The sequence below is a fragment of the Ammospiza caudacuta genome, chromosome 5 (genome assembly GCF_027887145.1).
Source record: "Ammospiza caudacuta isolate bAmmCau1 chromosome 5, bAmmCau1.pri, whole genome shotgun sequence".
NCBI classification, from domain to species: domain Eukaryota; kingdom Metazoa; phylum Chordata; class Aves; order Passeriformes; family Passerellidae; genus Ammospiza; species Ammospiza caudacuta.
The window spans coordinates 65,822,079-66,975,511 of record NC_080597.1 but is presented as its reverse complement, the minus strand read 5'-3'; the positions used below and the strand labels follow the sequence as shown (position 1 = coordinate 66,975,511).

Below are 1,153,433 nucleotides of genomic sequence, written 5' to 3'. Positions count from 1 at the left end.
CTGTTAGATAAGTTTATAAAAAATTGAATTTCTGAGAGATGCATATCAATCTGTTGGTGATAAATGACAGAGAATGAAGCAACCCTGGCCTCATACATTTGAAAATTCAATTCAGGCCTTTTTGGTGGCAGCTGAAAATCTTCAACAATCTTAAGAATGGAAAAGAAACAGAAATAAGGGCTAACACCACAAAAAAGTCCTATTTTTTTTTCAAGGTTTAAAGCCTGTAGATCTTATAGACAGAAGATAATATAACAGGTGGGATTGATTTGTCCTAACACAAGCATTTAGGGATTGGGTTCAGTTCATGTTCATATGAAATGGTCTACATAAAAGAGTGCAATTCAGTTGTCTAAACTTTAGGATCTTCTGCTGTTTGAGGTGCCTGAGGTTATTCCACATCGTTTCTTACTGCCCCTCCCAAAGCACATATGTTTCCCATAAATCCCATGTCTTCCTGTAGAACATCTCAGAAAATGTCAGATTCCCATTTTAGATGTCTTACCAAGATGTGTCTGTTTTGGGATGAACTGAGCTGAACTGCCTTGTGGCTCCACTGGGTGCACTGAATTCACTTCTGAGGACCAGCAGAGGGCCTGACACAGCTTGCTGACCTGTGCTACAGAAACCTTAATTTAGAAGTCTTGTCTGGACTCAAGTCTGACCTATATTCAGTGCTGAGCACAAAAGGGTCCATTCAGTTACACTTGTCGTGTGAATTGTCCCCTACAAGGTCATGGCCTGGAACCCATGGAGACATCCTCAGACTGAGTTTTGACATCTAAGGTGAGGTCGAGTGAATCTGTTTGCCTTTATTATTTGGAAATTTAAGGTGCTACAAGAAGATAACACAGAACAGAATTTGGAAAAATACTTTAGGACAAGTAAAGTCTTTTTCTTTCTGTTGTGGAGTTGTTGGGGCTGGCAACATGGGGATGGCAACATGGCAGAGACTATCTCTGAGGGAGAAATCCACAGCTGTAGTGGCTCTATCTCTGGTAAGCACTAAGGGCCTTGTTGACTGAGGGCAAAATCAGATTTATGGTCTATTTACATCTGCAGAACCATGTTCATTTATGGTGCAGCAATAAACATTTGTACTCATCTCCCAGGATTTACCACCATCAGCTGGTTGTTTGCAGTCAGTTTTCCCAGGTTTATTCCTACTGATTTTAAACCATTTCTGCTTGTGAGCATGTGCCATACAAAGTGATTTACAGCAGCCTTTACCCAGATAATAGTACATTGCCATAGATCCTTTGCCAAGGCTTCTTGACCTTTTTTTATTTATGGTGTCCAGGGCTGAAGGATTACTTCCATGTACATTTTGGTTATTGCAGATAAGGACCCTGACAATTTTGTTCACACACTGCTAACTTTATTGAATTGTTCTCTGTGTCATGGTGTATAGCCTATGCTATGAGAAGGACATGGGGTTTTGATGGAGGAGAGTAGTTATTCTGTTTTCTCTGGACTAAAACTTGCATGCTTCCAGATTTCTACAGAAAACTCACCAAAAATTTTGCTATTCTATTCTAGTCTTTGGTGTGTTGCCAGCTAAAAGGGACAAAACTTACTGGGCTTAAGTCTGTATGCTTCTACTGCAGAAACCTCAGGTGTGAGTGTCCATGTTCAGAGATGATCTGATTTAGGCTTTGTAATCTTTGGCACCATAGTTCTGCCTTTCTCTCAGCCCTACCACCATGTGGCACTCCCTGAAGAATAAAACAGGGCTTTTTCTGCCATAAAACACAATAAGAACAAATCTGGAGCAAGGTAGATGAAATACCTCTATAAGAGCCTTCATGAGCAATACATCCAGGGTTCATTAAAAAGCATCTGTCATTGCCCCTGCCTCTAAGTCACAGCCTGGGTCAGCCCTTCAGAAGCATCCATGTTTTCATTTCCCCTTCTCACTTTGACTGAGTATGTACTTTTCACATCTCTATTGCTTTTAATTCAGCAAGGAAGCTGGAGGGTGAGGTTTATGTCTTGCTGCATAGGGCAGGCACGAAAGCACACAAAGCAATGTGCAATGAAGCACAGTCTCACACAAAGCCAGCACAAAACTGCTCAGTCCAGAAACAAATGGGGTTAGAGCTCCTTTCCTTCTAAGCAAAGGAAAAGGATTTATGTCCGGACTTGAAATGATGCAACTTATTTCTCCCATTCTTCCCTGAAATTAGCCCTGCACATTGCAGGGGCTGCTGCTAAGCTGTGTAAAGACCCATTTCATTGCCTGCCATCCATCACACACTGCCTGCTCCCAAATGACTCCCAAAGGGAGGCACAGCCAAATCACAGGTACTCAAAATCTTGCCTATATTGATTTGGTGAAAGGGTATTAGATGTCAGTATTAGATATTGCTTTGCTGATATTTATAGACACCTAAATCAACAAATTCCAACTGAAATCTGAAATTTTATTCATTGTAATACCTAACATTTTTTATTTTTGAGCTACTCATACATTTATTTATTGAACTAAATATATACCCTTTTACCTATAACCAGTCCCTGTTATTTCCCATTTAAAAGTGTAAGTAAATGCAAGAAGAAAATAATAATCCTTTGTAAAAGTGTACAGATTTATACCATATTTTGGACAGGAGCCAAAACACAGCCTACCCTAGAAGAATAATAATCTACCACAGTAATGTTGGCTGGAAGTGAGAGAAGACTGAACAAGGATGTTGAGCTGTACTAATAAGACTTCAGCTGCTCACCTGTGAGTACAGAAGCATGTGTAAGTATATAGTATAATCATCTTAACTGTATCTGTTATGCTATGCTTTGGAAGGGCAGGGTATAAAGAATGTGTTCAGCTGGTTTGGAAAAAAAAAGTAAAAGCCAATTCTTTATAGTCAGCAAAATTCTTTACAAAAGTTCCCAAGGAGAAAGCAGATGCTGAGTAGCACAAAATTAATCTTGTAACATACTAGCTATAAAGTACAGTAACACAAATCAATACTGCAGCCCTAAACTATCAGCTGCTGAGCACAGGAAGAGTCAGCTGAATTGTGTAGGACATAAGCTCAGCTCTCTGGTTTTTCACAATGGTATTTCTTTTTTAGATCCTGAGTTAGAGCCTGCTGGAAACAGTGACAGAAACATGGCTTGGGATCAAGCCCTGAGCTACGGATTTATACTGACCGGTACCCAAGGAATGCTGCAGTTGAGTCAGTGCTGCAGTGAATTGATGCTGGTTATGTTATCCCACACCAGAACCAAACTGCTCTGTGTTAGAAGAAAGCAAATTGCTTCTGAACAGTATCATTTTAACACAGCAAAATCTGACCTTCTAAGTGTAAAATTGCACATAGCAGTTATTCGCTCCTGCAGGAAGCGAACTCACTGTGTATTTAACGCTTCTGTCAAACAGCAATTAGGTAATTTTATAGCTGAGTGTGTAGCTCCTAATGCAGCAAACCCACTGCCTGTGGCAGCCACAGCTTACCAGCCCAGCTGCAGACACACAGGCTCTTTCTGGAGACACAGGAATGAGCTCTTTTGCAGCTGACTGCAAAGGCAGCCATGTTCTGTGGCAGCTCAGCTCACCAAAGCTCAGGGAACAGGAATTCTACACCTGAATTTTCCTACCCTGAACCCTGCTCCTCATTTTGGGCCACAGCCACCCTTCCTCAGTCCCCATATTTGGCAGGTGAAGGCCTGAAGCAGGCATTCAGCGCTGCAAATGAAACCATTCCAAGACTGGGAATCCAACATCTCCTCCTTGAACTGTTCATCTTTGAAGGCTGATATTTGCTATAAGAGAACATGGTGGATAAAAGCAACTGAAAAATCTATCTATAGGCTAGTAGGATTCATTCAAAAAGCTCCCTTTGGACCTGGCCAAAACCCCTGATACCTTCAAAAGCATCTCCCATTGTACCTTCTGAATGTATCCATCATTCTCTGCATGGTGGGAGGGTCTGCTGCGTCCTTCAGCTCCTGACTTGTTGTGGGATGACCGAGCAAAGAGTTGTATGCAGTTGAAGTAGCTAAATGAAGTTGAGTTGCTTGCCTGCAGAAACCTTGGAACAGGTTGCCCAGAGGAGCTGTGGATACCCCTGGAAGTGTTCAAGTCCAATTGGAGAGGGCTTTGGGAAAACTGCAGGGGGGTTGGAACAAGATGATCTCTAAGGTCCGTTCCAATACAAGCCAATCTATGATACCATGAAATAGATTTGCTTCCAGTGAGCCTGGCCACTGATTTTGGGTATAGTAAAAGCATTTTTCATAACATAGTAGCTCAAATTAAATAAATTTTTGAAATACTTCTCTTTTATTACTTCCTAGGGAACAATGGTAGGATGTAAAGGTTTGTCAAAATATGTGTTTCCATTGGTGCCCACAATTCCTTCTGCCACCATTTCCTGTCATACCTTTCTCATATGAACCCTTTTCTAAAAAAAAAGAAAAACTAAACCTGAAATGAAAATAATTTATATAGCTTGTATAACAATTCTCCTTAATCAGCATCTGTTGATGAGTTTTATACTTTATGACACTTTCCCAGTTTATATTTACTTGCCATATCTATAAAAATAGTAATAAATCTCATAAATGTTCAGCAGAGAGAGGAGAGTTGCTGTGAATTCCAAGATGCTTCTCCTGATTATACAGCATGCAGAATGAAGAAGAATGCATAAGGAAATCACTTCAAAATGGGAGCCATACTTGGACACATATTTTTTGTTCTTTATATCAGTGCTATGCAAAGGCAATTAACTTTATTGCTGCTTTATCAAGCACTCTGGCAGGAAGATGCACAGGCATTGGAGAAGACATACTTCATTTGTCTGCTAGTACCTGGATTTCAAGATGCTTCAGACACAGAGAGTACTTAAAAATTATTCTCTTTATCTTTCCTTGCACCCTGTTATAGTACTAATTCTCTAAAAAAAATCCCCAGATTTTCTAGTATAGTTACTCCTTCTGGGGAGAAAAGTTTAGCTTGATATCATTTTTCACACACCTTCATGGAATTCTGAGGTCATAAAACTCTAAATACAGTATCCTATAAAAGATCACATCTATTTTTAAAAGACTACAAAGTTTTGAAAGAAACCAGAGTGAAAAATTAAAAAAAAAAAAAAAGAAGAACATATTCAAAGTCCGAACATCAGTATTTACTCAACTTCAGTTTAAAACAGCCTTGGACTTCTTGAGTCCCTGCCAGTTCAGCCAAGTGTACCTGTGCTTGACAATGTTTCAGTGTGTAGGACATCAGCATTGCAGACAGAGGATGCCAGGATATGCTCTTTTTTTTTTTTTTCTTTTTTTTTGGTGTTTTTTCTGATGGCTACTGTCCCTTCCACCTGTCCCTCACTGTGACCACTCCTCCTCTCTGCTTCCAGAGCAGCTTTAGCAGCAGTGACCAAAAGCATAAGCAGGGCTCTCATGCTCTTGTCTCTTCTGTGTTTCTGCCTACAGCTCTGAGCTTCACTGGAAGCTGGGAAGATAACACAGAATAATAATCATGTTCTAATGTATAATTCTTACTGTGGTTTGCAATAGCAGCTCCTTGTAGACACACTGTTAGAGGCGCACAGGTGCATAACTGCAGTTTTGTTGAGCCTTCAGAATGTAATATTTGATTAACTTTTTATTGGTTTTTCTTAATTTATTCCACCCAATTCTTTATGACTTGCATGAAGTTAATGTAAATTTAACGTGCCTGAAGACCACTAAGGAACAAAATTGCTAGAAAAGAGCTACCCCTGCTTGATTGGTATCTGTCAGATTCATTTGGTTACTGACTTTTTAATTGGAATATAGTTTTTGCTATTATTCATGACCATTCATGCAGAATTTAATATCTATATCCCTTATTTAATTGAATAGAGAAAGTAAGAAGATTTACATTTTAAAAGTTTAAATGATGAGCTGTTAATTGACATACCACAGCTAGGCTCACATAATTAATTTATGTATCAATCAGCCACCTAGTCATTGTTACTCAAATTACCATTGGGAGTTTTGCCTTTATTCTGAGTTGCTTAAATATGTAAGTGCAAACATATTTCTAATTTTTTTGTCAGACACAGACAAGCATCACACCATGGGGAACACTGCTCTTATTATTTTAGGAATTGACATAGCCAGTGCAAATACAGAAAAATATCTAACTGGCAAATTCAAATATTCTCATATTAAAGAAATATATAGGCCAATGATGGATAGTAGCCAAGGACATAAAAATATATAAGGTCTATTACCAAAAGATGTCAGTTAATTACTATGCAGAAATTCAGTGAATGTATCATATTGTCCTGAGCTCAGTTTATTAATATAACCATTTCCAATTTGCATTGGATGCTGGAAATGGCAGGTCAATAAAGACAAAATCTGTTGGATGCTTTTGCAAATATTGCACAAGCAAATGTGCTGATTAACATTCCATCACAGTAGCCTGTCATCAAACCTGCTTGTAGGCATGAGCTGAGTGTGCTCCCACCATCCAAAATGACTTCTGCTTACTCACCCTTGTCACACTTCATCATTTCTGCATTAGCACTGAACTGCTGCAGCCACTGAGCCGGACCTGAGGTGCCAGATGCAGCAAATGCAGATAACAGGAGCACGTTTTGGGAGCCTGGGATGGACTCCTCCATCTTTGCCAGTGTATGCCCTGCTTTGGGGCAATCCAGTGAAAGAGGTGCAGCCTCCCTCCTTCCCAGATCTCTTTGGACAACAAGGACTTGACTTTTCCCATTTGTCACATCTGTAATTTGGTTTTCTAATAGTGACAGCAGTGTGCCCTTGATGGCACACAGGCCTTGAGAAAGCAGAGCTGTGGGAGCCCTCTTGCCCCTGGAACATTCTGTGAGTGTGAAATGGGAGCATGGAGAGCTGGAGGCCAAGAAGGACTCCAGGACCCTTCCAAGGGTGTTCAATATCCCTGGGATAATTCCTATCTCTGAAGCAGGCTTGTGTGGTTCACAGCTCTGCATCTCTAGCCTTGTCCAAGTCAGCTTGCTTTCAACAGTTGGCTGCATTACTCTTAGGGTTTTATAATGTGTGGGGGTTTTGGTTTTGTTTTCTGCTTTGTTTTTTTTTTAACTGTGGTCTCTGAACCCAGGATATCTATGAATGATTACTGAGGGGTTTACAAAGAGGAGTTATGAAAACCAGAACTGCCATCCATATTCATTGTTCTGGAAACATTGTTCTGGAAATTTTCCAGTTCAGCTGGCAAAGTGGCAAGGTCCTGCTGGCCAGAGGAGCTCCTCTCTTAAGGGCTGGTAGCACCCCTGTCTCCAAATGCTGCTCCCACTCTTCTCTCATGGCTCTCCCTGTGCACAAGGACTGAGGAAACACCTTGAACTTGCCCTGTGCCTTATCCAGATGTGCTTTTAGCAATCAAGCCTGTACTTTTAGGTGACATATAATTAATAAACCAGACCACTAGCTTTTTGTTAATTGCCTTGCAGAACAGATTTAGATCCCAGTGACTGAAAATGGCCTGTACATTACAGCCTATCCAGAGATGCAGAGGGTTATGGGGTATCCAAGATCAATACCAATTCACAGAGGATGCTACCCAGGACCTGATGTTAGAAGTTTCATTTCTGACTTTAATGAAAACTGCACTCCCCATTTGGTCAACAAGATTTCTTGCAGCAATAAACTGCACTTTTTACACTGTCTCTCTGCTGTGGGAGCAATAATGTACAATGCTCCACGCCTTGCTCCTTCCCAGGTTATTAAAAGAACTCTACCTACTAGCTGTACAAATAATTGTTCAAAGGTTATTTAATAACTGCTAAGTATGATTAGCGTAAATATTGATATAAATATTCAATAAACAAAAGGCTAATCTTATTAAATATTAAGCAATTTCATGAGTGTCCTGGGAACTTAATTAGTCTCCATAAAAAATTGATTCTTTTCCTCTGTAACACAGGGCATGAACAAATGCTCAGCTGTTTTGTATTAGAGAACTCAGCTGGTTTTAGTGAACTTTAAAAGGCCAGACTGCTGTATCACACTTTAAACTCACATCTTGTTGCTGCTGCTCAGGTATGCAGGTGTGAATTTGTTATGGATTGTGTGTTATTAGGAAAGTCTGAAGCCCTGCAGCAGGCTGGCAGAGAACTTGATGTGTTATGTTGAATGTCTTCATTACTTTGTCCTTTCTGTTGGTGTTTAGTAGTGCAAATTCTCATGCAGCGCCTTGACACACAACAACAGAAATGCTTTCAGTTGCATACAGAGACAAAAAAGTTAAAAAGAAGTGTTGGCAGTAATGTGTAATATTAATTGCCTTTTTAAATCACAGAGATGTTGAGTATTTGATGCACAAAACAGTAATTAGGAGTAATGGGATATAAAGAGGAAAGATGATGTGTTGGACAGTTATCAGAATGTGTGTCAAAGCCTAATTCATTAGGCTGTGAAAAGCAATAATGCTGAATATGGTGGAACATTAGCATTTTTCAAATTAAAGCAAAGCACAAAAAAAGTAGTTTCAGGAAAAATGAAGCTGAAAAATCAGACTGTTCTGACCATTTTTTTAGTTGTTCTTTTAACTGAAGCTTATCAACTATCATTCAGGAAAGAAACAAGACACACAAGAAACAATGGGTGTGATACCACCAATCTAGTAAAGGTTGTGACTGGTGGCAGTTCTTGTATTCTTACAGTTAGATTTAAGCAGAAGTGCTCATAGATTTGGGCTTAAAACCCTGTTTCTCTGACAGGTTCTCAGCCGCTCTGCTGCTCTCATGTGAATTGTCCATGCTGGACTCAGCCACAGCCCAGTCAGGGGCACCTGAGGATGCTGCTCCACAGAAATTGCTGGAAGCAGGATACACACACAGCTCTGAGAAGCAGGAGGAGCTCAGGCACCTGCTCTCTGCAAAAACCCAGGTGAACTTGGCCACTTCAAGCACCCCAGATCCATGAAAGCTAAGTAGAAGAAAAACCCCACTGTGGTCTCCTTCTCCCCTCTGCCTGTGTAAGCTTTTTGCCAGCTATGAATCAGAGTACATGACAATCTATTTTCTACACCAAATAATACGTTCAGCAGAAATGCTATTTTGATTACTTCAGTAGATAGGGTATGTTTAAACAGCAGAAAATCAAAAATGTTAAAATGAATTTTCATGTAAGAAATTTTTTTTGCGCTTATTAAATGATTGACTTTTTAAACACAGTTTTTCAAATTTAAATTAGCATGAATTAGGAAAAAAAATTTTCTATTAAAGGCTTCATAGCCCATAAATGAAGCATTTCCTCCTTTATTCCGAGGTCAAGCAACACATTCTGGTTTATCCCACAACGAATCCTCTATTATTTATGCAGGTTTAATTTTGAATCATTGCCTCCAGCTAGGATGTGCAGAGTTTTGCTAACAGAACTTCTCCTGGCATGCAGACAAGAGCTGATTTTCTGTCTAGTAGATCAATCCCTTAAGTAGCTTTACCCTTTATCACCTTGGAAAGGGATCAGTGCCAAGCACAGGCCAAGCATTCATTTTCCATAAGTAATAAGCTCATGATTGTGGTGGTCGTACAAAATGGGCTTTGTCTTTTTAGAGTTATCAAGGGGAAAGGCAGCACTGATTTGTATTTTGCTAAACAATGCTCCTGACTTCTTTGCAAACAGAGAAGTTCAGATGATCTGAGCACACCTGGGAGCACATTCATCACTGGACTTGTAGTATTTCCCCATTTCCAGGTCTATTTTAAATTATGAGCATATGCAGAAATTGGAAGATGCTTTCAGTGGGAAAGTAAGCACAGCAGATTAATGAGAGGTTTGCAATTTTTGAGTCACTTCTTTAGCATTCAGTTGAGGCCAAATTGGCCTCCTCAGGCTCCTGACTGAAAGTGCTATACAGGAATGAGTTGCAGAGAACATTTACAACAAATATGTGGTACTTGACATTTTGTCTCAAACATTTTTTTTGCTCAAATTGAGTATTGTTTGCTTTAGGAAGCCTAACATAGAAGGCCAGGTGCTATCTTATAGGCATTCAGAATCAGAATATCTAAGATTTTCCCAAGATACACTTACTGATCTGTAAGGGGTTATATATTTATAGTATATAATGAAATAGCTGAATAATATAAGCTGAGTGTAAAATTAGAGAAGTTTTCTTGGTGAAATTGCACTGTGATTGAATTCCCATGCTGCAATGTTTCAGTATTTGTGTAAAGCACAAAAGCCAGCCACACTGGCATCTGATAATAAAAACCTATGAGTTAGAGTAAATAATAAAAGGTAATCTGCCTACTCATTGCAAATTAAGCTCAGAGCAGAAGCCTTAGGATGAGGTACATAGGAATAAAATTCATCAGCAAGCAATCCACATCTAGCATCTTGAATTAAATCAGTATTTTAAATGGACCAAATAATACACAGTGGCCAGTTCAACACTATTGCAAGGATTTTCTTTTGTTTCTGCAATGAAGCATCAAAAGAGCATTCTAAATCAGAGCAGCTATAAGCCTGAATAACCTGTGGGTTTGACCTTCCCTGTTCTCAGTCCTTGATGGTAATGCAGGGACTTAAAACAACAATGGAGTTAGAATGCTTCAGCCTGCATGCATTGTCTGTGTGTCAACATCTCAGAGAAATGCCAGTGTGTCCTTGCTCTATCAGAGAGTGTGCAGGCATGTGTGTGTTAGCAAATAATCTAGTAACAACAGATGTACTGTAATTATCACTGAGCTGATTAAAGTTCCAGGAAGAAATGACTACTTTTTCTGTGGTGGCTATTTCCATCACAATTCAAAACTCAGTACTGGATTCTGCAGGAATCCTGGAAATGAGGAGCAGCAGGGTTGGATCCTTCAGCAAAATCCATTGCAGGGTAAAGGGTGCAGGAGCTGCCGTGGTGTGAAGGCAGCCTGTGATCCTGACACCAGGGACAGGTTCCCACTCACTGCTCTGCAAAGGCTGCCTGCTTTGGTGGCTGATAGCAGTCCTACACATGCCAGAATATTCCTGCTGCAGAGCCCAAAGGTGTGGTTTGACACCTCCAAACAGAGATCTCTATTCTCTCCTTGCTTCTATGAAAATTCTCTATGAAAGTGAAATTGCCTCAGCATCAGTTCCTGTAGGGGGACACAGTATGGATAAATGAAGGTAATGTAGAATGTAATCTTATCCCCCAACAAGTTGCAGCTGAACCCTATTACTAAAGATTAGGAGCAGGCCAGATGATAACAGGCAACACCTGTACCAAATAAGAACTTGTGGTACAAAGGAGTGGATTGGTGGGAACAGGAAGGTGAGAAGTTAGAGGAGTCAGGTGGCTGCTGTAAGGGCCAGGAACAGTCAGAGCTTAGAGGAGCTGCCTGTGAGAAGCATCGAGGAGGTATGGAGCTCTGGTGATCTGGAATCCTTGCACTATAAGGAAAATAGGACTGTTGTAATCTATAAAACAAGTTCCCACCTAGGCAGGCTCACAAAGAGGAGGGAGCAGGCTGTGCCTTTCTCAGGCCATGCCACAACATGTTGCATTTCAAAGGACAAAGCAGAGGAGAATAAAACCATAGCACTGAAGTCAAGCAAGCACTGGCCTCTTCCTGAACCTCTTTAGCACATTCTCCTGTGGTACAGCAAATGAGGCAGAAATCATCCTCAGGATTTTATTTTAAAATGAGCACGGTAGAGAAGACTTTGTATTTATAGAGGGTCTTTCTCTACTGCAGATCTCAAAGCACAGGAGAAGCCTCACTGCCCAGCAAAGGAATATTTCTACTGAATAAACTCACAATGAAGTGTTTTCAATTTGCCAGCCTTTTCCCATGATATAACCAGTAGACAAAATTTACAGTCTTCTTTCTAGCCCATGCATTTTTAAAACATAGCCATGGCATGTATCCACAGAGTTGTTGCTGTATTCTACTATGAATTTTCTCTAAAACCAGAAGAAAAACTTTCTTTGCTGAGCATCTTAAAATAGGTTACATAAATTGGATCACTGAGCCACAGGAATAAAAGGAAAAGGAATTGCAATATTTCTGTTCTGCTGAATTCATGGCAGAGATCAATCTTAGGTTGATGTTTGCACAGATTTTTAGATTCTGCCTTTGGATTTTGCTGTGAGTGCTAGAGGGAGTTAGGAGCGATGTGCAGAATGATCTTGTGCTTACAAATATTGCTTTTCAAAAAACAGAGCTTATGAACAGTATTTCTGAAATATATTACATACTTTGAAGGTTTATGGATCCCCAATGTGCTTTATTTTAAGATTAGTAGGATTCTTTCAGGCAGGAGCAATAAGAATTGTGAAGCAAGTGCACTTTCTTTTGAGAGAATAAACTCCTTTTTTTTTTTCTATTGCCTAGAGTGATTGACTAGCAGGAGAAAAATTTTAGAAGCCTAGATGTTGTCTTAATCAAGATTTATGTAATTACTTTTATTTCAGAAGGCTTACATTAGGTAGAAAAAGAAAGATGGGAAAAAAGTATCACAATTTTCCACTAAAATATCCACTTTTTCCTCTGAAGGAATTCTAGAGCACTTGACAAGCCATCAGACTTGGTGTGCCACAGGGACCACCTGGAATGCTGCCTCCTCTGAGGTGGAGCCAAACAGACATTTCCTACACTTAGTTGCAACATACAAAAATTCATCACAAGAACTGAGTGTAAGGACTTAAAAATACGTCTGTCTGTCTCAAAGCACTGTCAAGGCCACAGAGGTAACTTGCCAACTTAGTTAGAAGTAATGGAGCCACCACAGCTTAGTTACTTGGGATAAGCACAGAAGGGAGGAATTTGCAATAGGAATGTGCTAATCTAACCCTGTTGCTTAGATCTGGTTAGCACATCCTGGCTAATCAAAGAATCACAGAATATATTCTGAGTTGGAAAGGATCCACAAATATCACCAAGTCTGGTTCTTGAATGAACAATCCATACGGGGATCAAAGCACAACATGGTTAGCACCCTGCTCTGACCAACCGAGCTAAGGCATCCAGACAAAAATTCCCACTGTGACAAACTGTGGGAAAGGAGGGAGCTGCTCATACACATATCCCCCCAAGTTATGGGAATGGCATCTGTGTCCTGTGGAACCTGAACGAAAGGTGGCACCTGCAGAAGAACAACTCTGGCCCCCACCCTGCACGGAGAGGCCCAGGATGAACAAAGACCAACAGAACACTGCTGGATTCACAAGGAGTCACTATCTTCTGCCTGATCCCTCTCTCTCTCCCTCCCTTTCTTTCTCCCCCCCTCCCTGTCCCTCTTTTCTATGTCCATCTAGCTCTGCACCTCACACTTACTGTTAAATAAAATCTGTGTTACTGACTTTGGCACACAGTCTTGTTTGCACCTTAATTCAGGCAGCGGCATCTTTCACCAATGGGATAACAACACTGAGAAATATCTTCTCTGCCCAAAACTGGTTCAGAGAAGCTGTAGTGCAGCATTCTTGGTGGCTCATCAGTCTCTAAACACACATAATGACTAATTACAGTGTCCTTGAGCCCAAGGACAGCACTCCTGCCCAGATGTGCACCTACCTGCAGCACTGAGGGGCGTTCCTGTGCCACGGTGCCTGGGGACTCAGGGCTGTCTGTTCCCTTCAGCTTCCTCTGAGGTGAGTCATGACAGTTCCTATTACTGAAAGAAACCTCAGATATAACCTCCATCCCCCTGTGTTTCAAACTCCCATCCCAGAAGTTCTTCCTCCTGGCTACCTTTTTTCTGTTCTATGTGGCTTACAAAACCTAAGGGACAATTTTAAGCATAATGTGGTACCTCAACAAAGTCATCACACGCCTCCAAAAACTCACTACCATTTAACAGTTTTGATTATGCTTCTCAAATGCTTCCCATCCCAATGGCTACAGGGATAATTCCTCACTTATAGTTTATATATGAGCCTCACCTCCCTCCAGCCTTCCCAGTCCAGTGGCCAAAGAAGGCGCTGTACCCTTCAGTTACACTTTATTAAACCTTCTGGTCACAGATCCATTGTGAGTGACAGGAATGTGCACTGGGACGCTGGTATATTGCACAGCCCTGACTTCAGCACAGCAGCTCAATTCTCTTCCCCCTGCAGGTGGGAAGCAGCACCTCTGTGAGGGAACGGACTCCCATTGTGGATGGACAGACAGAAAACTGCTTTCTCTGCCTAGACAGATCATTGTTAGCAATTTTCCTTCCAGTGAAAGAGTCTGACACTTTCATACTTCTCCTAAAACTCAGCATCAATTTCTAAATTTATGAGAAAGAATAATCTGAAAACATATAATTTTAGAGAATTCTACGATTAATCAGGATGTTTTATTTTGTTGGTGTCAAGATGGTTTGTGTTACTGTAAACATAGCATGCAGTGATACAGTTTAAAATCAATCTTTTAAAAAAATTTAAATAATTGAAGTTTCACTGAAATTAAAATATAATGGCTTAAAAAAAGCCAACTAAAAATATACACTGGCATCAAACTGGTAGGATTGGGATGGTGTGAGGTTTCTCTTCTCTGGAAACTTTATTTTAAAGCCGTCTGCACTTAAAAACATGTTTTTACTTAGAGGGTGATGAAACACCTGAACACTTTTTCTAGAGAATTGATGGATGTCCCACCTCTGGAAGTGTTCAAGGACAGGTTGGATGGGGCTTTGAGCAATGTGGTCTAGGTGGGACATGCTCCCCTATGGCAGGGGCATTAGGGGGAGAGGAGCTTTAAGGTCTCTTCTTACCCAAACCATTCTATGGTTCTATTGAAACAAAAATAAAGAAAAGTTAATGCTATTTAAAATTCTGTTAGAAATGTCATTGAAATTAAATGTTTTATCTAAAAATCCCAGTGTTTCTGAAACAGAATTTTTCAATGAAAATATGTTGTTCATCAGGTTTTTATCACCATAGCTTCTCTTAGTTAAAACTCCATAGAGTAGTATATTTTCTGCCACATCCCAGTATGAGTGAGAGACTTTGAACAACTTCCAAAGAGATCTTGCTTTGAGGAATTTTTTTCCTGCTCATCTCCAAGACACTTTGGGAACTATCATAAACAGGGTGGCATTCATAACTGATCATAAGTGAAATAAGAGAAAAGGAGAATTGTTTTTGCTTTTGAGAAGCAGAACATCCTTATTACCTCTGCCTAAAAGTTCTGTATGCTACTGGTGCACATCTGTGAGGGTTTTGATTGCCAAAATAATAATGTGATTAATTTGATGGAGAATGAGCACCATTGCTTGTTAAATTTATCAGCTTTTTAATGTAGCCAAACATTAAAATAACACTGCTGAGCAGCACAGTGTAAAAAATTGAGGACAGACCTGTGTGTCTGCACCTCAGGACACTGGAAATGCACTGCCAACACATTCCATACAGGGTTTAACATCCTCAGGTTGCACCCCTACTGCTAAATGCATCCCACCCAAGGAGTAAACCATAGCCCTTAGCTAACAGGTAAGGAGTGGAAAACGATTTTGCTGATCACTTTTGGGACTAGGGCTAATCCCTCACAAATTGGCTTAGGGGTATTGTTGTCTAGGGAGTAATCACATTGCCTTGAGACACAGTGATTTAATTTTTTTTTTTTTTTTTATTTTCTGGGAGTTGTTGTGGGGTTTTTTAGATGAAATTCAGTTTGAACATAGATTGAGTTGTGTTGCAGGGCACATAAATGAATTTTTATTGTATTGGAACATTTTGCAAGTCCTGGAGTCTGAAGGACTTTCTGTCTCTAAAGACTATTGAGGGTAAAGGTGCAGCCCCTGTAGGTGTGGTGGGGTCCCTGACACAGACTGTGTGTAAGATTTGTGTCACTTGCTCTGGTTGGTTACTGCCAAAGAAATCCCAAATGTAAACTAGCATCTGCACAATGCACACAGCAAGGATCCAGTGCCTGCCATGAACTCAGGAATAAATTATCTGGTAGTGTAGACAGACCCTAAAAAAGAAATAAATTACAGTTAAGGGTGCTTTCCTGTTACAGGATCACCAGAATGGAAAGGCATTGTGATTATGAGGAGCTGACAAAGCTACCACAGAGTACACTTACTTATCATTCATGTGGTTTTTCTAATTTACATGATAAAGTTCTTGTTCTTTCACACATAGACTCAGTGCTTATGAGTGGGGAAATGCTGCTTATTGAGAAATAATTTCTGATTTCAGAAACTCAGGTGGCTGTGTTTCTTAGGTTCAAGGAAAATGTTTGCTATTTGACAGCAATCCTGTGGCTGCTGCCATCTTATAGCAGGAGGCTTCCTGCTCTTAATCCAGTCACAGGGTTTGCATTGCACTAGTGACAGGGATGATGCTCATTTATATTTAGATATGTGAGATTTAGGTACAAGTTCCTATAAAAGTTCTGCTAACCTTGCTAGAGTCAGCCCCTGTCTGTTGGCTATGGAGGAAGATTGGAGCACTCATTTAGGCTTCATGCCTAAAGTTTATAAAGCCAAGTGAAATGAGTCATGATTTGATAAGGATAGCTCATACTCCTGGGAAGTGTAACATAAACTTCTGTAAGTGTTTCTTTAAGTAAAACATTTATATGTCAATGTATAGCCATGGGCACTCAAAGAGAAAATGTAACTGACTAAGAAAAGCATGGCATTTTCCAGAGTATAAACCAGCTTGACACAGTAGATTAACTAAGTTCCTCCTATAAATGTAATGAAGAAGCTTCAAAGTGTCACTTTATTAATGATTTCCCCTAATGAATTTAGGATATTTTGAGAATGGAGATATGGCAAAATCATTTATTTCCCCGCGGTGTCACCAAGGCCATATCTACACAGCAAATAGAAAAACAGCTGGAATGATAACAGAGTATCTGTGGGAGTTTAGAGATCTTCTTCCATGTTTCCAGAGAATGATTAAAAAAAAAATCTATTCTAGTCCCTACTTTGCTGCTTGTCTTAAATATGGGAAGGTTTTTTTCTGCTTTTGTACAGCACTTTATATTGTGGAACCCAAGCAGTGCCAGCAGTAAATCAGAACAATATATTTCCATGTACAATGATAATTTAAATACATTAGTCCTTGTTTTCTAAAGTGATTGGAGAGCTTCCAGCTGGATTTTTTAATGGAGTGAGAAAATACCAAGGACAAGAGAAACATCATCATTGCTTTCGATAGGGGCAGGTGGTATTTTTGTGTCTGCATGTTTAAATGCAATTTATTAAGAAATAACAAAAACTGCCTTAGCACATTTTTAGTTTAGCTAAGAGGGGTGATTTTTCTCCTAGCTTGCCTGTAGCTTATTTAAAACTGATGAGAATTTGGCTCCCAATCAAATACAGTATTACGAGTGCATTTATTGTTTACTGTATTAATATGTTATACAGATAACATTTTCACTTGGGTACACTTCAATCTCAGTTTGAGACCCCTCTGTGTTGCCTGTGGTGTTACATATGTAATAATGTGAAGATTTATTCCACTGAGCTATTTGTAACCTTCACAGCATTACCTGGGACTCGTGTTGGCCTCAAGCTAGACAAAGGCCATGACCAAATTCAAGTACCTTGATTTATTTACATAGGAGGCAAGGAATGTGACTTTCCAATTAAAGCTATTCCCTACAGAGCTGCAGGATCTCATTTACTTGGAATGCAAAGCCTTTTTCTTGTGAACTAAACTCCTCCAGATACAGGGAATGCATTTAGCAGCCTGTAATACTGTAGCTCTGCTTTTATCACATATCTATGCTTCCTCCTGAAGAGTTAGATAACATATGTGGATTTTTATTAAGGTATAAGTCTATATGGTCTGATCCAAAACTGCTCAGCAAAATGCTTCAAAGCTAAAGGGACTGATTCTAATCTCACTTAAACTCTTGGCATCAGGAAGATAGTCTTAACATGTACTCATATCTGTGATTGCTCCCTCTCAGCTGTCTGCTCCAAAGACTGCAGACTTAGGGGAAAGTCCTCAGTGCACCTTTGCAAGAACCTGCACTCTCTCACTCAGTAAATGTCTTCAAGGTGATGTTTTGCATAAAAGAGATTTTTTCCCTAATTCACTATAATCACACTCATGACAGTCTGGAGTAACTAAAAGCTATTTTTCCTCTCTGGAGATAATTTTTTGTGATGGCTTAAAAAGAGACTCAAGTATGCTTTTATGCTTTCAGCTAAGCCAGTCTCATGGTTGTAAGATTAAAATTTGGCTTATAACCTCCCTATTTCAATTAACTCTTTTTCCCTCCTCACTCGACCATTCACCTCCTTCAGACCCTTTAAAAGCAGGTTAGGATATATGTGGGAAACAAAACCAAAGCGTTTTGTGATGAGTTTTTTTTGTTTTTTTTTTTTTTTTCCCCTTTTGGCAGCTGAAATGAAAACCATCCACTGGAAAGGATATTGTCTTTAAGTGAGAGAAGGGGCTGGAGATAAGTCACTGTCTGTGGGTTCAGAAATCATGCTGAGTGTAGATCTTACATTATCAGAGTTTACAGAAGGGCAGAATACTGTGAGAGCACTTAAGATCAGCTGTATAAAGATCATTTAATCACGTCACAATATTGAAGTATTGGCAAATGCTTACAGACTGGTCTGAAACACCCCACACAATGTTTCTGCAGAGAATGGGGCTGGCATTTGTTTGCTAGGCTGTGGGACTGTGGTTGTATTACAAATTCACTGATGCTCAGATTGTTCAGACACTTTGGTACAGAGCTGGGGGTCCAAAGGCTTGGATAGGTGTGACAGTGTTCACAGGGGTCTTAGGATGAGGGGAGAGACGAGGATCTGACTCCATGTTTCAGAAGGCTTGATTTATTATTTTATTATATATATTACATTAAAGCTATACTAAAAGAATAGAACAAAGGACTTCCTCAGAAGACTAGCTAAGAATAGAATAGGAAAGAATGATAACAAAGGCTTGTGTCTCGGACAGAGGGTCTGAGCCAGCTGGCTGTGATTGGCCATTAATTAGAAACAATCAACATGGGCCAATCACAGATGCACCTATTGCATTCCACAGCAGCAGATAATCAATGTTTACATGTTGTTCCTGAGGCCTGGCAGCTTCTCAGGAGGAAAAATCCTAAGGAAAGGATTTTTCATAAAACATGTCTGTGACAGATAGGGTCTATTATAAAAACCAGAAAAAATATTTTTAAAGTGTTGGTTGTCTCTGTGTCTGGAGGTTAAGCAGTCTCAGCACACAGTCAGCCCTGAACTTCCAGTTTATTTTTTGCACTGGGTTTGGACAATCCTCTCACAGACTCACCCAGGGTCACAGGGAGGAAGGTCCATGGAAGGGGGTGAGCAGTGACAGAGACGGCAGAGCACACATCACACCACAGAGAGGGGCTGGATTGCCACTGCCTTGACTCTGCCTTCAAATAAATTCAGCCCTTAATCTAATCACCTGCCTGGTCCTATTCTCAATGGAACATTAAAGGCAGAAACCAGAACTAGACTTTTTTCTCTCCATTACCCTTTCCAAATAAATAAACATAGGGTGGAAGTAGATTTTGGTGGCAATATTGAAGAATCAAAGGGTTTAAGATCCTAGAAAAGGAAAAGAAGGAATGGTTACCATCCCAGCAATCAGAGAAGGCTTTATGATTGCAGGCAGTGTCATAATCTTCACCTGACAGGGAAAGAAGTTCAGGGAGCAACTACAGTTTGGTTTTGTTTGTTTGGTTTTTTAGCGTGGTTTTTGTGTTTGTTTGGTTGGTTTTTGGGGATTTTTTTTTCTGGTGCTTAATACAGAAGGAGCATTCTCCTGCATGTAGCCTAATCAAGTTAGGAAAGCACTTTCAGCAGCCTAGACCACAGCTGTAACCTCCCCAGTGTTAACTGGACGGCAGCAGATGGAGCAGATGGAATAGTGTCAGAGGCTGCAGGAGCAATCAGCATGTTGAAGTTGAAGAGTCTCTGAGGCAAGAAAATTCTGCCTAAGTATAGTTTACATCTTGGGATTTCATTCAAGCTTTGTTGAACTTTTAAGACATGTGGTCAATTCTGAACTCTTATAAAAAAATATCAATAGTTTGCAACAGCTACTCTGCTGCTCCAGTGTGCTGCCAAATCATTCCTGCTCCTCTGGTGACAGACAGTCCAGGCAGATGATTTATTTGCTTATTGAGATTTTTCATTGCAGATTTTAGCAACTCATCAAAAAAAAAAAAAAAGAAAAAAAAGCACATTCCTCATAATGTGGAATGTATTGAAATTTGCCATCTGCTCCACTCGAAGCATCTATAGGGTTTGGTTGACAACTGCAGCCCATCACTTCGGGCACTGGCTAACACACAGCCCAGTGCTTTTTACTCCCCTTTTTCTGAATCTGGCATTCTTCTCTGCAGGTCTGAAACAAAACCTCATCAACTCCTTACAATTGCTTTTAACCTTTAGGGCATCACTAGTGACAAGAATTTGCTTCTGGAGTGTGAAATTAGAATATTAACAAAAGTGTGTATGTTTTCTTCACACCACATAAAGGAGCAGGAATGTTGGCAGATGAATTATGTACTCAAAAATGCTGGCAATTCAGGCAAAATACTGTGAAGTGGGTAAAAAAAATATATATATATATTTTGGGATGTAACTGTCTGTTGCAGCCAACCCAACTGGCACACGCTGCACTCTGTGCACCAGCTGGCAGGAGATCAGCATCTATGGTAGAAATATTTAAGATGCCTATTAAACTTCTGGCATTGGCCATGGGGACTGTTATCACCTCTCTCCTGATCTATGGGATCTCTCTGCAGTTTCAGCCCAGCTCCTTGGAGAAAAACGTTCCCATGACAAAACTGTGGGTGCTGTAGGATCCTGAGGAAGTATCTGGATAGACTCCAAGGACTAAATGGCGATTCAAACTGCTGCCACCACTTCCACTGCATTTTGGTGAGCATTCTGCTGCCTTCCGGGGATCCCAGCCCCAGGACCCCTGTCCATGGCTCTGAGTCACACTCAAGGGCCACTTTCTGTCACTGCCCACGCTGGGGAGCTGATTTGTTCTTGCTCAGTGACTTCCTCAGAGCATTGTGATGGTGTTCACAGGGGTTTTCAGATGAGGGAAGGGATGAGGATTTGATTCCGTGTTTCAGAAGGCTTGATTTATTATTTTAGGATATATATTACATTAAAACTATACTAAAAGAATAGAAGAAAAAGTTCTCATCAGAAGGCTAGCTAAGAATAGAAAAGAATGAATAACAAAGGTTTGTGTCTCGGACAGAGTCCGAGCCAGCTGACTGTGATTGGCCATTAATTAGAAACAACCACATGAGACCAATCTCAGATGCACCTGTTGCATTCCACAGCAGCAGACAACCATTGTTTACATTTTGTTCCTGAGGCCTCTCAGCTTCTCAGGAGGAGATTTTTCATAAAAAGATGTTTGCGACAGAGCATCAGGTTCTTCTCTGGTCCAGTGCTGGAAGACACAAAATAGCTACAGAAACCAGGCACTTTTTGATTTTTAATGTTGCCTCCCTTGCTCATTTGACATGCAATGGGCCTACAGTGCAGGAAGACACATACTCTGTGAATTATTGTTGTCAATCAAAGGCAAACCACGCAGTAAATTCAACAGTGACACAAATGACAAATAATTTTATAGGAAAAGAGAACCAGGACTTTGCTGCCTACTCAGTACTTTTCCAGGAGACAGACAAAGGACTTCATATTCTTGTGCTGTCAGTCTTGCACATTTTATAAGCAGTGACTTTGCTAAGAAATTTTAAAACACTAGAGAATGCTGATAAATATAGCAGCTATTTTATCTCCATTGGATTGCATATTCCCTGTAGCCTGTGTAATGATATTTTATCTATATTAATAGCTTATTCCAGGCAGCAACATATATTTTTGGTCTCTCTCCCTTTCTTTTCCTTTCTCTTACTCCAAAGGCCTAAAATGTTTATTGAGGGAGAATGTGGTACAAAGAGAACTACTTGATTGTCACATGCTATCACCTCTTATTTTAAGCTCTCGATCCTATGACTCATTAAAATTTCCTGAAGCTCTAGCATTTCTGAAAGAAAAAAATAATCTGATACCTTTGTAACTGGATATTAAAAGTTGTTTTGTACAAAATTTCTTTTGCTAAAAGTTTCCCTTTAGATCTTTTAAAAAACAATTTAAAACACTTTTCATCTAAGCAATAGAAACATATTTTTCATGGTCTCAATGGGATGTTATAATCAGTGTAATCAGAAACAATAGGTGAATAATGTATAAATTTTCATCACTTCAAGTTTATCAATACAATGATATGACCTTTCCTGTTGCTCACATTTGCTAATCACAGTGTGTCACTCAGTTGATCCAAGCAGATTTCTAATATCAGCTATGCTAAAATTAACTTACTACCTCTGTCCTAATCTCTTACTCTCTGATCAGTAATTAACATCTTCCACATGGAATAGTTAAATTTCCCATTCTAACAAAGCCAAACCTTTCAGCTGTTCAGTTTTAAGATACAAACAATTGCATTTCACAGAACAATGCAGAACTCCCTTTTAAAATTTATTCTATGGTCCCATCCAATGTGAATAAACCTTTAAAGCAAACTTCAGGCATTTTATACACCTATGAAAAACCTTTCGTGTAGAAATAGCTTGTAAAAATAGGAGTCTTTATTCTGGATGTTATCCAAATAAATATTGCTTTAAAGTGATTATCACAAAACCCAGGATGGTCCTTAACTAATAACCTTCATCTGTTTTCCTTGTGAAAACCACTAACCATTCTCATGATGGTCATAATGGACACAAACACAGCAGTGTGGACTCCACCCTTGGCTGGCCATGAAGGAAGGCCAGGGAGTCAAGGGCTGGAGAGATGTGTGTCCCATGCAGGCTTCTTCCTGCTGGGCTTGAGGTGCCCCACAACCATTTGAGTGGGTAATTACATTGCTTCAGGCCATACCACCAGTTCCAGATTTTTTTTTTCCAAGGGAATTAATTTTAATGAAATTAATTACAGCGCGAGGAAAGGGAAATTCATCTACAATTCTGTGACGATGCACATGGCCATGCAGGGAGATCTATGAGGGCTTCACTGCCATGTAGCACACTGCATGTACACAAACGATCACATTGCCATAAAACTTGTTTGCAATAGGAAATTGTGTTAAGAGTTATTATCTGTGTAAGGAGAAATCCTGTTACACCAGTATACAAGGATTTATGCAGGCATGTCTTAGTCTGTGATGTGAAATAAGGTAAACCAGTGTAAGATCCAAGACATTTCCTACCAGGCTTACGGCAGTAAAAATAACATGGCTAATCCATCATACATGAGCTCACATATTTTAACAGCTTTCACCCTGTATGCAAGGCTTGAAATGCTGCTTGTTTCTAACAATCTTTGTCTCACCAATCACAATAATTTTCATTAATTTTCAAAGGATGCTGCTGAAGACTCTATGTGAAATATATGCATGCATTGAAGAAAAACAATGGTAGGAATTTTATTGCAGAGTGTTTTGGCATAACTTTTTAGAATGTCATGTTGCAGTCACTGCTTTCCACTGTGTCACACCTGCTTACACCATTTATGACATGTTACACTCCACAGCTGTAATGCAAAGTGACTTATCTGGTGTAACACAAAGTGAGGCATTAGCAAATGTATAAATAGCTTTGGGAGGGAACCAGATTTAGCAAGGAAATTTTGATTGCATCAGACAGTGCAGATTTTGATAGACTTTTAGTCAGTTTGCAACAGAAGTCTATATGCTTGCATTATTCAGTGCAATTTAATATGAATTACAAGATGAAGAACGTAAAGAGACATTCTGGTTAAACTCTGTGCGATAATATATTAAAGAATCATGAGAGCTACATTTATGGACACTACATATCAAATTTAGAGAAAAATAAACCCCAGGTATTTAAGGACTCATGCCATTTGCCAGAACCATGGCCCAGTCCTGAAAATACTTCAGCCTATGAATAATTTAGCATATGAGGAGTCAAGCTAATATACATCAGTTATTCTCTTTGAGTTAAAGAGACTAAGCAGGCACGCGCCTTCAAGCATGTATGGACAGTGCACATTTTGTCCCCCAGGCCTTTTATTTTCAAACATTTTCTCCTTTACTTTAAGGAAAAGTACTTTTAGTAATAGGAAAATAAAATTTTAATATATGGAAATATAAGAAAATATGTTATATTATGTAACTAAAATTTTACAGGAATATACTTTGGCTCAGCCAAATTAGTACTTACAGTTACTTTATTTCAATTTTTTAGTTTGTAACAAGTAATAATCAGAAAAATTAAAGAGAATGGCTCCAACAAATAATTGGAAAAAAAAATTCACTGAAAGATTTACTTCATATGTTTTCTTCAATAAATAAACTTTATTGACAAAAAGAGTAAAACTTTCCATGAAAAATACTTCAGAAAAATAGCTAAATTTAATAATCATAAAGCCTTGATGAAGAATTTCCATTACCATACCATAAATATAGAAATAGTATGTTTTATTACTTCCATGATATAATTGGAAACTATTTGGAAAATATATATATAAGGATACAATTTTAAAATATCCAGCCTTTACATTGGTGCCCTGTGATTTAAGACTTTTTGTGTTTTACTACTCTAGTACTTCCTCTTCATAGTTTTGGATGGAGAATACCTAATATTTTAGAGCTCTTCCTTGATTACTCCAATATGCTTTACAGGAAAACATTAATTCTATCGGTAAAGGTACAGGAAGCCAGCATGTTTTACTCAGATCTGAATTCTGAAATATTTTTAATTTATATAACATGGCAGTGGTATTTCCATCTACTGAAAATTGCACATATATTTCTGCAGTGAACCACTCAAAAGTGACTCACAACAGTTTAAAAGTGGTAGAACATGTGCATTTAGCACGATTCTGCCCTTGTAATTTTTAAAACACTTTATATTTTGAATGGGGGAACATTTCTGCACTCATTAGCAGAGTCTGTTTTTTGCAACAGAGTTGCAGACATGTAAATTCCAACACATTCTGGAACACATTAACTCTGGAGCACAGATTTGCAGCCACAGGATAAGAAAAGAGAATAGGTTTAAATATTATTTGTATTTAGAAATGTTTCAGTTTTTGCAACATGTTTGTGGTTTGGAAAATAAAACTTAACTTCCCAACTTAAGAACTTAAACCCCGACATCCCTCTTGGAAACAGGAGTTTAACTTCGCCAAATGTCAGCATTTTATCTGACATCAGCAGTTCATACACATGTGATACAATAGAGAATGAGCCTGCATAAAAGTAAGGCACAGCATCCTTTTAATAAAATCTAATGATAAATGAATTTTAATATCCTCTAATGCTTTTTTGGGGTTTTTAGGTTCACAGGATTAGTTGACTCTTTCTGGCATAGAAAACATAGTTGTGATCTATGAGACAATCACTCACTTCCAAAGTGTAAGAATAACTGAGTTAATTAGCAGATGTGAGTGGGAAATAGCTTTCCCATTAAAGAAAAAATCAAGATATTAGAAAATAATTGCTGCAAAAAGGTATGAAAATTAAAAATTGCATACATATGTATTAAGCCAAACCCTCAAGAAGAATTGACTGCAGAAGAGTTAAAACATTAGATTGTTTTCTACATATTTATATTTTTATAATTTAGAATTTTTTTACACAAGATAGAAAACAAATCTATTTTTCAAATCTTAAAATGTGATTTTTTTGGGGGGTTTTTTGAAGTACTGCTGAAATAATTAATTCAGTACAATTTTGAGAGAAAATATGCACTGTCACCTAAACATTCCACAAATTTGTAAAGGCTTCAGTTTTGACAAATAAACACCACCAAACCCCCCCCACCCAAAAAAAAAAAAAAGTTTTGTTCATAGGAACAAAACAAACCCTCATAAAACTTCTGATCAATTCTGTTAATCCAGTCCTTTCTGGTGGATAATTCTTTTTCATACTCAGCTTCCTCCCACATTCTTCTGCACTGCAGACTCTTTCTAAGTAAAGCCATTCTTTGATGCAATGGGGAAAACAAATTTTCTAAGTTCCTTAAATGTATTTTTCCAGTTGTCCAGGCTGCTGAATCATTCTCTTAGGAAAAAAATTTGTTGTACTTTCAGGTTTTTGAGGGCAGAAATAAAGAGTTTCTGCTTGCTACAGTGCAAATGTGAGCAGTTCAAAACTCATCCTGTAGCAGTTAGATCCCATTTTTTGTATAGGACATGAGATACCTTCTACAATTATTTCATACTGTAAATTTTTGAAGACAGATCCCATGCATTTCAAACAAGGACTTTTAATTCTCAGTTAGTGGCTCCAGGTGATTCTGTGATCCAGATGATTAACCTGAAACTCCAGTATTTCCCAAATCCATACCCTGCAGAGCTGAATCAGAAATTAAATTTAAATGCATAATCCAGTTTTGCTTAGAAAGAACAATTTCTATTTATTTTCTTGAAATTTGAAATTACATAGGGAAAAAAAAAAGAGTGGTGGACCTCCAGAATCTGTGAAATAAGTAAGCAGTGTAAGATTCCTGATTGCAGATTCTGTCTTGGATTCAGCTGATACCAACCTGGAGTCACTCCTCTTTATTTCAAGTAATGACCCACACTAGGAAAGAAATTGTCCAATTCTCTGTATCTTGTGAGAATAAAAGACATTTCCTGAGGCTGTTCAGATTTCAAGTGTACTTTGAAGGGCACAGATGTCAACATGACCAGGTTGTTCCCAGTTTGTCAGGCAGAACAAAACCTGCTTCTTCTGATAATGTGTTGAGGTCCTCTCTCAGGATGGTGACAACTGCAACGAATTTTAACTCAGAAGTTGGGGCTGCCAGAAAGAGCAAAATCTTGGGGGCTGATTCACTGAAAATCACCAGACTTGAGAACAAAATAAAAGGGCACAATTTACATAGGAATTTAAAACTTTTGTTCTGGTGAAACATTTTTAGTGCAATCTGATGGAGGGGTGTAATTAAGTGTGCACATGGTTAGTGGAGAGAAGGAACTGCTTAGATCACGGCTGTGTGTTTCTGCTGGAGACAGAGGCCAAAAGCCAGTGGAAAAACTATAAAACCCAAACACAACAAATCTGAAAAGCTGTGGCACTGCTGTATAGGCACTTCTGGCACAAAGAGAGGGAAACACCACATGGAAGGGAGAGGTTTCGTGATTTTGTTACTGCAATGTTGTCATAAAGAGGGTTCTGTCTGGAATTTCTATAAATTCACAGGGCTCTATTAAAAAACAGCTACTTCTGATCAGAATTATTTCATCCTCATGGAAATATTCCCTGAGCCCCTGTATTCTGTTAGAATTATAGGATCAAAGAAGGTAAATTACACAGACTTTCACACACTTCATATTTATTGAAATGGCCACATTTTAACTGTAATGTATTTTATTCTATAACTTAAGAAATACAACAGATAATAGGATTTCTGAATCATTTCCTCTGTAAAAATTACTGTTACTTTTTAAAGCACAGTGAGGTCCAGGGCACTGTACTGTAACCTTTAAATTTCTCTAACACATTCAGATGGGAATTGGAAATGCTTTCATAGCTATGCATCCTATTAAACACTGACCTAATATTACAGCTCAGTATACAAGTAGCAAGAGTAGACAGAATAAATTTTGATGTGCTTTTTTCATAAGCACATGAGAGTAAGAAATAATTTGTTGTTTAGGTGCAGGCTTCGTATTTTCAAAGTAGATTTGCTGAGATATTTACTTAAATCTCTTAAGAATAAAAATGCAATGTTGCATTATTCCCAGTTTTACTATTTCTACAATTACACTATTTTACCTAGTCTTTCTTTAAAGTACTCTAAAGTAAGCAGATTCACCAACAGACACATATGCAGCAACATCTGGATAGTTATTGCCTTTTTTTAATCTGGTACTGGTTAAAGGGCAAGATGAATGTTTTTTAAGCAGTTTAGTACAATTACATGGGCAAAAGCATCAAATTCTATATTAAGAGGATGTCTCAGGAAAGTTTCTGCTAAAATCCAACCAGGGTAGTTCAGCCATCATACAAATTTGATGGAAAACTCTTTATTTAAACTAAAAGCACATTAGTTTCTGGTTTTGAGAGGTATTGGAATAGTAGGACATTTTATTTTTTCTTTCTACATACTCCCTTGAAATTATAAAATCACCAGTGTCAAAACTATTGAACACCCACACCTTTGTGAGGCTGAAAAAGTAATGCAGGTCACAAAATAAGTTAATTTTCCGTTCCATTAAATATTTGACTGTTTGGAGAAAAAACTATCTCATCCTTCCCCAAATCTGCCAAAGGAGCACTTCAGATTTAAAATACTTCAAGATGCTGGATTATAGGCACAGATAAAACTTGGTTTGACTATCTCCAGCCTGCTTTTCCACCTCCTGGGAATTACCAAGCAAACACGTCCTGTTTGATGCCACCTGAAGCTGCCAAGTGAGAATTAGTGGCTGGCATGAGTGATTGCCACGTGCCACAGCAGACAAATGCTGCGCATCTGTGACTTGGCTCCACACTGGTGCTGATATACATAAAGCATGATTAATATCACTGCCTGCAAATCCAGGGATTTAGTCCAGGTAAGGCTGGAAAGTACAAATGTCTGTATCCCTTCACTGGTAGGGTTAACTAAAAGCAATCCCTGCTTCCCTCATGCTGGAAGCATTGTGGTGGTGCTGTTGCACTTTGCTGGAAAAGCTCTTGTTTCTGGCTAAATTAGAATGCCTTACAAGGCATTTGTCATTCATGGTAACAGTAGGAGAGAAATCAATAGTACATTCACAGCTGATCCCCAGCAGCTCTTGTTCTTCCTATTCTTTAAAAAAAAAAAAAAAAAAAAGAAGAAAGTGCTGAGTTCCTCAGTCTGGATAACTTCATTATCTAATGCAAGCCCTAATTAGAGAAGATTTAAAAGGTAAACAGTCTCCCAAGGCACAGAAATTCTGTAACCCAGTTTATGTAAGGGATGGTGAGCACCTCTCATCATTGCAATTTTAAGCTACAAGTACCTTGAGGAAGTTGTGTACTCCTATCTTAGTACCTGTTGGTTATGCAGTTGGTCAAGGTGTGTGAGGGTGTGGGAACCTGTCCCAGTGTTGACTGGGGTGACTGTGTGAAGGGACACCACAAATTGTGTCCATACTAGAATGTCAATGTCCATTAGCTGATGTGTTTTGGTAAAGGCAGGACTTACTGCCCCATCCTGCTTCACAGTTTTTGTTGTTTTCCCACTCTGGCAATTCTCTCTCACAGCCCATCTTCATCTTTAGCTATTCTGAAGCACATTAACACACACCTCACCAACACTTCTGGGCATCAGTGCAAGAAAAATGTTACCACCTTTCTGTTTTCTAAAGAAATTGAGTTCTGCTAACTTATTACCAGTGTGTCCTCATCAGTGTGGGGCTTATTTTTCTTTTTGAACAAAGCAAACCTAGATTACTTTGCTCACCTTAGACAATGATTCTTAGTTTTCTCTGCTTTCAGAGCATAGATAGATGTGAACTGTTACAGCACAGAAATTAGGCTGTAATTGTTCTTTTATACAATTGGATCCCAAAGTACTGTATACTGCTATCCTTTTTTGCAGCACTTAGAAATCCCAATTGATTATAAACTTTTTTCTAGAGGATGTTTTATTCCTTGTCTTCTGAGGCTGATAATCTTCATGTTCAATGGAAAGCTTTGTCCTCAATTTATAAAGTAAGGACTAAGATATAGAGCATCTCAATGACTTCTTACTATCACCCTCAAGGACTGTGACAGCAGAAACACTAAACTTGGTTTCTTAATTGAGAAATATCTTTGACTTTTTTTAGAAAATTCATTTAAAGAAGACATGTTGCTTTAATTGTGTTTATTCACATTTGTCTATAAATATATGTAAAAAGTGTACAAATATGCATCATTATTTATCCATAGATACACCATATATATATATATATATACACTAATATTTGTATGTCCTAGCATACATGTATGAGGAAGGGCCATTAACAGGACTCTGCTGTGCTGCTGGGGCAGCCTCAGGGCTCTGCTCAGCACTGCCCTTCACGGGCAACACAGACCCATCAAAGTGAAAATCCAGGACAATGCCAACAGCACAGGAACCTGTGGGACATCAATAGGAAATAAACTTTGCATTAGTCTTGTCATTGGTGCCTCAGGCAGCATTTTCCTTTATCTGTGCACCTGATTCATAAATGATACTGAGGTGCTACAGTCCTGCAAAGCAGAATTCTCTTATTGATCTGGCAGGCATTGTTGGTCTCAATTTTTTTCCAGTCTGGCAGGGTGCAAGAGATGTAACAGGAACATACACCCTAATATTAATCAAATTTTAAGTATTTTAAGTATTTATTTATTTTATCTTTGTGCCAGCTGTAGTACCTGGAGCTGGATGCCTCACCAGGGCTGTTGTGGAGAACATCAACCCCAGCCAAAACAAAGGCCTGCATAGGTCACCCTTCAGTGAGTGAAACTGTATTTGAACACACTTTTATTAGCAGATTTTTATGATCATTCTAGTGACTCTGGAACAGCTGTCCAAATTATTTGGTGAGTCTGATGATAAAATATTGAAACATTTTCTTTCAATATATTTCTTTCAATATATAAGAAAGAAAACATTTTCTTTCTTCATATTGTGAAATATTAGTCCTCCAGGTCTTGCTAACAGAATGTGAGACTGAAGGTACAAACCTCGTGTAGTTGTTTAAAGCTGAATTTCAATGTTTAGCATTGTATGAGACCAGCTCTGTGATGTAATAATAATAATATAGAGAGAATATAAATTTCCTCTTACTATATAGAGAATATATAGAGAATATAAGTTTCCTCTTACTAATATCAAGTACGAGGAAACTAATATCAAGTAAGAGGAAACTCAGTTCTCCTTGCATTTCCTAACAATAGATTTCTGAAACTGAATTCCACATTGCCTATCTGGCATTGAATGCTCCACTGCTAATGTCAGGAGAGAGTCATTTGCTGCTCCCAGCTGTAAAGGTGGCATTTGAGCCTGGATCAAAATATATATCTGATATCAAATGACATCTCTATTATTGCCAATAAATTTCTGATTAGCCAGTGGTGTAGCCCTTGATAATGCATAACAGAAGAGTTGGTGACAGTGTATATAACTCAATGTTTCTTCCCCTTCTTCTCAAACTTTTTTCCTCAGTTTTTCTTGGATAAGAAGGTACTGCATGAGTAATGTACAATGAGAAAGCACAGCACAGAATAAAGCTTATGAGAATCCAATAAACCAGATATTTATGAAGACGGGATAGGATAGAATTTATAGATAAAGTGATTGCATAGAAGGAAATTAATGTCAATATTCATTTGCAATTCTGCAGGAGAAAAATTGAAAGTTTTTCATAGTACACTGCTGAATTTTGAGGGGCAACATCACAGGCCTGTTGACTTAAGAAAACTTACAAACCACTAGAAGTAGCTGTCATTTTTTGTCAGCAGATAGTATTAGGAAATAGAAGCCTGGGAATCTTCTAGGCCTGTGGAAAACTGTTGGAAACATTTTTATATTGATATGAGTGGAGAGAGAATGTGGACACACGGATGCAAAATACCAGCAGGAGAAGGATTGTAAAAATTGCACGTGTTGGTGAGGCCTCCAGAAGCAGGTGATCAACATCCCAGCACACACTGTGACCTCTTGAACAAACAGGTACGAAACAGAGACTGACTAAATGCTAATGACTCACAGCAGTGGGACACGGTAGAAAGATTAATCACCACCAGTTTCCAAAGGGTACAATGAGACACATCCAAAGCAGCATTCTCCTAAAGCCAGAGGCTGCTGGGAAGGGTCAGAAATGGATGCTATGGTGCTCCCCAGCAGAGGAGGGGGTCTCAGCAGAAACAGGACATGATGTGGGGCAGAAAAGGATGGGATGGGGATGAACTCAGACCTCTCATGACATTTTTCATCATGTTTGTTACCATCACTACCCCATCTGTCCTTTCTCCCACCCCAGAGATGTTAAGGCTTCCCCAGCAGCCTTTGAAGCTGAGAGCCCTACAGTAGCCTTTTTATTTTGTCTAATTAATTTCTATTCACATTAAAATTTAACCATTCATTTACTCTTATTAAAGCTGGGTTTTTTACTCACCTACACCTTCAAAGATATGTATTTCCTTCAAATATGTTCAAATACAGGTGTTATATATAAAGATTTAAACATATTTTATATGCATCTGTGTATATGCAAATAAAATATTTATTTACATTTATTTACATATTTGTACAATTTTGTATATAAATTTATATGTAATACATTATACATATAAAAATATCTGCTTATCTATGGAAGGAATGGTAGGTGCATGTTGTATATTTTTACATAGGATTGCTTCCTGGACAAAAGGAAACATAGAGCCAATCAATTGGTTTCAAAAGTGGCAACTGGCCAATCACACAACTGATAAAGTATGTGGGGTGTGAGGCAGTTGTGCACAGTTGTGTGAGTGCTGGGGTGGGGCTCCCACAGTGCCACACGTACCTGGCACCACCAGTGGCACCCTGGGCTGTGCCCCTACAGCTCCATCCCGAGCTGCACCCTGCCCAGCTCTGCCTCTTGGCTCTTCCCAGCCTGTGCTCCACCAGCAGCCCTTGGCAGCTTTGCAGTGCCAAATAAACATTCCCATTATTCAGTCGTCTCAACAAATTTTCCTAAAGCTTTAACTGGCTTATTTTTACTTTGCAAATCTTGCCCCTATCTGTCTCTATTAATTGTTCCAACAGACTAATTGCTGAAATCACTTCTGTCAACTGAACTGCTTTCTTCTTCAGCCACTGTGGGTGTCTGTGGGCTAACCCAGGATGCCCCACCTCAGTTAATGGAAGCCTTTATTAATGCTTTGTGGTTGCTCTGTGTCATTTGCTTGCCCAAGACAGGAATATTAAGAAACACATCCTAGTCCCCAGCTTGCATCCTTCATTGGACATACTGAACTGCAGATCCTGCTTTAGCTGAATGTTGTTGTGCTTTGTACAGACTACAAGTCTGCCAAGAAGAAACATTATTTTTGTGGTCCAATGGTAATGAAACTTTCCAGTTAAATGAAGGAAGTGTGTTCAGATCAAACAGAACATTATATGAAATTATTTGGTTGATGCATCTGTCCAGAGCAGGGACACAGAGTCCTGGGTATAAACTGGGCTCTGCATTTTTTTTTCTTTTTGTGTAGTAGAGAAAGAATTCAAATTGGATTTGCTGCTTAAGACCTAGAAAGTAGGCACAGCTGAAAATCCCCAAAAGGGGTAGATACTCATGTTCATCTAGCCCAGCTTTAGCAACCAGAGTTATTCCTAAGTGCAGTAATCCTACTGCTGCTGTATAACACTGCTCTCTTTTTCTTCATGCAATGAAGATAAAAGAATAATAGGCACAGATTTTTTTTTTTAACTAGGATATTGTTTGCTACTAAATATTTTCACACGTTCAGAAAACCATTAGAAAAAAGTAAAGAAGTCTTCTGAGAACTATAAAAATACAAAGATCCCTGAGGTAGTAATTACTAGTGGCTGGGGGTTATTTGCCCTGTTCTTATGCATTTTAGGACCGCTGCAGTCCAGAGTCAGAGAAAAGGCTAGGCAATAAGGTAATACAGTATTCATCATATCTCCATGACGTTTATTTGCTTTGCAGTGCTGCATTCAGACACAGCAGTGCTGTTCCACTGCAACACTTTAGTTTTCACTGCCATTGCAATCCGGTGAAGATGAGCTATAACTCTTGATTTGCTTTGATTTATTGTGCTGAGCCATACTTTGTTTCTACAAGATCATGATGAAAAACTTGCTGAAGTGCAGAGGGCACAAAGGATGTGTCAGGTACCAGGTAACCAGGGAGGGTCTCATTGCCTCCTTGGAATGTAGACCAATACTAACAGTCCCTGTGACAAATACAAGAGTGATGTATGTTGACATATAACTCATGTGAAACTAATCAAATTCCACTGAATTTCAGGTATCAAGAAAGTATTCCAGGTATTGACTGAAGAAGGGAGCTTGAAAATCAAAGCAGAATTTGACAAGATGAACATATAAAGATGATGTAAATAATTATATGAATTACTCTGTGCCTGAGCACAAGATTCTTTAATTTAGGGGTTTGTGTCCATGCTTAAATAAAGATGTGCATTTGCCTCATGTTTTACAGGTAAGAAGCTCAAGTACATTCTCCTCTGACTGCACAGCCATCATTTCTTTTAGTGTGCAGGAAATTTTGAGTAGGCTTACTCTGCTATATTGATTTGGGCTTGACTTACCCACGCAATATACTTCAGACTCAGTGTATGGCTTATGTTCTTTAATAAAAACAAATCTTTCATATATGACCAAAACCAAAGCATTATGGCCTCACTTGAAGTTTCATTTTTATTAAATAATTTTTATTGTTTCATCTCTCTACCAGATCTGTGATCCTTGTTCATCCTCAAACTTTCTTAACAGAAATCCTCAACCATGATACTCTCGTGTTGTGGCACCACCATGTGTGTATGTGTGTTGAACATTTCCATTTATAAGGGTGAAATGAGATTCAAGTAAATGCAAGTTTCTGCAAAGCTATAGAAAAGGAAAAGCATCTTTTGGTTACAGAGCTTTAAGCTCTCAGTGTATTCAGATATTTTTATTCTTTTAAATCTTTTATTGTTTCTTTGCTGCTGAGGTGGGACATAAAGGCTCCTTATGATTCTGAAATGGAAAATCCTGAAAGCATTCCAAACCAAAATTTTGTTTTAAGACTCCTTGCACACAGAAAGTCTGTATGCAAAGGTTGTAATAAGAATGGGCATTTTTCAATGCTGTTCTAATTTGCAAGGAATCAGGGAAGTCTCTAAGGCATTAATAGAAAGAGTAGAATCTTCAGAAAAATAGACTCTGTTTTCCATATTTATTAACTAATATAAATACTCATTGTAAAATTATAAAATATTAAAGAAATTGAATATTTCCAACAAGATAGGGAGAGGCCATTAAAGAAAATATCAAGGCAAATTGCTACTGTGATAGCTGTATCGGGAGAATCAGTATCATACATGCGCTGTCTCCTGCTGGGATGATTAGTAAAAAATCATTTTTAAATTATTTTATTTCATTTTTGGTCTCCATACCTTAAATTTGCAGAAAAGTTCGAATTTTTCAGAATGCCTAAAAAATTACACAGACCTTGTTTATTCCAAAGTATCTCAGAGTCTTTGGAATCCTTGTTTATTTCCATGGGAGTTGTTTACATTTATATTATTTTAGTTCCTCCTTAAGAGAGAAGTTTTCTGTTGTATTAATTTTAAACCTATCAAACTGTCCTCTTCTTTCTCTGCAAGCTGGTTCTTTCTGGATGAGAACAATTAATTGCAGCTCTGAATTTGTTAGCTTGTAGGACTTTATGGGTGAGTATGACACTCATTTTTATCTCTCCTAGTACATTGCAGGCAATCAGTCTTAAGGAGTGCAGCTGTAGTGTGAACATAGGGCTAGTGTAAATCCCCAGTAAACAGTGTAGAATTTAAAATATAGGTCTGCCATTTTACATAAAATTAATATCCATTTATAGATATTTTCTAGGAGTGATGTTTTTTTCCAAATGTATCAGTAAAGAAGAAAGTCTTCAAGTGTCATTCTGATTTATCAGATTCTGCAAACATGAACCGACCCATGGAGAAGCAAATTCCCACATTAACTGCTATTCTTTCCCACATCAATACTGATCTATCCAAGACAGGGACATAATACAGCCTGAATCATCTAGGAATTCAGGTTATAGGATCAACACAGCAAAGCATATATGAACTTCTGGTTTGGTAAAATTAATAAACCTCTGTGTATATAAGTTTAAAAAAAAATCAAATCAGTTGCTTGAAATCCTGTATGAAAATGGACTTGCTGAGCAGCTGTACACAAATCATTCCTCTGAATCTGCAGGCAATACACAAAATTACTTTCAAAATTCCTCTGACATTCCATAAGCAATTTATTAAGGCTAGCTCTGATTAATGATATTTCAGACATATGTCTTCCTTTAGCAGGCAGTGGAGGCTGGTGCTCCTCTCTTCAGGAGTTCTACTAGTTTGGTTCCTATATTTCATTCGTATTTATGTTTTGCCATTTGTAAGTTTACAAAAGTTAATAGCCCCCAAGTGGATCTGCTGGCTGGCATTTAGAAAGTTCATCAGAAGCACTTAAACTTTTTTATCTCAGATGGAATGGTACAACATTCCCACGGATTTACAAGAGTCATTTATCAAAGACGACACCAGCCATGACACAAATATCAGCCAAGGCCATTTTTTGGTCTAATGCACTGCCACATTCATTGATTTTTTAACTCCTACTACCTTTCCACAGAATACTCTAAAAACAGATTTTTTGAATTTCCTTTTTAATGTTCATAACCACACCTAATGCACATTTCCAGGACCACGACCATTCACTTTCCACCTGCTTTACAAATGAGCAGGAAAATCTCCCATCAACGCCTGGAGAAGAAATACTTAATAACTTCGATTAGTATTAATAGAAGTTGCCAGCATGGATCCCTGTGCATTTTATTGAGAGCAGACTTCAAATTGGACTCTAAATGTTTTCATTTATTTTTAATTTTGTAAGTAAACAGGTCTAAAAATCCAGTGGAGGATTTACTTCCTTTCTAAACTGTTTCTGGATGAAATGTTAGCACTTTTGTAAGGGAATAAATATTGAGATAAATATCAATATTGCTGTTGAGAAGCCAGGTACTTTCCAGTAATAAGAACCAGAAAAGCAAACTTCTATTAAAAAAAAAAGGAAAAAGAAAAAAGAAAGGGAAAATGCTGTTATGACTATAGCAAACTTTTGCTTTTAAATTAGGAGATTAATTATTAAAGATGAGTGGTCCATCCTTAATTTGCACCATTTCACATTTCAAGTACAATCTGACCGGCAATAAAGAATATGTTTTTCCAGCAAATACAAAAGATTCTTGTCAAAAAAACATATTGCTACCCTGATGACTAAAGTGTATCACCTCAGTTAGGCCATCCAAACTGTATCTCCCTGATGTCTTTGTCACACTCTCCAATTGCTTTGATTCATTCAGTGTCCCATGCTGTACAGCAGAAGAGGGCTGCCAACGCTGTGAAATGGCTGGGGGGATACTGACAGCTTGTCAGGCATCAACATTCTGCAGACAAAGAATTAAGGAGATTCATTGAATGGTGTTGTCATAGGCAGTGGAAGAAAACGGATAGAGAGGGGTTACATACCCATTTATGCCAAGACTTCTAGAAATACCAACTTAATTGGCAAAACAGTAAATTACCTGAATAATTTAAGACTTGCCTCTGAAAGAAAGTTCTGCATTTGAAAAATTTTTAGGACAAGAGAAGCACCAACAAATATGATGCCATCAATGCATATCAGCAAATTATGTGCCGTTAGGATCCAAGATTTAGACATTGACATGATATACAAACAATTTAAATCATTTACTCTCACTTTTCCTCAGTAACATCAGCCCTCCCCACTGATCAGAGAGAAGTGTGGCTGTTTTCTGCTATGCTTTTTAAGAGGTAACCAGGAGTGATGTTTGTGCTGGAAGATTGGTTGTTAAAGTCTTTGCAAGGGGCTCAGAATGAAAAAGCAAGCTAAAAATTTAATTCAAATAAGAATAAGAGTCCCCATTATGGTCAGCCCAAAAATGCATGAAATTAGGATGGGTTTGGCACAATGCTTTATAATTAAAGAGCTGTGGGCTTTCAATCAGAGACAAACGTCGTCTCACTCTCTTATTAGGTGCCAGAGTAACTTAGCTTCATTTCATGGTTCTTGCACATAAATTGCCCTTAGATTGATCAGTGTGGAGCAGTTCCTCAGTGTTGTACATAGCAATTTATGTCATGGCAATTCCTTTGGGTTCTAAGGAGAAATAGATCCATCCTAGCAGAAAGGTAATCATTACATTTACCATGGCTATGCTGCACTAGTCATCTTCATTTTCAGGTGCTGTATGGTCAGGAAGGGCCAGGGAACATAGGCAGGGGAATTTTTCACAAAGTTTCTTCCCTTTTCATGGTTCAGTGGGAAGCTCAGTCCAACATTCACAGTCCCTACTGAGCTCTGGGGGGACAAACAAAATGCTTCTTATTGTTAGTGTTGTTGTGGGAAGAGGGAGACAAACAGATGTGTTTTGCTGGTTTGATGTGAGGCTCATTATATCTGGAAGAATTTTTCTGACTGAAGGAAGGTATCTCTGTGGTCAAATCTAGTGGGCCAAAAAAAGCTTTCACCAGGGTTGTCAGAGATACACACACCTAGATAAAAATTGGGATCTCACACCAAAAAAATCTCTTCTCAAAGGAGATTCCAGGGTTGCTGTATCCATTACTTTGAAAGCAAAGTCATTTAATCTGCTGTTCCTACATAAGCACTGAAGAAATTAAATTTGAACAATCAAGACAAAATCACCAGTTGTCTCAAATTCTTTTGACCCTTCTTGAACACCTCTAGGGCCTCATTTTGCAGTCACTGGTTATTACAAAGGTTTTGTTGTAACCACGTGCTATAACTGAGAAAATAAACCTAAAGCATAATGAAAATCTGTCATTCCAAAAGAAGGCAGAATAGCTAAGAGAAAAGATGACATCTTAGTCATAGCTACAGATAACTTCTTATGTAGATTGATGCCACTTAGGGAGGGAAGCTGATGCCAGCTCAGACACCTCCCTCAGGTGAAGTCAAGAGCACATAAAGTTGTAATCCAAACTTTCTGTAGAGTCAATATTTAAAAAATCCTCCAAAGGACGACTGAGTCTACCCAAATCTGATTCTTAAATCTAAGCTGTGTCAATAGCTGGGTATGATCTTTCAGCTATCGACAGGGTCAATGAGAGGTATTTGCAGGTCTCAGTCCCAGATATAGATGGCATTTTAGCTTTAACCCCCTCAAAATACCCCAAATCAAAAAGAATAAGAGTATTCCAAATCAATACTGACTCCTGAGTAAGACCTCCCTGGTAATTGTGAAAATATGCTTATGACATCTAACAAATCATTGGCATATTCTTTGTTAAAGTACGTTCTGGAATAATATCCAATTTAAACCTGTATTAATATTCCAATCAGAGATTTTTATGGTTCATTATAAATCATTAATTTTATCCATATAGATTTTAAATGGCCAATATATTCCCCTAGTTGCTTAAACTCTAATTTTTTTGTTTCATGTGTTGATCTTGGGATTGAGCTGCTTCTTCAAAGAGCCAAAGTACTGATTAAACAATGATTTATTATAAGATTATCATTTATTGATCCATGTTCTCCGAAAATTACACAGATTGAGTTCAAAGCCTGACACTTTTTTTTTTTTTTACAGTGAGATCTCTAAACTTACTTGCACGTCTTTTGAATTAGCTACTTACTAGATTAAGTATCACTATTACAGCAAAGGTGTCACAATATCACTAATCCTTCCTGGTTGCTTTTTGTAAAATGAATACTTGATGTTATTTTTTGTGAACAATACAATTCTATCCTGTAGTTTCCACTTAGCTTCTTAATAAACTCTCTTCAAATTATTCTGTGGAATTTTCTGCTTTTACAAAGTCTGTTAGAGGATTGCAAATTTTTTAGCCACTGAAATAAAAAAAAAAATTTTAAAAAGAAGCATTCACTTCAGAAAGTAAAATGGGAGAAAGGAGAGCATTCCAGTATTAAAATACAGTCTAATCACAGGATTCACATTAATCATTTTTGCAGAGGAATCCAAACATATAAACTGCTGAACTGTGTGCAGGTATTCCAGCCTCTCTCATCACGTAGGGGTAATCCTCCAACACCTGCCACATTGCCAGCATGCCTAAAAAAAAGAAAGCTTGGGAAATCTTTACTCCATGCTCAGCTTGATCACAGTTAGAGATCCAGCTGCCAGTCTGGCTCAGAACAGCAGCAGAACAATTATCTTGCCAGAGAAGATCTAGAGTAAAGTGATGGTTGGGTGAAATCCTGATTCCTGGGGAACTAAGAGGCACAACAGCCTCTCTGCCCTGGAAATGTTCTTTAAATAAGAGAAGAAGATTTGAGCTATTTATTAATATTGGGCTACAGAATTTATTGATCTGCTTTTGCACTGTGAGTTCGACATATCTAGAGCACATCTGGCTCACTCTCACACAGAAGGCAGCTATGCAACATGTGTGTGTGTGTGTGTGTGTGTGTGTGTGTTTCAGTCCAGGAAATCCCAAGCAGAAACACGACAAACAGTTCCTGGCTTCTCCCATCAATTTACAAACATTATGGAGAAATTCACAGACTAACACATTTCAAAAATCAGTGGTTTAAGAAGATGTCTTCCAGCTCTATATGTTATTTCAAAATGTGATGTAGGGTGATTTCTGTCTAGTTTTGAAACATCTCAGCGTCCCACATAGTGATGGACCATGGATTTTTATCCACAGCTCCTCTTCAGAATTCTCTTGAAATACCTGGAGGAAGAACCACTGAACTCAGTATTGCAAATTAGTGTGCTATGATTCAGAGCAGATGTGTCAGTGCAGAACTCCTGTCCCAGTATTTTCACATCTTTTCAAAACTCACACTTGAAGTCCTGCTAGAGCTGCACATGCTGATTTTTATTTGCCATTTATCCTAACTAGGCCCCCATGGAGAAAATGTGAGACGTGTACGGCAGATCATTTTCATAAACAAGTTGTGTAATTAGATTGGTTTCCAGAGCCATCAGAAACAGAACTTCAACATAACCATCCCTTACTGCAAGTTCCTCTTGCAATTTTTCCCTGTAAAACTTCTCATAAAAAGCCTCTTCCAAAAGAGCTAAAAGAAATTACATTCCCAGGATGTATCAGATTATACCTAAAATAAGGAAATAAATATGTCTCTGGTGCAGCATTTAAGTTTTTAAACAAAAACTACTAAAGTCATTTATCTGCCACAGGAAACAGCACAAATACTTGTAGATATCTCCAGTGATAGTAGAGAAGGAATAGAGCATGAACTGCAAAGCTTTGCATACAGATAATTTCAACATAATTTTTGGATGGGTATTTGAGTTGCAAAGAACAGTGTTTAGTAGCAAATGATATCTGTGGCAATATATCCAAAGGATGATGCCTGTTAGGGGTTGGTAGATAACTGATCTGTTTGTTCTCTACCCAGTTCCAGGCAATGCAAACTTGGGCACACAAATAAATACAGGTGAACATTTACCAGCTGCCTTGAGACTTCACCAGAAGAAATATGACTTTATCTTGTGTTATAGATCATAACTATCAGGGATTACATCTGCAGTTTGCATTCAGTAAATTTATGGTGGTCTGAGGTAATACTTCATGCCTAGAGGGAAGCATGGTCCAAAGTAGCAAATACCAGTTTAGGATCCAGGCTCTGTGATTTGGCAATGTTTTTTGAACAATCAGATGTTATTTCTTTAAGCCAGCTTTCAACAGATTGGAACAATATAATTGCACAGCCATTGCAAACATGTCCCAGAGTTGTAAAAACAAATCACAAGACAGATGAACAGATTTCATTACGTTCAAGGTAACACTGAAAAATGTATGTGCATAGAGTCATAGAGACAACAAATATTGTTAGAGGTAGTTATGAAATACTTGGAGATATAGAATTCACTGAAAAATTATTTTTTCTCCTTTGTCTTCTGTGTACTTGCTTCCTACCCAGCAAAAAAATCTTTTAATAATGATCTGTTTGAAGTGTCATTTGTTATGACTTGCAAGAGTCATCCAAAAGCCTCCAGGCAGGACAGGAATAAAACTTACATATCATTAAAATGGGAAGAAGTAGCTGGAAAGAGTAGAAGATATGCTGTATAAAAATATTTTACAGGTATCTGAATTTGCACTTAGTTTACTGTCTTGTTTCTTTTTAGAAAATTGTACAGAGGAAACAGTTTCCACAATAGAAACCTTTAAAACAATGTTCCTGTTAAAACTAAATTAAATTTGAAATAGCCTTTCAGTGACTTCCACAGTAAACTGGTAAAGAATAGTAGTACTATTCAGGGTTTACATGCTTTGGGCAAATACATCTAGCACAGGATTTCACCTATTAAATTTGAGCAATTCAATCAGCCTGCTTGATTGAATTGATGGCAACATCTGGTCTGCTTAAGACTGAGTAGTTTTGCTCTCAGTTCTATGTGTATCTGCCTTTTGTCTGTGTGGTGGGATGGATTTTTCTGTTTTAATTAGAGAGCTCTGGTAAATTCTCAATTCCCTGATTAATACATTAATCACCTTGGCACAACTAAGTCCCCTTTCAAAACACTGTCAGGTAGGGAATGTTAAGCTTGTATCAAACTGTATCATGTAATTAAACATTTCAGTTTCAGCTTTCATGAAGCCAGCAGCTCTACAATAGCCTCAGTACAATTTGTCTAGCCTGAGAAAGGATGTTCAACCCAGATTATACCAGGCAGTTTATGGCCAACATCTGAGAATTAAACTGAGTGCTTGAAGAATTTCTCCTATGCTTTCCAGATCCCAGTGGAACAAATGGGACAAAGATGAGATTTCCAGGGGAAAATGAAATTCTACTGTAAAGAGATTTTCTTGTCTTCCTTTTTTCTCTCTCTCTTTTGATATAAACACCTGAGATTTGCCTTGATCCAAGGGTTTGCCTTGCAAAGAGGAGTGGAGTCAGCTGGTGCCTGTGGTGAAATCTCAGATAGTGGAGAAAATTACTGTGATTTGGTTATTCAAATGTGAGATAGACATAAGATTTCCATCCCAACAGACATCTAGGGCAGATCTGTTGTTTGGAAAGAGTGGCTTGAAATTGTAAGGGGAAAGGCACAAGTAACCCTGGAAATTAATTCAGAATTAGGACATTTCCAACTAGAATCAAAGTTCATCCAAAATCACATCCTTCATATTGCTACAGTATTTAACTGCTTTCTGCATAAACTTAGATGAATTAGTCATGATGATGTTGAGTTCAATTAGATGTAAAACCAGCATTTACTCTTTTTGCTTTGTAGGGTACAACCTGTCCAGTGGTAATGTAATGAGATCCAAGCTGCATATTGAAGTCTTACCTATCTTCAGTGGACTACAGTGTGCTAATCATTAATTATAAATAAAGGAACAAAGTAAAGCTGAACTGGGTGAAGAGTCCCATCAGCTTGCAGGCAAAAGATACCATTGATACCCTTTTCATGACAGGATTACTGAGTATCACAGGTGGAAATCAAATCTTCTGGTTGTTATTGAAGTATATCATAAACCAGGAGCTGGATTCTATGAATAAAAAACAATCAATGAGAGGAGACCTACTTCTCATTTCACATTGTTTATTTTGTTTTCTATTTCCAATTTCATATTTCTTTTCTCTTTCTCAATTTCATATACAGAGATGATCTTGAGAATCCCTCAAGTAACTCCACCAGTTTTGTGAAGATAAGCATAAAAAGGCTCACAAAGCATAAAAAGGCTCAGAACTCTGAGATGACAGAACTGAAAATGCACTACTGCAAAAGGGAGTTCTGTTTCCCAATCAATTGGTTTGAAGATGGGTGGGGTGTAAGCTTTACCTGTCATTCAGTGTGAGTAAACCTGTAAGGACAGGTCTCTGCTTCCACCTCAGCTTCTGCCTACCAGTAAATGACATGTAAACTTCTGACATCACCTTTCCATTGAATCTCTGTCATAAGGCAACTCAATTTGTTAAACAATGAGATTAAAACCAGAGCTGGACTAGATGAAGTTCAGCAGCTGAACTCCATTTAGCTCCTGGAAATGACTGTCATAATCACATCCAGCACAATCCAGTAAGAACAAGTTATTCAGTTATTCCAGTAATTTCCCTAGGTCAGATGCTCTCGGAAGCAGCAGGCATCCAAAGACAGGGCATGGCCTGACATGACAGCAGATTTTGGGTGCCCTGGGATGTGCCAGTCTGCTCAGACAGCCAGTGTGTCAGTGCCTGCACAGTGCAGACTGGCAGTGATTTCTGAAGGTGGCACACGTGGAGCTGCAGCTCTAAGCCAGGCAGCAAACATGTTGAATCCTACCACCTTTTGTCTTGTGCCTACGATTCATTCTCTAGCACAGGCAATATACTTTAATTTGCACATAATTCATATTTTGCTTTAATATTTATCTTCACACACCTAAAAAAAGGGCATTGATTAATGTATTTACAAGGCAAAAAAAAAAAAATTGTCAATAACCATTAGGCAAAAATCTTATTCCACAAAAAGTCAAGTAGATTCAGCTTTACTTTCATGGTCAGGAAATTTATTTATTCACTGTCATTGGGGCATATGGTCAAGAGTAACAATATTTTTACTAACATCTTATATGCAGAGAAATTTTAGAACATTTAGTTTATTCTTTTTGGATTCTTATGCATCTGTGCATTCCAAATTCATTTCATTGCCCATAAAATTTTAATGATTTTTCAGTTTCTCCAGGTAGATTGCTAAATGTATTAAATATAAGAAATATTTGGATTTTTAATTTATTTATGGTTACTAAGCACTATAAAGACAAGATAGAACTAAAACCAACTATTTAGGCATATGTTGTAAAACACAGTCACCTTGGATAAAGAAAAATTTTAGATACAAAATTTCTTTCTATTCTGTGATGACTGAAATTTTTTTTTATTCTTTCTGAATATTCTGTAACACATTTTAAGAAACATCCCTCTTTTGTAAAAATATGTAAAGTAAAATTTTGAGGACACCTTTTTTAGTTTCATTTAGAAAGGAGTTGAGAAAAAATTTGACTCAGAATTTTTATTAACTTGGCTGCTTTTCCATTAACTATTAATTTAAAATAAAGCATATGGTTTCTCTTCAATTTTCATTCATCTGTCAGAAACATTTAGTCTAAGTAGCAGAAGGCAAACTATCCAGTTGCTGTTAATTCATTTTAGAGCTGAGCAAATATTTGGTTGTTCTATCTGAAAAATCAGATAGAAAATCAGAGAATATTTTCATTTCAAGTACTTGCTCACTTTCATCACCTTCATAAATTCAAATACTTAGATTTTGTAAAACAGAATAATTCCATTTCATGAAATACAGTCAGTAAGTTAACTGGAAGCAGGAGAAAGGGATGCTTTAATGTTTGAGAACAGAAGACTACATAGATCACTTGATGGGACAGATGGTGGACATGGCATTTCCCGAGGCTGAGTTACAGAAGAGTTCCAGGGCAGGGACTCCTGAGGTGCAGCAGACAGCACTTCCAGGGGACTGAAACACCTCCAGGGAATGCTGAGCCCAGTGTGGAAAAGACCAAGATTCTCAACACTTTCTTCACCTCTGACTTTCCAGCACTGTTGGGCCCCAGGTCTTGGGAGCAGAAATCCAGGCTGATGTGAACACAGACCCACTGTCAGTGAAGGAAGGATTGGTGCCTGAACTATTACAGGAGCCTGAGCCCTACAAATCAGGGACACTAGCAATATCTGCTGAGGGTGTTGAAAGAGCTGTCTGACACCATGGCAAGGCCACTTTCCATAATCCCTGAGAAGTCATGGAGACTGGGTGATGTCCCAGAAGACTGGACGAAAGCTAATGTTGAATCCACTTACAAGAGGGGCTTAAAGAAAAATCCAGAAAATGATAGGCACATCAGTCTAGTTCAGTCACTGGGATAGTTATGGAATAAAGCCTCCTGCAAGACATCAGAAGTCAAATGAAGCATGTGATTGGGAAAATCCAGTATGGATTTGAATAGGACAAGTTGTGCTTAAAAAACATTCTATGACAAAGTAGAAGCTTGTTCAGTTGATGGGGGACCTGTTGGAATCCTGGATGCTGAGAATTTTAAAAATTCTGTGCTTAAAGGCACAGATCCACAGGAGAACACTGCAATTAACCTGAGGCTGTGGAGAAGGCTTCCAAAGATTATTAACAGCACTGGGATTACGGGTGTGTAGGTGGTAAGAAGTGTGTAATATCATGGGGTGGAAAACTTAGGCTGAGGTTTTAGAATATAGAAATAAATATGAAGCAAGAGGGAGGTTTTAGGGCAGAGACAAGTTGTCCTTCTTTACCTTCTTCCTCCTTCTTCTTTGTGGGTTTGGGTGATGTTTTGTAATTGGACAGAAAAGTCCGTATTGCGGGCTTTGAGGGATCAGTTATTGGGTTAAAAGGGAAAATAATCTAGATGTCACTTCTTAATTGGATAGTTTAGTCTTAAAAGACCCTCTAACAAGAGATAGTTAGCCATTTTGTGCCTTCTAATGAAAGGCTGCAGAACTCACGGCAGTGAGACTTTTTCACTGATAAGAAATATAAACACCTGAGTCTGAATATCAACTACTGTCTCAAGTGCCTTCAATTCTGACCTCAAGAAACTGGTAGGGACCAGCAGGAGACATTGTCTACATAAATTTCTCCAAGGTTTCTGATGTGGTTTCCCAAGGTATCCTCCTATGTTTTGGTCTGGACAAGAGACCTGTGCAGTAGATGGGGAACTGGCTGATGAGCTGCACCCAGAGTGTGGTGGTAAATAGATTCCTTCAAATTGGCAGTTTGTCACATTTGGGTCCCCAGGGATCAATATTGAGTCCAACACTGGTTAATATCCTGGACCAGAGGACCCCTGAAGCCCCTTCTAATCTGATATTCTACAATTCTACAATAGTGACATGGGTAAGTAGTGGAGCTCAAGGACAGCACATTAATATTAAACTTGACAGTGCAGCAGAGGATAAGTTAATTAAAGAATAAAGAAGCAAGATTCAATCTTCCCAACTCAGAGCTGCTGTCAGCCTTTGTAAGTTGAGCAGAGTCATGTCTGTAAGGATGTCAGATCTCCAATGAAAAACCCTCTGCTTCTGGAAGTGATGTTAGCATTGTAGTCCTTAATGTCACCGTATGGGGACCTGGCAGACAAGGTCAGTTCTGTAGAGCAATATAAGCATAAGAAATATTCACCTGAAAATTCACATTACATTCACATCTGCAGGAAGAAGGACTGAATTTTAAAAGACACTGAATCAGAAAAACATTTTGATCATCAAAATGGCATATATTCTCAGTGTGATGTAGTGGCTAATATAGTCTTTGGATGCATGGACATGTCTACCCATTAAGGCATGCTTGAGTTATCATTCAGAGCTAGAAGCATCAATTCTGTCTCAGGGCAGTGCTCCACACAAGACTAATCAGTCCTGCTGAGAGATGACACAGCCCTGAACTGTGCCAGGAAAAACCCACAGGAAAACAAGTCTTGGGAAAAAAAACCCAACTCACTGCTCTTGTACACAACATCAGAGAAATCTGATGAAATATCATACATGTTCAGTGACTTCTGCTCAACTTAGTGAAGATTAAGATGAATGATTCAGTCATGGTGCACCAGCACAAACTCCCAGCCAGCATCACTCACTACTGCTGGGCAGCTGTCAGACCCAATATGATTGCTGTGCTGTTTTGACTGTAGCTGACACACTCATGAGAAGCAAATATAAACCCAGGATGGTAACTGTCTCCACACAAATTTTTTTAAGTGTCTACAGTGCAGGTGTTTATAGACCAGTCAGATTTTTTGGCCCTCAGCACAGCTCATGAACATCTGGTCAGTGAAGTCAACAAGTAACAACTCTGTTGCCTGAACAAGGATAGTGGATGCAATTTGAGATGCCCTGGAGGATGTCACACATCTGTACAGAGATGGGCTATATGACCCCATTCCAGGGGAAAACCAGGGTTCTGCTGCAGCAGGAAGATGCACAGATTAGTCCACAGCACCTAGCTGGCACTAGGCAATGATGATTTGGCAGCTGAATATTGCTACTAATTTTTCTTTTCTGAGAATAGGCATCTATATTGGGAGTCCAAAAATCTCTCTGAATTCACTGTTTATTAAATTTCTATTGTCTATAATTGCCTAAATTTATCACACACACAGGCATTATACAACTCTGTAACACCTAAATTTGGTGTCTAAATCAGGAGGCTCATTTACAACAATCAAGAAGGCACAGAAATACGTACTGGTTGTTCCAGCCTATGCATAGCTGAGGCACAGTGCTACTACTGTTTTCCAAAGCACTACCTCACTTCTAGAAATTAATTGTTGGAACACAAACATCGATTTTCTCAGATTTTCCCAAATACTGATTTTCAAAGGATGATCCCAGGGATGAAAAATTTGTAAAATAACGAATTTGCATATGTGTGAATGAAGGGTAGAAACACAGCAAGCTTTGCTGCAGTCTCCCTTTGAAACTCCTGATTTTGTGTACATTTTCACTTCGACTCACACCTGCAAAACTAATCTGTCTAATCCCAGTTCTAGAGGCAAATGACCTGAGATATGTCAAATGAAATTTATCAATCACAATCACTAAGGCTGCTTCATGCACTGGAGCAGTGTGCAGAGATTTAAGGTAGCATAGGCCCAAGTTAGTAACCACAGGAATGTGTGAAGACAGCTTGGACCTGGAATTAATTGTTTATTTACGTGTAGCCACTGGCAGGGTTTATCTAAGGCAAAGACAATGAGTAGCTCTGAGCAAGGTTTGCTGTACAGATTAAAGCCTTCTCTGCACTATTCAACACTCCTGAATCCAGAGCTGATGTCCCTGTCCCTCTTTGGAGTGAGCCAGAAACAGAACTGAGGAAGCCCAAGCTGAAACCTCTCATCCCTTTTCCATGAAGAGCTACAAATTCCCATTAAAATATGAGGCAGATAACAGGAAAATCTGATCACTTGTATACAGAAAGATGAAAATGTCACTGTCACAAAATAGTCACTGTAACAGGAAATGGATTATCAGGTATTTTGAGTTCCCTCTGGCAATGTGCTGATAAAAAAAGGCAAAGGATTCCAACTTATCTCTCCTACGTATTTAAGTTTATTTCATCAGACAAGCAAGAAAAATATAATTTTAAATTTATAAAATGCTGAACTCATGATTAAAAGTAATGGGTATGAGGTCTTCTCAGAGTTGTTTTTTCAGTTCAGTTAATGGTTTTTTGCATCTGTTGTAAGTTAGGAAAAGGAAATACACTTATTCAATAAAAACTGTAAAATAAAGTACAAATAACCCCTACTATAGCCTGTTTAAAGCATCAGAGTCCTCAGATGCTTTAAACAGGCAAATTAGAAAAAAAAAAAACAATAGTAGAAACACTCAGAGGAATCTAAATTATATATTCTATCAAAAACAGATACTTGGTGTCAGGTGAAAAGACACAGTAGCCAATCCAAGCTATCAAATATTAATACAGTCAATGTAGAACAGACTTATATTCGTAGTCCCCTTAGACAAATGATAAGTAATTTTACATGTTTCCTCTATTTAATTCCCTTTTCCTCTTGTTCTTGTCACCTGGAGCATCACTGACAACCTACACCATTTGGTTAAAATATTTTCCTTTCATTTTTCACAGAAAAAACCCATCTGCAGCAGATGACTCAAGCAAGTCTTGGTAGGTTACAAGGCTGCACCAGATATTACATGGGTACCTGGCAAGCTTAGAGAAATCTGCCATGCACTGGGCCTGTTTTAGGCTAATAGCCAGGAGATCTCTTGGCCCAGGCACCAGGCAGAGATAACACAGAAGCTTCACACAGCAAGCCCTCAGAAATGGCACACAGGGCCATACATGCCTTGGCAGACTTTGCAGTGGAATGTGAAAGGAGGAGATAACTTTTACATTTGGATACACTGAGACACAGTGATAAAAATTGTAATCAGATCATTATCACATTGCCAGAATATCCAATTCAATTATAAATCTTGGATGTATAATAAATACATCTGTGTAGCCTTAGGCCCGTATTCTTTTCCCTGCACTAAAATTTCTTTTGGCTACAGTACAAGTTTCAGTCAAGCGGTAAATTTCAGGGCCAGAAGAACATCATGGCTACAAGATGAAACTGTGCCTGAGTGAATTTTGGCATGACAGAGCAGAGGAGGAGGAGAATTGGGGCACTAGGCATGTCTCCAACACAGGCTCCAGCCTCACACAGCAAAAGGTTCCTGGCTTGCTTCTGCCTCATGACTGTCCCTGGTACCGTATTGCAACGGGGTGCTGAGGAGCATGGTGAGGAGCTCGTCCTTCTTGGCCTCAGGCAAGTCTCACACAAGCTCTTGCCTCTGAACCTCCCCCTCTAAAACTACATTTAGCTTCACCGACACAGTTTGTGATAACTCTGGCCTCAAGCTTCACAAAACTCTTTACACCCTGCTGATCCGACAACCTGTTCTTAAAAGCATGATTAGACTTTGAAGGCAGTAAAGTTGTAGTCCAGATAAGCAAAGTTGCGGTCTGTCTACTGCTAAAGGCATTTTCACCTAAAAGCTTCCTTGGTCAATTATCATACTTCAGCTGTCACACTGCTTGGCCAGGTCTCCAGTGGGCAGCAGTTAGAGAACAGAAGCATTAACCTCTTTTGGGTTCATGTCAAAGGTGTCAGCACTGGGTTGGTGCTGCCAAAGTTGCCACACAGTTTTGTAGTATAAACTAAGGTTACATGTTGGGTACTGGAGAGACTGGCATGATATGAGTAATTGTTTCAGTGAGCAAGTCCTGTTGGACAAACACTGGATACCTTTGTAGGGCAGGAATCACTGGCATCAATGTCTGAAAAAAGCAACAGGAGGCACAATGAAAACCAAGTTAATAGATGCATTTTAACAAACTTGCTAAGGTGCGTGCGCACAACTTGCAGCAGTGAGAGCAGAATCCTCATATGTAAACACAGACACATACAAAATCAAAAATCTGTTATTACTTGCTGGAACAGAGTTTGCTTTGAAACATCTTTCTTTCAGTTGTTGCAAGTACATTTATTAACTCCACAGGAGTTGTGAGCTGTCCTTTCCTCCAGCAGGGAGGCTGCTGAAAAAGCCTGTATTTCTGTGATGGAATGGTCTTTTCTGACCAGTCTGATTAGCAAGACAGAGCAATTTATTTGCAAGCAGAGAATCCATGATAATGCCATTTTTCATAGCAGTCATAGAGGTCAACTATATTTCCTCCAGAGTCCTCAGCATGTTAACACTGAAATATATCACAGGATCAAACTCTCAGCTTATCAACCACTCCTTTCTGATCTAAGTATTTTGTTTTGAAAGAATCTGCTCTGATCCATGCTTTTGGACATTTCTCCCTGTTCATTGTCATTTGGGCCTTGTGCTAACTCCCACATGGATCTAATCAAGCAGCTCAGCCACCATAATTGTGCAGGTATGGAAAAAATAATTTATTTTTTCCCTTATATCTCACTAACAGAAGTATTTATCATCCCAAGGACTGTTTTTGTGAGAGGAAATCTTCTTCAGCAGTGCATGAATTCCCTAAGGATTATTAGCTATATCACAGCAATTTTCTAATTTATGGATGCAAATTTTAGTGTGACTTATAAAGAGAAAAAAACAAGTAGCCTCTTCTTTGCACTTATGTGAGGAATAAAGAAAGACTAGAAAGGTTCTGCTAAAAATAATTTCCTCTATTGTGAATATTAAGGTTACTTGCCTGTTTTGTGGGATCAAAGTACTGGATATATGATAAAACTCTAATTCAAATATAACTGTCTATGGTGGGAAAGGTGTTTTGTGTCATTAAAAATTACATAAATCAAAGTTTAGCTGCAATCTTGATAGAAATTGGCAAATAGAATTAAATTCTCATGCTTCTTCCATGAGATAATATGGAAAAAAAGTAAGGGTCTATGTTCCTGAAAGCACCTTTTTTTCTGTCTTGACAAGGTACCAGTCAGTTCCTGAAAATTTTTTAACCAATTGACAAATTCCAAACAAATGAGACTTTGGTGCCTGTGACGCCAAAGGTACTACATTCATGTAAACTTCATGGGAATTGGTGGTTCTGCTGGGGAGAAAAATCGAAATCAGCAACCTTCTGGTGGAAAATCTGGATTATTTGGTAGCATTGTAGACTTCCATGGCAGCCCTTTGGTCAAGACATCTGTAGGTTCCAGTGTGAGCTGGTAAACAGAGATCATTGGAAAACACTGAGGGTGCTTTATGGGACGTGTTGGAAAACAGAGATGTTGTATGGGTTGTAGTGAACATGGAGCTCCCCAAATGTTGTGGAAGAGATCCTTATTTCCTTGGTAAATTATCCCCAAAGAGAAGAATCTGGGGCAGTTACTTCTGGGTATAAACTACCAAGAACTTAATTATAGTTGTTGATTATCTGGCCATGGCTGCAGTGTTATGAAAAGGAAGACTGAGGTCATGAAGGAGATTCTACAGACAGAGAACAGCTTATCTTTTTTGTCCACTCTACTTCTGTCAAAAGCTCAAAGAAAATTTGAACATTTAGACCACACTGGATATTGACAGAGTTCAAATATTAATTTATGACATGTCAGAGTAGCCCATTGAATGTTGCATGAATTCCAAAAAAGAATGGTAATGATAATCGGGTGGGGCAGGCTGAAGAACAGAAATTTCATTTCGGGAAGGGAAACGGAATCTTGTCATTTCAATGGGGACCAATTAGGCATTCTGCGGTCTAGGTGCCTGCACTTGATAGCATGCTATACCTTACGATTACTTTAACTTTGGCCAAGAGTTTTTTTTTTCTTTTTTCACTATCCAAGCCACACCATGTCCCTAATATCTTCCACAACAAAGTTCTGTCTTCCTCCTTGGTTTTTTTGTCCTGATTTTGCAGCATCTGTGACGTTACTGTTGGCGGGTTTTGCTCCTTTGCACTGCATCGCATTTTCTTGGAGTCACTAAATTTTCCAATTTTCTTTACTTTTCCTTCAATTGAATTTCATTTGATCGTATCTCCAAACCACAGACGATCTTTGTAAGATCGTCTTTCCTGTTGCAAGATATTCAATGGGGAGCAAGTTTGGCAAGATTAGGTCCATGTCCCTAAACTTGATGGCATGCCATGTCGTTTGATGGCCTTCATTTTGGTGAAGAATTTTTTCTTTTCTTTTATTTACTATATATCAATGCCATGTAACTCATATCTTACCCTCAAAGTTGTATCATCCCCCTTTATTATTTCTCTCGAATTTGAACAATCTGTGAGCCCATTGGTGCCTTTGAATTTCGTTAAGATTTTAGAATTTATTTTATTTTCAGTATCCATGCCATATCCCTCACAACTTCCCCTCCAACATGTGCCTTCCTCATTGACTATTTCCCCTGCATTTGCAACACCTGTGAGCTTAGTTTTGGCCTCTTTGGTCCTTTGTACTGCAAATGATATAATGCCACCCAATTTACTGGAAGTCAGAAAATTTGACAAATTCCCCATGTTTTTTTTTTTAATCCAACAATTCCAATTCCTTCAATGATATCCCTAAAAAATAGGCTGTGAGGAAAAAACCTGCATTGCAAAGGACAAAAAAAAGAAAACTAAGCTCAGAGACGTTTCAAAAGCAGAGGAAACAGTCAAGGAGAATGACAAAAATTGGAGGGGAAGATATCACGCATATGAAATAGAAACTCGAAAAAAAAAAACAAAAAAAAAAAAACAAACAAAAATAATCTTTCCTAAGGCCAAAATATAAACTATGAGAAAAGGAGATACATTACAAAGGACCAAAACATGCCAAAATAAAGCTCACAGATGTCACAAAAGCAGGACAAAATGTCAAGGAGGAAGACGAAATTTGGAGTGGAAGATATCAGGGAAATGACAGGGATACTTAAAAAAAAGAAAAAAAAACCTTCCCTTAGACAAAGCCATCAAAAGGCATGGCATGCCCTCAAGGGCAGGGACATGCACCAAATATTCCTCTAGTGGTCCCCATTGAAATTGCAAGATTCCTTTTCCCTTCCCAAAAGGAAATCATGCGATTTCAATGGGGACCACTAGAAGAATCATTGGTGCATGTCCCTGCCCTTGAGGGCATGCCATGCCTTTTGATGGCTTTGTCTAAGGGAAAGATTTCTTGCTTGTTTTTTCTTTTTTTAAGTATCCATGCCATGTCCATGATATCTTCCCCTCCAAGTATTGTCTTCCTCCTTGACTTTTTCCCCTGTGTTTGCAACATCTGTGAGCTTAGTTGTGATGTCTTTTGGTCCTTTTCAATGTAGCTCCTTTTCTCACAGCTTATGTTTTGGCCTTAGGTAGAACTTTTTTTTTTTTTATTTCAAGTATCCATGCCCTGTCCCTGATATCTTCCCCTCCAAGTTTTGTCTTCCTCCTTGACTTTTTCCCCTGTTTTTGCAACATCTGTGAGCTTACTTTTGGTAGGTTTTGGTCCTTTTCAAAGTAGCTCCTTTTCTCACAGCTTTTCGGGAAGGGAAAAGGAATCTTGCGAACCCGAAAAGAAAGGCTTACTAACCCTCTGGAAAGGAGATAGTATCAAATGAAATGCAATTGAAAATAAACCCCAAAAAACCAGAAAATCGGGACTTTGAGTGTCTTAAAGAGGCTGTGAGGAAATGAGCTGCATTGCAAAGGACCAAAACATGCAAAAACTAAGCTCACAAATGTTGCATAAGCAGGGGAAAAAGTCATAGAGAAAGACAAAACTTGGAGGGGAAGATATCAGGGACAGGGCATGGATACTTTAAAACAAAAGAAAAAAAATTTTTCCCTAAGACCAAACCATAGGTTTTAAGGAAATAACCTGCCTTGGAAAGGACCAAAACCTACTAAAAGTAAGCTCACAGATGTTGCAAAAACGGGGGAAAAAGTCAAGGAGGAAGACAATACTTGGAGGGGAAGATATCAGGATATATCAGAGACATGCAGTGGATAATATAAAAAAAAAAAAAATTTCCCCTAAGTCATAAGCGTGACTTTTGAGTAAAGGAGCTACGTCGCAGAGGACCAAAACATGCGAAAACTAAGCTCACAGATATTGGAAAAGCCAGAGAAAACTTCATGGAGGAAGGCAGAACTTGGAGGGGAAGATACCAGGGACATGGCATGTATAATTAAAAAAAAAATAAAAATTCCCTTAGTCAAAACATAAGCTGTGAGAAAAGGAGCTACATCGCAAAAGACCAAAACACTCCAAAACTAAGCTCACAGACGTTGCAAAAGCAAGGGAAAAAGTCAAGCAGGAAGGCAAAACTTGGAGGGGAATATATCAGGGACATGGCATGGATACTTAAAAAAAAAGAAATAAAAGAAAAATTCTTGCAATTTCAATGGGGACCCATAGAGGAATCTTCACCCCTAAGTTTTGTCTTCCTCCTTGACTTTTTCCCTTGCTTTTGAAACCTGTCTGTGTTTTCGATTTTTATATAATCGCAGTCCATTTTCTTGTAATCACGATAATTCCCAAATTTTCTTTTTCTCTCCTCCAATTTCAATTCTTTTGATTTTATGTCCATTCCAGCGTGTTTGTTAGTCATTCTTTTCTGTTTTAGCCTTCAGCTGGGATCAATTTTGGCAAGCTTTGCTGCATGTGCCTTGCACTTGATGGTCTATGGTATGCCTGCATTTTGATGTCTTTACTTTGGGAAAGATTTTTGTTTGTTTGTTTGTTTGTTTTAATTATCCATGCCATGTCCCTCATTTCTTCCCCGCCATGTTTTGTCTTCCTCCTTGACTTTTTCCCCTGCTTTTGAAACATCTGTGAGCTTAGTTTTGGCATATTTCGGTCTTTTGCACTGCACCTGATATAATCCCAGGTCATTTTCTGGCAGTCACTAAATTGCCCAAATATTCCTAGGCTTTTTTTTTGTTCCCCAATTGCAATTCTTTCGCTGGTATTCCATTCCAAAGTTTTTGTAAGTCCTTCTTTTCTCTTTTGGCTTCAGTGGTGCTCAATTTTAGCAAGCTTTGCTGCATGTCCCTGCACTTTATTGCATAAGGCCTGCCCTGTGATGGCTTTGACTTTGGGTAATATATTTTTCGGGTTTTGGTTTTATTTGAAGTATGCATGCCATGTCCCTCATATCTTCCCCTGCAAGTTTTGTCTTGCTCCATGATTTTTCCCCTTCTTTTGCAACAGCTGTGATGTTCCTTTCTGCGTGTTTCGGATTTTGGCACTGTACCTCATGTAATTCCGGTCATTTTCCTTGTAGTCATTATCATCACTAATTTTCCCACTTTTTTTTCTTCCTTTCATTTCATGTCTTTTGATGGTATACCTTTTCCAGAGTTTTTTTAAACTTTTCCTTTCTGTTTGTATGATTTTCATGGGGACGAATTTTTGCATGATTTTTTCCATGTTCCTGCTTTTGATGGCAGATGGCCTGCCTTTTGATGGCTTTCACTTTAGCGAAGAGTTTTTTCTTTTGGTTTTTTTTTTTTTTTAGCATCCATGCCATGTCAATAATCTCTTCCCTTTCAAAGTTTTGTCTTCCTCCTTCATTTTTCCTCCTGATTTTGTAACATCTGTGAGCTTATTTGTGGTAATTTTTGGTCCTTTGCACTGCATCTGATATAATTGTGGTCCATTTTCTTGGAGTCACTGAATTTCCTGATTTTCTTTTGTTTTTCTTCCTCACTTGCATTTCCTTTGACGGTATCTCCATTCCAGAGTGTTTGTAAGTCCTTCTTTTCTGTTACCAGCATTTCAGTGGGGATAATTTTTTGCAAGCTTTGGTCCTGCACTTCATGGCATCCCATGCCTTTGATGGCTTTCACTTTTGTTGGGATTTTTTTCTTCTTTTTCCCTATCCATGCCATGTCTTTCATATCTTCCACAACAAATACTTGTCTTCCTCCTTGAGTTTTTCTCTTGCTTTTGCAGCATTTGTGAGGTTAGTTTTGGCATGTTTTGTCTTTTTGCACTGCACCTCATTTCTTCCCAGACCATTTTGGTTTGTTTTGTCACTAAATGCCCCAATTTTATGGGTGTTTTTGATTTTTTCATTTGTATTTCATTTGATTCTAACTTTTTTCTTGAATGTTTGTAAGGTTATCTTTTCTTTTTTCACAGGATTTCGCTTCTCTTCCTGAAATGAAATGAGATTGCTTTTCTTGCTCCAGGGGGACAGGAATTCACAGTAGCTGTGCAGTGTCCTTAGGAGAGAACTTCAGCACTGCTGGAAACACAGACACTTAGAATCCCCCAACTCTTATCCCAACGTCAGGAAACGAGGTAGGGAATTATATCAGTCACCAGTTACAGTGGCAGAGGTCTTGGCTCTTTTTTGTTCATTTACTCTGGAATTCCCTTTCTGCAGGCCTACATGCCAGTGCTGTTCAAGTCACACTCACACTAAACCTACTAGGTTGCCGAGAATATCATTTGCTGAAGATTGTTCAGCACTCTATAATGAGAGCATCTCTAAAAGATTTTAGTTCATCAATCAAAACAGCAGCATCTGCATTTTTTCTTCCCTATCAGTTTTGCCATATTTTTGTTTCTTCATTCTGGGCTCTTCAACAGCTGTATCTCCTGCCAGCCTCCTCCTCACCACCCATCAGTTGCCACTGCAGAAAAAGATACTGATTTCCATACTGTGACAGCACCTCAAGGAACAAAACACAAATAGTTAAATCTGAATTATTTGGACAACAGCCATGACCTCCCCAGCAGTTACCTCCCTGTTCTGCTCTTAAATTCTCTTCATGACACAGAATTGCCAATGAACCCCACACATTACAGGGACCACAGCCACTAACACAGCTGGCAACTGACCAGCATGTGCCGTTCTGGGGGAGGGTTGTGGGGAAAGATCCTGTACAGGTGGGATAGATCCATGCATATGGAACCCCTAAAGCAGACAAGGGTAGAAATAGATCCAAAGCATCAAACCTTTAAGATAAGAAAATCTATTTCAAAGATGTTGCAGGAAACAGAAGGGTGGAGGTTGTTTTGGTTTCTGATTTTTTTATTTTTGTCTTGTAATCTTGTGTGCTTAGCTCAGGCCAAGGGAAAAAGACAAATTCTATGATCTGGCAATAAAACTGCATAGCAATATTTTGCTTCTCGGTAATAACTTTCAGGGAGTTTCTCATTAAAACTGCAGTACTGCATTGCACACGTGCACAGAGCTCAGTTTAATGGCATAGCCAACAACAGAACACTTCACTGCAACTCCCTTATACCCAGCTTCAGTGTGAGGTGTACATCATGCTTTATTTTTATTAACACCCTGATACCAAAAGGCAAAAGTTATATGTTTAAGCACATCCCTGTGAGCAGTGCTGATATGAACTATGACTTTCCAATACCAGGCAACTATAACTCACTATGGAAACAGTCTGGACAGAATTTAAATTGCAAGAACAGGTTCCAAAGGGGCTGGACACATACACTAGCAAAGGCAGGCCTGGCATTTCCTGGGAGACAGGTCTGGGAAATGCATTTTCTGGTAAGAGAAAGCTGAAACGATATACTGATGCTCTCAGATATAGTCCCAGACCATTTTCAATATTTGTCCAAGGCAAACAGCAGCAGAAGGAGGGTGAATAGTGGCAACAGGGAAATGGGATGCAGAAGGAAATAGAAAGTAGAGCAAGAAGTAGAATAAGTGTAACACTAATTAAAAATAAGGAGAAAATATAAATCTTGGTTACTGAGATCAGTAGCAGCCTTGGGAAGAAAGATAGGTTAATGTAAGTGTGACTCTTACTCATCTGCCCCTTGGTTTGAACTACAGTTATATACTCTATAACAGCTACTTTACAGAAATTATCCCTTTCAGGCAGGGATAAATAAGGCACTTTCTATGCAAGCTGCAGATAAAGGATGATACTGAGACATTATCTTTCATATTGTACTGAACAATCTATTATCAGTATCAAATGATACTGAGAGATTGGAAAGGTATGGGTAAATTTTTTCAGATTTTTTTAGCCTGTTTTTAAGGCATTGGGTGAATGCAGCCATGTCATTCAGTTGTAGAGGCTTCTTCAGCAATAAAAGTACTATTTAATTACAAATTCCAAGCTCAAATAGCCCTTAGTTATGTACGCTTCATCCTGGACTATTCCAAGGTCACTCAGCCAGCCAGCACAGAGATTGAAAGGGTCTGATCAGACTTTTCTCAGTATTTCACTATGTCTGAAATGAAAACTGTCTTCAACTCACATCTTACATTTCTTTCTACTCCCTGAATGTGTCTCTCATGTTGTGAGACATTACAGAAAATGATGACCAAGAAAATGAGTTGCTACTTTAAATGATGCCTACCCACTTAAATCAGCATGATGCTATTAGAACATCACATGTCAGACTCACATTGAGTTAACCTTTTACTATGGCATATTCACTGCTTAATCAGATGAAGAAAAGACTTGCTAGCTCTTGAAAATGTTTTACCATGAACATTGGCTAATTATCATATATTTACATATATTCAGGAAGCTTCTGGCACACTGCACAATTATTTATCTGTTAGTATGGTAACTCTTATTCTTTCACAATTAAAAGGTCTTACAATTTTTCAATTTACTAAAAATCATCTAGCTGGTATAACCTAAAATATCCTCTACTCTCTGTATTAAGCCACAGGTTACAAATGATAACAAAGGAAACTTGATGAAATAGATTATATATCCTGGCTAATATTTGTGTGACAGTTACTCTTGATGAGAGCAATCTATATTTGCAATGCATTCAGGGACAATGCAATCAAGTTTTACTACCTCTTTTGCCTTCCTTGAGGCTTGAATTAGAACTAGTAAAGGGCAGTTACTGAATGATGCAAGTTGTTTGTCCCTTGAAAGAAGACTGCTGGCATTATGGACCATGAAAACAAGCTCCTAAGATGTAGGGCACTCATTCCTTTTCTGAAAGGTTCTCTTCTTTTTATGGCATGATATTCATAAATTGCCTCACTCAGAAGACACATCTTAATCCCATAGAGTAAATATCTCTTAGCCATGGCAACAATAATTAGCAGCACAAGTTAGGAACTAATCTACCTTATGAGAAAACTTTCTGAGAGATGATGATTTTTTTCAAGTTGCCAAAAAAGTGCTTATGAACGGCTGCTGCTGCTGACAGTGCAATTCTTCTGATTAGTTTATCCCCAAATTCACTCCGGCCTCAGAAGAAATACAGCTCTATTTATCACTCACTGTAGATTACTACCTGAGCTAACTACCTAGATGTCAACAGGTTTATATCCTGAATAGACACACTAGTTTAATACATCATTAATATTATTAACACAAAAGATCCCAGCTGTACATAATGGAAAGCAAAACCCCTGTATTTTTCACCAGGTGCTCTTTTTTTATTTAAAAAACTTAAAAAATCTCTGCTCTTGTTCACAGCCCTGACTACATCAATATACATGTTTCCAAATGCTGGTTAGGGTATATTTTGGGTCATACTTTTATATTTATGTGTAAATTTAAGAGGCATATTAGGATTATTTTGTGTCACACTAGTACATTTATATGTAAGTTGAGGAGCAAAGACCATAATTGAACTCTCTAGTATTTCAATAGGAAGATATCTTTTCCCATTAAGAATACAGATGCTTTAGTCAAAGTCATGTTTGCATTACATCAACACAACATCAAAAATAATTGCCTTTTTGTGCAGCAAAGCACAGAGGTCTCAAACAGGTCTCTAAGTCTGGTATTATAATGAAGGTTTAGAGCATAATGGCAGTCATAAAGTTCTATTATAGACTCGAACATGGCAAAGACAGAAATAAATCGCTATAATCTGTAGGCCCCCATAAAACAAAAACCTCAGTTTTCCTCATTAAGTTTTGCTTACAGAAGAAACCAGAGGACTAGCCAATGACTTTTAAATTCCTCCAGTAATGGAAAAGTGTACAAGACAGCGCCGGAGACGACCTACGCGGAACACCACGGTGGGATACCTCTGTTGAAGTTAAGGCGAGAGGCTGGCACAATTCCCCATAGTTCTTTGCTTGTTAGTGCTAATATGCTGTTGTCAATCGACTGCTGTTCATCCCCCAGTTCCAGAAAGTTCTGTGTTCCCTGTTCCTCCACGGGCTTTCCCTGAGAGACCCCTCCCACTCTGCTCCCCCGTTGGTGTATCCCGTGTCACTCCACCTTAACTCCGCCCCTGACTCCCTTCCCCATTGGATAATTTGTACCCTGTTCCCGCCTACCTTCTCACAGGTAAATACCCTGGCCCCAGCGCTGCTCCGGGCTCTTCACTCCTGGTTCCCCTCAGTGTGTTGTTGGGCGGGAGCTGTGTACAAATCACAGTGTGTGATTTGGGATGGGTCTGCTGTGAAACGTGCCTTGAGCTGTTTTATTTTTCAGCACCGGTCTCATTACATGGTTATGACAATGGGAAGATGCCACCAGCTCGCATCCCAGGCAGCAGACGAAGAACTTTAATGTTACAACTTACTTTACAAGTTTTTTGACCAATCACACAACGCAAAAGCACATTGACAGTAGTTCTATCCAACCACTATAAGCACACGTACCTTTGGTTAAACCAATACTTGCTTATTTTGAATACAATACTTACTTGTAAGCCTTAAAACAATGCACAGAGCTCTATTACTAAGCTTCAAACTTCCTAATATCTTGCTAGATAAACTTTTCTGTAGTTTAGAGAGTTATTCTAAACAAGCATTAATACATAGACCATTGTTTTAGATGTCCTTGCTTTTCTACTTTTAAAATAATTATTTTGCTGACCTTTCTCATGGCTACTGCTTAGCTCTAATCACAGTTCTACTGTATCTGAGGCCTGCCTTTTGCAGCTTTCCCAAACCCCTCTAATTTTGTAGATTCCCACACAGCAGAGGTTGTGTTCCTGCTTGCTCCTGTTTCTCTCCTCACCCTCGCCTCACCTGGACCCTTGCTGGTAAGGCTTAGTAAACCCTGCTGGATCTGCTATGCGAGGAGTCCTCTCATTTTCTCTGGTGAGATTTTGATTGCACCGTTCGGGCTCAAGTGTCTGGTGGGCTGGGGGAGTTGTCAAAGCAGCCTGAAGTGGAGACACAATTTATGTACTAGTGATTCAGGGCCTTTGCTGTTAATAGTATGTGCTTTGCTTATTAACTCACCTTCTCTAGGTTTAATTTCAAGCATTTGTAGCTTCTGCAATGTCTTTTTGGAACAGAGATGCATCTGGCTTTATCAGATTTTTGTTCTACGTGTAAGTATTTAAAAAGGCAGTTGGATCACTGCTTGTGACTTCCTTTTTGATAAATTCCTATGTACACAACCAAGATTTCATTAGTCTCTCGGCCAAATAACTGTATTGGAGGCAAGGTTCAGCTGATTATCACAATTGTCTCAGTGTGCCTGTTTTAAAGACATTTCTAATATGGATAGATCTCTCTATGCTGTAATCAGGTTCGGTGTTCTCCCTTCCTAAAGGTGTAATTTTACAGTCAATTTTATTGAAGGTCAAATTAATTGCTTGCAGCCTGATTTATCAAGTAATTATTGTGATTGGTTTCTTTCTATAACATATTCTCACCATTACTTATCGTTCTCATTAGTTGTGTCTTCCGTGAGCCTTGTCAGCAGCAATTTTTGATTTTCTCCCAGATCAGCAGTACAGTGTGGAATACATGAAGCCAGGGACCAGCCTGATAAAAATCCAACTTACAGTGGCACGTTGAGACATAGCAGATGCCTTGCTCTTAGAGTAGTGTAGGTAGATTGTGGATTCTTGGTGATAATTGCTGTAAATATTGGTGTAAATGCGTCACAGAATTCTAAGTTTGCAAATTGTGTTAGCTCTAACTTAAAAAGAAGTAGCAAATTAAATTTTAATATAAATTGTACATCATCCACTTGTAAGTAGTTTATTGTTTTTGAATAGCTATGACATTATTTGTTTAAAAAGTATAGTTGAGGTCATGCCTCTAACCCCAGTTTTACGTTGCTGCAGAATTTGCCTCCTTTCAGTGCTCCAGACCCTTCATGCTCCAAGACTTGAGACTCAGGGTGGAGGAGCCTGACCATCTCTCTTGAAGTTACTGGATGCAAATCTTCTAAAGCCAGTGACAAGATAATAAATTTCCTCAGCTAATTCTTAGCATCGTTCTGTCTGTTGAACAGACAGGTTGTCAAGTGCTCTGAATGTCTCCTGGTGTCTCAGATCTGAGCTATTTATGGCACATGCTTTGTATTGCAAATCACAGTCACTGTCCCCGGGCTGGTCATTACAGTAATCAGTACAAAATTATTAGCAGGAGAAAACCCCCTGCTAATCTCTCCTTTGTTAATCTAGTCACATTTTCTCTCTTTTCCCAATCCTATGTACCTGTAGAGGAACAGTGGCTGTAATGTGCTAGATCTGTGTCTGTTTCTATTCCCAATTTAAGTGGAAGGAGTTGGAAAAAATGGTTCTTATTTTTTGTCCCTTTGTTTACACCAAGGGAATTGTGTTCACTGTTGGGCAATGACATTTCTAAAGCCCTATTAAAAAAAACCTGAAGTATCCACTACTACTGTCCTTCAGCTTTATAATCAGAAGTATGCCTGTCTGTCTAGTGGTATTTTTACTGCAGGAAAGGTTCACATCATTGTTTTGACATCCCTCAGCAACTGTCACTTACGCTTTTATTTGTGTCATTTATGCTTTTATTTGGGTGGTCATACATGTGCTCTGCAGGATGGGTGACCTGAATTTCTTTTGTTACTTTTGTAACCTGGAACTCTAAACAGAAGTTTTAAATAATCCATCTGATCTAAATATGGTACAAACAGCATGACAAAAGATTTATCTACACAAAATTACAACAAACTCTTAAATTGTACATTCATTCTTTTTGTCTTTTTGTCTTTTTGGGTTTTTTTTTTCAAATTTATTTTTGAAAACTTAATTATCTTTTGAAAAAAAATTGAGAATAAGAAAAAAATTGTTACCGCTATCTCATTTATGTAAACACATAAGTGCAAAAATTAAATTTCAAGAAAACAACATTTTTTACAGAAATACCATCAATTGATCTTCATGTGAATACAGAGGCTTTTTTCCCCCCTTGAACTTGCTTATCCACGTTGTCCTGAGTTCTTCTTGTGTTACTAAAAATAATAGAAAAATTCCTCATGAAATGAATAAGCCATCTTAGGTCTTAACTAAGTCATTGAAAGACATCTGCCTGATCTCATTGCAGTTGCCAATTTTAGGTTTCTGTGTAGAGGAACAAATTCCTCCAGTTTGCAGTGTGTTCAAAAAATCCGAGCTGCTCATGGCTGATGAGCACTTTTGAGGGCACAAGACTTGTGATAAGTTTGGAAACTCCTATTTTATAAATCAGATGGCTTTGTTAGAGCAATTTGGAAACCCTGTGTGGCAAGCCTCTTGTTTCTTTAACTCTTTACTAACGCCAATGCATTTTCTGTGTCGCAGCCCAAGATACACAGAAGCATTGTGGTTTGTATTCCATATCAAGCCAGAGCTCATGAGGCTTCTGTATCTTCCTCAGTATAGCAGCAAAACACCTGCGTGAAGAACACTGTCTGTCCCAGTCATACATAAATTTTTCAGTCTGCTTGAAGCAGAGGCAGAGGATGTCAGAGATCTTGTCACTTAAAGCATGTTAGGGTGGTGTTGACTAGAGGTAGCTAACACAGGGTCAGTCAGATGGGTCAGATTGCAGCATTGTATGAATAATAATCAGTGTGCTGGCAAAATGGAAAACATATCCAATTTTACATTCCTCACAGTTCTGGTTTGGGTAGAATACTATTCCATATTTTCATTAATTACTTGGATGATGGAACAAAGAGTGAGTCTATTAGATTTTTAGACATTATCCAGTTTAGAGGGACTGAAAGTATGTTTTGGGACAAGTCTAAATGATTTTTAAAAATAGAAGAAATATTTTGGAAAACAAGGATGCAATTTAATAGTCAAGTTTTATATTTTGAGAAGAATAACAAGTAATAACAAGGAATAACAAGTAATAACAAGTAATAACAAGTAATTTGGACTCGATATATCTTTGAATCATGTAATGGTTTGTGTTGGAACAGATGATGTGAAATAAAGTACTGCAGTCTCAGGTTGAGATATAGTAGTGACTCAAACTGGAGAGAAATCAAATAGCTTTGAGGCTGCAAAAGAAGTCCAGCATTGTACTTGAATCCAAAAGAGCACTGTCAGATGAAGTGATGTTTTTTTCTTTGGTTATCTGGAGTCCTGAGTTTCATTTTGTGCACACAGTTCAGGCATAGCCTGCTTGGATAAAGGCTGGAGGAGAACAAGGTGAATATTTATATATAACTCACTGACAAGCAACAGAATCACAGAAACATTTGGGTTGGAAAACATCTCTAAGATTATGGAATACAGTGCAGCACTGCCAAGCCCACCACTAAGCCATGTCCCTAAGTGCCACATCTACACATCTTTTAAATTCCTTCAGAAACAGTGACTCCACCGCTTCCCTGGATGGTTTCTTCCAATGCTTAACAATGTTTTCAGTGAAGACATTTTCCTAATATCCAATCTAAGCCTCCCCTGGTGCAACTTGAGGCCATTTCTTCTTGTCCCATTACTTTTTACTTGTGAGAGAAGACCAACCCCCACCTATTTACACCCTCCTTTCAGGTACTTGTAGACAGCAATAAGGTATCCCCTGAGCTGCCTTTACTCCAGGCTGAACATCCCCACTTCCCTTAGCTGCTCCTCATAAGACTTCTCATAAATAGTGGCTGAACCTGAACTTGATTTTTTTTTCTCAAGTTCCTCCTGAGAAACACATTCAGTTTTATAGGAGAGGCCATGAACATACCATCCAAATAAAAGGATTTTTTAGGTGCTGGAAATACCCTGAATATTCATGCATGCAGACTGTGCATACCTGCAGCATGTGTTAACCCTGCCTGGGGCATAGTAGAGTTACTTTGATTAGCAGATTTCATTTCTGTGCTGCAGGTCCTGGTTCAATACTAGGAGCCCTGTAGGTGGGAAAGTAATGTGGATTTGATATATCTTTGAATCATGTAATGGTTGTGTTGGAAGGAACTTCATAGTTCATCTAATTTCAACACCCTGCCACAGACGGGGACACCTTCCACTATCCCAGGCTGCTCCAAGCCTCATCCAACCTGGCCTTCAACATTTCCAGGGAATGGGCTATTCACAGCCTGTGTGGGCAACCTGTTCCAGTAAGCAATTTCATCCTGATATCTAATCTAAACCTACTTTCTGTCTGTGTAAAGCCATTGCTCCTTGTCACTACAAGCCTGCATGTGCACACACATCAAGAGGCATTTTCTTTATTGGGGAGTGCTAAAGGATGCTCAAGACAAAGAGTTCATGTTTTATGTTTTCAAAGTTCTCCGTAGCAGTGCAGTGTCTTTGTCCTTGATATAGATGTAAGAGGGCTCAAAAAAAAGAATCCACCTGGTTTTCCCTAGAAAGTTTACAAAAAGTATTTTAACATACATAGCACATGAATATTCCATTTTTCATGGATTCAGCACTTTGAATTTGTCTTATTTTTCCTTTTATAATAAAAACTATCTTAATTGTTTTTAATGCACTTTGAAACCAGCATTGCTCTGACTTTTTGACTCAAGTAACATCATCTTACTATTATTTGAATTCTTGGCATTTTTTTCCTAATGATAAGGATGTTCTTTTTCAAATCAACACATTTCTGACCAGATTAGAACAAAGGAAGTGCTGGCTCAAATGACACTTTAATGTATAGAATAAACATAATTCTTGAAAAGATAATTTTTTCCTTGTATAGTAATTAGTCTTGTGATTGAAGAAGGATTATTTTATTTTTATGCTCCATTACAAGATAATTCAAAATGTTACATTTATTCAATGAGTAAAACAATACAAGTGTTTTGGCAGGACAATATTTTTACTGTACCAAAATCTATTTTTTTATTTCAAGCAGTAAGACCCAGCACCAGAAATATTTTGTTCTTGCTCACAGTATAGTAAATATTTAATTTTTCATTGTCACTGCTATGCATAGCTTTTCCTTTAGCTCTTTCCTTGCAGTGTGACATGACTAACTACTCTTGCCATTATGTTCTCATTTACTAATATCATCGTGAAACAGTAGCTTGTTGTCTTCATAATGAGATCAGCGCCTGGAAAAAACAAAGCAGAGTAATCATGCATCATATTTACCATAACTGACATGTTATATAAGGGGGGACCTTGTTACAGCCTTCCAGTACTTGAAAGAGCCTATAAGAAAGATGAGGACAGAATTTTTAGCAGAGTCTATTGCTATAGGATGAGGGATAATGTCTCTAAATGTAAAGAGTGTTGAGTCAGACTAGATATAAAGAAAAAATTTTTTGCAGTGAGTGTGGTGATGCATTGGAACAGATTTTCCCACAGGGGTGATTAATGCCCCATCCCTGGAAATATGCACAGTCAGGTGGGATGGGATTCTGAGCATCCTGATATAGTGGAAGCTGTCCCTGCTCATTGCAGGTGTGTGGGACTGGGTGACCTTTCAAGATCCCTTCCAAACAAACTTTTCTATGATTGTATGCTGTGCTTAGAGAAGAATAAAATATCATGGATCAGAAGCATTCAGTAATGAATAAGAGAACTGCAGAAGCAAAGAAAAACAAGGTAACAGTCTCATAACACAAGACAGAGGTTTGGCACCAGGTCAGCAAGGGCTGGCCTGGCTACACCTCTGTAGAGGATTTAAATTAGGGTGGCTGAGCTGAGATGAATACAGTTTATGCAGATGTACAATTTAGCTCATAAAACAGAAAATAAGCATTGAAGGCAAGGAAATTTGAAACAGAGCAAAAGGCTGACAGAACCATTGGGAAGTGTTTTCTGATGATGCCCTCTCAATACAATAGCAGAGATGTAGGGCCACTCACTGCTCTCTGCCATGAACCTCAACAATGTCGTGAGTGGGGTTAAAGAAAAGTAGCAAGCAAAGCAGAGGTTAATTACCAACGCTATATGACCTGTAAACTGAACAAAAAAGGAATTAGGACTATTATAAATCCTTGATTTGAATTCTTCAGAAAGTCCTACCCCTTTGTACCTGGCAGCATTGGGTTGTGCAGCTGGTATGTTATGTACACAATCTGCCATTTTCTGCTTCCTCGTAGGACATGCCATTTGCTCAGTGCATGGCTGCTGGTATTTACTCTGCTTTCAAAAGTTACTTAAACAGTTATCTTGTTCTTTGAGAATTTTAATAATGTCAGGAATTTTAGAGGGGGCAGTACTGTTTTTAAATTTTATACTGTCCAATCTAGCATGTGAGGAACGAAAAATTTATCTTAAATGTCAGTTTCAAAAATTCAGTATCAAAATAGCTGCTTGGGTTTCTTCATGCTGATTACGTGGTGTTTTCTCTGCTTAAATCTTCTCCAAAAATGCTGTGAAGCATTCTTTTCTGAATATGTCAATGTTGTTTGTATTAGTTCATAAAAAGCACTTGATTCACCTGAATCAAAAAATAACTCCTATTCTCTTAGACCTTAACATTTTCTCAATATAAAGAGAAGGAGATTAGCAATGCAAAGGTCTGCATCTGTTTTAGCTTGGGTAATAGAGTGCCCTCTACAGAAGGAAAGAAAATTCATTATTTTGTTTGTCACATAACAATGAAGCTGCATGGGAGGATGTTGCTGAAACTTCCATGCAATGCATCATCTGGCCTGAATGTTTTTCATGAGTAAGAACTGGAAATGGAGAGCTTACTTGTCATTCACACCTAGTAGGAAATAGTAAAAATACCCAGTTTCTCTATAAAGATATCATGATGCTGTCATGGAGTTAAATATTACAAAACAAGCTCAAAGATGAAGGCTCAAAGTGAATTCTTGAGTTCACTCTCTGTGGGTTGTTATTTTTTTTTATGAGCAGGAATGCACTCAAAACAAAAAGTTCACCAGTCTAGATTTTTTTCATTTCCTTAGTGTCCCTGTTCAAACCCTGTTCTGTGCTCCACATGACACTGAGTACATGAGGAAAAAAAAAAATCTACGCAGCAGCTGCATGAGCAGTGCCGGTGCACAAACTTTATTCTCTATTTCCTTCAAGTAATTCCTTCTCCTAGTCTTGATATCAGTTCTTGTTTATTGTGAGCTGAAGAAGTCTCTTCCTGGCTGAAAACCTATATGATGAAAGTACAACAGTGCCAACACTTTATGTATACCCAGCTGCTCAGTGGGATCTCTGAGATGAAACAGAAGAGGCAACCTCATCCCCAGGTCTGACAGTACTGGGAGGGAAAATTGTTCTTCTCTTTTCTAGTAGGTAATGGCAATTGTCATCATAACAGTGACATGGGAGAGGGATGGAGCTCACAATCCCACTGTAAAATTATATATAGCTTATGAAAAGGACCAAATAACCTCCACATGCACTGTATGAGGAAACAATGAGCTTTTGCCTCACCTTTCTATCTGGTCCAAGCAGCCATGTAATCATTCTTTGCAGGTTTAGAATGAGGGAAAAAATATTGTTATAGCAAGAGTTTGGATTTTTCTTGTCTGCAGAATGCTTCCGAATCTCTGATGTTACAGGCAGCTGGGAATTTTACAAGCGCTTCTGACATATAAATTGTTATTGTGCACAAATATTTGCACAGCGTTGTACATACCTTGATGATGGATGAACTAATTACTGGTATAATTAAATAAAAATTACAGTATTGTTAATTACAGCAGCAGTAACAATACTTAAAAGTGAAAATCTTGGCTTCCTGTCCAGGAAAGAAACAACATTAGGAGGATATCTGTTTGAAAAAATGTAGTGATAGAAATGAACATGAAATCAAAGCTCAGCAGAGAAATAAACCATAAGGGCAGACTGGGTGAGATGCCTGGCCAGCTGGACAACATTTACATTCCAAGCAGCATTCCCATGATTTACTCTGAACACATGGTGAGGTCATGACTAGCAAATAACTCCAGAGCAGATCCACGTCTTTATGCCTGAAGAGAAAGCCGAAGGACAAAGGGACTAAAAACTGATTATTTAAAGACGTTTTAATATTTCACAGAAGTACATAACTACTTCCATCCACATGGATTTTCAAAATCTTTCTATAGAGAAATAATTTTCTCCTTCATTGACTTCACAAAGATATTTGATATGGTGGGATGAAACCAAAGATAAATTTCCCATAACAACTAGATAAATTTTCCTGTAAGCTTTATTGCAATAAAAATATTTGTCAAAGCTGAAGGCAGAATACTGGAGTGCTTTGTCATTATAAAAGACATAAAACAAGGACATGTATTATGGTGCTTGATTTTTATCTAGTTTTTATTTATTTTCTCTCATTTTTTTAACAGACAGGAAAGAAACTACAGCAATTTAAAAATAAAGAATGTTAGCAAATTCCAACATTTATAGATTGATATTTATCAATTAATATGCAGATTGTACATTGTTGACTGAATAATGGATTTATCTCCACAGCTGCTTGTTATCAACTTAATCCTAAATCACAAATTCCATTCAGTCTTCTGTGCTTTTTCCATGTTCTACTAAGGGTCCTTTTTTTTCCCCTCAAATATGCTTAAATTATTGACTCCTTCAGTCTCCTTTATATCTGATTACATGTATAAGACATGTTGTCTGCTTTCTTTTAATTGATTCATTACTATATAACTTGCCCCCGAATTCTGATTATTTCCCCCAGAATTCTCATTTCTGATGAATTCAAAGTTCTGATGAGCTGACTTTCTACTTTTCCAGGTCTATTTGGTATACTTCTTGTGCATGATGCCCTTCAAACAATCTGCTAATATGAAATAACATAAATCATTAAGTCTCATCTTGCATGCAAGATATTATTTTTGTTTCATATTCAGACTCCTCCTATTACTCCAGAATCATCAGGGTTTTCTGTCATTTCTTTTGGTTGTTGTTTTACCTGAAGTATACTAACCTGAGCTCTCTCTTTGATGTATCTTATTTTTTTGTTTATATATAGTCTTTCAACCATATTCCTCAGGCGATAAAACAGACAAAATCATATATTCTGTGAACCTCAGACTTCTGAGGAACTTGCTTCCTACCTTAGGGCATTGCTTAAGTCTCCCAGGGTTTTGCTTATTAACTTTGTTAAGATAAAAAAATTTGATCATTGTCCATGTAGAAAAACAAGTTAGGTTCAGACAGTGGCTAGGAAATAACTCAGGTGAAGACAGCTGAAAATTTATTGAGAAAGAAGAAAAGATTCGAAGAGCAGGAAAACACCCCCTATTACTTGTTGAAGTGAACAGAGACAAAAAGAGAGAAGCCTAGCATGTGGATCTGGGCTGAAATACAAATCCAGTAGTTGAGTTTTAACAGTTTTACAACCCACAAAATAGCTTTGTCTCTTTAGTAATCATAAAGCCAATGTCTACAGTTTGTGACAAATCTAGAAGATGACAACTACCATGATACACTGTATAAGGGTTTAAGGGTTTATTTTCAGTGCCAAGGAAAAGAGGAAAATGCTATTCTCACAATCACTGATATGGTACATTGCAGTGTCATGTCCTGTCTGGGGACATCACAACCACACACTACATAAAAAGTGCTGAAAGAGCAGGGCTAAATAAATTGTGCTGCAGTCTTAAAAAGCAACAAATGGAGCTATATTTTATATAGATATATGAAGTGTTAGAAATTAAATGTTGAAACAATCTAGTTGTGAAAAAAATCTTTATGATTTTCATAGTGCCATTTTTTATCCCTAGTATCTAGAGACTTGCTGCCTAGGAGGCAATGCTATTAAAGTGGACAATTAAGTCTCATTCAATTGCTGTAGTCATTACAGTTTTGGAGTACCACTCCACTTATTAACATTCAGGTTTCATTAATCCAAATTTTTGTAATAGATGAAGTGAGGTGTTATTATTATTATTGCAAATTACCTTATTCCTTATGTTTTCCAAATGCATATAAAGTATTACAGACAGATGGAAAGTTTTTACTTTGTGCACAGTGGCAAGGGCAGACGTCAACACTGAAGTTCAGCTGATCTTGAGGCTGTTCTGCTCATAACCACGCACACTACTCCTAATCACACACTTAACCTGAGGTGCAGCTCCTGGTCCAGCCCAGGGGTTGATGAGAATCACCACATATAACATTCAGGTAAAATAAATTTGCCTTGTTTCAGTCTTGGATTCCTGGGGGCGAAAGGCAGGGGAATCTGTTCCAGCAGGGTCAGAGTGACTCCTGATGACTTTGCCAGGAGCTGGCTGAGCAGCCCCTGCCCCAGAGGTGCTGCTGAAAGCCCGTCCCTCACCTGAGCAGCATCACAGTGACCTACTGTCACCTCTGCCATCCCCAGCCATGTGACAAAGTCCTTTAGGCTCATTTTTTAGGGCAAAGGCAGAAGAATCTTCCAGCCACCATCAGCCTGGCCTGGTCAGAATTTCTTCCTGTGCCTGTGCTGTTGATGAGCACATTCTGGCCTCACGTATTCAGTTGTTTGTGGTGGAATAAGTTAAAGCTGTCGTGGCTGCTTGCCAATGACCCAGCTCCCAGGATAACAGAAACTAAACTTAGACCCTTCCTAGTGTCTGCATCACAGTAGCTGCAATACAAAAACCTACCCCAAAGGTGCAGAGTGTCCTGATGGGGCTACCCAGGGAATATTTTTATTCTCATTCCTAGGCTGAGTCTAACCAAACTTACAGCTGTAAACCCAGTGTAGCATTCTCTCCATAATGACGTTCAACAAACACCTTTTTTGGTTTTTTTCACTCTTTTGATTTAAGTAGTCTTCCATTTGCTAATTATAATTAATGAAGTGCTTCTGAAACAACTGTGATGGAACATGAACATATTAGGATTAGTTTACTACTTCAATTGCACCATCTTCAATTTTTCTATCTTACTGTCTTTACCTTTCACACATAATAAAATACCAAAAGTCCTTTCTCAAGTAAACACCAGAATATTAAGTTTCTCTAATATTCTGCAATACTCAAGTGTGCTGCATTGAAAAATAGCTGCATTAATTCTAAATGTTTATATTGTATTTTCTATATTGAATTATTAAAATGGCACATTAATTATTTATGTGCAGCATTGATGTACTTCCTAGTAAGACAATGTATGAAATAGAGCTGTCAAATATAAAAGAAGGGAAAAATGTTAATATTTGCAACAGAGGACTCCCTCCTCATTCCAGACTGAAAAGTTTTTTGTTACATTATCCATCACAGGTTGTCAAAAAGTGTTTTCCACTGAGATACCTAGTTATAGGGACATCCAGATGATTGCTGCTTTTTAACATTCATGGTAATAAGGATCAAAGAAATGCATCCAGTCTAGATTCAAATGAACTAATTGATAATTTTGGATCTGATGGGCAAGTGACAGAATATTTGAGAGGTTTATGGATTAATTGAGATGTAAGAGGTCCTGAAGGAAAAGGAGGGGAGGAAAGCAGAATCACCATTCCTGAGAGAAAGGTTCATTTGACTTAATTTTATGCTGATTCCCTACAGAACAGAGTTATAATGTTCTGAATATGAGGTTGTTGTCTGATCTCTGGATCTTGTCAAATATTTCAATTTTTGGGGGTTTTTTGCTAAATTAGAGCAAGTTAAATTATAAGAAGAATGATGTGTCTGAAATCTTTTACCTTAAAAAATCAGTATTCTATCTCCTTTGAACTGTAATGTACCCTAATGTGTAAGATTGAAGGAAATAATGAATCCTTTATGCAACTAAAGAGAAAGAAACTTATTTATGAAATTAATATTTTTCTTTTCTGCATCATGTGACATAACAGTGATTTCTGAAGGCACATCCTAAGCTTCATTAATGGAATATATTTGCTGTTTGTCTATAAGTTTTAGATATAACAGTTCTAAGTTTCCTCTAAGCATTTAAGTCAAAACCTTTCCACAACACACCACATTGTTAAATTAATCTCCACAGCTACTGAAGGCAGTGGAATAATGGATTCCATTTGACTATTGATAACACTGGGTTTTATCAACAGTAAGAATTATATATCCAAATAGTGCAAATTGAGTAAAGTTACAGGAAAAAATAAAGTGCCTCATTATGCCTATAAAGCATTTAAAAACTGATCAACTCCCCTGAAGTCTCAAAAACTGCATTTCCAGAAATTGGAGATATTAAGACCAGTCAATATGTGCAAGCTGAGACCAGCTAAGAGCAGCAGCTCTCTTAGCTCAGAGGTCAGCCCTAAAGAGAATTATATATTTATTAGTGATGTGCAGTATATGTATATGAAAAAGAAGTATTTGTTGTTCCCTGAGTATTATTAAGACATCAATTATTTGAAACAAGTTAATTTTTCTCTTTCCTCTGGATGAGGGTCTATGCTCTGCTGCATGAATCTTTTAAATAAGAGATTGTAGCATTTTTCCAGTTTAGTTTCTAATTTAAACAGGTTTCCCATGCACTGTGCAGGTGTTTAGGTGTTCCATCTACTATTTGAGGTTGCCATATCTTTAATATGATTCTTAGGTAGGTCCTTCAACTACCTAATCTACTGTGAAGTAATCTATTACTATGAAAATTCATTAGAATTGGACTAGATTGTGCTTTTATTCATGAGCAAAGTGTGGTAAAATAGGAAAAACACAATATTTGGATTTGATACAACTTAAAACAGAATCACCAGTCCATGGATATCAATTGTAGAGCATGAAACATCTTCTAAGACATTGGTTTCATCCAGATAGGGCAGAGGAAATTAAAGGAATTTTTTTACAACCCATTGCCTTACCCTCTGTTCTACTGAATCCTAAAAAATTTTGGAGGGAAGAATTAGAGCTTGAATATTTCGTAAGTAGTACAGGGTAATAGATTTTAAGAAGAAATTTAACCTGTGAACATAATTCTCAAAATATCTTGTGCTGTTACAGCTGAAGAATGCTATAACACTACTGATTAGATGGAAGTTTCACTGAAGATTGATATTCCTTTGGGTTGCTTGAACACATTCAAAGGTGCATATTCTATCAAAAAAACCTGTTGTGTTTTATGCACACAAAATGTTAGGAGCAAAATATCTTTGCAAGTCGAATTCACAAAACATTTCTGCAGTCTCAGATTTGTGCAGTAATGAACAGATTTCTTAGTCTAGAAAGAAAAGTCTAAATTTGGCACATCATTAAAGAACATTTTAGCAAGGCAACTCAACTCCTTTTTTAGAATGGGAAAGGTCAGTTCCCTGAGGAATTGTCCATTTTGTCATTTCAGTTACAATAACTTTGCTTTCAAATTGAGCAGTATTCTCTAAATCTTCAGGCCATAAATGTATCTTGGACTGTTAGAGCAGACAAAGCAGATAATATTGGGGATCTGCTGAGGCACAGTGGCTTCTGGATTCTATGGGTCTTTTGTTTTTTTAGACATGCTAGTTCTTATATTCCTCCAGACTTACCATTTCATCCTGCCTCATCTTTTCTAATTTTCCTATTAGCAGTTGTTAAATGGATAGTAATTGTAAGCACATAGAAATCACTTAAAATTCCAAGGTCTCCATAAAAATTCTAATTCTAATTCTGCAAGCAGGGCCTTAGGAACAAGAGAGAGAGCTGCTAGAACAAGCCAGCTGTCTGCATGGTCTGTGAAAGGACTTGGAGGTCACGAGGACAGAAATCTGAAACATGCAATACAAGATTTGCTTATTATCCCTGAAGAGCAAACTGAGAAAGGAAAATTTCCCTTTCTCCTTTCTGTGCTCCTCTAGTCAATTTTTTAGCTATGGAAAGCAACAATACTAATGTATCTGGACAAACCAGGCAAGCTGATTGATTTCCATTTTCTTTTAAGACAACATTTTATTAAAAAGAATTTTAATAGGGAAAAATATGGAGGAGAAATTCTAAAAATCTACATTTCTTTTAGGGGTTAAAATCCCATGAAGCAGAAAATTCAGTGAGTCAGTCTGATTCTGATTCTGATTCTTTCCCCATTCCCCATCAACAAAAAATAATTGATCATCTATTTATTCCTGAGAATTTTCATTTTTTGTTCTGTGGCTCTGTGACATGTTCAGTAAGTGAATACTTGAAATTATTGCCTTGGAGTTTTCCCTATGGTGAAATAGGCCATTAAGTTTCAAATCAATGTGGATGATTGCAATGTGAAACTAACAATTTTCTTGAAATTAATACTGGAAATGAGGCACTATGGTGAAGAAGTAAAATCAAAATTCATTTTTAGACACACTCCCACTATTTTCACAGAACTTGGATAATTAACCTATACAAGCATTTAACCACATTTTTGATTTTTTTGCTCAATGCTCATTTTCTAAAACTCACTAAACTCAATGAAAAGATTTTTGGAACTCTCATTCTAATTCAAGTATTTTTCCATAGGATTACTTCACTCATATTTATAATACCCAAAAGCCCTGAGAAATCCCTTGGAAAGCAGATGGTTTTTGATGAAGAATCCATGTGATATAAGCTTTGACCAAGACTACCTGTGTCAATGCCCCAGCAGCATAAGCAATTCCCACAGAAACTGCTGAAATCTCTTTTTAATTTCTATAGCTGGAGCTTATTTCAATCTAGGGCAAGAAGAAATGGGGGTTCAGTCATCACAGAGGACATATGGCTTCTCCAAATGGAACATATGCAGGTTCTGCAAGACAACTCATTAAAAGAGACAGTTAGAAACTGTATTTATCATGAAGAGCCTGCAATCTAAGCAGCAAAGTCTGTGAATGGGTAGATAAATACACGTACAGAGCAGTCAAATGGCTTTATCAAGGTAAGTGATAGAGCTGAAATAGGAAATCAAGGTACCTTTAATTCCAACCAAAGCATTTCAGATCTACTAAAGGATGTACATGGCATGTGACTTCAATGAAGTGTTAAAATGTATCACAAAGGGGATACTTGTTCATGAAAAATACCTCACGTTGCGGCCAGGCTGCAAACAAATGCAGCTTTTTCATGGAAAGACTACTTTTTCCTGCCTCTTGAAAAAGAAATGAAGAGGCAGAAATCAAATTGAATTTTGATGAACAACTGGAAAATCTTGTCTGCTCTTCCAGCATATTTTGCTGGTGTAGAACAAAGAAAAATAATAATAATAAAAAAAAAGAAATGCAGCAAATTAAATATATATAGATTAGCTAATCTGGATTTATTGAATCTTATCTTTTATTGAAACAGAAAAAGTCTGGTTTAATAGAGGAGAATGTGAGGGACAGCGATTCACAGAGACTAATAGAATACTTTGACACAACTTTCCTTCAGTGATGTGTCTGGACACGTACTTGCTTTCTCTGACACAGCTCTGCTCATTTTTTTCTTAACCTTTACTGTCCCAAAGACCAGATTAGATCAGAATATACCACATATCTATAACACATAAAACAAACTATTAAATTTCCAGAATTACACTTTCCAAACCTTATTATTTCTTATTAATTTCTCTTAAAATTACTTTTGGGGAGCGGGGGTTGTCAATTATTTTTACAGATGCAGCACAGAGCTCAGGAAACGAAGCAATAACACATTATAAGGACCCTGATCATGAAGAAATGACAGCTTCCTGCAGCAGGAGGCTATGAGACAGAAAGATCTGAGCTGTTTCAAAGTGCTGTTACTGAGAACAGCAATAAGGCAGAGGGAACCACATCCCTGAGGTGCTGCCTCAGCAAGTGCAGCACCAGGGGCCGCTGATGCTGCTGCCAGCAGTTCCTCACATGCTGTGAGCGAGAGCAGCAGCAAGTGCACATGTATGAGAATTGGTCAGAGAGGCTGAAAAAATCTCATGTAGGAAGGCACACTTGAATGACACAAAATGTCTTTTTCTACTATTGCCAATGCAACATAAAAAGAAGGGCAAATTATTCCTCTGAACCTGTGACACGGTGTGATACAGACTTAAACACCTGTCAAGTCCCTTGGTTTTTGGTTTGGATTTTTTTTCAACTCATAGCATGAGGTTTCTTATATTCTTTGGGCAATAAGACAAATTTACTAACAAAATTCACTAACAGATTTTCTCAACAATAAGAAAGGAGAAGAAAACTGCTGTATTTTGGATGTTAGCAGCACCACTGTTCTATGAGTATCAGAAGGTTTTCACCTTTTGAGAGCATAGGAAAGGTGCACACTGAGCACTCTGCAGTCCTAAGTAACACAAGATGAATTATTTGATGTTATGTGCAAAGCACAAGCAAAAACTCTTGAGGCATAAACACTTAGTTGTGAGGGCTTTTTTTTTTTTTTTGCAGTTTACACAGTGAAAATGAAGTTTTCATTTGCTTGAACAAATTTTTATGTTATACATCCAGCAAGGATATCTGGAAAAGATACAGGGGCAGAAAAGTGTTCATGCTAACTTGGGATCTCTGCAGTACTTAAATCTGAACCAGCCAGCTCCACCTCTCTAGTCAATGGAGAGAAATAGGCACTTTGAATGTCTATTTTGGACAACTATCCTAGGAAGGCATGAATCATGCCTTAGAAACATTCATTTTTCCTTGAGCCTTCTAAACTGTAAATCTCTTGAGATAAGGATCTTTTATATGAGTTTGTGACTCCAAATGACACAAGACATTGACATATAATGTCTGGTTTCAGTCCCCAGAAAGAACAGCCTATGAACGAGTTTAAAGAAGAGGTAAAGGACAATCATTTAGAGTAATTCTGAGCACCATCAGAAGACTTAAAATGGGTGATCGATGCAAATGGCACAAAGATAGGATGAGAGCTTTGTGGATCATTGACTTTTGTGACCTTGGTCCACAAACCTATGTACTAAGAACTGATAGAATAAATCAGCGTGGCTAAGTACAGTGTCTTTGTCACTGGATGAAATATTCCCTCACAAATCTTCATAGCCTTCTGCAAACTTTAAACTTTATATCTCTGAGGTAAATTATTATCTCCACTGTCAGTGTTTCCCAGCTAATGCAATGGAAATGAGGAACAGCTTTACTAACAATGAATAACAACCCTACATTAGAAATAAGAAATAGCATGGGAGTCTTCTTAGCAGGTCTGATTCCAGTTCCATTATGATTACTACAGTAATTTTCCAGTTAATTAATCTAATACACTGCAATTCTGACATTCAAATTGCTCATGCTTTCACAAAACACTTTTCTTTGATGCATTGACCCACTGCATTAAAGTAATAAGCAAATTGTTTAAGAACATCAAGTGAAAATAATTTGAACAATTTTCTTTCTTATTCTTTCAAAAGGATCATCTACACCACGTAATAGCCTGCTCCAGCCTCCCATGAATTTCATAGAAAGACTCAAATTCATTTGAATGGGGGCTGATACAGTCCTGTAATTCTACTAATTTAAACCAACTATAAATGAGTCCCCTGTTTTTTAAAATGCAAGGCACAATATTGCCAGGAATAAGAATGTGTTCAACAGGATTTTATTTTTCTTTTATTACTGACTTGACATCTTTCCTTAATCCCGCCAAATAACTGGAAGAGGTGAAGAATAAAAAATAGTACCCAAAGAAAACATAAAATCCTATATGTGGATGCCATGGGACAGAGGGAGAGAAACGGCAAGCGTTTCTCACAGCGGCTTGTGACAAATTTTAGGGAGCTGGAAAGGTGTGATAACCTGTTGACTATAAACAGTTTACAGGTGCTGTTTTTCTACTTTTTTTTTTTTTTTAATTTTTTTGTTCCTCTCAAAGACAATGCGTGAGAAAGATGTTTCTGTTAGTTAGCCAATAGAATGTATCGTACCACTCTATAAAAACCACGTGGTTCTTTTGAACAAAGCCTTCTTTGCCTTTTTTATGATCCTGCCTCTTGCCTGTTCTTGCCCCAACCCCAGAGCACGAGTGACACCTATATTCAGAGTTTTGACCATGTTCCCAAACTCAGGAGGTGGCTGTTTGCCAAGCTAAGCTCTCCTCCAGAGCTGGTGAGTGACAGTGTTCTGCAGAGGGTGATGGTTACTGCTCCCAGCTTAGGCAGCACCAAAGGAGCCACAAGTTCTGTCTCAGCTCAGCCCTAACTGGGGGAGAGAGCAAAGTGATGGTGCTGTGTGTGTGCAGTGAGAGAGGTAAGAGCAGGAGCATGCCTGACATCATCTGCTTAAAGGAAAAGTGACACAGAAAACCACTTTTTAGCTAAATCCTTAGCTGATATAAGCCAGCCTAGCTCCACTGAAATCAGCTGATGTCCCACCAGTGAGTATGAGCTGCAGGTGTGGCCCACTGTCCCTGCACGTGGGATGGGCTCACCTTCGGACCATGCTGCTGCTGGAGTCACACAGCCACCAGTGGCCTCACAGGTCCACTCTGCCATTGGGCCCCAGCTGGCATCACTGCAAGAATGCAAAGTAATTCTTGTTTGCTCACAGCTTCACTGCTCCTACCTGTAGTTACTCACCTAAAAACTGAAAGGTATTCTGGTTTTTATACCTCCATTCAGATGCAGACTTACATGGACATTGTTCTGGGAAGCAACAATCCATATTTATCAGCAGTGAAGGCAGGAAAAGTGTTAAGTTGTACAGCATTTGAAACATCCACTTCAGCTGCTCTTAGCCTTTCAATAGTTTATTTGACAAAGGACTGTCAAGGAAGTACTCCAGAGCTGGCAGAAGGCACAGTTGCTGCCTTGCCTTGTGTGCACTGCAGACATTGTGCAGCATTCTGTAGGGCTGTGCTCTCTCTCATCCCCAGGAAGGACAGACACAGTGGAGGTCCTGGCAGCAGTGCATTGTCTCAGGCTCACATTTATTTAATAGAGTGGAAAATCTGCAGAGTTTGGAAGAGTGAGATCGATATTTAAGGTAATTTTTTTATTTCACTGCTTCATTTTTTTTTTCTTAATGTCTGTCTTGGATCAGCTGCTGAGCTCTGTTTGCTTCTGAGAATTATCACCTTCTTCCTCAGTTTCTGGATTTCAAGAAATTATGTAATGCACAATATTGAAAACAAGCAACAGAGAGACTCAGAAAGTGTTGCTAGTAGCTACTTTTCAGATTTTTTTTAAAGCAGTTTATATTTCAAGACAGGATTTCAGGGTTGATTAACTGCCTTTGCTGTTGTTGCAGCCATTATTTTGGTAGGCAGCTCTCCAACATCAATGTGTCTATTTTGAAGCTGAATCAAATGATGCAGAAGCATTTATTTGTGTCCATCTCTTCTGGTATCTAGTAAAGTTAAGGGAAAGCCTTAGAGTACTGCCAGAGGCCTTGAGTGTGGGCTTGCTGAGCTAGTCAGAGAGCCATTAGGCATTTCTTACCTGACAGGTCACCCTGCAACCTTTTCAGGGAGAATATTTTGATTGTTTATATATAAATGCCGTTGTTTGAGATACAAAGACAATGGAAACTATGACAACTGGTGAAAAACATCACATCTTATGGCTAAAGCAATGTAATTGCCAGAATTTCTGGCCAATGCTCAGTAAATGTACTGCAAATTGTTAGCACTTTTTGCTATTAACTTCCCCATGTTTTCTTAATAACGTTGTTTTATTTTAATAGACAGTTCCCATAAGGCTGCTCATGTGACTGTGATTCATTATAGACATAAAAGCATTTGTTTTTATCTGAAGAATGCAGAAATCAAAACACTGCATGCAAATACCAGATAAAAGTTGAGAAGCATAGGAGAAATAAAAGATCTTGCATTAGGAAGAGCCAAGCACCGTGAGGGGGAAGGTTACACATCACTCAGTGCCTCACCAACACACTGAGCTCTGAAGCACAAGCCAACATAGTTAAAAACTTCTTTGGTCATCTCCTGTATTTGCGGGGTGCCCCGTGGCAAAAAGGAATGATGAATCTGACTCCATGTTCTCAGAAGGCTAATTTATTGTTTTATGATACTATATTATATTAAAGAATACTAAACTAAACTATACTAAAGAATGCAGAAAGAATACTTACAGAAGGTTGGAGAGATAATAGTGAAAACTCATGACTCCTTCCAGAGCCTTGACACAGCTTGACAGTGATTGATCATTAAGTCAAAACAATTCACAGTAGAAACCAATGAAACAATCACCTGCTGGTGAACAATGTCCACATTCCAAAGCAACAAAACACAGGAGAAGCAAATGAGATAATACTGTTTTCCTTTTTCTCTGAGGCTTCTCAGCTTCCCAGGAGAAGACTCCTGGGCAAGGGGATTTTTCCAGAAAATATGATGGTGACAGTCATCTCTTCCCAGTCCTGCTCCTCCAGGTGAGCTGCACATCAAGCAGAGGGCACAGACTCCCTGTGGCAGAGAGCTGTGTGAGCATTTACCATCACCTGTGCAAACTGCACCTGATATGCCTCTGCAGAAAAACCTTGGGGCTTTTTTGTATTCTATGCAAAGCCTTCCAGAATCAAGGTCGTGGTCCTCACATGTATTTATACACACACATCCTGGAGCCAGGCTGGAATGGGTACATGGCAGCGCAGACCCGTGGGCGCAGCTGCCACTCTGACTTGCCCCTACATGCAGTTCTCACTTCTACTTATGCCTGCAGGTTTGTATTTTGGACTTTCAGTCTTTAGACCTCAAAGTATGTAAAACATGCTTTGTAAAACACAAAATCATGTGTGTAAGCATGAGGCATAAATTACATTTACGTGTAATGACAGTATTTAGTGCTGAAACAAGTAAAACATTCTGATTGAGAAGCTTGTGGAAACACCATTGCTGATTATTTCTGAGGGCAGAGAAGGTTAATGTGACATAGATGATCCTGATGAGTCCAAACACCTAACAAACAAGCTGCCTGTTTCTCCCCACCATTTGAAAGGAAATCTAGGTGAGCAGTGTCCATGAACATTGATATTGCAGGTGCACACAGGAAAGGAGATGAATCTCTTTGAGGGTGACCAAAAATTTACTAGCTTTTGTCTAAGTAGAAATACATTTGTATTTCTTGTATCTTTGTATTATTAGAACAAGGATTTCTGAGACAATGGAGGCATTCACTCAACTGCCCATTCAGACAAAAGGCAAGTTTGGAATTAAATCCTGACTGGAGTTTAAAATATATATCTGCAGTAAGTTTACATAGCAGTTTGCATAACTGCTGCAGCAAAGCTCTTTCTTCTTCAACAAAATGCTTTGCATCACTATGAAATATTGTACTGTGTGACTAAATGTTTTTGGAACGGCAACTTCACACATCTCAATTCTGGGCTGTCTAAATGTTTGTTGCAACAACAAGAGGGTCTGGTCACACCTGAAAAGTTTGCAACAGTCTTCCTGGCAGTATCCTGGAATTCTTTCGACCTCTAACTTCTACATGTTCAAAAGCAAAATATGAGAACTCTAAAGAGTATCCTAGCTTTTCAGGACTTTAAAAGCCATGTATTTTAAATTTTTGGTCTGGAAGATAGGCTGGGAGTTACATTTTTTCTGGTGATTTGCTTGTTCTAATTTAAAATCTTGTCACAATATCAGCTGCAGCCTCTGGCTACTTTATTCATTAGAAGAATGGTGCTTGTTAAAACAACAAAATATTAGCTGAACTGTGACTTCAGATCCACAACTTAGGAAAACATCTTCATCACTGCTTGCTGCTTCTGACAAAGCTACACTGGAAATTCATATCAAGTAAAATGATAATGAGTCTGCTGTTACAAAAATAATCCTCTTGGTTATTAATAATTGATAAGGTTGGGCACTGATTAATTCATGGCATAATATTAAAAGCACTTTATGAATTAGAGTCAGAAAAAATGGGATTGTTTATGAATAATGAGTTCTTTTGAATAATTTCCAAAATCAATAGACAAAGCTTTAAAACTCCTATGTCTGATGCAGAGCACAATGCTCTGGCCAGCAGCATCCACTGCTCTTTTAACTGGGGAGCTGCTGCCCAGGGTCCCAGCTTGGTCTGGCTGGAAATTCCTGTCCTGAAGAAAAATGTGCTCTGAACTCTGCCCTTCCCTATTGCTCAAAAAAGCTGAGGCAATGCAACAAAAAAACAGCAGAACACATTGCAGCACCAGAAACAAAAAGATCAAGGGGAATCAGTTTGATTTTAACTTATCCACTCAACCTTCCCATTCATTCCAGTTTTCTTTTAAATATTGTTCACTGCTCATTGTAGCTGTAAGTTCAAAACTTCCTATCTCAGCTTCTGATTCAACCTCCTCCAAAGAAACAAAAATCTCATTAACTTCTATAGAAAAAGGATCATGACCCAAGTGATCACTTAGCAGTGTTTTCTCTCTCCTCTAAAAATGAAGATAGCCACAAGGCTTAAAAAAAAATAATTCTGTAAACAAACAGTAAAAGAAATCACAGAACTCCCCTTGGGGCTTAATGAAGAAAGGCTGTTGGGAAGCTTTAATGAATTTTTGCCTACAGAATCCCAGAGAGATGCTCAGAAGTGGATCTGTGCTCCCTCTAGCAGCAGTGAGTCCAACCAGCTCCCAATGGCACATCTCCAGTGCTAGAAAAGTCTGAACCTCTGCATGAATGTGTTGCAATTTTTACCATATTACCATGAAAAGCCTTTGCCCTAACACCCAACCTAGATGTTATTCACTGGGATGTGAAGGACAGCTTCTCTCTTTGCATCAGCTTTTCATGTATTTAAAGATTGTTACCAGAATCTCATTTTTTTACTACATTTCCATTATATCTCCATAATGCTAAACAGGTCTACTTAATTCAGCCCCTCTTTGCAGGCTCTGTGTCCTGGATCTATGATTGCTTACATTTCTAACTATTTCTCTCACACTTTTGCTACACTCTGTAGCAGAGGTGAAGAGCTGAGTATGTTCAGTGTGTCCTAGACCATCATGAGTTCTTATTCTATTTAAAAGAAGCTGATAAAATATATGTAGGCTACAAAAAGCTCTTTTTTTAAAGTGAGAAACAAATTAATAACAAGTAATGAAATGCTGGGTAAAAAGGATTCAATACTTTTTAATATAATGACAAAAAATTTAGATGAAAGGCAAAGAACTTCTCACAGATAAAGAACTGGATAGGAAACAAAACAAAAAAAAATTGAAAAATCCTAGCAAAGTCCATCATAACTGTGTATTGAGTCCACTATCTTACTTACCAGTGAACTAGAAGGACACAAAAACTATTTGAAAAATACTGTGTTAACAAGGGTTATCTGAAATTAACTGCATGTCTTATCAGGCATTTGTTACACAACGAGAAAAATAGCAGCATGCACAACAGTAATTTCTCCAATTTATCTTAGGTCAGCTTTTTATGATCCCTGATTATATTTGTTTTTACAGCTTCTCTTACTGTTCATTATGTTTCATAGTCACTGATGGGCAAACCCTCCACGAATTTAACTGGTCCCATTTGGTCTCCACAGTGTATTATGTCAATATGTTCCACAGCTCAGTCATATACTCCCTGAAAAAGGCTTTCCTTTTATTGTTTTAAGCCTATTAAACATTATTTTCTTGGCTGCCCTGCTGTTGTTGAATTGTGAAAAACAGTGAATAATCAATGCCTATTCACTTTCTTCAGGAATTTATAGGCTTTTTCCAGACAGCCTAAATCATCTATTTTCCAATCTGTTTGTTCTGCTCTGTTAATTGCCTTATTTTATAGAAGCTGTTCAAAATTTTGATCAGCTTTGTTCTACTCAATCCCCTCTGAGATGGAGTGACCAGGAGTCCACAAAGCATTCATGGCTGGACATGATGAATTGAGTGCTACTTGCCTTGTTATTTTTACAGAAAATACATAGGGTTTTTTTATGTGATTCTGTATTTTTCCAAGTACCGAAGTAAAAGTTATTGTTAGACAATACTTTGGTTTTCCTTTCACTCTGTTTGAAACATAAAAACAAAGAGCTGGTGTGATATTTTACAGAGTGTTATGCTTCCCATTTCAATTGCATGAACTCTCACAATTGCATTCAACTGCATTCAACTCTCACAGTTCAAACAATTTCAAATGTCTACTAAATATAAGTATTCCTTACATATTCATATATTTTGTGGTACACCTTGAGCTTTCATTTTTACTGCCCTAATTGCCTTAGCTCTCTGACCACAGCTGACAGTGTTTTCTGAAGACCATTGCTAAAAACTTTACTCTGTAGCTGACCAGCTCTTCCCTGGCTTCTTCCTTTCTCTCTGAAGCTACTTACAGAATGTTTTCTTGTTCATCTTAATGACCCTTGCAAGCTGTACCTCATTTTATACTTATTTTCTGCCTTCTGCTATTGTCCATGAATACTTATCTCTACTTATCTGTCCCTGGCTTAATTTGCCCATCTCCAGACTTCCTTCCTGTATTTCCACCTGTGATCCAGCCACAGAAATCTCTTCCTGCATTTCATCCTCAGCACTTGCACAGTTTGTAGCTGTGCCATTACTGGTCCTTTCTTAAGAGAGCTCCCTATTAGCTCATTTTCCTGTTTATACAGATTTTATTTGAATAGCAATGCTCTGGGTTTGATGATGCCTTGACAGCACAGGGATGGAACAGTCTCAGTCACAAGGATTTCCTTCCTTAACAGACCTCAGATTTTTTCAAGAGCCCTAATTCCATTATAACTTGTATTGTGACTGATTTCACTGCCTACTCTCAGGAAACTGCATCTACCTCATTTTCACAGAAAATTTGTCTGTAGAGGATCCCTGCTATGGCAATTGCCTTTGTTGCTGTTTAAAGAATTCCTATTAAGTACATCTATATTTTCAGCACTTAAATAAAAACCTTGCAGATACACAGAAATGCCTTTTTATTTCTGAAAAAGATGCATATTTTTATGTTAAAATTCAGACCATGTAAATAAGGTATTGCAAGACATAAGAAAGTAAATAACGTGATCAATGTAAAGATTTTGTTAGAAAAAGCAAGAATGGACATATATATGGAATTTTTGCAACACAGGCTGCCTTCCCTGAAAGAAGCAGTGTATCATAAAAGTAAGCATTCAGCATAAAAATAAGGACAATTAAACTTGGCAGCTCACACACAGGGACTCCAATTCCCAGACTTTGACAACAAAAACATTATTTGTGTGTGTTTCTGTGTGTGTGTGTGTGTGTGTGTGTGTAAGGTGCTGTAGAAGGGTTTCTGATTGGTTTCTCTAAGATATCAAAACTTCACAGAGCTACCAAAAGGCTGCTCACAGATGCTACAGAATATGAAGTTCATTGGCTGCTTCTCAGCCAGCACCTTGGAAAATATCTTCTGCATCTGAGTGTTTAGTCAGGTGGAGTTGCATGGTCTTTACATTTCTACATGGACCATTTTCTCAAACCCTATAGCAGAACTCAGTTCTTCAAGTCAAACACCTCATTAATTTTATTTTACGTGATAAATGTTACTTTTCCTATGTCTGCCAATCAAATCTGGGATAATCCTGCAAGAAGCTGAATTCAACTAATATCAGCAATACCATATATTCAACTTTGGCCCATCTTGCCCTAATTCATATTACATTTAAGAGCCATTGCTCTATTCAATTATTGTCTTGGCTTTGTTGGAAATGTGTCATCATTGCCATTATTCAAGTTCATTCTTGATTCTTTCTGAGATTTCTATAGTTTTTTTTGAAAGTCCTTTCATTTTTACAAGTATTTATCAACTGTTCTGCTTCATTGTTTGTACTGTATCACAGATAACAAAGTTTGGACTTTTCTTTTTTTTCTCAGCATTTTGATGAACTGTCTGTAAAAATCAGAGGTTTCCTTCCAATTTTTTATGTACAGGAACTCCTTGATTATTCAAAAATAAACCTGGGAAAAAAACCCAAACCTCAAAACTTTATTAAAATGTAACCAAATTTAAAACAAAAATAATACCAGATGAGAAAGGAAATTCAAAAGGGATCAGCAATTAAAGGTCATGTCTTACAAAAGAAAAAGTGAATGTTATTTTATTTCTTGATTAGCTAAGTTGCTTCTGGATGAGATGTTCTGTATCAGCCATCCAGAAAAACTTTATAAGAGTGAGTCCGAAGTATATAATAAATACTTTTAGCTTCTAATGTTAAGGTCTTGACAATAAACTTTCTTTTTGAAAGGAAAAGTTCAGTATCTGCCGCTGTATGAGTCCAATTTCTAATAAGCCCTTCAGCATTAATGGAGAAGAGTCTCATATTCCATATTAATGGATCCCAGAAGTGCTGTTTGATGACAAATGTACAAGTAGTTTTATCTTTTGGGCACAGTAGCTGAATTTATTTGACTTGGCATGGAAAGCACCAAGATCTGCCTGTAGCCTGAATGTATTGAATAATATCAGTACTAAAGGCAGTAATCTGGAAGCATCCAGAGAACAAAATCCAGGGTCATCAACAGAAGATGAAGAGTATAAGATTTTTTTTTTATCCATATCCTATAGCTGGACATGGCTTCCTAATTATTATAAATATTTTTGATGACTTATACAGCCTTACTGAAAGACAGTAAACACTGATTCTGAGCAATGCAGGCTTCTAAGAGTGCATTTAAATAAACAAGTAAAGGTGTCTCAGCCACATAGCATTGGGCAACTCTGAACTGCACATAGATTCAGGCAAACGTTTCCATACAAAAATATAACACAGAAAAAATCCAGACTGGGTAAATCAATCATCAGAAAGGATCCCCAATCTCCTTTCCTCACAATAATCTTGATGTAGACTCATTGAACTTGCTAAAGATAAATTTGGTGTTTTCATTAATCTGTTATGCAATTTTAAAGAGAGACACCTATTTAAGGAAACATTATTATCAGTTGTATTTTCACATGCTACTTTTGATCAAAGGACCAGTTGTTGCACTTATTCATCGAAAGATGGTCTAAATTGTATTTATATTACGTTGTCATGAGGTGGCTTGTGTTTAAATTTTTATCCCCAGACTGACAAGTTCTAGCTTATATAGGTAAATCTATTTTAGGCAGTTTTTCTGATATGCTGTTTTGTCTTTAAGTGCCACTCACTACAAGGGCTATGGCTCCTGAGGTTTCATGCTCAGCCATATACCCGCAGTCACAGATTCTCATTTTAAGATGAAAGCATTTACACAGATTGTAAAAACTCTCTGTCCTGCAGTTCCTCATAGACCCATCTGTGTATTTAATGCAGACAGTTCCCCAGTTTGCATCATTTAACTTTGGAAAGTTCCACTTTAGTTTTTTAGCAGGTCAGGTAATATATTTTTCTTTTTGGTAAAAATTAATTTACAAAAACAGAATTACTCTCTGGCACTGGTCTGTGCATGGCCCAGGAATACTGGAGTGATTAGGGGATGTCTCTTTCCTGTAGCACTGTGATTTCAAAGGCAGCAAGTGGGATGAGTCATTTTTCTCCCTGGGAGGCACAAAGGTAACCAAAAATCAGGCAAGGCTGTTAACCAGGAAAAATTCAGTTGAGATGGCAGAATGTTTTTAACCAAGTTTAAGAAGGGAGCAGCCTTTCCACGTCTGCACTGATGAGAGAGAGGGAAGAGCCTGAGTCAGGCACTGATGGTGCCATCAGTGTTTGCATCCACTGCCAAGAGCAGCACCAAGCAGCTCTGCTCCAGCAGCCATCAGGACACAGAGCTGGCCACTGGTGGAGCCCACGGGCAGCAGGTGAGAGCAGTGCTGTGCTGGGCTGGCTCTGAGCACAGGGAGCACCGACGGAGCGCTGTCCATCAGCCGCGACACACCAGGAATGGGGGACCAACCAAAATCATGGGCTGTGCTTGTCTGCTGCTGTTTTAGTTACAGATCCACACTGACACCAGTGCTCAGGGGCACCCTGTAAAAGTCCCCAGCGTGACTCTGGGGAGCGCAAAAAGGTTTCTGCTCACTTATCTTTCTTCCAAAGCTGATCACTCACAAATCCTATTTTCATAGTCGGGTTGCAACTGTTCAAGTTAAGGACTACTTCTTAAAGCAAGACTGCTCTTTTTGCATGAGTAAGACAAGTCTACTTTGTGTTTGTCGTTCCCCCAGCAAGGGTGAGTGGCTGCTTAGGCCCTGAAAACCTCATTTTCTGTCCCAATATTTTTTGTTTGTTTGCTTAATAAGGGAGGGAATTGTAGGAAATTAGAAGGGTGGGAATTGTTGGGAGCAGAAGTGTATTCAAGTACCTGAATTGTTGAGCTCACCAGCAAGTAAACAAATTGAGCTGAGCTTTTGCTGTGTTTTGGTATTCATTTTTTTCTGCTTCTATCAATATCTCAAGTTTGGATAATTGTTTTCAACATTTTTTTTAGGAGTGTGTTCATTAACAAACAAAAGAAAATTCAGTTTCATACTATTTTCAATTACTCGATTTGTGTGAGATTAGCCACCTCATCTACAGCATGAAGTACCTGAGTAATGTATAGGAACATGGTTCTCCCCATTCATTTTATAACATAAAACTTTATGTTTTTATTTTTTGAGATATATTTGCAGTCATGCTGCAGATAACACACAGTCTTGGGGAAGCAGAACAGTATTCATATATATTTAGCAGGGCCCATTTAAGTTAATATAAAATCACTGTTCCTTGAGATTACATAGGAAAGAAGTTTTACTGCAAATGTGGAGGCATGAAAGCACTATTTTGTGGGCACAAAGCAGTATAATAGTTATTTCTGGAAAGCAAATAGCAATTCTAATCTATAATCTCATTAAAATATCAAAGCAAATTCATTGATGCTCCTGACAAGTAACATCACAATGCCATCGAAATGTGAGGTTACTGAAAAGCAGAACATGACTTTGACAATGATGATTATTTCCACACATGATAGTGAGGACCTGCCATACTGAATTCTGTTCCTTGTGGTTTTTAGGCCTTCCTGGATTTTAGCTGTACAAAACTAGGTGTCTGCTACCAGATCCTACACCCACATGTAGAGTTAAGTTACATCTCCCATTTTTAATTGTATGCAACACCATTATTGACTATCTAAAAAAGGCTTTGTGCTGTGTATGCTTTTTAGTTTCACTGTGCTTGAATGTTTTATTGGAACATTTACTCAGGTGACTTGAGAATTACTGGGTAGTAAATGCACTAGTTAGGGAACTTAGCTGTGGGATTTTATATTATTTTTCAAATAATGGGCTAAGGTGCAGCTATATTTTGTCTAATTTATCTTTGAAGGCTATTAGTCATCCTTTGCTACAGATTAACCTTGCAGGTTTGAAGCACTAATAAAAATAAACTTGTGATTTCAGAAGGGAAGCACACAACTCTTTTAATGCATGTATTGCATAGAGAAATTATTTTCGTACATTCCATGTCTAGTTTTAGTTCTGATTATTGATTTGAATGGATTTTCACTTAAAGTTGATCTCTCAGTCATAATGAGTCATATTTGACATTTGGTCTTGAGCCATAAAGGTCTGAATATTTTAGCTGTATCCAGGTCATCAGTGTCTGCAGCCATCCATTGGCCACGTTTTCTGCTTTCACAGTACCTCTGATCATTTGAAATATGTTTCCTTGAGGAGAATTCCAGTCTTAAAATTCCCTAGTAAAAACTCATGACTCAGTGTTTTTACAGTGTTCAGATCTTTAGGGATACTGAGACACATATTGCTGATGCAGTAGCACATGAATTCTGTAGTGTTCTAATTACTGTCTACAGATGTACAAACAAGTATTTGATCCAAAAGATTGATTCATTGCATCTGCCTTAAATACTCAGGTTCCCTGTCAAACAAGGAGATACCTCTCAGAATGAAATTTTCAAAGTCTTTAAGGATGACACCTGTCTCTCTAGCTTTTATAAAGCAAATATTTCCTAACTGGGATATTCAGCTTCCCCCAGCCAGTGAGGAAGTGCCCAGAACCAGTGGCATAGGAAGCTCAAGAAGGGAATGGTCTGAACCATACCCAGACAACTGCCCTGCATAGGGCAGCCTAAAATCCATACTTGCTATAACAGACTGTTAATTTAAATTGGTTTCTCGTGTCATGGGAGACAGAGGTAACAAAGATTACCTGTAGAAGGCAATCTGATTTTCAATGCATTTTCCACTGATGAGGGCTAGGAGCAAACAGACTGGTGTTTACAGATGTTGACAAGTTCCCCCTTATTTCCATGAAATTAATTACCTACAGACTTTTTAATCTCCCTTTACATGATGTGGAAAAAAAAAAAAAGTCTGATTGCCAATCTCAGTTATTTAAACACTTTGGAAATCACTGCCATATGTCAACATATATGCACAAGCCCTGATCTTGAACACGTAATTTTTATTCATCCTTAATGCAGCTAAATGCTTTTGTTTTCCCAATCTCTGAGCAGACTGGGAGCTGTTTGCTGCAAAATCCAATTCTTTATTGCATGAGACTGCAGCTAATTCAGGGACTATCTGTGTGTACTTATAACTTAAATCATTCCTTTCAATGTGCTGTATATCGTGCTTGTCAAGGTTCAGCTTCATCCTCAGTGGCGTTGCCTGCTTACCTAGTTCTGCCCTTTCCCAATGGAACTCATCACTTTCCTTCTGAGCTTGCACATAAACAATCTTGAGACAGCACCGTATTTTACAAGTTTTCCTCATTTTGGTGAGCCATGCAAAAAGGGCACTTTCTGCACAGCCAGATTGCAAAGGGTTCTGTGCTGGAGTTGCTGCCCATTCTCCCAGTGCTCGCTCTCAGTTGCACAGCACTGCCCCATGAAGCATCCAACAGCAAAGTGTGATTGTGACCCTGAACACAGGCAGGGCAGGGCAGGGCTGTCCCACCCCAGCCTCCCTGATGTCCGTGTGTCCTTGCTCAGACCAGTGAGGAGGAGCAGGTGTCTGCTAGAACAATGGCTGGCACCTTGAAGGGTCCACTGAAGGTTCATGTGTCACAAGAAGCACCTCCTGATGGATGACTTCTCTCAGAGAGCATGACAATAGCACAGAGAGGGATAATTAGCTCTAAGGTAGCTGTCTGAGGTACCATGAGCAATGATGCCTGAGGTTTCACTGCAGCTATAGAACCATTTGCCAAAGACTGTGTTGCTGTGAGTATTCTGTATATCTAAGCCAGATGGACTTAAGGTACTGCAGGCAGATCAGCTGCAACCCTTATGCACAGGCAAGTGCTCTTCAACTTGCTTTCTGTACATTTTCTGTCTTTTCAGAGATGTCAATATCTCTTTTTAGGCCCAACCACTTATAGGAGGTATAAAGGGTCTGTGTTTCTGATGAGGGATTAATCTCCCTGAACTCCAGTTCTCAAGTACTTGCAGCTGGAGCTGCAGTACTGGCTGACATTTCTTCAGCACCCTGCTCTGTGTCATCAGCTCATAAGATCTCATCACACAGCTTTTTATTCTTTGGGTATTTTTCTGAAACTTTTACTTCTTCTGTGACTCTGAATTTTTCATACTGCGACTTCTTTTTTTGTTGTGGAAAATGTTTCATCCATAGCCGCAAGCGCTGGAAAGGAAATAAAGAACTAACATCTATAATTGCCAATGCCACATGGTTTTTAAAAGCCTCAATTGAAATTACCTAAAGTTGATCACTGCTAAATGTAGCCCCCAATCAGAACTGGAGACAACTTTGGCAAGCAGTGCATGCTGTGGTTGCTGTCAGCTGCCCAACTGCAGGATTGTCCAAGGCTTCTCATCCTGAATTCTGGTCTCCTCTGAGGAAAAGAGCAGAGGGACTCCCCATCATTACAGGGATCTGCAGGTAGATAAAGGAGCAAAGAAAAAGTAATCAAAATTAGAAACAAAACTGCTTCATGTCAGGTGTGTAAGGTACAAAAGAGGAGGAATGGGAAAAGTGACAAATCTAGAGGTGCTCTGAGGAACGGAAGAATGCAAGCAATGAATGAAAGTGATTTCAAGGAGAGGAAACAGTGAGGGAGGAGCACAGTAGAGAAATGTGGGTAAATCCCTTTCAGGCAGAACCATCAGCATGCCAGTTCCCATCTGAGTGTCCATCCTCTCCTGTGGAGTCTTGCTGAACAGGAATCTGCCAGATGGTGATCTGAGGAGAAGGAAAGCAACACACCCTAAAACATCTGTCCAGGGACATTTTCTACTTGTAGAAAAGGGACAGTCAGGATAAATCCTTTGGGAGAAGGAAGGAAACCTTGACAATGGTTTACAGGGAGTATTGCTTCTCTCAGCTATTTATACTGCACATACATTGCAACAGAATCTCTGCCTCTGTATCTGTACGATGTTGAGCACATTTCAAGAGCTGTAGTCAAATAAAAGGGAAATACAGTGGAAAAAGAAACCATGGGATTTTTGTTCCCAAGAAACTCAAGACAATCCTACTGAATGACAATTTATCTACATTTAAGGGTTTCATTCCCACAGTATGTTTGTGGTATGTCTTCAGCTGTCTTAAAAGCTGAAAAGTGATTTTATGGAACATAGTTTATTAGTTTGGGTTAGTTTGTTGGTGTTTTGGTGCTTTTTTTTTTTTTTTGTAGACATATATTATAGCATTATCTAAATGGGTGATGAATGTTCCATCAGCACCCTACTTTATTTAAAACTTGCTGATTTTCTGTTGTGCAGATTTCCTTCACAGCTTTCTGGGAAGAACCATACAGATGCAAGCTGTGAAAGTCAGAGGAAATATGTAGGAAACAAATACTCTTTAAAAGAACAAAATATACAATAGAAAATCAGATACAGAAATGTGAGAAAAAGAAGGTAAAATATAAGGAAATGGAAATGAAGACCAAGACTTGAAAGAACCACCTATCTTCATGAAGTTAATTATACCCTAAGAAACACTAAGTTTCTAAACAAATTGCACAATATTTCTGTACATAAAAATATGACCTGCTATTGCACAATTCTGCCAGAAGGCTATGTAAGCCTGCAAATGCTCATTCTCTTAAAAGAAAATCTCCTCAAACATTTTTTATCTTGTTTCTCCAATGAGTGCAAAAAAATCAGCAAATTGTGAGGTGTATTACTTCTTGCATCTTCCTTTAGTATTTGAAAACTGCATTGTACAATTTTACATGTACTGCCAGGACCTTGATCCTGCACTTTATCATTAAAAAAGGAGCCTAGGAACATCAGCAGCATTTTCTGACATGTGGTAAAATACATTTTTTTACATTAATGTTGCTCCTAAGAGTGCAGAGTCAGCACATAAATGGGCTGCTTTTGGTAATTCTGATTGTCAAACATGGACCCCCTGCCACACAGAGCTTCTATCTCAGCAATCATAGAAAACTGCAAAACTCCCAAGGCTTCCCAGGGTTCCTAAAAAATTTTAAGATCGTAAGATCTTCCCAAATAAGTGTATGTTTATTAAATAAAAGATAATCTACATAAAACCAGAGGTTATTGCAGTGCCTTGAGTAGAGTTATGCAATCCTCACTAGAGGGACTTTTCTCCTAATTCCAATTTTATGCGTTTTTCAGCAATGGAAAACAATGAGGGAAATGGATTTACTAGCTGTAAGTTGTTGAGAGGAGCTTACAGTATTCAGTGTAAATGTCTAACACAGATCTTATTACGAGGTAAATGCTAATAACCTAAAATGCACTCACAATGCCACTGTGCACTCTGCTTATGTGAGACAATTATAGCAAATGGGAGAGTTTTCCAGAAGAAAGAGTTGTTTGGCTCATCTCCTCTTAACACACAGCTGTAATTTTAAACTCTATGTATCATGGCTTCATTTCACTAGATAAATTAGTAATAAATAAATAAATCCATCACTTATTTGGGTTGTAACCTTAGGAAATCTCTCCTGCCTTTACTTTTCTTCTCTTTTTTGTATGCCTTATCAATCTCATTAGATTTTCAAGTCAGGGATTATCCTATGGCATATTTTGCTCTCCGCTATGGCTCAGTAAAAAAGACCTTGATCTCATGTGGAGTCTGCTCACTACTGTAATACAAAGTAATGTTAATAAAGAGTTCAAAATAGTGATAGTTCTGTTGCTGTCCTTGAAGACTATTCTGTAGACCAACAGTCAAAGAGAGTAGACTTCGAATGAAGTTTTCTTTTTTCATGTATTATCACAGCCTTTTCTTTCTCTGCATAACTCTTATCTGCTCTCAGCTCTTCTGCTCAGTGCTGTCCTGAACACTCCTTATCTACCTCAAAGTCCGCTCATCAAATATTTATAAATTAGATGAATGTTTCATCACCTCTTAAGTTAAATACACAGATTTCCCTTTCTAAACCCTTCTGCTAATCCCCATCAGCCCCTGGATTTCATTTTGTGGTTTGCCTTTGGCCATCCAGTATTTCGTGCAAAGGTACCCTTTTTCCTACAGACAGCACAAACAAAATATCAGCCTGAAAATTTATGGCCTTAAAAAATTGCTTCACAAGACCTGAAATAGCAAAGCGTTCTTATTAATCCTGAATGTGCCGTACTACAGGAAAGTAACATGGATCCCCAGTGACAGACCATAAACCACGCTTCTACCAGTTATAGTACCTTTCTCAGAAGAACAGCTTCTGTGTTTAAATTTTAAAATAAATGTTAGATATTTAAACAGAAGGATTCCTTTTGCCCTTCAGATGCTCAGCCAGTCATAAGGCACAACAGGAACTCCTTTGCCAGCACCAACATCCGGCTCTTGTGCTGCTGGTGCCACAACTGATTACACTTTACAGAAAATGAGAACTGCTAACAGCAGGGCCAGGAAGGCTCAGCCCTCCCCCTTCCCCCACCTTTTAAAAGCTTGGATTCAGAATGTGATTCACAGCTCCTATATGATTTTTTCCTGTGTAGATATAAATTTGAAACAGTATGACAAGCAAAAAATGTTTGCTTTTCTTTCAGGGGGATATAAATACAGCACATATTTTTCAAGTAAAATAACTGAGAACACTATATTAAGTGATGGCCTTTTTACACACAGAGCTATTTTTTCAAGGTCAAAATCTGTTCCCAGTCAAATCCAGAGGAGCTTCACAACTGATTGCAGTGGCACTGGGATATTGCATTAAAGTCCAGGTTCTTTCCTCACAATTTAGCTTTCCTATATGCAAAGTCAGTGGTATGTTTATGGCATTGTATTATGAAAACTTTCTCATGATTCACAGTATTTTTTTTGTGACTCCAAGTGAGAGCTGGTAAAACAAGTGACAAACTAGCAGAATCCATCTGCTTGAAATGTTTTGTGAACAATCACAACCTATCTAAAAAGTAAAATGAGAAGAAAAGCAGCTTTGTTTTCTTGTAGGGTGATTTGAGTAATTTTCATTTACTTTTTTTCCATTCTGTTTTCCTTCATTCTCACATGGCATCCTCCAGTCTCTCTCTTCCCTCCTCCTATTTCTGCCATCTTAACCCTTACATAAGAATATAAACACCCTTCTCCTCTTAAGGTAGATGGACATTTTTTTTTAAGGAACATTTCTGCTGAATGTCATGTTCTAATGTAATTCAGTAATGGCTTTTCATGGATATTATCTCAGATTTTTAGAGAGTCCAGCTCCAGACAGCTTCACCTGACCAATTTTTATGCTCATGATAGCTCTAGTGATGGGAAAGGTTATAAAACTAACCCAGTGACTGTCAGAGGTGTTCAGTTGCCCAAGCATAAGTGTCCAGTGATGAAATACCCTGGGGCATTTGAGACATCCCCACAGTGGTAGCAGACACAATAGACGGGCCCTGCAACCTCCTGCCTCTATTTGAATCAAGCCACTTTTCTTTGAAGATAAACTGCTGAAGGATCTCTGTTCCCAGAATGAATGATGTCTCTGATGGCTGTAAGCATTCTGTAAGGGAGCTTAGATGCCATAATGGCTTATGAACACCTACATATATATGTTTAGATCATATGCCTTGGTTTAGAGCCAAGTTTCATTCACATGGTTTCAACTGGCACCAGTAGAATTATGATCATTGCCACCATTGCCACAAAAACACATTACTTGGTGACAATTTTGATGCCAAAGCAATGTGGGCTTCTCAGAAGATTAAAAAACCACAACTCAAAAGAACCAAATGCCAACACCCTGTTACTTAACAATCACTTCTAAAGGAAAGGGATGTCTCCAGTAAGTTTCTTGATACACAACCAAAATTATACCAGAGCAGATAAAGTATAGGAATTGCCTAATACCTTCCATCTGACATGCTGAAATCTATGCAGAGGATGACCCTTATCCAGAGCAGGAATAAAGCCTCTCACTTTGACACAGCATGAACTGTAATTCCTAAGACTTCTAAGTATTAGTAGATAATCTGGTGCTAAAATAAAGTAATTACTATTTATCTTCTAGTTGATATATAGAATCTGCAATGTTTAAGAAATTATTGCCTTTCTGTGCTTGAGGCTGTAGTGTAAATAGCTTTTGAAAAAAATAAACTTCCACTATTCCAGTTCAGAAACAAGTGACTGGCTTTAGTGAACTCTAATTCAAAAATTTTGTTTCCATGCACCAATTAAAGCCTGTTTATAAACATGGTGTTTTATCAATACAAAAGTGCTGGATTAAAATCAATACTGTAACTGATGTTATTTTTCAAGAGGAGAGGCATGTATTTTACCTATTACATAATGGAGATTAACTAGCTACAGACCTTAACAACAGTGAGACAGGAAATCCTTGAAAAGCAGCAACACCAAGTCATGATTCAATCTCACACAGCTATGGCAGATTCAAATAGTGCAGATGACAGAAGGGTCTTGAGACAGTAAAACTTTTCATGGAGTTTTACATGGTGGACATTTCTCAGCCTTCATGCCAGAGTCAGCTTTGATGATGCTCTGTGTTCTTGACCCTGCAATGTGCTGAGAAAGCTGAAATAATGCCTAATCAAAGGCAGATAGAAGTGTTTACAGTTTCATCTGCTTCTGATTTACCTGCACAAAGTGTTGGGAAGAAGTGTATAATAAAGAATGCTGGCCAGGTTGATGCATGAAGAATGTTTTCTTCAGTAAAGTAGAAACCTGGCAGTTATATACAACAGACAAAGAGCCCTTCTGATGAGAAAAAAACAACCCCCATTTTAATGTTTTACTAAAGCAGCTACTCTTCTTGAGGTGTTCCTCAAAAATTCCCCAACCCACTAAATTCCCCAACTCTGAGATTATAAAGCAGTATACAATCTGGGGCACAGCAAGACAACTTAAATGTTTAGAATTTAGGGTTTGTAAAATAGCAATGGGTTTCTACTGTCCCTTGTGTTAGTGATTTTCAGTGTCATTTATAACTTTACTTACCCATTTCAGCACCACATCAACAGATAAAACTGATAGGCTCATTACTTGGGGCACAATCAGGGACTGTACACTTAGGAAGAAAATCCTTCTGAGATTATGTGATCTTGATTGTGTTTTAAGTGTCTGAAGTGGAGCATTTCAAGGAGGCACCAAAAGGAAATGTATAATGAATGATGTCCTGAAAATTTCATGAAATTTGTTTTCTGATGGAGAAAACCAGTTAACTTATGACTCTGTCTGGTCTGACACTACATGTCTAAAGCCATTTAAATGCAATCAGCGAAGCTTTAAAATGTTGAAAGCTAACACAGTCTTAAAATGGGACCCATTTTGATGAAATAATCTTTAAAATCAGCTTTATTTTACTCTATCTGTCTCTATAGTGTTTTCTGAGTCTTAATTTTACCAATAAATTAATACTGATCACAAGTCTATTCTGACTGAAAATAAAAACACATTCAGACACCAAGACTATGTGAAATACAGGTACAGATGCTATTAATGGAAGTCAGTGCTGCTGAATACTCAGCTAACAACAATTAAAATATAATGTGTTGATCTTTCAGGCTTTCATGCAATGGAGGCTGTTACAAGCACTCCTTCACTTTTATCAGATAATTTATAGGGGAAAAATTGGGTTTTAGGAAACAGTTAATAATATGGAAAATGAGATAATGAATAAAAAGCACTTTTTGAAAACTAGAGTTTCTTTAGAATATCTTGACCTCAAGAGGCTTGTAAATACACTGATGTTTAGTCATCTCACCAGAGATGGATTGCATGCAGGGTAACTCTGCTGCTCCTTTACTTGTACTGCCTATGTGGGCCATGCATCAGGCTTAGGGTGCAGCATCTGCTCTAAAGTCTGCACTCACTAAAATTTCAGTTCCATCTCATTTCATTAAAGTGGGTAAGGCCTTAGCCAATGTCTGTGCAAGAAATGGGCAAGAATTGGAGAACAGGCTGGAACTCATTTGAGTCTCTTGGGAGAAGCAGAGAAAATGGTGATGCAATCCTAGACTCTGACTTAAAGCTTGTGGCCCTTAAACACAGGAGGGTGAAGAGCACAGGGATGGCCTTAGCACATGCTGGTCCTCAGTCTGGACACAGAGTCCATTTTGCTGTTTTGGCATGGGTAGCACTGAAGTACTCATTCTAGATGTTACTTGCCTTGTCTATTTCAGCCTTGACCACCTTCAAATTAGACTACCAAAACGTGAGGCTCCACGGTGCAGGAAAAGCCAGCACTGCAACTGCAAAGCCAGTGCTCATCTGCCTCCTGGTCCCCAAACTGTTCCCCAGGTGTGGAGCTGAAAGCCATGCCCTGGATGGCACAGAACCTGTCTGAAGAACACTTTATTTGCTTTGGGTGTAGTTACAGGGGTGAAATGAGCTGAGGGACTGATTGCCTCTTGTTCTAAAGGAAAGGGCATCGCCAGAAGGGCATTTCCCATGAAGCGTGGAACTGATTTCACAGAGCTGCTACAAGATCTTCTCATGCATGCAGAGGTTATTGATCTGGCAGCTCTCGGGGAAATCTTACAGATTTGGTCAGAAAGAGAGGCAAAGTAGAGTTTTTTTCTGTTGATTTTCCTTATTGGTTGGATGTCTAAAGCTTTTGCTTATGCCTAGGGGCTTTTTTGTTTGTTTGAGTCTGTGTAAACAATTGTAATTACAAATCTATTAAATTAAAGTCCATAGAGATTTTGTATTGATTTTTTATTGCTGTTTAAATCAAAAAAATTCAGGCCTGTGTCATTTTTTTTTAAACTGCACAGATGAGTATAAAATCCAGATATGTTCCAATAATGATTATTTTTACTTTCTGTAATAAAGTAGGATTACTGAGGTGAGACTTCAAGGAAGAACATGCAGAACACTACACTGAAGAAGTGGTTTTTACTTTCAGAAAAAATTAGAGTTTAATTAAATCTTTAATGAGGAACATAATCAGTCTTAGATTTCAATAAATCCATAATAAACAGGAACATGAAAGTCTATTTGTACAAAGTCAGAGATAGGCACAATGATGCCTTTGATGACAGAAAAGCACATCAGGTTGTTTACCAAATACAGTCTCAGCCTTCCTATCTCCTCAGCTCTCCACCTAATTATCCAAATTTCAGGGGGGAAAAATGGATTTACTTATCCTGATGTACATTAAGAAAGTTATCCTTAGGTCTACAAGATTTGCAGTGCAAATTTTTAGCATCCAAAATGTTTCCATGTTAAATTAACATGTGTTATATGTTAGTTGCATGAATATCTAGTCTTTCACCACAGCATTGATCAGAAAATGGTTTCTCTTGCTCAAATTTTCCTGTCTCTGTTTCTCAGTTTTATCTGTTGTGACAGATGAGCTTTGAGTTTCAAATGGAAGGTGATAATGTGCTAGTCACATCATCCCATTTGATTAGTTATTTCGGAAAACTATTTTGATGACTAATCACTTTCACCATGTCAAAATGAATCCTACTCAGTTTGAAAGGTACTGTACAGACACAGTAGTAATGGATTAAAATTACATGAGGATAATGAGTTTAAAATTTTTAAAATGCAGAAACATTAATTCTCTACACAGTTTGTAAACCACACATATGCCTGTGCATAGCAATAAGGGAACAAAACTGGCTCCTGAAGTGTAGTTGTTTGATGACACAATATTGTTTTATTCTTTTCAGAAACCAGTATGGCTCTCTGTCTTAGAGTCAATTAGGTTTTATACCCTTACACTTCTAATTGGAAGTCTGTTTCCAATTCTTGTTTCTCTCATGGTTAAAAATCTCCTCATATCCAGCCTAATTGCATCCATAGCTGGTTTATATGCATTTGTTCTTGTGTCAGCACTGTCCTTTACCATAAATAGTTTTTCTCCTTCCTGATGCTTACCCATCAAGGATCTTTATAGAGCAATCATATCCTCTCTCTGAGACTTCATCTGATGGACTTAACAAGCAAAGCTTTTTTAGTAACTTTTTATGAAAAGCCTCTCCATTCTACTGATCCTCCCAGTAACTCTTGTATTTTTAATCCAGATTTTGATCTAACTTTGATCTAATATTTTAGAGGGGTTTTTCTCCAGCATCTTGAACAATCTCTAATGATAATATGATTCACCTGTTACATCTTAATATTGCATTTGATTTTTTCTTTTTTTGGTGCTATTTATGGTGTTTTAAGCATTGTTTGGTGCATGCCAGTCACTGCTGTTCTCAATACTTTCTCTACCTACTGCTTTGTACGTGTACACTTGTGCATTTTCTATAATCACTAGCACTTCTGCTGTGATTAATCACAAAAATAAATGCAGAATATACTCTGAGGAGTATCTCTCTCTGCACTTGATTTATGGGTAATTCAACTTTATGTCAATCTGAATAGTGAGAATTCAGAGAAATATTATTTCATGGTTTTGTTCAAGAGATTACATGCTTAAAGGTCCTGAACTTTTCTGAGATGACTTCAGAGTTTGTTAGCAATGGTTAACCAAGATCCAAGGTTTTAAAACAAGTCTTAAAGACCTTATAAGTACCAGTATAGATTTTAAAGATATTATTACAGACCCTGCAGATAAATTCTCAAAATATCAGATGAGTCTCATAGAATAGGAATGCAGATTTCAAACTGAAAAATCTACCTAATGTTTTGGGTAGAGCAGATCAACATTCACAAATTACATAATGAGGCAAAAATACCTCTGTCTTGGAGAAAGCAAATTAAAAATTTGTGATGTAAAGGATAAATCATTCAGAAATACTCTCAGGCATCAAACTTTCATTAAATTCTATAACATATGAATCCGGCCATTTTAGACACTTAAAAGTGCAAATTTCAAAACTTAAACAGATGGACTGGGTATAAGGAATAAGCCAGAGAGATAAAATCATTCACCCTTTTGTTTTCTGCTCTTTTTCCCCCCTCTTTTTATTTCCCCTTACATTTTATGAGAACACTGCAACTGGAAAAATCATTTTGCCAGAAAACCTTTCTGCTGAAAAAACTGGGATAGATTTGACATACCTTTACAGTCTAAAATATAATGTGTCCTTGATTTAAGAAATCTGACTCAGAACAGAACAAAATTATGAGCCAGGGAAATTCTTACAATTAAAAGCGATTGCTTTTGCAGTGAACCTCTTCACTGCAGGCAGTTACTTCGAGAGCTTTGTCAGTTTGAATGAGTTTGCCAGCAGCTGTCACACATCTTTAGCCAATTTTTCCTTGTCACGCACTAAAGAACCAGAATGACTGTCCTTAGCTGTTATGAAAACCACTTGGATACCTTGGAAAACTTTTAAGTGAAATTTCTGTGGCATTTCTTGAACTTATTCAGTATGGTAGCCTGGCTCTCTGCTGATACTCAGGGCAAGTGCAGTGCAGATGCATTTTCCTGCAGAGTCTTGCAAAGGAGTGTAGCTGTGCTTGATCAAAGGGTGAGCTTGATCAAGCTCATCTGTCAAGCAGAGCTGAGGAGGGGATGACACTTCAGCACTTAGTGCGGAAACACTTCAGTGAATGATAGTGGGGTGTTTGGATGGGGCTCGTGGAGGGAAAACTTTGCTCATGGCTAGATGCCAATCATTACCATGGTAAAAGGGGAAGGTACCTAGGGATACTGACCTATTAATGTAGATCTTTGGCTTCAGGCTCTTTCTCTCACAATTCAAAACACAAGCAGGGAAGGTTATAACTGTCCAAGCCTATCAAACAGAAAATCAAACACCTAAGACATGCTCATAGGTATTTCTGTCTTCACCTCCATTGTGAGTCTGATTAATAGCTTGTGGGGGGTTTGAATCCTTTTGATATATTTAAAATGCTAAAACTGGCTATTAGCATAGAGTTATACCAAACCAAAAGTAGAGCCCCTTTTCTCATTTTATGAAATGCTACTGCTAAAAAACACCTCATGGTGGTGTAAGAGTATCTACACTAACTAACTAACTAAGCATGTTAATTCCTTTAATCTTCAGACAGAATTTAACACCTGTTTGCTTGTGAGACCTGTGAAAATCTCAGTCCTAATCGTATCTGCTGACCCATTACTCTTTTTGGGTTATATATCAGATACTCCACATGTCTGTACTGTGATCAATGAGTAATGAGCTAAAAAAAGTTTGAGGTGAAGGTCATGCCAAAGCCCATATTTTTTCCTGTGGGCTTTTCCCAGCGAACTACAAACATGCCAGCTTCTGCTGAGGAGAAGGGTGCTCAGCCAGACGAGAGCTGAGCTCAGTGCACAATGTGCCACCTGCTCAGTTAATCATGAATCTGAGCCCATCCCAGATCACCATGACTGTGCACTCCAAGGCTGACTGAGTCCAGTGTTCTGAGGATGCTCTGTGGACAGATAAGCCACAGGCAGCCGCATCCAGGAGAAGCCACCTGAGACTGGTAATTGATAAGCATAGTATAGATGTTTTGTTCATAAGCTTCCATAACATTGTGCTTTTGCCAGTCTCCTAAGTGGAACAGAAATATGTGTCGCAAGTATCAGAACAAGAAATTAGCAGAAGAAATCTGAGGGAAGTGTCCCTCATAAAAGTATTAGGTCACAGAGTGCAGTTTAGGTGCTGGTCTATCTTTTTCCACCTAGAGGAGCAGATGGGCAATGGGATCTGAAATTGAGCACTCTTTTGCTCAGACCCACTCTACCTCACCCTACCTCGTTGCTGACCTAATCACAAATTCATGACTGCTGTAAAAAACTCAGGCTGTGAGCTTTATCGACCCAAGCATGACATCCAGCAATTCAGGAGACACCAATCTAAACATCTCGTTTCATTTTCTTTCATGAGGCCAAGAGCCCAGATCACTTTCAAGTTCATTTCAGCTTTCTTGTGTGCTTCAGCAGAAAACAACCCCCCTATGGACACTTTTGGGTCACTAAAATTATATGAAATTTATCTATGCTAAATTTCACAGAGTTTTTAAGGGCAACATTTTATATAGTTAGCCATACAGAGAAGTGTATCATGCTGAGGAAAAAGAACAAAATTTATAGATGAAAATGTGTAATATCTGGGTTATTGTATCCTTTGAATGGAATACTCCTGGAAAAGAGTAAAGAACTGCACAGAGCTTCTCAGAGGCAGGGATTCAGCAAGGACCCTCTCTGCCTGTGTAACACCATAAGGAATGAAAGAAATTAAAAATCTTAAGATATTGAAAATCAGGCTAACACAGAATGAATCAAAAGACAGGGTCGTGAACAGGAGTTTCTAAATATAGATAAACCTATATTATATATATATATATATATATGGAATTTCCTTTCTTTTACTTGGAAAATCCCATAGATACTCTTTCACTCAAACTTTCACTCAGTAAATCAATTTTACTGGAAATATATTCAGTTTCCCAGGAAAAAAACCCTGTACCTTTCTTCTATGGCTGAAGCACCAAAAAATTTACTATAAAGGACTTTTGCCACTGTATATGGTTAAATCAACTTATATCTATAAAAATTATTGTCTTTCTTTTGTTTGTTTGAGACATGGACACTCTAAAAGTTAATATGAGTTTAGGTTGAACATGTGTTAGTTGAAAGGCCCTAAACCTGAGTGAGTAGCTTAATTCCCTTTCAAACTGAAAATAGTGAAAAAAAATTGCAAACATTTGAATTCTAAACAAAGACATTTAATCATGGATTCATAGCTTTCATTTTCTTTAAAATCATGTTTTTGATTTTAAATAATAGCCCTGAGAGTCCTCACACAAAGAAATCCTGTTTGACTGACTCTAAATTCACGTTTTTTTCCAAAGTGTGAAGCTGTGGTAAAATGGACAGATGTTTTTTTAAAAGGTGATATATAAAGCCTCCAAGGAGCTTGTCATGTACATACAGATGTAGCTAATAAAAAAGTAATAGCTGAACACATCAGGATCTTTTTGTGCCAAAGAACCATGAGATCAAATCAATAAATTTTAATGCATTTGTTACAAGAATCTCTTTCAGATGAGAAATGGGGAAAACTCAGGGAGAGTTGCTTGATCAGAGAGAGAGAGATCTGTTGCTTGATCAGGCAACAGAGGCAGGATTTGAGGAGTGTGGTTGTTTTTCAATCAGCTATTTAGGTGAGATATCACTGTATTTATTTCCGACTTGTTTTCCTCCCACTCCAGAGACGTTTTTGCTCAGAATAAGCTTCTCATGTAAAAACCTGAGAAACTTCCTTTGCACTGCTATGCAGACCAAGATTTTCATGGAACATGGACCAGATACTGGCCCAAAATATGTGCCATGTTTTCTGTCAGTGCCAGAGTGCACACACATGCCCTGCTGTTCCTGCCCAGAGCCTAGGACCGTGAGATTCACATTCTCTGAACCTCGGAGAAGCCGTGAGAGAAGCAAAGAATGATTACAACAATTCTTATCTCCTTTACTGCTCCTGTGTTGTTCACAAGTGGAGCACATTGAGGGAGATTATTTACCTGAAGGAATTTGCTTGATCCAGGTGTGTTTGTGTTGGGACTGTCGGCTGACAGTCGCGAGATGCTGTGCAGTGGAGTTGAGTGCTTGGCAGATTCAGTTTAGATGTAATGTAACATAGTGTAATATAATATAGAATAATATAGTATAACAATGTAATTAATTAGCCTTCTGGTAAGATGGAGTCATCCTCATCATTCTTCCTGGATGTCGGGCAAAAACATCACCGATTTAGGACCATCCAGCCCCAGCACCATCAGTCCCCGCCCCACCTAGGACACATCTCCAGCCCCACCAGAGCCCTGTCCCTTCTGTCCATAGTCTGAGTCCCACCCCCAGCCCACATCCCACCCATCCCTGGGGCTGGGGCTGCCCGGGAGCCCCATCCAGCTCTGCTCCTGTCCTGAGCTCTTGCCCCTCGCCCCTGTCCCACCAAACACAGAGGGGATGGGAATGATGCAGCAGCCACAAGTAAATCAGAGCTGGCAACAGAGGAGTAAATCACAGCCCTGCAGGAGATTCAATAACTTGTCAAGTAAAAGTGTAGCAGGGATTCTCTTGGATTGCTAACAGGACAAAGCAGTTACCAGCTCTTCTTCATTTGGAGAGCAGCAGCTGCAGCTGACTCATACAAAATGTTAAATCTTACACTGACCTGCTCTGCCCTCTATTACAATTACTGTGTCTCTACTCAGAGACTTATGTTCTCCATACAATATGTTCAGCTCATCAAAGTGATGTATGCACACAAGCCTCCATATTCGTGCTGGCTCTCAGGAATACATGCAGATATATATATATAGAAATGGATCCTTGAAATTATAGAGATATAAATATACACATAGATAGGACAAAAATCTCCATGGAATATCTGTATGCGAAGTCAGATTTTCTTTTAAGCATGCAGTTCAGTCTTGGTAATGGCTCACACCAATTCTGCCTGGAATATAGTAGGAGCTTTAGCAAAGATGTCCAGGAAATTCAGATCTATGCATGTATATTTTATATTTGCACTATGCAGAGGGAAATATTTCTTTGTGAAGATTTAAAAGAAACCATCTGGAAAGTCATCAATCAATATTTAGGCAAGGAGGCCAAAAGTGAAAAGTCATTTTTACTTAATGTCAACTTCTGTCTCTGAAAAAGAACATTTAAAATAATGTAGTTAAAATAATATCAAATTATAGTAACATTTTTCAGATGTGGCATTTCAAATTTTCTTATTTTAGGTAAAATTCTTGATGTTTTCAGAGCCACAAACACTCCTAGAAAAAAACCACTTTGGTTACATGTACATTAATTTTCAATTAATGTATGAAATACTTCTAAGTCCCAAAAAATTATTTATAACAGGGATTTCTTTACTAGCAGGGATTTTAATAACTGGTGCCCCTCCAGCTCTGCAGCAGAGCACTACCGTGGTGTTTCACAGATCTCTCAGTTCTCCCCAGCTGAACATTTGCAAACCTGCCCTCAACGACCTTTCCTAAGCCTTGATTGGTATTTTTTTCTTTCTTTGACCACCCTACACATCATGCTTTGCCAGTCAAAGCCTGAACTGAAAAGAACTCATCATCACATTGACAGATTGACATTTCTGACTTGAATCTGCATGTTCACATTAAATTCATCTCTCTCTGCAAAAGATTGAGACCATTGTTTGTCGCACAAACGTGTCCAATTGATCAATAATATACTCTCATCAGCCCATGGAAAGCATTTACTTGCTCTCAGTGAATGCCAAAATTCCCTGTCTAATTCAATATGCTAGCAAATGAGGACACATTAAATTGCTTTCCTGTATGTATATGTCTATTGACAAGAGATTTCATGCTAATCTCCTTTATACCACAGAACTATTTTAATGGTTGAATGCTTCAGGCTTCGTCTCCATGGGGTAGTAGAGGTAATCAGGCTTTCTCTTCCATAATTTCTCTTCCCTGCCTGCAGATGTATACAGAACATTTTCTCCATAAGCTTAGTGGAAAAACTTTACATTGTAGAAGAAAATACATGTACTACTAATAAGCAGAAAACTCTGCAAAGTTGATGCTCAGGCCTGGAATTCATTTCATCTGGGACCATCACATACTTTCTATGATGCCACAATGCAGTTTTAACACCTTGCCTGTTTGCCAAACCTAATCTAAGTTACGTTTTTTTGGTTCAAGACCTTGTTAGAGATTCCATTAGTTTTATTTACATGACGCAGGTTAGAGACATTATTCTGACAATGAGATCCAGGCAATTGTCAGCAGCTGTATGTGTATCACATCAGGCATTGAGAACCTCACAGGAGCCTGAAGTTTGCTGAAGTTAATCTTTCTGCCATACATCAGGCCCCCACAGCAGGCAGGGCAAAGTTGACTCGTGCCATAGTTCACTACCACCCCAAACTGAAGCAAATTATCCATTCTATACATGATTTCACTGGCACAGAAGTGTGTTCCAGTGTCTCTTCCACCACACCAGTTCCAGGACAGCATCTTCATTACAAATTTGCCCAACATTTCACCAGGATGATGTGTAAGTCAAATCAGACAGGACTATCTATGAAGGATATGATATAACCTATAATATTATCAATATGCTATATATGGCATGGATTTTACCAACATACCATAAAATTTGTTTTTTTCGGATTCAAGGATGCCTAAGTATATTTAAAAAAGACCTTAACACATTCACACAAATAAAACAACACCAAACAACTCATTGAAACAGTCATAGGGCAGAGCCAATCATAGGTTCATGGTTATCAAAATACCAACCTGGCATCTAATTTATTATTCCTTTCTACAGAAAATAGAGCAATAGTTCTTTGCCACCCACACACAATATTTGCTGCAGTTTCTTACCAGGGTCAGATGAAATATTTTCAGTGTTTTTAACTGTTAGCTAAAAATTTGTTTTTTATTTGCTTTCTCATGCAAAGAATAATAATGTAACTTTATGATCAGAAGTATTAGAAATTTTATGTTAGCAAGTAGGAGATATTCTTTTAAAAGAAAAAACCAATACCTTATGGCTTTTGAAAGACAGCCCTGCAACTTGTGAAGTATTGTAATTCAGGCAGTATCTCTTTGTGCTGCCATGACTCTGAACAGGTTCCTATCTGCATCATGTGTGCTGATAAGATAGTCAAATACCACAGGTCTGTGATTTGTAAACATCTGAATCAAGGGCACTGCCACATTCCCTGATCATTCATGCAGTGGAGTGCAGCAAAATGGAACAGAAAAGCTCTTTGGAGCTGTAACTGCAATGCCCAGAGTTCAATAAATTAGCTGAGTCTGGGGAAAGGTTAAAAGAAACAAGCTGGTTTGATTCAAGTTATAATTATTTTTCTTGTATCATTTTTGGCATTCTCAAAGCTTGTTTATGCCCTAGAAAGGCATGTACTTCTGCCAGCTCCATGCAAGTGATTACTCTATGCATGACCTTGTCAGGCAGCCACATGGAGCATTTCATTGTCTATGGGAAAACTCTGCTTTAACTCAGCCAAATAATTATCACAAAAGTGGTGCAGTGAAAAAATAAAATCCCTGGGTCTCATGCTGCAATGCTCCCATTTTTTTAGTGATCTAGTAGACATACAAAATGGAAATAAGGTAGTCAAGTCAAAATAGTAGTAATTCTCATTCATATAACTGATAAAACCAAAGCTCAGGTTCCATGTACAGGGTCCATGTACATTTTTGTTTCAATCATGAGACTACATCCTGCATCTCAAAAGGGACATCTGAACTGACACTAAACATGTGGCTGCAGCTCTTGCTACCACATTATGCTCACATGGAATTTGCCACTGTCTTCCCAGTTCTGAAAATTTGTCTGAAAAGTACAGATTCGTGTGCCTCAGTAAGAGCTTTCTCTTCATTTGGCAATTGTCCCCTCCATTGTGACATGAAGCAGTACCAGAGGATCCTCAGCTTCTCTCATGTTTTTGGCATAAACATTGCAATGATGCCCTGTTTGGATTCATTACCTCCAAAGTAAAACTGCTTCAGATTCAGCCTCTTTTCCTGAGTTCACTTTAGAATACCAGGTCAAGTTTAATGTCAAGAGAAGGGTTTTTTTTCAGCAAGTGGAAAAGCTCATCTCTTCATTATAAATTGAAAATTTTAAAGGAAGCATTGCTGCCTGGGGAGCAATTCACTGCTTGAATATTGGTAACTGGTAATGAGGGCTTTGGCATGTGGTTTTCTTGAGCTGTTTTTTTCTTTCCCTTTAATAAAAGAAGCAATAATTGATACATTAATCCAAGATATATGAGATGTGGATCAAATCTTCTCTTTTTTTGGTGCACATAAGCACCCTTAACTCTCAGAATCTCTGTTTTGTGCACACCCAAGCTGTGTTCATGTAGTGAGATCAGGTGAATGATGTAGCTATGGAACAGAGCTCAGGGCACGTGCCCAGTGCTGCTGCTGTGTCATTGCTGACCCCCTTAGCTCTCTGTGCTATGGAGATACCCTGCCTTTAACAGCAAAGATGAATAAAGCTAATTCCTGGAGGTCTACCTGACCTGCTGTGGCACTTTGAAGTGCAGGGTGAATGTACTGGTAGAACATGAAACCCACATGAAAAGAGGTCCCAGTGGGACCCAATGCATTGTGCCCCCCAACACCCCAGTACCCTAAGGTGTACAAAAAGGTCTCTGAAGTTCCTTTTACTTCAGGTCTTAACCCTGAAAACCCCCACTTTGCCCTCCAGAACCATGGCTATCATACCATTTAAAAGTAGCACAGAAGAAGCATCTTTTCCCCCTGAAATAAGAGTCCTAAGAACTTTAGGTTTAGCAGAATGAGTTAAGTGGGGCAGAAAAAAATACTGTAATCAATGTTCATTTTAGGCTCATTTAATTTTAATTTTTATTTCTGGGCTTCAAAATTGGAAGAATAATCTTCTTTATGAACATTTATACTGCACTGTAAATTTGATAGCATATATCTTTGCAGAAGTGCTAAATGCTACAATATTTAATTTGGTTCTGCTGGTTTAAGATAAAATTTATATTCATTACACACAGATTGTCTATTTTCATTTTTACATGGATATACATTCTTCATCTGGCCCTAGGAAAAACAAAAAGAGTGTCATTTCAGATTTCCTTAAATCGTTAATTTAAAGAACAACGTTTTCTTTGACAATGAACTTTAAAATTCCATTTCTTGCTTTCAGGTTTTAAGACCTTGTAAGAAATGTAAGGATGAACCTGTTATTTAAATATTCCTCATGAAAATGAATGTTTTTCTCTTTGAGGTCCTGGGACACATTGATTGAAATGTCTCCCAAAGCCAGATGTTTAAAGGAAGAAAAAATTGAGATTATATATTTTAAGTCTTGCAGCCATGTATCCCCAGTGTTTTCATATGCTCAAATCTGTTTTTCATGTAAACCAACAAGGCCATCTTTTGTTTGGTTAAGTAAATATAAATTAAAGTTAACAATTGTATAATATCTGCCTGTATTCACATGAGAGATTTTGTGGCTTTTTAAATCATAAAATTAAGCCTCAAACAATGTTGCTACTGGCTAGAATTTCAAGTCAGAAGTGCTTTGCATTACCATATGCCTGAGCTCTTTCTATCATGTAATGATCTCAGTTTAAATGAGCCTCTTCCAAGGGCTGCATGCAGACATTGCTGGTGGCATTACATGGGAAGTACCAGGAAGGATCATTGCCCTCAGTCATGGATAAAACAAGCAAAAACAGCCTTTAACTGCCTTCCCTCCCCTTCAAATTAATATTAAGAAAAAAAAAAAGAAAAAAAAAAAAGAGCAATCACAGTACCATTGTAGAGGACATGCAACAGAGCAGTAAGACTTGTGACCATCTCACTGCTTACTAGGCAGCACAGAAATCCTCTGATACTGAAGCTCATTCCCAGGCTCAAAAGAAACCTCACATTCATTATTAAGGACACAGAAGCAAATAATATGTGGAAAAACAGATGCTTGTGTTTGTGAAGAGAGAACCAAGAATTGTGCTTGTGAGTACGACACATTCTTATAAACTAAGTCACAGACAGAGTGGGAGGAAAATTGCAGTGCGCATCTCAGCAGTCCTGTGTTCTTTTACATCTCTAGGAATGCCAGATCTAAACGACTGTTTATTTGAGAAAAAAAACCTCTTTCAGAAGACAGATTTTCCCTCTCAGGCTTTCAATGCAACTGTTCTCCAAGAAGCTCTCATCTGATTTTTGATCGAAATTACATCACATTATTCATGAAATTGTAATATAATCATCTAATCAATTCAACAGCCAAGGAAAACCAGTTAGAAAAACCCGCTCTGAGCAAGTTTCCAGACTTAAAGAATTAAAGAATTTATGTTTTTCCACTTTAATTTATGCCTTTGAGAACCTGGGTTAAAACTACTAAGTCATCTCTTGCCAGTGCAGATTGCACTTTTAAAGTAAAAATAAGCTGAAAAGTTCATTTACTACAATTGTTAGACCAGGTATTGAATTTTGAAAAAATATTTCTGCAAAGGAAAGATCAGAGTTTATAAGCAGTAGGGAAATGCAGAAGTCACAGAGAATTAGTAAAGTGTCCAGAAGCATGATGAAATCAGAGTAAGGAATGCAGGAGAATTGCTGCTTTCTGTAATTTGACTTCTTCAACATAGTTTTGATGGTGATCACCAGGATAATTGTGATACTGAGCTGTATGAGGTTGGATCATGCTTTCATTTCTTTGTCTATTTGCTGCTCTGCAGTGGCTATTTCCTGTACTTTATGGTCTTCCTAACTTCTTGATACTGTGAAAACAACAAAGTGTGTCACAGTATTCAGGACAAAGCCCTTGGTCATCTAAATGTGCCATGGTTTGGAGGAAATGTTGGTAGGCACCAGGCTGGAAGGATGATCCTAGGGGGGATCACCGGGAGGTTGCATATTCTGGGTGACCTAGCATGAGGTCCTACACCTGCATGAAGACCTGAGGTCCACCACTGTGCATCCCACAGCCATGTGCTCCCATTCCAGCCCTGCAAACACCAGCAAGGATCTCTGAGAATGCAAGTGGGCTCTGTGTGTGTGTGTGTGTGTGTGTGTGTGTGTGTGTGTGTGTTTTCTGCTCCAGCCTTCTCACATGACAAGATAATTGAGACCAAAGCACAGAGGAAGGATGAAGGTATGAACGAGTCTTAACAATTTCTACAAAATCAGAGAATTCAGCTTTCTCATTCACCAGTCTGCTCACAGTGTAGCCTCACATAAAAGTGACAGGTAGAAAGAATCAATGACCAAGGAAGGACCACAGACAGGTTCTTCCAAAGACAGAGCCCACATCACCATCTCAGTCATGAGGGCAGAGTTGGAGAGGTGGCCTGACACACAGCAGCCCCTCTGCACCCCTTGTCCCTTTCCAGCAGCAGAGGGCTGGAAATTCCTGCCATTCCCACACAAGCAGAGCTGCACAAGCTGTCTGGCACTGCTGACCAGCCAAGACAGCTCCAGCAGACACCTGGCCAGTGCATTTGAAAGTCCTTGATGGTGCCAATGCATGCAGTATCAGAGGGCCTCTGAGTGATCAGGGATGCACTGGTTTTGGCTGAGATACAGTCAGTTTCCTTCATAGTAGCCTGCATGGGGCTGTCATGAGAACAGTAGGGATCGCACAGTAATTTTGCTGAGCAGATCTTACACAGAGGCAAGGCCTTTTCAGCTGCTCACCCCACCTCACCAGTGAGGAGGCTGGGGCTGCACAAGGAGCTGGGAGGGGACAGAGCCAGGACAGCTGGCCCCAGCTGACCACAGGATATTCCACACCATACAAGACAGACAAATTAGGGGCATTCAAAATTACAGTGTTTGTGTTCCCAACTAACCACCAAGCAAGATGGAGCCCTGTTTTCCTGGAGGTGGCTGAACACCTGCCTGGCCTTGAGAGGTTGTGAATTAAGTCCTTGTTGTACTTTGCTTGCACACACTGCTTCTGCTTTACCTGTCAGACCCGCAAGGTTTCTAACTTTTGCCCTTTGATTCTCTCTCTCATCCTACTATGGGGGGAGTGACCAGTGAGCTGCCTGTTGGGTTTAAACCACAACAATGGATTAAGCATGTAATAATCCTGTATTTAATCCCATTGCTCAGCCTGAATGTATAAATTAATATCACACTGAAAGGGAACACAATGGTTTTATGGGTCACATCCTTTAACACTGGATTTCTGGACACATTCTCACCTCCTAGCTTACTAAGAGCTTGTGAAGGACTCAAAGGTCAGAATCTTTCAAATTTCATGGTATTTGTGCAGGTTTCCAGATCAAGAGAATGTCAATCAGATTTCAGTATTTTTTAAATTTTATTTTCTGTATATGAAAAGATGCACAGTTTTACTTAGTGGATCTTAGAATGTAACTCAGAACATTTGGTTATTCAGCTTCTGCCTGGGTGTGTTTCATCACAGCCCAACCATTTCTGAAACTCCACAGGGATCAAAGAATATAAGAGATAAAGGCCCCTTAAAACACCACAGTCCTTATAAATTGTTGTCATGTCAATTTTTCAGTGGGAAAGGATGACAGAAGCATGAAAAAGCACCCTAACAGAGTACAGAGTCCATCAGTGCCCTTAAAAGAGACATGAGCCTAGCAGTCTTCCAGTATTGTTGTCTTTGCAGGGTAGATAAGAATGAGCCAGAGGCTGCAGTGTGAAATGAAGATTAAAAGCACTTTTCCTGTAGAGAGGAGCTCATCTGACATCTATTTAAAGATAATGATAGCAGTCTGTTAAAGACAGGTGAAACAAAGGGACAAAAGAAAATGTGTCTAAATAAAAAATAATGGTCATGGAGCTTAAAGGACTCAAAAATAAACACACATCAGGTCACTAACCAGTAAACAGTAGAATCTTAAGGGCCATTTATAACAGAGCTGAACAGATATACGCAAAAAGAACAATGCTCTTCACCTCAAATGGTAAATCAAAAGCATGCTTTTAACCAGCAACAGCCCAAGAGAGTGGAACAAAGAAGCTCTTTTGATTCACTAGTTACATTGCAGACATTATGGCATCACCTCTCAAGACAGTGAAGGATATGTCTGAACTTCCTTCTTAGGGTTTTTTTCAATTTATTTAAAACCAAAATTAATTGAAGGAAGATAGGCTGTTCATGACTTGGTTTGTATGCTGGGGGATGAATGACAGCTCCATGCAGCTGAATTGATATCTCTTAAATGGTCTATAAAAACCCATAAAACTCAACAGTGTTTCCAACCAATCTGGTCACCATGAAGTATAAGACACATTTCACAAGTCTTCTTAATTTTCCTCATTCAGGCTGAGCTAAGAAGATACGAAGATACAAATACAGATTTCTGCCAGACTGCAGTTCACAGAACAGATTTGCAGCTTTTATACATGGCTGCATCTCGTTAAACTCCACAGAGACATGCAGATTCTGAGATGAGTATCTTGTCCGTCAAGCAAGTAATGCTGTTGTATGTGTGGAAAGGAACAGTTTATTTTAGAACTAGAAAAGGAAACTATTTTATGCAAGACTGCACTAGCCTTGCAGAGTCTGGTTTGCAACAAAATTTTTACAGAGAAAGTGGATTGAATTCACCTACTTGAAACTTGTAAATAAGGTTTTGCTTCACAGATGTGACCAAATTTCCTCAACAACTCAGAGTTTGTGTCTCAACTATCTTCCAGAGACTTTAAACCTGCTGGCACAGATGCCACTTATATGTGTTAGATATATGCTTCATAACAGGAGAATTTCTGATGCCAACCTTTTTCTTTTTATGCCAGAGGAAAATGATTATTTGCTTGATCTTTGATACAAAGGGCTTTTGATGCCACCCAGCCACATGGGCAAGTTTGTGTGTGTCCACATGCACCTATGCATGCCACCAATCCACTGCAGTGCTTTGGAATAATGTATTGCAAATGAACTTTCTAAAATTCCACATCCTACTTGAGATGTAGCCCACTTGGAAAATTCAAATGCAAAGCAGAAAGATGAATATTTGACTTGCTATTCTAACAGACTTGGATGACTGAAACACCCACTGCCAGTAAAACTGTTCAACATCTCTCGTGATAACTTAATATACAATTTCAGTAAGTTTACTGGTCTGGTAATGCCTCTGGAAATCTAGTCATAATCATCATCTTAATTAAAAGATGTCCAAAATTAGACTGACAAGAACCATCAGCCTAAGTCTGTCTTCTGTCAGACTTGCTGTAATATGTTCTGAAGATATCCTATATCTCATATACTGCCTTGCTGGTGACAGTGTGGCTGTTAAGAGAAAAAAAATTTTTCTTTGTATTAGGAAGCATCAAAGATGAATTTTCCTACACAGTAAATGCTACTTACAGACACAGATTTTTCATTTCTCAGTTTTTAAAAAAATCACAACTGATTTCTACACAGGTAACGTGTGTAAACCAGTTGATGGAACAAGTCACAGCAATGCTTGCTTTGGTGCCAATTCCATTACTTTGATCAGTGCTCCTTCAAGGTGAAAAATGGCTTTGGAAGAACAGTTTAAAATGTTTTATACAGACAAAAAAATACTAAAGAATTTGTGACTTTTGCTCCACAAAAATCACAGATGTGTTTGATTGAATTTCTGAAATAATTCAGAATTAGGAATGCATTAGAAATGGCCAATGACCACGTTTTAAAATTTTCATTCATGAAAAACTTTTTGTTCTAAAAATCCACTGAAGCTGAAGATAACTCACCACTAATAACAAAGAAGATGCCAATAAGATTCAGTTCAAGGCTCCCTGGGTGTTACCTCTTGGTCTGACTTCAGATTGTGATGATGTTGTTCCTATCTTCATTGAACTCACATTAAAGAGGACATAGGACAAATCATTATGCTTGTATTTAGATAACTGTTGCTTCTTTCTCCATGTGCCCAGGAGCCCAGAGGAATTCTAGGCAAATCCACTGTTATGAGCATCTCTTATGAAAAAAAGAAAAATAAAAAAAAAATTACTAACAGCTTTTACATTTGTTTAGAGCACCTAACAATATCTAGAAATTCATTGCAAAGGTGATCTTGAGCAGGCAATATTCTCTTTCCCATGTCAGTTTAGATATACCTGAGCGGAATGCACATTGCTTGGTGACTCAAGGATGGGCTCTCTGAGATAATGCCTTCAGTTCAGCACTTCTTAAAAGTTCAGGGGAGAGGTTTGACTGGGAGGAAAGAGGAGGATTTGGCAGAGGGAGCAAGTGTATTTTGCATGGTCCCAGCAATCTGCTGCCACCATCTCTCCTTCTCTTCTCCTTCCCTCATGGAATGAGTGCATACTCCAACAGGGGAAAGCCCAGGAGGAGAAAGGGGACCACAAAAAAAGATTTTTAAAATCTTGTGTCATGCTGTTCAGGGACTAGGCCTGGCACCCTAAGCCTCCTGAACCACAAGTTCAGTGTTTTCTCCTACTTGCAGACCAGTCGTGCCACAGCCACTCTTTTCTTAAGTGTTCCATGGTATTCTTTGCAAGAATAAATTACAAACAAAAATCAATTCTGTGACTGCCTAAAATATTGTTCACAGAAGTAGGTGAATGGTGGAACAAATATTAATACTCTGTAAAACAGTAATAAAAGTTTATTCCCAAGTTCCTAATGCACTTACCCATGGTCTATAAGGATGACTTTGCATCCTTCCAGTCAGTTCTCCTTCTGGCTATACAGGGGACTCAGTTTCCATAAAGACTATGGTACTTTTGAAAAGGTTTCCCATTATGAACTGAATCAGACTTTTTCCTGAACTTTATGAGGTCCTCTGAAATGGCAGAACATTGAACTGCCTTTGATATGATCATTTTCTCTCTGAGTAATAATTATAATTAGCTCTTTTCTAATATCCTCTTTTGGCTTTAGTACAGCTAAGGCTATAAAACAGGCCTGAAACTTTTCCCAGGCACTGTTGGGAACTCTTTTGTATTTTAAGTCAATACCTAAATATAATAAGTTTTCTTAATGTGAATGAAAATTCTATATGAAGTCAAAGGACCTTTATGATGTTCTACAAAACTATTAGACCTCTCTTCCCTTGAAGTAACCTTGACTAGATGGCTAGAAACTCATGAGGGGTAGTCTAGAATGTGTCCTGATTGTCTTCCTTCCTCTCCCATTTCATCATTTCACCCCTCTCTTACTCCTTTCCTTCAACACAGAATCTTCCTTTCCAAGTGACCTGAGCCTCTTAAATATTCTTGATTCTCTAAAAACTTACTCCCCTTACTTCCTTTTCATTTCCAAATACCTCACCACATCATTTACAGCTATGGTGTTTCTTTCTGCAGTAAGAAATCATCCCCAAAGACACCTGCCCATGGCTCTCTAATAAACAAGCTCATGACAAATTATTTCATAATGGTTTTCTAAAAAGCAAGTATTGAATCTCAGCCACTCCTTGTTGAGGATTGTCTTACCCAGTCATATTTTTGAACTGTTTCTTGCTATCAGCTTTCAGAATGTGGCCTTGTGGTGAGCATTCAGGGGGCTGCATGTGTCCCAGAGGGTTCAGGCATCATCTGCTGCTCTTTCCCTGCCAGACTTGTCACTGAGCAACAGCATTCAGAGGACCTTTATTCTGAGGATTCTCCATTCTACTTCTGTGTGCAGCTCTCACCTCTGATAGAGATGTAAACCTCCTGTTGTGTTTCTGTCATATTGTTATCAAAGGATCATGTGAAATTCTGGATGGGAGGACAACAGGCATTCTCTAGTCCAATCTGCTGCTCAAATCAGGGTCAGCTCTGAAGTCAGACCAGGCTTCTCAGGGCTTTATGCAGCTGCTTAACAGCTTAAAAATCTTCATGGAAGGACAATGAGCAACCTCTATGAAAGCCTCATCTTGTGCTGGGCTCTTCTTGTGAATCTCAGTCTCAACATCCTCAAGAGTGCTCTAATGGAGTGTAGCTTTTCTCTAAGGCTCACCTACTACAGGAAATCCATTTAGTTTCTTGTCATCAGGTTACATCACCTGGATGCTGGTGTTGCACAGACTCTCAGAGACAGAAGTCTTTGTGCAGAAATTAATTATTTGGATTGTGGCATAGGATCAGGGCACCATTGGACTGTCTCATGGACTCACCCAGGAGTCCCAGTTTCAAGGGTTCTCACAGCAGCATGTTCAGCTGGATTGGGTGAGACTCCCTGAGATGCTCTTCTGCTCATTTCATACAATCTACCTGCCTGTGGGTGTACGTGACCATTTCAGTTCATGTGTGATAAAATGTTATTGATTGTCTCCACTTGATCCAAGCCAGCTTCAAAACACCCAACAAAGAGCTGTCCTACGTGACAATCTCCTCATCTGTAGGAATATTTTCTATTGCCTGTTTACACCTTTTGCCCATGTACAATTTGACTGATCCTGCAGCAAGAATCTCTGTGACACTCCACCCACAGCATTAATTCAATAGATGTAAGCAAATAAATTGGATTTGACACAGCAGGAGCAGCCCAGTGGATTCTCTAGGGCTGTCTAAAAATCCCACCTGGAGAGGTGTTGCAACAATCAATAAAATATTTCATTTTTTCAAGGTGGCTGGTGTTTCAGACAATCACCTAGGTTTTTAATTCTCTGTTGGAGAGTGATAATGACAGCAAGCTCAACTCCTAACTTTCATGAGATGGGGGAGTAACAAAGTCCTGGGAGTCTTTTGCTGTCACTGGTATGTACCTCAGTCATTTCAAAATCTCATGTACTCCCCCAGGCACTAAGTGGGAGTTTCCAGCTGGGAATGAAATTAGCAAATTAGTTTACTGTAGCAACAGCAAATTGACAAAAGCATAGGAACTCATTTTTGTTTGATATTTTTTGGTTTCTGCTTTTAACTATGTATAAAGAAGAAGAACACTGTATTCATGCATATAGTATGGACAGGTCTGTTTTTTTCTCAGCTTGTATATATATTTGTTATGAATGTATTTATGTTTCTTGTTCCTGATGTATTTCTTGTATTTTATTCAACTCTGCTAAGGGTTGATGTCTGGTATTCTTGTTGTAATTTGGAAAAAAATTCCACAAAAAAACCCCATACAAAATTTTCTCCCTTTATTTCTTACTTTAGATCAATACTTTATTTTTGGAATGAAGGACTGGATTAAAATATTCTGCTGTCACCCCATTAATGAGAACTCAGGGCTGACACTTGCTTGTCTAAGTCCTTCGATTACCTGTATGACACAGCAAAGCCATTCATTTGATCAAGATCAGAATATGCTTAAACACCAGAATTTATGAATTTTAGTTTGCAAAGAGAGGGGGGTTATATGGCCCAAAGAATTCATTAGAAAGTTTTACACAAAATAAAACTTTAAATCCATTTGAACCTGGATATCTGAGATGAAATGACAAGGAGTAAAAGAAATGACAATGAACATAATTTTCTTTTGTGTTACTCTAATCTTTTCTGTGAAAACCACTTAAGAGTCTTGATCATGGTACTTGCTTGAAAGCTGCAGAGGAAGAAGTTCATAAAATTAAGTTTCCAAGTCATTCAATTACTATTTAGTCAAACTGTTCAGAAAAAAATCTTCATAATTCAAAAAATCATACTTTTTCTATTGTGTATGTGTGCATGATTTTTAATGAATACAGCCCTTAAATAGTGTAAAACTGAAACATTCATAATTACATTTGACCTGACTGCAAGCTTTACTTTTTCTTCACTCTGTAGATCACAGTCAAGTCTGAGAATGGATTACAAATGCACACAGATGCTCCAACCCATGAAGTATTTGGATTAATCATATTTTTGCAACACAAAGCAACTTTTAAAAGCTTGTTGTTAACTTCCTTCAGCAGACATGTTACCAAACCACCTTAGTAAAACATAATTGTTAGTGGGTAGATCCTACATAATGACATATGTGGTTTTGGATAAGAACAGAAGTCCACACAGCCTGGCATTCTGTGACTGACAATAGCCAAAAGAAATATCCTGGGCATATGGGAGAGGGGTAAGCACATAATGATTTTTTTCAGGATATTTTCCACCTTCCTGATATTTTAAATTCAGAGGTATCCTGGAAGAAATGTGATACTTGGATATTTAAGAGAATGAAGGAGATAAATTAGCACCTGTGCCAGCCCTCCACTGCCTCCATGCCCCACTTAAAATGAAAAAGAAAAAAAAATAAAAATAAAAATAAAAATAAGAAAAGAGAAAAGAAAAGAAAAGAAAAGAAAAGAAAAGAAAAGAAAAGAAAAGAAAAGAAAAGAAAAGAAAAGAAAAGAAAAGAAAAGAAAAGAAAAGAAAAGAAAAGAAAAGAAGAAGAAAGAAAAGAGAAAAAGAAGAAAGAAAACAAAAGAAGGAGAAACAATCAACAGATGACCAGTATTGTGAGTGTAAAATATCCTTTTGTATTTTTTCCTCCTGGTAATAGACGTGATATTGCAAGGACAAATCTCACCTACATGACCCTGTTGATTCCAGCAAAAGACAGAGAAAAGAACAAGTTTGGGGATTAACATCTTTGTGCTTGGCAGTACAGCTTTTGGATGTGTTTCGTGCTTCTGTGTCAACATTCACACGTTTTTGGCAGGGGATGATGCTCAGGGCACCAAGGGTTCACAGCCCTTTCCCAGCAGAACAACGCCTGCCAGGGCAGTGAAAAAATTGCTTTAAAAAACTGACTTGGACTAGAAGGGGTATGCATATTGCTTTCAGAATATCTTTAATCTCCTGGAATGCTAAAAAACATCATCAATCATTTCAAGATTTCCTGAGGTAAAGACAGTGCTGATAGCTTTTGGGGTCTGATCCCACCCTGCTTGCATCCATAACAGTGTTTCTATCACACCTGAGCCTTAAGGGAATTTTCATCCTCCTTACAATTATTTTGGGTTAACTAATGTAGTTAAGAATATCTGATCTGTTAAATCAGTTTCATTAAATGAGTGTGAGCTCTGTGTGTGAACATTATTGTTTTGGATTAAATGAATTTAGTTTAAATATTATTAATCAATATATGCCAAACAAAAATAAACACATTATTGGACTGAAGTAGTTGCTCACATGCAGTTTTCAGTGTTCCACATTTAACTCCAAAGCTTAAGTTAAGATAGTGTAAATTTAGACTTTGGACTGTGTGTGATTCCATTTCACAGTACATCAGATATTTGAGACAAGATTTTCTGGGGTTGCATTCAGTTCCTCATATATTTCTGCTTAAAAAATTCAGCACTGAGCAGAAGCATTCGCTTAAATAAAAGAGCCGGAAAACAATTTTCACAACTATCAACAGCACATATACACTTGGAGTGTACAAATGTCAAGATACAGAAGCTGTTGAAATCAACTGGAAAATGCTTATCAACATGACAATTTTGTATCCTGTCCAGCTGACCAAATATTTACAACCGATAGCAAATTTTGTGTTAGCTGATGATTTCCTACCGAAAGTTTTTCTCTTATTTAAAATAGCAAAAATATCAGTTTCTTTAGGCTATTTTACAAAGCATTAGAAGTGCTTGTTAGAGCCAGATTAAAGTCATTAAGAGGGAAAATTTTAAAATTAATTAGTAGGGTTTTTTGCAAACCACTTTCTTGCAATCTATTTGGGACAGCAAAAAAGCATTTTTGCACTCAGACTGCAAAAGGAAACCTTTTTTCCCACAAACATTGTGTGTTTAAGCCCATTGAAATTCTTGTTTGATTAAATTATTGGTGCAGTATTTTTTTTCCCACCCATGGGAATTTCTTTATCTTTAGTTAAGATATGTGTTAAAATATTGTCTACCAATACACTGCTTTGTGAGGGACTCTTAGAAATTTTACTGAGATACAAACACAGAGCTGGTGACTGCAGAAGATGTTTGTACACAAATATCAGGGGCATCCAAGTCCTGGGAATGTAAAAGTCGTGCCTGAAATCTTTGAGGGGAAATGGGATGTGCACTTTTGTCATTGGTTTAAAAGGAGCAGGGCTGAGTCCTGATGAAGCAAGAGCAGGATGGCAGCAGAATGCTTTTCCTGATGCATCCACAGTGATGGAAACAGAACAAAGAACTGCATGCTCCACACCAGGAGGGTCACTGCCAGGGAAACAAGGCACATCATTGCTTTGATGCTCTCTGCAGCTTCTTGAGAGGTGGAGTGGGAAGTGCTGAGATCTTCTTCCAGGCATTCAGTGAAATGAGTTGTGGGAGTGGTTCCGGGCTGCCCCTGGAAAGGTTCAGACTGGACATTAGGAAGCATTTCTTTACAGAGAGGGTGCTCAAAAACTGAGTCAGGTTTCCCAGTGGGATGGCCAATGCCCCAAGCTTGTCAGTGTTTAAGGGGAATTTAGACAATGCCCTTAATGTTATGCTTTAACTTTTGGCCATCCCTGAAGTAGCTGGGCAGTTGGATTCGATGATAATTTTAAGTCCTTTCCATCTGAAATATTCTATTCTATTCTATTCCATTCCATTCCATTCCATTCCATTCCTACAGACGCTTCAGTTTTAAATATCTTTTTCCTTCCTTACAGTCACAGCATGCTGAATGATCCAGGAGAAGAAAGTGGGAGGACATTCTTCTTTACCAAGCTGTTTGCCTCTCACCAAAATATCAATTTTCATCTATTTCTCAGTGTGTAATGTATTCCTGTTTACACTGTGATTCCTGTGAATTTGTGAAAGAGATTAAGTCATTAAGAAGACAAGAAACAACCCAAATCTCCATCTTTAAGATTCTGGAAAGTTGGTAGAAATAGTATCTTGGTTTCTGTCAGTAATTCAGTGAATTTACTTCTTAACATAATATAAAAACTTAACTCTCATACTATTTTATATATTTTTTAGAATATTACTTATTCTTTGAGTTCTGTCAGGAATAAAGGTAACAGTAGTTCAGTAGATGAAAATAAATTATTCTCTGGTTCTATCATCAGTTTTTAGCCAGAAAAGTCCTTTAACTTTCCTGGTAGATATGATCTGAAGCCTCTATACAAAGCTTTTCTAGCTCTCCTCTTGTGCACATTAGAAACATTAGAACAAGCTCCAAGGGGAACAGCAGAATAGGGAGAATATTGCATGAATTCAAATACCTCATGTTCTTGTCCCAAAAAATATTCACTCATCAGGCAAGCCCATGAGAGCTCATTAACACAAAGCCTAATTCTTGGCTTGGTCCATCAGCTTGATGCCACTGAACCCATGGAGTTACTCCAGAGCAAGACTGATAACGAAGTGAAGAGCAAATCTCTCTTATCATTCACATCTTGATTAAAGGTACACATTTCTTCTCTCTTCCTGTGAGAAATTTGTGTTTGCTGGGAATGAGAATTGGGGTTTATAAAATGACTGCAATATTATTCTTCCCTCTTTTTGTTTTTTCCTTAACTGAAGTGAAGCTGAAATTGAATATTGAACAGTTATGTCTCAACTGCAGAAGCCACCTTTAGTTTTTACCTTTTATGCTTAGCTGGGAAGGGGTGCCAGAATCACAACTGTCTCCCAACATTAGTGGAGACAATCCAGAGCCATTTTTGCAAACTGTGGTTGTGTTATCCTGTTTTGGCCATTCAGCCCACTTTATGTCAGGACTTGTAACAGTTCTGCTCCAGCTAGGCTGTGATCAAATAATGTTAAATGAGTTTAAGCAGAAAAGCAGAATCGAGTTTTGTTCCTGGCACGGACAAATTCTGGAAGCAGAATGCATTTCTTCTCAAGGGGATCTGAGAAGTCTTCCTCTCATTCCCCACTTGAGTCAGCTTGGTTGTATTTATGTGAAGATACCAAAGCAATCTCGGAAAAAAGGTAGACTATGCCTTTTCTTAGCTATGTGGAGTATCTCCTGCAAGAAATTGTAAAACATGAAGATCCCTTGGTTTTATTTATTGTCAATGTTTATGTTATCTCGATTGTGGTACATTTGCAACAGCTGTGAAATCCCAACACAGAGATATTCCTGGAATAATTATCTCCTACTGCAGTCTAATCAGATTAGAGAATGTGACTAGGTCAAGGCTCTGGAGTTTTTTAAGATGAGATGCATGTGATGATAAATAATGTATGTGTCTAATGTGTTGCAACAAGATGTAAAAGAAAATTAATTCCAGAGGCAGTTTTTTATTATTCTTGAGTCTGTAACCTGTCATCTTCACTGTGAGTCAAATGCCAAATTACAGCTAGAATCCTGTTCTGCAAATGAAATCCTTTAGTCATGCTAATTTTAATTTTAAATTTGATTGTTTGCATTTTACAACTCTTACTATTAACCTGCAAGCCAGTTATACCTCCTAAATTTTAAGACACACAAAAAGCTCTTTTCCTATTCTAGCACTGCAGATGTAAATCATGATGCCATAGCCTTACCTCAAGTGCATTTCAGGAAAGCTGAGGGCAATGAACTGAGGAGGAAACTGGGCCTACTGAGCAGGCCTGGAGGAAGCAGAAGAATTAAGGCAGGAAGGATCTAGAGACCTTTAGCAGATATAAAATGTAGGCTACAAAGCCATAGAAAACTGAGTTTCATCAGTTTTACTGCAACAGTTTGTTTCTACAGGAAGGTATACCCATGTAGGCAATAAATTTAAACAGTTCCTCAGGTTCAGCAAGCCATCGCTGGGGTCTGGTACCCCTTTGGACTTGAGCTGTGTCTCAGACCTGGGCAGAGCAATTTCCTGCCACCTTTAACACTATCTAGATCAAATGCTCCTCTTATACCTCAAGATTTGGATCTGGCCGTGATCTCCTAATGTTAAAGCTTCAAAATTGCTTCATGGTACCAGCAGTCAAAAACACTAAACTATTTACTTTCCCTTTTAAAAAATTGCTCTGGAGTGAAATACAACCTTTTTTTTTTTTTTTTTTTTCCACAGGATGAATCAATTTTAAGCAGTATTTTATTACAGGAAATGAAGCATACCAGGTGGAGCTGCGACATGCTTTTTAAATTGGCAAAATTAATCAAACTCCAAATTTGACAGGTCAGTAGAGTTAACATAACTAGAGTTTCAGAAAGTACCTACTAGTGGATACTGCTCAAGACTGCCACTTTCCAAATGGGAAGGAGAACTCAAGCCATTCAGATATCATCTCCTGCCTGCAGTATCCCCTTGGTCCCAAAGAGGTTACAGCAGTGCATTCCATAACAAGTGGCTGGCCATGTACAAACAGCATAGGTTAATCTTTTGCTCTAAAAATTCACTAGCTCCAGGCAGAACTCTGTCTGGAGCAACTGGGAAAGTGGGTTTAGATGACCTTGATGTGTATAACATCAGGCACAGAGCTAATCATCTGAGAATATATATCTAAATCTAAACTATCACAGCTAAATGCTAGAGCTCTATGTTCAGCTGAAATTTGTTGAACATATTTGCACACCAGCTTGGCTAATATCTAATTTTAACTGCAGAATTTCTGCTAATTGGTTCACAATTCAGCAACTCAGGCTTTGAAACCTTTTTTCCCATTGAATTAGCCATAAGATGCATATCTTATGAGAAGGCAAGTTATCTGGGGAGGGGAAAAAACCTGGTACCACAGCACAGAGCTCAACTATTGATCTGGCAGCTGGTGGTTTTAAATCTCTAACAGCACATTTCTAATAGCCTAAATGAGCAACAGCTGAAAATATTTCCAAGAGAAGGAAATTTCTCTTGGAAAATGGAATGGAGGAAGAGAAGGCAATGACAATATTCACCGTGTCATTCAGAACATGAAATAAATGAAAAGTTAGGAGTGAACATAAAGTTAAATGAGAGAGTTGACAGGAAGATCTGAGGTTAATGTAAGATTGGGGTTTTTTCAGTACAGGATTTTTTGAGATAATCCTCTACATTTTATCTGACATTAAGTAGTCCTGGGATTCAGTTTCTAAACTGACAGTATGAGCAGAAAGTTATTTCTTTAAAAAATCACTCCCTCAGTGAGGGACGTTGCTATCACAGAACCAACAAAGATGATTGTACCATTTGCTCATGCAGGCCAGTCTGATAACATATATGCATTTTCACACTGTGTACATAAGAGATGATGCAAGATCTTGAATTCCTCCATGAGACAAATTACTCAGAGCTGGGCAGGATGCAAATGAATAAATCAAACATTCTGATTGAAGGAAATCATTCGTATTGACCACCCATTATAGGAGCACTAAAGTCAACATTTACATGGAAATCTTACTCCAAAGATTCCCACACTCCGAAGATTCCTGCTTTTATGCATATCCAGGGTCAGATCAGTGTCAAAACCTGTACACCCACCTTCCACTCAGCTGGGAGCAGGACAGGAAGCCCAAGGGCCCAACAAAGATTTTATTTCTCTAAAATTGCAACTCCAGTTGCATCCCTTCAAAATAGACCTGCAGGAGGCTTTTGCCTCTCAAATGCTGTTTTCATGCTGGGGTGGCAGGGTCTGCAGTTAGGGGATGGGACCATTGCCCACTCTTCCTGATGATGCTGTTCAACAGATAATTTGGCTGCAGTGAGGGAACATAACTCACTACCACAGCAGTGTCCCATGGGATTACAGAAATTACTGAACCAATAGTTACCTAGTTACTAAGGAGACTTTTCCTGGTTCCAAGTGGATTTAGAGGCTCACATTTTCAGCCACAGGCCTCCGTTATTCTTGGTAAATGTTAGGACATCTCTGAATAAATATCAGCAGGGGCTGAGGTGCTCGGGGGTCAGATATTTCATCAAGGATGACCATGTATCTGGAAATCCACACACGTCCAGGACTCATGTGTAGTGTTACTAACAAAAGGTGATTGTTGGAAAACATCCAGCTCACTAATCCTCTGCTCCAAGTCGCAGTGTACAAGGGCCTGACATATTGTGCAATGACTCTGCAGTAGTAAGCCTCAAGGGCTTACTACTAAAATATTATTTCTCTAAATAAATAAATGAATGTATGCATTTAGATATTTCATTTCAACAGTGTGAACACTCCTCTGTGCCTCCAACTTTGCAAACAGAAAAGCTTCATAAAACTACAGCTATTTTTGAAGTTTCGGGTAAAGTAATATGGGGGATTGACATGTTAGTTGATGTAATCACAAAATAATAATAAATTATTCTAGCCTAAGTATCAAAGCTTAAATGCAGGTGATATGCATGCATTCATTTCTATTGGAATTACAAATAATTGATTGGAATTATCTATATTTGTACTGCAGGAATTTCCAAAATTGAACCTAAGAGCTTAGAAAACCAATGTCAGAAGAAAAAACAAACAAACCCCAGAAAACCTGTGTCCTTCTGCTCTCCATATAATTTGAATCCACATAAATTCTGTAAAAACAAATTGCAACAAAACCTCCTGCTATCTTCATTGCAGCTTCTATATGCAGTAAACCATATTCAAATAATAAAATAGTTCTTGATTCAATGGTCTAATGTTTTGGAATTTAGAGGGGACATTTCTGTGAGTGATGTTGCAGTACATTGCTACACTAAAATACAAACCACTTTTATGAGGCAACACTACAAATCATTTGGATCTTTTTGTAAAACCTCTCCTGGCAAATGCTTCCTATCACATTGATTTTTGAAGAATACTTCAGATTCTCATGCTTTCATTATGGCTTATTAGCATACAGTAATACAAAAATACATCTATTCTTGTCGCAGACTTTTTTTCACAGAAATCCTTTCTTTAGGATTTGTGCATCTTCTGGGAAGCAAAGGCCCCAGAAGAAGAATGTAAACAATTGTTATCAGCTGCTGTGAAATGCAGCAGGTGCTCCTGTGATTGGATCATATTCCGTGTTTACAATTAAGGGCCAATCACAGGAGCAGCTCAGGGACAGATTCCCTGGACACAGAACTTTGTTATTCATTCTTTTCTATTCTATTCTTAGCTTAGCAGCTCTGCAACTTCTCCTCTTTTTCTTTTTAGTGTAGTTATAATGTATTATATATCATATATCAATAAATCCAGCCTTCTGATCATCAAACAAGATTCTCGTCCTTCTCTCACCCTGGAGACCTCACCAGGTCGCTGTAATACATTCTTTCTATCAGTATTCATTAACTCTTGACTATGCTAGAATGATCAAGACAGATTACAGTTTTATTTTGCCTTTTTCTGGATATCTTGCTCACAAATTTTGAACTTTATAGGCATATTTTCATGAAGAGAAAAAAAATCTAGTATTGAAATTCTCCTGAGTTTTCAAAACATCAGAAGAAAAATGAAATTGTGGAACTCATATATTTAAAAGCAGAGGTGAGAGAGAAAGGATGGTAGAAAAATAATTTCTGTATGTAAATACTGTCATTCTTACATGGATCAAAAAGAGGAGTACAAATAAGCAAGGTGAAAGGAAGATTGTGAAATAGCACATTTTACTGATGGCTTGTGAACAGCGAGTTCTGTGTCCTTAAATAGTGTTCTCCACAATACAGTGTAGTACTCACTTCTCATTAAAAATCTGCTGTCAGCAACAGCCTGAAGGCTTTTGGCCTTCAAGTTGTTGAAACAGAAAGTAAAATAGAAATAATACTAGCTCCCTCATATTTGACAGCTGGGAGCATACTGGGTGCATACAAATTTTAATAGCCAGCACAGAAAAAAGGAAATTTCCTAAACAATTCACTGGTGTACAGTGTGCTCACCAATCACAACTGTTACACTCAAGATGAAGAAAATAATCTTCTAAGAAATAATCTTGAACTGAAGGTTTAGACCAAAAATACAAAAGGAGCCACTAGAGACAATCTCATGCAGTACCTTGTGGTGCTCATGAATGAGTCCTAGTTTGATGTGTTTATAAGACCCTGTAAATAGATTTTGAGCTTTCTTCTCTTAAATATATGCTATCTACCTTAAATAGATAATTTTCACAGTGATTAGAAAGTGTTTTCTAATATTCCATTTAAATTACTCAATGCCAAAGTTAATTCACTTTCCTATTTACTTTAGCCATGTAAAAAAATCGCTCATTCTCTTCTAGTACAACCTTTGACAAGTTGCAATACCATTGCTATGATTTTCCCTTTGTGTCTTTCCTAGAACAAACAGAACTAATTCCTTTATGGGTTTGAGTTGATAGTTTAATTACTGCTCTCGATAATAATGGCTATCCTTAGCAAATGCTATCATTAGTAATGGTGAGGATAATTTTTGTCTCACATTCCCTTTAAGAATGCTTGGAAAATGAAAGTTTATCTGAGGTGGAAATATGGAAAGAAATGAAGTGTTTCCAGATGGTCAGAATAAAACTGTTCAATTACAAAAAAACCTTTCATGCAATGTGTTTGTAAGATTTCTCTTGACATGGCCATTGCTGAATTCTCTTGACATGGCCTTATCATCTGAAAATGTTTTGGTGTACAGGTGACCTGCAAAACAGGTGACATATTAGAGTGCCATGCATAGAAAAGATTTTGTTTCTCTTCTGGCATGGAAGATAAAGGATCTATCAGTATCCTCCTCACCACTAATGCAGATTTCTCATCATTTTTGTAACTCTTTGTAGTATTGTAACGTGTAATATTGCAATAATTACAACTTTTGTAATATTTATTAAAGGTCCTTAAAATTGGACATATCTGACATCAAGTGCCAAGGTCAAGCCCTTACAGAGAACACACAGCTTGAACTACCTCATCCTTTATTAACACAAGGCATCACTCAAATAAAAACCTGGAAAAGCGTCTTGCACACCACATCCTGCAAGCTGATAAGAAAAAATAAAAAAGAAAATGAAACAAACCAAATGAAAAGCTTTGCCTGTAACTGCTTACATTGTCTTTACAAGCATGTCAACCTACCCTCTACAGCAGGGGTCAGCCCTGACCATTTCTTAAAAATAATAAAAAAAATATTACCTGCATCCTGCCAGCATGAACGTGTGTTTGTGCATGATTGTCTATTGCTCCTGATCTCATTAATGCCTTAAAAGAAAGGCATTTCTTTTAAGAATTTAAGGAGGGATTTAAATTCAGAGTGCGTTAGAAAAGTCAGCCTGTTGGTGAGCAGTAATATTGTTCATGTCTATTGAGCTTTCAAAATAAAGACAGAGATTTGATAGAGGAAAGAAGGACTTCAATTCACAAAGTTGCTGTGGGTAATATCACTCATGAGCTGAAGATTTTGGCAAACAGCTGATTTTGAATTTTCACTGAGAATGGAAACTTCTAAATCATTCTGAAGAGAGAGGATGGATCCTAAAAATAATATGATTTATTAATAATGAAATTAAGGGTAAGAGGATGTGAGTATTTGCATTATTAGACAGAATTAGTTCTGTCCAGAATAAGCTCCTGGGGCTTCCTTATGTCAAAGGATGACTTTTCCTCACTTTCCAACAGAGAGGCCAATGGAGTGATCATATATAATAATTTACTGTTATTATACACGAGATCCTATGGTTCTTATAAAAATATAAGAGATTCAAGTTAAGAATAGAGCGGAAACAGGGTTCTGTCACCAGTGCATTAAAATATTATAGTCAATTTAGCATTAAAGAGCTTCTGAGGTGGACATAAACTGAATACAAATTACTCTCAGGTCAGAGACATTTTCTTCCACAAAAGCAACATTTACAAGGCAGCCAGAGTTCAGGAGAAGAAAACTTAATTAAATGCATTTTTAAAATTAGGTTTTTGAATATCTGCTGGATTTTTGTATTCAATAGATATCATAGAAGTGAAATCCATTAGATCCTAAAGAAAGGAAGACTTTTCATTCAGGGTTTATACTACCATTTGCTGTATATTGACTATTTGACCTAGCACCATCTATCATTTTAATCAGGCAATGTAATTCACTCTTTTCATTCTATATGATGGCATTCAAAATCCCAACAAACTTTAAGGACAAAACAATATACAACCTCCAGGGAAAACTTTGTATGCCTTTAATATATGATTTTATATGCCAGCATCTCCACTATGACTGAAGAAATGTTACCTGTCATCTCAAACGTGTGGAGGGTAGAAGGATGATCTTTTCAAAGGCTGAGATGTGTATTGGGGTCAAATTGCCTTTAAACACTTTGTCCCCTGAAGAAAATCTATTGTTCTGATCAAAGCAATTGTTTGACAGATGGATGAATAGTGCCTTTCAAGCACAAGCTGCTGGGCTTCTGGTAGGAATTCCTACAAGGAATTTCATGCCTCATGTGTTATGGAAGAAATCAGGCTACATGGCCACTATAGTGTGATCTGTATGTAAAATTTACTTTCTGTGAGTGTAGCCCAAAAATAAGCTAAGAGAAATTAAAATTAACATGTGGACTAGAGAAAGGCAAAAATTCATAAAGTGACTATCTTTTAGGTTTGGGGTTTTTTTCTGCAAAACCTTACTTCCTTCATTCTTCAGAAACAATTATATTTCTGTTTGGGTTAAAATAAATAACCCTCATAACCTTCATTGGCTAAACACCAAGATTTTCAGCATTTGCTGAAAAAAAAAGTGAAAAAATTGAAAATATATGATGGAGGAAGAGTCAAAAAGATCCTTGGAACAAAATGGCAGTGTGATTACTGAAAAAATAATTATTATAAAAATGACAATATCATAAAAGAGAAATGGGTCAAGAAGCACTGATGTATGTTTTCACTTCAGCTTAAAAAATAACAACAAAATTATTCAAATATTGAGAAAAATGGTAAGAAAATATTCTGGAAGTGTATAAATGGTAGAATTCAGTAGACAAATCTGGTAATTTTGAAACCATAAAGTATTTAACTATCATCCTGTGAATACATTTAAGTTCAAAAAGACAATTAATGACAGAAGAGAGAGGAATCAATAAATCTTAAGATCATAATTTTTTGTGCCATATGAGAAATGCAGTAGAATCCATTCTAAATATGCATGGAAAAATACTTCCAATTAGGTATCATGTAAAATCATAATACAGTGTTACTGCAAACTAATTCAGAACTGGTCATATGGCCAACACTGACTAACTGTGCAGACCCTGCTGTAGTGATAGAGGAGAATAGTTAATTCATACTAAATTTTTACATCACCTGGATTAACTGAAAATGTGCTGCACTGTAAAAAGAAATGGAAAAAATGGGGTGGGAAAAGTGCATTTGCCTTAAGAATCAAAAGCACATTCTGTGGAGTGCAGTTGTTTACTGAAGCATAGCTATAAAGCTTATTGCATCTGGTAGAATGCCAGCAAATAGAAATTCCCTGTAATATATGAAGGGACTTGATTCAAGAAAGTACTTTAGAAAAAATTCTTTTTAAAACACTGGGTGAAACCCAGATCTCAGATTCACAAAAGGATTGCAAAAGTCCATCCAGGGACATGAGTGCAGTGCCTAAACTTGGCTTGGCTTGAGGTCACCTGAGACCTTGGTAGTTCTGCTACCATGGTTTAATGTCGCTACATTTCCCTCTAAGAAAACTGCTACATTAATGAGCCTATAGCTGCAAGGCACTGACTCAAAATACATCAGGCAAGGCAAAAGGAAGGAGGCTAGAAATAGTTGACCATGGTCTTCAAAAACATTGATGGTAAAAGAAATTATATTTTCCATTCATCATGACATTTTCTAGAAATTATGTTAGATGCCATTAAAAGTGCAAGAAATAAATACAGAAAATAATTTTTGCAAATATAGGTTTGCACACATAAGAATAATCCGTTTACATCAACAAATGTGTAAGGCAATGAATAGTATATATGCTTTGCTTCTATTGCTGTGTGCTCTAGTCTTTAAACTGGTGTTTACCCTATCCCTGGGGTTACCCAGGAGTGACTTTTCTCTCTATTAGAATTAATGGATTCTGTGATGGTGTGCAAAAGACTTCTCTTGGCTAATTCTGCAGTGTAACACAGAGCAGAAGCATAAGCAATAATAGTTCAATTAAAAAAAAAAGTGTTTGATGCCAAATTCAAATAAACTTTAAAAAACCAAACAAAAACTATTAGTGACAAGGTGTTCTACTCTTTCACCTTGGAATGCCTGAAGTCAATTGTGCAAAGACTAAGTGAATTCTGTAGGAAAGAATTCCATATCTAACAGAACCTACAAAAATATAAACTTTTTTTATTGAAACAAAGATTGACAGAGTAGTTATCAAAGGTTCATTGTGAAAATGAAAGGATTTATTGCACGGGGTTCTGAAAAAGTCAACTGTGGAAACTAATTGATATTTTCAAGAATGACTTAAATGATGGAATTCAGAATGTTTCTCACATTTGCTATTGACATCATCCTGGATGAAACTGCAAGGTCACTCACCTGGAATTCAAACAACCTTGATAATTCAGGAGAGCACCTGAAGAAGCTTAAGGCTGTCTGTGAAACGGGAATCCGAGCAAGATGCTGATTGTAGGGCAGGAGAAATCAGCTACAAAACAGAGGAAGGGGACAACAGGTTAGGGAGTCGTTCTGCAGCGGTATATACCTTAGAGAGATTTACAGACTGAACCTGAATCAATAAAACTTCCCTGATGCAAAACAAAACACAGATACCATCCAAGTCATCCATGCAGGAACACATTTTCCAAAGTACTTGAATCAACATCCTGGAAAACTCAGCTGATGCAAATTCTTGGGCTCAAGTATGGTAAGAATCAGTTGGACAGAGTTTGGAGAGGAGTAATGAGACAAAACTTAGTCATGAACACAAGTTCACAGCGAGGAAAAAAGTGAAAAAAGTGGGGCTGGCTGGCCAGAGGAAGAGGCAGCTGAGTGGCAGCTCAATAATTACTCAAAATTGCAGAAGGTTGCTGCAGAGAGAAAGGAAACAATCTGTTATTCATGTAACTGGTGAAAAAGACAAACAGAATTTAAGTTTCTTACTTAAATTCAAGTAAGAAACATTGAAATTAAACAGCAGGAATTTTGTCAGAAATGATAGTGGAATACTGAACCTTAGTTGGTAGGATAACCCGTGTATCTGGACATGCCCAAGAGCAGGTTCTACAACCATGCTGCAGTGGTGCTGGTTCAGGACAGGAAAATGAGCTACATGACTTCTCAGGGCCCTTTAAGCCTTCTGATTCTACATTTAAGGTATTAGAAATAAAGTGAGACTGCAATAAAGTGAGACTTGCCAAAGGAAATGCTGAGAGAAACCTGGGAAAGGATTCTGGGAAACAAGAACAAATAAAAAACCCAAATGGTTTTTATCCATATAAAGACACAGAAGAAAAGAGAAATTAGGTGCAACATAAGAAAGAGTTTTTTAAATAATATTGAACTAGGATAGATGTGTCAGATAACTGCTGAAAAAGTAATTGAAAATCCAAGTAAGTACAGGATGGTGAATTTATCATCTGAAGTAAAGCAATAAGGTTTATTTAGAGTTTTAGGAGGACAGGGCAATTTCTACTGCACAATAAATAACTAAATAAAAAGGCAAGATCCATGATAAAGTACAAAATATTTTTGAGAAAATATAAATACTATAAATTCATCTTTTAAAATATTGAAAATAAAAAACATAAAGAAAAAGAGACATAAATAGCTACAAAACCACTTTTGTCAAACCTTAAAGTTAGGTAAGACTTGAGAACAAATTTTTGGAATAAAAAACAATATTGAAAACACACAGATAAATCATAAATGGGATGATCTCCATTATCCAAACAACATATTGCCAGAGGCTTGCCTGATTTCTCAGTAAGAAACTATTTTTAGAGGAAAATTTAAATATAGTAGGTATTTTCTATCTGATTTTCAAATATGGTGCTTTATGGAAAACAATTGGTAAAGCCTAGCTGAGTGGGAATTAGTAAGTGAATTCTGATGGGAAAAGGAAATGACTTATGGAAAATGACACCTGGCCACGCTGGAGGGAAAAATACCAATCTGGATAGAGTTTACCATTCTCTACCATTGATCTTTTAAAATGTTTTTGACAGCCTAAGCACTAAGGGTAGTGTTTTGCTGCTAAATAGGGCACGGTCAGCACATAGAGGGACTGGGACAGCACCAGGAAAGAGCAAGGCAGCCGTGGTTTGTGCACAATAGAAATGAGATTAACTACAATGTACAGCACAATATACGTGGAGGCACTAAAAATAAATGTGTAGTGTAAAATAGCAGAGAATGGGACAAAGAGCACCAGCATTGTGGGTAACAAAAACTGGGTCTCCCCACTCCCCTCTTCCTCAGAGTAACCAGCTACCAGAGCTGGAAGTCAGTGATGGGGAAGTGAGTAAAGCCCCCAGAATCCAGGAGGAAATAGTTAGTGACATGCTATGCTAATTAGACATCCACAGGTCCATGGGCCCAGATGGGTTACACCTGAGAGTAACAGGGCAGTTGATGAAAGAGCTCACCAGAGCCATTTCTAATCATTTACCAGCAGTCCTGGTTAACCAGAGACATCCCAGGTAAGTGGAAATTAACAAACATGCGGTTGTTTAGCCTGGAGAAAAGGAGACCCAGAGGTGACCTTATCTCTCTATGCAATCCCTGAAAGGTGGTTGTAGTTTGGTGGGGTTGGTCTCTTTCTCCAGGCAGCACTGACAGAACCAGAGGACACAGTCTCAAGCTGCATCAAGGGAAATATAGCCTGGATATTAGGAAAATTTTTTTTACAGAAAAGGTGATAAAGTTCTGGAATGGTCTGCCTGGGGAGGTGGTGGGCTCACCATCCCTGGATGTGTTTAAAAAAGACTGGATGTGGCACTCAGTGCCATGGTTTAGTGTTGGGGCATGAGTTGCCTCAATGATCTTTAAGGTCTCTTCCAACCCAGTGATTCTGTGAATTCTGTAATGCCATCTACAAGAACAGCAGAAGGAGAATGGAGGGAACCTGTCATGCTGACCTCAGTGCCAGGGAAGGGCATGGAGGAGATCATCTTGAGCACCATTCCCACAGCATTTTCCTGGAGAAACTGGCTGATCAAGGCTTAGAGGGATGTACTCTTTACTGGCTGAAAAACCAGCCAGATTGCCAGAGAGTTGGGAATGGAGTTACACTCAGCTGGCAGCCAATCACTAATGGGGTACTGGCTCCTGCTGAATGCAGGAGACCTGATAGACACAGAGCTCTCCCATGCCCTTGCCACCAGCCAAGGTTTCTGACATGTATCTGTTCTGATTATTGCACATATCATTTTGATAAGCTCCAGCCTAAGCAACCCAGTTTAATCACTGGTAGGGCTGCTCCTAGTTCCTCTTGGCACTTACTCAAGTGTGCTAATTTTATCACTGTTAGTACAGCTTCCTTTTGTAGAACAACACAAACATCTGTGCCACCTCCCCTCTCCACCTTTAATATGAACATTTCTGTGGGTGCTGAGTTCTGTATAATTAGGCCCTTTCCAAAAAAGGTCTGACCAGTCCCAGCAGTTCTGGGAACAGCAGGTTTGTCAACTACTAGAGTGGTCCCACGGGATGTATATACTGTCTTGGGGAAAAGTAACAAACCCTGATGGTGCATCAAGTGAAATTCTCTTTGTAGTTCTTGTTGCTACATTCAAGAAAGACCAGGTGCAGAGATGGTTATTGAGCTGATTTATTAATACAGTGCCAATATGCCTGCATTAGCATTTAGTTCAGGTCAGGAGTGCCCTTTTTTAATTAATCTCTTCACCCTCATTTACCACATTTAGGGCACATAAATAGGAATATTTTCAAACAAAGCGAGCAATACCCAGCTGGTGTGTGTTCCACCCACAGGACCAGAGCAGAGGAGCAGGCAGGTGCTCTCACAGGGGTGTTGAGCAGTGGAAATGCCCCACTCTGCTCGTGCTGTCTGGCCTCCAGAGGCTTCTGTTGGGGCTGGCCGTGGTGCAAAGCCACCCTGCAGCCCAGCACACCTTGCACAGGGCAAACCCCGAGGTGTGCAGCCCATGCTGGGGATGCTGTGGGAGACTTTCCTGGATTTTGTAGCAGGGAGATGGAAGGGGAGCATCTCCACTGAGAGCAGGGCAGTGTTAGGGTCACAGGTGGGTGACTGGGAGGCTGGCTAGGTCAAAATAACTGAACAGGGGGTGAGAAATGGCTGGATGAAACACAAGAAAAATATTTGGTTCAACAAACAACAAGGTGAGAAGCTGAGAAAAGTTACAGCATCATGAGGAATAGCTAGTATTTTAAAATTTGCCTTAAGCAAATGTGAGAAACAGACAATTCTCAGACAATTGGTAACAGAATAAAAGGCGCTTTTAGGAAGCCCAGACTTATAAGACCACTGCATAAGAAAAATATTAATGCTTTGTAATTTTGCCGCCTTGTTACCTGGGTAAGTATCAGAAATTCTAAATATGGGTACAGATGCAGAAACAGTGGCAGCAGTGAAGAAAAAGTAAGTAGGGGAAGGTAAAAAAGGTACTAGAATATACCAAAAATTCTGACAGAAAACAAAAATAAAATTTAATTTTTCTTCTCCTGGCAAAACAGAAGATTTGTTGGCTGTTTTCTGACAAAAGAGGCAAAGTTTTGAATTCACAAAATGTTGATGTTATCCTTCCACAAGCTCAGGTGAAATCTATCTGTCTAGTTCTGGTGCAATATCCTGACATAAACTTCAGAAAAGGGAAAGGCTGATCCAGCGAGAATAAGTGACAGAAGGAACTGTAGAAATGAGAGTAAATAAAAGAAAATTACTTTCACTTCCCAAAGGATTCCAACAGCCCTGAAGCTATGCAAATCACTGTCTTCCCAACCTCAAGTAATCTAAAGCAATCCTGCGCCTGCCCTTGCCCAAATTGTAAAACCAATACAACCTTGCAGGGAACCACTGCATGCTATAATAATCAAAATCATTCAACTGCAACCCCATAACTGAAGTAATTAAAGACTTAGTTATTAAAAAAAGAGCTCTGTGGCAACTTAATCAAATTTGGAATGAGAGTATGAGCCCTACCCTTATGGACAACTTCTGTCTCACACTTGGGAACAGCTGAGGCACTTTCACTGAACATGGCAAGGTCCATCACTCTGTAGTAGTGACTAACCAGACAGAGGAAGAGTTATTGACACAACTCCTTACTTCAAAGACCCTGATAAGAACAGAACTTGAATCAGGGCAGGATTCTCATCCACATGGATCCATTCTTTAGCAAACAGATTTACTCAAATCTAACAGCACAAATGGACAATAAAGTAAGATACATATTTGCATTATGATATCAATAACATTGATGGAATCATATTTTCAGTGTAGAAGGTCTCCAAATTATCAAAATATCTGAAATTTTACCTAAATTTTAAATGCTTAAATTGTGGCCACTGAACCTGGCTCCAGTTTTTCTGGAGCTATCTGTCCAATCTCTAACCAAGTTCAACAGATTAGCAGATGAAACACTTGGGGGAAAAGAAAAAAAAAACCAACAAAACAAGCTTTTCTTTCTTATTTCAGCATTTTAGCATTTCCAGATTAAGGAATTCATGAATTATGATGGTGGAAGTAGAGTACAGGAGAAAAGGGCAGAGTAGAATAGAGCAGAAAGAACACATGCCCTTGTCAAAATGTTGTGGTTGCACAAATGAAGCCAATTAGGAGCTCAGCTGACAAGATCTCTTTTCCCATGCAAGGGAAATCTTTTCTAGACATATATCTTTATGTTTTCAACAGTTAGAGAAAACAAATAGACATTTCTAAAGAAAAGAACAGAAATGATTGCAGCTAAGCGTGAAAGGTCTCTTGTTTAGTGAATCATCCACATTTTTAAGTGCTCACAATTATAAGTCGAAAAATTCCATTTTCTGGAATTGTGCCCCAATTTGTTCTCAAAAAGAGAAGTAGCTTTAGACCCTTAAGGGAAATTGGTTGAGCTCACTATAAACATTTTGAATATGTAGGAACAGCTTGCTGATGTAATTTAGTAGAATTATCTCCACAGCAAGAACAAAAAAAGCATAAACTTTAATTCTTGGCTTCTGTAGCTTTTAGAGGGATATATGGGGAAAGGATAGCAACAACTTCAAATGTTATGAATTTTTAAGCACATGAATGATGGACTTATTTTGCCCTTGTAAACCTAGGAAAGGATATATACAAATTAGGGGGTTGCCATGGCTTGTGAAGGTATCAAAATCAGTAGTAACTCCTTGTTTCCATATATGAATCACACAGATTTTCAAGCAACATATATATATATTATTTATTTTAAATTAATTGTGACATTTTAAACAGCACTGATACAGCTGTGATGTATAAAAGGAGACACCTGGGTCAGTTCTGTTAAAAAATTCAAAACATGATCTAGGAGTGATTTTCTGTATTTACTGAAACCAATCATAAATCTTGCATTCAATTTAGTGGCACTGACCTATGCACTTATTTTTTCCTGAAGTTCTCTCCTCAGTCTGCCTCACCTGAGGTCATGCAGGTTTGTGAGGGAATCATGATTCACTGATACTCTGCAAAAAGGGAGAAGTGGTACACCTGCTGCAGGAACATATCTTAGGGGCATTTTTTTCTAAGTAGATAGATACAAGAGGAGGAAGAATGAAACTAAATTGATTTTCCATTGCTCACCAGAAAGTTGGGAATTCTTGTGAGTGTGAGAACCCCATCTGGATATTGGGAATTGCCATGCAAACAATGTTATGCAGCAAGCAACCCAAATAATGGTGTTGCAGATACCTTTGTGTAAAACCTTCTGTGCTGAACCATGATGACAAGAGGTGCAGCCTCACTGGAGGCAGCCCTCTGTTCTTTAGCAGAGAGGGGCTGAGAGCCCACCTAACCCCACACAGCCCAGGAATGAGCTGGGCAAGTGCACCAATGTGTGTCTGCATCCTGTGCAGCCAGCAAATCTCTTGTGACAGCTTTTATAAGTAGATCTTTTTTCTTGCATAGTAGCCCCCCTATTCAACATGATCTTCAGATTAATATTGCCATTGACACAAACAGGAGCCCCTGAATGCTCTAGAGGGTGCACAATAGAGCAAAAAAATCTGATAGAAAAGCCATCTTAAAGTAACAAGACCATAAAATTAAAGAACAAGGATCTCTCTCTCTCTCTCATACAGTAGGCATGCCACAGAGGAAGGGTCCTGTTCAACAATTAGGGAAATGGGATTGGGTAGAAGAGATAGTTAATTAAAGTAAAAAGGGAAAGATAGGGGAGAAAGAGAACTAGGAAGTAAGCCTGCCTCAAAAATCAAGAGCTGTAATTTTTAGTAGCTGCTGGACACTTTCAGTTCCTTTGAATTTGGTAGGAGTTTGATGGTTTTACTGATGGCTAGGTCAAACCTTTGAGTAATTTGCGCCAGACTCCTGAACTCAGTATGAAGTCCCTGCCAATGACTCTAAGGCAGATGATATGGCCTCTATTTCTAACATAGCATGAGAGCAGCAAGAAGTGAATATGCTTGGGCTGGCAAGGAGAGCCTCAATGAGGTGAGTTCAGTGGTGGATGAGCAGAGGGGGCGTCAGGAAACAGCATCATGGATAATGCCATGGTGTTCTAACAGGACAACCACAGACTCAGGCAGGAAAAGGGTTCAAACATATAGCTGGCAACACAGGAATAAAATTTTCAGAAGTCCTATCCCAACAAAGGGATAGGTCTGGCTCAGGTAAGGACACCAGGGTGCAGCTGCCTTCAGTGACTGTTAATGCTGCTCAGAGACTCCAGATTAATACAGCAACCTCCAGCCACTCATTTATTACCAAAGTTATTCCATGAGTCTAAATCCAAAAACAGCCCCAACCAGAGTCCCTAAACAGGGGCAGTATCATTTATCAGACAAATCACAACTCACCAGTTGTGAGTTCCATGCAGGAAACCGAAGGTCTCCAGTCTGTGCAGCATAAAGGGTGACAAGTTTCTGGTTGCTGTACATTAAGAGCTCCTCTCAAGATATTCTGTCTCAGAATACATCCTAATTAATAATTTAAGTGGTTAAATTACAAACTCTTCTAAACTTGAGGCCTTCATTTTTCTACCATTTGAATTATGTTTTCTCACAGGTAGCTCAGTGGATTTCAGCTCTGTTTTCATTTAACAGCAGCTCTTCAGTAGGTAGAAAAAAAATCATAAAATCTCACTGCAGTGCTGCTTTGCCCTGCAGAATTACAGACTCAAAAATGTATCCCTGACAGAGAAAAAACAGTCTGCAATGAACATAGATTCACAAGTTTGAAGGCAAAAGATTATTATGAACATTTATTCATTCCTGCATAGCTCAGGTTACAGAATTTCCCGCAAGTGATTCCAGTGTCAAATCCAGTAATTTACAGTTGAATTAGAGTACATACCCTGAGAATGATTGGAATTTTTCCATAACGATGATGCAGTATGCTCTATAATGTTCTACATCAGCTCTTACTAGAAAGGCAATGAGGCAATATAAATAACTTCACACTTTTAAAACTTTGTTTTAAAACATTTTTCAGCATTCTTCCATATCTTATTTTCAATTAATTAGACTGAACTTGGTCATGAGCTTTGCTACATGAGATATTCACTGACAATTTGTGCAAATATCAACTCTGACAAACACAAGACCCATGACGTAACTGGGACTGTGGACACACTTCTGCACTGAAAGTTTATATTAATGAAGAGTGTACATGACCAACCTCTTTTTGCATTCTGATTTGTATTATCCTTTTATTAGATGTTGTTACTCTGAATTTGCGGTCACCGTGCATCTGGGTACAGGAATGTTGGAAGATGCAAGGTGGATCTAAGGCAGTGTCCTGTGGGTGTTCAGTAAATCTGCCTTTAGCTGTGTCAAACTTTGTGTGGCACCATTTGTTTGGTACAAGGAGCCTGAAATCATTCAGCTAACACTCATTACCAGATCTGCCCAAATGGAGACTGCAAAAGCAAATTTCATGTTAGCATTCTTTCAAGCAATAAGACTCATTTCTCAGCTGATGCAGAAATAATTTAATTTCTTGAAGTCAAGAAAACTTTAAGAAAATCAATTGTCACCAATGGGGATAATGTAATCAAAAACTCCCCAAATGGAAGAATTCCAAAATATTCCAAAAATACCTGGAAAGAACTTTTCAATCAGCCTCAATGGCAAGACCATTTCTCATCTATCAGTGATTCTATCAGCCCACTGCATGCAGTCTCCCCAGAAAACATGTAGAGGAAAGGAACCAGTGAGTTCCATAGTGTCTCTTCTGCCCTAGAATAACCACGCAGCTATTAGAAGTCCACTCCTAGTTCAGTGCATAATTATTGTTATATTTCTTTTGGAAATGACTGGCTTTTATCAGCCCTGATTGCTCCTCCCCTGGAAAAGGTCAGTGTCTCCCCAAGGAGGTCCTGCTCTCAGCCTGGGAGAGATTGCCTGGGAGTCCTGCCCTTCTGTCAGCTGACCTTTAAATACAATAATGTCAGTTTGTTAACTAGAAAGTTTCATTTGTTAAAGTCCTTAGTGTTAGTCTGACATGCCATTTAGAACACTTACCTGTTTTTTTCTAGCCTGTGATCCCATGATAATGTTGCAGTGTTAATCTTTGAGGTCACACACTAGGCAGGTTCCCTCTCCAGCCTTTACTTGCAAGCTGAATATAAAAACTTTCCTCTGTCATTAAATTCGTTTTAAGGAAGTTCAGACATAAGTTCAAAGAAATATCATACAATTTCCAAAAGGTTTTACTCCAGAGGCTAGAAGCACTCTTTTTGTTTCTCTATGTGGTTGGAAATCTCAGGGAACTTGGGGGGAAGTTTTTGACTGATTTCATGGGTCTGCAAAAAACAAATACTGTATTCATCCTCTCTGTATTAAAGGGGCAAATACTGAGCATTTAATTAAAGACAGTGATAGTGCAAAACTGTTTTTCAGACAAAAGTTTAGCTAGAATATTGTTGGGTTAATATCAGTCACCCAACACTGCAGCATAAATTCAAACATGCTTTCCTGAACTCCAAGGCTTCTTCTGGTGCTGCCGGTATTCACAATTACAGGCATGATATTAGGCCTTTTGGTGTGCACATACATTACTGACAAAAAGTAAAGAATATTTTCTTTTGGGAACATCATTTTTCTTGTAACACTTAGGGATCCTCTCCTAGGAATCACTCAAGTGGTTTAGCCACTATGGGAAGCAAGGTAATTGTAAATCTTCCCTAGGAACTGAGTCCCTGCTGCACCACCCTTCTCCCCAGGCTGCTTGCATAGGCAATCTATCAAGATGCACAGGATGCCTTTCTGCCTTCCCAAGGAGTTTGTTTCCAAAGAAAACTGAGGGAAGTGTGAGTGCTGGTAACCACCCCGTGGGGATTAACACTATGGGACATGATGCAGAGCACACCTGCCTCCAGCATGGACATATCAATGAAAAAGAGAAGAAACAATGAGGCCACCTACTCCTGTAAGGTCTCAGACCCTCAGTCTTGTCAGTGTGAACAAGGGGAGGACAAAAAAGCAACATCAGAGTCAAGACACTGAGAAGGGGAAAACCAACTTCTCATATATCCCTTATCTCACACTGCAAAAGCCAAATTAAAAAAAAAAAAAAATATTCCAAGCTATCATCCAAATTAACCTGTCCAAGCCAAGGAAAAATGTTTTTCCAAACTCTGATAAACACCTTGATCATGAATATGTGATTGCTTTACACTTGCAGCATATCTAAGGACATGGATTCCCTGCAAATCACTGGAGCATTGACAGAGCTGTGCTGATGATCTGCCTCCAGCTGTGCCCCCTAAGCAGTGCTCCAGGCAAAGACACACACAAACTTCAGATTATTTTCCTACCTCTGCTTGGTGTAGCTTCCCCTTAATGTAATTCTGAAGTTCACATTATCCCTTTTAGTCACAGCACTGCAGGCATCTCATGTTAAGGTAATTATCTGTGATGACCCTGAAGTCCTTCTTGGAGTTTAATGTACCTATCATGCTCATTACCATAATATCCCAGTCTCCATAGTACCAAGGCATCTGAGTCAGTCATGTCACTGCAGAGCACAGCCTGGAGAACAGCAAAGAAGGAAAATAGATGAAGATAAAGATTCAAGAGCAGAAGCATAGGCTTTTTAATTATTAGAAGATATTTAGGAGATCAAAAGGGTAATGTAAATTTTCTGTAATGAAATGAAGTCTGAGTGACAATGTTCTGTTGGAAATAATAATGTTGAAATCATTTTGCAAAGCACAGCACAAAACTGCACTGTAGGAACTGACAGGAAATCTTTTTTTTACTAAGAACAAATAGATTGAACAGAAGCAAATTACAATAGAAGATTAATGACACTGCCACATACTCTGACTAAACCAGGAGTAACTTCATTGCAAACCATGCAGCTACACGTGTGAAAGAGTGCAGTAAGAGTAGAATAAAGCTCAAAGGGAAATTCAGCTCTACTAGTAATGATGTGAAACAGTGGACAGTCATGTAAAAATAATGCACATTGCCCAGCATGGTTTCTGTCAAATTTTATATTCACTCTGCTCTTACAGATCTGTCCTTGACACTTGTTTCTTGCTAGTTAGTCCCTGAGTGACCTCCTTTAACAAATGACGCACTTCACATCTATAGTTTTGCACCACTAATAGAAAGAGTATCAATCACATTTTCTCTGTTGAATTGTGCATCTCATGTTTGTGACTGAATTGAGGAAGAGCCATGCTGGCACAGCAGTGCTTCAGGGTGGGAATCATCTCACCTGGCTTTCCATGTCTACACCTAGAGCAGTCAGACTCAACTCCTCCTACAGCTAATTACAGGCTTTTCTGTATCGGGGCATAAATGGCATCTAGTTTAAGTGTAGATGAGTTTTGATCTGGAAGTGTCTGTTTCTCTTTATTGACTGCAAAGGGAGCCAGGAGTGACTAGATCAAACAGAGCCTACACAGAGCCAGCTGAGTCACCCCCACAGTTTATAATTTTGATAGATCTCACACATATTAAACCAAATTTGTTCAGTGAAACATTCTTTTAGCGGAGCCTTTGGCAACTAGCGTGAACTTAGAAAATAGGTCTTCCTGTGTAAACCTCCCCTGCCAACACACGTGCAGGGAAGTTTGTGTCACTGTGTCAGAGTATCTCTTAAACAAACACTTTGCCAGGTACCAAAGGACAGCAGACCAAAATTGTATAGCTGCCTCCTGAATGCTTATTAGCCCTCTGTTGCCCGGCCTATAGTAAAGCATTTTAATGAAGAGAGGGAGAGTAAAACAGTGTCCATGAATAGTTTGAAAATCAGACACTTGTTACAGATGCCAGGTGATTCCAGGAAGCCTGCAATGGATGCCTCTGTGGACCCCTTGTCATGCCTTGGCTAATTCCCATGCACTTAAGTGTGTCCTCAGCTCACCTTTTGCTCTGCTCTTCCAGTTGCCTCTGCATGTACCAATGATGAGCTAAAGGAACAGTAGTGCAGGTGCCCAGAGTGGCACACCTGCTTCAGGCCAATCTGGTATAAGGGAGTTCTGGTCTGCAACCATGTAATCAATGTAGGACCAAAGGGTAATGACCAGGATCCCTTCTCTGTTTCATGTTCTTTCCCGTCCTAACTTTGACACAGAATAATAAAATTATAGAGTGATTTGGGTTTGAAGAGATCTTAAAGGTCATCTAATTCTAACCCACCTCCCATGGGCAGGGACACCTTCCACTAGGCCAGGTTGCTCAGAGCCCCATCCAACCTGGCCTTGAAGACTTCTAGGAAGGGAGCATCCACATCCTCAGAGTAAAGATTTTTATTTCTAATATCTGATCTAAACCTACTGTCTTCCAGTTTGAAGTCATTTCCCCTTGTCCTATCACTACATGCTCTGGTAAAAAGTCCCTCTTCACTTTTCTTATAGGCTGCCTTTACGCACTGGAAGGCCAAAAATAGATTACCGTCAAGCCTTCTCTTTTCCAGGCTGAACAAATCAAATTTTTTTAGCCTTTTCTCATAAAGAAGGCACTCAAGTTAACTTGGTGCCCTCCTCTGGACTCATTGCTGCAGGTCCATGTCCTTCTCATGCTGGGGACTCCAGAGCTGGATTCAGTACTCCAGGCAGGATCTCATAAGAGCAGGGCAGAAGCAAAGAATCACCTCTCCTGTTCTGCTGCCCACACTGCTTTTGTTGCAGCCCAGGATACATGATGACATCAAAAGGATTATATTTTTTACAAACGAACAAACAAAAATTTAATCTCAGATTATAAAAGAAAAATCCAAAAACCTCTTGTTAGAAAACCCAAGGTAGAATCTTCAGGTAGAAAAGGTGTTTGGGGAGATAAAAAATGTCTGGACAAGGTCCAGGTTAGCTGGGTCTAGGCTGCCCTACTGAGCAGGGGTTTGGAGCCTCCCAACCTCAGCCAGTCGGTGACTCTGTGAAAAATCCCACAAAGCAGCTGCTAGGGATGTTGGTCAGGAGAAAATTGAACTGATATATTTGTCCCTGTGCCTGAAAAACCAATGTGTGGAACAACCTTTAAATATGCAGTGAGGAAGGATATCCCTGCTGCTGCTGCTGCTTGAGATTCTTGTTCGGGTATCCAGGTAAAACTGGAGTTGTAGATTAAATCTCTGCCATAGGAAGTAATTGGAATGTCCTATAAGCCTCTCTATTCATGGCACCCTTTAGCAGCTATTTCACAGCAAAACTCCAATTTCAACTGTATGGTTTCAAATGTAATGGATCTATCCATGTTACTTCATAACAGCAGCCCTCATTTTTATTGATTTTAAGATTATTCTTACATAGTAGATTTTGAAGTTACTCCTGCTTTACACTTGTAGAAAATAATATTTTTTTTCTAAATTAACCAGTCTAGGGAAAAATCATGTGCAATTACAAAATCCGTCCAATGCCAACACACAGCAGGGCAGTATTTTCAAGGTCTGAAACTGTACAAAGAAAGACAACTTTTTTGTCTTCCCAAATAGTACACATACAAAATAAATTGACTCTCTTCACATGAAACATTAAAAAAATTATATGCCTCACCATGTTTCTGATATTTGGCCTTATTTCAGATTGGCTTTGACTTCAAAATCAAGTTCTGTCATATTAAAACCAAGATTTGAATGCCAAGAAACAACTCTTGCTGAACAACTCTGGTTTTGAAATTTCAGTTATTTTGTAAATAGAAGCACGGAGTCTCACTAGTGATTCTCTGTCTCACATGAAATACTGAGTTTTCAGACAGAAGACAACAGTTCTGGGGTTTAGTGCTTGCCTTAGGACAAGCGTGCAGTCTATAGGAGCCTCCAGTCCTAGAACCCTGCTGTAGAACTGTTTATACCTCCTTACACAGATTATTTGGGTTTGTACCTTCTAGAGGCGCTGCGGTTTCAGTATTGAACAACACCATCTTGTACTTTTTGTAGTATTTTTTTAATATCCCCGTGCACTGCCTTACGAATAGGAGTCTGATGATGCAGTTTTCAGGACAGTCTGATCTTCCTTTGGTATTCTGTTAGTTGTTACAAGATGAAAGAACCACTGAAGGAATTTGTGTTAAATGTCAGTCTCAGAGAATGACGTACAAAACAGCCTCATTCTATTTTCTGCACAGAGATTGACTAGAATTTTTTTTAAATTTTCTTTTTGGGGAATACATATGGAAAATTCTTATGTGATCCTGAATCTTCTTGGAATTTTAAGAATTTATATGAGATGAGAAGTTGCCCTTTTAATTTTTTTTCCAGAAATTGACTTTGAGGACATATTTAAAAATTCAGCTAAAAGCAAGATTATATTTTTTCCCATCTCTAGAGGGGCTTATAGGATTCCATTAATAAATCTAAAGAAATTATTTTCCCTCTTGCTACATTTTGAACATGTATTTACTCATATATTTACTACAGCATTTACTGCTGCAGTTTTTTCATGCTTTGTGGCTTTCATATTAAGGAGGTACAATGGGAGGTGAGGTGAGTTAAGTCATGTGGACAAACAGAACTGCTTTGGAAGTCACCTTTGCATTAGGTGGAGAAGAAATGAAGGGGAAAATCAGCCAAAAGGGAAACAGTTTCTCAGTTTACACTGTGACATGCCAAATGCTGAGTACTTGCTCTGTGGGGAAATGTCACAGAGCAATTGTATCAGCAACATGAAATCTTCAGAGAGAGAATTCAAGCCCATGAGACTTGGAAGGCTGAATAACAGGAACTGAGAGAGACAGAAAAATTAATCAGCAGCAAGGACATGTTGGAGTCATTTAATCTTGAAAGGGGCACAAGTCCTACCTAATGAGATGGAGCTGTTCATTAAGAAATTCAAAAATATCACAGAAGATGGGAAAGGTAAAAAAATTACATTTTCCCCATTAGATAATATCAGGGTAGCATCCAGCACTAAGGATGCTCCTCTGAAATTAGGAATTCAAACTGGAAGAGGGGACAATGTTGGTAAGGGTAGAAGACATAATCATCAGGCAAAAAGATAAGTGTTTGCTTCTTCAGGATGATTATATAAAGACTTCTGCTCATCACAAATGTGGTAGACATCATAAGGAATTACAACCCCAACAGACAAAGAAAAGGGAGGGAAAATGCTTGTTGAGATGTTTTTTTTTTTTTTTTTGCATGCCTAAAGAAGGGCAATGAAGCTGGGGAATGGTCTGGAGCACAAGTCTGCTGAGGAGCAGTTCAGAGAGCTGGGGGAGTTCAACCTGGAGAAAAGGAGGCTCAGGGGGGACTTATTGCTCTCCAATACTACTAGAGGTTGTGGCCAGGTGGAGGTTGGGCTCTTCTCTCAGGTATCAAGTGGCAGGATGAGAGGAAATGGCCTCAAGTTGCACAAGGGGAGGTTCAGTTCGGGTATTAGGAAAATTTTCTTCACTGAGAATTTTCTTCACTGAAAGAGTGGTCTGACATTGGAATAGTCTGCCCTGGGAGGTGTTAAAATCACCATTCCTAGAAGTGTTCAAAAGGTGTGTGGATTTGCACTTAGGGACATGGTTTAGTGAGGACTTGGCAGGGTTGGCTTAACTGTTCAACTCAATGGTCTTGGAGGTTTTTTCCAACTTGGACAATTTTATGATTCTGTAAAGGAAAAAAAATACTCCAGGTTCATTGTGACTGAAGGTGATTTGAACAGGAGAGGCAAACCCTAAGGGATAAAAGGTTAGCTGGCATTTAAAATCAAGAGGGTTTGAGGATTTTTTAAAAATAAATTGTGGAGGAGTGCCAGCATTTGCAGTGATATTTTAAAAAAGAAACCTGAAGAGCCCTAAGTGTAAAGGAGAGCTCAGGAAAGACAAGTCCACTGAAGAAGGCAGATTAATTCTTCAAACAGGCCTTAACTTCAGTAAAAAATTGGGGCATTCTTACATGAAAAACTTTCCTTGAGAGCAAGGAGAAAAGGGTCAATGGTGTCTGCAGAGAATCTGTTTGAAACCAAAATAACTGTGGAAAAGACTGTGGTGTAACTACAGAGAAAAGATATATTAGTGGACCTATGGATGAATACTGTTCGATTAAAAATTCAACATCGCTTTGTTAAGGGCAAGTTCTGCCTTATAAGTGTCTTAGAGGGTTCTAAAAGATTAAAAAAATTATGATAATAATAATTATTTGACTGGTTTAATCTAGCCTAATTTTCAAAGACATTTTAAAGGAAACTGAGCAATAACTTAAGAAAGAGTGTTCTGTTATGTAAAAATATTTGATGAAATATAGAAAACCTAGAAAAGGAGCAAATAAATAGTTCTTACATATCAAGGATGTCAGCAGTTGTTTCTAAAAGGATCTGTTCAGAGACCTCTGCTGGTTAATATATTCATAAATGACCTAGAAAAGACAGTAATCGATGATAAGGTTTGCTGATGGTTCCAAGTTATTAAAGATAGTAAGATAAGAGCCAACTGTGAAGTGTTGCAGAAGAACTGACAAGATGGATTGGGCAATAAAATGTCAGAAGAAATTTAGTGTAGACCAATGTAAAGTGATGCCCCTGTGAGAAGCCAATTGTAACTTCACACAAATTGTTTTATTCTGTCTTTTACTGCCTGGGAGCAAGAACTTGGGGTATGATGGTTGGTTCTAAAAAATACCAGCTCTAGGCTGGTCAGTGTTTAAAAAAAAAACAACTACAAATTGAGCACACGATAGGAATATGTTGGACAAGAAATAGCTAACAAAGAAAGTACCTGTATATACCTTTATCCTGCTGTATAAATTCACAACTCACCCATGCCACATTCTTCAGTTAGGAAAACATGTGAGTGAGAGGTGTGACACAGATCTACAAAACCACATGGATCACAGAGAGTAAGGAGAGGGATGGACTGCTAAACAGTAATTCATTCCGTGAAAAAGAATCAGTCTTCATCCATGCTTAACATCAATAACAAAACAATAATACAAGGAATTTGACAGTTTGACCAAATAGATTTTGGAAACCACCAAAAGACCAGTTGAAAGTCTTATCAACAAGGCATGAGATTAATTTTGTTTAACTTTATGTCTACATTATGTCTGTACCTGAGTTATTTGACTGGACTTCTTTTGCACTCAACAGAAAAATATTCTCAGCATGCAAAACAGATGATCATTTTAGACATGCACAAAAAGAGTTGTAACCAAAATTCCTGTCTGCTTCCTGTGACCATAAAAGGACCCTAGATAATTATCTCAGATACAGAAAGCTGCACTCCAGTCATCTCAAATTTAGGGGAAATATCAGAGATACCCATATGTTGAACAGGAGAACTGTTTTTCTTACGTAAACAGATCAATAATTTTGCAAGACTGTCCCATGCTCAACTGACTCCACAGATGAAGCCCACTGCCTACTGCAGGATCACCTTTTGTTCTTCTAACCCCCAAAACACACGTTCCATTGCTATCCCTTCCCGTTGCTGTTATCTAACTGCAGTTCTATCCCCCATGGCTGTCCACCCTCCCACACATAAGTTACTCTGCTCCCCTCCCTTTTCTGCAACCAATCTCCTCCCTTGCTCTCCGTGTCCAGATCAGGGGCTGCTCCTGTGCCTTCATGTGCCATCAACCAACTCACATCTTCTTTAAAGCAAGATCCCACATTCCCTTACCAGTGCTTTCAGTGAGATAAGGCAGGCTAAATGATGTAAGATGAACACCACAGGTTTTCTCTGATCACTGGCATTCTGGCAAAATTCCCTGAACTGTTTTCAGCTGATTGGGCAAGTCCACTAAAGAAGCTGCTATTTAAGGAATGCAGTAGCTATTGAAGAGAATAAGTTTTAAATTGTTCCATAGAAGCATAAATAGCCAGGGTTTTCACATGTGTGCAGGGCATGTACCAGATCAGTAAAGAGATAAAGACTCAATTTAGAAGATGCATACTTCCAGTGTAAATTTAATATTTTTACCTTTAAAAGAAAATACAATTTATGTTCTGACTCTTTAATAGCCCCTTAACATCTTATATATATAATTAAGCAGAACAGGTTTTCCATCACAGTTTAAAAACAATCAGAGCATGAAGAGCTAGGATTTATCAGTTTAGAACACAACTGTGTTCTGTTGAGCTAATTTTTGACAGTAGTTGTGTTTTTGTGAAAATGCACAAGAATATGTTTCACCTCAGTTTAATTCACTACTTTAGCTTAATGCTGAGCTGAAGTAAAGCTGTGAGAACCAGAGCATGTTGAAAAAGAAGGCAAGCTCATTTTCCTATTTCAGTTTGTAAATCAATGATGAGGTGTGAGATGGTGAGATTTACCCAATTTAAAAATTTGAAGAACATGGAAAGAAAAAAAAAACATTGACTAGTGATAAATAATATTTTCATCTAATACATTAAGTTTCATTAAAGCTTGTTCTGAGTAGCTTTTTAATGCATTTTTTGTAGTTTTAAGTCCCAAATAAACAATATCAAAATAGCATTAATCTTTAATTGGGCATCAACTAAACAGAATTTCCATTCAAATGCAACCTCATACAAATAATAATTAAAAAGACAAATTATCCACTAACTAATGAATTCACCATTCATTGATTTCCAGTGTAATAAAACAATAAGTACTAAGTAGAACAATGAAATTATGTAGTTTTATTACAAGTCAGACAAATATGCAGCAGACATGCATTTTTCACTGAGCAAATAACTACATTAAATTTATCAAAATATTTCAGCTAATTAGAACAGACTATTTTGCAGAATATCTTTCAGAAAAGGATAAACATTATTTAAATTAATCCTTGTTGATTTAAATGGTGCTTAAAGTCACTATGATATGAATCACTCATCTTGGTGCACATTCTGCATATACATTCTGGTTTTATATGCAAGCAGTGACATCTCATTTGGAAAAGGTTGAAATCCATTCCTGTTCCATTGTTAGCTGTTGAATATTCACATTTGCAATTAATTTAAACTGCATGCATTTCCTGCTTGGTCTGCTGGTACAAGATTTTGTTAAGAAATCTAAGTACGAATAGAATTTCCACAGCTGTCATAGATGCAGATAAGGCATCTGGGTAGGAGAGACAGATGAGTCTGAGAACATCTGCATTTTTGAACATTTGCAAGTTGCAGTGCAAATTATCAGTGGCATTATTATATGCAAATAATGTGAAAATAGGAGTTTCATAGTACAGCCATAGGATGTAAAATGGTGGGAAATTATGAACTAGTGAACTACCCTCAGCTGGAGAAACTGAAAGCTTTACATGAGGCACAGGCAGTGCCTCCAAACCCTCCACAATGGTCACCTAGGATAAAACAACATCAAGGATGCTGAAAGCCAAGATTAATTTCTAAAAGGCATTCTGCACACAAATAATGCCCTTGAAAATTCACATAAGAAAGAAGGAAAGCTCATTATACAAATCCCAGGGGGGAAATAGAGTTGGCATTGGTATAAGATAATTGTATTTAGGAAGCCTCTTTTGAGCTAATTCACCCCAGCATCAGTGATCTTGTGGATTGGGCTACAACAGTGAAATTCAAATTTGTACAGAGTAAGCAGCCAATTCATGCTGCATCAGAGGAGGCAAGAGTGAGGGAGTCTACTGAAGCACTCAGAAATACTGCATTACCTGCCAAGCAAATCCAGAGAAGGTATGGCACTGACAAAGAAACCAACATAGGTCAAATAATTTCTCCCTGCTTCTTCATATTCACAACAGGGAAAATACATGTTTATTAAATACTTGCTAAATTCAAATAAATGCAAATACCTGCATAGTACCAGTCAGGTGGCATAACTGTAGAATGAACTGCCTAATTTGATGATATACAAAATCATAGTCATATATGAAGTTCAATATTCAGAGGACATTATTTGTTGTAACTACTGAAACCTGAAAAGCCACAGGAGAGAATAGCAGTTGCTTTTAATGCTAGATCGTGAAGAATATATATGTATGAATATATATGTATTTGGCCTATTACATACAAAATCACACATCACATTGGAAGAATGCAGGTGATTCACATTAAATTGGAAGAATGCAGGTGATTCAAACAGGAGTAACACTTTAGTGCTTGCTCTTCTCTGGCTCTTACAAAAAATAAAAAAAAGTAAATTTTTAATGGACATAACTACAACACATTTTCAAGGAAATAGACTGCAAGTCAGACTAAGAAAAACAACTTACAGAATAATTAGCTAACATAGATGTATTCAGTTAGGCATGGCCAGATGTAATTCCTCCTTGGACGATTCAGGATATAGACAAAATAAGCTCTGATCACTATCTTTTAAAAGCTGTGAGAGACAGATAATACCTTGAGGACTGGAAAAGGACTACCAAATTTTCTATCTCCAATTTAATGTGGAAAAAGGAGGACCCTATGAAATACAGATCTAATCATCCTAGTTCCAAATCTTGAAATACACTGGAAAACATATTAAAGGTTCATTTTGTGAATGTCCAAGAGATAATTAAATGATAAACAACGACCAACATGATTTTGCCAAGAAAATTAATATGAAACCACTCTAGTGTCATTAAATAGCTTATTAGATAAGAACAAAAGAAAAATATATTATGTAGCTTAATTTTAATAAAGCTTCTGACATTATATAACATGATGTACCTTAATGTAATTAAATAAGTACTAAGTTCAAGATGAATGAATAATCAGTTCAAAATTGGATTTCAAATTGGCTTTTACCTATGGTCTACTCTTAAAATGTTATGGATAGTCCTAAGCCTGTCTGATCAGTTTTTCATTCTTCTCAGAAATACGTATTTAAAGAGGAGGCTGGGCATGTATTAAGTTTCCTGGCTGAGCTAGAAACTTCAAACATTCTGCAGAAATCCTAACAGATGAGATGCACTATATTTCTCTTTCTAGAAGATTAGGCACATCTTAGATGAAATATGGCAAATTAGTTTGGACTGATCTGATTTCATACACTGATATTGCATTTAATCCCATTTTCCATTTATCTCTATGTCTTAATTATTCTTCTCTTCCAAATTTGTTCAAAAGGTTTTCATTATACTTAGGTCAAACTGACATATATCTAGTTTTCAAGATTACTTTTTTTTTCTTCTCTCAAATATCATTACCATAATGCTGTTCTCACTGCTGTACCATCTCTAGTTTGACAGATTCAATACAATGCCTTGCTGCCAATTTAAAACTTAATGTACTAGTTCTTTCCAGTAGTATGCCATGTACATTATTCTTTCCCTTCCAACTGAGCTTAGGAACTTTTCTTCCACCTAAAATGGGCAGGCACATTCATCACTCATTGTCTTAAAACTACAGGGGAGATGACAGATGCTGGTGTCAACCCTCCCTTCAAGGCCATGTTTCTCCTACCAGCCTGTTCTCTAACTCTTCCAGATATGAGCTCAGTCCACACCGAGCAATAATCAGGTTTTCTTTTCTTGTTCAAGAAAATCCAGTTTGTCAAGGCCCATGCTGATGGCTTCTTGCAGGCTGATCAGCCAGGGACTTGTAGCCCTCCAGAAGGTGGAGAGCCCTATCCTACCTGGTACTCACCTGTCAAGGATAACACAACCTGGGGGCTTTTCACTCGCTTATCCTTGTTCTTTCTTTGCTCTGCATCATCTTCATTTATAATATACACTACTGCAGTCATCTCTTTTAACACTTCCAAAATATTTTGACTTCCCTCACTTAAAATGTACCTTACTGAAGATTTCCTGCCAAAACACAGTTCATGTATAATAGCGAGAGTATTCTCCCCTCGAAAACCTCTGCTCACATCTTGGAAGAAATTTTCTTCAATAAAAAGAACTCTGATTATGCAGTGCTTACTGTTGCTTGAGCCCTGCAATCCTAGTATTAACTTCTTCTATAATTCCCAGTTTCTGGGTTAATCATGCACAAATTTTCTTCTACAAAAGCAAGTTGAAATTTTCCCATCCACTGCTGTGCCTGATTTACGACTACTTCCCTCTCTATGCATACAAGATCATGGATTGTAGTAATTCTAATACCTAATTGTAATACAGCATGTCACTAGTAATTTTTGCATGTAATTCTACAGCCCTAATAGCATATATTTTTCATTTTTGTAAGAGCTAGACAGATATTTAATCTCCTTGTATATTTTTTTAACAGAATGTTATTGAAATTCTGAAATAATATTGATTTACACATACAGATACAGTGATGAATTAATTGTTTGCTTTTAAAACAACAGTCACAAAAAATAATAGATCCTGGGTTTAGTGATGATATATGGTTTTAGGCATTGGGACCAAAATCCTATTTGACTCTCACAAAAGATACAGTAACTTTCTGTGTGCCTTTAATAGTCAAGGTTTTGGCCCCACAAAGGATGCAGGGGCTGAAAATATATTTAGAGATTATTTAAGAGCACAGCTTCCAATTTATGATTTGAGATTTCTGCACTTAAAAGGCTTCCTAACTCTGCAATTGCCAAAGCTCCATAATACTTCAGGTTTTAATTTGTTAAGTTCCCAGGCACATGAAGCTGTGCCACAGCTCATTTCCAGGATGATGTCTTTCTTGACTAATTTGACCTCTTTGCTGCCCAATTTATGCCAATACACCAGATGGAGCAAAAGATTGGTCACACTTACTGGTCTCTGCTTGTGACCTCCACACTAACAGGGAGAAGATGACTTTCTCTAAGAGCATTCAGACAAAAAGGCCAGGTTATCACAGCACACTGCATCTCAATTAATGGGTGCACACTCTTGAAATCTATAGCAGATGGCCATTTCCTATATTAGAACTAGTTTCTATACAAAACTGTGTATAGAAAAATCCTATGCTGGACTTTATTTGGGCAGAGAGGAGGAATTGAACTTCAAGTTAAAAAAAAAAAAAACAACTGTTGAAATGGTGCATGGTTCTGTCACATTTTGCATAAACCACTGAAATCTGATCAAGTCACCCAGGTTAACATCAGCATTAAAAATTTATTCAAGTAGATGAAATAAAATTTTAACAAATTTTAAGCCTCTATTTGCCTTACCAGGCTGCTTACAGTGAGTCAGGATATACTCTGTTCTGTCAAGCCCAGGCTGCAGTACAATTGGAAATAGATTTAAAGTAAGCAGATTGCTTACTTTACTTTTCCAGGGATTTCCACCTGGAAAAGTGGAAAACTATGACTTCACAGGCCTTGTATAATTTTTATTCCAGTGGATGTACCATGTCAGGTATATGAACAGGAATAACTTCTGCTGGAAACTCAGAACAATTGCACGAAATAATATGCAATGCAACATAAATAGCCAAATAAAGGAGAAAAATTGTCTTAAAAATTAAAAACTCGAGCCTTCCATTGTCTCTTTAGTCATATCTGACTGTCACTTTTATTTCAAACCCAGGGCCAGTGGAAGGCACCAGGATGAAACAGCCTATGCCTTATCCCAGTGGCTGGAGCAGTCTATTCCCAGCAGCTGTGCAGTCATACACCACAGCATTAAAAACTGACTTGTCCCCAAAGCAGGAGGGCATACCAATCCAATCTGCCAGCATTTCAACACAGCAGCTTTAGTTGTAGAAAGTGGAAATGCTAATGGATTTCAGATAATTACAAAATGTATTGCTCCTAGTCTGCATTTGAGTGTTGGTGTCTGTTTATTCCACATTGGATTGGAACAGTAGAAGGGAACCCAAGCAAATAATATTTCTCCATGTGAGACATTTGAGAAGAGTATGAGAGGAAAAGGATTTATGTTCACCTCTGGTTTCTCTAATAGTCAAAAAAAGTGTAGAAATGAAGTCTAGAGATAGTCATGCCCAGAATATACTAGTCAGGCTGCAGTCTGCAGTGTGTAAAGGAATAAAAGAGAAGGTACAGGGAAGTTACACACTCCCCATGTAGGTTTATGAAGTGCCTCATGAATACATTTTGCTCAACTGCCTTGATTTATTTCTTGATTCTTTCCTCTTTTTTTTTTTTTTTTCTGTTTTCTCTCCCTTTTTTTTCTATTTTTCAAGAAAGCTTTTGAGATGTTAGCACTTTTGTAGTGCAGTGTTATTATCCAGTTTGGACCTGGTTCATGGATGAGATAGTGTGCTCACAGAAAAAGACAAAGTTGCATGGGCAGAAAATGTTGCAAATTTCTGGCCCTACAAGTAACAGCAAATTAGATAGGAGCAATCAAGGTTACCCAACTCCCTGATCCCCTTCGAGGGTGTGTTGGCTGAACAGATTCATGTAGTTCTCTCATACATAAGAAGAAAATGCCAAATTTGTGGAGAGACATTACATCAGAGGTTTAGGAGCAGTTAACCACTGACACTAGAATATTATATTGCTGCCACAGAGATTGAAGAGGAACTAAGGAATGGAGAGGATTCAGGATGATTGACTGACTGAAAAACATTGTCTGCAATAAAATTTTCAGAGGCCTGAATCCATTATGTTTAAAAAAATAGGTGATTTGATTATGGGTTGTTAATTCTAATTTGAGTAACAATCTGATTGTAGCTGGCTCATCAACCTCATAAATAAAGATAAAAGAAGATTCAGGAACTGAAAATTGAGGCAAAGAAAGTTCAGACTTAGAAATAAAACAAGGTGAGAACTTTTAGAAGAAGTATAAGCAACCACCAAGATAACCTAACAATATTAATGCTGGTTATATTTTTAGAGTTTTTAAATTTTTTTTTAAATGAAAAAATATTTAATTCAAGCAAATTTATTCAGGAAAGCCTTATGGCATGTATTATTCAACAGTGCAGAATAGATGATGGTGATGATGATGATAATAATAAGACAGAGCTGACATCTATTCTGAGTGGAAACCCGAGCTTATTTAATCCACAAGTATTTTGCCACTGGCTTGATTTCATTGTTGCTTTTGATTATATTAAAAACTCTTTCACCGCTCCAAATTTACTGATAAAATAAGCACAAACACCAGCTGAAGTAGACCAGGGGATCCAATCAAAGACAACACTCCAGGAATAAAAAGGTTTTTTGGGTTTTTACAGCCAAGTATCCATGCACACCAGTGCAAATAGTTAAACTGGCACAACAGAAAACACAGCTGATTGTGCCAGGACAGCATGATAAATAGTCAAACCTGGCTTTGGCAGAGGGGAGCAGGAACTTTCCAAGCCAGCTTTGCCACCAAAGACTGTATCTCATGTGTCTCCTAAAGCAGGATACTTGGCAGAACAGGACAGTACTGGTACATTGACCCCTCATTGCCAAGGTTCTAAGACAATAGATCTTTTTGATGCAGTTGATTTGAAATGTGTGTTTGTTTGTGAAGAGTAAGAGCTGAAGGCCTTTTACCACAGAACAGTTTTCATGTAAACCACAAACGCACATTTCATTTTCTAATAGCTCTATGTCGTATTTCCAGTCTCTAAAAGAAATAATAGAGAGTCTTAATGCCAATTTTCTTTTTGAAATGCAGCCTCTCCCATAGCCTGTACATTACACCCAGCAGTCATCAGAGATGGATAGCAGGAGTATATTTTTCTTAGTGTTGAAGACTCAGTGAGCTGCTGACTCAGAATCACCTTTCTTGGAGACATGCCTTCCTCACATGTTAGTTCTTTGCTTAGACCACTAGAGCCATTTAAAGAATATTTGATTCACCACATGGCAGCATGAATTTTGAGTAATATTCCCCTAGCACTTACAGTGTGGTTCAAAATAGCATCCATAGACAGCTATATCTTAAGTTGATAATTTATTTTTAGAATACAGCCAAGAGCATTTTTCAATGCCCACATTTGCATTTGTCTTTGATTTGTGCTATGGAGAATCCCTAGTAAATGAAAAGTGCATCCAACAGATATTTTTTCAGCATTTTTGAACTGGCATGCTATTTTTAGACGAGATTAGTTATTCCCTCATCTAGATACTATATTTTGATCTGTTGCTCAAGCCAACTTTAATATGTCATGTCCTGAAAAGAACAGTAGAGAAACAGTACAAGGGAGACATAGCTGAGTATCTATAGCTACACAACACACACAGCATAAAGAAGCACAGATTAAAGTGCCCATAAACTTCCAGGTAGATAGCATGGTAGCCAAAAAACCATCCTCAATACCTTCCTGTAAGGCTTTGGGAGGAATGCCACAGCACTTTGAGTAAGCATTCCTATCATTGCCCTGGCCCTGGTGAATTACTCAAACTACTGTGATCATCCAAGCTTTTGTAACTGAGGCAGAAGCAAGGCTGGGCTTGTGATTCAGTTTAGTCCCTACCTGTCATGGTGTTCACAGGGGTCTTAGGATGAGGGAAAAGATGAGGATCTGACTCCATGTTTCAGAAGGCTTGATTTACTATTTTATGATATATATTATATTAAAACTATACTAAAATAATAGAAGAAAGGGTTTCATCAGAAGACTAGCTAAGAATAGAAAAAGAAAGAAAGAATTAATAACAAAGGTTTGTGTCTCGGATAGAGAGTCCGAGCCAGCTGACTGTGATTGGCCATTGATTAGAAACAACCACATGACACCAATCACAGATGCACCTGTTGCATTCCACAGCAGCAGACAACCATTGTTTACATTTTGTTCCTGAGGCCTCAGCTTCTCAGGAGGAAAAATCCTAAGGAAAGGATTTTTCATAAAAGACGTCTGTGACACTTACCTTGATGGGATCGGCTGGATAAGGGCCCTGATCCATTGGCTGGGCAACTGCAGGCACTGTCACAAGGGAGACAGACAAAGTGCATCTCACACAGAGAGAGTTCGGAAAGTTCTTCAGTCTGATCAGCCAATGGATTCGCTCTTTTTACAAGTGTGTTAAATGCTTTCCTGGCAAGAATTTAGAATGTATTCAGCCTGTATGAGCTGATGTAAAATCACTACCACATATATTATTGCAGACCATCTATTAGGTTTTGTAACAAATAGCCTTAGATTTAAAACCAAACTGTCATGGCAATCTTTTCTTGCACAGAGCTGACTTCAACAGCCCCTAAACCAGGCACTTGTCCATGCATTGTCCCCCCAGCACTGTAACCCCAAAGCCCTGCAGCACCACATTGCCACAGCTAAATGAGAAGACTTAAGGACTGAGGCTTCTCAGGGTGGTCTGGCCCCACTTTTCTTGACTTGCCTGCAACTCTATCGCTAATTTGTTCTACTTTTACTTATCTTTATGTGGTACAACTGTGGTTTTATACAGATAGCTCTAAAAAGCCATCATTCTGTGGAGAAGGAGGCACTTTCACTTTAACACAGCAATGTAAAGTAGAGAAATACAATTCCAAAAAACCTTGGGAAGTGGAGAGGCAGGATGCAGCATAGAAAAATGCCTGTCTGGAATGATAAGAGGTGGGCCCAGGCTGACATAGAGGTGTGCAGAGATATAAACCACCCAGCAGCAGGCAAACGATTGCGGACTAGGAGCTGGGTTTGATCGTAACAAAGAGCAGAAAACAGCATCTTCCACAAAGTGAGTGTTAGAGAGTAAATGTGGACGCAACATGGAATTGTAAAATCATGAATGAAAGCAAAGGTGTATGGTAAAAAGAAGTGTATGGCAGAAAATGTCTAAAAATGGGCAAAGTAAGGGGAAGAGACCAGCAAGAACAAGACTGGTCCTTCCCACTAAAGGATCGGGGGCTGATGGCTTATGGTCTCATCCTTTGCAGAGGAGAAATAAAAGGGTAGGCATTCTTCAAGAAAAACATAGAAAACCGAGAACTGAGTGCTAATATTTAAATTGTGTCACTATTATTGAGACCTTTTCTGTAGAGAAGCACTCTAATTGCATAATTAGTTTCATTTTAAGGTCAGAAATAGGTCCAGAGTAATAATAATACTTGAATTAGGCTGCTGAGATTTCCATAATGCTGAGTAAAGCACTGGATGCATTATATGTAGTGTGCTCCCCCTTGCCCATAAAAACCATTTTGAAACACCACCTTCCCCTCAGCTTCACTTGTTTAATAGTTTGGGAACAGCAGCTGCTGTTTGAAAAGGGCAGTGGCCCTTCTGATGGAGTGAACCCATGGTCGAAATTACTCTGAAAGAAAATCCAGCATTCCTCCTAACAAAACCACTCTTTTTGTTACTGGTTATCAGCCCCTGATCTTGTCCACCACACCTCCACAAAAGCTGTGCTGCCACAACAAAGGGCAGAGCAGACACAGAACAAGAAGAAATCAGAATAGCTTAAATCAACGCTATTGCAAAGGAACAACAGCCAAAGGGGCCGGTCTGGCTTCAGAAAAGAGGTGACATGACTTACAGTCTCCAAGTGCTCCAGCAAAAGGTTGAAGATCAGAGGTGTGCAACTGATAATACCTTTAAATATCTTTTCTTTTTAAATGAGAGGCTAACCATAATGTAAACCAAAATATTCAATTAGATTTTGCATATGTAACACAAAAGCAAGAGGAAAAGATCCAACCTGGAAGGCACAAATATTGGAGACATCTAAAAACATCTTTAAAATCAGCACACATAGGTTAAGCAAATAATCAGCTAAAAATTTAATTTAAAATTTTTATCCAGATTTTTTATGTGTTAAAGACAGGTCTCAATTTGACTGCATAACCTATGAAAAAAAACACCAAGGGGGCTATGGATATCTGTGGTCTGTAGGAAGGAGAGATGGCTGTGCAATGAAATAAATAATGTATAGCTGATGAAGGGACACGATGTAAAGATACACAGGTCATTAATAGATTTACATATCTGGAAGGGGGAAGCTGCTTAAATTCCTTTAATATTGAATAACCTCCCTTTATAAGAAAAGTATATTCCACAGGAAAACGTCAACAGACGTTTCAACAGGCTTTTCAAAAAACTCTAAATTTACATATTTTTGCATAATAAAGATTAATTAAATTAAATCATTTTCCTTATTTTTATTCAATAATAATTTTTCTATTATTTAGAGAAATTTTTTTGTCATTTTTCACTATAAAAATATATTTTGAAAATGTGTATTGGATATTTCTATTATTTTTCCACATTAAATACTATTGATTTTTTCAATATCTTCTCTTTAGTAAAAATGCCAGAATCAGCTTTTTCAGGAGCAAAAACCAGAGCTTTGTGAACTGCATGAGCTCAATGAACAGCTTGATTAAGTCTATTGTGACTGAGATGAGTGAACCATTATTTTACAAATTGCTGTTTATTAGTTCTGAAATACCCATTAATTTCTCCCAATTAAATATTAATAAATGTCTTTGTCAAGTTCATATAATTCCTTCCTGACTGTAATTTAGACCATTGTTTCTTTGGATTTCAGGGCTTTACATGCATTTCTACATCTGTTGTTCAAGGACCTCCTTGAATAGTAGAAAATACTTCTTAGGCTTCTCTTAAATTCTTCATTATGCTATTGATTGCAGTGTATTCTTGACTCCAGCTCAACTAGGTGATTAAAAAGTTCTCAGGTTAGGCATGTGAAATGTTTAATTAAACAAAATTCTTCAGTGTTGATCAGTACTTAAAAGCTTGGGTGAATCTGGCCTTGGAGAACGTTTCTTCTCTCAGAGCAGCTTAAACAATACTTCTCTCTTAGTAAATTATGTCCTTGTCACTGATTACTTCTGGTCCTCTTCAAAGAGAAGAGTGCTGTCTTTTAATTTAGAGCTAGATCTCAGTACTTGGACTACAAAACCTGCTCATTTGAAGAAGTAATTAATGTCTGAGTCAGGAGATGGGATATTTATTACTAGGTTTAAGTTGTTTCATTAGAGGTACAACTTGTTCCAAGGGAAAATAAAATCAAATAGGCACTGTAACACTGAGCACTTTAATGTCCTGATGTTTATGTTCTTTGGCTCCTTGTCCTCAAAGGAATTCAAAGTGGTGACAACAATAGGAATTGTGCCAGCAAAGAAACACCTAAGTATAACAGGGCCCACAGGAGACAGGGGTATCTCCTAAATCCCAAATGACCCCAGAGCACCCTCAAGTCCTTACTTGGACAGTTAGCTCCATACAGAGCTGCTCCCTGTGTGGTACCAAGAGACAATGCCAGCAGCCCCTTGTCAACATGAGCTGGTGAAATACCCAAATAAAAAACTGATGGACTTGAGTGAACAGACACTGTCCTGGCTCTGATGCACATCCAGGAAATAAAGAATTGTCCCCTGCTGCAAATACTGCACTGAGGGCCATGTGGCACTTGGATCTGCACTGATACAGCCAATTCTACCATCTCTTTCTTCTCCTAGATCACCCAGGGTGGAAGCACCTCCCAAGCTTTGCCCTTCTGAGCAGGGCAGTTGCACTCTTATCCCCCACCACACCCACATGTTCCTCCTGCAGCCTTGGCCCTGGGAAAACATTCATGTGTGCACAGCATCCTGAAACTAGTGTGAACCCAGGAAATTAAAGATTGGCTTTTGGTTATGGGGGTTTATTATTGGAGAAGAACCTCTTACAAATCCACCCACGTGCTGAGAGGAGCCAAAACTACAATCTCTGTCTCTTATGAGAAAAATAATTCAAGACTACAAATAGTCTGAGGTGGGGAACAAATCCTGCTCTACCTGTTGAAATTCTAACAGATCATATAATTTAATTTGTGAGATTTACCAACTCTGATGTGACTTTTTCAGACACAAGGAAAAGGAAGGTTTCTCCCAAGATGAAATCTATCACATCAATAAATTCCATTCATCATGAGCAGATCAATGAGGCTCATTGGGGGACCCACAGGTCAGCCCAGGCATCACCTCTGCAGTGCCTTCTCTGCAGCTCCCTCGTGTCTTCAACCTCTTCTTTACTCTTTAGGGTAATCCTTTTTTCAGGGTGTCAGACTAGAATAACTCTTGAATCTCTGTATATATAATCTAGCTATGCATCTGCCCTAGACATAATTTCTCTCTGTTTTCTAGAAGGAGTGGACATAAGTGGTTGGACTGAGAAGCAACTTTTTCCCTACACTTATCTATTTATGTACCTGAAACAGCAGCCTAGAGATACCTTTATTCCTTTCCTTAGTTCTATCCTCAGGTGTTGTGACACTTGGTACCATCCTTGTCATGTAACATGGCACATAACCATTTCTACATTTTAAATTATTATTTTTGCACTCTTAAGTCCAGCAAACACAAAGAGAAACATAATTTTAAAAATTAAAAATTGCTTTCAATGACATTTTTTTTTTAATTTGGGGAAATAATGTCATAATATATTTAAGGTTTCACAACCTCATAGCTGACACATGGAATAAAATGTGACAGCCTAAGTACACAGTCATTGATTTGACATCCTCAGATTGCAGTAAAGTAATACAGGCTCTAACCTGAGACATCATATTTAAATTCTGCAGTAAGTCAGATGGCATTGAGGTCTGGAAGTAGCAGGTATTAAAATTATAAATATTTACACGTGATGTCTAAAGTCTAAGTACAACACAGACAGGAGTAATAATTTTCTTTTTGTGCTTAAGACTAATGAACTTAATAATTCAAAGGAAGTTCCTAAACATTTTCAATAATCACATGTGATCAGTGTCTTTCAGAAAAAGGATAATCTTACTTTTAAAAGTTTTAAGACACAATTCTGAGCCACAAGTGAAATATCTATCTATGAAATAACTTTGGAAGATCTACCTCTTTTAATCTGCTCAAGGTTATAAAAACATTTCTATTTCTACTGAAAACAGTTTCAGCAAGTTTCAAGCCAGGCTCTGATAAAGTTCCTTTTATATCACTACTGAAATATGGATTTAATATGGTACACCTGCAGTCAAGTATTTGCACCGCTCCTGTAATTGCTATGGATGGTCACTAACACTTAAGGCTCTTGCTAAACCCACTAATTGTAATGATCCAGCTTACAGGCTGTAAATCAGGCTCTTCCTCAAGTGTCTAATCAAATCAAGACCTAAAAGAGTAGCAGGATCTGCATTTCTTGAATTCCTTTAATATTATGGTAGTAACTTGAAAATTATAATATCAAATATTATTGTGCCATTCTGTAACTCCTTGTATAGAAACCCTGAAGTGAGCCAGAGGGAAAAAAAGTTAAATTTGAAAATTATCCATTATTGTCCATCACTATTAATTATTATTTTAGAAAATTATGCCATAGAGGTGATAAGATATGTGTCTATCTAGAATCTGATACATGAAGTATTATTTTCAAATATGATTTCTAGCTCCCTGTGAAGCTGAGGTTCCTGAAGAACCTTAGCTAAAATTACTCTTTTTTTCAATTCCTCTGAAAAATCAAGGTGAAAAATGTCAATAGTTTCATGTAACTGACATCCCAAAGATCACCAGTGTATGTTATGGTGTTGATAGTACAATCCAGAAGTTCCCAATTCTGTTTCTGCCATTAGTTCTCATCAACTTTGACAGGTACTGTATTCAGTTCAACATTATTTTGTTCAGAACACATTTCAATATTCATCAGAACATTTCTGGACTGAGTAATCAAAATTGCTAATTTGTATGAATTTTCTTTTGTTTCTTATTTTAAGATAGATATTCAGATCTTGAGATTACATCCTTCCCTAACAAATTTCAAACTTCAGTGTGTGAACATAGCCAGCCTATTTCCTTTGTAACTTCCCTTTCAACATAGAAAAACTCTGAGAGCCTTATTGGTAACCTCGTGTTCTAGCATTAGAATCAATTACTGTTCAATTGACCACAGAAAATAAAAGTCTTGATATACCCTCATGCAGAAGATGAATAAAAGCCTCTCTCAACATATTATTCGTAATTTTAGTGTCTATTTCTATTAGGATTCCTGGAATGTGATGCAATCACAGGAAAAGAATGGACCATTGGCTGCAAGAGCAACCTTTCCTGTATCATGATGCTCTTCACAGATTTGTCAGCAAGGTCAAACACTCTCAACTGAGATAGGTTCCTTTACAGATGGAAAAGGTTCACTGTGCTTTCATTTTTGAGCTGCTCACAAGCAATGGCATAAAAGTCACATTTGCTGGTTTTAAGTAGCTCCTAGTTACATGGATGAATTGTTGTTACTTTTTCACCTCATATTTTGTACAGTGCAGAACAAAAATAAAAAGCTCTTGGGAATGATTTTTTTCTGTAATTTCCCATTATCATAAGTGAACATTAACAAATCTCTTGTCTGGGTTATTAAAAGAAAGTCGGGAGCTACATAACCATGGAAACACAACTTCCAGCCCCCTCAAGCACATGACTACTCCAAACCATGACAGGCAAAGCCCTGGCAGCAGGAGCATATGATCCATTGGATCTGCTGACATTCTAGGCATTAAATTTTGCTTGAACTTATGCACCGTGGAGTTTTTTTTTATTATTAGAGTTGGTTTTTTAACAAAAAATACAAAGACGTAAAATGATAAAGAGGTTTTTTCCATTAACTCAAATGAGCTTTCTGTGTGTTTACTATGGGCTGTGCTGGCCCCTGGGGACCTGACCACAGATATTTGGGTATTTGAACAAACATATAGTGAGACACAGTTCTGGTTCTAAGGATCTTACACATCTTAGAAATAAAATATTCAAAGTATGTGAACAAAAAAAAAGTCGTTTTCTGACCACATTTAAATACACACTATAATGACATAATTGGAAAACCAAGTTGCTTTACTGAGTCAATGCCTAAGGATCCTAAGGATGCACAGAAAGTCTGCCCTGGTTTTGAACACTGAGTTTCTGTTTCCCATGTACCACTGTTGCCTCAGTAACATAACTGCACAGTGTTCCTCAAAGAGACTTCTTCTCTGCTGATCAGGTGCTTTTCACAAGAACATATTTCACTACAAATTTAAAAACTGTCACTATCACACTCTTTTCACTCCTCCATAGGGAAGACTACAACCAAAGATCTTCACAAATGTCTTGGGAACAGCTGTTATCTTCCCAAGCCAGGTGCTCAGGGTGGTGACAGAGAGGTGTTGAAGCTCAGTGTTATTGCAACACTTCTACTGTAGTTAAACCTGACATTTCACCATCTTCATTCCCTGCAGGTTCAGCTTCCACTAGGAAGTTCCTGACAGACCACCCTGTGAAAGGCTGTTTCCAGAATGAGGGCATCTTCCATACCTAAAATTAGAGAGACAATCTTGTTCGGGAATAGTTTCAAAGTTTTCTGCTCCTGTTGAAGCAATTCTTAATGTACTCAGCATAGCAAAATCATCTTTCCATTCTAAGAGTTCCTTAGTCCTAGCACATCCCAAATCTTGAGAGGGACTGCATCATGCTGCTGGGAACAGTCCCATGCTCCCTGGGAAGGCAGGACATCCAGAGGCAGGCTCAGACCCAGCACAACCATTCCTTGGCACTGTCAGGAACAGCCCCACTCTTTTTTCCCTCTGAACTCACCTTCAGCATTTTTACAAACACACATTTCACAGTATGCGTATAATTTATCAAATAATCTTCAAAGACACATGAAAAGTTTCTCCTTGGGGAAAGACAAGAACTGCTCATGATTCTGGATGATCATGTTGCCTACAGCAGTTTCACAAGGGTTTATTAGTGCAGGGGTGTGAGCATACACAAACCAGAGCAGAATATTGACACTGTTTTAAACAGAAACATCCCAGCAGTACCCAAGGCCTCCTGCAGGCTTTAGAGGAGGAAGGGATTATGAGGATTGGAGATTTCCTGAGCTCCATCTGCTTTCTGTGCTGTGAGGAGTGAAATGCCAAGATCCAAATTGGTGGTTGCAGGTTTGTTTCATCACCGGGGTCCTGTAATGGGATGTTCTCTGTGGAATGTGACTAAAGCTTTCCTTCCTGGCGTGTACATATACATATATACATACAAACATGCATGTTTGCTGGTCACATCCCTTCCAATCAGAACCCCATTTGCCCACAGAAGTTCCTAACATAAGATTATCTCAACAAAAAGCTAAATATTTGGCTCTGGGGGTAGCCCATGATGCCTAAAATATCTGCTTGAAATTTCTGTGCTCTCACAGTGCTGCTGAAAACCTGCAGAGGGGAAGTCACTTGGCCTACAGTCAAGTGTCCATGCAGGGTAGAAGAAATCACTAGGAAATATCAAGGTTGTTCATTCACTTGTCATCCAAATTACCCAGCCTTTTTTTGAGGATGAGGACAAAATGGGCCAGGGCTACTGTGCTGTGTATCTTATATTTTAGTTCAGAAATTAAAGCAGAGACTCAAGAAGTGAAAATCCTGAAAACACAACACTGAATATTATTCCAGGCAGTCTGTTGCATCAGCATGCTTTGTTCCCTCCTGTTAAAGGCAAACCACTGTAAGCTGAGAAGGCAGGACCTAAATGTCTAGAAGGAGACCAGGCAACTGGGTACCTGCTCTTCCTGTTTGATTGCATTTTCTGAAGCTACAAAGTCTGTTTATATACCTAAATCTGAATTGAGCCCACTAAGTATGAAAGTCTTGCATCCTAAATGATAAGTCTGGCAGATGTAATGCAGTGTGAGCTCTCAGCTCCCAGGTATCTGTCATCTTCCCCTGCTGCAGGCAGACGTGCTCTGCTGTCAGTGCTAGTTCCCATGTCAGCCAGCTGGAGAAGCTCCTTGGACACATCACACTGCCAGCTGGAGTGCAAGAACGCTTTCCCCTCGTAAAGTTACAATGTCAGATTTAAACAAATAGACTTGTAGCATTGTTAGGAATGCTGTCCAAAAGGAGCAGATGTAATTACGTCCACCTGCAAGAGCACAGTGCCAGCCCAGCTCAGAGAGGCTTCCGCTCAGGCCCATCGCTGAGCCAGGTGAGAGTTAGGAGAGGGAGAAGAGCAGCTCAGGTGTTCCACATCAGGCACTGAAACACGGCTTCACATTTGCAAGGGCAATTTAATCAAGAGCCACCACGTGTGGAACTATAACTAATGTGGGGTTTTTAACCCCATCAGCTGCCTGATGCCATTTTAGTCATCACTTACTGTTCTACCTCATCTTAAAATGTCTGCTGGGCCCTCACATGCTCCAGCTGTTAAACTATTAACTGATAAAGGAAATTTGCCCTCCTATTCTCCAAAGCAGCTACCTTTCTTTTCTTTATCATGCTGCATAAGCCTTTTACTTGACTATGAAAAAAAAAGCCAGGTAAATACACATTCTTTAATTTAGTTAATCCCAGCAGTCACAGAAAGCTGTCAGAGTTATTACAAGAATACTGTCTTTTTGCACAACAGAAATGAAAAATAAACTATCCAGTATTGCAAGTTCAAGGTTCCATGAAGCATGGACACAAAACCCAAGTTTTTTTGACAACTCTTCATCATTAAATTGTTTAGCACAAATTGAAAAGATAACAGGAGAGCATCAGTACTGCCCATTTTGATGTTGGCAGTCTCTCCAGGAATTGTGTCAGACATGGGTGTCCTTATGGTAACAAAACACCCTTAGGGAAGATGTGGGAGTTCATCTCACTCCTATTATTCCATGCAACTGAACAACTATAGTTAGGCATCCAGAGAGATTTGGGCTGAACAGAAGGGCATGCTATGATTATAAGCACTTATGGGGCAATACTCTTGGAGAATAGGTAGGCTGGATTGGTTTTGAGTTTTTGAGATTCTTAATCTATGTTTAGGCAAGATTTGAGTGATCCAATGTCTTTAAAACTGAAGCTTAATGGAGAAAAACACATTATAAAGACTACTTCCTTTATAGTCTAAGCCTTCTTATCTGGATGGAAATAAAAAAAAACCCAAAAACCTATAGAATTTAAAACAAAGAACTGAAGGAAAACTTGTCCCTTGGTCATGCTCCTTTATCTCCACAGATGTATTAGATACCTTTTCACTTGTGAAATTTAATTACTTGTGTATTTTGGCTTGATCCTTGAAATACCCTATTTTATTTTTTAGACCTTACATTTACATCACTTCAGCATTTACCACATCAGTAGGGCTTCAGTGCTGTCAGAGCTTGACTTGGCCAGTATTGTCATAGGTTTGGCACCAACACAGTTTGAATTCAGAAATGTTATATAATCTCAAAAGTAAATTATTTAAATACATTCATATTCATATATTTAAATAATTACTCATATGCATGATGTAGTCCATAATACTAATGAATAAAATATCAGAAGGCATCTTGGAACACTAATTGATTTCTATTTATAAAGACATTTATGTGCCTTAATATATATACTTTTATATATACATATATATAGATATACATATAAAACAAAATCTTTGTTTTTCTTGAATCAGCCTCTTGCCACCTGTTTAACCATTTGTATTTTCATCCTGAGTACTATTTAATCATGAAGCTGATGCAAAAGTCATGTCAGGATTGATATTTATTCTACTGTGTAGGAGGTGCTAAAATATGATAATATACCAGGTATCTGACCAGCAGAAGGGAGTCACTCTAGCCCCAGAAAAGTTCTTTCTTCTTCATTTTTATTTTTCATTTTTATTTCATAGGACTACACAAGAAGTTAGGAGTGTCAAGCCACAAGACACACGAGTGCCCAAATGAAAACAGAAGCAGTGTTGCCATCCTTCTCTGCTTCTGTGTAAGACAAACGATGTTCTTGTTGCTCCCAAAGAGATCAGTCTGTCCCTGCTGCACAGAGTGGCTCTTCAGAAGAGCCAGGCAGACCTTACTGGGTTCTTGCAGGACACAGTAATGTACCCAAACCTCAGCAATCTCACAAGGGGCATGCCTGTCTTTACAGCATGTTAAGAAAAAAAGCTAACTGGAAGACATTTCTAAGAAGCAGAACTTAAAATATAATCCTATTGATGAGCCACAAATTGGAAAGTAAATTTTATTCAAGTCATCAGTCATTGTGAAAGACCAGAAGGATTGCTGGCTCAAAGCATTTCAGGTGCATGTGTGGGGAAAGGGGCAAGTCAAGTCTTCCCCTGCATGGCAGTGCTCTGCTTAATACATCCCACCCGTGTCCCACCTGTGTCCCACCTGTGCACACCCCTGGCAGACTGCAGGCAAAGATCCACACCCCACCTCTGGCATCCAGCTCTTGAGTGGCCACCAAAACAGCAGTCCCACCTGGGGGGAGGGCCTAGGAAAGCCAAAATGGACTTAAACCAGAACACAACACAACTCTATGTTTGGACCCTACTTTCTTGTGGCTTTTTTGTCACTTACAGAACCACTGGAAGCTGGTAGCTATATTTGTTATAATCTCTTATCTTTTCCATCTAATTTCTTCCTCTCAGAGTTTGAGTGACTTAAAGCTGGATGGGTTGGAATTTGCTAAGTTAGGCGGCTTCCCTTTGTTACGTTAATGCTTTGTGAAGTGCTTCATGTTGATTGAATGTTGCTTTAAACTTTTGCCCAAAGTTACCTGATTTTCTAAAGCTTGCAAGTGAAGTTTTTTGTTGTTCTCCCTTCTTGAGAATATCTTGTTGGTGTTTCCTCTTGTGTCCAGCTCAGGGTACATAAAAAGCCTGTAAGGCCCTTAAGGGACTTGTTGAGGAATTCTGGGGCCTTATAATCATGAAGGTATCTCTGTCACTCCCATGAAGCACCTCAGTGCCAGAGGAGGAACAAAATGCATTACTGGGTTTGAGGGAGGGAATGAATTGCTGGGCATGAAGAATTATCTCTGTAGCACAGCCCAGTGCTCCTGCATTCCTGGCTGTGTGAGTGGCAGGTGACACACTGCAGAGACCTCACATAAACCCAGCACAGCTGCAGTGGGCTTCACCTGCTAGCTGGTGGGAAGAGTGAGAGCTGTCAGCTCAGATCCTGCTCCTTTCCCTGTGGCTGGGACCATGGCATCAAGCTACACCAGCAGGAGAAGAGGGTGCTGTCACTATCAGATGTTTTACTGTGTCATCTGCAGATGGGGATCAATGCCCTCAGTGAGCTTGGTGCGTGAGGACCACGCAAAGATAAAAAAACAAAGTTTCAGAATTTGATTTGCTGAACAGATTTCCAGGCAGGCAGACAAAGAAGTGCTTGTACTCCCTTGAAATACTGGCTATGTGCTCATTTAATTACCATGTAATCATTTTTAATGAGAATTAGAAATTTGGTTTATTCTTAGTCACTGAAAAAAAATTCTGGTACTACTGTTCTAAACAAAGAGAAGAAATTAAGGAACCAAACACATACTAACAACTGGTGTCTGTGTTTTTTGCATTTTCTATTCAAACACAACTCATGTTGCTATAAAAAAAAATTTATGACCAGAAGATAATTTTTGTCATCACTATATCTGGTTTTTAATGTGATATTCTTCATAGCATCCAGTAAGAAATGCACAATTATCAGCCTCCAAAGGTTTTTTACAGTATGTACTGCCAATAACAATTAAGTTGATAGTGCCTTCTGAATAAGTGACTATCCGGATCCATTGACCCAAGAGTGAAATATTAACTGAGAAGATTCAAAGGTCAATATTCTCCTAGAACACCAATAAATCGTAATGTTCTTCACAATAAAAATTATGCACCTAATACCACATATACTGAAATTTCTTGCCTGGATGCCCCAATCTCTGTACTAACCAAATAAAGGTTGTTCGAGAAAGGGAGAAATCTTTGTTATAGGTGTGAATAAAGAGCAAAAGGTGCAGTAATCCAGGCCAGGATCCATATTCCATTGTATTGTTTAAAAAAGAAGTCTGTTGCTCTCAAATATGCCAGGAAAAGTGTTCATCTATAATCAGTCTTGTAGGTGGAACACATATTCACAAATTTGTTTAATGTATAGCATAAAAAATAATTACTGCACTTAAAAGAGGCCCAGTAAAAGATTTTATTATGCATTGAGTCTGACTCTTACTTAAGGTCAGAATTGAAAGGCAAAACAAAATCTTGTTTTAAGTCAAAACTTGCTTTAAGCCTTAAAGCAGCTGCTTGCTTAGTTACTGTTATGAGATCAAAGAGATCAGCCCAATTGCACAGTGAGAAGCAAAGTGATTAACATATCTTTATTTGATTGATTAAGCATGGTGAATAGATACTTCCACAGATAAACTGTGTTGCCATGTTGAGCATCAGACTCTAAGACAGCAGCCAAAGGATCCTGCTCATAATTTGTGCTTCAGGAACAAATGACCTGTGGAAAATCCTGACCTGATTGATTTCAGCTCATAGACTGAAAGCTTGTTTTGCATACGAGTGCAAGGATGGAAAATGTAAGAATGGAAGGATAAATAGTGTAAGTAAACATGTCAGCAGGATGGGAAATCCCATTCCAAGAAGAGGAAGTTTACATTCAATAGTTTGTATGTACATACCTTAACTAGTAATTTTATTAGTATTATTATCGGTCTAACAACACTCACTGCAAATATTTTTCACCCATATAAAGTTTTTCAACACAGGGTGAGATTCACCCTTCCACATACAAGCTTTCTCAGCCTCTGGGAATTTTGGGGGGAGGATCTTTTGTTTTTCCAAGTGTGCTCATTAAACCATTATTTCTTCATACAATTTCCCTGGAATATGGGCTATGAGCTAAATTCAGATAAACAGATTTTTTTTTTACTGGAGTGGCATTCATAACCTGTATGTCAAAGTGCATGATCCAATAGCAGTTAAGAGAATTTTCTAATATTTACTTGTATTGCTGTATTTTCTACTGTGTACGTGCAATGGTCAGAATACATCTCATTATTTATTTTTACACTGCTTGACACCAATTTTGGGGGGGAAAGAATGAGAAATTTTTCTTATTTGCTCACTCTAGCTACTGATCTTTAAATGCAAATTATCTACTGTTAGCTGGATTGTTATTCTTATCTCCCTGAACCTTGTCTTTCTTGTACTGCACATTTGTTCTGCTTTACTATCTGTGAGCTGTCTTTTTTAAATTCCTAGAGGCAAATTCCCTCAAGCCTGTTCTAAGATGTACAGTAGTAAACATTCTCTTCTCTCAACTGGTAGAGCCATTCATCTACATTTCAAGTCTCATGCTGCTGGAAACTGGAAAATAATCAGAAGATTTGTTTATATATCACTGTTGTTCTAAAGTTCAAACCATTATAATAATAAAGTCCTATCCAGTATTCATAGAGACAAAATGTCAAACAGAAAGTGTGGACATATCAGGTATTCAGAAGACTGAATCTCAAACAATATTGTACTAGGGGAAGGGAACAAAAGCAATTTTGAAGTTCAATATTTCAGAAAATGTAGGAGACAAAAAGCAGGCAAAGGTGTCTTAGTCGCATCTTTTTTTCTTGTGCAAAAATCCAAAATCATAAGACTGAGCAGAAAGACAATGCTATGAAAACAGTTTGGTTCACTTTTAGACTTAGGAATATACTGCCATAACTGAATTTCAATTTCCAATGAGAAAATTTTATTGGAAACTGACATTTCTGAACACTTGCAAGATGGAGAATATACTAGCAATAACATGCATAAAGGAATGAGTTTGATGATGGATTCTTATGAGTTTTCCCAGTATAAAATGTTTAGAAAAACTGTAGTGAAAACTTAAAGAGGTGATTGTTCTTATTACAGACAACACAGCTCTAGGAAATAAATACTGGCCTTAACTATTTGCTGCTGATTTTATTCTTTTAATTGAATTTAATGCTCATGGAAAATGCTAAATCAGGAAAATTTTTCTACATTGAAAAAAATGAAAACAGCCATAAAACAGCTTTCCATGCCTAGCCCCATAAATGCCTTTCTCCATTAACAGACCTTCCTGACTGGGTTTTCCTGTGACGTGGCTTTCCATAAGATGGGCCTGCTCGAGTGGGATTGCTGCTCCAATTGTGGCCTCCAGAGGTCCCTTTGAAGTTCAGCCATTCTGGGGCTCGGTGAAAGGGGAATAAATGTGTTGGTGACTTTCTGAGAAGGATACCTGTCTCCTGTGGTCTTCCCAGAGCCTATTAGGGTTTGTTCTTGCAGATCACAAAACTGCCAAGAGATTTTAACAAACTTCCCTCCCTTACAACCTGTCGGGTTCAGACCTCAGCACAGGAGAGCCATTGAAGCACATGAGTAACTTCAATATATAAGCAGTGCCACTAAATCAAGGCTGCAAGGTTTTTACTGATTTCCTTAATGGGCTGTTGATATGCTTAAAATTATGCATTTGTGGTTTTACACAGGTCTCAGTTTTGTTCTGAGTTTCCAGCACAGGCACTGTCTGTTCAGGGGGGTCAAGTACTAGGGTTGAGTACCTCTCATTTCTTCCAATTATATCTGTAAGTTGTTTTCTTTCTCTTTATATTCATCACTGCTTAAACTCTCCAGTACCTTTCTAAGCAGATACTCCTCTCAGTGTAATGCTGTTAAGTCCCCCCCAGAGAGTTTCATTCTTCACTGCTATTCTGGTTTATTGCACATAGAGCCTTGCAGCCAAGCAGAGTGCTGACCCCTGGACAGGGTTGGGTTTTTTCATCAGCAGCTTCTATGGGGTTATTCTTTGTAAGGTCAATATTTCTGCCTATGGCCAGGGTAAATCCTCAAATGTTATTTAGATTCCTTCCATCAGCTTCTTTCTCCTGTAAGTTCAGGGATAAAATTTTCAGCCTGGTTCTTCTAGCAAATGCATTGTTTTATTTAAATGGGAAAAAGGAAATTTGAGAGTGTATCACCACTTCATCTTCACGTATGGATTAATAGCTCAGTAGTAGGATTAGCTAGAGAACTAAGGATGGTGCCACCTGTGACACACTGGAAGGTTCTTTGCAGTCTAGAAATGTTTCTACAAACCTGGTCCTCCGGGGCCAGGTTTTTATCCAGTCTTTGCTGTTTTAAAAAAGATTATCTTCCCTGACTCCTGTAAGATTGTAATTGACTTGCAAATAAAGTAATTCAGAAAAAACAGTCCATGATTTAGTCACACTGAAAGAATTACCAGTTATTTTCTTTTTCACAGTATAAACTTATAATTTAGACCTTGGTTTTGCTTTCAGTTAAACACATGTGTTTTGAAAAAATAAATACTAAAAATCCCATAATCTAATATTTTCTGTTTGCTGCTCAATTGCTAATTTATTTTTATGCAATGAAGAGCTGAGTAGTAGACAATTATTTCATTATGTCTCTGAAGAAAAATAGCTCATGAAGTATGCTGGAGCATTCTTCAGCTAGGGAACTAGACCTTGACAGGGCTTGGATACAACCAGAATCTGACAATCAAAAGACAATACTTCATAAATTTTCTACATTTTTCCCCAAGAATCTTTCCTGATTTAATTGCCTCAAATCCAACTTCATTAATTTTTTAATCATGTAGAGCAGGGAAAAAGTCAGAATCGTAATACTTCCACTGCAGGTTTTGTAGTAGTGCCAGTCTATTTTCTCAGGAATTTGTTCAGATGTTGTAGGAACTGGCAACAGTATAAAGCATATCACTGTGCAGGTCAGAGTGCTTATCAGCCATATTCAGGGTTTAGATCACCTTTTCTCAGTGCCAATGATGGTGAATTTAATCTTATTAGAAATATCAGCTGCAGTGGTAATAGGTCACTGGTGAATTGTATTGTATGGAGAGTTTGTGCAAGAGAGAGGTTTCCTATCTGTTTTCATTGTATCTAATATGGATGGATGGGCAGTGATTGTGTTCAGATCAGATTTAAATTGAATGAGTTGAATATGAGGAGGCTTCAAAGTCTATACCCGAGTTATGTAGGTTTGGTTTCAATGATCACATTCTCCAGGCTTACCTTGTAAGGTCTCTGCCATCCAAAATCAGTAAAATTTTACTCTTATGATGTTCTCCCTGTGTCTAAAATAGAAAGAGAAGAATCAGGGTTTAGGTTTGGACATGTCCTAAGTGTGACTCCCTAGGAATAGATGGAAATTGTAATATATGCATTTAATATTTTGTGGAATTAAAATATCACTTTTTATTTTTCAATCATTAAATCCTAAAAATTTGCTCTCCATTTCCAGTTTCTTCTTGGGCCACATCCATTTCTTTTTGGAGCCCATTCTCTTTCAAGCACTTAACATTTACTTGTTTTCTTCAGTAATCTAAAATATGGATTAGATTTCAATTAATATGTTAATATTGTGCCAGTTTCTTTGAAGATTGACTAATCTTTCATCCATTTTAGTCCTTATGTGAGCTTGCCGTGAGAAAAGAAATGCCTGGCCAGTCAAGTGCATATTAAAATACAACACTAATAAAGATGAGCTATTGAACTGAAATATACAACTTTCAGATGTCATCTTCTTTTCATTTTTCTTCTCTGCAGCACCCTTTCTTGTCCCAGACCACTAATTTAGCTGATAGGCTCAAGACTCTTGGGGTTCACTGATGGTGTTTTGCAAAAGAACCATTTCTTAGAACACAATTACATGAATCAGTGGGGTCTGAATGCAATGAAGATTAGTGTCTTCCTTCTGAAAATTGGCTTAAAAGCAGAATTTCATTTAGAGAGAAAAAATACGGCATTTTACTATTAAAAAATGTTTTTATAGTATTTTAATGCATGGAAAACCATAGTGGTATTAAGTCTTATTTTAATGAAAATAATGCTTTGTGAGACTTCTAAAGGGGAGGATGACTTAAGTGAATATTTTGCAACCTCTATTGTCTCTGTGAATGAAAAGATTAAGTCTACGGACAGCCAAAATAAATATGCCTCGAGAGGTTATTGGGATCAATACAAAGTTACCAGTACTCCTGTCATTATGTCAGAGGGATCCTTTAGCAGCAGAGAGCACATTTTATGATCACTGCACTTCACAGCAACACAAGCACAAGGAAGAGTCATCGCATTTCTACTTTGTTATGCTTTCAACCTCAACAAGAAGGCCAGACACTGTTACTATATCTTAACAAATTCATGTCAAGGATATTCACAAGACAGCTATTTCAAAATAAAGGCCTCATTGCTTGAATGCCTCACTCACTTTACTTGACATTAACTGCTTCACAGAATCTTGGTTATTCTTTCTTGATATTCATAAAATGCTGCAGTGTAACCTTGAAATTAAATGGTCAGGTGAAAGAAAAGCCATCCATTTGTTATAAAACTATAGCTTTTAAAGTCCAAAATAAAAGAAAAATAATTCATTGGGGCAAATCAAGGTTTACTTGCTTTTGATATCATCCATTTTTTCTTCTGGCTCTTTTCCAAAAGGGAGTAGAACGCAGCAAGAAATAAAGAATGCTAAATGTTGAAGTAGTAATCATATTAAGCTTTGTCAGTCAGAGCTCATTTTTTCTTAACTTTCCATAATGCCATTCATCTGAATTAATCAACTCACGGAGTGTGGTTTGTGTTTTAAAAAGAGCTCCCCCCCCCGAGGTACAGCTCAGAAACTGGCAATTGAAAACAGATACAGAATGCATTAGTGGGATGAAGTTGGCTGCCTCAACAAAAAATTCAGATTGGCACAACAATTAGGCAAGACTCTCAAGTAGCTCCTGTGTCAGATACAGCTTCTCAACTGGGTTTGAAGGGGGAATGGCATAAAGCCACTCTTGCTAGAGATAAACCTGGGGTCATGGGGATCAAGTGCTTCCTCAGCCATTTTGCAGATGACTCCGAGCTGGACAGGAGGGTAGGAGGGCTCTGCAGACAGATGTGAACAGCTTGGCCAAAGCAAATCGTGTGAGGTTCAACAAGGCCTGGTCCAGGTCCTGCATTTGGGTCACAGCAACCTCAGGCAGTGCCACAAGCTTTGCACACACACCAGTGTCTGCCAAGCTGCCTGGTGGAAAAATGACCTGTGGGTGCTGGTCAGCAGCAGCTGAACATGAGCCAGCTGTGCCCAGGGGGGCAAGAAGGCCAAAGGCATCCTGGCCTGTACTGGTGAGGCCACACCTCACATCCTATGTTCAGTTTTGAGCCCCTCACTCCAAGAAGGACATTGAGGTGCTGGAATGTGCCCAGAGAATGGTAACAAAGATGGTGAAAGGTCTGGAGAACAAGTTTGATGAGGGGCATCTGAGGGAGCTGGGGGTGTTTGATCAGGAGAAAAAGAGGCTCAAAGAAGAACTTTTCACTCACTACAATTCCCGAAAGGAGGTTATAACCAGGTGGGGTCAGTCTAATAGAGCAAGAACAAACGGCCTCAAGTTGTGGGAAAGGAAGTTTAGACTGGATACTAGGAAAAATTTCTTGCCCAAAAGGGTTGTCAAGCATTGGAACAGGCTACACTTGAGAGTGGGAGTCACCATCCCTGGAGGTATTTAAAAGCTGTGTAGAAGTGGGACTTACAGACATGATTTAGGTCTGGGCTTGATAGTGCCGTGTCAAGAGCTGGACTCAATGATTTTAAAGGTCTTTTCCAACCTAAACTATTCTGTGATTCAGTGATACTTTCTTAGCAACAACATTGCAACATTTGATTTACATAATTAATGCAATTCCTCTTGCCACCTGCATAACATGGCAAACAACTCACAATAATTTTCAAAAAGCTTTATAATACATTACCCTGCAGTGGTGGCTCTCCAGACTAACACAGGTGAAAATCATCTGAATTGAGGTAAAATGCTGAAGGATATTTTTGGTAAGCAGTGTTTATATGCATTTCTTCCAGCATTTTTGTATCATTACAGGGATCATTCACAGTCAGTGCAAGATTTTGTCAGTAATTTTCAATACTTTCTTTTATAACTGTAGTAAAAGGTATTTTTCCCTGCTACAATACACATCTCTGCTGAGGAATTTTGCTGCAGAACTTAATTGCTATATTATGTTCTCCATCACTTCTATGATACCCCAGGGAAGAACGAATGAGAAATTTATAACTGCAAAAGGAATCTTTTCACCCCTTTGGGCGGCTAGATCTTGAAATAGTTTTAAATGGTATTTCAGGCATTATTACTTTAGCAGCCATCATCTTTCTAACCACATCTGGCACTCACCCATCACTTGCCAGTCCACCAAAGGAGTAGTCCTTTTTCACCTCAAAACAATCCAAAATGAAACAGTTAAGAGTGTTTTCATTAGGTCTTTATTACAACTCAGTTAATGATTCAAAATTATACTGAGCTAACTGGCAAGATTTTAATTCAGTCAGACCCATGAGGTTTTATCTCAAAATAAAATTCATATCAGAATTCATTTGGGTGAACTCAACAAGCCCATTAGTTTCAGTTGTTTTAGCAACTCAGGAACCTGGTGTTGTTTTTCTGAAGATAGTTCCAAATTGAGTTTCATTTTTTCCATGCTCACACTGTGCCACAGTTTTCCCTGCACTGGCCTTATCTACTGCAAATCCAAAACCACTCTTCTTCTCAAGCCTTATAATAGAGTATTTAGAACAAAACAAAATATATTTCTGGTTCAGCACTAGTGAGATCATCAAAATAGTGATTCAAAAAGAGAACAGGTAAATGCTAACTATTCAGGAGAGAAGAATTCATGGCTTTGTGATAGTGTAATTCTTTTGTGCTTGTTTTGTTCAAATCTTTGCCACAGGAAAATCGCCTACTCAACAGAGAATATGCATTGTGTTTTTCAATTCATCTTACTCATGTGTATTGGAAATCCTCTGTGCACATCCACTCTCCAAGACATTCTCTAGCACTCCTCACCAAACCTTTCAAAAAGCCTACAGATCATCTCAGGCTTCAAAGAGACACTGTTATGTATTTCTACTAGTTCTGACTGTTTTGCTACCTCTTCCTTCCAGATTATTTGCCTGAGTTGCCCATTTGACTCTTTGGCTCAGATCCATCTCATCCATATTTAGACATCTAATAAATGTAAAACCAATGGAGAAAGACAAACCTCTCCCACGAGCCATTGGTGACATGGATGGACTGAATCATCCCCAGGGGTGCCATTCCTTCTTCTCTGTCTGAAGAGAGACGCTACCCAGACTGCCCCTGACATGGAGACTCCTGAGCAAGGCGCATAAAGTTACATGCAATGCTCCAAATGTGAATTCTCACAGCCTTACATGACTTCAGTTTCCACAAGGACAGTAAAATAGAGCTTTGGTTTGAGAGGGTTTTGGTAATAGTGTAACACCATTTGTGTTTGATCACTTGGGGACATCTTTCTGCATGCTATTATTGTATTACCTACAAGTTGTGGATTATAAAACAAGACAACCTGATGGGTAATATTATATAATCAGAGCAACGATGAGACTCAGGAAAACAGATGGAGTTCTTGATTTTCTTTTCCTTCACAGGCCTTTTGCTTTAATTTTCATATTGGTATTGTCACAAATTTTAAAGATCTGTTTTCTAATGTCTTCTTAGCAGAACAAGTTGTTGGGAATTTAGCTGACTAGAGAATGGAAAAGTACAAGGCCGTGGCTAATTCCAAGTCCTGCACCTGCAAGATAGTGTGTCCTTGGGCCTAGCTGGGTATGATAACAAGTGGATAGAGGGACGTGGGAAATAGAGAATGTAGGCCCAAAGGAATGAGGAAGAGTTCATGGTATAGTTTAACCAATAGATCGCTTGGCTTACAGAATATTCATAAGCTTATTACTTGCTGTATAAGTGTCTGATGCTCTCTTCAATAAACGGAACTTGCTGTTGACTCATATTGAGCCCTGAGTTTTCCCTGCACCCAACAAATGGCTCATCCCCAACAAAGGCCTCATTCTGTGACAAGTATTACACTCTAATAGACAACTCTTTCCCATTCAACCCAAGCACACAAATGGCCATATTAAAATTTCTAACTTCACCTTTTCTGTGGTATGGGAAATAGTTTGAAGTAAAGAAGCAAAAATCCTTCTCTCTTATCCTTTCCAGATGCACTTCAAATGACAAGGAGTGACTTGCATGTTGGTGGTAACAAAACAATCTCCACATACAGAATTGTACTAGTAGCTACCTGAATCTGAGGAAAAAGGATGAGAGGATAGGAGGAAATGCCCACACCACAGAGCAGTGCTCCTGCAGTTTGAATCCTGAAGGAACAGGAAAACTTGCTCCATATACCCCAGAAGTAGCCACTCATCCATCCCTCAGCTGAGCTGGGGTGGAGAATGTAGGGCATGAATACATACCAGAGATGGATATTATTGTAATCAAATCAGATGGAGACTACACTGATGTCTAACTCTTGCATTAAAACCTTGAAAGTCCATCAAAAGAGTCACAGCACTGACCCCAGGGGAAATCCAATTTCTTTTTCATCTCACATCTAATTTTCTGGACAGTGCCTCTGTCCCTCTTCCCGTTCCTGTACTGTCTGAATGTACTTAGTTAAATTTGTCTGTTCTTTCTTCATTATCATCAGGAAAGGTTCTTTTTATTATCTTTCACTTAACATCATTTTACCCTGATGAAAAATCCCACCTACATACATTCTGTGAAGCCTGGCAATGCCTGTTTACATACCATGCATCTTTTCTCTCCAACTAATAAAGTGCTGTCAGCAACCAGGTTTTGCATCCCATCTGGCATGAACATAACACAGTAACCACCTAACCTGAGCCTACAGATAACATCTACTCTTCAGAATTATCTAAATATTATTTAATATTGTCATTTATACTAAAATTGAGTGGTAACACACTCCTGGCAATACTTGCTGGGGTAATGAATGCTTCTGGTGTTAGGACTGAGGAGGACAACCAGAGGCCACAGGACTTTGAATATTCCCAGTCCTCATAGTGTTTTAGAAACACTGCACTTAGATGTCATACTGTAAGCAGGAAATGGAAGACAAATCATATGAAAATGCTGTGCATTAAAAATGCCAAGGGTATAACCTTTCTGACAACAAAGCAAAGATTCTTGCCTGATGTTGTACTTCCACGATAATTACTTTTAATATTAGCACATTAATTAACTTCCCTCTGCATATAGTAGCTTGCTGTTTGAATATGATTTAGAACCTATAACACATCTGTGTAAGTTTCTCACAGTGGGACCTGCTTACCCAGTTTGGAATCAACAACTTTTAAAGCTATAATGTAGCTTTGTGTCCTGCTGATGTTTATCATTTCTATAGGCCATTTTTAGGTAGTGCCCAGTGACAGAAGCTATATTTTTACCACAAAATACCATAAGGGAAGAGATGCACAAAAAGATGGATTTAAAGAGGTAATTGAGCACTTTGAAAGCTGAGAAGCACAGACGCCTTGGGACTCAGAGAACCATGTAAGCACAGCCTGCTCTGGACAGTGGTCTTGGCCCGCCAAACCCAGCTGTATTCCCAAAATTTCTCTGCCATGTGACTGAAACCACCCTGCTTGCAAGGGCAAAGTGCTAATTTGCACATGCCCCTGAGCATTGCTGGGGGTCCATTCTCGATGTGCCTGCAGGTCTCACCCAGAGCAAGGCTGGGTTATGAGCAGATCCTGCCCTGAATTTCTGCTGCCACCTGGAGCACCTGACATCCAGGGGTGACACTCTGGCCCAAAGAGAGAAATTACCCAAAAAAGCATCATAGATAAATTTGGGGTAACAATCCAAAAGTTTAGTACTCTGGAAGTGTGCCAGGAGGAGCATTTTTCACTATGCAAAGATCTCAGATAAATGGATGCAAATCTTCTGTGGTTTGTGTTAAAAAGAATGAAGAACAATGATTTCAGAAGGAGTTCTGGCAATCAGACACAGATTCCATTGCTAAATTCTCTCTCATAGATGCAAACATGCACATAAACATTGATCTAAGCATTTTATTCTCCAGTCCCAAATTTGTCTCACTCAATTTGGCAAATAGCACACACTCAGTGTGTGTCTGTGAGGAAATAATGTTCTCCCCTGTGCCTCAGCTTCCCCTTTCCATCAGTGGAAGCTTCTAATCTTATATTTTTTAAATTTGTACACAGAAAAATGTTTTCAGGCTTAATATATCATGAAAAATAAATTACACAGAGATGTTTGCAAAAGAACACTGCATCAGTGCTGAGACGTTCATCATAAAGAACAATTACAGCAAATACACTTCGAATATTAAGCTTGAAATGTTTATAAGTGTATAAATCTTCAGAACAAATCCTTTGAGCAAAGCTGCTGCTTTCACAAGAAAGTGCTATGCAAGAAAATGAATGAGATTAAATTTTGTTTATGTATATAGCATACCATAATAATGTAGCTGCATTGGCTGAAAGCACTAATGACATCACATTAATTACTTTAAAGTGCTACATCGTCTCTCTACAAGTGCTAAAGGTCTCCTAGATGTAGCTGAGTTAAGACAATTCCCCTTTAGTATAAAATCCATTCTTTAAAGATACACTTTTTGCACTTAATATATATCCCATTCACGTGCATGTTAAATGAAAACCAAGAAGAAGACACAATTACTATCTCTAAGCAGTTGAGGTGTGTGAATATCAAGGGGAGAGATGTGTCACAAGATTATAACAAGAAGATACAGACAGAATAGTTCAAGCTGAATAGGAGGAAAAGTGTCTTAATAATGACAAGGTCTATTGGACCATGGAATAGTGTTTAAAGGGAAATAATAGAACCCCATTTCTGGGAATAAGTATAAGCACACTGGAAAAAAATATGAAATTAAATATGGCAAGAAACAGTCCTGATGTGACTTAAGATGAATCAGCTTGTTGTAATTGCTTTTTTCAATTTAAATTACCTGTGATTCATGGTGGACAAAGACAAACAGAAAACACACCACACAAGTACTCCAGACTTTTAGAGATAGAAGGAGTTCAACAGATTAACATTTAGAAGACACATTTGCAGACCTATCAGTCATTCCATGAAAGCACTTAATATACAGAATATATATTGATAATAACAAATCATTCATATTTAAGTTTTCAAGTCTCCATTTGTTCTCCTCATAACCTCTGGGCTTCATTTAAAAACAAAACAACAAAGCAATGGACTTTCTGATATTTATCTCTCTAGATCTTGTCAGAACACAATCACTATGGAAATTGTGTTGTTAATGAACTTCAGACTTCTTTTCTTTTTTTTTATTGCCATGGGTATTTTTTCCCTTATGAGCACGAACATAGAGAGTTGATAGCATGCTTTGTTATATTACAACTCATGGAAAAAATACTGAAATTGTAGTCTTCTAACTTGAGGCCCTTGAGGTGAAGGCATACAGAAGTATTTTCCATTGCTAGAGAAGGACACTCATCTCTAGGAAATACGAAAAAATTAGGGGTTGGCCAGAATGAGGCCAACAACCATAAATTTAGTCTCTAGTAATGTTAAGGTCACAGTTGCTGGAAGGACTGTAGTTTGAATAGCCTCACAAATCTCTGTTCTAGTTATAACATTAACTCTTCAGAGAGGAACCTCTAAAGATTCCTCCACCCTTCAAGTCTGGATCTGCTTCAGCAGACAGGGACTTAACTAGGATTGACCTTGACAAACCCTTGAAAGCTGTGTTCTAGAGAGAAGGCAGCAAAGCACCACAATTTATAATATACAGATATCTTCAGAATGTCCTCCCTGCCAGAGATCCTGTGGTACCCTGAAGACCACAGTAATTCCTGATAGTTTCCCATCACAGCCTACAGATCCATCATCAGAAAAAGATTAAATATTTTAGCTAGCCTGGCTGCTAATCAGAAGAGAAACTGCATATAAAATTGTGCATATAACTTTGTCTGATTGTTGAACAACTCTGTAAATGCTTATTCTCACCAGAAACACAAAATTTGACCCATACCTGGAGATGGGGCACATAAGGTGTCATGGCACTGAATGATGAGGTTATTTTGATACCAAAGGGATACCCAATCAAGCATGACGTTTAAGGTCTCCTAACCTGTCTTGCTACAAAACTAGAATACATGGCAGAAGGAAGCTGGTTTTGTCTGCTTTCTGCAACTGAACTCTTGATTGTGCCTGTTGTGTAATGTTATCTGCTTTTATTTACACTCTGCTGCAGTAGCATTTTAGTTCTACATTCTGATTCTCTTCCAAATATAAAGATTAACAGAATAGAGACTTAAAAATCCTCACCTTACTCCTCTATTTGATATGAAACACTGCCTTTTAGTGTGCAACACATATTTTCACCTCTGATTCATGTTTCTCAGGTGTATGACTTTATGTGCTCACATACACTCTCCATCACAACTTGAAGTACATAAAACCCAACAGTTCTGTTATTCTGGCTGCTCTGATTCTCATCTCTCATCTTCACTAGCAAGACAGAAAAAAAATGAGCAGTAGAGGGCTAGTTCTTGTAGTAAAGTACCTCACATGCCCCTTTTCCCCTGAACAAGTGTTTTGTGTGCCAAATTCGCATGGCACATCCCATCAGCTCCTGAGACCAGCACATGCATTGTCTGCTTCCGAGTTTGGAACGCGCTGATTGACAGACGTACACGCTGATCCGCAAACCTGGAGGTATTTTTGGCTTCCCCAAAGCAGAGGGCAGTGATTTACTCCTTGTATACTTGGCAGCAAGTTTTAATGGCCAGCTGGTTCTTTATGGTGGTTGAGGGAGGCGGACAGATGGAGGAAGAAAGAGGCAGAAAATTCACTGTTGCTGTTGTGATCAATTGTATGTGGAGCACGTAACTTCAGTCTCTCTGTAAATTGAAAACAGCTCATAATGGTAAACCAAAGGTTTCTATAACTATAAAATGACAAATTATTTTACTTTTTACAGTCAGCTGCATTTTCTATATATCATAGCTATAGATACCCAGGATAATGAAGAGAAAGATTATTAATTTGCTGACACTTCCAATCAGAATGTAGGATTTAGGATCATTATAACTTGTTCATACCTGGGTGATAAAAGAATCTGCCAATATCTGGTGAGATCAGTTTTCCAGATTCATTCTGAAAGGAACCTGAGATCCAGAATAAAAAGCTGTGTAAATCTAGTGCTTTGGATAAAGTTTTAAAGACGCCAAATAGTGTTATAATTTCCAGACTTTCAGCTTTATGTCAGCATGTAGCTAAAACCCTAAGACAGGGTTTAGAGAAAAGCATATAGGAAAAAAGAGTAATCTTAAAGAAGTTGTTCTTTTTCTCTTAAGTTTGAAGGCAAGTGACTTGAGCAATTAGAAATACTGTGTTCAAGGGACAAAATTCCCAAATACAGGTGATATTTATGTTACGTTTAGCCATCTGAAGTCAGATATCCAATCTAAGCTGGTCATCTAGATTCACATTGTAGGTGGAGAGAGGTCAGCATTCCTGTCATCCTCCACTATTTACCTGAGAGCAATGAACTAGCTCTTCAAGGAACCTACTGATTTCCACAGATGGTTTCAAACACACAGTTAATTTTGAAGTTTCTCAGGGTGACTAGGTAACAACTAACCAGGCTGAGTGGGTTGCTGTGCACAACAAAAGATTTGCAGTCAGCTAGGGTGAAACACATGAAAATCACAGGAGCACTTGTGCTATGGAGGGGTCACCATGTGCTCCTGGGAGGGAAGCAGAACCAAGGTGCAGAGACAGTGATGGGTTTGGCCACCTCAGCGTGGCAAAGGCAAAATGTAACACCTGAATACAAATCAAGGTAAACTTGAATCAACAGAAGAGCTGAAAGCAGCCCAGCAGACACCTGCACTTCAGGCTTGCCACATTATTCTGCCTTACTTTTGTCCAGATGCTGCTTTACTTTGGGGCCATCTCAAACTGCTGAGCACCTGAGGGCTTGTCTCCAGTGTGCCACACTGTGCCACACAGATAGGAGCTTCTTCATTTAATTCCCAGGAAACTTGGACCTTGCCATCTTCCCAGAGCACTTCTATGCACAGCAACCTTCTTGAAATGAAAAAGAAAAATTCAGTAAAGTTGCCAGTATCTTTTTACCTTTCTCCTCACCCCCATTCATTTATTAGTCTGATAGACAAACCACTTTCCTATGAAAGCAGCAAATGAATGTTCATTTCCTCCTTCTAACGGGAGAACTTTTGAATGGCAAAACATATGTCTTGCCAGTCATCTGTGCAGATACAGATTTTTATCAACAGATTTTTATCATCTATTACTAAGCATCTATTATGTTAAAGCAGCTGTAAAATGAAATCCATCTTAATAATTTAGCTGCATCCCTACAATTCTAACAAATCGTATTTTCTCCCTCGGTGCATAACTTGGGTGTGTAATTTGTATTTTGGTTCTATAACTGAATTTTCACAGGTCTGATGCCCACTTGCACTTTGGTGTATCCTGAAGTTTTCTAAAAAGTAAACAGAATACTCATGAAATATTGATGAATCTGAATATTAGTGTAGCACATCTGCTGTATAAAATGATACTGATGCAAAACACAAAAAAATGCAGAATCTTAGATCTTCAGACATTAGTGTCCTTTTCTTTGTCTCAGCATTAATATTCCTCCACACTTTTTAAGTTTTCAGAAGCCAGTAGTATTTTAGATCTGCAGGAGGTTGTGAATAATAATGTGCATTAATAAGGTAGCAGAGGACACAAGTTGCTGCTGATTGCGTATCCAAGATTGTTGTTGATGACTACAGTACTTGCTAAAAAAAGTAAACAAATTCCTACACAGAGAGATCCAAGATATGCCAGTTGCCTAGATGCTAAAGAATATTAATTTTTCAACAAAAATGCTCAACTGTGCTATCATTCTCAAGAGATTTATTTCACAAGTAACATTTTTTTGGACAGGATATCAAAACCACTAGAAAATATTATACATTTTCAAAAGAAGTGTAAGGATTTTATTCTTTTCATTGTCCATATTATCACGGTCTCTAGCATCAAGTCCAGCATTAAAAGGCCCAAGAAATCAAGCAAACTCTCAAATATGCAGCATAAATTGTTTTTATGAAACTGAATTTGACCTTTGTGTGCTATAATTAAAGTAACTACCTTAGTTTAACCAGCAGCTTATTTTGATAACCTTATATGTCTGGTTAGAGTGAGAGTTCATCTTATATCCCTGAGTCTTTCTCATTGACTTCAGCTGAGCTTTTCCCATGAGGATTCATGGTAAAAGGATTAGGTTGCTTTCAATTTTTATTTCACATATTTTTATTTACACGTATGAGCCGAGGCCAGTACTAAAGGAGTTTATTTTTGGAATATGGGAAATGCAAGTAGGCAGTTGCATTAATAGATTTATGTAAAGTTCTTCAACATGAAACAATACATTTCACATCTAGCTTTTATTTAAATAAAAAGCTATAGAGTTCTGGGATCCACCTAACAGAGCCTGACTTACAATTTGGTGTCTAGGAAATGACTTATTAGTTGCTATACAATATCTAGCTTCCTGAACATCACTGAAGAGAAACTGCAGGCTCCAACTGTTAGACACATAAATACAACACAGTATTGTTTGGAGACTTCCACAGAAACAAAAATAAGGATCTCAAAAAGAGGGTTACGTTTCTCCTCCCAACAAAAAATAAGAAGCCTGAGTTTTGGGCTGTTCCAGTGAATAGTTTCCCAAGGGACTGGCAGTGCAAGGTACCCAGTCAAGGACTGTCTGCCTGTTATTGCTCACCAGGGAAGCTCAGGTGATGTTCGCTGATAGGGTGAGTTCTTCTCTGACCAGGGATGTTAATGGCCATAACTACTGCCATGAAATCAACTGCTCTCTAACAACTATCCACAGTAGCTTCTCCATGCCAGCATCCATTTCCAGGCCTTATTTGTCTGGAATAACATTCATAATGCTAAGCTATTTCAAAACAAATAAAACCATAGTTGATTTTCAGAATAACGTTACTTGCTCAGTTTAATCTTTAGTGGAAGTCTTCAGAAGACAATAGAAAAGCCCTGAAGATCTGCACCATGTCCAGGACATGGGCACAGGACTTTTCTCTGAAGATTATTTTACTTCTGGCAAATATATGTTATTCTAGGACAAGGACCTGCTTAGACACAGACACCACACCAAAAGGACACAGCTCATGCACACAGAGGCACAAGGCTTGTTCTGAATAAAGTGCCAGCAGAGCTGGGACCAGGCACATGCTGCTGCATTATATGCAATATTTGCTCATGCATCAAAAATTAGGAATGCCCATTTTCATATTTTAAGCATTAGTATTGTGAAATATACATGGCAAAGCCTAGGCTGGGTGCACAACATCTTCAGCAGTGGTTCAATATCTTGGTCTAATCAGTGGTACCTGAGAAATACACAATATACAATTATCATTCCTTGTTACCTTTTATCAAGCCTTTCAGTTGAAAGGTATAAGCATACATAGTAATGCAATGTATAAGAAACATTATGCAGCATTTGTTTATACCATACTGTTGAATTTTACATCACACATAGATATTTTTACTTTTCACAATTGAAAACAATGAGGTATAAATTGAATAATGTGTAAAACCAGTGAGTACAAATCAGAAAATTTTAGAAGTGTCAGTGCAGCATGCGAGCAGAGCAGAGGGAGTTATTCTTCAAGCTATATCTAACTGCTTTGTCAGAACAGCAGTGCCTGCAGAAAGCTATTCTTGCTCTTGATGTTGCCAACACCCCTGCCTTTATCACAACCTCACAACACTTGGCACTCTTCCTAAGTCCTCAGGAAATGTCAGTAAATATGCGGGGTTTTTCCATTTTTTTAAAATGGAAATTTCCTACTTCTTACAATGTTAATGTAAAGATTGGAAACAAGATTGTTGTAACTCTCTTCATTGGAATCATGGTAAAGTCAATGTATTCCTAGTATGGTGATAGCCTATAACCATCGAGTGATTCTTTGGACACAGACAAAGCAAAGTGTGTTCTGGCATCTGACAATATTGTAAAGTTTTGAGCACATCATCTGTACATAAGTCTGAAATTTGAGATATTTCTTTTCAATATTCCCTCACAGCACAGCAGAGCAAATAAATATTAGTCTTGGGTGAGCAGACTGAGAATCTGAGATTTTCCAAAACCAGCACTGGTTTAATCTTCAATACCACTATCAGAGTCTCCACAAAGAGAAGGAACAACAATTTTAATTGGAAAGGTGAGCCATGGCAGAGATCAAAGTTATTTCTCCCAGTGATCAGCTTATGTATTTCTTTCCTCATCTGACATTTAATCATGCCTTTCCTATAAAATATTCTCTTTCTGAGGATCTCAGCAGGATTTGTTGTAGGTACAGTTTCCCAGAGCTGATTAAGTTCATTGCTGGGTGTCTCTGCTGTCTTACTGGGGTACCTGCAGGAAGAAGGATGGAAATAGGGCCAGCTCAGAGCTCTGTCCCAGCCTGGGAGAAGAGGATTTTGGATTTTTTTATTGGGTGAGAAACACCTGTATGTGACTGGGAGTTTGCAGATGGCACTGGAAAAGATGTAGTTTGCATGCAGAGCCACATAGGGCTGAAAACCTACTGTTTGGAAAGGGAAATAAAGCATGTGGATGCTGGAGCACAGAAACAGTAATAAAAACTTGTCTGTGCTAAACATTGAATAGCGGCATGATTAACAGAATAGTGGGTTTAGATGCTTTAAAAATGCAGTTTCCAGCAGTACAGCTTCCAGAGTGAGGAATTCCAGTGTGTTCCTATTCTTGAGAAGTCGCTGAGTCTGACAAGCAGGGTGGGGAGGATAATGGCAGAGAAAACCCTGACAATGCACAAAGAAATGCACAAAACTGAGAAGGCTTTTCCATCCCTTTCATCATTGTTCATCTGTTCTGACTGTTCTTATACCATAGGTATGGAGCAAAAAACCCTGAAATTAGGGCTAGGCTCCTGCATAGGAGCAGTTTTTCCACAGTGGGCACTGGAATGAGCTGGCACGTTCTCATCGAAAACACATCCATCAAAATGAATTAGTAACTGCACTTGGCTCAACAGGGAGAAGCTGTGGTCCACTGGCCCTATAAGTATGGGGGAAGGACATTTTTAAGAAATCAGGCAAACCCTGGCACTAGGTGTGAAACAGGAGATGTGATTTCCATGCCCATCTCTGCCTTTCTCCTCCTGCCTGAACTTGAACAAGTCTCTGAGTCTCTCTGTGCCTCAGTCTGTAATGGAGTAATAATATTTTCCTGCCTCACTGTGGGACACTGTCATCCTGATATTGTGTTGATGGGTACAATTGAACAATCTGCCATATATTAAAAAGAAAACTTGTTGGTACTTTATCACTGAAAAACATCAAGTGAATGGTACTTTATCACTGAAAAACATCAAGTGAATGAGGTGTACTCGCTTTTTATAGGCTCCTTGTATGTGCTTTGTTATAATAAGAAATTCATCATCACTGTGGGGACCTGAGTCATCTTTGTCCTTATTCTGCTCCTTTTCTAGTGTTTTTCTTGAATGCAATACACATAAATCAGTATGAAAATGGAGTCATACCATGGCAAATCATAGGTTTTGTTTTTCTCCCTGGAAGTTGCACTAGTTCTGCAGTCCAAAACAATTATTACCATGTAATTTATTTTCACTTTATTATGTTTCTCTGAAATACAAATTGGAGTTTGCTGGTTATGCAACAGCTCTCCATATTCATTTTCCTACACAATGAAACTTCATCTGGGAATACATACAAATTAAGGATTCAAATCTTTCTAAGAAGTTTTGCAAAACTTCCTTTAGAGCCAGCTTCTATCAAATCCCATTTGCTTTTATAAGCTGCTGAAAACTCTAATCAGAAATGTCTGTGCTTATGTGCTCAGAACAGATTATCATGTATACCTTACCTTACTTCCCTGCAAAAATCCCTGAATAACGTCAAAATGGCATGCCTTTCCTAATTCAAACATTTGGCACAACCGTGTTCTAATAAATGATGTAACAAGGGAAATCATAATAAGAAACATCTGTACAGATTGCTGAAGGCAAGCTCGAAGTATGTCAGAGTCTAAGAATTTACCACATGGAAAAATTACTGAGAAAAATATGTAAAAAATGTTTATGTTCAATGTTGCTTGAAAAGGAACATGAATAAAATATGTAACTATACCACACAAGTAGACCACAACCCTCTTCTCAAATTTACAAAGCTATTGAAGGCTTTGCACAGGGAAGTAAGATCCCACCACTTAATAGCAGGAAAAGATTATGACCTCTCCCTTTTTGGTAGGAAATCTCAAGTACAGAGAGGCCAAATCAAAATTGTTCCTCTGATTTGAGTGTAATAAAAATTGGGCAAATCAATTTCATTTACCTTTTGCTTCATCAAAAAATGCAATGTCTGAATCTTCCATCATTTTCAGCTAAAGAAGGCAACACTTGGCCTCCTTGGACATGTCCAAGATTTCTCAAGTCAGAGACCTCCAAAATGAATATGTGAATTGAAGGTCATCCATCCATTGCATAAGGAATTTGCCTAAGGACACTCCTATACTGACCATTCTAATAACCTGATTCCCTGTGCTTCAACAAAACACTGGTTTTCATTTTTACAGGACTTTCTTTCATCCATCTGTACCAGTAGGAAATGAGTAAGGGAAAGCAAAGAAAAACATGCTGCTGAAACACACTGTGTTCTGAAAATCCATCCCAGGCCCTTGCCAACAGGTAGGGAAGGCAGCCACTGAGACTGTAAGCAGGGATATTTAAAAAAAAGAAAAGAAAAGTGTTCTCTGAATGTAATGCCTTTAGATTCCAGGAGGAACAAGCAGTGAAAGACAAAACACAAGGAAGGAGATTGGACACATTCTGGAGAATGAATAATAAAGTTGGACAAGCACACAGCACCCTGTCAGCCTCTTGCTAACGAAAAGTCAACTATTCCAGGAATCGATGCCCTGTGCCTGGAGTTCAAAAGGCAAAAGTGCTAAGAACATCCAATGTTTTATATTTTTTTTAAGCTTGGCCAGGTCTAGAAGGAAAATACTTGCAGTGTTATGTAGTATGGAGATGTCTCTGCTGTGCCAGACACCTGATTATGAGAGCTCAAGGACTACTGACAGTGGATGCCACTGATACTCAAACTAAAACTTTTGCTCTGTGCTTGGCTAGTAACTGCATTTTTTTTTTTTTTTGGTCATTCCTCAGAGCTTTTCAAAGAGTACTTTAAATGTGGAAAGACAGTTTCAAGGTTTTAGTTGTTGATGATTGTTTCTCCATGCATGAGGCGACACAGTTTTCAGGGGAGCTGAGGATGGCTTTTTAATAACAAACTCTATTACTTGGAACTATATAAAATACTTCTATAAAAATAATGCTGATTCTGTTCAAATAAACTCACTGCTGAGATGCTGCAGTAAGCTTCAATATTTTTAGACCATTTGGGCCCCAGGCAATCTGAAGAAAATATATTTATTTTAGCTTATCCCTGGTGTAAACAGAGAAAACCTGAGCATCAGGGTAAAGGTCACAATCCCATGGGCAACATCTGTTCTCTTGAATTTTGAGGAATAGTTTGGACTGTATGTGCAATAAAACTCAAGATCTCTCCTCAATCTTCTCACACCCCTCCAAGCCTCACAGCCCCAAAATGTTGAAACCCTTGAATTTCACCTCATGTGTCAGACAGGAGCGGGTCAGCTACAAGTGCTGGAGAAGCTTCAAACTGTGACTCAGTCTCAGAGTGTCCCAGCTTCAGTGAGAATATCCAACAATCTCTTATTACCTCTTGTCATCACTCTAATTCAGGAAATATGAAGCTCTATAAACACACGAATTTTAATCTTATTTTTTTCAACTGATATTCATTCTTCTATAAAAAGTCAGTGCTCTTCATTGAGTTAAAACATCACAGACAGAACAGATGTTTATGTTACATTCTGTCTTTTTACCATTTGCCTTTTTGCCATTTTACTCTTTACGTTACATTTTGCCACACAGACACACACATTTAAAAGCTTACACAGTTTGTCCATATTTTCCCCTAATTATGCTGGAAAGTGAGGAATGGCATTCATTAATTGTTTTACTCATGATTTCTTGCTTTGGCAGGAAACAGAATCCATTTCAAAATACCGGGTGCCTCAGTTATGCCTGATTATTATTTATGTAAAATTATTTCACATGTTCTACACCAAGAACAAAAAAAAAAAAAAAAAAGGTAGAATTATAGAATATGCTGAGTAGGAACGGACCCACCAAAGTCAGCAAGTCCAGCTTCTGGCTCTGCACAGGTCACCCCACCCACCCCATCCTGTGCCTGAGAGCATTGTCCAAACACTTCTTGAGCTCTGTCAGGTTGGTGCTGTGACCGCTGCCCTGGGGAGCCTGTTCAGAGCCCAGGCACCCTCTGGGTTAAAACTTTTTCCTTATCAGGAGATCAACTTCCCCTGACTCAGCTTGATGTTGTTTCCTTGGGTCCTGTCACTGGTGACAAGAGCAAAGAGATCAGGGTCTGCCCCTCCTCTTCCCCTCACAGGGAAGTTGTAACTGCAGTGAGGTCTCCCCTCTGTCTCCTCTTCTCCAGGCTGAATGGACCAAGTGATCTCAGCCACTCCTCATAAGGATTCCCCTCCAGACCCTTCACCATTCTCATGGCCCTCCTTTGGACACTCTGAACGTCTTTTCTATGTCGTGGTTCCCAAAACCACCCCAGCACTGGAGGTGAGGCTGCCCCAGTGCAGAGCAGAGCAGGACAGTCCCCTCCCTTGCCTGCCTGCTGATGCTGTGCCTGAATTCCCCAGGACAGAGCTGTCCCTCCTGGCTGCCAGGGCACTGCTGGCTCATGTCCAACTCGCCACTGACCAGTACCCCCAGGTCTCTTTTCCCAGCACTGCTCTCCAGCCTCTCATTCCCCAGCCTGTCTGTACATCCAGGGCTGCCCCAGCCCAGGAGCAGAACCCAGCACTTTCCCTGGTTGAGCTCCATGTGGTTGGTGGTTGCCCATCCCTCTGATTTGTTGAGATCTCTCTGCAGGGCCTCTCTGCCCAGGAGGGAATTGACAGCTCATCCAAATTTAGTTTTGTTGAGAAACTTCCTCAGCATTCCTTTCAGTCCTGCGCCCAAGTCATTGGAGATGATGCTGAAGAGAAGCAGGGTGAGGATGGAGCCCAGTGGGACCCCAGCAGTGACAGTCCCCAGCCTGATGTCCCCATTCACTGTCACCTTTGTGCCTGGCACGGGAGCCCATTGCTCTCCCATTGTGTAACTTGGTTATCCAGCTGTGAGCTGGACATTTTATCTCTTGTGAGATAAAAGTATCAAAAACTCTGCTGAGTCCCAAAAGATGATCTGCTGGCTGTCCTAGATCAGCTAGAGGAGTTACCTTGTCATAGAAGAAAAGCAGTTTCAACAAGAAGGACTTTCCCCTCATGAAGCCACGCTGGCTGTCACCAGTGACTGCATTGTTCTCCAGGTGCTCTTCACTACCAACCAGAAAAAAATTTTCCATTATTTTACTGGGCATTAAAGTGAGACTGATAAAAAACATTCCCTATTGCAATATTTATTTATTTATCTATAAATCTAGATTATTTGAATTATATTATAGAATTTTTTGTTATACTGTATGAAAATATTTATTATTGAAAAGTGTATAAAAACAGAAAAGTAGTTATTGTTTCATATGGCACACCCTTCAAGATTTGAGATTTTAGGAGGTCAGAGTCACTCAGATCTTGGAGATATTCAGATGTAACACTGCTACAAGTCCATCTCTGCTTTTCTCAGTGTTTGCACTGCTTATAGACATTGGAGTGCCTGCCTGCTGTGTACCTGCAGTCATGATTTATAAATAAGAGTTTATAACAAACTGTTCCTGTGTTGTTCTGCTCACAAGAACTGAAACACACATGAAACATGAGTTCTTCAAGGATATTATGCAGTGGGCTTGTTTCTAATGAGGCTATTCTAAATCTAATGTAGTGAAACAGCAAGGTTAAAACACCAGTATATTTAACTTTATTTATAGCAAAGCAGCTGTACTAGTTCAAGGCATTTTATTTTTCCAAGTAAGCTTTTGCATAAGGTCTGCCTTTCTTGTTCAAATGAAGAAAAAAAAGGGAAATTGGCAATGTATGAAAGGAAGAAACCAGACATAAGAAACACATTCCTGACATGGATCCACAGTGACACAATGAAGACTCAAGTCTGGGAATTCACCGAAGTCTGGACATATTTGGAAGAAAAAGAGGAAGTCACTTGCAGAGATCTCTCTCAAAGACAGCTATTTTAAGAGGAGTTCTAGATCTCCTTGAAATGTCATTCATCAAACCAACTCCAGACTGCAGATCCAAACCCCGGTGCTTAGAGGGTGCAGCCTCCCCTGAGCTTTGGTGTTTTACCATTATAAATGAGATATATCACCTTTCACTACCTAAATAAGCTGAAATCATGCCTTCACTCCTACAAACCAGTGAGGCACACTGAGCATTGTTTTATGCCAGCATGCATAAGAAATTCCATTTTGCATTAAATTAGATATTAACTGATAGCAAGCAATTATTCATACTGCTACATTGAAAATGTCTTTAGGAAGAGCACATGCAATTGTATTTTCATGCTTAACTCCATCTCCTGACTGATGGTTGTTTGATTTCTGAAGCTGTGTGATGCAAAAATTCAAGGCAATTATAAGTCATTTAAGATGCAGGCAGATTTAGATAAAGTTAGATACATCTTCTATATATTTACACACCATTTATACAGATGACAAAAGGTCACATCCTGAGGATGTTGGCAATTTATGAGATCCCAGGATCTGTCCTGAAGAATCACATGGAGTTTTTGTGTTTATTATAGAGGTTCCCTGTGATTTGGCCATCGACCATCTGATGACAAGAATCATATCCACAGGCACAACTCTTTGTACCATCAAGCATTTTCTTGGCTGTACAAGTGACATCACAGCACTAGACATCACAGCATGGGAATTGCTGCACTAAATTACATTTTAGATCCTGAAATTATATGCCAGCTAACTAACACTGGAAGAGACAACATGGGTGCCTGAGTCTGCTTCTACATAATCTCAGGCAAATATATTGTTGTCACTAAGGCCAGAGGTTCATAAGGACATCATTTCTGCAGAGTAAAAACAAAATATAGGCTTTTAAATAATAACAGTCAGTATTACACAGCTTAAAACCAATAAATATTCAGTACTAGGAGAGATTTTACTGTTTTCACCACATACTAACACCTTAGCACTAAACCTGAATTACAATTAAGAGACTGAGATAAAATGGAAAATGATAGGCTCAAGGCAAAAAGACTTAAAGACCTTAGAAATGAATTTCTAAATGTCTAAACACAATTTTTCAAAATTATGGTGATAACTTTTTATTGGAAACTGTCCTGTGCTGCTTTTATATTTTATCATGGTAGCACCAGCACAAGTGCACTTGGGATATATTTACGGTCCTGGACTCAAGCCTGATGTGTGTTTGGCCCAGCTTCGCAAGACTGCCTGGATTTCCCCACACACTCACGCAAGGAAAAGGTTTTCCACTCTCAGAATCCAAGACTGCAGTGGTGCTAGGGCATGACCCCCACGAGGTTAAAACAGCGGTGGGATTAATTTATGGAATAACACGATCCACACTGGGTAATTTCCATACTGTCCCTGGCAGGACATCACCACGAGCTGCCTGCCCAGCCAGCGTGGGACAGGTGCTGTGTGAATGAGGCTGGGAGCAGGGGCAGGACACTCATCCTCCCTGGGCAGCAGCTGGCACTGAGGCTCCTGCCCAAGCAGGACCTCCAAATGCCCTTTTCTACCAGGATCCATGCCCAGAAACTCCCTCCCTCCTCCTGCAGCCTCAGAGGGGTGTTTACATCACACTGCACAAACTGTGCCCCTGCTGCCTGCCCCAGGGCAGCAACCTCCCATGTCATTCACTCAGAGAACCAGATGGCCTGAGGGCACCTCTGCATATTTTCCCTGTTCACAGAGGATCCCCTGAGCAGGAAGATGAGCTCCTTCCGACTCAACACCTCCATGTGAGTAAGACAGAGTGTAGCTATGATATTTTCTGAAAAATCCTTTCCTTAGGATTTTTCCTCCTGAGAATCTGCCAGGCCTCAGAAACAACATGTAAACATTGATTATCTGCTGCTGTGGAAGGCAACAGGTGCATCTGTGATTGGTCTCATGTTGTTTGTTTGTAATTAATGGCCAATCACAGTCAGCTGGCTCGGACTCTCTGTCTGAGACACAAACATTTGTTATCATTCTTTCTTTTTCTATTCTTAGCTAGCCTTCTGATGAAATCCTTACTTCTATTCTTTTAGTATAGTTTTAATATAATATATATCATAAAATAATACATCAAGCCTTCTGAAACATGGAGTCAGATCCTCATCTCTTCCCTCACCCTCGAACCCCTGTGAACACCATCACACACTGAGCATAACACCAGGGACATTTATTTCTTTATTTAATAAGTGGGTTCATGCTGAGCATTATGAAGTTGTCAGGTGAAAGTATCAACCTTGTCAGGTCTCCACAAATGTATCCACAAAGATGAAGTGAATATGACTATGTCCAAGGAATATTACAATAAATAAATAAATAAATAAATAAACTAATTAATTAATACATAAATAAGCAAAACAACCTCCAAAGCAACAAAAAAACCAAATCTCCCCCACCTCCCATCCCTACTCCACATCCTTCTCCAGGCTGTGTAAGGCATTGATTGGCACCTACCATGATTTCTTCTTTGGGTATATTACCCCAGCCCCAGTTCTGCCCTCTAGCAATGGATTTATCAGTACCTCTGTGGCATAATTTAGCCAAAAAAGTGAAATTATATACATATTTCATATGCTTCAGTAGATGTTTAAATATGTTGATCTAATTTTTCCCTTTAGTTTATTTAGCATATAAATTGTCTCTTTTTAGTGTTATGTAGATTTTATCTCTTCCAAAAAAATGGTTTAAGTTATAGGTCAAGAACAGATTTTTCTATAATACTGCTCTGGTTTTAAGCCATTGTGACTGGAAAATTAAAAACAATATTTGTTGCCCTAACATTAAAGCACCAGGGAGAAAAACTGTATATTGTGGGTTGATTCAGTTCAGGAGAGCAAAAGTCAAAGAAAAACCAGAGTGTCTACTTTGCCCATCAGGGAACTGTGTAAATATGACTCAAAACTAGTTTGCCCCATGGTGTCAGACACAGCAAAATACAAAGCCTGCCTTGTGCGCACATTTTAACTCTTTTCACAGCCACAGCAAGTGGAAGAGGAGTGTTCCCAAGAGGTAAATGTGTGCAGCCCTGCTGGCTGCTGTTGCCAGCCCAGAAGAAGTGAGCAGCAGTTCTCTGAACTGGGGAGAGCAGGACATTTTGAGCCTGAGCTGCAGGAAGCCTGTGGAGGAGATGGTCACTCGTGCTGTGGCTCTTACACAGCTGTGAGGAATACCTTTGTACCCAGTTTCCAAATGACCAAATAATACACAATGTTAGGGAAGTGTTGATGTTTTTCTTAGCTTTTCTTTTTTGTGGTTTCACTCGTTAGAAACATGAAAATTGTTATTGCAATGTGACCAGACATCCATGCACCTTTTAGGATTTTTCCAGAGCCACAGCCATCTGATATGAGGATCAAACCCATTTGATATCAGCCTCATTTCAAAATGTAATTAACATTGCAACTCCCAAGAGAGACAAATGCAGTTTTTCTGAAGAAGGGCAGATAGAATTAAATCAAAGAACAGATTCTCCCACAGCCAGGGGTGGGAGAATGACCACTCCTGCTTCCCTACCAGGCCAATGCATAAGAGGGTGAACAATTATGAAGACCTTACATTTTTGAAATACACAGCATTACGAGCGTTAACATAAATGGGAAAAAAATCCTCACTGAAGCCAAATGCAATGCTGATCATGTATTCAGAAGTTTTTGGAGGAATATCAAATCTAACTCCATATTCCTAATGAATACAAAAAGGATGATTCTTCACAGTTGGCAGGCTGGTGTGAGCCATATAACAGAAATTTGTGGCTGTTCTCGCTCTGAAGTTAGAACTAGGGCTATTGAAATGATGGATGGTAAGGGGTATTTTACAGTATCTGCTGCAAACCTGCTCACATTTTGCATGAAAGTCCCTTTCTCTGCAGTGTGCTGGGAGAGCAGCAGATCTAAATGCTCTCAGTTATAAATGTCAGCTTCAAACCACTCAGGTGGGATCGACAGCACTAAACTGGATTAAAAACAGCCCACATGAGAACAGAATCAGACCCAGCAGTTACAAAACAGCTATATTAGAAGACAGTTAGCTGTTTCCATAGAAATGGAAATATGGATAAAATCCCTTCAGATCAGAGCTCGGAATGAAGCAGGAGTAACCAAACTGTTTGTAAACGTGTCATGTCAAGCAGAAATCTCTGGTAAAAGTGCAGACTTGTGGTGCTTGTAAAGCTAATGTAAGTAATGCTTGTAACACAAAGCCAGGGAAAATGCAGGCCCCAGTGCCTCTGGGCTGCCTTGCTCTTGGGAAGGAGGAGAACTGGAAGGCAACTGCGCATTACTGATCATGGTGACAGCTCCGTCCTTACCGGGGTAGAGCAGGTTACAGCGCTCACCCTCAGCGGGGCTTACCCCACCATCCATCCATCCATCATCCATCCATCCATCCATCCATCCACCCATCCACCCATCCATCATCCATCCATCCATCCATCCATCCATCCATCCATCCATCCTTTTATCCATCCATCCATCATCCATCCATCCATCATCCATCCATCCATCCATCCATCCATCCATCCTTTTATCCATCCATCCATCATCCATCCATCCATCCATCCATCCATCATCCATCCATCCATCCATCCATCATCCATCCATCCATCATCCATCCATCCATCCATCCATCCACCCATCCATCATCCATCCATCCATCCATCCATCCATCATCCATCCATCCATCCATCCACCCATCCATCATCCATCCATCCATCCATCCATCCATCCATCATCCACCCATCCATCATCCATCCATCCATCCATCCACCCATCCACCAATCCATCATCCATCCATCCATCCATCCACCCATCCATCATCCATCCATCCATCCATCCATCCATCCATCCATCCATCATCCATCCATCCACCCATCCATCATCCATCCATCCATCCATCCATCATCCATCCATCCATCATCCATCCATCCATCCATCCATCCACCCATCCATCATCCATCCACCCATCCATCATCCATCCATCCATCCATCCATCCATCATCCATCCATCTATCCATCCATCATCCATCCATCCATCCATCCACCCATCCATCATCCATCCATCCATCCATCCATCATCCATCCATCTATCCATCCATCATCCATCCATCCATCCATCCATCCATCCATCCATCCATTTTTCCATCTCCCGAGGCGGGGGAGGCTCCACTGGCGCAGCCGGGACGCGGTGCCAGCAGATGGCACCGCAATGCTCGGCATCGCCCCGGGGTACCCGAACGGCCAGAAACACTGCCAGGCAGAAATGTCCGTGGGATACGGGCAGGAACAGCCCCTGGCCGGGCACGGGTCGCTCCCAGGTGCGGGAATGCCGCGCTCGGTGCCCGCAGTGCTCGGGTGCCGGCAGCGGCACTGCTGAGCTCAGCCACGCTGCCAGAGCTGGGCTTTAAATACCGAAATAACCCTGACAGGGCGTGCAAAGCTCCAGCAAACTGCCCAAACAGCGACTAAAGGGAGCATTGAAGAGTGAGCGAGGAGAATGAGCAGGAATTGTGAGCGCAGAAGAGCCGGAGGGAGGCTGAAGCCCCCAGAGCCGGGAGATGATGATAACGCCCCAACAGCCCGAGCAGTGTTTGGCCTTTAAGAGAGAGCCACAGCTCTTTCTCTGACCATTCTTATTCCACACATAGCGAAAACCAATTAGCAGACACTTTTCTTTCGAGCGTAATCCCAGTCTTGGGCTTTTCATTAGTTTGGGAGAGCGCTGGCAACTCCCACATCAGCAAGAACTTCCCGATTGCTTTCAGAAACGCTGCTCGCTGCATTCCTCCGAGAAATGCCTTCCCATTCGCACAGCATAAACAAGCACAGACATGGGCGAGACTTTCTGAAACCCTTTGCAGCAGCGTTAAATGGATACTCCTCCACATGCCTTTCTTTCTAAGGGTGAACTTTGACTTCTCTGCTTCTAGCAATACTTTTAAAAGGTTTTTTTTTGGTGGGCGGTTGTGATAAAATGAAAAGAGGAAAGTGGGTAAAAGGAAAAAGAACAAAATATAAGTAAAACAAAAAATTTGACATATTCTGGGGAGGACTGAAAAGAAATAAATGGTTTGGGGAACTATTTTGCACTAATTTATTCTTAATTTCCAGTATATCCTCCTCCCCACTGGAATTTCACTAGGCCTTTTAATTATCCTTGATCATAATGGGAGGTTTCAGACCCGTATTCCCTATTTACAGCATTTTGTCCTCCAAGTCAGACTACGGTACTTGCAACTGCTTAGCAGATGTTTGTGTTCTTGGTAGGAAGTCACTTATGTGCCTTTGTTCTTTATTAGGAATGGCTGATTTGGCTAGGCTGAAACTATTGATGGCAATAACAAAAATATGGAAAAAAAAATCTTACATATCCCAAATAAAATTTTTACTATTTTAGGAATAAAACCTGCTATCAAAAGTATTTTTATTCCAATAAGGATGTTCTAGGTTTGTGTTCTACTTCTTCAAAAATTGTCCTGTATTTTCTTGTCAGTTCAGTCGGTCACTATACCAATGTCCTAAACCATTGTTATACATGGAGACATCAGTAATTTAAAACCTTTTATTTAAATATTTCTCTATTGAGGTAAACAGAGATACAGAGCTAAAGCTCCTGAAATATTATGCAGAAGTTTTCCACACGGAGAGCTCTTGGAAGTAATGAAACAATTGAACATTTTACACACACATTTGCAACACTGTTTCACAGAGCAGTAACTTGGTTACTATGGCATAAATACCTCATTATCTCTACTTTGACAGTAAAAATAGGGGGAAAATCGTATTTCTGAACTACCAATGGAAAAATATGGGGCTACATATTTTTAAGCATATACATATGCTTAAAAATATTATTTGAAAAGCCCAAAGCTTTTTTGAAAGCAAATTATTAATTCTTGAAAAATTTTGCGCATTTAGATACAGACATAAAAGCTGAAAAAGTACAGAAATCCCTAATCTCCCTGATTATGCTTCCTTTAAGTAACTGCTCATTAAAATAATTTCATGCATGTCATCCTATCATAAGTGAAAATTAGACTGACTGTTCAAAAAAGAAATAAATAACTGGAAGAACATGATTTCCCCTCCTTTCTAACATCCACCCACTCATCCAGTTTTTGTTTAGTGAATATTTTTTTTCAATCCTACACCTTTAGACCTCTCCTAGGCCTTCCAGCAGTGGCCTGATCTGTCCATGTGTGACACACAAAACTGGGAGAGTTTTGCAGTACTGATAAACTCAATTAGATCTCAGCTGCTACTGTGACTGTGAACAATTTTGGGTGGGATGTGGTTATTCCTCCCTGTGGCCCCTTCCCAGCTCCATGTCTAGCCCCTGCTGAAAATCATGTACTAAGTTTCCAACACCTTTTCCCTACCAAAGCTCTAACAGCAAAACTTACCCCACCTTTCAGTCCCCAGAATGAAGAGCTGATGAAGACACCTTCCTCTTACCTAAAAGCCAGCACAGTGCTTGTGTGATGAGCAAGAAAAAAGGTCTATTTTCTATCCAGAGCTTTCAACCTGCCACATGTTCTCCATGCAACTGCATTTAAACACAAGTTACTGGAACTTCTCAGTCCTTTAAACTGTTCCACTGTGCGTGACATACAGAAATAGCCACTTGATGACACAAAGACAGATTATGTGGGATATTACACAGGCATTACAAACACAAGGGTGATCAACTCCTACGGGAAAGTTACATAAATTTCAGCCCTTGCTCCGAGGACGATTTAATCAGGCAGTACAATGCTCCATGTGAGCTCCTTGTGTTCTGACCGTGGGGTAAAATGTCATCCCTCCTCTCCCTGGAATTCATATAGTTATGTACTTTTTGACAAATAAAAAAGCTGCAATATGAGAAACGCAGGTGCCATATCATCAGGCTGCCAAAGGGAGTTGATCACAGGATTTTTATTCACTGAATGGAGATTAACCATTAGATGGTGGCAAAAAAATAGCTATAAAACATGGTTTGTGCACACAAATGTCCTTTCCTGCAATTTAACATTAGACACAAGAATGCTGTAAGAATTTTTACCCATATTGAAGACATCAATGGACCTCTTTCTTGGACATAATCTATACACCAGATGAACATTAATTATCAATGTGTAATTTACACTTAGGCAGGTTTATAGCTCCAAGTTTCCCCTGACTACTCAAAATCAAATTTGCAACACCATAACTCTGCAAGACCCAAGTCCTTCTGGAGTCCTACATCTGAAACCAGGGCAGTGTATCTTTGAAAGCAGTGATCAATCAGTTGTTCCCTTCTGCAGGAGGTTTTAGAAATCAAGGTGACAATTTACTATCCTAACTGGGGACTTTGGAGTCTACTTGTTTAATCCACATGAAAAGTTCCATCACAGCCACTATCTGCAGGCTCTGAAGCTGTTACATATTTTACAAAGTATATAGATAGAAATGTTTTTTTCCCAAATTAAGTTTTCCTATTCCCATGGTTTCCAAATGACACTTTAAATGAACAGTAACTGATTTTGGTAGCTGTTTTACAGAAATACAGCATTTGGAGTCTTGCCCACACAACAGCAAAGTTTTATGGGTATTAAGAAAAGCAGAATTTATATTTCTAAAGAATTATGTCAATGCTTCCTGCAGCTACTAAAGTTGATTTGTCTGAAGATAACTGTTACATAAATTAATTTTAATATTTGGAGTACCCATACAAACAAGGACACAAAATATAGCCGTACTTCACCTATATATATCCATTTATGCAGGAATATAGCACAAGAATAAAGGAATAATATTCAGTAAGTTTAATTTTCAAAGCATTTTACTCCTTCTAGCTAAACCCAAGTCCTTCCTCACCACTGCTTTTCCATGCTGCTTCTGGCCTCTCTCACAGTGCTGTAGCTGTTCCCTGAATGAACCATGGGAGTCCACCCTGCTCCTGCTGTCCTGAGTTTGTGCCCCTCTGTTCCTGAGACACCCTTGGCTGAACCCCACAACTGTGGGTGCTGGTGGGGCCCTCCTGTGTGAGATCAGGAAAGGTCTCCCCCTCTCTGACGTTACCCAAAAGTTCAGAAGGCTCTTGGAACCCCAGAGCCAAGGGATTCCACCCACCTCTAGTCTGTTGGCAGCTCAGTTGTTTCTCTGAGCCTTGTCAAAGATGCCTCAGAGGAGTCTGGATAGGGTGGATTGCACCGAGTACATTCAGCTTTTTAGCTCGCTATCAAAGAAAGCTCCAGACACCAAAATTAATTTTAGCACCTATTCATTCAAGAAGAAAAAATGAACACCACCAGCACCTTACAGAAATGGTTCTGAACCTTGTATCCAACACTTCAGACAAGACAGGAGACACACAGTAAGGAAATCAAATCCACTTTCCCATAATATTATAAAGTATCAATCTGCATCTCTTTTATTCATCAGATTATCATGTCCCATTATAAACATCATACCATATGTCGAAGTACAGTTTGATCACGTTTGCATGAACACATTTGTTAACAGACTCTGGAAATAATCATAAATTATTGAAGTATTATGATGTCTTGTATTTGGACATAATAGTAAAGATTTATTCTAAATAATAATTATGTTTTCTCAGTTTAGTGTATATAGGTAACTCAATTGTCATCCTTGGGAAAGTATAATTTCTAATTCACTATCAAAAGCTGTTTATGATGACAGATATATTAATATTTCTAAGTTTAAAAAAATAAAATATGACTGTCATTCCAAATCAGTTTTAAGATAATTCCCTCTCAAATCAGGGCTTGGCTAGATTTACATTAATTTTTTCCAAAAAGGGATCTCTAAAGATGCAGGAATTTTCAAGCAGTTGTATCTGATTAAATATGCCATGTACAGAGAAGGAATAGCAAAGATTAAGACAAGTAAAAAATAGAGAAGATTACATTTTCCATGACTTTCCTCTTAGCTTTCTAAGTAAATCCTGTCTAACGTAGACAGCGGTGTGTTTTAACTTCCATCTACTACTCTGCAAATTATTTTTATGTCCTGTTACATAAGTACATCTTGAGTGCAATAATGCTTTAGAGGGATAATAAATAAAGAGCAACATAATAAAGGATGCTACACTGCAAAGAGCAGTGCATGGGGACAGCATTCTGTCCAGCTGATTCCTTCCCAAGTGTGTAGTTCACAAATTCAGAAATACATCATTTAAGTTTAAGCACTTGAGCATCAGATTTTCATTACTGTTCTAATAAAATGGAATAATAGATTGATAGTTCCCTGCACTAGTTGCAAATTCATATGCAATTGTAAATTTTGCCATGTAAGGTGAACCTAAACCTAGTAAACATAAGCAGAGAATTATTTTAGAACTCTTCTGAAGAAAATATGGAGAGCCTGAGAAAAGTTTGTCAACCCTGTACATAAAGTAACTTTTAAATAATTTTGAATACCTCAAACATGATTACAAATCCTCTTCTTCCCTTTGGCTTCTTCAAACACCATTTTCTGAGTCAACATAACTATACAGGGCACTGATCCTAGAATCACCTGCAGGAATTTTGTACTTCCTTAATGAGCTATGTCCGTAAAGAAACTGCTTATTTGTTTAAAGTTCAAAGCATATTTAAAAATGTGTGCATTCAGAGTCTAAATCCATTTGCATTATAGAACAGAATCACATAATTCATTTAGTTTGGAAAAGACCTCTAGGATCATTGAGCCCAACTGTTAACACAGCACTACCAACTTCACCATTAAACCAAATCTCTAAGTGCAACACCCACACATCTTTGAAATATCCCCTCCAGGGATGGTGACTCCACTGCTCCACTGAGCAGCCTCCTCAACTGCTTGACAACTGTTTCATGGAAGAAATTTCTCCTAAATCTAAACATTCCCTGGCACAACTTGAGGCCATTTCCTCTTGTCCTGTCATTTGTTACCTCAGAGAAGAGTCTGACCCCCAGCTTGCTACAACCTCCTTCCAGGTAGTTGTAGAGTGATAAGGTCCCCTCTGAACTTTCTTTTCTCCAGGCTAAACAATCCTGACTCCCTCAGATATTCCAGAGGCTTCATCTGCTCTGTTGCCATTCTCTGGATTCACTTCAGAAATGTCCTTAGACAACCCTTTTTGGAAAAAAATAATGTAAATCTTGCCAAGCCCTGACTTGAGAGGGAATTACCTTAACAATGTCCCCCTTAATGTTGTCCCTTAGTGAGAGGCCCAAAACTGAGCACAGGATTTGAGATGTGGCCTCACCAGTGTTGAGCACAGGAGGACAATCACTGCCCTGGTCCTGCTGGCCACAGTGCTGCTGATACAAGTCCAGGTGCCTCTGGCCTTCCTGGCCCCCTGGGCACAGCTGGCTCATGTTCAGCTGCTGCTGACCAGCACCCACAGGTCCTTTTCCACTCTGCAGACACTCTGCCTCAGCCTGTGCTGCTGCCTGGGGCTGTTGTGGCCAAAGTGCAGCACTCACCCTTGTCACACAATTGACCTCAGCCCATCAATCCTGTCCAGATCCCTCTGCAGAGACATCCTACCCTCCAGCAGATCATTACTGCCACTCAACTTTGTGTCATCTCCAAACTCACAGAGGGAGCACCTCATCCCTTATCCAGATCATTGATAATAATATTAAACAGGACTGGCCCCAATACTGAGCTCTGGGGAACCCCACTGGGGTCATCAAGGATCACTGAGTCCAGCTTAAGTGTATTACTCATATGAGGATTGAACCCACAGCATTGGTGTTATTACACAACACCCTAACCAGCTTTTGGGAAAAAGAAATCCCCAACCCAAATGCAAAATAAAACAGAAGTATGAATATACTTTCATTTTACCCAAGTATTAGCTCATTGATTCATGTAGAAGTTTAAGATAACAAGGAACTGTTGCAGTACTCTTTATTCTAACTAAAAAAGGTCAATTAAATTAAATTTAATTAATTAATTAAATTTAATTAATTAATTAAATTTAATTAATTCAAATTTACCACCAACAAGATACTATTATATAAATGGCTAAATTTATTCACTAATTTAGTCTTGTGTAGTAGATACACCAATTATTTTTATTTGTTAGCCCAAAAAGGGCACTTAAGAGTGCTTGTTCCTATTAAAAGAAAAGTGAGCTGCATAGTGAGGGACAGAGCCACAATGCAGTCCTACAGTTTGTTAAGTTCTGATGGTCAGGAGGCAAGACTGTAGACTACAATATTTGTCCTGCAGTCTTAGAAGAAGGGATAATTATTGTGCTTTCTGTGTTAAGTCATCTAGAAGCATGGAATATGTACCAAAAAAATATCCAAGTCGCCAAAAGAGTTTACAAATCTGGATTCCAGCCAGACACAACAGTGAGTGAAGCAAGCAGATGGGAGAATAAGGGCTAGGATAAGGAGCAAGTTTCTCCTGCTAAGTAGTAGTCACAGCGTAACACCTGCCTACTGCCATCCTCATATCACTGCAGAGAGCCAAGTGTTAGTAGTAACAAACACTGTCAAGTGCCATGCTTTTGCAAAAAGGAGTGAGCTCCCAAAGTGTGAGCACCCATAACAGTCAAAATCCCTGCTAGAATCACAATTTCCAGATTCGTAAAAAGCGCCTGTGATTCAGAATAAAAAATACAAGCAGCTACATTCTTTGTAAAAAATTTACGTTCCCATCTACATCTCCAGAAATTATCCTAGAAAACTATCCACTTTTCAAATTAAAAACTAGTCTTATAACTACTCAATGATAACATATAAATGTCAAACTAAAGGTAAACTGTGGGATATATGTACATATAGTAAAATAATGAAGTTCAAAATAAATCATTAAGAACAGAAATTCAAGTTTGTTTTAAGTCTTTTCCACACTAGGATTAAAGTGAGTCTTTTAATATTCACACAGACTTTGTTTTGATAATTAATTATAACATACATATATGCAAATCAATTCAATGGAGTTTAATTCCATCGTATTTACACCTAGAAGAAGTGTCAATTACTTTACTTGTTCTTTTGGGCTGGAATTGACTTGCTATTTCCAAATCACAAAAGTGACTTATTTCCCTTAAATGTATAGAAACCAAACAAACCTTGAAAAGGTTCAATTTTGACCTACTTTTTATCTGTCTGGTTATTGCTGTCTAAGAAACAAGGTGACTTGCTCCCTTGCAATGACTGAAAACATGTTCTTCAGGGACACTTCTGTAAAAGATGCTGAAGAATCTAGTCTAATTCTTACTTTGCTGTGGATCTTTTTCTCTAGCAATAAATTGGCTAGCTTGAGAAGAGAGCTTCAAAATTAATGCCTTTCAGATTTTGCAATGGTACAATCCAAAAGCAGTGACTTTCAATATCTTTTTATGTACAGAAATAAATTTTTAAAACTCTCACTACATTTATTTCTTTGAAGACAATGCTAAGATGATGGACCTCAGTAGAAGCCAAGGTACAACAGTGTGCAGATCTGCTTTAGGAAGATGATTGCATAGACAAAATCTGCAGGTGGAAACTTGTGTACTTTCTGAGAGAAGGGCATCCTGACTGAATACCAAAACTGAAGGAGCAATATCAGGAAAAAAATTACTTCAGAAAATAATATTGTTAATTGGGTAGGTCAGACGTTTTCTGCAGGGAAACAGCTGCCAGTGCAGCACTCATTTTTTAAGTGCAAGCCACAAGGATAAAAGATTTGTTCCAGTGACACTTAAAAATGCATACCCAAAAATTAAATCATGCAATAAATGCAGCACTATGTGGGTCCCACTGAAAATTTGGTTCCACCTGAAGAAAAGGAAAAAATAATTCATTGTTAGCTCATCTCTGTAGGATAAAGCAATATTTTCCTCTATTTCCAGCACTCCTTTCTAAAGTGTACCCCAAAAGAGATAAAATCCTGTCAAATGAGCAATTTGTCGTTTTCTCTCACCACTGGGGAAAATCAGTTTCAACCTGAGACCAGCTGAACTAATACCAATTGCACCTATTTAGTATTGCAGGAATGCCAATATATAAACCCAGTAAATACATTATTAATTCATTCAGGGCTCCTAGGTTTGTAAATTAAGAGGGTCATTAATTTGGGTTTGGAAGAAGTGTCTTAATAGTGTCAATTAATTTTTAAATTGAATTGCATACCAAGAGCTTAACCTTCAGGTCAAGAGGTGCTCAGAAGCCAATTTAATATAAAAGTCAATGGGACAATTGCTGTGAAGGAGCACTGCTCAATCTAATAATTGCAGATCTGGTCTCCATCCATAATATTGCCTTCATACAACTTTATGGCAAGGATGATGTGGCTCAATGAACAGCTGTGTCGGAAGACTCCAGTGATTTGGTTGGCACACAACCACACAGAATTACTGAATTGTTGAGATTAAACAACCTCTGAGGTCACCAAGTCCAACCCAATGCCCAGAGCAGGGTCAAGCACAGCAAATTGCTCAGGGCTGAGCCCTGTTGGATCTTAGAAGCCCACAGTGAGTCAATCTCTCAGCAGAGCTTATTCCAGTGTTCTGTCACCCCCAACATCTATTATGTGCTCAGAAAGTGATCTTAGAACTTTGTGATCTTGCATGCTTTTAGCCCCTATTATCCATTATATCTGTATTAAAAGCTGTTCACAGCATAAATACTAATTTATGATGTAAATACATGGGACAAAGCTCACAGTGATGGTAGGAGTCCTATGAGAATTGCAAGTAATTGTATCTGAGGAGAAGTTCATTGCATTTAAAATCTAAAGTGAAAACAAGACACATCCCAAACCAATATATATCAGAAGGTCTTCAGGAAGTAATTCAATTATTTTAAAAGTTCTTTCTAATTAGAATAGTTCTTTCTTTCTTCCTCTCTACTTTTTTAAAACCTCTTTTTAAATAAATCTCAGCACTGGTGTTAGCCTCCTTATTTACCTATGGTATGGTCATTATTCCACTACTTCATTATTAACCTTGGGGTGAAAAAAGAATTGGAGTGAAGGACTGCAGCAGCAGAACTGTGGATTAGAGTCACCACTGCCTACATCAACTTACAGGGACAAAAGAGCAAGTGTTACTGGCTTCAGACACAACAACCCAGGCACTGGCTGCGACAGAAAAGTAGACTTACAAATAAAGAACCCTTATGAGAAAAAAACCATGATGTTGATATGAAGGTTATGAGAGCTCCAATATTATTTAGACAGAAGAAAACTAACAAATCTGTCCTTGAATAAAGTCTCTCAGACTAATTAAACAATCTGTAGGAAATTGCAAAAATAATGTAATTGCCCATGCAGTGTTTCTTCTTCATGTGTTTCTAACTGCACAGTGACCGAGAAGATTTTTTTCCTTTGATTAGGGATAAAAAAATTCAACACCTACCAAACACAGTCTTTCTTTCATTTCCAGCTATCATATAACAAGGCAATGATAAAGTACAGTATGGTTTCCTCTCAGCTCAAGAAAACACATTTCCAAAGTCAAAATAAGAATAATTTGACTTCTGAAACTTTTAAAATCTATTTTTATATGCTATGTGTTCAACACAAATCTCTCAACTGAGTGCAGTAAGGGCTGACTTGCACTTGTCTTGCTTCAGGAGGGTGAGCATGCTTCCTTCTTCAAATTCAGTGGAGGTGCCTATCTGAGCATTTTCCCCAGGAAAACCTGGATTTCTGGTCAAGCGTCAAATATTCCTGGAGACTGTGGCCTTGACCTACAATTTACAGGAACAAAAACCTTGAATTGAAGTCTTGATTGAGGGTTCTGTCTTCAAATCATTAGATTTAGGTCATTACATCAGTTGAAGCTTTTTTTTTCCCCCTGAAAACGTCATTCAAGAGCAGCATCAGTGACCTGACAGTGCAGTGCAGTCCCATCAGTGAGCTGCTATTGATGGAAGCACCTGTGCAGAAATGTTCTGTTTGAGAATGATGCACCAGTGTGACAAAGCATGGAGAATAACACCAAAACTGCACAGGAAGGTAATTCAGCTTCCTTGAGAGCATCATCCTGAAAACACAGCTAAGCCCATCTTGTGATTTTAAGCATGTGTGGGTCAATTCCAGAACTACATAAACAAAATTGCATAAAACCTCAGGGTGTGCAAATGCCTTTTTGTCACATCTGGAGCACACACACACTGGTTGTGGGGCAGAGACAAGGGCTCTAGGTTTACCCTAGTATTCAAGGTTTTGGGTATTTATACATCACTCTGAAATTAAGCTCTGCTAATTCAAAACCATTTTTGTCATCAACCTCAGTGTGATGATACATGATACATAAAGATGTCTCCATCACCAGATAATCCTGCAATACAGCCAGCCGGTGAAAGCAACCCAAATGTTTCTGCACTTGTGAAAAACACAGGCAGCAGGGAGGGAAGAGTAGCTGGATCCTGATCAGACAAGGGATACCCTGTCCTTCAGCTGTCATGAGGCAGCACGAGTCAGGAACTCTGTTGAATTTAAAAGTGTGGTAGAGCAATGGAAATGAGACATCATCCTCACCAGCTGAATTCATTAAAGCTTCAGGCTTACTAAGGGAAAAACATTGAGAATTTGGCCAGTTGGGTGCTTCAGCATCACTTGCACCAAATTGCTAAATTGAGTGAGGTTTTTTTCGTGCTCAGTTTGGCTCATGCATGGCCTCTGAGCAGTGACAAAGCATTGGGTGAGTTTCTGCAGGTATTATTTTTGCATCATTTTCTCCAAACTCCTCATTGCACCATGCTTTAATATTTATGGAAATGTATCTACAAAACATGCAACCTCTTATAAATTTCCATGGTGATGTCTGTGTGAATACTTCTAACTTCAGAAGTATTTGTTAATTTTCATGACAAAAAGGCTTTGCAATCACATTAAGTGCTAGAATTTTGACATGGAGAAGTTACTCCTCTCAAAGAGATGAGAGAGATGTGCAAATAAGGTTCTGAATGGACATGCTGTCACAATTTTACATGGAACATCAACAATACATCCCTAGAATAATATGCTTTCATTTTATCTTTTATAAGTTCATAAAATATTCATCTCCTTTCCCAGCCACGCTGTGAGATCAATCTCAGCAGCACTGTTAGTTCATATGAAATGTAAAATGAAACCGATTATAAACATGAAAGAGGAAAGTCTCATTTTGTCTAATCCAAGGGAAATGAAAATAAGGCAAGGAAAAAAGAATTCAGAGAATAGGTCCATGGTAGTTTGCTAATCTAAGATATCATCACATACCAGAAACAACCAAATGTTTATGGATACTTTAATGGTGAGGTAGATCACTGAATACTAAATATTAAAATGGGAAACTGAAGAGACTAGATACAGGATGACTTTGACTAGCAAGTGCACAAACTGGTGCCATGGTGGTAGAGGAGTCATCAATTCAAACCCAGGCTCTTACTGAGCCACTTTATCTGCTATTTTTCAGAATACCAACCACCACCCAGCAGCAGTAATTCACAGTGAGCCTCCCGCTTCTCTTCCATTTCACTGTAACAGATACTTGTAGGCTTGCTATCTTTCTACTGTCAGGACAAATTTAAGGGATTATTTTCTGATAGGGTGTTGTGTGCAGTTTTGTTTCTGTCTTATTCTGTCTTCTGCTGTGGATATTTACTGGGATGCAATTTAAACTTGCATTGCTGTAAGAAGAGGCTATCATTTGTTTATTTCAATGGCTCTTTCCAAATTTATTTTGACAGACTGTCTCCACAACTTTGTCCCTGGGGAAGTTTTTGACCTCCAACAAATTTTCTATGTCTCGCCTTAATCAACTCATGAGCAGCTAGCAAGAGCAGCATGGGAAGTATGCACTACCAAAATTTGATAGCAAAAGGGAAAAGTAACTGAGAAAGATTATTTTAAAACAAAAGCCAATAGAGATGAGCAGGAGAAAACAAAATGTTTCCTGCAATCTTATAAACCTGTTGTAAACAATACCATTTAGATGAACTTCAGTCTTTGATTTTTCTCTGCTCCCAAAAGTTGCCTTTATCTTCCAGTACAGCCATAGACACTATTTTCTTTCCATGCAGAAGTGATCACATTTGCCTTCTGCAAGAGCTATTGCCAAAACAGGAATCCTCAAATGGGTTGAGACAGCTGAGTATTACCCATTACTTTGCATTTTTTGCCAGATGTGTGATTTACAAAATGTTGACATTTAAAATTAAATAACAAATTATTTTGAAGCACTGATGGCCAAGACTATGGAACATTTTGATCTAAGACAAATAAAAACCCAACAAAACACACACAGTAATTCTTTTTTTTTCTCTGTAGTACAATAAAACATGTATTTTTTATCAAACTTGAGAATTTGGAGGACTTGGGAAAAGAATTTTTAGATAAATAGCCTGAGGTTTTAGCCTTTCTAAAGCAAGTGTTCTCCAAAGCTGAAGCCAGGAAATGGGAAAAGATTATACTAGAAATAACTCTAGGCTCATACTAATAAAACTAAGACTCACAGAAGACATGTGTGACTGTAGTAAATGTGGTAACAAATTTCTAGTGGTTTTTTTGGTGAAATTTGCAGCTGAGAATATTAGGAATTTTTTGTTTTTATCCAAAGAAATAAAGGACTTGGCATTTTTGAAGAATCCCAAGGAGAATATTTAGAACTCCAAGCAGAAGAAATCAACTAAGACACTCTGGAGCTCCACTGATGGGAAGATAATCTATTACAAACTTTTCAGGTAACTAAAGGTACAGGGAAAATATTTATGATTTTGGATTTAATCATCTGAATTCCTGGCCCAAGATGAATACATGTCCTATGATGAATTTATATTGTAGCGTTGAGAAGCTTATTTAAGAATAATTGTTGGGTGGCTGACATGTTAAATAGAAAACTGTAGAGAAAAGAGGAATTATGCCCATACTAAAATGGAAAAAATGAGAGAGCAATATCATGTTGTTATCATCCAGTCACACAGGAAGCATGTGCTGAAGAAGGAAATTTAATGTCTTCTGAGTTCAAGTCCAACATTACAAACACAATTACAAGGCAGAGAACTCCATTCCTGCATAAATAATAGAAGGTAATGGATGTATTTTCTTTTTATCCCCTTTGGCATGTGCAATACATCATTTTCTGTCTGAGGAATTCACTTATCTAAAAACATGGCATACTGAAAATAAAACCAGAATTCAGTTACTTTTTTACTGAATCTGTAATGTTACAGTAGGAAGGATTCCTTTCCAGCTACCAAATATATTTATGAAGTCTCACGCTTCAGCTTACTCATGTGCTCAACTTTACTCCCAAATGTACAGTGACTTACTGGTTCTTGTGTTTACAGGCTCAGATTTAAAGGAATAATAAAGGCATTTGTGTTGTTTGCTGAATGTGTTTCATTATGTGCTGTTGTTACTTTTGCTCAAGGAAATCCCTTGTGTTAGATACCCTTACATTCACACTCAGGACCAGCTCACAGGCCCTCCTGGGATGAACCAATGGAAGGGAATAGCAGAAAGGTCTTGGCAAATCACAAAGTGCTTTTTGAGCTCTTCAGGGGTCAGACAGTAAATCTGCTCACTCACTCCTTCAGCCCCATGCTGGGATGCCTACTCTGTCAGAGACAAGAATAATCTGGTTGCCCAGATAACCCTCTACACCTGTAAAAATTAAACAGAATGAGCTGAAATGGTGCAAAGCAAGCTATGCATTTCTGGTATTACTGCCCTAGGCCCAAAGCACATAAGCCAGCTATGATATGATGGCAAAATTTCACCCATAAACAGTCAACTCAAAACTCTAAAATCTTATGGCTCCTGTAAGAAAATGCTGCAGCCATCCTTCACTCTCTCCTGTTCTTAACAGGTGTGGCTGCCATCCTCCTCACCAAGTTTTCTTGGTCCCTGTACCTGGAAACTGCCATCCTTTCCTGACATGAGGATCAAGCAACGCACAGATCTGCTTTGGGAAAACTGCTAAGGCTCCTTCCATCTAATCTCCCACTTCTCTGCCAAACTGCAGATGCCTGTGCTAGGATCTGCCTGGCTCACATTGCTGCCCACCTCCAAGTTAATGCCCCTGCAACACCAATTCCACCACTTCTACATGTTCTTATTTTAGATTAATACAACTGCAGTTAGACATTAAGGGGTTATTCAGCTGGGTTTTTTCATAGCACATGTGAAATCAGAAATGCTCTATCCATTACCTACTGTTAAAGTCCTCTGTCTTAAAATGGTAATGAGCATTTTAAAAACTCTGATCAATACTTTACTATAGACTCCTAAGAAAAATAACACCCACAGCATACCCTTCCCCCATCTAGGGATATTTCCAATATTTCTTGACATATTTATTAAGAGCTGTATTTTTGGCAGATGTCCTAGCGTTGTACATATATTGTGGTAAACATGGACTTACTTAAAAATTTATTTTAATTATAAGACAAATCAACAACAGCAATACTGTACTAGCAGAATGACTACAAACTCCAAATTAAGAAATGGTGACCACTTTTAAAGAGTGGACTTTAGTAGAGCAGATGACTCAGCAAAGAAGTGATTTTGGTAAAATATAGGAAGGATAACGGGATGTTATGTCTTGTATTCCTCTTTTCAGCCATTTGGTTCCTACTCCTTTTCTGAACTAAAAACCAAGACAAATTGAAAAAAAAGGCAGGGCTACAGAAAGACTGCAGGGCTACCTACTGACTCTCTTGTTTTCTTTCCAAATGCCTTAGCCTTTTTTTGTCAAATCAGAGCCCCTGCTCCCTAGTGACAACAGGACATTCATGATGGTCTTTGGAAAAGGAACCCATTACATAACCCTTGTCCCACCAGTGAAAACATCTCAGTACCTTCCAGTCAAGGCACCTTCCCAGCTCCCCTCTCATCTTCAGCTGTCTGTACGTATGCATCTCATGTTTCCAAATATCTGGGGTCTAGGTTTATTTATCCTTTCAGTCCACTTTTGTGAAGCCACTCACACATAGAGTTTTGCACTTCTGACCAGGCCCCCACAGCAAAACAGGCGAAATGACTTGCAAATATAGATGTCAGTAATTTCTCAGTGTTCTCTTCCCCTCTGCATGTGCCTTTCTTCCCCTCTGGAGCTCTAGTAACTCTGAGGGAAAATGAACTGAAGAACCCTGTTTTCCCACAGAGTTATAGTGAGGCTGATAATGAGCTGTAATTGAAACTTTTCTCATTACCAAGACATTTATATGGTCTCTCAACCATGTGAATCACTGTTTAATAAGAGGCAAGTTCATGTTACAGCCTTTGGGACATTTACAGGATCTCTCAGCCCTACCCAGCTGCCTGTTTTCATGAAATAGCTTAATTATATTTGAGATAGATTTGGGTGAAACTGCCCAACAGCTTCAAAAGTTATTGGAGAAGTAAAGGAGACACAGCCAAGCATGATCACATAAAGGCCTGTTTCCATAGAAACCAAGAGGAAAACAGCAGCACAATTTGGAAAATTTCATTGCAGAGTCACTTTAATTGAAATTTCAAAAATATCTGACCATCTTTAAATCACATGCCATAACACAAAGTACATTTCTCCTGCCTTTTCCCATTCAATGCCCTGTCTGCAGACCCCTGCCTTCATGTATCCTGCTCTGTATCCCGCAGACACAAAAACTACATTTCCTAAAGTCAGGATGCTGTTCTGAGCGTATTTTGTCAACCTCCACTTGGGATGGAAACTATTTTTAAGGCAAGTTTCCTAGAAAGACATGCCTATTGCCACACTCATTGCGCTCACACATGTGAGGCATATGACAGAACTAAGCAAAGGGAGAGCTCACAGGAGGATTGAGGTACAGTATCTGCTGAACAGTGCATCCCACTGCTAGGGCTCCAGGGAGGGTCTGCCCGTTGGAGGGTGGGATTTTGGTTAAGGACAAGCAGCAGAAGGCAACCGGTGCGAGGGTGGTGAACACTTGCTGGGTGACAGTAAATTCAAGGGGAAGAACTGCTACCCCTCTCTTTGTCATACCCTCTTCAGGTGTAGCACCCACCTGAGCCATCAGCTCTGGGCTCAGCACCCAGCGTAAACATCAATGCCTATGTGCAACTCAATGAACTGAGGTCTTCGCATGGAGTGAAATCACTCTGCAAACGCCCGCGACACGGAGATCCCCGAAGCAAGCAGATGTCTCTCGGCTTTGCAGCCACAGCCAAAGCCCAGCTGCCTTTGGTGCTTCCCGGCCGCGAGCGGAGTTCCTGAACCGCGGGACCCTTCCCGCTCCGGCTCGGGCAGCTCCCCCAGCGATGCCCCGGACGGTTCGAGGGCTGCCGCTCCCCTCGCAGGGGCGGAGCGGTGCCGGGCCGGGCCGGGGCGGCACCGGGCAGTGTGTCCAGCCGGGCCGGGGCGGCACCGGGCAGGGTCCGACCGGGGGCAGGCGCTGGGCATTGTTAGGCCGGGCCCGGGCGGTGCCAGGCAGGGTCCGGCCGGGCCGGGGCGGTACCGGGCAGTGTGTTCAGCCGGGGGCAAGCGCTGGGCAGTGTCCGGTCAGGCCGGAGCGGTGCCAGGCAGTGTGTCCAGCCGGGAGCAGGCGCTGGGTACTGTCCGGCCGGGCTGGGGCGGTACCGGGCAGTGTCCGGCCGGGCCGAGGCGTGCCAGGCAGTGTTTCCAGCCGGGGCAGTCGATGGGCAGTGTCCGGCCGGGCGGGGCAGGCGGCGGGGCCAGCGCCCCCGCTCTCCCGAGCGCCCCCTCCCGGCCGGGGCCGCGCTAGGGCCGGGCGGGGGTCGCCGCTCTCCCTCCCGCTCGCAGAGCGCCCTGGCCCCCCCGCCCGGGCCGCCCTCCGCCTTCTGCCGGCTGTGCCAGGCAGCCTCTCTCTCGGCCTTCACTACCGGGTCAGGCGAGGCGGGAGCGGCGAAACAGCGCCCGCCTCGCTCCGGCACCGACACCAACAGCCCTCCTCCTCCTCCCCGCGCCGCGGCCGTCCCCTCCCTCCCGCTGCCTCCCTCCCTCCTCCCTCCTCCCTCCTGCCAGTTTCTCTACAACTAGTGCATCCACGCGCAGGCAGGGTCCGGCCGCCGCGGCTGCCATGGATATCAGCTAAAGCCGGGAGCAGCGGGCACTGAGGCGCTCCCCGACCCAGCTGCAGCCCGCGGGGCCGCCGGCCGGCACAGCCGCGGCCGCTCCGCCCGCCCCGAGCCTGCCCGGAGGAGCGCGGCTGCCCCGGGGACCGGGGGCACAGAGGGACGGGGGGAAGAAGCACAAGACTGCAGGGAGGGAGTCGGGCAGAGCATCCCCACGGCAATGTCCAAGGGCTTGAAGAAAAAAAGCCACTGGACGAGCAGAGTCCACGAGATCGTGATCGTGAGGAACCCGGAGGGACAGCTGGGCTTCGAGCTGAAGGGGGGCGCCGAGAATGGGCAGTTCCCCTACCTGGGGGAAGTGAAGCCCGGCAAGGTGGCCTATGAGGGCGGCAGCAAGTTGGTGCCGGAGGAGCTGCTGCTGGAGGTGAACGAGACCCCCGTGGCCGGGCTCACCATCAGGGATGTGCTGGCAGTGATCAAGCACTGCAAGGACCCCATCCGCCTCAAGTGCGTCAAGCAAGGTAAGGCAGGCACGGGCCCCCCTCTCTGCCCCCCCCCCGGGGGCCGGGGCAGGTCTGGGGGAGCGGAGGGGGAGCAACTTTGTTGCTGCAGTTTGACTTTCCCCCTCCCCGCCGGAGCCGCCCCCTCCCCGGCGGCGGGGGGAGGATGCGAGCGGCGCTGCGCGGTACCCGCAGCCGGGCGAATTAAATGTGCGTCAGTGACAGCGCTTCGCCATGCCGGGCGGGCGGGCGGGGGGCGGCGGCAGCACCCCCTGCAGCCCCGCTCTCACGGGGACGGATCCCCCCGGCCCGGCCCGGCCCGGCCCGGCCCGAGGCACCAGCCCCGGTCCCGCCGCCCCTCCGGTCGATGCTGCCGCCGGCGCTGCCGGGGGCCGGAGCGGCGGCCGGGGCCGGTGCGGAGCGGGGCTTGCCCTTGGCTTCGCCCCTCTCCGGGCTCCTTGGTGTGAGGACAGGGGCTGCTGCCACCCGCCGGGTCCCTGGCGGCGCCCAGGGTGGCTTCAGCATCTCTTAAGTGTCATTAGCGGAAAAGTCATTCATTTGATCCCTGGTGAAAACGATCGCTAATCCCAGGGAAGCTCAGAGCAAGTGAGAGAACAGGCAGAAAGAAACTTTTGGGAGAGAACGGTGCACTCTTGCCTCGCCTCTGTTTCGCTTATTTATTTTGAAGTACTGTAATAGGTTAATGCGTTTCCAGGAAAGTCAATAGAGAAGAGACGCCACAGATGCTGTTTACATGTTTGTTTCTGCCCTCTTTAAACTATGCTGAGTTGAGTTCTCTGCAGCTGAACGTTCCCGAGGAGGTTTCTGCTACCCCAGCAGCGTTTCTGGAGCACAGGAGCTGCTCTGGGAGCCGAGTCCGTAGGTGCTCCCGGGCTATGGGTGGTGCAGCGGCTGTGGGCGTATCGCTCAAGTACGCATTCCAGCCGGGCAGCGAGCCCAGCCATTGAAAACTTGGGAATTTCTGCGGTGGGAAGTTTTTAGATACCATGCATCAGAGGCGCTTGTGCTCGGCAACTCCAGCCGTCAGCCTGTGCTCAGAGGACACAGAGGAGAATCTCTCTGGCACTGGGTATAATTGGGCAATTTTGCTTCCTCTTTGGAATTGACGGTTTATTGTTTAAAGTATAATTTGCGATACTTCCAAATGCTTGAAGAATATGCTAGTTATTAGTTTATCCAGACATGACAGAACCAGTAGAAAGAATCTGATTTCGACTCAGGCCTTCAGAATGTACTTTATTGTCTATTCAGTTATCTCCATGAGGTCAAGCCTCTATATACAGATATGATCTGGGACCTTTTTATTTGTCCTTATAGGTAAGTTGTGCAATATGCTGTAGATCATATCTTGACAGTCAGGCTGTGCAGGGAGACACAAGAGTTCATGTGATAAGCGAAGATTAAAAACGACTATAATGGATTCTGTCTTGCCAGTGTAGGGTCATCTTTGGGCTCCTGAACTCCAGGAAAGCTGCTCTGTACTGTCCTCTTTTTATTAATAATTTCAGTGTGAGTGGTTTCACTGTGATGGGATTCAAAAAAGAAGCAGCATTTGAAGTGTCAAGAATATAAGGGTAGATTGTCAGCAAACCAATTTCAATTTTTTGTTTCAGAAATCCTATAGATTCTTTACAGTAAGGCAAACTTAAGGTTACTTTTGAGTTGCTATGTGAATCATATGTCCTATCTCTTCACTGTTTTTATAACATTTCTCCTTAAGTCAAAGCAGCCACAGGTGATTCATTAATGTGTGCACCCTTAATAAATTACCTGTCATATATGAATTAGGGACCCTAGTCAGGCTTTTAGTCTGGGAATTACTGCAATCTTCTGTATAAGACATAAGGGATAAATTCTGAATTCTACCTAATTCTATGTATCTGTACCTGTATCTCTACATACCCGAGGAGTTTCAGTTCAGTGTGTTAACTCACTGCAGTTTTAATGCAAGTTCTCAAAGCACTGGCCACATGTCTGTGTGTTTGGAAATGACAGTTCAGCATAGATTCTTGGACTGAGAAAGACTTCCTGGCTGGAATATCTTTCATGTGCTCCAGCATCCTTTACACTGGAGAGAGAGGCCTTCTGGATCCAACTTCCTATTGGAAAAAAAAAAAAGAAAAAGTCAATGGTTTGTGCACTTTACTACCTGACTCCTCCTTCCAGTGTCAGCCGGTGCGTCCCTGCGCCCCTCTGTGACAAAGCACAGGCAGCCACGTTACAGCAATATTACTATTCCCTGACAGTGCTTTGCAGCAGTGTGTAGGAGAGAAAAGGCTGAGCAATAAAATCTTTGTATGTTTTTGCAACTTTTTTACTCCTTTTTAATTGCAAAGCACCTTTAGTGTGCTGGAGCAAGGTTAATGACTCCATTATCGTTGTTTCCGCATAATTTATCAATGCTATCGCTGTCAATTAGAATAGCATGACCTTGAATGCACCATGTGACTGTAGCTGCTTCTTCAGTGCTGCCTAGGAATGAAGTCAGAGAGAGAAATGTGGAGGTAGGACACGACTATTTATAATGTGATCTTTAAGAGACTGTGAGTATTTCTCTTGTTTGAAAGTTTTGACAATTCAGCAGTGAAAATTTACTTGTAGATGGAATCAGGGAATGGCTGGATTAGCTGTTTTAAAGCATAGAAAAGGTGCTTTCATGATTTTTCCTTATGTTATGTTTGATTAAACACTCCCCTCTCTGGAATAATTAAATACTTCATCATTTATCACATTACTAGATGAAATACTACTTTTGAAAAGTCGAATGGAATATTGCTGTTTTGTGTTAGCTAAATATCTCGAGTTATAAAAACCCCAAACATACAATGTAGGAGTTGCTGCATATTATGAGGAGGAGTAAACTTCATGAGAAACTGATTTGCAGTTCCATGATATAATTCAACATGAATTCTTCTAGGTATGACACCAAATAAATAAATAGGCTTTTAATGTAGGATGTTGTGCCTTGTTTTGCATGAGGAGAAAAGACTGTAAGAATCATTATTATTATTTAGTCTTAATTGTAAGAGTTCACAAAGAAATATTCCTTGGAGACTATTTCCTGTTTGGGTTTTTTTGGTTAGTTTCTTTTTTGAAAGCCACTTGTTGTGCTACTGTTGGCAGAATCACAGAGAATCTCTGGAAACACATGGGATGAGGTCTTGGCTCAGATGAAGTCAAAGGCAAAGCTGTCTTTGACATCTGATAAAGAAGGCAGGGTTTCCTCTGCAAACCCCCATGCTTTTTTTGAGTATAAACCTTTCCAATGAGCGAATTGTTTACAGCAGTTACATTAGTTGGGTGTACTACAAATGCACATTTTGACCTTCAGCTCCTTTGGGTGAGGATAAGAGCCTTTTACTGTTCCTTAAAGAAATACTTCTGAATCTCAATGTGTTTGTTTTCACATGCAGAACAGTTTGGATTAAGTGCTGTCTTCTTCCCACACATGTACAGATGCGTAGTTGTAAAAGTAGCAGCGTGTTAAGGAAAGGCATCTTAATTTGGATAAGTAATCACATGGGGAAGAGTCATACAGGGAGCAATGTTGCCTCCAGTTCCACTGTGTGTTCCCTGCTGTCTCAGATCCACAGCAATTCCCAGCAGTGGCTGGCCAGGTGTGTGCTGTGCACACTCACTCCTGGAAGGGTTGCATGAACAGCCCACTTGGTTGTACTGCATAAACCAGGATTTTTTATTCTTTACCAAGAGTTATAAACTTCCACAGATGCCCTCAGCAGAATCCCAGTGAACAGTCTGAAAACATGGATTTCAGAACTCAGGAGCATTGGAGCAGATTTTGTCCTGGAGCTCCTGCCTGATGCATCTCTTTCTCAAGGAAAGTGGTTTGGATGTATTAAGTAACCAGGTGATCTGACCAACTGAGAAATTGAATTTATTTTTAAAAGTATTTAGTGGTATGACTATTCAAAATATGACTAAAACGGACACTGTCTGTGGATATTTTCTAATGGCTCTTATCTGACTCTAAATAGTCAGACTTTAAGTGTCAATCCCTAATTCTTTAGCAAAAAATGCCATATTATGTGGCATTTAGTACACATAATGTAAGGAGGAACTGAAGTTTAATTTTCTCAATCCAATCATTTACTTAATAGTAAGCATATTCTAGAATGTTTTGCTGACTATAGATGTACTTGGGCATGTTTTCAAGTGTTTTCTCAGTCAGGAAAAGGTTTGGACCCTCATTAGGATGGACACAAGAGCAGCCAAGTTTGGGCAGACTGCATCCTCCACATCCTATTCCTGGTGGCTGTGACTGTGGTTGCTGAGCCAAGACTAAAAGGACACAGGATGGTACTGTCTCAATACCCACTGACTTGTGGCTATGGGGTTTAGTAGCCTTGTAGTGTTTTTTCTTAACGGGTTCATCCATAAACTTTACAATTAAAACCTGGCTTAACTTTGAAAATTTCGTTTAAAAGTCTATGACAGGCCATTTGACAGAGAAATACAGCAATGCTGTCATTTTCTGAAGCTTTGGCTGCATGTGTAAACATGTTAGCTAGTTAAAATGTTAGTATTTTACTACAGACTTTTTCACACACAAATTCCTATGTATAGTTATGGATTTTTAAAAATGTTTCTGGTTATTTAAGGTCATAAAAAATTATCTTCCACATTCATTAAAACACTCTGTGCATATAGATACTCTTTTGGTGATATTTCATTCCTGAATATCACATACACTGTTCTCCAAGATGGGAATGTTGGATATAGCTATCTTCAAAAGAACAGTATTTTGAAACAGAAAGCTGCATGATCTTCCAGAATAAAAGAAACAAAATCACAAGGGTCTTTCAAAAATCAGACCCAAAGAACTCTGAAAACCTATGTGGTTTACTTTTCTCTATAACTTTTGCATAGATACTATTTGAAAATAAACGTATTTCTTTTTCCTAATTTGTGCTTCTTAGGATTTTATTAACTCCTGAAATTAAATTCAGAGTTCTTTTTTACCATTACTTTATGTTATTCTTATGCTTGTCCATCTTAATTTAAAGACCATTGAAGCTGACTTCTGACTCATGTACCTTGTGATTTATTCTTCAGCTCCTCCAGAGAGCTTGTGATGTTTCATGTCAGGGACTCTGCGTTCACTGGCAGCAGAATTATAATCATCAGTCTTTTTCCTTCCCTGAGAATTACAAATGTGCCATTAAAGGATGGGGCCATGACTTTATTAGTGCATCATTTCCTTGAAGAAATTAAATAATTGAGAGTGCTCTGCTTAGTTCTGTTTAGTCACATAAGGTAAAGTTAATTTTACAGTAAGACTTGTACATCTGTTGATATTGTTGACATCAAAGGAAAGTCCTGGTGTGAGGGGATAGAATTGTGTCTGACTTCCTTTATGCATCGTATAACCTCACCTGCATTAATTCAGCATTTCATGAAAGATATGGATTCTGAGCTTTTCTTTTAGTGTTCTTGATCTTCTCCTTGCTCTTTATAGATGAGGAGCTCCTTTCATGACATGAAAGATTCTATAAATTATTCATCTGCATATTTTGTAAACAAGAAGTGGTGTATACATGGAAAAAGAAATCCTTCAAAAGGGACTTATGGGAAGAGGTGGTCACAACTGTGATTTAGAAAGAGTGATGGAAAGTGCTGCAGTAGCTGCAGAAGCAGATGTTTCTTGTTCTTCTCTTCCTCATGGTGCTATAAACAAGTTTTAAAAAGGGATTTTTTTTTTTTTTACTGGGGACTATTGAGGCAAAGTTCAAAGTACGTAATGATATTTTTTGACTCTGTCCACATTCTCAAACTAATTTTTTTGCTTATGTACCTAGGTGTTTATAAATATAACAATATACATAAAAACTTAAAAATTAGTACAATCTTTGGTTTTTTTGAGACTGGTAGAAATTTTCATTTTTAGGTTGAGATTGTGTAAGAATTTGTATAGAACTGCTATGCAAATATTGCTACAGTAATACTTCAGAATATTTTTCATTTAAGTTTTGGTGCAAATATATCTGACAGTTAAAATGAACTCATACACTCTGGTGGTCAAGCAATGTACAGAATGGCACAAGATTTTGCAGTGGGAAATAAAATAATCATAAACTTTAGAATAAGATTGACTAGATGCCTATCTAAGTAGGTGCAGTCTACAGCACAGAGTTGGAACTATTTATTGATTTCAGTGGCAAAGTGCCTGTCATTGAGTTTTGTTGCTGAATGCCATTGCAATGCTGGCCTTAACTGAATTTTTAAAAACCACAGAGGCTGTGATCCCAACAGTATCTCTTCAGCACACCCAATTTGTTACAAATCTGCTTTTCTTCAACCTCATAGAAATCTGTCCAGTAAGAAGGTGTCATACTTTTCTGGCCATTTGTTTAGCTTTCTAACTGTAGGCTGAAACTACCCAATGAAAAGTGGAATGGTGGGCAGAAGCATGAGGAAAGAAAGATACTTAAGGGCTTTAACAAAAATTATTTAGCATTCCTAAACTGGACAAAAATTGTTAAATGATAATCTCTAAAACAGTACTTATGGTTTGAATGTTCTTTTAATGTTAACCTGAAATCTCTCATTTATTCAAACCTGCTATCCACAATTTGGAGACTTCTCTAGAAGCTGAGCTGAAGGAAAGCTGTTGTTTGTGTGTATCTGCCATGTATTTATCCTTTTTACATTACTCTTGAACTCCTAGTCAGTACCTTCAGATTGCTAGAATCTAGAAGGCTTAATCAAAAGGTAGCTTGCTGTCAACACAGCACTACCAGGTGTCTTCTCATTCATACATACATTATGATTAGTAATATATGAATAATGCTGTTTCGCTCTGCTTATCAGCTTCAGACATTTCTCTTGGGTGTCTTTGATTATTTCCACAGCACATGAATTTGAGATGAAGGAAGGCAAGACAAGGAACAAAATGGAGAAAGTAAAATTATGTGAAAGTTCCAGGAAAAAAATTTAGAGATTATTAAAGTACATTACCGGTTTTAGAATTTACATGTTCTGTCATATTCAAGAGAGAGTACAACCCTGTGCCTGTAGCACAGGAAAAATCAGCACAGGGAACATGTGTTTCCTAGGTCTGTCTTAGTTTCTCAAAACATGTTGAAATCATAGAATCATTTAGTTTGGAAAAGACCTTTAAGATCATTGACTGCAAGCGTTAACCCAGTGCTGCCAAGTCCACCATTAAACTGTAACCTTAAGTGCCACATCTCCAGGGTTGGGTTACTCAGCCACTTTCCTGGGCAGCTTTTTCCAATGCTTGACAATGCTTTCAGCAAAGAAATTTTTCCTAATATCCAATCTAAACCTCCCTTGTGGAACTTGAGGCCATTTCTTCTTGTCCTATTTTTGTTACTTGGGAGAAGAGGCTGACCCCCTCTCCTTTCGGGCAGCTGTAGAGAGTGATAAGGTCTCCCCTGAGCCTCTTTTTCTCCAGGCAAAACACCCCTGCTCACTCAGCCACTCCTCATCAGACTTGTGCTCCAGACCCTTCCCTCTGTTGCCCTTCTCTGGACATGCTCCAGCACCTCAATGTTTGTCTTGTGATGAGTGGCCCAGAACTGAAAACACAAGATTGTTGATATATTGAGCAGGCCTGGCCCAAACAGTGAGCCCTGAGGAACCCCACTGGTGCCTGCCCAGTGGGATGTAGCTTCATTCCCCCTACTCTCTAGGCCCACCATCCAGTCAGTTTTATGTGCAGCAAATGGTGCTCCAGTCCAAGCTATGACCAACTGTTTTCTCCAGAAGAATGCTGGTGTAAAGCTGTCCCTCTAAAATATGCACAATTAACTCATTCCACAGGAAAAAATAGCATTCCTCCTTCTTCAGATGAAAGCATGAGTTATTGTTAACATGTCTGTGTTTCTGTCCCAAGTTCTCATGAAAGTTGGGTGAAGCAATGGTACCACCTGAGGAGTAGAGGAGAAACACATATTTGTGTAGGATTACTTTCCTACATGAGTAATATTCCTACAAAAAAAGAGATTTACCAGGTAGCGTTTCATCATTGACAGAATTGCATGCTGGGTTCCTTGCTGCTGAGGCAGCACCTCAGCCTCCCTGGCTCTATTTCTGCTTCCTTCTTCTCTGGTACCAACACAGCCCTGGTGTCATGGCCATAAACACTACATAGTGGTAGTGCAGGACCATAAACACTAAGTCATTACTGCGCCTTTCTTTTCAGGCTTCTGACCTTGGGAAGCAAGGGCAACAGTCCAGGTATTCAACACCATGTGAAAATGGAATTAGAATACCAAATGTGCATGTGTTTTATGATTTTCAGACAAGACAAACTGGCTGTCTGCTGCCACATCCATAGATGAAATAATGCCTTTCTATATACATTTCAATATGATATTTTCGTTACTTTCTTGAGCCATCCTTGGTTCAGACCAGTGCACTTCATGGAGGCCCCCCATAAATTTGCAAACCATGGAGCCATGTCTGCCACCAACATTATTCTTCTGCCCACTCCAAGCCTTTTGTGCTAGTGAAGAACCTTCCTGCGTTGCTGAAATTAATCTTGTACCTTTCAGGTAGCACATCTTTCAGGTCTGGCATTAACACCAACTAGTTTATTCTGCCAGAAAGATATTTCTACCCTCTGTGCTTGAGTTCAGTTCACAAAGCATGCAGAAAGTTGTTTTGACACGGAATTCTGGCACTCCAGATCATGCCTGTTCCAATGGGAGAAGGGCTGGTGTGACAATCTCCCATTGTGCCTGGTCTGGGGGGTATGTGGCACAGCCATGACAACATATGCCAGTCCCTATCGCCAGTGATGGCAGCCATTTCATTGACTTACCCAGAATTAATAAATTGTCCACAGAGTTCACAGATTACTACGCTGGGGGCCAGGGTTTTCCTTTGGCAGTCTGTTAGGTCAGACTCTGAGGACAGAATTGAGGTCATTCACTCACTCTCTGCAGAGTCACAGTGTGTTTGTTTTTAAAAATGCTGGAGAAATATTGTGTCCTCATTATAGAGGAAAAAAGGGAAAAAACCCCTAGAAATAAACTTCATCATTATGAGTAGTGCTCTTAGATTCACTATACATAGCAGAACAATGGAAAACAGTGGTAGAGTATAATGAGCAACTATACTAGCAGGTACATTGTGTAGCTGTGTTAATGTAACATTAGTATTCCAGAGTGGAAATCCTTCCTGCAAACAGGTACAATTTGTATTTTAGTACTTATCTATTTATTAATGGCTTTGTATCTCACGTTGTCCTTGCATTTCCAAATGAAATGTGCAAAATGATTTTTTAAATTGCACATTTTAAAGTTCTTTTTGTAATAATAAAAAAAAAACTTCCAGCTTTGTTCCCATCATGACAATCATGAATTAATCTGCATATTTCTGATAAAATATTGCCATTTCATAAAACAACAACTAACCTGTCCTATAGAGGTTGAAAGGAAAAAAAATTGGGGCATCAGTCTCATTCCAGGACATCCATTTCGCATGTAAGTTCTTATAACACACACCATTTTTTTCTACCTAAACTTAGACTGAAAAGTGATGAACAGTTGTATTTGTACCCCATATGAGTTACACTGAATAGTTTCTATCATGTTACATTCTCACAGCTGATTCTAGTATGAAATGGAATGGCTGTGTTCATTTCTGTTATTCCCTTACTAAGTCCTTCTTTGTGCTAAATCTGCATTAATAAATGTCACATAAGCCTCTCACATGCTTCCAAAATGGTATGTTGCAATAAACAAGTATTAATCCCATTATATTTTAATTCTCTGGCCTTGGTTTTTTTATAGGAACAGCAATTTTTATTTCCAAGTGTTGCAGGGTCCTGTTGCTAGCTTAGAAAGCTAAAAGATCATGCAGGTGCTCCTATCATGGCATTGAAATCCTTGTGAAGTGGGAGAGGGAGCAGCTGCTGAACTCTTGTATCAGACTGATGGAGGAGCTGAACACTTCTTCATATTAAACTATTGAGTGCTTTGCTTAGGTAAAGTGTGATTACCCCCCGAATTCCCTGTTCAGCCACTGCACTACTCATTTAGAAAACTCTCCTTGAAGCTCAGGCCTGCTGGGATGCCTATTTTGCACTTGATATTAGTTGGTTTGCCCTGACTCCTCTTCATTTTATATATATACATATACATGTATATATATAGTAATCATAGAGTCATTATTTTTACTGGTATTTCTGATTTCTCTTTCCATGTGGGTTTGTTATATCTGCCTATTGTCTCACACATGAAATCTGAACTCGTGGTGAGAGAAGCTGCCTTTTTGTTGTAGCAACTAGCATGGCAGTTTCAAGTTGAGAGTCTCTCGTTTCTATGGCAATGGGAGGAAGTATTCACTTTAAATTCAGAGTCTAACATAATTAATTTCTTGGAATTAGTTGCTGGAAATATTCTGTATCATTTTAACATAGGATCTGTAACTCTGATCATAATTCAGTCTTGGTGATAGAAGCTTTAAAGTGGATAAAAGCTTAGCAATATTTTTTGATTTAAGAGAATATAGTGGTTATTACTTATGTGGAGCTTCTATTATTGGTAGTGCTGGTCTGTTGTCTCGTGGTTTTTCTAATATAGCTACTGCTAGTGAAGCCTATTTAAAATCTCTGTTATACTGTATACAGAGAATATGTTTCCTGAAGAATTTGGTTTTTCATTTTATCTGCTTGATTACAGATGTGGAGGAACATTTCTGCCCTGTAAACTTCTAGAAGAATTACTGGAATTTCAGACAAGCCAGTAAAAAGAGCTTTTTCTACACTCACTCTATTTGGTCATTTTCCAGTAAAAATAGCATAAAAGATTTCAGGAAAAGAATCTGTTACAGTACTGGAGGTTTTGTTAAGAAAATAAAGTAAAATCAAGATATTGAGTTTGCTTAATTAAAATTGAAAGTCGGTAATTCAAATATCAATTAAAAGGTCTTCTGGATTTGTATTTATATTGAGTTTTTATGTTAAGCCTGTGATACTTATGTTCTGAAATAATCTTCAGAACAGATGAACCCACAAAACTTATATATGCTACTTTTAAATATGTGTGAAATATTGTATGGGTTTGTGTACAGTTCATCTGACTTGCAGAAGTGTTACAGCTGCTTTGCCTTGATAGGGGCTCATGTCTATGCCTGTGCTTTAAGGGTAGTGAAATTAATGTTTCTGAGTGTAGAAGTCAAAAAGCTGAGGGTTTGGTTTTGGTTTTCTTTGCATGTGTGAGAAAGAACCTCCTGCGTGTGACTAGAGCAGTACCAGTTCTAGAGGAGTAGTAAATACAATTAGTATTATTTTGGGTCAATATTAAGAAGATTTCTGGTAAGTAGTGAGCAGCTTTCTCACCAATTGCTGCAGGAGCAGGTTGCAGGAGCTGCAGAACTCCTCCCTGTGTGTCTGTGCACTGCTGGCCAGCTGGTGAGGATGCTGCTGCTGGGAAAGAGGTTTGCAGCTGGGACATTAAACCAGGAGTCTTCACTCGTATCCCTTTAGATGCTAATATTGGCCTTGTTATTTAGACTGAGTAGCTTCCAGATTCTAAAAGTCATTTACAAAAAACTGCACAGTTCCCAGACAGGGAGTTATTCTTGGTGTCCTCAGCTGCCTCAGTGAATTTCAGCCTGAGGAGGGAAGCTGGGACTTCTTCCAGTGTAAAACTTCTTCCCTCTTTGCTCTCCTGACCTGGGCTATGAGATAGAGTCCTTAGAAACCCCTGGGAAATTACTGAGTTTCACAATCATAATGTTTTTTGTCCTCTGTGCTTTTTATGGTTTTGTTTGTTTTTTATTTTTTTTAAATGAAATTTATTTCATTATTAAAGCCTGCCTAGCTTTTTAGGAAGAAAGGATCTTTTTAAAATGCATGGTTTGCCCATAGATGTGGTACTGTATTTCTCCTATAGAATTGCTTAGTTTTTTCCTTTTATTCTTTAATATTTAATCTCCTACAACATAAATATTGTTATTAGCCTATCAAGCCAACTGAAATAAGATCCCATGGTGACAGGTACTACAAGCTGGCAGGGAAAAACACTTGCTGCCCCAAAGGGTTTATAAAGGCAAATGAGACACAGAGGGTAGGTAGGAATAGAAAGAACTGCACAGTGGTGAAATGACTTGCCAAAAATCTCAGCTCAATCAATAACAGAGTGGAGAACACTGCAATGTAATTTAGAAGTCTATGCAAGCAGTACTGCATCCAAGTAAAGGCACACAAACCACACAAAACCCGCTCTCCTGTTCAATGAGGGTTTCTATTCATGGCTCCAGTAAAACATTTTTGTAGGTATTTATTTTATATTTTACATGACAAATCCCAAGTAAAGCTTTTTTAATAACAAAGAAGCACAAGCATGCAGAGGTATCTGCAGATGAGAGTGTGATAGAGTGTTTTCTCCTAAAATGAAATGCATTTCAGAAATATATTGGAAGTGGCAAAGTGTAGGAAATCAAAATTATATGTATTTATATATTTTAATGAGATATTTATCTTTGTTTGCACTGCTAATTGGACAACTAGGTACTCAGTCACACTGTATGAGACATTTATTAACCTTCTTTTGGCCTGTTAATGCCACTGTTTGACAAGTAACAAATTATAAGTAATTTGTGTGGGGTTTATTTTGGGATGTTTATTCCTTCACCCACCCCCTTTGTCTTTTTGTTTTAAAACCTTTTGGAAATAGTAGTCCTAAAAATATTACCACAGGCAGAGTTGGGTTTGCTGAGTGAAACATACGAAATGCTAATTAAGAACCCAGTGGGAGCCTCTAATTTGTCACAGTGGTATGGCACTTCAGATTGGCTCCTGGGTGGTGGCTCCTTTCAGAGCCCTGGTGTTGCCACCTTTTGATCCAAACTGGAGGGGGTCATTGGCAGAATCTTCGATTTAGCCCAACCTGCCATCGCAGCAAACTAATGAGGCAAACACCTGGCAATCCCAGGCAGGGCTCTGTTGTTGCTGTGTCAGTTGTGGTTGCACCAAGGTTCCCTTTGTGCCTCTGTCCCTCTGTGAAGAGCTCTTGGTGCCTCTTTTTGCTTTCACCTCCTCTTTGGCATCGGTTTCTCACTGGAAACTCTTTGCTCCCACTGCCCTTGGAGAGAGGCTGCTGCAAAGGAATGCTGTGCTGGAGTGGAGTGGGTTTCACTGTCTGGAAGGTCTCTCTGTTCTCTTTCCATGCTTGGGGCCAGTGTGGAGTTAAAGCAGTGATCAGTGAGAGGTCAGGGTGGGATTTAGCTTTGCACAGGCAAGGCTGCTTAGGTCCTGCTGAATCCACCCTTTGTTTTCAGGAAAAAGGAGTTGCATAACATTAAGATGACATCTAGCTGAAGTTCTGCAATCCTTCTTTTAATCCCCTTCTATGTACCACAGTACCTCTAGATCCTTTAAATAGACTTGGCACAAGCCAGTGCAGATTCCTGTGCTTTTATTCTGTTGAAGCACTCGTGTGTCCTTTTGACAGCCATCATTCTGGTTTGATCTGCAGCACCCATTATTATATAGTTAGCCTGATAGGACTTTGGTCGTGAAGTTGATTATGAGCATGCTGTTGCCTTGTTTGCATTATTAATTCATCAGGCTTTTTACAGGTGCAGTCATTGGTAGGTATGAGAACAGAGGAAACCCTGAAAAGCTGATTCACAGTGCACGGTGAAACTGCTCAACAATTTGCTGCAGAAAATGTGCAATGTTCTGTGTGGCCAGTATCACCAGGGAATAGTGAGATGAGCTAGACTTTGGCTCAGGCATCAGACTTACCAGTCTGTACTCCTGTAAAGCAAAGGCCCAAGCAGTACTAGATGGAATAGCAGTGGCATCATTGCCCTCCCTGGAGCAGGTGTCCTGAATTCAGCCCAGGATCAGGCTGTTCAGGCATGCCAGGTGTCCTCATAGCAGAAGGTAAAGACACCTGTGTTTAAAGGGTGCTGGGTCATTCTGCACTGGTGAATATTCATTTTTTTTTCTCACGGCTCTGGATGTGTCTCCCACTGTGCTCAGAGGGTTGGGATAGCTGAAGCTGCACAGAGTGCTGGGCCCATCCACATTCTGAAATAGATGATGGAGTAGAGCATTGCTGTCTGTGTGAGAGGGAACCTGAGCCTGCCCTCTGGGGATGCTGTGTGGGGCACCATAAAGCTGTTGCTGAAGGCACACTTGCAAGCAGGTGACCTGGATGGGCTCCAGTTACACCTGTGGAGCAGGTCTGTACAATTATGTCCTTGGTGTGGGACTACACTTGGCTATAAATTCCTCAACTAATGTTTGTCAACTAATGCCTTCTTTCTCCTCCCTTTTGTTTTTTAAAAGCATGCAATGAAACCAAATGTTAATCCTTCGTTTATTTTTATTTATTTTTAGAGCAAAATCCTTGTTTACTGACCAGTCTTTCTGAGCATAGTTTTATCTGTTTAACTCAAGGCTTCCTGCTGCTTTGCCTGACCACATGTTATGCACTCTGAGAAGTCCTATCCACTCAATCACCAACTAGTTGCATCTATCCAGCTATTCCTTTTTTTTGCTCTTTGGAAGCCTTTCGAGCAAGAAATGACCCCATCACATCATGTTTATCTTCTGAGATCTGATGGATCACAGAACTACTGTGGCATTGCTCTGAATCAAAAGTTTATGCACATGTTTATTCATGTTTCGCCTGAAAACACTATTATGTGTCACTGTTGAGAAGTGATTTGTGATCAAACCCAGGAGTAGCCAGGCCTCTGTGAGTCTGCAGCCTTTTAAATTTTTTTTCCCCCTCTGGCTGGTAGCTAGAGATAACTGCTGTCTCTTGAAAAGATCCTGTAATTAAGGTGGGTGAACCTGCAGAGTATGATTTACACAGGAGTTTTTCAGAAGGGCAGCAGAATAGAGAGGGGAAAAAGCCCCTAGCAAGATGTTTCACCCAAATTGGCAAGTCAGGGATCCCTCATTATATTTTAGATTTTTTAAAGTATATTTTTCTGTTACAAAGAGTATATCCGTTCAACTTGCATTACTTATTTTGTAAATAAAATATTTAATTTTTAATATAGTGTAGAAATGACTTTACAAAGATCAGACTTTTTTTTCTGACCCCATTTTTCCCTTTATTACCCTAACCAGCACACTGCAAAGCCTGTGCTGTTGAATTGTATATAAAATATATCTTCAATAGGAAATGGGACCTGTAGCAGAGGGGTTCCATTTTTAGCACCTAAAGGTATCTTACACATATGGGGTTTTGTATAAAATACAAAGAAGTCCCTGGAGAGGAATTTTTTACAAGAGTGTGTAGTGATAGGACAAGGAGTAAAAATTTCAAACTGAGAGAAAGTAGGCTTATATTAGAAATTAGGAAGAAATTGCTTACTGTGAGTGAGGTGCAGTTACCCACAGCTGTGGGTGCTCCATCCCTAGGAGTGTTCGAGGCCAGGCTGGGTGGGCTCAGAGGAACCTGATCTGGTGAAAGGTGTCCCTGCCCATGGCATGGGATTGGAACGAGATCATCTTTGTTATGGTTAACAGTATTACAAGTCATATAACTTCAAATTTTGGCTTTGAGGGACTAGAAACTGCAGTTTTCTCAGAGAACATAAATTGCAGGTGTTCTGTAGCTTTCAGTGTGAGGTGCACGTTTCTTGCTATGTCTGAGCCAAATGGAGCTGCCCATGCTGAGCAGCCCAGCGTGTAGCCCAGCTGGAAGTGGCTGTCATGCCCCAAAATGCTTCTCAAGCCTGCTGGAGCCAGCTCCTGCTTCCCCCAGGAGCAGCCTGCTCCCAGTGCCATCCTAGCACAAACAATAGCTGCTGACTGCCCCAGCCCAGGAGTGATCATAACTATTTCCACCTGGGTTTTTTCATTTGTCAGCTTTGAGATCTTCCTTCAGCTTGTTTTCCTTTGAAAAAAGTTTGTCTGTTAACAATCAGCTGGGCGTCATGTCTGCTTGCAAAACACCTGCAACAACACATCATTTCTGCTTCCCTTATGTCAAACAAGATCCAAGAATTACATGCCCATGCTGATTTATACTATACTGCTTGGAATTACATTTGAGATGCATGAATTTCATGTGTCCTGCTGGGCTTTGCTTTATTTTCACGTGCCAATATCAACTACTCAGGGACATTTCGTATCAGTTTTATCAAGTTCACAATACAGCATAGAATATTTCATATTTCTCTTGTAGGAGAATTCCCAATAAACTGTTCTTAGATACTTCATTTCTGTGTGTTGGAACTGTGTTTTAAAGGTTTATAATTCAGTTTTGGTTACTAAAGTTGTCTGTAAGCAATGCCTATAATTTGTTTCTGTCTTACAATTGTTTATGAAACAAAAAAAATTCTGATTGTTATTCAGGGATGATTGCAAAGTATTTTTATAATTGTTTACTATACATACAAGGAATAATGTGGTCAACGAAGTAAAATGAGGGAAAGGGAAAAAAGGTAGAAGTGGAAGGCACTGCTGAGTAATTCCATTCCATCCCATTGCCTAAGAGGCTAGTGTGTAATGCTGATGCTACTGCCTGGGAATTTCCATCTTTCCAGATGACATATTCTTGCAGAGGGCTGTTCAATTGTTTTTTTTTATGGAAGACAGCCTCTAATTAAAAGTTGCACTGGGAACTGGAGATGTCCTGCCTTTGGAGCCCTGGCTGTGATGTGCAGGAAGGACTGGGAAGAGCCCTGGAGCTGGTGCCCTGAGATTTCTCTCCCCAAGAAGACAGTTCCAGGCCCTTGTGCTTGTTGGAAAGGATGGGAGACCAATGGAGTTGTGCTTTTGGTTGTGTTTTGTGCGTGGGGCAGAAGCCAGTGCCCCTGGCAGGCTCCTGCATGGTGCCTGGTGAGCCAGAATCCCTATGCAGACGTTAAGTGTGAGAGTCTCAGTGTAACAGATTGTTAGAGCTGTTTGTTGTTGAGTTTGTCTCAGTGTAACAGAGATGTTAGAGCTTCATTGTGCAATTCAGGTCAACAGAGGAAATGAATGTACTTGGTCTAAAAAAATTCTGTGTTCCTCCCAGTTTTTATGAGTGTGTATAACAAGAACCTTTGGAAAAACTGCATGTTAATGCATAAGTGGTTATGTTATAGTAGCATTAAGGATTTGATTTAAACTAACAGATTCAAGGTTTTCCAATAAAACTGCAAATCTGTCTTTTCATCCAAATTTTAAATGTGTTGTGTATGTAAAATATCCTCTTTTTGTGATTGTGTTTTCGTGGACATGCTTTTTTTTCATTTTATCAGTGGAAGAGGTTCAGTTTTTCTGTACTACATTAAAGCAGATCCAGAGCAACTAACTGATCCCTTCTGTTTGAATCCTTGGTGAGTTGGAGCACATTCAGCATCAATCAGATAAACACTCTATCACAGTCTTTGACCCTGTGATTTGATAGGAGTTATGTTCATAATCTCACTATGTTCCAAATATCTTGGCTCTCTTGGCTTTTTTCACATGTCTACCCAGTGTTTTAAATATGTTTTACTATATAGCTCTTACACTAGAACACTCAGTGCATAGAAGCACAGAAAAAGTTTGGAAAAGGCTGCTGAGATTGAGTCCAACTGGTCACCACCTTGTCAAGTAGACCTCAGAGTTAAGTGCCACATGCAGTAGTTTCTTGAATATCTATGAGGATGATGACTATGAAGTATATTGTTGCTGTCATAGAATCACAGAAAGGTTTCGGTTGGAACACCCCAAGAAAGATAATCTTGTTCCAAGCCCTCTGGTGTGGGCAGGGACATCTTTCACCAGACCAGGTTGCTGAAATCCCCATTCAGCCTGGCCTTGAACATTAGGGATGGGGCATCCACAACTGTTCTGACCAGTTCCAGTGTCTCCAGTCTCCCATTACCCTCACTGTAAAGAATTTCTTCTTAATATCTAATATAAACCTACTCTCACAGAATCACAGAATTTCTAGTTGGAAGAGACCTTTAAGATCATCGAGTCCAACTAATGTTGGACTCTCTTTTCTTTTGAAACCATTGCCCCTTGTCCTGTCACTGCATGTAATCCCTTTCCTGCTCTCTTGTAGCCCTTCAGGTACTGAAGGATATTCCAAGGTCTTTGGAGCCTTCTCATCTCAAGTCTGAAGAATCCCAACTCTCTCAGCTTGTCTTCACAAGGAGGGGTGCTCCAGAGCTCTGATCATCATTGTGGCCCTTCTCTAGATCACCTTAGCGGGTCCATGTCCTTCTTTTATTGGGGGCCCCAGAGCTGGACACAGCACTACAGATGGGATCTCAGGAGAGTGGAGTAAAAGACAGAATTACCTCCCTTAACCCCTTGGTCATGCTCCTTTTGATGCCACTCAGGATTTTTTTGGCATGTTTAATGGCCTTGAGTGTGGCTCCTGAAGTATTGATAAAGATGCTATCTCAAGGAGTAAACCAAAACTAACAAATAGACCAAACTAACAAATAAACAACCTCCCAAAACAACAAAACAAAATCTCCAAACCCTCAGGGGAAAAGAAAAAAAAAAGAGCAAACAGAAGGGAAATTAAAGTAAAAAAATAGAGCATTCAGAAGATGTTGTGTAGATTCCATAATTTAAAGCCAGTGTTAATCTATTTGAAGTGATGTGATGCCTCAAAAAACAAAGCATGAAGCTGTTCTGGACTGGGGATATCTCTGCTGCAGTTCATCAGTCCCATGGCCAGGGGAAGGAAATCAGGGCACCACTGCTGGGGGTGTCAGAGCAAGCTTGGCAGGGACAGCAGCTGCTGGGAGGGGGACAGCGGTGCTGGGGCCACCTGGGCCTTTGGTGGTGATGTCTGGGTGGATGGAGAAGGGATTGGAGGTAGCTACAACCTCTTTTGGCCATCCATGCCAGACCAGTGCATCTCTTCTTGAGGGCTGTTGCAGCTTGATACGTGTGGGAGGATAGAACCTAAGAGAATAGTGCAGAAGGCAGTCTCACCCTGAGGAGTTGCAGCTGTACTGATCACCAAAGATCAGGAACAGGCCTGCTCTTAACAGCCACAGCTGTGTCCAATAAGAAGATGAGTGCTACAAAACAGTGGGGCAGCTGGGTGAGGAGACAGCTGCAGTTTGTTGGTTGTGCTGTGAAGATGGTGGAGTCAGTACTGCAAGGAGTTGACCATGAGAACTCACTGAGAAAGGTGAACTTTTGCAATAAGATGACAAAAAAGGGAATTTTTGCATTAAGATGACAACAGATATAGGCTTGATACAGTGCTTAGATGCAAGAATGTCATTATTTTAAAGTGGCAAATCTACCAGTGGTTTCAGTATTGTGAAGTGCTTGAAATGTGCAGTGATGTAGGTTTCAAGATGCTTAAGTAGATTAGGGAATGGGTAAGCACTCAGAGATCTGGGCTCTGATTCTCTAGAAACCTTAAATAAATTTCCCAAACTCTCTACTTTTGTTCCCCAATGATAATAAAATCACATAGATTATTAAACTAATAATAGGTCTGTTCCTCAGAAAGAGTTCTGAGGGAGCTCAATTAATGATTGTGATGCATTGGTCTGCAATAGCAGTCAGGGTGGCATAGTAATATGATGTACAGACATGTAATTGCTAATTATTCAATATTGACCTGATCCTTGAAAAGTAAACTCTGAAAGCTGAATCAGATATTGTGGAAATATTATCTAAGTTATAATTTTTTTTAAATTCAGAGGTATGTTCTTTATTCATTTTCTCTGCATATCTCAGTTTTGAGACAATTCTCTGATCGAGTCAGAGATCTTTTTATTATGCCTTCCTACTTTTCCTGGATTTTTCTCCTGAGTGTTTGTGAACATTTAGGAAGATATCTGGCCAAAAAATATCTCTGTGTTAGTTTGTTATTCTTCTTGTGCATTGTTATCATTCTGTGATTTGTCTATTTCATTTCTTCATATAAGGAACCTGCATTTTGCATTCTATTTAATTTCTTTTCTAATGTTTTGCACTTCATTTTTATCCAAAATCAAACTTGTGGTCAGTCTCATGTTGGTTGTGGATGCTCCATTGCAAGTGAAGAGAGTTACAAAAACCTCAGTCTCAGAGTCAATACTAAAGGTAACTAGACTGAACCCTTTATCTGTATTTGCTGGATTCTAATTGCCCAAATCCTACAGGGTGGTTGCAATATTTCATTAAACCTTGGGAGGACTAGGTGCGTTAAAAAAATCAGTCAAGGAAAAGATAAGGCCACACTTGGCAACCAAGTATTAAACTTGATTCCTAATTAAGTTAGTATGGAAAAGAAAAAAAGTGTGAGTTATTCCTTTGATTTCTGTTTGATATTAAAGAAATTGAAATTCAACGTTTTTTTCATGAACATACTAATTCTTTTAAGCACTTCTGAACTGTTTGGGATGTTTTAGATAGCTTGTCACGTATCCTGCATGCTGGCCTAGGGCTGTTTATTGTTCTCAGATGTCAAGTAAGAGAGGGTATCATCTTCTTTTATTTTGCCTCAAAATGATCTTAAAAAACTATGGCTGGTTTATTTGAATAGTCTTGAAAAGGCAGTTCTTTCAAAAGGAAATAATTCATCTGCATAAACAAATATAAGATGTAAAAAGATTGAATTAGTTTATTTCTATTTGAGATTTTTTTGTGAAATTTGGGGACAAAATCTGCTCAAATGGTTTTCATAATTTGTCTTTGAGCAGTTCTAGCTTTTATTGAATCTAGATTTATAGATCCTTGACTTTCTGGATAGTAAGCTTTGGCATCAAAGATCTAAATGAATTTGATCTGAAGCTGAGCTGGAAAGCTTTTTCATAGCCTCTCTGAATCATCGTTAATCTCACTAGGAAACATGGACAAGTAATGATTTTTGGGAAATCATATTACAATTTTGGGCAGTACAGACCATAGAAAACTGAAAAAAACCCTAAGTTTTGAGGTAGAATATTCACTGTTGGGATACTAGAGCGTGTAAGCCTGGAGGAAAACATGCCAAGACTGGGATTTCAAAAGGACACAAGGGAGCAGGAAATCACTGAAATAGAATAGCCCTCGTGAAACTTCTCTAAGAGAGTGAGGTTGCAATAAAGTGTTGGTTTCCTCAAATAATTTTATGGTCTCAGGGACCCTGAGAGAGCTGTGTTGAGCATTGATGATCACTGGGGATTGAGGCCAAAGCTTGTCCTGCATTGACATACACGCAACTTGACCTCAGTCAATATCACAGCTGTCTTCTGCTCTCCTGGATTCCAGTGCAGGAACCAAAACTCCCAAGGTTATTAGTGAGTCTGGCTTCTGCTGTCCTGCAGTCATGATTTACTTTAGTAATTTGTTTAAAAGAGCCATCTGATCATTTTAGCCATTGGTTGTGTTTGGTGCTGTCTAATTCTACTCAGTAATGTACAGGTCTTCATTTCTGCAGGGGCCATTATTCAAGAGGAGGAAATATATCTTACTCCTCCATAAAAAATAAGAATCAGTATTTACAGAAAGGGAAAAGGAAGTAGCCATATACATTGAAGACACGAATTAATTATCTTTTAAATTTATGTGTAATAGGCAAATAACTGGATGATGCAAAGAGGGAGAATTTGTGTTGGTTTGGCTTTTTTTTTTCCTACTGGCACTTTGTATGTTCCCTATAAATAATTGAGTGACCATGGTAGAGTCAAGTGTTTTTGCTCTTGATAAAACATACTGATTTTCCCAGGGTAAATAACATCTGAGAAGTGGTAACTTGGGAGGCACCTCTAATGCCCCACTTACTTCTTTGTGTCTCATGCAGGATTTCTCTTATCTTCCAGTTGCCACAAGAGTTCAAAAACTTTGTGCATGCCTTGTACAAGAGCAGATTACTGGAGTATGTATGATAGATTTGGGAGGTATCAGTGACAGTTGTCATGTAAATTTACTGCAGTTTCCAATAACTTGCATTCCTTAGCACTGTAGGGTGCATTTCACCACCTGATACAGAAAGATATATTTGGGTTTTTCAAGAAATCTGTATTATATTTCTGGAATTACTAGGAATAGCCTGTGAAAGTGAAATATGTTAAAGTTGTCATCATAACCCAAAGAGTAGTTTTGTGTTTCAGTGTCTGCATGGTTTTCTCGGAGTGAGGAAAAAGAAAAGAAAAAAAATTTAAATTAGCTAAATCTGGTTTTATTATGTATTAGTGGGGGGAAGAACAAAATTTTGTTCTTCAGTAACATAATAAGATGCCTCAATAAATTGTTTCCATGTACTTTAACACTGTTTTATTATATTGGTCTGATCCAGGCTATAAGGTTCTTTCTTTTGTTTGGCCATAGCTGATTATAGGTCATAAGCATTAATATTCACTGAAACAATGTAAAACTAGTGGAGGAGAAAAGTAAAATCACCCTATTAACTGCAATAAATAAGTGGCTAGGCTTTCATACATAAGGATAAATCAAGGAAGTAATGCCAAAGGTGTGTCAGAATTCAAGTTATTATCTGTGTTTATAACTCTGTGGTGAAATTTTGCAAAAAATCCGTTTTATCTGTAGAATTGTTGCCCAGAATTCTGTAACTTTGACAATCTTAAAATTATTTGAGTTTTAAAAATACAAATGAATTCAAAAGGATGCTTTCTAAAAAGTATATTTCAAGTGAGTTTCAGTAAAGAGAACGCAGAAGGAGAAACTTGATTTATGTCTGACTGAATTTATTAATTTTTTTACTGGGTGGTAAAAATCCCTTTCTCTGAATTCCTGTCTGACCACTAAGGACAAAATTTACCTCATTGTGTATTAATTAAAATTTACCTTGTCTATTGTGTATTAATTATTGTAATTTGCCTCTTTGATTCACATGTCGGAAAAATATTTTGTACAAAAGAAAAGCAGATTTGGTCTCTTATTTGTGATGTGTTTGGAATCATGTGACTTAATCACTTTGGGTAGGAGCTGGAACAGATAATCCCCTTGGAGCTTAAGGAAGTGTTCCAAAATCAGCGTATGATCTTGCAGCTCTCAATTACTTGATTACTTGACTAAAGACCATCAGCCCTGTTTTTAAAAATGGGTGTTGAAAGGTACCAAAGCAGCTAGTGGGCTTTTCAGGCAGCTGAGGAGCTTAGGAAAACTGTTTACCAGCTGAATCTTTATAGACTCACAGGCATTTATGTTTTAATATGGGATTATGAATGGGAACACTTATTTTATTCTAGGCTAAATATGCTCTTGATTAAATGTCAGAATGTAGATCAACCAGTTTTAATTCTACGTGGATTAAAGAAAAATGGAGTGGACCTCCTCTTTAAAAAGCAGAAGGGTTTTCTTCTTCAGTGGTGTGACTGGGTGTCCTCACCTCTCTTTGGCTTGTTCACTGAGGCTGTATGGGTGCAGGAGAGAGGAAAAAGCTGGTACTCAGCCAACTTCCAACGTTTTGGTTTGTTGGTTGGAGTGGCCCTATCCCCTAAAGATGACAGATAAAGGGGTACTTTTTTTTTCTGGTTTTGCTTTCTTACTTTGGATACCTGTTGCTGAAGAGAAAATGGCAATTTTCGGTTTTGAAGAATTGTTGTAGTTTGTAGTGGCTGACATGTTCAAGAGTTCACCAAGCCCAGACAATGTCGTGGCCCTCCTTGGTGCCTTCCTCCCTCCAAACCCCTCTGAGCAGCAGCCCAGGGCACAGGGGTGGGTTTGGGCTTTGTGGTTTCTGTGTCTGCTCACCTTGGTCAGCCCATGAATCCTCCTCAGCTCTTTATCTCATTGCTGGTCCTCTCTCTGTCCTTCCCAGTGCTGTGTCCCACTGTTTTAGGAAAGGCCATCCCTTTAGTGCTGTACATGAGGCCTTTGCTTACACTCTAAAATTTCTGTTGCATTTGCACAAATGGGGAAATTTGTGGAATTACATTCTTAAACCAGGAAACAGGTTGTGGAAAATAGCTCTCTTGAGATCACAGCACACAGGCTGTTGTGTGAAGAGACGGGTGCTTCATGGATGTTGAACCCCTGTGAGGAAGAAAGGTTGAGAGGTTTTCTAGGTACTGCAGGTAAGCTGAGTTTTAATTTTTTTTTTTCATCATTTGTGGACGAAGTATTTGAAACTGTTTGAAAATAACTCCTAATCTAATTGTTACAGAATCTGAATACCTGAACATAAATAATAAAAAAAAAATCTATACAGGATTTTTCTTTGCTTAGGCTGCTTAACAGCTTATGTTTGAAGAATGATTTAAGCACCTCAGTTCCAGAATAAAATACCAATAACCAGTTCAGACTGAAGAATGGTGCTTTCACTGTCTTTTAGTGAACAGCAGCAGCCTGAAAAATCAAAACATCTGTGCCATCTTCCCCATAGGAGAATGTGCAACCACTGTGCAGTAGTTTGCATGCTAAAGTACATATTGCCCAAACTGGGTGAACAGCTTTGTAGGTTGCCTCCATACATATTTATATGAATGAATGAATGATTAGAGTGTCTTGCTTCTCCTTCCACTTCATAGTTGAAATCTATTCCTATATGATCGGGTATCCATTACACTATGATATTTCACTGCCAAGTCACTTTCGCAGAGGATAATTTATTGGCTCTTTTTATCTGCTTGTTTAAAAAACTTGTATAGAAAGGAGTTTTATGTAAGGGAAAATGAGGATTTGTCTGTAGGGAGGAAATAAGGAGCCTAAGAGAATAGCTAGAAACCCTGCAGGCAAAGAGGATGGTCTGTTTCATGGTGCTGTTACATCCTTCAGGGGTACATCAATACTATATTATGTAGGAAGCAACCCCTGCAGTTTCCCAGCCAGAGTGTCTTGTGAAGTCTCTGAGTCAGCAGATAATGGAGATAAATTTGGGATTTGAGAGAGTCCTTAAAAGAGATTTTATTCTTTCTTTAAATTGACATAAAAAACAAACAAAGCTTCCTTAAACCACTTTCTTGGTCTTTCTATATTTAATTTCTTTTGTTCTTATTCAAGAGTTATTTTTGTAACGCTTCTTTTTAGTCTGCTATGTTTAGGTTTTTATACCATTCTCACCACTATTGTTTCTGAGTGGATTTGAATACTATATAAAATGACATGACAAACATCTGTCACATGTTGCTCTTTCATCCTCTCCCCAGGGAAGAGCCATGCCTGCAGTGCTGTATTTTTGTAAGACCTTTGTTGTTGCTTGGGTTTGGATTTTTTTTTTTTAGCTGTATACATGCTGCTGTAAATTTGTTAGAGCACGATGGCTCAGAAGAGAATCCTTTGTACTTGGAGGAAAAGAAGAGGAAGATTTTGAGTTACTACCTGAATGTCTCCCCCAATAAACATGGGAAAGGGTGGCAACACTCAGGCACTTGTTTCTACTTTCAAAACCTATTTTGTGGTGCTTTTTCAGCCATGCTGTAGGATTATGGAGGGAGAGTTAAAACAGAGGACTTAAGCATGGCTTTGGTTCAGCATGTGGTGAGGTCAGCAGCTGTCCTGGTTTGTGTTTGTGATCCACTTTGAGCTCCTGTGAGGTTTTGTCTCTTGGACAAGACCTCTCCCCTGACATGTGACAAGCAGTTACAGTCTGCAGCTACAGTCAGGTGCCCTGAGTGCTGTGTTGTAGCACAAACCCTCAGTGTGGGTTTGTGGTGGTACTTTTGGCAGGATTGTCTAGTTGAGGAAAGGGAGATAATCGTGACCTTCTGCTCACTGGAGTATGACATTATGCCAGCAGTAGGTTGAGACAAGTGCTCTTGCAGTCAGAGTTGCTGGATGGCCCTGCCTCAGTGACTGCTTTGGTAGGAGCCTCAGTCTGCAAAGTCACATTCCTGGGCAAAGAAAGAACACTGCAAGTGAGTTCCTGTGCTCTCAAGGCACCTGGCTGCAACCCCAGCTTGTTCAGTTCTAGCCAAAACTCTTGGTTCCCAAGGGAGACATGAAAATAATTGCTTGAGTCTGGGATGAAGAAGCTACTGGAGTGGGCAATTCTTCCATACCCCTTTAAAAAATGTATAGAAAATATATGACACACCTTAACAGATACAGTTTTAATTTTTCTGACCAATTACATGATTTCAGAACTACATTTAAGTTATTTTCTCCCTTCCTTCACTTTATTTCAGGACTGTATAGGATGTTCAGTAACAATACTAATTTGTGGATGAAGGTTACTTTTACTCAGTAACAACATGGGTGACTGTGGAACATCATACCTGCAGTCACAGAGGCACCTATTCTGGATGTTTGGATTTATCAGGGAAGGTTCAGCTGAGTCTGGCTTTACTTGCCTTGCATCTTCTGCTGTGTTTCATTCCAGGATTTGTGGTTTTTCAGTCCAGCAAGGCCATTACCATCACAAGAACTGACTCCACCTCATACTCACCATGTAATTTCTAATAGATGGGTTTTTAATGAAGGCCATAAGTTTTGGAGGTTTTGTATGTTGCTTTGTAGCTCAAGCATATCTCTTAGAAATATGCACCCTCTTGATTTAATGACCTCTAGGGATGAGAAATTTGTGATAGGTGAAGTGTTCCATAACTAATTATTCAAACTTAAAAAAATCCTAAATTTTTTCTAGTGTATATTTCTAGCTTCAGCTTCCAGTTGTTGAACTTTGTTAGGCATTTGAATAAAAATTTACTCAAAAATACCCTTGTACTCAAATCTGGAGAGGAAAACTAAATTGCTTCTTAGCCTTCTATGTGCAAACTATGCACCTGAAGTTTATTGAGTATTATCCATTTTCCAGCTCTCCAGTTGTTTCTGCAGCTCCTTTTGAACTCTCTTAAATTTATCAACAGCTGCTTAAAATACGGACACCAAAGCTGAGCCCAATGTTCCACTAATGATTCTATGAAACCAAAATGGTACTTGAAATTCTGAGCACTGTTTGAATCCTCACCTTGTTATCCATGTAGTGATCTTTTTCACGAGATCACCTTTTTAAATCCACCACTTAGTATAACTATAGCATTTCTTATTCTGAGACTGAGAGTGATAGGATTTATGCTCTATTAGGCAATAAATCTGTGTGAACAGAGCCATGAATTGTGAAAGTAGACTTTGTCCCCTTACTTGCATGCTTCAGAATGTGTGTGTGTATGTATCTTGCAATTACATTCAATGTCATAAGTGTGTCAAGTGAAAGCAACCATTCTGAAAATTGCCATGGGAAAAAGGGCATAGGTCAAATATACAACATTTTTTTGCAGTGGAAGAAATTAATTCCCTATTAAGAGGCATCTATCAGAAAACAGAATTATGTCATTGCTAAGTGATGCCCTTTATTAGCAACCCAGCCATTAGTGGGGACTTAAGCTACTTTCGGGCATAGGCAATTCTGCAAGGTATGGTAGAAAAGGAATAAAAAATTTCAAAAGATTAAATAATTAATGAGTCAACAAGATTAGATAGGGCTCTTAATCACAGTTCCCCATTTACAATTTTGAGAGGGTAGTGAAGCAGTCAGTTTGTTGTTTTTCATTCAAATGCCATTGCTGGTAAAGGGAAAAAAGGAAAAGACAAAGTCCGTGCTCTTCCCAAAAGGACAGCATGTATCTGGTGACAACCAGTCACACAAGTGAAGGGAATACAGCTATCAGACCACTTGGAAAACCCATGCTGTAATTTTTGGGTTTGTGTTGATGATATCTGGGACTTCAGCCTCATAGTTCAAGCTTGTTCTCAGCTGGATAAAGTAGGATGCTTTGGGCTGCCCTTTTCCCTCCTTAGATGTGTCTGATCACTTTAGGCAGCTTTTTGCAACCTAAAAGCATGTGTCAGGTTTAGCTATGCTGGGAGACAATGTGAGATCTGATCTGATCTCACAGCTCACACAGATTCACCTTCTGGCTGGCCAGCTCTGGGGGCAGCTGTAGAGAGCAGGTCTCCATTACCTTCCCATGTCTGAGCTCATCACAATCAAATAAAACAGAAGGGAACACAAGGGAGGATAGCAGTTAAGGGAACAAGTAGATGGGTCTGCCACTCATGAGGAGTATGAATGGGTGAGACTGAAGAGATGAAGAAGAGAAAATATGGTCAAAGGAGTACTTGAAAAAAATACAGGGCGTAAGAGGGAGAGATTTTAAGTTTTGCAGAGGGCAAAAAGGATATGTGGACAGATGTGTGGGGAGGAGGTTGGTGAGACACAGGGTGTAGTGGCAGAAGATGGGAGTGTGAACTTCAGTGTTGCTAAACTGCAATCATTAAATACCAGCTCCATCTGATCAGCACCCTACCTGCCTTGGGCATCATTTGCATGGCTTATGTGCCAATAGCATGTGATTTTCTGGGAAAAGTGATTTAATCTATAAAAAGCAATTTAAGAAGCAGGCTATTCAGGAGGTGCTTAGGGCATGAAGGATGATATGGTAGATAGGAGTACAGTGACTTAGAAACATAAATAAGAGCAACTTAGCAGCATTATTTGCATTTCTAAAGGTTTTACTAGAGCATGTGTCAGTACAACAAGTAATGCTTTTATGTCTTATCACAGTAATACTCAGCACATTTATTCTACTGAGCAAAGAGTAAACATAAACTATAAATAACTAGGGCTTCAGATAGTGTGGGTTTTTTTCTTCTGACTTTGCAGATAAGATACAAAATTGGCTCAGCAGAGCTCTGCTGGAACATGTCTGATTGTTCCTATTTCCCTGCTTTCTTCTTCAGTTTGGGAGCAGTCTGTTTTATTGTCTTGGTTCTACTGGTCCTTGAGACTGAAGTTGACTACTCTAAAGTTACTGTCTGCATTGTGAAGGGGGACTTAGGAACCTCAGTCCCTTCAACAGATACCTAAAAAAATGTTGCATTTGCATATATATGTGTGTATATACATTAGCCTGTATCATTTATATGTAATAGCCTAATGACCAGATCCCTTGCCAGGAAGTGGGAGGCCCAAGATGCAAACTCTCTTCTCCCTGAAGAGATGTAAAATGTAATTTGCTATCTTGTAAGTAGATGTCTCCATCCCAGATGCCAGGCACACTTATATGGTATAAGGACTGCTCTACACAGTCCTTTTGAAATTATACAACTGAGAAGAACTGAATGCAGGCTGGTCTGATTTCTCATTGTGTAATTTTCTTTAATTTTGCCCTTAGATGGTGAAGTCATTGCGTTTCCTTCAGTTGTTCATCACATACAATGGGGGCGTCATCCCATTTGAGATGTTGGGATTCTGAATCATTTATTCAGGCAGTTAAATAATTTGTTTGGTGTATGAACTTATCAAAAGCCTAAATGTAAATGTTTAACACCGTCCAACCCTCTGTTCTACATGTAAATCAGCATAAGAGTGTTTTACTAAATTGAGCCTGGTAGGTGGCTACTCTTCTGCTATTTGGCAATAAGTCAAAATTTAGTGAATGTAATTTGTCATAGACAGAAATAACACAATATCTGTGAGAAAACCCAAACTGTGGTTCTTGTTTCTTCTTTTATTATTATTTTTTAGCATATCACTAAAGAAGTACCAGAAGTATATGTTTAAGATCAAACCTTTTTGGGTGTTAGCAAGGATTGCAAAATTTAATTCTGATTAGTGAATCAGTATTTTTGCCTTACACAATTGGGGTTAAATCATTCAGCAAGCCTTTTTCCTCTGAGATATGTCAGAATTAGAGTCAGCTCTGTTCCTCTTGTTCTGTGATTTCTGTGTGAACTGAGGTCACGCTGTCATTCACTGTGGTGAGTTCCTCTCTGGCTGTAAGGTCAGATAAAGAGTTACACAGAACCGTGGCCAAATGTATTCGGGATCTTTCATGTCCCTCTGGTCTTACTTACCTGGAGTCCTTGCTGAATGAAGTGGTGATAAATCATCATCTGCTCCATTTGGTGTGGTCTGGGAGGAATGCTGAGGAAGTGGGCGGAGTGGTGAATTAGCCTTGCTCTATGGCTGATATCTCCTGAATCCCGTAAATAACCAGCCTGGGGACAGCACATGACTCCTATTAGCATTCCATACCTGGATTAAGAGTTACAGTAAGCTCACTGACCAGGCTGTACGTTTGCTATAGCTGGGGGTTTATGTAAACAGATCTCTAGAGAGTGGCACAAAAGCCACTGTCCATAGAGGGACGACCAATGCAGAGCTACTTGGTGAACTTTTGGGGGTGGGGAAATCACTGCCATATTTCAACACTCTTTGCACAGTTTACCAGGCATGTCATGTTTATGTAACTAATAAGGTGATAGCAAGCAATTTAGTTCTTACCCCAAAGTTATGATTACTGTTTGAGCACCAAATTATTCCCAAGTAGTATCACGTTGGGGGCCGTGCATTCCGTGTAGTTGGTGGTGGGAGACAGGGATGACACACACCCCAATGTCCATGAGGCAATCAGGAGAGTTTATTGTTTGAACCCCTCTTTATACAAGGGGTTTGAAAAATCTGGTCTGGATAGCTCACTGATCTTTGACACTGCCCAGCTCCTGCACCAGTGAGATGTCTGCAGCTGAGGAAGGACTGTAATTAGTTGAGGTTCCTCTCTGTCAACACATGGGCTGGTTTATGGAACCAGCTGAGTTTCTTATTTATAGCCAAATTAATTGCCCGATACAAACCAGCTTGGACTGTGACACACTGGGACAAAGTAGCACAAAGAATTATATAGATATGGACGGGTCTGAATTTTCTTCATTTTTGGCAAATGTGAATTCTGTTGCAACTCTGCTGTGTACTGCTAAGTGCTCAGGTTTATATTAGGTCAGATTTTGGAATGCAGTGCCTTTCACTGTGGGAAATAGGCAGCATAGAAGGAACTTAAAATTTCAGGAAAATTGAGCCTTACTGGACAAAGTTATGATTTCTACTGCTGCTGCAAACTGAAAGACAACACATGAGGAATTGTCTGGATGTTGAGAATTAGGTTCAGTTTCATGCCCACATCTTTTTTACAGGTAGAATACCTTATAAAAAAAAATTAATAGCTTAAATGCTGAGCAGACTGAGTTCAAATCATAAGCTCTTTAACAGAGAGGCTTTTTTTCACATAGCAGCAATCATTATGGGCCTTCATCTCAGGGCTGTTTTGTGTAGAGTTCTGTACAGTCCATAATGATACCTGAATAGCTGTGCTACTTAGTGTAACTCCTTTCTATGACACCATAAAATATCTTTTGCTGGAAGTCCTCTATGTATAGAGCTGTGAAGTATTTAAAAATGAGCTTGGAAACTGCCTTGTGTGGGTGTGGAGTGTCCCCATTTTTTTTCCTTTACAGTTGGAATGCACCTGATTGGCTTAGACCTGGTCAACTTAGGCATTTTTTTCCTGTGACTAATTTTTTTTTGTAACACACATTCATTTTGATAACTTACTGTAACTGTTTAATTACATTTTGCAATTCAGTAATTGATTCTTGACTATATACCAGAAATTACATAGATTGTAAGAGAGGTAAGATGCTAAAAGGGATGGCTAATTATCTATGCTATTTCTAAAATGCAGTTTTTAAATGGCTACTTTATTAGTAGCTCATCAAAGCATTCTTTTAGAAAGAAAAAAATATCTGCTCATGAAAACTGTCTGCAGCCTAAAATGCTTATCAGCTTTAGACTTGATAAGTCAATGAATCAATCATAATATATATACACCTAATCTGAGCACCCAGCATTTTATGAAAGCTGTAAGAGTTAAGGGTACATAAAATATTTGAGATCTGGTCTTTAATTAGAAGTTTTTATATCCAAAATTTTGTTCTTGGGTAGACTGCATTTCTGTGACAGTTAGCTGATTTGGTTGGTGTTTGGCATATGGCAATTTCTTAATTTATAACTTACATTTTACTGTAATATATATAAAAAATGGAAAATAAGGGTTGCATAGTTTCTTTTAAATCTGTGGATATTGGTTTAGATGTAAAAATAAGGAGGCAGATGAAATTAATTTATTTCTACTTAGGCACCCTCTGTGGTTCCTATTCAGTTGGTAAACCATACAATGTGCAATCCCTGTTTAAGCAATCACAGATGCATACTCCAGGCCTGTATGGAGTAAGAAGTTCTGGTAGTGTTCTGTTTTGCAGCAGGTATCTCACCTCTGGTTCTTTAGCACAAGGAGTCTAGTTTTGGGCATCCCATGGGAAATGTGATGGAGTCAAAAACTTGCCCTCCAGTGTCTTGTCTGTAGGGATCTTTTTTGCTCCCATCAAATTAAGAGGGATCCCTCACTTAACTTCAGGCAGAGTGTGTGCAGCTGTTTGCAGCCTAAAAAGAAGAAAAAATATCAGGTTTGTGTTTTCAGTTTCTTCTTCATCCTGTGAAATGAGAATCTCATACTCACTAAAAGGAAAACAAGCCAGTGTGCAAAGAAAAATGACCATCCCTTCCTAAGATTCACATGCCAGAGGGTCCTGAGAGTTCTCAGTTTCTCAGAGCTGTATGAGGCCTGGCAGCTTTTAGTCTCCTACATTGGAACTTATTGCGATAAGAAGTTATCCGAAGAGGCAGCATGTTTGCACTTCAAGAGATTTTATAATCTGTAAAATGTGAAAAAGAAATTCAGCAATTTAAAGGAATAAAAGAGCTGGAAATGAGTTGCTGTGTAAGCTGACCATGAGGATAGTCTCTGGAGAGAATTCCCACTGCTCTCTCTGCACCTGCATTGCAGTAGTACCTATATATACAGTTTTTAATTGCTTCTCTCTAAAAATCCCCTTTGGTTCCTCCTGGAAGCAAGATTCCAGGTGATACAGGCAATTGATAGAATTTGGTATAAGAGGTGTTTTACTATTAGGTAAATAGAAATAGTGAAAAAAATATAACAAAATGAGTGATACAAATAACCAACCAAAACCAATTTTTCCAAAAACCACACTAATTTAGCATGGCATGTGACCAGTCAAATCTAGACAAGAAAGAGTACAGCTGTTCAAAACAGAAGTGTCCCTTGTGATGAGAGATGAGCAATGCGTATCGGGTGTGCTACTGATTTTGAGAACAATCATTCTATTTTTGGATTGTTGTGGCCAACAGTGACACAATATCTCATTGGGAGGGCTATTACAGAACTACCCATTATTTCAGCTATACTTAAAATTCTACCAGCATTTGCATGATAAATATATTTTTAAAGGCTACAGCGAGGCGGTACATGTTCATTCGGCAACAATGACAGCTGCGATTAGCCATTTAAAAATATAGAAATAGAAGCAGAAGTTAACAAAAACAAGATTCTGGCATTTGTTTACAGGAATTCGGAAGGTGGACAAGCACTGCAGGGATGGGGCATATCAATGGAGTCAGATTGTACAGAACACAGAGCGACAGTTCTGTGTACCTGTTTTTCAAGAAAGCTATTGTGTTGTCTTTAGACCCCAAACCTTTGATTATTCAATTTCTCTGAATCTTTAGAAGTCCCAGAAGAAATACCATGAGTAATAGCTGTGGACCAAGTCAAGGTTTGAATGACTAAAAATGCGAAGAAGATCCTGATTTCTGTCAGGCTGAAAGACAAATGCCATAACCTTTCCCCCTGTGTCTTTACACTCTCTTGTTGATTTTTTTCAAGACTTTGCTTGGCACAGATGACCCAGTATAACTGGTCTCAGAGGGCATTTGTGTCTATTCCTCCCATGGGTAGAGTGCAGTTGGCACCACAACTTTGCCAAAGCCTCACTTGTGTAATGAACTCATTACCTGGAAATTTTCCAGCAAATGGGTCACCAGTCTACACCAGGGTAGAAAAACGGGGGGAGTTTACATGGTTGAGTACAGCTGCCCTTGCTTATGGGTGATACCTGCTTCTACATGTATAAGGTGTGGGATCTCAGTACCTCAGGGCTGAGGTGCAGAGGGACCGAGACCACCCTTGGAATATTGCCAGAAGTGTCTGGTGGCTGGACTTTAACCCTACAAGGGAGACGACACCTGTATGAGGATGGGAGGATTTCACTGGGGTAAATGGTGAAGGGATGAGTTAATTAGAGTGTAAGACACAGGGTTTAGGATTTCTGTACAGGGGGGTCTAAAGAAGTAAGATGGAGGACTTGGGGCGTGTCCTCTTCTTCTTCTTCTTGGCCTCCATCTTCTGTGGTGATGTTGGCACTTTGGGATTGGTTATTACTAAAAGTGCACTGGTTAATAAGGGTAAAAGGCATTGGGGAAAATTGATAAATATTGTATACATAACTTTGAGTATAAAGATAAGTGACCGCCCCGGGGGCTCGCAGTGTGCTCATGGCTGACATGCTGTGCAGACCTCTGTCGGGCCAAGAGAAAATCTTTTAGATAAACAATTAATAAACACCGAGACTGAGAAAAGATCTGAAGCCTCTTCTCGTCCTTTGAAGCGCGGGCTGTCCAAGGCCACCCCGGGTCTTTCCAGGTCACCTAAACAGCCGAGAAACCGATAATAAGGTTTTATGCAACTTGCTGGTTTTGCCATCCAGTTCATCTCCTTAGGTCAGCCTGTCTGTCGGATGGAGAAGGACAATTCTCATCTCTCTGGAGAGGACAGAGTAGGTTCAGGTTTCACCTTTTGTGGAAGTATCCATGTAGGTTCAGGCTTCACCTTTGTTAGGCTTGCAGTGTGATAGTCAAGACTGTGCCACCAGTGTGAGAGACCAGCTCCTTTCCAGAAACATTGTCCTTTCTTTCTTGGCATGGCCCTCATAATGCAGCAGGCACCACTTATGCCCAAAACACTCTAGTCTGGAGTCCTTGAATTGGGACTCCCCTTCCTCCTCTTATCAGCAGGCTCCAGTTTATAGGCATGACTCAACTTTTTATCTTCAGGCCATCACCACCTGATAGCTTCCTGAGAGCCCTCTGGCTGGACTGTACACATGTACCAGCAGATGTGGAGCAGGGCTTGTCCTAGGCTCCCAGCCCAGATCATGCAGGAGGCAGTTCTTCCTCACTCCTGCTGTACAACAGGCAGGATTAGGGCATTGGTGGGTCTGGGTTTTGGCCTAATGTTTGAGAGAGGGAGGATAGGTTGAGGAACCTTTAGGTAATTTCAAAGGGGGCAGCTCTGGGGCTGTGGTCACATGAAGACAAGCAGGCCTATGAGAAATGAGTCTTCCACATGAACTGGGCTTAGTACCTTACAGGTTTTTTGGTTCAGAGGAAGAGCAGGTTGTTCAGGCTGCCCAGAAAGAAATGTACCTGCCCAGCTATTGCCTGTGCAAGTCTGACCCACCTCTGGTCAGGATGGTCAGCTAGGAGTGACAGTCTTGTCCCTTGCTTTCTTCACGGAGTCATCAGGCAGAGTGTCTCTGTGTGATGGGTTTTCCTGTGCCCCACTGCCCCTCCAGCAGCAGTCCAGGCACACCAGCCATGAGACATCCCAGATCTTCTGGCTCCAGTAGAGCTGTACAATGCCACCAGGCCATAACAAAGCTTACCAAGAGTGTAGATGAGCAAAACCAGCTGCAGCAGGATTGTGTAGGGTGGAGGTCTGGTGCAGCTGTGAGCCCATAAGGTGGAAGAACTCAGTGGGGCATGAGGAGTTCCTGGCACTTCTCACATCAGATATGAGTGTTTGGCTGCCAGTTTCCTGGAAAAATCCATAATCACCTGTCAAGTGGAGACACCCAGGCATCCTACTCCACTTCCAAGCAGAAAGTGTTTTCCATGACTGGTCTGCTGGCTCACTTCTGAGTCCCTGCATTCTCCAGTCTAGGAATTCCACTCACATAGCTGGGTTGATGGGTGATGCAGCTTTGGAGGGCAGACCTGCAAACTCATCAATGCCAGAAGTGTAATGTCTGTAGCCTTTAATGGGATTTGTGCTCACAGTATTCTTTGGGTTTTTTTTGTTATTGTTGGCTTTGACTTTGACATTTGGAGATGCCCTGTCACAATTACCAACTCTTAATTAAATTTGGATAAATTGATCTAATGAGAAAATGGACAGATTGGGCAAAAATAATAGGGCAGAAAATACTAGAAATCTTAATCTTTTTAGTACATTTTAACTGACATATGCTGGTACTGTAGATACTTTTTTATTACGTTGCCCTTAAGATCACAGAATATTTTAGTTCTATTTTTCTCTGCCATCTCATTCAGAGGGATAAATCCCTAAGAGTGCTCCTTGGTGCCTGTAATTTTTCTGAACTTCAGGCCTCCCTCACTAAGGATGACCAGTTTCTCAGTCTTGTGTGGCCAGACTGTGCCTGATCTCATCTGGTCCCAGTAAACAAGGGTGGCCTGTATGAAAATACGTATGGGACACTTCAACTGCTGGCTCTGAGTGTGCTGGCTGCAGCAAGAACAGCTGCCTCATTCTGAAATGTCTTCTCTATTTGCTCACTGGTGTCCCATTGTGGTAGGTAATCCAGAGAGTTAAATATTAGTGGGCTTTCAGGGCTGCTCCTTGCCAGTGGCTTTTCTATATAAGGTTAATACAGTTGCCTTGCACTTGTCAAACCGGAAAACAAATGTGTTAACGATTAAAGCTTCTTTTGCACTGTACAGTATGTGACTGTTCTCTGTACTCAGTGTCCTTTGGGAAGATCCTGAGCTTTATCGCTGCCTCAGCCTCCTGTGGAGTTTAGTTACCACTTGTCCCAGGGTCAGGGGGCAGTTTTGGTTGGGATGAGCTCTTAGTTCCTTACAGAGGGAAATGGGGAGTTTGGCATGGTATGAGGGGACCTGACCCTGCAGCAAAACTGCTGAACTGAGGAAAGAACAAATGTTGGCAAGTGCATGACTAGTATTTTCTGGGCAAACTTGTAGATTTGGCAGGCACCTGTGACATTTGCTGCTCTTCCTTATGTTGATTGCTGAGTAACCCTGTATTTTTTCATGACCCTTGTGATAGATCAAGCTTCTGTAAGTTGTGTCTACAGAGCTCAAACAAGAATTTTCCGACATTAAAAAATGTGTTTTGGGTGAGTTCAGGGAAGTTTATCAAACTCTTAACAAAGCTCCTGTCCATTTTCATGGCAGAGGAAGAAGGATCTGTTGTCTCCAAGCCTTCTCCTGTCAGTGATATTCTGTCTCTCTTGTATCAGAATGAAAAAAAAACCAAAAAAACAAAAAAATAACCCAGGGGAAGAACTTTTTAAAAGATCAGAACAGGAATTTGAAAAAATTGGAAAAACAGGTGAGCCTGAAGCTGCAAAATCAAGCTGATGCAACATGCTGGCATAGGAGGATATTGGCAGTGCACAGGAGTCTTTGCTTATCACCCTTGCTAGCAGCTGCTGTGTTACTATGGCTGCATTCAAGGCTATTGCTGGGCAAGGGCTGCAGTATCTCATCCTCAGACAGCCCCAGCAGGATTTTTAAGAGGTCCCCATTGTCTTTGCACATGTTTGCATGAGTACCATCTTACTGGCAGTGCCACATGGCCAAAGCTAGGGACTGTGTGAAACTCCTGAGCACTGTGGTCATTGGAAGGGATCAAACGTGCTTATGGCACTGGAGAATGGATGGAGAGCTTTGCCAGTGGGAGTTTCTGTTTTTTGGCAGGAGCAGGAGAGCAGCATGTCCCAAGAAGTACATGCTAAAGCTCTGATTGTTTGTGAGGGGTACCTGGTTTTACCTGTGGATTTTGTACATCACCATGGAGATTTTGGAAGCCTTAAAATGTGGTGGGTTTAGATTCCTTGTCATCATAATGATTATGTATTTCTTCCTGTGGGGTTGAAGGGGAAAATATATCAAATTTGAACCCTACATCTCTTGGCTCTGCACATCTTCAGTGTGGAATTACAATCAGTACAGCAATGTCCTTGCCAGCCTGACAGATCTGCTGACAGTGTAAGAGTTAAGAAGCCCTTAAAACCCAGTGCCTGCTACTGCAGCGCTGATGATTGCACTTTTCCATTTGCCTGGCCCTCCGTGAGCCTTTAGCTCCCTCCTGCTTTTACTGAACATTGCAAGTGTTCACCTGTCATAGCAGGGCTGTGCAGCGAGATCAGTGCGGAGGCAGGAGGCCACTGACAAACTGAGCCCTTCTGGGTGGATAATTGATTACCTGTGAACAGGCAGAAGCTGAGAGAGCTGGGAGGAGCATGCTGGAGTATCTGGGGATCTGGAAGGTTTCTCCTCTTTTATGGAGTACTGAGGCACCAAACACAAGGTCAGTAAATTGGACATTGGCAGGCAGTGGTGACTCTCAGCTCTCCCCTGAGGTCCATGGGAGGTTGCACCTACCAGTGTAGTCCCACATTTCTCCTCACAGAGAAAAGCAAGGCACAATTCTGCCCGAGAATATTTCTGGGTTTCATGTTCTCTGAACCCCAGAGAAAGGAAAAGCAATCCTTATCATTTGCTGTGCCTGTGTTGTGCAAAAGTGGAATGCAATGTGGAAACTGTTTACCCAAAGTGTCGGGTGACAGTCCCAAGATTCTGTGCAGGGTTGAGTGCTTCGAGGTTTAGTTTAGATGTAATGTAATATAGTATAATAAAGTAATTAATTAGCCTTCTGATATCAATGGAATCCTCCTGATCATTCCTCCTTCGATGGGGCCTTCTCGGCACAGTGGTAGTGCAGGCCCAGGCAGTTCACTCCTGGTGCTTTATTGGACTCTTCAGTACTTCAGGTTTAGTGAGGGTGGTAGAAGTTTTAGGGAATTAGGTAGGTAGTAGGTTTTGTTACCCTTTTTGTGTCAGATACCTTAAGGCCAAGTGAGAGTGTACAGTCACAAGGCTTTAGGTTTTGAGAATAAGAGGTGCGTAGGGCCTAAAGGGAGCTTGAGAGCTTCATCCATGATGGAGGGAGGTGTCAGCTTAATGTTCTCAAGGTGTTCAATTAGACCCAGTTCTTCCAGTTTCTGGTTGAATGGCTTAAACATTACTTTATGTTAAATATTTAATACTTACTTCTAAGTTAAAGAAGGGTATGGGCCGAGTATTTTCTTCCTTTGAAAGAACACGTCTCTCTCTTTTCAACTGGACTGAAGATGGTGGTTTTGTGGCATAGTAGGTGACATTAGGCAACCTAACCAATTAGACACCTATGGGGGTGTCAGCAGTTATTGCAGAGTACATATTAGCACAGGGACTAATGTAGATGCTTTTTTGGTTTCCCTGTGGTAAGGTGCCTGTGAGATGTCAGGAAGCTTTGCAGTCAAATTGGATTTCCACGGCTTGTTCATATGGATTTATTAAACTGCCTGTTTGTAGTGAGTGGGTGGTAGGACATCTGTACTTGACAAAGGGAGTTTGAGGACAGACTGTTATAACTGTTCAGTGTTTATATGGAGTCTTATGAATCTGATGAAGACATTCTTATGAATGTCTTCTTAAATGTAAGAATGTCCAAATACTTGGGATTTATCAATTATTATTAACATATACCTACAGAAAACATTGGTGGTGGGGGACCTCTGACATCCTTTAATGTGGCTGTAGTATTAGATCCATAGGGTTTTGTTTAAAGAAAAGGGAAAAAATCTGGCCAAATTTGTTCAAGATAATTACCATGAGAACAGAATAAAAAAATCTTGGGCCTAAATACAGGGATAGCAAGATTTTATAGTGCTAATGACTGTTCTTTATGGCTAATTTTTTAAATCAAAATCTAGACTCAATCCTGGACACTGGCACCTGCAAACCAAAAACTAACTTCTAGATTAAAATTCCTACAGTCCCATTAGGCTAAGTAATACAGTAGTGGAGATTTATTGTATTTCTCTTTTAAGTGCCCTTTCAAAAGTACCTAAATAAAGTTCAGATGTAATTTGCTACAATAGTTCAGACAATTTTCTGGGTAAATATTATATATCTGGAAATTTCTATACAAGGTAGCTTAGCTGCAACCACGTGGAATTAGGTAGTAAGAAGTTCATATGTGTAGTTTGTAGAAGTTTGTGAGCTGTAATAGCATTGTAATCAGAATCTATAAATAAGAACCCTACAAAGTGAGAAATTTTTCCCTTTTTTAAGATGCTCCAACTAAACCCACCCGAGGCAGCCTCACGGCACAGCATGAAATGGGCTCTGCCTCAGGTATTGAGTTATATTTGCCTTTAAAACCCATCCATAAAGAGCACTGTAGAAGATGGTTTGTGCTAAAAAGGAAAAGCTGTCCAAAGTTAAGGCTCTGTGGGAGATCTTTCCTAGGGCGCACTCAGACACAAAACTTCCATCTCGCTGCTCAGTGACCCTGGTGCTATCAGGTGCTGAGTGCCTTCAGGTTCCTTTGCTGTCAGTGGGAAAAAACCTACACACCTCAAGATCAGGCCCTTGGCCCTCAGTATCTGCACACTCATGCTGGCAGTGTGTGCAATGGGATGGATGCTGAGTGCTGGCACCAAGGACTGACACTGCAGCTGTCCTGGAAACACTTGTGATAGAAGCTGAAGGAGCATTTGCTTTGCCTACAGGGTAAGAAGAACTTTAAAGCTTCTCTGTTACTTCTTTTCAGATTTCATGCTAATATTTATGCCTTTCTGCTTCTTTCTGTGCTTAAATTTTCTACCTTGCAGCTGAGTTACTAGTTAGAGCTAGTTATCTCTTGGAGACTGGAGAGAACTTTCCCCATCTCTTCTTCTCTCAGAAAGATTTCACAGCGCCCAGTATCCCCAGTGCTGTGACCCCCCAGATCCCCCACGTCTCCTGCTGGCTGCCCCAACCATGAGGCTCTGCTGGGCTCTCCCTCCATGGGCAGAGCCTCCACAGCCTGCCCAGGGTACCAGTGCCCAAAACCAGGGCTAGAGGTGTTACCACTGTCTGCAGTCAGTGTTCTCTGCACTGATGTGCTGGACATTTCTCTGCTAATGTATTCTTTTCTTCTGGATGATCAGTAAGTGTGGCAATTCCTATTACTAATTCAGTGACTTTAAACAAATCCTAGGAAGCAACCAAGGTTTTTTCTCAGGGGAGAGTGTACTGAAAAAGATAAATGGCATAGTTCTTTTCCCCTTTGGTATTTTCTTTGCTGAGTATACCTGTGCATTCACATAATCATAGAGCCAGCACTACATGTATTTTTGTTAAATTTTGTGTTGTTCTTTTTTTTAACCGATTGCAAATTGCATTACTGGAAACAAAATGTACATCTGGTCTGTAAATAACATGATTGTAGTTTTATTGGCTAAGTGTGGACCTCTATATGAAATGTTTTCATGTGTCTTGAACTCAAACAAGAATGTTACTTGCATTGATGCATGCATGTCATGGTCTTTTGGAATTAGATGGAAAAGACAGCCTTTCAGCAAGCCTTAATGCCTTTCCATATGGAGGCAGTGCCTTGCTGTGCACATGGTCTTTGATTTCTTCTCAGCTCTGAAATTTCTTACCTTATGGTCTATGTTCCTTTATTATTTTTATTTTTTTTTATAAATAAGGGAAATTTAGCTTTATGGAACTTGATGTATTTATAATCCTGGAGCTTTCCTTTTTTAGTGTGAGAAGTTGTAAATGTAATTATTCTACAACAGGTCAACAGGTTGCTATATGAAATTGGAAAGATTTGTTGTAAGGCCTGTTTTTGTCCATAGACTACTAATATAGAATTATATAAGATTATAATTTATATAATATAAGAAATATTATATATATTTCTTATATATAATATAAGAAATACAGATCATAAAACAATATTATCAGAAGTACTTTTTTTTGTGTGCTGGGTGTGATAGCTTTTCTGGTCTTGAAATTAAATTAGAATGAATACACTTAAATAGAGTTTTCTGAACTGTAAGATTAAATTGAAAAGCTCACCTCAGGTTTACTGAATGTTAATTTGACTGAGGTTACCTTTCCTCTCTGTCAGGGAATTTGATTTCTCCAACCTTAAAGAGCTGTCTGGTATTCAGATGTTAGGACCCAAAGTAAAATCCAGTGTACTGAAATCCTTGGAGGCTTAAAACCCACCAGCCCAGACAGCAATCCAGCAAATTTACTTTCCAGGACTTCATAACCTAGTAAACATGTCCTTTCCTTACCTGAAAGCTTCCAGGACTCCTGTTATGAGGAGATAAGCACTTAGCTCCTGCCTAGACTGTATTTGCAATTGGATTTAAGGAGGGAATAATTTATACCTCAGCTGGGTCCCTCGACAAGCCCCAGAAAGTCCAGAATTTAAATTACTGTTTCAGGCTGAATTCCTGTCTGTCTTTCCATGCTCTCTAAACAGCACCTACAGTGCTCAGCTCCTGTGAAGTGTAAGGGTGAGGACTATATGAAGGCTGATGCCATGATAAATTAGCATTTCTTTTAGTACATCCCTAAAAATAGCTCGTGATGGAATGATATCAGCCATGAAGGGAATCCCTCCCTCTCCAGGCTGCTGTTCAGGGAGGAGCTTTCACCAGATGTGAAATGAGGACAGACACTGATGTAAGAGTCTGGATGAACATTTCAGGTGTGGGTGCTGATCCTTTGGGTTTGAATTGTCCTGTTGGGAGAGGGGGCAATATGGAACAGAGATGTTTTTGTCTTTTTCCTGTTATTCAGCAGTGTCCCTTAGAAGCTCTGAAAACCCTGAGTGTGAACAGCTAGTGGACTCAAATTCTGTATTCCCTGTAGCTCCCAACCAAATGTACCACACCATTTGCACATAGAGTGATCATGTGATAAAGCTTCAATAAGAGCGCTATGCCAAGCTTCTTAGCCTCTTTCTTGCTGCTAGTATTGTCATTGATTAATCCTTGTGTACAAAATACCGCAATCCACTCATGATTCATCTGAATTTTGTGTTTTCCTAGTATTTCATCTCCTCTGCTGTGAGTGTTCAGTTGTTGGCCTTACTGTGGGCGTTGAACCAGTTCCTGAAGTGATGGAAGTAGTCTGCAGTGCCTCTGCAGTTTGAGACCAGGAGTTCTGCTTCATCTGTAATGCCCATATTAATTTGAGATAATCCATCTATAAATTGACAGCATAAAGCTTTATAATTTGTATTTATTAATTTGTATTATAAGCAATGTTGTCAGATACACCTCTCCTGCAAAAGACAGAGAAGAAGAGGCTTTTACATCAGTATACTTCCAAATATTCTTAATAAAACGGAGTGACTTCAGCTTTAAGTCTGGTGGCACATGTATGTAATGTTAACAAGACCAGCTGGGAACAAGGCTCTTATTGTTACTTTAATAGAAAATTAGAAAGGTTGGATCCAGCTGAGCAATGTTCTCAAAGTGATGAGTACTCTTATCTTCCAGGAACTTTAATGAAGTTGAAAGCACTGAATTAACTAGATTGACCTGGCATGAATTAATCAAGATATCCCATCAGCCATTTAGCAGAGTAAAGCTGAGCAGTGTTTGAGTGGTCAGATCTTGTTGTATAAGATAGTGCTCCAATTCTCAACAGGAAAGTTATGTATCTGGGATACTACATGATGATTTTGTGCTTGATGGATGAGTAACCTGCAGGATGATGAAATAACTGGTGAAAATGACTTTAATTCACCTTGCTTTTAGAAAACTTTAGGTTTTTTTTTTTTTTTGATGAGCAACATGCATTATTTAGATAATTGCTACTTTAGTCCTTTCTGTGGACACTAATTATGGTAGTTTGAAAAGTGTGTTGGAAAGAAATATATATGCTGTTCATCAGTGCTATGTGCATTCTAGCATTAGAAAATGGAGAAAAATGCACCATTTTAGGTCAAACACCATTAGAAACTACTCTGAGAATCCTGCAGCTGCTGAAGTTCTGAGAAAATGATGATCTGTACTCCCCAAGTCAATGAGAGCTGACTCATGCTTATGTAGCAAATAGCTGCTGCACTTAAAGGGTACTATCAGCCCTGTAATATAAATGTGAATTGCATATGCCCACACCCTGAGTCACATCAGTAAAAATCTGCCATTGTACCTCAAATACACTTTTATCAACGTTCTGCAGGTACTTGGAAAGAAACTGTATTATAGTGGGGTTGAATCCAGGTGATGTAGGAGGAGAGCTAGGACATCTTCTGCAGTAGATCTTGGGCCTTGGAACTCCATCCCAGAAGAGGTCCCAAAGCCCATATGAATTTAGGAACAGGGTACACATTTTTAATGTGTACACAATTATACCATGCATGTGTTTTACAGTACATATGCATCCTAATGTACAGAGCAGAGGAATAGGAAAATATTTTTTTCTCTCGTGGAAGTCATATTGCTTTGTAATGTTGTTTGTCACTTGTGTACCTGCTTCATCACTGAAAATACAGGTTAGCATTTGGATGGCGCAAGCTTTTCATTTGGGTGTAAACACAGGTGTATGCAAAAGCCTGTGCAGACTCTGTGTCAGTGTGTCAGGTTCACACCTGCTCCCTCCATATTCCTGCAGCTCTTGTGTTGCTTGGTTTAGGCAGCAGCTCCTAAAGCGTTATTTGTGTCTCTGTGTCTAGCCAGGACCTCTCTCCAGCTGACCAACCTTCCAGGTGCATACAGAGCATGTGGCCACATATGCTTGGAACATAAAAATTGCTAATGGTCCCAAGACATCTGTGAGTTAACAGACAGGAGCTGCTTTTTGTGACTGCTGCTTTGCAGCTGCACAGGCACAGCCAGGCACTTAGAGAGGAAATTCTTGGGGTTTGGATTTGTTGCCTGAATTTTCCATCAGTTCCTAAGGAGGTAGAACTGTACCTGCAAAAGGTAAAGCTATTTGTCTCTTCAGAATATTTGCTGAACCACATAACTGAGTAATCTCTGACATATTTCTGTTGAATCACGGTTTTTATGGGCAAAGACATAATAAATTTTTATTAAAAGACGAATCATGTAAAAATGGAGATTACATTGGAGATAGTATGTCCCAAATTTTGCATGCTTGACAGTGATAAATTAGACCATTTAGCATATCATAAGTTCAGTGAAGCAATATTTCAAGAGAATCCCTACAACCCGTAAGTTCTATAAATTAATGAAGGCACATAGAAACTGGAGTGCAAAACTCAATAAAAAAAAGCATTTTTAAAGAAGAGCAAGAGGATATAGCATGGTTTATATATTTAGTCCATGCATTCTCCCATGAGCAAAGTATATTCCTGAGTGAGCAGGAAAATTTACAGGCTATGGTCACTTCCATAATTTGTTTGAATTTTTTCATCATAAAATGTCATGAGAAGATGCATGGCACCCATTTGCTTCTACTGTTGGCAAGCCTAGAAAGGAGGCTTCATGTGATATACTGAGGAATGCCACTTCTGAGACTAATATTGAGTCTAATGCCATTTCAGACACTGGAAAAGACAGCAGAAACTACTCTGCTCATGTGAGGTACTGTTTCCTCACATGCTTCCTGGTTTTGTTGTTAGAGAGCCTCTGGCAGAAGTCATGCTAGCTATAAAAAATTTGTGACAGGGACTTAGGTCTTTGCATCACAAGCAGCAGAAGTTCTTGACATTTCTTGTCATCTGCACCAGACATGCCTTTGCCAGGTATTAAAAATTAACCTAATCCTGCAGCTGAGTCTTCTGGGAGTTTGTATACCTTTGGGAGTTCTGTAGTGGCAGAGGAAAAGGAAAAAAAAGTCAGGGAAAAACAACAAGAATAAAAAAGCCATCAGTCTTGACTCAGAAATAAGTTTCCCTTCCTCTAAGACTGTTGGAAACTTCTCAGTTTGCTTTATAGAATCATAGAATTATTTAAGTTGGAAAGGACCTTCGAATCTAGCCATTAACTCCACTGCAAAGTCTGCCTCTAAAACATGTCCCTTAGTGCCACATCTGTGTGACTTTTAAATAGCAGGATTGGAAGTAAAGTCTTTGCAATAGCAGCTCACAATTCAAGCTATTGCTCTGGATGCTGTGCTTTAGCATCATCAAAGTTTACTCAGGGAACAAGAAACTTCAGAAATTCTGCTGTACCCTCAATATTCAGTGGGCTGTGGCTCCTTACTTTTTATATCTTTCCCCAGAACTCTTTGGACTGGCAGGGACTCTTTTTTATTGTCTGGTGTGTATGATGATCATGACTCTGGCTTCTGGAACTTTGTCTACAAGACAGCATTTTGCCATAAGCATTATGCACTTGTCAGTTCACAATGTCCTTTATAGTACAAGCCTGTTATTATAAGCCCACTAGGTACAAAAATTCCAGAAATAGTTTAATGGCTTTTTTTCTGACCAGGGATTCTGTCACCCACTGTCACCACAGCAGTGTCTGCAGTAGTCCCAGTGTCACTGCAGCAGCCATGCTGAACAAAGATGCCACTCAGACACAAAGATGCAATGGATCTTCCCAGTGCAGTCATCTGTCACTGATGGCTTATCTCCAAAGCATCACGTGTGGGGCCTGAACAGCATCTTATGCCATTCCCACCATCATTTGCAGAACTCAGCTGTGGTGTTACGTGTCCTGCCTCAGCTCTGATTCTTTATTCATCAGCCCTTTTTCCTAGGCTCAACAGAGAGACACAGAGATAGCAGAAAATAGTACCAAAAAAGGCAGGGTTCAGATGCATTTTTCTTTCCTCTTGGGAAATTTGTCTGAAAGATGCAAGAGGAGGCAGCAGGACACACAGTGAACACACGTACACAAAGTATCCTCACAAACTTCTGCTTTTGCCAGTAAACACCTACACTGCTTGTGAGATCTGAAAACATATCACAGATGTGAGAGGTGTTAAAATAGATGAGCTAAAACTCCTTACTAATTAGTAGATACAAATAAAGGAAGCTGTCTCAGTCCTCTGCTCTCTTCCCCATTTTCACCTTTTTTTTATTTTTAAGGCATAGTACATACCCAAAGGAATAATGGGTGAAGACAATCAGCATGGATCAGGATAAGAATGCCCATAGAGTTAAATTCTCCTTTGAACCTGGGCCTCAGTAGAGCCTTTCTGGAAATGCTAGAAGAAACTGAAGACATAAATAAAATAGTTAAAATAAAAAATATAGTCAAATTACTTAAGAAAGCGAGATTAGAAGAGTTTAACAGTGAAAATTATAGCAATCAGGAGAAAAAGAAAGGAGTTAACTTTTTCTCTTTTTTCCTACATTTACAAATCATTAAGCTCTGGCAAAAGACCTCCAGATATCAAAGCACTCTGTTTTTCACACATAGCCTGCCGGAATTGTTCCCTGTGTTGTACCATGAAACAGTTCAACAGTAACAGCACTTGAGTTACTTTGCTAGGGCCTACAGAGCTCCTCCTGCTTTGGTACTAGGAACTGATGGTCTAGAACTGGCTTTATATCCTTCACACATCAGGCTCTGTGTCAAGCTTTGGCTTGTCTTTTTAGTTTTATTTCTTAAGCCTGAGAGGCTCTTTGGATTTTTAGCTTTTCTCCAAAATTTTCAGAATTGCTACTAGCAATATCTAATCATGTTTCAGCCTTGAGTTTTCATATGAAGTGTACAGAGGTAGGTATTAATTGTCACAAATCCTTATGCAAGTTTTCTGCTTCTATGTAAATAAAGCACCTCAATTTTATATGATTTATCTAAAACCCATTAATTTCAAATTAAAAGCATTATTTTCATATAAGTTTTTATGTATATTTCTGTCTTCCTTTCGTGCTTTAACCCCTGTCAGCGTTCAAGCCCCACTCAGCTGCTCACTCACTCCCCTGCCAGTGGGACTGGGGAGAGTGTTGGAAGGATAAAAGCTGGAAAACTCCTGGGTTGAGATAAAGACACTTCAATAGAAAAAGCAAAAGCAGACAAGAAAAGCAAGGAATCAGTTCACTGCTTCCCATGGGCAGGCAGGAGTTCAGCCACCTCCAGGAGAGCAGGGCCCCATCACGTGTGATGGTGACCTGGGGGACAAGTACCATCACTCCAAATATCCCCCTTCCTCCTTCTTTCCCCATTTTATACACTGATCATGGTGTCACATGGTCTGGAATATCCCTTTGGTCACTTGGGGTCACCTCTCCTGGCTGTTTCTCTTCCCAGCCTCCTCACCAGTGTGGCAGTACAAAAAGCAGAAAGGCCTTGGCTTTGTGTGAGCCCTGTTCAGCAATAACAGAAACATCTCTAGATTATCAATCTTGTGTTTAGCATAAATCCAAAGTACAGCCCCTTAACAGACACTGTGAAAAAATGAGCTGTACCTCAGCGAAAACCAGCATGCTTCCCCATCTGTATCATTGTCTCCTATCCTTATTTTCCTATTAGTTATTGGTTGTATCTCATCCACAGTTCATAAGAACAGAATGGTTCAGAAGGTGGTTTGTAAGCCAGATCTGGACTCCAGTTTGTATCATAAATATCAACATTTTTTCTCTTCTAGCTTCAGGGCACTCAAAGATCCAGAGATCTTTGTCCTTCTTGCCTGTCTTTATCTAACAGTGAGGGAGGCTGGTGACCAATTGCTCTGTCCCTTAGTCGTGGCCACGTGTCGACATTTTGAGGTTGAATGCACTCAATGCATGGAGATTTTTCTTTTCTTATTATCATCTTACTTGTTCTTTTAAATACTCATTTGATATGACAGTTCGGGTTTATCTGAATGAGGGCAGAAAACAACACAAGAACAGTCTTTAAAAGAGTGGGAGACCTCTGTCTGGTGTACCATGCAGTTTTCTCAATATTTTCACTACTGGATCTTTAATGAAGTGGCAGTTTTAATTAAAACTTTTTTTGAGTAGTTTAGGGATTCATAATGGCTATCTCTCAAGTATTTTGGTAGTTGTCAGAGAAAGTAGTTGAGCAGCTTTTCAAATTCAGCATTCATTTGCTTGGTGTTTTCTATCGCAGTTATTTTTTCTACCTCATGTAGTCTGTACTTTCAGAACTAGATCTCAAAGAATGTCCCCCTCCTTTAAATTTCATTAAATTAACTGGTAGACTTAAGGTATTCAAAAATGCTTTTTGGACAACGAACATTGATGCTTAAGCTTAATTTCTTTAGTTGGCTGTGTGAGAGTTCATTCCTGCAGTGCTCAGTAGAATCTACTCTAAATTTGGAAATCATTCAATTTTTAATGGAAATTTTGAGTAGTATGAAGTTTCTTGTTCATATTCTTTCCTTGGGCAGAAGCATGTCAGGAAATGGAAGCTGTTTGAGCCAGTTTTACAATGGATGAGGATGAGCCAGTTCCACGACATCACCCCATCACTTCATGGAATTTGATAACAGTGAAAGACTCCGGTCCATGGAATTGTGGTTCTCATGCTTTTGAGACTTGGTGGAAAGGATTGTGGTTCTCATGCTTTTGAGACTTGGTGGAAAGGAAAGAGATCTTCCATTTACCTTTTTTTTTTTTTTTTTTTTAAGAACACCAAACCAGGAAAGAATGGGAGGAAGGTATCTTATTAATGCGGTCAGTATGCTGGAAGCCTGCAACCCTGTATGCTCTGCATCTCCCAAATCCAGAGACCTGCACAGCCTCCCCAAAGGAGGTATTGAAGGAGTCCTCCCTTCAACTTGAAAGCAGGAGGAAGAGTAGAAGTTTTGTCAGTAGCCATTTTAGTTCAATATTGCACACAGGCATCAGGTGATGCCCAACAAATGCAAAAAAAAAAAAGTTATATCTCTATCATTACTGAAGTCAATTTGGCTGTCATACTGTTTTCATCTAGATAAAAGGAAGTGCTCTGAGAATGTCCATCATTATAAGAATGATGATTGCATTGCTATAATACATTTCAGCTCACAGCCCTTCACAAAGCACAGAGCTTTACAAGCATAAATATAAAAGGCGCTATAGATAGAGAAAAAATAATGGTCATAATAAAGCACAATCAACAGAAGTGGGAAAAATACACAATTCATAGCAATTTTTTGTAATAAAAAAAAAAATAGAGATATAAGGGGTGCTTTGTGGTCTTCATGCCATTTAAATATCCTGCATTCAATTTGCTATCCTGTAAATAAAAAAAACAAACAACACCCAAATTCCAAAAGTGCCTCTTCCAAATTTACCTTCATTTACAGCAAAATTTACACCTCATTGACTTCTTGTTTAATTTACCTTTAACAGTTGTTTTCTTCAGCAGTCTGTAATTAACTATTCTTGTTTTCAACTTACGTGAGATTCTCAGTTGCTGAACTGGTAAGGGAGATCGGGTCTTGTGTACTTAAGGTATATAAAATCCTTGTCATAATTATTTTTGGCATGTTGGTCTCTCAGACTGAAAGGCCCATGAAATGCAATTCCAATTTTGACACTTTGCTACTGTAACAGCAAAAAACCACAAGAGTGTTCTGAACTTGAGTTTTCACTGTTTTCAGCTTGCTGGTCATGCTTGATGTACCTGAGAAATGAAGTGGTAAACTCTTGCATTGATTTTTAGGGAATGGTACAGAGAAATATAAATTTACTCTTTATTTTTGCTGGGAAAGATTATTTGGAACACTTGGAAATTAGAGCACCTCCTGCTGAGTATAATTGCAAACAGCCATAGGTGACATGATTATTTTTATTTTTGATGCTGACTTTACATTATTTGGTTTAGCTTGACCTGATGTAGTATCTTGTCACATACATGATGTGACATATACAATTAAAATCAGTTGGATTTTGCATCTTGAACAACTGGTAAAAGGAGCATAGCTTTCCTGTGAAAGAAAGAGTTTATCATCAGAAAACTTCTAATTATGCTTGCTTTCATCATTTATTTTATGAGATTCAAGAATTAAAACAATCTGCAGTGCTAGCAATTATTTTTAAAGGCTGTCTCAATAAGTAACATTATTTTCTAATTTGATAATAGATATCTTGATTTCTAGTCTAATATGACCTTCACTGCCTTGAGGAATTTTTATTGAACACCTTATGAACTTGTTGCCATTATAAATTTTACACATCATTTAAATCTGTGTGAAGAAATACAGCATCATTGGAATGTTGCAGTGGAATCTGGCCAACTACATTTTGTCTGTCTCATCTCTCACTCTATGTGTCAGCCTTTCCATCTTTGTGACCTCTATTCAAAGTAAAGAATTTTCACACTCTTCTATTCTATTAAAGTAAGAACAAAAAAGGAAGAAATATTAACAATGATAAACCTGTGTAAATTATAAGTGTGTCTTTCTTTTGAAAAGTTAATGCATAATATTCAGCCTTAAATGATAGAAGCTTTATGGAATAAGCTTTCAGTTTTTTATATTGGATTTCAGTATCTAGCACCTTGCAAGTTTCTCCTAATTACCTTTTCATAATTCATGGGAACTCCAGAAAATCTCCAGGGTTCATGAATGGCAACTGTGAAGTGTTTGCAACAATAATATACCTTATACATGGAAATAATTAAATGTTCAGATGGCTGAGTTACATCTTTGTAACAGGGTCTGTGTAAAGGGATGCAGAAACTGCCAGAGACCTAGGCCAGTATCCAAAAAGAAGTCAATAATTTGGTCCCAAGAACTGCATCTTAGTAAGAATAACTCAATGGAAAATAGAACCTTCTGTTTTATGAGCACATAGTGAAGACATTGTCCTTTTTTATTGAAACTCAAAAATCTTTAACCTAAGAGTTTACCCAATGACTGGGAGAAATTGTAAAACACTAGAGTTTATGGAAATCCAGTCCAAGACCTGTTAGGATTGATTGGATTCTGAAAGCAGAACATGGATTTCAGCTTTGGTTTGATCCTCCCAAGGAGACTGCCACCTTGTGTGAGTGAGGAAGAAAAAGTATGGGCGATAAGCTGACCAAAAATAATGATATATAAAAGATTAATATTAGTTGAGACAAAGCACCAGAAGGCGTACTGCTGAGAATTTGAATAAAATAATAAAATCCTAGTACAATGTAGCTACATTTGTGTGATTAAAGAGCAGTGGTGAGACAAGCAAGATGGAAAAGAATGGAAATGGTAATGGAAAAAAGGAAGGGGAGGTTCTTGTCCGTAGGTTTTCTTCCAGTTGTTCCTAAGAGGCTGGATTGCTTTTGACTCTGCAGATTGGAAAATTATTCAAGATACAGAAATGTTTGACCACATATCATGCACCCCAGCTACTTGTGTAACATTAGGCTTCAGTTTATGTCCAAACTTATGCCACTTAAAATACAGGAGCTCTAATTCTAAGACTGCAAAAAAAAAAAAAAGCACATATAACTGCAGAATTTTTTGTGGGGGTTTTATGAAGCCTTAGACAAGAAAAATTATCTTCAAGTCCATGTTTCCATCTTCTTCCCATTTTTTTTGTGAAGCTGGTGTGGTTTCTAGATATTGTGGGAAAGGAGCATTGAACCACAGAGACACAGTTCTCTGAAAGGGCAATGTATCTGGAGAATCCTTTAAAGACAGATGGAAATTGTTCCTTCTCCCTTCTAAGCACACTTACATCAGCTGTATAGGTTGTAAAATATGTAGATCATTCATGAGCACTCCAATAAATTTCCAGCACCAGATTGGAACTTTTATTTAACAGTGGATAATCAGAATAGATAAATACTTCCTTACCTCACTGCAGTGCAGGACAATGATAGCCATTGTCACCCAGAATGAGGACAAAGAGAAGAAACTTTGCCTTTTTATGTGGCTGCTCAAATTAACAAGAAGCAAAAAAATCTTTAAGAGAAAGTTATTTTTTTCTAGATTAGGATCAATAAATATAACCAGAAAAGCCAGTTTTCCAGTGATAAATCTCTAAAGCTTAGGATAAACCTCAAAAAAGGCAATTTATACTGTGGGCATCAACCATAGTTTTCCTTCTTTATGTGCAAATCAGTCTAAGAAGTTTAATACATAATTCATGTGTGTGAGTAAATTCATTTATTTTCATGGCATGGAATGATATTGTCTAAATAGAAAAGGATGTGAAAGCACAGCTATTCAGTAGGATCATCAGATAGGATTCATTATCTTCAAATGTATTCTGTGTGTGTTGCCGATGGATGATTTAATATAATGCAGCTCCATTGCCAGTACTCTTTATGCCACACAAGCTTTAAAAGGCATTATCTGGCTAAAAGGCAGAGATGGCCTTATTTAGAGCTCTGCTTATTGTCTGATCTCTGAAAGTGAAGGGAGAAAAAGTCCACAGACTTTAAAGGTTTTTCATGTTAAAGAGAGATATTGAAACCCATTAATTTAGAGCTGAGAAATCTTCCAATGGTCATAGGATGTTGAGAAGATATATAAAGGGACAACTTTGTAATTTAAATTCCTGCCTACTGTCATTATTTTGCCAACAACATTTTCAGCCTACTTTGTATAAATTCCTGTCTTCCTTATTTCACAGTGTACTGTGCTTCAGGAATACTAGCAAGTCAAAGATAAGTATCTAGATAAAGGTAATGTTGTATATCCTGAGTAAAAACACTTTCTTAAAAAAAAGCAGTCCAAAGTAACTGTTCAGTGGATGTTACAGTAATATGAAAAGATCAGAGATTCAGTCTTTGTCCATTCCTAGGGCTGCACAAACAGAAGTCATCCTGAAGGCCTTGGGAGCTCAAACCTCCCAGAACACACTGGGCTGTGGTGGAGAGGGTCTGAGTGGACATTCTGCATTTGATAGACAGGGAAGCCTGTATCAAAGTGTTCACAGCTTCTCATCACCCCAGTGATGCCCTGATAGTCTTATCTACATTGGACAGAACCCAGCTGCTTCATTTGTTTCAGAAAAAAAAGTAGTCTGATGGTTCAAAGGCAAGAAAGTCTGGATTCCAGGTAGGGAAAGCAGAGTTGCAGAGTGATGCTGTTTGCTGAAGCCTAGGAGAGATGCAATTTTTTGGTTTTATAAGATTCTTGTGGGAGGGAAATAGTCAGGTCAGCCATATATTATAAAACACTTGGCAAGAATACATGAATTTTCATGCTTCCCTAAAATTGTTTCTAACTTCTCAGATTTGTTGGTTGTCCTGTATTAAGCATCTTGTATGAGTTACATATGTGCTTGGCTATTTCATACGTGGTAAGAATGGAGGATTGATTTTTCTTATGGCCTTGTAGTTTTGATGTATTTCATGCTGAATTTGGCTAGAGTGGAGTTTGGTTTTTTTTTTTTTTTTTTTTGTTTTTTTTTTTTTTTTTTTTGTTTTTTTTTGTTTTTTTTTATTTTTTTATTGAAGTTGTTTGCCCACAAAACAATGTAGTATCCTCTAATAGGTCAGTTTCTTGCTCAGTGCCAGTTTCATTGTATCCAGAAGCTGATGTCTGAGCTGAAAACACAGAAGTCAACATTATTTAAGGCTGTTTTGATCTCCATGACATTGTTGGCTGTAACTTCTTATCCCAGTAGTATTGTCATTGAGGGTACAGGAATGACCTGCTGGAGAATTTCCAAATAGGTTTGTGCTTGTGATTCATTATTCATTAAAGGAGACAATCTATACAAGGTTTTTAGGGTAGTCTAGTATGATGTGCTGCTTTCTTCTTCATCCCTTGTTCTCTTTTCTGCTGATTAGAAACAGAGTTTGAGTTTTCTGGGATAGAAGAACAGCTTGATTAAATCAAAAGGCAAGAATATGACTTTAAAAAATGAAAGGCCTTGTTTCACAAGGAGAAGTTAGTGATGTGTAGAATGAGTTTAAGTGACAGAACTTAAACCAAGGGCTGTGTCCTCTGTGTGAAGATTCTTGCTGGTTCCATCTCAGCACCAAGACAAAGTGCTCCTGGAATGGCTTTCCTCATTGCCCTTGGATGAAGGGCAGAGCCCTAGAAAGTGATATTTGATTCCCCAGGTGAAAAAAACCCCAGATTACACTGAATTTTCAAGGACAAAGCACACCTCTGTTTGGCAAATCTCCCAATAAAATTACTGGATTATTTATGATGATTATTAATATTGTGAAGTGAAAAGTATGACTAGAGGAAAATATATTAATAAATTATTAAAGGAAAATTAACTAATGAAAGATAAAATGATAAAGTGAAAGAAATGAACTTTCTGCAATTAAAGAAGTTATTCTGACATCTCTGTTTTGTACTTGAATATCCCTATAACAGCCATTTTGCAAAGAGCCAAAGGACATTCTTCCTCTCATAGTATCTCTCAGACAAACAAATGTAATAAGTGATGTGAGTCAGCACTTCATTTACTGTCCAGAATTTAAGAATGTGAGCTACTGAGTTTATTTTTGATTAGTCATATACCTCAATTCAGAGTGGCAAATGCATAATTTTAATCTAAATATTTAATGTTTGTGCTCTGTAAGTAGCAACTCGTGATACTCAGTGTCAAATTTTGAATTATACAGATCTCATTTTCTGGAGGGTAGGGCATCTGTGACTTTTTGCAAATGCTTTAATTTGTCCTACGAAAGGTAATTTGTTCAACAAATGACCTACACATGTGTGTGGATGCTCATTGATTTTAGCTTAAAATTTTGATCTTTAAAGCCTTAATTCAATTGCATTACTGAATTAAGGCAAGAGTTGTTTAAAAAATGTCTTGACCTGAACTCTTTAGGATGCTATAACATTCAATTAAAATTTTACTTGAATGTACACTTCCTATAGCATCAGCAATTACCCATTATTTGTACTTTATTTACTGACAAGCACAGGATAGAAGTCTCTGTGCCAGAAGTGGAACACACTGCTTTGCAATGTTTCCACTCTGTACCACCCAAGGCGAAAATGAAGTTTTGAGGCATTTTCCTGTGGCAGAGTTTTCCATCATCACTAGAACATGGGGCTGTCCCACATTCAGAATGCTGAAAGAGGGAAGTACAGGCTAAAAAAAAGGAAGAAAGCATTCACAGACTGATGGGGAAGAAAAGACAGTTGTAGAAGTGGGATGTGACATGATTTTCCTAGGTTGGTTTTTTTGGTGTGTGTTTGTTTGTGGATTTGTTTTGTTTTTTTTTTTTTTTTTTTTTTTTTTTTAGGTAAACAGTTCCCTTGACACCATTTTATCTGTAATTGTAAATAAGCTGTGCGTCGGACTGGAGTAACTCTCTAGAGTCAAGTCTATAGCTAGTCAGAGCTTATTTAAGTCAGGGGAGTTACAGGAGAGCTTTGACACGTGGAGGTTTAGTTAGTCAGAAATGTGTCCTCTGATGGAAAGCAAAAGAAAACCAGCTTGAAAGGTACTGCACCCTTTGAGGGTCAGTATAATCCTGTCAGTATTTAAAATGGATTTCACTATTGGTAATGTGACTGAAGTTGGGTCTGCACCAGATTCCTGGTTCAGTGAACAAAATTTAAGAGTCTGTGTCACTTTGAAGATAAAATAATCTCTCTCAGGACATGCTGTCAAAAGTCTGATGAAATGAAGTGCTGCAGCTTTGACTGGTTCTTTAGTTGTGCTTTGACTTCAGAGTCCTTTGGGTTATTCTTTATTAATCTAAAGAAATCTCACCTTCTGGCTATTTCACACTGTTTGAATTGCTAAACAAGTCTGGCTCCTTGATTTTGAATTCCAAAGGAGTCCTCTAGATCATATGAATGACCTCGGGCAATATTGCTAGTACCTGAAAACAATTCTCTGGATTTAGTTACTAGCATTGTAGTCAGTGTTACACAGACTTATTTCAGGAATTTCTTTGCATGCAGGAAAGTCACAGTTGCAGTACTTGACTTCAGAACTCTAACTGCAGTTCTGGGTTTCTTCCACAGTTCTGGACTTAATATTCCACTCTCCATGCTCTTGATCCTATACTAGCAACACTAGTTGAAGTTAATGACTGTTCCAAATTAACTATAGCCACTAGTTTTCTTTGATGTTGAAGTATCATTGCAGAGTCAGGTGACTTTTTAAATTAGTTTCTTACTCTGCATAGCACAGAGGCCTTAAGTCACTTGCTGTCTCAAAATACCAAACAAATATTAGTATTGGTAATTGCTATGATTTATGGGGTCTGGAGAATCATTATGGGGTTATTAAGGGAGTTTTGAATTTACTTCATATCACTGTGTTGACTGTAAGCTGCCACAGCCAAGTATGAAGACGTTGTCCCTATCCTAATGAATAGTTGGTTGGGCTTTTTCATTTACATTATTTCACTCATGCTTATTGAATGTTGAAGTTACTTAATGGCTTAGAAGACAATGTATTTTGTCTAGATCTATTCATCCCAGAAGGCAGAGGTTTCGATTTCCTTCTTTTTATGCTACTCAGTACAGAGTAAAAGCACACTGAGGAAGAATTCAAGAGGCTGACAGTATATATTCCCTTGAGAATAATTGTTCCTCAGGTTGGAGACATTTGGCTCAAGTTCCTTTATTTTAAGTTCTTTTTTTTTTTCTTTAACATTTAAATTCTACTGAGTAATTGTATGCCAATAATAACTTCTCTGAAAAGAGATGTTATTTCTTCTAACTTTATTAGCAGAGATTCCTGATGTAAAACATTGTAGAGAATGAGAGATTTGCAACACAATAGATTATTCATTAGCTGTTCCTGTAGACAAGTTTGGCACAAAACCATTTCAATCTACTGATTATATGTTTTGAGTAAAATGAGTTTAGCATTTTTTGTAAAATCCTAGTTGATCTGAATATTTTTTATTCTTCTATAAATATTTCTGTGGAACTTATTCTTTAAAGGTAATATTTGCAAGATGTGGAAAGAGCCTTCCATTCCCTCCATCTCTGCTCTGCAGATTTGTTTCCCTAAAGCCACTGTCCCAGCCTTGGATCTCCCAGGTCCCTGACATCACTTTGATGGACTCTCAATCCCCACTGAGTTCTTCTTTTGATTTCTTAATACCTGCAAATTCTCAGAGCTCAAGCTTTTCCTGCTTCACTCGTACCTGTTGTCCTGCTGGTCCTGATCTCTCAAGTCCTGATGAAGCCTGTTCAGTTTAGGGCAGCCAGAATTCTGCCCCATTTCTCTAGAGAAATGGGGCAGAATTTCAGGCTCTTAGAAATCTGGAGCAAATCACTCAAATCAAACTGCAAATGCAAATTTTAGTCGCAGTGTAGAGGCAGACCTGGCCTGCACATGTAAATCCTTAGTTATTATGGATATTTTGGGCCATGCAAACCTGACCTGCACATGTAAATCCTTAGTTATTGTGGATATTTTGGGCCATGCAGACCTGACCTGCACATGTAAATCCTTAGTTATTATGGATATTTTGGGCCATGCCATCATGGCACACAGTGCTAACCTGGGTCTGATAGTCTGCATTGAGTCCCACAGCCCCACAGCCTTTGCTGGTACCAAAACTGACTGAAAGTTCTTGTGTACATCTTTGTGGACAAGGTAAGTGGAATAGATGTATCCTGAGGCTGGCGAGAGGTTTTTTTAAGGATCATCAGAAAATGGTGGAAAAATGCTTTCTAAGGGAAGTTTCTGTTTTCTGTGACAAAGAGTCGATATTTCCCACTGAAAAATCTAATGAGAATGAAACCTTGTATTCTGGGAAAAGATCTGCAGGGCAAAAAAAAAATTAATAAACTTTCTGAGTTTTATTCAAACATTAATTTGCTTCTCTTGCTTCTATTTCCACTCATTTCTTTCTCATTTTTCCTCCTGCCAACTGCACCACTTGTGACCCTCACGTTCCCTTGTCATATTCTTTCAGTTCATTTGTTACCTCCTCTGGCAGCATCAGACACATTTTATCTCATCGTAATTTTACATGTTATCTCCTGCCACAAAATAAACTCCCCTATTTGTGAAAGATTTACACAGTCTCCTATTTTCTCAGTTGTTTCTGAATCGTCACTTTATGCTGAAGCTCTTCAGACTTACACCTTTGGCAATAAACCCTATTTATTCCTTCATTTATTAGATTCTTACGGCATCCTGTTCTTTGTCTTTCCTTTGCATTGTAAATTCCTTTTGTATTGGTTCTCCAGGAATTTATAGTGCATCTGTTGCTCTGACTCTGTGCCTGGCTTCCTATTAATGATATTGAGCTACTTTATCTAAATCTATGGCAGTGAACAACTGTATGACCTTCAGACATGCTTTGAAATTAGGGAGTAAACATTCTGGATGATCAACAGTTTTTGCTAGAATCATCAGAAGATTACATTATTTGTTATGTAAAAGAAGAATGTGATTGTGGCGTTGAACCACTGGTTCATGAATCTCGATCTAAAAAAGTTAATTCCACTTTAATGTCACATTTATGACCATCCCCCTGCTAAATCAAAGGCTGTTGGTATTGTTCTCTGGAGGAAATACTGCTTGAGTAGATTCATTTTTTTCTGAGTATGAAAGGCCACAAATATTTCCAGAATGCTAATGACATTTAATACTGTTTAGTTGTTGTGTTGCCTCATACACTGTGCTGTTATTTTTTGTCTTTCATTCTTACCTTTTTCTTTCTTCAGAACGTAGAAGATAAAATTTAAAAAATTTAAATCTTGATTATTTGTCTAGTTAGAGGTGAACCAGAGCCTAGATGGAAGAGAACTGTCTCCTGATGGAATAATATTTTGTAACTGAGGTGTTGGGACTAATTCTTTAAAATTGTGGCTAAAGCAAACATGTGACTCTCCTCTAAATTTCTTTTATAGTAACAATGTTTTATGAAGCATAGAGTGTGAGAAGGAAAAAAGAGAAGGAAAACATATCTGGGGCTTGCTTTATTTGTTTAATGGATTTGAGAGCTCACATTTCTTTTCCACTATGGAAGATTTACTGGAAGACTACTACATATTATAATCACATATTTTCATTTACTAATATCAGAATTTTATGCCTTCTGTTGCACACTCACGATTTTTCAGAAGTTGGGTAGGAAATGAAAAATAATATTTCACCAGATCTCAGAAATTATTATTATAAGTTTGAAAACAGTATTTTGGGGCAAATTGTCTATTTCCAGAATTGTGCAACTATCTCTATATATTTTCATGAAAAATGCCTATTTTTTCATTTGAGCTTTTGAATTTCTCAGGGTTTAATACTATTTGAGATGACAAGAATACTATCAACCTTAACCACCTCACTGAGGAGGTTTCAATATTCTGTTGAGTGTTTACATGAAGCTCTGGATGCAGATGTGAGAATGGAGTCCCTGTTTGATGGGTGCAATCTCTTTTTATGCACAGCTTCATAATAATCAGTCTGGTTCTCCAGAGGACAACAATAGGCCTTGATTTTGCATTTGTACATCAGAGCTACCATTGGAAACTTTTGTCCAAAAGGAGATTTTTTTTTTCCCTTGACCTTGTTACTGTTTCTAAAGTACAAAAAATAAGTTATGGTTTATAAATCTATTATTCTAGACATGCCTATCCACAAAGTCTTTTTGAATCATTTGTCACCATTGCTTGCTGTATCTTAGTTGATATTTCTGGTTTTCAGTGCTGAAATGAATGGGGGTAATGATGTCCCTCACAAGGGCATGAGGAGTATTAAGTGTTTTGTGCCACTCTTTAGCAGCTCTTGCAGCTCTTAATGATACCTTTGTAAACAGGATTGTTCTCAGTAATTTATTTAACGAAATATGATTCACTTAATCCAGATGATTTTCTTAACTATAAGAACTTATAAACTGGCAGCCATTTAGTTAAAGTCCTGTCTTCAGCTGAGTCAGATGGAGTTCGAGTTCTCTAAACAGTGTAGATATCAGCATCTAATTGATTCCCTTGCAAGCCAGGTGCAAAGCTAATTCTGTCTATACATAGTATATGGCAAAGAACTGCAGCAAGACTGTAGTGGCATGAATATAACTCTGTGTGGGTAATGGAAAAGTGTTGGTTAATGAGAAATATCTCAAAAACACTTAGATGGCTCAAGGAGGACAGCAGGATACAGGTGAGGAAATCCTCTTCCCTTGATATCTATTGGAGACACCCTTAGCATGAGTAAAGATTTATGTTCATTTTGGTGCACGCAGCATGCCTTGTGACAGTGCGCTTTTGACTCACAAGCAGCTGTAATGAAAATACACAGCAGTTTTAATTGCTCAGCACTGCAAGTGATAATTTAAATATTGAGGTCTGCTGTATGAGTTTTTAGGGCTGCACTTCTCTCTGAGTGCTCTGAGTTTCAGCTGTGTGTAGTGTAGTAGGCTAATTCTCTTTCAAGGAAAAATAGATTATTGGACTTTGATACTTTTAAATATAGGCAACTCTCCAATAAGTGTAATTGTGATGTTTATTTATGTAACACCACAACCTTGATTTGAGGTTTTAATCATTTTAATTGAAGGTTTTATTTCAACCTAAACTTGCAAATAAGAATATTGTCAGAAAGTACAATGATTTCTTTGACATCACTGCTACCACTCAGTTTGCCATTTATCATGTGGGAAAAAAAACTGCTATTGATGGAGTTTTTCTTGTCTATGTTATTTTTAAACCCAAGGAAGTTGTAGTTTGCCAGTGTAAGGTGTTCTCTCTGAGTGTGCTGAGTGGCAGTGTGAGCACTTTCTGTGTCTGCAAGGGCAAACTGTCTAGTTAAGTGATGCTACCTACAAAGTGACTACAGATTCTACTAACACTGTGTTCATTTGGTGAGAGTCTGTGAGTTTGGGCTTTTTCATAGCCTCAACTTAGCCTGAATTTCTGTCAGTTTCTACATAGATTAATTCTTCTCTGTTAGTTATTTCAGTTGTGCTATTTATGAAAATAAGTCAACAGCCTGCCCTAGGAGTATGGTCCTCATGTCTTTCTCATTGCAGGCTGGTGGCCTAATAGCCCTGGGTGGCCAGGCTGCTTTTCTGCTTCTGCATAGCCCATCTTTCATTGGTTTGAGTGGACAGGCAGCAGTCCATCTGTGATGTTCTTTTCCATACTCCTGACTCTCTTGGGTCAGACCCAGGTCTCCTTGGTCAGCTTATCTCACCCAGTTCTTTGACCCCATCCTGTTACCCAGTCTAGTTGCATGATGACCCTGTTTGGTTATTTTCTATTCCTGCTCCATAGAAAACATCATTAGGAGATTTAAGAGAAGACACATTGTCCAAATGGATTCTTTAAGTCTGTGACAAGTCAAGAATTACATTTATGCTTATAGTGATAAGAGTTTTAAAGCTAATGTGCCTCATTTGATCATGTTGTATGACATTCTCTGCCTCACAAACCAGTTGTATTTTTTACAGCCTCCCCTCTCTTAATCCTAGTTTAAAAAGTAGACTTTCCAATATTCCTAATATGATTTGACATCTCATTTACTGCAATGTCCAGTGAGTCTTATTCCCAGTAATAGAAACTGAAAAGAATATTTCAAATATTATTTTTCATATTTATTCCTTGTAACATTCTGTGTTTTCTGGAGAGCTGAGGTGAATCTTTTCAGTGTTGCCTGGACATGCTTTCTAAAAAGATGCTTGGCATTATGCACTGAGCTGAAGAAGAATCTCTCCAATTGTTCCATAGCCTGCTCTAGCTGTCTTTCTGGTAGGTATTGATGATAATAGAAAGTCTTTTAATGTAAACAAATTGAACCCAACTCTAGGGTGCTCAGAATTATATGATTTTTCTGCCTTGTTAGCTGGGTATCTGGTAGTGTTTGAAACCCATATTCAAACTATCTTGCTGTTGTTTGTACCTGCATCTGGTGTCCTCAGATTTGGAGGAGATTTTTTAACTGACATTCCTACTGCATGTAACATCAATTCCCAAACCATATAAAATTTTCTGTTACGCCATGTCTGACTTCTTTTTATTTTCATGCTTAGAAGTTTACCTTGTTAGCTGGGTATCTGGTAGTGTTTGAAACCCATATTCAAACTATCTTGCTGTTGTTTGTACCTGCATCTGGTGTCCTCAGATTTGGAGGAGATTTTTTAACAGACATTCCTACTGCATGTAACATCAATTCCCAAACCATATAAAATTTTCTGTTACGCCATATCTGACTTCTTTTTATTTTCATGCTTAGAAGTTTAGTACTTATATTTTCCTGTCCTGTAAAAATACTGCTGTCATAAAATCTCATTATATCCTCTGTACTTAGTGACTACAGCATATTGCAAATATATTTGCTATTTGCCTATTGCTTTTTTATGAAACATATGCCCAGTGTTTGTCCAATACTCTGGAACACTTCATGGGAGGCAACATATGGCACCTGTTCTTAGTTAAAGAAAATGTTGCTGAATCAGAAACTGATTAAGGATTCCTTTGCCTCACACCCAAAATTCCACTGCCTGAGGGAAGAAAAAAAAATAAACTGAATAACTTTGACTGAAGGCACGGTTTTGTTGACAAATGTTTGCCTAGCTGCTATGTTGCGCTCATTCAAATCCTCCCTCAGATTTTCCTTCCATGCTGCTGCACAATCATGGAGCTCAGTAGCAGCCAGCAATCTGCTATCTGCTTATGAAACTAATCATAAATTTATCCTGCTGTACTCCTTTCACAAGTATTTGTGGTTTCCATTAATTGTTTCCTCTCATACAGTTAATATGATTGTAAAATCATTGTTTTAGGGTTTTTTCTCTCTGAGTCCATAGTACTTAGTATGTATAGGTGCATACATAGTTCAAGTAACTCACTTTTAATAAATTTCCAGCTTGCTGCAAGAGAACTTAATCTATGGAGAGCTGTTGGTTTCATTCACAGGAAATATTTACCTATCCATCCCCTCAGGCTGTGCAGGAGATATACTTTAGCTAAGAGAGCAGGCTCTGTGCAAATAAACTTGAGATTATTCTCTACCTTGAGATGACAAACAGATCATTGGCTGCCTGAAGAATTCCCATGGACTTGTGGAAGTGGGACTTTCCCTCTCTCTAGTTTTATTTAGGATCTTCTGCTAGTTTTATGGCCTCATTATCCCTTCTGTCCCAGTCAGAAATAGTCTGACCTTTGACTTTCAGTTAGCAGTAATTTGGAACTATTTTTATAAAATAATGTGTATGATTTTTCTTAAGATTCTTCAAAGGAATGTAAAATATTCTTAATATTGGTGTTTTTACCACTAAGTTGGTAGAGAAATGGAGCTTTATTTAACTAGAGAATTTTTTACATGCAAAATAAATTATTTACCAGGTAATTGTCTGTGAGACTAGCATGGTATTAGACATGAGGAACATTGAGCTCAGTGTAGGTTGATGTAAGTAAAATAGTCTAAAATCATTGTAACTTGTGTTCCTTTCTCTACTGGGCTAACCATCACTGTTGAGAATATAAGCAAGGATTTTAGAGGGTCTTTTGTTGTTATTGTACATTCTTTTTTATATTTTTATTTATTTTTTAGCTTGCAATTTCTTTCTTATCTAAATCCTTTCCTAGCAATATTTTCCTTACCACAAGCCCAAATAATCTGCTGTCTGTCTGTTCCAACAATACCCATTGACTGCATCTGAATTTTCCATAGAGAAAAATTTTAAGATAAGGTGTTAAATATTAAATTTACAATAATATTTTTCATTATTTGCTTGAAGTGTTGTTGAATTAGATACAATGGGCAAAGCTGAGCAGGCAGCAGAGAAGAAACTGCTTACAAAGTCAAAGATTATGATGTACAGAGATAAAGGACAGAGAAATCTGTATTAATCAACCAGCCAGGAAGAGACCCTAAGTCTAAATGAGGAGCCAATTAAAGCAGGCTGTTCTCACATAAAGACTAAATGCTATATTATAACATTGATCCATACCTTAAACACTCATTGATTTTTGCAAGGTGTTTCATCTGTAAAAGGGTGGGAAAAGGCACAGATTTTAATGAAAATTCAGTTGAAGGGGATAAATGAAGGTATAATCATAGCATTTCAGATCAGTAAGCTCTTCATTTTGGGAACAAGCACATTATATTGGCATCTGCTGTGTCCGGAGCTGGGCTGCCCAGTACATAGACTGACTGCAGAAAGTCCAAGGAAGGGACAGTGAAACACAGAATTCCTATTAAAGGAGATTCTTAGGGATCTAGGAAGAGGGAAATGCCATGTGGATCTCAGCAATGCACGAAGGAAGGGCATAGAGAAGACAGAGCCCAGGCTCTTACCAGTGGTGCCCAGTGAAAGGATAAGAGGCAAAGAAATTCCATTTAAGCATTGGAAAAAAACACTTTTGCTGTTCAAATGGACAAAAACCAGGACAGGTTGCCCTGGGAGATTGTGGAGGATTCATCCCTGGAGATAATGCAGTAAACACAGCCCTGAGCAAAGAGTTCTGACTTTTTTCTGAGCAGGAGGCTCGATGAGATGGTCTCCAGAGATGTGTGCCAGCCTCATCCCTGCTCTGATTGTGCAATTCTGTCACATTGGGCTGCTTTCTCATTGTCAGGAAAAGTTTTCTAGGAGCTCAGATTTTCTCCAGCTGCTGCAAGGCAAGATTAATTGTATAGATTTTTTAAGGTATAGGAGAAACACCTTTTTCATGGTCACATCCATGGATTTTTTTGCAAAGAAAAATGTTGTTGTTCTTCCCTAGACTAAGTGGGACTGAAGTACCATAAAGTATTTGTAAAGAAGAAAATACTTTTCAGAGGGTAGAAAACACAAGGAGCTCACTTTGAAAAAAGAGAGGTAGTTTTGAAAGACTGTGTAATGTTGGTTCAGGGTAAACATTTGTAGAATAATGGCCTGTATTATTCTGTCTGGATGCTGAAAATTTCTACATGAAATTATTACTTTTTTAGTATTTATTCTGCAAACGAGTAAAGTGAGAAACAGAGAATACAAAGAAATAATACAGTAACATGGTGTCATAGCAACCTATCTAGGAGGTGTAATTACTAGACTCTGATTTAAGATTCCATTGCATTAATTGAAAATTGCATTGTGTTATAAAGTAAGTCTTGTAATAAGGAAATTCTGATGATTACATTAAATCCATCAGAAGTTAAAATTAATAACTTACTGTTTAAGTGACATTGCAGAGAACAAATTTGTTCTTGTTCTGTCAAATAACTATGGGTTTTTGAGGGACCCATAAAGATGAAATGACAGCTGCGACTGAAATTAAATAAAACCCAAGATCCCAAATCCCACAAGTGCTTTCAAGAATTGTACCTTCTGTGTCTGACAATACACATTTCTATAAACTCACAGAAAAGTAGCTGGAAAATAGTGTGAAGAAGATGTTTGCATAAATATGAAGCTGGGTACAGCTGTTCTAAGAAAACATGAAGCTAAAATGGCATAGGAAATGGAAGCAAGGAATTCTTTTATGTTTAAAATATAATCCTACATAAGAAGAGATTAATGGGAACAGTTGTGAAAATGAATTCATTTAAATATGAGCTATTTCCTTTTTTGGACCTCTGAAGTTTTGGTTTCATGAATATTTGTCAAAGTTAATGTTGTGAAGCTGAGCTGTTGCTTTTTCTTGGAGAATAATTCTTGTTGTCTTCCTTTGTGTTACATATTCTCTTTAAGAAAATGAAGATAATGCAATGATTAATATATATGCTGCTAAATCCTCATGCATAGCTTGATTCAGCCATGGAACAAGAACATTTTGCTTCTTGTGAAAAAGTAATGAACTGTATAAATATAGGAATCAAAGCTTAAAGTTGGCTGAAAATGATGAAGGGCTCTTCTCCTTGGAAACTTAATCTTTGTTCCATTTCTTGACATTCAGATTAGAAGAGCCATCAGGTTTTTCCAGACTTGCTCATGCAGGGTCACATCCATTGTGGTGCTGATGGTCCCGTGGGAAGAACAATGCTTTGTCCAGTTGTGAGGTGATGCACTTGGAAATGATACAGCTGCTACTGCAGATGTAAAAACAAACAAACAAACAAGCCCTTTCATGCTTTACTGCAGAGAAACAATAAAGCAAAAGCTTTGTTAAATGCAGTTTGCATATGTATAAAATTATTATTTTTATTATTTTTTTTCTGAATTCTAATTCCATTAAGAGCTCAGATATATAGTTAGTATTGATTTTTAAGAAACCAGTATCATCATGCATGTGGGGGTCAGTGAAGGTGTTCTGCCTGTAGTAAGGGAAGGTACTCCAAAGCTGAAGGGTGAGTCAGAGTCATGGTTGTTTCCACTGATACCCTTCAACATTCAAACACAAGGAGCTGCATTCTGTTCAGGACTCCAAAATGATGTCTTCTGCATAGACTTATTCTAGTTACATTGGACATAGACCTCAATATGTTGTAAAAATCTCAATGTGTGCTTATAGCATGGGACTTTACATACTTGGACAAAAAAGTCTCTAGCATTGTTTAAGTAAAAAAAAAATTGTCTTTAATGGCTCCTTTTTTCCCCCTGTATATTGGTTGAGTATTGAAAAGTTGTTTATAGTGTTGTTTATTCCAAACTATTTTACTGAGGCAGGTAGGTTTTGCCCTATGGAGATAACTTTAGAAAGTTAAAATTAAGGCATCTGTAGTTTCTAGTCTTATGAGGGAGAAACTCTCCTCCATGTATTGAAGTTGTCTCTTGAGTACTCAAAAATTTGCTTACACATAGATCTCTAGTGCCATGGCAGATGGCACAGTCTGTGGTATGGAATGTCTAGGAGAGAGGTGTGTATCATCCTAGAACATAGGATGATAGAACTCCTGCACTTTTGGGACCACAAGGAGGATATCTAAAAACATCTCAGCTATTGTTGGAAATCTTTTAAGCAGTTAAACTCTGAGCCCAGGTCATATGCAGATACCTACATCTAGATTCTTATTCTGGATCTCTACCTCATCCCTTTGCTCAATTAGTATAAAGGAGCTGAGTAAAAGGACACTATGCTGCCTTCTAACCACATTTCCTACTTTAAAGGTGTTCTTGTATCTATATCTATCTCTATCTCTATCTATGTCATCTATATCTATATATATTTATATTTAACTGTAAATGAAGTCACACATAGGTCATTGGTATACATATGAGATCTCTCATCCTTGGAATTACTCAAAAGCCATCTGGACATAGTCCTGTGAATTCCTCTGTAGTGACCCTGCTTGAGCAGAGGGGTTGGACCAGGAGGATTCCAAAAGTCCCTTCCAAACTCATCCCTTCTGTGGATCTGTGTGATATTTGCTTAGGAGCAAATTTTGAGCTAATGGGAATATGCCAGTAGATGGTGCTCATGAATATATAGTTTTGTTCCCACATAATTAGCAATTTTTTGGTATTGAATGCTACCAGGATTCCAGCATATTGTTTATGTGGCTCTTTTAACAGCTGCATAATTAAAGTTCTGCACATACATAACTGTTTGCAAGGAAAGAGCCTAAATGATGTCAGAAGGTTGTAGATGAGACTGATCCCATAACAATTCCCTCAGCTGCCTTCATGCTAGCATGAATCCTCCAAAATCAAATTATTTATAATCTATTTGAATTTCCCACTACAGAATGGCATTGTTCCTTGGCTCTGGAACTATCCAAAATCAAAGAACTTTGAGCATGTCAGGGAATGTTGAACATGAACTGCTGGCCTCAGTGCTTTACCACAGATAAATTAGGATAATAACATCTTCTGTTTGCTCAGGCTGCAGGAACTGACCTGAGATCTGTATTGGATTTGACTCTGTTGAACAGATGTTGTAACAAGATGGTAAAAAATCCAATTCATTCCACAGAAAAAAGGAAAAGTGTTTTATTTACATGAAGGGCATAACCACAGTAAAACAGTTTGATGAACACATTATACATTTCAGAAAGTTGTTGCTGAATGAAGTGAGGACTAGGGCTTATTAAAGACACATTTACAAGCTGGTATCTCAGTGGTTGCTGTGCATAATGACCCCCTGAAAATGCTGCAGTGGAAACTGGGTGCCAAAGCCCCAGGAAACTGAATGGGTAAGACTGGAAGGTCAAAGAGGCAACTTGAAAACCTGAAGCTGAGTGAGAAGCCACTAGAAGTTAATTGTTAATGTATAAGAATGTATCTGAATTCCTACCCAGTGGCAAGAGCTAATCTCTCTCCTTGGATCCTTTGAAGTGATTCAGTTTGGAGTTGAGCCACTTAAAGATTTATTTTTATGGAACAAGTGAACGGAACCTGCTGCAGTCATTGTCGGAAAATGGTAGTAGCATGATAGTACCTGACTTTCATCCACCTCCCAGGAAGCAGGAGAATGCTGCCTTCAGCAGCCTCCACTCAGGTGTCTCCCAGGGGAGAACTTCACCCACCCCATGGCTGCTGAGGCAGGTGGGCACTCTCTGCCCAGCCCAACAAACACTGGGATGTGACTGAACTGAGGGAGTGAAACAGATCCTGACCCTGCAGCTTGGTGCCTTGGCATGCACTGGTGAGCTGTGCAGACACAGGCAGGTCACAGTAGTCTCCAGTAAAAATGCAGAACCTCTCCAGAGACCAGGCACCATGGAATAAAACTCTCCATTGGAGGTGATTTTCCCACGTACTTAAGTAGATGTACTTACTGTTCCTCCATGCCTTGTCTCCCTGTGTCCCCACAGTGCTTGATATCCTGCCCACACAATATCTCTGTTTCAACAGCTCCAGAGTATTCCTCCACCTGGGCCAGCCTGCAGCCTGTCACTCATACATTATGGGCAATGTGGCTTCTGTTCTCCTCAGGCTGAGGAAGAGTTCAGTCCAAACTCATTTTTATCCCAGGAGAGGGTTCTCTTGTGTAGATCAGGGCTTTTTCTCAGCTGGTGAAGTAATGCATGTCTCCAGGCATGTGACCCACAATGGAGCGGATAATTTGGGAAATTTCTCATATTGACTGAGTCCCATACTGAAGATTTGGGAAATTTCTCATATTGACTGAGTCCCACTCTGAAGAGCTTTCTTGCTTAGGTCTTACAGAGAACTTGAGTGTGCCCATGCAGCTCAGGTCCCAGTGCAGAGCAGGGGGAAAAGCATCTTCCTCGCATCCTCTTGGCATGGACAGGGTGCAGCCCACCATGAAATTGGTCAAGCTGGTTTTGGATCTGATTCATACCTGAATAAAATGCTAAAATTATTTAGTAGCTCATGTGAGTAAATTCATGCTTTTAAATGATAGGAAAATGGGGGATTACAAATTTTACACAGAAAAGCATGCACTACCCTTATTTTAGTGCAGCATAAGGCAAAAACTGAGTGTTTTATGTTAATGGATTCACATATTGTTTACATTTTATTTGTATTATTTTGTTGGTCCTTAAATACAAAAACATCATTATAAATATTTTAGGTATTTTCAGCTTGTAAATTCTTTTGCCACAGCTGGTGGTCTATTTTGCCAATTTGGATTAAAGAAACATTACCAGTTGGAAATCTAATCCATTTTACAACAGAGTTAAAAGGAGAATAACTTGCAACACCTACTAATAACCCCCCAGCCAGTTTCCCTGTTTCTTTTTAAGATTTTATTTCCCCCTGCTTTTCCCTCCCTGTGCCAGGGTTTGATCATTGACTCACTGCTGTGAAAGGCAGCGTTGCCACCAGCTTTGGGTGCAGACTTTGAAGCTCTAGAGGTGGCTGCAAGGCTCGGTGTGCTGTGGAAAGCTGCAAAGCTGCAGCTGTGTTGCATGATGGATTGCCTGGAGATGCTGTGGGGCCACCCCTCACACATCAGCACTCTGATATCAGCACTGCAGGGGCTGCTCTCAGTAGAGATTCTGGCATTATCTCCAAGTCAGGCAGCTCAGTCTGCATGTGGCAGAGCCAAGCTTGGGGCAGGCTGGTTTGATGTGCAAGAGCCCTTGGTGAGACAGCGAGGAGCTGACTGCACAGGGAGCCAAACAACTGTGCCCAAAGGACCAAAATATGCACAAAGCCATAAATTAAGGGGAGAGGAGGAACAGAAATGCTCATGAATAAATTGATAGCTTGTGTTGTGTGCTTGTAAAATTCATTTTATAGCACACAGACTCTCGAGTGCATCACCTTTCATAAGGTAGCTAGCAAACTTGTGAATGTGAGAGCAGTGCCAGCAGATGGAAAGCTACTACTATGAGTTTACACAGAGTTCCCTGTCAGTCTGACTCATCCACCCACCTGGTCTGTGCTGCCAGTGAGGTCAGACTTCACAGGCACTTTGCTTTCTCTGCCTTGTGTGGATTCCCATTCCCATTCCAGCACATGGGATGCCTCCCCAGCACACCTACGGGGACACTGGATCACCTTTCCCTGTTCTGCTCCCTTCTCACCTGGGTCTGTCCTGGGATGCCTGAAGTAAATGAGGCTATCAGAATAGGAATGGGAAAATATCCAGACTATTGGGTAGAACGTGGTACCTTATAAAATCATATCATTTCTTTATCAGTAGTATGTTAGATTTCCCAGCAGATACTTACCAGAACGTGTCCCCATCTGCCCCCCTCTCTTGGCACACATGTTCACATAACCTCTTGGCAGCCAGACCTCCCTCCCACTTTTCCTTCTGGAGGCAGGATCGTGGCTGAACTGCCTGACACTCATTCACAACTCCCAGGATCACCAACCACTGCCACAGTGCATCAGTTCAACCATTCATCTCCTACAACATCTTGCAACAATTACTTCCAAATACTGCTCAAAAATGTCTTGCTCTCCCTCAGTATGCAAGTTATACAACTACAGGCCTTGGAGGAGAGGGTTTTTTTTTAACCTCAGGCATCATAGCATCTAACTTTCCCTGTTGACATGTTTTTTCTCTAGGCCAGAAGGATGTTTTTGTTTTTCACATGCATACCTTTTCCAGCTTCATTACTATAAAGGTCTTGATAAAAATGACTTCCACATTTTTTCCAGACCATCTCAGCCACAAAATGTTTTCTATGTCCTCTGACATTAATCAGTAAAACCCTGTTCCTGTGATGCATAAAAAAAGCCATCTTCAGCACTAAAGTAATCTTTAATTTATGCAGTGTTTGAATGATTTTCATCAGTTACTAGATACAATGATTTGATTTTCCTGTATAATCATTTCATCTTAGATATCTTGCATGCCAAAAAAGCGTGACAGATCTGATGTGAACACTATTTTTTATTACAGTAAATTACTTTGTATTCAGATTTTTTACATTTTGATACTTGATTACCAACGAGATAATTCAAAATAATTATACTTTTTTTTCATTTTGAAGTTTCATTCTTTTACATGATAAACCTGTTAATTCCCTGATGCAGTTCAGAATCCAGTCTATTTTAAGTAACCAGTTACTTCACAAGGAGAGCTAGTGCCCAATTCCATATTCATATGGTTCTGTCTGCCAACCATAATTTTATTTTTTCTCCTTTATATTCAACAGAGGAGCTTCTGAAGATGAACAGGATCCAGTCTGCCTCATTTAAATACTCACTGCTCTCCTTTGCGTGGGGTTTTTCAGCACCTTGAGAGACTTACTCAGATTTAGTGCCAAGCACCTTCACAGAAATGGAGGGAAACAGTACAAATGCTAGAGAAATAGATTTGACACCCAGTCAGCCCAGCCTTTTTTTGGCAGTGTGTGGTAGCATGCCAGCAGCCACCCTTTGCATTTTGATAAGGATGCTTTTCAAACCATGGGGATGTATGGGCTTATAGGGAACCAGTGAAAAGGAATGAGGACAAGAGGGATAATTCTGGCCGTCTAAAAATCACTGTGCAGAGCCCTGCACTTCTGTGTGAATTAGGGTTATAGTAATTTTTCCATGGAACTTTTGGTTTTTACATTATATTCCTGCTGTATAAAAACCTCACGCTGCTCCAAGAAGCAATGCTGAGATCTCCCCTTGTCAATGATGCCAGACTTCAGTGTGCTTTTCCTCAGGACTCCAGCACTCACCTCTGGGGTAGCTGCCCTGCTCATGGCACGCTCAGGATTCCAGGAGTGGGTGCTCAGACAAGGTCTGGTAGAATGATGCTGTACCAATTTGCAAATACAGAAAAGCTAATATCATTGAATCACCTTGTACTCGGCTGATTAAATTAAGGCAGGCAAGGAATTTTCAGACTAACTGGGGAAGTACTTAATTAACTTTCCTGGAAAGCAGACAATGGACCAACACATAGAAATTTGAGTGGGTTGTGTAGGCCTACCTCCCTACTCAGATAGAAACTTCCCCTTGGTTTGCCCTTTAACAGAACCAGATTTGTGCAAATGGTATTGCAAGGTTGGAGCTGGCCTTCTGAACTTGATACCAAGGAAGAGATTATCTAAAATCTGACATAGTTTGCACCTTACCTCCTTCATTAACACCTTAATTAGGGTGTAAAGCCCACCCCCTGGCTGATGGTTGACCTTGCTGTTATTCCTGGGCAGGAGGCAGGTAGGAATAAGAGGAATAGAAGCAGAAACCTTCAGAACAGATTTTTGCCTAAGTGTACAGTATCTGAATGAGATCCAATTAAAGTACATGTAACTTATAAATTAAAGTTTTGATCCTTCAACAAAATCAGTCCCTTTCTTACTTCTGTGACTAGTCTCAGTAAACATAGTTTCCAGAATGAGATACTGAGCAGAGAATTTTCTGTACTGCCTGTCTACGGGGATCAGCTTCAGTTGAGTCTGTAATATTAAGACACACATCTACAGGTCAAAATTTCCCATTACTTTTTCTTCTAGGGGAGAAAGATTTTTGCCTATATCAAAGAAAAAAGAGTAATTACTACAGCATTTACTCCTCTGTATTAATTTTGTATGCTTTTTTGAACCCAAAAGTTTTTACATACTTGCGAGTGTGTCCTTATAATAATTTAACTTAGATGAATTCATAATCTGACTAGGAATAATTTATTTATGAACTATTAGAGATTTAATTTCTTCTTAATGTTTTTTTGGAGACATATGCAATATACGAGTCTCTTGACTGCCATGGAAAAAAGAACATAGCTTTCTCTTCAAAGAGTGTAAAATAGAAGGGGATATTCCTTTTTTGGCTAAGCTTTAAGATGTTTCTGGTTTGTTTGGGTTTTTTGTTTCAATATTTATACTATTTTATATACTTTTTAAGGCATCAACAAAAGCAAGTTTTTTTTTATTACTTTACCCACTCCAATTAATACTTCCTTAAATAGCAATGCTGAGATGCTCTTGGCAAAATTTGACATGCATTTCATCAAATATATATTTGGGTAACTTCTTCATCATTTGATGCTACCCCATGAGCAACAAGAACATAATTCCCCTGCACTTAGTGCCCACAATTTCACAGAATGGCAAAACAGTTGGGGTTGGAAGAGGCCTCTGGAAATCACCTTGTCCAACCTCCTGCTAAAGCAGATTCACCTGGAGCAGGTTCCAAGGATTGTGGTTTTGGGTATCTGCAGAGAATGAGACTCCACAGGCTCTCTGGGCAGCCAATTCCACTGCTCTGTCTCACTCACAGTAAAGTTTCACCTCATATTCAGATGGAATTTCCTGTGTTTCAGTCTGTGCCCATTGACCTTTCTCCTCTCACCGGGCAGCACTGAAAAGAGTCTGGCCCCATCCTCTTAACACCCACTCTTAAGATATTTGTTTGCATTGATCAGATTCCCTCTCAGTTTTATCTTCTTCAGACTAAACAGGCCCAGCTCCCCAATCCTTTCCTTGTATGAGAGCTGCTCCAGTCCCCTAAACATCTTCGTAGCTCTCCACTGGATCCTCTCCATCCAACAGTAGACTTAACAAACAAAAAAAAAAAAAAAAATCTTTCAATTTGCATGAAATTACATGCTTTCCCAAAACATCACGCCTCCTGGCACAAGTTCTAGATCTCTTCTCTCCCTCCACCCAAAAATACCAATAAAGTAATTGATTCCACATCCTCCAGCCCCAAGTTCTTCACAGAGCTGCAGTGTTCACAAATTCCACCAACAACAATCCCACAAAACCCACTCTGCAGCCTCTGCTGTTCCACAGACACATGTGCAATACTTCTCCCATCTGCCCTAGAATGCTCCCCCATTACCTGGCAAGATTCAGGAGTGCTTTACCTGCTCCAGCTCCAACACAGGGCCTCAGGAGAGATGGAAGGTCAGAAGGACCAGACAGTGGCCAAGGTGACAAAGAAATTCACTGTTTAGCCAAATCCAATAACAGTACCTATATCTTTGTGTGTGGTGACCAAGGGATGTGTATACATGAGAGAGGACACGGGTATGAGCTGCTTATTAATGATTTACCTGAGATCACCGTGCACATCCTATTGACTTGTAACTGTTTGGACTCTCCTTCACCAGATAACTCTGCAGAAGTGGTCCTGATTCCCCTCATGATTCCCTTGATGTATCAGAGCCAGGGAAATGCCTCTGTTGTAGGACAGGAAAGAGAAACAGACAGGTCTGTGCTCTCTTCCAAGAAGTAAATTGGATTCTTAGTCATAGAGAGTGTGTGCAGCTTGGAGGTGCTCTTGGTGGCAGAAGAGCATTCAGAGGTGACTTTAGTGCTTGATCTGGTCTGTGGTGGGCAAGCAGTTAGAAAGTTCTGGTACTATACTCATTTGGAAGGGCTGCCCTCAGGTTGGAGACAAATGTGTTTATGAATCCATAATGTTCAAAACCTGAACATAACTCAGGTTCCTAAGAAAAGATTAGATAGTTGCCTTGAGTTCCAGATCCTGTGCATGTATTCAGCCTGGAAGAACTGGAAAAAAAAAAAAACCAAAAACATTTCAAAGAACTAAGCATGGTGTCTTCTTACACTTTTTTTTCCCTGAGTCTGCTGCTACTCATTTTTATAACAGATTTGTTAATGTGTAAAAATTTGAATGGTTAAAAATCTTTAATTTTTTTTTTCGTGTTGAAGGATGGGCTAGAAAACCATGGGGAGGTAAAACTCAAGTCACATTTGAGCCACTTGAGTTGAAATGTAGTCTGTGTTACATAATGCCCATCATGAAAAGCCCATGAATTCTTAACTATGTACTTTGATAGTGCCTGACAGATTGATTTACTGCACACAGGCTCCTTTGCAGGCATGCACCCATCTCTTCATACCAGAGCTCTGAAGAGAATGCCAGGGGAATCCATCTCCTGGAATGATTCTAGCTTCTAGTAATTCCATTTTTGTTGAGACCTGGTGTCAGTGGCTTGGATTTTTCTTCCTTTCCCCCTCCCCCCCCCCACTCTTTCCCTTTTTTCATTCTTTAAAGCATTGCACTTTTAATTAGATGCAATTTTTTCTTACAGATGGGAAAGACAGTTACTGTGTTACATAACAGACTTTGTGAAATCCTTCTTTTCACAGCATTTTTGTGTAACTTGTGCTAACAAATCTTTTGTCCTTAAGGAATGGAGATTTTTTTTTCTTTATTCACTTTCCTTAAATGTTCTTACCCATCTTAGTTCAGTTGGACTAAAGGTTTTTCAGAGCACCAACCAGTTCTTAACTTGTACAAAAGTCTTGCAGTGAAAGTCCTTGTAGTTTTAGTAAAGAAGTACAAGTTCTTGTACTAAAATCTTAACTTGTACTGAAAGTCTCCTGATCTTCCTGAGGCCTAAGGACATTACTATGAAACAACAACATCAACAACAACAAAATATCTTAATTTTATTGGTCTTCCTGCAAAACTTCTTCACTGAAGTACCTGTTCACTCTTAAATCTGTTGTTGTGTAACATTTCATAAAGAACGAAACGTATTCTTGGGCACATCTCATAAATGATTGCTACCCTTGTTGAATGCATAATAGGTCTTGGCTGAGAAACTTAAGGTTAGAAATACTGTTTATTATCTCCCCACAATATGTCAGTCCCTGTGGAGCAGCATAAACTTCAACATCCCTAAATGCCATGTGGCAAATTCTAATGTTTAAAACTTTATTTTGCCACACTTAGAGATTTTACTATTTCTCAAGCCACAATTGCATCTCTTGCTAGTGCTTTGTTGCTTCTCCATATTTTGACATGCAGTGTCATGCAGAAAGTTACCCAATCTTTATAAGATTTTTAAATTGTTAACAGAGTTGTGACCCACTTAAACAGGTATGTAAAAATTATCAAAATTATCAAAATATTTTGTAAGCATGTTATTTTTTTACCTTTGGCTCTTGATTGTTAATTAATTTTCAATAGAGAGGAAAATGTATGTTCAAAAGGATGCAAATATTAACCAGTTCCCAGTCTACTTCCTTGAACCTGTCTCCTTCCTGTGCTGTCTCTGCAGTCCTTGAATCAAATAAACTTATAAGTCCTCTTTCTATGCCAGAACTGTTCTCTCCCAGGAACTAAATCACTCCCAGGAATTGCTGCTGTATATAACATGAAGTGGAGTACACATCTGACATACAGAAATTGAATGTTTGATCACTGAGCATTCAGCTGGGATATTTCTATTGTGAATAGTTTATAAGCCAGGAAGTACCAATTTAAAATTTTCAAGAATGTGCAAAACTTCCTCATGTCTCAGTGCTTATGTATGCATGTGTAACATGGTCTTGCTGTTGACTCTGATATATTGATTTAAAATGAAGCTATTCTATTCTAGAAACATATTTTTCCCTAGAGACACAAGTAAATTGGAATAATCTCATGAACTGTGTTTCATTGTGTATTTTAGGGATAGCTGCAGTTGCTTGTAAATCTGAATACTTTAGTTAGCTGGTCAAACTCACTGTTTTAAATTTATTTTTACTTTTATATTGAACATGCTGGTGAAGGGTTGCAATTTTTTAATTAAATTTCTCATATCTTGCTGTAATTCATCTTACTCATGTATTTCAGGGTTTTTTGTATTCACTGAGTATGCATATCATAAATTGTTGTAATTATGAAAAAGTCAATAATGGTGTGCCTTAGCAGCAATATAATTTCTTATTATTCTGTTTTAAGTTGTGCCAAATGACAAACAACACTATTGTGTAGTGCTCAGAACACTACAGCAAATAAAACTTTAAGGATAAATAAAAGGCTACTGTAGAATATGTCAAACTGAATTTGCTCCAGTTCTTTCAGAACAGCAAACTTGTTCATGATCATTTAAATAAAGAACTGGAAAAGAGGAATGTAAACAATACATGAAATTTATGGCATGGAATTTATGCTATGGAAGTAATTAGGTTATTCTGCTTACAAATCAGTTCAGATAAATTCTTTAAACTCTTTTCCCCCACAACAAAATGTTTATAAAAATCTCAAGGAAATGGACTGCATGTACACAACAGAAAATGGCTGCTAGAGACTACAATCCATGCAGATCTTTGTACTAAAGCAATGATCTAATAACTAGCAAAGATTGAGTCTTATGCACAAACATTGCTACGTGTCTAACAAATAATTCAGCTTTTTAAAAAGTCTTCTAAATATGTTTTTCTCTTTCAGTACCATTAGAATGGAACACATCTTTTGTTTATAAAGGACCGTGTACATCTGCAGCACCAAGACTTTTATTAGTAATTAGGTCAATAAAATTCCCATTTAAAATCCCTTAATTATCTATGTAAGTGACAGATTAACCCTCAGAAGAAACCAGATAGATTCATCAGGCCTGTAATGCACACTTAAATTGATCAGTAAATTGATCTAAAATTGATCAGTAGTACACCCTAATACAGAAAGCATGCACAGATCATGTTATCAAATAAATCTCCCTTATCTTTACTCCAAATAAGCTAGACAAGATTTATGCTTGCTATCTTTAGAGTTATATTGTCATGTTTCTTGGATGGTCTTGCTTTCATGTGTAGAGCTGCCCTATCCCATATAAAATGCTTCAGCTGTTCTCCCTAGATCTACTTTAATAATAGAAATTATATTTAGCCATCCAGAATACCTTTCATGCATTCTCATCCAAAAAAAAAAAAAGCTCTTGCTTTTTGAGTGGGTTATTGAAAATCTTTCTTCTATCAGTTGCTTAAAAGCTCATTGAGAAGCCAGTTGATTCTATGATATATCCCAGGACTTTTCTTTAGAGCTAGGGAAATATTCTCTGTGCAGTGGGGCTAGCATTGTCTGCCTCAGTGCTGTCATCAGGGTGTGCTGCTCCAGGGTGTGCTGTACCCCATGTCAGTCTCTCTCATTAATATTTCTCTTGCAAAGCTGTCCTTTCAAATCAGGTGTTCTTCCACTTCTAATGCAGTCTCCACTGTTTCTGAAAGCAATTACCTTGCCAGACAAGGTGAGAATAGAAAAACAGCTTTTCTTCTTCTCCTTTAGCTGGCTACAGATTTCCCTCTGAGGTCATAAGAGTCACAAGAGTATTGCATTTTCTACAGCAGGAATTTGGGGCTGTGTTCCCTTGTCAGCACTTTGATGAGATCAGCTGGGATACTGCTACTGCAAGGATTGGTGTGCTGTGTCCACTGAGAGACAATTAGGTTGTTGCTGGGTACACTTCTTGCTTTCTGAGCACACTTTGTATTGCTTGGGTTTGTTTTTTTTTCCCTGAAAAATGCATGTATAATAATGATTTTGCTCCTGAGAAATTACTATTGCTTTTATGAGTCTTTGTATTTGGGACTGGCAAAGTATTCCCACCAAACTTCTGCTTTATCATCTTCAGCAACTGGTAGAAGGCATTATCTGTTGTTGTTTTTATTATCTCTCTCTGTACTTATATTCTATCTTAATTTACTTTCCGTGTTGCCTTTTTGTATTTGACAGAAGATCTGCTTTTATTTGAGAGCTCTCAAGAATGTGTTCACTGAACTTCAATTATTTGATTTACCTGGGGGAAAGTATTCTAAAATAGCATTTGATTCTTCTGTGAAAATACTATAGTCCTGCAACTTTAATTTGGATGTAAATATTTCAGAGATTGAGGTGATAAAGAGTGCATAAATTTATGTGCATAAATTAGCATAAGAAAATATATTATTATCACATACTTTGTGGTATGAGTTTAAGGACTTGTGGAATTTTCACTAATGTCAGTTTATTTATGTCTTTCCCTTTCTACCCACTGGATTTTTTTGCCCCTCCCTTTATTAATTTTTCTTTATTTTCCATTGGAAAATTAAAATATTGTGCAATAGTAGGAAACTTGTCTTTCTTTTTGTTCTGGAAGCAGGAAACTTAACCCTGCAATTGGATGACAGCACCAGCCTGACAGAGTCCTAGAAGCATTTGGACAGTGATCTCAAGGCACAAGGGGTGACTCCTGGGGATGGTGCTGTGCAGGACCAGGAGTTGCATCCAATGAAAATTGTGGGTTCCTTCTAACTTGTCAGATTCTGTGATCTGAGGGAAGCTTTCTTTTTGCCTTTTAAAAGTAAAATAAAGTTATTTTGAGAGGATTGAGGCTTCAGAATGTATTGAATGTATTCCTGCTTTGCTGCCTGACTTGACTACACCTTGAGACTTGCTAAAGTCTATTTTCAAGTCTCTTACCCTTGCTTGCAGGAAGACTGTTGTATTCTAGTTGTCATTCCTCTCCTCTGGCAAGTCAAAACACAGTGCCAGCAATCTGCTTTGCAACCTGTCAGCTCTCCAAGGTTGTCTGCTCATGCTGGTGGAGCAGATTTTTTGAGCCAATGTTTTTGGGTGCTGGGTTTTGGGGTTTTTTTCTCTCTTTTTATTTTGTAATTGTATTCCCTTTCACTTCTGCTGTTGCTTTAACTTCTTGCTTTTTTACCTACCCAATGGTAATTCACCGAACTAAAATCTGCCAGTTGGAATTTGTTATTCTGAAATTCTGGAAAGCCTGGGAGCAGACTACAGATTTGTAGTCAGACTGCTTTTCATGGAGGATTGGCATGTGTATGTTTTTCATCTTACAAGTATCACAGTATTTTTTTGTTAAGAAAATTCTCATGATCAAAAGTGTGATTCTTTGGGAGACTGTGGAGAAAAAAGTCTGTTTCACCAAGACAAATGCTTCCAATGCACTTGGAAAAGAGTCTTATTAAAGTTGCCTTTGGACCAAGTCCCAAACTAACATGGTAGTAAAGCTGGGGCTGTCACTGAGCCTTCAAAAAGCTTAAAATGCAATTGTTATGATGGAAGTAAACAGGAGAATATGGAAAGCACAATAGTTGAAATTTATCTTTTTAGATGAACGTGGGGATTGCTTTGTTCTTTTAAAGTTAATCTTCATAATATTCTGGAGACCTGATGTATAGAGTCATGTCATTAAGGCATGAGTCAGCCATGGCACAGACTTTCTCAGGGGCTTGTGGCACATGATGCACCTGTGATATTTGTATACTCAAAAACTGAATTTTGTTGGGTAGGAAATATTTCTTACTTGTGATTTTCAGCTACTGATGTGTCCAACAGTCCTTGCAGAGACTGCAAACCCAACCTTCCCATTTTCACCCAAATGTCCCATGCAGATGGCCACAGGCTCAAGCCTAAGCTGGCTGTCTTTTTGTGCTAGCAGTTCACAAAGTATGGCCACTCTGCAAGAGCACTTGAAACTGAGGTAGCTCCTGGGCCAGACTTCTCTGTGCCACAAGGCTTCAGCCTAAAACAAAATGATGACTCCTGGCCTTCCTTGAAAGAAGACTGTTGAGTGTCTGGTGCTGATCTGTGAGTAGAGAAAAGAACTCCTAGGACTTCCTGATTAATATTAAAGGTGCACCTCTCTCCACTCCCTGTTTGTAGTATCTGAAATAAATGCCTCCCTATTCAATCGGTTTTGTCTTTCTGTCACTCAGCCCCTGGAGATGCTTATATAATAAGTTAAGACAAATCTGATTGCTGACCTTTTAGAAGTGCCTGATTCTCTCCCCGGTGAGTAGGTGAACTCAGGGTGACCAGCTTTGATTTGGATACCTGAATTTCAGCTTCCTAAAGTTGAAAAATATTAATCTCCTCTTTTTCTGCTAAATACAAGCCACATTGCTGAAAGTCTCAGTGTAAGTGAACGGCCCTTTCTTTTTTGCTTACCAACACAGTTTATTGTACTTTTAGTCTTTTCAAGGTTTTGTGTAAACCTTACATAACATTAGTTTAAGTAAAATTAGTTATATTATTATATTCACTTTTGCTTCTCCAGGGCACAGTTGCCCAGAATTGTCAAGTGTTACCTAATGGTACTGTTGAATACCATGATTGTGAATATACTTTAGGTCACATACATTTTTTTTAGGTGCATTTGTGCATTTTCCTCTTTTTAGAACTTCCTGTTTATTTTTACCTGAGCTAAATAGCTATTGTACATCTTACTCTGAGTAGTTTAACTAGAGAATAAGGATAAGGAGTTGGCCAAACAGTCCCTTTCTGATGGATGATCTTGCTAATAGTCACAAGTGGTTTTCTTAGAATGGTTTGATCAATAAAATTACCCTGAATTTAAGATCTCATTGTCTTTCTGTTAAAAAGTAGTAGTGCTGCTCTTGTAGGCTTGGTCAAGCATTTGATTTCTCAGGTGAAATCTTCTGCTTTGCCCAATTGAGACCGTCACTAAAAGGTTTTGCAATTTTCCAAATTACATTATTTCTTATTTCAGATCAGGCAAAGAATTTACTCAAATGATAACTGAGGGAAGTCTAGCCTACAAAAAAAAGTGTGTCTATGAAGGGAGAAAATGTGGCTTTGTAGACAGATGGAGGTTAAGATTATCTAACAGGACAGGTCTGTGAGTAGAGGTAATCAGATAGATCAAGTGACATCCTTGAGGTGTTGGTACTGGCCCTGGTACTGTTTAATATTCCTGTTGGCATTCACAGTCCTGAAAGCCACCTGTGTCCTGGGCTGTGTCACAAACAGTGTGGCCAGAAGGTTGAGGGGGGTGATTCTCCTCTTGTGTTTCACTCGTGTGAGCCCCACCTGGAGTTTCTGTGTCCAGTTCTGGGGTCACAGACATAGGAAGGATGTGAACCTGTTGCAGTGAGTTCAGAGAGTCCCTGAAGATGATCAGAGGGCTGGAACTGCTCTCCAGTGAACAAAGACTGAGAGAATTGGGGTTGTTCAGCCTGGAGGAGAGAAGGCTCCAGAGACCTTGTGGCAGCCATACAGTTTCTAAAGCTGACCTACAAGAGAGCTGGACAGGAAGATTTGCAAGGGCATTTATCCAGAGGGCATGGGGGCTTTGAAATGAAAGAAAATAGCTTTATATTAAATGTGAAGAAGAAAATCTTTACTATGAGGGTGATGAGGTGCTGGAACAGGTTGCCCAGAGAAGCTGTGGATGCCCCTGGAAGTGTGCAAGACTGGAGCTGGTGCAGCCTGGTGTAGTGGAAGTGGATCATCTCTGAGGTCACTTCCAACCCAGCCCATTCTATGATTCTACTATATGACAAAACAGTTAATGTCAGAAAATGTACTTGCTCATTGCAGTGAGCTTGTTGCTCTTGACCAAAGAAAAATGTGCCAAGAATTCCCTTTAAATGAAATTAACTGGTTGTGCTAGCTGGCAGAATGCTACTTTATCTTAGTTTTTCTAGACGGATATCAGAACTTTATCAAATAAAGCCTAATTTCTCATAAATACTGGTCATAAACATGTATAAACATTTCATGCAGAGTTATTTTGTGGGAGTTAGAGGAGTAGGGGAGTTAATATTTATTGTTACAATGTACTAGGAATGCAGCCAGACATCCTCTGATGCAGGCTGTGCTCAGTAGCAGTAATATAACATTAGCAGCCCATGGAGTGAAAGACTGGCAAAGACAGGACTCTAATTCATAAACAGAGAAGTTGGATTTGTGCATTAAAATTGTTATTGTGCAACAAAGTACAAAAGGCAGCACTGGAGAGGCCATTTACTTTGATTTTCCCCCTACTTAACTAATTGCTCCCTCCTAGCTGATGCTGCTATGATTATAAACCTCAGCATAAATGCCTCCAGGTTTCACTGTAATTGATCATAACAAATCTTTTGCTCAAATCAAAGCTCAACTGAACCTTTTCAGTTCAGTTTACTAACAGTTATTTTCACTGGTCTCTCTATGCCATTCTTAGGATTGGCATATCTTTAACTTAAAGTTTGTCCAAAGAGGCCTGAGCTTGTCCAGATTATTTACATAAATGTTGCATGTCTTTTTTTTTTCCCAGAGGCATTTTTAAGATCTATTGCTTTTACCTGGGTAGTACTGGAGATCAGATAAATGTATTCCATAAGCTTGAAATACCTTTTTGTTTAAGGAAAAAAGCAATTTTACCTAGAGGGACTTTGGAATTTATGCTTTTAATAGGAAAAAAAAATCAGCCAAATGGCCTTCTAGGGCTTGCCTAGAAGCTATAGGAATTGCATGTATGGGAAATTGAATGATTTGGATTTTGGCTGTTCTTCCTACAGGAAGGAGCAGCTTCAGTGAGGGGTAAGGCAAAGGAAGGATGCCTGTTTCTTGCTAAATTATAGTCTTGCTTTGCATCTGTGCAAACAGTTTTCTCAGTAAAAATATATTGAAAGTAATAGAACAGGATAAATTACTGGGATTATCTAATTAGAAAACAAAACCAACAAGATAATTAATCTTTACACAGTAAGGCAAATTTTTTACACAGTGTGTCTGCAAAACAGATTAAATGGCAACTCCTGTTGGTGTGGTTGGGCTTGTTCTTTTGGTGCTACACAGCACCATTTATTCTTGAGAGAAGGACTTCCTATAAAATATCCTTCATTCTAGGCCCTTTTTTTATTAATGGGGCCACTAAGCAGCTACAGCATTTTCATTTCTACATCAACCCATCTCGATGCTTTAAAAGATTCCACTCCTCTTCTAGAGTCTGTTTCCTCTTGAAATCATGACCTACAGTAGGGTTCATTAATAAGTAGCAATAGGTTTTACAACAAGGACAACCCAGAGAAATATCAGCATGGCAGTTGTCTGTGGGGTTATCCAGCCAAGGAGGGCACACAGCCTTTGTGTTTTGCCCAAAGGAGAGCTCAGAGGACTTGTAGAAAATCCATTTGTGCTCTCACTGTAGGACTTGTTTAAAATACTTGTTCCTGTCTTGCCTGTCTCATCAAATATCTGTGCCTTCTTTAATTTTTCATTTCTTCTTCTTTAGTTTTTCTTAGGTACTGTATTTATTGTGATTATAATATCCATCAATAGGTGATAAAGAAGAAAAAATCCCAGGCCTTTCCTAAAGTCAGCTATGTAATTTGTGTGGTATCAGATGGTGTGGTGGATCTGGTGAAGTGTCTGTTTTGAATTAAAATATATTTTAATTTTATTTCTTCAGGGATAAAAAAAATCAAAGTCTTTTTCAGTTCCTCTAATAGAAAATTTTCATGTTTATTGCTGAGGCTTGCAAAAGTTTTATTCTGTGTGGTTTTTATATTAGTACTTGAAAATCTTAGATTGTCAGTTTACTGTTTGGATGGAACTGCCAGGCTTTCAGTGAATATCTTGCAATATTAGGGTTTTTTTTGCTGACAATAAATGTCTAGGTACATTTTCTTTCTGAGCATCTAGGTTTTCCTTAGTGTAGTGGAGGGATTTGAAGTTTATAACCTGGATATGCTTTTTTACTATGCCTGTAAAAATCCACCCACATTAGGCAAAGTTATGAACATTTGAAAAAAAATTGCATTTCACACATTCTTGGTCAAGTTTATTAGATTTTTTTAGCAGCTGCATTTCCAAAAGATTACATATGTATTGGATGTTTGCCTCCCTTAAGATGGGACTTTCCTTGAAATTGCTGCTCTGAGCTGAGCAGGTCAAACCAGTACAACCAGAGGAACTGAGACTGAGGAATTTGCCCGTCATGTTTTCTAGTGAGCATCCTGTTATGATCAGTTAGCACAGCAATATGAATTAAACATTGAGGATTAAACTTCAGATGGGAGAGGAACTGAGCAGATGAATGGGAGTGATTATTAGTTAAGTGGTAAATAAAATGTTGTGTTTGGCATGCAATGTTTTAGCATGGCTAAACAGGAGTGGGGACAGGACTAAGATAAGATAAGCATCACAGAAAGGAGCTCTGGCTGACCAAGGACAGGGGGTGAACTGGTGGTTGGACTGCTGGACTGCATGAAGAGACCATGCTGCAGTTGGAGATTAACCTGAGAGGGGGGAGAGGCTGGGTGGGATGGCCTTGATATTGTAAAGGAGAGAGATAGCCTGGATGTGCTGGATAAAATCTCCTGTGTGACTTCAGTCTGTTCTGCCAGGAGATAAAGTACTTCAAGTGTGCAAGATGTGTGTTTGAGAACAAACCATGTGACAACAAGGATTGGTGCAATGAAAACCTTTTATTACAAACTGAATGCATTAAAATGCTAATATAGATGAATCCAACAGTACTTTCATGTTTTAATACAGAGCTTCTCAATCATGCAGTTATGTTGGCTGCCCCTTATAGCCAAGATTTTTGGGATCACTCTCTCCCCCATGTTTTTGGCTAGACCATCTTTCCTTTTGTTTTGCATTGTGAAAAATCCTTCTGTTGGTTGACAAAGATCCTGGAATTGTTTTACTATAACTTCTGACTACATTCACCACCTGCAATCAGAGAGGAGTCAGCAGGCTGTCTTTGGTGTCAGTAGAGAAGCTTTATGCAGCAGAATTTATGAGTTTCCAAGGTTTAAAAAAGAATTTGTTTATCTATTGATTTAGTTCTCTTAGGAGGCCATGCATTCTCTCTGCTGTAAGTGAAGACTACAGCCCTGCCTTTCTTCTGCCTCAAGTCCAGGGTATGGTAATCTTCAGTATCTTCAATTTTATTTGGAACACTGCTGTAGTTGCTTAATGTTTTCTTGACCTGTTGATATCCTCTATAAGACAAGACTGACTTTCACATAAATTTAGCATTCCTTCTGTAGTCACCCAGCAAGAACAAATTTTCATCTCTTTTATTTTCTTTTTTGCTCTAAGTGTATGGATTTTATAGGCATTTTATTTCTTCCTGTCTTTCAAATAGTCTTTGCATAAAGGAAAAAAAAACAACTGTCTGGCAGAAGTGAAAATCAGATGGTGTGTCAGCAGAACCTGAAACCTCCTGAAATAAATTCTGCGCCCTGACCCACTGAGCTGAAGCTGATGGATACAGCTCAGCATAATTGTTTCAAGCAAAAACATGGGGAAGCAAAGTGAGCATTAAACAAATATCTCTTTTGACTCACAGTGACTCACAGTGTAGCTTGAGAAAGAAAACTACTTGATGACTTTGTGAAGTACACCTTTTCCTCTATGGATCAGCATCATTGTGTTTTTGGCCCCTGTGCAGCTGAGGAGGTCCCCAGTCAGAGGAAGCTTCTTAAAGACAGAAGTTCTATGCACCTACATCTGCACCTTGCATAGAAGTTCATGGTGTGAAGCAAGAATATCTGTCTTTTTGATTTACTATCTTCCTTCTGAATGTCAATGGAATGATACCGTTCTGGAAGGTAGAATAGCCAAAGTATAGCAAAGCCTGATTTCTGTATTAAGTGATGACTTTTTGACTATGACAGAAATTTTCTAAAAAAACCCTAGTATGGTATTCTCGGAGACCCCCATCATTGGAAGGAAATGATGAATCTGATTCCATGTTCTTAGAAGGTTAATTTATTATTTTATGATCTATATTATATTAAAGAATATTATACTAAACTATATTAAAGAATACAGGAAGGATACAGACAGAAGGCTAGAAGATAGTAATGAAAACTTGTGACTTCCTCTTCAGCGTCCCACACAGCTTGGCCATGATTGGCCATTAAGTCAAAACAATTCACTGCAGAAACCAATGAAACAAACACCTGTTAGTAAACATTATCCAAACACATTCCAAAACAACAAAACACAAGAGAAGCAAATCAGATAATTATTGTTTTCATTTTTCTCTGAAGCTTCTCAACTTCCCAGGAGAAAATCCTGGGCAAAGAGATTTTTCAGAAAATATGACAATGACAACCTAGGATGACATTGCAGCACTTCACCAAAAATCTTGATACTGGATTATGGGGTACCCTCTTTTCTAATAGCATTCAATTGATTGCTTCAAAGGAATGGGAAAGAAAGAGCCATAAACTGCTGAATTTATTAGATGTTTTGATTTACTTTATCCCGGCCAAAACAAGAAAATCAAGTAAAGAGTCAAAACTGTACAGCTTTACATAGTTGCTCACTTTTTCCTGATTATAATGTTTTCTTTATGTTTTGGAAGAAAAAATGCTTTATAACCATGCAGTGAAATTCTTTTGAGATGTATATAATGTAAAATCAATTAATGCCCAACAGAAAGGAGACCCAGGGTAGAATTACTAGGCTTCTCCCAGAGCACATGATGAAAGTTTGACCTAATGTTTAAAAGAGTAATTTAGACCCAATTCAAATTGCACTGAATTGAGTGGAAAGTCGCTCTACTTTTAATAGGAAAAGAGTTGGGGCCATTATTAGTAACTTTAATATAGTACTGTCTCAAGAGGTTGCATTCTGCTGCATTTTATGTTTGAATATTACTGCCTTGCTGCAAATGAGATGGTTATTGTGATTTCAGCAGCAGCAGACAATTTCTTGAACAGATTACCATTACAAGTAATGGCACAGAGGGAGGAAAGTTTATTGCCTGCTTGAATTTTTTTGTGGATGAAACACTAGAAAAACAAAGTTTTTACACAAAGTAAAGCGGAGTTGCATTCCTTAGTTTTAGTGCACACTGCTGTGTTACAGAAAAAGGGGAGATAAGGGAAAATGCATGTGCATATGAAAAATAGGTCATGAAATAGCTGATTCATGGACAGCTGGAGCTGAGCTGCTACAAAAGATCCCAAGAAAACTGTTACAAATCTTTGACCAAACCTTGTCTGGAGGCAGTGGAGCAAAACTTCTTCCATTCTAGTGGGAGAAATGTGGACCTGTCTCTCCTTGCTTTACTTGTGAATGAAGCATTTAAATGCTACTGGGCAGTGCTGCTCCATGGGAGGAGCTCCAAAGCTGGAGACGAGGCAGTGGTGCTGATGCTGGGCTGTGGCAGAGCTATTTTATGCTGGTGGTCCTATCTAAGCTCTGGGCAGGACACCAATGGCTCAGCAAATATGCTGGCTACAAACTTCTCCAGGAGTTAGCTTCTTATTTTGCTCCTTCATCCGTCTGGGGAAAGAAAGAGGACCTTGGTAGACCCTGCCCAGATTTCTTCCTGCCACACTGGAATAGATTGGGAATAGCTCCCAACTCCAGATGTGTAGTTCACATTCTACAGTACATCTGCATGTAGGCTCCAGCTCTCACCTGAACGGCTTCTGTCTTTTAAATTTAGAGCTAGTTTGTTAGGAAGCAAATTAAATGTATCTGGATGATTCTGTACTGTAAGTTCTAAGTAATGCCTTTCTGAAACTTACTTCAATTTTGGCTCCTGGATATTTGGTTCTGGATTAATTGTATTTTCCTTTAAAGGCAACATTTTTAATTTCTGTAAATAAGTAAACACAGTAAAAAGTTAGGTAAATCATACCCAGATGGTTTTCTGACAATTTCATTGTCATATACATAGAAAGGAAAGTACAGAATTGATTAGAAAATCAGAAAAGATTTAATTTTTTTAACTAAAAAAATACAACTTAAAATTTTCTTTTATGTCACTTCCATCATGTTTTAGACTATAAAAGCATAGCTTTGTGAAGTGCTGAAATAATAATAAAAAAAATTGCATTTTTTTTCCTGATTTCAATGCTGATGTGAGGAGGCTCTGAAATGAGATAGGAGAACACAAATTCCTCAAACTTTTCTAAGTGTCATCTTCTAAACATTCAGGAAAACTGGTAATTTACCATTATTTTTATATATTGTTCGATAAATGTATCAGGACCCTCTGTTACTATCACTGTGTATATTGAATTTTCTCCAAAGAAGTTGACTGACCTTCCTTTATGCAAAACAAATTTCTGAAAGCAGGATAGTCTCTAAGTAAGGAGATGGAAGTGGGCTGTGTTGTAGTGCTAACAACTTTCCTCTTACGATCTTTTGGAAAGGTTTTTTATTGTGACCACACCCAATTCTATTTCTACTCCTCTGTCTTTACCAAGGCCTTAGTCTGTTTGATCGGCTCAGTCCAGATCTCAGCTGATGCCACATAAGGATCTTGTTTGATGCCCCAGAAAGGACTTGGGTGTTGGGCATGGGAAGATAAGAGATGCAGATTGCAAAATTGCTGGGTTAGCATCGGTCCAAACCAGTGGAGGATGTGCCAATGCCTTGGTCACAGGAGGCAGCTGCTGCTTTTTAGTGTTGAGCATTTACTGCTGCATCCATTGGCCGGGGGAAAGTGAGCATTGTTTGCTTCTGGCACCAAATGCTTTGTGTCCCTAATTTTCAGCAGTTTGCATGGGCTTAAATACTTACAGACATACATTTACTAATTAGCTGTGTGAGTGTTGTTTGACTCCCAAGTTTTACTTCAGAGATATGTGATTCCTGATTTCATGTACTCATTCTAACAATGTGCATTAGCTAAACTGCCCTTCATGCTTATGCAGAGTTTCTTTCCAGAGCAGTGCCAATGAACCTCCTCATCATCAGCTATTCTAGTGCTTCATTTCCAATCAGTTTATTATCTCAAGCCAAGATGTCCATTACTCTAGCTTACAGATAATCACAAACCAGAGTCTAGACTGAATTTCTGCCTTTGTTTTCCTTGCAAGGGTTTGTATCTATGGCTTTTAGAATGAAGAACTGATGTTCAGACACAGTGATTTTTCTGCAGTATATCATATAAAAGGGGATAAAATAGTTTAACATTGATGTTTCCATTAAGTAAAAAATGAAAACTCTCTGTAGGAAGCAACATTAAATTAGTACAATTATATATCACAGTAATTTCAGGAAAGAGCATTATTATTGGTTCTATTTCTACTAACCACTGTCAGCATGAAGTAATAAAAAAAATTAGAAAGCATAGAAGAAAACAAAACACAGGGAAATGCATATGCCCATTTTTGTTTTTGCTGAAATGAGCAAGTGGTGGGGGAATCTGCAAGAGCAGAAGGCTTGTAAGAAAGAGATGTAGGGCTAAAAAAGCCCTGGGTAAAAATCCCTCAAATATCTGGAGACCTGTTTTCTTTGCCTTGGCGGTGTAGAAAGAACACTGTGTTTTGGGGGTGGGAAGTGAGGCTGGGGGGATGAGTAGGGTTTCTTTTTTTTTGTTTTTAATATAGTATTGAATCAATATTCATTATAACAACCTGCCACTTCTGTGACAAAACAAGGCCACAGGAGCCTAGGGGGAGATCATCAGCCTTTCCTTCCATCATGTTATCAGCTGCTTCTCTCCAGGTTGGCACTTTTTTTGGTCACATGTGCCAAATATTCAGGATTATTTGTTTGGCCACACAGAAACTCTGCATGGATTTTTAACGCTTTGGTCAGTCACCTTTAATACCCCTCCTTTGATTTTCTTTTCTAACACCATTTTGGTTTTCGTCCAATGCTTGCTAATTCCTTTCAATTATAAATCACCCTTGTCCAGAGCTGAAATATTTCATTTGTTACTCTGTTCTATGTAGAATTAAATTTTTTTCACTCTTTTTAATCTTTTTTTTTTATTTGGGACTGGATTTCAAGGCTGCATATGAGACATTTTTATTTGTTTCCTATTGTTTCTCCTCTATTACTCTGAATTAAAAAAAATTAGGCATAAAATAAATTATCCAGCATGCTTAATGTTGAGAATAGCTACATAGTAAAGGTGTACATCTCTTGTGAGATGGTATCCAAAAGCTTGTGTGAACTGAGAAATTAAAATTTGTGCCTGGAAAGAATTTCATTTAAATTTGCATCCCATCAGAAATATGATCAAAGAGAGCTGTTCTTAAAAGAAAAAAGTAATTTAAATAGTCTTACACTTACCAAAATTATTTGCATCCCCAGTTGCTCAAAAATAGTTATTATTTTACAATTAATTCTAAATTTAAATTATTGTTTTCATTTATTAAACAAAAGTAAAACATTATTTAAGTGAAAAATGTAAGTTGTTGAACACGCAGTCTCTAATGAAGATTACAATTCTGGTGTATGCTGCAGAATCTAGTACAGCTTGTAGCTGTAAAGGTATCTGTATTAAATTTTGTAGACATTCCTGTAACCCCTTCTCATTTTACATTAGTACTCTAGTGTGGAGTTTTTCCAAATTCATCACCCTTTTACTTTTAGGATATATAGGAGAGTGATCAATAATATTTTCATAAATCCCATTGAACCTGAGAGCACACACCCTTCAGTCTTTGCAGAATTAGGTCCAATAATAATAAGGAGAGAGTTCACAAATGTCAATTTTGTAGTTCATACTACCCAAAGTCATTTATTCAGGTTCTGATAATGGGCAGAAGGAAACACTGATTAGGCTGGTAGGAAACTTCAGAGGAAAATCTGAATGATTGGGATGTATCTATGTAACAGTAATTGTATCTTCTGCTTATCCTTCCATCAAGAGAAAAAAATGTGACTTTGCTTAATGATGTGCTGAAACACCTTGTGGAATGTTTTGGGGTTTTTTTTTCTTCTTCTCTTATCTTTTTTCTTGAAACAAGACATTGGAGAATTTTATGATTCTGTGATTCAGTATTTATTATTTCATTTTGACCCTTCTCAGGATTCAAAGTACACACAGATTTATGCTATGTACTACTGAGGAGATGCTTCCTTGCATTCCCTTTCAGAGATATTGAATTGAGGAAAGGGTCTTGATTTGATGCATAGCTCTCACTTGACTCTTTCTTCATAATTTTGTACTGTGAGTCTTAAACACATAGGCATCTTTCCATCATTGGGCCAGATGGAAGTAACTTTTTTACTTAGCAAAACCCAATTTGACTTGAGCATATATTTCTCTTATTTATTTTAATTCATTCCATTTCATGTCTCCAAATGTTTTCATTTTTACCCAGCTCTCTGGGTCAGTTCCAAAATTCACATGCCATAACCATTCCTCTCTCCACCTCTACCAGAATGAGCAATCATATTTTATTCCTTATTCTCCCAAGTGAGCTACTTTTGCCAGACTTGTGTTTGTTTTGTTTGCCTGCCAAACTCCACCAAATGTCTTGTTTTAAAGATGATGGGCCTGGCTCCACACAAATTCAGATTGTTCTGCAGGTTTTTTGAGGTTTATTTTGGTGAGAGTTTTTTTTTTTGTTTTTGTTTTTTTGTTTTTGTTTTTTTTTTGTCTTTTGTTTTGGGCCTCTGTATTTAATTTTTGCTTGCAGATTTTTTAGTCTGTAAGACATTGCCGCTAAAATGATCTTCAGATGAGGACTGAATTTCCTTCTGTTCTCCCAGAATGATACGTGTTAAAATATACTTTAAAGCAGTCTGTAATTCAGAGACCTGCATGGCAAGATCTTTCACTCATTTATGAAAGAGCTATCACCTGTCCAGGAATATGTGGTTTAAACTCAGTATTTACAGGTAGTACACTTCAACAGCTCTTCACTTTGTTTACATGACCTGTTAAAGGCAAAACTTACGTGCACTCATATTCTTCTACAATCAGTGTATTCCTGAAAACTGCCATGAAAGTTTGATTTCAGTAGTTCACTACTGACATTTTTATGAAACTCCTTTGGGATGTGAATTTTTATTTCAGTGCTGTGGGTAATGCCTATGTAAATCTGTCTGGGAAAATAAATCAAATTACATGCAGGGCTGAAATTATTCTTTATTTTTTTCCCTGAACTATTTATCAATTCTATTCCACTCCAGAAAATTATAATGATGTGGCTGTCCTGGCTGTCATCTGAATATTACAATGGGAGTGGGATATTTTCCACACAGTTGAGAGCTCAGCCAAAAGAAATAGCTATGTTTGAAATACTTTTGGTTTGCTTTTTTAACTTTTCATTTTTAACGTGGATTAAAACCCCTAAGTTCCATGGTGCTGTAGCATAACTGCCTGTATAGGAGAAATAGATCCATGTGTCATGTTCCCATGGAGGCCACACAAGTCCATGGGGATCAGTAGGACACAAGTTTTGGGTGGTGGGGAAGGTTGTGGGGCCCCTCTTGTAAGAAGCTGCTGTCAATTGCACTGTTTTAGGGAATGGCTCTGAAGAATAACAGGGAATCCTGAGAGTGCTGATGTCAGGAGTGGTTTTCCTCATTAAAACTCTTGCACTATGCCTGGAGAGGTGAGCCAGACAGGTGAGAAGGATCTCAGTGCAGGGAATGTATTTAATCTGTGTCTTCTTCCTCTGGTAGAGGCGAAGGACTGAGAGAGGTGTCATGGCCAGTGTTGAGCCCAATTCATATCTAAGGGGGTATATTCTTCCATAATTGAGGTATTACAATGAGTCCTTTCTTCTACTACTCCCTTTCATCTTAGATTTTTTTCCTGCTTCCCTGATGGTAAATTCAAGAAGAAAACCATTGCTGATAATTCCAGGCAATAAAACATAGAGGAGAGCAGAAAAATGAGCATCCACCAGTTTTCCTGTTCCTGTCCTGTGAAATCTTATGTCACAAAGCAGTTATCAAAAAAAAAAAAACAAGGGAAGGAGAAAACAAGACATATTAAATAATTTCCTTATCCAGTTTTGCAGCTTCATAAAACTGAAATGAAAAAAGGGATTTGGCATTTGTGAATTGCCTGTGGATTTAGCACTTTCAGGCTGACTGTATTTTGGAGGCATTTATCCTGATTGAGTCTGCTGTCATTCAAGAATAATAATCTAGGAGAGAAAAATTTTGTGGATCTTTTGATCCCAAATTAAAAGTAAATTAAAAATTTTGTCTGTCTTGTGTGCAGTCATTTACAGCCATGACATGAGACGAGATCATCGTGGTATTATTTTACTCTCACTTCAGAAAATGTATAAAACATCTGTAAGACAGTAGGTAGTGGAACACTCAACCCACTCTTCTCCAGGGACTAATGTTAGTGTGTTAATTTAATGTTATCTATATTAGAAATGGCTATTTAGCATATATTAGGTGCAAAGAATCATTCAGGTTGGAAAAGATCATTAGGATAATGAGCCTCAACTGTAGATTTGAAGTTTAGATATAGTCTGCTTCAAGGAATGGATGAAGAGCTCCCTGTGTTTCCTTGGGGCTGTGTGGTTGGTTGGTTATGTATTCCTATGTTTTCCTACTTGTTTTTTGTTTGTTTGCTTTTTTCTTATAAAAGAAGCAAAACATAATGAGACAAAAGAGATGTACCGCAAACATAAATCTTGAAAGGGTCAGTGAGATTTTTTTTTTCCTTTCAGCAAACCTAAGGTAGCTCAAATTAGAAAATTCTGGCTAAATATTTAAAATTAAAAAAAAAAATTGATAAGACTTCCTGATAGACCTTTTTTTGGCTCTTTTTTTTTTTCATATAGTAATATAATATGGTGAGTTGGAAGGGACCCATCATGATCATTGAGTCCAGCTCCTGGGCCTGCACAGGTCACCCCAAGAGTCACCCCATGTCTAAGAGCACTGTCCAATTGCTTTTTGTACTCTGACAAGTTTAGAGCTGTGACCACTTCCCTGAAGAGTTTGGGTGTTTTGTTTCTTTGTTTTTAAAAAGCATGTATTAATCATTGCCTCTGAAGTGTCCTTTCAGAGAGTTAAATTTTGGACTATAACAGTCAGTTCTGTTTATCTCCAGGGAGCAGTGTGTGGAGGATGCTTTGTGGAAATTTTACTCTATGGTGATTATTTGAACATTTGCACTCCAGAAAGAGCCAAAAAGCTACAAACCTCCAGCATTTCTGACACAAGAATTCTGGAGTCCAGCATTTTAAGACCATTTAAAGACTGCAATAGAGAGGACAGTGATGCATCTTGTTGCCACTACTAGATCATTAAAGTTGAAGAGAGGAAAATATGAGAGAAACCAAAGGAATACAAGAGAGAAATGGGATCCTAGCTCTGCATACAATAACTGGACTGGGAGACACTGTAAGATTAGTGAGGAAATGCCAAGTCACAAAGTTTGAAGATGCAAAATATGTCTTCACTGCTATTTTCTTCGTGATGCAGATAATGGGAGACTCAGAGGTATTTTACCATCCTCTGTTACCAAAGAGTGGATTAAAATAGAAGTGCATCAAATAGATTGATTCTTCAGGGCTTTTTGGGGCTTTGTGTGTGCCGATTTCCTGTGGCAATGTTTGCCTGCTTCCAGGGAGCTGTTTGTAGAGACTTTAAACCAGGTGTAACATTAGACCAAGAGATCAAATAGCATCTTTCCCTTCCTAAGGTGCACTGGAATGTGATGAAACTGTGGATTTGAAGCACTCTTATAATAGCAAATGATGATAAATTAGTTTAAAGACAACCTTTGAACCGGACTAGGATTTCAGTGAACTACTGCAGAAACAGAAATAACTCATCTGCAATTTCATTTGGCTGTGTGATGCACAATGGAGAAGTTACAAATGGTGTTATTTACCACAAGGCTATTTTTAAGTGCATGTACTGAGCCTGCAATGCAAAATTTATAGCTGGGTAGTACTACTCAGTGACTGAAGCTTGCACACGCCCTATAGGAGGCCATAAAATACTGTGGATTTTTAATCTACAAGAAAAATTATTTTAAAAATGAGGAAAGGGAAAGCATGCCTCACATGCCCTCGCTTGCTATTTTTACTCTTACTGAGATGGACTTTGCCAGCATGAAAATATTAAGACTTATTCTCAGAATAACTTTTGAGCCAACCAGCAAATAAATCATTACTTGAGGAGAAGCTATTTTTATGGGTGTGGGTATATGTGTTGTGTGTTTTTCAAGAAAAAACAACATACTTGCACAAAGATGTGACAGAATATTCCTTCAGACAGCTTTCAGGACACAGAAAGAACAAGCAGAAGTCACTGAATTACACGTTTGCAGACGTGCACAGCACAGGGTCTGCATGCCAGCTCTCCCATCCTGACAGCAGAGGCTGCTGCAGAGCCTGGGCTGTGGCTCTCAGGGCACTTTGTCCTGCTGAAGTGTCTGAACAGGGCCTTTTTCAGGGCAGGTGATGTCATATAGATAAAGCTTTATTTTGGCACACACATATGCACATTTATGCTGCATGGGTGCAATTTGACTGTATTTAGTTTCAAGATGTTTCATTTGTCAAAAGAAACTCAGGGAACGGTAAGACATTAAATGCACAGCAGGAGTGAAAAGATAAAAAACATGGTAATGAATACTTTCTGGTTTCTGGGGTGGTCCTGGTTACCTGAAGGTAATGGATTTGATTTTAAGCTCTCCAGTTCTCAAAAGTGCAGCTTTGTTGTGTAGTATCTCTCCATCCTTTACCTTTTTCTGAAAGGAAAAGCAAATCCATAAATTTTTTATATATATTTTTTTTTTTTTACTTTCTTGCTGACTAATAAGTACATCATTGTAGAGGACATTGGAATCACTGGCATTCTATCCATTAGTGGTGTCTGTAAGCTCAATACCCCAATAACAATGTGAAAATGTCAGATTTGTAGGAATTTGCCATTTCAGTGCATCCTTATCTATAAAGGCTGGATTTATTACTAGGCCTATTTCTGTACCTTCTATAACTGGGTTGGAATAGCTGTTACTGAAGCTTTAATAGACTCACACATCAGACAAGCAGAAAGGAGAGTGGCAAAAGCTTTTTAATACTTCATCAAAATTTTATTTCTTTGCTTTTAATAAAATCTAGTTAGGGGAATATATTTATAGGACTTCTAGTATATTTATGAATTCTGAAATATAAGGGGAAAATCCTCCACGCTTGCATAGCTCTAAACCAAAACATTGCTCTTCAATGCTCTTCACTTTTTTCATTCTTCTGTTTTGGGTAACATCTTACTGAGTGAATAACAAACTGTGCTAACTCCCACAGTCTGTCACTCCGTACCACAGCCTCTTCTGTGCCATGCTGCATCCAGCCTGTACCTTTGGCTTTTCCAAGCTGCACTTTTGAGTGGAGTTGCTGATCCTTGTCTGGCATTTGCATTGGCTTTGTGGGGCAGCTCGCCCTGACTGGCGCTGTCAGAACACGTTGGGGCGCGTGTATCTCAGTACCCCGGGCACTCTTTTGTCAGGTCTGTCTGGGTTCTTCTGCTTTGCTCTCATCTCATCTCCCTTTTGGCTGCCAGGAGTGCAGGAGGACAGTCTGTTGACAGAGGTCTCCATCTGACATTTTCAGGTGTTCTGTCAGGCAAAGAAATCCGCTCTTCCCTCTGCTTCCCACGCCTGGCTCTTGCTGCCTGCCAGCACAGGCCCCAGTCTGGTGGAGGGGTGCAAAACTGCTCCCCAAAACACACACACAAGGTGTTGTGGGTGCATGTGAAGCAGTGAGTCTCTCTGATGTTGTTGTTCCACTCCCGAATCCTCAGGGACATGAACATTCTGCAGGCTCGCTCCTCATCTCTGATTAACCATCTCTGATTAACCAAGGGCTGTGGTGATGCTGCTGAGTGTGGTATTTGCTGGGTCCCCAGGACAAAGGAGGAATTGAGAATCTGACTCCATGCTCTTAGAAAGCTAATTTGTTATTTATATGATATTAGATTATATTAAACAAATCTATACTAAAACTGTACTAAAGAATAGAGAAAGGATGCAGACAGAAGGTTACAAAGAATGATAATGAAAACGCATGACCCTCTCCAGAGTCCCGACACAGCTGGACTGTCATTGGTCATTAAGAAGAAACAATTCACCTTAAACCAATCAACCACCCACCTGTTGGAAAAACAATCTCCAAGCACATTCCAGAGCAGTAAAACAAGGAGAAGTAATCAGATAATTATTATTTTCATTTTTTTCTGAGTCTTCTCAGCTTCCCAGGAGAAATTCTGGCAAAGGGATTTTTCAGAAAATATGACGGTGACAGCTGAGCTCTTCTCTTCCCAAGATTTAAGGTCTGCCAATATATAACCCTGAGTGGTCTTGAAGAACTCAGCATGTGAATGCAGAATAAATTATAAATAATAAATACATTTTTAAAATAAATACTTCTTCATGGAAAATTTGGAAGTGCTCTCTTCTGGATGAGGGATTGCTTGCGACACCTAACAAGAAATCATGAAGAATGAGGCACTTATGCCATGATGATTTTTTATGATTAACCAGTCACGATGTTAATCAACATTTTGTATTTTGGTCACTGAAAAAAGTAAAAAAAAGAAAGTTATAGCTTGTTTTTTTTCCCTACTTTTTGCTTACATTTCTTGAAGTTAGTGGAATAGTTCATTATTTGACTGCCCAGGACTTCATAAAATGGTCTTCATTCAAACTATTAACTTTCTTTTAAATTTTGGTTGTGACTATTAAGTTTCAAAAAGCCTAAGTTGCTTTCTAGAAATAAAATCTGCACAAGAGCCTTTGTACTTAAATAAAGGTGTCTGTCTGAGAGTATAATCAGAGTCTCTACAATCCCGATCTTGCCCTTTCTTAAGTAAGTTGTGTTGGGAAGGGTTAATTATAAAACAAGGCAGACTGGCGGAGCAAATTCAGCATACCAGCAAGAATATGTGTGCCAGTTTTTAGGGATGGGTTTTTGATTTTAATTTTTTTGAAATTATTTTTTAAGTGCTTCATAATGAAATATTCATGCTTCATTTTATTTGACTTGTAATTTGGTCACATGCTTCTGGAGGAGAAGATTGCCAGGCGTGACTGAGTTGTTGGATCCTCCTCACTGTTGGTCCATTTCTGTTTTACAGATTTAATTGACTACATATTCCTTCTGCACACTGAATACAAACGTATTGCTTGCTTAAAATCCCGGAATGGAAATCAGACATAGGTCCCACTGACTCAATGGGATATCATTCCCAAGTGTTGTAGGACTGAGCTAGCTGAACCTGTTGTGCTTCAGGGAAGCAAAAGCAGCATTAATGTCTTTCATATCAGAATTGCATCGAAAAATATTATCAGTCTCTCGGTTAAACAGCAGCTCTTAAAGTTTTCACTCTAGTTTTACTTCTTTTGCAGTTATACAAAAACCCCCGTGGTTTGGGTAAAGCTCTGTGAAGGCTGAGATTGAGCGAGCTCTTTTAGGTTTTTCTCTGTGTTTCCCAAATCCTTCATGTAGACATTTTCCTTTAGCAGTTAGATCTGGTTTGCCTCATCCCAGTGAAGGCAGGCTGGAGCCAGGGAGGTGTTTCAGGCAAGGCAGGCAGTTTGGTTGGCTGGTGGCAAGGCACAGCAGCAGTGCCCTGAGTGCTGCTCCGAGCTGTCCTGGCAGGGATGGCAGCGAGCTCAGAACTGGCACAACGTGGGAGCTGCTGCTGGCCCGGCTGGCAGGCACAGGTCAGTCACAGTGTGTAACACTCCTGAATGCAAAGTCACAACTGAGGCACCTCATCTTGATCTGCACATTAAAAATTGTGTACTTATAAGGGTCATATCCTGGCTTATTCCTTTCCACAAGTCTGCAGGAACAAAATAACAAAAGGCACTTAAATGCAGTGGGAATGAGAACGATCAAATGAACATCTTTGCTGATGCCAAATACAGTTACAGATTCTCATTAAGTAATTTCCCCCAAAATTTGACAAAAATATGGCAATAACTTGGGGTAAAAATCAGGGTTGCATTAGCTATTCTCTGATATCAAAATCACTAGAGCCTCATTAAAATTCTTATGCAAAGCTTCTGAAGTGTTCATAACTACTTTTTTAAACAGGAGCACAAGCTTGTTATTTAGATGATCACTGAGAGTAATTTCCTTTAGTATACAGCAAGGGACTGTAATGGATTCTTCAGTCAGCGTAGCTCTGATAAGGTATGTAGGGGCAGAGTTTGTGGTAATTGGGATGGGGCTGTGGCTGAGCCTCATCCTCAATGGGCACAGCTGTGAGCAGCACTGACAGCAATGAGCCAGGGAGTGCCCAGGGGCACTGAGCAACCACCAAAGGGAACAGAGGGCACACAGGGGCAATGCATTAACATGGAGGGTATAAAAGGTTGGGCTAAAGACTAAGGTTTGCAGCCTTCTGAAGGGGTGAGGTGTTGCTCTGCATGGGTTGAAGCCTTCTGGAATTGTATGGTGATGCTCTGTGTATCGTGCTTGTCTCAACTATGATGTACGCTGCAACAGAGGTACACCCTTGATTTGTGAGTAAAGGTGTTGTAACAAATAACATAATTTGAGGGTCCTAATTTTGGTTCTGTGTAGTTGATAGGATGCACAATGGTCTTTTTATTTCTATGTACTTTAAGATCTAGCACTTTCCCCCCAAAATTAATTCAGTAACTGCATGTTAGTCCTGACACTATGTGTTGCAAGAGGATGAGAAGAGCTGCTGCTGCCCCTTGCCCTCAGTTTCAGAGGGTTTCTGTAGGTTACTTGTGTAAAGCAGAAAAAGCTTTAGCCTGGCTGTATTAATTCAGTTGTGGCTGAGAGCAAGGAAGAGATACCTGGGATCAGGTAGTCACAGTAAAACCTTTGCTGGAAGAGTCAGATTTTGGAGAATGATGCTCAAAAGGTCTCATGTCTTGGAGAGGAGGAAGCTGGAAGCAAAAGTGCTTCTCCACTTGAAAGATAACTTGCTGGTACAGAGTTTCCATGCCAAAGTTGATTTTTCAGAACAGTATACTGTACAGACTTACTGCCATGTGTCATACTGAACAGAAAAAACTGTCTCCTGAGGTACAAGGGAAATTAAAGGATTAACTGGTGATGGGACTTCTTCCCCTCTCTAATGAAATAAATTAATTTTATTCTGAAATGGAATTCTGACTTCATCTTGGCAATTCTGGTGATTGACCTATCTACACCTGGTTTGGACAGTTGAATTTAAGCACATTTTTGTGAAGTTAAATTTTAAGAAGTCTCCACAGTCCTCTGAAATTTGGCTCAGCTGTGGCTTGCTTTTCCCTTTTGGAAGAGGGAAAGAGCCATAAAGATTTGAACGTTATGAGGAATGTATAGTTTGGGAAATAAAGGGTGTAATCTTTGCTCTAAAAAAATCCCCAACTACTTGAAATCACTGAAATGAGAGGAGTAAAAAAAGAGAAAAGGAATGTTGGGAAGAGTCCAAATCCACAAACCCCACAGACTGTCCACATCAGCAAATGCCTTTCGTTTTTGATGATGTTCTCAATTGTATATTGGGGTAGACACAGCAGATTTTCCACATAAATGCAAATGATGGCTGCATGATAAGAAGTAAATGTGTAAGTAGTGATGTTGTTGAGAGAGGGTGATAAAGGTCTAATGCCAGGTAACCAAAGGGAAATATTTTGAATGTGTAGATAATTGATGGCTCTCACTCCTTAGTCCTATATTTGTGCTGTAGGTACGAGTAAGAAGCTACTGAAACTCTCACAGATATTTCATAGCGGTTGTGATCCACCAGGACTGGTGTGTGTAACTTACACATAAACAAGTGGTGTTTACCTAAGAGGATTTTTCACATGCTTGAGCTTACTGAGGTGCTGTAATGCTAAAAGCAGGTGCTCTGTTTTCACTCACATGGGTGATGAGGTGAACAGCACCAGGCAGAAGCCAGCTGTGTGTGTAACCCCTGAAATTCAGTGTAAGGACGAGTCTCAGGTACAATTCACAACCTCAACCATGCAGTTGTATGGCTGCATGTGCACATCTGTATGTTATTTGGCAAAGAAATAGGAAAATACATTCTTTATTTTGACAGATGTTAGATCATTCATACTATAAAAATCTTGTCCATCAGATAAAATTGTAAAATGGGATCTCCTTCTCTAGCTTTTCATCATTAAGGAAAACTGTTACATTAACATCAAAGATCAAATCAATCCCATTTTATTTATAGTATATTTAATTTTGGCTTGTAGCTATATTCTGCAAATAGTATTTATTACTAAAATGTTAACTGATAAAAGTTATTGTAGAAAAACTGATTGTAAGAGTGTATTGGGGTTTGAGGTTTTTTATTTTGATGGGTAGAAAAAGATTTGGTGTCTTGAGCTCTTCAGTGAGAGTATACAAGAAGTTTCTGCTAAAATAATTTAGAAATTAGTAATAGAGCTACTTTATCATTTTGGTAATTACTAAAAATATAGAAATTGTATCTCTTGGAATTAAACTAATAAGAGGGTTGCCTGGGGACTTTAGAATTCACCCAGCTCTGCTCTTATCTGGAGGCTGGATCAACTATACCTACAGTACTTCCTGACAGATGTTTATCTGGCTCTTTCCTAAAGATTTGTGGTAATGGAAATTCCATAGTGTTTGTAGCCAGGCAGTCCATTCTGGTGCATCTCATACCAGAAGTGTTTTTTCCATCTCTCTTACCTCAGTGTGCCTTACTGCAGTTCTCTAAATGAGAAGAGATTCTTTTATTTGTAGCAGCCACTTCCATTTATTTATTTAAAGAGTTATTATTATCCTTCCAAATCTTCTGTAAGTTAAACACGATTCATTCTTCGCTTAGCATTTATCCCAGGATTATACCAAATTCTAGAATCTGTAGTGTAGGGGATGTAACTGCACTTACTGTGAGACTGATTTGGAGTACTTTAATTACAGCTCTTAATTATACCTGCTTATTCCAGCAGATAGCTGTAATGCCACCGATGATTGTCATGCCAGAATGGGAAGAACAGAAACTGTGTAGAATATCAAAAGCTTTTTAGCTTTTGGTTTGTGGTTGTGATTGCAGAATTTTGTTAACATGGCATTTCTGTACTACTCTTGATATTGTATTGCTGTTACAAATTTTTTGCATAATATTGAAACAAAGCAGAGACTATAAATCCAAAATTATATTATTTGTGTCAATTGTATTAATTTGGGCAATTTTGCTGTAGAAACAATGAGATGTAGGATTTTTTTTTGTTTAAATGTAAAATTATAAGGAATGCATTAGGAGGTTGAAGGGGATTTAGTTAAAATATTGCTGCACATATTAATTTGTAGTGAATTGTGAGAACTAGACAGACTTTTCTAGCTCTTACTGCTCTTGATTTCATTACTTTTAGTAGTGCTGCAATTCTGAAAGCTGGAAAATTTATTTTTTCCTTTTTTAAAATGCAGAGGAAGCTGCAACTTGAAGTTAGATGTTCTGAATTATTTTGAATGCTTCAAATTTGCATTTGTGTTTTTGCTGCTTGATTGGTTTTGTTTTATTTTTGTTTTCATCTGGGAATAAAAGGAGAATGATCTTAAAAAACATATATATTATTGAAATGAGGGATCACAAGTAGAGTGTAAGATGGAAGCAGAAAGATCAACAATGCTGTTTTGCAGAGTGTCACAGGAAGGGTTCTAACAATGAAGACTTAATCTTCATTGATCACTTTTAAGCTTGAAAATTCGTTTATATGGAAAAACAAACCAAACCAAAAGAGTGGCAAGAAGCCCCCTTGAGCTTGTTCCAAATGGGAAATTTGTGCGCAGGCACATTTTTTTTCCTGCCAAATCATGCCTAGGGATAGACATGATTGGAACAAAGGAGAAGGGTGAAGGGTGCCCTGAAGGATGTGCTGAGTGGGACCTCCAGCCTGAGTGCACCCCATGGCTGCCAAACCCAGCTCAGACATCACTGCAGCACCAGCTGGGTGCAGGCTACACGTTAATACCTCTGATCCCTTGTTAGGTTCTCTACAAATCACTCAGTGTTTAAAGCAGGCTTTTTCTAGATGTGAGGTGGATTTCTGTTAATTTAGTTTCAAGAGCAGTACAGCCAGGAGGAACTTCCTCATGTTCTCCTGCCTTTGAGGTCAGCCTGTTGGAGTGGGCTGATAAACAGTTTCAGAGTTATGCATCAGTAATAATAGCTTATTACCCACCATCTTCTTGCTCTTATTATTAACGTGTGACAGTGTTCACAGGGGTTTTTGGATGAGGGAAGAGAATGAGGACCTGACTCCATGTTTCAGAAGGCTTGATTTATTATTTTATGATATATATTACATTAAAACTATACTAAAAGCATGGAAGCAAGCTAGCCTTCTGATGAAATCCTAAGAATAGAATAGGAAGGAATGATAACAAAGGCTCTGTCTTGGACTGTCTGTCTGAGCCAGCTGACTGTGATTTTCCATTAATTACAAACATCCAACAAGGGCCAATCACAGATGCACCTGTTGCATTCCACAGCAGCAGATAACCATTGTTTACATTTTGTTCCTGAGGCCTCTCAGCTTCTCAGGAGGAAAAATCCTAAGGAAAGGATTTTTCATAAAGCATGTCTGCGACATTAATGTTTTTAAAGAAAACTTTTTTCCCTTCTGCTTTATTTCCCTTGAAGGCAAAGGCCAATAACAACAAAAAACTTCTACTTCTGGTCTGTACAAGCTTTTGAAAACCTCCTGAGCTTCACAGCTGTGGTATTCAGCTGCCTTTTATCTAATTCACTGTCATTTTGTGGTATCTCAGTGACCATGACTGTTTGCAAACATATTTTTTTCTCTTTTCTGTGGGGGTGGCAGATTCTTCTCATGAAGACCTGGACATGAGTCATTCTCACACCAAGAGGAGCTTGGGGATCATTAGTTTGGGGTGGGAGTGGGCTGAGCATCAGCTCTGCGTGGATATCGGATGCTGTGGATCACAGGGAAAGGAAGCCCATTGATCTGAGCCCAGTTAAGTGCCTGCTTGGATGTGTTCTTGAGATGCAGGAAGCCTATTGATCTCTGAACTCAACAGGGCAGCAATCCATTATTGTAGGTCACAGGGGCAGCCTTCCTGTTAGATTTCTGATGCTTTTACCCAGTGCACTGGAATGTTATTTCACGGAATTTTTAAGTGATAATTCCACAGATTCATCTCTTTTCTATCTTTCCTGTTTGTGGCCATTGTTTGTTGCTATTTATATTGGCAGATACATATATGTAGAGAGATGGATATAGATGATATAGATATTCGTGTATGTAGTAACCCAAATTACAATTTCATTCCTAGTAGAGTGAAGTTTGTTGCAAAATTAATCAAAAATTTGCTAAATTAATAATTTGTTTTGAAAAACATTAAAAGTGGAATTTATCTGACCAAATGTGTTCAGCTATAATAGATCCTTGAAGTGTTTTCATATTCCTACAGAATGTGAAATGAACTTGTTCTGAATTAAATACATGTATCCTCAATAGAGATTTTAGGATTGGTTTGCTTTGGGGTGTCTGGGGGAAAATAGAATGTTCTCTAGACCTTGCTATATTTTATTTCTTGTGCAGAAGTGTATTTTTAAAAATTTTATATGTATGTATTTTAATTTACAAATATATATTTTTTTATATATAGAAAAAATTCTGATGCAGCAGTGTTTGTGTAGTTAAGCTTAGACCTGGATAGCACAAATAAGTGTGAGCCTGTAGATAAATACAAGGGCAAAAGAATATGTTGACCCAAACACCAGCAGAGCTGCTGCCTGGTTTCTGCATTTTAAATGTATAAGCTAAATAAATTAGCTAACATGATTGTGAAATGAGTTTAAATTGAGTTACATGGAAAAAATAATTTCTTCTTTGAAAACAGGAACATTGCTAGCAGAAATCCAAGTTGCCATTATTAAATTAATGCAATTTTAGTGAATAATTAAATTAGAAAATTACTGTTTTGGCATTTTATCAAGCTATAGTTTTAGGTGTTATTATCCTAAACATGTGAATAACAAGCAGATACTTAAATGAAGCATATGCCAATAAATTAAGAGGCTTTCACAAGTTAAATATTTTATGGTGACTAATTAAGAAAAAAACCCCCATAGAATGCATTTAGGAAAATACAACCATGGAAGTTAAACTAACAACAAAACCCCTTGGTGTTTAATGAATATAGAATTTACTGGTGCCATCTACTGTTGGCAAAATAGAGATTACAGAAAGATGTTTAAGGAGTGGTGAAAATGAGCATGAGAAAAGAGAGGTCAAATAATTCCACTCAATATCAAACTGAAGGAAAACATGATAGAAAGGTCAGATTAGTTTTTCATGTTTCTTAGCTTATCTCTTATGTCTATTTTTTTCCCTTGGTATATACTTGAAAATGTATTTGAAAATGTCAGACTTTTTAATCCCTCAAACTTCATGATTGTTCACCAAGAAAAGCCAGAACTGGATGTGTGCAATTCAAATATTGTGGCATTGGAGTTTGTCTTGATAGCTTTATCCTGTTTTTCTTTAACTTTTAAATTTAGTGTGGTCATTTCTTCAGCTTGTACAAACAGGTGGTGTTTAATTAATGTTAGTGTTGAAATGCCATATTAAAACGTGACTGTAAGGAATGCTCTTCCCCCCTCCTCCCTTCCCCTTTTCAGGAAAAAAATTCCTTCTTTGGCTTCTAGGGAAGTAGATAAATGTTGGAGTAGTTTGAAAAGTTTCAGCAAAAATAGCACAGAGATCAAAAGGATAGCTGTAATAGAAATAATTCAAATTTTTCTTAATAAAAACAACAGTAAAGGACAAGTCTCTCAACATAAGAAAACATGTTAGGAATTTAAGAAATTCAACTGCTTGTGCTTTCCAAGTGAGCTTGAAGTAGTGACAGAGGCAAGCCTGAATGTCTGCTTGTGTGCAGAGAACTTTAAGGGCTCTCCTGCTGGAGATTTAATGTCTCATTATGGGCTGGGTTGGGCGTTTTTCCCCTTTAAAATGAAAACCTGTTTTCATTGAAATCAACATCAGAGGTCTTGATTACTTTAGCCAAGGAAGAGTTTAATCCACAAGTGACCCTGAAACAGGAAACTTGTCCATCTCCTGGATTGCTAGATGTTTTGTTCCCTTCCAGTGTACCTTTGGAACATGTGAGATGACTCTTAATGTGACTAAGATTTCATTTAAAGTTCAAGGTCAAGTAGGTGAGCACTCTGTCAGTAGCCAGATTGAAGTATTAATTTAGAGGTCAAATATTTTTCCTTCATGTTGCTAGGAGCTTGCATGTAAAACTCAACAGGACTTTAAACACCATTGATGAAACAGAAATACCACACAAACACACAGGTAATTAATTGGATCTGTTTTAGGAAAAACCTTAATGACTGCATTTTTTTTCAGGAGGGAAAAGAAAGCAAACAACTAAAATGTAAATTTGTGCTGTCATAGTTCATACATGACTTAAATTCGGGACAACTCCCCAGCAAAGCAGAATCCCAAGTGTGAGCTGTTGTTCAAGCTCCTTTGGAGATTGTGGGTGAGAATGAAGCAGCTCTGGCTGCTTCTCTGGAAAGCTGTGTCAGGAGTGTTTCCTGGGCCTGAGGGAGGATTTGAAATGCTCCAAGCTGACTCAAGGCACATGCAGTGAACATGGTTAGAAGTGGCTCAGATGAGCTGCGGGTACCAGTCCTTCACTGGTTATAGTAAGTGAGTGATGAAAACTTCCCACACAAAGGGATTCAAGCCAGTGTTTCAGACTCCAGAGCAGTGAAGTACCTTCTCAGGGTGAGGAGGACCATTCTCCTGGTTCTCCATCTGTCTGCTGAAGATGGCTGTGGTGCAGCCTAGGGAGTGAGGTCAGGCATTTGGGTCAGGACAGAGATAACTGTCCTGACATTCCCAGACTGCTTTGGCATCTCATATTATGCAGCCATTTGGTTACCAGCACTGCCACTTCCCTGGACAGGCAGTGAAGCCCCTGCAGTGCCACTGGCCACTTCCAGTGGTCTGGTGTTGTCTCATTGCCCAGTGTCAAGGTGGTGGTCGGTGACTACCAAGCTCCTTCTGGCATGATGTGTGTGCAGATGTTGGTGCACTTGCAATAATACCTTCACAGTCCTCTCACTTTTAATGTGCACAGTGCTGAGCTGATCCTCTCCTGCCTGAAATGCCAGACAGAGAGGTTTGCCCACTTCCTTATGGTGGCACCAGATGCATCACTGGAGGAAAGGATGGAGGGGATTTAGGCAGAAGGGTTCCTGCCTATAGGGAGAGAAGGAAATTGGAGGCTTGAGAACACTTGCAGACAAGGAAGTCCAAAATCTTTATACATAGAAAACAGTGAGATTTGTGGTTCCTGTGATTCACCATGAAAGGTTTTTACAACTTTGCTTCATTTCATGCAGAAAAAAACTTCACGCATGGACTGAATCAAACTGGAAGGTAGGAAGAGAATGGACTGTCTTCTCTTTGAAAAAGTTCATTGCTGCTGTGAAGGACTGGATTACAGCAATGCCGCTCTGGATTATAGCAATGCCGCTGAACTCCTATATTGTTTTAATCAATTTGTTTAAATGTGAATTTTCACAGAAAATATATCTGGGATTGCAGTTATAAGCAAGCTGAGCACTCAGAACTGACAGAGAAGTTGAATGCTTTGGGTATGTAAAGCCCAAATAATATGAAGAGTTCTAGAAAATAACATTGTATTCCTTGCTAACTGGGCATCAAATCACTGAATATGTGATTTTTTTACTGTCTTGAAGTTTATCTGTAAATTTCAGTTATTATTCTCTTCCTAGAAGGAGTCTGATGAAAGTGAACTAATATTTCTGATCATTGAGATCATATCAAGGAATACTAGAAAAAATCTACTAGCAAGTGAGGTGCTTCTGTCTGAAGTGCATGTTTGAATGGGGCATGGGAAACTAAAGCACGCAGTGAACACTAAGAAAAAAGGCAGATTTTAAGTATCTGTTCATTCAATGAACTTTGCCATCCATCTTTTACATTAAAATGGGCAAAGGCCTTGCAGAAGAGTTTGGATAAGGTCATACAGAAATGATTAGATCATATTGCAGACACATGGAAGGCTATCCCATAAGTATGGCATTCTGTAAGTTTTTTAGGTGTTTATTAAGATATAGCTGAAGTTGCTGTAGGCAACTGTGGCTTTTTAATATATCCTGACCTTCTGCTTTTACATCCCCAACCCATTTAGTTTGTGTATGTTCTATGGTGCAGCTCCTTTGCAAACACTGTTCTGTGCTAAACTGCTGATTCAAGAGTGAATCAATGCATATTAATGTATATGGACTGAAATTGCATCTTAAAATGACTCAAGACAAACCTAGGGAAAAAAATTAAAAAATCTTATACTAAATATGTTTTCCTTGCCCAGATAATTGATGATCAGATATATTTTAAGTCTGTGCCAGAAGTACAAATCACCACATAGATGTCTCTCTTCTGTGAAATTGTTCAGGCCATCCAAGGTCTCCACTACTTAAAATATTGAGTATTAAATATATTTTCACCTGTGTATAAAATACATAGGTATATCTGAATAACAGCATTGTATCACCTTGCTACTTTTCAAGGTTTTTCCGCAGCTTGATTAACTCCCATCTAGGACTTTGTTAATGCAGATAAAATAACTGGATTAATCTTTTTGCTGTGCATGCTTTAGTTTTAGTATATGTTGCAAGAAAAGCTTTCCTGTGCTGCATGTGTATAGTTTTTGTTTGAATGTTGCTAGCATTAGCTATTGATCAGTTTTTGTTAGTGTTAGATGAGTACTGCAGCACTGCTGTAAAGCTGTGGTGGTGCAAAGGCACAGCACTGATCTGTGTGTATGGGCAGGGACTGGCTTCCTCTTTGGTTGCTTTTTTGGTGTGTATGTGTTTATTTGTGTTTTAGGGGGGGGTTATTTGATTAAATTTTTTATGTTCTGGGGTGGGTTTTGTTTTATTTTGGTTTTGCGTGTTAATGCTTTAGGATTAGTCAATGTATTGTCTGCTGCAGAAGTACTTGTTTGTCCTTGGGGAGACGAGAGGTATTTTCAGCAGTGCATTGCACAGACTCTGAATAAGTGATTTGTAGCAGTATCTTCCCTTTGAAGTAGAAGGCTCCCAGCCTTGATTGAAGTGAAAAGTGTTTTCTAGCAAATGAGTCAATGATTTGATAGCATCTCTAAACCTGAATGGGTCAGGGGGAGAAGTCTGTGTGAAGGTTAAAACTTGGCATGAATCCAGGTTAAAGTCTTCAACAGGTTAAATGCCCTTAAATGAGCAGGGTGACTGCAGGTGCACTGCTCTAAGAGCATTGCCTTGTCCCTAAGCAAAGTTCAGGTTTACCTTTTTTAAAAAACAATTTGAATTGTTTAGTTATTTATTATTTAATCACTTCTTGTTGGTAATGAAAAGTCTCAGATGTAATGCATTACCAGACTTTCCTTTTGAGGTGTTTCCATACAAACTTCATAATGATGTGTCAGCCAGAAGGGTAGAATTGGAAACTTAAGTCATTTTTTATCCTAATTATGTCAAAGGCACTTTGCCAACAGGTACACTAACCAAGCACATCACAGTAATGTATGGATTTGCATCAGTTTGGGAATCTAAATTATAGCTTTATTATATTATAATACTGGTAGAAATCTATTCTAGGTCCAGCTCATCTAAATATCAATAATGTAAATTTACATCCCTTCTCTTCCTGTCCAATGAAGGTTCGTTAGCTGCTCTGGTGACTGCATCTGGCTACACATTTAAATAGAAATAATTTTTCTCAAGTGTGAGAAACTCTGGAAACTGTCAATTTTAAATTATTATAGTAGATATGCATATTTAAAACTCTGGAATTGAGATAGCATCAGCCAAGTCAGTGCAAGTGTTTTTTTAATGTAGCTTTCTCAAATGATTTCTATTCTGGTCTAACTTGAGTGAAATAATTTAAAATCAAAATATCTAGATTTCATTTTAGTGTATTCAATGTGGTGTTTTGAGGCTTTGTATTTGAGTTTCAGATCACATCAAAAGATAAACTTGATAACACTTCTGGCCTTCTGGTTTAGGGAGTCTTTTGTTGCAGAATGCTTCCTTGCTTTTTGCTAAGCAATCTCAATCAATAGAAATTTGTTCTGGTGGGGTGGGGGAGGAAAAGATCAATTTAAGCTTTACAATATGATGTTGTTGTTATTGTTTTTAATTCAAAGCAGTGATTTTAGATAATGTGGTACCCAGACCCCTGTGAACAAGCTGTTCTTGCAGTGGCCACTTTCCAGTGACTTGGCTGTCAGTGTGTTTTCCAACAGCAAGGTGACACTGCCATGGGGAGATTTGTCAGATGTGGCAATAATTAACAGCGCTGGAGGCTTAGCAGAAAGCTCAAGGTCAAACTGTTTCCTTGCACAATTTCTTTTTTATTCTTCTAGGGACGTGATCCTTGCACAGAGGAGTTCAGGCATTCCTGGGGTTAAATGGGGAGGGATAGGTTTTTGCACTTTTCAACATAATTGGAGGCCTTTAGTCTCTGAAGTTCCCATTCTGCAGCTTTCATGAGCACTGATTTTTCACTGGAAAAAAAATTGGGGAAGGGAGAGAAAGAAAGCAGAGAAGGCTGCCGGACACTTAATTTATGAGAAGTAAAGCTAAAATCTCAAGCATATGCAAAGAGAAAATGTGCTTAGTGGACTTGATATTTAAGTGTTTGCTTTCCTCAGAAGACCAGCCTGCCACTGGGTTGTTTTAGCAGTGTCCAGTCAGCAGAGTCCCAGCCATGAAACAGCAGTGACCTTGCCAGTGCAGGGATATTTCTTTAGCAGTGTTTAAGCACTGTTCAGATCCTTCCTTCTCTGTGGTCGTGCTCAGGTTAGTGATTTTATTACTTTTTCTTTCTTTTAGGAGCTTTATGTTGCATTTTTAGAAGGGAAAATGTAATTGAAGAAAGTAGATTGAAGAGATATATTTTGGACTTCTCAATTCAAAAACATTACTTTAAATGCAAAGACTGAAATTAGGCATGTCAGTCTATTCTTAGTCAAGATTTCATCACTCTTCACTGCCAGAATAATAGTGGAGCTGTTCCCACCATCTCTGTCTGCATGGTGTGTAAAGAAAGGAGGTGATATTGCCAGTAATTATGTTGGTCTGGAAAATTTATTCAAATGTAATTAAAAAAGCTTTAGGATAAAGAACTAAGACTTATTATTCTGTTATAATAACTATCCTCCTAATAACCATCTGTTTCTGGAGTCATCTTGGTCAGAGTCTTGGCAGTTTCTGCCTTGCTCATACTATGTACAAGGTTAATTTTTTTCAAGTATTGATGAAAAATGATCAGCCACTGATTTTGTCTTTTGTTTTTTTAAAGTAGAATACTGTGATAAAACAGTAAAATACAGACAACATGGTGGTTGCTTATTGGTGAGATGACCAAAGGAAAGGTCAAGTAATCAATTAGAGCATCTTATGACATATAGCTCTTAAATTTAGCTCTTGGTTTGAAGCATTCTCCCTTACTGGCAAAGAAAGGCATTTGGAAGGAGATCAGGCCACTGCCCCCATGCTCTTTTTGACTGTTGGGAAGCCATTTCCATTTTTTATTCTTTTTTATTCCAAAGAAAAGAAATCAAATGGGCTCAGTTTTATATGTGAACTGGTAGTTCTAGGCTCCCACATTCAAGCATGATGTTCTCCAGGTGTGGATTACTGACACACCCTCAAAATTTACTGCCAGGGGGTTCCAGGGGCCAGGGGTCAGTGAGCTGTGGGTGGGGAACAGGATCTGACCCAGGGAGAGGAGCAGCAGTCAGACCCAGCCATGAGGGGATGGGCCAGGGCAGGGCTGTCTGGCTTGGTGGGGTGGGATTCGCAAACTGACCTCTTAAGTCCCACCATTGATATGTGAAATGTAACATAATGGACAGTACTACCTCTGGCAAAGTCAGAGCCATTAGCTGACATGGTGCACCACAAAAGCTTAAGATGAGGTTTAGGAACTGAGGCCAACTCCATACAACACCATTTTACTTGTTATGGAAATTATTGACAGTAAATGTGCCCACGGGCTCACAAATGTGCAGTCTTGTGGCTGTCTCTTTTCTCTGAAGCACTTCAGGGATGTCACAGAGAGGGGCAGGCTTGGGGAGACCCTGGATGAGAGAGATCCATGGCTGCGTCCCTTCAGTAGCTCTGGCACTGACTGTGCTGAATGGGGACTGGAGGTTCCCTTTTTGCTGCTCAAGAGACAAAGCTCACAGTTGGGTTCCAGCTGTGCTGAGTTGGAGAGAAGAGTCTCGTGTGCTCCTTCTCAGAAGAGCTGAGTGCTAAGTCTATTCACTTCAATTTATATTGCAAGTGTAAGAATGTGTTACAGTGCCTTCTCGGGTTTGAATGCTTATTTCAGAAGGGTTATTGCATGCTTTTGATAATCTCTGCTAGCTCCTTAAATGGTGTATTTGTCTAAATAGCATCGTTTTAGTCTCTATACATCATTGATTTCTAAATACAGAAACATTTTACTAAAACAACAGGAGTAAAACCCCTCTTATTTAGTCACTTATAATTCGTACCTTCTTGTTTTGAGCTCCACAGTGTTTTCTAAAACCTAAGATCTGGTGTTACTGTGAGTGTTCTGTATTGTCTTCCTGAGTTCTGTCATTCATGTCAGAGTCTCAAAGAGATTGCTTTAAGAAAACCAGGGGTTAATCTCTCCCTTAATATTGCTGTGCTTGACTGGACTTGTGTCTTGTCCAGTAGCTCTTGAACAGAACCGGCCATCAGAGACAATCTGTGCTTCTTCCTATGCAACAGGAAAACAAAACAACAGTGTCTGAAAGGTGACTGGACTACAGCATGGCATTCACATTCTCTGAAAAAATCCCTTTGCCCAGGACTTTGCTCCTGGGAAGCTGAGAAGTCTCAGAGAAAAGGAAAACAATTCTTATTTCATTTGCTTCTCTGTTTTGCTCCTTTGGAATGTGTTTGGAGATTGTTTACCCACAGATGATTGCCTGAGTGGATTCTGGTGTGAGTTGTTTTCACTCTGTGGCCAATCAGGGCGAAGCTGTTTTGGGACTCTGGAAAGAGTCATGAGTTTTCATTACTATCTTTTTAGCATTGAGTAAGTATCATTTCTGTATTCTTTATATAGTATAGTATTCTTTAATATAATATAGTATCACAAAATAATAAATTAGCCTTCTGAGAACATGGAGTCAGATTCATCATTCCTGCCTTTGTTGGGGCATTCCCCCAGCAAATACAATGCTACAGGGCAAAAACTGGCTGGAAGAATTTGATCTGAAATGAAAATCTGTGCCCTGAAGAGCAGTGGCATCCCAGTGTACTTGATGGAATCTGCTTTATGTCTCAAGTTGTCTAACAAAGAAAACAATCCGTCCAGTTCTGGGCCCCTCACTTCAGGAGGGACGTTGAGATGCTTGAGCGTGTCCAAAGGAGAGCAGCGAGGCTAGTGAGGGGCTTGGAGCACAAGCCATATGAAGAACGACTGAGGGAGCTGGGGTTGTTCAGCCTGGAGAAAAGGAGACTCAGGGGTGACCTCATCACTCTCTTCAGCTTCCTGAAGGGTGGCTGTGGTGAGCTGGGGGTCGGTCTCTTTCTCCGGGCAACAACAGACAGAACAAGAGGACACAGTCTCAAGCTGTGCCAAGGGAGATACAGGCTAGAATTAAGGAGGAAGTATTTTACAGAAAGAGTGGTCAAATACTGGAATCATCTACCCAGGGAGGTGGTAGAGTCACCATCCCTCGAAGAGTTTAAAAAAAAGACTGGATGTGGCACTTGGAGCCATGATCTAGTTGAGGTGTTAGAACATGGGTTGGACTTGATGATCTTAAAGGTCTCTTCCAACCTAGAATTTCTGTGATTCTGTGATATGGTGCAAAATGTAAAGTAAGAGTAGTGAAAATAAAGTTAATAGATTAAGAAAAATTATCTAGTCTAATATTTCTAATATAATAGCATTGACAGTTGCTTAAAAAATATACAAAACTCACTTTTCTAGTTCTAAGTGTATTACAAATGTACTTTGTCATTAGTTTAAGTTGCAAAGAGAATAATGTTGTTATACTGTTTTTGAAATCCTCCTCATTGAACAGATTATCTTCATGGTGTGCTCTCCAAATTATTCTAAATATAATACTGCAATGTCTATTTATTCCTTTATCTCATCTCAGCCCACTGGAATTTGTGGCCCCAAGCTGTGTAATGGTTAAGTTTGGCTATTGATTTATTGCTCAATGCCTCCTTGCTGGCACGCTGAAGTCATGGGCATGATTCCCTTTCGAATCCCACTGGGAACAGAGTTCAAGAACTGTGTTGTTTGCCTAAAATATCCTAATCTCAGAGAGGTCATCACTCACAGGTTTGGCTGTGTGCAATCCCTCCCACTGGTAGCTCTGACAGGGTCTGTCCTGCTGCTGCGAATGCATTTGCTGTTGTTCTTCTTCAGAGATCTTCCAGGTAATTTCCCTATACTCACAGGAAACCATATCAGTTTATAAAGACCTCTCCAATCCAAAAAATTCCAGGATACTTTGAAATTAGGTGAGGGCAGGAGGAGAAAGTCATATTCACCTACCTCCTCTACCCAGTCTATTTTTGTTCAAGGACATTTTTCCTCTGCAGAATCTCTGTCAGCCTCAGGGCAGGGATGTTTTGTATCATGAGGCCATGATCTGCTTTATTGCTTTGAGCAGATGCATACAAAAGCTGTGCAACATGGCCAAAATGGGAGTTATGGGCAGTATTTTTTCCAGAGGAGTGTATTGTTTGCCTGACAAGGCAAAGACTGACAGTCTCTGGTTCTGGAGTGAGGATGAGCATTTAACCAGAATGGCAATGGATCTTGGTTTGTGCTCACAACTCCCCTAGTTTTTAATCACTGTGGTTTTTCAGCCTCATTGTGGTAACACGTGGCAGTCCTTGGGAAAAAGAAAAACTTGGGAGATGTAATTTGTTATTCTAACTTAATTTTTATGAGTTGGTAGGTAAAATTGCATCACTCTTGTTACCTATTTTTGTTTCGGCTCTGGAAATGTGATATGTACAAGATGTCTTAAATTAGCGTATCAATATGACAGTGGTAGGTAGCAGTATGGTGCTCCTGTCTTTCACCTCACAGAGGCAGGGACCAAAATGGCAAAGCATTTATGGTGCTCCAAAAACCCTGATATAAGTGTTCTGTGCATTGGCTCCACATATTAGCTGGTGGGAGACTTAGGTTGTGCATTGGGTTTTTTTCAAGTTACTTTTCTTAGTGCCTATATGCTAAAAGCACTCTCATCACAGGAAGTTGTGCATATTAATTGATAAGGGTTAAACTCCTGTGGGTCAGGAGTTTCCTCAGCTGCAACCTGTTTTGAAATACAGAGTATGCTAAGCAAGTGCACTTCTTTCACATGGTTGTTTCTATGTCCAGTTTTGGTGCCTGTTGGAGGCAGGATCTCAGATGATGTGGATCTTTACAGGAATGTCTGTACTGAGCCAGAGCCCCTTTTATCTTATGTTCTTGTGATATTTGGGATGGATGTATATGACAGGCAAAATCTCAACTCTAAATATGTTAGCAAAGTTTTCTATAAAATTATCTCCCAGTGAAGCAGATATGTTCTATGATAGTTGCATTCATTAAAGATGAATAGTGCAGCTTTTGTTGAACATTAAAGGGTGTTCAGGTAATATAAAAGCAGGGGACCTTTTGGCCTCAAAGTCATTGGAGAGGTAATTACTGTAATTGTAAAACTACATTGTTTCTTTTCATCACAGCCTGATGCGTATACTGTATATTTTACTTAACATTTGTATAAAACCTCCAATCTTAAATAATACATGCTGTTCTTTGGTGCATGAAGGTCTATGGTCTGTTTAAAAGGAAAAATGCAATGTACTTTATGGTTGGAGAGATGCAGTGTGAGCAGTGACAGCCGACAGAAGATGGATCAGAGCTACCAATCATTACCATTGGGGAAGTGTTGGTGGAAGCTCTCTGTGCTTTTTAAAAACCAGATGGGTCAGCTTCAAAAGTTCTAACACTTTGGCTAATAATTTAGATTAGTCATCCAAGTCTAGCTCTTTCTTTTCCTTGAGTCTTTCTGCCTGAATGCTGACAGCACTGTTTGCAAATGCAAGAGAGAGAGCCAGAAGGAGAAGCAGATAGTACTTCAGTAGCTTTCCATAGCATACACAGTAGCTTTGGGCCAGGAGAGAAAGAAACAATTTGGTAGCTGTTGGCCCAAGTGTGAAAGCTTCAGGTGTGGAAGGTTCCCTGCTTCCTTTCCCTTCAGAGATCCCCTCTGCCAGTAGGCAGTGAGGAGGCACCTGTGCCCTGACAGCTGTGCTGGAAGGCATTCATCAGGCTGAAGAACTCAGCTTTTTGTACTCAAGCTTGAGCATGCAGTTATGGAGCTTAGTGCTGCCTTCCTTTTCCATGCCAGCCTTCTCAGGAGGTCAGCCCTGGTATCTCAGTCCTTCAGGGGCAAAGCTGATCACAGGGTTTGGGTCTTGGTTTTATAATATTTCCTGACGTTCAAGTGCATCGAGAGTTGTTTGAAGAAAAATTAATTCCTAGAAATGTCTGCATTCAGTTTTGCTCACCTTTTCAGAAGAGAATCATAAGAACAGATTCCCCAAAGTATATAAACAGGTGGTCTAAAAGATAATCTGTTTGAACTGTTTTTTCTTACATTTTGAAATCCAGTAGGGAGGGCTAATCTTTTGGCCTTCAGTTCCCTTTCTGCCCTCCCAGTGAATGATGCAGAAGAAAAAATAAGGCAGAGATCTAAGCTGATTTGCCAAGAGATTTTTTTCTTTTTTTTTTTAGTTGGTTTTTTTTCCCCTTCTACAGGGAAGAAAGATCCTTTCTGAACTGGGAGATTAAGTGGAAACACTGGTGTATAAGTAGTGGAATTTCAAGGAGTGTAAATGTGTTCTTAAAAGGACTGTGAGTGTAGCTTCCCCAGAAAAGCAATATCCACTCCTGTGTTTAATGCTGCTTGGGAAGCTGGAACTTAAGGAAGAATTCTTTCTTCCACTTGTAGAAATCCAAACCAGTATCTGGGTGTTTCCACAAACTGCAGGTACCAATGTGAGTTTCTGTGCCCTTGTGTCTGCAGTTGCAGATTGCAATGTTTTAGCCCTGCTTCAGATGATAATGTTTTTATTCCTGCTTCTTTCTTCCTGTGACTTAAGGGAAAAAAACCTAATACAGAGAAAGAAGTGCCCTCTTGCTAACAACACATTTATTAGCCTACTGTCCTGACTGCTTCAATCCCCAGAGACAAAATCTTCCCTATATTTTGTGAGACTATGGAATTTATCACTCCTACTAATGGTCTGATGTGCGTGACTGTCTGACAAGGGTTTGTCCCTTGTTTTTAAGTTGGAGATGTTTGTCCTTTCTCTTGCTAACCCTTTGCAGACTACAAATCAAAGATGTAACTTCAGCTTCCATGTCTGTATGGTAAAAAAGCTGCAAAACCAAATTTTTGTTACTTAATACCAAGACAGATAAAAGCCTGAAAGATGATGTAAGCATGTGCCCTTGCTTTCACCAGTGTTCTAACACTGGGGCCCAGTGTATGATTTCTGCTCTTTTTATATTAAAAAAAACCAAACCACTTTAATAGGAGTGAGATATAGCTGTGCCAGCATGTCTCACACAGTCCTCTGCATCCTCCCTTCCAGACGTTTATCTGTGAAAGTGATACATGGGCACTGAAGTTAGATGCCTTGGAAAATCCCAGCTCTCAGTGCCAGAGCAGAAAATTGTGCTGAAAGCTTGAGACTAACCAGAATCCATTGCAGTTTGTGAACTTTTTAATTTCTTTTTTTTTTTTTTTTTTCCAGTCAGATTCCTCAGAAAGGAATAAGTGTTGAGTGGCAAGTCTGAGGCAGTCCCCAAAGCAAAACAAGGGGGAGTATCACTTTGCAAGTGGTTTCTGGAATAACTCCAGACCTTAGAACAAGCTGTATGGCTCCTAACCACCCTTCCTGGACTTGGTCCTTGCAATTAGCAAGGAACTTTCAGTCTGAGAAATGACAGCCAGCTATAGCTTCAGACAAAAGGAGAAAAATGGGCATTGTCCAGAGGGGGAAAGAATCTGGCTGCAAAGTTTTCTGTGGAGTAGAAACCATGAAACATGGCTATGGGATCCTAATGATATAGGATCTTTAGGCATCTTTGTACAAAGCCATGAGAAGCAATGTATAGATTCTCTATAAATACCTCCAAAGAAGCTGCTGTTGTTAGATCCCCATTCACTGTCCACATCTCTTGCAGTACACAGGTGATTTTATTAATTTAGGACATTGGCTTTTCTTCACTAAATATAAATAATGTTTCATTTTATCTTAAAAATATTTCTTAATATTGAAAAGTCTCCTGGGTTACAGAAATATTAAAGTCAGTGTGTAGAGTAATAGAAGATGGAAATGCATTCTGCTGATCATTCCCTCCAGGGATAGCAAAAAACCTCTATGCTCTTTTATGCAGTATCATGGTTTGTGATTAAAACCAGACCTGGTGTAGTAAGTGCTATATCAGGAGGCCTGGATGGAATATGCAGCCTCATTTAGTAGAAGCTGATTTTGGAAGGATACTAGCTGATCTTGAAAAGGCATGTCTGTGTGAGGGGGGGAAAAAAGCCTATAGCTGCTTGGGAAATAATCTGGGAACCATGATTTCATTCGCAAGTCTGCTTCAGTGGCTTGGTGTTCATGTTAATCCTCTCAGTAATTTCTCCATGCTGCATCACATCACCCTACTGGCAGAAGTCAAGATCCAAAATTTCATTCATTTATAAGGGATTCACCTCTTTAGCTGGTGAATGATCCTTAACCATGTTGTATCAGGAAAAGCAAAGTGAAATAGTTTGGGGACTGGATAGCTAATAGAGAAGGTGTAATATCCTCTGAATCTCAAAGGACCATTGTCATCTCTCATGAATAACTGCTTTGTTCCTGCTAGGACAGCCAGTGTGTGTGGCAGACTTTGAGTGAAGAAATTGGAAGATATATAATAGTGCCTTGCAGCTGAAAAAAATCAGCATCTTTTGTGGACTAAGTAGGAGTACCAAGGAGAAAACTCGCCCCAAGGTTTACAGGGTCAATAGCGTGGAAAAAAACCTGTCCCTAGAATATCCTTGTTCATTGTATGTGTATTTTTCCCTCTTCTTTTTCTCTTTTTTTTTTTTTTTTTTAACTTGATAACAGTTATGAAACACCTTGTAGTCTCTTCAAGCATCAGAACTTGTCTGAGCAAGTGATAAATGATGTCTTGCAGATTGGAAAGGTTGCTGCTATGTATCTTCACAGAGCTCTTGAGAGCCAGATAAAATACGTGAAGGAAGCAACAGAAGAAATATTCATGCATTTTTACCAAGAAGGGTTGGAAATGCTGATTAGCATAAGAGGAGGATTTTAAACATACTTCTTTCTTAATTAGGATGTGTCAGGTTATCAAACTCAGCTCTCAGGTCATGGAAATTGAAATAGATACCAGCATGAAAGGGTGGCCACTTTGCTGAACTTCATAGCAAAGCTAGAAAACCTGGCTAATTCTTACGTTAAAATCAAAGCATGACTGTGAATTTATTGTCTCTAGTATCTTAGTGCTTTCATGTTTTGGTTCTATTGCTGCCTTTGGAGCATTTTTCTTAGATTCATTAAAATTATAATTTTAAGTAGGTCTGTGTTTAGCCTGTTAAGGGAAGAGAATCTTCCTGAAAGGTTAATACATCCTGATGGAAACCATTCTGGCAGTGCTAGCTACAGGGATATACAGATGAAGCATACATTCTCTTTGGTCCTAAACTAAAACATTGATTATTTTGGTCATTTGTTGAGTTGGAAGCCTTCTTGGTTGAGATCCAGAATGATACTTATACTTTGGAAAACTGTTCCTGAGAGTCACAACCAAAATTTTCCTCAGTAAATGCAATGAATATTTATTTTCCCTTTCAAGTGTAAACATTAAGAACATTAGTACTGTTACTTTTACAATGAAGGTTTTTTACAATGGGGGAATTGCATGTCCTGTAATGAGATCTGCTTGTTAAAATGTCTTGGTGTACTGAAAACATTAATATGGGCTTTTGCCAAGTAATTTATAATGGTCACTTGGTGGCAGATTTGAGCAGGTGTCTTTTTCAATGGTCAGAATTAAATAAACACATGTTCTTAATTCTGAGCCGTCCATATTTAAAGAGTATTTACATTTCATCCTCTGGAGTTGATAATGCAGCAAAAATCATATTTTGATAATTCTCATAGAATCATTGCAATAAAGAATAGGCACATTTTCCTCTGCTTTTCCCTTTCATTTTTCCTTCTCTGATACAGCAACAAGTATTTGCTTTGTCATCACCGAGAATATTTTCCAGGTTCAGAAATGTAATTTTCTATTGGAAGTTTTCATTATATTGAATTGGAGATCTGGCAAGCCTGTGATCTGTGATGAGGCACTAAGGAAAACCACCAGGTAGGCATAACTCCTCTGTAATTGAGGAAAGCAGAGTGAAATAATGGTTATAAAAGTTGTACCAGCAGATTAATTTCCAGGGGTGCTTATTATTATCAGAAGAATGTGACAGTTATTGTTGTGATGGAAAGCTGCCATCCATTTTACTGGATCTGCACACATTATTAAAGACCATAGGAAGAAAAGCAAGTAGTTTACAGTTGGGGTAGGGTAGATGTTTTAAAATTCTGTTATTTTGTGAAGCTTTGACTGCTGACAAAGGCGTCCAAGCAGAAGGAGTGTAATACTGTGGATTTGCCAACACTATTTGCACAAGAAATAAAATGTTGTTTCCTCAGAGAAAAAACCTTCAGAGGTTTTCTGACAATTTGGCCCTTTTTTGGTGCTAAAATGTTAATGAGCATTAGTGGTTCATTTCCATTAATCTTCCCTGGGAAAATGAGACTTGTGCAGTCTTGTGTCTCTGAATGCAGGTATTGGGATGCAGGTGATAGTTTCAAAATCAATTGTCCAATTTAAGCCAAGTTTGACAGAAAAAATAAATCCCAGTGGTTATGGTACTGAAGGCTTTGGAAAAGGGAGAATCAGATGTAGTTCAGTTTGAGCACAGGAACATTTAGACACTGGTGAATTCATGTGGAAAAGAGCCCAAGCTGGATTTGTGCATTTACCAAAACTTTTCTTATTCTGTTTCTTGTAAGTTAAAGGTTGTCAAATGAAGATTAGAACAACCTCATCAGCTTCTGTTTTGTTCCTGTGTCTGATCAAGTTCAAGGAGGATTGACATTGGCACAGGGAGCCAGTAATAGAGTTTAGCCCAGCATCATGTTCTGCTTACTTTCTTTCAGAACATAACTTTGTTTCTGATACTGCTTCTGATGTTTGTAAATATCACTCCTATTGTTTATAGACTTTTTGAGGAAAAAAATAGAGGCTTGTTTTTCAGAATGCTTATTTGACTTAAGGCTCATGTGGTAGTCAAGCCAAGAAACACTTTTACCTTTATATTGTCCCTAAAAGTTTTTAGAAAGGTGTGTCCTTTTTAAAGTATCTTGGGAGACTTTTTCTGGCCTGAATGTAGGTTGATTCCACAGTATGCACTGCCTCATCTTCCATGCCTCTCAGTTTCTGCAGCAGGGAATACAAGCAGATTTCAGGAAAATCCCACCTAAGGAACACTCGAGAATTTCACAGTTTTGACATAGCTGAGGAGTGCTGTCCTTTGAATTGACCTTCATCAGAAGAAAGATCATCTCTTTACCAGTATTTGTCTCAATTCAAAAGTCTTTTAGATAGGTTTACAGATGTATGAAGCCATTTCTTTTTCTTCTTCCAACTACTCCCATATTCATGTCTGTACCTCCCTTAATTGCATTGGATGCAGAAATCTCTCTTAATAGAATGAGCACCACATTTTTCAGTGTCACTGCAGTCCCATCCATCAAGGACTTTATCCGTCATCTAATTGTATTAACCTTGAGTGATTTCATTAGGTCAGCAGAACACAAAGCAAAAAGGCTTTACCAGTTCTGTTTCTATACTTTAATGTAGAAACTGATTGCCTGTATAGGCAAATAAGCACACAGCCAATCATGTGGGAAATCAGTCATTAGACTGTTACTCCATTACAGTGGGCAACAAAAAAACCCCATATCCTTCAGGGACTCCTTTTGATCTCCTCCTAGGCCATACATTCAGAAGCCATCTCAGTATTTGTGCTAATCATACTGAAGATACTAAACAAGGAAACTTATATATATATTTCTTTGATAAAATCCAAGGTTTGTAAAGTCTTTGTAGAAAACAGCAGAGTCCCCTCTATCTTCTCTTTCACTATGAGCTCCAATATCACTTAATACGTTTGGAAGAGAAGGTCATGAAAGTTTCTGGACATAAGATGATTCCATGATAAAGACAGAAATGTATTATTTAGGCACAGATTTGGAGGAAAAAAAAAGTTTAGTAAGAATTTATTTTGGATAGGGACTGGTGGTGTATTTTTTATGATCCCAGAAATATGTTGCCTTATGATATAGGTCATCTCAATCTGCTTTTGACACAAAATAATCATTGAAAAGAATTCTATTCCTTTGTGAAAACATGTCCTAGATTTTGCTGAACACTTTGTATTTTTTGAAGAGTCTGTTTTAAAACCCCAGAAAAACCATTAGCAAGACTTACAGAGCCTTAGAATATCTGTTTAAAGACTTTAGTTCTTAATTTGACCCAGCTTTGATGTAATTATGTCTGGAAAGATGTTACATACTAAGTCCCTAGCTTCACTGAACATGAGCAACAGTTTCCACTGCTCCAATTACAGCAAGCAGGTCTAACTCAGTGGCAGATTGCAAATCCATCAAGAGTGGTGCAAGATGTGGATATCACACAATACTGTAGCATACAGAAAGAAGCAAATGAAAAATTCCCTTCACATCCACAGAGGTAACTGCTCAGGACCATTCAATCCTGGGGTGATAGCAGGAGAATGTTTTGCTGTCTGCCATGCTGTAATTTCTGCTGCATGTTAAATACAATGGACAAGGATAATAGTAAAAATTCAGGTCTGTTTTAAGTGTTTTTAAGTAATCTGTAACAGTAGCTGTCTATTTTTATTCTAGACATCATGCATGCTTATCATAAGGCATTTTGCAATATAACCCTCTGTATCTTCTACCTTTGTCTTTGCTAGAGAAGGGGAACTGTACACAAAATATCTTTCCTTTCTTATTTGCAGCTAGTTTTAAGAAAGTAGAAACTGGTATTTGCCTTTTGAATAATGGCATTGAAATGAATAAATAATTGAATTAAAAATGGAGAATTACCTAGGCATAAAATTTGTTTAGAAATTTGTCTTCACAGTGCCACTGTGTGTATATTCCTTTTCTGCGTGATAGCTGATTAATCTGTTTCGACAGCAACTTAATTTTACTAGCTAAGATATAGGGTCGAGCATCTATTAGCAAGTATTTCTTGTGAGGCACTTGCCTGGGGCTAGTTTCTTATTTAAATGAAGAACCTTCTAAAGCACATCAACTAAGTAACTCTACCTGGATGTGCTTGAAATATTATGCATGCCTCTGTTACTAATCTGAGAACAGCATAAAAATGAGACTGAAAATCAGTTTGTGAAAACCAGTTTTAAGATGGAGTTTTTCTCTTCTCTTGAAAAGAAACTAATTAGTATTTCCTCCTTCCTCCTTTAACTTTTATTATGTATTTTCTAGGATGCTCTTATTTTAGCTATCTCCATATGCATTAAAAATTGACTATTTCTAATGTAGTATGATTTTAAAAGTGGCAACATTTGTTCTATTTTGGCTGATCAGAGGTGGACTGTTTAAAGAAACCTAGCATTTGAAAGAAACAGGAACCAGCAGCCTCTGTATCCTGAGCAGGGAAATGTGACCATGTTCTCAGGGGTTTGAGGATGAGGGAAGAGATGAGGATCTGACTCCATGTTTCAGAAGGCTGATTTATTATTTTATATATTATATTAAAACTATATACTAAAAGAATAGAAGAAAGGATCTCATCAGAAGGCTAGCTAAGAATAGAAAAGAAATGAATAACAAAGGTTTGTGTCTCAGACAGAGAGTCCGAGCCAGCTGACTGTGATTGGCCATTAATTAGAAACAACGACATGAGACCAATCACAGATGCACCTGTTGCATTCCACAGCAGCAGATAATCAATGTTTACATTTTTTTCCTGAGGCCTGGCAGATTCTCAGGATGAAAAAATCCTAAAGAAAGGATTTTTCATAAAAGATGTCTGTGACAGGGAAATTAAATGTAAAGGCTGAAGTAGTGCTTGAGGGTGCAAGTGTAACAGGAATGAAGGGTGCAGCAGCCAAGGGACAGCACAGTGTCACACCCATTGCACCCACAGCAGCCAAGGGACAGCACAGTGTCACACCCACTGCACCCACAGCACCAAGGGACAGCACAGTGTCACACCCACTGCACCCACAGCACCAAGGGACAGCACAGTGTCACACCCATTGCACCCACAGCACCAAGGGACAGCACAGTGTCACACACAGCACCAAGGGACAGCACAGTGTCACACCCACTGCACCCACAGCACCAAGGGACAGCACAGTGTCACACACAGCACCAAGGGACAGCACAGTGTCACACACAGCACCAAGGGACAGCACAGTGTCACACCCACTGCACCCACAGCACCAAGGGACAGCACAGTGTCGCACACAGCCCCAAGGGACAGCACTGTGTCACACCCATTGCACCCACAGCTGCCTCCTGCACAAAGCCAGGGCCACCCAAGCTTCTCTCAAGATCAATCCTTGCAGATACAACTACAGCTGCCTAAATAAGAAGAGTTGCTCCATGGGCCAGGGAGAGATTTAATTATTTTGTGTACAGGTGATGTTCTAGTCTGCCGCTGTTGTAGGCATTTTTAATATTTTTTTTTGGTGCTCAAAAGAAGCCAGAAATGTGTTGATGCTGTTCTCGGGGGTAAAAAATACCCACAAGCAAACCAGTCAACCAAAAAACCCCACAATTAAAACCCAAACCAACCAAACAAAAACAATAACAAAACAATTTAAAAAAAAACCCTCAAAGGCACAGTGTTTTTTGCTTGTTTACTGTATTAAATTCTCAGGTAGCTGGGATGACTGTGAGGCAAGAAAAGATCTGGTGGGTCAAGGAATAATATTGAACATCTGAGTAGGGAGAAAAATGTGTGATGCCTCTGAATTCCCTTTTTATGAGGGATTAGTCACCAAAATATTTAGAAAAAGAAACAGCTCTTTGATGAAACATGAGTTGTATTTGGGGCTAGATAAAAATTTAAAATGTCTGCAGTGGAACAATGGAATGGGTGAGGGGAAATGCCTTCTGATCATAGCTTACTTGCTAGAAGTAAAATGATAATTTCTTAAAATAAGAAGTCCTTGGAAGCTGACCTCTAATCCTATTTTTGACCTTTATCTTTATTTTCTAACAGATACAAGTTAAAAAGCCATCTTATTTCCTACTGAAATATTTTATTTCCTTTCAATTTGCTTTCAGTCTTAAAATGACTGTTCCTCATCCTGACCTTGTGGCATTTAAATAAAATAGAGCAAAATGAGTACACTATATGAACAGAAGCCACGAGAAAGGACAGCCATGAGGAGCACATTTGTGTAAAATTGTTTAAACTGTGATGTTCTTTTGCACTGCATAACCAAATGCAAATATTGTGTTGAATGAAAAATGCTAAAGGGAGCCACAGAGAGTGGAGAATAACTGGAAGAAAAGAAAGGGCACGTGAGGTAAAAACAAAAAATAAAAAAGGTGGATTCTGGCAGGGCATATGTGACACCAACGATGCAAAAATACGGAATGGAGCAGAATGTGCAGCAGAAGTGAAAGTAATAGAGATTAAAGGGAACAAAAGACAAGTTGAATAAAAGAGCAACATAAAGATGGAGAAAAAAACATTATAAGAATTAAAATAAGATGGAATTGAGTTTTAAGTGGCTAAATGGGGAATTAAAGAAATAAGGAAATATAATCCAGAGTTGGAGTAGACTCCTGTCTTTAGCAGTTGATTCTTTATAGACTTTGAATGTTGCATGTAAATATTCTCAAATGCTGTGTTAATCTGGTGGCACTAATATTATTCAACCTTTAAAAATTGCTACTTTCAGGGAACACTTACCACAAAAGTAATTTACTGGACAACCCCAGCAATTTTGAGTTTTAATAAATCAAAAGCTACAAGCAATTAATGGAACTGCTCTGTTAAGTACTTGCTAGTAAAAATCTCTCTTAAAATACTGTTTCTAGGATTATGCCCCCTGTAGTTTTTTAAATATTCCAGAAGTGTTAGAGTTCCCACAACTCTCCTGAAATAATTAGTTCACAGTTTAAGAAATCGGTGAAGATAACTTCTGAGCTCAGCTTCGGTCTTTGTCTTTAACTCAGTTAATTGCACAGAAACAATTGTGAGAAACAACGCATTCAGTGTTAGCTTTTGTCCCTTGGAAAACTGTTTCCAGGTTCCTTCACAAGCTGCTGTCTAGCTAAATTGCAGATATATTTGAAACTACTTTCTTAGCTCTTGCTTTCATTTCCCAGGTCATCCTGTAGCTCTCCTGTGGTTCTTTTCTGGACTCTGAGCAGTTTCTCCTTCCTTCCCCTTCACTCTGCAAAATTGAGTTTAGATTTTATGTGGGTGCCATGGGGTGCCACAATTACTGTGTATCTGTATTGTCTCTAACATTTAATGTGAAGGTCAAAGCTAAGTGCAAGTAATCACAGTTTGACCAGATCTGTTTAGGGTTTTTTGGGGGGTGGTGTGGGGGGAGTATTTTAGTGATGTGTTGGAGCTTTGCTTTTTTATTTTTTTGCTCAATCTCTATCACAATGGAAGCATTTCCCCCACCTCCACCCTGAAGAAAACCCAAAGTGTTTTATGACAACACTGCTGAAATTGAGGACACTGCCCCCATATTTGTTCCTGTAGGTCTCCAGTGCTTGCAGCCAGGGAAAAGCTGGAGGGATCTCAGAGCAAGCCCTCTGCTGCTCCTCCAGCACGGATGTGAGCAAAGGTTGCCACCTGCCAGTGGATTCTTTAAGCATCCAAATGTGGAATATGCTTGGAAATGGTGTCAGCCAGCCCCAAGGCTGGATGTGCCCCAGGCCTGGCAGACTGTGGATAGAGAGGCAATGTGTGGGTCCCAGAGCCTGGACCCTGGGATGTGGCATCTCCTCAAACCTCTGCTTCCAGGCTGGAGCACATGGTCTGGGAGGGCCTGAGGGGAGGCAGGAATGGGGCAGAAGGGAAGCTTGAGCTGTTTACTTGACTATATAAATGAGTATTTTAACTTTTGGGTTTTATAGACTGCAGCTGATACAGTTAAAGGTCTGAGATCCCCTCCATGCCCTGAGCTGGATGTAATTTGCTGTACTGAAGTGTTACTGTTCAATTACAGGCATGTTCAGCATGTGTATAATAAGCATGTGTAAGATGCTGCTTTCATGGAAAAGTAGTTGACTTCAACTACCTAGTTGAAGATACCACAAATAAACAGGGATTGTTGGATGGCAAACCTCATTTGTGGACAGCTGTTAAATATTCCAATAAGACAATGGTGCAGTAGTAGTGAGCCTGAGTTACTGCAGGCCTGCAATTAATCTGTTCACCAGGGTTTTTGAATTTGGTTGAGTCCTGCTCTGGATAGAGCATGGTTTTCCGTGAGGATTCTGAATTTGGTTTGTATGACCATGCAAGTCTCTAATTCCAGTTCCATGCTTCCAGTATTCCAGTTGCAGAAACACTTTTGTTCTTTTAGTGCAAGTTCTGCTCCAATCTTGCTGTGTTCTGAGCAAAGACTTAATTACCACATCCACTCAACAAGGACCTCAAGTAGGTAAATTTTACCTGAGTAACCTGATTTTGGTTGTACTGAACCCAGATCTCAGATCCATCCACACCCTCAGCAGTGCCTGCCACAGGTGTTTATGAAGGCTTTTTAGACAGGATTGTCTGGTTGTGAGAATTCCCTAGAGTACTTTGATGGCTTCCAGCACATCATAATCAGATCTCATAAAGTTTAGGAGAGGGCTTGCTATTCAATAGTTGTCAATGGATTTTTCTTCCATAAAGTTGTCCAGCCATTTTGTGAACTGAGGTAAACATTGTAAATCCTTTGGGAAGTAATATAACATCTTTATAGTGAGATATATAGAGAAATGTCTTTTGTTGCAACATGTTATATGATGCCATTTTTTGATGCCCCCTAATCCTTGTTTACGGTGGCAGTGAACAAATACTGTCTATTCACTCATCATTCCAGATTTCTTAGATTTCTTTCCTGTCCCACCTAGTTTTCTTTTCCAGGTTCAAAAGTCTCATTGTATACAATCTATGTCATCTGCTGTAATATTTCCTACTTTGCTTTATTTCAGTTTGGGTCACTGTGCCTAATGGACTTTGCATTCATTCCATCAGTACTTCATAAGAGTCGATATGGTCAATGAGTTTGTTTCTCTGAAACCCTAACCTTGAGGTCTCATTCCTTTTTGGTGATAACTACTTCAGACCCAACCACAGCATACAGTTTCTTTCATTAGATATTGATATATATGTATTTTGTTTGTTTTAATTTATATTTCATTTTTGCCTTTCTCTTCACTCAGTGTCTTGACACTCTTCTGGAGCATATTGACTTGGCCTTTGTCTTTCCTCCATGGAATAGTTTATATTATCCTTCACATTTACTGCTGCCCTGCTCATTTCTTCATCCAGCCAGAACTTGCCCTTTTCCTATATGTTCCCCTTTTTTTTTTGCTGATCTGGTTTTAAATATTCAAGAGAAAATAAAATTGAGATCTCTCTGAGTCTTGAAGAGGTTTCCTAAAGCTTCATGCAAATTTGAATCAAGCCTGTGGGTAAACCTTAACAGCCCTAAAAATAACACCTTTACCTTCTCTTATCACTGACAGGCTATTCCACCTGCCCAACTAAGATAAACTCTCTGCCTGAAGGAAGCACAGCAAAGACGAGCAGATCCTGCAGAGGCATTTAGTAGAAGAGATATTCAGAAAGCACAGGAGAGGCAGATGGCGCAAGCAGGCAGAGGTAGAGAGGACTAGGGAAATAGCCAGGCTAACAGCAGAGCAGTCTGATGTGGTTTTTCCTCTGGCTTTTGCTGAGCCAACAGTGATCTCAGTTTTTACAATGTGTCTTTGCAATGTTTTGAGGAGCTCAGAGGCTGCAGATGCCCTGGCTTTTTGCTAAACTGTGGTGGTGGTAATATTTCATGGAATAGCAAGGGTTTCTAACAAGTTACTTCATAGGAGCTGCTAGTTTATAGATCAGTGTCAATACATTCATTACCCAGTCCTTGATTCTTTTAGAGGAAATTAAGAGTGTGGAAAACAGTTTGTTTGATCATTTGAAGCTGCTTGAAAGTTATGCTTAATGCAGTCACTTAACATTTTATGTCATGATGTTTGCCTTTTCTTTTTTCCCATTTGCAGACTCGAGGTACAGCTCATTAAGCATACCTGTGGCTGTTCAGCGACAAAATATTTTGTCATTCAAGATGCATCCCTCTGGTATTAAAATAGTGCTCATGCCCTACAGGGTTTGTTTTCTCTATTAACAAAATAGCCACAAATGTGCTTTTTAAAGAAAGGAGCTCTTCTGTTTCCAGCTTGCTCACCAAATGGACATTGTGTACTGTGAGGAATGGGAGCAATCCAACTCACTAGAGTCAGAAATTTTCATATGCTTGTTTCCCATTCACAAAGAACAACTAACTATTTCTTGTCCAGATATTATTTGTGTAATTTACATTTCTAAAGGACAAGCAGAAATGCTATTTCTACTGAAGGTAAAATAACCCTTTAAAGCAATGTTTGGCTTAACAGTGAATTTACTGATTAAGCATTTGATTGTTCGCTTTCAGGGTCAGTTCAAGAAACACCATGGAAACATCATAAAATGATGGAAGGGACCATAAAAATTATTCGGTACTAAGCCCCCTTCCAGGAGGAGTTCAAGTCCTTTTGCTTTATAAAATAACCATTAATATGTAATTTGCTTTAATTACTGTTATTATGTAGCCTGTGCTTATCTGTACCGTTTTGCATTACTTAGGCTGTATTTGACTAAATAAAAAAACCATTACTTCCAAGAAGGCAAAGACCCCTACTCCTTTATACCAAAGGAAACCAAACACTGTGTGAACTCGTAATATGCACAGTGCAGTGGTTTGACTCAGCTGACAATTTAAAAAGGATCTGTCATCAAGAGCAGCAGCTGTCCTTAACATGTAATTGAAAGTATTGTTATCATGGGAAAACTACATTGAGTAATTTACTTTTCCATTCAAGGTCTATTCTTTGTGGGCTAGTTTCTTGCTTTCTTTCGGTTTTTGTTTGTTTATTTTTCCTATGATGTCCAAAGCAATTCAATCTGAAAAAGATTGCTTAGTAAATTTAAGTAAAAGAAAACCACCAGGTTTTAATTTTGGTGGATGCATCACATACTTATTTGTCACAAAGCCTTAAAGTCCAGCAGATCACCCTCTTTTGTTGCTCAAACTACTCTGATACTCTTTCTCTGTCATATCCAGGAGATTTGGTTTAAAATTGTTGCTTTCTTCCATTAGAATCTGGACAATCTGAATTCTCCAAATGCTGGCAGTGGCTTTTTTGCTTTTACCAATAATACAAGAAATATGAAAAATCAGAATATTATTACAAGATTGATTACACAAGTTAACAATCTATGAAAACTAAAGTAAAGCTTGTAAAATAAAACCTGTTATTTAATCCTATGTGCCTAAACAGATGAAGGAGAATTTGAGCTTCTTAACCAGGGCTGCAGTTTACCATCCACAGTGGGCTACTTAAGAACATTTGCTTGATGTTATTCTACATTTTCCAGTATTTATTCAATCTTCAAAATTATTTGTATTTGTCTTACTCAGTAATGCCTTTAAAATTAGTAAATTTGACTGTAACAAATATATCTTCAGTTTTTAATTATCAAAATCCTGTCCTGCACCTGCCTTTGAAAACCAGAAGAGAGCAAATACCCAGTTTTCCTCAGAAAGCCTCTTCCCTTGTGTCTGGCAGGAGTGCTGGCAGCAGCCCAAGGTGTTCCTAGAACATGCTGTAAGGCTTTGCACCAGGTGACAGCCAGCAAAGGTACCAAAGCCTACAGGTAGCATTTAGCTCCCAGCAGGCAATCCCCAGCTGTGCTGCTTTGTGTGTCAACCATAAAATGTGTGTTGTCTTTCTGAAGCCTGACTAAGCAGCTTTGGATATTACAAAGGCTCTGCTGCATTTTTTAATTTACATAGATTAGTCTTTCTCCTTTTTTTTTATTACTTTGACTAATCAGGAAGATATCTTAGCCCAGACATGTTTATAACTGTGTGTGGCTGTGTTTGGCTACATAGATAAAATATTCTCTCATTTGCATGATTATTGCATGAAAGCAGTACTCTTAGGAGGCCCAAACACTAATTTAATACTCCTTCCCTGCCTCTCTTTTTACTTCCAATTGTCCACACCCTCACCCTCCTCTTTTCTTTGGTGAAACCTTTTTATGGCACAGGCTGAACTGCTTGGCTCAATTCTCAGTCTTAAAGCCAGTGGGAATATTGGATGTGAATTTGTCAGGGATGGGGTTTGCTGTGGCTGGAAGTTTTGCTGCTCAGCACTTGCCCTTCCCAAGTTGTGCTGGGCTAACAGGACAATCCAGGTGTGAGGAAGGAGGTGAATCCATCCATGGTGGAAACAGAGAAAGGGAAATATGGAGCAGTATTTGACTGTAGAGAAAGTCTTGGGGAAACTGAGGACAATCTTTTGGGTGTTTGAAGGGCCCACCTTTGAGTGGCTTTTGTGGCTGGCTGCAGCTGCCTCACAGGCCAGGGGCTGGCAGGCAGGGGGAAACATCTCAACACTGAACTGCTGCTCCATGCTCTGTGGTGTTTGTGAGGCCCCCAGGATGAGGTGAGAGATGAGAATCTGGCTCCATGTTCTCAGAAGGCTGATTTATTATTTTATGATATTATATTAAAGAATGCTGTACTAAAACTATACTAAAGAAAGAGAAGGATACAGACAGAAGGCTTAACAAGAATGAATAATAAAAACTTGTGACTGACACCTCAGAGTCCAATGCAGCTGATGGTGATTGGTCATTAAGTAAAAACAATTCACATGGAACCAATCAAACATGCACCTGTTGGATAAACAATGTCCAGGCCACATTCCAAAGCAGCCAAACACAGGAGAAGCAATCAGATAATTATTACTTACATTTTTCTCTGAGGCTTCTCAACTTCCCAGGAGAAGAAATTCTAGTGAAGGGATTTTTCAGAAAATATCCCAGTGACAATGCTCGAAGCATAAACTGCTCCAAGTGGAAAAAGAAACAATTGGTTTTACATAAAATTCAGTAAAATAATAGCTTCATGTCTTTTTATTTCAGGAAACAAAATTGTCAGAGTGTTACCAAATCTGCAGGAACACAGCTATAGTAGTTGACTCACTGAACTTTATGAATGTGGGATAAATTTGCAAAGAAACATCTGGGCCTTCAATTTTTCCAACAGATGGATAAGAAAATGGCACAAATTCAGGGCTGATACTCCTTCCAAGATTTCTTTGAAATCTGTATTAGCAGATTTAAGCTTTGGTATTTCATATCAAGTGTTCAAACCTCTGTAATGAAAACAGAAGACATTGGCTTAGAGTCTGATAATGAGTCAAGCTTAGAAATAATAAATCAGTCAAAAGAAAAAAACAAATTTAAGGATGTCACATCTAAACCAATCTGCCATCTTAGTTTTGTAAAATTTTAATAAAGCATATTGGATAAACTTTCAGCAATGACTACTAACACAGTTCTGTGAGATGCAAATGCCATTTAATCTTGTTTGGAAAATGGGAATTTTTATTGTGAAAATGGAAATCATGTGAGTTTAACCTGAACTCAACAAGCAATTATGGTAAAATGCTTGAAAATGCCATGGAAAAACTTTGGAAAAGCGATGACTTTAAAAATTAAGAAATTACCAAATCTGTGGGAAGAGATATGGGAATTTTTCAAAAGAGTGAAATTTAAACTATAACCTAAATGTTGCTTAATTTCAAACTTTCTTTTTTCTTGTTTCACTAGAAAATCTAAAGCACTCCTCTTCCCAATGAGTGATCTCTTTGCAGCAGCTGGGAAGAGCAGCAGTGACTCTCTTTAAGTGATTTGGGGAGTCACATCTGTCAGAGCCTCAGCTTATCTCATCTAACCCCATTACAAACCAGCACTGGCTGCCTGCTCCCAGCGCTGTCCTAAACAATTCACTTGGTTTTCTTACACAGACATCTAAACATTGTTCCTAGAAGAGAAAACAGTAAACTGTCTTCACAGATGGATGGCTCTGCACTCTGATTTATCCTATTGATTCTGCAAAAACAGCTGTTTGATTTAAACGGGGGACCATGAACTGCAGGCCAAGTGGCCATGAGAGAGCAAGGGAGAATGGCTGGTGACTTCAGAGACAGCTAGAGTTGTCCTTGTCCTTATGCTGTCACAATAAAAACAGTCAGGATGAGGTGCTTCTGTGCACTCATATACATTCTTGCTTTTCACATGAGATTTGACATTTCCTTCATAGCACTCTCAATCTGTGTAGTACCAGTTCCAGTGCTGACACATTCCTGCTTTCCAAATTAAAGCATAGGATCATGGAGCCCTCATTTGCTCCAAATCTATTTCTATTTGAAATAACTACAGTGAGCAGTAGAAGGGTTAACTGCAGATCTGTACCATCACTTGCTGTTTTCCTCTGCTTTTCTTTCTCTCTTGTCTTTTAAAATGGGGAATTTGAGCTTCTCAACCAGTGCACATTTAATGCACATTTTACCAGCCTAACATCTTTTCCTTTGTATAACTTTTACCTTTCACAGTGGGATCTCAATTCTAAGCTGAGCATCTGTGCACTGCCAAAGTACAAATGCTTCCAGACATGTCCTAGATGACTGGGGAAGTGTATCACTGTACCATACCAGAACACCCCTTAATAGCACTCTTAATAATGGTTTCCTGAAAATGTTTCCTAATAGCTGTAAAAATCCATTCTTTACCCGTAGCTTCACCTACTTTTAGAGCCTTTTTTGCTAGAGCTTGTGTGGTAAAGTGTCTGATATTATTATTAATACTTACTTAAAAGATGGTTATGAGAAGCCAAATGTATAATTTTGTATTCATGGCTTTTAACAAATTTCTGATCTTACTTACACTGTCTAGTATTGTACAAATCATCTGAGCTTGTCTGGAAAATGAATTTTGTGTTACTTCTTGTTCAGAATAGTAAGTTCTAAATTATTTCTTTTAATGCATGCAAGTGTAGTTTCTTGTTACCACAATTTTAGGAAGAAAAATGAGAGAGCAGGGTAATGACTTGTGTCTGGATTTCCTATGCCTCTTGTTTTTTAATTTCTTTATGGTATGGTGCATTGTGGAGAACACTGTAATAGTTGGGATATGATAGGTTTTTTCGCTTTGTTTTTTTTTTGCTCCTTATATTTAAATTATAGAAATAAAGGTAGCTTCTCAAGAGTCAGGAACTGTCAGTCCAGGCTGGGCAGTCAGTGCTACATTGACATTCAGACCCATGTTACTATGATGGTGATAATTTAAAAGTGAATTTACTGAAGTTTAGTCATGTGACTGTCAGTTTCTGGTTAGAATTGAGTTCTGTGAACATGTGAACAATTTTGACATTGACCAATCTGTCTATATCATCATAAAGTTGAGTATTAACCAAGTGAGTACACCTAGGCTTGGAAGTATTTTCCCCATTCTGAGTCTTGCAGACTATTCCATTTTTAATCACATGAATATATTGCAGGACCAAGCTCTCAGTTTTCTGTTTCACTTATTGTTATAAACTGTATACTATTATAAGTAAATCAGAAAATTTAGGGCAAGACTTCTTAGGGTTGTCTTAAGCTGCTTATATTTAAAATCAATTGATTTGCATAAAGCTGGTTTGCCTCCTTCCTATTCAGCAAAAATTAATGTTGCTATTCCTGGATAACTTAGGACTGGAAGGTACTTCACATTGGTTGAATAGTGAGTGGCTTTTCACAAGTTCCTGGTTTTAAGCTGAAGTAATTTGAAATTTTGTTGTATATGACCCCTTTAAGCATCAGCGACACAGTTGTGCTCCTCTTAGCACATGCAGCACCATGCATTCTGTGTGATAGCTTTTGTTACATGAACACTGAAAATTGATTTACCTTTGTCAAAATAAATGATACAATCATCCAAATAAATAACACAACTAATACATTAGAGTTTGACAATATTCCCTAGTCAGTGATTCAAAAAAAGTAATTTGCTTCTGATTCATTCATGTGCTTCTATGATGGCATGTCAAATCACCTGACTCTAAAAATGACTCATTAGAATATAGAGTTGTGTCAAATGTATCTCAGTGAATTGCATTCTTAAATGTTTTCATTTTGGTCTCTCAGTTTCTGCAATGTGTAAGAGAGATGTTTGCTGCCTTCTTTGTGGCTGGAAGCCAATCTGATATCTTGTTTCTTCAGTGTTGCCTTAAACACTGTCAGATCTAACTTTTAGTTCCTTCCTGCTTTTGGCTGACTTTATGCAGAGGATGCTGTGACTAAAGTGTTGATGTTGGTCTCTGGGTTTAATCCCTTTATTGAGTGGACTTTTGCAAATCTGTGTTGTGCAATTATTCTTTTTTCTATCACCAACTTTAATCATGACTGTGAGTAATTAGGGTCAGGATGTCAGACTAGATTTCCACTTAAAAGGTGTGCCCAGTAATCATGCTGATCTCAGATGATAAAAAGGATTAATTACTGTACTCATCCTGGCTACTGCTGGAGATTTTGCTAGAAGGAACAGCAAGAAAGAGTGCAAAGCTATTAATTAATTGCACTGTATGCCTTCCACTGCTTGTTCTCTTCCTCTTTTTAATCCTTTGGAGTGCTATTATCTTTTCTGAAGCTTTTATGAACTCTTGTGCATATTTAAGCACTTTTGAAAAATTTCCTAGCAAGTATAATCTGTGGCACTCAAATCCATTAGAGTCTTTTCTCCCTCCAGATCGTGTGAGATTAGTAAAGCACATTGTAAAGAAAATAAAATGGATACTTGCCTTTTCCCTCCACATCAGATGTGCTATCTTCTATGTGGTAGCAGTTGAGTGCAATTTTAGCTGGAAATATAAATCCATGAACTAACATTATTATAGAAAGGATTTACAGTGGTTTATTTACCTTGTTATGAAGAGTAAAACAGGTGCAAAACATGCCTGGGATTTTGTACATGACTAATTTTATTTGACTAGCATTTCTCATTTCACATTAAACCCACAACAAACTGCACCATGCACTGATTTTACACAGTGCCTGCAGACAACATGTGTGAGAGATCAGTGCATTTCCTGCTCTTTAAGTTCACCTCTGAGGAATGAAGGCGTCAGTTTTGGTAGAAACTGCTCAGAGATGGTGCAGGGACTGGAGGAAACAAGAAGCAGTTCAAGCCCATGCAGAAGGGCCCCCCTAAATTGCTGGTGCTGCCCCAGGGCTGTTGGTGGGGCCGTGGGGTGTGATGGAGTCAGGGTGATGGGTAACAGAGTGTGCGTGAGTTCCTGGGCAGGGCAATTCCTTCCTTGGATAGCAAAATTCTTCCTCCCAGCCTGAAGCAGCAGTGGGAAGGGATACAGATATTTTAATGACCTGACTGAAATTCTCAGCCATTGTGGTCTGTGGTTGTCTGCACTGCCTCCCCTCATTCTCAGGCTGCTGCTCCTGCTTCTCACATTTCTTGGTATTGGCATGGCACTCTTTTTTAACTCGGTTTCTTAAATAACATTTATGTTTCTTAAATAACATGCAGTGGAAATATTGGATCGTTGTGGAGATATTTCTGTTCATGAGGACATAGATTGCTATAATTTATTAATTGTTACAGTGTGGCAGATAAGCCCTAACCAATTATGGCCCCACTACACAAGCCAGTGATTCAGCACAAAACCAGAATGTTGTTCTGTCCAATAGTTTTACAGTTCTTACTTTTCTGTTTTATAGAAGGGAACTAAAGGCAGGGCATGAAGATATATCTTTTTTAATGTCACATAGCAAGACACTGACAGAATCTGGAGTTTAAGACCTTATTAATCTTAGTCCACTGCTGTAACCAGAACAGCAATTTCTTGCCTTGCAGTAGCTGATATTATTTACTTAGTGTAGCTAAGCTTTCTCGCTTGGTTGGTAAGAAATACTATTTAAACTGTGGTGTAAGAATACAATAAATCTAAAACAATTAACATTATATTCACTTGGGCAAAGACTTTTGTGGTTTTAATATTTAGAGGGTGTAAAGGCTATTTATTTTTTCTTTGAAGCAAAAATGTGTGTGCATGTTGTGTGCAAAAACTGTATTTGCTTGTGTTTTGCTTTTTCCCTTAAGGAAAGAACCAATTACTTCTCTCAAGCAGAGCATGACATACTGGAGTAAATGTTAAGAAAAAAAATTAGTCAAAGTTAAAATAAATAGTTATGGTAAAAGCAAAACAAAAACCCTCTCTGAATCCAAGAAATTTGAAGTGAGTCTGTAACATGTCAAGAAGAAAATTACAATAGGAATTTTCTGTTATATAAATGGTGCTGCTCTGCAAGCAAGGATTATGTAGATCTTTCTACTTCATTAGGATGCATTCACCTGTGAGATTACGGGATTCCCTGCAATCCAAATGAGGATATACCCTCCTCTAGGTGTCTGAAAACAGCTCTGTGGCAGTGCAGGGGGAGAGGAAGAAATCCAAGCAAAATAATATTGATTTTTATTACTTGAAATTCATTTGTAGAGGAGGAGGAAGAGGAAATGAGTGCTGTTTCTCATACCTGGTATTTACTATGCTCCTTAAACATTTTGCAGAGACTCAAGCAACGTAAGTGCATTTCTCCTAGCAATTCAAACCCAGCACTCAGCTCTGGGACATGTTAGAGTGTTCTCAGGTCCAGCAACCTCCCCATGGCCCAGCTCTCATCCCAGGGCTTTGCTAAACTTTGCAACTGTTTTTTGTGAACAGTGTTTACAGAGTCAGAGAATGGTTTGGGTTGGAAGGGACCTATAAATGGCCATTTAGTTCAATCCCCCTGTCATGAACAGGGTCATGTTCAACTGGATTCGGTTGCTCAGAGCCCTGTCCAACCTGGCCTTGAATGTTTTCAGGAGTCGAGAGTCTCTGAAGTCCATTTTACCCAAACATTATTACCTTTGTCATTTTTTGTGTCAAGAAGGTCTGGTACTTAAAGATTAGGACTCCCTATGTATGAGTGATCCATAAAAGTAACCAAATCTCTGTCAGGATTGTGACTGTAGACAAAAGTATCAGGAAAATCTGTTTTGAAACATTTATAATGTTCCTTCTAAAATTCTCCTGCCTTGTATATCCATATTGGTTTTCCTACTTGCTTATTCTGGTCCCTGTGCAGAGCTGCAGGAAGGCCTGTGTGTAGGTACTGAGGATGCCCCATAAGAACACCCTTCTAAAAACCAGTACATGGAGGAAATAGCTCGAAGGCTCACTGCTGTTGGAAACGAAAAGAGTTTGAGGACAAGTGGTTTCAGGTTAGGAGAGCTGGAGGTGAGAGCAGCCGTGGCTGGGGAGAGCCTATGGTGTGACAAGGGACTGCAAGCCACTGCCATGAAGTGCCTGAGCCTCTGAACACGGGAGGGACTTCCCAGTTCAGGGGCTTTGTGTTCATCTGGGAGCACATTGTGAATCAAGGGCAGCCTACACAGTTAGAGGTAATATATGTGCTTTTGAATATCATAAAAGGTATTATTTCTCTCCTTCAAAACTTGGCTCTGATAGTTGAGGTGGTCTCAAGATACTACATTTAATGCAACAGCACTTCTGTATCTGCATGTTTATGTGTGCAAAGACCTGGCTGTTTAGTCCCCTATAAACTTCCCTCAAAAAAAAGCTAATTTCATCTTTCTGAATTTGAGACAACACTTTATATACAAATAAGAAGTTAATACATCAATGTTTTCATAATTAATGAAATATTTAGCTAAACTAAATATATACTCCAATAAAACTGGAACTTTAAATGTCATTTCCCTTCTCATAGGCTGAAAAAATTTTTGACCATGCATTGAAAGATTTTTCTGGAAAAAATCAAAGCAAAACAATGAACAGCAAAATCCATAAAACTTTATTCTGCTGACTACCAGGGAAGGTTATAAGCTTTTAATTTTTTTAAATTTTCCTCCTCAACATATGAAGTCACTCTCCAGATTCAAAAGGGTAATATACCTGAAACTCTAGAGAATAGCTGTCTAGTTCAAATTTGATGCTATAACTGAATGTAATTATTCTAAGGACCTATTTGAATGAATATAGCCAAGATTAAATGGCTGTGGTACTTACACTGTAAGCACAGAGAACCAGGAGTCCTGCTAATAAGCAAAGGATGTTTGTTTATGAAAACGTATGGTTTTTTTTATGTACAGCTGAGTTTTGTTGCCTATATTCAATTTAAAAATGAAAAGTTTTGTACTGTAGTAACCAAACTTGCAGTTTTTGTTTTAACAACTAGTGAAATCAATCACTGATTGATAGTGTAAGTTTTCATGTGGATAAAGGCTGATGGTTTTAGTTAATAATTACAAATGTGTTCTAAATGACTGTCATTACAGCTCCATTATGGAAAGATCAGACACTGTGGCTCTGATTCTGATCTTAAGGTGGGCTAAATTAGGCATGAGGTCAAGTGAAGTCCCAGCTACATAAAATACAGGAGTAAAGCCTGTCAGAGATACCTGTCCTAGTATCTCTGAGATGGGGAGAATCAGCCTAGAAATGATCCTTCTCACAACTCAGTTGTGACTGTGCATTTTATGCAAAATGGTAGGAAAACATTAATGTTCAAGGCCTAAAGTCACTTTGATCTTGATTCTTTGCCCCCTGCCTGCTCTGTAGTTTACCTGAGACCACAGACTGCAGAGCTGTATTGTTAGTGTGCTAAACTCCTTGGAGATGAGAGCAATGCACACACAGCATCATGATAATCATTCCAACTGTCTTTGCATTCTGATGGTTAAAGAGAGAAATCTTTGAATTTCCAAGTCCTGCAGAGCATGTGGACCAAAGAAAAATTGAAGTTTTTCCATTAATTCCCTGGGGCACTCTGGCATTATCAGCCACTGATTCTGTGAAAGCTGATGTTCATTCAAGAGACCAGTGGCTTAATGCATGTAAGGATATCTGCTGAAACCTGTAGGATTTCATTATTCTAATAAGTTACATGCAGGTGTATATACATACTAAAGGCTGAGAATTTATTGTTTTAAAGGAAGAAAAGTTTAAAACTTAAAAATTTTGCGAAGTACAAAATTCTTATAGTACCTCTTAGATCCTGCTTATTAAATAAATCTCCCCTGCTTTATTTCTGAGACATTACCAGGTAATGTGTGTGTAGTAAATCCAGAAGCAGGATTTTCATTCTGCATTTCATTCTGTAGTTGCTTCTCTGGGTACTCTTATCCCTTATCAAGTTAAAATATGTGCTAACTTGTACAGTCACATATCTAACTGCCTCCTTATTAAGATGAACAAGATTTGTTCTATGATAGTAGGTGGTAAATTAGTTTTTAACAATCTTGCCCACTAAAAAAGTAATTATATCTGGGCCTTTTTTAAAGACTGTTTTAAACTGTTGCTTTTCATGCTGCCTTGGTTATTTTCCAAGCTTAATACTCCTTTTGTTAATTATGATTTGTGATTGCCAGACTACTTGTTTGGACAAGTAGAATGTAGTATTTTTCAAGTAGGTATTCATTAGAAAGGATTTGTCTCTCCCAATTTTGTTATTCATAGGATATAAATGAGCATTACAGTTGAATTAAAGCAGAATTATTGTTGTTCATAACAGTCTCTGAATATTTTAAAACTTTAGTTTTTCTCAAGACAATTTAATTTCTTTTAAAAAGTTCTAAAATTTCTTCATAGTCATAGTTCAGGTGCATATCCAAAAAACCTTATCTGCAAGAAGCAGACATGCACTGTAAAAATCAATATGAAGAATAGAGATTGTTTTAATTTTTAAAATTATGTGATGTATGGCATAATTTGAAAGATAGATTAAAAAATACCAATTTTACCAAAGAAGGAAAAAGCAAATTTCTCTGGGTGAAAAACATTTTCTAAAGAAAAGAAAATTAATTCTGAGCTGCCTGAGTTAGGAACTGGTTTTGTACCAGACTAAGCTCTCTTGCAATGGAATTCTCAGATGTGGAACTAAAACTTTAACCTGTGTGTGGCCAACATCCAAAGAATGACACTGTATAAGAGCTTACAAAAGGAGCATGAGTCAAACTGTGAAGGTCTGTGAGGGGCCATGTGAGCTAGGAAATACTGGTGGTTTCCAAAATAGGAAAATGCTTTTTGTTATTAAAATAAACCTCATTTTTTTCAGGAAAAAATTCCACCAAATATCAATTAAGAATTTTTTATTACTGTGGGTAAGTCTAGTTGATGGGCTGATCTTAAAAAGTTATTTCTGTTATGTACTGCTGACCTCTATTGGTTTATTCCCACTAAATGCTGATGTTGTGGCACTGCTCTTTTCCTCCCCTGGGAGATGAGAGCTTATATTTGATTTAGTTTAGGAAGTTTTGTTGCAGAATGCCAAAAATTTGAGCATATATATGTGTATGTGTGTTTCTTGTCATGCACAAGTACTGCCATTAAGTAACTTTTAAGCCTCAGGTAAGTCAATGGAAAAGCCATTATCTTGGAATAATGATTTGGTAGGGGCTTCTTGTGTCCATGAATTTACAAATATGCTTAAATGGTTTTATTGAGGTGTGGCCCTAGATAAACTACACTATAAAAATGAAAATAAATGCCATAAATGCAATTTTCCATTGCCCGTTAGTCAAAAGTTTTAGAAAGGATAATTTGGCAAATCATCCAACTGTAGCATAGTCTAATTGGTTTTGAAGCCACAACATAAAATTTAAATTGGTGAAGATATTTAACTGTGTCAAATATTCTTTTCCTTCCCTCATTGAAGTCAATGCCACAATGTAATTTCCTTTGCATTTGCTCTTATCACTTTTTGAGTCTATTTCTGCTTGATGAGGAGCTCAGTATGACCTGGCAGCGTGCACTGGCAGCCCAGACAGCCAGAGAGGTCCTGGGCTGCATCAAGTGTGCCCAGTGTGTCAAGGTTTGGATTAGATATCGGGGGAGATTCTTTCCTGTGATGGCAGCAAGAGCCTGGCACAGGCTGTCCAGGGAAGCTGTGGCGGCCCCATCCCTGGAAGCGCTCAAAGCCGGGCTGGGTGGGGCTGGAAGCAGCCTGGGCACGTGGAAGGTGTCCCTGCTCATGGCAGCAGGGTGGAACAGCATGGTCCTAGAGATCCCTTCCAACCCAAACCATTCTACAGTACTAGGATTCACATAATTGACGTAATTTTTCTGATATTTGTACACAGAGGCATAATTTTGTTTTTGTAATAACAGTAATGTCTTGAATCAATTCATAGCCTAAAGCCACCTGCGCTGACAAATGACAATAAGACATTCTAGCTCATACTGAGCCTCCCTATCCCAGCCTCATCCCCAAGATAAGACTTTCATTGGGCCATTCTTTTGATCTCTGAGAAGTGCAGATGGTAATGGAGGTTTAATTTCCAAGTTTGCTTTTATCAGAGAGAGGGCCTGTGGTTAGCTCTGTGACAATGTACATAGCCCTGTAGAGTGCATGCAGTAGCTAAAGTGATGCTCAGTGTGTGCTTTTTAGAGGAAATCTTGGTTTGGGATTATTTTTAAAAGGAATATTTGCTTTAAAAATTAATTGTAAAAATGAATTTTTAAGCATCTCTAGGATTTTGCTGCTTAGAGAACTGTACTGGAATTTCAGATCTTAATAACTTCTCTGTGTGGAGACGACAACTAAAGGAAATAAATGTCTAAGAAACAGGTTTTCACATAGTGGCAGGGTGTGCATGGATTATAAAGTGCAGCCTGTAAGAGCCTGATGATTCTCCATGTAAATGTCCTGTAATCACTCAAACCAGTGGGAGCAGAAGTAAGAAATAGGCTTCAATTGCTACATTAGGCTCAAAATTTCTGAGAATCAGGCCCAAAATAGTTTAGGATTTTATTATTTAATTCTCCCCAGGGAAACATAGGAAACAGCACTGAGAGGATGAATAATGAGGCTTAGGAAATGCCATGTCCCTTTGGGTAAATTATGCAGCACATGCCCAAATAGGAGATTTTTTTTTTCCTTATTCTGCCTTAGAGCTGCTAGAGAAAGACCGAGAAATTTCTAAACCCTTGGGATTCCTTCAGATCTAAAACTATCCCATTGTCATGGAGTCCTAAAACATGCAGAGCATTCTTTTTGGAAAGGAAACTGCTGTTCTGGCTGTTCCCTACTGAAATTTCTATTGGAAAGAAGCATTTCAAAGGTCAGTTGCACTTCCAGACAAATGTTTCATATTTCTTGGCTTTCCTAGCAATCAAACCTTTGCCAGTGAAAGTAAAAAATATCCCATTTGTAGCAAGATGGATTTAACTCTATCAAAATTCTTTATAGACCATGATTATTAGTGCTCTTGCCATATCCTGAAGATTTTTCCAGCTAAGGAATCTAAGCTAGTGAAACTCTAATGATGGGGCTCCTCACAGTGAAACCTTAGGTTTAGGCTTTGGGCATGTAGCCAGGATAATGGATAGCAGAGATCAGAAAGATTTGCTGTGGGTGAGGCAAGGCACAAGGTCTGGCACATGAAATGTGGATGCAGCAAGTGGAGTCAGACAGGGAGAGCAGGGGCAGGTGTGAAAAAGGCAGAGAACAATGCTGAAAGAGACCCAGGACTCATCTCCAGGCTGAGGTGAGGATCAGAAGCAAAGGTGGAGCAGCACTGACTCTGTGCTGGGCTGACTGCCTCTGCTCTGGAAAACCCAAACAAGGGTGGGACCTACCTATCCACCCATCTCCAGCAATTCCTGCAGGCGCTGTGTGATGTCTGCTCTTCTGGAGGTTTCTGGAAACAGGTTTGGGATAAGAATGACCCAGAACAGGGGAGTTTGTAGTGTGAGAGCCTCAGCAGGCATAGCCCAGTGTGGCTGCATCATCACGTGGAGAAGAGGCACCAAAGCAGGAAATCTGGCATTCTTTTTTCATGGGCTGCATCCTTGACTAACTGGTATCTGATGACTGAAATATCTAGGTATTCCAAGAGTTCTTTAAAATTTTGCATTAATAGCTAATTATCTTTCTGCACTAGATCACTGTGGGTGCAGTTAACCATATTTTATCATCATGATAAGGATTTCAAGTGTTCTGTTTAATCTTGCCTCATGAGGTGTTCTGTGACTGCTAGGTGTACACTAGTGACCTAAATTTCGTATATTCTGATTTTGTTTCATTTGTCTTTTTTGTTATTTCCCATAAAGAGCTTTATTTTAATATTATTTTCTGGAAAACAAAAAATGTATTAAATAATTTCAGGAGAAATTTGCTATTTACCCCTGAAAAAAAAATTAAAATTAAAGCAAGAAAAGTCACTCTCCTATTTCCTTTTTTAATTTAATCATCAGCCTTGAAAAATTTCAGATTAACAGAATATAAAAATCTGAAAGACTGCATTTTCAACTCAGATTTATTTAACTGATTCTCACAAGAATTTTACAACCTAGATTTCTCAGTGTCTCAGTGACTATGCAGTTTCATAATGAAAAGTATTCCTGCATTGATTTCAGAATAAGATCAAACCCAGTACTGAAAAACATCTGATAGGCTGGTACAGCTCAGCTTGCTGGTGGGGAGAAGTCTCTTTTAAAAAAGACTCTACCCATTTTTTAGTGTTTTCTTGTGGAAAGGCAATGAGGCATCATACAACAGTATGGTGCTCTTAAGGTACAGTTTTAGAAAGCTCTAACTGTAGTTGCCCTTCAAGCCTACATTCTTGTTTAATCATATTCCAGAAGTTTAGAAAAACTATTCTGCACTGAGTCTTTGTTAAGCCTTTGTCAGGAGTGTTTGATATTTTAATCTTGCAGAGAGCAGTGAGTGAATTGTGCTAATTAGCACTACAGTTCCCCTGTCTCAGTGGTAGCAGGAATGTTTCTTAAGAAAAATATCTTTTATAAGGTATCTTTTGTACATCTAATATGTAAATTTATCCTCTTAAAACATTTATAATAGTGTGATTGTGTACCTACTCTGAGGTAGGTTTGTAAGGAGGATGGAGCTGTGTGGTGTGTGCAGTGGGTAATTGGCCACTGCTGAGAAGGGCAGAAAGCTCTTTGTGTTTCCTTTTACAACTGCCAGAGCAGTGTAGCTCCCAGCAAAGGCAGTCTGAGGAAAAGTCTTCTCTACTCTGTAGGGTTCAGTCTTGTGTACAGGATTAAGCTTTAAGAGTATGTATTATAACAATAGATCTGCATGAAGCTTAGAATTTAGAGATTCTGTTCCTCAGACACCAAAGAAAAATCCACGTGCTAAATCATAAATCCTTCCCCAAGATCATCCCCATCATTTGGCATAGCACTAAACACAACTTAACACCTGTGTGACAAGAGATGGGTAACTCTATATTTTTTTCTTCAAACAGGCTTTCACTCAAAGAAATTTCTGCCAGCATTGTCCCTCACACCAAGGGCACAGGAGCCCTGTGGAAAGTTCCAGGCCTCTGTGTGTTTGCTGCACTTTGTGGCTACAGGGGCTGTTTTCCTCATGCTACAAGAGTCTGATGTTTTCTTGGAAAAGCCCTGTTATTCCAGAAAAAAATTAATGGCCATTTGTTTTCACACCTTCACAGTGCACATACCCTGCATTCAGAGTTCCTTCTTCTTTCTACTTCATCTGGTCATGGGTTATTAAGTGGTGACTGGGCAGCAGTGGGTGACACATCCAGAAAACAATTCATTAGCATTAAAAGTGCTGTTGTCAGAAGTACACCCATCTGACTGGGTAAGAACTTGTCCAGATTCAATTTGTTTTATTTTTCAGTGCCATCAGTCTGATGGTTGTTTGCATCCAGTTTGAGCTGTAGCAAAGTGGCATTTTCCTTGGCAGTTTCCACAAAGACAAGAACAGTGGCAATGAAAGGCTGACTATAAAGTACTAATTCCTACAGGATTTCAGACTTTTGTCTTGTTTTAGGATAAAAGAAACTTTGCAAATTTGTCTTAACAAGCCTTTCATCTGTAATAATAATATTTAGCATTTTTCAGCTTCAAAATGCCTTACAAATGATCATTTCACAACACCCCAATGATACAGTAAGAATTTCATTTGCCCAAGACAATTAAGGGAGTCACCACAAGCACTAAGAATAAAGTAAAAAGAACTATATATATGGAAAGAAATATTTTTAGGAAAACTCTACAACAATTCTTTATTTCCTCCGTGTTCCTCTTTTTTCTTCTCCTTTTCCAAAATATGCCTTTTAATGCTGAAATGCTGAGAGCAGTAGAAGAAAACTAAGGGAGAAGATTTCAGGTTTGGATTGTTTGTAGACTTCTCATCTTCCACAGCTCATTGTACACAGAGATTTGACACTTTTCTGTATGATGACAGTATCAGTTTTAAACGACCAGATATCAGTTTTAAATGACCAAACAAAGGTAAATGTGTATTTTGGGGAGGTGAGAGGGAAATGAAGTGCTTGAGATTTTTTAATGTACTGAAAATAATGTAATACTGCATGTCCTTTAGTGAATAACCCAGGGGGTAAAAGTTAGAAAGAAGTTGCAATTTCATTTTCATTGTCCCAAATTTCCAGTTTTTGCTTGTATCTAGAGAGGGCAGCAAAGAGCTGCAGTTGGAAACTTCTGCAGCAGGTAACCTGCCCTGTCTGCTTTTTCTTTGATTACAGCCTTAAAATAACTCATCATGAAGATATTTTCAAAGTGTTTCTCGGTTTTCTGACTCCAAGTTTTTTGGGGGTAGTTCTGTGTTATGAGACAGAATGGTCAGAATTAACAGCTTGACCACAGGCAAAGGATGTTGGCGAATCAACAAGACTGTGTCTTGTAATCACAACCTAAGCTCAGTTTATCAGTCTCAGTGCCTCCAGGTAATTTAGGATATTAGAAAGAGAATTTTTATTAAACCTCTGGAAGTCTATTCAATGTCAAATGCATTGCCCTGAAAGAGCAGGCTGGATGTGTATCCCAGACAGACTTAGCAGACATTAAAGTGAAATTCAGTGGTTTCACTGCTCTTCAAAAGGAAATCCTGCTCCCTCATGCACAAACACACTGCAGGAGCAGATGAACTGCTGGCAGAGGGGACAAGCCTTTAAAAGTGAGGGAAGGGAGGTGATCTATGGGATATTTGGAGGGCATAGCCATGAACATCACATCATTAAAGAAAAAAGAGTGGATTTCAGTGGGTTCAACAGAGATGACTCCTTTGGAGCAGAGATGTAAGGACAGACATTACTCTGAAGTCCAGACACTTAAAACATCTGAGCTTTCCCTCCACTGTTCATTATTTCCAGCTGCCTAGCTTACGTACAAATTTTTGTCCTAAATGAGTTAGTGGGAATTTTGCCACTAATTTCAGGGAGATTGGCATCTGAGGCTAGCAGAAGTATCCTTACTGGGTGTCCTGTGTTCCCCTGTGCTCATCTACAGCATGGTTGGAATATATCATGTTCACCCCTGACTACCACCTTGTACATTTTGTGCTGTGTAACTATGCTTGAACAAGCCTGAACAAGCCATGGTTTTTTACCAGTTTTATTTTTCTCATTTTCTGGGACCTAAAAGGGCTCTATTTTTACTGGAGTGTGCCACTGATGTAGTTTGATTCTTTAGACAGGCAAAGTGCTGGCCCTAACCTCATGCACTGATTACAATTGATTTCCGTAGCATCCCTCTTGAAAGGGATTTATATCATCTTTAAGTGGGAATTACCTCAGGGATGGGGATCAGTGGGATGTTATTTATGTGTAAAAATATCAGATGGGTTGTATAGAAGGTGAAGTCAGACTGCTCAGTGACAGAGCAAAAGGCAACAGGCACAAAAACATAGGGAAATTAATCCATTCATGCAAAAAGAATATTTTTTGTTGTTTTTTAAACTATTGGGATGGACGGAAACTTGGCATGGATAGCTCAGAGATCTTGTGGAATCACCTGTCATGGAGATATCCACAACCCAGAGCAAATGGTTGTAGGTGATCTTCCTTTGAGCAGAGGGGTTGAGTGGGAGGATATCTGGAGTTCCCTGCCAACTCAACCATTCTGTGATTCCCCAGATAGATCTTCTTATCATTGATGCCAAATTTTGCCCCAAACAGGCAGAGTGACTGCCTAATCAGACTCAGCTTAAGTCAATTAAGCAGGAGGTATTTTTATTAGCGACGCGTCGGAGAAATCACAAAAATGGATTTCTGAGTTCACATAGCAAAAGCAAGCCTTATATACAATTTTGGGTATAGGATTACATCAGATCAGATACATAATCATGCATATTCATATGGGGCGTGGTGTAGGCGGAGCGTGGGCGGAGCGTAGGTGGAGACATCTCTTTTGGGGAATTTTCGGGTGGTCGTTCCTGTTGCCTTCATCATAGACGGGGTCTTTCCGATGACTCTTCCTCTTTAAACTTTTGAACCTCTTCCCTAATTTGGTCAATTCCCGGTGTACTTGGCTTGGTCTCTATGGCTTGGCAAAGTTCTTAGGGTCAGTTTGACATTGTTGGCTCTGAACATGCTTAGCCCATCAGTTCCCCCTTATCCCTATCTCCTTCCTGTCATTGTGTTTCATGCTTTAGCTGATTAATTGCTCTATGTGTTTCCTAATACTATGCCTTCTTCAAATGCCTCACATTCTATGTTTTAACTCATTATTTCTTGGAGGCTATCTGCTTTGGGGCTTCATCATAACCTGCTGGAAAACAGTCAACAATTGTGCAAATACAGTTAAAGCTGCGTGAAATGTTTATTTAAATTTAAAAATTATAATTCATTGTAAATTAATTTGATTCTTTTCCCTAATGATCGCAATAAATTATTGCATTCTTTTAAAAATGTGTAGTACAATATCTATTTAAAAGATGATCTCCTGCTGTCTGATTTCTAGAAAAGATTTTTTTCCTAATGTCTGCAATGCTTTGTAAATTCCCTTTAAATGTTCCATTTGATGATCTTCCTTCCATTATAAAATTTTTGAACTTTAAATGTCACTTGAAAGTCCTGAGCAGATATAAAATATAAATTATGATGGAAAGATGTCAAAGATATAAAGAAAATGGACATACTTTTTCTCATGCTGTTTGTTTTATAAATGTTGTGACATTTGACTAGGAAATAAAATACAACTTTTCCAGAACTGTAGGAAAATGACTGAATTTTTGGTAGTCATAACTTGTCATTCCTGAAAGTCAATGCATGAATGTCTTCCTTCACTCTTACAGCCTCAGTGCTGTAGAGTGAGAACTTTCCTAGTCATGGAACAATACTAAAAATGATCATTATTTAAAAAAAAACAAACATCCCAACAACTCTCTCTGAAGCTGTGTGGAACATTCAGAGAGTATCTGGCAGAGAGAAACAAAACCAATTCAGAAACAGCTACAGATGCTGTTTGGCATCAGAGGAACTTTTCAAGGGAGCTCTTTAGTATCTCATCTCTTATTAATCATTCTTAGATATTGGGTCTATCATTTGCTAATAATCTCTACCAAACATTACTTTCTTACTCTTGGCAGCAGCCTTTAGAGTAATTGATGACTGTTTTCATGCTCTGTCTCTTCATTGGCTGTCTTATTTTTAGACTAAACTGTCATGTGTGTTTGTTGGTTTGGGGTTCCCCCATCCATCTGTTTATTCTTATTGCTGCCATGTGGACTCTGTCCAGTTGTTAATGTCTCTTGTGTTGTGTGGACATGCACCAATCATCCTGTCTGCCAGCCAGCAGAGACTGCTACCACAATTTACAGTTGTAAGTTTGAAGTATATGCAATTTTAATTTTTTTTTTTTCCAAAGAAGGGCATTTCAAAGAGCTGTTCTCTATCTGACCCTTCTTTACTTGGATGCTTTTCAAGCCTTAAAGCTGGAAAGGAGAGCCTGGCCTTTGTGGTGCACAGGTTTATTTGTAGAGAGGAAAAGCTGCCCCTTGGTGTTCCTAAAGAGTATTACCAGAACATCAGTACTGTTTTAGACTGATTAATGCTGATCACAGCTGTTCCATTGTGACAGTTAACCTGGGCTGAATGGAGTGAAAGGCGATATGGCTGATTATGATCTCCTGGTAAGGTGTTTGCCCTCCCTTGAATAGCCTGAGACAGTTGACATATTTGGCAAGTAGATGGTGGAACCATGGAAATATCTGTGCCCTTCTCTACTATCAATTCAAGTATTTGTTTTCTTTAACAAAATGTATAGAACTCTAGTCTTCATTACAGATAATTTTCCTCCTTCAAATTCCTATGATCAACTTGAGTACAGCCTTTTTTTTTTTTAAGTGTACTACCAGTTAAGATTTAATGATGCTCTTCAGGGTACTGGCAGTTCCTCCCAGCTTTCCTGAAAATTTACTTTCTAGTCTGTTACCAAGGTCCTTGCTGCTTCTGGTGATTGTTATTTTTAGGAGAGAGAAAGGAGTGATGTTGACTGGAGAATATACACTCACCCATAAATTTGGAGAGAATGTACAGCTCATCTGCCATCTGTGTCGCTGTCCTTTCTTCATCATCCATATTTCTGTCCCAAACACCCAAACAGTATGACTGAGAGCATCTTATTTACATTAAAATCTATCACTGGATGTGGAAATTTCTATTTTGAAAGGTGGTGGGTAGATCCACCATTATATGCTGTGAAAGTTTTTCCATGTGCCTGCTTGATCAGTAGAGCCACAGAAGTGCCCGTGTTGTTGCAGCTTGCTTGGAGAGGATGAATTGGGAGAGAGCTGCAGGTCCCTGACCCTCTGAGGTGCCTGAAATGGTGTGACATGTTTCTGCAGGGCAAGGGTGTAAGAAAAGGGACAAATCTGCTGCCTCTCTGGGCAGCCAGGTCAGCCTGATCTCATTAGCTCCATTCCTGAGATAGAAGAGCAAAGAAATTGTGTAGTAGTGAGAAAGAAGCAGCTGAACCTTCAACATAAACTGTTTTTAAAGACCAGCCCTGGAAGCAAAATTCAAGCTGTGTACGTTCTTAATTGGGGAACAGAAGACAAATCAAGAAATAAGTGGGTTAGCTTTGCTATATCAGTGGGCTTGTTTGTGTTGAAAGTGATTTTTAAATTTTAGCTACTCACAGTTCTCTGTTTGTTTAAATTTGTTTGACAATAGTTCAATTTTAATTAATTAGAACACCTTTGCCTAAAGAAATCATAACAGAGTGAAACACTGTATTAAGAAAACCAGCTCAAACCTTCCTGAGTACTTATTCTTGCCATGCAGAATAAAAATTGAAGATAAAGGATCCTAGAACAAACTCAGAGACCTTAGAGAAAGATAACTTTTTTTTTTTGTTTTAATGAGTGCTATTTTTCATGTGATGTCTAAACTCTCTCCAAAAAATTGTTTTGACCCTTGTTCTGACAAAGAAACAGCTAAGGAACCAGAGGGGAACAGACATTATGAAATAAAGATTGCTTCAGTCTCAGATTTTTTTTTTAACTTCCTTGTTTAATGCTGCATAGAGTACCAATAAATCTCCCTCTAGGCTTTATGAGTCCTACTTTGTAGGTGGCAGATCTCAGGCATTGATAGGTAGTCAAGGATTGGGGAGAATGAATGTCATAGAAAAGTCTGGAGGAGAGAATACGCCCTGATTACACAACAACAAAAAAGCATTCTTCACTGTCCAAGTTTAATATCTGCAAATCTGGATACAGCTATGATTTCCTGGCTTTCAAATGCATCTCTAGTACCACTGAGTTGCCAGCAGTGTATTCTGGATGGTTCTGAAAGTAAGAGTTTCCTGCAATGTCTTAATTTTACCTTTTTTTTTTCTTCTTGATGGGATTCCACAAAGCCACAAGCATGCATTTTAAGATGAACTATTCAAAGGAAAGAAAATAGTCACCAAAGCTTCCCCAGTGACTGATGTTGTGTAAATACTGCCATGGTACAGTTGGATTTATTTTTAATTATTAGGCCAGCCTGGGGAAGTGCTGTCAGAGAGCAGTGATAGCCTGTCCATTGCTCGTTTGAGCAGAACAAAGGCCTTGACTTGGAGCAAGTTGCAATGCAGATAGTGTTGTCTGAGTTTATTCTGCCTTTCTTGTTCTCAAGCAGCAGAAATGTAATCTGGAGCTGAAATGGAATTTAATGCTAGGGTAGATCCCTGTGGAGTTGTAACTCAGCTATATATTTCTTAAGACAACCATAGTTTTTCCATTTTGTTTTTGTAATATGATTTTGACTGTAGTTAGGAAATCATAATTCTGGTCTATTAAGGGTCTTAGTCTCATTGATCTGTTTGCTCTTTTACTGCTACTTTTTTTCTACTTTTTTATTTTTTTTAAGCTTTGACTTCTTTCTCTTCTGAGAAGTGTCTCATTTTATTCAAAATTAGACATGGTAAAATCTTAGGATCTTTTCCTCTACAGATTTGTTCACATTTTGTTGCTTAGATTTTCAGGGGGCTACACATAGGGAAATACTGTTTTGAAATACAGAATTGAAATGAGCTGATTGGGAATAAGCAACTTACACAATGCTTACTTTAATTTATGGTCTTGCATACATTGTGTTGTCTTCTCTTACCCTTTACTACAAATGTTTTGTTTTATAAACCCAGTGTCCAGTCCAACTCTGTGCTGCTGCTTTACAAAAGTAGATGTGCAGTAAAGATGATGGTTATTTTTTCTGTTACAGAGTTTTTCTGCTACACCTGCAATTTTAGGAGTTTATTCTATTTGTTTGAAGTAAAAAATGACACACAGGAGTGCCTTGAGACAGATTGATATTTGGGGGCAGTAGTGGAAACAACCTGAATAATCCCAGACTCAGAGACCAGTAAATAACCTGGATGTTACATCTGGAGTAGGACTCCATTGTTTGCCCATGGACACTTAATGTAATTTTAGATGTCCTGCAATATCTGAGTATTTGCATAGCATATATTAACATGGCACAGGTGCTAATCAAGACCTGTTCTGCTCTGGATGTGCAGCTTGGTGGCCAAGTGTCTAAGAACCAGGTAAAGTAGCCTCAGATATGTTCTTTATTTTGGTAGGCAATAAAAAACTGGCCCTGCACCCTAAGAAATCACAACAGTCTTGCAGTGGGAGGTGTATCCCAGATGTATTCCTGTCTTTATTTCATCTTTTTTCCTTCACATTGCCACTCTATAGGTGGGTTTTGTTTGGTTGGGTTTTTTTATCCCTACACAGAAGTAGTGGCAATCTGGAAGCCATTTGTAAGGGAATTCTTTCAGGCCATGTGAAACTTAAGCTAGTTTTATGTATGCATTTGCATATATATAGATGATAGTAGGTTTTAGGAGCCTAGATATAGACTCCTTAGCCTACATGTTGGATGTTGTGCCCACACCCTTCCTGCAGAGGTGATGTGTGGCTTTAGGCAGGAAAGGTCAGCACACTGAATGTTGCAGTGCACTTGCAGCATCTGTGGTGCTGAGATATTGGGACAGCCAAACTCATCTCAAGCTCATTGGATTCAAAGGATTAACAGTGTCATAATCTGTATTTAGTGTCTAAAGGAGCTGTGCTGTATTGAAATCTCTGTCAGATGAAATCTTCTCCTCCAGCAGGCTTGATTACATGCATTTGAAATGTTTAGGATCAACAGCAAGCAAAAACTTATTCAGAACTTAATTCTTAGGGTCTTGATGAGGAATGAAGGTCATGAAACCACACTGCATGATGTCAATTTTTGTCTTTTCGTACTAACTAGAAAGGAGGCATGGAAATACTTATGACCACAAATAGTGCCTAAAATCTGGATAGCCGAGCAGTTTTGAGTGGATGGGGAAAGACTGTAAACCCAGCAGAGACAGATAAGCAGAATTATTTTAACTGTACCTTTTGAACCAATTTGGAAGGTCCTGGGGGTTCAGGGTGGGAACACAGCAAATATTGGCACTCACTCCTTGCAGAGCATCAGGGTACTGTCAGTGTAAAGAAGATAGCTAAGCAGCTGTAAAATATTAGAACTTACAATTTTAATGTGTTTATTTGCAGAAAGTTCAAGGAAGGTTGAAAATGTCATGTACAACTTACATTTCATTCTTCCTAGCCAGAATTATTCAACTCATCACTGTAGCCATTTTAGTGAGTGTCAGCTCTAATCCCCTTGAGAAAAGTCAGTTCTCATTTTATGAAGGAACAGAATAGCAGAAGGGCCAAAATATTATTGTTCAGAGGAACAGGTGAGAAGAATCTGTTTTCTGAGGCTCTGTGCCCATATAATAGAGGTATGTTCACAAAAGGACAAATGGTCAAGGTAGCTTCTCCCTCATCTGAGAGCCCCTTATCTGAGAAATAGTTACTGCATGCACTCTCCTTGTCACCTGGGAAAAACCACACAGGAGCTGATCTGCTGTCATGGATAAAGGAAGACAGAGGGTGTTGGTTTAAACTTCAGTGAAATCTCCTGTTCATGTTTGGCTATAAACACACGTGTGGTGACTTGAGCTGACAGACAGTATCTTGGTTAATCTCAGTAACTAGATGTGGGCCTTCAGCCCAGAGAGATAAATAGAGCTGCTATCGCCCTTGTCTGTCTGGGGAGCTGATGAAGCCTGTGAGAGCCTGAAGTGCAACCCCTGATTCCCAGCCAAAGTCTCTATCCACCAAAGACCTTCCACACCCTTCACAATATGCAAAAATACTCAAAAGCTTTAATAAAGATTTAATTTTTCAGCATTTGTGATGGAAATGCCAGGGTGTGTTGTTGATGAAGTCTTGAACTCAAGTGTCTTGCAGTTATCTCAGAGAAATGTAATGGAATGTAATGGAAATCAAATGTAATGGAAATCAAAATACAGTCTCTAAAAAAACTGATAATGCTGTCCTAGAATCTGTTTTTATTATCCCTTAAATTTCCTTCACTTTTAGTTGTGCATACAAGATGAATAAATCTATTTGCCATAACTGCTTGATACTGCCCAAGTACTGAGAACTGGAAATTATATGAGGAAATATTTTCTTATTCTGCGAATTAGATTAAATTAGGTGAAATTAGACCATATGTTCTGGTGTTTGTGCCTGTGATGCAATTGTATTTTCTGTGAAGACATTGTCAGAATCTTTCTTCCCAGAAGGCAAAACTATTGAAACCCCATTTTTACAAGACTTTTTTTTGCATAACAGGTTAGAAGTATAAAGGCAATGTCATGTGAAAAGCATGTGTGCATTAATACTGACAGCTTTATCCTTTCTATTCCCATTTAGACTTCATTCACTGCTTTAGTCAAGCACCTTTTTAAGAGTTTTCTGTTTCATGATTTCTGTTTGGATAAGAAAGCAATATTAAGCAGATAAGGGTTTTTTTGGATTTTTTCCTGACTGACGTTGTAATGATAGAAAGTTGTCAACTATCCACAGGTTTTTATCTACAGCCATCTATGAGATTTCTTCTATTCAGAAAAGTTCCAAGAAAAATATAAAACAAATATTCATAGAATTTTTTTTCAAATTAAAGTAAAACATATAATTTGAGCTCAGTCTGTTCTCTATTGTGATAATATTATATAAGTGTTCTAGTGCAAAAGTTAAACATAGAGTTCTCCTCTTAAAAATTATTACTTCTCATTGAAAATTGCTTAGGCTGGACTTCCATTACTCATTCCATTACCTAACCTGAAGCAGGAGATGGGGACCTCCCTAGTTAAACCGTGCTGAATTACAGGTCAGGAGCAGCCCAGGTTCATCAAAATAGAATTGTGTTCCCAACACGTGTCTTAAACAGAGACCTCCAAACTTACTCTTGCTTGCATTTAAATTTTAAGGAAAATGGAGATCACAGACAGAATCAGTATTTGGCATAATTTGTATAGATGTAATTAGATGAGTAATAGGAATATGAACAGGAAGGTCTTCTCTGGCTCCTATTAAAAAAAATTATTTATTCCTTAGGAGTTTGGAAACATGTTAAGTATGGCTGATTTGTTGTTGACATCTCTTTATCTGGTATTTCTTTTTATTTATCTCTTTAAATATCAAATAATTCAGCTGATGTATTTTGTAAATTTAAAACAAATCTTTGCTATTTTATAAAATATTTTTTTAAAGCGCTAAAAATGAATGGCATGAAAATATAATAAAAAGAGTTGTTATCACATTAGAAAATAAAACCATACAACTACACATAAAATACTCAGATATCAGTGCTCCTCGCTGTGGACAAGGCCTGCAGAAAACAGCAAAATTCTTGCTTGCTTACCCTGAAATTCCATTTTTATTACATGCAGAAATTAAGTGCCCAAAGTCTTGGTTTCTCACTTCCTTTCTCTTTCCCTGTCATTATTTTTATCCCTATATTGCACCTCCCTTGGCTCTGTAATCCCCTGAAACTTTTCACAGTCCTGATTTTCCCATTCCAGCTCTCCATTTTTTCCTGTGCCCAGGCAGCTTTGTGTCCTTCATAATCTCTCCTGCTTTCATGCCCATGTGTTTATCTCTCTGCATCCCCCTTATCTGTTGGCTCTCAAATCTCCTTATCCTAGATTGCTAACCTTGCTCATGCTGCAATCTCCCCCTTGCTTTGATGATGCACAAGGCTTTCAGCTGCCCAGCCCTATCACATGTCAGATTGCTTTTCCTCTGCTACAACTCTTTCTGCCCCACTTGGATGCTGTGTGAGTAGAGAAGCTCCAATGACTTGTGAGAATCAATGTAAAAATCCTTTTTTCGTCACTTCCCACATGGTGACAAAACTAATATCTGTTTTGCTGTGAATCATTGCAGAAAGCTGAAGAAAGATAATTTTTGCTACTAGAAATGCATATCACCCCTCTTTCAAACCATGGTCCTTGACCTTTGAAAAACTCCCATCATTTTTATAGTAGGGGTATTGTTAGTTTATTAACTAGCTGTAGATTGTGGAAATTCATAAGAACACTAAAAGAGCATGGATCTTTTGGGTTTGATCAATTAAGTAGCCTGAAAAAATCTCTCTGTCAGTACTTAGCTCTGTCCTGTACAACAGCTTTAGTTACAGGTTTATGTGGAGTGGCCCAGCAAGAGCTTCAACCAAGGATCTCCTTGCAGTCTTGCACCACTTGGAAATGTGTCTTTACCAGATGCTGGAGTACTTGTTGCCTCTTACACTCCCATTAGTCAATAGATATTAGTGACTTTTTAACACAATTATGTGTCCTAGGCTTCTTGCTGATTTTTTATTTATTATATTAAGTATGTTGAGTCTCTCCTTCTCCAGTTTTGAGGCAGAGTGATTTGGGGGAGAATGTGCTAAAGCTGTGTAAGTTGTGTGAAAGAAAGCTGGTGTTGAGCTGAGGTGATCAGTTGGTAGAGTGCATCTGCCATCAGTAAGGAAGAGTATGGTGCATTTATGAAATTTCAGTATATTCTGAAATTAACATAGGAAAGCCACTGAGCTTCCAGGTGGGTTGGGTTCCCTCCTATGTTCTGGCAGTCAGGAGCAGATAAAAGGAGAGCTGAAATGTTCCTTCCTTTCCTGCCTTGTTGCTCCTCTCTAAGCCCCCTCCACAGAGAAGTGACATCGACTGGGAGATACAGCAACAAGGAAAGGGAATTTGGTTTCTTCTGATGTTTTTGAAAATGCTGCTGCTTCTTTCTTAATAGGAATTTCTGTTCTCTTGGAGATGAACAATTTAATGCACATGAGCACACTTTGTACTGATGGCTTATATAATGTACTTTAGATACTGGGTATCATTTCCTTTGAATTCAGAGGCTCTGCTGATGTAGATGTACAAATACCCTGTGTCCTGGGATGCCTTTGTAAATGAATTTTTCTTCCTTTTTTCCTCCTTTTTTTGGTCCTCTCTTCAGTGGCTGATTTGTGCTATTCAACATCTGTTGCCTTTTATCACAGTGAATTTCAGCAATAGGCAGAGTGATTCCTGTCAGTTTATATATCATTTTTAGTGCAGTTATGGAAGGAGCAGGAATGAAATGCCATACAAATACTGTTAAGAGGAAAAAAAACCCCAAAACTGAAAAAAACCTCACACCTCAACCAACCAAGCAAACCGCACTACTGCTGTGTGAAAAAATAAGTGAAATATGTTAAGTTTCTGATTCTTCTTTTGATAGTTTTAATCTGATGAGTGGTTATTCAAGTTTATTGAAATCAGCATGATAAAAAAAGTGATTTTATTTATAAGACTATTCAGCATTTTTCACAAATGGTCAAGACTGCATTGCATTTAATCAGCTTTTGAAAGAAAATGAAAATTTTGTAGAGGAAAACCGAATGTGACATGAAGGTGCCACGTGTCAAGTGGATGATTTAGACCTCCTTCAGTCTTGTTAAAAGCTGAACAGTTGCTCTGAATTTTTTTGATCACTGAGATTCAGTAGGTGATTAGTGGAAACAACTTGTGAAGAGTTACCAACAGGAATATGATCAGAGTTGGGTAAGCAAAAATTGAGTTACTGTACTAAAGGACTTTCTTCAGATTTCTTTAGAGAGAAAACTTCATTCTTTAACATACGAAAAAACTGAAATTTTTCATTAAGACTTGGAGGTCCCAAAAGGATCAAGTAGTTAATTATTTAGCAGGAGTCAGGTAATTTCATTAGCATCAAAAGGCTTATGAGACACAGTACACATATGGAAGCTAAGTAAGCAGCAAAGAGAAGCCAAGGCTTTGCTTGTGCTGTGCAGAAGTGTGCAGTGTTTGGAATATGCTGTAATACTGAACTTGCAAGGTGCTCAGGGAAGATTCCAATGGGGAAGGGGTACAGGATACAGCCTTTGTGTTCTACAGCTTTGTTGTGTAGGAGTTAAAGCAGAATGCAAGGTTGATAAGACTAATGATGTAATTAAGTGATTTTTTTTTTAATGGCCTCCTTCACAGAGACAGGGGATCTGCCTCATGTTGAGGTGACAGTAGGCAATGGTACAGAAAAAAAGGAAAGAATCAGATAAAAGAGGACATGCTTGCATTGGCTGAAAGCATTCAGGAAACTGGACAGGAATATGATTTTCATATTAGAGGGTACTTGGTGGTAGATTTTTTTTTTTTTTAATTGTGGGTTCTTACCTGGTCATGAATCATCTGGAAAATTACAGTGACACTTGTTGATGATAGTAAATTATTCTGTATAGCAAAGACAAATGCCAACTTGAAAAGCTGCATTGAATAATTGAGAAATGCAGTGGTAGAGGACAGGATGTTCAATATTGGAAAAAAATGCAAATGAGAGAGAAATATTTCCTGCTGTTGGCTCAGCAGTGAGCACTGGGATGGCACCATTCTGGTTTCAATGCCTGTAAAACATCCGGGTTGCTTTCCTTTTTTTCTTTTTTTTTTTCTTTTTTTTTCTTTTTTTTCTTTTTTTTTTTTTTTCTTTTTTATCTTTCTGATAATTTGAGAGCTGAAGTTACCAGCTGGTGGTTTTCCCTAAAAATAGTTTTAGTGTGAGCACAGTATGTGCATTTTCTTTCACTGATTTTGTAAAGGTACATTACTAGTGGTACAAAAAAGCCATAATTTGCTTTTGGATAGTAGAACTAAACAAAAAGATGAATGGGGCATATATCTACTGTATAGACAGCTTTCCTTTTGTTGCTTTGGGCAATCATATAGTTAAGTGATAATGTTCCTGGAGATTGAGTCCATGAAGCAATAAATGGCTTTTATAGTTTATTAAATGCCGAAGTGCAGCTGGAGCTACAAAAGCCATCTCAAGCAGTAAGTATGTTATTACCATTATGGAAAGATAAAAGGAGAATATCATGGGAACAGGAATTTTTAAAATTTTGAGGCAGGGATAAAATCAGAAAGGATAATATTTTCATTAAAACTATTTATACTTATAATAGTCCACCTTGAAAAATATGCTTATAAAACCCATCTTATTGTGGGGTAGATATGAACCAATGCTGTCTCTAACCTTTGCAATTTCAAACAAATCCAGATCCATAACATGCAAATGAACACTAATAACATTATGTGTAAAATTTTGAAGCAATAGAATGAAAAAAAATAAATTTGAGCTGGTTTGAATCTTAACTGAGCTGGTCTTTCCTCCAAAAAAAAGCACTGAGAAGGAAGACCAGTGGGTTTTGCAGCAAGAGTAGTTTTGCCCAATTTTCCTAAATCAATACAAATACCAAATTATTCTGGTATTGGAAGCTACCCTGTTAATTTCTCTTTATAATCTCTGGCCTCCCAAGGCATGTCCCTACCCCTGGCAAATGTCTGGTATTATCACAGAAGGTTTGAAAAGGAAGTAACTGGGGAAAAGACAAGACTAAGTTCTTTCTGACTCTGTCTCTAGTTGAGCCAAGTCCTGCAGCAGCTGAACACATCTGTTCCTGGTTCAAGCCCACAGCAAAAGGAAGGTTTCAGGGCCTGGGTACCAAACTTGATAAGGCCAGGACTGAAGTGAACAAAGGCTTCTTGGATGGGTGCTATAAATAGGACCCTGGTGACCAAGTGGTCATGCAGGAAAAAATATTGATGGATTATGTCCTTCCTACGAGAGGATTATGCCAAAAATTTAATATCACTAAGCAGTCGTGCTTTAACCTAAGTATCTGATTAATTTTCTCACCTTCTCTGACCCAGTGAAATATATAAGAATAGCTGTATGATATAAATAAATCTATAGTTGTATTGAAAATTATCAAAAATATGAAATAAGTATTCCCCAGTATTTGCCTGAAAATCATATCTTCTCTTTTGAACCAGCTCTTCAGGACTGGGGAAGCAAATACTTCAGCACTTAAGTGCATGAACTGAGTGCTGACATATTCTCTGTCCCAGTCAATTTCAGTCACTGCCATTATTTTATCCAGAAAAGCAACTGAGTTTATGCTGCAGTACTTGGAGTTCAAAACTGTAGCCATTGACTGCTGGCACCTAGAGGTGTGATTTTATGACTCATTTAGCCAACTATATTGTGAGCTCAGACCTCGTAACCAGAGTCAAACCTCCAGCACCTATGGCCCAATGTATGTATCCCTGAATTTAAGGCTGAAATATGAGTCAAAAAACAAATAGTGGGCTGAGCAGAGCTGCTCCTTCATGGATGGCATCTACATTGCCTGAGAAGCTTGATGATTTCCAGGACAACAGCTTTGGAGTCTTCCATTTTAGATTAACAGATTTTAATCTTTCCACATATTTTAATATTCATGGAAAATTATTCAGGAATGAGGGCCCAATCTGTTCCCATAAAGTCACCAAAACTTTTGTCAGTGACTTACATGGAAGCAAACCTGAGCCCAATACAAAAGCATCCTGTCACTAGCAGAGCAAACTGAAAAAACTTAATTTAACCAGGCATGCTTTGGGTACTGTAATGTTTAGATGAAGTTGTCTACAAACATGTGTCTGTACCATAGTTTTAGCTTTAACTCTCCATTGAACTTGAAATATATTTATTATAAATAATATTGGAAAGCAGTTATTTTCACTAGATCTTGTATATAGATCTCAAATGCATTATGTGACAAGGCCTGGCAGCTGTCTTTCTGTGATGTAACCTGATGAACAAAATCTCCCAGGGACTGAATGCCAACCTTTGTCCTGAATTACAGTTGTTGCATGTCTCTTTTGTCAGCCATTTATCTAAATCTTTGTCTTGTTTCTTTAAGGAATTTTTAAAGCCTTGGGAGGAAAGCAGTCTTTATATCCCATTACTCTTTTTATATAGAAACTAAGATACATGTTATCTTCTTCTGTCTTTGCTAAAGGCATGAGAGAAAAACCATACCTGCACTTTTCTCATGTAAGTGTATTCTTCTGGCCAGCCCTTGAACAGATTGCAGTTCTTAACTGAAAATTGTAACTTCATCAGGTAATTTTAGCAGCATATATTCACCCAGGTGGGAGAGGTCTCAAGAGTCCATGTGCTCAAAGCAGAAGCAGCACTGAATTCAGAGCAGGTTTCTCAAGGCTTTGTCCAAATGGGTCTCAGAAAGTCCAAGAATGGTAAGCTGCAGCCTCTGGGAATCCTCTTCCAGTGCTTAATTATTCTCACAGTGACTTTATTTTTTTCTTATACCCTGTAGGATCTCTCTGTTTCAAGTCACATCCATCACCTCTCTTCTGCACTTCAGTAGAGAGCTCTCTTCTTGATCACCCTTTTGATATTTATTGCTAGGATGAAGTAGCTGTCCCTGAAGCCTTCTCTGCTCTGGACTTAACCCCCAATCCCTTAGACCATACTTGTGGAATTAGATATATTCTGTTATACCTACAGTATCTTAGCTGCAAAGCACATAATTAATAGCATATTCTGCTGTGTTTTTCCTGAGGTCAGATAATTTTGACCATTATTTGTTACAAATTTGAACGTCTTTTCAACTAACCAAATAACTGAGCAAATGGTTTATAGCTTTTAAAGATTAGTCATAGACAATATCTATCTGAAATGATTTCACCCCAAAATTGCATTTTCAGTCAACAGAGTTCATTATGATTGTGTGTTTCAAAAAATTCTTTCAAAAAATTGAGATGCATACCTTTATACTTCATGTGTTCTAATCCCTAAAACATCAACTGTATAAGGAAGCGTCAGGTTCCTTCAGCCTGCTTTCAAATAGACATTTCAATGTCGGATGCATAAAAACACATTTAAAAAATCGTTTTGGAGCAGGACAAGAATTGAACATCTACCTGCTGACACACACACCAGGGATCTTTTTTTGTGCCAGTCCTATGGTCATCTTCAGAGGCAGCAGATCTGAGCACAGGCAAAGGTAGCCCACACAAACCTTCCTTTCTTGCTTTCATTACTTCATAATTACCAGTTCTACCCAAATGAGGCGCAAAAGTTCTTTCATTACTAAATTACTAACAGAAATCTCAAGTGAAAGCCATGAAAATTTTAGTGTTCAGATTAACTGAGTGTGTATCACGTCAGTGCTTCAGCATGACAGCTCAGAGATTTCTCAGCAGGCCTTGTTCCTGTAGCATCTCTGTGAGCTGTCAGGAGCTGTTCAAACAGTCGAGTTCGTGCTGTGGGACCCATGTTTGAGACTAAATTATGTCCCTTTTTTCTCAGTTGCAAGTATGTGGATGGACCCTCATAGCTGGTTTATGGCTTTGGTAGCTCTCCACAAGATTTTCACGTTCAATTAAACGGAGTGTAAACACAGCTGTTTACTTGTTTCCTACTCTTGTGGCTGTAGGTGAAGCAATGTAATCTTTTCACTTTTCAGCAAGTGACATGGGTATCCATTGCTGACATTTCAGCTAATGGCATGAAATGCTCCTACTCTAACCCGTGTTCCACTAGAGTTGTTGTGGCTTGCAGAATTACAAAACCACAAAATTACAGCTTGTACTATGTTTTTTTTTTCCTCCAATAGCTCAGTTTAAAATAAAAATGGACCAAAAATCCCGCCAAACAAATCTAATTATTTGTGCTTATTTTTTACAAAGACTGACATCTGACTCCTAGCAAAATAAGACTTGATATTTTGTTTTGTGTTTCACCCATGGAAGCAACTGTTTGGTAAGTGAGGCTGCTGTTGATGAAAGTGAAGGTATGCAGGGTAAATGGGATTTCATAAACCACTGCATTTGAGGGCATAGGACCATTTGGATTCATGGGAACTGTAGGGAATCAACAGGCATATGAACAAGATTTTCCTAGTTGCATGAAATATTTATAGACAGCCTACTATATCTGGAATATTTAAATGATTTAAGTGATACAGACCCCGTACAGTTCTAACATGAAGGTTATATGTTTCTGGTAAAATATATAATTTACATTTCTTTGAGGAATTGTGAAGTGTAGATTTATAGCACTTGATGACCTTTGGCAATGCAGCATATAAACAACAAATAATTTTCTGACTTGGGGCATGCATGAATCTCTTTTCTCCATTATTTAATCCAATAGTTGCACAGTAGGTCATTCTGTCAGATGGTGTATTTCTGTCTGGTAAACAGAGATTTATCTGTTTAGTAGGGATGTTACTGAGTGTGAGAAATGAGAAGTATTTTACCTGCTCTTGGCATTATTATTATTAATTATTTTTATTGCCCACAAAAGTATGCTAAGCACTTGAAAGAACCATTTAAGCAATTTAATGGATTTTGTAGTGGTTCAACAACCAGGGATTTTTTTAATACATATATTTCTCTTTCTGTAGATAATTATACAAGATGTGCTGCAAGCAATCACCTACCAGTTCCTTGTGTCACCATCATGTGTGATGTGATGTGATTTTTCCTGCTGTCTTATTCTTTCCGTTGCACAAGGGACACTGGGATTCTGGCTTATATTGTCACCGTGCTTTATATTTTAGTGTGATCATTGATTTGCATTTATTACAATATAAATTTGCATTCTGCCCATCCTTAGTCATGCCTGTATGTGTTAAACCTGTGGATGTAGCCAGAGAGATAAGCTGAGGCCAACAGGTGCTCTTATGAGCCCACAGTTGCTTGAGTTGTACACTGAGGGAGAGTTTGTTTTTCAAAGGAAGATGAAAGAGCCTGGTTCTTTTTTGCTCAAAGGCACCTCTGGTTTTCTTACAGGTGGTGAGGGTATGTGACAGAAGCAGCCCTGCAGGCTCCCAGGTCAGGGCAGAAGGAGGGCAGGAGGTGCTCCAGGTGCCGGAGCAGATTCCCCTGCAGGCCCTGGGGCAGCTCCTGCTGGGGCAGCTGTGCCCCTGCAGCCCAGGGAGGCCCATGGGGGAGCAGAGATCCACCTGAGACCCTTGGGGACTCCAGCCAGGAGCAGGTGGGTGTCCAAGGGAGGCTGTGAGCCCATGGAAGCCTTTGCTGGAGCAGGCTCCTGGCAGGGCCTGTAGTGCCATGGAGAGAAGGGCCCATGCTGGAGCAGCTTTTGTGGCAGGATTTATGACCCCTGCATCCCATGGCAGAGACACACACTGGAGTAGCTCATGACTGATAGCCTGTGGGAAGAACTTGCCCAGAAGTTCATGGAGAATTGTCTGCTGTGGGAGGGACCCCACACTGGAGCAGAGGAAGAGTAAGAGGAGTCTTCCCCCTGGGAAGGAAACTGTGGCAGAGAACAGTGTGGGATGAACTGACCACACTCCCAGTACCCATCCCCCTGTGCTGCTGAGGAGAGGAGGCAGAGAATTCAGAGAGAGGTTCAGCCCAGGAAAAATAGAAGGGTGGAGGAAAGGCCTTTTTAAGATTTAGGTTTTATTCCTTGTGGAGGGATAGAATGTAAGAAAATAGTGCAGAAGGTAGTCTTACCCCTGAGGAGTTGCAGCTGTGCTGATCACCAAAGATTAGGAACAGGCCTGCCCTTAACAGCCACAGCTGTGTCCAATAAGAAGACTGCTACAAAAGAGTGGGGTAGCTGGGTGAGGAGAGAGTTAGAATTTGTTGGCTGTGCTGAGAAGAGAGTTGGAGTTTGTTGGTTGTTGCTTTGAAGAAGAAAGAGTGAGTGCTGTGAGGAACTGACCATGAGAAATCAGCGAGAAGGTATGGGAGCTTCACAATATGATGACAACCATTCCTCATTGCTTACCCTATTCAGATTAGATTGGTAATAAATTAAACTCATTTTCCTGAGTCAGATTGGTTTTGCTGAGGATGGTAATGTGTGACTGATATCTCTCTGACCATATCTCAGCCCATGAGCCTCTCATATTTTCTCTATGTCCAGCTGAGGAGAAGAGGGGTAGAAGAGCTTTAGTGGGCACTTGTTATCCAGGCAGGTTTAAACTTTGTACAATTTTATATTTGGACTAATCTCATTAATGTTTTTTTCTACATAATTTGTGACAAGGGTTCATAATTATGTTGTTAAACCAAACAAGGATTCTTTCACATGTGATATCAAATCCTGTATGTTTAATCAGCCATCCAGAATGTAAAAACCAGATGGACTGTCACCATCTCTTGTCATTCCTTAGCAAACCTAAATCACATCTTCTTAATTAAAATGTAACTTTTTCTTTCATTTGCATGAACTTGGAATGAACTGTAATAAAGAGCAAATGCTGCTAGGTTTAATAAGAATGAAACTTATATTGGGCAGCCAAGAGGAGCGTTGGAAGCAGACCTTGTTAATCTCAGATTGGGAGTGTTATAGATGACATTGCAAATGGCTGCAATAGCAAAAAACCATTAAGTGCTATTTGAAATAGAAGTGTGCCATTTCTATTTGTGTATGAGTTTTTGGAACTGCATATATACTAGGTTTAAACAAATTTAAACTGCAACAAATATGCTTCTGTATTTAAAAGACAGTAAAAATTTATAAAAAAAAATCTATTAATTTGAGCAAAGAAAAAAAAGAAGAGAGAGAAGGAGCTCAGTGAAGCATAACTGATTCCATTTATGTGCTGAAATAAAATCACAGTGATAAAGATTTGTTCAAGCAGCAGCTCAGGGCAGATTTGAAGTTGCTTTAGAAACTAGTGTGTGTGTTTTTAGTGCAGGTTTTTAATGGTAGAGCTGCTATATTAAAATTTCTCTTTTCAGTTAGAGAAAGACAATGTGTGTTTACGAGTCCATGCATCCTCTTGGCATTTAACATCATTTCCCTGGAGGGAGGGTTACAGCAGTTTGTTTAAAAGATCTGGAATAGAGAGACAATATTTTGTGAATATCCAGAGAGTCGAGTTTGAGTGTATTTTTATAATAATAGAGATTTTTTAAAGCACTCTTTTTCATAACACATTCAACAGAGCTCTGCAAGGTGAAACACAAATCTACTTACCTGGAGGTACTTATTGCAGCCCCTTTTCAATCTGCAGGTGAAATTAGTGCTTTGCAGCAGCACATGCCTGCATCAGAGAGGGAAAGGGAAATTTATTTGAAGATTATCTGCCTAAGGTTTGGCTTATTATTATTATTTTAATACCAAAGTTGTCCTTGAGTCTATCCAACTTGTGTAAAAATCGTAGGGGTTTGTTTTGATGCCTAAATGCTCCACGTGGTGTCACTTGCTCTTCCACCCTCCTGATTATGGGTGCTCTGGGCCACCTGCACACACATGCAAATGCTTCCAGAGCCCCCACCATGCAGGCTCCTTCTTTTGAGCTTGGCCCAAAGTCTTTTAAATTGGTAAATTAATCAGACATGACTGAATTTTTGTAGTAAATTCAAAAACCTTTTCTGACAACCGTTAATGAATTGATTTGTCCATAAAATATCTTGCTGTGGCAATGGGGAGAGCTTTGGCCCCAGTGATAGGGTGTTGTGTAAAAATGGCAAACACCCACAGGCCGTTGGCTCTGGTGCTGTGGTGATCCAGCTCAGTGCTGAGCCCCAGCCCCACGCCAGTGGCACAAGCATCACCATTGCCTTCACAGCTGGGCAGGGTAGCATCTCCTAGCATTCATAATGACTGCAGAAATGTTCTTCTGCCTTTGGAGGGCAAAGACCTTTCCATAATAAAGCATTATTAGCTGTCAAGAGCCCTTCTATTTTTTTCTCTATTTTGCTTCTGTCAGAAACAGAAAAAAAAGAAACCCTGTTGAAATCCATTAAATTAAAGCCTTGTATTTAAAAGGTCTTGAGATTAATTTCATTACTGAAGCTTACAGAATGTCATTATTCAGCATTTTTTTACACCCTATTCAAATTGCTGGGGCTTAGGAATTGTTTGCACTTTCAAGTGTAAAAATTGCTCAGAGGGATTTGATGCTTCAGAGTATATTTATTCCTATAAAGATAATCTTCCAAACATGAATTGATGCTGCTCTGACTTCCTGGGAGTTTAGCACTTCTACTGTAGAAAACCTTCACAATCAACAAAAGGGGGAAGTTGCCGATTACTTTGATAAGATTTGCTACCTGAAAGCATGAAGGACAGAGAGGACAGATATGACCCTAAGTACTTAAATATTCACAGAGAGTTAAAAAATCACATGGATAGTTGTTAGCTAGGAAATGCTTCTGAGCATTTAACAAAATAGTTTTTTTGATTGTAAAACTATGCCAGACATCTTTTTCACTAATCCAGTTTGTGTATGTTTTTAGTAGGTCTAGTAGTTTTGATTCCTCAACTGAGATGTAAGCTGCACTCTTATGTTTGGTCAAGTTGGCTTCATCAAATTTAAAAAAAAAATCTTAATGGAAAAATAATTTATTATAAATCTACCATCCCACTTTATTGCAATTTTCTTTTTCCCCTCTTGTCTTGGAGATTCTTTGCACATAGGGATGAAACAAATGGTGGAAAATAAGATAACCTCATAAAAATAGTTCCTGCCTTCCTGTTGTTCCAGTCTCCAGGGGAACAGATTGGTTTGGGCACCTGTTATATGTAATACATATTTTATAATTTTCTTTAAACAAATGTAGTGATAAAGAGTTGAGAAATTATGAATTTTAGACACTATAGGTGCTGAACAAACAAATTCAGAGATTGAATACAAGTCAAAGATGTCTTCAAGCTGCACTACGGGGCTTGTTCAGGCAGAGGTAGATAAAGATATATTTGGACAAAACATTTGTGGAAAAGTGGATCAAACTATTAAGTAGCAAACTTAAAAATACAAAAACCAAAGAGATTTTTTTTTTTTTTTTTTTTACAAACTTATTGTCAGTTTAAGTGGAAAAATGTAGCAGCCCTAGACTAGACAAAAACCCCTTAATGTTTTTAACTGGATTAGTACGTTATCTTTGAATGAGAAAATTGATGCATTGTGGATGTGCTTGGCAGAGATTTGTGCTCCTCATGATTGCTCCTGATGGATTAATTTTCAGGATTGAGGTGCCATTTTTTGGAGTAGCATGTGATGTGTTTCTGTAGTGCTTTCAAATTACTGAAATCACTGCCTTAGGGAAACAGAAGAAAACCTGATGTATTTCCTCTGAATACAAATGTACAACATGTTCCTTTGCCTTTTAGGAGCTAACCTTTGCCTTCTATTACAGATCTTTTCCATGGGCATGCTGAACTGAGTCACATGTGACATGACAGTCACATTTCTTACATGTCATGTGTGACAAAACCAAAGCTATATTAAAAATTCAGTTGTGATCTAAGTATTTTGAAGTACAATATACATATATACATATATTTCAGATGTGTAATTACGTTATTGTCTAGTCAGTGTCTCTATTAAACCTGAAAATATCTATTTCCATTCTTTTAAGGATATTATCCACTGCTGCCGAAGTGAAAAGTGAGAATTCATCAGATTTCATTGCTGTTGGGGTGCCATTGGCAGTGAGAAAGGATATTCTAGGATTGATAGCCTTCTTCCTTCTTGGTCATTTCAATTTAAACTTCAGAATGAGAAAAGGTGAACCCCATAAAACCCATTCATAATCAGAGAGTGAATTTCACTGCAGTTATTCAGCACAACAGAAGCACACATCACAATTTCATCTCTCTTGTTAAGATTTAGAAGCTGAATAACTTCTAGAGGTGAATAAGCCACCAGCTTCTTTTCTTTTGTGAGTTCTGTAATCCAGCTCCAACCCATTATAAATGTGGAAGTGATGCTGATGAAGCATAGGCTTCACAGTGACCTTGGGATCAGTTCTCTCATGTTGCTAGAAGATACCTCATTATCTAATAAAATCAGAAATTTTACATTAACTGTTCAGATCTTTTGTTAAGTCAGATAGTGTCATTAGGTCTAAATTACATATTTTGATGTTCCTTTACCATGTCTTTGTATGTATTCTGCACATATTTTTGTTCTGCACAAAGTCTTCATGAAAAAGCAGCTCAGCTTACTGCCAACTTGAGACTGCAGTAAAAGAATTAGAAACATCAGGTGATTTGGTTGCCCTGAGACAACATCCTTTAAATATTTGTACAGCTTTATAAAAAATGACCTGTTGTTGTCAAGCCAAGAAGATCAAAGAAGGAAAAAGCTAGTATTAAATATAATACATGTGACTTTTACATAATCCCTAAATCAATAATAGATTTTTGAGTTTGTGGAGCATATTTGGATGGTGTCCACAATAATAAAATATAGGGCTAAATTTGTAGAAACCTTCTGTACTATTAGTTAAGTTTTGCTACAAGCTCTACTATTAAGATCTTTAGTAAAGCCACTTTCCAAATAGCCTTGGAACATGTTCTTCTCAGTAGAATAGAAATAATTCCAATTGATTAATTGATTAGGAATTGAAGAAGTGATGTTGAGAGTAAAGATCAAAGACTTCTAGAGCACAGCATGAAGTTCACTCTGTTCTCTGGCCCCTGGAGCAGCTGGCAGAGTCTGGCTCACATCCCTACTGCTGTTCTCTTTTCCAGTCAGAGACAGTGGCAGGAGCACTGCAGGAAAATTCATTATTTTATCCCTTACATTATTTCCACTGGAAAATTTCTTCAATCCAGATATTTTTTTCACAAATTTAATCCTTATTTTGGGGTTTGAGAAGATTTTCAAGTTAGTAATCTACACCTTCTTGCATATGATTTGCAGGCAGCTTTAAGAGCAGTTTCTACAATTTTCAGTGAAATTTTCATTCTGGTTTCCTTTGTTCCCAAGTTTCTAGGTTGCTATTTAAATATAAGAGCCATGCATGTTTTTCTAAATGTCAACAGGAGCTGCATCTAATATTTTTTATAAACATCCTGGTCATCTGTGAGGGCTCTCTACTCCATGAAGGTCCCAAATAGTTAAACCAAATGAGCTTGGTACACAAACACCATGCTGTTGGGTGTGCTCTGCTTTTCTGCTTAGAAATCAGTGGTATAAAAGGCAACACAGGGAACAAATACATGAGGAGCTGTAGTGCTCAGTGAAGTCTTCAAGATGAGAACAGCAACCTGGAATTTAATATTTTGCTAAAGAAGTTGATGAGATTTATGATTTTGGCTCCATTCCAGCAGTGTCCTTAAAGCCAAAGCATATTCCCATTAGATAAATCTATTTATGGAGGTAGATACATTGCCTCTTTAATAAATGCAAGCAATCATTAGATTGATAAAATTTGTGAGTAAACAGTAAGAAGAAAATGTAACAATTAGTTTGGACAACAGTTCTTTAGGGTTGGTTTTTTTTGGTTGGTTGTGTTTTGGTTTGTTTTGGGGGGTTATTTCTTTGTGAGTTTTTTGGTAAAAACATCTAAACTTTGTTTACAAAAAAAATCTACAGATTGCGTTCATTCACACTATATCTCTGAGTATCTATGGGTTCTTTTGGCACACAGAGAGCATGCTGGTAGTCACATTCATGATTTCAGCTGAAGCTTTTGATATCCAGCCTTTATTAAAAACCCCAAACAAGCAGAATTGTAAATTAAATTATTGAAGTCATTAGAAAATTTAAGGAAGCATCCACAAGCATGCTTATTTTGTAAGAATGGAAACCCATTGACAGTCCCCCTTCCAGTGTCTTTTAAGAAACTGTTCTCACAAATTGGAAGTCATTGATGCATCATTTATTACAGGATCTTGCAATTATTGATGAAAGTTCAGAAGATTAATGTCTAGAGGTTGAAATAAGCATGAAAAATTCTTATTCAACAGGCTCTGGAAAGAACAAAAGGATTATTTGATATAAAGGTAGAAGGGACTAGAGGCAGCTCAAGTTTTGACAATATATATTGTAGTGTTACCTCAGAAAATAAGTAAGAAGCAGCAGAGTATTTTCTGTGCTTTGGATTTGAGTTTAGCCAAGTACTGGCTATTACTGAACTGTTTTTAGGTTGCTGAACCATAATAAGAGTTTCAAACATGACCCACATGGGAGTTCAGAGTCTGTGGGGAAACAGTGCTTGGGGATTGGCAGAGGGCAGTGAAGGCAGCAGGAGATGCCTCAGAAGACTCAATGGAAAAGAAAGAATTTCTCTAAGATAAGATGAAAGGTTTAGCAGAGCTGGAGAAGAAAAGCAGGAGCCAAAACAGAGTGAGAAGGGAATTTGGAGTAAGGCTGGAAGATTCACAAACCTGGGATAAGGGATGCAGAGGGCAAGGAAAACCCAGAGGTGGTACAGCAGAGTTGTGTGCTGTGGAAGGGCCAGGTTTACTGTGATCCCTAGGCTGAGATCTGTTACTTCTCAGCACTGCTGGTAATGAAAATTCTTCATCAGAACCAGATCAGTGCTGCTTGTTAATTCTAACAAAACTGAGTATTTTTGGCTCTAAGTACAAGAGAAAAATCTTTCTCTGGCTACTGCAGGAGAATGGGAGCATCTCCCTGTGTTTCCACTGCCCTTTCCCAGGCACACAGGCTGTTGCTGGTGGCAGTAATAACAGCAAGGTCATCACCTTGGGACAGTGCCATTGAGGAGAGATGACAGTCAGGACATCTCTGACTAGGACAGTCTGCCAGTGATGACATCTACTTATTTTGCCTCTGCCTGAAGCTGGCCTTATGTTCCTCTCTGGGTGGTAAATCTACATAGAAACAATGTCCTCTTACCACCAGACCCTACTATTTCTTCTTGAGCAAGCTATCTTAGCCTGGGCCATGTCCTAAATAGCACCATAAGAATTATTATTTTCTTTATACATGAAATTACTTACAGTTTCCTCTCTCCTGTTTTCCTCAGTGCCCCTAAACTCTTGTTTTCTCCACAAAATTGTTGTCTCAGTCAGAGCAAGGGATAAGTGGTGATCACTGAACGAGTAACTCCTCAATATTTCTTTTTAACATCAGCCATATGGTCAGTCTGTGATCATTGCTGAACTCGGTCAGGGGCTGAGAGACACAAAGCTTCTTATGCCTTTGTTAGGCCAGCTGTTTCAATTGGGAGGCTGAATATCAAGCATTCATGGTGCTGAATTTATCTAAAAAATCTTACTCTCTGGGGAAGGATTGAAAAAAACCTGACTCTAGTATGTGCTGAGGATTCTTACCTAAGAATTCTTATCACATATCCAAGGCTAGCCAGAACATGACATTGCTTCTTTCCTATCCTTGTTGCTGGTTTTCTCCTGTTCTTAATCATAGTATCAACCATCCATTTCTTTTATTTTAACTGATTTTAGCAACATCAGAAGGGGAAACAAGAATATTTCATTTCCAGTTTTATTTTAAGCAGAGTTCAAAAGTTTCCATAACAGCTGGTAGCAATGCAAAAAACATTTTCTTTCATACTAGTTTAAAATAAATTTTCCAGCAATATCACAAAAGCAGTAGCATTTTGATAAAATTAATTAATGATGATGCAATTACATGACAGATGTCTAGTAACTTTCTAACTTTGTAATCAGATTTGTTTTAAATGCACCTTATCAAATAACACTGTCCTTAAAACTCTTCAGAAGATTAATAAACTTCCTGGTGATGTCATTACTGGGAGTGGGGAGGAAAAAGGTTATTAGCTAAAAATAAAAAAGAACAAAAGCTTGTATTTTTCTGATGTACTTGAGGGTTTTACACTGAGAATGGAGCTGGGTGATGAGCTGGCTGTGGGTGTGTGATGTGGTCTCAGCCAGAGCTCACTCAGCTCTTGCTTTTGGCTCACCCAAAGTTGTCCCATCAACTGATTCCCACAGGTGTCTCCTCTGCCTCTGTAAATTGAAGCAATTGGATAGACAGAAATCATGCTCATCTTGTGCTTGAAAGAGGAAGAGAAATTGGTTAAAAACAACTTATTATCAGCCTCTCCCCTTCAGCTTAGGAATTGTGTTAGAGCCAGGTTTCTATGGGTATGTAACCTGCAAAAGAATGGTCAGCGAAGGTGTACACCTGTTCACTCTCCTCCTGCCCCCCAGTACACAGTGCTGGGTTGACTATATCATGCTTTTATCCCAAATCATCTTGTTCTATTTATGCTGAATAATAAGTTTTGCTCTTCTAAGACTTGTTCAAGAGAGTGAAGGGGGGAGAGAAGAAGCAGCAGTTTGTTTTCATACACTGCACTCACTCCTCCACATTCCTGCTCCTGGTCTGTGCTGTCTGTGGAGGGACAGACAGCAGGACAGAGCTTTCCTTTATTTTAGCTAGTTTTAGCTAGCTGAGGCAAAGACGTTCCCTGGAATGTGTTTTTTTCTTTTTCCCTTTGTTTGGAGCTGTTCAGCCCTCCTCTGCCCTGAACACCAGCAGAGCACCGGCAGCTCCACCTGAGGCCCACCGGGCTGGGCCTGGGCCGCGGCATTTCCAGCACTGAGGGACTGAGCAGAGACTGAGTGAGCTGAGCTGCAGCCCAGGGAGGGGACTTTCTGAGTTTGTCATCTCTTTTGGAGCAGCAAGGGGTTTTATTGTTTAGGTTTTATTGTTTAATAAGCAGGTTTTTTCCCACCTTTTTCCAAGGGATATTTTCTCCCAAACTGGTTGTGGGGAAGGGCCAATAGACTCTGCTTTCCTAGAGGAGCCCCTTTGGGGGTTCTCTCCCAAATCTGCCCTGAACCAGGACAGCTGGTAATGGATGAGGAGGAGGGTGAGGTATTCAACGGCCTCTGTGCCTCAGTCTTCAGTGGCAATGGAGATGCTGCTGGATAAGAGCCTGGATGTGACCCGGCAATGTGCAAAGCCAGTCGTGTTCCAGTGGGCATCCAAAACAGCTGGGCAGGAAGGGGATTTTGCCCCTCAGCTCTGCTTTGACCCCACCTGAGTTCCATCCAGCTCTGGGATCCCCAGCAAGGAAACACATCAACCTGTCAGAGCAAGTCCAGAGGAAGGGCACTAAGATGATTAAAGGGATGGAGCCTCTTTTTTGAGGAAAGGCCTCAAGAATTGGGATTGGTCAGCCTGGAGAAGAGAAGGCTCTGGGGTGACCAAATTGCTGCCTTCAAGTACATGAAGGGAGCCTACAAGAAAAATTGAGAGAAACATTTTACATGGGCCTATGGTTACAGGGATAGGAAAAATGGCTTCAAACTGGAAAAGTGTAGGTTTAAATTAGTTACTAGGAAGACATTTTTTGCTGTGAGGGCGGTGAGGCATTAGAACAGGTGGCCCAGGAAATTTGTGGATGCTCCCTCCCTGGAAGTGGGCCAGGTTGGATAGAACTCTGATCAGCCTGGTCTCATGGAAGGAGTCCCTTCCCAAGGCAGTGGGGGCTGGGATGAGGTGATCTTTATGGTCTCTTCCAACCAAACCATTCTATGTGGTTTCTGTGAATTTGGATTCTTCTGTGAATTTTTTAATCAAAAAGTCCTGCTCTTGAGTCCAAATCCTCAATTAGAAGTAATCAAATGGATTGTTCAAGACCAAATTTACAGAGCCATTCCTGTTGCAGTGTCTGCACAGAGGGTTTTTTGCCCCCTGGAACAGGAGAAAGGGGAGTTGCAATCCAATAAACAGAGCTGCAGCATCAGCTACTCCTTATTGTAACTTTCCACAGTATCTCACAGCACATGCTTCAATAGCTGCTGGCAAACACTGACTTTGGGAACACTAATCTCCCTGCCAGCTTGTTCATGGTACCAGAGTAACAGTGTGTCAGCAGTTGTAGTTACTGCCTCCAGGTTAAGAGGCATTTTCCCATGCTCTGTAATTACTAGCCAAACACCAAAGAATTAGCTCTGTCCATCTGACAGATTTGGTGATACTGTGTGATTGCTCCCACTGAAGCAATAACCATTCACTGACCGACTGGTTCCTGCAGGAGACTTGTTTTATAGCTCCATTCAAACACATTTAAGAAAGCAGAAATCTGAGGAGAGACTCTATGGCCTTATAAAAGTAAAGCTAAGATGTTGTAGCTTACACCCTGACATTTTCAGAGCTTTGATTTCAGACACCAAATTGCACACTCATCGAAGCAATCAAATTAGAAATGACAGAAAACATTCAGATAAACACAAAATCATCTGTTGCATAAATAAAGGTATAGAGAAAAAAAATAGATGAGTTTTATAGTGGAAGGAAACAAATAAAAAGCCTGTCTATAGAAGAAAGCTCAAATAAAAATGGAGTGATGGAGATGTTCTCCCCAAATATCTGTTTATAATGTGCAGTCATTTCAGTTTAGCACCATGAGGAATGAAAAGTATAAGCCAGAATCCAGGGCTTCAGGCCAAACCTAGCGTTCTGGTTGTCAGCAAACAGTGAAAATGCTGTCAATTAGCAAAAATCGTTCACTGTCCTCTCACATCAAAGCAGTGATAATGTGTCCTTTGATGGCCTGGCAGCACTGGGATGAGAGAAGGCAGCCTGCTGATGGGAAAGGGTCCACCCAAAGATGAGAACCCTGTGGAAGGGTGGAGGGGCTCCTGTGCTGAGCCACAGCCGTGATGTGGCCAGGTACCTACAGAGAAGGGGATGGCTGATGGGGTCAGCAGGGAACAGCACAAGCCAGGGGTCTGGAAAATGACAAAACCTCAGTTTTCTGCTTATTTATGTCACTGGGTGAAGCAGCTAAGCCCTCCCTTCTGCTGAAAGAGTGAGGAGAAGGAGACTAGGGGAAACCAGATAGGCATGAATGACTTTTCTTTAGGTGTTTGACATTTCAGGTGGGCAATCTGTCTTGGTTCTGAGAAGCAGAGGAGAGTGAGATGTTAAGAAAATCAGATCCAGTGCCAAAATATCACCAATAATTATTTAGGAATCATAGATACAGGGGTAAAATTTTATTTTGTTTAGGAAAATGGCTTAATGGGAACTGAAATGAAATCTCATCTTGATTATATCGCTATAAACTGGTAGTAAACACAGCTGAGAGCAGAAGTAGATCAGTAAAAGTCAGTCATAAAACTGAAAATAGAGAGAGGTATTAGGAGTTTGTTAAAGTGGAAAAGAACATGAACATGGCATGTGAGAGCGAAACTCTTTAGCTAGAGATTCAAATTTGGTTCTACTAATCACAAAGTGATCCCACAGAGTTTCATGCTGCACAAGGGCAAAGAAGCTGAAGACTTGACAAAAACTGGTCACCTTTTGCTTCAAACTGTGGTAAATGGGAAGCAATTTTTCATGATCTTGTTCTTTGAAGTTCTCAGATCATTGAGTTCAACAATAAAAATGACATCAGCAGCATAAAGCTTAAAGTAGCGAATTGATTTTTAAGCTCAGACAGCCAAAGGCAAAAGTTCTCAGTAACAAAAAAACGTTAAGCCATGGGGTTCTGGGTCTCAACGTTGCTGTAGATAATTTCCACTTGTACTGCAATGTGTATAAGACAAATCTGTGTCTTGGCAAATGCCTTGCTTTGAATTTCTCCACTACAAGTACATTAAAATCATTCATAAGTACTTAGAGCATCAACATCTGAGTAAAATATCTGAATGGGAAAGAATTTTCTGAATCCAGTACATAACTGTAAGTTTCTGTATTACTAAATAAATTCTGTTACTAAAAGGAAAAGAGTTGCTAATAGATATTCAGTAGTGAAGTACTCTATTCAAAAATGTAAGAGAAGACCTTGCTGATTAGGCAGAGTACAGCTTGTCCATGTCAGAGTTGTCCTGTTGTACTGTCCTGTTGTCACATCCTTGGCTAATTGCTTCTTTTAATCCCAAAGTTCTCTGTTGTTAATTGCACCTTTTTGTTGTCCTTCTTGCAGTTTTAGTGAAGGTTTTTAGCCTTTCAGAGCTGAGCCCTTTTCTGCTGCAGGCAGCCAACACTGCATAGCGCAATGCTGTGCTCTGCTCACTTGCCACAGTTGCTGGTACTGCAGTAGCAGAGAATTGTGATGCAGGTTGCATCTGCCTGTTCAGTACACTTGGAACTTAATAGAAAAATCAAAATATTTTGTTATTCGGAAATTGAAAAGACAATACCCAATTAAATTGGAGTCAACAACAAAGGCTGAAATCACTGCTGATATTAGGAACCGTGTGGTTTAAGTTTGCTTGCATTTTGTCTCTGCAATTTCACGATAATTTCAGGCTTCTGAGCAATGTTTAATGTGTTCTTAATATTTCTGGTTCCGAGCTTGCGTCTACATGTTTTGAAAAGCAATACTTTTGCACATTTGGGAGCATTTATGTAATAGATAATATTTCAGGAGAAAAATATGTGTCTCTTTAACCTCAGGACAGATTCTTCCTGCTGTTGCAAATGAACCTGGGGAGAGCTGGGGTTTCCCTGAGAGTGCTGACAGTATTTTGTACTGCATGAGGATGTTTTAGACTTTCCCATTTCAAAAGCCGGAAGTTGCTGACTCTTTCTGCCATCGACTTTTATTTTAAATCAATGTATAGGGTTTCTGATTGTGTGGTTTAACAGTTTAGAAGATTATGGTTAGTTTGTATTTAATGTTTCTTTGATATTGGAGAGTAACCAGAAAAGGACATGGTCTCACCTCTGTTGATACTTTGGTGGCAAAAGTGATGAAATTATATCCTTTTTACATCTGATACTTTGTGAAATCTCAGTGGGAGGTTTAGGTCAGTGTTTCTTTCAAAAATCATCAGTCTTGTAGTTACTAACTCTGATAAAACTGCCCAGGCTAGGGATGGCAGCAACGAACAGGAATGTGCACCTCGCTTGTGTCCATCCCAGGCTTGATTTTAACCTTGCAGATTCTTTCGCTGTGTGGATAAGCCTGCAAGGCCTCTCTGGAGATAATAAGGTTTGAGAAGCCTCATATAAAAATATGATGATAAACAAGTTAAAGTAATGTTGAATAGTTAGAAAAAAACCAGCATCAAAATTAAAACTAGTTCCAGCAGAGGATCAATGAAATTAGAACTTCTAAAATTTTTTATTTTCCCCATTGAGCATGTCTGAAGTGTAGGTAAATAGTTCCAAGGCAAAACTCCATATGAACCTTTTCTCCTTATTTTTAATTCACACAATTTAAACACAGCCCCTGTACAGGAGCACAGATAGTTCCAAAAGAGAGTTATTCAGCTGGAGGAAACATTAATCTTTAAATATAAGGTGGTTCACTTTATACTCTGGTACGGATTATTTAGTGCTTTTCATATACTATAGCTCAAAGCCTTTTACTAAGAAATGAAGTATAGTAGAGATGTGCCCTGAATGCAGAACTCCCCAGAACTACAGATACAAATGCATTAGAGTTATTTTTTGTGTCTGAATGCTGTCACTTGGATCTACACAAATGATGCATTGGCATGAATCCTGTGCAAAATAGATGTCTGCTTTTATGGACTAACCAGAAAATGTGAATCCAGGAGAAATATTTGCAAAGAGAAGAGGTGTCTTTCAGCTAAAGATTTTTTCCACCCCATAAAAACACAATTGAGTATGCGTGAAAAATGCAGGCAGAAAAAATATTAGTAAATATGAAGCATTATTCTACTTTTTGTTTTTTCTTTCCTTTTTTTTTTATTTCACCGACAGCTAGAATTCCAAAAAATAAGCAGACCAAATTTTGCCATGTACTGCAGAAGTGTGTGAGAGGAGACAGTTCTTCCCTGAAGACTCTCTAGTCTGGATCGACAGGACGGGAAAAGGGTGGTGGCAACTAAAAGATGAGAGTTGATGTTTGAGAGCAGATGAGTTATAGTAATATAATAAATTAATGCTGGGCAGCTGCTGAACAATGCACATACTTTTAACCTCTTCAGTCACGAGGTCATACTCATGTGCTTCATCATCCTTCACTGGAGAGGCAGGCCAGTCCTGGCCACTGGTGACACTTCCTTGGCTGCTCTGAAGTGACTTTTTTCCCTGCTGTCACTTGACCTTGTTTGGTCATTTGCCCACATCCTCAGCCACATAGAGATTGAAGTGGTTTGTACCTTCTTTGATATTTGAATCTTGCTATTTCTATTCCTCTTTCCAGAATATTGAACTCTCTTATCCTTCATGGAAATCCCCTGTTTCTTGCTGTTTTAATTGAAGCTTATGAGAAGATAAAGAGTCAAGACAGAATTCAGAAACTAAAGAGAAAATTATTCTATTCTATTCATTCTATATCTATATAGATTCTATATAATCTAGTTGATTATATATCTACTGTGCTTGCTTTAAGTCTCATCCTTCTGTAGCACAACAGTGTAAAGGCAGCACTCCAAGACTCTGGGAATAACAAAGATAAAAGTATCTTGAAAATTAGGTATTACAATTGATGTGTCTCCAGTCAAATTGTATGTTACAGCATTTCTTAATGGATACCTTGGGCAAAGTGAGTATTTCAGAGATTACTGCTCTTACTGGTTGTCACAGAAAGGAAGCAATCTGAAGGTTTTTTCAAAAAAAAGAAAAAACATTACATTGAAGTAACTAGAGATTCTTTTTCCTTGCTCTCTTTATTCTTCCTGTTGTCTTTATTCAGAGGAGTTTGGAGGATCACTGAAATCAAGTTACAATAATTTCCAGAAATAAAGTTTTTTTCTTATTCTAGAAGAACAGAACACCCCTTTTTCTGTGTACCTCTGGCTCATGTAAATGGTATTGTACAAAAAGCACAATTCAATTAATATAATTATCGGACTGAATGACATCAGCAGCAGAAGACCACAAGAACATTGCCTTTTTGAAGAAATAGACTATGGTCTTAGTAGCCCGATTTATCAGTTCTTCATGTCATGCTGCAGGTAAAGTCCAGTGTCTTATCCTTTGGACCGGAATGCTCAAATTTGGGGTTTGAGTGAGCTTTTATTTTGTTTTGTTGTATTTTTGCATCTGTGCAGAAAAGTTGGATCTCCTTCAGGCCTTGGGCAAAGTTAATATTTTTTATGATTATTAGACTGTGTCCACTTATTCAGTACCTCTATTTACAGTTCTGGAGTTACCTGATTTAGAAATACATTAAACTCTTTATTTCAATTTCAATTAATCTTTTTTTTTTAAGGAATGGATAATCTAGTTAGGTGAGCTATGAAACTTTGGCATAAATGCTCCAAGCAGATTGAATAGACCAGACCCATTTCCTTCAAGATCTTCCTCTTTTATTCTGTGCCACAGAAGGAGGTCAGCTCTGATGCCCTACAGGATCTTCAGGGCAGGTCATTAGAACAAACACAGTTTTCTCTGTGGTTATGTTCTTTTGCTGTGGGGGTTTAATAGTCTTTCTTTCTTTGCTTTGAATTGTTTGGTTCTTGCTACAAGCACGCCAGCATGTTATTATATTAAAAATAAATAAATAAATAAAATTCGTGGCCTGTTAAAATGGGTTCTTGTTTCAATGTGAAACAATATTTTTTATGTAAGACTGGCTATAGCTTAAGATACCAAGATCTGTGTTCTGACCCTCACTGTCTAACAGCTTCTTTACAGCCCCAAGCAAGTCACTTCAACTTTGTTCTCTGAGAGCTGTGGATGATAATGAATATTTCAATATCTCTCAGGGCATCAGAACACAAAAATTCTGCTGGCTAATCTGCAAGGAGAAGGTACTATGGCAAAGAAGAAACACATTATTAGCCATAAGTTAAAACCAAATGCAATTAAAATATCAATAAAATCATATGTGTTTCAGGGAAATGTAACCTCTGAGGAGCTAACAGAAAACAGCAGATATTATATGCTGTCAGGAGTGGAGAATTAAAATGTCAAATGTGTTCTGCTTTGCCACAGTTCTTGATGCACTCGTTGTGTACTCCAGCCCTCAGATGGCTTTTGTGTTTCTCTCTGGACTGTGTCTGTTTCATGCTGGAGAGCCCAACCAGAACCCACTCCAGAGCTGCAGCTGTGCCCTCACCTGTGCCAGAGTGAGGTGGGAATCACTTCCCATGAGGAAGTCACATGTAGTGCAGAAATAGTGACTACCTCCCAAGTTTAGGCTCTGCCAGAGCTTAGCACAATTTCTCTCTTCAAAACCACTGAAGAGGTCTCAAACACTTTAGGATTGGAGCTCTATTAATTCACCATTATTTTGCCCTAAGGATCCTGGAGGGTGGAGGATTCTGTAGTATCTTATGTGTGGAAAGCCCAGGGTAGGTTTCTTTGCTGTTAACTGCTAAGTTCAAGCTCTCAGTCTCTCTGTGGAACAATTTCATTCATTTTCTTGCAGTGTATCTGATATATTAGTTTCCAGAGAAATAAAGTCATCTGACTCTTCTCATGCGTGGCTTTTATTGTTGTTAATATTAAAAGTTTTCTAGCAGAGACAAAACTGCTGTCAGGAGTAGCATGGTGGGAGGGATGATGCTTTCCAGGTATGCCTGGAAGTTGTATAGGAAAACAACTGTGGGAGAAATCACCTATAAAATAAATGAAATTGCATGGCATTGATAAATACTATGGCAGTTATGTAGAACTTAGGAGTGGTAGTAAATGGGAAAATATGAAAGCTTATTTACTGAAATGCATGAATATTGTAACCAAAAGAGTAAGACCCTGTTTGTCACTACTGTTACACATCAGTTTGTGACACAAAACAGCAGGGCAATATTCCAGTACTTGGGGTGTTGATTACAGCACTGGGAAATAAAGTCTATTGCTTTGCAACTTGTCAAACAGCTCTGTAAAATGTGGAACTAATGTAAAAGGTTATTTTTCTAACTGATGGTGTGGCACAATTGATATAAAAATATGTACATTTATATAAATAAGTCTTCAGTCACCTTGGAAGAATATCTATACAGGTGAAATCCTAATTTGTCTGGTTATGCTCTGGTTTTGTGAAAAACTGGTTTTCATGTAAGGGGCAGCAATCAGATCTTAAAGTACATAAGCAATCTTGTGTACCTGACTAACATTTAAAGCTGTCTTATGGAATCTGTTTCTTGCTTTGCTCTTAGCCATTTGAACTTTCCTGTTGTCAGGAAAATCTACAAAAAATGACAAGGGGATTCTGGTTTATTCAGAAGTGAACTTTGAGCTCTTCTGAGACAGCGGTCACAAGCAAAATCTGAACATTTCAGAATTGTTATTATTTTTTTTTATTATTTTTTTATTATTATTAATTCAGAAAGAACCAATGTCTGATCGTTTAGTGCACTTGATGTTCAACTCATCCAGCAAGATTCTAAAACAAATCCCCGTTCCTGCAGTACTGCAAACAATATCCTCGAGTAACTGGTTTCCGGAGTGGGAGATAGGGTGTTCCTTAAGATTCATACTTATTTACCCAACAGTGTGTTTTGGACAGCAAACTGAATAGGTCAGATTTAACTGCTGTTTGTAGTGGTCTATACACAAACATGTCCAAGTTTCTGTGATCTTCAGCTATTAAGAGTGTCAAAGTATTTCTGCAGGAAATAAAGCTCATAAGAAAGGCATGGCTTCACCTTTGAGCCCGAGCAAGATGTTTTCCCTTAGTCAGTACAGTACCGTTGTCTGAGTAAAGTGCTGCTTGTTTATCTACATCTATTTCTAATGCATTAGCTGTATTTCTGTATCATTTCAATTTTATGCATTTTTTGGAGAGGACTTAGAATGGCTATTTTTAATATTTTCATGGCATTTGTTTCCTGGGGTAAGTATCGGCCAAGGTATGGTCTGGGGAACATTCTGTGAATGCCTAAATGATTATTGCATTGAGGTTTTATGTAAAATTCTAGCCTTTATTTTATATTTCTAAAAAAATTACTTTCAAATTGAATTTGACATATCCTTCAATTCTTGGTAGTTTAGGAGGTGACATCCAGAATGAAATAAATTCAGTGACCTCAGGTACTAGCCTTACAGTAAAATTGCTTTCCTGATTCCATGATGTGCTTTATAGAAGCTTTATGAAAATGGTTTTATTTTTCTTTCAGGACTCTCTTTTGGTATTTGGAGCTTCTTTTATCTAAATGTTCATCTGTTATAGTATTAGTAAGTGACTTCCTATTTAGAAACTATATACAAGATTCACAAAAGTGCACATAATTTATATTTAGAAGGCTGTACCTTTCACTACAGGTGTCTGAAGGTGCTGTTCAAATGGATAAAAATGAAAGCAATTTCTTAGATATATTATGTTTTATTTGATATTTTTCAACATCTCTAAGGCAGCACTGTTATGTTTAAACCAAAATTTAAGCCTAAAATCTCATATTCATGTATAATAATTGTATGGTGCAGAATAAATCATACGTGGTGTATGTGAAATGCTTGGATCTGAACAGTAAAGGCAACAGTTTCGCTGTTTGATTTCTGACATCTTTAAATATGAAAATAAATGTATAATTCTGCTTGGGGACAAAGCAGCAGGGGCTGGTTAGGCCGCTGCACACCTGTCAAGCTTTCTGCTGGAAGAGTTGGCAGGCTTCAGCAAAGGTCAGAGAGGATATCGAGGGGATTATGGATCCCCTTTGCTGGCAGATGTTACCTGATAACCCTTGTTACCAGCACCAGCTCAAGAGCCTGTGCAGGTTTTTACCAGCCAATTTGCCAAAGCACTAAAAAGGGCAAAATTTACCTGCAATTATCCTGACAAAGCAGGTCCGGTCCGGAGAACCTCACGCTAAAGCCGGTTATTCTCATGGACAAAAATTTAATCATGTGATATGGAGAGGGTTTGTTGTATAGTTACTTCTTCTAGATTTTGCAGTATTCTTTAATATCAGATATGACAGATTTGGTTTTTCCCTTCTGTGTTTCTGAGTGCATATAAAACCCACAATATAAATATGTGTGGAAACAAAATCGTCAAAATAATGGAGCTGAACAGAGCTACAGGGAAAGCCAAGGTCTCCTTTCTTAAAAAGGTAGATTTTGAATTGTCTTTATTTTTGTGTCACAAAGGTTCACATCCTCCAAAATGTATTATTAGAAGTTTTTATGACCATTCTCAGACAATTTATACCAAATAAGTCTGATGGAAAAAAAATTTTTGAGCAAGACAGAATACTATGTAACTATGATAAGCAGTACTTCATGTCCTTGCTAATTAAGAAATGGAGCAAGAAAATATTTCACTCATTTTTCTATAGTAATGAGTTTCTCATTTTTATTGAAAAAAATACTTAACTAAATTACAGAAAACCAGTACACTTTCTTTATCTCTCTGAAATATTTTATTAAAACCCTATAATTTCTTTAAAAGTAAAATAAATTGTAAAACAAATTGATAGCTACTTTATCACAATCACATTATCAGAAATATGTTTAGAATAGGTATTTTGATAATAAAAAAAGTTATTGTGCCTCTTCACAAAGGCAAAAAGACTTGGTAATAATAAACGTGTAAAAAAAGTATGCTTGGGAAAATAAAAACTAAAATAATAATGCTTTTAGGAAGCAATTCTCGTGGGAAAAAAGTGTCAATAAGACAGATTGCTTTTCTCTTTTTTTTTTTAGAAAGACAAATAATAGTAAATGTATATTGGAGTTCACCAAATAATATGAAAAATAACATATTGATCCTCAGAATTTTTGATCATAATTAATTTGATTTTTTTCTAAAGACTGTGAAGATGTCCACATCAAGGCTTGTCCTAATCTCTATTGTTAGAAATAGATATTGATCAAGTGTTACTGCACATGGGTATGATATGGTTTTCTGATATGGTCTTCTTGCACCTGGTTCTGAAACATCTGTTATTGTTAGGAACAAAACACAGAGACAACTAACAATTTGTGTAGAAGCAGACTTGAATTTCCTTCTGATTATAAGCTCAAATCAGTCACTGCCCTCTCCAAACCAAGATTATCAATCTGTGAGCACTTTCAGTAGCTGTAATTTTGCATACGCCATTGATAAAAATAAATCTGTTCAGTTTGATAGTCTTAGTTTCAGTCTCTCTGATTCTCTAAAGAATTAATCTTGCTGTCCAAACGATCCCTTTAGAGATGAGCCAATTTTTTTTTTTTTTATTGTTTAGTAGCTCAGTACAATGTACTTGAAATGCAGAAGCGGCCATGAGTATTTTGAAGACTTCATTACTCTTCATGCTAAGTTCTCAGCAGTAGGATCAGTGGATATTCTGGTTTTAACTTGCATTGTAAAATGCCTTATGGGCTTTGTATTATAGCAGGAAATAGTATGAGGAACTACCCTGGCAAAGGAGGTAAAACACTGGAGGTTCATCTATTGCCTACTCAACAGGCCTGCACAGAAAACTGATTTCTGAGGTTCCTGCCTCTGGAGACTCGTAGCTTGTTTGATCACACCTGCACACAGTGGTTTCTGAAGTGCATCAGCTCCTCACTATGTCAGTGGAAACAGAGGAGCGCAATTCCAGATGGAAATTCCTCTTACTGATTTCCCTGAGGAAGTTCTCATTTCTTTTGTTGTGTGTAGAGGTAGTTTATGGTAATTATGGTGTAATTAGGTTCACCTTATTTTAGATCTCTGCAGGCATTTGTAGAGTCTGGCTGGTGTGGCATATACTAAAGCAGCTGCTTTAGGGTGAGATGAATCATGTCTAAAAATGCTCTTTCCTCCCCATTTACTGTAAGGGAAGTCTGTGTAACCACCTCTTAACTAAATGTCTCAGTTTTCTGTGTAGGAAAATAATTAGGCCATCAGCATTTTCTATGATGAAGGATGTAGTCTAAATTCTTCTCATAAGGGCTGTTCCACTTGGCCCAAACAATTCAGATCCCTCAACTAAAAAAAAAGAATGTTAATGAACATTAACATAAAAAAAAAACCCCAGAAGGAAAATTTGATTGTCACAGTTAATTAGCCATACCACCAAGGAACACTAGTTCTGGTTTCAGGAAGTGCTGAGCAAAAAGTTACAGCAGGGACTGGAAGTCAGAACTACAGATAAATACTCACAGATAAATGCTCCAAAACTAAGCCTTGCACTGAATCTGTCTCTTTTCCAGCAAATATTTATACAAAGTGGAAATTAGGAACTATTTGAAGTTGCCTGTAGGGCCCCTGGAATACCTTAGACTGTGCCTGACAAACCTTGCTTGTTGGGCTGAGCCTGGATGGGTTTGAATCACCTTCTGCAGAAGAAGGATTTGAGTGCAGGTGTCCTCACACATTTCTGAGGGTATTCCTTAAAAGCTGAAAGGCAGAGAAGAACCACTGGGGAAACAATCACCATTCATTCCCCTCAGCAGAGTTTTGAAGGACAATACTCATTTCCCCCTGACTTCTGAAGGACCTGGCTCATGCTCCTCCCTGCAAACCTTGCACCAGGTGCCACCATGCCTGAGTGAGGTTCCTGCATGTTGTGGAGCACAGGCTGGTTTTGAGGTAGGGGTTTCCTGTTCCTTATTTTGTAGAATTTCACATGCAGCAGATCTATTGCAACCACCTTTTATTTTGTGCAATCCAACTCTTCTCAGCATTGCCATCAGCCCCTCTCAGTGCTGTGGATTCTGTCTGGGAAATGAGAAAAATCTCTGTGTTGCTTAGTTCCTTTAGTGCTGAACTTTCCAGCCCTCTTCCTACGTGACCAGATCTCTTGAACCATAAAGGACATGCCTTCTGTCATCTCACAGAAGCATTTCAGTCTCAGCTGAAAGTCTGAAGGTTATTAAAATAAATGGAAATAGAGTATACATATGTGCAAATTACTTTTTCACAGAGCAAAAGACAGCTCCAAATGTGTTTCTTCCTTATATTGTTTTCATTACTTAGTGTGCTCCCTGTGTGAGATCTGTTTATCTTTCAGGCATATAGTCTACCCTCAAAGTAAATGATAGAGGACACTGTATTCTATTAAATAGTGCTCATGCTATAGCTAAAAACCATTAAAACTTATTTAAGTTACTCAGACACTTCCAATGCACTTGACAAAAAAAAATAGTATAATTTTAGTCTGTTCAGTCTAGAATATGCCTGATAGTGAGATCTCATAATTATATAGAACTTTTCATTTTGAACAACCTATATGTGGTCTGTAAAGAGACAGTGAGTTCCTGTGCCACCTTCAAACAATGAATGGGACATAGAACAGTGAAAGAGTAAGAATTACCTGGCCAAAACCAAACTTTTCCAGACACTGGAATTCATTCCTTATTCTTTTTGACATTTGCCCTTTGTTTAATCTGAATGAATGGACTAATAAAACAGCACATCAGTTTTAAATGCTGCCTCTATGCTTTTTTGATTGCCAGTTTGCCATGTGAATGAGTATACTTTCATAAGCAGATATTACCATTGAATTTTTTAATGCTAAAGTTTATCATAATAAAAATATGCATGCTATCATCACACAGGTGTTAAATTAGATAGTTTCATTTATTGGTGGAATGAACCAAACAGTAAGGAAACCCAGAAAGAATCAAGGATAACAGTAAAGATGAAGCTAAAAATTTCAGATAGTTTAGTAATTGAATAATGTAAACTTTAAGTTATATTTTTAAAAAATTGCAAGCTTCTTTTTTTTAAGAAGTCTTCCACTGAATTTTTTGTATTTCCAAAAGGAATTGCAGTCTCTCATACTTCATGGATGAAGTATGCAATTATGAATTAATATGCAGCTATGAAATTTGGGCACACATAAAATCAAGTAATATCTAATGCTGTCGTTATTTCACTTTCCTTTGAAACATCTAGATTAGCTACATCTACTTGGACTAAATGAATTTTAACTCCAAAAGCAACCTCATTGTTTATGCTTGGAAAAAATTATTTTAATTTTTTAATTACTATTTTTCCCATTAGTAAGCTTTGATAATGCTTGCACCATAAGAAACAAAATTCCCTCTTCAGAGTGCTTGTTGAAGCTTCTATATATTTTCTATATAACCTGAATTAAAAAAAGAAAAATAAATGAATTCTGTCTAGAAGCATTTGTAATTTGTGATCATTTACTGGTTTTCTCAGAAATCATTGTAATTATGGTGTCATTTGTAACAGAAACGGGAAAATATCTCTTCATTAGCTGGCACTTATTCCAGCCTGCACAGACCCTTGTAAATGTAGTTTACAATGAACCCAATGAACCACCCATGAAGCCTCATATTTTGCTAGCAAGTGTTATGAGGCTGTACAGAAAAAAAACCCCAAACAATCTTTCTCAGGTTTTGGGACCTGTCAGGGTAAACATTTTGGTATTTGTAACACAGACCATGTAACTTCCTGAGCCACACTAAAAGACATGATTGGCTGTCCAGTGGCTTAAAATTATATTAATTTTTATTACCTTTTGAAAAAGGGCTTTGCAAAGACTCATTCTTCTGCACTGAACACAAGTGACTGGCATTTACACTAAGCATTCTTTATCCAGATGGAAATTTAGAACATGAAAAGTTGATAAAACTTCTCTCTAAATAATGTGTGTATAGTTAAGACCGGAACATTTGCTGTGTGCAATTTTTTTTCTCTCTAAAGAACAATGATAAAATGTTAGCCTCTGACCTGCATTAGAGGACACATGAGTCACCAACATGCCATGAGAATATCCAGTTGTCAAATCAAATTCATCATTTGTGTTAGCAGACTTGTTTAAGTAGAAATAATTATTTCACATTGGACTTTAGACAATTAGGTCAAAACTTCATTTAAAAATGGAGAGAAAAGAAACTGCCATTATACACAGTGCCCACACTACTCCAGATCTTACCTCAAACTTCTGTCTTGGTGAGAGAAATCACTGTTTTCTAAAAGAATTTATGAGTTAAGAAGAAATTACCAGATTATTAGGCAAACAGGTAGATTAAGAATATGTGTAACGTGCAAAATACTAATATTCTTATAATGAATCATTAGAGTTTATTCACTTACATTAATGCACAGACATCTCCGTTTGGGTGAACCCCTTTCAAGCAGAATTTAACTCTTCTAGTGTTTGAACATTTCTAAGTGAGGCTATTCTTTTTTCCAGGGAAAGTATGCTCCAAACTGTTTCTTGCAATTTCTAAGTAGCTGAGATAAAATTGCTTCTAGATTTTGCTGTTCTTATGATTTCTGAAACCAAGGCTGTGATCAAAAAACTAAAAAAAAAAAAAAAAAAAAAAAAAAAAAAAAACATACCACAAAGACAACACCCCCAAAAGCAAAGAGATAAAAGCAAAACCCAACAGCAAACAGAAAAACAGTAAAATAGACTAAAGACGCCATTTTGCAGTGGAACAACTGAAACTGGTGTGTGGAATAACATTTCTTCATCATTTAAATGTGGTTGTTCCCAGTGTAGATCCCAGAAGAGTTTCTAGGAGGGCAGCAAAGACCTGTTCCTCTGGGTCAGACCTTTTTTTGCCCAAATTTTCTCATTGACTTTGAGCCCACACAGGGCACCTGGGGCAGCCAATGCCCCGTGGACGTGGCAGTGGCTGGAAGAAGGGCAGCAACGAGTTTGTCTTTGCAGCATTCAAGCTGGTTCCAGTTTCTTAGCCCTAATAAGGAGTCTTTAGCATCCACGCGTATAGTCCCCTTGGAAGCTTTTGACTCAGATAGAGATAAAATTGAAACCATCTCCTTTGGAGAGCTAAAGGACTGCTATCCAGAACCATGAATGAGCTGCTTAGCCAACACCAGCTTTTAGCTTCTCTGAGCAGCTGCTGAGATCCTCAGCAATTACACAGCTCTACAAAAGACTGCACTTTCCATGTGTTGTGTGGGGGAGTCTGTATTCAGCTCATTTACCCTAACAGCTATTCCACAGCTGAGATAGGAAGTTATCCCTTGTCTTTTTGTCTCTGTTTAACATATAATTATGGTTTTTTAATTGCATTTTATTACCATCTGATTTTTAATTCTACATGCGCCCTCTAGGTACACTTTAATTCATGCACAAGACGAACGTATTTTTTTATTTTAACGTTTTTGCAAATAGGTAATTTTGTTTGCTTTTTAGTTACAAAATATATTTTAAATGATTTAAAATTGCCAAGATAAATTTTTCTTATATCTTTCATTATTGTAATTAAAACTCTGTAATTCAGAAGAAAAAATTACAAAGTCTTATGGCTACATGGCAGGTCATGGAGTGATAAAAACCAAGATTAAAAGTCTCATCTTGAAAGTTATCTGCTTCTGCACAATGTACTGCTACTGAAACAATTTACAGAAAGTTTCTTAAAGTTGAAAAATAAATTGTAAGAGCCAATCCTCACTTGATTTCTTGTGAAAATATCTGGGAAAAGCCTCTACTTGCAGGCATCATGATGTACTGCCCAGTTATGTTACCAATTTGAGAATAGCACAGTACCTATATTGAGTTTTTCTTTTTGAAATGTGCATTACCCATATTTTCCAATTCCTATTACCTACCTATGCAGCATCTGTGCAGTTCGGTTGACTTTAGTGGAATTATTTTTGATAAAGGTGGACTGTCCTGGGTGCAAACTGTGTGAGCTCATGGCTCTTTATGCTAGAATTCAAATGACACTTTTCCAGCTCTGCACAAACCTTAGGAAATATAATATTGTCAGCAGAATATCTTCTGGTAGAAGTGAGAAATCCTTTTAAGAGCACCTTCCTTCCAGGAAAAAAATCACTGGTAGAAACTTGGGCAAGCAGAAAGCTTGATGCTGCTTTTTAATGATAGGATGATGGTGAGGAATGTCTGTTGCTTTGTATTGGAAGGCAATTAATTGTGTAAATGCAACCCTGTAATAAAATTAGCCCATTGGTAATGTATTGGCACAAAGCAAGAAAGGAAAGTCACTCATAAACAGGTGATTGAGGTATCTTACAGATATCACATAAGAAGTTACTGAAAAATCTCAGTAGGTCTGTCTTCCTTTTTCAAGACCAAGCTTTGTTAGATTTCTTTATTTTCATATTCATTAAAGCCTTTGAGTAGTTACAGGTTGAGAACAGTAATATTCACATTTTAGGCCCCTGATCCCAAGACAGTTATGAAACCAAATTGTGTAAGAAGGAGCTAGGAGAAGGAAGAGCAACTTCAAGTGGTCATAATTTCAATCATCTAAAAGGTGAAGGTGTTGTCATTATAGTGCAGGAGCTGTATTGTCATTATATTGCAAAGGTTCCATATTGCCAGAGTTTTGTACCTCCTTGATGCTTCTTGTAGGCAGCTCCTCTAGGCACTGACTCATCCTTGTCCTCACAGCAGGCAACTAACTCCAGCTCCCCCTTAGCCAGCCAATCCACTCTTTTATAACACTCTTCTTATTGGCCACAGCTGCAGCCTGTTAAAATCAGGCCTGTTCCCAATCTCTAATAATTGGCTCAGCTGCAAGTCCTTAATGGGGTAAGATTACTTTCTATACTACCTTTATTTTCTTATATTATATCCCCCTACAGGAAGGCATGGATTAAGCCCACCTGAGTAAGGGGTTTTTATTCTCCTCTAATAGATGTAGTTTGGTCAGAATCTTGGGGTCCTCTGTTCAGTCATAGCCGCACTTGTCAATAAACAAATATACATGCCTGAGGAATTTTCAAACCATGAAGCCAGGAATGTCATTTGGGGATTTTTTGGATCAAGAGTACAACAGACTGAGGTATGTTACATCTTTTTCTTGCATTGGCTCAAAGCACATCAGATGCAGTTACTAAGAGAACAAGGACCTGTCCATGGTTCAGAGTAGTCCTTTGTATTGTGAGGTGGTTGTGTGTTCTCCTGGTAGCACCAGCTAGAAAAAGGACATCAGGAGAAGGGTCAAGTGATGTTAGCATGAGTCAGTCAGAAGTGGAATTGACATGTTCCAGCTCCATTCACAGGGCTCTCTGTTTCATGCATTAATGCATAGTCTCACATATTTATGTCTGGCTTTAGAAATTCTTTCCACTTTTTCAAAGTGCAAGTTTTCACTCATTTTTTTGACAGTTTAAGGAAGTTACCAGTGTTTTGTGCTTGTGCCTAAAATTTAAGACTTTTTTGTAAGGCATTCAGCTGAAAATGCTTCCTGTGTTAAGTACTTGCTGAAAGAAAGGATTAGGATGTAGTTAAGCATTGGACAGATCATGCTGCGCACCCATAAAATATAAAGGATATAAATAAAAAGGCTAATAAAAGGATATAGCTATTGTGGGTGTTTAGAAAGTAGAAAGCAACAAACCAGGCAAGGATTTTAGTAAATCTTCAACAGGTTTTCTGTGTGCTGATATGTACAGTAATCTGAGTAAGTCTTCCTATTGCAGCAGACCATGAACTGAAGTTGTTCTTTTTAATTTAAACTGGGTCATCTAACTCACCACACTCCTCCGAGAAGCACACTGCAATAATCATAGAACCATAGAATGGTTTGGGTTGGAAGGGAAATTAAAGATCACCTCATTCCAATCCCCCTGCCATGGGTAGGGACAATTTTCACCAGAACAGTTTGCTCAAAGCTCCATCCAACTGGTCTTGACTACTCCCCAGGGATGGGGAGTTCATGACTGTTCTGGGCAGCCTGTTCCCAGTGCTTCACCACCATCACAGGAGAGAATTTCTTCCTTATCTCTAATCTCCATCCACCCTCTTTCCTGAGCCTTCTCTCCTCCAGGCTGAGCAGCCCCAACTCTCTGAGCCTGGATCAGCCTCATGACCCTCCCTGGGCTCGTTTCAGCAGGTCCATGTTCCCATTATGCTGGGGGCCCCTGAGCCACAGGCAGCCTTGAAAATAGTCTTGCAATAAAGAAACTATGTTTGAGTCATACATAGGTCACTAAAGAAAGACTTTTAGAAAATGTTACTAGCTAATGGTAGCAGTGCAGAACACCTTGATTTGAAAGTAATTCTTTCTGCCAGAAACTTCTGTGGAAAAAAAATCTGGGTTTAAGATTTGAAGAGGTTAGAAATTAAGGAACTGGAGAGATGACTTACTAGGATTCATACATATTTTATTTCTTTTAATACCTCACTTTTAACCCCACCAAAACAGCTTCTAATGGATTCTCAAATCTCTAGAGACGATTTTTAACATTATTTTTTGATAGAATAAAGTGCATCCATATGTCTGCTTTATTGAATGTTCCTAGTGCTCTCTGGAAAATAGCACTTTTATTAACGGCAATACTTTTTTGCCTTATGGGGTTTTTTTCAGTTAAACTTTTGGAAGACAGTCCATACAGATTTAGCCTTAAATTCTGATTCTGGTTGCACTGCTATACAGTGTGCAGATTTGACATTTCAATAAGTGCCTGAAAAGAATGAATTAAAAGATCCTAGTTTCTGTGTCACTTAATAAATGTTGTGTCTTTAGTCAGATAAGGAATCAAAGTGATATTCTTAGTACAATACAAGAAAAACTTTATAAGCTTATTCAACTCCCATGTAGTACTGTAAAACAAAGCTTGATGGATACTTTAGCAAATTTTAGTTGATAGTTTGGCTACAAAGTTAACTGTCCCAGCAGGAAATCTAATTAAGAATTATGCCAAAATGTTTGGGGTAAAGGGAAATGCATGGGAAGGAGTGACAAGGCTGTAGGTGGAAAGTTTGCAAGTGGACTGCAGGCAGTCTTATGAGACACTGTGTTCTAAATGCTAGTGTCCTGTTTTCCTGCATCAGACTAGGATAATTTTTTTTCCTCTTTCTCCTTTATGATTCTACTTCTCTTTTACCCTTTCTAAAGTCATGTCTACATTGTTAGTCACTGTATTAACTGCCAAGGGAGACCAAATGACTATTTCTGACTGGATATCTGATTCTTAGACAGCTGAAGATGAATCATATTTGTTTAATGGTATTATTTAATTTATCCCCGGTAAGTGAGAAATGGAAAATGAGTGGAGCTGTAGGAGTCATGAATCTTTCAGCTTCGGTGGTTTGGGTGCTTTCAACTTTAATTTTCATGTTCCAGTATCTGTAGAATTAATTCCCTGACAATTCAAAACAGCATCAGGGAGGCCTTTAAGAAATTAAATTCTGAAAGCAAATGAAAGGAAGCAGTGCGTGGTGGTGAAAATGGATGAGGAGTAAGGACCTTTGTAAGAATTGTGAATAGCCCAGGTGTTGCCCCAGGGTACCTGAGGGCAGCCAGGCATGGCCAGTTCTCTCCCTCTGTGGCCTCTTTGGAGTTTGCAAGTTCAGAAGATCAGACACAGGTATTTTCTTTTGCGTGAAAAAAATTGCCTTCCGTTTTGAAACCAGCCTAAAGGGATTTTGAAGGGAGTCTGAAATTTTTACCCTTGCAGATACTAGTCATGTAGAGTTCTACTTCATAGTATTACTAGACACATGAAAGATGAGAAGTATAGGAAGTGGGGATGAAAGCAACTGGCTAATAAGTTAAATGTAAAAAATTTGTCTTAACGGATTTCCTTTCCTCTGTCACTGTAACTCCCTTGTTTTATAAGTACAGTATTTTTATTCAGGATTATGCAGTGTAAAAGCTACAGTCCAGCCTTATGTTGGGAGAAAAGAGTACAGGGAGAAACAAATCAATTGATGAGAATAAGCTAACAGCGTAATACCTCTGCTTTCATGCAGTTGAATCTATGAGTTTGTTAAGTAATTTTTTCCTTGAAAACCAAAGAGCATATTTCTGTGATTATGATAAAAATCCTACTGGAAGAAATCCCAAGCATTTTGCAAGATTCATCAACACATTTTTAAAAGTTCTTCTGTAACAGTGGATCAATTTGATTTTTGTAAAAGTGTAGCACGCTGTGGCTAAAACCTACTGATGTGAAAACGTCACTGAGATATTTTTCTGCAAAGATGTTTATGTGCAAATAGTAAATGGTGAAGCACAGCAGCAGATTAGCTGTGAAATTTGATCTTACTCAATTTCTGTAGGTATTTGAATTAGAATTTCCAAACACAGTAAATTTAGGAGTTGCCTGATCCAGAATGCAACTTCATAAATATGCTGGTTTTACAAATGGATTTCAAATGATGGTTTCAAAGGCGTCTGAATGAATCTTCTAAGACAGCACCTCAGCAGGCATTTATTATCCAGCCTGGGAGATGTGTTCTTCAACTGATTCCAGTCTATGAAAAGGCCAGCATTATTCTGATTGGCCTTTGGCACATGAAATCCAAGTAGGTTTTTTTGACCACCTAATTAGCAATGGAAAGAAAACAAAGCTTTATTTTAAATGTGTATGTACTTTACCAGATACTTCAGCTTTCTGGAGCATCTAACATTTTTAAGATAGCCTAAATGGAGAATAAAGAGCTCTACTGGGCTGTTTATAGACTCTTATCACGTCTTAGATGTTTGTTCTTCAACAAAAGTCAATCATATTCCTGTGAGGTAAGAGAAGTTCCACCACCTCTCAGGTGCTCTCTTCCACTGTAATGCACTTGGCAGCAGCTGATCTGGTGTCTGTAGGGAATCTGTACCAGGAAGCCCTGGTTAAAAATTGTTTTCAAAATCTGGTGTCAGCTGCAGCACCACAATATGTGAAATCCTACTTTTCAGAAGATGCCTGGTACACATTTAACTGATACTCTGCACCTTTTAATAAAATATCCTGTAAAGGAATGTTTTATTCCAATAAAGCATCTTCCAAAATAGCTTTTGAAGGACTATATGACCTTGGAATAAATTGGCAGTTGTTTCCAAATACAAAAACTCTTTATACACAAACTTAAATTTCTTTTAAAATAAAGCTTGGGACATTTTTAATTAGGCAAACCAGGAAGCCATATTTACTCCTTTCTTCTTGAGACTTTTAAATGCAATAGCTGGAAATAAACTTTGGTTCTTCCTCTCTTAGGCATGCCAGCACTGGAAACAAACAAACAAAAATCCCTTCTTGAGAAACAAACTCAAAAAGTCCTGAAACATCTCTCTTACAAGCTTTTTCTAAGGGAATCACAGTTCATATTTCTTGGAAAAAGGACCTGTCAAAATACTTGTCTTTTAAATGCAGGCAATTATTTTTATCTAGGAGTATTCTGTGCTGTATCTAGTTTGGGATGTAAATATTAATATACTAATTGCAAAGGATTGAACCTGTTTATGGAGGTCAGGGCAAAAATTGATTCATTTTGCACTGAGACTTCAGGAGGGTGGAGGAAGTAATCTTGAGGCCTTGAGTGATGAAAAATTTTAACCAGAGTGCTTACAAGCAGGACAAGCTTACACAGGTATACAAAAAAGGCTAGAGTTTCATGAATTTTACATGTCATTTTGCCATAGGAGTCAGCTCAGAGAAGTGGCATTTTAGTTGGGTAGGTCAGCAGTCTTTCAGAGGCAGGAAGGCATCAGAGCACCTGTTTGTCCTTGAAGAGCTTGGTTAATAAAAAGATCTTAGTTACAGAAAAGGTGTGAGTGATGGACCATACCCATCATTATAGAAATGTGCCATAGCTTAGGGCATGATCTAGGAAAAGGAGAAGTTATTGTTACAGTAAACTGAGAGAATTTGAGAGAAAATTAAGAATTATCATGTTGGATAATCGGTGATCTGATCTGTGGACACTGACTTCTATATCTTCCATTTTTGGGGGACTTAAAGCTACAGGAAAATAAATGTGAAAATGAAATAGTACTTCAGTTGAAAAATCATTTAAGTAGAAGGACTAATACAATCCTTTCAAGCAAAATAGTGTCCAGTCTTCTGTGGTGTGCCAAAAGAGGTATGGAAATTTCAACATACATCTTGTGTTCATCAGAATAATTTTCTCATTATTTTGTCCTGCTCATCAGCAATACGTATTTTCCTCTCTCAGTGCAGCAGCTATTTAGCCACCAACAGAGTGCTTTGGGGAGAGGGAGGGGCAGGAAACCTTGCTGCAATAACATTTGCCTTAGCTAAAGGAGTGGTGTAAAGAACGTCCCTTGAGGGCAAGAGGAATGTTAATGTCAGACAATTAAGCCTTCAGAAGCAGTGAAATGCCAGTTAATATGGCATTATTAACTATTGAAATGTGTTAACTGTCCCTTGTGCACAGGGAAAGGTAACTCCTGGTATTGGTTAATGGTATAATTGCTTACAGTTTATCACCCAAAATTCTATAACATCACATATTTTTTCATCTGTGGCATCAAACCTGTCTCTGTTATTAAATATAGGCAATAACAGAAGAATTGTTAATGATAAAAAGGAGATAATTTTCTATTGGCCTTCCCATATGTGTACAACTGAAAGTAAGACTTTAAATATTTTTATTCTCATTTTAAATTTGTTCAAATATCTAGTAGAGAAAAAAAACAGCAAACCAAACAAATCTGGGATGGGGAATCTCAGCACATCTAATTTTTTTTTCTCATCAAATTGCAATTTCCAATTTTTCTAAATTTTGAAGATTTAAGAAAATGTTTCTTCAGTAATAACAATAAATGTTATTATTTATCTACCATAGCATCTTTGTGCTGTAAAATTCAGAGTTCCTTTTATGTCATAAGCCACTTCACCATTTAGGGATATCAGTACCTATAAACTTTAGGCAAGAAGGTGAAAATTATGAAACTATAAGAGTAAATGCAAATTAGAATGTTTAGGATATTTTTGCAGAAAAGTGCAAGTTCAGTTTTCATATAGGAAATAATGTTTAAGACTTTATTGTTATTTCTTGCAAGGATTTTTCTGTTTGTTTTAAAGTACTCCATCTTTTCTCCTGCAGTTCCATCTTGTAATGCCAAAGTTATCTAGGCCCAAATCACAAAAAAGTATATATAGATATCCACCTCCTATATTAGTGGCTGACTTTGAAATCACAGTAAATACTTCAGTCTTTTCAAATAGCCCTTAGAGCATATTTCTTACTGGTCACCTGTGGCATTGAATGTCATGATTGATGGTTTTAATAAAATAGATCCTATTCTTGTATTGTAATTTTCCTATTTCTCATAGTTGTGTTGAATCCTTGTTTTTCTGTGTCCTGTGACAGCCTATTTCATTACTACTAAAAGCTTTCTTGTTCTGATACTGAAATACTCCTAAATATACAGGGTTCTATTGCCCCTGTGAAGAAATGAAAGACTTTTCAGAGGAGTCATGAGTTAATTTCAGTTGGTTCCTCTAAAGGAACATCAAATTTCTTTCAGTTCCAGTGGTGGTAGAGTCATGGGTCCTCTGTGGCTTTTGGGGTGAGTGGCAGTGAGGGGTCTGTGTCTAGCTCTGGTCTTATCTTTAAATGGAATGTAGACAAATTAGAAATCAGCTGCAGGGGGAAATGTCCAAGAGATATAAAACCAGAGAAATTTGTTCCCTCAGTTTATTCATCTCAATATTAATAGGAGAAAAAGAACAGGAAAAGGAAGGGAACGAAGGAGAAAGAAATAGGTTTAATTTGCAACATAAACTTTCTTTCATGGAGCAGTTATGGGTATTTCATTAAAGGGAGAGAGGGGTACTGTAAACCAAGGACTGGAAACAGAAGTCAGAGACATTCAAGTTAAAATTAAGGCATATATTTTTACGAGTAAGGCAAATGAAATCACACAGAAAGGGTCGTCAGCTTTTCCCATCTTCAAGACTGTAGATATTTCTGGAAACAGCTGTAGCAACATGAATTAATGGGCTTCTGGTTGAAGTTGCATATCCTGCAACATGTGGGAGGTCAGACTAAAGGATCTAAAGGGTTTATTCTGACCTTGAACATCAAGCATTAATATCTGTAATCTTAAAATATAACTGCATAACTTTGCTCATGTTTGGGTGGTTTTTGATCTTTCCAAATCAGCAGCCACCAAATGATAGAAATGTCTTTTCTCTGTGTTATGCTTTTAAATTACCCACATTTTTGATGCAGAAATTCAGAAAATGTAATTTGCCTTAAAACAAAAAAGAAGTAATCTTAAGACTGTCTCAGGACTGGGTTCCAACATAAATATTGCTCAGTGACATTTTTCTAACCCAATCATTCTTTCAGTAGCCTTTGGCAGCCTGGCTTGTTTGAATCTGAAACTCTGCATAAATTATTTCTAATATCCAGCATTTTTAGTAACATTTTTTTCTTGTTTGTGGTGTAGTATTTGGCTGCTATCCCAAAATGCATCTTTTTTCCCTTTGTGGTGTTCTATTTTTGGCACAGATTAATACAGGCATTAATATTATTAATAATGATGATGATGATAATGATGAAAGTAGCAATAGTAATGAGTATATTTTTGGGTACTTGTTAGGGCAGCAGATAACCATTATGCTTGCAGAACAAGCAAAAACAAGACACATAAGTTAGTATAGAATGAAAAGAGATTTTCTAGCATGAGAAACATATTTGCAGTGAGAAATTTATTTTATACTTGAGTTTATCCTTCAGATCAGTATCACAAGATACAGGCTGGATTCATTTTGATTGAAGATAAACCATAAAGGGCCAGCTGTGAGAGGCCCACTGTGAGTCCACCAGGCTTAAACCAGTTGACACATTTTAGGAGGTGCTGTAGTGCTGGCAGCATCCTCAGAAGTTAGCTTTCCTCTTGGTTTTCCTTGATGTATGGCATTCCTTTGTTGTTGAGATCTCCAACCAAAAAAGTTGATATTTTCCTACACTGACTATTCCCTTTCTGAGTAAGGGCATCTGCCAACTCTTCTTTGACAACTGGTGAATTACTACATCTTTTATATGTTCCTTAAGAACAAAAGCCATATCCCCTTTTCATGGTGTCTTTAGTCTCTTGCAGATTCAAGGATGCCTCCAGACTGCAGTACAGGACAGACTGCTCTACTCAATTTTCTTTGAACTGTCTCTCCTCCATTTGTTTAATTAAAGCACCAAAAATCAGATGCCTTTATGGAATACCTCTGAATTCCTGAATACCTGAATACCTCAGGAATAAGATCATAGCTTCAACTGAAGTCAGTCTCTAAACAGCCAGCCATGGATGCTCTGTTCCAAGCTTCAACCAACATCACACATTCATAACTTTTTGAAATGTTTTGGTTTCTTTCTTTTTGCTGGAATGAACAGGATTTTCACTTCTCTCACTGTCTCAGTTAACACAAGGGAGCTCCCCTGCTCTAGATGTTCCCCCTCAGGAGTTCACTATATTGATGTAGAAACTGGTTCTGAATCTGAGTTAAACTGACATTCTGACACCATTGCAACATGAACCCTTAGCACATTTTAGTCTGAAGGGACACTTGAAACAAACAGCATCCTTCCTAATGTGCAGCAGATTATACAGTTTATTTGTTGCATGAAAATGCATTTTAAAGTCATTGTTTCATCCTGTGCCATCACCTTTGCCTCATTTCCTAAAGCAAAATAGACACTTGCAGAGTCCCTAAATGTAACCATCGGTGTCTTTCTGCTCTGCCACCTTATACCCCAAAATCTGAATGAAGACCTACTCTGGCATTAGCATTATTTGAGCTTGTTAGTATAGGATGAGTAAACAATCTGACTTGCACACTAGCATTGTTCTGCATGTGAGGCCCAAGTTCACCAGTGTTTGTCCAAGAGGCCTCACAATAGTAAATGTGTTCAAAATGGGTAAAGGTAAGTGTTTAAGCCAAGTACTGAAATTATTCTGTTTCCTTTCAGTCTTCAAGTACTGAAATTCCTTTCAGTATTCTCATGTATAGAAGAGAATACATGAGATGAACAGAAATTTACTTTTCTACAGCTGTACAAGCATCCAAGAATCCGGCCTTTTATTGTTTTAGTTTCTGGTTTTATTGCAGTCTTAGAGAAACAGAAAATTTTTATTAGCTTCCTGATTTAAAACCATAAATCTCTCCATTATATCTGCATGCTAGTTTAATACTGTCAAGCATGTTAAAAATAGGAAAAGGTAAATTGACTGCTGGCATTTCTTATATGGTGTAAAATTTACTTACAGTATATTGGACCTGTAGCATTAAATGAAGGAAATGGCATTGGAAAAGTACAGATCTAATATTTTATGGGGTATGCATCAAAATCTCTACAGAAAAGGCAGGTGAAATTACAGGCACATCCTGCTTGATAATGTTCGTGTTTGAGGCTCTTTTAATGGCTTTGTACCATATGCAGATTGATATTGACCTTAACATGCACAGATAAAACTGGAAATGTGTAACTATTAATCCACACCTCAGTGGCTTGCCAAATTCTTTATTGTCCCATGATTTTATCCCTCTAGTTTTCTCTTTTAATTAAGTAACAACTGTGAAAATGTAATAAATTCTCTGCAAAACCACTAGGCATACTCCTGAACTACAGACTATATTGATTTTAGTCCAGTAGATCATAGCCATAGGGACAATGTGCCTGAAGGGTAACAAAGTGAACCTACAGATTGTCATCTCATTTTTGTCCCCTGATGTGACACCTTTCTGCTTCTGGGGATGCAGAGTGAGCAATTTTAGTCCAGCTGTAATTGTGTGTTTTGTTCTGTGCCTCAGCAGACTGGGGTATTAGAGAAATGCAGCAGCAGTCTCTTCCCCAGAGGTTGAGGGCATCTTGTCTCTGCAGGCAGAGTGCATGATCTTGCTGGAGTACCCACCATCTGCCTGCCTACAGCTCCTGGGAGCAGGAGCATTTTATTTCTCTGTTGAAACATGTTATGTAAGCACACATATTTTTCACAATCTAATTCTGCACAATGCACAGTGCCTCTTTTGGTCATTTGCATTTTCCAGCAGTGCTAATTAAATCAGCACGAGGGGACTCAGCTAACCAACTGAGACCATCCCAGAACATAACAGCCTCTTCATGCACTGAGCAGCTGGTTCAGTGCTCCAAGACCAAGTGCTGTCTTTCATGCTAAAGAACCATTCTACACAAAAGGTACCTTTGATGGCATAAAGACGCTGCTCTGTTGACTACACATACAGCAGTTTTGAAGTGTTTGTTGAGTAGCGTTAAAAAGACTTCCATTTTTTTGTTTTAAAAAATCAGTCCCATTTTTGTAGGTTTTTGAGACCAGGCTAATTTGAAGCTGCATTTTGTTTGCATGCTGGGGATCTACTATTTTTGTCTGAACCAGAGCCATGGGCTCATGCAGTCTGGCTGTGCCTGGAAGTGAAGAACGGTGTTGCACTGCTTAGAAAGCTCTGTCGGCAGTAAGTACATGGCAATCATTTGCTTTGTCATCTACAAATCTCTGTGTTGTATTTTGTGGTTATTTATTTGCTTTCATTTCATCCTGCCAGCTTATCTCTGAGACAAGTAGGAAGATTTTCCTTTCCATATGTGTAAAAAAGAGTGACTGTAGGAATTGTATCCTCAGTGGGAATGATTCAGAGGCAGAATTACAGAGGCTGTCTGCCCTGCCACATTGCAGAGCCAGAACATCCAGACTGATGGTTCTTTTTTTTGCCTTGACAAAATGTTTGCCAGAGACAGACCACCCAACACAACAACCCAGACTGTGATCCAGAGCAATAGTTCTCTAGTGTGGAATGTTCTGGTACCTGGAGCTGAGTGCTGCCATGACAAATATTTTTACGTTTAATTAACACCTAAATAGGGTGTTAATTCCCTTTCAGTGGAATTAACAGTATGATCTGCTTGTAAATCTCTAAATATTACATCTACTGCTAGTCTAGTTATATCTTGTCTGATTTGTTTTTAAGCCTAAGCATGACCTGTTCCACTAATAGAGCAGAATTTGTTCCAAGTGACCTCAAGCATTCCAGGGTCTTCAGTCTCTTCTGCCTTGACTGAAAGGCAGGTTTCTTAGTGTGCAGGGCATATCACCACTCCAGTGTTATCCCACAAGGGCTAAACAGAGCATCCACTGCTCCAGTGGCCTCTCAACATGCCCAGGCACTCCCCTGCCCTTGGCTTGGGGACAGAAGTGCCACTTGCTCAATTTCCAGCCTGACTCATTTCATTTTGTGTGCTGGGACATTTTCTGGCTGTCCTGGCTAACTTGTGTGATAACTCTGAGGTGGTGCCACTGTGGGCTGCAAGCTGAGAGGAGCATCCCACATAGGTGAGATGCAGAGGGCTGTGACACTTGTCTGGTGCTTAGTATTGTGTTGTTTGTAAAACTGGAGGATACCTTCTCAGCCTCAGGCTTATTTGCAGCTTAATTTCCCATTGCTGAAAAATAGCTGCAAAGCATTTTAATTTTTCTCAGTGTTTCACTCTTGTTTGGACTTGATACGAATGGCATATGAATGAAACTTGATTCTGGAATGCAGCATTTTCAGGAAAGGAAACACTTTTGATAACATATATGCAATTCAGTCTCAGAGATTATCAATCATTTTGTGAACTCAAAAATTCCGTTTATCTATTGCAAAATTGAGTTTGGAATTGACAAGTTTCTTGAGTACAAAGTCTGCAAAATGCTGTTGTGCTATCAGAAAGCAAGAAAGTAATGTATTATGGTAGTGATTTTTCATGGTACATTACGAGTTCAGACTGAGATGCTGCAAAGACTTTAAAAAACTGGGCTGCCATTATTCAGATACCAACCTAAATCATATTTTTAAACTATTATTAGAATTCATACAATGGTAACCTCTGTGAGCTTACTTCCCTCATAAATTGTGTATTACTGGGATTCTTTTACCCAGATTAATTTTTCTTTTTACAAAGTGTCAGCAATTCACAGCCTATTAATATGGCAATATTATTTCCAGAAGTAAGGAAAATAAGTCTCTATCTCAAGCAATTAAAATTGTGCAGCTATGATTTAAGTAAAATACCTTTCAAATAATTCAAGTCTGGTAAAATTATGCCACTATTCCAATTCAGTCTTTCATATTTTATTTAAATACATGTCAGACCTCAAAGTTCCATCACAGTTGTCTTCCACAAAGATAAAATGAAAAGAGTATTAGAGAAAAAGAATATTTGTGTCCCTACTAAATGAACAGTTGTACTGACGTATTAATAGAAAAAGAGTATTAAACAGAACAGTAACTTTTCTGTTAAAGGTGGGGATCAATTTCTATCTACTTTTTTGAGGAGCTGGCTTTACCCACTCAAAGCAAGGACAGGAGAATATTTGTCCTCTTGTAGGGGGATAGAACTTAAGTAAATAAAGGTAATATAGAAAGTAATCTTAACTAAAGAGTTGCAGCTGAGCCAATTAGTAAGGATTAGGAGCAGGCCTGATTTTAACAGGCCACAGCTGTGGCCAATAAGAAGAGTGTTATAAAAGGGTGGATTGGTTGGCTGAGGGGGAGTTGGAGTCAGGTGGCTGCTGTGAGGACAGGGAAGAGTTAATGCCTAGAGGTAATGCCTACGAGAAACATCAAGGAGGTACAAAATTCTAGTAATATGGAACCCTTGCAGTGTAATGAAAAGAGAACTCTTGTACTTTAATGACAACACCTACTGGAAGAGAAATTTGAACATACTAGTTCTTATTTTGCTTGTCTAATAGAACTTGTAACAGAACATTAATGAAGACTGGCAATCTATCCATGTAGCTCCCAGCACAGGGTTTTAGGGGTAGGTGGTCCAGAATGGGGCTCAGAGGGGACTGCAGATGCTCTGGATGGGGACAGCAGAGGTGGCTTTTGGTACAAGTGAGATGTGTGTGGAATTCCTGAGGAATATTGTCTGAGCAGGTCCTTCTTGGAGGTGTTCTGGGCATGCACCAGCTGACCCCAAGAGGGCTTGCAGGGTTTCAGCGCTGGGTGAGTCACCCTTGAAGCACAGAGAATTGCACTGATGGAGTGAGGCACAATTTGTATCCGGGCAGAGCAAATGAGGCCCCCATTATCAGCATTATTGTGTATTGTAGATTAATGCTGCATTTTTCAGAGAACTCAATTTGTCTCTTTTTTTCTGAGAGCAGCACATGGGTGTTTTTTTCTTCCAAGTATACACATTAAAAATATTTTGCTACAGTTCGATAAAAATAAAATTCTTATATTTTCATGACTTCTTTTTCCCTCATTAATTAAATTTTTCTGTTGGACATTTCTGACTAATATAGATCTTCCCAGAATACAAAACATCTTTCTGGAAATGTATCCAACTGAAATAACAACATAAATGTTTTTCTGAAACTAAAATCAGCCTTACTAATCTGTTCAAATGTTTTTAGTATGATACAGTCAAGCTCTGGTTAAATCTGTTCTGTGAGTTTTCATCTTTATGTGCCATCAGTTTTCGAAGAGGCTTTGTCTTAAAAGAATACCAATATTATTTTTTCCCTTTTCCAACTGACTTCTTGAAGTCAGTTTCTAGAACTTTCTTTGGGAGCTGTATCTGAGAGCTTGGTTACATAACAAACATTGGTGCTAGCAAATTTCATACTCTGTTGTGATACCCTTTGACCAAATAGAAGGAGATTTCCCAGAGTGGGAGCATCTGAATGCCAGGTAGTGTTTGACTGCTAGTAAAGACTTCAGTAAATATGTACAAATTTCAAGAGAAAATATTGCTGCCTTTATATGACTTCACAGGATGAGGGAGGGTTTGACATTCTCATTTTGTAAGTAAATGTATGCTCTCTTACAATTTTATGTTTGTCAAAAACATCTGTAAAGATAATTATTTGCCTTGTAGCAAGTCTAGTAGGAGAAACATGAGTCTTTTAAATAGCTCAGTAGAAGTCATTCCAGTTTGTGTGTAAATTAAAAATCAAATCATTGATAAACTGGAGGCATCTACAAACAGCTGGTTCATAATTAGCTTTAGTGAATTTGAAAAACTGGAGTAAAAGGCAGTTCATTTCGAAACAGGTTTTGTAGAGAACAGCAACATTATTTGAACATCACTTTATTTATGCACCTATTAAATGGAGCACCAAATAAAAGATGAGTATTCTGAAAGCAAAGTGCCCCAAACTGTCCTCTCTGTTACAGAAATGACAGCTGGACTTTTTTTACCAGCCAGTTAAATCATGGCATTTCCCAGCAACTTCAATCTAGAATTGTGCTGAGTAGTAAACTAACTTAGGGAAACAAAACAAAGTACCTCTAAACAGCAAAGGTACAAAATTATTTTACTGGCTAAATATGCATTTTTTGAAGTTGACTTGGGGTAACTTTGAGATTAGAAAGTCCATGTTTCATGTTGCTAGCAGCCATTGGAAGGTGCTGCAGCTGGCTTTGCAATGGAAGACTGTCTCTAGTTATGAGGAGTGGAGCTCTATGTTGTAATAAGAGCTGAAGTTCAGCAACCTGAGTTCAAGCAGGTTGTGTTTGGCTCAGTTGATTCTCCTGCTGACACAGCCTCTCTGTATCATTACAAACCACATTTTTGCTTCCAGCACAATGCACACTTGTGTCTTCACATTTCAAACAGAGGCTTGAGGCTAGCCACAAAAACTGAGAAAATAAATCCAGGGAATGATATGCTTTTACAGTGCCCCTAGAATCAGCCTTCCCCTGTGGTGCTGGTCTCATTTGTGGCTGCTCCAGAGTTTCCTGTTTATCTGGTCCTCAGACTACCCCAGAAGGTACAACAAAGGCAGGTGTAACACAGTGGTGAATTAAACCCACGGTGTCCTTAGACAGGAAGGACTCCTCTGCTCCCAGAAACAAAATGGAAACTTTCTCCACTGTGAAGATCAAAGATTGTGCAAACCTCAGCCAGTCTCTTGGTCTGAGGAGAGCAGGTGGAATATATCATCTGTGGAGATTAGGAAATTGCATATTTGTACAGAGGCATACATCCAAATATTAATTCACATAATTGAGAAAGTCAGTCATTGGCTAGAATTTATTACAGGTTTTAAAATATAGTCTGTATGTAGTGTCATCCCCATGCAGTTTAACCTGTAAATCCTACAATCTGTATTTTAAAATTTTGAATTTAAAACACTAGGAGGAAGAACTCAAAGGATAAAGCTAAGGATGCAAGTCTAAGTGTTATAAATATGATACATGTGTATGTAAAAGATCCATAAGCAAAAAGGTCAGTAATATAATCCATAGCCAAAGAGAGAGACTACAAAATAGCAGGCTATGAAAGAGAAGGTAATTTTCCATCAATAAATTAGATCTTAAAATGTTTTTCATTGTATATAGCACATAGAAGAATACCAAGATCTAATCTTTTCCAAAGCCTTGAAATTTGTTTAGATCTCCATTCAAGGATCATAAAATACCATTTTTTGGAGTAGCCCCAAATGTGAAAGAAATTATTTTTTTCCTTGAGGATTTTCTTGCAGAATTCCCTCTTGGTTCTCCATCACACACAGTCCACAGAGCTCATAGCTCACCCCAAAGGTTTGAGGCTTTGCAGATGAGTCAGACTTGGCTGACGGTAGTGGTGAAAGGCAGGCAAAAGTGCAAAGATGATGAACAGTTTAATCTAGGGATAGAGAGGCTTTAAAATAAAATGTGTGATCTTCAGCTGATGGCTGACAGTGAAATAAATACCTCTTATTATTTACTAAAGTGGTTTTTTACTGTTACGGTGTTTCCATGTTTTGCATGGAGACTTGAAGGATCATCCCTTGTTGAGAATGCCCATTATACCATGACTGGGGAAATGCCAACACTCATCTTTGTACTAATCTGAGCACCAGATAGGATTGTTGAGAATGATTGCCCTCAAATAATAGGCTTAACTACAGGCTGTATTTTAATAATGAATCTTCTAAAATCCAACCAAGAGTTTTCATATTACTTGGAATTTTCATATTCTCTCTTCAAAGTGATTTTTCTGGTTAACTGTTGGCAGTTAAAGAAACTATTAAAGTAAATCATCTTATACTGACTCATATGTTTAAATGCCTGAGATCTTTATTATTCAATTATTAAAATAAGACACATTTCATTTGTTTAAAAAGTACCATTTGTATTGCAAACAAAATGAATTCATCTGAGTAGTGGAAATCATATTTTTTTTTCTTTAATGAAGCATATCTCAAGGATATTTTTAAAAGTTGATTACAATAAAATGTCACTGAACTTGTGGGAGGGAAAAAGGAATTGTGGTGCTCTTTTTCTGAGAGGATCATCTGGGGAAAAACCAGGGGATACAGCAGGAAATTTTGGTTTATGCTTAAAATCTTTCAGGGTGCAAGACAGAGGGTGTGTTCAGGAGCTGTGGCTGACGTGGGCTTTCTCACAGCTGTGTGGTGCCCATTCCTCACTGCTGCTCATTTCTGGTTTTTTTACATCAGCCTGAAAGTGTGTGGGTCTGAGAACAGGACAGGAAGAGGGAATTATAGGTCACATCACAGCAGGTTGTATATGACAGAATGAAAAAATTATAGAGATGTTTAAAGATAAGTGGTCATGGTGCCACTAAAACTATTGGAATGACTAAGATGGGTTCTCTACAGTAATTTCAGGTATTCTGGATTCTTACTAGACCATTTGAAAAGGCCTTCAGAAATGAGCATTTAGACCATGCATACAGATTTTTACCTGTGATGACTAAGATTTCCTTGATATATCCCAGAGAGTCACAAAAAATATTCTTGCACTCACCTTCCTGGGTAAAAGAATAATAATAAATCAGATAATATTCTGATATAGCTGATAATAAAAATAATAAATCAGATATTCCTGATATAGCTGATTTAAAGGACTTAGGTAATAATTTAGGCTACTTATAGAAAGGTCAATTAGATTATCTGTGAACAGTGCAGGATGAATTAATCTAGCAGGCACCAAATTGCATGTATTCTGCTCAAGTGGTGCAGAAGAAACCTGAGCTGCTCTCAGATGGCCACAGACCCACCCTGTGGTTTGGATATGAAGCTGCAGGTGCCACCTGAATAAATAATTGGATGAGACTCCAGTAGAATACTCGTGCTGAAGCTGCTGAAAGCCAGCTCATTCAAGGCATTTGACTTTGCCAAATATATGGCTTATGTTTAAAGTCAGAAGTAGAAGCTTGTTAAAAACAAAGGGAGAGCCAATCTGGTTGAAGTAGGGCAGTAGAAGAGGGGGGCAGTTTATACTGAAAGTTTATGGTCTTGTCTGCTTTCACAGAGTAACAATACTAAGATATTTCCTCTAGTTTCTCCAGATGCAGAGCATGTACAGATGCAAATATAGATCTAAAATTCTTGCTTGCTCATAGATGTTTCTAACCAGGAGTATTTATAGAAGCCAGGGAAACTGAAATCTTATAAATTTTAATCCCAGAAAATAAAATACCTAAGGCAAATTATACTCAGAAGAGACACAATTGATTTTACTGTTAAAAAAATCCAAAAAATTTACCACACCACATTTTGGGAAGTCAATTCAATGAAAGATTATGATACAAGATGAGCAAATACTAATGGGTGAATACTCAGAAATGTTTGTTGAAAATTTACACCAATAAAAATGTCTTAAGGGCAAAACAAATTATTTAGAGCTACCATTGCAGGAACAAGAGGGATGTTTGTGTTTACACGTTTTTCATGGAAAATATAATGCAGGTGTAGACTCCAGCTGGAACATCAGTGAGTGACCATATAGGAAGTTACAAAAAAACTGTTACATTATTTAGAATTAGAGAAAATTATAAACATTTACCCCTGCCATTTTCTTGGAAAGGGCAGTTATCTTCAGATTTGTATCTTCTAATGATCTACAAACTATTGAGTACCCTTTTGTCTGTCCTTTATTGTATTTCTTTTTTGATTGGTCTTTTCTACTAGATTTTATAAAGACAAGCAAACATGAGAGAAATGCATTAGAACACTGTAAAAAGTTATACTTTGCCCATTAGATTCATCAGTATAACATGCCAACAGAGCAGTTTTTAGTTCAGCCAAGTGTATCTTATTTTATAATGTCTGGAATCAACTCCAGTCATGGTTATGAGTTTGCCATCATGATTGGTAAACCACACATACATTATGCAAGAGATCATTACTGGAAGTATTTAATTCACAACCTATGTTTCTCAGCTAGCAAAGCAAGGGGATTCATTGGAGTGAAATGAAACTGAAACAGAGCACATGCCTCAAGCCAGCCAAAAGAAAATAAAGCATAAAAGCACTGCATGGCTGCAAGCCAGTGAATGCTCCATCACGCAGTTGTCAGCCTCCTCCCGTGGCCAAAAACCCTGTATATCATGGTCTCTGGGTTGGGCTCCTGAAGCTTGAGCTGTATAACACCTCTGGCACACACCAGTGTTCCCTGCTGCTGTCACATGCAGTGAGCAGGACGTGTCCTGGGGGAGCTCCTTCCCTCTGAGCTCCAGCTTGGGAGCCCCAGCAGCGCCGGGGATTTGTGGAATGGCGCGATGGGCACCGGGGGTCCAGGAGCACCGTCCCCAGCTCCCCCACTGTGGGCACCTGGGAATAAGAGAAGAGAAGGAGGTTAGGTTCATGTCAGGGATTTTTCAACATCTCAGTAACTTTTGATGTTCTGCAGAAAGATAAAATAAATGGAAGTTGAATTCTACAGAAACCAAGTCAGTCACTTGTCTGACGGCACTGGATAGGGCCATTAAATAGTAGTTACGGTAAAAGGGCTTTTCCCCTGTTTCTTTTCTATGAACTTACTGTCAATGTCACTGTTCTTTCCCTACCAAGTAAACCAAATGACAACATTTTCTGTGTCTTATTTTCAGCCTTTTGGAGGACACAGTCCTATTACTATTACACATGTTATTCTTGCTTTATATAGTCTGTAACACAAGGTGTAATTCACTGCTGCTGAATCAAGGCTGGTTTACATATTTGCAATTCACTACAGTTTTCTTGCACAAAGTCTTCTGGACCCATAACTGCACACGCAAGCTGTTGTTCTGATTGTGCTTCAAAAGGATCAGGCTGCTCCAAATCTTAGGCACTTGAAATACCACAAAAGCACTTCTGGAGTCAATATGCTTTAAAAAAGCATCAGGTAAAACTACAGAACTTTTTAGGGGAGAAAAGCAAAAGAATGACAATTGAAAGGATGAACTAAAAATATACTACATCTATTTTTTTTTTTTGAGCTCTAGAACTATTTTATTTTTTAAAATTCCCAGGAGAAAAAATTCATTGTTATACCAGATTCAAAAAAAAAAAAAATAAAAGTAGCTTATGCCCAAGGTATTGAAAAACATGAATTAGTTCAGACAACAAAATTACTTTTAAAGAAGAAAATTTGTAATTGTACATTGTAGTTAATTGTAGTTAATCTGACTGCTCTTTAAAATGCACAAAACTCTATATTATGTACTCAGATATTAAGAAAAAATTATTTTTTTCCATTGTGCTTTGAAGTTTTATTTCCTCTGCACCATGATTTTATTTCTGTTTATTTCTCTTAGAAACTTGCTTTTGAATTGCATGTAACAAACGCAAGGCTGTAGGCATCTCTTCCTGTAAATACACGTTTTTATATCTTGTTTGGAATATGCAATTTGCCAAAAATATCAGGTGACTCTTTTTATGAAGTACTTAGGAGGTTTTAGTGCATTCATTACACATGTTGAACTAAATGGCTGTGCTTGAAATGAGAGGCTGTAAATAAAAAATGCACTTTGAGGGTCAGAAATATGTGTAGGTTCCTAAACTTCCTGATGTTATAAGCTGAATGATTCAGGTTTGTGTCAGTGGGCAGGCTACAGCTGCCGTTCCAGAGCTGGCATTTTCTCAGGCTGCCAAAAAGCATCTGCATCACTGGGCATGTTCTGTACATTCGAGTGAGAAGAGCAAGAGCTGCAGGACCTTTGCTCTCTGCAGCCGATCACAAAGGACAGACTCAGGGAGTTTCTCTACAGCCTCCTCAAAAATCTCACAAGAAATTAGAAGTAAGGATGGTGGCATCTGCAAAAACTTTTCTATTGCAAGAATCAGGGTCAGTGGTACAAAGTAGTAGATTACTTAGAGCTTGAGGATCCTGGAAGAACAGAGATCCATATGGAAGTTCTCAGCCTCAGGGAACCAGGCATACAGGTATTTTGTGTCTTATGAGCCAGGATGCTTTTTCCCCTCTTCTTTTGATTATGGAAGTTTGCTGGCTTTTTGGCTGTTAGCTAAAAAAGAGAGAAATAATTTATAAGCTTTCTATAAACCTGGAACAAAAGGTTTTGAAGTTACTGACAAAGGGCAGCAGTAATAACATTATGGACTTATAGTAGGCAGATAAGGAATATCTGTAAGAAGAAATGTATTTTAATTTATAACTATTTGTGCTCTTCAGTTACTTTCAAATAATTTGGTAGAGATGTTATGTGTTCCTATTTACAGGAAAATCTTTATGTAGTCTAAGTCAATAAGGCTTTTGACAGAGGGTTCAATAGCAAATGACATTTGAAAAAATGTTTTAAGGTTGCATGTGTGAAGCAACAAGTTAGGGATCTATCTACTTGCAATTTTTCATCTTGGGAATGTATGTCAGAACGCAATGCAGTAATGATTTTCTATATTTTTCCTATGTCAGAATTTCAGAGAGTGAAGAAATTGAGTTATTTATAGACTTCTCCATAATTATATATTTGATCCCTTTTCAAGGTTAAGAGAAAATGGGAGAAAATATATTGGGAAATTCTTATTAATCATGTTGGATTAGATTTATAGATACGCCTTTCATAACGGAACATCTTCCAGTCAGTATTTGAAATTGTTTTGTCCTAAAGTTATAGTAAAAGTGGCAAATACAAGGTTTTTAACTCAGTTTTCCCGCCACATGCACTACTTTGCTGGAATGTTGTAGTGTTATTTTTGGTGGTAGAAATAAAAGATGAACCCTCGTTTTTGATAGTGTCTCTTTCAATTGTGAGTTCTATCAATATAAATAAACCAGAGCATATAACATTTATGTGATCACTAAATACACCCACATTTCATTCTGGTTACACACGGACTAAAGCCACTGAGCACTGCAGAGAGATTTGGAACCAAGATTTTTAGTTTAATAAGAAATGGGAAATTGATACATAGTCATGGGAAATATAATACCTAATACTTTATTATTTAGATACATATATTGGTAGTTGTATGATAACAGTATGTTCAAGTTTTGTGCAGAAAGAAAATTGACAGCTCTATCTATAATCCTATATTTATTTTCTGAACTGTACAGGTTTAGCCAGTTATTTGAGCCAGTTATTGAGCCATTAACTTTTTTAACCTTTGCAATTATCAATAGTAAAAAATATTGTACCAACCACATGCTTTAACCAGAAAGCTCTGTGTGCTTTTTGTCCTCCATTGGGACAGAACCATGAAGGAAAATGAGCCACAAAGACTTCACAAGTGATTCATTGCTTCCATCAAAGCAATATGATTTTCAATTGTACTTTCATTTGTCTTTTCCCTGACAGGAGGCATTGTTGATAAGGACCTTCGTCACTACCTCAATCTACGGTTCCAGAAAGGTTCAGTGGACCATGAGCTCCAGCAGATCATAAGAGACAATCTCTACCTCCGCACCGTGCCATGTAAGTAGGGTGGAGATGGACAAACCTCCTTTTTAGTGCCAATAGGCTGTCTGGGTGGGTACTGCTGAGGCCCTTGGCAGTGCCTGAGGAGGTGGTCTGTGGATAAAACAGTCTTCCTGTAAATAGATTTGTGGCTTGCTTCCAGTCTTCTACATTACTGCTGAGAAATTCAGCTGTGCAATGCTGATGTTTTCGTGGTGTTTTCAGAGCTGTAATTTCATCGAGTCTGTCTCTAGAATAATAATAATCTTATTTCTTCTGTGGTCTCAGAAAGCACAAATTTAAAGAGAAAAAAAACCACTTTTCTGGGCTGGTTCAGTGGATGTCCAACAGAGAGAGTTTGATCTGCCTCAAGTTTCACATATCCATTGTGTAACAATGCTATTGGGTTTAGAAAGCAATAGGGCAACAGAAGAAATGTACAAACTAGATTTTGTTTGATGCAACAGGCATGGCAATGAAAGTTTGTACTGTCTTGCAAATGTGTTTGTTGCCACATAAATCAATATTCAAAATATTCTAAAACCTCTGAAATAGTTTTGTTGTATTGACCATATTCAGCTACTTCAACAGTAGACATGAAATTAAGCAGAGTCATGCAAGCCATGCCTGACTGTCAGGGCCATGCCTTTCAGAACAGATCTGCTTGGCTGACAGACAATATATCATTTAAAATGGACTGAAGTTCCATTATTCTTCCCTCATAAAATAATTGCTTAGCAGACATAAAATGGGTCTTCTGGTTTTGGCAAATAGGAGTGCACTTTTGAACTTACAGACTTGACACTGGAATGATAGGCAGAGAAAGGTGTGCTAAGTGGCTGTGCTATTTACATGGTAATGAGTGGGTATTCTGAAAGCTGAGTTGTTGTGGATGCTACTGTGTGTTTTTACTTTCATAATTTTAAAGAATGGAGTTTTGAAAAGATCCTCCTAAAAAATAAGTATAAATTCCTAATTTCTAATGTTCCATTTGCAACTGATCAGAAAGGAAAGTGGAGGAAAATTTTTAAAAATTATTACCTGTATACAGAAAACAAAAATGTTATATTTATGTGAGAGTTATGATGAATTAAGTTTGTCTGAAAATGCTGAGAAACATCACAGCTGAAGTGGAAATGCATGTACAAAAAAGTTTTGAGACTAAATCCCACTTCGGAGGATGTCTGGGAGCATCATTAGCCTAAGCATCTTTTTATTATAACCCCAGTCCATGCTCATTAGTGCCACAGGTTCAGGTTAAAGAAGGAAAACACAACAATATTGCAACTACTGCACACAAGTGTATGACAGACACTGTCAGCAATATGGGCACAATGAGTATTTTTTTTGAGGTTGTTTTGTTTACATTCAAGGCAATAATAAAGTAGTGTCAAGTAAAATATGGTACCCACAGAATCAAATTTGTCATTCAAAATGTAACACTACAACCACAAAGACTGCAATTTGAACCTATAAACAATATAACCTTTTCTTTTTGCTGTGGCTTCTCCATCTTCTGTGTTATTTTAGATTGTTAAATTATTAGTTCAGTATTCTATTATATAGTGAGCATTTTTTTCGAAGTAAAAACTACATTTTGAAATATACTATAGTGTTGCAGATGGCAGGTGCTGATTTGCCAGGTAAGTTGGCAAATATTCTAGGAGAGTGGAGGATTCTTTTCAGTAGTAGTGGTAGGAAAAAAAAACAACCAAAAAAACCTCCATAGTGCCTAATTGGTATATTTTCTTCAAATTTTTCTTGAAAATTCTATGAAAGTAATCCTTTTTCAAAGTGGGTATATTAAAAAAAGAGAAATTATCAAATGCAGACAGGATATTTCATTAGCTAAAGAATTTTTCATAATCAGTCAAATAAAAAGGACACCATCACACAGTTTGCAACCAAAATTTTCTCTAAATCCTAATTGTGGTGAAAATCTTTTTTTAATGCAGTTTTACTCTGTTCCCAGCATTCATGCCTAGGACAGAAAATATTTTCAACTATTTTCCTATTTTCATATAACTTCAATAATTTTTGAATTACAAACTTACCTTTCAAGGGTGTTGGTATTCACAATGTTCTGCTCTGGGCAGTATTTTATTTTTAAGCTCTGTACATAGTCTGAGAATACTGCTTGGTTGTCCTAGTATACAGTGGTAATGTTTAACTGCCTGTACCACTGCCCACAAGTTCACTTATGAGTGCACCTAACCATGAACTTATTACAAATCTGTCAACAGATACCAACACAGCAAAAGCAGCGCTCATTTTTGTCAAATTCTTGTGCAGAAAAATAGAGAGGGAAACCCAACTGCAGACAGCATAGACTTAATTTCCAATGACAAGGTTGTAACACAAAGAGGGGGGAAAAGGTTGAAAAATAGGTGGCAACATTTTCCTTTTAAAAATGCGTCCACAATCTTTGCTCTGTTACAGAGGCATAATTGCCAGTAAAACCATTAGAAGGTTTACAGAGAGTCCTTGACCTTGCATTTTTCTGTCCTTTGCTTTCTGTTCACACTGGCAGCACCAGCCCAGAGCAGTGGGGCGTGACCATGGGTTTCTCAGCCCTTTAGGTCAGACTAAGTCATCTTTCACTTGCATTTTATAAGTGAATATTCTCTATGAAACCAGGAAGCAGAGAGCTAATCCATACCTTTTCTAAATCAGGATAAGTCAACTCAAGTTAGACAACTCAACTGGGATTTACTAAAAACTAGGTAAAAGTTGGGCTTTGGACTCAACCCTGGCAGTGTCTAAAGCTGGCTGGAAAAGGCCTTATAGAACCAGCTCTAGTGGGAGGTGTCCCAGCCCATGGTAGGTAGGGAGTGTTGGGACTAGATGATCTTTAAGGACTTTCCAGTCCCTTAACATTCTATGACTCCAGGTAAGACTTTGAATTGTCTATTATACAAGTGTACATCCCTGTGTACACCAAAGAATAGATGGACCAGAATCATATGATGTGATGATAATGGATCGATTCTGCCCTCAGAAATTGTAGCCCCTGGGAATGGGATGACTTGGTTGGGTTTGTGATCCTTGTTTCTCTATTTTTGCTAATGCAGTGCCCCTTTCTACTAAATTAGAAATGACCATATAACCCTGAGAGTCAAATGCTGCCTTCCATAAGTGTCAGAGGTCTCAGTGCATATGAAATTGGTTTTCCCTGCCTTGCCAACAGGAATGATATGGATATGTCCCAGGGTAGGATGTACAGTTGTATTTGCAACAGTCAAGATGCAGCTGTTACCAAGGCACTTTTAGGGAAAGAAAAGTTCCTCATTTTCCAGTTTGAGAAGACCTAGGTGAAGTTTGTGTCATGCATTTTCTTCCCCTTTTCCTGATTGTAGAATTTTAGCACTTTTCATGTCCTAAACTTACTCCTGTAGATATTTAGGAGCACTACTGTGCACTACTATGTTTTACCATGCCTACAGAAAAATAGGCATGGTGAAACATGGTAGCTTTCAGCACTGTCTGACACTATCCATCCAAATCTAGGGATTTGGAGAACAGCCACAAAACACGTGTAAGGCTCTGAATGCTATAGGCAGACAACACCTTGGTCATGCTGCATCTTGTGCTTGGTAGTGCTCTCAGCGAACTGCAGTTGCCATGTGGGCAAGCAGCTTCCCAGTCTTCACTATTGTGAGAAGAGGTGGCTCTAGCACTGTGTCATCTCAGGAATTAAGCTTTGAGGAGAGTAAATCACAGGAAAGCAGTTTTGGTAGTGACATTCATGGCCAGACCTATCTCCTTTGATATGTCCTTTCCGGCAATTGCAAATTCCATTTTCTTTAAGAGCTGGCAAAACAGGGTAGCTGTGGTTGAAAACAGAATCAGTGTATGCTTCCTTTCCAGACAGGGAATGTGAAATGATAGTGGAAAACATTGTGATTTAACAGCACTGTAAAAAGTCAAGGACAAGTTGATTCATAAAAGTAACAAATCATCCATTAATTGGAAGAGAAGCTCATTGATTTCCTCTGGAATATAACTTCAGATTGACAGTAGCTCAGATGGTCTATCCTGCTGGAGGATGTAGGAGGATGCTGCCCAGGAATGCTTTCTTCACAGTAAAAATGGGGAAAAAATAGCCTTAAAAACATGATGGGGATGAGGAAGCTTCCTCCCCAGTTTTTCAGTTTAGACAAAAAAGGAATTATGTAAGAATAGAGAGGACTGGGTATATGGCTCAGCCTTACAGTTCTTCGATATTGCAGTGTTACCATTAGCACAGAAATTGGAGGAAGGACGTTTTATTTAAGACATTTATCAGCAGCATAGGAAAAAAGTTAAGTTTGTAACTGAGCCACGTGTTGTATGTGAGTGACCGGGGGCAAGAAATGGAATCATTATGGGCAGCAGTTTCCCACATACCAAATTATGATAACAAATCCTCCATTTTCTCAGCTTTCCTGTCAATGTCATGGGTGCTCTGTGTTAGGTGAATACAATTAACACTGCACTGCAAATATGACACCTATGAACACTTAATAAGTTACTTCCACTGTGACTTATTTTTTTCCATCTTTTGTGAATATTTAGATTCAGGTTATTTTGAGTCAACATAAATGAGTCTATTTTTCAAAAATAGTTTTGTTCTATTGTATTTTAGTTTACTCTGGTCTATATATAAGTTTAACCCTCATGCTGCAATGTTATCTGTGTACTGTTGAAATGTTATATCTTACAGCATGTTTATGTTTGTTGTCTGGTCATCTTCCCAGAAGAAAAAGTACATGCAGTGATGCTTTTTTTTTTCCTGGGTGTTGATTTTATTTATCATATATAGTAAAAGTAGAGTCATTAGCTTATACTTTGGTGGTACTAAAGTCAATAAAATATGTTTATACTTGAAGCTGCAGGGGAATTCACACTTTCAAACCTGAAGGAATCTCCATCTGCAAAACAATGCAAAACAAACAATGTCATTTCCTTTGTCAGAGAAGTGCAAACCTTATTGGCAAACCCTAGTCGTTTATAATTTACTTTATGGGTACCAATCAGAAATAAAGAACTTCTGGGAGTGTGTAAGACTTTCCTTTCCTGATGATAGGTGTTATCATAGTTTTTATTTCTTCTGTTACCTTTTATTTGGTCACAATAATTAGTAAATACTAAATTAAATTCACCTTACATACTTAGGTTTTCATATGAGGCTTCTAATTTCCAAGCTGAGAAAAGAATTGCAGAATTCAAGTAGGCAATAATTCTGTATTGGTTTAGGGCACCCAACTCATAAGTTCTCTGTGCATAGTTCTGCTGCTCTGGATAAGGTTGTGAGCTATACCTGACTAATCCATATTTGGACAAATATTCAGCCTTTCCAATCTTTTCTGAAAAATGCTTTTTTTCTTCTTCTAAAAAGTGTATAGCCAAGAAAATTGAAATGGAAATGTGTGAAACAGACTTTCCAATGGTATAATATTTTTCTTACAAGTTTGTTCATGTCAAAAGTATCTTACAAGAGGTACTGTCAGTGAAAGAGCTGCCAGTTTGACGTCATATGGAGCTATTGCTAGGATAAAATAACCTGTGCTTAGCATACCGTACTGCCAAGAAATGTCTTCATCCCTGGAAATAACAGTACCTAGCTTTAATGACTACATTATTTTTCCAGTGTTAGCTGTTGCTTAGACTTTGATGGTTCAGAACAGAGCAATGCAGGGCTCTTAACAACGTTCTTGTTGTGTATCTCATGGAGCACATCTCCAAAGTGTACTTAAAGTGAAGCCATTGGCATCTCAAGCAAACTCAGGTAATTATGTGAGACAAGGGCCCCACTGTGCTGCTTGCAGAACAGCCACATGTACCAGAAGATGAGAGAGTTGTCACTGCTTCCAACAACAGACAGCCTAAATAGAAGAGGAAAAGAGCAGCTGAAAAAAACACAGAGCACCAACAATGCCTAAAATGTCCTGCATGAGGTGGAGTGGTGGTTAAACTGTTGCCTGTGGAGTTTGCTTTGTTTTCCACTGCTGCATTCAGTATTCCTAATTACCCACTGAAAATGCACTTGGGACAATGACCTGTTCTTCTGAGGGCACTGAGAAATCCTGGTCAAAAGAATTTAGCTTATACATCTTTGTATTGAGTTTTCATCTTATTTTATGAGACTTTTTTTTCTGTTTCAGAGCATGGTAATAAAAGTTGGAGTCAGCTTCTTCTCCATCAGTTTGTACAAAGCATTGCCTCTGCACAGAGCATCTTTGGGCTGCAGGCACTGCATTGCCTTCAGCAGGAAGTAGATAAAAATAAAGCCAGGGGAAAAAAAATTAAAATTTATTTATCAAGGTGAACCCCAATTTTAATTAAGGTCTTAATTAGGATCAACAGATGTCCAGACTATATCTACAAATAACACTGATGGAAAATACTACACTGTCTGTTAGTCATGAGAGAGAAAATGTACATAGTTTCTGTCTTTTTTCCTCAGAAATTTCTCAGTTCTACATATTGGGGACATCAGCTTTTAGGTATTCAGTGACTAAGTACTCACGTTAAAATAACATGTATGCAAAGAAAATAAATACAGTTCAAGAAGGGGGGAAGGAATGTGTCTGGTGTGGTAGAACTGTAGTAGGAAGTGAGGACAGTTGAAATATATTTAAGAGGAGTAGTTGTGTACCACTTCTGATATTGTAATTTTAATGTTCCATGAAGGTTGTATGAAGACATTAGGATGCTTTCATTGGCTGTACAGTTACAGCAGTTCTGTTTCTCAGAGATTTTTGTGCCCAAATCACATCTACAAACACTGAGGCTGATAATTCTGTCCCCTACTCCCATTCTTCCCTCCTTTATTCCCTCCTTTCTGCTCTTTTAAGTATCATGCTTTTCTCCCACTTTAAAAACCAAATCATCCAAAATCAGTAATTTTTTTTTTAAACAGTGCCAGTATAAATTATTTTTCTAACAGGTAATCTGATCTCCTGCCAACTGGAAAGTTGATACAATATCACTAAGGTCACTAAAGGTTTAGCAGTGAAAAAAAGGATAAGAAAATGCTCTGAAATTGCAAACCCAATCTTTCTAAAGCTGCTTTCCTACAAAAGTTTATCACATATTATCACATATCTTCCTTCACTGATGTTACCTGGCATGTGATTTAAAGACTGATGCCAAGTATCTCAGGTTGCTCATCACATCTGTCTGGGGTTATTTATATGTGATGTAATACATGCATAACTCCAGATGAGAGTTTAGTTTTTGCTGGTTGTCCCCAGGAATCAATAAGTGTTTATGTAAGCTCTGGGGAGGCTCTCTAGTGTTGCAAAATGGGTTCTCTAATTCCTGTGATACCAAAAGGATAAAGGATACTGGTATTTTTAAATGAGTTTTGATGATAGCCCTAATTTTATTGATTATTTACAGCAAACTGGAAGGGCAGTAGCATGAATCTGGTGAAGTACCTTGCCTCAGCAGAACTAGAATAACAAAGAATAGAAGAGGCCACAAATAACTTATTTCACAAGTACAAGTCATAGTTCTTGAACAGCCTAAAGCAGCTGGAAGTTTGTATCTCCCTATGACTGTAGGGTTTTCAAGCCTGAAGATCTTAGATACACTACTGACCTTTCACCTTAAATAAACAAAGTATCTTTGAAATTTAAGAATTACAAATGTGATGAACTGAATTTGCAGCATTGTTGAATGTAAGCTTCCTATGATTTCTAAAGTATTTTTTTTTCCTATATCATCTTTCCAAACTGCCTTTTGATGTTAAAAGTTTTTAAAATGTATCCTCTAGGTAAATTTAGCCTCCATCTGCATGCAGTCAAATAGGTCAAAAATTGATTTTTTTTCCCTAAGGTAAGCTGAGATACTCTAAATATCTGTGTTTTCTCTCAGTCTGGATAAGATAAACTGTCAGAGAAAGTTGGATAATCTTTACTTGGTGATTTTTAACTGAAGAACAACCGAACAGTGAACATGGAACACCAAAAACTGTCCTTAGAAATTCAGAACAATACCAACAAACAAAAGAGTTGTGGAAAAGAATCAATATTCTAAACTGAATGACCAGTTAAACTATTAAATCTGTATTTGCATCATTGAACAAAAAGGTCCAATATCAGTTTTGGGAGGATGGGCTTCTTTTGATTTTTTTCTCTTCTGGAGCTTTCATCTACAACCATAAGAAAAAGCAAATGTAGATCATCTGGTGCCTAATGAGAAATTCATGTGCATTCATAAGCATTGGCCAAGTTTACCAAAAATCCAGCTTCTCACATTGATGTCTCTGAAGTGCACCTGCAGCTCAGCAGTCTCCTGACAGCAGCTGGAGCCCAGGTCCTTCCTGGCTTGTTTGGACACCCTGCTCTGTGCCCACTCCCTTAATTCAAAAAGGTCACTAACTACATTCATGACACTATATGACTAGATATTTTTTTTCAAGAATTAAGATTTTCCCACACAGATGAAGGCACAACTTTCTGCATATTTTCTGTTTCTTAAAAAAAGGAAAGAATTTCAACCTTCTGTGCATGATAAGCTCAGGTCAATGGACAAGTGTCTCTATTGGCATCATGTTTTAGATTCAAAAGTACCCTGGCTAGAATAAATCCTTTCAGAAGAAAAAATATTAGAGAATGAAGATTACAGAGGTGCTGTAACACCTGAAGATGTGCTTAAGACCTGAAGAGTGAATAAAACTTTGGTTTCATCAATAGGGGTGAGATTAATTTGTAATTTACTGGCTGAAAAACTGTTATAAGGAAACTACTTTTCTGCAAGTCCTTTTCTTTTTATTTTTCTGTACCCTGAGGATACTACTGTCCTGGTTTTGACCCATGACAGTTTGTCAAAATTTTATATTTCTGCTTTATCTCCAGGTTTTGATTCTACCTAATGCATTTTTCTTTTTCTAATGTATTACTGTTATTAACATATCAACCTCTTGACTAGCAATCAATCTATTATGGATTATTCAAATAATTCTGTCAAATTTATTCCATTGAGTCTGAATAGAGAAACTTTCATACTGTGGAGATGGCAGAAATATATTTTGGTTAGAAAAAAATAATTAGAAAAATGCAGAGGTTCCAGATCTCTACATTTCAAATGAAAGCAAGGATCTGGATTTAAATGCAGAACAGTGTTGTAATTTTAGCTTTTAAATTCTTTTCTTTGAATTTTAAAAGCTTTCATGGACATATATTACAGGGTCTAGAAAACACTATGCTTTTCAGTTAAGAGACCAGATTTTCTTAGTAAATTACAGATTTTCACAGTAAATTACATTTGCTATTATTATTTACTATTTTATTAATGTTTCTTTGTTGAAACTAATCACCAATACCTGTTATACATTGCTAAGATATTTTCACATTGCTCACAAAAATAGTGGATCATTTCATATGTAGGAAAGCACAAAATTCACTCTAGGCTGCTGAAGGTGCAGTCTCCACATGTGTTGTAGTGACCTTTAGCTAGTGACAAAATGCAAACCAGCACTCACTTTAACTTAACTGGAATTTCTGATTCCTGTTTTTGATTTTGACTGGTTATTGAGCTTTCTTTTTCAATGTGTTATTGCTATGTATGATTTCTTCAACTCATGTTGGTACTGACTTGAGTAGATGCTTCACCAGTTATTTCATTTGGCGTTTTTTAATACAGAGAAACCCCAAAATGTCTATTTTTTCTTAAAGCTTTAAATCAAAACCATTATACCCCTTCTTGCAAAAATGGATTTTTTTCCTGCAGAAGAATCTGTGGAGCCCTTCCTGGTCACAGGTGTGTCAGAAGTCTTACAGTAAAGTTCTGCCCTGTTATGATTAATTCATTTCACAGAACACTTCATTTAATTGGGAAATGCACATTGCATTGTACTCCTTCTTGAAGAGCTCTTAGAACCCAGAGGACAGGCTATCATTCAATTATCTTTAATTCATTGGCAATTGTATGCTATGGGGGCACTCAAAATGGTGATTTGGCAAGACTTCCTGACATAAAAGTAGAAGTCACTTTTATATACAATATCCTCGTAGTAGCAGCATCTATAAAAAAATTCTCTTGTTCCCTTAGAGATGTCCTGCTTTGACTCTCACTAAGATGCTGAGCAGTTCTGAGCCTGTGCACGTGGTTGGCTCCAAATTTCTAAACCCAGCCTCACTCCCTGCTCGTGGTTTGGTGTGTGGCTCTGAGCCTGCCATAACTGGTCAGGGAAAGGGAGCTCATGACTGCAGGCTGTCGGTTTTACACAGGTTGCAGAAGGTGGCTTTAACCAGAGCTGAAGCTTAGGGCATGGACCTTTGTAACTTTTGTTCATACAATAAACAAAGCCTATTGCCAAATATACTTCAAGGTTTAAGCCCTCTAGATAAGCTAGTGCAGCTGCCTTCTCAAGAATTGGATAAAAATCTGGCTGGTTTCAAATTTCTCTTTCTCTTTTCTGAGTCTTGTGAGGACATGGTGAAAGGAACAGCTGAGTAGTGAGTCATTCTACTATCCAGGGTTTCATTCAAGGAATATGTAAAATATAAATTCCCCATCAATTACCAAAGATTATTCCCCCTTGTGTATCATGCAGAAGGAGGCTAGCTGTTTTATATATTATCTAATCTTTAGTTTATCTTTATGTACTTCAAAAATAATTCTTACTTCCTATAAAGCTTCAGAACTTGCCATGAGATCATTAGTCACTTTTATCTATACTGCAAATGCATCTCTACTTATATTAAGAATTGGGCACCAACAAACTATTATTTAAATACACAGTTAAAATTGCACTGAGTCAGAAACATGGCACTTGGAGCCAGAAACAATTTACTGTAAACTGTCAGAGAATAGTTGTTGTTCTGTTTTTCTACTTTATAATGCAATGTGCTGGAAGAAAGTGATGAATTTTGGAGAAAATCCTTTCTTTCATCATCTTCATAGAAAGAGAGCATCTAATCACTCCTTTCCTGTTGTTATCCTCAATTTGCTTTGCCCAGCTCTGGCATGTCTGGTAGGTTTTTGCAGGGAGCTTTAATTTTCAGAATCTTCAGAGTGAGAGACAGGGTCATTTCTGTCCTGGACCAGAACTGCTCAGTCTGAACTGGAGAAATCAAGTGGAAAAAAACCAGGATATTTCAGGGATTCAGTCTGGACCCTGCTCCCACTAGCTTTCACATTAAAAAAAAATATTAGAAGTCTGCATGGCACTGTGTTTCTAAGAGCATTTTTTTTCCTACACAGTCAAGGAAAGTAACCAAGCTGTAAGTTGGGAAATTTTTTTTCTGTTAATTCCTACTCTATTATATTCTTTTAAAATTCTGAAAAAGCAGCAAAGTCTAAAAGAAAAGAGAAGGCTTCTGCAAGATGCAATTATATTGTCTCTCTGTCCCTCTTTCTTAAACGTGGGAGATTGGAGCAATAATAATAAACATGAGAAAATGTTAGTTCTTCTATAATCCTCCATTAGCATCATAAAAGAAAATTCTGAATAAAGATTAAAGGTTTATTTTTGTAAAAGGCAAAGGCTTCCGATTTAAGTTCTCTCTTCTACAAAACAAGGAAGCTTGGAAGTTGAACATAAAGGAAAATGGAGAAGCAAAGCAGAAGGGATTGTTCAACAAGGGAAGGTGACAGAATCTGCACAGGGATGGGACAGCCCTGGATGTACAGAGAGACTGGGGAACGAGATGATGGAAAGCAGTGCCACAGAAAGGGACCCGGGGTCCTGGTTGATGCAAAGTTAAACCTGAGCCAGCTCATTAGTCAGTGCACTCTTCTAATGGTAATTTTCACTGAGTTTGGAAACATGGAGGGTTGCTGAGGGCGTGTGTTTAACTGTGTTATGGCCAGAGGCCAGATCATGCTCTCTGGCTCAGGCAAGAGCTTCCTGAGGATCACTGCTTTGTTGCCATTGTTAAGGACTCATTGTGTCATAAACTGCAATGTAAAGTGCAATAACTGGGATTTTTTCTCTGCTTTGCAAATATTCTTGCTCATAAACTATTACCAAAGACTAGGCAGAAGTTTTAAAAGTTTTAAAAGGATAATGATGGATTTGCAGAGACAGTAAACTGACCAAACAATGCACGTCCTATCCTCCCATGGAGTGGAACCTCACAGGTCTCAGGGTACATGGCACAGGTTCAGACAATGAGGAATTCATCTGTGAGGCCATTTGGGTGGTGGAGGGAATACCAAAGATAACTGAAGGTAAATTTGTAAATGTTTGTGTGATAAATTTAAAACTTTCTATGGTTTCCTGCCTTTTGTTAATACTCAGTCTGAAACCAGGTCATTGGTTTAGACTGAAGATCATCTTAAATCCATTTGAAAATGTACATGAGTTCAAAAGAAAAGGCTTGCATTTCATTTCTTGATAACTTTTCTGATGTGGTTACTATTTTTTACCCATTTCTGCTCAGGCCAATCTTAAGGGAAGGAAGAAGTCTACTACCTTAGCTTGGCTCTGAAAATAAACTGTAAGTCACCTGAGGGATGACTTTAACCCACTGGTTAAGAACAAGGAAAAAAGCACAGGAAGTGTACAGAGAAACAGTCATAACTTGGAGAACAATTTTTACTGTTTAAATGAAATATCATCATGAACTTTCATTGAGTTGAAGTGAGAATTAATTTCATTCTCTATGTCTCTTGTAGAATTTTGTTGAATTACAAGCCTTAGCTTTCTGCAGGTTAGAAAATAATGCACCTCTTCCCCAGATAATACAGTGAGGTTTGTAGCTGCTTAGTTTTCTTTCATTATATGATTTCATGTGGGCCCTATAAAGACGTGATCTGCACAACACTAACAATCTTTCAAAGCTAAAGCTTGACCAAATCAATGTCTCCAGGTCCATTAAACGCAAGCACAAAGCACATCACGCTCCTGGACAGAAGGATTAATAAGGGTGTAAGAGTACACAGAAGTAAGAAAACAGTGAATACAGAAACTAGACTTGACCTGATTATTCCAGAAGTCATTCACAGGAGGGTCTGAAGTGCTCTGGCTCTGTGTTCTTCCACTCCACTTTTATTCTGGGGCAGATCATGGCACAAAATAGAAAATATCTTCCTGTTATGTGGTCCAGCAGAGGTATTTTAAATGGGTTCACAGAAACAGTTCCTCATTTATTGCCATATCAGTGCAGAATGGGAAGAGAAGGGGATTATAGTGAGAGAGGGGAACATTTAAAATATGTAGGTCCGTTTTTTTGTTCAAACCATGTATGTACCTCACTGTGCAGAGCTGCTCTGTTCCCCGTGGCTGTGTACTGTCCCTGTTCAGGCAGGATTGTGCACTGCTGCAGCATGTGACAGACAGGGAAATCTGTCTCCATGCAATACTCCATATGGTGCTGTAGTCTCCCTTCATGTCCCAGTTCTCCTTTCTTACCCCAAAGAGACATCAGAGAAAATGTGGGAACACAATTTCCTGGGCCAGTATGGAGTGTCCTCATCAACAGTGCACAGTGCTAAGCATTTCAAGGTGATGGCTGTGTCTGTGCCAGAAAAAACAGATGGAGATGAATGGAAAATAGTGACCCTCTGGCTGGTGGGAAGGGATTTCTTTCCCTGCACCTCCACTTATAAAAACCTATGATGTAGTTAAATGTTCCATTTGCATCTCCACTACTCCATCCATCTCGTACAGAAGTGTACTTACAAGCTTATTTACCAATGGCATGTCCTTCCAATTTTTAGATAGGAAAACTGATTCTGCAGTTTTTATATAACTGATATAGCTTAATTTTCACTTCTGGAGGCTGAAGAATGCCACAACAACTTGGCAAATATTATTCTGCAGTATTATATTATATACAGTATTATACAGAGCAATATTCAATATATGTCTCTTAGCACACATAGATTTTTTTGAAGTAGTTTTGGGGATTGAGGTGGGTTTTATTTTGGTTTTTTTGGGTGGTTTTTTGGTTTTGGGTTTGTTTGTTTAATGTTTTGCAATTTTGTTGCGGTTGTCTATTTTGGTATAGTTTAGGGTTTTGTTTGGTTTATTTTTTTTTTCTTTTATTCTGGGGTTGTTTTTTTTTTTTCATGTTCTATGTAGAATTATTTAAAATATTATGAGTCAGAGTTTTGGTTTTCTTCTCATTGTCCTTGCCAGATTTGGGATTCTGGCCCACTGCTTTTGTTAAATCTGGGCCATATATTACTCGTCCTTCTAAAAAGCTTGAGCAGAAGAAAACAGTCAGAGCTGTAAAGTGTGGAAGAGAGTAGCAGTAGAGTTCACCCTCACCTTCCCCTTACCCTCCAGCTCCTCAATAAGTTCTGCAGTAGCACAGGAGAGAGATGATAATTGATATTGATATTGATAATCAATCAACTCTCACTTCATGGCCAGAAGCACATGAGCATGACTTGCCTGTTCATTCTCTGCAGGCACCAGTGCCATTCTGCTGAGAATCTCAGCTTGTTTGCTGTCCACAGAGGCAAGGGTTTGGTTGTCTAAATGTCACTGCAGACAGAAATGCTGCAATAATACTGTTGATTGTGTAGAATCGTGCTATCATGTATTGTGCATGGCTAACACTTGAATGATAGGTCAGGATCTGTAAGATATTTCAGATGAGTAACACCAGAAAAGTAAAAATAATTATTATTAGAACAGTTAGGTGATTTTACAAAGCAGCCTATATTACATGAATGCAAATAAAAGGGATTGGCAATCAGATAAACCCCTTCTTAGCTTCTTAATATTTTTTCTGTTTCATCTGTTTTATTTTTTTCTCCTAAATTGTATTACTCAAGTGAAAATTCAGTGCATGACAACTAAAGTGTGCCTAACAATTCTACTTCTTTTTAAAAAGGCTGAATTTCTTATTTATCCCCTGGTGCTTCAATCTATGAAAATTAATTATGATATATGCTGTTCCCTGTTGGTACTGCCTGGAGTTATGCAGTTGTTGTATTCCTGCACATTGGGACAATGCAATGCCTGCAGGGATTGCAGATGGGAAGGGATCCCTGTGCTCTTGGGGGCCACCACAGCACCTTGGAAGCCAAGGTCTCAAGTGTAGTGCTCACAAAGACTTGGGGGGACTTGGGAGGGTCAGAAGCTGTGCCTTACTGATGTAACAGCTGAGTCAGGTCTGCAGGTAGAACTCTTCTCATCCTCTTCTGCAACTTATTTTGTACAATGAATTTTAAGTTATTACTCCTAAGATTTTCCACTTGTCTGAATACACACCAGCCACAATTTCTCTGCTGCTGTCAATCAGTTTAACTTCATTACTGTTGAGGATTTTTACAAATTAGCACAGTTTCAGGCTTGAACCTTGTTATGATAGCCAGGAAACATCAAGTTCCTTTTCCAAATGATTACTGAATGCTAACAGCTCTCTGGGTGTTACTGATGTAGATTGGCACAACTAGATTTGTTCAATGTTGAGCTAAATATGTTCCTGAAATTTTGAAATAATTAAAGTTTTGTAGCATTTTCCTGCAGAGACTTGTAAATTGTTTTGTTCTCCTGAATTACAAAAGAAATGAGCTAAAAGTTTAATCATAGAACTGTAAAAGGTTGCAAATCTAAAAAGCAGGACCAGCTTTATTGTTTTCTTAAAATAATGTAGTTATTGCCATTTGCATAGTTTAAAAACAAACAAACAAAAGCCCAAAAGCCAGTGCTTACCCTAAGATTTAAATTAAGAGAACTGTTTTCATTCATTTTTGTTTTTCAAATAATTCACTTTGCAGGCTAATTTTGCAGCATGGTGCAGATTGTCATAATTGCTGCCTTGGAAGGGACACCTTTGCCAGGGTCGTTTTTGTCACTTCTCCTTATTTATTTCTTTGACCTTTACCTCTGAGAATAAATGTCATGTTGTGGCTTAAGCACTATTATTCGCAATAGCATGCCTGAGTGCAGCTGTAATTCAGGATCTACCTATTTTTCCCTTTGCAAAATTGGTGCAGCCTTCACAGCTAAACCCAGGTGCTCTGATCACAATCAGGGGCAATTTGGAAACCTGAAATTGTGTGGTCTCATTTTCATAAAAATCATTTTGATGGGGCCATTTTTAGCCCACATGTGCTTCTGAAAACAGAAGCAGAGCAGGGGAGCCTGGGCCAGCACTGTTCACATGGACAAGGGATATCAATTTCCTTGAAAGGAAGAGCAGGAGATACTGCAGAAAAACAGTGGGGTTTTTTACACTGGGCTTTGCTGTTTTGTTGTTTGGGGGTTTTTTTCCTTCTTTTTTTAATGCTCATTCAGACTGGTTTTCTGCATAAGGACTAAGAACTAGGAAGGTGTGAGATGAGGCTGCTCAGTGATGATGGGCTCGGAGGGAGCAGCAGGGAAGATGGACAAGGGGAGCACAGGGCTCTCTGCAGTAAATGAGAATAAGGGGTTATATTTTTCACAGGGCTGATTGAAGTGGCAAAGCTGTGGGGAGAGTAATGTGACAGGATTATTAAAGATTTCATTATAATAGAAATAAGAAAGAACATGAATTAAAACTGCTAAACTGACATTTTCTAATTTTTAGTGCTGTGGTTTATAAGTGTAGTAATTTTCTTCTGTCATAAGCTACAGTGTATAGATAGTCATAAAACATTTTTTAATTTTTTTCCCTTGCAGAAAACAATAACATTTTAAGGGGGGGTTAAAAAAATTAGACTTTTATGTTTGTTTCTTTTTTCTTTTGTTTATTTTTATTTTACTGCTTCTGCTAAACAGTACTCTGCAAAAAAAAGTTTTCATGCTTGCTTTACTGTAAAAGAACTACAGCTCTCAGTAAATGTGAAGACTGAAACAGCCTCTTAATGGAAAACTCAGTATTGCTTTAAATATCAAAAGAAAAAAATTAGTTGGCTTACACAGAGAGACTTTCTTCCCATAAATTTGCAGTTTTACAAATTGTTAATTAGTCCTCTGCAATCATTCTGATGTTGGAGGGAAGAAAAATAATTAAATATATGTTGGCAGCTGCAGCTAAACCTTGAGTAATACAGAAAACAAAGATAAATAAACATTCTGAAAAAGCAAGAAAGCTTGCTAAGAGCATATCTAGCCCAGTGTTCATAAAATTGAGATTATGTTGTTTATTTACATCAGTTCTGTAAAGGTAATGTGAGTCATGAAATAATTAATAACATATAAGAGAACTTGTTCCTGATCTTTGTGTCAAGCAGGCATTTAGGTATCAGCTGGAAACACCAGAAGCATTCTTTAAAGAAATACAGTGGAGCTATGTCAAATGAGAATAGGAAAACTTAAATTTTTATGTGGAATTTACTCTTTTAATCCCAGACATTTCTCTGGGATTTCTCCTTAGCTCAGAAGCATTTGAGATGCATTCTCAGTGCTGGGGTAGCTCAGACATGCATTGCAGTGATATCCTTTTAAAAATGAGAGTAATTTTTGTCTCTCAGTGTAAACTGAGCTTTCAAGGAGTTTTCTCCAAGCAGCAGTACTGCCCAGTGTTTCTTACCAAGAAGTCCGTGGACTGTCCATTAGTCCAAATGTCCATCAGTCAGAAGGGCTCAGATATGTCCTGGTTCTTTATGGCTCATGTGAGGAACCAGGAATCACTCCAAACTCTGCAGGAGGGAAAGAAGTGGGACATAGGAGTTTTTTCCTTATGAGAATTGAGATAGTTTTGATTTACTGCAAATTGTTGCAGTAAAGAAGACTGCTGTTAGAAAAAAAAAAATCTGTATTTAGTTTATTGTATCTTTGTAGGCTTAAAACTTTCTAGATTGGCTAAATATTTACAACAAGATCAATTTTGAATCTTATTCACTCGTTGAACCTTTGGTTCTAATATAGGGGTTTCAGTGGTAAAAATTGCTAATTTCAAACTCTGTAACTCTGTTTCTGGTGATTGAAAATTAAAAGCCTTTGGGTTTTATGTTTCTTTTCAAAAATAATTTCTGTGTTGGTTACATTGTTACCTGCCATCAAGAACATTAATTTCTCAATAGTACTTTTGGGAAGACTTTACATTGGCACAAAGTGGATACTAACCCCTTCTTTCAAGTGCAAAAGAACTCCAGTTACATCAAGAAATGGACTTGACTACAGAAGCTATTCAGAAATTTTGCATTCTGTCTTATGAGAAAGTGGCAGCATTGCTTCTCAGTTACAACTGTGCATATTAAACCATTCTGTTAAATTTCTGTGTCTTTGAAGAGTAAATTTTGGATGTATTGTGGCATCCTAGAGTTTTCCTAAGAAAACCAATCTAGAAAATCAGCAATGTCACACCTATTTAATCTCATTGTAACTTTTATATTGACGATGATTTTATGATTTGAGATTTTAGAATTTCTCAATTATTACCAAAAATTCCCAAAAATAATGCCTCCATTTATTAAATTCTTTCAAAAGAAAACATTTTATATTTCTGTAAAAGTTATCCAAAGGGCCTTCTAATGGTCTTTAAACTGTGTGTGTCTTTCATATAGCTTCAGAAAGATACAGAGTTAGGGAGGAATTTCCAGACTATGTGTCTCTGTTATCACCCACCAATGGCAGTGACAACAATGGCAGTGACAGCGGCTATCATTGCAGATCTACATTTATGCATAGAAAGAATAGTGTAATCTCCCTTCTCACTTTCCAAAGTGGAACCTCCATATTATTGTCTTCTCATTTCCCTTATTCTCTTCTTTCTCTCCCTCAGATTTTTCCTCATTCTTGAAGGAGCCCCAGAGCATCCGTCTGTTTCTTTCTTTTTAAAGCAACTTCATTGCTTTAAGAGACATCCAGTCTAAGTCACAGTATAATCCTCTTGATGCAAGCAGGGCTAAAGGCTGCTTTGTTTTTCACCTGGTTATAAGCATTTCATGTTGATCTGTTTCTACACCTCACCTGAGGAATTAGTCTTTTTAGCTAATAAAAATTTTGTTCCGAGTCACACAACTAAGATGATGCAAACATCTAATGAGCAGATTTCCTTACAAAACTTCTCATCTATGTAAATGTTAATATAGGTGACATTTATTTATTACCAGCTTTGAACTTGTTATGGATACCATATTCACAGCCTGCCTTCTTAGTGTCACTAGCTTTACATATCAGACACTACTAGGACTTTTCTTTCTTTATATTTTGCTTACCACCACCATAATAATAATTTCCCTCAAAACATCATTTTGGGATTCCAGATCACAGTTAGCACTGCTTCCAACAGTACCAAAATATTTTTTTGGTCACATCCCATTAAATAGTGATGGGAACCCTAATGTTGTTTTGGTCTCACTTGTGGCCAACAAGGCTGCACCACTGTAGAGCTGTGGTTTTGCTTTGATCTATTTCTGAGTGTATTCCAAGCCATGCATTTGATCTATTCTGACATCTACCCTGGGAAAAAATGTTCTTTTCAACATTTATACACACAGGCCAAATAAGCATTTTAAACACAGATGTCTAGGTACATAAAGTCGGAGTTCCCTTCCAGAGTCACTATTCTGTTTATTCACCTCTTGCATTCATGATGCTAATTTCACTTTTCCTTTGTAAATTTGTATCTTTTCCTGCAGCTGGTATTTTAAAACCTTTGACAAAGGTAGTTTTTTCAAAAGTTAAAATCTTTTATACAACAAATCATCAAGGTAACTTAATTCACTTTGAAGTATAAATGAAGGAAACTGAATTACAATTGATTCTTCTTTAGGACATTTTTCTCTATGTTGAGGCTGGACACACAAAAGAAACCCTGCAGCAAAGGGGTCCCAGCGGTGCCTTACTTGTAGTGATTTTTGCATTCTACATTTTATATGGAACCTTTTGTATATATTATGTGAGTGATCTTCAACTGTTTCTAAGTTAATTCCAAAGGGGGCTGAAGGAAACCTAGGGAAAAGGAACGGAGCTGATGTTAAAAAACAGGCAAGAACTGAACTGCATGCAGATGAGAGCAGGCAGAGCTATTTTGTGGCTAATTCCTCAGATGAACAACTCCCCACCACTTCCCTGCCCCCAAGGAGGTGTAAAAAAAGGGAAAAAACATCACTAGTGCTGTTTTCCATTGACTCTTGTTCAGTGGAAAGTGAAACTGCCTGCAGTAGAAATTAATGGAGTTTGTCTGCTCTCACACACATCCACTCAAACTCCATGGCTCATACTTAACCCTTAACTTATTTTACATTTCTTTATAGCTCCCCAAATGCGATAAATTTACAAAGCTATAAAGCCAAAGGTAAACTCTCCCTTTAAGTCTGGCTTTTCTGAGATATGCTCTTGGCAGAGACATCCATTTTGAATGTCAGAAAACACCCTATAGCTAAAGAGACATTGACAAAATCTATTTGTCATATTCAAGTAAAAAGAAATTGTCACCCTTTTACCGTGAGGTAGAAATGAGCAGGGGAAAAAGCTGAGTTAAATATCTTATTGTATGCTAATGAAAGCCTGAGATTACAAGTATTTCAGTTATGACTCTGAGACATTTTTTTTCTTTCCTAGTGAAGATGTGAAGAACACATAGAAGCTGCTTCTGTCCAATCAAATCCCTTTTTTGTTCATACAGAACTCCTAACAAGACATTGACATTTATTACATCTTCCAAAGTCTACTGTATACAGCTGATCATAGAGATTACACTGCCAAAATTATAATTAATATAATCCTGACTTCTTCTGTGCATACTCTCATTTGCTGCTGCCATTTTCTTTGAGTAAATGAAAAGAGAATACTTGAAATAATTTAAATAATCTAAAGTTGTATACAGCTGGTTTTTATTAAGTGTTTGCCAGCCTGAGTAATGACATACTTTCTTTGGCATGTCACAATAAGGCTGTGGTAAAACATATACATTATGATTACATGAGTTAGTAACCAAGGAAACTAAATTGGTATTGTACCAGTGTCCTCTAGAACATATATAATTAAGAGCCTGTCAGGTTTTCTGAGAAATATCTCCACTGTCTCAGGACTTAACAACAGCCTTGCAAAATTCTGATATACAGACTGAAATGTATGAGGTGAGAGAGCAGGTGCTGTATCAGCTGTAACACACTTGTCTGTGTCTGAAAAGGTGTTCTTCAGCAGACTATATACACAATTTTTATATTTTTCAATGGCATTTTTGATGTCTTCTCAGTTGCTCACTGAAAGCAAATGCCTCAAAAATAAAGCCTCCATTAAAATTGAAGCCAAATATTTCACTGAAAACAGAAGATGTTGAAAACACTGAGTGACTTCCTGATGCACTGGGTGACTTCCTGATGGATAAGATTGTAGGATTAGAATTATTTTATACATTCTCTACATTAAGACCTTCATTCATTTCACCTAACCTTGGGTGAAAGCCAGTCAAGTTTTACATGAATCCTACTTGAATCTCAGTCCTTTGGGCACCTTTTGTCCAGACAGAAAGCAAAAGTATTGTGGGTAAGGTTAAATTGGATGTCTCTTCAAAGATCCTCAGAAAAAAATGATATCCACTTGAACATGTGAACCCAAATTAGACAGGGAGTGCCTTTTACCACTTTCATTTTAAATTGATGCCTTTTTTGTTTTGAAAGTTCTTTTAACTCCCCATTTTGGTTTAATCCAGCTACTGATCACCTTCCTCTTTAAGATAATTTTAAGAAAACAGCTGCTCAGATATTCCTAAGAGCCCTTGTTATCCAGCCAATTTTGCCAAGGGCAAAAAGTCCCCCACAGATATCCCCTTGTTAAGGTTCTATATTAACTGTGGACAGATGTGTAACAGTGAATGCTTCTATTTCTACCCATGGAGTTCTCAAATGTCATTGTCTTAGTTTTATGAACTCTTGAAATCTGGGGTTTTTTTTTTGTTTTTTTGGGGTTTTTGGCTTTTTTTTTTTTTTTTTTTTTTTTTTGCCATGCACTAGGGCTGTATCCTGACAGTACAGTTAAAACAGTGACTTAACACTTCCCTCAAAACAAGCAGTTGAAGCTTGACAGCTTCATAGTATTTCTTAAAATTTTAAAAGAGCACATACTGCAACTCAGAAATAGTTTGCTGTGAGCCACAAATAAAATATGCTCATAATAAGAAATCTGAGAGTCACTTTTCTCTGAGTGGAAAGAGTGGTGATTTCCCACCAATCTATGTTGCTCAGTAAGTTTGGGTAGTATGCAAAACTTCTCTTGTGCTAAGGAGAAAATTATCTGACATTGCATCTATTTATCAAACATATGGGTGCAGAAGAAGACTTCAGAGCACAGAAAAAGAAAACACAGCTTGGTCTCAACATGCCCATGTGTTTAAACAACAGCAAACTCTGCTTTATTTTCCTAATATTTTCAATGATCAAAAATGGTACCCTGGTATGAAATGGATTGTGCACTTACTGAACACACAGAATGCGCAGAGTCATTGGATCATAGCTCCTACACTGATGTGTGTGGAACATTGTTTTATTGTAAAGAACTCATTTGGTTTTGAGGTATTTAGACAATTGGGTCTATTATGAACTTTCTACTCTTTGTTAACTGACCATGATGGGAGCTGCACACCTGAAATCAAACACTACAGATCAGAATCAAGGTCACTTCTGGCATGCAGCAGAAACCAACACAAAAAAAAAAAAAAAAAGAAAAAAAAAAAGTGATTGTTATTTCCATACACTGTATTATAAAGATCCAGGCACTTAAATATTTCTCTATTTATCTGTCTGCATGCTCCACAGTTGCATGGAAATAATATGTCACAGCACAAAAATTGTATCATAAAATCATTCTGAAACCTCCTCCAAGCTGTTGTCATGGCAAAGGAATCTAATGAGAATGCTTTTAATTCGATGATGTTTCAGTGGGCCTTAAAAAATGTGAGTTAGAGCCAGATAGGAAATGTTTGTGAGTGAATTACAACCTGGCATTGTCTCTGTGTATTTTAGATACTGTTTTTCATCATACCCCAGTACTAGGAATACTGGAGGGTGAGATCCTTCTGCTTTATACATTGTCAAGGTAATTGCTGGACAACTTGCAGTGTAATAGTGGTGAGGAAGGAATCACTCCTTTGATATCCCCCAGTCCTTATATAGTGTGTGGAAAATGTCACCACACTGGGAGGCTTATTCTTTCCATCTCTGAACCTGAGGGATGTAAAATTATCCTTGTTTGGACTCTTTTATGGCACAACTGCAAGAATTTGAAATTACTTCTGCTTATGATTTCTATTTAGGAACAATTTCAAGATAATGTCCTTGGAAAAAAAGTAAAGAGCATTAATTTTCTCTGTAATTTTCACTCTTTCTAAGGAAGAAAATAAAGAGATGATTGGTCATTCATCTGTTCGGTGTGGCGGCTGGCATCTCTGTGCCAGCAAACACAATTAGGGAACAGATTTATTATATGAACATTTCAGAATCAGTAATAACACCAATTAGTTTTCTCTTTTCCTGGAGAGAAACCCAAGTAACCCATCTTCGTGTCTGTGGAAAAAAAGTAGTTTAAGATTCAACTGCTGGAAATAGAAATCTGAAATATTCAGATTGGAAATAAAATGCTGCTGCCTAACAATATCCCACTGTAAATTTCTTAGAATAACTGATCAGAGAAAATGAGAAATTCATCTTTACTCTCAATCAATAGTAGCAGAGTCACAGAATGGCTGAGTTGGAAGTGACTTTATGGAGGGCATCTCCTCCAAAGCCCCTGCTCTGGCAAGGCTGTGTGCATCCAGGTGCCCAGGACTCTGTCCAGGCTCCACCACCGGGAGTCCTGCAGGTCCCTCCTGCCCAGCTGCTTTCTGGATGGGTGTGCCCCAGCATTGATGGGTGGGGTTCTTCTTCTGCACTTCTTGTTGAATTGCCCACCACAGAAGCTGAAAAAGTTTAAAAATTTCTTTAAGTACAAGATAGTATTTAATTTCATAATTTGAAAGAATAATTCTTTTTTCTACAAATCGCATCTGCTGAGGGTGCACTGTATAGGTTTGTCAATACAAGATTAGGCCTAACAAATGCCAAAAATGTCAGATGCCCAACATGAACTAGCAATAGGGGTTTGAGTTTTAGAAATATAATTGCATTTTAGTACTGTTCTGAGTTATTTTTTATTCATGCTCAAAAAATAGATCGAGCAGATATTACCAGTTAACCAAATCTCTAAATCAGTTTAGCATTTCATGTCATGAAGTTCAAGGCAGAACAATAATGGCCAGATGGTTATGTATTGCCATGCTTTAAACGGTTGTTAAGCATTAATTGGCTTATCACTATAAACAAATTGTTTATAGAAAAATGCATATTTATTAAATAAAGTAGGTTTCACATTTTATTATGTTAATTATAGCTCACAAAAAAAGTAAATACTTCTATTACAGCTGACTAGTGGTTTTATTTTTTTAATTTTAATTAAAATTTATCCATCAGATGGAAATTAAAGATATGCTACCCTGTCTTTTTCCTTCCAGGAGACTGAAAGGGTTGAAGACAATACATAAAAGCTCTCATTTTAAAGGGTGAAATTTATGATTTACACCTAATTTAGAAGTAGTGTGAGTCTTAGTCTCCTGATTTTAAGTATGTGAGGACATGTAATTCACCCTGAAATAGAAGGATGTCAGGTTTAGGTATTTTAATTAAAAAAAAAAAAAAGATCAGAAGCATTCTAGGTATTAATTACTGATGACCCCATTACTGACCTGGACAGTAGTTGCAAGAACAATAATATTCTGCTCTCTAATCTGAACCCTAGTTGAAATGCAAGAGTGCCTGGCAGAGGGAACTGGCAATTTTTTGAGTGAGGAACAACTGTGACTCTTCCAGGTCAGTGAGAAATGTCTACTAGACATATATAAAGATAATCCTGTCACCAGGAAAGTGAAAAGTAAATATGAACTGAATGGGCAGCAGGACAGTTTGAAATTTAATGCATGTAAGAGCAGTGAAAACAGTGAGAGGATAGGTAAGTGATGAAGAAAAAAATTTTACTGATGTAAAATTCAGTTATTCCACTTGAGAAAAAGCAACTTAGAAGTGTGGTAAGGGCATCATCTGAGATAACTGCATGTCAAACACTTCTCCCAGTCCTTGTGATACAACAGTGCATCTTTTCTTGACTTTGCATTGGCATGTAGCCTGGCCTTGGACCAAAGAGAGTGAGTTAAATGAATGCCCTGGGAGATCATGATGAAATGAGCAATCCTGCAAAGGGTTTCGTGATCAACCTGTGTGTGTGTGATGCAACCTTTTATTACAAAGTGAGCTGCAGAAACACATTACATTGTAAAAGAGCAGTACTAAGATAAGAATCTCTTTCTTGTAAAGAAATTTAATTTCTTGTTGTGGTGATTCTGTGCTTATGTGTACAAAATTCCCAAACCAGAAGAGTATGTGCACCAAGTACTCCAGTTGCGCACTAATAGGAGCAACAACAAGGTGGTGCAGGATAGCAAAGAGATGGTAAAAAAGCAGTTCTATCATGCCTTAAGTGACTTAGAACACCTGATTTCTGCAATACATCAGAAGAAAAATTAGTATTGAATTAATCCTAATAAAAATGCAGGCCTTGAAAAATAATTGAGTGTGAGGAATAGTATGCATAAAATAATTAACTTCTCTTTATGATGAATCACAAGCTAAAACTTCCTATCTGTCCTTTCGCCTCATTTTTAAAAATAGGATTGTCAAGGAAATGGGGGAAGAGTTAAAAAATGTACTAGAAATGAGAACTCAACTTAGTGTTTAGTTAATCATAGTCACAGAAATATCACAAGTGAGAAAACTTTTAAATGGTCACAATGGTAAGAACATGAACATACCTATGTGGAAAGGACAACATTGTTTTCAGTGGGGACATTATTTGCTCTCTCTTAAGTTAAGAGAATTTAATAAACTCTAAATTAACTCATCTACGCTGAGTCGTTTATCATTTTAAGTCGCTTCCTTAGGAAATGAACAAAATATTTGACAGTTTTGATATGTTAAAATGTCTTGTTGTCTGACATATCTGACACAATTTTTTGTTCTTGCATTTCTGCAAAGTTTTAGGTACTTGGACAAAAATGTGTGGTGAAGTCTTTTATTTATAATTTGCCATATTTCCAGTAGTGGGGCATGGCATTTAATAATATTTGTAAGGCTTCCTGGTCCTTTTTGTCTTTCTCAACTAACAAGTATTACCAAGATGTATACTAAAGTGACCCTTCCCCTTCATCAAAAGTAGCATGAAGCTTCATTTAAGGGACATGGGGTCACAGAAGCAGTAATATTTTCAGGTGAGATGACAATCAGGAGCAGTGGATATGGGCATTCCATGGTGTTCTGGGTAGGGATCCCTTCCCAAATTACCCAGACCCACTCTTTGGTCTGCTGGCAGTGGTAGCTTGAATGGAGGCTGCAGTACGTCTGTCCTGTCCAGATGTACTCATGCAATTTTAGATGCTTTTTTCCTCACACAAACACACGGTTCCCCTCAGAGAGCACTTTGCCTTTTTTCTTTTCTTGTGTGCCTATGACATTTCTAAGGAGCTTTTAACAGCTTGAATTCTGCTTTCAGCTGTCTCTGAGAAAGCCCTATTCAAAGGGGCAATTACATGTGTGACAACTGTCTTCTCTCAGTAATTCCTAAATAGCCCACCAACAAAAACTAAAAGCCATGCATGGGAACAGCATTTACCCCAATATTATTTGTGTGAAAACTGTGTAAAAAGCCACTGTTTTCTAGAAATGTCTGGAGTACAGAATTGTAGAATGTACCACTTTTTTATATTTTCCCATTTAAAATGACTCTTAAGGTAAAGTGTACCAATTGTGAAAGTGCTCTGTTGATTACCCCCGTCAGACTTTGCTAGAGAAATGTGAGATAAAGGGAACCTCCAGAGCTAAAGGGAATAGCAGGGCCTTCTACACGAAGAATCACAGAATTCTGATGCCACCAGACAGTTTGCAGGCCTCTTGCTTTTTGTACCCAAATAGTAAAATAAGTTTTGCAATCTGATGCTTACCATCCTCATGATAAGATTCAGTGCTATCATAATCCCTGTGCATAAAGCAGTGCAGAAAAAAACAAGCAGTAACAAGAATTATAAAACTTATGAGCAATAGAGAAAAAAACCCCAGGTTTGTACCAAAAATACTTTAATTAAAGCTAATGGAATGGAATAACTACAGAATTTTTTGAAAGAAAAATTAATGAAAAATCTTAATTCCTAAGATAAAGCCTTCAATAATGTCCCTTCTATTTGTTTTAAAACTGAACATGTTTTTAATAGGCTCCACTAGGAGATGAAATAAAATATTCCATTAAAAATGTCCTTTTTATAAATGTTTATTTTGGGGTTAGATTGCAATCTGTTAAAAAGAGCAACTCTTCCAAAACTGTCAGAGTAGATCATGCAGGAATGTGAAAGATGCAGAATATTTACTTAAGAGGAAATGGCCTAAGGAATTATTGCTAATTTTAATTAAATTTTTTGCATACCCAATTGGTCTGCTATATCTGGACGTCCTTAGAACTACTCGTTTCCTGCAGAACACATTGCTTTATGGCTGCAGCAGCACCTTCTGGTAATCCATTCACAAAGATTGCTTGTCATTTGATCTTTATTAATGAAAGAGTGGAAGGAACAATTTATTTATAGTATGTTTAAGAAAAAGTATTTGGTAAAAAGTAATTATGTTTGATACTCAGTCTTCACTGAACTTATTAAGTTCATAATTTTTTTACTCTTTGCTGCTTGCTGCTCTTTGCTCAAATGAAATATCCTGACAATTTCTCAGTAATATCTACATGTTTTTCTTTTCCTGTAGCAAGTAGTTGGTTGTTTGAGAGACCAGCAGAGAATACTGAACTCCAGTAATTTTTTCTCCAAAGTGACCTGTGTGGCCCCATCTGCACTCAAAGACAGTTTGCTAACTGACCCATGAAGTTATGAAGGACATGAACTTGCTTAACATGCCCTGTAATAACCACTAATGGTCTGTTCAGGGTAGGGAAGGCGTTCTCTTCTTGTCCACCTCTTCTCTTGCATCACTGACCCTTTTTAGAAAATTACTAAGACCTAAAAATCAGTTTACTATTCCTGTAAAAAACAAGTGAAATATACCCGATTTTTAGAAAAAAAAAACCCTGCAAACCAAGCCAAAAACCTCAACAACCTCCCTCCCCAAAAAACCCTCACCAAAACCACCCAAAACTTCTCTATCCCTTTGCTAAAGCTATATTTTAGTCACAGTAATGATACAAAAGAACAACAGTCCAAGCTGGGCTGTTCTGTTGTGGGTTTTTTCTGTACATGTGCATAGTCTGTGCAATAAAAAAAATCCATAATCCAAAGACCAACAAAACCACAGGTGCAAGGAGATTATGAGAAGTCTCTGGGTAATTACCCAAAGCATTGGTTTTTGGGTTTTCCTGTAGTCTTCATTCAATGGCTATAATTAGACTGCATGTTTTACAAAAAGCTTTTTAATGAGCTTCCCTTTCCAGTTTACCTGGCAGGTACCCAATTTATCCCAACAGATTTCTAATTACCTCCAGTGAGTTGAAGGGAAGTGACTTGCCCAATCTACCCCCATTCTCTGACCAAGGAGCCATTTTCACTCAATGAAGATGAGTTATTTAGAGATCAAGTTTCTTAAAAGAGCTTAAAATTCAGCAACTACAGATGATTCCTCCTGCTGGTGAGGAGCCCTTCCTGTAAGCCAGGAAATTGCTAGATATCTTATAGTTCCTCACAGGTTGATTGTAAGGGGTTTATTGCCATGGCAATCCTTTTTGTTTTTTTTCCCCCAAGTGAGATGCTGTTTGGTTATAGTCTGGTACCAGCTGCCAGTGAAGGTCACTTCAGAGAACCAAGTGGGGAATAAAGTGCACAGTTCTTTGGCTATAATGCCTTTGATATAATGTCTTCACTCGTTATATCCTTCTTCTTTTCCCTCTTTCTCCAAGCTTAGGTGGAGAAAACCATTTCTTTGCTTCTTTCAAAGAAATGGTTTTAACTTAGTGTTCAGAACTTGAACTGGATTATTTTATTTGTAAAGAATGTCTGATTGATGAGAGATAGTGCATAGTGGGGGGCCTTTAGATCAGAAGAAGGTGAATCAACACAAGATTTTTGGGATCAAAAGTGTTGATTCCATGGATACATTTGCAGTGCAGTAAGTTCCCTGTGCTCATGACAATGCAGCTTTTTGGTTTTCTGCCTAAAAGATTTTGAAAAAATGTACATCCACTTGACTGAATAACTGGACTTGCAAGTTCCAGTCTTCCACAGGAGGTTTGACTTTGGGTAAAACAGCTGCAGATTTTGGCAAACTCAGACATGAGTCTACTCTAAATGAATCAATATAAGCAGAGACATCAGCTTCGTTGAGGCCAATACACCAGCATTCCACCTCAGAAAAATTACAATCCTGTAATTATAACAAGTCATTAAAAATGGCCTTCCATGGAAGGATTTTGGTCACAGCTGTCCTGAACCCTGCAGCACAGTTGTCATGGGCACTTATTTGTGATCAAACAACTGAGCACCATGAGCAAGAGTTTGGCTGTTGATGATCAGAAAGTGCCTTTGTGGAAAGAGCAGCATTTTCATCAACCTCTGTGCTCTCAAGAAAACTAGACACAGCAGGATATCTCTACAGGGGAGGGTATTTTCATTTGAAGAAACAGCAGTTTCCATAATCAACATTTTTTATCCTGATGCAAAGCTAAGTGACATTGATAGTGACCTGATAACATTGAAATATAACTTACTTTTTAAATGACAAGTAAATTTAGAACCAATACAAAGAGAAGGTGGGTCTACAGTTAGGATTTTTTTTTCTATCTGTCCTGTTGATAGCACATTTCTTAAAAATATGCTAATGTATATAGTTCTTGCATAGTGCAGTGAAGGGTGTGTGTATTTAATGACTCCTTAACTTTAGATATATTTACAGTCTCAAAGAGCTGAAGTCTCTGGAAGCAAGTAGTTTAAAGAAACAACTCTCTATCCCCTTCCTCTTATCCAGTTCTTTCCCCACTGCTTTCCTATCTAACACATGCTGTACATCCCAGAATAATTTCAGTTGGCATGATATGCAAAACTCATTAAAAATGAATAGGGCAGTGTCCACATATCTTCTATTTACTTAAAGTACTCGTTAGATATTTTCCCTAAGGATGACTTGATCCATCTTAAAGTAAACTGTTTCAACTGTGAGAGTGCTCCCTTGGTAATAAGGAATGGTAATAACAAATCATGAAACCTGTTAGGACATTAATACAAACAATGTGTGTTAAAGCTGGGGAATAACTCTTCATACCACCAAAAGGAATGTCTGTGAGAAGGGCACTTTGGATAATACCTTTTGTCTGCTCTTCCTGGCTGCACACAAACACAGAGACAAACTCTCACACTCCTTCCAGCATCCTAGCCAGCACTGCTGGGAAGGTAAAGAATATTCCCTTTAGAAAATAAAAATAGGATTACTGGTAGCGCTCAGATTTTGTCTGGACCACTGAACCAGGCATTCCTAAATCCAGCTGGGAACTTAATCTTGTCAAAACACCACACTAGGGCAAGGCCTAGGCAGGCAGACATTCCTTCCCTGATTTATTTTGGTGTGAAGGATGCCCAAGAGCATAACCAAGAAGGGAATTGTTGATCTCTGGTTGGGGTGGACAAGACACCAGGGCTGACCACGGTGTGCCTCTGTATTTCAGCCTGTGTGTGGGCAATCTGTGCTAGCCAGGGTGTGCTTTCCTCATGGGATGTGTTGGATGGTGAGCTCGCCCCCAGTGTACCTTGGCTTCTGTGAGGGCTTCTTTCATCTTTTCGTTCTCGTTCTAAGTAATGAGGGATTAAAAGTCTTTGAGACAAAAATAAGGTCAGCTGAAAGAGCCTTTTTATGGCTGTATTTCTCAGTTGTATAAAACCTTAAATAAAGCATCTGACTTGGCATAAGAGCTCAGTGCCACAAAAGTTAATATCTGAGAAATGTAGTCATGTTTCCTGAGAAGTTAAGGGTGCAGTTGTAATTTCTTTCCTTTTAGATCTAGGTCAAAAATGTCAGTACCTATCAAAGAGGTGAAGCCTTTAAAGAAAAAAAAAGAAAAAAAAAAAAAGAAAAAAAATCACTTCAAAGTGTGTGAATACTTTCAGGGACACCATCACTGCCAGTCTCAAACAGGAGAGGGGTTCTGTAAGACACCAAAAAGGGAATGAGCATATGTCATGGTGGGTTTTTTTTTAATGAAAACCAGTAGAGGGAAAATACAGAGGTAAATTTCTCTATCCAAGCAGAGTCTGAACATAATTTAATATTTCTTTTTTTTTATTTCCTGAGAGGAAACAGTTCAAGTTCTTCATTCCAGACAATGGAATAAAAACAGCTTTTAGCCTGAGGTAATTACTCATTATCATAATCTTCACAAGAACTTCCTGAGATGGACATGAGTGTACCTGGGGATCTTTAATCAAATTGAATGGATATTTTCCTTTTGCTAATTAAAGCTAGGAAGTTTGGTGTGAAATAAAGTAGCAAAAACTGGTTATTCTATGAAATGTTAATACAGTGCTAGCACATCTTGGTCTAATTGAAACCTAGTATGTCATACATCATAATGATTCTCTAGAAACGCACATGGAAAAAGAAAAAACATTTTGAGGACTATAAAGTATTATATTTCATTTATGAGGAGGAAACTCCTGCTGATACTGCAGAAGGCCATGTATCACCACCTGTTTTGAATAAATGTCAAAAATATTCATGTTTGATAAAACACTACCCAAAAAATCCATTAAATTATATTTACTCATTGGGGTCATATACAACATAGATTTCCCAGGAGCAAGAGAGATTTCATTGCAGTTGTAGTTTCTTCTCCCAGAGCCACTGGCCTCAAAGAAAATTCATGTACTGGGTGCCAAATGTTTTAGGACTTACTGCACTACAGGTCAGCAGCAAGTTCAGTGAATGTGAGTGTCTGGTTCAGCTGTTCAATTTCACATTTTTTTCAAATTTTCTACTATTTGAATGTTTAGATAAGCATATCTGAATCCATGCATATGGAAACTCGGCTTAGATGTACCTCTGCTTTTTCTCTGGTGCGCTTTTTTTGCCATTTATGACATACAGCATCCTTAGCTTTAGACAATAGTTTCATTTCAGAAACTTAAGCATCAAGATTAATTAGGCATAAAGCATTTTTTGTTTTAATGTTAAAATTATTGCCTCCACGTAGGACTGTGCAAATTTAAGTCCACCTGAAAGGATAGGTATATTTAAGTTAAATCAATTCAGCAGGTAAGATTAACACTGGGTTGTTTAATTCATGTTGTACTAATGTTAGGGTAAACCAAACCCTGACAAAACACATCCTTAAAAAACCCAGTTACGATCTTAAAAATGCAAAATCCTACAAAATATCTTTATTAATTATTCTTAAGATATGAGCTCTCACATGTGGCATAACTAGTCAGGGGGAATTGACTCAGTTGCAGGTATGAGCATAATGTGTTGCTCTGGCAGTATTTATACATGCAGCTCTAATGGATTTGGAAATCTGCTGCAGCATGTTTATTTTAAAAGCACACCCAGTCTGAGAGGAAATCTTTATTTTCAACTCCAGCAATCTATCCTTTCTTCATTAAGGCCACAGGAATGGCACAGCCTCATTGATGCTCTGCAGCTGTTCCTTTGCTGGAGTGTAATTCCTGTGCAGTTCCTTCTCACCTCTGCTCCTCCACATAGATACTTGACATTCAAACCATGTGAATGTCCTCCCATGAAGGATTTGGGCATGGAAATACATAAAGCTCTAAAATTAGGCCATGATGTTCAAATTCCCAAAGATAAGGCCGTAGATTTCAACTAGTATACGAAATAGAAATTGAGCCTAGTTTCAATTTTGTTGTCTTATTTCAGTGCTGAATGAAAAAATAGTGGCAGAATGAGATTGGAAATGTCCTTGTGACTGCCTGGTATTTTACAGTTTTCCAGTAATTAATATTCAAAGCAGGATATTTCTTTTGTCACTGTTTAGTAAGTGGATGTTTCCTGCTAATGTGACTGTGGTTCTCCTACGCCTTTGAAAATTATAAGCATGCTCATGACAGCATAGAAATATATACTGTCAACATTCAGGTACCAGAAGAAGTTCCAACAAGTTTAGTAAATCATCCACCATCATAAGACACAATGAACTGTGATTGAGGAAGTGATGAATACTGCAAAGCTTGGGAGTGTCATCTGGCTCACTCTTTATTTTGAGCTCCAGTTGAACAATTGTCACAATATGTTCTGAAAGTGGTGGATTGCTACTAAAGATCAGAGAGATGAGTAATAGGAGAGGATCTGAAACCTTAAACTGTAACAGCAAAATACCATGGCTAAGAAATTACTCTTCATATTATAAGGCATCTACTCTAGGCCTAATTAAACTTGCAGATTTCTTTGAGGAAATCAGATTTTGAATTTTCCTTTACTTCAATGAATTCTTGTGCAGTGATTAAAACCAACGTAACTTTTTACGTTTTTGACTAAGCAATTATCTGTGCATAGACCACCTATATATCATTGATGTTAAAGATACTGTTTCCATTGCAAATCCTGACACATTCCTGAGGCTTTCAGATTATGGAATTTCCTTAGGCTTCTATTGTGAAGTACATTCCCTGGGCTATACTTTTTGTATTGAACTGTGCCCATTTACTGAATTGAACAATACATTCCTTTTAAGATCAGGGAAATTTATCATTGTTTATATGTGGTTTGGTCTTCTAGTTCAATATGTCAGCAAGAGGAGACTTCAGTTTTTCAGTATAAGAACTTCAGGTCAGTAAACAGACAGAGTAAAAAGTAAATTGAAAGTTTACTTTGAAAATTCTTAAGTAATAGCTTCAGTCACTCATCCAGTAGAGGGAACTCTAGTACAGTACATGGCAGGTGACCTGGGACTGCAGGATCACAAATACAAGGCAAGTGTAAAAAGTGTCTATGTTATATATCATAGTACCTACCTCATATGTGCCGTTAAGTTTTTAGTGAGCTTATTCCAGTTTGTTTATTTTCTTTCCTTCTTTTCCTTGTATTCTGTGGTAAGAGTTCATATATGTCTGCCAGATTTAAGGGATGACTTCCAATGACAGTGTCATGTCCTAATAGTTCCTAAATATTACAGACCATGTACCATTGACCATTTATTTGAAATTTTGTCAGAAGAAAAAAACCCAAAACTGTTAGCTTTTTAAGATGCCACAATTATGTGTCAGAGTGGCAGATAGTAATCTCTCTTGGAAAGACTGGCACATATCCTTTGGAGGAGAGAGGAGCAGTTTACAGCACAAAAACGCAATAGTCACCAAAAAACTCCCATGTTGTATTAAGCTGTCTTTCTATAGAAAGCCCCAAAAATGAATTCACTCACTTGGTTTTTTCTCCCTTTTTGGTTTCTTTTTTTTACCTTCATCACCTGAATCTGCTTTCAGCTGGTATATCACTGTTTCATTGTTTTTAAGGCTTGTTGTCTTCACTCAGTCATCATTCTGTCATCTACTGCTTTCTTCTTGTAGTTGCTGTTGCTGTTCTTGTCCTTAGAGACAAAATGTCACCACCTTGGTTGATCACTAAATAGGCTTCTTAGGGAAAATTTTTTCTTGTTTCTTCCAGACTGCTAGAAGTCAGAAATAGATGTAATATTTCTCTGTTGCAATCTGAACTTAAGATCCTTCCTAGGTCTGTCTTCTCCAAAGAGCCTTAGTTCTCCCATACTACATAGAGACATTTTGTTATTTCAACACAGTGAGATATTCTATGGTCTTCTATAAAAGATAAAGAAAAGTTTAGAAATGCAAAACCTGCTGACATCAGTGAACATTTTTGAAAGTTTTTTCAAAATATATTCACCTAGGGTAGGGTTTTCAATATTAAGATCTCACATGGAAAAGGATTGAATCATATGGTTTTAACAAGTATTTGTTCTTATAGAAAGAAAAAATATCCCAGCACATATGATGTGTTGGCATTTCCAGTGGGAGCATTGCAGATCCTGTGCACAGCTGTGAAAGAGAGCAAAAGTTTAACCCAGCAACTGCTGGGGACTTGACAAGTGCCTCAGCTGTGGCCTCTTCTCTGCCTGCATGCATTTCCAGAATTAAAGTTCCAGAAGGACAGACCTATTAGCTAACTAATCTGCTTTTTCCATGTAGTTCCCTCACAATTGTTGTTTTCAGATAAAACTCAACTTACCTTTCCACTATATTCAAGTAGTAGCTTTTTTTAAGAGGGAATCATTATGGGTCATCTAGAAATGATTGTTAATAAAGAAAGTTTCAGGAAACTGAATTTATTTTGGTTGCATACCTACAAAAAGAGATTAGCTCAGTTGGTTAGAGCATCATGTTGGCAATGCCAAGTTTGTGAGTTCTCTCTCTGTTTGGGAAACTCACTTAAGAGATGGACCCAACCACCTTTGTAGGTCCCTTCCAACTCAGAATATTGTGAACAGCTTTATCTTTAGTACTGTTAAAGTCAATGCAAAGCTATTTTTTAGCTTCTGCAGAACAAAGAGGCAAAAAATTGCAGGACTGCTTGCGATTTTGACCAATATTTTGTAGTTGCAGGGGAGTATAAATTTTACAGAAAACTGGAACTAAACTAAATATAGATATGATATGATATGATTCTAGTATTTCTCATTACTCAAATCTTTTGCTGCATCCCTTGGAATAAGTCTAAAATTCTAATTCTAAGCTGTAGTACAAAACCTAGGAGAAAATTAAGTCATGCATAACAGAGATCAATTCAGAATTTCCTGAGGATTCCAAAAATAAGGAGGAATTAACTTCATGTTTACCTTTTAATTAATGGTCACTCTTGAGTATGTATTGATACCCAGATGCAGAAAAAGATATCTCTGAAGTTCCAGGCTGTGTACCTGCATAAATTCCCTGTTTAGTGTTTTGTATTAGCTTCCTGTAGAGTATCCTCCTATGCAATATATCCTGCATTAAATATGCTAAATGCATCAAATCTTCCTTGGAATATGTCTAAACACAAGGGGGAGAAATAGGTGCTTCAATTCATCAGAATTCTGCAGTGGTGTCAGACTTGAGAACATCACTTGGGCTCTCTGAATGATTACACTAATGCCAGGTATTTCATTATATAAATTACATGTCTAAATGAGGCATAAAGCAGGCAGTCAGAATATGCCCTTTATTCAGGATACTTGTGCCATGTTACTCTCAGGTTGGGTTTTCTATTCTCTGGCCACTCAGGGTGGCAGAGCAGGATAGCTTTTTTTGTTTAGGAAAACAGTTTCAAAAATAGAAAGCTGTAAATGCATATTTATCCACCTAAACAATCTGAAAGTGTGAGTCTTGACAGATAGCTCCAGCTGCTGAAGTACAAATGCCAGATGACAATACTTGTAGAACCTTGACACACCATGTCTTGTGTGTGTTTACTTTTGGGTTTGGTTCAGAATAGTTTTTACTGGTTTTTTTTTTCCCCTCTGTTTTCTGATCCATATCTAGAGGCAATTAACAGGTGCCAAGCATCTCCATAGGATTATTTTGATCAAATACGCAGGTTTTTTCTGCACAAGGACTACCTTGAATTCAGCCCCTTCTCCTAGATGCTATGCTCTGTAAATGCTCAATGGTATTGACAGAGTGAAGTTGTGAAGACTTATTTTCATTAATTGTTTAAAAATGGATTATTCTTTGTAAGGGTGTTGCTATAATGATGCAAGATTGCTTGTTTGGCTCTTGAATTTTCAGAAAGTTTCCCTTTTATTGGCATTTACACCAATTGCATAGAAAGGGTTTTTGGTTTTTTGGGTTTTTTTGTTGTTGTTGTTTTTGGGGGGGGTTTTATGGTTTTGTTTTGGTTTGGTTTTGTTTTCCTTTGGTTTGGTTTGTTTTTTTATTCTGAGATAAATACTTCTCTGTATATACAGTGCAAAGCAGGTCTCTGCAAATAGATTGCCAGTTCATGTTCCAGTTTTCCTAATACTGCTGGCATCTAAAATATTTCTCTTTTAGCACATTTGAAATTGATATGGATTGTTAATACATTACTCTAAGTGATGGAATGGATAATAATTTCCTAAATTAAATGCAGGACATATCATACAATATTAAATAAAATGTGTAGAGGGACACATGTATAAGACAGGAAGGTAATTTGATCTCTGTTAAATTATTTAGAACACATTTCCATTTAAGTAAGGAGCTAATGATAAGCAACCAGGTGAAGATTTGCACATTGACTTATGGATTTGTATTAAAGATTTCACATTGCTGATTACATTTCAGCAAATTTCAGGGTTTCTCTTGTAAACAGATCATTTTATATTCTGTATACTGAAATGAGAGTTGGTGTTTAGGTTTCCAGTGCAAACGTGTGCAACAGGACCGATGTAAAAGGGCAAAAGGACAGTTACTAAAATATTGGATTTCTTTTTTTATTGGTTGTACTCCTGCCATATACAGTGCTAGCAGAACCTCAGGAATGATAGATTTCTTTAATGATTTTTTTCAGGACATCAATATGCTATATATGAAGAAAACATTGAGAAGTTCTAAATTTTTTTTACAATTTTGAGTTGTTTAGAATGTTATTAATTAGTAGATTGTAGTATACCTAATATGCAATGGTTGCCAGTGATACAGACAGCAGGGTGGCTGGACTTGGGTTATTGGAAAATATTCAATAAGCTTTTTTAAAGTTGATACTCTTAGCAGATTCAATTTGTCACTGAAGCCAAAACTAAATTCAATGTATTAATCCACATTATCATGTTTTATTAAATGTATCATGACTAGCTTGAGGGGGTTTATTTTCTACATTATATTTGTAACATAATATTCATTGAATGTTCTGCATCAAAAGATAACTGATGCTGACCAAAGAAGAGGTGCATAATTCTCTTCTTTTTGAAATGCAAGATGAGGGAGAAACCAAGTGCTTGTCTGGTCTCGCACCTCGGTGGCTGCAGTAGCTGAACTTCACTGAGTGAATTTCCTGAGTAAGTAACAGCTCTGCCTGTGGTTTGCTGACATCACTTGGAGAATGTAGGTGAGGTTTTCCAAGCAGCAGCTCAAAAGCTGCTCTTGGTGTTTGGTGTCCATTTGCAGCCACTCTTAATCTTCGCTTTGAATGCTCCCCTGCACAACGTGAGCCAGGAAGATGCACTAAAACTGCAAGGTGAAATTGTAGAGCTTCTGATGCCTCGAGCAATGCACCTGCTCAAATAAAAAATCCTGAGGACATATCTGCCCCCTTCAACCCTTAAAGAAAGGCACCATAGCCCCAGGATCAGTGGGTCTAGAACTCTGCAGTTACAACTGATGGGGAAGGCATTAGCATGGTGTTCCAGAATCTCTAGCTGATTTCAAATATATGTCTTAAATCATTTGTGCAAAATTATTTTCTTCTATGTGCGATGGGATTACTCTTTTGAATAACAGATGAGAAAGAATTCAGTAACCTTTAATCTCTGCCAGCTGGTTCAACCAAGCAGCCTAAAGAGGTGTGCAAATTTCTTATATATAAAATAGGAAAAAAAAATCAGCATTTGATCAATGAATTGTGAAAGTCAAAAGGGCATTTGTAAAAATAGCTGATTATGTTAACTTTATCTGCTTGCCAGTCTGCTTGTTCCCAAATGTTTGCTTCACAGAAGATGATAAATACACAGTGAATTTTCTAGACAAGCATGTACAGACTTGTGCCTTAGCAGAAGACAAAAAATATACATGTAAAAGATTTAAATTTTTCATTTTTCCATTTCTGACCTTAAATGTTCAGCCTCAGCATAATGATATAGTAGAGGGGATTTATTTAATTTCATTTTGCACCTTTAGAAGATCATATACAGGTAGTGCTGCGTACATCTCTCACAGGTACTTCTATGGTTCCATTATTGTGTTATCTGGGTATTTCACAATTTTTATTCTGTAAATTTATGGCACTTTTGCAAACAAAAAAATGGACCCATTATTCAATTAGGAACTTAGGCACACCATTAGGGAATGGTAAAGAAAATAATAGTTAGTGGGTCTACCATGCTTCAAAGTGCTTTTTCCCTTTTCAGGCATTTTTTTAAGTGACTTTTCAATCACATAAAATAGAAATGGTTTTATGTCGAGTCTGTCTAGCCTAGCCAGATCTCTAATGCAGAACAAGATTACTCTCACCTACGTTTGTACTTTTATAATGCAAATTTTGCACTTGAACTAGTTGCTAAACTCCTGTTGGAGGCTCTCAGTGGGAACTGGGTGATGAAGGCATGAGTCATCTCATCTTATTAACCACACAGGGAGTCTGGAAAACTAGCTGAGATATCTACAGAGAGGATAACTAATTAAGTTAAATCTAACTTAAAGCAGCTAGATAACTTGGTCAGGACCACATAGCAGAACAGGAAGCTGAAGTACTTCACCATCCTAGGTCTGTGTCCTAACCTCTGATACAATGTGCCTTTCCATGACCTTGATTACATCCTTATCTTCTAGTCTTAGTACTTGTCACTGTTCAGCAATAAATTATACAGCCAATGCCTATGATATGGCCACCAGTACAAGTGCTACTCACTTTAGGCTCTGCTGATTAAAAATGTATTGTTGAGGTAATGATTCCATTGACTATCAGTGGAGATTAGAGGATTATCTCAAAAGTGAATGTTGACAAGGTCTCATTGTCAAAGACGATGAAACCAGACATTTGGGAAAACAAAAAACAAACCCTACTAATTAATTTCCAATATTCCGAAAAAATTGAGCAGGAGTCTCATGGCATGATTTTTTAAGCTTGCTATTGATGCCACTGTTTAGGATTTGATCCCATTCTTTCTTCCTGAGAACAGTAGTTACTGTAAAAAAGCATTTTTGTATGGATTTTATACATATATAATTTCAGACTACATTCTTGTTATTATCAATCTCTTAGATGTCACAATTTCTGTTCTTTATTTGTAATTGAAGCACTGGGATGAAGTAATTGACAGCAGGACCTATATTCCTGATGTAACTTGAAAGAAGTAGAATTTAATGTACTCTTGACTAGATTATCCTAATTTATCCAATAAGATTAGGGTCTGTAACATACAGAATGTTTTCGATTTTCTGGACCAGAATTTTTTACTTCATATTCTGTTCTTTGAAAGTAAATTCTACATAAACCTGATAGGCAGGTAGATTTTATAGTTTTTGTGCTCCTGTCTAGTAAAAGAACCTTCTCAAGGTGATGCCAAGTTGTTTTTTTTTTCTTTATTTTTAGTTCCATGAATGATATATGAAGTCTTGAGACAAGAGATTTTTGTTGTATTTCATGAAGGACCTTAGGTCTACCAGGGTGATGAATCGTGTGATTGGGAATTTCTCTGGGAAGCCTCTGGTTTGCTGAGATTTACAACTTAGTGAAGGTTGGTCTTGTACAGTGACTCAAAGACCACATAAATCAACTAAGAGATTTTGGGATGAGTATCCTTTTCATTCATTCAAGCCCTAGAATGAGCAGAATTCTTTCTCTGTATCCCATTTCTATCTCTGAGTCTCACTGCAAATTCTGAGACTTAGAAATTTTAAGATATGACCTGCTTTTTTATTTCAGACTGTGTTCTTTTATTCCCCTCTGTAAAGAGCATAACGAAGCTCATAAAGGTTCTGGAAATATTTTTAAAGTTGGAAAGGGAACAAGGCAGAGAACAGTGATAAGTGGAGTGATTATCCGCACCTGGGGGTTCTGTTGAGCACTTATCTATCACCCCTTCTCTCTTTGCCCTGTGAAGTCAGTGAAATCACTCAGCTGAGTAATAGTGTAAACTTTCAGAAAAACAGATGTCAACAGGACAGAGATTACAATGAACTCAGATAAATTATAATACCAGTGAGTAGAAATGAAAGACTATTAATTGCAAGGAAAACAAAAAAGCTGAAGAGAGAATTATATTAAAACAGAAGAGTTAAGAAGGAAAGGAATGGGATTGGGAATGATGCTTTTGCTCATTTTGAGAATAAACCTAATGCTCATTATCAAATATCAAAATATCATATGTGTTTACTAAGAATATCAAAGAAAAAAATTGAATTTGCCAGCTGTACTGTAATATTTATATTCAACGCCTTAAGGATTTCCTTTTTCTTTGTCCTTTTCCTTGTCACTTGCTGATGAAGACACAGAGTGTCTGTGTTTCTAATGATTACAACTGTCAGAATAATGTGGTGTACAAGCAATTAGATCTGTGTTACCAAACAGGGTGCACACATGTTGAGTGCATATGGGAAAGCGCAGGAAAGAATTCACAACTCTGTTCATAGGTAGAAGCTCCATAGTAAGGAGTTGATAGTGCAAATATATGGTCATAAAAAGAAAAAGAAAAAAGAAAGAGTTTTACTAGCCACTAAATATGAACCTATCAGTAATTTGAATGAAAAACTTGAGTCTTGTAGTCCTTAGAAAATCCCAATGTGAAACAAGTGCTGACTGTTGAGGACTCAAAGGAGTTAAATTGTTCAGTATTTGCTGTGCTGCAATACTACTGAAGCTGCAGCACACAGAAATTGGTATTTCATATGTGTAGTATGGGGAGAGAAAATCAAAAGAAAATTAAGACAGTTGTATAAAAATTACTTTTCCTTCTTTTTAGGTCAGCTTCTATATTATAAGGAAACATCATGGTTTTGGCATTGTTTTGTGCCAAATTTGGTATAATTGAATAATTTTAGTATTTGGCTAAGGAAATAGTGTAAAAAGGTCCAGTCCTGAATAGCATGCAATGATATTAAAATATTAGCTGGAACCAAAAACTGTATTATGATGATGGGGTAATAACAGTGTAGTTAGGAAATAGCACATTTGTGGCTTACATCTCAATAAACAGAAGAATAGTGAGGTCAGTTTATGATTCAGACTTGAGAGAATTAGACTTTTTCTGGGCAAGTGCTGGTCTTGTATCCCCTTCACAGAGGGCATGACATAGGATCCTTATGCTTTTCCTAAGGAATAAAACCAGGGCCTCACAGTTATGGAAACAGAAACAGCTCCAGGTTTTTTGTTGTTTCTATGGAAACAAACTCCCACTTTGTTTACAAGGCAGAGGAAATGCTTTTTAATGCATGAATTAAGGGCGTGAAGCGCTGTGCAAAACAGGTGAGCCTCCAGAAATCCTAGGAGTCAAGACCAGCAAAGGCAGCTGGGGCAAAAGCAGGGTTTAACAAGAGCTCATCTGAGCACTTTGCTGGTTAAAAAGAGGAGAAAACCAAAGCATTAGCTGCTGCTTTAGGGAGGATGGATCGCTGCCATTATACCATCAAGTGTTTCAGAGGTTCCTAAATTGTCTTCTGTCTCACACTCAAAACTGCCACATTTGAACAGTGAAAAATATTGTTTCACTTCCAGCTAAATGCACTTTAATGGCTTCTAGACAGCCATAAAGCTGAGCAGCAGGCATAATTCTTCCAACAGGATATAACATCCAGTGTGTTTCTTGATTATCCAACTCAGTCTGATGCTGTACAGATTTCCAGTGCTTCACACTTTTGTATAAGATGTATTTCTAATAGAATGGATTCATTTATGGGTTGGATATTTTTCTTTATGTTATACTGTAAGGATTTTTCAGTCCCCATGAATCTGTATTTTATCAACCTACCCTCTAAATTTCCATATCAAGAAATTATTTTATTTCATGATCTCCATTAGCTTGAAGGTCATATTTGGCTTTCTGCAACATTTTTTTCAACCCAGCAACTTCAGAAAGTTTGGCTGCAGGTCAGCAATTTGGTTTTAGTTAGGCCCAAGTGAAAGGTAACATGAAGAAAATTATGAGGTCTATAAATGCTTTATAGAAAGTATTTTCTTTGTTGGAGTCATTAGGGAAAAAATTCAGTACTCAAGCCTGTGCATCCACCAGTGACAAAATCTTTACTGCTGTCCTGTGAATACCTACTTTCACCTCCAATGGTCTGCAAAAAATCTGTACTAATAGAGTAGGATATTATAGAACATCTCAAGTTGGAGGGAACCCATAAGGAACATTGTTGTACTGGGTACTGGATATTTCAATTTACTAGTTACATCTCTGTGGTAAATTAATATTTTAGGGTAATAGTGAGATAAATGCTCTTAAGCAGTACCTTCCACAAACTCACTGCACAAAATCATTTGCATAGATACTCACAAGTATTAGAGTTTGCCATTCTGAGACTGCTGTGCTTTCTGCTGCCTTGTCTGCAAGGTTCAGTCATTGAGACTGGTTGTTTGGCTTTCATTTATATTGTTTATTCCTGCATCTTAAGTGAATTGATTACCTTCAGTGGTTTTAGAGGCTTTCCTGAATGAGGTGGGATGGGTCCTTTTTCTGCAATAACTCAGAGGAACGCATGGTTGTAATGTCTGGTGAACTTCCAGCATGTGACAAAAGATTTAAAAAGCAGGAGATGGATAAGTATCCAAAAGAATGAGGTTAGTATAAACACAGTCGCTTTTTGTTTCATTCAATCAATCAATGACATTTGTAAGAATCTCTCATGACAGTTTTTTTTTCAAAGCTACCCAGTAATCCCAAAGGCAGTGGCATTTTTGATAGGTTCAAGTACAGTTATATTGTTCTCCACTCTAGCTCTCTGATATTTTGATAGTCAAATAAAAACCCCATAATCTTAGTTATCATCCTAGGGTCATGCAATTTTTAGAAAATAAGATTGGATGAAATATTAGGTATTCCCTTCTATGCATTTTTGTTTCTCTCAGCCTTCCAGTTCAACTAGCAGGTCTTCTTGAAGCACTGTGAATACCCATTCAAAACAAAATGAGGATTCATTTACTGTGGTAACAGAGAAATGTATTAATACTGACTGTGATACAATAAAAGATGAAAAAGGACAAAAGAGACCTGGACAATGTGTACTACTGTCTGATTGCCCTGAAATTTCTTCATGTTATTTGGACCTGCATGTTATTCAGTGGCAATTAAAACTTATTAGTTTGCTTTTCTCATTATTTTTTAAACCGCATTTAATGCCAGGAAAGCTGTTGAACATTGCATATTAGAAAAACTATTGGCTGCATTTTTGCCTTATATATAGCTAGAGGTCTGCTAGTTTGATGGAGAGCTTACATGCCAAAGTAAAAACAGTTTATACATTGAGTGACTTTGTTAAATTACATGCACAAGTACCCCTGGAGTTTCCTTCCTGATGATGCTGTTTTCATTTTGAACTGCTGTTTTGACATTTGTAGAGTTTTAGCAAATGCTTCAGGAAAAGGTCAGTTTATAGCGACATTTTCCCTTTACAAAAACCTGTGGAGAGGACACTGAATACGGGTTTACTTGATAAGGCATAACAGATTTTAAACAAGTCTTTTTTTTTCTGTGTTTTTGAACACTTGTTTTTCACAATCTTTTTTTGTGGTTTTGAGCTATGCTCCAACCTTCTACTAGAAAATTCTTTCATAGAACTCCATTCTGAATGTTTTCCTTGCACACTGTTAACTTGAAAAATATTTCACAGCTTAGGGGTTTTTGATACAAGAATGAAGTGTTTAGAAAACATAAGGCTAGGGTATTTTAATGTTACTGACAAAATCCAAATAGACTGAAAGAGCTCCTGCAAAATCCTCCCTGCATGTCTGTGTAGTTGTGCAGTGTTTGCTTCTGGTTTGCTATATCTGCAAACCATTGTTTCCTCCCCATTCAGCTGGGTCATTTCCACCTGTCAGTCAGTCCTTAAATGGTTTGAAATCCACCAAATTAATTAGATACTGTCTAGTAACATGAATCAATACTTTCCAACATAGCCAGAGCTTCTGTCAGTGATGTCATTGAGTAATTTACTGTTTAGGGAATAAAGGCCCATTTATTAATGAGAATGTATTCAACCTTTTTTTATTTCATATTTTCAAAATCAGGATATTCCAGTAATGTCTGACATATTTTAAAACAAAAAATACGGTTCTTCAGAAAAGTTCTCTAAATATAAAAGAAGAAATAGTTCACTTTTTCAAAAATACAGAGTTATAGCATGAGAAAATATATTGAGAAATGTATTTCTGTCTGGTGATAAGTATGTTCCCTGCACCTGAGAATTCTGTGCTTTTAGCTATCCAGGAATTATATTGATGCTTTAGTGAACACAAAATTTGTTTCTATCAAAGCAAGGCCTCTGAGTTTCAAATAATAAGCACTTAGAGAAGACTTTTCAGAAGGTGTTCAGTGTTTCTATTGATGAGGTGGTTGTTTAGGAAATAAATGTGATAGAAAAATGTCCATAAATATATATTTTTAACCTTTGTATTAACACCATGAATGCTGTATGTTTAATGATTGAGGGAATTGGCCTTTAGTCATTATGTACCATACACTTTTTATACAGCAATGAGACAGAATATGCAAACTGACCTTTTCTTTGAATGAATTAGAATAGAAATTCTACTGAGTTCTCAGGACTGTGTGTACAGAACTCATTAGAGCTGTCAAATTACCTGTGCTCACTGAGCTGGTAGGACAGTGTGGTGGCAATATTTAATGTGGCCAGATGAGAGAAGTCCCATGAGCAAAATGACTCAGTTCAGCTTGGATGAAAAGACTAGTCAGGATAGGTCAATGGCATATATTTAGTCAAATATCGTATAACCAATCTACCACCAGAAAATAGAGAGATCTGATTAGAAATACTTGGTGAATTTGGTGGATGAGGAGGATGAAAATACCCACACCAAAATTATCCCATTTTTGAGAGTCACTAGGCATTCATGTGAATTTTCAGTCTCTTTGTTTTCTATGTTTCAATGTCTATTGTTTTACAGGAGATTATTTTTCAGTATGCATGTAGCATGCCCTTACTGGCACACTGAAAGATAATATTTTCGATTCCATCAAGTCAGAGCAAATTTCTTCCCAAATTGTTTACTTCTCTTTTGACTGACCTAAATTGTATAACAAGAGCATCTTCAAATAAAATCTATGTTCATATGTAGTAAATGAGGAGCATGTGTTTATTAAACAGTTATAACAGTGTTACAGCTAGGCCAGTGAGAATATTCATAGCATGTACTCCTCTGAACTGCTGCTACACAATTATTTTTGACAGATTCACTTACAAAATTATATTATTCGTTTTCAGAACACATCACCATATCTTAAGTAGAAACAGCATAGATGCTGCATTAATTGATTCTTTATTTTAAAAGAAATACATATATTTACAAGATATTAATAGCTTTTACCCTTTAGCTTTCAGTTGCATGGTCTTGGACAGAAAATTGCAGGGAAATGAAAGTGCAAGTGATATGCAATATGATATTCAAGCATTAATTTTATGTGTAATATTGAATTTTTCATATCTTTCTTGGACAAAAATGTCCTCAACTGATCCATAAGAAGTTTAAAAGAGCTTTCCTTGCAGTATTAGCCATGCTTTTTAAAAAGCAGTTTTATAAGATTTGTTCTATTTTCACCCAGCTTGGCTCAACATTGTTTCATGGGTTTCTGTTGGTAACCTCTTCAACTACAATAATTTATTACCTTTCATTTTTTGTGTTCAAGCCAAATGAACAGATTGCATGAATTATTTCTTTTCCATAATAACTAAATGATTCCATCAGACATTTTTAAGAGAGATTTTTTTTCATTCTTCGGCTCAAAGTAGGGAAACTTTCAAAAATTTCCTGGTTTAGCTAGCTCTGTCAATGAAAATCTCATTCCCTTTCCTGTCTTGTTTCTCCATGAAAATTCAGTAGTGGAGAGCAACCTGCCAGCAGAGCAATTGCCCATCTGACCATGTTCACTCAGTCTCAGTCATGGTCCATCCTGTTCATAATTGACCGGTGATTATTTGGAGAATGAAAATATTCTGTTTATTATGAAAGGGCCTAACTGATTTTTTTTAGCCTAAATATCCAGTGCCAGAAGGTTTCAGGTTAGACTCAATGCTCCTAAACATATATGTAGGAATTAAATGCTAAATACTGAGAATAAAGCTTAGTTTGGTTTTGATTTTAAGGTGGTGATTCAAAACTATATCCTTACCATAGGTCTGTATACCTGCTGGGGTTAGGGCTGCTGAAATTGTTGAAGTTAACTCTACATAGAATTAAAAATATGACATTTTGTTTTCCCAGTCCGTGCCTTTAATGCAAAAATAAAAAACAGTTTAATAAGGCTTGTAAGCTGCCTGACACAAAGTAGAAGAGTTAACCATGCTTCTTTATGCCACTGCATTTTCCAAAGCCTGTAATAGTTGTCAGCTGGTGTTACTTGGAAAGGATAATTCTGAGTTTTCAGTAATGTAAGAGAATAGAGGTTTCATGACAGAAGTAAGAGATATATCCTATTCATTAAAATCTGCATATTTGGAAAGTGTTCAGGAAATAACAGTAAGATAAGACTGAATCTAATTCTAGAAAAGCTGACAGAATCCAAATAATCTGAACATATATAGTATAAAGAAAAAAAGATAAATGAAATCTGACTTGATCATGCAAAAAAGTGCTCAAGAGGTAGTTATGGAAAAAGTAGTTTCTGAGAGCAAAAGCATTTTACTTTAAAAGACAAAGACTAATAAAAGCTGGAGCTAAGGTGTGTGTGAGATCTGAAAAGAAATGCAGGAGAGCAGGTGGCGCTGCAGCTCACCCTGGAGATCAGGGGATTGTTCACTTGATTGTTCAGACTTCTATAGTCTTACAGTGTTGAATTGATTTCTGTTGAACATAATGGTAGTTAAAGCGTTAGGTTTAAGTGGAGACACCTGTGTTCAGGTTTCTTAAAAGCAAGTCATTCCCTTCATGCTTTCCTTAGGAAGAATCTCTAGGTCAATGAGACGCGATTGATACAGGATTCGCTGTATGAAATCCTGGGTGAGCCATGCCTTTGAAAAGGTCAGATTAATCTATCACATCACCCTGTGAAAGGCATTTTCCTACAGCCTGGAGCTTTCCTTAATTGCTTGCTGTGCCTACATCAGTAGTAGAAATAATAAAGAGCTTTCTCGATGCATTGTCCAATATATCAGCTGAGCTTTCAGGTTATTCTGTGCATTTCTGGATGGTTTTGGTAATGATCGTGTATTTCTGGGTGGTTTTGGTAGTGATCATGTATTTCTGCACTTATGCTGAAAAAAGAAAATTCATGGTTTATCCTGTAGCTAAATTCCAAACCTTGCACTTGATTCAGGCATCTCCCATTGGGCAGGGTGGGAGGTGCATTGTGTGTGTCCCACAGGGACTGCACACACGGGAGAATGCACAGGGTAGCTCCAAGGACCTGCTGGAGCTCCTGGTGCTCGAGCATCAAGTGGGATTGTATAAAGCTCACAGGCTGCTCTGATACTCCACTTGCATTCCTGGGTGATGGTGGGCAAGTCAAACACAATGACAAGAGTTTGTAAGCCAGTCAGAAGTGGTAAAGGTTGCTCCTGCATTAGAGGTTAGCATCTAAAATGGAACTGAATAAAGACAGGTGAAGAGTTTGGAAGGCATTTAGGCATAAAATATATATACCATAATTTACATCTGCTCTTTTAACTTTACAAAAACCCTTCTTTTAAAAGGTTATAAAAGTAAGAAAAAAAGTAAAGAAGCCATTACATTGATATATTTTTGCACTATGCAAATGCTGATTTCAATATGCCAAGTAATCAGAGAATTACATATCTAAATATTTTTAATTACTTTAAAAGTAATGCTGCATATTCTTTCATGTTACTGCAGTGCTATGCCATTTTCAGTATCTGTGAATAATATTATTTTCTTCTAGCTGATCTGCAGGAAACTTCAAAATTTGTTGCTCTAGCTTTGTCTTGCCAGAGTGCACTTATATTCTTCATGATATCTAAAAAATTATTTTTTTTTTAAATTCAGTTACTTAAAACTTACAGTGTTCTGTAAAAAGTATTCAGTATTATTAAAAAAAATCATTTTAGGGCCAAATATATATTGAATGTGTTTTCTCCAAGGCTATAAAATATTTCAGAGTGTAAATGAGTGCTAAATTTTACATTTAGTTAAGTTCATCACCTTTTAAAATTTCATATCATCTCTCTCTGAGTTATGCAATCACTTCCACTGGAGCACTTAAAGTTTGTAGTCCTCTGGAGCATTGGTGGATATTTTCTGGAAACTGCTTGGTCAGTTTTATTTTATTACTGTGTAAAGGGCTTTAAAATACCTTAAGTATTATAAAAATGTTTTTTAAAAGTTATATTCTGTAATGTGTAATGCCATGTGCAAAGATTATTGAGGAGGTCAGACTGGCTAATCAGAATGGTTCCCTTGGGCCATAAACAAAAAAATCTAAGACTAAATAACTACTAGCAGTTTTTTGTGAATATGTGAAAATAAAAACACTAGTTTAATACTTGAAAAGTATTGCATAGGAGTTTTTTATTTCGAATAAAGCTAGAGAGATATTGTAGTTCTCTTTTCACTTATGACCTCTCACATGTATAAATCCTTTTGAATTTTATTTATTCTGTTTTAGGAAGGTAAGTGAATAATTTCATCAATTTTGTGTTACTTCAATATGTTTCTCCTAATTTTAAAGAAAACCATTTTAGTGTTCTCTAATAATATATATAACATGCTTTTACAGCAGGAAGAAAAACATCCTCAAGCTATAACCTCTATTGTCTACTGTGAAACTATTAGTATTTATTCAGAGTCTGAAGTCTGAAAAATATAGTCAAAAATCTTATCACAAGAGATTACTGGATGATCAAAATTTACCTGGATTAAAAATTTAGAAGTGGCTATCCTATTACTTAGCTGAAGTGTTGAACCCTTCTCTCAGTTGAGATGTGAATGCCCTAAAACCTAGGCTACAAGCTTAACTTTACAAGGAAGATGGGCATATATATATTTTAAATGCTACTTTACAGTGTAGGGTTTTTTCATTCATTTTTTTATCAGGAAGCTTCTAGGTTTCTTGGTTTAAAATAGATATCCTGATTAAAATTAAAGAATCCAACACTTTCCTCCATTACAGCAATATTAAACCTAGATACATTTTAAAAAAGTTTAAGGTACACAAACTTTTTCAGCCATCTAAAATACAAGAACCTGCGGTTTCCTTCACATTCTTTGTGTTTTATACAAAAGGCAGCATGTGAAGCTGAACTGAAATCTAAGAGCTTATTGTGATAATGGCAGTACTGCTATTGCCCTTCTGAGGAAAGATAAAAGATATCAAGGACCTGTAAATCATTTTAATGAATAAAAGAGTAGTGCATAGGGTATTACCATTTATTGAGATTTCTTTACGTTCTTTCTTTCCCATCAGTCTCCAATAAAGCTTCTTGCAAGATTGGGACAGGTGCATCTTTACTTCCAGAGTTCTCTAACCTGACCCTCAGAATGAGTTTATTATGGTGAAAGAAACTTCAGCAGAGCTGGGAGAGCAAGGCAACAAATGATCATCTCTGATGCTCACAACAGCTCCTTCCAGTTCAGGATTTTGCACAGCAGTGAAGTCAGGGAATTTTCCCCATGAACTTGGACAGAAGGACTGTGCCAGGAAGATTACCTAAACAGATTAAGTGCAATAAATTTTATAGTTTAACAGAACCATGCAGTGACATTAAAATGCAGTATGACTACAGTGCTTTGTCTTTGAACCCACAGCCAGGGACCACTTCATGCACTCTCTCAGCATGGCATAAGGCAGTTTAATAGGGCATAGCAATACTGTAAAGCTATTTGGAGCAGGAATAAAGACTGCCCTAATTACATGAAATTCTTACCAGAATTTTGCTGTAGAGTTGGAACTTAGGCAGAAAGACCAACACCACATGATAGACAGAAAAAAAAAATAGCAGCCAAAAATCCAGATCATTACAATAAGTATTTAAGAATATTAAGAATCAGCCAAAGTCATGTTTATCAGGCTGGAATTTGTTTTCTGCTTGAGACAGTATTTCTCATAACATTATGAGAACTAAGGAAAAAAGATAACAGAAACATTGTCAGTTTTGCTTACAGTTAGCAAATCTATTACTGACAGAATTTTGTCTCACAAAAGTGAGACCTGTCCCTTTAATGCTAAGAATACATGAATTAAATAATCCTCTTTTTGAGTTTTTGTATATATGAAGAACCATAGTCCCAACAAAATTGTCCATTGTGCATGTAGCTGCTCAATTCATAAAAGATAGATTTGTGACTTTTGACTCTTAAACTGCAGATGTGTGCAGAGAGGATCAGACCTAAGCATAATACTTGAAAATTATTTTAACTAATTGTAAATGACCATATGCCAGGTTTCATCGGTATAACGGACTGGTTAGAAGACACATTCATGTCTACTGCATATTTGAAATGTCTGTGCCAAATATAATCCTTAGATAGCAACAGGACCTTGCAAATCATGGTAAAAGCCCATGAACAATATGAGGTTTTCCTTGTAGTCGTGGCTCTTCCTCAGGGTGGATTTGAAGACCCATAAACCCTTCCTCCCTTAGCCAAACATAAGGTAGCTTGATTTGAAAACAACTATCTTTCATGATATTTACCTTTCTTATGCTGTACCCAGCATATCTTGCAGGCTGGTTTTTACACTAATAAAACCCAGTGGAAGGCATGATTGGGGACCATTAACCTTTAGAACACAAAAAGCTTAAGCTCAGGGAATATTTCTGAGCTGCCTCACAGGGCTTTGAAGCCACTGTTTCCATCCTTCATCTAAATTGCCTGAATTCATTTTCAGGGCTGATAAACTGTCAAGTGAATTATGAGACATGGGCCTTGGGTTAATTTATAGAAATGCTCCTGCACCAATGCTGAGTAAATCACCTTTCTTGGTTGACTATACCTGCTTCAGCATTCAGAACTTATTTTGGCCCTTTACAACCTCTGCATTTCAAACTCTCCTTTCTTCATTTAAAAAAAAAGTCCTAATTTACTAAGCATTATTAGGAGGGGCATTTTTTATCTCATCTTTCACACTCTTTCAGATACAGTAGTAGCAATACAATATGTAAACAGATGGTCAAGTTGACTTATTAATTATTTTTTTATTAAGATGAGAAAGTCTGTCTCACTAGTCTGCCAGCACTTCACCTGTCAAAAATTAGTTCAAAGGAATAATTCACCTTTTATCTTCCTGTATTCAATGGCTAGACAGACTGCAATTTATGCTTATCTGGCTAGCTGAGTTCAGAGGCAATTACAAGGAAATCCTGTACTTGCCAGTTACCTTTCAGTGTTGGGCTTTGGCTCTTTATTTCCATATGTGTTCAATATAGGTAATATGGAACTGGAAATAGTTTGGCTGTCCCTTTTTAATTAACTATTTTGCATATTTTATAGATGAGGGAGACGAGTACCTCAAGCTGAGATATTCCCATGAAAATTGCTAAGAAAAAACAATTAATCACTGCCATGTTTTGCTTACCTTTGGGTAGCTCTCAGATTGACATTAATGTTCATATTTAAATATTTGTATAATTGGACATTCAAATATAACAACTAGAGTATAAATTGTCTTACTGAGAGAAAAGTTGTGAATATATTTCTTTGGAAAAAGAGACAAAAGTAAACTGTTCACACTACTTTGGGGTTTTTTTGCATACATCATTGTTGTCTCTTAGCATTTCAGTTTGGGTAAAATCTATTTATACTTCAATCTTTATAGTATATGCATGATTACTTCTCAAATCCTGTATCAACAAGATCCTTCTCATGGTAATGGCTGTAAAGACCTTGCATGTATGGCAATTATATATAATATGCCCCTAGAGAATGCTTAGATTTCTTAGCACTATGTAAGCATCTTGTCATGGTTTAACCCCAGCTGGCAACTGAGCTGCATACAGCTGCTCACTCACTGCCCCTGGAGGGGATGGGGAGAGCATCCCAAGAGCAAGAGTGAGGAAACTCATGGGCTGGGATAGAGGCAGTTTGGTAGGTCAGGCAAAATCACCACTTGTGAAAGGAAAGCAAAACAGGAATTCATTCACTGTTCCCATGGGCAGGCAGGTGTTCAGCAGCCTCCCTGAAAGCTGGGCTCCATCATGCCCAGGGGTGACACCACCACACCAAAAGCCTCATGCTTTCTTCTTCTTCTTCCCCCTGCTTTGTGCTGAGCGTGAGGCCCCGGTGTCTGTTTGGCTCAGCTGTCCCAGCTGTGTCCCCTCCCAACTCCCTGTGCACCCCCTGCCCAATTGCTGGTGGGGTGAGGTGAGGAATACAGAAGACCTTGACTATGTGTGAGCTTTGCTTAGCAATAACTAAAATATCCCTGAATTATCAACTCTTTCCAGCACAAATCCAAAAGGTAGCCCATAACAGCTGCTATGCAAAAGCATTACACATCTGGAAACCTAAAAATCCTATGACTGAACAGAATTTACCAGGCAGTCATGAGCTGTAAATGGGGGTGATAGAAAGTATTTCTTGTTCAGAGAAGAGGTACCATACCAATCATCACATATCTAATAGTTATCAGTCACTTCTCTACCAAGAAATCTCCATCACATTTGCACCCATTACAATTGTTTTCAGTAACAAAATCAGGATCAGTAAATTTGCATCCTGTTTCCTGCAGCACCTCTTACTAAAAAAAGCACCACATTGCTATGACATACTCCTAGCATTTAATATTTGAAAGCAAGATGCATAGAATGGTAACATAAACCCAACAGAGTTTTTAGCTTCTGAGGTCTTTAGGCTTTGTTATATATTTGGCACAAAGAACTGTGAAGATCTGCAAGGAGAATGATTTGATTTTTTTTCTTTTTTCAATTAGAATACTTTGAAGCAAGTTACTTTTTTTGCTCTGAGTTTTTTCCTGACCTGAATAATTGGAATGGTAATGTGTTCATAGATCAGAAGTGCATTCTGAAACTTAATTCCCTTGGCACCATAGACAATGAGTATTGAAATGGTAAGCGTTATTTTCTGAGGTCCTGATCTTACAAAGAGCACAGTGTAAAAACTTGGGAAGAGCAAAGTCCCTGTGTGTGGGGAAGGGGTGTGAAGGAAGATGAAGGTGAAAGAGGTTGTGATTGACTGGCACCACTTTCATCCCTGCTATAGAAATGGCTGTACTGGTAGGCATTTCCCACTCCTTGTCTTCTATACATACACAGGGGTTGTCAGCTGTCCTGAATTTCTTCGCTTTTCTTCCTGCACATCATCAGAAAGACATTCTGTCCAAACACAGAAGCCTTCAGACTTTGTTGTAAGGCCTTGATAGCCCCATGTAGAGATGTTCTCCCCAGTCACAACACAAAGTTCTTTACTCACAGAATTATCCAGGTAAGACACACAGCTGCACATCCATGCAGCATTTCCATCCAGAGCAAACCACTGTGACTTTACAGAGGTCACAGCCCCAGTGGAGGGACTGTTCTCTGGATTTTATGTTGCTCTCACTGTAATGTCCAAGCTTAATAAACAGAATGTAATTTTAAAAAATTACCAAATATACAAGAAACAGGCTGATCAGTCATGCTTATTGTAGTAATGCATTTTCTATTATTTACCTTTGGAAGGTATATTTGGGTTATAAAGACTAAATTGATTGTGTTTTCTAATTAAGAAGAAAATGAGGAAAGGGGCTGAATATTTATTTCAGAATTGCAGTCTACAGTATTTAAAATGCATGACGAGCTACAGTCTTGCTTCCTAATTACTTAGTCCCTGTCACTTCTCATTAACATGTAAATCATGTTATAAACATAGTAAAGGTGGAGTAAAATATGTCCTGAGGGGAGGGGGCATACTGGAAAATTGCTCTGGGCAGTGTGGTGATGAGAGTGTTTCATTTGCAGCTCATCTGTATTCCACTCCTATGGGAAGATGCATATATGAGATTTAAGCAATCATATTTTCTTTGTCCTAGGCTGGAGTGGTTGTTGCACTTAAACAAATTGATCTCAAGGTTTTAAATTATCTACAAGGAAATTAGCATACAAAATCTAAGACTATCAAAAATATTGAGAATACGTTTAAGGAGTAATTGTATTCTTCTTTAAAAAGAAATAAAATCTGCTTATGATTTTAGGTGATAGTCTTGAAAATAAGAACATTGCTAATAAGATGTTTTGATTCATAGCAATCCACCAGCAAAAGTCTCTTGGCTCCCTGCTATATAAAAATGGATTATACATTAATAAGACAACATTCAGAATATTCAGAATTACTCACTTGTCTTTTAGTATCTAATATTTAATATTTGTAAGAATAATTGTTTCAAAACAAATTCATGCAATATCATTAACACTTTTTACTTACTCAGAGGACTCTGCTTCTGAAAAGACATCAAGGCCTATAATTTTAATGAGAAAATCAGTTTATACATATGATTTTGCTCTTATTTTACTTACCTGTCATTGACTGAATGATGAATAAGGTAGAAGTAGAAGGTCTTCTTCTCAAACACTACACTCCAATATGAGGGAAAATATATACTTCTAAAAAAATATAATTTTGGTGCTTTTTTCTCTATGAACAACTACTTCGGAGTCCTTTGTCTGAATGAGAAAACTGAATTTGAAAATTTTGCCTTCTCCATGTAGTGAAATCTTACAATGACTCATGAAGAAAAATATTTGGACTAAATATTATAAAGGAGTGAGTGGCTTATATGTATTTAGCATAGTTAGTAATCTGATCTAGCTCAAATTTCAGTGAGCTGGTGAAACAGAAATAAAAGTTCTAGAAAGACAAAAATGAGAAATTAACATGTTATTGTTTCATTAAAATTAGCTTAGAGCACATAATTATATATATTATGTGTATATCATGTTATGCTGTACTTTTTAGCGCTTTCCATATGAATATGGCAGCATATTTTAAAAAGAGATATTGGCAGTGATTAGTGGACAGCTGGGACTTTTGGCATGAAGGATGTGTATTTCACACATCTAGAGCTTACTGAAACATCTAATATTGAGGAAAAGATGAATTTCTGTCCCATCTTGAGAAAGGGGAAACGATTTTCTTTATTCTGGGAGGAATGATTATCTCATTCCCCAGCTTCTGCAGATTTTCATGACAGCTGGTTTCCCTAGACCATGCCCTGTTATCTGCCATTACATCCACTCACAAAGCATCAGTTCAATCATTCCACTGAAATGATGTGTTATGGTTAGCAATAGTGTAGGTGAAGGTAGCAGCTTTGATTAGAACAATTTGCTTGCCTCTGAGTCTCCCTACTTCAGGAAGCCAGTACTCTCAGGAAGACATTGTACTCAGGTTTAGTGTTTTATTCACAGACAAAAGAGCTGGAGATATATATTTTAGTGAATTAATTGAAATTTTAGACACTTCTTTGCAGTGGATCTTTTTAATTAGATGGCAATGACAGTACAATAACTGCTCCCTCATCTTGCCTTGTGGTTTGCTGGACATACAAGGCTCTCAAGCAAAAAGGAGATAATGGTTTCAGCAAACAGTAAGGGAACTTTAAACTTCCTGAGTTAAGAATATTGAAGAGATTTGAGAAGATGAAAATGAGATGAGAGTTTTGATGAAGGCAGAAAGAAAAGGGATGTTTTTCAGGATGGTTCTTGCAGGGATATGGGCTGAAATAAAGCTGTCATCACACTTTTTGGTAGAAGTCAGTGTTTTCAAAAATCTGTTGATTATTACAAGAAGTAAAAAGTAAGAAAGGTAATGTATCTTCAGTTAAAAGAACCTGCACGCAAACTTGTCTCAGCATACCAGGAGGAAAATTAAAGTGGGATTAGTCCTTACATTTTAATGGTTTTCCCTAAAGAGAGGGAATTTAGTTCATACCTGAAGCTGGATTCTGGCTAAAGGGTCACAGTCTGTAATTTCACAACAAAGTGATAATAAAATGGATTTGCAGACCCTGGTACACTTGTGTGCTTGAGTCACACAGGAGGCAATGTCTTTGCTCAGAGTGGCAGGAAGAGGGAGGAGATGGGAAGTGACAAATTTGGGTCTCTCAGAGGTTATGTAAGGCAGTGCCAGGGCAGGAGGAGCTGAGGCTGCCGGGGTCAGTGGCCTGGCTGCTGGGCAGCTCAGCCACACTCAGCCCCAATGGGTCAGCAAAGCCTCAGGGGGGCTGACAGGGAAGGCAGACCTTGCTCTTCCCATCTGCAAGGGCTGAAGGAGCACAGATGCTGAAGAAGTTGCGAGTCAGCCCCTTTCTGAGCCTCCTGGGGGCTATGAGTCATGAGGAACAGTACCTTATATAGAAAAAGATGCTCTTTAGCAAGGGTGGAAAAAGGAATTCCCTAAAGCCCATGGTTTGTCCTCTGGCACTGCTATCCTTTAGTTACTGATGGCACTCCAGCCCAAAAACAGTTTCCACATGGGTCAAGCTGAGTTCCCTGTTGAGCACCAATTTCCTTAAGCCAATAACTGCTTACCTGCCATCACAGCAGCATTTCACCCTGCCTGCTTCATTAGCTTGGAAAAGAGTGTTACTCTAGGAACAGGCACTTAACTTCCCCTTTGACCCATCCCAAGCCCACTTTCCTGAGGGCACTTTTGCTCACAGAGTATTATTCCCCAGCCACCAGCCTTGCAGGACTAGAAGTGTGCAAACTCACTCAAAGATTTGGCACAAAGTGTCATGCATAGGGCCAGCAGGAATCTGTGACCTGCTGGAAAATAACAGGAAAACACCGGAAAGGTGACCATTTTCTCCAAAATAGAATGGAGGATCTGGTGAGTTAGCACTGAAGTACAAGGTCCTAAAATGCATCACTTACTGAGGGCAAAAATGTAGAGGGACAAAAAGATCTAGCACCAACAGCAACCTTTGGAGGACTGCAATGACGAATGGATGGGAAAAGGAATGACCACAGGGTCTGGGCAGGCATTACAGTGAATAGGTTTTAAGTGATGCTCTACAGAAAATAATTATTTTTTCTTCTGTACTTGTCTTTTGCTGTCTCTGTGATTTCTTAATGGTTATTTGAAAAAATAATCTAAAGGCAAAGTCGTGTAAGAGATATCAACAAAAACTGTTAGTTTCACTTAATGATAAGTGGAGAAGAAGAGTTAAGTAAACCAGAAAATGGACAGTTAAGAAAAGTTTCCTGGTAACTAAACAATTATGTGGAGGGCAAGGCAGAAAATGAAAATTGAAATAGAAGTTGGAGAGAAGCTATGAACTTTGGTTAAATTTTTCCATTTGAATTCTGACCTGTTAGTAAAATTTTCTGAGCCAGACAAAAAATTGGAGGCAGCCTGGGAACAGTGCTCAATGACAGTGACATTTCCTGACAGAGCAATTCTTTGCATATCAGTTGTAATAATTGTATTCAATCTGACAGCAACAGTTTAACCCATTCACCAGGGGAATTGTCTTGCTGCGAGACCAGTGATCTATGTTTTCATTTAGATGTCAATCTAGCCTAGTGCTTTATATTTTAAAGGTAGAATTAGCCTTAAATGATTGTACTAATATGATAAACACCATCTCTCCTTGAATTGTTTCACAACAGAATCTTAAAAAAGCAACTTGTTTTCTCCTGGAGAAAAACTTAGAAATCTAAGGGGTTTTGCCTTTTTCAAAGACAAGCTGAATGAAATCACTTATTTCCTAAGGCAGTTTTCTTTTTTGACCATAAAGGAAAATAATTTTGGGCATCAGAAAGTGTTTTTCCTCCAAATATATCCCAAGTGCTTCATACAGTTTTAACAACTAAAATCCAAGTGCCTGTGCCATTTTCTTACAGTATGAGTGGGTTTTTATTTTTTACATGAGAGGCAGGAGACCCTATCAGGCTGGAAGACAGAAACATCAGATGAAAATCAGTTAAATACATCCATTCATTGTAGAAATTATGCTGCCCATAGAAAACTTAATGGTGGGTGGAAATGGAGAGAGATGAAAATCCTGTGTGACTGGCCAAGCTCAGAGGGTTGGAAGCTGCTTTAGATGCACATTCGGTTGTCCTTTGAAAACTGTCAAGCCTTATAAATGCTTCCCAGGCCTGTTTCTCTGCTTCTGCAATACTGCTAGCTGCTGCAGAAAATATCACCAGAATAAATCTTCAGAAATTACACCCTGCCACTGGGTTGTACTGAAGATGATGGGTGCCTGAATAGACTTTGAAATACAGCTAAAGTAGTCACTAAATGCATTTATGGTGTGAAAAACTCACCGATACAGGATAGTCTATTAATAGAAGGTGTGAGCTTAATTGCAAAAGGGAAGAAAAGAGGAGAGGTAGGGAGAGCATTGTAGGTAACCTTCAGGACATGAAGACTTGTAGCTTTTAATATACAGCTGTTTTCTGTGTGGTGCTATTGGCTTAGGTGGTGAATTGTTTATATACCATGTTAAGGATTATGGGAATGGCCCACTCTTCTAAAAGACTGGGCAAAGGGAACAAGCAGAAAGTTTGAAGACACTTGCAGAAAAAAAAATCAAAACAAAAAAAATTAAATGCAAGTGAAAGAAGGAAAGATTTTTTAGAGAGATTACAAAAAGAAGGAAAATAGAGATGGGGAAAAATAATGAAGATAGTTTGTGTTTTTGGAGAAAATCAACATATGTTAGTGTGGAGGGATAGAATGTAAGAAAATAGTGCAGAAGGCAGTCTCACACCTGAGGGGTTGCAGCTATGCTGATGACCAAAGATTAGGAACAGGCCTGCCCTTAACAGGCCACAGCTGTGTCCAGTAAGAAGATGAGTGCTACAAAAGAGTGGGTTAGCTGGGTGAAGGGAGAGCTGCAGTTTGTTGGTTGTGCTGTGAAGAGAGTTGGAGTTTGTTTGTGCTGTGAAGAAGAAGGAGTCAGGCCTGTGAGGAGCTGCATGTGAGAAATTGCCAAGAAGGTATGGGAACTTTTGCAATAAGATGACAACATGTTAGCTTAAAAAATTATCTAATTAATTGTTTGACATAACATAGAAAGCTACAGTACATCTATGAATGGACAAAGTTTTCAGTGCCATGCTGTGAAGACAAGGTTTATCTGCTAGCCCAGGTAGTTGGCGTGGTGGAATTTTTTCTTTAGATTAAGTCTGATTTCTTATCCCATGGACCCTTGAGAAATAAAGGCTGTAGAGCACTCCCTGAGCTTTTAGTGGAGATACTTAAAAATTTTCCTTGCAGAGAGATGAGGAAAAACTTAAAGTAAATAACCAACATGATGGTGAATGACTGTTCAACTGAAAGTAATGGACATTGATTCAATACAAAGTTCTTTTAATAGACCTTGTTTGCAGGCTCAACATTTACTTGATCAATGTATTTACACCAAGGTAAGGGATCTGTGTGTTACTGTATGGAACACAATGAGACATCATGGCAATGTTTAACTACTGTCTAAAATCCTTGCAGAAATAAAAATAGAGTATTAAATGCACATATTCCCATGCCAATCCTTAAATGAAAGACAGATGATTTGAACAGGTTTAATTTTATCTAGCTTCAGTCCTGTTAAAGAGAGTTGTCTAATTTCATGCTAGTCACAAAGGCTTCCTTTCCAGTAAATGGAATAAATAGGCATAGCTGAAAGATAAATAATCTGGCCTACTTTAGAAGCTATTTTAGGATGAAACGTATTATCTTTTGGAGGTGCTTGTTTCTCTTTGACAAGAATGAAGAGAACTGACTGTGACTGACCTAGAGTAAAAGGTTTAACTTTTAGACCCCTCAAACAGGGTAAATCAGTTGCATTCTTTGTCATATGAAGGAGGGTCAAAGTAAAACACTGGTATGCCAGTAAGAAGAGTTTTAATTTTTTTTTCACAAAGCATGAGTTGTTGTGTGTTAGTAATTCAGATCTGGAGTAATTGAAGAATCCCCTTTGTTCTGCCTTTGTTTTCTCACTGTTACCCACAGGTCTTGCTGGTCTATGCTTCAAAAGCTATGTCATAGAAGTTTCTGAGGAGTTAAAATACGATGAGTTTTTTTTAAAAAAAAGAATACTTTGTGGAGGATTTATATTTCCATATTTTGTATGTTCTGCTGAATAGCATAGTAAAGTTAAAAATATCTTCCAGTATGAATTTTTCAACAAACAAAATGTCTTAGATGTTTCTGAAAATTGTGTAAAAATAGAACCAAAAAAAAAAAAAAATCAAATGTAGAACAGCACACAGAAATGCTGCTTATTCTGATAGATGACTATAGATTGCTTATTGTTTGCTTTCACTGGGTGTCTTGTTTTGAACGGGTTGGCAGCAGTTTCCCAGGAGCTGTCCTGAACATTTGTACCTGTGTTTGGGTTATGTGCTTCTCACAGTACCACACTAAAGATGATGTTGTGCTCATCTTCTGGACACTTTCCCAGTGTTATGTGGAAGCGTTCTTGTACATGGATCAAAATATGGTATTTCCACATATACACAGTCATCTATTTGCTGTTGTGAAACACTGATTGTAATGAGCCCTGTTGTTTTAAGTAAATATTTGAGGTTCCATCTGAGCAGATCTCTTATTACGTGGCAAATGGCCTTGTTACAAACTGCCAAGGAGATGCAGTGCAGAGCACGCACAGTTGCGGTCCAAATGCATACAGCTGCATGTGATTCACTGCAGAAACTGAAAACCTGATAATGTCATTTGCATGACTTCATTTTTCTCATTATGCTATTCTCTTTATTACAATTTTGAAGTTACAGATTTCTACTAAGTAAATTGTTGGCTGTTTTAATCTATGTTTAAGGATTTCATTTTCCTGTTTATTGAAAGGGCTTTAAAAACAGGAGCCACTCTTAGCAGAGCTACTGTACTGTATCGTTGTGATGTTAAATCTGTCAAGGACACGAAATAGCATCATAACATTTTGACTGAGTACAAGTGACTGTGCTGTAGTTTTGAGATTGTGGCTTGCAAGTCAAGTGTCAGTAGAGGTAACTCATTAGCTACAGGGCTTTCAGTAAAAGACCATGTAGTGGATTGGCAGTCATGTATCAGCTGTATCTTCACAAGTGGGGTGGGGGTTTTTGCAGAGCAGAGGTTCTCAAAAGGTTTGCTTCTAGGTAAGCAAATGTATTTTGGATCCCTAGGTTTCAATCTCTTCCTTATTAATATTATTCAGATAAGGAGAGAAGATGAGGAAGGGCTATTTATCTGCCCTGACATTAAAAAGAATTAAAAAAGAAAAAGGGCAACAAACATGCATACGCAAATAAATATCGCCCCCCAACCCAAAAGTAAGATTTCACAGTTCAGAAACAGTTTGTACTGTTCTGATCAGAGAACAGTACAACCATACACTGACTGCTTTGCTCTGGGCAGTCATCATTTGTATAGAACACCTGATATTACCACTGTTTTGAATTGATGTTTTTCACTTTTTTGTTTTAAACATGATTTCAGATAGTATTTTCTTGTTGAACCCACCTGTTTTTAAAATAGAAGAGGAAATAGAGCATCTCATATAAGAGATGTCTTAATAAAGAACACATGAGCAACTTCAGCTTTCTGCAGTCGTTAATGGTGCTAATTAAGACTGCATTTTCTCACCCTCTCTTTGGACTCATGAGTCAATCATCTGGAGAAAAGTCAATAGTGTCAGCAAGGTGACAGAAAGTTTCTTGAGTTTTGTTGTCTGAAAAGCAGATTTTTCCTGTAAACTGTCATCAGTTATATGTAACATGTTTTCTAGGTTCTATATTCAACAGTCAAAATAACTGCAATTTCTCTTTCTAAGCAGCAAGTCTATATCAGGTTTTTCAAAGGTATTTTAGTGAAGAGAAGTGAATAGCAGCTATGTTTTTCATGAAGGGAAAGAAGCTTGTTTGAATCACCACAATCTTCCTCTAGACTTGATGGGAGTTTGAATAATCCTAGATACAGGTTTAAGTGAGAGTGAAAAGGACTGTCAATAAAAAAACCTCCAACTAAGGGTAAAGTATTTTATGTATCTGGTATGATATAAATGTCTAAATGGTATGAGAGCTGTTGGAAGGTGTGGGAGCTACAACAATCTTATCTCAGTCATATAGGAAGAAGAGGGCTTTTTCAGAAATACATTGGTCTGTTTGAGACAAGACCATGAAATTCTCCATTTAGATCAGTTCAACAAATACAAATTTGAGAAAGGATAATAACTTTTTGGGGTTTGGTTTTTTTTTTTATGTTCTTAAAAAATAAATAACATTTTTTATAAAATAAGATACCAAAAGGATAATATTTCCCCCTGTATTTTCAGACTGTGATGTCTTAAAGTCATATAGAAAAAATGTCCTGTGATTTCTAACTTCTTTTGTTATGCAGGAGATACCATTGAAGACTTTAAGTCATGATTTTAAGCAAATCAAATCTGACTCTTGTACTCAGAGATTACAGTAAGAAAACTATGGCTCTTGGAACACCAACAGCAACACCATAGGAGATTTACTAAATCCTGGTGTCTGTATCATGTGTCTAAAATCTTAAATAATAAAATAAGTGAGCAATGGAACATAGCAAACATGAAAAGATCTGTTTCTGTGAGCCACTCATTATATTGGTCCACTAAGGGCATGAGACTGTGGGAGGCAGAGCTGTATGCAACATTTCATTTTTTTAATCTGTCAGCCAGAACAATAGTTTTGAACATGGATGTTAAAGAAGTACTGCTTACTTCTGTGAGAAAATTTGTCATTCATAGTCAGGAAGAATCTAGTAATCTTTTTGTGAGTGCACCCTCAGCAGTTTTGCCAGCGATACCAAGCTGCGCGATGTTGTCGACACGTTGGAGGGAAGGGATTTCATCCAGCAGGACCTGGACAGGCTTGAGGGGTGGAACTGTGTGAACCTTGTGAGGTTCAGTGAGGTCAATTGCAAGGTCCTGCATGTGAGTTGAAGCAATCACAAGCACAAATATAGGCTGGGTGGAGGATAGATTGAGAGAAGCTCCCAAGTGAAACCCTGGAGTTCTGCATCCAGTTCTGGGGTCATCAACATAAGAAGGGTGTGAGTGAGTCCAAAGGGGAAAGCAGAGATTATCAGAGGTCTGGATCACCTCTCCTATGAAGAGGCTGAGAATGATGGATTTATCTAGTCTGTGAAAGAGAAGGTTCTGGGGTGACCTTAGAGCACTTACCAGTACTTCAAGGAGATTTCGAGAAAGGTGGAGAGGAACATTTTACAAGGGCATGTAGTGATGCAAGGAGCAATGGCTATTAACTGAAAGAGGGCAGGTTTAGATTAGATATTAGAAAGAAATTCTTCCCTGTGAGGGTAAAAGAAGACTGGAGATACTGGAACAGCTTATCCAGAGAGGTTGCAGTTGCCCCATCCCTGGAAGTGTTGAAGACCAGGCTGGATGGAGCTGTGAGCAGCCTGGTCTAGTGGGAGGTGTCCCTGACCATGGCAGGGGGTTTAGAATGAGATGATCCTTAAGGTCCCTTCTAATCCATCTGTTCTATGATTCTATGATCCTCAAAGCACAGATTGTTCAGTTTAGTTGGTGTGAAACTTGACTGATGGTAATAAATACATGGTTATTCATTTACAGTTATGAAATGCCTTTGCGGTGGTTTACATCCTTAGTATTGCATTTATATAAAAAAACCCCAATATATTTCTCTTATCTGACTTTACACTGAGAAATTATTTTTTGAGAATTTGATTCCTTTATAGGACTTGGTATCAAAGTAGGAAACCACAGCCAAAAGTGCCAAAGGCTAGAGAGGTTAAGATGATGGCAATGTAATCTTTTAATCAGTATCTCTGAATATGAATTAAAATATAATGCAGAATACAATGTAGAAAGACCAAATGGCGTCATATAAGTTTTGGGTAACATTTCTTATAGATAGAACATCAATCACTATATATTGTGAAAGTATTACTGTACTTCTTAAAAGGAAGTAGCAATAATATGACAACAGTGTATCAAAAATAATCACAACTCCAGCAAACTGATTTTGGGCAAATTAGGAGGGATCATTTTGTTTTCTCTTGTCTTGAATAGAAGCACTAGAAACATCTACTGTAAACCATTAGGTCTGCTGGAAAAATAATTTCCAAGATTCTTTAAAATACAGTTTATTCAAGTCAAATGAAATATTACTGGTCTAGATATCTACTGCTATACCACAGTCCCACAAACAGACATCAAAGGCTTTCCTAGGTTATAAAAGAGCTATCCTTGTGATTTTGGAAACATCTGGAGATTACATCTGGAAGAAAGGCATTCTGAACAGATTTTTAAAAAAGATTAAATTCTCTGAGAATGCAGTAATAGGAGAGCTCTACACAAGTAACTGTGAAATCAACAAGGATGTGAAATAGATTCTGTATTTAAAATAATTCACAAAATTACTGTGTGAGCTAATTAAAGAAGACTAGAGGGAGTTTTATTGCTTGGAGTGTTAAAAATTAGAGTGGATGAGACACTAGGGGGCCTGTTCAAAACCTTTGAAACCTTTTGAAGTCATCATAAGCTTTTCCCTTGAATTTCAGCAGTTTTTCAGTCAACCACACATAGTTGTGCTAAAAGAGTTGCTCTCCATTGTTAAGCTGCGCACTACATCACTGCAAAGTGTTTCAATTTTTTAATCTAGAAATGTGTAAGTGTGAGAAAATAGAAACACTTATATTTTTATCTCTTGGAATGAAATTAGTTGCAATATGAATAGAAAAGATAGATTTCACATAAAGTTAGATGTTTCTGTATTTCTCAGCATTAGTAAGGGATACAAACTCTGTTCTTCGCTAAAACTAACAAATCTTTTGCTAACCAAGATACAAAGATAGGAGAAATTTTCAAAGCAGAAAATTACTACTGAAAAAAAAATTAACTGAATTAGGAGTCAATAAAAAATGCAGGTTTTCGTTATCATAACTAATTAATCAGGTGTAAAAAAGTGTGGACTATAATATGGAACCTAAGAGGAGAGAGCCATCTAGTTCCCATAAGTTTTTCATTAGGTATTCCTACATTCTAGAATAAAATTTTTAAAATACTTTAAAATGAATGAGTACATTCCATTAGACTCGCATATTCATAACTCAGTTGTTTTTTTTTCTTAATAAAGACTAGAAAAGCCCATGTAAAGTTTAACTTCTCCTCCTGTAAGTCTTGTGGAACTGTATTATAGGTAAGAAAAATTGTATTCAAAATTCTGTTTGTGCAGATATTTACATGTATTTAAAATTGCATGTGGAGATGTGAAAAGCTGAAAAGCCATGCGAGTGGAAATTACTCTTCCAATCATTAATGTAACATCAGAACTGGATGCAAGTGTTAGCCACGTGCTTTTGGAAGTGTCTCTGTGATCAGTGTAAATGCTGACCCTTGGCTGTGACAGATTGAGAACAAACTGGAGGAGGGCAGAACCACTGGCCAAACACCAGCTCCTGTGCCAGTGTCCAGGGGATCTGCCTGTGGGAGCTCACTCTCTGGAGCCAAGCCATGTGAAATGACAGCAAAGCAAAGTGGCTGAACTGGTACCTGTTCACTCAAAATCCCTTCTGCACTAGAACTGCTACAGAAATCCGAACTATTCCACTTCTGTCTAAAGCGTCATTAATTTGTATTTCTAAATAACCAAATTCCATACCTTCTAGCAATCTAAGAAATGAAACTAGCATTTTTAAGGCCATCAAAAGATGGCAATTTGTGATGCCTTTGTATTATTTACAGATCAGAGATAAATTTGTAGCTTTTTCTTTCTGGTCATAGTTTTCTACTCAGTGGAGTTAGAGCCTCATCCAACTGGTTAGCTGTGAATTCCATGTATTGAGCACCATTCATCTGTATCTTCTTCACCCAGAGTTATAAGGAAGAAAATTTTTATTTATCAAAGCTTGAGTACCCATTTAAAACACCTAAAAATTATAGTTAAAGTTAATTCCAAGTTGATCCATTGAAATTTACCATTTCTATGGATCCCTGTATGATGAATTTATGTCTCTAAGCCTTGAATAATCCAATCAGTAGTTTCCACTCAAGCAAAACCAGTTAAAGAAGTAGAGCTGAAATCCAAGATGATGATGTTTCAAAAATATCTGTACAGATTATTTAATTGTAAGAGAGTTTTTACTGATCACATTTGTTTTATATCTGTATTTCTCTGAGATGAGTAAACAATAGCTTTTTCATTTCCCCAAAGATTAATGACATTCTGCCCAACACTTTGATTGGTTTAATCAGTGAGTTCCACCAACAAGGTGTGCAGACAGAAAATACCCCAGCCCCGAAAGCTTCTCTTATATTTTTTCTATAACATCTTACTTGGAATAAGAGGTTGATAAAAATTAGCAATAATTTTTTAATTGATGCAACTTCAGTACTATGAAACTTGAAGTTAGTCAGAAAAAAAACCCTCATAATTTTGTCTTCTTATTATAACTAAATACAGAATTCAAAATATTTGCAAGAATAATTTAAAATCAACTGAAATATGGAACAACATAAATTCAGGTTTAGTGATCCCATCTTATCTGTTTGTTTGTGATACAAAGAATAAAATTAAAATTCCAGTGCTGTTCATATTTTTTGGAAAGAACTCTTTTAGAATTATAAAACAAGAGAAAGTAATATGAACCTAGGATAACTCTGTAAGGGAGGGCAGACACTGAGTCCTGACAAAATGGGTTGAAAGTCATTCTGATCTTTTGGCTATAAACAATCCCCAGTGAATAGGATTTGACATCAGATTTTGTCAGTGACTTGGTTTATATAACAAAACCATTACAGACTAGACAGAAATGGCATGTTCCACTCAGGGAAAGCTTAGGGGAAAAAAAGAACTATAGGCATTGCATAATTTCTCTTCAGATAAGTTACATGGAGGATGGGCTTCATACTGTCTTGCCAAAAACCCAGGACTGACAGCCCCTGGATTGGCAGGACCCAGGCAGAGCTGGACAAGGCACAATTGGGTATTGACATCAGAGAGAGCAGGGGAAATACCCCCTTTCTTTGGCCATCATAGCAAAGATGCCATGATGAACAAACCAGGTTTAATGAAACATTCATATGCCAAAACAAACCAGTACAACAATTTTTGCTGAAATTCAAAGCATCTCTGCAGTGTTCCCAATAATGGTAAAGGTGCATCACAGAATACTCTTCTATGTTGTCCCTGAATACTGTTCATTATTTTTTCTTTTACTATCTATCCATAAGTAGGCTAGAATGAATCTTTTCAGTATATATTGATATATATTTCTGAGGCTCTATTTTCTTCCAGTACATTTCAATTACCTAAAGCTGAAACAATACTGTTCTACTGAAAAAATACCCCAGAAAACAAGCAAACAAAAAGAAGCCAGCACCCCGCCAAAACTTCTGTGAGAACAAAAATATCCAAAAAATTCTAGTAATTTGTAGTATTAGAAAGTTTTTACTTACCCAAAGTTTTTCATCTCCAAAGATCAGGCTTTAATAATGTTTTTCAAGTATTTATAGAATATTTTCAGCTTAAGTAATCAAAATACTGTGAAAAGATTTAAATCATGACTTCTTTGTGAAGATGTGAACCTGAAAATGTAATAAGTCACTTAGATTTTCTGAGGTGATGTGAAAAGCTAGTTGAAGAATTAGGAATAGACCAGGCATTTTGTTCATAAATTAAGACACCTTGGCAACCAGAAATTGATTTTAATTTCATTAGCTACACGATTTTCTCCAGTTTTTGTGAAAGAAAAGATTTTCTGTGTAGATGGGAAAATAATTTCAGTGTAATTTATGACTTTCAGAAGTTTCTTCTTTTTTTTCTGAGATATAAAGATTTTTGCAGCATCATAGAAATTATTGCATGCTGTAAGGTTAAAGTAGTTTGCATGTCACTACCAGCAATTTAATGGAACCTAAATATTAGAAAAGACTTTCTTTGGTTCATGGGCTGAGAGATTTAAGGTTTTATTTTTGTTATCACAGTGACAGTAGAGGTATCAATAACCAGATATTTGAAGAGTAATAGTTATTTCAAAGTTCCAGTAATAGATTTTAAAATCTATTTTGTTGTTTGCTATCAAAGCATAGAGAACTTTTGAACCAAAAAATAGTTTTTAGTAAGGCATATCATAAAATTGAAGTAGTGTCTTAGAATATGACATCCAAATAAATAAACAGAGATGAATTGTGTATCAAATTTCCTCCAGGGCTCAAATCTATGAGCATGTAAACTTGCTAATGCAACCTGAATGATTAGGTTCTGTAACTCCCTAAGTTAATTCAAAATATATTTTCTGTGAAGAAATGCTATTTGTGTATGAAACAAGTTGGATGGAAAAACCCTTATGAAGGACAGTGGAAGTTTATTGACAAAATCATGTCAAAACATATTTTAAAAAAAACAAAATGATCTGAAACATATTTAATTATGTTATTCTTCATCCATTCTAAAATCTGAAAAACTGCAAACATAAACATTTATTTATTTCATCAAAAGTTTTAAATCAATTTTCTCGAGGAAGGTAAACGTAAATTCCAATTTAACTCTGCAGAAATGTCTGTGTTATGTAGGAAAGAAAGGAAATGGAAAATAGTGGAAAATGCATTGTTTCAGTCATCTAACATTGCTTAATGATACTACAAGTAGTTGTATAAATTTTTTTATATTAGATTTATGGATTGGTTACTAATAATTTCAGATTATATTAGGCATTTCTTTCTGCAGTCCTCATTTAAAGTGGGCTGTTTCCACTTCAATATATAATTGCCTCAAAGAAGAAATTTCTGTATTAACTGAGAGGTATCTGAATATTTTGTTAGATTGCAAAAATCGTTGTTAGTTTCTCTTTATTATATTAACAAAAAGTCTTGATAAATATGGTGAGGGAAATGTAGAAAATTACCTCCATCAAATAAGATTGCCCTGATGCACATGTAATTGGTCAGAAGCTTCTAAAGTTCTTCCTCAGCAATGTAATGTTATTTGCACAAAGATATTTTTCTAGCCTTAGACATTATCTCTCTGAAAATTAGTAGCTGATAAATTAGGTGCTGATGGAGAGCCAACAGAGTGCAGTCAGCTGTGAGTGTGAAGATAGCACTATTTGCATTCCTTATTATTCATAAAGAATTACAGGACGCCCACACATCTGACATGATTAGAACACGTGAACAGTAGATTAAAATCATTCTGTATTAAATATAGAAAATGAAGTAGAAATGAAAATACGTTTTGGCCATTATAGTAAAGTGATGTTTGTTCAGTATTTCCTAACTGATCTGTGTTTCTGTGCCAGCTGTCTTTTCAAGCAAAAGAAAGCTTTAAATTTTGCTGGAAATTCTTTGCTTTAGATTTCAGTACAACTTACTGCCCAGGAATTACATTGGACGCTGTATTGTAAACCCTAAGTCACACTGGAACTGAGAACTCAGAGGTGATATTTCTCCCTGGCTTACTTATTGTTTTGGTTTTTTTGTTGGTTTTTTTTTTTTTTTTTTTTTTTAATTTTTGGTATTTATTATTTTAATGGGAATTTCTAATGGGAAAGGGTATTATTGGAGTTCATGCATCAGTCTTAAAAGATGGCTGAATCTTTATATTCAGTTAAGCAAATGTAAAGGTACCTGTCCTTAAATAACTACACATAGCAATGTTCAATGTTGCAAAAAATAGGACAAGAGGAACCTAATGTGCCTGGAAAGATACTTGTCTGGAAGTTGGTGTGAAAACTCACAGGATGCAAAAAAAAAAAATGTATTTTGGATCAGCCCCGTGCTCCCTAATCACAATATATACCCAGAGGGGTGTTACTGCTTTCATTTAACTTGCAGTTTTCACAAGTCTGGAGTTCCTGTGAGCGCTTTCAAGTCAGAAGAAGTTTACTGGCCTTTTGTGGCAGAAGTCTGATTGACACAAGCATGTATACTGTCTTTGTGATCAAAACACCCAATCTCTACAATCGGACACTTAAATTCCACTAGACATTTAATCTGTTAGTTACATTGCTATGCTGTAACTCAGTAATAATTACACTAAAATTCCACTGATTTGGGTATCTTTTTATGAGTAGGCACAATCAGTCATCTCTTCACTCTGCCTGCCATCCTGGTCACTGGTCAGCTGTGGTCTGGGTGCCAAGGAGCTGTATTAGCTTGCCGAGCCTGAGGTTATATACCTATATATACCTATTTCAAAATCACACAGCTTCTGGATCAGGAGGCTATAGAAACAGAGATTTTGTTTGATTTGACAGTGTCTGTCATACTTGAGCAAAATTTTTCAAACACTCTCCAGGAAAGATCAAGAGCAGCAGAGAGGATTGCAAATTAAATCACCATAGTTAAGGGTTAGGCACACTTAGCTTCTGAGAGACTTCATGGACCTTTATTACAAAGTTGGTGTGATAGCAGAAATTTGGAGGTGGCAGATGCAAAGTAAAGAATACTTAAATATATATTTGAATTATCTATATACCTCACTGGGCCTAAAGGTATGGAAATTGCTCCTGCTGAGGAACAAGGTACCATTTCATGGAGGTTTTGCTAATAATTCTGTTTAGAGCACTGAAACTTTTAAATAGACAATCACGTTAAGGAGATCAAAGACTAACCAGAAAATAAAATGCAGAGTATTCAGTATCATCTTATCAGTTTAAATTTCCTGTGCTAAATTTTAATCACCTCATTTAAGAAAAAATGAAAGAATTCTGAAGAGCAAAATAAATAGGAGCAGAAGACATTGAAAGTAATGAGGAGATCTTGAGAAGTCTGATGCTAACTTGTGTACACAAGCAAGATGTTATACTGAGAGGTAATAAATTGGAAGTACTGACAATGTAACTTATTAGCTCCTTTTGTGTCTTTTACCTTTATACTAAACAGGAGTACTCATTAAAACTGAAGATAGTCACTCATATTGAATGATAAAATGATTGATATTTTTCTATTTTTTTTTTTTTACTTTGTATGACATTGAATTTGTCTTTGAATAAATTGAATTTTGGAGTTGAAAGTATTAAAAAACACAACAAGATATACACATGACTGAGGAATACCCATAGTCATATCAGATAAAGCATGTCCTTTAGAGAAGGGATACAGACTCACAGATTTCTGAGTATAGGACAAAACATTAACTAATGGCAATTTTGCCTATGGGCTGATTATTTCATAATTGTCAACTGCTGAGTTCCCTTCACCTTCATTTGAAGCATGAGGTGATGGCCTCTGTCAAAGATGGGATGGTGGATTAGATGGATAATTGGTCTGATTCCTCATGACAGCTCAAATTATTCTATGTAAAGTCAAAGTAAAGAAGAAAATCAAGCTTGAACTTTTGTCTGAAGATGAAAGCAACTGTCTAGTGGTGGGGTTTTATGGGGAGGCTAATTCCTGCAAGCATTTCTGCTACACCTAAATAATACTGAAGTGAGAATTTCTGGAGATTGCTCCAAAATGCAATTTCTTGTAGAAGTAGGTTGTGCTAATTTAAGTTCTGGAAAAGGTTTAAAGCTGTATGAAGATGGCCTCCTGTCTGTAATAATATACTTTGCTGTGCTGCAAAGCCTCGTTCACCCAGGCAAAATGCACCAGTAGGTGTGGTAATATTTCTTCTGGCATCTGAGCCAGCTTTCCTTTGACCACTGAAATATATGTGTAGCATCCCATATTCTGCTGTGCGTACTCATCCTTGTGGAACAAACATCACAAGCCACTTAGACTGGTTATGGGCATTTTAAGCCTTTTGGGTGCAATAGATTGACAAGATAAAAATAGATGTAGCTACCTTTCAACATCTACATGATTACCAGGTCTGTATAATGAAGTCATCTCTTCATTAGAGAAATAGCAGGAGCAGTTCTTTTCATGCTGAAGGGTGCTTAAAAGAAAGAAGAGTCCTTTCCTTCCTTCTTGGCTTGCTTCTGGTTTTCAAGGAGAGTATGCACAAACAACCCTGAGTTATTTAATGAATGCAACAAAAAACTTTTCCTCCATGCAATCTCTATTGTACATCAGAACATAGAGAACATTTTGTTTTTCTTCCATGTTCTATTGCTTATTTTTGTGTCTGTTTTTGCACTGTTTTGGGCAGCTGTGGTCACTGGAAGGACAAAATTCTGACTGCGAGATGATGGGAAGCTTAGAAACAGAAAATGAGACTGTTTCTGCAACGAAACAGAATGTATACGTAAAAAAAGAAAATTATAAGACTCATTCTCAAAACAATATATCTCATATTTTCAATAATTACTCATATTGTGAGTTCTGTACTCCTCTAGAATTACCTTTTTTTAGAAGTTGATTACCTTTTTTAGACCTCTTCTAAAAATTCCAGTATGATTTGGTTAGTAAAAGACTTCTGTGGAAAAATAACAGAAAAACAACATTTTCTGGAGCAGCAGCATCTTCTCAAGCAGCAGAAAAAGAGCAGTGCAGCTGTAGAAATATGAGGTCAAATGGTCTTGACCACCATGAATTTACAGCAGTAGCTTTTAGAGCAGCACTTACCTAACCAGTAATGCCAGACGTGTAGTGAGATCTTGAGCGAGTCATGAATTTCTTGTGTGTATTTCTATAGATAGCTGTGTGATGGCCCTTTCAACCCTGTGCTTCTTGGGGCATCTGGGGCATCTTTAAACCACATCGAAGTTATACAAGTTTTCCAGGCTGTCAAACAGGGTCCACTGAATCAGCTCTTTGGTCAGTGACCAGCAGCAGCCCTGCTGGGGGACCAGTGAAATCAGAAACACATTAAATGGATTTTCTTGTACTCAGTGAAGTCTGAGAATAGTGCATGGCATACAAGAATCATGGAGTGAATTTTATGCATTTGGTTTCCCATCTTCTTTATGTAGTGTGCTGGGTTTTGTTTTTCTAGTACTTTGGTTAGTTGTTTGTTATGTGATATCTTTAGCTAGACAGTGTACCTACAAAGGTTAAAATAGGAGAGTCCTGTAAGCAAGAAGGTGGTAGTCCTTTGCTTTGCCTTGCTCAAGATGTAGCTTTTCTGGAATTATTTTCCAATACCCAAAATACAGGAATACAAGGAGAAATATAAGTACAAAATATGTCAATAGCTCCCTACAAAAAGGTGTCTTGGACTCATTTAATACACTCATTTATCAGTGCCTTTATTTTTAGAGTTTTCAGACTTTATAGTGCCAGTGATTGAAAGAAATCCTCCTGTTGATTTGCCTGTATCCTTCCATGTAGTGTGTGGGTTTTTCTGGGAAACTTTGACCAGGAATTGCAGTGATATGGAAGGCTGCTTAGATCATGCAGTTGAAAGTGGCAATTCAAATGTCAAGCACTCAGTGAAAAACTGATTTCCACAGTTTCATAATTAATTCTTCTCTTATGCAGCCTTGCTCATTTTGTGGTCCCAGGTGTGAGAAGCAGCTGGTTGGCTGAGCTTGTGTGGGTGGCCAGCTGTGCCTGGCATGTGTTCTCACAAGAGGAAATTGCAATGAAAAGGTTGCATTACCTAAGAGAACATGCTGTGTCCACAGGTTAGTGTCACACCCTGCCCCACAGAGCAACCACATGAGCCTCTGCTTTTCAGACAAATAAATATATCACAATGGAGCAGTGTCCTAGTGCAGGGATGGTGCAAACAGCAGGTACACCCAACCTGGGAACACAAAATGGCATTTCATGCATGGACTGAATTATATATCTACTTTACATATAGGTGCACCTTTTTGTGTCTGAATCACACAGCTTGACATCCATAGGTAATGTTAAAAATGTGACTGCAATTAGAAGTTTTTCAAAATGTACCATGATACTGTCCCAGGATTCACTGTGGTAATAAAGTCTTCATGTGACAAGGTTTATATTTATCCTAAATGAACAAACTGTATTTAATCTTGCAAATGTCAGTATGATTAGGAAAAAAGTGTTAATGTCAATGTACCTAAATGCCCATTTTTCAAATGATGATAACGTGTTTTTCTTGCATTTTTAGGAAAAGATACAATTATGATAAATGACAGATGCTGTATTTTTCATTATCCTTGGTTGCAAATGCTGGTATTAAGGTTGACTGATGCACATTGCACAAATAGGATGCTTTAAACTATGTACCAAAACACACAGTAAACAGCTTCATGTGGCAGATAGTAATGAGTAATCCTGGACAAGCACAGGCTACCAGTAATACAACCTTTAGGCTATACATTTTTGTATTCTTGCTTTATTAGACATTCTCAAAAAGAAAAAAAAAAAAGTCTTAATTATTAAATGCCCCAGCCAGACAGCAAATGCATAGACTGGATAAGGGGGCTGGAGAATTTATTTATTTCCAATATATCTCACATAATCTGAGTTTTGAGACTTACATACAGTCTGTGCATACAAAGCATTCAAATATCATTTTTAAATCACTTGTAACAAGAAGCAGCTTACAGTTTTACTCAGGTTTTTTGTTTGTGATCTTATTTCACAAGTACACAAGATTTTAAACAATCTTCTATTTTTAGAAATGTAGGAGATATAATTTGAATGTTGAAGAATCATAATAGAGAATAATTGAGGAAAGATTGTTTTGTGATAGGGAGACAAATAAACCTGAGCTGCTAAAGCAGAAGATGGGCAAAAATGAGGTTTGAAATAGTAAATAAATACTGGACATTGATGGATCATGGATTTACAGAGAAAGATGGAGGAGAGGAGGTGATTCTGAAGGAGGTCAAATGCATCCATTGAGACATGGAAAAAGAAGCAAAGTAAAAGGATGACAAGGTTGAGCAAGTGGTAAATGGATGAGTTGATCCATGACCAAAAATCAGTCAGGGAGGGGATGCTAAGGAGTTGAAGGGATGTCATTGCAGCTGTACCAAATACCAGTATGATAAAAAGAGGCTTGAGTAGAGGAAGAGTCCAGTCAGCATTATTTTTCTCTTTGTTTTCCTCAGTCTATGTAAGTTTTGAAATAATATATGTATCTTATCTATAGGCTCTGAACTTTGGCCATGTCCATAGTGCAATAGGTGCAGTTTGATTCCTAACTCTTTTTCTTTGAGTACTCACTTAAATGGATTTAGATTTATATGTCCAGGTATATATTTAAGGAGATTCAAGCCAGTAAGATAATTTGGTGAACTGCAGTTTTTTCTTCTTACATTAAACAGGAAAACACTGAATGCTAAAGTTGTCATCCTCACACAGTCAAGGCTGAGGCATCATTATAGAACTGTAGTGTCAGGAGCTAATCTTTCTGAGTGCTTAAAGAAATTATATGAATAAATCTGATTGTAGAAGAAAGTTTTTATATGGATGGAAGGATTTATTCATTATAGCCTCATTTGGCTTCTGGTTTCAAAAAATGTCCTTGTCTGAAACATGAAGAAAATCATGTTAAGGTTTGTCTACAAGTGTCATTTGGCTGTAGGAAAAGATAAACTGAATCAAAAGGCTCTTTTCTCTTGGGACTACTTCAGGGACTCCTCAGAGATTTTGGAGACATGTGCAAAGGTGAACTGGCATTTTTGTAGAGTATACATAGTCACTACTATTCTCCTTTAGTGTTTCATCTTTTCTCTTTTCTATATTCCTGAATTATAGAGGATGGATATAATTTGGTTTTCAGTGTGTAATTAGCATAGCAGTATAAATGGCCCAATGCTTTTGCCTCAGACAGAGACAGAAAGGAGCACTTATTGTTTCGTTGCAAGTTCGAGAGTTAATATCCTAAATGTGGGCCTGGGAAATGTTTCCTAAACCCCACTACTCTGAGACTGCTTATGTCCCATGACCTCTTGTGCCATTGCTGTGACTGACCTCCACAAAGTCTCAGCATACAATTGCATGAGCTCTAACTACCCTTTATTTTGTTAAAAAGAAAGAGATTCAGTGGGGTGAGTTACTAAAGCCAAAATTTAAAAATAAAGAGCAGTTTATTCTGTAATGAAAGCCAGTGCCTGACAAATAAAATTACAGCAGCTATGAAAGAAAAGTGTCCCAGTCTACACAGTTAATGATATCTTTGGTAATTAAGTTACAAAACTAATGTAAACACTGCAACTCCTTAGTTATAGCAGAGCTCATAAAGTGTTTTTGTCTACTCTATTTTCTTTCTGAGTGAACATATAATAGGTTTATTGTATAAGTTGCGAATAAACTGAATTACAGCATTAAGCCCTTAATTATTTGACAGTTTAGAGTACAATTAACTGTCTCTAAAAATTGTTTGGTAGTTTGGTTAGCACTCCCAAGTTTTAAAGTAAAAACTGAATGATATTTTAAATCTAATTTACTTAAACAGGCAAATCAAATCTTGCTGTGAGTACTTGCAGAAATTAATCTCCACTTGTGCTTTTTATTAATTGGGAAAACCAGCTGTATTCAACCTGTTCTTTAAACCTGGCTTTCTTTCAGTGGTAGTGAACAAATAACTGGTTGAATAGGTGTTATCTTGAAATAGAGCAATTTTTATTTAAAGGCATGCTTGCTGTCATATGATTAAAAAATGTGAAAAACCTAGTAAAACTTTGAAAGAACAGAGAATATGGTAGTAATATTGTCTTTAGATTGTCTTTCCTGCAAGTAGCTGTGTTCTGAAATATGTTCATGGGAATATTTTTTTAATTTGGTATATTTTTGGCATAACAGCCCATTTTGTTGTTACCATTTTGATTACAGGAGAGAGATACATTAGCATCTAGCTGTAATTTGATTTTATCCTATCCCTATTTCCTACATGGTTCTATTTCAAACTGTGTTTCAAATAAACTGTGTATGCAGCAAAGTTGTCTGGGAACAAAATCTATGGAGCCAAGTAGGTATTTGCTACCAGATAATGTGATCCTTTACCTTTTACACCATTTTGAATTCTTCTTATCTTACTTTATCATTTGCACCCCACAAGATGAGATCAAAGTCACCCATATCTTCATGAACATTAATAGAAAAACCAAGCTTGTCTGATGATTGAGATAGTTATATAAATACTTACTGCATTTTATTTTTAAAGAGCTTTGTATTGAATAACCTCTGAAAGATGAGGGGTTGTATTTTTTTTTATCTGTATAACACTGACCAGTCTCTTAGCTGATAGTTGAATTTATTTCAATTTGTTTGAATGCAGAAAAAAAAACCAATATGACAATATTTATTTAGATTGCGTTGACCATTTGGCATTGACCATATCTGTAATGTAACTCTATCCAGGATAATATAAATATTTCAATATACCAATATGCGAAGAGTTTGACCCTACTCCATGTGAATTTCAGCATTTCAATAGTTTCTGTGTTTAAGTATAGAAATCTTAGACAACTTAGTCCCATGCTAAAACTATGTCAGATGAAAGGGAAAAAAGTGAAAACTAAAATCAAAATGCAAAAGCAAAATACATTAATGCAAAAAATTGTATAAATGTCTTTTTCAGACTGAAAATATTGGTTAGAGTTGCTATTTTAGACCTGCACATATAGAAGTCTAAGAATAATCCTGTCTCTGAATTTTGAGTTGGCAAGTGTGAATAATGGCTATTTTTCCAATTTTGTCAAAGCAACCCATACTAGTAAGAGCAGAATATCTTCTCAGTGCAAATGGTTATAACAGCCACAAACGGGCACCCTAATGTGGTACCCACAGTTGTAGTCAACAGCTATTGCAATCTGTCCTCTACAACACCTCTTTTTATTTTTGATTATTTCACAGCTTAAGGCACCACCAGGCAAGTTGTTTCCTTCTCAGCAGGGGCTGCTGCAGCCTGCTGTGCCAGTGCTGAGGCGTAGTGAGGCTCAGGGTCACTGTGAAATTGAGAGATGGGCAGAGAGCAAAACAAGTAGGGAGTCAGGAGGACAGAAGGGAAAATGGAGCAAAATCTCATTTGTGGTTGGTAGGATTGTGTTGGTGTCCTGGTACAAATCAGAAATCCCTGGATGTGCTTGGCTAGATGGCCAAGTGATCAGGGCTCACTGAAAAGGGGTAGAGTTTCTAGACCACAACAGAGGCTACTGATCTTAACAAAGGATTACTCCAGAAATTCTTACATCTTTTTTTTTTCTTTTTTTTTTTTAATTAAAAATGAAGGGCAGGGAGGTAAAAAAAAAAAAGAGAGACTAGAATTTATTTTATTTAGCCTAATTTCTGAAATCCTTCTTTCAGTTCACAGTTTTCTTACATTCTTTATTCTGATTTGTTGGTAAAGTTCCTAACAGACCTTGGATTTAATTGTGTGTTCTTTGTGTCTGTGTTTAGTTGGAGGTTTGTTGCCTTCTTGAGCCCTTGCTATCAGAACTCCATCTTACCCATTAACATATCACTTTATCAACTTGCTGCAGCTGAGATGGTAATTGAGATAGATCTGTAGGAACCAGTAACAGTGATAAGACACAGACACAGTGGATACTGAGAGGCATTCCCGTGCAGCTTGGCTACTGTCCATCACTTTCACATCAGTTACTCTCACAATTCTACTGAAGGGGTTTTTTGTGGCCAGTTATTACCTGTTATGCCTATTTGAAAAAGGCACAGAATGATGCCCTGTGGATCACCAGTGATTGGTTTTAGTGCCTGACCTGAAAAGCACTGAGAAAGGAATTGTTTTTCTAAGGCCTGCTGATGGAAGATTTGCTGTTATTTTAACTGAACAGAGGAATAGGCTGCATGGTTGCCATGCTGTGTACCTCAGAGACAGCTTTAGTACCTGGAAATGTTCAGGGAAGCTGAGTGAGGAGACTTCTGATGTTCTTAGTACTCATATTCATTTGAACTTGACATCACCTTTATTCAGTTTATATGGCCAAGCACAGTAATTCTTCAACTTTAAGAGGTCACATCAGAAATTTGTCACTTAAACAGTTTTTATTGTTGAAACAGTCTTTTTTTTTTTTGTTTTCCTTGTATGTAAAAAAACATGGAAAACATTTTCCCCAATATATATATATATATATATATATATATATATATATATATATAGCCATGTGTTTACATTTCTTTGTCTCCTGGTGACTTTCTTCTTTTGTTATTGGTTATTATTATTAAATTGACATAACTGCTACAGATACAGTAAATAATGCCATTGTTTTAAGAAGTATCACAGAAGGCCACTTCTACAGCTGGGGTCTTATTTTTGCTTTTGCATGTCCATTTCCATTGAGATACCCTCCCATCTGCCCAAAGCTTTAAACATTTCTGTTATAACCTTGACAGGAGATTACCTAAAGAAAGGTGACAAGTCCTATTTTAGATATATTTATTGTATGTTCATTGGTTTCTATCATGGAATCACCTCTGGAGATCATCCAGTCCAATCCCTTGCCAAGGCAGGGTCACCCAGAGCAGATGACGAAGGAACTTTTCCAAGTGGGTTTGGAAAGTCTCCGAAGAGGGAGACTCTACAACCACTGTGGGCAACCTGTTCCAGTGCTCTGCCACCCTCAGTGTAAGGAGGTCTTTCCTCGTGTTGAGGTGGAATCTCTTGTGTTTGAATTTATGGCCATTGTTCCTTGCCCTGTTGCTGGGCACCACTGAAGAGTCTGGCATGCTCCCCTTGTCACTTTGAGATATTGCTATGCAAGAATGTCTTCTCTTCTCCTGACAAAACAGACCCAACTCTCGCACTATCTGCTCATGAGAGAGATGTTCCAGATTCCTAACTGACTTTGTAGGCCTCTACTGGACCTGCTCCAGTAGCTTCTTGTCTTTCTTGAACTGAGGAGACCAGAATTGAACACAATACTTCAGATGTGGCCTCACTGGGCAGAGTAGAGGGCCAGGACCACTACCCTTGACTTGCTGGCCTCAGTTTTCCCTGGTACTTGGGGTTGTTCCTCCCCAGGTGCCAGACCCTTCACTTGTTGATCTTCATTATTCTCTCTGCCCAACACTCCAGCCTGTCCAGGACTGGTGAAATGGCAGCACAGCCTTCAGGTGTATCAGTGACTCACCCCATTTCATATCACCAACAAACTTCCTCAGAGTGCCTTCTATCCCTTCATCCAGGTCATTGATGTTGAACAAGCTGAATAAGACTGAAACAAATTGAATGAGACTGAATGATGATCAATTAGAGCTGTAGGTTGAATGGCTCAAAGTTTCTGCCAGCACAGAAGAGATTGTTCTCTGTAGCATTATTTGTACAGAAGGCAAGGATCACAGATCCCCCCTGCCTCTGTGTGTCTGTGTCTTTGGGTTCCCTTCAAAAACTTTTGAACTGGATGTATTTTAACTGAATGTGACAGAAGTAGAGGAGTCTAATTAATTAAATAATTAGATTTCCACAGATTTATAAATGTTTCAGTTGGTCTTTAAGGTCAATCAGTCACAAGGCACTTCAATAATGAATTATGCTTTATTAGTTCCAGTGACGTCAGACCTTACTGTTGTCTTCCATCAATCATTCAGTTGCTTTGGTGCTAGAGGATGTGTAAACACACATGATAGATGTAGATGGCTCTGCAATCCATGACTTTTGAACAGTCCAGATTTTCAAACATATTTAAAAGCAATTGTGGTGGTATTTGACATATAAAATGTCAAGCACGCAACAGGGTTTCTTGTATGGAAAACTTGAGTGTTAAGTAACTAAGCATTTTTAAAAGTCTCCATGTATATTTTCAAGCATATGAGAGAACATCTGTTGCACTTTTGTAAGTATGAGCAACAAAGGTTCCTTTTCAGTCCACTGATGTGCTCGTTTTTAGGAAACATTGGTGCTTTGAACTCCAAATTCCTTTCTTGTACCTTAAATTATGCATATGGACAAGGAAATTTTAAAAAGCCCCAAAAAACAACAAAACAAAAAAATATGGACAAAGAATTAAAAAAAATTTAAAATAGGCTTCAGATTTTTCAGTCAATTATCTGCAGACATCTTTCTTAGGTGCATTAAAAATGTTCACAAGTAATCTGCTAAGCATATAAATCTGAGATAGTTGCCTAGGATTCCCTAACAGAAAAAGATAGGTGATGCTGGAGGCGAATTCCCTCTAAGATAAGTACAAAAGCTAAGTGGAAAACATTGCCCTGTGGACATTCCTGTCTCTTTTTGTAAGGCAGACTAGGTGATTGGGTTGTATTTGACATCTATCATTTCTGTTGCTAAAATTAACCAAAATTATAGCCCCATCTAGTCTGCAAATTGACATATCGATTTCTGCTACGTAAGTGTTCCTCAATGTGAAAAAGGTAAGATCTACCCCTTAATATTCCTTTAAATTGTCTGTTCTATTTCATGAGATTCATCAATATAGTTTTGTCATCATATTAAAAATGAGGTCCAGTATTTAAAGATGATTTTAAGTTCTGAGTTCATACTTCTACAGAGACTAAAGCAACTTCAAAATTTTCTTTATCTGCTTTAGAGCCCAGAGATTGGTCCTGTTCATGCAAGCATTTTTGCTACTGATTCCCATTGTTTGCAGTTAAAGTCTTGCTAATTGAGAACTATTTGCCTTGACCAGTCTAAAATCATGTTCATGCCATCAAAGAGTCTCTTAAATATTTATCTTTTTCTTTGATAGATAAACTGTGTATAATCAGCTCAATGTTGTGGGTGAAAGTTGAGCTGAAAGGTTTTGCCAGTAATTAAGAAAGACTAAAGATGGCAATTTGTTTATGTTTTCTGTAAATATATTCTGAAATTCCTCTAGGAAGAATTCAGTCCTGGATTGTTTGTGAGGAGCTTGTGTTGATCTTCTAATCCACAACAAAACCACATGCCCTCTTCTGGGAAGTGTGCAATTCGCTGTCTCCACTCATAAAGTAATCTCAGGCTTGAGAATGTGAACAAATCTTATTTTTAAAAAAAATTATTAAATTTCCTTTTAAAATCTCTCAGTAAAAAAGATCCCAGTAGCAATGAGCCTGCAAGCAGCTTACATGCTGCTTCTAAATAAAGCTTTTATTCCAGGCTCCTTTTTTTCTCACCTTACATACAGAGGCACACAAGGGACTCACTCTTGGCAGTTTCTGCCACTTTGTCTCCTAAAAACAGACAATAGTTTGTCATCCTAATTGTAAGCTCTTAATGTCCTATTACACTAGTGACAATTCAAGAAAAGAGAGCTTCCAAGCTTGGCAAAGGGTAAAGTCTCCTCTGCTGCTTCCTATTCATTCACCAGAGCTCTGTTGGAAGCATGAGAAATGAGTTTGCTGCATGTTTCTGTGCAGCTCACACAGAAACATGAATATCGTTCACAGCCACCACCATGCTGTGTAGAGCTGGCAATGCCACACTGGCCACACTTTGAGGGACAGAGCTATAAACCTGTCAGATGTTCCTTTGTATCCCATGTACCATTAATCTTATGCTCATCATCAAGGCATTTTCAAGGGCTAACACAACCTGTTTCCTTCCACAACTGATATTTCTGGGTGACATAACAGGAAGGGCCATCTTCAGATTCTGCTAAATAGGAGGTGGATTTGCCTTGGTCTTAGAGGTCATTGCAGCATCTTGCAAAGCAGCAAAAATAGAAATGGGTCCCATATGTCACTGGAAATCTACTTTTCTGAAAAAAATATATTGGGTAAATAAGATTTTTTCTTTATTTCTTTTTTACTATAATGTGTAAGAACAGAAATAAATGCCTTCTGTTCATGAAGTGTGAAAGTAATTTTATACTTCTAATTCACACTGGCCAAATTTAGTAAGGAAAACAGTATTCATTTTGGAGGTTTGCTTTGGCTTTTATAAAAACCATTCCAAAACCTACAGAGATGTTGCAGGTATGAGAAAGGGATCTGGATCCTATTCCCTTTCTGTGCTACAGCTAGAGCATAAGCCAGTGTCCCTTGGTCAGTCCAGCAGAGGATTGCACAAACATGGAAAGGAAAAGTGTGGAGGCAGACAATTTAACAGTGGAGTCAGTGGAAATCCTGAACAGACTTCCTGTGGAAACCATGGAGAATTACAGTAGAAGTTGGTACCAAAACAATGCACCAGGCAGGGCAGAGGTGCACTGCTCCCTGCAGAGCTACATCTCTCCTGCTGACGCATGCTGCTACTGCTTATCAATCCCAAAAATTTCATTTTTCCTAACAATGTCCATCACATTTTAAGAGGTGCTTAAAGAGGAGTATCAATGGTAGCTAGAAATTGACAGTTAAGTTGCAAACACCAGTGCATACTCAGACTACCAAAGATGCTTTCAGAAATATCCTTTCTTCCCTTTATATGATGCAGTATTGTTGGAAAATCAGATGCAAATAAACATTACTTTGGAAAAGATGGAGAAGGAGGACATTATCACATTCATTTAAATAAAATGAAGTAAGCACAACTGACATTTTTTTTCCTTCACTGCTCAATGTGGTATAATAAATCATCCTTGATGTTTCCCCATTTTATTATCATTATCTGTGAACAAGCTAGAAGTAAGTTGATTCTTTATCAGCTATGACATTCATCTGAAAAACAAGACTAAAAATTCAGTCTCCAGAGTGAAAAATTAAAACCATTAGGGAAATATGGAACAGAATGTCTAATCAAATGATTATATTGGATGAAGGAAAACCATGATTTGGCAATGAGGCATTTTGCTTTGTAGTCAGAATTAACTTTCTAATTATAATGAGTTATGAATTTTGCAATTATTATTTTTTAGAAATGTATAACTCTCCAAGAGAGTGGATTTAAAAACAACAGTGTTTTCAACATCAGGAAAAAAATGTACTAAAGCACTATATAGAATTAAAGTTTATACACACACAAAACATAACTGTAACTTAGTTTGCACCGAAACCAGTATTTACTGGGCATGTGCTCTGGGAGGAATATAGAAACACTGTACCAACTTGCAGGAATGGGGTTAGACATGTCAAAAGCCCTCTGGATTTAAATCCAGTAGGGGACATGATGGGAAATAAGAAGGTTTCTGCAGGTACATCTATAGAAAAAAAATTAAAAGTAGGGCAAATGTGTTCCTGCTGCTGCAGTGTGCAGAGTACCTGGTGGAAAAGGAAGAGGTGCCCAGTGTCTTCTTTGCTTTTGTCTTTACTGTCAAGACTGGCTTCCAGCAATTCTAGGTCCCTGAAGTCAGTAGGAAAGTCTGGAGAAAGGAAGAATTACCCTTAGGGAAGAAGGAGCAGATAGGTGAGGCAGGATGGGACATACAAAATTATGAGTGCATCCCTGGCGGGTTTTACCCATTAGTACTGAGGGATCTGGTTAGTCACCACAAGGCCGCTGCTTGAAAGGTCAAAGCTCTCTGAAAAGGTTCCTGAGGACTGGAAGAAAGCAAATATTACTCCTATATCTAAGAGAAAGGAGGAAGGTCCAGGGAGCTGCAGGCTTGCCTGCCTCACTTCAGTCATTCAGAAGGGGTGGGAGTGAAAAATCTTGGCAGCCATTACTAAATGCACTAAGGACAAGAAGGTGATTGGAAATAATCAGCATGAATTTATGAAGCAGAAATCAGGCCTCATCATGCCTTTATGCAGTAAAATAACTAGCATGGTGAATGAGAGGAGAGCAGGAGATGCTGTACACCTTGACTTTAGCAAAGCTTTCAGCACTGTCTCCATATTATCCTCATGGACTAACTGATAAAGTATGGATTAGAGAAATGGGCTGCCAGGTGGATCGAAGACTTTTTGAACTGCTGGTGCTAGGAGTTTTAATAAGCCTCCCAAAGTCCAGCCTTTGAGGTCAATCTGTAGTGCACAGGGTAATAATGAAACAACAAAAGCCTCATGTTTAGCAGGTGTCTGTTCGAAGCACTCTGTATGGACAGGCTGCTGCAATACAGAATAGACTTTTTGGGGGGTAGATGAACCACCTATGCTTAAGTTCAGAGTAGTCAGATCTTAAAGATCTCCTTTGTGCTGGCATGGGGATCGTGTGGTTTGTAAGCAAGCTTGAGAGATGGTTGTGGGACAGGATTTTTCCTGTAAAAGCAGCTTGGTCAGCTTTGGGATGGATCAGGACCTTGAACTAGCACAATGAATGAAGATGAGAGAGGATGAGGCCATGGCAAGTTTACTCTGCACTGACGTAAACTCTGTCCCTCTCTCAATGGGAAACAATAGGAATAAATCAAAGAGCCAGATTTCAGGAACTAGACCAGTATGTGGTCACAGTTGCAAAGATTTTTTCGTACTGGAAATACAATCTAAATTGTCTTTCATAAATTTATAGAGTGATTGTCTTTCACTCTATAAATCACTTGACTCTATACAATAATGTTGAAAGGAATAGCAGTTTAGGCAAAGTCACACTTCTCACATGGAAGCAGGACTACTTTGAAATGTTGCCATTAGCTTGACTTTTTGCATATCTATTTTAAATTTTAGAAAGCAGAGAAGTATTCCCTTGGAAGTACCGTATCTAGATCTATATTTTGTTACAAATAAGGTTAAAAATATTTCAATATTGATTGTGTGATTAACTAGAAGTAAACCTATATTAATGTTTAAGTGAATTTGGTTTGTTTTTCTTTTGTTGTATAAAGTACTGACTATATCAAGGGAAATTGCTTTGTAATGGATCAGCTGACTTAAAAGGGTTAACTGCATTTCTGGAAGGGCAAACCTATTTATTTCCTTATCTGTCTGGTTCCAGAGAAAAGCAATTGGCATGGAAAGTATTTCCTAACTCTGGCTAAGCTGTTAATTAGAACAATTCTCAGAAACAATGGAATTTATTAACAAAATGAAACAAATCTGTGATTGAAGAGAGCAATTCAGAGTAGTTAGGTATTAGTTTTGCTTATAATTCCCTGCATACTATATTTAAGTTTCTGGTTTATAAAATACGTATTTTTAAAATTTGTAGATGTGTATTTCAATATGTATTTTTAAAATTTGTGTCTTTGAAAAATACACAAATCTCCATGTATAGGCATAAAACTGTAAGAGCACAAAATAATTTTGTTTTCTTCTTCTTCATTTAAATGTGCGCATCCATAACACAAGGCAATGTTAAGGCAGTGATAGTAATAGGCTTAGCTATTGGTGACTTTTTTCTGAATAATAGTATGTTTCCTGAAAATTGCAATTCAGGGATTAAACTCCATGTGATCTTTGCTTTAAGCTCTTAGATGAATTACAGAGAGAGAAGGGAAATATCTCCTTTCAACTTTTTTGGAACTAAATATTGCAGCTTTTTTATTTCGAAGTATAACATGTAGATACCTATGTATAAAAGTGAGGGGGTTTTTTGGTTAAATACACTGGAGAAAAAATAATTTGGTTTTGAGGTGACCTCAAACAATATGGTGGTAGTGGTAGTGATGTTACATGAATAAAAAGGAACGCATAGCTTGATTAATTAGCACGAAAAGTAAAAACTATTCATGCTAGGAGAGAAGCAGATGTCCAGAATTCACTTGACTTTGTCACTGTCATGTAGTTGCCACTGTCATACCTGAACTGCTCGTTCACCTAATCTCCCAAACTACAATCAGTCATTCTTATCAATACTTGTATTTGTTAACTTACCCTGCATCACCTATCCACCTCTGACTTTACAGAAAGAAACACAAGAGTTTCTGTTTGTCCTTTAGTCTCTTGCTCTGGAATTAAAATTAAATGCACTCCTTTCCTTTCTTACCTTTTCTCAGGTTTGGTGTGTTCTCTTCTGCTGAATGAGCAAACTTTTTTCCATATAGCCCGTTTCTTCCTTCCAATCTAAAAGTTTTGTTTTGCTTTTCAGAAAACTGATGTGTTTGCATGAAATTTTACACAGCAGTTTGTCAGCACTTCAAATAAGAAATACTGTACAACTAATTGTCCATACTGAAGTAATGCAGTTACAGTATAATTAATGCAGCTTTTAGGGCTCTCCTGCCTTCATTAGTGTGTAAGAATATTTTCCATTCATAATTCTCTCCATGACAACTCATAAAATGAACAGTTTGTGCTCATTTTGTGCTAGTACTCATTTTGTTTCTCAGTCATCCAAGACCATCTGCACACTCCTTTTACTCTAAAGATATATATTTCCATTTCAAATCAACTTGCAGTTTGCTGAATATAGCAACCCAAATACTATGATTGAAGATCTCTTCAGATAAACTCAAATACTTTAAGTTCTTCTTCTAAAATTCCTATGGACTAGGTACTTCTTCCAATAGTATGCTCTCTCTTGAGTGTGTATAGACATCTAATTTTGTCTTTAATTCATAAGGCCCGTAATGATTTTTTGTTTTCCATTTTAAATTGAATGGATTTTAAAGAATGCATCCCATGTTTCAACTTGCATGATGTTATTTACTCTAAAATATCTTATCCCCAAATCTAGCAAAAGTTGTGAGTAAACTCAGAGCTGACTTTCTAAAAAATAAACCTTTAACTGGTTATTATTATGGTAAAAACAATTTTCTTAGGAAAACTGGCTCCTTCTGTGTCTGCCCCATTTCCTTTCATGGCAGCAGAAACTGACAATAGTGAGAACACATCTGTCCCCCCAAAACATTTTTCTGTAGTTTTTATCTGTTCTTTTAACAATATGGTACCTCTGCACTAGGAGTCTTCAAGTGAAAAAACTAGTAGGACGAAGCATTTAGAGATAGGTCTCATCAAACATAGGAATATTTTGCTACATAAATGCTATAAATTTTGCCCATTAATTTTAAATTTTGTCCAGAACTTTCTTTCTTTTCCAACCTCTGTCTATATTATGTCTGATTTTGTTTTTAAATTTTCTTTTAGCTGCAATTTAAAAGATAAGTTCAATAATTTAGGGATGGCCAAGGGCAGGCATATAAAATCATGTAAAAAGAAACTAAGCATTTCAGTCATGAACACAAAGGGCGGGGGAAATAAAGTAACATTTCTATATTTCACTGCTCCATAACATCCAGCTCAGGTTATAACTTAAATAATAAGCAATTCAATTTTCCATGTTCAGGAGCCAGGCATGTTCTTTCACAAAGAACCAGCAAGGCAGCACACCCCTTCACCATCCAGGCTTCATGCTGATCATTAAGAACCCCCTGCAAGGAGCCTGAGGTCAGGAAATTTTGACTCTGTACATATTCTTTCAAAACCGGAGATCTGTAAAACATCTGCCTTCTTTTTTTTTTTTTTGTACTTGGAAGCAGTGTAACACACAGAGACTGATGCTATTTAGGTTTGAGAAAAAATAACAATCCATCTCTCTTAGTATCTTAGTAACTCCAGCATCCAGTGATGAGAATTATAGGAATAATGGGAACGATGATTACTCTTCTGCTGTAGTAATGTAGTCAGGAGTGGAAAAAAAACCCAACTTCCTTCTGCCTAATTGCAACAGTTACTCAGCTTTCAACTTCTGCAACAGCTATATCCACCTAAATTAGTTTCAAAACTTGTATAAAACTGGGTTTGCTTTTATATTTCAGCATTCACAGATCTTCAAAAAAAACCAAAATTAATGTTTATGGAAAGTAGTCCAATGTATTAAGTGAAATATATGAGTTACCTACACATCTATAAATATCCCTCTGTAGCCTGATTCACAAGCTAACCACTACTGCTTTTACCTGTCAAATTCAAACTGAGGTAAATGAGGAAATATAAAATTAACCTTAGCTCTGCCCTTGCTAATCCATGGGCTGCCATATATATTTTGCATTCTGTTTTTGCAGATAATATAAAAGAATCATGGAAAAAGCACTTTACTTACTTCACAGAAACACTTTTTCTTCCCTTTAACTCACTGTATATTTTACCACTCTGCCCTGTCATGCACTGCTTTTGGAGATGGGCTGTCACAGATATTCCCAGTGGCTTTTGCAGAGGTAAAATTGGAGTGAGTTAGACTGAGCTGTCATTTACTGTAATTCTTTATTTTATGCCTTTCGGAAAGTTTAATTTTTCTAAAGCGATGCTCTGTAAGAGATACTAGGGAGAGTCTTAAATGTGTATTAACAGATTTTTTTTCAGAGATTTAATGTGGGAGGATATAGATTTTTATTTGATTTCTGCCATACAGGAATATTGTCTTAAGATTGAAAGCCTAACTAAAACATAGAATCCTCCTACAGCAACAGCAACAAAACGAAAAAAACCCAAACAAATAATCCCCACACAAATCCCACAAATTAACCCAAACTAAAAGAAAAAAAATAAAAGGAAGATTCTAGAACTGAATTGGAGCTGTTTGGCAAAGTCAAAGGCATCACACTTTCAAATTTCTCACTATCTGAAGAGGTAAAGATGTTTGGAGAGGATCTGAGAATGCAGTTGCCTCTTCAACATAATGGTATCCAGAAAAGGATATATCTACAGTATTTTGAAGTTTTTATAGTAAATAGTGAAATAGTTTGCTGAACTGTTTTGCCCTGATGGTAATGTAAATGTCATAATTAAAGTTATAATTTGGCATAGGAACATGGATCATCATGGTTTGTGTCTGCAACATGATGATGAACTTTGGAATTTTAGATTTTGATGCATAACCTTGAGTATCTTCCAAACAAATATCAGAAAAATGTCCTAAAAGTTTATATTTTTGCATGTAGGATGATGAGTGTTGGATTCTCAGCACAGCTATAAAGTTGTCCTATATTCTCTTAGTTTTCCTGTTTCAAATTATGTGTAATTTACTATACAGGGATGGAAAAAAAGCACCATCTTTACCCCTCCAATCCTGCAGATTACATGTCTTATTATTTAAGGAACTGTTAATACAAATGTTGTACTCATAGAAATTCACATGCATATGTGTCCTACAATGATGCCCTGTACCTTATGAACATAATTATGCCCCACAGCACAGTTAAATGCCATTCTGGTTTCATTAACAGATAAACTGAGGCATTGCAGTCATTACTTGCTTAAAATTACAGTGTTTTAATGATAACATTATTGGTGCAAGCCAGGAGCTGTGAATAGCAATTGTTTGATCCAAATTGTAAGAACATACCATTAACCCAGACCAACTTCAACTACAGCCACACTTCTTTATAAATTTGTACTACATATGTTTCACTTGCATTAAGCTAGAATGGTTGTTGATATTTATATTTCATCAGTTACCTCAGTTCCAAGTGCCTCTTTCAGAAAGTTCACCTTTCTAAGGCCACATCATGCATCTCTTCTCATATCTTTCCCTTATTTCTTTCCACTGAGTTTCCACCCTGCTCTGCCAAACCTTGTCACTTGGACCCTGCAGTGTGCTAAGCACACTTTAAAATTCTCTTTCCTTTCCTGATGATTTGTTTCATTAGTGACATTCTTCAAATCAAATGTACCTAATCCATGGTTCAGTCTACTAACAGGAAATCGGTTCAGTGAACAGGGTTTTATATAACAAAAGAAGTGCTCACTTAGTGAGTACTTTAAATACTTTGTTCATTGAAAAAAATGCTGACCTTCAGATTTTTCCGGCTTTAATGCTCTGGTGTTTCAGTTTGGATTTAACTGTAAATGAAAGCCTTCGAAAGCCATATAATCCATCGATCTCATACTTGCTGAAGCATAAGTTCCATGGTACATGAGTTTTTTTATTTCTTTAATTTTTTTTCTGCTGTAATTATGTCAGCTATGCTATTTCCAGGCATACCTTATACAGGTGTCTGTTCAGCTGTACCTTTCCAAACCAAGGCCCAAATGTCTTCTTCATTTTCTTTTTTTTTTTAATTTTGGAATTAGTAATTCCAATCCCAGCATCTGAATTCATTTTATGGGAGGATGTATCCTCTTTTTGGTGCTATCAGTACTTCTGTTATTGGACTGCTGGGGCTTAGGTGTTCTGCTTTGAGATTTGGGTATCTAAATATATGGTCATCTTACTTGATAGATTGGTTTTGTTGTTGTTTACACAGACTTTAACTATTTCCTGAGACTATTTTTTAAATTTTGACAGGAATATGTTTTTATTTCTCTTTGCTTTTAGAGAAGGTATCAGAAACTACAATAGACTACAGACCATTAGATTATTTTATCATCTCTCACATCAGTTTAACTAGCTGCACAATTCAGTGTTCTGAGGAAATACCAAAATCTACTGTCGCCACCACCACTGTTAGCTTGGCAGGCTTTCAAAATTATTAATCTATTGGTAATACTGGAGAAAGATGGACATTAAGGTCAGAGAATGAAAACAAGAAAGACCAATTATGCCAAAGAAACTCTGTCTTGAAATTGGAATAGTCTAAGGAATTATTATGCCAATTAAATACATTTATTTATTAATTTGGTTTTTTCCTCAGGGAACAATGATTCCACAGTGTTATTGATTAGAATATTTAGGTCCTAAAGTAAAAAAGCCTTTTTACTGAGTCATGTCATGCTTCCTTTATTCCTTCATTTTAAATCTAGTAAAATAACCTCTACCTCAGAGAACCCAAATGACCTTGTGCGGCTCAGCCATCATTAAATTATTAATATAAATACATTTTATAGTAGAAGCATGCATAGTGATCAGATTTCAAGGAAAGTAGGTTTCCAAAGAAAGGAAGTGAAAAGAACCCATCCAGAATGTGAGCAAGAATTATATAATATGAATTTTTTACTCTTAGTATACACTTGAAGAGCTTCTTTCTTATGATTTATCTCGTGGTTATCCCATTGCTCTTCAGTGGGATACAGGTATTCTTTGAAAATCCTAGCCACAGAATCCTGAGATGTGCATATTTTCTATTTACACATCCATAGTTTTCAGAAAGGACTTTCAAAAAGGACATAGTTTTCAAAAATGACATTTTCTGTCACTACTCCTAGAAGTGATGACCTGGCTCATCACTCATCTCTGACTATTCTCTTCCTTCCCTCTGGAATATATATCTCATGAAAGGAGATGCATAGATGGAAGTTCTAACCCTGCCCTAAATAGGAAGGAATTTCCTCCTGATACATCCTGCTCGACCTTCTAAAAGAAAAGACAGAAGCAATCCAGCCATTCATTATCTAGTTTTCAATTCAGAATGCATTTTATCTGACTGAAGCCTGGTTTAAAAGAAATGAGTTCTCCCCATTTCAGTCATCTGTTTCTGCTGTTGTGATGAAATGCCAATAACACTCAATAGCCTGTGCTACTGGCAATAAGATCATTTTACTGATTAAGGAACTCTTCCTTATCTAGGACTACCTGTGAAATAGAATATTTGCTGTGAAGTAAAAAAGTTAGCAGAAAAAGAATTCCAAAGCTCAGTGTAGCATCTTCAGTACATCCCAATACTGATGAATTCTTCTTTATTCACATTTAAAAATACCCTTACCATTCTACATTTAAAAATTGTTGTCTGTGCCATCACTGGAATCAGATGCAGGGCAAAAAATTCCACAAGTCCCCTTATGACTCCTCTAGGGAACATGAGACCAGCAGTAAAGATCTATAATCTAGTCAAAGTTTCAGCTCTCATTTTAGAGTAGCTGTATACTGTTACTTTTGCTGCATTTCTACTCTTTCAATGAAATGAAAAATCCTTCTGTATCATATTTTAATGGAGTGGCAAAATAGAGATATTTGCAATACAATATTCTGTTTGTATTTTTTGCTTGCTAGACCACAAGATTTTGACAATACTCAAAAGTTTGTTCTTATTTTATCAAATTCCATATAAGAAACTGGAAGGGTTGAATGAATATGCACTGAATTTTGGTATGTGTAATCTTGGTTCACAAGAATTTTTTTGTCAGCGGAGAACAGTGAGGTAAAGTGTGATATCAGAAATCTTGACATGTATGTCAAAAATGGGTTTTTCTTTGTGTGTGAAGGTGTTCCACAGAATACAGAAAAATACTGTAGAAGAAAAAGTAAGACTAGGCTCTTGGTGTTGATTCTGACAACTGGATACAGGCCTGACACTGAAAAATTTAAAGCTATGAGTTGGCATCCCAAGCACACAGCTAACAGTCTCCTCAGAAGGTAGGTACCTGTGTGCTTGAGATGCCAACTCATGGCTTTAAATCATAACATTTCCACCTAAAGTATTATTAAAAATTGGGCATTTACTATTTAGTTTTGACTCACACATATATCAGCTGCAATTGTTCCTCTGTATTTTAACTCTTTCTAATGTTCCTGCTGCATAGGATATAAGACTTAGGAAATTTTCTGTAATTTTCTGTAATTTTCTGTAGTTGCATATTAGGAATTCCTATTGATAACAGTCACTACCTCTTGCCAGTTCTAACTTTTGGCTCGCATTTGAATTCACACACTTCCTATAAAATCTTTATTTGTCAACTTTCTTTTGCCAAATGTAGGGCTTCTTAATTCCAGAGTTATTATAGAAAAAAAACACTTCTTTAGGAGGTTAAAAAAGTAATGATTTCTGTCAGAGTCAAGTTATCAAAGATTCTTCTATAGAAAAGATTTTTATTTGTGCTAGGAAAAAAAACAGTCCATATAGACGTAAAATATTATTTATTAGGAACATGTTGTACCAGTTTGGGTTTCAATTTGACATTTAGTCAGTGCCTACAGAGTGAGTGGCACTATTTGCTCTGCTTTTGAATTTGAAGGCATGGGGTCTCAGTGATAATAACAGCTCCTGCCTTGCAATGAGGATGGTTTGCCTTCCTCTTTCACTGCATGTGGAAGTAGGATCTGTGATTTGTGTTGAAGAAAGGGCTTCCTATATGTTAGCCAAAGGGCTTCCTATATGTTAGCCAAATTCACTGCTGGGTGATCCAGACAGAGTAGGGTTATGATTCATTGGTGGTGTTTGAATGTGATGCATTTGTCGGCACCTTTGACTTACTCTTGTCTAAAGTATACATGTCCTTTTCTTGCAAATATGTGGGGTTTACCCTTTAGACCTCCAACTTTGTCACCTAATTTTCCTGCTGTATGTTGATAAGAGCTTTGACTGAAAGTGGATCTTTGGTAAAAGGTGCCTTGGAGCCACTATAAACAGTCCATCACAGCATGTCAATGGTTTGACTTGTTGTTCTGAGGATTTCTTTTTTTGTGTGTGTCTGAATCTTCCACAACACATTGCATGAGTTTTTGTTTATTGTGAAGAAATAAAGGATATTTCTTATTCTGATGGGGGAGACAGTGCTGAGGATGCACTCTGAATTCCATATAGCAGAGTAAACCTACAAAGCCACAAATTGAAAGAGAGATGTGAAATATATCTTCTGAACTCTCATGGCTTTTAGAAAGAAAGAATGCTTCCATGATGCCAAATCCACAAAAAGGCTGTCTTATAAATCTTGTGGTTGATCTCCATAATGGGCTCATTATTCAGGCCTTCCTGATTCCCCCTACTCCTTTGTATCTTCACAAAAATTCTAAAAGCTTGATAGGTTGAAGATGACTATTGCATTTGAAAATGACTATTATAAAAATCCTTTTAAATTGGCCATTATGCCCAAGCATAGTCGGGGAGACTGAAGGACAGACAGACAAATGCATGTTTCTGTGTATGCCATACCCACATCCTCCTTTCCTTCCTTCTTGCCTCCCTCTCATAATGCCATTACAGAAAGTTGGTTCTCCTTAAGAAACCAAAATAAAAAAAATTCGCTGAGTTACACCAGTGAGTCTGTACTGACTTTTGGGAATCACTCTTGATTTGTATCTCTCTGAGAGTTAATTAAACTCTGACGGCTTAATGAGATTGTTTAGGAACAGGTCTGCAAGGATATACCATGTGGCTTTGTGCAGGTGAATAGGTGCAGTGAATGGACTGGGCCTATTCACCCTTGTAAGTTTTTACAGAATCAAATTTTTAGGTGTGATTTCAAATTTTAGCTTTTCTTTCAAGTTTTGAAGAGAATCTGAAATATTAAAATGTGTTTAATATCTGCAAGAAGATTAGTAACTAAAACTGTATTGTTATGGCTGTAGTGAACTACTTTTTATGACTACAAACACAGTAATTTTTGATTCAGGATTTCTATAAAGTAAGTTTTCTAACAATAAACAGTGTAAAAGAATGCAGTGTATCCAGCCAGGTACATATTAAAACAACAAAATTATAATGCCTGATACAATAATTATATCGAATGTCCCATGATTATATTAACATTAAAGATAAGGCAGCCTTACAAAACCAAACAAAACCAACACACTTTGAAGAATGAAAGGGAGAACATTTTGTTTCTGAGAAAAAGTTGCTGCAACAGTAAATGTCTCTATAAGAGAAGAGGACAATTGGAGGAAGAGGAGGGGAAATATGGAGCATTCATAGGAGAATGAGCCAGAATAAGAGAGGATAGCAATGATGGGAGCCTGAGCGGGCAGGGCTGAGCCTGTTCCTGTGCTCGCTGCGGGGCTCGGGGCGCTGCTGCTCTCCAGGGTCCTGAACGCTGAGAGCCGCCGGGCTGGTCCGGAGGAACAGGGAGAAGAGTCGTTTAAACAGGAAATTTGAAGTGAATGGGCCAAAATTAATGAAGAAATTTAAATTTTGGAATAAATTGCTTGAATAAATAAGAAAATTCATAAATTCTATCTATTTATTAATTTATCTAGTCATTTATTTATTTCCCTGTTGCAGTACAGATTGTTTTGTACATCCTGTGCATTCACTATGGTTCTTATGGGAAATGTGCATGTTTTTGCATACTCATGCACAATATTTAGAAAAGAGTTTGATGTGTTCTGCTGACACAAGCTTCCCATTGTTGCATTCCTTGTGCATTAGATCTAATCAGAGATATGCTTCCATTCTGCTTTTCATACCGAGTTAATTCCCTCTTCCAGTGGGCAAGCACACCACAGAGTGTTTCATTTACTTGTCATGGTGAGATCAGGAAATCTATTGTTAATTATTATGGTTTCAATTCCCAACTCAGCTTCCTGTGTCAGACGTGCCACTGTGTGAGTGTTTGACTATTAATGACTAGATGGAATATTAGTATCTACACTATGAATATTAAGCTTTCTTTATTTAGGCAAAGTTTTCTAGAAAGAAAAAAAAAATCAAAATGGTACCAGAAAAGTCTCTTGCACATTTGTCCAATAATTGGTTTACATACAAAACTATCAGTTTTATGTGTGCATATACGAATCAAGTGATACAATTCTTCAGACTTTTAAAATGCACATAACATGCAAGCATAACATTTAAAACACTGCATGAATACAGAGGTGGATACTATTAATAACAATAATAGCAGATTCATATTAATGAGAAAAATGTTATTGCACCTAGTTAAAATACAAGAAAGATTAAATAAAATAATTAAAATTGTAGCTATCATACCTCATACTTGCATATAGACACTATTTTTATGTGTAGTTTCAGTAATTTAATGATTGTCTTTTGTTAATAGGAAGCAAAAAACCTAGAGCTTCACTTGAAACTCCTACAAAAGCCCCAATAAGTCCCCAGATTGGAAGCTTCAGAGTGGGAGAGCAATTGTTTGAAAAATGCTTAACTCGTCTTCCCTTACAACACAGCAGGAGGGGGGGGAAGGAAAAATGTGTCATAATTTCCAAATGTTGAGTTTCCCAGAACAATCATATATGAAATTTCAAATCAGCCACTTCACAGTAAAATACTGTTGGCTTCAGAAGAGGATTATAGTCTTCAGTAACCATTAGGAGTTAAAATAGTGGATGTGTTCCCTTTCTGTACACATCAAGCTGTGGACTTAGACTATTTGTACAAAAGGTATAGACCTTCCATTTTATTTTTCAAAGGTATTACAGCAACCCCAAACATGACTTATTTTAAACAAGGTATCCTAATATAGCATATACAAGCAGAATACTAAAATGTATTTTGCTTTCTTTTTTGACTTCCTTTATTTTAATATGACATTAAATAAAGAACATTTTCATAGTTACAATTAATAGGAATATAATAAATTAGTAGACTAACTGCTTTAAAGATTGGTTTTCTTAATTTTTTATTAGCATTATTTAATCCAAAATTTGCAATAAAAATTTTGAGACCTGTTTAGGAGAAGATTGTATCATATACAGAGACTAGGGAGGACTGAGCAAACATGCAGTTGAGTAAATATTCTCTAGCAGGTAATAACTTGGAAGCACAGTGCAAAAATACTGGTTTGAGAAGGCTCTGTCAAGAGTCTTTTTGTTTCCTAATATTATATCCATTCCTCCTACAAATTTAAATTTTCTTATTCTTTCTGTTTCATTCCTTCTAGTAATAGCACACAGGACTAAAGAGTGTTTGCTGAAATGTAATTTAACTGCTCTTAAATCATGGTGAAATAACATTTCAGTAAAAACATAGTCATGTCATATTAATTTTGATACGACCACAGTGATTTTTCAAATTTACATGTTAAATAACATTTGCAGATCAGGAAAATATTTTTCTCTGTGAAGAAGTTTTATGAAACTTATTATGCTTGGCTATTTAACAAAGGAAAAAAAAACCTGGCAAATTTTTTTGTTTTGTTTTAGTTTGTTTAAAATTGTATTTAATCAAGATATCACTTACATGAAAGGAGAATTGGCAAAATACTTGACCAGTTTTCATGGATTTAGGTAACTTTCTTTGCAACATACTAAGCGCTTTTAGCAAAAACTTTCGGTGTCTTTATGATTTCAGGTCTCATATTGGATGACAGAAAGCTAGGAAGCAGTCAGAAAGATAGGTGAAGAATTTATTTTTATTTCATTCTTTCACATAACCTAAACACTTGAAATCTAGAAAGATTCTTTCCAAACTATTTGCTTTTCTCAATAAAACAAACAATTTTTTTTTCTATCAGACAAGAGTTTTGCACAATTCAAAAAATGGTATCTTTCCAGTTCCAGAGAGGAAAACTGTCAACACATGGGCAAAATCATAGGAGCAGGAAGACATTCCAACTCTAGTTTCAAATAAAGTAGGTCACATGCTGTAAACTCAGACCAGGTAGAGATTTAATTTTTGCAGTCAGTGCCACCAGAGTTGTGTGAATTAAGCTGCTGTTTAATAAAGATTGTGGCATCCTATTCTCTGGAAGAGGGAAAGAGGTCCTGTAATAAGAGAAGTGTGCTGAGTCAATCAAGTGCCATGGGAAGAAGAGTGAACACTGAATAAACCAGTAATTGACATCTTGTGGCTACCCCTATTGTAAATCAATTAAACTGTACTGAATTCCAACAGGGGAAAGCAGTAGGGGCACAGATCCTCACTGCAATGCTACCATAGACCATCCTACTGGCAGGCACTGGAAGCCAATTAAAAAACTTACTTATCCAAAATAACACACTTAATGAACACACTGTCTGAAGAGGACTATAATTATCTTCTCCTTCTCATCATGAGCCTGAACAGGCAATATTACAAGCTCAAGGAGAAACAGTTGAACTATCCCAAGAAAGTTAAATTAATATCCTCAAAAAAATAACCAGTCGTTTTTATGGGACTTTTCTCCCATTGCTACCCACTAGCTTCTGCCAAAGTTATTAAGGCTAGTGTGTTTATCAGCTAGATGAAGACACTCAGTCTTCTTTGAAACACAAGTCTCAGAACTGGTTGGCAAAGTAATTTTGTAAAAGTTTCTCTGGATATGGAATTTAATTGAACCCTGTGCAAAGTTTGTACGAGGGAATAAGCTTCCTCTCTGCTGAGCCCTAACGAGGCTGCTGGGCAATCTGGTGTGCTGTGTCTGGGCTGCTCAGGATAGGAGAGACCTGGTGCTCCTGGAGAGAGCCCGGTGCAATTCAGTGCAGACTGGGGGGCTGCAGCATCTCTCCTGAAAGGAAAGTAAAAGCTGAGGGAGCTGGGCCTGTTCAGTCTTGAGAAGAGATGACTGAGAGGAGACTCTAAGAAAGTCTGCAAGTATCTGAAGGGAGGGTGTCGGCAGCATGGACCAGGCTCCTTTTGGTGGTGCTGAGCAACTGGAAAAGAGCAATGGGCAGAAACTGACAGGAAGTTCCACTTGAACACAAGGAAAGGTTTCTTCATGTGTAGGTGACCAAACAGGTTACCCATAGAGGTTATGGAATCTCCCTCACTGTAAATAATAAAAAAAATCTGGATGCAATCCTGTGCAATGTGCAACACACCCCTTACAAGGGAAAAAAAAGCATGAACATTCCAGCAGACTTGATGGTGAATTTCCTCCTCAATGTCAAAGGAATTTTGTTACTTCTATTTTAATCATTCACCTGGTTTTTAAAGAAGGGAGTGTTACCATAATTTCTTCTCTTCTTGTAGCAAATTTATTTTTGTCGTGCCACAATAATTTGATAAGGAAAGGTCATGAATTCCAAAGGACACTTGTGTTAATGTAACTAATAATCTCTCAGTTCTTTCTGTCTGTTTTAAAGTAAAATATAACAACTAATCCATTCCATGGAAAGGGCTTCTATAGAGGCTTTCTCTAGCACGAGTCACAGACCACGTGTCAAATGGCTTATTTATAGTATAACTGGATTCTTACCACATCTCTATCTCAGCCTTCTTTCACTTTCTTCTTTGTAATCTTTAACTTGTGATGGCAAAGGACTGTAGGTAAAGCCAGAACCCGAATGAAATCTACCTTAAAATTGTTACATTTCCTGATTAAAATTTACAATATTTTTAAAGGTGGAAGTAACTCAAACTACTGTAAATGCCATATTTGTTGGGGTTTGCCCCATTGTATAAAGCATGTGTGTAACTTGTGTGCACTTGGTTATTTTCATTCATCAATAATATCGATGTAGTTATAGCTGTTTTCTTCCTTTAGCACTAATTTTGAAACATAGACTTGCAAATTCTGCATCTAATGGAAAAAGAAGCCATTTGTTCCTGTTTGCTCCACAAATTTAAAAATACTTCATAAATACATGACATACCCATTTTCTTACTGATTGAATGCAGTTTCATTTTTAAGGATATACCTTTTTGACTTGCATATAAATGAACTGTAAAAAAGATGCAACCTATTTCTATGGCTTCATTTAGGAATAAATCCAGCCTTAAGGCTGATATTATTATAACTAAAATAGGGATTTTTTTATTGTTGTTTTATGTAGATATATGCATTTTTTTACTGTTTTGAAATTAACATTGCAAATATTGAGACTATTTCTCTGACAAAGTAGATCATTAATTTATTTTTGTCATGCCTCAATAATTTGATTATGTCTGTGTTGTTGTTTGAATTAAAGCTCTAATTTTTAAAAGATTATGATTTAAAACTAGTGATTCTTCTGGGAAACTCTCAAATTCCTCTCTAAAGATTACAGGAGATAAACTTAATGATTAAAAAACCCTGTATTTATTTCCTGAGTGAAGTATCAGTCTGTACTGGTTTTTATTTTGATAAATATTACTGCACATAATTTCCAAAACATAATTGTTATCTGCATGGTTGAGACAGGTTTTCATCCATATTTATTACATGGTTTTATTAATTATGTGTACATGTCTGTACACATTATTTACATACCTATGCATGTATACCTACAGCCATCAGATGGAAGATTAGCCTCCAGTTTCTTCCAGTGGATTAGACCTGTACTTACAGCATCAACATGAAAAGTCTGAATGTTCCTGTCAATGTGCATGGCAGCCCAGGCATTACAAAAGGCTTTTCTTTGGAAACCTAAAATCACTGCTCTATTTCTTAGAAAGGAAATTGCTTCCTTTTGAGAGTTGTAAACCATACTTTGCAATAGCTGGGTGACCACAGCATTTCATTTTTGAAGAGCTCTACTGTACTCAGCTTTGCTAAAGTGAACATTTTGATGACTGTAATAAGTGTGCATAAGATGTGATCCTCTTGCTTATCAAGAAACTCATCACATTCAGGGGGAGTCCTGTGCAGAACGACACAACTGCATTCCAGTAATTGACTACATCAGAAACTTTGTTGAGCAGTCCCATGATTTACACACTATTGTAACTATTCTTAAGTACCAGGCAGGGTAATTTGTGTCTATTTGCCTTTTCACCAATGATAGTTTAGGCCTATTTTTGTGCTAGAACCAAGTTTTATGTTGACTTTATAATAATAATAAAGAGGCCGACAGTATCCAAGTTAGAAAACACAAATATATATTCTGAGTTCTGAAGACTTGTAGCTTGTCTGGCCCTTCTAGCCTCTCCAGGTGACTTACTCAGCTGGCTCTCTCATATTTTACCCATTGCATCCAGTGAATGTCACCACTTTGCTTGCAATATTATGGCTTCAGGAGAGTGAAAGGAAAAAACTATTAATAGAGTAACTACCTGTGGCTAGACAGAGTGCCCAAAAGAACTGCAGAATTCCACCTATAACCAGAAACTTAGACAACTGAGATGAAGTTGTTTTTGTTCCTGTCTTGTGTTGATTCCTATGGCCTTCATTGTTGGGATCATCTTAAACATGTTCTAGTGTTGGGTGTGCAGTTGTTAGATATCTTTCTACAAGGATGTGCTGACCTAGGCATGACAAGTGTCCCACTTCTGGCATTTTTTTTTCAATATGTAATTAAATGAAATGTAGAAAAGCAGAAGTTTAATTATTTTTTTTTCCCCCACGAAGACTGGTTTGAATTAATGCCTCATATATATATATATATAAATTGTTATGGGAATTTTCATGAACTGTGGCAAAATTTTTGGCTATGATAGGAATGATGTGAAGCACTCTTACTAGAGCATTACTGAAAAGGATGTGCCAGGGTTAAAAACCCTAAGTCTCTGAAAGATAGAGTTGTTATTATCAATCTAGTGGATATAATAATAGCCTAGTCATATGGTGAAGTTAATCTATGATCTCTCATATAACTCTTTTCCCTCAGTGTCCTAAAAGAAATCCAGGTTGCTCCTTTGTGTACTTATCAAAAGAATTGCTTACATCATAAGAGTGATAGTACAGAAAGTAAAAGGTGGAAATCTCATTTAGTGTGTAGTGCCAGAGGAACTGAGGTGTCTGGACAGACCCACAGTTAATACAAGATGAGTAAATGGTTATTTTTTATATTGATGGAAACATTGGGAAGTACTGGAAGTGCCTCTGTTGGGTGGTGGATGGATGAGTAGGCTTTCTGGTCTTAACCTGAGTCTTTAACAACCTTGTCATAGGAAAATGGCTTTAGTTTTCTTCTGGAATAGGTGGTACATTGCATCTACACATTTAGTTTCTCAGAAAGACTGATTAAATGTGGATGCCTACTTTCCCCTTTGTGCCTAGTTTTGCAGGTGTTTCCCGTTTGTTACCATTTTATAATGAATGCATAAGGAATATTTTGAGTGAAATTGTGGTCTCATTAAACATGATAGAATTTTCTTAATGGAAACTGGGGTTCGAAATGCAGTATTTTATCAAGACTCACAGTGTGTTTCCTATAAGATTTTCTTCTAACATACTGTTTGCTGGCAATTCTGACTGTTTCAACAATATTTGGGCATTCCATATTACGTGGCAATAACTAGGATTCTCACAGAATCTGAATTCTTTCAGTCTTTTAGAGCCTAAATTCCAAAGCCCTGCACCGTATGGTAACTTTAATCAGGGTAGTCCCAGGGAGCAGGGCCATTGGATACAATTCAGAGAGTCAGTTTTAATTGTAATGGCCCTTACATCAAAGATAACTTGAATTGCAATATAATAATATGAATAAAGAACTAATAATTGTTTTTAGTTGAGTATGGTCCATTTGCTGATGAGAAATTAAATATGGCTTCAGCATAAATATTTAAATATTGTATTGTAAAAAAAAAAATGTACAATTGGGAAGAAGCTGTAAAGGGATACAGAACGAGCATAGCATTTAAAAACAATTATGTTTATTAAGGAATAAGCCCCTAATGTTAAATATTTAAGGGGCGTCATGGTATCCAAACTATGTATGAATATTGCCGCTGAAAAGTTGAATTGCACATCTTGTGTGGATTGCCAGCGCAGAGCTGGAAAGCAGAAGGATGCCTGACGATCTCCTCGGAGCCCTATTTCCCTCCCTGCTTTGTAATGTAAATGGCTAGTTTGAATCCCAGCACGGATCCGTGCGCTCGGTCCCCGCGCATCCTCTCGGTTTCCGAGCGGAAGATCACCTGACCGCCGCCCGCAGCTGCCCCTGCACGGGCGGACGGAGCGGTCGCGGCGCGGGCAGGGCAGGGCTGCGGGGCCGGCGGCGGCGCCGAGCGCGCCCGGGGGCGGAGGGAGCGCCGGGAGCGCCGCTGCCTCAGCCCTCCGAGAGGCACAACAAAAGAGCTCAGCTGCGGGTCTTGCGCGGCTGTGCCTGGCTTAAGCAGAAGATTCTAGACATTCGTGCCGAAAAAATCAAAGCGCAGCTGAGACTACGTCTGCCGGGGAGATTATTGCCGTCCCCAGAATGGGCTGGATCCAGTACAGGTGGTTTGCAGATCATGCGAAGACAGACGGGCTGAGAGCCATGGAAAGGTGGGATAAGGCGCTGCCTTCTCTTTCTTGCCGATTTTTTTCTTTCTCTCTCTCTCTGGATTTGTAAAGCAGTGTAGCTGGAACCTGATTCAGGGTCACTTAACGAGATTAGATGGGGTTTAATCCCACAGAACAGAACGAAAATGGGAGGCACCGCTGTGTTCAGACAGATGTTGAACCCAAACTTGGGCTGAGTTGGACTTGCTGTGAGCGATCCTTGTGCAGCTTTTGACGTTGTCTTTGTTTAGAATAGTTCCTTCACGAAATACGAGGCTTTAGGACGAGCTGCATGCCTCTGTAACAAATTGACTGTTCCAATGCTAGTAGATTTTTGCCAGAGAAGCTGCAAATGAAGGCTTTGGAGGTGAGTTTATGGAAATAGGAAGAGCTGTTGACTTTTAATTCCTTGTGATGCGGGCATGGTTAGAAGTTGAGCTGTGCTTGTTGTTGTACATTGTCTGAATTGTAACAATGGGCAGTTCAAGTAGAGCAAGTTTGAATGGTGTTTCTTCAGCATTGTAAATGCATTTCACTGGCATGATCTTTGGCTTTTCACAGAAGGCAAGGAATTTCTTCCTTTTTTTGAGGAAAAAGCTATCAGATTTTTTTAAATATCAAAGAACAAGGGCAAATAAGCATTTATATTTGAATGGTTGTTGTTGTTAACACCAGCATGCCTAAACATCTAAAACATATCCCAGCAATTTCTCATTTCTTTTGCTGGGCAGAGGCATTTCTTTTGTTCCTGATTTTTTCCCCTGCCTCTTTAGAACAAAAGGCAATTCCTTTTATTATTTTTTTAATGGCAGCAAGAGAGTTACATACAAATTAGCAATTTTATACAGGTTAATGCTCTGCTTCATTCTGAAGTAAACTGCCTTAAGGTATTAGGAGGAGAGGGGGTGGGCAAACCGGGGGAGGCTTGACCGATGCCCAAGAAATACTGAATTCAGATGGATTTAGATCATACAGAGAAGCAGACATTTATCTGTAACTGGATTTCAGCTCCATGTCATGCAAAATCTGCAGACTATAGCAGGAAGACTCTTAGCAACCAATAAATCAGATTTGTAATGGGCCTTTAAAATTGACTGTGAGGGGTGCCTGCTTGGGTCCCCTTTGGCCAAATTAAGATGCAATCTGACAGTACAGTAGCATCTGTGTGCTGACATTTTCTCATGAACCTAGTGAAAAATGGCTCCAGATCTCTTCTTCAGTCCCCAAAAGACAGTTTCTGAATAGCCATGCATTTTCCCCTTGTATTGTTGTTTGTTATAATCACCATTCTCTCTGGTAATGTCTGACTGGCTTGTTTTGCTTTGCTTTCTTTGACTGTGTGACTGGCTGAGGGGCTGTAGTGGGCAGTGGTTGTTTTACCTGAAACCAGAACCTCGTGCCAATACTACTGCTTACAAAAAAGGAATAATTTTACAAAGTGTGTATTGCAAATGTGTTGTATAAATACTGCTAATAGAGCAGCTTCTGCCAGTTCTGCTGGAATTAGGTAAGTGGGTTGAAAAACATGTGTCTTAAATGATGTGCCGCCCATGATACAGGTGAAAAAGAAATGCCAGCCTTTGGTGAGTGCAGCTGGCAGGTAAAACTGAAAATCCTAACAAAAGGCATTGGAATAAAGTCCTTAAAGGCCAGAAGGATATGTATGGGTACAAGCATTTGTTTATCCAAGGGAGTTCACGTTCATATGCTAGAAGAGCGAGGGGAGAGGAGGAGCAGGGGAGGCACTCCTTTAATTGTACTACAAGTGTGCTGGGTGGAAGGAGCCCCGCATGGAATGGCCATTCAGTGTGATTCTGCAGCTCTGCTCCAGCCCTCCTGAGCAGCAGCTGCAGCCCAGAGCTGGGAGCAGCCTCTCCCTGTCCATGTGTGGGGTATTGCAGGGCAGAGAGGAAGGGGACCGTGTTTCTCCAGAGGGATCTGTGCCAGGGGATTCATGGGGCAAATGGGAATTTCACTCCAGTGAAAATCACTTCTTTAAATGTTCCCGCAGATAGGGTGGCTCCACAGCACTAAAGTAGGGCAAGTAGGAGGCAGAAGGGTAGCTGTGAGGAGTTGTCAGTAGTATGGATCCTCTCCAGAAAATGTGGCCAGTGTTTTTTGTGACTGCTTAATAGTGCCTACTATTTTTGTTGGTGCTTAGAAAGCATGTTGCATGCAGTACTTATAAAACCCCCAAATGTTACTTGCCAGACTTATTGCAGTCTTTTGAGATTCATTTTCATAGACCTAAATGCTTCCACTACCGCCAGAAAGGAGCAAAAAAGGAACTTTAACACTGAGCAGATCCCATTGCTCCTTCTGTACAGGTAGATAATTTGACAGTAGTAAACACTTGCTTCATGGAAAGTGACACAATTGCACAGTGGGATTGTGAAAAAGAAAAACAAACATCTTGCAAACCATCAGACAAGCAGAAATGTCAATGGGAGGTGTTCAAATAAATAGAGTTAAAAAAGCTTTGAGTGACAGAAAGATTCCAGGTGCCTTATTCACACTGGCCATAGTTACAAAGCACTGGAATGCAGCTGCAGTTTTGGAAGGTAAATGAAACCTGGCTGATTTTCAGGTGTGTTTGTACATAATCAGAATAAAATGGGAGTCCAGTACTGAACTGGAACAAATTATATTTCAGAACTTTACACATTAAGAAAAACTGGATTAAAGATCACTACAGGCAGAAAACTTTCCAGAAAGAATTAAATTAGTAAATTTAACCCTAAAGAACACACACATCCAGTTAGGGGCACTGTCTATTGATTATGTGGTTATTAACTACAACATTATTTAAAGTGGGATTTAACAGTGAAAATCTGATTTAGGAAATTTAGCATGACTTTTGACTTTCATTGTCATTACAAAATGAAAACTGTCCAGGGACTTTGCTTGGAAATGCACATTTTCTCGTGGTGCAATGCTGACATACTGGACCTCTGTAAAGGGAGAGGGGAAACACAAATAAAATGGTGGCACTAGGAAAATTTCTCACCATCACTTTCTGAAAGCTGTGTAAATACATCCTGAATCCTGAATGGATAAACACATGATAAACATAAAAGTCAGGATTGTCTTCTGGTTTGATGAAAATAAATATTAACAAGAATTAGATAGATTAGTATATACTAACAGGAAAAAAGACTCAGACCCAGAGTATTGAAATCTGAGAAAATTCTATTTACATTGAAGCAGTCCAAGTAGCAATTGCCAGTGTTCCAGCTGACAGACTCATCAAGCAGCCCACCTATTTCCCATTTCAGTAGCAAATGCCTATACAGAAACCATCATGCTCTCACTGCAAAATAAGCTTAAGAACATTAAAGACCATATAATATTCCCAGCTGCCCTAATGCAACCAGTTTAAATCAAGTTTGTTGTAAATGATGTCACTATAACAGAGCTGATTGTAGCCCACAGGGCCAGGAAAAGAGTATGGTCAGCATAATTTACCTTTTTTTTTTTTTTTTCCCCTGTAAGAACATCCCAGCTATTTCTATTCCCATTCCTCTGTCATTGCTTCCTCATGTATAATGTATATAGCGTACCTCAGACCCACATGTCTGATAAAAGTTTCAGCGAGAACTCTCTGATCACTGTAGCAACTGCTTTCTGACTACATTATGCTGTGGGATGAAGAGGAAGATGGTTCTTTTGGTGACCTTTGGTGTTTGTGTACAGAGCATACCTATGTTTAGACTGCCTACTTTTTGTAGAAAACGAAACATCAATAGTAGAGTTAGCTGAAAAATGTAAACTGAAAGTTGGCTGGGTCTGTTCTTTCTCTAACCTTTGAAGGTTAAGTTGACTTTTCAACTAAATAAAGAAAACTCTCCTGGAAACATGCAAGATGCTTCAAACCTGACATTATATTTCCTGTCACCATTCTAATTTTTTTTTTATATTTCTCCTCTCATATGTTTTTTCTGACTCTCCGCAAACTTCTTTATTTATGTAAACCTTCTTTGATTTAAGCTCACTTACCATCTATGACTTTTCCCTTCTGCCCCAGAACTCCATGTTCTGGGACAGTGAGAAGCAATTTCTGCTACCAGGTCTGTCTTTAGTCCACGTGAAATCAGTATTTGTTGCTTGGGAACTGGGTTATAGAGAGGTGCATATCCAGATGCCTGCAGAACATAATACTCTCAATCTCATCAGTCTTCCTACAACAAAAAGGAGATTATTTTTCATCCCAACATCAGCCACATACACCATGAAGAATTTAGCCAATATTGCCCTGGTTCAAACTGCTGAAGGGAGCAATGAAAGCTGGTGGCTTTCTTGGGACAATTTTATAATCTGAATCTGTATCCTGAATACCTGTATGATCATAGGAATGGTACTAAAGGAGAGTGGGGTTTACGGCTCTGTTCTGCCTCTGCTGAAATTGGTGCCAAGTTTCACTTTAGAGATGAGACAGAGAACATTTAGGAGAGAAAATCTGATCTTGCAGAGGGGCTCAGGTTAAATACATTTTATGACTTTCCTGGCAAAGAAAACAAGCAAATAGGATTTGCAGTGGGTGATCACGGAACCTCTCAACCCCCTAATTGTTATTCCTTATGAAAATATGAACAACAACAACCAAAAAAACTGCCTGGGAAAAATATTTTAATCTGAAGGTATTAGGAGTTAAGTCTTTACAGCCATGACAATCCCCATTGACAGAATTGCTCATAACCCAGAGGTGATGGAATACAAATGGGCATGGATGTGAGAAGCATTGCAATAGAGAGCACATCACAATAAAAGCTCTCTTTCTCAGTTATCCTTTCCTTTCCAGTCAAATAAATAAATTGCAGTGAAGTACAGTGGGAAGAATTAATGCCGCTAGAGTGCTTTTCTGATGACAGAGATGATGGAAGCTATAAAAGTCTGTCCTAGATACCAGAAATTAAATATTTTTGGAAGTTTGTAAAGATTTAGGAACTCTTAGAGTCTGGATTGATTCAAGCAGACTAATTGGATATGGAGAGTGTAACTTCAGACTTGGTCATGTGCTGAGAAACCTGTTCTGATGGGAGCACAAAGCCTTGGCACTCCTGTGCTGCTCCTGCTCTCCATCTGTCTCCCCTCCCAAGGTCATGGCTTAAACCTGCAGGATTGTTCATGACGTTGGCCAAAGTTGGAGTGGCTGTACTCATTGGCCACATTGGAGTGGCTGTACTCGTCTCTGTGATGGCAGAAGCCATGATGATCCAGGAGGTGATAATGTTTGTAATAAAACATTGGTGAGCAGAGCCTCTGCAGGGACAGGACCTTCAGGGCAGAGTTCCCTTTCATTAGAGGATTTTTCACCTTCAGAATTAGCTTATTGGAAGAAATTCTGAAAAGTAGCTTGGCATCATCCAGTAATGCTATGCAGTCAGATACAATCCAGTATTTTGTATTTTAACAGTGCACATCACCCAAAGAGGAGTGAGGAACAGTGCCTTTGTCACTAATTAGGGTTCTCTGTCAATGGTTGGGATCAAGAATATCTAAAAGCAAAGCTTTATTATGACACCAGCCACTGTAATGTTCCATAAATTTAGAACATTTGGGGAGAATTGCAGATGGCTGAATAAAGGAGCTCGATCAGATCATAGTTATTCACTGTTTGATCACACAACTGACTGGGGTGACTGGAAGCCTGTGTGTCTCTGTCTTCAGAGCTCTACAGCTCTTCACTGACAGAAGGAGACTGCTGTTCTGGTGCTTCTTGTTCAGGTGATGCAATAGAAAGAGGTTCTGTAAAACACAAGTGAACAGTTTGTGGAAATGTGAGTATCACTGCACCCCAGAAACCCTTACGGCATGAGTGGTAGGTATCCCTTGGATAGCACTAGGAGGAATTTGCCGCACAAAAGGAAAGGGTAACTCCAAACTTTCCTAGCTTTTGCATGACTGGTGTTTAAAACCTGTAAAAACTGAGGGGATAGTATGCTCCCATTCTGTCATTGCAGCCATCAAATGCTGTTGTTGAACCAACTGCAGCGACATAACCATCAAAAAACACCTGCCTGTGCCTATTGGAAAGTCCTTCTGAAAAAGGAGGAGTGTGCCAGTAGGGAGCTCTTTATTGTGTTAGGTTTTTTCCTTCTGCAGATTCAGCAGGTGCTATATATTATCCTTTACAACCTTCAGCTATTTGGAGCTAGGACACTGTAATTATGTTCCCTGTCCATGGAAGTTACTGACTATTACTGTGTGAAATACGAGCTCTGCTCAGAATTCAAAACTAAACTGAGGAAGCATGTTTGCTGCTGTTTTCATACCAACAGAATAATGGCATTTACAGTACTGTTCCTTTACACTGGTAAATGCTCTCTGCCCCTTAAATGTTGGAACCTGTATAAAATACCTTATTGCTGATATGTAAAGAAGTCAAATTCCCAGTGTTGACAGTTCTCTCCTACAAGTAGTAGTTTACATTTGTGGAGTTAATTAAAAAAAAAAATTCATAGGGGTTTACTCCTTTGTAAGAGTGAAAATAAATTGGGAAGCTGAGAAAGTACACAGTCATTTTTAAACAGAAGCAACTTTGTAGGGATAGTCAGGTTCTCAGGGCCCTTCCCAAGTCTTGAATATATTGCTCTTGGATTTGTATGTGGCTATTTGTAAGTACCTGCTATTTGTAAGTACCTGCACCTGACTCCTCCAATGACTCAATAGCACAAGAGAAAACAAAGTTAGGTTTTCTATCTCCTGCTCCTACTTTTGCAACCTCATCCACATGAGGATTGCCTTCTGTGAGGTTTCATTACTTTCTCACTAAAAAAAAGCAGCCTGTTTTTATCTTGCCTGAAGTTATTCAGAGGAAGTGAGATATGGGGGGTGCCTTGCACACTATTCCATTAGGATAAATAATGTATGCTGTCTATTGTGTTTCGAAGAATGTTTCAAAGAAAACTCTCCATGGCATAGTTATGATAACAAGCAGGAAAGAAATAAAAGGAGAGAGAGCACAAGAAAAAATAGGTGCTTTAGTATTATCTGCTAGTTGAGCATTACAGTGTTTGATATTAGTGTGCTTCTTTTGCCACAGCTCTTGGCAATAGCCGCAGCAGGCCATGGAAAAAGATGTGTAGCCCTAGGAGAAACAAGGAAAAAGTTTTTGTTGCTCTGTATTGCCAAGAGATAAGGTGCAGACTGTTCTTGGCAGAGGCACACTGTACTGTGACCAGCTCTTGAATATTTTCTTGTCTTGCTCATTTCTTCTTCCCACTTTCATTTTAATAGCAAAGTCCCACATGCCCCTGCAGTCTCTCAGTGAAATGACCATGGCTTTTGAGAAGCATTGATCTTAATTTCAGGTTCTCGGCCCACATCAGGTGTGGTAGCTCCTGAAGGTAGAGAACACACTTACCTCCTACCAAGAATTTTTTTTATTGTATTCTGTGTTTTTCAATCACTTCTGTATATAAAGCTTAGTGTATATGAATCATCCACTCTAATAAGAATATGTGATAGACAGTCCAGATTCCACCTCAACAGCAAATACAACAATTACTGGCAAAGTATCTTAAATGTTTGATATGGAACTTGTTTCCCCAGCTGGAGTAACAGCAGGGTATTTGGCCCAGCATCCTGCTTTTCACACTGGGAAAGAGTTCCAGCACCAGGCCATGTGGGGTAATACTTTTCTTTTATGCCTCCCAGTTTCCAGTATAACTCACCAGGATACTAGGATGTTTTCCAAATGATATGACATTCTTGTTCTAAAGCACAAATTGATATTTATGTGGTCACACAATGCAGAAGAAATGTCATTTCCAGCGTTGGTCCCATGGATACATGCTCAGTGGTGTGTATGTAACCAGACCTTTACACCTCAGTACAGGGTGACCCAGTCATGGAGGAAAATTGGTTTGTTATGCCTTCACTGAGCTTACTGCTGCCTTGGTGATGAGCCTTATATCTTCAAGCACATCAGACCTTCCTGCCATTATTAGAAATACTTTAAAACTTGAAAAGTCAAAAGCCTTGAGTTTTGGCTAAGTCAGCATGTAAATCTGAAAATGTGTTTCATTTATGATAAAGGCATTTCTGTGCATATGAGTCATGCCTGGCAAAGGCAAAGCACAGTAATCCAAAAAGGAAAAAAAAAAAGAGAAAATAAAAGGAATCAGAATAAACTCTTTTTTAGAGTTTATTACTATCAAAAAAAAATCTAGGAAAGTGTTTGACAAAGAATGTGCCTCCTCTTCTGGGATCATAGTATTCTCCATCAAATCACCTCTTCTCGGGGTGGGAATATTTTCCTCCTTATTTTTTTGCAGGCATGCCTTCGAAATGTCACTTCATCTTATAACTTTGCATATGAATTTGATTTGCCTGTTTGTTCATCCTTTTTAGGGTTCTTTGACCTTTCCCCAAAGGTGTGAAGGGAGATTGGATTGAAATAGGTAGATGTTGATGAACAAATCATTTCTGTCTTTGAGTGCAGTACAGTTATCTGTGAGAGACAACTGTTTGCCCTTAAAATTACTGACCCTCTCTCTGAAAATGGCTATCCTTGAGTCTTGGTGTGAGCATCTTACACTGACAGAGAGAAATGGCCATTGTCAAAGGTTCTGGCCGTTGTTACAAAGGTTTGTAACCAGCTATCTCTGCATCAAGGAGTCACTGGGAGGGAGAGTGTTTAACAAGCTCAGTGAGTGGCACAGAGGAAGAAAGGGCATGGAGAGGAGCTGAGAGCAGAAGGCTTGGAATAAAGCTCCAAAAGGGAATGAAATCAAACAATTCATAGAGAAACAGAGAAAGCAACCAAATACAAAATTAAGAGAAATGAGAAAGAAAAAATAAAATGAATGATGGCAGAAACATGAATTATTATGCACATCCTTAAGCTGTCATGGCAAAGAATATAAGCCCAACAACTTTTCCTTCACTTCTCCATGGAAATAAAACAATTATCAGGAAACTACTCTATTTTATTCTTCAAAGAGGTTATTTAAAAGCAGTTCCCCATTCTGGAAAGACTTGACATCAAGAACAGATATTGTCTCTCATAAGTGTTCTTTATGGTTACTGTTTAACTCAGATGCCAGAAAACTGACACACCATGCTACTTAACAGGAATGGATGGTTTTGCCTTATAGAACCTGAGGAGTAAGAAGAAAAATGCCTTTGAAAAGAAAAAGAATTGTGAGCTGGATTGTGTTGAAGGAGAATTAAACCAGTGATAAAGTTTCCTTCCCCAGGCAAGGTTTTCAGGTCAGTGGAGACCTTCACTTCCACCCCAGGCTCTTCTCCTTGCTCCTGATGCTCATGCCTCGTTCTTCTGTTGCTCTAAAACATCCATATCCCACCATCACAAATCCCTCCCTCCAGAAGCACCCAGTGTTTGGTGTGTTGTACCAGGCTCCTCTCCATCACTGCAGTTTGGGGAGGGGTTCATGTCAGGGCTTTTCACCAGGGCAAAAAGTCTTGTGCTGGTTTTCAGCATCCTGGTGAAGCACAGGCTGTTGAGGAAGAAGAAGGTGGAAGGGTGAAGATGAAGGAACCCAGTCATTGTGGCCTCTACACGGCATTCTTACCCATGACAAAAGGCAGAGGGGAAGCACTGTGAGAGGAACAGTCCCAGATCCTGGGTGCTTTGTGCTGTAATGTTGTATGAGAGCATGAGAAAATTGTGGTTTCTGGCAGAAAGTCAGCTTCTAGCACTTTCACACTCAGGTTCCTTGAAGCTCAGCCTGAATGAAATCTGATTAAATAGAAGTCTAAAACATGTGCTTTATCTTAAAGTCTTTGAAGAAGTGTCTTGAGTCCTGAAACATATTGCAGCTTTATTACAAGCCATACTCTGATCTGAGGCACTGTGGTGCAAATCTGCAATTACTTGCTCAAAATCAGTGGTATTTTGCTAGCAGTGGAAGAGAGGAAGTTCACCCCTTTCTCCCCAGCAGGGGGATGAATTCCTTCTAAATAGTTGGCGCAGTAAATTTCTCCTGATACAGTGCTGGCACTTACTTTCATCTGGAGGATTAGAATTAAGTATCACCTTCATTTTACAATTATACTAAATAAAGTTAAATCATTATGTTTTAAACCTTCTGTTACACTGTAGAAAACTTACTTCAGCTAAAACTCCTACTTCTTATTTAACTTTAAATTCTATGCTCAGGAGTGTTTCCCAAAACGTGGAAACACATAATAAAAACATGGAGAGCTAGTTGTCTCTGAAATGTTGCTGTCAGTATTTTTGTATTCACAGTTACAGATGCATTAGATTTCAGGATGGTCCAAGGTTTGTCTGTTTTAATAATGACAAAAGTGCTGGGTTTATCAGAGGAGAGGTGTAGATGGTGGTTAATGAGGAGTTAGTGTTGCAATTTATATTAAAGTGGCAAGAGGCAAAGACTGAATATGCACAAGAGAGGCGAATAATTTCATTTGCTTCCACACTGTATTCTGCATTCCAGGTGGTAGTGTCAAACTGAGAGGATATTCCAGGAAATAATCAAAAGTTCTTTTCGAGGGCCATTAGTCTTAATCCTCTCCTCTTTTTTTTTTTTTTTTTTACATTATTATCATGCTCTATTTTAGTCCTCTTTACCAGTTCTTCACAAATAATTCCTTTTTCTATTCATTAAGTTGACTATTAACTTATTAGTGATTGCCTCTGATGCAGTAGGTACTACAAATCTTGATCAGTATCATTTGTAGACATTTGTAAAAAGAAATTCAGTGTCCACCTTAAAGGGGTTGCACTTCTACATTTGACATGTTCTGTAGATGTACAGCTGTATTCTACTGTTCCAGGATTTCAGAATTCTTAACATAAAAGCCTATTTTACAAAGTTTATTTTTTAGAAGTTTAAACCATGCAATATTAGAACATTTCAAAGAACTTATTCATCTATCCATCCATAATAGAGAGACACTGCAAGGCTCATACACAAGTTTATAGTTTTACAGTGATTTTTTTGCATAGGAAGGACCAAACCTGAAGCCTTTCTACATACAAATTAAATAATTTTAAAATTTCCTGGTAATGAGAAGCAAAATAGTGACCATGTATTGAAATTAGTAGAGTTAGAACACTGTATCAGAGATTGCATATTTTCTTTTAAATTAAAATACCTGTACCATTTTTTTCAAAAGTGTATAACTGGAAGAGACCTCTGAGCCATTGAATTCAGTCCCCCTATAATCAGGGGCAGCTGTATCATAAAATCTCCTGGATAAGCAAATCAGATTTTCTGTATTCAATGTGTGGAGCACCAACTACACTCTCATCAGTTATCAATGTTGTTCATTGATTTCAGTGCTGTGCTCTATTCACCAATTAACTGGGCATATCACCTTCACTGACCCAAATACAGACATTTTGCAGAATAATCTCTCGTCCAGCAGCCAGATTTGCTGCTTTATACCCTTCCACCTGTCTAGCTGCATTGTGATCATACTTTTTTCTACTGAATTCTTTTCCTTTTTATTTGTTATTTGAAATTCATAGTCATAATATTAAGTAATGGGTGATTTTTAGATGTGTCATACAGGGCAGAATAATTTCTAATTTATGCTTTAGAAATAAATTTGTTTAAAAATTCTGTTCACAATAGAGATTGGTGTAACTTTTGTTGCCACAGTGCACATCCAGTTTGTGTCAAACAAATCTAATAACACAAATAAGCATTGCCCTTGGTGCTTGAATCAAGGCATGTGCTACACAAAAGAGGAGATCATTAAGCTGTTAAAAATGTGTGATGGTGAGACTTTCATTGTGCCAAATCTTCTTCTGAGCTCCTGGTTCTGTCTGTGGTAATGATGGATCAGTGAAACAACCTTCATGTGTAAACATGATTGCTGTAGTTGTTGCAATCTCAGTTCTGGATGTCTGACATTTCACTAGCTGTAGCTCCTTTAATTTTTACTGTGTTCTTATTAAGTATTACATGATTTTAACTCTAAAGCAGAAATGTCACACCCCTTTAATCACATCACATTTATTTATTTTATTTTTTCTGCTTCAACATTTCAACATTATCTTAAATTATTCTTCCTGTGACCTTGCTTGGTCCAGACTTTCAGTAAAGGACTTTCTTAAAAAATGAATACAGGCCATTTCTTCTACGCTGTTGTATTATAGGGATCTTAAGAAATCTCTAGCTGACAATTAAAATCAATATTCCATAAGACTACTAGAATAAACTTTTGAGTATTGGGAAACAGCAATGAAGAAACAGTTTTTGTCTATAGAGCACCCAGCTCTCTATATTAATAGTCTTCCTTTGATCTCCTCCTGGACCTGACAAGATAGGAAGCAAATTGGTAATTTTCAGGGTTTATTTCTTCAAATAAAAAAAAAAAAAAGAGAGAGAGATAATTGCAAAAGTATGTTTTACATAAATATGGGACTTGCCTAGCTAGAGATCCAGACAGGCAGAAAACAAAATCTGGGTTTCTAAACAGCAGTTGAGGTACTGTACTAGCACAATCCTGTGGTAAAAAATTAGTATTTCCTGCTCCTAAAAATAGCAGTTTGTGACATAAATCCTATTACATAAACAAACTGTTTTGTGTAGGTGAGGTAGCTTTTGTTCCTTGAATATTTTTTCTAGCTCTTTAGTGTTAACTTTGGCCATGATGAGCTGCTGTGGCTCTGGGCTGTTACATTTCCAGACCCTTCTGTCAAGGAGGATTCAAACCACTTGTTGGTTTGCAGGCAGCATCTCCTGCAGAGAAATTAGAGCCTGAGCCCTGTGGTGAAGTGGTAACTTTGAGCTGTACTCACAAGTGTCTCTCAGCCCTGAGATGTCACTTGAGAAAAAGCCACGTTCCAGAATGCTTTGAGGTTCTGCTTTTGAAGTGACAGGAGGCGGCTGACAGATGGGAGAGCAGGCTGAAGTCAGGTACAGCAGAGGTAAGAAATGGCCACAAATGGATGCCTGGGTGCTCTAGCCTTTCATGGCAGAGGTGAATGACAGAATTTATACATAAAAGCAGATGACAAACTTTTATTGGCCACAGCACTTAAGACAATCAAAGTGAAAATTAATTTGTTTCCCATTTGGTGGATGAAGATACACAGCTTCCTGAAACACCTTTTTTTTTTTTCCCCTCTGAGAAATGTTGTATGACCTGTAAAGAGATGACTAACAAATAGAAGAACAGAAGTACCACCATGACCAGTGAATTCTTCATGAGAAATACATTTTCATATAAAAATTTCAGAGCAGAGCATAGCTTGATAAGCCCTGGAAAACTGCTATTTTGGTAAATACACACAAAACCTTACTGGGAGATTTATGTAGCTGACATTAGAAATGGAAATTATAAAAAAAATTTAAAAACTCTACACACATGTAACATGAAGTAGGAGGAGTGTGTGCCATGCTTTTTTGTCCCTTGTAGCTTACTGACCAATGCTGATGTCCCAGGGGGTGAATTTGTTGTAGGTTCTGCCAAGTGATGCAAAACCAATACAGCTGGAAATAAATGTGATGAAATGACAAGAAACCAAAACATAACAACCCAAGGATTGTACACCCACATTTATGAGTGCTGATTCAAAACTAACAGAAATCAGAAATCAAAGAGGTATAAAATCACTCCAAGAAAAGTGTTAGGACCTGTGAAACAGCTTGTGGTAAATGGAGAAATAATAAAGAAAAATTTTGTGCATTTGTTTAGAAAATAACAAAGAGATTGACATAGTAGGAAACTGTGTAATTGCTAAGAGAAGGATATTATTATTTTTTCACAGTAACCTGATGATGGGTTGGTACAGAAACCAAATCTGAAAAGGAAATATTGTGAGAACAAAATCTGTAAATGTTGTTAAGCAACTGGAGGAATGAGTAGAAATTCCTCCTGCTGTTGACATGCATTTCTAAACAGGCTGAAATCGGGAAAAACCTCTAAAGATTAACTCAGTAATTTGGAAATTACAAGGAAAGGATTCAGTGGCCAGCACTTTACACTGTGCTATCTCTGTGTGATTGCCAAGCCCTTACTGGGGCAGTATATTTTGGTATATGACTGAACCAAAACACAGCTCAGTCCAAAATGAGAGTGGGAAGAAACAGGTGGCACTGGGATGGCTCAGCACGTTGTTATTGCTGTTTTACACAGGGATTCTGATCTCATTAAGATTCATATAGTTAATGAAAAAAAAAAGTCATACTTGGGAGTTTGAGAAAGACACTTTTACTTTAAACATAATCTACATTATATAAAGCTCCCTGTGTTTACACTGTGAAAGTGCTGACACAAGCTGAGAGTCACTCATAAAGCAAGTTTATTTTTCAAATACATTGAGTACAGAATGCACAAAAAAGCTTACAAAAGATGGAAGCATATCTCAGGAAGACAGAAAAAGATTCAAAATACATTTTATTAGCCTAGAAAAAATGCTGGTTTTCATATAAACCTTTTCTTTGTTTTCCTTAAAGACTTAACCATAGTCTGCTACAGAAATGTTATGACTCTAGAGATACATTGTTTTCAGATGCATTGTGAAACATCCAATATTCCTTCTTGAACCTTTCATATAACCTTAGCTAGAGGTTTTACTTAAGGCTAAAGCCTCTCGTGAAGAATTAAGGCTGTCCCAGCTTTTCCCATTTCATTTCTTCAACCATGCAGTAGAAGAAATGAAAGTACTAATCCTGCTCAGCATGGCTTTTAGTTCCAGGCAGAGCAGGAGTTCACAGAGCAGTTGGACTCTGGGATTGCATCACCCTGGAAGCCACATCCCCATTGCCATGGCAATGACATGCAACAGCTTCTCTGAGCTGAACCTCCTCCCCTGAACAGCAGCTCCCAAGAGGTGACAAACATGAGGTTGAGCACTGCATCCGATTTTGGAGTTTTTATAAACCACTTTTGGTAGAGATGGGGTGTGGATTCTGTGTGTGTGTGTGTCCTGTGTAGTTATATCAGTAAAAATCTCACTTAGCATGTCTTCACATAGACTCTGCATAGCAATAAAACTCACCAACTTTCCATACAAATGGGTTATGCTCCCCTAAGTGTATTCTCCTGAATCTGGGAATTATTATTATTATTATTATTTATCTCAAATACACTGATACAAACACAGATATTAATGCTTGTGGCAAAGTTGGGTACTTGAGACAAGTCCTTTCTCGTGTCCTTGACAGATGTGAATTGGCTGGGCTCTGCTGGGCAGAATAAGCTGTGACTTGGCTTCCCGGAAGAAAAGACAACACTCGAATTCCAATGAGTTGTGGATTTCTTTTTAACAGTGGTCTAGTCTATATTCATACCTAAGTCCCTAATGCTTTTGATCTCTTGACAGTGAAATACAGAGCTTGATAACCATGCCATCCTTCTATGCAACATGCTTAAAATTAGAGATGTGATTATGCATTATGCATTTTTCCAAAGTGACCTGGTATTCCTTATCAATAAAAATGAATATATAATCTTATAAGTAATATTCAATGCCTACCTTACATAAATACTGATAAACTCACTTTTAAGGGCTTGTTGCTGAATATTCTTTGGACATCTTATTTTTGTTTATATCTTCCCTGAGAATGTTGGCACTTCTGTCAGGTGCATAACAAGTTCCATATATATCCACCTCTGGGTGTGCAGGGGGAGAGAGGAGACAGGTTACTTACAACAAAATTGCTCTCAGATTTCACATATGCTAGCTTCTTGTGCGTTGGAAGGTATTGGAAAATGTGTAAGATGGAAGAAAAGGATTACACTTCTCAAATACACTCATCTTACGAGCCTTGCTTTCCATTGATTTTTTCCTCAGGATCTCTTTGACTCGTGCTAACTTGATGACAGAAATCCTTGCTCTATAGGGGAGAAAACACTTCAGCTGTGTAGCTTTAAAACTGATGAAAGGTTTGTTTAAACACTGGGGGAATAATCAAGTCACCTTAGAATCATCTCTGTACCTGAGATGAGCACAGTGTTGTCTCAGTTTGGGAAAATGAATGGTGCTGATGTGTCTAGTACTTTTTTATAACTGCAGAGACTGCGTGTTTAAAAAGCAACACATCAAAGTGATTTAATGCATTAATTGGATAAAAGGAAAAACAAGTAAGTCTCTAAATGAAGGAGACCTAATAAAGCTGGCAGATCTTTTGCAAATAGAGAAGTATTTTCTTTGTATAATGCAGAATTCTTCTGAAAGCAAGTTTTTTCTTTGATTTAGCCTTGATTAAGTGTTTCAGGGGTAAAAAATCCAATTATACCTAAACCCAACGTGTTGAAAATACTCAGAAGAGAACTTAAAGCTAATTGATGTATCTGAATTCATATTCAAAGTGAGGAATTACCTAACATATGTCTGTAAAGCGTTGCACCAAGGTGTTCATTTCCTTGCTGCGTCTTTCTTCTTTCAAGATACTGCCCTCAAAAATTTAAATCAAAACAAGCAAATCCAATATCACAAATGCACTGATTGCTTTTCAAACTGTCTGAACAGTTCAAACCACATGCTGAATTAATGGATCAGAATTCTCTAGAACACCTTCCTTGACTCAAATTAACTTGTTTTCTGACCTTGGGGAAAGTCATTGGACATTCCTTTTTGTCTGTATACCAGTAATATAAGGAAAATTATGTTTATGAAGTGATGTTTACAGGTTTTTTTTTTTAATCTATTTAAAGTGAAAGATAAAAATGTGAAGTCCTACTGTTAATAACTTTCAAATCTCTTTAAACCCAAAAATCTCCAATTTGATGTTACTTTTTTATATTTCTTACTTCATGCTCCATTACTGTGTGATTACTGCAGTGTTGGTAATGTAGCTGCACCTTATCAAGGGCAAAGGTATAATGTTATGTTTCAGTGGCATAAGAATTTAGACAGCAACAAAAAAACCAGTGAGATAGGAGTAAGTTTCCAATTTCTCACTCTAAAGAAAGAGTATACTCTGGGCCTCTTATATGAGAAAAGTGTTATTTTTCCTTATGAACTGAAAGATGAACTTTTCTCAAAACTGAGAAGGGTTTAGGACTACACCAGATAAGCTGGCATATTTTATTGGCAGGACTCATTTGCTTTCTTCATGCTGTGCAAGCTGACGTGAATAGGTTGTAAAAAGAGGTGATAATACAATGAGAGATAGTTACAAAGCAAATTGGAGGAAATGTAACCAGTTCATTTTCCTCTAAAATGTAATTTAGTTTTTCCAAAGAGCAATAAAACATAGGTGCTTAGGACAGTAAGTGGAGGTACGTGTATGTCCCAGATGGACTTGTAACTGAAGTAACATCATAATGATATTGGTATCTGCTAAAAAAAAATCAGCAAAGATCATTTATATGTCACATTAAAGTAGTTGGAAAATTGTACTTCCTTCCTGTTCTTAAATTTGTACATATGGTCAAATTTCAACAGCAAGGGAGACACTGAGGTACCTCTTTATGGAACTAATTGTGCCTAGCAAGATTTGCTATGGCTGCAGTGTGGAATGAGTCCAGAAAAGTTTTTAGGGCTGGTCCAGAGGTGGACTTGTGGAACAGCACTGGCTGGTACCTGTGCTGATAGCTGGGTACATGTGCAGGGACAGCCTGCAGGGACCCCGGCACTGGGAGTGGTGTAGCTTTGGAGCAGGATCCAGAGCAGGGTCCTGTGGGGCTCCTCACAGCAGGACATGGGAAGGGACCTGTGGTGTTTGTGAGGATCCCCAGGACGAGGTGAGAGATGAGAATCTGACTCCAAGTTCTCAGAAGGCTGATATGATATGATATGATATGATATGATGCTATACTAACACTCTACTAAACAAAGAGGAAGGATACATCAGAAGTCTTAGCAATGATAATGAAACTTTGTGACTGACTCCTCCGAGTCTGACACAGCTGATGGTGATTGGTCATTAATTAAAAACAATTCACATGGAACCAATCAAACATGCACCTGTTGGATAAACAATGTCCAAGCCACATTCCAAAGCAGCAAACACAGGAGCAGCAATCAGATAATTATTGTTTTCATTCCTCTCTGAGGCTTCTCAGCTTCCCAGGAGAAAACCCTGGACAAAGGGGATTTTTCAGAAAACATCATGGTGACAGGGACCAGTGGTGGTGTCCACTCCCAGCCAGGTCAGGCTCAGTGCTGCACTGGGGATGGCTGGGATGTGCTGGTGTGCTGAGCTGGGAAAGGAAAGCTGCTGTGAAAGCCAGTCTGGATGGTTTTGCCTCTCCCAGCCTCAGGGTCAGCATATATCCTGCAGACACAAATGGCTGATGCCATCATTGCACTGTATATTTACAGTGGTCATGTAAACACAGGTACTTCAAAGGCATTGTATGAAGGATATAGCAGAGGCTCTGGGCATCTTGCCTTTGATGTTTTGAGTTGTGAATGAAGCCTGCTATACTAAAAGAATTTTTCTGTTTAGCTTTCAGTTTGGCTCCAAAAACCTGAAAGTGTGCTATTTTTTGACTTGGTGTTGTTATCAGTTTTTACAAAAAGCTGTAAAGTGGATAAGTTTAAGAATATTTTGAGTAGTTATTTCTAGTGTGCTTAATTAGAACTGAGTTAAGTGAGGATAAACCCAGACTTGGGAGTGACTGTTCCATTTAACCACAGATCACTGGTCCATGAATCTTTTTTCTATTAATATGATTGCTTCTTTCCATTTTCAGGTCATATTGCATGGGTGTCTGATATGAAAAATATTCACTAATGCTTACTCTGCTTATCTTGGGGCATACATGTGTTTAGGCAAAACATAGCAACTGCCTATTTAACTCATTGCATTTCATTCTCATGAATATACAACCTCAATGTCCCAGATAACGGTCAAATAAACAAATAATAATTAAATACATTTTGTATTATTAGCTTTGTTCTCTCTGTTATTAACTTCAGCCATTCAGCTTTTGGTTTTGGATGATGTGAGTGAACTTTTCGGCTGTTAGAGGCCCTTTTATCAGCTTTGCCAGTAATGTGCATATGCTTCTCAAAGGAAATGCACTTTTGTCCATCTTGCTTCAGAGAATAAAAGGGAAGTTTAGAAACTGTGAAATGTATTACACAGAATGACTGTTAATTCCCTATCTGATATAGCTGGATTTAGTCAACAGAAATGCTGTGTGGCTGATAGGAGTTTTTGAACTATGGAGACTGTGATTAAAAGTAATTAAATATTGAAATGTTTAAAAGATAACCATGAACCCTGACTCAATAGAAGTATATTTAAATATTTTTCCTAGATGAGGTACATGTTTTCTTAGTACCTGATGATTTTACTGATTTCAAGTCCTGTACCAGTATTAAAATGACATCAGACAGCTCAGTTATGGATCAGGTTGTCATTGTTAAGTGTAGCAATCTGTCTGTGTAAACTGTATGAAAATGTGTTTCGGGTGCATTAAAGGAACAGCACTTTATGAGTTAGAGCATCCCTCCAGGAAGGTCTTTGCCAATGCATTGTACAAAGGTGAATTGGTAGTTTTTGCTTCATCTCAGCAAGCAAATGAGTTCATTGTGTACTTTGGAAAACAGTCCACAACTCAGAACATATAATTCTGTCCCCCAGAAATCAGTAGTAAAACTTCAGATGATTTCTGCAAGAGTTGGGACTGACAGACTCCTACACATATGAAACAGGACCAGCAGAAGCTGCAACATCAGTTAATTTCAGGAATATCCAGAAGTTTTATCATATTAATAGAAAAAGCAATCTGCCTACATTTACTTTACCTAACATTTCTTGTCCAGCAGGAATTGCACTGGCTTTTACCATTGGAAAACAGGCATGGTTTAGCCTTTGTGTTATCTACATGTTTGTGTTCAGCTTTGTGTGTGGGGACAAACTGATCCATCCAAGCAGGCAGGTCAGGGACACTGCTCATGGCTGCACTGTGGTCACAGGTTCTCTCCTCACCAATAAACATGCACTCCTTTTTTTTTTTTAGTTTTTCTACAGCTCAAGAACTGCTGTAGAGAACAGAAACCAGAAAGAATACTGTCTGCTCCCACTGATTTTCAGTCTGCTGCTAATTGAGACATAGCACTGACTCTGTGATGCTGCTGTATGTGACAACTCACACCCATTTACTGTCTATTAGTGTTATTAGGTCTTTAGAAACTAAATCTGGCATCACATTTTACAGCTTGGGGAAAGATCCTGTGAGGAACAAAGCAGTAAGATGCAGTCAGAAGTGTCTAGTCACTGATACCAGTCACCACCTCAGCTCACAAAAGTGCCTTGATTAGTGTTTGACAGAAGTCTATTTGTTAAAAGGAGGAAAAGGTTTGTTTTAAAAGAAAATGTTTTAGTAGAATGCCTATTAAAATAACAATTGCAGCCTATAGAAATGGCAGTGTTAGAGGAATCTCGGAAATGTTCTGCTTGTATTCTACCCATCCAGTACAAGAAACTTGTGTAGATGTGATGTCCTGAGTTCATTAAAGGGACTTTTGCCAGGCTGACATACCAGGAATCTGAACTTCTAAAAACACACAAGCATTGTTCATGACCCAGAGTGTCCCTTCTTTTCTAAGGATGCTGCTTGAAATTAGGTGGTAATTTAGAAAATATCTGTAGTGCAGAGATAAATCATTGTATCCCTTCAGTGTTGCCACAAACAAAACATGCACAAAATGCCTTCTTGGAGTGTGCTGCCATGTGAAACTTGCCCTTGCTGTCTCCTCACTGCCCTGACATGAACTCTTGCTGCACTACACAGGGTTGCAATGGAGATAAGCAGGTGCTCAGCTTTCACTTTCTTCATGTTTCCCAAACCTCCCAGGCTCACTTTTGAGTCTCTAGTTGTTTATTCCTATATTCTGGTATGGAAATGTCCTTCAGCTTAATAAACTGTAAATAATTTTTGGTGCAACTCTGTCCTTGCAGAGTTTGTATATGACTTCTATAAGAAATTTCCATCCTTCAGGCAGCTGTCTGCAAGGCAGCTGTGATCCACTGTGCTGGTCTGCTCTTGGTGATTAGAGAACTTCTTCCCTCTCTGTAAAGTCTGCCAAGTCAGATAGTCCCACACTCAGGGATCCACATGAGGCCCTGTCCCAGTTTGCTGCTATCTGAAATTAATATTTAAGCCTGACAACATATTCAAGGACCTGTGGTGTAGGATTAGGAAGATTCAGCCTTCAGAGCCAAACCCAAAACTTCCCCAGCATTTTCTCTCCAAAGTTAGCTGGGAAAAAAACCCACAAAACTTCTGTATTAACCATCAACTTTGGAAAAGAGAAAATCCACAATTTCTAATGCAGAACTCATCTTAGAATATACTTGCTTTATTAGGAGGCTGAAGCTCCTCTGCCTGACTGAGAGAAGCTGCGTCTGGAGCAGACAGTGGCACTCACTACCTCAGTGTACCTGTAAAAAGCTGCTTAGGGAGAAAGAAACCATAAAGATTAGTAAAAAAAAAAAAAAAAAAAAAAAAAAAAAAAAAAAAAAAAGAGTAGAGAAAGGGGGAGAGTCATATTTCTTAAAGGCAGGACAGTATGAGAGCATTGAAAGGTCAGCACTGTCTGTTTAGGGCCAGGCTCTTAATTTAGTGCACTGAGGGATGCTTCATGCTAGAGGGGAGGCTTTTCAAGCAGTGTCAGTTTACATTTGGCCAGAGGAAGAAGGATTATCATCTCCTTTCCAGCAATGTGGAAAGGAGGCCACCATCCCACTCATCTTCAGGCATGTGGAAACAGTGGGGGAAACTAAACTCACTACAGCTCACACTGTTCCCTGTGATATCCAAAGCAAACCCTGCTTCCCATCCATTGGCTGCAGGGACTGACAGACTGCAGTGAGACTCAAATCACTGCTAACTGACAGCATTTTTACAGGCGTTCAAACATTAAAGAGGGACAAATGGCTGAGGAAATGGCTCTGTAACCCTTGCAAAATCTTGCAACAATTTTTTTTAGTATTTTTGGGAGCTCAGTTTCTGCAGGCTGGCCAGATACAGCTGCAAAAGCACACAGTGCCATCAGCACGCTTTCTTTGGATGCCTCAAACCCAGCCTACCTGTCTAGATGCTCCAAACTAATTTATGAACACAGCAAGCTTCCCACAGCCCATCCAGGGCTTTTTGGCACAGGGCGTCCACAGGACTGTACAATGCACATCACTTTCAGCCCCTGACTGCCTCACATCACTTTCAGCCCCTGACCCAGGCTTCACACTCTGCTTCCCACAGAGCTCTCCCACAGCTGATAAAGATATCTTGTGGCTGCACAGAGGACTTCACTCTCAAGATTGTCTATTGATCATCATTTGTGAGCCCTGCAGCTCTCAGTATTGCTCTCCTGTGAATCATTCCAAGCTACTCTGAGAAATTTGCTGCCCTTTCTGCTCTCTGGATAAGTCACCACCTCCTTCTCACGAGCTGGCAGCTGATTGAAACGGATATGAGATTTTCAAAGCATTGAAATAATATTTAGCATTCTAATTATATTTCTGTAGGTGCTAGTAATAATAATGCGGTATTGATTCATCAGATCTCAGGCTGGAAAACTCGGCAAGTCAGCAAGATTGGAAAATGCAAAATGATTTTTAAAGGCACTCTGTAGTGAAATACTGACTTAAAAGTTGTAATTGTGAAAAAAACAGTGAATATTTCTGCACACTCTTTCCTAAGTGAAAACTTTAAATTGCAAGATACAGATTTTTATATGTCAGAATTATACTAGAGCAAGGGAAAAAGAAAGAGTTAAAACAATTCATACTAGGTTAGGATAAAAGGAGAGCTGAAAAAAATCCCACTGAGTCACAGAATAAGCTGAATTGGAAGGGACCCACCAAGATCAATGAGTCCAGCTCCTGGCCCTTGAGCTCTGTCAGGCTGGTGCTGTGACCACTGCCCTGGGGAGCCTGTTCAGAGCCCAAACACCCTCTGGGGAAGAACCTTCTCTCTGATACCCAGCCTAAACCTCCCCCAGCACAACTTCAGGCCACTCCCTCGGGTCCTGTCACTGTCACCACAGAGCAGAGATCAGGGTCTGTCCCTCCTCCTCCCCTCATGAGGAAGCTGTAACTGCAGTGAGGTCTCCCCTCAGTCTCCTCCAGGCTGGACAGACCCACTGACCTCAGCTGCTTATATGGCTTCTCCTCAAGGCCCTGCACCACCCACATTGCCCTCCTTTGCACACTTTCTAACAGTTTAGTATCTTTTTTATATTGTGGCACCCAAAACTGCCCCCAGCACTCGAGATGAGGCCACCCCAGTGCAGAGCAGAGCAGGACAGTCCCCTCCCTTGCCCAGCTGGTGCTGCTGTGACTGATGCCCCCAGGACAGGGTTGGCCCTCCTGGCTGCCAGGGCACTGCTGGCAGGATGGTGGGGTAAGCTCTGGTGAGCATGCAGTGCTGCAAAACAGAAGATTGAGGTGTGAATTTCTGCCTTGTTGAGTGCATTTCTTTCTTTGGAATCATTGCTAGTGTTAAATTAATTTCTCTTTCTGGGGCTGCTCCTGTGAAATACATTAGCTATTCATAGGCATGGAGATCTGTCGGGCAGGAAGGGCACTGCATGAGGGGAAATTTGCATTATCCAGTGTGGCTGAGAGTTCATGTAAGCTCTGTGGCTGAGAATATGACTCTTATTTAGTAAGCAAAACATTCCTGAGGCTGCAAAACCTCAGAAATTGGTTGGTATTCCATCCGTTGTGCACTCATCTTCCCCTGTCTGCTGGAGGTACTGAGGCAGTTCTTCCACTGAACAGCAGCTGCTAGCATATGAGATGCTTTGGAGATCCCAAGGACAGCTTAGCTTTAGGTTTAAGACATAATCAGGAGGAAGAGGACCTGTGGAACAAGAATGCCAAAAGGTCACAGAGAGAAATGCCATTTTATCTGTTTGAACAGCTGCCACCTGCATGGGCATGATGAGGAGATGCTTAGTGTCTGGAGATCCCTGTGAAGCTGCACAAAGAGCATGGGGAACTCAGGTAAATGAGTGCTCCTCACCTGAGGCAGCTCTGTAATTGCCACTGCCAGTCTGTGGTGGAACAGGTCTGGCTGCCTGAGGGCTTAATATTCCCCAGGCTTCCACAGATCTCCTCCTTAATGTTCTCTAAAGGAGAAATGCCAGCACAATGCAGTAGATAAATATGTGTTCCCAGTACTATTGACACTGCAGATCAGGTATTCCTATTCAAAGCTTATTTTCCTCATTTGTTACTTACTTGAATAGAGAAAGAAAAGGGAAAAGGTGCAAGAGGCTAAGGGCTTTTCTTTGAGGGAATAGCAGCAGTAATAACAAATCAGTCTAGTTATTGAACTGCTCAGAGCTGTCAGAAGGTAGGAACTTCCTGTTCATTTTTGATGGCAAATCGGGAAGGCAATCTATTCCCCCTTCCAGCCTCTTGTTCTTGAGAGAGCTAGTCCTTTCAGCAGAGAATTTGAGTGATAGAATTCATATAGACTTCAAAAAGATCAGATGCAGATGCCAATGGCATCATAGAGATAACATCCTCAAGCTGGGGTGGTAATAGTGTCTATTTAATGGAAAGTCATGCAGCCATCAGACAAGCTCTAAGCAGTTGCCTCAGTTGCCTTTTCCTAAAAGAGGGGCCACAGTACATTACATCCAAAAGCTGCTCTGTTTGCAAACAGATCTAACAAAATGAGTTTGATTTTAGACAGATTTGTGCTTTATTTGTTTTTTAAAATCCTAGTTACTGCAGAAAACTGCTTGACTCTTTTAATGGCAGTAAGTAATGCATAAGCAGTTTTGCTCCCTCACTGCCCTGTACTTTTGTTACTGTAGGCAGACAGATAAGTGAGATATGCAAAAATCCTACAGTCTTGTTCTGTGAAGTTCTCACAAAGACAGAATGTTTAAATGTTTCATCTCTTCACCATAATAAGAAAACAGAGCAGACAAATATGGCTGGGAAGAGCATGATGTGTACATAAAGCCCAGCCTAAAACATAACTGCTGGGTCAGATCTTCTGAGAGCGATGACTTCAGCTCAGTATCTCTGGTAACAACATTGATCTCCGCACACAGCTCCTAGCCTGTGGATGAGAATGGGTTTGGATGAATAAATGTTTCTTATTTTTATACCAGATACACCAAAACTAGTTTGAATTTAATAATTACAGTGCAAACTCTATGGGCCAATAGAATTGCATGAAATAACAATGCTTCAGAAACCCTACATATTCTAAGAAAAAAATTCAGAATTTGTCTTCTCTCATTAGACAAAATGTCAACAAAGGTTTGGAGGCCTTCAACGTTGGAGTTTTATTATGGTTCATGCTGAACTAAGAAACTTGCTGAAGTTGTGATCTGAGTTTAAAGGGGGGAAGGGACACAGATGGCTCCTGCAAACTTGGTTTTTCTCCAGAAGTTTTGTTTCTACACTAACTTTACACATGTAGCTAGGCTTTTATAAATAGGTATCATATGAAATGCAACATGGCCTGTGAAATTGAAGCAGCTTTTGGCCTAACCTCCAAAAGACTGCTTTGGTTTAGCTAAACTCTGCCAAGTCAGGAGTGGATTTGAAGGCAATTACCAAGCCATATGTTGTCCTTATCTTAACACACACAAACCCTTTTGTTATAGCACAGCTCCTTCACGTGTTCCTTCCCAGGACACAGCCCAGTCTCCCACCAGTGGTTGTTTCCCTTTTGACTGTGCCCACGTGTGCCTGCAGACCCCAGTGTGCTGCTGGCTCCACTGCCCTCGTCTCCAACATGTTTTGGGGCTTGGCAGGCACAGCAGCCTCCACACTCATCCAGCTCCCTGGGCAAGATGCCACGAGAGCCTTTCCTGAGCACAGCAAAGGGGAAGCAGGGAGGTGTGATCATTGAAACAGCAAACACTGTGTGTGCCCAAGCAGGATGAGGCCTCAGGGTGCTCTTCATATGTGAGCTATTAAAAAATTGCAATGATGGTTAAGACAGGATGGAAACTGGCCAATAGCCTGGAATAACCCAACAGGTGAACATGGCTTTGATTCTGCTATGTGCTGAGCTTTAGGGACCATATACTGTAAACTTTGGTTAGTAAGAGAGATGTCATGATAGCTTTATTAATATTTTATGTGCAGAGAGTTCAGTAAACTCTGGACAAATTTTTGGAAAAAGGCAGGGAGTGTGTGTTTTGTGGGGAAGGAGAGAGAGAGAAAGGGAAGGGAAGGGAAGGGAAGGGAAGGGAAGGGAAGGGAAGGAAGGAAAGGAAAGGAAAGGAAAGGAAAGGAAAGGAAAGGAAAGGAAAGGAAAGGAAAGGAAAGGAAAGGAAAGGAAAGGAAAGGAAAGGAAAGAAGGAAAGGAAAGGAAAGGAAAGGAAAGGAAAGGAAAGGAAAGGAAAGGAGAAAGGAAAGGGAAGGAAAAGAGGACCCTTTCCCTAGGGAATAAATGCAGTATTGTTCTTCTCCATTACTTTGTAAAGCTTTCACTGTTCATTTGTTTTCAAAGAGACATGTGTACTTCCCCATGAGACCAGAAGGAATGCATAAAGTCCCTCATTAAATACACCTTACCAAAAAATCCATACTACCTTGATACTGCAAGACCTCAGGAGAAACACTGTGATTTCTGAAGTCTCATACAAAATTCAGAAGTGTCTTTAGCACAGGAGATTGTTCCACTAAAATGTATTTCTAGAAATCAACCTGTTGAGAATAGGGACGCAGATGCAGAACTTGGAGGACTAAGCTCAGCCTTTAGTATTAACCCGAAATTTCTATCTGATCAGGAATAAATAACAATCTTAAGGTTTTACATTTTTAAATTGGCATTATGACAGTGCTAAAAGTCCTGCATGTGCACAGCATCAAGTGACAGAAATGGGCACAAGTTGGTAGTGTCTCTTGTCAATTCCATGCCTATCCTAACCTACCCATCTTATCCAGCCCTAACCCACCCTATTTGTGAGACCATTCTTCCTTTTCAGATGACTGCAGAGATCAATGCACAGTTTGATAGCAGTGAATATCCTGTTTAGTACTGCAGAAGGTACAATTCATTTAAAGTTATGGTAGAATTCCCTTGGAAAGCCTGTGCCATGACTGCCAAAATGGGATGTTAACATGAAAATAACTTATAATGCCAGATACATAACTAATTCCAGATATTATGTTATATTCTTGAGGGTTTTGTTTAAATATCTTCTCTGCTCTGAGAACTTCAAGCAACAATCTCCAATATACATTGTCTTACTGATTTTAAAATGGGATGGTTTCTAGTATCTGTATTATTTTTCAAATACTCTAAGTATCTTCTATTTTAAAAGTTTTGGCAATTAATCTTAATTAGGAAAATGCATTATTTGGTCTTTATGCTCTAGATGGATCATGAGAGATAGTTGCATAGATATTTATAACTAGGAAGGACCATTCTGGTCTAGTCCAACTTTATGCATTCCTTTAAAGAGAGAATTTCACCTGATAATCCCTAAAGCAGAGGGAATTATTTTTCCTTACTCTGTTAGCAAACCTTATTAGCCCTAAGAACCTCTGGTAGAATTTGAGCATATCTTTATGAAAGGCTAAGTATCTTAATTTAAAGATGATTTAAAGATGAGGATGCATTCCTGGTGCCAGCCCATCCCAGTGCTGCAGGCAGCAGAACAGTGGACAGGTAGGATAATTAGCAGAAAATACAATGGCACTTTCTCTTCTATGCCACATCTTTAAATGGAGGAGCCTCTTCTGGAAGCTCAAAACCAGACAGAAATATGCCCTTTTCTTTGTTTCTCTCGCCTGTCTCCTTTCCTTAAAATGTCATTAATATGAAAATGCAATTTTTCCTTGTTCACTGCACTTGAAATGCCAGTTGTGCCATTGCCCTCTTGCCACTCCATGCTTTTCTCTAAAATCCCCCCTTGTTCCTTCAGCCCGCAGCCCCTGTAATCCCAGCACAAGGGAGGAATACATCCAGGTGTATGGACACCCAGGACATGGCAGGGTGCTCTGCCACTCCCTGACCTTGCTGCCGTGCCGGGGGGCTGGACAGAGAAGCGTTTCTGTGCCCTGCAGGGGCTGTGTCAGGCCACATCTGGAGTGCCAGTGGGAGCCCCAGGGCCAGGCTGGGGGCACCTCGCAGGCAGTGGCTGCTCAGTGGCAGATGATGAGCTAATGAAGCTTCAGTGATGCTAAATCAGACTTCGGGGCATTTAAAGCAAGGAAGTAAGGTGTCACACAGCCATGCTTGGGGGAGGGGGGAGAAAAAATCTTTAAATTATCCCAGATTAGCAAAAGGAATTGCTGAATTAAAAGTGTGGCATTAAAATGCCGCTTTGTGTGTTGCAGGCAGGAAGCTGTGTCCTGCTCTCCCATCCATTTTATAGAACAATAATGCCATTGACTTTGCTATAGTTTTTCCTGATTTACACTCATCTGAGATAAACACAAAGCCCAGTGTCTTTCCAAGCCATCCGTCTTTGTTTGTGGAGAAGTACTGGTGAGAGAAACAGCTCAGCCATGCGTAAGGGGAAGTCATAATCTGACTGTAGGATCTGCAGTGGCACATTGTATTATTAGCTCCTGAGTGCTCTGTTTTATAGCTCAAATGGACTGAAACATGCTTTTTTCCCCCCCAGCTTCAGAGAAAATATTTTTTAATGCAGATCCAACCACGTCAATAACCTATCCTAGCAGTTTTGCTATTTTGTTCATATTTTCACTGTATGAAAATTTGTGCTGCCCTGGTATATTTTCTGCAGTGAATTTGAGCTTGTTAAAATTGGAAAATACATTCCAAAGATGTGGAGCTCTCTTTCCAGAGACCTTGATTTTTATTCCTTTCCCAAGATTCTGAGGTAGATTATAGCCTTCACTGCCTGCAAGACCTGCTGTGTAAATTGTGAGCTCTTTAAGACCAGCATCTGGTTTTAGTGAATCACATTTTCTTCCTTGGTGTGTTTCTTTTGCTTCCATTGGCAAACACAGGAGGGATGTAAAATTATACATCCTATGAATGTATAGTTCCAAATTGATGCTGGTTTAGGACACACTCAAAAATAATGTTTTTTTTCTGCTGTACACAGTGAGTGTACAGAGCTACACACAAAAAAATGAGATTAAAATAATGTAGATTTCTTCTTTATTATTCTAGTGTACTTTAAGTGGTAATTGCATAATGAGATGAAAAAGATATTATGTATAATTTTATTTTAATTCAAATTATCTTTTGTACATTTGACCTCAGAAAAAGTAGAAAAATAAGAATATTTGAGTGTTTTTTGAAAAGTTTTAGATTACCTTTTTCTTTACATGGACATTTTTAGTTAAAGGGGATGATCTGCACAGCCTCTCCTAATTCCTGGAATCAGGATTTTTTTCCAATTGCTCAACGCTTGCTGCAGAGAGCAAACTGGGAACATTGTCGACCACGTATTTTCTCATGGAACTCTGATCTGTGTGATGGATCCTCCCATTGTGTTCCTGTTGTCCTTTTCCTCCCTCTGTAGTCATGCTGGATTCATGACTGAGAGTACTCCAAGGCAGTGACTTCTTCTCTTGTCTTATCCATGCTCTGGTACAGTTCTCCTGTGTTACCATCATCATATCCATAGTGAAATAGATGTAGCTATCTGTAGAAAGTAAATGAGAGACTAACTTTAGACAGTTAATTTATCCTTATTCACCCACTTTTCATTTCCCTCTCTGAAGGAAATTTCATGTCCCTTGTAGCAGTTTTATTGGAAAGCTGTACTAATAGCAGTGGTATCCACCTTCTGACTAACTGATTTCTGTTATGGATTTAAAGGTTCCAACATTCCAATGTCAGCCCAGTTTTCATAAAGTTATTCCTTTCATCAAGAACCTTTGCAAATATCCATGACTTTCGGGATTTGCTTTGTAATTATTTTCTGTTCCAAATAAAAGTCAAGCTATTTACCTGAGAAACTAAGCAAAATAATGCCTCCAAATAGGTAACAATACAGTGAAATACAGGGTACAGCTCACCTTCCATGGTATTACTGGAGATGTTAATTCATATTGTACTCATTTTTATTTTCAGAAATTTCCGTTCTTTAAAAAAAAAATCTGAAGAAATCCGAAGTAAAAGATACCGAAACATTCTGACCATTCAGTAACAAATATTTTGAATTAAATATTAGTGCTCCTTCCTGAATGAACCCTGATTTTTAAATATACTAAATTTCTTCATATTAAGTAGCTGGAAAATGTTCAGAATGCCAGAAAAATGTGAATGCAGACTAAGATGCCTTCCTTTAGGAGCTTGCTTTTGAAAAATATGGCCACCATGTGTAAATAGTGGTCATCAATATGGTACAGAGACCATATCAGCATTGTTATATTTCCTTTACTGGCTTTAGATCACGCTCTACATTTCTCTTTATGTGCTACTGCTGGTGTGTTGTAATGGTAAGGCTAATTATAATAATAGATGCAGTAGTGACTTTTCAGCACTGGATGGATTTTTCAGTAACTTATTGAGGTCACTAATTCCTTTCATGCAGGCTATGAATAGAAGTGATTTTCCAGCACTACCCTAGAAGAAAAATACTCTGTGATCTGTTATCAGTTCATGAATCTATGTCTCCTAGTTCTCACAAAGTGACAGATAGTCTATTTAAAAAAATATATAAAAAGTGATGTACTGCATATACAGTATCAAAGGTGTAGGTTATATTTATACTTCATAATAGAACATTCTGTACACTAAAAGTAGTGCTAATGATTCCCTTGTTATAATTTCCAGCTGCAGAAACTGCAAAGATATGTGTTTTATTTAAAACATATTATGCACAGAAGAAGACTCTAATCAGAGAGCATTCGCTTTTGAAAAACCAAAATTAGTGGTAGTGCAGACTTGTGAAAGCTTCTCTGATGGTTCAGTGCCAGCCTGTAGCTCATTTTGGTGCAGCTGGAGCTGTCTGTGTCTGTTGGAGTAGGTGCTGCTGTGGGTGTGCTGGAGGACAGGAGTACATGTGCATGGCTTTGGGGTGTATGTGACAGTCACTATTTGGTTTCCTAAAGGGACCAGAAGCCGTATGACATGAGGATTTCACAAAAAAAAAAAAAAAATTATCCCAAATGCCATTCTGTTACAGCCAGTTGGGATATTCCTGGAAGCACAACCTGAATATTTAGATGGAACTGGCAGGGTGCCAGTTTGACACCTGCACTTTTTGTCTACCTTTTCTTCTGTCTTCACTTTTCAATGAGAAATCTTAAGACACCTGAGAGGAGATGTAATTCATGTGTTATGGTAGGGATGACTGACTAGGCAGAGCATTTCAAACCAAAGGACATTATGGCTAAGAAAAGGTCTTTCTTGTAAATCTAGGCAGGTGTGACCAAATATATTTGATTTCAGAGATTTCACTGTAAGCTGCCTTAGACAGAAGAGACAAAAGTGAGAGAAATAAGAAAAAAAAGTATTAGGAAGCTTGTCTGTAATCTTTCTTCACAGGAATCTCTAGAGTCTGTTAAAGGTAAAATTTTATCCATGGAAAAGGATATTCTCCCTCCTCCTTGTGCTGTCTGGTGACCACTGTTCTTCAGTCACCACTGTCTGTGATTAAAGGGAAGAATAAAGAACATTTTTATATTAGTAATACTTTAAATATTAGTAAGGAATATATAAACAGGGCTATTAACATGTGCCTGAACTGCCTTTTGGAGAGCAATTTAAAACTGTGGTTTAAACTGGTTTTGCTGTCCATCTACATAGGCAGGCAGATCTTTCACACAGTTACAGATTATTGTCAGAAGAAAATGTGCTTGGTCAACACCAGCAGGAAAATGTAGCAGCAGGACACTATTTAGGTGGCTTAGTGTGTATTTGCAGGTGTAGCAGTAAATGACATTGCAACCCTCTTGTCTTTCTCTTCATCCAAGTTCTTGAAAGTCCAAGCAGTAAAGGTGCAATATATTCACTGGATGGCACTTTAAATGCTAGCTTTTAAAGGTAACTTGTTGGGTTTTTTTAATATAAAGAAATCAAGGGCAATTAATTTTCAATAAAAATAAATCTAAAATTCAACATTTGCAATGCACATATTATTGTACTGCTTGTCTCCTGAACAAAGTCATAATTCCTTTTTACTGAGACACTAAAAATAGCTGTGGCTGTAATATATGTCATGAGTCATAAATCAATAAGAATGTTCTGCAAGACGATCTATTGATTTAGTGCAATTAAAGTAAAACCTATTTTGGACTTCTTGGGTGTGTGAAAAGGGTAGTGCTTTTGTCATTGTGTTTTGGATAAAAGCTTTGTTCAGTTCTAGGCTGGTATTATTAAAGAAGGATATTTGTTATTTTTCATGTTTGCCCATCTTAGGAAATAAGGAGATTTGGTTAAGAGGAAGGCACTAAAGAGAAGTATTAGTCACTAAAGGGAAGTTTTTATTCAAACACATAATAGCAAATTCTTCATTTAAAGTGCAAACATGACCATTTTTAAGGTGCATGGCATCAGTGGTGAAAGTATGACCTGAGCAGTATTTAGACAATCACTATACAATTGAAAATGTGACACCATACATGAGTTTGGAAATATGTTAATCTAACTTCTTTTCAAAAAAGTGAGAGGAGCCACTGACACCATGTGGAAAACTTGGAAAGTGCCTGTGACAAAATAATCTCCAACTTGGTAGCCTGTTCTATCTTTCTTTCTGACTCATCCACTGTTAATAAGACAGGGTGAAGAAGGGAGTATTTTCCATCAGTCTGCAGTCTTTTAAAGGTGAAAATGCTGTTCCTTGTGCTTAAGGCCACGTCCATCACAAAAACCCCATGGAGTAGGGATGACTGAGTTGGATTAGAAGAATTCATGTCAACAAAATCTCAGTGTGTGGTTCACAAACCCAAGAGTCAGGGGAGGCTGTTTGCAGCAGAATGCACAGGGTTTGGGGATAAAGGTGAGCAGAATGTGTCTGCATGTATTCTACACTAATGTGTCTCTTTGTGGGCCGGAGCCCCCACTGTAGTGCCAAAATCCTGAAAATAGAGACAAAAATGCTCCTTCTCTTTTGGGGAGTCAGGGAAAAAACAGTAATATTATCTTCTTTCTCAATATATATTTTTCTGTCTAATGATAATGCTTCTGAGAATAAATCTTCCTCCACACCAAATTTCACAGCAATATTTAGATCAACACATTATGTAAAAAACAATTTAGTATTACCTTCAGAAAGAGAATCTTATCAGGTGGGAAATGAACTACGGGCAAACTAGAGGAGAGAAAGACACTCTTTCAGAATTAAACCTTTTAATTCAATATTCCTAGAGATTAAAATGTCCCAAATAATATACTAGGAGAGGCAAGAAGCACAAATACACAGGAAAATGACTCAGACATTGTTTTGTCTAAATAGATGATTTTGAGACCACAGAATCACTAACAGCTTTCTAATGGTACAGTTTCTCAAGAATGATACTCATCATAGCCACAAAAATGAAACTTTGTTCCTTCTCTTTCTGAAGGATATTTTTAACAGAAGTATGATGTACTATTTCTATTTGTGACTAAAACATTTGAATGGATATTTGAAAGATTTGCTAAGACATTCAGTTCAGCTGCAAAAGGAAAAGATGTATTAAAAATTATTTTACTTCATTCAACTTTTTCTTCAGTGAAGTGCTTCTGTTTTGCTCCAGTGTGCATGATGTGTGCTTTAAAATTAGGATTTCATTCATTTTCTATGTTATTATTTAAATTGTCTGCTTTCATCATTGAACTCATTCATAATTAAGTGAGACCCATTAGGGTCTTCTACAGTGCTGTCGTTAGCAAATCTGGATTGTTGGATCACTTTTCTGCAATTATTTGCTTATTATATTTGTTGGTGTCCTATGTTTTATTTGGATTATTATTATTATTATTATTATTATTATTATTATTATTGACATTTTAATTTAATTGGTAAAATATATTATCAATTAACAAACATTTCTACAGAAATATTGACCAAGTCTCATAATTTCCAGTTTATTTTTCAATAAATTTTTGTTCTTATAGGAAATCTGTTTATTACTTCACACATTATTTAAATAAAAATGCTAATTGATGAGGGAGCCTGATAACTTTTATGAAGAAAAACTGAGAAATAAATTTGACATTTAGGTCAACATTTCACAAGTAGATCAGCAGAAACTAATAATGGTAAGTGCTTATATACTTAAAATAGGCAATCACACATTGAATAATGGCACACAGATTTTCGGTATCTTATATGAGATGATTCAATGTCTCTGTGTAGACTTAAGGTCTAATCAGTCTCAATGGTTTTGGTGTTTATTGCTGTTGAGTGTATCTACTGCTTATTTAAAATATGTTCCATCAGTCTGTTTGTGCTCAGGTGCATGTAGCATAAAATCATAGTAGTCTCAGTAAGTCTGTGATTGAAGGAGCTGTGTAATAAAATAGTATCTTGGTTTTTAGAGTGTATTTTTGTGTAGCAGCCATAAAAGTACTGATGGAATGATTTTACAGCATTTTGACATTCACATTATTTTCAGTGGTGGTGGTTTTGTTCCCATTTAAGCTTCACTCTTCCAAGTGATGGTTATTTGGAAGGACACCTACACCTAATCAGGTCCCTTTTAAAAGACTTAAGTCATCCTCACAGGTCCAGAAGCCTCTCCAGTTGTGGACAAATGAAGAACCACGGCCTTGTTGAACAAATCCAGGACTTAAATGAACACCAATAATTTTTATTGTATTTACTTTAACAATTTGAGGATTTTCTAACTCATCAATTTGTGGCATTTGGAGTAGAGAAGAATAAGGAGGAGATTGCCTTCATTTTGCTGCACACAATTGTTATTTATAATTATTTTGGTATATTATCTACTTTACATTCCCTGTCTTTAATAAGTAGGTTTTTTAAAGAATATTACCTATTGCTGACCTTATCTTCAAAACGTCACTTACTTTTCGTTTTTCGTTAAGTTACATGTTGTGTTTATAGCACTGTTAAAACACAACTTCGTAGTAAATTGGAAAATGATACTGCAGTTGTTATTGAGTCTTTGTGGCATTAGAAACATTTCCTCTGTAACCTGTAAGATATGAAAATTCTACCGACCTAGATAAGCACTTCAGTAATACCACCATTAAAGGACTCTAAAGATCTGAAGGTCTTCTTGGAGACCTTGCATTTATTTCTCTTCATTACTGCTATGTAATAAGTTATTCCTTGCTCTTTGTTAGTTACTTATGGAACTTGGGCTTTTATTCTAGAAACAACTAAAAAGTGAGCAGGTAACCAAATGCTATGACTACACAGAGAATTCCATGTGTTGGTATGAAAAAAATTATGCTGAATTTCTCAGGATCATAACTCCTATACCATGACATAATATTTAAGAAGTTATTACTTGTATATGAGAAAATCATATAGTCTCAACTATTTAAAAAAAACCAAAAACCAGAGCTTTTTCCTCTTCCTACAGCAGTTGAAGCAGAATATTTTGACACATTAAGTGACTTTAAAAAAAACACAGGTAAAGGGTATGAAAGAGGTTCCACATACCACCAATCTTATTTCCAGCTAAAAATACCTTATTAAATGGTAGGCACATGTTTGGAAAATTCTGACAATTTTTGTGTCAGTTGCATGAGTTAGAGTTAGAAGATTTATGTAAATTTGTGCAGGAGACAGAGCACTACAAACCAGACAGTGATGTAAAGTTTCTCTGTACTCTTTGAGCAGTTACCTTTCAGCTTCCCAGCACAAACCATTTCCTACATGCTCGTTGCAAGCTCCAGACTCCACTGTCCTGTTCCTCAGATGCCTATAAAGCAAAACTTTGATATTTTTTTCCTCATGTTAGCTGCCTGTGTTGGACAGAAAAGGAAGAGTAATTACTTTTTTCCTTTTTGTCCCATGGTTCCTTTTCTTCAGCAGCTATGCTCAAGGTTGACCTTGCCTGCATGCCAAATGCCAAAGTTTGATACTTGGTGTGGCTGTAGCTGTTGTGTCTTGGTGGCTGCAGGGCTTGAGTTACACAGATCTCAAGGATTCTTCCAAATCTTTCTGCATCCACGTTGATGTGCACAGAATTGTGTCCCTATCCAGGCTTTAGGGACACCCTGGCTTTAGGTGGGTCTGGGTTTTAATACACTGATCTGTATGTCAGCCCTGATAGACCAATTCCAAAGAGGAACATATGGCTTCTGCAGCCCAAATGAGTTCTTGGAAGGTTGCTAAGGAATGTGAAAAGCATCTGAGGAAGGGGATAACTTCTTGGCATGCTGTTATTTGACCTGGACATTGGTATCAAGGTAGCATTCTTCATGCTGAATATAAAAAAGACAAGAGAATTGCATTAGAAAAATATGATGGAAAGGTTTCTGCACATCTGCTTTCACTAGTGAATGATTTCAATAATTAGCAGCTAGCATACAGATCCATATTTGTGCCTTCAGATATCCATGTTTAACCAAGTATAAATTAATTAAAAATGAACATAATTTATCGTGATGATTTTCAGCAATATTCTCCTTATCGCATTGGTATGAAATGGGTAAAATTTGAAATGGAAATGGAAACTCTTAAGACTTTTTTATGCTAATGAACTGCATTTTATTGTTTTAAAATCGCTGGTACCAAAATTTTGTGACATTGGAAAAGCTGAGTCTGAGTTATGACAAACACACTGAAATCAAGGCTCAATTTAGTATTCCTGCATACAGGTTCTGGTTTTATGTTTATATTTAAATATGGCTTAATCTGTTATAATCTGAAAAGATTTCCAAATCCCATGTTTTGCCAATCATGCAGAATTGGTGACATTTTTTGAAAATTATGGCTTAAAGTAACCTTTGAGAGCTACTTTTTCTTTGTGGAATCCTTTTGAGGCTGGCCATTGTTTATGCAGTGAGACCTCAGCCTGCTGGTAGTTGGTGTCAGTAACTCTGCAGAGATGATTGGGATGGCTCAAATACACAGTTTAGGCTGGTTCAAAATGGCTTTTGAGGAAGAGCCATTTGCTTCCTGCTGTCAGATTTGTGCTTTCTTACGTCATTTGACAACTCATATTTGATCCAGAGGAGCTACACAACTGCATTTATGCTGATTTAGGAAGAGCAAGAGCTACTGAGTTTATGCTGCTTTTAAAATAGGTTAGACTTGCAGAAAAATACCTGGATTGCCAATGCCTAACCTGAGGGGGAACAAAAGCACTTCACATTATAATTAAGCTATCAACATATTCTGACATGTTTGAAATAAAAATGTGTGTTAGAACAGGATCAGAACTCTGTGTCGTATGGTGGTTATGGCATCTTTGATCTGGTACTAGGAACCCTAAAGCTGGATTTACTTCATCACTGAACCCCCTCTGGGAGTCAGCAGAATCATCCACATGGGAGTTTTCTGTTTGAAAACCCAGACAAAGACACTGACATCTGGGTTTTTTCCCACTTGTGATGCCACCAACCTTTATTTTCTAATAGTTGATTTTAACACATTTACACAGTAAGTGAAGACATTTATAGAACCTATATTTATCATATATTAAACTGAACTGAACTGAGATCCAGCAGACTAGAATTGCTGCAAGTCATTCCAGTACATTGGATAAATACATAATTACTTACATTATTTAAGAGACAGAGATAAACATATACTGGAGGTATCAGTGAGGAAGGTCTTTAGTGCTGTAAATTGTTACAAATTTCTATGGAGAACATTTATAGTAGCTTAAGTTTTAATCAATATTATGCATGTATTTATGGTCTAGGCTGTTGTACTACTTCTGTTAAATGAATAATAATGCCATTAAGGCAAATACTAAAGAGGAAATTATTTTATTGTGTGAAGAGCAGATCTTTACCTGTGCTTAATACTATTGATTTTAGTGAGAATATATATGAATTCAGATATTCTTTTCCTTAAATGTTTGTCAGAACTGCTTTTATTAGGTGTAACCTAAAGGAGAGATTGTGTAGGCTGTATGAAAGGCAATTTTTTTTTTGGTCAAGTTTTGTTGTAATTCTGAAAGTTCTGAGTATCTATACTTAGAAATCATTATTCTTTCCTCTTGGTGCATATTTATTATACAAAAATAATGAGATTCAGCTAGTCTTATTCATTCTCAATAGAGTTAAGAGGACTTTGTGAGTCAAGTTACTCATTCTTTAAAATGATGCTCATTAAACATGAAATCCAACCAAGTTAAAATAGACATCGCTGACCAGGGGTGAGATATACCCGTGAGCCATTGTCTTACAAATTCTTTTTCTCCTTCTGGATTCTTTTTCTGAGGTCTTGAGGCAGCTTGTGTTACCTACCATGACATGCAGTTGCTGAATCTGAAATGAGTTAATGGCATTGCATTATCTCCTGATGACAAATCCATTAGAATGTGTCACTGCTCTCACTTATAATTCTAGTCTCTGCTTGTTTGGTGCTCATTGCGAAAGAAAATATGCAAGTTTTTATACTTCCATTTCTTTACAAATGTTTTGCATAGCTTTATAAGGCTGAGCAGTACAGTCAAATGAAGGGCTAATTTGTATGTTCTAACAACTATACATAGATTTGTTGCCTTAAATTATTTAAAATCCTCTTTGTCAACTGGAATGACCTACAGTATATAATTCATAGTTGTATTAATTATGAATTGCATGGGTTATTTTACTCCACTAAAATGAAATATTTAGATGACTATTCTATACTCTTCTTGAACAATCTACTTTGCAGCAACTGTATGTAGCATACAGAGGCAAGTTTTTATTGTGTTTTACTCTGTGTTAAAAGATTTGGGGTGGCAGAAAGAAGCCTTCTTGATCCCCATCTTTACAGACCCTCCTGGGACAGGGGTCAAGGTAGGGCAGCACTGCAGAGCCTGGGAGCAGCTGTGCATTCCTGCATTCCCTAGCATGTGATGAGTTGGATTAAGTTGGCCCTTTGGGGTGGTGTCACTTATGGAAAGCACTGTTCAAACAGGGCAGCACTGAGCTGGGAAGCAGCACAATGGTTGGCAGACACCATGACCTGTCTAGCTGTTGGGTTTTAATTCTGTTCTTTTCCACCTGAATTCAGTGCAATAGGCATGAAAGACTTGTACTGAGAATTAGGAAAGAGACTTGTCTGACTTTGGTGAGACAAGAGCCAACAGTGAGGGAGGGCAAGAAATGTGCTCAATGTATAATAGTTGGAAAAGAGCAAAGGGAAGATAAAGTGGGAGAAATGAAGTCAGAAATGGATGGATAATTGACCTGGGTGGAGGCAATAATGAAACATTGATCTTTTGAAGTGAAGATCAGGAATCTGTAAGAAGCCATAGGTGGGGAAGAAGTTATTATGGTCAGAGAGTCAGTTAAAGTAGGGGACATAACTGCATCAGGTTAAGAGCAGGGTATTATTGCCTTGTCAGAATAACACTCAGTGAAAATAACTGTATAATATTGCATTAAATTTATAAAATAAATTGGTTGAATAGCAGACTTGAATAATATCTTTAAACCAGCTACATCAGTGGACAAGGGAAGAGCTGTCTATTCTGTGTGGACTTCTGTAAGGCCTTTGACACAGTCCTCCACATCCTTCTCTCTAAATTGATGAGTTCAGTGGAAATGGTTGGATGGTTGTGTCCAGTGGGCAGTGGTCAATGGCTCCATGTCCCAGTGGACATCACTGACAAGTGGTGTCCCTCAGAAGTCCATGCTGGGACCAGTACATTTAATATCTTCATCAATGAAATAGACATTTGCAAATGACACCAAGCTGAGCGGTGCAGCTGACAAGCCTGAAGGAAGGGATGGCACTCAGAGGCACCTGGAAGAGCTTGAGGAATGGCCCATGGGAACTTTGTGGTGTTGAACAAGGCTGAGTGCTGGTGCTGCTCCTAAGTCAGGGCAAGTCCTGGTACCAATACAGGGTGGGGATGAAGGGATTGAGAGCAGCCCTGTAGGGAAGGATTTGGGGATGCTGGCGGATGGGCCACAAAAGGGATAAGGGGTCTGAAGCAGCTCTCCTATGAGGACAGGCTGACACTGTTGTGGCTGATTCCCCTGGAGAAGAGAAGGCTCCAGGGAGACCTTATTGTGCCATTTCTACACTGAAGTCTCAATTTTGGGTGGAATATTAAATTTTCCCCAGTAGCTGTCACAGTGCTGTGTTTTGCAATTAGTATGAGAATAATTTTGATAACACACTTTTGGTTTAGTTGTTGCTCAGTACTGTTTGTTCTAAGTCAAGGACTTCTCAATTTCTCAGGCTGTGCCAGTATGCAGGTGCACAAGAATCCCAGAGGGAGCGTGGCCAGGACAGCTGACCCCACCTGGCCAAAGGGATATTCTGTAACACAGAACTGCACCATTCCATGCCCAGTATATAAACTGTGTGGAGCTGGCTGGAAGGGGATGATCACATTTGTGTGTCACTTGTTTTTCTCAGGTTTTGTTCTTCTCTCTGTTTTTGTTATTTCCCTTTTCATTACTATTACTATTGACACTTTTATTATTATATTTTAATTTATTTCAGTTATTAAACTATTCTTGTCTCAACCCACGGGTTTTACCTTTTTCTGACTCTCATCCCCACCCCACTGTGGGGACTGGGTGGGAGTGGGTGATTTGCTGTGTGGTACTTAGTTGCCATCTGGGGTGAAACCAGGACATGAAGCCTGCTAGAAGGATGGGGATTGACATTTTAGCAGAGCCGGTTGTGTTAGGGCAAAGGTTAATGATTCTAAACTGAAATAAGGTAAATTCAGATTTGAGAAAAGGAAGAACTGTTTTACAATAAAGGAGGTGAAATGCTGGCTCAGTTTGCCCTTAGGGATGGTAGATGTCCCACTGCTGGAAACGTTCCAGGCCAAGCTGGATGGGGGTCTGAGCAACCCGATCTAGTTGAAGATGTCCCTGGTTATTGTGCAGAGGACTAGATGACCTTTAAACGTTCCTTCTGACCCAAACTATTGTATGAGTCTATGAAGATCAGTGGTTGTTTTATAACAAGATATTTATTATTTATTTTTAACTTAACATGTTTTAAAACCTGAAGTAATATGGCCTATATTCACTCTACCTAGCTTTAAGCATTTAACTGATGCATTAAATTAGGTCAAATACCAAAGTTAAATAATGAATTGGTATTTTGTAAAGCAATCATATTCCAAGAAGTGCCTAAACTCCTTAAAAGTATCCAAGAAATGAATGTCTTCATAGGAAGAATTTTCCCTCCTAGCATACGTACTTCATTTTTATTGTCTTCCTAGGTATTCATATTCTATAAACTTCTCTTTTCATTATATGAATTCTTGCTGAATATTTCCTGTTTTATAAGATTCATTGCTAAAGTTATGGCCCCATATATGTTAAATACCTACCAGCACAAAAGTTCAGCTCATTTAGCCAGCTTTAGCTGTCAAATTCTAATTTACACAGCTTCAAAATTTAGCACATGCATTTCAAGTTCTTTCCTTCCCCAGTAAAGGCCTTCAGGCAGGCAGAGAGAATACAGCAGTGGGGACATTTTATTCACCCATTATGCACCCATTGTTCCTTGCATTATTCTTTTATGCTTTTCTTTTTCCACTCTAGTTCTCTTTCTCTTATTTTACAATGGGAACTGATGAGGATTCTCCATTTTAGGGAATCACAGCGTGTTTTTTCAAGGCTGACCATGCAGTGCTTAAATTAATTGGCAATGCTTTATGATCTACCTTTTTTCAGTTGGGTGAAAGCAATCAGCACTGCTCAATGTTATTATATAGGGCAAACCCAGCAACACAAAAAGTCAAAAAAATGCAAAATGGCTTTAGCCTGCAGACATAAAGAAGGACGAGTTTCTATGTGTCTACCTCAATACCTTCAAACATTAAATATCTCATGGTTTTATTTTGGCCTTTGGGCCACAGGTTGGCTATTTTTAATTTGTGAAGTTTGCATTAAATTTATTATTACAGTTTTCTTATTATGCATTCAAGATATTAGCTGCTTAGGAAATAAATTGCTATTAAATATTCTACAGATAAAGAATGAGTAATTAGGATTCCTTGGAAGTACTTAACAAAGGAAGAAAGCCCTCACTGCCACCATTTTATGTAGAAACTGACCAAGGCAGAAAGGTGAATAAGTTACCTGCTACCTCCACTTTTCTAGGCTGGGGCCTTTTACATAGAACCAAAGTAACATTTTACTGCCTCAAATTTTGAAAATTTTCTGGAGAAATCTGGGAATCTTCTTATTCCATATAAAACAAGTTTATGTACGCTTGGTCTTGCACGGTGGTGAGCAAACTCTTCATTCACTGACTTTGGTAGCTGAGAGCACTCAACATTTATTAAATGAAATCCTTTCTAATTATAAATGGGGAATGAGTCAGGCTGTTCCAGTCATGATAAATGAACCTTATTAAACATTTTGTGTCAAATATAGCGCAGTGGAAAGGAAAGTTAGGAGTGAGCGGATTGAAGGGCTGCATAATTACCAGGAACAGAACTCATTCATTTCAGGGAGGCAGCGCAGTGCAGCAGCTTCAGTGCTGTGAGATTTGGGGGAGAATTACAGAAAATACAGGTTCTCCACTGGAAATCAGCCTACAAGATGTTTATTTATCTTTCTGGCCTCCATCTCTGAGCTTTGTGTGGGTTTGCTGTGCATGCCTCAAACTTTAAAGGTGAACTGAATGACTGCCAGTGCCCAGCTCAGGCCTTGACTGGAGGGTTCATGAAACTTCTGCTGGAATTGCCAATGAGGTTCTTATGCAGGGTTCTGAGCAAAAGCCAGATGAAGCAGATAAATAAGAAAAAGAAGTTTCTAATAATGAAAAAAAATTAAATCTGTTCTAAATTATGCCATATTTACACTGTATTTTAATTGATTCTGAACCTTAAATGTCTGATTTTATAATTGCTGATAGTTATTAAGGCAATTTTAAAAATCTGAATAATTTCTACTTGTATTTCTGCCTGTGAAGGGCTGTTTTATAGTATTTCACTTGATTAACAAAGCAAAATTGTTTGCTTTTAAGTTTTGCAGGGAATTCTGATACATACTTTCAAAGGAGCGGAAGAGTAAAAGAAAGAACAGATAAGTAATGGTTTAGTGTTCTGTTGAGATTTAATAAGTAGAGGATTTTTTATACCTAGACTAAAATTTATAGAGCTGCTGGACAATGTTTGCTGCACAGGACTGGAATTTTAATTCCTTGCTGGGATTGTTTGCTGTAAGGTTTTTTGCCATAGCTACATTACAAGCTCAAATATGCAAACTAATATTAGTATGGCCACCCTGGGAACACTGCAAAGCTGGCAGTTCGCATCTCCCATGTTCCAGATGAAATATCAATAGCACAAAAATATGCAATCCCACAAGGATCCTTCCATGAGCTTGACTCTACATACACCATTAAAGCATTGGGGCTATTCAGGGGCTGCAGAATGAAGCATTTGCATCAGGATCAAATATGGGAGAATGCACAAAAGCCTCTGACATTTTGCCAGTCATGGGCACTGCAGAAATCAGTGGCAGATTTCTGTTTCAAAGCACAGCTGCATTTCTCAGAACAAATGCAAACTTCTCGTCAAATTTATATTATGAAAATGAGGATATGGCAAATCTCACCCTGGTTTTCTTTTTCATTTTTAAAATGTCTTGTTTTGTAGTTATTTTGTTTTGTGTGTGGAGTTCTTGGGATGTAAAGTAGAAATGTATCTCTTGTGGTTTATTAAAATCTCACAAATTCAGTAAGCTGAGAACAAATAGTACTGGAAACATCTGGCATAGTTTCTACTGCAGAAATAATTCAGTCTTCATTTTTGTGAGAAGAAATGTCACACAAAGATATGCAATCTCTGATCAGTTTTTAAATATATCAATTTTTGCCTCCTGATCACATTTCAAGGACACATTTTTTAATGATACCCGTTCCACTAAATTTCAAAGACTTCATGTACTCTTCTATAACATAGAAGAATATACACCATGTACTTTCCAAAGGATACTGTTGGTGCAAGATAAATTAAAGAGGGATCAGTTTACTCTAGAATAAAAAGCAAACACAAAACAACTTGCTTTTTCTCTTAGAGAATAAATACAAGGATGATATTTTTGGAGAAATCAAATAATCCAATTCCATATCTCTCTGGACATGCATGAACATTTTTATTTCAGAAATACAAGCAATACTGAAAAAAATAAATGTCATATTCTGCCTTCTTCAGAGCTCTATGATTTAGTAATGATCTTTTTTAAGCTCTATTCATAAAACATCTTGTATGAGCAGAATCTGTGTGCTGATACAGACTTTTGCATGAGGTGTTGTCATTGCATTCTTTTTAACTACTGAATGTGTTATTAAAAACTAATTATTTCTTCTTCATCATTAGTGATTTTTTTGTTTGATTTACTGTGGATAAAGTCACGCAGAGGCTGAAAATTTAAAGATTACACTTTTTGTAGTAGTAACTCAATTAAGATCTTTCAGTTCCTGTTGCTATCTAATCATTTTCTAAAACAATGGGAATTATCTTTAGTGTGCTGCAATTCCCCTTAACTCAAGACTCAGATCACATTTGCCATATGTCCCCTTCCCTCCTTGGGCTTTGTCTCTTCATGTCTTCCTGAATTTAGCACCTAAATCCTCAAAAAATGAGAGCTTGTTAATAAAAGGTGTGTGAAAGCATAATCCTTAGAATATTCTCTACCATGATGGTTAACTATGGTACCATCTGAATCAAAGAAAATACTGGTACATATTTTCATTAATGTCAAGTGATCACTGTTCAAAGACAAGTCAACCTTCCAGTTTATTGACAGGAGTACATGAATAAAATTGTGCTTATAAAATTAGCAGGCTGTAAAGGAGAAGACTGAGTGAATTAGGGAAGACAGGTCTTACAAATAGCAGAAAATGAACCAGGTTAGTTCATAGTATAAAACAGTATTATAGCATAGCATAGCATAGCATAGTATAAAGTCATGTTTGATGAACTCCCTATGGCATAGATTATCCCCCAGTAATTAGTATGTCCTTAAAGCAGAGGAAATACTCAGCTTTGCTCTCATCAAGATTTTTTTCCCAGGTAATTGTGTTGGAAGCATCATGTTCCTTGAATTCTTGGCTCATCTAAGCACTCATCAGGAGTTACTGCTGACACTTATGAAGAATGAAATTTAATCAGAGGATTAAAAGGATTAGAAGGTGGTTTTAATTATTCAAAGAATGAGGATCCTAACTGAGCTTCCAATATAAGGGTCAAGAACTTGCTAGTTTTCATCTGAAGGCTTTATCACTTGATGTTCGGGGTTATTTGGCAGGGTGAACTCCAGCAGGAGGCAGCTGGATTTGAGGACATAAGCAATTTCTCTTATGGTAGGAATTGGTCTGACTGAAGGCTCGCTTCTCCTGAAGAAACTCTGGAATCCTTGCATTAGGAAAGATACAGTAGAAAAATTCCGTCCTGATCCTTTCCCTGTGGCTACCTGAGAGAACCTCCCTAGGTGTAGTCACACTGGCAATAAAGCCTCAGACTATAGGCACATTTTGGTATAAAATTCCTTCCTCCCCCCTGGAGTTAGAGTTCTGTCACCAAATCAAGAAGAGGTACCATTAATTACTGAGGTTTGTGTCTCTTTCTCAAATATGTACCATGGCTGGTTGTGGATACCTCCAAATCTTTCCTGGTTCTTTGTAAACATGTAGTAAGATTTTCAGTCTTTTATGGTGAGGAAGTCAGGCAAAGAGATTTTTCAGTAGGATTTAATGCTCAGCCTTTTGTCCTGGTAAGAAATACCTGGCAAATAAATGCTGTCTCCAAGAACAGCCAGAGTGGCAGAACTGTGCTCCATAGTAGCTGTTATCTGTGGTAGCTACACCTCAGTAGCTCCTGTCAGAGGTAGTTTTGCAGAGCAGTGCATTTTTGCAATGGACATACCTGACTTTCTTGCCCAATTGTCATTAGCTTTTTTGAGTCCCCACGCCACTGCCTCATTTCAGGTTTGTACCTGTGCTGTGACTATACTGAGGCATTTTGCAAACATATGTCCTGGAAACAGTGGAGAAACTGCCAGTGATTACATGGCTTCCTTAGTTAATGAAAAAAAATGGTGAAAAGTAACTGAGACTCCAATCAGCTGTGATTGTCAACACCTCCTTCAATGCTGGCAACCTACTGGCAATGCTAAAACAGTCTGTAATCTGGCCATGACTCAAGAAAATATCACTCTAAACTAGTAGTCTTGCCAACTGTTATCCTAGTTCTAATATTTTCTACTTCAGTAAGGTAACTGCCTCACTTTTACCTCAAAAACTCAAGAACCTTTTGAATATATTTTAATTAGACTAATGCATATTCTTTTAGCAATTCAGGACAAATATACATACTTTTATGTCTATTGCAGATTTCACCCTGGTTCATCAAGAGATGTTAATATGCTTAGAGGAGCTAGCAAACAAAGCTAAATTGAGCTGATTATCTTCTTATTGAGATGAGTGGTTGTTTCCTCTTGCCAGGTATTCTCATGTCAGTGTCCCTTTACCAAGTCCTATTTTTCTGCAGTTTTCATCTCTTGTAACAGAATCCTACCCTGAAATAGAAACACAGGCAGCATTACTAGAAAAGAAATTCATTCTTCTTAAGCAATATTCACCTCTGAATTTGGAGGTTGTTTACCATTTTTTGTATAAATATCTGCATGAATGTGTGTGTGCGTCTGAGTAATGTCTGTCTCTGTTTCTCTGTATCAGATGTGGGGATATTTCCCCAGAGGAATACAACTGAGGAGAAAACAGGAAAACAATCAGAAATTCCTCATAAAACCCAGTTCTGTCATCATAATTAAAATATCACTAAATGCTTTGGTTTTATCTTCACTGATTGAAATGTGATTATTTCTGCCAGGTGCATTCAACATCTCTAACTTTCCTTCCCTCCTGGAATCCCTCAGTGGGAAAGCATGGGGAAGGATGTCTTAATTGTCTCTTTTTTATCTGTGGTTCTAATGTAAGTGTGAAGGCACCATGAAGAATCTCTACACATTCTTGACCAAAGAAAATTCAGGAACAATTTGATTTATGCACATCTAAATGTCATGGAATTTTGTGGGAAATGTCAGCAAAGTCAGGAAACTTGGTATTTGCTGAAAAATTCTAAGTGAGGAAACTGAGCTCTGAGAGATGGAGGGATTTAAATTTAGGAGCCATAAAATAAGATATTTCTATCTTACTTTCTGCCCACAACTTTGTTAAAGGTTATAGTTCCAGCAGCAATTGATGCAAGAGCAGTATTCCTGTGCTGATTCCTCAGTTGCTGCTATTCACAGTCCTATACTTTGTCTTAAAGCACCTTAAGCTGAAATTTATATTAATACCACCCTGTGAATGGCAGTGAAATGGAAACTGGTATGTGTTTCTTCTGACATGACAATTTTGAGGCCAGCAATTGCTTTCAGAGCACAAAGTGGACTGAAAGTGCTGGTATCAGATTCCCCTGTCTCAGCTGTATCCAAGACAGATTGTCCAGCTGCAGTCTTTAAGAGCCAAAAACAGAATTAATGGGGAATTAGGAAGTCTTCTTTTTGGCTTGAATATTTTTAAACTGCCTTTATTAGTCCCATCAGTGAATAATGCGTTCCTCTCCATAAATCATCTTTCAGTGCATGTGGCCATGCTGCCTCCATATCATCAGAAGGATAAAATCTCCATGGTGTAACATCTCCAGATTGCACAGTACAGATGTCACCCAGATTGTTTTCTGCTGTTTCTGATGTTTTCTGTATTGTTATGACCACTAAGAACCCTCATACACAGAAAAAGTAGTTTAGATGATGGGATTTTTGTTTTGCTCCTATTCAAATGGCACCAATTTGTTTTACCAGCCAGGGGTGTCACTGTGGTGGTCCTCTTAATTACGTTGCCTGGAGAAGTTCAGTCACGTGCTAAAGGTCTGGTGCCTTGTTGTTACATATGTGTGAACAGCTTGAAATGAATAGAAATACTAAAGGATTTCACAAAGCTCCTGTTTCCAAAGAAACCAGTTTCCTGTTGTCTGGGCATGTTCAAAGAGGGTAGGTCAATTGTAAGACCAGCATAAACCTTGCTGTGATTTCATGCTGAGAAAACAAACAAGTAAAAAACCCAAATTATGATAGAAAAGCTGATTGTAATTAGCAAAGTATTAAAGAAAATTCTTTTAACACTTGGGTGGATGAATGGCTGAGAAGGTGTCTCCAGGGATAAAACAGAAGCTTATGGGAATGTCCTCACTTTTCTGAGTTTCTTTGATTAATTCTCTCCCTTCTGTTTTTCCTTTTTCTTTCTTCTGCACAGCTATTTGAATTAGACTAAGGGAAGGGGAGCTGGGGCAGGGTGAGATATGTCTTGGGAACTTTGATGTTTACATGTAGCTCCTTTTTCCACACTTTCATTAAGGGTGACAGCATTTTAAAAACCTTTTCTGGCATGTGTCTTTTTCTCTGAGATTCAGATTTGCATTTATCAGCGTTATCTTGCTTTACTCACATACCAAAAGACCTTAACCACCTAAAATCCTGGGGTTCAGATCCCTCCATTCTGCCCCCAGATCAGCCAGACATTGCATCCACATGCTAACAAGGACAGCAGTGACCAAAGCCACATTTGAGTTGCACATTAGGAGAGAAGGACTGCTAAATGGCAGGATGTCAGCAAGGGCAGTCAAGGGTTAAAGGAATGACTGATCTCTAAAGCTTTTCCTTTACTTCAGTGGGTTCAGTACAACAGTCTATACTGCAGTATTGGCTAACAGGTATTGTCATTAAGAGCTATTCTTCATTTCAAGGCACAACTGTCAGGAAATATTAGCTCTTATGGGGAATTATTAGTATGGATCAGTACATATCTCCACTGCCTGGGAGAAAAGAAATAAGTTGTTCAACTGGGAGACAGAATGTAACAATCTTATTTGATCTGGATATTTATCTTGCATTCCCACTCAGTCTACCCCAGGTATAGACACCCCTGTCTCCCTTAGTCCACATTCACTCTTTCAGTACCATTAGTTCTTCCAGCCCTTGGATTGGGTATCACACCCCAGAGTGATTTCAGTGTGTTCTCTCCTTTCCTGGTGATGAGAAACCAATGTGAGCCTTTCCCTTTGAAGCATTTCCATTTGGGCTGTGTAGTGAAATCACTTTAAATCTGTCTGTAATGACAGGATATCACTGACTGAGCAGAAAATCCATGAGGAGACTACAGTATCAGAGTTTGGAAGGGACCTCCAGAGGCCATCTGATCCAACCCCTCTGCTCAGGCAGGACCAGCTAAGTTGTCCAGGACCATGGACAGATGCCTCTGAACTTTCTCTAAGGATGGCGACTCCCCACCCTCCCTGGGCCGCCTGTGCAGGGCTCAGACATGGTCTGCAGGGAGAACTGCAGCAGCTGGTCATCCCAGTCCAAACCAGAATTTTTAAGGTCTTATTCTGATCCCAGTTAACTATGAATCTGCTGAAGTCAAGAAAGTGATGCTTCATTTATACTGGTGTTAGTAAGATCAAAATCTGCCCTGAGGCTCTTCTTCTTATACCGATGTCTTGCAGGGAATTATGTGTTCTTTGAACAGCCAAAATACTGATTTTTGTTGTTGTTGTGCTTTGGTGGGGGGATAGGGGGTAGAGAAATGTAGACGAGGTTATTTAGATGAAAAAAAACAGTAGTAATGTACCTGGAGCACTTTTCTGAGGCTTCTTTATAACAAATATTTCCTTTCCTGATATAAAAAATCTTAGCAACAGGCTTCCAACCTAGTTTTCTTCTATTGAGAAACATGAGTCAGTAATGGAAAGACTTAAATTAAGATATCTAAATAAGAGTTCAAAAGTTGTTTTCAAGTCGTCCTGTAGTATTCTTTGTTTTTCAGGGGGGAAAAAAAAGCAAACACCAAACCAACAAAAAACAGAGTATCTAGAGTTGCTGTAATAACTCAGTGGAAACTTTTTTATTGAGAAATAAAATAACTCTATTTGGCAAGGCATATTGTTTGCCAATCTGTTTTGGTTGGCTAGATGAATGGCCTAGCAATTATGAAATTGTTGTACTGCTAATCAATTCCTTATCAGTACAGACTTTCCTCTTGAGAGTAATCTCATGACCTTGGTGACATTTGCAAAGTACAAGGAGTGCACTGAAGTAACATTCAATGAGATGAGTAACATTCAATACTAGTATGAAAATTACAATATACCAAGTAATAAAAGTTGTATATTTTACTTGGTGTAAGTGAGATCTCAGACCTTGATGCTTCAGGCTTTCAGTAAATTCTTAGAAATTTTTTATGAGATATTTGTTTTGTGTCTAGGTACTTTATCAACACCAGTTTGTACTTTCACAAATCTAATTATCATAAATAAAATACAGCATTATAGTAGATGAATGAAAGCTTATATCACCCATACCATTGTTCATACTGTGTACTTCTGCAATCCTCTACTCTGTTACTATTTTTCATATAGTTTTCCTCCTATTTTAGCATTCAGGTCTTTACTAAGATTTGCTTTTATCAATATCCCAAACAATTTTTCCAAGACAAAACTGTTTTCAGAAGAGAGCATCTTCTGAAAAAAACATATGGGCACTTCCATGTGCCTATAAGTTTATCTAGAATGAAATTATTCCTTCTTTTTAATGTATATTACATTTTTTTATTCTATGTTTTTGTTTTTAACAATAACAAGATACTTTTCAAAGACATTTTAATGGATCAGGCTAAGTATTTCCTATCAACTTAGTAACATAAATCAGTGATCCTAATGTAGAATATTTCAACTGTTTTTGAATTTGTCATTTGAAAGTTATCCACTAAGGATTTCTGAAATCTGTTTAAAGTAGATTTTATACCTATTTTAGCAGATTTTATTCTATTTTAAAAACTGGGATCCTTGCCAAGGTCACACAGTTAATTTTTCCTGTGCCTAGTAACATATAATATACTATTTGCAGTTCACATTGCAAGACTGAATGATGTGCGCTCATAGACTCATTTTTATACCCCTGCATTTGTGCTGTCTGAATAATGGAAGACATTCTGAATATATTTGCTGCATGATGATCCCCCAAAATAAACCTTAGCTGCTTTAAGAAATGTTCCTGAAAAACTGCCATTGCTCACATTTCCTTATCATCCTTAAAATTTAGATTCTCTACTTAGCTTATTTAGATTTAATATTTAAACCTCTGCATGGTGGACTAGGAAACCCAAGTTTGTCTGGAAAAGCTAGCTCAAGTACTAAATACAGCAGGAGGCACCAGTGAAGCTTGCAAGGCTTTTTCTCTTTTCTTTTCTTTTCTTTTCTTTTCTTTTCTTTTCTTTTCTTTTCTTTTCTTTTCTTTTCTTTTCTTTTCTTTTCTTTTCTTTTCTTTTCTTCTCTTCTCTTCTCTTCTCTTCTCTTCTCTTCTCTTTTCTCTTCTCTTTTCTCTTCTCTTCTCTTAAATGGGAGCAAGAAGTTCTCTCTCTGAAGATGTTTGTAAGAGGTTGAGGACTGGAGTGAAAGGCATGTATGGAAGAGTCATTTCTTTCTAGAAAATATACAAGTGGTAGCGTATACATCATCAGGCACATTATTTTCCAGGACCCTTTCCTTTCTTCCTCCCTTCCATTTGTGTATATTGTAGATCAATGAGGTCATAGAATTTCCAAGTAGAATTTTCTCCTAGAAATAGAGTGTTCTGGAGTGGTGGGCAGGAGGACAGGTCGTCAACATAGAGGGCACTGCACCCTCATCAGTTTTCCCCAGGAGAAAGCCTGAATGTTCTTCCTGAGTGGACCTCAGAGAAGATCAGGTGGAGGGACAATTTCTCTCTTCCATAATCTAATTTTTCAGCTGATTTACCTGACAAAGGTTCCGTAAAGTTTTAACATTCTGTTTAATTGCAAGGTTGAGCAGCACAATCCATAATAAGCTCTGTCCACAATAGATATGGATAGACATTTCCATATCTACACTCCATAATAAGCTCTATCCAATTCAGGAAAGTCTTTCTTAAGAAACAGCTTCTAAAGGGTCCTTGAAGAACATCTGCAGAGAGTCAGGATAGCTTTTTGTTGAAAACAAAGACATCTTGGAGTTATTTTGGCTAGATGGTTCCCTTTCAGGCTGATGTACTGTAGGATGCAGAGTGGCAGATGACAATTTAGGGCACAGGCTTTCTGAGCAGAACGAAAGTATTTTATTTGCAGTTACAATCTAATTTTTTTTCAGAAATATGCTCATTGAAAGAAAAAATATTTGAAACTATGGTTCAAAACAGTAATAAAGTATGTCCCATTGTAACAATCCACATTTTAATGCATTCTTTACGAGAAGAATTGAGTGAAATGGCACAACAGAATCAGTAAAAAAAGGATCTAGGTCCAAGTGTCACATGCTTATTTGTTTAGTTGAGATGAAGTTATCAGCAAGGATAAATTATCCTATCAAAGAGCAACCTTCCTTCACTGACTTCAATGAGAGTTTAATAAGAAATTTTTTTTTTGAGAAAAAAATTCAAGTTTCCTGTGAAGCTCATGATACTTTGCAGTCACTCTGTACTGTTTATCTTATATTGATTTCTTTATAACATTCTTTGAAAAAGATAACTATTTCAGGAGTTGCTTATTCCCTCCTATACCAGTATTGTTTAGAGATGCCCACACACATCAGAATATTATTATACTTACAGTAGTTGTTCTGAAAAAGTACATGTATTTGGAGAGAAAATTCCTAGTTTTCTTTTGTTAAAAAAATGAGCAGAGTCAGATAGGGACTGGGACACAGAGAAGAAGTTCTGCCATCAATGGGGGTGAAAACTGGAGCAATTTTGGTCACAATGGAATATGATTAATGTCCAGCTATAGCATGTCCCTAGTAACAACAATTAACTACAGCTATACCCCTTTGTGTCACCAAATAGTCCACAACCCAGGAAGAAGTTTTTGTCTTTGAACTTACTTTAAGCAAAATATTACAGAAGTTCCCATAAAAAATAGACTAAATGGCTATTTCTTTATTCAGTTTAACTTGAATGGAAACATAAAGAAAATAGGTCTGCACTTGAACACTCTAATTTTGAATACAGAAGACTGAGGGATTAAGAAAACTAATTAGTTTACTTAATCTCTCAGTCAGCTGGAAGAAGTCAACTAGAATGAAGAGCTAAGAATTTTAATATAGACAAGACCTGGAGTGTAGAGGAAGCTGACCTAAAATGCAGGCAAAAACTATGAAAAAATTTTGAAAAGAAAGAATAATTAGGGATATAGTGGTTAAAGGAGAAATCCTGGGTTTAGTCAGGTTGATCATGCTAAGGTTGTCTAAGATAACTGACATTTCTGAAAAACAAAAGCAAATAACTTGCTACAAATAAAGTTAAATTTAATCTGTCGGGATCTCAGAAAAGCATTTAATATGGTTTCACATAGGAAAGTATTAAGTAAATTAGAAAATGAGAATTAATAAAAGAATTGTGGGGTAGTGAACCATAAAGGAATCTAGCTAACAACAGCAGGCTTTGCTTAAAGGCCACTATTGGTCTGAAAGGGATTTTGTAAATAGAACTAACAAGGATCATTATTAGAACAAATTGTATGTAATGATTCCTTCAATGGTGTTAGTGTAAAATAAAGCATATAGATGAATTTTCAGTACAAAGTATGAATGGAGTATTATAGAAGAGTACAAATAAAATGAAACCTAAGAATATTTTATTAAAAATTGCATAGCTTTGCACTAAATAGTTCTGCTATAATTTGGAGACTTGTCAACATGATATTGTTGATGGAGATAAAACAGCATGGATTAAACAGCACAGACTATTTAAACTGATGTGACCATGTCTAGAATTTTATGCCCAGTTGTGGCAATGAGTATTTGAGAAGACAAATTGGAATTGTGTTAGGAACAGAAAAGGATATTGTTCTACCACTTGTAATGAGAGACTGTTTCATGACAGGAAAGAGAAAGAGCTTGAAACAAAGACAAAAATGTGTTGATAAATGATTGCTTGGTTCCAAGGTGCAAACACAAAGGTGGTAAATGGTACTTTACTGAAAGTGCAATCTTGGCACAAGGATAAATGGGAATAAATTGGCCATGAACAGATGTTGGCTGAAAATTGGAAGATGTGCCTTATTACTCAAAGATGCCTGGCCAGTTTTTCTGAGGGAAGTGTAAGGGTAAAATCTTAGTTTGAAATCAAGCTGGTAGAATTATGAAAGTGAAAATAGGACCTGTCTTCCAGGTAGAGTGGTGCGGATTTGTTAACTCAGTTATTTCTCTTGTTTTACATATGCAACCATAAATGCAGATAGATATTGTCTGCCTTGATTGTATGCCTTGCCAGTGTTTTTATTCCAAATTGCCTTGAACTTGGCAAAGCAGAAGCATTAAATTATTTCTTTAAATTATTTATGCATAATGGCTATATAATGCTTAGGTTTTCAAAGTATTCTGTTGGCATGTCTGACATTCTTACAGTTACCCAAATACATTAACTTGCTCAGGGTTATACTACAATCCAGTCCAAAGATCACATTGGAGGTCTGTTAGACAGAAATGGCAATTTTTAGTTTTAAACCCTAAAGTACACTGTCATTGCTTTTCCAGCACCGGGTATGAAGGGTTAAGAAAGAGATTGGCATGAACTCTTTTTTCCTAATTAGGGGTTTTTCAAAACAAGGTTATTTCACTTGTATTCCTTTTGTTCATTCTGTATCAGTATTACCCAAGCATTGCTCATTGTTATGCTTAGAAGGTAAGATTTAAGAGTCTATGGATAGGTAAGCAGGCAACACTAATTCCAAATAGTAATAAAATTATAGGTATGTAAACCCAAGATGATCTCATTAAAGTAATAAACTCAGAAGGATTTTTGAAGACCAGATGGAACTCCAAATAGGAAAATCTATAATGGGACATAAGGATGCAAATTACCCAGAGCAGAGTTTTTCCACATTTGAATGTAGTTCCTTATGTCATAAAAAGATATATGCATAAAATACAATCTGTTAAAGTATTTGTATTGAAATCGCAATTTCTAAATAGATATACTTCAAAGGATTCTGAATTAATGAATATGTATGGAAATGTTTTCTTTCATGCAAAGATTCAGTGGAAAATGTCAAACTTTTTATGATGTGCAGAATCGAAATTTCACATTTAACATGTCTGCAGCTTCTCAGAGGCTCTATACCTATTTTTGTATATGCACTTGAAAGTATTTTACTGAACAGTTCATCTAGAATATTAAAGAACTTATGGATAACTATGGATCAGTTGGAGATTTCTTGTTTAGTCAGTGTCCATTATTCTCCCTTTATCTATCTCTATCAAGCTTTGGTAGTAGGAACCATGCCAAAAGGATATGATCTGACCACAGTCTGGGCAGTGAAGTGCAGAAGGAGCCATCATACTGGTTTTAGAAATCCATCTGTTCTTCTTATGCAAATAATATTGCAGTATTGGAAAAACTGGCTACTTTGAACATCCCTTTATGACTATCATAGATCTTGCTTAATGAGTATTTTAGGATGACTATCAGAATATTTCAGTGTTGGAAAATGTCCTGTATCTCTCTCCCCAAGGGCTGGTAGTGTCTTTGTGTCAAATCTGGGACTGGTGTCCTACAGCCATATTGCCAGTCCCTCTCCAGAAGTCCATTCTGGCTTGGTGGGGTTTTATTTGTCTTTTCTGTGGAAAACACATTTGGTGTGGAAACTTACAAAGCATACTGGAGAATGGAATAAGTGTATTAGGATGTCTGTGTAGGAATAATTATTTTCTCTGAATAAGTTTCTGTCACATGCACACAATATGTAAGAATAAGGCACAAGCAGGTGTTTGCTGGGCCTTAACCCTTTGTATCCCAGGAATCAATGAAAGGATATGTGCAGCTCCACTCTGCAGTGAATCAAAGGAAATAAGCACTATAAAGTGTTGCTCACTCAGTGGATACTGTGTGTGATATCATTCTCTGGAAGGCTCCAGGGGGAAGCAGGCCTTGTTTATATTGTGTCTTTTTTCAATAAAATATTACTGACTTCTCACAGTGCAGGGACAGTGTTTAGCACTTGTTTCAGTTTTTAGTAGGACTGAAAAATGGAGCATTTAACAATGGCCCAAGTTCTTGCAGTATGGTAGCACTTGCTGTGACTTGGTTTCCCAGACATGCTGGCTAGTCCTGGCCTGGAGATGACCCTCAATAGTGCTTTCGCAGCAAAAAGGGAATAAATGATGTAGCATAGAAATGTCAGGTGAAAATATTTTTTTGTGTTTCCTTCCCTTCTGCTACTTCTTTCCCTTAGTTACTAGTTTTAAAGAAGACTCCTGTGGGGATCTGGCACAAAACAAAATAGAGCAGCTGGTAAACCCTAAACAGAGCAATGCTTGTAGTCCTTTTGCATTAATTGATCTTAAGTCATTCTTTAAACTACATTCCTTTACACATAGGTCAGTTTGGTTTTCAGTCAGTTTGTAAATCATGGTAGCCACTAGATGTTTTGCAATCTGCTTGATCTGTTGCTGTAACCTGATCTTGTTTTTGTGGTAGGCAGGTTGAGGTGGGGATCTTCTTCACAGTAAAAAAATAGTGAGACCACATGAAAAGGCTTGGCAACATATTTCTTAATAATTTGGGGACTGGAGAGCATAATGGCAGTAGAAATGAATATTTGGGATTATTATTCTGTGTGGCAAGTGTTCATAAGCACCTTAAAGTCTCACTTAAAGTCTTAAGTGTGAAGTTAGAAACCAGCTCCATCTCAAAGCTTGCAGTAGACAGACAGTGTGTATTTTGTACTAGACACTGCTGGCCACATTACAGTAGGGTTACTTTTAGAAAGCAGTCAGCATGTGATGTGGATTGCATTCAACAATGAACTGCCAGGTTCTGACCTCACCCTGGTCTCACTCCAGCAGGAAACTCCAGTGGAGTTAGAATAAGACAATGGGCCTATTTGAAATTTACACCAGAGGATATTAATTTGGAATCTTGCCCTTGCCTATGTAGCATCTTCTGAAGCAATGTTCTATTCTAGCAGCCCTCTGAATTGGTATTCTTCTGGTTATGGGAGTTAGAAGATTGCCTTAACTTTATTTGGACAAAAGTGGTTATCCACTAAAAATGGAACATTGAGTAGTAATAACGCTTTGTCAATTTTCAAATATCACATACTGGACTCTTCTCTTAAGCCACAAGTGATTTGGAATCTTGTTTCAGCTTCTAAACATAGAAAAGACTAATGTTAGAATAGGAAATTATATATAATTAGCAGAAAACAATTAAAAGCAATATAGAGCCTAGTTTTTGTGAAAGTACGGACTAGACCAAAACACTAACATACAAAAGTTGTTAATTCTTAAAATGCTGTAGCATTAATTTCATTAACTGCATTGAATAAGGAATTTTACTCTGTTATTTCACGTGACTTTTTTCAGACTAAACAGATGGTCAAATACATATTTCCTCAAATTTTTAATTCAAAGAATGTGCTAAATAGCACTTCTTTTCCCCAGGTCCTGTGATTTAGGCAAATGGACTTTATCCTATTTTTCATCACTATTCATAAATTTAGATTTTGAGGAAAGATTGATAATTCACCTCATATAACAAAAATTAAGATCTTTGAATTCCAAATTCTAAAAGGCAAGCAGAAGTACTGTGCATTTATTTTTTAAATGTCATTTTTTAAAAATACTTTTCAGAATTTTTGAACTCAAATTATTTTGTTAGTTGGGACTGGTGAAGCCTGAGAAGAGGCAGGGTAGTGTCTGATGGTGTGAGGTGCCCAAATAAACAAAGCTTTTCTCTGTACAACCCCCTTGTGCTACAGACTCATCAGGGTATTGATTCTCCTGGGAGAGAGAGCCATGCCTGAGAGTAAGTTGTGAGAGTCAGTCACTTACAGTCAGTCTGAAAGTCAGCTTTTCAGAACTCAAAAATCATGTTAAACATTTAAAGAGTGGAAAGTTTCTCTTTATACCTTTGTCTTTCAGTGCAGAATCATAGGAATATGAATTCATGTTTGCCATCAAGGATGTAAGTGGGTATTTTAGACCACGTGTCATTTATTTGCAGAGTTAAACTTCCCTAAGAGTCACTGGTGAGCACTTCAGAACAGATTAGCCTTACAATGAGGTTTTAAAATCTGCTTTAAACCAGTTTCTTTATTCTCTATTTCCTTCTCCATTTACCTTCAGAATCCATTTACAGCACATGTATACGAAACTATTATTTTCTGCCTTTAAAAAATAAACTGAGCTGGGATAATTGAACTAATTGTTTGGGTTGTTTTTAATAGCTCTTTAAAGCCATTCATCTGAATATTGTGCTAGGATTTCATACTTCCTTGCTGAGCCAACAGTCCACTGGATACATGGAAAGAAACTTCTAAACACACTCAAGATATGGAAATATAGATCTAATTTCACTCTCATGAATCCAGTGGCTCAGTTTTATGTAACTGCAAAATGACATGCAAATGTCTTGCACAATGACATGTGAAAATGATCAACTCAATTAAAGTGTGCAGAATATGTCTTCTTAGTTTCTACACACCCCAATGTGGTGACCTTCTGTTTCCTCTGACTGAATAGTATCAAATGCTCAGGGTTTTCTCTGACACCTCCCAGGTGTGGTGTCAAACTTAGTGTGTGACTGCATGTAGCAGAGTGTAAGGTCCTAGTTTCTTAAAGTTTAAATTGAATAATTTTTTTCTGAAAATATAGGATTTATGAGGTGAGGACAGGCTTTCCTGAAGTAGTTCAGAAAATCTGTATCTTCCTTTAATAATACTGTTGATATCTCTTCCCTGTGTAAGATCAGTTTTTAACGTCCAAGGTCAAACTGAAGGTGGGAATGAGAATGAGGGTTCTTAGAATATATTGCTTCAGTTTTACTTTCTCAAATGATGCCACATCAGGATCAGTAATTCTGTCCCTTTCTCCCTTCTTCCAGCCATGGTAAAGTCTAATAATTGTACAGATTTTTGACTGCTTAGAATGGCTGACCTTTAAGCAAAAAATTATTTTCAGCCCTAGTTAGAGAGAAGACTTTGCTGTGATAATTAAGGGAACTGGGGTATTAAAGTAAGTTCAAAGTATATTCATGGGAATGAAATGCATTATTATTAGAATTTAATCATGATGCAGGAGTGTGATTGAGAAATTTCATATGTGGGAGGAAATAAATGTCTCTCGTCAGCACTGAGCACACCAGTGGCTTAAGCTGACCCCTCTTCCTCCCACTGTCACAGGCTGGGAACACCCAGATGTTCAGCTACTGCATGTCATCCAAGCACTGACAGTTTTCGGCTAAAAGCTGTTCATTTCTTAAGATGAGCTAACTCTGCTCCTTGAAACCATGAAAGCAGAACCTGTTGGACAAATTGCACACAGTTTCACGTTTTACCCTTGTTACTCAAGGAGAAGCAATGGCATTTTGGAAATAAGAAGCAGAAGTGAGCATGTAACATCAACTCAAAGCTAAAATTAAGTTACTCAATTAGTTCCTGGAACTTTTAATTGATCTAACTCCTGTAGTTCCTTCAACACTGGCAGAAAAAACTTGTGCTAGACAATGTTATTGAATACGAAAAAGATACCTTGAAATTATAGAAAAATGGTGAGGGTGGGATTGGATTGGTTTTTATAGTCTGAAATATTTGACATATCTGATACTTAATATATTTCAGACAAGCAGTGGCAGTCTTTGTCATGCATGTTTGTTGGATACTCTGTTGGATCTTTTCCTGTAGTTAAGTCCATTTGCTAAAAATTTTCTTAGACCAACTCTTCATTGATCTGCAAACTAGAAGTGGTCATTGTAATCATCTGTCATTTCTGACTACATGAAACAAAACCCAGACTTCTACAAATGTTTCTTGCCTGAACCTCTCATCTTCTCATAGGTATTACACCCTAATTTCATTTTAAAGGCTTCATATCAGAGAAAGCCTCCAACATGAAACTTGGCCTCTCTGCCCTGGATTTTTGATTTTTCACCCTTGAAATACATTTAAACTAATGCTGCACATTACTGACTTTTGCCCATTTCAATTATAACAAATATACTAAGCTAATTTGTCACCAAAAAAATGCCATTATTGGAGCAATAGTGAAGTGAGTTGTTTCTTGAAGGAAAAAGTCTGTTAGAGCCTATTGAAGACAGAAATTAGTTATGTGATGCCATCTCACTCTTTTCCTGTAATACCAGGCTATTTAAATTTTCATTCAGGGCTGCTGAAATTGATGTGAAGGTGATAAATCATTGAATGAAGCTCTCAGTTATTAGTTGAAGCCCTAAAGCAAGACCTCAGAAGCCTGCAGATTGTGAGGTACATGTACCCTGGTTCTATGCAGGCTGGAATGGGCCTGCCTATGCAGTTATATTTTATTAGCAGCTGGCTGAGCTTTCAAGCTTTGCTTTTGGGATTTTTTTTCTCCAGAATAGCTGTAACCTCAGCCAGGTGACTTTCTCCAGAGTTGGTCAATGACCACGGAAGAGATTGCTGGAGTGACACTGTTTCAGATGACAGTAGCACCCAACCTATATGTGCTCAGATCTGCAGGTTGAGCCAAAGATTTCCCCCCAGATTTGGCTACCTCCCTCCTTCAGTTTTTCTCTCCTCCAATCTCACCCCAAGCAAACTAATAAAGAAACTAACAACTCACAAAATGAAAACCAGAGATTGTAAGAAGGGGATACATCCAGCAGAGGTTCTCCAAGACTTCTGTAATTTCCTTTGGCAATCAGTTTTGCTTTTTTCAGTCTGTGATTCTTGTGGTTTGAAGATTTTGGTCAATAATCCTTGTGGTTTTCAGCCTGGCTCAGTCAGACTAAGATCATACTACAGCTGTGATAAACATCTTGGCTAACCCAATTAGTTTCAGTAATACTAGATGCTTTATGCATTGGTTTGTTGATTCTGAAATTATTCATCTCTGCAGTGCCCATAGGAGGTGTATAACTTTTGATCAACTTGCATTCAAAACTTCTTTCACATGGGACTTTATGAACCATAAAATTGGTTTTCACTTTGCTGCTTAGAAAAAATATTGCAAAAAAATCTGAAAAAACAAACAACCCCCCCATTTTTAAATGTGCTAAGAAAATTATGTAACTTTTTAGAAAACAGAATACTGTCCTTGGAAATGCTGTTAACAAACTCGGAGAAATTTAGAAAACCACACAATAATTATATTTAAAATCTGTAGCTATTCATAAAATTTGCTCAGAAATTTCTCCTTAGAAAAGAAATCAAAGCACATTGTTTGGTAGTGCTTCTGAAGCTGCCTTGGACATTGCAGGTCTCGCTTTGGCAGTTCTCATACTTGCTAGACAGCACAGAGAAAAATGGTGTATCAAACTCTGAAAAAGAGGTTGGAATGGATTTTCCTTTGTCTCCTTTCTCGTCTTTCTCCTTCCTGGCTTTCTTTGCTCTCCTTTCCCCTATTTCTTCTTTTTCTTTCATCCTTTCTTTTTCTTTCCATCTCTCTTACTTTCACTATCTCTTTTTCTTTCTGTATCTCTCTGTTGGCTGGTGGGTTGGTTTTAACTGTCCTATGGCTTAGTTCTACATAGAAAGATTCCTCTTACTTTGAAACTTGCTGTTTATAAAATGACACAGAAAACTTTTAGCCTAAAAGGGAAAAAATCAACAGTTTTAACAAAAATATTTGAAGGATTTTATTCCAATATTATACTTATGCTGAAAGGAAAACAGAAGTTAACCACAGTTATTTTTTAAAACTAATATAAGCTTAGAAGGCAAAATTACATATTTAATTTTGATTAACAGTAAGAACTTGGTCCACACATTGTTAAAATGGATGGTTTTACTTTTTTTTTTAAATTCACCCATGAAAATTCAATTTATTTTCATAGCTCTAGTCAGAATTCTATCTATCTGTGCTTCCTTTCTCAAATTCCCGTCCTTCCTTTCCTTCCTCCTGTGCTACATTTTTGTTATACATCAACTGATCTTTAAACATTTTTTGTTGCTGGCTCTGTGTGCTCCGTTATGTTTCCAATTACAAAAAAAAAATATCACTTTTAATCCAAATTCTGAAGGTCAATAATTAGCTCATTTCTGTTCCATAACAAGGGAAACAATGTTAACTTCCGTAGCATCGAAGCTGAATATAAATGCCTCATTAATCTTAGACATATGAAGGCAAGTATCCGAGGATGGATGTCAGTGGAGAAAAATAGCCCTGGAGGGGAAGACACAGAAAGATCAGACAGTGTTTATTACCATGAAGACATTCTTATGTGCTCCATAGACTGGGTGATATCAGGGCACAATGCGAGGTTGTGAAGAAGTAATGTTCTGTTGAGGAAAATATTGGAAATGGTGAAGTTGATTTCAGGTTCAAGAATTCCTGCCTAAGCCATGCCAGAAGCTCTCCCAGAAGAATACCCAGTGCCTTATTAGTTTTTTAAGAAGGTGGTGGTAGTTAATATCCTCAGTCAGCAGAAAGCTTCCTTCAGGGACAGGGCACTTCCACTTTGTTGCCATATATTTTGTTTCTCTCTTCTCACAGCCTTTTTGGAAATGCATTAGGAAACTGCTCAAAGTCCTGCTGGACTCAGAGCAGGACCCCGAGTCAGAATTTGTGCAAACACCAAGCCACCTCCCATCTGGTGGGAGCAATCTGCAGGTGGTACAGTGTTCATTTAAATGAATTAAACTAATCAATGGATCATTTGGATTTTACATAATTGCGTGTAAGTTGGAGATGAAAACATATTCATTAAAATTGAGAGCTAATTATTTCTTAGTTGTAGTGCACAGCAAGTCATAGAAGTTTTCATATGTAAAACTAAAGACACTGATATTTTCATTCATTCCAGTTAACTTAATAGTCCAAGTTGATGGGTTTATGGGTTGTATTTGGGAATATTTCAACAGCAAATATACAATATTAAGTACATAAAATAATACTATAATGCATAAGATTATAACACTAAAATGAATAAGGATTAAGTTGTAAAATCCTAATGCCTCATTTCTACACATTTGTTACAATTTCTTAAATTGACATGTTCTGACAATGCACTTTGATTTTAATGAAGCTGTCTTTCCAGTTGAAGAATCTTCCACTGTAGTAATTAAGATGCTTATAGTTTTCCAGTTAAAGCACTCTAGAGAATTGTTTATTCTTTCAAAGTGTTTCTTTTCAAAGAAAAGCAAAACAAAACCCCAAAAAATTAACAAACACACACATAAACAAAAAAAACTCAGCACAAATCCTGATAACAATTTTTTTAAAAAAGTTTGTTTCTGTTGAATCTAACTTGGGATAAGTAACTCTTTGATGAAATCAGGATGACTTCCTAACAGCTCTTAGTAAAAGAAAAAACAAAGCAAACAAAACCCCAAACAAACAAACCCAAAACATAGCAAACTGTTCTTACCTTATCAATATCATTCCAGAAATATTATGGGAGGATGTGAGAAACTTGAGACTAGAGAGACCTGTGGTTGAGATTTTTTAAGGAAAATTTTAAACGTAATCTTCAGACCTTTGTATACTTTATTCAATCATCTGCTTATGAAACAATTTTCCATTCATACAGTAGTGTCTGTAGCTGTGAAAATTTGCAAACTGTGATATCCTGACTTACACTTATCCATGTTTCTTTACTAATAAGATTTTTTCTTCATAACAGAGAACTAGAAATATTGAAAACATATGAAACTGAGTATCACCACTTAAACTGAAGGAACCAAATCTTATTTCTTCACTTGTTTTAACTAATTTTTCACTCTGAAAATGGAATTACAATTATTCCCTGAATGGAATTTCAAGAGACAATGCTAACATTTTCTTTTCCCTTATTAGTGTTCCTGGGAAAATCTCACAAAGGAGATTAAAATATGATTTCTGCAATATTAAAAGGCAGTGCTGTGTCTCAGTGCTCCCTTTTTTGTTTGTGGAAAAGTTTTATTTGATAATTGAAAGTTTGTTTTGAAACACCATCATTTTGATTTAAGAAAACTAACCTGTTTATAGGAGATTATACTAGAAAGATGCATGAGACAGCCTACAAATGATAAGATTCTTTTATTCCAGTTATATTTTGCTTCCACAGAAAGAAATGTAGTGTGTAAGACAGCAGTCTCAGATTTTGTTTTATTAACAAAGCTGTAAAATGACTAAATGAAATTGAGGAAATCTAAAAAAAAGAAAAGGAGATGGACTCTGACCTGCTATATAAACAATAGCCTTTGTTACATCATCATATTGTAATTAGATTTATTATGGCTGTATGCTCATAGTTTGAATAAGTGGAAAATGTGATGTGAGTTTAATTGGCTTATTTGTCGTGCTGAGTTCAGCAGTGCATTGGATCCTGCCTTGTCCTGCTGCTAATAGAAACAGCTCTTTTAAAAAATCAGCCATTCCACTGCAATCAATGCCAACATTTTTTTAAATTAGACTTAACCCATCAAAAAAGTATCAGTTGCCTCCTGTTCTTCCCCTCCTTCTCATCATATTTGAGAAACCTCTGTCCTTCCAGTTCCGGTGCAAAACCCACTCATCAAAAGCACAAATTCTCTTTTTTATTTCTGCCACAGGCCTCAGACTATTTCTGCCTGCTCAGAGAATGAATAAACTGGGCAGCTCATTTCATCTGTCTGTGTCTTGATACAGCAGCTCTGTGAATAGAAGGAATAGAGCTTAACCCACCTCAGAGGCTGCTGAATGAGGGCTAGAGTAAGAGCATAGTTTGTAATGAATGTCATGGATACTCAGAAATAATCATATGGAGTGTTGGAATAACATAATTGCCTGTATTTTAGGTCTTCTGGCCTGTACATTATTGCAACAATATCAAGATGAACTGTGTCTAGGGAATTAGAATCTGCAATTGAATGGACTGAATTTGCTTCTCTTTTCCATTTACTTATAAAAACCAGTTGTGAGGTCTGTTTTAATGTCACTAGCAGTATGGATCAAACCTAAAAGGGATTTAAATAAAAACAGGTAAAAATAGGGAGAAATTATTTAAATGCAATTCAAAGCAAATGTTCATATCCAGTTCAAGATCTTATGGAGACTGAAACCCTGTGATAAATGGTATAATTTTCTTTGGGGAATCTGTTATTATTAATACCAGGTATTCACTGTATTTCTGTGCAGAATTTATACAAACTTATCCTATTTATATTACATCATCTGTGCAATTTTTTTTCCCCATAAATGGATAGGGAAGAGTATATCATAAGTGTAAAAGTGTACATTCATATATTTAGTCTCTAAATTATTAGTGAAAAATTAGTTTTTTTATAAACACAGCCTTACTTTTTAGAGAGACAACTGGTGGCAATTTTCTAGTTGCAGCCTCAGCTGGTATTGTATATGGATTTTATTGTCTTGTTATCTTAGAATGGAGGGTGACCCTGCATTTCAATCATCCAACAATAATTAGCAAATAAGTAAATTACTTTTGAATATTTGTCAGAATCTGTGAGTAATCTAGACTGAGCCATGGTCTGACATCCTGTCTGGTCAGATGAGATCATTTGAGTTGTCTTTGTGCATCCTGAGTTCAATTTCCCTTTTGTTTGGAATCAGTAGGCTTGCATGGCTAGTTAAGTCCTGTCTGCTCCCTTAGGACATCCATTATATCGAGGACTTTAAAAACAAACAGAAGTTAAGTCTTTCCTTTTGCCAGGTTACTTTATGATTGTGCAACAGTTCTCTTTGTACAAGATGATTCAGTTGTGGTGTCAATGAGATCTAGACACTGTTTAAGCTGGGCTTTTGTTGCAGGATTTGTCAAAATTGATACATGTGTATGGAGCAGATATGTTTAAAAATGCCGTCCTGGTCAATTATTTAATTAAGCCCATAAAATAACATGTAGAGGTCTTTATTTTACAAACATTATAAAATATACATAAATCAAGACCTGAAATAATGAGTAATGAGTATAACCTGTTTTAAATACTATCCTTTGCATATAACTTTTTTATTACTGTTTTGACTAAGAGTATTTGTAGGATTTTTTCAAAAATATACTTCAAATATTTTTAAATATACTGCAAATATACTTCAAAAATATAGATCAAATCAAAGTCTTTGGTGTATGATGGCTTGTAGTTTGTCCTTGTCTTTTTGTGGGTGGTTTACTTCCAGAAATACAAAAGTTAGTAACAGAAATATCCTACTCCTTGTTTTAGAAGAAGAGTCAATTATGTGTGAGACTTGCATTGCTGTTACATGGTTTTGGGCAAAAGGTGAATTATGCTTTAAAGTAAAGAGAAATGTGTGCACAAATGGTGCATATTTGTTTTGCTGAGCTCTGTGATTTTAAGGATATATTAGAAAATGGGTATTAAAAACAAGTTATCTATGGTGCAATCAGCAATTGCAAATTTTATTTGAAATTACTGTGCTAACTGTTGCAAACCATGTCTTGATTCTGAACTGCTGTAATCATGGGAACTTTATCATTGTGGTCAGTCCAAAAGAAGAGGATGCAGGAGTATAAATCAGAAATGCATTGCATAAAAGAATGGATATGAAAAGTAGAAACTAACAAGGATGGTTATAGATCTGGCCATGTTCACTGGAGGAAAATGCAGAGGAGAAGCATAAAAATTATCTATGAATATATAAAAGTACCATAAAGAGTGATTGATTACTTTTCTTAATTAATAAAAACATAACTAGGAGTAACAGGCTTAGCCTTTTAAGCTTAAATGGAAGAAATAAATTTTATAGAACACAATTATACAATGAAATATTCTTCCAATGGAAATTGTGTAATTATTGGTACAGGAGGTATTTAGGGCTGAGCCTTGTAATACATGTGTAAAAGAAGCTTCATCATGACAAGACATATCCAGCTTTGAAAATTCCAATTGTAGAAACACAAATCTAGCCATAGGTAACAGCTGTAAAAGAGTTCTGTAAACTCTAGCAGTGGCTCAGCCAGCAGTCCCAGGGGCCAGAGTCCCCATTCATCCTGAACTCTCACTGAGCTGCTGGGTGATGTCCTTTTGCACAGGAGGGATGGTGCCATTTTCTTCCAGCCTACATTCCAGCTGTTAGACCTAGACATCGTATGGTGTCTTAAGTGTGTAGGATAAAGAAAAATATATAGAAGGACACAGAAGAAAGATGTGTCTACATGCAGGGTTTGTGTTTGCACCAGTATTCATTTCCTGAATTGCTATAGTCTTAACTTTTTCTTTCATGGAAGCAAATTTAAGCAAGTCCCAGCATTTGGGGCATAACAACATGTGCTGAGGTCCAAGAGGGGAATCTGTTCAGCTCTGGAAGGGAGTCATCCTTCCTGCTTTCTATTTCCTGTGCTCTCTGCTCTGCACTGCAGGGATCTAACCCACAGTGAGCAATATCTGTAGGGGGATACAGTGTGGGTAAATGAAGGTGGTATAGAATGTAATCTTATCCCCTAAAGAGTTGCAGCTGAACCAATTGCTAAATATTAGGAGCAGGCCTGATGTTAACAGGCCACAGCTGTAGCCAAAAAGAAGAGTGTTATGAAAGAGTGGATTGGTGGGAACTGGAGTCAGGTGGCTGCTGTGAGGATGTGGAAGGGTTAGTGCCTAGAGGAGCTGACTACAAGAAACGTCGAGGAGGTATGAAACTCTAGCAATATGGGACTTTTGCAGTATAATGACAATAGAACTCTTGCAACATATATATGACTGACAACAAATATCAACATAGATCTCTCATTAAGAGAAGGTGAAAGTATCCAGTTAAGAAATTCATAGTGCTGTTACCCCCACAGCTCAAACAGAAGTGCTCAGTCCTTCAGAAACCTTTTCAGAGATACTTTCACAAAGCCGCAAGTTGCACAGACAAATGCCACTGGACATAAATGCTCCAAAGCTTCTCAGACCATGATCACAGAGCCCAGAGTGGGTCACCACAGTGTCTGGGATGGGACTCTGTTTGGGAGATGGAGAAGTCAGGCCTGCCCCAAAAGATCTGTGATACTGAGATCTTCTCTTCTGTAGTGGTTTATACACAATGTTTTCTGTTTTTCTGAGCAGAATAGCACTGGGCTTGCTTGAGAATAAAACCTAAAGATGTACATGCACCTGTTTGGGAAAAAGAGGTTTTGAAGGTTTTTGTTGTCATGTCTCCTGGTGAGGTCTGCAGATGCAGTCTGTAATTAATGTAAAATATTGTCAGGTGTTTGCAACTATACTCTTCCATCTGTGAAAATCTGGCCTGCCCTGAATCTCAGTGAAAGGCAAATGTTTTTGAAAGCACTGAGCTGAACCCACAGGAGGACTCACTGCAGTTGTTTGAAATGTGAAATGTAATTTATATTTAAGGAAAGCAGGATTTGTGGGCTAAATAGTTTTTGTTGTTTTGAACCTAGTGGATTTACATTAAGAGTGGGTTTGGCCTTTATACATTGCCATTTAGAAGCTGTCACAACTCTCAGATTCTTCTCACAGAGCAATAGGTTCCCACAAACCATGTAATCTCTTCCTTACCAGACTGTGAGTTTGATTTCCTGCCTCTCCAGGAAATAAAAAACTGATGTCTGCTATATAGGATAAGGCCAATCTGTGGAGGCATGAATCAGCACTTCAGTACATCCAGGAAAATGTCTTTGGTTCTGCAGAGGGAATGCCATTATTGTTACTTCCTTCTTTTTAGCAAGTAGATTAAATAGATTTGTAAATTCCTCAGCCAGTAGTAAATAAATGGAAATAGCATCACAAGATGGGAAACGAGCTAAAGAGCTGAGCTTCTGCACGTCTGTAAAATGGTTCTGAGACTGCCAATGTAAAGGATGCTTACCAAGAAATCTGAGCCACTGTGAGTGATATTTGTATCTCAGAGACTCTATTAAGGGATAAGAGACAGCAGTAGAAAGGATGCAGCTGAATATATGCCTGCTCAGTTAGTTTTGATGTAAATGTTCTAGGTACTGCTCTTAGCAGTATCATATTAGCCTTTACTGAGTTGTTATTCTACAGTAGTCCATCAATGGTCTGCAATTATCCCTTGAAGAGTGTTTATAAAATGTTTGTGTGCTTTTAGAATTACAGAATGAGTGTTTCCAAATGTGTGTGCAAATTTTGTAAGAACTCATGTAAGTGTAAAACAAAACAAAGTTGTTGATGGTTTTTATTGCACACTTTTTCTCCAGATGCTTTACCATTAAAATAATAAGGCCATAAGAATTAAGTGAGAAAGAAGAGGGAGGAGGGGGGATTGTGAAGAAATGGGGTAAGCAGTAGGGAAGGGTATTTTCAGTTTGGATTGTGATAAGTGAGAGAGAGTTGCTGAAACAGAGACTTAACAGGAGTCTAACCCAGACAAGATGGTCTGCAGGGACTTAATTGGCCATCACTATTTAGAGAGGAATTTTGTGCATTGCCATTTCTTTAGTGCTGTTTGCCCAAGTATATTGGAACAGGCAGTACAAAATTTAGGACTGAGGCAGTTGTAACAGTCTGTGGATACCTGAGGACATGTCAAACACCAAAATGTTACTTTATGCAAACTAGCAGGGTGAAAGTAGTCAGGGTTCTGCCCAAGCTGCACCTTTGCAGCCATTTGCTGGCCAGTCTGTCAAGGATCTGAGTGATAACAGAGGAAGAGAACCCTGTAAATGCACAGAGTCTGTCTTGTTATTGTTATTTTTACTGTCCCATGCTTGTCTGCTATCTCTAGCTCGAAATGTTTCTGAGCTTGGCCTCAGCAAATTTTCTGCAGAACAAGATAACATCAGTGTTTTAAATTTCTCATTTCTATGAGCTGGAGAGTGTACAAGCATGTAGATACTTAATTCCTTCAGAAGAAAGAGGTCACAGACAGGAGGTGAAGCAGTGCTGCCTTAAAAATTACAGCAATGACAGTAAATGTCTGCAGAACTGCACTACAGGAGAGGCAACTCTTTCTTCCTTACAGCATGATCAACACCCCCATCCTCAGGAGTTTGAGCTATTTGTGCCTATAAATTGGTGTATTTATTGCTGTTCTAACTGGCCATAGACATGGAATCTGAAATTAATCCTCCTTCTCTTCCTCAGTAGGTGGAATTATTTTCAGAGTAGTCAAACTCTTTTAAAGTCTCAGGAGAAATATTTTTACATGGCCAATGCAGAGTCCCTAAATGGAATTGCCTTCAGGGCAATTCATGTATGTTTCAATTGATTAAATATTTAAAATCCAACCTGATGAAAGCAGACAATCAAGTACAGAGTGGAAAAAGATCAGGAAAGATCAGCAGAATTTATGTTTTAAATCAAATCAAGAATAAGGAAAGATTGTTATATGTTACAGGCATCTTTTTATAACGTACATACTTAGTATATATTCATATATGTGTGCACATGTGCATATATATATTGCAGAAAAATCTGTCATGTAAAATCAGCAATAATATGCAAAATGCAAACAGAGGTATTTCACCAGACCCTGTAATGTTCAGCTTGATGATAATGAATGAAAAAATCTGTATACATCTTTGCTAAGGGTGATAGAAGTAGCAGTGCTTTTCCAAACTGTCTCTTTAAATTATCCTTAATGAATTAATGTGCTACTATGAGCAGATAATGCTGAAGTGTCTTGGGGATGAGATGCATAGTGCAATGCTGAGCTTTACAAAATGACTTGAACCTTTCTTCTGGCTGTTCTGAAAAAACACCCAAAAATAATAGTGGCACCCTCTCCACCTCTTGACAATTTATGTAGAAAATTGTTAGCCTGTCCTGTGAATATTCCACTTGTCTTCAATGTACATCTTTTACTCTGCTGTCAGCTCTCGTGGTTATTCTGAGCTCATTTTTCTTCTTCCATAATCTTGGGGAAAGCAATCTGAACAAAAGCTAGCCAGCCTCAAATTATTTGCACAGTTAGACATCAGGTGGTACTTGATCTGTCACATTAACATGAGCAGAGTCACTACAGGCAATTAAAAATTCTTAAATGTATTTCTTAAATGTTGGGTGCAGACTGGACACCACAATGTATATAATCATATGAGAATCCTTCTGGAACTGAAAGAGTGCTTTTTTATTATCTTACTCATGATGAAACTCCACCTCTTGTATTTGCTACCTCTCGCCCATTATTTCTTTAACACTGCATGATAGCATGAAGATATCAAGAATGCATTATTGTTAATTTTTAACTTGAATAATTTTTCCATCTATCCTAGCACTTTCATGCTGTGGGAATAAGTATTGAGTTATTAATTTTGCCGATGTTACTGACATAGTATGATGATGAACAAATCTAGAGTTGAATACAATATAATAGATCAGAGCAGAGTTTCAAAAGATTTTTTAGATGGGAGGGTCCTAAATCCTAAAGACTACCTGAAATCTTAACTCTGTGCATTCAAAGTGTGGGGCAATATACCAGTAAATTTTGAAGTTTTGCTGTATTTGTGTTAAATTTATGTATTAGGTCCCTGAATCAGTGATTGTTATGGACTGTATTTTCAAAATATAACTTTAAAATACAAAAAAAAACCCAATTTCTGAGTACTTTGTTTCAGACTTTATCCTGTTTCTCAGACTCAGCTGAAATCTGCAGTGGTGGCTCTAGGTGGCACATTCTAACTGTTTCACTAATCCAAAATGAGAATGTCACCTCTGGGGCAGCACTTCACTAATGAGAGAGAGACACAGTGAATGTACATTGGATTAACATGGGTGAGCTCATTCCAGTACCTGTTGGATGGACACTGAGCATAACATTTGGAGCAAAAAATGAATACATTAATTGAGAGAGGACACTGAATTCTCTTCCTGTGTGAAGAGTTGGTTCTTTCAAGGACATGTGAGCAGAAAGCCACAAGACATTTCTTCTTCTGCAGCTTTAGTTTTCTTGTTTTCATATGTGTAGAAGAGCATTGCATTTGTAGTTTTCTGAACAGGTATTGAATAAGGAGAGATTTTTATAAGAAAACAGGGTGAAAATAGACAGTAATTTCATAACAGGGGCAACATGTGCATAATTTTCTACTTTGCATTTATTTCAGGTCAAGGTTTGTATGTCGAACTGCACTGGAGGATGACTTTTAAAGAACACTTTTGAACTCTTAATTGAAGGCATTTGTACCCAGTATTTTTATAGTATAGAAAGTAATGTAAAAACAATAATTAAAAAATTGAAGTATCAGAAGTGAAATTTCATTTTTCATAAATTATTTTAAAATAAACTAGATTAAAAGCTGGATTTAATTTTACCTCTTTTTGTATATTGCTAAGAAATCTGAAGTCTGAAATATTCTTGATTCCATAGCATAAATTGGTGTAATAGTAGATTTTATTTCATGGAGGTGCAATGATTTCCCTTCATGCTGTGAATCAAATGTAGGAGATCATATTGCAACTAGCCTAGGAAATTTATAAAATGAATACTCATCATTTTTCTGAAGGAATGGATATTAAGGGGAAAAATACTCAAGCTGAAAAAGCCCATTAAATCAAGGAAGGACACTGGGTACCTCTACACACACTAGAGGAAAAGTTTTTAGTTCAGGCATAGGGTGGTATTTTATTGTTCATCTTTCAAGGCTGAAAAACTTCTACTACTTTAACTACACTCTTCTGGACTCTGGAGTTTTAAGGTTGTAGGTGTTACATATAAAATAACTCATTTCTTACATTTAGTATTGCATTGCTAAGAACACAGTTAGAATTAGTTGTACTGTCCATATTTTTGTATGAACTGTCGCCTGCACTGGGACTTCTGTTGTCAACTTCATGGCATTTTCTACTTTCTGATTTTCCTGGTAGTTTTATGCTGTATACCTTGCATGGTTTCTAGTCTCTCCTTATTGCTTTTATTTAACTTTAAAGTTAAAAACAGGGGCTATATAAAATAATTAATCTTAATCTCAGGTGTGATGAAACATCAACTAATGATTATTAGATCATTATGTTAATTTTTGCCTACTGTTTATGTGACAAAACAATGTGAATTAAAACCATTCTATAGGACTTTGTATCATACAGCTAAAAACTCCAGAATGCAAAATGGAAAGATGAAATTAAAAAGGTCTCATTTTTTTAAAGTAGAACATAATTCCCAATCACAAGAGAAACACTACACTTACTAGTAGACAATCTATAAAATTATAATCATTCAATAAGTAAATATAATATGCTGTTAAGTTTTATAGGATTAGCCATACTATATTTATTTTACTTCAGTACAAAATGTCAGCAAAAATCTTATCACTTCAAAAGATAAAATAGCCATGTATTAGAATTTCAAAAAAATCCAAAGTTGTGCACTTGAAAAGTACCTCTTCATGTATGGGTTATGTTTTTATGCAAAAGCAGCTCTTTACAAGTTTGTTACAAGTAACATAATAATGGGTATCTCATTCAAAACCTTTTAACAGAAATGTAGATTTCTCAATAATGAACCTTTAGAAACCTTCTTAAGTTCTTCATCAAAATATCTTGTTAAATAAGCTGCAGAATCAAAAAGTCCATGGAGAATGAAAAGTTAATTTCAAATCTGTTAATTAAAGCAAAGTAAAAAAGTGTGTTGCCAATGAGAAAATCTGTATCTCTTTCACATCTGTACCATCATGAAGGTTAAGGAAAAAAGAGGAATTACAAATTCCCTCTAAGGTTTTTTCATGCCAGTGTGCTGTAGTGCCATATGAGGTAAACACAAATCCAGCCAATAGTTTGCTTTGACAGCATAAAATAATTTTACTAAAAAGAAAAAAAAAATTCATAGTATTCCAATAAAGCTGCTTATCTTATTTCTGTATTCCCTGACCAACAAAAGTGAATCATTATGACACAGCACAAGGGAGATGGCTTTACAGGGTAAGATTTCAGGTTCATCTCTGTCCTGTTCCTTGTTATGAGTATCATGTAACATCACCATTCCTCAGAAAACATTTAGCTATACAATTGTGTATGGCCTGTTGTGTTGTGTTGGTAACATCCCTTCTGTTAGCTCCAATTAACAAGATCAGGGCTCCTGTGGGGCTTTAGAAAATGGACTCCTGAATATCTTATGGTTCTTTGTTCAATAAACATTACTACCCTTATTTTATGTAACATTTTACTCTTTATTATAGTACTATATCTGTTAGCAGAAGGCAAAGAGATTGGTATTCATAAAGAACCAAATCATTCTTTAAAATATAACATTCTGAATTTCCCATTTTTCATTCCAAGTGACTGGCTTACTGTAACTAAAATACAATCTATTTCTTGGCTCCATTTTTACATCAGGTAACACTTTCTCAAGTACTCCTGTTTGCAGGCCAGCTGAGGACAAGAAAGCAGAGGTGTAATTGAACATTCAGGATGGACTTGATGGCACATGGCATAGTTTGTTAGCAGTGACAACTGCTCCGTGTTTGGGAGCTGTGTTAGACACTCAAGTTGTGAACTGAGGGACATAGGAATGTTCCCTGCTAAATGAGGATTTTATTCTGGATTCAAAAGCACAAAACTCACCAAAGCCTGGTGCTGCTGGTGCACTTGAACTTTGCTTTCAGCCCTCTCCTGGCCATTTCTGGTTGGATATTAGTGGCTACTTCTTTTATTGGTAAACTCCATTATCACAGGATCATCTCAAAATTAGCTTGGAAAGTCCCTCTGGAGATCATTTGGTCCAACATTCCACTCACAGCTGGAAAACTGCAAAGTTATAACCCTGTTGGATAGCAGATCATGTTGCTCAAGACTTGGTTAAGCTGACTTGGAGAATCTACAATGATATGCAGTCTTTCTGGGATACCAGTTCCAGTGCTTGATGTAGTTTTTTTCCATTTTAGTATTTTAATTGATAGTGTTTGCTTCTTTTTCTTTCTGTGTATTTGGAATAATTAGGGGAGAATTGAGGCTGAGAAAATTAACACCCCACTCATTCTTCGATGTCTCTTTATAAAACCACTGCATTAGTAGATCCAATTTCAGTTGGAAGTAGTGGATATTTTTTTGAGTGAAGGAAGAGTGACTGGATAGTGACAGTTAGAAGTCTGCTTGTGTAAAATATTTGAGATTGGTCACCAATTCTTGATCAGCACTGAGAAGATTTTAAACTCTGGGACTGGAAATCCCTGAGATCTAAGTAAGCAAGATAAGTGTCACATGTCTTTCAGAGACTATCATTTATCCCTGGATGGATGGAGGTGTGCTATCCATATTATTGAAAGCTGGTGCTTCCGTGTCTGTCTCATCCAGTTACCTGCCTTTGATGAGAGGCAGCTTGAGGAAGAGTAGCAGTACACTGTTCAAAAATGAATGTGCTAATGCTTCTGTAGCTAAAATCATCACTAACTTCATGTTGAATTCAGAGAGTCATAAGTTCTACAGCCAGAGGGGATCATTATGTTCACCTTGTCTGACCTCTTGTGTTATATAAAGGACAGAGTTCTTCAACCATTTTTAACAATTAAGACAATTCCTATGAAAATAACCTTAAAGATACCCAGAATTTACTACATGATAATAATTCAAATTGTTAATTAGCCTCAATTAAAAACATACTCCTTTTTCTAACTCTGGGCATGAATTCTCACCTTCTTGCTACTAGAGAGATCATGGTACTAAAGATTTTATGAAGCACATAATTATTCATTAAACCAAATTCCTGCTTTAAAAATATGTATAATTGAAGACATAAATCACTCTTCCATAATGTAAAATTTGAAATATTCATTAAATCCGTCCTTTGTGAGCTCCTAGAACATACATGCTTTGGACCTGCATCTGCTTTCACTCATCTTCCTGTTATCTCTTTATACCCTAGTTGCTGTAACAGTGACAACATATTATGACTTCATTTGATTTATGTGTGTTTAAATGTGTTCCTACAATAGCACAAAATCTCCAGGGACTCCGGGATCATTTGGATAAAGAATGTGTATGTAATTCATGCATTTTTCTTTCTGTTCTCTAATGGCTCTATATTTCAAGTATATTATTATTCATCAGGTTTTCCTGTACCTGTGTTGTTATTACCAAAATGCAGTTAAGAAATTTTGGGTATGATTGCCATATGTTTCAGCTTTTGCAACATTGTGACTTTGAGCTCTTTCAAGAAAAAAAAATGGGAAGGAACATATATGTCATTCAGTTTTATTTTCTTAGAAGGACAGTCATAATTACTATTAAAATGTCCAACAGTATAAACTCAAGTCTGTCATCAAAAAAAGCAACACATCTAGGTAACAACAGCCAAGGTTGGAGAACCAAAGAATGAAGATACATCCACGTTGCTATAAATCAAGGTTTTCTGGGATGTTGAAGCCTGGGGTGACAGCAGAGAACTTGGCGCTGTACATTTGCTCTCCATTCTTGTGTCTTCTTCTAAGGGCACTTTTGAAAGAGCTTAGGATCCATTGCATTTCACCTTAGGAGATTTTTCTCTCTGCTTTTTCTTCATTGGGAGAAATGAGTTGTCTGTCAGTAAAATACATTTTCTATTGAGATGGTCAATTTCTTCTGCAAAACTAATTGCTTTATCTTCCTACCATTTTCCCTGTGAAGTCTCCTGCTTCTTCTAAACCTTGCAATATGTCAAGACTTTGTCTTTTCTACATTTTAGTTAGAGAGCACATTTATGGATCTCAAATATTTGGCTATTCTTTTTTAAATAACAACAGGCCAAAAAAAAACTCCACACCATATTCCATGAAGGTTTAACAGGTGACACGGTGATGCTCTGTGATATTAGAGAACTAATTCACCTGCACTGAAATCCTTGACTTCACTGTATTCTAAGACAGAAAAAGCAGCAGTAAGAGAGAGGTTGTTATTTATTGCAAAATTTTAGATTAAATTAATATTAAAGGATGTGGAAATTGTAATGTGTGATATATAAGCTTGATTTCAATTACATGCAATTTTTTTAAGCCACAGAATGACATCTTGGCTGGTATAAATCAATGAAATTGCTGTTATTTATGCTAGTTGCAGGTATGATTATATATTGTTAGTTTCTTCATAATTCTGTTCTTTCCTTCAGGTATTTCACAAGAAAAGCTCCACAATCATACTTCAGAATGTCAGGAACTGTAGAATTGATTCTTATGGGAGATTTGCATCAGCTGAGCACACTTAACTTGATCGTTCTTTATTTGTAGCTGATCAAAAATTCAACAGCCTGCATTGTGCCTTTACCTTCTTATCTAGCGGCAGTTTGGGACTGCTCTGAAAAGAGATAGGTGTGTATTTATTTAAAACTTGGTTTACATTACAGGAAAAAAGTGTGAAAGAGATACAGACTTAAGATAGCTAATAGATTATTTCAGATAGAAATATAACACACTCCCTCTAGTGATTAATAGATCATTTCCAAAATCTTCATAAGTTTATATGACTTATTCAAGATGTTGTTGACTACTAAAACTTGTAAGCTATCTTTTATGTTCTGGTGGTACATGGTATGAATATGCTTTCCTGCATACTTATTTTGAGTAATATCTCAACAAGTTGAAATGTTTCATTAGATGTATTTGAATGCAAGATTTCTGGCCATATATCATCATCATTAGTTCCATTTTTTATTTTTTGAAGCTCTGGTAAATCACAGAACCTGTCAGTGATGTATTAATTTTCTTTATGCAGATAAAAAATAAAGAACAACTGTGAGTTAAATAATAAATAGGCCAATTTGCACTCATAATTCTTACATCTTAAATCTTCATAAAGTGTCATTAAAATTCGATGTTCCTTATAAAGATTGATGTGCAAGCAATACATATTGCAAAAATTATATTCAGTGAATATGTAGGGGGGTGGGTTTATGCAATAATTATAGCATTGCTTAATTTATAATTATTATCTTTATTAGATGTAATTTAGCCAACCAATATAATTTAGATACACAAATTCATCTACTACTTTAATAAAATATGCTTGTTGCCCTTGACAGCTTCATGCCTTAAGCAAACACAATGTATTGAAAACTCTCTTTTTCTTTTAAGTTTTCTTCCTGTGGAGTTCAGCAAACATAAAACTCTGTTATTGCTGCCATTGTTTTATTCTACTTTCAGAAGCTGTTTACTACAGCTAAAATTAAAAAGGCCTTGTTTCTCATAATTTTTCTTCCTCAAGGTCAACTGATGTAGCTACTAGTTCTTGACTAGGTTTTCAATACCTAAAAAAGTGGTATTTATTAGAGTAATTATTTTTTTAATTCAGCCTTTTATACTGCAAATTATATTTTTTAAACACATTATTTTAAAACAAAAATAGAACCAAGCAAACATTTCAAAAGCAAGCAAAATAGTTAGTAAATCAATGAACTTAATGTTAAACAGTGGGAATTAGACATTAAAGTCACAGCTTTATGTGAGCTAAATTTACTTGGTGACAGAAGACGCTACACTATTTTTGTCAAATTGTTGACAAAGATGCTCCACCAGTATGTCTGTGTTTCCTGTGGGCTAACAGTTTTGTCTGCGTAATTTCTTGAGTTCCATGCCTGTTTGAGGTAAACTAGTCCTACAAAGTGGGAGTTAGGTTTGAAGTTCAGTCTGGTAACCCATCAGATAAAGTTCATGATTTGAATGTTTCTCCCTGTGAGCTGGTTCAACAGCTGTATGGAAGAAGCCCTACTGAGTAACAAACCTGAGGCTTGTCGGTAAATGAGGAGAAAATTCACTTCCCATGGTGTAAATGACTCCTTCCTTCTGCTGAGCATGGTGGCACAAGAGTTGATGTGGTAGTGTTGATGTGTTTATGTGTTGCTGTTCCCATAAAAACAAAGCAGCAATGGCTTGTCCTTCCAGAGCTCACTGTTGTTCTCCCCTGGAGAAATAATTGCAGCAGCAGAATTAGCTGAGGTTTGGCAAGTCTGAGTGCAGCAGTATATCCTGACTAGCACCAAGTGAGCACAGCAGTTCTCGTGTTTGAACAGCTGAGTGACAAATGCCATGTGCTGCAAAAACACAAGGAAGGAGCCTGAGCCAAAATAAGCCAAAATAAACCAAAATAAGCTCTGTGTCTTGGTGTTCCCCACCAAAACACCCATGGTAGGAGGGCAGCCCTGCACTGTAAACGTGGGGACACCACCTTTTCCTATAAAGGGTCGCAACGCTGAAAGGTGTCCCAAGGGAGAAAAATCTCACCCGCACATTATTTTAAATAAAAACCTGTTTACCTAGAGAGATTGACCACTGTTCAGATAAGGAGAAGCTTGGCTGGCATGATGATTCCTAGAACTGAAGTGTCTGAACTTGAGCCCTACTTCATGACAAGCACAGAGCTAGCTAAGGAGCAGGCAATGTATGTATGCCAGGTACACTGCTTGAAGTAAGTTGACAAGTTATAAATAAACCTTAGATTTTACAGCTATTGAATGCAGGGGCATTTTTACATACTGGAATAAAGGGACAGAAAAAGAAAATCTTAATAAACAAAACCCAACCCATAATGGGTCAAGATTTGGATAAGAGAGATGTGAAAAAGCAATAGTGACACTCTACGCAGGTATACAGAGCTCTTGAACTTTGAAGAAGGAGAAATCCTAAGATGCTTAAAAGGAAAGAAAGAGTATCACTAAAAATACAAAATGTTCATGTTCTCTCATAGCTGGGGAGCTAGAATAATTGATCCACACTTTTCAGGAAATTTTGTTCCCTAATACTAATTAATAGAACCTAAATTCCTAGATAATAATTAATGGCATATATAAAAATAAGAAGATAATTACATCTGCCTCAGTTTGAGGCAGGTACTTTTAATTTGCTCAGTTATCATCAGTAGGAACAGATGCTAGCTTTTGCTAACTGTTTGGAGCTAAAATAACTGCTCTCTAGTGACTACAGAATTGAATGTTGCAAGGTTGATTATTAGAAGTCCTCAGATAAGGAAGACTCACAGTATATGAAGAGCATCAATTTTTGTTATCCAACCAGAATAACACTTGCTACTCACCAGTAACTTTTCTTTAAGCTTTGTCAAATACAAGAAAAGCATCAAGGTCACACCTAGGGCTGAAGTCCTTCAGATTGTTCCAAGCCCTTTTTTAATCAGACATAAAATTTATGTTTTTTCTGATATAAGGATTTTATCCATTAGTTGAATCATGAAGTCCTCATGAAACAACCTTCACCAGAGCTAGAGTTACACCTCAGAAATAATTCCTATTGGAGATAAGAATAGCAATGGCTTCCCACATTCAGAATTATGTGGAATTTAGTTCCTCAATTTCACTGTATTTGACTCCTTTGAAGTTAAATCTAAGCTTATTTTTTTTTGTCTACCTTCAAAAGAATCATGAACAAGGTTTTAAATTTATTTTAAAAAATTGAAGGCAGTAGTAATATTTAAGTTTACATCATGCACTTTTGAGTTTGTTAATATGCTATAAAAGAATGACTTCTGTATAAATAATTTCTTCAACTTGTTTTCGAGGAATGTGATATTTTATTTCTTTTTCATTAATGTGAGTTAAACTGAAAATAGTTTTTTTCCTAAAAACAGATGGGAAAAAATCTGTTTCAAATACTTGTGTTTGATGGAAAGTAATATTTTTAGGGAAAGTAATTTAATATAAAAATTAAGATGGTTTCAAAATAATGGATTTATTTTCTGAATACTATGGTAGAAATGTTCCATGATGCATTCATTGATGTGAAAGAAGAACAGATTTTTTCTGCTACTATTTTAAACTGGACTTGGTAGAACAGAAAAATTAAGCACTGTGTTTCCTTGGAATTTACTGCATAAGGTCTTAGTTCAATGAAAACTTTATTCTCTATGAGGAACAGTGGAAGAAAAAGGGAAACAAATTTTTTTTACGGTGTTGTTACCAAGATGACATTGGTAAAACATGTTCTTCTTAATAGATCCTTTGGGGGTGCATTAGAGGAAACAACAATGAATGATCTATATTTGCATATATATATATATATTTTAGATTTATAAAATATAAAATAAGCTTTATATAAAATAACCCCTATATAAAATTGTTCTAAAATAAACCCTATATAAAATAGGGTTTATTTTAGAAAAATTTGGTTGTGTTTGGTTATGAAGGAAAGCATGTAGGTAGTAATTTTGGCTATGATTGTCTATAGTAATAAAGCAAAATGAAAGCATAAAAAATCACCTATGAAAATGCATAAGGGAAAAGGAAGAAAGAGAAAGATAGCTACCTACAGAGTTCATGATGAGACTTGTTTGTTGCATTGTAGTTTACCATTGGTCTAAGTGATGGTCTTGATGTGTAGGGGGTGGTGGAAGAAACCCCTGAAACACAAAATCCCATGGGTTAAAATAGGCTCAGGCTGGGTGGGGACACCCAGGCACCTTCCCCATGTAGAGGGGAAGTTTTACACTGTCTCCTCCAACACATCCTGGATCTGTTCCAGCATTTTTAGATCATTTGCAGACACCTGGTGGAAGGCCTCAGCAATGGGTCTGGGGACACTTCAGGGTGGTTTGTGGCACCTCCCGAGACACGACAGCTGCCTCTCAGCACACAGAGCCAGTAGTGCCCCATCAGACCTCCCGTGGGGGAGAGGGGGCAGTGTTACCCCTGGGCAGAGGACAGTGACCGTGAGAAAGAGAACCATGCACGACTGCAGGGTTTGAGCTCCCTCAGGGGTGCAGACCTGGCCTCGGCAAATGAGTCTGTGGGCTTTGGCCTCCCCTGCTGAACCCAACCACAGCTGCTTTTCAACACAGCTGTTGAGAAAGGCTGCCTTTCTGGGTACATTCTTCTCCCTCCAGGCTTGTTTACTTCTCCTTGGAGTTAAAATAACTGGACAATAGGACCAGATTTATCTTGTCTCAAACTTCCATCAGGTGGCTTAACTCACAGCCCATTTCCAGTCCGGAGACATGTTCTGGAAGGGATCTGGCTTCGGTGGTCGCAGATGAGCCGTTTGCTACTGTGGACAAAGGTCCATCCTTTGGTGATTTTAGCAATGTTTAAGCTATTAACCCTAATATTTCAGTCTCACAGGGGTTCACACCATTATTGTGTGTATCCTACTTTAGCAAGACGAGAAAAGAGGGACCAAGATTTTTTGTCTTACTCCAAAAGCAGACAAGAAAATATGTGCTTATTCTGCCAGTGTGCCTGAGAGGTGCAGCCTTCAGCAGTCTGTACCCTTCAGATGGGAAATGTGCTTCCACAGGGACAGAGCAGTGCTGCCGTGGGAAGCAGTCCCACAGCATTACTTCTCCTTCTGCTCAAAGCCCTCCACAGCATGTGGTGGCATCCCACAGTAAGAGATCCTGTCTAGCACTGATGGGATCCCTGCTGGGGGACCAGCACTCCCTGTGTCTCAGCAGAGCATTTGCTCTGTGTCTGGATAGCAGTTGGCCACCAGGGATTTCAGCTGGGAATCTGCTGGAAGCATGGCTCACAGTACTGCACAGCCACTCATTCTCTTCTTTGAACTTGTTCAGTAAAAATGACTGCCACAGATGTATCTGCTGCTACATCTGAGTATTTTTTAGTCACCAAACCAAAGTCTAGTCTGGTGAATGGTACAGAGTTTTGGCTGTGTATATCAAATTTAGGGCTGAAAGCAAAGGAATACAACCATTGGAACCAGCTATAAACAGGAATATGTGAAGCCCGAGTAACATGTGACTCTCTTCTACCATTCAGACATCATCCATTGTAGTTTTTGAAAGTACTCTTTGATTCAGAAGTGCTCTGGATTGGGTCTTGCTGGCATGCCTTGTGAACAGATACTGTTCAGAGGTGCATCAGAACATAAATCTGAAGACTATGGAGAGAGAATAGACATATCTGAAGGCTGCCACATTTTAAATACAGATTTTTTTTTTTAGTTCACACATACTAATTAGTTGCCTATTTTAAGCAGGAAAAAATGCCCCTAATTTTTCTGTTAGTCATCCGCCCTGGTACTCTTAAAATACTTTTATTGCTTCATATTATTTATTCAGTATTAATTGTCCAGTATTATTGACACAAATTTAAACAGCTGAATTACTGAAGTTTGGCTAAGAATACACATGTGGATGGTTTCTATGGTAGCCTATTTCACAGTCCCTCTTTTCACGCTTCTCAAAGTAAGACTTTAGAAAATCCATTTTTAAATATTTCTTGAGATTTAGTAGCAATGGCTAACAATTTCATCAATCCTTTAAAAATGTTCCATTAAATAGACATTATACAGAGTGGCTGGCTTCCCATGTTTGAATAAAATATAAAAAGCAAAAATAATATTAGTGTTTTTTGAGTTGAAAAGCTATTATTGCAGGGATTGCAGAACCTTTCAAGGTACACTATGGTGTGTTTACAACTTAAGAGAGTTCTTCAGCTCAATGTGGTAATAAGTACGAGCTGCATAACAGAAGTCATCCATAACAGTTTATTTATTATGTTAATAAAATCAAATAGTAAAAAAGTAAGTTCTTTTGTTGATAGCAGAAAGGTTGTCTTTTACACTAAAAGTTGTGTGCTTCCAGGGTTTCTGGAGGTATATTTGAATTATGCACAGTACAAATAGATGTTTTGGCAACACATTTAAACAAATCATCCCAAATCTCACTTAATAATATTTCCATTGATGACCCAATCCATTGAGCCATCAGCAGGAATAACAAATTTGCTAATATTGGACAAAAATTAATTTGTAATATTTCACTGTTTAGCAGAGATACCCATGCCAAGTGACTACTATGCAAATAGTTCTCTAACTATGTTATCTATCTTGAAGAGCTGCAAAAATCAGACATTTCCCAGAAAAGACTTTGTTCATCCAAAGGCAGTAAGAAATTATTTTCTAATTAAGCTTTTCTAGTAGTAGAAAGCATTTTGCATGTAATAAGGTGAGCTTATTTTATTACTAGCATCAAAAGTTTCTGTCTGGATCTCATTAGCTGGTGATTTTTATAAATCTGTGTAGAAACATAAATGTTCATGCATACATGAATCTCTCAACATGATGCTCTAATGTATGTCTTCATTATTCAGATCATTCTCTTGTCCACATATATTCATTTTTATGTAAAACCAATTCTTTATAGTTGTAATAAAGATTTATGGGGGTGAAAAAAAAATATGTGCCATAGGCATCAGAGTCTAAATGGACAAAAGAGGAAAAACTTTGTCATGATCTTTTAGTTTATATCTTTACCTGAAAGAGTGAAAATTCATTAAAGAAGAACAGTGACTGTCTAAAGCATATACAAAAAAACAAATCTTGGATTCCATTAATTATTTATTAGCTCAAGAATTTCCTAGTTACACAAAATAAAACCCCAGACTTCATGCACCACAATCATTAATCATCAGGTTTTCAAAGTTGGGTTCTCAAATGTTTCTTTATGGCAGTTTGCTGCTTTCTTTCATGTTTGTTTGGAAAGCTGGTATGGAATTTTCATTTTCTAATAAGTACTAAAGATATTGTGATATATTGCTGGGGTATTTGCTAAGACATTAACATGTTTTATGACGAAAATCCTAGTGTCCTCTGGTGCTTCCTGGCTGGTACTAATTATTGCCTTAAAAAAAAAAAGCAACCTACCAACCAGTCAAAAAAAACCACAAAAACCTTTTGAGGCACTAACATGGAATCCAAAATTATTCGTACCTGATTTTCCTTCTTTTCATCTTTTCTACTTTTTGAGCATTGAAAATCAGATTCCTTTAGAGATTTAGCTAACCCCTGTAAGGTCTACACTTCCAAGTGCTGAACAGCCATTTCACAATTTGGCATTTTCCAGGAATTATGAAAAATATGTGTTTCTTAAGTGTTTAAGATACCTGCCTTAGCAACAGCTTTTTTGATTTTTTTACAAGTACTTCCTGCAGTCATCCATGCTTAACTTTACACAAAGTATTCACACTTCTCTGTTTTTAGATATTCTCTTTGCAGTTTATTGTTAACATTTTGAAGACGACTATTGGCAAAGATAATGAAAAAGAAGTCATTTTATTTGCTCAAATTTATTTGCTGTATTGGCAATGAAACTTGGATATCTGGCTTAATACTGGGTCAGAGTTCTTCTCAAAAGAAAGTACCCAGCAGATTTCATGGGAATTCACCAAACGCAGGGAAGTGCCCCAGCTGATGCCGCCCAGCCTTGAAGAGGGAGCACACAGTGCAGCAATGCCTAACACAGGACAAGGGCACAAAGTGCAAAATTCAAATCCTTGCATGTGTAAGAGTAAATCTGGATATGCCACAGTTTAAAGAAAATTCTCCAATATCTGTTTCAATGCACAGCTTTTGTACTGCATTTCTTCTCTGGGTGCTTCTTGCTGGTTCCAGTGGTCCTCTCATAATTAATAAAATAAATTAACAAATACACAATGTTCCTACCCACAGTCTTTATCTAGAACTACTGTCATTTGCATCTCTCAGTTTTACTTTTCTGTTCAGCTCCAATATGACTTTATTTTACAGTGCATAAATTATCTTAGGGCTGTTCACTGTCTGTCACATTGCACAAAACCAAGAGAACAAATAAAAAACCCAGGCTGTGTTTAATCAGAGGCTCCTGTCTGCATATTGAATCTAAAAATAATTTTTTTTAAAGTATTTGAAAGCATGTGTGCATCTGGAATCTAATAACCGTGCTAACCAACAGCCAGGAGCTTATCTAGCCTACCTAATCCATATGTCTCAAGTTTGGAAATAATGAAGATCTAAAGAAACAATGCATATTCCATAAAGGACATGCTTATCTGCTCCTATGTGCATTATAAATCTCAAATTCAGGAATTTGTTATTTCTGTTCTACACCATAAAATATAACACATTTGTCCTAAGAATTATGTGGTGCTGTAGAATGTGTGCACTACAACCCAGTGCACAGACCCTTAAGACTGCTTTTCAGTCTTCTGTTTTGCTTCTTCAGCAAAAGTCAAAACATATCCAACAATTTCATGAATCCCAAATTATAATACAAACTGTGAAAACCGTGGTTGAGGTTTTTGTTTTCTTTTTAAAGGTTTCTTTTCATGTGAATCAAATTCACAGTAGATTGAGCCATGTAGTTCATCTGTTATTTCTGCTGCTCTCAGTGAATGCAAATTATGCACAGGGATTGCAAAACTTCGTTTTTAGTTCGCATGAATTAAGCACCTAGACATGAAGCTTTTAGTTCTGTGATGAAGTATGGCTAAGTGCTTTTCACTTTCCTCTAAAACTTGATCGGAAAATCCAGGTGATAGTAAAGACAACACTTCTTCAAAATAGCATCTGATTTTCCACTCTGTGTAGAGGTAACTTTGCAAATAATGCTGCAGTCTCAGAGCTCAGCAGCTGCTAAATTCCTCCTTTCACAGAATGATGGAGGTTGGGAGGGACCTCTGGAGATCACCTTGTCCAACCTCCTGCTGAAGCAGATTCACCTGCACCAGGCTGCACCTCCTTGTGTCCAGGCAGGTTTTGAGTGTCTTCAGAGGAGACTCCACAGCCTCTCTGGGCAGCCTGTTCCACTGCTCTGTCCCCCTCACAATAAAGAAGCTTTTATTCATATTCAGGTGGAACTTCCTGAGTTTCAATCTATTCATTGACTCTTGTCCTGTCTCTGAACAGCACTGAGAAGAATCTGACCCCACCCTCCTAAGGCCTGCCCTTGAGATGTTTTTATGCATTGATGAGATTCTCTCTCAGCTCTGTTCTTGCCTCTCTAGAACATTCAGCATCTTTGCTAAATTTGAATTTATTAACACCCAGATCTTCTTCAGGAACACATTTGCCAAATATTAATGCAGTTGGAAACTATTACTCCTGGAAACTATTACTCCTGAAAAACATTTTGAGGAATCTGGAATTTTTTTTTATTTTTTTTTTAATGGGAATACATCAGAGAAGTTGCTGGTATTGCACACTTGGAAAGGGGAAACACTTTCATTTTTCATGACCATTGGCAGGAAGGGACTTATGCCATTGTGGTTTATGTTGTTGTTATGAGAATTGTCATAAACACTTGAAGCTTCTGGCTTTGTAATATGCCTAAAATCACTTTACTTGAAAATTATGTTTATTATTCTCTTCAGCTGGAAATTCAGTATATCAAGACAAATGTGATGCTTCTCTGCTTAATGCAGTTAGTAATTTTACAAGATAGGTATAATTTCCCATACATTTCAGTTCTTCCCAGTAATAGCGTTCCAGAGTAATTTGGCAAACAAACAAAACATCTAATTAAGTATTGTTGAATTTTTCTAAGGCAAAGTGTATACAGGGTCATGGCAAGGGCTCAGCTGAAGTTTATTAAAGATTAGCAGTCTGTTTCTGCAGGAGGGATCCCTCCAGCTACTGCAATGTATGACAGCCTGGCAGACCATGCTCCACAACAAGCTGTTGTGCAGAGCAGATCTACAGAACAAATTCTCAGTAGAATGTCTCATCAAAGGGCTTCGTATATTAAAGACATTTTTTTTTCTCTTTGCATTTTGTTACATTTGGAAGAGATGAGCAGAACCAGACATTTTTCACTTCCATACATTTGGAAAATTACTCTAGAAGTAGGTCATTGTGCAAAAATGACTAGATTATTCCCCTGCTCTTCTTTTACACTATAAATCCTTGTGGCAAAAACACACCTTTCCTTTTGAAATTACCTCATGCAGTAGGAACCAATCTGTGATTCCAAATATAAATCAGCTAAGTAGGTGTGAAGTGGATAGTGGTGTGCCAGGTTTGCCCTTAACAAAAAAAAAGTAAAAATTTAAATATTTATAACATGCTTGTATGCTTGGAGCATTGAAACCTGTGAGCCCAGTCTGTGAGTTGGTATGGGACCATGTAGGGGAGGCCTTTACTTCTACTTTCCTGACCATCATATAGACTCTACAAGGGCACAACTAGTACAATATTATCCTTGAGATGCTGGTAAAGACAGTAAAATACAGATTATTTACTGCAAGGATGAAGTGTTCTTTAAAATATGTCTAAAGTACTGAGTTTTTCCTGTCACAGTTCTGGGAGCTTTGACTAATATTCATATTCTCATGCTGACAAATAAATAAATTTGCCTTTTTTTTCTTTTCCATAACTACATTGAGTGAGCAAAGAAAAAAGGAAAAAAAAATAAGGGCCTTTCCTGCTTTTAAAAGTAGCAGAGCTAAACAGAGACTGTGAAGACTTAGTGCCTCTAAGTAGTAGAAATATGTTCCAAGTCAGGCTGTGCACTCTGCTCCCAAATAAACACTAAAATGTTATAATTATATAATTGAATACTGAGATTAAAAATAGACATAAATTCCTAGTTCTTCTCCTGCCTCTACAAACTGGTGCAGAGTTTTCCAACCCTGGAAGTCTTCTAGAATCAATAATTCTTTCTTTTTTTTACTAATAGAGGCAATCTGGACTGAACACTATATGAACTGACCATTTTTCCAATCTGCACTAGAAGTCAACATAAAAGTTCCATTTATTTATTGTTCCCCTAGCTCATAAAAGAAGTATTTCAAAAATAGTTTATTGCTATTAAATTAACACTCTCCTTGTTTTTTAATAGAAGTAAAGATTTCTTACATGTCTAAGCACCTGGCCTCAGGTGCCTTAAACTCATTAAAAGAAAAACACTCTTTCAGATGCTATTTATGTAAACAGCATTTAATTCCTCTCCTGGGATATAGCACCATCCTACAACACACATGAGCATGGAAAGCCTGGACTCAAGTATAGAAAATCACCATAATTCCCCTGTGGAAGAGAAGAAACCAGCTGCAAAGGCAAAGGGTCTTTTTAAAACATGACAATAATAAAAATATATAGCACATACCTTAAATATCTCTAAAATGTACCAACCATACATCTTAAAAATCTAAACAAAATAGCTGCTCACTGAATGACCTTAATACGTGTTTTGAGAGAAGATTGTTTCGTGAATGATGCAAGAATTGGTCATAAAATCAAGGAAAGTCAATACCAATCCAGATTTTGTAGACCAAGGTCCTGCAATTTCTAAGCTACCTACAGGTTGTGTGACAGCACTTCCATGACTGGACTGGTCATGGTTAATTGAGAGCTTCTCATTTTATGTCTTCAACTGCACCTATAAATTGCATTTGTCAGAAATATGCATAGTGCAAATACCGCTTGTTGGTTTTGGTCCTGAAATATCTAAAAGTATAATATTCTTTCATTATGGAATTCAGAGATAATTTTTTCATAGGTTACCTTGGTAACAAAATTGTAACTGAGTTCTTTTTGCATTAATGAAGGGCTAAATATTATAAGTAGCAGCAACTGTGTCCTATTAAGCCTTGGTGCTGCATAACAAAAGATGTATTTCTGTACACATCTGAGGCTTGGAATTAGTCCTTTGTTTTAAGTCTTGAATCACCATAAGTTTTAGGCTTGCTTATCTGTCTATATGGAGGCAATTAAAGACAAAATCTATTAAGAAGTGTAGCTCTAGGTTAAAGGCAAGGAAAGGATTTGCTTGTGGTCTGTAATATTGCTATATATGGATCTCATGTTCAGACCTTGATGGGTGTTTAAGATGCTCCAGTAGCTGTGTCCACCTCTGTAAATATGCATTATTAAAATTACAATGTCTGTGGTGCTTACAGAAAACTATAAAGGATGGCAGAATTACTGTTAGCAACAACTCAGTTCCTCCAGGGTGAAGGAGTAAAAGAGGCAATAGCCATTGATTATTCCATTAGCCAGGGAGTTGCTTTAACCATTTCCAGGATCTCAGGTCCTCCAGCCTGAGGAAATGAGAACAGATGCAGGAGGGAAATGGGACTCAGCAAGATTTTATTAAGAGCAATAAAGTTCTTCAGGGGATGGAAGCTGCTGTAACTGGCGTAGAGTCGCCCTGAATTCAAGCAGCTATTGATCATGGTTTGCTCCTTTCTCCATTTTTTGTGGGAAGTGACCACCCGATCTTTTATAGGTCTGCAGTGCTCAGTACACAGTGCAGTGCAGGGCCCTTGGAGCTGGCTCCCTGAGTAGTGTAAGAGGATGGAACCATCCAAGTGACAGTGTGTCCTGGGGTGACTTTATGATGCTTGTATCCCCCATCATCTGTTCTGTTTATGCTAGATATTAAGTTCTGCACCTTTAAGACTAGTTCCAACAGCGAAGGAGAAGAGAAGATGTGCAGACTTGGTTATCAGAACACCCTAAACCAAGGCACAGTGTTATCTGCTGCTGTTGTCTGAGCAGATTAGATAGAATATTTAATTAATAGCTAATTAATGCAAGACATGCAAAAGGTATTATCATATCTCTACCATATCTGAAAAAAACATGACTCAGTAATGTAAGGGGAGAAAGATTAGGTCTTTAGCTTCCAACTTAAGAGAGGGATTCAGAATCTGAAATTTAGTCCATTACAGTTTTCTACATGAGTTGAACAAAGACTGTGACCAAAGCAGAGAAACACAGGAATAACCAAGTCTGTTGTTGGACCTCCTGTGAGACTTTGCCATCATCCATCATGAATGACTGCTGAATATCCACTTGTTTAAAACAAACCAGGGTGTATTAACACTAAATAGTATAAAATCATTTAAAATTTCAGTTGTGAGGGAGCTCTTTATATCATCTGATCCAAATTTTCACTCAAAGCAAGGCTAACATTTTCTGTAACTTGTATTTTTTCTTAATTGATAGACTAGTAATCCAAGCTTGTCTACATTAAAAATATATTGAAGAAACAGTAAGTTATAGATACTCATCTAATATGTGAGCTTCCTCCCTGTGCTGTGTCTGAAATAGTCTTGATTTGCCAGAGTGTTTTGTGAGGAAGATCCAGTTCCTGTCAATATTCTTTGATAGTGAAAAGTTTCTCAGGCGAGAGAACGCAGAACAAACATCTGATGTCTGTGCTGTTGGCAGAGCTCACTGGAGCTCAGGGGCACACCAGAATCCCTGTGCTCCAGTACAGTTCTCACAAAGGGCTGGAGATCTTTAGGGGTGCTGCTGCATCCCCAGCCATTAGATAATCTGTGGGAAATTAATTCAGCATGCTTATTGAAAATCCAAGTGTCTGAGGGCTTTAAAAATACCATCTCCAAAAGACAAAAGTAAGCACAAAATCACGGAGTGGGTCAGGTTGGAGGGGACCACAGTGGGACATCTGTTCCAACCTCCCTGCTCCAGCAGGGTCATCCCAGAGCACATGGCCCAGGATTGCATCCAAATGGTTCTGAAATATCTCCCAGGAGGGAGACTCCCCACCCTCTCTAGGCAGCCCGTGCCAGTGCTTGGTCACTGCAGAGTGAAGTTCTTCCAAATGTTCAGATGGAATTGTGCATCAGACACTGCCTCGTGTCCTAGTGGCTGGCACCACTGAGCAGAGCCTGGCTTTGTCCCCTTGGCATTCCCTCTTTAGATAATTATGCAGTCTTCCCTGGAGGATGAACAGGCCCAACTCCCTCAGCCTTTACTCATCAGAGGGATTTCAAGTCCCCCAGTCATGCTCATCACCCTCCATTCTATCCACTTCAAGAGCTCCACATCTCTCTTTCACTGAGGAGCTCAGAATTTTACTCCAGATGGACAGAGTACCCTAGAAAATACTATGACAATTCCCAGATATTAAAGCCAGTTTTAGTTGTAAATGTTGAGATGGGAAAGGAATTGGCGAAAATGAGGGAAGGGTCTTACAGATTTATCAAAATATATTTTCCATGTTAAGCACTGAAATGTTGTCTTGACAGTCTCATGCAGTCTTTGCCATGGACTTCAGGCTGTGTCTGAAGAGGAAAAGGTCTCCATGACAGGCAATGGAGTTAATGTAACACTTTCATGTCTCTGTGTCTTCAAGTAACAGAAAGGAGGTTGGACACGTTTCTAGCCACTTCCCAGTGTCAGCAGTCTTTAAACCAAACCCTACACGTGTGATGTAATCAGTACAGTATGGATAAAAAATTAAGATGTTTCAAACACTCTGACACTGAGGAGAACCAAAAATACTTCCATTTCCAAATGGAATTTTGATACTTAATTAGTGGTTTCAGTCAAATCAGGGATAGCCTGACCACAATAAACTGGACCATTAGGAAATCAGGTCAGTTTCAGACTCTTCCCTGCTAACATCCCAACTTCTGCTAGCTAAGCCAAGTCACTTGTCAGGCTTTGTGTAATATTATCTGTCAGCTTTTACAGAGGTCTGTCATCCAGGGATGACAATAGAGGCAATAACTAAATATAAACACCTGTGCAGCTTGACAGCATGGTTAGCAGGTGATTTTAATCCCACAGGCCCTAAAGCCTAACCATTTGTCAAGTCCATTTATGGCACTGAAACAAGCAATGTGAATATAACCCTTACAAATGTACTTACAGAACTGTTACTTTGTGTTCTAAGTAAATGTTTCAAATATCACAAAGCAGATTAATTGTAGAAAAGACTGTTTTGTGTTACCTCTGAATTCCTGATGTCACTAAGGAGCTTTCTAGTAATGTAAAAATAACAGCAGTATGATAGCTTTTCGTTAGTGAGAATAAATATAGATCCAAATAATATCTGGCACGATCTTAAGCATACATCTCATATACCTCTGTCAGCTTCAGCAAATAGAGCTAGATTGCTTTGAAAGCATCCTCATAAGGAAGATGTGCTATGTAAGATGTTGTGTAAGTGGTTTACTTTGTGACTTTTCCAAAGCTTTCAAAAGATCATTCTGCATTTAGGCCATGTGTTTGACAGTGTGTCTTTCATCTTCCTAATAGGCACCACAAGGCCACATAAGGAGGGGGAAGTCCCTGGTGTGGACTATATTTTCATCACTGTTGAAGATTTTATGGAATTGGAGAAAAGTGGTGCTCTCCTAGAAAGTGGAACTTATGAAGGTAAGCAGGCTTTTACTGCTAAATTTGTGTCCTGTTTCCATTGTACTGTTTTTTCATTTGATGGAATTGATCTGCTCTATCCTGTTACAAAGATATCATTGCTACTGCTATGAGAAATTTGTGAAGAGCCATATGGCCATCATGAAAATATTTTCATATATAAAATCTAAATGCAGATGAGTTCATTGTAATTTTAGTATATTATAGTGGTTAAGAGAAACATTGCATGTACTACATTGCATTTACAGGACAGAAACACTAGTACTTTACACCAAATACTCAAGGGCATTTCCACAGAATTTCAGCATACAGCTGCTTTCTTAACATAGGGCAAACACATTCCATAGCAGAAATCAAGTGTGAGGCTGACACTTTTCCTTTGCATGTTGGATCCTGCAATTATCCATCTATATCAGAAGCTGAAACCTCACTATTTAAGTGACAGAGGAAGAATTTGCTATGTCATGTCTTATGGGCTTATAAAGTTATTGAAAAGAGCTCATTAATTTTGTAATATGGCAGAGGGATAGGGGCTGTCCTAATGTCTGTATTACAAATCCTGCCTATGGGGCAAAGAGCCAGCAACTTACTGCATGACTCCGCTTCCCAGGAGAACCAATGATTCATCTGATTCCAAACCTTTTCCAAAACACAGCTGTCCTGAAAGTGAAACTGTTGCAAAGAGGTGGGCAGTTACATTGCAGGGTATTTTAATAAAACCAGAATAATGATACACTATTTTAAACCAGATGTTTCTTGCAAATATACTAGTATTTAAAGTAACTAGGTAATGGATAGTGTTTTTTTACTGCAATATTCAGAGGGAACACCATTTATAGGAAAAATATGACCCATATATATGGGAATACCTGGGTGAGTAGAGCCATTTTACAGAAATCAGCCCCATATTTTCACCTTGTAGCAAAAAAAGCAATAAAGACCTTGTTGTCCTTACTTTGTCCCTGCCAAGAAAAGCATCTGAAGATAAATAAGGAGCTATTCACCCCAAAAAAATCATTAGCTGTGTTATAAATAGCAGCAAAGAAGGCAATTTTTTCCCACCTAATCAGCACAAAGTACCCATTGTCCAGTAAATAAATTTTCGTTAAGAGTTATATCAATACAGAACTTGTAACAGAGATTTCCATTAAAGAAGGTCAAATAAAGGAAAGTATGTCATCTTTCAGGTTTCTACTTTTTTCACCAGTGTCTGGCATGTAATGGTACAAGTTACCTAAACGTTAATGCAACACCACAATTTTACTTTTATCACAGGTCAATTTAATAACAAGCCTTTCTTGGAGTGTCTTTTTGTTACCTTAGGTGTTTGAAAGTAACATTAGAGGAGCTTAAATGGAGCACAAGTCTGTCATTGCTTGACCATGTAATTTCATTAGTTTGCAGCAAGTTTGTAGAGATTGAACTGCTATGTTAAATTAATTCACAGTGCTCTTCTGTCCCTCGAGGGATACTGAGATGTGTCTTTTAATACCAGCTACCAGAGCTGAGTGGACTGCAAGGTGAAATATTGGTTGAGGAAGTCTGCGTAACTCCTCAAAGCAGCTGAGCACCCAGCTGAAGAGGGGTCCAAAGCTGTGACTGTACAACATCTGCCAGGTCATTTGCTTATCACAGGTGACAAGTTCACTGAAGCCAGGAAATCAGAAGCTAAACTTACAGCTAACTAAACTCAACAGACCAATTCTGCCCAAATCCTGTCTTTGATTCCCAGATTTTCTAATCACCAGATGCTCATTATGGCAAAAAACAGATAATATATTATCTACCTATGCCTTATGGCAAAAAATAGGTAACACATGAGAAAATATAGGTATTTTACAGATGCTGTTTTTCCTATTCCCACACAATCTTTTGGATATGACCATATAAATTTACACCTCCACAATTTCCTGGTTAATTCTTGACTGTTATGCCTTCTTTGGCAAAGAATTTTACTGATCATCCTGTCATAGGTTTTCCTGAGCACATTAGGACTTCAATGATTAAGTTTACTGGTAAAAATTATGCAACCAGAGCAAAGAAATTTTCTATTTCTATCATGAGGAGATGATTTTTGAGTTCTTGGTTAGATCAAGCAACTTCTTTGAGCATACATAATCTGGGAGACAAATTTTTTTCTTATCAAGACTGGTTTTATATTTATTAAACAAATCACTCTTCTTTTTAATTGTTCTCAGTATTAATAAATTGTTTTAAATATTTATTTATTTAATTTTTGGTTTTAAGAAAATCATCCAGCATTTAGCTAAGTTTCTATGTAGAGTAGCTGAGTCAGTCTATGCTGATTATCTAAACACAACCGCTATGAACCAGTTAATCTCTACCAGAATAATGTTTTAAAGAAGGGATTTCTTATTCAGTTGAGATAAAAATTCAGACTGTACACCTGTGTTGTTTTTCATCACTTTTTGACTAGAAGGTTTGTTTCATTCAATTTACTTTCTACTGTGTGAATTCCAAAGAGAATCAGGAACATCCAGGTAAGCCAGAGGAGAATGAGGTCAAGTGCAGACTTACCTGACACTGAGTGTTTGTATTGTTCCTTATAGAATCTGGTATTGTTGGGAAGGGATATTTTCTTATAGTAATGGTAAAACCATTAAAACAATCTGAAATCTTTTGTTCTATTGTAGTAAATAAGAGTTGTGACTCCAACTTGGACAAGATACAATCTAAAAGTGAAAGCAAAATGTATTCTTAGAAAGGTAGAGTTGTATAGTTCTTTTTTTTCCTTGAAGCATACTTTTTTTTTGTTTGTTTTAAAATAAAGTTTTAGGTTATAAATTCTTTAGAATTAAAAATAGGATACTCTGTGACCTCCTTACTGCTTTAGGCTTTGGATACACCTTTCTTTGTCTACTGCTTTTGTGACAGCTGTGAATGACTGTAGTATTCCAAAGGGCTGTAGAAAAGCAATAGTACATTCAGGATCAAAAATCTAAAAATCTCTTTTTTTAGCAGTTTTGCAAATGTGAAAATATTTCATTTCAGTAGGACTAAATGCATTATTATTTTGACCTTTTCTGCTTATGTCTTTTTGAGCAACTGCTGATAAGAAAGCTATCTTTATAGATATTAATTATTTTAGGCATACATGATATTACATAAACAGTTGCTATGCTTTGCAGCTTACCTGTGGCTAAGTTCCCTGTCAGTCTAGGTAATATTATTCAATGCAGAACAAGAGAAAGAATACAAGAGGCAGTTCCACTCCCACTCAGATTAAAAATCAGAGTCACGTTAACTTCGGTGAGATTGTTACTGGGTTTTGAATTGGTAATAAAATTACAAATTTTATTATGCACATTTATCTAAAATTGAAATTTTTTATACACCAGCACCTTGCTATTTCAGACAGGGGATATTTGCCTGAAGCACATCAAACATTTATTTCAAGGTCTTTGTATAATAACACAACGAAAACCTAAAGGTTTCACTTTGTTTGCTTTTTAGTAGAATTTCAATTTACTCTGCTGATTAAAGAAATTCTGAATTGGCTCAAAATGATAACTTCATTATCCAACACACTTATTTAGATGACATAACCATGGTTCTGTAACCAGAGGAGGAGGAGTTCCTGTGCAGAATGAAAGCCACTGCCATGCAGACTCATGTAACACAGGGAGACCTGCCCCACCAAAATAACCCACATTCCTTTCCTTATTTCTGGCATGAAGATCAAAGATGGTCCTTGAATTGACACAATATGTAAATCTATAATATGCATAATAACAAAATCTGTGATGAACAGACAAACCTCTGGTAGGAGGTTTGGCTCAGCACACTGTCATCTCTCCAATGTGTCAAAACTTGCATGGAGACTCCATGGGTCACTGATACCAAATGTTGCTCCCACCTCCTTATTAGATCAGCAAAATTCTTAACCAGTGCAGCGTAGCAGTAGAATTAAAATGTACTTGAACTGTATTTTGCTTAAGAGTGTAAACACTCATTAACAGGAGTGTAACAGCTTCAATGTTACCAAAACCCAGATATGCTAAGGCACATGATTGAAGGTTATAGTAAGACATCATTACAAAGTGTTAAAATGTAAGAGTTTAAGTGCAATGCATGCTATGGGTAGGGTTGCCTCCTAAAAGTGACATATGTAGTGGCAGTACCAGAAATAAGAAGAGATGTTCAGTGTATAAATACTGTAAGAAAAAGAGACATGGTTGTTGGCAATCCATAAGGATAGAAATGTATTTCAAATACATTAAGCAAGAGGTATTTTAACAATGTGGAGCTCTATAACAAATGAAAACATGAAAAAGCCTGTTCATAACCATTAGATGTGGCAAAAATGAGAACAGAAACTGATTCGACCAGTACACTTACCAATAATGCATTAAGTAGAACTCTTTTTTTAATCAAATTTTTGTTTTCCTCAGAAAATCTCCATAAGAGTTGCTTTGTAAAACACATCTTATTTGCTTCTAGTATAATAATCATTAATTCATTCCATGAAAAGTAATTATTTTATTTATATTGCCATTAATTTTGCCAAAAATCCACTTTTTGTTATTTGATTGTTTGGAATTGTCTCAAATTCATTTGCTGGCAAAAATTCCAAGATCACTGAAGCTGTTTAACCCCTTACATGATCATGGACTTTCTTTGGCCCCACTGAATTCCATGGTAAATTTCCAGCTGACTTAAATGAAAACAGAATTTCACCTCTGTTTTTTTCACTGATGGAGTATTATTTGGCAGAAGGGTGAGTTAGCTGGGATTTCCCTAACAATCCAAAAATCTGTAATTATTATATCTTAAAAAAACAGGTTGACTACATCCCACGGGTGAAACCTTGGTGTTTTGCATTACTTGATTATTCAAGGACAAAGCTTGCAGTTGTTGTGGGCACAGGTATAAAGGGTCAGCATTAGAATGAGCTCTGTTGGGGAAGAGAATGTGGGTGACAGCCAAAGTCTTGCCTGTGACTCTTCCAACAGCTGGCACATAAGCAGCACTGGGAGGTGCTCAGATTCCATTCACCTGGAGACAGTCCCCATGCTGTCTCCTTGAGAAGATATTAAGTTTTACATAGGCTTTCATTTCTTCTCTCAAGCCAAATTTAGCCTAAATGATCAAAACCCTTCTGTTCAGCTAATGCATTTTCAATTAACATTTCATTTTAATATCTGTAAATTTAAAAAATGAGTTAAGGACTGTTCCATGTAGGCAATGGAGATTTTAATTACTGTATTGTGGTGATAATGGTTTTATAAAGTGCTGGTGTTTGATTCCAGTAGTTTTGATTCCATTCTTCCTTGTAAAAATTGTAAGGTATTCAAAATTCCACCCACTTACTGTGTGCAGTGTTCCCTTGTGTGCAGGACATCCTGAGCACTCCACAGCAGATGGATACAAAAGAAAATTAATCAACATAAAGATAATAAAATGCTACCCTCCTAAGACCTAAGCACAGTAGTTAATGAAATACTCTGATTTAAAATGGAAAACAAAGCATCCATGACGATAGATGCATAGAGATAAAAATAGTAGTCCTTCAAAAGCCATGTCTTTTAACAGCAGAAAGAGTTTTCAAGGGCGTAGAAGAATGAGAAGAGATACTTGATAGTAAAAATCATATTCTTGTTGAAGGTGCCTCTTGAAGAGATAGATCTCATATTAATATGATGTCAGCTTTTCACCCCCGTATTCAGGGAACATGTAACTGTGGATATTTCAACATTTAGGAAGTAGAAAGAAGAAATCTTAGACAAAGAAGAAATCTTAGATAAAGTCTGGGACTTCTTGATCTGATTGGGTTCTTGCACGTGTTCTTTATTAATAAGATTTTATGGGCTTTGTTGTATTTCCTCTCTTATTCTTAGGCCAGAGGGAGGAGTTGGATTTCATCAATAAATATGAAATGCAAAGAAAGTAAATGGTCAGAAGCTCCAAAATGTAATGGCAGTGAATATATCAACATGTATGATATTTTTAAAATTCATTTTAAGTCATAAAACATCATCTTTACTATTTTTAATATTATAATTAAATATTTTGTCATTTTCCCAGGGAAGTAATAAGGAAGGAATCAAAATTGGATACATGTCATTTCCCTTATATATGAAAAAACAGCCACTTCTAAAAAAAATACTTTTGCATTGACAAGGGTGACTTTCATAATTTCTACAGTGCCTTTTTAAACTCTGAAAGGTTGGAGTAGTGTTGCACATTGTATACTTTGTGTCTGTTCTGAGGCTGCATAAATGCTCATTATTTTGACAATTGATATTCCTGGTGTGTGATTAGCAACAAGGTTCATGGTTAGAAGGTCTTGCCCTGTGGGCCAAGGCAGATCATCATCCTCCACAGTACTGGTGACACTGCTGGGAAGCTTGAAGATCAGTGAGCCTGCAGATCATGTCAATACTATTATTTCATAAAAGTTTAAGAGATGGTCAGTTTTGATCTACTGCGAGAACGTAACCAATGAGAAAAGATAACATCCAGGTGTACATCACAATGCAGCATTAAAAAATGTCACCTGGAGATTACATCTGTCAGTACAGGTCAAACCCATTCCACAGGCATCCAGGAAATAGAAGCTTAAGGAATAGGGTTTTATGCATCAAATTCAGAGTGGAGCCATTCAGCCTTTAGACAGCATCTTCATCCAAAGATGACAGCTCCTTCCTGCTGTGTACTTCCAGAGGAATCCAAGAGATCACTGGCTTCCCCACAGCTTCTGAAAGGGTTCAACTGAAAGAAAACCAGCAGTCATTGGAGTTATCTCTGTCTCCGGGAGCATCTGTCAGCTTCATGCCCTGCCCAGCAGATAGCCATGGACACTCTTGAGCTGTGTGTGAGTTCAGGAGGCTGAGTGGGATGTGCTTGTCGGAGCTGTGGTGCAGTCAGCATCTCAACTGAGCTCCCTGCCTGCCCTGCCAGACAGCTGGGCTGCCAAGGCAGAGGGTTCTAGGAGGCCAGAGCACTTCTGGCTATTCCAGGGCACTGGCAGGTGGCAGGTGCTCCTCCTGAGTCAGTGTCCAGAGCCCCTCTCAATCACATGTGTCAGCACAAGGTCGCAGACTAAGCCACTGTCACCTGTGGCTTGGCAGAACCCATAATTCTGCTGGCTGGGGCTGCACAGTTCAACAGAGGCTGCACAGACATTCAGTTCATCTGATTTGGGATTTTTTGAGATTCTGTGACTGCTGCTAGCAGAAACTTAGCTCAGTTATTGGCTGGTGATTTTCCCAAGTGTCACCATCATATTTTCTGGAAAAATCCCTTTTCCAGGATTTCTTCTCCTGGGAAGCTGAGAAGCTTCAGAGAAAAAGGAAAACAATGTTATCTCATTTGCTTCTCCTGTGTTTTGCTGCTTTGGAATGTGGTGGGAGATTGGTTATCCAACACGTGAATTGTTTCTACTTAATGACCAATCCCGGTCAGGCTGTGTCGGAACTCTGGAAGGACTCACAAGTTTTCATTAGTACCTTGTTAGGCCTTCTGTAAGTATCCTTTCTCTATTCTTTAGTATAGTTTTAGTATAGCATTCTTTAATATAATATCATAAAATAATAAATTAGCCTTCTAAGAACATAGATTCATCATTTCCTTCCCTTCATCCAGGGGACCCTGAAATTACCACACGCAAGAAAATCAGAAGGATGTATGTTCACCAGGCAGACAACAGTCTTCTTTCTCAGGTGTGTTCCCAGAATGTAGAGCTGGGAACACCTGTTGTACCACCAGGTACAACAGAGCACAAATTATAGGGGTTCAGAAACCTTGAGTGCTCCAGAAACCTTGTCTGCTCCTACAGGCTCTCTGAAACAACTGTCAACATACTTTAGTTTGTATCAAACCTAGATCAGCACCAAGATGATTTCAATTGCAGAAAAATCAAGAAAGAAATTTTGCTTTCATGCCTTTTCCCAAGCTGGGTTCACCTTGTATCAGCTGAGCCCAGGACCTCAGCCCTAATCTTTAGAATTCTGTATAGTTACTACCAGAAAGCTATTAACAAACTGAAGTGTCCAGGCAAAAGTAATGCAAATTACCAGGAGAGCTGTAGGGAATAAATTTAGAGAACTCATCAGATAGGGCTTTGTTGAGTAATGATTGAGAAGCTCAGAGAATTTAAAATGTGTGAACCCAATGGATGAATAAAGATAATTCAAAGTTGGGCAAATAAGTAACCAGGGCTAATGTGATGAAGCTGGAAAAGATTACCATTTCAATTTAATATTGGGGGGGAAAATTCTCATACTGTGTGATTTAAAACCTAAAATAACCTCCAGAGGTGTAGATACAAGTTTAATCTTTTAGAAATTTTAAAAGTAGTTATTAGTAGAAACATTCCTGCACTAGTAGAAGGATTAATTAAAGGCTGTAGTATAGTACTGCATGTTTCAGTATAGTATATATTAATGCTGTCTGTGTGACACATTATGCTTTGATTGTGGGGTTTTTTTATAAAAGAGGTCACAACCAGTTCATGTTTGCATTTGAGTTACATTTCTAAGTGAATTTTGCCTGCAGTACATATAGGGTAGCTTTAGTTTAAATGCAAACAGGGTTGGGAAAAAAAAGGTCAAACTGTACAGCATGACTTTCCAGGCTATCACACTTATAAGCCACATATACCTGTAGGTATTACAAAAGATGTAAAATAATTTAACATTCAAATTGCAAATCATTATGATGTGCTCTGCAGAAATGTTTTTCCACATTGCTCAGTTACAGAGATCTCCATTTTTCAGTACGTTACTGGAAGCACACAATATTTGCTATATCTAGTTTATATGTATTTCTCATGTTATGTTTTTGTGAAGGTGCTCTAGATTTTATATCCTCTTGGATACTCCACATTAATATTTATGATATTCCTCAATATTAAGCTTCATATCACCTTCTTGTATCAAATAGTATTCTGCTAAATACCATAAACTGCAGTCCAAAAGTGTTTGGGAGGTTCTGAAAACAAATGGAGAAAATCCCCTTTCTGTTTTTCCCAGTCTCAGAATTTTCAAAAATTATTGAAGCCATTTTATTTTCTAAACTCAAGGTACTGAAGCTTCCACAATACATTTCTATTAATACCTTTCTATGAATCAAAAGACTATGCTTTTTCTGAGTACATTCTCTAAATCCTTGTTGCCTTTTTTTGAAGACTAAAAGTGTATTCTTTATTCTTTGATCTCTTGATCACAATTTTTCAAACATGATAGAGAATGGTCCCAAAACAACCACAAGCCATTTTTCTGGGATTTTCAGGCACATCCTATCCAGTCCTTGCACATTGGCTGACCTAATTAGTGCCTAATTTGATCCATCTGTACCATGGTAGTACCTGTTCCTGCCATCCTTTGGTCCTAAGCAAAGACCTGGATGGCCTGGGAGTGAGCAGCAGATTTTGCCAGTAAAGGCTGAGGAAATGACGGTGTTGAGACTTCCATTGCGATAGATTATCCTTATTGAGACTTCCCTGCCATGGATTATCCTTTCCTACACTCTCCATCTCCATCTCTTGGTCATCCATCACACTGTCCCATGTTCTCCTCAGTCTTCCTGTAGTTGCTGCTGTGGCTGTAGAAACCTCTCCTGTTGCTATTGTTGTGCTTTAGCAATTTCAATTCCACCTTTTCTTAGCCTTCCTGATTCTGCCCTGTGTATCCAGGAGCAATTCTCTATTTCTCATTGTTTGCCTGTTCATGATTTTGCCTTCCTGACACACCTGCAGTGAGGAGTTTCCTGGGAGCAAAACCTACCTTTGTAGTCTTCCCTTGTTTGCACAATGCTCTATAAAATCAGTGTAAGGCCTCTCTATAATAGCAAGGATTGCAGTTTCTGTATTTCTGTTCTTTCAGCAGAAATGGCTTTGCAGCAAGATACAAAAAATTCCATTTTATGGCCTTGGATGGAATTGTGGTTTTTTTTGTTTTTTTTTTTAATCCGCACTTTGATTACTCTGCTTCAATAGCAAGGTACTGGAAAACTTTGCAGTCCTGCATGCAACCCTGGCCATGGTTGCTATGGTGGACTCCAGACAGGTGAAAATAAGTGTGCATCTTTCTGCCTGCTGGCACAAAATAGGACAGGAAGGATCCTGTCTTGATGACCTTAAAATAATGAAGGACTTTGAAAGGCGTAGGTTGTGCCAAGTGCAAAATAATGCTGTATGAGTGTGGGAAGAAGGCCTGGATTTGTATGGTTAATTGAGAAGAAGGATTCAGCTACTCATACAGCTTTTTGTGCAATAGTGTTACATTACTTCCCAAGTGAGCTAATTAAAGCAGATAAAAGACCAAACAAACACAAGCCCTAAAAGAAGTGTTTGTGTTTCAAAGCAAGGAGTTTCTGATTAAAAACAAAACAAAAAAAAAACCCTGAAGATACTAAAAACAAATGAGCAAAACCTTTCAAGTGTAGGGAAATCTGTATATTTGGTTTACACCGTTTTCAAAAATAATGGCTCTGTGTTTTCCTTGTGTAAATGAAAGCATAGTAGAACTACAATGGAAGGTTCTCTCCAAAAAAATAGTGAAGAAGCAATCAGAAATCAAGACCAAATATGCAGCTAGAGAATTAAATATAAAGCACAGGTGATGACCTACATTTACAGTTATTTTATTTTGTGCACAGAGGAAAAAATAGCCAGGAATATAGAATAAGTTTTAAAAGATACTACTGATGTAGCAGAAAACTACACCTGCGTAAGTTCACCAGCACTGAAAGTGATGCAGGAGAGGTGCCACAGTCTGCAAAATGAGTGGCTCTTCAGAGATTGTGTTTCCAGACTCAGTTAAGTCTAATCTGTTTCAGTCATCACCAGGAGGAGACAGGATGCAAGATAGCCATGACCATGGCAGGTTGATATCTGATGTAGTTTAGAGCATCCTCAAGGCTGTTGAACATCAGAGGAATGCAAAGACAAAAATCTTGCTTTGATCTAAGTTCACCACCAAATTATATTATGTGCTCTTTCAGGACTATGGGAGAAAAAAATCTACAATTTAAAAAAAAAGTCCTGAAGGAAGGCCTTCTGAATCGCATAATGATGTGCCTGATAAGAATACTGAACTTCCAAATTGGTGACTGGGAATCCAATACTTTTACTGTCCATGGGTAGACACATTTGTGGGGTCTTCTACAGACATTGAGGTCAATTGTAAGGAAATTATATTGTTGTACTTCCTTCATGTCTTGTGCCTACGAATGCTCTTCCCTAGCAAGGTTTTAAGAGCTTTAGGTGAAAGAATTGTTGCTATTTGTATTTATGTGGTGTCAGGCAACCCCAGGTGTAGACTGGAAACCATTGCCTGGATACTGCAGAGGCAGAGAAAATAACAGAGAAAGCACATTCTTTTGTGAATTTATGAGTTTATTTTAAGATGAAGGACAATAGATTACAGTATGCGGGAGGGAAACCAGCTGAATGCCAAGCAGTGGATGTCCATGGACAAGTGGTTTGACTGCTTTCACAGCTGTACATTGGAACACTAGAGATGAAAGATGTGAGAGAGGTAAATAGAGGTATTGAAGAGGCAATGGGCACAAGCATGTTCTGTCTGAATATCATAAAACACTTTTTACTGTGAAAGAGTCCAAGTGCTGGCACAGGTTACCCAAGGAGGTTGTGGAGTCTCCATCATTGGAGACATTGAAAAGCCATCTGGCCATGGGCACCCTGCTCCAAGTGACCCTCCCTAACCAGTGGGGTTGGACAAAATGATCTCTGCAAGTCCCATCCAACTTCATCTGCCTGAAATTCATGACATCATAGTGTGGCTATAAATAATTCTTCCTGAGGGCATGTCAGGAGCAGCAGGAGCTACAAAGAGATTTTGTAAGAGCAGGTGCTAACAAGAACAGAAAAGGTAAAGCAAGTGCTGAGTTGAGTAAGGAGTTATGCAAGTGAGAAAATAATGTTGATAGGGAAAATAAGTGAGGAAGGGAAAGAGATGGGTGCTGAGATGAATAAAAGGCTGCTGGTAAATTAGTCAAAAGTGGCAGTGTTTAAAAGGAAGGTAAATACAGTGAGGATCGAACGGCTCTTGCAGCTGGGAGTGCAGTGTTCTCTCACTCTGAGGAGCTGGAAGATCTCACCACTGGGAAGATCTGGAACTGGTGTAGCTCACAGCTGCTCTCTTGCTCAATTTAATAAGAAATATGTTATATTAGTTTAATAACCTCATGTTAAAATGAGAGCAGCTGAATGATTTCACAACTGAAAGCTTCACTAGGAAAGTAAATTCACAACTAAAAAACCTTAAAGCATAGATTCTAGCATGAACAGTATTATTGTCAACATTTTTAATACTCTCTGTAAAAGAGAATTATATTCGGTGTGGTTCATAATAACTGCAAAGGATTTATCCAAAGCAAGTTGGTTTCCCATTTTCTACTACAGTAGGCAGGATAGGCTGCATGCTATCATAAAATATCCCATTAACAGTCTTTTATGATAAGGTTTGAAAGGCTTTACACAGAGACAAAGGGGGAATGTGCAAGTCTTTCCTCCTCCCTTGCCCAGGCCTGTTGGAGACTCCACAGCAGAGGGTAGAGGCTCTGGAGCAGATCCTGCACTATCACTGTTTCGAGGAGCACTTCATTTGCTATGGATAGATTGAGTGTGGCAAGGGAAAGAGCATCCTCCTCACCACGCTGGCACTAGGGCTATGTCAGACTTGAGTTTTTCTTTACAAGCTAGACTTAACCCAAAGCTGCTGGCTGTTGTAACTTCATAATTGAGAGTCCTTTGAGAAAAATTCTATCTCACCTCCCTGTAGAGATTTTGGTTGCAGGTACTTGTGTTGGTAATCCCTAGCACACGTTTTATTGTCATATTGTTCCCAGCTGTATTTGGATACTAGTCTGCTGAGCATAAAAACTCCACAGCTAAAAGAAATAGAAATAAAATCTTCTGCAGGCTAACTGTTATCTTTGGAAAACCTCTACCTCTCCGTCTGAGACAGGATAAAAATCTCTTGATCGATGAAAATTTAAATTAAAACTCTGATTGACTCAGCTGTAAAAATATAAAAGAGGACAGATGGTATAAAGATGATTGTATGCTCAGTGGCAAAATTTAGCTGGAAAGAGAAAGGAGGGAAATCAAAAGGAAAGAAACAAAAGAAATGAAGGAGCTGCCCTTATGGCACTATTTAACAATTTCCTTTCATAATCTCACCTGGCAATGCCTTTCACAGTATAAGCTCCCAGCCTTTGGTGGCTCATTGCAGCCCCCACATTAAGGGGTTGCCATCAGTGTTAGAGTGGATTGTTCTACCTAAAGGAACAACCTTGAGACAAAGGCAAGTATGCTTGCAGAAGCAAAAGTTTGGTTTGGTACCCCGTGGTGCTTTTGTCTTTCCTTACTGGGATTGTACTGGAGGGTGAGGTAGAAACCACTAACAGGAACACAGTCAACAGGAGATGCTTTGTGAGGAGGCTGAGCTGACCACAGCACAATAACCCTCTTGCCTCACCTTTAATGCAAACTCAGAGAAAAATATTCGTAGGAATTGTGAGATGAAAATTTGGTATTATCTTCTATGCTGAGACTTAGGTTGAATCAACTGGGGCAGAGCCTGCATCTGTGACCTTCAGGACTTTAAGCAGTCTTTACCTAAATTCTGTATGCTTTTTCAGTTTTATCAGTTATGAGTAATTTCCTTCATTCCAAACTATTTTTTGACCTTTGGTACTACTGCTTTTGCCAGTGAAAGTCACATGGGGGGAAAAAAGAAAATCAGTCCAAGCTGAAGATTAAAAGACGATCTCTTCTCCTAAGGAAAATCATTCTGGTTTTTGAAAGTTTCATCATTTCTCCTTATTGTACATATATAGTGTGTTTGGAGTCTTTATCTTAATGTTACAGGGCTTTTCACAGCCTAATTTTTACATGTGTCTTCAAATGGTGAAACAGCTAATATGAACTCTAAGGACCCTTTTTTGGAGTGTGGCAATCCAATCAGATAAGGAAGACTCAGGAAGAAAAATGCATCATAATAGACAGTAAATTTTTTGAGACAGGTTTTTTACCCATAGAAATGCATTGTCCTGTCAAAATGCTGTTAATGTATAGAAAAAGTAGGGCAAGAAGGGGGTTGTTTTATTGCTTGAATGACAGGTTGCAGTTTCCACTGTTTTCAGCACTGTCTTGACTTTTCAACTTTTCAAATAAAGTATAATCTTTATTTGTAAAAAAAGAGTTGGGCAAAGCATAGTGATGTATTTTATAGTAGTCTTCATGCAGCTGACCTACAATCTACAAAATAATTGCTGTGTGGATTAATCTCATTCTTTCCATTCCTCATTCCAAAGATGCTCCAAAATACATTGGTTTGTGAGACATTTACTTTCAGAAGTGACATTCCAAATAAACCATCAAGGCAGAAGAAGGTTAAGCAAACCAGCCACTTCCAATGCCTTCTCTGTATTTTTTGATTAGGTATTGAAAAAATTCTTCACAGCACCTCGACACCACCGCAAAAGTGTGTGTATGATACATGTTATGAAGACACACAGCATTCAATAAAATAAATATCGAGTATCCTTCTTTCTTTTCATTCTGTACATTTCCATTGTATGAATGAGTCAGGAATTCACCAGGAAAAATTGCATGTGACTGAGAGGTAACTGAGGGGTTATTTACATATTATGTAACTTAAAGTCTTTAACTTTAGTGCTCCTAATCATCCCCTAGAGGAATTCAATTCTCTTCATTCTCTATATTGAGAATTTCAGTGCTTAACTTTGGGTGCACTAAATTGCAGGGCTCTTGCTGAAGGAGTTAAGTAGATGAGGTGAACACTCCTCCACAGCTGAAGACCTGTTTAAGATCCCAGAAGAGGCCCTTAGCAGAGCAGGGACTGTATTCCAGGGCTGATGATCAAACAGAGGACAGGAAAACACATCAGTGTTTCAGTCTGTTGGGTACAGATACAGAGAGGAGCTACCATTTCCATCAATAGCCCTGATGAGCATAAATTCAGAGGAAGTCAGTTCTGACATTCCCTAGGATTGCAAAAGCATCCTGACAGGTGGGGTCAGGTTCCAGGTTTACCCATATCAGTAAAGCTGATATTCCTCAGTGCCAACCAGTTTGGCGCTACAGAGGCTATCTGAGATCTGACACACAGACTGCCACAGTCTGTCTGCTCCTCTTGTCTGGCACACACAGATGGACGCCCTCAAGATCACAGGCTCACAGAATTTCTTAGGCTGGAAGGTGGCTCTTCAGGTCATCTAGTGACCATCTTTGTGAATGAAGAGGGGGTGGCAAATATTTCCTACTTGGGCTTTAACAAAACTGTTTCCAACAACACTCTCATGGACAAGCTGGCAAAATACAGACAAGACAGCAGCCTGATGGATTGAAAACTGGCTGAACAGCTGGATCCAGAGGGTTGATATGGGTGGTACGAAGTCAAGTTGGAGGTAAGACACTGGTGGTGTTATGCCAGGATTGATCCTGGGGCCAATACTCTTCCTCAAACATCCTCATTAATGGTCCAGAAAGTGGGACAGCATACCCTCTTCAAGTCTGTAGATAGTACAAAGCTGGGAGTGACTGACATAGACACAGTGGTGTTACCATTCCAATGGACCTGAACAGGCTGGAGAATTAGACTGAGAGTAAATTCATGAAGTTCAGTAAAACTGAGGAGGAATACCTAGTGCAGCAGTACGTTATCCCCAGGCAGAGTTCCAAGCTTTCCAGCTGCAGTCTCACAAAGAGTCACCTCACCTGCCCAGCCTGTCTTTCCAAAAGAATCTGTACCCAACCATTTCAGAAATGGAGTTGCTGTTGCATCACATGTCTGTTAGCTCAATGGCTCTAACTGTGTGTGGATTTCTGATTCCTCCTGTTGGTTTGCCCATGACATATCCATTACTGTCCAGCATTTCAGAGAGGCACTCAGACAGGTTCATTTACCAGAACAATCTCAAGATCGTTTCACGGGCACCTTCTTTCTTATGGACCTAGGCTTGAGGTGATTCCACTTCATAATTGGTTTTGTTGATTTCTGTGTCACTTCTCTTCCCATCTCCCCTGGCTCTTACCTTGGCTATTCCAACCTCAATTTGCTCACTTGCTTTTTGAGGAATCTCCAGTTTAAAGCTCTCAGTTTGGCCACCCTTGACACACACTGTGTGCTTCTGGTTGTATGCTTTGGACACAAGAACCTCCTCCCTCATTCTGCATAATTCTGTTTTTCCAAGAAAGGGATTCCAGACTTCTGCTGTTGTAAACTTATCAAGCTCTATCTCACAATCATAGTATATCTTGTTCTTATTTCATATTAAAATATTGCTCTAGAACATCACTCCTCATCTACATAGAAAATTACCTCTAATTTCTGGATTTTATGCCTTATAAGCCAAATTCATTCACCTTTATGTCAATACTGGATTTCCTTTACATGACTCTTTGCTTTGGTAGATAATCAATGGTCTAAACATAATTTCCCTTTTAATTTTTGATATATCTTTGAGGTGACTGATATCCAACATAGTTCCCATGTGGTATTGGAAGATATTACATATGACCTGTAATTATTGAGCTTTTCTGTAATAGTTTCTAGAGGCTACACAGGATAGACTACAATGTGTGAAATGGCATTAAAAATTACATTTAAGTACCAGTTATTTTTTCATTTTACTCTTACATCACCCCTTGCAAACGTAGAATCTTTGTGTTCCACCTCATTCTCTTTCTGCTGAGCTGAATGAACCCACATTGGTTTAGTCACTTCCTGTGCAAGGGTTCATGCAAAACTCAAACTGAAGAGAGATCAGGTTCCCATTTTTTGACTTTAAAGTGTGTTTTAAAGCCCTGTATAATTTTGAGGTCAGAATAATAGCCCACTGTGTACTTGGATGTTTTTTCCCTCTTTCCCTAATATTGATGTTTTATTTGCTTTTCTTCAAACATAGCATTTTATATATATTTGATATCCTCACTGCCAGTCCAAGAGGTCAGGTGCTGGCTTTCTGCAGTGGAATTACCTGTTATCCCTGTTTTGAGAACACTGAACTTTTCTTTGCCATCCTGCTTTCTCCCCCACATTCTGCAGTGTATAATTACAGACATGTTAATTCCTTTTCAATCATGGAAAATAAATGTAATATTAAAGAGGAGAGTGAAGTGAATTTCAATATCAGAAGTAAATTAAGAATCAATTAATTTTTTTTTCTGTGTTCCTTTCCTATGTAAATTCCCCAAAGCTGAAGGCTAAAGCTTCCCCTTTGTTAAACCATGGTGGCTGGAATCAGAAAAAAATAGCAATGAGGTATTCAGCCCTCTGAAATACATGCTGAAAAACTCAGGGGAGCAAATTTGGAATGTCTTGCTGCTCAGACATGAATGTTTTCTTATCAGCACTGTATTTTCTGCTGCTACCATTTTTACTTTGGCATTCTTAAGAGGTGTCTGAAAAGGTAGATATTTCAAGCAGTAGGAGTCCAAAAATAAATGCTCTAACCATAATCATCCCAGGTATAACTAAAACTTGTTTATGTATTTGATTACCCCTGGCTGGCTCACCTTCTGTCGGGGAAAATTTGTCATTTCGGTAGGGGGGAGAGGGGGAATGTTTTAAAATGACTTCCTAAATAATAACACAAACCAGAGCTAGTCATTAGATTTACCTATCAGATGTCTGAATATTTATGACAATTTATGTATTTTTCATTTGTAATCAGTCACTTGAGGAAATGAATACATGAGTGCTACACAGAATGCTATTTTTTCTCATTTTGCTTAATATGAATAGACTAAAATTAAATGAAATGACAAAAATGAGAGCTGCTTAAGTCTTGTCAGGTCATTGAGGTTGTCTGCCTGCCAACAAAGCTATGTTGCCTGAGGTATGTGCAGGTGCTTTGCTTCAGCCTAATTTTGAATGACTCATATGGTGAAGCTCTTGCACCACCTCCCTTGGGAGACAGCTCTGTGATCTGACATTCTAACAGGGAGAAAATGCCTCCTGATCCTTGGCTGGAGGTTTTATTGTGCACAGGTTTAATCCACTGTTCCTATTTGTATCCACCGAGGACATTCAAAATCATTTTCCTTCTGACTCTGGGTTTGACCCTCCCAAGAGAGGTAATGATCATATTTCCCTCTGATTTTTCCCCACACTGTATTCTGACCTGTAGTTAGTTCAGTCTAACTAAACTGTTTCTAAATACTGTCTAAGTATTCCTAGAACCATTGCATATACTCTGATGCTATTCTTTCATGGATTTTTTTTCCCACTTGTTTTTTGGCACTGAAGTGCTTCAAATTCTGGATCTAAGGTATAAGTTATCAACATATCACTTCACTGCAGCTCCTTCAGTCAGTGCCCACTGTTGTTTCTCCACCAGATTCACTGCTTTAACACTCTCCTCAACAGCACTTGGATGGGTTTGGCATGTGTAACCTGGGACCTCATCACAGAGCATTTCAGGAAGGGAGAAGAGGAATCAAGCTGAAAGTGGGAAGTCTGAAAGAAATTAGTATTTACAGATTAAATTAGAGGGAGTAAAGTGGTTTTAAAATTAAATATCCTTTAGTAGTAATGGGAAATTTCAGGGTGTTAGCCTGGAGGAAACGAAAATTTGAGGTACCACAAATTTATGCAAAATGACTGGAAGCTAAGTATATAATATAAGGGGTAAAAAAGTGAAATCTGGAAAATTCTTATTACAGCAAAAATTAACGTTTTAAAGAAAAAATGCACAGAAAGCATCTATGCCTTAGTTCATTAGAATTGGTTTAGAAAAGCCTCATGTTCTGTGGTACAGAGGAAAATCAAGTTAATGGTGCTGTGGTCCCTGTGGCCTCTTCACCCAGAAATGCTGCTCAGAAGAATGGGGTCTTGCAGCAAGACTTCAGTCCTTCCCTTCAGAAAGACTGGGGAAAGAACTCCCTGCCCTTAGAGGCAGCCTGGAAGCTTCACTCTCTCCACTAGGACCTCCTTGTTCCTCTAGTGGGGCTTCTGTTCCAGCTGTCATTACTTATTAATAATTTTGTTTTATGCCAAAAATTTTCCCATGGTACATTGTATTTGCAAGTCAGATCAAACACAGCATATGTCCTTTCTCTCTTAGCTAGAATTAGTTCATTTTGTCCTTCACTGATGAGTTATTTTTTCCTGAAACACCTTCACTGACTTGTGGCTCTTTCCTAGACATGTTATTGTTCTTTTCATGGCAGCAAATATAAGTTGTTTCTGAAGGAGCTTTCTTGTCTTTTTGTTAATCCCTCTGGGATGATGCTTGCTGGGGCCCAGTACCTTTTTGCAACTTTTAAGCTTCCGCAGCGTTATTTGGGGTAAAGGATTTCAGAGGTGCCTTGTGGAGAACCATAAGGAACTTCAATCACCAAAGAATTGATTTCTTAACAGTTAATGTTTTTGCTTTCATGGAAACCATTTCTTAATAAATGCAATCAAATGCTTGTCATCATGTTCACCAGATATTCCAGTGTTTGTCAGGTCATTAACTATTTCATAGTTTCTAATAAGACATATATTTATTTCTTGCACTTATTATTATTTGTAATTTCTAGACTCTGCACTTTCTATCTGAAGATCTGTGTTTAAGGTGTATTTTTACGCAACTGATACATTCCTGAATGGTCCCACATGAACGCTGAGTAAATAATTGAAACTGAGTATCTTTCACCTATAATTGGAAAGCAAAGGTGGCATTTGCATTGGGCTATGATAGCAATAAGTTCAGAAAAATAGACATCCATGAGGCTGAGATAACATTGCTTCTGAAGCACAGCAGTAAAATTAGATTTCAAACATATATGTGAAAAGGGAACTATGTCTGATCACTCTGTCTCCTGATATTCAAGGGTATCCATTTAGGTACCAGATAAATCAAAATTACCTTAGTAGGAAAACATACTTCTGTTTTCCCCCAAGTAATATAATTATTTTTAAGCTAAAATGACATTAGTAGGATGAAAGACAAATAAGGCGTTAAAAATGCAGAAAGGAAGATGTATAGACATGACCTAGAAGGTTTCTAAAAGGTCTAGTGAGGAATTTCAATATTAGAGAAATCAGCTTCTAAAAATGACAAGATAAAAATACTGGATCTCACAATTCTGAGATACATAAAATACCTTTGGAAATGTCAGGAATGTGATGAAAACTTTTTCTGAATATGAGGTAAAATTTTCCTATCAATAACCATCATTATTATATAAGTTAATATTAATTTTTCCAGTAAAAGCATTAAGGCTTGAATAGTATAATTTTGTAATTGAATTTAAGACTTCTTACACTAAGACATATTTGCTGATATATTCACATCAGTAAAACATTCTTGAGAAAATGTGCCTTATGTTAGTAAGAGAGGTTTTGTAAGGACAGAACTCCCACTGGTTCCCTGAATAAGATAAACTATCCCAACGAGAGGCGTTCTTTGCTAGTATAAATATGTCCACTCTGAGGCTTTTGTCAAGGCAGTCCTGTTAGTTGAGGAGGCTGTGAGGGATATTTTTTCACACTTCCAATGAAATTACTGTGACAAAAATCCTGATTAGTCCTCAGTCATTTCAGAATTAAGGAAAAAAGTTGGCAATCTAGGTGATATTCCCATGTTTGTTCTAAGGAGAGCATAGAGGCATCTGTGATGTTCTGGGTAATTAGGAAGAATAGAGCACAACATCTAAAGCTAGAAAAATTGTGTATTGCCTTTCATAATTTCATTGTCACCAGTTTCAATAATGTGGCAAAAATCCTGGCTAATTAAAAGGCCTTTTTGCTAAAACCATATTTTATAAATCAGGAAAAAAAATTAATTTCTGAGAGTGAAGACAACATGATCACTGAGTGGGAAAGTAGGATTTGGGCCTCAGGAGATTCACGGTCTCACTCAGGTGATTCATGTTCAAAGTTTCATGTTTGACTTGTAAGGTGTAGTTGCATCATCAGTAGCATAACATTTCCCAATTGTGTCTCTTACTGTTTTATTAGTGGGGAAAAGTTGTCACACATCATTTAGCCAATACATTCTCTGAAGGAAAGAAACTGAAAATCATCCTGAGGTAATTTACATATTTTGCTATATATGTTAAAAATATTAATTCCAAACTCAACACTTAAGGTTTTTTTCTTTTGCCCTATGCTTAAGATGTACCTTCATACAAGGAATGGATTGAGTGTTTAGAAATCAGATCATGTGATATATATTTGGTGAACATACCGTGACACTATAAAAGTGTATTTTGTAACCATGAGATAGCTTACCATTTTGAGAAATATACCTGAATGCAGTCTACATTAAATAATATGAAAAATATAGGATTAGAAGCATATTATTTCCAGTAGGCAATCATAGGGCTAAGAAGGTAGTTAAACATGAAAATTACTTACGAGATAGGTTTAGATGTTTGGAGGTTAAGTATCATAAGCCTTCACTTTCTCATATTAAAGTCACTTATAAATCACCATCCTATCCAAATGTGAAGTTCGGATGTACTCCTCCAGGTCAGTTGATGAAGCTGGAAAAGCCAAAACCTAAAGATCCAGATTTGTGTTCCATTATCAATTAAAATTATGTTTTCACTGCTAGTTTTCAAAAATTATCTTAGTGCATATTATTTAATCTGCAGGTTTGAGATGAGTGATGTTAAGAAAAGAAAATATAGTAAATAGTACAGTAAATAGTATGACATCTCTTTATTATCTTGGTAATTGAAATACCCCTTCACTCTAGTACACTACTTATTTCTGGTCTCATTTTACTTCTTCTATTATAGCTTATTTGAATCTAAGCAGATACATCAATAATCACTGTGAATATTTGTTGCAATGTTCCCATAAACATGCTCTTTCATGATTGTTCTCCATTTAGGATTTTTATATTATTATTCCTGTGATAACCAAAAACATGTGAGTTCTCTGTTCCAATCAAATGACTAATCACAGCTCAGAATTTTGATAATCCTTGAAATGAACTATCCAAACTAGTTACCTACAGACAGAGCTCAAGCAATAACAATGAGCAAATTTGAGAAACTGTAAAATGAAAAGAAAGACACATTTTTGTGGTCACGTTCTCTGTATTTTTCTTCGCATGCATAAGGACTATTAGTATAGTCAGTAAAAAAACCCTTTCCACAAATTCTTAGGAGAAAGTCTTTATTGGCTACAGAAAATAATTAATGGGGCTCATTAATTTTCACATTTAATTTCATATCTTCAGAGTTTTCCATTATTACAGGAAGCTGTAAAAACAGGCTCCTGTATTGGGAGTCACGTCTCCAGTATTAAGCAGTTTTGTCATCAATTATCTCAGCATTAGCTAAAATAATTATATAATTTCTGGAGATTTATCTAACTGTTAAATCCAGTTACTTTAGGTTGAAAATTATGTAAGATGACTGAAAATACTTGTGGCAAAAATCTTAGAAGTTCCAAGGTGAGTTAGGTGTTTAAGGTGTGTTGAATACTGTTTAAAGTTTGCACTCCAGCTATTATTATATTACTATTTGGGAAACAAAACTAGATAAAGGAGTTAGCTGTAAATAATAGTATGGATAAAGTAGATTTAGAATTTTTTACCTGATTATTCAGACTATTTATGTATTTATTCAATTTAATTTTTTATCAAGCACAGAGAGACCAGAATAATGAAAAGATTAAATGGTTTATATAACTACAGTGAAAAAGTGATTGCAAAACAATGTTTCAAATATTTTAAATGTGTAAATGTCAGCAAGAATGAGAGGTTATTTAGGGTGTGTGAGCAGTATTAGTAAAATAGCCAGATTAAATTTAAAAAGAAAGGATTTCATCTAGCTCTCAGGGTTAATTTCTGACAGAATTTTTTTTTTTATTATAAAATGTTTTTTAAAAGAAGCAGCAGCAAAGTTGTCTTTTAGGAAATCAATAGTAAACTAAAGCACAGACTGAGAAAATTATTTGGGGAAATTATTATCCTAAATGTCCTTGGAATCCAGCTTTAAGAACAAAATAAATCTTTCCCATCTGTACTTTTGACCAAAAATGCTAATTTTTATGCATTTATTTTCCAAGATTCATCTTATTATTCACATGGTGAATAAGTGTTGCTTGTTTACATTTTTTAAAAGATTGGAGCAGCTTTTGATTAGTGCTATGAATTAAAATTCCTATATAAAGCTAAAAGGAAAATTCACAGCAGAAACTAACATCTGTCTGCAGATAACAGAAATTTGGTTTTCACAGGCAGTAGCCTGCCCCCATGCCTCTTGCTTATATATTAATTGTAATTTGTTCTCTATTAACTGAAGATTTTAGTGGTGCTTGACTTTTAGGTTTTCTTTGGATGTTTAGTGTAGAGGTTTTGAAGGATATTGGATGGGGACAAGAGCATCAAAGGGCTCTGCTTGCCTACCAGACATCCAGGATCTCCCACACCCTTTCAACCATTGCCAGCAGAGGATGGGTCTGTAGGGAGGCTGAATTTTCTAGGTAACCAAACTATAGTCCCTAAAAGATTCTGTGATGCTGACACAAATGGTGGGAGTCAGTTCCATGCTAAGACACTTGTGTCCGGGATTCTGCTGTCCCACTGCTGTCTGTTAATGAGATCCAGTTAATTAGCCAAGGGGAGGCTGGAGAGGGATTCAGCGATCAGCCGCTGTATGTCAGCTTCAGGCTGGACTGAGCCATTCCCTGCAATGTCAGGCCAGGAGATTTCAGCTGCTTAAACAGTCCTTTAGTGTCATTTGGGAAAGTGGAGCCTGCCTTTGCACTGGAAGGCAGCACAGGAATGCAGGAGCAGCTCTGCAAGGAGAACCATTCACGTGCTCTGGTCCCAGCTGTCACTGCGAACTAGAATAGAACCTAACCCACTGTGAGTTAGGCTCTATCCTAGTATTGCAGGCTGAGCACACTTAGGGGACAGAGGACATCTTCTCTGTTAGTTGCATCAGAAAATAGCGCAGCCTGGGCGCTCTGAGACGGCTCCACATGTACAGCAATACATGGGAAATAGGAACGGTGAGGGATTGCATCAAATATGCACTTCTGATCCAAACTGAAATGCCCAAATATATGTACAGACGTGGTATATCTCACTCGACCTTAGCTGCTATTCCAGAAGGGCACAGGTCTCCCAGGAGTCATGTTTCAAGTCTACTAGTCCTGTGTGAATGTCCCAGAATCTTACTGGCTGCAGAGCTGCAGGGGACACTTGTACTTGGTCAGCTGGCCTGGAATACTGATCTCCACTTCATATCATGGAAGATTATACACTAAAGGTGGATGTCTGGGTTCAGGATTTGTTATCAATTGCCCAGTTCCATGCAGTGAAATAGACTGAAGTTAAAAAATTCAGTCTCTGCTAATGTTAACAATAAACCTTCAACTGCAGCAGCTGAATCTTTTTTTCCCATGTTTCTGGCATTTCCAATTGTTTCTAAGTTCACTTCATGCTCTAGATTCACATACTTCATTTTTCATTTATATTCATGTTTGAGTAATGTAATATTTATACATTTGGTCTTGGCATCCAGTGAATACAAACGACAGTGAGACGTTTTTTCAGTCCCAGAAGAACCAGCAAAGAATTTTGTAAATTACACATCGCTTATCACATAAAATCTCAGACAAGTATTTGGCTGTGTGTCAAATGCCTCTAGATCACAACTGTAGAATTAAACTATGGAAATTTTGGAAGTGCTGTGTTTTCTGCTTTATTGCAGACCAATATTTCCAGTTTCTTTAGCTGGTAAACTTGTGCTCTTTGTTTTATTCAGCATTTAGTAGCCACAGTCTGGAGTAGACTTAGTTAGTCATGGCTGGAGTATGGGAGAGTTTCCTTTACACAAACTATATTATTATTTTTTCTTTAGTTGGATGTTCTCAAAAAGAATGATGAAAAACAGACTGCTGTAAAAGTAGCTGTGCAGACAAGACCACATCCACTGTTAGTATCCCCACAGAAATAGGGGGAAGAAAAGGTCCTCACCTATACTTACATCAAAGTAATATATATAGATATAGGTGATATAGATATCTATAAACTGTATAGGATAAGCCACCTAATAAATAGTGATTCTAATCTGTAAATGTAAATGCTGAATAGATGGTGTGAATGCTACCTGACAAAAGCAGACTGATAATAACTCCTTCCAAACATTACAGTTTGGTTTTCTCATTTTATTTCCCTTTTAATTTCCACAGCATTCCTAGGATGGGAAAAATCCACTTGCCAATGAATGACTATTGTAGAGTGAGCTGAACTGGCAAGAGAAACTCAAAATGGTTGAAACTGTGCCATGTTCTAGTTGATGTGGTGATGTTCAGTCACAGGTTGAACTCAATTATGTCAGAAGTCTTTTCCATCCTAACTGATTGTGTAATTCTGGGATGGGTAACAGATCTGGGGAGAATTTAGCTGAATGTTAAGCAATCACAAACTAATTTAAGCCTTCTGCAGAGCATTGGATCCAAATGGCCACTCCATTCTGTGGTTTGTTAATTAACTGCTGTTTTTCCCCCATCTCTTTATCATATTGAAGGTATAACACATGCTTCTCTTAATCTCCAATATATTATAGCTATCAGATCAAACTGCTGGTAAAAATGAAGTGTAAGGATATTTTGCACATAGCCTGACACACTAAAGTATCTCATGAAATGACTCACTGATAATATGAATTATTCCAAATGCTGGTGAAACTGTGTCAGCTGATCCAGTAGTTTATAAATAGCACAAATACCTTTGCTTGCTTTCATGCTGTCTCCTGCTATTACAGTTCATTAAGATCAGATGCATGCTGCTTTTCTCTGCTATTCAGATTATTCAATCCATTAAGACACAGGAGTGAGAGAAAAAATCATGAGAACTTTTGTGTCGATATTGTTGCCAGGGAACCACTTTTTATTCCACTGCATAGGACATTGGTGTCACTTTGAGTGTGAGCTGCAGAAAGACAATTTCAGAGGAAAAGATTGGGGATGTAAAACAGAATTAAGAAAATCCTAAACTTTCATTTTAAAAGAGAAAAAGAGTTATGCCAGTTGTTTCAGAAGAATCCTGAATGGCCTGAAAGTTTGGGGGTTTTCTTATATATCTGACTGGAATTGTGAAGGGAATGTTAATGACAGATAGGAGAGGCTTCTTGGTCTCTCCAGACATGTCTTAAATAATATTCCAAACCTTTTTCTGTCTGTGCACCATTGTCATGCATCACCATTTGAGCACAATGGTGAGTATCTGTCTGGAATGAAAAGGAGTAATTCAGTCTTTCCAGAGGTGTCCTCTGCTCACAGGTGTCTGTACAAACTCATTTGGACCCCCATATGCCTGGAAGGGTTTCGTGATTTAATCTAAACAGACTTTAACCATTCAATCATTTAAACAGCTTTATAGGCCACATTTCTTTTAAGAAAATCTGTATATGTAGTTTCTGAAGCACAATAATTATGAATTATAAAAGAAAAACTAGAACAAAATACTAGAACAAAAATATAGTCTATAGCTATGAAGTCTATATAACATGAGAAATTTCATCACTGGACTGCCTTATGTCATTTAAAACTCATTTGACACTTTCATTTTAATCAGATCTTCCTGAGAATTAAACGATACATAAAAGGAAATTGAAGAAGCACAAGTAAAATTATTCTAAAATTTTCTTCATTCTTTAAGGGAAGAAAGTATTGACAGCAAAGAACCATTGCAACAATAAAGTTGCAACATCCCCCCACCTCCTATAAGGAATTGGAGTATTCAGCTGGTGGCTGGATAAGCAATGTGTAAACTGCTCTTTTCAAATTACAATATCTGTGAGATTCTGATTTCTTTTTTCTCAACAGAATTTATCTTAACTGTGTGTTTCTTATTTGGAAGGCATTGGATTAAAAAAGGGAATTCATTAAGATTGATTTCATACCTTAATTATATTTAAAATAGACACAGAAAAGCACTATAACTGCAGGGCAAGGAAAGGATCTATGCTGGTAGATGCTAAAGTAGATAACACTATGTGTTTCTTCTGCCACTCATTTGTGATGTTCTAGTCATTAAAGCACCTGGGAGATGAATGGTACTAAATAAATAATAAGTTTTTAGTGATCTTATGGAACACTAAAAGTCACAAAACTTTTTAGAGAGAGCGGGATTTGCAATGAATCCTAAATAAAACTAAATAGGTTTCTAACATCAAAGCTTGCTGTCTTCACATTTGTTTTATCTCCTTCTTAAATTTCTTCTTTTTCCCACTCATGAGAAGTGGAAGCCAGTTTTTCATGGATGAGTATCAGAATCAGGTTACAGTCTGAGAAAATTTTATATGTTCAGTTTTTTTCAGTCATTTTGAGAAAACTTCCATTTTCCAGTTATGTTGATATGTGATTGACACAGAGTGTTTTAAGCATAGTCCAGGAGGGTGTCTTCCTTAACCAGTCATATTAAACAGATAAAAACTGTACGTCAGTGCAGCTTGCAGCAGGTCAAGGGGATTAAAATTCCAATTCCATTCTTTTTTCCACCACAGCACATACTATAGCTGTAACCAAATGTTTAAGTATGTTATGACCTGGATGAGTGTGCAACTAGATGAGAGGAAACTAGATATAATTTATTATATAACTTAGAGATATATGCATAATTTTTATTAAAGAGTTTATTTAAATAAATCACATAAATCAGCTAATAGTTTTGGTAGCCTAACTAGGGGTCAAAATATCTAGGGAGCTTTTGTGATGTGGAATATTATTTAAAGTCTTAATAAGAATACGCCTCTTGCTTGAACACTTGAAAAAGGTTTGTTAAAGTGAGTGTGAAGAATCTTATTTACATTAGTTAAAATTCAGATAAGTTGAAATTTGACTTTGCTCTTTCTTGGTCAAGGTTACAGCATTTCATTGGTCTGTGATGCATTCATTATATAGTATACCATTTATTCTCCAGTTCCAAAGCTGTAGAGGTAACTAATATCATCTCATCTATCATTTTTGCTCCAGCAGTTTGTCATGCAGTTTCTGTCAATAACAGGATGGAATCCACACCTTTATACAAACACACATTTCTTTGCTTCCTAAGTTTTTGATATAGGTCCTCCTGTTATGTAAACTTGTGTATATCTACCTCTCTTGAAGGCTTCTCAGTCATAACAACTTATTAGTAAGCAAAATATTTCAAGGAAGTATTTGCCTGTGTTAGCTTGTCACTGTTAAGTTTAATTCATTTTGTTCTCACAGCTTCTTCTGTGCAACAGCCCCACAGACATCTTTCTTATGCTTCAGTAGGTATAAAACTGTATATAAAAATTGTTTTTCTGATAGGTAGACATCGAAGTTTCCAGAGTGGTTGTATACTACGCTGTCTTAAAAACTAAAACCCAAATGTGTGAAGAGATGTTTTACTGAGTGGGGAGCTGGTTTCTAAAAGGCAGATGACCAGTTCTGTATTAGAAGAGCTCAGTAAATTATGGTAGGCTGTAAACATTAATTTTTTAATAAAGGGATGTGTGGAGGGATAGCATGTAAGAGAATAGTGCAGAAGACAGTCTCACCCCTGAGGAGCTGCAGCTGTGCTGATGACCAAAGATTAGGAACAGGCCTGCCCTTAACAGGCCACAGCTGGGTCGAATGAAGATGGGTGCTACAAAACAGTGGCTTAGCTGGGTGAGGAGAGAGTGGGAGTCTGCTGGTTGTGTTGTGAGGGGGGCTGGAGTTTGTTGGTTGTGCTGTGACAGAGAAGGAGTCAGTGCTGTGAGGAATGCCTGTGACAAATCACGGAGAAGGTATGGGACCTTTGCAATAAGGTGACAACAGGGATGATTGGCCTGGGACACATTTATACAGGTCATGGTATTTTTTCTCATAATTGGTGGTAGTTAAAGAACATAGGAAACTGTATTAAATGGGTGTGAGCTCCTTCCATGGTGTTAGGGCAGAGATAAGGTGTCTGTAGGCTTGTAGGACCGGAGAAGTTACATCATGTTTGTATATGAAACTGCTTGAAGCTCTCCTGGCTGTCTCTGTCCAGCTGTGGTGCCTGTAGTGCAAGCAGGAAGATGACAAGCTGGAGAGGAATTCATAAGAAATATTAAAGTCAGACTTGAATCTGTTTGGTTTAGCACCATAAAGGCAAAGAGGTGACTTTGTCACATTTTTCAAGTATTTCTGCAGTGTTAGTAGAAACAGATACCAGGTAATAGTTCTTCAGTCTTGCAGCCAAAGTATAATACAATCCCCTGGCTGTAACCTGAACCTGTTCAGATTAGACATGAAGCACATGTTTTTAGCAGTGGAGGCAAATGAGGCACCCAGGGTTAATTACCATGTATTAAATTTTTAAAATGAAAGTTATTTTTCCCATTCAACAATTCAAATACCAATTAATTCAGGGATGGATGTGTTCACAAGAGCACCGTGATATGTTACAGTCTGAGAACCTGAATATTATCCCCTTACCAGTTACTAAGATTCCTGTAGGGAAGAAGAGAGGTGGCTTGGTTTGGATCACAGTAGTGTTGTGAGGGTCCCCAGGATAAGGGGAGAAATGAGAATCAACTCTAAGTTCTTAGAAGGCGAGTATATTATATTATGATATTACATTATTTTAAAAGCAATTGTATATAAAACTATGCTAAAGAAAGAGAAAGGAGACATCAGAAGACTAGACAAAAAAAATAATAAAAACCCATGACAGACCAGAGTCCAACACAGCTGGACTGGGATTGGTCATAAAGTAAAAACAATTCACATGGAACCAATCAAAGATGCAGCTGTTAGTAAACAATCTCTAGACCACATTCCAAAACAATCAGATAATAATTGTTTACATTTCTTTTCTGAGGCTTCTCAGTTTCTCAGGAGAAAAATCCCAGCGAAGGATTTTTCAGAGAATATCATGGTGACATACTAGCTCGTGCAGGATGCTGCTACGCGAGCCTGTGCTACATTCCCAGCAGGCTGGAGAGGTCAGGGTTGGAGTCACCCTGAGGCAGGAGTCCCCTTTCTGCCTGTGCTCAGGCCACAGGCTGAGCCTTTCCTGGTGCAGTGCTGCTCCATAGCATCCCAGGTGAATCTATTTGTGGCATCCTCTGCACTCACAGCAGGTGGGGCCATCCAATGGTTTTGGCATTCCCAGAGCGCCGCCGCTGCCAGCGGGACACTGTGGGGGAGGCAGATCTGCGCACAGAGAGGTGCCCTGGCTGTGTGCAGGGCACTGTGTGATTAGTGGCGCTGCCAGAGGGCACTTTGTGGGGTGCAGGCGTGGCCCCTGCAGCCCAGCCAGCTTTTGGGAGCGCTGCTGTGTGCCAGGAGCTGCGCAGGGGCCTTTAGAGCCAGGTCTGAGGCTTGGGCATGGCACTGCACATGGGCCATGTGAGGCTCTGGCTGCTTAGCAACTGCATAATAGGGCTGTCCCAGAAGAGCACACCGTCTGTTTAGTCTGTAAATGTAAAATACCCATTTTAAATCTGCACAGTGCATCCTAAAGAACACTGGAGCACTCTGTTTTTATAGTGCCAGGGTATTTGGCGTTGTCAGAGCAGCACCTCCCCAGCACAGCAGAGGTGCCAGAAGTCACACTGTGACTGCCCAATGCACTGACCCCTTCATCCAGTGAAAGCTCACTCTGCTTTTCCTCCTGTCCTTCCTGTCCTGTTTCGCTCTGTAGAGAGCATCATCAGCCATGAAATTGTTTCATTTTCAGTCAGTTTAATTAAATATCAATGGTTTGGAAACTAAAAATTTACAGTGTGTATAAAAAACAAGTGTAAGTTTCAAAGCAAGCACAGGCAACACAGCTCTTAAAAAAATGTGTTTCTTAATCTCAGATGTCTTCTTTTATAATACATTTGCTAAGAAGCTGTAATCCAAATTAGACAGACAAAATACCAGAATGCAAATATTTGAAATCATAGGTATAGCTTTGCTAAACAATTCACAGTTCTGTTTTTCTATTCCTTCAAAAAAAATTTTTAGTTCAACAATTTTCACTTGACTTAAAATGTAATCAGCTGACAAGCACCTTCTAGGTTTTCTCAGAATAAATAGTTTGGCGTGTTAGCTTTTCAGTTTGATACAATGAAATGGTAAATCAGGAATAGTAAGAAAATGGAAATTAACATGTGGTTATGTCTGCTTTTCAGTCAGTGAGTGATATCTACATTGGTAGTAGATAGGTTAAATTTAGCTCAAAAGCTTCCATGAAGAGCACTCTTATGGGAAAAAAACAGGAAAAAACCAAACAACAGCAACAAGGACAAAAAGTAATGCAAGGAAAAATAATTTTAAAGTAATTAATTATCCTAATTTTTCCTGAAAAAGAGAGTCAAGTGATTAATCAGCATGATAATTTTAAAAACATGTCACTTAGGTAAAAAAAGCATCCATATTCATGGGCATCCATGCATTGCTTTCTTCAAATAAACTCTGTAAATGGATTTGGTCCAAAGGTTTCTAACCACCAGGTAATTATGTTTTAAAACTGTCTCTCCCATAAACAGTCCTGCTATTTTGTGAACAGACTGAGCCATGAGCAGTCAAGCCCAAAACCTCTTTCCAAGTTGCAGAGGTACTGGCAGACTGAAGCAGTTCTGATTGTTTTGTTTTCACATCTACCCAGTACAACTTTACATAACACTTCGTGCCATTCAGGTTTCTTGATTTCCAGTAATTTCTCCACTGCACTCAGTGTACAACAGTCTTTGTTTTAAAGGCATCTGAAGGACACTGAGTTCTGCATCTGGAAATCTTCTTTGATTACTAACCTGAAATATCCATATTTAATCCAGATTTATATGAAACTAAAGGAGATTTAGAGATAGAACACAAGAGAGTTGGATATTAAGGTAATGCTGGGGCCAAAAAAAGTTTTTTTAATGTGTTAAAAGATCCTTACATACTTTAGTATGCAGTGTTTGAGTTGGATTCATTATGTCAGTATGGCAGCTGGATCTCACTCCATTGTTGGGGCATTGACAGACATCCCACCCAGCACCAGCTGGTGGAGAGCTGGCCAATGTGGCCACTCACTGCTGCTTTCTCCCATCCCTCTCTTTCCTGTAGCTCCCATTTGTCTGCCAGAAGAGCAGGCTGTACTCAACAGCCCTCTGGTCTGGTTCACACAAATTCAGCTAGGAGCACTAGAGAGAATTATCCGTCCATAAGGATGATGGTCCATAACAGGGCAGTGATGAGGGGCATCAGTACAACTTTCACAAGTCTTGGATTTATTCCAACTTCCAACACTGCTGCAGTTTAAAAGCTATTTTGAGAACTTCACACAAAAATAAGTCTTGTTCAGCAAGGTTGGTGAATATAGTGACAATGACATCATTAGTTCTTCTGAACAGAAAATGTGCATGGAAACTCAGCATTTCCAAATGTTATTTGTTATAATTTTGTTGCACAAAACTTTGTACTAGAGAGGCACTGATGCTAATGCAGTACTGTTAACACAGCACTTGAACTAATGGCACACAGCAGCAAGTTTTAGGATCATTCTGAATGACATTTTTAATGTGGAACATCCAGCTTAAAAATCAGAACTGACAGTAGCTCTGTAAGTTTTTCCTTGCAGCCTGCTCAGTGATCATCTGTCTGAGGATCAAATTCTTGTGCATTCTCCATGCCTGGGTCACCTTTGATCTTCTGACACTGTGAACCATTAATAGCAAGGCTTACACTGTTGACTTATTTTCTACTGGTGACGACATATTCCTTTGATTTAATATAAATTTTGGTTGTAATTTATGTATTGCCCTTCTAACAGGGAAAATGTCTGCATCACCCTGTCACTGTAGTGATGTAGCTTCAACCTGGCAAATTTGCAGTTCTTTAAAGTTTTCTATTTAGAAATACTGAGTCAAGTTCAGTGGTATCAGCTGACCACAATAACATCAAAACTCTTTAGAACTGAAGTTATTAATTTTGCAATTTTAACCCTCTGTAATGGCGTTTAGTATGAACAAGTAGGACCAAGTGTTAACTATGTACAAGGAGTATACTGATATTAGACATATGATATTATTTAATCTTCTTGGCTTTCATTTATAGGATTAAAGACATTGATTTTAGCAATGCTGTTCTGGGTCTACATCAGACTAAGACAGTTCCTTCCAGTCTTTAATCTTAGGAAGGGATTGTTGGTATTGCCCAAATCAATTGTTCTTTGAGGGCCCTTGCATATTCCCACTGGTAACTCCTAGTGACCTAGTTAGGATCAAGCTAATATATGACTCTCTCTCATATCAGTGTATGAGAAACCTTGCCTGAGCATGATGTTACTGTTGTGTGCATGTAAACGTAAATACTTGAGCACATCTCTGGCTGCACAAGTTGCCATCTTTATGGATGCTAAGAGACAATGCAGGTTGCTCCACAGAGTATCATTATCTATCTGCCAGTTATAACTTTCTGTAGAGGAATGTGCCTCATGTTTCAGCACACACATTTTGCCCACAAGCTCGTAGACTGGCACTAGAGTCCAGAAGGAGCTTGTACCCAGCAAAACCAGCTGAAGACTGGTGCCCATGTCTACTCCCAGTTATGTCTGTACCTTCTTGTTCTTTGCCCCTTTGGGGATAGGAATGTGAAATGTGGGTCTCAGAACCTGCAGAAATACAGTGCTTCAGAGGCTCTGAGAACATGAAGTTCAGCCTTTGCTCTCTGCTGCTCTGGCGTGTGAAGTGACCATGTAACTCTGGCCCCTTCTTGACTCAGGACCATCCTTGGCCACTAATGCTGTAAGGGCGTATGCCCAGTGCATGCAGGTGCCCTGCCAGATTTAATATTGCCAAGAATTAACTCCTTAGAATCCAACCTATTCTGCAATAATGTATGCCAACATTTAAGGAAGGAAAAGTGGCAGTGGCCTTGTGGAAGTCCATGAGGTTTTGCCAGTCTAGGCTAAGAGTGATGAGGAGAAATCTCTCCTGCCCTGTGAGTGCAGTCATGTGTTCCTCTCTCTGTCTCCTCAGCCTACACTTTTTTGCTGCTTTGTCCCTGCTGTGATGTGTGCAGGCTGGGCTCAAAGCCCTTGCTGTGGAGCTCAGGTCAGCACCAGGCAGGGCACTGGGCACTGCTGTTGCCAAGAGCAGCCCATCCTCTCCCAGCTGCACGTGTGTGCCTCGACAGGGTCAGAGCGTGATTGGAGAGTGGGAGATGCACAACAGCACAGAAGGCTTGAAATTAAATAGTCTTTGACACTTTTTCTTAACTAGTCTCACTCTGGCACAGACCCCTGCCTTAGGGGAGGTGATCCAGTGGAACAGCAATGACCTAAAGCTGCTGGTCTACCTAGTGAAACATGCAGGGAGGAAAATTTATCTCAAAAATGATGGTATGAGAATACCTGGACTGCAAATAAATGTTTGTAAAATATCTCCATTAACATTATAAGAATAAAGACTTTAGGTTTTTTCTGACTAAAACTGGAGCTTTTTTTCTGAAGCACTAAATGCTACACAGAAACAAAAAAGTGGAAAAAATCCTGGTGGGTGAGACCTTGATCTCTCCTCTCATTTATTACTAGTACCAATGGAGTAGCTGTCCTAATTAAAAAGAACTTGCCCTTTCAAACAGAGGAGCTGAATTCTGATGCAAATGGCCTTGTAGAAAAGAAATTGGTGAATGAAGTCATTACTCTAATTAACATTTATGCTCCTGATGTTAACAATGTACTTCTAAAAGGAACCAATAGCATAGATATTACTCTTTAAACCATCTAATGGTCTGGCCTGGGTTCTGATTTTAATTGCCCTTTGGTTATCAGTTTAGACAGATCTGCCAGGGGTAATTGCATTGTAAATAAGACATCTCAAGAAATTCACTAATGAGCTAATGAAGGATAGTTATTTGTGAGATGAAGCTGATAATGTTTATGTAGACAAATGGTGTATTTATGTGTTCTGTGTTCCACACATGACCATTCAACAGTAACTGGGTTACATTGTCTTAGCTGTTACTCAATCTACTCCAGAGTTTTATCTTCCATTTTCCATGAAGTCCCTGGAAGGCTCTTTCTGTGATTTCTAATTCACAGAACTGTGGTTTGGAGCCCTGCATTTCTATTTGACTTTGTTTATATATTTCTTGTCTCCCTTAGCATAAATCATAATGACAGCCTAATTGGTTTACATTTCTGAAGCAGTTTGAAATGTGAAGTGTTGCATAAGTGTTCAAGGTTGTTACTGCTTTGTGACTCTTCCCAACCATTTGCTGTCCAGACTGAAAATTAAAGAGAAATTACTTGCCATTTACAAGAGTAAATATAGTGAATCTTGTCATAAGTAATCACTCAAAGATCACCAAAAAAACCCCTTTGTTTGACAGAATTGCACTTTTTAAATACTTGAACTTTGCATTTCCTTCATAACACAGTAGGTCCATGAGCTTCAGTGGAAGTATTTGATTTACGGTCACGCAAAAGGAGAATCACATCCTTGATATCTTTGAGAGGGTAGCTTCATGGTGGAATGAAGGTAGTGGAAAACACAGGTCTTCTCTAAAGATTTAGCTATAATTAAAACACTGGAACACTTGATAAACTTTGAATTTGAGATCATGACATGTTTATTTCACAGGAGGCATTTGCATAGTTGTACCAGAATTTTACAGATTGGAAGATTCCTATCAGTCACAGATGCATAGTTTACCTAAATAATTTACACATACCAAACTCTTTTTTTTTTTTTTTTTTCCATAGAGCACTAACCCTTTTGTTTTTCATAGGACCAGACCAGTGCTTGGTATTACCAGAGAATTTTTTATTAGGTGCAGTTTTCAAAAACTAAAGTCAAACAGGACAGATGCTTTTAATTTTCTTTGTTGCTTCTGCTGGCTCACAGGGCAGAGTCAAGAGGTATCCATGACAGAGTAGAGAAGCCTTTTACCCCAGAACAGGATTTTAGGATCAGAAATGAAGCAGGCAGGCAGGCAAAACAAGGACAGCCAACAAAAGGTAGCCTGGGGCAACACAGTGTGTCAATGAGAAAGAGAGATAAGAAACACTTGGACAGTTGTGCATGTTGGCTTCAATCTGTAATGACTGTGCAGACCACACATCAAAAACATTTGGCTGTCCTTGACAGAGAATGAAAAGAGCACAGATTTTTCAGCTACCCTTTTTTTTTCCCCCCACAGTCAACCTGGTGAATAGCAACTCATTTACTTTACTTCTGTTTTTAATTATTTGTCTAATGGCCTTCAGGCAGTTATTTGAGATCATCTTTCAGAGACAAAATGAAAACTCTTCATCTTTTTACAATGCTCTTTCTGCGTTTGGTCAGATGGATCTACAAATCTCACTGTTTTAAACAACGTTTCTATTGTATCTTTCTAGTGTAAATGAAGGGCAACATTGCCACCATCAACTCCAATAAGACTTAATTTAGTCAGCGCTTGCAGCTGCTGCATTCCTGCACTACTGGGCATGCAGAGACCTCCATGACCTTGGGACCAAAATGTCCATTGGTGCCTAAATTCTGTCAGAGTCAATAAATGAGTGGAAAGCACCTGTTTTTACCCCACTTCCCCAGCAGTCCTATCCACACTCAGAGACTGAGTGATACGAGTTGGCTAAATGGCAAAATGTCCAGGCTCTGATGGTGGTTGTGACATTTTCTTTACACCCTCTGGCCACTTTCTTGTTTGTCTCATGCCCAGTGAGAATCAGTGGAAGGTCAGGGTTTATTTAATGTCTCACCTTGCCCTCCCAGTGGTGGCTTAGATCCTGAATGGAGGTGACCCTCCGTTCCTTCTTTCGGGACAATGACATTGTGAAGTTTGTAATTTGTGGGGCCTGAAGAAGAGCATGCCAGAATGCCTCATTATACAGCTTAGGAGCAAGAACTGGGAGAAAAGATTCATCAAGCATGATCAAGATTTTTTTTTTTTAACAAACTTCAAAACTCTTTCCCTGTTTTTGGTTTCTTTTTTTCTACTAATGTGTGATAAACTCACCCCAGGCAATATCAATTACTCCATTCTTCAATATCTCTTAGTTTGTATCTAATCAGAAATTTTCTGAATGGTTAAAAAATAATTAGTTTTTAAACCTTCTTTTTTCTTCCTGGCTTAAAGTTGTGTTTTAACACTGGTAGGTTGTGTGGTTTTAGGACAGGTTCTTGGGATTGTGGATTGCCTCATCATACATCTTTATGCAGTAACTGAGCTCTGGAGGAGCTAAAATGTGTTTTTGTAGCACAAGACCTCACTGGCAGTAAAGTTATGGATTAAAACTCACATGAGAAAGGTAAAGCTCTATATCTCAGCCATCTCAGGAGCAAGGTGGTGGACAGAATAGTGAGGTAAAAAATACCACTGTAGAAAGAGATATCCCACTGGCTTTAAGGAAAACAGGGAACACAGAGCCTCCATTAAGTGTTAGTTATGGTTTAGTATTTTGGCTTTATAATTTGAAATTACTTTAAAAACCACCTGATGATTCTCACTAATATGGCAAAATAATCTGTTGATGAACGCAGAATTTATGCAGTTTTTTCTCTGGGGTGGTTTTTTTTTTTTTTAAAGTTTGTTTATTTTTTTGTACCTGGAATCACTGTGAGTCTCTGAGAAGTATTTTTATTTATTCTGACAACTCCTTAAGGAAAGGCCAGTAGGGACCATCTGATTTATTCATCTTGTGCAAGATGACTATCCAGGACAATCTGCAGAGGCTTTTTAGGCACAAAAAGAAAGGATTCCCTACATACCTCTTGAATTGGCAAGACAACTTTCTCTGGTAGCAGCCTGAATAAATGAATAAAAGAACTGATTGACTACAGGGATCTCTTTTTTCCTCAGGTTTGAAGAAACTGTCAAATGAAATTAAGTCTAGAGTATCTTCACAAGGTTGTCAAGGCAGTTGGAGACAGATTTCCAGCTATAACACAGAGAAAATGCCACTCTGAAAATGTATAAGGTGTCTATAAACACAGCTTTTAAAATAAGTTTAAAGTCCTATGATAAAAAAAAATAAAAAGGAGACACAGTAGTGAAAAAACCTGGGGTGGGGGCATTAATCCAGCTTCTTGTGTCAGGCAAAAGACAGATCACACAATTCTCATGACTGTAAGACCTCTGCAGTATCATTTTCGAATAAACTTCACCTAGCCCTACACATGGCATTTTCAGATAGATCTGTGGTAAGTGTGAATTGATTTAACATACGGGTAATCTCTCAGAAACTTCTAGCATAGTGATTCTATGTTCTTGAAATTCATTCCCATTTTTTAAACAAAACTTCATCTGAAAAACTTGGCACATCATTTCCTTCATACCACCTTCTACAGAAATATGGTTAATTTGTACAACTGAAATGCATTTTATTTTTATTATAGGAAGCTTATAATTTTACTTGCTTTTGTTAGAGCATCCTTTCTTTCTGGAGCTTTTTTTTCCTTAAGTCTACGCCAGTGCTGCATGCAATAATGTTCTTAACCACGTGATGAGCACTGCATGACATTTGATTCCTTTAGTTCAGTAAATGATTCTAACTTTGCTTATTATTTAGCAGAAGGAAGCTGCTACTATACAGTGAGATGTCTGCAGCACTGCCAGTATCACTCTAGAAAGAATAGTAATTTGCAACAAAATAGCTCTCTGATTTGCATTAATCAGTAATAAATTTCACCTAACATAATAACTTCCCCAAGACTTTTTTTTTTTTCTCTTTTTTAAGCCTTCTGAACCTTCAGAAGCATTCATTTCTGTGACCCAGAATGAACTAGATGAAATTTTGTCTAGAAATATTCTTAGACTTTTCTCATCTTTCCAGATAATTTGTAAGGGTGTAAAACCATGTAGGCACTACTGTCAAAAGGGAGGGACTCTGCTCCAAGCTGTTCTCTAATATGGCACAGGATTTTTACTTCTACAAAAATCTTAGCCATAATATATAAAATATACAAAGGGAAGCAGAAAATCTTTTTTTTAGCTTTGCTTAGCCTAATTCTTTAAATGAAGGAAGAAAGCAATAGCATGATTTAATGTGTTGGGACCTTGAAAATTAAGGGTCTGAATCATGACCTCTAACATTAGTAAGCTTAAAGGTGTCTGTACCTTCTTTTAAAGTAACAGCCAAAACCCATGTACACTTCCAGAAGTCAATTAATCTCATCTAAACTCACTACCAGTGCAGATGGGGGATGAGAATTCATTATTGTAGATACTGGACTTCTCAGCAGGAAAAGTGAAATTAGCTAAAACCCCACTCTCTACATCACTTAGGGATCATACACATTTAGGGACAGGTCATTACTCAAGGGTCCCCTTCAGACAACTCACATTAAAAATTATGAGGTGGGAAAAAGTAGCTTGGTATCTGTGCTTAGCTGCAGCAAAGAACACACTGTTTAGGAACTGAACCATGTTTCTTTTCTAGAAAAGCAGAGGTTTCAGATTATACTACTTTTTTGAAGATGAGGTCAGATGACAGAATTGCTTTAAAGTGTGCAGAACACTATAAAGCAGTTACTAATATATTTATCAAGCTGTATTCTTGCAGAGTCTTTTTCCAATGGTCTGCATTTGCGCCTTTGTGATTCCTACTTTTGAAGTCCAAATTCCATTTTGTATTAATTATTCAATCCTTTCTCTTTGTCCATGGTTTTCCTTAAATATGTAGGAGTGGCCTTTTCAAGAGGACTGTCAGGTCTGTCTAGATTTTTCACTTATGGTACACTGTGCTCAGCAGAAGATCAAATTATGGAAGTTGAAAGTCATTTCATATTTGCTGGTGGTTGGGAGATGTGTGATGATTTGCTGTGTGTGGAGCACTCTGCTGCATCTGATAAGCAGTCCTCTCTCTCCTAGGCCATTATCTAAAACTGATGTGTTCTGCTTCTCAGAAAGAAATACAAACTTGAAGAATATTTGGGAGAAATAAGGTCAGGACCTTAATCTTAGAGGAATCTTAAAGCAAGACAGTTCCCTCTGTGCAGCCACCTCCACCTGGGCTTAACACAGGATGGTTTATAGTTACTTTGTCTGAAAGGTATTTACACCTTCAGCCCCTGGGATTCCCACATCTGACAGGAGAACAGTTATTTCCCAACTGTGAGAGATTTGGTGCTCAAGAGAATTTTATCTGTTCACATGGTTTGATCTTGGTAGAAATTAAAGGGATGATGAAAACAGTCTGGGCTGTTTTTAAAATCACCCGATTTTATAAAGATGAAATTGTTGTCTTCTTGCTCCTTGTACTCTTACACAGAGCTTTAGGGATTAATCTTGCATATGTGCCAGAATTTGAAGATGGGCAATCAGCTAGAAGATTAATTAGCAAAATGTGAGGAATGCAGTGTATTTATAGGATAAAACCACCCTAGTATTTAAAAGGTGGGAGGAAAAAAAGAGTCATTAAAAGGAAAAGCAGCTATGTAAAACGGAATTATGGAAACAGCGATGAAGAAAACTTAGAAGTTTGAGCTCTCTGAAATACACTAAATTGTGAAGTGATGTCTCTGAGGAAAATATATTTTTAAAAATGAGAACTACCTTATATATGCCTTAATTTGAGGGCCTTAAAAATTTTCAAAATCAGACCATGCCCTGTGCATATCTGATGTACTCTATCACCACCTTGTTGTTACTGAAATTCATTTGCTACTGATATTTATCTTGAAAAATGCCAATTAAGAAATAAAAACCAAACTTGTACTTCCTTACTTATAAAGTCTGTCCCAGTCTGTATGGATGGAAAAGAGATCCTTTTATTGGGGACAGTTGGTGTCCAACAGCAAGAGAACAGCAGTTTTGTCACGTTGGAAGCTTTGACAGCCCATCTTGTCTCCATCTCTGTATTTGTGAATTTAGAAACTTCCTCTGCTATTGCATTCACTGGGGGCCAGAACACTCTTGGGCAAAAATCCACAGCTATAATTAGTGACTTAATTTTAATGTAGATGAATAGACAATCCTGAAGCCAGTTATTAAAATGTCATTACTTGACACAGAAGTTAACATATTGCCTAATGTCTGTCACCAGAAGCTGCAGAGACCACCCAAATGAGAATTCAGCCTGGGGAAGAGGCGCAGCAGCACAAAGCATCAAATGTCCCCCTGCCCCTGGGAAACAGCTGGATAGCCCCTGCCAGAAAATGCTGAGGTGTTTCTTGGGAATGCACAGGCAATGACTGACCCCTCTGTTCCAGCAGAATCCTGGGATGTCCAGAAAGTATTTCTTTCAAGTAACTTGATTTGTAGCTGAAGCCCAATGCAGTTAGGAAATAGAAAGGGGAGAAAAAATAGACTGTGTAACAAGTAGCCCTGGGGATGTTGATATCCAGCAAGCACGGAATTAGTTCTGTGTATCATGTGTAACTCATTCAGACAGCACTCCCAAAGTAAATAAATTTTAATCTTTATTTTTAATTCAGACTTTAATTTAACAGCAAGGTTCAGAGAACTAAGAAATCTGGATTCAAAGGCTTAGTTAGTTAGTAAAAGAAGAGCAAAGACATTTCCAGGATCTTCAGTCTTCTGTCTAAAAGAAACTAAAAGTAGACATAAAAATCACAGTAAAAGTGTAACTTTTCTTGTAAATATTTCTGAGAACACAATAGAAGTTAAAAGCTGCTGTTTAAAAACATAATTGTGAATCTATATTTACTAACTCTTTTTTTCCCTAAATTCTGGGAGATCTGAACTACAACTTTTCCTATTTCTTTGCCATTTTAATGGCACAAGTCCATGAGTAAAAATAATACCAATGTAAATCTACAATCTAAATGTTTCGGAAGGCTTCATTTTTTAATTCCGCTTTCTTTGGAGTCACGGTAAGAGTTCTGCAACTTCAATCCATCAAGCAGCTTTGCAAAACCATCATGAAAATGTATGAACCCAAGAACAAAATCTACTCACCCAACCTTACAGCAATGATTAAAAAAAGGCCTTAATTATAGTATAGTCACCCGTCAAAATAAATTACTCAGGGTGAGTGGGTGAAAAGAAGTTTGCTAGACTTCCTTAAGGAGGTGGTAATTGTCTTGGATTTTGTTAAAATACATCACTAATAATATTTTAACAAAGTCTACGTACTCTTCCTCTTTAGAAATTTTATAAGATGGTTGTAAGAAAATAGAGAAGTGTATTTTTCAGTTTTAGAATATTCTATACTTGTGTGGTTTTACTGGAGAGCAAAACAGGCATACCAAAAAATGCTCTAAATCAGATATACAGATGATCAGAAATGTTAGAATAAAGTGACTTCACAAGCAGATGGCAATTGATTGGACATACCTCTATGGGAAAGTGATGTGTGTGCATGGTGAAAGGAAAGCATAGTGATACCACGTGCTTGGTTCATGGAAATTCACAGAACATGCATTTACGAATTCCTTCCTGTCTTTGACATCTATTGCACACAAATGATGCTCAGGAAAGTGTTTGAATCAACATCCCTGAAAATGTTCAATAAACTTTTAGTTGTGGCACTCAGGGAGATGGTTAGAGGTCAACATGGCAGTGCTGTGTTACCAATTACATTGATGACCTTAGAGGTTCTTCCAGTCTTAACAATTCAATGGTCTAATATCAAATCCTTCAAAGAAGATGTCCGCAACACCTCTTCCTGGGATATGTTGTCCAGGAAAACTTCACACAAAATTTGAAAGACTACCAACCTCGCATGGTCTTACCCTGCTGGTTATACTGCCAGTGTGTTGGGCCTGCCCTAAAAGATACCAAAACAGTGAGCTTGTTTTCTTGCTGTCTTCTGGAGGTTAACAGAAAGCTACACCTGAACTTACATGCCAAGAGTGCACAGGGTGTGGAGAGTTGCAGATATCAGCTTGATGTCCCAGGGCTTGCAGGCTGGAGGTCATTATAGAATGAGATTTTTTTTTTAGCACTTCCTGGAAGATGATTGCTTTACTTAATTCCAATTAAATACTCCATCAATTAAACACTTAGAGCCAGATAGAGTGAATGTAGACCATAATAGTTAATGTGCAGACTCCAAAGCAGGTTAAGTTAAAAAAAATTAAATACCTTGTTTTGAAAAGATCATTGATTTTCATAGACTCATGGAATAGTTTGAGTTGGAAAGGATGGTCCAACCCCCTTCAATGAGCAGGGACATCTTCAGCTAGATCAGGTTCCTCATGTTAGCGTTCAGAAACACATAATCATGAGAATGATTATATGCAGGTGCTTTTATTGAAGAGCTCTGGGTGTCAGGGGTACAAACCCAAATCTGACTCCAACATGGGTTCGGGATGAACGTGTTTTTATATTCTATCGTTATATAACTTTTGTGTTGTTATTATTAAAATTATATTGTTCTATTGTATACGTAGATTTCAGCCAAGCATGGGCTTCCCGTGATCTCCCTCAAACTTCTAACATAGTTTTTCATTATTCTTCTTACGATTAAACAATAATTATATTTAATTACTAAACAATCATCACATCTAGCAATTATATCATTTATCATATACTGCTTAGGCAGGTGCAATTTCACATGACCTAACATTTGCGACAGGTTTTTCTAAAAGGCCATCCTTTTAAGCCTCCTTTAGGTACTGGCTGGCCACAATGAGGTCTCCCTGGAGTCCTCTCTTCTCCAGGCTGAACAAACCCAGCTCTCAGCCTGTCCTCACAGGAGTGGTGCATCATTTTGGTGTCTCTGCTCTGGACTTGCTCCAACGGGTTCATGTCTTTCTTGTGCCAAGAATCCCAGAGGTGGATGCAGCACTTTAGGCCTGGTCTCAGGACAGCAGAGCAGAGGGAAGGATCCCCTCCCTCTAGCTGGCCACGCTGCTTTGGATGCAGCCCAGGGTGCAGTTGGTTTTCTGGGCTGTGGGTGCTCATTGCCAGGTCATGTCCAGATTTTCTCCCAGCAGCACCTCCAGGTCCTTCTTGGCAGGGCTTCTCCTGATCTGCTCATGCCCCACCTGTGCTGACACTGGGGCTGTCCCACCCCAGGTGCAGCCCCTTGCAGGTGGTCTTGTTAAACCTCATGAGATTCCCGTGGGCCCACTTCTGGAGCTTCTCCAAATCCCTTTGAATGGCTTCCTGTTTTTCAGGTGCACCAAGCAAACCACTCAGCTTGGTGTCATCTGCAAACATGCTGGGAGTACACACAGTCCCACTGGTGGTGTCACTGATGAAGATATTAAACACTATTTTTCCCAGTATGGACCCCTGAGGGACACCAGTTGTCACCAGTCTTTGTCTGGATACTGATTATAAACAGACATAAATCATGAACAGATGCTTCTTGTGGAATGCAGTTGGCTTCTAGTCATAAATAAATTCAGCCATCTTCTTTTAATCAAATTATAAAATATTCATATTTGTTCACATTATTATTTTTATTTAAAATTAAGCTAATTTCTGCCTACCTAAAACCCTCTATACTATTGGAATCTATTACATTTCCATATATATTTGTGAACTGTTAAAATATCAAATGTAACTCAAATCTAGGCAGCAATTAGGCTTCAGAGTACTTCCCCTTAGTTTATTATCAGTAGTCAGGGATCACAAAAGCAAATATGTAGGGCTTTAACATTCGTCATAACATTTGCAGTTGTTCTCATAACTGAAAAAATAAGGTTTGTCTTTCATTTCCTAGAGTTGTGGCTGACTCACACAATTTTGACTGATACTTCAGCAATTCAAAGCTGTATAAACAAAAAAGACAGATCAATCCAAATGAGGGTGCTGAATAAGCAGAGGCAGGTGTGTATTTGTAGCTGGGTATTGTTTCATCTCTAAAAATAAGTGTGAAAAGGAATGTGTCTGTGCTCTGGGCTCAGAATGTGAGTCACACCACAGCTGGGAGCAGTCATCCTAAAAGCTTCTGGCTCTGGCACACCTCTTGTTTTCTGTCTGGTTGTTCATTTTTACTATAATTTCCTAATTCCTCATCACTATTTTAACTTTTCATGATTCATTTTTAAACTAGAGTTTTTAATTCCTTATGTGAGATCAGGGGAGCTTCAGGAGCCGAGGGTGCTCTCAGCAATGGTCCCCTTTCTCCACAGCCTGATGGCTCAGGCTGGCCTGGCCCAGGAGCTAAAGGAGCTCCTTTGTGCAGACCTGGCACAAGGCCCTTCCTCTCCCTTCTCTGTCCAGAAGGATGGCAAGAGGAGGTGTCCACTCTATGCTGCATTTTGGGCCTTTGCTCACAAAAGGAAAGGGACAGGGACTGGGAAGGTGAGGAGAGGAAAGTGCATGCAGGTCAGTCCCTGCAATGGAGCACAAAGTAGAGCATGACATGGGGACACATTTATAACTGTGCCCAGTAGCTGGCATCACTGGGTGTTGAGCACATCAGTATATCTGAGTCTTGTTATCATTTCAGCATGAGGATTTTTCTGCTTCTTTGCTACCACCCAAGTGCTCTTTTTTTCATCCTCAAAGGCTTACCTTTTCTCAGGGAGCAAGTTAGGATATTGCTTCACCATCAAACACTTCATCAATAAAATAAAAGTCTTACTACATCCTGACATAGGTGAACTAAAGTTAAGGAAAAAAATAAGCTGTTTCCTCCTCCTTATTTCCTCCCTTTTCTGCTTCTTGTGACTTTCTGACTTCCTGATCTGGCTTCTGTCATCAGAGCAAGCCTACCCATCAATTTGTCTGACTCTTCCTTGTAGAATCAGGGTGCTGACAGGGTTCATGCAGCTCGGGGGTGGCAAGGGCCGCTTGGTAATTGTCACTATGCCGTGGCTTCCAAGCTGCTTTGGCAGCCAAGTCAAATAGGTTAGGCCAGACCCTCTCCAGTGCTCAGCTGCACTCAGAAGCAGCTGGAAGCACTGAAGCAATCAGGAGCAGCAGCCAGATGGATTCAGCAGAGGGGCTTTTTCTGCACCGCCTGCCCGCACCGAGGCTTTGATTCAGGGCCAGCACAAAGAGCTTCACTTAGGCTTAAACTGACCTCTTGACTGTGCAGGGGTGGCCGGTGAGTATACAGACATTTCTCTGAGTACAAGGAGGAACCTGAGTAATAGAGCAGCTGCACTTAGTCAAATGGAGGGAAAATGTCTTTACTGCTGCCCCTTGGTGGATGACAGAATCACCTAGATTGGAAGGGACCTGTGAGATGTTAAGGCATAAAATGCAAGAAGAGGGAAGGCATGCAGAGTTACATTCTGCACTCTAACAATCTGATTGTATGGAACTCTTGATGGAGAATTTGTACCTTTACATTTAATAGGCTTTCATGGCCTTTTTTTCCTTCTATGACTTTGTATAATTGCTTTTTGATTGCATTTATGATGCTGGCAGCATCTCACAGTGAATGCCACTATTCTCTTATGCTGTATAAAAAAACACTTCTTTTGCTTGTTTTAAACCTGCTAATTTCATTGGGTATCCTCTTGTCCTCAAGTAGTGGGAAGCTAAGCATCCATTCATTGATTTTCTAGGCACTTTCCCAGGGTTGTCCTGTTTTTATACATATCTGCCATATCCCCCTTCAGTTGTCCCATTTCCAAGCTGAGAACTCAAAATCAATTTTAACAGTTCCAAGCTTTAATTGCCCTTCTTTAGTTCTCCCATGTAATTTTTGAGAGGCAAGTACCAGAACAGCAGGCAGTATACAAAAGAAAGGATACTATGTGATTTTGTATAGTGCTATAAAGGTATTGTCTGTTTTGTGCTCCGTTCATTTTTTTTAAAAAACTCCTAACTGCTGGTATTTCTCATTGCCAATTAGCATAAGATATATGTTTTCTTCTAGAACACTTTCTTTTTTGTACTTTTTTCTCTTTTTTTTTCTTTTTGTTTTTCTTTTTAATAATTCCTTTTTAAAACTTAACTACAGTTGAAATTGTTTATTTGGTGTTCCTTTTTTTACCTGCAGGAAAATGAATTTCAGTACCTTATGATCAGTGTTTCAACAATAGCCTATTGAACCCTCCCCTTTGCTCGGGGAAGATGAAAAAGAGATCAGAGATTTTCAAAATTTAATGGCAACAAAAGTTATGTTTTTCAAACATTTAGTCTTTATATTATGCTTAGATATGACATTTGCCAAGGTTTTGTGAGTGTCTTCCATCATCTCTAATCTCCCAAGTCTTATGTAAGGAATTTCAAGACACTGAGAATCTCTTCTTCATAAAAGATACAGTTTAAGTTGATGCTAATTTTTCTGTAGGAGCATTGCTCCTTCATTTAAATGGCTGGATATCTCACTCTATATATTTTTTTCCATTGGAGTTTAACTAATTTTATATTGACACATTGATTGTATCAGTATGTGTATAGTTTCTTATTTTTATTTCCATTGTTTCTGCATATTTTTGAATTAAAAATATAGATCAATAATTAGCTAGCAATAAATGATTTTAAACTCACTTTTAAATCAGTGGTTACTGGATCATAAAGCACATAAAGTTTTATGTTGTGGGACAGAAGTAGGAAATTATACAGTATTTTCAATTTGAAATATGAGTTAAATCATCTTTGGCCCCCGATCTTATATCTGCAATTTTTTTGTTACATTTTTATGTATGTGATATTCATAGATTTTTTTGTGTGCATGAATTTTATCTCTGTCTCTCACTAATGCATACAGTCACTCAAAGTGAAAAAGTGTCTAATATTTTAAAATAACATGAGAGCATCCTTCAGTTAAAACACCTCATCAACTATTCAGGATATTAGCATTACTGCTAATTATTACTGCACTCAATTTTGTATGAAAATTACAAAACTAAGAACAAAGGAAAAAAAAGCCAAGATACTGCACTTGAGTTTCACACTTTGTGTCGCACTAGTACAACATCCCTGGGATAGATCTTCTGATATTTATGGAATCAGTGGAAATCAGTGCATATTTGACGAGTTTTGTCAAGCTTAAGGCCTCTGAGGCACTGATTAAAACGGGTAAAAGGGCTTAGGCCAGGGAGATTTTTAAATTGAGGAATCCATTTTTCAAAGTATGGGATATTACAGACACACAGTCTCACCAATAAAGGTGACATTATCTTAGAGCAGTACAAAAGTAAACTTCCAACTGAGCTCTGTTGGTTTTCAGATGTTCTCAAAACAGCCTGGACTGTCAGAGCATGGAGATTTGACTGCGAACAGATCTGGTCTTGACATTTTCTGGAGGCACAGTCTCTGTTAGTGGGTCAGTGTAGATTTCCTTTTTGCCCCTGGGACCCCAAATGCTGCTCCCCTGCTTTGACTCTGGCAGTCAGAGAGCTCCCACTGTCACCCCACAGAGCCACATCTCATTGCCCTGCTGGCTTGAACCTGCTGCCATCTCACAAAATCCTGAGAAAATCTGCAATGAGTCAAAGTTTTATTCAAACATGCCTAAGTCCAGAGTCACTATGAGTGTCATTTAACACAGTACATTTTCACAGTGTGTTACAATTACAGAAACATCTGTTATTAGTATTGTTTTGCTAAACTGCTGTGAAAAATTTATTGAGTATTCAGTAGTTTCAAGGCTGTTCAATTACTTACCTGTTTTGAGTTGGTCATGTGGCTGAACATAGTGAGTCTTTGGAAACACAAGTGCCAATAATAATTTTTACTCTGCCTGCAAAATGTATTTTATGATGGTTTATTGTGCATGTATAACATATATATTTTAATGCATTTATTCTTGTCATGCTTATATGTGGTTACAATAATATTGTCATATTGTCTTAATATTGTCATACTATTTATGTTTCTTTCTAGAAAGTACATGCTTTTTAAAATATTATTAATTATTTTACTGATCTATTTTAACCATATTTTTAATGAAAAATTTGTGGTACCAGCAAGACACTAATTTTGAGATCAGATGTGCTAAAAATGCAAGCATACAAGTATTGATAGATAAGATGGGGCTGTGGTCCATCTAATCTAATAATCCTTCTGACAGAAAGTAGATGACTCAGAGGAAGTTGCCAGAAATTTCAGGAGACACAAATAGAGGGTAATCTGTCAGCCACCTTAAGTCTTCTCAGAATTCCTTAGTACTTGGTGATAATGTTAAACCCTAAAGCATAAGGTTTCAATCTTATTTCCAAAGGTTTCTTTGAAAATATATTAGCATTAACTGTTACAAATTTGGAAATTGTGAACAGCAAAGATTTGACAAATATGAAAAACAAGATAGTGAAAGTGTTACTAAAAACTGCAAATCTCTGAATCATTGGATGATTATTTACTTTCAAAGCAGATGAGATTATTTGAGGGAGTGAAAATGACATAACATAATAAATAATCAATATTCTCATCATAATTTTGATCCTTAAGAAACTCTTGTTTTTTAGCATAAATGTTGCAAAACTAATTTGTCCTAACTAATTATTTGAAATAAGAGAGCGGCTCTGGTTGGCAGGTATTTGGATGAGAGGAATGTAAACTTAACCTGTTATAGTTTCAGAAATATATTTTGTTGGGCAGGAATGTAAATTTCACCTGTTACAATTTCAGAAATTGTTAATAAGATACTTGTTTGTGAGCATGATTGGATCACTTGTGTTACCTCAAAGAAAATTAATTACCATTTCAGGAAAGGTAAACATTCAATTTTGCAGAAAACATTTTGAACTATTCTTTATTTAAGCTGATGAGCCAGATCCCACCTCACACATCTTACATTAATGTAAGACAAAAGAAGCAGCAGCAGCAGCAGCAGCCTGTGTATTTCTGCAATCTCATGTGTTATTCCTTTTCTCTGTTTGCAGACAACTATTACGGCACTCCGAAGCCTCCAGCAGAACCGGCCCCGCTGCTGTTAAATGTGACAGACCAGATCCTCCCAGGTGCCACTCCAGGGGCTGAAGGCAAACGAAAAAGGAATAAATCTGTGAGCAACATGGAGAAGACAGGCATTGAACCACCAGAGGAAGAGGAGGAAGAAAGACCTGTGGTCAATGGCAATGACGTGACAGTAACACCAGGTCTGTTCTTCCTTCTTACTTTGCAGTGAGTTTCTGTTATTCAGAGTCCTCAGTTACCTCCTTCTGCAGTGAGAATATGCATGTTCAGGTAAGGATGTTCTTGCAAGAGGCAAAGGCAGGAATTTTGAATATTAGGATTTCTCTGAAGCCTAAAAATAATTACTTAACCTCTATTTTGGGGAGTCATCTCACTTACCTCAGCTACTGTAAAGATTTCTGTCTCTGAACTAGTCTCTTTGCACCCTCTTCATAGACCAAAGAGAAAAATATCTTCTTCCTGAGCATGGATTGTGACCTGGTTTAGATTTCTATATTAGGAAATCATTCACAAGTGCCTGTTCCTCTCTGTTGACTATAGAGGGAGTCTAGAGAACTGCAATTTGTTCAGATAAATAGTCTCTGTGTTTTGGGTCTTGTTGTTCTCAAATGGTGACACTCACAAGATTGTTCAGCACCTTATGAAATGAAATTTTGGAAATTATCATGAAGACTTAGCAATATAGTGCAAGACAAAAGTCACCATATTAACAAAGGTGTGGCATTGCCATTAAACCCTTCCCGGCAATACCATCTGGAGGACACTTTTCAGGAATGTTTCAGAGCCTGCATAAAGCTGATAAGAGTTTCAGATGTCAAAGACCTCTGAAAGACAATTGTTGATTTACTTCTTGGATCACAGTGCTTCAGGGAAAAAAAAGGGGTTCTGGGTACTGACTGGTATCTTGAGTGAAGGAACTCCTGCCTATTCTGAAGCAGGTAATCAATTTCCCCGTCCACCTCACACTAAGGCAATATTTTACAGAACTTAATAATTCTTATCCTGAAATAGAATTTAAGAAATTGTTTTGTTGTCATTCATGAAGAAAATGGAAGAATTCAGATTTTTATGAGAAATATTGCTGTGAATCCTTTCTGGCAAACTTAGAGACTCAGACTGTTGAAGTCGAAGTCTAGTGACAATGACACAGATGAGAAGACAAAAGGAAATATTGCAAGTTCTATAAATGTATAGGTTACTGTGGAACAAAAAATCTATTGCCTAATCTTCTATGCTCTGTAGAAGGATTTTCATATTGCAAAGTGTATATATACCCTTTTAATTCCCACCTCACTACAAAATATACTGAATTTGATATGTTTCCATCCAGGATGATTTTGCCACATGCTTTTCCTTAGCTGTTGCCTAACATTACATATAAAAGAAAATTCCTGTGCAGAACCCATCCCCATCTGCCAGGGGTGTCCAGGAGCAGTGGGGTGAGAGTGGGTCTGGTTCTTCCCCTTGGCTCTCCAAAGGGCTGCAGTGTTGCTCCCTTGCCACTGCCACCACATGCTGCACAAGCCCCGCTCATCCCTGCCACACAAGATTGCATCTGTTGGCATCTCTCTGACACTGAGTGCCCTTCCTACACAGCTAAGCAGGAAAGGATGGAGCTCCTAACATCAGCACTGCTGCTGTTGCCAGGATACTTCCACAGTGAAAGAGGCAAAGGCAGGATTTGGTCTCTGATGTGTATTGTAGGAATCGTTAGAAAGATCATTCTTTGCAGTTATTCAAAATGTGCCACTTTTTGAGACCATTGCTGAGCAGCAATTTCCAGGACAATATGTTTCAGCTCCAAGTGGATCAAGAGGCAATATTTACCCGCGTTTTTCCTTGAATTCTACACCTATAATATGCTTCTCCCAGGCAAATTCTGTGTGAACAATGGCTAGGCAGCCCAGAAGAGGCAGGCGCTGGCATGTGCTGTGTAACAGAATGAAATACACGAGCAGGGGTGTAGGACAGCCCACCCCCTGTTCCCCCTCCTCTCCCCGCCACAGTAAATCCTATTGGTGTGGCCAGCAGAACAAGCAGTGCCTGTGTTGGCTCTCATGGTTTATAAGCAGTGTTTTGTTGTTCAGTTACACTGATTGAGGACTTTGGGGATTGTAGCAAAGCAGCTCTGCACATACATGCTGTGCTGCCTTTGTTGGGCAGTGTAGCTCCCACAGACCCTGCTACCGCAGTCATTTTCTCTGTGAGCTGACAGAGGCTTAGTCACCTCTAAAATGTCAGTGCATTTCCAGTTTGTGTCTTTAAACAATCAGGAAAACCAGAATATTTTAATTAATTTATTTCTTTTTAAACTCCTGGTGGAGAGAGCATTTTAGTTTTTATTAAGAATCAGCAAAGGTAGGACATTTGTTATTGCCAATTCTTTTAGAAAGAGTGTTATATTTTAAATACTTCACTTCCAGGAGGAGGCTTTTATTAATTATAAGGCTCCTGGGACATCTGAAACATTGATTCATTTTTTATAGATGCTCAGCAATTTAATGGCTTATTAACTGCATATCCAAGCCTGTCAACTCAAGTACCTCTCTAACACATAGGACCATGAGGTTGAAATATTAACAGATCTAAGATGATTCTGAAGAAAAGAAACCCATCCTTATCAGACCAGTTAAGTTATATCTGCGCTTACAGAGATTTTTGTGGCTTTTGGTCTGAATTTTCAGGGAGCTTTTCAGTGTCAGCATAATCTGTGCAAGTGTTGAGCTTTAGCAATTTTTCATAAATACCTTCCATATGCCTTGCTTCATGTCCATCAGATTTCCCTGAGATAGTTGTGTATGGACAAAGTGACCATAATTGTCTGCCCAATGTGTTTATTCTTTCTGATTTGTGCCACCAGGAATCCTTCTCAGTGCTTTGGCTTTTGGCCCTTTTAGGATGGAGTACTCTTCACCCTGGATCAAGTTCTCTCAGGACAAAATAGTATAATTTGGGAGATGAGATTTATCTCATCCAGCTTTAGTAAATTGTATACCTAAATGTCTTACTTTTTTGTTTGAGGTATTTGTCTCTGCTCTGTCGATATAAAATTAGAAGAAAAAAGAAATGTCACAATGTAAGAGATCATAGCTGTTTTAGGTACACATTTTAGGGGATCACCTCTACAGTTTAGAATTATTAATTCAGCCTACAGACACAAAAGAGCTTAAATGACTAAAATTAAATTAAGAACTTTACTATTTGCCAAGAAACATACGGGAGACATAATCTATAGATTAACTGTTAGGATGGGCAAGTCTAGACTTAGTATTGGGTTTCTTACACTTAGTGCAATTGAGCACACTACTGGGTGAGAGATATTGCACCTGAGAAGACTTTCCTGACAGACACTGTGTTGAAATTAATTATTTCTGCAAAACTAATGCTTTGACCAAATAACTAAAAAGAATCTTGATCAAATAGTAACCAAAAACTTGTCAGACACTCAGCAGTTTTTACTGCTGTCACTGTTAATGTCTGCAACGGATTGAGTCGGTCTCCTTTACAACCAGCACCATTTTTTTTTGACACTGTGTTGGTCATGTCACATTTGCTTTCCACTGCTGACTGATGAAGTTTATCATCCAAACTCCAGAAGAATCACTTTCACACTGAAAGCATACTTATGTATGTGCATTATTCTGACAGTGCTTGAGCAATGATAAGTTGCACCCAGAGAATGAAGTTCTGTCAGGCTCAAATTAATTGAGGCATAAGATATGACATAAAGTTTCAAAATTATCATTCCAGGCCTTAGGAATGAGCAAAAGACCAGAGTCCCAATGCCATCAATCACCATGCAAGTTGCACTAGACCTAGGCAACATGTTGAGTTTATTGTTTTATTATTACACAGCAGTGACAGCCAGAGGCACGAAAACAACATACAAAGCTTCCAAAACCGCACACATTTAAAATACAAAATTTAAAAACACACTTAAGTTGGTATCCATTGATTTTTCTAGGTTCTCTAAGCTCAATTTATCACAACCAAGTCACATCCTGTGACCCACAGAATACCCTGTGCTCTCCATGACTCCTGCTTTCCTTGCCCAGGTCAGCTCCTGGCTCTCACTGTGTCAGGAGTCAGTGGCAGCAATGCCTCCAAATAAAAGCACCAATACTGAATATGGCTCCAGCTCTACAGGAAAGGGAGAAACTCCAAGGCTGCAAAGCTATATATTTACAAGAAGACACATTCACATATATTGGCAAACATGAGTTAAACTACTCTTGTATTCAACAGTTATTTTAAAAGGATGGACTCTTTCCTGTAGAGAATTTAAGAAATTATCAATTTGATACAATAAGGGTATAAAGATATGAAATATTTTTATTCAGAACTGCTAAAACCACCTCATAAATTGCTGTGTTTTTTTTATTTTCTGATATTACTTGGTTCATATTAGTTGGTTCTTTTGGATGGAGACACTAAGTTTTTGAACTTCTCTGCATGAATAATCTGCAGCATTAAAATAAAGGAATAAAGTGACAAGGTCCTCTTGCATGTTTAGATGGCAAGTTTCAAAAATTAAACTGTAAATAATAGAAACAATTTTCACTCTTTTTTTTTTTTTTTGTCATAGTTATGGCTGGGATTTGTTAATATAGTAATTGAAAATCATGAATTTGACCCCTTCAGACCTGTTGAAAATAAGATCTTGAGGAAGAACACATATTAAAGATATGGTAAAATCCCAGGGCACAGCAGTGTCACCACATCTGTGCTCTTCAGACACATTGGCTGATCAACAGTCATTGTGTGTGATTCATCTCTGCCCCAAATGAATTTGTTCTGCTGTGCTCATATCTCCCATGTGACCTTTGTCTTATATTCAGTTTAATCTGCATGTCTTCCTGCTTGTGGTAGAGATGGTCAAGCCAGCCTCAGAAATACAACTCACAGATGTGTTAATAAGGCCTGAAGTAGATGAGGACTTTTGCTTTGCAAAGAACAAAACACCCCTAAAATTATTCAGCAATTATTACGTTGTCCTATTCTCAGGGGAAGTGGGGGCCATACATAATCTCTGCTTTGCAGGAAGCTTTTAATATTTGAAAATGCTACAGACAGATTCATGTTTCCAAATAGCATAAAATGATTGTAATTCCACATAGTTCAATCATGAGTTAAGATTTACCAACATGAGCTGTGTGTGGATATAGAGCTGTAGATCATTACCCTTTCCAAGGCTGAATCTGGGTTTTTTTCATGCTGTTCTGAAGGGCTGATGTGTCAGTGTCAAAAGTATTTTTTAAGATCATGAAAGCTGTATATACCATTTATGCCCAAGAAGCAGCACCTTTTACTATGTCATGTAAAGAAAAAAAGATTAGTTTGACATAATTTCTTCCTGAAAAGTCTTGACAATTATTTATGACCTCTGAAGAGTTTGCATGTCAGTGGTTTGATTCTTACTCCCCATCCTAGGAATTAAAAAGAGAAAGATGTGCAGGTACAGTTTCATGGGTCTTCCTCCTCCTTTTATTTTTTTTTTTTTACAAAAAGACAAAATGGCCTAATTGAGCAAATAATTTCAGACGAAATTTAAGTACTCAGAAATTAAGAATATAAAACTAAAAATCTAATCTAAATCTAAAAATCTAAAAAGCCAAATAATATATACTTTGCTGAAACCAGGGTTCTGTTTGTCCTTTCCAAGTTTCTTTTCCCCATGAAGTCTGGAAGGTGTTGGCATTACTTTCCATGAGTCTGCTTATGTGGTACTCTCTGTACCCTGGGTTCCATTTCATCCAGCTCTGCCAGCTGAGAACAGTTAGGTAATCTACGTTTCACCTGACCTGTTCTCTGCCCACTCCACCTTCTTTTGCCATATTGCTGATATTAATTATGTTAGTCACTTAATCACAGGTGATTTTTTTTTTTTTTTTTTTTTGCAAAAAGAACACTAATTGCCTTGGGGTTTTTATGCGTCATAAACTATCAGCTCTCCTTCCCTCCCACATAGCAGAAGGAATCTGCTTTTGGTACTATTATTATTATTATTGCACTTACAGAAAGTTTTCTTTTTAGCCCTAATGTCCTGACCATATCCCACTTTCTAGATTGACTGTTCTGTTTTGCTGTTATTTTTCTGTGCTCATCCTTAACAATTTAATCTAGTTTTCACCTTTTGTACAATTCTGCCTCAAGTAGCAGCTCAATGCAAATTCATTACTTAATTAAAATTATCTTTGATTATACTTACTATTTTTCTCTTCCATTAAAAATTGTTACTTGTATTCTTAGTGTTGCTTATTCAATCTTTATTAGTTCTCCTAAACCTTTTCTTTCTTACCACTGCTTTGCATAGCAGAACATTTATTGATTCTGTGGGTTAATTAAAATCTACACCTTTATAAACAGTTTTTGTTAATTTTTTGTTGCTCTTCTTTCTTGCTGTTGTAAGCATCACTAATTAGAACATTTCACCCAAGCTGTCTTCCACTTTCCTGCATGTTTCATGTGGTATCAGCATACTTCCTTGCTCTGAGTGCACTGTTAGATCATTTAATAAATTTTCATCTTTGTGAACTTTCCTGTACACTACAGTGTTGATAAATTGAAGCATTTGGTATTGGCTCTGGAAAGCTAAGCCTCCTCCTACAGGTCATACCAACAATGAAATCACAACCACTTTCTATATGGTTAATATATTGCTATGAGCTCTTGGATATCATTGGTTTATTTGATATATGGATACATAAGGCAATTAGTGCACATACATTTTTAAGTGAAAAGGATCTGTAGTCTGTAGTAAAACAGTGGGGTAGTTGTTTTTTGTGTGTATATATATGTGTTTATGAGTATAGTTTGAGAAGTTAAGACATGAGACAGTAGAGCTGCTGGATATGAAGCTGCATTCTGCTCAGAGCTTATTGCTGGTCTGGAAGGACTCCTGGGACAGAATGAGCCAGAACTCTTTATTAAACTTGTTTCAGTTTTGTTTTATTCCTTTATTTTCTTTTATAGTGTTCCAAATAAAATGCATCATTAGAGGAACCGTTGTGTAAACCAAACAGAATTGTTCTCTTTATTTCAAGGCTGGCAGTTCACAGAGACTTGCACCCCATAAATTCTTCACCATTAACTTGGATATCCAAAACCTGTAATTTTTTTTATCTTGTAGAATCAAGTGAACATGAAGAGAAGAGTACAGCTGTCTCAGGTGAGGCATCTACCACCCAGCCTTGTCCTGCACCAGGATATGGTCAGCCTGAAGAGGCAAAGGAGGATATGGATGTAACAAAACAGACTAAACCTGAAGAGAATGATGACTTGGGCCCACTGCCTGATAACTGGGAAATGGCTTATACAGAAAAGGGGGAAGTCTACTTTATTGAGTAAGTCTTATTTCTTCTATTTTTAATAGCTGTATTGTATTTAACTGGGTGGGGAAAGGGTTTGTCTGGTGAAGTGGAGCATTGCACTCCTCATTAAAACAGCAGGAGTGTTCTGGCTGTCAGGGCTCCTGAGGGCTGGTGGCAATTCCTGCTTTAGTGATTTAGATGGAAGCCTGCTGGGTTTTAAGATAGGTAACTGGTCTGCTTCCTTTAATGGTAGGAATTAAAGCTTTTGTTTCTTGTTAAAAGCAAGGCCTTTCTGCTTTTCTGGTGCTTTCTGCTGGGAAAGTAACACAATCACTGGTTTTGTCCTTCCTTATGTGGACAGAGGTGGAGAGGGTGAAGCTTTTTTCCAGTTAAAGGAAAGGAAAATGAGTGGACTAAAAGCTAGCTAATGAACAGTAGAGGGAGACCATGCTGTATATAGAAATAGTAAAATAAACAACTATAGGGAGAATTAGTTATGTGTAGAAACTTTTCCCTGTTGGTAGACTATATGTACCTGTTACTAATTAGTATAAACTCGTTGAAGTAATGGATATAAAAGTTCTTTATGCTCTATATGCTCTCATTAAGCTATTAGAGAGATTTCCAAGGGGGTCCACGAGAATGGTGAGGGGTCTGGAGGGGAAGCCTTATGAGCTGCAGCTGAGGTCACTTGATTTGCTCAGCCTGGGGAAAAGGACACTGGGGCTAGAACCCGTTGCAGTCTGCAGCTTCCTCATAAGGGAAAGAAGAGGGGTAGGCACTGATTTCACTCTTGTGACCAGGGACAGCACTCAAGGAAATGGCCTAAAGCTGAGTCAGGGACTTTTAGATTGGATATCAGGAAAAGGTTTTTCACCACAGAGGGTGGCTGGGCTCTGGAACAGGCGCCCCAGGAAAGCTCACTGCACCAGGCCTGACAGAATTAAGAGGGTTTGGACAATGCTCTTGGGCATATGGTGTGATTGGAGTGTCCTGCACAGGGGCAGGAGTTGGGCTTGATGATCTTGATGGATCCCTTCCAACTCAGCACATTCTATGACTCTGATTATTGTAAATTACCAGGATAAAAATACAGCACGTTTCTGAGCTGGTATAACATTTTGTTCCTCAAAAGAAAAAAGAAAATGGAAAAGCCAGCATTTTCATCAGTAGAAATCTACTACAGAGGTAGAATGAGCATGTATGTTTGCTTTAAGGAACTGTCTCAGTTTGGAGCATTATCAGTTATTCTGATTATTAGTAGGTGAAAATAACATTTGGTGGTGTCAATTATGCTTTGAATCCTGCATTTAATTTAAAATGTTGTGACTATCACATGAAGTGTAAACAAATTTTAAGAATAAAGTTTGTGCATGTGACTTTTTAATGAATACTGGCATGACCAACTATAGCTTCTGGCATGTACAAGGCTGAAAATAGCAGTAACTATTAAAACATAAGTGTGTTTGCTGAAAAGGGCAAAAATGTTCCTATTCTAGAAAAAGAATAATTATCATTTGTCCAAGCAAGCAGAGAAGAGCTAGGATGACCTCAGGGCTAGTTGAAACCCTTGTTTCCTTCTTACCTTACTCCCAAATTTAATTTTTCCACACATATTGAATGCTCTGACAGAATGCAGACTGAATTATATGGCACTTTTATTTTACTTATAACAAAAATCTGTGGTACGTTTGGAGGACGGGGGAAGGGGTGATGGGTACCAAAAAAACACACCAAACTGTGAGAGTAGTAAATACTACAGGAGGTAATTTAATAGAAAATAAATATATATTTTGTAACAAATGCAGTGAATGCAAATAGCCCTAATGCTCTACAGAGCAGCCATTGCACTCCTCAAATTCCTTTAATGTTACATCTTGCTTCCTTTCCTTGAAATGCTCTGTTCTACACTGCAGTTCTGACAATGCTCATCATTCACTTCCACTAAATGAATGTTATGTAAAGCAAAGAAATCAATCAGAGGTGCAGACTGCATAGGAGGTCTATTGTAAGGGCTTCTTGCTTTTGGGATTATAATCTTGAACAATATATTTGAAAAAAAATGCAATTGCACATGTGTAAAAAGATTATTTACTAGAATCCTAGCAAAAGGAACAACTCTCTGATCATTTGAGCTTTCACATTGCACAGCCTTTGCAGGGTTAAGTAGGAATGTAATGCTGTGGGGATGCTGTTAAATTGCCTCTTTGTTTACAAGTCACTTTGGTTAATGGCATGAAGAGACTCCATTTGCTTTCACAAAAAAACGGAAAGATAAAAAGACAACAAAAACGTATTTGTCTAACAACATCTCCTTGAACAGTAGTAAAGATTGTACTAGATTATTAAATAATAGATGAAAAACAAACATTTTTAAAGTGTACATCACAATAAGTGGGGAAAAAAAAGCCACACTAGGCAGCATCTTTTATTGCTTTATTTGAGGCTCATGTGAATTGTGCCTTTAAACGCTAAAGCCTTCCAGCAGCAAACGATCTCAAGTTCCAGGCTGTCACAGGTATACCCAAAGGTCCTAGATTTCATGCAGCAGTTTCATTCATTCACCTCAAAGTAACCTCTAAAATTCAGATGTGACCTCACTTACCAAAACTGCTATCAGAATAGTGTGGCAGATTTACAGTGAGAGAGGAAGTGACTTCATAAGGGGAAAGATAATTGTCTATAGACAGGATTATTTATTTGTTAATCATTAATGGTTCAGTTAACTTTTTGTAAAGCACAGTGGAAGGAACTTCCTCTGCCTCAAGGACTACAAAACCAAAAAAACATGTCATCTACCAGATTCACTGAATGATTCAGAGGATGGTTGTATTTTAAAGCATGTCTTGCTCTGTTTCTTCCCTTCATTCCCTTTCTGACATAGGTGCATGACCTTACGTTTACCTATTTTAGTGTTCACAGACAGAACATGAGCATCTCTTCTTGCAACATAATACTTACCAGTGTTTTTCAGGAAGAGCTACCTAAGTACATTTTTTGGGCTGTTTCCAGCCTCCCTTACATATGAATCTGAATTTTCAAATACAGGCACACACTACACAAATAGGACTCCATCTCCTACATTTGGTTTCAGTCAGAACATATGCTAATGAGAACATGCAATAATTAACAGACTGTATATAAATTGGAATGCCATCAAATAGCACTCCAGTTTTGCTCCTTCTTTCATGCTTTAAATATGGCTGATAAATGTGGTGTATTTTGGCATGCTTAAATAAATCATTGTCGTCACTGATTTTAGCCTCTCCCAGGGCTAAGGAAAGGCTGTGATCTCCCATAGCCTTCAGACCTTGCCTTGCCAACAGCTCTCAAACCACATACTAGAGACCCAAATTTGTGTTGTCCTCACAAAGTCAGCAGGTGTGGTTGTTAGATCCCAAGCAATCAGGGTTTGCTGTGTTGGTCCAGTGTGATGCCAAAGCATTGCAAAACAAGAAAGGACCAGGATTCTAGGTGCACATGCTATCATGTACAGTCAGCCTGAAATGTGGCCTTCAACTATCCAGCTTCAACAATTATTACATCATAGACTATCCTGTACAGTTGACTACACAATTTAATACTCTTTTATAAAAGGCAGAATTGGTTTTCTCTCTCTCCAGCCTTCTCTCCACACATAGGCAGCAGAACTCTGAAAGGGCTGCAGGGACAGTAGGACATGAAACCTAAAGCTATTTGACTCTATGCTGTTCAAAAGCATATATAGTTTCCTTTGCTTATACTACATTAATGGTTTTCTTAGTGGAGAAAAGTCTAAAATGAATGCAAACCACAATAGAACATCTTTAAAGGATTATCTTTTTTTACTTGTGTGGATGAATTTTAGGAGAATGTGGCCACACGAGGTTTAACAAAACACTTTCCAGTACATCTTGCAGACATTCAGTCTCTTACTACTTCAACACCTACTTCTTAAAACAGTATAGTCAGCATTGCCTTTTGGACCTGTTGCAGTATCTTTTCTAGTTGCTAAAGATTTTTTTTTCTTTACAAAAGTATCATAAAAGACTGAAAAACGGCTATAAAATAGTCCTTTGCCAAGGACTCTCCTTTTCACTATAAAAAAACAGCCATTAAGTTTTTTAATACAGCTGGTGCAATTTCAGGTGATATCTGAAGAGTATAGCTACCAGAATATTGCTATGGACTTCACTGGGATCAGTTTTTCTTGATAGTAGTTTTTAAGACAGGAAAGTTTTTGACTGCAGGAATAACATTTATCCCAACATCTTGTTTACCTGAAGAACCATGATGTATTTAGTTGTTCCTGACTGCTCCATTAGTACACCATCACAAAGCAGGATATTTTATTTAAGCCTGAATACACCATTATTTTATAGTATAAGATACTAAAAGTACTGGGTGGAAGTATACCCTTCTACCTGCTCAAGATTACTTTCATATCCTACAGAAACTACGGGAACTTTTATAAGTTAGTTCAGCTAACATATTTCTGCGAGTATGTTACATCAGAGTATCAGCCTATAATACTGAAATGTTTTGGTTGTCTGGGTATTTCTACTATTTGAATTAAGCAGCAATTAGGATGAAGGGATTTGTTGGTTTTTTTCACATACTGTTACAATATTCACTTCTGATGAGATTTTTCTTTGGGAAACAAGATAGCTTGTATCAGTAAGATACGTTGTATAGACAATTTTGATCCATCAGGGGTCTTGTGAATATCATTATAATTGGTTTTCTTTGTTTATATGTTGGATTGAATCTGTCAGTTTTGGTCAGCATAAAAAGTCAGATTTCTAGTGCACTTTGGACTTCAGCATGGCATACAGCAGGACAGGCAGCTGAAAAGAGGGATCTTTTCTCCTGAGTACACTTCCTTGCCTCATGACAAGTTAATTAGGAACATGAAGATGGTAGAACTGTAAAGAATTTGTGGAATGATGAATTCTTTTTTTTTTTTTTTTTGTCTTGTCTATTGATGTTATAAAGACATTATCAGTCTGTACTAGTGGTGTGCTGTCCCTTGCTCTCACTTGCTGTTTTTATCTCTGCTGACATCCAGGTCAAACTGCCAGCTTAACTCCTCTTGTCTTTCCTTTCTTATTTCTAGTCTTTCCCCCAAAGGTCTCTGCTGCTGTGCTCTTCAGAATTAATCTTCCAGCACATTTCCTCTGATATTTGTAGTGTTGTTATAACTTTTCTCCTTTGTATTTATTGAACTAGAAGAATCAGCTCACCTGGCTTGCCATATAGCATTAGGTATCTAACATAAACCAGTTGCCAAGACTCCTTCTGTGGTCAACGGAGAGAGATAATTATCTCCAGAGGCTGATTCATCCTGTCCATATTTAAGGGCAGAATTAATTTGCCAAAATACAGCTGCTTCTACAAGTAAAGGTATCCAAAACTTTGTCTGCAGTAGCATGTAATTTGTGTCAGGACTCCACTTTTGAAGGAAATCTTCTGGCTGTCTTCACACACTGTCATTTGGCTCACATTTCAGTGTGGCCACATTGGATTCGTTTCAGACAAAATGGAAAAGAAGGTTGGACTCTGGAAGTGCACTTAGTTTTCTACCACCTCTGGGCCCTGAACTCCATCCATGAGACCAGATTTGAGTTAAAACCAGCCTGAGCTCCTTTTGGTCTAAGCCATTTCTATATATAGATTAGCAATATCAGAAGAGTAAACACATCTTGGTGCTGATGACCCAGCAGGCACAGCTTCTAGATCTTTTCAGGTGCCATGGGCTGCATGCATGAGAATGTAGCACACTAGGTGAGCTCCTGCTGTGCATCTTCGGGTTTAAATTCAAGCAAAAAGCTTGAAGAGCTACAAGAGAACACTTAATGTGAAAAAGAGGATAACTGAGGGAGAGATTAATTTGCAAAATGACCTCCTTATCTAAGCCAAAGCACCACTGTAGAGGCACAGTAACAGCCAAAGACATCTCCATTATCCTGACAGAAATGACACAGAGCTTGTCAAAACCAGGACCCTTCAGAAGTGACAGCCAGAGGCCATTGGGGAGATGATATGACCAGGATTATGTCACTTAAGAGCATATAGTTAGGTGGTTCTGCTGGGTGATAGGTAAGATAAATTATGCTGTAAAGGTTTCTCTCCCTTGAAGAGAGACAAATCCTACACAATTAGCTATGTAATTTTTGCAGTCGCATGAGATGAAGTCCATTCTTTGTCAGAAATGAAACTGCCTCAGTCAAAGAGAATTTCTTCAACAGCAGAAATAACCATAGGAGACTTTAGGCAGTTATATATTCCCCAAAAAGTCATGCATAAGCATGCATTCTGCTCCTGTGAATGCCTAGAGGCAGTGCTGCTGTCTCTAGGCTGAGTGCATAAGTGCTTATCTACTGCCCAAGGCCATCTAAGATTCAGAGGATAGGAACTCCCAAACCTGGGTCTCTTAAGAACCATGAACTCTGAGCACATGGTGAAATGCAAGGCAGCTGGCACTCACAGCTGCTGCTATGCAAACCAATGCCAGAGGACAACTTCCTTTTGTATCTGTTCCTGCATGTGTGCAAGGAGCTTAGGGAGCATCCCACAATGGATGGGTTGCAAAATTGCTGGTTTAATGCTCTGTTTTCCTATCCATGAACCTCCACGCACAAATTACTTGAAGATCGTTATTGTGCCACTTGAAAATCTCTGCAGATAAGCAATGCTCCAGCATAAAGAAAAAGGAGGCAGGAGCATTGCTGAAGTTAGGGCATTACAGAGCATTGTGATTTTCTTCATGTCTGCTCCCCTTTGCTCAAATTGTTAGATCAAGGACTAGCTTAAATATAATGTGTTCAATAAAAACCCAAACACACGCATATGTGCTGCCCCAAACACACTGAAACAATGCCCATTTTGAAATGCTTTCCACAATACCATGCAAGGTACATATCTTGCAAGATGCACAATTTAGACTAGGTCTGCAGTGCTTTTAAACGACATTAAGGCTATTCCTGTCAGTAAGTACTTTCTATATTTCCTTCAAAAATGTTTCAAGAGATTGCCCACAGGCTTTGTTAGTACAAGAAACTTTATCTGTCAAAATGCTTTAAACTCACAGTTTGTTAACACAAATCCATTATACTCAAATCTTAAATAAAATAATATCCTGTCTAACAAATAATTATAATAAAAAGATAACACTTTGTTAGATAAGAAAAGCCACACTCCTAGTGGTTTTACTTCCTGAAGACATTGAGTAGTATCCAGTGAGATTCCCAGAAAGCCTCTGGCCTGGTAGCCAGCTCCAGAGCTATTAACAGGGAACAGAGGCATTTCAACAGTCTCTGTGAAGTCTTAAAAGCAGAGCCACAAAGAAAATCTGGAGAAGAGCATGAGGTTGAGTCAAGGCTTCTGGGAAGTATTCTGTGCTTTCTTTCACTCTTTCTTTCACTCTTCACCCAGCTGAAGAACATTTTTTTCAACATATATTTAAAATTGTGTGCAACTAATACCAGACGACAGATTATAATAAACTGTTTCTGCTAGGTGCAAATACTTGGTGAAGAGAGAGGATTTAAGTTAGTTCAGCAATAATTATTTTATTGACTTTTGGCAAAATATTAAGCTCCACTGCTTTCCTGAATGACCTTTAAACAAAAAAAAAAAAACAGTTGCAATACACTTCAGGCCAATATGCAGTTTCTGTTTTGTACATAGGTATCAAATTTGGATGAATTTTAAAAAGATGTGCTCTTTCCATGCTCCACCTGCTTGAATCAAGACCAAAGGGATCCTTTGTTAAAGAAACTTTGCTTCCAAAATTTCAAAAATTAGGATTTTACAGTTGATTTTTAGAGAGATTTTAAGACATGCATTGTTGATTTGCCAGCAGTTATCTCAGTAGTCCTAACTAGTAATCAAAATCGTTGAAATTATTGAAATTATGGGCTTTCTAGACATGTTTTTAATGATAAGGTATAGTTATTGCCAAATAATGAAGTGTTGGTGAGTGTAAAACGTTGCTGGAGCCACAGCTGTATTTCTCACAGGATGCTTTTGTTTCATCACTCTCATTCCATCACCGACAACTCCAAATGCCTGTTTGAGACAACTGCTGCTGCAATTCATCTGCTGTTCATTCTTAACTAATCTGTAAACCCCCAGGCCCTTTTCCTTCTGGTCTGTCTATAAGACTTCCCAAGTGGACACACCTGATTATACCTGGTCGTAAGGTAGGCAGGTTATGCCCCCTACAAGGTTTTTTAGTGCTTGAGAATTCAGTGTGCACAGCCTATGCAGCAGATATGTGTTCATGTTACTCTTGCCATTAGTGTTAATTTGACCAATTTACAATTTACTGTTCCTTCAGTCTCTTCTCCCACAGTTGAAGCTTTCCTATCAAGGCTTCCTTTTAATTATATTAAAAACAGAAGATAAAGGTTGTCTCCCTTTAGCTTTTACACATTCTGGTCCTTTGCAGAGCTGAAGAGGGAATAGCTGACACAGGGGAGACTGGAAGAATACCCTGCCAAATAAACCTCCCATGCAGGACAGAAGTAGACATAAAAACCACAATTCTGTACTCCAGGGCTACTCATTTCCCTATTTTACTGAGAGCAATGTGACATTTTTCCTGTCTCTCCTCCTTGAAGGAGTGTTTGTGTGTTGTGTACCTGGTTGCTAAGATGATCCAAGCAAACAAGCTCTCACTAGGGAGAGCATAGGAGGATACTAATGGTACTGTGGAGGTGTTAGAAGTCAGGTGGGGTTGACTGTGCCTTCTTTCAAGTCCTGCCTTCAGAGCAGGAAAGGATTTTTTACCCACTGGAGTACTTGTCTAGAAGCCTTTGAAGTTCCATTGCTGGAGTTGTTTAGTCCCACTGTATTGTATGTTTAGTAGAGATTATAAAGTGGAGAGGCAGGGCAAGAGAAAAGGCACAGCAAGGAGAAGAGGGATGAATTTCAAATGCATCTTTGCCCCTGCAATTATTTTTTATTGACAAAAGTTCTTGTGGATGAGTTTTGCTGTTACTAAGTAGCTGAACAGGTTTGACAGATATCACCTAGAAGAGGATACTGAGTGCTCTAAGAGCTGATCTAAATGAAATATCATCTCCATTCTGTGAAATTTCACTGCAAACTGAAGGATCACTCTTCTGTTGGAAGAGCTGTTGATTTTTTAGTTCTTTTATGGTTTTGTTTAAAGTGGTCGTCTTGCACAAAACTGGGACATCAGTCCTGCTGGCTTTGTGGAAGCCACATTTATGCTAAGGGGAAGAGTAACTGATTGTTGTTCTTAGTTTCACCTAAAGCCTTGAAGGTGGCAATTCGACTAATTCACATTTTTAAATATTGATATTGAATTTGGCTTGTTTCCAGTTTGGCACCTGTTTTTGTAGATACTTGAAAACCCTTTCTAAAAATATTATAGGGGTGTTTCCAGGGCAGGAGAACTGGGCTTGTCTGATGGGTGGATATTGGCCAGTTGACTTGCAACAGAGCTGGCTTTTAGCACTGCTACTGTCACTGGCTTGTTTGGAGGCTCTGGACAGTAATTTCATGACTTTGTGACTCCATTTTCTTGCCTCTAAACCAGGGGTTGTTATTTTTATTTCCTTTGTAAAATGCTTTGAGATTTGCTCTATACCACAGCAAACATTGCTAGTAGTAATCATATATATTGCTCTTTTAAAGTCATAGGAAACTATCTGTAATTCTAATTTAGTCCCTGCAGTCAGTGGGGGTCCCTAAAATAATTCAGAATTAAGATCTGGGAGAGAGTGGCTATTGTGCAGACATGCCCACACTCCAGAGATGCAGCTGCAGCTCCCCCAGGAATGTCCAAGCTCGCTCTGAGCTCTGGCCCTGCTAACAGGGTATCCCTGGTGGTGTGGAGCTCAGCGTGAGCTGCTGGGTGCACCCAAGGAGCTCAGTGGATGGATGCTGGGGTGATGAGCCCAAGCTGAGCTCCGTCCTGCAGCACTGGCACTGCTGGAGCATCTCCCCCAGTTAATTTAAAGTTAGCACAAGCTGTGGTGGGGCTGTGACTGCAGCATAAAAATGCACCCTACAGGAGACCACAGGCAGCCAGAGCTTCTGAGAAAGTGTCTTAGTTACACTTGCAACCAAGCACAGGCTGCTGGCATCATTTCAAATTCACCTTGCCTTTGGCTCATCATTCTTCATATCTGCAAATATAGCTCAGCTCTCAAAGGGAAGGATTTGTTTATCATCTTCACCTGTCATGAATGGTGTTCTAGACTAGATAATGCTTTTAAGAAAAAAAAATTAAATGCCTCAATTTTCATTTTAGTTGCCATTTCATCCATACATAGCTCTGCTCTACCTTCTTTCCCATTCAGAATGTGGAGGAAGCTTTAACATGGTGACAGTTCTGCTGAGAAGTAGGCACTGTCACTGTATTGAGAGAGAAAGAGAAATTGAGGCAGTGGAAAATGTGTCTGCCATGGAAGACAAAGTGGGAGAAGGAATTGGTTCTATTTATTTATTTTTCCCTAGGGGAACCAGTGGTGTTGGGATCACATAGACTGTATCAGTAACTAAGAAATTCGCAAACAGTTACATCCTAATCCATTTTTGCCAGGTCTCCTGGTTTTGTACACCTTGTACCAATGTTTATAAGAGAAATCATAAGCACACTTTAAAATGACACAGCAAATTAATAATAAAAAAAAAATTCAGTATTGTATGGAATGAGCTTCCTCTTAGGATGTCTCAGATAAATAAAACATCGTTTAGAAGTGTCTCTGAATGATGGTATTGTAGGAAAGGCATCTCAAAAAATCAAGGAGTAATGATGACATCATTTTCAGGTTTATAGTCTTCTTTAACATATTTACAATATTTGGCTCCAAATTTAATTGCTCATGGGTAAAGTATACATAGAAAGGATCTGGCTTTTAACTCTCATTAGCTGTGCTAAGTATCAATTCATTTGGCAAAATAATCTCCCAGAAAACAATTTTTGCCAGTTCAATGCTCTTTGATGGCTGATTTCTCAAAGATCTATTCTGAGTATAGAAAGGAGCCACATGATTCATTCAGCTTGTGCATATCTATTTTATCTCTAAGAAGGATTATATATGGAGAGATAAAGGTTTGTTTAACAAAGTATCATTAATCACCCTGTCCGGAAATGTAGACTTTGCAGGAGCATGCTGTAATTTGCATCACTTTTGCTATGCCTTGTCACTGCTGCTGGAGAGAAATAACAAACCTGTATTTATGAAAAGGACACGTTTAAGACGAAAATAATTCTATCCGAAAACTGTGAGAATGGTACAGAATCCTGTCGCCTGCACTCGATCAACGGCAGAACACTGTATTTGTAATAAATTCCTTTTGCTCTGGATGAGTTCTGCATTTTCAATGAGGTTAACTTGGCAACATTCTAGTTGATTTTAATAAAAATAGCTGCTTTGAGGACAGGGAGCTGAGGTTGCCAAATTTACAACTGCCTTGCACAATTACTCTTACACCTCCTTCAGGGCTACTTAGAACCAGTAAGCAAATTAAGTGTATCGATTGCAATTTTGTTGGACTAACCCTTTTTTCTTAAGGAATAAACTTGATTCCTTTCAGTATGTGTCTGCTCAGAGTGATCTCTTTTCTTTTCAGCCATAACACAAAGACAACATCATGGCTGGATCCACGACTTGCGAAAAAGGCTAAACCTCCAGAAGAGTGCAAAGAAAATGGTAGGTGATTAAGTTTTCCTTGCTGCTCAGAGGGGATTTTCCTTTGTGTGTGTGTGTGTCTCTTTCAGTTCTTACAAAAATCAGGCATTTGGGGGAATGATGAAAGGTGTTTAATTGCTGCTTTGGTTAGAAGCCATAAGTGATACCAGTTCTCAGTGTGCCATGTGTTTCTGCTTTTTATTCCCCTTTCTGATGCTATCCAAAGCTGAGGATCACAAGTGTGTTTTCTGCCTGTTGTGTGTGTGACTCCGGGACTGACCCTCTCCCTCATCTCCTACAGAGAACTTTGGTCTGCAGAACAGAATCCTTTTCAGATTCTGAGCTTTTAATCTACAGGCGATTCAATGCATAAGGGAAACTAGCAGCACCGTGGGAATATGAATATTGTTTGATTTGTATTTAAAGGTACAGTGCTATGCTATTTAATAGCCAATTTAAACAAAATAGTGTCTGATAAAACAGGGTGTGGGAGGGAGAAAAGAGATCAGTGTCTGTCAGAGTTCAAGGCTGGATTTGGGGGGGTACTACATTGCTAATGCCTTAAAATTTAAAAGCATACGTACTGCTGAGGATGCTTAAAGGAGCTGTGGCTGTTTTGCAGGAGAGATTATTATATTGACAGATTCAGAGATTTGAAATAATACAGATCATACCAGTATAATTTCTGATTTTTATCTGGTAAAGTTTATCAGTATTTAAAGCATTTAATAAAGTCAAGGCAAGGATGTGTTGTAACCGATCTGTTTCTGATAAGGGGTTTTTTTCATTGTTTTATACTTCCATGTCAGATTAGTCAGTTAAGATGTTGTGATTTCTAAATACAGCTACTTATTTTATTGTTGTGAGATACAGAGCATTAAATGCATGCATGCTATGTGCATTAATTCAAAGCATTTTAAAATATTTTAAATGTGTTCATAAGTTTTCATATACTGCACCTGATTTATTTTAAATTTTCCAAAACACATTCATTTGGTTAACGTAAATGCTATAAACAGAAAGGAAACTCAGGGCTGATTAAGAGGTCACTGAGGAGTTGCTGGCTGTATGAATTGCAGGGTCAGTGGTTTGGTAAAAAATGTTCCCGGGTTGGATTTTTTTGTAAATGGCTTTCTTTTGAAAGATTGCCGTACTCCAAAAATAGCTTCCTTATTTCAGCAGCAATTCTGACGTTCTCTTCTGACATCAGAAATTACATGTCTGAATGATTTTGTGATGCTTATTCTAGCACAGACAACATGAGCTCCCAGACTAAATTCTACAGTGATTACAATAGAGGTCTGATACTGAAACAAAACAAGGGCACAGGAGCTTTGCCTTCTAAATCTCTCACAATACTTACATGAACCTATATCATTGCCTGCTCCTTAGATAATAATAATGGGAAAAGCAGGAAAAAATCCACCAATATCTGTGGAATAACATTGCACAGAGTTACTTGGAGTAAATATGTGCTGTTTTTTTGGGCTTTTTTTCTGTTAACTGTTGTATACTGAGATCAGAACAGCACTTACATGTTTAAAAATACCTAAGTGTCTGAAACAATTTAAAATAAGGATCAGTGCATTAAAGGAAAAGCATTATTTTATAGTTATTTGACTACTGGATTACTGAATCACTATAGTGTGCTGGGTCATGTTGTTCTTTTAAGGTTGCTTAGCTCATTAATGCAAAGTACTTGGAGTGATGCATAAAAGACTTTAGGGAGAGATTTTCTATTCTTACAATGATTGTTCTTCCAACATCCTATCTTTTCTAAGGTTCTTCTGTTTTTCAAAAGTGTCATTTGTCTTTTTTTTTTTAATCTAATACCTGCAGCGGAAAAAGTTCTTCAAAATCACTTATATGCCTTAAAATTACTGTACCTTGCCAGAGTAGTCCAACACAAGGAACTTTATTATAGCACACAGGTATTTGTTATTTTTGTTAAAATTTAATCTAACTTCAATAATTAATTTCAGCTATGGCTTGGTAGATTTTTTATGCCAAACATATTTTCTGTTACACTTTGTGATTTATTCTGGCATATTTTACTCTGAGAAACAAAATTTAAGAAAGACATCAGTGTTTAGATAGGAAATTATACCTACCTTGATGCTTTATCACTACATTCATAACTCTTGCTTTTCATTGACATTCATTTTGCCACATCTGAAACTTGTATTGATTCTCTGAGATACATTATGACTTCTTTATCATCTACCAGATTCTGCTATCAGGTTTTGATTGTGAATAACCCAAATTTTGTGCTCTCCTTTCAATGCAAATCCTGATAAATCTTCCTTCTTCATTCTGCCACCAGCATGCAGTTTCCACACCAGGCAATGTCCAAGCAGAGCAGGATATCAGAGTCCTGATCTTCTGGGCTGGTGATATTGAGGGCCCCCTCTGCTCCAGGCATTTCCTCTCTTCCACTTTCTGCTCTTCAATGCTCCTTTGACAAATATGATTTCTTCATTATCTCTGGCTTCTGTGGCTGCAAATCCCAGAGCTTGCTCATTCCCTTTCACAAAATCTGAATCAACCTTCCAGCACATCCCTCCTCTTAAAAATTTTCACATGCTTTTGCCAAGAGATTGACAAGCTCTACCAAGTCAAGCTTTCTTCACCTAAATGTGTGCTGTGGACTCCTTCTGTTTTTCTTTAATGATACCTACTGCTCGAAATCCCTTTGTAGGTCAGGAGATTTTAAGTGATGATCTTCATTTCTGTCTCTCTGTCGCAGAATTTCTGTGTGAGTTTCAGCAAATTACTTTGACTTTTGCTCTGTCAGACCTACTTAGATGGCAGGACTTTGAAGCAAGAACCACCTCTTATGCTCTGTTTTTATGGTGCCAATCTGAGTTTCATAATAGCAATAAGCAGAAATAGCTGGCAGTTCTACAATAACAGCTGCAATTTTTTACACTTTTCTGATTTCCTCCAGAAAATCTTGACCTTAATAGAAATAATTGGTTTTTTTCCTGCTGAAAATGTAAGTTAAATATTTTTTGTTGTCTGGATTTAAATACTACTTTTTTTTTTTTTTCACATCAAAATTAGTTAAACAATTATTATGTGTAGAGTACTAGAGAAGTTATAGTTCTGCCCCCTTTGCATCTGTGAGCTGGATTCCCTCATTGCTAAACTTCCTGTAAAGTCATTTAACATAGTAGATTCACAGGCTTTGCAGGATTACAGGTATATTATGTGAGTGGTCTTCTAACTGAGAATATGGAAAAGAATGATGAGTGCCATAAGACAGTAAAAATGCAGTCTAATACTGAAAGGCTGCTCAGCTGTAATGACATGAAATATCACAGGTTTTAGAAAGTTCATTTGTAATTAAGAAATATAACAATTAATTTTTTTAAAGTCTTTAATTCATTTTAGAGAACTTTTATTCTGGAGAAAAATCAACAATTTCTTCTGCATCCAATCTGGGGATTAAACAGCTCTTAAAATTTCCTGGGATCAAATATATCAAGTTTCACTTATTTCCTTTAAAAATTTCCCTAATTTCATTACTAATCCATCCCATTCCATAGTCTCTATCACTCTTAACCCTCTCTTTCTTTTTATGTCAACCTCCTTTCTCCCATCCCCTAGTTTTCAAATATGAGTAGGCCAACAATTATAAATAAAACTTTGATTTCACCTAGCATTCATCCATCATCTGTCTTTCCATCTCCTCTACACCCACCAACTTGACTGCAAAATATAGATATTTATGCAGGGTGAGCTGAGTTGCCTTAATACTTCATTGACTGCAAATGTCAGCTCTGCTTTGGCACTTAGAGGACACAGACCCCAGATTCACCAGTGTGAACACCTGCATGAAGACAGGCTGCTGCACTTCAGTGTTTTCATGTTGAACTGAAACCCAGCCCATCCCATTTTTTTGGGTTGTGTATTCCCCATTCCTGCAGTCCCAGGCAGTGCCTTTGATGCTCTCACTGCCCCACACAGCTCTCCAGAATTCAGCATGGGTTACCTGATTCCTTACAATGCTGCAGTAAGATGTATGAAACCTTTCATATTGTTGTTTTATAGATGCATTTGGGCATAGGCATGCTGGGTTTATGGGCAAGGCATTACTTCTTGATTCCCTCACACATATTTCTTGCTGGAAGCCACGAAGAGAATTTTTATCTCATATGGATACAGTTTGTGTTTTCTGATACCTGTTAATGGCAACCTGTAGAGGGTTGCCATTAACCCTACAAACAGTTGCCATACTTTGCTACAAATAGGTTTTATTTTATTTTTTTTACTTTGAATTCCCTTTGCAGATTATTAACCCCATTTTAAGTATTATTTAATCATGTAATGTAATGGAGCTGGCATTATTTGCAATAATATTGATCGCAATGAAATTTTTTCTGTCATTTTTTGACATATTGAACATGGTTTTCTCTGCTTGCATTTTCAATTTGCATTAATTAAATCATAACAAAATATTTTGAACCGTTATGACCTTTGGAAGGGCATTTCATGCTGGCAACACCATCTGGGCATTCATTGGCCAAAACACTCTTCCATGCCAAACTCACAATAATGATAATAAAAATAAGAAAAGGGTCACCTCATTCCTGGGAGTCCAGAAGACACTTTTCTGGACAGCCTGGTTCAGTGACACAGCTTATTAGAGTAATTCTTCATCCTTGGATAAGTTTTCAGACAAAACAGCTGTCCACATGTGCATACCTTGGCTGGCTGTGCCCTGGGCAGCATTCTGGTATCTCTCTGGGGGGAGGTCTTGCATAGAGTGAAGCTTCCTTGGAAGACACTTATCAGCATAAGAGATAAGTCCTTTGAGCTGTAATGGACTACTGAGTATTACTTTGCCTTCAGAACCATTAGAGTTTCTCACAGTCTCAGCCATACAAATCCCTGTAGAGTGCTAACAGTAATCTTAAATAGAGCTGGTAATTGCAAGGACAAGAAGGAGTAAAAGTAGAGAAAAAAATTCTGTTTTCCTTGATTATTTAGTGAGCATTTGGCTCTCTCATACTCACTGCTCCCACTGCTCAGCCAGATAGTGCATTAAATGGGGAGATGCCAGGGACCCAGAGGCACACAGCCTGCAAGGATCCCTGTCTTTGGAGGTAGTGGCAACCCCATAGTAACTCTTCCAGCACTCTGAGGATTTTAGGGGTTGCTAAATGCAGGTCAAGGAAGCTACTGTCTTGTCCCATGGTCTTTTGTGAAGAAAACCACAGGCTTTCCTTCTAATTGCTTCATGGTGATATGAAAACAAATCACTTCCAATTTCTGAGTTTTATGAAAGAGGATTATATAAACACATCTTTCATGTGCCTGTAAAGATTATTTGCTTGTAAAGTGGACTGAGATTCACAGCTGAAAATGTTCATAGAGATATGAAATATTATTTTTGCTAATGGCCCTTTATGTGTAAAGTATTATAGCATGTATAACAAATGCCCCCTGTAAGGAACACAGCTTGCTCATCAGTGGTGTAAGATACAGTGAATTATGCATTTTCTAACAGCAATAAAGTTTTACTATTATTTTATAAGACTTTTTAAAATTTTAATTTGCTTTCAGAATAAAAATAGACACATTCACCAGTGACATACCCCCAAACAGAACCAGCACACTGGAGCTAAAATGATAATACAGTTTAAACTGCACTGCTACTGGAAGGTCATCCAAGGGTACAGGGCCACTACAGAATGGCTGTGGTAGCTTGAATTCCTGCTGGAGCTGCTGAAGCTACCACATCAGTTTCTGAGAGCATCTCTTTTTCATTTTGTTGCCAAGTTAAATGGCTAAGCTTAAGTAGTTTTCAGCTAGAATGTGTAATGAAATTTAGAAAGGCAGGGAGAGAGATTTTGTGAACTTGTAAGGAGAAACAGGACCAGAGTTTTAACAATTCACATCTTTAATGAGCTATAAATTGGATTCCACTCACCACTGAAGCAAGTAGCAAAATTCTCGTTGACAGCACAAGGTTGGTTTTTGCCACTAAAATGCAAACAACACATGTTATGAGAATAGAGGTGACCTGAAACATTCCTACAAGGACTATTGAAAGAAGTGGTCCTGTTTTTTCACATTATGCAAAGATCAAGGCCTTGATGCCAGTAAAGAACAACAGGTTGAAATTCCTTCTGAAATATGCACCTTGTTTAATCATAGGTAGAAATCAACATACATGATTTTTAATCCTATTCTCTCCATAGCTTTAATCGTTCAGTCTCTGACTTCTAAATGACAATGAAGCCTGATAGATTTAACAATGAGAGACTTGTGAGATTGTATTCATTACAATATGGCCAGCTACCTTTGGCTTTATTATTTCTCCTCCCTCTGATTTTCTGTGAAAGCTCTCGTTTTTAACAGAGATCATTAATGAAAAAAGAATGTCAATCTTCTCATTTTCAAAAATTATTCTTCATAATCTTCTCATTTTGTATTTCATCTAGAAAGTCAGCAATTTTATCAAATTTAGAAGCCAAAATTTGGTGCTCTTTGATGGAAATCTTGACTTGTTGCAAAGTGGTTGGCTATTTTCTGGCAATCACTTTGGAGTCCATTGCTGCCAAATAAGAAATACAATGACTTGCTAAAATTCCTAGTAATGCTTGTTATTTTGCAGATAGCTTTAAAGGTAGAGTATTTGTCATCAATTCCAAACATACCGTGACTGGCTCTTTCCTTACAATGCATTACAATTGAGGAGAAGATGTATCCAAACCTTTCTCTTCCATTAGCAGTTGAGCTTCACAAATATACAGCTACCTCAGGGTTTTGTCTTTCTATTTAGTGAACTCCTTGTATTTATGATTTCCATTTCTTTTTTTTTTTTCTTTTTTTTTCTTTTTTTTTTCAGTATACTTTAAAAAAGGTCTCGGTTATTTTCCTTTTGTGACACCTGGTCTTTGATTGCAGCCTAAAATCCTCAAAGTGAGTGCCAGAGTCCCTGTTAAATAGAACTGGGAAATCCTGTCTGAGCACAGATGTCCTGTATTTAAGATTTGACAGATAATGCAGCACTTTAAAAAGCCTCTGTCTTTCATGACTAATACCCTCAAAGACCCACTGGCAGATAATCACTGTTTGTGGGACAGGGAAAAAAAACGTGGTAGCATTTCAAGTTTCTTGAGAAGTGTATCTGCCTGAGTGGGAGGAAGGCACAAGCACTTAGCGTGTGGATGGTAGATATTGCAGAGCTGTCGAGAAGGGAGGAACTGCATTTGAAGAATTCATAGTAGAAAGCTTTGGAATAGAATAAGTGGCTATAAAAGGTGGAAAGTATAAAAAGCAGAGATGCAGAGAATGTGTTGCTAGCTATATAAAAAGATATTTGGATTTGTGATGCCTTTAAGCATTAGAATTATTTCAGTATAGAAACATGAAAAGGGAAAAGTATCTCTGGATATCGGGAAATCCTGAAACCTGGTAAAAGGACTGATAAGGCAAACAGGCAGGATTTTGGAATCCTGACAAGAAATGTTAGAATTTGTTTCCCTTAAACATCAAACCTTTATATGTAATTACATTCTACAGAATACAGTCTAATGTTTCATCAAAATAATAATTTCTGATTACACATTCTGGTGAAACATTGAATCTTTTTGTCTATGCAACTATAAAAATTAAAAGGCCATAGAAATGCAGAATGATTCCAGATGAATGTAGTCACTTGCTCTAAACACAAATGAGCCTTACTTACATTTCAATATGTGCATATTTCTGTAGACATGCAGGCCAGATTCTGGTGACTCCTGAGGTTGCCCAGGGATCTTCCCACACAAAGATGAAGCACTCAGCTCTTCTGTTGGATCCTCTTCCTTCTGATGCATGAATGAGGGGAAAAGATTCATGTGAGGGGGGAAAAGTCATATCTTACTATGAAAACTATTAAGAATACTCAAACTAGCAATTTTGTCTGAGAAATTATCTAGTCTAGATAACATCTCACTACTGATAACCTACATCTTTCCTATACTGACACTGCAGTGATAACATTGCTCTGCTTCACTCTGGAGGTAACAGAAACTACAACTTCTTTTGTCTGCGTACTTAAATGTACTGGACATTGGACTTTGTTTCTATGTACTTTTGCTCAAGTAGACTAAAAAATTTGAGAAATTTTTAAATTATAGAAATTTTTATTTAATCTTTCAACTCTGACACCAGCATGAAGGACATGAATTGCTCTGTCTAAAAGTTTTGTTGCTTTGGAAAGAGGGAGCAAAGGTTAAAGGTTGGATTTATAATTTTAAAATGCTTTTTCCTCTTTCAATCCCAGCTGGATTTCTCTTATCTATTTTCTTTTAAGTAGTCTGTGAGTTTTCCTTTTTACAAGAAAAGTCCTTGCCTAGAGAATTTAAAGTTGTAGTTTACCTTCTCTATAACAGAAGATTTACTGGAGGGAGCAAGGTTTTTCCTTTACAAAGGAACACAATTCTCACATTTTCACTCCTTTAACAAAAATTCGGCCATTCTGTTTTTCCAATGACAGAAATAGAAACATTTGATCCACATTTGAAATTCCTGTTCCTTCTATTCAAAGAAGTGTCTGGAATAAGTGTATATCACTTTCATAATTAAGCAATTCAATGCTTCAGCATTCATTGTGCTCATGTGCAACTACTGAACCTGAAAGTGTCTGCCACTGCTCTCACAGGATGGGCCTCATGCTTTCCATACTGTGCCTTTTGCCTGACCATCACTTTATCTTCAAAATAGATTTTTTAGAAATTTTCACCCTTGGACAAAGGGTGGACAAAGTCAGCTATTTTGGGACTGTCATTTTTTTATGCTCAGACATTCATATTTTAAGGGTTTAGGACTAGGGAAATCATTCAATTTCTTTTAGCTGTGGAAGTGAGAAAGGACTGCCCTCATTGGTGGTTTGGGGGGCAGATGTTTTTTAGACTTATCAATCTCATCATTCAGAGGGTTTAATGGGGACCATTAGGCTGTTGCCAGTTGTAGTTCCATTAATATTCGTTTAAACTTGCCATTTTTTTCTGGAGGTCCGCTTTGTTAGAAAATACAGATACTTTCATATTTTCTACCCTTCAATTCTCTTTCTGTGCCATGATATTTCTGCTTGAGCCTTTTGTCCCCACCACTATTTGACTTACTTGGTCTCTTCATAACTGAAGAATACACCTGTATTTGCAAGCTCTGCATTAATATACAAGATCATAAAATGTTGCTCTGATGAGTAGTGAAAAACGGTATGGAAAGACCTTAGAGTATGTGTCTTCCAAACTATTAAACTCATGACATATAATGCCTGTTCACAACATAAGTGAGTTTCAAAATTCTTTGAACTTTCTGAGCTTAGTCCCCTTCCTGTCTCTTTTTTTTTTCAATTTCTTGGAGGATTTTGTCACCTTCAGTTTTGTCTCACCATCTTTTTGTTCTCATGCTTCCCTACACTGTCTGGTCTCATACTGTCATATTTAACATCTCCTGAGTAGTTTCGATTATTCATTAAATATGGGTGGTAATTTTTGAAAAGTTAAATTGTAGTTTTGGACTTCTGTTGGTCTAGTGAAAAGATCATGGCAAGTATAACAGTATTGCTTGCTATAATGATTGCTGGATTTTGCACAACAGTTTTTCTTTATAAAATTCCTGATTGTTACTAGAAGATATTTATTAATATATTAATTTCTATAAATACATTGAACAGGTAATGCTGGATAGAAAAATATAGTCTTAGATCTATTTCAGTAAATGGAATTTCATTAAAATTTCATTCTGGCTTAAATTCCATATTGTTTCAATAAATGAATCTAACACATGGTTTAAAAAGTAGAATTTGGTCTAGCAAGGAGTAAAAGCAGATAATCATTCCCCTCTAATATTAATCCTGCAAGAAATACAGTTCTGAGGTTAAGGAATATTGCCTTAGTAAAGAACTGAAGAATTTTTTCTAGCTGCACTATCACTAGGTAGGCAAAAGCAGAATTAGAAAAAATTGTTATGGATTAGGAACATTAATAAACATACTTTAGTCTTTTACTTAATCACAAGTAAGATTATAAGTGACACTACTAGAAGAAGGCCAATCATTCTGCCATTATTATTTTTTTAGATTAATTTTGAAACATCCTTACTGATTTATTTTTGTTTAGAGAAGCCCAAAAAAACTCTCAGTTAGTGAAAGGTGATAGGGGACTTCTTCAAAATCCACTGAATGGCTTCTGTTGAAAAGCATTGGATTAGGTGGAAAGATAATACATCTGTAAGAAGGAGGATTTTCCTTTTTCTCAGTGTAAGCTTCCTTCATTGATTGACTTGAAGGGTTCCCTATTCAGATGAGGAGTGTGCTTTTTGAGATTTTGTTTATGCAACACCAAATATTGTAATTATGTCCTCATGAATATTCTTTCCAGAGAGAACAATGTGCATCCTCGTGGCAGTGAAATCCCCATTTAAAATGTGTGTGCCAGCTGTGGTTATTCTGGATTGTTTATGCCTTGTGATACACTTTCCTTCTCTCACTTCTAATTGTTTTTGAATGACTGTGGCAGCGGTCACTGACAATTAATGACTGATGGGCAAATTGCATGAGTCCTGCCTTTGATCCCATGATTACTGGTACACTCTCAAAATTAAAATTAACACCACCCTCACCCCCCACATTTCTCTCCCAGCCATCATCTCTGAGTTACTGATCTTTTAATGTTTCCTTCACTTGAGGTTCAGAAAATGTAATAAATTTTCTCTCCTTGGAATAATTTTTAGTAATGACCTGATTGATAGACAACCCAGCTAGAATATACCCTAGTGTGCCAGGGTATTTCTTGTTGCATAGTTCTTAATCTAAGAAAGAAACATAATGGCAGAATCTTATTCTTTTTCTGGGATAGTAAATGAGCCTCATTATTGCCGCAGTAGTTAAGCTAAGCATTTTTGTTAGAATAGTGAAGGCTTTGAAAAATCAATATGAAAACCTTTTAAATATTTGTCTTGTGGAAAGGTGGAGCTGGTATTTATATAATGTCCTTCTTTGCAAAATAAAGCCTGTGTCCCCAGGAAGGTTAATTGTGCTTTATGTTCCTGTTGCATGTACAGTGTTACACAGGGGTAGTGAATTTGCACAAACTGGAGAGTGCATTTGCTGCTGTTGGTGTGCTTCATTCAATATTTATACTTTGGGCAGTAGTGAGGGCATGCTCATCTCATCCCCTTGACCTGATCTAGCTGTTTCTACCATTCTAATCACCATAACTTCTGAGCAGCAGGTTCTGTGTTTTGCTACCTTACTCTCCTTATGTACACAGATCTCCCACTGATGTTGCTGTAGGGAGCTCTGTAAGATAAGAGGAATATTGATATTCATTAGTAGCATGTGCAACTGAGAGGAGATTTTGAACTGGGAATATTGCCCTTCAGCTTTTGCTGTTGTACATTGCCTTTCACATGACTGAGTGCCCATCAGCTGAGATGTCATAGAGACTTGAATTTGAGGTTGAAATAATGCCATCGTGGATTTGATCCTTCTGAGAACTGAGCCACAGCTTTTTATTTTTCAAACATTATGTGTAGCCAAATTCTATTTCAGCTTTGCATATATTCATACACACAGATTTTGCAACACCAAGCAAAGAAAGATAAGCTTTAAACTGGTTGAAAGAATTTTGGATTTCTGCTTGGAATTTCTCCTTCTGTGTAATGTATTTCCAACACTGTAAGTCTTTGAGTTTAATGCCAGAGATATATTTTCTCCAGTAACTTTAAACATTGCCTTTGGGAATTGCTCATCAAAGGAGTTAAACTAAAAGGATGACTGTGATCAGGTGTTCCTAGGCTGCTTAGTTCATACAATGGGGATTTTTGTCATGCTCTGATGAAAGTCCCTGATGAGAGATGAGAAATAGCTTGCTACCATTAACATTAAAATCATGTGTGGCTACCTCAGCTTGAATTTTTTAGAATGTTGTTTTCATATTGGGCTTTAACATCGTTTTAAGTTGCATTTTTTTTGGTGAAGTGTTTCAATATAATTTTTTTTTTTTTTGAAGATTCAGGAAATCAACTCCCTCAAGCCTTCAGCACCAGAATAATGCACTAGGGTTGTCTAAAAACTCTATACATTGCAGGTCTTTCAAGCTTATTCAATGTTGGTATTTTTCATGAACTGTGGTCAGAACTGGGAAAATATAGTCCTACAAAAGGTTGTACTAAATATCTGGATTACAAGGTGTAGAAGTCTTTTTGGTCTAAACTTATGTGTGATATTTGACCAGAAAAACTGGATACACTCATTTCTTAAAAGCAATTATTTATTCCTGGATAAGTTAAACATAGTTTTCTTTCTATTTTAGTAACTGTTTAAATTGTTTGAAAAAATAATACATTATTAAGTGAATTAGGGCTATTTGTTACATTTAGCATGTTAGATTTAGAAACAGAATTCTGGAGTCCTTTATTGTGATTCTGTAGCTGAAATAAAGTTGAATCTTACGTAGAATAAATTCCTACTTTACACATAGTGAGGACAACATAGTAAGAGCACAAAATCTGTTTTACTGGCTCAAAATAGCTCTCTGTCTAACATGGATGCTGTCTCTAAGTACTGCTTGGAGCAAATGGTTGAGAAAAGGCTACAAGAAACAAAGCAGACAAAATCCCCCTCTTGCACCTTCCTACCTTTTATCTCTCACTGTATTACAGAATCTCTGAGCTGGTGATGGTCTCAGGATCACTGTGCTCTGTCCTTTATGAATGTGTCTAATTCCTTTTTAAACTTTTCCACCCTCTGGGAAAGGTTTCATATGCCATTATCATATTCCTTTATGTGGTATTTCTCCAGCAGGAGAACCCTAGCACACAAAATCTCACATTGGCAAATGAGGTCTTCCAAATCTCTGACAGCATTAACTATCTCCTCCTGCACCTCTGCTACCTGTTTTTGGTTGAATGACCAGAACTACACACAGTTCTCAGGGTGTAATTGCACTATTGATGGCATAATGCTGTTTCCTGTTTTAGCTTCAGTTCCCTTCTTGACATTGCTGACATTATGTTTGCTTTTTGACTCCCCATGGGCTTAAGCTGATGTCTTGAAGATCTCTTCTCTGAGTGTTAATATTCACTTTAGAGCCCATCATTATGTATGTGTGTATGCACAATTAGCATTTTTATTTCACTTTCTGCATTTCTTTGCATTCACGGAGATAAAATTAATCATCCATTTTAACATTCAGTGTTATGAGATTGTTCTTGAGGTTCTCACAAGCAGTTTTAATTTGATTATCTGGAATAAGCTTTCTGAGTCTTTCACCAATATCTCAGAATCAGGAAAGTGACTTCAGAATGAAAAGATCCTGAGAAAGAACTTATGGCAATTTTTATTTACCTTCTTTATGCTTGATCCTTAAGATGATTATTTGCATAATTTTATTCACCAGTAAAATGGACTAAATCTGTGCTAAAAGAGCCAGAAAGAGAGTTAATACAATCATCTTGTTTCTGAAACGAAGGCTTTAGGAATGCATGGTAACAGCAGCTCCATTTAATTAGCTGAATTTAATTACTCCACAGAAATGAAACCAGCTGGCCCAACTTAGTGATGGAAAAGTGGGGTATTGAAATCCAGAGCTGGACAGCAGGGACTCTTTGTATCTGTAGACACGTCCAGAGAGTGCCTCACCTCACCCTCAGCTTTTATGCTAAATGAGATGGATTTTCCTCCTGCCACCCCTGCCTAGCGAGGTGGATCTGAAGGGAATCAGCGGGGATCGACCCTGGGTGAGAATGACATGGACCTCTTTGAAGTACATGAGATGATTTTCACTTCAGTCTTGGCACACTCTAGGCCTTCCCCTTTATAGATCCTGAGGCAACTAGTTTGGGGGATTGACAGAGAAATTTATTTAGTGTGGGATCTCCAGCAAAACTGGTCTGACAAAGCAGCAGGAGCAGGCATTACCTTCCTTTTCTTCTGCAAGGCACTTTAAGCCTTTTACACTTGTCCTTTATTCCATTCTTGTGTGACTCCATTGATGCTGTGCTGCTGAAGAGCTCTGTAAGAGGTGAAGAGCAGCCAGATTTGCTAGGGAATAGGCTTCTGGCTTCACTTTGTTGCTTTGAGAATGTTTTCTAGAATGTACTAGGTGTTTTGCTAAAGGAAATACAGTTATGCTCGGATAGAGCCTTGGAGTCAGGACCGTGTTCAACTAAAAACTGCAGGAAAAGGGGAAATTCTGTAATATATATACACACACAATCTTTAGTTTTAAAAATAATTTTCCTTGGTATTATCTATTCATCTAAAGGCTTGGAAAAACTTGAATGGAAGGTTGAAAATTTGGGGCTGAGTTTAAATTCACTTCATCCAAATTTGAAATATGACACATCAATACTGTAGAATCATTAAAAATGTTACACTGTTTTTCAAGATTAATCATCTTAAGAGCTTCATGAAATAAAACTAGTAGCTTTAGAAGATTTTGCTACTGTGTTATATCTACTAAGTACCCTTAAATGGCACAGAGAATAGGAAAAAAAGAGAACTTTGAATTAAGGGAACTTTCTGAGAAATAATGCTAATGTTTAATTGCAATTTGGTGACCCAGTAGCTGGGTTATTCTGGCTTATTAAGAGTATGTAATTACTCAGAAATTCACATTCATTTGTGATATATCAGCATCACAGTTTAGTGAAACTCTCCTATAGCTTGGTAAGCTGCAGGACACTGCATCTGGGAGTTTCTGAATAATTTATCTGAAGTAACAAGTATCATCATGTGATGCTGTATCAAAGCAACTGCTCGAGTGAAAGCCAGCTGGGTACAGCCGTTGTATATCAAATAGCTGCTTGAGTTGTCTCTCTGGAAAAATTAGAGAACATAATGAGCAAAATTAGAAAACCTGGGGAGCAGCCTCCATGGATGCCTATTAGCAAGAAGTAATTTAATTAGTGTGAAATCTGTGAAAGTTCATTATTTACAAAGCTTTGTACTGCTATAAGAGAAATACATGTCTACATACACACATCTATTAATGCAGCATGGACATAAAAATATATAAAGTATGAGATGAGTACTTATTTTTCTGTATCAGCCTTATGAAACACTAATAGAATATTGGCTCAAAATCTAAGGACTCATTTTGTCCCCAACAGAAACTTTTGGGTTGTTTCCCAAAAGGCTTTATACAGTCTCACTAAAAGTAAATGCTTCAAACACAAGATCCAGGAGAGGCTGACAAAAGAGATTTGCTAAGGAGAGATGCACAGCTCTGTTAAGTATTAGATTGATGTTTTTATGGGATGGGTCTATTGAGAGTGCCATTTGTGCCCACTGCCTGATGCTGACTAGAAATAGAGAAACATGATGTGCAGAACTGACTGAGAGAAGGACAGACCTGCTGAATTTTCAGCAGTCAACAGATGATGCAGCTGCTCTGCATCTCTCAGGATCAAGCCCTTCTCTAAACATTATAACTACTCTTACTAACTTGTCTCCTGGTCTCCTAGGAAATCCAAAATCAGAGTGGTTTAACAATGAAGTCATTTATAACACCTTTTGGGTCCACAGTTTAAATCACAAAACCAATTTGAGGATGGATTTGTGTCAATGGCTTTTGTAGCTCTGGCTAATTGTTTTTTCTGGGAGACATGGGAGAAATACTGCTTCATAAGGTTGTCATTAGCCTGGGAAAAAAGAGGCCATTGATTAGAGGCATGAATAGAATGGCTTGTAAGCCAAATTGCCAGTTGGGGATTCCCGAATGGCCAAGGGCACAGCCTGTCTGATCTTAGCAAAACTCTGCATTGCAGTGGGGAACTCTAAAGGATGCATTATTTTGTGATGTTGACCTTAAATCAAGTCTTTTTTTGAGGAAATAAACCAAAAGGCTTTTGTTTTCAATAACAGATTTGTAATAGACTAATTCAAATGTGATCCAACAACAGAAAAAATTCTATAGCAATTCAAAGTGACAGACATTTTTTTAATATAAATTTAGGTACATATCTGCAATATATATAAGCAAGAAAAGGATCCTTCTATAGTACATGAAATGTGAATATTGCATCATTATTACACAGGAATTTGAAAGGGGATGACAGCATAACAATTCTCATACATATATGAACATAAAGCAATGACACTCTTAAATTGTAAAAATAGAAAAATATGGACATTTAGACAGCACTTTTGTTTCTTTTCATTGAAAGACACTTTATAAAAATATTCTTTTCAAATGATACTGCCATTTGAAAGACGTTAATAATGAAAAAGTGGAATCCTTACGTATCCAAAGACCTACTGATACTGTGTTAAAATTCAGTTTGCTAAAACATCATACAAACATTAAATGTCTATTGGAACATTCTTATGATTTATTGAATTTTGATAGCTAATATCTTTCTAAAGGAATAAAAACTAGTAAATTCCCTAACCTTAATGTGACGTGGTCCATTCTACATATATGAACAGAAGTGTGCATCATCAGTACATCAGCTTGTTTACAATGTAATGATGAAAAGTAAAATTAAAAGCAAATCAATTCATAAAAGCAATTTACAATATTTACAGGGTGAATGAAGCATTTTACTATTTTCTTTCTTTTTGTCATAAAGGGAAACTGGGTCAAAATGGAAGGGACAAAACCAGTCTCTTACAAGGTCTAATTTGACCTGCAGGTTTTGGACCATTACAGGAACACAGATACTTGTAGTGAAGTCCACACTATTGTGATTTCTAGAATGTCATCTTTTTAATGATTCTAGTTAAATTGCTAAATCCATTATGAGCAAACAGAGCTTTCATTTAGCCTTGTGAATCTCATCCATTGGCCTTCTAAGAGAACTTACATCACCTAGCCATCAGTAGCACATTGTGGCATCCAAACTTTCCCTTAAATCTTAAAATTCATTTGTCAAATTACCAGTTAGCATAGATGGACAAAGCTCAATGTCACATCTTGAAGAAATACTTCTTACTGGAGCTTTAAGCACACTGTCCCAAAAACCACACAAAAAAAAAAAACTTCCCTGTTGTGGAAGAAGAGGTTGGTAAGTGGTTCTGCAACACCTCTGTTAGAGCTCACTGTCTATTCTGCAGGGAACTGCTGTAGTGGTTGCTGTTTGAGGAGCTTTTACCTGAATTCTTCCCGAATCCCACCATTGGCACTGTTCTGTACAACCTCTTTTGCCAGTAATTGGATTCTGAGTATTCTCTGATTTCCATTCCTTCCCCTGGAAAGGCAAGGCAAAACAAAGATACAACATAGTTGACTGCCTATTGGAATTATTAGTGTTAAATGCTCTATCACCACTGGGCTGAAAATTGAGTTGTTTATTATCAATTTGAATGCCATTCTGGAGTTCCACTACAGTTAGCCCTGCACTACTTTCATTACAAAATCAATTTCCTGAAGATGCCTATCTCCATTGGTTTAATATATACCACATTGAAAGCTGGCATAGAGGAGCTGGTGCTCTTCCAAGGTAGAAGTATTGACTGCTGAAGAGGAGATGTAGTTAGAGTAGGAAAAAGCAATAGATTTCCCATGTTTCAGACTGGCTGATGCTCTCTAAGCCTGAAGGACACATCTTAGTGACTTTTTTTACTTAAAAGTTCCTATTCCCACTTCAGCTGTGTGGGGAACTGCTCCCATTCTATCCTGCCTTTCAAGAAGTACCTCCTGATTAATCCCAGCTGTCCTTTTCCTCTTACCTCTCAGCTGTCCTTCAGTGAGTATTTTCCCAGGGATGTTGTCCTAGATTGACTGTATGATGCTTTTATCCCCAATCATCTTTTTCTGTTTATGCTGAATAATAAGTTTTGCACCTCTAAGACTTGTTCCAGAGAGTGAAGGGGGAGAGAAGAAGCTGCAGTTTGTTTTCAGACATGGCACTCACTCCTCCACATTCCTGCTCCTGACTGTGCTGTCTGTGGATGGACAGACAGCAGGACAGAGCTTTCCTTTGGTTTTAGTTAGTTTAGCTAGCTGAGGCAAAGAAGTTCCCTGGACTGTCGGGAGGTTTTTTTCTCTTTTCTTTGGAGCTGTTTAAACCTCCTCTGCCCTGAACACCCACAGGAGCACCGGCAGCTCCATCTGAGGCCCACCGGGCCGGGCCTGGGCCGCGGCATTTCCAGCACTGAGAGACTGATCAGAGACTGAGTGAGCTGAGCTGCAGCCCAGGGAGGGGACTTTTTCAGTTTGTCATCTCTTTTGGAGCATCAAAGGGTTTTATTGTTTAACATTGTTTAGGTTTTATTGTTTAATAAACAGGTTTTTCCCACTTTTCTCCAAGGAGGTATTTTCTCCCAGATCGGTTGTGGGGAGGGGCCAATAAGAATCTGCTTTCCTAGAGGAGCCCTTTGGGCGTTCTCTCCCAAATTCACCCTGAACCAGGACAGATGTACTCTAGACTCCAGCTTCAGGAACCTCCACTCTTCCCACACTGAGACCATGGAGGACCAGAGCTCCTTCTGGGATCAGAGATGGGGGCTGCCTGCCCCTGAGGGACCCCTGTTTTCCTGGAATTGGGGGCTGCCTGCCCCTGAGGGACCCCTGTTTTCCTGGAATTGGGGGCTGCCCGCCCCTGAGGGACCCCTGTTTTCCTGGAATTGGGGGCTGCCTGCCCCTGAGGGACCCCTGTTTTCCTGGAATTGGGGGCTGCCCGCCCCTGAGGGACCCCTGTTTTCCCGGAGAGCCCTATCCCAGCAGCCAGGTTTGTGTGATGCCAGCTGAGCACAGCAGGCTCAGCCACCCTGTGCTCAAAATCAGGTCACCTGTATCCTGCACATTTCAGACTGGGAAATCCCCACAGCAACAGGGAATGTAACATTTATTCAACGTGGAGAAGTTTATAGCTGCCTTTGCTTATGCTCTGCCAATGTCACTGCAATCACAAGGTTATAGGAACAACAAGGACACTACATCATGCTATTAATATGTCTGGTTTGGGGCTTTTTTAAGAGGATTTTGCAGCTTTAACAGTTTTATGTGCCTACAGATAGTCTTAGTCATGGATTTATTAGGATATTTTTTCTCTTCAAGTATTATTAGATATATCTTCAGAAACAGGGTTTAAACCTGTCTCTTTTGAGGTAATTTAATGTGTAGAAAAAGCCCAACTTTTCTTCCTTTAGACTAGAGGGCTACTTCAACTCATAAACTATTTATCATCCTCATAACATTTCTTTACCTCATTTCTATTCATCCTATTTCCTTCCCCAGCTCTCTTCCCCTCCTCACCCTTTAAGTGATCTTAGCAGATGCTAAAGATGTCAGGCTGATAGCTCTGCAGAAACAGACTCTTTATCAGACTTTAAAGGTGTTGTTAATTCAGGAGTAAGCAATGTCAGTCCTATATCACAGATTATCTGTCATGGACTTAACCCAGGCCCCTGTTTAGAGAAGGAAAATCTATACACCATGGTCTTTATCTTCCTCAGTGGTGACTGCTGAAATATTTGCAGATTGACCACTGATGATGAATTAGTGTGTAACAGATGTATGCTACTCTGCATTGTGGCATTGTGTCAGAAGCTCCATGTTTGATGGCATTTGGGCTATTAACCAATTATAATTATGGTTATTTAGTATTTGCACCACATAATGCCCCAGATAACCCACTATAAATGAAACACTAAAAGCACACAACTGAAAGCCACAAGTGCTGAGCTAATTAGAAAAAAACTAGACAGAATGAAAAAGGAAGGAAACAGTGGTTTTTTAATATATAATTTATTAAATTCTCCTCTAATCCCCTCTTTCTATAGCAGTTTAACATTTACATATTTTCCTTTTGCTGTGTATCATAAACCAGGCCTATTTTCTCCTGCATTTTTTCTTTTTAATAACTTCTGCCTATGTTTCTTAATTTTTTTTTTATTTGTTAAATTCCCCTTTTCTGCATGTGTGTCTTTTAATTAGGCATTTGCCCATCACCCCTTTTTCTGTGAATTTTCCAAACTCTAAGCCCCTATTTCTGTAGCCCGCCCTTGGGTTTCTGCAGGCAGGTGCCTCTGCCCAGCACAGAGCAGTGAGGTACAAGGAATTGCAGATGTCATTATTCTGCAATTATTTTGTGTGTATGTAAACTGGGGGTTTTTTCTCTGTAATTATTTTTTTTCCCCTAGATCCTGGTTGGGTTTTTTTCCTTATCAAGTTCCTCAGACAGAGAATATCTTCACTAGACAGGCAGCCATAAAATCCTTCTGTAGGGAAGGAGGCTGCATGTTTACAGTGCAGAGTAGATTTCCACTCCGTGGACTAAATTAAAACTTTATGATGATTTTAGCTCTGCTAGCTTCCCATTCCATCATTTCAAGGAAATGTTTTGTATTTAGGCTGTAGAAAACTAAATGAAAAGCTTTACCATTGTTTATCAAGCTACATGCTCTAGTTTCAGGATTATCACCTTCAAAGAAAAGGAAACCTATAGTCTTGTTCTAAAAAAGGATAGATGAATGCATTACTGCATAAAGATAATCCTTACCAGTATCTTTTTTTAAAATGCCTGTTGAAAATCATCACTATGGAAAAGCACATATCAACCTAGAAGTTTGAAATATCAGTTTAGAAATCCACCATGATTAAAATCAACTTTTCAGGCACTTAAGGTATTACTGTAGAAAATTAACAACATAAATTTAAATTTAGAGCTTGGCAGTTGGCAAAAGAGAGTCACTGGCTTGGCTGTTATGTAATGACATGCCCAAAGTTATTGAGCTGTTAAATTAAACCTTTCCTGTTATAGTGCTGATAATCAATACACTAATATATGTGTAAATTTGCTGTGAAATTTACAGCAAATTAAGGGGGGGGGGGAATGGTGTCTGTATTATATTTTTTTGCCTATAAATTTGAGTTTTGGGTCAATTTAATTCAACAAGCACTCTCATCTTTTACTGGAAAGATTTGCTGTCTGGTCCTAAACCCTAGCTAGCCCCAACCATCTCGTCCTCCCTTAAGCTCATGTGTGTCAGCAGTTTGAAATCTCTTACATGAAATTCTTCACACCCAGGGAGCAGTCTGAAACCACACATGTTTTTGTCTTTGCTATTCTAAAATGTGTCCTGTGGGTATTGTCAGATTTCAGGGGGATTTAGCAGTAGAAAGCTGCTCCAAAATCTTTCTGGTACTACAAATGATGGTGAGAGTTAATTTCTTAAACTTTGCACCTCTAAGAGGGAAACTGTTATCAGGCAGAATCATGTCTGAAACTGGTGTACAGGCAAAGATTTGACTGTACCTTGAAGTTTCCTCTAAGCTCTCCAGGGGTGCCCAGTGCTTTATTTTCTACAGGGTATCTAAAAATACAGTTAGGCAGTGTGTCACCTTCCTGAGAGAAAGGACTTCATCAGATGATTGATAAAGGCATCCTGGCACAAGGAAACAGCTTTATTAAGTGCACAGGACATGTTTTGTTGGCTCTCACCTAGACTTGCAGCACAGACCTGTCCTTCAAACTTCTGACAGGGAAGTACAGAGACTTTTGAAAACCAGGCCTTTTGTACCAGGCTCTTTATCACAAGGAACTCTAATTCAGTAACTTAGTGTTCATCTGAATGCATACTTCAGTGAATAGTCAATCATTTTTCATTTAATAATGTAACATGTCGTTTTTCCCGTTTGCCACTTGCAGCTGGCATTTTTGCAATGCATTTTATTTTTCAGACATCTTCTAGTGAATCACCAGATAGAGCAGCTGTGACAGCTATCCATTAATTATATCTCTGTATTAAAGTCTAATGAAAATATGACTTTCAAGGGAAAGTCTCCAGTAGTGCCCAAGTAGCAGCAGTTAAACCAGCACTATCTGGTAGTTGAATTGGTGGTTGATTAAATATTTGTATAGAGATTCACATAGCTGTATTAACCTCAAATATTATTTATGAACAATTTGCCTTTGGGATTAGAATGAAGAAAAGCAATAGACTTTTTATGTCTCAGTAGTAATTAGTATTGCCTTGATGCACGTTTCCACTATGCCAATCACAGGCAATCCAAAGTCACCCACATGTGTGTCATGGCCTTACCCTTGATTTAGGCCAAGCAAAGCTTCTGTATTTCAGATACAGGAAAGTAGATAAGCTGCCTTATTCTATCGACTTCAATTTATAAAAAGTGAAAAGAAAATAATCAGCAAGGGTTTAAAGGTCTTTCAAGATATTAAAAAGTGAGTGATGTGCAAGATGGAAGCAGCATTTTGGCTTCACTGGAAGCAGAAACTGAAATCAGAAGGCAATACATAAATGTAATCATAATTTTGTATCCCAGCTCTCCCTGTGACTCTCCAGTCAGCACCTGACGTGTGTGAAGTGAGATAGGATCAGCCTGGGGACACATTGTTAACCCAAAAAGCACACTCTCCCTCTGGGCTGGGCTGGAGACACCCCACAACTGCAGCCATTCTAGGGGAGAAGAAATGAGGGGAGTTTGATTATGCAGACACCTACAGAAGGAATGCTCAGGTCCTGGAGGGATTCCCGGCAAGGTCCAGAAAAGCCCCATTCAGTAGGCTTCTATTACAATCCCATTCAAGAGACTGCAGACTGAAGCTTATGCTGGGGAGGAAGACCTGTTTCATTGATTACTAGAACTTGCTCATCATCTATTTTGTATGATTCTGACCTTTCCCTAAATGAAATGGAAACTTTTCAATTTTCTCATTGAAAATAGATGCAAGTGGTGTCAGCAGGAACCACAGACAGACCATTTCTGCCAACTGTGATTTTCCTGTCAGATTTTTCTTTTTGTTACTGGTATGCCACAATGCTGACAGCTTTTATTCTTTGAACAAAGCCTAGCAAGGAAATGTCTGTTGAAATGTGATTATTCCTTTCACTGACATACATAGGGACTGTTCCCACTTTTGATTCTGTAACCATGCTCCTGAAACTGTCACCCTTCACCTTGTTGGGTTTTTTCAGATGCCAAATATTTTCTAGGGTCTGGCAGAATTCCAGAGAAAGTGCTGCTGTGTTCCTGCTGAAATCAGCATCAGACATGATGATGAATACAATCCTGTGTATTTCAGTTGCAGTGCATTCAGGCATAGATTTTTACTTACACAAATACAGAATATTGCTTCACCTAGCAGTAAATTTTTCTTCATCAGACACAAAAATGAGCTTCACTATGGCTACATTTAGAAGCCATCTCTCTTTACATGCTAGCCTTTTTCTGTTTCTCCTAGTGGGAAAAGGTGGAATTAGTAGCATGGATTTATTGCCACCAAATTTAATACTCCACGAGAAATAATATGTCTATTAGCTCTTCTCTTGGAATGTTTCAGTATGCCCCAAAGTCTAAACCACTTAACATTCATGTCATCCATTATATGGTACCCACTGCATCTCTGATACAGCAGAATTAAACCTTCAACAGAGAGAGGAGGTAAGGACCTCAGTTTTCACCCTGGTCTGGCAGGATGTGCATGAGATTATGTCTCTGCTCTCTTCTCTGAAGTTGAATTTGTGGGGAAACATCTGTAGAGTTTCTGGCAATCTAAATGGATCCTGCCTGCTTTCTGTACATGGACTCCGAAGAGAATCCCAAGATCAGTCCTGTGGTACATTTCTCTCCCTGTCACTTACCTCAATAAAGGTCAAGGAATCCTGATGGAAATACATCTGAAGCAATTGATTATTAATAAATAGAAACTAAGATATATTTCCTCATAAGCTTCACAAATCATTTCACTCTTCTTTTGAGGAAAATGGGATAGGGAGGTGGCTAAACAAACTTAGAGTGACCAAAGGAAGGAAGGGAATCCAGATAAGCAGTGCATAATAGTGGGACTTAAGGCCTTTGTTTGGGAAATAGCCACATCTGTAAGAAAGGAGGCATGAAAGTTATCCTTAAAGAGGAGGTGACAAGGAAAGTTTTGTTGCTGTTGTTGTTAGGATGACTTGTAAGATGCTGGCTGTTTAGTGACAGATGAATGCTAAGAAATGTAATGACAAAAAAGAACTTATAATTCAGCTGAAGTACCTCTCACCCCAAATCTCCAAACAACAGAGAAAAGGAACATGTATTTTAACTCCCTTATCCTTTATCAATGCCCCAATGAACCGAATTGCTTACCTTGTGTGTGAAACATATAATGAGGCTATCTGATATGTTAATGCAGTCTACTTTACAAAAAAATAATCATTGCTGTTAAATTTACTACACCTGTTAACACCTAACTCTGCTGCTAGCACCCCACATCAGCCTCCACGTTCTGCTACTGAAACCCAGCTTTTCAATGGAGATGTGTTCCTTTTCCCTCTAACTCTTGAGAATAATCAGACACTTCATCCAGCAAGATCATGTCAATATCTGCCAGCCTGTTCTAAATGACCTCTGGACCAGCTGATACTTTATACTACATGGTCACCCAATATTTGGAGTGGCTCTACATTTTTTCCACTATGTTTTAACACTGTAGGAAACACAAACTTCCTTGAAACAATCAACTTCAGATACGAACATCGGCAATAAAGGATGTGATTTGTATCTCACTCACCCCTAATATATAGCCACTAATTTATGCCAAAATTGTAACTTACAATGATCAAGACAATCACCATAGTGATTCCCTGTGGCAAATACTGTTTCTTGCTACTAGACTTCAGAAAAAAAAAATACAGAGTATATTTATAGTCTTTCATAGGGTTTATAAATAATCCCTAGGCTTCTTTGAATATTTTTAGTACTTAGAATCTTAACTTCTTACACTCCTTCTTTAGATTTCATCTTCTTCAAAGAAGCATTTATGAGTATAAGGTACCTCTTCACAATTCCTTCCATGTTCTTTGGCTTAGGTGAGACAAAATTAATTCTGCAATAAAAGACAATAGAGAAAAATTACAAAGTGATTCTAAATCCTAGCACTCTCAGTGGTTTTAAAATAAGGAAGCATTATTCTTAAAATTAGTTTTCTCTTGTTTACCACTCTTTGTGCTTACTCTGTCTAAAGAATTAATCCATTCCTCTGCCTAGCTGCATTGAACCATGGACAGCATTCTGCGCTCTGCAGCCAGCTTTGTTAACATTAAAATACATGTTACATGGGCTGTCTGGAGGTGATAGATGTCCTTTTCCTCTGCAGTCTCAGAACCCCAAATCTAATCAAGTCGTGGAAGTCCAGGGGAAAAGGCCAGTATCCGGTAGTGCTAAGGGAAGATGATGGACAGCAATAAAGTGTAAAGTTTATTAGTTTAAAAGACCTCCTGTCTTCTCTTTTTAATGGTTTTGAGAAGAAAACTTGGTGCAAAAAACTTTGAAGGGCTTACTCCAGTTCAGAAAAATTAAAGCAGACTTTCCAGTGTGATTCTTCTAATGCTTGTTTTAGATTTTGAAATTTGAAATCTGCAGAATCTACAAGGTAGAAAAAGACTTTGTAACTTTTATGTAGATCAGGTCAGAATTCAGACTACTGAAGGAAAAAAATATTTACAAAATAATATATAAATAGATACATAATATTTATGTTTATGTATATCAAACAAAATATCAAGCTATTTGTCCGTTCGTGAAGGAAAAGCTTTCTTTTGAATAAAAAAGCATAAAAAATATTTTCTTCTTTTAATTTTATAGAAAATATATTTTAATTTACTTTGATTTGCTGTAGGATTGAAAATTAGTGGGTCTAAAGTTTTGTGTTATTTGGAAATGGCATAATATTTTTGTGAGCTAGTTTAATTCTGTGTGCACACTCAGTTTTTCAGACACTGTTATAGTTCCACTGTCCTGAGCAGTGCAGAGAAGGCAGACAGCTGGTAGTTCGTGCTGTTTGGATTTTCTCTCTGGGGCAGAGCACCTTGGAATGCCCAGTGAACATTGAGCACAGAGATGTTGACAATGCCAGGTGTTTAAACCACATTGTGCATTCTGCTCTAAGCTCTGCATGCACACTATTACTTTCTGTGGCCCTGAACAACATGTTTTCTTAAATCCTGCTTATGGACTTAGCTCTCCCTGCCTGGACATATTTCATAACCAATGCTTCTAGGTTAGTTACACATCACAACAAAAGAGAATTCTTCTGGCATTATAAACAGCTCTGGTTTAAGCAGACATCAAAACCGGAAAGTTTTCTATCTGAAAAGCACACACAGTGGACTTCTCAGTGGAGAATTCAGTGTGTTTAAAAACACTGTGTATTTGTTAATAACACTGGGGGTACAGTCTTCCTTGAGAAATAAATAACTGGAAATAACTGGAAATGGAAAACAAATCCTGTCTAGTCCCTCACTGTGATTTTTAGCACTTGGTGGTATGCCATATTGTCAATAAAAGAGAAAAGAAACACTTAAGTAAATGCATTACAAGCATTACTGTTGTGCTTTGGTAGACTTGCTGTATCAAGTTTTGCAGTCTTTGTTAATGCACTTCACAAAGGATAATGGCAATATGTAGTCTGAACTTGTTTAGGAGACTAAAGCCACTTAATAGAGCAAATAGGAATTACGATTTTCCCTGAGTGATACACGCCAATGTTTCTGCATTATTAGCTAGTCCAATGAGCAATAGAAGCCATCTTTCCTCACAATAAAATCTTGTCTTTGAGGAAATATTACTGATTTACTGTTCCAAACAGTAAAAACTAAATCAAGAAAAACGCTCCATGGAATTTTTGGCAAAATTTCAGTTAAAAAGGGGGTGAACAAAAATAAGAACATTATGAAGTACATGCACCTTGATCAGAGTTGGTGTAGAGCTACTCAACTTTGCAGCCTTACAGATCTGTAAGTCTAAGGTCCCCACTTTTGCCATATAAAATAGGTCAGTGAGGGGTTTTTAATCACAGTGTGAAAGGTGGTCCTGATGATTTGTTGTAGGACACATGATTTTTTCAGGCAGTCCTGACCCAGTGATAATTTCTGCTGAAATTATGAAAGAGACATGAGACTCACCTTGAATTCCATAACATTTATGGCATATGTGAAGGCACACCACTGTACTCAAAGCCCACCCATTCCACTACACAGGCTGAAGTGGTAAGTGTGAAAGAGCTCTCCACCTGTTACAACATCTTCAGTACTCCAGTTCCTCCCTAAAACTTGGGATTTATTCAGAGGTAGCTGCAAAGAGAGTAAAATGACTTATGGACATCACTAGCTCCTTGTCTGTGTTGGGCCCTCATTCCTCCAGACTCCAAGGAGTGAATTCACTCTGAGAAGTGAATTTTAGAGAGATGAAGAAAGCAGTTCTCTGCTCTAAGGATCCACATTTGCCTTTCTGGACTTCTTCCCATCATGTCCTATACACCTTCCTCACCCCAGACTGAAATATTGATGGCTTAACTGTATGGCAATGAGAAAGCAACTCGTGTGTCAAGGGACAACCAAATTCACTCAGCAAACTAGATAAGGTTTATGGTGATGTTGTTCAGTGTTTTAACAGTCTCTGCAACTTAGCCACAGCAGGAGACTCTGTTGCTGTACAGTAAACAAGAGCTGATTGATTTTGTAATCTCAAGAGAGACACCTGCCTTCCCATTTGACTAAAGCTCTCATTTCTTTTGCTCTAGTAAATCTTACAAGCTGGAGAACAAACAGCACTCTAGTACTTCATACATTTAAAAAAAGAAAATCCATTTCCATCTTCCAGAAGACAGAACTGTAGGTGCAGAAGGTCAGCAGTGCAAGTTCCCATGCACTCTGTAGCACCATGCTCTTGAAAAAGAGCTTTTTCTTCTTGATACAGCTGAGACTATTTTAGCATCTGTGTGGTATGAACTGTGTCTTCCTCACTGCATGCATGTTCCTTTTCTAGAATTCTATTTATACAAACAATAAGAAATTATTTTTTTAAAACCAAATAAAAAAGAGGAAAACCAATCTATAGGTGTTAGAGAGTAGTGTAGAATTTATGAATTTAAAATAAAGAAAGCCAAGTTTTCCATAAATTATTCTTCATGTGTTTCGAGCCTTCTCATATTGCTTTCTTCTCTGATTTTTTAAAATTTTTTTTCTTTACATACTAATTTTGAGAGGTATCCCTGAAGTTATTTAAAACACACGTATATGTGGCACTTAGAGACACACTTTAGTGGTGGACTTGACAGTGCAGACGCAATGCTTGGACTTGATTTTAAAGGTCTTTTCCAGTGTAGTTGAGAGTTGGAAATTGTATAATTCTATGGTTTATATGTCTCTTAAGGCAAATAAAACTGCCTCTTAGGGCATGTCTCCAGATTTTAGAAAGGCCACTCCTGTTTTCATTGTGCCTTTTTAATGCTTTGTAATTATCAGATGTTTGGGGTCTCTTTGCAGTGCTGTGTTGTCATATAATCTAGAAATTTATTTTTTCCATTTACTGTGACTTTAAAGAAAATTAGAAGTCTTTAAAAAGACTACAACTTTACAGTAATTCTAATTCTAGGGGCAAAGTATCCGTTTCATTTTCCCATTGAGGGAGCACCTTGTTTATTTCCAAGGAGCTGAGAGCTGTCCCAGGAGTCGTGGTGTGGGATGGGAACTCCCAGCATGTTCCTGAGCCCACAGGCACCAAGGCAGCTGGATGCCTGCTGAAATCCCCCACACTCCTTGGGAAACTGTGCTGTGGGGGAAAAGCCAGTTTGCACAAGCCACTTTTCCTTAAATTCAATGGAATCTACCCCTTCACAAAATTCAGAACTACTCCTAAGCCGCGTTCAGTTGTCCAAGCTGCACCCTGGGCCCTTTGCTGTCTGCTTGGAGTTAAATCCCAGTGCACGTTCTGCACACCATGTATCCCAACATTCATTTCAGTTTCTTGTAGAATTCAGGTGAAAGATGTGCCTCTGAAAGCTCTTAGTAAACTTATGCAGCTCTTAAATTCACAATTGTGCCCAAGATAAATGCATTCAAATAATAAAGAGGGTTTTTCCAACATTAAGTATCCAGAGATGAGGAAACACCAAAATGTAGGCAGCATTACCCAGTCTCATCCAATCCTTTTTGTGTAAATCAATGTATGTGTTAACTGCATGAATTTATTAAAAAGAATTCCTTTAGTATCTCATTTAGTATGGCAGACACCCAGCACATAAGTTTTATGTAAAGTGGTTAAAGATTTACAAAATCCTTAGGCAATTAAAGTTTATTTTAAAATGGGATGTGCTTTATGTTATCACCTGCTCAGCCCACTTCTTTACCCATAGTCTTCCTTCAAATTTAAGTTCTACTAGTTTCAAGTGACCACTAAATTGGGATTTAACATGTTTAATAATGCTAATAACAAATACATATGTGTGAATTTTAATATGTCCAGCTTCATTGGAAGAAAATTAATTTTCTAACAGCATTTCCTCTAAGATGGGAACAAGTTTTGCTCGTTTTAAAGACAAGGAAAAATTTTCATTGTGAAGAGCAATGACTAAAAATTGCAAGGTAATTTGAAAGGAAGATCATAGACTCTGAGTTAATTTACAGCTGAGTTATGGTCAAAGGAAAGTAGTTTCTCTTCAGCATCTAACAAAACTTCCACAGCAGCAATTGTGTTGAAAGATTATATTAAATTCTTTAAACTTCTGGTCAGCCTAGCAGAGATTTAAAACGCTACTAAAATGGAGTTCTAGCAATTGAGGAGTACTTTTTCAGATATGGTGTAACCACTTTTTCTGGTGCCACTGGGAGGCACAATATTTTTCAAAACACAGTTTGTCATAGAACTGAGGTGTCTTCACTAGTATTTTGTCTTCATATACCAATTACTTGCATTTTTTTCAGTATTGCATAGAAAAAGAAAGTGGTAATATAAGGAAGAAAATGAAATATCCTAAGTGAGACTGTATTTTGCAAATGGTAATATAAGGAAGAAAATGAAATATTCTAAGTGAGAATACATTTTTGAGTGTATAAAACAAAAAATATGTAAATACAAACAAAAAAGTTCTGGTTTGGTTTGTTTGGGGGGAGTTAATGCCTTTTGAAGTCAATATCAGTTTCAAAACTGTGAGGGAAGAAATGAAAAATCATCAAGCAATGCTATGTCCTTAATCTTCAGGTTTCACTCCTCCAGGCTGTCATTACTCATCGATAGTCTGACTGATGTGAGCTGGACAATTTTCATGTTGTTCTGAAGTACCCATTTTGACAAGGCAAAATTAGTAACATTTGCAGATTTCTTAGCAAATATCAGTTATATTGGCAGGCAGCATTTATTTCTTCAGCCTGGGAGTCCTAGAATTGAAGATGCAGTATCCCAAGGGAGAATAATTCCCTTCAGGGATAAGTTCATGTCAGCTTTCCCTTCAGAGAGGTGGGTGAATTTTAATTAGGCGCATCTGGGATTTCTCCCATTTCCCAAGCCTCCCCACTGCCTTCCAGCTCTGGCAGGGTCATGTCTCCCCAGCTCCTGAGTTCCATTTGATCCTTTGAGAAAGTCTCAGTTGAGACTTAATAAATATAGCTCCAGAAACTGTGCCTCTATCTCCATATTTACAGCTATAACAAAGCCACATCAGAAGCACCAATATAAAACACACCAGCTGCTGAAATGGAGAAAGGGAGCAAGTTATGCAACCCTTTATCTATTGAGGTTAGATAGCCAAAAATAAAATCACCATTATGAAACTTCCAAAATTACAGAGAAACTTATTTGATTCACTTTTTTGTGCTATACATACCCAGAAAGGGTTGCAAAAAGATTTATGAGAATCAGAAACCTTGGCCATCCCTACCCTACACTATCCCCCTATCCAGTCCCTGGTAACCTCTATCCCACGTTCTCCAAACCCATCATATAAATATTTCCTGGTTAAAGATATTTACACCTGTCAGTGAATCCAACTTCACTGGAAGCTTTTTCTCTAACACATATTTTGTATTTCAGATTAGCTATGGTCCATAGTCCTTTCCTTGGAGCTGTTAGATTTAGAGAAGGTTACATTAATTCTTTAAAAACTGTAGAATTGCTTTTGTTTGTAACAAAAGCAAGGGACTGGTTTTCTTTGAAAAGAAAGTAATGCTAGTAATGCTAGTTAATGTATGGTTCTGATTACCTCTGAAAAGGAAAAATTCTTCCAAAGCCTGTGATCCTTTATAGCCGTAAAATTTGATCTCATCTCTTTGCCCTTCAGACAGCCTCGCATCACTCCTCTAATACATTAGTAACCTTCCCCACCCAGATCTCAGTGAAATGGCAATAATTATCTGCCATCTAGAAACCCAGTACCCCACAGGAGGCTGGTGTCACCTCTGAGAGTGTGTCTGGGTGAGGAAGAAAAGCAGAATCATGTCTGACTGCTTGCCAAGAATGCAGAGGAAGGTGATACCACAACCAAGAGCTCATTTTAGTGAGGCTGGAAGGCATGAAATGACTGGACAGTTTAGGTACCTTGCACTGAAGTCAAGGTCAAGCTGAAGGCAAGATCAGAATTAGTTCTTTTGCCTTGATGGGGTTTTGCTATTCTTTGAGTTAATAATATTTTTAAGAGAAATATATCAGCAGATGAAAATGCTGAGCCACAGAGCAAGGTCAGCTGCTACCTTGAAATATGTACCTTGGACTATATAATCAATATTCTCTGTCTCTTATCTGATGTCTTCCTTTCTGAGTACCTGGAAAGACATTTGGGAAAAATCACCATGTCTCAAAGTTAGGGATATCATCAAAAGAGTGCAAGTGAAAAAGATGATGTGAGACATGCAAATTGGTATGTACAATATAGAAGTTCAACCTGTATAAGGCTGCCAAAAGCTGAAGTTTCATAATGGACATCTAATTAATATTTGTTGTTCTTAATGTTCCTAAAGTCTGTCTTGGCACTGAATGCTCATATTTCTCTGTCTAGCTTCATCAGATCCCTGTCTCTGATCACATCTCTAGTGAGACAGACTTTGATAGAAACCCACTAAGTTATTCCACCACATGAAAGTCTGTGTCTTGGTAATATACATTTTTAATTGGTCAGAGCTGTTGTTTATGCTGTACCAGACAGTTCCTTTACAGTCTCATGTTTATCATTTAATAGACTATCAGGAAGCAATTATCAGGTTGGTTTCACTTTGTCAGACTGGCTACAGTATACTTGTATTAAGGATTCAAATAAATGTTGAATGGTGTGTGCTGCCTGGTTTGCAACTGGTGAAAGTACACACTAGTAGAACATCCAGAAGAGAATTATCTCTTTGCTCAAGGTACTGAGGAGCTTAATTCTTAGATGATTCCTTATTTCTTTTCATTTTATTTGTGAACATAAAAAACCTCGTTTACTTAAGCATTGTGGTGTGTCATTAATTCTGTGTAGAGCCTGTAACTACTGTGCTGTTCTCATCTATAATTTAAATGAGGCTTTGCACTGAATCTGACTGAACAGAGGAGACAGGTACCATAATAGCTTGCAATAATTGACCTGGCGGAGCCATTTTGGAATCATTTGAGAGTAATATGCTTGACCCTGCAACCCTTCCTCCCACAGATTTCTACTTTCAATCTTGCAGTTCCAACAGAGGCTATTAGCATGGCATCATCTCTGATTCATGGGGATGTGAAGAATGAATGCATTATAAATGGAAGAAAACATTTTGGTCTCTCTGCCATAGTAGGATGTTGGAATCAAGAGGGATCAAAACACGTTGTTTGAATCTTGTAGCTGAGATGATGGTGGTAAACACAGGCACATAGGATGGATTCCAATACATTTTCCAGTTAAAAGCTGGAAAATTTAAATGTGTTGCCATTGAGTTGGTTTGTCTGAACACGAACCTTTTCTATGAGGGGGAAATTCTGCTCTGAGGAATATTCTGAGGAATATTGTCCTTTCCTCTTCTTTATTCACTTGGGAGGTGCAGTTTCAGGTCAGACCACTGTTCTCATAGGAAACCAGGATTGTGAATTGTTGCATTCCTTGTCCTGTTCAGCAAGAATCTTAGAAGCAGAGCTGGAGTCAGACATGTGAACAGCCATGGGATGGTTTTGGTGGGGTACCTAAAGAAAAGAGTATATTTGGTGAGAGAATAAATGGCTTGGGCAGGAAAAAAGTAAGTAATGATTTGTTGCAGCCCTGCCACCCCAGTCAGAGCTGGGCTCTCCTGACTACCCTTGCTGTTCTCAGCTGTGGTGAAGAGTGGCTGCATGTTCCTGCTTGAGTGTGCACAGGCATTTGCTGAGGTTAAATGTGAGAAACAAGTCATGGACTTCCATGTGAAGTTGCATAATATGGACAAAAGGAGCAGAGCTTATGAATGAAAGGGTGAGATTTACCTCACTGCAACTGAAATAACAGAGTAAAATCACACTGGCCAGTCCTTCCCCACAGGCACCCCCCACACCTGGCCTTGCTATGTCCACCATGTGCATGTGGCTGGGTTTGCTTGTGAGTTGAAGAGCTCCCAAGAAGGAAATCACCTAGGGTAGACCACTCTCTGGCCTCAAAGGAGTTTAAAAAGCAGCATCCCTCTTAATAATTCTGTGGGCCTTTTGTGACCAGGGCCAACAGTTCCCAGGAAGGACAGCAAACATGCAGCAGCTGGAAGCTACATGGGACTAAAAATATATTGAGGATTGCTGAGGCAGTCTGAGTCAGGCAGGGAAAAACAGGCTGGGAAAAAAAAAGAAGCAGCATTGCCATGGAAGCTCCAGACAGTGCAGGTGGTCAGAAGGGGTGTCAGGCCAGCCCCACAGATCCTACACCTGGGCTGGTGAGGCTTTGTGGGGATTTGGTAGGGAAAATAAGACTCATTCCCAGTGGATGCCAAAGGCTTTCTTGACTGAACCTAGTGACATCATGATTCTGCTGTTTTGAGGGGAGTGGGCAGAGAGGCTTTGGACCTCAGCCTCTAAGTTAGAGTTCCTTAACATCATTTAAGTGGGAGGAATTAGCCTCCACACATAATATCTGAGACTTCAAACTCCTTTCTCTTGTCAGAGTAAAAAAAATCCCTGATCCTGCAGGAAAGGTATTAGTGTTTCAGGCCTATGGGGCACAGCAGGGCAGGTACTTCTCTGAGCACTCTTGTGCTTTTAAGTGGCTCCAATTATTTTTGAACGACTAAGTAGAGTGCTCATTAAGAATTTCCCTTAAATGAAAATAATGACCTACAAGGTCATGTTAATTAACAAGCACAGTAAGTCAGTGAGAAGAGGTTCAGTTAGTACAAACAGTGGGCCCAATGCTGCATAACACCACACTCACAATCAGTCTGGGTTTGTGTCCATCTTTGTAATATTAACAATTTGTAGAACAGGATCATTGCACAAATAAAAATTGCTGCAGATCAGTTCAATCTGACAGCAGCCACTGGCTCATTATGTGGCCATGAGCAGTATCTGCTTTTAGATCACACTGACCAGAGCACTCTGGCTTACTGTGACCAGGAGCAGTGCCAATTTACCCTATTGAGAAGAAAACTTGACATATTCCAAGACTTTTACTTGCTTTTCAGAGTTTGTCATTTGGACTGGTGTGGTGCAGGATCATACTCAGTGATGAAATTTCACAGTTGAATCATCATATTTCAGCTACAAGTCCCATTAGCTGCAGGAGGCTCAGGCTGTCAGACACCCTGTGACTCCAATTAGAACAGCACAGCCCAGCCTGGGCTTGGATTTCTCCTCTGTGAGCAGCTTTAGATGTGCTGAGCCTCACATGTTCTTGCCACACATTTACCAGCCCTCAGCTCCTCTCTCTGAGTGTCTCAGCTCAGCCCCACCATGCTCCCATGGGAAACTCCCCTGACTGTTGGATCTGGGACACACAAGGGAAGGCTGTAGAGATGCTCTGCAGTCAGGGGTTCAGAGGCACACACAGCCCTGTGCTGCCCTGAGTCCTCCTGGGCAATATTTTGGAGACCAGCCACAGCTGCTTCCCTTTCCCTTTGCACAGCATACCCCTCACAGGAGCAGCATTGTGTCCATGCACCCCCTTATCTAACAGCAGCAGCCCAGGAAATTCACAGGATATTGTAGCATTCACATTCTCTGAAAAAATCCCTTCTCCCAGGATTTTTCTCCTGGGAAGTTGAGAAGCCTCAGAGAAAAAGGAAAACAATTTTATCTCATTTGCTTCTCTTCTGTTTTGTTCATATGGAATGTGTTTGGAGATTGTTTACTCACAGGTGATTGTTTCATTGGATTCTGCTGTGAGTTGTTTTGACTCATTGGCCAATCAGGGCCAAGCTATGTTGAGACTCTGGAAAGAGTCACGAGTTTTCATTATTACCTTTTTAGCATTTTAGTAAGTATCTTTTCTGTATTCTTTAGTATAATATAGTATTATAAAGTAATAAATTAGCCTTCTGAGAACATGGAGTCAGATGCATCATTGCTGCCTTTGTCAGGGCATTTCCCAGCAAATACAATAGGATATGGCACTTAGCATCCCAAATATTTGTACTTTGGGAAGATGGAGCAAGCATGCATGCTGTTACCAGGATGACAAAAACTTAGCATCAAGAGCCCTCTCAGAGGGTGTATAGGATTGTTACAGCTGACAGACCCCTATAAACATCGAGGAAAATATGTATTTGGCCCTAAAACTACAGAAAATTAGCTTTTTAATTTAGGTCTTATTTGGAAACAAGTTAAAAGGCTCATTTTGTAAATGCCTGCACACACCCATACACTCCACTAAAAAGGTACCAAAGCTTGGTGGAATATTCTTGCACATCCATATGTAGTAAACACTGGCTTTGTTCTGATTATTAATAGCACTTTGTAACAGCAGAGGAGTGACACTGGGTTTAATGCATTTATATTCTAAAGTCTTTACTTTTTCCGGCCAAACGGAGTTACTAATTAAAATCAACATGTTAAAAAAAAAAAAACAATTAAAAAGCAGATATTAAAGAGTCTGGCATTTGACTGAGCAAATTGAGTCATTACCTCATGAAATATGAAATGTTTTGGTGCAATTTTGTCCCTCATGTTACAGAATTGTGCCTCTTACCATTGCTTTTAAGTCACATACATGGATGGGTCTCTGTTTTCTATTGTGCAGCAGTCAGGGGCATATCTCTTGTCATGTGAACTGTGACAGTTCTGTTGAAGCCAGCAGAGCTCAGGCAATGCACACCAGCAAAGATCTGCCCCTCACTATTCACCCCCATCTGCTCTGTGACTCAGTCACACCAGAACTGCCGAGCACCTGCCTGCCTGATGTTTTTTTAATGAGTTGAACTCTTCATGTTGGGTTTGTGTCTCTGCCAGGTTCCAGTTTAATCACATATAATTTTTAGTGTGAAGTTTCACCTTGGGCTTTGAACTTATAGGCATGGAACAAAAAGTCCTGTTTCTAGTAGAACTTGCATAATTAGTAATAATAATAAAAGCTAGGATACAAGGCAAGTATTTTAATTCATGGGTTGTGACATTCAGCTTTTATGAACAGGAAGAGGAATTATCCTCAGTAGACAGGAAATAATGAGGTTGACCCATATTCCATAATAGTGTATGAAAATTAACTAAAGATTTGTGTAGCTAAGATAATGAGCACTTATATTTAAAGTTATAGCCTGGCCTAATTGCATAAAAGTTTGTGGGAGAAGATGTGTGTGTACACTAATAGATTAGTGGCTGTCTCTGGAGTTTCTACTCAGCTCCTGCAAAGCAGTTCAGTATGTAATAAGTCAAATTTAAATGGCTTGCTTGTACAATGTTTGGCTAAAAGTAACCTAAGATGCATAAGCCCTGCTTTCCCAAGAATGGGGTGTTCTTTTTTAACTTTCAGATTATAGTTGGTACGTGATGTGTGTTTCGCAGTTATTTAAGTAATAAAATGTACTTATTTATCAGGAAGTAAAACTGTCACGATGGGAAAAAAACCCAAAACCTGGTTCTGACATCCTGGAACCATGAACATCAGCTTCTAGAGAGCTGTTTCGAAAACATAAATACTAATATATATTGGGATTTGTGAATTTCTTGATTTGTCCTTATAGGAGAAATTATTTTCATCTTTAAAATTCTGGTTTTGGAAAAACATTGTAAAGGAGGAGATAAACAGGCACACACAAACTTCTTAGTGCAAGTAGTCTGTGAATTTGTTAGTTGTAATAACTATAGAATTTGATTGGTACTATTAATATTATTTTTGTTGTTTTGTGACACCATTTATCTGGGAATCTGAGTGGTTTAAGTATTTTACCAGTGATTAATAAGACATAATATATTTTCAGTATGGTTGAATATTGAAAGCTAAAGTACATTAGAACATCTTAGTGAGATGAAATGCTAATAAAGAAACATTTTATAATAGAAAGTGAAAAGAATAATGCTAATCTATTGAAATGGTAGGAGGAATTTGGGGTGAGTTTTCCCTTTGCCAAAGCAGGAATCCACTGAATAATGTGCATTCATGTTGTCATAAGAATACAAGTAGCCAATCTCCAGTGATTGAAATATTATATATAAATTTTGTATAAAGAAAAAGATTCTGGAATTTGGTTTCTGTCACTTGCAAAGGACAGCCATCAGGAAGCAACTTCAGTGTGATTATTTAAAAATTGCATACACAACAAATTCTCACCTACAGAACCCTTAAAACTCCATGTCCTGATTTGTCTAATTTACTCTGAAAATTAAAGGATGATTTCCAGTGCACTGTTGCTGCTGAAGACAATCATTTGGGACAATCTGAGGACAGCATATCAAAGAAACTCAGGCCCACAATTCTGCCTTACATTTTATTTGCAGGGATGCATCCTGTCTCCCTGTCTGCTGCCTTTCTGGTTTTCCCATTTGCTGTGACTGGTAGGGTGATGCTGGTAAATATTCTTTTTGCAGCCTGGAAGGGGCAGTCCATCAGCAAAAGACTGATACAGACAATCCACAACATGCTGCCAAATCACAGTTAACAAAAACACACAATTTTCTTAGTGGATATTTCTTGCAGTAGAAATCCCAGCACTTGTACAGAAATCTGTGGAGGGTTTAGGTTAGTGGTCTTGCTTTGCAGAATGTTATGAGCATAGGCACTCCTGTTGCTGATCAGCACCAACAATGGCAGGTGCTTCAGAGAAAAGCACAGGAAGCCCAGGAGTGACAATTAAAGTTTAATTTGAATTAGAGGAAGTTTCCTCTTAACCTTCATGAGCTTGTGATAGGACCTCAATCTGAAGGATATTTTTCCTTCAGTTATTAACCAAAATATTCATTATATTTACAAATTACTAAACCTGTTTTAAATCCTGTTAAGCCTTGGTGATACTCTGTGGTGTTGTTAATCAGGTCTTACAGAAAAAAAAAAAATATTTCCATTACTTAAATTGACTGGCTTTAGATTTTCTATTTAAATGTGCTGAAGATAACCATGTTCAATTTATTTTCTGTGTATCCATCTGTAAAAAAAAAAAAAAACAACCTCCATTTAAAACAGTTCTGATCTTTTTAACCTGCCTTTGTGTAGAATTAATTTGCCTCTACCTTTTTATTTAATAATAATTAAATTTCCTAGTATGAGAATCAATGGCCTTGTCTACATCTGGCCTGCATTACTGCCCTGGACTGCAGGCAGATTTTAAGTTATTTCTACACCCATTGCATTGTGTAGGAAGAAATGTTTGCCCAATTTATCTCCCTGAGTGCACAGAAGTTGGAAGAAGTGACTGTGCAAGCTCTTTCTCTCCTCTACCTGCCAGCTGGGTTTGCAGTGGCTCATTGATAGGCTTGGGTGTTCAAGGGCCAGGAGCCCAAGGCTGGCTCCAGTCCAGCTTCTCAGGGTATTTCTAGAAGTATCTCCAGTGCTTATAGGAGGCAGTGGTGCTGGTGGGAGAAAGGCTGGGAGCAGGCACCTGCAGCAGTGGTGTTTCTGCAGGGTACGTGCCCTTCCAGAGCTGATGAGCTGCTGAGGGGCAGGCAGTGGGTCCCAGAGAGCTTCTTCCCAGCTGGAATGGAGGAGTGGATACTGTGGTCCTGGGCTCCCAGTTTCGGCACAGAATAGAGGCAGAGTGATGGGACAGAAGGAGGGAGGCTTTGCTGTGTCTGATCTTCCCAGCACAGACAGTGTGCAGTGCAGCCCACCCAGACTGGCTTGGCCTGCAGGGGAACGCCTGGAGGCCCCTGAGCAGCTGGAGACCTCCTGAACCTGCTCTCAAGTCCTGTTCCTGAGGGTTACAACATCAGTTGAAAAGCACAAGATGTATCTAAAGCTCCCACTTAGAGCAGTAACCCCTGAGCTGCCTCAGAGCAGTCATTTAGAGCATTTCTGAAGGCAAGGAAATGTCTGGCTGGTGAATTCAGTCTCAGACCTTGCCTGGAGCATGCTCTCATTGTCAGTACAAGTGGCGTGGGTTTGAGAATATTACATTTTGCCTGAGCCAGATTTCCTAGTAACTTTTGTTACAGAAAAGTTCTATGAAGTTTCATTGAAATTCTGATCAACTTCCAAAACCAAGTAAATGTGCCAATGACCACAAGTTCTCCTGCATTTTGGGTAGCTCTTTTCCATGTGCCTAGATCAGGCAACAAGAAAAAAAAATTGTTGTCCAAAGCATTTGGTATTTTGGTTTTCTTCATAGTGATTTCCTCTGCAAAAATATAAACTCAAACTCCTGCTAAAACTTTCTAAAACCAAATTAACCACAAATATTACTGCCACAGCTCAAGGGAAACTGTCTTATTAAGGCAGTGGAAACTGTTACAACTGTATACTTTTCCACCTTTCCAGCTGAGAAGTAAATACAATATCAAGAAGACAATTTTATCAGCTAACTGTACTGTGAAATCACTATTTCAGCCTATACATTTCTTCAGTGGCAGAAAAGCACTTGGAATAGTATTAAGAATTAAAATAATTGATGGCTGGAGCTACTTATACACTAAAGGTGCTAACTACACTAATATTGTTGAATGTTTGCTGCTATGTAACTGCTAAGCATTTTGCTGAATGAGATTAATTAACAGTGTTCCTACTCATAGGTCAGATCACATTTGTGGATATGAGGCAAAAGATTCAATAAAACCTTATTATTTAGCTGTTGGGTTTACTATCAGATGGAATCTCTAGAGTTATAATCCACAATCTGCATTTTGATTTTATTTATCTTTTTCAACTACTCTGTAGTACTGTGATAGTTAAAATTGGTTTAAATCTGTTTAACCTCAATTTTCAGTTTTAATATACATATACAAGAGATTAAGGTGTCCAGTTTCCTTTTCTGTCACTGTGCATAGGAATATACAGCTGTTTTGGTTTTGTGACTCCATATTCTGGTCCCTTCAGAGACCCTTCAGGTCTCCTAGAAAAAAAATGCTCAGACTAATGTTATTTGCATCTTGCTGTGTATATATATATATATATATATATATATAAATATACAGCATTATCCTAATGCCACCAAGTAATCAAAACCAGAAACTAAAATGTTAATCTCACTCTGCATTCCATTTGAGCTTTGAGGAAAACTAGGATTTTTATAAGTAGGTTGGTTTTTCTGTGATCATATCAGTGTGAAATGTATATTGAAATAAACCTCAGGTATTGAAAAAATTGCCATGTGGTAATTGTCTTCCTGAATCCTATTATACATGTGGAGACAGAACAAAACTTTGGCCTAGATAATATATTTCAATACATGAACACGCACAAAGAAAAAGAGACAGTTAAATAATGCTGCTAAGATGATAAAAACATAGTCCTGAAAATCCAAACACATTAAAATTCAGGTTTCTTGTGCGATTTCAGTTTGGGTTTTTTGTTCATATAGACTGTGGTATTGTCTTGTTTCTCATGTGAGTATGAGTATCTTTCACTTGGGCTCTTTCTTCCTTGAGTACAAAGGACAGAACTTTGTGTACTCTGGCATGGGTCAGAGCTCTGTAGAAGAGACTGGTGGCTGTGGGATGTTTTTGCTTCTTTTGCAAAGTGCTTGATGCAGGGAATTGCAGGAAGAAGTGGCCAAGTGGGGCAGTTTGAACCTTGGTTTAACTTGCTCTTGCTGAATCTAGCTCTGAAGACCTGCACTCTTACACTGCATATGGTGTTCATTTTTTGAGTGGTGGCTTTAAGACTCTGGAAATCATCTTAAATTTTCAGTTTTAATTATAAAATTTTAGTATTGACTTCCATATATTTTATTGATTTTTTTTAAGTTGGGAGGGGGGAATCAAACTGAAATATTTCTGTTCTTTTGGCAAAGGGCAACTTCAATAACAGAGCTTCTTTCACATGAGAAAACAGCAGGGTGGATGGGTTGTGCCTGTAGACTGCTCTGTAAGGTCTACAGGACCTTCTGCTAGCAGGGGGCTGGATAGTCTGCAGCACAGCAGTGCTCCCAGCAGACAAGGAATGGTGAAATTCAAGTATCTTGGATTCCATGATCTTGAAAGAACAAGTACTTAAAAAGCCTGATATTGTTCCTCTGTTATCTCATGCAGATATGTTTGTAGTAGTTGTGATAAGAAGGTGCACATTTCTGTCTCATCAGCTGACACATTTATGCATGCTCAGAAAGGGCAGGATCTGCAGAAATTTTACCTGACCAGGTTTTGAAACATTTAGTGATTTTTTTTGAGTCTAAAAAAGACCCTGCTTGATGTAAAAACATTCTCTTTAAGTTCTGTTCCCAAGCAGAAACTTTCTTATAGCATTTCAAAATCAAGATCTACTGATTTCTTTTATCATTGTCCCAAATATATATTTTATGAGCCTTTTCTAGGAAATAGCTGGACCACTTTCATTTCAATTTTCTATCAGAAGCTCAAAGCAAGTGAAAGGAAAGTTATGAGGAGAGTTTTCCAGCAGCCTGGTGACAATCATTGTGGCCAGCACTGCCCACAACATAAGGGTCGTGCTCTGAAGCCACCAGGGAGCAGCTCCATGGGCAGCTCGTCTTCCAGGCTGATATCCTACCCAGGAGTGTTCTCCTGTTTGCCTGAAACATAGCCAGGAGAATCACTTGGCCTCTGGGCACACATTTTAATAATCATAATTGCTACAGGATCACAGGCTAGTTGCCTTTAAAAAACAGTTGCCACCTGTGTGTGTGACTATGGCCTTGGTAAAATGGGTATATTGTGGTATTTTCGGGGTCCCCCGTGGCAGGAAGGAAATGATGAATCTGATTCCATGTTCTTAGAAGGCTAATTTATTATTTTATGATATTATATTATATTAAAGTATAGTATAGTAAAACTATACTAAAGAATAGAGAAAGGGTACTTACGAAAGGCTTAGAAAAACTCATGACTCTCCCCTCAGAGTCCAATGCAGCTGGACCATGATTGGTCATTAAGTCAAAACAATTCGCATGAAACCAATCAAACAATCACCTGTTGAAGAAACAATCTCTAAACCACATTCCAAAGCAGCAAAACACAGGAGAAGCAAATGAGATAACATTATTTTCCTTTTTCTCTGAGGCTTCTCAGCTATCCAGGAGAAGAATCCTGGGCAAAGAGGATTTTTCAGAAAATACGATGGTGACAGGCGTATTTCTTTGTTTAAAAAGCTTTCTGGACAGTTTCCCTATTCCTTTTCTTGATCAGAGAGTGATGTCACAGTACTTGGTTAGATTTGAGACTCACCAGACCTGGCTGTAAGCAAGAGGTACCATCCCTGCTTTTATTCATGTGATCATTCATACTTATCTGACCTCCACTCCAGAATATCAGAATATCATGGGCTGAAGCTCCCATTTTATAACTGTGATTTTCTGCATTGCATTTTCTCTTTCTTCTTTTTTTCTCCAAGACCAATTATTTCTCCTTGCTGTCTAGATCCTAAATTGAAGTGAGTCACACTAAAGGCTTAAAGTGTACTTGAGGAAATCCAGCTGAATTTAGCTTAAAGAGACAAATCAGGTAGATTTCTGTCTTCTGAGAAACTGAATTATAGAGATGTTAGCATCAGATACCCTGGCAGGATTTTATTTCTTTTGTTAGCTTTTTCTATTTTCTTTTATCAAAGAAGTTTAAAACTATTGAGTTCAAACTCTTTAAATCAGATTGTTTTCTAGCATGGTGTCTCATAAAAAAAATAAAAGACTGCAAAAAGTGAAGTGCTGTTTCTAGCTGAGGTTATTTAAGGTTTCAAAGATGGTAATGCAATGTTGCAACTTTAATATATTCTTCAGTGAGATAGTGCAGACTCAGTCACTGCCTTACATAGATTTTTTTTCCTTTGGTTTGGCTTTCCATTTGTTTTAGAGCCATTCTCTGCTAGCTTGTTATTTCCACAAGAGGGAAAAACTACATCAGTGTTAAAAAGATAATACTGTGGAAACATCCACTGAATTATGAAATCCTGCTTCATGTGTCTAAAAGCCCCAGAGTGAGCCCTCCAAAGCAGTGTGTGCCTGCAGATGTACAAAACTGGATGTGTGAATATTTGGGTGCCTGCTCTGTTCAGACCCCAGTCTGGCAGCTCCTCAGTCTGCTCCTGGAGCTGTGTAGCAGCATTAGTGGGGCACTGAGCCCAGCTTAATACACCATCCTTTGGGTCTGAAAATGTTGGGGTTTTCTTCCATATTTTACATGCTACACTAACAATCCAAGTGCCTGCACAGTTTCCAAAGCCCTTTGAGAGATGAATTTATTATAATACTGTTGTCGTAGTTTCCTTGGTCACCTGCCCTTCTCCAAAATCTCTGCTGTTTGTTGACTGGTGCTTTATTACATCATTTTGATGCTGAAAAGAAATTAAATACCATATTTGTACCATGATTTCAAAGCATCCACTACGACTGCTGGTTTGAAACATTCTGTGAGGCTGTGTACTTATGATGCCTGAGAGCCAGGAATAGAACATTTCAGCAGTTAAGAGTTACAGATGAGCTACAAAAATTTGTCACAAAGGCATTGCTGTCTCTTGCATCATTCAGTGTTTTCAGATGTTGATGTGCAAGAGGTTATTAAGCATGCCGGTCAACCTTGCTCAAATTTACAATTTTTATATACAGTACACATGCAATGTTTTTTACTTCCACAAAGCACTCTAGTATAGCATCAGTACATCTGTAATAGCATCAGTAAAGGATTTATGCTAGAAGGTATTTCTGCAAATTTTAAAAAGCTAATCACATTATATTTTACAGGGATTTTAGAAAGTAACAATGGTCATAATAGTCAAATTCAAAGAGTGAAGAAGGAAATTTGAGCAAGTATAGATCTTGGTTTAAACATTCCCACAGTAATGATTTTGCCTACCATTTTCTTCAAATTAGGAGAATGAACTTACAGATCAGAATTTGTCTTTTTAAAGTGTCTGTTCTAAATCTTGAAATTTTTCAGCTATTTTAGCCTCAGAATCAACACAATATATCACTTACTCTTTGAAAGGTCTATTATAATGAGTATAATTGTGGTCCCTCCATCATTTGCTTCTAATGTTCATTTGAACAAACAGATTCTAGTGTAACAAATTCAAACAATATACAGTAACTAGGGCTGAGAAATTATTACCATGTAGTCACCAAATATCTAATGATATTAGAGAAAATAACTGAACACCGAATTTAGAAGTTGCATTTTGCTGCTTGCATAATGGCTATAAGCAGTTTACAATTTTTCTTGTAACTAGTCATGCTAAATGATAATTTGTAAAATATTGTGATGCAGCACTTAGAAAATTTCAGACGTCAATTTTAAAATTTTGACATAGCACAAAAATTTGCCCAATTTTCAAATTTTACTGATATAATTTCTACTCTGTGATCAGGAAAAACAGTTTTCAGGAACAGTGCAGTGATCACTAAATTTTTACAATTACCTTTCTTCATATACTCTTAACTCATCCTTATCATTCATAAAGGTGTTTGTGACTGCTAGCTCCCACAGTGAGAAAAGTAACAAAAAAGATGATGAGAGCATAGAAATGGCACATACTTATTTGTCTACCTGTTCCAGTAAACCCTCAGTACTGTAGTGTAAGATAATACACATAAAATGGATGTTTTGTGAATCATGTCCATCATAACCATTAAAGTCTTGGTGTGGGCAGAGGTTTGCCAGTTACAGGTTTATGCACCAGACCTTCATGGGCATTGCTTTCTTAATCTGTCCTGTGATTAATCCCTTCCATGTTGTGCACAGCCAACCAGTAAAAAATACAGAGTATGGGTAATTTTTTAATCTAGTAAGAAGGATGCTCCTTTACTGAAAAATATGTGAAGTACGGGTTCTAGTCTGTTAAGCAAATAATCACAAGAATTGAAAAAGCAAAAGCAAATGAAAACAGTTATTTTTAGACTGAGAACAATGGTAAGGCTGTACTTCTGGGAAATGGTGAATTTCCTTCAAAACTTCTCTGAACATGGAGGCCATATCTTGATGGGAAGTAATTGCACACTGTGTTTAAATTAATCAAGTATTACTCTTATGAATAATAGAAAAAATATCAGCAGCCAAATCTATCACAGCTCTTATTCCCTGTTTCTGAATAGTTATGGGTCTGTAAGTAAACTTACTTATAATCCAATTCCATTCAGAATAAATATTTTAAACATAATTCTTTCTCATATTTTGGTCTCTAGTTATGGATTTTGTGTTGTAGCATCACTCCAACTTTCAATGACTAAATTAATTCTGTGTTAATTTCTCAATTTACAATACTATTGCCCATGTTATTAATTGTAATTAGCATTATCTGATCCATAATCCATGTTTGGCTGAAACTCAAGGCTCTCAGAAGCTAATCCCAAAACATATTGTGAAATCAAAAATCTGGGAAATAGCATGAGTGGAAAAAATTGGACTTAGAACTACTGCATGTGAAATCCAGCTGAGAATCTTTTGCAAAATTATATTTTACAAAGCTGTCTTCTGAGAATGAAGGTGGCTCTTTAAATCATGCTGAGAGCAGTGTAGTGTAGTGGTTCACAGAGAATCAGCAGTCCTGGACTCTGTCCCATGCACTGCCAGGGATTTAATGTGTGACCATGAGAAATTGCATCTTTTTTGTGTGTGTGTTTCAGCATCTCCATTTGCCAAAATGAGCATAATATCATTTGCTTATTTTATTTGATATTTTAAAACATTGGTATATTGTGTAGAAAAGACATTATAAAGCTAATGCTTTTCCTGTGAAATATAATCTTCCATCTTTTCCTTTGAGTATTTCTACCCCCCTGCATTAGCAAAACATGGTATTAAGGGGCATTATTAAAGATAATTTCCTTAGGAGCAAAGGACTTGACATTGTGCCTTTGAAAATATCCCTATTTCTGCAGCCCAGAAGTTCTTATGACAACCATTGCTTCTGTAGGCAAAACAAGCATGCATCTAGGAAACTAAGCAGACAATACATACAATTCTGCTAGCTCTAAATGTCACGAGTTCACTTCTGATTGATTTCAGTGCGAGCAAATCTCCTTTCTATTGACTTTAATGTGTGCTGGCCCAGGTCCAAGGGATTCAGTACAAGCTGTAGCTACCAATCTCAAAGCAACTTTAACTATGCCACCAGTAATAACAGCTCCACATTCAGAAGCAGGTGCCATTATTTTGTCAGATTTAATCAGCTAATCTCTTGGTTTAAATATCATGAATCAAAAGCACCGTTTAAACTCTCATATCTAAATGCTTCTTAACATAATGTTATTGTACTTTGTGGATATTTTGGAGTAGGGTAAGCACATATCAGTAGTCTTGTGAAAAAAGAAAGCTGAGCACAGAAACCAGATTTGGCATTTCATATGGTAAAGATTCTGCTAAGCTGTTGGAGAATTAGTTATTCAGCTACATATTGGGAAAGAAAGTATTGCCTTGAGCAAGTAATTTAAAGAACAAACATAAAATACCTCAGTAGTGAGGATGATGCTGCTGAGAATCATGATTTACCTGAAGTCAGCACATGAAGTCTTGAATATAAGGATCCTTGCAATTCAATAAATGCTGAGTTGTAACTGGAGGCAAATTCAGGCTTAATTGAATGGAAACATATCTGCATATCCTGGAAATCTCAGAAAAGCAAAAATGCTCAACAGTATGGCTCAGAAGCTGAAATGCCATCTATCCCATTTTATCAATTTCTCCATCTGCTTCCATCTCAGCCTGCTAAGAATATAGAATTCTTTTCTAATATGCTGTTTATCATGAATTTAAAAATTTCATCATATATCACAGCAACAAACTTTTTCAACAGTCCTGTGTGTCTTTATTGTGTTTGCTTAGAAGTTTTACAGAATAATTTTCAGTTACTCTGAAAACACTGTTTTGCCACTGCTTGACCTGTTGCTACTATAACTTTATGATTATTAATATTTACTGTCACATAGTATAAAAGAGAGCCTTTTTTTGAGTTACCAAACAAGTGGATATTAGCTGATGTCAGCCCAGAATAACTTATTATCTAAGAAAACTCTTGACAACTCCAATGCAGCAAAGAAATTAAAGATCAGCTTTCCAAACACGTTGAGGGGATGCCTGACTAGCTCTTAAAGGTCTTATTCTGCATGAGATGTAGCAAGATAAATTTAGTTTTCTTGCAGCTCTGTGCTGCCAAGTCTATTGCTAGACAGTTTCTGGGACCTAAGTTGTGTAAATGTGGCTGCAGTGAGGGCTTGCACGCTACAGACTGGGGACATCATTTAGTCCCTTTTTTTCAGTGGAAATCCTGCAAGTACACCTCAGTTCACAGTGAGGAAGAAACTGAAGGCTTGGTTGGACCTGAGAAGAGAACTCAGATGAGAGAATTTAAATCAGCCGTTTTGCTTTTCTGAATTTTACACCTTTACACTTAATTGGGGAGGAGTGGGGGGGTTGTTTGTTCACATTCTGCTCTTTTCTCAAGCATCAGAACAGCTGTGTTTAATGAGCTTGAACTGAAATAGGTCAATAAAATGTTGCCTGTGTGATTAGAGAGAAGTTACTTGGATATGTAAATATGATTAAAAGTCCTACAGCTTAGATTGGAATGTGAAAGCATGTACTATTAAGGATTAAGGGAATACTTTTGTGAAACAGGAAAGCAAATTTCTTTAATATTCAATTAACTTCAATGAAAAGGATTTAGATTTAAAAGATCTAGTCAGTAAAAGCAAACACCTAAGCATTTTCAAAAGGTGTGTGCCTGCTGAGTAGGCTCTGTATATGGACATAAGCAGGAATAAGTACAGAGGCTAAATTTATTTCACCCATTATATACTACTGTACATTTCACTTTTTTTGTACACTTGCATTGTCTTTCTTGTGCCTGTTTCTATGCAGTTATTTAAGCTTTTTTTTAATGCTTTTGGCAAATAATTATCCAGTTATCTAGGCTACCTCAGATCTTGTAGATGCTGCCAGTGTCTTGTCCCCTGAGAGAGGGAATCACAGAATGTTTGATGTTGAGGGGGACCCCTGAACTCCCCTAACTCATGGTCACTGCAGCCAAGGCTGGCTTTGACCTTCCCATCCCCAACCAGTGAGTATGACATCCAGCAGATCACTTCTCCTCTTGGTCTTCACTTGGATGAGAAAGCTCCTGCTGCACTCCAGGAACCTCTGCTGTGGTGTCCCTTCAGCAGACTGAAGTACCTTCAATCTGTACCTGAACCTTCAGGCTGGGTGAAGCACCCCATGATGACCAGGGCCTCCAAATGTGGGGCTGCTTCTCTCTTTCTGTAGAGAGTTTAATCTGGTTCTTCTCCTGAGGGTCTAATCCACGTGTCCTTCCTGGCCAGGCAGCCTGTAGAAAACACAACCAACCCTTTCCTCTCTTTGATCCTCATCCACAAGCTGTCAGCTGGTTCCAGCTGTTCCATCACATAAAGGGCAACTTTCCCTTCTTGTCTTCCCAGCCTGTGCTTCCTAAGGGGTCTGTAGGAAGCCCTCCTTCCCCACCTACAATATTGGTTTTTGTCAGGCCAGTCAGGTTTTGCGCTCTGCACTGGATCAGTTCACAGACCTTCAGATGCTCTAAGATCATTATTATGGGGGAAGAATGCCATATAAAGGACTAATGTATTATTAGACTTGTGTCTGCTTCAAAAAAAGTAGTGGCAATGACACCTTGCTGGGCTGAGAAACCCACCCACACCATCATCAAGAACCAGCAGTCCTGAGAAAAGCCACTTTTTGACATATTTTGTATAAGTCACAGCACTTAAGATTTCTGATTCATTTTGAAGACTAATTCAGGGTGAATCAACACAAATTATTAGCAGAAACTTGCAGAAATAATTATTAAGAAAGGAGGGAACAGATTTGTGAGAAGATAAACAAAAATGGAACTGAGGATCTGGAAGTATCTCTGAACAGTGACTGGTTGGAAGCTGTAGAGAGAAAAGAGGGGGTGGAAGGAGCAACAAAAGAAGTAGATTATATGCAGAGAAATTGTCACTCCTGGAGAAAAGTTGTCCACATTGCATGTGGACAACCCATTATCCTTTATATCACAGCATGGTTTTGTTGGAAGGGACCTTCAAAGATCATCTGGTCCAACCCTCCTTCCATGCATGGGGACATCTTTCACCAGACCAGGTTGCTCAAAGCCCTTCTCATCTATCCTGAAGATTGCAATTCCATTGGAGTTTTTAATGTAACTATCTCATAGGTAGTTATTCCGTCTTCTGAAGATAAAAAGGAAACTGAAGAATCCAGTAATCTATATACTGGGAAAGCACAGCCTTGAATACAGGGATTTTCCATTATTTTCATATTTCCACCTCCATTCCTGTGTGTACATGAAGTGTTCAGAACTCAGCTGAAGGTGAACCTGGTAAAAAATATCCTCACCCCAGAACAATACCCACATATAGCAATAACCACAGAAAAGCAAAGCACAGCCTACCTGAACCCTAAACTTCTTTCAAGGGGAAGTACATTTTGATGGGAAAAAGAGAGTTGAGATGAGAAATTCTAGACTTGTATTAAAACACAAAACTAGACAAGTCACAACATTTCAAGTTTAAAAAAAAATTGACAGAGCAGCATATATCATACTATGATTTGATGCTATGAGGACCACTAATGTGTGGGCTGAGATTTTTTTGATATAACAGATATAAGAAGCTTAAATATTCTTAAGCTATTCAAGCCATAGTTCCTTGAAGATTTAATTGTAAGAAAAAAATAAATGTGAAGCTACTGGTCAAAGATTACATTAAGATCTCTAATGATAGTTGAGAGGAAGTACTGAAAGAACCTGTAACAATATTAATAATAGGAAAAAAGTGAAAAAAAAGAATAGGAATGTTGAAGGGAAAAAGGGGGCTAAATTGGATTATTTAATTTAAAACTGTTATCTTACCCATCTTTTAATTCTTTAGTAGATTTTTTTAGGGTACATTTATTTACTGCCTTTTTATATGACAGTGATGGGGTGTTGGTGTACTATAATTTGCTTCTATACTGGAACATATGGCCACACTGTCTGGTTTTGATATCTTCTTCTTTTTTGTCTTGCATCAGCTGAATACAAATGGAGTTACAAGGTATTTTCTTTGGCAAATGTGAAAAATAATCTGTGGATGTTGTCAGTCTACTCTCTAGTTTGGAATGGACATCAGAAAAGAGACTATCCTTACTGAAAATTGCTCTTTAATATTTTCAAAATCTGCTTATGCACATTTGTTTTATTTCTGTTCATTTAATTAGCTTATATCACTTCAAAAAGGAATGTGAAATGCTAGAAGTAGAACCATTACCAGAAATTCTCATTTTCTGGCCTCTAGATGTTGCAGTGTTGTGAGGGTCCCCAGCATGAGGTGAGAGATGAGAATTGACTCCAAGTTCTCAGAGGGCTGATTTATTATTTCATTATATTATGTTATATTAAAAATGCTATACTAAAACTATACTAAAGAAAGAGAAAGTAGACATCAAAAGGCTAGAAAAGAATGAATTAAAAAAAACCTGTGACTGACCAGAGAGTCTGACACAGCTGGACTGGGATTGGTCATTGGGTAAAAACAATTCACATGGAACCAATCAAAGATGCACCTGTTGATAAGCAACCTCCAAACGACATTCCAAGCAATCAGATAATTATTGTTTACATTTCTTTTCTGAGGCTTCTCAGCTTCTCAGTAGAAAAATCCTGCAAAGGGATTTTTCAGAAAATACCATAGTGACATCTAGATAACACAAAGGTCATCCAAAATAGCCATTAATGTGGGAACAAAAAAAGAATAGGCAAAAACTGATCTAGGGAACACATTAAGGACCTTTGTGTGCTATCCTGAAGAGACAGGTATTATTCTGGAAGGGAAGAGAAGAGGAGAAGTTATGCAGTTGGTTCTGCTCTCTTTTCTTTCTTTCAAACATTTTTCATCTATTTAATAAGATTGGCATTAGACATGAGTTTAAATCAAAGACTGCAGACATACACTTTTAGATGGATTAAAAATTGAATTTTGTATTCATATTTGGCATCTCAAGACCATTCATATTGCAGTAACTGAATGAATTTTCCCTGTCTTTAATCTAATACTTTGTTCTCACAGATCAAGTGTTGATGTCATTGACTTTGGTTTTTATTATATTTTTCCTTTTACTGTCACGGTCTTTAATTGTCCTTAATATCAGAAATGTTTAGCAATTTATCAAAATTAAAAACATAAGTGGCCTATGTATGAGGCAATAACAGTAATTTCCCTTGAGGAGTGATCTCCCTCTGACCATTAGATTAGGTAATACAACAGAAAAAACCCTCCATAAATAGTTTCTGGTTTTTAAGATAAGACATGGGTAATGGACAGTTACCAGGGGTTAAACTCTGCTGCTTCCCATCAAGTGGTGACTTTGGTGCAGGTTTTTTGGGAGAGGAGCCTGCTGTGCTGCAGGGGACAGTCTGGTTCCCACCAGGGCTGGGAAGGTCTTGCCAGTGGGAGATGTAAATTCGTGTGTCCATGCACAGAAATGTTCCTACTGCAGCAGCTTCCACATTACGTGTCTCTATTTCCTCAGTCTTTTTGCCCTGCTAAATATCCCTTCCTTCTCACTGCTATAAAATTACCCAGATTATCTCAGGTTTGCACAGTGTCATGAAAGAAAGGGTTTGGCTTATTTGTGTATTCTTGAATTGTAGAAGAATTTAAAAGTATCTGTATCAAAGTTGTGCGCTCTGCATCACAATTTATGCCTTTATTGAGAGCTCCTCCTCATGAGAGACAAGTGTGATTACACAAAATAACATAGTCATCAATAGACACACAGAAAATTTCCAGTCATTTAAAGGTTTTTTAATGTTTATTCTTGTAATAAAAAGAAATAAACCTATTGCTATTAGCGGTCAGGAGAAAGATCCCAAAAGGCTTTGGGAAAACTTTCATAAGAGAACAATGTAGAATCAGGAGCAGGGCTGAATATAATCTCCCATCACTCAAGGATAATTGGATGTGAAATGGTTTAATTGTTGTCTGGTTGCAGTGAATTATTTTTGCTACAGCAAAGAAGGTGCTGCTGCCTGCTATTTTTAGGGCAAAACAGCCTCCAGACTTCCAATATTGCTGTGTGAACACACTGAATTGAGAACTGATGATTTCTGAGACCTTGATACTAATCCAGTATTTTTCATTACTTTCATTGGGTATTTCAGTATTTTGTCATCAGGAATGGAGGGGAATGCCTTTGGTTGATTGCTATGAATTGCTGCTGTCTCTGTTCACTTTATTAAATTATTTCAGAACCTTGGAAGTGTCCTGACAGCAGAAGCCTGACCTGCAAATCAAAGAGTGGGCAGAGTTTAGCTCAGAGACACTGACACCAGTTGCTTTTAACTGCCCTGTTGAGAAGGGACATGAGAATGACCTTGATGTTTTGTAGTGTTGCAGTTGCTCAGGAGACCCCCAGTTTTGCAGGTAATTAGATATCACATACCTAACACAAGAGTGCAGGATACTGGAAATCTGAGAAAACAATGTGTATTGGGCTCTCATGGCAAGGTTTTGGTGGCAGATGTCTTCCCCCATGTCCAATGGCTACAAAATGGACCCACTGCTGGCCAAGGCCAAGACAATCAGTGACAGTGGCATCACCTCTGGGATATCATAGCTAAGAAGCCGAGTGGGAAAGGAAAAAAACAGCTACATTGTCCAGAGAGAGGAGTGAAACAGCCCTGTGAGACAAACAGCCCCCCAGACACCCAGGTCAGTGTAGGAGGAGCGGGAGGTGCTCCAGGCTCCAGAGCAGATTCCCCTGCAGCCCCTGTGAGGCAGCTGTGCCCCTGCAGCCCAGGAGGTCCATGGGGAGAAGAGATCCACCTGGAATCCCTGGAGGACTCCGTGCTGGAACAGGGGAAAACCTTTATTTTATTTTCTCTGCCCTGTTCAGCTGAGGAGGAGATTAAGAGGGTGTCTTTTGTGGACATCCCACAGGGTCATCCCACCCCATAGCACTTAAATGTTGTGAACATCAAACTCTTTGGGAGAATGTAAAACTGACAGGCCTGATACAGCCCATATTTATCCTGTTTACGGTTGTAGTCCTAAAAAAACTGAGTGGCATTAATTACCTTTATTGTAAGAAGACAAGGAAATGCAAATATTCTCAGGAGGACCTTAGACTGACATGTAAATAAGTTTTAATTTTATTAAATCCTTGGGATGTTAAGCACTCACTGGTGAGTTATATATTTGTATCACTGGGGCCTTTGTGTTTAAAGGAACAACCACACATGATTCTAAAATCATATTATACACCCCCCCCCCTTTTTTTTACATTTTGTACAGATATGCAGACTCAGCTTCTGCAAACTCAGAATTGGTAAACATAAACATTCTCTCTTCTTTAGGCTATGTGGTACAAACTGTATGAACAGTTGTTCTTATTTTAACTTGCAGGAGACACCATTGTCTTCTGTCACTTTTAGGTGACCAAAGGTTATCCTGCTTATTACTGACTCAAACAATTTCAAAAAATAAAAAGGGAAAAGAAGTAGAAACAAAAAAAAAATAAAAAAAGGAAAGGAAAACTGGAGGAAATAGTACTGGCAAATGAGAAGAGATTGACAATTCAAGGAGAGACATAATATATGGAGGGAAATGAGCAATTCTGGGCCAGTCCAAGCAAGACTTTCCCAGCTATCATGCCATGTCTTCTCCCCTCACAGGCACACCATTGCTTTCTCTCAATATTTCCACCAGTCTTCCTGTCCCTTAATCCTTTCTCATCATCTAGTCATTCTAAAATGCTGAAAGGGAAAAAGAGATTAAAGACAAAAATGAGACAGTTGTGAAGCAGCACCAGGTCCCCTCCTTCCACTTAAACTCCTTTACAGTTAAACAGTAGAGATTTTCCTGCAGCACCAGCTGCTTTGTGTAATTAGCACTGCAACTGAAAAGTGGAAAGCTAATACATTTTTATCATTTCACTGTGTACTAAAAGGCTGGCAGAGCCTGCCATTGCCACAGGTGTTAGAAGTGTTCCAACCCAAGCAGTTTACAAACATGGCATTTGCACAACTATTTTTGTCAGTGGAGCAGAGACAAATATGCACCTAAAATACATGTAACATTCAGTTCCCTGCATTTTAAGGCTTCTGATAAAAGATTGGAGGCTTATTTTTTTTTTCCCATAGTACAGAAATCATCTTTTCTGTGAGCACAGAGCAGTGAACCAGATGTGAACCTGTGAAATGCAGGCACCTAAGTACAGTTTGAGGAAGAAAGTAATCACTAGTTTAAATCCACAAGTCTTCACTGTAGCTCAGCCCAAAAGGCAAACTTAGGAACTGAACACACATATTCAGTAGGTATATAACATTTTGCTCAAAATAATTAAAGGTTGCTAAGGAAAAACATAACCAGCTCTTGGAAAGTACACCCAGTAGATTATATCATAAATTACAAAGAAACTTAATTTTTTCCCATTCTCCTTCATGTGAAAGCTGTGGCTGATAATTTCACCATTACTTTATGTATCACTAGAGTGCCTATCAAGAGAGGTGTAAAATCCCTTCCAACTCTGCTTGCCTTTAAGACAATAGTCTCTACACCTGTCCAATATAAAAGTCTCAATAAATTTTCATCCTCTGAGTTCTGTCTGCAGATGGTCAGTACAGTTTATTAAGTTTCATGAAGACTGCAGATGACTGAAAAGAAACATAATCAGACACAAAAAGTTGATCTGTCCTGTACTTATTTGCTCTTCCCTGGTTATTATACAGCTATTCATTGTTACAGACAATGACAACAAAATCAATCTTATCATTTCTTCTGCTTGCAGTTTCTGCAGTTTATTTGTCTGATGTATTCAGACTCTTTTGTAGTGCTTTAGGGACAGCCTTGGTTGAACAGCAGTTTTTATATTATCTTTTGGGCCCTAATCCATGTATTTTTGTAAATAACTGAGGCTGTAGTCAGTAAGATCATGCTGCTGCCTTTCTTACTGGGCTTTCTGAATGTGTTGACATTGAGGGGACCCAGCCTAATCACTCTGAAGTTTTCTCCTGGGCCATAGGGAGAAACCCTCAAAAAATTTCAATCAAGTGTCCACTACGTTAGTCTGTAAAAGATCTGTCTTTGTATGCCTTTATTTGATTACTTCTAGGCTGGTTTACAGAGGAATTGGAAAGGCAAAAAATAACTATTTTTTTAATGTTTGTGTTTTGTGTTCCTATATTCTGTAGGAACTTTGTGGCAGACCATACAGCTTCTGTGATAGTTGTGGCAGAAGCAGTCTGGAAGTCTCTTTTATTTAAAGAACTTGTAGTGACCTTGATATTTAAGAAGCTGAAGGGACTGGAGTACACTAAAGAGCAGAAATTAAAAGACTGACAGAAAATGAGGAAATCAAATTTAAATTTGTTTATTCTGCCACTGAGTTGGTACAGCTTCAAATTGGAAACTTCAACCATTAAGCACAAATGTGATTAAAATTAATTAATTTAATTTAAATAACCAATTTATATAATAACCATGCAAGGGCATACACTGAGGAAAATGTTACTTTCTGTTGGAATTAAGTAGATCAGTTGCTGATTCCAAAATTGCATGTATCAGTATCATGAAAGTCAGATGCCCAATCTCTCTGGGCTGATGTTTATGATAAAGGCAGCCATGACTGAGTAGCCTGAAAGTCCCCTGACATGCAAACAGTCTAGTGATGCAATGCATGAAAAAAGTGAGCAGACACTCTCTTCTTCCAATAACTGTTTTTTCCATCTCTCTGTCCCATTTCCATCTCCATCCCACTAACACAGGATCCTCTCAGTCCCCTCTCTAGTGTTTAGGTTGCTACTCTATTCACTCTTAGGGGGGTTTTATACCAAGAAGGAAGAGAGAAAAATAAAAGGAAGGCAAAGCAGTTCTTTCATCTTCTTTCATCTTCTTTCATAGTAATGATTTTTATTTTTTATGTGCTGAAATGTCAGAAAAAGTGATGACACGCATATTTGGCATTCCCTTTGCCTTCATTTTATTTTTCTTTCTTCCTATATCTTTTCTTCCATGTTAGGATATGCCAATATTAATGAATATTGAAACATGAAGAAGGCATGGGTAGATCTTTATTGTATTATTATCTCATATTATTATCTGTTGAAGGCAAAGTGACTTAGAAACCTGATTAGTTTGTCATTGATACAAATAGATGTATTAATTCAACACTGAAATTGCAAAGTGCCCTTATGAATGCAAGCACATTGTGTCTGGTACATTAACAAAGGACCACACACCTCTTTCTCATGCAAAGATCCTTCCTGATGCTGTCACAGAACCATACTGAGAGTGAGTTTTGGCAGACAGCATTACAATTCAAATAAAGAAAAATAAGCTTGTGAATTCGTATATATTTTCTTGTCACTCAAATGCCAAGGGATTTTTTTTAACAAAATGTTTAAAGTATGGAGTGGGTGTCCCCATAAATATCACTAATGCATAACGATGAATAAGTTTAACAAGAGGTTTCAGAAAGCAGTTCCGTGCAACCAAAGCAGATTTTTATTGATTGTACAGCAAAGCAAAAAGTAATAAAAAATGGGCTTTTAAACTTCTCACCTTCAGCAAGGCAATGAAGCCACTGAGAAGAAAAAACCAACCTCTAATCTTATTTCAGTAGTATAAATGAAGAATTGCTGCTTCAGCAGGTGCAGTGTTAACATGAATTTTCCCCAGTGCAATGTAATCTCTCTCATCAATTGTATTGATTTATCTATTTCATAAAATACTATTTAAACAACTACTGTATCTGCATTATGAATATGCAGCCAAGTTCAGAACTGTAAAAACATGTTATTAAAAAGCATGGTAGTCATGGAAACAGATCATATAGAAAGTACCTTGAGGAGGATTCTGCAAACTGATTGTATAGAACTTCACTGGCCACTTTATAAAACACAGAAATGTAGGATGCCTTGTACTGGATCACAGCTCTAGTTTATTTAACCTGCTCTCAGATTTCCATCCAAGGTCATCTGGTGATTCTGAGGCAGTTGCAGCTCATCACAAATAAGTAAAGTGCCTTTGAAACTTTACAGTCTGGGCAGGATAGCTTTCTATTTGTAGACCACCCACAGATAATCAGTTCATTGTAAGCATTCAAAGTAGTACTTGGCTTTTTTTTTTTTTTTACATTATCACTACAGGTGCTATATTTTTCTGTCTCCTTTTATAATACATCTATCCATTTCCATCACTGGCCTGTCAAATAAAATCAAGTAATTGCCATTTGTTGTAATAACAAGGCAGAAAAAGCCACCAGAAAACCAGACAGCATTATTCTATGTGATTTATTTTGAAACATTGACTTGATATTCCCAAGGCCCAGTGAGAAAAAGGCAGTCATGAAACAAATGTTTTTTAATATTGATTGAAATTTTTATTAAAGTTCAGCGTTGTTATTTTAAAAATCCTTTAGAAACAAGGCAAAATAACGTTCGACTAGGAAAGAGGGTCAGAGAAGATGAGGGAAAAGTGGCTTCCTCCATGCACAGGAGCAGCATGGCTGTATGGAGCTCTCCTGAGCATCTGGCTGATGGAGAGTCTAGGTACGGTCTGGAGGAGGCAACCAAGTCAGCTTTGCAGGTGAACCCATGGGACCCGTCATGGGCACGGCTGCACTGGGGCCTGGCCAGGCTGCTGGACTGGCCCCCTGTGAATTTCAGCAAGGACACATGAAGAGTTCTACACTTGGGCAGAAACAAAATCTTGCAACAGGCTGGGAGCTGACTTGTTAGATTGCATCTGTAATACTGAACCCAGTTTTGGGCCCCATGATACACAGGAGTTCAACAGAGAGCAACCTAGACAGGCAAGGGCACGGGCACTTACCCTGTGAGAAAAGGCTGAGAGTATTTCTGTTTTCCCCTTAATAAAGGCATCAAAAATAGCACTGAAATGTGTCATTTGGGTTTATCACAGAATAATAAATATTTTAATTTGTAAGACTAGCGGTTAAGAGGTGAAGAGATAACTAAAATTGTTGAATTTGAGAGACAAAATACCTGGCAGCCTCCCATAAAATTTGGCCTGTGCTTTTAGTAGCTACATACTTTTTTATATGGATCTTTTCAGGTTAGTAGCCAAATTTGAGGGTTAAGGTTTTTTAATGACAGTAAATTCAGAAACTCCACAAATTCACAGGATATGCAGTTAAACATATAACAAAAAAAACAATGAATATAAATAAAGTAAGAGACTGGAAAGCAAATAGAAGAAGCCTAACTTCATGACATCATGCATTTGTTAGATAGAAAACATTGGTTTGCAACAAGGCTGAATTGATACAGTCAGTAATGAGATACAAGCACTGAAAGATTTGAACAGCCAAAAGATCAAACAGAGTGTTTCTTTTCAGTTTGTTTTTTTTCAAAGTTTAAAGAATATAGCACAAAACAGCTGTGTTAATAAAATCAGTTTCAAAGGCAGAATCTTCCGCGTTGCAGCTCTACGTGGCATGAAGCAAATCTGCTGAACTTCAGGAATACAAACTGATAATGCAGTGTGCAGGTGATGTACTCAGGGCTCCTGTTCTGCAGGGAAAACGAGAGGGCCAGTGCCAGATCATCTCATTACAGCCCCCCTGCTACAGGGGTGCTTTGCTCTAGGCCAGGTTGCCCCAAGCCCCATTCAGCCTGGCCTTCAACATGGCCAGGATGAACCTTGTTATAGATAGGTAATGAGATGATTGGCTCTCACAATTAAGGGATAACTATTGTGTGAATATTAAGAAAAGCTTTAGTGATGTATAGTTATGTTGTTGTAGTTTAGATGTCCTCTGCTCTCCCCACAGTTCCCTTTCTCCCCTGTATTGTTGCCATCAGACACCCAGGGTTGTCTAGAACAGGTACAAAGAAGCTGCACAGGTGTCCCTTGCATGGGGCAGGTGGGAATGGAAAAGCTTGGGGGTGCTTAGGGGTGTGGCATGGCAACACCTGGCCTCCAATCCAGTTACAAGAAAGCAGTCTCCATCGATGAATGGCAAAGAAGAGCTGACTGACAGACTTTGGGAGGGGCCAGGGCTGGCTGATGCAACCCCCAAGGGTATAAAACACTGAGTATCCATCTTGAAGATGAACTGGTTATGTGGTGTCTATGAGAGCAGTTCCCAGTGCTGTGAATTTTTTCTTATTTAGTCCTTTTGTTGTATTTTTGTCAAGGTTTAATAAACCTTTTTAAGTTTTCAAAGTGAGCAGTTGTTTCTCACAACCTTGAACCAGCTGGAAGGGCCACCTGGGCTTGTGGGCATGGAGCCCAACAGGGCACAGGTCAGGATCCTCTGGCAAGTCAGCATCTACAGAAATGTCCTTCATCCTGAAGGGACTTCACTCCTAGCAGTGCCCATGTTAGCTAGTTTAGAGCTCTGAGCTGTGAGGGTGTTGCAGTGACTCTGCTTATGTGTACCCTTTGTTATATTAAAAATGAGATGGTGTGTAATTCAACACAGAAATTTTACCATGCTCCTCTTGGAAGTTAAGGCACACTCTGCTGTTTTAGTATTCTAAGGAAGCCTGGGTACATTCTTATCCAGCCCTCTGAGCAAGAACTTGTAGTTAAAATGTGAGATATCTCTGTTTCCCCAGCAACAAGGTGGTCACTTTAGTGGGAACCTTGAGATCAACAGGGAGCTGGTTTAAGCTTCTCTTTCCACAGAAGTTCTGTAATATGAACCAGGCACATGGCACAACTAATGCAGGAGTAAGGACAAGAACAAGATAAAAGGATAACAAGATTTGATGAAAAAAATTGTAACGTTTTAAAAATCTTTTTCCAATACTTCTGCTTTCCTTAAATCTGTTCTTTATAAATACATGGAAATCATGATTTTGCATTTTGTTTGAAATCTTTGAACAGAAACTCTTGGTTTTCTCTTAAAAAGGCCCATGGAAAGCTCTTTTAAACAGCTTATTGCCCACTTACCTCTTGAGCACTGAGTTCCTTATTAAACCTTTATTAAGGAAACCATCTCAGGCACTGCCTACAGTAATCAGCAAAGTTCACAACATGTGAGTTATTTCCCCCTTATTTATTTCTACTTGATTGGGGGTTTTAATTTTTATTTGACTGAAAAGCTAACAAGCCTTTTATAGATTAAAAAAAAAAACAAGCAAGCAAATAAAAAAAACCAAAAGCAAAATAAAAATAACAATAATTCAGTTAACACTTTGTCACTGTATTAATGCAAATCTTAATTAGCACTGCACAGTTCTCCATGTCAGAGGAATAAAGTATACCTAATGTTAAAAAATATCCCAACTGCTGCCAGTATTTCACTTGGTAACAATGCTGGGAAAAAATAATATTGAATTTATAATAATACTAAGTAATCTATTTTCTACATAATTAAGGATGCAGCATATCACAATAAGCTGCACAGAAGGAAGAAGATGCATTTATCAGATATATTACTTACACATTTATTTCCATTCTACAAGGAGAAATTTTGCATAATGACATTTTATTTGTGAGAACGAATTGCACATAAATGTTTTTTGATTGCAGACAGAACATAAACAGTCACGATTCCGTGAAATTTGCTGTTATGAGAATGGCAGTTGGAGGACACGAGTTTCACTGAAATTGAACTTTCATGGCTTGACTTGGAGGTAGTACATTCACTAGGTTTTACAGATCTTCCATGAAAGGAATAGTCAATTTGGGGGTTTTTTGTGGAGGTGGAATTGTCAGTCCTACCTTTGTTGTTATTTTCACTGAGAGAGTGAACAATTCAAGTGTCATTTTTATCCAATTTTTTTTATCTCCCCACCCACTCAGTGTTGCTGTAGCATGTACCTGTTGATCTGGTTCAGTTTTTGAGCTCCAGATGGAATGCAGAGAGGTGACCTAGAAAAATTCACATAGGTATGGGGGTAATAGGTTGAGTCCTAATTTTCACTGGGTAGTGTTATCCTCTCTCTCCTCATGACAGCCTGTATCAGAGGTTTCAGGAGCAGCAGCACAGCCACAATGTGTTTCATGTGTCATCTGGACAATGTGGACTTGCACAAACAAAAGCATCCAAACCAAGTATCTCCAACCCTGAGCTCCTGAGGGAGCAGCACAGCATCTGGAGCAGCATCCACCCCCTGGGAACCTGTGTGCTGTGCCTTGGGCTATTAGAAGCCATGTTTTATTGTGTAAGCTATGCAGTGAGGAACACTGGTTTAGACGTAGAGATAAATATTTGCAAGGACTGTATCTCTTAGAGGAACTGGAGGACTGTGACACTGCATTGGACTGTGGGGCTGCACTGCTTTTAACTTGTAATCCAATTCTTTTGATACCCTTTCCAGTAGGTAACTGACTTGAAAAGGCAAAACTGAATTTGAAACAGGGAGAAAGAAAAGATAAGAGAGAAAGCAAGAGATTAAAAAATCACAGGCTTTTGAGTGGGAAGATACAGTATTTTTTTTCTGAAAAATCTCCTATATAGGTTAGAAAACAATTCCTGGCCTGTGCCTGGGTGTTAACAAGGCAGGTGAATCAAACTTGTGTTGACCTCCCCAGTTTCCACATGCTCATTGACAGTATTTTCAATAAAAGCAGGCATTATATTATTTTTTTCTCTCTCATGCTATATTCCTTTGAACTAAACAAATATTTTGATTTGCGGCTGAAACAGGAAATATGCTCTCATCTTCCTTTCCAGCATGTCAGTGGGGTGGGTAGTGACACATTGCTGTCTGTTGTTCTGAAACCTTGAGAAGTTTTATCACTCTCTTAAACTCAGTGAATGATAAACTTCAGAAAAATTAATCTCTGGGCTTGGTGGTGTGCTTTTTCATCTTGGCACACTGAGATCCAGAATGTACTCTTTCCTCCATCCCTAGAGAATGTTAAGTGGCACCATTAAAAATCGTTCTGAAATGCAACAGCTTTCAGAAGGCAGAATAAGAGCATCTGCACCATTAGCATAAGCAGTCTGTGATGAGAAGACACTACAATTGATTATTAAAGCAACTTGCTCAAATGCATATTAGTCTTTCCTTTTTTCCTTCTTTCTCTTTTTTCCTTTCTTTCTTTTTTTCTTTCCTTTTTTTCTTGCTTTCTTGCTTTCTTTTCTTCTGACTTTCATTACCACTCAGCATTTAACTTTTAGAAAGGCAATTCTGAATTAAAAGCTCACCCAGATGGTTACTGAGCAAAGGTTGTTTTGGATGACTGGTATTGGCTAGATGCTGCTTGTCTTGTAAGGAATAAAGCATGCATTGCAAAAACTGGAGGATATAAATACATTATAGAGACTATCTAGCACCCTTACATCCACTCATGGTGTCAGCATTGCCAACCACTGCACAAACTATTACTGATTTTTAAAAGGTGATTTTATAAATATTCCTGAACAGGCCTTGCACTGGATGATAGGAGGATATTAGATATTTAAGATTTAAAAATGAAAGGTATTTTTAAATTTTTTTTTCTTTCTCTAGAGAGAAAGCCTTCAGCAGTCTACAGACTTGGAGGACAAGAGTGGTAGAAGTGTTGAGTTCCTAAAGATGAAGATGTCTGTGCACAGTATCCATGAACCAGTGCTTACAAAAATTGCACACAAATGAGCATGCTGATGCTACCAAATGAATATTAGCTGAAAGATATAGCTCCTTTCCCTATTCACATCCATTAGCAATCTCCTTCACTAGTCTTGTACAACAATTCTCTTTTACAAATATTTAATGCACACTTTCATCCCTAATGATCATCCCTGGGTACAGTGAAATCAAAAGGAGAAACTGTAGTGCCCTCACCCCTAATCTGGCAAATGCTAAGCTTCCTGTTTTATAAAGCAGTAAAGTATTTCTGTCCTTTAATCTTTCATTTCAAGAGTGAAAAATGGAATAGATGCCACAATTTAATCTAATGAAAAATAATCACAGTGCTCCTGAAAGCTAATGTAGCAGAAGATTCTTCTTAGAGAAGCTCTGTAGTAAACTGCACTCCACTAATCTTATCTGTCATTCTCAACAGGCAGGGGCCTGGGGTTTGTGCTCTAGCAATTCTGTTTTACTGGTCAACACAGAATTTTAATTAAACATAGCTTATAGACCAAATCTTAAATGGAATAGTAAAATCAGAGCATAACCTTACATGGAGTGTATTATGGCACACAAAGGTAATCTTGTTTTTCTTTCTTCTGAACCCATGGATATCTTATGATGTTAAATAATCAGTCATTCAAGCCATGCATTCAAAAGTGGATTCTCCTTAGTATGTCAAATACATAAAATTTTTACAGATTTTTACACACAGTAAATGGATTTTTTCTTTTCTCTTCTCAGTAGTTGTGCCAGTTCATAAGTACGATTAGGTATTATTTTAGGAAAAAATAGGCCAATAGATTAATAGTGAATCCTCAATTATTTCAGATTTTTAACAATATGTAAAACTAAATATGTTATCCTCATCTATATACTTGTAGTGTATATACTTACATAAAAATGCCCACTTTCAAAATTGGAAAAAATATCTGCTTATTTATTTATTTATTTCATACTCTGAAAAAAATGCATTTACTAATGGACTTTGGAAGGGGAGCCTGTGCATACCTGTGTGTTTATGTCTATGGGGAGGTGTGTGTGTTTGTGTGTACTTTTATGTGCAGATCTTACTGGTACCTCTCTGAGTTTTCTTTGAAGAAATATAATTTTAGATGGACAGATATGAAAGGAACATGAAGTTAATTAGCAGAAGAAAACTGTGCAAGGTTACATGAAAATAAAATGTACTGATAGTACTTAAGCTAATATTTTATATTCATCCTGTATCACAGTGTTTGGTAAGAGCATCATTTTTCACAGCAGATTTTTGCCTTGCTTATCATGCATGAGTTGGCAATGAAACTTTCTGTAGGGACAGTACAGGATTTGTGCATCAGCTGATTTCTTTTTGAATATTTATGGATTACACTACACAGTCTTGTCCCAAGATACACAGGATTTTGTGAGAGCTGTTGTAGGGTGATTCACCTCATTTCACTCGAGTTCTGAGAAGGTCTGGGAAGAGCATCAACTGAGCTTTCTAATGCTTAGAGCCTCGACATGCCAGTGATGTGTCCCTGCAATACAGAGGTCAGCAGCCTCCTGGGCTGCCCCTGGCAGAGCATCACCAGCACATCAAGGAAATGCTCCTGCCCCTCTGCTCAGCACAGGTGAGGCACAGCTGGAGTGCTGCATCCAGGGCTCCCAGTACAGGGGAGGAAGAGAGTCCAGTGAATGGCCACTAGGATGATTAAGGGATGGAGCATCCCTCCTAGGAGGAAAGGATGAGAGACCTGGCACCTGAACCTGGGATGGTTTAGCCTGAAGAAATGAAGGTTCAAGGGAGATGTTATCAATCTAGATAAACACATGAAGGGAGGTGCAAGGACAGAACCAGGCTCTCTGCAGTGGTGTCTGGAGACAGGGCAGGAGGCAAAAGGGCACAGGCTGAGTTACCCAGTAAGGTTGTGGAGTCTCCATCCTTGGACATATTCAAGTGCTGACTGAAGATGGTCCTGAACAATCTGATCTGGCTGACCCTGCCTTGAGCAGAGGGGTTGGGCTAGACAATCTCCAAAGTTCCCTTCCAACATCAACCATTCTGTAATTCTGAAACCAGCTGGAATACCTTATGCTGTCTTAATTCCTATGAAAAGACAGTAACAAAATAACCCTGACAAAAGTAGTTCAGAATGTGGACTTAGGAAGATTTCAAAGCTAACAATATTCTAAGAATAATAGGAAAAATTGAATATCAACATTAGGCCTTCTGTTAAAAAAAATAGGTAATGTGGAGTTTCCTTATCTGCCTGCAGAGGATTGTATCCTTCACTGCAGGATTGGAATGGGCTGAGCAGGAACATCCCCTGGGGACAATGTGACATGAAGATCCTAGCAGTCTAAACAGGTTCATTCAAGGAAGGATCAGCTACTACAGATGCATTTAAAGGAGAAGTAACAAGCAGAGGTTAATGTGGCATTTTAACCCTTTAGCCTCCCTTTTGTCACTCAGGCTTTACTTTCCTATTTGCCCCTTTGAGCAAGTTAATAATTGTCTATTCATACTGTCAGTGAAAAAATAAAAAAAAGCTCAAGTCCTCCAGGAGTACTTTTTTATGACCAGTGTAATTACTGTTCAATGTGATCTGCATCAGTTCTATTCTGTCTAGTTCAGTACTCATTGTCTCCAAAACGTTAATTTAAAATAGGAATTTAAAAAGAAAAAAGAATCTGAGATAAGGAATTCCAGAGTCAAATTTCCTTTTAGAATCTCAGCACCACTCCCCGTACATTGTGTCATAGTCTTTAGCTGCACAGAAATCAATACCTGTGCATAATGGGAATACCCATCCCTCTGTGAGTGTCCTCCATCACTTAGTACCAAGGTTTCTACTCTATTTATGTCAACTGAAATACTTGTTTTCTCTGTCTGGTGCCTTTTAAACACAAGATGAAATTCTGTTGGCAGTATAATATTTTTTAAGCATTCAGCGTTAGTGATAATAAAATAAGTATCTATGTACATGAATATATATGTGGCAGTTTGGTTATAAATGAATGCAGATTGATTTTCAAAATTGTTGAATTAATATTTGCAACAGTTTCATTTTTAAGACCAGAATCTTTTAGGGATCTCTGTTTCTGAAAAAGGTAGTCAGCTTTATGTCCAGAGGATGCTACAATATCTTATTTTGGTTTGTACTTTCATGTACTGTTCTGTGCTCCTGTGTTCCTGATATATAACTTACCTTTGGAACAGGATGCCTTTGGAGGTTGTGGAATTGCTATCCCAGTAAGAAGAGTTATGCAAACATTTCAGTATACTAACTGTTCTTATATGGCAGGATACAAACTCCTTTCATTTCTTCTAGACCAACTTTTCCAGGATTCCCAAGAAAAAAAGCTCAGAAAGCTTTTTTTGTGTGTGTGTTTTGTTAAGGAAAAAAGAATGCCCTCACTTCCTCTGTCAGTGATGTCACACAAGATGTGCTACAGTTGTTGGCTGGTACAACTGTTGGAACAATAAAGAAGTTCAACCAAAATGTGTTGCTCTATAAACTAAGAGTTGGTTTTACATGCAAATTTCCAAGTTACTACTACTTGTGGCTGCCATGGGGTGTGTTCATGATTTGGCTTTGCTTTAGTCACTGTATCTAATTTCACTATTATTTCCCTCAACACCCAGCAAAGATCCACAATTTTGTTTTTAGAAATCTTTGCGTTCTGTACTGTATATACTGAGAGGGATTAACTCTTTGTTTTTCAGAGCTTCCATATGGCTGGGAGAAAATTGATGATCCCATTTATGGCACTTATTATGTTGAGTAAGTTCCTAATATTAAGTTGCTATTAATGTGTCATGACCTAATACTGGTATCCTCTGCATTGCTCAGTCTGGCAAGGAATGGGTACAATTACTTGTTAAACTAAGGCTATACCAGGAATTCTCAGTGATATAGGCAGTTAATATATCCAGATACATTCAAAATGTCCAAAATCGGTGACTCAGGCATTCAGTCACCCTCTCTGTCCAGGGTCTGGTTTCATGGTACCATTCCAGGTGACACTTGTACAAAGAACACATCCATTAAAGAGACATTGCATTTTCTATCTAAGGTTTGGATATCCAGCAAGGTATAAATCTTGTTAATCAATGAATAGAGCAAAGCATATTCATTTTAGTTCAGTTAAAATCTGAGTATTCACTTGCTGCAAATCAGGTGTTAATACTGGTGTACCAGCAGTCAAGTTTTTTATAAGCTGTATATAAAATTTTAGGTTTTATTTTGTATTTTAAAGTGCAGCTGAAAACAATATAAATTCTATTTTCATAGCACAATCCTTGATTTCATTTTCTTCAGATTCTGTTTTAGTTATGAAACAAGAAAAAAGTTTCTTCCTCTGTGCAAAGGCCAAAAAAATGCTTTGTTTGAAGTAATGGTAGAATCTGGACAGTTTGTACATAAAATAAGTAAAACGGAGAGATTATTTCCTCTTCTTTTTAACTTAACATAGTGAATGAGACTTGTGAAAAATGAATCTAGATCCAGATTGTGATACCTGTTTGGGAGGGGTCTATTTTCAGTCTGCTCTCTACAGACAGTATGCAAGAGAGGAGACAGAAAACCACTCCTGTCACTGTGCAGATTGCACTTGAAAGGTTGAGAAAAAACTGTCCATTAGTGCCTTTTATTAAACAAGAGAGACATTTAGGGAATATTGCCCCTGACCTAAAATTTCAATTTCAAATCTTGACACTCAAGCCGTATATTTATCTAGTTGAGCAGTATATTTATCTACTTGTTTCACAGAAAATAGAAAATTTCCTTTGTGTTTAATATTTTTCCCTTGGTCTCTTGAATCCATGCCAGCACACTGACTCCAGGATTGCCCTGGACATGTATTGGGGATGCAGTTTTTCCAGGCTTCAAGATATGCTGCTCTTATGCAAGGGTCCAGATGTGCAGGGAGATCAAAAAATCATCTGATTCCTGGAGGTCTAGAAGATGTAGGATGCCCCTTTCTTACCTGCTGTCACAGCAGCAGCTTGTGAATGCATCCCCAGCCTTCTACAAAGCAAACAATCAACAGAAAATGGTGTTTGTTCGGTGCTCTGCTGACTCCTTCTGTCACATTCTCCAAATGCCAGAGCACCTGCTCTCCTTCTTTGTCCCCAGCTTGCTTACTACCCTCAGGTGAGAGAGGCAGGAGCTCCATCTACTTTGCTGCTCAGCTCAGGTCACCTCAGTCAGTCCAGATTGAAGCAAAGGATAAATTTTGAAGTCTCTACATAACACCATTAAATTACTCCCCTTTGTGATGCCTGAGTTCTTTTATGATGTCCCCAGGTAGGTAGGGGCTGCAGTTCTCATATCATTTCGTACTTAACCCCTGCCAAAGATTTCTGCACGTGCAATTATGCAGCTGCTGGGTGTAAGTAAAGCTTCTGTCCCAGTGGTTTTTTTGTGTATTTTGGGGTGTAACAGGTGTTGTGCAATTTCTGAGCAGTAATCTCTTACTGAGACTCCCTTGGCTGCTGGTGTAGCCTGAGGCATTTTGGCACCAGCAAGGTTCACACTGCACTGCAGAGTCAGAAAAGGAACAAGTATTTATCTGCATTTCATGTCCAACCACAGGTAAACAGATGCAAGGCACCAGGCCCAGATGTTATTGTGCAATTACATATTTTAAGGCTGTTAGTGCCAAATTTATTAATACTACCACAGAGAAGATTTGTGGACAGATACATCAAACCTACTGCAGTCTATGAGGTTTTTAGAAGTGGAATGGATGCTCATGGTGTGGCATTAAAATTGCAGCCCTGCTAAATTCACATGGAGTTTTATAGTCAGTAAAATGTAGCTGTAGTTTAATTTGCTGTCTGAGCTCAATAAGTTTGAAACAAAGATTGTTTTCCATTTTTCCTGCTACAATATATAACAGTCACAGCTTTTTTATTACCAGTACTCAACAGATGAGTTCATTTTTAACTAGATAAAATCAGATAACAATAAACTCTCTTAATTTTGTCATAAAAGTAGGTAAATTATGAGAAGCAAGATTACAAACTTCCACATATTTAGGGCCAGTCCAAGTTTACATGCAGGCCTACAAAATCCTCATAAAAGAAGGGTTTGTACTCTGCTCACTGAGTTGCCTGTATCCCATGGGAAGATTGTATGGTTGATCATTGAGGCAGACAGACTCCCTTCCACCTTCCAAGGAGCAGCCATGTTCAGATTAAATATTCTGAGTCCAGAGAAAAAGCTGAAAAAGAAAACAAACCAAAACAAAGAAACTTAAACCTCTTGCTAGTCAAGTTACTAAAAACAAATCACAATGTATTTGCAAATTCTGTTAAAAAAAGTCTCCAGTATAACTACCTCTCTTAATCATGCATTAATGTAGGTGTGAGAGAATATTATAAATTTCATTTGCTTTTTTATGCAGGTCCAGGGCTCATTTGTAATGTGTAAACATTGGACATAAATGAGAAATGTTTGCTATATGTTTGTTAGCTTTCAGGCAAGCTGGTCTTAATTTGTAAACTAAGAGCTAACAGCACTGAGCTGTGCAGAACTATGGAGAGAAAGTAGTCATTAGAGTGCACTGGGTCTTTCAGGATTCTAATTGCCAAAAGATTGTTTTCCTCTTTAAGGATGACTAACTACAACACAGAGCTCAATTTTCAGACATGGGCTCTTTAATAAACAGCTAAATTAGCCATATAGGTATTTATCCTAGGAAAACATTCTCCTTGATTTACAACTTCTGACAATTCTCTACTCAAATAGAAAAAGTTATCTCAGGTCTTTTTGTCATTATTATGTGTTATCAACTGAAAAAATGTGAATATAAAGGGTAGATAGGCACTAACAAGCTATACATTAGAATATCCATTTTATAGGCATCTTGATCCCCAGGATTACTTTGTTGGGTAACAGGCATTTGGGTACCCATTGGGCAATGAGTAATTTCAAAAGCTATAGGCAAAAACTGAAAAAAAACCATCTCATATATGAAAGTAGCTAAGAAAAGGAGATAGGTTAAAATCCTTCTACTGATGCTTATGCTCTGACCTGCTACCATTTTGTCAGAGCTCAGTGCCTTGACCATCAACTAAAGTCTGCAAATTAGGCACTGCAGCCCACAAATCTCCTAATGATGTATTTCCGTTGTCTTAAGTGCATATAACCTGAAACTCATCACAAAAACCACTTAGCCTGGCCCCACTGACTGCTGAGAGGGCAGAACTGTGTCTGTGTCTTACAGTTGGGCTGGTGGTGATGGTAGCTCCCCATCACACAGAGTATTTTGACATCACAAATAAACACAGCTCAAAAGAAAATCCGACCTCTGAGGGTGTGTCCCCAGTTGAGATACAGTGAGATAACGGGCCAGCAGCACCAGCCACTCCTTTGCACAGCCGCAGTGGCACTAGAATAAAATAGTTGGATTAGGTTTTAGATTAAGATTTTTTTTATTTAATATATACTGTATAAAATAAAGGAAGAAAATTTAAGTTAGAATTGTTCACTGAATTAGATCCTATGAGTAATGAGCAATATATTTTGGCTACCATCCAAAATCTGTTTTAACCACAAAAGCACTTACTTGTAACCATCTCTAAAATTCACATTTGGCTTGTCTTATGAAGGCCTAGGCTAGTAATAAATATTGTGTATGCTGTTGAAGTAGCTAGATGTAAAGCTAGAATGTCTTTTCAAGAGAATTACTTAGCTTAATAACTTTTTTCTCAAGTAAACTCATCAGGAGCACTTTTACTCATTTAGCCAAGAAGCTGTATAGTACTTAAAATTGCATAAAAGAGATGTGTTTTATGTAACATTACTACAATATTACTGACTGTTAAAAATGAATGATTAGAACTTTCTTTTCTTTGAGTCCTCTTGGACACAATATTTAATGCAATTTTTGGGGTTTTTTAAAATAGTTGGAAATTTCACATTGTGCTTTGGAGATTGCACACTACCAAAAAGCAGTCAAAATATGAGAATAAATTGGAGCTTATAATTATTAAAGTTACACCAACAACATGAGGTGCTTCAAGAACCTGTTAGTCTTCCTAGCTGATCTTACAGGACAAAATATCATTTTCAGCTGTTGTTAAAGATATTTCTGTTTAAATGGACCAAACAACTTAAACTATACCTAGAAACTGTAGGTAGGCAGTAGAAAATGGATTCTAGCTGTGACGTCAGTACAACAATAATTAATCTTTCTTGAGCCATGAGCACAGATTAGCTAAAATCCCAACTTCTCTTATATCACAGAACCACATATAAGTTGAATCTTGGGTCTGCAGGGGCCCTCCTCCTTCAGGTGTGCCCTGCAACTGCAACATGACACTAAAGCATAGTGCAAGGTCCTGAATGAAGACTGGAGTGTAATCTTGGAAATCCATTACATCTGCATGATATGGCACAAAAGCCTTGGGAAACCTCTGCTCTTATGGAGGGCAGCTGGAGAGCAGGGCAGGATAATTTAGAGCCCCTAAAGTAAGAGATGATCCACATGTATAGCAACCCTGGTTTAAACCTAGCTAACATAAAACAAGCTAGGTGTTGTACTCCATATCTCCTACTGGAAGCTATTATCTAACTTCACACTTCTCTTGTGAGAAGCCTACAGGCTTCAAGTCTGAAGTCCTGGCATCTTTAATACATTCTAGTATTTACTTCCAAATATATTCATAGAATGCAATTATATATCAGAATTAATTCTGCTTGAATAAAAAGCTAAAACTCCTTTGATCTTCTATAATAGAATACTCTATTTCACTGGTCTTCTTGTAAAACCTTTCACAGAGATTCATTTCATTTGATCATGGGTGCTCAGAACTTTATGTAGTATTTGAGTTTCATCACTGTCTTTTGTAAAGGCAAAAGCAGTATTTCCTTTACAACATGGAAATACATCAAATGATAAACACATCACATATTTACTTTTTTCATGCTTATGTTAATAGTTCATTATTACCTTTTTTAATGCACATAAGTCTTGCTTTCTCAATTTTTAACTAGTGAAGTTTTTCTCCCTTTATCATAAGTTTCTAGGTTTGCAATAGAATAAGGTGCTGAACACCCTGACAATTACTAGAAATAACAGAAAGCAAAAGTGAAGGAAAGGAATAACTGCAATCTTAAACAGCCTGTCTGAAGAATGGAAGGAAATGAGAGGGACTTTCTCTGTCTGCAGCATAGATCAAAATTTACTGAAAGCTATTAATGTAAATTTTAGAGTATGAGAGTAAGCTAGCAGTCCCTTGAATGAGTTATAGCCATGTGAACAAAGCAGTAACTTAAGGATTTATCACATTTGCTTCATCTCATTAAATCAAATATTCTTTTACATGACTGAAAGTCCTTTCATTTCATTAGCATTGGCCACTAAATCCTATTTTGCAAGTGTATTGCACTCCCATGGGACTTGCTGCCTTTCTTCTACCTGACTTCCTAATGGCAATTCCACTTATCTTCTTTGAAGCTGTGGTAGGATCAAAATCTCAAAGGACCTGAAAAGTGCTTGATGTAGCACAAAAGGTCATTGATATGTAAAAAAAGGGTAAAAAATACCCTTTTAGGACCTCAGAGTCATGAAAGTTACCAGGTAACCTGTCCAAGTGCTTAAATCCATGATTGGGATTGGATTTTTAGAAGACCTCAGTAGATGGTAACCCAGTGAGAACAAATAAGGAGTGACAAAAGCCTGCCCTTCTGTAACAGGATTGTATTGAAAGGTATCTCAGTGATGGACAGGATTGAAAGATAGCTCAGTGATGGATGAAATGTGTGCTTTAAAGAATTAAAATCAAGGATATGGTGACAGTAGTAGTAAAGATCATAGTCCTAAACACAGTGCAGAAAAATGCATTGTAATGCTAGAGATGGACTTAATGACCTCTAGTAGGAAATGTAAAACATCAAGAAAAAATGTATGTACTAACTTTTACTTATATTTCATATATTATCTGCATAGTTCTAATCTGCCATCTAATTTTGTTTCTGTATCTGATTTTTGTGTACAGCTGAGCAGATACAGACCATAGTACTAAAAAGGAATATTCTTCAATATATTACCCATTAGATTTATTTGTAAATTACCATCATAAAAGCACTCTGTTGTATAGGCTTTTCTTTTTCTGTAAGTGAGTAAATTCACTTACAACTAATTTACAATAAAGCACAAAACTGGTTGAGATCCTTTGAATCATACAGAGAAGAGTGGTCATGCTGAAGACATGAAAAACTGTTACTGTAGCATGTTTCAGCAGTGCTGCTGTTTAATTTTACTATCTATGTAGTCTCACAGATCACAACCATTTTTATGTGGCAGATTTAGCATATTGAAGTGATAGGATGCTGCTCAGTGCTGCTCATTACACAGGGCACTGGTTGTATTTCCTCATGCCCAACTAAATTGTGTGGAAGGTAAGGGACACACTCTGGCCCATTGGGGCCTACAGCACCCTACTGTGAAAATTATCATTTCACCCAACTGAAACCAGTTTCTAATCAAAACCAATTTTTTTCCAGCCACATAAATAGAAGAACTCAATTTGAAAACCCTGTCCTAGAAGCAAAAAGGAAGCTACAGCAGCATAACATGCCCAACGCAGAACTTGGAACAAAGCCTATGCAGGCCCAAGGTTTCCGAGGTACAGTACAATGTCAGCTGTCTTGGTTAAGATGAAAGATCCTGCTCTCCTGTCTATATGACAATGATTTTGTCATAGTCTGGTTAAAGGAGTAGTGTTGCCAATGCTCAAAATGTTATCACCTATATCTTAGCAATTTTCTCCCTTAAATGTCTGGGTTCCAATAGTTGTAGGACTCACCAATAGTTGTAGGACCCACCAGCCAACTAAAACTTCCAGAGGTGCAGAGAAAAAAACAGAAAAGATGAATCTAGTGTTTCCTAAAGGCTGAGAAATTGAAAGCACAAAAAGACTCCCAAAGTAATTTTCTAAATAAAGTCATAAATTCTGTTCCTGGGAATGTACAACTCTCTCTTGAGCACCCAAGGTTGGCAACACTGAAATACTTAATTGTACTTTCTCTAAATTACTCTTAATTGATGTTTGGTATGTTTCTAAGCTAGCTCATCTAGCAAGCATCAATTAAGTTAAAAGCCTCAAGCACAGTGTTATAGGAGTTTACAGGAATGTAGCCACTTGGAAACATAAAAATGAATGCGCTCAAAAGGAGCTGTATAAGCATCAAGCAGTACTGGTATCAGCTAATGGATTTTAACGTGAGGTTATAGTCAGAGAGTGAGGCTTGTTCTCCTTTGTGGCAGTAGAAAGCTCCTCATCAACCTTACCTAGACCCAAATTTGCCCGCCTGCGCCCCGCTCCCAGGAGGTCCCGCAGCGCCAGTGACCTGTCGCAGTGCCGGCGCGACCCCGCCGGGGCCGGCGCGCTGTACGGTACGTCCCGCTGCTCACCAGCCCTGGGGCCAGCTGGGCTCACACTTCTGCACCTTCCCCAACCCTGCCTCACCCCCTGCAGCATGGGAGAGCAGAACAGGGACCCACACTGCACCCCGAGGCACGGAGCTTGCACAGCAGTCATGTGTGTCACTTGTTGGATGCCTAAACCAGAAAAGCTCGTCTGGTATTTACCTCTTCTGGGTAACAAATGGAATGAGACATTCACAGGGGATGTTTTCTTCACTGTGGCTGGGAGGGAAATTATGAGGAATGTATTACTTTGTAGACAAAGCTGAATTTATAGGTTAGGAAAGAGGTTTTTAAATTACCTCACAGATCATTTTTATTGTTGTGATTATTTCAGCTGTGCAATAGCCACTTCTAAATGGATTTCTGATATCAAAGGATATTTATATCTTTTCATTTATGGCTGATCTGCCATAGATAAGAAATATGTTTTACGCTTTGTATTAGTATAAGAACCCACAAATATTTTTCCTGGAATGCCTGCACTGTTTAATTTCTTGCCTTTGATACACTGCCACTTGGTGTCAGCCATTATTGTTATCTGCTGTCCCTGCTATGTTGTGAATAGATCAGAACTTTTCTCTTTCTTGTTTGTGTTGACTGATGCAGAAAAACCACTCTTCACCCGTGATGCATCACAGCTGAAAGGGACTTTCCTCAGCACAACTCTTAAGAAAAGCAACATGGGTTTTGGATTTACCATCATCGGTGGGGACGAGCCGGATGAGTTTCTCCAGGTGAAGAGTGTAATTCCTGATGGGCCTGCAGCACAAGATGGGAAAATGGAAACAGGTAATTATGAAGGTTCATCTGTTCTTTTATATAAGAAATAGATTTCTGAGTCTCACTCTCTCCATAATTACATTCATTTTCCATATGACTTTCTGTGTTAATATGTAGAAAAGGTAAGTTTCTTGGTAAAAATTTCTTCCTAGTAAGTGCCAGGTAGATATTTTTCCTATTTCACAATATTTTAAGGGAGAAAAAAATCTCTGCATTTCCCTACATAAAAGTGAATTATAGTTTATAGACTGTTTACTTAAGGGATGTTTACATGGAAAGAAAAGAGATAAAGAACACAGACTACTAAGTGCAAATTTATTTCTTTAGAAAGGATGATTTTGCAAAATAATCAGTTGAGTCTCGTCCAATACTGTTCTCATTACAACCATCATAACAAGAGTTTTCAGTGTGGCATATGGACACACAGGCATTTGTGTCCTTTGAAAAAAATTTGTGAACACTCATGAAATAAAAGAAACTTCTAAAGAGAGATTGAAAGTTGCTCTGAAGATCTGGACCATCACTGCAAACATTTTCATGTTCACAGATTGATAAAGATTACAAACCACTGTCTGAAAGGTCACATCAGGTCTATGAATGGATGAAACTCTTTTGAATGCAGATGAATTCTTTTTCAAGCAGTTGTCATCTTCTTTAGGAAAAGACAGTCAGAGAATTATATAATTATTTCAGTTGGCAGGGACTTCCAGTTACTAGCCCCCTGTTTAAAATAAGGCTAACTTTGTGCTTGGATCAGGTTTCTCAGGATCTTGAGAAAATTTTGTTAAGACACAGGTTCCACAGCCTCTGTGGACTCCTGTCCCAGCATTTCTCAACTCTCATTGTGAAGACTTTTGCTCGGAATTTGTGGATGCCTCATCCCTGAAAGTGTTGAAGGCCAGGTTGGACAGGGCCCTGAACAACCTGGTCTAGTGAGTGGCAAGGGAAGTAGATGATCTTGAAAGTCCCTTTTAACACAAGCCATTCTGTTGTTCCATCATTTTTGTTCTTTGGGTCCATTGGGCTCTCCACAGGTACAGCTGGTTACCAGGGACTGTGTTACTGTGTTTGTGCAGCCCTGGCTCTCTGTACCATCTCTCCCCACTATAATTTATTGATGTGCATAATTTTTTTACTTCCATTTCTCACAAAGATATTGAAATAAAGAAATGCTGGTTTGGTATTGTTGTTGCCTCTGTAGAAAACCCATTTCATGGTGGCCAGAGCCACTATGAAGATAATTTTCTAAATTTTGGTAACAGACCCATGTGGAAGGGTCACAGCAGCAGAGAAAGATCCTTTTAGTATGTTACAGTGCAGGGAGCAGACACAGAAATAAATGCAGGGACAAATGATGCAAGTGGAATAGTCTGAAGTGATTTTTCTGGAAATTTCATTTCATCTTTCTTTTATTGTAGTTTTTTTTTTTAATCAGAGCCATATTCGTATGCCAGAATAAATCACCCTGGATTCTAGTTTATTTTGTTGGACTCTCCAGGACTCACCAAGCAGGAAGTGTAAAGATTATGAAAAGTATTATTTAAAGAAAACCCAAACAGGATTTACTTAAAAGCTAATGTTATAGTCATCATGATGTTTCTAATGCCAGAGATAAACAGAAAATTTGTATGAAGAAACAAAATGTAAGAAAGAAGTAGAATATAGATTCTTTTTTTTGCACTGATTTTACAAAAAACATTAATCTAACAGCTTTTTAATTCTCAGTACTTGTTGCTATTTTAACTTAATGCAGTATAGTTACCAAAGGGAAAAATTACTAAATTAGCTGATTAGGGGAACAAAGGATACAATAGACTTCCTGAAGTTCAGAAGATTTCAGTGACACTTCATTTTTCCTTAATATTTTCATACTATCTCATACATGGCATGAGAGTTTTTCCTTGTTTGTCATGGTTTAGCATTCTCAGATGCAGAACTCAAATATAGTTACTCGCTAATCCCTTTGAAGTGTGGGTTGGTTATTAGTGAACTTGACCATATGGAGTTATTTTCTCTGGAAAATAAGGTGTCCTTGCAACTTACTTGAATTTTTATGCTGAATTGAATGTGGGTTTCACAACACTGTTGATGGTCATTATTGTAGTCATGGATTGTGCTGAGAACATGTAAGAAAACTGTTTTTTAAAATGCATAGAAATAGCATTGTTTTTTTCTTCAGGTAAATAATTCAACTATATTAGAAATGCAAAACAGAAATTTACATTCAAATATATAATCAAACTATAATTATATGACCCCAAAACATAAAATTAGATCTCAGAACAAATTTTGGCCTCAAATATCTTCGTTTTTAAGAAGAGTGACAGATTCTGATATAAAGTAATTGGAGAATCTCAAAATAATGATTATGACATCTAACATTGGTTCTATGAATAAAGCAAATTTTAAATACATTCATGGAAAACTGGAAAAATATATTTAAGGTCAGAATGTTTATAAAAGCATTGTTCAGCAAAGTGATTGCATTTCCTGATATGAAATCCTTTTCACATTTCCTGAATTAGAGTTTCTCTCCCTGTTGAGCTATTGTACAATATAATCAACTGAGGATATGAAAGCCTCCCAGGTTCCATCAATAGCTTTTTGTTCATAAAGCTGTTAAAATCTTACTTTGGAAAACTACTTAAAATTACATCTGTTTCTTCTTGTTTGTTAGTTAGGCATCACTGGATAATGAATAGAGCTTTTAAAATATTTTATTTATTCTTTTGATTCTATGTGTCATCATTCAATTTATGTGCACTCCATATATGATCACAGTCATGGGAAGCTTTGGTTATAGATCAAAACATCATATTGTGGCAGGAAGGCATCATACTAGAAAGTCTGAGGGCAGTGAAAATTATCTGTGAAGCAAATTGAGTGTAAGGAATAGTCACAGCACTGGTGTCCCCAGCTCAAATATGATTCTGGACCCTGTCCCTTGCAAAGCTGATACAATTTTTTGGACAAGTGGTGATCAAAATCTTCATACTTCAGACCTGCATCAGATTTGGGGGAAATGCAAAGGAAAGGCACCATCTCATTTATCTTACCTAAACTTTGGCCACAAGCTGAAGACACTGAAGCTGTACTTCAAGCTAATTGTTAAAGAAACAAGCTCATAGAAAACTACTTTGGTTTATTTCTCCACCCAAAGTCTAATATAGGGGTCAGAGACAAATGCTGTTCAAAGAGTGAGTCTATGTAAGACATTGTCAGCCTTAAATGTGATCATAACAATGCAGTTTGACCTGAAGGTTTAAAAAAGGAGCAATTTCTGCATTTCATCCTTTGGAACATAGTTGGAAAAGTCTTTCAAGATCATTCAGTCCCACCTCCCATAACAGAAACAGGTGAACCTTCCACTAAACCTGGTGGAACTCCAGCTTCATATCATCATGAAGCAAGCTTGTTGAGGGTACACTCAATCCTTGTGTCCAAATCTCCAAATCCAACAAAGATGTTAAATGGTGCCTGTCCCAGTACTGACCCCTGAGAGCACTGCTGAAAGCCTGGAAGCCACTGGGAACACAGAAGCAGCACTGCCTGACAGTGACTTGGCATTGCTGTGAAACAGAGCCATGAGGCAAACCGAGTGCACTAACATGCAACACGAGATATCTGAGGTACTGACAAGCTATCAGAACCCCTTGGCGCCCAATGCTGGGCACTAAGAGGTATTTATATTTGTCCTAGACCCACAGTAAACCTCACAAGCAGACTCAGAGGAATCACATCTTAGTGGATGAGTCAACAACAACCGAAATTACATTCCTGATCCCATTTGCCAGATGTTTCAGTATTTGTAGGGGCTATTATGCCCTCATGTAAATCTAGCATCTGTGTGCTAATGGTTGTTAATAATCCTGAAAATGCCTTTCTAGGACATGTTTTAGCATTTGGAGCTCAATCAAGCTGCTGGATATGAACATTACATTCCACAGCATCTCTGTCTATATCAGGACAGCCTAGGAGCTGATACCAAGTTCTTTTCTGGGAGGTTACATTGCTTTATCTTGTCTGAAGCCTCATGCAGCCAACAGAAAACTGTCTGTATTTAAGATGCCCCTGCATTCAATTCAAATGCTGGTAAAAACTGCATCTACATGAAAAGATTTTTATACAGTGAGTGATTTTGACTGACTGCTGTTCTAAGGCAAACAAAGATTTAGGCCTGTGGCTGTGTCAGATAAAAGCTCAAGCTGCAGAGGCAAAAGCTCTCCTACAAGTCTCAAGGTTATTCAATGGACTGGATAAACTGAAACACTCCCACATAATCAAGCTCGGGGAAAGATTCTCACTCTCTGCATTTCAGCAAGCTCCATTTCCTTTGGTGAAAGTTTGCAGGAAACAGCTCAAAGACATGATCCAAAAGTGGTTCTTGGAGTCTGGGGATGACCCTTCTGACTGATGAATATCTTTGGTCAATGCAGGTTAAACTTTCCAGAAACACAAATCTGTGGGGAAATGTCATAGCTCAACCATGTGAATCAAAAATGAGGGAATACATTCTTTCATTTCATCTGCCAAGTATGCAGTTGGCCAGCTTTAAGATGCTAAATCATCTGTAAACAATGAAAGCTTGGACTTTTTTAGATGTTGTTCTCTCAGGAATGGTAGTTTTTCTGTATTAGTTGATCTATTCTAGAGATAGAAATTTGTAAATTAAATGTAAGGTTCAGCTAACAGATATACTTGTCTACAATTCAAATGTCTACACCTACCAAATAAGAAGACATCTATTACTTTTGTATGACTGTAATATGATGAAGCCTAGAGGAAAAAGCTAGAGATTTGTCCCACATCTACCACTCAGAATTTTCTGCACCTTAGAGATCTCCAAAGGGAATGAGTTGTTAGAAATGCTGGAAGGAGTGGCCCATTGCCTTGCTTCTGTCCATGGACATATGTCAAGACCCATAACAGTCTTCTGCATATGAGGAATTTTTCAAGAAGCTGAGGTTACTTTAAATGTAAGAAAATTGGAGAAACCACACTTGTTGATCTACAAAACCATGAATGTTATTATTTAAGTGAATAAGAGCAAACCCAAAGCCATTATCAGGTGGTTGAGCCTACAATGTCACTAGGCTCAGGAAATAATTGCCTTGTTTCATTAATGTATATTTTTTCACAGTAAGGCTAATATCTTACAACCTTTATAAAAAGTGGAGTACTCAAGACAGAAGGAATTGAGGGACATCTACAAAAGGATGTATTTTTACAAGTTCAAACAGATGCTTAATTCTGTTCCCTGTTTATCCATTGTCTCATTATGTGAACAAACCATCATCTCACCCAATGTGAGCCCAGCTGAGATGCAAACTCTCTAGTTTGAGCAACAGAAAAGATTAACTATGTATGCATAAAGAATGCCTTCAATCCAAAGAAGCAAATATGTTAAAATTAAAATCAATGTTTTGGCAGTCATCTGGAAATGTTAATAATTTCAGAACATCACTCAGTGTTTCATGACCACACACCACATTACCTGTAGTCATTTTCGAACAGGTCATGTATTTCTGAAGTGCTATCAGTCAAAACTCAACCAATAATCTTCTCTTTTACAACATTCCCTTCCCTTGGTAGCCGACTATTTACCACCATGTCGAGAGGTGCATTGGCCAGGAGCTGGGCACATAGATGTGAAACTTGATTTCCACAGTGCCTAAAGCTGGCTGAAATTTATTTATCTCACCTGCCTGGCACCTTCTCAGCCAGTGGCTCCAGGAAAACTGGTTCCCAAAGTTAGGGCATGGTGTTAGGAAAATGAGAAGCTGTGCTACTAGTGGGACCACTGAGGAAGGACTATCTTTTCATTGGTCTTATGCATGTCCAGGCTAAAAAACTTCTTAAATGTGCACCAAGACCTCATGAAGTGTCAGTCTTGCAGCTGCAAGTTGATGCCAAGTGAGGCAAGACTGTGAGAGAAGAGCAGCACATATAAAACCAGCTTGTATTATCTGCTTCCCTTACTTCCCCTGCTTTATTTGGAAGCTAGGATGTTTCACCTGGTGTTTTAGTCTAGCTGAGACTGCACATCTCTCTCTGTCTCCATATGTGGCTAATCATCCCATGGAGTTCAGAGAAAGAAAATTACCTGTTTGGAAAGTAACTAACAGCAATAACAGAAATTACTTCAGGCTTTGTGGAGAATGATTTCTGCCACCCACGTTAGGCCAGTCAGTGTGAATTTGTGTTATATTTACTGCTTGCATTCCAGCATCCTCCAGGCTGATGATGAAATGGTGCAAAGCACAGCAGAAGCACTATATTTGCATCAGGTACTACCAAAACCGATAGTTCCTTCCACTAGCAGTGCTGGTTATATTTTCTTGTTTGTGAGACATATAAAGAGTAAATGTTTGTTAAAACCTCAGCCTGGTTTTGCAGTACCAGTCTTCTTTCATTTCACAAGTTAATCTGGCTTTTTAAATCAAGGAGATTCTGAGGGTCTGGGGAGTGGAACCACGATGTGAGTGCTGTGGTCTTTGCACCAGACATGAGGACAAAGTTAACAGATGCCCTTCTAGTTCATAGCTGAGACTAAACTGATGTCACCTTTTTTTTTGTTTTGTTTTGCAGTACACAGCATCCCATTTAATTTAATCCACTTTATTTTCTCACCATAAAAACTTGCACATCATATAACTAGTGCGAAAGCTATGCAAGAGTAGAGTTAAAATTAACCCTCATTTAACAATCTACCAATTTGCTAGTCCTCACAATTTTATCCTGAGTGTCTAAGTAACCAGAATTCCTTAAAGCAAGACTCTTAAATATTTTTTTGTTATTTAAAGGGGGCCAAATCTGAATCATATCTTAACTTTTACAGGACAAATTTTCTGTTCCCCTGTCACAAAGGAAAGTGCTGAAGTATGACAACATTATATTTAAGGGGTTTCAAACACAAAGCAAAGGAGAAAATGCCAGTTTAACTATTTATTTGATGTCATATATTAAGACTCAATTTAGGTGGGGAAAGAGATATGGCAGGTGGTTTTAAATGTGTGATGGTGACAGTAAAACTAATCGTTGCATCTTATGAATATTAATAGCAATTAAGAGACTCTTTTTCAGTCCCCTGTTTCAAATTTTAAGGCAGGCAATTCACTGAGCACTGTATGTAAATAGAAAGATAAGAAGGTAGTACTTAGGTTGCTAGAAATTTTTCATTCTTTTGGTACTTTCTTCTAAGATTAATTTTCCATTACATTTTTTATGTTTCTATGGCTTTCAGATAACTTGAGACAGTAGTCACATTAATATCTGTAAATTTTTCCTTATGTTGACCAAAGGACAAGGAAAGATATCTACTTTTGTCTCAAAGTTACTGAATTGTAATCGCCATGAGATTCTTATTTTAGTGTTTTCTTCATATTTTTCTTCTTTTGATATTCACTATATTATGAGGTACTCACTGAATGATAACCAGGACAGAGACAAGCCTAGACTAAAAAAAGTATCCACATTTTGTATACCACACACTAGTGCTGTCTACGTCTGAGGTCTTTGTGTGCACCTTGTCAGATTTTTCGGTTGGTTGATGTGATATTCAATATCCTTGTGCTCTCTCTGAGTTGCAAAAAATCCGTGTGCCACTATCTGTTCTGCCTGATAGGGATTTAGAGCTTGAGTCTGTGCTGCCCCTCTGAGCTACTGAGTATTTGTTAAGTAGTGCCTACAAACAGACATTCCTTGAGCTATGAAGAGAGCTTTTGATGCTTTTTAGCCCTGTCATTTTTCTATTCCCTTGAAGTCTTCAATTAAAATTACTGATGCAAGCTGAAAGAGTAATTGTAGCAGAGCACCTAAGCTGAATTTCAAAATGCTTCTGAAAATGGACAGTGTGTTGTTTAAATCACAGGAACAATTAAAAAAAATTCTTAAGAACTCCTTGTCTTCACATCACATGCTGTCTTACTTGATGGGATGACTCTGGGCTCCCATTATTAGTACAAATGGAGCTAAGTGGTCTCTGACGCTGTCTTGGGGTTTATCCCTAAAGTCTGTCATAACAGAGACATTTTGGGAATCTTCTATCTCATATTTTATGCTTAGTACCTGAACTCAAGGTGGTTCAATACAGGACACTATGGAAGATAGATTCCCTAGAAGGGTGGCAGTAGGGAGGAGAAGGGACTGACTCTACCAATATCTAGGTGCAATTCAGTTGACAGACATAGGTGTCCAGTGCCATTAAAAGTTCCAGGGATCCCACCTAGCCTCCTCCTGCCTTCCCAGGCAGCCCTCTCTTGTAAGTCCTGTGTGGTACCTGCAAGTCACATACTAAAATCTCAATTGGCAAAGGCTGTCACAAATGACATTAGACACTTGCTTAAACAACCTCATTTCTCCTTCAGCAAGGAGTCTGTTTACAGACTCCTTTGGTTTTCCTTATCATCTATTAGAGTAAGCAGTGATTGATTGCTTAATTACTGTAATAATACTCCTTTTCTGACAATTTAAACAATGTTTGTTTTCCCTAGCCTAATTCAAAAACTCACATTTGTGGTTTGATGAGTACTTTAAAAAAGAAACAAAAACCCTTTTTAAATTAATAGACTTAATTCTCTCTAATTTAACTGTTCAAACCACAACATTATAAGAAGTTTGATGATTGAGTTCAACCATATACTGGGGATTATAAATTCATTTTGCTCTCCAGCACTTACAATATTTTACTGCATGTATTATTGGTACCCATAAAGAATATGCCAATATCAGGACTGAATATTGTATATGTAGCTTGTTTCCTTTTCTATGGTGACTTTTCTTCAAAATTCTTTTTGAAGTGAGTCACTTATTTTTTCAAGTCCACATATTACACAGAAATTAAGGAGGAATCTGAAAACAACACCAATTTTTCATTTGCTTTGGTAAAATCCATATTTATAAACAGGAAACAGCTCATAATACTCATGGTTTGTGGCACTTCATTTTGAAAGAAATTCACAGTTGTTGACACTATATTTTGATCAATGATTATCAGTCCCAGGACTGACAATGTGTGCTTGTTACTTGAAACAGCAAAATACTGGGCATGTAAATAGGTGAAATTCTGGGTTCCATAAATGATATTCTGCAGGAGAGAATATATGTACAGGTCTGTTTATATGTGGTGTTTTCTAATATTTAAGCCATTAGAGCAACTCTTCCAGGACCTGCTATAGATAGAGAAACCAATGATGAAGTAATTTGATGGGAAGATATAATGGAAATATGATTGATGATAATATAAAAATCCACTCTCTTGTGACAAATGCAACACAAACCATAAACACAAGGCATACACACCCTGTCTAACCTAAGACACTGGCCTCAGTCTCTTCTAGAAAGAGTAAATGGAGACATTCTGGAGCTCAAAGGTGCTATATCTTTAGCAGAAAATGAGATCATACAGAAATCAAGAAATATGGTAAAGTAAAATGTGAAAGAGTAAAGGTGAAGAAGCAAAGAGACTGTTTGGACACAAATTATTCAAGCATGTGCAGTCTCATATTCCTACTAATTCAAGGTCTGACTCCATGGAAAAATGGCCACAAAGGCGAAAAGCATAGACAAGAATACTAAAACTATTTCATACTTATTTCAGTATGCAAAATACAAAGGCAGAAAAAAATGTTAAATTATTTATTCTCTGCACTATCATATCCCAAAACACCTCTATCCAATTTGACTGTTTATATTGAAATAAACACTTGTTTTGTGCATGAAAGTTCTAGGAAGCCCATAAATTCATTCTTCAGTCTGAACTTCATCACGCAAAATCTGCAGATTCTGCTACTAGGATATTTAACGTAGACCAGGAAATGATAAATATATTGTCATAATCCTCACATTTATTAGGACAGTTTTTGTAAGTTGTGCAAGTTGCCCCTTGAGTAAGCAGCATGTACTGAACTCAGTAGCTGCCAAAAATGCTGCAGTTGCAGAAATTACTTTTCTTCTATCAAATGTAATTAACAGCTATCTCACATGATTTGGCTATTTGTATGAACAGACAAAAATATACATTGAATATAATAGTCATCATCTTCTCATGTAATATTTCATTCAATAAATAATGATGTTTTGTTTTTTTAGAAGAGTGATCTATGAGGTCAGAAAGAGATCTCACTAAGGTAACAGGAAAAGTGAGAATTTCATATTGCATGATGAAAATAATCTAGAATTGTACTTTTCTGTATTGTCAGCCATGCCACGTTTGATTTTCTTTTGTTTTGGCATATAGGGCTTTATTTTACCATTCAATTTTCAAAACAAAAGTAAGCATTTAGCTGAGTTTCAGATTTTTATTTTAATTTTTAATTTAAAAACTAGCAGACTGATGTGTATTCACCTCTGCCTTCCCATTTGTGCAACCAAATACAATCTATACCTATTTTAAAATCTGAGAGTTCAAAAATTCATCTCATTTTTTTGCCTTTAACTACTTTTGAGAACAAATTTTAAATTCTTGGAGAATTTAAGAATAAATTAGCTAATTAATTTTAAGATACAGTTTCTGCTGTACATTTAGAATGGCAAATATCTGTCTTGACAGTTAGCAAATATTTTGCTTGAGCATATTAGTTTACACCGGTGTACCTGAATTTCCCCATCCAAAAGGAGAAATAGCCATTGTAGAACTTAGTAAAGTCCAATAATTGTTGAAGTTAACAACTCCCATCATAACTGCTAAAAACATAAGTGAAGAGAAGCTTAAGATATTAAGGCCAAATATTGTCAAAGTCCAATTGTGCAACATATATTAAAAGATAAATCTGTGTTCAATCGCACATGGATGAATATTTTTGTCAGTGCTCTGACTTGTATCATTTGATGCATGGCATGAAGTAAAACTATCCAGAGTTGCATCAGAGATGACAAAACATTTCCAGGCATTTAAATAATATTTGAGAACCCTTACAAACCTTTAAGTAATGGGGAGTTACAGAGACGTTTGAGGCCATTTTATTAGAAGTTCACTTCTAAAAGCATCTTTCACTGTCTGTTGCCAGAATCAGGATATTAGCACAGATGCACCTCTCATCTGACCCTGTTTAGCTGCACACATGGCCTTTATAAGAAGAGCAAGGTTTGTTCCAGCACTTATGTGACTGCCTCTTTGTAATTGATGGTTCTGACATTTAAAAAACGGCTTGTTTGTTTAAAGACCTGTAATGAAAATTTCTCAATGACATAAGGAGCGCTTTTCCAACCAGGAGGTTGGCAGGAAGTGAATCCTGATGGAAAGTGAGAAATTCCTGGAAAAATTCTTCCAGCCTTTTCTCTCTCTGTCTTCTCCCCTCCAGCAATCACATAAGTGTGGTGCTGTCCCTGAGTCCTTGGATGGAGGTGGAGCTCGAGGTGCTCTGCAGCCCCCAAAATCTCTGTGTGTGCAGCAGTGGGAGCTGCCTGGGCCCCGCTGGCTCCTCCTCAGCTCCTCCTTCAGCAGGTACCAGAAGGAAGCAGAGCCACGGTGGCAGAGCCAGGGTGCCCTAAACACTGCTGTGCTGCCATGCCCAGATAAGTGAAGGCTGTGTGCAGGAGCTCAGACAAATTCTTGATGTCTGGGTCTTGGCTGTCAGCCTCAGGGGGTGACTGGCTGGTGGAGAGGGGAGAAGAGGGTCCAATCTCCAGACACTGGTGCAGAACAGGGAGAAAACTGACTGCAATAGGATATGCTGGAGATGAGGATGACATAATTTGTTTTTGTTCTGCAGGGAGGCAGGGAGAAAAGGCAGTAATTTCATGCTAGAAATGGCTGGAGAGTGGGTGTTTCTATGCATGTGTGAGTGTGTAGGAGGCAGGAGGGGGAGGGCAAGGTTCTAAGGAAAAGAAGACAGGAGTTCTGCAAGAAAGGTCTGAGAGCACTGATGTGAGTACAGATCTTTTAAACACTGGCAGTTTCACTCCTTTTGATGTATTGCTTTCTTCTTTAGCTGCAAATGGAAGTAAATTAAAATTCTTTGTATTAAACTAATCTCTTTTACATTAAAATCAGCATCATTGTATGCAGTATTTACTGAGGCTTTCTCTGCCATACTGAGCATCACCTGTAGAACTGCTGGGGAAAAGTCAGATAATATTGGACATTCTGTCTTGATAGGTGTTCCTTGAGAATTTATTCATAGGCTAAAACTCATGAAGCATGTTGAACTGTGCTGCTGCTCTGTTGTGTTCTCCTCTATTCCACCTTAACATAAGCAAAATAGCAAGTCTCAATAGGCAAAGGCTATCAGCAGTTCATGATAATTGGCCTGAAATCTGCCTTTGAACCAACAGTTCTGAAGAAACTGTCAGCCTTAAGCCTGTAACACAGTGAAAGGCTGAAAGAGCACTGAAAAAAAAATTGGATTTTTTGCACTGGGATGGTTGAAAAAAAGCATCAGAAAGAGGTGGGAAACTGGAAAATGTGGAAATTGAGGTAATGATGAGAGCTTGACAGTGTAAGGGGAAGGTGGAGAAGCATCATTGTGTGGGACTGAAAGACACACAGTAGATGTGTGGGGCAGCATTAGTTATACTCCCCTCACTAGCAGGTTACCAGGATTATTCTCCTGATGTTGAGCAGAGCCCCAGCCAATGCTCTTGGTACTTGTTTGCTGGAGTCTGGTTGACTTTCTTGCACTGAAGCTTCCACAGTTTATTTATTTATTTATTTATTTATTTATTTATTTATTTCTTATTCCACAGAAGTTTATGTGCCACACAGCAGCCTGGTGTGCTCAGGCAGGCTTTCCTCAGGCAGCTTAAGGGGAACACATCCATCCAGAGCAGACACTGCCTCCTGTCAGACCTTGGCACTGGCACTGGGAACCACACGTGTATCCAACTTTGTTTATCTGACAAGTGGGATTGAGGGTGGATTCCTCTGTCAAATTCCACAGGAAAGTCATGCAACATGGCAGTGCTACACGTGGTGTGAAAACATTGATCACATTTATGTCTTTGTACTTTTAGTATCACTTTAGAAGGTTGTTTTATTTTAATGGGAGGGAGTTGTTCTAACATAGATGGGAGAAGTTGGAAACACTCATATAATGTCTGGTCATTTTCTAGACAGGTTACAATGGCAGCATCCTTCCTCAGAGTTCAAAAAAACTTCATTTTTTTGGCAGATTTTTTTTTTAATCTCTTAGTTTATCTTGTTCCAATTATTTTCTGCATATCAGACAAGAGTATTTTTCTTAGGCCAAACTTGATTGCATCAAAAGAAAATGCCATTGACTATTATGTAAGAGATTCAACTGTTTCTAGCACAGTTGAAAAAGTAGCTCTGAATTGTTTGGGAAATAGGGATAATAAGAAGAATTGTACTTGAGCAATTGTTTATGCCAAAAATTCCACTCCAGCCAAGATGCTGAGTGGATGGATTTTTATTTTAAACTGTGCAGTGTTGTAAATACTATCTTTCAATAGTCCATTCAGTTCTGAAAGCAGGATTGTGATACTTTAATCTTTTTTTTTTTCCTACAAGAGTAATGAATTCATCTTTGCTAGGACATAATACTTGTAATCTCAAGTCAACTGGAAGTAATATTTTTCAAAAAATGTTGGGGGGATAGTAAAAAAAATTCAAATTGAAAATATTATGAGCTTAAGAACATTCAGTGAAAAAAACAAAATCACAATATTTCTAAATTTTAGAGGGCTTTTTAATTTACCTATTCCAGAAAAATTGCCACAGACTGGAAAAATCTTCTACCTAACCCAAAGCTAGGTTTGATCACCCTAGTCCCAGGCATATTGGATTTCATCTTTTCCACATAGAAATATAACCACACTTAGATGTTAGTCTCATTTTGCCTGTGTGTGTCAGAATCAGTTGCTAATTTTTTCTCCAGTATGAATTCTGTGTTAAACATGCTTTACCACGGGCTGGCAGAAAAAGCCAGGCTTTCCCTGATTTGGGTCTCCAGTTAAGTTGAGCAGTACTGGCAGTGGCCATAGCAAGCTACATCAGGCTGGCTGTCTCTCCCTCTCTCTCACATAACTGGAAAACAGCTCTGGGAAACAGCCAGGCCAAGTATGGGGAAAAGCAGGGGCTAAAACAAAGACCCTATAGCAAAGAATAAAATACAGAGTGGGATCTCAGTAAAGATTGTATTGAAATCTGTTTGCACAATGCAAACACAATCAAGACAATGTAGAGAACCTTTATTATATCATTTTCCAAAAGATCACCCCAAATTTGGAGTATGTAATAGAAATCATAAAAGACACTTGAAACAACCTCTCTCAGAGTCAAGACTGGAGGGAGAAAGTCAGTGTGGTTAATCAGTTTCTGACAGCAGTCCCATGGCAATGCAAGCAGCCTTGTCCATTTGACAAGCAGAGTGATGCATGATACCTGTACAGTATAATTGCATCCACTTCAACAGACTGCAGCAAGATTTTTACTCTTCCTTGCAGTGACAGCAAGTTCTTCTCCCAAATACTAGAAATTATATGAGATACAACTTTTTTGTGACCTTGGTTTGCATCCTGCAATAGCAGGGTGTAAGGTTTTCTGTGTTGCTGTTCTGGTGGCCTGGAAAGGCCCTCTGCACCTCCATCCTGAAGTGCTGAAATCTCACAGCAGGGTTTAGGGACAGGCTAAATATCAAACCTACTCCTTCAGAGTAATTTCAATTTCTCATGCACCGTGGCCTTACTATTTTATTGTTATTAGTGATGAAGTTAGATATACTCTTATGTCCCATTTTATGTATAAAAGAGAAAAATCACATTAAGCTCATATAATTTTCATTCCTTTTTCTTTCATATCTTTGCATTTCAGTCAATTTAGTGAACCAGTGTTAACCTTCCATTAGATAAAGGCACACCTCATATTTTTGTGTCTGATTTAGGCAGTGCATCTGTCTTTTAATTTGGGAGAGTGAGAGGTTTGAGGAAATTGCAGAATGCTCGTGTAACTAGTTTCTCTTTTAATGGAAAAAGTTTTTAATCTCTTTCACTGGTTGTGTTGGTATCTAAGCACATCTGGGTCTTACTTAGGTATTCAAAGTCCTTGTTATGCCTCAAGAGCATCCTTCCCAAAAGGATTCTATTTGTGCAAGTGAAAAAGAGGAATATATTATCATTCATCTTAAACAGTCTTGCTTTTGCAGGTTCCCTTTATCTACCCAAAAATAACTATACATATAAGTACTCATTCTACTTCTCATGGCTGGGGAGAGGGCAAGCAAGAATCCTTCAACAGAAGATATGTGGAGTGAATGAAGAAGAGTGTGCAAGAGAGAGCTGAGAAAATATTTAGCTCTGATCCAAAGTAGAACCTGCATAGACTCCAGTGGAAGGGAAGCACATCTGTTATGTGCAAACATTTCTTCTCTGTGCATGCAGAAGGCTTGCCAGTGGACCTGAACCTCATGTGTGCTATTACTCATTTTAATGATGATATTTTTTTGAATGACAGGACAAAGCCAATAATGGGTTTGGGGAGAGTGCTCTTTGTAAGATTATCTATGGACTGGCAAGGACTGTGCAAATACAGAAATGCCTTCCAGCTGCCTTGGCCTGCACAGGGGACAGCAGGCAGTGTCAGAGGGATTTGTCTCACAACTTCTTCACATCATTATATTCCTCCTTCCACTGCTGCTAGTATTTTTCTCTATTTCCATCCCTTAATTGACACTATCAGTTCCACTACTCCTTTGTGCTGGGCTGGCTTGGAGGGGTCTCTGGTGCTATGGGGCTCTTTCTGATAGCAGCAGCCTGAAGCTGGACATGTGGGCAGGTGCTCTCTGATCTCTCAGGGTGAAGGTTGTCCTGTGCCTTCAAGTGAACACAGCTGGAGGAAAATGTGCCACCCATGCTTATCAGAAGCTCTGCACCAGACAAACAGCTATGTTTGCTGTTCTATAAATTCCAGATTGCCTCAGAATCCAGAACATGCTCTCCAGTTTTTAGAGTAGATGGACCACTTACTTTCTTTCTAAATCAGTACTATTTTTGAAGCTAGCTGAAGATATATGAATTAGTGTGAAAATACACGTACTTCTGTTTTCAAAAAGTACCTTTTAGATGAGTTTTGCTAGGTGGAACTGTGGCATTTAGCATTTAGTTTGCAGCTCATTGCAATAAATCTGGGAGGACAGTGAAGTCAGAGAACGAAAATTTGGTCACTGCTAATATCAGAGTTACTGTCCTCTCTTTTTATCCTGTCTGTCACGTAACACATAAGCACACACTGAGAAGAATTCACACTAGCTATCCCAAGCATATTGAATAATTCATAGAAGTAGTGCTAGGAATTGTGCTATAGGGACATTTCCAACATGGTATCAATTTATATTTTTTTTTCATAAACCTCTTCCACAGTCCAAGTTATCAGATTACTCCTTGCCATGGGAGTGCTGTTACATTACAATAGTTTTGCCATAACAGATACAAATATATGGGCTTTTGGAGGGATAGTCAAAAGACTGGATAGTTTCAATCTCAATAAAAATAAAATTATGGAGCTCTTCAGAATTTGTTTCTTCACAGTGTTTAATTGTAATTTCTCTTACTATTTAATGCTGAAAGCATTAAAAATGTTTCAAAAGCAGTTTACAGTATTACAGGCTCACTAGACATTTAATAGATTGATTGATTGGTTCATCTTTATGTATGTAAAATTTCTCAAGGCTAAACAATTTGAGACTTCCTTGCTGAGAACAGCTAAAGGACTGTCAGTTTCAAAATTATGCAAAAAACCATAATGTATCAACTATTTATGGAATAAAATTAGGGACAAATTTTATTTTGTAATTGCAACAGTACATTTTTATCAATTATTGTAAAAGCTTGCAAAATTGCAAAATACAAAAGTATTTGGTGAAATTATTTATTTTTCTTTATTTTTTATTGTATTGAACTGGTATAAAGTCTCTTTGGTATTTCATCATAAAATCCATGAAATCAAAATGCACTAGGTCAAACAAACACTGAATTCATTCACCCAGCAATGCTTAATTTTGCTGTTAGGACAGTATTATTTATGGTGATGTCTCTCTTGTTAGTGTCAGCAGCCCCATCTTTACTTGGAGTGATTCACAAAGACAATCTTGAGGTTTTTTCTGAGCTCATAGTTTGTAGTAAAAAGCAGAGAGAGCTAAAATAGACAAAAAGGCATACTTTCATTTTTATACCCAAGGTTGTTTGCATTTTTTTTAGTTTGATCTTAGGTACCTGAGTTTCTCTGATTAAAATCCCCATTGGAAATAATGACTGTGTAATTTCACTGTATTTCTAAGAATTGTAGTTGACATATAAGCAGTTGACACCTGACTGGTTTTTGTCTGGGAACCATTTTCTGGTTGTGCGCATATGTGAGCATTGCTTGCATACAAGTCTGAAAAATTAATAATTTCATACTTAAAATGACATAAGAAGCAGAAAGAACTAAAGGAGTTTTAATGTAAAATGCCCTCCATTTAAAAACACCAACTTTTGGAGCAGGATCCACTGGTACAACTTCAGTCTGTTTGTGCCTTCCTGAAGCAGCACAGGGCTCGTAGACAGGCAGGAGTTAGGGTTTTTTAAAGACAGGGAAGAACAAAGCACTCAATGCACAGCAATTTCTGCTTCCTCTCTCACTCTGCTGCTGGAATTCATGTCCCACATTCCTCCTGCTCCTTCCATTCCTGAACCCACATCACACACACTCATGCATTGCTCACCCTTAGTCATCCCCTGACTCCTGTGTGCTGCATCCATTAACACACGGCACTTGTGCCCTTCTTTGTGCACTAACATTTCTTAGAAGGAAGTTTATGGGGTGGCTCTCCCACTTCACACCATTTTTAGAGGCTTTCCAAAGAGGAGGATTTTGTGCATATAACATGCTTGAGAGTACTTTTCCAAGATCACCTTCAAAGACTATGGCTCCCATCTCCAATGGGATGGGAGACTGCAACTGGATCTCAGTTTCTGATGGACACAGAAGAAATACACTCTCAGGACTGGTGGTGCCACCTACTTTGTCAGGAGCAGGATAGAAATACTATGTGGAAGCAAATGACATGAAGTGGTAGCCTTCTGAGGAAAAATCAGATACAGTGATAATTTTGGGAAAGGCTTTTTAATTTCCATGGGATGATTCACAGGAACATTGGGAGATGGCAGACATAGTGTGAGACTGCTTTTTCATGGTCTGAACAAATAGTCTGGTGTGGCATCACAGTTATTCATAATAACACATTTTAATGTACTTTTATTCATTAGCTAATTAAAAAATTAATAAAGATAGACATCCAGAAAATTAAGTCTTTGCTAAAGGGAAAGCTATGGTTGTTCTCATACACAACAGAGTTAACGCCCCTTTATGTATAAAATCTCAGATTTGACTACTGAACAGCAATTGATGTGTCCATATTGCAGCAGTCTGTGGCAAGTTCTGGAGTCCAAACATTCAACTAAACCATTGCAATGGAAAATGATGGAGTATTTACCCTGCAATGGTGTTGTAATTGGTTAAATATTTACTACAGTGGAAATTAATTTTCAACAATATTGAGACGTTTCAGTGCTATAAATCATATTAGAACACCAAAAATTCTCTTCTCTCTCAGAAAGCAAAACACAAAATAGAGAAGGTGGATGAGACAAAAAAGGAGGAAGAGCAGGTAGTGGGAGATAGGATAATCCTCATAAAAGGAGAATGTGATTCTTAGCCATAAAGCTGTAAGGCTAGAGAGTGACCTTTTCCTAACTATTATAAGGCTGGAGTTTTCTGTCTGTTATAAAGCAGTTTTAAAAAAAGAGCTTGGTGGGACTTGTGTTAATGATTTTGCCTCCTTACAAAAAAGAATATTACGCAAGTTGAATTTTGTAGTTTATACTCAGTGTAGTATTCAGAAATGAGCTGAAAGTATAATTACTTAGTGGTGAAGGTGTTAAATTGTTTTGCAAAGAGTAAAAATATATTGTCCTTGAAAATGAGTACTTGGTAGTGCAAGAGGCTCTAGAGATATTAAGGCAACCAACATTTGCTTGGAAGGAAGGTCAGTTTGATAATACATTACCCTCTATTAACCTGGAAAAATACTGTAAAACCTTAGAGAACCTAAAGGAGCTCCACTATTTTTCTTTACCATGCAATTTTAAAGCGAGTAATATATTCATACATGCCTGAAAAACTATTGAGTAGATCTTTTGTTATAGAAATTATGTGAGAAGCTCTCTGAAGTTAAGGTAATTATTTTTGTAGATAATTTTAATACAAAAAAAAAAGAAAATATAGAGGTAATACATAAGATTAGCCCATATAAACTAAAATTTGAATGACCTTTATAAAACTTATGAGTATAAAATTAGTTACGTTTTAGCTGTACATTTGTGTAAGCATATGTTAATGAATCAGTAATCAAATATAACTCCATTTCAAATGCACTGAGGTATTTATATGTAGTAGAATATCAGTGAAATTCCCTTTATTTAGCTGGAAATTTTTTCACTGTGTTGATAGAATGCTTCCTGTCTTTAATTTTGATTAAAAGCATTAATCTGTAGTAATCCAGACCTCTTTTGAAATATCTGCCTCTGAAAGGTGCTGACCTTGTAAACCCGGTTGACTGAAAAGATAGAGCAAGATTTGAGGATTTATATATATCTACATCAAGGAGTGCATATATATATATTCAGAATTTCTGGTTTGGCATGACAGGAGAAGCTCCAATAATGAGGGTGAAGCAGTGAATGAGCACACATTTCATTACAACTAATGGCATGATTAACATGTTAATCAGTCAGATTCTTCAGCATAAAGTTTGGTAGTGAATTTTTAGCATAAAAAGTAGCATCAGGGATAGCAGCAAGTATTTCTTTTGGGAAGAATGTGGATGCATGTTATTATTATTGTAGATTAATGTCTCTAATCAATACATCGGAGCAGCACCTTCAGATTTGGTGCCTGGTGTTTGGCTCCACATCCACGGTTTGGATCTGAAATAAGCACACTGACTGCTGGCAGCTCATGTTGATCTCAGTCAGCAGAATGTGGACTTGAGCAATGAACACACAAAACATCCACAAATCAAGGCTGTAATTCCTAGCCTTAGATTAAATTAATAACCTGACTGATAGTTAAATCAGATTTGTACTGGTCTCAGAGAGTCAGCTGGGGAATTGGGCACCTGGGCACTGTGTGAGTGTTGCAGGAAAAACAAAGTATTGATCAAAAAATGATGAAAATCATAGTTTTACCAAATAGATAACAGTTATAAAACTGACCCACTTCTGGCAGTAATGCCCACTGCAGTAACAAGGAATCTCCTTGGAAACCATATAATCTCTAAAATAGAAATGAATTTTCAAGTTGTACCTCTATAGATTTTAAATAGAGATGAATCCTACTCATCTATCTTTGCACATATTTTTTAAGTGTCCAAAAAAGTGCTGTTGCTTTCACAAATTACTAATTTAGTATGTGGCTAGTTATTCTTGTCCTCATGGTGCTAGCATTACTCAAAGAAATAAAATAGCTCTATTAACCATTTCAGTTCACATGACTGCCTATTACTAAAAATTCCCAGTAACATTTATATTTATATTTCAACATATGAAGGCATTTGTCACTGTGCTGCAGCATCTTTATAAATTCTCCATCTAATTCCTCACCTCATCCATCTCCCTTTTTCCTTCCTTGCAGTTTATGTCAGGAATCAGCAGTGGCAATGGTGTGCAGTTGACAATGCTGCTGAAGATGTCTTCCACCAGGGACAGGTGGCACATGGCCAGGATTCCCAGTGGGGCACAGGGGCAGCTTGGTATTTACATCATGCTTTTCCATGCCCTTCTGCCTTTAGGCTGCTGGGAGGCTGGCTGGGCTACTTTTCTCCTCCTGGGAGCCATTACCTAGATAAATGTGATGCGCTGCCTGCAGAAATAAAATGTGCGTACAAAAGCAAATGTGTTGTAAATTTTGACCTCCTTTTACTAAAGAAAAAAAAGGGTTTCATTTCTTCCTGAGCCTCTGCACACAGTGACACCTTCCAAAGTGATCCCAAATAGCTATGCAAACGTGGCATACATTTTTTATCTCGCTCTTCAGATCCACTGACGCTCTGTCACGCAGTTCATTCACACCAGGCTTTTCAGGATGCACAAGCAGTTCCTGCAAGCAAAGCATAGACAGAACAAGCTTACATAATTTGTAAATAAGAGGCTACTTTGAAAATTGGACCTTTTTCTCTTCATGTGGTCTTGCCTCCAATATACTTACCATCTCTTAAGTAAATACTTTTTCTGTAAAGCAGCAGCTTTAACATCCGTGCTATGCTTTCAGATGCTTGAAGAAGTGAAAACTGTTTCTAGGAAGAAAATTTGCCTACTCTTTACTGCTTTATGACCAGCATTCATTTAAGTATGCTTTTGCTATTGCATTACTTACATTTTTTAGTCTACAATGTTTCATGTTTACTAGATCAGCAAATAATTAAGGTCTTTAGAGTTTTCTGGAATGTATTTTATTTCTCTCCCAAATAAATGCCTCTATTTAAATAGCTTTTACCACTATATGCAAAACACAAATAAAATGGAAACAGTTTTTTCTACTAATCCACATCTGCCTGAGTGTAATTACATGATACATGCTGGTTAAGCACAAAAATTTTGAATAGACAGCTTTTTAATTAGGCATATGCATTGGGTCACAGTAGAATTAAAATGGGTTCTAAAAAAAACTAATTGTATAAAAATGGCACCTGCTTACTCAACAGATCTGAATCTTGGGTAAAGTTGCAGACAAGTGTCTGTCTCACATATTTGTATTGGCCCCTGAACCAAAGTTCAGAGCCACTGCTCAGTCCTTCATGACAGGAATGATGAAGTCCAGTGATGGGAACAGATTTTAGCCCAAGTTATCACCCCTACAATGCTGTTTGTACAAATACTACAAGCAGGTGATTTATATCTGTTGTTCAGGTTTCAGAAAGAGGAAAATCTAAGCCTATTTTATGCTAGTTTGACTGTCTGAATGCCTAGGAATACATGTTGGCTTGACTTTTTGTCCAATTTAAAGAACTAATAAATTATAATAATCATCATTAATGATTTATTAAATAAATAATACTTTTTATTATTATCATATATTATTATCATTTTCCCCCCGAACCTCAGTTTCCAAAGTTCAGTGAGTGAAAGAAGGAGCTGTGGAGAGTGGTTACCTGTCAAACACAAGTAAAACTTTCTGTTTGTGATGAAGCCTGGGAAATGGGTCTTCCATGTCAGTATGAGCACTGATATTTTAATGGACTATTTAGTGTTCTCACATACCAGCAAGTGGTCCTGAAACTATTTCTGAATGCAGAGGCAGCTGCCCATTATGTCTCCCAGCAGCTCTTTTCATTTCACTGTGGCTGCTGCAGTACTGTCTATCAGAGAAAGTTGTTATAAAGCTGATAATAACGTGGTCAGTTTTAAATTTAGTTCTTTTCATCAGCAGCTGTAGTTATTGAGTTATTGAATGCATGTACTTCTCCCCAGGTTGCCTTTTTGATATGTTTTAGCAGTTAATCTAATGTTCCTCTTTAGAAGAACTAAGTATTTTCTTGGCAGGTGCTTTAAGTATTTCAGTACTAATACATAATAGTCATCTTACACTGCAATCTCCTTTAAGAAGTTGTTGTAATTCCAAAATTTTTATTTAAAGGGTAATTTTATACCAAGTATTAACAAAATTAGGGCATTTTTATTTTTCTTTTTTTTTTTTTTAATTTTAAGACTAATCAGGCTACCATGAACTACAGGACCCTAGGCTTTTATCTTTTGCCCATAAAAGTCAGGCAATCAGATCTTAGCAGCTAGAGCTAAATAGGTTTTACAGGGTTCTGTGGTGAGTCAGAGTACAAGAAATCAGAGAATTTCTGTTTATGCAGAACTTTCTGGAATCTTTTGCAGCCAAAAAAAGCCACTTCTAGCCATTTGTAATGGAAATTATTTATTCACACACTGGATTAACATCTATGGCAAGTGGAGAGAAGTTGAGTCTCAAAGTTTCAGAATGCAGTTTGTCTGTTACTGTCACACACTAGTTCTCTGTACTGCTGCTTGTGTGTGTGTGTGAATGTGAAAATGGCTCATTTCTTACAAATCTTTGCTTCTTTCATGACCATCAATCACATGCTGTTGTTATTAAAATTATCCACACGTTTCATATTTTGATACTGGAAACGTGCTCTGAATTCATGATTAACAGGCTCCAGTGCCAGCAATCTTGCAGCACTCTGCAGAAAGAGAAGACAAGGTCACTGCTGAGAAGTGACAGAAATATCTGGTAATGACAGTAGAGAGTGTGGGTGGGCAGGTGAAGGGAAAGCTTCAGCGATGAAGTAATCATGTATTGCCAGCTCTGAAACTGATGCAAAGTATGCATATGCAGCATTTAGATTATATGGGTGAGAAATGCAAGTGGGAATAAGTAATGCTGGAGAAGCTAGCAGAGTTTATGTGGGCTATAGATGCAGCAAAAAAAATTATGCTGCCCAAGTCCTGCAGAGCTGGTGTGTCCTGTGCTGACTTGCCAAACCATGAGCTGGTTTTAGCACCGTTGCTATTGGCTTGTGCTGGCTGCAGGGCTGTCTCCACCCCAAATCACAGCATTCTGTCATATTTTAAGCACATAAACCTAGCACTAAGAGCATGATCAAAAACCTGTCAGAAAGAATGGAGACATTTCTACTAAATTTCAGTTGAAGACCTGATCTGCACTTTTTTCTCTGTATTCATACTTCACAATTTAGTGAATTCTAATTAATAATGAGAATGACAGTCTAGTAGGCAATTAAATTCACTGAAGTACAGCCAGAAACCTAAGTGTAAAAGAAACATAACTAGAAGAAGTAGGCAAAATATTTGTATACAAATAGTCGGAACATAGGTAAGAAAATGGACAAACTTTACCTACAAGATGTTTACACAGAGAACCTAGGGGTAACAAAAACCTATCAGAAACAATAACTGGAGCCAACTGAATAGGTTCTTCAGAAAGGAGGTAAATAGAGCTGGTAGCATTGCCTGAAAATACAAGATAATTTGTGATGAAACAAGTTATATCAATAAAACAAATGTTGTTTGGATCAAGCACTTCAAGCATGAAAAAGGTTGGGGGTTTTTCAGAATTAAAGCTTGTGGAAAATCCCCAGGGTGTCAGATTTAATTCTGAAACATTATTGTAGAGACAAATGTAAAACAGAATCTGTCATTAAAAGATGTTGAAGCTCAGAAATTTCTTCACCAGTTACTAATCCAACTAAAGATAATGACAGTACAGATCTGGTTTTTGCTTTGAAATACATAAGTAACAAAATGGAACCTCTAATCAAGCATTCAGGCACTGAGTCAATTAACATTACATGACAATAAGTAATGATCAGCAGACTTTAATAAGCAAAACCAGCTAGTTAAATATATTAAATATTATGGGAGTTCATGGTTTTTTCTGTGAAGAAGTGTAACTGTGTTGTATCTGACAACAGAGGACTAGGTTCAGACATCCAGGAAGTCCCCTCCAGACCCATTTTCCTAATTTTTTCAGTTAAATGCAAGAGCCTTAAGTAAATCTGAGGTAACTTTAGGACAGTTTGACAAATTTGCTTGCTGTCAGTATTCTTTAAGATTCTTCAACTCAGTGCTGAATTTAGACATTGAAGATTCTGTTTTTGTGGCAGTATAGATTTTTGAGAGGTAGGCCACGGTATCTGTTGTCTGCTGGGTGTCTGTCAAACCTGCCAGTTCATCTAGAGATTCTGATTCAGATGCCTTCCCCACAGATCAGATCAGCCCTTCTGGGCTCCCTCATCCCTGAGCAGTCCCAAGTCAGATGAGGTTGGGGTGGCATGAGTACAGTTTGTACAGGCTAGTGGGGAAGATGAAATTGGAGAGCACCTGACAGAGAGGATGTTCACCCTGGAGAAGAGAAGGCTCAGAAGGATTTTATCAATTTGTCACATAAATACCTGTACAAAGAAGCTGGAGCCAAGTTCTTTCCAGTGGCAAGAAAAGAGGCAATGGGCAAACATTCAAACACAGAAGATTCCCTTTGAACATCAGAAAACGTTTTCCTGCTGGGAGGATGATTGAGCACTGACACAGGTTGCCCAGAGAAGATGTGAAGTCTACCCCCTTGGAGGCTTTCAAAAGCCACCTGGACATGATCCTGGGCAGCTGGTTCTAAGGGATTGTGATTGAGCAGGGTTTGGACACTGACCTCTAGAGATCCTGCCTAGCTCAATCAGCAAACTGTAAGCAAGCTCCAGTTATTTTAGCAAATTTAATTCTAAAAGTCAGGCAAAGTTGATGCTTAATATAAATGTTCTGCATAACTTCAGAGATACCCACTCACTGTGAAACTGTGATTTCTGGAGGCAGACTATGGCTTGCTCAGAAAATCAGACAGGAGATATAAAGTGGATCACTATTATGCTTGTCCATATGCACCCATTATTATTAGAAGCAGCAGAAGAGAACAGGCAGAAAAGATGCTACAGGAACCTTTAAGGGAGGTTTCCTAAAGCAGACAGGTTTTGAACTATGCATTAGCATGGCACTGGCTCTGTAATGCTCTTATCTCTCTCTTCCTACCCAATGCTTAGTACTTCTCTCTGTGTCAGCAATGAGGAACTCTCAGCCTGGAAAAATTAGTTAGGTTTGGAGAAAGTACAGCTGAGAGATTAATTTGAAGGGTTTCTGAAATTAACCCCTTTTTTACTCCTTCCTGTCTCCTGATCTGAAACTGTTTCTCCCCACTGCAGCCCCACTGTAGCTCCTTTCTTGGAGCTGAATTTAGTAACCCATGCCCTTGTGTTTATCACACTGTCCATTCTCCATGTGACAATACAGCAGGTGGGTCCCAAGCAGTCCCACTGTGACTGAGTTAGAGCTTCAGGATTTCCCCAGCCATGCTATCCGTGTCATACCTCAGAAACAACAAAGAGCTTTAAAGGTGTTGATTCCAGAAATGCTGAAGGATTTTCTGCTGGCCTGTGAGGGATAATGGAAGGTTGTTATTTGAAGAAGTTCTTACCCAAGATCTTCTAGTACTCAGTTTTGCCTGTTTAGTGACTGGGGAAGGGGATACTTGGCGAGTATGTTTCCTGACTGCACTCCTTTTGCAAAAGCTAATTTCTTTTCACTACAGCTCTATATAATGTCCACTAGTTCATGTAATTTTCTGATATATTGAAACCATATTGATTTAAGTTTTATATCATAGCTAATCCTGTCCAAATACTTAAAGTGAGGGGCTGAAAACAGGCAATGATTTACTCGCCCAACACAAAAATTGCATTTTTCATTTTGCACTCTGCTAATGTATTGTAAGAGAGGATGAACAAACAGATTGGTCTCCTCCCACCACATAGCTGCATTGCCAGCACTCAGGGAAATAAAGACTGCATGGATTAAAAAGTCTCAAGGTTACTATTAAAGCATAGTTACTGAAACAGCAGCATGCACTGAAGAGCTCTCAGCTCAACAGAATCAGTCCTGAGCAATGTCAGCCTCACTGCTAACGTGGGAGCCAGGCATGAGAATGCAGGTAAGATCTTTCTATTGCAGGGCATGAGCAAATCATATGAATTGCAGCCATTGCCACAGTAATTTGTACGGTGCATATTTTCTTTTAAATTCTGACTTCTGAAAACGGCTTTATTTTCAGCTGCTTGAGACAAAAGCATTAGAGTTTTTTCAGCACTGCCTATGAAGTGACATTACTGTTTGTGCTTGTTTTGGAATCTATTTATGGTGCACATTTAAGAAAGCATTTGCAGCTCCTAAGGTTTATGTGTGTAATGCTCACAATCATTTAAACAAACTTCCTTAGCATTTTTTCCCTAGGCAGCCTCTGAAGAAATCTTCCTCTGAATCACAGTTTGTGCAGATGCAATTAATTACTGTCAGGCTGTTACACAGACTGATCATGTGGGAATTGACCATTTCATTTTCACATAGAAACAGCCTTTGCCTTTTGCTCTCACTTAGATACAACCCTTGCATTGGCATCTTGATGATGCTCGTATCCTCTGTTTGCTGGATTAGATATTTTGATTGAAGTACTTGAAAGACATAATTACATAAATATACTTGAAGCAATTCCACCCAAACCACCTCATTCTCCCTAAGTCATTCTCATTTTATTTCAGAGTTTTCAAATACCTTTAAAAGGCTTTCTGTTGTGATGTGTAAATTTTTGAATTGTGTACCTTGTAGACATCTCATAGTATCCTGGTGATTAATAATAGGATAATAAGACATTCTTCACTAAGAAAAATACCTTAACTTCTAGAGTTCTCTAATGAAATATCCTTTTCTTTTCCTATGAAGATGTAAACTTTTTTATGAAAGTGAAAACTGAATGTGGGTCATCAAACTATTCTGAATATTTTTTGCACTGATAACTCATTTTTATTTTAATATGTGCCTTAACAGTATGTTAAAAAATTATTTATGGCTATAAATATATAGATCTATTCTAACACCAAGAAGAATCTTGAACTTATTTCTGAGCATTTCAGTAACAGTAGATGGTTGGTGCATGGGCAATATGGGGACCCATAAATAGCCTGTTGACTTAAAGAATTCTGCTTCCATATGCTCAGACTGGTAGGTCTGCTATACATGAGACAAGATTTGAAAGTAAAGGTCATATCTTTAGCTGCTTAGGTGAAAATATTAAACTGATTTTCATATATTTGCCTAGATTTTTCTAATGTTAAGCTATTGAACCCACCAAAAAATTTTGTTGTGTCATTGTCCTTGAACCTTTTGGCTACAACAAAATGCCGTGAAACATCTCTATGTTATGTAAGATAGATAGTTCATGCCTAGAATAGGAAAAGACAGTAGCAGTTCTGAATGGCTGATGGCAAGTAATCACATTTAACAGAAAAGTGTCAATATCATGATCAGTGCAAAAACTGTTTCCTTATGCACATGCATACACAGTCTTGAATTGCTATTCATTGATTCTGAAGTCCAGGAATACTTACTTTTTTTTTTTTCTTTTATTCTTCACCAAGCATTGATATTTCTTGACAACACAGTTTTCAAATAATCATTCATTTTACCTTATTTAAAAAGTAATCTATACAGACTGCACTGAAATAAGTTGGAAAAATAGGGAGGAAATGTCAGGAAAAAGTGAATGTCTGGATCCATCTAAATTTTCCATCTGTGAGCTTACAGAGAAAATAACTGGTATTGTCATTGCGTCTTTGTATTACATTTACTGCCAGACAAAATTTACTTTTTTGTCTCTCCTATATGAGTCAGTATGTTGGTTGAATTTATCATATTTTTTTTTTAGTAGGCTTCTATCTCATTTTTAAAAAAATGCACTGCATATACAGCAATTGAAGTTGTCTCATGTTGTCGCTGTTTGTTCTTCTCGTTCTAGGTGATGTGATTGTCTATATTAATGAAGTTTGTGTCCTTGGACATACTCACGCAGATGTAGTCAAACTCTTCCAGTCTGTTCCTATTGGTCAGAGTGTCAACTTGGTGCTATGTCGTGGATACCCTTTGCCCTTTGATCCTGAAGATCCTGCCAACAGCATGGTGCCACCCCTTGCAGTAATGGAGAGGCCTCCGGTAGTGGTAAATGGAAGACATAACTATGAAACTTATTTGGAATACATTTCTAGGACTTCTCAGTCTGTTCCAGACGTAACAGATCGACCACCACACTCCTTGCACTCCATTCCAGCAGATAGTCAGCTTGATAGCACATTCCCACCACCTGCCCATGATGATAATGTATCAATGGCTTCTTCTGGGGCCACCCAAGCTGAACTCATGACCTTAACCATTGTGAAAGGGGCCCAGGGCTTTGGCTTCACTATAGCAGACAGTCCTACAGGACAGAGGGTGAAGCAAATTCTAGACATTCAGGGATGTCCTGGTTTGTGTGAAGGTGACCTCATTGTTGAGATCAACCAGCAGAATGTACAGAACCTGAGCCATGCAGAAGTAGTGGATATACTTAAAGAATGTCCTGTTGGAAGTGAAACTTCTTTGATTATCCATAGAGGAGGTAAGTTTGGAAAGTCTGTACAATTACAAAAATGTGTGTAAAAGGTTCTAAACCATAAAGACATACATATACTCACTACATCCTTGTTTGCTAGATTGGAAATTAATTTCCATGTTGTGGGAAGTAACACCATTGGTTTTGGAAAAGTGTGTCTGTAATTAAGTATCCTAGGCAAAATCTTACAGTTTGTTGTACATTCCTTTATGTGTTTTGAGTGTCAATGGTCCCATCTCTGTATAAGGGTAAAGCTAGGCCAGTTCCAGACCTTTCACCCCATAATAGTTTGTGTGGTGTCTGCAGCAAACTCACGTAGTCCCAAAGCAGTGCTGCAAGCTTTAGATATAGTTGTATGTATTGATTCATTAATGTAGATCAAACTCAGAGCAATTTATTTGCCCTTTACAAGGTTACTGGTTTTACTAAGCCACTTTGCCTCCATTCATTGTAAAAATTTTGTACAACAGTTGTTGGGGTTATTTTCTTTCCTGGTAACAGAGATCCATGGTATCTATTTCTCTGATTTAAAAAAAGTAGCTTTTAGCAACTTGTTTTTTCTCACCAGCCTGACACAGTAAGTTTGAATGTTCACCATTGGAAGGGGAGAGTGAAGACATCCAAAGAAGCAATAAGAACAGAAAAAGAGTTAAAAACTTGACAGAGATTTCATAGCTTTTATTATTTTAGCCAAACAAAATTTCTTTGGTGGTTTGAGGTGAGCATCCATCCTAACTTATTATTACCTGAAGTAAATAATGATTGAATTTTTTAAATTAAAAATCTTTTTTTTCTCTAAAGGCATTCATATGTCACTTAATGTACATTAATCTGTGCTTCAAAAGAAAAAGAGAAGGATCCTATGCTCAAAGATGCAAAAATACTAACTACTTTTCTTCTGAAGAATAGAAATTGGGAAGTGAAGCTTTAGTGTTTGCATATGCCAAATGTTTATCATTACAATACCTAAAAATCCTTAGAATAAGAATATAGTAACATTATATCAAACTGCAGAAGTAACAAACATAAGGTGATTATAGGAGATCTATAGCCACATAGTCAATAATGGCACATAGACAATAAAGTATTTTTCAGGTATATATACATATATAAAAGAATGATTTACAAGAGACAGAATGTGATATTTCCTTGGAATGAAACCAAATTAGGATGATAATTAAATTAGACTCACTGTAGTATATGGACTTGAAGAAAGTTAATTGTTGTATTCATTGGTATTAAATCTTGTCCTTAATGGCCATTAAGAATCTTGAACAATAGAGTAAGCAATAATTTTTTATTAAGTTGATAAATTAGGGAGCATTTCATAGCCAAAAAAGAGCATCAGGATGATTAGGAGTGTTAGTGTAAACCCTAAAAGGTGGAATTTTATTTTGAAAAAGGCAGGATAATCACCCTCTAGAGGAAAACAATTTAGAACACCAGTCTTCAGAGAGAAGTGGAGTGTGAAATCCAGCATGCTGAACAAGCCTGAGTAATAACAAACAACAAAATAGGTATTTCAGCAATCAGTGTAGGACAGTAGCAAAAAAAACCTGAATCAGCCACATACTCAAGCCCTAGAGGATAATTGCTCTCTCTGAGGAGAATTTTCTTCGTAGATCATTGATTCACGATCAAAACATGATAGTTGAACATTGATCAACATGATAGTTTAACAAGTTCTGGTACATTAACTGAGCTGTGGTTATTTCCTGCACGTGGCTTTGGCAGGTGGGAGATGCTGCACTGAGCTCAACGCTCGACAAAGGCACTGAGAGTTTGCAGGGTCTGCTCTGTCTCAGGCCAAACACTGAGGTACAGCTCCTTCCCCTGTCTCAGTGACACATCCTAGCTCCAAAGGCAGTAGCATTTAACCCTCTGCTGCTGGGGCAGGAAGTGGTTGGATGCTTTAGAGAAAGCAAGGTAGAGAAGGAGAGCGTGTTTTGTTCATGGTAGAACAATTACCAAGACTAAAGCAAATGTTTGGAAATACTGCAGTGTCATTAAAGTTGATGGGATGATACAGAACAAATGTGAGTTTACTATCATAAATTTTTGTACATCAGAAATACTGAGTATAACTCAAGATTGTGAAACTACAAAATTAAAATTTTAAAAAAGCTCACTTTTTTGCACGATTCAAAAGAACTGGAAAAAAATAGTGTATGAATCAAACCTACTCTACCTAAGGGATGGCTAAATCATGGCTTAACACAAATATGAGAACTGTTTTAAGATGAAAACCAGGGGTTTGTTTCTTTTTTTTCATCTATTCATAGGAAAAGGGAATTTATGTGACTAACTACACACCCAGAATGCAGATTGTTATGTCTATGTTGGTCATCATGTCTCCTTTTATAGTCCCTGTGCAGAAATGGACTTTTCTATGACGTAATTCATGTAATTCCATTGTAGATGTTTCAAATAAGTCAGGTATATCTAAGTATATCTTAAAACTACATTTGCTGCTTGACTGATTGTAAAGGGAGTAGGGGATGACTGATTCAGGTGTATGTGTCTATCCCACATGTTATGAATAATAAACAGGTGGTAAGATTTGGTCATGTGAGATAATCTAAATACAAAACCAAATACTTAAAGAAACTTCCTTTGACTCAAATATTTAGCCAGTGACATCAGTAAATCAAGGCATACTTTCTCATTACTTATGGATCCAAGTTTGAGTTTATTATCTTTATGTGTAATGAACTTGAATTATGCCATCCTTTTCCACCATTACCTATGCATCCTGTCTTTAATGTCTCATTTTTAAGATTAAGACCAAAGGGCTGTTCCTGCCTGTGGAGGAAGGCTGTGTTTTGCATAGGTTTTTGTGTTGCCTTGTAATGTTTCTGTCTGTGATGTGAATATGGCCTGACTGGACACCTAATTGTGGCATTAGGAATGCCACAAATGCATTTCTGTAAGTGACTTAATTTCTCTCTCATCCAGCCATCTTATCTACATTGCAGACAAGAAACAGATTGAAATTGGCTGAGATTTATTCTCACTATAGGAAGTAGTATTTCACACTGGAAAAAATACTCCCTTGGATGCACACAGTATGCATGCTACAGCATTTTAAAAACCATTGTCCCACAAGCTTAAAAGGTCAGCAGCCAGAGTATGCAGGAGAAGAAAAGGTCTGCATGTCTCAAAACAGTACTCACATTTGAAGAGGCCAATAAAATCTCTCTCACCATCACCAAACAGAGACTTGTCATGGGGTACAATCCAGCTGGAGCAAGTCCCACAGCTCAGTCAACTCATTTTAAGATTTCTGAAGCAGAAGTAGCAATCTATCTGCTACAAAAACAAAATGGTAATGGAAATAATACACTTCTCTATCAAAGGAAAGAATCTCTCTAGCACTGGCTAGGCCTCTTACTGTCTTTTTCTTGTTTATTGGAAAAGTTCTTTGCTAAGTAGATGCACCATAATAGTTCGGTATCTTTACATCTGTTTTTGCTGAACAGCCATATTGTTTCCATTGATTACTATGAGCTGACAGAGGTGTTTGCACTGAAAAACAAAAACTAAAATTAGTGGAAAAGTTAGTGGAAAAGTGTTACCAAAAAAAAAAAAAAAAAAGGAAAAAATTATTATAAATGAAAGAAAATAACACCCGAAGATATTTACTCCTTTCCAGATTTGCTTCAGGCTTTACACTTTGTCGTCAGCTTCTGCAGTAGATTTCATTGAGTATTGGCTGCTGAAATAGTGTGGAAGAACTCTTGAAAATCAGTTTTTCTGAATGTAGATCACAAATTCTGAATTAGTCCAGTGCTACAGAAAAATAGCACTTGGTGGTTAAAGTGGTATGTAGCAAATTTATGTGGAGCAAAATATTCAGTAATGAGGACTTCAAAAACTAGGTTTGGCATGTTCTACTAATTGAACTATCCGTGTATTTGACATATGCCACCTCATTTGGAAAGTACTTTTGAAATATATGGACCTGTAGACAGCAGCCCAGCTCCAGAAGTGTTCCTGTCTAAAAAAGAACTGATAGATTCAAATCTAGATCCATCAAGACTATGTCTGAAATGCTGTTGTTAAGGAAACCTGCAGACAAGCCAGGACTGATTCATGCAGTTATGGCAACTCATGGCAGGTGCTGAGAGTGAAACATTAAATGCAAAAAGTGGGAGGCTGACAAAATTCCTACATCAGATGGCTATTTTGTAAGCATGGAATCAGAAAATGGTATAATCCAAACTGGCTGTGAGAAAGTGAGAATGTTGGTATGAAACTGAGCCAGAGAAGTGACACACTGTGGACGCTGTTTAATTGTTAGCCCAGTCCTGGTGTGGGACTGGACTGTCAGCAGCCAGTGTCACCGTGGCATGGCATGGGAAACAGTGAGAGCCACATGCAATGCACAGCCAAGGTGAGTAGGGAGAATTTAACTACGTGCTTGTCAATTGTGTGAATAAAAGGAAGGCAAATTAGCTTTCTCAGATATTGTATACATCTTACTTGAAATGTGTAACTCCTTAAAACCACTAACAGATACTAGTACATCGCATGCAGCATCAGCAATTTCAAAAACAGGCAGAAATTTCACCAAAAAAGAGTCTCTGAAAATTCTAGTGAAAAACACTAACCCCTCAAAATAAGCAGACTTCAGTGGGAGAAACCCTCCATCCTCAGTACCCTTTCCATGGACTTATTTCAAATTTTCCAGTTTTGCCCTTTTCCCATAGAGGTTTGCTGGTTTTTTGGTTTTTGTTTTTTGGTTTTGGTTTTTGTTTCTTTGCTTTGGGTTGTTTTTTTGGCCAGGATTGCTGTGTGTTTCAGTTCCTCTGGTCAGGAAAGCTCATGCTTCTTTATCCCAGGTTGTTGCCTTTTAGGAAAGCTGCACAAGCTGAGGCAGCACTAGTCTGGCCCAGGAAATTTTGATCTCTGTTCCATGACCTCAGCCCACTGCTGAGGTCTCTGTGGCTTTTATTCTTATTCTGCAGTTCTTCATACAAAATACTAAGAGTACCTGTTGCAAACTGGAGACCCTGTATCTCATGGCATGCTCATCCCCAGCTCAGGACTTTCTAGTCAACAGTCCTGAGGATTTAAAGAAATTCAACTCTTGGAAGTATGATGTAGGTTTTTGATTTGGGACTTACAGAGTTTTTCCATCATCCTACTGTCTCTACTGTTTTACATCCCTCAGTCAATGGAAAAATTTTCCTTTCCAGTCACTTCCTAAAGGAACCCAGTCTTGGTTTATTTGCATCCTATGGGTACTCTAAATTAACAGCAGTCTGTTCATACTTGTCATGTTCATAAAGTTCTGCTTCTTTTATTGTTTCTGAGAGGAGATTTTGGGACAGACAAGGTCTCACATCTCTTCCTGTTTCCTGGTATACTTTTTCCTCTCCAGATGCTTACTTCAACTGTATATCTGCTCCTGATCCATTTCCTCCTATTTGCTGAAAGCAGTCTAATGTTGAGAGGAATATTTGGCAATATCTGCATTTTAGCCCTCCTGTGTTCTTAAATGTCACATGTATTTCTTGTTTGTGAGCTTAAGGGACATTTTATCACACAAAGGGAATGTGCACATGAACTCAGCAGTGAACCACTTTCCTATTTGAAGTGAACCACATGATCCATTGATACCTAGAAATTGGAGACATCAATGCCTTCTGTTGAGCATGCTGCTGACAGCATCCTCTTAAAATTTTCTCTTTCCAATTTGCCACACCATTTTTGCCTTGCCATCCCTCTAAGTGCTCTGTTGTTCCTGGATCCATCTGCTTTAAAAAGGATGGAAAACAAAGGTTCATAGCTGACCTTTTGCCTTTCCATCTCAAAATTAGGAGTTTTTATGGTATCATAAGCTCAACAGTTTCCTCAGCATGATTTCTCTGTAAACATATTCTTCTCATGCTGGATTTTGAGTTGTTACCCTTTTTTTGTGCTCATTTTTGTTGCTATTTTAGCTACTGAAGCCAAAAACATTTAATGATCAAAAATACTGTGAGTCATGCTATATTGTCCACTTTACTGACTTTTCTGTTAGAGACAATGTTGCCCTTTTCCCAGCCATGGACACTTGCCCCTTCCTACCTTCCCTACATAGAAATCAGAATTATCTGCAAATTTTTTTCTTAACAGCCTTGTGAGAAGGACAGTTGTCTTTCCTTTGTTAATTCCCAAAATAAAATTTCTGAAAGATTATTAGAAAATACCGTTAACATGCAACAAAAAAAAAAAACTGCTGCTAAATTATCAAAAATTCCTGAAGCACTGCTTTTCTGACACATTTTTACAAGATATGTCTCACCTTGCAGAGTATCATATTTTTAACTGTGAGATATATACTCTCCTAGCAACCTTTCAATTATTTGAATCCTTTTTGCCCTACACCTTGAAACTGTTTTATACTTTATATTCACTTGAAATACTTCTTGTTGCAACTATCTGGTACAAAATTTATTTCAATAAATATTACATATTATAGCAGGTAAAAAAAAATAAATTACTTATAGAGCCTTGTTTATGAAGGGATTCAATCTAAATCTTTTTACTGAGAGAAGTTGTAACCTTACAGTAACCCAGGGAATGAGAAATTTGAACAGGAGGAGTTAGGGCAGGAGACCAGTTATCCTAAAATTTGCACTAATGAAACTTTCATATCTTTTCTTGTGTAGCTCTGATTAGCTGTGAAACAGTGTGCAGTGCTTCCATATTTCTGAATAAAAAATAAAGAAACCATAGACATCCTTAATGAATATGGATTCCTGGAAAAATAGACATTAATAATAGTTAGTAGCTGTTACACTGTATTACTAGAAGTAGTACTAATTGCATTGCATTTCAAAGTGGTAGTGCTTTGGTTTTGTTGCTTCTTTCTTATTAATCTTTGTGCACTGTGTGGTACATTTGTGGATAATTTTGCAAAGCATTAGGTAAACTCTTTTCACATATACTACACAGAAGATTTTTAATGGCTCTTAGAAAGCATTTTGTTTCAAAAGTGCTTTTATCACTGGTGAAACTGTTTTCTAATGAAGGCTTATATGGGCTGTGTGAAATTTGAACAGTGCTTCTATTAAAACTTGGGGACATTTCTCCTAGAGATGTGTGTGCCTAACTCTTGCTGACATTGGGAGGAATTGGTTTGCACACTGGAGAAATAAGTCCCTGTAGAAAACCTTTTAGCAAAAAGAAACACAAGAGTGTAGGCATTTATTGTCATCATTGCATGCCACAAGAGGTAACTACCATTGCTCCAGTGGCTATTCTGCCATTAATTCTTACACCCAAGAGGCTACAAACAGTGAGCAGTCAGACATTAGAGTTACAAAGAGATTTACAGTGCACACGGGATCTGTGCAGAGCTGCAGGAACTCTGCCTTCAGAGCAGGCAGTTGCTCTTGAGAAGTACAGGGCACGTTACTGTGTGCCAGCTACAGCCCTCATCACTCTAGAACCCAAGAGCTCCACTGGCAGGAGACTGCAGACTGGTTTCAGTCTTACTGGTGTTACTTAATGAATTCACACAAATTGAAGAACAGTTTGTTTGAGAAAACAGACTTTTTGTCTTGCCTACCTTAGAATCTGGCCAGGCCAGAGAAGTTTCTCCTCTGCACTTGCAAGCAGTATTATGAGAAAACTTAATGGTATTATCTTGGACTGTGCATCTCAGTGAAAGATTACATCTTTTGAAGCCAAATACCTCCCAAGCATGGTACATGGGAGAGCCTACTGCAATGCTGAGGGATGAAGAAACATTGGGTTTTTCCCCAGTCACCCCTAGTCTAGTTTCTAAGAGAATCTCACCTTCTTCAGAGGAGATTTGGGAGATCTCAGCCTAAGGATGGAGAACTACAGAGCTGGACTCTAAAAAAGTACCATACAACCTGTGCTTGTGTACTGAGGCATGTCTAAAGTTTAGTCTAAATGTGTTGAACAATGTTTTTGTTGGTTCAGTACAATGTAATGTCCTATTAAACAGCATTTGTTGGGCTTCCAAATCTGTTGTCAAAGTACATTGTGTAGATGTTGTGATGTGGTGATTTGTAAAATAGTGCAATATTTTATAGTAATAAAGTAAGCTAATACACTATGAAACAAGTGACTACATTATCTATTGTGCTACAGACTTGAGACACAGCGCTGGGGAGATGGGAAGGTGTGCTGTTCAGGCACTTCCTAAGCCACGAAATTCTCTTGGCCCCTATGGTTTGCATATCCAGTAAAAATGCAGAAACTAAATTAGTCTTCTAAATGAGGTATTAATCCCTGTACAATTCTTTGAGCAGTTTTCATTTACATTCTTAAAAAGGGAAGGAAGGCTTTAACAATGGCTATGCTTGCCCTCTATGATTCATGCTCAACATTTTTTTTTAAATTTTGTTATAAACCAAGATTATAACATTTAATAAATACAACACTGACTTCTCAGGAAACCTTTGGCTGACTCATAATTCAAACTCAATCAAAACCAGCACCAGGATTCATACCGTTTTGTTTTGTCACCTTCAGTTTACAGTTTTAAAAAAGTACATGGAAGCCAAAGCTGCCAGGCACAAATTCTGAAAGTTGACTGCCAAGTATGTCCAAACAGATTTCTAAAGGAAATAAATTGCTTTCCAAAGCCAAATTTTTCATAAGTTGGGACCGTATTTCAGCACAGAAGAAACTGCAGTGTTCCTGTTTGGTAAATGAGAGAAATATTGACTTTTATTTCTTTGTTACCTTTTAATACCATAAGATAAAAGAAAGCAAGCTTTCTTTACACACATTCCCAGGCTCACCTTCTTTTTAATGTGTGTTTCACATTGATGCAAATTATAGTCAATGGACTTATTAGAATATTTTTTCTATAATTTAAGCATTTTTAATTGCATTTCATGTGTTCTAGATCGAACACTTCTAAAAATTCTCAGATAATTAGAAAAATACTCTCTAGGCATGAATACAAGCACAGATACAAAATATTTGAATGAGAAAATATTTTCATCATCTTTACATCCATTCTATCAATTAATTTCCATTTCTATAATTAGGGTTTTTTCATAGCAGAAAATTTGATAAAGTTTTAATTTGATAAATGATGATGACGATAGTAATAGTAGTAGTAATAATATTAACAGTAATGCCATTTTCTTAAAGAATTTTTTTTAATGATTAAGCAATACTTCAGGGATTTTTTGACATCGTAGAAAAGGTTTGCTAATTATGGGAATACGACAGTATTATCTATATTTTAATAGTTTCACTAAATTCACTCATCAATATAAAGCCAATATCTTTTTCTTACAACCCCTGCATAACTTCGTATTTTAACTTGTTCTCAATAAATTTGATTATTTTAGGCATCTGGGGCCAAGCAGTGCCTCTCTACTGCAATTTAAACACAATCATATCTCTGAAGTACAGCAAAAGACACCTTAAGCTGTTCCTTAAGGGGGAAAAAAAAATGACCAGTTGAGGAACTGTAAACATGATCCTAGTGGGGTAATGTACCAGAAGACCCAGATTCTCTTTTGCATCACTCTTAAGCCTCACATAATTTAACATCTTGTGTTCTCTGGAATAAGTATGAGGAAATACTTAGTTAAAATAGAAAGATTCTGGCAGATGACTCAGTTGTTTAGCCAAAATGTAGGAAGATTGCATTGATGGAAGGCCCTAGAGCAGCCCAGAGAGAATTCTGGGAAAAGTCCTCAGGGTTTTGATCTGTGGCCAGTGAGAGCCAACAAATGTGGCAGAGTCAAAGATGGTCATCTCCATCCAGTTTCTGCCATTCCTCACTAGCTGTTTCCATGTTTTACCCAGTCCTTCCTCAGTCTGCATGTTTACTGCTTGTCGTTCTGGCTCCATTTTCCCTTGTTTGGCAATTCGGGGAAGCTGCCATTCTTGAATGTCAGCCCAGCCTTTGAACTTAGCCTTGCTTTGAGCAAGAGGTTGGCCTAGCTGAGCTCCAACTGTCCCTTCCAGTATAAACACTTGGAATATTCCATGGTTCTCCATACTTCTCATATTTAGGCCAAGGGTGCTAAAAGAGAGGGTCTCTGATTGAACAAATAATCAGCTGGATAATTTTAAACTTCTTCCACAGTACTTCTCAGAGAGAAAGAGAAGCTTTTTAATCTTCTCTCCTTATTACACCACACTGAATATATATTTCTTTGTATATGAGATTTATTTAAAAGTCAATGCAAGCGGTAAGAATGGTGACATGCTTTTTGATTTCAGCTTGCCAGATGTGTTCCTTGAGATGAAATAAACAACAAATTATTCTTCCACTGTAATTGAAAAATAATGTAGTATTTATTTACTTTTTTTGTAGCATCTCTGAGAGATCTCAGTGGCTTGTGGGGTTGGCTCTAAAATAGAAACATTTGGAGAGTCTGACGTAGCTAATATTCACTGCATGACCACCAACTGGAATGATTATTTCTATGAAAGTTAATCTTGAATAAGCAAGAGGTTTCTCTTGTAATTTTTTCATTGCATATCAGACTTTTAACTTTATCAAGTTCTTTATCCCAATACCATCACATTAGGATGTGTTGTACTAAAAGAAGAACCATCTAAATACAGCTTCAGTCAATAGGGTCTTTTTTAACCATTCATCTCATAGTGATTAATTGATTCTATGTTTTTTCACATGTCCCTAAAGGCAGATAAGCTGAAAATCTTTTACGCACAACATCCTTCAGCCTGTCTTCCCAGTCTTTCCTTGCAACACATAATGCCACATTCTCCTCAGCACTTGTTATCAGAGATCCTGTGTAGGCAGCTGCAGTGAATCCTTCCTCATCTGCTCTGGGCAGCAAGCAGGGACGCTTTGTGGTGAGGGAAACAGGCATCTCTATGGTGCCATGCAGCTTCTGTAAACATCTAAAGTAGCAGAAATCAATAGTATTCTAAAAGAACCTATTCTTCCCTGCTGATTATTAAAGTTTTTAAAACTCACCTACCAATATTTCAAATTTAAATTTCTACTCACTTTTGGCCAGATGAATCCCAACTTAACTGTAAAACAGTTTGATTTCTAGTCTACATGAGTCAAAATATTTACCCCTACAGCCAGTGGTGAAAAACAGCCAGTGGTGGAAGATGACTTAAATAATTGTATTCAGTCACTGTCTAGGCAGCTTGTTCTCTGGGTTTGCCTGTTATGCTCACAGATTGGAGGGAAGTCTGGATGGGAGCTTTAGGTTAACTGACAAGTTCATCTGACAAGCCAGATGAACAAGGGTGCATGGGATGAGTCCTGCCCACACACCAGAGGCAAGCATAGGTGATAATCAAAGTTATTAAAAACCCCTGCATTATCACAAAAGCTGAAAGCTATCTCCTGAAGTAAGGCTAAATCTGGAATCCCATTCATGCTACTATAGCAAACAGTCTAGATTTCTTTATAAAAGTGAAGTTAGAAATGTACAGTACATAAAATATTTTGTATTAAATATATATTAATATATTTATTAATACTTAAAATTTTATTATAAAATTTAATTGGTTTTAAATAATGGACTTTTGTAATTCTTTATATGCAACAACTCCCCTCCTTACCTAAAAATGGAAACAAGTAAAATTATAATGGCTTACATTGGATTGGAAGATTGCTTCACTTATCAATCTTCCAACCTAATTATAAGTAGAAAATCAGTGACAGAATTTCTTTTTAATGAACTATCTCTAGGAAAAGTTCTTGCCTTCTGACTAAATGCACTTTCTTTGAAAGTCCTATAAAAAACATAAAGTCAATATTGGTAAATTTTGCAGCTGGCAGGGAGTTTGGTCCATGTCATGGAGCAGATAAGACCTTACTGATAGAGAGCAATGTGGAATGCTTAATAAACTAAGTATCAGCAAACAGGAAGTGTTTTTATCCATTCATTGCAAGTTAATTCTTGAAAGAGAGTAAGGAATGTAACCCAAACTTGTAAAAGTGCTTTTGAATGATTATGTATAATCACCTGAGCACAACATCATAATGAAAAAAGGCAGATTCAGCAAAACTTCTTAAAACTAAAGAGTTTGTTTATATTTTTTCTTAGTAAGATGCCATTGGTAAACTATTTTATTGCACTTATTTTTAATGTTAAGAAGATCAATGAGGTCCTGTTCCAGACTCTTTTCCTGCTTCTTCCATCTTATTTTGCCTTTTTTTGTCCTATTTGCTTCAAAGTTACTATGTGACACTTCCATATGCTATGCAAAGCATCTTGTGGATGTCTTATCTTTTACTAAAGTTTTTTGGGGTATTTTTTACCTGAAATATGGGATTTCTATAGTATTTTCCATGCAGCTCTTCATTAGCAAAAGTAATGGCTGATTCAGTTGTTCATGTACAAGGAAGATGGAAAGATGTTTCCTTTCCTATAATAGATCTCATTTCCTGTGGAGACAACTAGGCATGTAATTTCAGTATTTATTTCCTGTGAGGAATCTTGCAAGGTGTTGTTCATTAAAAGCTTGTAAAACTCAAAGAAAAGGACTTTGCTTGGGAAAAGCAGTCTAAAACAGATCTGAAAGGATAGAAACCAGCTAGTGAAGAGTTAGACATTCAGAAAAGATGTTTTGGATCATATGAAGAGTACTGGTAGGATCTGTGTTGTCTGGAGATCATTTTTTCAGCAGGTAGGAGGCATAGCTGACCTACAGCTCTTAGACTCTATTAGCTATAAAACTGCTCCAGAGACATTTGTGGTTACCACAAGTAAATATTTACCCAAAACAGCTGCAGCCATCTTCTGTGCCAAATAGACCACAGCAGTCTGATGGAGAGACCTCTTTGGTTTCTTCCAAATGTGTAGGCTGTCTTTGTTCCTCTCAGAAGTGCCTGAGTTAGGCAGGTCCTTCCTGAGGTCCTAGAGACATTTCCAGTGGCTGTGGCTTCTGGGCAAGTGGAAGGAGGGTCAGGGAGATCTACAGCCCAATCCAGCAACCTGCTGAGAGAGCAAAGCACAGATGGAATGGGATGAAGATCTGGGGACTAGCAGGGACTATGCAGAGCTTTTTACATCTCAGGGAGCCATTGATTTCATGGAAACAAGGACCTCTAATGTAGGGACATCGTGAGCAGGGCAAGCTGTTCCAAACTTTCTTTGGTTTCTATGTTCTCCAGTCAATGATTTTACATTTTCCCTACTTTAAAATATATTTGGTTTATTTCTATTGTGATAAAGCTCAGTGGTTTGGGTTTTTGTTTGGTTATATGTATAATCAAGCCTTTGGAGCTGTTATAAGAAGGAGTCTAGACAGGTCTAGATAAAATCTTTGGCCAGCCTGGATTCAAGCTTATGTGGGAAGAAAACACCAAATCAAAACCTGCTATACTGCCACAAAATAGAAAGTAATTTCTTCACCAATTTGGTATATCCTTTACATTGCAGATTAAACACTTGATTTCTGGAACTAAAAACTGCAGCTGCTTTTTCTTCTGAACTGATAATCATTTCTATGACTATTTAATTGTGAGTTAGTAATGAAGAAACAAAATCACACAGAAATTCTAGGGATTTCAGAGAGTTTTACAGAGAAGGAAAGTTCTACTGCATCAGTTCTACAATTTGGGGTGACAAAGACAAAAATAATATGCATTATTATAATTATGAAGTCAGAATCAAAGAGACTGAAACTGAAATATATTTCTATCACTTTCTCTTTTGCAACTTGAAGCTATGAAATTTATATTTGTCAAAAAACACAGACATCAAAGAAATAAAAAAGAAATAACTGGTTTAGAATACAATATAATAAATAAGAAAATAATAATTTTGTGTATTGAAAAAAATGTTGCAAATTTAAAAAAATTTAGGAAAGAAAAATAATGCCTCAAATTTTGCAGGTGGTGGATCAGGCCTAGTCTCTAGAGAGTAAATATTACTTCTGAAGTACCCAAAAGCTTTATCATTTTTTGCCTCTGTTGTCTGAAAGATAAAGAATTGCAGTGTAACAACATATATACTTTTGTCACTAAATTTGAGTGTATTTATTGCAGATTACTGGTGTAGAATTTCAACTGAGTTACATTTCTAACTTGCTTCTACTAGGAAAGGGAGGAATAAAATTCATTACTTGTGTTTCTACAGAGCTACCCATTTTTTATTCATTAATATGTGATAGCTACTTGCACACTGGTTTGGTTTTTTTCTATTTGCCTCAGCAGTAAATAAACTTTACCAGATTAAGGAGAATTATGGGTATTTGCCATGTGTCCCATTTGAGGTCTCTTTGTATGGCAGAACACACAAGTTTCAGAACATTCTTCAGAGAAAAAATCGTTCTGTGGAGAATCTGAAAACAACGGTTGTTCTGTTTTCTCTTGCAAAATAATTTTTTTTTCAAACTGCAGCAATTATTTCTGAATTACTAACTTCTGAGTAAATGGAAACTTTTTTTTAATTAGAATGGATTTGTAATTTGTTTCCACTATCCTATGAGTCCTAAAGCTTTTAAAAAACTCACCAAAGAGAACATCACTGAGAAGTAGAGCAACTTAATCTAGAACTGTCAGTTGCCTGATAGATCAAAAACTTTTTGATGGTATGGAGAGCAAAAGCCTTCTTATAACAGGGTGAATTACTTCAGGCTCTGTGTTATGATGGACATCTAATATTTAGTGCTTGCTAGATATTAGATGATCCTGCTAAATGTTAGATGGTCACTAAGTATTTTGTGTGGAACCTAAATAGAAATTTCATTTGAGATCTGATTTATTCTGTTATTTTACCCATCAATACATTCTGGAAATGCAGCTGTTTTTCACAGAAATGGCATTAGAGAATTACCATTAATCAATGAAAACTCCCTTTGATAAAAGGCTCTAATTTGAATTAACATTCTCCTTCCCTTTCCTCTGAAGTGGACCCTTTGTTGTTGGTCCCTGTTTCATGAATTATACTCTTTAAGTTAGCTTGTTAGAGTTGAAAAGTATAATTTTTTAAAAAAAGAACACCAGAGGGAAATTTCCTCTACAAACTATTTCCTATCCTATCAGATTGGAATTATACACCAGTAAACCTGTAGGGTGGCTGGGTAAAGAGCATACAGATCTACCTTTAGTGTCATTTTATTTATCTGTTATTTGGAGAAACCCCAGGAGAAATTATCATGACCATCACAGATTAATTGTGCTGTTCATCCAGATTCCTTCAGCCTGCTATGTTCTTCAGGCATAAATTCAGTTTTTTTCTTGTGATCATACTGATACTGAGGTATGAGGGTAGATTAAGGAAGAAGATGGTTTATGGATCCAAATAATTCATCCAAGTTTGTTTTCTTACGCCGTCAGTTCTGATTTTAAGTAAGGAGGCACATCCATGCAATGTACCCTAGCATGTCTTTCTAAAAATGGTAATTTTTAAGGTCCACAAAGTGCTTCACGCTTGTCAGCACCATAATCTTCTCTGTTTAACTTGTCATGTTTATGTACTGTTCCAATTTTCTCAGCATTGAGGGGTTTATTTTCCATTATGTTGGACATGTCGTCTAACTCAAGTCTGAAACCAATTTGTGTTCCTCTGAGAGACACAGCAATATCACAGGCAAAAAAAAAAAAAATTATTCACAGTTTTTCTTCCTTTTCCTTGTAATACATTCATTTAATGCTTATCACTTCCCAACTATCTTGTCAGGGTCCTTTTTAAGCATCATTTTTTAGTGTTCTGTTCATTAACTTTTCAAAGTCCTACGCAGGACCACATGTGATCAGCACATAATCTAAACATCATAAAATTCACATCAATACTGTTCCTCTCTCATTAGACTTCAGGACACAGCTGCTCTTTATGTTAATTGCTCGACTCCAAGCTTTCAGGAATTCATAAAAAATTGACATTTCTCAACAGGTTTTTTTGCAAGCCAGGTCATCTTGATCAATTTATCATGCTTTATACTCTTCAGTGTTCTATACTGCAATAATATCATGCCCATCAATCATTATTACTCTCTCATTTTTTTTCTTTCAGGCTTCTGTGGTCTTATGCTAAACCACCTGATCTTCATGTCATTTTAACTAGTATAATTTAAATCACTGAAATGATCAGAAAGGCTTTTACTAATTCAGTTTTGTTCTTCTTGATAAATAAGTTGTATATTGAGAATTACCTCCTGAGTGGGAATGTGAAAGCAAAGACATTTGTCTCTACTAGGTACATGTCAGAGTGGACAATATCAAATCTTCAGTGCAAAGTGTCTTACCTGGAGGTTCAATCAGGGAACTGCAAATTTAGAACTTCTCTGTTCTTTTCACAGTTTTGTTACCCTTTGTACATGGGCCTTCCATTAACATCCCTTGCCAAATATTGTGCATTTCAACACTAAATGCTGTATTTTCACATCTAAGAGTTAATCGTGTAAACTTTGGTCTTGTGATAAGTTTTTCTTCTCAGTTTGTCTTCTCTTTCACAGTCTCCAGCTGTTGTCAATCTTTCTGTTCTACCTGAATCCCTGTAGCCAGGAATAAGCTCATCTGTCAAGCTGGTGTGAAGGAGTGGGAAATTGGACATTAATTATTCCTTTGAATAACATCTGGATCCAAAGCATCAAATAATCATGCTATTGCTTATCCCCAGCTTTCACCACTGTGGCCAAGTGGCATGATTACCTTTTTATTATGTTGCCATTGGGTGTTTGTCATTCCACCATGTGGTATGAAAATGAGTTGATTATGGTTAACACACCTGAGCTCCTGACACTACCCATTTCCACTGAACAGATTTCAAAAGAAAATTAATGACATTTAGAACCATGCAGACAGCCTGATGCCTATTAAACTCTAAATACTGAAGTTACTGCTGTGTAATTTAATAATGACAAGCCGTCAAAGGAGACCAGGAGGTTCTCTAAGTCTCTGTAATTACACTTATTTGTTGCTTTATGGTGAACTTCTGTCCAGTGCTCCCAAATCTCAGAGAAATCAGGAGGAGGGAGACTCTGAGCTCATTAGCAACATCCAGGGCCATCTGAAATGCACTGGCATACCAAGAAATCTTCACTGGAATGGCAGAGTAAGGATGACAACTGAAGATCTGAAATCTTCCATAGATTCTGTGTCATATCTGCCAATCTAGGACAGATTTCTGAATAACATTATGTGTGGCACCCTGGATACTAGACTGTGTTAAGTTCCTAATTCACAGACTATGACATGAAAAATTTACTTGTCTGAATATCAATATCTAAATCTGGCATATGTGTTGTGTGTCAGCTGTAACTGATGGGGACTTTTATTAATTGCTGACATGTAGGCATCCTATTCTATTGAGATGCCCGTGGATATTCCACCTCACTTCCCACCAAAGGTCCTTTTGTCACAATTGACAGCACTAGAATACATATGCAAGCAAAGAATGGATTTATTGTTGAATGTTTTTCCCCCACACTTGCTGAAGTCATTTTGTGAATGTATTTTCATGAAGAGGACTTTAGGGTGCTGTATTAAAACAACTTATGTACCATCTACATTTTAACAGAAAATATTTGGAACAGGCCTTGATATTCATCAATGTGACATACTATAATTCACTGTGAGATTTCTTTATTGCGCTTAGAAAGTGTTAAACCTTAAATGGGAGTAGAATCTAAACACATGAAAGAGCAGAGAGAGTGATATAGTTAGGCAGAGTTTCTGACTGTCAGAGAGCTCCAAAAATATGATGCAGTATTCCTGAAAAGTTTTTGAGGCTTAAATTAGCTTTCACTAAAGCCAGGCTGAGTTGTCAGACGTGTTCTTAGCAAGCATACAAAGTCTTTATGGGAATGGCAGCACTTGCAGACCCTTCTAGAATCAACAGCCACAAGCTGTCAGGGCTCTGAAGTCTCAATTTATATTCCAAATGAAGTTGCTGGTTCTGTGTGTATGACACATACCAGGCTTTTCACCTTGCTGGGTTTGCTCTGCTCAGGGGGAGTTGCATTCAACAATGTATTTTTTGCCTGAGACAAGGCATTGCTTTCATTTCCACTTCTCACAGCATTAGAGCAGCACAGTCAAGAGTGTAATTTCTAGTCTGGAAAGAGAACCAGTGACACTGTTTTTAACAGCAGTCATTGGACAACAGACACGAGCAAACGTGGAGATTCTTCAGGAAAAATTCCCTTCAGGCAAACAAAAGGTTCTTTTTCATGTCTGTAAAAAAATATACCCTTGACCTTTTCAAAATGTAGATAGAACCAGTGAGCAAACATCTGAGATGTCTTGCTCATCATGTATGAGTACCTATGCATGCAGACTTTTCCTAATTGAGTTACTATTTAAATAAAAATACATATTCTTAGACTTCAGAGAGGAAAATAGCAGTTCATCCAATACTATCTGCACCTCCAAAACAAAAAACTAGGATATGAACCTAAGGATTTGAACTTTCAGTAGAAACTTCTGTCATAAAAAGAGACAAGGCTCTTCCTCAATTCCATAAGATAACTTTTTCTACTTCAGGTCAAGTTGTCCCAGTAAAATCTGTTCTGCAGCAGCATTTTCTCAGTTCCAAGACATGACTGTCCTTGAGATAATATAGTTTGCTCTCAGCAAGGAAATAAATCTGTAGCAGAGTAACGCTGTTCTGGTAATCAGTGTTTGAAAAGAGAAGACAATTTGTGCACAAATGAGACTTTCTATAGGTGTTTAGTATCTAACTTTGTCCTTGGAAAATAATTCATTCTTGTTGACCACATAAAAAGCTTGTTCCAAAAATGTATTTTTCATTTCCACAAATTGGGATTTTTATTATTTTTTAAACCTCTAGTATATTTACACATCAGAAACTGTCACTAACTATTGCATTTGCCTCTGCACTGTTTTAGATATGATGCAAAAATTCTTTGCCTCACATCCAGATTAATTAGAAGGACATGGTACTTGTTGGGTTTTTTTCCTGGTTTCATAAATTATTTTAAATCTCTGACTGATAAGCAATTCATAGAGCTGTAGCAGCTAAGGAAAATAAATACCTGTGTGTCCATTAGAATGTAAATTAACTCATTACTATGCCTGCTCCTGACCTTTTCTGATGGCTGTATTCTTGCTAACAAAGACACTTTACTATTCATGAAAGTGAAATTTAATGGTAGCTTGAGATTCTCTGGCATATTTTAGATTACATTCTGATAGACTCAGGTGACCGGTGAGGGTTCCAGCTTGAACAGCAAGTGCTTTTAGCATTCATGACTTTGAATAGCTATCCTTTTTCTAATTATTTGTGAAGATTTGAATATTGTTGAAAATTTGTTGCTTCAGGAGGCTAGGTCAGTGAAACTTCATGAACTGCACAAAAAGGGCTCCTATGTTTAAAAAGTTGAATATTGACAGTACCTGACCTCACAGTCATTTAAGATTTTGTATCGGCTCTATAAACATGGAAACTTACAATCATAGAATCATAAAAAGGTTTAGATTGACAATACCTTAAGATCATCAAGGCCAACCATTAACCAGCACTGCAAAGTCCATCACTAAACCATGTCCTAAAGTACCACATTTACACATCTTCTAAATATCTCCAGGGGCACTGACTCAACCAACTCCCTGGGCAGCATGTTCCACTGCTTGGCAATCCTTTGGGTGGAGAAATTTTTCCAAATATACAATCTAAACGTGCCCTGTGCAACTTTAGGCCATTTTTTCTTGTCATATCTCTTGTTACTTGGGAAAAGAGATCAACTCCCACCTCACCACAACCTCCTCCTGAAATGTGTGGAGCAAAAAGGTTTCCCCAGAGCCTCCCTGCCTCCAGGTTCAACACCCCCAGCTGCCTCAGCTGCTCCTCATCAGACTTGTGCTTCAGATCCTTCCCTGGCCCTGTGCAAGCCCTTCTCTGGACCCATTCCAGCATCTCAATGTCTTTCTTGTCCTGAGAGGCCCAAAATTGATTAAAGGTGTGGCCTCACCATTGCTGAGTACAGGGGAATGATGACTGCTCTGGGCCTGCTGGCCACACTGTTGCTGATACAAGTCAGGATGCTAGTGATTGTAAGACTTCTCCCAGCTGCTTATAGAATATTTCATGAGCCTCTTCATCCTGGTTGGGCAGTCTACAAAAGAGGAATCCCACCATGTTATCTGTCTAGCTGGCCTCTCTTAATTCTTAAACATTCAGCCGTGTCATCTCATCACTAAGGTCCAGACCGTCAAGACAGCCTCTAAAATACTGAGCTGTCTCTCCTTCTTTGCCTGTGTCTTCTGAAGAGTTTATTGTCTTCCATTGCAGCAGTCCAGTGATGTGAGTCATCCCACCACGTTTCTGTGGTGGCAGCTATATCATAGCTTTCCTGTGGTACCAATAACTGGGCTTCCAGCTCTTCCTGTTTGTTGCCTATGCTGTGTGCAGTGGTGTAGGCATTCTCCAGCTGGGCTATTGATCCTGCCACCTTTTTGGGGAGATAAGCCCTAATTCCTGTGTGACCACTGTCAGCTGCTTCCATGGTTTCTAGCTCATTAATAACCCTCATGTCTCTGGTGCTGCATGGATCCATCCCCTACCTCCACTGAGGACATTGGTAGCACACTGCCCCTCAGTGACATGCAGCCCCCAGGGTTAGCTCTAGCAAGCCTGGTTTTATCCCTTACCCCGTTCAAATCCAGTTTAAATCTCTTTCAATGAGCCCTGCTACCTCCTGTGCATAGATTCCCCACTATGAGACAACTGTACCCTATCTGTTCTCTGAAGTCCTGGTGTTCTCTAAACTAACCCATGATCAAAAATACAAAACCCACACTTTGCTGGTGGCACCAGACTCAGAGCCAAGGAGTGATCTGCTGGTTCTTTCTGTTTCTTCTGTAATCATGTTCTGCAACTGTAAAAATAGAGGAGAACCCTGTCTGTGCTTCTGATCCCTTAACCACTCATCCCAAGGCCCTGAAGTCTGTCTTGATTTCGCTCTAACCTCTTGTTGCAACTTCATCACTGCCTACCTGAGAAATTAATAATGGGGCTGTGTCAGGGTAGGAAGCTTTCTCTTCATATCTTTAACCAAGGCTGGAGGGAGGCAAAAGACTTCCATAAGAACTGGGTCTGGGCTGCATATTGGGCCTTCTCTTCCCTTCAGAAAGGAGTTTCCTGTGACAGTGACCCATCTTTGTTTTGGGAGGCAGCTTTGGCACAGGGAGCAGGCCAGCTTGCTGACAGCATCACACCCATGCTGGATGAAGCACCAGCCTTGTTATGTGTGGTTCCACTTGCAGAGTCTCATGCCTGTGATGCCTGGACATCTGGAGAGGTGAGGCAGTCCCAGGGGAGACATGCATTGGGCAGGCACTTGTCACCACTGCCACCAATTCCTTAAGTCACTGTGTTCAGCCAGGGGGAGAGGATAACAAATTCCCTCTATCATCTGTCTTGTCTATCTGGGGAGCCTGTCCCTGGGAATAGAGGGAGTGAAGGTTAGAGCACAGTGCTGGTAACACTAAGGTCATGGGCTCAGTCTCTGGATGGGCCATTCACTCAGAGTTGGGCTTGACGATCCCTGTGTGCCTGTTCCAACTCAGAATATTCGGACATTCCAGTAGTCTGATACTCTTACACTCCCCCTGATTCCTCAGCCTATTCGCTTCCCAGAGGTGTCACTGAGCACAGGAGCTCCTCACTCAGTGCCAGCAGTCCTGACACAAGGACAGTGCAAATCCTGGCACTGGGGTGGCAGTATGATCCCACTGGAGTTCCACCTGGGCAGCTGTGCTCCTCATGCTGGGTGCAGAGTTAGAGAGGCCTTGTCCTTCTTCCTGTAGCTGGCAGGGTTTCAGCACCATTCCTGTGTGCCCTTCTGTGCCAGCTGCTGCCAGACTATCATATCATGCCCTTGGTGCCGCACCATGCCCTGTGTGCCCACCCTGCTGATGGTGCTCCTGGACCCCAGAGATCCCTACGGCGTTTTTTTAACCTTTGGAGGAAGGCTTGGCCTGGTGCTCCTGGTGCTTCTGGTTAGCTTGGCATGGGCTGCAGGCTGCTATTGGCCCTCCTCTGAGCTTCCCAAATTCAGACAGTTCCCCCATACATCTGGAGCACTTCACAGGCAATCATGTCAGCACCAGAGCCACTCACCTCAGCAACTTCAGTAGGATGAGATCAGGTACATTTTCCTAAAGTACTCTTCTACCTCTAGATCATTTCTTATAAACTTCTGTCTCACACTTTATGCTACATGTCAAGAAGTCTGAAACTCCGAAAGAAGAGCTGAAATAAAGACTTGAACTCATGATGCCCCCACATCCCCTGAAGTAGAGATGAGCCAGGCAGGGTGGTACCCCAGTGGGGTAGAGATCTAGCTGACCTTCCTTTGAACAGTCCCTGCTTTTTACCCATACTTTCATAAATTGTCTGTTGACAGAAATGTGTTTAATCTTTGGGATCACTTTTCATAGGTGTTATAGGCCAAAGAGTGAAGAACAGTGATGATTTAAACTGGGGCACTACTTCTATTGCAGCTTCACTTGGGTTGAGAACAGGAACAATCGAGTAGTGGAACATAAAGCAAAATGCCAGCACAAGCAACTACTGAGAATCAGTTTGCACCGTTCTGAGTCTTTTTTCAGGAAAAACTTGATTAATAACATCTGAGCATATGTATATAGCCATAAAGAAGACAGAGGTATTTCTCAGTTTTATTAATGTGAACCTGCATTTGATGCAGCTGATGACTGTAACCAGCCTTCAAGTTACTGCAACACAGTGCAGTTACTTGCCATGCTGCCTGTATGTCACCTGGTGCAGGAGAAAGGCACTGGCTCTAAACACTGGAATGTTGTGGTCAAAGGCAGTGGGTCATTCATCTCACTCTGATGTGGGATGTGTTGATTTTTGGCCCATTGCATCAGGTGCCATCCCAGCTAAAGACCAAATGGATCCTCCACAGCATGGCACCATGTCTCTGCAGGACAGCTGACAGCAGGAGTAGCTAACTGTGCTTGAAGAGCTAGAGCTTACAGTCTTCTTACACCTACTCTTTTTTTCAAGGTAAATCAACTTTTTGTTGTTGTTAGAGTAAGAGTCAATATTTAGAGCTTTTTGAAAAAGATGGACTATTGAAAAATATTATGTAATAATGATTGTTTTTATTAGAAATGGAACTACTAATTGCCATTCCCTGTACATCATCTGATGCTTTAAATATGGCATGATCAGCCAAAACCTTTTATCACCTACTTTTTTTCATAAGTATTATTTCCATTTATTTTCATTCATTGTTTCCTTTTAGATTTTGTTTACTACAGTATATAAATTAATTGAATGTACTACTTCTCATTGATCATACTTCTTTTCCTTAAAAGGAGAAAATATCTGAAGAGTAATTGAATTAATGGTATATATCGGTTCTGTACACACACAAAAAATTACCTCTCCCACAAATATTTTCAGAATTTTAGCTGTAGGATATTTTAAATCTTAATGAGTCAACTCAATGGTAGAATTATCTCTGTGCACCCAATCTGACCACACCTTACATAGCTCAACAAAAAGCAAATATACAGAGAGAGAAACCAGGTGTAATGTGAATGGTAAGAAACAGTTCCCTGAACCTGCTAATGGTGAACACCTGAGTCTGAAATCTCAGTGTTCTCACCTGTCACATCAATTTGAAGTTAATGAGTATTTGATACCTTTGTAAATCAGGCCCATATAGACAACTGATAGACATCTCAGGGATTCCAGTAAGAGAAAGAAAAAAGCACAGAAAATAAATCTAGTGCTACACTAAATGTATCCAGTAACTTTTCTCGAAGGAAAAACTTTTGCTTGAAGTGTTGTCACATGGATGTTGATAAGATGCCCATGGAGTCAGTTAATGCTCTGGGAGTGCTCATCAGCCATCTGTTCAGTGACTTCCAAGCGTCTTGGAAGGAGAAAGGTCTGTTCAGTGCTTAAGACAGCTTTGCTCAGGAAGCCATATGCAACAAGGATATTAAAGCACAAAAAAACTCCCAAGAAGCCCAGTGAAAGCCAGTGGGCTTTCACCCATTAAAAGTGAAAGTGTGACAAGTGATGTGGAGGGATGTTGACTTACCCTGAACGTTGCTTTAGATTAAAAATCTTTGTGTTGGATGCTGTTGAGTTCCTCCCTGCAGCACACGCCGTCACTGCAGAAATCAAACTGTTCCCAGGCTTCAGTTTAATTATCCATACACATCTGCCACAGGGGTGAACATCCTTAAAAGTTCTGTGACTTAGCAATAGCTGTGTGAGTTACTTATGATTCTACAAGATGTGAAGAACTTCTCCAGGAAACAATGCAAAATAATGTGTGAATAATGAATAATGAAAATAATGAAGATGGAAATGGAGCAAAAATCATCCCCATGGGAGCAGACTAATAACCAAGGGCTGGTTTTGTACTACTGACATTACAGAATTTGCAAAAAACCTGAAAAGGAAACTAATCACAGTGCTGTCTTGCAAATGTTCTAAGTCCTGCCTGATAAGCTGCTTTTAGAAAATGAAACTTTTCAACAGTAAATCCTTGCTGAAGTGTAAGGCACATGATATCTGTAAGAATATTTTACAACAAAAGCATACCTAAACTTGGCTATAAGAGGAAGTAGATACAATGAGTGTGATGTGATTTGTCTTTTGTTACAGGATATCTTCATCAAAAAGGAGAAGTACACTAAACTGAAGCTGGAATTTGCCTTGATATGAAAAAAAAAAAAAAAGGAAAAGAGTTTTTTCTTCTTGCTACTTTTGAACCCAAAATCTGTTTTCAGTTCACAGTGTTTTTTAGTTAAGTTACAGCTTAGAAACCATCACAGCTCTGATTTCCAGGGAAGCTCATTTTGGAAGGTGGTAAATACAACTCAAAAAGCAATCTCAAAAATAATTTTTGTACCACTGCTTTATGAGAAAATGTAAATCTGAGTTTTAGAAGACATGTGGTTGTTACTGTACCTCAGCTTATTTTTTTGAAATTAAACAATTAAAATGTTCATATGCGTTGGCCACCAGCTGCTGTACCTTATTACAGTTTAAATAGCTAGCCTGGAATAAGAAATCATTATATTCTCAAAACTAATTTTGCAGAAGCATATGAGGTCATGTATTTTTATTGTTGCATGCTTACATGTTACCACAGTATTTTCCTGCTAGCACCTGGCTGAATGGTGGGGCTTTTTTAACAAAAGCCATAAACCCAATTGTCCTTTCCTAAACTGATGCAGACCTGCACTGGCTGTCTTTACAAGGAGTGTTAATAAAAAAGATACAGGAATCTTCAAGAAATGAGCTACAACCCATTGTGTGGTGAGGTTACCATGAGGAGGGAAGGCTCTCAGGCACATGGGTGAGCCAAAAGCCACTCATGGGAAGAACAGGATGCATGAAGTCCTTTTAGGTGGATCTAAGCTGACTTCTGTTATTTCAAATTTTAAACATGTATGTGGATATGGAGGTGAGGGGTGTTCATATGTAAATGTATATAATATTTTCAGCTACTCAAGTTTTTATCCCAAGTTGGACAACAGGGGGCTGGGAGTTTGGGGAAGGAGAAGCAGAAACCTGGAATGGAATGAGGTTGTCAGAGCTTGTCCAGTACATGTTTCTAGTTGGATGTGAGTTGATCAGAAGGTTGCGCAGTATTAGTATTGTACTAGTACACAAAAGAAGTTGAAAGCTGCATTTTTTGGATAACAAATTTCAGCCCTGTTGATAAATCAGCATCTGTATATGAACTGATGCCACTCTGCTGGCAGCCATCATTCAGGTGGGATCCTGCTCTCCATGGTGGGGGGGGCTCACGTGGCATGTAAGAAGCACCAAAGTCAAGGAAAATATGGTGTGAAGTGAGGTCAAACTAAATGAAAGTCCACTTCTCATTGCCTGCTCTAGATGTGGCTGCAGATGGCCAACACTGCTGAGTGGACACTGAACATACATTGTTAAGGTATATTCTTCTGGTGAGATTTTAAGCCTCAGTTTTCTACTTGTAGAGGATTTGTTTCTTTTGCTCTTGCAGTGTTCTACATGCGCAATATTCTCTTGAATTGCAGCAATTGTTGCATGTGTTTAAATACTGGTGATAATTATTTTGGTGCACAACAATTATCCATGATCAGTCTCACATTGAATAACTGATAATGTCATATATTCTATAAAAGTCAGTTTTGTTTAGGTTGGGAAAAGAATGTTTAGTTCAGCTGTGAGTGTAGATCTTCTGTGAGACAATATGAAAATTGTCAAGAAATAGGTAAGAGATGTAATGTAAAGTTCCTTTATGGAACTAGGCCTTCACCCCTTTAGCCCAGCACCTAATCTTTGACAGAGGTGAGAGATGAGGTCAAGGTGTAACAGATGGAATTAAATCAGAAGAATGGATTTTACTATTAGTCCCAAGGTTTGTTACCTTTAGAGATTGTTGCTTCTATAGCATCCATTCGTACACATATGGATCTCCAATTTTTATTTTTTTTTTTATTTTCCTTTGGATCTTTTACTTCTCTGGCATCCTATATCTGTTAGTTTTCTTAACATAATTTCATGCTGTGTGAATAAATATTGCTTTTTTTTTTTTTTTGAGTGTAGATGTTGTCATTTGTATGTTGCAGTCTGTGCCCATAACCTCCAAGCTAAATATAAGTTTATATTCTCTTTGTTTAAATGAATAATTGGATTTTTTTAATTGAGGGGCTTTAAAAGAAATCTTGACTTGATGTATGTCATTGATTTTTAAACACTTATTATATTTTTAATTGATAGCAAATTTTTATTATATCTCCAGCATAACTTATTTTTAGGTGGAGACAGTAAATAAATAGGGAAAAAAACAGACCTTTCAGTTTAATCAGGAGTAACTTTTCATGACAGTAAGTTATGGGAGGTGCACCAGTATCAATGGGTAAGGAGTGTTACCTCTGCCAATATTTTCTGAACAACAAATCAGGATAGTAAGTTGATTTTAGCAAGTTTCTAGTCTCATCTTTAGCTCAGAGCAGAAAAGTACTTTTTAGTTTTCACTCTTATTAACAGTACAGAAGCATAGTGGGTAATAAAAAGGTAGCCATCTGCCATCCAATAAGTTATTTAATAAGGTTCTGCTACAGAATCTTTATTACTGAAAGTGATGCACAAGCCAGATCTATCAAGGATGCCTGTTATCTCAGCTTGAGTTTGCAGATGGAAAGAAATCTGTCCACTTGTTAATAAAGCAGTTTTTATCCAGCACTGTCGAGTCAGTAAGCGTAAACCTTTCCAGGATTACTTTTTTCAATAGATCTTTTTTTTTAAAAAAAACACATCATCATTACTAAATAACCAGTGTTTCAGTCAAATGGCTCAAGTGCTTTTACACTGCAAGATACTTCAGTCAAAATAATTAAGTATCAGGGCCAAAAAGATTACCTCATTATCACAGAATTCTACAAACCTTAAATATACGTACGCATATAATTCCTGTTATGATTTTTCTGTAGAAAGATACTATTCTAATGCTCTCATAATTTTAATTTTCTTTTTAGACTCACTTTACAAAAAGAAATAATGAAGTCAGTACTACTCTTTCAGCTGAATTCATTTTTTCAATGAGAGAGCAGCCCTCCTATTAGATATCTCACTTTAAGCGCCATTTCTGTTTCCAACAAAACAAATGAACTCTTTGTTATTAGTTTTTAATTTTACCTAGGAAAGTCCACAGCCTTTTTTTTACCTGCTATTAAGCTGAGGATGAGTTTTTTAATGAAAGCTATGTTGAAAGCTGATATTAAAAAAAAAAAAAAGTGATCTAATACCTTTTGTAGAGCTTTTTTTTATTATTTAATACTTTGTAAAGGTTTTTAACATTGTACTGCGTAAGATAGGAACAGTGTTTTCAATGAGTGTTTCAAACCATTCCTTTTATGAAAAAGACATATCTGGAGTTTTAAACATTTGTAAGGTACACGAGTTGAAATTTAGGGAAGTCACTGAGGCAAGTTAGCAATCAGTTAATAACTAAGGAAAAGGAGTTAACTACTTGTGTAAAACAGGTAGTCATGCATGACTTCTTGCTAACTAAGACCAAAACCAGGACAGTATCAAAATAAGCAATCCTCTCAAGACTTGGCCACCTTATCTAGACTAATGAAACCGTTATTTTTCTTCAGGCTTTTCTTCTAAAAAAATCTCTTGTATTATTAGGTTTTGTTGATGGGATGTTCTGAATGCTTCTTCCTAAAGGTGCGACTGCATTTGACACATCAATACCAGGTCATTTGGTGTCTTATCCAATGTCCACCAAGACATTTGGAAGTCCTTTTGATTAGTTCTTTTAATTTCAACCTAATCCCATGCTGTTTGTAAAGTATGGCAATGATCTCAATAGCTCCACTTGCATATATATATATATGTATATATGTATATACATATATATATATTTCTATCTATTTTTTCTTAGAAATTATCCCTCGTGTTTTGTGTTTTCACCCCTTGTGTGTAGAGAATTTCCATATCTATCAATATTATTTGCAGACCTGAATGAGAATGGGAGCACAGACACCACTTAGCCTCCATTCTTTATGCATCAGAAAAAGCTGCTAACGTTATTTTTTGTTTATTTCAGGTTTCTTTTCTCCATGGAAAACTCCAAAGCCTGTAAGTTTCCTTTCAAAACTGTACGCATTGAGTTCATAAGATGGCTATCATGCTAAGCAAATTTCTGTAGACTGTCATCTATCCATCCTGTTCCCAGCCCATGGGACACCTCTCAGCAGTGCCCCAGCTTCAAGTGACATGACACAGCACCAGGGGTGGCCTCCCTGAAAAGCTCTGAGGGTCTGTTGGCTTGGAGCCTGCCAGAAGGGGAAGAAGGAAAACCCTCATGTTAAGATGGGTGGCAAGAACCAGAAATGTGGTGGCTTAAAAATAAGAGGTCTGGAGGAGAAGGCAGCAGAAATGAGTCCATTCTAGGCTTCTAGTTGGCAAATTCTTTGGAATTAACAACATGCACCTTTTCTGGCTTACAAGTGGCTTGAGTTTAACATCCTCAAGGAGATTGTTGCTCTTTCTTGCCTTAGGAGATCTAGAACTGCAATAATCACACTTCAAATAAGAGCTCGGGCTAGATAACTGACTGAGGTGCCTTTTAATCAACTTTTCTATGTTCTTATGATTTTGACAGTAAAGACCAAGGTGTAAAGACTTCCCACTGTAAGACTGTAAGCAATGACTGTGTTTATTCTGCTGGCACCACATTATATAATTTTTTTGAATTTGTGACAGCATTCACAGTATAAAAAGAATTCATAGGCTACTATTTTTGGTTGTCTGGTTTGTTTTATTGTTGTAGGGGGTTGTTTGGGTTTTGGTTTTTTTGTTTTTTTGTTTTTTTTTTTTTTTAATTTGTCTCTTTAATTGAGATTTTACAGGCCTTAGAGTAATTCTTAATTCTCCACAAGGGTGTGTAGAGGAAATAGATCCTGAAGACTCCTAAGAGCAATGAGAATAACAATAGCAATGCCTTTTAAAGGACTTAGAGCCTTCTTACTGGGGAGCAGGCAGGGGAAGTACATTAAATCTGAACAACTTTACATACTCTCATATTGGAATATGGCATGCCTAAATTTTGCCAAAATAATTTTTGTATCCTGTCAAGTACAAATAGCAATTAATCAGCTGATGCAACTCTGTCAGACTGCTTCAGGTTGTGGTGGTTTTGCTATAAAAGGATAGAGTCTGTATACAATACATTGGAATAAGTATTGCATAAGTTGCTTTGTTCATCTGTGTAGCAGAACATTTTTGAAAATAAATTGGAATATTAAAGGCTGGCTTGCTCTCACCAGTTTAAGACTCCTGAATTGCTGTAATGTTCAACTTTTAATCTCAGATAAAAAGTGATGAAATAGATAGCTTGCTGCTCTCTTGTTAAAGATCCACATTTGAAGACCTCCTCCTGTCCATACTTTGCCCTTTTATGTACACATCAAATATATAAATATCAGTGTATTTATTGTTGATGATTTTCTGCAATATCTCCTTATATAAACAGTATGGTAGTTCATGCTCAAGAAGCACTTGCCAATAGTCAGGATCTAGAAAAACAACCTGAGCTGATGCAATTTTTCATGCAATGGTGTGAGGAAAACCAGGGCTTGCAGAACAATATAACACCATTGTGTGCTGTACCTGCAGGCAGACTGGCTGCTCACAGCCACTCTATTTTGGGGTAATCTCAGCAAGAGATTTCACTAATGATTAACCGAGTTAAGGTAGTGTGAATTCCTCTGTCTGGCACCACTTTTAACTAGAGAAATAGTCAGACATCAATTTCTCATGTCCAAGGCCTGAAGACTGAAACCAAGTGCCTGCAGCAGTGTGTGCACACAGTCTGAAGCAGAAAGGCCAGCACAGGAGGTTTAGAAAGCCTCCCCAACACCTCAGCACAGCCTGTATCTGTGTAACAGCACAGGAAACACATAACCTGGGGTAAGATATTTCCAGTGATTCCTGCGTATATCATACATATCTTATATACGTATATCACGTATAATATTAGTGCAAAATGACCATGAGCAATGTCACCAAACCATTGCCCCAGTTTGGATTTGGTGCCCTTCACTCACTACTGTCCTTACTCACTTTCAAGAATGCCTTTTTTTCTGAAGTAGCATTATGATAACTTCCATTACTGAATGCTAGGTGACTGTTTAATTAGTTAATACAGGTTTGGGAGACATAATTCCCCTTCTGTTTATCTGCTTATTTAGCTGGTTGAACTTCACACTTGAAGATTTAAAGCTAACCAGCAAGCAAGAGTTAGACATGTGGGACCCAGTAGGGTTTTGCCAATTGATCTCCAGTTTCCTGTCCTTTCCCCAGGGTAAAGTTTGTTCATCAAAGATAATTATATTTTCCTTTCTTTTTTAAAATCTTTCTTAAAGTATTTTAATTTTGTCCAGTTTCACATTTTGAAAGAGGTAAGTGATCTATTTCCCCAGCACTTCCCAATAAATTAGGAATCTTTCACTTTTAGACAGACATGGCCCTGCATGTCTTTCATCTTCATGAGATAGTTTGGTTTCACCGGCTTGTGTTCTTGTAGATTCCTAAGGAAAGGTAAAGCCTATACATATTTTTTCTGGTAATTTCCTTTATCATAAACTGCTTGAATTGAGCTTAGTTCTTCTTTCCCCTTTAGACATAGGAGTCATAATCAGGTGTGTTTCTAGAGACCGTTGTATTTACAATTCCATAATGCAATTATATTTGTGTTTATAGCTACTGGAGGTAATTTCTTTAGGGCTCAGTAGTACTGTGCTACTCGTGTGACTTACCACACTGGCTAATTTACCCAAAGGGCAATATTTGCAGAGGATAAATTTATGTTTGTGTAAGAGGTTCCTGAAGATACCCAAGGTAAATTCCTAAACTTTCAATGGCAGCTCAGGTATTTCCATGTGCCTCTGTATTGCACAAAATGTACATACTTATAGTTTTGAATGAACCAGCCCTACTTACTGCTGAAATTCTGACAGAAACACGTCTTGACTTATAATAATACTTTTTAAAATAATTAGGTCCTTGACAACTGAAAATGGCCAATATCTATAATCTGTGTTCTTAAGTATGAGCCTAAGAAGGTCAGATCACCAGGGATATGCAGCAGGATGGTTATTCAGCATATTCACCAGGAGGACACTAAAATATCTATAGTCCACACATACTTGGTGTGAAAAAAGCCTGGTGCAGTTAATCATCAGAACAGAGAGTAAAGCTACCTGCTGACCCAAACACCTTCTGAAACCAAGGAACTAAAGACAAATGATAGCCACAGAATTTGTAGAGCAAGCGCACTCTAAATCTGCAATCATCTTTGATAAAGGTTTGCTGATACAAGAATAGAAGTCAGTGGAATTTAATTACAGATGAGTTTGTTTCCAAGAGGCGTTTTTTGTGTAATTACCATTGTTGGGTTATGTGTGAGAACACACTGTTCTGGAGGCTTTACCACCCTTGTCCTCAGGAGGGGTTATAGGAGTAGCTAAGTACTCATTTCCTGGGCTAAACATTTGTGTTTTGTTTAATTTAGCCTCTTCAAAGAAATTTGCTAATGCAATTTGATTAGTAGCCAACTTCTTCAAGAAATAAAAAAGCAGATCCTCAAGCCATCTTTAGCACAGCCTATCATGTCTTCAAGTTTGATGTACATGTAAGACTGCTAAAGACAGTCTTGTAAAAAGCGTGAACTGAGGTGTCTTTCATGCACAGACAATAGGCTGTTGTAGGCTTTCCTGTAAATGGCCTGGAAGAGTTGAAAGCCTTATCCTGTGCTTGGTTGTATAATGCCACTTTAGTGAGATTTTTTGAATGCTACATGCCTGAATACATGCTGTAATAATTTTCTCTTCAGTTTTGATTTGTTTTGATTTTCTTTTGGTTTTGATTTTGTTTTTTTAAATCTTCCCTTGGAGCTGTAAATTCTGGTCCCAGTTACAGTTATCTCCTTCTCCCTGGGCAGCTTGTTATTTTCATGTATTCTCAGAAGATACAGCATTAAAGCCATTCACTTTCTACACAGTCTGTCCCTTCTTTGCTAAGCACTACCTTCATGTATGTTATGTATTTTGATGAATCTGATAATTGTGTCTTTACAAACTGACAGATTCCACTTTTAGCAAATAATTTCCAGTAGCTCAGCACATCCTGTGAGAGGCACTCCACATGCTCCAGAGTAATGCTGGGCCTCATCTTACCCGAGAAAGGTCACATCTTGCCATGAGCAACAAACTAAGAAGTGAATTTAATCAAGTCATTTTATAAACAGCACAACACACACCTTTCATTTCAAAAGGCAGAAAACAGATTTACTAATTTTGAAAACACATCCTCAACAGAAATCATTGGTTTTGGTCTCGTTGTGGAAGCGACAGTTTTTGCAAAACTTTATTTTTATTCTTTGTATGTTTTTATTCCAGATGATGGAACGATGGGAGAATCAAGGCAGCCCTCAAACGAGTGTGTCTGCTCCAGCTATGCCACAGAATATTCCCTATCCACCCGCTCTTCACAGGAGTTCATTTCCTGATTCAACAGAGGCCTTTGATCCACGAAAACCTGACCCGTATGAGCTGTATGAGAAATCAAGAGCTATTTATGAAAGTAGGCGTAAGTGAAAGCTCTCTTGACCCTGCTGGCCATTTAGTATTTAAAGTTTTGCCTTTGAATGTGTTGCTGTTGGCATGATTTTCTGTAATTATCTTTTGTAATTTAAAGGAACTACATTTCTTTCCAGTAAATAGAGTCCATTTTAAATGTTTCAAAAATTGTACACTTACATATTTTCTTAGATCTTACCTAAATTCTCATATATGACTTTCATAGGTGTTTTTTTCCTTATATTTTTGATCTCCCCATTTTGACTGTTAAGTCCTTTGTGAAGCACAGTAAATGTCCCACCACATTTTATTGTATTTTTTTTATAGTCAACCAATGGGAAGATGTGAATCTATCAATGAAAAAAAGAGTTTCACCTACTTTCACTTCAAAGTGACATTTTTTAAGAAATTTCGAATATTTTTTTTTTTATAAAAATGTATTTGACAAGTTTTCACATTGTCATTGGTAGCTAGAAAGAAACGCGCAGCATAAAGTACTATTTGCAGACCTATACAAAACAGTACTGAGCCATTGAGATGCTCATTTTTATTTACTTTCTCATGTTTTTGGAAGTATTGTCCATGTTTTTGACAGCAAGAATAAAAGAGCGTAGACTTATTTTCTCTTTTTGCAAAGAACATTTTGGCCAAAAATATTGTTCTAAATTGTCTGCAGCCTTTGCACTTAGTAAGATAAATTCTTAAAAATAGTTAACTTTTTACCAAAATCTTTGTCACCACTGCCATTACTTGCATATGCCACTTTTCAATTCATTTAGTAAAATACTTGTGCCTATAGACCAAAATGTGCTATAAATTACATATAAAATATTGGAGCTGATTCAGACCAGCCCATTAATATTAGTTGGGCCCAGAGACCTGGAATATTCACATTTCTTTGGCATGCAAAGGGATAGTCTGAAGGAAATACATTATTGTCCCCAACAGTGGGCTCATACCATTCTTACTTGCCTTGCCTAATACATTAGTTACAGCATCAGCATCTCCTCTTTGGCTTTGGCATTCCCAGTCCCCACAAGAATGGATATGCTGGAGGAACCCCAGACTTCATTTCCAAGTAAACCTTTATTTAGTCTTGCAGCTGCATGTCATATTCCTCAGTTCTTTGCCACTGTGGCCAGTGCCACCAACTTCTGCCCCGCTGATCCTATTACTGGAACACTTTTCAGAATAGATTGTCACCCTAAAAAATACAGATTTTTTTTTTTTTTGAGGGAGACAGTTGTTGATGTTTTATTTAACTCTATGTACTTAAATAAATTCCTGGCTTTTTTGAGGAATACCAGTATCTTACCAGGGTATCTTACTCTCCTTAAATATGGATGTGAGTACTTAGACCCCTGTAAAAAATGTATTTAATCTTCAATTATAAACTGTTAGGCATAGAAACTAAACTTTCCAGTACATTTACAAACACCATGTATGTAGTCCATGATGACCGGCATTCCCAATGCAATGTACAAAAAAGAGACTCTACTTTTTGAAATTTTAAAACTCATTGAAGTATGGATCAGGATACTGGGTGGAGTAGACCAAATAGATTTGAAAGAAGTAAGACTAGTTTTGATCAAAGATTGGAAATAATTTTCAGACATCTCTCTTCTTTCACTTTCTCTTGTGCATTAAGGGCTAGACTAGCATATAAAAAAAAACATTTGCTTGAACTGCCATGTTATTCTCCAAAGTTATAGAATTGGGTATATGATAAATTAAAAGGAAAAGAATCCATTCCATAGTTAGAAATTACTTTATGTAGTTCAGCACCTCTACTGAAAAAACTCTTGGCTTTGTATAGAGCTCTAGCAAACAGAAAATTCTTTGCAAATAATCATTTCCCATATCAGTAGATTTTAGAAGTGATGTAGTTTAACAAAAATCTTTTCACTCAACAATCAGAACCATCTCTGTAGTTGAAGTCATCAGGCCAAGAATGCCAATTTCCTACACAGAAACAAATATCTCTGGGAGACAATTAAGAAAATATTATAAATACCATATGGATGTATGACATATGTATTTATATGGCATTTTTTTTCATCCTGATCCCCAATCTATGCTTGATCTATGTGTGCCCTTCATAAAACTGTGGGAATATAGATCTGATGTCAACCACAAAGATTCACTTACCCCCCAGAAGATTATATATTACATTACAAGATTTTTTACACCATGCAATATTCATGGCTGCTTTTGTCAAGTTTTCTGAGCACTTCTTTGACTAACATGAACTCTTATCTTTTACTTATATGATCTACTGTGTTAAGGAGTATATGCTTTACCATAGGAAGAGCATCTAACATGTGGGTTGGAGTTATGCTAAAGCCTGTGTTTTAATGGTATAATTGCTTTTGAGTTCTGTCCAAAAGGCAACTGGAAACTGTATGTGAGATGTTTTCATCACCAGCTGCCTAGAAAACCAAATAATTAAAAATAGTAAAGCTGCTAGGCCCAAAACAAGAAAGTGAGAGATGAAAAGCAAGACTGCGGTAACCTTATCCTAGATTTTGATCAGTGTCCCATCTTCCAGCTAATCTTGGAAACTTAAATTTCTTATGTTCTTTCTCCACTATCCCCTCAACATTTTCTCTAAGATTTGATTCCACCAGTTTCCAACCAGATCTTGTCTGCATTCCTTCATATCCCTTATTTATAAATAGCTACCTTGAAAGATCTCGATTCTCCCTGACACTTTTGTTTCATGAATGTCCTAAGCACATATTTTAGAAAATTTAATTTGTCAAGCCTTAGCACCATGTAGTTGTCCTATTTCCTGAAGATGGAAACAGCAGGAAGGAAATCCATTACTGAGTCAAGTAATTGTCATCTAATTTGAGTACATAGGAGGGAGAGTTTCAAGACAACACTCTTTCCTACCATATGGCAGTGTCAGGTTGGTTATCTTTGGGAAGAATATACCCTAAAAGTGCACAGGAAAAGTTCAGCTACTTGGTTTTTTTAAGTACTTCTTATCTCAAGGCAAGTTTGTCTTATCTCCTGGCAAGACCTTCTTTTCATCTTCTAAAAATAGGGCAGAGAAGTGAACAATCATGACCTGGAAAACTCAAAAAGAAAGAGATACTGCAAAACTTTTGTTTCTCTCATTGTGAGACTGTTACTAAACAGTTCATTTTGTGCTTCTATAACTCTGAATTTACACAGAGCCTTTTATCATAGGGTTTCCCCACAGTCAGCACTAACCAGGGCCTCATAAAATTCTCCTGCTTCCCAATCAGAGAGGGAGTGAAGCGAGTTATGAAAACCAGGGTAGTTCTGTGAGGAGCACAAGGAATATGACTCAAAGCAAGAACTAGACCAATGTGCTGCCTCTAACTCATGCCTACCTAATGATAGCAAGAACAGGGTTGCAAGCAGGAAGTCTCAATGAAAAAGTATGAGTTTCATTCTACAGAAAGGTTTTTCCACCTAAAGAACATGAAGAACCTGCAAGACCCTGGGTGATGGGAAGATTTCAGTTTGTAATGGTTACAATACAAATTACAAAGCACTACCACTTCTGCATGGGAAATAGTTCCATACAGGCAGAGTGCAACTCTATTTTGGAAGTCATAGTACCTTTGAAAATTGTTTGTCATGAGTTAGCTGTTACCTGTCAGGTCTTCCCTCTTAGCTGTCACCAGCCTCTGCTGTCACCTATCCCTATACTCAAAGCTCCAAGTAAATAAAAAATGAGCATGAGGGGTTTCCAAACACTGAGGAGGACTTCCATGTCATCTAAAAAACTGCATAAAAGCAAAAGATGGGAAATTGGTTTATGCTTTCTTTCTTTACTTTGTCTCTCTGGTTTGGGTTGGTTTTTTTTTTTTTCTTTTTGGTTTTGGGGTTTTTTTTTGTCTCTTTCCCCATCTCTTCTTGTTTCTCCTGCATGCTGAAGAATACCTACCTAACTTTCTGCTGTGACATAATTTTCTCAGCTGGATACTTTTTCATTTTTTTTTTGTTCTTCTATTAATTCAAAGCAAAACCTTTATCTCCTTTCTCCTTACTAAAACTATTAGATTGTAAGTGACAGAGTGACTCTCCCCATAACCAGTTTAGGTCCAGCAGGTAGAAAATGCAACATCAGACCAGGAATTTCCTATTAAGGAAAAAATTATGACTTCATATGCACCAGATTAAAACAGCTGTAACTGGAGCCCTTGAGTTATCATTAGGAGACCTCCTTCACCTGAATTTTAAACTTTTAATTTTATAAACTCTCCTTATCATATATTGTATATTGAGCTCTGTTTATGGTAAATTCACAGTTTGTAAAAACTTCATTCAGACCCCCTGTAGGCATTAGTCAAGCAGGAGTCACAAAGCAGTTGGGAATCATAATTCCATAATAGTTCTCTAGTTATAACAGAAAATTCAGGTTATTTTCCTCTGAGGAAAGAGGTAAAATAAAATATTTTTTACATTGATTGGATTACATTTGTCCTTCAGTTACTGTGGTAGCCAAGGCTGGTGATGTGACACAGAAATGCCAGTAGGAAGAATGAGATAAGCCAGGGATAAGCGCTCATTAAAAGTGAAATCTGAACAATTCCAGTTCCACCTTTAGCTGAGAGGACAAAATTTACTTTCTTCAAAATATCCTATGTTATTTTCTCCTCTGACCACAGTATTTTGAATTTCTTAAGTCCCTTTCAAATCTATCAACTATTTTATGCAATGCATTATTTTTTTATTGCCAGAGATTTTAACAAATTGGAAAGCAACCAAAAAGCAAAGTTCACCAACACCTGTGAAATATGTAAATGGCAAATCTACTTGCATAATTTGCCTCCACATAATAAGGTATATTCTTTGGCAGACTTATAAATACCTTTCTGTAAGGGTCACAGACAAGCACTTCATATTCACAGGGTACATTTCCTCCAGAGCATCAGCACAGATATGCATTAAGGTAGAAAAGATTTGTCAGACAGCATTATACTGATCCATAATGTGTAACTACAAAAACACCAGGCTTGCAGAAAAATACTAAGGAAATCAGGGTTTCCTAAATTTGATACTCATGGATATAAAAAAAAAAAATTAGGTCTAGCACTGAATGCATGACCACCTGAGGGGTTTTATGGCATAGTCTACAGCTAAGCAGAATTTTCCTGACAGTGCTTGTTGGCTGAAGAGCTACACTTAAATTAAAGATTGAAATTATTAAAAATTGAAGGAAATTTTTCACATAATTGGTACTACCACTTTTTTCAGATGTTTTCCTGACCAAAAAAAAAATTGCCTCTAATATTTTTCCCTTTCTTGCTCATTTTTAGTCTAAAAAGTTGGTTATGGTGCTTTAACATATATGTATACACATCTGTGCACAGGTGCATATAAATGCAGAACTATGATAGCACTAAATATAGAGTATTCTAAAGTATTGTAGAAAGGGAGTTTTCTATGGGTGAAGGGTTTGGGACTGTAAGCTAGAAAATCAGGTTCTAGTTTCAAACCTTCCTTGCACTCATTTTACAGTATCTATCAATATTTCTATTCACCAGTTAGTGCCCTTTATGTCAGTAAGTCATGCCTGCCTTCACTTAGTAAATAAAAGTATTGGGAAATTGCTAAGTAAGGTCTATTATCATCAAACTACTCCTTGACCTAGAGTGTGAACAACTGAGGTATAGGAAGGGAATTTCTCAAAGCAATTTCCAAACAGTCCATGTTGGTGTTTTCCTTCCATCTAGTGCTACCCTAAGCAACAGCATGGAGATGGTGTAAGAACTGATATTATTAAATTAATATAACTCTTTTTAATAAGAGATGATATACAATAAAAGGAGAGGAAATTTAGCAGACTAAAGTCAAATGGTTTTATATTGTTCATCACTGCAGAAAGAGTTACTCACCATGACAAAATGGATTTGTTGCTTATAAGAACTGACAGTAAACCAAAAGCACTTTCAAATGGAATTATGAGTGTATAATCATCACAGTGCCATGGATGTAAAATGATTTTGATTGCTGGCTTGCAAAGTAGGTCCCTAATGACCTCTGCTAATATGAAGTGTCCATTTTACAGCTGATGGCAGTGTTAAAGATGCAGAATTTCTTTCTCTTTAGCAATTTACACTTTACTAAAAGGTATACAAATAGATTTTGATCTGCAAAGTGGCAGCATGTACTTAAGAGTTAAAGTAAAAATTTAAGAGAAGTGACTTGTAGGAATAGGGGAGTTGGTGCATGTTGGAGACAAGTGGATGCTGCATTGCCTATGGGCTGTGGCAAACTGCTGCTGGCACAGCTTTGGAAGGGGCATTGCAGCATAATCACACTCATTCTTCTCACTTGTGAAACCCCTGTTCACCTGAAGCATGGCTAGCACTGAGATGCTGAAATACAGATGTTCCCTTGTGCTAGTTTTGTTCCATGTATTTAGCATTCAACAAAGACTGATCCAGAAAACAGCAGAATATGGAAAACAAATATAATCAAATATTGTCCCTACCTTTCATCAGCATAACTCTTCCTCCAGAGAATACCAGTGGCTCCACTGGTGTAAATAAAAATACCCTTGTGTCATGCTGTGGGTGAATTGTGCTCCTGTGGCTGTATCTTGGCAGCAAAGAATCCTGCTATTTTCACCATTGATTTCATATAAATCAGGATTATGTCCTAGGCCTTGTTTGTTGCTTGGCTGTTTTCACAAATATTTTACAGTTTTCAGTTTAAAATGAATGAGTGAAAGTGAAATAAATCTATTAGAGTAATTTATTTTAGACTAAACAGGAAGACAGGTATGCAAGATTTTTACTGTTCTATCTTCTAATAGCAAAATTAATCTTGGTTTTGCATTCATCTGATATGCAAAGAATTGTAGAATGATTGCCACAGAATGGTTGGGGTTGGAAGGGATCTTCTTTCAACCCCCAAATCTTGATGTATGGCAAGAGCACTCAAAATGCACAGCTGCATCCCTGTTCTCCAGAGCACAGGGAGTCATTGCCATGGTGGAGATTTATTTTAATATGGTCATATACAAACAACAGTTTAGAAGATTTCTTAGTTTTACTTTCCTGATTCTTGTTTCTAGGACAGGTTAGCTGAACTAAAAAATTAAATCAATGAATTTACCAAGTATTTTATTATACTTTCAAGCTCCACTTTGTAAATACTTCATTCCTATTTCACATGAAAGACTACAGCTACTTATGGCAATGCAGCTGAAGATGTTTAACCAAAAAGGCATCACAGGGAGAATACAGAAATATTATGTAATCATTTTAAATCTTTCAGCACTTTGAGTGCCTCTTCATGGTGGAGTATTGGGTAGGCTTGTCTCTTTGTCCTAACCTCTCCAAATTTTCATTCTACCTCATTTCCTATGAGGTAGAGGCAGGATATCTAACATATTAAAAAGAATCTATTAAAAGTTTAGAAGAATGCCAGAATTAATTTAGTAATAAATAAATGGAAAGTTTCAAATTGCCTTGTGTAAAGTTAGTTTCCTATAAACCTAATTGACTGATTTCTATAAAACAAAGCTCACTAGAGTCTCCCAGTATTCTGGTAAAATTACCAGCTCAGTTTATCCTTAGCAGATGGAAGGCGCCAGGATGTGCACAAATGACATGCATTCTGCTCAGCTGAGGGCCAGGCACAGCAGTCCTTTGTCCTCTGTTGGAAGTTGCTTTTCTGTAGGGTCTCTGAGAACAGAGTTTTGAAAAAAACTCACCTCTCTGAGGTGAGTTTTGAAAAAAACTACTTATCTCTGCATTTGACAGATGAGGACAGTGCTAACTCAGTCCCTTCCTCTGTGTTAAAAGTTCTTTGAAGTTTTATATTCTTTGCTAACTGTTTGCTTGTCATATGAGCACAGCTATATAGAGGATATATTTTGTTTTACAAAGTGTCGGTGATATTATCACAGTTATGTGTACTGCACAGATACCCATACTGCTGACAGCAGATTCTTCCTAATATGAACATTGCTTTGCTATGGTCACCAAAACCACAAATCTGCACCTGGGTTTATCTTTCTGGTGATCAGACATTTAAAAACTTCAGCATCTTCAGCACAGTTCAAATTTTCATGTGTGTGAATTCCCAAACTACAGTGAAAATACATGCTAGGTGCTGAATGGTTGATTACAGGATGATAATTAGCACTGTAAGAATCTACATGAAGTTCTACAAGGCAAAGGAAGAAAAGCAATGTCAGACTTCATGAGATTAGCTTTGAAGGAAACCATTGCTAGGCACTTTTGACCACAAATAACAGTTCCCAAAAAAGGACACTGCTAACTTACTTAAAATATATAGTTGTCTGTCTTAACAGAGCAAGTTGTTCCCTAACTGGTCACAGTTTGAGAATGGTGGTGATTCCTTCACTTTGCTGCTTGAGACCAGTTTTGGGTGATATTAGAGTGACTGCAAGCTGAAATGGAAACAGAATGAACCGATCTTACAGCAGCTCCAAAGGTCAATTCTAGCTGAGTGACCAAAAGAGCTTGTGTACCTTCAAACCTAAAAGCTTATTGAGACTATCAAGATGAAATTGCTTTCTCTACAGTAAAATCATTTTGTCTCTTAAAAGAGTTCCATTAAAATCTTGAAAGGGTGTGAGTAAAAAAAATCATTTCTCCAAGTTTGCAGTGGAGCAGCATCAGTTTCAAAGGTTTTGGTTTTCAGGAGCTGTGCTGGTGCAACATTTTACATTTAGATAGCATGTCTCACTGGAAAGATCCCAAATCACTACAAAATCTGAAGTGCATGAAGGAATTGTCTCCTTTATCTGTCAAAACAAAGACATGCAGCCACCTATAAAGTCAAACAGCATAGCCCACATGACACAGCTCAACACAGACAGTAAACACAAATGCAACAGGAACACCAAATCCAATGTCCCCATTCAGTGGACCTGGATTTGGATAGGTCAAGGCTGTTATCTAAACATAATTACCAAAAATTTTTAAGACATCTCGACTTTTAAGACATCTCTTGCTAGCTATCTTTTGGAAAACACCTTTGCCCTGCGACAACCATTTCAGTATTATCTCAGGAGAGCTCTGAATCACTCAGCTGCTGCCATTGCAGCCAATGCTGCCTTTAGGAAGGGCTGAAGGGCTAAAGCCACCAGAAGGCAGGTGGCTTGAGTCCAAACTCTTTCAAAGTGTTACACAGCTTCCCACAGAGGAAATGCTGTGTTATGTCTCTCACCACACCCTTCTGTCTTAGGAAGATGGTATATACTCATAGCTTGCATCACTGTCCTGCAAAGGCTGTTGTATGATATGGTATGATATTCTGGCTTAGAGTCATATAAATGGGATACCTGATTTGCCCTTTTGTTGTGTGTAGGTCAATAGAAATCACCTCTGGCTTGGAATGTTTTGCAAATCACTCTGGGTGCTGCCAAAATAATAAGACAGAAATTCTTGTTCAGAAAATTTCAAAATTAGCACAGGAAACGTGACTGAATTCAGCTATTGACTCATCTAGCTTCCTCTAATGCAAGCAAAATAGTTTTGTATGAAAACAAGACAGTTAATTGCTGCACTTCATATAGTGAAATACAAATACTTTGAAACTACCTGCATAAAAATACATTAAAGGGATTCACCTGCATCTCCTTTAATCTACAATCCGTTGTTCTTATTGGCAACATACATCACTCTGGAAAAATCTTCCTCATCTTGATGATAAAAGACATTTTGCAATGGAGTTGTATAAAAGCAGGAGTCAAGCCATCTGAGGTCAAGTCATCCAAACAGACCCATTAAACTTCTTCTTTTATTACTGTACTTGAATAAGCACAAATATTGTCACTGTTTTTAACAGTTTTAACCAAAATAAGTTTTTTATCTTCATCAGAACCTACATTGTGTTAAAGAGACATTACCACCTAAACATCTTTTTCACTTTGCACAGAAATGGCCAGGGAGGTCTTAATCTAGCAGGAATATGTACATGTACCACATGGAAATTAAAGAAGGAGGGGAGGAGAAAATAAAATTTCAAGAAAAAATAGAAAATGCATTTTAGTAATTCAAAACACAGCAGAGAAATTGATGCTGCATCTTTAAATAACTTGAGAAATGCATTTCACCTTTAATTCCCCATTTTCCTATTCAGAACAAGTGCTGCCCAGGACTGGTTTTCGAGCGGATTCCTCTGGCAAGTATTCTTCAGCCTTTGTTTTCTGTAAACTAGTTGTCCTCCATTTTATGTTTTAGCTATTCCTCTTTTTTTAATCATTTCTCAAGATGATGGACAGTCTTGACTGCCCAGTCACCATTTTATTGTGTATGATCTTCGTGGGGTTATAAAATGCATATGCCGAACTTTTTTATAATAGATTTGCATTTTGAGCAAGGAAAGGTATTTCTTTTTCCTCAGCCAGTTTTTATGTTTTACTGTGTTTTATGTGTACTTTCATTTTAGTGTTCACTCTTTAGCATAAAATTGCATCTCTATAGCTCATGCCCAAATGTAAGCCAAATAATTTTTTTTTTGTATCTGAATTTATTTCTGTTTTAACTTTATCACCAATTTCTTGCTTTCATATTTATATCTTGTGCTGTAAAAATATAAAAGAAAAAGCTTTCAAAATCAAGAGATTTTTGAGGTGTTTGAGTCAACACTGATCTTGTAAAATGGCAATGGATTTTTTTTAAAAAAAGCAATATTTGATTTCCCAGTATTATCATGCTAAGTGAACAGTTAAAACAGGCATCCCATACCAAAAAAAGGCTGTTCTGACAATCCTATCAAAGTTTTTCTAGTCCTACACAAGCCGGACAGAGAGCCTAAATTAAATATAACATTGGACGGGTTTTGCATAAAACAGTAGGGTTCATACATTGAATTACTCTGTTAGCACACCAGTTCTTTTTTCTTTTCTTTGATGATTTTCATACTGAATTTTTTATTTGCCAGCTTTCCTCTCTATAAATATCAAGAGGGAATATGTATGCTTTTTTTAAAAGCTACTTACATTGCAGAGCAGCAGATCCATGAGGCTGTTTTCAAGCTTTTCACATCTTTCAAGAGCATCTGAAACTCAGAGAAGTTACTGTAGGTTTGTGTCAATCCCAATTCACAATTTATAATTATTTGTATGAAAAAAAAAATCTTCACCATCTTCAGCAAAGGAGTCCAAATTAGTTTTTCTTTTCAGTAGGTAGCTGAATACACCCAGAAAGACTGTAAAATTATTACAGCAAAGCACTTCATCTTTCCTTTAATTGCAATATAGAAGAGATTTAATAAAAATTTTATATCAACATTTACAGGATCATCCTGAACATTTACAGGTTCATCACTGTAAAATCACATACCACTTGTTCAATTTGTCTCACACAGAAAATTAATTAAGCATTTTCAGGTGTATATTTTCTCAACATTTAAGAAACAACTGCACTCATGCATCTCAGTGTGTTGTCCACCCAGAGATTCAGTTGAATACAGTGCAGAAATGTAGCTGGGAGCTGATAATCACATCCTCACCTGTGAGATCTCACTAGTGTTCAGTAACAATCTATTCTGGTACCATTACATTTAAAGCAAATCCACCATAATTCAGGAACCAGAAAGAATTTTCCAATGCTCTTTACTCTCCTCACTGTGCAGGGATGATCAGATCACAGCTTGTCCAATACCATTCTCAAATTCATGGGGGAGCCAGCTGGTTTTATAGCCTAGCAAAGTGAATTGGTGTGATTTTTTTTCTTCCAGGCCAAATGAACTGTTAAGAAAGTTTTCCTTCACACAAAAAGAAGAAACAGAGTGGTATAACAATAAAGAAAAAAGAGATTTAAGTTACTAGCAGGCAAAGTTAAAGATGTTTTTCTAATATAAATGTGTAGAGAGGCAAGGAAGGACAGGGAGCATTGTCATTCTGGCAGAGGGTACCCATATTACATGAGCAAAAATATTGAATTTATGATGAAACTCTCAGTAAAACTGGTAGGAGACAGGTCATTGAGGTACATTAAGCTGACTGGAAGGATAAGAAAACTGGAAAAGACAGTTTTAATTCAGGATTGGCTTGTCTGCAAACCTGTTCATACTTCTTACCTGGCATGAACCACAAGGTGCTAATCTAGGTAAGCAAGAGAAAACAAAAGGATACATTTTTCCACAATGACATTATATTAACCAATAGTTTGTAGTATATTGCAAGGCTCAGGAGTGTCATTTTCTGTAAGTACAGGTAATTTTCTCTGTATGATCAACTGAAAATCTGCTCCCATAAGAAAACACAAAATTTAGTCTATCTAAAAATCCTTTGTGAGGAACAAAAAAGTACCAGAATCCTGGAGAAGCAAGCACTAGAGGAATATCAGATGAAATGGAATCATTTAAATGGGATAGAATACTTAATCAATGTATATTCAGGAATATTGAAACTCCTGCCACATAATCATAGGGGCTTTTAGAAAATCTATCAAACATGAGCTCCTGTGAAAAAGTACAAAGTAGAGAACAATTTACCTGTCTTTCAAACACAAGAAAAAGGATTTCAGCAGCAGCATGGCTTTAGAACGTGTTTTTGATCAAAGACTAAAACTGCCAATGTGGAGATAAACCAAGAGCTGTGCAAAGGGAGTTTAGCAAAAGTTGGTTGGTCTAACCAACCAACTAACTTGGCACTAACCTGGCAACTGATTTTTTTACACTGAACAGGTGATATGTGCTTAATTAATCTATACTTTCCATTTTACAAAATGCCAGTTATAATTGTAACACTTCCATGTTAGCCTGGAAAAGACAATGCCTAGCATGAAATGTAAAGATGAATGGCTAGAAAGCAGCTAAGCAATTCTACTAGAAGAATCTGGACTGAAAGATTAATGTTACTGGAGAGCCTTTCAATAAGTATTCTGTCTTATTTCATGAATCACTTAAGCACATAAACCAAGGGTAGAAGTCAGGTCCACTTTCAGAGAGGTCAGTTCAGGAATCTGTGGTGTAGCTGTCTCCAGAGCAGTGGAAAGGTGATCAGTGCAGTCATATCATACCCAACATGAAAGCTGAAACAGCACACAGGTTTGTGTACCAGTCAGTCACTGCAGATACTGTGACATGATGATATTACTGCAGGGTGGGTGACCTAGTGACAAAGGCTCAGTTGCCAGTGTCTTCTTTGCCTGTGTCTTCGCTGGTAAGGTCTCTGTGCTGTTTGCTTGCAGAGGTTTGCAATAACAGGAAGCTAGACTTGATGACCCAGAGATCCTTTCCAGTTTTGCCTCCTTAGTGGAACTGAAAAGAACACTTTTTTTTTTTTTTAAACGGTTTTCAGTGACTGTTGGCAGACAATGGACTCCACAGAATTCCAAGTCTTTGGGAGGGAGCGTTGTAGCCCAGTCAGTTGATCCAAAGGGTTCCAAACTGTGTTAGAAAAGTATGCCCCTACACAGTATTTTTAACCTAAACGTTTTCATGGTCAAGCTGGCTTATCTATTCCACTCTAAATGGGGTAGAAAAACAGCATCTTTTGAAAAATAAACGATGCCCTTTATTTTAGAGTCTGTTGCCAGCACTGGTTTGGCTCAGCTTTGTCAGTGTATCTGAGTGATGTTTTCATCTCAGTTTGCCAGAGCAAGTATTCTTCACAACCCGACATTCTTACATTTTCTTATTGTATTCCCAGCTGTGCATATTCATTCACTTGTACACAACAAAGGCAGTGCTCAGGTTGTGACAGACTGCTGGAACTGTGCCTTTGAGTGTTAAACCTGGGTTTCAAATGCTGATCACACTGTGTCTATCTACAAAAACATCTCCCTAGTGCTAGGCCCCATCCTTGTAGGCACAGCAAACCTGATAAAGTACTGCTTTCTTCTGAAATTCCTCTGCCTCTCACAATTTTTAAATTATTTGCATTAAGCTAACATACAATACACACCCAGAATTCATTTGCTCCTTAGTGTTGAGGCGCATCAAATAAATGGGAAAAGTCAGTATAATAAGCTTCTTGGTGCTGTTTGGGTTTGTCTTCTCAATATATGGGAAGGAAGTTGGTAGGGAAAGGTAAAACATTTATTTTACCAATTGAAATATTTGTGATTCATTCTCACGTTCGCCAATACAGATTGTTGAAACAACGCACTATGCTGCAGTTTACAGGGGATTTTATTGCACAGTCATAGTTAGAGCCAGTGCGTGTCTTTCTGTATCTGCCTTTGCAATAATACCTGACTGAAACTAACCAGGCTTTAATCCCAGACTACACATGGCACATGCCAAATTCCACAGTTTATTGGGTGCCCACGGATGGCTCTGAGGGGAGATCTGTAAGTGAGAGCCGCTGAAGTATTTCAGCCATCTGTAATCCCTCCCATCCTGAGGGAACAAGGCACAACTGGAGACACTTATGAGCAGTTTGCTGAAATAAAGTTTGTCATCCCTTTTTTCTGTTGGGGTCAGCAACAAGCTGACACTGACCAAAAGCTTTTGTGTTCACAATATATAGACCTGAGTGCAATCCATAGCAAATGCCATTCCTGTCAATCACTGCTTTAGGTGGTGAGCCTAAAGCATCTCTGAGCATGCAGACAGCAATAGGCACAACGGACAACAGGCAACTTCTTAGTCCTCCAAATGTTTACAGTTTCTATTATTATTATTGTTATTATCCCAGAACACTGTGTTCTTTCAAGTGAAGCTAAAGACACTTTTATAAGAAACTGACTTTAAAAAGACTATATTCCTCAACTGATATATTACAGGACATAATGTATGTCTAAAGACAGGTTAGGCAGGCATATGGAAATGCAACCTTATTGATTCACAAAGCTGTTGAGACTTTAATTGAGTAGCATTAAGGAGTTCAAGTTAATGATGTTAGCTTTCAATTTAAACTCTGAGACTGAGAGGTTTATAATGATAATTTTCATCAAAACTCCTTATTGAGGGTACTACCTGGAAGTGGAATACTTAAAAGCTTCATTACATAAAAAGACATATATATATATCTGTGTTTGGAACTTAGATGGCCTGTAATGATTTTAATGTTTTGTGAGTTGGACTGATGTATCTCTGTCTCCCATTTCAGTTTATTCTTTGTAGGATTTAATGAACTGCAGGGAAAGACAAATTAAAGACCAGAAGTGGATGAACAGCAGTCCATTAAACAGTCAGTTTTAGGAAGAAGACATATTTTTAACCACTATTTTGGACAGACTTTTCCATACTGATCTTCTGTGAATGTATTCTAGTTTGGTTTAGTGTATTCTACTGAACATAACTACCTAGAGAGAGAGAGAGACACCTACATTTTCAATTCTCCTCCTTGTCTGTGGCCCATTTGTTTCCACCAGCTCCAGCCAGGATGTCATTAGTCATGTGCAATGAACACAAGGTGGGAGGGATTGGTGCAAATTCTCAAGATAAGACCAAAATGCTTTGCTCAATGGGATTTCTCTTTAAACCAGGTCCCGATTACAAGGAGCTGGATGTTCACCTTCGGAGAATGGAGTCTGGGTTTGGCTTCAGGATCCTGGGAGGAGATGAGCCTGGGCAGCCTGTGAGTTATTTCTTCCTGATTTCCCTTTTCCTTCCATATTCTATAATCTGTGTAAAGGTCAGAAAAATGTTACTACATAACTGAACCCAAATGAACACCATGATAAGGATACAAGTAAAATTACTTTTATTCATCCATAAAAAAACCCAGGACTCTCAGGTTTTTCACATCTGAGAATTAAGATAGAGTAAGGCATTAAGGTGGAAACAAAGCATCACTCATCCCATTACTGCAGAGTGTGACCTGACATCTCTTTATCTAGACTTTTCAAAATCAGGTTTAAGCAGAAGGTTCCAAAAATCCAATTATGTAAGACTATCCATAACCATGTTCAGAGTAGACAACTTGTATGCAAAATGTACATGTGTGGTTAAATGACATGGTCAACAATGCAGTTTATTTCCAGAAACAGAAGACCTTTCCATGGAGTGATAGTCAATGTTCCAGGTTAAATGACAACATCATGTGAGGCAACAGGCATAAAAATGATAGCTTTATACCATTAGGAGGGAGGCACCCCTGTAACCAAATAACAGATAACAAAATGAACATAGATGGTTTGCTAATAAAATATAATAAATACTATAATTTTGAGAGCAGGCAGAATTACTGCTCTTTCAGAAAAAACTCAATGGTTTATCTATAATCTGACAGCTAGGACTAATCTCAAGTCAATAATGATAGTGCTTTACTATCACAATTTTAAGCAGTCTGAATCTTGTGTTACTACATTTCTGAGATAATGTATAATTAATTATTAGATTTGTATATTCCCTAGTCAATTTATATATTCCATATTCAAATTAATACAGAATAGTATATTGTTCATTCAAGTCTTAAGGTTAACCAGCACATGGCTTTGAAAAACAAAGAAGCTCTTATATTTTAAACTTGTCAATATCTGTCAAAGTACTGATAAGTCTTAACAGTTTAGTGATGTCTCCCATAATAAGAAAAGAATGCAGTGTATTCTAAAAATGATGCTTCAAGTCTCTTTGGAACTGAGTCTAGTTTAGAATAAGTGTTTTCAATGGTTTTTCAAATGTAAAGTATAGCTGCTCAGAAGGACTCCAAGACAACACTGCTTCATCCTCTGCACTTGCAGTATGCCTGAAGCCCCTCTGATGTGTAACTTCCTTCTGTGGAGCATGGCCCAGTGCACATAAAATGAGGCCACTGAGCCATCATCTGCACATTCTCCAAATGAGCATTTTTCATGCCCCTTCTGGACAGGCCAGCCAGTATAAATTCTCAAAGCACACATACTGGGTGAGGCCAAAAAGGAAATCTCTGAGGTGTTAGTGGAAATGTTCCATTTTATCTTTTCAGATTGTTAGGAAATGGCACTAGAAAGGCGCTACCTTTAAAACCAGGCTGGTTGGAGCTTTGAGCAACATGGTGTAGTGGAAGATGTACCCGTCCATGGCATGGCAGGGAGATTGGAGTTAGAGGAGTTTTAATGTCCTTTCCAACCCAAACCATTCTGTGTTCTAGGAAGATTTGGAAATCTCCTTCTACCTGCTCCAGAAAGTAATGTTTAATGGCATTTCCTATCTCCCAGGAATAACCAAGTGACTCTGGTTACAGGGCTGCTCAATATTTTGTGATATTTGGTGACAGCAATATTTGGTGTCTCCTTTAGTGCTTTTTTCATTACAAATGGATAATTAAGCAGTCACTTGTTGGAGGTTTATGACAATCTCATGGGGAAAAGTGCAGCTCAAATGCCTTATCTAAAAGATGATTATTTATATAAAACTGAATGATTTCAACCCAAAGGACTAAGAGAAAATTAGTGTAGAATACCTGATATTCTGGTAACTCATATCCATAATACATGCCAGAGTTGTGAGAGACTTGAGTCTCTCAGGATGCTCAGCAGTCCAGTAGAAAAGAAATTTTGAAGCAAGCTTTTTGCCCTGCAGCTACATACATTATGCACTGAAGTATTAGAGAAGATCAGCTCTTTCTAGTGTCTCTTCAACAAAGGACTGACCTGACTTTACTGTGTGAAGTCAAAGAGCCATAGCTGGGTATCAAGGGCAGAGATAAGCACCTTGCTATTTTTGGAGAGCAGGACCAAAACCACTGCCCTCTGTGAACCACCCTGTAACACATTTCACTGTCCTGTTGAACAATTGCTCTCAGCCTGCCCTTAGCCTCAAGGTTGCTATCTCTCTTCCATGGTTTGCACACACAAAAGCATTTTTCCCCAAGACTTATCAATCCAATGAGCTTTACGTGTCTTTGCAAACATTTCTCAAAGTCCCCAGGAGTTAAGAAGAGCCTAACTTGAAGCTGAGGATTGTGCAAGGCAAAAAGAACTTTCTTAGAATTAAGTGTGGCAGTGCTGAGGTTTTCAATTCTCACTCCCTTGCAGTTGTCCATCTTGTTTTCACTGCTCAAATTTAACACCGATAAACACAACACATGTATTCTTTTTAGTGTCCCTCTATTTCGTATTCACAATACAAGACTTCTTAACTCTGTTCTCTCTCCTCCACTGCTTCGCTGCCCCCCACGGACAGCCCACCTGCAGCCTCCCATTCCTTTCACTCCAGAAAAGCAGAAGCAGTTTTTGCCTGCTCTCCAAACCCCTGCCTTTCCCATGAAACAAGAACCGAGAAGCTTTGAAATTTTTATTTCAGCTCTCCTGCTGTGCCGTCAGGTAACACGGAACAAAAGGAAGCTTTTGTCTTCGTGGTTTGATATCTAAAAAGAAATATGGATTCTTCAGCATAAGGCAATAACTTTTTCAAAGAACCAGAATACAAATAACATTATTTTAGAAGGATAATGCTGACACTATAGAGGGACTGTAGTGTAGTTTCCTTCTAGTTATATCAGATACCCGGCATCTTAGAAGGAGAAAATGCTGCTGGACTACTCCACTTTCCATATTTGTGAGCGTAAAAATACTTTTGAAAGGAAATACTTAAATTTATTGAGAAATTTCAAATATCAAGACTGTGAGTTGTGCTCTCAAGTCTTATATTGCGCTACAACAGCTATTTATCACATCTCCCACTAACTTGAGGATTAGAGATAATCTCTGTTACGGTGAATTATAATATTACTGAAAGATTGCAAAAACACATAAATTGGAACTTTACTGAAGTTGCAAATTGCTGTCCCAAAGGGGAGATGTATTTTGCATATATTTGTGCAGCTCAAACTCAGAATCCCAGGAACACACACATAATTTTTCTAAGAGTTTTACCTTTTCAACATGGACAAACTGGGATTTTTCTCAAAACTGTCCTCAATATATATGTTGTATTCTTTTTATTGTCCATGCCAAGATATATTCTAAGTATCTTCCTACATTTCTAAGACATAGAGCAAAATGTTAGGATAAGGCCATGCCATAGAGCAAAATGTTAGGATAAGACCATGCCTTGGGAAGTCCTATTTTAACAGTGATTAGACAAATTTCAGGTGATTAGCTTGGATTTAGACAACCCTGACACTTCAAATTAGGTGAATCACCCTTTATGTGTATATACTTAAATTTTGCTATGTGCCTGTGAAGCTACTGTGTTATATTCAGAAAAACTAATACAAATTCAGATAATTGCCAAGAATCACAAAGAAAGTCAATATCAAAGTAGATTAACCTGTATAAATTAATAGACACAGGCTTTAATTTCAGATTAGGCTCTGCCACAATCATCCTAATCCCAGAATTTGTCCTGTTTAATTTCAAACAATAGGAGAAACTTTTCTTTTTTCTCTGCAACACACTCTTTATTACTACATGCCATCATCCTTCTCATTATGCATTCAAAGCCATCTCATGCCACTATGAAACTGCATTTCAGAGGTAATATAATCCTGATATCTATTTTTCCAATTTGTGCTTTACATGTAGAATTGATATCTATTATGGCAGATTCTCAGCCATGAAACAAAAGCAGATACTGCATAAGAAAAAAATTCAGACACAAAAAATGAAAAAGTTAGGGAAATTAAGTTATTCTTGCTATTAAATATCCCAAATAATAGATATAGGAGCCATCATCTTGACAAACACAGCTAGCTGAAGTGTTTAAAGTATGACTCTGTGCTTATGTTAGGAATCCAACACTGAGATGAGTAACACATCACATTTCATGGTGGACATGTGAAATATCATCAATAATTACTTAGTCAGATCTACAAAAAGTTTTTCTAGTTTGCTTTTTGTACCAATGACCTACCATGCTATGATCTGCATTTTGTTTTTACAAAGGTTAAAGATGCTCAAATTGTTTAATATTTTGTCAGAAAATTATGAAAAAACTGCAAATGTTCAACAAAGGAGGAAGCCAATCCTTACAATCTCCCAATCTTTAGAGGGTTATCATCCATCTCTTCTCAAAATAACTAGGAAGAAATTCTTACTCATGTGAGATGCTTAATTCTCAAATGTTTTGAGAATACTTTGTGGATATCTAGCTAAAAGTAGCCTTGGAGAGCTTTTCTTCTGTCTGGTAAAGGAGCATAAATTCATATTTCATGGTTGAATTTTGCACAAAGTATTTTCCAAAGCTTTGAGGTCTACTTTTTCACCATTTGAAGAACAGGATGGAGAACCTGAAACAGCCTCTCTAGCCACTCAGCCTGGCACTGCTTAACAGGATCCCAGGAACACCAGAAAGCAGGAAAAAGCTGCATCATGTTCTCTCTTTGCTAAGTTTTGAAAGCAAAAGTAAGCCAAAGGGAGGTGAAAAACTGGGGAAAATTCTCCAGGCTCCACAGGGGATTTCATTTAAACACTATGCTGAGATACTTGCAACTCTGCAGCTGAGACCACAAAAATCCACAGGCCCACCTGTGTGATTACCACATCTAGCCTTTGCAATTCATCATGAAAAGCAATGCTTCATAGCTTTTATCTTTTATTATTAAAAGCAGATTTTCACATGGCATGTCATATCCATCATTTTATGCTCACTCTCAGACTGAAAAAGATAACAGAAAATTTGAAACACACTCTGTGAATGCTTTAATATTCTTTCAAAGGGAGCAGGTTTTGTTTGAATCAATCTCAGCTGTTTTACCAGTTATTCCACAAGGAAAATATATACATCTTCTTCTAGGAAATTATGTGAAATTATCTGCATATAAGGTGGAGAAAGTCATTACAAGGTTTTGGACAGATTTTTTGCTAGTTTATATGACCCATACAAGCTACATTTAAAAGTCAGTTTGGGAAAACCACATCTGCCCAGAACAAGCTGACATTTTTTCCTCTTTTTTCCATTTTAATCAAGCACTGCCTGAGCAGTCATTCATTAAGAGTAATAACATTTAATATAGTACTTCTTTTCCCCTAAAGAGTCCCAAAGCCAGCTCTGTGTAGTGGGGTCACTTCCACTACTGACCTCAGGTATATGACTCCAGGTGCTTAAATCACATAGCAGTGAAGAACCTTTGATAAGAAATACACAGACTTGATAATTTTAAATAAAAAGACCCTTATATGGAATTAATCTTTTTAAGTCTTTGTTATAATGTAGTCTATAGAAACTCAACACTCCTTAGAGGCAGATTATCTTGATTTGAACATATCAAGCAGGACTCAGATTAGGATTCCCTGGTGTATCTCTCCTGTGCAGGTCGGAAACTGTGTTTTTGGGGTCCCCTGGATGGAGGAGGAATTGATGAATTTGACTCTATGTTCTTAGAAGGCTAATTTATTATTTTATGATATTATATTATATAAAGAATACTATACTAAAACTATACTAAAGAATAGAGAAAGGATGCAGACAGAAGGCTAAAAGACAATAATTAAAAACTTGTGACTTTCTCTTAAGAGTCCAACACAGCCTGAGTGTGATTGGTCATTAAGTAAAAACAATTCACATGTTGAATAACCAATCTCCAACCACATTCTAAAGCAGCAAAACACAGGAGAAGAAAATGAGATAATATTGTTTTCCTTTTTCTCTGAGGCTTCTCAGCTTCCGAGGAGAGAAATCCTGGGTAAAGAGGATTTTTCAGAAAATATAATGGTGACAGGAAACACCTTACCTTCTTACCAAAGACGAGGAAGCATCTTCAGTCATACCCACAAGAGGACAAGCCCAGCTTTCAGACACACACAGAGCTCTTCACGTGTGCTAAATCACTAGCTTAATTTCACAAGAAAGAGAAAATCACTGTTCATTTAGTTCATTCACTAAATTGGAGTCTCAGTGCAATATATGACAGGATTTTGTTTCTTGCCTAGATTCTCATTGGAGCAGTGATTGCCATGGGCTCAGCAGACCGAGATGGCCGTCTCCACCCTGGTGATGAGCTGGTGTACGTGGATGGGATTCCAGTGGCCGGCAAAACCCACCGATACGTGATTGATCTGATGCACAACGCCGCCCGAAACGGGCAGGTGAACCTTACTGTGAGGAGAAAGGTGCTACCCACGGGTGAGTGAAGGCTGGGAAAGGTGAAAGGAAACACAGATCCCAGTGCTGGCACCACAAACCGGTGCTGTTTTAAAATAATAGAGGAAATCAATGTGAATGTTTGTGTCATTTTGAGGAAAGAATTATTGTAAATATGTGTCCCTTGTTCCTCTGACAAAAACAACTACGTGTTGTTTCCTTCAGAAGTGGAAACATACTGGTGTGGTGATCATAAGTGCTCTGGGTTTGTTCCATGCTGTCTTGGTCTGTGCTGTCTCCTTTTGTCCACTTTTGGGACTAAACATTCATCTAAGTTAAAGACATTTGAGCTGACTGTGTCAATAAGAGAAAGGCTCAAAGACTGTTAACTGTTTTAGGGCAGGAACTCATTTCACTCTTATATGTGTTAAAAGCCCATTTCTGGTCTCACTGATGTCATCTGGAATTTCCCAATGAACTGCAATGCAAGCTGGCTGAAAATCTTCTGTAGGGCACAAGGGCTGGATTCTTCTGTCAAGCAGACATATTCAGAAAATGAACCTAAACCACTATGAAGTATTTGTAGTAAATTAGATGTTTAGACTAACTCAGTCTCAATTGCCGAAAGACATCAGAACCTTGAAAAATGCGTGTGGCAGCATCTATTAAAGCTTTAATGGGAGAATTTGATGACCTTCCATTACAACCATTACTTACTTGAGGAAAGAAGTCTATTTAAGAACTTTTAAAACATTTTTGGTGAGTACACCTGCCTGAGGTACCAGAAATGAGCAAAACCACATTCCCAGCCTGTCCTGTCTTCCGCCTGCCCGTGCCCCAGATCCACTGTCACTGCCTGCGCCGTTCCCCTTCGCTCCTGTGCCAAAGCAGCCGCCCTCCCACTCACCTTCGTCTTCGCAGTCCCCCTCCCACTGCGGCACCGCAGCTCCCTGCCAGCCGTGCTCCTGCAGGACTGACTTTCTTCTGTTACTGACTCCAGACTCCTCCAGCCAGAAAGGGGCCCCCGCGCCTGGTGCGACGCCCCCTCGCAGCTCCCCCAGCGCGAGGAAAATGGCCGATAACCAAGGTAATGACGCCGAGCCCTCGCCGCCAGCGCCGCACGCACCGCGGGCAGGGCTGGCACAGAGCTCTGCCGGCCTTCCCTGCTGCTTCTTAAATATTAAAGGCTCTACCCGCCACTCTGGCATCCTGGTGCAAGCTGGTAAAACACCTGAAGTTATTCTTGGGCCTTGAGAGTGCCACACCAGGGAGCGTGGCGTGTAGCTCGTTAATGTTTGAGCATTCTGGGAGCTGAACAGGGTTTTAATGTGGTGTGTTACAACATAAGCTCTGTGGAAGAATTTAAAACAACTGGTGTTGGGCATGACTGAAAAATGCTATGCTAATACATCAGGGCAATTGATTTCATGGGAATTTCTCACGAGCATGAATGTATACAACAGAGGGATCTGAGGTTTTCCTTACCTGTCTGTAGCTGATACACGTATCTTAGCCTTCACCTGGAATTACCATTTTGTACATATACTTACCCAGATCTGAAACAGAAAATCACAAGTCACAAGATCTGGAAAAAAATTTGATTAGGAAAATGCGATTTTTGGATTGAAATGCCATTTTTTTCACAGGCAGGAGCAAAATGTAATTTTTCTGATAAGAACTCTCTTGTCACTGGCTATGGCATTTAGTTGCAGATTCAGTTCAATAACTCCTAGAGATCTTCAGGAGTATAATAATTGTTTGTTTTCCTTCCTCTTTCTACTCTCTAATTACTTTATTTCATAGTTGCAGAAGGACTACTAAAGGACACACCTGACTGAGAAAACAACAGCTTGTCCTTGGATGCTGTTTATTTTATTAATATATACACACACTGAAAATCTAATTTGTAAACTCTCTACCTAGGATGTATGTGTATATGTGGGAGCTCCTCACATGTTCAGTAAAATTACTCTGCCACTCTTGTTGTTCCAAACAGAAAACATAATACTTACAATTATCTGAAATTTCTGTATTAAAACTGTCAATAAATGCTGATTTATGTAAACAATTTAGATCTGCAAAGAGTATAAATCTTTTTGTTTCCATCTGGAAGTGTAAATTTACTGTTTTCAATTGCCAAAATGCTCACACTAAAAAATGTGTAATCCCACAAGCTTTAACTTGTTTCGTGATCTTGTTACTGTAAAGCAATACTAAAGTGTACATGGACTCCATTTTCATTTCTGCTCTTTTGAACTTGTCAAACAAGAGCATCTCCAAACCTTTAAATGACCACTGCTTCTGCCATGACACCCAAGAAAAACTACTTGTGATGATTTTGCATTGTATAACAGCTCTGCTCTTTGAACATTTTTTGAACAAGCTAATCAACTCATAAGAAGAACATTATGCAGCTAATCCTAATTACTCTGTTAGCTGCCTGCTTAAATTCTTGTAATCCAAACACAAATAATTTTTTATTGGATTAGACAGTCACATTTTCCTCTTGATGACAGATCTACCAGCAGACAAGGGAATAGGGCCTGGTGATGGTTTTGCAGTCCAGATAGACACAGTTTCATACTTTCTTGTAGCTAGTGTAGCAGTCAGTGTTCATGCTTGCTTTATCTGATTGCCCTTGAATGCTCTGCATAATTGTGTAGATTCCTGTCTCTCTGCATCTATTACAGCTCCTAGTTTAACACTTGGGGTAGTCTGCTCTGTAGACAGTCAGCTGTACTCACATTGCATCAGCAATTGTACTGCAAGTCACAGAGCCACCGAGCGAGTCAGGCTGTGACACTGGTGTGATTTATGTTGCAGGAGAACCCTGCCCAGAGAATGGCAGAAGCCCAGGCTCGGTGTCTACACACCACAGCTCTCCAAGAAGTGACTACACCACCTATGCCAACAGCAACCACGCCGTGTCCAGCAGCACGGCCACGCCGCCCGAGGGCTGCGCGTCGCACAGCCTGCAGAGCAGCGACGTGGTCATCCACCGCAAGGAGAACGAGGGCTTCGGCTTCGTCATCATCAGCTCCCTCAACAGGCCTGAGTCTGGCTCCACAATAAGTGAGTAAAGCAGCTTTTCAGTTCATAGCTCTCCAAGTTTGCCCCAAATAAAATTTAAAAAAATCCACTGTCGCTATAGGACACAGAACAACGCAAGTGCGCGCACTGCTGCTTTCAAGGTGAAGGAAAGGGAAGTTTATTTTCTGACTCTAACATTTACAGTTTTCTAAAAGTAACAGTGAAAGTGTCACACACTGGACAAACTAACAGTCTATCAAATTTCTCTTCCTCTATGAAGGAATGCAAAACAATAAGTTATTTACAGAAAGTGTGAGAAAGTTCATTACAAGAATGCTTAGAAAATCTTAAAAAAATCAGGGCAACACTCCACACCAATAGTTTATTTAAACCTATCTGCTAATAATTTATCACAGCAGAGATTTAAACTGAATGTTTAAACATTGTTTAAACAATGTTTATTCAATGTTTATTCAGAGGCACTGCTTGTTTTGTATTCAACAAAACCAAAAGTTATTCTGTCCTCTGGAGCCCTGTGCTTCCCACATTTCTTTGGCTATCAGAGTAATAGAAGATTCACTCACAAAGTAGATTTTGTCAGTTACTGTGTCTCAAAGAGACACTATAAGTAGGGTTATGTGAATAAATTATTCTCCTACATGCAACTGAATTAGACTTTTTTAAAAATCAAGATGAAGTTCAGCAAGTTGAAAAAAAGCTTAGAGCACAGCAAACCCTATGAAAACAGCTGTCCAATTATGGGACTGCAGGAGCAACTAGAAGTTGGGAGAACTTCTTAAGTGCAGGTGATGAGAGGCTGATTTAACTGGGTGAAGACAGCATCAAAATTACAGCTGAGTATGGGGGATAGGTGTATCTCTGTGTACTCTGTAGTGCTGCGGCGGCAAGATCTGCCCTTAATAACTACAGCTCACTTTCTGTTCAGAAGACTGATTTTCTCTGTGAATCAATTTTATTGCTTTAATATAGACATCTGGTGCCACTTGAGCTGTCCTGGGTACATCCAGGGAGAGATCAGACAGGAGTGACATAGGACCTACACAAGACTCAAACCCAGGTAGTGGCAGCTGCAGGCACAGGGGCACCTTTGGGTCTTTCCAATGACATTTGACCCTGAGAGCTGAGCCCTCTGGAAGAAGGAAGCAAAGAAGGCTTTCGACTGAGAGACATCCACATGCCCCACCAAATAATGCTAACCACAACTGAAAAAACAAAAGAAGGGAGATTTATCATTTTTCAAGTTGAAGCCTAGTACAATGCTTTCCCTACACTAAAATATGTTTTGAAGGAACTGGTTTTTTGCCTGAAACTGGTTCCTGACGAAATAAAATCACAATTTCAACTTCAGGGCCAAACACCATTCTTCTAAATTCATACCTGAAAAGCAGCCAAGAGAATACTGGGAAAATCTTATCTCACAATAGCAAGTTACCTCAGAAAACTTTTTTGCAGTATTTCATGATCATGCAGTTATTAAAAAAGTTGCTTTTCATGCTACCTCAGCTGAATTTTAAAACTCCATGACTGCTGGAATTAATATTGTAACAAAACCATAGCTAATTAGCCTCTTGGGACTCTGAGTTTTCACATTACTGAATATAATAGCCAAAGAACTGGAAGTTGTTTTGCAGAAGATCAGAAAAGAAAAAAATAATCAACTGTGGTACATATATGTTAATCAGTTAAGTCAGTCATGATTTTTTTCATGAAAATTGTTTTATTGAGAGAATTTCTGGTTGGGGCAGATGGAGAGGGAAAGGGGAGAGAAAGAGAAAACCAAACATTCTGTGACTGGAATAGTCTCTTGAAGACTACAGACCCAAGTTCAAAATCCTGCTTTGCCTCCTGCCCTCCAACTTGTTCTTTGAGTACTTTTCTTTCTTCACAGGCAACTGTGTAAGGAGTGATTTTTGACGCTCAGTTGAACACCTCCAATAGTAAAGGGAAATGACAGCCTGCTGTGGAAGTGACAAGAGAATTTAATCAAATAATAACTGCATGGAATTTCAGTGATCCCCAAAAGTACCAAATCCTAAGTTTACAAGAACGGTGAACAAAAAATTACATTTGCTGTAGACAGTGACAGAAAAGAGAAGAAAATACCCTTCCTATATAAATTCTGTTACACAACTGTAGTAGGAAAAATATCTTGAAAATTCCATCATCTGTCATCAGTAATTAAAACAATCTAAAAATTATTGACTCTTTCTAGAGTAAGAGAGGTTATTTTCTCTACTTAATATTTACTTGGGTGAAGTCATTTAAGCTTTATTAACAGGAGCATAGCCAGTAGATTGAGGGAAATGATGATACCCTTTTACTCAGCACTCACTGGCATCCTTTCAGAATACAGCATCTAAGTTTTGGGCCCTTTGGGAGAAACTCTCCTGAGGTACCTTCTATCTTGAAATAACACAAAATCCTTTTATTGAAATGCACAATCAGAAGTAGAAAGCATACCAACAGTAGGAAAATATCAAATGGATATAGGAATATCCAAAATATATGATACATCACTATCAAAATGTGGACCTGCATGACACCATGCTAAGTACTCATTCTGATAGCAGCAATATCTTAATTGGGTGAGATATTGTGCTCTGCTTCCAGTGTCCCCTGTTTCAGAGGCAGGGCACTTGTTGCCAGCTCCTGTGTCCCCATGTGGAACAGAATGATGCTATGCAGACATGCATGCACAGAGTAATGTTAATGTTCTAATTGCAAAGCAATTCTGAAAAATTCAAAATGGGCAAAATAGGTCAAAAAAGGGGGCATCATGTAGTGCCAGACACTGTTAGGAGGAGCAGCACCCAGGAAGTTGTCTCACTGGGAGCATCCTCAGGGCAAAGTGAGGAAGGGTTCCTTTGATATAAGAATGTTTATTTCAATAACTCTATTCCCTCCTCTACTTTCTTGCAAAAGCAAAAGACTTGAGGTCTTGGAAGAATAGGTATCATCACCACTATTACTCAGGAAGGCAATTAATTATGCACTGACAGTATTTTCCTTGTTGTTGAAATCACACTTACAAACTGTGTTTTACAGTCCAACAGATTACAACAGCTCTTGTGGAGTGCAGGAGCAGGCACTTGGTGTCACCAGGTGCTTCAAGCCCTGCTGAAATTGAGGCATCATTCCAGCAAGGCTGCTCCTGGATACAGAGCTGCAGGGTCATTGGTTTGCTGCTCTGCAGTTGGCCTGAAGCTGGAGGGGTTGCACAAAGCTGTCCTGTTTGCCAGGAGAGTTTGCTCTGTCTGCAGGACCATCCCATGCAGCCGCAGTGCTCCAGCTGAGTCTCAAATCCCTTCTCCACCCTCTGGTGGGTTGTGGGCTGCACTGCTCCCTCACCGCCTCCTCTTAGGAGTTCTTCATGCTCCTTTGACCTGAGAATGAGCCATGACAGGCTCAGCAGCTCCCAGAACTACAGATGGAATTCTTTTTCCAAGAGGTTTAGGGTCCTGGTCAGCTTTTCTCTCGATATGGTTTGCAAGGGGTTTGTTGTTATTCTTGGTTTATGGGCCTGCCTTTGCTGTGCAGAAATATTCAAAATACTAAATGCTGCTTTTTTACTATTGATAGACACAGAGTGAGGACAGACTACAGTCATAATTAGGAAACACACTATTTTTTCACATTTTGTGATGGGCAGCACTGAAATAGCTGTCAGTTTGATAAATTAACATTAATTACTTTGGAGCCAGCCTTTAGATATGAATGTCATTTTTCCTTACTGGTACTTGCTTAAACATCCAATTCTTGGGGCACACTTATTTCCTGTGTCTATAATGGTAGAAATTTTGTTTCCCATTTGTCAAGGCATTGCTTGGGATGTTCTCTAATCCAGCACAGGGGATTATTTTGCACTGAACTACAGTTCTGATGTGGGGAGATCAGGAGTTGAAAACGAATGACAAGGATTGAATGAAGAGATTTTACAGGGCAAAGCAGGGGCATAGGAAAGGTCAGCCATGCTTCAAAACTGTATCAGTAAAAAGAGATAAAGTGGATAAATAAAGAGCTGTGCTTGAGTGGTATATCCTGGAGCAAGTCATTTTGCCTAGTGCAGCACGCAGAGGATCTTGGAGTGCAAAGAGATTAAGGAAAGAAAATACACCTGTCCAGGCTCCTGACCTATTTCTAACAAAAGGATTAACTTCCACTGCCTATAAAATATACTATTGTGCCTTTCCCCAGATCCTGTTCCAACATTAAAGGGGAATGTGGCTCTCATTCCTTTTCCACACATGAGAAATTACAGCTAAAATACTTAAATTTAAGTAATTAATCTACACTATGCATTACATTTAGGGAAGTATTTTTAGGGTATCAAGATAATTTCACTATCTGCAGCCTATGGAAAAGCACTTGCAGATTTCTGGAGGTGACCAGAATGAGATTTATGTCCCAGAATTTTATGGAGTTAACTTGTTCCTGCCTTCTTTGTATCTTTTATATTTTTTTTTTTATTTTGCAACTTCCAATGAAGTTGGAAAATTGGCAATATTTCCAGGAATTTCACTGTAGCAGGTACTGTCAATTAGCACAGTTATAAAGTGTAAACAAACTGAAAATACAGGCCTAATCAATAAAAAATTTTAAAAAAATTAAAGACTGTGCATACTTATTATGATCTTCCTTCTGCGCTTTGCAAAAGAGGAGTTGTAGATTTAATTTGCCCCTACACTGCATGTGCCAGTGCCTGCTGGATTTTGAAAACAGGATAAAACAGAGTCTAATGAAAGAAGTTTCTTTCATTTCTCAAAACATGCAGTCTTAACTAACAAAACATAAATCCAAGCTAAGCCTCTGCTGACTGCAGAAAACAGCATTCTGAGCAAGTCCCATTCAGCCCAGAGTTTCTTTAAATTCCTTACAGTTTAGAGCTAAAAACCAGTTTATTGATCAGTGATAGCTGTGTGATCTGTGTTTGTGCAGCAATTTCACCTCTGCTTTGCCTGGGTAAGATGGTGGTTAGGGACATAATTTTATGTGACCAATCCTCAAATTCTAAAGGATACAGAGCTTTGGAAATTAGGATGTCTGTCTATCCCACCTAGGACATTTTTGGAGCATAGCAGTGAAAACCCACCCACAGTGTGCATCCCCCATGGAAGATATTTGCAGTTTGTGGGCAAGGAATCTGGATTCTCATTTCTATGCAGCTGTGATACTCAGGTTTGAGCTGTTCTGCCTCCTCAGCTACAAAAGCACACTTTCTAAGTATGTTTAAGAGACAGTAAAACTTGCAGCTGAAAGAAATTTCTGTGTGATTTAGTTTCTCAAATCAACACAAGCAATTATCATAGTGAAAACAACCTTAAGGGGTCAAAGAAGTTTTTAATATCATCAAAATACATTGCTGCAGTTTGCAGGCATGAAATATTCAGTTGTCTATTTGATATTTTTTGGAGATAAATAATGAAGGATCTTAACTGCATTACTCCCTTCTCTAGATGATTTCTGTCCTCCAGAAATATTCCAGTGTATTTCTGAATACATCATTTGGATCTACAGGTGCTGCTCATGTGTTTTCAAAGAACAAACACTGTGAGTTTTCTTAGCAAAACCCATCAATACAACCAAAGTTTTTCTAGGAATTCCACAGGGCTCACTTTACTGTCATTAAAAGCATTAATTAAAGTCTATGAGTTCGATTATTTTTTCTTAGATCTTCAGCTTTCTAAGGTATGTGCACTCCTTACCACTTAGCTTTCTTAGGCAAGCAAATATGCTCCATGACAGCACAAAATGGGATGTTTCCATTCATAGCTTCATTAATCTTATAAAGAAAAGGGATTAATTTCACATGCAACTATGCAGAATGCATACTTTTTCTATTTTCCAAATAAGTGTCACACAAAATATCCTATCCATATCAGGAAAATATGTTTTAGCCCTGATGGAAAGTCAACCATACTCAAGTTTTCAGAAATTTAGATTTTTCTATAGCAATGAAATTACAGGTGTTTATATTTAATATATTCTTCCAATTAAAATCTGATATGCTGAAGCCTGTCAGTTGAATGAAAACCTTTGCATGTTTAGAGAATTGAGAATATAATAAATATTCATTTGATCACTGTGTAACATTGAAAAGGACAGCTGGCTCAGGAAGGCTCATTTGCTTGGCTTATTGTCTATATCTGTTAACACTAGAAAACATTGCAAGAATTTATCTGCCAGAGGGTTGTAATAGATAAAGTAGAGGTTTGATTTTTTTTTCTCCTTAACTGATACTTTTTGATATTTAGCTACTATATAGAGGGGAAAAACTGGAGAGTTGCTGTCTAAAAAACAGTTTCAACAGTTGTGTCTAGAAGGACTGAATAGATGTAAAAAAATTACTGATGTAAATCAGAAAAGCTTTATATATGGTCATGTTTTCTTAGAATCCACTCCTTTTTGCTTGTGGGTCTTTCAAATGAGGAGAAATTATTTTCATATTCAAAAAGCAAGAGGCTAGTAGATATATCAGCTTGTTGAGCTTATTCATCAATGGTCTGGGTGAAAGGACAGGGTGTACCCACAGCAAGTTAGCTGATGTTACAAAACTGAGAGGAGAGGCTGATACACCTGAAAGCTCTGCTGGCCAGACCTGGGCAGTCTGCAGAGTTGTGGGGACAGGAATTTAATGAAGTTCAAACAGGCAAATGCAAGGTCCTACATTAAGAAAGGAATGAACCCAGGCACCAGCACAGGCTGGGGATGACTTGTGGAAAGCAGCTGTGTGGAGATGGCCCTGGGGATCCTGCTGGACAGCAAGTGTCCATGAGCTGGCACTGTGTCCTTGTGGCCAAGCAGCGCCGTGGTGTCCTGGGGAGCAGCAGGAAGAGCATTGCCAGCAGGCAGAGGGAGGTGGTCCTGTCCCTCTACCTAACCCTGGTGAGGCCACATCTGGGGTGCTGTGTCCAGTTCTGGGCTCCTCAGTCATGAAAGTCATGAAACAACTGGGGAGGGCCCAGTGAAGTGCTAAGGTGTGGTAACCGCGGAATAATTAGCATGGACTCCAAGATTGCAGAAGGCTGATCAATTCCTTTATTCTCTGTCCTATATGATACTATAATAGACTATAATCCTATATTATACTGTATTTATTAAGAAGCTCGTAACCCTTACAGACAGTCCCGTACAGCTTTGACCTCATTAGTCAATCAATCCAAACACCATCACCAGTGTCCAATTAAGAAATCTGTTTGGTAAACAAATCTCCATAACACATTCCACATGTGCACAACAACAGGTGCAGCAAGTAGAGATAAGAATTGTTTCTCATTCTTTTCTCTGAGCTTTCTCACAGCTCTCCAGGAAAATCCTGGGACAGCTTTGTGTCTCTGTTCAGAGGATATGTGATTGCCACACTAAGGGGGTGATTAGGGAACAGGAACATCTTTCTCAGAGGAAAGGCTGAGAGAGCTGAGCCTGTTCCACCTTGAGAAGAGGTGGCTGACAGGGGCTCATACCATTCCATACAAATATCTTGAGGGTGGGTGTCAGGAGAGTAGAGCCAAACAATGGGCATTTGGAAAAAACACAGAAAGTTCATTCTGAAAATCTTCTTTCCTCTGAGGATGACTGTGCACTGGACCAGGCCCTGACAAGGTGGTGAAATCTCCTTCTCTGGAGATATTCAAAACCCTTGTGACAAAATTCAGTGCAATTTGCTGTGACTGAACCTGCTTTAGCAGGAGGTTAAGCTATGTGATCTCCAAAGGTCCCTTCAAACACCCTTCTGTGTTTCTGTGATATATGGTGTTAGGAGCAGTGTCTGGACTCAGCAACTGCTCTGGGTTGGTGTGCAGCTGACCCAAGCATATGGACACTCAGGTATAATGACACAAAATTTGTTCTCTGTTCTGTGACATGCAGGTGTGGTAAGGATATTAATTTGAATCATGGAGAACAAAAGTGAGTGATTCTTATCAAATATAAATATAGAGAAAAATGTAAGTTTCTGAAAGCAGACCTTATCCACTTTCTAAATGCAAAGATTTCCTTTAAATCATTTTGTCTTTAAATTTTTAAATTTAATTTCTCTTCAATGTGCTAAGTGCTGCTCATTGCATGATTAAATACATTCAGGGAAAGCCTCAGCTGCTACAGGCCAACTCTGTGTCAGTTTGTGCTGTTATGGTGTAAATATCTGAGCAAGATTTAGGAGGTGAGATTAATGACTTCAGATATCGGAGAAACTTTGGTGCACTCAGGATTCAAAGTCATGAAATTGTGAAAAATACAGTGCAGAAAAGTAACATTGTATTGCATTGTGAGATCTTTTGCATTGTAAGATCTTTTGTTAGATAAGGTTTCTGCAGCATTGCTACTCTGCTAGATTATTTTGGGTCTAGGATTATACCCCTGTCTTGAAAGGATATCACTCCTATATCTATATCATTCCTGAGTATCACATTTTGCATTACTTGATAGTACTAGAGAAAAAGACTATATCTATTTTTGAGGGCTGTGTGGTTTGTATACATATAAATTCATTCTTACAAATTTCCCATATTTTCAACAGTTAAAAAATATGTATTAGTCCTTGTTTGCAGTAATTTTTCCCTTGCAGTCTCGTTCATTGTATAGTCTAAGAGAACCTAGAAATCAATTGTTCTGCAAAGGGGCAGCTTGTTTTCTACTTTCACTTTTAGCAAACTTTGTGACTTTTTTTTTTAAAAAGGCATGAATCCAAGTCTTTCTGTATAGCCTGCTAATATTAAATGCTGCTCAGGTAGCTCAGTGTTTTGAAATAAGGGGATCAGATTCTGTGCAAAGTCTTATCCAGGCACAGGCTTCCACTCTTTAATACATACATATGTTTGGAGAACAGCTTGTGGTGAATTGTTAAAAGAGGGATGAATAGTTCAGTAAAAATTTTTAAGGGCGGTAGGAAACATTTACCACTAGTCAGGATTTTGGGACTTCCTTTAAAAGGTTACATCATTAAATGCTCTGCTCAGATAAAAATAAGACCCAGAAGATGCAATTTAAGAAAAAAAAGTACTTTATGTTAACAAAACCTTAATTAAATGCCAGACATGGGAGATTTCTTTCCAAGAAGAGACCTGCCATGCTGGGAGAGACCCAATAGCCATACAGCTCCTTGCTGTCCCTTTGCTGTGACCAGCAGCAGAGAGGACAGCACATACAGCAGACAAGACCTTTCCCAGGCATTGTGTCAGCTTTTACAGCCAAGGTTTTCTGATTTATTCAGAAATAATAATTTGTGTGTACACCCCTATAAATTGGTCTAATCCCTTTTTAAATTCTTTTCTGCCCCTCCAGAAGGTTGCCCCAAATTCTCTTTTGGAAGGTGTAGACAGCGAGTTCATGGACAATTCCTTTGAGCAGAGGCTTCTTTTCTGCTTCTGACTTCCATGCTCCCCTTCTCTGAATCTTTGTGACTTCATTGCTGTGCTTTCTGAGATGAGGGTACTGAAGCAATTAGCAATACCAAGACTTTAGGTGCACAGCATTAAATAGCAATAGTTTGTTTCACTTGTTACTCTTTTAGAACTCTTAGTGTCATATTGACTGTTTTAATGAGTTTATGTTTTTAGACAAGTAGGCACACATTTCAAGGTCCCTTGAGTGATAATAATTAATTTAGGGCTCATATCTGCTTAATCTTAGGCAGGGTTATTTTTTCCTTACTTGCATCATCTTGCATTTCTTTTCATGAGATCCCGTCTGCCACTTCTTTCAACCCACTCCCTACTGACAGTTTACAGCTCTTCCCCACTTGTTTTAGATGTGACCATTCTGAACAATAAAAATTCTCCATTATGGAAATTCACAGTTCATTTCCACCTTTGCTCCTTAGCTTTTACCTCATTAATCCCCTATGAGAGTAGTTCCTTCTTATCCCTTTGAAGTAAGTATTTCACTACCAAAGGCTCTCTCTAAAAACTGGAAGTTTTCTAACATATTTTAACATGGGGGTTTTTGTGAACAATCAGATAATCTGCATCCCTTAGAAGAATTCATGCTTGTAAAGAAAAAGCCCTAAAAAATCCTCCCCTCCCAAGGAAGCATTTGGGACCATGGCAGCCAGGATTTTGTGGCTTAGGAGGGTGCTCAGGCAGAGTCCCACTGGGAAGAGAAGCAAAGAACAGAAAATCCTCAGGATAATATTATCCTGAGAGGGAAGGAGCCAGGAGATAAATGTCTCCTCATATTATCTAGAAATGTGCATGAACCAGTTTCTGCTGCGTGGCCATGAGCTCCTTTAGTAAGTCCCCAGATTTGCCCATAAAACCCTATAGAGCATAGCAGTGTAACCTTGAATCCAACAGAGATTCAGATTCCTTCTGCAAAATTTTCCCGCCCCCTACTTTGCAGCAAGATCAAATGGCAACATATGGCACCAATACAGCCTGAGAAGAGGAACATTAAATCCCCAAATAGCAAAGTGGAGTAGAAAAGGTACCTTGACAGACACAAGTTTTCATCTGATGGTCACCTACTGTCAATCCTTTCATAACACAGCAGAATGAAGGGAGTTCAGGGGTACCAAAACATTTAGAGTAGGTACCTTTATCAGGAAGGTGAAGACCATTAGGCTTAAAGGGAAGAAGAAAAGAACACCAAGTTCCTCCTCTTTCTGCCTCCCTTCCTTTGTCTCAGGATTTGGATCTGAGCTGGAGTCTCATGGCTCTCCCACCTCCAGCTTCAGTTTCAGCAGACATCTCAAACATGCAGACATCTGCTCTATTCACTTGGCAGGTACAAGAAGTCCAACAAAAAATTCTTCTGCCAAATTAATTGGACTTCCCACCCCCCACCCTCCCACACCCCTTACTACTGAAATGATGTCTCTACTTAGGCTAGCAAAAACATCTTTAGGTATGGAAATGGCAAGCATGGAAACTTTAGTTGTGGCATCTCTACCATATTTCCCCTTCTTTCTTACTACCGAAATTCTTACTTTTTTACATAAGACAGTCTCATTTTTAGATCTCCACTGATACACAGTCAAGACATGACAATTTCAGACAGATCTTTTATTGCATTTGCCAGAAACAGGCAGATTTTAGTATTAGTTTAAGTGATTCTTGCTGATGCTGTAAGAATAGGTTTGATGAAAAAAGTGCTTTGTAAACATAAACTGTTTAAGAGTGAAGTTACTTTTTTATTTGTTTGCTCACTGATATGTATGTATGGCAGTTGTATGTCTTCATTAAGGGCAAAATAAACGCAATTTTTTGTAGAAAGTGTAGCTATACATATTTAATCTATTTTAAAACATAGAAATGTTTAGACATTGTAGCATAAATTCAGTGCTTGTTTCCTAAGCAACAATGCATTTCTGAAGTCCATTTGCTGTGTCTGCATTAGTAAAGTTGTGTTTAAATTTATATTCATGCCTGAACCATAGTGGTAAAGAAGAGAATGCACTTTGATTGTGGCTTGCACTTCAGAGTACTCACTTATATTTTCAGTGTTCCAAAAATTAATTTTAGCACTGTAAACAACATTTACATCCATACTAGAAACAAAAGTCATTTTGAGGTATGTCTTTCGTGACTTTATATCAGATGTGCAGTCTTTGTTAGTCACCATCAGTAAATGTTTATCAAGGTGCTGAGAAATTTCTTCTGCAGCAATGTATTCTGAACACATCTCCTGTTCGAGCTTTGGTTTATATGAGCATTGATAACCTAGATATTTCCAAAAAATGTGTTTGAACCATCTTTTGTTTCATTTTTCCAAGTTCTCTGTAGATAATTAAATGTTAAGGTTATACTATTTTTGAAAAAAGAAGCGCACTGGTTTTAACACCAATTTAAAGGTGGATAGTGAGGCTGAGCTGCTTTGTGCTGTTTTCCAGGACTGAAGTGTGGGACTACAGAGGAATACTCAGACACCATTAGGATATTAATAGACTATATAGTCATTTAATTGTGATAAGCATATTTATGAGTACTTGGGACAAAGAAAAATAGCATGCTCTTTGGGGAGCCTAGAGAAAATACTCAGCTATAGTATATGCATTTAGTTAAAAAACAGAAAATAATAGAGTAGAAGCACTGGTCAAAAAATCAAGAACAATATTTGGAAAATTTAATGAAAATTGAGAGAAGAGACAAAACAAGAGCATGGATGGAGTAAACAGAAATGTGAAGAACCACAGAGGAGAGCAGAAGGAGAAGTTTTGTTCTGTAATGTTTTAAGAGGGCTGAGATCTTTTGATGTAGTACATGTCTATGTACTCATAGCTAGCTGTCAATTCAATTCTATTCATTTATTATTAATACCCACTTAGAGAGCTGCACATGTCAATAAATCTTCATTATTATTTCTACTTATTCATAAACACATTTGGATGGAGGAGAACAATTCCATGTACCCCGGGCATTTTCAGTAACAATTTTTTGTATATAAAATAAATAATATTTTTGGTGCCTCTATTGCAAGATAAAAATAAAGAAGTTCTGTAAAACAGGAGGTGGGAGACAATTTATGACTGCTACTTATTGTATAAATTTATATCCTTTCCCTGTTTTAATGCCTTATTGTTTCCCTGATGTGCTTATTAGGTTGTTTCCTGCCAGGTTTGCAAAATAACTGAATTATAAACTTTGGACTTCATATGTATATGCCATGTGTATATATGCATCTGGATTTTGAATTTGTAGTGAAAAAACACAGTACTGTGTTACTGCAAATGACATTGCATAAGAATTTATATTCTTATATACTTTTACACAAGCTGCTTTTTAATTCATATAAAACTTCCTTCTAAAATGAACTGGTTTCCTTTCATTTGTGAACATGACCACTTGTTTCAGCACATGTTAACTGTTTCTATTGTCTCTTGTCTAGCTGTACCCCACAAAATAGGGCGGATAATTGATGGAAGCCCTGCGGATCGCTGTGCGAAACTTAAAGTTGGAGACCGGATCTTAGCTGTGAATGGCCAGTCTATTATTAACATGCCTCATGCAGATATTGTGAAGCTCATTAAAGATGCAGGTCTCAGTGTAACTCTTCGCATCATTCCTCAGGAGGGTAAGTCAATGGCCCTTAAAGACAGGAAGAAAATTTTAAGTAGCCTCCAATTAGCTTAAATTATGTCACCACTTGAAAGAGCATCTTTTGTTCTCCTTCCTCCGCTGTAACGTGCAGCACACCAGAATTATGAGCTTAGAACTGGCTCAGATAGGATCTGCATTCTTGAAAAGGTTTCCAGTTATGAAAGGGGTATTTAAAGCAAACCTGGAGAAACCTGACAGAGAGAGAGAAAGAGGATATTAAGGTCTTTTGCAAGAATTGTCTTCTACATGGAAAAGCACTCTACAAGAGAGACAAGTTTTGAGTTCATTCCTTTATATCTTGCTATAAGCCAAGCCAAAGTTTGACAAAGTGATTCACAAGAGACTGCAATGGTTGTCACCAGGCATGTTCGGCCACCAGCTACGTGTGACAAAAAGTGATGTGAAGGAAGAGTTCAGATTTGGCAGTTTCCTTCATCACTATCACATAGTGATACATCACTGTAAATGCACAAGGCAGGAAATAACTGAACCCTAAATTATCTCATTTTTAGGGTGAGGATAAGGAGATAGACTCATTATTCTGGTCATTGCTCCACATCTAATCAGTGAAGATCTTTTGATGTTGGTTCCTTGAGGTTTGGGGTTGATTTCAGGGCTTTTTTTAGTTTAACAATGTGCTACACTGCTGCATGAATTGTACCACATTAATGAGACCATGTCTTTATGTCTCAGCAACAAATACCGGTAGAGCTGGGAATGACACACAGAAAGTAATGGAATTACTTAATGATCCATGGCCCAGTTAGATGGCCTTCACCTTATGCTGCTGCATCCAGCAAGGGGACAGGGAAATTGTCTGACACTGGTCACAGTCTGCAACTGAGAGAACTCATCTACTTTGTTAAATGAATTCAGTGAAGGGAAAAACACAAACGTACACACATTTAGAATTCACTTCAATTAGCACCCTTATAATTACTGGAGGTCAGCTTTACAGGCATCTAAAACAAGTGTGTTACTTCATACAGTCCATGAAGTTTGTTTAAGCCTCTCTGGTATCGAGGTTAAATAACATCATTAATAGTTTAGTGTTAGAGATGGATACATTAAATTAGAAAGAAAGCAGAGGTGCAGCTGACTTGCAGTAGTACAAGATGTTCTCAGGTGCTAGTGATGAGAAATCATCTGTGCCAAGGCACAGCTTCCCTGTGTGACTGTGTGACATTGGACACCTCATTTGCCTTCTGATATTAGCTTCTCAGCTTAGAAAAATTGGTAAAAAATCTAATACCTCTGTAATACACTTTCAGGTAAAAAATACCATATAAATGCAAAGCAGTTTTAGAAGCAGCTCATGGTTTGACCAGTTCATCCATAGTTATGAGAGTAATGTAGAAATGAGGGACAACATTTCCAATCTTCCTCTCTAAAACTTGCAATACAAAAGAGACTTGCAGATGCAAAATGGGCAATTACAGCCTTAAGCATAGTAATTACACAGACAAGTATTGCTTATGCCTGCATGAGGAGTGTTTTAAGTGCAAATATACAAGCTTTTTTTGACAATTAATCCTAAATTGAAAATATTTTCAATAAAGTAGCCAAAATTTTTTATAATTGTGGGCATAAATTAGTTAAGTAGAGAATATGTACCCATAGGGAAAAACTCACATGTTAAAAGTTTAAAAATAAACCACATGAAAATTAAAACTAGATTCAAATGTAAAACTACGCAAGATCTGTATCATGTGTAGCTCTTGCTGTTAGGGATGCTCAGCCATATGTGTGTGTCCATTTTGTTTGCTTTGCACCATGCCACACTGGCCTCACTCCTTCTGTTGCAAGGAGGAATAGCAAAAACATATTTGCCTTTGCTGTTGATAATGCAGGAACTTCGGCAGTGCTCTGTCCTTGTGTGGGCAGAGTCTTTCTCATTTATGCATCCTAATAGGTAATGGTGAACAGGACTGTGCTGGTGTGTTGGAAAAAATACACTTGATATGAGCTCAGTACAAAATGAGTCTCCCCCCAAGTCCAGCAGGAAGCCTGAATGAAGATTGGCATCTTTTATTTATAGCAAAGCAACAAAACCATATTTCCTATGCCAATCTCTCTGACTTTTTGAATTTTGTGTTGTTTGGAAAGAATGATTCTGTTTTTCTGCACCGTTCCTATGTGGAACCTCAGTCATTTGACATAACACAGTGAAATAAACTATCAGTTCAAATGGTTAGTCAGAATTTTTTGAGATTGGGTTTACTGTTTTACTGTTCACAGTCCCTAAAAATTTAAAGACAAAAAATTCTTGATAAGCTCAAAGACAGCAGGACCTAATATGTTCCTAACACTAAACACCAGTGGTTTAGCTTTTGTGACACGTCTATCATCCCACTGGAGAAAACAGTAAAATGTTCATCCTCTCAAAATGAATTTTTTTCAAAATGGAAAACATTTCAAATATCTTGTAGCTGTGCTAAGGCACATGAAGGACAGGGAGGTCATTCAGGACAGCCAGCACAGCTTTACCAAGAGTAAGTCCTGCCTGACCAACTTAGTGACCTTCTACAATGGAGGAACTACATCAGTGGACAACAATGGACAAGGGAGGATCTACAGGTCTCACCTATCTGGACATCTGCTAGGCCTTTGACATGGTAGCCCACAGCATCCTTCTCTCTAAACTGGAGAGAGATGAATTTGATGAGAGGACTGTTCAGTGGATGAGCAGGTTGAGGAAAGAGATTCTGCCCCTCTACTCTGCTCTCATGAGACCCGGCCTGGAGTTCTGAATGCAGCTGTGGGGTCCTCTGGACCTGTTGGAAGCAGTCCAAAGGAGGTCATGAAGGTGACCAGAGGGCTGGGGCACCTCTCCTATGAGGAGAGGCTGAGCAAATTGGTGTTGTTAAGCCTGGAGAAGACAAGGCTCCAAGGACACCTTATTCTGACCTTGCAGTACTTAAAGGTGGCTTATAAGAAATATGGGGATAGACTTTTTAGCAGGGCCTGTTGTGGTAGCACAAGTGTTCTTACAGCTTTGAACTAAAAAGGGACAGATTCAGACAGATATAAAAAACAGGTTGGTTTTTTTTTTATGATAAGAGTAATGAAACACTGGAAGAAGTTGTCCAGAGAGGTGGTAGATGCCCTATCCTGGCATTCCTGTCAAAATTCAAGGCCAGGTTGGGCAGGGCTCTGAGCAGCTTGGTCTTGTTAAAGATATCCCTGTTCATTGCAGGGGGGTTGGACTAGACAATCTTAAAGTGTCATTCCAACCCAAGCTCTTCTGTGACTCTATGATTCTATCATTCCATCATTCTGGGATCTGTAAATCTATGCTTTAAAAGAATATGTGAAACGTGGAAGCAATTTCCCTTGTTCAGTTGTGTTTTAAATAATGACAGTGTCAACCAGAATTATAGAAGTCACCAAGATTTCGGATCCCACAGACTATCAAAAGGAGACCATTAGGTTCAAATGTCTTAAAATCTAATTATAACCTGAGCGAGTAAAAGCGACAATGCATAAATTTGCCGACGTAGCGCGTGACCAAAAATTATCATTGTGTACCTTTGCCCTTTATTAAATGCTGCCCTGTGACAGGTGTTCCATCTCCATCTCCCCATGAAGCAGAGCTGAACAGCCCGGCCTCGGCACCCAGCTCGGAGAAGCAGAGCCCGCTGGCGCAGCAGCACAGCCCCATGGCCCAGCAGAGCCCCCTGGCGCAGCAGAGCCCCGTGGCCCAGCACAGCCCCGTGGCACAGCCGCCACCTCCACAGCCCCTACAGCCACAGGGACACGAAAACAGGTTCTGCACTTTCTCATTTCTTCTTTTTTTTTTTTTTTTTGGCCACTTGTATGTTAGTCTGCAGTCAGGAAGAATTTTTTTTATGGTGGGTTTAATCTCTGGTGTGTCATTTACCAGCCAATTTCTCGCGTGTAATTTATGCAAATTTATCTATAATGGAAATCAAATGGTAGGGGGACAGAAATTTTGCAGCCAGCTGTATTAAATGCTGTTTATAGAAAAAGCACACACAGGCTGTGGGATGAGACAAGTTGCTGTGACCTCCAATCAACACTATTTAGTCTTTGTATTATTTTTTAGCATGTTAAACAAGGCTGATTACACTCACTGTCTTTATGCTAATCTTCTGTAACCAACACATATCAAGATCCTCTTCCCCAAATGATGCTAGCTACAGGACTGCAACTTTTCTCTTCTGAAAATACATGAGTTCACTTGTGATTCAGACACTACACCCTCTAATTCTCCTTACTTAACAGATGTAGCACTTTCACTTGCCCAAAATTATTTTCTTTCAATTAGTCATACAAGGAAAATTACTTTGCCTTATATTTAATTGAGTACTTTCTCCAAAAGTGATCACCTCCTAGAAGACATATGTTTCTGACAAAATTCAATATGAAGTTTTGACAAAAGTCATTTAGTGCTACTGGAAGTCACTATTAAATATCAGTTAAAGTGGGAATTTTCAGATGGGAGCAGCAAACGATATTAATCAAAGTTCCAGAAAGAAATTCTGTAATAATTTTACTGAAAAGTGTAAGCTCTAATTGCTCATGTCACCATTTACATATTCAGCAAAAATTACAGTGCCTCCATCTGTGAATAAAAACATCATCTACTGATATGCAGCTGTGGCCATATATTGGGCACCTGCCTAGAGATGACTCTTTTTTCAGGAAAAGGTCAACTCTTGCTAGTTCACACAGTATTATTTTTCACTAGATTTCATAAGCTAGATTACAGCTTGTTTGTATAGCCGCATACATTTTTTCTTTACCAAAATAAGATTTCAAAACTCTTAGGAGTGATAGGAGTATTCGCTAGGCTCTTTTACTTCCAGTATTAAGGCTTAGTATCACAGGATGCCTCACATTAAGTTTGTCCTCTATCTTCTTTTTACAGGATCATGATACTGAGTAAAGAAAGTAAGAGGCTTGCATGTATGCATGCAGGTCTTACTAATCATGGCATCAGTCTATTTTAACCTTCTCAGAAAGTCAAAGGGAAATAGTTCTGATTTTTTTGTGTCTGGTTAGACATTCAGATTATTAAAACTACTGTGTTGGAAGATTAGCCATAATTTCATTGTAACAACATTAATAAATTAATGAAACTTTGAAACATATCAGACAATTTGAAACATTTAGATTCAGTTTACCTTTGTATATATAAATCAAGATAATCAAAAACAATGCTGTCACTTTTTCAGAGTGTAATTTTCAAAATCTCTTTCAAAGTCTGTGTGTGTCTCTGTATCTGTATATGTCCATGGACAGACACGGTCACTTGGTTGACTAAAAACTTCCAGTCTATTATTAAAGCAGAATTTGAAATGTCTATTTCCTGTACAGGAAAGAAATGTTTCCTTTGGCACCTAGGGAAGAGCGTAAGAACATTCACTTTGTGAACATTTTTGTTCAAATATAACCTAAACCACTATTACAGAATTACCTTGCTAGAAGGGTTCAGGACTTTCTTTGTGCCTCTTTAGCACACCACATGGCTGAGGTAGGGAAGTTTGCCATTAGGAATGTTCTTTACTTCACCCTGAAGTGCCATTGTGTGCTGATTTCCATGTGCTAAGGGAAATTCCCATCTGAATAAAGTAAATAAGTAGCTACTGTATCTTAGAAAGTCACATTTTCTTTCAAATTTTAGGACCCACCTCCTTGTAACCATTTACCAGCTAAAGCGATATTTTACTTGTTATTAATTCCTCATAACCAAATTTATTTTCTTTTCACCTTATGTTATTTCTGTGAATAACTACTGACATGAATTTACTGACATAGCTTTTAGCCACATAGCCTGATAGGGAGTGTATAATAAAAATAATACACACTGTAATAACAGATGTTATATCAAGGAATAGCTTTCATTAAAGAGGTAACAGCTAAGACAAAGAATTTATCCTTTTTTAACCTTAAGAAGCTCACAGTAATACTTTATGTCAATGAAAGGGGATATACACTGGACTGATATTCCACTTATTCTGTAGAAATATTAATTTTGGAAAAAAACACTTTATAAACTCAGTGAATTATTTTGTAGTGAGCATAATGGGTGTTTTCACATGCCGTTTCATCTTCAACATAGGTAAAGTGGGAATCAAGATGTTTTTCCTGTTCCTGTCCCTTTGAGTCCAATCCTGATCTCACTGATACAAGCTGGAAAATAGCACAGTTTGACCTGAGGGAAAATTGCTTATGCCCATGTTTCAAAAGTGCTCACTGTTTTCAGTTGCCTCAATTATTTACCCCTGAGAGTTTTGCTTCCCTGTGAAAATTTGTTCCGTGTAATTTTGCAGCCGGGCAGCTGGCTCTCACTCCTCACTCCCTATTGCATGCAATGCATATTCCTAATGAGGCCTGCTGCTCTCTGAAACTGAACCACTGTTGCCTCCCTCAGCTACAGGTCAGAAGTAAAAGCCAGGCAGGATGTGAAGCCCGACATCCGGCAGCCGCCGTTCACGGACTACAGGCAATCCTCCACGGACTACCGGCAGCCCCCGCTGGACTACCGGCACCCGCCGGTGATGGACTACCAGCAGCCACCCCCCCTGGACTACAGGCAGCCCCCGCTGATGGACTACAGGCAGCACTCCCCCGACACCCGGCAGTACCCCCTGGCCGAGTACAGGCAGCCCCAGGTACAGGCAGGGCTTGGGAAGGATGGAAGCTTGACAGGTCTCACAGATGTGTGTGCGTGGCAGAAAGAATTTTTTTTTAATGTAGAATGTGAAGAAGGAATAGAAATAAAAGCAAGTTTTGATATAGGAGAAGAATTGCTGAGACAGTCTAACTGGATAACCAAGGAGGCAAAGGGTGTGTTAGTTAGAAGGGGTTTTTATGGCTTAGAGCAAAGGATAAACCCACCTCAAACAAGATGTTTTTACCAAGCAGAAAGATAGCACAGGCAAACAAGTCAGCAGACATTGCAAGTAGAAAAAATGTCTCAGAATTTTCCATTGCAAGAAAACCGAAAAACAACTTCCAGCTTTAAACTGTTATGTACTAACTTTTAGTGATTGGAGAATAGTAGTTATGACAGGCTATAGATAAAAGTTAAGGGATAGATTGGTTCTACTGCATTAAGATGCTCAGCAAAGTCTATAATGCATTGTAACCCAAACTAAGTGTCTCCAGGCCTGCCTGCAGCTGGAGCTGACAGCTGTGGGCACAGGCTCTGCCACCCATGGCCTTGGAGTGCTGTAACATCTTGGATGGAATAAACTGCATTTTGGAGAGCTGCCTGGGGTCCCACATCCCTCATTTTGGCTCTTACAGGCAGACATGCCCAGAGCACTCCTACCCACACAGAATGCTGAAGGGTCTGTAGGGACAGGTCATGGATGCTGGTAAGGAATATCCCACTATGGAAGGAAAAGTCGCATTAAAGGGTTTTACTCTGAATTACTACTTCTCTGTAGAGGAAATTACTTCCAAACCATTAATATTTATGTATTAATGTGTGTGATCTGAAAATTAACATTACATTTATAATTGTGTGACTGTAATGTTAAATTAATGCCATTTTTAAGGTACTGGAGTGCTGAAATAAAAATTCGAACATAAATATCCTTTTCATCAGCAGAGGACTTTTTTCATTTTTGGCACATATTCATTCATCAGATAGTGGGTGTACTTAGGTCCGACTGCATTTCTACAGCATTCTTGAAAATTAGGATTTTTATCTAATCGGACTAAATAAATAAAGGAATGAAATTCTGACTGATAAAATTAAATTTCTGTTGGTAATAGTCTGGATGAGTAGAAACTAGCCCATGAAACTTGTTTCTTTGACATCAAGCATGATCTGACAAATTCAAAGCGATGATGAGTTAGATGAAGAGTTATGGTACCTTGGACAAGACTCCTCTGATGACAGATATTTACTGACAGTTTTGAAGGTTGAGGATTTAGCTGAAAGTTCAGACTTTAAAAAAGATCTTCCTTTCTCCTTACATAAAATCAGGAAAAACAGAGGTCAAAAATTATTAAACAGGAGACTGCAGACTTCTGGACACTATATGCTGGAACCATGTGTAGGTGGTTTGTATGTCCATATTTTCAAAACCAGACACGTAAACCATATCAAGAAAAATACTGAAATTCCTAAATGGAATCCAGAGAAACCTATGAAAATATTGTACATTTCAGTATATAAATAACAAATATCTATCCCCATGTGCATACCTTATAAGATGCTTCTTAGCATCTACAGAGATGCTTGGGTTGGCTCTTTCCCAGCATCCCCAGTTTAATTCTCTAATCAGTAGACTGCCCAACCCAAGCTTACTCGTTATTTTCTGCTACACTCATGGATCTTGCACTCTTGGCTGACAATGCATCAGAAGCTACATCACAGTTTCCCTCCCAGACCCCTCTATGGACCTTTGCTTATATCAAGTGAATCAATACATTTTTGAAGAGATCAATTTTAAAGTTCTCTTGAATGCATACCACAATGCCCATATAGTTAATTGTATTTCATTTTGTGTTTGTCTGTACAGGACTTTGATTATTTCACCGTTGATTTGGAGAAAGGAGCCAAAGGATTTGGGTTTAGTATTCGAGGAGGAAGGGAGTACAAAATGGATTTGTATGTGTTGAGGTTAGCAGAAGATGGACCAGCAGTAAGAAATGGAAGGATGAGGGTGAGTAAAATACATTGTGACATTTTTTTTAACATTTACAGATATTTTTGGTGATGGGGTCAAAGGGAAAGTACTTTTTTCACCTCTGATCAGGTTTTAAAAAATAATGCCAAATACCACTTCTAAAATAAGCTCATTCTGTAGGGACTCAAAAAATTAGTTGATACATATAGTAGATCCCTGTCATTTCCTTGCAAATAAATTTATTACTTCTGACTGATAATACCTTTTACCATGTTAAAAATTTTTGTTATTATTATTTTCACTCTTATCTAAGCAACTTAAAAATCTCATACAAAGTTTGGTGTTTCTTAGACAATAATAACATGATTAACATTTGGGTCTCTAATCACAAAAGCAAAGTGATCACTATATGATATCTATTAGATAACTATGAAACCTAAGACCTCATCTGTGTTGTTTTACTAATTTAAGCAATTTGTCTTTGTATTGTTTGCTAAATTTGTTCATTGATCTTAATCTTGTTTGTAGGGATCATGATCTTAAAGAAAAGCAAACACAGAGTCTGTATAGGAAAAAAATACCTAATCAAAATTAGAGACATTTAGTCTGTACAGTTGTGATTAAACACAAGGTATAACTTCATCCAAGCCTGCTGATACTTTGCAGAATTGTGAGTACACAAAAAGGAGAAGGAAAGAACATAGGCAAGACTACCAAGAGTCAACATAAAAAGTTGTTTATGTATCTAATTAGTACAGTCATGTTCAACCAATGTTTAATTTCAAAGATGGGCAATGAAAATTGTGTTCTGTACGTACAGTGGTAAGAACAGATTTTACAAATGTCATGGTTGTTACACTTATTCTGTTTCACAGCCTAAACAATCTGATCAAATTTGATGTCTTACTGAAAGTGCACTGTCTTTCTGTGTATAGCTCAGGAGTTTTGCTGTGCTTCAAATGACTTTGTAGAATTGTAAAACTCAGCTAGTCCTCAATTGTATGATGGAGCGCAAGCCCCTGGCACTGGCAGCAGCAGCAAAAGCAGTCCCTGTGTCAGGAAAGCCAGTGGGGCAAGCAGGCAGGCAACTGGTAATGGACATATAATCCCACTGCATTTTTTGTGTGAAATACAGGTGATTTCATGCTGCAGCTGGAACTTTAGCTTTCTAATATCTCCCCTGGTCCTCATTCTTTCCTTTAGTTTAGTATTATCATTGTCTGTTGCTCTTAATGAGAAGCCATATGCAAGATGTACATTAGTAGCTATAATGTGATTAAAGACTGAGAAAAAGCTGTGCTTTTAATAAGCTCTGGAATCACATGTTTGCAAACATATGACTAAGAATACAGAAAAAAATAAAAGAGCAACTTTGAAGAGGGTTCATTTCAAATAATAATCTGTATTAGGTAGAAAATGAACATTAAAATCTGGGCGTCATTTAAACAAACTAGTACTAAGGAATGAAGTTAGATTATTCACTTTGTGAATAGCCGAAATATAGAAGGTATTTAACATGAATAGGAGTTGGTGTTTTTTTTTAATTGCATTAGGAAAAGTTCTGCATGCTTTAAGGAATACTGCTAATATAGTTTCTAAAACATCTTGGTTTAAAACTTTTTCATTGTAATGACCACAACAGATAGCCTAACATAATAAGTGTTTTTCTGACCAGATAGATGTAATTGGGGGTTTTTCTCCCTTTTAAAAGCATCATTCTTTGGAACCAGTTCTACCATGCATCCTTGTCACTGAGTGTTCTCTTTTATTCCCCTGCCTCACAGACATTTTAACCTGACAAATGGGTTTTGAATGTGAAAGATTCTTATATTCAGTGACCTGTGACTGATGGACAGCAGAAGTTCAAGAAAAAACTTCAAAACAAAATTAGAAAAAATAGAAGCAAACAAAAAATAATGTTGAAAGAAATATGTTACATAGGAGGGAGGGCAAAGGAAGCAGAGTTCTGTACCCACATCTCCTTTCCTAAGTTTACATCAGCTGTTAACAATGCAGGTTCATTCACACTTCTTGGCTGGTTGTTGCATCTCTGTATCTCTGTTTGACAGGCGCATCTCTACAGCAAAACATGTAAAAATCAGGGCAGTGCTTCTTGCTTTAGATACCCTTGTCATTAAAGACAGGATTCTCCGATCCTTGGCTTTCAGCACTGAGGACAGCAAACCATGCTTTGTGAAGGATCTTACCAGAACACTTTCCAGCTAGGAGTCATTCTGATAACCTACTTGTCTCCATTATTGTTTTGCTTGCTGTTTCCTCCTCCTTGAACAGCCTTCTTTAATTTAACTAAAGCTTTACAGAGAAACATTGAAGCAGATAGCACAAGGTGCAGATTATGCTTATAAAAAAAATAACATACACAACTCCCGCCCCATTCCCACTCACAAAACCAAGAAAATAAAAATAAACCAGATAAGTTGTTGTAAAAAATAGATCATATAATGAAACGTTACCTGTATAACACTTAGATATAATAAGCAAACATATTCCATAAATAACATTTTGTTTTCAATCTACATATAGCCAGCAAAAGCCCTGATACAGACTCAGCCATATTGATACAAAACTCCCTATTTTACATAAATAAATAAAATAATTACCTTAAAGTAATAGAGCTGAAGCTATACTAGTGGTTTTATAAAACTGTATAATTGAAGAAATGAAATCTCAAACTGAAAACAGCTCTGGATGGGAAAGTTAAAGTCTGTATGTTTGCTCTGTTAGGGGGCACTGCAAAACCACAGTGTTGGAATGAGTCCCAACAGCTGTATTCCACTTGGACATGTGTTTAAAAAAATCTGGGAGTCCACCACCACACATTCAAAAGATTCTGAAGTCTAAATACATGTAAAAGTGTTAGGCATTACACATGCAGAGGATATTAGAGTAAAACCTATGATTATAGGAAAACAGATGTAAATAAAGAACTGGAATGGAGCTATCTCTTGCAAAGGAAAAAAAGTAGATCTATTACTGAGGAAGGTAAGTATGGAAGGAGTACAATGTGCCAATAATAGCAAAGAGAAATTGAACAAGAAAGCAATGATAAAACAAGATGAAGAAAGTGACATCAAAATCAGGACATCCTTATGAAAATTCCAGTTTGATCTTCCGGTTTTTATGAACTTCAGTGAGACTTGTGAGCAGACAGAGAACAGACTCACAGAACAAGCCCAAGAAGTGATGATCTTCCAGTGGCCCTGCCAAAACTGTCTGGATTTGTAAATATTGATGTAAGAAGGAAAAAGATTTTATGAAGTTCATTATCACATCACCATTTCCAGTCATAATTGGATTATTATTCTGGTCTCCCTCCCTACTGGGGATGGCATGCTAGGCATGTTGTTGTTTTTTTTATTGGAAACAAATTCACCAAGGAACACCCTGTTTTAGGATTACAAGATCTAAAGTAGTCTTTAATTGCACTTCATGACAGATGAAGCTTTCTACTTTGATTTTCTTCAGAATTGTTTTGGGAATTGGAAAGGTGGAAGAGCACTGAGTTGATGTCAGAGTTCATCAGTTCTCCAATCCTATTTCTCTTTGACTCAGGGATCCCTCACTGCCAGCCTAGATAGACACAGCATTAAGTCTTGAGATTCAACAGATTATTCCCTTAAAAGCAGGTTTAAACTTTCATGGTCTTGTTACACTTAGTCATGGCACCTTCACATGCACTGAGACTTTTATTTGAGCCCATAGACTCTGCAGAAAGCCCAGGCATATATCTTAATTTAACCTGGATTAATCTATCACTAGATATGGGAAGGAAATTCCCATCAAAGGACCCAGAGGTCTACAGGAGCTCATTCTTTGCATGCATCCTCTGCCCATGTGGTTGTTAAACTATTCTCAACCAGTGTTGGAGACCCACAGCCATAAGTGCAGCTTTGTATAAAATCATATATCAGATCATACACCACAATTAACTGTGGCAAGACTTTACGGCCATTTATGGATAAGATATATGGCAGCTCCTCACAGGAGAATGCTGTAAGGGAGAACCTCATCACTACACTGGAATTAAATACTCACAGTGTATTTTATATAGATATATAAAATTTATGTAATGTATGTAAATACTGACTTAATTCTGACAGCTGAGCAGGGAGCAAGCTACAATGGCAAATTCTGAAAAACGTACCTATGTCTGTGCTCCCTTAGACAAGGATGTATTAAAATAACCATGAAAAAAGTTTGGAGAACTATTCGTGCCTTTGTTACCTTTTCCCAGACTGGCAGAGGTCTATCAGGATTCCATTTCTCAAGCAATCCTAACATCAGGGAGAATCACTGAAACTAGTTGGTGATGGCAATATTAAGAATAAAGCTGCAAGGCCCAATCTCAGAGCAGGACAAGAACATGGCACACACACTGTCAGTGGCAGTCATATTGAGCTGATTCTGTCACCAGAGACAAGGGACATAACACAGACCCTGTGGAGCACAGTCCCCGCAGCCTTTGAAGATTCAGACACTACTGGAAACAATTTAACAGGTCTATTTAGATAAGGCTCATGCTAACTTATATTTTATTCTTGCCTCATGCTGAGGACAACGATTGGCAGAGCTCAGCTTGCAGATCTCTATCCCTTCCTGTCCTAGAAGGAAGGGATAAGTTCCTTACGGCTCTCAGGGGGATTGTTAAGCATGTGTGGTGTTGCTAGACATGAGATAGGATCAACAGATCTCTTGTTGCCTTGAATGGTATCGCCAGCAGCCAGCATGTTTATTGAAACCAGTGTCAAACAAAGAGACTGGCTGAGAGCTGCAAAGGTACAGAAAAACATTAAATTCTTGAAGAATGAGGGTGAAATGTGCTTTTTTATAGGCAGTATACGTCTGTGACATTTTGTCACTTTGTGATCCTTTTTTACATCTTCCACAAAAGCCATACATCTGACATTTTTGACATCTCTAGTTTCATTGTCTTGTCAACTCATTTTTCTCAGTCCTCATGCACCATTTAGCCCTATCTCCAGTTCCTCATATCTCCTTATGCTACATTATTTTTCTCATTTTATTGCATATTTTTCTTATATTTTGGCAGGACAGACATCTGAAATCCAGGCACAGCAGAATTCTGTATCTTTCATGCTCTGCAGTTCTTCTTTGACTCTTCAGTCTTTTTTCCTGTTTGTTGCATTTCTGTGGTTTGCATTCCTCTTTTTTTTTTCAGTTGTACACAGCTGGAGGTAAAACCAGGCACAATGGACAGGAGGCTCCTATAGTGTCAATTATGAGCTTCTGTGTTGCTGCATAAGAGTCTGTGTGGCCTTGCTTGGTTGTTCCAGCTTGCTGGGTGGTCATTGCAGTGATGCTTACACCAGCAACAGATCTATGCTCTGGTCAGGTTCGTGGCATTCTGCAAACCAGCACAGTTTGTATATTTAATAATTTCCCATAATGATAAAGTTCACAGCAACCTTATCTGTGGTTATTCAGAAACCTTCATCCACCCACACCAAGAATTATTCCTAGCAGAAGGGAAGAGTTGGATATCCAAGAGCCAAGGGTCAAAAAAGACAGGCAGAAAGAGGGAGTCTGTGTTTTATTTGGAAGGAAACAGAACTAAAGTTTCAAATCATGGAGGATATAAATATTACATTTAAAATTGCTGTCAAAACCCAGGTATGAGCATTTGGCAACATTTAAAGCTGACATTTTCCTCTTTTTGCAAAAGAGTTACAGAGCTCCTATCAAACTCTTAATCTGATATTTAAGCCCTCTCTTGAGCCGTGAGAAAAGTCCCCTCTTTAAGTCCCCTTTGAGAAGTCTGGACTCCAGGCTTCTGAGCAGTAGGGTGGGATATAAGAGTTGGCTATAGCTAACTATGTCTCCCAGAATTAATTTGTTACCATTAAGACTCTTCAGGCTTCTCAAAGGAGCAGGTGGTATGTGGGCATCTGTGCTCTCTAAGTGCTGTACAACGGTGGAGTTTGACAAGGTAACATAAACCTGTCTCCCTGCAATATGACATTTCCAAACATCTCAAGTCAGGGCACCCTGAAATCACATAAATTGTTCAGGGTTCAGTGAATAGATAATCAGAGATGAGTTAATTAGGATCCCACAGTTCTTGGAAAGTCTTTTATACCATGCAAATCAGAAGTCTCTTGTTTCATCATGGTCTTTTTTCCATTTCACATTTCTTTATTCCTAGAAGTTGCACACATTTAGCTTGGTGTTCATCTAGTCCCGTAATCACTGTGTCCCTTTTTTGCAAACCTTGATTTTTAGGTTCTTAGTAGATCAGTTGTCTGTTTCCACCAAATAAGCAATCATTCCCTTTCTGAGGCTTGGATATAACATAACTTCCATAGATACTTGTTAAAAGTCCATGTTAGCATGTACAAAATATCCTCACTGTTTTTTAAAATTATTTTTCAGTTGCTGTTGTCTTGCATCTCAGAGATGAAAAAAATCCAACAGAAATGCCTGGACTGCCACATACCATTTTGTTAGATTCCTACTGCACAACCAAATTTTGTACCAGAAACCACATGCAGTCCCTGTAGTTTCATACACAGGAACCTTCTACCATTTGTGATTCTGGTCTCCATACATTAATATTGTAAATACAATTAATATTGTATTTCTTCAGTCCTTCCAGAACAGTCTTTGCAGGGTTATCTCAGCTGTATTCCTGTTGCTAAAGGAATATGGAAAATGGGAAAATACGAAAAAGCACTGATTATCAACAGGACTGATTGGTTTTTGTCAGTGACCATCAAATCTAATCAAAGCTTAAAAGGAGGAATGAACAATTTTTTACTCTGCAATAAATGGAAATCCTTGAAATCACTTTGCCATGCAGACACCACAATCTGCACTGACTCCTCACTTGTGTAGAGCCTCTCTGAGATTTCTTGTTAATGAAGAGCAGAGCATCTATTTGGGATGCTCCATCAGTGATTGGCCCCACATTAAAGGATGATTTCCTACAGTCTGCAGTGGAAAACACATAAGGTTGCAATCAGCAAGAACAGTTAGCAAGAAGTAGCTCAGCTCAGCTTGAGAGTGATTAGAGCAAAAAACATTAAAAATAGAGAGAAACATTTGTCACACAGTAAAGAGGGTAGGGGACAGATACAGACATTTCTTTGTCCAATCAAGAAAGCTGCAGCAAGGAAACAGGAAGAATGAAGGAATAGCTTGATCAGTCATGAGTTTTTACAAACATTTAAGGCAATGCCAGCATCCAGAAATGAATAAAGGACTTACCAGTTTAATCTTTAATTTCTGATATAGCACACTAATGAATCCTATTTTATATTGAAAACAAAGAATAGGACTGACATACTGCTGAGTGACTCATGAAAATCCTCAGGTTTTCCAGGTGCTAAAAAGCAGTGAAGTCTCATGTTCAGAATATTGGAGGAAAGTGGATATTGCTGCTGGGAAGCCTCTTTGCAAGTTTACTCTAATCACAGCAAGCACAAAGGTAGGAGGAGCAGTGATAGGTCCTAAGAGCCAGAAAGTCTTCTCCACATGGTGTGCTGGCACAGCAGGGACTCAGCTGCTGAGCCCTTGACGTGAGTGAGGGCTTGAGAAGGCTCTCAGAAACCCCACTGCAAATTTGGAATATATATAATACTAATATTTAGAATAATCCCACACATCAGGGGCAGAAGTACACCCCAGGAAAACACAGTGCTCCACCAGCAGCAGCTTGGCTAAGGTTTTGTGCACACATGTGGAAGACAAATGCCCCCAGAGTGATTCATGCCAGTTAAGCAGCCCATCTTTTCTACATAAGTAGCACTTACTCTTAAAACCTGCAGCATACCTGGCTTACTTTATGCAGTAACATAAATCTTACCTTCATAATAAGCATTCAGTGAATGTCAACACTGTCATTTAATGGAACAAAAAGACAAAGATATTCTTTGGCCCATCCATTTATTCTGTGATTTGTGATCCACCTGAACAGCACAGGAAGATGTTAGCTATGCTTCCCCACCAAACTGCATGTCCCTTTGGGGTAATCTAACTCACACTCCAATTCCCTACTACATACATCACTGTCCAACCTCACTTGTGGAGAGACTAGGTGTGATTGATCTGAACTCAGGGAATTCAGCTGGGATACTCAAGCACATGAGCTGGATGCCAGCCTGTGGCAAGAGGAGCTCAATGCTGGGTTTGTGTAATTGGCAGAACTCAAAGAAGAATATATTGACATGCAGACATAAAGCTGATCAAAATTCTGCTGTCTGCACAACAAAGAAATGCAAACTGAGGCCCTCGAGGATCCTGAATATATTTTGACGATATAAAAGCTTAATAAATCAAGAGTTAATTAACTGTTGGTGAACTATTATTCAGCATTCCTCCAAAAATCTGTGTGTATTTTTAAGAATCTGTTTGCAGAAAGGTTAGGATAGGAGTATTCCTCTCACACACTTAATTAAAATCTTTCTTACAAAAATGTATCCAGTTTGGCACATTCAAAACATCCTTCTAACTCTATGCCTAGTAGCAAAATCTTTCAAGCCAGCTGTGAAAAAAATACAAGTTAATAATTGTGATAAAAATAGTGAAGTATTAAATTTTAAGACTAAGATACTTAGTTGGCAGGCAGGCATCTTATTTAAATCTGGGATTTATGGAATATTTATGAAGGTTTTCAGGTCTAAAAAATTAATTAGCCCTAACTGAAAAATTAGGAATCAAGTGTTGGAAACAAATGAGTACACCACATGATGCTGCTCTGATAATTAAAACAATTTGTCCAGCCACAAGAGTGACATAGGCATCAACTTCTCATCTGTATTTTCCCAAATCACAACAAGTGGAAACTGGGAGAGGTCATCTCTAAGGATAAAATGAAAGATATGAGGCCCATTGCTATGGCCCCAGCCTAGTATCCTCATTCCAACAAGGACAAGTAGAGGATGCTTAGAAAAGGAATGTAGGACAAGTATGAAATTATTCTTCACTGTGTATAACATCCAAGATGCTGTCATTCAGGACGGTCAGGAGTTTATATATTTTTCTATGCTAGGACTCAGTGTTAGGACTATTTTTAACCACTTATTTGAATGTATTCATGCTTTTGACATTCCAGATATAATGTATCAATGGATTTCAAGTCAAATTGCCTGCATTGTTTGCAAAAAGCGTCCTTTTTTTGTTTGTAGTTATAATATAATAACCTTACTTCATCATTCTGCATATCATTCTTTATTCTATTGATCATGTACTGAACCTGACCAGTCTATTTCACCTTGCATCAAAAGGGAGCTGTACTTTACCCCTGACCAGCCTCACTGGCCTCCTCCAAGCCTTTTCTCAATGTATCACATTCATTTGGAGGTGAAAGCACCAGAACAATTTGCAGTTTTCAGGATATTGCTGCTCCTAAATGACACAGTGATGGCTTCTCCTTTATTCTCCACTTTCCCTCTAGCAGCTGGTATTCTGTTTGGGTTTTTGGCTGTGCTGACATTTTCAGCTTAGTGAGCTGAGCACAAGGACAGCAGGATCTGTGTTTTCAGGGGTGATGGCTGATTCAGAGTGATGGACTGTATAGTTTTCCACATGTACTATACTTGCTGCTTAGCACTCAGCACCACTGCATTTCACATGCTGCTTTAGCACACAGGATTCTGCCATCTTTTTTTAGAGCTTTTAAGTTTAGATATAAGAATACTGCATGGTAATGTGCTGTCTGCAAATCCTATCACCTGTTCCCCATACCATTTGCAAGTATGCTGAGCAGAACAATCATTTTGATAAAGTCTTTTGATTGTGAAAATTGACCACTTATTTAAAGCATTTTATTCCTGAATTTAATCTCCTGCTTAGAAGAACCTATTCTTTTTCATCCCACAGCAGAGCCTCTATTGAAGACTTTACTATTAAAAGCTTTCTGAAAATGTCAGTATACTAACCAGATCACATTAATCTATATATCATTGAGAGCTCCAGTGACCTGCAATAGATCTGTGAGGAATGGCTTCCCTCTACAATAGCCACACTGACCCTTTCCCACTAAATCATCATTATCCATGTGCCAGCTAAGCCTCACCATCCTTATTGCTTCCTTCCATCTGCTCAATTGAACATGAGACTCGCTTGGTTACTTTCCAAGACCGTTCTTAAAGACTGGTGTCACACTTGCCACTTCCCATTCCTTTGAAATTCTGCAATTTACTGATTTAGGCGGTAGATTATATCCTATAGCTACTAGTAGAACAGCTTCATATCCAAACTCCTTTAGAACTGAGGATAAAAGTCATCTGTGTCTGGTGGTGTCTCACTTTCCTTTTCATCAGTCTGCTATAAAATACTTACCACGGACCCTGCAGTGAGCAGACCCTCTGCAGGAGTTTTGCTGCCCTCCTCTTCAGTGAAAATTGATGAAAAGAATTAATCTGTTTTCTGCAGTCTTTTCTACCTTGTGCCCAAACTATCTTTTGAGATCTGACAGACTCCATGCCTATGGTGTACTTGAAAAGATCTTCTTAGATCTTATATTTCAGCATTTTTCCTCCTCAAAATCTTTTTGTGGCTTCATCTTTATCTTGTTGGAGTTTATGTTCTTTTCTGTTTTGCTGTGTGGATGCAACTTTGGATGAAGCAATCTCCATTCTCAGGTTTCTCTGTAGGATCTGTAAAATCAGCTTGTTGGACCTTGAAGTTGGTTTGCTTTTGCCTGATAAGAACTACCTGAGGCCATCAAGAAGATACCAGAAAATTTTCTTCTTCCTTTTCATAGTCTCTATTGGTTCCTATCCCTGATTTTAATGGTGAAGTAGATGTTATTAATATAACATTATGCAACAATGAGTTATCCTACCTCTGATTTTAAAAAGTAATAGTGTATCAAATACAGTAAGACAATGCATTTACCTCATTTACCTTTTATCTTTGACAGCTTTATTTCACATATACATGGATTATTTTGCAGCAATGTTGTGAAAGGCATCAAGTGTACTGTAGTACCAGAATGTAGTACCATTTTGTAGTACCAAATGTAGTACCACTTTGCTGTCTTTTCAGCCCTCATGACTGACAACTCCATTTTTCCCTCTTGCACTCCCCACTCTGCAAACAATCAGGCACGTACATTGTCCTCTTTCCCAAACAGCACTACCATTTCTCTCTCTCAGGAAAAGGTGAAAAAGTAAAAAGAAAAAAGCTGGAGCTCCTGCTGAGGAGTGGTGGGAAGGCCTTTTCTTGTTCCGCACCATGTCCTATGGCCCCTCTCTCCCCCTTCTTTTGGGCAGGAGTCAAGACCATCTCTCTGTGGGAACAAAGGGCCTGGCATTTCCAGGAGTAAAAAGCTGCAGTTGCTTAAATAGATGGTTGGCCACAGAAAAAAAAAAAAGACTTTTCCACTTCACTTTTATGTGGTTGGTTCAAAAGTAGCATGGGACATGTTATTGTAACTCCCCCAAAGGGAAATACCATGTCTTCTGCTGAAACATCCTAGCTCACATACCTAAAATGCACTGGAGGGAGTCCAAGATTACCAAAAGCTCACAGCTTTGCTCAGGCTGTGTGTTATACCTGGGATTTCCATTCTCTGCTGTGAGGAGATTTGCTCAGCACATATCCAGCCTGTACCTAACTCCAGGCAATGATACTTGAGCTTGACAGTACTTGGAAATTCACCAAAATAAATACTCTGGAATTGCCTTTTGGTCTCCAAGTACTGAAAATTTTTCAGCCTTTTGAATTGACAATAACAACCTCAACAAATAACATGTAAAATTGTTTCAGTTATAAAAATAGAATGCCCACATAAAAATAATTAAATGTGATTTGTCTCTTTCCTGAGGTTTAATTATAAAATGTATTAATAAAATGACAGATAGCAATGCCCTCCACACAAATCATTTGAGGCTGCTTTTATCATTAGGTTTAACATGGACTGAAAATGTGCATACACAATTAATTTAATTTCATGCAGCTGGGAACCATACACCTGCTTGGAGACTGTTCCTTACGCACCAATGGAGGCAAACATACACAAGGCTCTCATCCCTGGCTTAAAAGAACACTCAAGCAAGGAAAAACCTCTTTACTGCATTAAAGCTATATGTGTTTCCCTTCTGGTTCACTCTGTTTCTGAAACCCTGTTTGTGTGTATGGTTGGCTTTTTTTAACAAGGCCAGTAATAATTGCTTTAAAATATGGCCAGAGCCAAACAAAGGCTCTGCAGATAAACCCACATGTATACTTAAGGCACTTTATTCTAATGATTTGGAGAAGCTTTACAATTTTCTTTCTAATTAACCTATCAATAGTGATGTTACTTAAACATTCCTTAGGAATATTATCTTCCCATTATTGCCAGAAAACATGTTGCCCAATTTTATAGCTCAGTTGTTCTTACACATGGATGGAGCATCTGAATTAACTTGAACTGAAGCAGATTTTGTAAAGAAACACTTTCCATACACACAAACTACTTTCATAATTGCATTTAAATCATTAATATTCAGATTTCAAAGCATTAAGGGGTTGAAGCATTCAGTGTTTACTTTGTGCTTGCACACTGTAAGAATATAATAGAGGAGTGTTCTGCTTACCAAGTGGCATTGGGTTAGGAGGAGAACCAGTGGGCTTGGGTAGGTATTTATCCCAAACTTGGAAACGCAGCAAGGGTCATATTCTTCAGGAAGGAAAATACAACACAAAGCCAATGTGAATAAAATTTCCAGATTCATAGCTGCAAAGAACATGAATTTCTTCAGAATAAATTCAGCTTGGGCAGCAGCCAGACAAGCTTCCCAGGTTGTCTTGCCAACACCCTTCATCCTTCATCTGCTGCGAACATCTGGAGGACATAGAGGTAAATCACTGCTGTTTTGTAATCTTTGCTGAAGACCTCCAGGAAGGTTAAAAAGCAGAGCTGATGCCGGCCTGGGGAGTGTTCCACATGCAGGGCTTGCCTGTTGGGACTGGGAAAGGGTACATGTGTCACATGTTTAAAGAAACATCAAGAACTGGAAAAAAAGAGGTCTACTGCCTGATGAGAATGTGGAGATGGCTGAAATATTCAGTGTGTTCTTTGTATTAGTCTCCATTGAGATGTTCACAAAAACATCAGCAAAGAAATTAGTATAAATCAGAATAAAGAGAAAACTGCTTAAAGCATACTTAGATTCAAGTTTGCAAAACTTGCTAGTGCTCATGTATGCTCAATGACTAAGGTAAGTAAATTTATAGACTATCAGTAATTATGTCTAACAATTCATGGAGGACAAGAGAGTTAGACCAGAGAAAGCAAAACATTTACCCTATTTTTAAAGCCAAATAAAAAAAATTCCTTTAATTTTTTGTGCTCAGAAACAATCTGTGACAAGTTACCAAAAAGTTGAGAAAGTTCACTGGCATGTGAATTGTGGAAAGCAAATCTTGTCACACCAGTCTAATTTTCCTTTCTTATGTCTGATTTTCATTCTTATTTCTAAATAAGGAAAAGAAAAAAGGGGGAGGAGAAGGTACAATCTTCCTTTCACCTTTTAACACTACCTTCTATGAAATTCACATGAAAAGGCTGAGGCCCTAGGTGGAATCTCTTTTAACCCGGTTACTGTCAATAATTCCTCTCGAAGGCTGCTCTGAATGATTTGCTCCTTAATAGTAATTACAAATGTAGTTCTGAGGTGTCTGGGATGAAACCAACTCAGTTAAATATTCCATTATTAATTGAAGACCTATTGATAAAAAATAAAATAGAATTTGCTGATGCCAATATGTCACTATTCACAGGGAGTTTAAAAAGAATTTGAGAAACAAACTTTTTCAAAATAAAAATTTTGTACTAAAGCAGTCAATCTGATAAAAGTCAGAGGTGCACAGTGCTCAGTTTAGGGCAGAGAAATCAGATGCAAAATGATAAATGTGAGATAACTGCTCAGAATCCAAACTGACCACAGGTTGCAAATCTGATGTGTTACAAAAAGGCAAAGAATTTGTTCTGGGAACATTATTAGTAAATGTGGAAAGAATGTTTTCATTTTGGTCTGTTCTACCTACCCTCCCACGTTCATAATATATTCATTTTGGGCACTGTGAACAGACATGGAAGGATCCAGAAGAGAAGTGTAGAGAAATGCTCTGTGGTATAAACTTCAGGAATCATCTTTTGATCCTAAAAAGAGAAATGAGGATCCCATGTAGCAGACACTGATTTTATGTTTCCAATCACCTCTGGCCTCACCTTGCTGTATTCAATATGTGGGCATATCTAAGATCCTCTTTAAACATCACTGGATTTAGAAAATAGCTCCACAAAGCTAAAAATTTATTCCAGAATAGAAATGTTGAGGGAGAAAGCATATTTGAATGCCTGGACAAAGGGAGCCCATACAGCAGGGTTTTGTCCCATATCAGCCATAAGAAAATCTGCATCATGGAGGGAAAGGAAGGGAAGGTTATCAAGGTTTAACTGCAGGAGAAAAACAAGAATTGTTCCTTACTGACACATGGGGAACAGCTCCTCAGCCTGTTTTGTATGAATTTCCAGATATGAGTGCAAAGTCTAATTGAAGCTTTTCTCGAGTAAGAGTGTTGACAACTTCTCCTTGTTTCCGCCTCTAATCAGAGCTGGGCTTGTGCTGCAACGGCAGAATAATTCAGCTGTACATCAGTCAGCCACAAGACACAAAAGCAAGGAACACAATTAACCCATTGCTCCTGCAACTATTCATTATAGCTCTGGTCTCACCCTTTCTGATGTAGATTTCAGAGCACCTCATTTTTGCCACCTTGTTTCTCTCCCCTCCTTCAGTCACATAACCAAGCTGCTAGCCTTTTTTTTAAGCTTTCTCAAGATATTTGCACATAATATTTCAGAAGGAAATATCAAATCAACTACAATATTTTATAATGAAAGAAAATACCAAATGAGCCACGTGCTGCCTACAGAGAGAAAAATTGTGAATTCACAGAAATACAGAAAAGGTTACATTAATACAAGATAGTTCCTGCATAGTCACCAGTGAAAACAGAAGGAAGGTAAACAGCAAGGGAAAAATGTGACATTAACTTAACCTTTTTACATATTAAACTGTATTAAAATCTTTCTGTCTGTCTGCTCTGGAGTACAGAGGATTTTATTTGAAGGACTGCACATTCCCAAGCAGCTTTCAGTACTAATTTTAAAAGCTATTTATCAAGGAGTGTTAAAAACACCTCTTTCATTTGATCTAATCTGGCACTTCTATCAAGGCATGCTAATAAAAACATTTTAAATACCTTCTGCAAAATATGGTCTACCCAGGCAATGTTCCACAAAAAAAAAAAAAAAAAAAAACCAAAAACAACAAACAAACAAACAAACAAAAAAAAAAACCCACACCACTGTCCTCAAGCATTCTGAAAATCTGACTTTACTTTTACAGGACTTCTATGGGGTTTAATTGTTTCATGAGGTTTAGAAACAGGTTTTCCCAAAATCATTTAATTTTGTCTGTATTTGGCCTGACTGATATCCTTGTGGGGATGCTACAAATCCATCTTCTGTCTGTGTTACAGGAGTGGCAGCACAGATTTTTCTCTTTTTGCTCCAAGAGTGTGAACCAGCAGCCTTCTCCAAAAGTCTGGGGGATGCAGAGAGCCCTGTATGGCCAGACCTGGGGGAAATCTCACCATCATCCTGAGAGCACCTGTGTTCTGTGTCAGTGTGGCCTGAAGGCTGCCAGAAATATTTTAAATTTTGCACAGCATGGTACAACCAAATTATTTTTTTTTTAGAGAGAAAATCAGCTGAGGAAGAAATTTGCACTGCAAAAATAATCCTGCACAAAATAATTCTGATTTTTTTCCCTCCCCACTGTTAATACTGCAGCATTTACAAAGTGTAATAGCAAAGCTAATAGGTTTTATTTGGATCAATGGCTTTTCAGTTACACAAAGTATCAGCATAGATTGCATACAGGATCCTGGGATGATGCAGCTCCTATTGACAAATATGAAATCTATGAATTCCTATTGAGAAACACTGTCATAGTACTTCTATTAGCATTCTTTCTGTCTCTGAGCAAAAGGAAGGACTAGATAACTTCTTGACATCCTTTCTAGTTTTCTTTGATACTAGGAGTTGTATTAACATTTCATATTGTGTGCATTTATTTGGTAAATATTATATTTCAAACTCAGGAAAGAAGGAAAACCTCTGAAGGATTACACTTTGAGCTGACAGAAGTACAACTGTAGCAAAGAAAACATACAAAATAGAAGATATTTCCAAGGCCAGCTAAGAGCTGGTTTTGTTAAGACAGTCTCGTAAGAGGGAAAGAAAGTGTGTGTCACCTTGAAGTCTGCATCATCTCTTGTCACAGAGGCATTTTATGAAAAATCCTTTCCTTAGGATTTTTCCTCCTGAGAAGCTGGGAGGCCTCAGGAACAAAATGTAAACATTGATTATCTGCTGCTGTGGAATGCAACAGGTGCATCTGTGATTGGCCCATGTTGGTTGTTTCTAATTCATGGCCAATCACAGCTGGCTCGGACTCTCTGTCCGAGACACAAGCCTTTTTTATTCATTCTTTCTTTTCATCAGCTAGCCTTCTGATGAAATCCTTTCTTCTATTCTTTTAGTACAGTTTTAATGTAATATTTATCATAAAATAATAAATCAGCCTTCTGAAACATGGAGTCAGATCCTCATCTCTTCCCTCAGCCTAAGACCCCTGTGAACGCGGTCACAATCTCTTGTCTAGATGTGTAGGCATTGTTGGTTTGGGTGGTGAAAACCCTGTGAGGAAGCTGTAGGAGCCCAGTGAGGCAGGTGAGATCCTGCTGAGCAAATGTGTTCCTCTAGCACTGACAATTGAGTGTGCTGACCCACTCACTGGGACCCTCCTGCCCTGCTCTTGGCTGCCATCACTGGACCTGCGCCTCCACCAGCCCCAGGAGATCATCCCTGCTCCTGGGTTCACTCAGGCTGCCCTTCCAGGGGGGCTGGGAGGCTTCTGCAGCACACAGATCCCAAAGCTGTGGTGCTGCTCACAGGAGGGTCCCGTGTCACCTCTCTGTGTGCTGGTGCCAGGCTCTCTCCAAGGGGTCTCACAGCACTGCAGGCTGTGCAGTGCTGCTCCCTACACTGCTCTGAGCTGTGCTGACCAGGCACAGCAGAAAGCAACTGCTCCCCTGCTGAAGGCTTCCAGCACGGAAAGCCAGCCAAAACCAAAACATGCAGGCTGGAGGCAAAGCCAAGCAAGTTGGGGTGGATAGGATGTGCAGACATCAGTGCCACATTTAACTGCTGTAGAAATAGAGCAGAAAAATGATGATGAAGCCAGCTCTAACTGGAAATCTGGCCAGGAGATGAGTGGCAGAAATCCACAATCAGAACCCCGGAGTCAGCTGCTCTAACTAGACAGTTCAGCCACAGGCTGTGCTTACTCCCAGCAAAAAGCTCCTGTGGTAAATAGTTCAAAGCCTGCTCTTTGAACCCCAGCAAACCTGCTTGTCCTGTGTCATAGCACTAACCTTTCTTTGTTTAACAGTGTGCTGCATAACGACTCTTAATTTGGTGTGAAACTTTACGACCGAGGTTTGGAAATTCAAATGATGGAAGTTTCTGTTTGTGCTTTGAACCTCTCTTTTCTCTATGAAAACAGCAAGTGCAACAAAGTTCTTCTCAGGCTCACCCAACACTGCATGTTACAGAGCAGCAGGGATAATGTTCCAGTGATTCCACCACGTCAAGCAATTCAACAAAGCCTCTTATGTGCAGAAGATGTGAGCAAGTTACAAAGGCATTGCACTGATTTCAGCAGAAGACAAGCAGCATTTGATATACCATATTCAGAACCCACTTTGGAGGTTATTTGATCTGCCAGTAATATTCCTCAGATAGACAGGAACAAATTTTCCTTGATGTGTCTGTCTGTCATTCAAGTAACCTGTGATCCATTGAATATGTCTCTTCCTGAAACACTCATTTTACTGCAATCCTGTCTGACTCAATATTCTTCTTACCTGACAGGTAGGAGATCAAATAATTGAAATCAATGGAGAAAGCACAAGGGACATGACACATGCCAGAGCAATAGAGCTAATCAAGTCTGGTGGCAGGAGAGTGCGACTGCTGTTGAAACGTGGGACAGGCCAGGTCCCAGAATATGGTGGGTTTTCATCTTTATATTTTTATATGTGCATGACTCTATACAATTTAACTAAAATGCTTTTGAATTAAGTAACAATTGCAGATATTTATATATTGTAATTTGGTGGAGCACATTAAGTATTGCCTTAAGTGCTTACCTGCGATGGGGTGGATTTACTCACATGTGTGTACATCGATGTCATCTGCTGCCCTCCCAACACAGGCAGTGGCTTCCAAGATGTGCATTGGAGGAAGCACTACAAACCTCCTAGGGGACATCTCTGAGCGTGCTGGGAGTTGCTGATTTGCCCGTAAACTCTCCTTTTCTTCCTTTATTGGAATTTCTTCCTTATTGGTACTTCTCTGCACATTTTGAGTCACAGCAGATGATCTTGTTGCCATGCAATTGAGTGGCCCAGGCTGGAACTCTAAGCATTGTCAAGAATGTACTCCTTTCTTTGACAACTTCACCCATTGTATTCTCTCTGACAAAATACATGGATGATCAATTAGAAGTCAGTTATTAATTTAAAACATGAGATTTTGCTCATTGTGGTGGGAAAACAGGATCCATTCTTCTTATATTTTGTTTCAGAGAGATTTCTAGGACTTTTTAAATATTTCAAAAAGTATGAGTCATTTAGATAGTATAGAAACCTTATTTCATAACTGAAATGACAAAAATTAAAAAGAAATTATCCAAAAGTAATTTCAAAGATGAAGAGTTTTTTAAAAAAACTGAAATCAGGGCTTACTGTATAGTATGGTGTAACAATCTCATATATTTACATAAGTTGTATGATGTGCACCTCTGGGCCTTAAATCTCTCAGGAAAAGGGCTACTTTTTAATGAAAAGTTTCTTTATGCTATGAGGTCCAAAACTCTATTAAACATTTTTACTTTTCCTTTTAAAGTTCCAGAATGCCTTCCCATTAGAATCAGAAATTACAGTCACATAAAAATTCAAATACTTAGGCTTAACTGTAGGTTCAGGTGAGCCTTTGTTGCCAACATAAATTCAATACCTCTGTTAAAGTCAGCTGCACTGAAAGTCAATTCTTTCCCAGCTGTCAATACACAAGGTAATTGCACTATTTTCTTCTCTAAACAAGAGCTAATTCTATGGCTAAACCAATACTCAGGACACTGTGTGCTGCATTATTTACAACTTTCAAGGGCTTCTGAATAAAGGCAGAAAAGATGGGCCATAGCCCACCCATCTGGTAATAAAGTTAGTGATTTATACTTTTGGTGAGTAGAAACAAAGCCAAAATGGCTTCCAGGGGCTCTGATAAAATCACACTAAGACATTTAATTTTAACCAGTGTGCAATCCTTTCAGAGATACCTCAAACAGAAATTCAGATCACCTCCAAAACTGTTTTATGGGAGAGGTGCATCATTTTTAATGAAAGAGCAAACAAATGGCCAGGACTGATGCAGTGGCAGTAATCCTTCTCAGACAGCAGAACCCTATACCAGCAGTCCTCTGCCTCCTCAGAAAACAATTTCATCTAATGTAGGCCCAGGAGGCTGCAATGAGCAAAAAATCATTTGCAGTTCAGACCCGTTCCATATCTGAATTTCTTAAGGTCCCAGTTCCAAATGACACTTAAATCCAAAATAAATTTCCATTATTTATATAGCCTTATAAAATTGTACATTATTCCCATTAAAAACATATTTTAAAAAACTTTAAAATATTATTAAAAAAAAAACCCAAAACACAAATAAAAAAAACCTTCAGTGTAAGTATCATTGATTTAGGAAAACAAATCTTCCAAAATGTCCACAGAAGATGATGAGTAGAAAATGCATATAAACCACTAGAAATTGAGACAAGCTTTTAGTGCTAAGAGAAAGCAACAAGGTTCACAGTGTTGTTTAAAGCCAAGCTTGCCATTTGGGAAGGCATTTGGAATAATTAGCATTGGTTGTTTAAAAATGCAGATTACTGAGACATAAACCTTGCTACAAAGAAAATTCATCAACAAAATGCTTTTTAGTCTGCCCATTTTTCAAACTGCTTCTCCAGATTACAGCTTTAGAAAGGAGGAGAACTAAGTAGCTGAGCTTGAAAGGCCATTTATCCTGCTGCACTGAAAAAGGAGTAAAAGTGTTCAGGAGTTACTTCATAGTGTACAAACAACTTGCAGAAAGCATCAGAGCAAAGGAAAACATCTGCAGTTCTTAATCTGTGAATTGTATCCAGTCTGGAAGGGGAATGGAAGCAAAATGAGAAGATGCCTGTTGAAATTAACTGAGATAATTAAAGTCCTCCCTAGGTCATTTCCCAAAGGTGTGAGAAATAGTCTAAGAACAAACAGAAGGTGAACCTAAATTCCAACAGCAGCCTGCCTAGGAAGTTAAAAACAGAAATTAACAAGCAGAACCAATTAAAATGAGAGCCCAGGTCTCAAGCAGGCCACATTTCAAGGTTAAGTCATCATGATGCAGAGACCCCCAGAAACATCTTTTGCAAATGTAAAACTGAATGCAGAGAAGATTGTGACTGTAGGCTTGAGGATAAAGTAGTCCTGAGGACAGCAGACAGTCAATATTTAGTAACTCCCTCTTCCTTCAACCAGAATTTCACAGCTGAGATGTAACAAGACTAATTGGAGCTCTTTTTACTGAAATAATCAGAGGGTTTTTTAAGCAATTACATGTCAGAAATATTTCTTATACTCATCGGGGTCCAGCTGTGGAGAGCATTGTAGGAAATAAGACTTGGTTGAGTATAAAAATGCAAGGCTGGAGGACAGAGCTGGTATTGGGACTGCAGTGGTGGTGTGCAGCAGAAGCCTAGGGATAAATAAAACAATAGCACAAGTGTACCAAGGTCCTCTCCTGGAAATTCTCTCTCAAGTCCCTGACAGGCAAAATGATCAAGGACATCCTAAGCCAGGTTTAGTAATGCTGTGCTTTCCAACAGCAGCAACACTGATTCACAGCACTAAAAAGGAGAAAACTTATTTAGAGCTACCAAAACCAGCCAGCCAAGACTGCCACATTGTTGTCTTCAGCCTTCAATTTCTTGATTTTCCTTGTGTTTTAAACTCCAGTGCAATGTTTCTGTTAGTACAAAATATGGTGGTATGTACTTATGTGCAAGAAATCTCAGTGTTTAAATGATTCTGTGATTGACATCTGTAAAAGCAGTGTTAAGGAAAATTCATCAATAATGAGAAAGTGATTTGTGAAAGAAAAGGATGTGTACTGAAAAGAAGAAAGCACTTCATGAAGAAACAAAGAATGAGCTGCTGAGAGAGTGTAAATCTGAATGAGTTATGTCAGTTTATACTGCCTGGAAATCTGTCCATTTCCAATCTTGAAAAATTCTGGTTGAGCTGAAGCACTCTTCAAACCTAGGGTAAGAAATAAAGTGTGCTGTGAATGCATCATTTACCTCCATTCCAGCTGCTGATTTTGCTTGAAAACAAATGCCAGGGATCCCAGCCCATTTCAGAGGCAGCAATCCCCTTGTAGCAGGCACAGAATGTAAGCCAAGGAGCTCAGATATGATTAATGCTCCAAAACTACAGCTGATTTCACAGCAGGATGCAACAAAAGAAGTGTTGGAAACAGGTGTTTTATCACCCAGCATCTCAGAACATGTTTGCTGAGGATAAGGATAGCCAGAGGAACTGTGCTTCCATGGGAGATGAATTATCACAGCTCATCCTAACCCGAAGAGCAGCAGCATCATGTTTCATAGGAAACAGTCTGCCAGCTGAGTGCTCCAGAGAACCAAGTCCAAGCAAGAAATCATATTAATGTGCAAGAAAGCCTAGAAATACTGCTGGGAATCCTGATCCCAAAAAGCACTTAATGCCTGGGAAGTCTGGCTGCAGAGAGTGTGAGGATTCATTCATGTCACCACTGCAGAACTGAGCACTTCTCCCACCAGCATTAAAAACAATCTGAATGAAGTGATGGATCAAGACATTTCTTGAAGTGGCTGCCTAATTTCCCATGTGTGCACCTACCTAAGGGGTCACTGACTTCAGCAGGAGCTGCTGGGTGTGCAGCAGCTCTAAAAATCTGCCTGTTCACACTGTGGGAGCCTCATTACAGATGGTTAAGTATTTCAGGCCTTAGGCATAACTGTAGAAACATCAGGAGAAGATGCACAGCCAAACACTGGGACAGAGCATCATCCTCAAAGGCAAAATGAAGGAAAGCTGTTCACAGAATCCCAAAATGGTAACATTCAAGAGGAAGTAAAACTGACATATGAGTCCCTCCATCCAGCTGTGAGTTCTGCAAGAAGCAAGTTACATCTAATGATTGATCAGCCCCAGAAAACTCCAGTTTTTGTGGGAACATAGTCCTTCCTCTAGATGTCTTTAGAGGAAGCTCCCCAGGAAAGCCTGTGGTGTTTCACTCTCGGTCTCAGCAGTCCTGGCAGCTTGTTTTTTCTGGCTTACTGCTCCTGGCCTTTCCTGACTGGAGATTTTATTACTCACAGTGCATTAAAATATGTAAGTTCCTAGAAGTTCCTGAAAGCAATGAGTCTTACAATCAAATGTAAAGGTGGAGAAGGCTGAGGCAGGTTAGCACCTGTAGGTGGATTCCATCCCTCCAATAAGGAATAAGCCCCTGCCCCAGTTGTTTTCTGTCTGGTAGTGCAGAGGGAGCAAAAACACTGAATTTCACCTGTAAGGAATATCTAAACTATTAATAAAAAATATAATTTGTTTCCATTCCCACTTCTAGGACTACAAAATCAAGTTTGATATAAGGTTTCTATTAAGTTTCACTTTGTTTAAGTTGCTTAAGAGCTCCTGCAGGAAGTTATAAATTTTAGAGACTCCAGCCCATTTACACTGAGATTTTGGAAAACTTTTCCATTGCCCTATCTTGGACATCTGGATCTGGCCCTGAGCATTCTAGGTCACGCTGTGATGTGACACTAACAGATACACAGAGCTGTGGGAACTGGAATCACTGAGGTTTGGAGAACAAGGAATCTGCATTGTGTGGTGATGGTTGGTGCTTTATGGATCTGCACAATCATGGTGCCTTCCCTCTCTTCCCCTTCTTTGTTTGGCTTTCTTAGAAGACATGTCCTGGGGGTGCATTGTGTATTTTTGGAATCTCTGTTTCTTCACACAGTGCCAAATTGTGTACACAGCTCACCCCATGGGTTCATTACACACAGATGGTTTTACAGAACTAGAGTTTAGATTTACTTTGGGGCTGTTTAAGGGAGGAAGATTAAAGTGTCAGTATATGCAAATTGCTGGTTAAGAGATAAAAGCCACAAGTTATTTAGCAATAAGTCATTTTAAAAGAAATTTTGAAGAAACTCTCATCTCCTGCTTCAGCACCACCCCAGCAAAAAAAACCCCCAAAAATGTCAGAGTTGATACCAATACAAGGATTTTTTCATACAAGTAAATTGGCACAGTTCTTAAATGCATTAAACCCTTTGCTTTTGATTTGTTATGACTCCTTCAGGAAGCACCTCAAGATGTACTCCATATCCATAGACCAGGTGAATCTATGTCCTGAATATATATGTACAGTAGTTTCAATAATCCACTAATATTTAGACTTACAGCATGCCTGTTTGTCTTAGCTTTACAGAAATACTTCTTTCCTGTTACATATAAGCTTTTCTCTCAGTTGTTCTAAACTTACTAAGAATTCTCTGCTCTGACAATAGTAAAAATGTCTGTATGTCACTGGTTCTGTTAATTCTAATGATTGGTCCTAGGCTGTTCCTCCCCTTCCTTTAGGAATGGTTCCTTCCAGTCTCTCCATGTGCATGAAAAGTGACAAGCATGGGTCCCCATATTTCTACTTATTGGGCCACCCTAAAGACACGGTTTGTAAACTCTGCATGTATATTATCTTTCTAATACATTTTGTTTCTCACAACTGTTTAGAGAGTATTTTCCAGCTGCTTCTTACATGCTAGCTCACTTAATAGTTTCTACAGTATTCAACTTTTCTTTCATAACTGATTATCTAAGACATCACAGCAGCTATGCATTCTACAAATGTATTTTAAGATCCTAAATAATGTTTTGCATGTTATACTGCTGCTAGTGCATAGGTCTGCTATATTTCCATTTTTTCTCATGATAAAAATTTATCTACTGAATATGACTTTTCAGGTAGAAAATCTTGAACTTCTGAGTTTAACCTGTAATTTTCCTCAATTTTATGGCACTTGGCTTGCAAAAATATTAACAATATGAAGGTGGAAATTAGGTGCTGATCTCAAATAACATTTGTATGCAGTCCCTTAAAGAAATAACAAATGTAAAATTGAACATATTTTGAAAAGTGCTGTAAGGTAATAGTCATTTATTAAACCCTGTGGTTATGCTGAATTTACACAAAGCTCTTTGCTCTCAATTTCCAGCAATTTTCTTCAGAGAATCAGATCCAACTGCACAGATTGTTCAGATGCATCCAATTTGTAATACAGAGTCAGGGCCCAGATATGATACCTGGAAAGCAAAGGAAAAGAAAAGCTTATTTTTTCTATTTTCCCATTGATTGCTGTCATCACAGCAAACAGCAGTGTCCAGATGCATCCAGCTCTGCCTGCTGCTGACTTTGCACAGTGCAGAACATTTGCTGCAATTGCAAGAACAGTCTCACACATTGAAGCACACAGATTGGAAATAGAAAGGGAGCAATATCAGAGATGTTCTTCCAGCCTTTGAGCTTCAAGCAGCTCCTCCAGAGTGATGCTCACAGAATTTCTGCCCCTAGCAGAACTAAACTGGGTTTAAGTTATCAGTCTTGTGCATGCAGTTTCAGGTAACCTAACCAGTGTGATTCCAGTTGGAGTTTATTTCCAGTCTGTGTTGATAAATAAGGTTTTTTTGAACACAGACACATCCATATGCTTTGCTGCTGCAGAGCTGGACACATCTAGAGGCTATTTGGAAATGTTCCCCTATATTTCAAGTGTGTATGTCACCACCAGAGACCTCCTAGCTGCAAAGGTCCTGCATCATAGAGAAATGTTAATTCCATCATTCCTTGTATTCTCACCTTGCCTCTGTTTAATTCTTCACTGAACATAGCTCAGAGAGGTTAGATAGAGGTTAGAAATCCAGGCTGGCATTAAGGCCATTTCACAAGTCCCAGTGTTCAGCTCAATGAACTGCAGTTCAAACACAAATTCTACATATTTATACCCTCAAGTTTCTGGGCATCATCTTTATTTTTCCTCCTACAGAAAAACATACACAGGAAATAAGTATTTTTCCTGAAATAAGTAGAAATGTAAATACTCTATAAATATAGCTAAAGTTAGTTTTGCAGTCACCCAGCTGTGAACGGTTCTCATTTATTTGGCAGGAAGTGTTGAAACAGAATTTTTTTCTCAGTATAGTGTATCCAGAAAATCAAAAGAACTTCAGTTCTGGTCAACACCAAAACTGAAATGCTTGCTTGATAAAAAAGCAATGTCATGTCAAATGAAAATATGTTTGTTATAAAATGTCTCCATTTCAGGTATTTTTAGTAAAAGAATTTGAAGGGGAAGAATTTTCCTAAAGAGCCTGTTTTGATGGGGCTTATCCCAACCAAAAATGTGGCTGTGCTACCATTCATTAGAGCACTGAGCAAGGAGTTAAAATTCCTGAAGCAGAACAGATAAATTGACAATTCTAGTGTGCCTTAGGAGAGGCCCTACCATAACATCATGGAGCAGTCTGTTATAAGACCTCATCTCACATGAAGGATTTTTTCCCTTTTGTATAAATAATCACTTCTGGAAGATGATCAGCAGCCTGACTGGAATTTAGACACAGCACATGGGGGATGCAGGTGGCTTGAAAGGTTCCTGCAGATCAAGTGACACCTGCCTGTGCTTCCTTGCACCACGGGTTTGGTGGCCCTTTCTAGTGATCACTGCATTTATATTTGCAAAAAACAGATTAAAACTTTGGAGGTTATACTGTGGGGTGATTGTTTGAATATAGAATATAGTTATATCCTTCAGAAGATACCAGTTTGCAGTCTACTACAAACTGATTTTTCTAGTTCCAGTAGAATGTCTGAAGCTTTTACATTTTTCTAAAAAATGGCTAAAGCACCTTGGCCTATGCTTTGAAGCCAGACACTCCTATCTGTTCAGAGTACTGATCAGATAATCCACTTCATCTCATTTTTAATGCTCATTTTATAAATCTCCAGAGCTGAGGTTGGGTGTTATTTGAAACTTGAACTGCCTCATATATCATTTATCTGATGGGAGTGCAAAAATCAATAGTCATTTTGGAAAAGTGCCCTTTCTGCCTGTGACCACCTTGGTGAAACTGCAAACATTCATTCATATTCCTCCTGCATTTCCAATACCACCTTCTTATTTCTAGCTGTACCAACTTAATTTCAGGAACCTGTGGTGTGTTAAAAAAAAAAAAAGACTAACTAAATGAACCAACATACTGGTTAATAAAATTGGTCTAAACCATCAGGCAATTTGAATATGGGCTCCCAAAGGTTCTAGAATGTTTTATTGCTATGGGTAAAAAACTATTCAAGGGCAAAAATTAATATTAAAACCTGCTTTACAAACACGTCTTTAGTATTTAATAAATATGTAGCAGCTGGCAGAAAAGTAGAACATCCATCTATTAAATAACAGTGGATGTGTATGTATAAGTGGGTGCATATAGTTATTTCTGTCTTACAGAAAATTTCTGTTTCAAAAGCTGTGCAGACTTTTATCCCTTGATATAGAAATAGAAAACACAGTCTTGAAAGAAAGAGGGACACATGAGATAACATTTTCAGTTTTCTGGCAATGACTTTGAGCTTCCAGGAAGGCAATACCTCATTTTTTAAATGCAAAAATACTGAATCCTAAACATTGGTTTGGCAATTACACTCCCAGTGGATTCAGACCAGTCTAGCTGAATAGTCTAACCCAGGCTTCCCCCATCTGTATAACAGGGATAGCAATATTTACTTACCTATCTCATGGGAGTGTTATGGGGATTAATTATTTAATGCTTCAGAAGCACTTTAAAGATTAAAATTCCTAGTTGACTACTCAGGATTATTACTAAAGCAGAACCTTGCTAATCCACACCAAAATTGGCAGTGTCCCCCCATATCTGAGCAAAGATTTATTAATAAGGTTGTTGAGCAAGTTCTCTTATAATTAAAGCTTTATTAGTCTAATATAATATTCTGGAGTAGATTTACTAATATGGTGTAAAGTGTAGATAATTACAGCTGAACTCCAGTGAATAAAACAGATGAACAAACATTTTCCCGGGTTTGGTTCACATCAACTGGCAAGCAGACTTCTCAAAGGGCAAAGTTCCACCCACAAATCTTTTCCTAACACTTATTTGTGGTGTTTGTGAGGTCCCCAGGATGAGGTGAGAGATGAGAATCTGGGTCCATGTTCTCAGACGGCTGATTTATATTATATTAATTATATTATATTATGCTATAACTATAATAAAAATAAGGATACAGACAGAAGGTTACAAAGAATGAAAACTCATAGCTGCTTCCAGAGTCCTGACACAGCTGATGGTGATTGGTCATTAAGTCAAAACAATTCACATGAAACCAGTCAAACATGCATCTGTTGGATAAACAATGTCCAGACCACATTCCAAAGCAGCCAAACACAGGAGAAGCAATCAGATAATTATTATTTACATTTTTCCTCTGAAGTTCTCAACTTCCCAGGAGAAGAAATCCTTGCAAAGGTATTTTTCAGAAAATACCACAGTGACACTTACTTTCATGGCTTCCTGTATTTTCATCCAGTCGACAATACTGGAAATCAGTACCCAAAATAAAGAACCTGAGAGAACACAGCCATACCTCTGTCTCCACATCAGTTTTTGCTTTCCTCATGTAATCCAGACAAGTAGGTAAACCAGGAATTCAGTAACACTTCCTGTGTCTCTGCAGTTTGCCACAGGACTAAGTCCAGTCCGCTGCTGTTGCAGCGCAATATCCCAGAAAACCCTCTCCTGCTGCTCACCTCACTTTCATTTGCCACAGGCTCCCAATTAATAACAAGACTGCATCACTGCCACTTGTTCCTCCTCAGAGTTATCTTCCCCACATATCTGTGATGGCATTTTTGCCACAGCGAGCTGGGGACCAAAGGGAGCAGTGTGGAGGCAACAGGAATATTCCTGTGTCCGGTGTCAGAGCCTTGCCAGTGGCCTGACTCTGTGACCTTCAAGACTAAATTAAGCTAACAAGGCTCCTCATGGTCTCTCCTCACTGACATCAGAAATATGATGAGTCTAAGTGCTCACACAGAGAGTGACACAAAGAATTATTATTCAAGCATTACGGAGGCAAAGGCAGGCTCTGTCCATGGAGGGACTGGCAGGTCCTGCCTCTGTCCTCACTCCACCATCCCATGGTGCAAATCCTGGCTGATGTTTTGTGGTCTGACTACAGGGAAAGGTAGGCAGAGGTCATGGCTTCTGACAGGTTTCTTAGAGCTCCTTATTCCTAGCTTGGGGGAAAAAACCCACAGAAAATGAAATCTGTTTTCTTTTCTTTTTACTTTGACAATATGAGGTAACTGTGACTCTCCAACCAATGCTTAACAAACATGACTAGAGAATGCTGAATTTTGTTGAGCAAGAGCAACACAGATGGGCAACCCAGAATTTTGAACATCTGGATTTTCAAACAACATGTAGCCTGTGTTTACTTATTAGGAGCTGAATATTACAGTGTAAAATACATTTCTTCATACACTTCCATCTCATCATAGAGTTTTCAGATAAATTTGTCTCAGCATTCCAAAGATATCAGATACCACAACAGCCCTGACAGCAGATGTGGTCCCAGAGTCAGCTCTGCACCCTCATTGCCTAAAAACCCCCAGGCTGAGGAGTTTGCTGAAGAGACACTGAACTGCTTCTGCAGCTTCTCCCCTAAGCAGGGCAGGACCACTTATTCATGAGCTTTGGGACTGAGTTCAAACCAAGTGTTTTGTTTTAGATCCTGCTCTCACTGAATGAGAACCTCAGTGCCTGCCAGAAACAACTTTCTAGGAGCATTTCATACACAGTTTAGTGCTCCTCACTTATTAAGTAAATTTTATTTATTATCTACATGCTTTTAATAATAACAGCTATTTGTTGACCTGACTGAATGTGATGCCTACTGTTAACACCCATTTTAGCTGTGATAATTCATAATTTTAATATTTAACTTTAATTAAGTGTGTAATATCCAACTCTTAAATTATTCAGTCTCTGCAGAATGTTTTTCATTAATACCACACATTTTATTAACATATTTATGAACACCTTTTATGACTTAATGTGGCTTAATTCTATTAATAAAAACTAATTTGAAAGTCATTATCTTTTTTAATTACACAGTAACTTCCAGTGTAGTTTTTCCAGCTCCAGCATAGCTCTGGGAGAGAACTGCTGAGGTTTCTCCAGTTCTACTCTGCTGCCTGACCACACAGGGAAAAATAAAACCTTCTTTATTGAGAGGTTGAATATTGCCTGAGTAGCTCTGATCTGGTAAATATGTGAGATGCTCAGCACTTCAAAAAGGGCACCAAACCACCTGGAGAACTATTGAATAATAATGTGTGGTCAGAGCAGCATCACTCAGACTGGCACTTAAGCTGTCCACACATTTAATATTGACACCACAGAGAGGAGCTTCCTGTGGAGGGTGAAAGCCCCATGCAGGCTGCTGCTCTTCACTTGGGCTCTTCCAGTATTAGTAATCCTGCAACATTTATGCAGATGGATTAAGCTGATTCAAGGAAAAATCTAATTTACCAAAGGTTAGAACCTGTCCCTGGAGGCAAGGGTAACTGCAGTTCTTGTTAATAGATCCCTTGGGGGATTAGAGTGAAGGAACACTGAATGTTTGGTGTTTATAAATATATATATATGGTTTATTTTAGAACAATTTGGTTGAAATGGAAAGCAGGTCTGTAGCCATTTTGGGTATTATTACATATAGCAATATAACAGGGAAGGAAGGAGGGAAGGAAGGTTGGTTTTAAGACATGACAGCCACCTCTCATGTCATTGTAGCTGAGCCAGTTATGCCCCATCAGAAGGGCTGAATAAGGTGAATGCCCTGATACCTTCCACAGAGGGGTTTTGCAGCTGAGCCAGTTGTGTAAGGGAGGACATTGACATGATAAAAAGTATTATCTCACCTAACAGGATCTGCTTCTTATCAGCCTCTTCTCCTGTCTGGCTCAAAACCCAGCTTATCCCTAAACAAAAGTTCATGCACACCTGCTTGGCTCCTGGGCTGTGACCTTGCACATCCTCAGCAAAGCACCAGCTGCTTTTGGAAATGGACAGTTGTTTGTCATTAGCCATTAACATTTCAGTCTCACACTAAGTTAACTCTAATTGGTGATCACGATGATTTAAATATTTAGTTGATAGGACTGTTTATTAGAATCATGTCTATAGAATAAACTAAATTGGGTCTTGGATTGAGAGGTAAACTGTGTACCCATAACATCTGGCCTTAAGAGTCACAGCCAGAAGACCATTACAGTAAATTAGTAAACCGATTTACCACATTAATTTACCTGTTTCTGAAATACAACCTGCTCGTAGGTGTGGCTCCTTATTTTTTTCCCCTATCCCATCCTGTGCTTTGGATAGCTTTTTTCTGCACAGAAAAATGATCCTTTTTTATTCTTGCTATTGTAAAGGCAGTGTCAAAGTCTCAACCCTGTTGTGAGTGATGTTGGAGAGAGCCAAATGATGCAGAGCTTCAGCACTACTACAAAGTCACAATGAATTGTTTATGGATGTGATTTATATTTAAGGGGTGAACAATGGCAGAGTAACCAGGAAAGGGCTAAAGCAGCACCTCAAGACAATCCAGGCCACCTGCTCTCCATGGCAGAAAATTTGATTGTTTCTGAATTCATTAGTTATCTCCTGTGCCAGCCTGAAAGATCTAGGGCCACTTTCTTGCAGCAGCCTGTGTTTTCTAAAAAGGACCTGGTGTGGGGTGATGGGTGTAGATCTCTGTGTTCACCCACTCAGCTTTCATCCACAGCCCCCAAAAGGGTTTCCATAAGGAACTCCCCTCCTTTGGTTGTGTACGTGTTCAACAGAAGAGCAGACATCTATTTCCAGAGGTCTTTTGAGACACCTCTCTCTCTGACTCTGTGAGGCAATTAAATTATTATCTCAAGTGGTAAGAACAGTAAAATGCTGGTGAAACAGTGCCATAATTAAAGAACTGACTCAAGGAAAGGGATTTACTGATGATGCCCTGGGTGTAATAATGTAGGATCAGAACCAGTGCAGAATAATAATAGGAACCCTCCAAGTCAGATCAGTTGTTTCCCATGTTTCTTGGTTAATCATATTTAAAGACTAAATTACATAAGAAATTGAAAAGTGATTTCATACATAGTGCTTGCTACAGATTAAAGTCCACACAAATCAATGTGTGTGGCTTTCTTGTTTCAAGAAAACATGCAGCATTTTCTACAGAATTTTTAAACTTTTTTTCTTGCAATATAGTTTTCCCCTCTCTTACTGAAGTTTAAATTTTCCCTTTCTGTCTGTTCCCTTAGCTCCAACACCAAGTAAGATCATCTCCTGAGCTTCTGTAGATTTGGTCTTCCAAGCATAACTAACAATGTGCTCTTTTGCAAGTGTTGCAATAATTCTAAAATTAGATCTTGGAACATGAAAGCACTTCTCTAACACACCTCTAAGCAGAGTACAGAAAAGGTGATGAAAGTGAAAGTTTACCTGAGATGAAATCATTCACAGTCTCATTAAATGGCCCTTGTACAAACTTCACGAGCATTGAGTCTGCTGCAAAAAATATTTAGGGCATCTTCCATTTAATATCTAGATAAAGTATACAATGGAAGATGGATATACTGAACCCAAAGGAACTAAATATTTGCTCATCAGTAATGGCCAGGAACATAAAAAGAAGTAGGGCATCAATGGCACTAGGAGCTGAGCCAAGCAGGATGTAGAGCTGTGCTTCCCACCATTGGAATTGGTCAGTGGCTGAATTTTCTGGATGTAGAATTAAACATTTCAGGTTTATAGAGGAGATTGAGGTGTTCATCACTTACACTACACTTACATTCATATCTCTTCAGTTCTTGTGAAGCCATGCAGAAGCCATGTCACCAATAGCTCCATGTAATAGGAATAGTGGCTACCTTTTCCAGTATTACACCAATGACAAAAACAAAAATGCACAACGAATTTGGGGACAGAAGAACTAGGTCTGGCATTGTTTCATACCACAAATATCAGTCTTTCTTAATGAATCATTCTGCTCTTTTGAAAATGCCAAGCACAAAATTTAGAAGTGAAAGATGTCAGGATTTAGATGCATGTTTGGTTTCCTCTAATCTTTTATGTCTTGTAAAATAACTCTGATTGCCCTGAGAGACCATCCTCAGACTTTGGAAAACAAAAGTGTGAAGCCAAAAGAACTAATTACTAAAAAGTAGAAAGATTCCATTCTTGAGCAAAGCAACATTTAAAGTTATTTTTATAAGGTGCTCTAAACATTCAGAGTCACCATGACATTGTCGAGTACAAACAGGCAAGTGCTATAACAAATATGACTACATTAAGATAGAAAATTAGATTAGGTTTTCATTGTACGAGAAACAAGGTTTCAAAATACTAAGCTGATCACTCAACTGAAAGTGTGAGAAAGGAGAAGTAGTTCATATGCTAAAATAACCAAGTATAATCTGGGTTAATTTTTATAAATATATATGGCATGTATCTAATTCCTATACATAGAATTAACATTTTGCACCCATAGCACACTGCCATCATAGCTTTGTAAAGCATAAGAGCAGTGCTAAAGATGGAAGGGCATTCCCACCTGGATGTGCCCACAGTGACTGACCACAGGAAGTGCCATATCCCAGCAGAGGACACCTCAACCCATTGGTGTTTGCTTCCAGGGCTGCTGGTGTTCAGGGATCTGGACGTGGATAAGTTCAGGGGAAGGGGAGACAAGGGAAGTGTAATTTTAAGCCAAGAAAAGTGCAATTTGTGAGAAAACATTTGCATAGCATATTGAATAATTAACAGGAATTACAATTTATGGCTAGAAGTACAGGCAAGCTGCAAGGTGGGGGCAGAGCCCATTGCCACTCACTGTCTGAGAGAGGCTGGGGGAGAGGGTGGCATATTGTGTCACATTTCCATAAGGCTCACAGCTGAACAAAAAGTACCAAGGGCTTTTCTAACCATGAAATCTTCAGAGAATCATTTATTTCAGGAGACAAAGGGTGCTGTATGTTTGGGTTGTGGAAGTGTCAGGATAAAAGATTAAAGATTCTTTATATATTCTGAAATATCCCTCCTCAGAGAGTGTTAAAGAAAAGCTTCAGGAGACCAATGCAATCAGGAACATCAAAGACATGTCAAGCTATAATGAGAAAGACCCAAATGCCCTCCTGGTGCAGCATTGCCAACATTACTGGATACTCACCAGGGGACAATTTGTCCCATTTTTGTTATTAGCAGCATCTGTAAGAACTGCTTGCCACCTCCTGGCAATACATAATTGCAGACAAAAAAAAAATGGGGGAAAAAATAAAGCACCATATTTTTTATTCAATCATGCCCTTTTTGATTCCCTAGGAAAATATTTCTCGGAAGCTATGAGAACAGCTGCTTAGACAGTTCAGAAAACACTTCATCCAGACTAATGAAAGTGTTCAAAGCTTTAATATATTGTGCATTATTCATATAATTCAAAAATTAAAAAGGCTTTGAGATTTTATTACTTAAGTAATAAAATGTGATGTAATTTCTACTCTTACAACTAAATATTCAATAAATTATATTAGTACTTTATGGATACTTATATCTGATGAAAAACCACGCATCCTTGATAAATTACTAAACTATTATCTAAAATATTTTTATGCTGAGGGAGAACCTTGTCACAAATCAGAGGTCCATGGGCAGAGCTCTCCTCCCTGTTAGGACCAAAGCCAGGGTTCTTTTTCTCATGGCTCAGCCATCAGCAAGCACTGGATCCAGGCAGAACAGTTCAGACAGGAGCAATAGACTCATGAGAGCAGTACCCTCATTTCCACTCCAGTGAATGTGTGAGAGCTGACAGAGCAAAACAAACAATTCATGTATGGGGCAGCTCTACCTCCAATTAAAAAAAAAAACCTTTAGACAGAAAACTTGTGTTCCTGATGTTTTCCCTGTGTCACTCTTGCCCCAGAATGGCTGTGCTCATCTCCCACTTGTCCTCCCACACACTCAATCTTGTGTCTGTGGTGGCTCTTACTCAGTTAGCAATTTACTCCTTTGCCTGGGAGTTATGTGGAGCAGCTTGTAGGTGAGTCATTCTTACACATCCCATGGAGAAGTGCCACCAACTTGTGCTGCAGTAGCTTGTAGAAACTAAAAGCCACCCAGCAAACACCTACTAAATTACAGCAAATGAAATGCCATCACAGTGACAGATTATAGTGCTGATCCCAGCTCATTTGTCTTGTCTAAATTAGTAGGTCAAGGGAGATTTTCTCCCTTCAAAGAAAGAAGGCAGGCATCTATTAGCCTTCAGTGAGAGGTATACTTTTGAAAACCAATTTCTCTCACAGTAAGAATGTTATCAATGGTGACAAAGTCAGAAACAAGTTCAAAACTATCTCTCCAGCAGTTGCAACTGAATGCAGTATTCTGCACATCTGCTTGCAAGTTGTTTGGGCATTAGTAGTTCATGCTCTGTTAAACAAATATTGTTTTCAGTTCCTCACAGAGGTGAGGGAAGAACAAAGTAAAATCAGCGCTCTGTCTCTGGTTTAGTATGTTTACAAAATGCTTTGAGATGTGTTGGAATAACAGACAGTAAAAATAGTTTATGTTCCCAATTAACTCAAAGGTTTTATAAAAAGTCTTAGACCAACAGAATAAAAAGTATTTAGAAATATTAATAACTCTCTCAAAAATGTAGCTAGAAACTGAGTATAATCATGAAAATAAATTACTCATTTAACTGCTCTGCAGGATAAAATTTAACATTTTTCTCCTGTTTATATTTACTATGAAGAAGCAATCATTTTAGTGCTGGTTGAACAATTCCAAATGAACCCTTATGGCTTGAACACAGCTCTTTAAAAGGTTTTTTTTCTGAGCAACAAATTACTTACATTCCTGCACATTGCTCTACTCTAGTAATTTTTACCCTTTTCCACAATGTTCAAACATTAGAGGGAAGTTGGCTACAATACCTTGGCATTAGTATCCTCCTCACTAGTGAGTGACATATTGCAACAATGGCTTGTTGAAATTAACATCTGCCAAGGCTGAGGATGACTTTCTATATGTCATTTCATTTGAAAGAAAATCAGGTTAGGTTGGGTTTCACCATCTCAGACTGATGGCACTTAAAATAATTTTCCTCTTACTTGCAAATGCTAAATTGCCAAAGAATATAAATGATCATTTTATTCCATGGCAGCATTGTTCCATAACCACTGGAAATACAACCTATGTATAGGCGCCTTCCTAGCAAGTATTTTAAACAAAGTGCAGCCAGTGACCCACCTGGGATTGTCCCACAGCCAAACCAAAAAAGCTGTGGCTACAAGTTTTCTTATTTGGTTGGCCAAGTTGTCTTTTACCTAGGGTTTTCTGGGGGAGAGAAAATCCAGTAATGCATATAATATCCCATATAATAACTGGACACTAGGCATGTCTCAGTTTATAGACACCTATACTTATAAATCAATATATGTGAGAGATATACTGATTCACTTTTGTTGAAGTACATTCTAACCCACTATGAATTCTCACTACAACATTTGGTTGTTATTTCATCCCCTTTAAAATAGAAAACAGAAGAAATTCTGTAATCCCCAGGCAATAAAGCGGTAGGCCACTAACCTCCAGGTCTCTTCTCCAGAGCGTCCTACAAATAACTGGTACCATATTATCCTTTGTGCCTCAGAGGAGCCGCAAGACATGTTTGACACCTTGATTTTGAATGGTGTGCCCCTGGGTTGTCTTCCTGGAGGAGAAGCAGTTGATTTGAGCACAGTGGTACCTTTTCCACAGAGGCAGTCTTGCTACCCCAAAGCATCTTGCTGCTCCAGGCTATTTGGTGTTTTCACTGGTGTGTAGCTGATACTACCCAAAGGAATCAGCTATTTCTGTAATCCAGAGCTCTCACAGCCTAACATGAGATTGGATAATGGCCACTGCTCTTCACTAACACTGAAAAACTGTGAAAACAATATCTCATGGATAACTAGGAAAGAAGATTGTAGTTCAGACAAATACATTGATCCAACCCTTGGCACCAGCTCTACCCTGGGTAGGAGTGACAGTGCCATGAAAACTATAGACTTAATTTTCCAAAGCTCAGTGTGGCTTCTTCAGTTTGCTCAGGTACCTTGCTGGTGCATGTAGGCAGCTTCATGCTGAGTCCCAGGATAGTTTCAGTGATTTGGACTCTGTGCATGGTCCCTGGCTCAAGTATTAGATAAAATGAGATCCCCTGGATTTCAGATTGGAGAAGAGCCAGAGTGGGGTCTCTGCTTCCTCCATCAGGCACGGGCTGTGGGCCTGTACCAGGCTGGTGGTACAGAAGAACAGAAGTAAAGAACAAGCCCATCAAAGTCAATGCTTTTTGTAGGCAAACTCCTAGGAGCCGATCACTCTACATGCACAAGTCTTCCTCTTATTTTTTCTTGCTTGAGTGCCAAGCTGGGAGCAGATGGTACATTAGTCACCCCTAACTGGAGGGTAAGAAAGTGTGATTTCTTTTTTTTCTAAATTCAGTTGAGACCCTCATCCCATTTAGATTCCCAGCTCAATGTTTATTTGTCTTACACAGAACTTATACTTTCTACCCCTGTCAAATGCTAATCCTCTCCACACATATGCTCATTATGCAAAAGCATATGACAAACACCATCTGGGAAAATAAATAGCTCCTCAGCTAACTGTGCTGCTCCCTCCCTTTACGTCACCCACCTCACTATTGTCTCTCCTATTTTTATCTGCAAGACAGCAATCACTCAATCCAGCTATTAACTTAAAAGTGCTGTTTTAGTCAAGCAAGCTGCAGATCCCAGGCTGGGCAGTAGAATCTGTTCCATTTTTCGAGACGATGTGCGCCTCCCTGATAATTTAAAAGCAGCCAGAGCACTGAGAAAAAAGCATGTTTCTCTTTTAAAGGGCAGTTGATACCACTGACAGATACTAGTCCTGACCTTAAGTCCACACTTGTTTTTTAGCTAGAAGGTTACATTTTCTCCCCCATAAGATATGCAGCTCTTGCCACAATTCTACCTCGTTTCCATGGATTCCTGAGACAGTCCTTCATCTCTGACAGATTATTCCTCATACTGTTCAAAGCCTAGCTAAAATGGTGCTAAATAGGGAATGACATTAGCCAAGTTCAGTGATTTCTCTCACCTCTAAGTAGACGGGTAAGAATGGGAGCCATGCTGTCATTAATCATGGCTGATTTGTTTTCTGCCAGAAAGTTAATCAAAAGAAATGAGGATGTATACACAAGAGAAAGGCATCCCAGAATATCCTAGTTTGGATTAGGAAAATCATCGTGATTCAGCAAAGGAGACACTCATTTGGCTAAATCAAACAGGATCTGCACAAACCAACCATATTGTGTTGAGGCTAAGTAACCAAGAGAAATTCAAAATGCACAACCAGGAGACTCAGCAGCTGACACTGTGATATAAAGGCAGAGCTGTAAATGTACCCTGTAAGAATTGTGGGGCCATAAACACCGCAATACTGTATCTGTTTACAAAAAAATGAGACAGAATTCAATGATGACCTTATCTGAGCTACAAATTCTTGTCAATTATTATATGCTTGTAGGGACATGTTTAATAGATGGCAGAAAGTCCTTCTCATTTGTCCTCAGAGAGAGCACTGATATTGCCCAGCTAAGAAATCCATTATACAGCTACAAAAGAGGCTATTTGATTTCATGAGCACGTGCCTTTATTATTTTAAGAATAATTTAACATAGGCAGAGGAAAGCGGAATCTGTATGAAAAAAAGACCAGGGTTTCCAGCATTTTCAGTTACCACCAGCTTTGAGGTTCTTGTGTGTCTCCTGTACTTTTTTTAATTTCTTTTTTTTTTTCTTTTTGTGGAGAGATTATTTTAGTTTTCTCCCTATTGGTTCCACAATTGAGGGAGTTTCACCTCAGCTGAAGCAGAGGGGTTTAAGGCTGGTACACGGTTTGGGAGTCAGTGTTGCTCAGAATATATGTGCCTGTGCAATAAATACACTCTGTGCTGCTGGATATGCCCTTAACTCTCTTCTCTTTGTTGTTACAACAGACGAACCAAACTCCTGGAGTGCTCCCTCTGCCACCTCCCCAGGTCTGCCGGAAGTAGCTCTTTCCCTCGACGACATAATCTCACCATTATCTTCATCACACATAGCCCCACCCTCTGACCCTTCTCACCAGATAAGCCCAGAGCCAACATGGGATATCAAGAGGGAACACGATGTAAGGAAACCAAAGGAGCTTTCGGTGAACGGTCACAAAAAGAAAAGGTTAGGAGAACAAAGAGAAAGGTCAGCAAGTCCTAAAAAGGTAGACAGGTCAAAGCATGAAGAGGCTTCTTGGAAAGGATATTCAGGAGGCAAAAATAAGACCACTGATGGTGGCAGGCCCACCTCAGAAAGCAAAGCGGTGGGACACGGCGTTATGATCGAGGCTGGCGCCAGAGAGCACATGTGTGCTGGAAGCAGTGATGAACAGTTTGGGAGGCTGAGGAAGCCAGAAAGCAAGAGAGGAGGATCTCTTAGCAAAAGAGACCACAGATCCACAAACACCCGTGAGAAGTCGGCTGCAGCACCCGACCATGTCAAGACCGATACGGGAGCTACCAAGACCTACAGTAGCAACCGCTGCAGCTCGCCTGGAAGCGATATGGACCACAGCCAGAGGGACCCTGATGGGAAACCCAGCGAGTTCTCCAGGAAGGGACATCTCCACTCCATCAGCACTCGCAGCACCAACACCACAGTTCGAAAGGCAACGGTCTCTCCAGGGCCGTGGAAAATCCCTGGCTCGGATAAGCTACCAAGCGTCCTGAAGTCTGGTACTTCTGCCATGAGCAGATAAGCAAGGGACTGTTGCCCTCTAACTGTCTCAAACTGACGCAGAACATTCTTCTTAGTTTTTGTCTCACATTGGTTTGTTTTAATTTATTTTAACTATCACACATATACACAAAGCATTGAGGAATGAAAACATTAGTGTGTTATTCCATGACAATGTGCACAGTATCTAATAAGTTCAAAAAGCATATAGTCAACACAGAGATTTAAAATCGACCCTAAAGTCCCAGTTCCATTTTAGGGACTTTGGCAGCTATGGAAGAAACCAAAACAATATGAAGGACAGTACATCAGAGAAGGATAGTGCAGTGTAGCTTTAGCATATTTTCCCACTGCATGAAGGACTTGGATTTCATTCAAACTTTATATCAAGAAACTGGAACAAGTTAGAGCAATCACAAACTGGAACATCGCCTTAAATAAAACTGCACGGAGCAAGCTGAAACTGAGAGAGGATCTTTTCATGGAGCTAAAATGTTGTAAATAAATTGTTCTCGACATATCTAGACAGGGGTTAAAGGGTTTCTTTAAAGCATCGTTCGGAACTGTACACCCATGACACGTCTCCACTGTTAACTCTTTGGGATAGTCCACGTGGCACCCTGTAGAATAGTTCACCGGGTGCTGCGGGAGGAACGGGGAATCCAGTGGATTAGTTTCTGTGATACCATTTCTACTGCCATTTTTGTGAACAAACCATGTTTCTGTACATTGGAAAGGAGTTAAGGTGGAGTTGTATTTGCAAATTATTCTCAAAAGTGATTTATTACAGGTTCCCCAAGTCCTGTGAGGTAGCACACAAACCAATTGGTCAGGCTCAAACCCCAGGCATCTGCAAGGCCCTTGCAATGAAAGGAAGAGTGCTACAGAGAAAAAGCTGCAGTTTCCTTAAGGAAAGGCCTTTCCTTCCTGCAGAAGATGACAGCATCACTTATCAACAGTGCTATGTTTCATACCCATCCGCATTTACTTAGGACACTCTCACCTCTCATCCCCTCAGTTTGGCAGAGCAGGTGCCTTTCAGGCACACGTCAACAATAATTAGACTGGTTTCTGAAATACAGTTGTCGGTGTCCTCATTCAGTAAATTCAGTATTTTTCCATTTTTAAAATGGTTTCCATTTTACCATTTTTCCCTATCTCCATTTTTTTCTTCTTTTTGTTTTTATCTTTCTTGCTTGTCTGTTTTGAATTTTAAGCCTTAAGTGCCAGGTAAACATTCCAGTCTGCCTTCACAGGAAATAACTCCGAGTTCAGTCAATCAGTCATTATCTTGTTTCAAACAGATGTGTGTGTGTCTGTGTAAGTGTGCGTGTGCTTATTCGTCTGTCAAAATTAAAACAAAATCCTGGGCAATAATACATTGGTAATTAAAAAAAAAAATTGTAAAGTTAAGTACTGTCAAAAGTTCATATTTAAAAATTATTGTTCACTAGCAATCTTAGTTCCTCACACGCTCTGCTGAAAAACTAGATTGAGATTGGCTTTGTTCCAAGAAATTAGCACATTACTGTATGTCTCAAACATTGCACTGGACTGCGAAATTTATAGACATGTTTCTTCCTGTCCAATGATTTGAAAAGCCTCAAGTCAAGGATTTTGCAGCTTTCAAATTTTTTTTTAAGAAAGAAAAATCCATTTATAATTTTTAAAAAAGCACAAATCCGCGTAGCTGTTTATAAAACTTATTTAATGGGAAAAAAATATCTTTATCCCCTGAACTAGAATCCAATATAATTTGCCATTAATTTATTGAATCTGATTTTGGACAATGCTTCTGTAGTGTAGATGCACGTCCCGGTATCTTATTTTTATGTATAAAGAAAGCAAACAATGAAATCTGAAAACCAGTTGAGATTATGCTTGCATAAACTCTAATTTGCACAGTTCACAGCTACTCCTTGTGCAGTAATTGCTTTATGCGGCTGTAATCGATAACCTGTGAAGACAGCACATCATCTAAACCCCATTCCAAATAATATTTCTGTGTAGTGTTAGCTGTGAATTTACCTTGTACAGCTCTATCTCTATAAATATAATTCCATGTATTAATAGTCACAGAAAGGCTGTAAGTGAGCAACTATTTTTATGAAACGCACCACTATGGATAAATTAACTTTTACAGAAATCTTGTTTACTGTATGATATTCTAAACCACTGTCAAATAAAATATATATCCAAAAATCTTTCATTTTTTCAATTGCATATAGTTTGTGTTAATTTTGAATAACATGCTTCAGTGTTACCCTAACAAACAACCATTTTCTTGCATATGGGTACAGGTAACAGCTACTGCCTTACAAAAACGGGAACAGACCATTTTAATTTCCTACTGCAATATATGAATAAACATGTCAGTGACCAAACAAATTTTATAATGGCAATCAAGGCTTATGAGGCAACACAGACATAGAAAAATCTCTTTCTTGATGGGGAAGCCTAAACCCTTATTCTGCTTCCAATCCAGGAGGCAAAGGACCAGGGTGACCAGACTCCAGCAGTGAGAGACAACTTCTACAAATGTATCACATACACAGAATTAACCTGAGCACAAAACATTTACCTCAGATATCAGGCAGTTCTAACTAGCCCTAGAAAGGTTTTGTTGACAAGCTGTGTGAAGCGGTCACAATTATATTTTCAATTTATTTTACAGAAAAAAAGTCTCAAAAAAATCATAATGGTGTAAAAATCTTGGTAACCAGCCAGCTTCTTTTGGGACCAAATCCACCTCTCATTAAATACTCCTTACCTCCAATTAGGCAAAATAAATCATTAGTTTATAGATTCTAGACACACTAAGATGTCTAGCTGGAAAACAAGCAGGTTTTTTCACACAAATACATTTTTAAAAATAAGTATTTCCTGTTTCCTTAGAATATAATTTTTTCAAGGTATAATAATTTGTCTTGATACAGCCTGAGTCAACTTCTGCAAAACTTTGTTTTTTCAGACTAATATTCCCCATAGAAAATTTCAACCAGCTGAACTAATAACATAGTTTTGCATTAAAATAAACACATAGAAAATATGAAGCATATTTAACACCCAAAAATAATTTGCTGCTGTTTAAATAGCCACTATTTTCATGGTTGTAAACCTGGGTGTTTGCCTGGTTCAGACCCAGAGGTATCACAGGGAAGTATGCTGAAGACATATGGTTTCATCCAGTCTAACTTCTTCTATTAATAACTGTTAATGGTCTTTTAAACACAGTAGTACAGCATTTGCATTGCTCTCCTGCTATTATGACACCTTTTAATATCTCTTTTTCATACCTATGCCACAAGACAAGGAAATAAATGCCTTCTTTGATGCAGATCCTCTGCTCCAGCTGCAGGGTAAGAGTGTTAGGAAGCCTGCCAGCCTGTGATCACCGATGCACATTTGGGCAGGAGTTTTGACCAGAAAAACACCACAGACAGATGTCAGTGCAGCCCTTTGCTTAATCAATGGCAAATTCAATAATTCCCACAAGATCTCACCAAAGAGGTCATCTTTTCCTCCAGAAAGCTGCTGGACAGACAGCACTCTTTGTGTGGTTACAACAGAGCTTAGGTTGCACTGGTTTCACTACAGTGCTCCCCTAAACAGGAGGGGCGTTTGCAGCCCAAATATCCAATATGTAGACCATATATATATCCACTTATTCCATGGCCTCAGTGATCTGCCAACAATTTATCCCCAGGGTGGATAGCTGCTAGGAATTGATGCAGAAGTTCAAACATGGACCCAATTCTTCCCTGATGCTTTTCATCCAAACGTGCAGCCAGCCACCATTGCCAAAATCATCTCATCCCCATCAATGGGGAGATTCCATCTGATTTGTGCCATCTCTGCTGAACACAAGCATCTCATGCTTAGCCCTCTCTACATCCCATGTGCTCTCATCACCACCAAATTCATTCTGAATCTCTTCTCTTCCTCCTCAGCTCCCCACTGGTTACTAATTCCACCTCTAGGATAAGTGCTGCTACCATTCAGTAAATCAAATTGTCCACTCTCCATTTTCTTCTTCTGTCCCTCAGAACTTGTGTTCCTTTTTTCCCCTTGTTCTTTTGGCTCTCTGTCACCATCTGGCATCTCTCAAGCTCCACCTGATGTGCATCAGCAGCTCAACATGAGATAGCCCTTCTAAGATATGCCATGACCAATTAGACACCAAGTCATTAACCCACTCCTGGCTGTCATACAGGTGTAAAGACACACCCAAAACCTTGCACTGAAGCCCAAATCACCTCCCTTGTCCTCCAGAAACGACCAGTGGTTATTTATTAGGCATGTTATGTCTGCATGCAGCCAGTAACCACTTTTGCAAGTACAAACAATGCTTTATCTTCTTTCCTGAATGTCTGTACTGATAATGATTCAAGCATTCAGGCCAGAGTTTGTGGATGCAACACACCATGATCTCTACTGGAAGTCTCCAGATTCATTTTACAAAGTCAGGGACAGGGAAAGCTGCAGGCACATTTCTGCCTTATTCTCTGTGCTCTTTCTGTACATCGCTGCTGCCATGGAAACCTGGGGCCAGAACTGCAGAGGCAAAAGTGGAAGAGCACACCTCAGCAAATGAGAATGTCACCCTCCAGGTTTCTCCTTGCTTGGAAGGAAGCCTTGCTGTGAAGTGGAAAGGTTTCTCAATACACTGCCATGGAGCTCAAAGCTGGAGAAGGCTTTGGACTTGCCCAGGGATGTCACATAAGCCTCCAAAAGAGCCTTTCCCTCTTCTGCCCCCTAGAAGCTGGGATATTTTCTCTAATTGCTGCTAAAAAGGCCACAAAGCATGGCAGGCTGCCCACCCTCCTGACTGCTGAGGGCGGGGAGAGAATTGCCATGGCTGTGTCCTGCAGGACACCCAGGGCTCTGTCACCATGTGTCAGTAGAGGGCCCAGAGAAGGGGGCACTCAGAACCAAACACTTTCACCTTCACAGCTGTCATCCAAACAGTCAGTGATTTTAGCCATCACTGCCAAAGGGAAATCCAGTGCATTATCTGGACAGAAACAGCTCTGTTTGGGCCAGGATGCACACATCACTGTAGGGATACCAGTTGTGGGTTTCTCTGGGTCTGCATTGAAGACACCTGAGACAGTAATTCATGTTCAGACTCACGTGTCTATTATTTCTTATCAGTAAAACAGTCTCACCACTGTGAGTTCAGCAGCTTTTCATTAGAAGGCACAAAATGGCCAACAATCTCTTGTTACAAGGTCTTTTAAGACTAAACTATCCAATTAAGAATTGACACCCAGATTATTTTCCCTTTTAACCCAATAACTGATCCCAAAGAGCTGCAATGCAGACTTGTCTGCCCAATTACAAAATGCCACCCAAAACCAAGAAGAAGGAAGAAGAAACACAGAATGATACCCTGTGCCCTCCATATTGCTTCCTTCCACAACATACTAAAAACCCCAAAACATACATTTCCCACCAAGTGATACACCTGCACTACTCTCTATAATCTATTTCACACTTTCGTGGATTCCAGTCTATCTTGAAGTCTAGGAAACTTTCTCCATGGATGAGGGTCAAAGTCAGTGCTCCCCTGGGGGGTCAGGGCACCCCAGAGCAGACAGAAATATTCCCGGTGCCCTGGTTTTCCACAATCAGCAGTGCCCCAAGCCTCTCACAGGTCCCCTGCTCAGCACTCAGAACTGTCCTCTCCCTTGGAGAGGGACACCCAGACCAGCCCCTGCCCACCACCCAAATAAGCACTGTAGGCTCTGCATAGCCACCACCCTCCTGGAGCCAAGGCACACATGCTCAGTCCAGCCTTGAGCATTCTGGAATATTTTTCTCAATATTTTTAACAGCAATGATGCGATCACACACTTATCTCCATAGCTGGCACCTCAGCTTAGAGCAATCTTTTTTAAAATGTCTTGTCAAGACACAGTAACATAAGCATTATCTCTGAATTATAGCCAATCTAAAAGTTGTGTTGTGCCCTTCCTGTCTTTAGCGCCTCTATGGCAATAAGTCACTCTGCCAGTTCAATTAATCGATAAGGAGAGTTTTGCTTGCAAGGTACAAATATATATCCTGCAAACAGCTGGGGGAACATCAGTGCACAAAGACTCAGTCCCACACAGGGGCCTGGAACAACATCTTCCATCCCCATTCAGGAACTGCCCAAATACCCATCTTTGAGTTACATGGCTGCCACTCTCAGGAAAAAAAAACAAAACACATAGGAATGCAGATTAATCCAGAAAGCTATTGATCATCCACAGATCAACTCCTGTAAGTGTAAAGATGTTTAAACTGGAAAACATAATAAATAAGCAAGAAATGGTGCAGGGAGAAAGAGGAGTGATGAGCTTTTCTGTGATGTGGCCACCTGCTAACCTGCTTTAATTTCAACTTCTTCAAGCTTAAAAAGTGAAAAAGATGAACTATCAAACACAACAAATGCTGCAATAAAGCTCTGCAAGTCTTGGGGACAGCAAGCAAGAATATGTAGTGATTACACTTCTGAAGAGAATTAATTTATTTCAGTAAAATGCCTGGGCTGGTCCCTGGGAGGGGAGAACACACCATCCCCTGCCCTCCAGTGGTGACTCCAGGGTGTGGATGGGCTCCTTCCACACAAATGAGTCCCTCAGTTTGCCCAGGGGCTGCAGCCACACTGAGCAGCCTCAGCAGTGGGCTGGCACTGCCATGGTGGAACAGCACCAGCACCACTGTGGCACAGGAAGGGGGAGAATTCAATCCCTGGAATAATTCCCTTTATCTCTGCACGCCAGGAATGTTGCATAGCACCAATGGACCTCTTGTCCACCCAAAGCTGTTGTAGATGTGGAAGCAGTGGAAGGAGCAACTAAAATAAGAAAGCCAAACCCAATCACAGTGAGAGCCCCAGTGCAGCTGCAAGCAGCAATAAAGGTTCTGAAGAACCACAAATCCACAGCTACAGCAGGAGTGAGACCAGGGCACTGGCACCATTCTATCCTTCCCCTCTCAGTGAATTGGGGACATTGCTGTCACTGCAGCCACCTGAATATTTACATTTCTTTACTAACACTCTGAAAGAAACGCAGATTTTTTTACTTTTGAGCAAAGGGCACTACAGGAGTGAACAACAACAGGCACCCCAGCCAAAACTCTCCTGCCACCACTAAGCAGCAGGGCTGCCCATGGCTCTGAAGTTTCTATTCATGCATATATATGGAATTAAAGAATTTTGGTGTTAGTACTTTCCCAAGAGGATTAAAAACTATGCCAAGAGCTTTAGCTAAAGTACTTAAATAATTGCAGTCCACAAAGCAGAAAATTGTTCATCCCGTCTCTAAACCAGCAGTACAAAAAGCTAGACTTAAGTACCTATTTAATTCAGGAAGAAAAATCAGACCTTTCCCAGCACAGTCCAGTCACCAAGTGTGAAACACCTATTCTAATTAGCACTTCATTCACTCCAGAAAGTTTTAAAAAATAAGCCCAGCAGGCAACACAGAACACTGCAATCTGTTAGTACAGAACATTTCAGAGTACTTCTCAAACCTTGAACATCACAAACAATACTAATTGATTACTTTTTATATTTCTCCAGGAAAGATGAATGCTAGCATGTACCTCCTCCTGAGTGACTCCTGTCTGCAATACCCCTGGTACTGCCCAGCTTTTCAGGTTGGTTGCTGGTGTCCCCATGCCATGGGCAGCTGCAGGAGGTCACAAAGCCTTTTGGAGGCACCTTCCCATCTGACTTGCACAGCAGCACCAGAGCATCCCCCTGCACCAGGAGCACAGAGAAGCTCCCTGTGGGACACCCAGCTGGGAAGGGGTCCCAGCTCTGGCTATTCTGTGGAGCTGCACAAACAGCTCTGCATCATTGGCATGTGGCATCACATTGTCATTAAAGTGCAAAAGTTCTCTTTTCATTACATTGCAAGGGTTCCATATTGCCAGAGTTTTGTACCTCCTTGATGTGTCTTGTAGGCAGCTCCTCTAGGCACTGATTCTTCCTTGTCCTCCCAGCAGCCAACTGACTCCAGCTCTTCCCTCAGCCAACCAATCCACCCTTTTATAACACTCTTCTTATTGGCCACAGCTGTGGCCTGTTAAGATCAGGCCTGCTCCTAATCCTTAGTAATTGGCTCAGCTGCAACTCTTTAGGGGATAAGATTACATTCTATACCACCTTCATTTACCCACACTGTATCCCCCTACAGCATCAAGTCCTGCCTGTGACACCGCCCAACAAACAGCACCCAGCACCATACGCCTACAAATGAGCCTCATGGCAAGGGTAAAAACTCTTTCCCTAACTACCACAGTTTGTTCTGAGGGTGTGTTTTGGGGTGTACAAGCCCCTTAACCTGGGTGTTTATTCCTTTGCCATACTAATTTATAGGGAGGCACTCTTCCTGAAAGAGGGCAGCTCCAGCAATGCTTCCGCCCTGACTGCACATCTCAACACAAAATAAGCTTTACATCTGACAAAACTGAAAGATAACAGCCCCAGGCTCTGGTCATGAAGCAACTCTGGAGGATCAGCATCCTCACTCCCTGTGGGAACACACCTCAAGCAGCCTCTGCTCAATTCCCTGCTCTTTATCTTGAGCATATTTCACACTGGCATACAAATTGCAAGTGCAGCCCAAACTGATCCCCTCCACACTTTCAGTCCCCTGAGGTTAACAAGTAGGCCTCTACCTCGTAGTTTTATAGCTCCATTATGTTCTTTGATTAGCAGCTCTGTCCCAGACTCAATGGCTTTGGAATAAATTCAGGACATTTGATAGCTGGTGTTTTGAAAACTGATTGTTACAATATTTTCCAAATTACATAGAAGTTGCTCATATTTCAGTCCCACTTGTAAGCCCCAGCATCCCTGGTCTTTGTCAGCTGCAGTGAGCACCCCAGCAATGGCAGTGGAGGTGACAAGGTCGCTGGAGGTGATGCCAACAGAGCTCTCCACCTTTTGTCAGTCCTTCCCCCTCAGGTGTCCCTGCTCTGATGTGCAGGGCCTGGCAATTCCCATGTCTTATGCAACTGATAAAGTCCAAATGGAATATTTATTTATTTATTTATTTAATATTTATCCAAAAGGAATATATATTTATTCCAAATGGAATAAATGATGGACCAACACAATGACAAATTCCCCCTAATTTCCACATTCATTTCAGGCATTTCTCTCACAGCAGGAGCACACAGTAATTAATGTGTACAGCAGCTCTGCCACCATCAGCCCAAGGCTGGCCTGGAGCAAACTGCCCTGCAGAATTAGATGCTGATTTTCCCCATCCAGGTCTGGATTGCCTCCTGGTGACCCAGCCAACACAGAAAAGTGATTGGGGACCGCTGTTCCAGGACTGGCCATGTAAACATTGCAGGCTCAGGTGGAACAAATGAGCCCCATGAGTCAAAGCAGGGTACTGTGAGCTGTCACTGTACAACAGCAACAATCACTCTCACATCAAGATGCCAAGGCCAGGAAACCTCAGCCAGCATAGCCTGAGGGACAGTATGGAACTATTGCATGTTCTTTATAAAAGACCATATTGAAGTCATAGATTAAAAAGCACAAAGGCAGTTGTAGCTGAGTGAAATACAAAGTATGAATTGACCCATTCATTTAATAACACCTATTACTCCCTTTTCTTGCCTTTGTATGTCAAAAAGCTGTCCACAGCCAGCTTTTATTGGTTACAGGAGTGGTGGGAGCTTGTGGCATTTTCGGGGGTCCCCTGTCTTTGGGAGGGATAAGTCTGACTCCATGTTCTTAGAAGGCTATCATATCATATCATCATATCATATCATATCATATCATATCATATCATATCATATCATGCTATACTAAAACTATACTAAAGAATAGAGAAAGGATACTTACAAAAGGCTTAACAAGATACTAATGAAAACACGTGAATCTCTCCAGAGCCTCGACACAGCTGGCTGTGACTGGTCATTAAGTCAAAACAATTCACATGAAACCAATGAAACAATGACCAGTTGGTAAACAATGTCCAAACCACATTCCAAAGCAGCAAAACACAGGAGAAGCAAATCAGATAATTATTGTTTTCATTTTTCTCTGAGGCTTCTCAGCTTCCCAGGAGACAATCCTGGGCAAAGAGATTTTTCAGAAAATACGATGGTGACAAGAGCTGCGCTGGGGGAAAGAGGGATGAAGTCAGCCCAAGTGGATGCTGCTGCTGCCTTTGCTCAGTGCCCTGGAGCACAGTGCAAGCCTGCACAGACACGTGGCCAGAGCAGAGAGCTGGCAGAGGGCAGCTCAGACCTGAGATCCCTGTGGCCTCTCCAGCCCACAGCAGGCTGGCTGCCCATGGGATCGTGCCCCTGGCATGCAGGGTGTGCCAGCCACGCAGGCAGGGCCCTGCTAAAGCTCTTCTGCTCTGTATACAGAGTTATTTATAGAAAATAGACTCTGCAAACCAGTGCTGATCTTTAGCAAAAAAGCATTAGGGAAAAGTGCAAGCAGCGTATTTTGCACTAAGGTCTTTCAGTAGAAAGGTCATTCACCAGCATAATAAAAACCAAAATACTTTAAAAGAAAACAATTTTATGCTCTACATCATAAATAATATGCATAGTTGCAGAATTCTTATTATTGGCTAATATTGCACCATTTAAAAAATATTTTAAATTACCATGTATGTGACCTCAGGGAACTACCAGATATTTTATGGTGTCTGATGGAATCAGGGCATGAAAACACGGAACAAAATGGACACAGGAAAAATTACCAAGTCATAAGACCTCAAATCACAGCAACACAGTTAGACAGACTGACCTACAGCTTGAGTAATGCAATCAATATAACCCATAAAAAGTAAAGAAAGCTAGAACTACATAAACTTATAAAAGTAGGATTAGAAAATCAAATAATTTAAAAAACAGTCAAATTTGAGTCTTTAGCAGAGAGAACTCCCCAGGCTGGTATCCACAAGATGTCTGGTGAGCTTGACACCAACCAGTCATCCTCTCAAAAATGAACCTTCTCTGTGAGTTCATTATGCAATGTCTTTTTAATTAGTTTCCCCCTTTGAAACAAACTTCTTAGGGTTTTCCTATTACTTCTAGCATGATAAATGTTGTGCAGTGTGTCATTGTCCAAAACTCAAAGGACATGTAGCCTTATCAATATTGGGAATTGGTAGTCAGTGGCTAAGACTATGTTGTATAGCAAGGAGTTCTGTAAGCACAGACATCCCAAATATTAAGGAACTGGATGACACCGGGATCCCAAGGTGACAAACACAAAGCACAAATCACCAATCTGTGTTCCCAAGAGCTGTGAGGAACCTGTTTAAGGCACAGCTAAAAACATAATGTGAATATTCTGCATAGGGTGACAGTGCAAGAAAGGCAGCAAGGGGGTACAAAAGGCAGTTGTGGACCCCTCAAGACCAGGACCAAGGGACAAAGAGAGAAAATAATTGCACCAGCACCATCTTCCTTGCTGCTCTTAACATGAGCAGCATTGCTGTGCACCTGCAGCAGCTCCTCCATCACCTCTGGCAGGGACAGAGCTCTGCCCTTGTGTTTGCCACTGTCACCTTCTGCCACTGCAGCTCAAGCAGCCACTTCTGGGATGTCACCTTTTACCATGTGACTGGGCAGAGAAAACCAGGCATTTTAGAGAAATGTGTGTGTGTGTGGTGTGTGTGTGTGCAATGTGTGCAAACATGGTCTCTGCTCCAGCCTTCCTCCTCCAAACCTCATGCTGCTGCAGTGCTCTGAGGCACAACTGTTCATGATGGATTAAAGGCAAGTCAGCAGCCCCTGTAAACATTTATACAATATAAAGCAAATGAGACAGAGAATATCCAGTAGCCCAATGGTTAAAAAGATGAATTTTAATATCCCAAGTTCAGTTCCTGTTCCAGAGACTAATGGGACACAAATACAGAGCAGGATTAATCTCATCCAAGTGTAGACATCTACATTACCATTCCTCATTCTGAGCTTTTTATGCAGGCCCTCAATGGGCACTTTTAGAAAACTACTTGTCTGACAATTTATTCTGCAGAGGTATCTAAAAATGTCCACTGATTGGAAAAAGTGGGCAGGGTCACTAGCTCCAAGTCATGTCCAGCATCTCCATTTCTGAAGTCAGAATAGTTAAATCCCTACTAAAATATTCCCAGACGCCTTTAATTTGAGACAAGTCCAGATCAGTCTGCATGAAGGAGTTAAGCATGTAAACCCTGAATTTCATCCAGTTATTTGTTATATTAACTGTGTGCAACCTCTCCCCCCAGTCACCCCCAGCTGGGGCAGAGGCTCAGCCCCACAGGAGGCAGCTGAGCTGCAGCTCTGCCACTGAGGGACAACCCAGAGAATTGCTACCAGCACCAGCAAGGAAAGGGACCAAGCCCTTCTGAGAATTGGAGCCTTCCTTCCCAGGGAGTCCTGCTGGGACCAACACTCCCAGTGCTGTTTCTGTGCTGCCTGCTCTGCTTGCACAGCCCCTGCCTGCTGCAGCCCCAGAATACATGTGCAGTGCTCAGAAATAACAAAAAAGTGAGTAACTGTGGGTGTCACAGGTCTGTAAGAACGAGTTTTTCACAGTGCATCTAACTAGCAGGTAATTACTAATGTGTTTGCAAAGGTGTCATGTTGGTAACTTACATTCTCTCTTCCCAAAGCTCACATTTGCATGGCAGATCCTGTGTCCTCCTCTGAGGAGCTGCTACTGAATGTGATGTGCATTCAGTGCCTGGAGAGCACAGCTCAGGGTTTGGTGTGGAGCTGTTAGAGAGGTGTGTGTATCTAACACACCATGCACATGGCTTCCCTCAGAGTGAAATTCATCACAGGGCCCTTCTTCCAGGTGCTTCTGCCTGGATCCTGTCAGTGCATCTATCCCTGGCCCACAGCCCACCATCCCAATTCCAGTTCCTCACACTTGTTTACCATTCCTTCTTGCAGACCTCCCAGAGAATTTTATTTTTGGGTCTGGTATTTTTTTTCTGAATAAATTGTACCTATGTTTTTTCCCCATAAATTGTACCTAGATTTTTTCTTTTAAAGGTGTTCCAGATATTTTCAAATGCCTGGGTCTCTCAGAAATGGGACCGGGTCCTCTCAGAATATGAAAGAAATCAATGCCTGGGCTCTAACTTCTTCCTTTGGGGGCACAGAAGTAGAATTATTTTCTACTTCTTTGCACACATGATAGGATTGGTGCAGAAGAGAAAATGAAATGGAACTTTCCTGCCTAAAGAGGGCACAGCACAAGAGGAGCTACACATGCATGGACAGACACACAGGTTCACAAAACCACATCCCAACAGTGGTACAAGTAACGCTTCTCAGATTTTCACCAATAAACCCTGTGTAGGTACATTCAGGCCTGACCTCCTCTTGTAGTGGGATTTTTTTGGCTTTCTATCATAATACCTGAATTTTGTGTTGTTTTTCTTGCAGAAGTCATGACCTCGTAGTTATGTGTATCAAATGATTATTCTACTCTCCAGGAAATAAACAGTGACTCATATGAAAACAGTGAAGTGAGCACTGTCTGTACCATGCCTGAATCCCAAAATACTCTTTAACTCCCTTGGCTTTCTGAAGAATGGTTAGGGGCTGGTATAGAAGCCCAGAAGACAAGGGAATAATGTGGATGTCTCAAATACCAATAGCTAGATGGCTGTGGAGCCAAGCAAGGATTGCTGGTAATAACATGCTGTGGAAAAGAACAAGATGTGTCTGGAGAAGGGGAACACCCTGAGGCAGGGCTATGACAAACATCCTTTTTCTGGCTGCTGGAGAGAAGCACAACAGAGTTCAGTGCAAGCACGAAATGAAGCTGAGAAGTGGGCATGGAACATAGAGGGGATCAAGACCACCCAAGACCCATCTGACTCATACCCAGAAAGGTCTGAAAGAATGGACTCTGCATGATCTCTAATTCACATGGAAAGAGAGGAAATGGTCATCAGGGCAGGGAAAATTATCTACAGAAAGGTACCCCCACTAAGCCTGGGCATCTTTCCTTTTATTCTTTCTCTCTCTCTTTCATTCATCTCTTTCTTTCTCTGTACTTTTCCCTCTTACCTCTTTATCCAAAAGCCACTGTCCTGTGCTTATATAGCAGATCAGGGACTAACATACCAATTTCCATGCCAGGTGTGTAGTTTACTAATAAAACTTCATGGTTTTGTGGCCCCTCTGTGTTTTGCAATTCCTTTCAACCACGAGCATTTACAAACCTTGAGGGCTCCCTCTGCCTTAAGGGTGGGACAACCCAGCTGTTTTACCAAGTGATGAGAACTGTGTTATCCCCCTGTACCACACAGTGGCACTGGTAGAAAAGCAGGATATTATGGTCATGATATGCACAGCTGAACTGTGTTTGTCTATTCCAGATTTAGCCCATCCAGGATTTTTCATATCATAAGAATAAGGAGACTACAAAGCAATGACTGTGGTTACAATCTACCTGAACCACTCACAGCTCACACTGACACTCCCTTGCTGCTAAGTGACATGAAAGGTACAATGCAAGTTGGGAGACTGGTGGCAATATTTTATTTCTTACCTAGGTGGTACATTCATCAGTTGTGTTTGTAGCACAGGGATTTTGAGAACGGGAATTCAAAAGCACTTTTTTTCTCCTAATCCCTTTTAATGACTGCAGCACTTTTGTTTCCTTCTAGTATTTCCTCCAAGGAAGCAAAAAAGCCTTTGAATTAAACTAATGTTAGTTGTCTATTACTGGATAGCACAAAGAGAGACCGAAATTAAGTACTAACAATGTTCTGAAACTAGCATGACCTTAAATTACAGCAGGTTAATAAATCACTTCAAATGTAAATCTCTCTCTGCTCTCACCTTGAGATCTGAATACCTTTAATCAAGTTGCATAATGGAAATTTTGATGATCAAAGCCTGCAACTGCTGGTAGAGTGAGCCTACAAGTTGGAGAGACAGCTGGGACTTAAAGTTTGTGCTGTTCAACAAAAAATGCTTTGGAAATTCAGTCTCTCAGGAACCTGTAAAACATAACAAGGTGCTGCAAAAGGTTTCAATATTTAACAAAAGCCATTGTAAATCTTTTGAAGCCCAGCATGGGACCTCAGGGGGATCAATGAGATAGGAAGAGGTCAAAGAGTCTTTGGGGCAAGTCACAAGATTGATGTTCACCAGCACAAGTGTGGGATGAGTTGTGGCAGCCTGTGTCCCAGCAGGGCTCTCCAGTGATGCCCTTCCCCTGGGACAAGGACCTGCACCTTGCAGCACAAGCACAGGGCATGCAGAGTCAGGCCAAACTCACAAACCTGAGAGAGCCAAGGGTAAATGTTGGGGTTCAGTCCTGCTAAAGGACTGGAGGGTGCTGCAGCACCAGCATCTTAACACTGCTGTCCTGCAGCAGCTCTTGGTGGCAGCTGAGGCAAAGGGCCAGTGCCACTTGTTCTGTGGTCTTCTTTAACATCAACACAAAATAGATCTGCCTGCATCTGAATTTTTTTTAATTACCTACATACCAAAATTCTTCAAGTGTGAACAGGCAGTGTTCATAAGCCTTCAGTGTGGAAAATCTGGGGGGAGGGAGACAAAAGGACAAAGGGAAGACAGAAGAAAACTCAGAGTGGCATTAACTTCCTTGACATGCTTCCCTCTCTACCCTGTACCAGGCTGCCAAATTTAAAGTGTTTGTGATTTTCTGAGAATGTTCCTGTTCAAGCATTTGCTCTCTGTGATCTTCCTACTGGGGGGCAAGGCAGCATAAGGCTGTCATGGTTTTCTTCCTGTTTGTCAATATTACTGCTCACAGGCACAAAACCAGCCTCATCTTTGAGATGTAATTTGTGGGAGTGTCTCTCCCTCCACACTTCTAAAAGGGGGAAAAGAAAATAATTACAAGAGAATGATTACAAGAATAATAAGTTTTATAAAAGTCTTAATCATATAAATCAGACCAAACTCCCTGTGAAATAAAAATGAAAGCTTGGCTCCACTAGAATAAAACATAAACCTCTGCTTTCAAGGTGGACAGGATTTCACATAAACCTAGAAGAGAAATGAGCAGTAATGCCTGGTTTATTTCTGTGCAGGGGAAACATCCCCAGCAGAGTACCAGGCTACTTGAGCTCTTCAAGCCTTTTACAAGGAACATAAAAGCCAGAGATCTGGTGCCAAATCCCCTGGCTGGCTCTCTTCAAAACAAGGAGTAATTCTTACACACCATGGAGGATTTCAGCACGTGCTCAAAAGCAAATACCTGGATTTGCCTCATCCAAAGTGAAGCAGTGCCTGCAGGTGTGCAGAGTGCTGCAGTGCCCTTCTGCCCCTGTGTACTCTGCAAAGCTGGGCTGGCCTGGAAACATGGACAACACAGTCCCAGGGCACTCCAGCTCAGCTTAGGAGCATGATTCACAGCAGCCATCTCAGATTATCAGTGTAACAGCTGCTAGCTGCATCACCTACAGTCCAAATCACCCCTCCATAGAGAAGCAAAGCCAGGCTTGCCAAGCTGCCCTTCCCTGCTGCTTTGTGCCCCAGAATAGGCAACATTAAAAACATTTTGGCCATGGGGTTTTTTATCCAGCATTTTCTGCTTCATATGTAAACCAAGGCATATTAAATGCATGTATATATGTGCATATTTGTAGGCACTCCACATATTTGAGCCCATTTCTTACAGGAGTCTGCACTAATAGGTTGTATCCACCACAGGTCCTCAGGTTCCCTCTGTTTCTGAGCAGAGGACTTGGGGAGGCAGCTAAGGGGAAAGGCTGCTGCTCTGTAAATGCTGCATCCCCCCTTCATGAGATCCTGGCTCAGGAGGAGGCAGAGCCCAGCTTGCAGCAGAGGAGTAATTGCCTTCTGGAAGTGAGCTGCAGCAATCTGTGCCTTCCAAATGCAGTTTTCAGTCCCCATCTGCAGGCAGGATGGAGCAGGGCAGCTCAGCACCCCAGCCAGGCTGGGGTACACTGAGTTGAGCTGGGTAAACCATGGCCCTGCAGGGGAGGATGAGCAACAGCCACCCTGTCCAAACCACAGCAGGAATCTGCAGATAAAATTTTGTCTACACTTCACTTAATCACCAGCCAGAGTTTTGAGGGTCGGGTCTACACAAGTGGCTGTAAAGGGGCAGCTCTGGGCAGGGCTGGCAGGGTCAGGCTGGGGTAGGTACAGTGTGGAATGTGTACACACACCTATTTTTGATGAGACAGAAAGGTGGGAACAGGCAGATACATCTATGTGTGCAGCTGGGGCAGAGCAGGTCCATGCCTGGCAGCGCTTTGGGAAGCACCAGGGATGCAGAGGAGAGCAGCACAAACCCTGGAGAAACGGGGAGTGTGCATCCATCCCTCAGGATGGTGCCTTGCTCTGGTGACCCAAAGCAGCCCAAACCACAGCAGCTTCCCAAGCCAGCTGCAAGAAGAAAGATAAATACCCTCTCAGACAGCAACACAGATCAACTACATGAGCACAACCAATCAACTCCCACATTTCCAGCTCGAGGAAATGGCTAAACACAGCACAAATCTGGGGAGAGGGGAGTGTGCAGCTGAGCTGTGAGCTCCACAGCACCTGCATGGTGGCTCACTGCTTCCTCAAACACCAACAACCACCAAACTCCATTGGTGTTTTTTGCTTTGTCTGCTTGATAAGTTGATGTCCAAACCCTAAGGCAGTAAAATCCTAAAGGTAAATTTTCCTTAGTCCTCACACTGGAAAATGAAGATTAAGAGGAACATGTTGAGCTTCAGCCCAAGGCAAAAGAAAAGAACAACTTAATCAATACTTTCAGGTGAGATACTCTTCCCTTTAGCTGAGGAAGCAGGAGGAAGGTTTTGATTAAAGTCTACCTTCCAGCCCTTTCCCATTTTAAGATGTTTCACCATTATCTAAGAACTCTCCACCTGCTCACAAACAGGTTGCTAATGCAGGCCATGTTACTCAAATTTGTCAAAAGTGATTTAAAATCCCATCAACATCAGAAAACTGTAAAGGATAATATTAACCACTAAGTCCAGCAAGTCAAGAACTGCATTTCCACTAGTTTCTAATTAAAATTACTCTGTAGTAAGTTTGTCTTAATTTTCTGTTGTGACACAGTCCTCTAATTAATACATTTTTACAACCAAAATAATGAGTTTTCTATATTATATCTGTCTAATAATGTATCTTCCAAGAAAAATGAGATTAATCATTATTTTAAAACACTGACTTTATGGGGTTTTTATTTCCTTTATGAGATCTGCACAGATAAATCAAAAAAACCACCGTTTCCATCACCGTCCCAAATAGGATTAATTTACCATAAGGAAAATGGATGGAAGCATCAGAAGTGCTCACTCCAAATATGCTCACAGTGACTAATACCATGAATATGAAAAACTACCTTAACTGATATCTAGGTTGCAGATAGATCTTGGCAGAAGACAGAGGAAATGAATGCAATCACTGCAAAATATGTACAAATGACAGAGAGAGGAAAGTCTAGACAATGTGAGATGATTGCCACGCTCTCCAGCTCGGAATGCAGAGCCTGTCTTCTGATTGTTCTGAGGTTTAAACTGCCGAACAAACACTGCTCTTCAAACCCATATGGGCAAGCAATTTGCCATATGTTTCAGAACATGGCACAAGTACCCAGAGATGCACCACTGCTAATGCTGCAAATAGAAAAAAGCCAGAAATGCCATCCTTGTCGCTCTGATACATTAACAAGGGAGTGGAGTGCTCCAGGCTTGTTTTTAAAAATAAATTCCAACCCTCTACATGGTAACTTCTCCATCTCCATGCTCATAGCCAGGTGAGCTTGCCCTGGCTCCCAGAGCCCTGGTACCAAAGAATTGATCTAGGACTCTGGGTTGATGGTAAATTGTCAGCAGTGTGTGCAGGCAGCTGAAAGGGCCAGCTGTGTCCTGGGCTGCATCTATCCCAGCATTACTGGCCAGTCCAGGGAGGTGATTGTCTGTGATGGTGGTCACAAGGGTTTTCAGGTGAAGAGGGATGAGAATGTTGATTCCATAATCAGAAGGCTTGATTTATTATTTTATGATATATATATATATATATATAACATTATGACTATACTAAAAGAAATAGAAGGAAAAGTTCTCGGAAGGCTAGCTAAGCTAAGAATAGCAAAGAATAAATAACAAAGGTCTGTGTCCTGGCAGAGAGCAAGAGCCAGCTCTGCCATGAGTGGTCAGTAAATCCAAACATCCACATGAGACCAATCACAGATCAACCTTTTGCATTCCACAGCAGCAGATAACCATTGTTTACATTTGGTTGCTGAAACTGCAGCTTCTCAGAAGGGAGAAAAACCCCAAGAAAGGATTTTTCTCAAAAGATGTCTGCAACAATTGTCCTGCTGCACACTGCCCTGGCATGCTCTCTGTGCAGTTTTGGGCACCTCAGGTTGAGGAGGATATAGAATTATTAGACAGCATCCAGAGGAAAGTGACTAAGGTGGTGAAATGTCTTGAGGACAAAATTCACAAGGAGAGGCTGAAGTCACTTGGCTTGTTCAGTCTACAGAAGGGAAGTCTGATGGGTGATGTCATGGCAGCCTAAAACTTCTTCAAGAGGGGAGAAAAGAGGTGCTGATCTCTTTTCTGTGATATCCAGTGACATATGGAACAAAGCTGTATCAGGGGAAGTTTCAATCAGGCACTAGAAAAAGGTTTTGCACAGAGAGGTTGGCCATCACTGAACAGGCTCCTGGAGCAAGCAGTGATGGCATCAACCCCATAGGAGTTCAAAGAGCATCTGAATCATGTTCTTAGTCATATGGTTCAGTTTATACTTGTCCTGAAGGAAACAGGTAATTGGACTTGATGATCCTTATGTGGTCCCTTCCAACTTGAAATGTTCTAAGATTCCAAACCATCCAGGTCCAGCAGTGCACTGTATCCACCTAAATCTTGTGTGGAGAAAAGATCCAAGGACAACTGTCTCCATGTCCTCCCATTCTCTCTGAAGCATGGGAAGAAATCCTGGGCACCAGGACTCAAAGGAAACCCCATGTGCTCCATTCAGCTTGACATCTTCCCTCTCCTATCCCTCAGCCTCCCTACACCATGAAGAGGCTGCATGGGCAAAACTGTGCTTTTGTGAAACCTTACTGCCAATTTCTACCATTAATTTAAACACCAACATTCCATGCGCTCAGCCTTAAACTAATGAGGCAGTGCTTTCTTTCTGTAGAGAAAATGTGCTCTCCTCAAGATCCCAGCTGGTGATTCTTGGTCTGGATTCTTCTCCTAAGTGTTTCTTCTACCCCCTTGCACACACTGCTCTCCTTCTCCACGTCTCAGTGATCCATTTGTCTGCTCCTCCCAACCACATCACACATAACAGAGCACCACTCCATCATAAAACCAACATTTCCTGCAAATATTAAAAGAAACGGTCAGCTAATGACGGCTTATTCAGAGGAAAGTGTGCAAAATCTCCACATATATTGAAAAAATCTCTTATTATTGAATGGAGCATCTAAACAGCCTGTACAACCTCATTTACTTACCAGAGCTACGTGCTGCTGGTACACCATTCACCTGAACAGTTGTCAAACATCAGGGCAGGCTGTAGACACCTGCACACAGGATGTTTCTGGTCTTTTGAGTCTGATTATATTGATGCTGGTTATAACCATTTACAGACCATAGTTTTAGGACACTAACAGTGTTTGCTTGTAGTCAAACAGTCAGTAATTTGCTCCTGCTTAAGTCTGAAATCTTAAGCCAAAAAGGTAGGACATCAATTTACCTTCAAATAAAAATTTGCAACCTGATTTCAATACTATGATTTCTTCCCTCTGTCATAGCAATTAAAAACCAGATAATCCTGCTGCTGGTATTAAATAAAGTGCATTAGTAAGCACAGAAATAATAAAAATAGGAATATTCTTAGAAGAATAATAACAAGAAATGGTACTCACAGCTGATAATTCTGTGGCTGCCCCAGTCAGAGGAATATGTTGTCAGGGGCAATCCTCACAACTCTATCCCAAAGGCTCTGGAAATGTTTTATTAAATAATAGCTGCATTTAAGAAAGAGTATTGCAGGGAATTAACAGTCCTGCTGTCTTTCTTGTTGGGTTTTGTGTTCTGACACTGTGAAAGCCTTTACATTTTTAGAATGCAGAACTGCATATGCAAGGAAATCTGTGGCTGAAATAGACAATTTGTACCCATTGCCCCCTGTGAAGAGAGAGCCTCCATTCTCTTTGTAGCTGTCTCTAAAGCACTGTAATGCCATGATGAGACACTCCTGAGCCTTCTCTGCTCCAGGGAGGAGACCCAACTGCTTTAGTCTTTCCTCACAGGGCGGGTGTGGCTGGTGGCTTGATCATCTCCAGCCTGTCTGCATCTCCATCTAAGGTCAGTAGATGCTCGTCAACCACTACTCAAGCTATCTAATATACATTATTTTCTTGTACTGCAGTTACAACTATAAGTTCTATAGAGCTGGGCTGGTGTCTTGATGAGTTGAAGTAACAGTTGCTGTTAGAAGGAGCTGATTCAAAGGCTGAGATCTGGAGAAAAGAGAATTGGTGTTCTCAGAACATTCCCCACCTGTGAGCTCCAGGTATAATATCTGTATTATCAGTAATAACTTTAACAAGGCACCAACCTAATCTTCAATGAGACTCTCACTTACCTTCATGGGTTGGTTTAAATGTTATTTTTAAACATTAATAAATCTATTTTGCCTTTTATTTCAAACGGCCCAGCTGAGAGAATTAGAAAGAAACCAAATATAAAGGTAGTGGCAAAAGCTGCTCCACTAGTCCCAGTAGTGCATTCCTTGGCTGTGCATTATTAAGCCAACACAAAGAACATTTCCAGGAATACCATTATGCTGCTGCATAGAGAAAAATGCTTCTGATTAGCATGTACTCGATATGCTTGGAAAATTAGTTCTCCTTCAGAGAATTCCAGCAACAAGTGAAACATCTGTTGTTTCCTCCAAGTTATAACAATTATTTTACAATTACTCCTTTGCATACTTTGAATTTCTAATTTTTTATTTTTATCGAGAAAGCCAAGATTTGTGGTGCAATTGGAATTCACAATGTGCACATGTGTGTGGGAAGGAAGAATAGGAAATAATGGCAGTCCCTAACTGCAGCGTTATGTCACCCCAAGGCTAAAATTGTTGGCCATCTACATTATTTGTATTCATTGTATTAATTCCCCTCTATACACAATGGGAATTAATCCCATTTCAATAAATTCAATGGCTCCTATTTATTCCAAGGTTGGTGGCAGTGATCCCTATTGTTTGCAGCCACACCATATGCTTTCTGCAGCCAAAACTCCAGCTCCCACCCCTTCCAGCAGCACACTGCTTGTGCAGCTGTGGCAGCACCAGCGCTCGGGGTATGAACAACCCTGAAATAAATGGCGTTAAAAGAAAACCCTGAGCGGGTTGGAGCAGCAGCAGCATGGCAGCAGAAACGTGCAGAGGCACTTGGGAGAGGCTGGATTTGCTGCAGCCAGTTTCTCAAGTGGTGAAAACAGGTCATAGCACGGGCAAAAAGAGCTGTGAAGAGTCAGACCCCGGGACAGCACAGAAGTCAGAAGCCCGGTAATATTCACATCTATAACGCTGGAGATAGACTCACCTCATTATATTCAGTGCAGTTTATCTGCTCTCAGGAGCTGTTGCTTCACAAGGTGATGCACAAAGGAGAGGTGAGAAATGCAGGTTAAATACGGTACTTTGCTCTTCCTGCTGTGTTTGCCTGCACAATGACAGCACAAGAGCCAGGGGCAATGGCCTGTTTCCAGCATCAGCCCCAGAGGGTCACTGTAAGTTATTTCTGTCATCCACATAGGCTGGATGAATAAATAACTCACCAAATACACTTAGTCAGATTTAGCATGGGTTTACAAAAGACTGGAACCAGAACACCTTGCTGAAGGACAGGGATAAAATAACAGTGGTTCCCCCTCTGCAAGTTGGAGAGATTTTTGCTATTTTTATCCACCCTGCTATTTTTATCCACTTCCAGGCCAGCCAGCAAAGGCCTTTGAGGAGTATCTTTGACTCAGCTGCAGATCTACAGCCTGAAGATAACAGAGGAGACACAAGGCAAAGCCTTGTTTGTGTCAGCCCTACTCCCTCCGAGCAGAGAGTACCCTTGATTCCAGCTGCTGGGAGGACACACATGACAGGGAGATCTCTGTTCTGCACAGACATCTTGGCCAAGCAGGGAGGGCTCTCTGCTTCTAGATGGGTTTTACACCTCAATGGCATCATAGCTTTATACCTGGCAGCTTTGTTGCCACAAGGGGTTTCCAATCTAACAGGAAAAAATAGAGGCATAACCCCTGCAACTCTGCCAAGACAGGAACAGCATTTCCCATGTGTGAGGTCAAGGCCAGAGCCCATCTTCCCCATCCTTCAAGTTATGCATTTTAGTACTAAAGACACTTGGAGTTACTCATGTTAGTAATAAAGACACAGATCTCTCCAGGTACACCTGTGTGTCACCCTGGCACAGGCTGTGCCTGCAGTGCTGCCTGCAGGCTCTGAGCTGCAGCTGTACAGATGTGAGCAGCTCACCAGCTGCCATTCCACAGCACAGGGAGAGAGCTGAGTGCTGGGGCAGGACTGTGGAATACTTGTTGGGAAATCTTTTCTAAGAGAAAACAATAAAATTAAAAAAGAAAAGAAGAAAACAATTGTCTTCCTTTCCAATAGCAGTCAAACTGATTATGCAGCTGCAAACAATGTTAAAGTTTCACTGCAGAACAAAATAGTAAAGTTGGATTATCTGCCCTAATTTAAGCGGCTGGAAGTTTTGCATCTGATTCTAAATTATCCACACACTTCTTTTCCTTTTACACTCAAGAGAGAAATATCCCAGAGGATCACTAAAATGAAGGTCAAAGATCAACTGAATGAATTCTCCTCTAAAGGTAAATGTGACTTTAATGATTGGAAAGGAAGCCCTGGGTCAATTTGGCATCTAAAATTCAGACATCTCAGGACAAAGAACCCTACACTAAGCTGAAGACCACAGCCCTGGGTACAGCAAGCAGAGCATGCAGAGCTGTTGGAAAGTGACTTTTCATTGAGGTCAAACCTCTGTCCTTAGGCTGGTTGTCTTTGGCCCCAATCAGCATCATTGTAGAGATGGTATAATTAAATTATGGAGTACTCCAAACAACTATTTCACCAAAACTCACTGGTTTAGTGACAACTTCCACTTAGGTTCCATTTGTTTAACTGTCATTTTCAATTAGTCAAGTAATTCACTTCCCATTTATTTACATGCATGAGACAGAGCAAAAGCAAAAGATTTCATTTGATGCATAGTCACATACCCAGACTCAGGCGTGGATTGGGATATGGGCAGAAGGCAGACAGCTAATTCCTGACAAATTTCATTACCAATAAGGCCGTGCTCAAGAAGCAGGAGCTGTTTATGAGGGCTAGAAGTGAAAAGTTGGTGGGTGTTTAGGAATGCAAGCATGGCTAAACATAAAGTATTGTGTCACCATTAAACAAAAGACTGAAGCTAGAAATTGAATATTTTTGGGAGCTTGTCCCTAAAGTGAATGTGCTTTCCATTCCTTGAAATGCTTAATCAAACATAGGGAAAAAAAAAAAGAAATAAAATGGACAAGTCTTTCTGCAGCATGACCTTATTTCCTACTCTGGATCATTAACTTATACAAACTTGTATTGGAAAAATTGAATCTGACCAGCCATCAGTGCTGTTTATTTTATCAGAGGCGCTTGTGTCCATACTGAATGTTGTAGCTTCATCTCTGAAGAGCCAGAAAGAAAATCTCTCTTGATTTCTCTCTCCAGAGAATTCTGTTACTGACAGCAGGAGACATGGCATTGCTTACAGCCCAGAGAATTGACTTCTTATCACAAAACCAAACCCACAGCAACTTCAGATTTCTGAAAGTTTGTTTAAGGATAGCAAAGTGTCCACTCAAGTGTAAAATGATTAAAGACTGGGAAGAAATAGGGAAGATATAGGTAAAACCATAAACTTTAAAAAATATTTTATCTTACTTAGTAACACTTTTGGAAAGTTATTTGTAAGATATTGAGGTACATACTGACTCTCCAGTGCTTAATCTAAACTAACTAATCTGAAATAATGCTCTACGTATATTTTACACTTGCCTAATTCAGACATTCCATATGGACCTACATGCACTAAAGGTATCTGGGGGAAGCTCTCAAAAGGCAGCCTGACAGACAATCCAGATGGCATCAACCAGACTGGTTTCTTTCCCCTTTCCCATTTATTCTTATAGCCACAATTCAAATTTTCCCTGAGGAAACCAAGATGGGACTTAAAATTTAACCTGAGCTTCTACATTAACATCCAAGTAAAGGTCTTACATACTTGCTTATAGTTAAAACTCCAGCGGGTCTTGGGCATGACAGCACCAGACTTTGTTTTGAGACCTCTTTGCCAGCAAGCCCAACCTGCCCTAAATGTGACATTAGAGCAGCTGGAGTGCTGCCCAGCTGCCCAGGACTCCTGGCTGCTGTGGCAGAAGCCACGTGCTCCAACACCAGCCCCCAGCAGAACCTGCTGCAAGGCACTGCTCCTGGGCTGGAGAAGCAGATCCAGCTCCTGCTTCAGCAGGCTGGCAAATTCCCCTTCCCAGGAACCTCCCCCTGTACCAAACATCTCACTCTGAGCAATACAGCATCCTCCAGAATGCTGTGGCTGCCCATGCATATTCAACTGCATGGGGTGTAGCATTTGAGGATCAAAATGACCAAAGAGGACAGACACCTGGTGGCAGCAGCTGATCAGATCTGAGATGCAGGATATGGGAATTCTCTACATTTAGAACCAACCTCTCCACATGCTTTAGCCTCCCCAAGATGATTTGGGCAAGCTGCAGAGTTCTACAGCCACAGGCTGACAAAGCCTTCAGCCTGCAATATGACCTCTCACAGCAAGACCAAGTACCAAGGGACAAGACTTAGAGCTGCAGCCTCCTCCGATTTCTGTTACTGTCCCTAAACAGTCTATTACAAATCCTGTCCTGTCCCAGTCCTAATCAGGGGAAGTAGCAACAAACTATGGGGAAGACCTTGGTGTCCCTTTCCCAAAAGGCTTCACATGAAGGCCTTTCTCAAGGCTGCCTGTGTGTCTAGGGGAATGTACATGACATGCCAGACTGCAGCAGTGATTGACTGCTTGAGACACTAAGGAGGAAATCTTATCTCCACCCAGCCCCAGGCAATGCTGGGCTCAGGGGTTCCATTTCACAGTGCAGATATCCAACTCTGACAGCAGAACTGTCACCACAAGTGGGTCATCAGTTCCAAGTATCAGAGGTAACGCACTCCCTTTCTTTCCTGAGTTATCCCTCTCACAAACTGTCCACAGTAAGCCTTGGACATTTCCCCCTTTCCAAAGCAGCTGCTTGGTGGCTGCCACCAGCAGGGTCTATTTGCTCAGTCAGGAAGGCAACAGAGCAGATAAAATGAGCAGAGCTGACAGGTATTAGCACCAACACCTCTATCAGCCCAGTCAGGGACCCTGGCAATGCAGGCATCTCCTGGTGGTTTGTGGTCAGACTCCCCAAGGCCCAGCAGAATTGCCAAGAGCACCTTCTGTCTAACACCCCCCATACAGGGACTTAAAGGACATTTGCAGGCTCTGTCCACCACCAATGACAAGATGATGGTGATTTTCAGGAAAAAGAAGTGTCAGCAAAGCAGGATCCTAGCAACCCAGCTAAGAGTCACTACTTATCCTAGGACTGACAAGGAACAAAGGCAGTATTCATGAGGAAAGCCACAGTGAAGTGTTGAACTGTGTGAAGACTGTTGTGGAGGTTGTTTAACAAAACAAACAACATGAGCACCTTCTCAAGATGAGTTCCTCTGCTGTCTTGCAAGAATTACCCTGGAGAAGATGACTGCTTTTCCCATTGGAAAAGATTACTTTGTCAGCTGCTATTTATTACGAAAAGATTTCCTTCCCCAGCTCCTGCACCAATACAGACAGATTTTGTGCAGTCATGCAATAAAAACCTGATTGCTTTATGGACTGAGAAAAACAATCAGGCATTCCTCCTTCAAAGTCTTCTCTGACATTCCTACTGAGGGAAATTCACTACTGAGAAACTCATAACAAAAAGTCTACCTAAGGAGGCAGCAGTGGGCAGATCAACAACACCAACAACCTTCCTCCTCCTCTTCACCCAGACACCTTGTAAAGACAACAGCAGCAGCCCACTACCACCACCTGTAAAAAAGATAATTCTCTCTACCATTTGCTGCTGGGTGCCAAAGATGGACCTTGAAATCTGAACCAGTAATATCCTTAAGCATTGCCTGTAATCATATAAGCTTGCAATCCAGAGAAGTTTTTGGAAGTTACTAAATTTGGTAGCTACCAAAATGTTTTAAATGTCCTATTCCTAGAAGATGACATGGAAAACTAATCAAATTATTAAAGTATCTTTCTGCATTCCACCAGCACTTTAACTTGGGTTGTTCTACATGATATTCTCTATCATGTGCATTCTGTGTGCATGTTTCTTTCCCAAATGTGCTTTAATTTAAATAGAATATAAGGATTTAAATCAAAACAGGCAGACACAGAAATATGCTGGATGTTACTAAAGACATAGCTCACTGCATTTTTTTTTTACCATCAGCCATAGAAAGCTTTATTCCAAGCCTGATCACACTTTCAGTTACAAAACACGTGGCAAAAAATAACAGTTAACAACGCAAGATCTGCCATATTTCTACTTGCCTCTATTCTTATACTGGACTTTCCACATTGAGGGATGGAGAATAAACCTCTCTCATTTTTAACATAATGAATATACCTAAGGGTAGCAAATAAAGGTTTTTATTATTTTTAATTTCATTTCACAAGTGTTTTACTTTCCCCAAGCTGCCATTTGTTAGTACAACAAACCGCACAGTGCTAGTTGCTGAGGTATACATGGTTCAACTAATTTCACCTTCAACCCAAATTGCTATTTTCTCTCATCCTTTTTTTTTTTTTAAAGTAATGAAAGCCATATAGTCACTATTTCACATGTCTAAAAATAATTTAATTCCACTCTAGACTAAAGAATGGTTTTCTTCTTGGTGTTAATAATGACAGGCTGTAAAAAGCATCAGCCTTATCTTTTATCACCCATAGAACTCCTGCTGTTCTTTTTTTTGTTTTTTTAAATATATTTTGTGCAAAATTAAGTTCTGTGTAGGTCTGTACCATAATTTGGAAAAAACTGTATAAAATGTACTTAATTTTTAAAAACAATCCCAACGTCAAACAACAGAGAAAGGAGAAACAGATCAGAGGCAGTTGAAGTTTTCACATGAGAAACTAAATATAGTATGTTCTTAAAGCTCCAGTAATACATTCTTCCAAAAACCAGAATGCACTTTGGTCATTATTAAACATTAGTACAGAGGCAAATAAAATACAAAATGCTTGTTTGTGTTGCTTTATATATAAAAATATTTTTATACCACATAAGTTTAAGACTCAATACTTCAAATCTTTCAAGATTCTGAACATTAGCAAACATAGGGCAATATCCAGACTCTTGTCAACAATTACTTGTAATTTTTCAGTATGAAGCCAGTATTTTAGAAACAGAAAACATAAGAATACTTGTGCCTCTTGGTATTAATCCTCCCAGAATAACTTCCTTGTAGAAGGAAAGTTTGTTACAAGTTACTTAATTTCACAGGGATGGACGCATTATTTTTGTCACACTGAAGAACCACGAGTCAATATGACTGGTCCTTGTGGGAGGCAGAGGGAGAGGTGTTAGAAAGCCCAGCAGAAAGCACATGGCAATGGCACCTGCTGGGGAGGAATGGCAGTTATTTCAAGACACAAACCTGCCAAACACCAGGCTTTGCAGCTCTGCTGCTCACCAGAGCCACTTGTTCTTTGTGTTTAGTTGTTCTTAAACTTCAATGTGGTATGAATGGCATATACTATAGTGTACAAGAGGAGAGCATCTACCTAGCTATCTATCTTTTGCTCAATCATTCAAAGCATTCCTTTCACCAGTAAATAATTTGCTTGTTTAAATATTCAACTTCAACATATAATACATACTGCTCCATAGTTCACCATAATATATCCCAATTAATATACATTTATATGTATAAAGTTTCTCATTAAAAGTAACAATAAAAAGTGCACATGCACAGTCAGAGCTGCACAGAACAGCTCAGTATTTCAAATAAATACAATTTTTAATTTTTATCAAAATATCATACAGCATGGTAACCATTTACAATTATTGCTCTAATAAATGTGTTATCAAAGAACACTTGTTGACTTCTTATATAATACCTTTTTAACATCCCAGGATATTTAAACTGCAGCCTATATGAGTTTAGATCCTGGAATTACTCAAAATATTAGAAATTGTTTCTAATAGAAAACATTTTTGCTACCTGTCATACTGTATTGTCAGTACTCTATTTTTTGAGTATGTCTCACTTTTCTATTGCCACCAAACATCTATTGACATTGTCCTCATAAATGACTGGTACAAATGAAATATTCTAAGCAATTTTACCACACTATCAAAAATCAAATGACTTCCATATAGTGTTACTGGTAACTAAAAATGCTCAGCATTGGCTTAGCTTTAACAACAGAGAGAGCAATTTAGTGTGATCGTATTTCAGGATTTCAAACTCTCAGACACACAGTTTTTGACCCTTCCTAAAATTGACCTTTTCCAGAACAGAACAAGTAATTGGAAAATAAAACATAAATGTCAACTAAAACAAACATAAACCAGTGAGAAGATGAAATAAATACAAAGATTGCACAAGACAGATGTAAACACTTCCGTTTTCCAAATTACTTCCTTGAAGAGGTTGTAGCTTCTGAAATACAGGTTCTGTGGCTGCTGTGAGGCAGTTTTGTCCACCAATGACCTTTTCTGTAACACTGTTATTTCATCTTCTTTCTATGCTGTCAAGATTTGATCTTCCAGAGCTGGAAAAATTAGAGCAGGACATCAACTTATTTCTCAAATTATTTCTGTTTATCAGAACTGCAATACCACTACATTTTTTCTTATTGCATTTGCTACATATTCTAATAACACACAGAATACATTTTACAGCCATTTATTTATAACAAGAAAAAGATAGCAGATGTAAGCAAACTTAATGGCCAATAAAGGCCAATGTGACAACTACAAGCTTGTGCCTCATAACCTGAATCTTGAAATAGTTTCCAGAGTTTGCAGCTCAGGGCGGGCCTCAGAAAGGATCTAAGGGGACAGCCCTACAGGAGTGACAAACAACACTGTAGGACTGGTCACAGCAACACCTTTCCTACTGCAATGCTTCACTGCAGTGCAAGACAAGGATAGCCTGCTCTGCCTGCCTCCCACAAAGAGCTGCAGAGTCAACAGTGAGGAATAAAGAGAGAAATCAAATCTGGGACATGAAGAAAAGTTAAGGAAGGTCTTGTATTTATGTGTAAAAATGTCTCCGTATATCTATCTAAGAATTCTTGCAAATAAGTGTCCTAAATGAAATTACAAAGCCACAAAATGAAAAAAAAAGTTTTAAGGGCTGCTCTGACAAATACACCATTATTCTTCTGATATAGATTTAATTTAGTAATTTAGTAAAAGTTTTCAAACAATAAATCTTCTAGTTAGCCTGGTTAAGAATTAACTATGCTTCAATATGTGTTCCAACTATGGTGAAAAAAGGGATGCTTCTCAAGTATTTACCTTTAGATTAAATCCAAGCAAGTCACTGATGACACCAGAAACAGCTGACAGGATGACAACCTGGGTGATGTTATAAAGCAGTGGATTCATTGTAAGCCCGTATAACCTAAAGGGACTGTCCAGTTCCTAATAAAGCAAAACAACAGCATCATTAAAACCAAAAATGACACAAAGGGGGTTTTGTTCACATATGTATTGAGCAGTATTACTTTAGGAAGTCTTCAAGTCCCAGTGAAGCAAAACATTCTCCTATTATTCTGCATATCAAACACAATGTGCAGGAAAATATCCATCACAGTAATTGAGTGTTTGTTGTTGTTGTCTAAATAACTCTTCAAAAAACTGGAGGCTACCCATGTACAGTACCTACCAACCTGCTCATGAAGCCAAGAAAATAAAGAGCTAGGTGACACCATCTCCAAATTCCTTACAGTTTTTCAGGAATCACCTTCAGTATTAAAAGAAGTGACAGGCAGCAGAACCACAAAAAATAAGAAAGATTTTTCATAATGACAGAAGACTACTTCACAACTATGAAAATTAACAAAAATATCTTTCCTATTGCAATTTCATTCTTTTTCCATTGATTTTGAAACTAACAACTGATTGATATAGCCAGAAAAGGATGACAAAGGAAAAAAAGTCCTAACCATCGTTCGACTGCCAACATTTTACTTCTTTTAAATTGAAAGGAACAAAACTTTAGCACAAATTAATCTGTAACAAAACTTGAATAAAGAAGCTATTTCACTGATTTTCAATTATTGGTGTGTGAATATAGTCACCCAAACTTTTTTGGCCTAGAAGTATGTCAAATAAAGGAAATAAAAAGGAGTTTTAAAATATAAGAGTGGATTATATAAAGTCTACCAACTATCACTGCTTTGGTCATTTATATTTTCTAGCTTTAAATTCATCTTCATCCTTCTCCTGCATTACATCCTGAGCCTTGAAAATGCCCTTATAAACCCTTTCTTAAACATGAAGTATTTCAAAGGTATGATTCTTCTTTCAAAAATGTGAAATAACAATGAACAACCTTTTCATTTGGATGTAATATTGTATAAAACTCTGCTGCAAATACAAAAGATACAAAAGACATGATTCTGAGAAGGACAGCAGAGAGATTCTGTAAGGAAAAAGGTTTTAGATTCTGGATTAATCTTACCAAATTTTTGAGTAAGAAAACAGTAAGAATATTCAACAGAATCTAGTCTTTATAAAGTTTAAAGACCAAAACCACCCAAAATCAAATTAAAAAAACCTAAGTCCATTTAGCTACTGGACATGAAGTATTACACAAATCACTAACTACCAAGAATTTATTTAAAGCTCATAGTAGGTGACTTGAAAATCTCACTTTTTGGTATCTTCTCACAGTAACTAAACGATGGTCAGGGTCTGGGATTTGTGCCACAAAAGCTAAGTTCCCCATTGGAAAAGGCTGACTTTTGGCAAGAGGAAAACATGAAAGCTTTTTTTGAAACACCGAGAAGGGCATGAAAAAAATGGAAGCCATTTAGAACAAGACTTGATCAGCATGGAACCTACCCACACTCTCACAGCACACAAACACTTCAGCCCATGAGCAGCTCATGAGAGCTCATCCTAAACCTGTTGGGCTTTGTCTGTTCTTGTCCAGTCCCTCCCTGAATCCAGATAACCCTCTGTATCCACAGTGCACCTTGACCACCTGATGCACTGAGAAGACTTCCTTCCATTTGCTCCACAACCAGGTCCTGAAAGCCTTACAATCCCTTATTCTTACACCAGGAGACAGTCACTGATTTAGTCAGGCTCTCCTTACTGCTGCAGCACAGCTCCCAAGCAGTTGCTTTGTCAGCTCTGAGCCCTTGCTGAGTCCATCAGTCCTCTCAGGAAAAGTGCTCTGTATCTTTTCAGAGAGGAGGGAACCAACACACACCTTGCTCAAGGTGAGTTGGTAGGAGGAATTACTCATCTAACTAGAAGAAATACTCTGATCTCAGCTGCTGACTGGCTAAATTAAACAGAGTTTTAACTGCATTTTATGGGCTGCTCCCTGGCACATGGGAATCAACAGCCTAAGGGACCTAAATTCAGTGTGTGGTAGAGTGAGGTCACAAGGTCTTAAATCATCACTGTATTGACACTCAGACAATAAAATTTCATCATTTATTTCCCAGGCATTCATCATCCTGACCACCCTGAAGCACCTTCTCTCACACTGCTAATACACAGCTAAAGAATAAAACTCCCTGGATGTAATAATAATTTGCAATCCAGAATGATGGCAACACAACAGAGTGCAGTCTATGAACAAGCAGCATCCCTGTGGAGAGGTACAGAACAAATTTCAACCAAAGCACACCCTACTGCCTGCAGAAGTCAGACAAGTGACTCTTTAACCAATCTATTCTACTTCTTTTTTATAATATGGGAATAACATTTGAATTCTTACCTTCAATAACTTAGTAGCAAGTTTTAAAACATTGTTCACTAGTGTCAGTTCCTCCTTCTTATTAGGCTTTTTCTCCATTTTCAAGTACAAGTTTATCTGATTTAAAACAAAAACACAAGTATCACCACCTACTCAGAATTTAAAGGAATTAATTTTGAGCTATTTAATATTTCAACAATGTGATTGCTCAGCAGCCATATGACAAAACTGCAACGAATTTCTGCAAGCAAGCAAGCTTTTTGTTTCCTTTTTAATATTCAAGAACAAGTACTGGCTCGGCACCATAGGAAAATACAATGCTAATGTATGATAAAACAAATTAATTACATTTGACATTATTATAGCACCAAGTTTAAAGTTTAGTCCAATCTATAAATTAGGCACAAAAAAACAACATAGGTAGGGTTTGCATAATTTTTTTCCCTCATTCAAGGGTTGCCTGAGGTTTGACAATTCATTCCCAGAAGGTTTTTATACCAGTGGGCAGACCTTACAAGACTTAACATCCTCAAAAGCTATTGAACTGAATGGAATGCTAAACCATAACTCTGCTAAAGTGTAATTTATTTTAAAAGATTCTAGTGTAATTTAGTATTTCATGAGCACCTCGAGAGCAGAAAAATCAATCTTTCCAGTGCCTTGAAATATTTGAAAAATTATTAAACTCTTCATTGCTGTAGGAGAACAGTATATTGAAAATTTCAATGCTTCTGTGAAGTAGACTTTTTTAGGTCATTATTTCTGAGAAAGTTAAGAGTTCAAACTAGCTCTCTTTTGTCCTTTTAGCAATTTGAAACATCAGCTTTCATTCTCAAACAACCCATCTTTGATATCCTACATCAAACAAAGCCTAGGTTTTTTTTCTTTTCTATTGCACAACAAAAGCAAATCAAAGCAAAAAATGTCTTGAAAAGCCACTTTTTATTTTAGGGTGACAACCTGCAAAATAAAAAATGAACAATTTAGAAATGTGCTGAAGTAGTCAGTCCTTCAGATGCCACTTATCTGACTATGCTATGATATATTTCACCACCTTGTTGTATGGTGGTTACTGAAATAAAGGCCATAGACATCAAAAACAAGTAATTGATTATCACATCTCCCTAAAAAGACCACTGTAAATTTCTTACACAGGTTAAAAAAAAAATCTATGCCTAATATATTCCAAGGTATATTAAGCTCCTGAACTATTATTATTGCATTATACATTAAAATTCTGTTTTCAGAGCCAAAGAGATTCCAATTTTTAAAGATAAAATTATTGATTTATAAGCAGGACTAAACAAAAAATAAGGGCTCTAATTAGCAACTCTGAAAACCCTAGGAAGATTCAAAGATCTCTTTTAAGAGCTATTATGATTTCCTTAATTTCAATAACAAACTTGCCATCAGGAGGAGTGTCTGCTCAGCCATCTACCACACCTGCTTTGAGATTCAAAACTGGCAAAATGACAGCTGTGGTCTGACCATACATTCTATTTTGCTCACAGATTTACAAGAGCAATTAAAAACACTTTCAGAAGGACCTGAAAAATTATAACCAAATAACATAAAATCAAAAAAATCCCTTTTATATTCCCATCATGACTCCTAATCATGAAATTCATAGGTTGAATTTAAAGCACAAAGAAGTGCCTGGAACTCTGCTGGCAAAAGTAGAATTTTCAATTTCATCTTATCTGTGGAGCATTTTAATTGCATCAGAGAGTGGAGACTCATTTGTTGGGGTTTTTTTGTTATTGTTGTTGTACGTTTCTGTTTGTTTTCAGCTTTGTTCCCTTCTCACTAAGCCTAATAACTGCAGTGTGCCATTTTCCGGGACACTAGATCAGATGTTCTTTTTTAGATAAAGTGAGTATCAGTCAATATTTCAAAAGGCTTGACCTTCCTTGAAAAGCCAAAATGTTAGACTTCCATGAGTCTGTCTCAAGACCACTGTAAATATGCTGTAGTACCCAGCTTAAGCCATTAAACCAGTCTAAAATGAGTCCTACCCAGGGTGAAGTGTATCCTTTTCATTTTCTGAGAAACAATTGTGAATTCTATTTTGGTTTTCATTTCATAAAGCTCTCAGGCATTTTTGAGGAAAAATACTTGTAACAGGATAAGCTGCATTCAAATGCAAAGGTGTCTGATGACATAACACTTCTTTGAGTTCTGAGGACATACAGAAAGTGTTTCTTTCAATATCCATGCTAGGTTAAAATGCTCAAACATTGACTCCCAGGAAGATCATAGTATAGAAACCTATGAAAGCAAAATAAAGGCTTGACAATCTCTCTCCCCTTGCTCTTTGCAATTTTTTGCAATCCTTATCACAAACACTTCCCTCCATTTTCATTCCAGAAACAGCAGACAAACTTCACTGGGACATTCAGCTCCGAGAATTAACAGAACAATGGAAAACTCTCCAGGCTCAGGAACTCTGAGTTTTCAGACTGGTGCAAAATATCTCATTCAGGACAAGGGAGAGGGGCAGTCAAGCTTCTCAGTGTCCAACTTTATCTTTAGTAAAGGCAGAATGAGTCATTTATTCATCTGTCACAGGCCTCACATCCTGACTTTGGGACACACAGTGTGGAAGATTTTATTCTCCTACTTTAACACATTTTCTGTAGGAAACCTGTGAAGGTTTCTGGAACTGCCTATTTACCTTGCCCTGAAAGGGTTGTTTTGTACCAGTGTGAAATTTCAGAAGAAAGAGATTTCTTTCTAACCTAACACTACCTGAACATGCTTAGCTTGGAAAACTATCAGCAGTGCCTGGCAGAGCAGAGAGGGAAGTCTGAAGTACAAACACCAACCAGAACATTCCTGAGAAGAAACACACATAGACCCAAGACAAGCTTGAAAAATGACTAAAAAAAGATTTCCAAGAAGTCTAGAAGAGGGTACATGCAATCCATGCAACCTAGCAGTCCTAAGGTATTGGACTGGAAACAGCAACTCACTTCATAGAGAGTTAAGTTTGTCTTCAGATCTTTTATTCACCCATCCAACACTGAGATTCCAGGATTTTTTTTATATTTAAAAACTATTTTTTATGTTTGTGTTCTGTTAGATGTTAAACTATATCAAAGGAGATGGTACCTCTAAGCTCACTCACTTAAACAAAAGTTGGGATGAAGTCAAACATTTATCTCAGAAATTGAACTTTGGGTTGCAAAGTTGCTTCACTTCCCCATAATTAACTCCCTAATCCAAACTATTTTAATAAACCTACAAGGCCTGAAATGTACCAGATGAATGAATCGTTTAGGTATAAAAATATAGGTCTATACAAATTCTCACCTGCTCTGTAAGTAATATTGAGGTATTGCTGTACTTTTTACTTGTTTCAGATCCAAGAGTAACAAATCTTAAGAGAAAAACAGTTAGAGAAATGCACCAAATTACGAGTTCCCAGTTGTAGTGACAACCAAGGAAAATCTCATGCATGTGAAGTAGCTGAAAAAAGAAAAAAGGGAAAAGAAATTTAAATTTAATTTGAAGTAACAATTACATTACAATACAAGAAAATAGTAGCATATCTCCACAACTTCAAGAAACATACCCAGTAATAAATACGTGGAGAGTTTTTAGGCCTAAGAAATTTGACTCATAATTTTAAACCAACAGTGTATCAGAGATATGAGGTCTGAGAAAAGATAAATAAAAAAATACATTCTAAGACAATTTTTAACTCCTCTTCAGACTTGCAAAGGCGCTACGTGGGATAAAAAAAAATACACCCTCACATGTACTTTTATGTAAATTACATTCTTAATAAAATACTTATAGCTAGCTAGCAGGCAAACACAATAAAGGTAGCTAGAAATTGTAAAGACAACACAATCAGAAGCCATTCAGAAAATCCTCTATATTTTGAAACAGAAGTTCAAAGACAATCTTAAGCAACAGAAAGCTTCTTTAAACATATATTTGCTTACTAAAAGATTTTCCACTAGAGGGCAGGCCGATATAGCCAACAAGCCTGTTTCTCACAAAAAGCATCACCAAGGTCAGTATCAACTGTCTTTGCAGAGGTGTATTTTGATGCAAAATGAAGGAAAAAAAAGTTCCAAAAACCACAATGAAAAATGAAGGAGGACACAGATTTAAAATATAACAGTGATATTACAGAATATTCTGAGCTGGCAGGGATACACAGGGATCACTGACAGAGCCAACTCCTGGTCCTGCACAGGACACCCCCAAGAATCACCTTGTCCCAGGTGCAGAATCCACCACTTGCTCTCATTAGATTATACACCACTGGTGATTGCCTAGCCCTCTAATTTGCTGCAACAGAACTTTCTTCTGCTATTACAGAAAAATATTCTAAAGAAGTTGAAAAGATGATACAAAATGGAGCTGTATTCTAAAAAGCTCTAACAGCTTTTACTGGTTTTTCACTGCTGTCTTTTAACTTACTAGACATCACCATGTAAAAGGCACTCAAAACTGTTTCAAAACTATTTAAGCCATGGCTGTTTCTCTACAAGTAAATTTTCCTCACCTGTGCACAACAGATAAAGACAACTGAGATGGTCAGCAGGAAGGCAGATGACACTATCACATCCACCGAGCGCTGAGGACCCCGACGCTGAAAACAGAGGAAACGCACACGTGAGTGAAACCCACCCAGCCAGCACTGGGATTCAGCACAACTAGTTAGAATCACACAACTAGTTAGAACTCACAAATGTTCTCAGTGGCACAGGAAAAGGTGAAACATACAAATTTGGTTCCAAGGAAAGAAAGGAAGACATTCCACAAGAGTGCTACCATATGCAGAAATTTAAAACACCCCAACTACATTCTATTATCCAAGTGAAGTTATCCTCCTTTCATCCCACCAGCACCACACTAAACTGTGTTTGCTTATAGCTCCTGTTTTCCACCCTCTCCAGCCTCTACACCATAATTCCTTCATGTTTTCACTAATCTTTTTCTGTTTGTAAAAACTAGTGATAAGGGATTTCAGGGATCAGAATGTCTTACAGATAATACTTGGGCAGAATTTCTAGCTTCACCTGGCACCCATACACTCACAGCACAAATACACAAGAACTGTCTTGCTTTATAAATTCCTTGTGTTAATGACACCAACTGATGAGACTCTTAAAATAAGAACTGTCAGTATTAGACCACATGTGATCACTTTTTACCCAACATATTCACACAACTTTTGAGCTGGCATTACTAAGACAAGACTCCAACTCTGAACACACTCAGGCTTTAAAACAAGGTGAAAAGCACACATTAACTTTCTCAAAATCTGTCTGCCTGCAGACACTGGTGGCCCAGAGTCACAAAAATGAAGCATATATGGGATATATGAACCAATAATAAGTGTACAGGAGGAAATAGCCTACAACACCAACCTTCCATGTTATGTTCTAACATAAAATATCTCCAGCAAGGAGATATTTTATGTTAGAACATAAACAAGATGCTTAAAATGTATTGTGTTAAAATATTATTACAAGCAAAAATATAAATTATTTTACCTTTAGATAGGACCTGAGAGAAAGCCACATTTTTATATTCTGCACTTTCTTTAAGCGAAAGTGAGGTACCTCTGATTTTCTTGCCCTTCTGGCAGATGTGAGATGACCAAAGAGTTTAGCAAAAAGTAGCCTCTGCAGAGAAGAAAAAAAATTACTTTAGCTGGTAAATGATTTTCAGAGGTACTAAAAAAATAAGAGAAAAAGGCTTCAGTAAATATGTCAGTGTAATGTACAACATACTAGTGTAAATTAAAATATGCTAATATAAACCAAAAGTAAATGTAGCATATTATCAAAGAGAGGAAATGCACTAAAACATTGTAGAAGTCTCCACATTCTAATGATTAACAAAATTTAGCTACACTGAGTTCCTTTCTTCACATTTTAGACAGCAGATATGCTATGCTCTTAAAATTTGTGGAAAAAACCACAAACCTGTCAATCATTTGCATTAGAGAGCACCTATACCACAGAAGTTCATTTCAACAGAAATCATTATTAGAAGTGGGTTAATACCATTCTACTGTATTACACCACATATTTTGACTATAATTTGAGAACAGAAACTATAAAAATGTTTCTTTTGCAGACCAGTAAGTATTTATGTGCTGCAGCTAGTAAGGTAGCTCTCTCAAGTTTTAATTCCAACAACAAGCAATGGAACAGTACTTCAGAGAGCAGCTCTCACCATCTCCAGCTACAGAACTGATCTAACAGCAAAGCAGGCAAGGCCTTGGCCAGGGATGGAGAGAACTGTTTTGATGTCCCATCCCTGCAAGTGTCCAAGGCAAGGCTGGATGGGGCTCTGAGCAACCTGGTCTAATGGAAGGCGTCCCTGGAACTGGATGATCTTTAAGGTCCCTTCCAACCCAAACCACTCTATGATTCCATGAATTAAATTGAAGATTTTGAATGAAATGCACTGGAAATTTATAGAGCTCTTTCCCTGAAACTACTTCTCCTTGTGGAAACCTGAAACAAACTGGGACATGACTAAGCATTGGGTTAATGCATTGAGCCAGCTTTCCCCCAGAAATTCTCTCCAGGAAAAAAATAAAACACCAACAAAAAAACCCTTTTAGCTTCAGAGACTTCAGTCCACTGGAACTGAGTCATCTCCTGAACTGCAAGCCCACTGAAGTGTTTGTCATCACTGATCTATGACTCACAGCACGCTGAAGAAAACAAGTTTAAAATAGCCACAAAGTCAAAAAACGCAAACATTAAACCTTGGTTTGCTTTAGATGAAGTCTCTTGCTTTGCTGCTCATACCTGTTTATATGTTCTCTCTGCTACACAGAGCAGAAAAAAGAAAATCCACACGAGAGACACCCGGACCACGAAACTTATAATAACCATGGAGAGAACCAGAACGTCTCCATCTGACCCAAATGCAGTCATGCAGAGCTCAGTGGCAGAGTGTGCTGCGAGCTGTTCTAAATCTTTAGCTTGGAAAAGTCGAAAGACAAAGGGCATTAAACCCAAGATTAAAGATATGACATTTCCAAAAATCTGATAGCCAATTCCTGGTATATGGCTGTTCACCTAAAAACAAAGGAAAACAAGGAATGTATTTAATTTTTGAATGATTTTGTCATTAATTCAATAAACAAAATATTAATGTTTTTCTTTTATCACAAAGAACACTTTACAATCTGGTAAACTGTATGAAAACTTCAACCAATCATCATCCCATTTTATTATTTGAACTCCAGGATGTCCTCAAAGAGCACTTAATGCACAGGAAACAAGTAATCTAAAAACCCAACAATAAAACACTGCAGCTAAACTCCAGTGCACATTCCTGCATTAAAAATTCACTGAATGCTGAATTAGCCAAGTGGGCCAATCAGACTGGGCTGTTTAGATCCTGTATGCTGCTCCTATTTCTGTTTGGTTTAGGTTGTATCCTTTTTAGTGGAATCAAGGTGTTTACAGTGCAGACAGGCCTGGAGCTCTGTTCTGCTGGCCATGGCTTGCTGGGTTTGTCTCTGCTGTGTCTTGCATCCAAACCTGCAAAGCCTCTGAGTCAGGCAGAGATCAGAACTAGGTTTGTGAATAAGTTGCTTTTTAACAAGTGGGAGAGAATGAGTATCAACTTGTCAGAACTAGTGAGAGTTTTCTTTGGCTATGTTTGGTTTTATGAGCAACTCAACAAAATACTCATGTTGTCTATTTTGAAAAAGAGCACATCAATTAAATGCATTTCCAACTGTTTCCTCAAGAGGAGTACCAGGAAAAAGGAGGGAGGACTAGTGAGAACATCCCACTCATCCTCTTAAAGGTTTGCTTCCTAAAGAGGAAAGCTTTCTTTCCCAATCCTAACTTTAGCATCCAGATACCCAGATCTGTATATTCCTAACCCAATAAATTACTTGTTCATTGAAATCAAGGAGATTAACTTGATTATTCACAACATGTATCAATAAAACTGAGGTTGGCTATGTGAGCAAGCACCTTAAAATGTAAACACCTTTTATTGTCCCAACACTGAAGATTTGGTAGCTCTTTAATCTAGTAGTAACAAGTAAATCAGAGTGATGTAAGCCATAGAACAATAATGTGAATAACAAAGATTTAAACCATAACACGAACAACAAAACAAACAAATTAAAAAATCCACAACCAACCAATCAAAAAACACCAAAAATCCCACCAAAAAGCCAACCAACCAAAAAAAAACACCCACATAAACCAAGCTTGGTAGTGCTTACACTTCTAAACACAATATTTGCATAAAGTAAAACAAATACTCACTCTGTTCATTATCATACCACTGATTTCAAGCACAGACATATCTGCTTTCTTGCAGTCATTACCCTCCCATACAATTGCACTTATTTTTTCTAGTCCTGGATTCAAACTGTGGATCCAAGGCAAATGACTCTGGGAAAGACAAAAAATATCTTCCATCAGAATTAAGAATCTATTTTCATGTCAATATGCCTTTGTCAGAAATATACTAACAAATCCCCTCCCCCCCCAAAAAAACCAAAAACAACCACACAAACAAAAACTAAAAACCACAAATAAAAAAAAAAACAAAGAAACAAAAAAGCCAAACCAAAACACTTCAGACTGACATAAATATTGCTATATAGCATTTACTTCTATTATATGTTAACCTCATTCCTTACAATCCTCCCCTTCTTTTCCAAGAAATAGCTGTGAGAACAGAAATCTCTCCTTCTCTATAGTCCATTTTCTAATAGGGATGAGTTAATGGGATTAAGGATTTATTGGCTTCTTTTTCACTCAAATGTATCAAAGAAGAGAGAAATATGAAAACAAAGTTTTACTTATGAGTCATTTTCAATTCTGACACATTTAATGGATTTATTTTATTTATTTACCCCTAACATCCTGAAAAGAACTCTTCTCAGGTTAAGCCTGAGGGAAATAGCTTTTTTATTATTTGCTCCTAATGACTTCAAAATCCTTGTTCTGCACAAAGACCCCCTGTGCACACTGGATCTGGCCAGACTCAGAGAGCAGTAGGTGTCTAATCAATACAGGCAGCTCCTACAGCCAAGCAATCCCAGGTTAATCTTCTGAATGCACTTAGGGCTCAGGGACCTTTCTTTCAAACCACAGAGCCAAGGAAGAACTGAAGGATATGGGAAAAATGTTGAGGTGACAAATACTGCTGTGGCCATTTCTTTATTTTCCTCAGCCCTGTGTCCCTCCTCCCCCATTCAGGAGATGGAAATTGCTTTCAGCTTGAGTCACCTGGCACTGTGTGCATCACACTGCTGGAAGTGCTGCTGCTGGCAGGGGCAAGGGCATGCTATTATTTCTAGATTTTAATTATCACTGATTGCAAGTAAAGCTTTATTTTCATTTTATTGCTTGCTTTGTAAGTATTGATCTGAAGTATTTGTAATTTTCTGAGCACTCAATTATCTCCCTCATTTTCACTGGGTGAAGAAGAAATTATTTATAATATTAAAATAGCATAAATATTTGTGGCAGGTTTTTCTTAACCACAGTTTTCCAAGCTCTCCCTCTAGAGGGAGTACCAGCACCAGGAGCTGAAACTCAAAAATTTACTATCTACAATCAAGTAGAAAAATTCTCAAGCGGACAAATCAATATAAATCCTTAAGTCAATATATGTACTCTAATTCAACTCACAACTGCAAGGTTTAGTGTTTTATTGAATGCAAGCAGGAAGAACTAAAAATAAAAATAGAAAACACTGCATGAAATAATCCAAATTGCTATTATTACCTTTAAGGTAAAAAAATTATAACCAAATAGAATTTAGGCATGTATAATACAGTAATAATATCATATATATATGCATATACATAAAGCATATGTTATCCTTCTGTTTGCTTTTCTTATATATTCATTTCCAAATAAGCAAACAGAAAGGTGTCTGGTAAGTGCTTATAAAAAGCAATTCCACTAGAGAAAAACAAAAGGGAGGAAAACCCGCCAAAATCCAAACAACAAAAAATTAAACAAAACAAACAAACAAAAAAAAAAGGGGGGAAAAAACCCAAAACAGAAAAATAAATACCCAAACAGAACCACCTATCACAGAGGAAACGTAAATCAGTCAGTCCTTGCCCTAAATTAGAATTAAGACTCAAGCACTCAAATATTCTATAGGCTATTTTGATATATTGTCATACCCTCTTCTTTTGAAAAATTAATGACTGAGTAGCAGAAATCAAGTTTTACTTGTTTTAATTCTACCAAATCACTTTGGCTTTGTTACTTCCATCTGATATAGGTCTTTCTCCCAGGCTTTCTGTGACGTATGATAGGTAACACTGACCTTGTGTAGTGTAAAAAACCAGAACTGCTGGGCACCAACCTGATGGAATGGGTCATCTCTGAATTCTTTCTTCACACACGGGTTCACCTGAGGGCTCTCCACGTCTGTCTCGCTGGTGCAGGACGAGTGGCACTCAGCACAGTGCAGGAGGTCCTCCCACAGCACATCTTCTGTTTCTGACTCTGGCCTTGTGCTCTCAGAGTCTTGTCTGGAGCTGGAGCACCGGGAACTGCAGCTGGTACCTGATTTAGGTGTGTCCTGAAAGCCAAACATCCACTGGAATTAATGCTGCTGTTTTATTCTACATCATTTCCTGGCAGAGATGTTTTAAAGGTCAGATTAGTGAATCTGTGTTCATCTGGATTTTTAGGTTCTAATCCATAATCCTTGTCATCAGAAAGATTTGTGTGTTTATTGCAAGTGTGTCTAAGATGTTGCACTTTTTAAGATATTGTACCAAAAAGCAAGCAACAGTCCATGGCCTCTGCTTTTCAGGGAAGGGGCCACATAAGGAAGAATCTAATAATACTCATTATTAAGAGGAAATAACTACTTCACAGATTTAGAGCTCATTAGTTGAGAATTTAACAGCAATTTTCAAGCCACAGACTCCAGCTGTATCTCCAGCTTCTGAGGAATTGCTCCTAAAGTCCCCTAAGGTCACATTGTTACTACTAACATACCTTCTCAAAGACAGAGAGCTTGTTTGAAGACAGTAATGCATCAGGTATAGAGGGGGAAGAAAAGCAAGGGTATACATAGCTAATGCCAGGTTTATGTGTAATCTGCACAATTACACATAAAAATATAATTATTTTAAACAAACTGCACTTGACAAACAGGTATGCCTTTGTAAACTCCAGTTTTACCTAGCTCTTGGATAAAGAAAGAAAAATCTGAAGTTTGGGACATTCAAATCTCCCAATGTATACACATGGAACAATCTACTGCTGTCTTCAGAAAAACAATGTAGAGTTTAAACTACTTTCTACAATAAACAGAATCCATTTCCAGCAAGACAGGGGTGTAGTATTAAAAGCAGCATCAGCCTACTCACTGCCATTCTCTGGCAATTTCCATTCCCTCTTAACACCAAGTTTATCTCTACTAATTTCTCTTGAGGACGTACAATTTTCTACACTGAAAAAATATTAAGCACTGTTTCAGCAGACATACTAACTTAGTGTGATTCATAGTCCATTACTATCTGAAGAAATGTTCTTCATTCTTTCTGAAAACCATGTTTAATGTATTTTATGCAAATAATTTTGTAAAGAAATGTTTAGAAAAAATTTGGTCTGAACTCTTTCTCCACCTTTTACAAAGACAGGGATAACATCAATGCAGAAAGAGTCTGAAATTATTTTTTTTAAAGCAAAAAAGAAGATATTTATAGAAGGCAGTCACTACTGGATACCAGTGAAGCTGAAAGTTAATAAAGTACGAACATGAAAAATAGCTTGCTCAAACAACAATTAAGTAGACACATAAACATGAAGATAAAAGAAAATGCAGGACAGAATTTGAGAGTATATCCACAGACTTCACTTATTAATTTTTTTAATACAAAGAAAGCTTTCACTGATTTGAAAACTATTGTTTCATTTTCTTTGTAATGGTGTGGGGGAGGCGAGTTGGGAGCAAGAAAGAAAAGCTTCCTCTTTCATTGCATCAGTCAGATCAGCGAACAGGGAATAAGTGTAAAACAGTACTGCCACAGCTAAACATGGATTACATTCTGTATCTAGCTTCTGAAGGTATCTACAAAGTCTTCCCTAGCTTTGAAGCACTCTACACTAGAGAAAAATATATCTAAGCAGAAAAACAAAAGAAATCAATTGTAATGGTGCCTTTCTGCTTTCTCCTGTGAAGCACTATGGCTGCACAAGCACACAGTGAAGGGACATCTCTAACATGAAACAAACAGTGCCATTATCACAAACCACACGTGGCAAAAGGCACTAAATGCTGACATCAATCAATATTCTGGATCTTTCTAACCAAAGTCTGCAAGAAATGAGTGAAAGAATAGCTTATTTAATGTTTTTTTATGCAAAGCATCAACTTCAAGGCCTTGCAGTTGTGATCACAGCAAGCAGTACCTGAACCCTTCCAATACACTTTTCCTACAACAAGTACAGAGTTTACTTATGAAGCTCTGCCTATCAAGCCCATCTGTCACTTTTGCCAGTGCTGATTTTACTCTTTGCTTTCTTTGCTCAACCTTTGAGAAAAAATAGCAATACAGCCTTTAAGAAGTGTTCCATATCTGTGAAGTTGCATACCATTAGCAAAACAGCATAATTTTTTTAAATAATGAATAAATAAGCAAAACCACACTAAGATATTCCATTCTCTTTCAATGTCTGAGTCCTTACAATTAAGAATTCTGCTCACATGAAATCTGTGAAATCCCTTATTATAAGCTGTAATGTCATAAAGTCTCTTAAAATTTTGGTATTTTTTATACATTGACAATTTTGGTAAAATTTCATTACAAGATTTAATGTTACTGTTTCAACAAAGACAAGGAAATGAAAATTCAGGGTCAAATCAGACTTCTCCCCAAGAAAGTGACTGAATCCAAAATACTAAATGGAGAGAAAGAGGAGCAGAACCATGCTGAAAATTTGCATATCCCCAATTAGTACTGTTTCTGTAACAAAGCAAATTCCAGAGGAGATAACTGGTGTCACAAGACAGCAACAGAGTTACCATAACCTGATGCAAAATCTACCAAACATATTTTAATTCTCCTTACAACAAATTGAAAAATAGGATGAAGCTCAAAAAAACTAGATTACAATCTTTTAATTTCAAAACTTTGTCATTAAACGAAAGCAAAGGGAAAAAAATTTTGTTCCTCACTAGCATGACTTCCAATTCACAGACTCCTAAAATCCAAGATAGGAAAAAAAAACCATTTGTGGAAATGTCATCGTTTAACTCCAGCCAGCAACCAAGCACATGCAAGCTGCTTGCTCTATATGCCTTACTCAATAAGAAGTCAAGTTTTTTTTCAGAACTCACAGGCAAGAAGCAATAGAAATGAACCTACCTCCAGAGGGTAGTGTTTCTTGTAATGGTGAGATTTCCTGTTCCGAAGGGTACAGTCGCTGGAGGTGCGTTCTGCATTGCGGCGTAAGGAATAGCCAGTGTCAGGCCCCTCCTCACTAGAAACTTCATCTGATAAATTTGTCACAGCCCTGGGAGTATCCTAGGGCAAGAAATACAGTAGTAGTAAGACAGAGTAATATTTAGTAAGTCTTGTTCTCAACTAGTGAAATCAAATTTCTTTCTACAACTTCAGTATCTACGCTCAGTTAAACCAGGTATTAACGCATTTTCAAGACTCAAAATTGACAGAGCAGGAATTATGGAATAGAAATTGTAGCATCAAAGATATTTTTATCAAAGGAAAGTCTATTTCACATTAGCCTCAAGAAAGATTATGATGCTCTTATTTTAAATATGATTTTTTTGTAAACTGAACATGCCAAGATACGCTTAGAGAAAATGTATCTGCTTCTGAAAAGAGAACAAACCAAACCAAAAAAATCCAAACCAACCAACCAGTCAAAAGCAACAGTATGAGACTGAATTATCAACATATTCAGTACAAAGTTAACATTTACCACCTCTTACAAGGATGAAGGCTTAGAGGATGTATGTTGAACACTGAGGTCACTAATGTGTGTTACTTTGAATACAGGATATCCAGGAGATAATAAGACCCAGACAAATGAAAAGTTCTGCTTTCTTCCATGATCACTTCCTATAATTCTGTAATAATTCTTTTTCCCCACTCATTCCTATTCTTCACTATAAAGAGTCCTGCCTATTTCACTTGGCGGGAAATCCTGCTTTCCTCATCTTTCACACAGATCTATTAAAAATAAAAAAAAAAAAAAAAAAAAAAAGGAAAAGGAAGACGATTCAGACGATTCACAGGCAAAGAAATGGTCAGAATGACCTTCAAATTACAAACTGTCAGTAATCCAAAATCTGTTCCATTTTATCACAGAGACAGACCATACTCTCAGAGAAGGCAAAGAAGGTTTACCTGGTCAGGAAATACCCACAGATAAAGGACAGCACACAAATTTGTGTATTGAAATAAAGAATACCAAAAAATGTATAAACACCATTAAGGTTCCTCCTACAAGAAAGAGGAAAGGCCAGGAATATGATGAAGTAAGACAACTCGCTATAAGTTTTGGCTCCAGGACCCTAAGCCTAATTTAATTTTTAAAATATTTTTAAGAATACAGCAGATAAAAATGCATCCAAGGCATCACAAAAAGCAGCAAACACACTTACTTTGTGGTGACTGTGGTTGCCCAGGGCATCTCTCCCTGTGGCAGGGCTCCACCCTGTCTCCTCTGGCCTGATCACCTCGCAGCGGCGTTCGTGGCCCTGCACTCCTTCTTCACTGCCTCTGCCTGGCTTCTTCCCATCAAGGGACACGTAGCCATTATCAGTTTCAGTGGATTTATCTATTGAGTTTTTTGCTTTCTTAGATCTATATTTAAAAGAAATACATGTATTAAATTAATTATTCTCTGAATTATTTCCCAGTCTAAATCCTGCTTATTCCTATCAACCAATGTTTTAGCTTTACTAAGATGTCCACAAAATAACAATATTAACATTTGATTTTGATGCTATATTTGTAACTATTTAATCTTCTAAATAACACCCATTATCCTCTCTTAAAATTGTTATAAAATAAACTGTCAGGGTATGAAAGAAATGTGTATCATTAGCTACTGAAAGAAGAGAAAAAGAAACCTGTTTTAAAAATAAAACTTCACAGCAGCTTTGCTAATGGAAGAATCACAAACATCAAAAGTGAAAGAGAAATCCCTCTATTCAATCTTAACAAATAAAAGAGGTTTGCTAGAAGTTGCTTTAATAATTATTAATTCAAAGCAAGCATGCAATTTCCTGAAGCTGCAAACAAACATGCTGTTTAGTACTCTGTACACTGATATTTGGTGCTGTTTTGAATATACTCTGCTTACTGACAACCCTACTAAACAGAAGGGGATCTACTCTTTTCTGCATTATCCAGCAACACCCCAGGCAACATTTTTCCCTATCTCTCACAAACATACCAACTAAGCTGCTTTTTAAAGGACAAAATCTCCAGGATTTTAAAGGACAAATCTCTCACTGAATAGTCTCCCATAACATCCTCCAAAATCAAAGCCCTTTCCTAGACAATAAATGTACCAGCAGACTACCTCCTGCAAGAAGAAGCTCTCTCAAAGCAAACATTTGGATGATTACACTCCCAAACTAGAAAGTGCAGTGGATGAAGGCATGAAGAGGAATAGCAGCTTGCTACCTTACTGACAGGGACTTCTAGTCTTAAGCTCCTCTATTGTCAAAGTAAATTAAATTTTGTATTTTAGATTTTCAGAACACTAGGTGGGAAAAGAGAGAAAAGAAGAAAAGTGCTATAAATAATGCTTCTGAAATTTTTTATTTTTATTTCAAGTAGAGCACTGGGCTATCAAGAACACTGAATTATCAAGAATCTGTTCAATTGATCTGGTGCTCCCGTGAGGGAATATGCACTGCCTTTCTCTTTAAGGACTGAGGCATTCTGAGAGGGCTTGGATTACACAGCAGAAGATTAAATTCCTCTTTAATATGTACATCAAACAAATTGGGAGAATTTGGAGAGTCGCTTCACATTCCTTCCAAGATAAGGTATCCCACACATAAAGGGGAGCCCTCAAAGCAAAAAATGGCTAGGGACAGCTGGAAAAAATAGGGAAAAAATCCAGAAAGGACCAATTCAGCTCAAAAAATAATGGTATGCAGAAAAAATAATCAAGAGAAGAGACAGTGTTACTAATGTGTTTAATCCTCGTTTACCATCCTTAATTTGTCACCCTAACTAGGAAAAAAGTTAACATTTATCATTCTTTTAAAGCAAAAGGACTGCCTTTCAGTGGCAACTCATTGCAAAATAATAAGCAAGGTCAGTTGTGAGTAATGAGGAAGAAGCACTAAAATTAAATTATCAGCAATAAGGAGGAATCCAGATAAGCTAATCTGTAATTCATTAAATATTCCTCCAGCACTTCTGCATTTACTTCTGCACTGTTTGAAAGAAAATTTTAAGTTCTCATCACACATACACATCCAGTCAGAAACACTTCCTCCACAAGTTACTAAACTGTATGAGCAGATTAATGAGACAGCTCTTCCAAATTTGATTTGAAAAGTTTTTATGCATTTTACACAAAACTTTAAAGCTAGAAGAAGCCTCAAACAGTTGAAAAGGAACAGATAAGAGAAAAAAGGAACACTTGCATGCATGCACAACCTCTTCAGATGGGATTTCACTACTCAAGCAATGTTTGAGTGCTAAAATCATAAGACCAAAGCTACTGGTCTGGTATCAACTAAGGCTCATTCTAAATATCAGGAGCTTGACTGAAGTCTTTATTTGCTTCTAACAGAGAAACTAAAGTTATTTTTTTGTATAAATTTAAGTGTAAGCCCCAAGCCAGAAAAATGTATATTGGGCTTAAAGTTAGGCTTTTGTGCACATGTTTTAAAGAAAAACAAAACAAAAAACCCCACAATAATAAACACAAACAATATATCCCTTGCTGGCAAAAATGTATGATTCTCTAGAATTACTATATATACATACATCCTTAATCAATTTTTACAATTTTAGGCTATAACTAAAAGTATTTAGAATAAAACAATGAACACCAGGAATAAATACAATGTCTTAAAAGGCTTGAATATATGCAAAAGCTAAATCAAGAATGATTTTTAGTCCTCTTCATGCATTATCAAGGGAAAATACTAAAGAAAAGTTCAATAAAATTTCTGAAAGAGTGTGGATTTGCACTCTCATGTATTCAATATATTTCAATGTATTTTCACTGGGGTTGATCAGAAAAACTCTTCTCTCTGTTCCCACTGCAAAACTTTTTGAGATTACAACGCTTTAGAGGTTATAAGACTTCCACTGGAGTAAGGACACAAGCAGAGCAAATTCTGAAATCAGTACTGCGTTCTGAACAGATCACCTGCTTGGATACCACCCTCTTTTCAAGTAAGACTTATCAGTAGTATTTTCTAAATTGCCCCTGTGCTGGATTAAAGTTTAGAATTATAATTTTTAAGTCAGACTGAATTCTGCCATTGGAAAGGATATTTATTGAATACACACTTCCAGTTTACTAATGATCTGAGCACAGGCAAATGGTGTAGGTACACAGGGTCCTGCCCTAACACAGAAAATTTAATTTCTGAGGTGAATTGGAATGACCTATACTTAAAATTCCAGAAAACAGTATGTCAAAGATTTGTGTAAGTGAAAAACTGCTGAAAAATAAACACTCAGCAGACATTCTAGGTACGACATTTTAATGTGCTTATCTAAAGAGCTTCCAAGTTTGTCCTAAGAAACAGGCCAAGTGTAGCTGTGAAGCTTCCTTACAGTGAGATTTCATAAGATTTTCTTTAAGGAACCTCACCAAGCAGTCAATGTACTCCACACTGTGCTCTTGCTTCCTCATTCCCAGCCCCACTCCCATTGTGCTGACAAACTGTTTGTATTACCATGAACAAAATTACATGACGAAACTGAACTGCATGTTCCCCTGGGGAAAAAGAAGGTTATTTTTCATCTAGACAAGTTTGTATGGCTCTAGACATACAAACAACTGTGCCTCTGCAATGAAGGGGTAACAAAGGACTAAGGGCTGTTTACAGCACTCTCAGTCACTCTGTGTTCTTCTTCCTTTGAAGATACTGTATATACTAAGTAGTCATCGTGGAGGCTTAACATCTATATATATACACACACTACCTCTCATTAAATGATTTAAACAAGTTTTAGGATAAGTTCCACACAGCCCTTCTCAACTGAAAAAACTCTGAGCCACGTAGCTGGAAAGGAAAGGAAAAAAAAATCTTCCAACACTCTTCTTACTGCAGAACAGTATCTTCAATGAAGGGAAAACAAAACATCAAAATGTTTACAAGATTACCCTTGAAGCATGCCAGAGAATAATGCCTACCCTGGTGCCTATCACTGTGACCCACAGCTTATCAAAGACAGCTTAACCCACACAGGAAAAAGTCAAATGAATTCTCCTCTTACAACACTTCTAAACATTTTTAAAACTTGTCCAAGGTTTCAAGTATTCACTCCCAGAAGGTAACAAGTTTTACCAGTGGTTAAGAGCACAGATCATAGGTATGACAGACATGTTAGTGTTGCTGTATTTACAATGCAGCATGCACAACAAAACATCAATGTCATAACTTGCATTATCCCTTTTCTACATTTAATACTATTTATTGAGTGTATTTTCACTAATTAATACATGCTGATACATAGTACTCAAAATGCTGCATGCATAGCATGTGTTGCACACAGAGCTATAAGAATGGATTTTTTTAAAAAAAAATTAATAGCCCAATCAGTGTTTATTTGAATCCTGAAGAAAAAGTGTGTCATTTGATGACAGTGACAGAGTTGAATAAGCATTCTCTTGGAGTAACAAGGAGGTAATGTAATAAAGTAAAAATTAAACAGTTGAATTTTTCTCTTTGGATTAAAACTGAGACACTAAGTTGTTTTTTTTTCTCCCGATAGCCTACACGGTGTAGTAAAACAACAAAATATAATTTAACTAGAAGTTAATTCTGTACTCTGCTCTCATGAGATCCCACCTGGAGCAGTGCTAAACTCTGGGGCCCCCAACATAAAGAGGACATGGGACTGTGGGAACAAGTCCAGAGGAGGGACAAGAAGATGATCAGAGGGCTGGAGCACCTCTCCTGCAAAGACAGCTGAGAGAACTGAGGCTGTTCAGCCTGGAGAAGAGGCTCCAGGGAGACCTCTGAGCACCTTCCAGAGCTGGAGAGGGACTTTTTACAGGAGCAGGTAGTGATAGGACACGGGGCAATGGTTTCAAATGGAAAAAAGGTAAGTTTAGCTTTCAATATTAGAATGGAATTATTAAGTGAAGGAGTGGTGACAGCAGAACAGTCTGCCCAGAGAAGCTGTGGCTGCCCCCATCCCTGGAGTGTTCAAGGCCACGCTGGATGGGGCTTTGAGCAACCTGGTCTAGCGGAAGTTGCCCCTGCCTATGCCAAGGGGGGAGAACTAGATGATCTTTAAGGTCCTTTCCAACCCAAATGATTTTATGATAATTCAATATTTTTTCAAAATCATTGCATCAGCATTTACAACAGTCAAGAAACAACACATTAGACCATTCTCAAATACTCAGATGAGTTTGCTATTACGAGCAAAAAAACTATATCAACAGAAGTTTAATCATTACATCAATATTTATTTAATTAGAAAAGGGATAGTGCATCTCTAACACTTATATAGCCTTGAATAAATACAAACCCTGATAAAAAGAAAGCAGCATGCCAGATATCTCTGAAGACAGCGCCAATACTGCAAGAGGTGCTTGTACCGTAGCTCTGCACTGTTCCCTCCTGTGTGTTATCTGTGGTACTAGAGCCATCTCCTTCCCTATGTACTTCCAAATGTGCTGCTTTCCTTAATTTCCTTCAGCAGAAGAGATTAAAATGGGAAGGTAGTTTTGTAAGTGCAATCTGCTAGTTTTATAATGTGTTCAGCAGTTTAAGCATGCAAAAACAAGCAAGATTTCGAAGTATTTTGCTAAAGGTTTGTCATATCATTTTAATAAACTCTATTTAATTAAAAAGCATGATACAGTCATTATTATATACTTAAACACAAAATACATTTCATTTCATCATCAGAAGCTTAGACTACAAAAGTCACTGCTGCAGTGTTTCCCATTTTAATGGGACAATTCACTGTAGCAAATCAGTCAGTGGAGTGCTTGGAAGACTTAAATTCTACATTTCCAAGAGCATCTCTTTTCACATATACTTTCCACAGATTATTAGCCAGATTTATAAAACTAAATTTGAATATAAACACTGTCACTCCACCACTATTCAAATAACTGTTTTGAGACAAAAAGTCTGATTTAATGCATTAAAATTCAAATAAAACTATGCCTAAATTAGTCAATGCATAAAAGTTAAAGAGCACCAATTAAGCACCATTTTGAAGTTTCAAATAAAAACAGAGCACAAATTTCTCATCTCTAGCAAAGCACAGACTGTAAACCCCTACTTTCTTTTTCATGCACATTCTCTACAGTAGTTTAACAGTCCTAAATGTAAGTACTAAACACAGACTATAAGTCTTTGACTAAAGTACTTTAACACAGACTATACCTTCTTCTTTTACCCCCTGTGCTGGGAGGTGGCTTAGGAGTTCTTGTGGAGACAATCTGACAGTGTACAGTCCCAAGCAGCAACATGAGCCATATTGGCCCAATGACTTCAGTCAGAGGTATATTATGTGGGCTTTGGGCTGTATAGAATAGCACTACAGCAGCAACTGGAAAAGAAGGGAAATGAAGTTGAGTTTAATGTCTGAAATGGCCAACTCATATGGCTTTTGTCAAAAACAAACCAGTCAGATGCAGACCTTTACCTGCATTTTAAGCCAATGCAGGTAATTCTGAGAGAACGAAATTATTATTTTCCTGAAAACCAGCAGCAATTAGGGTCTAAATAGCCGACTATTCTCTTAGTACCCATCTTTTCTTTCATACTTGTGATATCATAGGTATTGCTCAAAAAATGGAATGAAATAAGAGGGGAAGAACATTTGGGAAGTTGTATCTGTCATGAAACCATTTCAGCTATGGTGAAACATCAGTAGGAGACAAAACCAAAAAGTAAATATCATCCTTAAAGCAGCCCAAATAAATTTAATTCTGCATCATATGTTTTAACAAAGCACAACACAGCGAGTTTGATGAGACTTGAGACTAGAAACTCCTTGCACAGCAGAATGCATTTTAAACTCCATGTCCCAGCCAAGGGACAAAATTGCCCATATGGATGGGCAGCCATGCATAAGTACAACCCTATAAACATTTTATATATACTTCTGTGCATCTTTTTTAGCAGTGAGGAAAGATCAAAAGACAAACCATGTAAACTATGGGGTAGTCCAGCTGAAGTGACCAAGGCTCCAACTAGCACTTGTGGTTGGAAAAAGGGCCAGCTTCCAATCCCATGGCTAACTGTTAGTTTTGTAAGCCTATAACCATTTTCATATACAGCCAACAACCAGGCTCCTGCACCCAGAGCCCAAACACTCAGCAACATCTTTGCAGGCTCCAGGTCAACCTGAACACATCCAGCAGGTATGAAGCAGGAGGAAAAGGAACCCCTCTCATCTCTGCTTACTCTGTCCTTGCTCTGGCTTGAAGAGCTGTGATGCATAACTCAGCTGAGAGGAGCTATCAAGAGAAAAACAAAACCAAAGCAAACAAAAAACCAAAAAAAAAACCCCCAAAAATACCCACAGAAACTCCAAGAAACAATTCAGAAACAGATCTGGGAAACAATTCTCTATGCCTAACATCTGCACATCCCATGAGAACTTGGTTTTGTTTGTGCACTACTGAGAAGTGATAGTCCCATAATTTAGACCTATTTCTAGCACAAATAATTACAAGTTCAACAGCTGTCACCAGTTCTCTAGTGAAATTGACTGAAAAAATGCAGCCACATACAAAGCTGTGTGCCACATTCAAACATCTAAAATAAATCCCATGAACACCTAATATAGCAGATAACCTGGATGGAATGTTCTCCACTAAAAAGAGGTTTGATATGTTTTTCACTAACTAATCTTTAGCAAGGTAACCAGTATTAGAAACATAATGAACACAAAAAACAATGGAATAATTTTTGATTGTGGAAAACCTAATTCTAATTTCTCCTCTTTTTCCTAAATTAAAGCACGAAAGCTTTGCATGGAGCATTCTTTATTACTTTAAGTGGAGTACATTTTTGCTGTATAAGGTTTCTCAAAGACCACATGCAATGAGAAATCCAACTTATTAAAAATCAATAAAATAGGTACAGATAGCAAAAGTTAATGTTATCTCTTTCTAAATGAGCTTATCTGAGTTCCTCACACATACAATTAGCTCCATGAGGTATAAAATTGAAGAAGGAGCTGATTTTGGCTACTATCATACAATTTGGATAAACACATGAAATGTTTTGCAGTAGTAGGCCTACAAAAAATAATTTTAAAATTCGCTACTGCTACTTAAAAACATTAAGTAAAGCAGAGCTGTCTGGAAGAAATCATCTTCCAGAATACAAGAATCTGCAGATTGTAGATTCCTAACACAGTGTTTCACATACATTTAGAAAAATATTATCCATCTCCTGATCTTTTTAAAGTACAATAGGATGGAAATTCAAGAATTTATCTTTATCACAGTGTGACAATACATTCTAGATCGATTATCCAAGAATTGCTCCTATCAACAGCTAGGCAGAATTGGTTGGAACAGGATTTCTTACAGCACTTTTAATTATTTCTTTATGTATTTCCAGTATTTTGATCTCTGCTTTTCTAAAACACAGTGGCTTATTCTGTAAAACAGACACAAATGAAATAATATCACATTGAACAAAAAGCTGCCTCAGAGAAAGCAACCTTACATTTCAAAGGCCAACAAGCATTTCTTTTTAAAACATTTGGAGTTTGAAAATATTTTTAATACCGAATTTAAAAATGCATACATATATATTTATATATCTCACCACTACAACAAACAACCATTATATCACTATTAAAGTTTCTTGCTTTATACTTAAGAAATACACAAGAAACAGCAAGTTTGCATTTTATTTTCCCCTTAGAATATAAAAACATTTTAAGTTAAAAATGAGGTATTACTATATACTAGATAGATAAGGAAGTAGAAAAAAAAGGTTTTACTTCTATGTTAAGTCACTGGCCTGTTCCATGACCTTGAGCATAAAACATTTCTCTGTAGTTCTCTTATCACACATGGTGCTAATCACTTTACACTAATGGAAACCAATGCAAATAAACCCTGGAGTTTAAATCTACAGCCAAGGAAAATGTTTTTTTTCTGTAGATTTACATAAATGCTAGCAAGTACCCTGGCGAAGCTAATCAATTTTAAAGCAATAATTCCAAGCAATGAAATTCATAAATCTCTAGAAAATACTTTTGGTAAATTATTTAATTATGAACACATACAAATGAAATATAGCCAGACCATTTTACAACAATGTCAGTGAGAACCTGTCATGATGACAAAAAGTCCAAACTTCAATACAAAATCCAGATTCAGGGCAGAAATCTGGCCACTGGAATTCAAGGCAGTTTATTTTAATCTTCCATCATGGATTCTTGATCTTTTGGTGCTGCCTTACCAAAATTAGTAACTGAGCACACTTGCTGAGTAAAATAGAAGCAAACCTTCTATTTAAGTGCTTGGGGGGGAAGGGGGAGGGCTGTTTTGAATAGTTTCCAATAAGTAAATATGTCCATTTAATTTCTTTTACATGTTTATTCTAAGTCTTTTAATTTATTTCAAAAACTATCAAAAAATCTGCAGCTTATTCTGCACAGTTTCAATACCAAGTATTTCAAACAGTTGGGTTATAGTGTAATATGGAGTAGTATTCATTATTTCCTGCTATTTGTTAACTCACAATCACAGAAATATGTTGTCACATAACAGACCATGTGGATTAGGGAAATGATGCATTCCATCCACAGCTTAGTAAACCAGAGACCCAAAGAAATCAGAGAGGAAAAAGGCTAGCTCTAAGAAAGTCCTGTAATTCACGTCCTAAAAACTTGCTTGCACTCAGAAACCTCATTGTCTCACTGTTTTTCTACCTGTAGGGTCTTACAGAGGGGCCACAAATTAAGTGCCAGTATACATTTTTTAAAATAAATTTACAAATAGGAACACAAAAAAATTACTGCAATGGTGTTTCTCAGAATAACACACACATGAACATGATAACAAACCAACCACAACTTATGTATTTTACTACCTATATTACTATAAAAAAGATTAGAATTATTAACACTATAGGATCTCTTACCATAGCACAGACAAATGAGGAATCTATCTCAGAAATGGGGATAAAAAAGTTTTTTCAGAGAAGGCCACATGAGTATTTTTTTAGTACTGCAAGTCTTGAGGCACTGGCATGGTGAGATTAATTTTACACCTGCTAATAACATCACCACACAAGAGGTAGTGCCTTCTTTTTTTAACTCCATATATTGTTCCAATTAAAATTTCCAAATGATACAATGATTCACAATTGAGACGACAGATGGTGAATTTGAAAAAGTAATATTGCATGTTAATTGGATTTCAGTGGAAAATTCATTAGTCATTTAGCTTCTCAGGGTACTTATATTGCTCCCAACTTTCATTAACCTTCTGTTCCATATGTGTTGTACAAACTTCTGAAATACTTATTTGTTTGGTGACTTTCATACTGATAGACACTGACTCACTACATGACATTCTTCCCTTTCTAATTTTCCTCTTATGTGTCACATACAATTAAGGAACTCACAAAGTCAGATTGCTAGAACTCAATACTATATATCCCAAAAGCTGTGAACTGACTTCTCTTTGTTAACAGCTGTCCTGAAAACCTGAATTATATTCAGATGTGACAAACTAACATGTGCCAAATGCTGAAGAAAGCCTGTGAGGTGAGTGTTAAGTTTTTCATTATGCAACCTTTATATATGTAAAAGAAATGTTAACCAAGAGACATATGCTTGGGACTGTGTCATCCCAATATTTTATGAAAATACTGGAATAGACCTTAACAGCATGAAGTGAACCAAGCAGCACACTGCAGCTTCATATGGTTAAAATAAGGCATTCAGTAGAAGTTGATGCTGTAATCCAACTCTACCTTGGAGAAGGTAAAGAACAAGCAGCCAGAAAAAAATGACCCTTGATGTCACTTGGAGCCACCACTTGTAGAAGAATGGAAAGAAAACAACTCTCACGATTCCTTTGCGGGTCAAAGATGTCCAAGGACTTTCAGGTTTTGCTTTAGCAAAAGCAGATCCTTTAAAAAAAAACAAAATAAATTTGAATTTATTTCATCATTATGGCTAACAGAAATCTCAGTTGTTCAATAGCAGAGTAGCTAAGACAGTGAAATGGTGGAAGTGCAAGATTTATTCAAATAATTGCATTTAATAACTGCTCCTTTAAATAACCATCTCCTCAATCCAAATACGGCATAAATTGTTGATGCCCTCTTGACTGCCATTATCAGGAACTTCTACAAATACCTGTCATTTCAGAATGTTTGAATAACAAAACATTGCCATGTCAAAATTATTCTAAAATGAATTATTAAAAATTGTTCTGTTTCATAGAGGTATCAGAAACTTTATATAAAGCAACAAGTCTCATGAAAACTCCACAGGCTGTGCAGGCACAGCAGAGTCCTTTCCCAACACAGAAAAGGGATCTAAAATACCAACACCTGTAAATTGCACCAGCCAGGTCCTTGAGGAAAATTGAATGAGGTTGGGAAGCACTGAAGTGAATCTGTCCAGCTGAGGACCAGCCCCAGGAGCAGGGAAGCCACCCCAAGAAAAATTTATCTATGTCTCCTTCTATACCATTTCTTATCTCTCATTCAAATGTCCTTTCTCTCCCATATCTCTCCATTTCTTTTTCTTCACAGCCAGAAAACAGTGTAAAATTTACTTAATGGGGATGTGACTTAAATTATGCAAAGTTATTGACTGAAAGGGCAACTACTGCATGCTGCTACACCATCCCCACGTCATTTACAAGCAGCACTGGCACTGGTGAGCTCTGTGCTGCGCAGGTAAAACACTGCCAGCTCTGAAACTACTTTAATGCCATCTCAGACATCCATGCAGTCATTTAAATGCTATTCATGTACAACACTGCACTGAAAAGGTCCAACACTGTTAATTAGTTTCTTGTAAGTTCAAATAGTTCAAATGTTATTTGATTTTGTTCCTCTCTCACACATTTCCATTTTTAAAAAATTAAACTGTTAGGTGATGTGAGAACAGCAATCTGCACAACCACAGAGCAGATCAAAGAGAAAATGGGAGGAAGCAGCCCAAATAAAACTTTGCAGGGTCCTTCCAGGGTTCTCCTCACAGAGCCATCACTGGAATCAGCGGCCCAGCCCAGGCCATCTCCATGAAGCCAGAGCAGGAGAGAGGCAGAAAAGCAGGTGAGAACTTAAACCATGGCATGGACACCATGACCAGGTGTGAACCCTCACCATGCACTGCTGGGAGCAGCTCTCCAAGTCACCCTCCAGACGAAAAGGGACCCTGCCTGAGGGGTGGGACTCACTGTGGGATGCCAGGGAAAAGCAGCTCAGATGGCACAGCACTTGTAGGGCATTTAGGGGAGAATCCAGGGGTGGGGGAAAGAAATGGTTTGGGCAATTTAGGGAGGAACAAGTGCTGGGAAATTGAGGGCTAAGGGGATAAAAAGGACTGGTCACACGAACAGCCACTGCCCAGAGCGCCGTGTGTCTGGCCATGTCACAGGAACTGCTCAGCACAGCCTGGACTCACTTCTCCCTGAAACCCCTGGGCTCTCCTGGGCCAGGGGCTGTCTGCTGTGTGTCCAACATGGGGCTGAGCCATGGAGCTGAGCGCCAGCACTGGCCATTATTGCCAGAGCTGGGAGGAACCATGTGGCCATGGCGTGGCCGTGGTGCCGGCAAACCCAGGGAGGGCGGCACAGCCAGGGCAAGGCCAGAGCTACCATCGGGCATGAGGATCCAGGGACAGAGAGGGTGAAGCTCCAGGGACTGAGGGGGCTGAGGCTCCAGGGACAAAGGGGGCTGAGGCTCCAGGGACTGAGGGGGTGAGGCTCCAGGGACAAAGGGGGTGAAGCTCCAGGGACAAAGGGGGGTGAAGCTCCAGGGACAAAGGGGGGTGAAGCTCCAGGGACAAAGGGGGTGAAGCTCCGGGGACTGAGGGGGTGAAGCTCCGGGGACTGAGGGGGTGAAGCTCCGGGGACAATGGGGACGAGGCTCCGGGGACAGAAGGGGAGAAGCCCCAGGGACAATAAGGGTGAGGCTCCAGGGACGATGGGGGTGAGGTTCCGGGGACAATGGGGGCGAGTAGGCCTCTGGAGGCCAAGGCTGGGTGTGAGGGTGCCCAACCTGCACTACCCAGCTTCCTGTGCTGGCTGCTGGGCTCATGGGTAAAAACACTAAATAATGTTTTCCCTAGCCTTCACAAGGCATATGGGAAATTACATACAGATAAGAATAATTTAAGACAAAATAAAGACTTTAAGAAAAGTCTCATGTCATCTGACCTTCTGTTGCCATGTTGTTATTTAAAACAGGCAAGAAACAATCAAGGCCTATACATTTTTACCCTCCAGAAATTTCAATGTAACATTCCCTCCAGATGTCAGAAGACTTAAAAGAAGTCTAATTGCCTGGCAGTAGGAGTAAAACTAGTAAACTAGTAACTCTAAAATTATATAAGACCATGCACAAAACAATAATAAAATTATATAAGACAACTAGTAACTCTAAAATGATATAAGACAATGCACAAGTTTCTTTCCTCTTTTTTTTCAAAATCCAGACCTATACAACAAAATTTAAATTAAATAATTAAATTCTTAATATTGCAATTTAATCTTAATATCATTATTTAACAATGTTTTCTATCCACCTGCTTTAGGGAAGAGCTATGTAGTGTTGGCTGTGTTTTGTTTCATTTGGGTTTTTTTTAAACCTACTAATCCACTTTTGTTACAAGACATAGGATGGCTGTTATTTAATACTGAGAAATTCAGCTTTTTCTAGCTCAGAACTCACCTCTTACAAGATCAACATCTATGAGGTCTGGTTTCACATGTCCTGTTTTCTTTGGTTTGTTTCTCAAACCCTGCAATAGATAAATACTATCAAAATACTTTCATGTAGATGACAGACATTACAAAAGACAAAAATATCTATGTGGTCAGTAATTGCATTTAACCTATACTGCTACTGAAAATTCAGACAAACATGTCAACTTAATAAATTTAAATTACTATAAACTAAGCATTCCAAATAACAATGCACAATGGATGCCTTTTACACACTTTAAAATCTATATAAAACCCAATTACTGACCCACCAGACTATTTTTCAAACAGGCACTGAGCACTCATAGCTTTGCATTATGCAGACAATGTATGCACACACTTGCAAGAATTAGTAATATATTTCTAGTAGCTTTGCAGAATTTTTGCAACAAATTACATTCTTGAACCTCTTTTCTCCTTAGATGTCTAACTCAACTTCATAAAACTCTTACACTGCAACTCCTTAATTCCAAATCCAGATAGCAAATCACACTGCAATGTAGGAGGCAGTAATCAACAAGCTCTCAGAAATCCAAATTCTAGGAAAGTATTGAATTTTTCCTCAGTACTGAATATAGATTAGCCAATTAAAAGGAAGGGGAAAATCCCACACAACAGGAATGCAACAGGAAGAAAAGCAAGCTTATTTTTTTCTTTAAGAAGCAGCATCTTCGATCACAGAAGAACCAAACTCGCTGGCAAAGCTTTCAAGTTTGTTTTTAATGCTAAAATGTGATGCTGTACTCTCAAGGCTTAAAGACAGCTATGAGTTTATTCTGCTCCCCTTAGCTTAGATTCTTGGTCACATTAGACAGTAAGGAAATCATAGCATACAATTCATAGCAAGTAAAATAAAATATTTCAAAAAATATTTAGGATACAAATGAAATTATTATGAAAACCATTTAACTGTTCTCATTCAAAAACCATGTAAATTGGTGAACTGTACATTTCTACCATTGCCAAGGCTCATCCATGTGTAAAAACACTACTAAAACATAAACATTAGGTATAAATGGAAGCATATAAATGAAATTATTGTCAATGAGAAACAGATCAGAGAAATCTGGTAGTGTTAATCTTTGTAAGAATAATATCAAGCAAAATGTTCAACTGAATGCAGCTCAAAATATTTCTCACATCTAAATTAAACTGGATTTCTTTTTTATGCAGAAATGAAGATAAAAAAATCAAACTGAAACAAGCTAGATATGTAGTCATTACCTATTGTGTTTGTTAGAAAAATGAGTTTACTTGAAACAAAAAAAAGAATTAATACACAACTGAAACATGAATAGGACAAAATGTGCTCCGAGGATGAAAAATAGACATAACCAGTTGTATTTTAAATGCAAACACTATAAAGACCTTATAATGCAAGATTTTTACAGAACTGCAGTAATTTTATGTGGAATGAGAAAAGAAACCCATAATTAGAATTGGAAATTACCATAATTCTAGAATCAGCTACAGATTCTTGTGAATTTTCCATAAGTGAGCCACTCCATTTCATAAAGAAAACTGAGGTTTAAAAAGAAAATGCTGAATGGTGTAGTCACTTTCAAATGTATTAGTGCTTATGGACCACAAGATCTCTCTTGAAAGTCTAAATAAAGATGTGCCTCTTGGAAGAAATAATCTCCAAGAAACACATGCTCAATCTTAGGACAAATTTACCACTGTGGCTCAAATTATGTTTTCATGTTAAAGAAAGAACTCTGAAAAATCTAAGTCAAGAGTACAACTTGATGTGACCTTCAGAGGAAAAGAAATGGTGAATCATTTTTTAAAAATTCCATTGGACAAACAGTACTTTCAGGTCCATGGACTTCACTGAGTTGGCTCCTGAACTGTTTGCCACATATAGTAGAAGCATTCCATTTATTCAGATGCAATTCCTACACTTAATGCATCACAAATCTCTAACATACATGGAAAACAGCAGTTTCAGACTAGGGTTATTTAAAAAAATATTCAGTGTTTCATAATGCTCAGACCCATCCAGTTAATTCATATAATTTCTATTCAGCACCAAACACTTTTCAGGTAAGCATTAGCAAAAGAAGGTTTAAGTAAGAACACTTTAAAAATAATTGTTATTATTGTAAAAACTCTTTTACACAAATTTTAAAATTAATCTTAATAGATCCTATTACAGTTATAACTAAATTATAAACGTGTAATAAGAGAAATGTATTTTCTACTACAATATATGAATTTTTCAGATTTTTAGTGATGTTAATCTATAAATCATTACATAATCATTTCTAAATTTATAATGTCAAAGTGTTCTGTAGGAGCTCTGAGATTAAAGCACTTCTGTGCAATCCCTGAACTTAGTCACATGCCTTGGTGTTACCCAAATTGCACTTCACTCAGTCAGCCCAAACTCAGACACCACCATAATTTTTTAGTTATTGGACTCCTGAGCCAAACAAGATGCTATTTGCAGTCAGCATTTTTTTGCAGTATTTGCAGTAACTATTTGAGTAACATGCTATCACACAGCAGTTAATTAATGAACTCCTCTCAGAGCTGTGATGGTTTCATGGCCATGGGAAGGACCCTTCAGGCAACCTGAGGCTCAGCTGTGCTGCTGAAATACCATGGGGTCCAACTCAGAGTGTGTATTTCTGTACAAAAACTCTGTAGCTCAGGTCAGGAACAGCTCCCACAGAAGCCAAGCAAGCCCCCACATACAGTTTTAAGTCCTGCAGAGTGAAAAAACCCATCCCTGAGGAAACTGAAGCAATGTCCATTTTACTGATGTTAAGTAATAGCAACACCTTGAAACTCATGCAGAAATAGCACAATACTTCCATGCAGTGTCGGAGGGGGAAAAAAGGTTAATTGCAAGAAAATGTTGACTAAATTAACACCATGGGTATTTCATATACAACCCACAGAACTGGACTTATAGGAGTGATTCCTTTACTTCCAAAGCAATTTAGCAATGTGACAGACACTGATGGTACTGTTAGTTAAACCAAAATGCACAGAACACTGTTAAACTGCTTGTTCACAGAAACAAAGCCTGAGGTACTTACCAGTCTAATAAACTGTACAAAATAATGACAGCATCATAAAGGAGGGAAAGTAAACTGCAGGTATAAGGTAACTAACTGAAAGCAAAGAGAGCTCAGATAACTGACATTAGAATTCATCACAAACAAAAGTGAAAGACAGAGGTATTAACACAAGTGAGCCCGGTCTTAAGATAAGTGAAAAGAAAAAAAGTACTGAGATACAGAAAGATGCATCACACTAAATGGTGCAGAGTTATTAATTATGTAAAATAAATAGAGCATAGTACACTGGTTACATTTGGTTACACTCCAGAAGTCTAGTTTTACTTTACCAGTATTAAATACCACCACATACAATTTAAATTACTTCAGCATACACAACCACAAAAAAAAAAGCTGCATTATTACCTTTATTTCTCTTTGCTCTACTGATTTTTCCCATATTTGTTGATCATATGCTCCAATCTAAAAAGAAAAAAAACCTCTACATTAGGATTTAAAAGATATTGATCAAACAAAATCAAATCAACCTTCAACAAGAGAAGCATGAAGCCAGCAAGTTATTTCCTTGGGGAGTTTACAAAGAAATTTTTATCCTCTCCATTCCATCTTGGCTGGACAGGATCAAGCTAATCTGTAATGGAACTGTGACAGAGGGGAGAGCTGGGCCTCACACAGCCCCAGCCTCAGCCCAGGACTTGTGCAAGCCCGAGCACTGGGAAGATCACACTCCCTCCACCCCAGGTCAGGACTGCAGCCTCCACGAGAGAGAGCAGAACTACGGCAGCTACACTGACATGGTCTTTCAGATAACTTCAAAAGAAATATGCACATCTAGTTGAACCCATACCCTCAATTTATTTTTTTTAAACTATCTATAATTCCTATTCCACTCCACTCACTTTTAAAAGCAGATGGTATTAGCTTTATCTCTTGACAGTGCACAGCAACCAGATATATGGTCAGGCTGGTAATCAAGCAGCTTATAGCCCAGGGGGAACTCAATGGATATCAAGAAACAGCACTTTTCCCCATTGACTGTCAGATATTTACAGGAGGGGCAACCTGAAACTTCAGGATTTAAGATGGTGACAAGAACAAGTCAATATATGAGACAACATATCCAAGTCTTGTAAGAAGTTATCAAAGATCATCAGATTGCTTTGAACTCTACACAAACATTATTTCTAGGCAATAATCAGTAATAATCTCTTTTACTATGGTGATTTTAAAGCCTTGCCATCCCAGCTGCTCTACCTGGACACATAAATCTTGTGTATCTGGGGATTGATTCACATCACACACTCTGAGCAGTTAAGTGTAAGATCACTTTAAGGTCACAACAGAGAGACAGATGCAGTTCCTGGGACTCACAGCTCCTTTTCCAGCCTGCAGAAGTGACAAGCAGCTCAGTCAGACACCTGACAGAGAGGAGAGAGGAACAACTGCCATCACCTGTGCAAAGCTGCACAAATTCCATCTTACTGCAAGGGTGTGACTCCTCCTTCCAGTTCACAGCTGCAGCAGACATAAGAGACCCTAGCACAAGCACACACACCTTGTACAAGAAATCACTGTTTTCATTTTTTCTTTTAGTATTTCAACCTTCAGCATTAATGTAGATGTTACAAAAGAAAGACAGAAAAAGTCATTCTTAATTAAAAAGACTCTTTTAACCAAGGATCCAACATAAATGCAAAAAAATACTCAGGGAAATCAACACACACCTACATAAACAAAGAAATCTAAAGGCATCTTCTGTGCCTCTAAATCTGACCAATTAGTGGAAATAAATAAACATTTAAAGAATCTAATTTAGAAGAGTAAATCCCAAAGCATATCTAAGATTGAAAATGAGAACAACAAACTGAATTACTCTTTCCCAAATTTAAATTATGTTTCCCATTCAAAAGTGCTAAACAATTTCTATAGTTTGCTACTTAAAAACTTTGCAAAAGAAGCAATCTACTGGCTTTTTAGTAATAATAAATACTTTACACTTTGCATTTGGAAAAAAATAAAAGAATCTGTGGAAAATAATTAGGGAGTCGGACACAGTAGTGGGCAGAATTAAGCACTTACTACAATTAAAGTAATTAAACCAAAGGAAGTTTAACAGCTAACTCCACCTGGATAACAGCCAGCAATTAAAAAGTCAATATATTGAATAACCACTCCACCCAGGCATTTACAGCTAATTGTTCTGGCTTTTTCCTCTAAATACATTTCAAATGAAATTTCAGGCCTTTCTGCTTTTCATTAAATTTGCTAAGAAGAGCCTGAGTAAAATTTATGTGCTGCACAACATTGTGTCCTCCCCTCCCCAATTCCAAAAAAAATTCCTTCTACAAGGACAGAAGGAGGGATGCAAGTCTGTGTCCCTCTTAAGCAACAACCAAACAAGGAAGAAAAGCCTTTGTGCCAATAAAGCTGCAAAGCAAACCCCATAATTCCATTCATTGCTGAAACTAGTTTAGAGTTGAAAGTCATTAAAACAGTGTTCTTCTTTTAGACAAATACCAGACCATTTGTTAAAGGAATTATAGGAAACAGACTCCAGAAGACATCTAACATAAGGAAGTCAACTGATTTTACATTTTTATTATATTTTCCTACAAATATTTCTTTTCCCTCTTTAGACAGCAGCTTCCATCTCCACAAAGACAAGCAGCAGGAATTTTGCCATTTCTCTTTTAACACTGCTCTACAAAGCAATTATTCCATCAGGAGGTAAAATAAGAGATTCAGAACTATTTTAAAGGGCAGGGTCCTTTACAACCGTTTTACTGGAGAAGTGGATCTGTCCAGCCACCTCTGATCAACTTTAGTTATTGACAGCTGAGCACAGGAGTGTTCAGCAAGGCATGCTGGTGGGAACTGAAAGGAAAGGAAGAGAGAATTGCAGACAGCAAGTACCATTACAGCCTCTCACACAGTTTTTGTTGTTGTTTGGGTTTTATTTTTTAATCTACTTCATATCACCTCTTCAGGTTTTAACAAAGTTCAAGCAGGTGTGTGTGCCACTCAGCACATCAAATTCCAACCTGATACTCAACCTTCCTTCTCAACATCTGCATAAGCATCCCTCTAAACTTCTCTTCCAAATGTATCAGATGAAAATACATGAAAACAAAGGCAACATTATAAAGTAGAATACTGGATACTGGCACACTTCATTTCCCACATTAAACAAAAATAGGAAGAACTAGTGTCACTCAGGCAAGTGAAAACCACAGGCATTTTTTTTTCTCTCCCTTATGTCAGGAAAGCAGATTTAGTGTTTGTGAAATGTGTCCTGCAGAATTCATTGAAAGGTACATTTTCATTTACAACAAAATTATAACATATAATGATTACCAGAGACACTAGACATGTATATGAATTAAAATGAACATAATTTGTGAATGAATTGAAGAAGGTAAGTTAATACTAGCAAACCTTCCTAGTTTTAAATTATTGAGTACACCAGTGGATTCCAGCTTCAAAGAGTTTGGATTTACAAGTATTTGCATTTGAATTCTGTTTTATATTAAATCTAATGTAAATCTAAAACAAATATAGGCTCCTGGCTATTCATGTATTTCCTTACAACTGCACATACCTGCAGGACACGGAAAAGAAGCCTAGCACCTAATCTAGCACCAAAGAAATTAAGCTCTAAAGGCAAGTAAAAGGAAGGAATAACCTTCCAGAGATAAGATCAGGTTGGAACCTGAATAATTTAAATAAACACAAAACTTGCTCAAGGAAGGTCTCCCTCAATAATCAGCTGTCCCAGGGCTCCTCCCTGGCCTTGGCTGGAGCTGCTCTGCCAACAGGAATGCCCTGACCAACTCCAGTGCCCATTTACTGCCCTCCCACTGTGCCTGGAGCCTTATCCCTCACAGCTGCAAATTCTGCACCATCCCTGGGAGAAAATGTAAAGTACAAAACACAGGAGTCAAAAAAGGTCCCATTTTTAAGTACACAATTGTAAGAAATGCTTCTGAAATCTCTTCGAGACTTAACACAAGACTCTTTGTGATACTTTCAATCCATCAGTCTACCCTACAGTGGGCAATAAACTTCTCTTAAAGTAAACTATAAAACACAATATCCCAATTTCAAATTGACTTCACACAAAAATTTATTCTAATTTAATTTATGAAATACCTAATCCAAACTTGTACTCTATAGCATTTTTTATTTGTTATGGCTTGGCAGAAATAAATTTACAGAAAGTTAGATATCAAGCCTATTGTCTCATTTTGAAATGCAACTTTTATCACCAAGCATCAACACAACCTTGTTACAGGAAACTTGTCAGTAATATGCTACAGATATTAAAAACTGTGCTATAACCTATCTGTAGCTGAGTTAGATAAAGTAGTAATGTCATTTTATACACAGATGTAATTTTTAAATCGTGCACCCCAGGTCTACTCAATGCCAAGATTTTATCCAGTCTATCCAACTCAGCTACCTCTAAAATTCTGAAGATCCCACACCTCAATAAATACCAAGTAAAGAAGATAAAAGGGATTCTGTTCATTTATGCATTTGCAGAATTAGCAACCATTCTTCAAGCAACTATAAAAATTTTGAGAATATAAGGAATTAAATGCAACTGAAAACCACAGCAGTCTTTCACAACAGAGAAGCAGGTGTTTAACATCCTAAATTAACAGGGTATAATAAACTTTTTTGAAAAAAATTTCTTGAAAAAAATTTCCTCACAAGTAATCATTTTAAAAAAAAATCTAACTTATATGTGACTTGGCATGGGAAATTACAATTATACATTTGGTAAACTTGACAAAGCCAGCTCTTGACTGAAAGATTAAATAAATTTGAGATCCTTTTTAAGGGCAGACTCATAACATTTTCTGGGTTTAACAGATATGTGCATCTCTTGCAATTATCTAAAAATAACTGCACTTAGTCTTGCCCAATCAAATACGTCAGGAAGCATTTGATCAAATTTCTTCATACATGTGAAATCTGGCACCTGTACAGCTTGGCTGTATAACAGCAATAGCAATTAGCTTAAGTGAAGAGTTAAGCTATTGAAAACTCAGCAATATTTAGTTCAAAGCACAGTGGAAAGGGCTTTAACACCGCTCAGTGTTTCTTCCTGGTGCCTTTCTCATAGTGAGCCACGTGTGCATCAAGATTGAATTTGAGCTTTGTGAATGACACTGATATTCACTTTAAGCTAATGTAGTGATGCTATCAACCTGTAGCCCAATACTCACAAGGCCCTTCTGATTCTAATGGAATTGATCAATATTTCAAGAGGCATTTATAATTTATGAGCATGAAGACTAGCAAAGATTATAATCCTAAGAATACATAGTATTTCCTCTTGGATCTTAAAACTTTAATGTTTACCAATAATGAAACTGGTGTGCTAAACTTTGCTCTTTAAAACCTCTGAGCACTTTTACAAGTCACATCACAATGGTATTACAAATCCAGAATATGTAAGATCTGGAGTTCAGTAAATAAATAACAAAGTTGTTTCCTTGGAGTGTCTGATACCTTATTAAAGTATTTTGTGCTGAAATATTAGCTAATATGTTTTATTAACTTCTACAGTCCAACATAATTTAAATAATTGTATGATTTTCTGTATCAGTTTTAGTATTAAGGTATCCATATATAAATAATTTCTATGTGGGCAGTACTACTAATTTTTACAATATGTCTCATTTTCTCAAAACTTAGAACAGGATTATTAAAAGTTATTTTCAGCTCCAGTTTGTTTCTTACATGAGCTTGCAGTAAAGGTAATACTCAGTAGCCCAGCAGTATAATTATCCTGTTAGAGTAGATCTCTAGATCTCTAGTCTTGGGATGGGGTTTTTTCTGGATATTTTTCATTTTCGAGGGTGGCAAATTTTCTTCAACTTTGTTTATGGTGGATATGTGGACTGGACAAGCTAAACTAAGACAAACTTAGCTGATAAACCACAGATAGAAATGACTATAGAACAGTTGTACACTGTCTGTTAACAGCAAAGATTTTAGTAACTTTCAGTCAAATGGAGAAGGACAGTGAAGGGATTAAGGTTCTATATCCTAAGGCACAGAATTTATAACTGCTGAATCATTACTTCTGATTTTAAAATATCCCAATACCCCTCCCTTCTTCTTGTCTGGTGCCAGAGGGAGAGCTGAAATCAGCTATTTAGAGTAAAATTAAGCAATCAATTCAAACTTTAATAAGAGTTATTTATTATTAACTATTTGAATTGCCAACTAATGACCCACTTAAATTCTTTCAATAACTGCAACAGCACTGTATTTACAGCCATTTCACTGAACAGTAATTTTGCTGAGGCTTACTTTAGAGATACCATCCCTTTTAGAGTCCAATAAAAGCTAATTAAACATTTATCAACTACATACTAATGGTTTTTTTCTGAATTATTCTTTACAGATTAATTCTTCTTAAGATCTGTCAGCCATACTTATTTATTGCCCTGAGTAATACTTTACAAATTTTAAGGTATCTACGAAAACCACAAAACATTTCTTTTCATCACACAATTAAACATAAAGAAAAACTATACACAGAAGAACAGCTGGAAACCAGATTTGTAGGTTAAACTAAATGAGAGTAGAGGAATAACCAAAGGTACACACAGCACCCAGGTGCTGTCTGAGGTGAGCTGGCCAAGAGCAATCCCTTTCCTGGGTCCATGCTACACTACTGCTAACAACGCCCAGCTACTCTCCAAGTGTTAAGGATTTAACTCTGAAACATTTTATTTTTTTTTTAATGATAATGTAGTTGCACAAAACAAAACAGCCTCATGATGTAACTGGGAAAAGAAAATCCCTCTTGACAGGCTCATTATTCAGTATAATTCCCTGAAGACCTCTGAAAATCTAGCAAACTTTCCTGGTGTTGCAACTTGGATTTTAGAATAGCATTGCCCTGATGTCCCTGATCATTTCCACTTCCCATTGCATGCTTTCCTTGCTGCCCCTGCATTTGTCTGGGTGGCTAAAATATCAATCAGATCACACAGGAGAGAAAAGAAAATGTTAGGCTATAATTTCCAATTAAACAATTTAAGAACCAGAGAATCCTTCCCAAGACAGAGGGATTTAATCTCCTTGCTCCCCTGCCATTAGATAGTTCATCTCCTTGTAGACTCACAGTCTTCCTTTTAGCTGGATGAGTTTCCTGACCAAATTCAGTAAACAAATGTATGGCAGTCTGTGGGAAGGCAAAGCAGGAATGGGAGCCTACAGGCAGGCAAAATGCAAGCCTGCTTCATTCAGCCACAGCCCCTGCTGGAGCTCTCTTTTGCATCAGATTCAGAAACCAGTTTTGTCTCACCAAGCAAGGCACTGAAGGTAAATCCCCACTAGTTCAGGCAACTGCTTGAGTACCAAATGTGGAAAGAAACTCTATCTGAACACACATTTTCTTCCTCCATGCTCTGACAAATGCCAGCTCCAACACTCATCAAATTTCAGCACTTGAAGTCAGATGTTTTCAATTCAATGCAGTTTCAGCATCCAAAGTTTTAGCTAAAGTAGCCATACAGCCTGTCCATTTGGCAAAACCTGCCTTTGTGCCAGGGTGAATAATGCATCATGAGAATTCAGTGCCAAACAGGAAATCAGCTGGTTTCAAGGCAGGATATAATCATCATTTAACTCCTCCTTTATTAACTTAACACAGGGACCAGGTAAGGAAAGTTAAAGCACTGATAGAGTTAAACGTGGGCAGGGATCTCAAGGGCAACACAACAAGCTTCTACAGGTTTGTTGATGACAGAAAGAATGCTAGGAAAAATGTGGGCCCTCTGTGGAGAGAAACAGGAGAGCTGGTTACCAGGGACATGGAGAAGTTTGAGGTACTCAGATATTTTTGCCTTGGCCTTCACTAGCAAGTGCTCAAGTTGAAACCTGCTTTAGTGGAAGCTGTCCCTGTCCATGGCTGGGGGGTTGGAAAATGATGAATTTTCAGGTCCCTTACAACCCAGGCCATTCCATCAATCTAAATAGGCAAGTGTAATCTTCGACTGATGAGCTGTAAAACACTGAATATTAAGATCTTAAAGCAGTACCAATAGAACTCTAATTTTGCCCTTTAAAGCCACGAGAGAAAAACATCTCATTTGTTTTATTGTGCCCTTTAACAGATGTACCCAAGGGACACCCAGGGCAGCAGAAAGCTGCATTGGCAAAGTCAAATGATGTGCAATCAGGTGCAGGATTCAGCCTCAATTCAATAAGTTTCATTCTGCCTTCCCCAACAACCATCCTCAAGAGAAGGAACAACATAATTGTACAAATTTGTTGGTAATATTGCAGGAGAAGGAGTTTCCCATTCTAGCAGCAAGGCTTCTGTAAGGGTTGAAAACCAGAAAGTTGTTAAGGTAAATTTACATATCTTCTCCAAATGGGAAACTAGACCAAAATTCCCTCTATTATTACCTGTAAAGCTTGAAAGTATTTTAAGAAATTAATGCAAAAAGTTACAGGCAATAGAAGCAGTATTTTAAATTATTCATAGCTTTATTATTTTTAACATCAATTACTGTCACTCAGGCAGTACTTCAAGTACATATATAGTATCAGTATCATACAAAAGTTATGCCACCAGATACTGATATTGTTTTCAACAAATGTGGGGTGTCAGATTTTTTTCACAGCAAACACTGTGATGGCTTCCTCCACAAAATACTCAATTACCAAGCTGAAGCAATTTCAGGATTGTGGTACATCCACATAATCCTAAGGATATTAACCAAGTGATGCATCTATGTGAGAAGCTGTCTGGAACCCTTCCAGAGAACCATGCAGACACTCCTGCCACTCCCTTTTATTGCAAGAAGCAGGGCAGCTCCAAGGGCTGAAAACAAGCCAGGCCAACCCTTTGTCACACATATCTCAGCACTGTACTCCCCAGTGCACCAAGAAATACAGCAGACGTTTCCTTTATTTTAATTTCTACTGAGTCAACCTGTATCTAGTCTACTGAGTCAACCTATTTTATGCCTTGAAAAAGTATTTGTACTGGCTGGGAAACGCACTGGGAGCACTAAAACTCTGTCCTTGCAACCTTGTATCTCAAATAACAAGCTGTTGTAATTCCACCCTGAAATCTTACAATCAAACTTAAAATAATTCAGAACGGATTACTGTATTTTTATGAGACAGTAATCAGGAGCTCCAATACACTAAAAGCAGAGTAAATCCATTGTCAAAACAGAAAAACATGTTTACATAATAAAAGGTCTGACCTTTTAAACAATTAAGGGTATTACTAAATCATCCTGGTGTAAGGAGCTCAATTTCAGACAATAGTATGAGTCATGAGTAAACTTGCTGTTTGCAAAACTTGCCTTAAGTAGGGCTGGAAGAGCTCAATTGCTTAACTCTTTCCATTGAAGAGATATAAAAATGTCTCTTGAGAAACCAACAGACCTTGGAAACTCAGTGGAGAGACACATGAAATAAATATATTTAAAAATACATTAAAACTGATAACTAAGAAAGACAAGGAGTAAGTTATCTGCTCAGTATTTCTTACACAGCCCCAGCCTACTCAAATGCTTCTTAGTCATCTATAACTAGAAATACCAGAAGTGAACCTTCTTTTCAAGGCATTCATACACCAATTTATTAATCTGAAAACACCTCTCCAAAACAACAGTTTATTTTTTCTCATTTCATCAGAGAGGTGAGTAATACCAATTTGATCAATACTGACTGCAACCCTGGGTCTCTCTTGTCCCAGAAACAAACTTCTACTGCTGGAATGTGCTACATTTTGATCCCTCCCCACTTTCAATTCCAGTTACAGGTGTAATGAGTCAGCAGATCGAACCAGTGAGACAACTCTGACAGCTACAATAAAAACTGAAATTGAAATTTAAAACTGGAGGCAAGCAACAGGTCTTGCAGTTCAGTATCTTGACGTCATAAGCAAGGACCAAAAAAGAAAGTCTGGTATCAACTGAATACTAGCACAACTCTTTCTGTTCCCCAAATTGAAATCTTTGGTTTAAACAACAAATCCATGGGTAAAAAAATACTGTGCCATGTAAGAGATTTAAACAAATACATAAGCAAAATCAAGGGTAAAGGCGAAAGAGTCAGGATATTCCCAGGAACAGATAGCACACACCACACTACAAAGCTAGAAAACTCTTTGGGGTTACCAGCCAGATCCAGGAGAACCCTGAATTTGTGGTACCTAAGAAATTACAGTCTAAGAAATCACACATGAACATCTGCAACTTTTCTGCAATACAGCCTCAAAACATTACAATTCCTCATACTAAAGCAACATAACTTGCTCATTTGGCAGATCCCAGACCATGTGTGGATTGCAATTAAATTTTGTTCACACCAGGGAGAAAACCAACATCTGGCTTACACATGATCTTATCCCTCTTGTAACAAACCCACCTCACCACAACTCCTTGCCATAAAGGCACTGTGCAATTCCTGGCCAAGCACATCTCTGTAAAAGCCTACAGAGATTCACCACAGAAATGCTGGTTTTACTATGAACCAAGAAAATGGAGATGTGTGTGAAATCACTGGAAAAAAACGGCAGAACAAGGGTTAAAAGAATGACCTGTACTGATAACAAGTAATCCTGTTATGAGCAATGTTCTGGGAAAAGTAAAACTGATGAATGGCTGGTTTATATCAAGATCAGAAGGCCTGCCCTCTGTAAAATCACACCTCAGTGACTCATCCTGCCATCCGAACATCAGGAGGATGGAAAGTTGGAGCATATGAAACGTCCCATTCCTTTTACTGCATGACCAACAGGAAACACACATGTATTTGAAAAAAAAAAAAACCAAAACCAACCAGACAACAAACATGAACTTCACTTAAGATTTACAGAGACTGCAGGCTCTTTCTTGCATCCAAGGACCATCTATATGTAAAGCTGAATATCATGAAAGATCTGTCCAAAGGATAGTGCATCATCACCAACAAAAACAACCTCACAGACATGATGAGGATCATCCAGCATCTCTTACACTGCACAAAGGGATCCTGGCCAGACCAAATACAAACACAGCTTGCTGTTTGGAAATCAGTACTCTGATATCTCTGTACAATTAGTGCATTAAGTGTACGAGAGAATGAGTGGAAGCAGGTAAAATCAACATCACTTTCCTCTTCCATGAGATCCTGCATTGAATTTCATTACATTAGATTTTTTACAAGTCATCTTTCAAATCAGAGTAAATGGTAAAAAAAAAAAAAAATTCATAATTAAACTGTGAATTATTTTCAAGTTTTTAATGCATAATTGAATGAATGGTATAAATTCAGTCAGCAAAATTAATTTTTCTGCTCTTTCAACTGTACATTTAATTCACTGTTGTAAAGACCTCAACAAAGCAGACCTGTATTACCTTATTTCTAGCAAGTAACTGTTGCTTTGCTAGAAGCTAACCAGAATTTCTGTTTTGAAGACCACTGCATTATTTGCTTAAGGACAAGATGTTCCCTTTCCAAAAGACAGCTAGAGACCCAAGGAAAACACTAACAGAAACCAATTAAACCACAGAGAGCCAAGACTCTCTCTTTTGGGTACGTATTATACAGGGTTTTTTTTTACTGGCAGAAAATTTCTTTCAATTCTTACTTTCTACCTAATTACAAAGATTCTGTTTGTGCTATAGAAACAACATTTCTCTGTACATTAATTAACACTCAACTGAGAATGCAAAATTTGGTTTTTTGCAGAGCATAAGTAATCAGGGCAGTAAGGAGTTTTCAGCTAGAAGACTACAGACTAAAAGCTATTGACTTAGGACTATAGACTTAGCTATAGACTAAAAGCTATTTCATGTCACTAAATACTTATTTACCTATGGAAGAAAAGTTTCAAGCTATTCATTCTCATACAATGCTAACAAGTAATGCATAAGTATTTTATATTTGTTATATTAACACATAAACACAATAGGCCAGCATAAAAACAAATAGAAATCTTACCTTTTTCTGGTACCATACTATAGCATCAGTTACTTTGGACGCCATTTATTCCACTGAATTCACAGAGTCATTTTAGGCTGTTAACAGAAAAAGACAGAACTTTAGTTCCACTTCCCTACAAAGGCCAAGCAGGGAATGCAGAAACACTCCCATTACCTGCAAATCACTGAACAGCTGTATTTACTTTACACATTGCCTCATCTCTGTTTCACTAAGAGTTTGGGCTTTCTCCTCTAGGCAAACAAAAAACACCTACAAATCTGCTGCCACAGGACATCAAAAGCCCCAGTTTTGTCCTTCCTTCCCAGTAAAACACACAGGCTGCACAGAGGTGATCTGTCATTGTCTCACAGGATCCTCACAAGTGCTTTACTACATGCAGTCTTTTTTTTTTTCCTGATAAATATTGCAACCTATAGTTATTAGCCCAACACAGTACTCTGAGGTCCAGTAATAATTATAAAACGCAAGAAAAAAATCATACAGACTACTAGAAATACTTGGAGAACAAAACAATATCAGTGCTAGAACTTCACTAATCATAACTAGCACCCTCATGAAAACAGTAGGCCAAAACTAAGTCAAAAGGAGAAAACCAAGAAAGAATGGTATGGTTATTTTAGTGGTAACAAATAGCAACAGCATTAATTAATCTTTGATGCCACTGTAATCAGCAATCAGCATGAAAAAAACACCAAAACCCAACCTTTCAGCTTATGTAAAATATTTGTATCTTGAAACTAATTTTCACAGTCTTCCTTCATGTAGTCAGTCAGCCAGAGTTCATTAAGAGAGGGAAAAAAGAAAAAGAAAAACATAAAAAGCCTTGAGGTATATCTGTGCCTTTCTTGTACTGGGAAGCCCAGAACTGGAGCCAGCACCCCAAGCGTGGCCTCACTGACGGCAAGGACATGGTTCAGGATGTCATAAGGAGGGCAGTGACTTAGTCCCCAAACTCCAAACTACACATCAAGCATTTTCCAAGATCCATCCTGAGTAAAAATATTACACTTGTCAGTATCAACAATAATATTACACCTTTTATTTCTTCATTAAAAGGAAGCAAGAATGATTAACCTGTAGGGAGTTTATATAATAAAAGATTATTTGGGATCTACTTCTTGATTTAAAGGCATTTGTTTACAGCTTTTACACAGATAAGAAAAGCAAAGAAAAATGCAACATTCAACAAATGGGATAGGAACCAAAACTGTATGATAGATTAAAATGAGTGTCTTTATGAAAGACCTAAGCATCAGAGCAAACTCATGACACTTTATTGTACATTATTCATCACCAAAAAATTCAGGGTTGTTTTTTCTTTAAAGCAGGTATTAACCATACGAAGTTAATCAAGGGAAAGCGCCACATTCTGCACCTGGGACAACCCTGGCTGTGTGTAAAGACTGGGGAACAAAAGGCTGGAGAGAAGCTGCAGGACCTGGGGTCCTGGATCAGGGGAACAGGAGCCAGCAGTGCCCTGGCAGCCAGGAGGGCCAGCCCTGTGCTGGTGACATCAGGCACAGCATCCAAGGGAGGGGACTGTCCTGCTCTGCTCTGCACTGGGGCAGCCTCACCTCCAGGGCTGGGGCAGTTCTGGGCACCACAACACAAAAAGACATCCAGCTGTAAAACAGCATCCAGTGGAGGGCCACAGAGATGGGGCTGCCCTGTGCAAGGCCAGCGAGATGGACTTGATGATCCTGATGGCTCCCTTCCAACTCAGTATGATTCTATTTATTTAAAAAATGACCCTCCAAAAGACTCAGTTCTGCACTGACATTTGTTTGTTCATTCTTCTCTGACTATATCTTTCAAGTGGTGCACTGTATAAAAAAGAAGTATGTCCATTAGGCATACCCCTGTTTTATACAGTGCATTACTTAGAAGATATAAATAATAGTGCCTTTAGTTTGGACATGCACCATATACACTATAGTACAAACCTTCAACAAATGGATTGGAGGATTTCTAAGAGACCTCGTGCCACACATGTTCATGCTTCCCAAATGAATCTATTTTTAAGATTTCTAAGATACTCCTGTATCTTCTATACAACTTCAGATAAAACCACAACTCAAGAGAAAGAAATGTCTCAGAGAGCTTAGACAGTCATTGAAAATTCCAGAAATGTCAGAACACTGACAATTAGTGCAACTGAGCAAGCAAACACCTCAATTTTTCCACTGTTGAAAATATCATTTAAGTCACACCAAGTCAGTTAAAGCTAGCAGCCATGACTCTGTCAACATCTGTGATTCTTTCTGATCTATTTGTTTCTGATAAGTCTGTTTTTCTAAGAGCAACTATCAATTATTAAGAATCCATTGGCACAATAAATATAAAAATACTATCACATAAAGAAAGGAGTCCAAGAGAGACTGCTATAAACTGATATTTCACATAGACTGGTCACCTTTCTATTCTCACCCATACAAAGCTTACAACAGGACTCGCTTTCTTATTGGAAAACCTCTTCAATTAAACTTGATTTTAATAATCCTTTGCTCCGTTGGATTCAAAAGTGACAAAAAACCCTCCCCCCCACACACCACCCACGTCACACAGGCACAGTGACAGCAGTGACAGGTGCCAGCTCGGGAAGGGGCACACAGATATTGATCACACTTGGGGTGCAGGGCAGGACGGGGGCACACAGATACTGATCACATTTACACCTTCTCTGCCTTCATGATCTCATCTTGAAGGACCTTTAACTCCTTCTCATTTCTCTTAAATAACACTCCTCTCAAATCCAATGTACCCAACTTCCTACCAGCCTGATCACAGGATGAGACAAAGGTTGGAACAACTCATTACCAGCAGTAAAGAACTGCTGAACCTGGACAGAAACCTTTCCCTCAACAGCTACATTAACTTGATGTCCTTCCCCAAGGCCAATTATTTTTCAGGAAACCAAACATTAACTCATTAATCCAAGACCTTGAACTGTGTTGAATATGGCTAAAAGTGGATCAGCAATTTTAAAGGCAGTAACCTTTGTTTGCAGTAGCTTTTAAATTCACTCTAAAATCCTTTGCCTCAAGAAAAACTACCTCACAAAACTATAAACCAAATATAAAGAAGTGGCTTTATTTGATTTCTATCAACAAACCTGTTATTTAGATTATCCATGGTTCTCATATTTTTAAGAAACTCTGCATTAAATCCTCCATAAATCTATTTTGGTGGCATTTAAAGCTTATTAGCATACACATTTGCATAAACAAATGCAAAGATTATGCTTACAAAAGTAAATATGACAAAATCATGGGATTGATGTCTCAAAACAGAATTTGGTGTGCTAACTAAAAATACCTCTACTAGAAAATACCGCATGCTTTCTTCAAGAGCTACGCAGCGATTTCTGAGACAGCACAATAATGAAAGGTGAAAAAGTTTATTTAATTATTTCTGTGCTTCTGCTTGCAGGAGCTGGATTTGTCTGTGGTTTGGTTTTTAGTTTGTCTTTAGGTTTTGGGGGGTTTAATGAGACATTATGAGTTTAATAGACTCAGTCTGAAGCCAGCTTATCTGGGTGAGAGATGGATGGAAACAACTCAAGGCACTTCAGCTGCAGCCCTGGCTCTATCTGCCCACAGCGCACTGAACACCTTTAAGTGAAGTCTAAGTATTTCCTTAAACTGGAGGCTAAGTATTTTAGCAATTTCATTGCTAATATGAATGAATTCATTGCTAAAATGAATATGCAGCAACTCTGCATATTCATTACCATTTACCCTGGCATTCGTGTTTCCAGCTGACATTGATCCTGAGGTCAGCCCGGCTCTAAAGCACACCAGGATCAGCTGGGTAAAAGTGAAAAGAGCTGACAGACCAACACAAGCAGAGCAGTGCCTGTTCTCCTGCCTGGTTCTCCCCTCATCCCCTCTGGACCCAGCCTTCTGCTCCATGTTCCCTGTCAAATACCTGCATCTAGGACAGGCACCAGCTTCGGCACTCAGCTGTACAATGTCCTCTGCAGAGTAACTACAGCAAGATTAACTTAATCTTAACTAGCTGAAGACTTCAGAGCAACACAAAAAAACACTCCAAACTTCAAAGATTAGACAGAGCATCCATGTATAAAAGCTTTATCACAACCTCTCTGTAACAGTCAACAGAACTTTTGTTACATTTCCATCAAACAGTTAATGCTATGAATAACTAGCAATATTTTTAAATCAAAGTTTCATTACTTTCTTAAAGCTTAATAGAGAGGACTATCTAGTTTTGGTGATCCTTATTCAAAGGTGGGGTTGCTTAGCTATTTCCCAGTTCAGGGCATAATCATATTACACAATACACCTTGCAATCAAAGTAGCAGTTTCTCAAAAGCCACAGAAATTTATATTTAGATGCCTTCAGGTAGCTAAGAGCTCAAGCCCCACAGTACTGCAGTGCCTACTGAGTAAGACAGGATTTAAATAAATTCAAAGTATATTTAGAAATTTTACTCATATCCACAGGGCTTTGGCGACCCTAGTCAGACATAAATGTATATAATCTTAAATGACAGTCTAAAGCAATCTGAACAGACAGAAGTTAAGAATAAAATTGTGCTCCTCCATAGTGACAAAGAAAAAAACAGCCTTTTTTAAGAATATACAGTTCTAAGCAGTGTCAACTAGCAAAAGGACATAATTAAAAATACAGCACAAGCAAGGACACATAGGCAAAGAGTTGCTGTCCTTGCCTGTAAACACTGTGAATCACTCAGGATTTCAAGGAACCTGTTCCCTTTATAGCAATCCCAACCTGAATGGTCAGGGTACCATGCAGCAGCTGAGTCAAGACCTGAGTGTCCTTCTCAACTCATTATAACCATAGGCTGATGATGCAATGGAGTTGCATGTTCACTATACATCATCAGAATTAAAAACTGCAAAATGTAGGTCGCTTTTGTCTCAAACGTTTTTAAAAAGTCATTGATTTTTAGTACCTTCAGGAAATTAAAGGCAGTTTTTAAAAGGCTGTCATATAAAGCCATGACAATACTACAACCTGGTTTCTTCAACTGCTTTCCAAGCTAGAACTGTTTTACCATTATGTCAGATCCTCCAGATTGCAGTTTCACAATCAGAGGTGTCTTTTCACTAAGATTGTCTTTTCACTACCCTACCCAGCATGTAGGGTAAGAAAAGACAATGAATCAGAACAGCAAAGACTATGGCCTAAACTACTAATTTAATTGCAACATTTGCATCACACAAACTCTCTTAAAGCATTACACTTGCGCATGCACAGCTAGAAAATAACTTTAACAAAGGAAAAAACCTTCACTTTCTAGGTTCAATATCAAAATACAAGTTATCATGAAATTGCTGACATTATTTGATACTTTAAGTTTAAATGAGCCAAATAAACAGCTCAGTCACATTGGGCATCTGCTGTTGGCTGAAAAGCTGCTTCTGCCATGACATAACAAACCAAGGGAGCATCCCTGTATTGCAGATACAGCACTAAACTTACCAGGAGTTATCCTTCCTCCACTTAAACCCAGGGGAGCTCTGCCACTGCCACAAACAACAGGATGAAAGCCTTAAAGCAATGCTCCAAAAGATCCATTATTTTTCATGTGCATTACACACAAACCATTAAACCTACATCTCCTTTTTGAAAGGAAACATCAAATACTATGCAATGCACTCACTGTTCTTTTTAAGTACTTTATCTATGCATCAGTGTTCTCAAAACAGCATTTCAGAATTGCAAATTGTATACCAGCAAACGAGAAACTTGTCACTCCTAGGTTCACACCTTTCAGTGGAGGTTTGATCATGTTCCTTCCAGCTATCCTTATGAAAACCTGCAGCAGTCAAAACCAAAGGAAAAATGTCAAGAAAACCCCAGATGCTGCTAACTTAAGGACAACATCCAGCAACCAGCATGAAAAGTTCTCTTCCTACCATGATGGCTGAGCCCCCCAAGTTGTCTTGCAACCCAAGGTCATACAAGTTTGTAAATACAAAGGGATTAACATACTTGCCTTCCCCAAGGAAGACTAAAACTCTGCTAAAACTGGCTACCAGCATTCCTAGGATGCTGCTCATGAGAGTTGATTTTCAAACTCTGCCCTTCATCTCAAAAAAACCCCAAAACTCCACAAAAAAACTGAAAATCCAAAATGCAATCACCCCCAACCAACCAGTTAAAAAAATTACCATCTCTAAATGCCTGTTTCAGGAGGTTTCAGTTTGTTTGAGAAGGCCTCTCTCATCAGGCCAACAGCAGCCACAATAAGACATGAATCAGACCCTGTGCTGGCTGCTGTGTATCAAACCCTGCTCTTGCACACAGATGTACCAAAAATGCCATATATGATGACACACACACACATCTGGCAGCAAGGCCAGGCCTGCCTGTGCCTCCAGTGAGATGTCAGATGCTGAAAGGCTGATACCTTCTTATTCTGCCCACAAACCACTGCGCCTGATCCTATTTCTGCTGCTGCCTATTTCTTTATAAGCTCATGCCCTTTATCAGTCCCCAGCCAAGCAGGAAGGTACCACAGACACAGCACAGAGCATGCAGGGAGAACCAGCCTTCAAAAACTGACGGGAAGCAGACTCAGCCCAGCCATCCTCACCTCCACAGCAAACCCACCAGTGCCCGAAGCAACAAGTGCCACACAAAATAAGTGTCACACAAGGAATACTTGTTTTGTGACTGAATTACACAACTGTCTGAAATAGCAACAAAATGTAGACTATCAGGATTTCTGAGATTTATTTCAGGTTATGGCAAAAAGAACATTGCGTGCAGTTGTTGCAACTGCCACAGACATTTCTGGAATCTCTGCCTTAAGATCAGTGCAACTTTCCTAATTTTGTTACATAACTGGCTCATGACTTCATTTGAAGAAGCTTGACACAGTCTCATAGATACCTTACTCATAAATATAGGAGGGAAGGACTCTGAACTGAGAAGTCCAAGATTCTACACCTCCCATAATTTACTTTTGAGCCTGCTGCAGTATTTATCAATTAGCAAAAAGCTTCCAATATTTAAATATATTCTACTGATCAACAGAGTAGCAGAGTCCAAGCCCTTAAAGTGAACTATACTCAAGTTAATTTTGCTTCTTATCTACTATAAGAGGTTCCAGTTTCAAAATTCTCACCAAATACAGTAATTGCTATCAGCACACTGGATCTACAGCCATTTCTGAAAATGCTGTACCGTTAAAAAAAAAATAAAAACCAGCACATGCTTGATCTAAAGTTCTTTCTATTCCTGTTTTTTGTACTGAATACTACACACACACACATACATATCCCATTAAACATTGGCAACCTCATACTGAGAAATCCCTGAAACATTGCATGTACACATCTGCTCTTACAACTGTAACAACTTTATTAAAGAACAGAATTTCTATAAACACCAAGTTTTGTGTGTGTATATATATATATATATATATATATATATATATATCTGCCCTAACAAATATTGAAAAAAAACCCTCCAAACAAATATCATCACCACCTTGAAATGAAATGCCTTTCTTCTTTCTTGAGATTCCTAAGGCAATAATAAATCTTGCTCACTGGAAATACTGACGTGTGTTTAGGAAGACATGTTTATCTGTCACCAGGCACTGCACAGCAGAGTTGTGGCTTCTTGATGACTACAGTCAGGAAGCTGAAAACCACTCCTAAATCACCAAGTTTGCATCATGTTCCACAAATAGTTATCCAGCAAGTTTTTGAAGCAGCTGAGGCATGAAGTGGCTGAGCTGTCGGAAAAAGCTGCTGCCTCTGGTAACAGCCACTGCTCTGTAGGAACAGAGTTGAAAATGCTGAGCAGGAATTTTTAAATTATTTTTTTAAAAAAAGGTCTCTGGAGTGATCCAAGCAAGGAATTGCAGAGTAACAAGCCTTACATGTGTATCTGGCAAGGTCCTCAAAACAATCATTAAAAATGGAACACCATTATACCCGAAAGTCTATCTGATAGGGTCTAATCAGCAGTTTCTACACAGGAAGATCATGTCTCGGTCTATCAGTATTTCTGGACATGTCAAACTAACTGATCGACAAGAGCAAGTGAGAGAACATATGTGGACTTTCAAAGAACCTTTGGAAAGATGTCAAAGGCTTCCAAAGAGTCTGTTATCTATGAAAAGCAAACATTGCCACAGATTAAAACCAGCCAAAACACTGAAGAAAATATGGACTCAACATTCTTCACTGCAATCAGCTAATTGGAAAATGAAGATTAACAGCAGCATCCAGTCTGCACAGAGCAGGCTACTGATCACCTATTGATACTGGTGCCCAGAAACTCCTTGGATCACAGACCACTGACCTGCAGCTCTTCCATTCAGTGCCAGTCCAAGGTAAACTGCACACAAATCCCCATTCTCCTTCATGCAGAACCATCCTAATCCTGAAACCAAACAGACTAAATTTTCCTAGCCTGGTGTCTCTATGTTCCACTGGCTTTCACACATCTCAGCACACAGCAGTGACAGAGGCAGACATTCAGGGCCTCATCCACCCCACATGTGCCTGGTGACTACCTTGGTCAAGGATGAGAGCATCCAGAAATGGCAAATTCCAGGTAAGTTTTCCAACCATCTGACTCTTACTAGAGAGATGAACACAGACACCATGTCATTGCTTATCAGGCCCTGACAGATAAGGGTAGAGATGCCCCACATTCCTGCTGGCTCCCAGAGCTCCACAGAAGGAACTTCAAGCAGACACAATCTCCCCCTAAAGACACGTCCACACGACCGATGGCAGAGGTCAGGATGCCCTGTAAGGCTCTACAAGGGTTTTACCCACTCTAAACCAGCACCACCACAGGACACTGTCCCTAGTGACCAGCTGCCAGCCCCAGAGCCCATCACACAGGGCACAGCTGCCAGGCTCTGGCTGCCCCTGCTGAGCTCTCACAGGATTCACCTCTGCAGAGTGAATTTCCACAACAAATGGCACAAACAGTGAGCACAAATGGCACCGAGGCAGCTCTGACCACAGCCAGCTTGAACACTGCATCTCTCCCCATCAGCCTCCTCAAGCACCATTAACACAGTGATCTCGACTAATTAGGGCTATTTCCCCTCTCCTCCTCCTATCTGGACCAGTAGACTATGATTTTTATGAAGTACTGCCTAAATTAAGTTCTGAAATAGAGTGAACTGAGCCCTGTCCTATTATTCCAAATTTTAAGCTTCTGTTAAAAGGTTCAGCAGTGCTCACTATATTTATCTTTTATACTGCAAAGAAGAAAAGAAAACCTGAAGCAGTTAACATTTCTAGATGGCAATCTCAAACTAGCAAAGCTTAAGAAAATGCATAAATTTTAACAATGAAAAGGCAAAATAAATGGAATTCAGTATCAACCATGTCAGTGTTATCTGTAAGGGAAGGCAGGGGGAGAGAACTATGAAGACCACTAAAAGCCTTAAGAAATGATATCTCAAATCCAGAAAGGAGCTTCAGCAGCTCAGGGACATCAGCTCTGTTCATCAGCTGTGCAATCTGATTTGAAATACACCTACTTTATTGGGAGAAGATTATTAAAATATATGGGGGAGGGGTACTGAGAAGGGCTATGAATTACCAACAACTTGAAAGACTCTCCTATTGAAACAGGCAACCATGAACAGAAAAATAAGGCATTATAATAAATTAAATGACACTTCAAGAGAAAAACAGAAAATAAAGTCAAGAAAACAACAGCTTCCCAGTAATACAGGCAACTTCATTTATTAACTAAGCTGAGAGGATAGCAAAGCCAAATTTTTAACAGGGAAATATTATATTACAACACATAAGCAGACTGTTAGACTCACTGCCACAAGAAGTCACTGAAGCCAAGATTTTACTCCCATTCAAAAAGAAAGCAGCTATTTAAACACACAATAACAATAATAATAAGGGAAAAAAAATAAACACAAAGCTGAGGGAGTCTCCAGCTTCATAACCCAGGATGCAAGAAAGCATCCAAAGAGATCACTGGGCTGTGCTGGGCCATGCAAACACTGCCCTGAACCCGACTGCAGACGGCCAGAAGCCAACACCAAGGAGAGCCACACACAGAACAAACTGTCCCTTGCACACATCAACACCAAGGGTGCTCAGTGCCAAGGCAGCATCTGCCAACCACCTAAACCCCAAAAGCATCTGGCGCTGGCCAGCGTCCAGAATGTGAGGCTCGCACGATTTCACGTCTGATGGGATACTGCTTTCATTTCTTCTCCCACTCCGCAGTTGTGTTTTAGTTTTTAAGAACAGAACCACAAATTATTTGCAAGTAGGAGTCCAGTGCTTGGACTCATTCCAGAAAGCCATCTAGGCTCTTTGGAGAACATCTACCAAGATCACCTCAAATGAGCAAAGAATTAAATACTGAACATTACATGTATTCCCAGCGGAAACAAACTTGGAAAAAATCCCATTCACATGCATAAATTAAAAAAAAAAACCAAGAGAATAGTTCTAGGAACTCCCTGATATCCTCTCCTTCCACGAAAAACAACCAAACAAAAAAGCCCACCACAAGCACAAGCTGTATTTCTAAATTTCCTGACAACACAATGGATCTCTCTATATGTGATTGCTGTAACTTTGAAGCTGCTCTGAGATGGGGCTGGAGCAGACTGATGACCTCCAATGACCCTTTGCTAAATTATTCTATGATTACAAGCAGAGCATACCCAAGCATTACACAGCAATACATTATCACTCTAATCAGTATTAACCCTTTCTTCCACTGTGGCAATTTATTAAGCTCTGTGGGTTCGTCTTAAAAATTCTAATATAATTTCTTCAAAGACTTAACCATTTCCTCCTCTGCATCCATCAAGAAGGACCTTCATAAATAACAGAACAGTAAATTCAAGGGAGAAAACATGATATTAAAAGCTTTCAAAGTCTGTTACTTCTCACACCACCACATATCTTTTGGTAAGTGGTGATCAATTGTCCTCAAACAGGAAGATGCAGCACTACCTCTGACAGGCACCCCCTAAGAGTTTTGTTTTGTTTCCTTCATAAAACAAAAAAACATCAGAGAAAAAACAGGCCTACCTTGCTCTGTGGGCAGAAGCAATTAAGTCTGCCTGCTCTTACCATTGTCCCCACCCAAAATATTTTTCCTGCCCCCCACCCATCATAACAACCAGCCCAAGTGCTTGGCTGGCCAGTCAAAGTAGGCTAGTGCTGATGGCTCAGAGCTTAGGACACACACTGCCCAACAATTGCTCACTTCTTGGAGAAGGGAGGGACTCTATGACTGCTTTTTTTGGGTAGGAATATTAATTTGGGACACTACCCATCTAAAGTTTTATAAAAATTTGTCACAATGTAGGTAGTGTCTTTCAGGTGCCACTAACTTTGGTTTCATCATCTGAGTAAGAAGTGACTCAAATGGGAGAAGAGAGACAAAGGAAGCAATTGTACAAGCTTTGTGCCTTTAATAAGTCTTGCTAAAAATCCACATAAACTGTCTGATGATGAATCCATAAACAACACTGTTTATTATGAAAAGAACTTCCTCACGGACAAAAGGAAACCCAAACCCCAATCTCTGACTGGTATCATTCTCACTCACAAGGGTCCTGAGAAAAAACAAAAAATTTCAACAGGATTTCTACTAGAAATAAGTAAAGACAGATATATAGAAAAAGCCAAGGAAGACAGTACATGTAACTTTGGAGAATTAGGAAAGAAATAAAGTCCACTGCTTTCCAGTGACCCCTGCCAGCTGTGACAGGAACAGCATTGTTCAACTCCAGCAGCATTCCACCCCTCACTGCCTGGTCAGCTGCCTCAAACCAGGCTGACTGGAATTCTTTAACACACCTCTGTCCCCCTCTAAAACACACCAATCCTGCTTCCCCTTTCAAAACCTGCAGGACTCTGATTTCTCCCAGAATTCACACCAGTGCCTGGCACCTATGGATACAGGCAGGATCAACTTTTTGAGACAAGCTGAGCTAACTCTGCTCTGGGATAAACCCAGAATACTCTAAATTCTCCATGGAGTTCCCAACAACTACTGACAACTTATTTGTATGTCACGTTCCACATAACGCAAGGGGAAAAAATTATTGTGCAAACATTGAATTAAACCAACTAGGTTTCCGAATTCTTTTTCTGGTGACTCAGGCTCATGTTTTATCCTTGGAAATATTTATATCCAGAATAAAAACATACATTGGCAGTAAAACATAGCAACAGAATGTGTAACTGCACAAATATTCCACTTCAAACATGGACTGGGATCTTAAATACACAAGTTCCAAGCACTGCTCTCAACCTTCACCTTCAGAAATGAAAGTTGCTTGCAAATACTGTACAATGGAGTCCATCAAGGTGATGTGCATACATACATTCATAAACACCTTACTGGAACAGAAATAAGACTTCTGAGAAAAGGATTATCCTTCCCAGGGAGTCACAAGCAAAGAGGCAAACCAAAGAAGATCACCAAAACTTCAGAGCTACAAAAATAGCCAAATGCATACAGCTATTTATAACCCAGAGATTTATGCACAAACCACTTTTAGCCTCTTAACCTCAGGGAAACAAAGTCTGATGCCAAGCACTAATGTATGTAACAGAAATACAGAAATACAGCCTGCTGCTGCTTACTGACCACTCCTAGTGCAGCTGAAGATATTAGGATTCACTTACTAGGATTAACAGGTTATTTCAAGTGCTGCACTTCTCCCTGATAAAACAGATACCACCATCTGTTTAACATCATCAACAGGAAGATATAAGCAGACAAATTACTGATGACACACCATCCCCAGTCTCAGTCCTAATGGAGAACTCGTGTTTCCAAACTGTAAGGCAAGCTGTATTTTCTGTAGGAATATTTCATCACAAAGAATTTCAGAACATTAATTAAAGTACTTTCAACAAGTCAGGTTTTCCAATTAATTACTTTTTCCATTTAATTATATGACAGATGGATAAGGCACTAGCAAATTTGGAACAAAATGCAAGACTCGGCAGCATTGCTTCTCAAGTGACCAGTAACATGTAAAAGCAGTAAAAGGCAAAATACCAGGCACAGAGCTTAACACCATGGACTCAAAGTTTCACTGAATTTGATAGATCTGGGTAACACGCCCTCAGAGGGTGTGAGAAACAGAAGTAAAAGTAACAAACACCTGCACAGTTCTACTGCTGTGGGATACATTTTCCTCAGCTCCTTTGTTTCTCACAGAAAAGACAGCAAATGAAACACCAAGAAAATGAATGTGACAGCATAAACTTTGAGTGATGAGTTCTCTAATATCTTCATTCCCAAACGGAAAACCAAGGATAAGCTGTAGTAAGGTTGGCCCTGTTTTAGGGTGGAAAAGAGGAAAAAAAAAAAAAAAAAGAGGTAAAGCAAAAGAAAACATAAAGGCATGTAAAACACAAGAGACACGAGTGAGGTCAGAGACGAACATGAAGATGCTGAAATTCAAGAGCTCTGAAGGGAAGCAGAAGAGACGCTCCATCGTTCTATCACCTGACACGGGCACCGAGGCAGCTCTCGGTACGCTCAGCGGGAGCAGGAGCCGCACAGCAGCGCCGGAGCGGGCAGGCAGAGCCCCGAGCGCGGCGAGGGCCCCGGACCGTACCGGCACATCTCCGCCCGCACCGGGGGACGCGACACCCGGACACCGAAGGCTCCGGGACGGCGCGGTCGCTGCCCGGACGGCCCCGATGCGGCTCCGCGGCGTTGCGGGGCAGGGGCCGCCCGGAGCCGCGCTCGGACCCCCGCCCCAGCGGCGCCGGCTCCGCCGGAGGGAACCGCGGCGCCGCGGAGGCCGCGGCCGCCCGCCCGTGCCCCGGCAGGGGCTGCCCCGGGGGAGCTGGGGGGCGGCAGCCGCGCCGCTCCCGCCGCCCGGCCAGGGCAGCCGCGGCAGCCCCGCCGGTGATGCCCGCCCCGCGCCTCCGCCGCGCTGTCCCCGAGCACCGAGAGGGCACCGCCGCCTCGCCCCGGCCGGCCCCGCTCGGCCCCTTCCCCAGCCGCGCGGGGAACTCGGCGCCCCGGCTCTCCCCCCACCGCTGCTGCCCCGGCGTGGCGGAGCCGCCCCGTGTGCCGACCCCCCCCGGGTGTCGGAGCCCCCCCGCCGCCATCTCACCGTTCGCCGGTGCCGCGGGGCAGCGCGCGCCGCACGCAACGGCGGCGGGAGCGCGAGGCGGCGGCGGGAAGGCGCGCGCGAGGCAACAGCTGGCGGGGGAAGCGCGAGGTGGGGGGGGAGCGGCGCGCGCGTCCAGGCGCCAGCGGCGGCAGCAACAGCGCGCCACCCGCGCGCGCCGCCGGGCCGGGGGCGGGGCCAGCGCGGGCCGGCAGCCAACGGCGGCCCCTCCGCCTCCGGGGGCGGGGACAAGCCGTGACCGGCGGCCGCACAGCCCAACGAGAGCGCGAGGAAGGCGGGGCTGCACTTGACGGACAGGCGGCGGGGCGGAGGCGAGGCCGCTGTGACAGACAGCCCTTTGCACCAATCGGCGGCGGGGGCGGGGCTCCAGCCTTATCCGCCGCCGGCCGGGATGGGCGGCCCCGGCTCGAGGGGCGTCACCGACGGCCGGGATAGGAGGGCGGGATTAACTTGAGCGACGTCGCCATGGTCCAATGAAAATGGGGGGCGGCAGGACGCGCGCCCCCGCTGGCCAATAGCAGGCGCGGGGCTGGTGAGGGAGGCGGGCGCTTCCCTGAGGCGGAGCGGGCGGGGAGGGCCCCGCGCCCCCTCAGCTGAGCGCGGGCCCCGCGGACCGGGGGATGCGCCGGGATCTGCGGTAGGTGACGGGAGCCAGGGGGGATCCCGCCTCCGGGAGCGCCGGCACGGCCGGGGAAGCGGGGCCCGGCGGGACAAGGCCGTGAGGCCGACGGAGGGGAGGGGCCGAGTTTGAGAATACAAAGCTGTGTTTAATAGGGGTTTTAAGCCGGGCCTACCGCAGTGTTTCTTGCGAAGTGTTAAATTACCCATAGGATCAGAATAGGCTCTAAAGTGGTATTTAATCGAACTGGGGTTCTGTTTAACATGGTTTCACCATAATACCAGTGTCAGGACTTTTTAGGCGATGCTCAAGGTTTAAATCTAAATGTGTGGGTTCGTGTTATTACTGCTGAGCTGAGTGCCATGTGTAAGTTGCCCTCCTCTTTATTTTTTTCTCCTAAACAGGACAGTGTTAGCTATCACAATATCCTCGTTATGCAGATCATCCCACCAAGGTCAGTGATGCTCCTTGGATAGTTTCTGCTCACTGAAAATATTCACTCTCTAATTATCTCGGTCCTTTAATAGGAATCAGGAGCTTTTTTATTTCCACTCTGACATCCCATCAGTGTTCTCACTGAAGAGCCAGTCCGGACCTGTGGCACAGCTGCATCCTTTTCCCAGTGTCACCCAGCTTGCTGGGATGGCTGGGCTCTAGCAAAGAATCTGCCCATCATCTGTGTTTCATCATGAGATCATCAAATGCTCCATGTAATCAAACCCTTCATTGTTATGTCAGCTCTATATCCAGCTCTCAGCCTTCAAAATCTGGCAGCTTTCTTTACTTGGACTCTTAGATCTCAAAAGTACACTTGGATTTTCTTGAGTTTTCATCTCAGAATGCCTCTAAAACTGACTGGAGCCATGCAGTCCTGCCCAGTCTGGCAGCAACATCTGTTATATCAGAGAAAGGCAGTGTAACTTCTTCCCATGCTGAATTTTCTGCCTGTTTTTCCAGTTGTGCAAGGTGGTTCTTAGCAAAGTGAAAGTATTTTCAAGTGAACAACCTTCAAACTGAGTAGCCCCATGTAATACATCTTCAGGAGCTTTGTGTTTCCTCCAGAGACAGGTGATAGCACCTTCTTTGAGTATCTGATAACCTGATACTTCTGAGAGTGTTGAGTTTCTCTTTTCCTTTCAGACCCAAGTTTCCAGTCTGTTTCTGTTTGGTTTCTGCTTTCTCCAGTTTGCTAATAAGAGAGTTTCCTTCTTGTGTTTGTAGCATTGATTTCCAGAGCTGGTTTTGAAAAACATTCTCATGAAAAGAATGTTGAAACTTCATCTCAGACCATGACTCCTCACTTTAGCCACAGACTTGCACTTGAGAATATTGCAAGTGTTTTCAAAATACTGTAAAAGCTTTAGGCCAGACATAGCAATTGTTCTGCCATCCCCTGCCAGCTGCTTTAGGTTTGTTTCTGTAACAAGAGCAAAACAATACTATCTAAACCTCCTCCAGTTTTTTCTCCCCTTAACTCTTGGGTGCTGCTTCTGAGTTTCCCTCTTCCCCAAGGAAGAGAAGGGTGAGGGGTTTGGTTCCACCCTGTCAGGAGCTGCCTTTGACCAGAGCCTTTGGTGATCTGAGCAGAGCTGAGACTGTGAAAAGCAAAACTACAAAATCCTGCTTTAAACTTTCTCTTTTTTCCTAGTTCAGCTCAGGGAACTGGCCTGATTTGGACACAAGTGTCAGCCCCAAAACAAAGAGGGGATGCACTGACTGCAGCTCCAGTTTAGATTATTTAAGGCAAAACTGGATCTTCTTACAAGAAATCTTACTAAATCCAATCCATCCAAACTTCAAACCCAGACAAAACAGTAGATCTGTGTATCAGAAGGTGCAGATTTAAACTGTAGGATGATTTCAGTGATGTACACAATTGTTGTCCCCTCACTGTAAAATAGCAGGTCATCTCAAGTTGAGACAGCAACTTTCATTTCCCTCCTTCCAGCAGCAAATCTTATCTGAGCACAGAATTTGTTCAACTTCCTAATCCTGCCAAAAACCATTCCAGTTTAAAAACAAAAGGGTGGCAGCAGATCTGTAGATTTCTGCTTGCTGGGTGAGTTCAGCACCACAGTCAGGAGTGTTGGGTGCTGTGGTAATGCCTCCCAGGGAGCAGCAGCAGCTCCTGTCCTTCCCTCAGCATTCAGTGCTTCAGAGCACAACATCACACTCCCAGCCATTCAAATCTTTTTCTAGTCTGGAATAAATCAAAGCTCATTTTCTTATTTCAGGTGAAAGATTATTTGTGTTCTAAAGGGAATTAGTAAAAATTTTAACTCAAATTTTTGAAATAATTAAAATACACATTTCAGCACCATTTCACAGGTAAAAATGATTCATTTTTGTAGCATGAAATCTAGAGGAAGATCACAGTCCTTCACACTTCTGCTTTTTACACCTGTAGTGAAAGGCTTTTGGTAGGTGCAGTGGTAAAAGCTATCCAGTTAGGAAGATAAAAACTTCACTTTGATGACTGCAACAGCAGATGCATTTATCTTGTTTTTCTTTTGTCATGACTACAGAGAAATTTAAATACCCTGCCCAGCCAATAAACCTGTCTGCCAGTGTCTGAAACACTTGAGATACTGCAGGAAGCAAAGCTTATCTGCAGCCTTTGGTCACTTGAGGATGGCTGGCTGGCAGAAAGCTGGGCAGGGCTCAGTGGCTCAGTGTGGCCCGGGTCAGTTCAGCTGCAGCTCTGCAAACTGCAGGAACCCTCCAGGGCTCCTGTGCTGCTTTGGGGTTTGCTGTGGTTATTCTGTTACAGAGACAAAACTGTTTTGTTTTGTTGTCAAGTGTTAGCTCTGAGTGCCTCAGCACTGGTGCAAAATGGATCTGAACATATTCTTAACGTTCAGAAATCCCTAAATGAGCCTGACAGCTTGTTTGGGATTTAAAGTACAGTTTGTTTCACAGAACAAATTTAGATGAAGGCACTTACACAGCTGACTTAAGGCACTGCAAGGGAATGGTGGACTGGAACAAACCCTGCTCAGCTGAGCATGCTGATTATGAAGGTGTGGGTGAGGCCAGGAGTGGGAAAGCCAGAGCAAGGAATTGCTGTCCTTTATGGAATTTGCCTGATGGTGTCAGTGCCATCCTTTGATGCCCTCCCTCCCCTTGTGTTTCCTTAGGTTGTTGCTGACAGCCAAGGCCTTCCTCTCCAAGCTGTTTAAATGAGAATGTCCCTGGCGCAAAGAGTGCTGCTGACATGGCTTTTCACCTTACTCTTCCTGATCATGCTGGTGCTGAAGTTGGATGAGAAAGCACCGTGGAACTGGTTCCTCATTTTCATTCCCGTGTGGATCTTTGACACGATCCTTCTCGTGATGTTAATTGTAAAAATGGCCGGGCGCTGCAAGTCCGGCTTCGACCCCCGCAACGGCTCCCAGAACATGAAGAAGAAGGTCTGGTACCTCGTGGCCATGCTGCTGAAACTGGCCTTCTGCCTGGCCCTGTGTGCCAAGCTGCAGCGCTTCACCACCATGAAACTGGCCTACGTGTTCATCCCCCTGTGGGCCCTGCTGCTGGGGGCCATGGTGGAACTGGGGTACAACATCTTCTATGTACGGAGAGACTAGGCCAGGCCAGGAGCTTCCAGGCAAGGCTGGCACCAAATTACTGGGTTATTACCATTTTGCCACAAATTTGATCTTCAGACTAGAAAGCCAAATGAGTCAAGCTGGAGACTTAAGCTAAAGCAGACTGAAGACTGAAAGTAGATATGTTTCTTTTTTTTTATTTTAAAACTCACATATGCTCTTGTAAATAAAAGTATTTGTTCAACATAAGCTGTTCTAATATGATTACTGATACTTGTTACATGGAATAAGATATGGGTTCTTCACGTGCAGGTAGAAGACCTTGTCAAAATAACCACAAATGTTCTACCCAGAGTATCCAGCACATTGAGTAATCCTGGGAAAGAGGACTAACATTTTCTGCTACTTATCCTATCCTGTAAGTCAAGAAATAACCAGTTAACAGTAATTTCCATAAGGAGCTAAATTTGCTTTAAAAATCAGTAACAACTGACAGCAGCCAAATAAGAGCAAGAGAAGGAACACCTTTTTTTTTCTTTTTTTTGTTGTTGTTTTTGACAGTGAGATTCAGTGAGATTCCAGGGTAAAAATAAGCAGTTTTCTAAGCTGCTGAAACAGCCCATAACCAGTATGTTAACCCTAGGGAACACAGTTGGTAGCTGAGCTGTGCCAGCAGTCCTGAGATCCAGAGAAGAGGGAGACAATGGTATTTTTTTTCCCAAGTGAGAGATCAGTAATGCTGCAAGAGACTGAAAATACAGGGTGAGTGTAAAATACTGCATTTGTACCTGCCCCAAAGTGTTACTTGAACAAGACAGTCTTTAATAGCCAAGGATATGAAATTTTTGGGGGTGAAGCCTTGGCTTCATGGAGCACTGGCAAACTCAGATGTGAGGAAATGACCTTTGTCAGGTAAGAAGTGAATAGGACTTGAGGGAAGAACTGGAACTACAAGTGTATTTTGTGGGCTAAAATGCTCTTCCAGGAGATACAGTACCACCAAATTCAAATGTAGCAGTTATCTGGGACATACTGAAAATACTGATCCATTCCTAGAGACAAAAGAATGTCAAGTGAATGAAAAACAGTCTAGGGTAACAGGACATACCTAGACAAGTGTTTCACTAGTAAAATGTTAAGTATGTACATTCAGCTGTATTTGTCTGTGGAAGAAAGTATTCCTAAGTGTTTGGATTTACTCTTGCTGTTTCATCACACAAATGTGGGTAAAAACACAGAGGAACCATATTGTGGGAGACTGCTGAAAGAGCTTTATCTAAGAAAACATGTTCCATTCTAAGGCTGTGAATCTCAATTCAGAATATCAGGTAACAAATCCTCTATAAAATTAATTTAAGTCATAATTATTTCAGAATGGTTGACTGTCCTATCTTGCTAAAGAGAAGCCAGGAAAAGACAGAGACAAAAGAATTATAAACAGTAGCTGTTGTTAAAAAATGTAAAATATTTATAAATGCTTTATTTTTATTATAACAACTTGTCATCTTTTACTAAGCAAACCCAGGTACCCAGCCCGAAGATATGCACATCAGGTCATTTATGGGGAGTGCCTAGCAGGAACAGTTGTTTGGAGGAGGTGTAGCTATGCATTGGGTACTTCTGAAAAATACTTAACCTTGCTCTGTGTTTGAGACTTTTTGCCCATTCATGTGATGCTCCCGTGGAGAACTGACTTCCTTCAGTCTTGAGTGTTTTTTCAAGTAAAATTGGCACTTGTGATAAGGACGAGCTGTGGGGAGGGGGTACATTAATGTCAGAACTCACTCTGAGACCTGCTGGCTACAGCACTCACCTGTGGGTGCCACAGGTACCCATGTGTGGGGTGGGGAGAACAGGGTACCCGTGTGTGGGGTGGGGAGAACAGGGTACCCGTGTGTGGGGTGGGGAGAACAGGGTGCTGTGTGTGGGGTGCGGAGAACAGGGTAGCCATGTGTGGGGTGGGGAGAACAGGGTGCTGTGTGTGGGGTGCAGAGAACAGGGTGCTGTGTGTAGGGTGGGGAGAACAGGGTGCCCATGTGTGGGGTGGACAGAACAGGGTGCTGTGTGTGGGGTGGGGAGAACAGGGTGCTGTGTGTGGGGTGCAGAGAACAGGGTGCTGTGTGTGGGGTGCAGAGAACAGGGTGCTGTGTGTAGGGTGGGGAGAACAGGGTGCTGTGTGTGGGGTGCAGAGAACAGGGTGCTGTGTGTGGGGTGGGGAGAACAGATTTCATCTGCGCGTCCCACTTGGTTCTGTTCTGCAAATGGGACCCAAGCCACAGAGCCCCTGCCTGGAATGCAATGCCACTCCATGGCTGGCAGCTGGACCTTGTGCATTTGTTATGGCTGCTTTCAAAATTTCTGAAGAGTATCTAAAGCCCTACCTCCCATTCAGGTAAACTTTGATGACCCACTTAACAAGCAGTGATACAAGTGTGGAACAAGCATTCAAGCACCTGAGACGAGGTGATTTTATCTGCACACACACACTTACCTGTGGTAGGTATGGGACCAAGCATAAAATAACACCCATAGTAGTTTTCTTCTGATGATTCTGGAAGAATAAAATTCCCAACCCCCTTTTCAGAGGATGCCAGGACAGCCCTGTGCTGCTCAGGAGAGCAGAGCAGGTTTCCTCAGCCAAGCTGACAATGGTAATTGATTGTTATGACATAAAACAAAAGATGGAAGAATAAGAACTGGCTTCATTGGAACTTGGTGTATTATTAGCAAGATAGGCCATGAATGGTGACTCTGCCCCCTTAATAAACCCCTTCTCTTCCACAGATGTAACAATTATCAGAAAGTTTGGCATCTCTAATTAACTACAATCACACACAGTCCCTACAAATCTCCTTGTAATTGTTGCCTCTAATTCAAGAGAAAAAGATCAGCAATATCAGTTTTGGTTGTGGGTTTGGCTTTTTTTTTTTTTTAATAAAGTTTACCAACCTTGAAATAAATTATTTGGAAAGCTGAAGCAGATACTTCTTGCTGGTGTCATACCAGATACTTCTTGCTGGTGTCATACAGAAATCACACACAGCCAGACAGAAGTGCTCAATTTTCCAAGTTCCTTGTCCTTACAGGGGAACTTGGACAAGAGCATTTCCCTTTTGAGAATTCTGTATCACATTTAACTGACCTGAACAGTGATAAGATCTTTGTGCACACATCTCTGCCTTATCAGAGCTTCATGCAGAAGGATCTGTGACACAAAGTACACTATGGCCCACTGTGACCTCTCCAGAAACAGCTGCAGGAATTAATTACATCTGTTCATAATTACACTGTTCTCAAAGGTGCTGATGACAGCTTGGAAGTGGAACCAATTTCCACCAATCTCCTCATACATTTTCCTAAATTTACCAACTGATCTTCAGTAACAAGATAAAACAAGTGAAAAGCAAATTTGCTGAAGGTGGCAGGAAAAGGAGAGCTCCATGCTGAGATGACTCACACTGATTTGTGATAAAAAAGGCACAAGGATGTCTCAGCTCCCTGCAGCAGCTGATGGGGGGCAAAGGAGAGAACCTGCCTTTCAGGAGCTTGGTTTTAAACTGCAATTCAAAAGCTTGTTGAAACCAAATGGAAGTATTTCTGTGCACTGATGATATATATTGGACTTGGAGAGATACATTTCACATAATTTCTCTCTTTCCATCATTTATACAGGTTTGAACACTTCAGCATGCACTGCAGGTGAGTATCTGCTTTTGTCTGATAACAAAAATCATTAACACACGTGTGAAAGGTCATGAAACTGAAATTTGCAATTGCCAATTCTTACTGCTTTTCTTGATTTGTCACCATTTTAGAACAGTATCCAGTTTTGTGTTCTTTTTATACTTGAAAAATGCAGTTCTGTGACATGTGCATGCCCACCTGTAACAAAGTTTAACCTGAAGGCTCTGAGAACACGTGCAGACACACACAAAATGCACTGCCAGGCACAGAGGGCAATAACAAAGCCTGAACTAGCTCAGGACAGGGGTACACAACCATTTGAGAGATGCATTATCAGTCTTATTTCCTGATACATCTGTAACACAGTACAGAAGCAAAATGCTTGCCTAACCTAATGAAAATTTTCACATTTCCACAGTGTAGAAAGTTGGGTGACACAAAGTGGAATTGAAAGTGAAAATTATGAAACTCCCAGAAACTCAGAATTTTAACATCAGGTGTTCCCTATTTTAACATCAATATAATTTTGGGAAAAAAACCCCAAAACATAGCTTTTCAGTCAAAAAGCTCCTGAATAATTGCATGCTTAGAAATAAATTGTTTGAATTTACTAGCATGGAAAACGGCACTATCATGTAACACATTATGCTTTTTAATTAGGATTGCAGTAAAAACAACTGTGCTGAGTTGTGAAAAGAACATTTGCACCTTTTCACTGTAACTTTACTGGTTTTTAAGGTTTTGATGGAGTTAATCTCCCATAAGAGCCCTGCAGACCTGAATGGGCCTGGGTATCAACTTGCTGCTGAAAAGCATCAGGCTTTGAGAACTTAGGGAATCTCTGCAGCTGGACCTAGAGTACTGTTCAATAGAAATTCTGCATTTTTTACTTGGATTTTATTGAAGTGGGATAAAGAACAGGAAAATCTGCTATTCAGTGATGCCATTCCATCTGATCTGCCTTTCCTAACAAAACCAACATGCCAAGGAGACAAATATAAGAAAACTCTCCCCATGTGCAGAACAACAGCCTAAGAGCAAGAAAAAGGAAAGCAATGAGAATGTGAGCTTAGTTCATCCACCTTAATTTTTATCTCAGTGTTCCTTCTGAAGTTCATGAAAAAATCACCGCTTAAAGATGTTTTTTAGTCTAAAAATTCCATTTCTGTGATTAATTAAAACACTCAGTTGCTTCAGCTCACACTGGCAAGTACCTGGGTGTTACTCTTGCATGCTAAGAATAAAGATTTTAGCAGCCTTGACTTATGTTACACAGTCTCCCACACACAGGTCTAATTCTCAAGATTTTCATCTCCAGACACCAGGACCAGCTTTCTCTGCTCACTGCCCCACTTTGGCTCAACACAAGCAGCTGAGAAAGCTCCCATAAAAAGCACAGTCCTTAGAGCACAGGCCTGAGCTGCACCCAACATGGCACCATCATTCCATGGATGGCAAATTCAATGAGAAAACATAGTATCAAAATAGCTATTGAAAAATCAAACTTGATAAAAATAGAAGTTTAAACTGCTGTTTTAATCAATGTTTGTATCAGGTACACCAAATATTAAAGGACTATTCAGGACTAACGCCCTCATCAGTAGGTTCATCTATCAGCATGACCAGAACAAGAGAAGATCAATGTTTAGCTGGCACTCAAGTACAGCATCAAAGCAGAGATCATATCAGCATCAAAGCACAGAGAAAAACAGTGGTTAGAATATAATACACTAAATTTGGAATGTCAGTATCCCTGATGATTCTAACAGAAACAGCAACCTAAATATTGTGAAGTTAATCACTGCTTCTGAACAGAACACAAAATAACTTGCATTTTTAAGAAAAATGAAATGAGTGACTGATGGGAATCAGTTCCCCAAATATTCCCACATATGCTGCAAATTCAGTGGGATCTGCACAAAATATCAGTAAGTTCTATACAATTTTAAAGTGCATTTCATCTGTTTAAGAAAGTAATAAAATATCAGCTGAAGACAGTGACTCATAATCAAACCAAACATTCTTGACAGTCATTCACAGCAAAGCACAAAGCAGTGAAAATTTGTTTTTTCCATTTCCAGCTTGGATACATCCTGCTAAGGTACAGGCACTGTGCTGCCTAAACACAAGGCTCTCTACACACCTGACCACTACAAGAAAATAAATAAAATGACACTTGAGAAGCTTGAGGAGTTCTTTGATCTCTTGATCAGAATCAGTACAGCTTTCAGCCTAGCAGTGACACGTGGCAGTGTGCTATCTCACAACAGTTCATTCTGCCAATGAACAAGGAGAAATCATGGATTTATTTTGGTCAATTCAGCATCTTATTCACATGCAGATATTAGAAAACAGTCATTTTGATAAATGAACACCAGTCTTGTGTTTCTTGGAAGACTTACTCAATTTTCCAAATCTGTGGTGTTTGGATTGCTTTCACAGCATTCTACCATTTCAGATTTCCATTTCCTACATCTTTTGCAATTCCAACTTATTTACTGTGCACATGTATATCCACTTAAAAATCAACTTTATTTATCACCAAGGAATTCTTTCACAGATGAAGAATTAAATCATCACCCTCTAAAATAATACTTTATTTCTAATACTAGATAGAGTTAATATTTCAGTTAAAGTAGTATTGAAATATTCACTATAGTAACAAGGAAGGGAAAATCTGCATGCCAGCAGTACCTGTAATGAAAATTCTTTCAGAGTCAATTTTCAGGCATTTGGAGGGCTGGGAGTGACACAACACTGAGTAACACTTGTATGTAACACATGAAGTCAGTTGCCAGTGAAATGCAAAAGATCCAATAATAAGAAAAGAAAAAAAAAAAAGATAGCTACCCCCCTTGAAAGCTTTTTTAGCAACTGTAACAATGCAATTCTTTGCTACCCAAAAAATATGTACCAGGATCTAGGAAAACATCTAATTTGCTGCACATCATGTTATTAACTGGAACACCACTGCACGTGCAGGGAGATGGGAACAGCACCAATGGCCTCTGGCAGCTCTCTCCAACCTGCACAAGAACAAGGGCCAAGAGAGACAACTAAAACACTGGAGATTTCAGCCAAAATAACAAAGGTTTCTATATCACCAGAATCCAGAGAAGGGGGAAAAGCAATAAGCAAGGACTAATTGCAGTACAGCAGAACACATGAAAGATTTATTGCTGAAGCAAAAGTCTGAAGATGAAGTTGTATGCAGCAGGAATAAAGGCTACAGCATAGGACTGAAGCAAGGCCTTTGTCAAATTTGGGAGGTGACATTCTCAGAAAAAGTACTCCCCTCTCAGAGGACAACCTCATTAAAATGAACATACCACAGGGAGAGGACACTTCTTTCAAATCTTTTCTTTAAAAAGCAAGTAAAAACTAAACATTAATGCAGCCAGACAGCCGAGACTGCAGACATCTGTAAGTGCAAAGGGAGGTCTGGCAGCCATTGAAAATCCCAATATGGTTCAAATTCTGTCTGCAAGGAATTCTGCCTGAAGTGGGAACCTAGTCTGTCTCAAAAAACCAAAAGAATATTTAAAAACTGCAAAAAAGCTGCCACTTTAAAACATCTCTTAAAATTCTGAAAGTGGTAAGAACAAAATGGGTTGAATATGTGGGCACTTCAGAAGCAAAATCTCAGGACTAAGATACCTGAGCAGAAGTTCAAGACCACATCAGCCAAGACCACTGAGCAGGTCTCCAAAAGGAAACAAAGTTTGCTCATCATTTTCAAAGATTTATTATTTCTGTCTGAACAAGGCCTATGCTGCAGAACGTTGGCAGCTGTCTGGGGGATGTGTGTCCACACTTCACTAAAATCTGACAGGTTACCAAAAACGACTTGAATGAACCCAAATGAAGGGTCTGTGCGTGACCAGCACACCGGTAAGATTCGTTATTCTGAGTCAACTAAATAGCTGTGGGAGTTTGTTTAGTGTGGGTTTTCTTTTAAAAAGCAGTATCTGGGAAGAAGACTCTTTGGCTAAAGCTGGAGCCCTCATCTACCCCAGCTGCAGAGCTGAGTGCTTGGTGCTGCTGCTCTCCCATGGGCAGCACAGAGCACAGGAATGGCCAAGTAACTGTGCTTGGATGTTCATGAAGCCAGAGATTACAGGTGGAAGCATTATTTCCAGAAAATCCAGAAAACAATAAAGGGAGCTGAGGCCCCGTTCCTGCTATAAGGAAGGCTCACATTCTTACATGAACAAATTATTTTTTTCAGATCAGAATCTGCTAGAGCAATAAAATACCACATCACACATGGATCATTTGCTCACAGCAAAGGGGAAAGAAAGATCCCTGAGGCTGGAAAACTGGTAGTAATCTCTTAGCCAGCATTAAAGAACACAGTAGTAAGACTTAAGTATGCATTAGCCACATCCAAGAGACTCACATTTCTATTGCTTCTCTAATACATATTTATGGCTGTGTAGGAGTAATGTTTAGCAATTCAAATATTGATTTATAATTTCTTGACAGACATATTTTGGAGTAAACCAATCAGGGCACTTATGTAATAAATAGCTGATTTTAGTGCCACCTGTGAGTATGCAGTAATATTTTAAATTTTAAACAACCTATAAGGAAAAAAAACATTTACAACAGAAGGACCTCAGGTAGTTGAGCTGGACATTGCCTGAAAATCACATTTTTCTATTGCTACAAATGAAGCCAAAGTGACCACTAATTGCATCAAAGTTTATAATCTGGGTACTTAAGGATGTACAACTTCCAAAAATGTTATACAGAAAATTCCTAACAAAAATCAGAGATACAGAGGGCTTGGGAAATAATAGGCCTTGGATGTGAAATTTTACATATTTAGCTGAAGGACAGGCTGTAGGGCAGTTCACTGCTGTGTGCAGCTATCCAAGAGACACAGATCATTTGGCTGTGTTGGAACTACACAGGAGTACAATACACAGAATAAATAGGTTCATGACAGAGTTACCAGGTCAGATGCTAGCTAGCCTTGAAATTCTTTTCCCTCAGAACACAACCTAAAGAATCCAAGTGCTCCATAGATAGGGAAAGAGAACAGTTAACTTGGACACTGCTGTTATTTCCTTAATGAAACACCTCTTGCTTCCAAACTGTGACTTATGAGGAGCCTTCCCAATACACATGTTGGCAACACAGCCTCTTTACTACTGCCTGGCACTGTCAGCACAGGGACAATTCAAATCCAGTATGTCTCTGTGAATTACAGGTCACTGCCAAAGTTGAGGCCTTTTTAGCTTGGTAAGTAATGACTTAAAAATTCTTTTAATTGCAGTCAGATAACAGATCTGAAGGAGTGGTTGCTTTTTTGGGTTGTTTTGTGGGTTTGTTGATTTTTTGGTTGGTTTTTGTTTTGTTTCTTTTTAATGGGAAGTGGAACTGTCTGAAGTGTGCCCTGAGCTGGGCCAAGAGGCAAAGCCCAGGAGAGAGTTTGCTCTCTTGCACCTGCTCATCTAGAGAGATGCAGGCAGGCACTGGCAGCACTCCTGGAGCCCACTGTGTGTCCAAGTGCCCTCCAAACAGCCAGTCTGACTCCTTGTTCCTCATGAGCATCTGACAGCAGGAGTTTGGGGAGTGCCTGAAATAAGGAACTGTGTGAAGGGAGGACTGATTCTGCCTTCTGACTAATCTGCATTTACAGAGATGCCTCAGCTCTACCTCAGTTTGCTACAGCTCCTCACCCTCAAGGCATAAGGGCATCCTATGCATTAGTGGCAGGTAGAAACATAACCACTAAGAGAGGCAGTTGAACTGAATTATTTTTTGCAGACCCAAAAATAAAACCAATCTGTTATTATGAACCTTTATTAAGCGGCTCACATTTCAGTATAAATCACACTAAAAAGATTCTTAAAAAAGATATTTACACTACAGTGCTGACACATTTAAAATGAAAAAATTGGTATAAATAAGCTCTATGGAAAAGCCTGGAATTGTCAAAAAGAATTCTGGCTCATCTTACAAAAAATATATATGTTAAATGTCAGCTCTACTCTAAAACCTACAACTCAAAATTATTTAAAGACTTCTTTATGTTAAACCTGCAGTGTTTACAGTGCATCTGGCCCTAAGTGCTTTGATACTTCACAGTTATGGACAGGCACTGAGGAATGTTACAAAGCTACATAACTATTTTCTGTAACAGATGCGAAGACAAGTCACAAACTTGCCTCACAATTTATGATCTTTACATTATTACATCATTAAGTTTAAAAAGGAATTTAAAACCATATATACAAATTTAGCACAAAAAATCATCCTCTCTTTGTCCATGCAATTTTGGATATGATGAGCTAGGCTGCCTTGTATCATCTGGATGTACGTGACTTCCAGAGCACAACTTGCCTTGTAAGTCCTTGTTGCCGGTTTCAAATTTAGAATCCATTTCCAACTTTAGTGATGTCAACTCAGCGTGACCCAGCCTAGCCTGAACATTCTGTCCCCCGATGTCATTGGGTGCCACTGTCTTTTCAGCAACATCAACATTCATGGGCTCTTCTTTTACTCTGAGGGATGCAAGAGGTTCATGTTTTATGGGCACAAACTCCTGCTGCAGGTACTTGGTCTGCAGAGCACCTGCAAATTTGGGGTCTTCGGAGGTATCTTTGCTCATGGTGCAAACTCTGTCAGTCTGAAGTCCAACAACCGAAGACTCGGGGTCTGCAGAGGTCCCTGCTTCAACAGGATTTGTGTTTTGAGAGAGTTCTTCCTCTGAATGATAGAGCTTGAGCCGGATGTGCCAAGCCAAACTACACACAGCTGAAACTGTTTTGAACTGGTGCACGACATTCCTCGGGATGAAATAAATGTCATTATCGAATAACTGGATCCTGGCATAGCGAATGCCTTCCCTTCGCAGCTGATTAAGCTTTGCATCATCAACCCACTGGACACACTGTCGGGAAAAGGTGGGCAAAGGTGAAAACTCTGACAGCACTCAGAGGCCACTGACCATCAGTTCTCAGTGTGCTTACCTGTGAGAGTGGAGGCTCATGCAAATCTAACTGCATTCGCTGAACTACCTCCAAGAAGTCCTCAGCATGAAAACAAATTACATCTTTGGTTATACGAGGCTGCTCACACCTACACAAGAGTAACAAGTGCACAGTCAGTGGCTGAAACTACCATGCTGCAGAAAGTAACAAAAAGTCCGCAAGCAAGGATAAAGCAAATTTTTAACTTAAAAAAACGCAACAACTCTACCATAATCAACAATAAAAAAAAGTTGATCAGAACAGTTAATTCTAAAACACAACTCATTAAACTGGTTAAACAAATTAACTAAAATTTCTTTATAAGTGGAAGTAAAGGCAGCAATAAAAGGCCAACAAAACGCACTATTTTCCATTTCTATTTTTAACTGGCCTCTTGGTTGCCTACATGCTAAAAGACAGCTGTCCCAGATACACTGGGCTTACTCTGTCAGCACCAGCACCCATCAGGTACCTGAGCACAGAGCAGTCTGACTGGGAGCCCTGTGGCAACCCCTGCTCAGCACCTCAGCCTCCAACACCTTGCCCAGAGTTGGGAGTAAAAGCTGAACCTACATTAAGCTGCCAAAATGCCAGGAATCAGTCAATACTGGCATCCTCCACAAAACATCCCTTAAAAATACATCCTAATTATGCTCACCAGAGAGAGCTACACAAGAGCAAAGTCTGAATAAGGCTTTGTCTCCATATTCAAATTGTTAGGAGAAACATCTCTAGTGCCAAAGCATCTCTCCCAAAGAAATACACACCATTAATACAGCTCCTCTGGAGACAACAACTAGAATCAGCTCACAAGAGGAAAAGGCATCTACAATCCTTATAAATTCCTGATCTAAAGGCCAAACTCTGTTCCTCACTGAAAACATGTAAAAAATAAAAGCTCCACATACTTACTTTAGAGGGATGTTTGCATTTTAGAAAGACTTTTTAAATTTAATGTGATTATATGAAGATTTCATTTATAAAGGATAAAGCTCACCTTGGAGCAGTTTTGCAAGGCCAGTTTCTCAGCCAGAGAGAACCTGGTTGGAACTTTTGTCCTTCCCCCTCTGTAGCCCCTGGGCTGACAGGAATGCAGCAGCTCCTCAGTGGGCACAGGCTGCACAGATGGGAGCAGGGATCAGAAGGCAGCGCTGCCCTCCTGCAGCAGGGCTGGTGCCTCCTCCCTGCAGTGCACCCCTGACCCTGCCTCCACCCTCCAAGCATGGGGTACAAGTCAGACACAGGGGCTGGGGAGCAGCTGATGCAGCAGAGCTGAAACATTTTCTTCTGAAATATTTCAGAATCCAATAGATGTTCAAGAGCCCTTTTTTAAAAGCAAGATGAGCACCTATTTTTATATAAAGATATATATGTGTCCTGTTATTACTGTTCTAGGAAGCAGGCAATGGTGTACAGCTCATTCAGGCTTTTTAAACATAGGAGACATGTTTATTTTATTTAGGTCATGGCCTCAATAAAGCAAAAAAATAACCAGTCTGAGGCTATTTCCAGGAGAAAAAAAAAATCCCAGATCAACTACTGAAAGTATGCTAGGGAGACTCTTCAGACCACATATTTTACTTATTAAAGATTAACATGTGTCTCTGTATTTTGATCCATATACTGCTGATTTAAACACTGAAAGCAAAAAGCTTCAGAAACACTTCTAACCAGTGGTGTTAAAAATATTAACTACATTCATCTACCTTTCATAATGCAGGCATTTATTTTTAAAATATGAATTTGCATTTGGAGTCCCAATATTTGTAAATGAAGTTAAGACTTAAAATAATTTTGCACACTTAGAGAACTTCAATCCAAACTGATGTGTTCTCCCAGCAGTGTCTATTCTGGTTTATGCATTGTCATTCCTACTCTCAGTCCATATGGATCTGTCCAAGAGCATGAGGGATCACCAGCTCTGTGCTGCAATTTTGTCACAGAACACAATATTCCTTTTGCAAGCAATTGAGAAAAAATACTATCAGATAATTTTGAATTCTGCATTTGCAGATTTTATCTTTAACACAAATCTGACATGATATTTTGCAAAACCTTCATTTTAGGTATCACGTATCTCCCCCCAAGCAGAACTACAGCACAGATGTTCAGTTAATGTCCAAAAGGACACTAAAGGAAAACAAACCATAAGATAACTTCAGAAAAATCTATTTAAGCCTAGTAGAGAGAACTGCTAGAACTGGTTTTGGCAGTATTTTTTCACCTTAACCTCATTCTTCAAAAGGACTGGATTCCTTTTGCTGTGACTTTTCAAAACAGATTCAAAACTAGAGGTTTCACCACTAATATTCCTGGCCTAATGCATAAAGACTGGCAATATATAAAAAATTCCTATGATCATACAGAGAAGCTCAACTTCAGTCTCTAGAACACAAACCTGAAAGCTGTTTGCTGAAGCACAGGTTTCATTTTGCCAACAACAATGCCAAAAAGTGCCTTTTGCTGTCCCTATAAAAACCCACCCAAATTTCCCACATAAAAATTTTATTTTAATTTCCATAATTAAAATTTCACTGGCACTTCACAAGTTCTAAAGCTCATTGGGTATCACCAATGAAAATGGCATTAAATAATCAGCATGATCAAACCTGCATTTATCCAATTATAGTTCAATCCTTAAAATGTTTGCTAGCAATAGTCACAGTTGTTCTGTAAATTGCAAATACTCAAAAACTGAGCAATTTTACAAAATACCTCAAATCAAGATCCTGTCACAATTGAGAAAGGACAAATATTTTTTTTTCTTCTTCAAAATAAAATGTTTAGTTTCAATGTCTGTTCTCTAGCACCATAATCTGCTTTTTGCCTTTCAATTGTTCTGTTCCTGTCTGTTCTTAAAGACAACATTTATCCCACCTAGCATTAACATTCATCCCTATCAACTAGGAAATAAATCCTACTTGCTTTAAATCTACAGCAACTTATAAAGCTTTTTTTTGCCCACTCAATCCATTTTTATGGATTTAGTTCAGGCAGCCCAGGAATTGTTTTATTTTCTCCTCACAGAAAGCATTATTTTTATGTACATTATCTCATCACTGAAACGTGCATTTTTACTGCCATGGTGCCTTAATCACCCCAGAACCTCTTCAACTTTTCAGATTTGTTCAACTACTCAAACAGATTAGAAAAAAGAAACAAAACAAAACTGAGCAAAAATCAAAACTAGATTTTTCAAAACTTGTCATTCATGTTGTTTCCTTTAAAATAAATCCACCCACAGATTGTAAATTACAGCAAAACTAATACCTGAAATAATTTCAATGTGCTACATTAATCCATGATGTTTCATTTTCATAAGCCCTGATTAGTTCTCCTCATGTAAGTACAAGTGGCTTTTCAAAATTACATAAAAGTGGAAAGGGAAGGCAGGAATTATAATTTAGGCCAAATCAAGCCTGAAATACATAACTTTTGTGTTGCTTGTGTTGTATATTTTATTCCTCTCCATATATCAGTTACAAATTTTTTATTCTGAATTAAAAGATACATTCAGTCTTTACACTGAAATAAAATACTGATATTTCTTTTTTATTCCTCAAACTGAAGGACTTTCAAGTATGCTACAAAGCTATAGGATGAGAATGGGAAGTTCCCAGACACTTAATCTCCACAGACATCCAAGTTCAGAGGGTGGGGTTTTGTTTGGTTTCTTTACTTCCTTTGCAAGTCCCTCTCTCAAGTGTGCAAAGTGGAATTTGAAACACTCAGATCTACACAGTTATCTCAGCTCTTGCCCTGCTACTACTGCTCAGTCTTAGCTCACCACAGCACAGTCAGAGCAAGCAGGAAGCTGAAGGCTCCCACTGTCATCAACCTGAAGAGGAAGGAAACTGAAAACCTCAGAGCCCCAGAGACAAACACAGTATCATCTGAACAATCCACTTCTTCCCCAATGACAATTATTCTACTTTCTGTGTCAATGAACTCATTCACTGTAACACAAATTCACATCATTTTATCCACAGGGAATTCGCTTTTCTAATTTCTAGACAGACATAAAGAAAAGGTATTTATAGTGTTTACATATGCAAAGGCAACCTCCAAAACTAAGATCATTCTTCAAAACTAAGGTCATTCCTCACGGTCTGAAGATGTTGAAAAATGCCTCTTCAATGTGGACCAGGAAGCCCATATGGTCATGGGCTTTTTATTTAGTTCACATGTAAACAAGCTTCAAACGAGGCACATTTCACTTCCTGAATCTCACACAGCAATTCACACCAAATATATCACCCAACTTCCAACAGGATTTTTCCTAGGTGAGCTTCCATAAGTAAATCAAGGTTGTAACAACCATGACTTGGGAAGCAAAAGCATAAGATCTCTGTGTATCTCCAGACAAAGAACTGCCAGAAGGTCTCTCCATGTGCACCTCTGCTGCAGTAGCAGCTCAGTCTCTATGCACCACTTGAAGCAAAATGAAGTGAGAGGTCTTTTTACCTCAGTAACAGCAACTCAATTATAGCAATTGAGCTGTCACTGCCAGGAACCTTTCTGGTTTCAACCACATAGCAAAGCCACATGCAATTAAAGAGAGCAGACAAACACCTAATGCTCAGCCAGCACCAACGAAGTCGTCACTGAATCGTTAATCCTAGATTAACCTATTCCACACTCCTTTCCAACTACAAATGGCAATTCAGGCAAACATTTTCCAGTCACCTAGGTGAAGGCAATCAACACCTACCACTCCCCACAGTGCACAGCCTTCAACACCCCCACAGCAGCCGTGGTCTGTCGCTCAAAGCCTTGTCCTATGTGATCCGCATGGGCTCGCGTCCGGTCCTCAAAGAGCATCTCACGGGGCTCACTGGTTCGAGGTAGGTACTGCAAGTTTTTGATTTCATTGGTAGTTCTGCATAAGAAAAACAGTAACAGTGATATCGAAATTTCTATGAATTATCTAATTCCCATCATAGCCAATAGGACTGGTCATCTACAAAAAAAAATTTTTTCCTTATTTTAAATGGACCTTTTTTATAATTTAGTTTGTGTCCATGTCACTGGGCACTGTTGAAATAAGTCCTTTTTACAACTTCCTGTGAAGTGCCTAAACACATTGATACGATCCCACTGAGCATTCTTTTCTCAAGAGTAAATCCCAGTTCTCCCAGGCCACCAGACATATTCCAGCATGGCCATGTCTGTCTTAGCCTGGTGAGCCCAGAACTGGGCAGATACTGCAGATGTGTCTCACCAGGGATGAGCAGAGGGGAAGAACCCTGTCCCTCCATCTGCTGTGCTGCTTGTGCTTGAAATGGCAACTTCCCAGGATGAAGGTGACACTGACTGGCCTGCAGTTCCCCAGGTTCTGCTTCCTACCCTTCTAAATGATTGGAGTGGCATTTGCTTTCCTCCAGTCCTCAGGAACTTTTGCCAATTGCCATAACCTTTCACAGACAGTGGCCTTGAAGTGATACTGGCCAGGTCCCACTGCCCCTGTGGGATATGACCCATCCCAGTAGGTCCCACAGGCTTGTGTCTGTCTAATCTGCATGTCTAGGAAGTTTCTTAATCTGATTTTCCTCCACTGAAGGCAAGTAGCCCCTGCTCCAGACACTGTCTCCATGACAGAGCATTTCCTGAAAGTAAATCTCACTAGAAAAGACAAGTGCAAAAAATGCGCTCAGCCTTTTCTGTGTCCTTTGTTCCCAGGCCCTTTGCCTCATTCAGCAATACCTTCCACTTTCCTAGTCTTTCTTCTACTGTCCATATGCTGTGGGAGTCCCTGCTGCCCTTCACATCTCTTGCCAAATTCAGCTCCAGGTGGTGTTTGGCTTTAACTGCATCCCTTCGTGGTTGGACAATGTCTCTATACTCCTTCTGAGGCACCTGCCCCTGCTCCCACATCTCACACACTCCCTTTTTGTGTTCCCATTTTGAAAAGAACTCCCACGACAATTCCTTATGACATACAACACTCAAGTTCTGCAGAGGCTGTCCCTACTCTTCAGCTGGTCCTTATACCCAATGCCACAGCAAATCTTAAAGATTCCACTTAATGTTGGAGTTGTTACCTTTGAGGAGAGAGAAAAGCCTTTGTCCCCAGAGGTCACAACCATCTACTCACATGTAACAACAGGGGTATCAATTGCAGTCTCGTGGCATGTATCAGTAATTGCATGTGTGTACACATTTTCCTGAAGTTTTCACCTTACTACAGCTCCAAAAATGACCAGCACCTTAGTTGGCCAGACAGTAAAAATTAAAACAAAAGTTCCAGATTCTTACATTACAAAACAACAAAACTGATTTGGAGATGGCGATTTACACTAATTTATATTAAAATATAATATCAAACAGTAAAAGGTTTGGGATAAAATGAATTTGTAAAGAAAACACTACTAACCAGACATTTACCAAGAAAAATAATTCAGCTTACCTCTTCCTTTTGAAAGGTGACTTTGGCATGTCAGCCACAGGGATCATCTGCTCTCCTGGCCGTACCCACATTATGGGACCATCATCACTGTCCTTACGACTCTCTAATTTTAAACTAGAAAGTGTTCCCCATGGCAGTGTACACTAATGGAAATACAAGCCACAATTTTCAAGTGAGTTACTTTAAAAAACTTGTTAAAAGCAGCCTTTATCTCTCACAATGAAAGCACTTATTAGAACACTCAATTATCTAAACAAGTATCACATACTCTCACTTTATTATTATAACAGCACCACAGAGCATGGTGTCCCCCTTCTCCCAGCCCATTCCCTTCTGCTCTTACTTTTAAGAAGGGTGATTCTTCCAACATATCAAGGAATTCAGGGAAGTAATCCCCCACTTCCTCATCAACTGCTCCAACCAGGCTGATCTGTCTCATTGGGCCAGCTCTATACGTACCATGAGAGTATGTTCTTTTTACCTACAAGTAGAATATGACAACACAAGTTATACCGAGTCCTCTACTGTGCACAATCCACATTCCATGAGCACCTGTAAACTCTATGCTTATCCTTTCTGAGATAAAAAGATTTTAGTCCTTCAGTCTCCAGTGTATTTAAGATTATTATGAAGTCAATTGCTACAGACAAAGATAGATCTTATTAAATATCCACAACAATTTGTATTTTAACACCTGAAGGGTAAACTGGAGTAACTATTTATTGCCTTTCAAGAAGATAACACTCCAAACCAGTAACTCTAAAAAGTTATCAATGTATATTATGCTCAGTGACTAGTCAATAAGGATTCTTACCTGGATTACTCAAGTCTAGCTGAATTTCTACCTTTTCTCTTGCAACAGGCAGAACTCTGAGTTACAAGTAATTTAACTCTAAACATTTCCTCTGCTGCTCATCCTCTCCAGTACTGCCTCTTTGTGAGCACATTAACCAGAGCAAATTAGTGAACACAAGGCCCATAAAGAGTGTGTACAAAAAGTGAAGCAATGATCATCACTCCTTCATTTTTGTTGTGCTAGCACATCTTGTGCTCCCTTCAGACTTTAACAGCTGTAGCATTCACCTCTCATGAGAAATCTACTGTGAAATTTGAACAGAAACACATCGTGTTTTAAGGTTTTTTCAACAATCTGATCTGTTGTGTTAGATCACCTAAGTACTCAGGCATGAGATTGATGAGGATCACGTCCACTTTAGGCTTCTGATTTCCTATTTAACAGGCTGAAGGATGCTGGCATTATGAGATGAAATATGAAGAGCTCAGGATGGAGGAAAGAGCAGAGGGATTACTGCACACACCAAGTAAGGCTCCTCTACGACACCTCTAGACATTCTGCATCCAAAGCAAAAAAAGTAAAAAAAGGCAAGGAAAAGTTAATGAAACACTGCTTAGCTATGGTCCTCACCCAAACAGACCATGAACATCCCTAGCAGTTATGGTAGTGCAGAGGAGAATTCACAGCAGTTCCTGAAAATAAACCATGGAACAACACTGTGCCCTTCTGAGACACTCAACTAATGTAAGCAGATCTTTCCAGAAATGCAGAACCAAACACTGTTCCCATCATCCCAGTCATCTGTTTCCTCCCAGCAAACAGATTCTAAAAGTAGGATTTTACAAAATGTCTTAGCTAATGCTACAGCAAGCCATCACAGACACACTGAAAAGAACAGTCCAGTAATATTCCCCCATTCCTCAAATCCTTAGTCATACATTTCCTGCAGGGATTTTTTTTCCTTGGTTTTTTTGTTTGTTTTGGGGTTTTTTGGTTGGGTTTTTTGGGTTTTTTTTTGGTTTTTTTGTTTTTTTTTTTTTTTTTTTTTGTTTTTTTTTTTTTTTTGCAGAGACAGCTGGTGATTTTGCGATAAAATACCACAAAACATTCCTTTCTGCTGAATTTGCATCAGCTCAGTCCTCAGCTACATCTGTACTGGCACAAGGCATCAGGAGCTTGTACAACTGCAGCAATGAGCAAGGAAGAACCTTAAAATCACTTTCTGAAGCTGCAGACACCCACAAATCTGTGACACTTTATTAAAATGCCTAACATGCAAAAGGATGTTTCTTCCACTGACATAAGTAGCTTAGTATTCCACCACTCCAGTCCAAGATATTGGGATGCTGTTTCCATCTACATCCCTGATTAAAGAGAACCATTTTTCTGCCTTCTCCATGCTTCTTTATGCTACCCCTCTGTCATGTAACAAGTGATAAGACAAGAGAAAGTGGCCTGAAGTTGTGTCAAGGGAAGTTTAGATTAGATATTAAAAACATTTCTTCACCAAAACATTTCTCAAGCACTGGAATAAACTCCCCAGGGAAATGCTGAGTCACCATCCCTGGAGGCATTTAAAAGATGTGGAATTTGAGGATAGGGTTTAGTGATGGATTTGGCAGGACTGGGTTAACACCTGGATTCTTAAAAAGGTCTTATAGGTCTTTTTCATCCTAAATAATTTTATGATTCATACAGAATATGATAAAGTGGTTGTGAAACTGCTCCAAGTGAAAACTCTAAAAATTCTCCTAAAAATACCAAGTTAAAGCTCGGAAAAGCTGTGAAGCTTCCAGCTGGATCAACCCACCCATCTGGCTTATATACCACTAGGTGCTGGTAAAGAAAGCTAAAGTCAGCAAGTATTTAGCTGCAGCATAATGCTTGCATTAAGGAGGATCAATTAGGAAATTTTTCATTTGTTCCCAAAAAAACCCCCATACCACTGAAAGTTCAAACTGAAAAATGAGAACAGCTTTTTCAAGCACTGTTTGTCCAAGCCCTTTAACCCCCTGGTTCCCAACCAACCACCCTCCCTTGGTCACAAGGCAGTACAATCGCTTCTCAAGATCCAGCTCAGGTGAAGAAATCCAACATGAATGCCTAAATAATGTCAAAGTTACAAATGATGAGTGGTTTATTCTGGCACCATATTCAGAACCACATCATTGCAAATACAGAATGAAATGTCTGAGTGATTGTGAACTCTGTAGTGGCTTAACCCCAGGCAGCAGATACTGATCTTACACCCCCTGCTCACTCACCTCCCACTGTTGTGAGACATGGGAGAGAACAGGAAAAGCAAGGAAATGTATGGGGCCAGTTAAACAGAGTTTATTCAGTGAAGACAAAACTGAGGAAGAAAAACCACCAAGTGGTGTTCTCCACCACTCACCAACTCCCACAAGCAGACTGATGCCCAGCAGTCCCAAGCAACAGGCACCTTCCAGTGAAGCCATCAGTGCCCTCAGGTTTTTTTGATGTCCTACAGCACAGAATGTCCTCACAGTCACTTGGGACCAGCTGTCCCAACCATGTCCCCTCCAGCTTCTTGTCCACCCCAGCCTACTCACCAGGGGGGTCCTGGAAGCCTTGACACTCTGCCAGTGATGCTCAGCAATAGCCAAAACACCAATGTGTTACCAACAGTCACAAACCCAAAACACAGTCCACAAAGAAAATTAACCCGTCCAGACCCAGTATAAGCAGGAAAAAAAAACTATGTTGGTGATCAAAGGGCAAGATTTGCTCTCTTTTCCCTTCTTTCCTGAGAGCATTAGGTCCTCTGAAGATGGACAGGGAGCAAGCCTAGGGAACTGATCTGAATTTAACCCAGGACTTACCTAAAAAATTTCTCTGTTTTATAAAATAAAAATAAAGACACATGTCATAAATACTAATGCCTGGCCAGAAAGGAGAGAGTTTGAAAGATGAAGCAGCTTTGGGCAAGTGAAAAACAACTCCTATCTCATGTGTTCCACGATGCTACGTGTTAGGTGGTAGCATCCTAAACTCCAGTCTTAGAGAAGAGGGTCATGCTTGAACTGTATTACTTTAGATTAGGCTGAAGGCTTAGAAAAGCATGAATAACAAGGTCTGGTCATTCCTAGTGAGGAGCTAATTTTCACTCACTCCCAACTTAGACTGCTACTAAGTAACAGTGTGAAAACAACAAAATGCCATTGATGTTTGGCCAATGACAAACCTAAATTAATCCATTTTAACTGTAGCAGACTACATTAAAAAAAAAACAAAATAAACAGCCAAAGTAAAATTGAAATAAGAAAACCATAAGGAAAATTAGAATCAATAACTAGACAACCAAGATACTGACTTAAATAAAGACAACAACCAAATAAATATAACCTATGGCATATTAGATAACAGCAACGTTTTCCCTTCCTATTACTGTCAGTATCCTTTGGCTGTTTTGTTCACAGGAAGCAAAACAGATTGCTCTGTGTATTTCTAAACTCACAAAAACAATATTGATGTACTAAAACCAGTACTTATCAAATTCCATATTAAATTATGCACTGACTACTAATAGAGTACTACACATATTAAGTATTTTATATATATACACACCTTCTATAAAACCATCTTCCCAGATACAATTTCACAGCTTACAGTGTGACTAGGTTTTTAGAACTTTACAGACTTGCTCAAAACTGGAACAATTTAAATCCATAATAAAAGGAGAAATCAAGGACATGCTGCTCTTCCAGCATGTGGTCAGGAATGAACACACACAAACCACCAAATACAAGCATTATAATACCATGGACAGGTAAAAGAGATAAAAACAAAATGATAAATATGACATCCTAACTTCTTTCTTCCCATGTAGCTTACATTTGAAGTATGTCACCCTAAAAACACACAAAAGGAGACTGTGTCATTCTCTTGCACCACAGTACTGGAAAATTGTCACAGTAAAAGCACCACTGAATCCACAATTAGTAAAACTTGAGAATTATCTGCTTCTGTGACTCGCACGGCCTCAACTGATTTTTTAATGCAATAGCAAATGTTGTGACAGAAATGTCTTGGTGTCTGACAAGAATGTGAAGTCTAAATGCAAAAATACATATATATATATACATATATATATACATACCAAAAATACATTTCAGTAATATCATTCTACAAGTGGAAACATTTTAGACACTATATGTTAAAGATTCTGTGTTTGAATAATTCACAAAGTGGAGGGAACAACGCAGAGAAACCATGCATGTCAAGAGAGGAATTTCAAAAATGTAAACTGGGGCACATAACAACTGAATTCCTATTTTTAATATAGTAGGGTGTAGGTTGTTGTGGGGTTTAGGTAGAGGAGGTTTTTTCCTTATTTGAAACTTCATTTTCCTAGGATTTTAAGGTTTAAATTTATTTCAATTTTTCACCTTTAAAACCAAAAAAAGGCTGAGAAAAGTCTTCAGAGAAAAAAAAAATAACCAACAACAAACAAAATTATCCAGCAACTGAACTCAATTTTAAGAAATCCATGAAGTCCCACCAAAGACCAACAACAAAACCAAAAAACATAACACCACCTAAGAACATGCAAGGGCATTGAGGGTTTTGCTACAGAAGTGCACAAGCAATGCACTTACACACTGGTATCTCAGAACAGAAAAATCTCATTTCAGAGTCAGGGTTCATCTCAAATGCTGCAGCCATGAAGAGGTCATTGCCACTCCTGCTAACTTGGTGCATTTCAGTGAAGTGCTCAAGAGGTTTTCTGTTCCTTGCCAATTTATTTCAAATCCTTAAATGCCTCCTTATACTTCCAGTTTCAAATGGGAGTTAACACTGAACAAATATTCATCAAAATTGCTCTGATTTTACAAATGCTCCTTAATCTGTTTGGCTGCTTTCTACTATTAAACCACATGTACTTCACTTCATACTCCTTCCTTCAACTTTTTTCCCTTTTTTTAGGTCAGGGTTTTGGTATCAGAATGGGATGTCTTGACAGTTCTGGCATTACTCAGTTGTCATTCATAACCTAAATTCAACAACTAGTTTTTCCCAATTGGAAGTTTCTGGAAACACAGTCTCAAGATTTGATCAGCTTAAAAGCAAGAACCAGATTCTATTGAAAACAAAGTTCTGCTGAAAACTACTAAAACACAACTGAAAAGACATAGTTCCAATATAAAAGAATTCTCTCTAGAACTCAGGAATATAATATATGGAAATAAATACTGCACAAATCTTTAATGATAAGGAAATGAAGCACTAAACAATGAGATTTTCTTTTAAAAATACTTTCAGCAATTCCCCTCAAATACCAAAGGAACTAATGATTTCAAGCAAGATGTCACAAATTATTAAAGAGCTAAACAGTAAAAACCTCTCTGTAAAAGAAATGTTAAAGATCTAAACAAGGAGAACAGCAAGGAGAAGATATTAGAAGAGGCTAAAAGGGAAGGGGAATGACAAGCTCTGCATCCAGAACCCAAAAAAGTGAGGACAACCCCTCACAAAGCCACACCACAAACATGAACTATCATTACTATCACAGGTCTTCCTCTAAAATACTTATTCATTAATATTTGACTATTCAGTGTCCATCACAGCTAACATAGCAACACGAATTTATTCCAAACTGGGAACAAAATCAACGAAAATTGTTTCTCTGAAGATGCAATTGCCTGTTATTATGGAACAGTCCCACAGTCATCCTTGAGCTAACTTTGACACGTTTCAACAATGTAATTTGCCAACTCAGTAATGAAACCAATCCCTCAAGAGTATTTAAGAAGTTCTGCTGGATTAATGAACCAAACTGAACTCAGCAGTTCAAGAAGCACCACATCTTGGCACTAGAACATGCAATTCGGAGGAAAGAAGGAATGAGGACATTTTCTTTTGGCAGAAAATCTTTCGATGGGCTCTGGCCATTTGTCAAATTGCACACTGCACAGTTAGAGTGACCTTTCCTAAAGTGAACAGGCTGAATGATGTGCATCCTCTCATACCTACAGCACAAAGGCACCAAGGTAAAAAAAGACAAAGCTTTAATAAATCAATGAGAACTGCAAGCTGTGTGGTGTGGCTGACAGGAGGAAGGAAGTGATGCCTTCCAGAGCTGGAAAAATGGGCCCTGTGAACCTCATGAAGTTCAGCAAGGCCAAGCGCAAGGCCCTGCATGTGGGCTGGGACAATCCCAAGCACAAACAGAGAGTCAACTGAGAGCAGCCCTGGGCAGAAAGACTGAGAGGTGCTGCTGGATGAGAGGCTGAACATGACGCAGCAAGGTGCACTCACAGCCCAGAATGCCAAATGTACCCTGGGCTGCCACCCCAGCAGTGTGGGCAGCAGGACAGGGAGGGCATTCTGCCCCTCTGCTCTGCCCTGCTGAGACCCCACCTGCAGAGCTACAGCCAGCCTGGGGCTTTCAGCACAGGATGAACATCAACCTGTGGGAGCAAAACCAGAGGAAGGCCATGAAGATGATGAGAGGGCTGAAGCACCTCTCCTATGAAGACAGGCTCTTCACAGACAGACTGGAGTTGTTCAGCCTGGGGAAGAGGCTCCAGGGAGATCTTAGAGCAACCTTCAAGTACCTAAAGGGGACTGCAAGAGAGCTGGAGAGGGACAGTGTGCAAAGGCATGTAGTGACAGAGCAAGGTGGAATGGCTTCAGACTGGAAGAGGGCAAGTTGAGCTGTTACAAAGGATTTCTTTGCTGTGAGGGTGCTGAGGCACTGGAACAGGCTGCCCAGCAAAGCGATGGATGGCCCATCCCTGGAAGTGTTCAAGGCCAGGCTAGATGGAGCTCTCAGCAACCTGGTCTAGTGGAAGGTGTCCTGTCCCTGCTCATGGCAGCTCACTGGAACTTGGCTGACAGCAGTCCTTGGGGTCCCCCCCAAAGCAAACCACTCCATGATTCTAATTCAAAACCACAAAACAAGTTCTTCACATCTGGAAGACAGTAGCACATCATCTTAAAGAAACAGGTGTCAACAGAAGACAGAGGAGCTAGAGACTATTTAGCCTAATTCCAATTTACAGAAAAATTCACTTAGCTGGATAATTGATACAACTATCAACTACCTAGAAAATAAGACAGTAAGAACTAATAAACACGGTCATGTAAAAAAAAATTGAAAACAATCAAATCAAACTAACCTTTGTTACTATGGCTGGATAGGCTTGTTCAGAGGACCAGTAGACATCTTAACATTTGACATTTCCACTATATTCTACAAACTGCTATAGAAACATGGTCTAATAAGAGCAAACTGTGGGCAGTTTAGTCAGTGCTCACATAACTATCTCATTTTGAGGCAGGCAGCAAGGATCCTTCCTTTGAAGGCTGTCTATCCTCATAAAACCCACAGGCATTGCAACACTGCAAATCACAGGAAAGGATCAAAATTAACAGGGCTTGAAACTGGAGAGGGGGTCTGAATGCAAAGGATATAATTCAGTTTAAACAAAAGCAAGAACTACACTCACATACATATTTAATGAACTGTGTGAACCTGAAAGGGGGAGCAACTCAATTAGCAGAAGCTGCTGCTACAGCAGATCACAAACTGCTCTGAAAAAGGAAAAAATAGACATAGGAGCAAGAATTTGCAAGACACTTGCAGCAATCTTCTCATAGTCTTTGACAACACACCAGGCAGACACTGTCCATTCTTAGTATCATATATTAAGAAAAAAATATGGATGACTGAATTGAACATAAGGGGAGATCACTAAGTGTAATAATGGTATAACATGCAATCACAGACTGAAATAACTCAAATTACTTGATCTAGGGAGAGGGGAAAAAGAAGCTATTAAGCAATCTTCAAATATAGAGAAAGCTGAATGAAATAGATAAATTGTTTGCCTTCTCCACTAAAGATCAGAATAAAAGGATAAGAGGTCAAACAAGAAAAAAATTACTTTACAAAGGATTTCTTTGTAAAGAGTGAAATCACCTTGAGATCTCCCACAAACATCAGACAAGAACTTGTCAAATACAGCTTTCAAACAGTCCACCTTGTTTGGCAGCAGAGGAACTGTCTGCTACTGTGCAGCATTTTACTTCATCTGTACTAAGAAGTTGCCTCTGATGCAATACAGTAAAATCAATGCACTCAGCATTGTTAAACATCAACTGTGAGCTTTGGGGCTTCAGCACAGCAAGAAAAACTTACACTTGCCCAGCACCAGGAAAAAATTAAAAGTGCAAAATATTAACATTTGTCTCAACAGCACTAAACAGCTTAAGTGAAGTGATGTAAGCTGCAAGTAGGTGGCAAAAGCTGATTATTTACGTTCTTTAAAATCCTCCTAAGAGCCTGAGGAGATCCATGGCTATCGGGTAACTGAGGCAGCTGCTGCCATCTACACAAAACAGAGCCCAGGCAAGATGGAGCTACAAGACAAATTTTCACCACCTGAAGGACTGACTTTGTGGCTACAAGGATATCCAATCTAATTCCATTTTGCCCAGTTACAGTGACTGTATGACTAAGCCTTGCAGTCAGTTCAGAAAGAGCTGTTACATTAATGCAAAAAAATTTTAAGGAGTACTCAGGCATAGGCCCAAGCTGGATGATGGAAAAGCTCCCCATTTCCTCTCCCTGAAAAATTTAAAAGCCAATTCTCATTAGAAAGAGCCAGTTCCAAATTCCTCTCTGCTGCAAATATTCTCACAAATCTGTGTCCCTTATCTTCTAACAAGTAAAATTACATTACTCCTATCTGACACAGGTGTATTGGGAAGCAAGCTGAAAGGAGTTAGTTCTCAACTCTACAACTGAAAACTAAGTAAATTACTTGAGAGATGCAGACTTTCCAGGCAAACTTAGGAGGACCCCAATTTGACCTCAGCAACAGAATTTACTGTGCAATCTGATTCTTGTCACAGAATTTGATGACTCAGAAATATGCAGTACTTAAAACCAAAAAATCACAAACCCACATCTGTCACAAAACAGGAGGTGGAAAATTGAGTAGTAACAAAAGGATTAACTTGAAAAACAAAAATTGATAAAACACTCTATAACACTTTGCATTTCAGGCTTAGCTCAACCTTCATTCTCCTTTTTATAATATTTTTCTTGATCTTTTAAATACTTACATTTGTCAGATTGATTACATGTGCTACATGTAATCCGAGAAACCACCAAAGAACCTCTTGTACCCAAGTGAGCTTCATTTCAATGTTTTAGTTAAAATTACCAAAGGAATACTCAAGTTTCTTAAAGCTGATGAAGTCCAAGACACATATTCAAAGCAGATTTGATAAAATCAACCTTCTGCTTAGAAAACAAATCCTTTCTCAACTAAGGCTGTACAACAGCTGCTAGACATTGCTCAGGCTGCCCAGGACAAGGAACACCACAGCACAAAGCTGGGGAAATTTAGGAACAGAAAACCAAATATACTTAAAGTTTCATCAAAATATACTGCAATAAGATATTAGAATCCCTTTAAAAGATTCACAAAGAACTTAGTGAGACAGGGTAAAGTTCTCAGTCTGCACAAAATGTAACATTCCAAAAAGGAGAATACAAAGCTAACAAAACATTTTAACTGTGGCAGACCACATTAAAAAAACCAAAACAAACAACCAAAGTAAAACAGAAATAAGAAAACCATAAGGAAAATTAGAATCAATAACTAGGCAACCAAGATACTGACTTAAACATTCCAGGAAACAAGAATGCTGCACAGAAGACAGAGTCTGCTGTTTGCCTGTACACATTATTTATACACCCTCTACTCCTTAGTTAGCAAAAATACAAGGAGCCAAGCCTTTTCTGTCAGGCAACCAAACTGAGAAGTGATAAAATGCCATGAAAACTAAGGCAAAAAATGAGGGAACACAAAGGAAAAGAAGATACCAGAACTAAACCTCCAGCCAAGTAAAATACAGCTTAGACCATGGAGCTGACCAGCAGAATGCTGCAATAACAGTTCAGCTTCTTTCATCTACCACAGCCTCTCTGTTCCTCCTTCACTTACACAAAAATGGGGATTAGGATTTCAACCCCAAAGAACACAGGGCTGGTTTAACTAGACAGTGTTACCACTGTAATAACAATTTAATCTATCATTCTAGTAAAATAATTCTATGATAATTCACAACAATAAAATCTGGGCTTTTATTAACTAATTCTTTAGGGCGGGCACTAGCACACAGCTATGCTGTGTTAATGCAACCCAAGAGAACCAGCTGGATTTAAGGAACATCCTTGTAAGGACAGATCCAGCTTTTCTTATCTAAACTGGCCAAAGAGCAGCTCTGGAGAGCTGCCCATTATGTGTTCAACGATTTTTATTATCAGTGTTTCAGTTTACATACTCAAGAAAAACAGTGACTGAAGTTCACAGCATATTCATATTCCATGCAGCCAGCACTGCAAATGTTCTCTTGCAGCAACATTTTAGTTCTGCATATCCTTGTAGACAACACACACCTGAAATCTGTCAATACATGGAAGCGTTCTATGCAAATGTCTATGCAGCCAAAGGGAAAAAATAGGCACGGTTTTCAGATGACAGGGTAACTTACACTTGAACTCTAATAATCTCAAAAGTGAAGATTAAATATTTTAAAGCTGATCCATACAACATCTAAGTTCACAAACATGGGAGTTAAAAGGGTAATTGTGAGATAAAGTTGATGTAAATAACAGGACTGAGTTTCTGCATAAATTGTTTCATAGTCACTGTAGGGGCTTTTTGCAATAACCTCATCACCAAGGTGAAAATCAAACCGACTTTTTTTTCCTGAAAACCAGTGCTACAAATTATTTCTGTGCCACAGAAATATATTTTCTACAGCAAGTTAATAAACATCAGAGGTGATGCTTAATCAGCAGCTGTTGTTAAAAAGTATACAGTCACTTCTTTCCAAAAATAATTATTCTTTTGAAATAAAAGAATATTCAAAAGCTGCCAGTCATTCTGCCATTTAACTTAAGAGCTTTCCAGAGAATCCAGCCAAGTAAGGAGAAATGCAAAGGGATAGGACCAAATCTGCAGCCACAATAACCCCAAGTTCTTCTTTGAGGATGGATTTAGAAAACCCAAACTACAAATGAAGCTAATAAAACCTTGCCCTACGCAGGTTTTTGTGTATAACACTGTATTAAAGCATTTCAGTTTTATGACAATACAGACATACTACTGTTCAGAATCCCAGAAAACCACAGCTAAACCATTTTAACCCTCCAAAACTCATGGTTAATCTTCAGCTACAGAAACAAATCCAAAGAAACCTACACACACAAGCATGCAAACACTTGCCCTCCCACCAAAAATCCATTTTGATGTCTCAGTTCACAATTTTATGTCTCTTCTCATCTTCAATAATGCAGAACTGACTTATTAGAGAAATCCCTTGTTTCCAGTCTTCTGTGTCATCCACATAGCAGAGCTAACAGCAACTACTCTAAAAAAAACCTGTTCACAGCTGTTTGAAACCATTATATGACTTTAGAAAGTAAAATGCATAACCTCTTACCTGAGCATGAAAATTTGACATAGTCGTTGTCTCTATATCTTTCTTTCCCAAAATCTCCATTTTCACTGGTGAATTGGGAAAATTAAACGAAAAGTAGTCTAAAAAGTCAGGTAAATAAGTAGCTGCCCCATGAACAATACCCATTACATAGTAAGCTGCACAGTTTTCATTTTCACTAAAAACCAGACCCACAAACTCTTCTGCAAATCTCTCCATCTCCACAGGAGACAAGTGGGAGAGTTCATTACTGTAGGCATGGATAACTGATGCACCTCCGTTAGGCTGGTGCTCAATATGAATCAGCTGTTTGAACTCCAATGTGTCCAACCTTTTGAGTTTATTTTGAACCCGTGGCTCCTTTAACGAGACAAATGGAAACTCACTGTTCTCTGGTATCTTGGACTCACAGTCCTTCTTGGGATCCATATTTTTCCCATTGAAATCCTTAAGATGATCATCTATGATGCCTTTGGCTTCCTGCTCCTCAATGTCAGAAACCAATCCTGAGCAGATGGTCTGAATAGATTTGCTGTACATTTTTGGACGCTTCCTCTTCTCATTCTCTTTATGTTTCTTTTTCTTTTTCTTCTTAACTTTTTTAATCTGTAGCTCTTCTGCATTGGTTTTTGGTTTCTCCTTCCCACCTGTTGAGAGTTTAAAAAAAAACATCTCTTAAGGAAATTTTAATACAAAATATATATTTAAAGATTGGGATTCAGTCACGAAAACCCTCACCATGGCACACAAAGTCCAGAGACCAAAAGCAAGGGTCACAATGTGTATGTTACCAAAAGTGAGCAGGGTTAGAGACGCCTGCCATGTGCAATTGGTAAATAAGCTGAGACAAAAAGGGAAAAGATATCACAATAACCCAAGTGTCCCAAGGCCGCTTCCATGAGGAGTTGCAGCCCATCACTCCCTTTAGCTGGCCCATGAAGTCCAGAGACACCACAGGACAGCTGTGCAACACTGCCAGACAAGGGGCCAACAAACCATCCATGGATATGAACAGCAGCAGCAAGCTGCCCATGAGATGCCACTGCCAGAACTGACCTTGTCTGATGGGCTTCTTCACATGGGCACTCTTTCAAAACTAGATAAACTGTGCTGAAGGACATGTGGGAGCAACTAAAAACTCATTCCATATATATTATAATATAAATAAAATTAAAACAAAAGACACATTAAAGAAAACACTCACAAAAAAATACCCCTAGCCTCAAGTTCTCTCAATATACAAAACCGTCCTAAATGTCCAAAATGTCCTAAAGGCAGAAATTACTCATTTGGGGATAGCACATTCAAGTGATTCCCAAGGTAAATGTTCTCACTTGTTTTAAACAAGTGAGAGGGTATTTTTGCAAGTAATAGAAGTGGTAGCCAAAAAACTTCTAGTACTACACTGCCCCATGATCAAGCAGTCAAAATGATTTAGCACATCATAAAACAGTTAGTGGGTATGTTTCAGCACCAAATTATATTCACACCAGCAATTCCAAACCAGCATGTTCAAACACAGAAGCTTTCAAGTCTAAAATTTGTGTATTTCATTGCAAGACTAAGTAATGTGAAATCTGCAAGAGTTAAGTTAGCCAGTCTCTACTACAATGTTGCAGTAGATTATTTTCAGCTTGTCATCCTGCATCCAAGTAACTTAACAAGAGTCCTTTAAAAAAAAAAAACACAACTGTTGGTGCATGGAATCACAAATTCTTGCTGAAGGTTGGACATGGAAGATGCAGATACTGGAAAGGAGAACAAGCAATTGAGACACTTGTTTCTGAGTCTCCTGATGTTTGTGATAGCAGCAAAATACTTCTGGGATTCTTGAAGTGGAGGCAGATTTAGTTATCTCCCTGGATTCTATTTTCTCACAGAGAGGGGAATGAGAAGTGCCCTGAGGTCACCTCATTTCTTATTTAGTCCAAACAAGGAAATGGATTCTAGGATTTCTTAACCTAATCTACACAGTTAATAACTACAAAGACTCTCTTCACTCAGAATCAGATTTAACATTGCACACTCTCTGAACACAATTTCACTTTTAGCTAGCTAAGTTCAACTGCAAAGTTCAACTGCCAGTATCTTCATGGAAGTCTGTCCTTTCTTAGGCTAAATTTAATGTAAACCCAGCATCAAACCTCAGCAACAGAACTGCTTCATCTGGCAGATGCAATATTCACCACCTCTTTGTTAATATCCTCTTTCTGTCAGTCTGAAACTCTAGTGGGCATGAAAAGACCAGGAAGAGCAGCAACAGGTGTTCAACAACTGAGTACCTCATCCTTAGAGGAATCCTGAAAATGGTTATTCAGGGTGCCAGGGTCCTTGTGTGTAATGTCATTACCTGGCAAAAATCACCTACTGCTGTTCTGGGGTATTGTAATGGTGCCACTACAGCACCAGCTCCAGGCAGTGGGAAATAAAGAAATGGTTTCTGACAGTGGGAAGTTACATACTGCAGGCTTTGAAATCTCAACAGAAATCTCAAAATACAGACTCAGACATTTTTCCCCTCCTCCTGACTGCAGGAATACAAAACTGCAAAAAAAGCATCTGGGTATACAGGTATTGCAAACTCTTAATAATGTTTTAATGCAGCATTTTAAAATTGTTTCACTCCAAATATGAATTTTTTTGCTATGCTGATGGATATCACAAAGAAGTCAATCATTCTGCAGATAGTGTGAATATTAGTGTGAATATACAAACTATGGAATTATAGCACCAAATGCTGGAGTAAGGTGATGCAGGGGGAAGCAGAAATTACTGCCAACCCATTTCACTTGTTTTTAAATGGAGATCAGATTTTTGTTCAAACTAGTCACTCAGATCTGGGACATTATGCATGGCAGAAAAGTATGGAAATTTTTATTTACTGGGGTTCAATCAGAGAAATATAAATGGCAACAAACTTGAAAGCAAGAAGCTATTTGCTGCAGTAAGAGCCAAATCACTCTCTCCTACTTGAACATGTAAAATCCTAAGACAAAGAAGACATGAAGATCAGCATCTGTATGTTCTTACTGAGCACCCAGCTATTAAATGGCATTATATCACTACTAGCTGAAATGTAAAGTACTTATATAATAGATGGCTATGAATTTGTATCTGTGCAAAACAACAAAAACTGCTGACTTCCATTCCTAACGTACAAGAAGGAAGATGATCTGATTTTCCCTTTCAACCTGTACCATTCCTTTTCATCTTCTGATGTTTTACAAACAATTTCATTCAACTGCTCCTGTAATACCTGGTGGCAGTTTCTTTAATTCATCACTTAATGTATTTCAAGGATGCAGCTATGCAGTAAAATATTAAAAAACTAACCAAACAAACAATTCCACTATTAAACAATAAAACTGGCTTCCTTAGAGAGGTGGTCAATGCCCCGAGGCAGGCAGTGTTTAAGAGGCATTTGGACAATGCCCTTAACAAGGTTAAACTCTTGGCCAGCCCTGAGGTGGTCAGGCACTTGAAATGGATGATCACTATAGGCCCCTTCCAACTGAAATAATTGAATTTTTCTAATCATCAGTGAGCAGCACTCAAAAGAGCACAGCCATGGTCTTGAAAGGAGTGGTGCCTTTAAGACAGAAACATCATAGATGGAATGTAAATCAGTCTCCAATTATGCAAAGTTCTTGTGAACATATCCAAAATGGGTTTGTCTTCAAACTCAGTTGTAAAAGTACTTCTTATTTAGCTTGGTATACATCTATGGAAGCACTTAAAACCTTAGAAGGAATTACATTAAGACATTTTATACTGAAGAACATTTATCATTCCCTCTATTTTCACACCATCTCTACAAAACCTTCAGAAGAGATAAACGTTTTTAACCAGAGGGTTAAAATTATTCCTTTTTGGGCATATAAAAAAAATTTCCTCTCAGCTTTAATATATTGATTTTAATACAGACTGCTTTTACTTCCGAACACAAGATAAAAGGGTTATGCCATTTACATATATATCAATTATTACAATTTATCATTGCACACTTTCTCAAATTACACCAAGTTGCAAAAATTATGCACACAAATTGTAATAAGATAAATATTTGCCCACAACCCCTTATTTCTGTGTGCAACTCTCTTCCACGGAATTTTTTGGACCTCTCTATTTAAGGATGGAACTGAAACCAGTTTTAATTCTGAAACACTTGGAAACCACGAGAGCAGCAATCACTGAAAGAACAAAAGACTGTATAACAAAAAAAACACCAGAAGATCTGTGATGGAAGGTAGCAGGGCCCCCTGAACTGCTGCTTGCAACTAAAAGAGAGAAATGGTGTCTATCCTTGGGAGACAAACATCAACCCCATCTTCAATGTCTGAACTACTGATGCCACTGAAGCAGAAAAAAAGCCTTAAAACACAGAAATCAGAAGATAAAGAAGATTCTAAATGGGCTTTTTTTAAAACATTACTAGAATTAAACACTTTGAAAAAAAATGCATACCGACAAGAGTAAAACTTAGATCTCTAAAACCACTTCAAGCAGGAATTAGGTAACACAACTTCAAAAACTGCTTAGCTGTTTTGAGCCTTTTGAAAATTCACTCAAGCTTTTGCTACTGCATACACAAGCTCTGTCAAAAACTCCATTTCCCCACAAGCAGCAAATGACATACATACAGAAAAGTATTTGTGTAGATACTTCATACACCCCACATTGCAAAGAAAAAAAAACACTTCAAAATCAAATTTTATATTGGAAGACTGAGAAAATGTGACAATTATTCAGGCTATAACACAGCTGAGCAATGTACAAGCTCAATGCCAGATGATCCAACCCCCCAGTGTCCTCGGTCACTGCTCCTGGCACAGGGTCCTGCACCACTGCTGCTCACCAACTGCACAGTAACTCAGTGGCTCAGCAGAAAGCTGCTCACTGTGCTGCTGCATCAGGGAACTGGCTCCAGTCACACAGGAATTAAAGCACACAGGCCACTGAGAGCAGGACTCAGGGGGTACCAGCAGCACCCACCCCTCCTCGGGGCAGCAAACCACACGGTCTGCTCAGCTACACCTTCTCCATCCACCCCAGCACTGAACAAAGCTGAATTTTTACAGGTTAAAAAAGCCCCACCACCTCACCCAACAGTACATTTATGAGAAGGATCAGTTTCCTAGGAAACCTTAATAGAAATTTTTCTAACCCAAACATTTGAACTTTTAAATTTAACCAAGAAATTATAAAATTTACCTTTTAAAGGTAACATTTTAGTTAATTTATCTGTAATACAGATCAGACTACAATTTCCTCCATCTATCCTTTTACAATGAGTGTGGGTGGTGCTTGATCTGCACACTGCTTTGACACCTGCATATACCCAATTTTAGAATACTTACATTCAACTACTTTAGTGTACAGACAGTTCTCCTGAGGAATACAAACACAAAATGAAAAACTGATTTCTAGAAGTAAATAGTATTTCTCAGTAAAGCTTGAATAGAATATGACAGATAGAGAAGGAAGCACATTTCTAGCCTAAGGCTTCTGCTCTGATGAATTTCAAAGATCCACTCTGAAGTAGATGTTTAAATCTGCTCAGAAGTTACAAATAGTTAAGAGCAAAAAGAGTTAGTTTGCTGGAATACTGGAATTGCTATCAGCAATGTTCAATAAATAATTTCTTCTTTTTCTTTTTCTGCATTAGCTGTAGAGAAGAGCAGAAACACACTACTCAGCCACTTCTCTGCTGCATATATCAAAGTACTTTAAAGAAAAATGAGCTGCTTCTTCCAAAACCAGTAACACTGCTTTGACACTTCTCTAACAGACACCAAAAAAGAAGAGCAGCTTTCCTCATCTCTCTAGGGCAGTAATTAAGCTGCTCCAGAGCAGACAGGCAAAATTTCATGAAAACATAACTAAGCAATCCAAAAGTTTAAATAAAGATCCCAACACAAGGGTGAGATATCCAATCTACTTTAAGTCAGATTTGGGAACAGCAGTGCAGTACTTGATGCAAGCTAACTGGATTCACCTCTTGCTGCTGAGGCACACACAGGTAACCCAAAACTCTCAAGACAGGAGTTTCAGAGTCTTCACCAGCACACACAGTACAGGTGTGTACACACATACATATACATACAACTCTTGGAATCGAATTTCACACATTTTGAAGTGCATGGCATGTTTGTCTCTATGTGTCCTGATATCCATTTAGACACAACAGGTACTGAGCCTATGAACAAAAAGCTTTTTTTCCACCACACAGTTTGGAAACACAAGACAGAAGTTAACAATTTTCAGTTGTACTGAAAACATTTCCTTACATGTGACCCACTGCCCTAGGACCCCAAGAATGAGAAATAACAGGGACAGGAGGTAGATAAAAAAACTCTCAGCATCCACATTTACAGGAACTTTCCCCTCTGATCTGTTGTTAAAAAGTAGACTGAGCTCACACTTTACTGGACCATAAAAAAGCAAAGAACAGCTTCTGCTCTTATTTGGCTTAGCAGTATCTGCACAAGGATAGAGCTACAAAATCTGCAATGCATCAATAAAGAAATCAGAAGAATGGAAGTTATGTTCATTCTGTTCATGCAGGCACACACTCAGCAGTATCAGAACTGATGCAAAGTAACTTTTAGCCATCCTCCAGGTACCAAACCTTATATACCATAAACAGAAAAATAATTCTCACATGCACACATCTACAGGACTGGTAGATCTTTCAAGTTAACTCAGCACACCTTATTTTTTATGGTGCCATAATATACCTGTCAGTGTTAGTGACATGGGACTTACTACTAAGGATTGACATTCAAAACTGTTCAAATTTTATGCAAATAAGCCAATGCTCTGTTATTATAAGATGACACATACTTGTAATTAAAACTGATGCTAGACAGCCTAATATCTGGTTTATCTAATTAGACACCTTCCAAATGTAAGGTTTTGCAAGAAGTCAGACATTACCTGAATTTATTTTATGTTGTGTTCATTTGTTGTGCTTGATCATTTGATCTGAAATTTTAAATAAGCAGAGACCATGAAGTCAAATACTTTATTCAGTTGCTTCAACCAGGGCAGGTGTTTCTCAACTTTGAGGTCACAGCCAGAATTATTAGAGGGGCACTTAAGACATTTCAAAACAAAAACCAAAAATCAGTAACACTTAAATCTTTGTTTCCCACAGTTTTCTAGCTGACAGCTAGTAGTAGGAAGGCACAAACATTTCTAACAGCAGTCACTAATTTAATTTGGTTTTCACTTCCTTACTTTAGGAGAGCCTAGCCACCAAAATTTAACATTTTTATTTTGATGCACCAGAAGTCTTTGCTTCAAACTCCAGATCCCCAGCCGAAAGCTTTCCAGCACAGTTCTCCCTCCAGTTACCACTTGCTCCATCTCACTTGACATCTGTTTTACCCTCTACTCATATTTTATTGGTAAAAGTTGGCAACTTGGTGCCTAGGACTGTGAAGCAAACCCAGTATCAGACAAACCAGTGTGGTGGATTGTGTGCCCTCCACTCTTATCTCAGTCTTACTCACTCCCTCAACTGAAGTGCACTGCATACAAACACTTGAACATGTTCCTTAAAGATACATGAAGACTCATGTCTCATGTTCAATATACTGATTTTGTAATTACTCATGTAAAAAACCCATTTATGAAAAATTTTAAAGGGTCATAAAGATGTACAATTAAATGCCATTTCTTCCAGCAGAATAATTTTAAAAAGTCTTCAGAAAACAATTTGGATTTATGTATGCTCATACCAGCAAATAAAATGTTCATTTTCAGTTCTTTCCTGAATTTTGGCATTCAATAAAGCAAGGCATTTAATCTTGCAGAAACACATACTAAGAATGTCTCCTACTGCAATTTTAGCAGTTGCTGTGCTCAGATATAAATAATCAGGTAAACAAAACTGACTTTTTTTCTAAAATGAAAAACAGAAATGGGATTGTTTACAAATAAACCTATTAATCATCCTCCTTTTTGCAGAACCTCCAGTAACTTTGTCACACCACAGTCGTGCAAATATTTTGCATTAAACACTCAATATCTAGACAGTAACTATTTACAATGCAGATTTTTTTTAAAAGAAAATTTAAATCACTTGGAGTTTCTGAATTTTTAACAACATGCATGTGCCAAGCAGCTTTTGTCTGAAAGCTGAGCTCTTCCTTCCACACAGCAGACAGACACAGAGACAATTCTACAGCCTTATCTAGAGAGAATACGGTGCAAAAGGATGACAAAAAACCTTGTAATTCCAGGTTTATAAAAAAAGCCATGAGGCTCTCTGAAAGAGCCTCATTTCCTTTAGCAGCCTCATGCACAGCAGAGAAACCCTTTTTCAGAATCACCCTTCTCCAACACGGGCAAGTTTTATCACAGCTTTCAACAGAATGCCAACCCAAGTTTAGGCAGATGAACAGCTCACAACCCAGAGCCTCCAAGTATAAATAAACTCTTCCACATTCAGCTTAGAGCACCAAAATTAGGCTTATGCACCAGCCCTCCCTCAAAAGGCATCAGTCCCTCAGCACTGACCTCCTCCAGAACTCGTCACCCCTGACCTCGGACAGGCAGCTGAGCTGTCTGAAGTCACGTAGGCTGTTACCTACCCCCCTCAGCCAAGGGCAGTCACAAACAGATGGCCAGAGCAATATTTTACAACAAGATATAGATCTAATACCTAGAAGAAGGAAATAAGCTGTCTTTAGGCACTGTACTCTTGGTCTCTAAACACGCACACTAAAAATAGAAAAAACAACCACAAAAGCAGAAGCCTGAAGAAATGGAAAGCAGACTCATTCCAAAGCCTGCACTGTAAATCCTGAGCTCAAAACAATAGGGCTTGAAGTTTAACTTTTGTTACACGGGAAGAAGACCCTCTTAAATAAAGAGTTAGTAATTGAAAAGGTCACAGAGACACTGACCACAGATATATACAAGAAGCTGGTCATAAAGCACTTCTGCCTCTGCTCTCTCTTGCCCAGGATGTAAAGTTAGATCAGCAGGACAGCTCAGGAAATGTTATACAAACCTCACAGCACATATAAGCACATTTAGTCAGATTTTGGAGGCCCACAGAAGACACCAAGCTGCTGTTCTGAACAGGATACAAATCCTGTGGAGATGATTTGCCTGCTCTAAATAACTGCTCTCCTGACTCACTCCCTTCTTTCCCTGAAATAGCAGTCAATTTTGCAGGATACTGGCAAACCAAACACAGCCTCTACAAAACACTTTACACCCAACACTATAAAGAAAATATGAAATAAACTTGAGTGGTAAAAAGTCAAATAAAATAGGAATGAAGCATCTAATGCACTTGTAGCACTGTTTGCTGTGAAAATAAGCTATCCTGCTTCTCAAAAGAAGTCTTTTAACACAGTCCCCGGGCATATGCACTTGAACATTAACCTGAAAATAAAGCACTATTTTAGGCTCAACAGCCCCATTAGGCTGGTGCAAGACAACTTGCTGTCTTTGCAGATTGCACCTCATCTGCTGAATGGCAACAGAAACAGGGCCCAGTGTAAAAAAAGGCTGCTACTCAAAGCCTGAAGGACCCACTGCTGTGGCAGCTACATGTTGCCCTGTATCTCAATCATCAACTTCCTTTGCTTCCCAAAGACAAGTCACACCTGCCCTTTGCACAGGAAGTCACCAGCTTACACAATGCTCAAGTTCAAAGCTGTACTTTGAGATCTGATCAACACAGGTTTTAAACTGTCATTGTTGTTAATACAGTTACTTGTGTGTAGAGTATAATACCTGATGCAGTAATTAAAGGGCTCTGTGCCTCTGACCTCTTCTGAAGTTCAAGACTTAATTTGAGGGTTTCACTTTCTGGTTTGTAAATTAAATCCCACAGTTTACAAAGTAACAGAAAAACATATCAGGAATTTGTTCCTAACTTCAAAAGCAGAGACTGAAAATAACAGACTAAAAAAGCATGTGGTCTACTCAAATAAGCAACACCCTCAGAGAAAATCTGCTGCAGCATGACCTAAGTGAAGAGTAAGGTGGTTCAAGTACTGGCTTAACTGCTGTGCTCAAAGGGTTGTGAGCAGCAGCACAAATTCCAGCTGGAAACAGTCACTGCTGGAGTAATCCAGACCTTAATATCTTGTGTTGTTATTGTCCAGCCTCTCCACTGATGCATCATGGGACAGAGCACACCCTCAGCAAGCTGCAGCTGATCCACAACTGGGAGGAGGAGTTGATGCACCACAGAGTTGCACTGCCAGTGAGAGGGACCTTGAGAGGCTGTAGAAATGTAGAAACTTGGGGGACTCGTGAAGTTAACAGAGGGGTGGGTAAAACCCTGCACCTGGAAGAAATAAACCCGTGAAGCACAGGTTGATGACTTTCTTCACTCCCTTTCATCAGGTGTTCCCACACACTGATAGGATCCCCCTTGAGCCTCCTCTTCTCCAGGCCTATCAGCCCCAGCTGTCTCTGCCTTTTTTCAAAGGCCATACAACAGACACAGCTTCTGCTGGAATGGACCTTTCAAGACCATCCAGTCTAACATGCTGCAATAAGCAGGAACATCTTCACAATTAGATCTGGTTGCTCAGAGCCCAATTCTTGACCTGACCTTGAACACTGTCAGGGATGGAATATCTGTCACCTCTCTGGGCAACCTGTTCCAGTCTCTTATCATCAACATTATAAAAATAATTTCTGTATATATAATCTGAATGTAGTTGTCCAGTGAGACTGTTACCTCCACCCTTGGAGATAAAGAGTCTGATAATCCTGGGCAAGCTGCTCTAGTTGATCATACCTGGAGTAGCTGGACTGGATCCCTTCCAACCTCAACTACTGCACAGTTCTAAGATTCAATGGATGCACAAGCCACATGAGAATGTAACTTTAACTACCTTTCACTACAGAAAACAAAGTTGAAGAAATTAGCCAAAATTAAGACTGCATGTGGCATACAATTGCCTAGTATTTGACAAATCTCCTGAATTATAACTCCTTAAGTACTCAGTCTTGTACAATTCATGTTAGACATAAAATGTAACATCCATTCATCTTTCCTCTCCACAAGATATAAAATGATGACCTACATCTTGTCAGCAGTCATTCAAGAATCACTAATGTTGTTCCTTGAAGTACTGGTCTTACCTACTACTACTACTATTGCATATACAACACTGTGATGATAGTTTTATCTTTAATTTCCAGTACCTAGCGCAGCTGACAAAAAAATTAACATCTGTAACAGGTTTTAATTTGCAACTTTTGTACCAACTAACCAGGAAAAAAAGCATAAGTTAAATAAAAAACATAGTATTGAAGCACAGCATCCAATCAAATACCTCTAGCACTAGAATGAAAAATCACTACAGAGTTTGAACCTACCTTTCTGCAGTAATTTGATCTCTCCATTTTCCTTCTTGATTTCATTCATTAGTTTGTGCTTCTTCTTTTCTTTTTGCTTCTTCTCCCTTTCTTTAACTTTGTCTTTGATTTGACCTGAAATGCAAATATTTCACAATTAAGCAAGAACAGAAAAGTAATTGTAACATACATATTTCCTATTACTCTTATGCAAGCTCTATTAAGAGGATATAGAGAAGGAGTTACAAGGAAATCCCAGTACTTACAATATGAAAAGCTAATATTTATCTGTTGCATAATCCAACATAAGCTTCTTTAACTCAGAAAAGTTTTGTTTGTTTTGTTGTGGCTGTATGCAACAACCCAGCAAGTTAACTGTACAATAATTTTTGCTTACTCTTATACCTTCTGCTCTTACTTTGCATGGGCAGCCAGCTCATTTGTTGAAATTGGAATTGCATGCATTACATAAGAATTGAGGAAAAAAAGAATACAGTTAGCATTTTCTTGGGTGCACATCCAGACTGAAAACCTTCCTAACTATCTATACAAACTCTGAACTTAAAGGCTTTTGCAAATACCTAGGAAAGATGGTTTAATCTGTCCAATTAAGAGTCATTTACATTACATTCACAGGCTAATGCATCAACAGCAGTCTGATATAATTAATAAAAACATGAGACGTGCTCTATTCACACAGATTTAATTCACTGGTGCTTCCCCTGCTTACCCACAATCAGAACAGCTTACCTGAGCAGTCTCATTTTTCATTTCCTTTCTTGTCAAGTCACTCCAGGTTTTTAAATCCCTGACACAGAAAAGCAGAGCCTGTAGGCATGCTTTCTGCATGTAAAATACTAGACCTAGAGGAACTCATAGTTTCAAGCAGTCATCTTTGCAAGCCAAGTTGAGATTCACTTCTGAGGCCAAGCACTAAAGAAGTCAGATTTTACCAGGCTCATATGCAGTGCAGCCAGCACTTGACGCCTCACCTCCTGGTCTGAAGCCAGTACCTGCTCAAAGAGTTCACTGGGCTTTTTAACCTCCACAGGGAAAGAGGAAATCTGATTTCAAGCTCCTACATAATGTTATGCTTCAGTAATACAGCTGAGAGACAGCCCTGATGTTTTATTCATAGTACTTGCATTATAAACCCCAAGTGGAAGCAAAGAAATCCAATTACTCTTCCTTAAGTATTCACATAAAATAGAAGTAGTGAGTATGTTCACTACTAACAAATGAGAAATATTTCAGAAGCAAGCCAAAGAAAGCCCTCAGTTCTAGAAGGCAATGCAGAGTGACCCCTACCCAAACTACTCAGGAAGTTGATAAAGGTGCAAAGAGCTGACAGTAATCCACATAAATGACTGCTCCAACAGTGATTCCACAGCATTCAATCTTTCCTCTGAGGAGTATTCTAACGAGGATACAGAACTTAAATCCTCACAGTTGTTAGAGTGAAGCACAGGATGTATTTTAGGGAGAGTCATAAGAAAATAAGTCAAATAAAAACCAAAATAGATGGCAATTGAGATATGCCTCTTGCCTCTCCACAGATCATAAGCAGCAGGGAGAGAACAGAAGCTATACTGGCACAAATATAATAAGGTAGCTGCACTTAGAGGATGTTTGGACAGCCATGTCCAAGAACAGCCTCCTCCTAACACCTCTGCGGGAAGGGATGGATGACAAAGCAGATTTATGTGTATAGCAGACCATGGAAACCAAATAAGCTTTCCAACACAAATCTTTCTAGGAAAAGGTTAAACTGACATAAATCTTGCTCTCCAACCTGTTTCTCCCCAAAAAGGAATCTCTAATTTGTAAATCCCCAGCAACTTGAGTATGAAATTGGGTAAGTTGTCCAACAGGAGTTAATGTAACACTCCAAAAGCAGACACTCAGCTAGCAGGCAGTAACACCAGGCTTGATTTATAACCTTGGCTGAACAATCAACTCAGCCAGAACTACAATTATCATGCGAAGACCTAGATTTTATCTCAACATTTTTGTATGGTTAAGAGGCACACTTGACTTCTGCTATCACTTACAAATCAAAGCAACATTGAAGAGCATATACAGATGTTGAGTCTTGCTGAAAGAGGACAAAAGACTGAAAGAGTCTTTTACTGCCAACTCATGAAAATGAGGCCAATGAATCTTCCAGCTTTGTCAGAAGCAACACATAAAGACAGAGAACCTCTTAAAGAGGCTCTAGTTTATTTTCACATCTTCAAAGCAATTAGAGTCAATGGTGAAACTTTCCCAACAAAAGAAACAATGAATGTGTTCTGTAACATCCCCCAGCAACAGCCACAAGTAAATCCTACCACAAGTGATTGCAAATACAATGTAAATGCAGCTGAGGGATATTTGGAGTAAACTTTCCCTTCTAGAAATCACAGTCTTGTAACCAAACCAGTGTAGAGCCTGATGCAAGTAAAAACAGTTGAGAAGCTCAATTTGAATGTATAGATTTTCTGATTTACTCCTTCAAAGCTCACAGAATAGCTTAACAATAGCCAGTAGTTCCCCTCAAAAAAAAACCCCATAAATACTGAAATTTTAAAAAAATCTTCATACATTAAAAAACCTGTCAAAATGAGTTAGTCCATGGATTAACACTTGAACTTAATTCTCAGTTGAAATACCTTAAGTCTCTGAGTATTAGTATGTGTTTTCTTATCTGCAAAATTCAAACACAACTTCCAAACAAAAGGCTGCTGATTGTTCTCCTCAGGGAATCCAGAAACATGAACATTCTTCATGAAATTCCTGCTTTAAAATGAATATCCCCAATATTAAGCAATTTACAACCTAGATATCACAGAATAAACAAGCAGTGAGTGACACCGGCAAGGGAAAACAAGCAAATCTTGCTCTGTTGAAGTTATGAAAACCTGGAATGCTTTTGTACAGCTTTTTTGAAATTTACCACTAGAAGCTACTACTGGTCTCCATTTTACTTGTAGGGCAACAAGATCACAAAGTAGTAAAAGGTAGGAAAATGTTTACAATAAGCTTTCCATGTCCACAGAATATTCTGCAGTTAGCTTCCACCAGGACTACTCCTAACAAATAAAAAAGAAAAAAAAAAAGCTTTTTGAGCTGCCGTGGATGAAATGAGCCTCCACAGAAATAACACAGCCCAAACACACAGGAGGGAAGGCCTTTACACACCTCCAAAAGCACCAAAACTAAAAGCCAATTGTCTGAAGTAATTTGTGGCCCAGGGCAAAAAAGAAAGAAATCTACCTTTTCACTACACTTGTCCCACCTATTTCTCCAGTGTGAGTGCTGCCTGTGGGCTCAGCTCCTCACAGACTGCTCCAGTGTGGGTCCTTTTGCATGTGGCACAGTCCCTCAGGCACAGCCTGCTCCAGGGTGGTGCCACAGGGGGTCACAGGTCCTACCAACAAACCTGGCAACCTGCTCCAGAAACAGGCCACAGATCCTGCCAACAGACCTGATCCAGCATGGGCTCCTCTTCTCACAGGCCCTGCCAGGAGCCTGCTCCAGCAAAGGCTTCCATGGGCTCACAGCCTCCCTTGGACACCCACCTGCTCCTGGCTGGAGTCCCCAAGGGTCTCAGGTGGATCTCTGCTCCCCCATGGGCCTCCCTGGGCTGCAGGGGCACAGCTGCCCCAGCAGGAGCTGCCCCAGGGCCTGCAGGGGAATCTGCTCTGGCACCTGGAGCACCTCCTGCCCTCCTTCTGCACTGACCTCTCTCCAGCTGCAATTGGTCCTGTGCAGTGATTTTTTTCCCCCTCTTAAAATACATAATCCCAGAGATGCTACCACCATCACTGGCAGCTTCTCACAGAAGCCACCCCTGTATCTCCCCTGCTACCTTGCCAGACAAACCCAATCCAACTCTACTAAATAAACAACTTATACTTTTTAAAATACAGGGCTTTGTAGGAATAAGTATCCCTGTTTAGAAAACAATACAACACCTAAGGAATTAAAAGATTTCTACATGTCTCATCCAAATTTACAGCAAGGAGTGTCACCATGAAGTCCATATTCTTTGCTTTGCATGTCACGAGAACTCTACACCCACACCCAAAAGAAATGCTGCAACAGCAATACATTAAAATAAAAGAAGTGCAACATATAGACAGGAAGAATTTTATTATGGTGTGTGCCATCTCACCTTCCTAAAGGGCATCTGAAAAATATCTTCACTTTACAACAATTCTACACAATGAACTGAACTAATTAAGAATTATATGCATGCTTCCTCCTCAAATTCCAAAGCTACTTTTTCTGGATGTTAGGTTAAGTACATAAATAAAATAAATGGATATACACTGTACTCATACATTAAACAGCCATTTACAACTAAAGGGTATAGTAAAAGTTCCTTGTTTCCCAACTCAAGAGATACTCATAGTAGTCATTCTCATAATGAGAATGACTGTCACAGTTTCCTAAGCAGGAAATACAGGAACACAAATTCACAGATCACACCTGATTTCAGAAATCTAATCAGATCCATGCCTCTACTGAAAGCTTTCTACAGACAGAAAGGCAAAAAGAGCATAGACAATGAGTACTAATGGGAAGTGCTTTTGAGTGGATCTCATGTGCAAAGTGGAGGCTGTCACTTGGGACATTTGCACCTTGAAGTCCATGCAGGAGCTCCAACAAGCAAGTCCATTTCAGCACTAGGAGAGCTGTACAGCCCTGTCAGATGCCAAAAGCTGCAGCTGCTCTGCATCATTTTCCAGATGGTAACTCACATTAGTAGTCAGTCATAGATTATGTTCAAAGTATTCTGCCTGCCTCTCCTCTGTTTGATTTAAGGGCTGTCACTGCACATGAGGCAAAATATTTACAGACTACTGCTAAGGGACACCATCAATATGGATAACACCAGCAGCAGGGTAACTGAAAGGGAGGGGAAATATGGAGGGGCATACAAGAACATCAGCTACCCTCCCTTCCATCAGCACTCTCCTCACTTTGAGCAAACACCCATAAAAATAAAACCTCAAGAAGCCATGTTTAACTGGTTATGCAGGTACACGAAGTACATTTAACACCACCATGTTAACAGCCTTGACACCTGCACTTGTTAAATCCTACAATGTACACTGCAGAGCAGGTTCCCCAGCTTAATGAACATGGAAAAACCCATACAGTATGTTCAAGATAAAATACAAACCATCAAAAAAGGGACAAGTTTCACACCCCAGCAACCAGGAGCATATGGCTGACACTCCTTTCCGTAATTTAAGTTTAAAATCTAAGATATCACTAAAGAAATCCCCTTATCAGGCAAGAATATTTCCTCAAGCTCTCCAATGAATGAAAAGGAGGATAGATCCCTTTCAGAATTAAAACTTCCAAAAAACTGAAATATTATCTTCACAGTTCCCAGTTCCTTTAAGCTTCTCACTTCTAAGGAGACCTTCTACGTGCAGAACTGAATGAGTTTAGGCTCAAGCACTGCAGAGTTGAAATCAGTAACAGAGAACGTGAGAGCTGCAAACAAGGCCTCTTAAAGAGGTTTCAGATAAAATGCTCAGCCTCCTGATCTTGTGTCAACTATGGAAAATTATTTGGTATTCCAAAATCAGAGTAAGTTTCTGCTGTGTGAATTACAAACAAAGCTGAATTCTGGGGTACAGGAAGGGCATGGTTCTTCAGCTTAGAAGGATTTTGTTCCACCTAGCAAATGTCAAGTTATCTTATCAAAAAGGGGCCAGGGTCCCTCAAGAAAAAGATGCACTGCTCCAAATTTATCCCAGCATTGCATATTGATGTCACTACCAGCTCTGAAAACAGAACTGCATGTAAATCTCCAGCAGCAACAGAAATTTGAGAAGTCCCTCTTCCACCTGAATACCATACTTAAAACCCAAAACACTTTCTAGACATTGCTGCTTATAGTAGGCTATCCAAATAGAAAAATAGTGAAGAATTCAGATAAGAGTGGTCAAGAGCCTCATAAGCATGAAAATGACTGTTATATTTAAAAAATTCAACAGAAAGGAGGGGGAAGTGAGTCAAGCCACAGTCCAAGAAAAAAGAAAAAAGGGAAGTAGTAGTTAACAGAAGGAGGAAATGTTTAGCAGAAGAAAAAATAAAAGAACCTTACAAGCAAGATGCATGGCCCCCGTTCTAAAGAAGGGAAAAAGAAGATTCAAAACTTTCTTCAACCTACTTTGGTAACAGAGACTATGAAATGAGCATCCCACAGGAAGCAGACCAAAATTATTAAGACTGAAAAGTGTAACTTCTTGAAAGCTAAAATCCCAGAACGGTCACAGGATACAAGGTAACTGTTACCAGAAGAATCACCGCTAAATGTTCATTGGAAATCTAATCTTATCTATCCTTCAAAGATAGCAGGAGAAAGAAGGGGGGGTGGGGACAAAGGAGGAACAGTTAAAAAAAAAATATACTAACACTAAAAACAAGAGCTACAGTGCCCCATTCAGCCTTCCTGCTCATATGGGGAATCCCCATCTGCAAGTCAAAAGGCATCAATCTCATTCTGCAACTGCCTACACACTGAGGCAATCTTACAAATGGATCACTGAAGAAAAAAAAACAGGAGGGAAAGAAAAATTGTACACAGAAACAGCAAGAAAAGCAGAAAAGATGGCTCATGCAACTGCATTACACCTTACAGCAAACATAGGGACCAAAACCAAAGATCTGGACAGGCACTGTCTAATGCAGAGGGGAGTGGCTGAGCTGAGCTTTGCACTGTTATGAAAACAATGCCGACTATGAACTGCTAGAGCAGAGTACCAGTGAAATGACTGACTGAATCAGCAGAGCCAGAGCATGAACAGCAATCACTCTGTCAGACTGACACTGTGCTTCAAAAACAAAAACATTGCACAACTTCAGTTCCACTATCACAATGTTCATGACAAGTGAAATTTAAGCTTATTTTAAACAGCCTAACCCTTGTTATCTGCAGGATAAATCATGCATCCAGCAAAAGGCTCTTTCAGGCTCTCTGCATGCTAGATCATCTCTGAAGGGGTCACTGAACCCCATTCATTTAATGGAATCACAAGCTGTAAGGCTTGCTTATGACTCTGCAACTTAAAAACTCTTTGCAATTAATTAAAAGACCAAAGAAGTCTTTAAACCAAGACTTGAAGAAAATACAAATTTTTTTTTAAAGCTTTAAACCCATCATCCATCTTGGCTACTACCAAGCTTAACATCTTCCTATCACATCAGAACTAGGCCCCCTTACCTCATAGTCACTACTGCAAGTGAAGGACACACATCAGCTCCTATCATCAGCTTTTCTGATTGCAAGGTGAAAAACCTCACCATTTCCTCCTCAGTGTCAATACTTCCATCATCATTACCATAATTAAGCTAAAATTAGGAAAATGCATTTGCCACTACTCTCAAGGCCAGATCTCACATTCATTCACTCCACATCACTGCACACCCTCATTCCCTGTATTATTTTGTCTATAACACAGTCCTAGCAACCTCATGAAATTTTGAGACAAATTTTGCCATTCTCCTCCCGATTCCTCCAGCTTTGCTTCTCATTTTCTCTAGTACTGAAATCTGTGCAGGCCTCAGTCTCTCTCACAAAGGTGAAGCTTTTTCTCCTCACACCCTAAGAGCTCTGTGCAGCAGAGCACACAGCTCCCTGACCAGAAACCCAACTCCTCATTTATAGGTACTGCAATGACTGGGAATTCATTTACAGGTACTGGAATGACTGGGAATTCCACCCCATCCCATGTGCCCACCTGCAATGCATCGGCATTTTTGGCTGCAAACAGGAGGATGGACTTTCTCCATTTTCAGAGCCTCAAAACAACCAAGGAATTCTCACCCATTCCATCTGCTTATGTCTGAGTATTCCTGCCTCTATACCTCTAGTCTCTCCATTGGCACAATTTTCCTGCTGGCAGGTGCAACACTGGCATGTGTGTCAGTTCTGAATGCTAGCAGAGAAAAACAATCAATGCCATCAATTCCATGTTGCTGCTCCTTCTCCACTGCACCAAAGGCAGAGGGTGCCTAACTGCAGACTCCAGGAACAAGAGACTGCACTTGCCTGCATGAGGCTGATTTTTAGAATGCATTGATAGCAGCTTCTACAAACTCAGCTCACTACACCTGAAGGAGAATATTTTATTCCTATTCCTATTTTATCCCCTGCCCCTCATATATCCTGTATGTGCAGGCCTTTCAGTTTTCCACAATTACCCAAAATCATCTAAATTCACCCATGCTGTTCAATTCCACCCTGTAGGCTGCCTAAAATTTTCATTTCCCCTTCTATCCTACAGCACCTAAGTATAATCTTTCACCCCAAAACAAAACCAGAATCACCTCCACACTGCTCCTGCCTGCTATTTTCTTCTCCTGTCAGTATTTCAAATTCATTCCACGTTCACTCATTACATGCTGCAACCACAGTCCCTCTGGTATCTTTTTCCAGTCTGTAGCTTCAGCACTCCCAATGCACAAGTCCTGACTATTTCACCCACCCACCTCAATGTCATTCTTAGCTTTCCTCTGTACTCAGGATTCTATGTGCCTGCCCCCCAGCCATTCTTTTCTCCCTGCATCATAACTGCATTTTTCCCTTTCCTCTCTGCACAGTAAATTATTCACAGGATTAACAGCACAAACCTGTTCTTTAATCTACAGTCAAATACTGAATCACTTTTGAAAGGCTGGCAGTTCTCAGCAGAACAGTCAGTGCATCCTTCACTTTCTCAGTCTTCTCTGCAAAAATATACAGTTTAATTAAAATAAAGTTCTTCTTTTATGGAGGAAAATATGCCACAAATATTTTGGTTTAGAAACTACTTCGTCTAAATGGAAATGTGCAGGCTCAGATACCAAACAGGTATCATTCACCTTTGAAAATTTATTTGTTGCATGTAGGTAAGTTTTCAAGGAATAAATGTAAGGTAAAAATATCTGTTCTGAGCGCTCAGCAACTAAAAAATAAAAAGAATTTGTGCCTGTGAATATAAGCTCTGAGAAAAGTATCTTTTCCAGATACAAGGTGCACAATCTCCTCTTTAAAGACAAATCACATAAATTATTCAGTTACTACTATCAGTGTCAATTTCTTTAAGCAATGTGAAAGAATATTTCATCCTGTTATGGCAATATGGTTCTAATATTTACTAACATGACTCTTTAACACTGGTAGGACACTACAGCAATCAGAGCAAACATGGTTATTTATTACACAGCTTTGCAAGAAGGATTTGGGTGAGTTTCTTAGCAGCTATCCTTGAAGGCAAAACTACTTCACCAACATCAAACAGGTAATGAGCATCATTTCTAAAGGCTTTTTCCCAGTCACCTTTTGGACAGGAACAAAGGGGGGGAAAGCCCTAAAATGGAACACTTGAAAGCACTGAAATTACATACTTAAAACCCACTTGGACACCACCAATCAAGATCCAAGTAAATAAAAAAAGCCTCTCAAAGGTAAGTGAATCACAGATGAAGATACTCATGGAAATTAGTGAAAAAATGAAATAAGGTAGCCCAGACAACCTAATCAGTAGACAAAAAGGCATATTGACATTTCTCTACAAGCTTGGCTGATCCTGTAATTACAGGTATAGGCCACAATCAAAGTAACCTAAATCTACACAACAGCTGTAATTTATCTTTCCTTTAAAATAAAAGAATATTGATTAAACTAAGTAATGGAGTGTACATTTCAAATTCCTCATATTTCGATGTAAATATAAAGCATCAATATCTGGTTTAAGGTCACTGGAGACTGGGAAAGGACACACTAGAAATAAAACCATGTATTCTTGTACTGTCATCATATACTCATGTATTGTCTTTTAGTTCCCAAGATTTACTGTTGATCACAGCAGGAACCCAAGCAAGACTCTTGCCTGACATCTTGTCCTACCCCGTATGGCCATTTTTGTGCAGCACCACTAATGAACTAACCCAGCATTCCCCCCCCCCCCCCCCCTTATCCTGAAGGCCTCGAGCATTCCTTGGGAGATGTGATCTTCAAAAAATAAAGAAAGCCTGGAGCAGCAACTACATGAGATTTCAAAAGTCTAAGTATCTAAATTTTAACTGCATTTTAACTAGTACTCAACGACTTAGCCTGTAAAAATTAACAGCCTAAGAAACAAGATGATTTATGATTTAATTTTTAAATTACGGCGATTTTTTGCAACACGTTCTCGGTTTTTCCCCAATTCAGTTTTGTTCGCGCATTTCTAATAAATTACTCGGCATCCTCATTTCCCTAATAGGTAAGAAAACCTAAGGCCTCTGGCAGCTTCTGGCTGACGCCATCGCTAATTCCACACCCCCTTTTTTGACAGGATTGACGGCGGACCGAGCCGCCGCTGCCTTCCCCACGAGCCCACACAAGGCCAGCGATGTGTGAGCGGCTCCGGCGCTGCCCGCAGCCCCCGGGCCGGGCCGGGGCCGCCTCCCGCCGCCGCCGGGCAGCTCCAGCGAGGCCCCCGCGCCCGCTGCCCCTTCCAGCCCTCCCTTCCCGCCGCTCACCTTTGGGGAACAGCAGCTTCACCTCCCCGTTCTCCTCCCGGCTCAGGGCCCCGCCGCCATCTCCCGCCGCCGCCACAACGGGCAGCGCCCCGTGCTTCCTCCTCTCCTTGTCCCGCTTCTCCTTGGGTCTCTTGGGCTTGGCGCTGCCGCCGCCTCCCGCCTCGGCCGCCAACGCCAGGCGGTGCCGGTGGTGGCGGTGCTGGTGCTGCGGGTGGGACGAGGAGGGGGAGGCGGACGGCGGCAGCAGCACCGCGGGCGGCAGCAGCTTCCGGGACAGCGGGGAAGGGAACGCAAAGCCCCCCGCGGCCGCCGAGGGGCCCGAGGGCAGCGCGGCGAAGCCCCATGGCCCGGGGCCGCTGTAGCCGGGCACGACCGCGGGCAGCGTCTGCTTGGCGCTCCCGCCACCGCCGCCCCCTTCACCGTTGACGCGCTTAGCGCCCTTCAAGCTCCGCTCCTCGGCTCCCTTCACCTTCTTGGCGGCCGGCTGGGATCCGCGGGAACCTTTCGCGTCCGGGGCCGTCCTGGCGCCGAGCAGCTCCTGCTCGGGGGGCGCCGCGCCACGACCCGGGCTGGGCGGCTCCGCCATCTTGGGCTCCGGCGTCTATTTACTCTCGGCTCGCCCCAACCGATAGCGCCGGGGGCGGGGCAGTGCCATGGCCTCGCCCAATGGGCCGGGGTGGCGCCGGACAGACAGCGAGAGCGGCCAATCGCAGGGCGGGGAGAGGGGGCGGGCTCTCAGGGGATTGAGGGCGGCGGCTCGGCTGAGTGCGCAGGGCGCGCGGGGGCGGTGAGGGGAGCGCGGCGGGGACCGGGGCAGGGAGAGGCGGCGCGCCTGGGGAAGGCGCTTGCTTGGGAATAAGGAAGGTTCGGACCCCAGCGCATCCCGGGGCTTTCATTAACGCCTCAGGTTTGGGGCTTCTCTGCTCTGGGAGCGGCTGTTGGGATCCCCGCAGCCCGCGGGCTGTTGCTGGGAATGGCGTGTGTTCGGGAATAAGGAAGGTCTGGACTAGCGCCGTTCCCGGTGGATGTACCCCGGGAGGCGATGAACCTGTCCCTCGGGGTGCTCGGGGCCGGGGGATTGTTCGTTCTGTGCTCTCCCAACCCGAGTTCTCCACACTCTCCCGCAGGCTTGGAGGGACTCACGTGAAGCCTGGAAGCTCCGGAGGGCCTGAGGGGAGGAGGGCAGAGGCTGCCGAGCTCGGCGGCTCTGCGAGTGCCGGTGCCCGCCCGCCGGGACTGTCGGGTGTCTGTCACAGGGGATCACTGACCGCCGCGCCTCAGGGAAGGCGTTTGAGCTCAGTGTCCCAAACAGGAGCCCCCACTCGTCCCTTTGGCCACTAAAGCTGCCAGAGCCGCGGTTCAGGAGCAGACTGAAATTCCCCCAGGTTCTGGTGCCAGCAGGAAGCGTCGTGGAAGTGCATGGAAGTTTCTTTGGTGTGTTCGCAGTGCCGGGCTCCTGCCCGGGTCAGTAACATCTCAGGTCTCCTGGTTGCCGCAGGGAGAGCGGAGTCGCTGCCACATTAAACCGAACCTGGCAGATGGCAGCCAGATTAAATTGCTGCCTTGTTTGTCTGTATCAGCAGACAAACAAGGTTGTAAGTTTCGATTTTTTTGCTCCACAAAGCATTTTGATTTGAGCTGCCACTGAGGGCCTCAGAATGAGCTCCTAGCACTTGAGCTATCTCCTCCTTTGTTTCTTTTAAAACTGTAAACCAGGTTGAATGCAATTCAGTGTTCATCTCAACAGCAGCAAAGAATAGATTTCCTATATCCAGACAACTCTGCCTTTCCTCAGATGTTTCAAGCTCCACTACTGTAAGAGTGTATCCTCAAACTGTACTTCTGGGCCTGATGGGGAAAATGGCACATGTGTCAAAGGAATTGTCAACTCACATCCAAGCCCGGACTGAAATCAAGGTACAAATCTACCCATGTGTACCTAGGCTGGTAAACTAGAGTGGTTAAGGGAAGGTGAACCATCAATCTTAGTCCAAATCAGCGATTATTGTATTCATATTATTGTTATCATATTTCTAGAGTCCCATACCTTCTGGGTGGTTTTCTCACACACAGCTCTTCTCAGCAGTGTTGTTCTTGCTGCTTCATTAGAACTCCTCCAAGGCTCTCCCTGACCAGCCAGCCCAACCCCTTTTATCCCAGTTATCTTCATTGGCCACAGCTGCCACCCAATTAAGGACATCACAGCTGCAGCCCATTTAGAACAACTAGGATTGGGGCAAGGCCACTTATACAATACATAGATTTTACTGGGACTCCTACTGTAAGTGATTTTGCCTCAGCTGATGTTAGAGGTGCCACAATATGCACACGAGGCCATTGGTATCCCTACAAACCAGTCCCTAATGGAAACTGGATTCTGGTGACTCTACAGTGAGAATTTGAGGCACCTCATGGCACTGTCTCAACTTCACAGGCTTTGCAACCAAGTTGATCTTCTATGCCAGTATTGATCCCAAGTCAACAACAGTATATTAACTCACTCAAAGTTCAGATAAGTCACAATCATATTTTCACCTCTCACTTTTAGGGGCTTTCAGTATCACAAGAGCAGCATTTCTTTGTTCCTTAACTACAATAAAGCCATGGTTTTGGTTCAAGGAGCTTGACCACAACCTCTGTTGTGAAAGAGTGCATCACTTTTGTCCATGCAGCAGAATTAACAAGACCTGTTAGGCTAATGAGTGGATAGCTGTATAAATAGCTGAATATCTTGATATGTACACTTACATCAATGTTAATAATTAAGGCAGTTCATATTTCTGACCTTCATACTGGACATGCTTGGATGTCTTAAAAATGCATTGAATTATAATGCAACCCAGCAATATGAAAAGAGATACAAACATAAAACTGGTGAAAGAACTCATAGCCCAACACTTGATTTAGAACTGACAAATTAACTTATAAATGTGCAGCAACCTTTAACAGCTGACAATGTGCTACTAAACTCAGGTCAGGCTGAAGTTCTTCCCTGTGCTTTCTGAAGTAGCATATTGAGCTTGTAAGCATGAGCCAAGTTTTTATTAGTGAATTCTTTATAAAATTCAGCTGGAGCAAGATGACAGAGTACCTATTACATGTAATTGTTGCTTGTTGGAAAGCAGTGTGACTAATGTTTGGAGGTTTGCTGATGCTATCTCATACCATTTGTCAGCAGAGGAAATTGCAGGGTGCATGAAATTCAGAAGCCAGCTCTGTTTCAGCTCCCACAATCTGCTGCTGTATGGGCATTAGAGGGAGGGGTGTTGTCCCTGTCACTTGTTTTGTCACCAGTCACACAGATGAATTAAAGTGTACTACCTTACCTATGGTGAGCACACATTCCAAAGCATTAAAACTGAATTTCAGGGTGTCTTCCTTACTACCTGTTTTTACTTTAATTAAACCTCTGGCTGCAGGTGCACATATCCCAGGCAGATGCTCCTGAATGAGACAAGATGAGAAACACCAAAACTGCTTCAGAAAAGAAGAGTGTCTTTAACAAAAAGGGGGTAAATACAAGCAGTGTAGCTTGTGTAAAATACAGAATCGGAAATTTGTTCTGATGTTAATTGAAAAGAGTGAAATATATATGAAGTGATACAGTCTTGAGAAACACTGCCAAAACAGGGCCCCAGACCCAAGTCCTGCACAGAAACACAGCAGTGTCTCATGTCACAAGTGCAGTCCCACAGAGAGAGCAGTGTGAACTGGAGTCTGTGGGGATCAGTGCTTGGGGTGTTGGCAGCACCCCACACACAGAGACCTGAGAGCTCATCTCTTCCAGCAGAAGCCTTGAAACTGACCGTAGAAATTATAGAAATGTACTTTTGTCTATAGTTTTATGTGCACTTAGGGAAATCCATGAAGACTTTCTAGACCATGGAGACCGAAATGAGGCAAAAGCATGACAGTAAAAATGTCAGACACAAAGCAGTCCAGTATCCAACATGCATTAATAATAAGCTTCCCATGTTATTAGCCTGCTTATTGCAAGTGCTTTGCCATTTAAATTAGGATAATTATGAAATGCTGATATAAATGGTTATTAATCAAAGCATTTCTTTAAACAAATTAGTGTATATGCTCACCTAAACTTAGAATCATTTCAGACATCCTGTATAAAATAAAAAGCTGAATGTAAATGCTGTACACAGGTTGAGGTACAGTGTTTTGGCTTTGTACTCTTAACTGCCTACCAAAGTGATGCTTTGTAGCCTTACTCAGGTCTCCAAAGAGAAAAACTGCTTTCAGAAATGTTATTTAATCTTTTTATAATTCCATCAGTTTTCTCTCCATGTGCTTACTTCCTTGGTTTGGCATCTGCTCAGTTCTTAAGTCAAGCATGGAAATAATTGTGCCAAGTGTAAATTGAAAACATTTGATAACACTTAGATGTCCTTATACTGCTTTTTGTCTGCAAAATTAGCTAACTGTAATTTTTAATGTTATTCATTTTTCCTTCAGACTCATTGAAAGTCAGTTAATTCATCTTTGGAAATGGAGGTGAAAATCAGCTTTAAGTGCACAGAACTGTACTGACAAAGGTGATCTCATCATGTAAAAGTGTGATTTATTTTAGAGAGCTTCGGTGTCCATAGTCAGGGTTTTCAGAACAACCAGCGACATCCAAATACTTCTGCAATTACCACCCAAACAGTTGAACTGAATGAGACCCTGGGGACTAACTTGGCTCATAACTGGAGCTGCTGACAGCATGACAAGCCTTGCTGCAGGGGGATAGGAACTGCCCCCTCCTGCCCTGGTCCTTCCCGAGGGACAGTGTCCCCACGCCTGAGCAATGGCAATGTGCAGCCCAGTCTGGTCACACCAGTTACCAAGGCAGCAGTTATCCCCAAAAGCCTTTTTCCCCTCAGGAGCAGCAGATGTCCCTGCTGACTGCTCAGGGGAGGTGGGTTAGACATTTGGCAGCGTGGCAGAGCAGTGACTGGGGACACTCATGGTTGTTATTACACTGTTCTTCTGCCAACATTTTACAGAATCCATCAAAACCACAAAAAGGAGTTTACACTTCAGGGAGGACCTACAGTACTTGTTTCTTGTTGAATGTTTTTTCAAACAGCTACAGACTACTGCTGTAACAGCTCTTTAGTCTTTAGAACTGCTTTTCTCACTTGTGTTTAACATGTGAAACATCCCAGCTCCAGTATTTCTTTTTTGAAGTGTAGTAACAATCACAACAATGGAGCAAACTGGAAGGTCTTGATATGCACAATTTTATATCTGCTTGCAGTTGAAAAGGTAATTTGCTGAGCTCTTGTCTTCATAGCTTCTTGACTATTTGAAAGATCTTTAGAATTTTTCAATACAAAAGATACATCATTACTAAAATCAGTATGAAAGCAAGAGGATGCAAGGCAAGCAAAACTGTATTTCCTTACTTATGGAGGAGATGTTAACCTCCATTATTACTCCTTAACAAGCAGTTCTATGAGGTATGCATACCTCTTATTGCTGCCAAAGAGTTCAAGTCAATGAACTGAAATCCATGTGGATTTCCTGATGGTTTTTTCCCCCCCATCCCTAAAGGCTTATGGAATGATAAACAGATCAAAGAATGGTCATGGAATGGTTGGGTTGGAAAGGACCTTAAAGATCATCTCATTCCAACCCCCTCTGCCATGTTCTCACTAGACCAGGTGGCTCAGACTCCCATCCAGCCTGGCCTTGCTTTGGAGTACATTTAGTTCTAGAACATTCAGGTCTTGTGCCTCAGGTACAGACACATTTGCAAAGCAGCAGTTTATATTTGTAAGTGTACATATAAAAAGCAAACAAACAGCTAGTTATATGTAGCTAATCTTTCACTGCTCACTTCAGCTTCTTGCTCACATAAACATCTTCATGGAAAACTCCACAATAAAGAGCTTTCTGTCTATTCACAAATCTCACTCCACAGTGGAGGCAGCAGCTCTTCAGATCAGTAGCCACAGTGATTCTGGGAAACAGTTTAAGACAAACTGTTGAAAGTAAAAATGCATTTGCCATAATCTCCTCGGATTTTCTCTGGTGTACCAATGGCACTAGAAGATAATTGCACCTGAAATTTCCAGACCATGGCATTAGGAAAGCATCTCACAGTATAGTCATCACCCAAAAATGTTTTTATATATGTACTGGATGGCAGTTAGGGGCTTTGGGATTCACTCAGGATAGATGGAATAACTTCACTGTAAATCTAACACATCACTGTCAGCCTCTGATCACAGTCTTGAAATGGGAGATGAGCAGGCTCCTCCCAGGCTGCTCATGTGAAGTCACACTTGTACCTTGTTACTTGTACAGTCTTGCCCTGGCTTAGAGGCAGGAATGCTGAGCCCCACTTCCAGCAAGTGTGCAGGACAGATTTGTCACCTGACCACAGACTCTGGCCCAGAGGCTGCTCCAAGTCAGCTCCCTCCTGCTGGTTCCTTCTGATGCTCAGTTAATGGGAAGGGAGAGGAAGAAGCAGATGGAAAAAGTCTTCACACATTCTCAATCACTGAAAGAAGAGACACTGAAAAGTGCTTGCTTGATATATCTACAAAACATCATTAAGATAAAAATGGTAATAACAACTCCAGCCAGCCTGCTGAGTTGTGTAACTGAAGTGTGCAGCAAATTTCCAAGCAGTGACCTCCCCTGGTGCCCTCTTTCTGGACCTTACTGTCACACATACTCTGCTCTCTAGCAAGGTCAGGATGTGTCTCATGGTTTAAAATATAAATTACATGGGTGTGTGATGTGGTGTAAGAGCACCTGTCCATTTTCTGAGTTATGGGGAGTCCCTAGAGCACATCCCATGTTGCAGAAGTGGTGAGGAGAGGAGCCCTAACAGCTGAAACACAAACACTGGGTTTAGTGACAAAGGCTGCTCCCTCCCAGAACACCTCCCTGCGATGTGGGGACTGCAGACCAGCCCAAGAGCAGAGCTGTCCCTTGGAGCCAGAGCCCTCCTTTGGACAGGGCTGAGTCACTCTTGGGGACTGTCATGGAGATCTCTAAGAGAGCCCTTTTGGCTCCTGTAGCCATTCCAGCTTAGCACCCAGAGGAGGCTGGCAGCTGCCTCAGGTCCAGAGGAGGCCTGATGTATTTCATTTCTTTAATTGTAAGGCTGGACACCCCCTTTCCTGTGAATCAGGGGGTCTGAGACCACCCTCCCTGTTGAGGAACAGCTGCCCAAATGAGGGTTCCCTTCTTCTAAATGAAAAATGTGAAAGGCAGTAGTGGCAGAGAAGTAAATTCAGGACAACTTTGACCACCACCCAGTATCCAAACTGTGAAGAACTAATTTATCTGTAGAAATATTTTGTAGGGTCTGAACATTTATTTCCAAAAAGGGTAGATTTAAAGGAAAAAAAATACACTTGAGTGTTCTTTCCAGCATCAGTGAACTGGTATGAATTTGCTGTCTGATGGCACAGAAGGGGAAAGAGCTGCTCAGCAATACTTTTCAGAGCTGTTAGGTGTCTCACCAGTCCTAATATATAATACAAGTTCATTTATATTATAAAAAGAATTACTTGCATTGCTTCCTTCTTACCAGCAATTTACATGTCAGCAGGCAGACAAAGATGTATTCATTGCATGGCAATGGTATCACAGAGTGCCCTTGTTCAGGTGGCACCTTGAGCTCTCAAAATCCCTGACAAGAGATTGCTTTCTGAATTAAACCTTCACATCTCCACCTTTCCCACCGACTCCAGGATGTTTCAAGGGTCAGTTTGTCCTTATTAGGTTATTATCCTTCTCTTTCTCCCACCTTGGAGTGATCTTTGTCTGGGCCTGATCAGTCAAAATGCAAGAGGCTCATACTCAATTGCAGATTTGAGCAGAAACTCAACCACAACAATTTATGTAAAGAAGCGTCTTCCTGGTACTGCATTCCTGTGACCCAACCACACCTCTGCCCTTCTGAGGAGCTTACAAAACCAGGAACCTGCTTAACAAGTTCACATCAGCCTTTTATTACCCACAAGCAAAGACAGTTCCCCCTTGTACTTGCTACAATTCAGTTCTTCCCACCTCCTGTCCTCGGGCATTATGCGCTCCTTGCTCTTCCAACTCTGCCAACTCACTTTTTAACTCACACCAAGCAGAGACCATTCTTTGGATCACTTTATCCAGGCAACTTGCTTCACTCTTGAAGTGCTCACTCCCCACGAATCTCATGACCTGAGTTATGAGTAATTTTTTGATTAACATTTATAAAATCCAGTGTACAAGTGCTTTTTCAGAAGAGCCTGATGGTATGGGCCACTCACATCCATGGGAAAGGTAACCTTAGATTCCCTGCTGGAGTTCACAGGGATGGCTATTGTAGCTTTTGTTGTCTCTAATGAAACAGATCAGAAGCTACATTACTATTTTTTAACAAAACTGCCAGCCTTTCACTGGTGGGTTCTGTGACCAGATACCATAGTGACATGTGGAATTAGAATGTACCAGGCCCAGCCTTCCTTCACTCACAGCAAATAGTGTTCAGTGCAGGCAAGACTGAAACCCTAAGATGAGAAGTGAGTGCACTGGGCAGGGCTGATAAAATGTGTAATTGACATTACCAAGTTAAATATTCACCATCAAGAATATACATTTTGGAGATGCAGCAAATAAAAGAACAGCTACAGCCAATGGACACCAGAGCTGGCATGTTTCCTCACAAGGTTTGTTTCTTCTTCCTGCCAGCTTCTCCAGGCTCACTTGAACAATGAATATACCATTTAAAGTGAAAACAGCAAGAAAGCAAATAAAAATTTGAACAAATGTAGCAAAAGACTTGAAAACACTCTGATTATGAACCTGATGGGGTTTCTTGGTCCATTTAACATTAGGGCAGAGATGTAATAGGTGGAATATATACTGGGATGGAACCACACACCAGGTGTCATCTGGTGAAGAGCAGAGTTAAGCAAGCAGAAAAGCTCAGCAGTCTTTGATACTCCATGTTTGAAAAATGGGATCATCTTTGATCCAAGTCTGGCTCTTCTTTTGACTTGACAGCCAAGCTCTCTGTGAAGTTGTGGCACTACCTACCCAAGAGATCAATTCTTTACCTGCCTGTGATCTTTTATATTAAGGACTGTAACTCTGTGGATGAAAGTAAGAATTATAGATGTGAAAGACAAGTTCCACCTCACCTGAAATCTGTGGAGCTCAGTCACAGTGGGGCAGAGCTAAGCCCTGTCCCTACGAGTGCCCCAGAGCTGCAAACACAACACACAACCCATGGATGAATACCTGCATTGAGCTCACCACAGCTGTTCACATGCACAGGGGATGTAACTTGGCAGGATTTGAGCCAAAATGCAAAACTGATTTCTTACCTTGGCTTCACCACGGTGCTTAATGCAGACAAAATACAATTTCAGAAGCAAAAGTGAAGTTTTTAAAGAAACCAACTGTTACAGCAACTACAACTCAATAGAACGGCAAACAAGATTTTATTTACTCACTGCTTTAAGGCTGCATATTCTAAGCTTTTGCCATGTGGTCTTAGAAGTGATGAAGTGAAGCATTTGATACAGATCTTGAGGATATGACAGCATTGCAGCCAAGAAAACAGTTATTTTCTAGTTCTGTTTGACCCAACACCTGACAAACCTGTGTTTTCATTAAGTACACGCATGGAAATGGTTGGGAAAAGTCACATCAGAGAGCCTGGGCTATTACGGAATTTAATTAAGCCTGTTACTAAGCACTTCACAGCCTTGCTGTTTTAAAGGCTTTAGACACTCCAGGGCTCCAGAGCAGTCAGTGTGCTGTGCTGGCTGCCTCCAGCTATGCTCAGTCCTGGGTTCATGTGTTCCATGCATTTAGCCTTGCTCCTCAGCCCACACAGGACAACCTCCTTTAGGAGCTGTTTCAGCTTCTCAAGAGCTGAAGAGCATTTTGAGCTTCTGAGAAAGGCTGTGCTTTGGCAATGCGCTGTAGGAATTGTGACTTGTTTGTTCATGCTGCAGAGATGTTACTACTGCCTCAAGCCTTGAGAAAATTCTCAAAGCCTGATTTGTGTGCCATTGTATCTGGTTGTTCAGTTCCATTGTCTGAAGTCCTTAAGTCCATAACTGCTTGTTCCTCCTCAAAATTCCCTTTTCAATGCAATATTCATTGCCTTCTTTCCCCAGTCCAACCCCATCTTCCCTCCCCATCTTCCCTCCCTCTGGTGTCAGGGCTATGCTGCAGGCAAGAGCTTTGTGTTTGGGTGCTTCCCAACAGTCTGACCTGCAGCTCCAAGCAACTGCTCCAGCACACAGGGTTATCACACTGCCCAGTCACTGCATTGCACTTGATCTCACTCATTCTTTTAGAGATTTATCTCCAAAGAAACCCAATCCAAGATTCCAATATACAAAACCCCAGAGGCAATTCCTCGAGATTTTAATTGTTCTGCCCAGTTCCCGAGTTAGAAACTTCTTTTGAGGAAAATTACATGTAAACACAGCAGGTTTTCCTAGCAGATAAGAAACAAAAATGCTGGTGTAAGGCTCTAGTTACTACCAAAATAGAATGTTACCTGTCAAATCAATGCACAACCTTAAATATGCTGAGTAACAGAGATAAGCAATGGTATTAGTAGAGGTCAGCTTTCTTCTGAGCCTTGAGAACTCACATTTCTAAACCACAGAGAACTCATTCTTTTCATGTGATAATTCACTGCATGATTTAATTAAATATTAATATCGTTAGAAAAAAATAATAAATTGTATATTACTGCTTCTTGCTACAGTGATCAAGTCCATGCCTGAAAAGCTGCACTTCAGAGATGAAAGTTGCAGATTGCTTTCAGAAAAAGTAACATGTAAGACTGGAACTAAATAGGATTCATTTCAATATATGCACAAAATGACTTTAGTGATAACTGGCAAACCAATGTCATGCTTAAACCCTTTTAGACTCCATTTCAAACAAACCACAAGTGAAGATCTAGGGGTTTTTTTGGATGAAGCTGTTAAGAAGATAATATTTCAAAGTTATGATGTGAAACTCCTGAGAGTGAAGCACCCAGAGCTGCAGTTATTTCTGCACCACCACCACCAGCAGATAGCCAAAGTAATGACATTGGGCAGGTTTCACCTTGCTCTTCAAACTGCCAGCTTATCTGAAATACAATAGGTGAAAATGTAAAACTCATAGCAGGGAACAGCAAGTTGTGAATCAGCTCTGCCAAAAGAAACAGAAATTCATACTGGACAATTGCAGTTTTATAGCAAAGGCTACAACCTTTCTCTGAGGTTTCTTCAGTGACAAACAGCCTGGAATATGATCCACATCTGTGTAAAGCAAAGAGGGGGAAAAAAATATGAACCTGGATGTCCTTTAATTAAACATAACAAGATGGCCTGTATGTAGTGCACAGATTTGGGACAGCCTTTGCTGTTAAGTGAAATTCATCTGTGAAAACCAGAAAATCTACTACCTGCACAGATTTGTGTTTTATTGGTGGACAAATATGGAAGGGATCCTTGAAAAGTACATCCAGAACATATTTGGAAATTTTCTTATTTAACTTTTTTCCCCGAATGTTCCAATGATTTGGTGCTGACAGCCCATCTTGCCTTACAAATCCACAGGAGCTCTGTAAGAGTGAAAGTCTGAGCTAATCATCTGCAACATGAGGGGAGGAAGACAAAGTTCAGGCCAGCCTTATTCTGCCAACTGCAGAACATTCCAGCTGTCTGAGCTGTTTACAAGTCAGGAATATAGTTGATATAGATTATCCCAGATGGCACATATCATTGAATTATTTATTTTTAAATGAGTAACTGCAAAACTACATCCATGGGAAGTATTTATAGTGCACACAGTTCTTTGAAAGAGCTTCCCAGCTTGGCAGTCTGTCACATGCACAAAGCACATGGTGATTAAATTCAGAGTCAGAGTCAGTAATTGCCAGTTCCATCCCTTCAGGGTTACAACAGAGCTGCTATCGGGCATTTGCTCTCTACTAGCAGAGACACTCAAGGTACAAGCAGCACATCAGACAATGTTCCCAACTCAAGTTCACATTAATATAGTTTCACTACCCAAAATGAACATTTTCTTCTAAACATTCTTCTTTGCTTCTCTGGCATTCTTGCTAGCCAGAACTTTTAAAGTAGTTACTAAAAATAAGGTTCTGAGTGTCAGTGTTCTGTTCAAGTATGAGATCTGTAAGCTAAGCCAGACTGCCATCCTTCACTGAGTTACACTTGGCTTTTGGACACAGTTTTCTTTCCTAACAGTAAAAACACCCAGAGTGAGATTTTTACTTTCTTTAATTTAAAGATTGTATTACAGAAAAGTTTATGTAAGGAATCCTTATAAGGATTAACTCTTGACATAATATATTGCCAAGATACAGTGTAGCTGCAAGGGCTCCAGGTGAACCTTCATATAAGTTGCTTTCTTACATACACAGTCGCTGAACAACAGAAATTGTATTCCCCATCTGTAAGAGAACACAGTGGTATTGAACAGTCCTTTTAGCAGTGTGTTCTGGTTTTCCCAAATTAGAAACACGCCCTAGTAAAACTGTAAAATTCTACTACACAGGAAGGTGATAGAGATGAACTTTCGAAAGATTGCAACTGATGAAACACTAAAATGAAAACTAAGGAGTGTTGATTATGTGAAATGGTTTCTCTTTTACTGGCAGGTCAAATATACTAAGAAACGTACAAATCTTTTTGATAATCTAATTCCAGATGAACTCAAAACACTGAAGAAACATACACAGGCTAAGAGAATTCAATACTGTTCCAAGGCACTTACTGAATCTCCGTGACCAGATGAAAACCAGAACAAATCAGGTCTGACAATTAAACAGTATATAATATAAAAATAACCTTTTGCTTACAATTTACAAAATGCATTACAATCTTAATCTCTGCTAACCTGCAATTCTGGCTGTGTGTGTCCAGCAATTTTTGTAAAAAACCCCAGAAACTATTTTCTAAAACTTCAGGGCAAATAACTTACAAATAAGGTACACAAAAAATTTAGATCATGCAGAGATTTCTTACATCTTCTGTTAATATTTTATGATTGCAACTTTATCAAATTATATACTTACTTGCCCTGTACATATACAAAATAATGCATACATGGTAATCAAATGTTAGCAAAAAGTAGTCCATAAACACAATCTGTCCAAAGTATTACTATATTAACATATGTCTACAAGCAGCGTGTAACAGGGTTAAAAGACATTAAGGCAATAATACTTGAAGTTACAAAATAAATCATATGTAATACTTTCTCCTAAGTGTAGTAAGGCAGGTAGATGGCCCCAGCAAAAGGTTGTTGTAATACTGGAATCCACTGTTGTGAACCATGTGGCAGGCTTTGCGTGGGATGCACTGCAAGGATGTACCATTGACAGTTAGATCTACACTGCCCTGTGTTAGTTGCCCCCCAGGAAAGTGGAACTCTATTTCTCTAGCTCTCAGTGGCACTTGAGTTTTCCAGTATAATTTATTGATAGTATGTCCATTGCTTCTTGGATCATGTCCATTCTGAGGGTGGCTCTCTTGGTCCCCTGGGCTTTGCACAGCGGTTACCAAAACCTAAGGAAAGAAATGTATTTAATACTTCTGTCTGCTGGGACAACATAGGCTCACAAAGGCTGGCAGCAGTCAGAAGAGCACTGAGACACAGCTTCAGCTCTTACAGAATAGAAAACAACTTTGTAATACAAGGAATGCACTCTGGCCATAGGAAATACAGATATGAAGAATTTGGATACCATTGTAGTTCAGTACTTAAACCTCACTGGAAAGTACTTTGCATTAAATACAGCATTTGTTATATTTTTTCCCCTCCTTTTCTGCATACCTAAGCTGTTATCAGGTATTATGTCTGGAAGTTTTCAAAAATTTACAAAACTTTACAAAAATTATAACCCATTTGACAAATTCTATATTTTATACACTTAAAGTTTTTTTCAAAGTGTAACATTCTTTAATCATTTATTCTGGGGAAAACTTCTTCAGCACTGCTGAAGAGACTAGGCAGGTTTATTTGTCTGGTTCTGTACCTCAGTGAGTTGGAGGTGGCAGCAGTAGCAGCTATCCAAACCAGTACTGATAGCCAATCCCCTATTTAAGTTATCTAGTGATTATATTTTGAAAGAATTGTAATTACCAATATCTGTTACTTCTGCAGGAAATTCTGAAATTTGACCTCTTGTGTCAGTGGAACCAGAGAAAGGAATCTGAGGTAAAATGTCAGTTGGTGTTTTGTTGCTTCGTTCAGGACGATCTAGAAAACACACAGACCCCTCACTGTCACATCCACTCAGTCACCACTGTGGCAATGCCACTTGTTATTACACTCCAGAAAACAACTGGCAGCAAATATTATTTACAAAAACAAAGCTTTGAAAGACAATTTCTCATTTCCTAAAAGCAAAACTTGAAAATTGTTTATGAAGTAAATGTTCAGTGACAGCAACATATTCCTGCTTTCCATATCTGGATTATTATTTTGTATTAGTTTGTATGGATACTGAAATCCCACATAGCATCTATTTATAGCAAAAGCTCACAGTGCCATTTAATACATCAACATAAAGGTTTCAGTTCATGTTTTTTCTAAACTAAGGGTGCATACACATCATAAGTAACAATATATTTAGTATAATATAAGTATATTTGACAATATATTTAGATACCTTCAGAGCAAACATCAAATTCAGGCAAATTGTTCATTAGGAAAAATGTATTTTGGAAAAAAAAATATTAGAAAAGCTTCCACCACTTACCAGGTAGTACAGGTGAAGTTGTTTTCAAACCCTGTTAATGAGAGAGATATAAAATAATTACACAAACCACTTCCAGAAAACTAAAAGAAAGACAGAAATGTAAGATTATGAAAACATCACCAAAAATCATAATATTCATGGAAATACTAATTTACCTCTACATTTTTGACTTGACTCAACATTGATAAAAATGCTATAGTAGTTAGTATGAGAATTTACAATTAGAACCTTAGCATTTAATAAAAATTTGAAAACATGACACTGCAACTTATTTGCAAATTTAGGTAGATTGGTTCTCACACTACATTTACAGTGCCTGAAAATTCACATGTCTTTTTTGTCATATTTTTAAGAGAGATATTGGGAGCACATTAAAAAGGGACAAATGTAAAAAGGACTTATGTGCTTTTAAAGTTTTGCCAACTGTTCATGCAGGATGACTCTTAGCTGGATGAGAGAAAAGTGAAATCTGATGGGCAAAAGTGGTTTAAAATAAATATGGACACAAGGAAAAACCATTTTCAGGCAGCAAAACAGGTTGCCCATAAGAAGTGTCCATCCCTGGAGGTTCTCAAGACCCAGCTGGAAAAATCTCTGACTAGCCTGGAGCGAGGCCCTGCAGAAGTTTAGATGAGAGTCTGCTGTTCCCTTCCAGTTTGAATTGGCCTAAGATCTATAAAGGGCAGACAGCAAGCTCCCTAAAAGCAGCAGATTTACACTCTTAAGGCCATAGTTTAACATATATTTAGGAGTGCTCCTTTTAAAAACACTGCTGACCTTGGAAAAACAGATCATTTATTGGAAAGAAAACATACTCTTCACATCAATTCAGCAGCTCAGGCAGAGGAAAACCTGGCCAGCTGTAGATGACCAACAGCTGCAACTCCTCACAAGAATGGATTTCACTTCTAGTTGCAGCTCCCGAGCAGAGCGGAGCTGAGTGATGAGCACAGACTTGTCAGCCGCACTTACAGGGGAGGCTGTTTGCTCAGGCTGCTGCTGCTCCCGCAGCGCGCTCCGCTCCGACCGCGCCGGCACCGCTGCCTTCAGCGAGGGCGTGCCTGGGGAGAAGGAACTCAGCTCAGCACGCTGCTCATCTCCTCAGGATGAGCCGTCCATGCACACCGTTGGAAATGTGCTCTAAACCTCTAAACTTTTTTTATTTTTTAAAGATTAAATGCCTGTAAAAACATGAAAATCTCTTTACATGAAAAGTGCTCCAGAAAAGGCAAAATGCCACAATATAACTCAAAGCACAAGAGTACTGTGCTTGCATTGTGGGTGTCATTTTGTTCCTTTGGAGGCTCCTAATCAACAGGGAATTGGCTTCATTTTCAAAAACAATTTAGAACTTCTGTTACATCAGCTGGGCAGTAATAGTATGTGTTTTACAGATCTCCTAAGTAAACATCCAAGTCAGGACAGCCACACCTGTCCTTTACTGACATTGTGCAAAAAGACAAACAAAATGAAAGTGGTTTTAGTGATTCCAGTCCTGGAGAGAGATTTTTAAAGAAAAGAGCTTTGTTCCTTGTGTGGTCACAGAAAAGCAACAGGTCCATAATAGCCAAAGGCTCACTTTGACTCTGAACTACCTATGCTTATACTGCTCAAAGAACACATTTACAAAACTTCAGCATTTTCATGCTGAAAATATTTAGATTAACTACTTGGGCCAAATTTTTTTAAATTTCAAAATGACACTAAACAAAAGTGTCAGTAAACTATATAATTTTAGCTTTTCTGCAAAGTACCAAGCATCAACCTAATTTATCACTTCAATTCATCTGTTTTGGATTCTGCCATTGCCAGCTTGATGAATGAACTATGACAATGGAGCACATCATCTGTGTCAGCTTTCTCTTGCAGTTACCCTTTTGACACAGTCAAAGAGTGAACTACATAAAACTTGACTAACTGGGCTTGTTCACTACATGCAGTGCAGAATGAAGTGTCATCATCTTTCCTTTGCCCAAGAAAGGGGGATCAGATAAACACAGTTCATGTGCACACCCACTCCCTACCTGGGAGCAGTAGGAACTAAAATAGCTGGGAAATTCCCTAACCACACTGCATTTTCCCACTGTATCATCTCATTTCCATACCCTGCAGACTGAAAACCAGCTTTACTAATATTGGAGTCCCCAATTACTTCAATATCATATAACACCATAGTCAGAAAATGAAAAATAATTTCTCTGTGTTCAAGGGTGTGCAAAAGTTAAATCCCAAAATAAGCCACTGCACATGCTAGATTTCATTCCATTTTATAAATTACTCCAACAGACTAACCAAAAATCAAGGGTACTCAAATACAACACTGACATGCTCTTCACATTTCATCTCCAATTATCAGCAAACATCAAAAACTCACTCTGTTCACTTGCTACTACAAATGATTCTGGTGTTCTTTCTGGGAGCGGGGGAGAGGAATCTTCACTAGCATCAGCATCTAAATCAAATATGACATTTAGATAAGTTAAAATACATAGATTTTTCTCCTAGAATTTTAGAAGTTGATATTTTCATATATGCAGTAATCTTAAACTTGGTATAGTATTTAAAGCAAAATAAAAATTTGCTCCAAGTATTATAAAACATTTTGGTTTACCACACTAACACTGTGGAGCAACTTCATCTACCAACATTAACTTCACATTAAGGGCATAGGATCAGTCTGTGTGTTATGCAAGCAAGAAAACAAAAACATTTTCAATCTAAATAACATGGAGGAAAAAAACCCCTCAGTAACTCAAATGAATACTTTTTGTTCATTCTTTCAGGTCTCAGTTTTGCTTACCAAGTCCATGTTGAGGCCCACTGGCTCCCACACCACAGTTAAACAGCCTGGTGCAAGGTTCACTAGGCCAAAGGGTAAACAGGAGCCAGAGATGGCTCCTGTTGGTGCCAGTACCACATCCTGTCCCCAGCCTGTTCCCTCTCACCTCCCAGGAGTGTACTAACACAAGCCATTCTGGCAGCAAAAGCCCCTCTCTGACCTGCTAAGAAATTTGGAGTGGTAATTAAAGGTTTAAAACAATTTAAAGTAGCTGCTGCCATAAGCAATCTCATCTGACAACTGTACTCTGCACAGGATTCAGAAACACAAAAGACAAAGACACATTTTAACTAATAAAGCCATGAAGCTTGAGCTGCCAGCATCCCCAGCTGCTGCAGGGACAGAATTCCATCAAGTTGTACAAGCCATCATTTTCCAAGTGACTTCTGAGGCCTGCTCCATCTCAAGTTTACCAAAGAGTACAAGAAAACCTTCATTAACAGAAAGGGCCTCTATAAAACCATCAAATAAAGTCACCATGGACATGCACTAACTGAAAGTGAGTTTTTAGGGTTTTGTTTCGGTGTTGTTTCTGTTTTATTGTTCTCTCTGTTTTTTTCTTTTCCTTTTGCCTCAGGGTACAACTACTTTTCACTTCATTTGAATGAAAAAGGATTTAACCGTGTGGTAAGATCGTGCACACAGCAGTTCTGGTTAGGCAATCAGGGTGCTGCTGAGTTCACAGACAAGTTTCACTGGTGATGGCAGCCACATTCCCAGCTTCAGACAGAAGAGTCCTGAGCCAGTATGAAAATGAGAAAGCCACTGTAAACAGGGTTTAGGATCACTGGGGCAAAGCCATCTAACCCTATCTTCTGGAGTGCCAGAGGGATTACAAAACCTACAGCCAGAATGTAAAATGGGAAGTGTTCACTATCAAACAAACGGAGAAGAGATACACCCTTATTAACAAGATAAGAAAAATTAATGTTAGAATTTTAATCAATTCCTGTGAAATCATCAACATACCAGCAGCACAAGGGCTGTACTGTTAGTTCAAGACGTTTCTGACACACAGTTACATAAAACAAATCTAGAGTGACATTTCTCCAATTCTTTATCATATTTATGACATATCACTTATTTTATTTGCATGTTCTTACAGCATCTACATCATGAGATGCACAGAGAAATTATAATTTCCAAACAGCGACAAACAATGATTGCTCTGGGAAAGAAGAAAAAAGTTCTGGCTAAAAGGAAAAATACAATAGCCTGCAAATCTATGAAACAGATCCAAGGAGGACTTCTTGCAAAGTTGAAATAATTACGACAAAAGGACTTTGTCAGCTTTGCAGAGCATCCTTTAAGTCACAGTGTTAAAGATATACAGGTATGTGCAAGTATTGCCCTGTGTTTACACAATCTAAACCAAAATCTATAGATCTATAGGTACAGGTATAGATCTATATAGATATAGATCTATACGAAGATCTACAGAAACAGATTGTTTTAAGGCTGCAAAACAGTTCATCTCTGGATATATGACTTTTGGTGAACATTCAGTTCACAAAGCCAGAATTTTTAATTCAGCTGGTTCTGCATCTTGCATCACACACTGAGCCCCATTTCACTTCAGAAAATCATGAAGTCTGCACAGACTCCTGAGGTGAGGCCATCATGTCAGCAGCTCCAAGCACAGCAGTCTGAGCTGGATCCAGAGGTTCATGTTCTTCCTTCAGCTCCACAGATTTACTTCTTGTTTTGTTGGGCTTTGCACAAGCAGCTGCCAAGGCCTGATCTCTTCTTCCCTGCTCTGTCCTCCATCTGCTCTAAGTGAGCCAGCCTGACTGAAATCTGCACCTGCATGTTTTGGGACCGTTCTGCCTTCAAAACATGATGTTCTAACTTGCAAACGTTCACAAAAAAAAAAACTGAAAAAAGTAGTAAAATATAGAAATCCACTAATTAATTTTCAAAATGCTAATAAAAGAATAACTTGGATTTTTAGATAAACAGCTGTATTAGCTTGTCACCCCCAGCCATGTACAGAAAAAGAGGAAAGCACAGCTAAATATTTACAACATCATTAAAGCGCAGGAGCCAAATCATGAACAACTTCAAAGGCCAATGCAGTGAATGAGGTTACATCTCCATTTTTAGGAACAGCACATCAACCAATAAGCATGAAATTGTTATGTATTTGCACAAGCCTGTTGAAAATGCTTTGACTAGTTAACCCCCAATTATTATAGACACTTCCATGAAACTGGGCATAGAGAAAAAATATGCACCAAATAATAACACAGAAACCTACAATTACATACAAACCTACAGGAATGCATTATAAATAAAGCATTAAACAAATGCTCACAATAAAGCTCACAGTACAGCTTCTGAAGCAGCTAATCATGGTCTGTAGTACTTTATACCAAAAATAGCTCACATGCAAACTGAAAGCTGTCAGGAAAAGAGCTGTGCCCTCTCTGAAGCTGCCAAACTACACTGATTAAATTTACATTTAGAAAATTGCATTGCAAAGAAATTTATGTCATCCAGCTCTACAGATGCAGCTAGATAAAGAGCAGCACTTCTGAACCTCAGTGAAACCTACCTTTGCCATCTTCAGAGCATGTTACAGCTGTTAAGTCTTGCCTAGCAATAGACATTGGCAGTACTTTTCTGGCAGCAATGTTTTCAGTGTTAGTGGCAGCAGAGACCGTGGCACTTGCCGTTGACACGTTGGACGCGCTTTTGCTCGTGGCTCTGTCGAAGTCCAGCTCATCCGAGTCAGAATCATCTGCATGGAGGGGGTTAGTGAAACAGAGGGGGGCTCGAACACAAACAGGAGTATGATCAACAGGATCACTGCAAGGATGCTCAGCTGGGCTGTTGGATACTAGAGAGAGAGTCTGAACACTGTGACACAAGGCATCTGAAGACAACTCTTCAGACACGGAGGTTCTTTCAGGCCCCTGCAGTGCCCACGTGGCGTGTCCCTTTTCTGTCAGAGGCAGACGGTCTGGTCTGGGTGGGGCATCAGACACCTGCTGACTCTGCACACCTTCTGGGGAAGGTATTAAGGCTGTGTTAGACTGTGACACGCTGTACTCCATACATGAGTTTTGAGAAGCATCTACAAACGAATCCCCTGAAATCTGTTCCTGTGGCTTAAAGCTCTTATCAATTACACAGGATGACACAGGCTTAATTTTAATTGCATGTCCCCTGTTCAACAGGGAGTTGCCATCAAAGCTTCGTGGTCCCTCCTGCAGGGGGACCCTCTTGATCTCAAAGCTTAGGTTGCGCTCCAGCCTCTTCTCTGTGTGTTCACTGGGTTCGTTCTTCCCTGAATGTTCTGTGGATTTATTGTAATTCTCGTTGAGGTCTGTGGAGTGCTCTGATGAAACCATGTGCAAAACTGGCTTTGGATGGTATCTGTCATTGTCCTGCCACACCGTAGTGACTGTTGGATAAGCTGATGGGGGAGATGGTGTCAGGATTGGTGGTACTGGCTGAGGCTCTGGAGGCTGCAAGATTTCTTCTTTAGCATCTCCTTCTACAAGGCAACTGCAAAACAACCAAGACACAATTGTCTAAATTTTCTGCATTTTGACAAGATTTTAGCTATTTATCCATCTCCCACTGCAGTAGTTAATGCTGTAACACCAATATCAAACTCCACACAGAGCTTCCATTGCACACAGAAAATGGTTATAGAATATGACTAGTGAGGAATTAAGTCAACACCCTCAAAATGTCTTTCAGAATATCACAAGGACATTCATCAGGCCACAACTAATCCTCACTAATAGTTCAAAGATTGCTCACATCCTTTCCCAGAAGCATTTTGCAAAGACATTGTAAGACAGGCCCTCTTGTGGCAGCATTTCACTACATTTTTCCTTAAGTGGCTCTGAGAAACTTGACATATGGAATTCAAATTTCAGTAAAGCCAAGAAAGATTTCTTAAAAAAAAAAAAAATCCTTACAGCCCACTTAACATTGAATATCTTCCTTCAATTTTATTTTTCTGTACATGCTCAAGAGGATTTTATTTTTATGTTTGTATATTTGATAATCTTGGCTTAGTTGCAAACCAAATTTAGTCGACATGAGGTATATACAACATAAAAAGTAATTCCAGTAGAATTTATGATCCGAATTACAGTGCATATTAGTGAAACCACAGCACTTATAACTGCAGTTCATCTCAAGCTACTTAGAAGGAGAAGTTCTTCAAGCATATGGTCAGATTAGATGCAGAGTTGTTGACTACAAACATCTAGCACACCTGATGAAGGCAGTTTTATAATTTCCATTCCTTTAAACATCCAGGATGAACTGGACAAGCTTAAGAGCTGGGCCCATGGGAACACCATCAGGTTCAATAAAGCCAAGTGCAAGGTGCTGCACCTGGGTTGGGGCAATTCCCAGCATCCATCCAGACTGGGAGCAGCCCTGTGGAGAAGGAAAGGGGGCTGGTGGAGAGAGGCTGGACATGACCCTGCAGTGTGCAGAAACCAGCCCACAGTCCAAAAACCAACCGTGTCCTGGGCTGCACCCAAAGCAGCATGGACAGCACATAGGAGGGAATTCTGCTCTGCCCCTCTCTGCTCTCGTGAGACCCTCCAGCATAAGAAGGACAAGATTGCACAAGAACTCTGTCTACAAGAGAAAGGACAGGCTCTCATTATTTTCTACATGCCACATAATAGCAAAATCAAAGTACTGCTTTGGCTCCCCTATTTTCAAACCATGCCTAAGAAGGACTCAGCAAGTGCACACTTGAGATTATCATGACAAATAGGAAAAAATCCCAAAACAAAAAAAGCCCAAAGACTGTTTCATAACTGAGTCTTGTAGAGCACTAAAAGCATTCCTGACTTGGGACAGGCTACAGCATGTGTTTCATCCTTGTGACTTTAACACCAAGGTACAGCAGAATGGGTTGCAGAACTAAAATCTTTATATAAGAGATTCCATGGTAAAGAGAATCATTTGGATTCTCAGTTTGTGAAAATCCAAACCCCTGAAGTACTGCAACAGCTTCCAAATGATCTTCTACAAGTTCCTGTATCTTTGTATCTGGAAAAGCCCAGGTCCCCTTGCAGTCCTGGGTGATCTCTTCCATTCTCTGCCTGATTCCTGTCACAGAGTTGTGCCACAAATTCCTTCTCTTCCTCTCCTCCCTGCACTTGTATATTGCTGGTTTTCTTTACATTAAAACAGAAGAAATACAATCATGTCTAAGCAATTTAACTGAAGTAATTTGGGAATTCTTGCCTCTAGTTGTTGAAAAATTAATAAGGTTGAGAATAAGTTGTTTGCCTGAATTAGTAAAGGAAAGACAGTAAAAAAAAAAAAAAAAAGACAGTAAAGAAAGTAAAGATAAAATGAGGGGGCATTAATCTTGCTCCAATTTAATACACACCAAGGACAAGAGAATTCCCTCCTCTGTTCCAAATGGGGAGAGGAACACAGGGAGGCAGACAGTGAGTGCACTTGCACAAATGTTTACATGCCCCCTTTTACCAGCAGTGGTGTTCATCAGTAATCTCCACTAAATCCTCCTACTGAAAATCATGGTTTTCCCTTATTGACCTGATTTTCCTGACCCAGAGTTATTTGCAATCAGCAAAATTAATTCCTTATCTGGCACAGACCTAACATTATGCATTACAATTAGCTAAAGGAGCAAATTAGCATTCAACTAGATATAACAAGGATATAGGTCCACAATACCAGTCAAAATTCATGAGGTTCTTCACCAATTACTGGTCAATAAAATCACTCTACCCTTTGAGTTTACCCTCTGGTAAACAGAGCCTCAAACAGTTCTCAGATGTATCCATAGAACTGATGATAAAGGAAATGTTGCACAAATCAGCAGCCCAAAAGTTGATTAAACACCTTCCTCCTACACATCTCAGCAGTACTACTACAATGTTCCCCATTACATCTGAAGTTAAATGTCACTTCTTCATTTTTAGATGAGAGCTTACAGTGAAGAAATGAGAAATTATTTATCAAAATAATTCTTTGCCTTATTAATATTGAAGGGTATCTGTCCTCAGCAACTGAGATGTCCAAATAGCATCTAATGTATTTTTTCTCTTTAAATTAGGAAATAAATCCCAATAGGCAACATTTTCCCATTTTACTGACATTTTTAATATTACAATTTCACACGTTCTGCATTGCCAATGATGTTTCTGCTCATTTTCACACTGCAGAAATATAAGGATATGAACACATTCAGGAGATCTCTGTTTGGCAGTAGCTTTTTCTAAAAGTCTTGTGAATCTTGGGCATTTTGGGCTGCTGCATAATGCTGTCTTTGGGCATGTCCTTCAGCAGCTGTGCTCCACAGACATTTCTGCCCCCAGAGGCAGAAAAATATCTGAAAATGAGCTACTAATACTCAAAAACAACAGGAGACAGTAAGACCAGATTGATTTAAAGTACCAGGAAACTCACAGAAAGCTCATGAAAGAGATATTGAGACAGAAAAGAGTCAGTGAAGCAAAGAAAGCCAGGCCATTCAAGTAAGAGAAGCTTCCCTATATTGTACCTTTAAATAAACACATAGGGTTGCAAAACCTCATGGTGTGATAAAAAAATAGAAAACTTTGTCATGACTCAGCCTTCAAGTGCCTCGTCAGATCCAAATGCTCCTGATAACCTTGGAATGGCACTGCCTTGGCACTGCCTCATTTACAGCTGGAAATGGAATTGCCCTGGGTGGTTGAGGCAGCCTTTTCATACACTCATTGCCACACAACTGAGGCAGTGCCCCAGTGCCTTCTCAGGTGTCAGGTAAACCATGGATTAGGCAAGAACACCTTTTTACAATTATTTCTCATAGTAACAATTACACAAAATTTGTCAAAAGTACTATAACTTGTCCGAAAAAAAACCTTCCCACAGCTTTCAAAAAATGTATACAAGAAAAACAAGCCATTTATTGCTTTCTGCAATACATTATAAATTTTCACAATGTTTTAAAATCTAATCCATTCTACTCCTAATGGAAAAGAGCTACATGGAAAAGGCTGAAACTGCACACAATGGGTTCAGATTTAAATGAAACTTGGCCAGTGTTGAAAAGAAAAAAAGCCTTAAGTAATCCATGGTTATTCTATGCAGCATACTGTAGGATGTTTCAAATAAAAGAGAGTGATGCCAAGGTCATGGAATGCAGCTGATATGAACAACCAAAAATAGATACCAAGCTCTACATCCTCCCTCATTAAAATAGGAAAAATAAACTCAACATAAGCAGGCTGAAGCTAGACAACCACATTATTCTACTTTAGCATTAAATCACTCCCATCCACATGAAAGAAAAGCAACAGTCCAGGTAAGTGAAGCTGCTGCAAAAGTACTACAAAAATTAATGTAAAAGTACAATGAATTAATAAAAATAACCAGCTGGTGAATTTATCTCTTAAAATTTACTTGAGGCTTTTTGTTTTTTTAATTGTGGCATACATGCTAGAGACAGTTTACTAAGAAGGAACAGCCATCAATGAGTTTTGTCTTAGTTTTGTAGGAAACAGAGATGGTTTGCAGGGCTTGAAATGAAACAGAGTAACACATAACCCTGGAAATGTATTTACCATCATTAGACTGAAGTCTGAACAGAATCTGATGAGAAGTTAAAATGCTACAATATTTTACCTTTCCACCTTCAGACAGCAGCACATCGCTCTTCATTACATTGCATACAAAAAATCTGTTAAATAATCTTTACTTTTCATGAGTTTAGGTCTAAGTCTATGCTTTGATTTCAAAATGCATTTGAACTTGAAAATAAAGAACTTTTTGTAACCAAGCCTGGCTAAAATAGAACATCACTTTTCCCCAACACTTTAGAATCAACTACTAAGCACACAAATATTCCATGGACTAATACTGAAAGGCATTAAGGTGCTCCCTCTGAATTCTGACACATCAGTCACCTAAAATCAAGTACAGTCCGAAACTGTAAACTTAAAACTTAAATTTTTTGCAGTCTCTTATATAACAAAGTTAAACCTTACTTATGCCCTCTTCCTACCTTAACCTGAAAATAATTAAAACATATCTAACAAAGACTTTCCATCCCCCCAAGTCCTCTAAAGAAAGTTGATTCCACAAGAAGCGATCATCAGCTGCCAAGCCAAGCAATTTCTAGGATAAGGTGCTGGTGTATGCACTAATGAGCTGTTCTTGTTTACCTCTGTAATAATCAAGGAGTAATATTAGAATATTTTTTATGTTGACACCAAACAGGGAGAGACATTAAGCTAAATGACAACACTCACAGAATGTACAGCAAGTTTAATTACACTAAAGCATTACAAGGTGATAAAAGCTTGGAAGGCAATACAATTCCAAACCTCTGCAAAACCAGTACAGTTAGATGCTTCATGGAGACCTAATAAAATACCAATTTAATACCAATATAATCACAATATCCTAAAGATACTTCTACCTTCCAAGAAGACATAAAAGCAGCCTAGAAAGTATCACTCCTTCCCCAATACATGCCCAGGCCAAAGCAAGCACTAAAAGGATTAATTACACCTCTCTGAGTAAGCTTCCTACCTCTCATGGTAAAAGTGTTTAGTGACATCTCATCCTCAGCACAGACAAGAGCTACAGGATATTAGCTGCACTTTCAGAAGAAGAGATCCTAAAGTCTAAAGAAGATCCTGAGATGTTTTCATTAGAATATTACAAACAGAGCAAGAGAGAGTGAGAACACCACCTTCACAGAAAAACTCTGCCATGACCTGCGTGGTTATCCAGTGGAAAGGGCTGCAGAGGAGATGTCACCACCTCACCCAGCAGATTTGGGGCTGTCAGAAAACAACTAACAGATACCTGTCTAAGCAAACATGGCTTAGTCCAGTAACAATATGGAAAACAAGCATCCTGAGGCCAAGAAAAAAAATCCCCTTTTTTTTTTTTTTCCTGCTCACTCAGGATCACCTCAAGCAAGTTCACCTGAAACCAAGCTCCCCCAAAGTACCCTGCACTATCAGTCCCTATAGCCCTTCTTGCTTTAGAAAACAAAGCAAATGTTAAACTTCCCTTAAAAATGCATTTTGGTTTACTTAATATACATTATAAAGCCATTTACAACATAGGTTATAAAGAATGTAAAGCCTTATTTCTTTTCAAAAATAGTAGCTTTAGCAACTTGCTTGTAACTTCTTCAGAGACAGTGCATGTAAAACTCAAGTACACGTTTGGCTGGCAACCTAAAAACGTTTCCCTGTGCATATGGGGATTAAATTAAAATGTTTCACTGACTCTGCTCTCCCATCCTCCCCAGGAAAAGGATGTTCATCTATGCCAAAACATCCACAATGCACAAAACCTGGCTCTATTTCCTGCCTGAATCAGGCTGTAGATTTGTAAAATTACCCCCCACATCAAGAATAAAACATGCTCATTAGGGGGTATTTTGAGCAGATGTGACTAATAGCAAATAAAGTCTTTCCTCAGAAGCATCTTCCAGGAGGAGTTTAATTAATTGTTTTTCAAAAATAATCTCCATTTTAGAAAGACAACAGCTTTGCTAAAAGCTTCCATTTATTCACCTCTAGGAAATCAATCTGTCTGCACTGCTGGCAGATGGGAAAGTATGATTTTATGGAAACAGGCCCAAAAAAACCCCAGGCTTTAAGGAGAGATTAAAAGATTTTAACTTAATGCAGCACGTAAAGAACAATGCAGTGCAGATAAGACAGATGTGTGCTTAAACACGAATTACATGAATTATACATATGTTAATATTACAATAATATATAAAAATGATAAAAACAAAGGTACATCTAAGATTATTTCAAGGAACACTAGTAAGGAAATCATCTATTGGACAGAAATTATATTTCTAAGCTCAGTGATGAAGTTTCAAGAGCTTGGAACTCATCATGAACACAGGGTAACTGACTCCTCTGTCATCATCTTAATCTACATAATTGAATACAATCACATTACCATCAATCCAAATAAGGTAAAAAATATATTGCCTACATAGCACCAATCCTGTCATTTGTCTGTAACAAGTCCTAACCTACTTCCATCTCTTTCTTTATTTTAAAGGAATTAGACTTTACTTCTGCCTAAATGTTATCCAAGAATATCACCTGGTTGATGGTTCCTTATGTCATTCAGCAACTTTAGGAAACCCAAGTTCTCACCTTATTCTGTGTACCTACAGGCACTGTAACACAGGCAGATCACCTGCCAAAGGCCACTCTAAGCTCTGCACAAACCAGCTGGGGACTTAGACACCTTGTTCAGGAGAGCTGCTTCTTTAGCTGTCTCAACACTTGGGCTGGGTACCCATTCTAGGGTGATGAATCTGTTGGTTCAGATTTACTTTTGGGTTCTGTAAAGCTATGCCTAGGCATTTTAGGAGCTAGAGAAAATTTTCCTCTGCTGAATGAAAGGATTGGTGAGACCAATTCTTCTCAATAATAACAGCCTTTGGTTGTCATACTCTAGTCAAAAGCAGTATTTGTCTGAGATTTTTCTAGGATAAATGGGTATGTGTCATTATGGTTTTGTCTCCAAAAAGGAGGATTCAGTCATTATTGGAGGCTATTTGAAGTTTGTTTTGCTACTGTCACCTAGCAGAATTAAAACACAAGTAGATTTAACACATCTGACTAGTAAACATGTCTATTCACAGATAATCATTGCAACGTTGGTGTAAGTAAACACAGACTTCACAAAAATATTGTAGCTTATATTTAGAGTCAATTATATGACTTCTATTTGCATTATGTATATTTCTATTTATAAACACAACATATTAATCTTAAGGTTTTATGCTATCAGTAGCTTTATTCTATTTTTTATTCATCTTTCAGCCTAAAATAGTAAAGGATCACAGTTAGGTACCTGCGGGTCCGTGGAGGCTTTGGTGGAGGAGAATCCTGTTTCTCAGCATCTGAGGAACTGACAGCATTTTCTGTATTATTTTCATCCTGATTAAAAGAAAAAAGGACATTTTTACTCATGGCTGTAAAGCTGATACATAGAATATGTGAACTGTGAGGTCCAAAGATCTGTAATGACACTTGGCAGGAATACATAACAATATGATCTATTTTTGGCTGTCATATTTTGTATAAATGTACAAAATTATTTTTAACCTTGTGTATCCAACTTCACATTTTTCTGACTGAAGATTTTGGTCTGTTTGCCATTGAACAATCCACTAAAGAAAATAGTCAAAAGCTGATCTTTCTTTGGTAGTGAGCAAGCTCTCGTACACCCTCCCAGTTATTCACCTTGAATAATTAAATGAATAATTGGATAATAAGGCATTTATTTTCCAGTCAGTCTAATTATTTACACTTGTACAATCACCCCAATGAAGATAAGAATAATCTACAGTGTTGTAAGCAAAAATGAGAAAGATCTTGCCCACTTGTCTCCTAATGCATTGATCTGAGACACTTTTGAATAACCTCCCATTTGTGTACAAGAAAGTTCAATTTACTCAGCAAAGCATGAAGATTTTAATTTCCCTTTAGGACCATAAATATAAAATATTTTTTATATATGCATTTACATGTATATACATGTAAAATACTGTTGTGTGTTAACCCTGGCAGGCAGCTAAACCCCACAAGAGCCACTCTCACTCTCATTGCTCCACTCCACCTCTGGAAAGAGGAACAGCAGGAAAACTTGTGGGTCAAGACAAAATTGTTTAGCAGGCAAAGGAGAAGTGGGAGAAGATAAAAAGAAATCACAGAAGCAATGCAAAAGCAATCACTCATAACCTTCCACAGGAGGGCCTTTGCCAGTTCCTGACTGTGCAAACCCTGTTCAGCAAGAGCTGCAGCATTAGCTACAAACAATCTGCACTGTTTTCACCACAGATCTAAAACAGCACCCCAAGAATGGCTGTGAACACTATTTAATGACAACCAAGTCCCTAGGCAAAAATAAAGAAAAAACTACATATGATTAAGAATCAAAGCAAAACATGCAACAGCCTAAAGCTGACATTCTATTCCCAAACATGTGCCACAGCCAAAGACCCAACAAAACCAAGGAGGACCTTAGTGTTATTTTAATTTTAATGCCTATTTTACCTAAAGGCTATTCCTGCAGGAGTTCTCTTTTGAAAAAGCAATCTTTAAAAAAAACAACAAATATCCCAGATGGGTGTAATAGATTTCAAAGCCCAATACCATGTTCAGGCAATAGGATCTGCTATCTGCCAGCCTGCCTGCTGAGACTGGTGATAAGGACTGACCTCCTTCAGTCTTATAGAACAAAAGAGTTAAATTTCTGCTTCAGATGTGATAGTTGCATTTGAATTCAGTGAGCAATTTTTGCTTTGGAAGATAAACTACAAGTTGCCTCAACAGTTAACTAACTTTATTTAAATTCAGATTAATTAGTTATACGTTTTTAACTTCCATTACTTGTCTTAAAGGTTACCATACTGCTGCTGGCTACTGTGAAGAGTCTATTATCAAATTCTATTCCTCAGTGTACTAAGTGAAGCTTTACCTGTGAAAAAATGGAGACAAAAATGAACTATTTTGATCTTTCCTACTGTTTTTCCCTAACTGCCCCCATTAAGTTGCTGTCAAATATAACATTGCACAAGTACTCCAGCAGAAACACTCCATTGTTCCTTAATGAAAGGATGGTGTTAGCCCTTTCAGGGAATTGCACAGGGAGTTCATTGTCCTGCTGACCACTGGCTGTAACCATCAGGGGCTTTTTGGAGTAAGATTCAATTAGCAGATAAAAGCCACTCACATTTAAATGAACACCACTGAAGCTCCCACTGCAGTCAATCAAGGTTGTTTGGTTTCACACAATCATAGAACAGTTTCTGTAGGAAGGGACCTGCAAAGGCCATTTAATCCACACCTTCCTGCAATGATCAGGGACATCTTTGAAAAGATCAAGTTACTCAGAGCCCTGTCCAAGCTGGCCTGGGCTGTTGGCAGGAATGCCAGGATGGGGAATCTGCAGCCTCTCTGGGCAACCTGTTCCAGTGTTTCATCACCCTCACCACAAAACATTTCCTCTTTCCATCTAGTCTGAATGTACTGTCTGAATTTAAAACCATTGTTTTGTCCTACTGCCCTGCTAAACAGGCCCTGCTAAAAACCCTGTCCCCATATCTCTCATGGGCCCCCTGGAAGCACTGCAAGGCCACAATGAGATCTCCTTGGAGCCTTCTTTTCTCCAGGCTGAGCAACCACAACTCTTAATCTGTCTTCTAAGGAGACCTGTTCATCCCTCTGCTCATCTTTGTGTCCCTCCTGTGCTGGGGACCCCAGTGCTGGAGGCAGAACCCAAGGTGGGGTCTCAGGGAGCAGAGGGGCAGAATCACCTCCCTTCACCTGCTGCCCATGCTGCTTTGGATGCAATTAATAACTGGGGAAAAATATGAATGTGTGCTGTTTTGGGGTTTTTTAATTAGTATGTCTACAGTGGTCTGCATCCAAATTTAGGGTCCCCAGCACTGGAAACATTACCATGGGGCATGAACATCCAATCCCTCTACCAGCTTCTCTCAAAAATGTAAAAAAGCAATTTCCTACTTTTTGACATCAAGTAATGAGTGACCATACAGATCATTTTGCCTTTAACAAGTATGGACATTAATTTTATTGCCTCATTCAGGCAGAGGACTATGCTGAAGCTTGGTGTCAAAGATGCTGAGGCTCCCAGCATTCAACAAGAAACTCTGTTTCCTGCTTAATGGTTGTGTCATGTTCCTCCCCACTTCCCCCAGTTCTGCAATGCAAACTCTGAATCTCTCCCTTATGTATTTGTCACTATGGCCAGCACTGAGTGCATTGGTATTGTACTGAAAAGGCTCCCCTTACTCAGAAGTGCTAACAACCAAAGCTAGAAATGAATGCATCCTAAACAACTGCATCCTGAGCACAGAGTGGGCTGCTGGCCTTGCTTCAGCACTGCAGCCCATCCCACTTGCACAAAACAGAAAGATACTAGAGAGACTCCGCAAGAGTTCCAGTTCCTCCCCCTCACCACCAACCTCTCCATCCTACAACAGTGCAGGAAAGTCTCCCAGTTCAGTTCCACCAGCACAGAAATTTTCAGGAACACATTTCTTATTTATGCATTCATTTCTCTAAAGGGTATTGGCAAGGGAAAGGGTGTGCCTGTTGGCTCTAGACTAACTTGTCCAGAAAACAAACCAGCAGCTGCATCCCTGTCCTTCTATGTTTGTAAAGTGAAGTGTTTGTGAACAGAATATTTCCTGAGATATGCTTTTCTCACAGGCAGAAGAAAAAGCTTATTAGAGAAGCTAACATATGTCAAAGCTTTTTAAAACTCCACATATACAGTAACAAGCTGTTTCTAGTTGAGACAGGCAGAAGTAGCTGAAAGGGCACTGCCATTTTTGTTACTGGTAACAAAACATAGGTATAAGCCTTAAAAAATGTACATAAACTCAAATGTCCAAGGCACATGCACAACCACAGAGTTTACAAAAACAATTCCTTGAAAAAGAAAAATTTAAAACCCAGCAAGAAAATCTGCACACACAAAATGGTACTTTTAAACTTAACACCAGAAAAGCCAGTGGTTACCCCGATTTTGTACACAGGGAAGGCTTCAGACAGAGAGGTGTCAAAAGTTTCACTTGTGAATCAGGTTCAACTCCAGATCCATTCACTGTTTCAGTTACATTGAACGAGGAGCAAGAATGATTACAGGATTTACTGTCACCAAAAAAAAGAGGTACTTTGCTACTTTCCTTAATTAGCTCAATGGATTGATGTTTCTGTGAAGGCTTTGTTTACTTTTAGAGAAGTCATTCCCTGTCACTTGTTCTCAGTTCTGTGTTACAAGAATAGGGAATAACCAGTATTTTGAGTATTTCTCACCCTTGAGTGACACCAACTCACAGATTTCCCTGTCATATACATCAAACTAAGCAAATAGGCAAACATGCAGAAAAACTAGCACAGAGCAGAAAGGAGGAAGCTCAGCTCTGAAAGTGAATACAGGGTATCTCACTGGGATGACTGCATCTGTTGAGAGGAGCAGATGGTGGTATTAAGAAAAAGCCTTCCTGAGCACAGCTTATCAACATCAGTCAGCACTCCCTTGCTTCTCTAGACAGATGTTGCATTCTCAGGCAGAGCACAATTTTTAAAAGTATCAGCTCAGACAAACCAGGACAACACACGTAGCTCACAGGGGTTATCATACAGAATCATGTTTTAAAAATGGATTAACAAATGTGCAGTTCACTAAGTGTTCAGTGTAGCACCCTGCTTTCTCACAGAAGACAACTACCCTACTGTCTCACTGCAGTGTCTTCTCACTGTAACATGGGGAAAGAAAAGGATCGTTCCCCAACCTTTGTGTCTATTTGCATCAAATGTTCAACAGTTCAAGAGTTCCCTTGGAGTTGCTCCAGTGAAGGAGCAGCTACTGAGATCAAGTCAAAGTGCTCATAGTTAGCAATTTCTAGGTACTCAAATCACAGATATACAATGAGCACATACCTACCTACAAAGACTACATTAACAAATGACAAGGCCATAAACTCAAATACTGTGTGTAGATTGCCCCTAGTCTACTAAAATGCAGAGTAACTTGTGTTCCTGTAGTAATGCAGAGAAACAAGGAATTCTCACTGGCTAAGGTAACCCAAACTGTGCTATCACCTCCCAAGGGGGGTTTTCCTCCCACCTGCTTCTACCCCTGGCTCAATCACCAAACAGTGCTGTCACTAACTTCAGGCAAATAGAGGATCTCAGTCTTAGACCGAGATTTCACACACACTGACTACAATTCAAAACCTTTTTCTCAGGAATTGCAATGTATCATTTTCTTTTGGAAACTCACTGTGGAAATATTTAATGTCATTCAGAAGCTTTCTGTACTAGTAAAATACTGGCAAATTTACTGCAAAGACTCCTCCAGAAGTAATCTCATGTTTTCCCTTAAAAGGAATTGAGGCATTCCTTTTGCCCTTTTTATAAAGCAGCATGGGAATCACTGAGCATCAGTAGATAAAAAGAGAAATACTTCAGATTGAAATGATACACTCAAGTGACTCAGATTTAATAAAACATTCCAACAGAGGCAACAAGATCAATGTCTCTGAAGAAATACATGATTTTTTAGAAGGCTGCAATGACAAAAAATATCCTTCCAAGCTGCCAAACAGCAAAGAGAATATGAACAGCACAGTCTTTTCACTTACAGTTTCTAAACCATTAATGTTTCAAATAACAACCTTCTTCTTATAGCAGCTGATTCCTCTGTGACTTCTGCAAGTGCAGTCAACCACAGCAACAGAACTCTGTTGCTTTTACAGCACAAAATGCAAGAGACATTGAGAGCACCAGCACTGCCAGATTTTGGAGAAAGTGTTTATTAATACAAACTTCTAGTCATGGATAAGGGCAAAGCAAGGACTTGCAGTACCCTAACATGCTTGGTACTGTCAAGAGAAAAAATTCAACAAGAAACATTTCTGAATTGAGAGTGAGCTTGGTTGTTTGTCTTTTAACCAATTTTCTTTTTCTGACTTCCAAACAGAACATCCAACTTGATGAAATTCCATATGATTCAGACTTTCCAAGACAGCTACAATTCACAGCTGCAGTTCACTTCAGCTCATGAAGAACCTTCTCCAATAACTCATAAAATATTTTACTGATACAAATCTGATACCTTATCAGATGACCAAGACTAATGATTTCACATATCTTTCAAGGCTTCCAAACACAACACCAATGTAATATTTTCCCAGCAGTACTAACAAAGCCAATGAGGGTGAGAAGCACAGCTACTGACTTGAAATACATGACAATATGATCCAGAATTTCAGTGGGAAAGGCTTCACTCCAAGACTCTGTTCCAATTTAATTGTTTGGTAACTTGAAAGTACTACTAAGTATGGGAAGAGAATAGTTCTGATTATCAAATTCAGCATCTGAATTCTTTCCTTATCACAAAAAAATGGCTCCTGAGTAGCAATTCTTTACCCTGAAATTTGGCTGCTTGGGGTACTGTTGAAATTACTGGTATCTGAGCAGAGCTTTCCTTATTTCATTTCATTTAAATACTTAGTGTTATGTTAAACATTTGCAGTTCTACACGTTCACAATAGGTATAACTACATGGTAAGACTATACATTTCCTACATATTGTGTATTTCTGACATGGTTTGGGATCTATCAAATTCTGAGGGAAATTCTAACCCTGTCCTAAGTCGCTGTTCAAACCCTGCATGCCTTGCTGCTGACTTGTTACAGTATTGTTCCCAGCAGGGCAGAGCTGGCAGGCTCCCAGGAACACACGTTCGGGATTGTGTCTGAGCTACTTCCCCATGAATGCTGCCCCTCAGTGCCAATCAGATTAACCTTTTACTGGGATTTACTGGGATGTTGCTGGCAAGCCCTGCTCACAGAGCTCTGGAACTCAACCCATTTCAACACTGCCTGAAATGAGAACAGCAGGAGGAAAACAAAATCATGAAATCGACCCTATAGAGCGCTCCAGCTCTTCACAGCATCATCAAAATAGAATAAATGACATTTCCTCTTCAGCCCAGTAGCATCTCCTACTTAACCAACAGTATTATAGCCAAAGTAGGCACATGAATTTATTTGGAATTGTTTTCATTGGACATAACCAGAACTGTTCACATATTGAAGATTTCATAGTTGCTGTAGCATCTGCAGGCAGAGTAACATACATGAAGGAGCTCTAGAATACTACATTGTATTTAATAAAGTTACTTGAAAAATTCCTGCCTCAGATTTAGTTTTTTAACCAGGATACATCCCAGAATGTTTGTTTGTTATTTTTTAAAGAAAGCAAACTAGAAAATTTCTGGGGAAAATCAGACATTATATACAACAGATGCTACATTAACTCCTGGAGGTAAAAAAGGAGCTTTATCAGAATATCAAAGTGATGCCTCAAGTGAGCTTCAAAGTTCTGAGAATCAGGTTAAAACTACAAGAAAATATTTAACCAGATATGTGAAGTTTCCCTTATAAATCCTGAAGTTAAGCCTATACCAGTTAATTCCTTGAAAGCAAATTTTGTAACAAATGGACAGTAACAAATTTAAGTACCAAACTTTTAGATACAGAAATTCTTCACTTATGAGATTTTTTTTCCCCTCAACCTTTCTGCAGAATGATTCAAGTAACAGTAGGAAAAAGCATCATTTCCCAACACAAAAAAGGCTCTTCCTAGTCAGACAAAGATTTACTTGGCCCTGCTTCCAGCAGTGACCAAAAGGGAACTTCCAGGGAAGAATGAGATCAGAGCAGGCATACTGGAATCCTTCCCTAGAATGTTTTCCAACAGATTTCAGCTCTGGAATTTCATAGGTCAGAGGTTAGTGAAACTCATGGAAGAAGACTCCAAGATGGTGAGATATTCACCCAAAGATACAGGCTGTCAGCTGCAAGGAGCTCTGCAGCTTCATGTTGCATTTGTTATACAAATGTCACTTTTTTATTAAGTCTTTCAGGTCTCACTGGTGTCCCTTAGAAAAAGTTAAGGGTAATCAGCATTCTGTTGTTAGTCAGCCTCTGTTGTATTTAACCTCAGCCATTTTTTTCACCATCTCAGTCTGGCTGTTCTTTAGATTGAGCCTTCCAACACCTTTGATCTTTGTCCAGTTGTTTAATGTTCAAATTCTGTAACATTTTTGAGATAAGCAGACTTGACATGCAGTCAGTAGTCCAACTGCAAGTACCCACACAGGGACATTACATTCTCTGCTCTCACCATTTTCCAAGTAACTGCCAGAACTCAGTTTCCTTTACAACTTGTTGATCATAAACAAGTAAAACTCAAAACTCACATTCCATCACTGCCTTTTCAGAGCTGGGATTTACCCCTCTCTCACCCCCATATACATTACCTATCCATTTTCTATCAGGTCTTGTTTTATTAGTCAGCAAAGCTCTCAAGCTGTGCTGAAGACAGCACTTGCCTTTGTTACAGAGTACCACCATACTTTGCCACAGCTTTACTCATCTTCTGGAATATGCAAGTCATTTAATGTATATATAGTAATAGGAATAAGTAAATAAGAGACATTTTTGAACCTATATAAGAGCAGACACAGGTCAGATTTAAGGCAAATAACCAGAAGATACAGTAGACTGATCTATTATTTTATAATCAAAACTCAAGTACTTAGAAATCACTTCTGTACAAAGCTGATCTGCATATTCCAAACCCTGCTATGCTCATTTCTCAAGAAAAAAAAAAAAAAATCACACACCAGCTTAATCAAACCTGTAACAAATAAAAACAGCCAGCCCGATCCATACTTCCATACTGCATTTAGTCAACAAGCTCCTTGTCATGACTAAAGACCTCATAAGTACTGCATGAACAACATAAATTCTCAGGAGTTAGCAGAAGGGTGGATGCATTTAATCCAAGAATTGAAAACATTCTAGACTTCCTAGAAAGCACATATATATCCCTAAAATAAATAAGATGCTTATTAATAAAAGCACATTTAAAATTGCTTCCAGATATTTCAGACTCCTGAGATACCACTCATACTCCCTCTAGAGAGCTATGGAATCTGCACCAATTAGGGACAGAAAATCACTGAATAAACAAAACACAATCCAGGGACAAAGGGTGGTACAGAGTTCTGGACTGTGGGAGAGAAAGAATATATTAATCCAAAAACCCATTTTTCATACAGTGTACAGCAACAGCCAAGAAAACATACCTAAACATAAAAAAGGAGGATAAACCTATAGGAGACATGAAACTTAAGGGGAAGGATGGAAAGACAGAAAAATGCTCAAATACTGTAAATACCAATGAAGAATATTTTTTCCACTTCCTTGTCCTTTGTTAAAAGGGTAGAACATGAAGCTCTCTGCCAAAAACATTTTCGACTTTTATTTCTCTCCCCTAACCTATTTCAATGCAAGCAGCACTTTAAAAAACATGAGAACTTAATAAGATCACACCATTGAACACTAAAAACAACTTCACAGGAGAATTTGCACCATCAGCTAACAGCTACATATGGGAAAAACACCTACCACTCCATCTGCAATCTTCCAGTCTGCACAACTCTCATATTTTTGCAGTTGCTTTTCAAACAGTTGTGCTATGGCTCGATGGACAAGCTCATACTGCTCCTGTGAGGTACCAGATAAAAATTAATGCACAAGATCTTTTCAAAGAATAGTGATATATTATCACATTCATTTGAAAACAAACTATACCTTTGTTTGCACTGCAGAATGCCTCTGTGTCCTCATTTCCTGTATTAAATTAAATACATTGAATTCTTCAGGTATTTTCTGAAATACAGAAGCAAGTTATTTACAATGACATAACTGTCATAGCAACAATATAAAAGCTGTTAAACATAAAAAAAAAGGTCCAACTTTTATAGGTAAAGTTAATCTGTTCTCTCCACACGGCAACTATTAAATCTTTTTTCAAAGCAACTCCAAATTTACCTTTGATTTAGACCAGCTGAGAGCATTTCAAGCATTTTTGAAATGAAATAGCCAATGCCATTAATATGGCACTGCAATGTTAACAATGCTTCATAAACTAAAAATCCCAGAATGAAGTTATGCCTTTACATATGAGCTGCATGATAAATCAGAGAGACTGAGAAAGTTAAATTTAAAAATCGATTTATATTGAAATATTTTTTTTTAATTAGAATTTTATAGTGACCTATTTAGACAAAAACTTGCTGTCAAAGGAAATTCATACTAAAGCATGAGTGCAATGAAACTAAACATCCAACCTGTAAACAGCTCCAGAATGTCCTAAACATTTCCCTATTTTTGAACACTTGGAAGCTCAACCAATCATTGTTATGAAATTACAGAATGTCATAAATCTTCTTGTAGGATTCCTTACCCCAGCTTTAAGCAAATTCCATGTATAATCTATGGCACAGATGGCTCCTGTTCTTCCACACCCTGCACTATAACATAAAAAGAGAGGTGTTAGATATTATTTTAATTTGATAAAAAAAACACTATAAGCCTCATATTTCAAAAGTCCACATTAAAAAAAATTACTCAAATCCCTCAACTATCATTTTAATTTCACTCAGCCTGACACTATAGTGTCTTAAAAATAAATGAGCAGAGCAAAATGAAGCATTGAATCTTTTAATGCAAGTTTTCATTGCCATTTGGAACTGCAGTCATGAAAGATGATTCAGTGTTGACAATTTTATTGCCTCTCCCTTCTGTCACACTATTCCCAGCTACTACTGCTTCATCAGGTGTGGTCTTCTCCAAGTTTAATGACAAATGATGTAAAATGGCAAAACAGAAGATATTGAAAGACCTGCCACATTATACTGATTTAGTATCACATCCATATTTTTTCCTCTTTAGCGAAAAAAATAAATCAAAGTTTAAGAATGACAGCAAACTATCTCATTTATTTTTCCTAATTGTATGAATGCCTCTATTTTACACATGCAGCGTTATAATTCATTAATATTTATTACATTATAATTACACTGCTGTAAAGAATCAACATTCAGAATTATACTGACATTCAAAAAGAACAGGACAAAGTGAATAGATTTCAGTGCTAGGTCAGTTTATGTTTTTAGACCTCACTTAAGAGTGACAACTCAAAAAAAGAATGCAGCCCCTAAGAGAATAACTAAGCTCTAAAGACTTAATAACTCCCACGAATTTAACATGTCCTGGCTTTTCAATCTGAATTCAATTTTTTCTGACATAACACATGAACTTTTGTTGCTTTAGAAAGTATTAAAAACAATAGGCAAGATTTTCAGATAAATTGTCAGAAAGTGTCAATGCAGCAAAATATTTTCATAGCAATTCAGTCTCAACAGTTCTGGCAGCCAAATTTCGGGTCAATCATGAAACTGTTGTTTAGAAGTAAAGACTTCCCAACTGGAAACTGCAACCTGCTCATAAAGATCTTTTTTGTCATATTAGAGCACAGACAGAGTTCTTAGTGGTGCTATGTAGTCTCTCCTATTGAGAATGGAGCCTTTACTCTCAAGCTGATTTGCAGTGATCTTCAAAGTCTGTTTTGTCCTCACTAGGATTTATGTCTTAAGAACGTCAAAACAGGTCCCCTTTCAAAGGTTCATTCTTTTCTGATTGATATTCTGCCTTAAACTGAAGTAGAAGCAAAATTTCACTGTGGCATCAGTTTTAAGAAAATGAAGCCTGTATGATTTTGATTTAAATTTTGTCATGAGAATTTTTCAGCTAAAATAAATAACTCAATTCTGACTCAAAACCAAAACTAGTGCATCCCATAACAAAAGTCTAGACTTCAAAAAATGAAAATGCTTAAAATGAAAAGATAAATCCATTTGATACCTGCAGTGTATGCAAATAGGAACATCCTCATGTTCCTGGTATTCTCTCATCAAGCTGATCATGTCCAGAATAGAATCAAAAGACGAAGGGACGTCGTGGTCAGGCCAGTTGACATAATGAAATTGATAAACACTGCGAGTCTCCTAAGGGAGGGCAGGGAGAGAGCTGTTAGTGACAGCACACATTTCACTTTGCACCACAGTAGTCCTATGAACCTTTGCTTTGACAAGTCACTTACTGGATTAAAAAACCCTACAGCTTATACCACTTCCAAAAATAGAAGAGAAATTCTGAAATCATATTTGAAGTGCTGATAATGCATAAGAAGATGCCCTATGGGACAGTTCAGAAGGCCCTTTCTATTACATGGGTAAAGGCCCAACAGTGCTGCACCATATGAAAAGGCTCTATGTCCTTACAGCTATAACTTGGAAATGGAGAAAGAATCTTTTATCTTTCTTTTTCTCTTTGTACTTCAGTAACTTACATTAACGAAGAAAAATGGGGGCAAAGGTGTTGTTTTGTCACACTACAAAATAAAGTGTGTGCGTGTGTGCACAGGCTCACAGAGGGAAATTAAGAAAACAACAGAAGCAATCGAGACCATACCTAAATATGGATCACACTTGCACTTTCTTCCAGCAGCAGGAGCCACAATAAAGGCAAGGTAAGAAGCAGCTTTAGAACAGCTTAGTTACTCAGCTACCTGAATCCCTGAAAATCCTCCCTTTCATCACTATCCAAAGCATCTGCAGCTGCTACCAGCAGAACCAGCAGCTAGTTCTGCTGCACCTTCCCATGCTGGTGTTCACCTCTGGGTTCCAGTATCCCCCTCCAAGTCATGTACTGCAGAGCATGAAGGTTTTGATCCTCATTACAGCCTACAGGTTTCAAGACCTACACTACCTTCTGTTTCATTACGTGAGAAGAAACATAGCAGGCCTCTTGAGCATGGAAATTTATCTATTTTTGAGGCTTGACTTTTCCCAGCTCTCTGAAAACACCATAGCTAGCTAAAACAAGAGAAAACACAACCTAAGAAAGCATAAATTTAAAAATCTAGGTGATTATGTAAAACCAAGGTCATCACTAAAAAGGAACAGTTACAGCTATCTATTAAGGTCCACCAATAAATTTCACTTAATTACTTTGAAAAAGACTATTGATTTTTCACATAAGCAGAATGGTCAGGGAAAAAAAAGGATTTGTTTTTTATATGAAATCAAACATTTAAAAGAACTTTTAGAGTCCTTTTTCTCTACTGCCACTTATACACTAAACAACCAAAGTTCTTTCTTGAAAATAATCAAGTTTCAGTAGAACTGGTTTTCCTCCTAGAAACTAAAATAACTTTGTAGATTTATGGAAATTTTAAATCCTTTTGCATAGCTTCTTTTTGTATGATAATCCACTGCAAATGCTACAGAATTGACAAAACATATAATTATTCTGGAAAACCTGAAAGCAAACTTAAAAGGATATTACTTTATACCACAAATACACTTTTCCTCCCCAGTGCAAGGCTATGCTTAGAATACTTCAAAGAAAGATGAAAAGTCTGCAGTTAATTTTACAGGAATCCTCAAGCAAATCTGCTACATAAATCTGAAGAAAAAACACTTTATCAGATGCACAGATCAAATATCAACACATCTCATTAACCCTTTCAGTTAAATTGCTCCTCACAGGAACAAACTTGTTTCCTTGCTAAGATCAAAAGCTCAGCACAAACCATAACTTTGTGTTGCTGCTCAGTTTTTAAGCAGTACACAGGCTTCTAACTGGGACAGAACTCCCCAGAGACAACAGCCAAACATCATTTGCATGTGTAGTACAGGCAAGCAAAATCTACACCAGCCACAGTCTCTGCTGTAACTGGTTCATACGATATTTGGGTATTAAAGGAAGGCAGGTTCTGCTTTGGGGTTTTTGGTATCCAGTTCTGTTTTGAAATGCACCATTTCAAACAATGTCACAAACCCCAATTACTACACAGAATTTCTGTTATCTAAACTGTCTCACAGCCCAGTCAGTTATTCAGTTTCTGTTACTGTTTATAAATTCATGCATTCCCAGCAAATACTGCAGACAAAAATTATTCCCCAAAATCACTCCCCTCATGATTAAGCAGCTCTCATAACTGCTGTGGTATCCATTGTTGAAAAGGAACAAAGCTTTGATAAAGAAAACATAACCACAAATGAGACTAACCTGAAATAAATCATTTATTAATGCTGATTGACAATTAAAATGACAGGTATTCTGTAAAATAGACTGTCATGCTTTGTGTTTTTACAGGAAGGCTCTATAGTTTTTATTTACTGGTAGCTGTTTTTCAGTCAAACGAAGTCTGACATTTGACATCTGACATTTCAGTGTAAGTTTACAAGAAAAGCTTAAGCCATTTGGGTAAACAAGAACATAAAAAAGGCAAAGAGTTTCACTATTCCTCCTTTATATACTAAGATTTTAAAATCTCTTCCAAAATTTATCATTTACATCCACAATCAGCCCCTAAAAAAGTGAAGATACTTTCATGAGTTTCTGACATTGTATCATTTTGGAGACTTTTGAACATTCATTGAAGGTGAGACCAGAAGTAACTGTGTACTTACATTTTGAAATTCAAGTAATAATGTTCTAATGAAATAATCTGTTCTTGCTTGCTCAGCTTCCTAAACACAAGAAAACAATAATGCATTGGAAAAAAATATTAAAAAATCAATATGCAACACACGGGGCATAACTAAAACATCAAACTTGAAACTCAAGATTTTTTTTTAATTTATTGGTTTTGTATATATGATTTCCTCAAGAGAGGGGCAATCAAAACACTGATTAACCAGCAAGTCAGCTTGCTGCACAGGATGTGCAAAATGGGTTACTTTTAAGTAAAAGTGTGAGTTTTGAAATTGTCTGTACCAAAGTCATCAACAAGCCATATAAGAATATTTCTAAGTACCTCTTTTGCTTTATTTTTCCATACTTTTAATTTACAATTGCCTTTCACAGCATCCCTCTATAACACTTCTGCTGTATAAATTTCAGCCTCTTAACACTCTATCCTGTGATGTCTCCTTTAAGGGTGCATCTAAAAGAATCACTAATTATCTTGGTTGTGGACAAAAAAATCTAGCTTCTAGCTCACAGAATTTTCAAATCTTCCTCTGGAATATCAAGGAAAGTTTATACTGCAGAAATCAAACAGTATTATTGTACTTTAAGTACCAGTAACATCAGAATTTGAAGATGCCTTTAAAAACTTTGCATTACAGCTTCTCACAGAGACTTTAGGAGACTGAATATATGCTTTAATGTGTTTCTATCTCCTGGGAATTTACCATTTCCCATCAACAATTGCAACACTGCAGGTTTTAAAGCTATGCAGCCCACACACACCAGAGTACCCAAAGGTAATAGATTCTGCTGTAGCTAAGGCAATTACAACACACAAACCCCTTTCCCCAGTATCTCAAGGAACAGGGCAAAAAGCAGCAAATTTGAATCAATTTACCCTAGGAAAAGTTACTCAGAATCTTTATAGGCTAAAATTTGCAAGTATGTATTTTCGTGACAGGATGAAATGAAGTGTACTTAATTCTTGTTAGACTATTTCAAAGTAGTATTAATAGCTGAATAAGCAGGCATGTAAACTCTTTCTGAACACCTAAAAACATGTCATGTTAATTCATTTAATAAAAATAACCTGTTCCAGTGGTACTTTCAGCTCACTCAGGACACACAAGTCATAACACACAAAACAACTGCACAAGATTGATTTTTTGAGTCTGGTGCAGACATTCAAGCAATAATACATCAAAATATACAAAAGCAAGGGACACAGGTTCCCTTCTTTAAAAAAAAAAAAAATCAAGGAGGATTTAAAGAACCACACAGCTTAGATGTGCATGTTCCTTTGAGAGTCCTTGTGTAAAATTTAGTAGTGAACAACTAAAAAGCCCACTACATACATTTCATTGAATATTTAAGTTAGAAACCCACTCAATACTTGAAAATTAATTTATAAAGCTTTATACTTACACAAGAAACACGAAATGGTCCAAAAGTTACAGCTGCTTCTCCATACAGAGGCCAGTAACGCTCACATTTTTTCTGTTAAATAAAGAAGCCCAATTTAATTCATGCATGGTACTAAAAGATGATTAACAGAAGCAGAGCAGACAAAATCACAACCCTGAATGCCTTATTCTGGACTTCTTTTAAGATAATAAAATAACTTTCCTTTTGGATAACAAGAGAAAAACAAAACCAAGACCTCAAACAACCCACAGAAATGCAGGCAAAAGACACTTTGCAAATTAGAATGCAAACTTCATATCTGCCTGTACCATATGCCTAAGCATCATGCAGGGGGGAGCAATGAAAGCTTAGTTTTCATGAAAGTTGCGAATTCGCAATTCTGAATTTCCTTCTAAGGTCATACAACTAAAGAAGAGAGATTTAAAAAAAATTGTTTTTGCAGCTGTATGAATTGACAGGAAATTCTGAAGGACTTGGGATTTTCATAGTTGGCCTCCATCCCACAAGGAGCAAGACACTTTTTCCACAGTGACACAGCCAGAAACAAACCCTTGGTGCAGTTCTGTACACAAACACATATTCCACTGAGATGACACCTAAAAAATCATGTAACCCTACAAATGGGGCAGAGAAATGCAGTCTGATGATCCATTTCCTATGTACAGAAATGTAAGGACAAGCATTCTCACTTCATCTGGTATTATTATCACAGTTACAGATTTGGCATATGAAGTTTCACAGCTATTGCCCCATATGGGCACAGCTCATTTATTTTTGTATTTAGGACACATACCCTTCCCATTTCAAATTCTCGACAGGCCATTACAATTATCTGAAAAGAAAAAAAAAAAGACATTTCAAGTTAGATGGTTTTGGATCATGTAACTTAAACCCTTGCTTCTATCAGGAGATACTGATACACTTGAAGTGGTTACTACAGAAGAGACTAATTATTAACAATTTTTTCTTTCCTGCATACACATGTTCCCCTAATTCTAAAACAGCAGCCAAATTTCATCTTTCACAAAATCTACATCACTAATACAACACTTCAAGGCTACTTAATTCAAATTCACTGTACAAATACCTTATTTATTCAGTCTGACTACAAAGTCTAAATTTATAAAAGTATAGACCCATTTGCCAGCTGGAAGAAACATAGTATATTTGCTTAAAGGAACACAGAATGCATAAAATAGGAACATTCCCCCCCCCGCAAAAAAACCCTTGACCATCAATCAAATAATCAAATTTCTTAGGTGAAGCTATATCAGAAAGCATGAGTAGCACAATAAAAATGCACCAACAGGTAAGCTATTTGTAACAGTAAGTAACAATGACAAAAAATTGCCAAAAATTGTCCCCCAAAAAATTGTCAAACCTATCCAATTTCCACAAGTATTTAAAAGTTAATTCCTGACAAAAGCTGTTTAAACACACATAGAATATATAAAGCAATAACTAACCCAAAATTAGCATAAAAAGAAAGGTAACTGGTTTGGGGTTTGCTGTTTCACACGCTGGTTCTGTATTTGATTTTGTCAGTCTACATTAAGTCAGAATTGTAAGGTCTCCTACCTTACAGACAAAACAAGCAAGAACTTATTCATAAATATGAAGGACTTAATGTTCATTTAACAAAATTATTACTTTAAATTTACATTATTAAACTGAATAAATTATATTAATTCCATTTAACTATAAAAGGCAACATCTGGGAAGCAAAAAATCTAAATTACTGTCAACATTTTGATAATAATAATAAAAAATACACAATCACAGTGCCATGAAATAAGGTAACACTGAATTTTTCTACAGCTACTTACAGCAACGTTGTATTCCCATATCATCCTCCAGAAGTCTATGACTGTATTGGCTAAGGGACCCTGGGTAGCAACATATGCTTTTGGCCCATGTACTCCCTGGATTGCAGAAAGGAACCATTAATGTTTGTAAAGAACATTTATCTGCACTGAATTAAAAAAGGATTTGGGTTATAGTGGTGTAAAATTAGAATATACTTTTTAAAAAATATATATATGTAACAGGAAGGGTGAATACAAAACATGACTCCCAATTACATCAGTGGGAATTTAGCTGGTAATCTCAAGGGAGCCCAAGATCACAGCAGCTACAGCACTGCAGAGACTGTCACAGGAAATAACTGTGTTCAAACTCTGAAGATTCCCTTTAAGTCTGCATTTTCTTTGTTACTCAAACATTTAGTGATGAAAAATTGAAAATATTTCTGTAAAAAAGCATCCTCTTGAACAAATTTAAGTTCCTCCCTCCCTGTACTACATTTCAAAATTACAAAATTTTTGAATTTATATTAATAAATATAATTCTATATTAATTTTATTAATTATATTAATTTTCAGTACATTAATGTTCAGCTTTTTCAAGATAAATGCTCACGACAGAAGATTTATTGCAGGAAGATTTAGATTTTACCTGTTTCTGAAAAATAAATATTATGTAGATGCAGCATCAGAATAAAGCTACAAAGACAGCTAAAGATATTAAGACTTTGAAACAAAACTGTAACAGGCTTTTAGTCAAATTCTGACTTCTCTTTACAAATGCTGGATTAATTCCTGGCCATTGTTAGATTAAGAATGTTAGAATATTAATTCCTTTGCCACACTTCTTCCATGAACAGAGTGAAATGTACATTAACATACACAATTTGTCAAACACCTCATTTATAGTCCCTAAAAATGTCACCTGTTAAAACAACTGCATCTGAATTTTCCTACGGTAAAAATCTCCAATGCACTTGCCTGTCACTTTAAAATTAAGTATTTTACATTAATTTTAATTTTACATTAAAATTAAGTGTTTCACATTATATTTTATAATATATTTTACAATATATTATAAAAATATATTTTACATTATATTTCCACTTAGGAGTAAAATCAAAGCTTTAAAGCTTTGTGTTATAAATGGCATCATGTTTGCAAATTTATTCAAGTCATAATAAAAGAATATCTTACAGCTTTAAAGTCTTATGTTAGACTATAATATTAAAACTGCACTGACAAGAAAAAAAAGCTTAAAAAGAACAGAAAAACTGTTAAACCAGGAGCACATACCTTAATAAAGTTTGCATTGATGTAATCTGAATCTTGTGGAGGAGTTTTTAAGGTCAGTTTAACTCTGCTGTGATCAACTAAAAAAAAAACAAACCAAAAAAATTTTTTGAACAAGGATTACAACACATGAAAATCAATACAGAATAGTAAATATAATATATATAGTACAAAATATAATGTATATAATTCATTAAAGAACATTTTCCAAAGGTGAGTCACACAAGCAAGTCAATACATTTGATTCATGTAAAAATGAAAACCAGCTCAGGTAGTGAGTGACAAGCAGAGCAGCTCCTACTGCTCTGTGCCTCTGATGCTCAAGCTCACAGGGTATCACCTCCTGGAATTCCAAAAGCAATTCATCACAAAGAGGCAAAACACAATTAATCAGAAGCCATCAAAAGTGCAGTTACACAGCTTTAACAGAGATCCCAGTGGTCAGAATGAAGACACACTTAGGGAAAGCAGAAAGCACAAACACCAGTGCACAGTTAAGCAGCTGGCAGCTCTCAAAGCCTCTGCCAAGGAGGATTCCATCAGGTATCACAGCAGGAAGCAGGACCAGGGTTTACTGCTCAGGCACAGAATAACTGCTATACTCCCCAAATCCTGGGCTAGGCTCCTTGCTGGAGCACTTCTGAACCAGAAAACAGCAGATTCCTTCATTTAGGGCGTTTGGGACATGTCAAGTTTCTGCCTCAAACATTACTGACTGTCTCAGAGAAAGCTTCTGATAAAACCAGCAGCTCTTTGGAGATCAAAATCCTCAGCAATATAAAAATAGCCTTATTATTTGTTGACAGGATAAACGAAATATTTTGGGGTTTTTTTTGGCCTTAAAAAAATTGCATATTTAATACAACAACTTGATTGTAAAAATGGTGTAGGTGGTTGGCAGGTTTGCCAGTCCTTCCAGCTCTTGTTGATAACAACACTTATCAGCTACAATATAAAAATTGTTCAGACTATCTTTACACTAGAGGTTCTTTCAGCTGAAAATGCATATCAAAAAGGAAATTATATTTAAATGGGGCAACAGAAGTATCTGTAGAAACAGCAGCTGCTCAAGCAATTTGTTACTTTTTGCTCTCAGGGTCAATTCCTCAACCACAGAACAGCTGCTAAACCTTTGATTAGACCTAAATTCAATAAAAAGTCCAAGAACAAACATATTTCAAAAGAGAAAATACAGTTGGGTTTTTGTTTTGTCAAAACATCACTGATAATAAAACAAGGAATCATGCCTAGAAGAAGTAAAATGCTGAGAATTATTTCTATACAGAAAGCTCTCCCAAAAAGCTTGCAAAATTGTGAAATTTTTCTGCCAGAATACCCATAACATGCAAAAAATCTGTTACCATGTAATGCTTCTTGAAAAAGCACAAGTGTAAATTAGGAGACTTTTGCATCACAAATCTAAAGACAACAATCTCATATAAAGGCCTAGAAAAACCCTTAAAACACATTGCACTGTTACACACTGACACAAACATTGTAAAAGCAAGAACATTCTCTAAGCATGAAATGGTGTCATGGACTTTATACTAAAAACTGCTTTTAAGTGGCAGAACAGACTAATTAAAGAAGCAGGCTAATGAGGGATCCTATCTTAGCACAGTAGATCCAAAATTCTGGATCAGTTTCCAAATGTCAACATCACCATCCTGTCTCTGTGTGCCACAGCTCATCTGCTACAGAGCTTAAGGTCTGGAATAGAATTTCCCCCAAAAAATCCACTGCAGTTCCCAGCTTCTGAAGATGAAGTGCTTGGATGTTGTTATATATTGTTATAAAGGCTCAGCTCACAATAACTAATTGGTTCCTCAGGTGACCAGTGAACACCATGCTGCATTTAGCTACCATTCAGGATGGCTCAGTAAACTGTAAGGGGAACATGCAGCCTACTGTGAAGCCAGTGTTGAGTTAGTGCTGAGGTACTGATCTCTCTGGTAACAATTTCTGATAAATACTAATCTCTGATTAAGTTATAAATGTATATAACTTCCTGGATTTACAAGAGATAGAGGCAAATTTACTTTGCCTTTCTCCTGCTTCTCATTTCAAGCTGGTCTCCCATCACTTCATTGCTGGAGACTTTGGATGTTTGAGACATTGACTTAAACTGAAAATACATCTTCAGTTTTCCTCAATATGTTTGAGGAAGCTTTGAAGTTCACTCATTTCTCCACTTTGAGCTTTATTCCCTCCCAGATCCCAGTGGCTCAGCTTTTATTTCCACAGGAATAAAACCACTGTCTCACCAGTTCAGCCTGGCTGCCACCAAGATTTCTCTGTATTGTTCACAATCTACCAAAATGCCAGGACACTGTTAACAAGATGACAATAACGATTTCCTCTCTCTTTTTCACTTTACCTACTAAACATTTCCTCCCAACTAATAAGCAGAGTAAAGTGTACCTGTTGCTGACCTTCTGGGACAAGAGGAGTGGCATTTGTCAGAAGACTGCCCTTTAATCTCACTGTCAGCTGTTCAGATCCAGAGGCACAGTGAGCTGTGCCTCAGGAGCTACACAAACTGAGGATGTAACAGACAGTCTTGTATTTCAGATCACTGATCTGTAATATCCACATGGTGGTGGGTTTAAAATCTAAATTGTGCTCTGACTTTTGCTTTCTGTGTCCACACATTAAAAAGAATTTCATTTAGACTCTAGCAAAATAGAAACCAAAGCTAATCCAGCACCGGAAGTTTTTCAACACCATCTGCAGGATACAAACAGGCAAAAAAGACCTATTTTACATAAAACAGGTTCATTAAGCCTCCTTAGAATTTCACCTAGAGTATATGCTGACATTTGCTTGTTTTCTACAATGAATAACATGTTCCTAAGGAAAACATACATTTAAGTATCTAGTAAAGTTCTCAGCTACTCTGAGCTAAAATGAAAGTGTCAGCTCGATACAGCTTCAGAACCAGAACACCTTCATCTTTGGGTTATATCTCTCCTGATAAAATATAAGAACATTCAGTCACTTTGCCTTCCAAGCTAAAAATAAAAATAAAAACATCTTTCAGCAAATTATCTCTAATTTTGCCTTTCAGCAATAACTAAAAAGTAAAATTCAAAATACATGGAGAATAACAAGTCCATTCCTTTGTCCTCTATCAACATGTAAATCAGACTTACATGGTAATATATCCTTGTATCTATTCTTTTTAACATTTTCTTCTTTTTCTCCAGTGGCTGTTGGGTAGATCTTCTCTGTTCTGTATTTTGTTGATAATCTTCTTAACCTCTGGAATAAAAGATTTAAATTGTTAAATTTCCAAGCCTCAAGATAAACATCACAAGGGATTAGTTTCATTGACGAAAACGATCACTTGGAAAAACAAATCTCTTCTCTCCTTTTATGATATTCACTACAATGAAGTTTAAACACCTTTAGTTTAGTATTTTACTTTAGTACTTTACTTTATTACTTTTAGCACATCAACAGGTAGCACATACCCAGGTTGATGCCAGCTCTATGTATGAGACATGGAATTTTGGAAAAGCCACTAGAGCACCAGCATGAACTATGGCCATATTTTACTTGGACAATACATTGCCCTGTTGAGTAACAATTTAATTAAGAATACCAGTGAGAACCAGAAATATATCAGGGTACCTGGAGGAAGAGCACAGCAAGGGCTGGCTCAGGAACAGCTGGTGCTTGGCTCTGAGGCACCAAGCTTCCAGCACTGACAACTGAACAGAAAGCAAAATCTTACATTTAACCAGTGCCAACTCCTAACACCCAGCTACTGTGGAGATTCAAGCTCAAAGAAAGAAGGTCCCTGTCTCTCAGGCACAAGCTATTCACAATTAAGATGAGTGACAGGAGGTCTGATCTATTCACAACAGTATGTCAACTTTCCCCCTCCATCTATTTCAAATCCTAGAAGTGTGAGAGAGTCAAAATCTCTAATAATAAAAACCAGTCCCTGCCTTCCAGTAACCTAGAAAATAAAAAGAGCAATTCAGCTTTTATCATTCCAAACAAGTTAGGCCTTTGCAACCTTAAAACTGAGGAGTAAAAGTTCTCATTGAAAAAAATAAATACAAGAGGAGCCAGCAGTGCTTGTTGTGCAGACATTCAGATTTAAAAAGAACACCAAAAAACTAAGAAATTTAACTCTGGTGGTTGCAAACCCAGCCACTCTATCAACACTGACATGGTGGTGCTGCATAAGACTGCCAAAAGGAAGATTGAAAGTAGCTCCAAGCAAGTTTAGCATCTCCAGTGGAGGATGTTCTGCCCAGGTGGAAGGACAGACACTCTTCATGTTTCCCTCCCTCTATATTCAATTCATCACTGTACACCTGAAGACTCAAAACATTCATGATTTGTGTTCTTTTGGAGAAGGGGGACAGTGGGAGAGGTTTTGTGCCAGTTAAAAATGTAAATCTTGTTTGTCACTGACTATGCAACAACCTACAGGCAGAAAGGTATCCTAACAAAGATGATCTGTCTGTAAGCCAGTTTTAGGAGCTTTAGAAGAATTCAAGAAGAAAACACCTGGGACACTCACTGCACACTTTAATTAAAAAAATGTTTCGGCAATTCAAGCCTTCCAATAATTCCTCCTAATTTATTAAGCAATTGAGGTGACTAATTATGCATATTGGGCCCAAAATTGTCCTAGCCCCACCCTCAACCTGAAGAACATAATCACATAAAACTTAGCATCTCTCTTACAGAGAGAAAAACATTTTCATGAAATTTATATGGATATAGCAAAAAACAAAAAGCAAACTAACCTATGCAAGAGTCGATAAAACCTGTCATTAATTTAACTGAATACACATCTAATAAACCAGAAAGTGACATTTGCAGAGCAAAAAGAAATGATAAAGTAAAAATAAAAGGCAAATCAAGAAGCACCAGTTTTCAATTTTTTTCTCTTCTGCAAGGACTTAATCACAGATTCAATTACTGAACACTAAAAGAACACCAGAACTAGCCTGCAACTCTCTTTTTTTTTTTGAGTGAATTAAATGAATTTTCTTAAGAAATCTGCAATATTAACCAATGAAGCAAAACAATAAAAATCTGGAGATGTGGTAGTGTCTGACCACACAGTGACCAAGCTGCTAAATATTTAACCTCAAAGTATTGTGAGAGAGAGGTACAGGAAGATTCAATTCTTAAAAAGACACAAACAGTTCCTGAAGCCCTCATGGCAGACTACGCTCATCTTTGCAACACTAAAAATAAATTCACAGCATAACGTGAACACAGCAGGCAGAGAAAGCTGGTTTCTCACACAGCACACACAAAGAATGCCACTGCATGTAGGAGACTGCCCTACATAACACTGACCTTTCCTAAGTCAAAAAATATCACTTGTGCTAAGACTGAGCACACCCAGGAGTCTAGAAAAAGCCAAATGAATGCACATAATTTGGCTAAACCAGCTATGAACTGCAAGGCTGAGAAATACTTTGAAATAGGCTATGAATTTCCAATGAAGAGGGGGAAAAAAAGCAAAGACCAACAATGATATTTTCCAAGCACAGTCATTAATATGATATTGTGCATTGTTCCAACATGGTTGTGAGTCCTTTGGAGGGTTTTCCCCTCCATCTTACTGATTATTATAGGGCAAATGCCATGATTCTGCTTAAAAGAAGTTTACAGAAAAAGTACATCTAGAAACCATGACTAAAAGCAGAAATTATTTTACTTGAGAAAGAACACACTCAAGGGTATCAGGTTAGGTATCAAAAAGTAGGAAGATGATCCTTCTTGGGTAAGCCCATTTTAAAAGCACACAAGAAAAAAAGGCATGCACTTCCACCAACACAATTTGGACAAACTGTAAGCCAAAAAGGTTTGAGTGACTACTACCAACTTTCATTTTCTAGAAAACAATGCTATGAGAGAATCCAGCAGAGCCTTCTTCCCTACATGATTCAATCTCCCCTGCTCTGCAGTTTGCTAAACAGATCAGAAAGTAGGATTAGCTTAGCTCAGCTCCAAGGCAAAGCCTGGAAATGAAATACAGGTTGATTTTAGCACACATCTGTTCCTAACATACTTCAGGATCCATGCTTTTAATGCATGTTTGCCACTTGCTCTGTGACATAGGTAATAGAAGATACCTAAGTACAGTCCTGAGAGCAATCAAAATGAGTAAGGAGCATTCTTTACAATTTATAGTAGGATCTGCTACATAGAATAATACCTATTTCATGCTGTGGAAGAGGAAGAATCAATTAAAGAGTAAGGAAAGAATTTTTAAAACTGAGCTTTGAACAGAGTACCACAGGAATGGAAGAGAGCCAGACTCAGCAGAGGATTCTGCCCTACATGCAATAGAAAATTGCTGCAGAAGGCTATTGCAGTGTGTGCTGACAGCCTGCTGTGGGATGCAAAGGATCCAGTGCTGCCTAGGTTACAGCCCAGAGTGACCAGGAGGAGGAGAATGTACTCAGTAGCAGAATGGGGGTAATGACAGGGCAGGAGAGAAAAGAATTCTGTTCAGACTACACTAAGCTGACAGGACAGGCAGCAAGATCCATCTCAGCCCAGTTTCAAGCTAATTCTCAATAAACAACTCTCTAGAGTATAAGGCAAAACTCATTTGGGTTAAGTCAGCCAACTGCCCAAATGCTTCCCTGAAGACACTTGGGCACCAAAATGCTTCCATGAAGATACAAGAGCAGGGACATGGCAGGTCCAGCCTGGTGTCCCTGCAGACAATCCTGGGTGCCTCTGTGACACCCCCTGCTCTGTGGGGCTGCTGTCCTGGTACCACGGAAATCCTCACTGGCATGTCCTTTCAAGAGCAAACAAAATGCTCAAAGACAAGCATGATGAGCCAGAAATATGCACTTGAAGAGCTGCATTCACAAGGCCTTTAGTTCCAGTCATTAGCAAAGCTCAATTTTAATTCTGCTTATTCATTGCGTGACAGAAGTGGTTTGTGGGATGCTGACAAACACCACATGTGACAGTGAGGAGATGAGTCTTTGAAACAATTTAAGTTTCAGAAACACAATTCCAACTTCTACAGTGGTTTTACAATCTGTACTACAAATCTATATCAGTTTTTACAAAAAGACAAACCAGCTTTTCAAGATCAACTTGTGTAATCCTACCATATTAAGAAGAACTTTGTCCAATCAGTTCAGGAAATACAGATCTTTGACTTTCATTGTCAGTTCATTTATTTATTTAATACTTTAGAAAGCCTTTAAAGACACAATGCCTAATATCATAGAAGTGCTGTTTGTGGATTAAAGAAAGCATTTATAAAGCCTACTGAAATTTAAAGAACTCACTTCAGAAGCATAAGCTTTATTTAAGATATAAAAGTTCCTCTGACTCCTTTCTGGGCTTCTTTTCAAGGAGAACAAGACAAATATTTCACCAGAGTTTCTTATCTCAAGTCTTCAAACTGCCTCCCAAGCCTTGTCAGACATTTCTAATTGGCAAAACAAGTGATAACACAACAGAGATGTTCTCTTGACTCTCCTTTCTGACCATTCCTGATGAGCAGGACATACCAGAGTGCCAGAACTGAGGTGCTGCAGTGTCCCACAACACCCACTTGCCATGTGACAACAGGCCATAGAACCAGGCTCAGGAAGCTCCACACAGCCAGATGTGGCAGTGGTCTCCTGACATTGTGCCAATCACACAGGAACATATTTTGTTCTGCAAAATTTGCCAAAGTGCATTAAGAAATACTCAAAGGAACAAGAAATTAAAGAAAAGCTTCCATTAAAATTACCTTAAAAATCAGAGCATAAAAGAAGATGCTAGGAAACACTTAAAAATGTTGTATTAATGCACTCACTCCGTTAAATAAGACAGCTGTCTCTATCATAAGGTGGGCATTGCATTTTTCTTACTAACAGGAAGGGAAGAAAAAAACAAGAATTATGTGCAACTCTGGTCTCATTCAAATAATTTAGATAAAGCTCACCAGGGCAGAGTACATTCCCTAGTACTTATACAGTGAAAAAAATGTACCTGTATGGAGCAATGTGAACTAAATTACCACAAAAATTTCAAAATTACTATCTTCTGGTTATCTGTCAGATAACTCAGGTTTCAGGTTCTGTACCTATGAATGAAAAAATGTCAAACATGCCTTTGGCAACAGAGTTCATTGCAGACTTTGGTGTCAGTGCTCAAATGGGGCTCTGACTCCCTAAAACTGCTTTGCTTCCAGAAGTATTTCAAGTTCAATGCCTTGCAAATCCAGCTGGAGTTTTCCTGTACCACCTTCTCATCAGTGAGGTCTCTGTGAAACATCAAGACCAGCTGATGGTGGTAAACGCAGGTGGAGAATGGACTATTCAGGACAGCAGCTCCAAGTTGCAATAACAAAGAATAAATGAACACAGTGAACACCACTTTGTCTTAGGAGTACTTGTAAAATAGCATACACTTGTGACCCATGTCAATATTTCCCCCTTGATTCCTGTCAGCTTTCAAACAGCAATTGTTTGCAAGAGTTCCTAGCCCTCATGAAGGAGGGAAAAAGCCTTCCCAAACACTACCCAAACATAAACACTGAAAGGAGAATGATTTGGTTTTATAAAACTTCACTGTATCTTAACATTCACCAATGGCTTTGGCTGCAAAAAAACCAGGCTAGCACTGGACCTATCTCTGAAACAAAGCCCTGGAGGGAGATTGCAGGCTCAGCTGATAGAAGGAGAAGTTTTCACTGCCTTGGCACTCTCTTCTGGCAGCACCAACTAACCCTGGAGCTCCAGGTGCTCCAAGGGAATCTCTGCTGAAGTGATTAACACACAGGCCTGGTAACTACACTCCCTTGGGAGCTCTGTCCTCAACATTTCATAGCAGGACTCTGATGAGCTCAACAACCCCCACGGCATTCCAGGAAGCTTGTGGGAACCACATAGAGGAAAAATCCCTCCAAAATTACCCAGACAGCTAAAAACAGCATTATTTCAGTATTAGATTGTATAGTGTGTTCTATGCAGGTGTTGGACTTCAGTGAACCTTGTGAGTCCCTTCCAACTCAGGACATTTAATGATTTTACATTATCTTAACTCTGCTATTTTCTCAGGAAAGAGGTGAATTCATGTTACTACACTAATTGGAGATTTCTATCCCATAAAGAAGTATCAGCCAATGGAGACAATGCTGGTAGATCCTCATGCAGAGAAGGCAAAATGATAATCCTGCAAGCAGCCTGTTAAGGCACACATCCCACTGTCTCTGGTATCACATCAAAACCAGAATCAGGTAGGAAACTCCAACCAGCAGAATTACTCTCCAGAATTAGCTACTGTCAGAGTAAAACCAACATTTCCTATCTTTCCAAAGCTATATTTTCCCCAAGAAAAATGTTAGAGTTGGACACATCTCCCACGCTACCAATAAAGACAGCTTTACACAGACACTATCAAAATGTGGGATGACTGCTTCAAGTCTCCTTCCCTTTTCCTCATTTCTAAATGAAATATAAAATTTATAAATTAAATTTTATAATTAATATAAAACTATATTTATATTAGACTAGGATTAACATGCAAATAAACTAGCAGTACTATCAATCACAGTTAGTTTATGTTCAGCATTATAGTTAAGCCACACACCTACTGCCCATTTTACAGGGTTGGAGAAGACTAAGTAGATCTGTGGTTTGGCAACCAGCAAGGAAATAATTGAGCAAAACAGAACATTAAATTACTAAAGCATAATCTAGTTTTAGCTAGCAGGTTGCTAATGTATGTTCTGAGGTATTTTAGAAAGTCGTGCAGCTCACTCATTAAGAATTGAGATTATAATTTCCCATCTCTGAACCATACTGTTTCCCCAGCACACTCACATTATTGCAGTGGTTACTGTGAACATATTACAAGAAGTGAAAATGTGCTGGACAATGAAACAGTAGCAGTTCTTTATGGATGATGAGTGAAAGAGCATGAAAATTTTCTATTAGTATGAAAGCACACAATTAGAAGGTTGACGGCTTTGGACTCAAGTCTAGGAAATACCTTGATACAAAACCATAAAAGATTAACATAAGCACACACTACAGCTAGGAGGCTTCTTAAGTGTTAGAGTAATTGCAGAACAATTGTTGATTATTCAAAACAGAAATAAGCCTCAAATTTTTTTTGCAACAAGATGACTTTTTGTCTTCACAATATAAACTCAAACAGTCTATGGAAGCAAAGCAGTTGAGAAACAAAGAAATAAAACCCATAAGCCAGGGAATCCCTTTGTTTAAAATCATAATTTCCAAATTACTGGATTATTTTCCTGTTATTCCTTCAGTATTAGGCTTTATGCATGCTGGAAGCACAGGCATATTAAAAGTATCACATTTAATCTTTATTAATGTGACAGGAATTGGTTATAGGTCTAGGTATACTTCTTTTCAAGAGTCACTCTGAATTATCCAGGAGAGGTCACCACACAAAAAGTCCACTCCATCTTTACAGTCTATCCCAGACTCTGATGCTGAAGTAAATCAAATTTTGGCATCCTGGATGTGACACTACTCTGTGAGCGCAACATTGAGTGCAACATTTGAGTGAAAACTTTTATGGACCATGTCCTTCACCCAAAATAGAGATGAAGTAGATATTTGTCCTCCTCTCTGTTACACACACCAGATTTACTTCAAAACCCAAGAGCTCTGATGTAACAGGAACAGATACCAAAGTAACAATGTCCCAGGACCAACCCTTGGAAACCTAGAAGAAAGTATCTAAAGTTGAGTAGAGACTTTTTCCACAAAGAAACACCCCATAGGCAAGAGGTTTTATTCCAGGTCAATCAGACAGCTAAACAGAACAAAAGCCATATTTTTCATGGTCACAGGAGGGGCTGGACCAGTCACTATTTGTGACAGCTTTGTGGCTCTTCAGCTTCAGTGCTTGTGTCTCAACCAACACAGCATCCTGAAACACTCAAAAGCACCCTGTGAGAAGCATTCACAGGAAAACCTGCACAGCAAATACACGAGATACAATTCATATCAACAAACAGCATGAGGCTCTAAGTACTAGCTTCTATCCTTGAAGAATATTGAGGGGTTTTAACCATATAAATTCTCCCTGAAATATTTCATCATCTATCACTTCCTATTACTCCCCACAGTCTTTACCATTCCCTTGCCTGTGACTTCATAGTATGTGGCATGAAGCATTAAGATCCATGAAGAATGTATCTTGCTTTTGTTCCAGCTCAGCACCAAAGAAAAGGGGGGAACCAACCCAAATTCTCCTCCCTCTTCCTTCGCAAGATGCAAAACCCTTCCTCTTTTCCCACGCCTTGGAACACATTTCCTTGAGGTCAGTGTTTGTTTTCCAAGCAATTCATACAAGGTGGGAGAAAAAAAAAAAAAACAGCACTATGACTGAAACAGGAAACACTGAGCTTTCACTCCAACAGAAGTAAACTAGAATTTCCTACCTGCTAGTCCTCCATTACCAAAGCTGCCATAAATAAAGGCACAGAATAGTCTTAGAGCCTTATAAAAACCTTGTTTAAGCCTTTTAATAAATCTGCACACACTCCCTCAAAAAAGGTCTGCCATAGCAGTTATGTCCTGCCTTCCCCTAAAGAGTTTTAACAGCCACGTCTTGCAAATTTATCTGAAACACAGATCCTGCCCTGTAAGACTTCCACTGAGAATGATTTTAAGCTGAAAAGCTGGAGCCTAAAAACTGCTCTGGGTAAAAAACAGAGCTGTTTGTGCACTCAAGAAACACTGTAACTGCAATCTAGTTCTGAGCCCAAATTACCTTACTGAAACATCTCTAGAGCTCAGAGGAGCTGCTCCTTTCAGTGACATCCTTTGGAAAACAGCTGAATTGCTATTCAATGACATGTGTTTAGTGTTTAATATACAATTCAAATAAAAATATGCCAATTTTGTCTTTCACCAGAAGTCTTAACTACTTTTTCTTTGAAGCAACCTTGAACCTTGTAGACAAATATTTCACCAGAGTGAAATATTTTTTAATATTAATATTCACACAGTATTTTTAGAGACTTTCAGCAATTTAGGACCCCCACTATTTTGCAGATAAGACTAGGATACTGATAATACTGACAGTTATGCCAGTTCATGATTGGCAAATAAAACTGCCACTATTTAATAAATATTAAATAAAAATAAGAAAAATTTTGACAAACACTGAATCAGTACTTCTAATGTAGCAACTCGTACACAGGGAATATATAAGGGATTGTGAAAAAAAGATAAGACATCAAACAGAAAATACATTTTTACTATCTGGAGAAAACACGTTTACAACTATTTTCACCCATTCTTTAAGGCTGTGTTTGGAAGCCAAGGAATGTGCTAGCCATAAAGAGGCCATTTATGATAGAGTTCAATAGCATTTCAAGAGCTAGAAAGAAGCAGCCTCATTAAAGTCACAAACTTGTACAAAGATTTCAACTGTAATAAACCTAGCTAATGACCAGCACAATATTTACAGAGAGACAAAGTAATTTTGTGTTGCAATCATTTACATTTGCAGTATCTGTCAATTTTTGCCTAACAAATTTGTCCCCAACAATTCAGAAGCACACACCTTCCAAGCATAATTCTGGTCTCAAAAACAGACAGGAGAGGGAATCCAATGGCCAACAAAATTCCCATAATTCTGGCAGAAAGAGCTATAAAGCAACTATTGAAATCAAACCAAAGCAGTAAAGGCTAATACAGAAACAATAAATTCATACAACAAGTTATTTCCATGCATGACTTTAGATTATTTCTCTCCATTAAAGTTCTTGTTTTAATGGCTGAACATTCAAGTAGAACTGCTAAATGTTCAAATGCTTGAACAATATGAACTTTGCTATTTAATTTGTTTCTGCTGAATTCAAGGAAAGCTACTTAAATCTTTTTCACTCATGCTATATTGTATGCAATTGTCTCCTACCAAAAAAACCACAGGTATTTGCACAGTATTACCATTAAGAGTACATATTGTGGTATTAATATAGTGTTACAAGTCAAGGAGAATGTTTCTTACTTGCCTCATATTTTGTTCAATAAGCACTTCAAGAAAAGGAAAAGGCTGTGCTTCTCCAACACAATTATTTGTTTGACATACCATTAACACTTTGAATTCCATGGTAACCTTAACCCAGGTATTCCCAGGCCATGCCAACCCAAAAGGAAACAGTTTTCTCTGTGGCAGGCCTGTATCTTGACAAGATACAAAGACAAGAATACCTCAGTGAAGCCACCAGAAAGCAAATGAAAGTGATCTTTTAATCAAACAGTTTGAAGTTTAACTTTAAAAATCATTAAGATTTTTGAGGAAATTTTTAGTTCTGAAGACTCACAAAAACTTGTACCTAAAGGATAAAGTAAAAGATATTCATTGTCCATCCTCTTAAAACCACTATACTCTTCATACTTCTACAATAAAGCCTTTATATATTTTTTTTATTCTGTACATCAAAACCTCAGTTCAAATTTTAAATTCTTTTCCAAATAGTTTGTAAGATGCCTTTTTTACATTTATAATGCAATCATTTCTGTAATTTTTATATTTTGAAGAGCAAGGAAAAAATTACCTCATATGAAGTATAGGCTCAATCACCTAAAGGATTTTAAGTATTCCACAACTTAAATTTGCTACACAGCTAATGTGCAAAATACAGTCCTTCCTGCCAAATTTCAACAAATAGAAAGTTCCTCAATTCAACTGGTAGAATGAATCTGGTTCAGACAAGGGCCTTGTCAGTCAAGCTGCTGATAAATTTAAAATAAACCTCAGCTGCCATTGCTTTGAAAAGATGAATATTTAGAATCCAGAATGTACAAGTTGATAGTTTGTTTGGTAAACAATAGCACAGGGTTTTTATCTGATCCACAAACAACTTTATTCAACACCTCCAGGTTCTGGATGACAGATTTACTTCCAGGTATTTCAGAAACACACAGGAACACCTCCAGATCCCACTCAAGATCTTTATCTATAATTCTCGTCTATGTGGAATATGTGACTCTGCTTCCTTTCTTGGAAAAGGAAACTGTTCCAATCTGAGCCTCAAATAAATATTTGATATGTTGCCAATTCAAAAGGAGAGTATGTGAATTTCTACAGGAATTCAGTCCAGACTAGTCTCTTTAGTTTGTTTTCACAAGGAAAACTTTATAAAAAAAAATCATCTGACTGAAGGGATTTCACAAGCAGAGTTTCTCAAAAGAACTTCCCAGACCAAGCAGGCATTTTCCTTCATGACCTCTCCAGCAAAGCAGTGCACACTAACAGACATCTGATGACAAACCAGAAGACAGTAAGAGGTGAAGATGGGAATATAACATTAATCAAGTGAACCAATTTTCAGGGTAAAAGAAAAAAGAATAAACCTCAGAAGTGCTAAATAAAGTTGTAGGCTAGAAGTTATAATGAAGGAAACACAAATACATATCATAAATAACTAAGTAGCAACTCAAGAGTTATAGAAGTAACCAAGGGAAAAAGGCACAGAATAGTTACTGACAACCTGTATTCAGTAGTTAGTCCAGCATGCTGGTAAAGTACAGATGGGACAATACAAATTCTCAACAGACAACAGGACACAGAAAAAAAAGTTTTTCTTAATTAACATAACAGGTTAGTTAAAGGTGTGATTCTTCTGTTTTGATGGACTACGTTTTTAATTTTCTTTGTGGTCTGAAATTAGTAAAACTAATTCAACTTGAAATCAATGAAATTTCCCTCTTAGGACAGAAGCATTCATAATCTACTATTGCTTGCATTGCCTAAATGCACACAAAAAGTGTTAATAGCTTTTACATTTGTTTCCTGCTAACTCATATAAAACATTCTTTTTTATGGCAATGGTTTTGGTTGTGATAGTCTGGTTTAATTTGGAGATACTTTCAAAGTGACCAAATAATGCTAGCAAATATTAGCATCTTTCAGGGAAAAAAATAAATTTATGTTTACTCTGGATAAGGAAGCAATATTTTCCTTTTAAAAACAATCCCTGAACATTTAAGTCTAACACTCTCATCCTAAGAAATGTCAGGCTATACTTTCTATGACCCTTGTACCATTAAAGGGGCCTGAAAGACTTTTCTTTGATTTTAAGTCCTAATTTAAGTTCCTTGAAATTGTCTCATTGTAACCACAGTTACAAAGTTACCAGATGGTAAAGAAACCCAAACCCAGTCCATTACTGTTTAATGAGTACTAGTGCAGAATAGTTGAAACACTTGAGAGATCAAACAATAATCTGCAGCAATACTTAAGCATGACATCTCCTGCTGTCAAGCTTTAAGCAGTGTTTATTTTCTCTGATAAAGAAATGTGGATTTTATTACTTCAGAAACAAAATGTCTATTTTTGTCTTTAAAGAAATACAAACATTTTGATAAATATTTTCAATAAGTTTGATTTCTAAGCACTGTTCTCTGCTTAGGAACATTCCTGGAAAATCTGTGGTTTTGTTAAATCTTCTGCTACTTGGTTCCCAGTTATACTAACATGGACAAGCTGCAAGGCAGCTATTAGGCAATTATTAGGCTTCAAGTTTCATAGAAAGAACGGGCACAGAACTGGAGAAAACTCAGAGGCACTGTGTGTGTCAGAGGGGAGAAGCTGGAACACCTGCTGGGAGTTGGGGTTGTTCAGCCTGGAGAGGAGAAGGCTGCAAGGAGACCTTAGAGCAGCCAGCAGCAGGGATGGAGAGGGACATGTCCTGGTTCCAAGGACATGCAGCCACAGCACATGGGCAATGGATTCAAACTCAGAGGGCAGGTTTAGATATAAGGTAATATATTTCCTCTTCCTTATATATTTCTATAAGGAAGATATATCCCTTCCTAAGATGTTAGGAAGAAATGCTTTACTATGAGGGTGGTGAGACACTGGAACAGGTTGCCCATAGAAGCTGTGGGTGCCCCATCCTTGGAAGTGTTCAGGGCCAGGCTGGGGAGGATTTTGAGCAGGATGTCTCTGCCCATGGCAGGGCCATTGAATTAGATTATCTTTAAGATCCCATCCAATCCAAACCACTCAATGATTTTATGATCTATCTCTTGCTGTGCTCCAAAGATATCTTATGTTCTTCACAGGCTGGGAGGACAACTACCAATGTTCTAACTTGAATAATTTTATTACAAACAACTGAGTCTCATATGCTGGTGACCTGAAGGAACAAAAAAACCCAAAACCTAACAACAAAACACAACTACTTTAACTGCACAGACATCTCTCCTTAAACTCCAGAAGTTACATAAAAATTGACTGGGCTTTGCCTTTTTTTCCTTTTTCCTAACAACCCCAAGGATCTAAATGAAAGAACAATTAAGTTTAAAAGAAAGACAGCCACTAAGCAGCTGGCTTAGCAGGAGAGCTGTCAGTGGATGGGTTCCACTGACAGCTCTCCTGCCCTGTGTCAGTGGAACCCATCCACTAGATGTCAGTGTCCTCCTGGGCAGAGGAAAACCTTGGCTCCCAAAGGAAAGAGGGCAGCTGGCAGTCCCTGGTTATCAGGCCAACTGTACAGGAGGAAATTCTTACAAAGCATCCCTGGGCCACAGCAGGAGCAGCCACTAACAGCAGCATTTGTGGGTAAGAGACAGAACAAATATAGCACCAACACAAAGCTCAGCCAATAGAGTTGAGAACCTCATGACTAAGAACTCTTTTGTGAAACATTACTGACAGTTTTCAGGATGCTGAACATGAGTGTTAAAAAACCTGAAAGATAAAGTTATTTCTGTTTCCTACTTCTTTAAATACTCCAAAACACCAACCAGTGGTTTTGGACCAAAAAAAAAAGCAACCAAACCACAAGAATGGGTTCCACCTCTACTAAAATATATGTCAGGCTTAAAGAAGCTTAGACTTGGAAGCAATAGTGTAAATTATTACAGCACAGTGTGAAATCCCCTGAGACAGGCATGAAACACCACACCCTAAATAAAGGGCAGAGCCAAAGTCAAAGTTCAGGCACATTAAGTGACTGCTGTCAGAAGAAATGGGTAGAACTTTCTATTCACCTGCACTACATCTAGATATCAAGGCAAACTAAGTTTTGAATAGAATATTTCAGTTGGAAGAGACCTAAAATTATCATCTAGTCCAGCTGCCTGATCTCTTCTACAGTGTCTAAATTTAAGTCTAAAAGGAGAATACTGATATAAAAGGAATTTTGAACTTGACTGCAGGACTGTGTTTGCAAACCAATGACAACTCTACAACTTCAGTTGGGCTGATGGGCAGGGGTATGGCAGAGGGGAAGCAGCATCATGCATTACAAAAGGAGACAGACAAACAAGGAAGGTGAGAGAAAACAAGCCATGTTTTTATGCTATATTTTAATGCACCCAGGATTGTAAGAAACCTATACAAGGAAATTATAAATTATCACTGTAGTGGTAGCACACACAAGAAACCTCCTGGTTCTCCTGGAGGAGACTGGGAAGGATATGAAGTTGAAAAAAACAAAAAAAAAAAAAAAGAAACTAAGTATTTCAGAGGGTTATGAAGTACAGATTTCTTTCTTTTTGAAGATACTGGATCAGTTTGCCAGACCATCTTTCAATCCCCCAGCAAGAAAAACACCTTGAAGCCAATCTGAACGAGCACAGGACCTGGCTAAAGACACATGCTGAAGAACCACTTATAGTTACTGCACACTTACATATGTAATGCTTGCCAGACAGGAAAAGGCTAAAAAAAATTCACCACAACTTTTTCTCTTAGAGAAAAAAAAAAAAAAGAAAATGGGGGAAGTTGAATGAAAGGAAATCATACAGAACCAAAAGAGTGAAACACTAGCAAGCAGTCCAGGGCCTGCTGAAACCTGCCAGGTATCAGTACCTGCCACTGTCCTGACCAGGGCTGGGCTCTGTTCCTGTGCCCATCCACCTGCTGCTACCATGGACACAGCCTGAGCTTCTACTCAGAATCTGCCATTGAGAAACACGGGGAGGATGGCTCCATTTCATTCCTGACATTCCCATAGTATCCTACAGTCACAATAAAGTATTAGACTAGGTGCATATTTGATTTGACACATGACACTATTTTAATACGATGAAGAACCTGAAAAGTATCCTAAAATTTATCTCATGTTCCTCCCTCATTACTAAGATACCTATTGCACTATGTACACCAGACTGCATTGCACTCCCTGGAAAGGATTAAAAAAAAATCCAATTAATGTTATTATTTTCTCCCAACCACTACAACTGCAGTTATGATCACTTGAACTGTTCATTTTTTTCTAACCAAGTTATTTTTAAGTGACTGTCTGTCTTCTACTCAGATACTATTTGCCCATGAAGTCTAGGACAATTTTACCCTTTTGCTCTTATGCTGCAAATCCAAAGAAATCTCAAGAAAATTGCCCTCAATACAGAAATAACTCCAGCTTTTATTTCCCATGTACATGTATGCCCTACAATAACACTGTGCTTGGTAGTCCATCTCTTTCCAAGATAATTGTTTTGATAATCTTAATGAACAAGCAGTACTTGAGAACAGCAAAAAAAGGCAACCAGGGGAACATCCTGGCCAAATTCCAACCCTTCAGCACTTCCTGTAAGCCTTATTTAGATCATGTCTTCATCCACCTTGCTGACACTATTGGTTGGTCACACACATCTGTGGATTTATCTACTCATCTTCTTTCCCAATTATGAATATACCTATTGTACCATGTGTAGCAGATTCTAATTCCAACAGCACTAAAAAAACCCCAGACACCTCACACCTCCCCGCCAAAAAACTCAAAATGTTTAGAACATTTTGAGATCCTTTCCAGGCAGCATAAGACAATCCCATTCATATTATTCAATTGTACCAAACACCACAACTATTAATATTCAATATATTCAACTAATTTACTGTGTTCAAGTAACAAGCCCAACATCTCAGCACAAGCAGCCTTTACAAAGGAATACTCCTTTCATGGTTTATTGATTCTGATTTCATTATTATTAATTATGTACCTAAATGTTTAGCTACCACCCAAACCCTGTGAATTACAAATGCTAAAGGGTTAGTGAGACTGAATGGAAACCACAGGTTTCTTATTCTAAGAAATCCTTAAAAAAAGGAAAAAGCAGCTAAAGTAGATTCTAGGCTTTTCTACCTTGTAGAAAATGGCAAGTTACCACCTTGGATACAATTCTAAGGCATACTTTAGATTTTAAAGAAGTTTCCCTCTAGCTAAAACCACAGATGCACAAACCGCTATTTATCTGCTTCCTTCCATCCTATATTGCAGAAGCTGACAAATGGAATACAGGAAAGACAGGTTTTGATGGTCTACATGATTATAAGATAAGGAGAGAGTGGTTTTTTTCTTTATAACTTTGGGATTCTTTAAGTTTGGTATGAGCTATGCTTCATTAATGCAAGTCTGTTCAGTTTCTGGTACAATGAACTAACACAAGGACAGGGTTTCACTCCCACCCTACAGACATGGGTCAGCTGGTTTGTCTTTCTGCACCAGAGGCAATAGTTAATACCAATGACAACAGCTAATCATATATTGAGATTTTCTCTAACTGTTGCATTGAGTTGTAACAATATTTCACAGTTGTATTACACTATTTCACTTCTTAGCTTTTTACTCCAGTTCGTCACTTTAATCTTATTTCCTAAACCACCAATCTCCTTTATTGTCATTCCTTCCTCATCTCAGAGCAAATGTTGTCTGTACAGGAACTTGCTAGGGACACTGCCTGCAGCCCACACTTGCCCATCTAGGAACAGGAAAGCTGCTCTTTTCTTGGCTTACACCTAAATTAAAAAAAAATTCTGAGCTGTGGTCCAATTCACATTCTAATTCTGGAAAACCAGAACTATTTCAGCAAAGCCACAGAATTAGCAATGTGACTTGGTGAGACACTGTCAGAGGACTCTGGAAGAGCAGCAGCCACTGGATTGGCATCACAAAGCCCCAGTGCCTGCAGACACCAGAGCCAGGCCTTGTTTGAATGCAAAATGCTGGTGACAGCTCCTGGCACAAGCAGAACTTCTTCCACATTTTCACTGTCTCTTTCACCTCAGTACATTGCTCAACACACATTAGTCATGGAGAGAGCAGCAGGCTGCCAACCTGCACACAAATAAGCCACGAACACCTTTCCTGCTTCAGGTCACTAAAATGCAAAGCAACCTCCACAAACTCCTCATTTTGAACAGCTTCTTCCGAACCTTTATTCTTCTCTGCTGCCTTCTCCATCAAAATGCTGTTTTACCTCCCTGAAGAAACATATGCATCATAGCATTTTACTACTAAACTTACATTTCTATTATTTGTAAGTGTAATTAAGTGCCATTTCTCCAATCTCCAAATTTGTGAAACTGCTAGTCACAGCTCTTCAGAAAGACAAAATAAATAGATAAAATACAGGAAAGGAAGAAAGTTGCATTACCAAAATTATTTCCTCCAATCTATCAGAGCCACTCTTGGGAAAAGTTAAATAAGGAAGAAAGGAATTTAAAATTTCACAAAGATAGCAAATATTAAACCAAAGTGGGACATTAAAAAAAAAGAAAAAAGGCAACTGGGAAAAATGAGGCTACATAGCACTATGCAGCTTAAAAGGAACAAGTAGCATTGCTACTAACAGCCACCAAAACTATATGACTTGCTCTTCAGTGTAGAAATAGATGTCCCTTTAGTCAGAAAAAATCCAAACTTGTAAATTCCTGCAGATGTTGAGGATTGCCTATAGCAGGGTTTCTACCTAGAAAACAGGCTATGGATGTTGCATGAAATTTGGACTGGGGAGAAACAATGACCCTTTCCAAATACCAGAATTCCCTACAATTACTACTAAGAGAATTATTTAAGCACAGTTAAATAGGACGCAAAATTTCTCAATCTTATTTTCCCTTAATGGAAGTGGCAGCATTCCAAACCAGATCCATACTTTTAAAAGACCTCAATCCATTTTCAGCACATCAGTTAAATCCAACCTCAACTTCTGTATCTGCTGCTGCAGTTTGACTTTAAAGAACAGTAGCATTTTTCTAAAGCAATGCCCTCTTTAATCCTTCCATTGTGACTTCCCTTAAAGGCTACCTTCTTCTCATTCTCATTTCTAGCATTGTGCATCAGTATTCCACTGGGCACCCAGAACAGCTATTAATGCTAATAAGCCCAGACAGGAATACACATTTGTTCTAAAGTCACAGTAACTGCATGACAAGTAATAGGATGAGACATACAGGATTGCTAAGTCCTGGCTTTAAAATGCAAAATACAGAAACACATACTCTACAGCCAAAGCAAATTAATTCACAGGAGCAGTGAAGTATCACAATGTCTTATCAGGATGCAAGTGCTCCTTACAGCAGCATTCTGGTGAACAGCAGAGGATGTGAGCGTGCTGAAGTGCACCACTTACTAGAGGATTGCATCCTGGCCCCACTGCAAGCCTCACTGCTGTTCCTCTGAATGCTGACTGCATTCCTTGTATTTATTTCTGAATACTCAAATTAGGCTTTGGTCTCCATGAATCTCTGTAATAACCAAGTTTTGACAACAGCTCAACACTACAGAGGCTCTTTTGAGGAAAGGGATCCATAAGCAATATTACCTGGTCCAATACAAACCCTGAAATGTTATTCCTGGTGAAATGAACAAATCACAACAGGAAAATTCATAAGGGACACTGCATGAACATTCTCACAAAGACCATTTAAACCAGACAATGGTTAAATCTCATTGTCCACAGTCATTAAAAAACCAGTGACTATCAGAGCCAGGTAACATTCATAAATGTAACTTGCTCTTTAAGAGGATAACAAGGTCAATAAAATGTGTGGCTAAGCTACTCTGCTCTGAATTTAAAACCAAGATCCAAATAGACCAGCCAGTTCTACTATGACCATTGAATCAAGAAAACAGACAAAACACCCACACATATACTTTCTTATAATCCAACAGTAATCATGCAATACTCACCAGCTTAAAAGGGTACCAAACTATACTATAGATAATAATTTACCTTCAGTTCATCAAATCCAAGACAACCTGCATGAAGCTAAAGCTTGTTCTGAAGAGCTTCTAGTCTAGGAGTCAGGCAAAGTTGAAGAAGTGTATGAAACTTATTCACATGGTTTTCCACTCATCATGCAATGGCTTCTATCATCCACAACCAGAAAAAAACCAAAGGTTTTAAAAAAATAAGGAAATCATTTTAGCAGCTCAGGGATAAGTTAGCACAAACAGAAATGAAAAAAAAAATTAGTAAAATCCAATCACAACATAAAGAGAGGAGAATAATTAAAACATTCAAGACAGATCAGAGTTGATATGGCTCAAAAATGCATGTTGCAATTTGCATAAGGTCTGACAGAAGTACTGTGCCCAGTGGAAAACTACACACTTCATAGGATGATTCAACAACTAGCTGACATAAATACAGAATTCCTGAAGGATATCTTGTTTATATAATGTCCAGAAGCTAGATCCAATAAGCTAAAGACAAGTCAAAGACAAGAGTATGAGTACAAGAGGAAGCTCACATGAGCAAGCATTTCTGTCTTGTCTTCTACAAAAATCCTTCCCCCATGACCTTCGAGATAACATCCGGAAGCAAGTCAGACAACTTTGTGCAAAATGTTTTGTGAATTTTAAGGGTTTTTCAAGCCTAGCTGGTAAATTAAAAGATTTTAGGTACTTTTCACACAATATGACAATCCTATATCCACTAACCTACCAACCACAGGAAGGAGAGAAGGTGGGATCTCCATCCAAAGAGATCTGCAGCTCAGGCAGATGACGTTGGTAAGCTGCTGTGGTGAGTTAACCCTGGCTGGTGCCCACCAAAGCCACTCTACCCCTGTCCTCTGCCACTGGACAGGGGAGAGAAAAATATAACAAAAGGCTCATGAGTTGAGATAAGGACAGGGAGAGGTCACTCACTGACAGCCAACATGGCAAAACAGAATTGACTTTGAATTACCTGAATTTATTGCCAACTAATAATGAAAGGTAAAACAAATATTAAAAACAAGCAAAACAAACCAAAATCTTCCTCCAACCCTCCCTCCTTCCCGGGCTCTACATCCTCCTCCCAAGCACAGCAGGGAGATGGGGAATGGGAGTGAGTCAGTTCATTACATGTTTTTCTTCTGCCACTGCTCAGGGAGATGAGTCCCTCTCCTGCTCCAGCATGGGACCCCTCCCACAGGAGACAGTTCTCCAGAAACTTCTCCAGCGTGACCCTCTCAGCTGTCACCAATAAACACCAGATTCCAGTACCACACTAAACAGAACCTGTTAGCAGGGGAAGGAGGGGCAAAACAACCCCAAGATAATAAGTAAATATTGTCTGCTTTGTTAACATGTTTCTTATTCAGGTGTTCCATGCAAACTATTTCATCTACACTATCAGTACACAATATGGAAAGTCCTGACTTCAGCATCAAGTTCCGGGGGTGTTAAAGTGGTAAGTAATACAACAGCCCCATAAAAAATAAACCACATGGCACTCAAAGAATAGAAGAAACTAATTTTTGCATTTACTTAAAAAAGCCAATTCCAGTGCCTCCCTGACACGCCCTACAAGATCCTCTACCTAGCAAAAAATCACGGTTTGAGTTTTAGCTCAAAACTTACTTAGAAATAGAAATAAATAAGTCTCTAGAAATAAATAAATTCTTTACCTACTTATATACCTTCACCGAATTCCCTTGTTACTTCACTGTTGCTTTTCTCACTTCTAAACATATCCTGACCTCAGATACAATTTATATATCTGGAAGTTACCTTTCTCCGTAAGAACTAAAGACATCAAAATTGAGATTTTTTTATACCCACATACTTTCACTGGATGATCATATCATCTTACTGTATCAGACAGAATATTTTTTCTATGAATCCAGGAAGGGAAGCCCATTATGTATGCTGTAAGGCTGGAGAAACAGGATGCTGGCCTCATTTTCACAGGATCACCAATTTAAACAGTGCTAATGCTTTCTAAATTGCCATGCCAGAAAGACATGTTGCTAAAGCTTTGCATCAAAAGTACTGCAGTGTTTGATCATGTATAAGGTACAAATTCAAGCTCACGTTCAGGATAATCCATATCAGAATTAGTTATGGAATTAGCTAGCATTTTAGAAAGAAATATTCTTTCCCTTTAGGAAATCACACTGATTTATGGCAACAGCTTGCTGACTTTGGGATACATACTTGTTTCTTTCAGTGTTACTGGTCTCTCATTTAAATCATTTATCGAGAGGCTCTAGATTTCTGTAATTTGTAAAAAAGACAACTAGGCTTCTCTGCCACAGTTTTACCTGCTCTTTTCAGAACAACAGAAATAGGAAGTTGACATCTCAGATAACTTGCAAGCTGCATTGGTTGCATTTGCAACCACAAAAGGGAAAAGAAATGAAAGCTCTCATTTCATCATCTTAGTCAAAATATTAAGAAAATAGATGGTACCAGTTAAAGAAGCAACTGTAGCAGGGTTATTACAGAATGCCAGGGCAATTTCCACAGCAGTTCTGTAGAATAGCCTCTGGAAAAGTTCTTCTGTTTATAAGGAAAATATAAAATGTTGTGATAGGGTTTAACCTGCAGCTTAACAACAACTTCTTCCAGAACACTCAGTTTGAAAAGCAGACTCCTGTCCAAAGCTTTAAGTGCCTGTGTAGCACTCGATGCAATTCTGTAGCAAAGAGCTATTAAAGGAAAGAACATATATTCCTCCCTTCTGGCCTAGTCTTCATGAAGTAGAAATAACAGAAAAATAAAGCATCTATAAAACACCATATTTCTTTACTAAAGTAAATTCCAGTGTGTGCCTACAGTACTTTCCAAATCCTTTCTACCTGCCTAAAACCAGACATTTTTCTCCATTAACATTTTCATACAGTCCCCTATATGTCCATTAACATCACAGTTCTGTTTATGCAATCTCAAAGAAAATGAGTTAAAATTGATTTTACAGTCTAATTTGGTCATAATAAAAATCCACACAGTTTTGTGTAACCACCTAAACTACTAAACTTGACATCTTAGAAGTAACTGTTGAATACTTAGAGTTATCTGGGGACATTCTCATTATCTAAGAGATTATTTCCTTCCTTTAGCAGCTTGTGCAATAGGGGTGCTGCCCTATAGACAATTTATAATTAATTCAACTCTGCAGGAATTCTTAGTTTTCTTGAAGCAGTTCAACTAACCTACATATATCCTTCCCTCCAGAACAGTGTTTCCTTTTCTAGCTTTATTTTGAGCTAAATGTTTCCCCTGAGTATTCCTGCTGGACAACTGTATTCATTTCAATTAACAATTACCTATTGGCTAAAATAATCAGAGTATACAAGAGGGAGTAAATAATAATGAAAGCATTCTAGTTGCAATCCTGTTTCCCATGTATGAAGGTAAAGATTCAAGTAGAAAATATAGGAAGAATTAAAACTTATTTTATACACATGTAAAAACAGTAAAACAAGAGCTGCAAACATGCAGGACGTGATACATTTACCACTGAGACATCTCCATGATTAATTTTACTGTCACAGAGCAGCCAGTCATCAGTTTCCAACCCAGCCTACCCACAGACTGAGAGCAGTGCACTGTTCCTATCACTTGTTCTTCTGTCTGTCCTGCTTTTTAGATTAATTGATCAGTTTTGTGCAGTGAAACAACTAGACAACTAATCCAATAAGAACCTTTGTCTAAGTAGGAAGCTATATCCAAGTACCACACGTGCTACCCTCACACTTGAGGAAAAAAAGACACTGTTCCATCCCAGGGTTATGCATTACAGAGTCAAACATAATCAAATAAGAAGTGAAACATTTAGGACAGAGTAGAACACTATTCAGGCTTCTCAAGAGCAGTGCAGTTCCCACAGCAATCAGTCATTTTAACAGGATGCATAATCTACACTGACAAGTCCTCTGAACACTTGGACAGGAAACCCATGAAACATCCTTTCAGTTTGGAACCAAGTTGTTCAAAGATAGCTGTGTCCTCCAAGAACTACCAGGAGAATAAAAAAATGCCATACTCTCATAAGGGAAGACAAAATGTATTTTAAAATGTAATCAACAATGGAAAACAATATGAAAATTCTGGAACAGGCCCCTGAGATTCTCAAATGTGACAAATAGCTGAAAATCATGCCAGTAAGTCCAGGAAAAATGTGCATGAACCAGAACCTAGAACTAGTCTAGCTCAGCACAAGAAATTAATTTCTCATCCATGATATTGACCCTAAAGCAAATAAGAAGATAGCAAGGACAGCAACACCAGCAGAGGTGCTGAGTGCTCAATCTCAATAAAAGCAGGACCATAAGACATCACTCATCACCACATTCCTTTCAGCCTCTCTTTGGCCATATTAGCTGCCCAGAGGGACGAGCCTTGCCAGCTGAAAGATGGTCATTTACCTCTCCAGACCCCCAAAAACCCCACTCTTCCACTGATCCACATAAAAGCTGTTCTTCTAGTGGTCAAAAGGGTCCAAAACATCTGTGTGTTTTCAGAAGAAAAACAAAAAGCAGATGTCATCCACATGAGGCAGCAAGAATAAAGACAGCAGGACAAATGCAGCAAGATGGAAAATTGTTTAAGAGGACACCACTCTACTCTGACCTTAGAAAAACAAACTCAGCTACACCTTACGAGACTACATAAAAAGGAAGTTAATGCCAAAAAGTTTGTTTTAAAATGACAACTTCAGTGTCATAACTAAATGAAAGAGGTTAAAGTAGTACATACATTCTTTAAAGCAATATGGTTTTAACTAAGCTAACTTCCCCTTAGAGGGTGGTGCTTTCCAAACCATGACTTTAGACACCAAAAATCATAGCAAAGATCAGGCAATTAAAACAAATAAATTTCAATAATGTTTAGGAATCAAGGCCTGCTGTCCAACATGTAAAACATGAAGCATATAGACCTCCTGCCAAAAAGGAAGGAACACAAGTTAGATGGATACCTTCATGTGTTAAGATTTCTCCAAATCACAGCAAATAGCACAATCCAACCAATCCATACAGCACTTAAAACTTTCAGTCTGCTCATTCTGTTGCCCTTGGCCCATTCCTAACACTAGGCAACTCAACTCTTTCTGCAGAACTAAGGGAGCTCAGAAGTAAAATTAATATAGAAAATTAACTTTCAGAAGCATTAGGGTAGGATTTCCTTCAAAATTATTGATGCTTCCTTACAGAAACCTGAATGAATGAATGCAACACATTTCTTTATTTGCTTTGTTCCTAATGACATGCGTAGCCCATGAGGCAACATCATTCATAGCTTCAGTCATCTTGTAATAGGCAGATATTTTCCCCCATTGAAATAACTGCCTTGCTACTTTTAAGAGCTGATAACTAAATTCTTCTAGGTTTTACTTTCACAAGACACTTCCATTAGGACAATATTGTCTTGAAGTCTTCTCATAAATTAACACCAATAAAATTGCCTTTTAAAGAAATTAAAAGTATTGGCTTGTAGGAGGACAAATAGGAGCAAAAATTAGGTCAGCTAAACTAGGTCATCCATTTATACCTCTATTTATCTGGTACCTTTTGGGAAACATTTTTCTCTACTTGATCTTTTTAGCTGTGTAAGATTTTTTTCATTCTTAAGCTGATGACAAAAGAGCAGCTAGAACAAGGCCCTCAGGGACACAGGCAGTAACCTTCCTATGCAAACCTCAATGACTGAAACATCCTGACATTCAGAGATACTTTAAACAAGTTTCCAACCCAGAATGACAGCCCTAAATTCTGCCAGTCCTGACTCTGCTCTTCTGCTCTTACAACTTTTCCCTTACCTCACTGCACTCTCAGCTTCCCTAGTAAAGCTACTGGCTTTGCACTCATTGTCTCACCAAAACTGGGTCTGAACAATCTGGTTTCCTTTAGGTGCAGAGGGACTCCAGACACAGCTCCAACAATACAGCTGCTCTCTGTGCCCCAGGTTCCAGATCCAAAACTCCACAGCCACACCAGAGTGCTCTCTTTTCATAAACACATTCTGATTGCTCAAATTTGAACAAATAATTCGTGAGTTAAGTTTATATTAGCAAGGTTTTTTTTTTGTCAGATGAAGTAGGAAAACAAAGAGCTTAATCTCTCTGCAACATTCACGTGCTAGTTAAAAGAAACAGAAATGCAGGTCCATGCTTCATTTCAGGCAAATACACACAGCTGAGTTATCCAAGCTTGTGCTGGCATAACCACAGCAATTGTGGAGTACAACAGCTTGAGGAAAACACCAGGATACAAACAATGCACTTCCTAATGGCACAGAGCTGCTGCTCTACCGAATTCACTTGTGCTTTACTCAGTTCCTTATCTGACCTTTAACACTGATGCCTCTCCCTAACTGAAGGGCTGTTATATAAGACCAAGAAAAAAACCATCATCTACCATCTGATTTCAGTTCTAGAAATGCATACCCAAGGTACTCCACAGTTACATGTTTTCCCAACACTAAGAAGAAATGCATTTCTATTTTCCCTATGCCAAAAAGTCCTTTGTACTAAGCATACTATAGTCAAACTGTAGCAGCACACAATGGAAAATCCACAAATCTTAAATAGTAACAGAGAAGAAAATAGAACATAATTTCTGTTTATTACAAACTAACAGCTTAAAGAAATTAATAAAGAAGCCTCAGACTTCTGTTGCACTCGTGATCAACAAATGTATACACATTAGATAATCTGAATATCTGCTTACCCTTCCCCCGCTTGCAGAGCTGATAACTTAGCTATAACAGCACCAAGAAAAACAACCTGAACCTACTGCAATTCTAAAGTAAATTACATGCAATCCAAACCAAGAAATTCATACTATAGATCAGTGACACATATGCAGAGTACTACACTGACTTACAACCATGCTTATACAAATACATAAGCAGGTACATGGAGCTACAGAACTATAGATTAGGGTCTAAGGTTGATGAATTATGGTCACATGAGACATATCCATATATAGGTATCTACTGATATGTATCTATCTACATAGATATATAACTTAATACAGCAAAAGGTGCTGCAGAATTGAGGTAAGAATAAAAACAAAGTATGTATTTGACATGCTATTTAAATTATTTAGATTGCATGTAGTATGCCATGAGGTGCAAGGTCAACACTACCATTTGCTCCTCCTGAACAATTCTTTAATATTCTGCAAAATCCATACCCAAACCTTTATTCCATGAGAACGGTAGAATTATACACTGCTGTCTTTCGAAAATGAGCAAACAGAACTTATTACCACACAAGCTATTTGACACAACCCAGAGCATTGCCTAACTGACTTGGTTTAGTTTCATGTGCTGAAAGAACAGCAATTTTAGGCAGAGTTTGCAAGTTCTTACATCCCAGGGTCACTACAGCAGCTTTGTGGCTGTGTTCAACCACCTCTGTGAAAATTCAGAATGGCATCTTTGAAGCAACAGAAACAGCACTCATTTCCTCAGAAGGGGACAAAGGAGCTGAATATTAAAACTGAATGATTGTTCATGCAAAACTGTATTTTCATATAACATGGAAGGAACAGTATTTCACAAAATTTCAGAAGCCTCTAAAGTCTGGGCTTACTGAAATGACTATTCAGTGACATTGCTCCATGTAAAAGAAGCTTTATGAATGGCCTTGATGACTACAGCCACACACAATGGAGTCATGTGCTGGGGTGTGCCCCCACAGACAAATTAACAGCATCTAGCTGGAATATGTCAATGGAAACAAAATTGTACAAATACATTTACCAGCAAATTTAAGCATAATATGAAAGGTGACTACTAACAGATCCATTCTTTAACCCTGAAATGATAAAAATGCACAAGGCATATCTGAAGTGACAGCTGCCTCTGACCTATTAACTGATTGCTAAGAGCAGAGTTCCTTATGACTGATCAGCTGTACAGCACACTCAGGGGTCATTTTCTCCAAGGCAATTACCCCTTCTGTCACTCTCTAGGGAAAAGAAGTGCCACAAACAGATTTTTCAAAAGAACCCAATTTACAAGAATTCCATGTAAAACTCTGCTTACACCAATTAAATCTTGGATTTGAAGTTTCAAGAAACAGTTTACCATGTAGTTGATTCTACCAAAGAATTTTTCCCAGTTTAACCTTTACAGATACAAATATCTCTTGAAAAGACAGCATGTATTTTATAACACATATGACAAAGCATTACTTTTTTCTAACAATATATTACAAGCACCAAACTCATTAAATAGTTACTAGAAAACATCACTTTCAAAAATGTCTATATGATGAGATCTTAAAAAAACTGCAGAGACAGTAAAAAAAAAAAATGTTTTATAAGTTTCCAGATTATATGCCTGTCTTATAAATTTGAAAAGTATCTTCACAGATACTCAAGAGGTGCACTAATAGCATTTGAATCAGCAAGGCTTATGCAAATGCACCTTAATACACAGAGAACCTTCAAGAGGGGCATTTCTGAAGTGCTACAGTTGAATAGGTATTTCTGGTACCCTTAATGCTGCTCCAGAACCAGAACAAAATCTATGTCATGACTGGCATCAGTATGTGGACTTTCACTATGTTTCTTAGTAGTTTTAATCAGTGATTTAGTATAGTGTAGACTGTTCATTCATTTTAAGCAGTCTCTAGGCACTTTAGAAATTGTGCTTTTTCCTAAGAAAACTGACCAAAAAACAAAACAAACACAAAAGCCTTAAAAAAATGCACAAAGCAAGTTTTATAACATCTGGTGTAGCACTTCCTATGAGCAGCTACATTTTATCCTTACAAGTCAAGCACATTCCATCTCCCATTTTTAAAAATAGCATTTTCACAAAACAATCAGTTAGAAGTGCTTAAATATAAAAATGTCAAAACCCAAACCAAAGAGATGTAAAAGGCATAGAAACTAGCTTTTTACCTGTTTCAAACCATTCAAATTCCCTTTCATACTTCAGAAAACAGCAACTCGAGTACTTTACTGTTTCCAAAACTAAAAGTTTCATTTTAGACAGACTGAACAGAACACAGACACACAATATTCAGTTGAGTTAGTTACCTGAGCCCTCTTGAATGAAAGGTACAGAGATCTCTGACAAGGTGTAACAAAGTTGTTAAAAAATTATTATTATTTAAGACTGATGATCTAAGACAAAACTATTTTGACACCACTTCCTCAAAACATCAGCTGAGGATCCCCTACACAGTATCCATCACAAAAAAAAAATTCTCAGCCACACACAGTATTCCACGACAACAGATTAGCCAGATATATAACTCAGAAGATGAAGCAAGACTGTCATATACTACAAAGCAATTGAAACATCTGATTTTTGAAGGTAAAACTTCACACTATTCATATTTCACTTCTCCTATAACAATGGCAGTCTACATCAAACAAGAGAAATGAGTGTCAGGATGCTTTTGTCATGACTATAACATAAGAAAACAAAAATGTGTTTAATCGCGGGTAGATTAAAATTTAAAATAAATCAGCAAATAATATTTATCAAGATCTTTCTAAATTCTAGAGTAGCTGGTTTCTGTTCTTCCATATGGAACTTTGACTTCCAACCTTTGCTTGATGTAATACACATGTTCATTACAAAAAAATCAGAACCTAGACCATGCTGGTCATATTCATACAGCATGAAACACCAAGAGGAAGCAATCTATACTTATTACCTTCTACCCAAACAGCAACGTCAGCACAAAACCAGGAAAAAATAGACTCCTGGGTGTAGTACAACCATGGTAGCAAAGTCCTAACCTGCATTATTTTAGGAAAAAGCCCACTTGCCCCATGTCCACATACACATGATTACTGGCAAGGCTTACAGACATGTCTGTCCTGTTTTCAAACTATCCACTTCATTTAATCCTAACTGTGCACACCCAGAGTACTGAAGTGATCCACTAATAAGTCCTGCTTACTTCCTAGTGCAAATTAATTAACTGCATTTGATTTCCAGTAACAAACCTGCCACTGGTGCCCAGATCATAGGGTTTATCTTGCTGTTGGGGGGAGGTGGGGAGGCACTGCTGGAGTGGATAATAATCAACTTTCCACCTTCCAAGAGGAAGTTGTTTCCAGCTATACCAATGGCATTATTAAATTGCAGCCTTAGTCATCTACACTCTGGACTTTCAATAGCAATCAGCCAGGCTTATCAGCCTACCTGTGCACACCTTTAGGTTCTCTACCCTCTCCTCCTGCACTCCTGGGCACCCAGCATGTCCCTTCAGTTCATTCACTCAGGCCTACGTACAAATCTCTAAGCCTATTACTCAACTATTGCCTATTATTCCAAGGCAATAAAGACCTAAGAGTAAAGAATTGTTTTCATTTGCATTCACCCACTATTCCATTCATATTTTAGATTACATTTTGACTTGGAAATGAAGCGATGAGTAACAGCAATTCCTATTCCACAAACCTGCCACTATTTAACAGCCACAGAACATCCTGCACTTAAATGAGATAACACAACTTCCTCCTCACCCCTCAAAAAACATCTACTCATGCTTTAACTGAACAGAATACTGAAACTTAAATCCCCTTTACCTCTCTTTCCTTCTTCCTCTTCCATCATTTCAAAGAAGACCTAGGCACAGCTCTATTAAGACAGGCAAATACACCCCAAAACACATACTCCAAAAATTCCAAAATACCCCAGTACATTCAGAGTGAAAAAAAACCCTTAAAAATCAGCAATTATAATTCTTGTCATCACACTAATCTATGTCTGCTTTATTACATAAAGGTGAATATTAGAACTGAAGATCCTAATTTCCTGGTTTTCCTTTAATTTCCAATACAAAAAACAAATATGAAAGTTTGAAATACAATGTGTTAAAGGATAAAATTTTCAACAATTCTCCCCAAAACATTCAACACTCTTTCAGGTAATGCATCTTTCTCCAGAAATGTCCTGCCTATTAGTTCCTATAAATCCTATTTTCCCATTTTTACCCATATTCTCTTTTCTTGCTGCTACAGGAAAGCAATGGGAAAACTCACTGTCTATGCTGTTGAAAGCCACAAAAACGACATGCTGTCAAATAGAGAAATTGAAACAAAAGCTATTTTTCCATACAGGGGTGCCACTGCTTCAAAGAAAGGATGATAAAAAGATCAATTATATATCATTTGACTATAACAAAGCTAAAACATCAGGATAATTATCAGATATGAAATGGTAGAGGTGGATTAGGAGATCTAGAACAAAGTGCTTAACATAGAGATTATTAAAATGTCCCTCATTTTGCAGTAGCCTAGGCCAGCCTTTTTGTAAAGTATATATAATTTACATGAACAAGACAGGCTCATCATACAAGGCAAGATGTCAATTCGTGTTAAATAGCAATTCTATTACTAAAACTACGACTTAATGAAAAGCTTCTGTCAAATTCTGCAACCTTTAAGCTCTCATGTGAAGATTTAAAAGGCTCCTATCGCTCCAATGGCGTTCTTCATTTCACACTCCTCTCTTCCTTTCCCACACGCTCAGATGTTTCAGCAGCATACTTTAAGCATTTGCAAAATCCTGCCCAAAGAGCGTGGCCGATTTCCCACGGGCTCGCTCCCACCCTGGATGAACTCGCTACTTCCCAAAGTCCGCTTCCTCTTCCAGCCCTGGAGCTGCCAGCGCTCCCAACGCCCCTCGCCTTGCGCAACATCCGCGGCCTCCTCCCCACATTTCGGACAATTTCCATGCGACGCTTACATTGAGATATTTTTTGGGGTTTTTTTTGTTTGTTTGTTTTTGGTTTTTGTTGTTTTTTTTTTTGTTCCCAGAGCACTAGCACAGACTGACAGCTTAAAGGGCTAACGATGCGCTTTTAATCCCAAAGAGCCACACATAATAAAACGAGCTACAAAGACAGATACGGAGGGCACCGACCCGCTCTCCTTCAGCTCCTCTGCATTTTGATATTAAGTATTTAAATGATATTGAAAAGTGCCAGCAACATCTGCCCAATCAAAATTATTGTTCACAGCTCAGACGACCAATTCAAAAGATAAAACTCCCGATATATTGGAACAGCCCTATTAAAGAGCTAAAATAAACCAGGAAAAGCACTAATTCTCCGATAGAATTTTTCCCCGAGCGCACACGTTAACCAAAGGCTGACGGTGAACTGATCTGGAAGGAAGAAAGGACGAGGGATACAGGCAGGGCTGCGATGGGGGATGGGAGACGTTAGCGAAGGGAAGATGAATATTCCTCCAAGGACTATCAATACGTGTAACACATCTCCTCGGAAAGAAGAGAAATCTCAAGCAGGCAGCTACAGGGGCAAATCAAAGGGGAAGGAGTGCCCGATTGTCCCCAGCTGCCATCACAGACGGCAGCCCTGCAGAAAAGGGGCTGCCGGGGCGAGGAAGCGCTCGCGGCCCCCCCGCCTCGCCTCCGTCCCCTTTATGTGCTCAGGGAAGCAGCGGGGCGGGCGGACGAGCAGCCTCGCGGTGAATTTTGCAAGAGCCGATGACCACCGGCTGCCCAGGAGCGGGGAAGGGCCGGGGCCGCGGTGACAAACCTCCCGGGGCTGGAGGGCAGGAAGGAGCTGAATCCAGGCGGACACTCTCCCTCCCCCGCCGAGCTCCGAAGCGGCGCTGGGCGCAGGGAGCCGGCCGAGCCCCGGGGCACACAATAGCCGGTCACCCCCGGGGATGCGAGCCCGCCCGCCCCGGCACCCCCCGCCGGCGGGGGATGGGGAAGGGGCTGCGGGTCACCCCCCCGCCCCGGGGGCGCCAGGAGCCCCGCCCGCCCCGCCCGCGCCGCCGCCCCTCACCATGAAGTCGCTGGCGAAGTTGTCCTCCCCATTGTGGTCCGTGTCCTTCATGGCCTGGACTCGCTTAATGAATTTCCTCAGGATCTCCTCCTGGCTCATCCTGCCCCGCCGGCCGCCCTGCGGAGCGGGAGCCCCGGCCGCCCGCCCGCTCTCCGCCCGGAGCCCCGTCCGCCGCACGACCCGTCACCCGGCTGCCTTCCTTCCCCTCCCTGCCTCGCCTCTCCCCCGCCCGGGCCTGCCCGCGGCCTGCTGGCCCCGCTCTAGCTCCGCTCCCGCCCCGCTCACGGCCGCCCGGCCGCCCGCTCCATCCTCCCCTCCCTCCGCCCGACCCTCCCTGGAGCAGCCGACACGGACACGACACGGCCCCTCCTCCTCCCGCCCTGCGCAGGCGCGGAGCCCGCCCAGCCCCGCCCTCTCCCACGTGCCCCGCCCCGACCCGGCAGCGCTCCGCGCTCATTGGCTCTATTGGCGGTCGCGCACGCCAATCACCGGCCGGCCAGGCTTCGAGCGAGCGCTCGCTAAGCTCCACGCCTCGCCCTCTCCCGCCGGCCCCCCCCGTTTCCCATGGATGGGACCGCCCGAAGGGAGCCTCATGGAGCGCTGGAAGGGACCACTTGGCGCGCGAAGGGGGGGCTGAGCGGAGCGGAGGGGAGCGCGGTTTCCCCTGGCTGGAGCACAATGGGCGGCGGTGTGTGCCCGCGGCGCCGCGCCGGGAGGCAGCGGCATGTCGGGACATGTAGTCGCGACAGCGCCGCGTCCCGGGGCTGGGGCTCCTGCAGCATCCTACTGAAACGCCCGGATCAGACGGGTCCCGCCGCGAGTGGGAAGCCCGCAGCCGTGGGAAGTGCCGGGGGTCCCTGCCGCGGCGGTGCCGAGGCGCGGCGGCGGTGGACGCCGGGCAGCGGGAAGATGGCGGGGCGGGACAGGGGACGGGCGCGGACACCTGGCCGGGGACCGCTCCTCGCGTATTTGTATGTATGTATATTAAGTGTATCTATATGCGTGTGCTTATCTTAATTTTTCATACATATATGTAAGTGTATACTCTTTATGAAGTGTGTACATATATATGTATGTGTGAGCGGATAGATAGATAGATAGATAGATAGATAGATAGATAGATAGATAGATCTACTTAATAAAAGTGTCCGCAGGCGAAGCTGGTTCATGGAAGTGCCGCCGGCCGGTGTCTGAGGTGTCTGCGGGCTCCGGGCCGATGCCGGGCGGGGAGAGGGTCCCGCACCCCTCAGCACTGCAGCGAGAGGGCTCAGGCACCCCGCGCCTTCCTATTTTAAACATAGCCTAAAATCTCTGTCTTACGTGGTGTTGGAGGATTCGACAAGGTGCTATTTCGTTCCTAATGTTATATGGAAAAGTTAAACTCCTTCATGTTTGGTGTCCTGATGACATTTATAACTTCTGCTTAAGCAAAGCAATTGTGGAGGTGTGCGTATGTATAGCCTTATAGCTTAATAAATAATCCAAGTGAAGTTGTTTAAAATGTAGTTTCATTGATGAAGATCTACACAGCCTTGAGTGATGCTGCTGATGCAGCAGAAGTTTGTCACACAGGCAGATGACAAAGGTCCAAGCTGAGGAGCATACCCCGGCTAAGTCACTCCTGCCCGTTCCCTGTCCCGGGAGCGTGTGGCGCTTGCAGTGCCACCAACACAGCCCCTGTCGGACAGGACATCAAACCGAACCTGCTCTGGGAGCTCACTCAGCTGCAATATAAGTCCATAGAAAATCAGTGTGTTTTCTTCTCTGTTCATTCCATTCTTTGTTACCAAAGGAAACCTACAGAAAGCTCGATCCTCCTGTGTTGGTGTAAGATATTAGTGTTTTAGAAGGCTCCCAAAGAATACCACTTCCACAGCAGAGTCCAATGGCACGTTACCACCCTCAGCCGAACTCATTGCCTACTAACTCACCATCTTCCTAGTGGAGACAAGTTTTGAGATACAGCGTAGGAGCCTGAACTGTAGCTGCTGATGCATGGACACACATTTCCTTCTCCTGCATCTGCTGCAGACACAGCCATCTCTGGCAGAGGGGTAGGCTGGAAAATTGAGAGGCTTAGCATTTTCACATGACCTGCTGCAGACTTCAGCATCTTATTAAGGGGTTGGGGTTCTTAGCTGTTGATATTCATCAGCAAATATACAGGAGAGAGACATAAGTACACGTGAAGGAGCTGGGAAGGCATCAGCTCTGTGGTGAGATTTAGTGAAACCTTTATGAGCACTCACACAAATATATCAGCTGTCAGTGCTCAGTCTCCTGTCCACGTCCTTTGCTCTGAAGAGCCACAAGGATATCTGCTTTTCTTGTTTTAATTCCTCTCTTCCTTCTTTTCCAAATCTCCTTTTCTACAACACCAAAAAGCAGCTTTAAAGGGTAAGACAGAAATTAGAGAGAGACCTGAGACTGCAAGGATAGCTGGGGCTTGGATCATCAGGTAATTTTTCTATGCTACCTTGCTGGATTTCCATCTGCTTAGGAAGGTTGCTGTTTGCTCAGCAGTTGTCCTGGTAAACCTGCTCCCAGTGCCAGATGGCAGGTAACTTCAGAAAAGTGATACTTGAGACTACACAACCAATTAAGGAAGTCTGGAATGTTATATGGTTTTCTTCATTTATTCACACAACTGAGTTATAGAGGAGGAAAAGAAATATCATTATGAACCTGATGTTGTTATTGCCTAACATGGAAAGGACCCAGCTGTTATTCTGGCCTCATTCACAATCTGCAACTCAACTGTAATAAACTGCTGTGAACCAGCAAGTGTAAGTGTGGCCTTTCACTTGGTTTAACTGATAAGGTTATCAGTCTCAGAAGACAAAAAAAGCCCCCAAACTAGGCACTTGTCACTAGCCATAACAAAAGGTAAATATGAAACAGAGAAATGAGGAACAGCGTGGAGAACTGTGCCTGGCATTGTCTGCCTGTGCATGTGTACCTGTACCTGGGAGAGCTGCAAACCAAATAGCGCCAGTTTTATCTCCCACAGCCCTGCAAATGGTGCATGAGGTTGTCTCATGTCTGTGCTGTGAACAGACACCTCAAGCCTCAGCAGCAAAAATAGCATTTCAACCCAGGCTTTTGATGTGAGGCTCACAGTATCTGGGTTA

General features: G+C 38.5%; 5 protein-coding genes and 3 long non-coding RNA genes across 17 annotated transcripts; 4 read left to right on the top strand and 4 right to left on the bottom strand.

The window, feature by feature from the left end:
• The first annotated feature begins 123,535 nt into the window (after positions 1–123,535).
• On the top strand, positions 123,536–130,738 carry LOC131558249 (uncharacterized). The gene is made up of 4 exons (XR_009274790.1): positions 123,536–123,640; positions 124,185–124,277; positions 125,870–125,977; positions 130,530–130,738. It is a non-coding gene; the product is annotated as an uncharacterized LOC131558249 (long non-coding RNA).
• A 90,290-nt stretch (positions 130,739–221,028) lies between these two features.
• Positions 221,029–925,044, top strand: MAGI2 (membrane associated guanylate kinase, WW and PDZ domain containing 2). Of its 2 annotated transcripts, XM_058806060.1 has the most exons (22): positions 221,029–221,338; positions 435,339–435,455; positions 631,516–631,635; positions 681,221–681,436; positions 688,384–688,597; positions 700,154–700,233; positions 766,622–766,679; positions 773,412–773,533; positions 774,943–775,125; positions 803,486–804,121; positions 832,601–832,632; positions 836,955–837,138; positions 852,539–852,630; positions 858,848–859,040; positions 859,999–860,085; positions 861,822–862,070; positions 874,869–875,054; positions 878,642–878,846; positions 881,478–881,718; positions 883,582–883,725; positions 901,664–901,802; positions 922,090–925,044. In XM_058806060.1, the coding sequence occupies exons 1-22, from the start codon at positions 221,038–221,040 to the stop codon at positions 922,881–922,883; spliced, it is 4,593 nt and encodes a 1,530-aa protein (XP_058662043.1). In that variant the 5' UTR covers positions 221,029–221,037; the 3' UTR covers positions 922,884–925,044. The 2 variants fall into 2 exon arrangements, with proteins under 2 accessions (XP_058662043.1, XP_058662044.1); XM_058806061.1 differs by lacking the exons at positions 221,029–221,338; positions 435,339–435,455 and adding an exon at positions 539,056–539,142.
• LOC131558384 (uncharacterized) lies at positions 387,313–392,001 on the top strand. Its single transcript, XR_009274806.1, has 3 exons — positions 387,313–387,412; positions 388,693–388,771; positions 391,043–392,001. It is a non-coding gene; the product is annotated as an uncharacterized LOC131558384 (long non-coding RNA).
• On the bottom strand, positions 908,043–930,871 carry LOC131558385 (uncharacterized). Its single transcript, XR_009274807.1, has 3 exons — positions 930,801–930,871; positions 919,654–919,777; positions 908,043–908,247 (listed from the first exon to the last, which is right to left on the bottom strand). It is a non-coding gene; the product is annotated as an uncharacterized LOC131558385 (long non-coding RNA).
• A 19,610-nt stretch (positions 930,872–950,481) lies between these two features.
• PHTF2 (putative homeodomain transcription factor 2) lies at positions 950,482–1,047,272 on the bottom strand. 2 transcript variants are annotated; one of them, XM_058805347.1, is made up of 19 exons: positions 1,047,100–1,047,272; positions 999,084–999,160; positions 987,519–987,575; positions 987,132–987,143; positions 984,053–984,122; positions 981,116–981,274; positions 976,550–976,715; positions 975,681–975,845; positions 970,598–970,799; positions 969,336–969,494; positions 966,317–966,535; positions 964,249–964,377; positions 962,764–963,036; positions 961,492–961,623; positions 960,498–960,584; positions 959,291–959,446; positions 956,000–956,095; positions 953,560–953,685; positions 950,482–952,808 (listed from the first exon to the last, which is right to left on the bottom strand). In XM_058805347.1, the coding sequence occupies exons 2-19, from the start codon at positions 999,126–999,128 to the stop codon at positions 952,788–952,790; spliced, it is 2,274 nt and encodes a 757-aa protein (XP_058661330.1). In that variant the 5' UTR covers positions 999,129–999,160; positions 1,047,100–1,047,272; the 3' UTR covers positions 950,482–952,787. The 2 variants fall into 2 exon arrangements, with proteins under 2 accessions (XP_058661330.1, XP_058661333.1); XM_058805350.1 differs by lacking the exons at positions 975,681–975,845; positions 1,047,100–1,047,272 and adding an exon at positions 1,013,185–1,013,302.
• Positions 1,013,750–1,019,022, top strand: TMEM60 (transmembrane protein 60). 2 transcript variants are annotated; one of them, XM_058805352.1, is made up of 3 exons: positions 1,013,778–1,013,839; positions 1,014,226–1,014,275; positions 1,016,959–1,019,022. In XM_058805352.1, exon 3 carries the CDS (start codon positions 1,017,001–1,017,003, stop codon positions 1,017,403–1,017,405), a length of 405 nt encoding a protein of 134 aa, XP_058661335.1. In that variant the 5' UTR covers positions 1,013,778–1,013,839; positions 1,014,226–1,014,275; positions 1,016,959–1,017,000; the 3' UTR covers positions 1,017,406–1,019,022. The 2 variants fall into 2 exon arrangements, with proteins under 2 accessions (XP_058661334.1, XP_058661335.1); XM_058805351.1 differs by lacking the exon at positions 1,014,226–1,014,275 and having other exon boundaries at positions 1,013,750–1,013,839.
• Positions 1,022,611–1,069,149, bottom strand: RSBN1L (round spermatid basic protein 1 like). Its single transcript, XM_058805346.1, has 8 exons — positions 1,068,557–1,069,149; positions 1,058,069–1,058,182; positions 1,046,717–1,047,360; positions 1,034,780–1,034,917; positions 1,034,437–1,034,579; positions 1,032,742–1,032,909; positions 1,028,031–1,028,139; positions 1,022,611–1,027,951 (listed from the first exon to the last, which is right to left on the bottom strand). The coding sequence occupies exons 1-8, from the start codon at positions 1,069,140–1,069,142 to the stop codon at positions 1,027,298–1,027,300; spliced, it is 2,556 nt and encodes an 851-aa protein (XP_058661329.1). The 5' UTR covers positions 1,069,143–1,069,149; the 3' UTR covers positions 1,022,611–1,027,297.
• An 11,092-nt stretch (positions 1,069,150–1,080,241) lies between these two features.
• PTPN12 (protein tyrosine phosphatase non-receptor type 12) lies at positions 1,080,242–1,150,494 on the bottom strand. Of its 7 annotated transcripts, XM_058804992.1 has the most exons (18): positions 1,150,303–1,150,494; positions 1,118,731–1,118,839; positions 1,115,582–1,115,658; positions 1,114,310–1,114,405; positions 1,113,277–1,113,315; positions 1,112,484–1,112,555; positions 1,111,058–1,111,117; positions 1,108,443–1,108,585; positions 1,106,983–1,107,049; positions 1,106,328–1,106,405; positions 1,106,142–1,106,240; positions 1,096,978–1,097,063; positions 1,088,690–1,089,645; positions 1,085,671–1,085,748; positions 1,084,269–1,084,357; positions 1,083,297–1,083,327; positions 1,082,678–1,082,794; positions 1,080,242–1,082,100 (listed from the first exon to the last, which is right to left on the bottom strand). In XM_058804992.1, the coding sequence occupies exons 1-18, from the start codon at positions 1,150,399–1,150,401 to the stop codon at positions 1,082,039–1,082,041; spliced, it is 2,358 nt and encodes a 785-aa protein (XP_058660975.1). In that variant the 5' UTR covers positions 1,150,402–1,150,494; the 3' UTR covers positions 1,080,242–1,082,038. The 7 variants fall into 7 exon arrangements, 5 of the variants coding, with proteins under 5 accessions (XP_058660975.1, XP_058660977.1, XP_058660976.1 ...); XR_009274751.1 differs by lacking the exon at positions 1,084,269–1,084,357; XM_058804994.1 differs by lacking the exon at positions 1,082,678–1,082,794 and having other exon boundaries at positions 1,080,242–1,080,983.
• Between the last annotated feature and the right edge of the window lie 2,939 nt (positions 1,150,495–1,153,433).

Coding starts and splice junctions, on each gene's coding strand:
- PTPN12 (XM_058804992.1), bottom strand. CDS start 1,150,401: ATGAGCCAGGAGGAGATCCTGAGGAAATTCATTAAGCGAGTCCAGGCC. Junction 1,083,328..1,084,268: donor CTGAGCAAACAGCCTCCCCT/GTAAGTGCGGCT, acceptor TCTCATTAACAG/GGTTTGAAAACAACTTCACC. Junction 1,082,795..1,083,296: donor AACTTCACCTGTACTACCTG/GTAAGTGGTGGA, acceptor TGTGTTTTCTAG/ATCGTCCTGAACGAAGCAAC.
- PHTF2 (XM_058805347.1), bottom strand. CDS start 999,128: ATGGCGTCCAAAGTAACTGATGCTATAGTATGGTACCAGAAAAAG. Junction 976,716..981,115: donor TGTTCTTTACCTTCTCCAAG/GTAGAGTTGGAT, acceptor CTTCTTTTCCAG/TTGCTGCTGTAGTGCTATTC. Junction 953,686..955,999: donor TTGCTACTAAGTTATTGAAG/GTAAGAATTCAA, acceptor TTGCTTTATTAG/GAACTGGACAGTCCCTTTAG.
- MAGI2 (XM_058806060.1), top strand. CDS start 221,038: ATGTCCAAGGGCTTGAAGAAAAAAAGCCACTGGACGAGCAGAGTCCAC. Junction 681,437..688,383: donor TGACGTGACAGTAACACCAG/GTCTGTTCTTCC, acceptor TTTATCTTGTAG/AATCAAGTGAACATGAAGAG. Junction 862,071..874,868: donor TGAGTCTGGCTCCACAATAA/GTGAGTAAAGCA, acceptor TCTCTTGTCTAG/CTGTACCCCACAAAATAGGG.
- RSBN1L (XM_058805346.1), bottom strand. CDS start 1,069,142: ATGGCGGAGCCGCCCAGCCCGGGTCGTGGCGCGGCGCCCCCCGAGCAG. Junction 1,032,910..1,034,436: donor TCACCTTTCAAAAGGAAGAG/GTAAGCTGAATT, acceptor TTTCTTATGCAG/AACTACCAATGAAATCAAAA. Junction 1,027,952..1,028,030: donor ATGAGCCTCCACTCTCACAG/GTAAGCACACTG, acceptor TTTTCCCGACAG/TGTGTCCAGTGGGTTGATGA.
- TMEM60 (XM_058805351.1), top strand. CDS start 1,017,001: ATGAGAATGTCCCTGGCGCAAAGAGTGCTGCTGACATGGCTTTTCACC.